This window comes from Ambystoma mexicanum, chromosome 12 (assembly GCF_040938575.1).
Source record: "Ambystoma mexicanum isolate Mex_15411 chromosome 12, UKY_AmexF1_1, whole genome shotgun sequence".
Lineage (NCBI taxonomy): Eukaryota > Metazoa > Chordata > Amphibia > Caudata > Ambystomatidae > Ambystoma > Ambystoma mexicanum.
In genome coordinates this window covers 369,000,948-370,154,380 of record NC_090936.1, presented here as the reverse complement: position 1 = coordinate 370,154,380, position 1,153,433 = coordinate 369,000,948, and the positions used below count along the sequence as shown (strand labels likewise).

General features: G+C 48.1%; 2 protein-coding genes across 2 annotated transcripts in view; one reads left to right on the top strand and one right to left on the bottom strand.

The window, feature by feature from the left end:
* The window catches only part of LOC138513548 (NADH-cytochrome b5 reductase 3-like), a 1,142,086-nt gene extending 623,443 nt beyond the window's left edge, over positions 1-518,643 (bottom strand). The window contains exons 1-4 of the mRNA XM_069628494.1: positions 518,499-518,643; positions 371,615-371,746; positions 228,651-228,723; positions 85,507-85,613 (exon numbers count right to left, since the gene is read on the bottom strand). Coding sequence (XP_069484595.1) covers positions 85,507-85,613; positions 228,651-228,723; positions 371,615-371,746; positions 518,499-518,519 — 333 coding nt within the window. The 5' untranslated portion in view covers positions 518,520-518,643. The remainder of the gene's footprint in view (positions 1-85,506; positions 85,614-228,650; positions 228,724-371,614; positions 371,747-518,498) is intronic.
* Positions 518,644-519,312: 669 nt separating this feature from the next.
* On the top strand, positions 519,313-1,043,727 carry LOC138513547 (poly(U)-specific endoribonuclease-like). The gene is made up of 7 exons (XM_069628493.1): positions 519,313-519,504; positions 636,225-636,324; positions 689,566-689,677; positions 796,463-796,584; positions 796,675-796,787; positions 903,487-903,640; positions 1,042,974-1,043,727. Exons 1-7 carry the CDS (start codon positions 519,494-519,496, stop codon positions 1,043,235-1,043,237), a joined length of 876 nt encoding a protein of 291 aa, XP_069484594.1. The 5' UTR covers positions 519,313-519,493; the 3' UTR covers positions 1,043,238-1,043,727.
* The last annotated feature ends 109,706 nt before the right edge of the window (positions 1,043,728-1,153,433 follow it).

The window sequence follows — 1,153,433 nt, the reverse complement described above, 5'->3', positions numbered from 1 at the left end:
CAGGCCTCGAAGGCGCCGAAAACGGCGTCGAAAAAACTGGAAGGGGTCTCGAAGAACTCGAGAGGATCGGGATCCTACTCGAGGGCATCGACAAAGGTCTTGGCGTTGTGCCGGAGGCCCTTGAAATCACCGTTGGCTGGGTGGCCTTGGTCCTCTCTTTCATCGGCGTCGACGATGGCGTCGAGTCGATCGACCGATGCGTCGAGGAACCCTTCGACAACGGCGTCGATGGCGCCGATCCGTGCGTCTAAGGAAACTTCGACGACGGCGTCAAAGACGGTGCCTTCTTACCCGATGGCTCATGGCGCTCTCGGGTGGAATGTTTCGCCGGGTGCTGCGACTTGTAGCGTTTTGATTTTTTGGGTTTTTCACCCGGGGTATCACCCTCAGCTGTCTTCGAGGGGGTCGAGGCCGCGTTCTCGAAGACGCTTAACATTTTCTTTCTGAATTCCTCCCACTCAGCTTGAGAACTGTGTTTAGTGGGACAGGAGACTCTTTCTGGGGACACAGAAGACGAGTAATGGGACCTTCGACGTCTCTTTTTTGAGTGTCTTGATCTCGACGAATGGTGGGAGCTGCTTCGAGATCTAGAATGGGAATGTTTTTGACGGCGAGGAGACGAATGCCTCGACTCAGCGGACAAAACTTTCGAGGAGGTTTTGGCTGACTTACCTCTCTCGAGCTTCCCCTTGCGCTCCTTCAAGGCTTTCGCCGTCATGGACATGCAGTCCTCACACTCCGAACAATGGTGCTCGGATCCCAAGCACCATAAGCAGATCCTGTGTGGATCCGTTATTGACATTTTTTTTACCGCAGTCTCGACATTTCTTGAAGCCGGATCGCGGCGTCGTCGGTTCTGATGAAGAAGCCATCGAGAACGATAAGGTATATTCGAGTAGAAATAGATAGTTATCCTGACTGAACTGAGCAACGACGTTCCGAGGCCCCACGTAGCGCGGAAAAACAGAACTGAGCAACGGATGCAGCGCGTGGCTATTTATGGGCATGGTGACGTCGGCGCCGATACGGTGGCCGTCAAAGGACATCGACTCGGCGGACATCGACGCGCAGCGCCCTCTACAGAAAAAATTTCCGAGGCCAGTAAGCTGGAAACGTATTATCAAAGATAAGGAATACGTCGGAGGACACAATCCCTTCGAACAATAGTTACAGGTAAGTAACTTGTTCCTTCTCTAGCATGGGGTCTGGCATGAATTCACATGCTCATGAATAAAGAATACATAGCAGTACAACATTACACAACCAAGGGAGGAGGCAAGGTTCAACAGAAGCAATATTTCTTACCTCCGGAACAGGCTCGCCTTCAAACGAACAGGTTGCGTAGCACTGCTTGGCCGACCCTGGACTCCTCTGAAATCCCTGTCGATGCAGTAGAATCTCGTGAAGGTGTGCATAGACCTCCACGTAGCAGCCCTGCAGAAGTCCCACAGGGGCACACCAGGCAGGAATGCTGTCATTGCAGCAATCACGCTGGTGGAATGGGCTCTCGGACGACCAGGCAGCATTTGGATCGCCAACCGATGACAGGGCGTGATGCAGCCGGAGAGCCACCTTGAGTTAAAAGCCTTGGACAAGGCCTTCCCATGGTTCACAGGACCAATGTTCATGAACAGTTGAGATGTGTTCCGAAAACTCTTCGTGCTTGCCACATAGAACTTCAGAGCAACGTCCTGCGAGTGCAAAGTCCTTTCAGCCGGGGACAAAGGTTTTGTAAAGAACACAGGCAACACCAAAGGCTTGTTGAGGTGGAATGCCGACTGAACCTTTGCCATAAAGGAGGGGTGCGTCCGCAGCACCACCCTCGATTCGTGAAAAGTCAGATATGGCTGTTTGCAGGAAAGCGCCTGGATCTCACCTACCACCCTCCTGGCAGAGGTGATGGCCATGAGCAAAGCCGTTTTACATGAGAGGAAAGTGAGAGGGGCCTGATGTATAGGCTCGAAGGGGGACCCCATGAGCTTAGTCAGAACCACGTTGAGTTGCCACGCCGGGGCAGGAGCTTTCACCGGCAGGAACGATCGAAACAGACCTTTGAGGAATTCCTTGACGAGACACTGGGACAAAGAGAATGTAGTCCTGGAGACCTGGTGTAGCAGCAGATAGCTGCCAGATCCACCATGATAGAGGCGTGCGTCATCCCTGCCTTGGCTAAAAACTACAAGTATGGAAGAATATGCAAGGCCTTGACCCTCAGAGGGTAGATCTTCTGCGCCCAGCACCACGTAGCGAAACCCTTCCACTTGTGCCCATAGCACTTAAGAGTCGATGACTCTCTGGCCCTTGCAAGGACCTCCCTGCAGTCCACCGGCAACTCTTATCCTCCGAACTTTAGGGCTGCAGGAGCCAAGCCCGCAGGTTCAGCGATCCTGGGTCGTGATGCAGAATTGCGCCTCCTTCTCTGGTGAGCAGATCCGCAACCACTGGCAGCGCGCCCGGAGGTGACATTGACAAGCTGAGAAGGTCCGGGTACCAAATCTGCCTCGGCCACGCCAGCGTGACGAGGATCATCGGCACCGTTTGAGTTGATTGATGACTCGCAGTAGGAGAGGCAACAGAGGGAATGGGTACAGGTCTTTCCACAGTAAGGAGAACGCGTCCCCATGCTCCCTGGCTGGTGGAACCTGCGGGTGAATTTCTAGCATTTGGAGTTTGTCGCCGTCACAAACAGATCGATCTGGGGTCTGCCCACTTGAGTAAGATGCGGTCCACCTGATCCTGTCAAATTTCTCACTCGTGACAGGAGCGCAGCTCCCTGCTATGGGAGTTGGCGATGGTGTTCTTGACTCCCGACAGGTGAAAGGCGATAAGGAACATCTCTTGGGCGATGACCCAGTGCCACACGTCCTGCGCCTCTCTGGAGAGTGCTGGGGATCGGGTTCCCCCCCCTGCCTCCTGATGTAGAACATCGTGAGTGTTGTCTGTGAAGACACTCACCAATTGGCCCTTGAGGGACGGAAGGAGCGACTTGAAGGCCCAGAACACTTGCCGCAGCTCCAACATATTGATGTGGAGATCCCTCTCCTTCGGCCGCCATAGGCCTCTGGTGTCAAGACGTCCGGTGTGGGCTCCCCAGCCCTTCAGGGAAGCGCCTGTGGTGACCGTCTCCTGGTACGTGGAGCTCTGAAATCATGTGCCTCAGCAAATGGTGGAGTGTACGCCCCACCACCTTATCTCTCGACGGAACTCCTTGTCGAGGGTAATCTTGCCTGTGAAGCTTCCGGATACTTAGATCCAGCAAACGTCCAGGAACTCCTGAAGGGGTTGCATCCGCAACCTGCAGAGCCGGATCAGGTAGATGCATGATGACATCATGCCGAGCAGCGACTTGATGGTCCGCACCGTGGCGACCTTCAATTCCAACAGCTGTTGCACCTTGTCCAAGGGCGCCACCAGGCAGGAGACTTTGTTGAGCCTGGAGCCTAGGAACAGTGCGTTCTGCGATGGTATCAAGCAGGACTTTGGGTAATTGATGGCGAACCCCAGATCCGTCAGTAGCCAGACGGTCGTCTGTGTGGTCTACGGCCGTTTCCCTGGACCTTGCCAGTCAAGGGATGATCCAGTCATTGAGGTACGGGTATATTTGAATTCCTTGAGGACGTAGATGGGCCGCCACTGGCGCCAGGCACTTGGTAAACACCCTGGGCGCTGACTTCAGTCCGAAAGGCAGGGCCTTGAATTGGTAGCGTCTTCCCTGTACCACGAAGCACAGGAACCTCTGATGCTTCTCGTGAATGGGGACGTGGAAGAATGTGTCCTACAGATCCAGCAATGCCAAGAAGTCTCCTTCCTCTAGTTGGCCGAGCACGTGCTGCAACGTGACCATCCTGAATTTTTGGGACTTGCGAGGTCGTTGTTGAGACGTTGCAGGTCTAGAATGGGCCTCCAGCCCCGGGTCGTCTTCTTTACCAAGAAGTATCTGGCGTAGACTCCAGAGCCCCAGAGTCGCTATGGAACCAGCTCTATCGCCCCTTTTCTTATCATGGCCCGTATGTCTTGCAGGAGCTGAGGGATGAGCTGCTCCTGCCGGCCACCGGAGGTATTCGCAGACGCTTCTGTGGGGAACTCTAGAGTGCGTCTGTGGGTGAGAGCGTCCAGCACCCATCGGTCGGTGGAGATCTTCCACTGGCTGACGAAGCCCACCAGCCAGCCTCTCACCGGGGTGCATGGGCAGGGGCCCGATGTCCTGGCTGGTTCTGTCTTGCTTCGGGGCCTCCGTGCCACCTTGGGGGAGACAACAACGCTGGCCACCTCCACCAAACGCATTGGAACAGCCTCTGTAGGCTTCCTAGGTTGTGGACCAGGAGGGTTGATGGTACGAAGAGGACCCTCCGCCGAAACCTTTTGATGATCTGCCGGACTTCCTGTGGGAGGTGCGAAAGGAAGAGTGATGTTGCTGAAGAGTGCCCAGGGCACGGGCCATCTCCATGTCAGTCTTAATGGCCTGCAACAACTCGTTGACAGCATTCCCAAAGAGGTTGTCCACGTCGAAGGGCATGTCCAGCACACATGTCTGGACATCCTGCCGGAAGTTGGCGGCTTCCCCATCTGCCAGAATCCTCTGTCTGCGATGTACAGAGCCACTGTGATGGCATGGTCCAATGCCACCTCCCCTTCCTGGAGGATGTCGATCACGTCAATCCGCTTGTCGTCAGCCAGGAACTCCAGAATTGGGGCCATCTTATACTACAGCTCCCTGTCGTACCTGGCCAGGATTACACGTGCATTGACCGTCTTAACTGTCGATGCCGCAGAGTAGATCACCTTTCTTCCCATGGCATTTAACTCCTTCCCCTCGCTACCCGGAGGGATGGAGAATGAAGATGAGGTGCCGAAACCACCGAGTCCAGAGATGGCTGCAATCGTAGGCACTTGGGTGCAGACTCCAGCACCCAGTATTTTTTCTCCAGCCAATCCATCTTGGCCAGGGCCGTGGCTGGATTCCTCATCAAAGCTAGGCCCTCCTCCCAAATGGCATCCAGTAGGGGCACCGCCATGATGGTCTTCCTCTTGGCCTCACACCGTTGGCAGAGGAAACCTTCCTTCTTTGTCTCTTCTGGCATCATTTGGAAGAGTTTGGACGCTCTGGCGACCATGGCATGGAAAGACCCCACCTCGTCTGGTGAAGAAGCCCTTGGCTGTGGTGAACCAGGTGCTGTGGCGATGTCTGTAGTAGCTGTGGCCGTGTCCGTCCCAGTGTCTCCAGGTGGGGAAGGTATGTGCCGCTTGTGTGGAGGTTGACGTAGTGGTGTAGGGTGCTGCTTCCTCTTTTTCGCCGGAGGTTGATCCGGGTCCGCTGGGGCTGGTGTCGTTGGCATCCTTTTCTGAATCACCGACAACAGGGTGTGTAGGGTCGAAAGGATGTCCAGCGATACGTCTCTCAGCAGGCTCGGAGCGGTAGACCTACTAGGCCCTGCGCAGTCTCCATCGGCATCTCCACCGCCGTTGTCCCCGTCGGCATTTCCACCGTCGTCCACCACATCCTCCTGGATCGTGTTTATGGACTCCCGGTCTTCCTAGTCTCAGGAAGAAATATCCGTGCCCTGGAGTACGTCCTGTCCTGAGGCCTTCTCTTCCCCGCCCACTTATTTTTGCATCCTGAGGTGTAGGGTTCGGGCTTGGCAATGGCATCCTCTTTCTCGGTGTCTTCTCCACTGACCCGGCTGAGGCCTCCCGCCTTGGGGGTGGTGATACTCTGGGCACGGGGCTACCTTGACTGGGTCAGCCCGTTTGGCCTTCGATAGGGCGGCCGCCATCAACTCGATCATTGAAGACAACTTCGCCTGGGCCTTCTGGGGCAGGTTGGTCGCCTTTTCTTGCGCCTTTGTCTTCTCAGGCATTTCCTGCAGTTTTGCTGTTTTAGCCGATTTCCTCTTCGAGGAGGAGCTGGATCGATGGCTGGAGATGGAGGCAGAAGGTGAAGATGAACGCACCCCTGCCTGTCACAGGACCCGTTTGAGTGGCGACCGTGGCGGAAACGGACTTGCAGTGCTTGGCCTTGTCTCAGGCACCCACGTCTTAGGCCCCCACAGATGGGGTGCCATCAAAGTACTTAGGAGCCTGCTCCTCGGACCTGCCAGGCCTGGGTGAGGCATGCCCCTGCTTGGCGCACAGGGTATAGGCCTTGGCGCTGAGCCACACCGCCCGTCTGTGACTATCTTTCATGGTTCGCTTGGAGAACCGGAGGCAGACTTCACAATTCGCTTCCCTGTGGTCCAGATGGAGACTGTAGAGCCAGTGAAGGTGTTTGCCCTCTACAAACACCTTCTGCAGTTCGCAGCTGGAGAAGAGCTTGAAAAGGGAGCTTCCCTCTCTTCTCATCCAACATGGTCCGGAGTGCGTTCTGGAATCTTCCATGAAACTTTGATGATTCTTGCCATTGAGGGGTGCTGAAATTCACAGATAAACCGATCTCTGCTTGTCAGCAGAAGGAGAGAAAGAGCACACGGGCCGTTTGATAAAAATAGGACTTTTTATTCGAAAAAGCAGTTCACAAAGCAAAACACAAGGACTCCCAACACTTGAACGTGCAGTAAAAATCTGAAGATGGCTGCCAGAAGAGGAGCTTAGGGAGAGGGCAGTCATTGGCTGTGGGCATTATGACCCAGAGTACAGTGATTGGTTAAGAGGAGAGGGCAGGAGCCCTTTCCATCTGCATCACCGCATCAGTCCCTGGAAAAGCTCAAGCAGCACCAACATATTACAATGCGGGTAAGAGCCAGGGGCACTGAAGCCGACCTCCGCCAGCGTATGCATTTTAATCATTTATACGTTCTGTGTAGCGTATTACAAAGCCTTGGTATCATCGTGATCGAGAACCAGCAATAGCTTTAAAATTCATTACTTGGCTCCAAATCAAGCCATATTTCAGTGCCATCGGAAAATGGGCGCTGCATTTCCGATGCCGCGCTAGGAAGCATCCCTGGATTCACCAAAGCCCCCGGCTGGCTGCACGCTGCTATTTTGACTAATCAGCATGACCAACAGGCGGAAGCCGGCCCATTGCACTTAAGGCCCGTTGACATATGGCCCCATCTGTGCCTGTCCGTTCCACCGGGGCACGGGGCCAGTCAAACCCCACCTTTTCGCCACCCCCTGGACTCGCCTACTCAACTGACACCTGCAAACCAACGACCTTATTGCTCCCACCCGTGAGACTCGAAGGCAACGCTCACTTCTGCTGCAGCCGGCCTGGAGGTAAGCAAGCTCCATACGAAATGCAAACCTCGTCTGCCTAGCCACCACAATGTTAAACTATTAAATCTATGCTAAAGCCTACTGTTGTTGCAGACTTGCACCTTTCTTCTGTTGCTCTTAACCTCCAAGGGCATGATATATTTGCACCCTTGAAAAACGCCACGTTTGCTACCATTACAGGCATACTGCTGTGAACCGTAGCCGAGGCAAGCACACTTAATGTCTGTCCATTACGCTCTGCATTGATGAACATTGGTATTAGTAACCCTGCATCCAAATAAAATGTGTTACTCTTGTTTAAAAACTACCAAGTAAGTGTTACCTTACTCAAAAATGTATAATCGCTACAACCAAGTCTAACTTCCCTGGTAATGTGAAATAGCTTCACAACAGCCTATTATACCTACCTCTTGTGCTAAAATCTGAAATAGCTCTACGCTAGCATCCGATCCATTACCTCCAAAATATTCACTGGGCGCCATTTATGTCAATACGAAATTGATTTATGCTGGCCTTTGTTCCCTATGGCTAGTGACTATTTCTCTCCATCTATGTTAATTTGCAATTGCTGGAACTGTTTTAAGTTTGCCTATGATCCTTACGCCTATAATATCTATTCTGCAACACCTGCTACAAACGTGATTGTTTTATGCCAGCTAGTGCTCTCCTGTTTGCCACCCATGTAATGCATATCTGCACTATGTTAGCCAGGGATCTCTACTGCTCACAAGACTTCCTTTAACATACAGTAACCTACCTAACAGTACAATCTCCCTGTACCTACCATCTATTCAGCCCAAATGTGACAAGTCATGCACCTATATACTATCACTATGCCACGCATACAGTTGGCTATTAGTGTCTGCTACCTGCTCATCTTGTAAAGTGAACTGAAGTGATCTACAGTGCCTCACTCCAGAGTGCTCATGTATCCTCAAATGTCTTTCAACCGACCAACATGTTCTCCGCACTTATAATACCCGATTTACACAATCCACGCCATGACCATGTCCAGCCCCAGACCATCCCGGTCCATATCCATGCCTCTACACCTACCTGACTCCTGATCTATCCTGTCGACACGCTTCCTACCAGCAGCGTTCAACCACCACTGCATGACACCCCCGAGAACCACAAACTGTCTATGCACTAGGACAAGCACAATCCGGGATTCCAGGCAACCCTTCAATGTCGCAGTCTTCCCACCAGTCGCCCTGCCCCCACTGACACTCCGAAACGACAACCCAGCAACCGAACGAAGCCAACTAGAGACATGACCTTCACCATTGCCCCCACCATCCTAAGAAGGAACTCAATCCTTACACTCAGAACTGCCCAAACCAGTTCACACCCACTCAACCTCCACCACACCAACATCAGCATTCCCGACCACAGAATCCTAGGAGCACTCATCAACGCTGCATCTCTTCCAGTCCACGCACTAGACAAACAAGTTACTTTCTTACCTGGTAACGTTCTTTCGATGGGATGTTCCTCTGACGTATTCCACATCTATGACAGGTAATTACCACAGCTGTGCTGCTTCGGAAAATTTTTGGTGTCTGCGTCAATGTCGTCGATACGCTGTCCTCGAGGGCCTCCATCCAGCCGACGTCACCGGATGTTATAAGTAGGATGCACGACGCCCGTAGCCTCAGTTGTATTTTTTTCCCCAGAACGTGTGGCGCCAATCTTCTGCCAGTATGTCTACAGAAAGACTTGCGGAAACGTAAGCTGCAATCGCATAAGAAATTCTGTAGAGGGGCAGGCTGGGAGGGTGCGATGTGGAATACGTCAGAGGAACAATCCATTGAACGTTACCAGGTAAGAAAGTCACTTGTTCTTCGAGGGGATTGTGTCCTCCGATGTATTCCACATCTATGACAGACTCCCAAACAGTACCAACTTATGGAGGTGGGAAAAGAATTTAGAATTTTAGAATGCCCAATTAAATTGCAGAATAGAGGACCACCTTGCCAAAGGTCAAATCTTGCCCATGGATAGAATTCAGGGAGAAGTGCTTTACAAAAGTATGGACAGAGGCCCATGTGGCTGCTTCACAGCTGTTACGAATGGGAACACCCCTCTGCAGCCACACCCCTAGCAGAATGGGCCCGTAGGCCTACCGAAGGATCCTTAACAGCCAGATGGTAGCATTCAGAGATTGTCAAGATAATCCATCTGGACAAGGTCTGCTTAGTAACAGCCTGACCCAAACGCCTTCCAGCGTATCCTACAAAGAGCTGATCGTCTACTCTGATCCGGGACATGCGTGAGATGTAGAAACTTAAAGCTCTCCTAGGATCTAACCTACGGAGCCTCTCCTCTTCCTTACCAGGATGTGGAGGATGATAGAACGCCAGAAGAATGACCTGGCTCAAATGAAAGTCCGGCGCAACCTTCGGAAGAAAAGAAGGACGGACCCTAAGGACAACCCTGTCCTTATGGAACCCCCGTGAAAGGTGGCTTGGCGGATAGTGCCTGCAATTCCCTCACTCTGCGAGCGGAAGTAACCGCAACCAAAAATACAGTTTTAAAGGTCAACAGTCTCAAAGGACAAGAATGTAAGGGCTCAAACGGAGCTCCCATTAGGAATTTCAGAACTAAGTTCAAATCACAGCCGGGCACCTGGAAAGGTGACGGAGGGAACACATTAGTAAGCCCTTTCAGAAACTGAGAAATCAAAGGAATCCTAAAATGAGAACACTCCTCAGACGAGCGCTTAAATATGGACAGCGCCGCCAGTTAACCCTTAATGGAACCCACTTGCAGGCCCTTGTGGGCCAACGAAAGCAAAAAAGACAGAACCACAGGAATGGCACATGAAAAAGTATCCACATTCTTTACCCTGCACCAGTCGCAGAACTTTCTCCAACGGCAACGGTACAGGGACTTCGTTGCAGGCCGTCTGGCCGAAAAGCAACACCTCCATCACGTCTTCAGGGAGGTCCCAATCCTTGTACCTCAACCTTTCAGAAACCAAGCATGAAGGTTGAGAGACTTGACCTCTGGATGGAGAACCCGAACTCCCTCCTGTGAGAGCAGATCGTCTCAGTAGGGAAGACGGCGTGGAGGGCAGATGGACATGTCGAGAAGGTCCGGGTACCACGCTCTCCTGGCCCATGCCGGAGCAATGAGGATCATTCACGAACCGAACCTCCGTAACCTCCGCAGCACTTGCGGAATGACGGGGACTCGAGGAAACGCATACAGCAGTGGGAAGGACCACTCCACTATGAACACGTCCCCTAATGCTCCACTTGGACAAAATTCCCACGTGCAGAACCTTTCGCACTTCCGGTTGACACTGGTGGTGAAGAGATCCACTTGTGGGGTCCCCCAAAGGGCGAAGAGCTCCAAGAGAACCTCCTGAACCCGCTCCCACTCGTGGGAGACCGTGCTCTGCCTGCTCAGAGCGTCCGCTACCTCGTTTTCATCTCTGAGCTGCATCGCCTCTCTGCACAGAGGGAGAGACCCTGCGCCCCCTTTTTGTTGAGGTAGTGCATGGCCACTGTATTGTCCAATCTGAATCAGGACATTCTTCCCCTGCACAGATGGCAGAAAAGCCTTCAGGGCTAGCCTGACGGCCCTCAGCTCCAACAGATTGATATGGAGTCTGGACTCCGACGGAGACCAACGACCGCTGTCTGTCAATTCGTTGGCATGAGCTCCCCATCCCGTGAGGGATGCGTCCGTCACGATCGTCACCTCCGGCCAGGGTAGCCAAAATGGAGCCCCCTTCATCAGATTGCCTTCGACGGCCCACCACAGAAGATCCTGGGTGACCGAGGGCGGCACCTGAATGGGATCCGACATTCTGCCGGAGGCTTGCGACCACTGCATCTTGAGAGCCCATTGCAGAGATCTCATCCGCAACCTGGCCTCTGGCACCAGTAGAATGCAGGATGCCATGAGGCCGAGCAACCTCAAGAACTCGAAACGCTGGGAGACTCTGGGCACGTTGAAACTTGTCCACCATCTGCAGAATGTGATGAGCCCTCACCTGGGGAGGCGAACACTGCCCCAGGGTTGTGTCGAGCACTGCTCCGATGTACTGGAGCCGCTGAGTAGGTGTCAAATGGGTCTTCTTTAAGTTGAGGGAGAAGCCCAGACTGTGAAAGGAGTGGCAGGTGACTGACAGATGATCCAGGACTTGCTCAGGAGAGCGCGCCCTTCGGGAATATGTTCAGCCGCCAAAGAAACACAATTCCACAGAGTGTGTGTGAATCTAGCCAAAGCACAAACTGAGTTGGCTGCCTTTAAAGCCGTGCCCCCAGATGAAAATACTTTCTTCGCTCAACCGTCGAAACGCTTGTCGTCCCTATCAGGAGGGATGGTAGGATACGACGCCTGCTTCGCTGGGGCCGAAATAGCCTGCACCACCAAACTCTCCGGAGTGGGGTGCAAAGACAAGTAGCCGGGGTCGCCACTGGCTGGATGGTATTTTTTCGGCAACGACTTATTCACTGCCGGGAGACTCCAGAGCAGTCCAAGCCACTGCCACACTTCTTTAAGGCCATATGAAATGGCAGTACCGGGTCAGTGGGTAGACCTTGGTCCAAGATATCTGTCAGGTCATCCTGCAAAAAATCCACGGGTGGAGCAGACCACCCCAAATACTCTGTCACCCTCGACATGAGACGCCTGTATGAAGAGTCGGCGTGAGTACCAGGCTCAGGCCTGCCAAATTCAACCTCCAGGGAGGTGTCCAGACCAATGGCGTCATGCAAAGATTGACGCAGGTCTTCCAACTGGCTATGACCAGACAACAGTTCATCAGGAACCACCTGAAGAACCCGACCTTCCACATCCGACCCTTCATTCCCCTCAGAGATATAATCCAGAGGTTGGAACAAATCCCTGGATGAGGGCACAGAAAAAGGCTCAAACACAGGTCTCACTGACTTACTCAGGGCCTTCCTCTCTGTATCCATCGGTCTCCGGGCTACCTCTGATAAAGCCTCCTCAAAAGGCGTTGACGGAATCGGCGTCGACGTCAAGCGAGGCGCCGACGGCTTCGAGGCCGGAGCCCCGAGCGTGTCCTACGACTGCCTTGGCGCCGATGGCGTCAATGACTTCCTCGGAGGCAGAGCCTCCAGAGAGTCCCTCGACGGACATGGTGCTGATGGCATCGACGTCTTCTTAGAAGACCTCACATGCTCCGATGGTCTCAAGGGTGTCGAGGACCGGGACCTGGAGTGGGCACGACTAGAGCGATCTACCTTGTCTGATCGGGACCTCGACGGCTCCCGATGATCGCGCTGACCGCCCGAGCCCGAAGGCGTGCGAACAGTGGCCCTAGCACGTTCCTTGCCGGCTTCTCTCGAAGGCGCGGACGGAACAAAGCCCTGCGATTCGAAAATCGCCATCATCTCCTCACGAAATGCGTCCCATTCCTCAGGCGAGGAAAGCTTGTTTGGACAAGCTACCCGCCGTCTGGCGGAGTCCTCGGATGAGGACGGGCAAGGCGACCGGTGACAGAGCTTCCGAGAGTGCCTAGAAGAGGCAGAGGAATGGCGGGAACCACTCCGGGCCCGAGACCCCCCTGGACTTACGCCGACGCAGAGAGTCGCCCCTCGAATCGTCGGTCGAAAGCCCTGTGGATTTTGACTTTCGGGGTTTGGAAAGCCTACCTACAGATAGCTTTTTCTTCCTCTCCCGCAAGGCCTTTGACGTCAAAGACTGGCAATCGTCACAGTCATCAGTGGCGTGGTCCTCGCCGAGGCACCAGAGGCAGACGTCGTGCGGGTTCGTAAGTGACATCTTGGAACCGCAGTCCCGACACTTCTTGAAGCCCGACCGCGGGGTAGAAGAAGATGAAGACATGATTTTACACAAAAACCAAGAACGAAGAACCGATTCAATCAGGAGAAGAACCGAGGCGTGCCGAGATTCCGAAGCAAACACGTTCGTGGAAAAAACAGAATGAGGCTACGGGCGTTGTGCTTCCTACTTATAACATCTGGTGACATCGGCTCGACGAAGGCCCTCGAGGACAGCGTATCGACGCAGGACACAGAAGCCGAATATGTTCTGAAGCAGCTCAGCTGTGGTGATTACCTGTCAGATGTGGAATACGTCGGAGGACACAATCCCCTCGAAATTGCAGACATCATCACATCACACAACCTAGACTTCCTAGCCATAACAGAAGCCTGGCTTCACTTGCTGTTCCAGATAGCTACTCTATCTGTAGGATAGACAGGTCCACTGCCAAAGGTGGAGGCGTAGCCATTTTAGCAAAAACGTCCTTGAACATGAGAGACTTCTGTCACACCCCTCACATCTTGTGAACTTTTATCAGTAAAAATGTTGCTGTACGCAACTGCCACACTAAATATTCACCTCATCTACAGACCTCCAGTGTCTATCCTCACCTTCGAGAACAAGGTAATGTAAATCATATAGTCAAATGCCAAACCTAAATCACAAACCATCATACTAGGTGATTTTAACCTAGGACTCAATGACCCACTCGACAAAAACGCGCTATCCTTGGCCAACACTTTGTCAGCACTCGGATTCTCACAGAGGATCCAGAATCCCACACATGTGAAAGGTTGTATTCCCAACTGGCTTGCGGATATCAACTGCAACTCTGCCATTTAATCCAACTCTTCCTGTCCATGGTCAGACCACAACCTCATAACATTCAAGATCGATACCAAGACCAGCCAAACCAATCTCCTAAAAATGGTTCCAGCAGCCCTGTCTAGAAACAAAAGGAATATCACGGCCAATAACATACTCCCATTATTGCAACCCTCTTAGCAACACAAATCACAGGTAACTCTCACCCAACAATGACTAAACAATGCAACGACACTATACTGGCAGCCATAAACTAATTAGCTCCTCTTACGTTCGGCAAAGCCAAACAACCTGCCCACATCAATGGATGGTTCACCCCAGCTTTAAAAGCACTAAGAAATGCTAAATGAAAGGTTGAATTTCTCTGGAGGAAATCGCTAACAGTATTAAACAAAATTTATTTTGACAGTGCCACCCAGGAATACAAACAACAAGTGTCCCTTACAAAAAGCATGCTATATAATGACACAATCTCCAAGGCAAGCTCAAAAACAAGGAACTGTTTACAATTCTTAGAGAGCTAGAAACCCCAATTCCCCCAGTGGAAAGTTGCAACAAGGACGCAAGCTGCTGTCTGAATATTCGCAATGCTCTCCAAGACCAAATCACTCATCTCCAGTCTAAAATTGAAGCAAAAAGGAATACTCTAGCCACACTTTCCGATCCTCCCAGTCACCATGAGAACACTTCAACTATCAAGGAAGTGCCCCAGTTTGAATTTACATAAGTCACTAATTCAGAAGTCCTACAAATTATCTCAAGTCTAAAACCATCAAGGTGCCAAGGTGACCCATGCCCACCAACAATCATTAAAGACTGCACATCCCAACTCACCCCTTCATCACCAATCTCATCAATGCCTCAATTAAAAACAACTGTGTTCCCACTGACCTAAAAAACACTTGGGTATTACCACTACTAAAAAGAACACCCTTGACCCAAACATACCCACGAACTACCGCCCTGAAACAACAGCACCATTTCTGCTGAAAATTCTAGACACAGTAGCCTACCTTCAAATAAAGAAATACCTTGAAGCCGACAGCAAACTTGGGCTACCACAGTCTGGATTCCGCCTGAACTATGGGACAGACACAGCACTCCTGGACTTAAAAGTCCAAATGGACGACCTTAAGAATCAGGGGAAGCTAGCCCTTCTTCTCCTGGACACCTCTGCTGCATTCGATCTTGCGGACCACAACATCCTGTGCTAACACTTGGCCTCAGCAGCACAGCATTCCCCCAACACAACCCAATGAATAAAATCTTTCCTAAGCTCCACTGGTTACCAGCAAAAGAATGAATCACGTTCAAATCACTCACTGTGACACACAAATGTCTTCACCTGGTGGCCCCCGCCTACTTGTCAGACAAAATCGCTAAGATGCAACGTGCAAGGCCGACAAGAGCAGCCTACTAGAAACTCCTCGCAACCCCAAGATACAAGCTCCAAAAAGCGGATGGCAGTAGCTTCCCTACAATTGCCAGCAAGCAATGGAACTCCTTGCCGGTCCAACTGAGAGCACAAGAATCCTTCTGGATATTCCGTAGACAACTCAAAACGCACCTCTTTACTCATGGCCTGGGTCACGAAAGCACCCCATCCTCGCCTGCTGTACACACCTAACTCTCACGACTCTGTCACTTGTAACAATGTAAATAATGCATCTATTATAACTTATTTGTACTGTATATACCCTGCATTATGAATTTTCTATATATGTAACCCGAGTAACAACTGTAAGCTTTTTTTCTGTAAGAAAGCACCCAGGTGCCTTTGGGCTTGCCACGCTATATAAGCAACAAAATGACAATGCATTACTTACCGTAAAAGCATTTCTGATGGTTGTATCTGCTTAGATTCACATGCTGTGCATAGGTCCGACATCCAGTGGTCACTGCGGAGTATTGCATTTTGTTTTTCGTAGTCGAAAAGGGGACGTCGACAAGGCGTGTCTGTAACACTATCCCTATAGTGACGTGCGTTGTACCCACAATCCCTCACGCGTCGAGGTCCCTCTGTTTGTATTTTTCTGCCCTGAGGGAGCCTTCTAGACGTGAGTGAGTACAGAAAAGAGAGAAATATAGAAAAGGATGTCTATGTTCCTTCCATCCGAGCGGGGAGGAAGGGTGGGCGCATGTGAATCTAAGCAGATACAACCATCAGAAATGCTTTTACGGTAAGTAATGCATTGTCTTCTGACGTTTGTTAATCTGCTTAGAATCACATGCTGTGCATAGACTAGCGAGCAGTACCCGGAGTTGGCGGTGGGTTATGAGAAGGAACAGTAGAGAAAAGATGTCTTAATACTGCCTGTCCCACCTGGGAGTCAGATCTAGAGTGTGCATCTAGACAGTAGTGTTTTGTAAAGGTGTGCACAGAACTCCAGGTTGCCGCTTTGCAGATGGACTCAAGGGGAACATTTGCAATGAATGCTATGGAAGCCCCCGTGCCTCGAGTGGAATGTGCTCTTGGCTTGAAGGGTAGTTCTCTCTTAGCAAGAGTGTAACAGAGTGATGCATTGAACAATCCATCTAGATATAGTGGATTTTGAGACCGCATCTCCTTCTCTTCCTGCTGCCACCGAGACAAAGAACTGATTAGTCTTTCTCAGTGGTCTGGTTCTTTCCATGTAGAACATGACAGCTCTGCGTACATCTAGTGTATGCAGACTTTTTTCTCCCAAGCTGGAAGGGTTTTGAAAGAACGTTGGTAGTTCTATAGTTTGGTTTACATGAAATTTCGAGATGAATTTTGGTGCAAACCTTGGGTGTGTGCGTAGAACCACCTTATCTTTGTGAACTGTTACGAAGGGGTCTAGTACAGAAAGAGCCTGTAGTTCACTTACTCTCCTAATGGAGGTGATCGCTATTAGGAAAGCAGTCTTAAGGGTGATGTCTTTAAGAGTTGCCTTGTGCATGGGTTCGAAGGGAGGGCCCATGAGTCTGGAAAGTACCACATTTAAGTCCCATCCGGGAGCTGGGTTAGCTATCGGAGGGTGTATCCTCTTTACCCCCTCCATGAAGGCTTTGATAACTGGTATCTTCCACCACGACACTTTAAGTTGGGAAGTGGTGTATGCAGAAAGTGCCGCTAGGTGGACTTTAATGGAATTGAACACTAAACCTGAATCCAGTAAATGGGTCAAGTATAGAATAATGTCAGTAGGAGAGCAGTCAACTGGGTTGATGCTCTTACCTCTACACCAGATAACAAATCTTTTCCATTTGCTAGAATAGCAGTGTCGAGTATTAGGTTTTCTGGCTTCCCTGAGGATGTCCATACAACTCTGTGGGAGTTGTAAATGTCCAAATTCTATGATCTCAGGAGCCAGGCTGCTAAATTCATGGTCTGAGGGCATGGATGTAGTGTTCTGCCCTTGTCTTGTGACAGCATGTTGTACGGGCAGGGAAGTTTCACTGGGGGAGATAGGGACATCTCCATCAAGTGAGCGAACCATGGCTGCCGGGCCCACATTGGGGCCACTAGTATCATTGTAACCTGCTCCTGATGCATCTTGTGCACCACTTTGTTGAGAAGGGGAGTCGGGGGGAAAGGCGTAAACAAATTTCCCTGACCATAGAATCGACAGACCATTCCCCTTGGACTGGTTCTGGGGGTACCTGGAGGCGTAACTTTGGCATTGTGAGTTTTCCAGAGTTGCGAACAGGTCTATTTCCGGGAATCCCCATTGAGTGAAGACGTCTAAGACGATGTCTTTGTGTAATTGCCATTCGTACTCTCCGGGCAGGGGGAAGTCTCTGCTGAGTTTGTCTGCTAGAAGATTGAGTTCCCCTGGTACATGTTGTGATAGTAGGAACATGTTGTGTCTGAGAGCCCACTTCCATATATTCTGGGACAGTTTGGACAGTCCTGGAGAGTGAGTGCCTCCTTGCTTGTTGAGGTAGTACATGGCTGTGGTGCTGTCTGTGAGGACCATCACTGTCTTTCCTTGTAGGTGTTCCTGAAAGGCTTTCAGTGCTTTGAACACCGCTAGTAGTTCCAGCAGGTTTATATGCTTGGATGCTAAGCTCGGAGTCCAAACTCCGTGGGCCGTCTGATGGGATAGGTGAGCCCCCCATCCTGTAAGGGATAAGTCTGTGGTTAGAGTGGCTTCCACTGCGGGTGTGGCAAAAGTTTTCCCTAATAACAGGTTTTCTTTTGTCCACCACCGTAGCGAGAGAACCAAGGCCTGCGAGACCACCACTAGATCGTCCCATTGTCCGCTGGCCTGACACCACTGGCTGTAGAGCCACTCTTGCATTGGGCGCATGCGCAGGCGCGCGTGAGGTACCAAATAAATACATGACGCCATCATCCCTAGCAAGCGCATTGCTTTGCGTACCGTCACCTCTCGGCCTGCTACATAATGGGGAATCTGAAACAGCATGTTTTGGACCCTCTCGTTGGAGGGGAATACGAGGCCGTCCTTTGTTCGAATTAGAGCCCCTAGGAATTGTTTGATCTGGCTGGGGTCTAAGCTGGACTTCTTTTCATTGATGGAGAAGCCCAGTTGGGACAAAAGGTCTACGGTCTTTTGGGTATTGGAGAAGCATGTTTCGTAAGAATCCCCTGTTATGAGCCAGTCGTCGAGGTAAGGGTATACCGGGATGGATAATCTGCGCAGGTGGGCCGCTGCCACTGCCAGTACTTTCGTGAATACCCTTGGTGCAGATGCTATCCCGAAGGGTAGTACTCTGAACTGGTTGTGTTTGTCCTCTATCTTGAACCTGAGGTATTTTCTGTGCGATGTCAACATTAAAATATGAAAGTATGCATCTTTCATGTCCAGTGTTGTCATGTAATCCCCTTGTGATAACAGTGGGATTACCTCCTGTAAGGTCACCATACGAAACTTTTGGGGTTTGACAAATATGTTTGCTGGGCGCAGATCTAATACAGGGCGCATGGTTAAGTCCTTTTTGGGTACAAGGAAGTACACTGAATAAATACCTTCTGTTACCTGTGATAGGGGGACGGGCTCTATAGCTTCTTTCTTCAGTAGTTCTTCCACCTCTTGAAGAAGAATGGAGAGGTGTTGCGGTGTCATGCGTCGGTTCCGTGGGGGTTTGTACTTCGGGGAACCGTTGAACTCGATGCAGTATCCGTGGGCTATGGTGGATAATACCCAACGGTCTGACGTTATTCCCTCCCATGCTGAAAGGAACGATGTTAGCCGGCCCCCGACCGGTGATGCATGGGAGGGGACCCGAATCTTCGGGTCATTTGCTGGTATTGGGCGTGGAACCTCTGGGGCTTGAGCCACGACCTCTTCCTCTGCCACGGCGTTGGCCTCTTTGACTGAACTGGGTGTTACCCTGGTTAGTGGGCCAGTTGGAGCCAGAGTAATATTGTTGTTGTTGGTTCTGCTGCTGCCTTTGGCCACGAAAGGAGCGTTTATTACCATAGCCTCGCCTGTTAGGGGGCCTAGAAATTTGATCAAGAGTCTTGATGGTATCAAACTCTTTTTTAGCATGTTCTAGGGCCTCATCTACTGCTTTCCCAAACAGATGCGTCTGTTCAATGGGTTTATTTATGAGGGAGGCTTGGGTTTCGGGCTTAAAACCTGAATTGCGTAGCCAAACGTGGCGTTTGAGAAGTATTCCCTGCACTAGGGAGCGGCCAGCCGTCTCAGCGGCATCTAGGGAGTTCTTAACGATGCCCTGGTTTACCAGTGTGCCCTCTGATATTATAGCTAGCAGGCGAGAACGCAGAGGCTCAGGTGCTTCCTCTGCTTCGCTGCGCAGCTTGTTCCACTGTGCATCTGCGTAGCTAGCTAAAAGGGAGTTGTTATTAGCAATTCTAGTAGAGAAGGCGGCGGAGGTCGTGATTCTCTTCCCCAGTGCGTAGAGTTTTTTGCCTTCTTTGTCTGGAGGTGCTTCACTAGTGGATAGTGGCACCCCTGCTCTTTTTCTTGTGTTGGTAACCACAAGGGAGTCCGGAATAGAGTGTCCTCTGATGTATAAAGGGTCAGAGGATGAAGGGCTGAAGAGCTTTTCTATTCTAGGGTTGACCCCTCTTACTAAAGCTGGGTTAGAAAGGGAAGGAGAAATTCTTCTTTTAATAGAAGCCAGGAGTGGAATAGATTGGCTAACAGGGGCTTTTTCTTTGATGACTTTTTCTACAAAGTCAATGTCTGGAAGAGTTTCCCCTGTATCAATTTCAAAATGCGCTGCTGCCTTGCGCAATAGTTCATTGAGGGAAGGTTGGTCATCTATGGGAGAGGAGTTCCCATGTGAATCCTTGAGAGGAGAAGGGAGAAAGGCATCAGGGTCTGAATGTACTGATGGGGATTGCCAAGGCTGCACTGACGGTGAATGCCAGGGCTGCGAGGTAGCTGTATCCTCTTCAAAACCTGTAGCAGTGGTGTAAGGATCTTCTTCGAACCCCTCTTCCTCCAGTTCTACCTCTTCTTCTCCACCCAAACACTCCTCATCTTCTTGGAGGTATTGCTCCTCCTCAGTGAGGTCAACCAGTCTAGGAATCTTGACTCTAGGGTCATCCTGTGGCCATTCTCTCTGTCTTTTGTGAGTGGGTGAGTCTTGGTTCCCTAGAAACCTTTCCATTTTCTCCATGCAAGAATGGAGTCTTTCAAGGGTCTCATGGGGTACCCCTGAATAGTCTAGAGGGGGGAAATTAGTGTTTTCGCCTTCGAATAGTTTCGAACGCTCCCACAACGTCGACGAGAGGTTCCCGTCTCCTTCTGAAAAGCCTTCAGGTAGTTCGGAAGCGTCCTTTGGAGAAAGGGGCAGTTTCTGGCTACTTTTATGTTTTTTCGACGCGGTATTCGACGTTTGTTTCGTCGTCCGCGTACGTTTGTCTTCGGCGACAATTCTCGCTAGGCTCTCGACCACGATTTTGTCCGTCGAGGGCTCTGGTGTCGACGTTGTGTGCGTTGCGCGTTGTACCTCGACGGTCGCTCTATGGAGCGTTGCGTCGGATGTTTTTGGGGTAGCGCCCGTGTTAGATGGAAGCCCAATCGCTGGTCGCGGCTGCGTTTGCGGGTGGGGCTTGTGACCTTTACGGTCTGCGGTAGACGCCGGAGTGCCCTGCGTCCCCTTCGGCGCTGATGGATCCTTCGTTCTAGACGAATAAGAGCCGTGGGTAGTGTGTTTAGCCTTATGGGGTTTGTGTGCGTCCTTGTCGCCGGGGTGTTCATCCCCATAAGCAGGGCGTGAGCCGAGCCCGTCGGGGCCGGGGACGGACGTCGAGGAGCGGGAGCGCTCCTTCTGGGGGTTCATGACTTCCGTAACGGACGTCGAGTTATCGCACTCCTCGTCACTTTCAGTAACAGCGGCAGCGGGTGAGGAAACTGACTTCGACATTGCGTAGTCCGCCCACCTCTTAACCCTACGTTCTTTAAGAGTCCTGGGTTTTAAGAGCTTGCAGGCTGCGCAGATGTTCTCTATGTGATCGAGTGGTAAGCAACGATTACAGAGCGTGTGCTTATCTTTCCAAGTATATTTGCCCCTGCAGCGTGGGCAAAACTTAAATGGTGTCCTCTCCATAGCTGAGGCAATAATAGCTGGTGATAACAACCCCAAGGGAAAGAAAGGGGAGAAAGAAAGACATTCTCAAAGAGAAGAGACAAAGTTCTAACCCCCACTCTCCCTACTGTAAGTTGGCCGTCGAGGCCAGGCCACGTGTTCGGCAGCGCCGAAGGATCTCCTCCGCTCTTCCTCTCCGTCGAAAATCAGTTCGGCGGAGAAACAGCTTCACAGCTAACGTTGAGGGGGAGGGATCGTTATCAGTATATTAAGTTATGACAAAAGGACCGAGGTCCGTGGTAAGTATAGCAATGTCTCTCTAGGAGCTCCGCGAAAGGCGACCAGAAACTGGGCGGAAAAAAACAATCTGAGGGACCTCGACGCGTGAGGGATTGTGGGTACAACGCACGTCACTATAGGGATAGTGTTACAGACACGCCTTGTCGACGTCCCCTTTTCGACTACGAAAAACAAAATGCAATACTCCGCAGTGACCACTGGATGTCGGACCTATGCACAGCATGTGATTCTAAGCAGATTAACAAACATCAGAAAAATAAATACGGTTTGTAAGAGAAAGTGAAACCTTTTTCTTTCACCGAGGTTTCCCGGCCTGATGATGGGGAATATTCATGAGCATGTGAATCCATGCCAGAACCCAAGCTGGAGAAAGAGAAAGTCAAAGTCAAAGTGGTCCTGCGGAGGTCTAAGGAACAAGCCTCGCACATTGGAAAGTATTCAACATCACCGAAAAGTCTGAGCCCGACCGAGGGAGACCTGGAATATAATGCATGTGAATAAAGCTTGGGGAAGGGACCCCTGCAAGTGCTGTGATTGCGAGGTCTGAGCCTGACTGAGGGAGACCTATGTGAACTTTTGTTGAACTGTGAAAGAACTTTTGGAAAACTGGAATAAGTGACTAACGTGGAAGTCCAAGCGGGCCTCGACCCACTTTTTGAACTGCCTTTCTTTTGATAACCTGAGCCAGAGTGCACGCGTCATCCTGTTTACGGGGGCCGCCTTACTCCGTGCTGTCCAACGTGAGGAGGAGAGCTGACTCAGCCACCTTGATCCTTTATGTTCTAACACTGACTTTCCTATGAATGCACATTCCCCTTTACACACCTTTTGTATAAGAAATAGGACAGGCATTATATTTTGTTAGTATAGGCCATTTTGATTTGCCAGACTGACTAGGGCTGTTTTCTCTTTATTATTTGATGGTAGGGACTACTCCCATCATAGCTATAGGGCAAAGTAGGAGTTTTTCCAAACCCCAAGAATTTAATAAAGGTTTTGAAACTTGTAGGTCCTGTGTCAGTGTCATACTTCCCTTAAAATGTTCAGAGAACTGCAACCCTTATTGGGGATTGCCAGTCTAGTATAGTCTAAACACTTGTCGTTTGGGGATGTTGAGCAAACGCCAGCAAAGTTATGGTGGGTTTAAAATACTTCAAAACCATCTTCTACCTGAAATGTGAAAGCAGAATTAGCCATTTCAGCCAACCCTCACACACAGCACAGCGCCACCCAATACGTTGCAGTTTCTTCAGTAAATAGTCCGGCACTCCTAAGTATAAGCTGTTGGCATAGTCGATCCTGGACATGGTGAGGGAGATGAGGTAAGTGTTTTGTGCATGAAGGAGAGGAATGGTTGAATCTTTCGGATTGTGTGTAGATGGAAGAAGCATTTCTTAATTATCGCGTTTACTTGCGGTTCTAGGGTTAGCTCGTTGTTCATTAGGATTCCAAGGGCTTTGACAATTTGGATGGTGTGGGTGTTGTTCCTAGTTCTGTGAGCCATGGGATACACTGGTTGCATCCTTGGTTGTTTGATGTAATCATGATTTCCGTCTTGTCCGGGATGAGTTTGAGGTTGTTATTGTTGACCAGTGAGTTCTTTGATACAGTATATTAGCGGTGTTCTCCTCTTGTTCAATGCAGAGATTGTAGATGAGTTTGGTATCGTCTGCGTATTTGTAGCAGGTGAAGCTGTGTCTTTTGATGGTGTTGATTAGTGGCGTCCTATAGATGTTGAAGAGGAGTGGGATAACGAAGATCCTTGTGGTACTCCACAGGTGGAGTCCTGTGGTGCAGTTTTGTATGGTTTAATCCATATTGTTTATTCTATCAGACAAGAAGAATGTAATCCAGGCAGCGCTGTCAGTGATCCCTATTTCTTCTAATCTCTTTGTGAAGATTTTATGGTTGACTATGTCAAATGCTGCAGGGATTGAGTTGTATCAGTGTGAGTTTGTGTTGGAGTCTGAGTTGGTTTTTAGGTCGTCCCATTTAGAGAGAAGTGCTATCTCCATCCCTCTAGTGGGTCTGAAGCCAACTTGTGCCTGGTGCAGTAGCTGGTTGTTTTCTATATATTCCTCCATTTGTTCATAGACATAGGTCTCTAGTACTTTTGCTGGATAGGGAATGTTTGAGATCGGTCTGTAGATTGAGAGGTCTTCCACATCGCCTGTTGTGTCCTTGTGCAGTGGTTTCATGTAGGCAGATTTGAATGCCTGCAGTACTTTCCCTGTTGAGAGTGATAGGTTGAAGAGGTTTAGGTAGCATTCTGATGGTGTATCCTGTGTAAGGATTGATTTAGAGATCTCTGGTGGGAACAGGTCCATTGGGGAGCCTGCATTGTTGCTTTTTTTCACCCGTTTGAGGAGTTTATCGCTTGACATTTTTGCGAAACTGTTCAGCCTGTTCTGTGGCTGCGTGATGGGTATGGGAGGGTGCAGGGTCTGGTTTTTTGGTGTATTTTGTATGTGTTTGCTGTATTTTGTATGATTTGGTGTATGTTGATTTTATTCTTAAAGTGATCTGCAAGATCATCGCATAGTTTCTATGACGTGTGAGGGAGCGAAAGAACGGTAGGGACACAAGGGTGGAATTTTCTCTCAACACTCTTTAATATGACTTTATAAACAACAACAAGGTCAGGTAGCCTTCTCAATATAGTTACTGATGTGTGTGGATCTTCTACACCTCGCCCTCTACGATTGCCTATAAGCCATTCATTCATTTTGTTTCTCCCTGCATTGTGGACGAGGACACAGCGCAGCTGCATTTCGCAGGATTTCTGCACCTGAAACACCACCTGCTTCAACATCAGATGCTCCAGGGTAAGCCTGGGATTGTGCTAATAATTGCGCACGCTGGCGCGGTGTGTTTTTGAATGCGGCTCTTTTTCACCTTTTAATACATTCTCTGCAATCCGAGTGTATCTGGAACGTGTACATCTGCGCTCCAACAGGATGTTATTTGTATCAGCCGACTGTCCCGATTTCATTTGAATTTCACTTCCCTATGTGCCTTTGCCTTTCAAACATTGCAGCTCCTGGTTCTTTGTAGCCTCCTTCCTCGTCCTGGCCCAGCTCCCCCTCCCATTGGTTGCCCTTGGCTTGATCAGCCAATTGCATCTCCCGGGAGCAGGAGCCGGCCCATGCAAACAAGGCCCACAACGAAGGCCCCCGTCTGCTCCCTGTCCGCTACTTGGGGTCTTACTACACCCCAGCATCTGAACTTCCATGATGCTGCTACCTCACTCCTCAAAGAACTCCGGACTACCATGACATTCACATCTCCTCAATCATGGGTTAGTCCCCATCTTCTGGACTAACCCATACCCCCTTTCGACTTTCACTATACTTCTCTGCTTGTTTCTCTAATGTTTACTTTCTCAATTGCGTTTTTACACCACTTGCTAGCATCAGAACCCAATTGTATAAGTCAACTGCTGCGTTTTGCGTTTGGTTAAAAGTCAATTCTTGCTGTGCTTTGCATTTGGTTAAAAGTCAATTACTGCTGCGTTTTGCATTTGGTTAGAAGTCAATTCCTGCTGCGATCCGCAGTTGGTTAAACGTCAATTCCTGCTGTGCTTTACATTTGGTTAAAAGTCACATCTGTTGTTTTGTAACTAACTTGCTCTGCACCTACTTGTTTGTTTTTCTTTATTTTATTTCTTTACCACACCGAACCTGGAGGTAACTGGTCGTATTGCTGCTTCTCCCTAACTCACTGGCCCAGTGACTTCACCTTTCTCTTTGTTCCAATCTTACCTGCTTGCTTCTCCCCTCTTTTTCTTGCGCCACAACCATGGCGCTTTCTGTTTCTCCTATCTTGTCCAACTACTTCTCCATGGACTATCCTTCCCTTCTCACCAAGTCTGGTAGGAAGAAGTTAAAAAAGGACATCTTGGCCTCCAACCCTGATCTCCCTCTCTGACACCTATTCCAGCGCTTCCTCCAGACAAACCCTTACTGACATCCTCTTCGTTCCTTCGCCAGATGTATTGACTCTTCACATGAGCTCTGTACTGCTTCCTGTCTCCTCCTCTCCCATTAATAGTGGCACCTGCTGGGAAGTTCTTATGGCTCCCTTCGACTCCTCCAAAGTCATCATTAATGTCTACCTTATTGGCACTGTCATGGTCCAAGGCCCTCACGCCAATCTCCTTCTCTTTGATAGGCGCTTCCCTTGCCTCATCAATTTCCTTTCCTCTCCTGCTGTCCCCTTTTCCCACCCCACCCCTTGGCTACCTTGCCCCAACTCAGGCTCCTTCTTCACTTCCACAGGGCGTACCTCTGATTTATACGCCTCCCCGGAAAGCCTTAAGGCTGGCAACCTCCTTCATCTTGCCACTCTCAACTCTTGCACTGCTGTCAAACACTCCTCTGACATCTGCCACCTTCTGGAAGAACTTGACCTCGATGTCCTCGGTCTTACCAAGACATGTTTCACGGCCAGCTCTGTCACAATCTTTGACAATCTCCTCCCTGATGGCTACAAGATCCTCTCCGTAACCAGATCCACCTGGTGTGGAGGGGGTGTAGCCCTGACCTTTCCTGAGTGGATTCCTGCCTCTATCATTCCCATGCATACCTACTCCTTTCAAAAGCCTTTTCTGCAGGCTTTCTCTCTCTCCTAGCCACTCTCTTTCATGGCTACTGTCTACCGGCCTCCTGGTCGGCTCACCTCATTTCTCTACGAGTGGGCTGACCTCTCCTCCTCCCTCCTGGCCTCAACCACTCAACTCCTCCTCCCTGGTGATCTCAATATCCATCTAGACTCTCCTTGCTCCTCCTCTGTACTTTTCCGTGACCTCTGCGATTTGCTCTCCCTTTCTATCCTCCCGTCTGGCCTGACTCCCTCTGCAGGGCACATACACTTGATGTCTTGATCTCCTCTGTCCTCCCCCTCTCCACCCTCTGATTACTCCTCTCTCCTGGAGCGATCACTCCCTCCTCTCTCCCTCTCTTGCCCCCAGGCCAAACCTACCCCAACACTGCCACCTACCTTCTCGGACATCCGGCCCATGAAGCGTGTGTCAGCTGATGCTTTCAAACCCACCTTCTCTTCCCCCATCACCTTTTGCTGACCCACATCCTGACACAGCCCTTTCTATGCTCTAATCTTCTATTTCCGATACTCTTGCCCCTGTCATAAGAATCCGTTTGAAGATCAAAGCCAAGTGTAATTCTTGGTATGAATCTGACCTAGCAACACTTAAACGTAAGTGTAGGGGGGCTGAGAGGAGATGGAGGGCTTCTTGTACATCCTCTGACAAACTGGCCTGTCGCCTGCTCCAAAGGCAATACCAACTCTGTCCACACCAAGAAAAGAGACCACATTGAAGCCTGTGTCTCTGCAGCATCTAACAACTCGGCCGAACTCTGCATGGAGCTCACCAACCCTGCTGCAGTCTCTACCTCTCCTGTTGCCTTCCAAGCCCCTGCCTCTCACTTCATTTCAAAAACCCAGGATATCCGGTCCACCCTCTCACCCCCTCGCCCTCTTCTAACCTCGCCTTCTGTGTACTCTGCCCCACATACATCCACCCCCCCCCTTTCTTGTCCTTTCCGCTTTTCTCCCCTGATGAAGTCTCTAGACAAGTCCAATCTACGAAAGTCTCATGAAAACAGGTTCCTCCCTGTTCTAGCAAAACCATCAAGGACCACATTGACACCCTTGCTTCTGCCCTGGTAGATTTCTGCAACCTCTCCTTCACCTCAGGAGTTTCCCCCTCACCTCTTAAGCACTCTTGTTGTAAGGGATTTCAATCCGGCACACACCCAAGTCTCACCCAGCATGTAGTGTGCAAAAGAAACCCTTATTTATTTTTATCTACAAGTTCAATATTCTGAACGATATACCACTCACATCACATCCTTCTCCTGAGACCCCCGGTCACACTGAACCAGGAATCAGGCTAGTTTGCAAAGGTAAATATTTATTTATGTATTTAGAATTTTAATAGGTAACAACAATCATCAATGGGGTGACAGAACACTGAATAAGATTTTAATGGACTCCGAATCAAGTAATGAGCATAAAAACAAATGCAGCACAGAAAGGAATACTTTTGAATTGGTTTGGAACAGATGGCACTATGGTTAGGGGGTCCCCCCGCAACACCCCTCAACCCCCCAATATGCAATTAAATAGATGTGAGGAGAGCAGGTATTCAGGAATAGCACAAATCAAACACAATATCACTCCCACCTTCCCCCTTCAAACACAAGAGAAAAACAGAATTGACTTTTCAGCTGTCAGGATGGCTTTGAAATTATCTTTGGAATTGGCGGAGCAAAAACACCAAACGTGGTCAAAAATACTACTCCTATGGGAGCCGCTTTGAACAGTTGCACACAATCACAAACAATGATTTAGTCAAAAGAAAACATTTGAAATCTGAAAGTCCAAGTAGGAAACAATTTACAGCTAATTCACACGTGTAAAACCTTTCAGAATTGCAATTCGCGGCAAACTATTCCTTGCGCGAGCTTTGCTATAACGGGTGAATCGCACTGCGGTTTAGGGTTCTATGGATAGCTAAGGATTGTAGGTACAAATAGGAGCTGACATTTTGTTTCTATCATAAAAACTGATGGAGTTATGGATGCTTTAGTAGGAGTCGTTTTTGCAAATAGGCACGAGAATGGAAAACAGAAATGCACTTATGAAAATTACAGATGGGTTGATTACATTAGATTATGACTATGAAAAAGCAAATGCCACAAATGGATCTTACAGTCACGTGATCATCGTAACCCGCCTGTTGTGGATACTCCACTTCTTCCTGGGATTTACTTTTCTTAATAAAATCAATAAGAAGTTAGGGTTTAATAACACAGATGAGAAAAGAGTCAGCACAAAGATTGTTCTAGCAATACTATGGTTCTGAAATAAGGATGGGATGGGTTTGAGATAGGGATCATACAATGCAGATATATTATGGGTCACTGTTCTTTCTTTTACTACTCACAGAATAAGTTATTCAATTGGACCGTCAGTTCTGGTCATGAATTGGATCTGTCAAGGAAGGACATCACATCAGGCGCGGGACTGGATCAGCTAGGCCGGTCACCGAATTTGCACAGGATCTGCCCTTCTTGTTTGTGGGTATTTCAATCAGCTGGATAGAAAGTTCCTCAGACAAGCCTCGTGTTAGCAAGCCAGAGTTTCAGGATACTAGGTCAAAAGGTCTTCTCACACCACAGCGCTTCACTGGGTTGCGAGAATAAGTGAGAATTTAGGCCTTGATGGAAGTCAATAGTTCTCTACTGCTTGCAAGAGTCTTGGCATCTGGATCTGGAAGGATGTTGAAGCTGGATGTAGAATGCTGGATCAGAGTGCTTCGCCGAAATCAGGAAAGTGAGTGAATCAGTCAGTCCCTATGTGTTGTCAGCTGTCTCTATTTATCCTTTCAAATGACATCACACAATGGGTGTATGGGCCAGCTTAACTAAGCTTGCCCCTGTGAGCTGGGATTGGATCAAAACCTCATCTCCGCCTTGCATCTGGGTGATTGGATCAAGGCCGGATGATGTCACAATTTATGATTTGCTTTACAGTCCTTAGAAACCTCCCTTTAGCCACAGGTCTCAAAATCGGATTTTATCCTAAATACATATTTCTACCTTGGTCACCTCTACACAAATCACACACAAAGATTCCATATTTTATGTAGCAGCTGTTCCTCAAAATCTCGCAGCTGTGGGATCTTGTTTCATTTTTCTACAGAATGTTGTCCTTTTTGCCATGAACACAATTTCCAAACTTTCTGCAACTTTCCACAAATGTGTGTGTTTACCATAGGGATCTGTGTGTAAAGTTTGACAATTTTAGCATCAACACAGTTCACATAAAACCACATATATTGCCATTCCTGTCCAGAACATGTTACACAGTTCTACCGCCTCTTAAAACGTACAGCCAAAAACTAGACTAGCAGATCTGACCTTTGTATATTTTTCACCACTTTGAATCACAAGTTATGAGTCTTTAAAAATTGTTCATTGTTCATGCTTAACAGCAAATGGTCCTGCCCCTTTGTCTCTCCTTGCAGTCCAGAAGCAGCCCCATCCCTTGGGAGTTCCTTCCAGGAGCAGTTTACGACCCCCTTTCACACCTCCGTTTCCTGGGCTGAAGGGTCTTCTATTGTTCATTCTCTTTCTGTCTGGTCTAACCCACAATTATCATCTACCAGTGATTTTCTGCTAAGAGGATGTCTATCTAGCTTTAAATCTGTGGGATCAAAAACACAACTAAGATCTGTATTCCTTTTAGCAACAATTCTTTTATGTTTGCTAATCCAGCAGACTTTTAGTTTAAATACTTTGAAGTTTCCTCAGGAGCTCATCTGACAGCTGTCATTCACAGGTAGCCCAGGGTACTGCACACAGATTTTGACAGGGGCTGTCAGTTTACAGACAATCCAGTTTTTCTGAAGAAATGTTTTACTCTTTACACTTTAGGACTTTATATATTCGCCATGCTTCATAAGATTACATGAATTTGAGCACCAGGCAAGATTTTAAATGTCCTTTATAGGCACATTTTGGAGTTTCATTTGCAAACCGCTGCTTCTCTTTCTGCACTCTGTTTGCTGGTCGTGGAGCCCACTGGCACATTTTCTGTAGTGTGTGCTCTATTCCACCACACATGCACCATGGGTGGCAGGTTGTGCATCCATGTTTTTGTTGTGTTGCAGAACGTGTTTTTGTCGGTTTTTGGCGTGCACAAGAGTTTTGCCGCCATTGTTACTGTTTCTTGCACCATAACCATCAGAGTGATGCCGCATAGCACAGCTAAGTGGGTCAATACATCCCACATTGTACACCCTCTTCTCAAGAAACCCACAGCTGACCCCTCCTGCCTGGCTAACAATCGCCCAATCTTCATCACTCTTTTCTGGGCAAACGCCTGGAAAAGCTGGCCATGTCGCAGCTTAACCTTCACTCGGATTCGGTTTGGTTGTCTCCATGAGCATCAGTCCAGCTTTAGAGCTGCCAGAAGCATGGAAACTGCTCTACTGAACATCCGTGAACATCCGTGAAGATCTGCTCTCCAACCTTGACTCTAACATCCGCTCTTGTCCTCATCGTACTTGATCTCCCTTCTGCCTTCGACACGGTCAACCATACCATCCTGCTCAACCGTCTCTGTGACAACCTGAGCATCACCGATCAGGCTTTGGCCTGGCTGCCCTCTTTCCTCTCTGATCGACCCTCCCAGGTCCAACGTGGGCCCTTCCTTTCATCTATCTCCCTTTTTACCTGTGGTGTTCTCCAGGGGTCTAACCTCTCACCCTGGCTTTTCAACCAATACCTGGCAACCTTCGGCCACCGCATTGCTCCAATGTTCAGTGCATGTGGATGACAACTCATTTTCAGGCTTCCCTCAGCCACCTCTTCACCTTCTCTCATCTCCGATTGCCTTTCTGCCATTCGGGATTGGTGTGCCGTCAACAATCTCTACCTGAATGCCAGCAAGACTGAGATCTTCCTCACCGGCACTCCTTCACCGTCCTTTCCTGTCACTCTCTGGCCTGCCTCCCTTTACCCTCCTCCAACCCCCACCTGCGAGGTTAAGAACCTCGGCATCATGTTTGACTCCATGCTTTCCTTCTCCACCCTCATCTCTGATGTCTCTAAAAAGTCAAAACTACTTCACCTCCTCAGGGAGGTATTCTGCCTTTCCTCTCCTTCCCCCAGAAGCTCACTATCTCTTGAGCCCTGGTTCTCTCTAGGTTGGATTACTGCAACAGCTTCTTTCTAAATCTACCTGCTTCTACTCCCGCCCTTTGCAACTCATCCAGAACAGGACTGCGAGACTTGTCCTAGGCCTCAAGCCGTGGGATCTTATCTCTCCAGCCCTGAAATCTCTCCACTGGCTCCCAGTGGCTGCAAGGATTAAATTCAAGAGCCTTTGCATTGTCCACAAGGCTTTCTGGGGCCTGGGTCCAAAATAACTCCAGCTGTCCCTCCGTAAATACCTCCCCTCGCGAGCTCTTCTCCACCTCTAACACATTCAGGGTAAGTCGTTTTTCAAAGAAAGGAGCTGGGGGTAGATCTGTCTTTGGCTGGGGCCTCCCTTTGGTACAGCCTCCCTGCCAAACTGAAACTTGAGGAGAACCATCTACGGTTCCGGAAGCACCTGTTACGCTCACCTGATCTCCACAGGGGCGCCGAACGGAGCTGGACGATCCGGTGATGAATGGTGTCTTGTGCTCCCCTCTGGCTTTGTCACGAAAGCAGGCTTGCCTAGAAAGTTAAATCACAGATTACCCAACTCCCACCTCCCGTGGCGTGCTCCTGCACCACCACTGCTATATCTCACCTTTGTGTTATGAATAGCGGGCTCTCCGTCCTGCCACTGTTCGCAGGGGTGCGTAGTAGTTCATGGATCTAGTTACTTCACTGATCCTATTCAGTTCCAGACAACTGTGACTCAATGGTAAGTCTTATTCCAATCGTATGGATATCTTAAGAGTTCAAGTTGTAAAAGTTCACTCTGTACCCTTCTTTGCAGGTTTTTTCTTTGTGCTTAAGATGGAGCGAGGTCCTTTGATAGTTGGCTTCCCAAGGTAAGATTTGCGCCAGTGCTATGCGAAAGTCTTTCTACACGGTATAGATTTCTGCACAACTAACCTGCTGCTTTTATATTCTGCAGGGGCAGAACCTCCTGGACAAAGGTTGCGTGATGAAGTATTGTTAGTCCGTGTGGATTTGCTGCCTTCAGGTGAGAGCGGCCTTGCATAGGATTATAATTCTAAATGAGGCCTTCCACTGCACCGCTAACCTGATGTCTTCTTTTGTGTTCTACAGATGCGGCAGTTCCGGAGCGGCGATCGGATGATGGAGCGGCGATCGTGTGATGATGCTACAATGGTTCGCTGATAAGTATTAGCGTGGCGCTGATCTGCGATGAAGATCGCGTGGTCTGCACGGCTAATCTGGTGTCCTTTCCTTTTCAGCTTTGAATAAGTGGAGACTCCAGAGCGGCCGCGATGAAGAGTCAGGTAAGTATCTTGTTCTGCTCTCTTTTCTCACTCTTCCTTGCAGGTAGCTTGAGACAACTGGACGGGCGTGGCTGATGGTTGGCCTGGAGCTGCAGACACGGTGAGCGTTATGCTGAAGGAGTGCAGAATAATGCGAAGCGTGTTCTGTATCAAGGGTGTGGCTTATATAGTCTTCTGAAAGTAGTCCCCAGGTAAAGTAGTTCCAGCAACCACACCCAAGCAAATAGTCTGACGGCAAGTAATCCCTTCAGCCTGCTTCAGATTGGTTTACACGTGCTTCATTGGGTTTGAAACGTGCCATGTTGGTGATGGCAGTATGAGCCTGGCGCCAACGGCGCCAGGACCGAGTCCAGGAAGCCCCTGCGAGATCCTTTGGGGCCTTTAAGGCCCCCTTGGGACCCAACGCCTGAGGCAGGTTGGTCTGTACCTGATGTTTGGGGGTATGGTCCATGACAGCACTCCCTCCCAAGGAGGTTTGTCCCACTGGTCCGGGTTTGGTCGGGTAGTTTCGATGGAAACGATTGAATAGGCGTGGTGCATGAATAAAGTCACTTGGTTCCCATGACCTTTCTTGAGGACCATAGCCTTTCCAGTCAACTAGATAGAAAAGTTTTGATTTGACCCACTTTGAGTCTATAATGTCTTTGACCTCGAATTCTGGTTCACCATCTACCAAAATGCGTCTTGGCGGTTTCGTTATCCGAGTTCCTGTTTGTACTGGCTTCAGCAGGGAGACGTGGAATACGGGATGGACTCGCATGTTCGGAGGTAGCTCCAGTTTTACTGCCACAGGGTTGATGATGGCCTTGACGGTGTATGGTCCCAAATACCTGGGATTAAACATGTGGGTTCCTCTTAGTGGTATATGTCTTGAGGCTAACCAAACCTCATCTCCAATCTGGTATTCCGGAGCTTCACTACTATGTTGATCTGCACATTTCCTGTATCTTTATTTAGCTTCCTTCAAATGGTGGGTAATGGTTGTGTGTAGACTTCTTACGTCAGGCATTTCCAAATGTTGAGGTGGGTCGAGTTCTGAGGTTCGTGGATGCATTCCATATATTGTATAGAATGGAGTTTGCCCCGTGCTGGAATGCAAAGAGTTATTGTAGGCATACTCAGTTATCCATAAAATGTCTTTCCATTTGCTTTCAGTTTGATGCAACATGCACCTTCGGTATTGTTCCAGAGTTTGGTTGGTTCTTTCGGTTTGACCGTCCGTTTGGGGATGGTGGCTGGTCGAAAGTCTTACGTCAATATGGGCCAACTGACAACATTTTCTCCAAAACTGTGAGATAAACTGACTGCCCCGATCTGAGACTAAGATGGAGGGGAATCCATATATCCGGACAATTTGTTCTAGGAATTCTTTTGCCAAAATTGAAGCGGAGGGTAAACCTTTTAACGGAATGAAATGGGCCATTTTAGAAAACAGGTCCACCACCAATATGGTGTTGAAACCATTACAGGGAGGTAGATCTGTGATGAAGTCAAGAGACAACGTATGCCAGGGTGTAGGTGGAACATCTAGAGGCTGCAGTAGACCAGGTGGTTTCTTTTTCTGGGCCTTGTTCTGAGCACAAATGCCACATGAAAGCACAAATAGTTTGATATCCTTGCGTCATGTCGGCCACCAAAAATGTCTCTTGATCTTGGCTTCAGTTTTTGCAATTCCAGGGTGGCCTTCCACCAATGACGCATGATAATTTGAGATTACCTGTTTTTGAAGTTCCTTACTAGGTAAGTAGAGACGTCCTTGGAAATAAGGTAAATGATTATCAACTGAATGATGTTTGCTTTTGGTCGACCAGTCTTGTAAGGCCTTGGAATCGTGGAGATGTGTAATTTCCTTGTGGATGTCGTCCAGGGTCAGTGTGGTAGTGATTCCAAGGATTCTTCCCCCTGTGATGATGGGTACCGGATCCGGATTTGAATATGCATCTTCCATCCCTATGCGGGACAGCGCATCAGCCTTGCCGTTTGGGCAACCAGGTCGGTAAGTGATCACAAAATCGTATTCTGCAAAAAATAGTGCCCATCTGAGCTGACGAGAAGACTGAGCCTTGCCCGACTTTAGGTATTGTAAATTTCGGTGATCAGTAATCAGTGTCTGGCCCCTAGGAGATAATGCCGCCAAGCTTTGAATGCTGCCTTGATGGCCAGAAGCTCTTTGTCGGTTACAGCATAGTTCAGTTATGGTGCTGTGAATTTTCGCGACCAAAAGGCCACTGGGTGAAGTTGACCTGTCTCCGGGTCTTTTTGGGAAAGAACTGCTCCCATCGCCAAACTGGAAGCATCAGTTTCTACTACGTACGGGAGATCCGGGCGACGGTGTTTTAGGACTGGAGCCGAGGTGAATTTTCTTTTTAAATCTAGGAAGGCCTTTTCTGCTTCGTCCGACCAATGAAAGCATTTGTTCTTTCGTAATAAGGATGTGATGGGATGCACCAATTGCGAAAAGCCTGGGATGAATCTGCGATAGAAGTTTGCAAATCCAAGCATGCTCTGAACTCCTTTGATTAAAGTTGGAGAGTGCCATATTTGAGGATAGCGTCCACCTTTATCGAGTCCATACGAACACCACATGGAGTTAGAACGAAACCAAGAAACGACCTCCGTAACGTGGAAGAAACATTTTTTTCTGCAGGAGTGCAGAATAACGCGAAGCGTGTTCTGTATCAAGGGTGTGGCTTATATAGTCTTCTGAAAGTAGTCCCCAGGTAAAGTAGTTCCAGCAACCACACCCAAGCAAATAGTCCCACGGCAAGTAATCCCTTCAGCCTGCTTCAGATTGGTTTACACGCGTTTCATTGGGTTTGAAACGTGCCATGTTGGTGATGGCAGTATGAGATGGGCGCCAACGGCGCCAGGACCGAGTCCAGGAAGCCCCTGCAAGATCCTTTGGGGCCTTTAAGGCCCCCTTGGGACCCAACGCCTTAGGCAGGTTGGTCTGTACCTGATGTTTAGGGGTATGGACCGTGACAGCACCTCAAGACCTTCCTTTTTGCTTCTGCCTTCGCTTATCCTCTCCCCTGCTGATCCGCTCTGACTATGCATTGTGCACCTGGTTACCCCCTGACTTTCAGGCCCTGGTATCTGTTCACCCTGCCACCCACCAGCACTGCCTCTTGGCAACCCCTTGCACTGGGGTCTTTATCTGTAACCCTACAGTCCCCCCTTTCATTTCCTGCACTCAGACGCACCCTCTCTGTTGCCTTAAACCTAGCACTTGCCACTTGCTGGCTGCACTATCACTATTTGTTTTTATTATTTATTCACTTTGTATTAATTTTGTGTTCCTCTGCTCAGCACTTTCCCCTTTCCCTCTCCCATGCACTTGCATGTTCTCAATGTCACTGGGCCTAGTAAGATCGTCGTTTTGTTCTCCCTTGTTCCGGCCGCCCTTGCCTCGTCACGCTCTAAACACTTGTGTGTACGAGCGCAATACAAATAAAATATCAATATCAGTAATGATAGGCCCTTGGTGTTTATTTCTTCAGTCCGGTTGGACTGAAGTGGCTCCTCGGTGGTAGCCCCCACTGTACCGGAGAAATATTTCCCTTCACCTACTTTTCCCCTCTACTGTGCAAAGGGGGACAATCCCCTTCCCCTGGTCTTAAACTCCTGCCAGAGGGAACACTCCCCTTCCTCGGGTCTTATCCCTTCTATGCCAGGGGGGACAATCCATGTCTCCTAGTCTTATCCTTGTTTGCCAGGGGGCACAATACCCTTCCGCTGGTCTTGTCCCTTTGTCTGCTAAACTGTGGCTCTCTGGGTATACAATAGGGAAGGTACCGGACCTACAGGATCCCGTTTGTTCCTGTATACTACTTATTTTCCACTATGTCGGGGAAAAGCTGTGCTCTCCTTGTCTTGCACACACTGCCGAGACCCGTGCTTCAGGTACGTCCACTTGGCCGTGCCAAGTTCGGGGAAAATGGGGGCAGGGGGGCCCGTGTTCCTTACCCGCTGTGGGGTCTGGCAGAACCTGTTCAGTTTCAGTACCCCCAGGCCTCCACCTATTCCTATACCAGTATTTTATAACCAATGATGACAATTTCAGCCCCCACACCCCTGGATTCGCCCTTGATTTGCCATCTTTACTCTTTATCCTATATTTCTTCCATGTTGGGGTCAGGACTGCCTTGTTTCCGTGAAGGTGGTACGCCACTGTGCCTTTTCCTGCTACTCTGCTTCTTTTCCATGCATCCTGCGTTGAAGCCCTCTTCCGCAAACCTCCGTGTCTCGTTCGGCTTTCCACACGGCAGCCTCTCTGTGCCTTTTGTTCATCTGTTCCCACATCGCCCAACACCTTCAGTCTCTTGGTCTTCCACTATATCTCGTTGGTCAGGTATATCCAGATGCCCATCAACTCATACACTACGACGGTTGTCGTTTATCCCTTTCCCTGCTCTGCCCTATTCCACCTTTTAACCTATTGTGGTTTGGCAGATTTCGACAACTAGAGCGGTTGTTGTGTTTCAAATGACTCTTCGTCCTCCATGTTGAATTCCCTCATTCTACTTCATTAACGGAAAAAGTGTGTTTGAGCAGTATATGCATACAAACCTTTAACAGAGTTTAAAGGTAGATGTGGTAAGAGATGGTTGTCACCTGGTTCATTCCTTGTTTCATTCTTGTCCCCCACACGATTACTAGTCTGGTCACCCCGTGGGGTTGTGTCTATCTCGGAGTTCTGTGCCTCATCATAGACGGCACCGGTGTGTTATTGCATCCAGAGGGATTTCTTATCTTGTTTAGGATGTTGAATAGTTCTTTCTGGGTGTTGGTGGCTTTTGTGATCTGGTCGTCATAGTATTTCGTTTTTGCTGCTCGGATTTGTTGTTATTCTTTTAGCTTGGTTGTAGTTTTTTCTCCATTCTTTTTCTAATTTCCAGTTTCTTTTTTTCATTGTGTTGAGGTGGGGCGTGATCCATCTCCCCACTGCTTTCTTTGGTGATGGCGTTAGGGTTTTTTCCGGAGCAATGCTGTTGATTGTTTTAGCGATTAATTTCTGGATTAGTTCTGCTTTTTCGTCTATGTCGGTTGATCCATGGTTGCGATCGATGGATTTAAGGATTCTAGTTATAATTAGAATTGTTCTTTTATTTAATTTATTTATTTATTGTGCATTTGTAAGGCGATTATACATCAACCGAGTGGTTTCTAAGCACAGGATTGTGAATCGAACCAGTGTTGCGCTGTGCTGTCTTGCTTTCAAGACAAACGCATTGAGCCTGAGCTGTTCTTCCAAGTTGCTGCTTTTGACAGTGTGCCACTGTGTGCCAATTTCCTTTCCAGATAGACAGTACTTTAAGGGCTGTATGGATGGTTTTGATGGTAGTTAGATAACGAATGGAATAATTAGGTGGTTGCTGCATAGTACGTGTATTGGTGGCACAGTTGAGATCAGTTTTTTGTTGGCGAAGATTGCATCAAGAATGTGTTCTGCCAAGTGTGTCGCTACTTTCACCCTCTGTCACAGTCTCATTGACTCAAGCTGCTTTGTGTTTTCTTCTCCAAACCAGATGTTGAAGCCCTCGAGGATTATCAGGTAATCATGTTTGAGAGCCAGGTTTGTGACGACTTCTATGAAGGGGTCTATGAAGTTTGTGTTGTAGGTCGGTGGTCTATAGATGAATATGAATTCGATGTTAGTTTGTGGGTCCGATGTCAGGTGAAGGACGATATTGAGATTAAGAATGATTAACATGAGAAAAAAAATGCATAGCCCTTATACGAGGAGTAGATAAGAAACCAAGCATCTATTATCTATGTACAAGATATTTTCGGCTTTAACTTGTTAGTCATAGCCGTTATCCCTCGATAAAAAGATTTTGCGGATATATCCATTTTGGGATCTATAACAGGATTAAAGTCACCCGCACATACAATATCCCTTTTTGAACATATTTTTAAATGTAGCACTTTTACATATTGTAATGTGAGGTTTGCAGTGACTCACCCCTGAGTCAAGCACCTTAAACAAAGGTAAATCAGAAACATTCTTATAAAAAACCTAGAACATATTTGTAGGGCGCAACACACCTGTAAGCCTCAGTGCGCACAAGTAAGAAAAGCCAAGACAGCAGGGAGGCAAAGAGGTCAAACCAAGAATCCATCAGGAGAGCAGGAGAGAAGACTAGTCTTTAGAATTAAACAGGTGGGTTTTCAATGCTTTCATAAAGCGAATTATGCTGGGAATACCGCTGATGGAGGAGGGAAGAGCATTCCATAGTATGGAGGCGAAGACTTGAAGGCAGGTACCACCAAAGTCTTTTAGCTTGTGCGTGGGCATGGTGAATTTGCTGATCCCATTGGATTGGAGGGATCTCCCAGCAGTAGTCTCTGCTAATCTGTTGAGTAGATACTGTGGTGTCCTGTCAGCAAGGCACTTGTGGGTAAGGGTGACTATTTTGTGCTGGATTCGATGGTGCACTGGAAGCCAGTGTAAATACCTTTTGAACTGAGTGACATGATCCCGTGAATGAAGGGAGGATAACTCATGCAATGGGCGGGTCTTGGAAGCCAGAACACGCTAAGCAACACTGGTTCAAATCTAGGATCTGCACTTATCGACGTTGGGCATAAGCACTTTATAAATACCTGCACTTGCAGGATCCGAATGTACAAGTCCTACAAATTTCATTCCTCCCTCCCCCCACCACCACTTGCCTTGTTGCGCCTTGAGACACACACATGTATAGGCGCATTACAAATGAACAATCAAAATAAAATCAATCACAAATGGCTCTAATGCCCCCATTCTGGGTCGTTTGAAGAGTTTTTAGATTGCTTTTGGATGTGCCGGCCAATAAACTGTTACAATAGTCAAGCTGTGAGTTCACGAACGCGGTGGGCAGGGATGAAAGGTGCTTCGAGGATAGATGGGGTTTAATTTGTCCGAAGAGTTTATTCACATAGATGCAACAGGCTTTAACTTGTCCTACGTCTAACTTGCCGAAATTGTATCACCTACTGCATATATGCCTGCCAATCTGTAACTAAGAGCCCTCCTGGCACCTTCCTGTAATCTTAAATCTGTGTATCCTCTGTAACAGCGCCTCGATGCCTTATGGGCTGCAAGTGCGCTTAACAAATGCAAAAATAAATAAATGTTTTGCTTCATTGATAGCATGGAGTCTAAAACAACTCCTAGTGTTTTTACAGTAGAACTCATCGAAATGGTACAACTGGAGATGAAGCATCCTTATTTAGGATTACGTTTTTTTAGCCTCGGACTAGAACCAATAAGCATCAACTCTGTTTTTTCTCTGTTTAACGGTCCAACCCTGTATCAAGTTATATGTTCTATCGATAAGGGTAGAGTCAAAGTTGTAGTCACCAGGCAGCTCAAAGATGAGCTGGGTATTGTCTGCGTAGTTGGTATATCTCACGCCGACGGGATCCAGCAAGTGAAACAAAGGGCGTATATATACATTAAACAGAGAGGGCAAAAGACAAGCGCCCTGTGGGACTACACATGGAAGAGATTCTGGGAGAGCCTGGAAGCCACCCATGGCAACCCTGGCGCTCCTAGGGCAAGACACGAAACAAACCAGGCAATAGGGGATTCAGAACAGTGTAGCAGTTTACCCAGACTCTCCAAAAGTAAAATGTGGTCAACCAAATCGAAGGCGGTGGAAACATCGAATAGAATAAGAATTGCAATCCGGCCGCCGTCGATTTCTGCCAGGGTTGCTCGCAAATCCATTATGGCCGTCTCCATGGCACGAAAACCATTGTGTGGTAAGGAGACTGTTTCAATATGTTCCTGAAGCTGTAAATATGCAGCCTTATCGAGAATTTTAAGAAGAAATGAAACACTCGTAATAGTATGATAGTTGCCAACAACCTCTGGGTCCATTGTGGCTTTTTTAAGAACCAGAGTAATCCAGACGTCCTTCAAAATCTGTGGAGCAAACAAGCTAACAAAGGATGAATGTACTATATTGGTAATGAGGGGGGCAAGACAGAGAATAGAATTCCTGATAATCATTGTGGGCATGTATCACTGGCACATACAGTCAGTTTAAGCCCTCTCACAATATTGATAAGGGAATCTTGGATTCAAGGTAAATTCAGATGGGATGCCACCCATATTATTGTTTAAGGCGAGAGCCAGTATTATCAGATTTGTCAGACAAATCTCTTTTGATGACTGTCTGGTGATTCCTAATTATGGTGGAGAATCCATCTTGGATTGACTGCCACCAAGAGTCACTAGGGGGGACTTTATTGGTGGCACTTAACCATTTAATTCTTTTAAAATGTTAAATAATTATTTTCTGCCAGATTTGGCGTTCGCTATCCTATGTTCATAGTTCAGTTTTTTGATGATAGAATGGCCTTTTTCGTAGCGTGCAGCTGCAAGATACTCAGCGAGCGAGTTAATGCTGGGGTTCTTCCTCCAATAACTCTCAGAAGACCTTTTCAGTTTCCAATATCTCATAATGTCGGTGGAAAGCCATGATCTGCCCTCCACTTCAGTGTTATTTTTCTTTATTCCTTTTTAAAATGCACTCTGTGAAATTGACTTTTTAAACAGTTGGCTCTTCTGTCCAACCTTTTAATCCTAAAAATAAGCTTCTGTGCAGGTGACCCATGTCCGCTCCCTGGCTCACTCATGTTTCAACTTTATCCTCCTCTTGTGTTGGTTCCAAACCACAGGGTGCTGTACTTAGCCTGGCTGAGAATCCATTGCAATGTAGGCTCAGCTAACTTGTTTCCCATGCTGCAGGCTGCTGTACCAATGTTCTCTCTCTCCATTGCCCAACATATTACCCACACAGAGTAGAATCTGTTGCTTTCGGTCCGATAATACTTACTTTGCTACCTACAACATATTAACCCAGCACCCACAGAAATATAAAAATGGGGTCAACACTGGCATATCACAATCTTTCTGTGCCTCAATTACTAATTTCCAAAATTGTAAATAGTACTTCTGTGTGGAACTGTGTACATTTTCTTTAGGATATTATATGACAGGAAAGATTAGGAACCTATATTCTGGTCTAGAGCAAAGGTAAATATCAAATGTTATCCATTCTTTTCACTTTAAACAGGGGGAATGAGGGAGAGATGCTAGCTGTATCTGCTCCTGTATGCTACGGCTAAGGAACCCAACTAATCAGATTGTACCGATCTCAGTGATGGCGAAGGACAGGCACCTTTTGATTATTTTACTCTGTGATGATAACATTATGAAGTGATTTTCTTTGATATTCGAGGATGAATATAAACTGCCCTAAATCCAGCCTCTTCCCATATGTTAGGCTATGAGGATGTCACATTACTTTATGTGAAATGCATTAGGAAAGGCAAATGTACACTGGAGTTAACCAGAGGGTCATGTGTCAAGGAAGACTGACGTTGGTAATGCCATGTTGAGTCACATGAAATGAGATACAGGGAAGTGTGAAGAAGCTAACAAATGTCTTAAGGGCAGCACAAATGTTCTCAGGACGAACAGGTTACAAGAAAGGGGAAAGCAACATTTACGACACTAGCAGTGGATACGGGTACAAAGCGAGGTCACTGGTCGAAAGTCCAGCACGGGGATTTATTTATTGTTCACTTGTTAGGCTCCCATACAGCAAATAAATCAAAGCGCCCACAGGGCAAAGGCAGGGAACAAAGGAGTGAAACAAAAAACCACAAAAATATTAAAAACAGTGGAGGGAAAAGGAGACAGGATGAACCTACTATGCCTTGTAAGTATTCAGATCATGTGAGTGCAGGATGAATGAGGGTAGTCTTTTTAAGAAGCTAACCCAGTAGGCAGGCAGAACATGATGTTTTAAATAAAGACTTTATAAGTTCTAGACATTTATGAAACATACATTTGAAATAAATCTTACAATGTGTAATCCCCTCTATCCTACAGAGACTGATCATAGATGGGATGAACGAGGCATATTAACAAACCCAGAGACTGTCTAGGAGTGGAATGAATCACAACTTTGGGTTAGAGCGGGCCACATTAGAGGATGCAAAAGAAGAACAAATTACTTACCCCTGGTAATATTCTTTCGACTGGATGTTCCTCACACATATTCCTTATCTTTGATATATTCCTAACCTCCATCTGCTCTCTAGTATGACAGTTTATATATAGCATGCACTGCGCCCGTTGCCAGAGTTTAGATTTTCCCTCCTGCATGCAGAGGTCTCCAAGGCCACAAGATGACCAGAAGTCGGAAGAGTGGAATGTGTAAAACACAGAAATTCTACCGACAGTAGAGGGGCAGGTGGGGAGGGCGATGAGGAATATGTGGGAGGAACATCCAGTCGAAAGAACATTACCAGGGGTAGTTAGTTAACACTTATTTTGGATTCCCAACATTAACAATAGATACAAAATACAAACTACAGCACAAAATAATTGGATATAAAAAGAAGTTAAAATGTCCTCGCCAAACGTTTAAAAGCTTCAACACTATAATTGCATAAATCATTAATAAAATGCACATCTACACATGACAAAGAAAAGATTCCTTGCATCTGAGACCTGCCTGATGTTATTAGCAATAACATGTTTTTTCAACCCTGAGCTACTCAGATCCAAAAGATTGAGAAAGATAATTAAGAAGTGAGTTAGATCCTTCTCAGACCCGCAACCGCATGTGCACCGCTTGGAGTTAAACAACCGTTTCATCCGTGCCCTCAGAGGTATACCATGCAGGCGGGTCATTGCATTGATTCGTCTCTGAGTAGGTAAGTCGGTAAATGAATAACACTCAAAGAAAAATGGTAATTGTCATTCTGGCTGGCCCTCCTTAGATGCACCAGCGAAGTTAACTTATCCATGCTTTTTATTGCAACAACAACATTTCTCCTTCTGGCTTCCATGGATAATTGATGTTTAGTAATTGCCCCATTTCACAATTCCTCAAAGCCAATTCCCCACTTCTTACATAGACTAATACAGTCTCTATACCAGGGATATATAACATACAGCTCAGCCTTTTCTAACTCCCATCTTACATTCAAGATTTAGGGTTCAGTAGAATGTAGTTCGCGGAAGTATTCCAAAAACGTAGACTCGGCCTGCACGCCAATAGAGACCCCAATCTCAAATGCAAGAGTTCACGGCGTACTGGGCATCAAACCTAGGAGCTTTTTTTTAAACAAATACCGAGTATGTGGTCCAAGGAGGTACAGCTTACACTACCCCACAACTCAGAACTATATAAGATGGCAGAATACATTTTAGCCTCAATGGCTTGAATGCATTTATCAAAGCGGAATCCGCCACATTTTTGGTAAAATCGCCTGAGGACACACAAACAGGTCCTTAGGCGGTTTTCCACCACCGACAGTTGCTTGCAAAGATAACACCCAAATAAAAATATGAGTCCTCCACACTTCGTTTAACCTTGTCAATACACAAATTAAATTTGTTTTCTTTTTTTAAGACAAACACAACGATTGTTGTTTTCTTTAAATAAAAATTGAGCACGTTGGTTTTAAAATAATAAGATGCATAGGCAAGCCCCTTATGAGTCAGGTCTAAATAATAATAATAAATAAATAAATAATTTAATCTTCAAATGGATTGATTGTGCCCTCCCAGATATTTCTCATCTTTCATGCACTCCCATAGCCGAATGTTGCAGGAGGAGGGAAAAGAGAATTAACTTCTCATTAATGCTGTGCAATGCTGTGCAAAACAGCTTTCCCAGACTTCGCGTCCGTACCCGATGAAGAATCCAGGCAATAATGCCTTGAAAATGTATGAAGAGATGACAAACCTGCAGCACTACAGATGTCCTACACGGGTACCCCCGCTGCAAAACCGAAATAGCTGCTACACTTCTGGTAGGATGAGCTTGTAAGCCGGCAGGGACATACTTTCCTGCCAAGTTATAGCATTCAGAAATGCATAAAATAATCCAGCAGGATAAAGTTTACTTTGTTACAGCTTGATCCAGCTTGGGACCAGTACATCCCACAAGAAGCTGGTCATCCTGTGAGAAACTCAACACCCTTTTTGGATCTAGATGAAGGATATGGAGGCGGATAAAAAGTAGGCAGCACAATCTTCTGTGCCAAATGAAATTCAGAGACCACCTTCGGTAGAAAAGAAGGGCGGACCCTCAACACAACCTTTTCCTTGTAAAAGGTTGTAAACTGAGGATTACAAGAAAATATCTGCAACTCTGTCTCTCTGACCCGAGGCAATAGCCATTAAAAAGATATTTTTAAGAGTCAGCAACCCTAAAGGACATGAATGTAGAGGCTCAAATGGAGCTCCCATGAGAAACTTTAGCACCAGATTTAGATCCCAGACTGGTACAATGAATGGGACAGGGGGGAAATGTTTGTTACCCCCTTTAGAAACTGGATCATGATAGGGGCCTTAAAATACGATCCCTGCTCTGGCAAGCGCTTAACAATAGACAATGCTGACCAGTATCCTTTAGCAATCGCAACCTGCAACCGCAGGTGGGCTAAATGAAGCAAGAATGACAGCACCACAGGTGAGTGACAAGAGAAAGGGTCATTATTTTTAGTTCTGCACCATCTGCAAAACCTTTTCGAACGGAAGCAGTACAGAGTCTTTGTTGCTGGTCTTCTGGCTGAAAGCAACACCTCCATTAAGTCTTACAGGAAGTCCCCTTGTGGGAGACTGAGCTCTGCCTGCTTAGAGTGTCCGCCACCACGTTCTCCTCTCTGGCTAGGTGATTGCAGTGCCCAAAACCAGAGCTACATTGCCTCTCTGCACAGTGGTATTAACCCTGCACCTCCTCTCTTGTTGAGGTAATGCGTGGCATGGCCACTGTGTTGTCCGTCAATATTTAGGGCATTCTTTCCCCGTACAGAGAGTAGAAAGGCCATCAATGCTAGTCTGATTGCCCTCAACGCCAAAAGGTTGATGGGTAGTTTGGACTCCGATGGAGACCAGCGACTGCCGATTACCAGATCGTTGACATGAGCCCGCCAACCTGTGAGGGAGGCATCCGTAACTACTGTTATCTCCGGCCAGGGTTGCAAAAAGGGTTCCCCCCCCCCTCAACACGTTCTCCTTGCAGGTCCCACACAGATCCTGTGCGACCTTGCTCAGGATCTGAAGTAGATGTGTCATTCTGCCAGAGAACTGTGACCACTGGGATCTGAGGGCCTTTTGAAGAGACCCAATTCTCAAACTGGCTTCTGGCACCAGAAACATGCAGGATGCCATGAGACTGAGCAACCTTACAAAGTTGAAGGTGTAGGAAAGATTATGAGCTAAAGAATTTGTGCAAAATATTCTGTGTAGTACAATAGATGAATTACTAACATTTAGTATTGGGGACAAGGGGGTTGACATTGGTTATTAACGTTTAGCATAGGGGTGAATTGAGTGGGCTAGATTTTTTAGGCCACAGGTTCCGAGTGTACTAATGTGCAGCAGGTGCACGAACACTGCTGTCTGATCATTGCCAGCTTCAGAAAATAATGCAAAATTGGAAACTGACCAGCAGTGCTTTGTAGGGCAGTGCATGCAGTGTAACAGCGCAATGGGCCTTGAGAATAGACGTTCATTGTGTGGAGTAGGAAGAGAGGAAGGAGATACAATATTATTGGGAGGTTGTAGTATGCAGAATATTGTCCAAAGGTCACTTAAACCAGGGTCTGGAACGTTACTGTGAGAAACATGAAGGTGTCTCAACTGCTAGTCCACAGGGATCTGTCATCCAGGTGGCCAGGACACTGACATCGCTATTGGATCCAGTTTCTGGGGGTTGACCAGTGCGGGAGGATCACCTGGATGAGGGGTCTTCGGGAGTGTAAGTGGGACACAGAAGGGTGAGACGCGGTATCCCCTTCCCTGTAACACCTTTTCTCCATCCTACCAGGTAGGATACCTAGAGGCTCAACCCCCCCCACCCCTTTCCTGACATGAACACTTTCTCACAGACAGTTAATCGTGAACGACAACAAACTTACACCAGAGCTGTATACCTGACATGTCCCAACACAAGGGTCAGGCAGAGTCGCGCAATTACTGATAATTACACACACCTGACAGGTTCCCACACGGATAAAAGGCGGAGAACGAAAGCACACTTGGAGCAAGGCAAAACGCACAAGGAAGCAGCAATTCTGAGATGGCAGTTTAAACAGAGGAGAAAGTCGGCAAGACCAGAGAGGGCTGAAAGAAGGGAACTACTCATGACCTTTTCTGGGAAGAACAGACTTTCAACAGACCTCAAGGAAACATAAGCCCGGGAATTGCAGCTGAAGAACAGTGCAGTGTGTGTCGAAGGTACACGGAGCCCTCCCGCATTGATAACCAAGGCGGGGAGAAGCGATTGCCTCTGATGTACGGTCCTTGGCTCTGACAACAAAGCAACGCCAGTGAATTCAGCCCAGCCGGTGAGTCAGAGAGGCTGATAGCAGACCGGACTTTGTTACGCCAAAGGTTGCAAGTGGCAACATTGTATTGTAATTGGACATTTCTATAGCACTTATACACAGATGGAGTGCTTCAAAGCGCTTCAAGGCGGAGGGGAACAAGGGAATACAGTAATCATGGTTAGGCCTTGAAGATTCCAAATTAATCTAAACTGAAAACTAGCATACTAGGCCGGACAGCATTTCTCCTGGTGTAAATGCATGAAGTGTTTCAGTTTGAGGGGTGCGGGGTGCGGGGGGGGTGACAGGACAGACTAATATTACTAGCCCTAGTACATTTGGTCATGCATGCGTACAGGCAGAGGTGCGAGGAAGACGGGGTGGGGGAACAAACGCGTCCAGTCCAACAGGCCCTGGGTTAAGTGCCGAGAGGTTGCCCTGCTCATGGAGCGTAAGCTGAAGTGCAGAAATGCAGAAAATAGTGGACTGGCCCAGAGGTAAGTGCAAAGACTGGCGGGGGGCCTGGGACCTGTAAGGCTCTGTGGTGAACCAGGCAACAGTCAGAAAAACTGAACAGAGTTAGTGAGGAGAAGAGGAAGGAAGCTGGAGAGAAAAAAACTGAGGTTAGGAGGGGAGAGGGAAAGAGACGGAGGTAGAGAAGAGTAAGGTCTTAAGGAGCTTCCAGAACTTAAGGTGCTCTGGCTCAAGATGGAGAGAGGCAGGGAATCTGTTCCAGAGAAAGGCACCTGCAGAGGATAAAGATCTACCCCCAAATCTCTGTTTGTGAAAGCGGCTCACCCGCAGAGAGTTGGAGTAGGACGAGCGGAGGACTCTAGAAGAAAAGTATTTAGGAAGAGAGCGTTGTCGATAGTGCGGGCCTCGCCCCAGAAAATTATGCAGAGGGTCTTGAATTTGATCCTTGCAGCCACAGGGAGCCAGTCGAGGGATTTCAGCGCCAGAGAGATACAGTCCCTGGGCTTGAGGTCAAGGATAAGTCTCACGGTTCTGTTCTGGATGAGTTGTAGAGGACGGAGAGTAAAAGTAGGAAGACACAGAGAACCAGGGCTCTCGTGGTAATTAAGAAAAGGTAGAATACCTCTGAGGAGGTGCAGTTGGTAGTGGGACTTTTTGGAGATGTCCGACATGTGAAAAAAGAATGAGAGAGTGGAGTCGACATTACCCCCAAGACTTAGCCTCATTGGTAGGTGAGGGTGCAGGGCCAAGGGAGGCCGGCCAGTGTGAAAGTGGGAAAGCAGGAGCAGGGGTCCCAATGTGGACAATCTCCGTCTTATTGGCATTCAGGCAAAGATCATTAGCAGCACACCAGGACTGAATTGCAGATAGACAGTCAGGGTTGAGAGAGGAAGAGGTGGAGTAGGCTGAGGGTAGCCTGAAAGAGAGCTGCGTGTCATCAGCATAACACAAAGTTAGAGGCAAAGGTAAAGGTAGAGATCATGTGGGCCAAGGGGGCCATGTAGGTATTGAAGAACCAGGGGGACAGGTAAGATCCCTGGGGGACACCACAAGTAGAGAGAGTGATAGAGGAGAGAAAAGACTCAAGTTCATACGTGCAAGGGCCTGTCAGAGAGAAAGGAGGTCAGCCACGGGTATCACAGAGACGGGTGATAAGGATGTTGTGGTTGACCATATCGAAAGCAGAAGAGAGGTCGAGGAGAATGAGGACAGAGGGAGAGTTAAAAATCAAGATTTGAGAGCAGGTCTTCACAGGTGTTCAGAAGAACAGTTGCAGTGCTTCTGGATGCTCTAAAGCTAGACTGATGGTCATGGAGACAACCAACAGATTCAGTGTGGTGGTTAAGATGGGTGATAGCCAGCTTCTCAGGGAGCTTTCCGAGGAAAGGGGTGATAGAGACCGGACGATAGTTTGCCGAAATAGACAGGTCGGCAGATTTCTTTTTTTTTAGCAGAGGGTGCACAAGAGAATGCTTGAGGGGAGAGGAGAAAACTACAGTGGCGAAAGAGGTTACAGAGGTCGGCCAAGGCTGGAGGCAGTGTGTCAATGTTGTCCTTGATGGTTTTGGAGGGGCGGGGGTCCACCTGTTTGGAGGAGGCTTTCATAGACCGGACTAGTCTAGAGACCTCATCAGGTGTGACAGGGGAGAGGGTGGAGAGAAGAGGGGTGCGGGAGGCCGAAGAGGGCCCAAGAGATGTTGGTGCAGGAAGAGGAGCGGAAGAGAGGACAGGATGTCCTCGGTTTTGGTGGTGAAATGTGCGACAAGAGCCAAGCAAAGGGCCTGGGTAGGTACAGTATAGCGTGCGGCTGCATTAGGGTTGGCCAGCTCCTTGCAGACTTTAAAATGTTTGGCTGTGTTGTTTGATGCCGCAGAGATGCAGGCTTGAATTTAGACTCTTTTTGGAGCGGATGCAGAGTAGCAATTGCTTTTGAAGAAGGCGGCAGGTCTGCTTGTCAGAGGGTGCACTTGGGGATCCCCATTTCCGCTCCGCTGCTCTGCACTTATGTTTAAGGGCAACCAGATTGCAGTCATACCAGGAGTTGCACTTTTTTGCAGGCTTCAGTCGGATCCTCATGACAGGGTCAAGAATGTCAAGAGTGTTGGAGATGGAACGGTGGAAGTTAGCGAGGGCTGTGCCAGGGTGGGAGTCAGCCGGTGAAACTCTTTTCATGGTTCGGATGACATTGAAAGTGGGAGGTGGTGTAGGGAGTGCCATTGTTAAAGGAGAAGAGAGCTTCAAGTGAGAAGAGATAAGATGACTCGTATGTGGTTGAACTTTATGAAACCGAAATAGGTACCAGATACAGAGTGGTCTGGCGTAATGTGGGTGCTCACTCGAAGCTCTCTGTTATCCAACTGAGCGTGTGAGAATTATCGGACTGTGAAATCGAAGTGGTCCTGCAGCAGGTCAAGCTAAATCCTGTGCACATTCAAAAGTCTTTGATAGCCTACAAACAAATTGGTCTGAGCCCGGTTGAGGGAGACTAATTGTATAAAAAGGAAACTGAGCCCGGAAGAGGGGGATCAGGGGTGAACCGTGAGTCACCCGAGAAGATACAGCCGTGGCAAATGTGAACCCGATTGAGGGATGCCTGCAAACAAAAATTGGTCTGAGCTCGGCTGAGCGAGACTAATTGTATAAAAAAGGATTTGAGCCCGGCTGAGGAGGATCCAGGGTGAAGAGTGAATCGCCCGACTTGAATATTTGGAAAGGAAATTTCTTTCGTCGTTTTTGGTACATGAGTCCCTCTGAAACAAGAGACTTTGAACGTAAGACTTAGGCACAGAAAGCACTGATGTTGGTTAAAGGAACTGTGTCCTCGTGTCAAAGAAGGCCAAGAGTGTACAATGCTCGAGTGAACCGCCTTGTCCTGTGCTAAAAACGTGGGGAAGCGAGGCCAACGACCTGAACATCCTGATTTATTCATTTTGTGAACACTGCTTTCTTTTTCATGAACACTACCCCAGACTATTTGTAACTTAGTGGTAAGGATCGGCAATCTTTTTTTTAATATAGGCCCTTTTTATGGACAAGACTCCACTAGGACTGTATTATTTGATGCTCATAGGTTGCTCGCATCTTAGATTTAGAATTAAACAGGTGTTTTTCGCACCCTTGATAAAGTTCAATCAACACCCTTGAACTGTGGTCACTTGTGTCTGTCTTACTTTGATACCATGCCTTCCTTACATTACACAAGTGGGACCAGAAGGGGGCAGGATGGGTACTGGAAGGTTCTGGCACGTGGTGTGATGATAATAATAATGATAATAATAATTTAGCATTTATATAGCACTACAGACACTCCGGTATCTGAGCGCTGCTTATTATTACCCATGGTGTGTGGTGCTCATTTATCGACCTCGGAAGGATGAAAGGCTGAGTTTGGCCCCGCCAGGATTCAAACCTGCGTCAGCAGGCTCTGCATGGATACCAAAGCGAGCGCTCTACTCGCTGTGCTATTTGACCGGATGATGCCACGGAAGAGCCTGGAAAATGATAAAGAAATGTACGACGATATAGGCTGAGAGGCGGTTTCCTCTGAAAGGTTTAAAAGAGGGAGAAGGGAAGAAGGAGGGGTATTTTGTTCCTAGGTCTGTTGGTCTTGCTTGGGGAAGCGCATGTCAGATGGCTGAAAGGAGAGGCTGTCCTGAATAGCTGTCCCCGAGGTTTTCTCTACTGGGCTGGTGACTGGTGCAACTGTAGGGAAAGTTCTTGAAGGCCACAGTTTGAATCGCGGTCAGTGTCCTGGCAGAAAGGGTCGGATCGTACTCTACTGCAGAGAGGGCCTAGCAAGTCGAGGGCTTGACGATTTTCCGAAAAGCATAGAGCCCAGTGTGAGTATAAATAGAGCAATAATCAATTGGTTCCCCTTCTGCAGGGTCTCTAAATTGGCAAAGTGTCAGACTGGACACGGAAGGCAGAGCTTTTTTAATCCTTCTGGTACCAAAGGGTTAACGAAGTAGCCAGAATCCAAAGTATCACCGGAACTGGAACAAACCACAAATGATGTAGGGAACCCCTCCAAATACCTGAGCATTACCAACGTTTATTGGAACCCAAAGAAACACGAAGACGAGCAGACAATAGACACAATCCTTTCCATAATTGACATCAACACACAGAAATACAAAGGTATAGACCACATCTTATGTGGCGACTTTAATTTCCATATTTATGACTCGAAAGGAAAAAAGCTAGAAGAACATCGACTCGAACCCCGTGCAAGAAGATGGTCAGCTGAACTAGACAATAGGAACTTCATCCGCCTGGATGCAATAAACAAAGACACATTGACCCCCACTCCATCCTGGTCATGTGGAAACAAGCAATCCATAATAGACTATTTCTATGTCACGAAAAGAATTTCAGCAGCCATCAAGGAAGTAGAAAACATATCCAGCAACCTAAGCGACCATTACATCCTGAAGCGCTCGTGGGACTCAAGCGGCACTTCTCCAAGGAGAATACACATCCCTCCAAAAACGGTAAACTCCAGAATGAACCGACTCAAAATTGCCCACCACAAACTAAAAATCTTGACGGAAACACTCAAGAACGCGGATTTAAAAGACAACAGCAAAATAAACTACGGATGGCTGCTGAATCAGTTTAAACTGACAACCGTCCGGAAAGACCCTCAACACCCGAGGCATCAGTACACCTATAATGACTCGATTGCTGCAAAAAAAAAAAAAAGAAATGCGAAGAGAAGTTAGAAGAGCAAAATACGAACCGAGTTTAACCAAAAAAATAAAAATACATAGAGCCAAGCAAAAATTCAAAAATTGGTTAGAAATGCAAAAATGATACAAGAACAAGAGAATGCAGAAAACATGATGTCTATTCTCAGAAACAACACCGGACGTCTGTGGGACCTGCTAAACTCGAATACTAACAAACAAGAAGCAATGATAGTCGATGTTACTGAGCAAGACTGGACCAGATACTTCACCGAGTTATGAAAGACCTGCAATCCAAGGAAAAACCATCACCCAAAAGGAAAACACATGGGAAGTTGCATATGAAGTAAAAGATCTTGAAAATGCGATCCAGAACCTAAATGCATCACGGCCCCTGGTCCTGATGGGCTATCAAATGCAATTCTTAAAAAGGATCCTAAACCATGGGCGGAATTCTGCGGTGCAATCATCGACCTAATCAACAGCACCAAAAGGATACCTACATCCTGGCAGCTGGCAACAATAATCCCCATATACAAACAGGGATCCACCAAAGATCCGATGAATTACCGACCTTTGGCATTACTAGATCCTCTGGGGAAAGTATTCGCAAACCATCTAACAAAATTAAACGCATGATCAAAACTGACCTACCACCAAGCAACTCGACAAACAGGATTTGTGAGGAGAATTGGCACAAGCATAAACCTATTAATTTTGAACATGCTAAAACACGAAGCGGACAAGATGAACACCCAAGTGTATGTTGCATACATAGACCTAAGACCCGCCTTCGACACCATCAACAGGGACCTCCTGTGGAAAAAAATGGAGCTATGGGGATGCCCTAGCGACATACTAGCACCTATAAAACTCCTATATTTGAACACCAAGATCCAGGTGAGAATGACAGCAGATGGGATCGTAAGCAACAAAATCAGAACATGGCACGGGCTCAAACAAGGCTGCCCGCTGGCTGCTGCCCTATTTAACCCGTTCACATCTGACTACGAGGAAAGCAACAACTCCCCTAACATCAACCCCCCGAAACTTGACAACAGTGCGGTTCCATGTCTGATCTATGCTGATGACATTATTCTCCTTGCAAAAACGCCACGCGGTCTTCAGATTGCACTAAACAAAACGATTGAATACATGGATCACAACGAACCCACCATAAATATAAAAAAAACAAAAGTCATGACTTTAACACGGAAAGCCCAAGGTAAATTGAAACTCCCGGTGTTCTTCATTCAAAACCAACGATTGGAACAAGTCACCACATACAAGTATCTAGGAATTTGGATAAAACAATCAACGAGCGAAATTCCTTGGGCACTCCACTTAAAATCAAAAGTAAAATCGCTGGCCAGACAGGGTTTAATCATCCACCGGAAGTTCTCGATGAAACCTGCCTTAGCTTTTTACAAGCAAAAAGTAACAGCAATCTTGACATACGGGGGGGGGGGGGTGCCTGATTAACATGGATCAATCTATATGGATCCAACTTGAAGCCATCTACCGGCGGAAAATTCTATCTCTACCACAATCAACCCCCACGCCACGTATACACTACGAGCTCGGCCTTCAATCTTTGCAATCCATAATCACGTGGAAAATCCTTGACACATACAGGAAACTGAATAACGAAAACAACATCGCAACACTTGATATATTTAGAGCATCGCCATCAACACCAAACAACTCTGTTCTGACAAGATGGGGAGAAGCCGCAGAGCTCATATGCTCGGAAAAAAAACATATCACTCAACATGCTGACAAACAGGCCTCAACAAGCCAAAAAGCATCTGGCCAGACTAGACTGGATTGAGACAGAAAAAAAGAAAGATGAATACAAGCTAAATCTTAAATGCGACGGAGAAGCAAGAGCAATAAACCAACGGCCCCACTACCTCAACCTATTCCCAAATAGCCAAATACGCGACACCTTCCTAAGATTTAGGTTAAACATCCTTCCGACACGACAAATCTTAGGCATATGGACTCTGATCCCCTCGAACAGTACTAACTGCAGATTTTGCAAAGTCACTGAAGAAACCATCAAACATATAATAATGGAATGTGAAGCTCTGAATCAGAAAAGGCTGACATACAGTAAAAGATACGAGTCAGCAACCATCCCATTGGACACTGAGGCACGGTGGAGCTATATTCTAATGGGAAACAACAGAAAAAAGGTGTCCACAATCGTTCACTTTTGGAAGGACATCACTGCTGTAAACTATACATAAGTGTTTTAAAGACTATGCTATTTTCATTCAGAGATTTTCTTTTTTCCGTTTTTATTCATATTACTCTTAAATTGCACCAATATGTTGCACAAATATAAGGTTTAAAAAATAAACCAAATGCATTTTAAATTTTAAAAAAAAAGTATTAGCTGGGGGTTTCGTCATTCATGTAGAGGGGATGACAATCTCATAATCCTGCTATTAATCCAAAATTATGTATGGGTAGGGGAGTAACAGAGCTGAAACTGTATTAATTCTGCATTGCTTTCTTAGCCAAAGAGGGATACTTAGGATGTCTCAAGTTAAAGGGAAATCCCTTCCATTTGAATTGCTATGCTAACCCAATGAAACGTACTTATTGTTATAGGTGTTTTCTTTTATTCTCACGTGTCCAATGCAAACACTTACCACAATGCTTCCATGTTCACCAAATATGAGTTGGTTTGATTGACTATCTATTCTTTCTGATGAGAAAATATAAAAAGTGCATATGATAGGCTGGATACAATCATTCCTAAACAACAGGACCATGCGTGTTTTCTCTTCCACAGAAGACCCCTGTGGGGTACCCCAGGGATCCTGCATATCCCCTACCCTGTACAATATATTCACAAAGCCCCTTTTTGATGAGCTTGATGGTCTTGGTATCACCTACACTAACTATGCCCATGATACCCAGATCCTCATACCGCTTACGGGAGACTACAACAAGGATTTGGCCTTGGTTAATTAGAGTGTACCTCATCATCCAGGCATGGATGGCCTCTCATGGTCTATGCCTGAATGATGACAAGATGGAACTCTTAATCCTTGGCACACCCTCTAACATCAACAAACTTGGCCACAACTACACCAAGTTCATAATAGTTGGCAACAATATCAAAGTAGCCAAAGAAGTCAAAGAAGTCAAGACCCTAGGCTTCTACCTAGACGCCGCCCTCACATTTAATAAACAGGGCAACTCCATGGCCTCATCTACTGCCTATACATGCAAGCTAATCAGAGCAGCCAAGCCCTTCCTTTCCACCATTAGCTGCACTACACTAGCAAGAGCCATTATTTTGTCAAAATTTGATTATTGCAACACCCTATATTTAGGACCAGCAAATAAATCACTAACAAAATCCAGATTCTACAAAAAAATGCCCACAGAGCAGCACTGAGCGCCCCAAGAAAAGTTCACATCTCTGACATAAGAAGAACAATTGGCTTACTACAAAAGACAACATCTCCCTCAAAGCAGCTTCACTTGCACACAAATGCCTCCATAATGCTGCCCCGCATTACTTCATTGCCAGATTCCAGAGACAGACCTCCAACCGCACCACCAGAACCGCCAACGCCAATCTTCTTACAGTGCCCAGATTCAATCGCGTCAGAACCGGAGGAAGCAGTTTTCCGGTCAAAGTCGCCCAACTATGGAACTCCCTCCCCCCAGCCCTGAGGGAAGACCAAACTTACTTACACTTCAGGTCTAACCTCCTTCACTGGCTCAAGGAAAATGACCGCTAACTCTACGCCAACTCTCCTCGCCTATCCCTCTTACTATACCGCCTTAAACATTATGTATATTTTCTATATGATTACACCGTATTTGTATACCCCACTGCTTGTACAACTCCTGTTTATACTGTATGTATTTTACTGCACAGCAATGTAACCAAAGCTGAAACTGTATGTATTTATCACTGCACAGCAATGTAACCAAAGCTGAAAACTTTCTTGATGCTCTTTGCGCCCTGATACCCTCGGGTCTGGTGTGCATTATAAATATTAATACAAACAAAACAAATATATGATATGATGATATGATATGGCAATAATGCGCCTACACACAAGTGTTTCAAGGCGCGGCAAGGGAGGTGGACTAGAGGGAAGACAAAGACAACTATCTTACTAGGCCAGGTGACATTGAGATCGTGCAAGGGGAGGGGATGGGGGAAAGGGAAAAGTGCGGGCGAGGGAGGGGCAGTGCAATATATAGGATCAACATTAAAAAAGAAATAAAATAAATGAAAACAATAGGTAAAAGTACGGCCAGCTTGTGGTAAGTGCAGACATTGGGTGTCAAGAGATGGAAGGGGACTGTAGGGATACAGAAACAGTCCCCCAAGTGCAGGGATTGACAGGGAGGCAGTGCAGGTGTGCAACTGGCAGAGGAGGGGAACTGGGCCCGAGATCAGAGGGTAGCCAGGTGACCAGTGCAGTTTCAGTCAGGAGTTCCGCAAGAGGAAGGTCTTAAGGTGCTTCCCGAACCGGAGATGGCCCTCTTCAAGTTTTCAGGGAGGCTCTTCCAGAGAGAGGCCCCAGCAGAAGAAAGATCTACCACCAACTTGTTGCTTGGAGAAGCGACTGATCCTGAGTGAGTGAGTTGGCGGCGGTTGAGCGAAGAGCTCGACAAGCAGGCCTTGTGGACAATGCAAAGGGTTTTGAACTTCATCCACGCAGATACTGTGAGCCAGTCTAGAGATTTCAGTCCTGGAGAGATACGATCCCTGGGCTTGAGGCCAAGGACAAGTCTTGCAGTCCTGTTCTGGATGAGTTCGAGAGGGCGGAGAGAAGAAGCAGGTAGATTTAGAAAGAGGCTGTTGCAGTAGTCCAGCCTAGAGAGCAACCAGAGCTCTGGAGACAGTGAACTTCTGGGGGAAGGAGAGGAAAGGAAGAATACCTCTGAGGAGGTGCAGCTGGTAGTGTGACTTCTTAGAGACGTCAGAGATGTGAGGAGAGAAAGATTGTGGGGCTTCACAGGTGGAAGCAGGAAGAGGGCCAAGAGACGCCGGCCGGAAAGTAACAGGAAAGGAGGGCATTAAGGCAGAGATCATTGGCGGCACACCACTCCTGGATAGCAGACAGACAGTCAGAGATGAGAGAAGGAGAAGAGGTGGTAAAATGAGCCGATTCATCCGCATAGCACTCAAAATTGGGGCAGAGAGCAGCAATGCAGTGGGCAAGAAGTGCTAGGTATTGGTTGAACACACAGGGAGAGAGGTTAGACCCCTGGGGAACACCACAGGTAGTGATAGAGATAGAGGAGAGGAAGGACCCTAGTTGGACCTGGGAGGGTCGATCGGAGAGAAGAGGTCAGCCAAACCAGGGCCTGATCGGTGATGCCAAGGTTATCACAGAGACGGTTGAGCAGGATGGCATGGTTGACAGTGTCAAAAGGCAGAAGTGAGATCAAGTAAGATGAAGACACAGGGGGTATTGGAATCAAGGTTGGAGAGCAGGTCTTCACGGATGTTCAGGAGAGCAGTTTCCGTGCTTCTGGCAGTTCTCTAGCCAGACTGATGGTCATGGAGACAACCAACCGATTCAGTGTGAAGATTAAGCTGGGAGATAGCTAGCTTTTCCAGGCGTTTGCCATGATTTTTAAAGTTTGTGGGGTGTTTTTATTGTGTCTAGTTTGTTTTCGTTTTGGGTTGCACCTAGCAGTAAATGCACAGTGCAAGGTCTGCAGATGTCTAGCTAAGAAGATGATGTGGTAAAACTGTGGCAGCAAGAGAAGTGCCAGGCTTTATCCCACATATTTGGTAAATTGGCCGGGAACCTTTTAGCTAAGTGCATCAGTCAGGCGTGGCAGCATTGTATCTGATAGTCTGCTCTGCTGGGCACATGTTGGGCCATGTTTGTCAATAGTGATGTACTTTAGGTGGTTTTGAAGTTGGCACATATTGCTTTATGAAAGCAGTGGGAGACATGTCCGAGATTAAGGTTACAGATTTGTGCAAGTATGCCGAAGCCAAGTTCTTTGCTATGGGTGTATGGACTTCAAATATGTGCGGAAAGAGTGCTTAGTTGCCCAGATAGGAGCGCAGGCACCTGAAAGATTATTTGAAGAGGATACAGTATTACGCACATGCCCGACCAGAATTTTTTAATACAATTAAAATAAATCTCAAAAAGATAATCTTATCAGGTTAGGTGCAAAGCTTTGGTTAATCCTGCGTAGAGTACTAGACATCAGTAGAGATGATGAACAAATTATGCTAAAATATCCGAGAGAATTAACAGAACTACATACAAAAACTAGTTCATACAGAAAATGTACCAGATGAGGGACAGTCACTGCTTTCACAATTGCTAGCTCGGTGATATTAATTGATGGGTCAGTTGTCACAGTTACAGGCAAACTCACAGCGCTTTGAATTGTTGCAAACTGAAATGGAACTTAAGAGGAAGCAAGTTGAGGAAACCGTGGAACAGCTTAACTATTTGAAAGGGGAATTAGAGCAGGTTTGAGTGGACAGGAATATCGCATTGTCAGAAATGGAATCGTTGCGTGTTAGGGAGAATACTCTGTTTAGGCTGAATTTCCTAACCTAGTGAGTCCCCCAGCAGCTTTGCTGGATTTTTGGGGTTTATTTTTTTCTCCTGCCAAGAGTGAGACTCTTTCACCCTCACTCTTGGACATGATTTGAGTGTGTTTCTTTGAATCTAGATGTATTTAATGGGCTATGGGGTCTTTTACCCCATAGGGCTTCATGTGTTTTTGTGATGTGTGTTACACAGCACCCTCAGTGCAGTAACACAGAGATGTCATAGTGACCCCCCAGTATAGACTCCATAGCCTGGGACTGACTACGGTCTCCCAGGGCATGTAAAGTCACCATTGACTTTACTAGTCTTAAATTCTGAACAGAACCAGTACAAACCATCATATTGTGGACGTACTGGCTGGGGCAATTCAATTGCCCAGGGGTCTGTTAGTCGAGGGGGCACGTCTCCGTCCCCCCTGATCGAGTTTTGGCTGGTGGCAGTGGATACTACTTTTTATATTCAACCGCAAATATTTTCCTATGGGATTTCCCATTGTTTAGGCTACTATCTTTATTTAATTATTTACGGTAGCCTCGAACATACCAGCGGTTTATTTAATTAATATTAATTCTCTGGTTAGTATTTTTTGCCAAAACTTGATTCTAAAAGGGCGTTTGTGTTCTCTTCTGTGACTCCAACCCAAGTCAAGCCCTTTGTTCCACTTTTTGGCGGGCTGATCCACAGAAGCCCCCGGGGATATCAGGTGAGCGAAACAGTCATGACAATTGAGGAGACAACATTCCTATTAGGCACAAATTATCTGAAGAGAGTGTCACCGATAATTGATGGGGTAAATGGTGTTCTATGGTCTTTGGCCAAAAAGAACCTCAAGCCTAAAAGTGGTGAGCCAGATTAGCAGTGCAAAAGAAGGCCACACCATTGCCAAGTCAGAGAGAGCGGTAGAGGTATATCTTCAAAAGGCTTGTATACCTAGCGTCACTGTCATTCTCACATACCAGGATGAAATGCAGGGGGAAAAAGAAAAGCAGTCAGCAGAGATTTATCTAGATCCCAAGGAAAACTTGCAAACACAAGTGGATGTAAACACACTACAATTCTATCTAAGTGATGAAGATTTTAAACAATGTGATGCCTTGGTGTTGGATCAGGAAAAATATATTTCAACGATTGCAGAGATAAACATGAATGAAGGTCAGGCATGGATACCCGTGCACATGAATGGGCATCTGGAAATGATTGAGGCAGTGCTGGCCCTAAAACAGCAGAGGACTTTCAGTAATGAGAAGCTGTTCAAACAAATGCTTGACAGGAAAGAAATACCAAGTTTTAAAATAGCAAAATCAACAAATATTCAGATTAGATAGTCCTGATTTGGGACATAGAATTGCGGGGAGAGAGATGTATGTTGAAAATAAAAATAGGATCCAAAAGCATCCATAACAATATATGGATTGTAAGTGGAACTAGGGCCAAACTCTATATGTGGAATGACATCATGCACAGAACGAGTAAGGTTTTAGATTTTTTTAAATCAAAAGGTTTGGTCCAGACTAGATGGGGCAGCATCCAAATTTGAGAATAGAAGGCAAGCATACCATTGTGCACAAAGGATGCCATATGCAGTGGAACTTCAAGTGAAGAAAGATGTTACCATTCCTGAATTCACAAGGCAGTCAGTCTACAGTATCATTGAAATCCAGAAGGGGACAAAAGATTATGGAGCCCGGTGCATTTGTGTGTCTCAATGAATCCATGTGGTAGCAGGGGCTAGAATGTTAATACACACCATTTGTAGAGGTTGGGGATGGTCCCATCCGGATACTAGTGGATAACAAAGGATGTCAGGAGATTTACTTGGGAGGAAGGTCCACCATTAGGGAGGGCAATGCAAAAATAATATTACACTGCAGTGTTGAACAACCTAGTTATTGGGAATATTCCTGAAAGCTAGGTCACTTCACGAGGTGAACTGCCTGAGTCTTTAGACTCTAAACCAAAAGGGATGTTCAGAATTTAGTCCGTGTATCCTTATGAACCAAAAGATATGATTTGTCATAGCCAGGATGATTGCATTCTATTCCAGGTGGATGAACATGAGACAGAAGAAAAACAGCAAACTGAGGTGCAGACTGAAATGCCAAGATACTTGAGTGGCATCTATCCAAAGACAAGCTCCCTCACAACTAGAAGAAAGTACAGAGATTCCTCCTCTGGAGGATTTTCCTGAATTTTCTAAAATAATAGAGGGACAAGTACAAGCTGTGCATGCATGCACAAATGAGTTAGAGAAAGACCAGCTGAGAAACCTATTCATAGAATTCAAGGATACATTTGCCAGAGGCCTATGATGGTGGCCGTACTGATCTGCATATCGGTACTGTGAGATACCATAAGATGTCTCACCCGCTAGTCTCCAGAGATCTGTCATCCAGGTGGTCCGGACACAGCCATCGCTTTTGGATCCAGTTCCTGGGAGTGCACCAGTGCGGGAGGATCATCTGGGGGAGTGGGACAACGGATGGTGAGGCATGGTATTCCCCTTCCCTCTAACACCTTTAGCCAATCCTACCAGGTAGGATATTTAGGAACTCAACCCCCCCCCCTTCACAACACAAAGATGTTCTCAGACAGATCGCTATGAGAAAAGACAGACTAACACTGAGCCCTACACCTGACATGTCCCAATACAATGGTCAGGCAGGGTCAGGCAATAACTGACATCACACAAACCGGACTTTCATTACACCTCCCCACACAGATAAAAGGCGGAGCACAAGAGCGCACCCTGAGCAAGGCAAAGCACGCGAGGAAGCAGCAGTTCCAAGATGGTAGTTTAACACGAGAAGAAAGACAGCAAAACAGAAGGGGAGCGCCCTTGACCTTTTTGACGAGAAACCGTTAATTTCAAGAACCCTCGCGAACACAAAGCGTAAGACCAGGAAACCAGGCTGAAGAATCCTGCATTGCGTGCCAGGGGTACCCAGGGCACTCCTGGGTTGATAAACAAGGCGGGGGGGGGAGAATTGCTTGCCACCATTGTACTGTCCTTTGCACCTACAACAAATGCAGTGCCAGTTAACTCAACACAGCCGGTAAGTTGGGGAGACCGATACCAAACCGGTTTATGTTGAAGCCAAGGTTGCAAGCGGCAACATTGTATGGTGAGCGCTGAAGTGAACATTGAGAAACGCATGTGATAACCAAAGCAAGTAAAAATTGAACAACAGATGAATGATTGAACTTTGAAACCAAAATACGATACCCTTGACAGAGTGGTCCGGCACCGCATGCACGCTCACTTGAAAGTCCCGGTAAGGTATCAAACAGAGTTGAGAAAGGTGAAAGTGTGGCAAAGAACTGTACATCGAAGTGGTCCTGTGACAGGTCAAGCAAAATCCCCTGCACAATCGATGTTGATGCTGCCAAGCAAGTTGGTCTGAGCCCGAACGAGGGAGATAAATTGAAAGCTTTTGGGATAAAGCAAGTTTGTGCTAAAGTGAATTAAAATGGTCCGAGCCTAGCAGAGGGAGCCTGATTGAATGTTGCGTTAAAACGGATCTGAGCCCAGTTGAAGGGGATCTGGGGTGAATAGTGAATCACCCGAGAAATCAGACCCATAAAAATCCTACAAAGTTCATATTAGAGGGCATCTAAGCCTGGCTGAGGGGGATCCGAGTTGAATAGTGAATCACCTGAGAAATTGAGTATGTGTTAAATTTTGAGAGGAAAATAACGTATTGTTTGTTTGTTGCATCAGGCCCTCTGCAAGACTTTGGAAGACAAAGAGACTTGGGCACAAAAAAAACCTGATGCTAATGTTTGAACTACACCCTCATGCTAGAGAAGCCAAAGACTGTGCTAAGCTCGAGTGTACTGCCTTATCCTGTGCTGAAAATGTGGGGAAGGGAGTCCAACGGCCTGAGCATCCCGACATATTTTTTGAACACTTCTTTCTTTTAGGTAACATTGTGGCCCACAATATTTGTATTTAGAGGTAAGGATTGGCAATAGGTTTATTAGTATAGGCCCTTTTATTTTGACAAGACAACACCAGGACTGCGTTATTATTTGATGGTCGTAGCTTGCTCTCATCTGTAGATTTAGGATTAGATAGGCGTTTTTTAAACCCTTTTTGAAATTCCATAAACACCTTTGAACTGTGGTCACTCATGTCGTTCTTACTGTTGATACCATGCCTTCCTTACATGTGGTTTCTGGAGTGGGATATGATTCAACTGACAAAAGTTGTAAACCCATGCAAATAATCATCATACCACCAGAAGGAGAAAATAGGATTATTGAAGCCCCTTGAGTCTGATGAAATATACACCATAAAAGAAGCCTTGTTCTCCCAGCTTCAAATCCCAATTGGCCAACAAGATTTGTTTTTCAAAACCCAGGAATTGCTAGATACCCTTCCGCTCTGCCACTAGAATATCCAACAATGGGATCGAATAATCTTAAAATTAAGGCCTGCACACATCTTTATTAGACCTACGAAGGTTAGCGGTGCTCGATGGTCCCTTGGAGCACGGGAAGAGTGTGCCTAACCAGGTCCTCTCTTGGATCAATATCAACGGCTTTCGGCAAAGGGAGACAGCAGTCAACCTCCTTCTTCAGGCTCGGCTTCGAGAATAAGCATCAATTTCAACTTCAGCTTCTGAACGATTTCTAGCAGTGAGAGGCCTCCAGATATACTAGTTGATCTCCAATTCATTCTGCTGGGTAACACTCAAGCAACCAATCACTCAGAAGGGCATTCAGCAGTCAGTCAGCCTATCAGGCATATAGTGCATTCAGGCCATTCTCCTCCCTCTCAGACACTCACAACAAGGAATGTGTATTGGGACAAGTACCCAGCCATTCAACACTACACACTGCATTCATACCAGTTTCAGGCAGGGCTGTCTCAGTCATTGTGTCCCACACCAGAAACAAGACATCCACAACAAGAAGTGCATATTGGTCACACACTCCATTCACCCAGTTCCCACCCACAGGGTGTACCCACAACATACAGTCATTGGGAAGGCCCCAGCCAGTCTGGCCTGGACTTCACAACACCACCATATATGGAACTTACACCCAACAGCCAGTCAGGGGGAAAGGGACAGAGTCAGGGCTTCCCAGGACTTTGAGAAAACAAGGTAACAGGCAAGAGAAAGCAAGAGGCCACAGGGGCCATCGTATTTCCGATCAGGAATCAACTGATTCCAATGGCAGGGCCTGGGTATCCCAAAATGGAGGATACTCAGAGCACCTGTCAAATTCAGCACGGAGCTGCCACCAGCCCATACCCTGCTCTGTGGACCACACACAGGTGCCCAAAAACATACACTAGGGGCACAGGGTTGTACCCTCACCCATGGGTACCATAAGGGTATCCCATGGGTCTGTACACCAAACCAAAAACAGGAAGAGCTGCACTGCCAGGAGTCCCACATGGACTCCTGGGCAGAAAACAATACAGAACACAAATGAAAAAGGACTACAGGACAAGGACAGGGAGGCCCTGTCCGCCCAATGCATTTCTAGCATCACAAGGCCGAAAGCAAAATTTCCATTACGTCTTCCGGGAGGTCCCAATACTTATATCTCAGCCTCTCAGAAACCATGCCTGAAGGCTGAGTGTCTTAACCTCTGGATGGAGAACCGGACCTTCCTCTTGCGAGTGAAGATCCTCTCTTAGTGGAAGACGTATTGGAGGGCAGACGGACATGTCCAGAAGGTCTGGGTACCACGTCCTCCTGGCCCAATAGGATCATGGTTTTCCTCAACATTCTCAACCTCCTGATTACATGAGGAATAACTGGGACTGGAGGAAATGCGTACAGGAGTGTCAGCGCCTTGATGTAAAGCGCTCTATAAATAAATAAATCAATCAACGTGTCCCCTAGAGCTCCTTTTGGAGGAAATTCCCTTGAGCAGTACAGTTCGCCCTTCCTGTTGACACTGGTTGCAAACAGATCCACTTGTGGGGATCCCCCAAAGGGTGATAATCTCTTGAAGGACTTCCTGAACTAGTTACCACTCGTGGGACACTGTGCTCTGCCTGCTCAGAGCGTCCACCGCCGTGTTCTGCTCTCCGGCTAGGTGAACTGCCGACAGAGAGATTCCTTCTTGTATTGCCAAAAAACAGAGCTGCATTGCCTCTCTGCACAGTGGTTGTGACCCTACTCCTCCTCTCTTGTTGAGGTAGTACATAGCCACTGTGTTATCCGTCATTATCAGGACATTCTTTCCCCGTACAGAGGGCAGAAAGGCCTTCAGCACTAGTCTTATTACCTTCAGCTCCAAAAGGTTGATGTGCAGTTTGGACTCCGATAGAGACCAATGACTGCTAATTGTCAGATCGTTGATGTGGGCTCCCCACCCTGTAAGCGAGGCATCCGGCACTAGTGTTATCTCCGGCCATGGTTGCCAAAAAGATTCTCTGTTGAGAATATTGTCCTTGCAAGCCCACCATCGAAGATCCTGAGCCACCCTGGCTGGAATTTACAAAAGATCTGACATATTCCCTGAATATTGGGACCATTGAGTCCTGAGGGCCCATTGAAGGGATCTCATTCTCAATCTGGCCTCTGGCATCAGAAGAAATGCAGGAGGCCACAAGACCGAGCAACCTCAGAAAATCGAAGCGGCAGATGCTGGGCATTCTGGAACTTTGTTACCATCTGCAGAATGTGATGAGCTCTCACCTCGGGAGGCGAGGCTTTGCGCGAGGAAATATCCAGGACTGCTCCGATGAATTGGAGTCTTTGGAATGGCATCATATTTGACTTCTTGTAATTGATGGAGAAGCCCAGTCTGTGTAAAAAGTGGCAGGTCATGCTCAGATGTTCCTGGGCCTGTTCGGCTGAACCTGCCCCGATTAGTCGTCCAGGTAAGTTTAAACATGAATCCCCCCTCTCCTGAGACTTGCTGCCACTACCACCATCAGCTTTGTGAAAGCCCTCGGGCGGGGGTCAACCCAAATGGCAGAATTTGAAACTGATAGTGAGAGCTGCCAATCGCGAACCTCAGGTACTTCCTGTGCTTGAGATGGATTGGCACACGAAAGTAAGCATCCTGAAGGTCCAATGATACCAACCAGTCTTGGAGTTGGAGAGCCTGTAGGATCTGAGAAAGTGTTACCACCTTGAACTTGTCCTTCCTGAGGAACTTGTTCAAGTTTCTTAAATCCAAGATGGGGCTCAATCTTCTGTCATCCTTGGGGATGAGGAAGTATGGGGATTACCGATCCTTGTTCCTCTCCGATACAGGTACATGTTCTATTGCACCTTTCTCTAGCCGGATCAAAATTTCCTGCAACAGGAGCTGATCTGGAATTTTGACAGTTGTATCCCGGTGGATGGTCTTTAGGCCTTTTCTGAAAAGGAAGGCAGTAACCTTGAGCCACTGTTTCCAGTGCCCAAGCATCTGAAGTAATGCCCCGCCATACGTTCAGATGCTGGAGATATCCTGCCTCCCACCAGGGTCTTGTGGGTCAAGGCCTCAGAATGGCTTTGCGGTGGCTGCAGCAGTAGCTGAGGGGACATATGCCGCTGCTAGGGCTGATATAGCACCTTTTCCTCATCCACAACGAGGACATTTTCTTTGTCCTCTTTGACTAGCCTATCCTCTTCCAAATCTATATAAATAAAACTGTAAATGTTTGCTTGTTCAAAATCTTAAATCTCTGAAAGTTCTTCACCAATTGCATTGAAATTTGGACACAACGTTGCATTCGAATAGGCGCGTGTTTTTATATACCTACTATACATAGATGTCACACCTGTGACAGGTAAAAACATGCTTTTTCTGAAAAACAGCACCATCGGTTGGACGTAAAAGCAACACATGCTATACTAAATAATTTACTGAAAAACAGTGCCATCTGTTGGACGTAAAAGCAACACATGCTATACAAAATATTTTACGATTCCATTTCAATGTTTCCGATTTAGAATGGCTCAAATACGTGCCGAGGAAGCAGCAGAGCGACGTGCAGCCAGACTTCTGGATGCATGGTTGCAATCACGGCGATCGCGTTCTGCAGCTTCAGATCTGCTTCGTTCTCAACAGAATGAATGCGACAGGCTGAGAGTGGATGAAAGACGTCAACACAGGACTCTGCGCTCAGCAATCAAGCGATTACAATCGCCTTGCATTCCGGTACAACCAAGCTGATGATTATAGTTTGAGCCGGCATGTTCTCATTGGCACCATGACTGAAGTGTGTCCTCAACTTGGAGAACCGCCAGAGCCATTAAAAACTACCCACAAGCATTGTGAAATTAAACATATTAGAAACGTGTGCTTTCTCTTTTCTTTCTTTTCCATTTAACAAGACTGAGCCACAGCAACGCGTGGCCAGGGACCGCTAGTGAGGAATAAAAAAAGAAAAGGACGACCCCTCTGGGAAGATGAGCCTAAGTAGAAGTGTTGCTGAGGTTGACGTATGGAGGGGCTAAGTGACTTAGTCGCCGCCTTAGAGCTCTGCAGCTTCTCCAAACTTTCCTCTGCCTTGCTGCCGAACAACCACAAGCTGTTAAATGGCATATTGAGAAGTCTGGCCTGCACATCCGGTGAAAAGCCCGACTTTCTCAGCCACGCAAACCTGCGTAGCACTGTGCTAGACACCATGTACTTGTCCTTGGCTCTCACATCAAACTCACTAAACTTGACCCAGATTACAAATCATTCACTATTGACGGGAACATTATCAACGTGTCCAACGTCACAAAAACACTTGGCATTTACTCAACATTATTTACTCAGCATTATCTCTTAATAGACAAACAAATGGAGTTGTCTCAGCGTCGGCCTACACCTGCATACTCATCACTGCCTGTAGACCCTTCCTGACGACTGACAACTGTATAATCCTCGCTAGAACCCTCATCTTGTCTAAAATCGATTACTTTAACGCCCTACACCTAGGGACCAGCCAAAGAAACACTGATAAGTTACAGGTTACTCAGAATAATGCCATCAGGGCGGCCCTTCCCCTCCCAAGGAGATTACACATCTCTGACGCAAGACGTAATTTACATTGGCTCCCTGTCGCCCACCGTATATCGCTTAAAACTCTGGCTTTAACACACAAAGCACAGAACAATTTAGCACCTGCCTACTTGACCAACCGCTTCACGCGACACAGAGCTATCAGACCCTTGAGGTCTGCTCATGTACACACACTTACTATACCCAGCTACAAGCCTCAAACAGCCGGAGGATCTAGTTTTCCCGTCCTCGCGGCCAAATTATGGAACGACATACCCACTACACTCAGAACCATCTGTTCACTCCTTTAAGAATAAAACTAAAACCTGGCTCCACAAGCTTTATACATCTGCCTCATCCACCTAACTACTTTGGCCTCATGGTAACCTGTTAACATCATACTCTTAGCCTCTTTATCTCTTGTACTGTATTTATATAGTATCCACTGTTACCTTGTACTTGCTTTATATCTTGTAACCGCATTGTTCATTGTATGCTTTGCTCCCTCCTGTGGGAAACCATTTGATTGTATGTAACCACTTTTTTCATATTATGCACCCAGATGCCCCAGGGCAAGGTGCGCAATACAAATAAAACAAATGGACCTGCTGAGCCTGTCAGCAGTGTCCAGTCCTGTTTGAAGGCATTCCCCCATAGCCTCCTTTCCATCTTTCACAATCGCAAGGAAGCCGTCTCGTTCCTCGCCCTCAGGAATGTGTTCAGCCTCCGCTCTAGTACAATCCCACAGGGTGTATGTGAATCTTGCACGGGTGCAAGTCACATTTGTTGACTTTAAAGCCATACTGCTCGAAGAAAAAATCTTGCAAGACCAGGCATCAATTCTCTCATCGTCCCTATCTGGGGGAATAGAAGGGTATGCCGATTTGGGTCTGCAACCTGTGGCTCTCCAGATGTTTCGGACTACAACTCCCATGATCTCCTGACATTGACTATGCTGTACAGGCCGGATGGGAATGGTAGTCCAAACACATCTGGGAGCCAAAGGTTGCAGACCCCGTAGCTGTCTGACATACTAAGCTTTCAGGTGTAGGATACTTAGTTAAATAGTCGGGGTCAGAGGAAGGTGCTCTACATTTCCTAGCAACATTTATGTTCACCGCTGGTCCAGATTCTGGAGTTTCCCATGCGGCCATAACCTTGCTCTGAAGTGCTGTGTGAAAAGTAAGAACAGGATCCTTTTGAGGACCTTGACTAAGAATGTCCGTCATGTCATCCTGTTCATAGGTGGGTGAATTGCTGGTCCACCCCATGAACTCCACCACCCTAGTCATAATATTTCTATATGCGGAGTCTGCGTGATCAGCTGGGTCAGGTTTGTCGAATTCCAATTCAGGTGACGTGTCTATACCACTAGCTGTTTGGAGACAGTCATAGAAGGCAGAAATTTTGGTTTGAGGGTCAATTAGGTGTTCAGGAACATCCCTTGTACCATATTTTACCCCAAAAGGGGACATCTCCTCATCCAAGGATTGTTCCACCTCATCAATAGAGGCAATAGACTTGAAAAAGTCTTTCCTTGGCACAAGGTGAACATTTTTACCTGTGCTTTGTGAGGCATTGACCTTGGTTTTGCCAAAGGCGTCGATACTGGTGCTGGAATCAATGTTGCCCTCGACAAAGGCGTCAATGGCATTGATATTGTCGACGCTGGCTTCGATAAATCGAAGGAGCTTAAGATGGAAGCGCCTTCAAGGGAGGTGTCGATGCCACCTTCGACACTGGTGACGAGTAAGTCTTCGACAAAGGCATTGAGGAGACCTTCGACACAGGTTTCGATGGCGGTTTGGCACCCAAAACATTTTGTCTGGTGTCGCCTTCGGTTTATGCACCGATAGGCTTGTCTTGCTCTTTTTATGAGGTATCAGAGAGGTTTCTCTCGATGACATCCTCAATTATTTTTCACCGGATTTAGAGCATCTAGTCTCTGACCTTCCTCGGTCATCCTTAGAATGTGCTGGGGCATGGTCTTCACGTGATTTCTTGGAAAGGGTCAGGCCGCATTCTCCAAGATTCACATCATTGAGGCTCTAAAAGCCTCCCATTTTCTAGGGGAATCATGCTTTGAAGGACAAGTGATAAACCATGTATCAGAAGACAACGAAGAAGAGGGAGAACGGTGACGCCTCTTCTTCGCCTTCTTTGAAGAAGACTAAGATTTTCTTGACTGACTCTTCGACCTAGATTTCTTTGATTTACGTCGGGACTTTTCTCTAGACTCTGCAGAGTCTTTATTTTTCTTCGAAGAGGTCTTCGAAGATTCCTCCCCCACCGCCAAGTTACCTCGTCGTTCCTTGAGAGCTTTATTCGTCATAGCCTGACAGGAACTGCATTAGTCAACTCGATGGTCTGGACCCAAACACCAGAGGCAAACTCGATGGGGATTAGTTATAGACATTTTCTTCCTGCTCTTCTGGCACTTTTTAAAGCCAGTTTTAGGGGTAGAAGGGTAAGATGAGGAAGACATCTCGAAAGACTGAAGCGCCGTTTTCATACACACGAAGCAAAAGATTTCAGAAAAACGGAACTGAAGCCAACTACCGCGGCTAGAACCATTTATACTGCGGATGACGTCAACACTACGGCAGCCCTCGAGGGACATGGATGCCACAACATCGAGCACAGCGCCCACTGCTGTGGACATTGTTTTCCCAAAGCAGCAAAACTGACAATATGAATATCTAAGATGAGGAATACGTGGGAGGACACAATCCATTCAAAGCCTGTAATACTCTCATTAGGCCATACTCCCAGGCTGGGTTAACGGGTCAGAGACCGTACATCTTTGCTTCTCAGGTACAGTTTGCAGTATACTGGCACATTCTATTAGTTTGCTGCTGCATGCTTACAAAGAAGATAGTTTTCACCAGTTTTCACAAACCTTGCTCTTCCTGTCTAGGAACATTATTGAGAGCTGTAAGCACAAGCATGTTAAATGCACATCATTGGAATGGACTAGGTTTAATAAGAAGCTGGCGGAGGACAGGCTATACATGAAAGTGATAAACCTTTGGACAACTAGTGAGCCAATCCCTACCTTGGATAACAGCATTCTGTGAGAATGGACAACTCTAGGCAATAAGCACCTTTGAGATATGTTTTCCTAGGGCCGGGTTGTTTCCTGGGAAACCTCTTGCACATGTTTTGGGGGTGCTGGGGGGGGGCTATGATATTGTCGCAATAGTATAGGATGGGAACTACAGCTGACGGACAATCAACACCAATTGTGCAGCATTTCCACAATGCCTTGGGATGCAAAAAGTTGGCATCCACTTTATAGAACATGTGTGACAGGCCACAGCCCCGCAGTGATTGGCAAAATTGCATGTGAGTGAGATCTGGGTTGTATCCTCACAGAAGAGCTCTAGATAGTATTAGTGCTCACTCACAAAATGTTTCCACGAATTTACTGTATTAATGGATTTGCATGAAAAAATCTGTATAGAACTTACCCAACACCCTTTAAGCTACCAAGGATATATCCCTTCAATAGTCATACAGTGATGCAGACTATCTGCATATGTTGTGGAGCTGTTCTATTGTGATAAAGTTCTACTCCCAAATTATTTTGATAATAAATGGCATTACAGGCCTAATGCAAAAGCTTGAGCTACTGGGCTGGCCATTCAGGGAATATGAAGATTCGCCAAAGGATGCATTCAAATTTCTAACTAGAGGATACAGCATTTAACTAGCTAGATATTGTATTCTTCAGACATCGACTGGAAAAGCTAAACTGTCAGTGACAGGGTGGTTCAGGGATTGTCTCTAGTGAAATGACTGAAGGAATAATGTTAGATTGTCTATCTTCTAGGCAGTGGCCAAGCAACATCTGGGTGTCCTTCCAGTTGTACCTTCTGTGAAAAAAAGTACACTCATGTTTGGATGTGCATTATCAAAAAGCCTTCATTCAAGAGAATTGCGACCATGTTAAAGGCTACAGTAGAGGAAATATGGCAACTACAATACTGTTTAAGACTTTGCTCAGAATAAATGGATGTCCGGTTGTAGAAATCTCCAGCAGGGTGGAATACTTAATCGCTAGACACACCAAGAGCAGTCCATGAAGAATCAAATAGAGTCTTGATCATCCTAGAGAAAAGAAATGGCCTTATTTATATTGCGCCTTTTACCATTATTATAGTCTCAATGCGCTACTGGTGGAAACGCCATCGGTGATGGAAGTCTAATATGTGTTGAGGTCAAAGTAAGATTACAATGCATGCGTGAATTTGGCCAAGTAAGGCTCAGCAAGGCTGGCCAGTCTACGGGAAAGGGCAACCCATGAGGTTAGGCTTGTGGATCGGTGCTGAGGAGAGCAGTCAGGAGATAGCGCAAGTGCTAGTGACTTGCTATATGTTCAGCGAGCCCGAATTTGATGATATGACATGGCATTTATAGCGCGCCTACAAGTGTTTCTAGGCGCGACAATACAAGGAGGAAGAAACAAAGAGGCCAAAACAACGATCTTAATAGGCCTTGTGTCATTCAGCTCACGCAAGTGCGGGGAAGAGGGAAGGGGAGAAGTGCCAGTGGGGAGGTGAAGGGAGAAGTGCAGCTAATTCAATAAGTGCAGCCAACAGTTGGCTCATAAGTGCAGTGAGAAGGGACTGCAGTCTTGCAGGAACAGGCCCTTAAGTGCTGAGGGAGCCCGAAGGCAGTGCAAGGGCAACTGGACAAGCAGGAGCCTGGGCCAGAGTTCAGAGGGTATCCAGGTCACCAGTGCGCGGAGCAGTCATTTATTTCAGCAGGGGAGAGGAAGAGAGAAAGCGGAAGCGAAAAGGAAGGTCTTGAGCGGCTTCCAGAACCGGAGGTGGTTCTACTCAAGTTTGAGAGGCAGAGAGGCTGTTGCAGAGGGAGGCCCCAGCCGAGGAGAGAGATCTGAGTCTGACCCTCAAAGTTGGATGTGGATGAGCAGAGAACTCGAGAAATAAGATCTTTTGAAAGAGAAAGTTGGTGGTAGAGACCGGTCCCAGGCCCCAGAAAGCCTTGTGGACGATGCAGAGGGTCTTGAACTTGATCCTTGCAGCCACAGGGAGCAAGTAAAGAGATTTCAGTGCTGGAGAAATATGATGCCTGGGCTTGAAGCCAAGGACCAGCCTCACAGTCCTGTTCTGGATAAGTTGTAAAGGTCGAAGGGTAGAGGCAGGCAGATTTAGAAAGAGGCAGTTGCCCATCATAGAAAGTAACAGAGCTCTGCAGACACATATTCTGGGGAAAGCGAGAAAAGGAAGAATACCTCCGAACAGGTGCAGCTGATAGTGTAACTTCTTAGAGACATCAGAAATGTGAGGCGAGAAGAAGAGGGTGGAGTCGAAGGGGACACCAAGGTTCTTAGCTTCACAGGAAGGAGCAGGTAGAGGGCACAGAGTGGGCGGCCAGAAAGAGCAAAGGAGGGAGCAGGTGTCCCAATGAGGAGGATCTCAGTCTTACTGGCATAAAGGCAGAGATTGTTGAGGCACACCATTCCTGAATTACGGCCAGACAGTCTGGTATGAGTGAAGGAGCAGAGGTGGCTGGGGGGAGCTTGAAAGAGAGCTTGCTGTCATCTGCATAACACTGAAAATTGGAGTAGAAAGTCGCAATGCAGTGGGCAAGAGGTGCCAGGTATTGGTTGAACAGCCAGGAAGAGAGGTTAGACCCCTGGGGAACACCACAAGTAGAGAGATAGAAGAGAGGAAAGACCCCAGTTGAACCTCAGAGGGTTGGTCAGTGAGAAAGTAGGTCAACCAGGACAGGGCCTGATCAGTGATACCCAGGTCATCACAGAGGTGTTTGAGCAGGATGGTATGGTTGACCATGTCAAAAGCAGAGGATAGATTGAGGAGAATGGGGACAGAAGGCAGAGTAAAGATTGGAGAGCAGGGCTTCACAGGTGTTCAGGAGAGCAGGTTTCGTGCTTCTGGCAGCTCTGAAGAAAGACTGGTGATCGCAGAGGCAACCAACAGATTCAGTATGCAGATTAAGCTGGGAGATTGACAGCTTTTCCAAGAGTTTGCCCAGGAAAGGCGTGATGGAGATAGGGCGATAGTTAGCCTGAGAGGAAGGATCGCCTGAGGACTTCTTTAGAAGGCGGTGCACAAGGGAGTGCTTAAGGGGTGAGGCAAAAGTTCCAGTGGCATAGGAGTGATTGCAGAAATCAGCCAAGGCTGGAGCAATGGTGTCGAAGTGGTCCTTTTTGGTTCTGGGTGAGCAGGGGAGAACCTACTTTGACAAGACTTTCATAGATCAGACTTGCCTAGAAACATCGTCAGGGGTGAACAGGAGAAAGGAGGAGGAGAGACTGCCTCAGATGGGCCAGGAGTGGTAGAGGAGGAGTAAGAAATAGAGGAAGAGAGGGTGGACAGGATGTCCTGAGTGTTAGTGGTGAAATGAGAATTCAAGGCTGTGCAGAGGGCATGGGAGGGTCAGCCAAATTGTTAGATGCTGCAGAGACGGGCGCTTGGATGTAAGCTCTATTCTTAATGAGGGCAGAGTTTGTACTGCCTTTGAAGCAGGCAGCAGGCCAGTTTGTCAGAGGGGGCGCCTGATGCCCTCCACTTCCTATCCGCCGCCCTCCACTTGTGTTTAAGGGAGGTGAGGTCGGAATCGTACCAAGAGTTGCATTTGGATTAGGGCTTCAAGTGGATCCTCATGGCAGGGGCAAGAACATCAAGAGTATTAGAGATAGAAGAGTAGAGCATGGAAAGGGCTGTGTCAGGATGTGAGTCGGCCAGAGGTGCAGGAGGAAGAGAGACTGTAGCGACGAAAGCTTCAGCTGAGACACGCTTCATGAGTCGAATGACCAAGAAGGTAGGATGCCAAAAACCATGGTGTTGTCTAGGCTATTCACACAATTCCTGGTTATTACCAAAATACTCCTAATCTTTGTACTTTTCGTATTGCGATTTGGTACATTCATAAATGTTTGTTACATCAGTTTTTACATGCAATTATTTGAAATTCCAATACCACTCATTCTGTAAGGTTTACTCTAGAGCATGAGGGTGGAAGCAGGAGTTCTTTTTTTGTAGTGTAGCCTAAATTGTTCAATTTATTTTGCTCACCTCTATGCTTAAGTGCATTCTTATTACTAAGTGGTCCGTTCATGTATCTGACTTGTGCTTCACGTGCATAGTGCTCCCTGTGAGAAACCTGAAGGTTTCTAGTCACCGGGGATCTGTAATCCAGGTGGCCAGGACACGGCCATCGCTACTGGATCCAGTTCCTGGGGATGGACCAGTGAGGGAGGATCACCTGGATGGGGGTGGTCCTTAGGGAGGGGGACACCGATAGGTGAGACACAGTATCCCCTTCATCCAATACCTTTTCGCCATCCTATCACGTAGGACATTAAAAAACACTGCCCCCCCCCCCCTTGCCAACATGAACACTTTCGCACAACATGAAAAACAGACTAACACCAGAGTCGTTTACCGGACATATCCAAATAAAAGGGTCAGGCAAAGTCAGGCAATTGACCAGAATCACACATACCCGAGGCCCTTTCCCTTCCCCACAGGGATTGAATGTGGAGCATGAAAGCACACTATGAGCAAGGCAGACCGCACGAGGAGCCAGCTATCCAGATCCGGCAGTTTGAGAGAAGGTGAAAGGCAGCGGGAACCGAGAGGGTGACTAGGAGTGAAGCGACCTTGCCCTTTTCGTCCAAGACCTGCAAAGCCTTCGTAAGAGTAAACATAAGATCGCGAATAATAGCCCAAGTGTGTTGCAGCAGGTGTCAGCGGTTCCCGGAGCGTGCCTACGCGGATAAGTCGGAGCGAGGGCGACTCCTGCTACCGTAGTACCGGCCTTGACTCCAGATACAAGGAAAGCCAAGCCGTCCATCACAGCCAGTGAGTCGAGGGGAGAGCCGATAAGAAACCGAAATGTGTTGAATGAACGTCACAAATTGGCACTTTGAAGAAAGTTCAGGGAAAATTGTTAAGGGAAAACCAGCTGCAGAGGGGACCGTCACCAAGTGGGTGCTGACTGGAGAAACTCGGGTTGATCCCATACTGAATGAAACTACTGATACCAGAAGGCAGTAGAAGAGCCACCAAGACAGGTCAAAGTGGTCATACAGGAGGTCTAGCAAAATCCCCGTACAGTCGAAAGTCTTTGACCGCCAAACTATTAAGAAAGCTAAGGAAGTGAATCCTGCATCAAGAAGAGAAAACCTTTGAGAACGCAAAGAAGAGCGAATCCCGCCTAAAGTGAAAAGTGGTAAGAGTGAACCCAGAGGAGAGATGCCGATAAATTGGGGCGAAGTCTAAAGTCCCAAGAAACAGTGTTTTGACAAAGGTGAACCCGGCATAGGGATGTCAGTGAGAATTGTTTAAAAAGACATTAAGATTTTGTGAAGAAGAATGTTGGTATGGAAATGAGCCTATCCCACCCCCTAGGCACTTCCAAATAAAGCAAACCACATATGAGGCAATGTAACCCGCAAGGGGGTAACAATCTGCACCACCAGGTGCCATATAGAGGCCACATAGCGCATAAAAGCGGATGCTTAACACTAGAAATGGCCACACTCTGCAACACCATTTTGGAATAGGCCTCAAACGAGCTAGACCACAGACCCATGCTGCTCGCATACCTCATTAACAGAGCCCAATGTCTACACAGCATGCTGGCTCCACTTGAGCTTTGTTCCCACAGAAGTCCACTTCCCTCTAGCGTTGCAAATCCTCAGTATCGCCTTCAGAAATGTGCCCGGTACAGAGCGTGAGACAGTACCGGGCACAGTGATGTGTCTATTCATCTCCACTAAACTGCCATTGAACCCCTGGTCCCCACCCAGTCAACCCAGTGATGGGCGCACAGCACTAACCCGACCCAAACTCCCTTGGCTCTGTGATAAGTCCCTGACCCTGAACCCCAGGTCCTAACCTCCATAAAGGGCAGACCACAGATCTAAAGTCCACATGACTGGTAGGGGGCTGTTTCTGTATCCATACAGCCCCCTACGAGCACCTGACACCAGATGTCTGCACTTACCCCGGCACTTGCCACCACTTGGCTGCACTCCTTATTTATTGTATTTATTGTTTTTTTATTTATTTTACTGTTATCCTATGTAGTGCACTGCCCCCTCCCCTTGCACTTTTCCCTTTCCCCGCTCCCCTGCACGCGCGATCTCAATGTCACCTGGCCTAGTAGGATCGTTTTCTGTCTTCCCTTTGTTCCCCTTCCCTTGCCTCCTCGCGCCTTGAAATACTTGTGTATAGGCGCGTTATAAATGCAATATATCATATCGTATGATTTCTCCTTAGCCGCAACATACCTATCCAGTAACATGAGATACCGGGAAGGGTAAATCAAAGATCAATCCCCAGAGGGGAGACATGAGGTGCAGGGACTACAGTTTCAATGGAGCCCTGAATATATGGGTCAGCATGACTGTATTTTAGTTGTAAGGATTTGGCAATAGCTTTTTTTGTATGGGCCATTTATTTTGACAAGACGCCACACAGACTGCCTTATTTTCATTTGATGGTTGACGCTTGCTCCCATCTTAGATTTAGATTAGGTGTTTTTCCAACTGCATACAAGTTTAATAAACACCCTTAGACTGTGATCACTTGCGTCTGTCCTTACTATTGCCACCGTGAGTTCCTTACAATGGTGGTATTTCTAGTAATGTTTCCTTTGAAATTCTCAAGCCATGTTATATTGATGACCTGTTGGTAACCAACTTAAACTTGAGTGCGTCTATGTGTGATTTGTTTTTGTGTGTGAATGCCTCACCAGTGAGCTAATTGGTGATGTGGTTGTGAGTGGTTGTTACAGCTAGTTTACCTGGAAGGTGTGATTGGGTGTGGTTGTACCAACTCATTTGCTTGGTAGTGCTCTTACTTATGTACAGGTGACTAATGGCGTGATGACTGTTCAAGCTTGTGGCGTTGGTAATTTCCTTGTTCCGTTTGTGTAACTTGTTTCAGAATTGGAACTTGGGTTGGAAAAACGCTGCCCACGTACCCCTGGCAGGGTAGGATATGGGTTATATCCTGTAAGAGAGTGAATACTCTGGCCTGAGTTATCTAATAGCAACCCTATTGGTTTCTGGAGAGTACTGTACATGAACTGTGATGGTAATTAGTGTCCGTCTTGCGGATTACGGAGCATATGGTGAGTAGACTGCCTTACCCATATTGTGGTTAGTGGTCCAACATAGTGCTCCTCAAGTCGGCGGCAGCGTTCCAGTTGGTCATCCTGCCGCCACCATCTTGGAGGAGTCTATTTATGCTGATTTCGTGTCTATCGTGATATCATCACGTTATGTTTTTTTTTTTTTTTTTTTAAAACACTTTTTATTGGCATTTTTGGTAAGGTTACATTTCAAGGCTGCGTTTAGTAAAGGTATCCGTTAGCCAAGTGAGGTGTAATAGAAACAGGTAACAACAAAAATTAACAACAAACATGCACAGTCTTTTTGTGAGGATGTCTTCGTTCAACAGGTATTCTGGAGGAAAGGAGTGTGAAGGCAGGGTTCCGGGGCTTGCGAATGTTCGGGGTTCAGATACTAGGTGGATCCGTAGTTGTTTAGTGTTAGGGTGGACAAGGACCTCAGGGGGGCTTGTGATCAGCAGCGAAGGGTATGTCGCGGAGGAGAGCTTTCCACGCTTCCAGGGTGTTGTTTACGTCGGTTGTTCCAGTGGTGGCTCCATCTTGCCAGGCCCTGGTCTCGGCTGTGGTCCAGCGCTCTAGTTCTCTAAGCCAGTGTTGGTATCTCGGGCCTGGCTTAGATTTCCAAGCCATAGCTATGGTTCTTTTGGCTAGGATGCAGGAGATGTCCATCAGCTTGACCACATGTTTGATCTTGCTCAGTCTGGGGTAAGTTCCGAGGAGGCATTCCTGGGGGTCCCAGTTGTATCTGGTGATGCCGGCTTCCGTGCAGGTTTGCTTTATTTTGGACCAGAATTGCGACACCCTGTTACAAGACCAGAACATGTGCAGTAGGTCTGCTGGGATGGTGCCGCACCAAGGGCAGTTTGATGTTGTCTTATTGTTAAAGCTGGAGACTCTCTTCGGGGTCATGTATGTTCTGTAGAGGACGTTGAGTTGGATTTGTCGGAATCTGATGTTCCTGGAGACCTCACTGGGGTAAAGTAGCACTCTCTCCCACTCAGTGTCCGTGAGCGTGACCCGGAGGTCAATTTCCCATCTTTCTTTTAGTGCTGCGCTTTTAGGGTTGGGTCTGTCTATTAGTCGGCCGTAAAGGCGGGTTATTGGTTTCCAGCCGTCCGAGAGTTCATGCATCTCGTTAAGGAGGGGGTTGGGGTTGGGTTCTTCTGGCCATTCAGGCCATTTCGTCTTTGCAATCTGTCTGAGACGATGGTACCACAGGAATTGGCCTCTGCTTAGTTCCTCTGATTCTAGGATCGTTTCGAATTCTCTGAATTTGGCGTCCTCGTATATGTCGCCCCAGGTGTAAATCCCAGCGCTCTCCCATTTTCTTGCCACTTTGAGGTCTGATATGGATTGGCATGCGTCCACAAGGATGGGGGTGTCAGGAGAGTACGGGTGAGTGATTTGATGGATAGAGCAGGTTCTAGTCCAGATTTGTCTGCCCAGCTGCACAATCATAGGGACCCCTAGTTTTTGTTTAAGTGGGTTCCAGAGTGATTCCTTGGGAAACAGGTTGGAAGATGTTAGTCTTAGGAGACCTGATTCAGCATTTGGGTCATCATGGAGCCACCTTGTGACGTGGCTGAGTTGGGCTGCTAAGTAATACATGTGTAGGTCTGGGAGTTGTATCCCCCCCTCCTTGTGTCGCAGCGTGAGGATCTTCAGAGGTAGCTTGTGCCTAGCTGGGCCCCATAGGAAGTCTCTAATGAGCGAATCCAGTTTTTTAAAGAAGGGCATAGGGATGTAGTGGCAGACATTCGTGAAGTAGTAGAGGAATCTGGGTAGGATGATCATTTTCACAATCGCTGCCCTGCCCATCATGGCAAGTGGCAGCTTAGACCAGAACTTCATGGAGTTACGGAGTGCTTTTGTTGCTCTTTCAGTGTTGTGTTCGTGGGTAAGTTCTGGGGTATGTGTTATGTTGATTCCTAGGTAGCGGAACATCTTTGGTTGCCATTTTATCCCCACCTCCGGCAATTCTTCCATGCCTATCTTGTTGAGTCCGGCTAGTGGGAATGCGCAAGATTTAGATCTGCTAAATTTGATTCCTGAATAGTGGGCGTAGCTGTCCAGGACATCGAGTAGGACTTGTGCATTCACTTGTGGGTCTTGTAGGTATAAGAGAACATCGTCCGCATATAATGAAATTATGAAGTGTCTGTCGCCTAGTTTTATGCCTGCATCAAAGAACTGTCTTCTGCAGTAGATGGCGATCGGCTCCAGTCCCAGAACGTACAACATGGGTGATAGCGGACAGCCCTGCCTAGTGCCTCTTTGTATCGCCCAGGCTTCTGATATTATTCGCCCGGTCTTCACTCTGGCACTGGGTGAACTGTAAAGGACCCTGACCCATCTCACAAAGCCTTCTCCAAACCCAAACTCAATCAGCACCTCGATTAACCACTCCCAGAAGATGGAGTCGAAGGCTTTGACCGCATCGAGTGAGAGCACCGCCAGATCCTCAGGGCTTTCGTGGGTTTCGGCTATGACGTGTTGCAGCCTCCTCAGATTGGCCGAGGTGTTGCGTCCCGGGATGAACCCATTCTGGTCCTCGTGTACAATAGACCCAATCACCCTCGCTAGCCTCTTAGCCAGAATGGTGGTTAAGATCTTGGCGTCGTAATTCAGCATCGCTAGCGGGCGGTAGGAGTCGCAGCGTTCGGGTGGCTTGTTTGGTTTGAGCATGGGGATTATGATGGTTTCCCTCATGGTGCTGGGAAGAGTTCCTTCTTCGTATGCTTCCGTGTAGACTCCCAGTAGTATTGGAGTGATGATGTCTTCGTAGTTTTTGTAGAACTCTGGGGGGAGTCCATCGCTCCCCGGAGATTTGCTGGTGGCTAGAGATCTGATCGCATCCTTGATGTCGTCGGCAGTGATCTCAGTATCGAGTGCTGCACGCTGGTCCTCGGCTAGTTTAGGGAGTTCGATCTCTTCCAGGGTGGCTCTGATGTCTTCTCTGGGTATTTGCTTGTCGTGGGAGTAGAGCTCGGAGTAGAATTCTGCAAAAGTGACTCCCCGTTCATCCTGGATCTCGGTGATGTAATGCCTCGGGTGTTCTCGATTGCACAACCATGCGAGTAGTCTGCCTGGTTTATCGGCCTCTTTGTGTATCTTGGTAGTGTTGGTTGCAAAGTCGAATTTCGCCAGTCTGTCCCATGCCATTCGGCAGTCGTATCGAAGTCCCCGCAGGGTCTCTTCCCCTTCAGTAGTGGTGTCCAGTTGGGACTCGAGGCGTGTTATTTCCGCTTCATGTTCTTCTAGTGTCTCTTTCAGGCGTCTCCGGATACCTCCCGCTCCAGAGATGGCTTCGCCCCGTGTTACCACTTTCATCGCCTCCCATAGCGTGCTCCAGCTCGATACAGAGCCTTTGTTATTGTCTATGTAATCTTCGAGTTTCATGCCAAGGTCTTCCTTGAACTCTTGATCAGTGAGTGCCATAGGGGACAGTCTCCATGTCGGAATCGGAGGCCTGGGGCCAGTCAGCCTCCACTGCATGACCAGCGGGGAATGGTCAGATATCGATCTGCCTAGGTATGTGACGTCCTCTACCAGGGCAACTTGTTCCCTGTCGGTGAAAAGGTAGTCGATCCTTGTGTGAACCTTATGGGGGGCAGAATAGTATGAGTAGCTCCTTTCGTTTGGGTGTCGCGCTCTCCATATGTCCACCAGGTCTAGGTGTTCCAGAGCGTTGTTAAGGGCCGTGGTGGCGGCATTGCGTGATTGTAGTAGAGGCACCGACCTGTCCATCTTGCCATTGCTGGTGCAGTTGAAGTCACCTCCCCAAATAAGGGTGCCCTCCCTGTTGTGGGCTATTTTGGGGCACAGCATTGCGATGTGCGATGGTATCCCGTGCTGCGGGAAGTAGGAGTTGACCAGGCAGATTGCGGTGTTTTCAATGGTCCCCCAAAGTATCAGGTATCTGCCCTCTTTGTCTGCTTCCGACCCCTGTAGGCGAAACGGGACGCTTGGGTTCACCCATGTGAAGACTCCCCGTGCGTACTTGGAGTACGCTGCTCCCTTTCCAGTGCCACCCCATCTCTCTGCTAGTTTGGAGGAGGATTCCGCCGTCAGGTGGGTTTCCTGGAGCATAGCTATAGAGACCTTCTGCCTGCGGAGATAGGAGTGAATGCGATTTCTTCTCAGGTAGGAGTTCATCCCGCGCACATTCCACGTTAGTATCTTTAGTTGTGATGTCATTTGGGTGTGTGGGTGATCTTTATTTCCTCCTCCTCAGAGGGTCTGCCCAGGGGGTTTGGGTTCCTGATAGGGCGGTTTAGCATTCGTCCCTCGTACTCGCCTAAGTTGGAGTGGTGTGTCGGCGTGTCCTGTTGTCCACTCGGGCGTGAAGATGTAGTGACTGTGCTTATAACATAACAGATAACGTAACTGTAACTTGTGCGCCTAGCGACTGCGTTCATTTCGCTGCGCTCAGGCGCTCTCGCACCGTCGGGACCCATCCGGGCGTCGGGTTCGAGTGGGGTCGGTCAGGCAACTGGCCTGTCCTGGTCTGTTCGCGGGGGCGAAGTCCTGAGTCCGGTGTGGGGCCAAGCGAGAGCCGCGTCAATTTGGCGAACTGTAGTGTTGATTGCTTCCGCACTGCAGAGTGCATGTGTTATTTGCGGGGTCTTGCGTCGGCGGTTGAGTATGTGGTCCGGTGCTTAGTTTCAGTCGTTAGTCTTTGGGGTGAGTCAGCGCCTTGGGCTAAGTTGTTGTCCTCCATCCACATGTTGGCTGCCTCCGGGGTTTCCAGGAAAATCGAGCGGCCCTTGTAGATGACTTTTAGTCTAGAGGGATAGAGCAGCATATACTTTAAGTTTAGGTGTCGCAACCTGGCTTTGATTGGCACAAACGAGTTTCTCTCCCTTTGCACTTTTGGGGTGTAATCTGGGTAGACGGATATTTTGGTGTTGCCGCGTACGAGTGGGCCGATCTCCCTGGAGTGTCTGAGGATGACTTCTCTGTCTTGAAAATTAAGTATTTTTGCTATTATTGGGCGAGGGTGGGAGCCCGGAGGGGGTTTCTTTTGGAGGGACCTGTGTGCCCTCTCAACAGCAAAGCCTTGCGTGAGTTTGCCTGCGCCCACCTCTTGTTGTAGTAGGGTCTCTATGTATGCAGTCGGGTTCGGGCCCTCGTCGCCTTCAGGGATTCCAAGTATCCTGATGTTGCCCCTTCTGGCACGTCCCTCGGCCTCCTCAGCCCTCGCCTCGAGAAAAGCCACCTTCCTTTCGAGGTCCGTCACCTTGGTCCTCAGCTCCACAGTGGTTTCAGTGGTCTCTTTAATGGTCGTCTCAGAGGTGGCGACCCTATCCGTTAAGTTCCTGGCATCCTGTCTCACAAGCTGAATGTCTGACCTGAATTCATCGATTTTGGTATCAATGAAGGTGCGCAGGGATGCTATGGCCTCCAGCACTTGTGCTTGGTTCTCGGTGGGATCCGCATTTTTCGGTTTTGGAGGTTCGGGGCTGGGGGGGCGTGGGTCGGCCGAGATTCTGGCCTTTGTGGAGACGTAGCTGGCCATCGTAGGAGGTTTTGGTTTGCCTCTGGCAGACATGGCGGGCCTGTGGGCCGGGCTACGATGCCTCGATGGTGCGTTGCTCTCGAGTCTTGCGGGGGTGTTTCAGTCCGCCAGGCAGGCAGTGTGGGGTGAGTTGATGGTATTAGCGGTGGGAGGATGAGGGGGGGTTGGGCGCCCCTGGGCTCCGGGCTCAGGTCTCAGAGCGGCGGCGGGCGCTGGAGCCGCGGCAATGTCAAGTGGGGCCCCCCCTGTCTCCTCACCTCCTGGGCAGCAGTCTCCGCTGCCGGCGTGTCGACGGCGGTCTCGGCGGCAATCAGGATGTTCCCGCCCGGACAGCAGGAGCAGGTCCAGGAGCTCTCGTCCGCGGCTCACAGCGTCCTGCGTGTCGGAGGGGCCGCGGGTGCTGAGTGCGAGTCGGGGCTGTATGGGAGTTTGTTCCCCAGGGTCTCGGCTGCAGACGAATCGCACCTCCGTGTGCTGGAGTTCTCGGCCGCGGTCCGCTCCGTGGTGTTAAGGCAGCGCAGGGGCCGCCATCTTGGGTGCAGGCTGGGGCGGAGAGGGGGAAGGTGCGTGGAGGGCAGAGTTAAGGTTTCCCGGCTCCGATTTTATTCGGGGTTGCTGTCGCTGCTCGGCGGCAGATTCCGCCGTGTTTTGTCCGAGTTTGTGGCTCGGGGGCAGGCTGCAAGCGGTCCGACGAGGATCGTAACGCGGCGTCTCGGCCGGAGCTCGGCGCCTTAGCTTCCTTCCACCATGAGCTCCAGGCCACGCCCCCATCATCACGTTATGTTAGATGTGATTAATTACCTTGCACAATTAGGCTAAATGCACGGTATAGCTGACTAACATAAATAGGCTGAGTGTGAGATATGGCTGACTAAAACAGTCAGTGATATGCATGGTTAATTTCACAATATAGGTGTGAAGCGTGGCTAATCTACACAATTGTATTTAAGTGACACACATGGCTAGTCCTAGCAATTGCTAAATTCTGAATATTTGCCACCTGACACAATTAGGCTAAATGCAGACTATGGCTGCCAGATACAAATTGGGCTAAATTCAGACTATGGCCCTCATTACAAGTCAGGCGTTAAGGGTTTAACGGCGCCGTCGGCGCCGTTAACCCTTAACGCCTGATTCACACTTTAACGCCTGCTTTTTGCAGGCGTTAAAGTCCAAGGCGCTAAGCGACCTTGGTGCTAATTACGGCACCGTAATTTACGGTGCCGTAATTAGCGTCTTCCCCATCCCCATTATGCCCTATGGGGCAAAAATGGGAATGGGGAAGGGCAAATGGTGAATGGGGAATTACCGCCCTACTCACCTTGGAATGGGGCGGTAATTCCGCCATCCACCATGGCGGAATCCGGCATGGACCATGGTGCTAATAGCACCATGGTCCACCGCCTGAGTTGTAATGAGGGCCTATGGCTATGCAAGATATAGCTATCTAACACAAATGGGATATATGCGAGATATGGCTGACTAAAACAAATGGCTAAAGCAAGGTGAGGCTACGCTACACAATTAGGCTAAATGCAAAACATGGATACCTAAGACTAATAGGCTACATTTCTAACAGGTAATAAGAGTGGGTGGGGGTTTAATGGAGCATAGTAATGGCTGTACTCCCTGCCCACACCACACTTACCTTATCAGTCGCTGCTGGCTGACTGCAGCAGGCTTCCCAGACGAACACGGGCAAACACTGAGTGGAGCTGCTCTTTGGCCCTTAGCCAGGGGAAAACCAGGAAGCCCGGAGGTGGATGGGAGTGCAGAGGAGCACTGAAAAATGGCAAATTAAAGAAGACGCCCGAAATGAGGATCATGCTTGGCTAAGGCGGATTAACTTACCCCAATCAAAGACTGCAACCAATTGGCTGCGTATCAGTACCGAGCGGGATAGATCCTCGGTGGTACAACAGTGGATCCAAAGGCCCAAACCGGAGGGCTGTGGGAACGGCCGAAGGTGGGGAAAAGGGCAGAAAACCAGGAAACGGGTGGTATGGTAAGATCAGGGTGCAAAATGTGCACTTGCCAATAGTGATATTGGACTATTGGCGACTACTAACTGGTGTGCTATGTGCAAGTATAGAATTGAGGTGGCAAGTTACTTTTTTATGGCTGGCTAGTAGATTGCAACTTGAATTTTACCCCGCGGCAAGATAAATGCATACTGTAGGAGAATTTATCTGTAAAGATGTTGACCAATGGAATTCATTTTTACCGAAATGACTGAATTACCTTGACAACAAGATCCACATATCCTTTATCATCATCACTGGATACTGGAGTGTAAGGTCTGACCACCAAATTCCCATCAATCTTCGCAGAAAGGTAAATGTGCTGTCCTACAAAAGAAGTAAATTAAAGGCAGTCAACCATACAGGTTATCTTCTTTCAAATCAAGTAGATAGAATATGGAACGACCCTGATCGTTTGTGTATGTCTTTCAAGTCGCCATACCCACCTGCCATAAGACATAATAATCAAATTGTAGCCTTAATGGGGCATCACCTTCACTATTGGAAGGTATATTCATCTTGTACATGCTAGTGTGGCAACTGGTCACACACATGCTACTAGTACAGTGTGACTGCAATTCATCTAAAATCGATAATGGATAATTACAGTGGGAGATGCATTTTTTTACAGTCAATGGCACTACAGCCAGATTCTTCAAGATCTACCCTGTGATAGAATTCAGAAAGTGCTTGCATCTATTTTACATGCAGTCAGGAATCCGCCTGTGGGCGCGGGGGGGGGGGGGGACGGGGGGCGCGCAGGGATACAAAACATTTTCAACATGAACATTTCAGATTATTTTTCAGTAATTTTTCAATCTGCAAAAGCAAGATCCACGCTTAAAACTTGCTACAATACTGCAAGATCTGTATGAAATTAAGCCGATTGGCAATGAACACCACCACGACAATTGTGGTAATATTTGTCACTCCACCCACCCCTGTTCTCTTGCAAGAATCCTTTCTATGGAGCCACAATAGTATAACAAAAAAAGTTACCAAATCTATTCTTCAAAGAGCATAAAAACAATTTCATGTTTAAATATTCAACTGGCTTGCAAAATCATCACCGCATATTGAACTTTCATCATTTAGTCAAGAGTAGGAAAACAGACTTTTGTATTGGGAGAATGATCAGGGGTTAATATAACACAGGAGGAGTGGGGCCAGAGTTGGACTTGAGCAAGCAAAAGCTTCAGATGTACGGCCATCAGAGAATCAGCATATAAAATTGTTTTTTTCGATGGTATAAGACTCTGTTCTGATTACACTATCAATCCCAAAATCCCCCCCCCTTGCTGGTGAAACTGTGACCATGTGATAGTCCTGTCCAAAGGCACATATTTTCTGGAAAGAACTTCTGAGCCACATCAATGACATTCTGGGGATTGTGAGACAGGCATGGTATGAAGCGAGACAAAGACTCAAAGATGTTTGTTTCAAAACCGTTATTTACTAAAGTTCCTGGGCTGGTGTAATGCCTAACTGGTCATAACACTAGAGGGATGGTTCCCTAAACTGATGTTTCTAAGGGCTGTCGAAGTCTTAAAGTCCAAAGTAAAAATCTGTCTTTGTCTAAACCTACGCTTGCCCTCACTCTGACAAAATGTGTTAGAAAGTCTATTAAAAGAAAAAGATAGTGGTTCAACACAAAATGATGGGAAACCAAGGTTAGTTGTAGGTGGTCTTCACACCATGTGTAGGTTGGTTAGTTTCACAAAACTGAGTTCAATCAAAACAGGGCTGTTCAGATAACCTTCTCCACAAAGCCCTTGCAATACTCTCAAATACCTTCAAGGTCTTTGGGTTCCTTGAGGTTCCCTTACCCAAGTTTCAATGTGTTCAAGTTCCAAACACCACAAAATAAATATAACAGTTCCTTTTAAAGCTACTCAAGGGGCCCTTCCCCAAGCTTCAATCCTTTCAATGCAACAAAACAATAAATCTCCAACTAGGTAAGGGCTCTCTGGGTTCCCTTCCCCAAGCTTAGGCCCCTTTTCGGTCTCAAATACAAGTTCAACTTCAACACAGTTCTTTCATACACACTTCACTTGTGGGACACAATTAGAGCCTTTTCGAAATCGCCTGGTTCTTTACTCCTCATAGGTGTGACAACTCCGATTTGTAACCCCACTTTATTCCTTGCTCTTCCTTCTTAAGCCTTTCACCTTCAGGTGCTTCCTGCATCTCTTGTTTTCCTTTGTGTCTTTTGCTATCTTTCTCGTGCACACTTGCACTGCCTGCACTGCCTCTTGCTTGCTTTCACCTTTTCTGTGCCCCTGGTACTTTCCTTTTCCTTCCCGTGCCTCTTGCACATCTCTCTTGTCCTTTCGGTGCTCACTTGCACCCTCCTTTTCATTGCGGGTAACTTGCACCCTTTTTCCACACCTTTCTGTCCTCCCGGTGCTCATTTGCACCTTCTTTATACACTTTCTGTATTTCACTCTTTTCCAATCGCTTTGAGCTTTAAAACCTTTTTACCTTCTGTCGCTTGCTTTGCGCTCTGTGCCACTCTATATTCTGTGCCTTTCTCCCGCTCTGCTACAGTCGCACACACGTTCCTGAGTTTCTTTCTCATTGCTTTCACGAAACTTACCGGGCAGCATCACGTTGAGTGGCGGGCCCTTCAGGATACACAGGGTTGAGGTCATGGTCTCACCACCTGCCCCTCAGACATCCTTGGGACCGGCACAGATCCCAAGGGAACAAGCACTTTTCCTGTATGGTGCCAGCAGGATGCAGGGAGCCTCACTGCGGCTCCTTGGAGAGACAGCTCCCTCGCCACGCTGCAGCCCCTCACAGACACTGGGCCAGCATATCAGGACTCCATTCTCCTCCAGCACTCAGCTCCTGTCCGTCTCTGCTCCTTGGCTCCTCTGGTCCACACAGCATTCCCAGCTTGCTCACCCTCTTGAAAAAGCCTGCACCTTTTATAGTTGTGAAAACTGTCAAGTGGAGTCAGGTGTCCGTGATAATTATTAAATTCCTGACTATCAATGGGACAGTTTAAGTTCTTTCTATCGTCGGTTTCCCTTGCACTCCCCATGTGGTTCCAATGGGAAAGCTTCATTACTCCTGGTTGCCTCTTCCTCATCCCAGTACTGGTTGGAAATCGGGAGGGGAAGATGGAATGGGTTTGGAAATCGCTTATGGAAGCTGAGGGAGAGGGCTGTAAAGTGAAATGGGACTGGAGATTAGATTGATGGTTAAGTCTATTCACTAGAATACTATTAGGAGATCGACAGCAGAGATAGGAACATCCTCTAGCCTTTTTATTTAATGAGATCGCTCCCCCTTGTGGCAGAGTATTCCATCTCTCTGATGTTTTATTATACAAGCATTGGTCTTGATAGTATTCCCTGTTGTCTAGATGGGTAACAGATGAATGGATATTAATATCACAGTCCTGTCTGTTGTGCTTGAACTTTCTTCTCATCCGTTATCATGTACTTAACTCTTTTCCTCCTCTTACTTGGAGCACAAATAATGGGTTTTGGGTAAGGAAAGACACTGTTAGGGTCAAGAGTTGTAAAAGGGTATGTTCTCCTTAGCCGTCCAGGATATTTTCTCTTCCCTTTTCGTGGTGAAGTTCGAGGGGTAGGATAGGACTCAAGGTGACAATATCCCATGAACAACAAGGGTGGGTAGGATGGATTGGGCAAGGAATGGGGTGGGGGGATACCATGTCTCGCCTTCAGATACCTCACTCCTAATACCCAAGGAACCTCCAACCAGGTGATTCTCCCTAGTTTGTCCACACCCAGGTTCTGGATCCAACAGCGATGGCCGTCCCCATGCCACCTGAGAAGAAGATCCAGGGGGAATAAGAGTGAGAATACCCTCAGGTTTCTCACAGGAACCAACTACCTCAGAGTCCGACGCTAGTGGTGGTGTTGGGGGTGGTAGCTGAGGGCCTTTATGACGCTAGCAGAGCTTGTGCTGCTCCTATTACCCACATGCTTACTGCAGCAATTATCACGCTAGCCCATGGGTGGAAAACAGAATGTGGCCTAATTGTGGCTATGTGGTGGGTAAGATTATAGGGAATCTTGCCGTAGGGCTACCATTTCATGAAAACATATTGGACAGAGAACAGAACTACTTCAGACCTACCTTGCTCTGAAATTTCTCAGTGCTCTGATGGCGTTTTGACTGGTGTGACCCAGAGGAATGCCCTCGAAAGATGCAATGTATAACAATTGGAGGGACTCTGTTACACTATCATTGTTTGTTTTCTTTGTTAAAGAGGTAAACAGGGGATACTGGGTGGTTATGTTTTGGTTAAAAGGTTTTGAACTCAGGCATTTACCGTAAGTGATTATATGAAGGTTCCATTGTCATTGTCATGATGTTAATGCTGATGGTGGCGAGTCAACTAAGATTGTCTGGAATTCACATTTAACTAAATAAAGTTTTTAAAAAAATATTTAAAAAACAGACTTTTGTTGGGCCTTGACAAAAAGGAAATGCAAGAAGTACATTAAGGTAAACATTTACCATCATCATTGTGGCTGGAACTCCAGGTACAGAACAAACCTGCTCTCTCCAATCTTCACTGTTTTAGATTCAAAAGCAGATTTTAAATTCAAAGACTTGTGCGTGCCTCAAAAACCCCACACAGGATCCGGACTGTGAACATCAGAAAACACTGCCCAATAAAAGAGACCATTGAGGGCCAGCAACAAATCCTAAATTGCCATGTTCTGAAAACAAAAGAAGACTAAAAATGGGTGGGGGCATCCATCAACTATTCCAAGCAACATCCTTCTGGAATATCTTCCCATATTTAGTAGAACAATCGTAATTCTACTGGCTCATCCACAAGGTAAACCCATGGAGAGGTGTGATTTTGTAAATTGCCAGAGATTTTTTATTCGCTAGAACTATCCACAGGTAGCTTGGATAGTCCTTTGATCCCCAACACTTTCAGGATCAGGTTCTCCACAAAACTCCGCACTAGGGCCTTCCTCTCTCTCCGGTATTCCGACCAGACGGATGTTACAACGCCTGGAGGGACCCTCTGCATCTTCCGCTCTGGCCTCCAACACTCGGGTCGCCCCCACCAGGCCCGCCTCTTGATTCTTGAGTATCTGAATGTCATCCTCCACCATGCTGACCCTTTGCTCCACTTCTGTAACCCTCTCGCATACTTTGCGGAGGTCCGCCCACACCAAGGAGACATCCACCCCCACCTCCTTGATGCTTTCCTGGAGAGAAGTTCTCGAGGCTTGTATCGCCTCCATAAGGGAGTCCAGCATCACTGTACTCTCCATCCTGCCCGAGGGTCTCTCTCTCGTTTGCCTATCCGGGCCACCCTGCCCATGCGCCCCATCCTTCAAATTCATGTACTTGTCCATCCGCTGCTGACTTTTGCCCATGTCAGACGGGGCTTATAGGGCCCACTCCTCAGATACAAGCTCACCACTTGTGCTGCAGGTGGCAATACAGTTTGCTTTACCAATTGCACTTCCGCCCGCTTCCTGCCTAGCCCTGTGTCCGCTGGCCGGAAACCACCTTGAACCAGGCCAAGCACTCCCAAGTCCCCTTAGACCTATAGGGGGTGGGGGGGTGCTCCTCCCCTCAGGTTCCCAGGCCGGTACTTAAGGCCACTTAAGGCTTCAGGCAATTCCTCACCTCGGCCCACCACACTGAAGGCACCCCACTGTGCCTCTCCACACTCCGGAGCGTCAGCAGCCCCCGCCCCTGCTTCCCCTTCACAATCTTCTGCCGATCGTTATCTATCTCTGGGGGGCCCACTTTCCCGGGCCAACAATCGGGGTCTCACTCTCCGTCACTTCGCGCACCGGGTTCTCCCTTACCCGGCTCTTCCAGGAGCAGCTGTCTCCTCTCGCCAGCCTCCAAGCCCCAGGCTGCGATCAATGCCCTCGCGGGGGAGGGGGGCGCACCGCAATGCCGCTTCAGCTCCAAGCCCCGCGGCAGCTCCCACTGCACACGGCATCCTCCAGGCACAGCCCCTATCCGTCCCTGCACCGATGCTCCGCCGCACGTCTCCCTGCCCGGCTCCGCTCCCCGCTCCGCCGCCGGCACACCTGCACACCAGTCTCCAACCCGGGGCCAGGGGGGAGCCCGCCCGCCTTTCCAGTCCCAGAGGCCTCTCCTCGCCGCCGCCTCTCTCCTCCCGCCTGGGTACGCGATCGGTCTCCCAGTAAGGAGGCTCCACTGTGCCACACTCCCGTACTCCAACACCGTGGCAGCCCCCGGTCAAAAAAGAGCCCTCCAGCATTCTCGTTCGCCTCCAGAGGTTACTATGAGACCTCTCTGCATCCAAGCAGCTAGCGGTCTGCCCTCTCGCCTGTTAGAGCACCACAGGGGCTATCTTGGGCACACTTCTTCCCGCCGGAACTTTCCAACCACGTTCAAAGCTGTCTCTTTCAATTCAGCTTCATAAAATGAACCATTCAGTTCCCAGGTGTCTCAACCGCATTTGCGATCTAAGTTACTCTCGCCTCCGGGGGTAACACAGCAGGATTTTGTCAGGATTCACACGGCGGCACAGGAGCTCGCAGGACCTACATGCTCCTCATTCGGCCGCTGGCCACGCCCCCAACTACAAGGTTTGAACATTATGTTTGCCACTTGTGATAACTCAAGAGATGGGAACTTTTCTGTTGGCTAGATCGACTAAGAGTACTACAAGGAATTTAGGGGAAAGGATTACGACCCTAACCTTGGAGTCTTATTTATGAATATTTCTTTCTTTTCCAATTACCCAAAAACTGGGAACTTTTCTGTTGGCTGGATCTACAAAGAACGCTTTACTTTAGGGAGATATCATCCGTGCACAGTTGCTACAAGTATATAGTGTTAGTGACAGAAGAACAAGTTACTTCTTACCTGGTAACGTTCTTTCGATGGGATGTTCCTCCGACGTATTCCTTATCTTTGATAATCAGTCTCCAGCTTGCTGGCCTCAGAAAATGTTTTCAGCAGAGGACGCTGCGCATCGACGTCCGTCGAGTTGGTGTCCCTCGACAGCCACCGTATCGGCGCCGCCGTCACAATGCCCATAAATAGCCACGCACAGCGTCCGTTGCTCAGTTCCGTTTTGTAGCATAAGATAAGTCATGCCTGAATTGGTTATTGACCTTGAAGGAGCGTAAACTGCAACCACAAGGGAAGTATTACTGTGGGGATGGATGGGAGGGGCGATAAGGAATACGTCGGAGGAACATCCCATCGAAAGAACGTTACCAGGTAAGAAGTAACTTGTTCTTCGAAGGGATTGTGTCCTCCGACGTATTCATCATCTTTGATAGACTCCCATAGCAGTGTTGTGTAATTGGAGGTGGGAGTAAAAACGCCATGTTTCCTTTTTGGAATGAACAGAATGTAATACTGCTTTGCCAAACCTAGTATCTTGACTAGAGGAGGAATCCAGGTTGTAAAATCTTGTGGAGGTATGTGCGGACGACCATGTGGCAGCCGCACATATATCTCGAACCGGAACCCCTCTTTGGAGGGCCGAAGAGGCTGCGATACCTCTGGTTGAATGAGCCCTAAGATTTTGAGGAGGCTCTTTCCCTGCTAGTTTGTAACATTCCAGAATGGCCAAAATAATCCACCTGGAAATGGTTTGTTTTGTTACCGGTAGTCCCAATTTGTGCTCTGAGTAACCTACGAACAGTTGGTCTGCTTGCCTAATACTAGCAAGTCTGCTGATGTAAAAGCTTAAAGCCCGCCTTGGGTCCAGCCTATGTAACCTTTCTTCCTCTTTCCCCGGATGGGGAGGAGGATAGAATGAAGGTAATGTAATTTTCTGAGTGATGTGGAATTCAGAAACCACCTTTGGGAGGAAATTAGGCTTCACCTGTATGACAACTTTGTCTTTATGAAAAATTGTATGAGGGGTTTACGAGATAGAGCTTGTAATTCGCTCACCCTTCTAGCAGATGTTAGTGCCACTAATAAGACATTTTTAAGGGTGAGAAATCTTAGCGAGCAAGAGTGGAGTGGTTCGAAAGGAGTACCCATCAGGAAATTTAAGACTAAATTTAAGTCCCATAAGGGAACTTGGAATGGTCTTGGGGGATAGACGTTAGTTAATCCCTTTAGAAATTGTATTACTAAGGGTAATTTGAAATACGATGGCTCCTCTGCAGTGCGCTTGAAGATCGATAGCGCTGTGAGATAGCCCTTGATAGTGCCAACTTGAAGGCCTGAATTTGCCAAATAGAGTAGAAAGGATAACACTGTTGGTGTACCACATGAAAAGGGGTCGATATTCTCTTCTCTACACCAGCTGCAAAATTTGTTCCAACGGCAGCGGTATAAAGACTTTCTTGCTGGCCCTCTGGCCGAAAGCAACACCTCCATAACGTCATCAGGGAGGTCCCAATCCTTGTATCTCAACCTTTCAGAAGCCAAGCGTGAAGGTTGAGGGTTCCGATGTCTGGATGGAGAACCTGACCTCCCTTCTGTGAGAGAAGATTCTCCTTGAGTGGAAGGCGAATTGGAGGGCAGATGTACATGTCCAGAAGGTCCGGGTACCACGTTCTCCTGGCCCAGTCTGGGGCAATTAGGATCATGGTCCTCCGGAATCTTCTAAACCTCCTGATCATTTGAGGAATGACAGGGACTGGTGGAAACGCGTACAGGAGTGGAAACTCCTAGTCCACTACGAACGCGTCCCCTAGAGCTCCTCTCGGGGGAAATTCCCTTGAACAAAACAGATCGCACTTCCTGTTGGTACTGGTGGCGAACAGATCCACTTGAAGGGTTCCCCAAAGGGCGAATATCTCCTGAAGGACGTCCTGAGCTAGTTCCCACTCGTGGGAGACTGTGCCCTGCCTGCTCAGAGCGTCCGCCGTCAAGTTCTTCTCTCCGGCTAGGTGAACTGCTGATAGAGAGATTCCTTCTTGAAATGCCCAAACCCGAGGTGCTTTGCCTCTCTGCACAGTGGCAATGATCCCACGCCTCCTCTTTTGTTGAGGTAGTGCATGGCCACTGTGTTGTCCGTCATTATCAGGACATTTTTTCCCTGTACTGATGTGGTAGGAAAGCTTTCAGCGCTAGTCTGATCGCTCTCAGCTCCAATAGGTTGATGTGTAGTCTGGACTCCGATGGAGACCAACGACCGCTGATGGTCAAGTCGTTGGCATGGGCTCCCCACCCTGTGAGTGAGGCGTCCGTGGCTACTGTTATCTCTGGCCATGGTTGCCAAAACAGTTCTCCTTTCAAAATGTTCTCTCAATAAGCCCACCATTGAAGGTCTCGGGCTACCTTGTCCGGAATCCGAAGGAGATCTGTCATTTTTCCTGAGAACTGCGACCACTGGGTTCTTAGTGCCCACTGGAGAGATCTCATTCTCAGGCGAGCCTCTGGCACAAGGAAGATGCAGGATGCCATGAGGGCTAGCAACCTCAAAAAGTCAAAGGCTGGGAGATGTTGGGCATTTTGAAACTTGGTGACCATCTGCAGAATATCTTGAGCCCTCACCTCTGGTGGCGAGGCTTTTCCCAGAGAAGTGTCCAGGACCGCTCCGATGAACTGGAGCCTCTGTGATGGTATCATCTGTGACTTCTTTAAATTGAGGGAGAAGCCCAGTGTGTGAAGGAAGTGGCAGACATAATCTAGCTGGATCTGAGCTTGTTCCGAAGATACAGCCCTGATCAGCCAATCGTCCAGGTAGGGGTAGACGTGAATCCTTCCCTTCCTTAGACTTGCCGCCACTACCGACATTAACTTGGTGAAGACCCTCGGGCGGAGGTCAGGCCAAATGGCAGAACTTGAAATTGATAATGAGAGCTGCCAATTGCGAACCTCAGGTATTTCCTGTGTTTGAGATGGATTGGCACATGGAAATAAGCATCCTGGAGGTCCAGAGATAACAGCCAGTCCTGGAGCTGGAGGGCCTGAAGGATCTGAGAGAGTGTTACCATCTTGAACTTGTCCTTCCTGAAGAACTTGTTCAATTCTCGTAAGTCCAAGATAGGGCTCAGTCCTCCGTCTTTCTTCGGGATGAGAAAGTAGGGGTGGAGGGGGGCTGGGAGTACCAGCCCTTGTTCCTCTCCGCTACAGGTACCTATTCTATGGTACCTTTCTCTAGCAGGTTTACAATTTCCTGCAAGAGGAGCGGATCTGGAACTTTCAGCGAGCTGTTCCCCAAAGGATGACTCTGAGGGATGCGTAGAAAAGGCAGGCAGTAACCTTGGCCAACTGTCTCCAATGCCCAAGCATCTGACGTAATAGCCTGCCATTCCGTCAGATGTTGAGTTAACCTGCCCCCTACTGGTGTCTTGTGAGGAGAGTCCTCAGAGCGGTTTGGAGGCAGCTGATGCAGATGCCGAGGGTAAAGAGGTACCTGCTGCTGCTGCGGCGGCTTTTGTATTTTTAACCCGTCCACCTCGGGTGAATTTTTCCTGACCCCTTTGAACCGGCTGTCCTCTGGCTCTTCCGAATGCGGAATAGAAGCGATAGGACTTACCTCTCCAAGAGGTTCCTGAGGGGCGATATGGTGTCTGACGGATTGCAGCTCCCAGGGATTTTGCTGCTGCCTTTGATGTTTGAAGCTTTTCTAAACTGTCATCCGCCTTCTTACCAAACAAAGAAGAGCCGTCAAAGGGCATATTCAAAAGTCTGCTTTGCACATCTGGAGCAAAACCAGACTCGCAACCAAGCAAATCTCGGGGTTGTTGTACTTGCCGCCATAGCCCTGCTGATTCTGTCAGCAGAATCGATGCCAGTCTGAAGGGATTCGCGCATTGCGTCCTTGAGAAATGCTTCCCTTTCTTCTCCCTCCGGAAGGCAGTCAGCCGCTGATGAAGCACACTCCCAAAGTGTGTGGCTGAACCTTGCGAGCGTACAAGTAGCATTGATGGATTTCAATGCCATGCTACATGCAGAAAATACTTTTTTGGCAATAGAATCATTTCTCTTGTCATCCCTGTCCTGTGGAACAGCAGGGTAAGCCGATTTACTACCTGATGAAGTTGCTGCCTGAACAACCAGACTCTCCGGAGTTGGGTGTTTGGATAAATATTCAGGGTCAGCAGTAGACACCCTATACTTGGCTGATAGTTTTTTGTTAACCGCCGGGATAACCTCAGGGGTTTCCCAGTTTGCCAATATTTTCCTTTGTACTGCCGCATGAAATGGCACTACAGGATCCTCCTCTGGACCTTTAACCAAAATGTCTGTGAGGTCGTCTTGCTGAAAAGCAGGTGAAGGTGTAGACCACCCCATAAACTCTATTATCCTTGCCATCAAGGTTCTATAAGGGGTTTCAGCATGTTCCCCTCAGTCTGGTTTGGCAAATTTCACTTCTGGGGAAGTGTCCAACCCACTTGCTTCATGTAAGGATTCATGGAGGTCCTTAAACCTACCTTCCTCAGAGATAAGTTCCTCTGGTACAGAAGTTGCAGATCCCTGCAACTCAAAAGGTCTCTCCTGATCCAAATTCTCCCCTTCCTCATAAATAGATGCTAAGGCTCTGGAATGATCAGATCTTGGAAATGGTATAAATCCCATTTCCAGAGCAGAAGGGGCCAAATTCGTCATAATTGGCTGAGAAAACGTCGACGTTGTCGACGCGGATGTTAAAGGCTTCGAAGCCAATGAAAAAGGCGTCGAGAAGGTTGGTAGAGGCCTCGAGGAACTTGAGAGTATCGGAATTCTACTCGAGGTTGTCGACGACATTCTCGTGATCGAGGCTCTGGGTATGGCCACTGGCTGTGAGGTGGCCGTGGGTTTGTCCTTTCTGGGCGTCGATGACGGCATCGAATCGACTGACCTGTGCGTCGAAGAACGCCGATCTATGCGTAGAAGGGATCTTCAACGACGGCGTCGAAGACGCGCCCTTGCCTTTACTCGAGGGTTTGTTACACTCTCGAGTAGCTTCTTTCGCCGGGTTCGGCGACTGGCAGCGTTTTGATCTTTCGGGTCTTTCACCCATGGTATCACCCTCAGCAGTCTTCGAGGGGGTCGAGGCCGCTTTCTCGAAGACGCTAAGCATCTTTTTCCTGAATTCCTCCCACTCAGACTGAGAGTTATGTTTTGTGGGGCAGGAGACCCTTTTCGGGGAAACGGAAGACGAGGAAGGGGATGCTTAGATCTCGAAGAGTGATGGCAACTGCTTCGAGATCTAGAACAAGAATGTATTTTGTGATGGCGAGGTAACGAATGTCTCGACTCCGCCGAGGAAACTTTTGAAGAAGTTTTAACTGACTTACCTTTCTCGAGCTTCCCCTTACGCTCCTTGAAGGCTTTTGCCGTCATGGACATGCAGTCCTCGCACTCCGAACAATGTTGCTCGACTCCCAGGCACCACAAACAGATCCTGTCAACGACCTTTTCTTTCCACAGTCTCGACATTTTTGAAGTTGGACCGTGGAGTCGTCGGTTCGGATGAGGAAGCCATCGAGTACGAGTCGGTATTCACAAGGAATAATGAAGTATATTTGACTGAAGAACTGAGCAACGATATTCCGAGGCCCCACGAAGCGCGGAAAAACGGAACTGAGCAACGGACGCTGCGCGTGGCTATTTATGGGCATGGTGACGTTGGCGCCGATACAGTGGCTGTCGAGGGACACCAACTCGACGGACGTCGATGCGCAGCGCCCTCTGCTGAAAACAAATTCCGAGGCCAGCAAGCTGGAGACGAATTATCAAAGATAAGGAATACGTCGGAGGACACAATCCCTTCGAAATACTTTTTTGAGATACGACTGTGACATACTTTATAATTTTGGACGTTCTGACAATTTCCTTAGTTTTCTTAGAGGCAGGGAAGGGAACCCCCTTTTAGTTTTAGGGACAGAAGAATGTTTCAAACCCTTTTTCATATAATACAAGTTTCTGCCCAACAACATGCCACCATTGTGTCCGAGCCTTACTTCTGTACCCCCCACACAACCTGCATTCAAATTGAATGTTTGTATTTTGTTGCTGAGTAACGTTACTGCAATGATTTATTGTGATGAAATGACTAGTGCTCCTAGGAGTACAGGAAATCGTAGTGGATAAAACTCCTACTCAGCCCCACACTACTACTAAACCAGCAGGCATCCCGATCATAAAATTGAAATGGGAAATCCTGACAGGTATATCAACTTTACCTCTTTATGCAGAAGTACCTTCCTTTGCCAAGAGTACTGAATGTTTGACTGGTGGAAACGTGCATTGTGTTTTAACAAATGTATGGGCATGACCCCATTTGAAAACCCATTGTTCTTTGAAGCCAGCAAAGGAGATGGTTGGAGAATCGCCTTATGACTTGGATGCTGAAGTCTGGAATCTGTTTCTGAACAGAATCTGGCGTGCCTTGATGTTTATAACTCTCCCTGCCTGTGCTTGGTACCCCCTGATTCGTAGGAGTGTCAGCTCTGTTTGTGTGTCAGATGTGCACTGTAGGATGATGGGTGCAGATGCTGGTAATGTTATCTCTCACCCTCAGGAGTGTATCCCGGAAAGAATGTTTATGTTAAAGAATATTTGTACCTTGCACTATAACCACCGGAGTTTTCCTCTGGCGGCTCTGAAAAAGGGAAGAAAGGGGGGGGGGTTAGTTAGTGGGAATAAGCTGGAAAAGTGCAAGAGAACAGTGATGTGCTGTTGGCAGCCTCAGCCCGGTGGGTCAGTTGGCTGGGCTTGGGGTGTTTTACGGTCGGTAGTCGTTGCGTGCTGTTGTGCAAGTCTATGTGTGGGTTGTTTTGTTATTGCAGTGTAGTGAAGTTTGTGCGGATTGTTGTGTTGTAGGCTTGTGGTTGTGTTTGGTTAGAGTTTGATAGGTGTATGCAGAGGGGTGAAATTGTTAGTGGATTGGCTAATTGGCATTGCTGTCTTTGCAGTTATGTCTGGGTGTGATGCTGGCTATCATTCACTATTCCATCTGAGTGTGGCACTTGTTAACCTTCACAGTTTCATTTAAGTGTGGCGCGTGCTAACATTCACATTTCTATCTAGATAGAGCGCAGGCTAAAGGTAAGAATTCCATCGAAGTGTGGTACATGCTAACATTCACAATCCTATCTAGGTGTGACGCAGGCTACAGTTAAGAATTCCATCTAAGTGGGGCACATGCTTAACATTCATATTTCTATCTAGGTGCGACGTAGGTGTCACGATCCATGCCCCTGACCCCCTCAGGTATAACAGCCCCCTGGCAGCAGTGGAGCTAAAGCCTTTCACACTGGCACCAAGGGCCTTAAAACTCCATCAGAAACATACATGGAGTCAGTCCTGGAGCCTTTGGCACCAGGCTCATCAGGAATAAAGCAATACCAGTTTTGGACCTTAATCCAACATGGAGGCCTATTACACAGCTCAGTTCTTTAGAACCAAGCCATGCGGTCTAGTGTTTTGGGTGTGGCTGGGCCTGGAACTACTTTACCTGGGCTATTTAAACCACACTCAAACAGCAGAACACGCTTCGCGTTATTCTGCACTCCTGCAGCGTAACGCTCACCGTGTACAGCTCCTGCTCATCTGTTTCTCTGACGGCCCAATCCTGAAGCCCTAGATCTGGATTCCATTAATATCCTGGAAGAACAAGAACAGCATTAGCGAGCAAGAACACTTACCTGTGAAGTAACCGATCTTGAATCCATCCTGCGCTTCGCTTACCTCGCCCATCTCCGGAGTTCACCGCAACCTGCAAAGGTAAAGAAACAAGGACAGCATTAATAACAATTCTTACCTGGGCAAGCAGCGAGTCCCAGCAGCACCCTGCGCTTCTCTTACCTCGCCCATCTCCAGGTTTCACCGCAACCTGCAAGGGAGAAGGAACAAGGTCAGCATTAACAAAGCACTTACCTGGGCAAGCAGCGCTTCAATCGCTCATCACTCCGGAACATCACTGCAACCTGTACAAAGAGAAGATAACACAGGTTAGCAATTAACACCAATAAACAGTGCAGCGCCATCGGCGCGGCAACTCCGAGATCGCAACCATCCCTGCAAAAACAAAAAGAGACATTGTTAGGGTTCAGCGTAGTGGAGCAAGACGCCGAGAGGACAGAGAAAACGGAGGGAAAGAAAGAGACTGAATAAAGACGGAAAAGACATTATAACTCACCTGTAAGACAGCAAGCAGAGTCAGAGTCACAGCCGGTCTGGATCCGACATAAGGGCACACGGACCGGTGAAGCAACTAGGTCCACGGAATGCCCGCAACAACCATGCGCCGCCGCACAGAGATGCAGGACGGAGAGTTCAACGCACAAAAACCTAAGGTGAGCAATAACCCTAAGAGAGGGGATTTGGACCAGAGGGAGGTGGGTGTCCACCCATCACAGAACCAGTATCTTAATCCTCCATTCTCCCGTTATAGGCGCTACCCAACATCTGGCACATAACCAAGCAGAGAAGGGTCTGGGATAGCACTTAGACCTCCATCCAGTATCGCGTGGCGCCCCCGTGGATACAAGGTGAGTGTAACAGTAGGTTAAAGGTAAGAATTCCATCTAAGTTTGGCGCATGCTATCATTCATAATCATATCTACATGTGACTCACGCTGAGGTTAAGCATTCTATCTAAGTCCATCTAATTGTGGCGCATGCTAACATGCACAATCCTGTCTAGATGTGATGCAGGCTAAAGTTAGGAGTTCCATCTAAGTGTGGCAAATGCGGACATTCACAATCCTATCTAGGTGTGACGCAGGTTGAAGTTAAACCTTCCATCTAAGTGTGGCACATGCTAACATTCACAATCCTATCTAGGTGTAACACAGGCCACTTTTCACAGTTCTCTCTAGGTGGCACTAGTTAACTTAGGCAAATACGTTAGTGTGTAATGTAAGGCAACATTTACAGTCCAGCCATGAATAGGCTTAGGCTGGTGGTCACAAATCTCTCTAAGTATGCATGGTGTAAGTCTATGGCAGTCTATGTTATGGAAAGGTGAGGTAGAGTGGCGGGGGCTTTCTGGAGTAGAGTAATTGCTCTACACCCCACCCATGCCACACTTACAGTTTTTGTTGGTGTCTGTTGACTGCTGGCTTCATTGGCTTCCCCTGCTGACACCTGCAGACACATCTTGGAGCCACCAATGTAGGAGCTGCCCTTTGCCTTGGGGCCCTTAGCCGAAGGGGCTAACGGGCAGTAGGCTAACTTGAGAGGGTTAGATATGACCAGATAAATAAGCCAATGGGAGCTGGAGGGCGGGATGGGAGGCAGGAGGGGGAATGAACACCAGGAAGTGTTCGCCGGGTTGGGACAGCACACAGGGCTGGGGATACTTTAATAAATGTGGGCCAGAAAATGGAGTCGCTGGGGCCTAAGGGCACATGGAGACACGGCCTGAGGTCAGAAAGTGGCCCAGATGGGACAGGGGGGGGGTCGCATCAGTTCACCTGGGAATGCCGCGCTGGTAATGGTGTTATCCCTCGGTGAAGCTGCATGCCCCAAACAGTCCCGGCGCAAGTAGCCAATCACGAGGGCGGGGAGGGCCGGGAGGCGGGCGGAGGGATGGGGAAGAGGAAAGGAAAAGGGGCTGGGGAACAAGGCCGCGCACAGGGCGTAAGGGCGCATGGAGACTCAGCCCAAGGTCAGAAAGTGGCTCCGATGGCACAGAATCAAAAGGATCATCGGTCTCGAATAAAGCCTTTGCAGTAACCAAATCTGCTTTGATGCATTTTAGAGTCAACTCAACCAGCTTCAAAAAGAGATTTGCACAATAAAATAACCTATCAGTACTGTAACTGAACCGCTGGCCTGAAATGGGAGAACTTTATCAAGGCCTGTCAGCAGACTAATGCTTCATTGGACAATTGTCAAAAGCCTGTGTACTCTGCAAAATTGACAGCATGTTGTACATAGTCTCACCTTTGTAAATAATGCTTAGGTCTTCCATATGCTTCTCTTTGGGAAAAACTAGACTAGGTCAATCATTTTGAATCAAATTTCACTGTCATAACTGGCATGAATGGCCCATTACACTTGTAGAGCAGCCCATCTGTGAGACCGAAGAAACCTTTTTGCCTGTGGCTTCGATGTTTTGGCCCTCCTCATCAGGTGGTATGTTGTGATGGGGGTTCATTCCTTTGCACCTTCAAATTCTGGGCCTTCAAATGATCAGATTCAGAAGATTAATTTCTATGAATTTGATCGGGGACTGCTTGATGGGTGAAATGTGTGGCATCTGGACACTCGAAAAATCAGCAGACTCCACTGACAGGTTTGTTGATGAGGCCTAAGCAGTTGAAGTAACTTTTTTTTTTAATTTGTTTCTTTATAACAACACACAGGAGCATATACATTCACAGTACTTATAGCATTTTAAGACATATAAGGCACAAAACCCCCCTCCCCCTCCCCTTTAAGTCACTCGGTGAGCACTGTACCCAGGCCTAGTCGGACTGGTCCGGTGTCATGATCTCTGCTTCCAAAGGGTCAGGGTTTTCCCAACTCCCTTGGAAGCAGATCCATAACCCAGGTTCCGAGTGCCAACCAGTCCCAATTGGGACCTTTTGGACCCAGTCCTGGCGCCAGTGGCACCAGGCTCATAAATATGCCCAGTCCCAGCGCTGGAAGCGCCGGGCTCATAATGCTTGGGTGGACTTACCTGCAGCAGACCATGCTGCTTACTTGCCTGCCAGTTGAGCCTCTGATCCTCTTCTGTTTGGAACTACTTTTCCTGTTGGGTGGGGCTGGAGCCACTCCCTAGATTCAGAACACTGGAACTCTTCTGGAAGGCAGGAACTCTTTTCTTACCTAGGCGTGGCTGTGGAAGGAGGCACCTAAGCACTACAGGAGGCTATTTAAACCACACCCGGTGGATGAATCTTGCTTTGCGTTATTCTGCACCCTCTGCAGCAGAACGCTCATCGTGTCTTCTGCATCCGGTCCTGGGCCTAAGGAAAAAGGCTTACCATCCTGAATCCAGTCTTCAGCAACACCTATAAAGACAAGAAAGAACAGGTTAGCATTCCGGCATCTGAAAGGCAAAGGCTTACCTACTCTTCGTGCTTTCCGGAGGTCTTCACACTGCATTCCGGCATCTGAAAGACAAAAGCTTACCAACTCTTCGCACGCTCCGGAGGCCGTCGGCGCTGCATCCCGCATCTGAAAGACTAAACAAGGTGCGTTTAAAGACATTGGGGAACTTTAATACTCACGTGCCATTACTCCTTTCCACATCTAACCCAGTGGGTATTCCGGCACCCTGCAGCCGCTCCGAACTTGTACCTGCAAAATAAAAAGACAGTTAGAGCACATCGTGAAGCTGGCAACAAGCGCTTACTCACGTGCTTCCAGGCGCTTCTATTCATCACACGGGCTCCATCTTCAACTCACTTCAGCCCGTCATCCGCCATCGCCGGAACCCTGCAAAACAAGAGACATCATTATTAAAGACTTTAAAGACATTTGAATTACTCGAAACTTACCGTTCGTGCAGTAAACGACGGACAGCAGTCCTCTGAAGTCAAGAGGCCTGCGCTACCTATCCAGTGAAGAAACTGGTTACAGCACCCTGCCCCGAGGCAGATGGAGAGCTCGGCATTCACTTACCTAAGGTGAGAGCGTTAACCTTTGGGGGTCTACAGGAGAGGAGAAGAGGAAAGAGATAGGGACACCCCAATAACCCCAGTTCATTAACCCCATATTTTCTATCTGCAGACATCTTACTCTTCACGTCGGGCATACAGTGCACAGAGGTCCAGCCCAAAGAGCCAACCGGGTGCTACACATCACCTTTGAAGATACGGTAGTCGCCCAGTCAAGACCGGCGCCTCTGCGAGAATCAGGTGAGCGTTACATCCAGTAGTGGCGACGGATGGTGCATAGAATGAAGGGCTCTCGCAATCAGGCGTGGCTTAAATATCAGGGCCGGAAAGTTCTGGTCATAGTCCAGCACCGGAGCCCAAACGTCCATGAATCGGTGGAGCAGTCCTGCTTTAGCTGCCGTGACCTTCTCAGCGATCAGGATGTCCCAGAGTTTGATCCAGCAGAGGGTCATCAAGGGACCATCTGCAGATTTCCAAGTGCGGGCCACCGTGATTTTGGCTGCCAGCAAGAACTGGGATGCCAGGGCTGCTCTTCTCCCTGATCTCGGGTATACGTCTGGTAGCGGGATCCCCAGGAGGACTTGCTCAGGCGTGAGTGGAATGGCCACCTGGGTGACGTCCTTTATAGTGGCTAGGCAGTGAGTCCAGAAGTCCTTTACTCTGGGGCAGGTCCACCACATATGAAAGTATGATCCTGGGAGGCCACAGAGACGCCAGCAGTGAGGGTCCAGGGCCCGTTGGAAGTGATGAAGGCGGAGGGGGGAGTAATACCACCGGAGGAGCAGTTTATGGGCTCACTCTCGGTTGGTGATGTAGCGGGATGCTGTGCGTGTTCTGGACCAAATGTCCACCCACGTGTGGTCTTCTATGGCGTGCCCATGGTCCGTCTCCCTTTGAGACATATAGGAGGGCCTGGAACGAAAGGGGTCCTCTTGTAGCAGCTTATAGAGAGTTGAGATCTTTCCCCGGGCCGGCAGGTCGCCCATTGTTAGCTCTAGCGAAGTAAGCGGTCTTGTGGCCGCTGCCCGGGTCTGGGGCTGGGAGCAACAGTGCCCGAGTTGAGCATAGGAGTATCTATCTGTCTCCGCTAGCTGGACTGCCGATTTACAGCGTTCAAAGGTTAGGGGGGGGGGGGGGGGAGTCCTCATCAAAGAGTTGCCACAGGGTTTCAAGGCCTCCCGTGACCCAATTCTTAAATTTCCTTGGACAGGCTCCGGGGGAGAACGCTAGATTGAGGAAGATTGGAGATAGTGCACTCAGGTCTCCAGGGACGCCACAATGTCTGCAGGCTCACTCCCGAGTCTTTACTGACTGTTTCGTGGCCGTCAGGACCCCCGGCCAGCTCTGGCGTAGGGGAGAAAAACGGGAGGAAGCGGAGGGGGAGAGAGAGGCAGGATTGCTCAATGTCCACCCATTTCGGCCGCCCTGTGGCAAGCCCCCATGCCTGAAGGTGGGCAAGCTGCGCTGCAATTTGGTATTTTCGGAGGTCGGCACCCCCAATCCACCCAGTTTCGTGCTGGCCATCATCGATCTTTGCGGGATGCGTGCTTTCTTCCCCTTCCAGATGAAGACGACCATCTTTCTTTGGAGCCGCTGTAGGGGGGGGAAGCGGAATTAGGGCTGGGAGGGAGGCGCAGGCGTAGAGGAAGCGGGGGAGAAGGTTCATTTTACATGTCGTGATGCGGCCCAACAGGGAGATTTCTTGCGATTGCCAGCGGGCCAAGTCCTTCTCCAATTCCTCGAAGAGCGGCGGAAAGTTAGCTTGATAGACTTTCGTTGGGAGTGAGGGAATCTGGACCCCCAGGTATGGGATCGACTGGGTGCTCCATTGGACGGGCCTCGTTCCTCTAAGGTCTCTCGTTCGGCCGGGGTCAGGCCCACTCTGTGCGCCGCTGAATTTTAAAAATTAATCGCAAACCCCGATACCCTCCCGAAGTCGTGGATTTCAGTCAGGGCCGACCTCATGGAGCTTTCAATGTTCGTGACGGTCAACAGGATGTCGTCTGCATAGAGGGCCACTTTATGTTGTTCGGAGCCGACCTTCGGGCCACTGATCTGGGGGTTTTTGCGAACCTGTAGGGCCAGCGGCTCCATGGCCAGAGCAAAGAGCAGCGTGGACAGTGGGCATCCCTGCCTCGTCCCGCATGTGAGGTGGATTGGATCCGATAGGCGGCCGTTGACCCTCAGCCTAGTCTTAGGGGCTTGGTAGTTCGCGAAGACCATTTTCCCGAAGGTCGGACCAAAGCTAAAGGCCTCCAGAGTGAGGCGTAGGTAAGACCAGTCCACCTCGTCGAAGGCCTTGGTTGCATCCAGTGCCATTAGGGACAATTGCTGCGAGTCCCGATTGGCGATCTCTATTAGGTTCAGTGCTCTGCGAATGTTATCTTTCGTCAACCTGTGACTTATAAACCCTGTCTGGTCTGGGTCTATGATGCTCGGAAGGATAAGTGCAAGACGATTGGCCAGGATCTTCGAGTATATATTGGCATCCAGATTCAGCAGAGAGATGGGTTTATACGAACTGATTTCTTGGGGGTCCTTTCCAGGCTGAAGGATGAGGACTGTGATGGATTCCTGCATCGTTGGAGTGACCGTTCCAGAGGGCGCGAATGAGTTGAAGAGACGAGCCAGGTGGGCCACCAGTTGGGACCGGAAGAGTTTGTAGAAGTGGGTGGAAAAACCATCCGGACCTGGGGCTCTAGATTTAGGGCTTTTGATGGCAGCCTCCACTTACTCAGTTGCAATAGGCGCTTCAAGCTCTTCCCTGGCCGCCGAGGACAGGTGCGGGAGTGCCACCTCTTGGATGTACGCACGCTGCTCGGCCGGATCCCTCAGGGCTGCCGTCATCAGGTGTGAGTGGTGGGCGGCCGCCAGGCGTAGTTTCTCGTGGTCCGCGTAGTGGATCGCGATCCCGTGGGTCGCGGAGGCTCAGGATGGAATTCCTGCTCTTCTCCCTGGCTAGCTTATTAACCAGCAGTTTGTTGGCCTTATTGTTATGAACATAATACCATTGCTTTGTTCTAGTTAATAGGTTTGCAGTAGAATCAGCGTAATGCCCTTCGAGCTTCTTCCTTGCCATTTTGGCGGACTGGACCGCCCAACGACTTCGCTGCAGCTTTGGAGGTGTGCAACCTCTCAAGGCTCTCGTCAGCCTTGCTGCCAAAAAGATGTTCACCATCAAAGGGCATGTTGAGGAGTCTGGCTTGCACATCAGGAGCAAACCCTGACTTCCTCAACCACGCAAACCTGCGTATTACGGTGCTCTCCGCCATGGACCGGCTGACACAGTCAGTTTATCATACCCGAGTCGTAGTGCAGCAGATGGGTTGGTGCCGTTGGTAACCCATGACGATCCTCTATTACATGACTTTGGGGGGTTCCAGAGAGAAATGGAAAAACTTTTTGCTCGCCATACCCAGGAACAAGCAGTAGACAATGAACTCTTGTCCCTCCGACAGCGGAATCAGGACTTGTTAACGTACATTGCTACCTTCAACAGACTGGTTGCCGAAGCTAGGTGGCCAGAAAACAAAAGAACCACGTTATTCCATCGAGGCTTACGAGGCGAATTAAAGGACGTCTTAGCCCAGGTAGTTGATCCACCCAGAGACTGTGCAGAATTCATAAATGTGGTCGTGCAGCTAGAACACCGGTTGCATGACCGAAAGGAAGACCAGTCTAAGACGGACCCTCGGACCGTGTATGTTTGACCAAGGGAAAACACACCCCGTGTACCTGAAAATGCTGTAGAACTCATGCAGGTTGGAGGGATACGGCCTCCATTAACAAAACAAGAGCGGGACAAAAGAAGATAACAACAGCTTTGTTTGTATTGTGGGAAACCAGGACATTTCCTGAAGGACTGTCCAGTAAAACCCCCAAGAAGAACAGTCAGGGCCACAGAGAAGGATGAAGCTAAGGAATCTGAAAACTACCAAGCTCGACAAACAGAGGTCAGTTTGTCGAGTGAGAAGAAAGTTGCTGACCTCGCACTTTGCAATACCAGTGATCTTAATTAACCACCAACAGTTGTCAAGAATGCATGCCGTTGAAGCATACATCGATAGCGGAGCAGTTGGAAATTATATTGATCAAGAACTGGCAGCAGAGATGGGGCTTCCTTTGTGTTGTAAGCCAACTATGGGCAAGGTAACCCCCGTGGATGGGACAGAAATCGCTTCCGGACCAGTAACCCAGTGCACAGCCAGGGGAACCTTGCTGTGCCAGGACGGACATCGAGAGTCTATCTCATTCGATCTCATCAAGGCACCTCAGTTCAGGCTAATACTAGGGATGCCATGGTTGGTTGCTCACAACCCTTTGATAGACTGGCGGGCACGAAAATTAACCTTCCCCGGTGACTGCTCCCCTGCCTGCTATTACCAAGCGGAGAAACCCGACGTCTGTATCCCCATGACTCCCGGAGCAACAGTATCAACCCTGGGAGCAACTAATACCTTGCCAAGTGAATACCATGATTTCCAGGATGTTTTCCGAAAGGACCAAGCCAATACATTGCCGCCGCACAGGCCCTATGACTGTCAGATCGACCTTGTTCCTGGTGCACAAATCCCTTGCGGCAGGATCTACGTTCTCACAGAACCAGAACACCTTCATTTGAAATCCTATTTAGACCAGTACCTTGCAAACGGATTTATCCGTCCTTCAAAGTCGTCCACAGCCAGTCCTTTGTTCTTCATACCGAAAAAGGAAGGAGACTTGAGAACCTGTTTTGACTACCGTGCATTGAACCAGATCACCGTGAAGAACTGCTACCCCTTGCCACTTATCCCTGAGATGCTAGACCAAGTTAAAGATGCCCAGATTTATACCAAATTGGACATTCGAGGAGCGTACCACCTGGTCAGAGTAAGAAAAGGAGATGAATGGAAAACCGCCTTCCGTACTAAGTACTGCTTGTTTGAATATCAAGTTATGCCCTTCGGGTTATGCAACGCTCCTGCGGCATTCCAATATTTCATGAATGACGTCTTAAGGGAGTTCATTGATGTGTGCGCCTTAGTGTACATAGACGATATCTTGGTATACTCCGCATCGGAACAAGATCATGTCAGGCACGTTCGTTCAGTCCTCACCAAGCTCCGTCAACATCGCTTGTTTGCAAAGCTTGAAAAATGCTTTTTTCACGTCATCGATGTACAATTTCTTGGTTTTATCCTTACTCCAGGAGGCATCAGAATGGACGTGCACAAGGTAGATGCAATTCTGAAATGGCCTTCACTGACATCTCTGAAAGGAGTACAAAGCATGCTGGGCTTTGCGAACTTCTACCGCCGGTTCATCCCAGACCTCTCTCAGGTTGTGCACCCAATCACAGTACTATTACGAAAAAACAATAAAAAGTTTGCTTGGACCGAAGAAGCAGAAGAAACAAAGGTTTATCTCTGTTCCAATCCTACGACATCCTCGTCCAGACCTCCCTTATGTCGTTGAAACTGATGCGTCCAGTCTCGCAATGGGGGCTGTCCTTTCACAGAGAGACCCGGAAACTGGCCAGCTACATCCTTTGGCCTTCTGGCGAAAAAGTTCTCACCTCCAGAGATTAATTATGCCATCACGGACAAGGAACTCCTGGCTATCAAATCTGCCTTTAAAGCCTGGAAGCACTACCTTCTGGGGGCCAGACACAACATTACAGTCATCACAGACCACCGAAACCTGCAATATCTCAAAACAGCCAAGGCCCAGTCCTCGCGCCAATTACTGTGGGCCCTTTTCATCACCGAATAGGATTATGTAATCACATTTCGACCAGGAGTCAGAAACGGAAAGGTGGATGCCTTATCTCGCATGGGCATAGATGAAATAGTATATACAACTCCAGACCCAGTACCTATTATACCTGAAGACAAACTCTTGGGTATCACAACAGCCTTAACACAAGCAGAACTACGAAAAGAAATCCAACGGACAATGAATCCTGATGCCTACCTCGCATGGCAAACTCAAGGAGAACAATATACCATCAAGGACCGTCTACCCTTTTTTAGGGATCGCCTATATGTACCCAAGAAGGAATTACAACAGCATATTATTTCAAACTATCAGGATTCATTGATCGAAGGGCATCCTGGGATCGCAAAAACCCTAGCTAAGGTGAAAGAGAACTTTTGGTGGCCTACGTGGCGTAAGGACATCATTCAGTATATTCAGTCCTGCGGTGTCTGCGCACAAAATAAATCACAGAAACAAAAACCATCTGGTCTCCTACAACCATTGGACATTCCTCCGGTTCCATGGCACACTCTTTCCCTTGACTTCATCACTGATCTCCCGCCAAGCCAAGGGTTCAACACCATCCTTGTAGTTGTGGACTTATTCTCGAAGATGGCCCATTTTATTCCTCTCAAAGGTCTTCCCGACGCAGCCACATTAGCAAAAGTGTTCCTGGAGGGCGTGGTTAAGCTACATGGCTTCCCTTCGGTTCTGGTCTCTGATCAAGGCAGCCAGTTTGTTTCATACTTCTGGAAAAAATGTTGTACAATGGCGCAGATCGATGTTCGGCTATCTACCAGTCACATCCCCAAACGGACGGCCAAACCGAGAGAACCAATCAGACACTTGAGCAATATTTACGGTGCATGCTGCACCACGAACAAAGGAATTGGAAAGACCTACAATGGATAGCCGAATATGCATATAACTATTCTTTGCATTCAAGAATGGGACAAACGCCCTTCTATACCCTTTATGGCAGACATCCACGTACCTCTGAACTAGACCTTCCAGCAAGCTTGGAAATGCCAGCGGTAAAGACTCTACACACAACCATTACTCAGGCTTTCAAAAGGGCAAAGGAACACCTTATTCATGCCAAAGAAAAACAAAAGATTCGCCGGAAAAAGGCCCCCGATTATCAAGTAGGAGACAAAGTTTGGTTAGCCACTAAATTCGTACCCATCCAGGGAACCTGGACCTTTCATCCCAGATTCTTAGGACCCCATACCATTAAGGCAATTATCAACCCAGCAGCCGTGAAACTGGATTTACCACCTAATCTACACATCCACCTGGTATTCCATGGGTCCCTCCTGAAACCAATGCAACCCGGCACACAGATTGGGACACCACCTAAGCCCATTCTTGTTGATGGAGAACCAGAATTCAAAGTCAAAGATATCTTGGACTCTAAATACTCTAGGAACAAGCTATATTATCTCGTCGATTGGAAAGGATTTGGACCACAAGATGGATCCTGTGAGCCCAGTGAGAATATCCACGCACCACGTCTAATCAGGAAATTCCATCGGAACTTCCCAACCAAACCTGGGCCAGACAGAAGGAACACCATGGGAGGGGCCTTAGGGGGGAGTGCTGTCACGACCCTCGCCTAAAACCCCCTCTGGCAAACCCATTGGCCAGGTGGAGTCAGGACTCAGGACTCTAGAGCCTGGCATCCTCTTCAAAAGCCCTCATGGGGCCAGTCCTGGCGCCTATGGCGCTAGGCTCATACACCCTGAAAAACAATGTGCTTGGGAACTACTTTATTGTATTGTCAGCCAACATGGAGGTATCCACATAGCTTGGTTCCTAAGAACAAAGCTATGCCGTCTAGTGTTTTGGGTGTGGCAGCCTAGGGACTACTTTACCTGGACTATTTTGTTGGGGCTATTTAAACCACACCCGAGCAAGACAACACGCTTCGTGTTACTTGGCAGCTTGCAACGTGACGCTCCCGGTGTCCAGCTATTCCCTCGAAACGTCTGAGAAGCAGAACCTGCAAGGAGACAAAAGGAACATCATTAGCAGCAGCATCATACCTTCAGTCTTCATCTTTAAACACTCGCAGCTACTGAGAACAGCTTCCTCGAATCTGCACGCCTCCCGGACAGAACGACCTGAAAGAAGAAGATAGAGGCAACATTAAAGAAAGCAGTAGAGACATTTACAAATTACAAACTGCTCAAAAGGCTTACCTGGCTGGTCGCCTCTTGGCCTGCACCACTCCGGACATTCCACCCGCGCTGAAGAACACTGCGACCTACAAGGAAGGAAAACACAGGTTAGCAAAGGCAAGACTTTGCAGCGCTGCGCATAGCGCTTACTTACTGCATCATAGCGCTCTTAATGCGCCATCATTTACCAGCGGGGCTCAACCAAGCCAGTTCGCCGTGCTGAAGCTCCGCATATCTAAGGGAGAAAAAAAGAGACATTTTAAACAAAGAAAGGCATGCAGGATAGCAACAAGACTAAAGAACAGCAATAAGACCTACCTGAACAATATCAAACGGGCCGGCGTCAGTGAAGTAACTGGACCGCACTCGCCCATGAAAGACAACGCGCCCCTGCAAAGAAGGCAGGACGGAGAGCACGCCTAATTCTACCACAAGGCAGAACCTTCCCATGGCAAAGCTGAGAAGCATACCAGCGAGTAACCCGGCTGGCTGGCATCCCTGTGGATACCAGGTGAGCGTAACACCTAGCTCGCTCTCGGCTCCACAGTTCCTCTGGGACTTCAGACGTGTCCTAGCTTACTTTCAGGTCCCACCACAGCAGCCTCCTCATGAGAAGTGTCCACTGCTGGTCTCTCCCACACTGGCCTTCCTGATGCTCTCCTTGCTCCTTCCACACCTGCAAATACTTGCCAGGTTGCAGGTGTGGACTCTCAATTGGGCTTGCCCAACTATATTTAAAAGGGACATGCCTGACCTTGAAAGCACTCTACAGACTTTTTCTTTGAGGTTTTATTGTTCATCACTCCTAGTCGCCTCTTCCTCGTCCCAGTACTGTCAGAGGTAAAAATGTGGGGAAAGAAGGGTAGGTTTTACAATAGCCTATAAAGGCCTGGGGAGGGTTAGGTTGGTCTTCAATAGGGAAAGGGGGATATCATGTCTCGCCTTTGGGCACACCACTCCCAATCCCCAAAGACCCTTCACCCAGGTGATCCTGCCTTGCTTATCCACCCCCAGGGTCGGGATCCAAAAGTGATGGCCTTTCCCTGGCAACCTGAGCAGAGGATCCAGGGGGAGTAGGGGTGAGGATATCCTCAGGTTTCCCACAATACCTTATTTTTTATTACAAAGTTTATTCAATGAGGGGGAGTCGGGGCGCTCACCACTGCTATGTAGTCATTTAGCCACAGCGTACATGACCAATCTCTGCTGATGTCAAAAGGGTTTTGCCTCTGGATGTCAGCTCCCAGCATTCCCTGTCTGCAGGATGTTGCGAGGGAGAGCAGTAAGAAGTGGGAACTAAATATTTCCACGATGGCAAGACACATCCCCATTCCCCTCCTCACCTACGATCCACTAGAACTCCCCCTCCCCCTCCCGGGCAGTCTCATGTCTGCCTGATCAAAGACCCTCTAGTAATTTTCCCCTGGTGCGAATTCCCCACTGTGCTGGAGGAGCATCCTTTGAAGCATCCAAACCTCTTGTGGGTGAGCCGCCAGCCCCAGACAGTAAACACAAAAGCTCTGAGATGTGGAGGAGTCACAGGAAATCAGTTGACAATAAAATGACATACATTTTTGGCAATGTGTAACTATTTTTGTTTTGCATAGGCCACTATGTTAAATCAGATATAGCTTTATATGTAATACATTGTATTTATTTATTTGTATTCAGTTCAACGAACTTAAAGTTAAAATCAATAAAAACAAATGCAAATACGAATACAAATATAAGTATAAGTACATATTAGTACAAATTACCTATATAAATTTGAGTGGGAGTTCAAATACGAATTCAGACACAAATACAAATAATGGCACCGCGGACACACAGGCATACGACAGATGGATCACAGAATGCAATTTCAAAGGACAGATTCACGATAGAGTTACAGAATTCCATGCCCATTATTTACACTTTGTCTTTTGCTCACAAGGAATACAGAGTTACCAGAATTTCCAAGAGTTTCCCCAATTTTCCAATTTTACCAATTCTACCTTAGGTTTACGTCGACATTGATAGCAGCAATATACACTTTCCTCACCCCAGCCAATCCCAGTTACTGTAAGTATCAACAGTCTAATAACCCAGTTGGTAACCACATTGTATACCCCAATTAAGGCAGCTAAAATCCATTCCCATTTATTGTTGGAAAATTAAAACACAAAGGCATCCAATAAATAATTAAATATTAAAACAAATTGGGCATACGTGTACAGTACCAATTTACTAGATTAATTCCAAGAAATAGGCAACCGCCCCAGTGTGATTCAGGTTCTACGTAATTAAACACCTGACGTAACAGCATTAGTAAACATTTCACCATTTACATTCGCCAGGTTTTTAGCCACCATACTCCAGACCCTAAATAGGGCAAACTTGACTCTTTCCGATTCGGAGTTCATGTAGTAATTCCAGAAATCGTCATCCTTTATCGCTTCATATGCATGCACGAAGCACCCCAAGTTTGTCATATACACATCGCCAACATTTTTACACTGTGTAAGAACATGGCGAGGGGTTTCCAAGGCCCCTAGTGCACCACACATATGGCATACCCGATCCCCTTCTGGTATCTTACACCTTACACCAAAGAAAATCAGAAGCAGCAATTGACTTGTTCGCAATTTCAAAAGAAACCGCTGCATTGCATAGAACGGACATTGCCTTGGGTATTTTTGGGTTTGCAGATCGGTGTGGGTCACATTCACTACATACTTGTACTTGGTTAGGGAAGACAAGTGGACATAGTTGTTGGTCCAGTCCTACTTCCTTAGTCTGTTTTGAAATAATAAGTTCAGAGAGTGGACCCTCGTCCCTCGTTTATGAGTGGATAGGTTGGAGACCCAACTTTACATTATTACCATTTGGTTGCCATATTCCATTTCACTCAGTCTATTCAGGCGGACCCAATTCTAGGCGTAAATACTCCAAAAGACCATTGGGCAGAAGCACTGTGAATCGAGAACAAGGATTCCATCCAATATATAACCAGCTGTTTCGACCACAAAGGTTCTTATTAGTGCAGTCAGTTGCCAAGCCTTTATACTCTTGGACTCTATGATTTCCTTATAGGACCTCTTATCACCCATCTCCAGACCCAAATAAGGATAAGAGTCTAGGTAGTCGATTCTACCAAGGCTGGTATCCAAACTCTTGTGCTCAATTCTTTTAGTCATGACCTTGGTTTCAAAGCTTACTAAAGTCTCAAAAAATAGCCCGAGCACCGGAGAGGGTATTTTTTTTTTGTAACACATTTTATTGATTTTCCACGGTAGACATTACATAACATAACTTTAGACTCTGAAGGAGTCAAACATCTGCAAAACACAAGCAAAGTTAGGATCCAAAATTATCATTCACAGTTATCACAGTATATTCTCTATGACAACATCACAACAGTCAATTGGGTTATACAGCAGCCAGCTCTCGCCACTCTATTGAGGGTCTTCACATTTCTGCCAAATTTTCCGGGCTTTCCCCGGACATCCTCTGGCATTATAGACTTGTTGTTCCATTGCTATGCATACATTCACATCCGTAACCCATTGCTCATATTGTGGAGCCTCTTCAGCTCTCCATAGTTTTGCTATATTCCTTTTAATCAGTGCCGTAGTAGTTGAGAAAAGGCCTTTTTCATATCGGGACATGTCCTCCTCCCCCTACACCCCCAGCAACAGCAGTTTTGGGTCTCTGGGAATTGTTCGCCCCAAGGCTCTTGACAGCTCATCACAGCATTTTTGCCAATACTGTTGAATATGGGAACAGTCCCAGAGTATGTGAAAGAAAGTGCCCTCTTCGTTATGACAGTTTGGATCTGTGATTTTGCCCCAGCGGTGTAATGCTACCCTTGGGTAGTATACTCTGTGCAAAATCTTCAATTGGATAAGCCAGATCCTTGAGCATATGGCTGTTTCACGTGGATACATCGTAATTGTGACCTAGTCTTCTGATGGGATGTTGCCTACATCCCTTACCCATTTAGATTTTAAACTTTGTAATTAAGGTGTGGCAAAGGAGGTTATTGCATTGTACATGGTGGAGGCGACTTTGGTGTCAATATGGTCTAGCACTATAGTCCTCTCCATCAGGGTACATTCAGGCATGTCAGATAGGGCCGGAAGGTGATTCTGTATTTCATGTTGTAGTAGTGTACGGCGATATCGCTCAGTTATGGGAAGGCCAAACCAGGCAGCGAGGTCTTTGAAAGCCAACAGTTTGCCATCTACTATAACATCGCCAACCTTTGTTATCCCCATCAAGTTCCAGTTTGGCCATCTGGGGAGTTCGTCTATTTCAGGTAGATTCCTATTTCCCCACAGGGGTTGTACAGGGGTGACTATCTTATCACAGCCAATATATTTGTGTACTTCTGCCCAAATCAGCGCTGTGTGTGCTGTCATTGTTCTGTGGGGAGCGGCACTTGGGTGATAAAGTCGCTCAAGCAGGGAGGATCTTGGTCTCCCAGTGAACTCATCTCAGATATGTGGTAGTGTATGTTGCCATGCAGCATGTCATTAACTACTGCCATTTGACTTGCCCAGTAGTATGTCTGTAGGCGGGGTAGAGTCCAATGCCTCCCACCCATATGGATCATTGCAATGTGTGCAGCGCTATTCGTGGGCGTCCGTCTCCCCCATAGTAGTTTCCCTGAGTGCGCTTTCGATTCTGTAGAATTCACGTGCTGGGATGTGCAGTGGGACATTTTGTAGGATATACAAGAAACGAGGCAAGGCTATCCTTTTGAAAAATGCTGCTCTCCCTAGCAATGTCAGTGGCAATACATCCTCTGTGAACCTGTTAGTGATTGGGTGTAGGTTCTTAACCACATAGCCATCCAGGTTCTGGGTGATTTGTATACCCAGGTATCGAAAGTGGTCCAGATCCACGTGGTAGGGACCGAACAGAGTGCTGTTCGCTGCACCACCTATCGGAAATAGTATTGATTTGGACCAGTTAACCCGTAAACCACTGAAAGCACCATATCGCTCCAGTAGACTTGTCACTATTGGGTAGGAGCTAGCTGGGTCTCTCAGATAGATCAGAAGGTCGTCCGCATATAGGGAGACCTTGTTTTCCCACTCGGGCGGGAAACCGCTCCACATTCTTGTGTCTCTCAACAGAATGGCTAGGGGCTCTACTGCCAGAGCAAAGAGCATGGTGGATAATAGGCAACCCGGTCTTGTCCCCTTCCCTAGTTTAAAGGGTCTCGACGTCCAACCATTCACTGAGTTTTACCCAGCTCATGTAATAGTCACCAAAACCCATACGCTGCATGATCTCCCAGAGCACCTCCCAGTACACAGAGTCAAATGCCTTCCCAAAGTCTATTGCCAGTAGTGCAAAGGGGTCCTGGTGAGTAGGTGTCCTTTCTAGTGCTGCATGGAGTCTATGTATATTCATGCGAGTGGACCTCTGTGGCATGAATCCACATTGGTCCGCGTGTATCAGTGACGTTATGACTTGTTGTAGTCTATTAGCCAGCACCTTCGCCAAAATAAAGTCTTAAATTAGTTCTTGAAATGTTCCAAAGAAACAAAAGTGAATTCAAACAAAAATCCACTGCTAACAGTTCCTTCTTTGTTGAAAAGATTCCCTTTCCAAGTTCCACAAAGAAAACAGCACCAATTCTTTACAGGATAGAATGGAAGGTGTTCAAAACAAAAGAAATACCAATTCTGCTTTAACATTATCTCTTCTTTTGTAACTTCTGCAGCGTCTTGAATACAATTTGTCGGGATACTTCTTCTAAGGGGGTTGCTCTACCCTTGGCAACTCCCTTCTGCAAATGATACTGTGAAAGCAGGCTCCTTTGCCTCACAGTCTAATACAGCTTCAGCTACGTTCAAATTAAAATGTTCTGGCAAAATGATAGACAACCACAGTTCTGCTGCTTCTGCTACAACTTGTTATTTTGAAAATATATTAGGCAACTTAGACAAGGCTTCTCGACCTCTACGGGTAGGGAAGACACGCTTCTTTCTTGCATCATACGAAAGGGCAGCCTCCTTGCCTCTTCTTTCTGTCCACAAAAATGTGTCTTGGCTTCTGAACTGCGGCTCTCTCTCAGCTTCAACAATCTCAGCTTCACAGAATTTTATATCAGTTATTTTTAAGAAGCACCCAGCTACCTTCCGCAGCTTTAAGTACACCTTCTGGTTTCCAGTAGTTATCCCCACAACTGTATCACCACTCTTCCAGACTTGGATAACCTTGTCACCCTTGTATCAGAGGACTCTGGGTTTATAATAGCTTCAACAACTTCAAAACATCAGTGTCCAGTTCTTAATTGGGCTGGTTTCACCTTAGAAAGGATTTGTATACTGGCTTGGGTAATGCTTGTTCTTCTCGTGCTTTCAACATCTTCTACAACTATTAAGTCTTTATTCTGAATGTTACAAGAGTCAGGTTTCACTTCCGAAACAAACATAGGTATACGCGATCTCAATTTGATGACAAACATCAACTCAAACTTGCGTTCCCTTTTTTTCAGGCAGCGTTCTGCTTTAACTTTGATCAGGAAACACTGTCTTAGATGCAACCTTTCTTTGAAGTGAAATGTTCGTGTAACACGTTAGGAAAGTCAGCTGCTACTTCTAGAAACATTACCGACAATGTTCTCCTAATAGGAGACATGTGACGTCTCTGGTAATGATTTGTATGCAACAATGTGAAAAGAAAGATGCTCTCCTTACGCAAGCCCTTTAAATGAAGCTGAATGAACAAGTTACTTTCTTACCTGGTAACGTTCTTTCGATGGGATGGTCCGACGACGTATTCCATATCTATGACAGTAATCACCACAGCTGTGCTGCTTCGGAAACTTTTTCGGCGTCTGCGTCCTGCGTCGATGACGTCGATGCGCCGCCGTCGAGGACCTCCTCCGACGTCCGACGTCATCCGATGTGATAAGTAGGACGCACGACGCCAGTAGCCTCAGTTGTAGTTTTTTCCCCCAGAACGTGTGACATTAGTCAACTGCCAGTCCGACACAAAGCCTTGCGGAACGTAAGCTGCAATCGCAACAGAAATTCTGCAGCGGGGAAGGCAGGGCGGGAGCGATATGGAATACGTCGTCGGACCATCCCATCGAAAGAACGTTACCAGGTAAGAAAGTAACTTGTTCTTCGAGGGGATTGGGTCCTCCGACGTATTCCATATCTATGACAGACTCCCAAAGCAGTACCAAATCAAGGAGGAGGGAAAGAATTTAGAAACAAAATTTAGAATAGCCAATCAAATAGCAGAGCAAAGGACCGCCTTGCCAAAGGCCAGATCCTGCCCTCTGATGGAATCGAGGGAATAATGCCGCACAAATGTATGTACTGAAGCCCAGGTGGCAGCATCACAGATGTTGCGAATAGGAACACCCCTCTGCAGGGCAGTAGATGCAGCCAAGCCCCTGGTAGAATGGGCCCGCAAGCCAGCCGGTGGGTCCTTGCCCGCCAAGCGGTAACACTCCGAGATGGCCAAAATAATCCAGCGGGACAAAGTCTGTTTCGTCACAGCTTGCCCCAAGCGCTTACCAGCGTAACCAATAAAGAGTTGATCGTCCACTCTGACCCGGGACATGCGAGAAACATAAAAACTCTCCTAGGATCAAGCCTATGGAGCCTCTCCTCTTCCTTACCAGGATGCGGAGGAGGATAGAATGCCGGAAGAACAATCTTCTGGGCCAAATGAAATTCCGTCACTACCTTTGGAAGAAAAGAAGGACGAACTCGAAGGACAACCCTGTCCTTGTGAAATACAGTGAAGGGTGGCTTAACAGAAAGTGCCTGTAACTCACTCACTCTGCGAGCGGAAGTAACCGCAACTAAAAACACAGTTTTCAAAGTCAACAGCCTCAAAGGGCAAGAATGTAAAGGCTCAAACGGAGCACCCATAAGAAACCTAAGAACAAGGTTCAAATCCCAACCGGGCACCAGGAAAGGCGACGGAGGGAACACATTAGTGAGCCCTTTCAGAAACCGCGAAATTAAAGGGATTTTAAAGAAAGAACATTCTTCAGATGAGCGCTTAAAGATAGACAGCGCCGCCAGGTAACCTTTAATGGTACCCACTTGCAAGCCCCTGTGGGCCAAAGAAAGCAAAAAGGACAGAACCATGGGGATGTCACATGCAAAAGGATCCACATTCTGAACTCTGCACCAGTCGCAGAACTTACGCCAACGGCAACGGTACAGAGACTTAGTTGCGGGCCTTCGGGCCGAAAGCAACACCTCCATCACGTCTTCAGGGAGGTCCCAATCCTTATACCTCAACCTTTCAGAAGCCAAGCGTGAAGGTTGAGGGATCCGACCTCTGGATGGAGAACCTGACCCCCCTCCCGTGAGAGCAGATCGTCTCGGTAGGGAAGACGACGTGGAGGGCAGATGGACAAGTCGAGAAGGTCCGGGTACCACGTCCTCCGAGCCCACGCTGGAGCAATGAGGATCATCCGGGAACCGAACTTCCGTAACCTCCGCAGCACTTGCGGGATGACGGGGACTGGAGGAAACGCGTACAGCAGCGGGAACGACCACTCCACCACGAACGCGTCCCCTAAGGCTCCTCTTGGAGGAAATTCCCGCGAGCAAAACCTTTCGCACTTCCGGTTGACACTGGAGGCAAAGAGATCCACTTGAGGGGTCCCCCAAAGGGCGAAGATCTCCAGGAGAATCTCCTGAGCCAACTCCCACTCGTGAGAGATCGTGCTCTGCCTGCTCAGAGCGTCCGCCGTCACGTTTTCGACTCCGGCCAGATGAACTGCCGAGATCGAAACTTCCTGCTGGATGGCCCAGAACTCGAGCTGCATCGCCTCCCTGCACAGAGGAAGTGACCCTGCCCCCCCCTTTTTGTTGAGGTAGTGCATGGCCACTGTGTTGTCCGTCAGGATCAGGACATTCTTTCCTCGCACAGTCGGCAGAAAAGCCCTCAGGGCTAGCCTGACGGCCCTCAGCTCCAACAGATTGATATGGAGTCTGGACTCCGACGGAGACCAACGACCGCTGACTGTCAGCCCGTTGGCATGAGCTCCCCATCCCGTGAGGGATGCATCCGACACGATCGTCACCTCCGGCCAGGGAAGCCAAAACGGAGCCCCCTTCATCAAGTTGCCATCGACGGCCCACCACAGAAGGTCCCGGGCGACCGAGGGCGGCACCTGAATCGGGTCCGACATCCTGCCGGAGGACTGCGACCATTGCATCTTGAGTGCCCACTGCAAAGATCTCATTCGCAGGCGAGCCTCTGGCACCAGAAGAATGCAGGATGCCATGAGGCCGAGCAACCTCAAGAACTCGAACGCCGGGAGCGTCTGGGCATGCTGAAACTTGTGCACCATCTGCTGAATGTGAAGAGCCCTCACCTGGGGAGGAAAACACTGCCCCAGGGAAGTGTCGAGCACTGCCCCGATGTACTGGAGCCTCTGTGTCGGCGTCAAATGGGACTTCTTTAAATTGAGGGAGAAGCCCAGCCTGTGAAGGGAGTGGCAGGCGACGGACAGATGATCCAGGACTTGCTCGGGAGAGCTCCCCCTGATCAACCAATCGTCCAGGTAGGGGTAGACGTGAATCCCCCCTTGCCTGAGATGCGCTGCCACCACCACCATGAGCTTGGTGAAAACCCTCGGGGCGGAGGTCAAACCGAACGGCAGGACCCGAAACTGAAAGTGCGAGTCGCCAACCGCGAACCTCAGGTACTTCTTGTGCTTGGGATGGATCGGCACATGGAAGTAAGCATCCTTGAGGTCGAGTGACACCAACCAGTCCTGAAGCTGAAGGGCCTGGAGGACTTGAGAGAGAGTAACCATCTTGAACTTGTCCTTCCTGAGGAGTTTGTTCAAACCGCGCAAGTCCATGATGGGTCTCAATCCCCCGTCTTTCTTGGAAATCAAAAAATAAGGGGAATACCAACCCTCGTTCCTCTCCGCTACAGGCACCAGTTCTATGGCGCCTTTCTCCAGCAGGGCTTGAATTTCCTGCGCAAGGAGCGGATCCGGACACTTCAAAGAGAGGTTCCCCGGTGGATTGTCGCGAGGCCTGTGCCGAAAGGGAAGACAGTAGCCGTGGGTTATGATCTCCAGAACCCACACATCTGAAGTAATGGCACGCCACTCTACAAGATGCTGCGCCAGCCGTCCCCCAACCGGCGAACCATGGGACATGGCCTCATGACTGAGTAGGAGCGGCTGCGGCGTTACCTGAGGGCAAAGAGGCAACTGCCCGAGCGGCCTTGGCACCACGGGTACCTTGTCGTCCACCTCTGGTACCCCTGCGTTGGCCCCTTTGACTGCCAGCAGCTCTCGCTTTACCAAAGGACGAGTAATAGCGAAAGGAGCCACCCCTCCACTGCTGTCCCCTAGGACGAAAAGGCGGAGGTTGGCGAACTGCAGCGCCCAACGACTTAGCTGCAGCTTTTGAGGTCTGCAACCTCTCAAGGCTCTCGTCAGCCTTGCTGCCAAAAAGATGTTCACCATCAAAGGGCATGTTGAGGAGCCGGGACTGCACATCAGGAGCAAACCCCGACTTCCGCAACCACGCAAACCTGCGTATCACGGTGCTCGCCGCCATGGACCTACTGACGCATTCAGCTAAGTCCAAACCCGACTGAACGGACTCACACATGGCATCCTTACCATCCTGGACCAAAGCAAGGAAACCAACCCGTTCGTCCCCTTCGGGAATATGTTCAGCCGCTAACGCAACACAGTTCCACAGAGTGTGCGTGAAACGTGACAAGGCACAAATGGAGTTGGCCGCCTGAAGCGCCATACCACCAGAAGAAAACACCTTCTTCGCCCAGCCATCAAAACGTTTGTCGTCCCTATCAGGAGGGATGGTAGGGTACGACGCCTGCTTTGCCGGGGCCGTGGCCGCCTGCACCACCAAACTTTCCGGAGTGGGGTGCCTGGTCAAGTAGCAGGGGTCGCCACTGGCTGGACGGTATTTCCGCGACAAGGATCTGCCCACTGCCGGGAGACTCTCCGGAGCAGTCCAAGCCGCCGCCACCCTACGCTGTAAAGCCATATGGAACGGCAGTACCGGGTCAGTTGGGGGACCAACATCAAGGATGTCCGTCAGATCATCCTGCACAAACTCCCCTGGGGGAGCAGACCATCCCAGATACTCAGACACCCTAGCCATAAGGCGCCGGTATGAGGAATCGGCATGGGAGCCAGGCTCAGGCCGACCAAATTCCACCTCCGGAGAGGTGTCCAGACCACTAGCATCATGCAGCGACTGCCTCAAATCGTCAAATTGACTATGGCCCGAGACAACGTCATCCGGCACCTGACCAGGAACCAGGCCAACCGAATCCTCATCCGCCTCTGAAATATAATCCAAGTGGTGGAAAGGCACCTGAGAGTGCCTGCTCTTAGCCAGAGCCTTCCTAGGGGGTACACCCGAGACACGGGGCACCTCCGACACGAAAGGCGTCGATGGCGTCGAGCGAATCGGCGCCGCCGTCGAGAAAACCGGCAACGGCGCCGAGAGGATCGGCGTCGACGTCGAGGAAATCGGCGTCGACGTCAGATGCAGCGCCTCCAATATCGGCGGCGTCGACACAGCCCTCGAAGCCGGAGCCCCGAGCGTGTCCCTCGACGACCTGAACGTCGACGGCTTCGACGACTTCCTCGGAGCCGGAGCCTCGAGAAAGCCTGTCGACGCCCTCGACGCCTCAGACGTCGATGTCTTCCTCGAAGACATCACAGGTGCACACGGTCTCGATCGCGTCGAGGACCGGGACCTGGAACGGGTACGGCGAGAACGAGCCTCCTTGTCCGAACGGGACCTCTCCCGTGACTCGTGCCGACCACTCTTGCGAGCGGTGTCTCTCGACCTCACACGGCCGACCCCACTCGGGGGCGCGGACGGTTGAGTACCCTGCGACTCAAGAATCGCCAACATTTTCTTCCCGAAGGAAGCCCATTCCTCCGGCGTCGCACGGCTGGTGGGATAACCGACGTGCCGGGCAGAGTCCTCGGAAGAGGACCTGGAAGGCGACCGGTGACGGCGCTTCCGAGAATGCCTCGAAGAGGCTGAGGAGTGGCGAGACCGACTCCTAGAAGAAGACCGACGAGACTTCCGACGATGACGCGGAGAGTCACCCCTCGAATCATCCGTCGAAAGCCCCGCCGACTTCGACTTCCGGGGCTTGGACACCCGACCTACCGACAATTTCTTCTTACGTTCGCGTAAGGCCTTGGACGTGAGCGACAGGCAGTCGACACAGTCATCCGTGTCGTGGGCCTCCCCGAGGCACCAGAGGCAGGCGTCGTGCGAGTCAGTCACCGACATCTTGGACCCACACTCCCCGCACTTCTTGAAGCCCGGACGCGGGGTTGAAGACGAAGTGGAAGACATCGCTGCGAAGGAATATTCACAAACGAACAGGTTCGAAGAACCAGAAAGAACAGAACTCCAAAGAGTCGAGGCTAGAACCGAGAAACACGAAGCAACACGTTCGCGGAAAAAACGGAACTGAGGCTACTGGCGTCGTGCGTCCTACTTATCACATCGGATGACGTCGGACGTCGGAGGAGGTCCTCGACGGCGGCGCATCGACGTCATCGACGCAGGACGCAGACGCCGAAAAAGTTTCCGAAGCAGCACAGCTGTGGTGATTACTGTCATAGATATGGAATACGTCGGAGGACCCAATCCCCTCGAAATGCACATGATACAATTCCCTTTATTATCAACGACTTTCCACAACTGCAAACAACTTCACTCGCTTTAACTTATACGAGAGTGTGAATTCAGCTGGTTACAGTTACCGGGAAGGGGTTTTATGTGATTGGGTGTATACAACTTCACTCGCCGGCTCCATAATCACAGCGGTTGAGGGCGTCTTCCACTTCTTGACTTTCTTGCTTCTGCTACTACTGCTACAGGTTCACACCCCTCTGCAGTACAGTGTCTCTGATCCAGCCTCGACAGTGGAGAGTCTTCTTTTCTCCAGCTTCCCTCGGCTTGCTTCTGCACATGGGCCTTGGGTAAACGCACAACCTCAGCTCTGCATTCACAGCAATTAGGCGCAACTGAAAACACTGCCAGCTTCTCCCAGTCACTTCCAATGCAGCCACTGCCAAACAGGGTTTGTGAGCACAGGACCAACTCCGAGCCTGCAGGTGGAATCTGCTCTTTCTTTGCTCCGGCGACCCTTCTGTGGTCACACTTCCTAGTGAACCGTCAGCCTCGTGCTCTGCTTCTTTTGCTGCCGACCTTTCAGCTCCTGCTCCAACTACTTTCTACTGCTACTTTCTGCTGCAGCCTTTGGCCTCAGTTGCATGTCCTTAGTACTAATTGCCTCACCCTGCAAAAAGCAGTTAGGCCGCCTGCCTGTCCTTTAACTCCACATGCCTCTTCAGCCCTCTTCTTCGTCACAGTCCCTGAGGGATTCGGGGGGGGAGTAGTCCATTTCAAGGGAATGTGTATTTCCTGTTTCTTTACTTTTTCCAGCAGTGATTTCACCTCCCTTGATGTTTTAAGAAGAGGGATTGTAAGTACAATTAGAGGGTGCAACGCTTTCATTACTCTCTGTAGTGTACCTTTGACATTGAAGGGACATTTAGGGGTACCAAAGGTTTCTTCTGAGCATCTAGACTTTTTAATCCTAATTTTTTTTAAGCTTCGTTTTAAACAGTAGGCTGAAATCCAGCAGCATGGCAACATGCTATAATCTCTCTCAGAATGATTTTTACAAATATCCGAGGAACAATACCATATCTTATTCTGTGAAATCTCCCCACTACCCTGGGCCCTGTCTCCACCCAGGTGATCCTACCTAAGAGCACCACCCCCAGGATTGGGATCAGGAAGTGTATGCCCTCTCCTGCCCACTCCGGAGGAGACTCTAGACAGGGTTTTAGTGGCGGATCCATAGGATTCGCCACAGTACCAGCAGTTAAAGACAGACCATGACTGTTGGAAGTAATTTGGATTGCAGCAAGCTGTTGTCAGGAATGCATGTTACTCTGTGGCTGCAATGTTGCCAGTGGACAAGGCCCAGTAAGGAGAACACATGTGCGTTATTCAGTCTTCTGCATGGATCATTTAGAAACCTCGGCAGGATTAGTAGACTTTACTTTGAGACCAAATATTCCAGCATCATTTCATATAATAAAAATAAAAAATCCCAGGCTTGCACATCAGCACTGATAGCATTTCTCCTCGCCACCCCAAAAATGTTAAAAAGGCAACAAAAAAAGCTGTCTTTGCTTTTGTATTCTTAATCCCACTTGCCCTATGTTTGCCCAATCGGCCCTGTTAACTTGTTTACTGTAGCTTTTACCAAAACCCCCCAAAAAAACAAAAAAGTATCCCTTGTTTGTGAAACCTAAAACAATTCCAAACAGTGTGTGGTAACAAAGACATCCTTCCTTTGTTTTATTGAGAACCCTATGCAAAGCCATTCGTTTTTGTCTAGTATTAGTACTTTCTTGCAAAGTAGTTGAATTGAAGGACACAGGCAAGGCTGTGTATTTGAAAAAAGAGGCAGAGGATCAAGGGGATGTGCAGTTTCTAAATGGCAAGCATATTAATTGGCAAGTCTTGGAGAGTAAGTGCATACTGCGATTGTGAAGGTGGGCCATAGTCTTTCACAGCTGTAGCAGGTATTGCTTGAGATATCAGTCAATATAGGATGGCTGAGGAAGAAGAGAGAAGGCAGGATTAACAATGCTGGGTTTGATAAGGTGGCATGGTAATGATGCAGGAGATGCAAGAGCAACAGGTGGCAGGGGCAGTTGTAATCCCCAGTGGATGTCCCATGAGGAGGAACAGTGAAGCTTCTGCACCTCTGCCTGCCTTTACAGAGTTCTCAAAGCAGGTACAGGCATTCTTGGTCAGATATCTGGCAGGGTGGTGTGACTATTCACAGGATCTCATCACTTCTCCCCAGAGGGGAGCCCTTCCCTTTGAGGCTAGGGAGGTGAACCCACTATGCAACATTCCCCTTAGGGGTGGCGGTCAGCAGGACATCACAGGGAGACACCCCTCTATGGGACAATGACTCTAGTGTGAAGGAACTCCCTGCCCCATTTTTACTATGAACCATCACTGCCTTACAAAACACAACCTGAATGGACCACTTCCAATATCAGAACCCAACATAAATCCACTGACAAGAAGAAGAGCGGAGGCGTTGTGCTGATCGCTCCTCTATGGCAAATAGAAAATACTGTGTCGAGTGGGAGCGATGGAATAAGAAAGTATTCTAGAGAAACAAAGGGAGGACAACCACTGTCCGCTCGGCAGGACCGTGCTAAAATGTATAAAAATCAAAGAAGGACTTGCATTAGAGAGTCGTGTTCACCGAAAAGGTGACGCTCGGGAAGCTCGAACCTAGGAGAGAGAAGGCAGGGCATTCCGGGAGGTCCTCGGTTGAGAGGATGTGCAGAATGAAGAAGAAAAGCAATGCAGGGGCTGGGCACATACTTGTGGCAAGCATTGCCAGGTGGTGGCGTGACCTTAGGTAGGCGGACTGCACAGTCTGACAATGACGCTGAGACCATCCAGGAAGATACTGTAGAGTTTGCGAAATCGAAGCAGAGAAGGAAAGACTATGCTGGAAGCGTTCTTCCAGACGGCGTTATTCAGACAACACAGGAAGAACTGGTGATGCAAACCCAATAAGCTAGATGTAATGTTGGAAGACAGGGGCGATCATCCCAGGATGTCAAAAGACTTCAGATGCGGCAGAGGCCTAGAAGTGTTCTGTAGTTGCTAAAGGAGACTGTAAGGGGGTGGCTGTATAGTTACAGGCTGCTGGGGGAGAGGCGAAGCACCATCTTAAATATGGCAGCCATTTTAGAAACTAGGCACAGTGCTACGATGCTGCCTGACGAGTAGGCCCAGGCTGGCAAATATAGAATTAAACGTGTGTATGCAGGGCCTGGGTGGGAAAGGGGCCAGGTCTGCGGCCCAGTTATAACCCTCTCATTGTTTCACACAAACGAGTAATAACATCACAAACAGGAAGGTGCCCTGGAAGGGCATGCGGGGGCCAAGAGCTCCTCATGAGCAGTTATTCCAAGAGAATGAGGGCACGCGCCTCCGACTTTCACCAGTCCCAGCTGAAAGTTATGGCCCGCAGATGCCCATCGTCCAAGGCCCCCTAAATTTCAATGTACCAGCTAATCCCCAATCGCGAACCATGAAACTGTTTAAACACCAATCGATCAGCAAAAATCAGAAAGCAGGGCCAAGCCGCCTTCATCTTTAGGTCATGTGATTTGTACTGCAAGGTGCTGGGATGGGCAAAATCAATCCAAAACAAGGGTGGAAAACCTTGGAGGGGCACTGACGTGTCTGAAATCAAGCTGGGGTTTGTAAAATATAGGGACATCGAACACCACTTAGCTCTTCTGTGTAGTACCAGCTGCAAAAATAGAATGACATGCATTACTCACATAATAGCATTTTAGATGCTTGCGAATTTGCTTATAATCACATGCTGTGCATAAAGTCCAACATCTAGTGGAAATCACAGAGTACTGCATCTTTCTTTCGAAGATCAAAAGGGGACATCGACATGGGCATGACGAACACTATCCCTAATGTGACGTGTAGTGTACCCAAAATCCCTCGCACACCGAGGTCCCTCTGGTTGTGCTTATTCTGCCATGAGGGAGCCTTATTGTCAGCGTGAGCGAGTATAAAAGAGAGAAGGCGTAAGAGGTCTATGTTCTTTCTACCCCACGAGGGGAGGACGGGAGGGCACATGTGAATCTAAGCAGATACAATCATCAGAAATTCTATTACGGTGAGTAATGCATGTCTTCTGATGCTTGTGACTCTGCTTAGACTCACATGCTGTGCATAGACTAACGAGCAGTACCCAGAGATGGGGTGAGATGTGTGAAGGAAAAGTAGCAAAGAGATGTCTTAGTAGTGCTTGTCCCACTTGAGAATCAAACCTAGAGTGTGTTGTGTAAAGGTGTGTACAGAACTCCAGGTTGCTGCTTTTCAAATGGAATCAAGAGGAACATTTGCAATGAATGCCATGGTAGTCCCTGTGCCCAGAGTAGAGTGTGCTCTAGGCGTGAAGTGTAGATCTCTCTTGGCAAGAGTGTAACACAGTGTGATGCAGTTTACGATCCACTTAGAAATAACTGATTTAGAGACAGGGTGCCCCTCTCTACCAGCTGCCACTGAGACGAAGAACTGGATTGTTTTTCTTGGTGGCTTTGTTTTTTCCAGATAGTAGATAACCACTCTCCTTACATCCAACGTGTGGAGGCTTCTTTCCGCCACGTTAGTGGGGATCTGGAAAAAGGTGGATAGTTCCATGGACTGGTTTACATGGAACTTTGAGATACATTTGGGCGCAAAGCGAGGGTGTGTGCTCAAAACCACCTTGTCTTTGTGAATCGTGACGAATGGGTCCTGGACTGAAAGGGCTTGCAGTTCACTAACACTCCTAATAGAGGTGATTGCCAGCAGGAAGGCAGTCTTGTAGGGGAGTGCTTTAAGGCTAGCCTTGTGCATGGGTTCAAACTGAGGTCCCATTAGTCTGTTAAGAACAATATTCAGGTCCCATCCGGGAGCTGGATTGGAGTTATGGGGATTAAGTCTCTTTAACCTTGCTTTGGTACGTGGTGTATGCCGAAAGCGCGGCTAAATGGACTACGAGAATTGAAAACCAGTCCTGAATCTAACAGGTAAATTAGATAAAGGACAATATCTTTAGGTGAGTTATCAACAGGGTTGATGTCTTTGCCACTACACCAGATGACAAATTGCTTCCAATTGCTGGAGTAGCAATTCCTGGTGGTATGTTTCCGTGCCTCTGAGTATGTCCATGCATCTTTGAGGGAGCGGGAGGTGCAACTCAATGACCTCCAGAGCCAGGCTGCTAAGTTGAGAGTTTGAGGGCATGGATGCAGTGTTTCCCCCTGGTCTTGAGACAGCATGCTGTACGGGCAAGGCAGCTTTGTGGGAGGGGAGAATGATATTGCTATGGCATGGGAGAACCAAGGCTGGCAAGCCCACATAGGGGCCACCAGAATCATTGTGACTTGTTTCTGGTGCATCTTTCGCACTATTCTGTTGAGCAGGGGAATCGGGGGGCGGGAGGAGCATAGACAAATTTCCTGGACCATGTTATCCAAAGAGCGTTGCCATTGCAGCAGTTCTGAAGGTACCTGGAGGTGTAATCTGGGCACTGGGCATTCTCCATAATGGCGAATAAGTTGATCTCTGGGAAGCCCCATTCTGCAAAGACGTCGAGTACAATGTCCTCCTGTAGCCGGAATTCGTGCTCTACGGGTAGGGGGGGGGAAGTCTCTGCTGAGTACGTCTGCCTGAAGATTCAGTTCCCCTTGAACATGTTGTGAAAGGAGGAACAAGTGTTTGAGAGCCCACTTCCATATGTTCTGGGACAGTTTGGACAGTCCTAGAGAGTGAGTGCCCTGCCCCCTTGTTTAAGTAATACATGACCGTAGTACTGTCCGTGAGGACTAGAACTGTTTTCCCCTGGTGGTGTGACTGGAAGGCCTTCAGGGCCTTGAACACTGCTAGCAGTTTCAACAGGTTGATGCGATTGGATGCTACCGCTGGGGACCACATGCTGTGCGCAGTCTTTTGAAAGAGGTGAGAACCCCACCCCGTCAGAGATGCGTCTGTGGTGAGAGTAGCTTCTTCTGTGGGGGTGTTGAAGGTGTTCCTCTGTAGAAGATTTTCCGATGAACACCACTGCAGAGACTAAACGAGGGCTGCAGAGACAATCACTAGATCATCCCACTGGCCGCTGGCCTGACACCATTGGCTCGAGAGCCACTCATACTTGGGGCACATTCACAGACGAGCGTGAGGAACTAGGTAGACGCAGGAAACCATCATCCCCAAAAGTCGCATGGCTTTGCGTACAGTCACCTGGTGACTGGCTACATAGTGAGGGATCTGGTACAGCATGTTTTGAACCCTCTCGTTGGAGATAAAGACTAGGTCGTCTTTGGTCCGGATTAGAGCCTCCAGAAACTGTTTGACTTGATTGGGGTCTAGACTGGATTTTTTCTCGTTGATAGAGAATCCTAGGTTGAAGAGAAGATCTACAGTCTTCTGGGTATTTGTCAGGCGAATCCCCAGTTATGAGCCAGTCATCGAGGTAAGGATAGACTGGGATGGACTGGCTGCACAGGTGAGCAGCTACTACCACCAGAACCTTTGCAAATACCCTTTGTGCTGAGGCACTCCCGGAGGGGGAGAATCATGAGCGGATCGTGGGTGTGCTCCATCATGAACCTGAGGTACTTTCTGTGCGCTGGCAACATTGAAATATTAAAGTATGCATCTTTCATGTCCTGCAGTGTTGTCATTCTGAACTTTTGAGGTTTGACATATTTATTCGCTGGGCACAGGTCTAGGACAGAGCGCATGGTGTAATCCTTTTTTTTATTTAATTCGTTTTTATTGAGTTTTTACAATATCATATGCAATTATATATAGGTGTCATAGAGCAAATAATCGTCAAACAAAATATTAAAAGCTAGTGTACTCTTCTCCACTCAGACCGTAATGTGTTAACTCACAACAAATGTTTCCTTCACCCTCCCACCTCTCCCTAGAGTTCCCCTATCCAGTCTTTTATTAATAAGAGTACCATGTATATCCAGGTTTGTGTTCCATACCATACTAAAGGCTGATGAGCAGTGAACAATAAGAGCATGGGAGTGCTTTCAAAAGAACCATCTCTATATATTGCTCCTGTCTAGATTCTCAGTCCACATTGTCCTCGATCTCTTGCTCCGAAATACTTTATTTCCTCACTGTGGAGACGCCCCTTAGGTGTTTTGTTCACGGGCTGGTGACATATGTATCAATAAAGTCTTTCCATAAGACTTTGTATTGGGTGGATTTCCCATGTAGACCCGCAGTGATTTATTTCCATCACACAAATATTAGTGCCAACGTTTACCCATTCCTTCTTGCTCGGGGTACTATCCGCCTTCCACTTTATCACTATGCATGCCCGTGCTGCTAGAAGTAGGGGGCCAGTCAGCCCTTTGACCCGCTCATACACATCTTCATTGTTCTCTGGCCCAAACAGCACCAGCAGAGGTGTCACCTCATGCTGAATCCCCTCTACATCTTTAATCCAACCCGGAACTTTGTCCCAGAACACACTCGCTCTAGGGCACCCCCACCACATGTGCCAATAATTGGCACTTTGACCACATTGATGACAGCATCGGGGACTCATTGCTTGAAATATCTTGGACAGTCTACTAGGGTCATATTGCCATCTATGTAGGAGTTTGACAGCATGCAACTTGTACTGGGAAGCAATTGATACTCTAAAGGTGCCCTTACACATTTTAGAGCATAGACCAGGATCAATTTCCGTACTCAAATCGGTTTCCCATCTCTGCCCGAGTCAGGTTGTAGATCCCTTTCCAGCATCTATCAGGGTTCTATAAATAGTTGAGATCAAACCTCTAGTGTCCGTGAGGGTATTAAGAAGTACTTTGAAGGAGGTGAGCTCTCTTTGTATTTTATCCTTCCACGCTTTTCTCATCATTAAGTTGGAGAAAATGAAATACTGATAACTTTCCTATACCTAGCGTGTTTTAAAGATCAGTGATTGTGATGAATTTGCCACCCTCCCAGAGTTGACCGACCCTTTCAAGACTCCCTTCGAACCAACTTTGAAATCTCCCATGGTCTGGGATTTCCTCTCAGAAACCCGGTGCCCATATGTGGCTCAGAGGGGACGGCCACGACGTGATACTTCGCATGTCCGAGCCTTCCTTCCAGATTTCCCAGATTGTGCCTATTATTGGGTGCTGCCGTAACCTCTGCGTTAATTTGTTCCTCGGGACCCAAACCCATTCCGCTAGGGTGGCTGGAGCAAATCTAGGATTATCAAGGTTTACCCACTCTAAATGTGTTTGGTTCCTCAAGTGTGGAATTAATACCCTTAATTGAGCTGCTATATAGTATTTTTCAAGGTCGGGTAGGCCTACTCCCCCCTGTTCTTTGGGCAGTGTCAATACCTCATATGCAATTTTTTCGCCTGCCATAAGAACCTCAACATGGCCCTCTTCACCTGCCCAAAGAACGATTTCGGTATCTTTATCGGGAGCATCTGGAAGGGGTATAGAAATTGCGCAAGACAAACCATCTTAATTGCATTTACCCTCCCCATCCATGAAATCCTAAGTGTCTGCCACTTGGTGAGATCAGACTGGAATTTCTCAAACAGGCGGGGGAAGTTGACTTCGTATAGGTCTTCTAGAGGTCTCACCACGTCTATCCCCAAATATCTCAAAGTGGCATCTCCAACAATGAGACCAAGGACAGCATACCTCTCCTTGTCACTCTGCATAGGCTCACCTAGGGGGAACAGGACAGACTTGTTTTTATTAATTTTAAAGCCAGAGAGGAGCCTGTAGCGTTCTATCAACTGTATCGCTCTGGGAATGGATGTCAGCGGGTTCATGATCTGCAAGAGCATGTCGTCGGCATATAATGCAATCTTAAATTCTTTCCCCCCCACCGCCATCCCTTCAACCTGTGGGTCAACTCTGATTTGTATTGAAAGTGGTTCCAGAGACAAGGCGAATAGTATAGCCGACAGCAGGCAGCCCTGCCTAGATCCTCTACCTAGAGTGAACCATCTCGAATAGTCGGAGTTCACGGACACAGAGGCCTTAGGAGATGTGTATATCACCTTCACTCCCTTTCTAAATCTCTCCCGAGCTGTATCTTGGACAATACAGCCTCTAGGAATCCCCATTCTACCCAGTCAAATGCCTTTTCCGCATCAACGGACAGGAGAGCTGGGTCACCCGTCATTGATTTGGATTTGTGTATCAGGTGCAGGGTTTTTCGCATGGTGTCTGATCCCTGCCTTCCCAAGATGAATCCCACCTGGGCTGGGTGTATAAGCCGAGGCATATACGTCTCTACCCGAGCTGCCAAAATTCTCATATAAATCTTTGCGTCAACATTAAGTAAAGATATTGGGCGGTATGATGAACAATGTTTGGGATCTCTTCCTTCCTTCCTTAGGAATGACCGAGATCAATACTTCCGAGAAGGAGTCTGGTGCTACACCTGTCTCCAACATGTCGTTAAACAGCTTAACCAAGAAGGGGGGGGTAGGAACGTTTTGTAGAAGCCTGACGTATAACCATCGTTCCCAGGAGCCTTCCCAAGTGGTAGCCTCCGCACTGCGCGTTTGACCTCTTCCGCTGTGATTGGCGGCGTCCACTGCGTCCGCCTCTGCGCTAGTCAGACCAGGCATCTGTACCCCAGCTAAATAGGCGTCCATTTCGGTCCTACCATGCGTGGATTCGGATTCATATAGGTGTTGGTAAAACCGCGCAAATGCCTCTGGGATATCTCCACCCTGTGGGGTCTGGGAATTCTCCCCCCTTCATCAATAGTTGCCACCCATCTTTCTTCCCTCTGCCTTCTCAGTCTGGCTGCTAATAAAGCGTCGGCCTTGTCGCATTTTTCATAGTATTTTTGTTTTAGTAGATGAAGTTTCCTCACAACCTGTGCTTCTTCAAGAAGGCGGAGCTCGTACCTTTTCTGTCTAGCTAGAGCAATCCTCTCCTCCCTTACCTCAGTGGTCGTCCGAGCCGCCCAATCTAAGCATGTTATTTCTTTCCTCAGTTTGTTTTCAATCAGGGTCCTTTTCGGTTTCTTATTAGCACCCTCTCTAATCAACACCCCTCGCCAGGTCGTTTTCCCCGCTTCCCACACCACTTTTGTTGAGATCTCCCCCGTGTCATTCACCTTGAGGTATTCCTCTATTTCAGTCACCATTTCTGCTCGAAAGACGGGGTCTTTCCACAAAAACTCATTACAACACCACTGATTTCCTCTTTGCGGTAAATCTCCGAACTCAAGAGCATATCATGGTCTGACCAAGTGATGGGCTCGATTTCTGAACAGCCCGCCACGTCTACCAGATCCTCAGAAATATATATGCAATCGATTCTCGTGTATGTGCTGTGAGGTGCAGAGAAAAAGGTAAAGCCCAGGGCATCTGGGTGTAGGGCTCTCCATATGTCTCAGTCTATATGTTTGCATCATCTCCGCTACCGCCGTTCTACCTGCATCAGGGGGTTCAGACATATCAGGGGTTGCTGTTTGCCTATCTCTATTGGTATCTGCCCAGAGGTTGAAATCTCCTCCAATTATCACACGGCCTACAACTTCAAGCATTATTCTCGATATTGTACGTTGTAGAAAGTCTGCTCGTCTCACATTTGGGGCATACAACGTAGCCATCGTGACCTTCTGGCCTCTCATGGTGCCCACCAGCATCAGTGCTTTCCCTTCCATGTCCATCCATATCTTCGATATTGTTAGATCCATTCCCTTCTTAACCAGTATCCCTACTCCCGCTTTCTTCAGTGGGCCAGACCCCCAAAATTCCAATCCCGCCCTGGGCTGTATAACTCTACGTTCTTCACCTTGAGCATACTTGGTCTCTTGCAAGAAAAGTAAGTCTATAACCGATCTCTGCAATTCTCTATGCACCATGGACCTTTTTGTCCCTTGACATTCAGTGTGCAGATTCTATTAAGAGCGCCCACCGACATAACAGAAACCACTGCCATTACCTGTCTAAGACTTGTTTCATACACTATCAAATCTGCTTCATTCGAATACTCGAAAAGACCACTCATCGCATACTTGCGTGACATTGTATATTCACCCTCTCCCACCCCCCTACTCCCTTCCCCCCTGAACCCGTAACGGCATCCGAACCAGCTTGAGTAACTTCTACTAGCTAGAATCAGACCACCCGTGGGAACCGGATCCACACCGGTCCCTATCTAAAACAATCAAATAATCATTGTGCCCCCTTTTCGGCCCCCCCACCACCACCCCTCTTTGAACCTTTTCATTGTCGCAGTCTAGTAGCGTCACGGTGTCGCTCACGATCATGCCTAAGCGCCTTTCAGCCGCCAACATTGGGCCATGTTCTCGCTGCCGCTCCCCTCCGGCTACTTGTGCGCTTACCAAAAATGTTCAACACAGTACATGGGTCATTATAGAGTTAACCTTCCGCTTACGGGGATGCATTCATCCTCCTGAACTTCCTAGAGCCCGGAATTTGCCTTCGCCTCGGGCCCTTGATGCGCCAATCCCAGTTGTCTTCGGCTCCTTTCACCTTGGCTTGTGTCTCCATCCTGGTTCCCTAGGTCGGCTGTACAGTCTCAAATGTCTTTCTCCATTTACAATTTGACTGTGCTTCCTTCCCATTCAAAGGTCAGAGTGAAGGGATAACCCCACCGATATCAAACTCCTTTGTCTTTTAGCCATTTAGTGAGTGGGAGGCGCTTCCTTTTCATGGCCAACGTGAGAGACAAGTCCTGAAAAATCGAGATTCTTGCAGTTTCCAGGGGATCTGCGCACTGCGCTTGGCCTTTTCTAGAACCCTGATCTTGTCATCAAAATTATGGAATCGCGCCAGGAACGTTTTGGGGCCTCCTGCAGTACCGCCAGCCCTATGTGTTCGATCCAGCTTGGTTTCGTCAATGGAATCGTCCTCCAACAAGAGTTTCATGAGCGTGTGGAGGGTTCTCTTTAGGTCTTGTGCAGTTTACCCTTCCCTCTCTGAAATACCAAAAATGTGGATATTATTGCATTTTTCTCGATTTTCCAAATCATCCATTCTCATCTGCGTTTCTTCTTCCCTAGTTTCAATGTCTGCAATTCTATGGTCCATTTGGGATTCCAATGTGGTAAGAAGGCCGATTATTTTCCACCTGTTCGATCCTTTCTTCCATCTTATCTATCCGCAGTGTTATTTTGTCCACCCTTGCACCTAGGTCAGCTCTCATGCTCTTTATTTCACTTAAGAGGTCAGCTACATCAGCTTTAGTTGCGTCCGTCTGCGCCCCTGAGGTTGCCATCATGGGGTCCGGGAAGGAGTCAGGCTGCGGACGGGAGAGGGAAAATCTATATGGTGCGAACTTCTCCCTGACGTTCATGTATGTGCAGCTCAAGACCACTCACTGAGGTGCTTACGGTACTACTTGTGCTTACCTTGGAGTCTTGTGCAGGGCTACAAAAGATTTCCGACTTTCCCAAGGGGAAAAAGGGGGCACACGTCCCCAGTGTGGGGGCCCATTCCTCTGAGAAGCATGTGCTAGGTCCGCAATAGTAGAAGTGGCTTGCAGTCTAGGCACAGCACTCCCTCAGGATGGAAAGAGCCACCTATTGTTCAAGTGTTCTATTTGCTTGGGCTGTCGTCCACAATGGCCTACATCAAGGCAATGAGTCTGTCTGTGAGCAGGTGTGACCCCGCGCGTTTCAGGGGAGCTCCTTGTTGAGGAGGGCACTCGCCCTACAACGTAGGGGCCCAACCCTCTGCTGTTCACCGTCAGTTGCAGATTTCCTTCGTTAGCAAAGATTTCTGGTGTGGACCGTTAGGGAGAATTCTCTGTAAAGGCTAATTTCCCAAACCTAGTGAGTCCCCCAGCAGCTTTTCTGGATTTTTGGGGTTTATTTTTTTCTCCTGCTAAGAGTGAGACTCTTTTACTCCCACTCTTAGACATGATTTGAGGTGTTCCTTTGTCTTTCCATGTGTTTTATGGGCTATGGGGTCTTTTACTCCATAGGGTCTCATGTGTTTTTTTATGTGGGTTACACAGCACCCTCCGTGCCGTAACCCAGGTGTGTCGTAGCGACCCCCAAACATAGACTCCATACCCTGGGACTGAATACTGTCTCCCAGGGCATGTAAAGTCACCATTGGCTTTACTAGTCCCAAATTATGAACAGAAACAAGTACAAACCATCATATTGTGGACGTACTGGTCGGGGCAATTCGATTGCCCTGGGGTCTGTTGTTCGAGGGGGCACGTCTCCGTCCCCCCTGATCGAGTTTTGGCTGGTGGCAGTGGATACTACTTTTTATATTCGACCGCAAATATAGCTCCATGGGATTTTCCCATTGTTCGAGGCTACCCACTTTAATGATTCAATTCTTATAGCCTCGAACATACCGCCGGTTTATTTATTTAATATTAATTCACCGGTTGGTATTTTTTTGCCATAACACTATTCTAAAATGGCATTTGTGTTCTCTTCTGTGACTCCAACCCAAGTCGAGCCCTTTGTTCCACTTTTTGGCGGACTTCTCCACAGAAGCCTCCAAAAGTGGTGCCACTCTGTCTGGGTACCAAAGGGGGTGTGGGAGGGGGTTTAGGCACCCTGGACGAAGTTGCCTTGGCAACTCAAGTTGCACTCTTGTGTGATTGGCCCAAGTGGTGAGCCGGCCGGCTCACCACTTAGCATGTTTGATTGACAGCTAGGCTGAATGAATGGGGGTTTGCTGCATAAAAGCTGGGCTCTGGGGACTGGAACTTCAAAGGTCGCCACAGGACCTAAGAATCCGAGGAGGGAGAAGCTGAGCCGACCTGCAACGACACCACCACCGGTGGAGCCCTGCTGAACCGTCTCACCACTTTTCTCGACGACAGAGGAGATCTCCAGTCCGGAGAGTCTTCTTCCTTTGACTGGTGGGGATAACCAGTTTTGCCTTCTTTTCACCTTCCTGGAGCATCTCGTGGCTGCCTTGCCCGTGCCAAGCACCCCGGCAAACGGAACACCACAGCTTACCACTACCGCGAAGAGAAGGGTAGTACCTTTTAACCGAAGAACTCTGCGGCTGGTTTATTCCCTGGCAGTGCAACGACCTTCATCTTTCCTCCATGGCGAGACCTCCTCTTCCTCTGGACGAAACACCGACTTGCACCCGCTGCCAGGAACAACTGCCCCCGCTGGAGCTTCCTTCACACTTAAGGTACTGTGTCCCGCCTGGCTTCCCTTGCGACAGATCGTTCGGGGTGACAGTAAAGCCTCGACTTTCTAACCTGGGCTGGACTGGGACAACCTAGCTAACTTTGCCTGACTTTAATTTCACTCTTTTGTGTGCGAACTATCTACAAGACTCTGGTCATAACCCCACTGTGTGAACCTGGACCCCTTCTGCTTGCCCTCTCCAAGAGTGGGCCTTGCAATTGACTTCCTTGCTCTCCAGTAGAACTCTGCCTATCCTGCCTTACTGTGGTTCTTTAAAAAGTATTGAAATTTGAGTGCTTCCATAACTCTGCCTTTTTCCCCTCCCTTTTTAATAACTTATTAGAGCGCCATCTTATGTTAAGCGCTCACCTCTGTCTGAAAATAAGTGGCGCTTCTCATTAAGACTTGTCTAATAAGCAATTAGGGTTGTATATATATATATAATAGTGACTGTGTACTGAATTGACTTTTCTCTTTATGCTAGTGTAATTTACAAGTGTGTCTTTAAATAAATAATTATATACTTTTACACCAAAGCTCTGGTCAGTGTTTGCTTGTGCTACTGTATCTCTGTACCTATTGTGTATACTCTATATACTGCCTAACTCTTCTTGAGGGAAGTCTGACTGCTCAGCCAGAGCTACCAAGTGAATCTGTGTGGTATACAGACTGCTACCAAGTGGGTTTACTGCCAAACACCTGTAGTCTTAAGTCTTTTGCAGTGGTCCCCAAGGGAACTGCACAGGTTTCTGCCTAACATGCACCCACTTCGTCAAGAGCTTAGCTTTTTTTAGAGGTGCCACCCGGCTCCGCCGTGATTGTTGGTCCCGCGTGTGTCTCAGCGGGCCCGGGGACGTGGTGCTGCTGGCACTCGAGGGGGAATGAAGAGGATTGCAGCATCTGGCTGTACCTGGTCCTTAACCCACGGTATTTGAGGAAGGCAGGACCCATGGGCCAATACCTGTGTGGAAAGCAACACAACCACGGAGGTTGGCAGTCCCAGTGTGAAGAGGCCTGTGACTTTGCCACCGAGTCACGCGTGGTACCCCCTCCCCCGCTGGAACAGTCTTGGAATTCGGAGGCCCAGTGAGTAGCGCACGTGAGCCCGGATGAACTGATTGTTGAACGTGGAGGCCCCCAGGACTGCGAAACACACGCCCGATCGGCCCGACCTGCCGAGACAAGGTGCTGAATGGCCCGGCCAGGCTCAGTTGAAGTGGTGAATCAGTTGCCCACGGGAGGATTGCAGCGTTGGAACCTGGCTGGCGGGCCCAGACAAACACGAAGAATACAAGGTACCAGCGCGGCGACACTTGCCTGATGTCCCTGCCGCTCCCCCTCCACCCCCCAGGCTAGCATAGACCGAAACGTGGCTCTCCTTGATGGTGCCGGGATCACACTAGTGTGTGCTGGCGAGCCTGATCCAACGGGGATAAGTGACTGAAAGCTGGAGAACTACTTACACATTCTCGATCTATGGCACTGAAGATAGCAGAGGCCTAAATGAAAGGCTCTCACGATCCAGACTACTACCGGTTACACGAGGAACGGGTGCCCACCTCCGGGCACTAATCAGATGCAACAGACCTCATTAATCTTGACTCTAGGGAGAGTGGAAGAATCTGTTATGCTTACCTATCAACTCATTGCCCGCCCGCCTGGCCACAGGATACACAAACCCCATAAGTGCCTGCGTCCCCCACTGGCCCACCCCCCATACCAGCAAACACCCAACATTACTCTACCACAGGAGAGTAAGGTGCAGAAAGAGTTGAAGGAAGCCTTGGGAGCAACCCAAGCAGAGTTGGCCCAATTGAGGGCAGTGGCAGGAGGGGGGAACAGACCAGGGGGTAGCTTAGATGAGCAGAGGGCTGGAGGTATTTTGTTTAGGCTGGATAGTACTGCAATAAAGACTGTGCATATTGAGACAGGGAAGGGAGGCGACAGGAGAGCGGAGAGTGGGGGTACGGAGGCGAGTGCTCAGTTGCCGGAATAAGACAGGGACACAGTGGACGAGTTTGGGGATGGGGAGCGTAAGCACAGGAGGTGCCTTTCATCACAGCAAGAGTGGAGAGTTTGTGGGGACCATGTTTGAGGAAAAGATATAGGCATGTAGCTGTGACACGGAAAAAGGAAAGTAATGAACCGAAGGCAAGACAAGGGGTGAGCACGCAGATGCCATTGCTGCAGAAGGGCCTAGGCAGAGCGCATTATGTACCGTGGGCTCAAATGGATAAAACAATTTGATTAAAGCTCTCCCGCCCCTCATCGCAGTGGCTGGAAAGTGGATGTATGCACTTGAAAAGCGACAGTGGGAATCCCCCTAGCATTGGGAGATATGAAAGGTTTGCTTGTAGCAATTGTGGGAGATCAGGCTGGGGAAGTGTGGGTTAAGGCAGGGTATCCAGTGAAGCTCGACGAAACACATGATGGGGCACCCTTTAACAACGCAAAGGCATGGGTATGGGATGGACTACGGTGGACAGACCCTGGCACACCAGATTTAGTCTATTATGCAGAGTACTATGGGGAATGATGAGGACGCCACCTGGTACACTTTAAAAATTCAGGAGATGTGGCGAGCAGAGACGGGTCATCAATGGGACCGATCAGTTCCCATTTTATATTTCGTTATAAAAAGGGGATTGCCTAAGGAGGTTCAGAAAGTCCTTGAAAAGATAGTGGGCATAGAAGCAAAGGAGTGGGATGAAATTCAAACTATAACAATACACCGGTGTTAGGCAGAAACCTGTGCAGTTCCCTCTGGGACCACTGCAAAAGATTTAAGACTACAGGTGTTTGGCAGTAAACCCACTTGGTAGCAGTCTGTACCACACAGATTCACTTGGTAGCTGTGGCTGAGCAGTCAGACTTCCCTCAAGAAGAGTTAGGCAGTATACAGAGTATTCACAATAGGGCAAAAGAACACAGTAGAACAAGCAAACACTGACCAGAGCTTGGTGTAAAAGAGATATAATTATTTATTTAAAACCACATCTAGTAAAACACACAGGCACTAATGTTAAGCAGTTCAAAAACACGGTCACTAAAAGGTATACACTCCCTTAAAAGAATATTAGACAAGTCTAAAGTAAAAGCCCCACTTATTTTCAGACAGCGGTGAGCGCTTAACGCAGATGGCACTCTAATAATTCGTTTTAAAAGGGAGAGAAAAGCAGAGTATGTTTTGAAACAGATCCCAACACTTTCACAAGAACACAACAGAGAGGAAGGCAAAGTAAAACCGTGAAGTTAGAGTTCAGAAGGCTGGATCCACTTTAAGAGGATCAGAACGAAATGTGTTCAAGGTCACACGGTTGAAAAGTGCATAACAGTCTCGAAAAGGTTCAGAAAGAGTTGGACCAAAAGAAAGGGACCAGTTAGAGGGTCAAGGCGGCCAGCCCAGTCCAGAAGGTTAAGGGGTTATTATTACCTTGTAGCAATCTTTAGAAAGGGAGGCCTGGCGGACATGGTACCTTAAAGTGGTGAGAATAATCCAGCGGGGGCAGTTGTTCCTGGCAGCGGATGCAAGTCGGTGCTTCGTCCGGGGGAAGAGAGGATCTCGTCGGGGAGGAAGACAGGAGTCTGTTGCACTGCCAGGGAAGAAACCAGCCGCGGAGTTCTCAGTTAAAAGGAGCAGTCCTTTTGTTTGCGGTGCAGTGGTAAGTGGCTATCCGGTCGCCGGGGTGCTTGGCACGGGCAATTCGATCACAAGACGCCCTGGATGCGAGGAAAAGAAGGTAAACTGGTTGTGCCCACCAGTCAGGGGAAGAAGACTCTCCAGCAGGGAGATCTTCTCTGTCGTCGGGAAGTGGTGAGTCGGGTCTGCAGGGCTCCACCGGTGGTCTCGTCGTAGCAGGTCGGCTCAGCTTCTCCCTCGTCGGATTCTCAGGTCCTGTGGTGACTTCTGAAGCTCCAGTCCCCAAAGCCCTGCTTTAATGCAGCACACCCCCATTCACTCAGCCTAGCTGTCACTCAAACATGCTAAGTGGTGAGCCGGCCGGCTCACCACTTGGGCCAATCACACAAGAGTGCGACTTGAGTTACCAAGGTAACTCAGTCCAGGGTGCCTAAACCCCCTCCCACACCCCCTGTGGTACCCAGACAGAGTGGCACCACTTTTGGAGGCTTCTGTGGAGAAGCCCGCCAAAAGTGGAACAAAGGGCTCGACTTGGGTTGGAGTCACAGAACAGAACACAAACGCCATTTTAGAATTGAGTCCTGGCAAAAAATACCAACCGGCGAATTAATATTAAATAAATAAACCGGCGGTATGTTTGAGGCTATGAGAATTAAATAATTAAAGTTGGTAGCCTCGAACAATTGGAAAATCCCATAGGGATATATTCGCGGTCAAATATAAAAAGTAGTATCCACTGCCACCAGCCAAAACTCGATCAGGGGGGACGGAGACGTGCCCCCTCGACTAACAGACCCCGAGGCAATCGAATTGCCCCGTATGTCCACAATATGATGGTTTGTACGGGTTTCTGTTCATAATTTGGGACTAGTAAAGCCAATGGTGACTTTACATGCCCTGGGAGACAGTAGTCAGTCCCAGGGTATGGAGTCTATGGTGGGGTGTCACTATGACACCCCTGCACCCTGTGTCACTGCACGGAGGGTGCTGTGTAACACACATAGTAAAAAACACATGAGACCGTATGGAGAAAAGGACCCCATAGCCCATAAAACACATCAACAGTCAAAGGAACACCATAAATCATGTCCAAGAGTGGGAGAAAAAGTCTCACTCTTGGCAGGAGGAAAAAACAAACTCCAGAAATCCAGCAAAGCTGCTGGGGGACTCACTAGGTTAGGAAATTCAGCCTAAACAGAGAATTCTCCCTAACAACCAGTGTAAAAGGATTAAAGAGCGATAAAAGGAAATGGCTCAGAGAGTACAGGCCAAGGAAGAGAACAGAAAAAGGCACAGAAAAAGTTCACTAAAATAGCAGTTGAAGGAACAGTAACTGAATGCGCAGGCAGATTTGGCACAACAGGCTGCAGCATGTACAGATGTGCGAATATCAGCATTCTGGCCAGGAGGAGCACAGGGCCAGTGGGGCAGCGGACCCCAGTTTCAGTACCCTGAATGGCAACAGGGAGGCTAGCCCAGAGGGAGGGGTGGTTCCCAAGGACCAGAGGGGGCACGGAAGATTTGGTGGTATGGGACGCTGAGGTGATATGGGACTTTCTCAGTGTTGGAGTTGTGGAAAGTGGGGGCATTTTGGCAGAGAATGGGGGAATTTGTTTTTCGAGCACACAAGATTACCTCAGGAGTACTCGGAGTCCCAGAGGATCTTTAATATAATTTTGCATGCTTACCCAGGGAACATTCAGGTGCCTAGTACCATTATTCAATATGTAGATTAACTGCTAGTGTGTAGTGAGAATGAATAACAATGCAGAAAGGATTCCATTACCCTGTTGCAGCTTCTGGCGTATGAGGGGTACAAGGTAGACAAGGCAAAGTTGCAGTATTGTCTCCAAGAAATATTGTATCGAGGACCGCTCATATCGGTCCAGGGGAAGAAAACTATACCCGACCATGCAGCATCTGTGTGCAGTTCCCGCAGTGCAAGAATGCCAAGGAGATGCAGAAACGTCTAGGTTTGTGTAATTACTGTAGAGCATGGATTCTGGACTATGCGGCATATGCAAGACCTTTTCTGCAAGCACTTAAGGGTGCACAAAAGAAGGACTATAAACTTACATGGACGGAGGACATGCTTACTTAATGACGTCAAGACCGTGATCTCCACTGCCACTGTGTTAGTGACCCCCGATTATATGCAAGATTTTTATCTATTTTCTAATGGTCAACTGATAGCTGTGGTGCTCATGCAAAAAAGCACGATGGGCCACAAGATGCAGCGTTTGCGATCGAAAAAGTTTCACGATCGTTATGAGCTGCTCCATCACGTTATATGTGAAACATGCAGTTTATGCCATTCTGCAGCTATAGAAGAATACCCTAACTACGCAGCGGGTTTCTGCATAGGAGGTCATTCTGCCCAGCCCAAACAAACAGTTTGGTGTAAAACAGTGAACTCAGCAACGTTTTTGACAGAAATGTGTACTGATGAAGATATGGCAGGGCATGATTGTGTGACATTTGGAGGAGAGGAGGATGACATTCCAAAGACAAGAGATCGCGCCACTGGAGCCGTGTTCTTTTCGTTGATGGGTCTGCAACAAGTGATCAGGGGACTTGCCTAAGAAATACAAGTGCGGCCGTTGTCTGCCTACTAGATGGGAGTGTACAAGGTAGTAGTGCGGAAGGGATTGCCCATGAACTTTTTGGATCAAGCAGCCAAACACATAGCACTCATTGAGGTACTGCAAGTGTTGCAGGGGTGTAAAGTGACCATTTATTCTGGCTCGGCCTACGTCACCACCACGGTACACTCAGGGATTGCACAGTGGAAAAGAAGGGGGTTTATGAGGGCTGACGGATCCCCAGTGCAGCATGCATTATTGTTAGATAAACTCATTGACACTTTATCTCAACCATCCATTGTGGCAGTGGTAAAATACACCGCCCATACTAATGACACGTACGAGGTCTCACTCAGTAACGCTGCTGCAGACACAGCACATCTCCCAGTACCGCAGGTTTCAGAATACTCAGTACTAGCACAGATTGTGGAGCAGCTAACATCATCTTACAATTCGGCGCCAGTTGCGCAATTGATTGCGTTAAAAGGCTGTGCTCCCCAGGAAGAGAAAGATTTGTGGTTTAAAGGGGATGTAAGCAGTCCCTTACAGATTTGTTACGGCGGCAAGAAACATCAGGCAAGTGGTCATGCTGCATGAATTACTTCTGATTGCATTCGATCAGTTACATCATCCGTCTCATGTGTCGAAACAGCATATTGCAGCAGACATACAGGAGGATTGGTTTCTCCCCAATCTGCAGGAGGAACTAACTACAGTGGTTATTCACTGTAGGACATGTCAAAGCTACTGCGCTGAGCTTACCTTAAGGACGATTTGGGGCACACTGCCCCCCCCTGCTGGGTCGTTCCACGAATTGCATATAGATTACGGGGACATGGGCGAGAGATGTAATGGTCACGCTATATGATAGTGGTTCTATGTACTTTTTCTCAGTGGGTAGAGGCAGGTCCTTGTGCACATCCAGATGCTAGATGCACAGCGAAATTCTTCGTTAGAGAGGTATTTCTGTGCTGGGAATGTGCAATGTATTAAGGTCCGACAACTGCATGAACTTTTTAAAGAGTTAATTAAGGAGATGTCAGCATTACTGGGCATTAAGTATAAGATGTGCACAATTTACCACCCTGGGCCAACGTGATTGTGGAAAGGATGAATGGATTATTGAAGAGCAAGTTATGTTAACTTTGCACCACATTGAAAAAGCATTGGGTGCATTGTTTACCCCTTGCGCTGTTTAGCCCAATGATGATCTATCACCCGATGAGGTGGTAACGGGGCGTAGAATACACTCATCCCCATCTCCCATCAGGAATGCATCAGATGCTCACAGGGCTGCGTCCGTCTTAGTTGAAGAGTTTGGATCTATTTGGTTGCTCTAATGAAGGCCAACATTTATTTCCCAACAGAGAGCGCCACCAAGGACTGAAGACCGCACTGGTGCCATGCCGAATGCACCAACAGGATCACCACCGCTCCAGCTCTTCCCTGGCAATCATGGTTTTGTAAGAAACTTTGTTTGCCGGTGGAGTGAGCTAGATACAACGGCCCCTTCGAGGTTGTTTATGCTATTCCCCTTGCAGTAAGTGTTCTAAAGTTGAGATATTGGGTGCGTTGTCTGATATCCGTAAGGCACCGCGAGATACGCCTCCAGTCCAATCCTAGTGAAAAATAGCAAACTGGTGGTCCGAATGGAGTAGGGCACCCTGACACTGCACCCTCAGTAATACAGATAAAAAGCCCAACTGTACATCAAAAGCGTAGTGCCTCCCTGAGCTGAGGGAGGTAGAGGAAGATAAAGAAAAAACTAAAATAATAATTAGGGCACGATAGTATGGAGTTGGTCTGCCCCAAATACAGTATGTATCCAAAAAGGCATAATGGGCCCAGTTGTAAATCTAACTGTTTTCAGGGTACGGCAATGTTCTCATTTATCAGTATGTTCTTCATTGTGTTATTGTGTTCTCAATTATATTACTGGTATGTTTGCAATGTTTATGTTAGTGTAAGGAATATATCTGGTAGGTAGTCTCATATGGAGTGGACATATATAAGGGGGTGGGGGAGTATAAAACAAACCGTATTAATAATGTTTTGATATATGGTAAAGTTGGTAATACTATAAATGTATCACTATCAAGCACAGTAACAGTATCTGGAGCGGATGACACCACAGCCAGGGACCTGATGTAATGATTAATGTAATTACTAATGATACATCTGTTACTCTGCAAAATATGAGAATGTTTGCTAAGTCATTCACACTATCATTTCCAAATATGTCTTCAAATCTAAATGCATATTCACATGATCATGTGTTAGACCGCATTAAAAGACAAGCTTGAAGAGCAAAGTCTTTATCATCATAAAACTTTTTTTTCGATCAGACTATAAGTCACATACAGAAATCATCAAAGCACATTAGTAACAATTAGTCACATATTACAAAGATTAGCGGATACTTCAGAACAAATTTTAAATAAGATAATATGATCATAAAATAGATAATACATTCAATGAAATTAAAACATAATTCCTCAAGCCAATTAAAAATTGTGAACTTTTCCTTCAGGATTGATAAAGGAAATTCACCATACAATGAGTTGCCAATTCGCAATCCCCCTCAGGCATAATTGTAAAACCTAATTCAACCTTCTTACACAAAATTGTTTCAAAAGGTGGGAACACATTTTTCTTTCTGATATGGCAATATTCCAGACAGAAAAAGAAAGTGCAAAGTGCTCTCAACTTGAGTCGGGCAGAAGGGACACACTGCTGATTTATGCAAATTCCATTTGGGCTGCATGCCGGCAAGCGGCACAATGTTGACAAAATGTTTTGTGTAAAGGATTCTCATTCGAGTCGGGCGCATTCTTATACAGGTAATTTTCAAAACCCTAAATTTGGTTTCCACCTGGCTAGCGGAGTTGATTATTTTAGTGCAAATTTCATTTTCCCAGCTTCTCTCGAGCATCGTTTTTATCTGTAGCTTAGCATGGCTGGCGATTGACTCAAAGTGGAGCCAGTAGTCTCCCAAGCCTTGTGCAAAGAGCTCCTTCTTTAGGACTAGAAACCATGGTAGATTTGCACCACCTGCCTGAAATAAAACATCTTTTACAGCGTTTCGATACATATGCAAATGACAGTTTGTCCACAGACAAATCCACATAAACACTGGCTGCACCCTAGAAATAAAGCCAATGCTCTGTAGGTCTATTTCAGTATACACCGGAGAATTCAATGTATTTTCAGGCAGACCCAATAAGGTCTTTAGGAATTTATGCTCTGCTATTTGCAACATACTGGTGTTTGCACGTGCCCCAAAGTTCTGCCCCGTATAGAGCTGCTTGTCTAGCCTGGCTCTTACAGATTTTCAATATGATGCTCAGGGGGCCAGCCCCATCATAATTAAATTGCGACACTCCCCAACAATGGCCAACCAACGTGAGTAGTATCTGGTCTTTCCATCATTCAAACCCCAAGGTAGTCATACTGGCTAACCTGCTCAATGGGGCCATCTTTAAGTCCTAAACAGAGATGTGATTTACTCTTGGTCCTACTTTTGGAAAATATCATAGACTGAGTTTTCTGCACATTGTTAGGCAGTTGACCTTGCAGAAACTCTCGAATATAACCAACTGCTTATGAAGACCATGGGGAATAAGAGACGAGAGGACAGCATCATCAGCAAATAAAAGAATCGGGACACGTTCATTTGCCAACATTGGCGCGTCAGTAGAGCCTGCCCAGAGCTGCTGATAAACAGGAAGAACAGGCTAGGTGTTACGCTCACCTGGCTCCCACAGGGGCGTCGGTCGGACCCGGACAGCTGCAGTCTCCACCCATGTGATGCGTAGTGCAGTGATGACTGACTGGATCTGCCCTCCTAATCTTGTCTGCTTAACCCGTAGAAATATTCTCCTGCAAGTGGCGAGATGGATTTAGCCACTTGTGGATTCAAGTGATGGCACCCCCACAGTCCTCCCCAACTAATCACCTCCGAAATACCCTCACAGCAATCTCACCTTATATTCTTGAAAGATGAGCTCTCCATCCTGCGTGGATTTGCAGGGGCACGTCAATTCCAGTTACTTCACTGGTTTGAAGGCTCAGGAGAGTTCCGGAGAGTATTGACTCCGAGGTTCCTGGTGAGGACCAGTAAGTATTAAGTTCATAGAGTTCAATATGTCCGATGTTCACTCTTGTTCCCCCCTTCCTTTCTTGTCTTGCAGCTGGCTCGTGAAAAGATGCTCTTGTAGCAGCTGATGGCACTCAGGTAAGAGTCTGTATTACCCGGCGCTGTCCGGTAAATGTTGCACGTGGAAAACGTGTTTTGTCTCTCTTTACAGATGCGGCACGTGAAAATATGGAGAGTCACAAAAGGATGCAGCTTTTTACTAGCAAGGGAATCAGGACCGCCGGGGCTCCACCTTGCATCGAAGATAAGAGGATCAAGCGGCCACAAGGTGAACAAGGCGGCTCGTTGAAGGCGAGGTGTGGAGCAGGGTTTTGAATACGGCAGCCCCCCCCCCCGCTTGCAGGACTGATAGAAACGGGGGCCAGGAATCGGAGCCCAGCACGTTACCCGGTGGGCCAACATTGAAGCCTAATCACACAGTGAGCCCTGGCCAAAAACCACCAAAAAATGTGCTCGCTCCGACACTCATCAGGCTCGCGACCCCCCCCCTACCCAGCAGCAGAGTGAACACACGTGGAGAACACCAAGGGGGTGAGTCGGAGTCTCATCAGGATGTCTAGAAGCGGAAAAATGTTAAAGCAGACAGACATTGCAGCGCTGATGGCTAATGCCCCAACTGAACGCTCCAAAAAAAGGGGACACACCTGAGTCTCTCCCCGGCGAATAGAATCCCGCCAAAGAGGCATCGGAGTCCAATGCAACTCAAATGGTAACTAAGACGGATCTGCAGGAACTGCTAGAGGCCCTGACGAAGGAAATTCACAAAAGCACAGAAGTAGTGACCCAAAAAATAATCTCCTTGGACAAGAGAGTGATTGATGTGGAGAGAAGGATGGCAGAGCTCAAGTCGGAAGTCTGTGACCAGCAGTTTGAAGGAGAGACCGACAGATATAAAATCGGAGCTCTGGAAGAAAGATGTGAACTCCTAGAAGTGAAACAAGAAGATGCCAAAAATCGATCAAGAAGAAACAACATACGCATTAGGGGGATTCCAGCTTCCATTCCGGACACAGAGCTAAGAAGCTACGTCTCCCAAATGCTTAGCTTCATTATAACCCTACCAGGCGAGTCATCCCTGGAGTTGGACCGGGTTCACAGGACGGTTTTGAGATCGGCCTCCAATTTCCCACCAGATGTCCTGGCAAGGGTCCATTTTTACCAAATCAAAGAAGAAATCATGAAGGAAGCAAGACATATGTGCCAAATAACGTTCCAGGGATCGAACATATCTTTATATCAAAATTTAGCAAACTCCACGCTCCAGAAGCGCAGAGCCATGAGAAACTTCACGGAGTGGCTGAGGGGAAAAAAGGTCGCCTACCATTGGGGATTGCTTGGGAGGGGACTCAGAGACAAATCCGTTCACAAAAAGAGGCCGATAAATTCATGGGTGTTGGTGGAACAGGAGGAGGATCGGACTCTGAGGAACCATCCCAGCATCAACACAATAAACCGTCTGATGGAGAGTGGTCGAAACCTGCAAGGCGACGCAGGCCCCGAGGGCTGGCCAGGAAAAACTCCACTCCAAGCTGACACATAAAGGCACACACCCATCATATTCCTGGAGGAGGGAATTGTTTTTAGGATGAAGGTGCAAACTGGAAATTTGCGGGATGAGCGGCTCCGTGAGTCCAAATGAGGATGGAAATCTTAAACTGGAGCGTTCACTTGCGAGGGCACCGAAGGCGCCACCCCAAGCAGGGGGGCACATGACTTCCGTCTCTAAAGTTCACAGTTTTCTCGGCGGCCCCGTTGGCCAAGATAGGCGCATCGGGGCCACCAGTTCCCGATGGCAGTGGGATGTTGTCTATTCTACCTGTTTGTTCTAGGAGGGTGGCGGGGGGGGGGACTTTCGAAAGTTAAATGGACAGTCTGGGTCTGTCGGCTCCGGCCACCCAGAACAAAACCTACGATTACATCACAATGAGTTGACAACAGCAATAAGGAACCATCATCAAAACACTGCACCCGATTCAGATACGGAGGATCGCTCTCAGCAGATAGACATGAGCTTCCGCAGAGAAGAAAAAGGAACAAGAGAACATGGCTGATGCAAGTACAATAACGATTCTCTCTTGGAATGTGCAAGGGCTCAATTCCCAGAGGAAGCGGAAATCTGTAGAACACAGGCTGGGTCAATTAGCGGGAGACATTGTGTTGCTTCAAGAAATGCATTTACTGCAGGAAGACGAACACAGAGTCCGATACAACAGTTACCGAAAATCATACTTTGCCTCCTCGGGCCAATAGAAAAGGGGAGTGGCAATACTCTTAAGCGACAGGATACCTCTAACAAAAGTCACTATAAAGAGACCCAAATGGGTGATTCCTTCTGCTCAAGGGAATGTTTGAGGAGCTCCCAATCACAATAGCGTCAATCTATGGCCCCAATTCGGCTCAGGCCGCCTTCGTCGAAAATTTGATTCCTACCATTCTAGCTTTCCAGGAAGGGCATCTGATCATGGGCGGGGATTTTAACGCAATGCCGAATCCCCAGATGGATAAGACTCTTCCGCCCACCAAATCTGACTATACTCAAGCACTCTTGCTAGCCAAGCTACTAAGGGAAACGGAAACAGTAGACGCCTGGAGGCTCTTCAACGGATCCTCAAGAGACTACTCCCATTACTCTCAGGTGCATAAAGGCTACTCGAGAATCGACCTTATTCTGATCTCGGGGGTCATTTAACCATGTCTGGAGGCGACGACAATATACACCTATATGGTCTCGGATCACGCCCCAGTGTCGGCGAAACTAGCCATATCGGGGCAAAAGCTCCCAGCACAAAGACACTGGAAACTGAACGATGCTTTGCTACTGGACGAATGTATCAGGATGGAAGTAGAAAACACAATAACCAACTACTTTAAAGAAAACACCACGGAATCCTCTCCCATTAATATCAGCTGGGACGCGATGAAGGCAGTTGTCAGAGGCTCTCTAATCAGTGCCGTTGCGGAACACCGAAGGGTCTCAAACATAGCGGCTGCCAAGCTAGAGGAGAGAGTGCATCACCTGGAGGCGGTCCTGAAAAATCGATAAACCAGGAAGGCCGAAAGAGAGCTCAGAAAGGCCAAGACAGCTTTAGAAATGCACTGCGCCGATCGCACCGCTAAATCTTTAGCCTTCACAAAACAGTTTTATTACATGAAGGGGAACAAAGCGAACAGGGTACTGGTGCAGAAACTGAAAAAGACCCGAACCAGAAATAACATACTCACGATAACTGGACCGAATGGTAAGAATCTCTACACTGATGCAGAGAAAATGTCGGAATTATTGAGGTACCACTCAGAAGTCATGAGAGTGCCGCCGACGAAGATAGAGAACTTACCAGAGTATCTACGGTCCATACGCAAGCAGAATAGGAATCAACTGGAGTACCTCGAAAGGCCTATATCGGAGGAAGAAATAATCGACGCCATCAAAGCATTGAAACCAACGGCTCCCGGACCCGATGGACTAACTGCATCCTTTTATAAGAAATACTCTAGGCTCCTGGTTCCTCAGCTGGCAGAGCTATTCAACTCTTTCCTGACATCCGGCACCGTCTCCAGATCAATGGCGGAATCATTGGCGATCCTGTTACACAAACCCGGGAAGGCGCCTGAGCTAGCTACCTCTTACCGCCCGATCACGCTTATGAATAATGACGGTAAGATTTTTGCTAAAGTACTGGCGGGCAGGCTGAACATGGCCCTGCCGGGTCTAATCGACAGTGACCAGACTGGGTTTATCCCTGGAAGAGGGGCGAATGACAATATCCGTAGAACAATAGACATTGTTGAACATGCCCACAGGTCTGGGGTCGGAACGGCAGTGATCTCATTAGATGCTCATAAAGCATTTGATAAGATAGATTGGGGGTACATGCGGGCGACTCTGGAGCATTTCGGATTTGGCCCAAACTTCACCAAATGGGTCATGGCTAACTATAAAATTCCCTCGACACAATTAAGGGTTAATGGCGGGAGATCCAAGGCAATACAGATATCAAGGGGAACCAGACAGGGGTGCCCACTATCCCCATTAATTTTTGCCCTATCTATGGAGCCTTTTGCAGCTAAAATTAGGCAAAACACCAGGATTAGGGGGGTCCAGATTGGGGGCAGGGAATATAAAATTGCGTTATACGCTGACAATGTCTTGATAACAGCATCGAATCTGGCAGCATCGCTTGACGCCCTATGGAAAGAAATAAATGACTTCGGAATATTATCAGGATTTAAATTAATCGAGATAAATCGTCAGCCTTAGCGATTAATGTCCCTAAACGGGAAAGAGAAGCCCTCCGCCCACTAATGCCTGTTCCATGGGCGAGAGAGGCGATAAACTACCTGGGAGTGAGAATCACTAAGGACCCGGCCCGACTATATGCCGAAAATTTTCCACACCTAATTACTAATCTTAAGAACGACTTGAAGGCATGGCCCTCTAAAGACATCTCCTGGTTTGGCCGTATTTTTAGGCCATAAAAAGATAATTTCCAAGCTTGGAGGGAGGGTGGATTACTTAAAGCGAGCGATTTCCTGGAGGAAGGCCTGCCCATCCTGTTCGAAAGATGCAAAGACAAATTTGGAGTCGGGGAAAGGGAAAGATTTAATTATACTCAAATAAGACATTGGCAATCTAATAGAACGGTTCTCGAGAAGTGCTCAAGAGAACTGACGGCTTTGGAGAGCACTCTTACGACCCCTATGAAAAGAAGTAGAATCTCCACACTGTACCGTCTCCTGGACAGGGTGGACCCCACAAAAAAAGAAAGGTACATGACTGAATGGGAGAGGGATCTGGGAAGGGAAATAGAAGTGGAGGAATGGGCAAAAATATGGGCCAGGCTGCATAAAAGCTCACAATGCATTACAAATAGGGAGGGGGGCTATAAGCTTTGCTATAGATATTATGAGACCCCAGTCCAAATCAACAGAGGTCATCCACATCTCTCGGACCACTGCTGGCGGGGGTGTACCACCCCCGGATCGTTGTTTCACCTGACATGGGCATGCCCAAAGGCAGAGGCAGATTGGAGGGAGGTGCTTAAACACATTAAGGATATCACAGGACTCGCCATTCCTTGGGACCCGGGGATTGTTCTCCTAGGTGAAACAGGGGGGGGGGGCATTACAGATTTCAGGCCACATACCCCGCTTGTGTACGCACTTACTCCTGGCAGCGAAAATTGCCATGGCCCGCCTGTGGAAACAAAGATGGGCCCTCTATAGCATTATGATGGTGGTCCAAATGCTGGGACTTCGCAGTAGCAGAATGGGGTAACCGCAATCCGGAACAATTCGCTGGCCAGACACAGGAATATCTGGGACCCATTCATGGACTATGCAACAAGATTCCCACCCCTGTCTAGAAGGCCACCACTCACCAGATGGCTACAAAGCAGCCCCCTCTACTGACTAATCCACATGTCACAGTCATACCCACTCCTCCCAGAAGGTTGGCTTACCTCGCCAAGCCCTAATAAAATTTCGGACATTTGAGCATTGCCAACACAAAGTAAATCTCCGGTCCTCCATATGATCTGATAATTCTGAATAATGTGAATAGTGATCAAATGCTGTTGTTGATGTATTAATGAACCTGTATAACTAATAAAATGTTATGAAAAAAAATCAGGTAAGTCTATGGTGGTAAGAATTATATTTGTTGCTTCCCTTTGCTCACCTTGTGGTTTTCTTTTGTCTCCTAGGTGCCGAAGTACGGCAAAGAAATGATGGAGGCAGCGCCGACCCGAAGGATGCTGTGAAGACTGGCGAGTATGGCGCGGCGCTGCAGCTGGAGGTGCGGCACGTGCAGAAATGATGTTCTTTACAGGTCCGGAGACGAGATGGATCCAGAATCAGGTGTGGAATAGAAATAAGTTCATTTTCTAACCTTGTCCCTTTCTTTCCTCTTTGTTTTAGGAGCTCCGGATTCATGGCGGGCGTGGCAGAAGACTGGATGCAGGCTGCAGGCACGGTGAGCGTTACGCTGCTGGATGCAGAATAACGCGAAGCGTGTGTTGCTGGTCGGGCGTGGTTTAAATAGCCTCAAAAGTAGTCCCAGGTAAGAAGTCCCTAGAACCACACCCGAGTAAAAAATAGTCCCTGTAGAAAAATAGTCCCTTTCAGGCTTCATGTTGGATTGGAGTCATTTGCAGCATGGTCTGCCTGAGGTAAGCAATGACTATGAGCCTGGCGGTTTTGGCACCAGGACTGATTTCTACTATGAGCCTGGCGCCTAAGGCGCCAGGACTGAACCCAGATAGCCCCTAGCCTGGGCTGCTGAGGTTTTACTAAATGTCTAGATGACTGCTCCCAGGGTTGATGGGCTTGGTCCGGATGCCTGGGGATAGGCATCATGACACTAGGTTTGAGTACGCAACCCTGCCTGACTCCCGCATCAATTTTGATTTTACCTGTAGTTCGACCGCCCAGGCCGTATCCGAGTACCACCTCGTTATTGGATTAAAGAGATTGAATTGCCCTCAAGATGCCAGACCGGATACCCAAGTTCTGAAATACTTGCCACAATCTGGCCCTGGGCACACTATCGAATGCAGTCTTTAAATCAATAAAAACCACAAACATTCATGTTCCTCAGACTAATACATTTTTCCAACGTCAAATGTAGCCTCATTACTTGATCGATGGTGCTTCCTGCGTTGGAATGCGGTATGCAAATGACTCAAGGTCCCTACTTCAAGGATCCATGTATCCAATTGGACCAACACTGCCTTTGCAAACAGCTCCCCCACACCCCAGCATCAAGAAGGAAGATGGGTCTGTACATGGAGGAAGATCCCCCGAGCCCTCTTTTTGTACGAAACATTTTTATTGTTTTCATCGAATAAAAAGTCAAATGAAACCACATACAACACATAAACCAAATAACCATCTCCTGACATGGCAGAAAATTATGGCTGACATATCGATCCCTAAATGTTTGACAGTCCTCCCCAACATCACCCCCCACCTTATCCACCCCCCCTCCCATTTCCCTCAAACTTTGAAAAACTTCACTGCACAGTCTCTCGCATTATACACCCTTGTCTCTAGAGCCATGCATCTGTCCATCTCAGTAAGCAAACTGGTCATCTGGAGTAGATCGGGTGACTCCCACAAGGAGGCAACCACTTTTTTGACTAGTCCCAAGGCCAGCACCAGAAAGGTCTTCATGTACAGTGAACCCCCAAACCTCCATATTCCAATCAAAACACATTTCGGGTCCCTGGGAACCTCGGCAGACATTATGCTAGACAATTGGTCTATACACTTCCCCCACAACACCTGTACTTGAGGACACACCCACAAGGTATGGTAGAACGTATCCCCAGCTCCCCACACTGTAGACAGCGGTCACTGTCCACTCACCCCCAGGCACTCAGTTTGGTACGGGAATAATCGACTGTGGAGAATCTTGTTCTGTATGAGGCAGAGCCTAGCCGATATCCCCACCTCCCGCAGGAACATTAGCACCTCCACCCACTCTTCAGATTCCATGTGGCCGACATCCCTCCCCACCTGTCCCTCAGGGCGGCCACTCCTTGGTCCCAAAGGCAGATACCACGTGATACAGCGTGGAAGTGACCTTTTATCTCTAGTCGGGCTGGTATTAAATGTGCCTCCAGCGGAGAGTTCTGCGGGATAGCGGCCATGTCGGGGAATTGTGACCGCAGTGCGTGTGAAAGTTGCATATATTGAAAACGCTCCCAGTCACCGAGGGAGAGCTTCTCCTGCAGCGACTTGAATGAGAGGGAGGATCAGTCCCCACTACTAGCACATCCCCCAGCGCTGAACCCCCTGCCCTTCGTAGTTCTTAATGTGGCCCATCTTGAGGAGTTCCGGGAGGTGCGAGTTGCCCCAGATAGGTTGACATAGCATTGGCTTCCCTCCCCACCCAATACGTTTGTGCGCCTCACCCCAAACTGCTATACATGTGCCATAAGCGAGCGCTCCACCGTCTCATTTCCCTCCAATAAAGCACCTGCAACAGGCCCTGCCCCCCATCCAGTCCAGCTCAGATGCAACGTGAGGCAGCCAGGGATCCCTGTGTAACCAGTCGTTAAATACTCCCAACTGCGCCGCCCAGGTAGACAGGGGAGGCCAATTTCCCCTTCCCAGACCAACCTCTGTAGAGTTTTAAGAGTGATGCCGCCTGCCCACCTCTCCAGATAAGCTGCCTCAGGGACCCCTCAATTTCCCAGAATGCCGTCCTTGGGACCGGTAGCAGGGCATTTTGTAATATATAAAGGAATGTGGGAAGGGATATCATTTTGAACAGGGCCGCTTTGCCCAACATACTTAGTGGAAGTGTCTGCCAGTGTATAACGTCCGATTTAAATTTAGTTTTTATCAGCTGCAAATTCAAATCGAGGAATATCGAGCGCTGTGCGCTCAACTGAACGCCCAGATAGTGAAAGCCTGTAAGTGACACCCTGTAGGGAGACTCCAGTGGAATCGCTGCGTACCCGCCTTGCACCAGGAAAGAACGGACTTCTGCCAGTTGACCTTAAGGCTGCTGACCGTCTGGAAGTGATTCAGTATTTTGGTCATCGCGCGACAGGATCGCCCATGTAAATTAACAGATCGCCCGCATACAATGATATTATATCTTCACCTCCCCAAGAGCCACCGGAAGCCCACCCAATCCCACTCATGTGGAGCTGCACGGCCAGCGGCTCAAGCGCAAGAGTGAAACGCAGCAGCGTAAGGGGACATCCCTGCCACGTTCCCCGCTCCAAGGAAAACATCTGAGAGCAAAACCCCTTGACCCGCATCTCAGCCACGAGCAATTGATAAAGCAGATGCACCCATCCCAGGAAGTTTCTCCCAAATCCCATCCTTTTCATTGTTCCCCATAATGCCTCCCAGTACATCGAGTCGAACACCTCCTCAAAATCTACAGACAACAGTGCTAGTGGGCCTACGATTGTAGCAGCCTGCTCCAATACCAACTGTATCCTACTCAAATTCATGCGTGTAGATATGGATGGCATGAACCCACACTGGTCCGGGTGAATGAGACCCCTCACGACCCCAAGCAGATTATTCGCCAGGACCCTAGCTAGAATTTTCGCCTTACCGTTGATGAGCGAGATAGGTCTTTATGACGCACAACATTCCGGTGGCTTCCCAGGTTTGGGGAGAACCACGATCGCAGCCCAACTGAGATCCTCGGGCAACATACCCTACAGTCTGCTTTGCAGGAATAGTTGGTGCATTGATCAGACCACCGTCCCACCAGGCTTCTTCCAAACCTCTACAGGGAAACCATTTGGACCCAGTGACTTTCCAGATTGCAGCTGGGATATGATAACTGTCACCTCTTCCTCCGATATATCTACTTCCAACCCCTCACACTATCGGGCTGTCAGTTGCAGTAGAGCCGCATGCCCTAACTCCCGCCCACCACCCCCCGGACCTCCTTTCTCACCAGTCACAGGGGAGCACTATATAGAGCTTCATAGTACCCCGCAAATTCCTGCGCTATGTCCTCCCCCTCAGTTAGGACCTCACCCGCACCACCCTGTACCGCCCCCTCACCTGCCCACTGGCCTTTTCACTACGTTAAAGTCACGCTAGTATCTTCTCGGCTTTGTCCCCGGTTTCATGAACGCGGCTACATTTGAGCCAGTGGGCGTTCCTCGCATTGTCCAAGGCCATGTTGCGGAACACTTCCTGCACTGTCCGCAGCTTCTGCTGTGCCTCAGGGGATCCCTTAGCGACAAGCTCTGCCGAGGACACCTCTGCGTCCTCTACTGCCAGCACATGTCACTTCCTCTGTGCTGTGACCCATGAGATCGCGTCCCCCCTGAGAACCGTTGTATAGCCCTCCCATAGTGTGATAGCACTGCTCACTGAGTCCTCATTAATCGCAAAGTATTCTTGTGTGGTGCTGGCCAACGCATCAATGAACTCGGGGAAAGACCAAGCAATACGAGTTCAGCCTCCATAAAGGGACAGGCATCTCCTGCCCACTTTTGAGTTTCATGAGCAGCGGAGTGGTCTGAAACCCCTCTTGCCAGGAACCTTGCTAATAAAAGCCTAAGACCCTCCCCCGGCGGGATGAACAGATAATCTAAACTGGAGAAGAATGAGCCCCTGAAAAAAAGGAGTATCCCACCTCACCCAAGTGTAAACTTCACCATGTGTCCAACATGCCTATAACCCCGGCAAAGGAGCCCAATCTGGTGAGAGCCTCCGGATTCCTACTTCCTACGTGAGATCTATCCAAGCCAGTGTCCATAACATCATTAAAGTCACCACTGAGCACCCATCTGTCTGCCTCACCCAGCACTATAATCCTCTGAAGTTCATTGAGTAAATTCTGCATGAGAGGCGGGGGTGCATATACCACCACTATCCCCCCACATGTCACCCCAGAGCTCGCCACATATCAACACACATCTGCCCAGGGGGTCCGGGCACACCTCAATGACAGAAAATGGCACCCTCTTGTGAATCCAAACCATAGTACCCCTCGCACTCCTGGTAAAGCCTGCATGAAATGCCAGCCTGTAGTTTGTACGCACAAAGAACTTACAATTGGATCCCACCAGGTGAGTCTCAGCCAGGAGAGCAAAGTCCAGGAAGTGCCTACTGAGGAACTTTAATATCAACCTGTGTTTAATACTAGAGCACATCGCATTGACGTTCCATGTTACGAACGTGACACCACTGTCACATGGCATCCCTTCCTGCACACTTGATACATGACGGTGTCCCTGAGGAGTCCTCCCCCTTTCAACACAATCCAAAACTATGGCCAGACCTCACCCCTAAACATTGTCCCACACCCCTGCCAAGCGATGTACAGCAAAACCATGAACCATGTAACTGTACAACAGCCCCAACCACCCCTACCCTGCACCCCCAATTGAAGCACTTGTTGCCCAAACCCATGCGGAACATACATGAACCATAAGACACAAACCTAAATGGGGTGCTTGCCCGCACGTACAGCAAGAGAGGTAAAAAAAAAGAACCCCTTCCAACATATCGTGCCAAACAAGAACTCCACTGTCCCACCCCGTACTCCCGCCCCCAAAGTGAAGCACTGGTCGCCTGAACGCTGCACCAACTGGGCACAGAAAAGTAGTGTCAAACGTTTGCGCGGTGTCTCCTGATGACAACTCTGTGAGCCTCCCTCAATGGTTCTGCGGCCGCCAGTGATCGATTCGGTCAATTTCAGTTTCAGCGCTGGGGACAGGGCCATCGCAGCTGCCACTCAGCCCTTGCCCACAGACACTTCCAAAGGGCCCACTTGCGTGAGCGGACCCGCTGGTTGCGATTCAAACAGGTCTGGGGACATGCCATTGTCTGGGTCTGGGCGCCCCTTGTGTGTCGCAGCGTGGGTAGTGATGATACACTAGTTTCCAGCCATGTCCATGCCTCGCGTGGGTTGTTGAAAATGTGCGTGGTGCCCTTGTGGTACACCTTAAGCTGTGCCAGGAAACAAAAGGGCCTATTTTATCTCCAATGAATGCAGCTTCTTTTTGACAGAGCCAAACGATTGGCGCGCCCTCTGAACCTTCCTGGTGTAATTGAGGAAGAATCTGACACAATAGCCATTATATATAATGGGACCAGTGGTACGTGCCATCTGCAGTATGGCATCCCGGTCGTGGAGATTCAGGAGCCTCGCAATGATCATAGGGGTGGCGCTCCTGGGGTAGGATGACCCGTGGGGATCCTGTGCGCCTGCTCAATAGAGAAGACATTTGAGAGTTTCTTGGGTGCAAACAGTTCTGTTAGCCATTGCTCCAGGAAGAGCTCTGTACTAGGTCCTTCTTCCTTTTCGGGCACCCTGGGGATGCGTATATTGTCGGAGAAGTTTCCTCCTTCGGTATCCTCCACTCGATTCTCCAGTTGCGTAAGCTTCTGTGTGGTCATCGCAAGCTGGTTCTCCCTAAATCCGAGATTCGTTGTTCTATTTCCCCACCCTCAAAGCCAGATTCTGTAGGTCTTGCCGCAGGAAGGATATTTCTGAGGAGAGGCCGCCAATCTTCTCCTCGACCGATGACCTGGATTCTTCTATGGCCCCCATTATGTCCCAGAGAGAGATCTGTGGGTCTGAGGCCCCAGAGCTTGAGTCGATGGGGTCTGCAGGGTCCCCACCGTGAATTGATCAATTTTGCTCTGGAGCACTCGCTTTTTTACTTTGTCTTTGACCATTGTGATGGTAGGGCTGTCACTTAAAGCAGGTGCTCCCCCGTTCACTTGTGCGGGCCAAGACACTAAGACTTGCAGGGATTCTCAAAGGTGCTCTTCGGAAGCCGTTATTTTGCCCTCTTCCACTTCCACCTAGTCGCACCAGTCCCTCAGCAGCCCACTTCCTTGCCCTACCTCCCCCGGGTCCAACACCGGAGCCAAGCCAGGATCACTCACTTTAAGCCTCTGATCTCTTCCTGGATCTTGTGGCCCCTCACCACCTGTACTTGTGAGGGGGAATTGCCTGGCCGCTATGCACACTATCTACTACTTGTATTTCAGCAGGCTGATGACTGATCACAAGGTTGGCAGGTTCCTGAGTTATTGCCTAAGTCTCAGCTTTGCCACGGTGCCCGAGCTGCCTCTCGCTTGCAGTTATTCCCTTTCACTCGGTCAGTCACCGTGCCTGCATCTCCCAGCCCGCCATTACAGTCTGTCATGGATCAGTGGGTCCTCTGTGCTTCAAGGACCTTGTGGGAATTCTGCAGCGGGCTTGTCACATTGCAGCAGCCTTCATCCCTTCATGTCCCGCAGGGCGTGCGTCATCCTCCCGTCTACCGGCTGTGTCCACTCTCCAATACAGTGCGCAGCCCCTGCCGGATCCCTGCAGGGCAAAGCTGGTGCGCCGGGCACTCTCCGAACTGACACCAGCAATATTCCCAACTCCCAGGCCCACCCTCAGGGGGTCGCGGTGAATACCGGCCACAGGGTTCCTTCTTAATACAGTGGGGCCCTCAGCGCCTGTAGCCGTCTGTCATCCGAGCACGCACCGGCAAATTCAAGGTCGGTCGGGTTGCCCCACCACAGACAATCTTCCGCCCCAGGGCCGCCTGGACCCGCACTGGCGCTGCTGTTTTTCACCTGCCGCTCTGCCTGCGGACAAATTACAGGCCAAGATGGCGACGATTCCTCAGATGTGCCTGCTTCGGTAGTGGTTCGGGTGGTTCCTGGCCCCAGTTTCACCCAAGGTTTTGACCAGCGACGGCACCCACCTTCCCCCACCTGGGGCTGTAAGAGACCTCCACGAATCAATAGGAAAACAAGATTCAAATTGCAGGATGTTCGTCTGCCACTTCAGAGCAAAGGAGGCTCACGTCCTCATCCGTGTCATGCGCAACAGCACCCCCTACCCCGCTTCTTGGATACAGGGACAATTACAGCCTGGGACCATGAATGGTGAATTACATTTGCTGACAAAGTGTTGAAAAACAAAAACGTTACAAATAAGAGGCCCAAATATCTGCTTCTTGTCTATATCAATAAATAAGGACCATATCTGGCCCATGGGCCTTCCCTACCTTCTGAGATATGAGGGCCTCCTTTATGTCGTGTAGGGAGAAGACCAGGGGGAAGGAGACACCCGGGCCGCTGCTTCCCACTATAGGGTCATCAGCTACGCAGTGGGAAGAATACGGATCCGTATAGAGATTTTTTAAAAATGGGACAGCCACACAGCTTCGGGAATACCATCCAAAACTAATTGTCCCACTTTTACCAACCCCAACCCAAGTTCAAAAGCCCCTAAAGTCACCGTTCACAGAGGCCTGAAGAAGGCCATCCCCATAACTGGCCAGGATGGTCTTCCTTTTTCGACTTCAACAATTTACGGTAGAGCGCACTCGCCTGAGGCAAGGCCTCACTCCCACCTCCTCGCACCCCCCTTGGCCAGTTCGATCAGGGCCCTCTTTGTAGCTCGACAGTCTGCATCATACCATGGATTCTTTTGCACGGCTTCAGTCTTAACAGCTGGCTGGGGTTTACTCAAAGATAGAACCACTATTTTGACCAAGGCTTCATGCGTTACCAACATATAACCAACATACTGAGTTACTGGGGAAAGAGAAGTCAAGTAGAGGGAGAACATTAGCATAAAGTCTCCCTAGTGGCTGGACACCACTCGACTCTTCTCGTTCTTCTCAATTGGAATCACCCGCTGCTCACAGGGTGGAACCATCCTACCAGATATGTGTCATGATGCCTACCTCTAAGGAGCTAGGCCGGGCCCAGCAACCCCAGAGGCAGACATCATTTTCCCCAGGGAAGTCTCAGCGGGCCCAAGTCGGGGCCCTTTGGACTCAGTTCTGGCGCCTTAGGCGCCAGGCTCATAGCGGACCCCAGTCCTGGTGCCTTAGGCGCCAGGCTCATAGAAGAGGATATGTGTTTAAGTGCTTGGGTGCACACTTACCTGATGCAGACCTTGCTGCTTCATCCAGGCCCTCTTGAGGCCTGAATGGGACTACTTAACCTGTAGGACTACTTCACCACCCGGGTGTGGTCGGGGAAGGATACATACCTGATTGGTGGAAGGATACATACCAGGAACTTCTTCCAAGGCTATTTAAACCCCACCCGAACAGCCACACATGCTTCGCGTTGTTCTGCACCTAGCAGCTGGACGCTCACCGTGTCAGCTCCTGCATCCTGACTTCAGCCACGCCTGCCAGCACCCTGGAACACCTGCAAGGGGAGAAAGGAAGAGAATAGGAGAAGAAAAGCCCTTACCTGCTAAATCTGCATCCCGGAGTCATTTCTCCAACAGCCCTGAAAAGGAAGACATCATTTTAAAGGCATTTCGTTTCGATCGCTGCAGCGCTGCATTTTACTCACCTTTGCAAGGCGCTTCCATCTTCAGCAGCGATCTTCCGGATTCAGCTACGCCCCGGCGCCTAGAGGAAAAAAGACAAGAACAAAGGTGAGAGAGAGAAAAGGAATAAGGAAAGCTCAGTTTCCTTTTAAGTCTTACCTGTTGGATTATTCCCACTGCATTTCGGGTCCTGCCGCTTCCTGGCATCTCCGGACCCCGGCCCCTATGGGGAAAAAAGACAAAGACATTGAATGAGCGAATGCAAAGACATTACCTGAGCGCTCATCCAGAACTGTTTCACTTCGGGTCGGCGCCATATCTCCGGCACTCCGAACCCCGGCCCCTAAGGGGAAAAAGACATAAGCATTAGCGCTTGCTGCAATTAGACAACGAACATTATTATTAAGCTTGAACTTTTGAACAGAACTTTTACAGCGCCTTACCTGAACAGTCAAGCTTACCTGAACTCCCATCAATCCTCAATCCAGTGAAGTAACTGGGTTTCAACGCGCCCCTGCATCAGAAGCAGGATGGAGAGCTCATCCTTCCAAACCCTAAGGTGAGGCTTCACGGGGTATCGTGGAGGGTTGGAAGGGAGTGGGAGGCTTGAGCATTGTTCCACAGTTGGTAATACTCCCTTTTCACGCACAGGAGGGTATCCAACGAGCCAGGGAAGCCAGAATAGAGGGGCCCTTCCTGTCCATCTTCAGAGTTCTGCGCCTTCGACGCCGCGCCTCCGTGGGAACCAGGTGAGCGTTACAGAACGCGAAGCCTTACCACAATTTCCCACCTGGGCGCTATGGAGGCTTCCGAGACAGATCAGCTGGCCCATCTTTTAGGGGAATTACGGGCAGAAGTGCACTCAGCCCGCCAGGAGACTAATGCTCTCAGAAGGGAACTAATCCTATCCAAGGAAAGAACTGATGATCTGGCCAAAAGGTTATTGCAGGGCTAGGCAGAGCACACTCCTTTACCTGTTTCCGGAGATATTTCTACAACAATGGGTTCGAATAACCCGGTACAAATCAATCTACCTGGACACATGCCTTTGGCCCCGCCAGAACGTTTTGCGGGGGATCCCAAGAAATATGCCGTTTTTATGAACCAATGCCGTTTACACTTTTATGCAGGCCCGGGGCCTTCCCCAACGACCAGACCAAAGTAGCCTTTGTACTATCTTACCTCAGTGGCTGTGCTGCCGATTGGTCTATTCCATTGGTAAATCAGGATGATCCCATTCTCCGGGATTTCCAGGGCTTCCAGGCCAGCATGGAAAGATTGTTCGCTCGACACTCGCAGGGACAGGCCCTTGACAACGAACTGCTATCCTTACGACAAGGTAATCAGGATCTTTTGTCCTATATCGCCACCTTTAATAGACTAGTTGTGGAAACCGGATGGCCTGAAAATAAAAGGATCACATTGTTTCATCGAGGCCTGCGCGGAGAGCTTAAAGATGTTATAGCTCAGATAGTAGATCCACCCCAGGCCTGCGCAGACTACATAGACTTAGTGGTTCAACTTGATCACAGACTTCAAAATAGAAAAGCAGATCGGCTCAAGTATGAAACCAGAGTACCTATCAAGACCCACGTTAACTCCAAGAGTACTGACGTTTCCGAACCTATGCAAATTGGCAGTGTTAAAGGACCATTAACGCAGAAGGAACGAGAGAGAAGGCGACAAATGCAACTTTGTCTGTATTGCGGAATTTCCGGTCACTTTCTTTAAAGTTGTCCAGTTAAACCACCCAAGAAGGTGGTTGGAGCCACTGATAACGAGTTATTGACACCTGGTTCGGGAAACGACCTAGCCCGACAAGCGTAGGGGTCCGCTTGCCGAGCTTGAAAACAAACTCTTTGACCTCGCATTTTGTCATGCCAATGGTGCTTGTGAACCCAAAACAGCCTCAGCAGTTGCATGCTATAAAAGCATACATAGACAGTGGAGCTATTGGAAATCACATAGACCGTGAATTGGCTTCCAGGATTAAGCTTCCTCTCCGCCCGAAAGTAACCCAAGATGTAATTACTACAGTTGATGGAACCGAAATAGCCTCAGGGCCTGTAACGCATTCCACAGTTGAAATCACTCTGGTGGGTCAGGACGGACATCGGGAAGCAATCGTGTTTGATGTGATCAAGGCCCCACAATTTCAAGTACTTCTTGGAATCCCTTGGTTAGAAACACATAATCCGAGAATAGACTGGCGAGCAAAGAAGATAACTTTTCCTGATTGTGAACCAACCTGTTACCCAAGGAATCCAGCTATGGGTCTAGCCTCTAACTTCCACCCCTGTACAGCTACCATCTGAATACCAAGAATTCCAAGACGTTTTTCAGAAAGAGCAGGCTAACACCTTACCTCCCCATCGATCTTACAATTGCCAAATTGACTTGGTACCCAATGCACAACTACCTTGTAGTAGGATTTATGCTCTTACTGAACCTGAGAACCTGCATTTGCGCCAGTATTTGGATCAATACCTGGCCAATGGTTTCATTCGCCCATCAAAGTCACCAGTCTCTTCCGCTTTGTTCTTCGTACCTAAAAAGGAAGGAGACCTTAGGGCTTGTATTGACTACCGCGCCCTAAATCAGATAACGATTAAGAATCGTTACCCTTTGCCCCTGATACCTGAGCTTATCGACCAAGTAAAAGATGCTCGTGTGTACACCAAGCTAGATCTCCGAGGAGCTTACCACCTGGTACGTATAAAAGAGGACGACGAGTGGAAGACTGCATTCCGCACCAAATTTGGGCTCTTCGAATATCAAGTAATGCCCTTCGGTTTGTGCAACGCACCTGCCGCCTTTCAGTACTTCATGAATGATGTTCTTCGGGAACTTATCGATGTTTGTGTCATCGTTTATATTGACGACATCCTGGTGTATTCCTCCTCAGAATCTGATCACAGAAACCATGTTAGGGCAGTTCTTGAGAAATTGCGCCAGCACAAATTATTTGCCAAGCTCGAAAAATGCGTTTTTCATACCACAGAAGTGGAGTTTCTCGGATTCATCCTGACACCTCAAGGAATCCGAATGGACTCGCGGAAAGTGGACGCCATTCTCAAATGGCCATCTCCTAGCTCTGTGAAGGGAGTGCAAAGCATGCTTGGCTTTGCCAATTTCTATCGAAGGTTCATCCCGGAATTTTCTCGAACTGTTCAACCCATCACAGCTCTCCTAAAGAAAAATAAACGCTTTGAATGGACTCTTGAGGCTGAACAAGCCTTTCAGGACCTGAAAACCAAATTCACCTCTGCACCTGTATTGAAGCACCCGCGCCCAGATCTCCCTTACATCGTGGAAACCGATGCATCCAGTTCGGCCATGGGAGCTGTCCTGTCGCAAAGAGACCCAGAAACTAACCAACTACACCGTGTAGCCTTTTGGTCCAGAAAATTCTCTCCACCTGAACTCAATTACGCAATTACCGACAAAGAACTACTGGCTATTAAATCAGCTTTCAAGGCTTGGCGTCACTATCTTCTCGGTGCAAGACACACCATCACCGTAATTACGGACCACAGAAATTTGCAGTTTTTAAAGACGGCCAAAGCTCAATCTTCACGACAACTCCGATGGGCTTTATTCTTTGCGGAATTTGATTTTGTAATTACCTATCGCCCTGGCTGCAAGAATGGTAAGGCAGATGCCTTATCCCGGATAGGCATGGAAGAACCCAATTCGAGTTTAGAACCTGTGCCAATCATACCGGAACAAAGAATTCTGGGCTTGACTTCATTGCAAACCATTGAGGACATCCAAGCTCAAGTAAAACAGCTTTTTGACTCTTCTGCCTTACTGGAATGGAGTCAAAAGGGTCCTCACTACACCGTTAAGGATGATTTACCCTACTTCCAAGAGCGGTTATTTCTGCCAAGTAAAGAATTGCAGGAACTTGTCATTACCCGTCATCATGAATCATTAATGGAAGGACACCCCGGTATCGCGAAAACAGAAGAAAAGATCAAACGCCACTTCTGGTGGCCTTCTTGGAGAAAAGACAAAGTCATTTGTGTTGTCTTGCGGAATCTGTGCCCAAAATAAGAGTCAAAAGAAAAGGCCAGCCGGCCTACTTCAACCTTTGGACATTCCACCAGCACCTTGGCACACCTTGTCAATGGACTTTATAACTGACCTGCCTCCTTGTGGTGGTTACAACACGATTCTCGTAATAGTGGATCTATTCTCCAAAATGGCCCATTTTATCCCTTTAAAAGGATTGCCGTCAGCTTCCACCTTGGCCAAGGAATTTATGGAAAATATAGTGCGGTTACATGGTTTCCCTTCCATATTAGTCTCAGACCGTGGAAGTCAATTTATCTCCCACTTTTGGAAGAAATGTTGCCAACTAGCACAAATAGACGTGCGGTTATCCACCAGCCACCACCCCCAGACCGACGGACAAACCGAGAGAACCAATCAGACTCTCGAGCAATATCTTCGGTGCATGTTACACCAATCCGAGTTGAATTGGAAGGACATCCTTTGGATTGCAGAATATGCATACAACAATTCAGTGCATTCTGGAACCGGACAGACTCCTTTTTATACCCTGTATGGTCACCATCCTCGGACCTCTGACCTAGATCCACCTCTGACCCTGGAGATGCCTGCAGTAAATCACCTACATTCCACAATAACCCAAGCCTTCAAAGAAGCTACAACCCACTTACAGCAAGCCAAGAAAAAGTATAAAGAAAACGCTGATTTGCACCGAAGTAAAACTCCTCCTTACCAAGTAGGAGATCAGGTATGGCTAGCAACTAAACATCTACCCCTCAAGGGTCAGCGAACTTTTAATCCCAGATTCATTGGGCCTTACCCCATCAAAGCTATTATCAACCCAGTGGCCTTTAAACTCGATTTACCATCCAACATGTGGATTCATCCCGTTTTTCACGCATCTCTTCTAAAACCAGTACAACCTGGAACCAGACTGTCTGAGCCCGCAGGCCCTGTCCAAATTGATGGAGAATTAGAATTCGAAGTGAAAGACATTTTAGATTCCAAGATAGTTAAGTCGAAACTCTTCTATCTTGTTGATTGGAAAGGATATGGACCTCAGGAAAGATCTTGGGAACCCAGTAACTATGTTCACGCACCACGATTAATTCAAAGATTCCATCGAAGATTCCCGCACAAACCAAAATCCCCGGAGGAAAAGACCTTGGGAGGGGCCTTGAGGGGGGTACTGTCATGATGCCTACCTCTAAGGAGCTAGGCCGGGCCCAGCAACCCCAGAGGCAGACATCATTTTCCCCAGGGAAGTCTCAGCGGGCCCAAGTCGGGGCCCTTTGGACTCAGTCCTGGCGCCTTTGGCGCCAGGCTCATAGCGGACCCCAGTCCTGGCGCCTTAGGCGCCAGGCTCATAGAAGAGGATATGTGTTTAAGTGCTTGGGTGCACACTTACCTGATGCAGACCTTGCTGCTTCATCCAGGCCCTCTTGAGGCCTGAATGGGACTACTTCACCACCCGGGTGTGGTCGGGGAAGGATACATACCTGATTGGTGGAAGGATACATACCAGGAACTTCTTCCAAGGCTATTTAAACCCCACCCGAACAGCCACACATGCTTCGCGTTGTTCTGCACCTAGCAGCTGGACGCTCACCGTGTCAGCTCCTGCATCCTGACTTCAGCCACGCCTGCCAGCACCCTGGAACACCTGCAAGGGGAGAAAGGAAGAGAATAGGAGAAGAAAAGCCCTTACCTGCTAAATCTGCATCCCAGAGTCATTTCTCCAACAGCCCTGAAAAGGAAGACATCATTTTAAAGGCATTTCGTTTCGATCGCTGCAGCGCTGCATTTTACTCACCTTTGCAAGGCGCTTCCATCTTCAGCAGCGATCTTCCGGATTCAGCTACGCCCCGGCGCCTAGAGGAAAAAAGACAAGAACAAAGGTGAGAGGGAGAAAAGGAATAAGGAAAGCTCAGTTTCCTTTTAAGTCTTACCTGTTGGATTATTCCCACTGCATTTCGGGTCCTGCCGCTTCCTGGCATCTCCGGACCCCGGCCCCTATGGGGAAAAAAGACAAAGACATTGAATGAGCGAATGCAAAGACATTACCTGAGCGCTCATCCAGAACTGTTTCACTTCGGGTCGGCGCCATATCTCCGGCACTCCGAACCCCGGCCCCTAAGGGGAAAAAGACATAAGCATTAGCGCTTGCTGCAATTAGACAACGAACATTATTATTAAGCTTGAACTTTTGAACAGAACTTTTACAGCGCCTTACCTGAACAGTCAAGCTTACCTGAACTCCCATCAATCCTCAATCCAGTGAAGTAACTGGGTTTCAACGCGCCCCTGCATCAGAAGCAGGATGGAGAGCTCATCCTTCCAAACCCTAAGGTGAGGCTTCACGGGGAATCGTGGAGGAGGTATCGTGGAGGGTTGGAAGGGAGTGGGAGGCTTGAGCATTGTTCCACAGTTGGTAATACTCCCTTTTCACGCACAGGAGGGTATCCAACGAGCCAGGGAAGCCAGAATAGAGGGGCCCTTCCTGTCCATCTTCAGAGTTCTGCGCCTTCGACGCCGCGCCTCCGTGGGAACCAGGTGAGCGTTACAATATGGCTGACACAGCTGAAAGTACTACAGGGTTATAATCACTCTCAGGTCTGGCTAATACACAAAAGGTCTTGTAAGTGATTACAGGCCTCAATGTTCACCAGAATGTAGTCAGACTATTTTTGATATCCGTACCAAAGGTGACTTGAGCTGGGCGGTCAGCTAGTAATCTCCGTTACACGCCCTAAGGCCTAAGGATAGGAACACACTTGCTACCACTAAAGCTTTGCTACAATTCCTCTTGGGAGGTAGTGCGGGGGTGTCAGGGAGGAGGGTTGGCCATGATTTCACTAATAACCCATCTAGCACCTTCTTCCTCAGACAAGTCAACCATGCTAAGGAGGGGTTCGAACTGGATATTCAAATCGCCCATAACTATGATTTTAGCCGCGCCTAGTTGACTGATCCTCCATCGGGCAGTCATCTAGTCCACCAAGGGGAATATCGAGTTTTCTGCAACATTTCCCTTTCGCTTGTATAAATTAATGAGGAGGAGGTTGGATCTATCATGGCATATAGCATGGACCTCCATGAAGTCCGTTGAGGTGACTGGGCTCATGGCCAATACAGGAATGAATTCACATCAACCCATCAAATGAGTCCGCCGCTAGGCCGACCAACCCTCCCCTTTAACGCTGGAATGAAGAATGTGCAATAACCTTGGATATAGTTGGGTAATAAAGCCCAGGTTTCCTGAGCAGCCACTATGTCATGGGAACATACCAAATCCAGCCAGGTATTTTTCAAGACCGGCAATATTCCATGACATTATGCAACAAATATGGGTTTGATCGCCATAGGAGATAGCAGAGCTGGTCCCAAGAGGGCTGGGCGTGGCGCTGGAGTTAGCAGGTCACCTGTAGGCACCCCGGTACTCCGCCTCACATCCTCTCGTCAGTCTATGGCTCCTGCCACCGATAGGGATTTGGTAGCAGAGGGCGAGTTAAATCTAACATGGCCTGCCCCCCAACTAGAATTACTGTGATCCCCAGAGTCCCAAGCGATCCCCCTTCCGCTATAGCGAACAGAATGTACCCTATGGTTGAGTTGGGTATCACTTTTGGTGTCAAAATGGGAGTTTCACCAAAATCAATTAGCATACACTTAAGCAGGAGAAAGAGAATCTCACGGGACACCAGAGTATTACTAGCAAAATTAGTTGAAGAAGTCAGACTGGGCAACATCCTCATTTAAGTAGGGGATATCAAATGGGGAAGGTTCAGACTAAACACTATCTCCAGAGAACTGGGAGGCATGGACCGCTGCTCCATGGCCTACAATCCTTGCACGAGCTGATTAGATTTCAAATCTACCCAGATATAATCTCTTTGTGGGGTTTGGGGCAAACGCTTGCACTGCATTCAATCACTCCTGACAATTGAAATACAACATATTTTCCATCTGAGCCATTGGCACACTTTATTGGTCAAACTTTCTTCAGATTCTTTGGGCTGGCCAAGGACTCTAGGAACATTGGTCAGGAAGAAGAAGAAAAAGAAAAAAAAAAAAAGTTGCTACCCCAATCCCTGGGATCTGCTGATAAGTTACCAAAGGTGCGTTAACATTGGGATCTGTGCCACGCAAATGAGCCCCTCTGCACGGCCAAACAAAAGGATGGCCGGCATCATGCGCTCCAGGGACAGGCTTGGACCCCCTGATTCAGCGCGCCATCATGCCTCTCAGGCCACTCCCTGGCAGCAAAGGCACCCAGTACCTGCTTCAATTCCCCAATCAGAGTGTTTAACCTTTTCCTCAACCCTGTCAAGGGTGAGATTGACCTTTTTAACACTATTGGCAATGTTCGCCGTAACCGTGCCTTTACTCATGCACTCCAAAGTTCTATTATCTTTACCCCGGGCAACTACCCTGTGGATTAGCAAATTCGTAGACCACACTACATTATCTACCTGTGTGCCAACCGATCTTGTAGTAACCGCAACAGTAACAGGCACCAGCACAGGGCCTTCCCCACTCCTAGATGACAACCAGTGACTTGAGTGAGAACCTAGGGCAGGGGAATTTGCCTTGAAAACTGTTACACCCCTTGCACCATCAAGCTTCCCCTTTGCCTTAGCCTTAGCACTAACCTTTCCTGTTTGTGTGGGATTTTGTACCCCAAACAACTCCTCTGTACTATCTCTTCTCATTAAGTGGAGAAAACCCGTTGGTAAGCGGGAGTGGGGATGACACTAGGGATTCACTGTTGTAACTCCTACTCGGCTAGGGGTGTCACAATTAAAAATAGGAGATACTAGTACAACAACACTAGTGGACACATTAGACTCAACAAGGATGACAACTTTTACACTCACATTGTGCCAGCGGTTTCGGTACTTCGTATCCTGGTAAAATGATACCAACTTCCAAATGCGTCGGTAGAGACAACTTTCCCACATCTCAACAAAAGTTAAAGTATTTTTTAGAGGGGGCAGCATATCAACACCAATGATCTCTAAAAGTGCATTCGCCAATACTACACAGTTTCTTGCCATATGAAGTGATTTCTTGCCAGTAGTGGGCCCCATGTGGCCAGTAATTGGGCCATTTGATGCATCATCGCAGCCTATAGCATACAAACTAGAGTTCAACACCCCTCCCCCGTGCTCTGCGTGTACAACAACTGAAAAATGAAACCCTGCGTTGGGGTCACACCTGCGTGTATGCACAAGTGGAACTGGAAATACCTCTATAGTGCTGGTACTAAGATAAGGTCTTTAGTGCGAAGAAAAAAATTACAGGATCCGGTTTAAAATGAGCAGTTTAAAATGAGCAATGCACAACACCAATCGAGGCCGTCCGAGCTTACAAAGCTCACCTTAGAGACTCCTACACAAGTATTTTTTTTTGTTTCCTTTTTATTTTTTTTAGGACTCCTGGGGCACTGAGGACTGTTCGTTATTTCAAACACCAAGCAATGCTTTACAAGTCTCCCATCACGGAGCGACCCATCGACGAACCGCGACAAATAGCTTACTGGACTTTGCGGGGGCCTTCGCCGTAGGGGTTGGTGCAGCCCTTTTGAAGTGGTGCTTGCCTCTCCTCCTGGCTTCCTTAAAGAGATAGCACCAAACAGACTCTGAGCACGAAAGTCACAAGGGAGGGGGGCAGATAAGCAGCTTACTTGACTTTTACAGGAAAGCAAAGTATGACCAATATCAAGGGCTTGGGTTCGATGTAATGCAAAATGTGCACCATCCAGAATTGAGCAACAGTTGGTATGCAGACATGAGCTCATTGGAAAGCGAGAAGGGGAAGGGGGCGTTACGTATGTTCCTTGATACCCCAATGCACCAGGGCACCCCACAAGGTATTAATGAAACAAGAAATTCTGATTTTGGAGGCGCAGTATTTAGTTCATCTGGCGTTGTGCAGGTTGCAAAGCACTTTCCAGGCACGAAGCGTACAGTTAGAGATCATGGGTCCTGATGAACTGAAATGTGCCTAGTAACCCATAAGTGCCCATTGTACACAAAGACCCTATTTGAAGCTGGATGGTGTGGAATTTGCAGCAAGCAGGTGTGAGGGACTACAATGAGCTGCATAGCAGGAGGGCTGGTGGAGTTGAATGAAGAAGTTCTTGCGAAGTGAACAAAGTGTGCAGGCAATACTGGAATGACCACGTGGCAAAACTCACTTGGATCGAGGCGGTGGAAACGCCAGTGAAAGTGCACAAACGGGAAAAATATCTACTATGTTTTCACAATGAAGGAAGTGTTCCAGTGGGGGCCAACAGCAAGTGCAACACGACTTTGTACATTTCAGATCTTAAGAAGGGCACAGCAGCAGTGATGGACTATTACTGGGTGTGTAGCCAGCAGGTGTTTCTCATCATCATCGTATGGCTTTTATTCGTCAGTTAAGTAATTTGCCACAAAACCCATACACATTTCAACATTGACAATAATTGGATATAAAACACGCCAGTTAATAGACAACCTGGGTAAAACTGCATACATTTATTTATAATGCGATTAGGCCAATCATCACAATATCACAAACTATTAGTTAATCAATTTGAGCCCAAATCAATTTATAATCCACCTGGACAGATATCAATAATTAAATAGTCCTCAGACATGTGTACAAAAGAGAAATGAAAGTGCATTTGTGCATTTGGCAGCAGCAACGTTGCACACTAGGTGCTTATTCCTGGCCCATAGGGATGTGGAAAAGGCAATAAAGTGCCTATATGAATTGGCAGCATCATTTGGAGGAAAATTACAATGCGTAGTTATGAGTTCACCAAGTTCAGACACAACTTCAACTCATGTTTCCCCAATATTTCAATGTTATTAAAGTGGTGCAAAAAACAAGATGATGATTTTGTAAGTTTGATAGCAGCATCATTGCCAGTGGAAAACAATTCCCCTAACCCATAGAAATATGCAAGAGCAATAAAGTGCATTTATAAGTTGACAGTAACAATGAGGGAAAGTTGCATTCCTAAAATTGAACCACGGTACAATACAAGATGAGCTCTCCAGTTTAAAACACTGCTCTAGCTCATATTTCCCCCAATTTTTAATATTCTCACTCTTGTGCACTTCTCATCCTGGTGGATGTAGTTTGCCACGAAGTAAACTATATTTATGTAGATTGACTGCCTGAATAACAATAGGGCTTCACTTATCTGACATGTACCATGTGCATTACAAATGGTCTTTAAATACGTGTTCCTAGCTATACGATATCACTAGCAGAAAAACAGGGAATGGTTTAGCGATTCCCTAGCTGAACCACAGAACGGGCTGTTAGTGAGATTTATCAGAAAAGTGCTAATTCTCTTCTACCTTAGAGACCCCCAGCTCTTTTTGCTGGACTTTAGGAATTTAATTACTTACCTGGAGAGAGTGAAATCATTTTTCCCCACTCATGTATTTTTCTGCGATTTATCCTTTGTGTTTCTTTTTAACTTTGGAGTCTAACAAACTCCATAGGCATCATCTTTACATTGTGACCGTCAGTGCAGTGGCACAGGGAAGTCTTAGATTTCCTAAAGGGAAAGTCTCTTGGTGAAACTACTGTTTCCAAGAGCAGTGAAGTGAAATTGACTTTACCTACAAATGAACAAGTTACTTACCTTATCTGGTAACATTCTTTCGATGGGATGTTCCTCCGACGTATTCCACATCTATGACAGGTAATGTCCACAGCTGTGCTGCTTCGGAACATTTTCCGGCAGCGGGCGTCCTGCGTCGATATGTTGTCCCTCGAGGGCATCCATCGAGTGTCGACGTCACCTGGATGTTATATATAGGATGAACAGCGCCCATAGCCTCAGTCATAGTTTTTTCCCAAAACGTGTGGCACCAATGTCCTGCCAGTATGACTGTAGAAAGCCTTGTGGAAACGTAAGCTGCAATCGCAGAAATTCTTAGTAGCGGAGCAGGCTGGGAGGGTTCGATGTGGAATACGTCAGAGGAACATCCCATCAAAAGAACGTTACCACAGAAGGTAAGTAACTTGTTCTTCGAGGGGATTGTGTCCTCCGACGTATTCCACATCTATGACAGACTCCCAAAGCTGTACCAACATACGGAGGCGGGAAAAGAATTTACAATTTATGATTTTAGAATGCCCAATTCAAATTGCTGAATAAAGGACTGCCTTACCAAAGGCCAAATCCTGCCCATGGATGGAGTCCAAGGAATAGCGTCTCCCACGTGGCTGCTTTGCAAATATTGCAAATCATCAGAACACCCCTCTGTAGAGCAGTGGAGGCAGCCACACCCCTAGCAGAGTGAGCCCATAAACCTACTGGAGGCTCCTTTCCTGCCAAACGTTAACACTCAGAGATCGTCAAAATGATCCATCTAGACAAGGTCTGTTTGGAAACAGCCTGACCTAAGCGCCTTCCAGCATAACCATCAAAGAGCTGATTGTCCACTCTGACCTGGGACATCCGTGAGAGATAGAAACTGAAAGCCCTTTTAGGATCCAACCTATGGAGCCTCTCCTCTTCCTTACCAGGATGTGGAGGAGGAAAAAACGCCGAAGGATCACCTTCGGGTTCAAATGGAATTCCGACACAACCTTCGGAAGAAAAGAAGGCCGCACCCGCAGGACAACCCTATCCTTATGGAACACAGTAAAGGGTGGCTTGGCGGAGAGTGCCTGCAACTCACTCACTATGCGTGCGGAAGTAACTGCAACCAAAAATACAGTTTTAAAGGACAACAGTCGCAACGGACAAGAATGTAAGGGCTCAAACGGAGCTCCCATTGGGAACTTTAAAACCAAATTCAAATCCCATCCCGGCACCTGGAAGGTGACGGTGGAAACACATTAGTTAGCCCTTTTAGAAACTGAGAAATCAACAAAATCCTAAAATAAGAACATTCCTCAGACGAGCGCTTAAATATGGACAGTGCCACCATGTAACCCTTAATGGTACCCACTTGCAGGCCCTTGTGGGCTAAAGAAAGCAAAAAAGACAAAACCAAAGGAATGGAACACTGGAAAGGATCCACATTCTGTACCCTGCACCAGTCACAGAACTTTCTCCAATGGCAACGGTACAGGGATTTCGTTGCGGGCCTTCTGGCCAAAAGCAACACCTCCATCACGTCTTCGGGGAGTTCCCAATCCTTATACCTCAACCTTTCAGATACCAAGCATGAAGGCTGAGACACTTTACCTCTGGATGGATAACCCGACCCCCCTCCCATCAGAGCAGATCTTCTCCATAGGGAAGACGGCATGGAGGGCACATGGGCATGTCTAGAAGGTCTGGGTATCACGTCCTCCTGGCCCATGCCGGAGCAATGAGAATCATCCGGGAACCGAACCTCCGCAACACCTGCGGAATGGTAGGGACTGGAGGAAATGTGTACAGCAGTGGGAAGGACCACTCCACTACGAGCGCGTCCCCTAAGGCTCCTCTTGGAGGAAATTCCCGTAAGCAGAATCTTTCGCACTTCCGGTTGACACTGGTGGCAAAGAGATCCACTTGTGGGGTTCCCCAAAGGCCGAAGATCTCCAACAGAACTTCCTGAGTCAGCTCCCACTCGTGAGGGACCGTGCTCTGCCTGCTCAGAGCATACACCGCCACGTTTTCGTCTCCGGCCAGAATAACTGCAGAGATCGAAATTTCCTACTAGATGGCCCAGAACCAGAGCTGCATCGCCTCCCTGCACAACGGGGGTGACCCTGCCCCCCCCATTTTTGTTGAGGTAGTGAATGGCCACTGTATTGTCCGTCATAATCGGGACATTCTTCCCCCGCACAGACGGCAGAAAAGCCTTCAGGGCTAGCCTGACGGCCCGCAGCTCTAACAGATTGATGTGGAGTCTGACTCCGACTGAGACCAACGGCCGCTGGCTGTCAACTCGTTGGCATGGGCTCCCGAACCCGTGAGGGATGCGTCTGTCGCGATTGTCACCTCCAGCCAAGGTTGCCAAAACGGAGCTCCCTTCATCAGACTGCCTTCGACGGCCCACCACAGAAGATCCTGCGTGACCGAGGGCAGAATCTGAACGGGATCCGACATCTTGCTGGAGAACTGCTACCACTGCATCTTGAGAGCCCAGTGCAGAGATCTCATCCGCAGCCTGGCCTCTGGCACCAGGAAAATGCAGGATGCCATGAGGCCGAGCAACCTCAAGAACTCGAACGCCGGGAGACTCTGGGCACGTTGAAATTTGTCCACCATCTGCAGAATGTGATAAGCTCTCGCCTGGGGAGGCGAACACTGACCCAGGGATGTGTCGAGCACTGCTCCGATATATTGGAGCCGCTGGGTAGCTGTCAAATGAGACTTCTTAAATTGAAGGAGAAGCCCAGTTTGTGAAGGGAGCGGCAGGTGATGGATAGATGATCTAGGGCTTGCTCGGGAGAGCGTGCCCTGTTCAACCAATCGTCCAGGTAGGGGTAGATGTGAATCCCCCCTTTCCCGAGATACGCTGCCACCACCACCATCAGCTTGGTGAAGACCCTCTGGGCGGAGGTCAATCCAAACGGCAGGACCCGAAACTGAAAATGCGAGTCACCAACCGCAAACCTCAGGTACTTCCTGTGCTTGTGATGAATCGGAACATGAAAGTAAGCATCCTTGTGGTCGAGAGACACCAACCAATCCTGAAGTTGAAGGGCTTGGAGGACTTGAGAAAGAGTTACCATCTTGAAGTTGTCCTTCCTGAGGAGCTTGTTCAGCCCACGCAAGTCCATGATGGGTCTCAATCCCCCATCTTTTTTCAGGATCAAAAAATAAGGGGAATACCATCCCTTGTTCCTCTCCGCCACAGGCACCAGTTCTATGGCGCCTTTCTCCAGCAGGTATAGGATTTGCTGCGCAAGGAGCGGATCCGGACGCTTCAAAGAGAGCTTCCCCGGGGGATTGTTGTGAGGCCTCTGCCGGAAGGGAAGACAGTAGCCTAGGGTTATGATCTCCAGAACCCACACATCTGAAGTAATGGCACGCCATTCTCCTAGATGCTGCGCAAATCTGCCCCCAACCGGCGAACCGTGGGACATGGCCTCATGACTGAGCGGACGCGGCTGCGGCAGTGCCTGAGGGCAAAGAGGCAACTGCCCGAGCGGCTTTGGCACCTCGAGTACCTTGCTTTCCACCTCTGGTACTCCTACGGTGGCCCCTTTGACTGGCAGCTCCTCTCAATCTACCAAAGGAAGAGTAGTACCGAAAGGAACCTCCCCTCCATTGCTGTCCCCTAGGACGAAACGGCAGAGGTTGACGTACTGCAGCGCTCAAAGACTTTGCTGCAGCTTTGGAGGTCTGCAACCTCTCAAGGCAATCGTCAGCCTTACTGCCAAACAGATGGACACCATCAAAGGGCATGTTGGGAAGCCGAGATTGCACATCAGGAGCAAACCCCGACTTCCGCAACCACGCAAACCTGCGTATCACGGTGCTCGCAGCCATGGACCGACTGACACAGTCTGCTGTGTCCAAACCCGAGTGAAAGGCTTCAAACATGGCATCCTTGCCGTCTTGCACGAGGGCTAGAAAACCATCCCGTTCCTCCCCTTCGGGAATATGCTCAGCCGCCAAAGATGCACAATTCCACAGCGTGTGAGCGAATCTCGCCAAGGCACAAACAGGGTTGGCTGCCTTCAAAGCCATACCCCCAGATGAAAATACCTTCTTCACGCAACCATCAAAGCGCTTATTGTCCCTATCAGGAGGGATGGTAGGGTATGCAGCCTGCTTTGCGGGGGCTGTAGCCGCCTGCACCACCAAACTCTCCAGAGTAGGGTGCGTCGACAAGTAGCAGGGGTCACTACTGGATGGGTGATATTTTTTCGGATGCGACTTATTCACTGCCGGGAGAGTCTCCGGAGCAGTCCAAGCCGCTGCCACCCTTCTTTGCAAAGCCATGTGAAATGGCAAAACCAGGTCAGTGGGTGGACCTTGGTCCAGGATGTCCATCAGATCATCCTGATCAAAATCAACAGGTGGAGCAGACCACCCCAAGTATTCAGTCAACCTCGATATGAGACGCCTATAAGAGGATTCGGCATAAGTCCCCGGCTCAGGCCTGCCAAACTCCACCTCCGTAGAGGTGTCAAGACCACTGGCGTCATGCAAGGACTGACTGAGTTCCTCCAACTGACTGTGCCCAGACACAAGGTCATCAGGAACATCAGGAGGCACAACCATCTCCTCCTCAGACCCTTCCTCCACCTCCAAAATATAATACAAAAGTTGGAACAAATCCAATCTGGGAGGAGGAACAGAGTAGGGCTTAAAAACAGGCCTCACAGATTTACTGAGAGCCTTCCTCTGAGGTTCCACAGCCCTCTGGGGCACCTCCAGCAAATCCTCCACAAACGGAGTCGAGGGCACCAAGGGAATCGGCGTCGACCGAGGCGCCGACAACCTCTTCGAGGACAGAGCCCCGAGAGTGTCCCTTGACGGACACGGCGCCAATGGCGTTGACGCCTTTTTCTTAGGCTTCACAGGTTCCAACGATCGCGATGGCGTCGAGGACCGGAAACTGGACCTGGCACGGCTATGGCGATCTCCCTTGTCTAGCGGGACCTCGACGGCTCCCGATGATCACGCCGACAGCCCGAGCCCAAAGGCGTGCGAGTGGTGGACCGAGCCCGTTCCTTTCGAAGGCGCGGACGGAACTGTGCCTTGCGATTCAAAAATCGCCAACATCTGCCGGCAGAATGAATGCCATTCGGCCAGCGACAAAGACTTGGTGGGACAAGTCAACCGTCTAGCGGAGTTCTCCTCTGACGAAGACTGGGAAGGCGACCGGTGACAGCGCTTCCTAGAATGCCTCCACGAGGCAGAGGAATGGCAGGAACCACTCCTAGACAGAGACCCTCTGGACTTTCGCTGAAGCGGAGAGTCGTCCCTCGAGTCATCGGTCAAAAGCCCAGCGGACTTCGACTTATGCGGCTTAGACACCCTACCTACCTTCAATTTCTTCTTACATTCCCGCAAGGCCTTAGACGTCAGGGACTGACACTCCTCGCAGTCATCGGTGGCGTGGCTTTCGCCAAGGCACTAAAGGCAGATGTCATGCGGGTCCCATGATGGATATCTTCGACCCGCAGTCCCGACACTTTTTAAAGCCCGACTTTGGGGTAGCAGAAAAAGACAAAGACATATTCAAACAGAAGAATCGAGCGCGCCGAGATTCCGAAGCAAACACGTTGCGGAAAAAACTGAACTGAGGCTACAGGTGCCGTGCGTCCTATATATAACATCCGATGACGTCGACCCTTGATGGAAGCCCTCGAGGGACAACGTATCGACGTCATCGACGCAGGACGCCTTCTGCCAAAAATATTTACGAAGCAGCACAGCTGTGGACATTACCTGTTATAGATGTGGAATACGTCGGAGGACACAATCCCCTCGAATGTAACTTCCTAGACCCAGCACACACTATCTAACCATAGGGTGTAGGAGGGGTTACTTAGTATCCCCTTTGTCTAGTTTCTCATGTAACATTTGTATGTTACCCTTTCTACAGTTGTTGGCTGGTTGCAGTTGTTACGGAGAATTCTCAGAGATGTGCTAATTCCTCTCTACCTTGGAGACCCCAGCACTTTTGCAGGACTCTAGGACTTTTTCATTTTTAACCTGGAGAGAGCGAGACCCTTTTTCTCACTCTGTCATGTATTTTACTGTGATTGGAACTGTGTGTTTCTTTGTTAGTCTGGAGTCTGACAAACTCCATAGGCATCATCTTTACATTGTGTCTCACAAGTGGCACAGGGAAGTCTCTCAGATTTCCCAAAGGTTTAAATACCTTCTCTTGGATAAAATACTCTTTCCAAGAACAGTGAAGTGAAATTGACTTTACTTATATTGTAACTTTGAAGATCCAGCACACACTATCTTACAATAGGGTGCTGAAGGGGTTACTTAGTATCCCCCTTTGTCTAGTTTCTCATGTAACATTTTAATGTTACCCTTTCTACAATTAATGGCTGGTGGCAGTGGTTTACTTTTTACTACCATTGTGAGTTTTTACTGCGGGCTGCGTACGCAGATGCAGTATAGCACCCTTGGGTGCCATTTTTGTCAAAATGGCCCGGTCTTCTTTTTTCGCCATTTCTTGTTGGAAAGGTCCTTCTTGAGATTTACTGTGTGCACCAAACCAAGTTTGGTCCATTTGTTCATTTTGCCTTTGGCGGGATTCACGAGTGAAGCACGCCTCTGGCTCCAGTATATCTGGCAGGAAGTGAGAGAGGTGCCCGAAACTCTGTGTGTAATCCCCTTGGTTTCAAGAATGCACCCAAAGGTGATTGGCCGGCTGGCTGTCCGGCAAGGACAGCCACCCTGCTGTGTGACTGATAGCTAGGCTGGAATGAATGGAAGAAACCTGCTTAAAAGTCGAGGCTTTTTGGCTTGGAAGGCAGAGTCGACCACTGGACGAAGGAATCCGAAGGACTTGAGGAAGACGCCTGCTGCAACTCCTGGACCGTTGGTTTGCCCGGTGAAGCCCTGCTGCTGTGCTGAACTCCAAATTCGTCTCGACTAGAGAAGCCGTGCAAGGATGACTTTTCCCCTCGAGTTGGTGGGACCAATCAACTCCAAAGTGAACTCGTCTGGACATCCTCTCGGAGCTGGCTGTACTTCCTTGCTGCTGCAGGAACCGAAGTGGCAGGGAGAGGAACACCAGATTGGAGTGCATCACTTTTAAGTCAGACCCAAGCTGCTGGAACATCCCCCGGACTCTCAGTAAGCAGGACTGACCGAGCCTGAGCCACCTCAACAGAGTGCTGGACTACAGATGCAAGGAAAGTCCAGAGTGGTATCTGTGAGACCGCAGTGGTGCTATTTGCTGAGACGGCAAGAGCTGAAATCGCGAAGTGCTGCTGAATAGAAGTTTGTCCTTTTCTGTCGCCGACCATCCCGTTGTGTTTTAGGAGTCCCCAGAAGTCCTCCCTCTTGCCCCCACGACCGAGGCACAGGAACAACAGGATCTGCAGAGCCACGCATGACCAGGAGCCAGCTGGAATCATTTCGTCTAACCCAAGGTACTGTACAGTCTAAGAGAACTTACCTCTTGTTGTGTGGCCTTGTCAGTTGAGACTTGTCTTGGTTGCCTTGCAGAGTTGCTTGTATCTTTGTCTTTCACAAGTATAACAGCTTGTGGCCCTTCAAATGTTCTTTACTCAACAAACTCTTTGTGAAAACCTTGTGCAAGACTTTTACTTACCTGCCAGAAGATCTTCAGCTTCCCTAGACTTTGTTCAACGAACATTAACTTGCCTGGCTCCCTGAAAGACTCTTCTACCTCTGACTGTGTGCTTTACCTTTCCGTCAGGAAAGGGTTAATTTACTTTGCATTGGAGGGTTTTAAAAAGTACTTACCAGTTTATGAAGTCTTGTGTGCATTTAACCTTTTCACCACAAACAGTATAACTCTAAATGTACCAGTGATAAATCGATGTCCACAGTGTCCTAGCTATTTAAGTCACCTGAGGGTGTAGGGAGTGTGTGTGCCATCCCCAATGGGTAGCATCTGATTTAGAGTAACCAATTGTGTGTTTGAAAGTATACTTGAAAGTAACATGTGATTTGCTCCCTACTAAAGAAGGCTTATATAACTGACTGTTAAATTAATAATTGTTTAATCAAGAAACCTTGAGTGTAAGTGTTTATTTGAATAACTGTCAATGTGAAACTCTGTTACAAGCTTACTGCTCACATTGACCCCTCTTGAGATAAGCCTGGCTGCTCAGCCACACTACCAACCTGTGTAATTCAGACTTATACCAAAGGTGGGGTCCCTATTGCCAGGAGGTCAGGGTCGTTGTAGTGCACCCAAAGGGTACTGCATTCAATCTTGCCTAACACAGGCATAAATATCACTACCAGCAAGATCCCATTGCTTGTACGATATGCTAGGTTCAACTGACCCAACCTAATTTCATTACGTGCATGAGGGGGTTTAACCACAACTAGCTATTTTTCAAAGCCCAAGCACAATTTACTAACCAGATAGGAATGCCCCGTGCCTTGATCAAATCCACTTCAGCCACCTGCCATTAGGCACACTAACTTTTCCTTTCATAACACCCAGAGGGTTATGACAGTCTCCGTCTAGATTTTAAAAAGATTTGACGTTGACGAACCATGGCAGGGATCTACCCCCTTCAGTTCCAATCATGTATGTGATTGCCTCGCGATACATTTTAAGCTCAGGCGTAGTCCAAACTCTGAACTAGTAGAGCACTGGCCTGAGAGCAACATCAACACTAATCGGCCTATGTCCCAGCTCTAAGTAAATAGGAGTACACAGGCATGCAACTGACATACCAAACAACAGCTTGAGGAAACATCTTTCTGCCATGCCCAGTTTGCTACTTGCAAAAATAGGTCAGGGTGCCCCTCTGCCAGAAAGAACACAGGATGATAACCTGTTCTATGGGAATGTACAAGCTCAGAGTCTGCTGCCATAGGTTTTAGCTCACTGTACCTTTCACAAAGGAGGAATATCTGTTCGCCATCAGTCTTTGTCCTGCCCACTTGAGCAGTCCAGCACCGAAATGCTGGGCAATCCTCCTGTGAACAAGAGTACCAACAACAACCCCATACACGCGATTCGGCCCAGTCGGACCTCATCTGTTTGCTACTTTCTACATGTCTCCATGTCTCTGCACCATATAATACTGCAGACTTAGCCTGGGCGGTATACATTGTGAGGGCAGGCGAAATAGCCCCGGACCATGAGCAAAAAAAATGGCCCCACAATATTTATCTAGCAATGTACTAGATATAGAAAGTTGGTATGTCCAGCTACCTTGGTGTTAGGGAGAATTCTCTGTTTAGGCTGAATTTCCTAACCTAGTGAGTCCCCCAGCAGCTTTGCTGGATTTATGGGGTTTATTTTTTTCTCCTGCCAAGAGTGAGACTCTTTTACCCTCACTCTTGGGCATGATTTGAGTGTGTTTCTTTGACTCTAATTGTGTTTAATGGGCTATGGGGTCTTTTACTCCTAAGGGCTTCATGTGTTTTTGTGATGTGTGTTACACAGCACCCTCAGTGCAGTAACACAGGAGTGTCATAGTGACCCCCCAGTATAGACCCCATACCCTGGGACTGACTACTGTCTCCCAGGGCATGTAAAGTCACCATTGACTTTACTAGTCTTGAATTCTGAACAGAACCAGTACAAACCATCATATTGTGAACGTACTGGCTGGGGCAATTCGATTGCCCCGGGGTCTGTTAGTCGAGGGGGCACGTCTCCGTCCCCCCTGATCGAGTTTTGGCTGGTGGCAGTGGATACTACTTTTTATATTCAACCGCAAATATTTCTCTATTGGATTTTCCCATTGTTCGAGGCTATCTATCTATCTTAATTTATTTAATTACGATAGCCTCGAACATACCGCTGGTTTATTTAATTATTATTAATTCTCTGGTTGGTATTTTTTGCCAAAACTCGGTTCTAAAAATGGCGTTTGTGTTCTCTTCTGTGACTCCAACCCAAGTCGAGCCCTTTGTTCCACTTTTTGGCAGGCTTCTCCACAGAAGCCCTCCAAAGTGGTGCCACTCTGTCTGGGGTACTTAGGAGGGGTGGAGGGGGATTTAGGCACCCTGGACTGAGTTGCCTAGGCAACTCAAGTCGCACTCCATCCTGATTGGCCCAAGTGGTGAGCCGGCCGGCTCACCACTTAGCATGTTTGAGTGACAGCTAGGCTGAGTGAATGGGGGTTTTCTGCATAAAAGCAGGGCTTTGGGGACTGGAACTTCAGAAATCGCCACAGGACCTAAGAATCCAAAGAGGAAGAAGCTGAGCCGACCTGCCACGACGACACCACCGGTGGAGCCCTGCTGAACCGTCTCACCACTTTTCCCAACAACAGAGGAGATCTCCCGCCGGAGAGTCTTCTTCCTTTGACTGGTGGGGATAACCAGTTTCACCGTCTTTTCGCCTTCCCGACGTATCTCGTGGCCGCCTTGCCTGTGCCAAGCACCCCGGCAACCGGAATACCACGTTCTTCCACGACCGCGAAATAAAGGGTAATACCTTTAACCGGAAAACTCCGCGGCTGGTTTCTTCCCTGGCAGTGCAACGACCATCTTTCCTCCATGTCGAGATCTTCTCTTCCCCTGGACGACGACGAGACTTGCAACCGCTGCCAGGAACAACTGCCACCACTGGAGGATCCTTCCCACTTAAGGTACCGTGTCCCGCCTGGCTTCCCTTGCCACCGACTGTACGGGTCAGATTTAGCCCCCGGCTTTCGAACCTGGGTTAGCCTGGGACACCCTGGCTAAACTTTTCTGAGCCTCTCTAAACTCTTTTCGAACTCTCTGCAAGACTTTCTAAGCCTAGTGTAACTGTGTGATCTTGGGTGCATTTGTGCTCTGCTCTCTCTAAGAGTGGGACCAGCCTATGGACTTTGGCTCACAAGTGACTTTTGCTCTTCTGCCTTGCTAATAGTGTTCCGAAATCTTAGAGTGGTGTATCTTTCCATATTCTGACTTTTTCCCTCCCTTCTTCATGAACTTATTGGAGTGCCATCTATAGTTAAGCGCTCACCTCTGTATGGAAATAAGTGGTGTTAACTTAAGACTTATCTGATAAGGAATAAGGGTTGTATATATTATAATAGTAACTGTGTTTAGAGTGTTTTACAATAAGAGTGCTGGAGTGTTTCAAACAGTGTGTTTTTAAATAAATAATTATATACTTTGATACCAAAGCTCTGGTCAGTGTTTGCTTGTGCTATTGTGTCTGAGTGCCTATTGTGTATACTTTGCATACTGCCCAACTCTTCTTGAAGGAAGTCCGACTGCTCAGCAACAGCTACCAGGTAAATCTGGGTGGTACAGACTGCTACCAAGTGGGTTAACTGCTAGCACCTGTAGTCCTAAATCTTTTGCAGTGTTCCCAAAGGGAACTGCACAGGTTTCTGCCTAACACTTGGTCATTGAATCTTACACCAAGGACATCGAAAGATCGGACTTGTTCTAGGGCAATGCCATTAATGCTGAATTTAATTTTTAGCAAACTTTTAACATTTTGGTCTGAAGATTAGGAAGGAACAAGTTACTTACCTGTAACTGTTCTCCAGCATGGGTCTGGCATGGATTAACATGCTCATGAATATTCCCTGTCGTCAGGCTGGGAATCCTCGGTAAAGAAAAAATCAGTATCAGTTTCGTTTCTGATCTGTCTTTCTTAGTAGTACCAATCACTAAACTCTGGGTCATACTGCCCCCAGCCAATGACTGCCCTCTCCCTAAGCCCCGCCTCTGGCAGCCATCCTCAGATTCGGTAGCACGTAAAGTGGCAGTATGACCAAGTGAAGAGCCGCAGAGGGGTAGACGGGAGGGTTCGCATGTGAATCCATGCCAGACCCATGCTGGAGAACAACAGTCACAGGTAAGTAACTTGTTCCTTCTCCAGCATGGGGTCTGGCATGGATTCACATGCTCATGAATAAAAGAATACATAGCAGTACACACATGCACAACCACGGGAGGTGGCAACAGGCTCAACATTAAGCAATACAACAACTCAACATTAAGCATCTCTTACCTCCTCACCAGGCTCACGTTAAGCGAACAGGTTGCGCAGCACTGCTTGGCTGACCCTGGACTCCTCCCTGGAGTCCCGATCGACGTAGTAGAATCTTGTGAAGGTGTGCGTCGACCTCCACGTAGCAGCCCTGCAGATGTCCATCAGGGGCACACCAGACAGGAACGCCGTGGTAGCAGCGATCGCTCTGGTCGAATGGGCTCTCGGACGGCCGGGCAGTGGTCGGTTTGCCAACCGGTGACAGTGCATGATGCAGCCGGAGAGCCATCTGGAAATGGAAGTCTTCGAAAGAGCCTTCCCTTGATTCACAGTCCCAAAGTTCACAAACAGCTGTGACGTCTTCCGAAAACTCTGTGCGGTCCACGTAGAACTTCAGCGCTCTAGCTACATCCAGCGAGTGCAAAGTCCTCTCGGCCGGTGACGAAGACGACGGGAAGAAAACTGATAAAACCAAGGGCTCGTTGAGGTGGAAGTCCGACGGCACCTTGGGCATGAAGGAGGGGTGCGTCCTGAGCACCACCCTCGTGTCGTGAAAAGTCAAGTATGGAGGCTTGCAAGATAGGGCCTGAATCTTTCCCACGCACCGTGCAGAGGTGATGGCCAATAGGAATGCTGTCTTCCACGACAGGAACTTCAAAGGCGCCGAATGCATAGGCTCGAATGGGGCCCCCATGAGCCTGGTCAGCACCACATTAAGCTCCCACGCCGGGGCTGGAGCCTTCACCCGCGGGAACGATCGGAATAGTCCCTTCATAAATTCCTTCACCAGGCGATGAGACCACAAGGACGCCCGTCCCGTAGTCCTGGTATATCGGGAGATGGCAGCCAGATGTATTTTGATGGAGGCGTGAGCCAGTACAGCTTTGACCAGCGACAGTAGGTACGGCAGTATTTGAGGGGCCGTAATCCGCAGAGGGTTAATCTTCTGTGCACGGCACCAGACAGAGAACCTCTTCCACTTATGTCCGTAGCACTTGAGAGTTGAGGACGCCCTGGCTTTTGCAAGAACCTCTCTGCAGTCAGCCGAGATATCGTACCCTCCAAACTCTAGTGCTGCAGGAGCCAGGCCTGCAAATTCAGCGACTTCGGGTCGTGATGAAGAATGGCGCCTCCTTCTCTGGAGAGAAGATCCGCGTCCGCCGGCAGCTTGACTGGTGGGGACGTTGACAAGTCCAGAAGGTCCGGGAACCAGATCTGCCTCGGCCACGCCGGTGCGACGAGGATCATTCTGCACCTGGACTTCTTGAGCTGGTTGATGCGGAGCGGCAACGGAGGGAACCCGTACAGAAACAGGCCGTCCCAAGGGAACGAGAAAGTATCGCCCATGCTCCTCGGCTGTGGGAACCTGCTGGCGAACCTCTGGCACTTGGAGTTCGTCGCCGTCGCGAAGAGGTCGATCCGGGGTTTGCCCCATCGTCGAAAGAGCCAATCCACCTGGTCCTGGCGTAGTTCCCACTCGTGGCACGAGCGCAGCTCCCTGCTGAGTGAGTCGGCGATGGTGTTTTTTTATTCCTGCCAAGTGGAAGGGAACCAGAAACATCCCCTGGGCGACGGCCAAGTGCCACAGATCCTGGGCCTCCTTGGATAGGGCTGGGGATCTGGTGCCTCCCTGCTTCCGTATGTAGAACATCGTGGTGGTGTTGTCGGTGAAGATCCTCACCACTTTGTCCTTGAGTGACGGAAGGAACGACTTGAGCGCCCAGAACACTGCTCGAAGCTCCAGAATGTTGATGTGGAGAGACCTCTTCTCTGGGAGCCAAAGGCCTCTTGCGTGGAGATCTCCGGTGTGGGCCCCCCAACCCTCCAGGGAGGAGTCTGTCGTCACCGTCTCCTGAAACGCCGGGGTCTGAAAGTCCGTGCCTGCCGTGAGGTGCGCACGGGTACCCCACCATAGGATCGCACGATGGAACTCCTCGTCGAGAGGGATACTGTCTTCTAAGCAGCCCGTCGCCTGAAACCAGCGGGCGTCGAGGAACTCCTGTAATGGACAATCCGAAGTCTGCAAAGGTGTACAAGGTAGATGCATGAGGACATCATCCCGAGGAGGGACTTGATGGACCTCACCCTGGCCACGTTCGTGGCTAGCAGGCGCCGCTCCTTGCCCAGAACGGTCTTCGTCCTCTCCTCCGACGGGGAGGCCAATCGCCCCACTGTATCGAGCTTCTCTCCCAGAAACAGTGCTACTTGCGACGGAACCAGGTGGGATTTGGAGTAGTTGATGGCGAATCCCAGTTCCGTGAGCAGCCGGACTGTCCTCGCTGTGTGTTCGACGGCGAGTTCTCTTGTCCTTGCACGGATTAGCCAGTCGTCCAGGTAGGAGTAGTCGTGGATCCCCTGCAGGCGCAACCGCGCCGCCACTGGTGCCAGGCACTTGGTGAATACCCTGGGTGCCGACTTTAATCCGAACGGCAGGGCTCTGAATTGGTAGTGGCGTCCCTGAACCACGAACCTGAGAAACTTTGTGTCCTTTTAGAATGGGGATGTGGAAGTAAACATCCTCCAGGTCCAACGACGATAGGAAGTCGTCCTCCTCCAGCTGTCCCAGCACGTACTGGAGGGTGACCATCCTGAATTTCTGCGCCTTGATGTATTTGTTCAACCGACGCAGGTCCAGGATGGGGCGCCAACCGCCTGTCTTCTTTCTGACGAGGAAGTACCTTGAGTACACTCCGGAGCCCCGGAGCCTCCTGGGGACGAGCTCGATGGCACCTTTCTTGAGCATCGCCCTTACCTCCAACAGCAGTTGAGGGACGTGATTCTCCTTCCTGGCCACGGGAGGAATGCAAGGGCACTTCTTTTGGAATTCCAGCGAGTGCCCGTTGGCCAGGGTGTCCAGCACCCAACGGTCGGTGGAGATGGACTCCCACGTGCTGACGAACTTCGGCAGCTGGCCTCCCAACGGGGTGCTTAGGTGAGGGCCCGACGACACGGCTGGGTCAGTTTTGCTTGGAGGCGGCCTTGCCACCTTGGCGACGACGGCGGGATCCCCTTGCTTGCCGCTACCTCTGTAGGCCTCCTGGGAAGAGGAGCGGGCCGCCTGGCGGTATGTGGAAGAGCCACCGCTCGATCCTTTGGAGGCACCCTGTCTGCCTGCGGAGCTCCAAAAGGGCCGTCGTCGTTGAAGTACCCCTAGGGCCCGGGCCGTCTCCGAGTCGGTCTTGTTGGCCTGGAGAGACTCGTCCACCGCCTTACCAAAAAGGTTGTTGCCGTCGAACGGCATATCCAACACTCTGGTCTGGACGTCCTGGCGAAAGTCCGTCACCTTGAGCCATCCTCGCCGTCGGATGCAAACTCTGTTGCCCAGTTGGCGAAATCCGGTATCGGTAATGTCCGTTGCCACCGTTATGGCGTGATCCGACGCCACCTCGCCTTCCTGCAGAATTTGTAGGGCCTACGCCCTCTTGTCAGGTAGGAAGTCTAGCTGGGGAGCTATCTTGAACCAGAGCTCCCTGTCGTAGCGGGCCACGATCGCTAAGGCATTGGCCGCCTTAATCGTCGTTGCCGCAGACGAGATGACTCGTCGTCCCGTTGAGTCCAACTTCTTGCCCTCGCTGTCAGGCGGGGTAGTGGAAGTTGAAGCCGCCGCACCCGCTGCTTTCTTCTTAGCCGCTGCCGAGACGACGGAGTCTGGTGTGGGCTGGGCCCTGAGGCACAAGGGGGCGGCATCGGGGACTCGGTACCTTCTCGTACCTGTCCCTCTTGGCGGGTGTCGTGGAAGGGTTCTTGAGGACAGCAAGCCCCTCGTCCCAGATGTCGTTGAGCAAAGGCACCGCAAGGACCGTCTTCCTCTTGGCCGCTCGTCGTTGGTAAAGAAACCCTTCCTTTTTTGTTCTTCAGGGCAGAGCAGGAAGAGCTCGGTTGCCCTGGTTATCATGGCGTGAAAGGAGCCAATTTCATCGGCTGGAGAAGCCCGAGGAGGGGTGGAGGGGGGGTGATGGCGGGATGTACGCTGTGTCATCGCCGCTGTCGTAGTCCGTCCCTGTATCCGTCGCCGTATCCTCTCTAGGGTCCGGCGAGGGGGGTGAGGGGTCCACAGGCCTCACGGGCACCAAGGGCGGAGAGGGGTGGACTCTCCTCCGCTTGTTCGGAGGGTTTCCCCGACGGGCCTGGTTCTGGATCCTCCGTCGGGGTCCGTGGTAATCTCGTCCTTATCTCGGTACATAAGGATCGGATCGCCAACAAAATGGCCGCCGAGCTATCCTGGGGCTCGGGTAATGGCTGCGACGGGCGGGATGGCCACTCCACTGGGTCGCCATCGTCGCTAACTTCGATCACATCAGCGGGGACCGTCCCCTGGGATCGAATCTTCTCGAACCTCTCGTTGAGGCCTATGAACCTCTCGTTGAGGCCCTTCTCGGTTTCCACCAGCTCCTCCTCAGAGGCTGATTCCGAGTCTGTAATGGCCACCGCCCCCGCCCTCTTTTTCTGCCAGGGACTTCACGGGGGTCTTAACAATGGACTGGAAAGAGGATTCCCTCCGCGGTGGCAGGGATACTCTGGGCCCAGAGGCCATTTCCACTGCCGTAGTCTCAGCCGGCTTCGCCAGGGTCGCAGTGACCACTTCGATAGAGGCCTTTCCTGGCTGGATCAAAGCCCTCACCACCTTAGGTGCGTCCTGGGCTTTCGCCTTGGGGGGAGGGTCAGCGCCTCGCTCCCCCTTCGAGATCGACTGGGGCCGCTCCAGCAGTTTACCCGGGTTCTCGGACTTCCTCTTCCCCGAACCAGAGCGCTCGCTCGTGGTTGAATGTGCCGGGGAAGTTGCGCCCTGCCTGGCAGCCAAAGAGCCCAACCTTTCGGTGCTCCCGGTGCCCGCGGTGCTTGGCCTTCTGTTGGGCCCCCGTCGCCGGGGCGCCCTCACAGGACTTAGAAGCCCGCTCAGACTTTTTCTTCGCCTTCTCACCTGCTGTGCCCTTCTCCAGCCAGGCGGCGAGCCGTGAACGACGATCTTGTTTGGTCCGTTCTGAAAGGTTCTTGCAGAACGCACAGTCCTTCTCCACGTGCGTCTTGTCCTCATGAAGGCAGTAGAGACATCGCAAATGCTCGTCCTCCTTGAAAACGTTTTGTAATCCGCATCCAGGGCAGCACCTGAACAGCTTGGATCCGGGCGTCGAGCTTCCCTTGTCCTGGGCCATGTCCGTTGAGGTAGGCCGCAGATCTTCCGGAATCTTCCAAGACGCGTAAACTCGACGAAAACATCACCCTTGAGGGGCGTAGAAGAATTCCGAAACGGGTCCCCATTATCGGAAGTAGAAACGGCGGAGCTTGAGGCTCGATTAAACTGAAAAAATGAGCAAAATCTCCTGAAAAAACCCCAAAACGCAGCAAAAACTCGAGAGCTAAAGCATGAGGACTCCCAACACTTGAGCGTGCAGTAAAAATCTGAGGATGGCTGCCAGAGGCGGGGCTTAGGGAGAGGGCAGTCATTGGCTGGGGGCAGTATGACCCATAGATCAGTGATTGGTTACTACTAAGAAAGACAGATCAGAAACGAAACGGATACTGATTTTTTTCTTTACCGAGGATTCCCAGCCTGACGACGGGGAATATTCATGAGCATGTGAATCCATGCCAGACCCCATGCTGGAGAATTTTGTTTTCCCTGGGTTTATCTCAAGTTGAAGCTCAGTGCATTTTTCTACGAAGGCCCCAAGCGTTGTCTCCAAACCCCTCACTGATGTTGATAACGAAACAGCATACATTTGCTAAAAGAAGCATTGGTATTGATTCTGCCCCAAGTTTTGGTTGGGCAAGGCATTTTGATCTTACATAGCGTGTGACTTTGTCAATATAAATCAGGAACAGCAGAGGAGCGAGCACCCATTCCTGCCTCACCCCTCTGGTCATCCTAAATGGATCTGTCAGTTCGCCCTGTAGACCCCATCGCACCGCAGCTTTATTGTGTGAATAGAGGTGTTCAATAATCAATCTGTGGGAGGCTTACAGGTACCCCGCTTCTGGCCAACACAGACCACAGTATTTCCCGTGAAAGAGAGTAAAATGCGGGCCTGAGATCCATGAACACAGAGTATAGATTCTTGTTTATTGGGAGCGTGTATTTCTGTATGACCAACTGTAGGCAGAACACCTGGTCCGTAGTACTTCTCTTTGGCCGAAACCCTGCTTGGAGATGATCAAGTATTTCCTACTGTATTACCCATGACTGGAGATGCTCGTATATAATTCTGGCAAACACTTTCCCCACCCTATCCAGCAAAGATATCAGCCTAAAGTTTGCAGGATCCTCTCCAACCTTTTTTATGAATTGGGATGATGGTGGAGTTCCACCATGACAGGGGCACTTTGTTAAGCCTAAGAATTACATTGAACAATTTCCACAATACCGGTGCACATACACCTGGCTCGTCTTTAACTCAATAGGAATGAGGTCCGGACAAGGCGCTTTGCCCAACCTCTGGGATTGTATAGCATTAGTAACCTCCAGTAACTCCACCTGTAACACTTCCTCTGATAGGTGGCCTTGGCTGGCTAGTCCTCCACAAAACGCCCATTGCAAGCCCTTAGGTCCAGGCCAAGGAGAAAAGTTGCACAGCCAAAGGCTTGTGGATGCATACTCCTTGGCTTGGGGTATTCCAGTGGGATGTCATGCCATGCTTCACGCAGCTGTTCTGGGTTGCTTGGAAGGGCTGTTGCGTAGTTGCGGCAGACATTTTGTCTCCCAAGATGGCCGGCGTCTGCTCATGCAGTATGCCGAGCAGCGGTCTAGCTGTTCCTGTCCCCTCCAGTTGCTGTGTTAAATGCGTCAGTCGGCTTAGCAGCCTTGCGTCTCAACGTTTGGCTTCCTAGCCTGGTTGGCTTGTGCTTCCTTGCTCTGTGCCTTTCCCCTTTCCAGTTTTTTTCCTACATTTCTTGTGTTCTTCCTTGTTCTGCATCCTTCCATTCTGCCTCCCCCTTCCTTGTCCCTCACAGCTACTCCGCTTCCCTCTGCCTCATTCCTACCTCTGCCATCTACGTTGTGTGCTCCTTCTCGCCGCCTGCAACGTTTATCAGGCCGCAGTCATCCGCGTTATCTGCTGCTTCCAAAACATCAGGAAGGTACTTTATCCTACAACGTACGAACTGCCAGCTGCCATCCACGCTGTGTGCAGTTTTCCACGCCGCCTGCTGCCTCTACTCAACTTTAACCATCTACGTTGCCAGCAGCTCTTCACTACATCTGCAGATTTTTTCCCCCGGTTTGGTTTAGTTTTTTCTTCCTGTTATTTGGGCAGTGTCACCGGTGTCAGCCTGCCTGGTCTTCAGAATAGGCAGGGTGGCATCAGAGGAAGCTTGCCCATTTCTACACGAGACCCCGCACTAAAGAAAAACACTAAGTCACCATCTAAGAAGAAGACCTCCTCCAAGTCTCCTCAGGTGAGCCCTGGCTCTTTGCTTGCAAAATCTGACATGCACACCTCGTCATAATCATTCCAAACCCCCTTCATGTCGTCCAGGGGTTCAATTTGCAGGTTCAGGTCACCAACCAATATATTCCAGGGGCCCATAGCCTCTTTTACTTCCCTGGTTTTAGCAATTTCTTGCTAGTTCTGTTGTATTGGTTGAATGTTTGCGACTCGATTATATACATTAAACAGAGATCGATTGTCCACCTGGGGGATTGCACATCAAATGCTAGACATCCGGAGAATCGGATTCGATATTTGACATTTGCCAATCAAGTTCAGTATTGATCCAGATTGCCAAGCCACCAAAAGGTCTCCCCTTATACCCCCGGGACCTGGAACACCTCGTGCCCCTGGAATGAGATCGACCCCAGTTCCCAGGTTTCTTGGAAGGACACATTATATCCCTGAATGAAGCTACATCAGTCCGGATCTGCCATGTGTTTCCTTAGGCGAGCTACGTTCCACAAGGTTAATTTAATTTCTCTCCCGTCAGGTTGCTGCTGCACTACGAGGATAAGGGGTTGTCATTCCACTCCATTCAGGCCAATACCTGCCTAGTTAGTACTTGCCCCATGTCTGGTATATATAGGCCCCCGGTTCGTAATGCCACATGATGCAGATTTTATATTCAAAATGCCCATTAATTGATTGTTGATGGTTGGCCCGATTGTTATTCTTGAGTTTGGGGAGCCAGGTAATGCCCGAAGCTCAATAGACAGCAGGCCGTCCCCCTGAAGAAATAACTTTTCAGAAAAACCTCAACCATATCACCATCAGTATTAGTATTAGGCATGGACTGTCTCACGCAGTTTGGAATATCACTCCTAATTATAGATTTACATCCTCTTATATGCCTTAAGTAGGAGATACACTTATTAGGCAAAGAATATGTGTTTCGTAAAGACTATTACCATCTTTTGCTACACTATGTAGTGTTACGAAGGGGTTGTTCTGCCCTACCCCGCTTCTTTCTTTTGGTTGATTTTGGTTACCCATGGGGGTGGGGGGGTGCGAACATTATCCCTCCCCTCTGCTGCTCCTGTGCCTCAAAGGGATTGATTTAGGTGAACTAATACAGGGTGAGATGGTTTTAGGTGTAAGCAAATTCTGGGTATGCCAATTTCTACCAAAAGAGTTGGAAAAAGGTCTTTGCTCCTTCATATTCCCTCTACTCACTTGGGCAGGCATTTTATTAGACCCCTTACTCTGAGGGCAAGAGCTTGGCTTGTCCACGGTAAGATTTCCTAATGGTGGGGCAATTCTAGGTATCACTTCAGACATTATGCTGTTGTTGGTTCTATTCCCTTGGGTACTACAACCATCCATGTTTGTAGACACCCTCAGCAGCCTCTCCTTATACATGCCAATTCAGTTCTAAAAAGATAAACATTATCCCCGATTACTTGTTCCATCAACCCACACATAGTTGTCAGGGATTGGAGATCATCCCAAGGTGACCCTAGGGTGTGTATTCCCATCCCCCCCTCTGGTGTTCCATTGTTTCACCTACCATGTCAGTCTGTGTACCTTGACTGACCCTCCCTCTGTGTTGGGTTTGCCATTGGGTTGTCATTTTAATACATATGGGCCTCCCCCGCTGCACCTTTCCCCTTTTTTACAATTCCACCATAATCCATTAGCGGCGTATCCCCCAATATCTGGTACCGGTGTGTTGTTGGAACCAGAATTTCTATGGGTCCCTCTCTCTCTCTCATCTCGAGTCATTGTGGGATTTCCCCCGCCCCCATTATCTCCTTCTGCATTCCTTGGACATCAGATGTTCTAATGGGACTTTCCAATATTAAGAGGTTCACCATTTTTGGATGTAATTCCATTATCTGAACCCCATTATTTCTATTAACTGAGGTGGACAGGGTATAGTTACGCCCACCCTCTTGTCCTTCAATCTCATAGGGGTCCATAGGGTCCGTTTGTTTCTTGTGTGGCCTATTTGTACCTAATAATAATGTTGGTTTTGGACTCCAAAATGGCCGCCAGTAAGTGAGGAGATGTAGTTCTCTGCTTGGCTCCGGGCTGTAGGGGCAAGCTCCGGGCTGTATGAGCAAGCCGCGCCCTCCCGATCTCAGTGGCGGGCTGGGCAATTGAATTACCCACAAAACCTGGGACTGCAGCAGTTGCATGCCCCCTGCCCTATGGCGCAAGAGGAAGGATCTGCAGGGATCGGGAATCGGCAGCACGTGGAGTTGACAAAGGGAAGCAGTTTGCTATTGCGGTACGGCTCTCAGGGGTGTGGCCTTGCATGAGGAGGTGGCCCCGAAGCGTGATGCGTAGCTAGAGCAAGGAACAGTGATCCAAGGTCATAGGTGGGATTAAGGAACGACGCTCCTGGTAAGGCATGCAGCCCCGCAAGGGATACATAAAAGTGCTGCCAAGATTGATATTGACTGATGCTTCTCCCCGCTGGGCCTGATAATTTAACAATATCTGGAGGATGAGGGAGAACGTTGAGGGCCAGGTGGCACTGCCGGTGTATACAAAAGGAGTCCAAAGGACAGAAGGCTCGGAGCGCTCTGAGGTATGAAAACTGCACCTTGCCGTGCGAGTGAGGGTGGCAGGACGGTGTGGAGCATGTGAAAGTACAATGGGGTACGGGGTGCAAATTTGGTGGATCTTTGTGGGATGTGAATTGGGGGCGTCCCTTTTAGAAACTAACTGGCTGGACTAAAAGTGGTGTAAAAGAGGAGAGGCATTGGGGGTACAGCGAGGACGGAGGACTGTCGAGCCTACAATATAGGCTATACATATACATAAGACGACGGGAAGTCTGGGAGGGCCCACATACTGGACGGGAGGCCGCCCCCTGACACAGGAAGTTGAGGAGTATATTATAATATAGCTGGGGTGCCACACAGATGCCAAAACCCAATGAGAAGGGCATCCCGGCCAGAAGAAGGCAGATTTAAATTGTGCAGGAAGGACAGCAGGATCGCGTGCTGAGGGTACAACACAGGCTAAAAAATTAAAATTAAAAAAGGACTGAGGAGGAGAAAGGGGACGTCCAAGAGAGAGGGAAGATGGCTCTTAGTAAGGATGATCTTAAGGAATGCCTCATCGACATGGAAGGGAGACTTACGAATATCTTCCAGGACCTGTTTACTTCGCTACGCGATGAACTGAGGAACTTCCTGTCTGAAGATAAAGGGGAGTAGAAGGTGCTGGGTCAAAGGGTGGATGTCACGGAGCAGGGTCTTGCGGAAATGTCAGATAAGGTGCAGCAGAGGAGTGAGCTTTTAGATCAGCTGGGTCACACAACTTGGAACTGCAGGCGGAGGACTTGGAGTACCGCTGGCGCAGGTCCAACATTCACGTGACGGGCTTAAGTGAGTCACTACAGGATACTGATTTAAAGAATATGATCCAACAATGTTTTGGGAACTTATTGACAGTCATACAGCCGAAAGATATTGGTATTGACTGAGTGCATAGAGTGGGGCCAAGGAGAAGGGAGCCCAGAGCTAGACCAAGAGATGTACTGGTTGCACTAACCTTGTATGGCTTAAAAGTGAACATTTTGCGAGCCGCAAGAATTGATGGGAACATTTCAGTGAATGGGGCACAGGTGCAGCTGTTCCATACCTGGCTCTGGTGACACTGCAAAAGCGAAGAGACATGGGCCAAGTGACACCGGCTTCAATTGCAAAACAGATGTGATAAATGGACCTTTCCGTTTGGCTTACTTTTCAACTTGGAGGGTTTACAGCACCGAATCACATCATGTGCTGAGGGGCTGGCACTTCTGAATATGGAGTAAGAAGCGGGGCATGGAGGGAGACAAACGAGGCCCCCTCCAAATGTGGGATGCAACAATGGGACTGGTCTATGGTGCCGTAGAGGATAGATAGGGGGGGTAAAGATACAAAATGTCCGCTGGGGAGAGGTCAAGGGGGAGGAGCGGATGGGGGTATGGATGGAGCCTCTTAGTAGTATATGCAGAAGTCGAGTAAAGGAAGAGGAGGGCGAGGGCTGGTGGGTAATGTTTCGGGGGGAGGAAACTTCCCAGCGGGGGTGATCTCAGGTATTTTCTTAGGCCAAAGCTTTGGGGATGGTCCCCAAGGGTATCATAGGATCTTTGGCCTAGTCCTGAGATTGTTTGTTGGGGGAGGATTTGGGAGGGGGTGGGGGACAGAGGTTGTGGGAAAATGTTAAGCATTGGAGTTTGGCGATCAATATAAGCATGGCATAAGCAGGTCAATTTTAATAGGCGTTCAAGGTGTCATGATGTGAGGAAGTTAAATTCCCCTGTAAAGCGTAAAAAGGTGGAAGCCCTAATGAGAAAGGAACGTGCAGATGTAATTATGCTGCAGGCGACAGATATTAAGATGGCTGAGAAGTCCATGTTGAAATGGCGGTATTTTTCTTGAATTTCTCAGTCCAGTGCGATGTGGAAGACATCTGGGGTTTTGATAGGGCTTAGGGCTACGATTGTGTAGTCTTTGGTGGATGCCAAAGGCAGGTATCTATTTGTATGATTGCAGATGGAATATAGACAAATCACTCTGTTAACAGTATATATACCTAACACAAGGCAAGTTGGGTTTTAGCAGGAGATGGTAGGGAAAATTATACTGACGGACGATTTTAATTTGGCATGGGACCCCACTATAGATAGAAGCCGGGATGCGGGGAAGAGATCAGTGTCTCCAACACGGGAAGTGAAGGAGAGTTTTGAATCTTTGCCACTACAAGAGGTTTGCAGACTAAGAGGGGAGATGAAAGGGGCTATACGTGTTTTCCGCATGTATATCAATCCCCGTCTAGAATTGATTATGTGTTGGTAACAGCTAGGCTAATGGGGGAGGTAAAGGAAATAGATCTGGGCTCCATTTCATTTTCCGACCACACCCCTCGGTTTGTGACGTTTAGGGATGCAGGGCCACGCATGGGGCTATGGGCTTGTACCTTTCCAGTTGAGCTATTGAATGATGCAGCGGCAGAGGTCATTGGGGACAAGTTTGAGGAGTATTTTTCTGTTAATGACAATCAAGCGGTCTTGCCAGAAGGGACTTGGGACGCATTTAAGGCATTGATGGGTGGGGAACTTCCTACCTTGCATTCTCAGCACGAGAAGCGGAGAGGGAGAATGGAAAAGGACCTGGAGGATCAATTACGAGAGGTCCAACAAGCTATTGCAAAGCGTAGAACGAGGGCTCTGTAAAAAGAAATTGAAGGAACTCCTTAACCAATTAGAATTGTTGCAGACCCGCAGGGTAGAGAGATCCCTGCTGGTGACATGTGCGAGCCAATAAAGTGGATAGGCTGTTGGCTCGGCAGCCAAAGGCATCAGAGGCAGCTAGGACGATACTGCGGCCAACGCACCCCGATGGTTTAAGTGCTACCGAATCGGTGGGCCATAATAAAAGCCTTCGCCAAATTAGACAAATCGTTTTATGCCTCAGAGCACCAAGACCCTTGGGCGATGGATAGGTATTTCTCAGATATATCTATGGCAAAGATTACGACTGTGGAGCAGGAAGTGCTAGAAGGTGATATTAGGGAGGAGGGCACTTCCACGGAATAAAGCGCCGCGACCGCATGGGTTCCCGGTTGCTTTATATAAAAAATATGCTAGGCAATTGATGCCAAGGTTGGCCGGGTTGTTCAATACGATGGTGACTAGCGGGGTTGGGGGGTAACACCATCCATGACAGAGGCAAAAGTGGTGGTATTTGGGAAACCTGGTAAAGATTTGTCAAAATGTGGGTCTTATGGACTTATCTATCGCATTGATGAATATTGATGCAAAATTATACACTGGTATTCTGGCGGCGAAATTGGCGCCGCTTCTTCCGGGTTTGATCAACCCTGTTCAATCAGGGTTTATTATGGGTAGACAGACTTGGCACAACACTAGGAGGGTTATCCATTTAATAGAGAAGGTCAACATAAAGCAGATTCCATCTGTGCTGGTGTCGTTGGATGCAAAGAAGGTATTTGATCGGATGGCGTAGCCCTTTCTGTTTGCCGCTATGGAGCGAATGGGAACTAAATGTATACGGATCGTACAGGCAAATTACCAATCTCCTAAAATATGCCTGTCCATTAATAAGCAAATGTCCTGTAGTATTGCAATAGGTCGCGGAATGAGGCAGGATGTCCCTTGTCACCCCTTTCATATGCAATATATCTGGAGCCATTTTTGGTTAAAATTAGACAGAGGTCGGCGATACAGGGCATGCCTTTTGGTGCTGAGGAGCATAAGATATTGGCATTCGCGGATGATAGGCCAATAACTCGGACGCATCCAGAACTGTCCATACAGACACTTGTGGCAGAATATACAGAAATAGAACAGGTGGCGGGCCTCAAAGTTAACATGGGGAAGTTGGAGTTGTTAGATTTGGGTCTTTCTCCAAAGCAGAAGAACACTTGACCTTCCTATTCACCGTTTGCAGTTGCTGACAGCTGCATTAGATACTTAGGAGTAAATATAACCAGGAGAAAACATTCAATAATTACAAATTTGTTTATTTTATAATTTTATAACTAAATTTGTCATAAAACATACATACCAAATTAGCATTTCTTTAACGTAGCGTTTATCAGCTGCCCTCCCCATTTCAAAATGGCCGATAATCGAGTAGCGCAAAATTACGTGAGGCGCGGCGACGTCACTACGCCTTGATTTCCGCATAAATAGCGAACGTTTTGTCCACAACACGAACCACTCGCTCTGGCTAACCCCATGCACGCTTACCAGGGCAGTGCAGGATTCTTAAAATTAAAAAAGGACTACAAGGTAAGAATTTTCACTTTATTAGTTAAGTAGTAAGCCTTTCTCCAAGTAACTTACTTTCAAGTTTCTAATAAATACCACTTTGTATTTAAAAACATTATTTCTTTCAAAAAATTAAAAATAGCATTTCTTCTCTCACTTTAGCAACTTAGAGATTTGGAATTTAAGGAACGACTTGAACAAATATTTTACACTAAGGACCATAGGATACCATATATAGTCACCACCAAATATTGGAAAATAAGCAAAATTACAAATCTGGGTGAGTCAAATAATCTTACATCACTAGAATAAAGAAATAGTTAAACAATATGAAAATAATCACAAAGCTTCAAATGTATGTCATTTTCTTTGCTTATTAGACAAGCAAACATACTTAGTTTGTTTATTCGTTTTTGTTTGTTAGAAGAAGTTGCATCTCCTGAAGAACCCTTGTTAACAACAATGGGGAAACACGTGTTGAGTTAGGAACTGAGCTAGGAACTACAAGGAAATCAAAATTACAACATAAGTTAATATACTGGAATCTAAGTGCAACCAAGCGATCAGGAATATACTGCAACTTTAGAGCAAGGATTTATTTAGCACAAGGTGTGAAACTAACACGGAACTAGATTTGTTTATTTGAATTTAAGAATCTGTTTAATGAACTGAATTTAAGTTGGAAAATAAAGAAGATTCAAAATATATAATCTACGACTCAGACTCACCTGTGAATATTTTACTAAAAAGGTTGGCGCATTTGAGTAAGCCATTCCCAATTTTTATTTTTTTTCCTTAGTAAATATAACCAAGGTGATATTGCAGATGTTGGATAGAAATTACTCACGAGTGCTTCAACAGGTTGAAAAAGGATTTGGGGAGGTGGACACCACTCCGTATTTCATGGCTAGGAAGGGTAGCCACCATTAAGATGGGGACAGTTCCGAGAGTACTTCACACTTTCCATGCTCTCCAGATACCAGTCCCACGCTTTGTGGCATTGAACAAAGTGGTCTCAAGATTATTATGGCGCAATAAAACCCTGAGTGCGGCATTACGTACTTTAATGGCACTGAGAAGTGGAGGTGGGGTGGGCTTATCGAATTTCATAAAATATTAGGAAGTCGCACAGTTGCAGGTGCTTGGAGAATGGTTTATGGGAGATACCTCGAAACCCTGGGTAAGGATGGATAGGGAGTGGCGGGATGGTCAGAGGGGGTTCTTTGGCTGCATTGACAGGATAGGCCTCAGAACACGCAGATCAGTCAGGTTCTAGCAGTGGTTTGTGATGTATGGGACCGATTATTAGAAAAAGGATCTCTATCCACAGGCCGTCTCCATTTACCCCACTCTTTGGGAATCTTCAGTTTCAATGAGGGATGACACATGGAGCGTTTAAGCATGTGCGGAAAGTGGGGGGTACAAAGTTGCGAGCTATGATGCAGGAAACTGATATTTGTACGTTTGAAAAATGTAAACAGCTTGTGGGTCTGTCTGAGAAGGATAGATTTGAGTATTATCAAGTGAGAAATTGGATAGCTAGCCTAAGGGGGAAGCAGTAGCAGGGAGAGAGCTTACAGTGTTTGAAAAATGTGTAACTACTGTTAGGGAGAATTCTCAGAAATGTGCCAATTCCCTCTACCTTAGAGACCCCCAGCAACTTTGTTGGATTTTGAGGACTTGATTTATTTTAACCTGGAGAGTGAGACCCTTTTTTCCCCACTATCTCATGTATTTTAATGTGATTTCTAAGCTTTGTGTTTCTTTTGGTTATGGAGCCTGACAAACTAGATAGGCATCATCTTTTACATTGTGTCACACACCAACTTCAGTGCAGTGGCACAGGGAAGTCTTTCAGATTTCCCAAAGGTTTAAATACCTTCGCTGGGATAAACTACTGTTTCCCACAGCAGTGAGGTGAAATTTACTTTACTTACAATTGTAACTTTTTAGACCCAGCACACACTATCTTACAATAGGATGCTGGAGGGGTTACCAAGTATCCCCTTTATCTAGCTTCTCATGTAACATGTTAATGTTACTCTTTCCTCACTGAATGGCTGGTGGCAGTGGTTTTGTTTTAACTACTGTGGTGTGCATTTACTGCGGCTTCGTTCGCAGCTCTAGTTAAGCACCCAAGGGTGCCATTTTTGTCAAAATGGCCCTGGTCTTTTTTCGCCATTTCTTTGTAGAAAGGTCCTTGAGATTTACTCTGCACCAAACCAGGTTTGGTCCCATTGTTTGCTTTGCCTTTAGTGGGATTCAAAAGTGAAGCCGGCCTCTGGTACCAGGGTGTCTGGGGTAGGCAGGAAGTGTGTGAGGTGCCTGAAACTCCCTGTGCTTAGTCTCCTAGGAGACCGAAATGCACTCTGTAGTGATTGGCCGGCTGACTGTCCGGCAAGGACAGCCACCCTGCTGGGTGAGTGGCAGCTAGGCTGGAATGAACGGGAGAGAACTGAATAAAAGGCGAAGCTTTTGGCTTGGAAGGCAGAGTCGACCACTGGATGAAGGAACCAAAGAAGAACTTGAAGAGGGCACCTGCTACAACTCCTGGACCGGTGGTTTGCTCGGTGAAGCCCTGATGCTGTGCTGAAACTCAAAATTCATATCGACAGAGAAGCCCCTGCAAGGACGACTTCTCCCCTCGAGTTGGTGGGGCCAATCAACTCCAAAGTAAGTCACCTGGACATCCTTCTCAGAGCTGGTTGAATTTCCACAGAGTTGCTGCTGGAAACCGTATAGCCAGGGAGAGGAACACCAGATTGTGTGCGTTGCTTTTAAGCTGGCCTAGAGCTCCAGGAAGATCCTTTGGACTCCCAGGAAGCAGGACAGACCGAGCCTGAGCCCCCTCAGAGTGTGGGACCCCAGAAGCAAGGAAAGCCCATCTCGACAGCCAGGAACCGCAGTGTTGCTATTTGGGGTAGACGCAAGGAGCTGAAACACGTAACAGCCACTGATTTGAAGGTTGCGAACGGTGACCGTCGCATTGCAGTGAAGGAGTTCCCAGAAGTCCTCCCTCTTGTCCCCACGACTGAGGCCCAGGAACAGTGAGGTCTGTAGAGCTGCACAGGAACAGAAGTCATCTGCTGCACTTTTTTCTTCAATTCAAAGGTACTGCACAAAGTCTGAGAGAACTTACCTCTTGCTGTAAAGTTGCTTGCATCTTCTACCACTCACAAGTCTAACGGCTTGTGGCCCTACATTTGATTCTACTTTTCTTCAAAGATTTCTAAAACTTTGTGCAAAGACTTTTCTACTTACCTACGAGAAGTACTTCATCCTATATAAGACTTTTGCCCATTGACTTTGGTCTAGCCTGTTATACTGAATGACTCTGCTGTGGGGATCCAAAAGTATTTGCCTGCTTAAGAATATTTGTGGTCTCGTGTTGTTCTAATAATCTTTTCCTAAGATATTAATGTCCCCAGCACACTAGCTATTGAAGTCACCTGAGGGTGTAGGTTGGGTCTGTGGGCCATCCCAAAAGGGTCTTTACTGATTTAGAAACTAAGAGTTTACAGTATTGAAGTGTATTTGTGTGTTACTATTATATTGATCCCTTATGAAGAAGGCTTATTCTAATTGACTGATGAATACATTCATTATTGTTTATTCAAGAAACCTTGAGTCTAAGAGTTTATTTGAACACTTGTCACTGTGAATCTCTGTGTAAATCCCCAACAGTTCACATTGACCCCTCTTGAGATAAGCCTGGCTGCTCAACATGCTACAAAAACTGTGTAGTACAAGCTTATACCAAAGGTTGGGTTTCCTATACCTATAGTCAGAGTTGTTTGTAGTGTTCGCAGAGGGTACTGCATACAAACTTTGCCTAACAACTACACATTCAAGTAACTAACAAATGGTGTTGAAACTAAATTTGATTTTGATGGAAGGAGAGATGGGACAGGTTTGGGGTTATAAGCGCAGGTGGGAAAAGACATTGGGGATGGACCTCCGAAAGAAGCTCTGGGAACATTTATGAGGGAATATCCCCAAACTGACAAGGTCGATCCAAGTTAGAGAAGTGTGGTATAAAATAATGGTTCATCGGCATTATACCCCGGAGAGATTGCATAAAATATTTCCTGCATGCATAGAAGAGTGCTGAAAGGGGATTGACAGCATATGTGGTGGGAGTGCCCGAACTTGGCGAAATTCTGGGAAGAAGTCACTGCCCAGATAAAGACAATGGTAACCCCCGATGTACATTTGACACCTAGGGAATGGCTGTGCTGTTTGACCCAGAGATTTGCTTGCCCACTAATGCACATAACAAAGCCTTCATGTTAAAGGTAATAGATGCATGGCTGGTGATAGCGTAATGATGGAAACAGAGGCGGCCACCCATGATACGTACTGGCTGTTCAAACTGTGGGGGTTTATGGCAATGGAATGAATGACTTAACCTGCAAGGTGAAATTCAGAGATTCCAAAGTGACTGGGAAGTGGTTCTGGATTTTCTCAAAGGGGACTATGTACGGCAGTGGCGCAATCCCAATTTAAGAATATTATATAAATTGCATAATGCTGTATTGATGGCCTGCGATGTGGAACATATGGCAACACAACCCTGCCTGAGGGGAGGAAGGGTATTGGGTGATGGAGGGTGGGGTGAGGGGGGAGTTGTTTCATCTAAATAAAAAGACTTAAAAGACAACTAGGGCACGGAGGCAAAATGGTGGCCTGAACGTCAGCCTCTTTCCCTGCCTCAGCAGATACAGCAAATTATTGGACAATGAACCTATGAATTCACCCTTGAGGCACTGGAAAGCACAGCTGGTTCGGTCCTGGAGATAGAAATATGTTACGGGTGAGGCCACAGTGAGAATGAGCCAGTGCACGGAGCGACTCACTGAGGAAGGGCTGTGGGCCGTACAGCCAGAAAACAACGTGACGCAGCTGCGAAAGAGGTGGTGTGCTGCTGGATCTCACGTTGTGGGAAGGAGAGGAGGGCTGCAGAAATATATCCCTGGTCTCGGGGGAATTGGAGGCAGGAAAATCAGACCGACCCCTGTCCAGGCTGGCAAGTGAGACAGTGGGGTGGGACCCCGGGGGACATGTGCTCCTGTTTGGCAGTGTTGAGTTGTACCGCCCGCTCAAGGTTGGGAGTTCCCCGTGGAAAACTGAGAGGCCTCTTGGGATGCAGCAGTTCGGGCGTAAGATCCCCGCTCACACGGTAGGGGCTGATTGAGAGCGTGGACCTGGAACGGTGAAGGAGGCTCCACTGAGGCCCTCGGAGTAGCGGTGTGTTGTTGGAGAAGAAGGCCCACATGTGTCGTTGCCCTTGGGTCACTGGTGGTGGTACGTGTGTGCTCTTCACCTGGACGGATTCTTGCAGAGTGTGCCAGGCTGCCCTTCTCGATGGCTGACTTTTGAGAAGGGGCTGATGGAGGTGTCTCCCTAGTGGGATCATAGTGCTGGTGCTGGTCAGGGAGGTATCACTGGGATGCTCTGGATCTGCAGAAAAAGGTGAGGTGTTGCCCCTGATTGGGAGTGGGCTTCTGTTGTCAAGGTACTTTGGGGAGCGTGGGGAGAGGAGTGCATGTTGTCGGATGAAGCAGCCTTGAAATTGGATAAATTTAGGAGGTGTGAGCCACTGGTGGTGGGTTCAATGGCGATGGAGAAACCATTGGTTCAGGTGCCCCTGGAGGAAGAGATGGCTACCAAATCAGACTGAAATGCTTAATTGGGAGAAATCAGGTCGCTAAGGAGTGATATACAAGCCACGGTACAGTCCCTGGGTGGCTGAGTTGACAAACTGGAGCAGCAGGTGGAGGTGCTGGATAACAACCAGGTCTCAGTGGATCTCCTTAAAATGAAAATGGAGGCACGGATGAGAGAATTGGAGGAGAAGGAGTATGAGATTTCCCTCAAGGTTGATGACCTGGAAAATGGGTTTTAATATTCGGATCCTGGGGGTCAGAGAGGGGGGGAGGGTGGCGTGGGTCTGGAGTCGAAGTTCAAGGTTATCCTTCGCGCCTTGTTGGAAAAAGATGGGGAAACAGTGAAAGACATCGACTTTGATGGGAGCCATAGAGCTGGTCGACCCCGGGGAGGTCAGCGCTCCATCCTGGCCAAGTGTCATAATTACACAGATGGAGTACTCATTTTAGCGAAAGCCAGCAAATACCCGGATCTGGTTTATGAGGGGGCGAAAGTAGACATCTATCAGGACTTATCTGCATTTACATTGGTCAGATGACGGGAATGTAGGCCTCTGATCCAGTGGCTTTATGAACATATTAGGTAGTGCTGGGGCATCCCGTTCTCTCTTGTTTTTGAAAGAGGGAGTGAAGACTTTTGCATCACCACTAAAGCAGAGGCAGAAGGGGCCTTTGCTCATTTGCAGGACTTGGACAAAGACCCTTCCGATTTGTAGGATGCAGCTCCGAAGGAACGTAGGCCTAAGGGCCCCAGGGGGTTTGGGAGGAGGGAAAAGAGAGTTGGAAGCCGGAAATTCAGACGATTGAAAAATCCTTCCCCACCAACATGAGGGTGGATCAGAGGTTGTAAGGGGACAGGCTTCATGGGTGGAAGGGTGCTGGTAGTCTGGGGAAACTTGGGTGGTTCTCCTCCGACAGTAGTGACCCTATATTCCCCCCATCACAACCAACTTTTTTGCGAAGAGGTCCCATCAATAATACTTGAGCAATACCGGGGGTCCTTAATACTTGGGGGGGATTTTAACCAGTGGGCAGACCCGAGGAGGGATAGGATGGTCACTAGGGCTGAAGTGGGGGGGGGCAATCGAATAGGCATGCGCTTGCCAATTTGTTTGATTCTTTTGGTTAAGGTGACGTCTGGAGGGAGACTAATGGGACGGCAGGAGGTTTCAGCCCCATGGGACTTACACCAGGATTGATTATCTCTGTGTTCCGAGAAAGCTGGTGACAAGTGTGTTCTCTAGTCGGGTGGTGCCAATTGGGTCGTCTGACCATGATATGGTCTTGATGGATGTCTCCCTCCAAGGTTTAGAGAGGGAGGATGGTCTGTGGAGGTGCAAGGAGACGTTATGGAAAAATGCAGTATTTGCGTCCGAACTGAGAGAAGCCATTGAGGAATATTTTGGGCATAACGACACAGGGAGGTGGGTCTCTGTACGGTGTGGGAAGCGGCTAAAGCCACATGGCAGGGGATAATGATTAGGGAGGGGTCCTGGAGGAAAAGAGAACGACATCTCCTGGGGGACACATTGCGGAGGGAAATTAAGCAGTTGGAGGGCTCTCTTTTGGGTGATGTAGAGAAGCGACGGGACATTACGGAGGCACTCCAGGTTAAGAAACGGGAACTTAATTGGATATGGAGAATGTAGTGCGCAAATTGCAGTTTCTGCGGCAGTCATTTTACGAAAAGGGGGATAAGGCAAGCTCCATGCTCGTGGCCCGGTTGCGGGCTCAGAGAACGGACAGATGGGTGGCTGAGATTGAGGGCCTTAACAGTGATCAGTACAGACCCGAGGGAAATTTCGCAATGCTTTGCCTCCTATTACGAGGTTCTTAATACGCCAGATCCAGGAGGCAGAAGACATGGAGATTGATTCTTACTTGGTTGGTAGCCTCTGCCAACCCTGTCGGACGAGCAATTGGGTGGGACGGAGCAGCCGGTTACCGTGGAGGGGGTCCAGTCTGCCATATGGAGTCGCTCTACAGGGAAAGCTCCGGGTGAAGAAAGGTTCACGGATGGATTTTATAAACCGCATGCAGCCCTGCTTTGTCCATTCCTGGCCAAGTTATAGACAGATTCTGCTTAAGGGGGTTTCCCCTCCCAAGTTTGGGAAGGTACCAATTGTAGTTATACCAGAGGAGGGGAAGATAGGAAAATATGCAAGTCTTAGAGGCCGATTTCTCTTTTGAATCAGGATGCAACATTTTTTACGAGGGTGTTGGCTACTCGGATGGAAGGAGTCTTATCAAATGTGATACATACAGATCAAGTTGGTTTTATCCCAGGGAGGCAAGGGGTGGACACGTTCAGAAAGACTAACATTATGACTGGGCTAGAGAGGGGGGGTGGTAACCCATCCTTGTTGGAGCTGGATGCAGAGAAGGCATTTGACAGGGTGGCTTGGGGTTTCCTCCACAGGACTCTTCAGAGATTTGGTTTCGGGGTGAGATTTCTTACGGCCATCTTTGCTTTCTACAGGGATCCACGGCGAGGGTCTCGGTTAATGGGAAACTATCTGCCCAATTTCCATTGTCCCAGGGAACCAAACAGGGCTGCCCTTTATCTCCGATGCTGTTAACCCTCTCGCATGAGCCTTTCCCGGAAAACATTAGAAGGGCCCCACAAGTGAAGAGTACTCAGGTCGGGGATCAAATGTTTAAATTGGGGTTGTACGTGGATGACATCACGTCAATACTATTCCCCTTTGGGACAGGGGTAGATGCGGGGGTTGGCTCTACACGATTTGGGGATGGAGATCTGTACAGACTCATTGCTGTATTTGGGGTTTAACCTGAAAAAATCCTTGAGTGAACTAGTGGAGGCAAATTACCTTCCTTTGCTTTCGGCCCTTTATAGGGATTTGGAAAGATGGGAAAGGTTGAGAGTCTGCTGGATGGGGAGGCTCAATGTATTGAAAATGCTTTTACTGCCAAAAATACTGTATGTCTTTCACATGCTCCCTGTTACAGTTCCGGGCAGGATGTTTGATGAACTCAGGGCTAAGACTCAGAATTTATTGGGGCAAGGTAAGCGAAAGAGAATAGCGTATCAAACCCTGATATTGCCTAAGGACCTGGGGGAAGTTGGGTTCCCGGATTTTGATAAGTATTATAGGGCAGTGCAGCTGAGGGTAGTGCTACCTCGTCTTCGGACAGTCCCCAAAAGCCATGGGTATTTCTGGAAAACCACCTATTACGTCCAGTCTCGGTTGGGAAATGGCCATGGGCCCCAAGGGATCATATCCCTTGTAGGGTGAGGGATTGTAGTGTTTTAGCAGTGTTATGGGATATCTGGAAACCAGGGAAAGCAATGAATGGATGAATGGTGTTACAACGTGGCCCTCCCCTCTTAACCACTCACCGCCACCTCCCCCGCGGTGAGAAAAAGCATACCTCAACCGGCACGGTTTCAATCGTGGTATGAAGTGGGTCTGGAAAGGGTGGACCAGATGTGGACAAGGGGAAAGTTTGTCTCCTTAACCAGATTTGGATGTGGTGTTGGATCTCACTAACCTTTCGGTGTTCTTTTATTTGCAATTTAGGGGTGTTTTGACTGATGGGAAATGAAGGGATAAATTACAAAGGGAACTGTCCCCGGTGGAGGATGTCTTCGACAGAAGTGTGGGAGAAAGGGGAGCGACGTCAGCACTTTACCTGGCCCTCGGGCGCGCTGGGGCAGGTGACAGAGTCTCTCATGGCTCAAATGGGAAAGCGATGCATGATGACATTGAGGTGGAACAGTGGGAAGCAATGTGTAAGGCGGCACATAAAAAGGCAGTCTCCTGCCAATACCAGCTGCATGGCATCAAACTTCTGCACAGGTGGCAACTTGATCAAAACTCTCAAAGATGTTACCGGGGGTTGATCTGCACTGTTGGCGAGGCGTGGTCGTGTGTGGCGGTTCAAGCCTATTGGAAGGAGGTGTTGGGGTAGATTCACGGGGCGGAGAGGATTACCAGGCACCTGCACCATATGGTAGTGTTATTTGGTTTGATGAAGGTGGGGGATACATGGAGGAGGCTCCCTCATATGCCTCATTTCTTGCTGCTAGGACATGTCTGGTCGTGCGCTAGAAAAGGAACCAGCTCCCCTCGCTGAAGGAATGGTTTTAAAACAAAGGCTCTTTACACGATGATATGATAGGTTATTTATGACGCGCTTAATACCCAAAGGTTTCTAAGCGCGGAACCGGGGATCGATCCTGTGTTGCTCTGTGTCGTATTGCTTCCAAGGCAAGCATGTTGCCCCCGAGTTATCCTCCCAAGACAAATTGAGTATTACAACGTCTCTGCGAGAGAAAAAAAATTGTCAAGGGAGGGAGAATGGTCTGCCTTTTTGGAAAAATATAAAGATTGGAGTTCATAAGGTGGATGACATGGTTACTCCCATTCCGATTATTGGGTACGGTATTAAAACTTCCAATGGTGGAGATCTGTGCACTTGTCCGGCAAATGTGCCTGGGAGTAATGTGGCCCTCAATGGTTAAGCCGATGTTACGCTCACCTGGCATCCACAGGGACGCCACCCAGCCGGGTTACTCGCTGGTATGCTTCTCAGCTTTGCCCTGATGTGGTCTGCAGGGAAGGTTCTGCCTGAAAATACAGGAGGACTGTGTTCAAGACTGACCGAATGGGGTAAGTATCCTCCCTCCACCCCCGTATGATTTTAGTCCCTCTGGCGCCCTCTCCTCACCTTGTGGTTGAATTAGAAGTGCTCTCCGTCCTGCCTTCTTTGCAGAGGCGCATTGTCTTTCATGGGCGAGTGCGGTCCAGTTACTTCACTGACGCTGGCCCGTTTAATATTGTTCACATAGGTCTTATTGCTGTTCTTTAGTTTTGTTGCTATCCTGCATGCCTTTCTTTGTTTAAAATGTCTCTTTTTTTCTCCTTTTGGTATGCAGAGCTTCAGCGCGGCGAACTGGCTTGGTTGAGCCCCGCTGGTAAATGATGGCGCATTAAGAGCGCTATGAAGCGGTAAGTAAGCGCTATGCGCAGCGCTGCAAAGTCTTGCCTTTGCTAACCTGTGTTTTCCTTCCTTGTAGGTCACAGTGTTCTTCAGTGCGAGTGGAATGTCCGGAGTGGTGCCAGCCGAGAGGCGACCAGCCAGGTAAGCCTTTTCAGCAGTTTGTAATTTGTAGAGGTCTCTACTGCTTTCTTTGATGTTGCCTCTATCTTCCTCTTTCAGGTCGTTCTGTCCGGGAGGCGTGCAGATTCGAGGAATCTGTTTTCAGTAGCTGCGAGCGTTTAAAGATGAAGACTGCAGGTAAGATGCTGCTGCTAATGATGTTCCTTTTGTCTCCTTGCAGGTTCTGCTTCTCCGAGGTTCGAGGGAATAGCTGGACACAGTGAGCATCACGTTGCAAGCTGCAAAATAACGCGAAGCGTGTGGTCTTGATTGGGTGTGGTTTAAATAGCCCCAACAAAATAGTCCAGGTAAAGTAGTCCCTAGGCTACCACACCCAAAACACTAGACCGCATAGTTTGGTTCTTAGGAACCAAGCTATGTGGATGCCTCCATGTTGGCTGACAATACAATAAAGTAGTTCCCAAGCACATTGTTTTTCATGATGTAGGAGCCAAGACTGGCCCCCTGAGGGCTTTTGAAGAGGATGCCAGGCTCTAGAGGCCCGAGTCCTGACTCCACCTGGCCAATGGGTTTGCCAGAGGGGGTTTTGGGCGAGGGTCGTGACAGCCGACCTGTTTCTTTTTAAGTTGTTTTCCTGCCAGGGTGGTGGGGGGAGGTGGGAGGGGTTTCTGGTGTTTTATTTTGTTCCCCATTGGGAAGTTCGAGAGGTGATACTGTTTTATGGCTATGTGCTCGAAGTCATTTTTAAAAAAATGAAGATTTAAAAAAAAAAAACTTAAAATAAACAAATAATAATGTTGGTTTTAAAACCGGTGCTACACTCTCAGGAGGATTTCAATATCTTCAATTTTCGAAACACAGTTTGACCCCGCTGCCACCTTGCCGGGGTATGCAGCATCTTTTTACTCGCATTTGGACCTTCAATATCCTGCAAAAGGTCCTGGATTTCGATGAGGGAATGGACATCCCTTATGGGTTCGAAAGATTTGAGAAGCTCTCTGAATAACCTTTCTTTTTGACATTTTAGCAGTTATGTTGCAAAATATATAGTAAACGCTAATAAAACAAGGCCCACGGTTGTCAATAAAAATGTAACAATCAACATGTCAAGCCAAAACATTTAAAATATGTGCATTAAAATCACATTCTATATAAAAATCAAAGAGAAGCCAAAGCTGACCTAGGCTAGCAATATAATCTGCCTACTTGTCCAATTTGGTCCTGCTTCCAAGACCAGGCAGATCAGTCTCCCAATGTCCTGGGAGTAACAATACACACGTTTACCAGAACGGTTTCTGAGCAGGGGAAGCACGGCCGACAGTTTAAGGAGAGCGCTTATTCCGGGGCTCACCCCTCCTCCTCGCCTCTCAGTTTGTGTGTTTTCCCTACTCCTTCGCTTTAGGGTTGCTTCCTTTCTGTTGGACCAATGGGAGGTGTTATTTATACTGCACAGCCCCAGTTATCTAAAAACCAATGAGTGAGGAAGCAAGGAACTCCTTCCTGTCAACAGTGCTGTACTTTAATGAAGTATGGCCTTCTGATAATAACCTCAACGGAGCCCCAGCTGCAGTTTTAGCTCAAATCAGACTCGCCTTGCAGGAGACGATTCAGACTCGCCTTGCAGGAGGCTATTCAGAAAAAGGCTAAGTGTATTTGTATTTATTATGTTTATATAGCGCTTTACAACAAAGCGCTGTACAATTTTAACTGGATACATATAACATAACAGTAGAAACAATTTACAATATGAATCAGACCAACAAAACAGTAAGTAGAGCAATTAAACTGAAGGGAAGAGGGAGGGTAGGGCAGTAGAAGTGAGAGGGAGGAGGGAGGGGTGAGGAGGAGAAGGGGGGGTATAAGGGCGAGAATGGGGTGGGAGGGGCGAAGAGGAGGGAGATGATCATGGGAAAAGATAAAGGAAGGAGGGGGAGCAGGAAGAGGGAAGGGTTTCATGGTGGGGGATGGAGAAGGAGAGATTGAAGGGAGGTGCGGAAGGAGGAGAAGGTAGGTATAGAGCGGAAAGGAGGTAAGGAGTTCCAGTGCAGGGGGGCTAGGAGCTGCAAGGAACGCAAACGGGAGGGGGCACAAGGGGAAGGAAGAACAGTGAGAAGGAAGTGGTCAGCAGAACGAAGGGAGCGGGAGGGAGTGAAGAAAGAGGAGAGAGGTGTGGTGTGTTAAAACGAGGGTATGAAGTCACAATACACCACACAGGGACAGCAGCAATAGCCCACCCGCAGCACCACTTACCATTTATTCTAGGTGGAACAACTCTCGTGTACGGCTTGCTAGGGCTGTGGAATTGGCACACTCCGGTAGTGCAGCATACAAAGCACAGCTCCCACTGTATGTGTAATGGTGGCAGGATGCAAATTAATTGCAACAAAAATGGCTCACTGTCCACTCGTCCTTGTCCTCATCTGTGAATTTACTGTGCTTGCTTGAATCACCAGGGATGGCCATTTCTTGAGCAATATTCCACCAGACTTGCTGACTCCCTGCAGACCACGACTTCGTTGTCCACTTCCACGCGTGATCTGCACTATGACTGGGCTTATATGCTCAAGCCCTCCTCTTCCTGTGCAAGGCAGTCAGATCTCTCCCTTAAAGACACAGCTACTTATCGACAATGGGTCCCTCTCAAATATAATAGAGGCCCTGCACACCCTTGGTACCCACATGCAAACTTAAGCTGGGATACAAGCAAATGACTGGTTTGACAAACTTTTTTCCTGGGCAATGTCGTGGATGGAAGCTATAGTAAAGTTGCTGGTTCCAGTGATTGTGTTTGTGTTGGTGATTTTTTGCACATGCCAGTTGGGACTCTGATGCTGTGCAAAAGCAATGCCTAGCACAGCAATGATGATGGTTTCCATTGGGGCACATGAGGCACCTCGTGGTACAAAAGAAAGCGGAGTACAAATAGATGACCCCACCAAACTCTGCATGGTTGGATTACATCGGCACCCAGGCACTACTACTACTCCTCCCCCTAATCCTGAGAACTACGCAGAGCACTGGGTGGATCTTGCAGCAGATAGAAGAGTGTACTTACATGTAAACCAGAGCAGTATGCGCAGGCAGATGTGAGTTTACGAGAAGTGTGTAAAGCATGGGTACTGTAAGGAATTCATGGTGGCAACAGTAAAGACGGATACAGGTGATCACAGTTCAGGGGTGTTTATTGAACTATAAGCGCAGGGTGGAAGAACGCCTAACCTAAACCTAAATCTAAGATGGCAGCCAGCCTCAACCATCAAATGAAAAATAAGGCAGTCCTAGTGTTGTGTCAAAATAAAAGGGCCTATAATAAAAATAATCCTATTGCCAAATGCTTAGACTAAATATGTCGGATAATGTTCTCAATAAAGAAAGAAGTGTCCATAAATATTAAGTCAGGATGTGATTGCCAGGGGTCTCCCTTCCCCAAGCACACACTCGAGCTTTCCCAGCATGAGCCAACAGTTCTGTGTCAGCTATCGGGTTCTACGATGGCCAAGTCTCTTTTGAATTAAAAGACTCTTGCCTTTGAGGTCTGGTATATCCACACAAACACAAATTTCGGTTCCACGCATACTTTGGGTGATGGCTTCACCCCTCGGCCTCCCTCTTCCTGGGGTAGACATTTCACAAATCGTATTTCAATAAATCAACTAAACAGTTACTTTTCCAATGAACTTTGGGTGATAACTTCTCACCCCTTGATCTCCCTCCGCCGGGATCGGACCCAAATAACAAGGGGGACAATTCACTTCCCTTGGTCTTCCAATACTTCTTGCATTCACAAATCGTCAATTTTCACAGACAGTTCACTGTGGACACCCCCTGGTCAGGTTCACTTCGGGCCTTGGCCCTTTTCGTTAGCATCCCTCCGCCAGGTTCACTCTTGCCAACTTCAACACACTTTTCATACGCTAATTTCACCAAGTGGGACTCATTTTCCTTAGCTTCGCAATCATTGGTCGGTCAAAGACTTTCAAAGGTACAGAGGATTTGACAAGACCCCTGTATGACCACTTTGACCTTTTCTCACCTCTTCCCAAAGGCTTCTGGATACAGTAGTTTCTACCATTGGGTAATTGCCCAGAGTTTCCTGCTTGAGCACACACATGGTGCTGGCCTCCTCTGTTGCTGGTTCCCCCCCCTTTCCTCAATCGTATCTTTAAGCCTTTCAAAGTTCAAATTTGCCGTTGACTACTTTTCGTTCAACACAGTTCGGTTTCTTATTGGTTCGCCCCTCGACTCACCAGCTGTGATGAAACGCTTGCCTTTCTTTATCCTTGGAGTCAAGGTTGGTACCACCAAGACCAGCGTCCTTGCCCAGGCTTGGTTATCAGCAGAGGAGGGTCTTGCGTACCATAGACATCTGCTGCCACACGTTTGTGGTCTTATAATTTCTTCTGCAGTGGCTTCACGGGCCTTGGTCGGAAAAGACAAGGTCACTTCTCCCCTGGTCCTCCACCTTTTACCCCTGTGGGGAGGAGAAAGGGCCGTCAGGTGTGTGTGATTCTGGTGAATTGCCCGACTCTGCCTGACGACCCTTGTGTCGGAACATGTCAGGTAAACAGTTAACATTAGCCCCTTTTCGGTTACTGTGGAAGCAAGTGTTTTTGTTGGAAAAAGAGGGTGGTAGGATTTTTATTATCCTACGCAGTAGGATGGAGAACAGTGATTTTCGGAAGGGTGAGAATGGTGGGCTTGTGAAACAAACGAGAATGACCGGAGTTCTTATCGTGACCCGAAAAGGGGGAATTGTGGGAATGGTAGTGTGTTGTCAAAGAAGACTGGGAATTCGGAAAATAAAAAGGAGAAGAATGATTGGGAGCATTTGGATAGGAAACAGGGATTCTGGGATATATACTTTTTGGGTGCAAACAGGTTTGGGACCTTAGAGAATTGGTTATGTACGGAGGGGTTTTTGGATCTGGGCAGGAGAGTTATTTTTGGTAGGAAGCGAGGCAGATGTATTATAACCTATAAAGATCTTGGGGATCTCTTCCTCCCTAATTCTTCCTCTCTGGTGCTATACCGCATCTCACCTGGGGCACTTCCCCGAGCACACCCCTGGGTTCCCCTAGCCAGGTGATCCTCCCTCACTCGTCTACCCCCAGGTTTGGGATCTGTGAGCGCAAGCCCTTCCCTGGCCACCTGAATAAGGAATTCCCGAAGTCTATTTGGGAGAATACCCTCAGGTTTCTCACAGTACCTAAAAAGGGAACCCCGCCATACAAGGAAGCAGAAAGGTTGGAGCTGGAAAAAGGACTGGAAGGTGATAAGGAACTACTGGCAGGAGAGTTCGTTAATTTAGGATTAACGATAGGGGGAGACTGTTGGAAGACAGACAGGGGCAATAGTCCCAGGTTGCCACAAGATTTCAGATGCGGCAGAGGCCTAGAAGTGTTATGTAGTTGCTAAAGGAGACTGTACGGGGGTGGATGTATTGTTACAAGTCGCTGGTGGAAAGGCAAAGCACCATCTTAAATATGGCAGCCATTTTAGAAACTAAGCATAGTGCTACGATGCTGCCTGACAAGTAGGCCCAGGCTGGGAAATATAGAATTAGACGTGTGCATGCAGGGCCTAGGTGGGAAAGGGCCAGGTCCGCGGAACAGTTCTAACCCTCTCATTGTTTCACACAAACAAGTAATCACATCACAAACAGGAAGGCGCCCTGCAAGGCAAGGCCAAACGGGGGGCGAGAGCTCCTCGTGAGCACTTAATTCCACGAGAAGCAGGGCACAAGCCTCCGACCTTCACCAGTCCTAGCTGAAAGATATAGCCCCCCAGATGGCCATTGTCCAAGGCCCTCTAAATTCCAATGCACCAGATAATCCCCAATCACGAACCATAGAACTGTTTAAACCCCCAATCGATCAGCGACAATCAGATAGCAGGGCTAAGCCACCTTCATCCTTAGGTCATGTGATTTGTAGTGCGAGGTGCCGGGTGGGGCAAAATAATAAATACAAAACGAGGTTGGAAAACTTGGTGGGGCGCTGACGTGTCTGGAATCGAGCTGGGGTTTGTAATATATAGTGACCTCGTACTCCACTTAGCTCTTATCTGTAGTACCAGGTGCGCAAGTAGAATATAGTATTTCTTTGTTTATGAAAAGTAACTGAATGTAACTTCATGTTCAATGACCTCTGAAGAGGAGGCTACATGGAAGAAGATAAACACAAGAGGCTGGGACCAATGGCCTGGTATCCCCTATGGAGTAAGTAGCCTATGCAAAGGGTCTCACCAAACAGTAATTTGGATTTGTTCTCTATGTGATAACATCATTGATAGCACAGTATGCCGTCTTAATGTGTTGCTTGTGCCTATTTTTGCAGAATGTTCAGCAGCGCAGAGCTCTTTGCAGGAGCATCTTTATTTTTGGAGAATTAAAACTTGTTCTCCTCGCAAGAAGCGTGCTGGGCCTTTTTTCCCTAGTGTGGTGCATTCTTTATGGTGTGAGCGTTGAGGGGTTTATCTACAGTAAGCGGAACGGTGGGAGACCCGGGAGGGGCCACAGGTAGACACTAAACAGCAGAGGGTATCACAAACATCGAAAGATTAATCATACTCGTCCCATTAGCTGTAACAGTAGCAAAGAGTATAATGAATACGGAGACACTAAATTATACTTGTTTCAAAGTGTGAAGACAGCATAGCGTATAACTAATATGAAGGGACTCATTATACTCTAACAACTGGGAAAGCCGCAGGTAAGGAATCCCAAAGACTCATCATACTCGTCCCAGTAAGTGTGAAAGCAGCAGAGTATATATCAAATCCAGAGGGCCACCCCACATTGGTCCTTCTGATTACAAAAGCAGTCAAGATGGGGAGAAATCAAAAGACTGGTAATACTTGTCTCAGAAAAGCAAAGAGTAACACAAGAACCTACATTGTGGTTCACAAAATGGAGGCACTTAAACAACGAAGGGGTAACAGAAAACAAGGACACTGGTCTCTGGAGAGTGAAAGACTGTGAAACATGTATGAGAGACAGAGAAATTGATTAACAGTAGATCCAAAGGAATAAAGGTCAAGAACCTCGAGCAAAGAAACAAGGAACTTTAAATAAGTCAAGACAAGGGATACCCGAGGGAAGGTGGAAGAGTACCCTTTAGGAATTAAAGAAACTGATTAACTACGTTACAAAGAGTCCTATACAGATAGACTATTAAGACTGAGAAAGCCTATTCAGGAGAAGGAAGTCAATCTCCTGGAACACCTTTCTGTTTTGTTAGTTGATAATTAGCGGTAGAGTTAGAGTAGGGTTGCTTTTGGACACAGGACGGACTCACTGGTCAGATTCCGTTAGGTATGGAAAACCCCTGTTTGGTAGCTATAGATAGGCCTTTTGATTATGATTTTAATAAGAATTCAGGTAGAAATGCCACCTCTTTGTTCAGCCCCCTTTTTCTGACCTACCACAGTGGTGACAGCTCTACCATATCATAGGCCTGGCAGCACTTCAGCTTGCACAGGGGAAGATTGTAAAAGGGAGGATGGTGTGGAGGGGGGGACCATGATTTGCATCCTATACAAGATCTGTGCAGTGGGTTGTACCAAAGAATGTTTGTTCCTTAGGCCGGAATGGGGGCACGGTCTGACTTTTCATAATATGCGCGTGTCAGTCTTCTACAGCACCCTCCAATGGTGGCAATAGCAATGAGGAAAGGTCTGCTGGCTACTCACAAGAGGAAAGGATTTCTCAGGCTCACATACAGACAAGCAGCCCTCAGCAACCCCCAATGTTGATTGATGTACCTCTTCATACTGTGCCAGTGGCATGATCCACCAGAAGAAGCTTGTTCACACTACAAGAGCTGCTGCTTCTTGGTGGTAGTCGTGCGAGCGTGGTACTATTCTGTGGAGGCACAGCGGGACAGGCAATTCTATTGCAAGATGACCATCAATTGGGGGTGGAACTGAACCCCACAGCAGTGGAGGATGCTGAGTTGAGGCACATGGTCCAGTACCCCCTACACTCATTTAGGAGCCTTGACTGTACATTAGAGTGCCAGAAAAGGGAAGATGGAATTTCTACCCTCAGAGCGCAAAGGGTAGTTAGTCCCCAAATATTGGCAGAGTGGCTCTATAATTGCGATAGAGGGTCACTCACAACAAGGTACACAAAGTTGCAACAGTCTACTGTTTTGTGGGAAAAAATGCAACCATACTCAATGCTGGAATTTGAACTGCTGGCTGCAGAGTTGAAAAGATTGAACAATGTTGGACAAAATGTTGGCACTCAATAGCAGGTCGTTGCTTACTTGGTCATATAATATTCGGAAGTCCACAATACAATGATTAATTCCACCTAATTGTATTTTCATTTAATTGCTTATAGCAAGAACCTAGCACAAGAAAAGTGGAGCGCCTTAAAACAGAAGAGTGCAAGCAATGGGCTTGGCAGTTTATACAGTAGCACAGTACTGATGGAGGGCGAGAAAGATTCTTATTCATCCAACAGGCATCGGTGAAAAAGCCACATTTTTTGCCTAACTGGAGGATGGCAGGGGCATTTGAAGCCTCCCCCGGGACTGAGTTCAGAAGGTCTGGGTGTAGCAAGGACTGCTTGCAAGTGTTCTCTTTAGGGGCTAGCTTAGATTACAACCTTGTGATAGTTTTGCAAGGTGAGGCATGAGAGCTTCCAGAGTTTTGCTGCCAAGTTTATTGTGTTCTGTTTCAGACTGCTATACATGGGTTCTATGCAGTTTTACACATGATCCTGGTGGGGAGGGGGAGCCAGTGAAACTTGCAGTTTTGGAGAGATACAGTCCAATTTGTGGGCATCTGTAATGAGGTAGGCAGCAGCATGGTTGGCTGTCTTGAGGGGGGTCCAGATGTGCTGCTGGAAACCCAGTAAGCAGGGGGATTTTCCGCCGATGTCTAAGATCACGAGGGGTTGGACCACCAAGCAGAAGTAGTGCATGGGCATGAAGGGTTTCATTTTGAGGAGGTAATCTGTAGGCATGCCCTTTTTTGGCAACATGGCATAGGGAGAGTATGATCTGTTTAAGGTCCATGGAGTTTTTCAGGGAAATGGGTGCCACGTAGGTGTTTTGCTAGTTGCGACTCAGGGACACTAAAGTCTCTGGGAAGGATTTGATCTGAGTAGGAACAGTTTCCTGGGGAGATAAAGTTGCAGAAATCATCAATGAAGTTACCACTCCCTTTCAGTGACCTATAAATAAGGTGGAATGTAATTGAGTCGTTGCTTGAGATGGGGAAAATGCATGAGAGGGACTTGAAGGAGCTGTGTGCAGTGGTCAGGATCACTGCAGAGTCAGTCGATCTTACGGATGATTGCCATCCAACCTTCACCAAACTGCACTTTTTCCATTGCTCTCAGTATGTTGGGGTAGGACGATGTCAAAGATGTATCTGGGAGGGGGGTTTAAACCACGTTTTGGTAATGAAAAGGGCTTGAAGATAGTTGTTGGTTAGGAGTTCGGCAATGTCGGCAGCATGTGCAACGAATGAGCGGGTGATAAACATCATAACCGGGCAAATGCCAATAGTATGTACGTGTTGCATGGGTGAAAGGGTATCTTTCCCGGGCTGTTTTGGGCATTTGGCTGTGCAATCTCTAGAGAGGATGGGAATGGGTTGTCGAAGCCATGTGTATGACAGGCAGAGTAACTTGCCCTTGGGCCTTTCCAGGCACTAACACGACCAAATTGGAATCCCGTATTTGTTGTCTGCCCTTTATTTTGGAAGCCTGGTCGAGGGATGCCCCATAACCTAACAGTTACGAAAGGAAAAGACCGGGAAAGGCTAAGCAGCTGGTCATGGCTTAGGTTGTGCAACCTAGATCCCCTGCAATAGAAAATAGGCTGGAAGGCTCCTTAACTAAGGAAAAAACGTGGCAAAATAAGAAAGCATTGAAAGATTAACAGTGATTGACAGGTGTGTGGGACATAGGTCCCATGACCTAGATCCACTTGCACCAGCTCACCGACTACTCAATTTGGAGTTTTTAAATCAACAGTATGCAGAACGCTGCTAGCTAAGAATGGGCCCCTCGAGTTACTTTGTCTTCTGTCATGGATGGAAAAAAGCATAATGTGTACTTGGCAGGTGGAGACTTACCGAAAATGCATCAAGTTACCACTAAACGTAATGTCCATATTAACTTGGCTGAATAAATCTGAAGCCAAACATATAATACTTTCAACACGGTCTGAGGCAATATCTATATTACACAACAGATACTCTAGTGAGACGGCTTGAACATCAAACTTTGTTAGTACTACAAATTTGCAAACGGTCAGAGATGTCCTGGGGCTGATGGTATGTTTTCTAAAGCTGCTTAGATGTTTCAAGTTTTATAAAAGGACACAAAAGCAGTTAATGCTTAAAAACCTTGTGTTTCCAGTAGCCATGCTCTCATGAAGCACCCATAAAATGCTCATGTTTGCAGCAATCCTTTCAGGAAAAGAACTGAAAAGCTTGCCAGGTCTACCCCAACCTTGTGAATGTTGTTCTATCATGTAGTACCACAAAGAAGCAGTATTCAACATGCCACAGCCTTTCCCGGCAGAAACCTACAGCAGATGGCAAGATCCTGTCATTCTTTGTGCTGCAGTGTGAAGATCTTTCACACTTTGGACTTTCTTGTTAGCCTAAGAAAACCTGTTGCTCTACACTCGTCTGGACAGGAAGGCGATGTTGCGAGTGCCACATACTGACATTTATTGCTTTCAGTTCTGACAGGCTGTTTTTGAAACACCTTTTACAAAAATGGAAAAGGTTTAAGTTGCTTAACTGTAGCTATTGTTCTCCAGCATGGGTCTGGCATGTATTCACATGCTCATGAATATTCCCAGTCATCGGTCTGGAATATCCCCCATAAAAGAACAGTTTCACGTTCAATTTAAAACTATATTTCTCCTAAACCAATCACTGTCCTCTGGGTCACAATGCCCCCATCCAATGACAGTCCTCTCCCTAAGCTCCGCCTCTCGCAGCCTTCTTCAGATTTGGTAAGCACGTAAAGTGGCAGTATAACCAAGAAGTGCCGCAGAGGGGCTGGAGGGAGGGTTTGCATGAGAAACCATGCCAGACCCATGCTGTAGAACAATAGTTACAGCTAAGTAACTTACACCTTCTCCAGCATGGGGTCTGGCATGGATTCACATGTCCATAAATAACAAATACCCAGCAGTACAACATTACACAACCACGGGAGGTGGCAAGGCTCAACAGAAGCAATTACTCTTAGCTCTGGAATAGGCTCACCTCAAGCGAACAGGTTACGTAGCACTGCTTGACCGACTCTGGAATCCTCCCTGCAATCCCTGTCGACGCAGTAGAACTTCATGAAGGTGTGCATGGACCTCCAAGTAGCAGCCCTACAGATGTCCGGCAGGGGCACACCAGAAAGGAACGCTGTCATCGCGGCGACCACTGGTGGAGTGGGCTCTCTGATAGCCCAACTGATGGCAGTGCATGATGCAGCCAGAGAGCCACCTTGAAATGGAAGCCTTGGACAAGGCTTTCCCATGGTTCATAGGACCAAAGTTCAAACAATTGGGAAGTCTTCCGAAAATTCTTTGTGAGCTTCAAAGCACAAGCAACGTCCAGTGAATGCAAGGCCAGGTCCGCCGGCGACAAAGGTTTCAGAAAGAAAACAGGCAACACCAAAGGCTTCTTGAGGTGAATTCTGACAGAACCATTGGCATGAAAGAGGGGTGCTTACGCAATACCACCCTTGATTCGTGGAAAGTCAGGTACGGTTGCTTGCAGGATAGGGCCGGGATCTCACCCACACGTCTGGCAGAGGCGATGGCCACGAGGAAAGCAGACTTCCACGAGAGAAACTTGAGTGGGGCCTGATGCATAGGCTCAAAGGGCGCCCCCATAAGCCTTGTCAGAACCATGTTGAGTTCCCACGCTGGGGCAGGAGCTTTCACTGGCGGGAAGGATCAGAAAAGTCCTTTGAGAAACTCCTTGATGAGTTTGTGCAACCACAGAGAGGATCTCCCCAGGGATCTGGTGTAGCAGGAGACAGGCGCCAGATGTACCTTGATGGATTCATACGCCAGCACAGCTTTTGCCAAGGACAGCAAGTATGGCAAGATCGGAGGAGCCTTGACCCTCAGAGGGGTAATCTTCTGTGACCGGCACCACGTAGCAAAACGTCTCCACTTACGGCCATAGCACTGCAAGTCGACAAAGCCCTGGCTTTGGCGACGACCTCCATGCAGTCCGTTGGCCATTCATAAACCCCATACTCTAAGGCTGCAGGAGCCAAGCCTTCAGGTTCAGCGGTCCTGGGTCAAGATGAAGGATTGCGCCTCCCTCTATGGTGAGGAGATCCGGAACCAGCGGCAACTTGACTGGAGGCGCTGCTGAGAAGGTCTGAATACCAAATCTGCCTCGGCCATGCCGGGGCGATGAGCATCATCTTGCATTGGCACTGTTGGAGTGCGTTGATGACTCGTAGCAGGAGAGGGAACGCATACAGAAACATTCGTTCCCACGGGAAGGAGACTGCGTCCCCCAAGCTCCTCGGTTGGTGCAACCTGCTGTTAAACTTCTGGCATTTGGAGATTTTGAGATTGCCGGTGTCGCAAACAGATCGATCTGGGTTCTGCCCCATTCGACGAACAGGTGGTCCACTTGATCCCCGACAAAGCTCCCACTCGTGGCAGGAGTGCAGTTCTCTGCTGAGAGAGTCTGCAATGGTGTTCTTGACTCTCGCCAAGTGAAGAGGGATGAGGAACATCCCATGTCCGACGGCCCAGTGCCATAAGTCCTGGGCATCCTTGGAGAGCGCCGGGGATAGAGTGCCCCCCTGGTTCCTGATGTAGAACATGGTGGTGGTGTCCGTGAAGATCCTTACCACCTTGCCTTTCAGAGATGGTAGGAACGACTTAAGGGCCCAGGACACCGCCCATAACTCCAGGATGTGGATATGCAGAACCTTCTCCCCAACCTTTCAGGGAGCCATCCATGGTGACCGTCTACTGGTACGGGGGGGATTTGAAATCCCATGCTTTGGGCGATGTAGGAGCGAACCCACCTCCACTCCAACGCCCATCAGAACTCTTGTTGAGTGGGATCTTGTCTGTGAAACTTCCGGACACCTCTACCCAACGGGCATTCAAGAATTCTTGTAGGGGTCCCATCTGTAACCTGCAGAGACAGACGAGGTATCCGCAGGACATCATGCCCAGTAACTACTTCATGGCCCGCGCCGTGGCCGTGTTTGCCCCCGCCAGTCGTTGCACCTTTCCTTGAATGGCTGCTTGCCTCTGCTTTGGGGGCGATGCCAGGCAAGACACTGTTGAGTCTGGCGCTGAAGAACAGCTTATTCTGTGATGGCGTTCAGCAGGACTTTGGATAGTTGACGGAGAATCACATATCTGTCAATTGTTGGCCGGTCGCCTTTGTGTGCTCGTCAGCCAGCTCACGAAGGCTTTGCATGTGCTGCTTGAACCTGTTTCTCATTACAAAGTAAAAATAGTTTTTCATAGACACATTTCTGAATTAACTGAGGACTCCCAAGCACATGATGTGCAGCAAGAAATAGGAATATCGCAAACAGGGAAAAGAGCCTGGGCCTACCCATCTTGTTGGTCTGAGGCACACAAAATGAGGCGGACAGGCCACTTCTTTCAGTGTCTGCTGTGAGGGGTGTGAAATGAGACGCAGACACAAAGCGGTAGTGTTTTCAACATCAGACATCTTTATTAAAATAAAAGGGTTGGATAAAGGCCTCTTCTCTGTCCCTGTCCTAAGAGAGTTTCCCTACCTAGGAAACAAACTAAAGATCAGTCTGTGCCTCATCGCTAAAATGATGTACACTGTCCATGTGTCCAAAACAAACTAATCGGACCCCTCACACTAGAAGTGAGCTAAGGGTGTAAGGAAAGTGTCTCTGATGTATGATTTGGTAAAAAGTGTTAGATAAACAAGTAGATCAATACAACAAAAATAGTCCTTGGATCCAGTGGGTGGTTCCTTTCCCCTTGAAGTCTCAGACAGGATGGCAAAAGGGTCTCTTTATAGCAACCACTTCTTAGGCATGGCAAAAATGTCTCTTTCAAACATCCACTTCTTTGGTCCATTATACCCGATTCAGGATTATTCGGCATAAACAATATGTCCCACGCCATTCAGCCCTTTCTAGGTTTCTTGGCACGGAGTTCAGAAAGCAAAGGGGGTCTTATTCACAATGAAATGTTCCATCTAGGGTTCTCTTATAAACCTTTGATATTTTAGCGGACTACCGAGGTATCGGTCCATCAGAAATCCTCCTGTGAGCTCTTTCGGTATCTGCTCATACTGTTCTGCCAGGTATTTTGATTTTAACAGGAAAAAAGGGTGTCAGTTCAATTTAACGGCTTCCACTTGCCGGTTGTCACTTGCCTGTTTTCTCAGTGTCTTTGATTCACTTGTTGAGTATTTGATTCACTCCCACAGTGCCTGCTGTATCTTCTGTGGCCTCGCTCCATGCCAGTAGGTACTGCTTGCAAGTGGAGGTCTGAAAGCACCTGCCCAGCACGGACGATTCCCGTGCAGCTACCTTTTCCCTCTGTTCTGCTTCCTGCTTCTTCTGTTCTGCTTCTCCCCTTTCCTCCAATGCCGACACCCTTTATAAATGTCCCGCACACTTGGACCTCATCACAACATCTAGCCCGCCGGTACAGCTTAGTGTTTCATTTGATCCACTAACGCATTTCCCTCTTCCTCGTCTAAGTACTTGAGGCTTTATGGGAGTTGGAGTCCATAGGATTTAAAAGACTCCTAAGATGATTTTGTTTAGATTTTTTGCTTAGCACAAAATCAGAGACAGGAGAAGTTAGGCATGTGTTATGTGTATGCGAGGTATTATTCTGCTTAGAGTGTTTTGCAGGAAAGGGTTTTGGGGGTTTACAACGGGAGGGCCTTATATACTGACAAGAAGCCAGGAAGAATTTTGGAATTGTGAGGTCTTCCTCTTCAGGAATGGAAGAATACTGCGTTCCCACTGATGGGGTCACCACCTCTCCCCAACAGCCATCTCCTCCCATGTGATCCTCCCTCAGAATACCACCCCGGGGTCAGCATCAGTTAGTGGCTGCCGTCCTCTGGCCACATGGGAGGACATCTCTGGTTGGGGGGGGGGGGGGGGGGGATCAGTAATGACTCCACAGGATTCCACACATACCCTTCTCCTAAAGATTCGGCCTCACACTCTAGGGTTAATGGTTTGTTGGGAACCAATAGCCTCCCCCATATAAGGAAGAGGTTCCTTAGTTTGGTTTTCTCAATCCCAAACAGGGCCTGTTGACAGGAATCCTTCCTTTTCCCATGAATGCATTGGAGAATATGGAAGGGATGTTTTCTAGCATTTCTTTGAGTCCTTTCAAAACTGTGAAAATCTGTACCAATAATTGTTTCTTCGGGTAACCCTGGAATGACAGCAGCATTAATCTTAGTAGCCTCCTCTTGGACCCTAATAGTAACTGGGGTTTTATGATACATTTATTCATCCCCATGTACACAGGTAACTTTAATTGGGGATACTTTTCCGATCTCTAGGGATATTAAATTAGATCTTATGGTGGTTTGTTTACTCCCAATCAATTAAGGCTCTAATTGGGACACTGTTAACTACTGTAAAGTTATGTGTTTTAAAGGTATTCCTAGCAACACACAAGTTACTAGTAACATCTACTTCTTCCTGGTCTAACGCATCCTCCTCCCAATCCTGCCCCACCATTTTGAAAATTTCCATTGGCATTTCCTTTTTGTTAGAAGGACAATGTCGGGCTAGATGTCCAGGCTGTGAACATGGAAAAAAATAACTAATGAGGTGGGCTTTTGGATTGATTCCTCTTCAGTTTTTAGATCACCACTTTCTTCAACTATATTTGGCCTTCTCTCCCCCTTAAATTATTCTTTCACTAGGGGTTTTGTAAGAACTATCTTGTATTTTATCTTTACTTACTAAAGGAAGGAAGCGATAAAACCCCCTTGCGTCTCTTTTGGGTTCTTCAACTTTATTGAGTTGTCATATATGACGATTGGCCTCTGCAAAATTCATAGCGGTTTCAGTAGCCTAAGTGACACTAGGCTCGTTTACTTGTAGAATAGCTTTTTATAAGTAGGGTGGTAAGAATTCTAAATCTCTCCCATCAGAGTGGCTAAGTAACATGTCTTCTATTCATCCTCTCATTGAAACTATCAGGCCAAAATGGTAAAAATGTAAAAATAATCCTAAATCTTCCCCTACTCTGTATAGTTGTAAGACCATGTGTGCTAAGAGGAGTCTTTCGTAGTGAGGTTCAGCTTGTCACTACCCCTAAGGAGGGTATCGTATAGTGGGCTCACCTCCCTAGCCTCACAAGGAAACGCTCCACCCTCATGGGGAGAAATAACTGAATTCCATGATTCATTACACCATCTAGTTAACTGAATCAGAGATGTTTGATATTACTGCATAAACATATCGGACAGAATGACAGGTATCCAAACAGGGCTAAATTGTCAGCATGAACACTCCTAGGTAATGCAATTAAGGACACTAATTTGATGGCAAAGAATGTTGACGGAAGTGCTTAAAACAAAACATATTTATTCAGGAATTATTTTTTAAATTAGGAAATACTCATTTCTAAAACGTACCTATTGGCAGACCCAGGACATGTTCTCGAGATGGAAGGGCAAATCGGAATTTTCTTGTGTCATGACTTACATGCTGCAATGTAAGAGAACGCAGTTAGCAAAATTAAACATTTCAGAAAGGCATGAATGGGGACATTTTACACATTCAACCTTGGCATCATGTAAAATAAGGTATATGTGATTTGAATAAAACGTTTTACTTGGTTTTTAAAATGGGCCAATGACAAATGACCGACAGATGTGGAGCTGGTGAATTTCCCGCACCCCTTCTAAATGTATGTTCATTGAATTGGAGCTTGGGATAAAAAAAATCTAATCTTTAGATGGCTCTTCATTCACAGAACCTATAAAACTACAACAACATATAAACTTGCAAACAAAATGAGAAGTGGTGTGAATGTGACAATGGTAAAATCACAAATGTGCTGAATGTACCGCAATAAGGGAAGTGATAGTAATCGATTGGGATTAACATAAATGAAGAATGAGACCACTTGAATTAAGATATGAAAGAGGGCTTCTGAGTGACATTCAAGACCAGAACAATGTTTGAGTGATCTATAATGTCACTTGGAACTCCAAGGTACAATACAAGTTGTAGTTAAAATCGACCCATATAGAAGTCTAGGTTGTGTATGCCCCCATGGCATGTCTAAGTGATGAGCATTGTAGAGCATGTACACCAGAAGGAATGAGGGAACTATTTACAAATTAGAAAGGAAAAAACAGGTTATTGCTTTCATTCATGCCACAGCAACCCAAAAAGGAAGATAAAGACAATAAACTGGCAGAGAACTACTGTAGTCGCCTGCTGTGGTATCACAATTGTGGATAATGAATTTCATAATTCTCTGTTATATAATTACAGTAGTAGGATACAACATTCAGGAAGGAAAATAGTTGCTAATGACTTCTAAGGAAATTCATACACAACAGAGTATGCTCTTACAAATATGTTTTTCCACGGCTTAAGACCATTAGATATACAGAACGATAGAGGACCATTATTTCACGCTCCTGAACCATTGTTTGGCAGTGTTACAATGGGCACAAGCCTTTGCGGCAAAGAAATAACTTCACAAGTTTGGCCAAATAAACAAATTAGAGAGCCTAGCTAGCACCCCAGTTTTAATGAGTGGGCTCACTCTGCAGGTCCACCACTCTTACTAGATGAGAAAGGTAGTTTATTTCCACACAACAACTAATACATGGAGAGATGTTGCAGTTTGTTTTTCCCTATTTTATTATCATGATTCTGGGAATATACTTGTTGTGTCCTGCTATAAATCTGCCAAAGTATTGACAATTTTGGTTTTAAGTCGTTCGTGTCTGGTAAGAGTTTCTCCGTTAAACTCTGTTTTTGTGGTCTGGTAAAGGTTTGTTGCTCTGCTACACTTTGGGGTGCACTGAAACATTTATTGATACAAAAGGGAAAGGCAAAATGGGACAAAACGCCAGGTACAGGAAATAAAATGGTAGCTTAGTTAAATAAGGACAGATTTATTTATTTAATGTATTTATTGAGCATTTGTAAATCGCTTTATACAACAGATTTGTCTTCAAAGCGCAAGTTCAGAGAGTGTGTCCCCCCATAGCTCTTTCAGGACCACTTAACGGAGTCTCTGTAAAAACACGCTCCCTTGTCAGGACTGTAAAGATTAAGTCACAATAAAAATAGTACGGGGTAAATGAAATTGTATTTGTGATACTTAAACAAGGGACAGACATGGGCAAAGGACAGTCCAAGCAAGTGGACGCCTCACCAAAAGGAATTTTTACGCATTAAAATATTGTAAATATAGCCCTTTTGTATTTCTGTGTGGATGATTTACGCATTAGTTGAGAACATAGGGCTGCGCAAAGGTCAGGTCAATAGACAGAAACCAGAATATCTTGATTGTTAACTGCCTGGATGAAATTGCATGCTGTAAAAAAGCAGTCTGAAAACAAGACATTTTCTCTCTAAGCTGTCTGCATTTAACCTTTTTAGAAAGAAACGGCACACAGCGCGATACTGAATCGTTTATTTTGTTCCACTTCTGCTGTGTTTTGTGTCATGGAGAGTAGCATTATGCACGCATATTTATTTTCCTAGCATGTTAGAGTCCTACCAGTAATAGGATGGAAAACTGAGTTACCATTTGGAAGTATCCTTTGTAACAAACATACTTTAAATGAATATGTGGTTGCACTGCACACACGTATTTTTCGGAGTTCCTGCGTTGTTGCATTTACCATCAAGATGCCTATATGTTGTGTGTTCATTCAAATTAATTGGGAGAATGTTTTCTACAAATGTAATAATACATTGAGGCCTGACTGTGTTGTTGCTAATCTGTTCTATTCATTTTCAAGTTTAGACATGTAGGCAAATCAGTTTTACTCTTACAATTTAACTAACACTCTAATTAATATGTTTTAAATAAAATATTAATATAATGCTAATTAAAGACCTTTCATACATACTTTTGAGAAAACAACAGTCACAATCTGGACACAAGCAATTATATAAAAGAAACCAAAAATTAAAACTGCTATTCACAGTATTTCACACATAAAAAGTATGGGTTAGTAGAATTTCCCAGTAGAAATTTCATAACTGCCAGCCCAATATCAATCTATTTTTTATTTATTTCTTTATTAATTTTATACAACCAAACAACAATACAAACCAAACTTGCAGTGCAATTTATCACAATACCAATAAACACATAGTTTTTAGTCACTGCTCTCCCAACCCTACCCCCCTTTATGAGCCTGTTTGTTCTTCACATTCAATATCTGCTTCGTGTGGCAGAGTTTCGCTGCCCTCGGATTCCATTGGGTCCGATGCTACTCCGAACATTTCCGCCATCAATGATTTCCATGCCATCAGGGAGCCCATTTCTTCCTCCCCACTCATGCTGCTCGCCTCCTGCCATACCATCGTTTCAGCCTCCGCCCATTTCTGTAAGTCTTTCCACCACACCTCCACCAGTGGTTTGTGACACTTCTTCCACCCCATGGCTATCCTTCGTTTGGCAAGCACATATGCCAAATCTTTCAATTTACCGACATGTTTAAATTTCGGTGATTTGGGGAAACCACCCAACAAGCAGGCCCAGACTGCATCTATGGCGAGCGTGACCCCTTTTTCCTCTAGTTTCTGCGCTACTTCCCCCCAGAAGCATTCAATTACCGGGCATGCCCAAAACATATGTATCATGTCGGCGTCTTCCTCATCGCACTTAGGACACGCATGGCGCTAGGGTTGTAACGGTATTACGGTATACCGTTAAAGATACCGTGAACCACTTAATTGAACAATAATAACCGTCACATTGTTTATACCGGTATACCGTTCATACCGTTAAGTGTGCTTTTCAATCTGAGCAAGTAAGCAAGTTCTGCGCAGTCTTGGTCTTGCACTGTTGGATGTGCCGTCTGCCAAGTAGTTTCAGTTTGAGCAGTTTTTAATGCCATTCCATAAGCCACACGTGCCTGACACAAAATCAACATGTTAGCAATAGGAAGAATAAATACAGTGCCAAGGAGGAAAGGGGTTTACTTTTTTTTATTTACATTTTTTTTTAAAGCGCTCACACAGCCCCAGGGCATCGAGGCGCTGTTAAAGAAATTGTTTTTGTTTATTTTGTTGCGTAATTGTTTTTGTCTTAGTTGCGTATTTATAACGTGCATAAACACCCAGAGGTTTCTAAGCGCGGACCCAGGGATCGATCCTGTGTTGCTTTGTGTCGTCTTGCTTCCAAGGCACGCACGTTGCCGCCGAGCTATCCTCCCGGGACTTTGGGTTGGCAGCTTTGGGGTTTATATATTTATAATGGATAATGTTTTCTAAACATATGGCAATGGCGGATTTCCCTGGTTCTATCATTGAATTTACATATAATAAGTCACACTGCAAAATGTAATCATCTCTGTGGGTATTCCCTGCTGAACACCTTTTGGCCCAGAAGTAAACTAAAGGCTGTAACGTAGAGAGAGTGCGTGTGCGTGTGTGTGTGTATGCGCACAAGCGTATACTACCATCAGACTCCATTGATCTGTAGCATGCAGATTATCAATATGGCAACATGTTCATCTTCACCAGTAGCCAGTGGGGGAGCTAAAAGCCTAAATGACCACTTAAGAAAAGCTATTCAGTTTGCATTGCCAGTCGCAGCAGGGCCCCACCTCCCCCTCCTCTCCACACGTGCGTTTGTGTTTGGTGCAAGCAAGGGGTGGCATTTCAGTGGAAAGTATGTTGAAAAGCCCAATTCTGGCCCTGGGTGCATGGTTTTGTTTGCGATGATAAATCTGACAATTTATGACCTTTTAGAAAATATTTGTTAAGATTAGTTAACTCCACCTGCTATACCGCGATAACCATGATATACCGTCATTTGGCAAGAAGGTTATTGTACCGTCATAAAACTAATACCGTGACACCCCTACATGGCGCCCCACGTTTTTAAACTTAGATATCCTCAGAGGGGTCATGTATGCCCTGTGCGTTATATATAACTATTTGTTTTAATCTGGCATTATGTGACACTTTCTTATGGTATCCCAAGGCACATTCCCACATCCCATCCTCCATAGGGGCTCCCGCTTCCGATTCCTATCTTAAATGTACTAATTCCTTCCCAACCTTAGACATCACCATCTCATATAAATCTAGAGATCTCATGCCCCCCCCCTCCAATATGTCATATATTGCCCCAATAATAGCATCTGGTTCCTCTGTCAAAATTGTTTCAGGCCATGTTTTACGAATCTTCTGCACCAATCTGTGATACGTAACATATTGACCTGTATGCAATCCTGCTACTTCCCCAAGTTCTCCAAAATCCCTTATAGTCCCTTCTTGCCAAATGTCCTCCAGCGTGACCAGCCGCACTGATTCCCAGTAGGTTCTGATAATCACCCTCAACTGCTTATCCCCTCCCGCCAGTGCAACCAACGGTATCTGCGGGGAGCACGGGGCAGGGTCTCCCATCATCCGGCAAGCTCTACGCCACATTTTCCACCCAGTTATCATCATCCCAGGGCGCTCTTTCATTTCTGACTCGGGCAACCAAATAATTTCCTTTTAAGTAAAATGGAGTACAGTTCTGCCCAAACAACCTATGTTCAGGGGTCTCTTCGTCAGAGAGCCACTTGGCCACATATTGTAGTTGACCCGCTACATAATAAGCCTCAAAATTAGGCAGTTTAATACCACCTTTTTCGTAGAAGTTCTGCAACTTCCATAACGCCACTGTGTTCCCGGTGCCATGCCATAGGAAGTCTCTACACATACTATTCAGCTTAACAAAGAACTTCTTAGGTATCATATATGGAATATTACTAAAGTAATGTAAAAGCCTAGGTAGAACCACCATCTTAAGCATTGCCCCTCGTCCCATCATTGCTAGGGGCAACTTCTCCCAAAACCCCATACTCTTCCTGATTTTCTCAAAGGCCATCTCGGTGTTACACTTATGTTCCTCTTCCGTCGTGTGGTACAGACTATCCCGAGGTAACGAAAAGAACTCACCGCCCATGGTATTTGTAGCACCGGCAACCTTTCTACAGGGGTTCCCATATAACCACCTAGCGGGAATATGCTGGATTTCTGGGGGTTCATCGCTATGCCGGACAGCCTAGCATACCTCTCCATCACTTCCAAAATGTATTGGAGATTTTCTTCTGGGTATTTAAGATTTAATAGCAAATCGTCTGCATACAAGGATATCAAGTGTCGCTCTCCTCCCACCTCAATCCCTATCATATCATATTGTTGCCTGAGGTATGTTGCTAGGGGCTCTAGGGCTAGAATATAAAGCATCGGGAACCAGGGGCACCCCTGTCTAGTGCCTCTGCTAAGTTGCCATCTCTCAGATATTACTGACCCCGTTCGAACTCTGGCCAACGGTTCACTGTATAGCATCTTAGCCCATCTAATATAACCCGGACCTACTCCATATCCCCCCCAGTGCCGCCAACAGCCATGGCCACTTAACCGAGACGAAAGCTTTAACTGCGTCTAGTGGCACAATCGCCATTTCGCCTTCAATGCTACACCCCCATTCAACCACCCGATGGAGTCTCCTGTGGTTATGAGTTATGTTCCTACTTGGGACATAGCCCGTTTGATCTGGATGAATTAATTTGCCAATCACTCTCCGCAATCTGTTAGCCAAGACAGCTGTCAGTATCTTACTGTCCTAGTTCAGCATCGATAAGGGCCTATAGGAGCCACAACTATGCACTGGTTTATTGGGGTTGGGGAGCGGTACTATAATCGCTTCTCTGAGCGACTCCGGCAGCCGTCCTACCTCAAATGCTTCGTTAAGCATTTCTAGCATAAAGGGGAGCACCTCCACCCTATAAAATGTATAGAATTCACTAGGGAACCCGTCTGCACCTGGAGTTTTGCGAGTGGGCAACTGCTTCACTACCTCTTCCAATTCCTGCAAAGTAATTGGTGCGTCAAGCTCTTCCCTCTCTTCTTCACTTATCTTGGGCAGTCCTATATCTTCTAGTGTTTCAGCTATCTCTTCCGGGCTGCTCCTCTCACTATCTTCATATAACGCCTTATAATAGTCCGCAAACTCCTTGTTGACTCCTTCTTGAGTATCATCTACCTCACCATCCTCTCTAGTTATAGTCCTGATCGGGGGTCTAGGAGTTTCATTCTTGTATAACCAAGCTAGAAGCCGGCCCGTTTTATCACCCCCTGCATGCTGTCTCTCTATGTATTTTTTATAATTGAGATTGCAGAGCCTCTCCCAGAGTTCCGCGCACTGCTGCTTTAATTTAAGTACTAGCTCCATATCTGCATTTCCTCTTCCCAGTGCACTTTCCAATTCCTCCTCTGCTCTATTTAAATCAGCTATTATTCCACCCTGCAATCCCCTTGACTTGGATATGGCAACCCCTTGCATCACTACCTTAAAGGCCTTAAAGGCCTCCCATAGTGTCCCTGCCGAGTCAACACTGCCAGCATCAACCTCAAAATATTTAATAATCTCATCCCTCATGTCCTCCCTGAAGATTGGGTCCCTGAGTGCCTCTGCACGTAGGCGCCACGTTGGAATCCGCGCTCTCGGGGGGGGGGGGAGGGGGCAATATTGCCAACCGAGGATCAAGGGCGAGTGATCCGAGAGGACCCTCGCTTTATATTCTATAAGGTTGCTCTCTGTCATCACATCTGGAGTGGCGAAGACATAGTCGAGTCTTGTGTGCAGCTGCTGCGGGGCCGAATAATGTGAGTATTGTCTATCATCGGGATGTTTTGTTCTCCAAAAGTCTACCAGGCCGAAATCATCTAGCAGCGTCCGCAATATTCTGGCCGCCGGGTTGGGCCTGTCAACCTTATCATCGGACCTGTCTATTTTAGGATTTATTACACAATTGAAATCCCCACCCCAAATCACCGCCCTGTCCACACACGCACCCATGGTAGTGCACAGAGTTCTGAAGTATGCCGCCGTGTTTTGCTTAGGGGCATACGTATTCACAGTACATATTTCTTTATTCTCTATCAACCCCTTCAATATGACCATCCTCCCGTCTGTCGCCACCACTTCCTCAATTAGCTTAAAAGGGACATGCGGCGCCACCCAAACAAGCACTCCCCTAGCATAGGCAGAGTATGATGAGCCCACCACAATACCTTTCCATTTTTTCCCAATTAGATCTACTTTCTCTTGTGTCAGATGCGTTTCCTCTTCAAATAACTGTTAAGTCCTCTGACATTGCACGTTATTATCCTAAGCTCCCCCATTGTTCATCAATATTTCCCCTTCTTGCATCAGGCCAATCCTCCCCGCTCACACAAAAACAGTTCCCTTTCCGTAGTCTGCATAGGCTCTTGTTTAAATACAAACTCCCCACAACTTGCCTCCCCCCCAGCCCATCCCTTCCCCAACAACCCCAACTTCACCCCCCCCCCTCCCAACAATTGTCCAGCTCCATCCCTGGATCTCAGGCTCCCATGCATCTAGCACTTTCTGGCGATAACCTGTACTCGAAGCCCAGCAGGGTGAGGTACCCCTAATGGCTAACCTACTACTACTACCACTACCACTATTTGGGGGGTAGGGTGCCTGTGTTCCGCCGCTCCTGTTCATTATACTTAACCACATGCTATTGTCCAATTTGTCTACATAATCAAAGCTCTATATTCTAGTCCAATGCCGCTCAATGGAATCAAGGGTATCCAAACCCAGCATCCGCACCACCCACCTTTCCACATCTGTCAAAGTTCCGGCCGAGCGTCCGCTAGGGTACCTCACAGCATGCCAGACCAGCCTGTATGAATCGCCTCAGCCATTTATCTCATTCTTTTTGGCCTGTGCAGCATCCTGTTCCGGGCAGCCCTGTAGGTCCAGCCATGCATCAGCCTCCTCTGGGGTGCCAAGAAAAACATTAGGCTCTTAAGTAGCACTTTTAGTCTCGCGGGGTACAGGAGCATATATTTAATGCCAGCCGCGCGCAGCCGTCTCTTCACCGCCACATAGCTATACCTCTGGACCAGCATTGTATAATCCGGGTAAGCTGTGGTTGTAGCCGAGGCTCTGTCTATCGTTTCCCCTTTCCTGAAATACTCCAGGATCTTTTCACGGTCTTTATAGTTCAGAATCTTGGCAATTATTGCGCGGGGAGGTGCTCCAGGCTTCGGTTTTCTCGTGAGGGCTCTATGTGCCCGATCCACCGTGAATCCCTGCGAGAGTTATCAGCTCCCATTTCCTGCAGGATCATGTTCTCCACATAGTCGGTGGGGTATTGGCCTTCTTCTCCTTCCGGCAGACCGACCACTCGAATGTTGTTCCTTCTAGCTCTCCCTTCCGCCTCCTCTGCACGGTTCTCCAAGTTAGCCACTTGCTGTTTTAGTATGTGGACTTCCCTTGCATTGTCAGTGCTGGTGGTTGTGTTGGTTTTAACAGCACTTTCCAGGCTGCTTGTTCTGTCTGCCAGCGCCCTGACATCCTGCCGCAGCAAGTTGACATCTATCCCCACCGCGTCGATCTTAGCCTCCAAGGAGGTCCGTAAGTCCACCATTGTTATCCCCCAGGAGTCTTTTAGTTCTGTTATGGCTGCCAAGATCTGATGGTTTTCAGTTCCAGTTGGGCTTTCCATACGCCCACTTGCGCCCACCAGCACCGATGTAGCTGGAGACTGCTGCGTCTTGGCAAACACATCCATCGTAGGCTGCCTGCTCTTACTCTTGATCCTTCTCCCAGACATCCTGTGACCCAGGGCGAGTGTCCTTTGTCACTCCGTACTCGGCACAGCAAGCCCGCCACTCGATGCAGCCGCTTTGCTCTTGATTTTCGATTAATATTTCAGGGTACCCTCTTGTGGCCTACAAGCACCGAGCGGTCCCCTCGATTGGGTTGTGTCCTCCCATGTGTCCGTCAGCACGTCTGCTTTATGGCGCAATTGCGCCTTTTGCGCCCTCCAGCTTCCGCTTCTGGAGCACAGCCACTTTGTGTTCGTCCACTAGTCTGGCAGTGCCCGGGTGCACTAGCCGTCTCCTCACGCAGGTTATAGGCGCCCCCCTGCTTTTCGTAGTGTTATGGTACCCAGGCCCCTTCGCAGTACGGGGCAGGCGTCCAGTGCACGCAGGCGCCACAGTGTCTCAGTTTTCCTACAGGGACACAGCACCCAGCTACCCTTCGTTAAAGCTGTATGTCTATTAGGGCTTTAAGTTCCCCTGCAGGCCAAAGGCGTCTATTATTTACTCTCTGTGTGTGTAATCAGCTCTTCCAATGAAGCTCCAGTTCTCTGCTCTGTATTCACGTGGGCACGGTATCCCTTCCAAAGTTTCACATACAGGGATGCAACAATGTTTCCCCAGCATCTGTTTCAGCCCGGCAGTGGCTTTTGGCTGGGAGCGACGCCACACGCAGGCAGCATCTCATTATTATCAGCCATGCGCCACAGTGTATCAGCTACGTGTCGCCCCAGCGCCTTTATGTTGTAACAGTTTATATGTGGCAGGACCCGCGCCGTTTCTCATGTGCCGCGGGTCCTCACAAATCTTGTATGGTGGCCTGAGGCGCTGCACGAAGCCCCCACTGGGCTCACCCGCACCGCACGGGGTACCGGAACCCCGTCGGAGTCAAGCGAATGCCACAGTATTCGCCGTTTCCCCAGCTCTTCAGAGCCCGGCCCACCGCTCCATCCTCCTTTCCCATGCAGAGCGCCATCTCCGCACCCCGATCCTCCGCTTCAGCTGCCTCCGCCCCGATTCGTGCTGTGGCCTCCATCACCTGCGCTCCGTTACATGTTTAAACTTCAATTCTGCTCCGCAGCTTTTCGGCTGGGCCGCTGCCTCAAGAGGTAGCGTTAAAGAACCTCCAACGTTCGCGTATGCGTCCACTCCGCTCGGCAGCCGACTTCGCTACAATGTTAATTTCGGCAGTCATTTGTCACAATACGATTGCAAGCTACGGTTCGCCTGCGCCCTGCATCCGCCTCCAGCCGCACACTCCCAGCGGGGATGGCCCAGCTCACTGCTTCTTCCAATCCTGCCCGATGGCGCAAGATTACCTCCATGCCGCACCTCCAGTCCTCCGTAGAAGTGCAATGGAGGCAACCACCTCGCCTCCTAATCCTCCGTTCACGGGATTGCAATCCCGCTGCGCTGCCTGACAATTCGCCCAATGACAAAGCACCGCCTCGGGGACCGCACCAACGCCAGCGGGCACCCAGCGAGGGACCGCTCAGTGTCCACAATCCAGCCCGAACGTTATAGTGGCCAAGGCTTTGTTGTCTGCCATTTTGGGTACATCAGCGTCTCCAGGGCTGCACGATCAAAGGTCCATATCAACCGAACGCTGCGCTCGATGGGCTTGTTTCTTCCAGCAGCTGCAGGGCTCATGTTCCAACGCATACACCAGCATTCACGGAGCATGTAAGTCACTTTGCACGCATTTTCACAGATCAACGTCGGATCAACAGGAGCAGCTGCACTCAGACACGTCCTACTACATGGCTGCTTAGCCACGCCCCCCAATTAATATCAATCTAATGCCAGTGAATCACATAGTAATATCTTGACAATATAATCCCTACATCATAGCAAGAATAGATGTTTCTCAATTTCAAGCCACATTTTGGTCAAACAGTAGATAATCAGTGCATCTTCACCAGTCATCATAAACCTATACCAAAGGCAGCCAGCTTCAATGTTCATAGCCTTTACACCACCATATGCCGCAAACGGTGTCCTTCTGATATCATTCAGTGAGCTGCACCCAGTTAACAAATGCCCAGGGTTCCCAGTAACATAATTAGTACATAGTCAACAAGATATTCTAATTCTTTCCACTCTCTTCTCTGTCCACTGACTTCAGCTGTGAAGCACGGTTAGGAAAGATTTCCATTAATGGGTTATTTTCCCCCCAGTTGTGAAAACCAACTTTTTGCTGTTGTCTGACCATCATAGCCTGACATTTGCCAGTGGAGCCCAGCCTTGTACTCGCTGAGCTTTTGCTTATTTTGGTAAGAGGAAACTGACATGCCCTTCAGACTATCAGTACTGGGAGACTTTGTTTCCCTTAGTCTTTCACTTTGTTGCTATTTCTTAGCAGCATTTTACCAGTGCACAATGTACCTTCCAGTACAGTGGGGTCTCTTTGATTTTTCAGACCCTAGACACTCTCTAGGGATTTATGTGAATGTACAAGTGTGTCCAGGACAGAGCTAGTGGCAGCTGTTACTTTTAAAGCATTTTGACTCTTTTCTATGGTCCAAGCCATGCTTGGCCCAGGATAGTGGCCAGTGCCTAAAATGGCTTTGCCACGAGGTCCTTTGTTCTGTCCTTTGGCCATTTTGTCCCTTTGCCTTCCCCAGGTCGAGCAGACCCAGGAAATTCCTTATTTGGTCATGCAGACCCCCGCGCAAACCAAAGCTTTTGCGACTTCTGCATGCCTTGTGTTTGTGCCTTCAGGATGTGGGCTGGAGCTGTCTAGTTCAAATACACATCATGGGTGCCAGGGTGTCTGGTGTGCTGGGATGACTGGAACCACCGTGGTCCGTGATTGGTCCACGTCTGGGCTTGCTGAATGTGAGCAGATCTCTTATTGGTTTCTCTTCGTTTTGGCGCGAAGGAGACTTTGGATAAGAGAAGGCATGCCATTCTCATTACAGGTCCATCTTCTGAGTTCACACCGAACTTAGTAAAGGAGCCAAGTATTATGAACCGAAGCAGATGATCTGTGGAACCGCTGGTAGGTTTGGCACCCTGACCCCCGCTGTTGTCCCGTCGGAGCCCCTGTTTCTGATTGAACCTCGAAGGCCTGAAGAGGCGCTTCAACCCATTGGAATAGTGGGACTAACTATTCTTGGCACCTCCTGCTTAACCTGCAAACGAGCCTGCTCGAAGCATTCCTGGACCGCCCAGTGAACTGACCAGCCTGTATGGGATCTTTGCCCTGGAACAGCCGCCATCTTGAGTTTCGACTTAAGCCTTTGGAGGCTGTAGGCTCTGGGTATAAGGCACTCTCCCGTTGAGTTTCGTACACCTAGCATTCCTAGGTCTGGAATTAGGAGAGTACGCCTGAACCCGAGCATACGCGGACCCTGTGTTGTCCAGCTGTGGTGACGATCTTCGTGGAAGCCTTGCTGCTGTGCCCCCTCAACTCCCCCGTGCCCTATGATGAGCTGCAGTGGAAATGGCCCAATTCCTCCACCAGGAGCGGAGAAATCGCCACTGTCCCGCCACGGACAGACGTCCCAGAACACAGTCCCTGAAAGCCGCAGGGATGCGCAACTGTGGTATTCGAACCTACGAACAAACTGGACTTGACTGGCAAAGTTTGGTCGGGAGTGCGCAGAGGGTCAGTAAGCATTTGCAACCCTTGCCGGTGGCCCCTGGCGCATCCATAGACTTTTTACGCACGAGTGTCCCCCAAGGGTCACTCTCCTTTGTGTAGATAGACTGTGTTACTAAGCTTTTCCCGATTCTTGGAAATCGCTCTGCCCTCTTGTGGAAACCCTCCTCGAATAGGGTGACCTTATTTTTCATCACCTCACCCACCATCCCGAGTCGCCACAGCCCCTTGAAGAGACCCTGTTTTGCACTTAACTGCACAATCGCATGCTCGGGCACTGAATGTACTTTTGAGCTTAAGGCACCACTCATTGTAGGGACTGGACTGCCTATTAGTTGGTGTTTGAAATGTTGAAGGACTGCCTAAAGTATATTCGTACTTTCCTTGCAGGTTGTGAATCTCTAATCTGTGTTCTCATGGCTCTCCCCTGACTACAAGGTTTAAAATCTTTTAACCCTTAGACTCTTTCATGCTTGGAAATCTAACAGATCTCAGAACTCCTTAATAGAGTATAGGACAGCAGCTAAAAAGTATAGAGCAGCCATTATTGATGCGGGAAAAAAAACTCATTCAATAATAGGATAAAACACGCCCAATCAGACTCTAAGGAACTTTTTAAACTTTTAAAGGAGCAGGAATGTACAAGTCACGTGAATTTATTAACAAAGACAAAATGATTGGTGCAATTTTATGCAAGATTAGCTCCATAATATTCAAAAGGATATTTCTACAAAAGAGAAAAAGCGCTGCTGGAATACATGAAGCTTACGTAAGATACCCCTCTATTCCTGTCTTTAACTTCTCCCCCATCACTGTAACTGAATTGGCTTCCATAATCGATGAACTTAAAACTACTAAATGCAAAAACAACGTCCACACGGCCATGATGATTAAAACCTGCCCCCCCGCCCCCAACACCTTTAATTGCGTTCTGCAAGTTTATCAATGCCTCATTGGAAACAGGGTGTATTCCCCAAGACCTGAAAGATGCCTGGGTAATGCCTATCCTGAAAAAAACAGTCTGGCAGTGGAATAACCCATAAACTACAAACCTATAATAATAATTTTCTTCTTAAAATCCTGGACTGTGTGGTTTATGGACAAATAGCTGAGCATTTAAAAGCTCATCCAGTCTTAAATGACGACCAGTCAGGTTTTCGTGTGGGTTTCGTAACAGAAACGTCTCTCTTAGGGCCCAAAGCTAAGCTCTTAGCATGCATGGACAAAAATGAAGCCTCCCTGTTGATGTTGCACGATCTTTCGGCCGCTTTCAACCTGATGGACCATTCCATCATGTCCACCAGGCTGAAGCAGGTGGCTAATTCCTCCCCCCTAGCAGTACATTGGATCAGCTCATTTCTCAGTAACCGAGAAAATAGGGTCTTTTTCAGGGAGGCTGAATCGGCCCCCATTAATGTTGACCTCGGTGTACCACAGGGTGCATGCACATCGCCTTGTTTATATAACATATTTATCGTCCCATATTTGCCAAATTGGCTAATAAGAGTGTGACATTTACAAACTACGCTGATGATACGCAATATGTCAACTATGACCTGGATACTGTAGTGATCAACAAGATCTACTCTTTGATTTGAGTCATGGATGATCTCCAACAAGCTGGCACTTAATAGAGAAAAAACAGAACTGCTGGTGATTGGCTCACCTCACATGTTAGAGAAACTGGGCCCCACCTATAAGAGTTTCTAGTTAGGCGCATCAAATGTCAACCCAATGAAAAAAGTTAAAACTCTATGAAGTCACATGTAAGCAGCTTAATGTCTTCCTGCGCCTATTACATGAAGCTGCTTGCTCACCTTAGACCGTTCATTTCGCAGGATAATGCAGAAACCATCGCTAGAGCGATTATAGGGGCAAAAATTGATTACTGCTCGAGTCTACTAATAGGCATTGATAAAGCTGTCTGTAATAAACTACAAGTATCCCAAAATGGAGCAGTAAGGGTGGTGATTAGGTTTGGGCATAGAGACCATGTCACGGCTGCAAGATGCGCTCTTCATTGGCTACCAGTCGAATCAAGAATTCTCTTTTGTATCTTGACCATCACTCAGAAGTGCTTAAATGGAAAAATGCCTTGTTACTTACAAGAACTTCTGAGTGATAAAACCTGCGTCAGGCCATTAAGATCTAGCAATCAGAACTTTTTAACTATTCCAAGATGCACAACTCTGAAGGTCTCTAAAAGGAGCCTTCTTTGCAATTGCCCTGAATGCTTGGAATGACCTCCCTTTACAGCTACGATGCACTGAGTCAACAGAAATATTCAAAAAGAAGTTAAAGACCTGTTCGCCTAATTAAAGAGATCATAACTGCCTTATGAATTTGCTTCATTTTCTGCCTCTATGACCCTACTTGTTGTGGGTTGTCCTTGTTTTGTTGCGCCCTTAAGCCTAAGGGTTGATGGCTGCGCATAACAAATTTATTAAAGTGTAATATTCCTTTAGGCCAATAAGTTACTGTATATATGTTTCCTAGTTAGTGTTGTGTTAGTTTTGTTAATTTTGCTTTGATAAATAAATGTATATGTATTTTTGATATACCAGCAATGAATACAGTATTAGGCTCTCAGATGCAGGGTAGTGATGGAGAGGCTATGTTGGGAATTGGCAAGGTCCTGAGGAATTTACCTTAGAAAGCGCAAAGGAAAGAATATGTGAATCTGATGAGGCGGCACTGTTGCTAGTGGCACAAAAATTAAATGGAAGCAGAAGAGTGCCCCTGCAGAGCACCAGTGGATTGGCAAGGTTTGGAACCATGTTGCCTTGGAATGGGTGACCTACTCGATTCAGGGGGAACGTCAGAAATTACTGGTGGAGTATGATTTGGTCATGACGTTTCTTCAACATGACTTCGTGCTATCTGGTGCCTGCAGAGATTGTGGTTGTTGGGTCTGGTTCGATATAGATGTTTCTGTGAGAAAGAAGGAGCTTTTTGGATGTCCACAGGGGTTACTGTTGTTTCGTGAGGGGTTACGGGGGGGGGGGGGGCGAGGGATGGTTACTGTATGTTGAAATGCCAATAAAATACACTTTAAAAAAACAAAACAACTGTGAGAGAAACCTGCTTTTCTGTCAGAACGTGGACCACTGGCTCATGAGAATCATTTCCATACAGTTTATTTGCACGTGTTGGCTGGATGTCACATACTTTTTACTCTCTGCAAGGTGAAAACGTATTGCTCCCTTGAAATCCTTTACTCTCACCATTTAAAACAGGTAGTAAAATACTCCCACCCCAAAAGCTTATCTGGAGCACTACTTGCTCATTTAATTTATGCCAACTAGAATAGCACTACATGCAATTGTCTGTTGGTAAAGGGCAATCAATATGCTCACTTCCCTTTAGATTTTACTTTAAATTTAGACAAATTGGTAGCTTTGAGAAGCACTCTTGAAGAGAAAAAAGGGGAGGTGAGCCTGCAACAGTAAAAGGAAAATGCTACATTTGGATCAGGCAACAACTAGACAGAATGCATCAAAGAGTAGGAGATTGAAGGATATCGATGACAATTAAAAGGGCATATTCCAAGCAAGGCGAAATGGAAATGGGTAGGCCACCCATCCTTATATAGCATGAAATAGTAGAAGAGAAACACAATGATAAACAGGATGAGGAAACAGAAGATAGAATCAATTTCTTTACTAATGTGCGCCGAGTGGTCCTGGAGGATCAGACTGTGGCTGAGACTGCCCTGGACATGGTAATCACACAGGCACCCACTGTGCCACCTCAGTTAGCGCTAGTAGCAACTCAGCAATTCAGCCGGGAATGAGTATTTGAGGCCCTTTTTCCTCAGTTGATGGGATGGCAGACAGGTCCCAGATTTGTTCCAATGCTCATTTTGCCACCCTTCTATACCCAGTCTGTGACCAAGAGCAGGTTCCAAGGGTTGCAGCAAGAGAAGGAGAATACCTTAATTTGCTGTCCCTCTAAGTTCCCTGGACTCCAGGGGATTTGCAAAATTTGGCAAAATAATGATTTATAATAATAATTTGTTTTTTTATAGCGCTTTAATCTAGGGAGGCGCCTCAGCATTTTATCAAAGAAATCCTCACTGCAATTCAGTGCTATAACGCTACCTGGGTTGATATGAATCAGTCCATGGGGTGATTATATCTCCAGAGGTCAGTAAGAGACTAGTAGAATACAGTAATTTGCCTGCAACATATCCAGGCATTGTCCTGGAACAGGTTAGGAATAGGTTGATCACTATTATAGCTGATGTGGGCCAGCTCTAAGTCAGTGCAGAATGACCAGAGGTGTAGATCATCCCTGGGGGAAATCAATGAGGCTTTAAAATCACAAAAAAGGGGAATGCGACGGGCCCCGACAAAGTGCCAATTGACCTGTTTAAGGATGAGAATACGGTCTTGGGTCCAATTTGTATGCGCTATTTTAATGCTTTAGTTGCTTCCAATTTGGTACTGAATCGTGGCATAATGCAGAGATTATTCCAGGTTATAAAAAATGTCCCCGGGAGTGCCCGGCCAACTACCGCCCAATATCTTTATTACAGGCTGCTCGAAAGACCTTTGCAAAAGCACTATTAAAACATATAGACGGGTGGATTCAAAGAGGCAGAAAAGCCAACCTCCAGACGGGGTTCCATGTTGGATTAAGTAAATTGGACCAAGGGTTTAGGCTCTTTTTAATAGTACAAAAGCACGTGTTTGTGATGAAATCTCAGCTTTAGGCAGCCTTTGTTGACATGCAGACTGCTTTTGACAGTGTCCCAAGCCCTAAGAGAGAATAACATCCCAGCCCATTTACTGAATATTGTGCAACTTCTATATACAGAAAACCAGGCAGGCATTAGGTGAGGTCTTTTGGGAGAGGTGTCTACGTCCATAGGAGTTGCATGTGGAGTAAGGCAAGGGTGCGTTCTAGCTCCCCTCCTTTTTAGCATTTATATTAATGGTATTATTGAGGAGTTGACTGAACACTGTTTCGATGTTTGACCCATAGGTTTTGAAAAGATCCCTGCCCTTTTTATTGCAGATAATGCGGTTTTACTTTCGACCACCCCAATAGGGATTACGGCGTCGCTGGGGATTTTTTACATAAGGTGCAAAGAAATAAATAGAAATCGAAATAAACGTGAGCAAAAAAAAATGTATGACTTTCAGACCGAGATATCTAAAGCACTCTACACTTAACTTAAGTGTGGATGGGGAAACGCTCGACCAGGTCTCCCATTACGATTATTTGAGTATTCATTTCGTGGACACCTGGTCATGGATAGCCCAGGTGGTGAAAGCAAATGCCCAACAGACCTTGTGTTAGCCTTGAAATGTGTATTTTATTGGTATAGGATTTGGGGGATGGTTTAAGTAAATATCGGGAGGACCTCACCCATGTTGTGTCATCCATCCCTTGGTTGTGCCATGTCAGGAAATGGCTTGGTATGCGACCTAGCAAGCTTGTGGGATAATCCCTCTCAAATTTTGAGTAAGTACAAACCTTGTGTAAAAACGGAAATTGCTAACTATGTTAGATCATGTATGATATACAGCTTAGAAGTTCTTCCATTAAAACAGGTAGAATGGTTGGATAAGATTGAGGGCAAAATTCTACGTTCTATCATTAATGTTCCACCCTCAGTCCCAGTCGAGGCCCTGAGATTGGAGTATGGCTTAAAATCTATTTGGCACCTCAAACTAACCTTTCGCCATTGTAAACGGACATGATCATATGTCTACACTAACGATTTGTTGAAACAAATTGGAAAAGTAAAGGCCGACCAGACCAATAACAGATTTGTAGTAGAATTGGTGCAATGTGCAGCCTCCCACCTAGTAAAGTTACATCTCCCCATGTTGCTTTGTACAGCTCGCCCGATTTGGAATCCATCCTAAAAAAAAACAGACAAAGGCACGGGACAGGATAAAAAACACCGATTATCTCTCTCAAAAAAAGAGATACAGCAAATATTCTCAACAGGCCTTTATACCGGATACTCCCGGGGCATATCTGAAAAAAACATTGCTCTAAGGACCTGAAACGCTTTATATATATCCACCATTGGAGGAGTGCACGTGTCCTCTATGCTCCGTCCGACCGGAAACAGGACGTCATCTACTAACTGCCTGCCCGGCCTTAAAGCGCTGGTACTGGAAGAGTCAAAGATTTGGTGAGCTGCATTGATCCTGTCGAACTGGGCCACTTTTGGAGCACACTCGTCGCTGAAGAATCCTATCATATCTGGAAGGAAGTCCTGAAACAAATTGAAGGCAAATAAATTCCTTGACCTCAGTCTGGCTACGAGTCATTCTGGTCGCCGTCTAATCGGTCTAAACACATTTGACCCAACAAGGAGTAAACCACCGATTGGACGTTTTAAACTTGATCCTTGGGCAGTCAGAATCTTGTTTCTTTTTACCTCTTCTGTTTTTTTGTTTGTCCCCTCCCCCCCACCCTTTTAACAGTTTGGACTTTGTTCTTCACTTTTTAAATACATTTGAACAATTTTTTTTTTATAAATAATGTAGGCTATTGTATACAAAATGCAATGATGATGTGTTAAAATGTGCTTAAGGTTTCTTTTTCAAACCAAATGTACAATAAAGTAATTAAAAAAACAATGCTTGCTCAAACCTGGTGTTGGCGCCTAGTATTTGGGCTGCAAATCTATCTTTGGTTTTGAAAGTTACCTTGATGTCAATTTCTCATATGTTTGCACGGGTGTTTTACGTTGAATTTCAGTTGGGGTGTCTGAAGGTTCAGAAATTCACAGATTCCTGGAATAACTCAGCAGGCAGTAGTTGAGGATAAAATATCAGAAAACCCTTTTTAATACCTATTGTATTCGTTATACTCTCACAGCTCTCTCGTTCTTTAAATCAACGGAGAACCAAGATGTCTTGTTGTAGGTGGCCAAGTATATTCATCAAGCTTAGGTCAAGAGTGATCCACTGATAAAACAGTTACATGAGGGTTCTGATTACTATTATTATTATTATTTTTTTTATAAATGTTTTATTGGTTTCAAAGTCAAACAAACAAAAAATATTGTAAGTAAAAACAATGTAAAAAAAACGTTAACATTACAACATGAACATTCCTTCCATAGTCATTCTTTATCCATCATAGCAGCACGTCCTTAAAAAACTGTCTTAATTTCCTCCTATCTAGACACTGGTCGTAGCACAAATTCCAACATTTTCATTACACCAATTACCAATCAGGTCTGTTCCCTATTAACACCCATCCAACCATTCTGTTGGATTAAGGGTTTCACCCATCGATTCAAACCCCTCCAAGAAGGCACTTCTAATTTGCTTTAATGATTCACAATTGGTTATCAAATGCATAGGTGTTTCAACAGTAGCACTATTCTTACAATATTGACACTGAGTGTTTTCCACTCCTGGGATTACTATTATGTGGAATCAGCTAATCAATCCCCTTTTAGCCAGATGGTTTTCTGCTTGCTTATTAAATGTTTTTAACAGTGCATTTGTAATCGATATTATATTAGGTTTGATATGTGTTGATGATGTATTTATGCGTTTTGTAACCTGAAGATATTAAATCGAATAAGGGATGTTGATTGCTATATCTGAAGTGTGTCCCCGATTGACAGATCGGGGCAAAATAACCAACAGATTTGGACCACTTAAAAATAGTGTTCACCCAACATTCCAACATAGTGTTCACCCAACATTCCAGCACTGCAAAGCCTGATGAGACAGCCCAGAAGGCAATCACACATTTTTTTTTACCATGGCTTGCAACCACAAATATAAGTGCAACTAAAAACAATCTGTATAGGATGGCAAAATAAACTGTTGTCAGAACTAGTGGTGTTAACAAATCATTTTGGGAAGCGCCAGGACAAAAGAAAGAACATTGAAAACCAGCTAATTGCTCTGCAATTGCATAAGTTGCAAGGGCAAGGACAAGCACTATATGGGGGAAGGGAAATGTTTTGAGGTCGGGGTAGGGACAGGGGAGCCCCAAATACAAAACAGGGACTGAAGGGACAAACGTGGATCCTATGTCATTTAACTATTGCAAGAAGTCAGATGTAGAACAACTAACAGGAGGCCAACTTGTTGAATAATTTTTGGTGCCATTTTATGGGGGCTATCCCGCCCCTCAATTACCCCACCCCTTCCTGAACTCCCAAAATTCAAATTAAACATACTACCCCCCCCTAAAAATGCAATGAAAAATGCAGCAAAATGGCACAATGGGTTTGCCTGCTGTGTGTTGGGCAGGTACCAAGGAGCGAGTACAGAACAGAATTAATGCCCTTACTGATCCCAAAGAAGTAATTTCCCTCAAATACAAGAAGAGGGTCCCTTTATGAACCCCAAGGTTAATGTGCCAGGTGCCTTCCTGAGCTCTAACATTAGTCTGCCAGGTCCCTGTCACAATACTAGTACACCCAGGTTTATTCTGAAGGAGCCATTACGGCCCCAAACAGAGAAAGATCCCTTCTGACTAAACCCGAGTTATGACCTCATTGCCTGTCCCCGATACCTGTAGACCAAGATAGTTCATATAGTCAATGTGAAGTCAATGTACAATCTGTTCCATGCTCGGTGGACATTTGTGCCAGGACAACCACTATTCGATTAAAAAGTTTTCCCAATGTACCATTATCTTCAGAAACCGTGAAAGCGATAGGGAGATCTAATATTCTGATAGTAATTCAAGCCACTGAGCCCCTTACAGTTACTCTGGGTCCCATTACTGACACACATCCATTCCGCCTCAGTCCTTCAGTTAATTTGTTATGGAAACTGAATTGCACTATTACACACCTGACTCGGTATTTCGGAGAGCAGGGTTCGAAATTGAGGGGAGCTACTTAGCTCCTACTTAAAGCCGAGAAGAGCCTTGTCTGCTACTGTAAGGAAGGAATTGTATCAACAGTAAGATACAGTTCAAGGGTGTTTATTGAACTTCAACAATGGTGTGGTAAAGCCCTATAATCTACAGATGGGAGCAAGCTACGACCATCAAATAATAAGAATGCAGTCCTAGTGGAGGCTTGTGGAGTAAAAAGTTCTACACTAAAAAAAACTATTGGCAATCCTTACTGCTAAATACAAATACTGTGGGGTAGAGTTCATGAAAAAGAAATTAGTGTTCACAAAACTATGTGTCAGGATGTTCGGACTGTTGGCCTCCCTTCCGCACGTTTTCAGCACGGGACAAGACGGTACACTCGAAAAGCACACACTCTGGCTTCTTCAGGACGAGGATACAGTTCCATTACCAACATCAGGGCCTTCTGTACCCAAGTCGCTTTACTTCATAGTCTCTTAATTCAGAGGGCCTGATGTACCAAAACAAAAACACAAAGTTAATTTCCTCTTATAAGTATTCAATTCTTGTGGTTCACCCTGGATCCCTCCAAGCTGGGCTCAGATCCCTGTTATATCACAATCGTTACTGTGGATCCCCCTCTTCCCGGCTCAGATCTCCCTTTTCACAATGTTCAGAGTAAACCCTGGATCCCCCTCAGCCATGCTCAGATCCCTCCTCTTACACAATCAGTCTCCCTCAGCCGGGCTCAGACCAATTTCAGTTTGCATTAAACTATCAAAGACTTTCGAATGGGAAAAGGGTTTAGCTTGACCCATTGCAGGTCTCCAGTTTCCCTTTTCCCAGTTGCCAACACCTTGGATGCATAAAAGAAACCTTTGAATGAGCACCCACGTGGCGCCAGACCACTCTGTCTACAGCATCTTTCTTTCTCTTTTTTTTTTGTTTTTTTTTTGGCTTTCGAACGTTTCACTCCTCTGGTTTCCAAATATATTTGTGTTGCTCGTTACATACTTTTCACACAGAGTTTTCCGTAGATTTCTTCATACAATGTTGCCACTTGAAACCTGGATTCTAACAAAGGATGATCTCGTATCAGTCTCTCTGACTTACCGGCTGTGCTGTCTTTACGGGCGCTGCTTTGTTGTAGGAGCTAAGGATAGTACCACAGCGGCAAACGCTCCTCCCCGCCTTGGTCATCAATGCGGGAGAGCACCGGGTACATCTGACAAACAGTGCAGATTTCTTCAGCTTTAGTCCCCAGTCTTGGGTTTCTTATCTTTCAAGGTTCATGAAAGTAACGGTCTGAAAAGGTCAAGGGCACTTCCCTCCTTGCAACCCTCTTTGGTCTCGCCGTCTTTTTCCTTGTATTAAACTGTCATCTTGGTACTGCTGATTCCTCGTGTGCTTTGCCTTGCTCACAGTGTGCTTTCGTGCTCCGCCTTTTATCCATGTGGGGAAGTGTGATGGAAGTCAGGTGTGCGTAATGATCAGTAATTGCCTGACCATTGTATTGGGACATGTCAGTTATACAGCTCTGGTGTTAGTCCATTTTTGCTCATGCTGTCCATGAGAAAGTGTTTGTGTCGGGAAAGGGGAGGGAGGTTGAGTTTCTAAGTATCTTACATGGTAGGATGGGGAAAAAGGTGTTACAGGGAAGGGGATAACACTTCTCACAATCCGGTGTCCCACTCCCTGAAGACCTGTCATCCAGGTGATCCTCCTGCACTGGTCCATCCCCGGGAACTGGATCCAAAAGTGAAGGCCGTGTCCTGGCCATGTGGAGGACAGAGCCACAGGGACTAGCAGGTGAGTCACCTTCAGGTTTCTCACACTACACACCAGCAGCTTCATGTGGCTCCCCAAGAAAACTGATACTGAATAAGCATATCTAATCTATAGAAATGTAACTCAATGTATTTGGGACAATCAAATCAGCATTAGGACCCAGCTATACAACATTTAAAGCTTTATCCTTTAAGTGCCATGGGTTTTTCCCCCCCAGTGCCAAGGCCTTTTTTGGTGATTTTGGTATGTTGCCATTCAATGCCTTGTAACTTTTCTGTTACATGAGATATCTCGGCCAAATTTGGCCCCTTGTTTTCCCACATGTAGGAATCCTAGGTTGCTGTAGGGAGGTGAGAGAAAATAACCAAAAAGTGCAAAAAATTAGCTTTTTCAAAAAATGCCAATAAAATGATATACAAAGAAGCCTGTGGTTATTTCCTTGTAAGAGCTAGGAACAAATGGTTTGCTGTGCTGAATTCCCCAATTTCCTGGCTTTCAAGAACAGGTTGAGTGGTCATCAACCGTTTTGTGAGAGGTAGGTGATTTTGGCAATTTTTGCCAATTGGACATGCGTGGACGGAATGAAAGAAAAGGGTAGGAAAGCCGAATTAGAGGACAGAAAGGCATACATTTCTGAAAAGTAGACAAAATTCCAAGTTTAAGAATGGGTGGTTTGCACAGGCCTAGCAACTACTAGGTAGCGGAAAATGCCATAGTTTGGGGAAATAGCAGGAAAATTACAGAAAAAAAGGTATGTGGTGGACATGGTTGGCTTGGTACGGCAATGGCTTCTATGAATTTTGAGAATAACAATGCTGCGCTACATTCCCCCGATTTTGTAGTGTTTGTAGTGTTTCACAAAACAAGCAATACCACAATCCAAACACTGAGCCATGGTACACAGGAGTTTTATGCTTACGGCCTGAACAGACGTACTTAGCATGTGTAAATCAGGAAAACCAATGTGGTGAGGAACGGCAAGCATACATTTTTGAAACAGCACAGGCAGACCTTTTCAAGGGTAGGTGACTTGTGCAGGTTACAAAAGTGTATGGTGCCTAAAGCAGTGACTAAATGTAGGGCACATTTGGGAAATGAAAGGTTTGTGTGACAAAGGGCCCCAGCAAATGGGTCGAAACATTATGAAAACCATACAAACACAACAAATGTCATACCTTCCCGCGTTCCCACACGTGTACCAATGAAAACGGTACCTCACATGTGTGGGTGCACCTACCTGGATGCCCAGGGGAAAGTCTAAAACACCCCAAACCCAGTCTTTTCCGACAGCTGAATTTCACGATTTTTTCAGACGGGCACACCATACAGATATCGGCCTAGGGTGTCCAAGCCACCAAGGAAAACAGGGAACCCCATGCATTTCCGAAAAGAGCACATCCGTGGGAATCCGGAGAGGTCCGACTTGCGCACATCGGCCCAGAATTTATTACCCAGAAACCCTGACAAAGTGAACATTGTGTTTTTTTCCCCACCAAATATCACACTTTGTCAGGGATTGTGGGTAATAAATTCTGGCCCACATCGCGCAAGTCAGACCTGTGTTTTCCCACGGGTGTCCAGCCCACTTCACGCAAGTCAGACCTCTGTGTATTCCCACGGGTGTCCTCTTTTCAGAAATGCATGGTGTTCCCAGTTCTCCTTGGTGGCTTGGACACCTTAGGCCCAAATCTGTATGGTGTGCACACGAGTCAAAATCCTGCTGTGCGAAAAGAGTTGGGGTTACGCGTGTTTTTGGCTTTGCCCTTTGCGCCCAGGTAGGTGCACCCACACATGTGAGGTACCTTTTTCATCGCAACACCTGTGGGAACACACGAAGGTAAGCCATGTGGCGTTGGCGGCGTGTTTCGGTGGGTGAGCCGAGTGAAATGTCTGAAAATTGTGTTTTTTACCCCCAAATTTGGATTTTGCCGGGGGTTCTGGGTAGTAGATTCTGGGCCGATTTGCGCAAGTCAGATCTCTGGATTCCCACAGGTGTCCTCTTTTCAGAAATGCATGGGTTTCCCAGTTTTCCTTGGTGGCTTCGACACCCTAGGCCCAAATCTGTAGGTTGCCCAAATGAACAAACGCGGGAAGGTAGGCCATGTGTTGTTGGCTGTGTGTTTCGGCGGGTGGCCAGAGCGAAATGTCTGAGAATTGTCCATTTCCAGCCAATTTCATAGACATTTCCCTCTGTCCACTCACCAAAACACATCGCCAACAACAGATATCATACCTTCCCGCGTTCCCACAGGTGTCCCGACGAAAACAGTACCTCACATGTGTGGGTGCACCTACCAGGGCGCAAAAGGAAACGGGTAACCTTCCCCCAGAGAGGGCAGCGTGACATGGCACCCACTCTATTGTGGGTGGGGGGTCACCGCCCCTTCCCATTAGAAAATTCCCTGTCGGTTTGGGGTGCCCCACAGCCCCCCCTAAAATGCGGTCTACCATTTTCACTTTTTTCCTTTGGTAACCCAACTCCCCTTGGCGCAAATGGGCCCAATAGTGGGCCAATCTGGTCCCAGGGTGCCCAAACCTTACTGCCCCACCCACTGGGGGCCTGTCCCACAATTTTTGGTGGCCCTCTCCTACCTCACCCCAAATGGGTGGCGGGGTTACCTCACGCAGGCCTCCTACAAATGGCTGCATGAGGTACATCCCCCCCACTCCATTTGGGGTGGGGGGGAGAGGGCCACCAAAAATTGTGGGACAGGCACCCCAGTGGGTGGGGAGTAAGGTTTGGGCACCCTGGGGCCAGATTGGCACACCAATGTGCCCCTCTGCGCCAAGGCAAATATGGTAAACATAGAAAATGATTGCAAATGGCAGGCTGCACTTTAGGGGGGCTGAGGGGCACCCTAAACCTCCAAGTAATTTTCTAATGTAATGGGGGGTGACCCTCTCCTCCCCCCCCCACACCAAATGCAGGGGGGCATCTCATTCAGCCCTCCCTGGGGGCAGATGCCCCTTCCTAGGAGCAGATATCTGCCCCCAAGCAGGGCTACAAGGGGTGCCCCCATTTCCCGTTGGGGTGAAGGGGAGAGGGCCACCCCTTTTTCCCGTAAAATAAATCCCTGGTGGCTAGTGGCCCCCCTACTCCCACCCAAATCTCCTTTTTTTCCCTTTTCATTTTGCCCCCCTTGCCTGGGGGCAGGTGATCAGCCATCTGCCCCCAGGGGGGCCCTAACCTGCAGGCCCCATCCTTTGGGGGGCCTGCATACTTATTCCTGGTGGCCCTCCCCCATCCCCTCCAATTGGATGTGGGGCCATCTCATGAATTCCTGCCTGGGGGCAGAAATCTGCCCCCAGGGAGGGCTACAAGGGGTGGCCCCACTTTCCACTTGGTGTGGAAGGGTGAGGGCCACCACCCTTTCAGGAGTAAAAAAATCCCTGGTGCCTAGAGATACTTCGTCCTTGGCACTTAAGGGGTTAAGAGATCATAAATAATTTGCAAAATGATAAGCTTGCATGTTATGTGAAAGTTAGATTTGCGGAGCGCTATGTACTAGCTACCCGTTCCACAGTGGTAGCTCCTGGTCACAAGTTAATGCTGGATAACCAGGAGCTGCTTTTAGCTACGGCTCATACAATGTCAATTTCGATCCCAGTGAGTGTTCCTAGCAAGAATACTGAGGCTGTCTAGGCTTAACTCCAGGTTATGTCGGACAACCCAGTGTGTTACTAGGCAGGAGGAAGGTGTTTGGTCACCTGAACAGACTAGTGGCATACAAGAATCTTTGTGCTACATACATAAGGAAGTGGGAGGCATCCAAAATGAAGAGCCAGTGAGATTTAAGATTTATCCTTCCAAGAAGTTACCCCAAATACGACAGTGTCCTCAAACCGTAACATACAGCGGCATAAACCAGTTATATAATCCCCCCAGAAGCAATGTGTTATAATTTCTTCCTCCGGTCCAGGCAATACCCAGATTTTGCAGATGGAGAAGCATGGTATGAATACATACACATGTGTTCAAGACTGGCGGGCAGTCAATTGTGTGGTCATCCCTTAATTTCCACTAGCGGCAAACCAAGCTACTAGAATATCCTTTATACCGCCTACTGCTACATATTTAACAGTAGTAGACATGGGATCTGCTTTCTTCTGAATACCCATATATACAGTCAAATCCTGTTTGCATTGTCCTATAGAAGGATTCAATACACATTGGCCAGGCTGCTCCAGGGCTATACCGAGTCCCTCACCTCACTTTGATTTATCACCAATTAAAGAAAAGTCTGAATTGGTGCAATATGTTTAATTTGATGTTTTCTCCTATGAAGCATGTCAATTAGATATACAGGGTCTATTGACTACATTAGCTAATAAACGACACAAAGCATCCAAACAAAACCTAGTTATATAGGACGAGTGTACATTATCTGGGGCATGATATAACGATTGGTTCATAGTCAAAACATCGAAAAACAAAAAGGTCGAAAGTCAAAATATCGAAAAAAAAAGGTCGGAAAAAAAGTCACATTTTTTTTTACAACTTTTTTATTCGAAATGGGGGATCCCCCAATCCATCCCCCCCTTTTTTTTTAGCTTTTTTTTTTTACATACCAGTGCCAAAAAATAAATATAAATAAATAAATTATTCAACTTTTTTTTCGACTTTTTGTCTTTCGACATTTTTTTTTCTATATTTTGACTGCACACCATAACGATCACCCCCTCTAGGAAATAAGCAGTATAAAAAATCCTGAAACCCCAGATTACTATACACCGATGAGTATGGTGGGCTATTGTAGGAAATTGTGATGAATCCTCAGAAGTTGTCCATTCTCCCCTAGGGGGAGCCCATTTCCATTAGGCCAGGCAGGTGAGGCTGCTACACGATAGTCCCCCTGGGGGTAGTACTCAGCGAGAGGCTCTTATGGGGAGGGATCCCCTCTAGGGGACTAGGGACGAACACAGTATGTCCAAAATACATTCCAACCTCCCTCATCCTCACTCCCTGGGCACATTACACTAATCCCCCAGACTTCCATGTATTTGTGTAGAGTAGATAGTCCAACACTTGAAAGAACCACTGAGACGAGGAAGAGTAGGGCACTACTTGTTCAAAGTATGCTAGAAAACTCAGACAAGGAAGAGTCCAGCAAACTCAATAAGGCGTGATCATATTTGTACTGGGACGCTCACCCCTTTCTCTTCCTCTCCCGTTAATGGTGGCAACCGCTGAGAGGTACTCTTGGCATCCTTCCTGTCCTCTAGGATCATCATTCACAAATGTCTACTTATATGGCACAGTCATGGCTCAGGGCTCTCAGGTCAGCCTCCTTCTTCTTGATAGTGTCTCCTGTCTCTCATCTACTTCCTCCCCTCTCCTGCCACTCCTTCTGTCTTCCCTCAGTCTCCTCTGCCAACCCGAGTGGTGTACCACGCCCCTGTACCCCACATCAGAAGTATTTCAAAAGTGTCAGTTTGCTCCACTTAGCTACCCTCAACTCTCACTCTGCCTTCAAACACTCCTCTGACATCTGCCACCTCGAGGACCTTGACCTCCTCGCTCTCATCAGGACATGGTTCACTGTCAGCTCTGTCACGAGTTTTGACACTCTCCTCCCTGAGAGCGACAAGATACACTGTAAACCCAGGCCCAACCAGTCCAGAGGTAGAGGGGGCCCTGATCTACCCTCAGTGGGCCCCTGCTACCATCAAACCTACTAAGGCCTACTCCTCTTTTGAATGTCTTTTCTGCAGGCTTGATGTCTCCCCTGGCCTCCAACTCTGGCCACCATCTATAGGCCCCCCCTAGACAGGTCTCCCTTCTCTCTGAAAGGGCTCACCTCTCCTGTGATACCCTTCTACTCCAAACTTGTCCTCCTTGGAGACTTTAATATTCACCTCGATTCCTCTAATGCAGCCACTGGGCACTTCCACAACGTCTGTGACTCCCTTTCACTCTCCATTCTTCCCTCTGGTCTTACACACTCACCTCTCTTCGCGCCTGGACATCCTCGGGACCCCGGCTAAGCCTCCACCCGCAATGCCAGCCTCCTTCTCCTTAATTTGACCGATGAAGCGAGTGCCAGTTGCCACTTTTGCTGGCACCTTCACTCCCTCTCCTACTCCTTCCACTGTCCCTCACCCCGACACATCCCTCACTGACCTTCATCTCTGCTGGAGAGTAGCTAATAAAGAAGTGAAGCATAATGCTTGCCTCTGTGTCTTTAATAGAATCAAGATACCATGTGATGCAAGCCTGGGTAATCGTCATTATGCCGCCCAGATTGCCTCATTCCTCCAACATGTACAGCTGTACATGTGTTAGTTAAGATTTCCAATTGTCACATGGTTTGTAGGATGCATATAGAGCTGCAACAAGAGTCAAACTACTGTTTCCAAGGCATTGTGCAGATGGAATACGGTCCTAGATGGTACCCAGAGTGATTAAGACTGGGGTAAAATAGCGTCTCAGGAGAAATATTTCACTGAGTGCCAAACCTTCTGTGATACATTTTAAATACATTCACCGAGTGTATTATTCTTCATACAAATTATACAAAACATATATGTCTAAGCCACACCATTGTCGGAGATGAAGAGTTGAAAACGCTGGGTTGACAAATTTGGGATGGTCCTGTGCATGCATTTAAACATTCTGGCAATGGGTGCTTGAGATCACAGCCAAGATCGTGGGACTAGTGATCCTGTAATCACCGGTTGGTTGCCTACTGGGGCTCTTCTAGGAAGGAGGCCCATTCATTCAATACCATCATCATCAACTTTATTTAGATAATATGAACCATTAACCCTTTAAGTGCCAAGGCCGAGCTACTTCGTCCTTGGCATTACGTTCCTGTTGACAAGGACGAGATAGCTAGTGCTTTTTGGCACATCATTTTGTGTGATCATCACACAAAATTAAAATCCAACAACCGGGCTATGTGTGGAGGAGGTGCCTCCACAAGGGCCGGGGGTTGGATTTCCTTCAGTTTCACGTTAGCACGCGTAATGCGTGCTGACATGAAACTGAAAGTAATTTTCACTGCGGCAGCCATTTCAGCTGCTGCAGTGAAAAGAGAAGGTGAGTTTCCTTCGTTTTCTCCATCCATCTGAGGCACTATTGTGCCATTCAGATCAAGCGAATTGTCGCAGGCGAGTGTGGAGACTCTCCCCTTTCCAACCACACCTTTTTTGAAGCAATGCCACTAGACCACCAGGGATCTGTCTGTGAAGTGGGGGGGGGGGGGTGGGAGGGAAAGAAGCTGCTTACTATGTAAGCAGCCCTCTCCCCCCAGCCCCCAAAGCATGGGGCAGCACGTTCCCCTCCTCCCCCCCGGGGGCGGATGGGCTCAGTAATGTGCCCATTTGCCCCTAGGCAAGGGACACAACAAAAAAAGAAATTAACAAAAAATTAAGTTTTGGGTGGGGGTGTGGGGGCCACAAGACCACCAGGAATGTTACCCAATGAAAGGGGGTGGTGCCCCCCCCACCCCAAGTGGATGGGGTGAACCTCATGTAGCCCTCCCCTCCCTGGGGGCAGATTTCTGCCTGTAGGAAGGGGTACTTGAGATGCCCCCCATCCAAAAACATGTTTTGTTTTGGGTGGGGGCCACTATACCACCATGGATGTTTTTAGTGGAAAGGGGGTGGCCCTCTCCCCCCCACCCCAAATGGATGGGGGGCATATCATGTAGCCCTCCTTGGGGCAGATTGCTACAGCAATCTGCCCCTAGGAAGGAGTACACAAGATGCCCCCCCCCCATCCGTTTGGGGTGGGGAGTCAGGGCCACCAGAAAAAATTGGAATGGCCCCACCAATACATGTGGCAGTATGTTTTTTTCCTTGGTGGCTTCGACCCTCTAGGCTCAAATCTGTAGGTTGCCACAAGAGCAAATTCCTGCATAATCTGCTCTGCCAAAACACTTGGGGTTACCAGTGGTTTAGCCTTTTCCCTTTGCGCCCTGGTACGTGCACCCACACATGTGAGGTACCGTTTTCGTCGGGACACCTGTGGGAACGCGGGAATGTAGGCCATTTGTTGTGTTTGGTGGTTTTCATAACGTTTTCGTACATTTGCTGCTGCACTTGTCACGCGACCCTTTCATTTCCCAAATGTGACCTAAATTTAGGCGCTGCTTTAGGCACTATACACTTTTGAGACCTGCACAAGTCACCTACCTTCAAAAGGCCTGCCTGTGCTCTTTCAAAAAATGTATGCATGCCATTCGTCACCACATTTGTTTTCCTGACTTACACATGCTAAGTACGTCTGTTTAGGCCGTAAGCATGAAAAACCTGTGTACCATGGCTCTGTTTTTGGCTTGTGGTATTGCTCGTTTTGTGAAACATTATGAAAAATTAGTAATTTCCTAACTGGGAGAGTCGGGGAATGTAGCGGGGCATTGCTCAAAATTCACAGAAGACATTGCCTTACCGGGCCCACCATGTCCACCACATAACTTTTTTAGCTGTCATTTTCCCAATTTTTCCCCAAACTATGGAATTTTTCCCTACATAGTTGTTGCCTGACCTGCGCAAATCACCCCTTCCTAAACTTGGAATTTTGGCTACTTTTCAGAAATGTATGCCTTTCTGTTTTCCCATTCAGCTTTCCTACTCTCCTCTTCCATTCCATCCACGCATGTCCTACTGGAAAAAAAGGCCAAAATCGCCTACCTCTCACAAAACGGCTGGTAACCATATCAGAATATGTTTTTTGGTTTCCACTCAACTTGTTCTTGAATGCTTGGAAAATAGCAAATTCAGCACAGCAAACCATTTGGTCCTAGCTCTTACAAGGAAAAAAACCACAGGCTTCTTTGTACATCATTTTATTGGCATTTTCTGAAGAAAAAAAAACAATGTGGGAAGAAAAGGGGCCAAATATGGCCAAGATATCTCATGTAACAAATAAGTTACAAGGGATTGAATAGCGACATACCAAAATCACAAAAAATTGCTTTAAAAAATGTATCTGGTTTATATCCTAAACCTTACATTTATACATAATGTATTACAATAGAATCTTTTGTTTGCATCAATAAGCTTCCATTAGACATTAAAGTGAGAAGTTCTCAGAAGTAATGTTCACCCAAAAATGGACGATTGCAGTCACCATTTTTCTGTTTCCTATTAAAATGTAGCTCCAACATTCTTCAGTTTCCAATTCATAGGGCGCAGATGCGTATCTTTTGCTGAATGTTAGTCTTTTCTGGTTAAGTGCTTTGCATTCCATTATTACATGGCAAATTGTTTCGGTTTCTTTGCTGATTTTGCAGAATCTGCAGTCGGTGCTATTGTATGTGTTTTGATTCAGTTTTCCCAATATTTGTCGGGTGGGAAGGAGATTCTGCCCGAGTCTTAGAAACGTGTCGCGAATTTGGCGGTCAGGAAATAAATTGAGGTAGTGTGGCAGTTGGTTCATCGCTGTAGTTTCTCCATCACATTTAACATTTAGCTTGTAGTTGTCTTTCTTGTTTTGGGTCTCGATCCAATCTAATCTTGCTAGTAGCTTTTTGGATGTTGGGGCCTTTTTATCAACATATCGAGGGGAATGCCCTTTTCTGAGCATGTGTTCTCTACTGCTTCTCTCCATTTTGTCAGCGTTGTGTTGTTGGGCGTCAGATGTGAAGCTCTCAGTATATCTAGTGTCGAGATATTGTCTTCGTTGTTCAATTTTCTATATGTGTCAAGGGTTTTCCACATAACCACTGATTGTAGAGATTGCAGACCGAGCTTGTAACGTATTTGTTGCATAGGTGTAGATTGCGGAAGAGAGATAGTTTTCCGCCAAAAGATGGCCTCGAGTTGCGTCCATATTGATCATGGATTCTCTTCCGTAAGATAATATAGCAGTTGCTTTTTGCTTATAGAAGGCAAAAGCAGGCTTGAGTGAAAATTTGCCAAATTTTCGATGGATCGCGAGGCCCTATCTGGCCAAACCTTTGGCTTTTGATTTCAGATGGAGTACCCAAGGAATTTCACTCATGGACTGGTTATTCCAGATTCCTAAATATTTGTACATTGCAACTTGTCCCAATTTTTGTTTTTGAAGGTAGAATACAGGAAGTTTCTGTTTCTTTTGTATTTTCCGTGTTAGCGACATGATTTTCGTTTTTTTAATGTTTATTTACAGCTCATTGATGTTTATTTACAGCTCATTGTGATCCATATATTCTAGTGTTTTGTTTAGTGCGATTTGCAAACCTTGAGGTGTTTTTGCTAGAAGTATGATATCAACAGAATATATTAAATATGGTACGGCTTTGGTTTTGAGTTTTGCAGGATTTATGTTGGGTGTATAAGTGCTTTCCTTGTAATCAGATGTAAACAAATTAAATAGTGCAGCAGCAAGTGGACATCCTTGCTTTCACCCGTGCCATGTTTTTATTTTGTTGGTTACAATCCCGTCAGAAGACTCTCATCTGTATTTTGGTGTTCGAATAGAGGAGCTTTATCGGCTCAAGTATGTCTTTTGGGCCGCTCCATAGCTCCAATTTCGCCAATAGAAGATCTCTGTTGATTTGATCGAATGCAAGGCTTAAGTCCACGTATGCAACGTATTTTTGTGTTCTTGACTTACCAGCTTCATGTTTCAATAGATTCATGATTAACAGATTGATACCTGTGCCGATTCTTCAAATTAATCCAGTTTGGCGAACTGCTTGATGGTTTGTCTGCTTCGACCATGCATTTAACTTTGTTAATAGATGGTTGGCAAATATTTTCCCCAAGGGGTCCAATAGGGCCAGCGGTCGATAATTCAAAGGATCTTTAGTTGAGCCCTGTTTGTATATGGGGATTATTGTTGCCAATTGCCATGATGCTGGTATTCTTTTGGTACGGTTGATTAGATCGAAGATTGCGCCGCAGAAGTTAGCCCAGATTCTTGGATTATTTTTTGAGTATCGCATTTGATAGTCGGGGATCGGGGGCCGCGATACATTGAGTTTCTGGATGGAATTTCATTTGAGGTTAATCTTTTTCCCTTAGGTGGTGTTCTTTCTTTATATAATTCCGTGAAGTAGTTGATCCAGGCAGACTCCAGGACATCAACTATCATGGACTCCTTTATGCGCAAGTTTGGTTTTAGCAGCTCCCACAATAGCGCCAGGTATTATTTTTAAGAATGGCCATCATATTTTCAGCGTTTTCTTGTTCTTGTATCATTTTTGCACTTAACCAATTTTTGTATTTTTGTTTTGCAATATGGATTCCCCCTCCCCCCCAAGATTGGGTCATATTTAGCTCTTTTCACAGCATTTCTCATTTCTTTTTGTTTCATGGTGATCGACTCCTAAGATTGTGCTTAGGCTGTTGGTGCATTTTCGGGACAATCGTCAATTTAAATTGATTGAGTAGCCATCCGTAATTTACTTTGTTGTTGTCTTCTAACTCTGAATTCTTGAATGTTTTCGTCAAATTGTTTAATTTATGTTGGGATATTTTAAGTCAGTTCACTCTGGAGTTCAACGTGATTGGGGGAATATTTATTCTCCTTGGAGAAGAGCCATTTAATTCCCTTGAACGCTTCAAAATGTAGTAGTCACTGAGATTGCTGGGTATGTTTTCCACGTCCATGATGGATTCAGAGATTCCTTTCGTTGCATAAAAGTAATCAATTATTGACTTCTTGTTTCAACACGACCAGGTAGGAGTGGGAATGGTTGTGTCTCTACTGCATCTACACGATCAAAATTCCTATTGCTTGTTTCGGTTGACCATCTGCAAGCTCAACGTTCAAGGAGATGTTCTTCTAACTTATTGCTTGCCTCGTCATAGAGGTGGAAATTGAAATCACCACATATGATGTGTTCTATGCCTTCATATGTCTGTGTGTTGATGCCAATTACCGAGAGAACTGTGTCTATTACATGTTCATCGTCTTGCTTTCTTGGATTCCAGTACATGTTGGTAATACTAAGGTAATTTTCGGGTAAGCTGGGATGAGTTTTGATTTTTTCTTGCCTAGTTGTCTTGCGCTTTTTAAGAATAGTATTTTGAGCCTGACAACCTATGTTTGTATATTCTATGACTTCGTAGGGCAGATCCTGTTTGATAAGAGTAAGGAGTCCGGCCGATGGTCTGCCTGTCTTTCTTGCTATTGCAGGGTTGAGTGTGGGGTAACCTTCGCAGGTCGGAGGCTCTAGGAGCCAAGGTCAACATGCACTTTATGGAATAGATGCGAGTGTCTGCGTGTATTCCATGAACAACATATTGCTGATTGCTCGTTATCTGTAGTTAGTTGTTATTGTGGCATTTTGTCTTGGTATTCATTGGAGTTGGTTGTTCGACCAAAGTCTCGCCAAAAAGGGGTTTGGTGTGATCCGCTCCTATTCTGTGCTCCTTTTGACCATTGGTGATCCATAGCAAAATTGTCAAAGATTGTATTACTTTCTTTGGCGCTATTTTTGTATCTGTCTTGGTTCTCGCTGTTTTCAAGACTGTCGAAGATACTGATTTCTGAATACATTCTGCTAATTCCTTAATCATTTGCATAGAAAGAATCCACTAGCGTCTGGTCGAAACATTCTTCTATACTCAGTTCGAAACCAAGGTGCGTTATCTCTTTCTTGCAGGATTCAATTTTTTGCAGCGTTTCTGCAGCGTGGCAATGGATCCAAATTTTGTCAAGACTTTTGTCATCGATGAACTTGATTATTTTCAGGTCTTTGGTGGTAAGGGTTCTTAAATTCGGTATTGCATGGAATAGGCGAAGCGCATTGGTTCTGTTCATGATTCATTTTGTATCTTGGTTTAGTCTTCTTTCTAGTCTTAATAAATAGCGCAGTCTCCTTTGGAATGGATCTACAAACTGAGGGCAGACAAGAGATCTGTTTTGTTCACTCAAGCTTGTGTTACCTTGATTGTGCTGTGCCCGATTGCCTGGCTTTGTGGTTTGTTCCCGAGTGGAGCTCTCTAGAAGCATTGAAGTTAATGAGCGGTTTGAGGGACTAAGTTCATCGTCTGAGATCTCTTCACATGACAACTCAGAGGTTATCTGGCATCCGATTATAGTTTCTTCATAGCAATCTAATATAATCATTGATGCTGTGTTTGATTGTTCTTCTTGTTGGGCAGACTTCAGAGTGTTTTCAGTCTCGTCATGCTCTGATTCCTGCACTGAATAGGTTGACAGATTCATCAGATATTATATATTTCCTTCATCGTTGTCTTCAGGTCCTGCGGGTTTTGTTGGCTTGTTAATTCGTGGCTGCTCTTGACAAGATGCGTTTTTTTTTCCTTGTGAGTTTTGATGATCTGAGTGGTTCGGTTTGATTTTTTCAGTTCTCATTTCCTGAGGTTGTGCCTGCGTAGCTTTTTTATTTTCATTTACGCTATGCATCAGGTTTCTCAGAAATGCTCTGGAGCCTCTGTTTTTTTATTTTGATTTTTGTACTTTTTGCTTTAGTTGGGGGTGGACCACTTTGATGATGTTGCTCAAAAATGCTATTGTTTTGGTTCCCCGTTTTTTGTTTTCCTTTGGGCGCAATGCCTTCTGGATTTTGTCTAGATGTGTTAATAGGCATCTCTTTTTCCACTTCGCTAAAGGGGGCGTCAGATTTTATATCAATTAGCATGGTTTCCCGATCAAGCTTATTGTTCGCTGTTGTGGGTTTGGCTTGATTAGGGGGGGGATTAACTGTTTTATCTGGTTTGTGGTTTGGGTTCCATTGTCCATGTGTTTATGTTCAGACACTTTTTGGCGCTCTAACTTCTGCTTAGGTGTTAGTTCTGGACGACGCTGAGATGGCGATTAAAGCTTCGATTGATGGGGCTTTATCAGTTCTGTCTTGTTTTACGATGTCAGCTAAGAATTGCTGCCAAGTATAGCTGATTTCTGCTTCTGTGTTGAGGCGTTCTTGGATCTTAGATGTTAGCAATTCTAGGCTCTTTTGTTTGGCATAAATTGAACCTAATAGCGTGGTATGCACTCTCGCAGTTTCAGTATTCAGTTCCTGGAGCTTTATGTATCGAATCATTGTTTGGGTTGTCACTGCCATGAACATATTTTGTAGGTCGACCATATTGGTCGCTATGCACTCATGGGACTCAGCTATGTTTCTTGTGCATGTGCATTTGCTTGCATCATTCCTGATCATTTGGTTGCCTTTCATTGTGTCGGTACTCCTGTGGTATTTGCTAGCCAATAAGGGGTCCATGAGCGTGTTTGTCTCTGTTCTAGTGAGCGAATGATGAGCTTAGTTGGGTGGCGGGTGGGTCAAAGGACGAGTCCCGCAGTCCCCACATGCCTGTCACTCACTCGTACTATTCCTTTCAATGTGTAGGGGCGGGGGCAAACGTTCTAATAAGCGGGTTGTGGCACAATCTGTTCTTTAGTAGTAGAGGTCTAAGCATGCTGGGGTTCAGTTGATTTATAGTCTTGTAGTCTTATTATCGTCGCGGGTCACGGGTAGCAAGCATGCATACCTCAGTTTGTTTTCTTAATTGCCGATTCCGGCTTCTGCGTATCCCACGGACTCCAGCAGACTCCACACCACACTATCTCCACACTCCGCAGCCCACTCCAGGTTATGTTGGGTCAATAGGCTACTCCTCAATGAAAACAGAAAATACTGCAGCAGCTCCAGCAGACTCCACACTCTACCTCCACACTCCGCAGCCCGCTATGCGGCCCGGTGTGGGTTATGTTGAGTCAATAGACTCCTCCTCAATGAAAACAGAGAAAATACTGCAGCAGCTCCAGCAGACTCCACACTCTACCTACACACTCCGTGGCCTATTTATTTATTTGGATATTTGTATCGTGCACAAAGCCCAGAGGCAGCTAGGCGCTAAAGATTTCTTAAGGATACGGTTACAGGGGTGATAAAAATTACCACTTCGTGGTATCTTGCATGAGTGATATGACATTGAGTTTGGTACGCATTTACAAGTTAAAGCAATTGTTGCATAATTTACAGGATTACACAGTTATACAATTTACAAAATGTACACATTTACACCTTATTACATTTCCTCTTTTCATCATGAATTCTAATTGAGGGATTGGGAAGGGTGGACAGTCATAAAGAGTAACGTTTTTAGGAACGACCACAAGGATGTGTCAGTTCTTAGTTGGGTAGGGAGGGCATTCCACAAGTTTGGTGCTATTACTGGGAAGCTTGACCCTCCTACTTTCTGTCTTCTGTACCTGGTGACAGTAAGTCGGTTTATGTAGGCGGACCGGGTAGGTCTAGTAGATTGGGCTTTGCTGCTGAGATTGCTAAGGTATTTGGGCGCTTTGTTCATGATACATTTGTGGGTAATTGTCAACATTTTAAATTTGATCCTGTCATGAACAAGAAGCCAATGGATACTCCTAGTGGAGGAGATGTGTTCGTTCTTAGGTATATTTAGGGCTGCTCTTATGGCATGGTTCTGTACTACTTGCAGTTTTTTTTAAATGTTTCTAGTGCTTGTTCCTGCGAAGAGTGAGTTGCAGTAATCTATGCTGGAGAATAATAAGGCTCTGGCCAAGGTGATAAGAGTTGTTTGATGAAAGGAAGGGTCTGCTCGCTCTTATCAATCTCGATGTCTACGCTGCTGCTGAGACAATAGCGTTGACCTGTCTATTTAGAGTGAGAGAAGAGTCTATATAGAGCCCTAAGGTTTTTATATCGCTGGCTACCGGTATGGTATTGCCATCGATGATAAATCCTTTGTATGATGTCGGGTGGTTACAGAGTTTGGTTTTATTTCCAATGATAAGCTCAGTCTTGTAGTGTAGATTTTTTTCAGGTTTTTAAGAGTCTGTGTCATAACATCCAGTGAACGGAATGAGTATTTGGGTATCGTCCACATAGTTTGTATACAAAATACCAATTTTTTAAATCAAGTTTGTCGAACAGAAGCTTAGTGAAAGCATTGTGTAGTGTGGGGGACACACACAAACCTTGCAGTACACCACAAGTCACAGGGATAGGGTGGGCTGCTGAGGTGTCCAAGAAGACCCTCATAGTCTGATTGGATAAGAATGATTGAATCCATTTGGTGGAGTCTTGGGAAAATTGGCCAGCAGTTTCAAGGTGTTGGCACAAAATATTGTGATTGACCAGATCAAAAGCTGCTGAAAGATCGAGCAGGAGAATACACAATTCACCTTTATCATTGAATTGGTCCATTTGTGTTTTCAAAATTGAGTGGGGCAGTCTCAGTGGCATGACCAGGTCTGAAGCCTGATTGTCTTAGGCCTAAGAGGTGATTGTCTTCTCGAGACTTTTGGATCTGCAAGTGTGCTGTGCGATCAAGTATTTTAATTAGGAAGGGTACTGTAGTGATGGGACGAAATTTAGTAGGGGTATTACGATCTAATGTAGGTTTTTTTGAGCAGGGGTAGGACCCAGGCTGTTTTTAGATCTTTTGGGACAGTATTGATGGCACAGGAGTTATTGATTAAATTGGTAATAAATGGTGCCAGTTCAGTCACACAATCTTTAACTAAGGTTGCAGGACAGATTTCCCTTTGCATTTGGAGCGTTTTAGGCTTTTGATAATGTTAACAGTGTCTAGGATAGAGAGTGGGGTGAATGAGAATTTAGCAGCATCAATGGTCTCTTGCGTGGTGGGAGTATTTTGAGGAGTTTGGGTAAGGCTAAGTTTGATTTTATGTAGTTCTATTTTTTGTTGTAATAGTGACATTTTGTCGGCTAAGGCATTTTGAATGTTAGGGTAACATAATTTGTCTTTAACAGTGCGATCTGGCGAGGGTGTAGGTGTCTCTAGCTCAGGTATAATAGAGAATAGTTCTCTGGTGTTTGATTGGGCATTAGAGATTCTTTGGTTGTAGACTTCGCTTTTGGATTTGATGATCTCTTTCCTGTAATTATTGGCTAAGGTTTGGAATAGACTTTTGTTTGCTAGTGTTGGCGAAGATAAAAACAACAAACATATTACACAAAATAGACACAAAAAAAATCCCCCAAAAAATCCCAAAAGGCTGCAATGCAAAATATTAAAAGATTAAAATTCAAGAAATGGTCATAAGATTTTCTCTCCTTCTTTGCAGTCTTCTATGCAATCTGTGCTAAGTCCATGCCACCAAAGGGGTGTCAACTGATAATGAATACAGCAATGCTAGTCTACATTGTGTAAAAGATAAGTTCTGTAGTGAAGAAATTAAAATGTTCTGCCGAATATTCATATAAATGGTGAAAAATAAACAAACAGCAAATGTTCAGGTCCTCAGTACAATCCGTACAAAAAAACAGCACCATTTCCTGATGTACTGTGCCATTTGGCAGGAACCAATCTCCAATTAAGTTTATTGAATCTGGCTCCTGTGATCACAACATGTTCATGATTATAAGTAGACCACACCAGATATTTGGATAAACTATTGTGCAACAAGATCAAGTGGGTACGATTAGCGGGCTTCATGTGTTCAATGGTTCAAATCAGTGTACATCTACTTCAGCCTTTAATAATCGTGCAACCCATTCATGTACAGAGAAAACAATAGGCCAAAAAGCACCCTTGTCGTACACCAGATTTAAACGGGGAACAATGAGGTGCAAGACCAGTCACTACCTGATAACAGACATGCTTCCTTGTCAAGATGCAACAAATATTGTGTCTTTACCAAATCATCTGGGCAGTTAAGGTCTAGAAAGCATTTTCCACAATTCATACCTGTTCACTTTATCGAGCAACATTGGTCAAGTCCATGAATGGTATGGTAATGTTTATTTGTAAACCGCCTATACACAAGGCAAGTGTTTCAAAGCTCTCAAGGAGGGATGGAACAAGGGAAAAAAACAACAGTTGTTCAGACAGAGACTGCTTACCCTCTGCAATAGTACTTAATAATTGCGACTTTAGGGGTTCATGAACTGCTTTCAAACCGATGTTCCAGGTCATCCCACCTGTGGCAGCCGTAACTAGCTAGAAGCTTAGTGTTGTTAGCGATTCTGGCTTGCTAGGCTGCTGAGGAGGCAACCTCTCTCCCAAAAGTATAGATTTTTCGTGCTTTCCTTGTCTGGCGGGGCTCCAGGGGAGGGCCTGCCATCTTTCTGGTAGTGGCGACCACTAGGGAATCAGGTTTTAGCTGCACCCTAATATACAGAGGGTCAGTGGGCGCTGGCCTGAATAGTTTCTATATTTTGGGATTAACTGTCCTTGTGAGAATGGGCGCAAGTAGGGAGGCCTTATACGTCTTTGTACAGACTGCAACAGTGGGATAAACTGAGCAGCAGACTTTCTGTCCCCCAGAATGTCCTCCACAAAGTCCTTGTCTACTTGTGCCTCTTGGGCATCAAGTGTTGGGCAGCCGGAATTGACACATTTGAGATCGGATTGGGAAGCGGAGGTGGGAGCCCAGATGGAGGATGGGATGTGGGAGCGTGCCCTAGGATACCATAAGTAAGTATCAAGGAATGCCCGATTGAAGCAAATTCAACTGTATGTAACGCATAGAGCATATATGACCCCTCTGAGGATATCTAAGTTTAGAAATGCTGGGAGACAGGCATGCCCTAAATGCGACGTGGAGAACGCGAACATGACACACATGTTTTGGTCATGCCCAGTAATCGAGTGTTTCTGGAGAGGAGTGGCACAAAAACTAGCTGAAAAAGGGGTCACGCTCGTCATAGACACAGCCTGGGCCTGCCTGCTGGGAGGGTTTCCCAGGTCGCGGAAACTTAAACATGTTGGGAAATTGAAAGACTTGGCATTTGTGCTTGCAAAGCGTAGGTTTGCTATGGGCATGGAAAAAGAGTCACGGACCACGGGTGGAGGTGTGGTGGAGGGAATTGCAGAAATGGGCGGAGGCTGAAACTGTGGTATGGCAGGAGGCAAGTAGCATGTATGGGGAGGAAGAAGTGGGTAACCTGATGGCATGGAAATCATTAATAGCTGAACTATTTGGAACAACATTGGATCCAGCGGAATCCGAGGAAAGTGATACCCTGCCTCATGCAGCAGATACGGAGTGTGGAGGACAAACAGGCTCGTAATGGGGGGTGGGATTGGGGGGGGAGCAGTGGTCAAAGACTGATTGATGTTCATGTATTGGTTGAGAATTGCACTGCGCTTTTGGTTGTATTTTTTTTGTTGGTTTGCATAAAGTTAATAAAATTCTTTAAAAAAAAAAAGTGTTGGGCAGCCTTCAGCAGCAGTTCATTAAATTGTAGTTGGTTGTCAATGGGAGAATCTGCTACAAGCTGGTCTTGATGGTCAGGCGACTGGATGACGTAGATATTGTCATCATCGTAGTATTGATCCTGACTATAAAGGTCCCCTTGACAGCCGGGGTCTTGTGACACAGAGATTCACATTATACATGTCCTGAGAGGGGTGTTGGTAGGTCGAGGCCGGGGGGCCTAGCACAGAGGTGCTAGGATGTGGCTGAAAGCAAGGTTTTTTTGCAGGGGGTTGGTGTGCTGAGGCCCCTGGCTTTGAGGCATACTTAAGGGACGTTGGTTCTTCTGGATGCCCGTTTATAAAGTCGACAAAGCACAAATTGTATTAAATTGTTCAGGATTATAGTCACATGAAGGTGTTAAGCCTGACATGATAGGGGTGGCTTGGAAGGGATTGTCCTTGTGGTGCAAAGCCCTTGAGAGTTTGTCCACAGCGGGTTTGGGGGAGAATGTACAGCCTGGGTGCTTTTGGTGGACAAAGGCATCGGGGATTTGGACTTTTTTGGTTACTTGACTTTTAACAGGGTAGCACTGATGTGTTTTTTAATGAACTCTTGCATTTCAGGCGTTTGTTTGGGGGAACGCCGATGCGCCTTTTGCCACCTGTTATTCGGCACGCAAAAGGAGAGCCTTTTGTGCGCATGTTCGAACCGACCTTGGGGTCCGGTTTCGGAGGCCTGTCGTGAGGCCAAAGCGGACGCGATGGTCCAGAGGACAGGAAAAAACTTAAGCTTTTTCTGCGGACCCCGAGTTGGCCTTGACGCTTGACGATTTCATCAAATATCGGCCGTGACATATGTGCTTTATGATGTTGGACTTGTGTGTGCTATGGCCACCGGGTGTCGGCTCCATCACAGAGCTGCCAGCCTGCTTATTGGAGTAAGGGGCAGGCAGATGGGTTTCCAACAAACCCTGCTCGCCTTTGTCGTCACTAAGGACACCGATACTGCCCTCACTGGAGTCCTCCGTCACGTCGATGGAGGCCTCTGCCTGCATTGCGTGAGCGGCCCAGCCTTTGGTGCGTCAATCTTTGAGAGTTTTTGCTCGAAAAAGCTTTTCGGGTTATTCCTGGAGAGACAGTAATTGCACACACTGTGTGTGTCGTTCCACTGGAATTTTCGGTGGCATATAGGGTAACATTTAAAGGGAGTTTTGGTCATTATTATTCAAAAAAGCAGTTTGGCGAGGAAAAAGGAAAGGGGGTGGCAGAAGGAACAAGTTACTTACCTGTAACTGTTGTTCTCCAGCCTGGGTCTGGCATGGATTCACATGCTCGTGAATATTCCCCGTTGTCAGGCTGGGAATCCTTGGTAAAGAAAAAATCAGTATCATTTCTGATCTGTCTTTCTTAGTAGTAACCAATCACTGATCTCTGGGTCATACTTCCCCCAGCCAATGACTGCCCTCTCCCTAAGCCCCGCCTCTGGCAGCCATCCTCAGATTTGGTAGCTCGCCAAGTGGCAGTATGACCAAGTGAAGAGCCGCAGAGGGGTAGGAAGGAGGGTTCGCATGTGAATCCATGCCAGACCCATGCTGGAGAACAACAGTTACAGGTAAGTAACTTCTCCAGCATGGGGTCTGGCATGGATTCACATGCTCATGAATAAAAGAATACATAGCAGTATACACATGCACAACCACGGGAGGTGGCAACAGGCTCAACATTAAGCAATACAACAACTCAACATTAAGCATCTTTTACCTCCTCACCAGGCTCACCTTAAGCGAACAGGTTGCGCAGCACTGCTTGGCCGACCCTGGACTCCTCCCTGGAGTCCCGATCGACGCAGTAGAATCTTGTGAAGGTGTGCGTCGACCTCCACGTAGCAGCCCTGCAGATGTCCATCAGGGGCACACCAGACAGGAACGCCGTGGTAGCAGTGATCGCTCTGGTCGAATGGGCTCTCGGACGGCCGGGCAGCGGTCGGTTTGCCAACCGGTGACAATGCATGATGCAGCCGGAGAGCCATCTGGAAATGGAAGTCTTCGATAGAGCCTTCCCTTGATTCACAGACCCAAAGTTCACAAACAGTTGTGACGTCTTCCGAAAACTCTTTGTGCGGTCCACGTAGAACTTCAGCGCTCTAGCTACATCCAGCGAGTGCAAAGTCCTCTCGGCCGGCGTCGAAGGCGACGGGAAGAAAACTGGTAACACCAAGGGCTCGTTGAGGTGGAAGTCGGAGGCACCTTGGGCATGAAGGAAGGGTGCGTCCTTAGAACCACCCTTGTGTCATGAAAAGTCAAGTATGGAGGCTTGCAAGATAGGGCCTGAATCTCTCCCACTCGTCGTGCAGAGGTGATGGCCACAAGGAAGGCTGTCTTCCATGACAGGAACTTCAAAGGCGCCGAATGCATAGGCTCGAATGGGGCTCACATGAGCCTGGTCAGCACCACATTAAGCTCCCACGCCGGGGCAGGAGCCTTCACCGGAGGGAACGATCGGAATAGTCCCTTCATAAATTCCTTCACCAGGCGATGAGACCACAAGGACGCCCGTCCCGTGGTCCTGGTATATCGGGAGATGGCAGCCAGATGTATTTTTATGGAGGCGTGAGCCAGACCAGCTTTGGCCAGCGACAGTAGGTACGGCAGCACTTGAGGGGCCGTAATCCGCAGAGGGTTAATCTTCTGTGCACGGCACCAGACAGAGAACCTCTTCCATTTATGACCGTAACACTTGAGAGTTGAGGACGCCCTGGCCTTTGCAAGAACCTCTCTGCAATCAGCCGGGATATCGTACCCTCCAAACTCTAGTGCTGCAGGAGCCAGGCCTGCAAGTTCGGCGACCATGGGTCGTGATGGAGAATGGCGCCTCCTTCTCTGGAGAGAAGATCCACGTCCGCCGGCAGCCTGACTGGCGGGGACATTGACAAGTCCAGAAGGTCCGGGAACCAGATCTGCCTCGGCCACGCCGGTGCGACGAGGATCATCCAGCACCTGGACTTCTTGAGCTGGTTGATGATGCGGAACGGCAACGGAGGGAACGCGTACAGAAACAGGCCTTCCCAAGGGAACGAGAAAGCATCGCCCCATGCTCCTCGGCTGTGGGAACCTGCTGGCGAACCTCTGGCACTTGGAGTTTGTCGCTGTCGCGAACAGGTCGATCTGGAGTTTGCCCCATCGTTGGAAGAGTGTCGATCCACTTGATCCTGGTGCAGTTCCCACTCGTGGCACGAGCGCAGCTCCCTGCTGAGTGAGTCGGCGATGGTGTTTTTTATTCCTGCCAGGTGGAAGGGAACCAGAAACATCCCCTGGGCGACGGCCCAGTGCCACAGATCCTGGGCCTCCTTGGATAGGGCTGGGGATCTGCTGCCCCCCTGCTTCCGTATGTAGAACATCGTGGTGGTGTTGTCTGTGAAGATCCTCACCACTTTGTCCTTGAGGGACGGGAGGAACGACTTGAGCGCCCAGAACACTGCTCGGAGCTCCAAGATGTTGATGTGAAGAGACCTCCGGTGTGGGACCCCCAACCCTCCAGAGAGGCGTCCGTAGTCACAGTCTCTTGAAATACCAGGGTTTGAAAGTCCGTGCCCGTCGTGAGGTGAGCCTGGGTGCCCCACCATAGGATCGCCCGACGGAACTCGCTCGTCGAGGGGGATCCTGTCCTCGAAGCAACCCCTCGCCTGAAACCAGCGGGCGTCGAGGAACTCCTGTAAAGGGCGCATCCGAAGTCTGCACAGGCGCACAAGATAAATGCAAGAGGACATCATCCCGAGGAGGGACTTGATGGACCTCACTCTGGCCACGTCCGTGGCCAGCAGACGCTGCACCTTGCCTAGGATGGCCTTTGTCCTTTCCTCCGATGGCGAGGCCAGACGCGCCACTGTGTTGAGCTTGGCTCCCAGAAACAGTGCGACTTGAGAGGGGACCAGGTGGGACTTGGGGAAGTTGATGGAGAACCCCAGGTCCGTGAGCAGCTGGACGGTCTTCGCTGTGTGTTCTACGGCGAGCTCTCTTGTCCTTGCGCGGAAGAGCCAATCGTCCAGGTAGGGGTAGACGTGGATCCCCTGCAGGCGCAGCCGCGCCGCCACTAGAGCAAGGCACTTGGTGAAAACCCTGGGTGCCGACTTCAATCCGAACGGGAGGGCCTTGAACTGGTAGTGCAGCCCTTGGACCACGAACCTGAGGCACTTCCGGTGTCCTTTTGGAATGGGAATGTGAAAGTACGCATCCTCCAAATCCAACGACGACAGGAAATCGCCCTCCTCCAGCTGTCCCAGCACGTGCTGGAGGGTGACCACCCGGAACTTCTGTGCCTTGATGTACTTGTTCAATCGTCGCAGGTCTAGGATGGAGCGCCACCCTCCTGTCTTCTTTTTAAAGAGGAAGTACCTTGAGTATACTCCGGAGCCCCGGAGCCTCTTTGGGACGAGCTCGATGGCACCTTTTTCTTGAGCATCGCCCTTACCTCCAACAGCAGTTGAGGGACGTGGTTTTCTTTCCTGGCCACGGGAGGAATGCGGGGGAACTTTTTTAGAAATTCGAGGGCGTGCCCCTGGGCCAGGGCGTCCAGCACCCAACGGTCGGTGGAGATGGACTCCCACACGCTGACGAACGGTGGGGTCCCGACTCCACAGTCGGTTCAATCTTGCTTGGAGGACACCTTGCCGCCTTGGCCTCCTGGCGACGACGGCGGGATCCACCCGACTTGCCTTGTCCTCTATAGGATTCCTGCGACGAGGAGCAGGCCGCTTGGCGGTACGTAGAGTAGCCACCGTCGAATCCCTTGGAGGCACCCTGCTTGCCTCTGGGGCTCCTAGGGCCTTAGCTGTCTCCGTGTCCGCCTTGATGGCTTGAAGGGACTCATCCACTGTTTTCCCAAACCGGTTGTTCCCGTCGAACGTCATGTCCAAAACCTTGGCTTGTACGTCCTGGCGGAAATTCGTCGCCTTGAGCCACCCTTGTCGTCTGAGGCAAACGCCGTTGCCTAGCTGGCAGAAACCGGTGTCGGCAATGTCCGTTGCCACCATTCTGGCGTGGTCCGAACCCACCTCACCTTCCTGCAAGATCTCAGGGCCTCAGCCCTCTTGTCGTCTGGTAGGAAGTCCAACAGCGGGCCATGATCGCGAGGGCGTTGGCCGCCTTAATCGTTGTTGCCGCCGACGAGATAACTCGTTATCCCATTGCATCCAGCTTCTTTCCTTCAACGTCCGGCGGGGAAGTTGACGTTGAGGCCGATGCCCCCCCCGCCGCTTTCTTCTTGGCCGCCTCTGAGACGACCAAGTCAGGGGTCAGTTGCGCCCTAAGGCACAAAGGGGCCGCGTCGAGGACCCTGTACTTCTTCTCGCACCGATCGCCCGTGGCAGGCGTCACAGACGGGTTCTTGAGAAGGGTGAGACCCTCATCCCAGATGTCATCCAGCAGAGGCACGGCGAGGACTGTCTTCCTCTTGGCCTCGCGCCGTTGGTAAAGGAAACCTTCCTTCTTCTCTTCGGGGCAGAGCTGAAAAAGCTCAGATGCCCTGGCGATCATAGCGTGGAAAGACCCAATCTCGTTGGGCAGGAAGGGGGTTGGTCAAGTGGAAGTGGGGTCCAAAACAAGCCAAGGCAGTAAAGCAACTCACAAGCGCCTTGTCTAGCTAACCCTGTCAAAAACAAGGAGTTATTCTTAGAGACAGGGTACTCGAATACATGCTTGACAGCAGTAGTATATCAAAAGCATGACAAGGTCAATAAAGTAATCTCTTATGCAGGCAAGACTTTATCCTCTGTGGAGGAAAAATTCAACGATTGTGAGAAGGCACTCCTGACAACGGTGTGGGCATTGAAAAATTACTGCCTACTGCCTGTTCATCCAGGGGTAACACATCATAGTGGAGACTCCACACCAGCCTTTGCAATACCTCCAAAGTGACAGAATCCGGGCCAGAAATGTGAGTAATTCCAGAATTACTTCCTGAATTCTGTCAATGCAAGGCTTTCCTTTTGGAGGTCAGATATGGCCAAAACAAGAAGAGACCCCTCACGCAAGGTCTGTGCCAGAGAAAACTGTCTCGAGGACGAAAGTCTTAAAATCCAGGACAACATGGAAGCGTACATGAATTCCCTGCACAAAGTCTATGAAGAAGACAAGTGCGAGGGAGTGCCCACGGTTTATGTGGACGGGTGCTCCTACCATTTTGACAACAACAGGGAAAAAGAACTGGTAGCTGGCTTTGGGAATGCCTGGGTGAATGATGCCCCGCAACCCTCCGATGGGTACAAAAATCGATCCCCACAGTCGGTTGGCGGAGTTGATGGCCGTTCATCTGGCCATGCTCACTGCCATCCAACTCCACAAACTGGTCATTATCATCGACTGAGATTATGTCCGGAACGGGTTTGTGGAGCACCTGGTTAATTGGAAAACCAGAGGCATGCTATGTACAAATAAACCGCTGAAACATGGCAAGCTAATCCAAAATATTGATGAGCTGGTCACCTCTAGTGGGATGACCATATATTGGAAAAAGATTAAGGGTCATTCCAGAATAGAGGGGCCAGACAAAACTGGGAACAACCTAGCTGATCAATTGGCCAAAACCAGAGCCATCCAGGGTGATCTCCTTGAGATCGAGTCCCTGTTTGGGGAAATCCAGGTCACGGCTATCACTAGGTCCCAGAGTGTTAGGGAGAATTCTCTGTTTAGGCTGAATTTCCTAACCTAGTGAGTCCCCCAGCAGCTTTGCTGGATTTTTGGGGTTTATGTTTTTCTCCTGCCAAGAGTGAGACTCTTTTACCCTCACTCTTGGGCATGATTTGAGTGCATTTCCTTGAATCTAGATGTGTTTAATGGGATATGGGGCCTTTTACCCCATAGGGCTTCATGTGTTTTTGTGATGTGTGTTACACAGCACCCTCAGTGCAGTAACACAGGGGTGGCATAGTGACCCCCCAGTATAGACTCCATACCCTGGGACTGACTACTGTCTCCCAGGGCATGGAAAGTCACCATTGACTTTACTAGTCTTAAATTCTGAACAGAACCAGTACAAACCATCATATTGTGGACATACTGGCTGGGGCAATTCAATTGCCCCAGGGTCTGTTAGTCGAGGGGGCACGTCTCCGTTACCCCTGATCGAGTTTTGGCTGGTGGCAGTGGATACTACTTTTTATATTCAACCGCGAATATTTCTCTATGGGATTTTCCCATTGTTCGAGGCTACTATCTTTATTTATTTAATTACGATAGCCTCGAACATACCGCCGGTTTATTTAATTAATATTAATTCTCCGGTTGGTATTTTTTGCCAAAACTCGGTTCTAAAATGGCGTTTGTGTTCTCTTCTGTGACTCCAACCCAAGTTGAGCCCTTTGTTCCACTTTTTGGCGGGCTTCTCCACAGAAGCCCTCCAAAGTGGTGCCACTCTGTCTGGGGTACTTAGGAGGGGTGGAGGGGGATTTAGGCACCCTGGACTGAGTTGCCTAGGCAACTCAAGTCACACTCCGTCCTGATTGGCCCAAGTGGTGAGCCGGCATGTTTGAGTGACAGCTAGGCTGAGTGAATGGGGGTTTTCTGCATAAAAGCAGGGCTTTGGGGACTGGAACTTCAGAAGTCGCCACAGGACCCAAGAATCCGACGAGGGAGAAGCTGAGCCGACCTGCCACGACGACACCACCGGTGGAGCCCTGCTGGACCGTCTCACCACTTTTCCCAACGAGATCTCCCACCGGAGAGTCTTCTTCCTTTGACTGGTGGGGATAACCAGTTTCGCCGTCTTTTCGCCTTCCCGACGTATCTTGTGTCCGCCTCGCCTGTGCCAAGCACCCCGGCAACCGGGATACCACGTTTTACCACGACCGCGAATTAAAGGGTACTACCTTTAACCGGAAAACTCCGCGGCTGGTTTCTTCCCTGGCAGTGCAACGACCTTCATCTTTCCTCCAAGTCGAGATCTTCTCTTCCCCTGGACGACGACACGACTTGCACCCACTGCCAGGAACAACTGCCACCGCTGGAGGATCCTTCCCACTTAAGGTACCGTGACCCGCCTGGCTTCCCTTGCCACCGACTGTACGGGGTAGATTTAGCCCCCGGCTTTCGAAACTGGGTTAGCCTGGGACACCCTGGCTAAACTTTTCTGAGCCTCTCTAAACTCTTTCTGAACTCTCTGCAAGACTTTCTAAGCCTAGTGTAACTGTGTGATCTTGGGCACATTTGTGCTCTGCTCTCTCTAAGAGTGGGCCCAGCCGTTGGACTTTGGCTCACCAGTGACTTTTGCTCTTCCGCCTTGCGAACAGTGTTCTTAAATCTTAGAGTGGTGTACCTTTCCATACTCTTTCTTTTTCCCTCCCTTTTTCACAAACTTATTGGAGTGCCATCTAGTTAAGCGCTCACCTCTGTATGAAAATAAGTGGTGTTTTACTAAGACTCATCTAAAAAGGAATAAGGGGTGTATATATTATAATAGTAACTGTGTTTAGAGTGTTTTACAATAAGAGTGCTGGAGTGTTTCAAACAGTGTGTTTTTAAATAAATAATTATATACTTTGATACCAAAGCTCTGGTCAGTGTTTGCTTGTATTATTGTGTCTGAGTGACTATTGTGTATACTTTGCATACTGCCTAACTCTTCTTGAGAGAAGTCTGACTGCTCAGCCACAGCTACCAGGTAAATCTGGGTGGTACAGACTGCTACCGAGTGGGTTTACTGCTAACACCTGTAGTCCTAAATCTTTTGCAGTGTTCCCTATGGGAACTGCACAGGTTTCTGCCTAACACAGACAAATGTTCACAATAAACTCAACTGTCCAGTGGAGTAAGGAGACCCCAGATGCTGATTTAATCACGGCACAAAAAGGGGATCCGATTATTGGTAATTTTTATCAACCAATTGAGGACCCTGAGAACGTTCCCATGACGGATACCGATTACATTGGGAAAGAGGACCTCAGAGTGTTGATCAAGTGTCCAAAAATGTTCTGAATCCAAGACGGTTTGTTGGTAGGGGGATCCATATCTGGCTGTGACCAGTGGGTGGTCCCTACCTCACTCCGAAGCCTGATGCTAAGTCACGCCCATGATGCGGCCACAGCCGGCCATCGGGGGTTTCACACTACTTTATAAATCTTGCGAGAGGTTGCATACTGGCCACACATGGGGCAGGACCTCGACCAATACTTGAAGGGGTGTCTTGTGTGTGCACAATTTCAGCCAACTTCACTCACACACCGAGCCCCCCTCCAGAAGAGGGCCTTGGTCAGATTTACAAGTAGATTTCATCGGGCCCGTGATTCGCTCCTCAGTACATGTTAACTGTAACATACTTTCAAGAAAACACCACACGGGATTGACTGGGGAATGATATGGGATGCCAGTAAGGTGGTGGTGAGGGTCGAGTTCATAGCGCACACGGCACACTTTGTCCAGAGGAAAGAGGGTGATGCGGGACATGGAAGCAGAAATAAGAGCAGCGGAAGCACAATATAAAAGTAATGGGTCACAGAAGGCATGGCGGACACTTAAAAAAGCCAAGGCGGCCCTAGAGGAGCATTTGGCAGACGAATCGGCTCAACTCATTCTACGCTCTAAACAGTCGTATTATATACATGGGGATAAGGCCAACAGATTCCTCGTGGCTAAATTAAGAATGCAGAAAAATAGCAACCGCATCACCCAGCTTAGACAAGGTAACGGTACCCTATTGAGTGGGGAAAGAGAGATTAGGGAGACAATGCACTCATACTACAAGCGAAATCTGAAGGGGGATGGATTGGATCAGGAGGAACAGGAGGCATTTCTGAGACAGGTGCAGCTGCCGCAAATCACAGAGGAGTATAGGAAAATTCTAGAAGCACCCATAATGGAAGAGAAAGTGGGACAGGTAATAGGTCCCCTGAAAGGGCATAAGTCCCCTGATCCGGATGGATTTAGTAATGAATGCTATAAAACATCCAGGGCCACCTTGGTAGGTCCCTTAACAAAACTGTTCAACAATATAAGGGAATCGGGACGGGCCTCCCGGGACATGGGCCCAGCCACTACGGTTCTCCTTTTAAAGCCAGACATGGATCCCTCGGACTGTGCGAGCTATCGCCCTGTCTCGTCAATGAATATAGACGCAAAAATGTATTCCACAATTTTGGCTCGGAGATTGGCAAGAGTTCTCCCTAAAATAATCCATCCAGATCAGGCGGGATTCGTGAAAGGGCGTCACACGTATGACAACATTCGTAGGGTAACACCATTGAATGGGGGCAAAGGACGGGGCAGCAGTTCTTGGTGTTGGCCTTGGATGCCTCCAGGGCTTTTGACAGCCTAAATTGGGAGTATTTACAACTAGCCCTTGGGAAATTTGGGGGCGGTCCATTTTTCACCCGTATGGTCCTGGCTAACTATAGGAATCCCTCCACTCGGCTAATGGTTAACGGACAATTTACGGACAGCATACCGATTAGTAAGGGAACAAGGCAAGGGTGCCCACTGTCCCCAATGATTTTTGCGATGGCCATGGAGCCTCTAGCGCAGAAAGTACGCGATGACCAGGAAATCCGCGGGGTGGAGGTATGAAATAGGGGACCCCAGAAAATTGCACTCTACGCGGATGATGTCTTGATGTTCTTAAGATACAACGCACTCGTTCCCTGCAACCATAAAGCTGCTTGATAACTTCTCCAAGGTCTCCGGGCTTCATATCAATTACTCTAAATCTAAGGCCCTTAACATAACTGAGGACCCGGTCCGCGTGCCGGAATGGGAAACTGAAATGGGAGGGGAAATCGGTGAGGTATCTGGGGATAAATTTAGCATCTGAGCATGGGAGGCTATATGGGGCTAACATCCCGGAATTACTGAAAACGCTGATAGCAGGACTCAGGCGTTGGGATAGGCAGGAGCTATCCTGGCTTGCTCGTATAACGGCAGTCAAAATGTCCCTTCTCCCTAGGTTCCTGTATGTGATGGGGGGACGCTCCCAATACGGGTACCGGGCCCAGCGATTTAAAAACCTACAAAAGGAAGTGATGTCCTTTATTTGGAACAAGAAAAAGCCCTGGGTTCCCAGAAACGTGCTGTATCGCCCACCGGCGTTGGGGGTGGGGGGTGTGGGCGCTGGGGGTACCAGACCTCTGCAGATATTTATGGGCAGCTCAAGTGGCACCAACGCTGCAGTGGGTGCCGGAAGAGAACCAAAATAGTTGGATAATGGTGGAAAGGGAGGCAACTAGGATCCCTTTGGAGAGCCTGGGTGTCCTGCCAGCTAGATATAGAGGGAATGGAGGAACACTCCTGGAAACGACCAAAGCTACATTATGGTATTGGGACAAGGTTCTGCGGGCAAAGGGATAAAAATAGGCAGAGGCCTTCTTGCGCCCGTGATGCACAACCCAGATTTTACGCTGGGACTGCAGCCTGGCTTTTGGACACATTGGGGAGGGGGCAATCCCTGACAATGGGGGACTTGTACAAGGAGGGAGTACCCTTGACATTTGAAGGATGTAGGGATAAACTCCAAATCCCCGAGGGGGAGCGATTTTGCTATACTGAAGTCAGACACTGGATCACAAACTCCAAAACAAGGGAAGAAACCCAGTAGGTCTAGACCTCACCTTAAAAGAAGGGAGGTCGGAGAAAGGGGTGTCAAGGCTCTATAAACTGATGAGCAGGGCAGACCCAGCGGAGAGCCTACAACACATGCGGAAATGGGAGCAGGATGGAGGGGAGCCAATACCTGGGGAGGTATGGAGTCAAATATGGTATCGGGCCCCAAAGGGCTCTAGGTGTGCCGCAACTAGAGAGGCGGCGTACAAATTACACCTGAGGCTGCATTCCATTAACCCGGAGTACCCCCCAGTATGCTGGAGAGAGTGTGGACAAGTTGGAGACCTGATTCATATGTGGTGGCCTTGCCCATTAGCAGAGACATATTGGAAGGAGATTCTGAGCCATATTAAAGAAGTGGTGGGTGTTCAACTCCCCTTAGATCCATTGGTAATTCTGCTGGTTAAGGCGGTGGAGGGTTGTTACGCGCGTTCTGGGAATAGAGCTGGTCTTTTCACCCATGTGCTGAGTTCGGCTAGAATCACCCTAGCACAAGCATGGAAAGATAAGCAAGGGCCGGTAGTGGCCAGATGGTGGGTGAGACTGTGGGGAGTGATGGCCATGGAGAAGGTAACAGCATTGGCGTATGGATCGATTTTGAAATACCAGAGTATATGGCAGCCGCTCCACGAGTTTATGGAGGACTGGGAGCAAATGTACTTAAGCCTAATCTCCTCCGCAGGGTATCTATCTTATGAATACCGCACATTAACGATATGTACTGGTGCACAATGCATCTTCGTGAACTGGACACTGTTGTGTTGCCTTAACCAAAGTTGGAAGTTATATGACAAAGGGGGGAGTTAGAAGGGGGGGAGGGTTGTTATAATAGTTACATTCATGAGTACTTGTGCGACAACACTGTGGTTTAAAATGATGCGTATGATGCTTGTAATTTGTGCTCTTGAAAATAAAATAAAGTTTGTAAACATGCTTGTTTACCAAATGGGTGGAATGTCTCCCGGCCCCAAATGCAAGGCAGAAACAGCAGCTACCATGATGATCAACCACATCTTCTCCCGTTTTGCCTACCCCAAAGGATTGAGTCAGATCGAGGTAGTCACTTCACCAGCGAAGTGATGACAAAGATGTGGGAGATACTTTTATTTATTTATTTATTTTAATTTTTGTAACGCGCCAACATGCCCGTGGGCCTCAGGGTGCATATAGAACAAGAACAAGACAAGGACAAACAAGAAAAGTGGAAAAAGGAGAAATGGGTCTGGAAATTATTCCAAGTTGAATAAGTGAGTCTTGACGGCACGTTTGAACGCGGTATAACTCTGGATCTGCTGTATACCTGCTGGAAGTGTGTTCCACAAGAGGGGACCCTGAGCATCCAGTGTAGTTCCTCCAAATTTGGCTGTCCTGAATTTGGGATAATTGAGAGTGACCGCCAAAGAAGAACAAAGGTTCCTCGCGTTGGGTTTGATGCCTATACGGGATGACAGATAGGTTGGGCTGCTAAAACTGAGGCATTTATGGGTCGTAGTAAGCATCTTATGCGTTATGCGGTGTTTAACGGGTAGCCAGTGGAGTCTTTTCCTAAAAGTAGAGATGTGTGTGCGATGTGACTGATTGAAGATGTTATGCACGGCATTGTTCTGTGCCACTTGTAAGGATTGAATATTAGAGGCTGTGGTGCCCGCCAGGAGGTTGTTACAATAGTCCAATCTTGAATTTATCAATGCAGTGGACAATGGAGCACAGTTCTTTTCTGATATGAATGGTCAAATATATCCGATTCTCTTGTTTATAACACTACAACTAGATTTTATGCTAGAAATATGGGGTTTCATGGAGAGTACCTCATTAAGAACTACTCCCAAGGTCTTGACTTTCTTTTCAACTGTGATGGTGGTGTTGGCAATATGAAAAGAGGCGTAGTTAGGATCCAGTTTTGCCCGGGTGTTTTTAGATGCCACAATAAGGAGTTCAGTCTTTTTATCATTAAGGGACAGGGAATTACAAGCCATCCAATCTCGTATGGCTTTATATATTCGGTTAATGGTTACCGAGTCACTACTGTGTGAGCCACTCAACTGAATAACAACCTGAGTGTCATCAGTGTAGTTTGTATATTGCACTCCTAGTCTGTTCAAAAGATCGAGAAGGGGCCAGATGTAAAGGTTGAAGAGCAGCGGCGACAGACAGCAGCCCTGACGGACACCACATGTCTGAGAGATAGGGGAAGATTGTTTATCACCCACGCAAACCCTTACCATTCTGGGACCCAGAAAGGAAGCGATCCATTTGGATGCGATTGCAGAGCAGTTGGCGGCCTCTCCGAGCCTTGACACTAGTAAGATGTGATCAACTAGGTCAAAGGCCGCTGAGAGGTCCAATAGCATGAGCAGAGCAGCTTGGTTTTTGTCAGCTATGCTACCAAGTGTAGATTTGAGATCAAGCATAGCTGTCTCAGTTCCATGACGAGCCCTATATCCCGACTGACGGGTGCCCAAGATATCATATTTTTCAACATGGGCCTGTAGCTGTAAGTAGGCCAGTTTATCAAGTATCTTGAGAACATAGGGCACGTTAGTTATGGGTCGGTAATTGTCATTGTTGGCTGGTTCAAGGCCTTCTTTTTTCAGTAGAGGAGTGATCCATGCCGACTTAAGCAGGTCCGGCACCAGACCCTCATCAAAGGAGAGGTTAACCAGTTTGGTAATCCATGGGACCAGGGTCTCTAAAGACTCATTACGAATACTGGTGGGGCAGTCATCTGCTGGACAAGATGTGGCTTTGAGATCCTGAATGATTTTGAATACTTCCTCTTCAGTATAGTACGTGAAAAAGAATGGAGGGATAGTATTTTCACAGGTGTTGGGTGAAGTGGTATCACTAGTGGATTGTGTAATGGCTACGTTACCAAGGGCTTTACAGATTTTTTTTTTTTAATGAGAATCAATCTTAAGTAGAAAGGCATCATGAATGCCCTGACACCACTTATCATCCTTGATAATATTGTTCGTGGGAGGAGGCTGATTTTGAAATTCCGCTAAGATTTTAAATAGCTCCGCAGTGTTAGATTTAGCGTTCACTATTCTGTCATTATAGTGAGTGGCCTTAGCTTCAGTAATGAGCTTTTTATAGTTGAGGATGGATTTTTTGTATTTGATTAGGGTGTTATCATTGGGGTCTTTTCTCCAAGCTCTTTCAAGAGCTCTTTTTTCTTGTCTAGCTGTGAGCATTTCATTATTGAACCACGTGTTCTTTGTGGTTTCAGTCTTTATTGCCTTCATCTTCATCTGGAGCTGCTGGGGACGCGCGGTTCCAGAGGCCGCTGTGGTGGGTCGCTCGAGAGGCTCGAAAGAAGTTGGACACTGCCCGGACTCGGTCCATGTGGCGGCCCCCCCCCCACGTGTTCTGCGGAGAGCCCGGTATTAATCTGTGTGGTCCTAGATTGAGCGGGGTGGACCGGATTGTTTGTTCTCTTTGATGCCGGGACCATGAAGGTTGCTGCCACACGGTGGGAGACACTCGGAGCCTGGTGAGCGTCTCCGCTGTGAGGACCACGCGGGCCCGGACTGCCGAGCGGTGGGGGAGGGGCAGAGGCCCGTTGTATGCCATAATCTTTTACGGCCTGATTGGAGACCCCCACCCAGCGTTGCAGATAGCAGGCAGGCATTTGCAGGAGGACCTCCGGGCTACCAACGGCGGACTGTGTGACTCAGTGCCTTCAGACAGCTGAGCTTGGGACGAGGGTCTCCGGGTCAGTGCCCCGAGACCCATCACCAGCGGAGGCGAAGCCTACACTCTGCGGGGGAAGCGGCTGCTGGAGACGCGCGGCCCTAAAAGCCGGCGTGGTAGGTTGCTCGGTAGGCTCGAGTGCAGTTAGACACTGCCCGGACTCGGCCCATGTGGCGACTTCCCCCTGCATTCTGCGGAGTGCCCGAGTGTTAAACTGTGGGGCTCTGATGCAAGCCAGCCGGAGACAATGGAAACTTCAGATATGAGTCGTAATATGGCGACTTTGCTTGAGGAGATTCGTGGCTTTCGCACGGATATAAGTAAGAGGCTGGATTCCCTTGATAAGAAAGTGGACGATGTGGAAGACTGCGTCCAGGCCCTAGAGGCTAACCAATCCTCCGCCAATCTCTTTGAGACACAATTTGACCAGCGTCTAGTAGATCTGGAGAGAAGGGAGGAAAAGATTATGCTCAAACTGGACGATTTGGAAAATCAGTAGCAGCGCTCCAATCTTAGATTCCTTGGGGTTCCGGAGCAGGAGGGGGAGACGCAAGCAGACATTCTCCAGCATGAGGTCTGGCATGGATTCACATGCTCATGAATATTCCCCGTCGTCAGGCTGGGAATCCTCAGTAAAGAAAAAATCAGTATCCGTTTTGTTTCTGATCTGTCTTTCTTAGTAGTAATCAATCACTGGTCTCTGGGTCATACTGCCCCCAGCCAATGACTGCCCTCTCCCTAAGCCCCGCCTCTGGCAGCCATCCTCAGATTTTTACCGCACGCTCAAGTGTTGGGAGTCCTCGTGTTTAGCTCTCGAGCTTTTGCTGCGTTTTCGCGCTTTTTCAAATAGATTTTCTAATTTTTCGGTCAAATAGAGCCTCAAGCTCCACCGTGTCTACAGCCGATCAACGGAGACCCGTTTTGGATTTTCTACGCCCCTCAAGGGTGAAGTTTTCGTCGAGTTACGCTTCTTGAAGGAGTCCAGAAGTTTCTGCGGCCTACCCGGTCATGGCCCAGGAGAAAGGAAGCTCAACGCCCAGAAAGCTGTTCAGGATTTGCCCTGGATGCCAACTGCAGAAGGTGTTCAAGGAGGACGAGCACTTGAAATGTCTCTACTGCCTTCATGAGGACAAAACGCACGTGGAGAAGGACTGTGCGTTTTGCTGGAACATGTCGGAACAGACCATCAGGGACCGACACCTTCGTCTCTCCAACTGGCTAGAAGGAAAGAGCCTGTCAGGTGAGAAGAAGAAGAAGAAGTCCGAGCGGTCTTCTAAGTCCTCTGAGGGCACCCCGGCGACAGGGGCCCAACAGAAGGCAAAGCACCGCGAGTCCGCGGGGACCGGGAGCGCCGAACGGTCGGGCTCCTCGGCTGCCAGGCAGGGCGCATCCTCTCCAGCGTCATCAACCACGAGCCAACACTCTGGCTCAGGGAAGAGGAAGGCTGAGAACCCGGCGAAGCTTCTGGAGAGGCCCCGGTCGATCTCGAAGGATCCAGCCGAGGGGGACCGAGGCGGTGACCCTCCCCCCAAGGTGAAGGCCACAGGCCCGCAGAAGGTGGTGAAGGCCTTGATTCACCCAGCCAAGGCCTCTATCGAGGAAGTCGCGGCGGCCCAGGCGCAGCCTGAGGAGGCTACACCAGTGGAGGCGACCTTGGGGCCCAGAGTTTCCCTGCCACCGCGGAGGGAAGCCTCTTTCAGGCCCATCGAGAAGACCTCTGTGAAGACCCCGGCGGAAAAAGAGGGGGGGAGCCGGTGGCCATTGTGGACACGGACACAGCCTCCGAGGAGGAACTGGTTGAAGTCTTGGAGGGCCTCGACGAGGGCGTCGAAGAGGCCCGGTCCCATGGGAGGGATCCCGACGAAGGGGACGATGAGAGTGACGGCGGCGAGGTTCCTAGTCCACCGTCGCGCCCGTCGCTTCCGGAGCCGAAGGACAACTCAGCGGCCATTTTGTTGGCAATACAATCCTTATGTTCGGAGATAAGGACGAGATTGCCCCTACGACCGACGGAGGAGCCAGAGCCAGGCCCGCCGGGAAGTCCCCTAAACAAGAGAAGAAGGACCCATCCAGCCCCGCCTTTTCAGCCCTCGCGGCCTGCTCAGCCTTTGCCCACGTCCCCCGTACCTGGGGATGACACGGGAATGGACACGGCCACGACGGGTACCGATGACGACGGCTGCGAAGACGGGACGGAGCTCCCATCGCCTCCAGCCTGGGCCTCCCTTGTGACCTCTGCATAATCCTCAATGAACTTCCTACTGTAATTAGTCAGTCCAAGGAGGCTTCTTAGCTCACGCAGAGTTGTGGGGTCTTTTAGTTTTAGGAGTGCTTCCACTTTCTTCTCCTGGGGTCATGCCCCAAGAAGTTGACAGGGGTCCTGCACCACTGTGCCTTTTGGAAAGAGAGTTTTGCTCCTGCAACTCTCAACTGGGTCAGAACATAACTGTAACGCTCACCTGATTCCCACGGAGGCGCTGGTCTTGGCAGGATGGTGTCTGTGACTCGAAAAGTGAAGTGCAGGACTCGATTGGCTTCTGGGGCTGAGCCTCTTCGCACTGTGTGTCGAACTCGAAGAGTGAGATTTCTGCAGGTGAAAGAATATGGGGGTTAATGATCTGGGTTGTCAGGTGTCTCTCTCTCTCTCTCTCCCTTCCTAGCTTCTTCGTAGAGCCCCCAGGTCAACGTGCTCACCTTAGATAGGTGAATGCTGGACTCTCCATCTGCGTCTGGTGCAGGGTGCCGTTGCCAGTTCCTTCACTGGGTGAAACGTAGGCCTCTTGACATCAGAGGATTGCTACCGTCGTTAACTGCACGAGCGGTGAGTTTCCGGACACCTTTTTAGTCCTTATAGTCTTTAGGTGTATGGGCACGTTAATATAGAACTGGGCTCTTGTATAATGCTTTTTCCTATTTGTCTTGCAGGGCTCTCGAGATAGAAGATGGTGTGAAGAGAGCCGAAGTTGGAGCCAGAGCCTTGGAATGAAGCGCTTGGAAATGCCTAAGTAAATGCAAGCGCTCCAACTGTCTCTTTTCCCATGCAGCTGCGAGTTTGTGCTGAAGAGACGCTGGAAAACGCCGGAGTATTTGCAGGTGCTCTATTGTGGCGAGCGCGATGGGCGTAAGTAAATACCTGTCTAATATCTCTTCTTTTGTCTTTCAGATGCAGGGTTGCAGCGGAGAAGAAAACCGGAATTCGCGGAGTGCCGGTAAGTAATTCCACCCAGGAATAACTTATGCTTTTGTCTTCACAGGTGGAGGAGCAGCGTGAAGAAATGGACGCTGCCGATGGATCAGGTGAGGAAAGCGCTGCGTGTGAGGATTGCCGTGCTAACCTGTTGTTTCTTGTCTTTGCAGGTGCTACTGAAGACTGGATACAGGATGGTAAGTATTGTTCTTGCAGGTTCAGGATCGGAAAGAAGAAAAGCTGGAACAGACTCGGTGAGCGTTCTGCTGCAGATGCAGAATAACGCGAAGCACGTTTCATCAATCGGGTGTGGTTTAAATAGCCTTGGAGTGATGAGGCGTCTTCCTCCACGGCCCCGCCTAGGTAAGAAAAGAGTTCCAGTTCCAGAAGAGTTCCAGTGTTGTATCCAGGGAGTGGAGCTTGCCCCACCCAGGTAAGAAAGTAGTTCCGGTTCACAGAGGATTCCTATGTGGCTGGTAAGTAAGCAGCATGGTCTGCTGCAGGTAAGTCCACCCAAGCACCTTCATACATATTATGAGCCCGGCGCTTCCAGTGCCGGGACCGATGGCTTTGATGAGCCTGGTGCCACCGGCGCCAGGACAAGGTCCAAAAGGTCCCAGTGGGGACCGGCTGGTGCCTAGGATAAAGGTTAGGGGCCTGCTTCCAAGGACGTTGGGCTGGTCCTGGCTCCTTGGAAGCAGTGATCATGACAATAACGGATTTCCGCTATATGTTCCTCCACCGTTGAGCTTTTTATCAGGCCATCATCCACATAGGCTAGGTTACCCCTTTCACCCAAGTCGGCCATGGCCTTATATAGGAAGATGTTGAATTTGTTGCCGGAGTTGATGTATCCGAAGGGAGTCCGGGTCCACGTGTACTGCTGCCCCCGAAGGTAAAGGCCAGCTTGTATTGGTCCTCCCTACTGACAGGCATGGTCCAGTACCCATTGGTCAGGTCAATGGCAGTGTATACCTTTGACCCGTGGATCTGGGCCAGTCCTTGGTCAATGTACGGGAGAGGCCATCGGGACCCGTTTGTTCAGCTCCCTAAGGTCTGCACAGAGTCTCCACTGGCCATTTGGTTTTAAAATCCCCAGCTGTGGACTGGACTAATTATCCTACGGGACACAAAGTTTTTGCTTATTTCCGTCAGGGTCTCCATGGATGCGAGAGGCAAGCGATATTGCTTCACAAATACTGGAGTCATTCCTTTGTCCGTGGGAATTGTTGTACTGTGGATTTTGGTGCGACCACAGTCATACGAGTCCACCGCAAAGAGCTGATGCTTTTGCTCCGGAGTCTCACAGGCATCAGCTAGGTTGATTCGCTCTTCAACCATTTGCCTGAAGCCTGGAAAGACTCCCGCTTTTGCTATCTCAGCGGACTCCTCCAATTGGGTGGAGACCTCGCTGGTTAGAGTATTGACCTGGACATAGGGTTTCAGGTAGGAGAGGCAGTCATTGTGGACCTGGAATATCACCTCATCCTGCCTGATGTCACAGGTCACCTCTTCCTCACCGTAAGGGCAGGAAGAATACACCAGGAAATTCCCACCTTGCCGGGTGAAGATCCTGTCTGGTGGTAAGTCATTGTCACTGTCAAAACAGTCATTGGGTATTGGTCCTATCAGTTAATTTCCTAAATCCATGGAAAAATGTCGGTCATCCACCGCCATTCCAATAATGGTGCCTGCGCCCAGAGTGATACTCCTGAGGTCGCCGTTATCCACCAATATTGGAATGGTATTGTGTTCTTGATTGACTAATGGGGTTGGGTTTAACCCCAGCCCCTGCTGTTGGAGATGGGCATTGAGGTGTACATATGCGTCAAGATTTAGCAGTTTCTGTCCCCTTTTCATTTTTAATTTAAGTGGGAATAGTCGTGTCCGTCCTGGGATGGTAACCTCCTCTCCAATTTGAACTTCAACTGCATATGGCAGCAATTGGGCTGACCGAAATGCTTTTTCTGAATCATCAAAGTTCATGGGATTTCCCCCTAGTCGGGACCAGGCTTTGTAATTGATCAGGTCCAAATTAATGGCAAACGATTGAGAATGTCACTGCCTAAATAGAATGCAGCAGGGACATCTCGCACGACCCAACAATTGTGTTCTATGCTTCTGTTACCTATAGAAACTTTGAGCATACACCTGCTAGGCAGGAGATGTTTGGAATTGGGAGTTTCCAGGCCCATTTCCCACTTATCGATCAATTTAAATGTGGGAATGGCTGGATCTTTTGGGAGCTTTCGGAACATGGCTTTGCTGATGAAGCTCTTACCGTTGTTCACGCTGTTCAACTCAGGCGAGAACAGACTCCTTCCCCTCATTTAACTAAATAGGGATGAACAACTGTTCTCTAATTTTCTGAATGGCCGCTAAACTTTGAGCTGGTATCTCATCACTTTTGACTGGATTTTCAGATTGTGAATCAGCATCAAATTTCAAAGTATTTCCTTCCAGTGTGGAATGCCACTTGAGACTGGAAGGAAGTTTGATTTTCAGGAATGGAGAGGAGTTCCCCATCAACAGTTTGTTGTCCTACAGCAATTACTGCCACATCAGGTATGTGTTTGTTCTGGAGCTGAAACTCAATATGATCAGTTTTTTGTTCAACCATGTGGCATGTGCCATTTAAACTAACATGGTTGACGCTCTGTTTTCATTGTATTGGCCTGTTAGTCTGAGTCCAGAGGACCTTGTTCACACAGTCTACTAGGGGGGTGGACAACCTAGGCAGGATGTCATTCCCTAATAAACAGGGTGTTCCCTCCGGAGTCACGACTATGACCGGGTGATTCCCTCTGTGTCGCCCGATTTTTATTTCAAAATCCGCAGTCCCCTCGACAGGAATTTCATTCCCGTCGAAGTTCTGGAGTTGTCCAGGAAGAGTGGTGAGAGGGATCTGGCATCTCTCCCCCCTTGCTGAATTAAGCTGCTCAAAGGCCCTTTTTTACAGAAAGTGGCATGGGATCCAGTGTCCGCCAGCGCTGCAAATGTACATTGCCCTTGCACTTGGACCAGGGCATAAAATCTACCCTCCTTCTCCTCAAGTGGGCAAAGGTAATGTGCATTTTGGGCAAGCTGGGTGGTCAATTTCCTTATTTTGGACTCCGGCACAGGGGTAGTTTGGGCATAATTCTGTGTTGGGAGTTTGGGAATCTATAAGCAAAATTTGACATTCTGATATTTGGGGAGTTTCGGGCTCCCCTTTTTCTGATTCTGGGTTGCCCCCCCCCCCCCCTTTTTGGAGGCAGTCACCAGAATTGATTTGGGAAGTTTGGGAATCCTCTTTTAATACTTAGTTCCCTGGATGCTCATTCTCGGGTTCAAGGATGGGCGATTCTGAATCAGTCCCCACACCCACCCAGTCTTCATTTAGATCTCTTGGGACCCATTTTTCTTTGGGAGGAGATCCCCCCATCCCTGAAGGAGAAGATTTTTCCCAGAATCCTCTAAAGATTCTTCCTCTTCAAATTGGAGGACACTAACTTCCTCCCCAAAATGGGCCTTTTTGGATGGCTTTATTTCTCCTACCCACCCCACCCTCTGTTCCCTGGGTTGCAGATTTTCAGGGGCAGGAGATTTTTGTTCCGGTTCCGGGGTGTCCAGGGGCTTTTCACAGGTGAGGAAGGAAGCTTCCTCTAGGGCTTTATACCCCCTCTTCCCCCGTCCCTCCTCCTTTGGAACCAGTGAGTTGTCAGGTTTCTCTCCCAGTCATTGTTCTGGGGTGCCAGACCCTTGGTTTGTGGGGATTTGAGTCGCCATGTTCATCTGAGGGTTCTGTTGAGCCCTCAACATGCGACCCAGATCCTGGGTAAGGTTCTGGACCTGGCGATCCAGTTGGGACACCCATTCCGGCTGGTACAGGGTTCTCTGTTAAAATTTAGCTGGGTCATGGGAAGGGTAACTATCCCTTCTCTCGTAGTACCTGGATATTGTGAATTTTGGTAACCCTCCACCCTTGACCTCCCCTCTACTGGACTGGGTTGTCTGGGCTCCTGAAAGCGGGGCAAGAAAGGAGGGTTTGTCCTGCAGGTTTGGGTTTTGTGGGTACCAGGGAAAGAAACTTCAGGAAAAAACAGCAAAACTACAGATTGCTAAAAAAAATGCCTTCAGGGCCGCCACGGATCTCTCCCGCAGAGACCACATCTCAGGACTCAGAACGCAGGTCCACTGGCTTCCAATTAAGCAGAGAATCATCTTCAAGACCTTGGCCCTTACCCACAAGTGCCTCCATCATTTTGCCCCCCCCCCTTACCTGACCCAGAGGATCATCAAACCTCTCTCCTCCAGGCCTGCTAGAACACCTCACACAAACTTGATCACCGTCCCTAAAACCCACAAATTGCGTGCCGGTGGGAGTAGCTTCCCCACTCAGGCTGCGCACAACTGGAACTCCTTACCTCCACACATCAGGAGCATTTACTCTCATTCAGCCTTCCGCAAGGCGATCAAAACTAGGCTCTTTGTTCGAATATGTTGTTCTAACCTGCTTTGACCACCGCTGCGCCTGTAACCATGCAGCCTGTCACTCCTATGTTGTAGAAACATTTACTATGTTTAAGAATCCTCCATGGGCGGCCTTCATGTAACACAGAATCAAGCCTTCGTAATCTCATTTTAGCGCCTCGATGCCTGCGGGCTGCAATGCGCTTTACAAATCTAAATAAATAAATGAAACTTAACCCAGCATTTGGGGTATTACTGCCCTCCTGGGGGAAGTTAGGAGGGAAGTTTCCCGGGGCGGTACTTACCTGATTGGATCCCGCCCTTGGGCTGGGGCAGTCCATACATACCCGAAGATTGGTCGGTTGCTCTTATATCTGGGAGGAGGGGGAGTTAGGGGTCCCATTGGTGGGATTGCCTCCCTGACCGACACCTGTTTGCGATTGGCCTGAAGATCTTCTGGGTCTCCGATTTTGCTGATTTTGTGTAGGTACATTTTTAGGCTCCCCCATCTCTAGGTCTAAAATGGGGGCCACCTTCACCTCGCTACCTTAGCAGCAGGGGTGTTGGCTGGCTAGGGGTTTTTGGTCCGATTTTTGTTTTCTGCAGGTTTTTGGACTTCATAAGTGCGGGTCGCCTGCTCTATTACCCAGTCCAGAGACCTTTTATCGTGGAAATCCCTCACCAGCTGGGTCATGATATACTTTGGGAACGCATGAAAGAAGGTCGTTTAAACTCCCTGCTATCCGTGCGCACCCTCCTAGTGGTTTGTGCAAAGGCACGTTTGGCTCCTGCACAAATTCTTGTGGGGCCTGATCTTCCCCGCAATGCAAATTGTAGGCCGCTTTGCGAGCCTTTTGGAGGTTTCTATGGGCGGAAAAGTGTTTCAAGATGGCGCCTCTGTAGGTGCTGCCTGCATAGTTTCGGCACCCTGAGCCAAATTTTGTTGCAGGAGACTCACCTCCTGAGTTTGTGCATTTTTGGTTTGGGTATTCTCTTCCAAAGAGCTTATATCCGTCTGGCGTGCCTCAGTAGATTCCCATATTCTGTTTTGAGTTCATTTAGTTTCTGGAGGCCTAACTTACTTCCCTGTAACTCTGTTTTTAATTGCTTACTTCCTGGCATGGGCGTCTTTCTCCAGATTTAGGGTGCCCCTCTGTTCAGCCAGGTCATCCCTTTGTTTCTTGATGGTATTTTTTTTTTTTAAACCTTTATTTATTTGACTTGACAACACACGGAAGAACAGAGATGATCGCAACGTAATCAACAAAATACACCATTACACAATGCATACTTTAAAGTACAGTGCTGGCATTTCGGTTACATTACGAGGGGTGTGGGGGCTGGGGGATTTCCCGGCTTCCGGGTCTGAGAGTCACAATTCACAGGAAAGCACTAGTGGGGGGAGAGGGCGGGGGTGGAGGGTTCAGTGTCTGAGTTCAAAGTCATGGCAGACATATAAGTATGAAACTTCCACCAAATGTCCCTCGGTCTCGAGTGCAGATGTTGCAATATACCCCAGGCCTCCTCCGTATCGTGCGCCCATGTGATTCTCCTGAGCCACTGTGCATATGTGGGTGTTCTGGGCTGAAGCCAGTTCATCAAGCTGCAGCGTACAGCCAGTATCATGCAGAGTCCAGCTAGCTTCCTTGAATCGCGTCCCAACTGTGGGAAGTCATGGAAGAGGCATCGTGCTGGGGATGGGTGATCCAGTATGGCAGATAATGTGGAGCATATTTCGGTCCAGAATTGCGTCAGCCGCGGGCAGGACCAGATCATATGAATGTAGGGAGCTTGGTCAGAACCACATCTAGGGAAGCTGGAAGGGAACTCACTGAACATATGGTGTAGTCTGTCTGGAGTGTGATGATATCTATGCAACACTTTAAATTGTATTAACTTAAAGCGGGAGTTATAGGAAACGTGGGTGCGTGCGCACATTCGGGACCAGAGTTCATCAGTGATCTCGACTTCGAGGTCCTCTTCCCACCTTTGTCTCAGTTTAGTAAAGGAGGGGGCAGCTCTGGTCTGCAGTAGGGTGTAAATCCTGGTTATTTTCCCCCTAAGGGAATCGAAGGAGCACAGCTCCGCAATTATGGGTTTGTAGGGTGGGATTGTAGGGAAGTAGGGGTATCTGGCTTTGAGATTTTTCCGGAGGGAGGAGTATTGTAGCCATGCTGATGGCTTCCGCTTGAGGGGCGGTGGGAGGTCCGCCCCTTCAATAAAGATGCCCTGTTCAAAGGCATTGTGGAGTGTCGAGAAGCCTGCGTCAGCCCATCAGGATACAATGGATTGTGGGATGTGTGGGACATCAGGGAAGAAGTTCCAGAGCGGAAGGTCCCTGTGGAAAGGGTGTGGCATGTCCACCAGTTTCCAGATCTTGGTGAGAGCAAAGGATGTGCTAGCAACCGGGTCCGCTGGGTCTGGGTCAGCTGGGACGGGTTTGAGAATAAGGGAGCCAATTACTCGAACGCGGACCGTTAGTTTCTCTAGCCGGACTTGAGGGGGCGGGGGGGTCTGTTGTGTTGAACCAGTGGGAAGCAAATTGGGACTGGGCTACCAACCAATACCTGATAAAGTCAGGGGCGCCAAACCCACCTAATTTCATAGGAGCAGTCGGTGTTGTTAATTTGAGTTGGACTGCGCCGGAATGCCATAGGAAGGTGTTGGTTAAATGGCGTAGCGAACGAAAGTCATCATCACATGGCCACAGGGGGAGATTAGTGAATAGGTAAAGGAGTTGGGGTAGCACCATAGGAAGTCTAGTCCAGCTAGCAGTTTTGGTGGCTAGGTTTGTGAGGTAATTCCGGTAGTTGTCCTCACGCAGCTGCACCGTGTGTCGGGAGACCAGCACCCCCAGGTAAGTGATGCTGGATTGGGACCATGTGAATCCCCCTAGGTCAGTGGGGGGTTGCGTGCAATCTGTAAGTGGGAACAGGACAGATTTAGAACAATTTACTTTCAGTCCGGATATGTGTCCGAAACGTAATACATCCTTCAGGATCGGGGCAAGATTGGTTTCTAGGGAACGAATATAAAGGAGGGCATTGTCAGCATACAGGGAGACAATATCGGACTGGCCCGCAGTACGCAAGCCTCTATGAGAGTGCGACTGTCGCATCATATCAGCAAAGGGTTCCATGGCTATTGCGAATATTAGCGGGGAAAAGGAGAAGCCCTGTCGTGTTCCTCTGGCTATCTGGAAGGGGGCAGAGCACCTTTCTTCAGTGCAGACCCTGGCAGATGGGTTGGTGTATAGCAGTTTAACCCAGGTACGAAAGTTGGGACCAAATTTGCATTTCTCCAGGACTCGCCACAATATTGCCATGACACTGAGTCAAATGCCTTCTTCATGTCTAAGGTGGCCGCCACTGCCTGCACCTCTGGACTGATCCTATTGATCACATTGAAGAGTCTTTTCAGGTTCAGGGAAGTGGATCTGCCGGGGACAAACCCCGCTTGATCAGGGTGAATGATGTGGGGCATGAATGAGTAATTTGGCATATATCTTGACATCGCAGTTAATTAGCGAAAGGGGGTGGTATGAGCCACATTGGGTGGGGGGTTTACCAGGTTTAAGGAGGACTGTTATCATCGCCTCACGGAGTGAGGAAGGGGGGGAATATGCCCTTCTTGCATGCCTCTTCCCATGGGGCCAGCAGGTGTGGAACAAGGAGGAATTTAAATCTTTTATAAAAGTCAATGGGGAGGCCATCAAGGCCTGGGGCCTTACCCGATGCCAACGATTCAATAGCTTCCGTAAATTCTTCGGGAGTGAATGGTCTCTCAAGGGAAATACTAGCGTCAGAGGAAAGGACCGAGAGAGGGAGGTTTTCTAGATAGGAGTCGATTTCTGATATCTGGGGTCCATCAACTTTCGAGTATAGGGAGGAATAGAATAACAGAAATTCTGAGTTGATGTCTTGTGGTGAAGTGGCCAACGTACCATCGGGTCTCTCTATCGCCGGCATGTTGGGTGCTCCAAATTCTCGGCATATCAGCCTGGCTAGTACTCGGCCCGGTCGCTCTCCGTCGCCGTACTTCCTTACCGAATGAGGGCTATCCAGGAATTTGACCTCTCGCTCGGCTAGGCTGCGGAAAGCGTCTAGTTCCGACCCTAGGAGTGCCAATGTTTCAGGGGAATGATCCAGGGCATATTGGGACTCTAGGGTAGCTAGGGACGATTTGCTGCTAGCGATATCCGAGCGGATTCCTTTCAGGATACCACTACCTTTGGAGATAGCAATGCCCCTAATATATGCTTTAAATGATTCCCAGAGGTAGGCTTGTGATGACACAGAGTTAGTATTGACCTCAAAGAATTCCTCGATGGAGGATTCAAGTTCAGAGGCGAAGACCTGATCAAGTAGCGCATGGGGGCTCATCCTCCACTGCCTCGTTCTATTGTAGTCGTGACCCCAGTACAATGAGATAGTCACTGGCGAGTGGTCAGATAAAGTTCTAGGGAGAATCGCCAGGTGGGATAGGCACCTGACCAATATGTCTGATATAAGCCACCTATCTATCCTAGAGTGTGAGTCATGCATTGAGGAATAGTAAGGGTATGAGCGGGAGTCGGGGTACATGAGACGCCAAGCGTCCACAACCGCCAGTCGAGGGAGCTTTGTCAGAATAGTAGGGGCTGCCCTGGAAAGCTGGCAAGGTCTAGAGCCTGATCTGTCCAGATTGATGTCTAGGATTGTATTAAAGTCGCCACCCCATAAGATAGGAACCAGGGGATAACTCTCCAGCACAGAGACCAGGTGCAGGTAGAAATATGGGTCGTCAATGTTCGGGCCATAAATATTAAAAATGGCTACCTATTGATTTTGCAGTTTGCCGTGGATTAGTATATATCTCCCCTGTGGGTCTATCCGTGAGTGACAGCATTAGAATTTAAGGCTTCTGTGTATCAAAGTAAGGACACCTCGACTTTGGGTGGAATAATTGGTGTAGTACCTCTGGGGCCCCCAATGTTTAGCCAACTTTTCCCATTGTTCAGAGCGGGCATGGGTCTCTTGTAAGCATAGGATTTTAATGCTGTGGCGTTCCGCATAAAGTTGCATCTGCCGCATCTTTTTGTGGTTACCCAGACCCCTCACATTCCATCTTATGAATGCTAAGCTACTATCCGCCATTTATGTGGAGGTGTTGGTTGAGTTTTGGTCTGCAGAGTGGCAGTAGCGAAAGCCAGCCCAGCTGGGGCGGGCACTTCGCCGCATCCGTATGCCTGTGAAAAAATATTGTGGCTTGTGTGGCATCTCTTGTGGTTGTCAAGTCATTTTTAACATAACTCCCGACCCCCCCCATCCCTCCCCCAAACAGAGGAATGATAACCCACCATAACAATAATAAACTCATCAGCATCAACGGCATCAACACCTGGGGGCCTGTTAGCTGGCCTGGCGGTGACGCACCGGACTGGGAGAGTATTAGGAGATTTTCAATACCGTACAATTAACCAGTGTAATTAGCATGGGCAGCGTGAGCGGATCAGCAGTTCAGAAGGAAAACAAAATCAAACTGTTAGTGGATTTCAGTGGAACATAGTCTCAACTCTGAGTGCGGGCGACAATGGGCCTGCTTCCGGGCATGGACTAGGGCTGCAATGATCGGGCCTCGTTAGTATCATCGCGGCGGTGGAGGATCAGCCTGGGAAATGTTCGTCCATGAATTTTGAGACCTCCTCTGGGATCGTAAAGAAGAATGTCTGATTCAAGTGTTCGAATCTTAGTTTGGCGGGGAATAGCATGGAGTATTTACCCCTTGATCTCGAAGCCTTCTTTTTACTGCCACAAAGGTTTTGCGTTCCTGTTGCACCGCCACAAAGAAGTCAGGGTAAAGATGGATCCTTGCAGCGCCCAGACACAGCTACCCTTGACTCAGGAGAGCATCTTGGTCCTGGAAATTTAAGATTCTGGCTATGCTGGGGCGTGGAGGTGCGCCAGGCCTTGGTTTTGCAGTCAAAGAACGTGGGCTCTTTCCACTGCGAACTGTGAGGACAGTTTCAGAGAGTCTAAGAGTGACATCAACATGTGCTCCACAAAGTCTTCCATTGGCTTGTTGATATTGTCCTTGGGTACCCCGACAATGTGTAAATTATTGTGTCTCGAGCGGGATTGTAAATCATTGTTCTTTTTCTCCACTGCCAGCATCCGAATGGAGAGTGAGGATACCGTTGCCCGTAGGGAACCCAGCTCATCTTCAGCGGCTCCCAACCTGGTTTCTATCTCCGCCACCCGGCCATCAGTCTTCTTGATATGTGCCTTTACAGATGAGATGGTGCCATTCATCATATCAAGTTTGGAGTGTAGAGTGGTGAACCCCTCCCAAATATATTCTAGCATCTTCTGCGAGTCATCAGGGGCCGGCGTGGATGATGTTGCCGTTGTCTCATCCAGTGCTTCAGCTGTTGATTTAGCTGGGGTCTTTGTGAACATGTTCAGGGAGCTCTGTTTCTTTCCCGCGCCCGCTCCTTCGGTCATGGTGTCAGTGGGGGGGGGGGGGGGGGAGCGGGGTCCAGAAACACAGGCAGGAGTGGGTGGCTAAAGATGTCAAAAGTCATTGCCACTCCGAGTGTAGCAGGATATCCAAGTCCACCCTGGTTGGCCAGCTAGGAGAGCTACATTGGGACCCCTCGAGTGTGTTATGTCCCTAGCTCTTCCAGGGGGTTGTAGGTATGCTGCAGGAGAGGTTGTGCCCACGCGCTACCAGCCGAGTGTCTTGTACCAATTGTAGGGGTAGGAAAGTCTTGTTTGGCTGTGTGAAGGCTGGGCGACCGATCCAGTATCGGGCTGGGGGCGTGGGTAGAACACGAGCCGTGGTGGCCTCCTGTAGAGTATCTGGTTTGATGGTCCGATTTAATTTATTCCAAAATAAATACTTTCATCAGCTGAGGTGTTCAATAAGAATGTTCGAGTACACCCTCGGAGGGCAATCTGCTCTCAGTGCCAGTGGGTGTTGAGTGGCGGTGGGGGAGGGCTTCCACTGATCGGGCCCCCAAGAGAGAAGTTGGGCCACTCTCAGCGGTGTGCGCGGGAACGAACTATGGCCACCAGTATTAACTGCTGAACAAGTCAAAAGCCTCTCATCATGGCAAAATGGTGGCAATTTTGAGTGCCACCACCGTCAGGGCCAAGCCAAGTAATCCCCCCTAGCACCTACCATGTCTTCAAGTTTGTGGGCTCTGTCAGCCAGCCGTGGGGGGGGGGGGTGGAGGGGGGGCGATGAGCGGGAGGTCGGTAGGGGCCCCACAGAAGTGTCACAGGTCTTCCACAGTGCCACAGACCAGCACCGAGCCCGTCCTCCGGGCCGTCAGCGATGGAGCAGGATCAGGTTGCAGGTGTACAGGGGGCCAGCGGCAGTCCGGGCGCCTCTGCCGCAGTCCCGCTGCAGCCCCAGATGGGATTTTCCCGCCGCCGCCAGCAGGATGCGAGCAGCGAGGTTCGGGCCGCCCCGCCTCCATACAGGCCGCCGCGCCGCGGCACACGGCAGATGAGCAAGCCGCGCCCCCTGGAGCCGTAATGAGAGGATAGCCGGCGGGCTCCCCCGCTGGTATTAGCAGCACTGTATCACCGCAGCCGGAGGCTCCCGGTGACCGTGGATTAGCAGGATCATGCTCTGGATGTCTGTCCGCGGTTTGCAGGGTAATAAAGAAAGAAAGCGTAGTTATAAGCTGGTTATTTTTGGAGAAAAGGTCACCCCAGTCCGGAGCTCAGCACCTATGCTGCCAGTTCCATCGAGCACAACAGCTCCCCCTTTTTCTTGATGGTATTTAAATTTTTGGCGCTCTTGATTGAATTCTGCTTGGGAGTGGAGTTCTTTAATAATGTATTTGCTATTCTCCTCTTCCAACCTTTTGACCTGATCTTGCAGCATGGTTATTTGTCCTGAGCAGCTCCCGTTATACGTTAATTGTTGAGTCAGTTTCTGTTGACTCTCTTCCAGAGAGTCAAACTTTTTCTGACACTATTTTTACTGCTTCTAGTTGGGCCTCTATGTCTACATCATTCTGCTGTTGGAGAGCCAAGTCCTCTTTTAGTTTTAGAATGTAATTTCCAGATTCTAACTTCAAATCGTGGCTTCTTTGTACTTTTTGTTCTGCTAATTTTAGTTCCGTCTGGATTATATTTAATAATTCAGATTGATTCTGCGCAAGAGTTGTGTTTTCCTCATGCTTTTCCCGCATCACTCCCATGTGGAGAAACATGAAGGCCGCGATTCTGGTGATTTTAATTTGCTCCTCTTTAATTTTTGGGGTCATATATAACTCACTCAATGCTTGGTGTAATAGGCCACCGTCCTGCCACATATCCAGGTTCATGGTGGTGACCTGGTGTGTTATTTCTTCTAGCCAGACTTTTTCATCTTCTTCTGGCCATTCACCTCTGACAGATGACTTGTGCTGAAGGTGCTCCCTAGCCATATTGGTCTCTACTGAAACAGTTATTTTGGAAATGTTCTTTCTTTATTAATGTATTTATTTATGTAAAGGTAACCTGTATTCTGTTTCTTTCTGTCTATTTTGGGGCTGATTTAGCTTTAATTTTATACACAGGCCTGGTACTTAAGAGTATTTGTTTTTGGGGAGGCGCTTCTACAGTGTAACACAGTATTCCAACAACACAAAGTATCACTACCTTGCAGTTTAGTCTGCTGTGGTAGATTGACACGGGTGGCAACCAAAACACAATCCCGGCTTCGAGCCCCCAAATTTGTTAAGGATTTCAATCAGGCGACACACACCTTGGTCTCAGCCTAGTAGGTAGCGCACAACTGAGATGCCTTTCCCTGTATTTTATCCGGATTCAATTTGAGATGGTACACAACTCGTCTCACATCCCCTTTTTAGAATGCCCTGGGTCACAATGGACCATGATCCAGGCTGGTTGATGAAAATGCAATATTTTATTTACTTTAAGATTCAAAGTAAATCATACAATTTTAATATGGGGCAGCAATCACCAATAGGGTGATAATTACAATGAAAATGGAAGCAATGCACTTGGTTAACCTTCCCCTAGAACATATACAAAGCACAAGTGAATAGGAGCACTTTTTTTAATTAGGATAGATAGCACCCAAGGTAGGATTTCCCCCTTCAATGTTCCCTAAACCCTCAATTAATCAGATTATGAAGCAGCAGGTAGTCCGGAATAAGGGGCAGAAAATAGAATCAAAATCCAACCTTCCCTCACAGAATGAGAGGCAAAGCCCCTTGCAATGGCATGAAATGACACTTGGAAATGGACAAATAATTAATGTGCGGTTAAATTTGTGAGGCGAATATGATTTCTCACCACAAGAGGAACGCATAAACACTAGCAATCACAATGCAATGGATCAACAAGAAGCATACTATTTAAACATGAGTAAAAAGTTAGAACACTCTGCAGCCGAATGACACGTTGGAAAGTTGCAATTTTCTCAATTCCTGCTTTAAATGACCCAAACGTTTTTTTATAAAAACAGGTGAAATACTGAAAATCGCAGTACGGTTTTTGGTCTAGGGGACAGATGTATATCGCAGGGACAATATCAAAGTGAAAGAATGGTGGTAGCTGAAGATTTGGATGAGATTTTCGGGGTGGAATGGGGTTCAGTTTTAAGAAAAATAAAGCAGTTAAAATGAAAACTTCGGTTTGAAAGAAAGGCAAATGTTACTTAAACTAAATTATCTAGACTATATTGTTAAAGAGGAACACAGTAAGCTCCAAGGTTGATTCGTGAGGTCAACCGTATCAACTCCAGTGCTCAACTTTAACTGGAAATTAGTTTGATTACTCAAAATATAACTAAGGGCTTATGATCTACACCAGACAGAAAGGAATAGAGAGATGGTGCTAGCACTTAGAAACCAAGGACAGGGTGCACAGAGAATTCTAACAGTTTTTAACAAGTTACCAGGGTATGAATATGATTGCTTAGAGAGTGTAATACAAACAAAAGGGTCAAGATGGGGAGACTGTCTTGGGATGTGGGATACTCACAGTCCACACTTGAGTTTTGGGATTTTGGAACAGTCAGGGTTCTGGTCACAAAAGATTTTGGTCACCGGATAGTGGACACTCCTGGCAAAAGAAAGCTGGGCAAAGGTCTGGTCACCGGATGGCAAGTACAGCTGGATGCAGGTAGTGGACAAGCCGTTCTGGTCTCAGGATGCTAAAGGTACCACAGCTTTTCCCCTTCTTAATGAGATTGTAGTGGGATTTTCGGAATCTAGGTCTTTGCTGGGATGGTCAGCAATGCTTTGGCCTTGCAGTGGAGTCTGGAATCAGCTATGCTTTAGCTTTGCAGTGGGGTCTGGCAAGATGAATGTGGAAGATCAGGAACGTAGGTGCAGGAAATTCAGGAAAAAGTGTGTCTGGAGCACTGTCAACCACTCTTATTTATAGGGCATGGGGACATCACAGAAGTATTGGTGGGCAGAACTGAGCTAGGCCTACCTCCAAGAAGCAGATAGGACAATCAATGTTGGTGTCATGATCTCTGCTTCCAAAAGGTCAGGGTTTTCCCAACTCCCTTGGAAGCAGATCCATAACCCAGGTTCCGAGTGCCAACCAGTCCCAATTGGGACCTTTTGGACCCAGTCCTGGCGCCAGTGGCACCAGGCTCATAAATATGCCCAGTCCCAGCGCTGGAAGCGCCGGGCTCATAATGCTTGGGTGGACTTACCTGCAGCAGACCATGCTGCTTACTTGCCTGCCAGTTGAGCCTCTGATCCTCTTCTGTTTGGAACTACTTTTCCTGTTGGGTGGGGCTGGAGCCACTCCCTAGATTCAGAACACTGGAACTCTTCTGGAAGGCAGGAACTCTTTTCTTACCAGGAACTCTTTTCTTACCTAGGCGTGGCTGTGGAAGGAGACACCTAAGCACTACAGGAGGCTATTTAAACCACACCCGGTGGATGAATCTTGCTTTGCGTTATTCTGCAACCTCTGCAGCAGAACGCTCATCGTGTCTTCTGCATCCGGTCCTGGGCCTAAGGAAAAAGGCTTACCATCCTGAATCCAGTCTTCAGCAACACCTATAAAGACAAGAAAGAACAGGTTAGCATTCCGGCATCTGAAAGGCAAAGGCTTACCATCCTGAATCCAGTCTTCAGCAACACCTATAAAGACAAGAAAGAACAGGTTAGCATTCCGGCATCTGAAAGGCAAAGGCTTACCTACTCTTCGTGCGCTCCGGAGGTCTTCACACTGCATTCCGGCATCTGAAAGACAAAAGCTTACCCACTCTTCGCACGCTCCGGAGGCCTTCGGCGCTGCATCCCGCATCTGAAAGACAAAACAAGGTGCGTTTAAAGACATTGGGGAACTTTAATACTCACGTGCCATTACTCCTTTCCACATCTAATCCAGTGGGTATTCCGGCACCCTGCAGCCGCTCCGAACTCGTACCTGCAAAATAAAAAGACAGTTAGAGCGCATCGTGAAGCAGGCAACAAGCGCTTACTTACGTGCTTCCAGGCGCTTCTATTCATCACACGGGCTCCATCTTCAACTCACTTCAGCCCGTCATCCGCCATCGCCGGAACCCTGCAAAACAAGAGACATCATTACTAAAGACTTTAAAGACATTTGAATGACTCGAAACTTACCGTTCGTGCAGTAAACGACGGACAGCAGTCCTCTGAAGTCAAGAGGCCTGCGCTACCTATCCAGTGAAGAAACTGGTTACAGCACCCTGCCCCGAGGCAGATGGAGAGCTCGGCATTCACTTACCTAAGGTGAGAGCGTTAACCTTTGGGGGTCTACAGGAGAGGAGAAGAGGAAAGAGATAGGGACACCCCAATAACCCCAGTTCATTAACCCCATATTTTCTATCTGCAGACATCTTACTCTACACGTCAGGCATACAGTGCACAGAGGTCCAGCCCAAAGAGCCAACCGGGTGCTACACATCACCTTTGAAGATACGGTAGTCGCCCAGTCAAGACCGGCGCCTCTGCGAGAATCAGGTGAGCGTTACAGTTGGTTGCCTCCTCGAGGAGGAGTCCCAGTTTATGAGGTTGCATTTTATGAGGTAAAAAGCCATCCCACGGTTCTTTTTGCCAAAAATCAGTCATAACCTAATTTACACATTTATACATTTGTGGCACTTTAACAAATCACATGGGCAGATTACATATTGTATGTAGAGCATAGCAGTCCAATCCTCACGGTTGTGGGACCTTGTTTCGCCCATCTACAAGTTTTTCACGCTTTTCAGTGAGAATTATATTAAAATTCTATAACTTTATACATGTGTGTGGATTATCATTAGGCATGTAGGTTGTAACGCTCACCTGATTCCCACGGAGGCGCCGACCTGTTCTGGACTGCTATGACCTCTTCTAAGGTGATGCGCAGGACTCGGAAGACGGACTGGACCGGACCCCCAAACCTCGCCTGTCTGGCCCGTAGAAGAATCCTTCTGTAGATGGAAAAGGGGATTAACTGTCTGCTGGATAATGTGTCGGATTCCCCCCCTTCCCCCTCTCACACTCCTCGAACCCCCTCCGCGATTCCCCGTAGAGTCTCACCTTAGAGTCTGAAAGGACGAGCTCTCCATCCTGCTTCCGATGCAGGGGCGCGTTGATTTCCAGTTACTTCACTGGATCTCGGGTTTGGTGAGTATTCAACTCCGCTTGACTTTTCCGATATGAGGCCGTAAGTATTCAGTTGCAAAAGTTCAAGCCTTAATTGTCCGTTGTCCTTTTCTCTATTCTATTTCAGATGTAGGATGAAGAATCCGCGTAGAGGAATGGATTCGCCGAAGGTAAACTCTGGTGAGTCTTTTTGATGGATGGTTCCCTTAGTGATCTTGCTTTCACCCACTAATGCGTGTGTCTTTTTCCCCTTAGGGGCCGGGGTACGGCAGTGCCAAAGAAGCGGCGCCGACCCGAGGTGTGGAAAGATTGGCCCAACAAAAATCAGGTAAGTCTTAAGGTGGAAGAATCAGCCCTTCCTCAATCTGTTCCTTCGCTCACCTTTGTTTTGTCTCTTTTTCTCCTTAGGCGCTGAAAGGCGACAGATGGTGCCAATGGTCGCTGAAGAGCCCGAGGGCGCCTCGTGAAGGTGAGTGGAACGCGGCGCTGCAGCGAGCGATGCGATGCGCTTCTAAAAATAATGTCTTTTCTCAGGATCGTCGGAGTGATGGTTCCGGACTCCGGATGGAGGTAGGTAAAGTTCAATTATTCACCTTTCTCTCCTTTCCTTCCTTTTCAGGTGTTCCAGGTTGCAGGCGGGCGTGGCTGGAGCCAGGATGCAGGAGCAGACACAGTGAGCGTCCAGCTGCTAGATGCAGAACAACGCAAAGCGTGAGCTGCTCTCTGGGCGTGGTTTAAATAGCCCCCAAAGTAGTTCCAGGTAAGTATTCTTCCTCAGCCACGCCCGAGTGGTAAAATAGTCCCATAGGTAAAATAGTCCCTTTCAGATATCAAGGAGGTCTGGATCCGGCAGCATGGTCTGCATCAGCTAAGTCCATCCAAGCACTCCCATAATGAGCCTAGCGCCTATGGTGCCAGGACTGATGCCTTCTATGAGCCTGGCGGCAAAGGCGCCAGGACAATGTCCAAAGAGCCCCTATAAGGGGTTGCTGGGTCCCTCCCTGGGGACATGATGTCTGCTTTCGGGGACGCTGGGCCTGAACTAGCTTCCCGGGAGTAGGCATCATGACATAAGTATTAAAATTTGCAATGGCATCATGGATACTTTTCTTATAATACCCCATTATCACCCATTTCTCTTCCCCATGTGGCATTGAAGTCTATGACGTCTTAAATTAAAGCCCATAAAATCCCATTTAAACTGTAAACATTTCACATTTTTGCAAAGTCCTGTGGCAAAGATAAAAGTCTTACAAGTTTTATTTATAAAATAGTCTTTGGAAACAAATGTTCAGTATTGTTCCCCATATATGGGCAGAGATTCCAGGCCATCCCCCTAAGTCCAGAGTTTGTCATAGAGTTTTTCTTTGAAGCTTCTTGTAGAAGTCACAGGGAGGTGTGATTTTCACTTCGCACATCCGTGTCCTAGAAGTTCCATTGTAAGATGGTTCAGCCCAGACCTAAGTCTGATCAGTATGTGAAGTTTCTTTGTCCTGGTCAGTCAAAGTTTTCCAACCTAGCAATTATCACTTTCGTGTCCTGGAAGTTTATGGTGGTTCCCTTTTGGGGGGAGCCTTAGCTCTGACCAACTGGAATAACCTGTTTTGGGAGCTTGCAAAAATCCAGCCAATGCAGTTTAACAGTTTAATTTTCTTTTATTTTGTCCCAAATCAAAACAACCTGTTGAATAGAACAGCCTATATAAGTCTCCCCAAAAACAAACCCCTTTAACATTGCTAGGCACGGACAATCTTTCATTCAACATTGTACTTTTTAAAACAGGCATTTTTTTTTCTCTTGTTTGTAAAAGCCCATTTTGACACATGTGGTGAAAGCTGGCATATTCCTTTCAAATTCGGTTTTGCTCTTCCCTCGGACTTCCCACACTGTTTTGTAGCTGTAATCAGCTTGTTTTACACAACAGTCTGTACAAGGCAAAAGTCTTCATGGAATGGACATGTGCACAGAAAGCTATGAGTTTCTTTTTAAGCAGTGATTTTTGACATTTTGTAGCAAAATGTAAGCGTTTCCCGTGTAGCTGAAGGAAAGCTTTTGTTGATTTTCTCAGGTTTGGCTAGCACAGCCTGTCATTCGGGAATAAGGCTCTTTTCTGATGGAGCACAATGTGCATACGGCTGGGCATGACAGTGTCTTTTTGATAAAAGCAGTTTGATGAAAACAGGGAAAAATAGCATCAGAGCGGCATCATTTTAACAGTGAAATATTCCCTTTTCCAAAAGGAATTTTGGGCTTGCAGCAAAACAGCGCTGCTTTTCACTACATTTCACACACACTCTAGCAGCCTTTCTCGGGGTGCTCCCTGTTCCATCTTGCTCAATGGCGCTTGGCAAAACAGTGCAGCCGTCCTTTTGTCGCTGCAAAATGCAGTTTGGGTGCAATGGTACTCACAGGAGTCAGCGAGCCATTTTACTGGTTCTGCTGAAGTGCAGCTTGGTGATGTGGGGAAGTACTGCTGAGTGGGTAAATATATCCCACAAACCACAACAAGTCTCACCAACAGAGAACAAGTAAAGTTACACGACAAGAGGTAAGTTCTATTAGACTGTACAGTACCTTTAGGTTGAGGAAAAAGTGCAGCAGATGACTTCAGTTCCTGTGCAGCTCTGCAGATCCTGGTCTACCTGAGCCTCAGTCGTGGGGACAAGAGGGAGGATGTCTGGGGATTCCTACACTGCAATGGGACGGTCACTGACCGCAACGGCAAAATTCAAACAAGTGGCACTTCGGTGTTTCAGCTCCTCGCGTCTAACGCAAATAGCAACACTGCGGTTCCTGGCTGTCGAGATGGACTTTCCTTGTACCTGAGGTCCAGCACTCTGTTGAGGTGGCTCAGGCTTGGTCAGTCCTGCTTCCTGTGAGTCTGGAGGATCTTCCTGGAGCTCTTGGCCAGCTTAAAAGCAACGCACATGATCTGGTGTTCCTCTCCCTGGCTACTTGGTTCAAGCAGCAACTGCAGTGGAATCTCAATCAGCTCTGAGAGGATGTCCAGGTGGCTTACTTTGGAGTTGATTGGTCCCACCAACTCAAGGGGAGAAGTCGTCCTTGCAGTGGCTTCTCTGTCGATACGAATTTGGAGTTTTAGCACAGCAGCAGGGCTTCACCGGGCAAACCAACGGTCCAGGAGTTGCAGCAGGCGTCTTCTTCAAGGTCTTCTTCGGTTCCTTCGTCCAGTGGTCGACTCTGCCTTCCAAGCCAAAATCCTCACCTTTTATTCAGTACTATCCCATTCATTGCAGCCTACCTGGCAGTCACCCAGCAGGGTGGTTGTCCTTGCTCGACAGTTAGCCGGCCAATCACATAAGAGTGCATTCCTGTCTCCTACGAGACTACACATGGAGTTTCAGGCACCTCCCTCGCTTCTGGCCCCCGCCAGACACCCTGGAGCCAGAGGCATGCTTCACTCATGAATCCTGCCATAGACGAAATGAAAAAAGGGACCAAACCTGGTTTGGTGCGCAGATTAAATCTCAAGAAGGATCTTTCCACAAAGAAATGGCGAAAAAAGAAGCACTGGGCCATTTTGACAAAAATGGCACCCTTGGATGCTTTACTGCAGCTGCGAACGCAGCCTGCGGTAAATGCACACCACGATAGTTAAAAGTAAACCACAGATTCCAAGATGGCAGCTGGTAGAGGGTAGACGTACCAGCCGCGCGCTCCGGCTCGAGGAGAAATTTGTGCGGTCCACCACCCCGCCACGAATCGGTTCTGCCGCAAGCTTGAAGGAGACCCCCTGGCGCGCTTGCGGGAGGAGACATCCGGACGATCGCCGAGAGGAGGACTGATCTGTGGCGCGACGTGAGCCCCGGGAGGGTTCGGCCTGCGTTGTTGCCGAGGAGCCCGCCTCTTGCGGAGCAGAGCCGGAGGAGAGGCGTCCGACGGGCGGCCGGCGCTGCCGGCCAGGTGTCGGCTGGCTGGGGGTGCTCGGGCCCGGGGGCCGCGCTGAAGCGGGGAGCAGAGGCCAACAGTTGAAGCGCCGGTGAGCGGGGGGCGCTGTGGCTTCGGGCGGGCGCCCGCTGCTCCGGCTGAAGGAGGAGGGAGAGGAGGGACTGGCCGAGTCCCCGCCTGCAGGACGGGCTTGGCTGCCGGCTCCGGGAGGAGGACACATCCCTGATGCATCGCGGTGAGTTGGCGACCCCCGGGGGGAGGCCTGAGGCGGGGCGAGCGGGTCCCTGGCAACCGGAGAGAGAACTGAGATGGGAGAGCTTGGAGAGAGCTGCCCCAGCCGCCCCCCAGAGTATTGGGGCCCTGGGCAGGAGCAGCGACAAAGGTGGCGGTGTGGCCCAGGTTCCCCCTTTCTGGATTTTTTGCCGGAGGAGGCGGTTGTGTATGGGAGGCCCGGTGTACCCCTCAAGGCTTTAACTATGAGGGCAGACTGAAGCTTTCCTCCAGTGCTAGGATTGGCGACTGAGGATTACTCCTGGCTGGGGGCCCCCCGCATTGTTTGTGTGGCTGGAGCTTGAGACTACCTTTTGCCTCACCCCCCCTCAATTGTAGCTCCCCAGCGGTGCCATGCGGGTGATCTGCTGAAGTGAGGGCCCCCAGAGCACGGCAGTCGCCGCGAACATACATAAAGGCCCTGTTGAGGAAGGATTTGAGGGGGAGGTTATCGGAGTGTCGCCGGCTTCGTTGAGAGGCGAGTGGACAAGCGGTCCCTTGTGAAGATATCAGGGGGAGGGGAAGCCGCATTAGGAGGAGAAGGACTGAAGGGGAAGAAAGCGCTGGATCCCACTCTGGTGTTAATAATTGAAGCGATGGCGGCACGGAACAAAGGGAAAGGTGGCAAATCGTCCCAGGACCCACGGGACCCGCAGAGTACCCTCCGCTCCATGTGGTCTGTGCAAGAGAGGTGACGGCTCTGAGGGTAGCACCGAACGGTTTGAGGGGGCGGGACCCGGAGGGGAGGCGCGGGCCTTATCCCCAGTCAACAGGCAGGACTTGGTGGGTGAGATCCAGGCCCTCCACTCCAGCTTGGCTAAGACATTCCAGGAGCAGTTCCAGCTCATGCAGGCAGACTTAAACGAAGCGCTGGGGGAAATCAAGCGAGACTTAAGGCAGCTAGGAGAAAGGACTGACCTTCTCGAAAGGGGGCTTCATGAAGTGGAAAAGGATTCTACTGCTAATAGCAAAGCTATAGAGCGCTTAGACGTGGCTACCCACAACCTGGAGATACAGATGTAGGACATGGAGAACAGATCCCGAAGGATTAACATATGGGTGAAGTTACTCCCGGAGTCGGTATTGGACAAGGACCTCAAACTAGAAATTCAGCGCCTCTTCGCAGAAATACTGGGGGAGGCTGCCCAGAGCAGCATTGAGCTGGACCGTGTTCACAGAGTGGGCAGGATATCCAAGGGGCCCTCCTCGAGACCGAGGGACGTCCTCACGGCCTTCACCAGATATGCTCAGAAAGAGGCAGTCCTCCAGGCCGCGATGAAAAAAGAGCCAATAGTGTTTAAAGGCCAACACGTAGCTTTATATCAAGACCTGGCAAGTGTCACCTTGATAAAAAGGAGACAGATGGCGCCAGTGCTGAAGATACTGAAGGAGCGCGGAGTGCGCTATAAGTGCACTTTTCCATTTGGCCTCACCTTTGACTGGGAGGTCATCAGAAACGGATAACATCTATTCAGGAGGGGGCTGATGTGTTGCAGATCGACCTGGAGGGGGGGGGTCCTCCAGAGGTGAGCGTTCGGTGGCAAGCAGCAGGCCAAGGCAGAGGGTGTGGGAATGGTCAACGGTGGGGGACAACAGGCAGAAGGCAACGCGAGGGAATGGTAGATTATCCAGGGAGGGCGAGAAGGTTCCTGGGTAGAGCGAGCAATTGCTGGCAAGGGGAGTGTCATACGTAACAACCAGATGGGCAAGGGGTGGTGGACCCGTAAAGGTGGCAGTTGGGCTCGGGGGCTGGAGGTGCAACAGATTGGGATCAGGAAGGGCGATGAGGCCCGATAGGGGGGAGGGGAAGGAGCAGGGGAAGCGGCTGCTCTGGGGAGTTGGTAAGTGGGATGGGAGGGGGATCTCACCCTAAGTTGGGGATTCGGGGTGGGAGAAGAGAGGGCGGGGAATTGGGTGGAGGTCGTAGCGTTCAGTGGGTAGGTTCGGATCTTAAGGGAGTAAGACGTGGAGACAGGGGGGATAGGGGTAATGGAGGCTCTCAAGTTACCGATGAGGGAGAGGACGGGTGGGGCGCAGGGTGGGACCTTGTGCGACTGGCAGGGCTTGAGCAGGTTGTGTGCTTGAGTCACCAACTCAGTATTCAAGTGGTTAACGCATAATGTTAGGGGCGAGAATTCCCCTCTTAAGCGTACGAAATTGAAGCAGTTCACCAGGACTCAGAAACCAGATGTTTTGGCGATTCAGGAGACCCGTTTGCTGCGGAAAGATCAGCATCGCCTGAGGTTGAGAGGCTACTCGCAAATATTATTTGCATCAGGTCCCACGAAGAAAGGGGGGGTGGCCTTGACATTCGGGAGGGGGATGGACACGAAAGGACCGGGTGGCCAAGCAGTTTGTTTGGGAAGGGAAGAGGCCAGGTCTCTCTTGATGTCTCCTCACGGCATCCAGGGGACGCAGGGGTATGGGCCTACCGGATTTCAGGTGATATCATGAGGCTGCGCTTCTCTGGGTGATCAGGGAATGGTTTGCAGCGAGCTATGAAAAGCATTGGGTGAAAATGGATAGGGCAGTTGCCCAACACCACCTGGGTGAAGTATTATGGCTCCCCCGAAGGCTGAGGCCGCCTCATATATATCTGAGCGATATTACGAAGGGTATGGTAGACACATGGGACAGGGCAGTGGAGAGGCGAGGGATCTCATTTTTCCCATCCCCGTTCACGACGATCTTTAATAATGGGGACTTCACACCGGGGCTGGAGAGTGGAGCGTTCCTGAGCTGGGAGGAAGGAGGATGTAGGACCCTTAGAGATATGTTTTCTGCCCAATGAGTGAAGACATTTGTGGAATGTAAGTTACATTTTGGAGTAGAGGAGGGGGAAAGGCTCAGATACTTCCAAATTAGACACTAGGTCATGTCGACGGAAGTCAGGAAGGCAGCAACACGCAATCCGACACAATTCGAGCGTTTTCTCCTAACCCATGATGGTTCCAGAGGTTTATATCGGATTTATATAAACTGTTAGAGGGCACGACCCCGAAGGTTACCTGGCCGTATATGAAGAGGTGGGAGCAACAGGGGGGGCGGAGATGGACTGGGGAGACTTGGAGGCACTGTGGAGGTTAATCCCAAAAGTTGCTAGGGCTTCTCAACTACAGGAAGCATGGTATAAGTATATCTTTGGCTGGCATTATATCCCTGCCCAGTTGCGTGCAATGTACCCAACGACCTCAAATGCCTGCTGGAGGGGTTGTGGGGAGGTGGGCTCAGCTGCACATATATGGTGGGACTGCCCGCGTATTAGACCTTTCTGGTGTGACATGGCTCGTGCCCAATCTACAGCCTTGGGGTCGGGGGATGGTCAAGACCCTCGGGAGATTTTGTTGGGGAAGACTGTAAAGGAAGGGGAGGGGCGGAGTCGTGGGAACCGCAAGGCGAGAGTGGTTTTGACCCTCGCGGCGATGGGTCTTATCGCTCAAAAATGGAAGAGCCCGGTGATTCCCGTGGAGCAGGACGGGTTTAGGAAAATATGGGATATTGTTTCATTGGAATGGGCCGCGTACGCGGCAGAGGGGAAATTGGCAAGTTTTGCAGCCGATTGGGGTGAGACACTGGACTATTTGAAGGGGGAGTTTAGGGAACAATGGTGCCCCCAAAGACTGAAGCTGCTGGACTTCCATTATTGAAGAGGGTGATAGGGGTCTTCGAACTATACAGTCTACTTACGCTACGACCGGTGTTGGGTGGAGGGACATTTTGCTGTTTTTTTCTCTGTATTGAATTTGTTATGTTTTATATACTGAAATCAATAAAGAAATGTTTTTAAAAAAAAAATGTAAACCACGGCCACCAGCCATTCATCGAGGAAAGGGTAACATAAAAATGTTACACGAGAAGCTAGACAAAGGGGATACTAAGTAACCCCTATAGTAAGATAGTGTGTTCTGGGTATAGAAAGTTACAAATGTAAGTAAAGTCAATTTCACTTCACTGCTCTTGGAAACCGTAGTTTATCCAAGAGAAGGTATTTAAACCTTGGGGAAATCTGAAAGACTTCCCTGTGCCACTGCGCTGAAGGTGCTGTGTGACACAATGTAAAAAGAGGATGCCTATGGAGTTTATCAGACTCCACAACCAAAAGAAAGAGAGTTCAAAATCACATTAATGTACATGAGAGAGTAGGAAAAAAGGGTCCCACTCTCTCCAGGCAAAAAATTCAAGTCCTAGAGTCCAGCAAAAGTACTGGGGGTCTCTAAGGTAGAGAGGAATTAGCACATTTCTAAGAATTCTCCCCAACACTCGCCCCACCAGACTAAGGGACAGGAGGATTTAATCCACCCCAGGATGAATCTCCTTACTCCAGTCAGTCATACTTTCTGGAGAGACCATCAACATTTTGGTGATTAGGGGGCGTGGCCCGCGAGCGTTCGATGAAGACGTGAATCTTCGGCGCTCCCGTGGCCGCCTGAAACATCCTGCAAAATCCTGCAATATGGATTGTGTAAAAGCAAAATAAAGATAACTCCGGGTGGCGGAACCTCGGAGCAATACCCGGCGGAGAACAGAGCTAAGTTCGCAAAAGGGAAACACGAGATATCGGCGTTGGAAGTTTCGCCCGGGAACTCCCGAGCCCGAACAAGACCCGCTGAAGCGTGACAGGGATTAGCAAATGCAGCCCACAAGCCCCGACTGCTGAACGCAGCAGCCGCGCCAGCATCCCCGGGGCGATCCGAGGGTGCGCCGCCACCGAATCCTGTCATCTGTCCCCGGTACGGCGGGGAAGACCAGAGTGGGCGAGCCCCGGCCTGCGACATCGGCGGGAACTGCTGCCGGAGCCGTGTGGTGCGGCCAGGGGACGGGGTGTGGATGACTCAGCCCGCCCCCGGAGACAGAGAGCGGATCCCCCCCCCGGAGGGGGAACTCGACACAGGCGGCGACAGCTCGGAATCCATACCTCCAGTGCGCAAAAGAAGCCAATCCTGTCGAACGGGGCCTCCTCCACCGGCACTGACAGATATACGGGGCCCTACACAAAGCAACACCATGGCCAAAGAAAAAAGCAGAAAGACCTCGACACAAAGTACCATGGACCAATACGCCACAAGCACATCCACCGTACAGGGCACTGAGGACCATGGGGTGACCCCCCCTTCGCCAGATGAGACCCTCTTGCTCAAGGATGTGATGGCTGCCATCGCCAGCTCGTGTTCCTTGGTGGAGCAAAAAATGGACGCCATCTCTATCGAGGTCTCATTCCTCCGCCATGACCTCCAAAAACTGTCATCCCGAACTGGGGAAGCGCAACAACGTATCTCTGATGTGGAGGATGGCCTCCGTGGGGTGCACCAACAATTGGCACAAGCACTAACCAGATTGAAAACCCTGGAGGCCCGAGTGGATGAGGGAGAAGGCAGGTCCCGCCGCAACAATATTCGCATCCTGGGACTGCCGGAACGCGAAGAGGGACCCAGCATGGAGCTTTTTCTGGAGGAATGGTTGGCAGACCTGTATGCGCCAAAGACTCTCAAACTTTTTCTCGGTGGAACGTGCACGCCGCATAGCCGCAGGCTGCCCGACCCCGGGCGCACCCCCAAGGACAATCATCGCAAGGCTCCTCAATTATCGAGACAGGGACGCCATCTTACAAATGGCCCGAACCAAAGGGACAATGAAATATAACGGAGCCCGAATTGCTTTCTATCCAGTCTATACCCGCGAGGTCCAGAAAGACAGACAATCCTTCGAGTACCTTAAAAGGAAGCTCCACTCTATGAACGTGAGATACGGGCTGCTGTTCCCATCCCAGTTAAAAATCCAGCATGAAGGTAAAACCGTCCACTTCACCGATCCTCAGGAAGCCTGGAAATGGGCTGAGACCCATATCGTAGGGGACTAGACTGCACCCGTTCAAAACCGCAGAGGTAGACCAAGACACTGACCACGGGGAGAGGGACCCGCCCAAGACCCATACCGGAGATCCCAGCGGACCTGGACGAAGACTGCGATCCCTGATAAGGTTCCTGGAACAGTCATGTTGGTCAGAGAGGGGAACTCACGGTAACATCAGTACCCTCAACGATCGATCCTTTTCTTGGCAACCATTTGCAATGCAACGCTTGCTCACGGGACGACAGCAGTGATGAGATGCAGTCGCTACCACACAATTGATCAGAGAGTCACGCACTGCCATCGCTAACACACCATGCCATCAGCGGACACCACGCCCCTGACCAGAGTTACCAGACCCGCAGGCGAGTAGTAAGTTGGTGGGAAGGTGACCACAGTTCACATTAAGTTAATCTGGCAACACAGTTTTGAGCGCCAGTAGAGTTTGGGCGACAGATACTTCATGTTGGGGAGGAGTATGGGGAGGGGGGGAAGGGATACAGTTCTATGTTAGTTACTTTCCGGGAAATCACACTATATCCACATTTATCAAGATGCCACCGAACACACCATGTCCGATGCCAACGCCTCCACCTCACACATACGCCACATCTCCATGGCCAAACGCACCATGCACCCATCTGGCACAACCTTCCAGATCTCTAGACAGCAATGACCACACAGCACCAAGATGACCCCACTTATCGAAACGCACTAGCCCAATGACACCAAGCGAACGCCACAGGTCACTCAAAATCATTACTTGGAACGTAAATGGCATGGGCTCAAGTATAAAACGCTGATTAGTCACACAATTCCTTAACAGACACTCTCCCGACATAGCCCTCCTAACCGAGACCCACTTAGCGGGTTCAACCTGCCAGTTCTTTCGCAGAACTAATTACCGACTAGCATACCATGCAGGGTACACGATGGGCTCCCGGGGCGCCCTGATCCTTTTACACAAGCGAGTCCCGTTTGATCTATCTGCTGTGGTACAGGACCCCTCGGGCAGTTTTGTGATGATCCGGGGCACGCTGAGGGGAGAGACAGTAGCCGTTCTAGCGATATATATATTCCCCGCCGGGGTTGGGGGAGGGTCTCCTGAGGGAGGTGACGGCCCTGATGGCACAACAGCAAGCAGAGGTGTGGATCGTGGGGGGGATTTTAACGATGTTATGTGCAACACACTTGACCGGACCCACATCCGCAGCCAGAACCCAGACCGTCCCACGAGGCTGGGGACCTTCACATCAGCGCTTGGTCTGAGCGACGTGTGGAGAGAACTCCACCCTACAGACCAAGGATTTTCCTTCCACTGGGTGGTCCATGCATCCATATCAAGGTTGAATTAGCTCTTCTTCCAGGCCCCAGAAGCATATAGGGTTACATCGGCAGATTTCCTTCCCCGGGGCATATCAGACCACTCTCCCCTGGAGGTGACGCTCAGTATGGATCGTCCCCTGCCGCACAAAACATGGCAGCTAAATTGCTACTACCTGGGCCTCCCCGAGTTCGTGGAGCACATCACGGACAAATCCAATGAATTCTTTGAGATCAATACGGGCTCGGTAGAGGACCCTGTGATATTATGGGAGGCACATAAAACAGTGCTTAGGGGGGAAATGACAGCCTGGATCTGTAACCAAAAGAGAGAACATCACAGGAAGGTGACGGAGGCAGAGGAGGAAGTAAAGAAATGGGAAACCAGATATAACCAGATATATATCTAACGCTTCCCGGGAAATACACCACACCCTCCTGAAGGCTAGAGCATCACTCCATAACACAGCGCTTGATAACGAACGGCAGGCGCATTGGGAATCAAAGACCAGAATTTATGAGCAAGGGGACAAAGCCGGCAAACTATTGGCATGGCTGTAAAGACGGGAGGAGGGGCACAGACATGTCAGACAGATCACCGACGGCCCGAACGGGCCGGCCCGAACAGACCCAGAAATAGCGGAGGCCTTTGCCAAATTCTATACTACGCTTTACGCCACCCCCACCGGTCCCCACAGACGCTTCCCTCCTGGATGAGATTGTGCTTCCGCAGTTATCGGAATTGCAGAGGACTCACTTAGACAGGGGATTAGACGAAACCCGAAATAACGGAAGCCATGACCCAGCTACAATCTGGGAAGACACCTGGCCTGAACGGCTTCCCGGCTGAGACCTGGAAGAAATTGGGCAGCAATAAGATGGCCGCCCCCCTCCGGGACCTATTCCTTGCCGCCAAAGAACAGGGCACCCTCCCACCGGATCTACGAACGGCCAACATAGTGGTCATTCCCAAAAAAGGCAAACCCCCCGATCAGTGCACATCGTATAGACCGATATCGCTTCTCAATAGTGAAACTAAAATCCTTGCCAAAGTACTGGCCAACAGGCTCCAAGGGGTAATATCCTCACTGGTCCATCAAGATCAATGCGGCTTCATGCCGCAAAGATCGACCAGAAAAAACCTACGCCGATTACACCTGCTATTGGAAGAGGCCCCAACCCTTAACACTCCACTCGCACTCCTCGCAATTGATTTCGAGAAAGCGTTCGATTCGGCGGTGTGGGCTAGCCTCTGGGCAACAATGAGGCGCATGGGCATCGGCAAAACTTTCCTTAGCTGGATTCAACTCCTATACGAAACCCCACTAGCTACAGTTAGAGTGAACGGCTGGACCTCCGGGACCTTCCTGCTGGGCAGAGGCACCCGGCAGGGCTGTCCTCTATCTCCCCTCCTCTTCGCCCTAGCAATCGAGCCACTGGCCCGATGGCTCCAACAGGTCGCCACGTGGTCCGGATTCCGTTGGCCAAATGAACGGGAGGACAAGCTTTCCCTTTATGCGGACGACCTATTACTCTACCTGAGTAATCCAGACCAAGCATGCCCAATCATAACCCAAATGTTAAAGACCTATGGAGACTTCAGTGGCCTTAGAGTAAACTTGGGGAAATCAGTTCTCTTCCCAGTAAAAAGGGATGATCTGGCAATCCCCCGGGACTCCCCATACCGAATAGAAAGAGAAGACTTCCGTTATCTGGGCATATGGGTTTCCGGGGTTCTCTCAGACTATGTGCGTCACAACCTGCACCCACTAACGGTCCGCTTCGCGGGGGATGTACGACATTTGATGCACCTCACACTCAGGGAAAGGGCGGCCCTCTTCAAAATGATGGCACTTCCACGGTTTCTCTATGTATTGCAGAACGCCCCACTGGCCATACCAAACTCGGAATTTGTCCGGGTGGAAAGCCTCCTCTGGGAATTGATATGGAAGGGGGGGCAACCTCGAATTGCGCTGACCATGCTGCAGCGATCGATGTGGGAGGGGGGTATTAGAGTCCCACACCTGAAGTCCTACTACTGGGCCAGTCAACTAAACATAGTCAATGACCTCCTCCATGGGGACCGCGACCTACCACACATCAGAGCAGAACTACCCTTCAGGCAAGATAACCCACCACTCGCAACAATGTATCAACGCCTATTCAGACCCCCCGCACAGACAATGTCCTATTCAGACCCCCCGCACAGACAATGTCCTCTCACATCGCGATCGTCTGGAGGCAGGCACACAAGCACATAGGCTGGGGGAACAAGATTACCATGGCACAACCACTATGGAATAACCACATGCTGACGGAAGTGTGGAAGCTGCCCGCCTGGACCCCGGTGGGTGAGGGCCGGAATAACCACGATAGGAAATATCTTAACAGAGGGCTCTATTCTTTCGTTTGAAATGCTCCAGCAGGAATATGGTATTTCGGCAGCAGAACACTACCACTACACACAATTATCACACGCACTTAGTGGCCACAGGCAAGCACTTGCTCACGCCCCTGGAACGCAACTTACTTCCACAACACATCCCCACCAAGGTAAATACCACTCTATATAAAGCTATTAATGCATTCGCCACCCCAGAGCTGACCAGCCTCAAAGCCAGATGGGAACGGGATGTCGGGGACATTGAGCCTGAGGACTGGATCCAGGTTCTCATGCATCCATGTGAAATCTTTAAAGACTGCAGAATAAGACTGGTACAGTAAAACATACTTCACAGGGTATACTACTCACAAGTGGCCCTTTTTGGTTGGGGAAGGGCAACGGATCCAAACTGTTTGAAATGCCGGGGGGAAGAGGGCACCTTCATCCATCTCCTCTGGGACTGCCCTAAAATCAAGACCTTCTGGACACAATGATTAAAAATTTTGGCAAGAGCACTAGGTCGCACGATAGAATTGCGACCCGCAATAATGTTACTGGGGTCCCAGATGAGAACATCTCGAACAAATGGGAGGGCATTTTTCTCTCCACAGCAATGGGCCTGATAAAACGTGACATTGCACAGAAATGGGGAGCCCTGGAGTGCCTGACAGCGGCTCAGTGGTCCAACGAAATGGACATCTGCGCGGCGAAAGAACTCAGAATTTATACAGCAGAGGGATGCCCGGAAAAGGCCACAAAAATCTGGGGAAAGTGGGAAGAACGTGTGACCTGAGATCGGTCTGAGGGTTGGGAGAGCGGGAAGCGCAGGAGCACAACATGGACACGGCAAAGAACATATTACTGGAAAGGTGATGTACAGAGTAGCAAGAGACGAACAGATCGACGATCGACCCGGCAAAGGGAGAGGGAGGGCGGGGGGGAAACAGTTGGTATGTTGTATGAATGTTCAAAAACCTTCAATAAAATGTTATTAAAAAAAAAACATTTTGGTGATTACACCCTGATCTGTGTTCTATGGTAAAATCAAACCCTTGTAGGCTGATTGACCATCTTAACAATTTAGGATTTTCCCCCTTCATCTGCATCAACCATCTCAAGGGTTGGTGGGCTCTTTAAATCACAAAAGTAGAACCATACAAGTATGGTCTAAACTTCTTCAAACACCACACAATGGGAAAACATTCACGTTCTATAGTTGCACACCTTGTTTCAGGGTCCTTCAGTTTTCTACTGATGAAGCAGATTGACTGTTCCCTGCCTTTCTCATCCAGCCGACTCAGAACTGCACCTATACCTGTATTGGAAGCATCAGTTTGTACAATAAAGGATTGCTTGTAGTCAGGCGCTCTTAGGACTGGAGCTTGACAAAGGGCTTTCTTAAATCCTTCAAATGCCTTAGTGCACTCCTCATTCCACCTGACCCTTTTGGGGAATTTGGGTGAGATCACCACATTCAAGGGAGAAGCTATGGTCCCATAGTTCTCAATGAAGTTCCTATAGTAATCGGTGAGACCTAGAAAGGCTCTCACTTGGGTTTGAGTAGTAGAAGTAGACCAGTCATGTACAGCTTGTGCCTTGCTAGGCAATGGCCTTATTGCACCTCCTCCTACCCCATGTCCAAGGTAGACCACTTTACTCTGACCAATTTGACACTTACTTGTCTTTATGGTCAGATTGGCCTGCTCAAGAGCCTGCAATACATATCCTAAGTGGTCAATATGTTCCTTCCAAGTAGGGCTGAACACAGCAAGGTCATCGAAGTATGCCATGCAGAAGTCCTCCATCCTATTCAGAACATGATTTACCATCCTTTGGAATGTAGCAGGTGCATCCTTTAGTCCAAACGGCATAACCTTAAACTGGTGGAGGCCTCCGGGGGTTGAAAATGCAGTTTTCTCCTTGGCATGGTCTGTCAGAGCTATTTGCCAATAGCCTGATGTTAGGCTAAATGTACTGAGAAACTTGGCTGAACCAAGTTTGTCCACCAGCTCATCAGTCCTAGGTATAGGATGGGCATCGGGCGTGGTCACTGTATTAAGAGCTATATAGTCCACACAGAATCTCAACTCCATGGATCCTGTCTTTGGCACTAGCATAACTGGACTAGACCATGGACTGGTAGAGGGCTCTATTACTCCGAGATCAAGCATCTTGTTGACCTCTTCCTTTATGTGGGTTCTTACATGGTCTGATAATCTGTAATCCCTGCTTTTGACAGGTAAACAGTCACCAGTCAGAATCTCCTGCTGGGCCCAGGCCCAAGGGGTCAAGCTGGGTGATAGTGAAAACAGAGGGGCAAACTGATTTAACAGAATTTTGCACTCCTCCTGTTGTTCCAGTGCCATCTCAAGGTTGACCCTGAGAAGGTCAGGTAGAGTTTTACTCTCCTTCTCCTCTTGAGCAGAGGCTAGAAGCAAAGCTCCCAGTTCTGCTCTAGAGATATAGGCCTTTAGGGTGTTGGTGTCAAAAACCCTGGGGAACTCCTTAGGATTGCCTAAGTCCACCAAATGATTGACCTCTCCAGGTTTTCCCACAACCTTGAAGGGTTCAATCCATTTGTCCTGCAAGGCCCACTGCCTTGTAGGTACCATAACTAGAACTAGCTGGGTCTTGAGTAAATTCAACCATGTTGGCCTTCTTGTCATGCCAATGCTTCACCAGAGCCTGACCTGCTTTCAAGTTATCAGAAGCTTCTGTCATCATGTGTGTCATTCTCCTTCAGAGACCTAACACATAGTCAGTGACTCTCACTGGCTTGTGGGAAGGAGCACTCTCCACCCGCTCCTTGATTAGGGCCAATGGACCACTAACCGGATGACCATAGAGAATCTCAAAGGGGCTGAAGCCAACACCTTCTTGAGGGACTTCAGGTACCCCTTCCTTCGAAGGGGTTCTTCTAAAGCACATATCATGCGCTTCTTTGTTCTATTAAACCTCTCCACCAACCCATTGGTTTGGGGATGGTAGGCTGTTGAGAACGTGTAGGTCACTCCACAGTTTTTCCACATGGCTTGCATGTAGTGGGACATACAAGTGGATCCCCTGTCTGAGATAACCTCCTTAGGAAAACCAACCCTGGTAAAAATACTAAGGAGGGCCTTAGCCAGTGCCTGAGCAGTAACACTCCTCATAGTTATGGCTTCAGGATACATGGTAGCATGGTCTACCACAACCAATATGACTGAAGATTTGGGAGGGTCTAAGGGAGCAACAATGTTGATTCCTACCCTCTCAAAAGGGACTCCCACCACAGAGAGGCACCAAAGGTGCCACATTCTTGGCTCCACTCTTGCCAGAAGTCTGCCAAGTGTGACAGCTTCTGCATAATTTATCTATATCAGACCCCATCTTCGGCCAGTAGAAATAAAGAGAAATCGTTTCCTTGGTCTTCTTAAAGCTTAAGTGACCAGCTAAAGAAATCTCATGGGCTAACTGTAGAAACTGAGGTCTTACCTCCTGAGGCACTACAAGTCTTCTGTAGTCCCCTGGGGTAGACTCAATAGGTTCACTGTAGAGGCGGCCATCCTCCCAGTACAACCTGTGCTTCCCTGGCTCTTGCCCTTCCAGCTGGGAAGCTGCCTGTTGGCAAGGTCCTTCAAGAGTAGGACACTCTGACATCTGGTGAAGTCTGCCCTACAGGGGTCACCTTCTGCAAGCAAAGTCTGCAGCTCAGATCTCCAACAGGGGGAAGGTCTTCTTCCAGCTCTGTGTCATCAGTAGCCGATTCACCATCCTTTGGTTGAACCTCACACTCAGGCTCAGCTGGTGGAGGAGTCACAGATGTGACTGTGGACTGTCCTCTCGGGGACATCCTAGTTTGGTGCACACGAGTGCTACTTTTCTTGTTTCCTGAGAGCTTGGGTTTCCCCTTTGTCTCTTCCTTCCTAGAAATAGAAGTTTGCTCTTCCTGTGGACTGGGTGTTAAAGGTTCCTGTAACAACCCACTTAGAATTATTTAAAGTGAGCTATCTGGCCTTCATAGTTTGCTCCTGCTTCCGTTTACGGGGAGGCCTGGGGGTGTTTGATATAACTCCAAGAGTTTTTAAGTCATTCCTCAGCAGGACTCTCCCAGGCACCTTACTTTGTACACTGACCTGTATTCTTACAGCAATACAGTTGCACTGGATGAGAGCTGGTAATATTGGAACCATCTGGATAGGGCTTCCAGCAAGCTTAGTGGGGCCTTTGGGTGCCTTAGCAACATCCTCAGGTTTGAAAAAGGTTTCATCCACGACTGTAATGCTGGCCCCAGTGTCTCCAATGGCAGGGGCCTCCTGACCATTCACAAGTACACTGTCCTTGTAATATTCTTTTGTGTTATCTGGTATAGAATTACACACATCTAAATTCTGCTGTTCCCCCACAACCAGCGACACTAAAGAAACACTAGCTGAGACTCCAATTGGGTCTTCAGCCAATGGATGAAAGTTTCCACTTGCCATATGTACTTCTCCCTCAGGGATGAAGGCTAATGAGGCAGTGTGGACCCCTGAAGGTTTACCGTTACATCTGGGATCCCCTTTCACATGGTCAGTTGACCCACAAGCATAGCATTTACCAAAGGTTTTGACAAATGGGGGCTTCTGCTGACCTCCCTCTGGTTTAGCACCAGGGGTTTCACTAGACTGACCTGGTTTCCCAAATGGCTTACCCTGCTTATGTTTGTGGGCCTCTTTTGGATGGGAGGTTTTAGAATGCTCTTCGTCATTTTTCTTTTGCTGCTTCCCCTCATCCTTTTTATAAGTGGCCCTAGAATGCTTGTGAGTTGCCCTCACATGTCAGCAGCTTTTGCTAGCTTCTTGGGATCCATCTCTTTTGAGTCTGCCAGGTGCTGTCTCAGCTCAGTAGAGCAGGCATCAAAAATAGACTCCAAAAAAAAAAATAGATTTCTCATTCCTTCAAGGGAGTTCAATCTGCAACCCTTAACGCAACCGACTAGGTTTTTCAAACATTCACACACCCAGGTAGCCAAAGGGGTACCATCAGTCTTTGCTGAGGGTCCTAAACCTCTTAAGGTACTGGGAATGAGTTTTCCCAAATCTAGCTATCAAAGCTAGCTTCACATTTGCATACTCCAATCTTTCAAGTTCCCCCACCTCCATTACAACATCAGTTACAACCTGGGGGAGCCTAGACAAAAGCCAAGGAATCAACCGATTCCATGTGAAACCCTGAATCCCATCGTTATATTCAAAAGCACCTAACCAAACCAAAATATCAAGTTTCACATCATACATACTCACTGTTTCTTAAGGCACGCAAGGTCTCTTTGGACTGGAAGACCTAAAAGACTCTGGGATAGAAACATTTTCAAGAGACAATTTCTTCATTTTAGGAGCATGTTGCATTTCCATTTCCCGAAGTTTGATGTCCTGATGTTTGGTTTCAGCTTGGATTTGTAATCTTTTGAATTCTAACAAGTCTCATTTTCTCAAGAGATACAAATTCTGGATTCCGTGATGGACCTTTTGGGGTCCCAGTGGCTAAAGTTTGAGGCAAAAGGGCCTGTTGAGGCAAGGAGGCGCTCCCACCCTGGGACTCCTCTCCCTCTTCTGACTCTTCTAAGACAACAGAGTTAGACTCTGCATTATCATCCCCAATATCATTGTCCACATTTCCTGGATTAGAAGGTGTGACAGGCCTACTACCCAGACTTTGATGATTCAACAATCTTGCAATTAGTTCATTTTTCTTTCCTTTAACATGGAGATTCATGACTTTACACATTTCTTTCAGTTCTACTGTCAAAATGATCAGGGCTTCCTGACTGAAGTTATCCATATTTGGAATGCTACACTTGCTTTTCCAGTTGAGCTTAGCCTTGTGAAGTCTTTTAGTTAAATAAAAGCAAAGCAAACTCTTAGTGTAACAACTCTAAAATATATATTCACCGCCTACCACCAGTGTTAGGCAAGATTGAATGCAGTACCCTTTGGGTGCACTACAACAACCCTGACCTACTGGCAATAGGACCCCAAACCTTTGGTAGAAGTCTGTACTACACAGAATGGTAGCGTGTTGAGCAGCCAGGCTTCTCTCAAGAGGGGTCAATGTGAGCTGTAGGGGAGTTATACAGAGGTTCACAGTGACAAGTATTCAAATAAACTCTTACACACAAGGTTTCTTGATTAAACAATTATTACCTTATTTAACAGTCAGAGTAAGCCTTCTTCAGAAGGGGGTAATATAATTATAATAGTAACACACAAATACATTCCGAAATCCACACTTTTGATAGTTCTAAATCAGTAAGTACCCTTTTGGGATGGCACACAGATACTTCCTACAACCTCCGGTGACTTTAGTAACTAGGAAACTGTGGACATTAATATACCATTGTTTGCATTTAGAATCAGACATACGAGTTTGGCAAAGAAAAGGGTTATTAGAACAGGACAAGAGATCACACAAATATTCTGAAGCAGGTAAGTACTTTTGGTAACCCCCAATGCAAAGTTAGGTAACCCCTTCATGGAAGGAGGACAAAACACAATGTCAGAGGGAAGAAGAGTCATTCAAGGAGCCAGGCTAGGCCAAAGTCAATTGGGCAAAAGTCTAGGTGAGCTGAAGCACTTCTTGCAGGTAAGTAAAAGTATTGCACAATGTTTTAGAAGTATTTGTAGAAGAGAAGAATTCAAAGCAAGGCCACAGGCTGTTTAGGCTTGTGAAATAAAGAAGCTGCCAGCAACTCTACAGAGCAACCACAACAAGTCTCAGCAACAGAGAACAAGTGCAGTTACACAAGAGGTAAGTTCTCTTAGACTGTACAGTACCTTTAGGTTGAAGAAAAAGTGCAGCAGATGACTTCAGTTCCTGCGCAGCTCTGCAGATCCCGGTGTTCCTGGGCCTCAGTCGTGGGGAAAAAAGAGGGAGGACGTCTGGGGACTCCTGCACTGCAATGGGATGGTCACTGACCGCAATCGGCAATCTTCAATCTTCAAATAAGTGCCACTTTGGTGTTTCAGCTCCTCGCGACTAGCGCAAATAGCAACACTGCGGTTCCTGGCAGTCGAGATGGACTTTCCTTCCATCAGGGGTCCAGCACTCTGTTGAGGTGGCTCAGGCTCGGTCAGTCCTGCTTCCTGGGAGTCCGGAGGATCTTCCTGGAGTTCTTGGCCAGCTTAAAAGCAATGCAAACAATCTGGTGTTCCTCTCCCTGGCTATTCGGTTCCAGCAGCAACTGCAGTGGAATTTCAACCAGCTCCGAGCGGATGTCCAGGTGGCTTACTTTGGAGTTGATTGGTTCCACCAACTCAAAGGTAGAAGTCGTCCATGCAGGGGCTTCTCTGTCGATACGAATTTGGAGTTTCAGCACAGCAGCAGGGCTTCACCAGGCAAACCAACGGTCTAGGAGTTGCAGCATGCATCCTCTTGAAGTTCTTCTTCGGATTCCTTCGTCCAGTGGTCGACTCTGCCTTCCAAGCCAAAAAGCCTCACCTTCTATGCAGGTTTCTCCCATTCATTCCAGCCTAGCTGTCAGTCACCCAGCAGGGTGGCTGTCCTTGCCGGACAGCCAGACGGCCAATCACCTAGAGTGCATTCCTGTCAAGGAGTCCCCCCCCCTTCTCACCTAGGTCTGTTCTTTGATGGAGTCCTTGGTCGCTGCCTTCTTGCGGACGGTCCTGGTTTTAACTAAGGCTGCTCGAGTCTCTTCTGACTCCAGGGCGCGTTCAGTTACGGGAAGGGGGAATCCTGGAATCCAAGGATCTCGGATGAGTGCAACTAGCACATGAGTCCAGGAAACAGGAAGAAAGGAAGGTGTAAGGAGCGGGTAGGTGCACAAGGACAGAGAAAGAATACCGCAAGCTACGGATCACACGTCTGATGGCTACTTGCAATAGCATTGAGACGCGCAGAGCCGCGGAAGGCGTGGTCTATAAATAGAGTATGTTACGTCCAGCGCATGGAGCGAGAAAGGGTTTTAGCGCTGGGCGACCATGTTGGGAGTATTAGAGAATGCAAGGACCAGGAGGTCCAAAAGGGGCGTGTTCTGAAGTTCATGTCAATTTCTGTCTCCTAGGAGACTAAGCACAGGGAGTTTCGGGCACCCCCCTCGCTTCCTGCCCCCGCCAGACACCCTGGAGCCAGAGGCGTGCTTCACTCGTGAATTCCACCAAAGAAAACGAACAAAGTGCCCAAACCTGGTTTGGCGCGCAGAGTAAATCTCAAGAAGGACCTTTCCACAAAGAAATGGCGAAAACAGAAGACCGGGGCCATTTTGACAAAAATGGCACCCTTAGCTGCTTTACTGCAGCTGCGAACGCAGCCCACAGTAAAAGCACACCACAGTAGTTAAAGTAAACCACTGCCACCAGTCATTCATCGAGGACAGGGTAACATACAAATGTTACATGAGAAGATAGGCAAAGGGGATACTAAGTAACCCCTCCAGCAACCTATTGTAAGATAGTGTGTGCTGGGTTTTGAAAGTTATAAATGTAAGTAAAGTCAATTTCACTTCACTGCTCTTGGAAACAGTAGTTTATTCAAGAGAAGGTATTTAAACCTTGGGGAAATCTGAAAGACTTCCCTTTGTCAGTGCACTGAAGGTGCTGTGTGACACAATGTAAAAGGATGATGCCTATGGAGTTTGTCAGACTCCACAACCAAAAGAAACACAAAGTTCAAAATCACATTAAAATACATGAGAGAGTAGGAAAAAAAAGGGTCTCACTCTCTCCAGGAAAAAATCAAAGTCCTAGAGTCTAGCTGGGGGTCTCTAAGGTAGAGAGGAATTAGCAAATTTCTGAGAATTCTCCCAAACAGCTACTGAGGAGGCGTATGATCCCGAGTCAAAAGTTGAAAAACACGAATGGCGAGTAAAACTGAGTGAGGTGGAAAAAGTGTGAATGGGCAGTGTGTAAAGAGAACGATAAGGAGAAAATAAGTAACGGAGGGAGGTGGGGATAACATAACTTGAGAATAATGAGTGTTGAATAATGAGTAAAATTGACTTGAGCAGATGCCAAGCAATTAAGAAGTATCATGAGGAGAGTCCACGATAGAGTACGCCTAGATACCTGCGTTTTAAAGAACGTAACAGAAGGAACAACACCTAAAATCCCATAGTGGAAGACGTAGGAGACAGACCTGGTTAAAGACGGGTTTGAAGAGGGCTGTTCAAACTCCGTAGGAGTATTTCTAGAGGCAAGAGAATTCTTGAGGAGAAAGGCTAAGATATATGTGGCCGGCCGAGTAGGTTTGTCTGTCTGTTTTATGTGATTATGTAAGGATGACGAAATAATAGACGAGATTGACAAATAAAAAAAGGAGAAACGCGCGAGTTAAAGAACTAAGCGTGTATTTAATGAACTTGAATTTATGATTTTTTTTTATAGCAGATTAAAGTAAAAAAAAAAAAAGTAATAATAAAGGGTTTGGAGCCTGCTGCGATTGGTGCACGCTCATATTGTTTTGTTTTCTTGAAAAGTAATATTGAAATTTGCAAAGAGTAAACGGTGAGTATTGACGGTCAAAGAGTGACGTGTCAAAATAGAGGATATTACTCCGTTTATACATTTCTGTAAGCATGCACCCAAGCTTAGACAGTACAGTGCAGAATGGGTTAAAGAAACCGCAAGCAAAATGTTCATGCCATGGCCACAAGGGGGATCTTTATCAAAGGCAGTTCTGTAGCATATGACGACATATTTGCATGTTGTACCCATTCAGGGAGCTTAAGGCAGCAACAGGGTATAGTAACCCGGTGTAATGAATCGCCTGGGCAAAACAAGCGACGAGGGCCCAGAGAAAAATACTGAGAGAGATGTAATATCTAAGGTCCAAGGGACAAGGAGAGACGCAAACAACCAAGTATATCCCTAGATATAGGCTGAGACATAAAGGGATGGACAGGAGAAAAATATAAGACTGATGAGTTAGCGCTTATACAGAACGAATGGACGGGTGGTCAGTCTTGCTCAAACTTCATGGTAAAAAGCATCAAGGACGTGAGGCAAAGGGTAAACCGAGAAGAACAGAAATTAAGAGATAACCAAAAGCAAAAGACGCAAAGATGAGGCTATACGAAGGGCCAATATGAGAAGAGATATGAAAAGAAAAGAAGAAGACAGGATACGAGAGGAAGCAAGGAAACAGAGTTTGACGACGAATTAGAACGAAAGAGAAGACAGAGCACAGTATCTTGATCGCATAGAAAAGGAGGTAATGGGGGCGTGGCCTGGAGTCGACTCGTCTGGAATGACTTCCTGAGTTCTCCCGTCTGGCCCAATGCACCTTTCCACAAAAGCCCTGTTTCCAGCCTCTGTTTTTCCCCGGGATTGAAGCCCCCGGTGGGGGAACCTCCCCAGCACCCACCAACCGAGTGGGTCCCGGTTTCACGCCGAAACGGCCGAGGGAGACCTTTCAACAGCCCCGGGGCCCACTCGGCGGTAAAATGGCCGCTGCAACAGTGAGAGCCTACCCAGGAGGGGGCAGAACGAACACAGAAGCCCTGCCGATCGGCATCCGTCCGTGATGATCCGGTGTATGCTTTCTCGTCGCCTGCTGCGATATCACACGGCCCCTAGACCCATCGCTCAGCCCTCCCCATTGAACACTGCCTGGGACGGCGTCACGCCCGAGGAACCGAAGGTGCCAACCCTGATCCCTCCCCTCGCCTGCCGGGACACCATCTGCACGTCCGAGCCCTGATGTGGAGCGGATCGGCCTTGCTCCGCGCTGCGGACCTGCACTCGCACAACCACAGGCACCCTCCAAGCTCCTAACGGCACCAGTGAGCCCGACGAGGGCAGGCCCCGCACCTGCCTGAAGCGGGTACAATTGGCCCTTCTTCCTCGGCCAGGACGCAGCCGCAGCCGCCGGACAGCCCCCCCTCCCTCCTGCGCCCGGAGTCAAACGGCACCGCTCACCGGACGGCCAGCCTGCCTCCACACACTCAGCCCGCCGCAGGAGGCCGCCAGCTGTCCTCTCCACCGGAGCTCGAGTGTCCGCACCTCGGCCAGCTATCAAGCCCGACAGGGGGGTTCACGTTCCAAGCCACCCTCTTGGTCTGACTCATCGGCCCTAGGACCCGATCCACTAATCCTGCAGCTCCGGCACTTCCAAGCCCGGCACCCATCTTGTGGACCTCCGCCAGAGCCCAAAGCACTCACCGCAGCAACGGGGTCCCTGGCCCCCCCCAACCCTCCCCCGCAACAACATCGGAACGCGCCTTGGCTCACCTCCCCCCTCCTGGACCATCATTCCACAGTCCTGCTGGGGTTGGTGCCCCCAACAGCTCCGCAGACCGCTCCTGGCTGCAAGTGTTCACTACAGCTGCACACCACCCCAGCACCGGAGTCGGGAGGTGAGGAGTCGGGGGGGAGTGTGGGAGGGCAATCCATTCGCACCGGGGGGCGGCAGAGTGAAGCTCCACTGACCCGTTGACCTGACTCTCTGTGATCCCATATACCCAAATCGCTCTGGATCCACCTGGGATTCCGACGCAGCCCCCATTCCGTTTGCTGCGCCTTCACGCTTCACCCCTCCGAACCCAGACTTTCTCCTTACTGGCCCAGCCTCTGAGACCCGGCCCCCTAAAATCTTCCGAACAATACTTTGCTCTCATCACCTCACTAACTCTGAGGCACCATCACTCTCCTCAATCCCTCACGACAATGTCTAAAAGCGGGAAGGCATCTACACAATCTGACATTATCACCCTCATGTCTTCCGCTGCTACCGAAAGAGCCAAGAAACCCTACCCACCGGAGTATACTATCAAAAAGTGCACTCCTCCAGCCGCAGAAACAGATCCCATCTCGCCCCAAGCTGCAACCAAAGCGGACCTGCAAGACCTATTGGTAGCCCTAACCAGGGAAATCCAAAAAAGCTCCGAGGAAATCACTAAGAAAATAAACACACTTGACAAAAGAATGGGGGAAGTGGAACATCGGACCGCCGAAATCGAAGCCGAAGTCTGTGACCAAAGATTCGAAGATGAACATAACAAGGACCGGATAGCTGCCCTCGAAGCAAGATGTAACATCCTGGAGGCAAAACAGGAGGATTCTGAAAACCGATCAAGGAGGAACAACATCAGAGTCCGAGGCATCCCAACCACTATTCCGGAACCAGACCTGAAAGCTTACATATCAGATCTTTTTCGATTCATCATCACCCTCCCAGACGCTTCCCCCCTAGAATTGGACCGGGTGCACAGAACTACTCCTAGGAAAACTTCCACTCTCCCCCCGGATGTATTGGCTAGAATACACTTCTTTCAAATAAAAGAGGACATTATGCAAGAAGCAAGGCAAATGAAACAGATCACCTTCAGAGGGTCTACGATCTCCCTGTATCAAGACCTGGCGAGCGCAACACTCCTGAAATGGAAAGCAATGCGGCCCCTGACAACCTGGCTACAAGAGAAGAAAATCCCATACCACTGGGGATTTCCCACCTCAGTGAAATTCAAATGGGACGGAACGCACAGACAAATACAGTCATTGAGAGAGGCGGAGAAACTCATGGGCATAAGCAGGGCCGACCCCAGCGCTGTGCTGGAAGAATCAGCTCACCCTCCCCGAGACGATTCCCCAGGAGGGTCATGGTCCAAGTCCAACAGACGGCGCAGACTCAGAGGCCCCCCGAAAAAAGACGGAGTCAGGGGCTGAGCACACAGCGGCAACTCCCCGGTCCATGAAACATTGGTCTCCTCAAGCAGAGGTCCCCCAAGACCATATGAAACATGAAGCTCCTCTGATATCATCGCAAGCAACTCATACGCTCACTCACATAAGCAGGTCCTTTGACGAGCCTGCACCCGGTTCGTCTCGACGGCCCAGTTGGCCACAACGAGCGCATTGGTGCCACAAGTTCCCCAGTGGCAGTAGGTAGAAGTTCCATCTACCAGTTCAACGTTGGGAAAGAAGTAAAAGATACAGGAAAAGTTCGGAAACTTACAAGAATGCTTTACGCAGCATGGTTTTTCACCGTCCCTAGAGCCATTCAAAGACTCAACATGCAACAACATACGAAAACAAGCCCACAACTCATCCCACTCAACAGGCCTTACTCAAATCCCACAGAGCAATCCAGGGATAAATCCCACGATGCATCCTCATCGCCACGCCGCCAAAGATGACTAACATAAGCGAGTTAAGATTTCTCTCCTGGAATATACAGGGGATGAACTCACCAAGAAAACGCAGATCGGTGGAACACCGCCTGGGACAACTGGCTGGAGACATCGTCCTACTGCAAGAAACACATCTACTCGCAGAGGATGAACGCCGCATAAAATTCAAGAGATACAAACAGTCCTTCTTCGCCACTTCTGGCTCAAAGAAAAGGGGGGTGGCAATTCTGCTCAGCGAAAAAATTCCTCTACTCAACATCACAATAAGAAGAGACCCAGAAGGCCGTTACCTGCTTCTCAAAGGCTTCTTCGAAGAACTTCCCATCACGTTAGCCTCAATTTACAGCCCCAATACCTCCCAAAGCAAGTTCCTAAACAACATTTTACCAACAATTCTATCCTTCCGTGAAGGCCACCTATTCATCGGCGGAGATTTCAATACCATCCCCAACCCATTGCTAGACAAAACTCTTCCCGCCTCGAATAATGATTACACACAGGCCCTCGCCTTACTCAAGCTGTTCAGAGAAACAGAGACAGAAGATGCATGGAGAATACAAAACGACGCCACAAGAGATTATACACATTTCTCCAACGTTCATAAGGGATACTCAAGAATTGTTTTAATCCCCGGCATCCTCGTCCCCTGTGTCATCAACAAGGATATCCACACACGGATGATCTCCGACCACTCCCCGATATCTGTAAATGTAGCTATCTCAGGCCAGAAATCCCCCCCTCAAAGGCACTGGAAACTGAATGATTCACTCCTCCTAGACATGAGTATAAGGGCCGAAGTTGAGGACTCACTGATAAAATACTTTGAAGAGAACACCACACAAACATCTCCCATCAGCATAATCTGGGACGCAATGAAGGCGGTAGTTAGGGGCATATTAATAGGGGCCGGAGCAGAGCAGCGAAGAATATCAAACATAGCCTCCTCCAAACTAGAAAAGGAAGTAGCCCTCCATGAGTCACGGCTAAAAATGCAATACTCAAGGAAAACCGAGCAAGCCCTGAGGAAGGCAAAAACAGCCTTGGAAATGCACTGCGCCGACCGAACAGCCAAATCCTTAGCGTACACAAAGCAATTTTACTACGCCAAAGGAAACAAAGCAAATAGGATACTAGTAAAGAAACTAAGAGCGCTCCGTAGTCGGAACAACATACTCAAATTACGAGGGGAAAATGGAACTCTGCTCTTCTCCCAATCGGAGAAAATAAGCGAACTACTGAGATACCATACTTCTATAATGTCCAGCGATCCGTTAAATCCAAAAAACCTACCAGAATACTTAAACACACTACCGCCCCGCAATACCGACCACCTGGAGCACCTGGAGGCTCCCATCGGAGAAGAAGAAATTATCGAAGCCATCAAAGCTCTCAAACCCTCCGCACCAGGCCCAGACGGCCTAACTGCAACCTTTTACAAAAGATTCGCCAGAGTCCTCGCCCCACAGCTATCTACCCTATTCAATTCCTTCCTATCTACGAAAACCGTCACTAAATCCATGGCTGAATCAATCACGATCCTGCTGCACAAACCCGGAAAAGACCCCGAACTGCCAGATTCCTACCGGCCCATATCGCTCCTGAACAATGACGGGAAGATCTTTGCCAAAGTGCTAGCCAGAAGACTGGGCCCAACACTCCCAAGCCTAATCGACCGTGATCAAACAGGATTCATCCCTGGCAGAGGGACCCACGACAACATATGGCGAGTACTAAATCTAATTGAATGTGCCCACAAATCCAAAACAAAAATGGCTGTTATTTCACTAGATGCCCACAAAGCCTTTGATCAAGTGGATTGGGGATACATACACCAAGTCCTCCAACGCTTTGGCTTCGGCCCTAACTTTACAGCATGGGTCATGGCCAACTATCAAATCCCCACTACACAACTCCAAGTTAATGGCACGAGATCCGACCACATCTGTATCACGAGAGGCACTAGACAGGGCTGCCCGCTCTCACCCCTGGTCTTCGCCCTAGCTATGGAGCCCTTCGCCGCCAGAATCAGACGATGCAAAACCATAAAAGGCATGCAGGCGGGAAACCGCGAGTCTAAATTTGCACTCTAAGCTGACGACGTGATGTTAACAATGACGGACCTCCAAGCCTCCCTGGGGTCCCTATGGAAAGAGATTAAGACATTTGGCACCATGTCTGGATTTAAAGTCAACCTAACAAAATCTTCGGCACTCCCCATCAATCTATCTCACCTAGACGAGGCCGCGCTCGCTCCACTCTCACCGATTCCCTGGGCCAAAGATGCCATAGAATACCTCGGAGTACAGATCACCGGAAATCCAACGCGCCTATACTCAAAAAACATCCCACAATTACTCTGTGCGCTGCAAAACGATCTCAAAAGATGGAAACAACAAGAAATCTCATGGTTCGGTCGAATCTCAGCCGTGAAAATGAACCTAATACCCAGATGGCTATATCAATGTGCATCCCTACCACTGCAAATCCCAACCCCGGCCATACAAGCACTACAGAAGAAATTAATGGAATTTGTCTGGGGAGGGAAGAGGCCCAGGATCAATAAACGAATCATGATGAAAAGCAAACCCCTAGGTGGAATGGGAGTCCCCGACCTGGCCAGATACTCGCTAGCAGCTCAACTATCCCACGCCTTCGCCTGGGTGCAAGAAGTAGACCCACCATTATGGCGTCAAATCGAAGAATCCTGGTGCCCGGTCCCACTACATGACCTCCCACACCTGCCAACACTAAAACCACAACCCAACTCAGGGCCACTATCGGCCACGACTACCACAACCTATTGCTGGAAAACCGCAGCGCGGAAATGGGGACTTCGCAGCTACCTGGGACCCATGTCGCCCATCTGGAACAACCCAGACTTCTCCCCTGGTAACCCGCCTCGAGACTTCCACGCATGGATAGCAGGGGGCCTGGCAAAAACTAGCGACTTCATGGAAGATGGCTCCCCCATCACCTTCGAGAGGTGTAAAACAAAATTCGGAGTGGGTGAACGGGAAAGATTCCGATACTCGCAAATTAGGCATTGGATGTCCCACAGAAGGACTCGGGACGAATGCTCGAGAGAACCAACAGCCCTGGAACTTACGCTGACATCCCCGACCAACAAAGGTAGAATATCCACCATATACCGACTCCTTGACAGATCGGACCCAGCAAAGAAAGAAAGATACATGACGGAATGGGAAAAGGACATTGGCCGGGAAATAGCAGTAGAAAGCTGGGAGCAAATCTGGACTAGACTACATAAAAGCTTGCAATGCGTCACGAATAAAGAAGGAGGCTATAAGCTCTGCTTTAGATATTACATCACCCCCATACAAATCAATAAAGCCAACCCGGATTTTCCCGCCTCATGCTGGCGAGGCTGCCAAACCCCCGGTTCCCTCTACCACTTAATATGGACATGCCCAAAGGCAGAGGTATATTGGAAGGAAGTGCTGAAGCACATTAAGGAAATAACTGGCCTCTCAATTCCATGGGACCCAGGCATCGTCCTTCTGGGTGAAACCGGCGATGGAGCATTCCCAATCTCAGGCCATATCTCCCGCCTCTGCAACCATCTACTGCTGGCCACGAAGATTGCAATGGCTCGATTATGGAAAGACAAAAGTGGCCCCTCAATTGCCCTATGGTGGGCCAAATGCTGGGAGATTGCAGTATCAGAAAAAATTACTGCAATCCGCTCGGACTCCTTAAATAGAACCCTAAATATATGGGACCCTTTCCTTGACTATGCGGCCAAATACCCGACCCTCACCAGGAGGCCGCCACTCACCAGATGGCTCCAATGCAGCCCCCTCTACTAATCCCCGACCGGGGCCCCGAACTCTTCAGAACATAGGGGAACATTCACTCAGATCCCACCCGCCCAACCGCCGCATCCAGGAACCACCCACTTTCTCCTCCACTCTACGACTCAAAATAGACAATTAAAGCCTTTATAATCGCTTATATTGACCTGTATTGCGTTGTTGCATGTAATAACCCATCTTGTAAAAATCAATAAAATGTTGTTGGAAAAAAAAAGAAAAGGAAGTAATGGATCCTAATTCTGTAGTGACATTGGAAGATTTAGAAAAGTTCTTCCCAAACAATGAGCCAATAGCAGGTCTGCCCAGAGCAATTCTGGAGAATGAGTTGAACTCTAGAAGCATTGGGGACGCAATCTATAAGGCCTGTCATGATATAAAGACCAAGAAAGTATTGCAGGGAAAGGGTAAATATTATCGACTCAAGAGTAGGCAGCTGTACGACAAAGAGGGATCCTTATGCAGTGTTAAAACCCAAGGAGCTGTCTTTAGATAGACTGACTATGTCAGACAAGACTAGAGAACCTATTCATAAAGCGGAAGGTAATACATGTAGTACTGAAGGGTGTTTTTCAATGGGTAAGAAAGAAAGACTGTCGGATTTAGACCTCCTTATATCTCGGGTGTCAGAATTAGTGACGTGGCTAAATCGACCTAAAGAGCAGTCTGAGCAGGCTAAAGTCTCTGCCAGGTAGAAGGGGGTGAGGAACCATTGTCCCCGACACTGATGGATAAATGTGGGGTGACGAATGAGAGTTTGGAAGTTCACAGTTTCCTCTGTTAGAAAAGAGAGGGACCAGACTACAGTATATACTTTGGCCACAAATAGATGAAGATAATTTAAGATGCAGACTTTGTAGTTTAAATTTTGGTGTTGGGAAATAGATATAAAAGTTAGAGAAAAAAAAGGAAAAAAAAGAATTGCAAAAAGGATGGTGTTTGAAAGGCAAAGAGACAAGGTTAGTGTAGGAAAAACTATCCAAGCACGCTACTGAAAGGGCAATGTTGACTAGTGGAGATGGATCAGGTCCACAGCAATCCGCAAACATGCCGCAGAATCAAAGGCAGTTTGACCAATGCAGTAATGGATCTATACCACGTGAAAGGGGAGGCTTTCAAGAAAGAGGCTTCCAGAATAATTAGGACCACTTACAGAATAATTAAGGTGGGTTTTAGAGCATGCAGAATGATAATCAAGGTACGGAGAGAGGACAAATGGGGAGACCTCTGCCTATATGTTGGACAATGTGGTATGACAGGTCATTTTCTTTGCATGTGTGCAGAATAATCAATTTTCGAGAGGGGGGACTTCAAACCTGCCTGAATATTCACAGCAGAATGGAGATGGGTTCTTTCACAATCAAACAGTGCAGTAGACAAGCGCCGAGAGTGTAGCAAGACTCAAACATAGCAAAGCGCAACACACGAGGAAAAGTAATGACTCACAGAATAAGAGGAGTCATTGTTGATGGAAGGAATCCTTTTCATAGATAGAGGGTTAGGAATGTATTCACAATAAAATGGCTTAATGACAGATTTGAACGTGGTCAATGTTATTGAAGATGCCTAAGAATCCTCATGAGGGAATCAAGGGTTGACGATAATATAGGAGGAACATTTTCTTACATTTAATAGACACGGCTGTGGCACGCCCATATATAGGAGAGGGACATGTCTGGGCCGTTATTGGCAAGTTTAAGGCAGACATATGTCCATATATTGGGTCAAGATTTGAGGACCAAATTGAGTGAGACGATTTTGTTTACTGATGAAGGCATAATGTGTTAAAACATCATTGATGCATTATTTAAATGAGAGTTAACTTATTCTTGTATATTAAAAAGATATTCTGGACCCAGTAGTAAGGGGTCATGTTTATTGCGAACAGTTCTGGCAGCTGTCGTGGTCGCTGCTAAAAAAGGCTGCGAGTATAATAAAGGAATGCTCTGTGGCATCATTTGATAAATATTTATTATTTGCCATGTTATAAGAGCCTAAAAACACATTGACATCTAGAGGGTTTCTGCCTACGAGGTGGTCATATCGAATTTAGCGATTAAAACAGTCAGATGCAGATTAGTGAATCCTGCCGTATTTGTATCGGAACCTCTGGCAGAGAGTGAGCTCACACATGATATGTTCGAATTAGGAGGAGTTCTATGATGAGCTCCCAAGGGTGAAGAAAAATGCATTGGCAGCTGGGGAGAGTCCCTTTATTGACGGTTCTTCTAGAATCGATCAAAATGATGGACGGGGGGGGCGCTGTTGCGCTCGTGAAGTATGGCCGCTTGAGCGTGTAGCTCCGTGTTGAGGAAGATCCTATTTCTAAATAACTCTCTGGTGGTGCCGCTGCTATTTAAGAAAACCCATCGGCGGGTTCCTGACTCTCTCCTGCGGATAGCGGCTGAATGGGATGCCCACGGGTGGAACCGCCACTGAGAAATCACAGTTTGAAGGGGACCGCCAGGCATCTCCTCGGCGACCCGCACCACGCCTCCATAGGAGACGGACTCCCACAAACTTGAGCGGTGGGGCTTCAGGAACGGATGGGGGAGGGGCACCTACCGCTCTGAGCCGTGCATCTCGTTGGTGCTGTTCCTAGCTGGTGTGGCGGACACCTTGCCCCACCCCCCTCCTGTGGCGTGGATAATCTCTGGCACATCTCATTACGATAACTCCCTGGCCACTGGACCCTACTGGCTTCCTACCGTCAAGACATGGCCCCGGGGCTGGAGCCCTGACACCCATCCCGTGCTGCTCAGCTCTGTCGGCTCTACACTTGTAGCACCTTGAAAGCTCTGCGAGCCGGCGGGGACCTTCCCCTGCGGACAGTGCTATTGACCACATCCTTGGACGGCAACCCTACTGCTTCCAACTGGTGGGTTCGGAGAGCCGCAACACCAACCCTCCAGAGGCTCTTTGGGTACTGGCCCCTGGCACACAAGACCATGGGCGTAGGACATGGGGGGACAGGGGGGACAAATCCCTCCCACAATTTTAAGTGGGGGGGATGTAATTTCATTTATCCCCCCCAGAATATGTGTTTGGTGTGTCATGCAGGGATCGGTTTTTGAAGTGGGGCAAGGGGCTGCTTACTATGTAAGCTGCCCTCTCGCCCCCTGGCCCCCAAAGCATGGGGGCAATACCCTGGGGGCAGATGGATGATCATCTGCACCAAGGGAAGGGGGGGCAAACAAAAAAAAAAAGATTTTATTTTAAAACGTAGTTTTGGGTGGAGTGGGATCACAAGCCACCAGGGATTTTTGCAAGGGAGATGGCCCTCTGCCCCCCACCTTAAGTGGATGGGGGCACCTTATTTAGCCCTCCCTGGGGGCAGATTTCTGCCCCTAGGAAGGGATACATAAGATGCCCTCCATCCATTTGGGGTGTGGGGGAGAGGTCAATGCAAATATTGGCAGAGCCTCCCCTCCCAAGCCTGGCACAGTACGTTTTGACCCCTCTCTGGGGGCAGATGGCCACACACATGTGCCCATCTGCCCCTAGGGAAGGGCAAAACAAATATGACAATGCATTACTTACGTAAAAGCATTTCTGATGGTTGTATCTGCTTAGATTCACATGCTGTGCATAGGTCCGACATCCAGTGGTCACTGTGGAGTATTTTTTTTTTTTCCGTAGTCGAAAAGGGGACGTCGACAAGGCGTGTCTGTAACACTATCCCTATAGTGACGTGCGTTGTACCCACAATCCCTCACGCAACGAGGTGCCTCCGTTTGTATTTTTCTGCCCTGAGGGAGCCTTCTATACGTGAGTGAGTACAGAAAAGAGAGAGAGTTGTAGAAAGATGTCTATGTTCCTTCCATCCGAGCGGGGAGGAAGGGTGGGCGCATGTGAATCTAAGCAGATACACGGGCAGGGAAGTTTCACTGGGGGAGATAGGGACATCTCCATCAAATGAGCGAATCATGGCTGCCGGGCCCACATAGGGGCCACTAGTATCATGGTAACTTGTTCCTGGTGCATCTTGTGCACAACTTTGTTGAGAAGGGGAGTCGGGGGGGGGGGGGGGGGGAAGCGTAAACAAATTTCCCTGACCATTGAATCGACCGACCGTTCCCCTTGGACTGGTTCTGGGGGTACCTGGAGGCGTAACTTTGGCATTGCGAGTTCTCCAGAGTTGCGAACAGGTCTATTTCGGGGAATCCCCATTGCGTGAAGACGTCCAAGACGATGTCTTCGTGCAATCGCCATTCGTACTCTTCGGGCAGGGGGAAGTCTCTGCTGAGTTCGTCTGCTAGCAGATTGAGTTCCCCTGGTACATGTTGTGACAGTAGGAACATGTGTCTGAGAGCCCACTTCCATATATTCTGGGACAGCTTGGACAGTCCTGGAGAGTGGGTGCCCCCCTGCTTGTTGATGTAGTACATGGCTGTGGTGCTGTCTGTAAGGACCATCACTGTCTTCCCTTGTAGGTGTTCTTGGAAGGCTTTTAGTGCTTTGAACACCGCCAGTAGCTCCAGTAGGTTTATGTGCTTGGATGCTACACTCGGAGTCCACACTCCGTGAGCAGTCTGATGGGATAGGTGAGCCCCCCCATCCTGTGAGGGATGCGTCCGTGGTTAGAGTGGCCTCCACCGCGGGTGTGGCAAAAGGTTTCCCTATTATCAGGTTTATTATCAAGCCGTCCTTTGTTCGAATTAGAGCCCCTAGGAATTGTTTGACTTGGGTGGGGTCTAAGCTGGACTTCTTCTCGTTGATGGAGAAGCCCAGCTGGAACAAAAGGTCTACAGTCTTTTGGGTGTTTGAGAAGCATGTCTCGTAAGAGTCCCCTGTTTTGAGCCAGTCGTCAAGGTAAGGGTATACTGGGTTAGATAACCTGCGCAGGTGGGCCGCTGCCACTGCCAGTACCTTCGTGAATACCCTTGGAGCAGATGCTATGCCGAAGGGTAGCACTCTGAACTGGTAGTGTTTGCCCTCTATCATGAACCTGAGGTATTTTCTGTGCGCTGGCAACATTAAAATATGAAAGTATGCATCTTTCATGTCCAGTGTCGCCATGTAATCTCCCTGTGATAGCAGTGGGATCACCTCCTGTAAGGTCACCATACGAAACTTTTGGGGTTTGACAAACTTGTTCGCTGGGCGCAGATCTAATACAAGGCGCATGGTTAGATCCTTTTTGGGTACAAGGAAGTACACTGAATAAATACCTTCCGTTACCTGAGATAGAGGCATGACCTCTATGGCTCCTTTTTCCAGCAGTTGGTCCACTTCTTGGACAAGGATAGCAAGGTGTTCTGGTGTCATGCGGCGTCCCCTCGGGGGTCTGTATGTTGGGGAACTGTTGAACTCTATACAGTAGCCGCAGGCTACGGTGGAAAGCACCCAGCGGTCTGATGTTATTCCCTCCCATGCTGGAAGAAAGGATGTTAACCGGCCCCCGACCGGCGTTGCATGGGAGGGGACGCGAATCTTCGCGTCACTTGGTGGTGTTGGTGGCTTGGGAGCCTCTGGGGGTGGAACCCCGGCCTCTCCCTTTGCCATGGCGTTGACCCCTTTGATTGTACTGCCCACTATTTCCTTGGTAGTTGCTGGCAGAATACTGTTGTTGGTGGTTTTGTTGCTGGCGTTGGCCACGAAAAAAGCGCTCATTACCAAATCCCCGGACTCCTCTATGGGCTTATTAATAAGGGACGCTTGTGTTTCTGCCTTAAACCCGGAATTGCGAAGCCAGACGTGACGCTTCAGCAAAATTCCTTGTACAAAAAGTGTGGCCAGCTGTCTCTGCTGCATCGAGGGTATTCTTGACGATGCTTTGGTTGACCAGAGAGCCCTCGTTAACTGTAGCCAGCAAACAAGTTCTTAGGGGTTCGGGAGCTTCTTCAATGTCCTGTTTAAGCTTTTCCCATTGGGCATCAGCGTAGCTTGCCAATAGTGTGTTATTATTGGCAATTCTGGTAGAGAATGCTGCAGAGGTGGTGATTCTCTTGGCTAGGGCATAAAGCTTCTTGTCCTCTTTATCTAGGGGTGCCTCGCTGGTAGACAGTGGGACTCCGGCCCTCTTCCTGGTGTTGGTCACGACCAGGGAGTCTGGGATTGAGTGACCCTTAATATATAATGGGTCTGATTGAGAGGGAGAGAACAGTTTCTCAATCCTCGGATTGACCCCTCTGACCAGTGCAGGAGTGGACAGAGAAGGGGTAATACGTCTCTTAACTGAGACGAGGATGAGGATAGTTTGGCTAGTGGGGGGTTTTTCTCTGATAATCCTCTCCACAAAATCAGTGTCTGGGGTGACCTCCCCAGTTTCAAGTTCAAAATGTGCTGCTGCCTTCTTCAGCAGTGCATTGAAGGTGGGTTGATCATCAACAGGCGAAGGGTTCCTGACTGGTGTAGTTTCAGTAGACCTGATGACTATACTGCTACTGCCTGTGTCTGTAGACCTAGCTGGTGACTGCCAGGGATTTGGGTCGCCCTCGCCTGTGTCCTCCTGGAATCCCTCCTCACCAAAGTTAGTGTCCTCGTGAAAACCTTCCTCTTCTTGTTGGTCTTCCACATAGGTGAACTCATCTTCCTCCTGGAAGTGGGAGTCTTCCTCAGTGAGGTCCTAAGAGTATATGTCGTCCTGTATGGGGTTATAAAACTTCTGGTATTTAGCCCTTGGACTCTCCAGGGGTGCCTCCCTTGGTCTCTTGGGTGCCCTGTCTTCTGGGATGGACATGAACCTGTCTAGTTTATCCATACAGGTCTGGAACCTTTCAAATGTCCACTGAGGTCGGCCAGGACGGACTGGGAATGAAAAAGGAGTTTCTTCCTCCTGTAGTTGTCTGGTTCTGTCCCATAACGTCGAAGAAAGAGTGCCTTTGCCTTCTGAGAAGCCTTCTCGCTGGCTCTGGCCTTCCGTCGGCGGCGGGAACTGGCCTGATCTGTTTTCCGGCGCTTTCGGCGTATCTTTTGCCTTCTGCGTGGTTTTCGGCGTCTCACTCGCCGTACGTCTCTGGCCGTCCTTAAGATGATATGCGTGCGAGGCTTTCGGCGATCATTCTCTCTTCCGGGATCAGTCGTCGTCGCGCTATGTAACGTTGAGTCCTTGCTGGGAACGTGAGTGCTCTGTAACGTCGAGTCCTTGCTCGTCGAGTCCTTGCTGGCAACGTGAGCGCTCTTACGATGCGCGTCGCCTGAGGTTTTGGTGTAAGCGCCCTTATCTTTAGAATGCCCAGTCGCCTGTCGCGGAGGCGGGGAGGGCTGATGACCCTTACGGTCGGCGGAAGACGCCGGTGGGCCCGGCGTCCCTGTTGGCGCTATGGCTGCCTTCGTCTTCGACGAATGCGTGCCGGGGGGTATGTGCTTTGGTGTTTTTCTGTGTGCGTCCTTGTCGCCGGGGTGTTCATCCCCATAAGCTGGGCGTGAGCCGGGCTTGTCGGGGCCGGGGCCGGCAGACGAGGAGCGTGAACACTCCTTTGAGAGGTCTACAACCTCCGTTACGGGGGCCGTGTAGTCACTGTCCTCGTCATATTCGGCGGCAGCGGGCGAGGAGTCAGGCCTAGACATGGCGTAGGCCGCCCACCTTTTGACCCTGCGGTCTTTTAGAGTTTTGGGCTTTAGTAATTTACAGGCTGCACAGCCGTCCTCCTGGTGATCAAGGGGTAAGCAACGGTTGCACCGTTTGTGCTTATCCTTCCAGGTATATTTACCCTTGCAAAGCGGGCAAAACCTAAATGGCGTGCTCTCCATAGCTGAGGGCAAGAAGTGTCACTACGACCTCGAAAGAGAGGGAGGGGAAAGAGAAAGGCATTCTTAAAGAGAAAGAAAGACCACACAACCCCACTCTCCCTACTGTGTATGGCCGGCGAGGCCAGGCCACGTGTTCGGCAGCGCCGAAGGATCCCCTCCGCTCGTCCTTCCGTCGAAGATTTTGCTCGGCAGAGAAACAGCTCTGCGTCGAGGGAGGGATCTACGTTATTGATATTAATAACAAACGACCAAAGGTCGAAGAAACTATTTGGCAATGTCTCTCGAGGAGCTCCGCATAAAGGCGACCAGTAGCTGGGCGGAAAAAAACAATCTGAGGGACCTCGACGCATGAGGGATTGTGGGTACAACGCACGTCACTATAGGGATAGTGTTACAGACACGCCTTGTCGACGTCCCCTTTTCGACTACGAAAAACAAAATGCAATACTCCGCAGTGACCACTGGATGTCGGACCTTTGCACAGCATGTGATTCTAAGCAGATTAACAAACATCAGAAATATATATATTATAACTTGTTATTGGTGGGGGTGGGGGGTGCCCACTAGACCACTAGAATTTTTTGTGTTTGAAAGGGGGTTGGCCCACCCTAAGTGAATGAGGGGGCACCTTATGTAGCCCTCCCTGGCGGCAGATTTCTGCCCCTGGGAAAGGGTACATGAGATGCCCCCAACCTTTTGGGGTGAGGGAAGAGGCCACTGCAAATATTGCCAGAGCCACCCCACCCCCCAAGCCTGGGGCAGTACGTTTTGCCACCCTCCTGGGGGCAGATGGCCACACAGCCACACACATGTGCCCATCTGCCCCTAGGAAAGGGGCAAAACAAAAATAAAACAAATTATAACTTGTTTTGGGTGGGTGTGGGGGGCCACTGAACCACCATGGATGTTTTTAGTGGAAAGGGGGGTACCCACAGGTGTCTTTTTTGGAAATGCATGGGGTTCTTTGTTTTCCTTGGTGGCTTCGACACCCTGGTTTTCCACATGAGCACAATCTGCTTTGCCGAAAGGCTTGGGGTTATCAGTGGGTTAGCCTTTTCCCTTTGCACCGAGGTAGGTGCATCCACACATGTGAGGTACCGTTTTCGTCGGGACACCTGTGGGAACGCTGGAAGTTAGGACATCTGTTGTTGGCGGCGTGTTTCGGTGGATGGGCAGAGGAAAATGTCTCTGAAATTTGGTGGAAAAAAAGACAATTTTCAGACATTTCACTCTGGCCACCCAGTGAAACACGCTGCCAACAACACATGTCCTACCATCCTTCGTTCCCACAGGGGTCCCGATGAAAACGGTACCTCACATGTGTGGGTGCACCTACCTGGGCGCAAATGGAAAAGGCTAACCCACTGGTAACCCGAAGCCTTTCGGCAGAGCAGATTTTTCTCATGTGGACAACAAAGATTTGGGCCTAGGGTGTCGAAGCCACCAAGGAAAACAGGGAACCCCATGCATTTCCAAAAAGAGGACACCCGTGAGAATCCAGAGGTCTGACTTGCGCGAATCCCCAGAATGTATTACCCACAATCCCCAGCAAAGTCTGAAATTTGGTGGAAAAAAAAAAGACAGTTTTCAGACATTTCCCTCTTGCCACCCACCGAAACACGCCGCCAACACCACATTCCTACCTTCCCGCATTCCCACAGGAGTCCAGACATAAACGGTACCTCACATGTGTGGATGCGCCAACCTGGGCGCAAAGGGAAAAGGCTAAACCACTGGTAACCCCCAAAGGGTTTGGGGAGACAACCTACAGATTTGGGCCTAGGGTGTCGAAGCCACGAACGAAAACAGGGTACCCCATACATTTCCGAAAAGAAGACACCTGTGGGAATCCACAGAGGTCTGACCTGCGCGAATCGCACCAGAATATATTACCCACAATCCCAGACAAAGTAAAAATTTAGTTTTTTCCACCTAATTTCAGACTTTGTCAGGAATTGTGGGTCATAAATTATGGGGCGATTCATGCAAGTCAGACCTCTGTGGATTCCCACAGGTGTCTTCTTTTAGGAAATGCATGGGGTTCCCTGTTTTCCTTTGTGGCTTCGACACCCTAGGCCCAAATCTGTAGGTTGACCACATGAGCAAAATTCCTGAAAATCTGCTGTGCGAAAAGACTTGGGGTTACCAGTGTTTTAGACTTTTCCCTTTGCACCCAGGTTGGTGCGCCTACACATATGAGGAACCATTTTCGTCGGGAAACCTGTGGGAAGGCGGGATGGTAGGCCATGTGTTGTTGGCTGTGTGTTTCAGTGGGTGACCAGAGTGAAATGTGTGGAAATTGTGGGGTGTTTTCTGTCATTTTCCCCGATTTCCCCCCAAACTATGGAATCTTTCCCTACTTAGTTGTTGCCTGACCTGCGCAAATCACCCCTTCCTAAACTTGGAATATTGTCTACTTTTCAGAAATGTATGCTTTCTGGCTTCCCATTCAGCTTTCCTACCCTTTTTTTCCATTCCGTCCACGCATGTCCTATGGACAAAAAACACCAAAATCGCCTACCTCTCACAAAACGGCTGATTAGCATATCAAATTATGTTATTTTGGTTTCCACTCAATCTGTTCTTGAAAGCCTGGAAAATGGCGAATCCAGCACAGCAAACCATTTGTTCCTAGCTCTTACAAGGAAAATACCACAGGCTTCTTTGTACAACATTTTATTGGCATTTTCTGAAAAAAAACAAAATGTTCTCCTTTTTGGTTATTTTTCTCTCACCCTCCTACAGCAAACTAGGATTCCTGGGTGGCGTTACGACCGCCTACATGTGGGGAAAAAAGGGCCGACTTTGGCTGAGATATTTCATGTAACAAAACTTACAAGGGATTGAATGGCGACATACCGAAATCACCAAAAAAGGCCTTGGCACTGGGGGGAAATACCCATGGCAGTTAAGGTGTTAAGACGGTAAAGCCCCAGAGGAGATATCATTTGTAAGGTAGTTCAGTTAGTTAATGCTTCAAATGCAGATTGTGCACAGGAATATTTAACACCTTTGTTCAGCACCTGGCTTAATCTTCCGGTGGGATAACAGGCAGCGTGAATGCATTCAGATTCCGAGGCAACACAGCATTTTCCAGGTCAATTGGTTCAGAAAAAGTGGTGGAAAACACGATTACTGTCGCTTTTTCTAATTGGCCAGATTTTCGTGCATTTTCTGGGTGGAGTTCGGGAGCCGAGTGGACACACCAGGACCCCCTGTATTTCCCGCTCCACCAGACAAATGTGGCCTTACTGCCAGCATGGATTCTCATGCTGGAAATAAGGAAAGGGATTCCTCTGGGATCTGCTTGGAAATGAAACCTAATAAAAGCGGGCGGTGTCCAGAGGAAGCCATTGTCAATTCCGCCAGCTATCGCTAATTGCGCGAGGTATTTACACTCTTCCAAAGTGGAAGAGCAATGTGATTTCACCTGCCTTTTACGCTAAAATATTTCATTTTGTGATGGAAAAGTAAAAACGTGCGCCAATGGAAGTGGTCCACTCCATGCAGTTTACTTTGCGCCTTGATGCTTTTGGGTTTTGCATGATGGTACACATGAAAAAAATAATAAATTTAACATGACCGCAGATAAATGTCAATTCGTTATCAGAATGAGTGAGCATGGCATGTCGCTGGTAAGAGGGTGTCCTGTGCTTCTTGAGTGCGTTGGCAAATGCCCTTAATTGCCATCTCTCGTTAAGCAGGTGCTTAAACACATCAGTGTGGATTGCGCAATAATACGTCGACAGAGGCATTTCAAATGGCCAATTTTGCTCTTTGGATGACATTGTCAAAGTGGGAGAATGTTGCCCAGCATGTGCCACTTTCTCTGCGGAGTGAATTGTGCCCACCCCGAGGAAGAAGTGTGAAAAACCCACAAGGGCACTGTGCCCTGCTCTTTGTGTGTGTGTCATCCCCACAGGGTGACAGATGCCGACTCAGACATGGGTAAGTCTCAGGTGGCAAGCCTGTACCCTAGTTGATGTGGCAACGGATTCCAGACTTCTGAAGGCTGATAACATTAGTAGCATTGAGTTACATGCCACCTGACAGTTGTGATAAAGTTTCAAAGCAGAGCGGTTAGAGGGCTAAAGCAGGAGGTAATGTATACCCACCCTCAAAGTGTACGTACAACCAAAAGTAATAGGCCCTTCCCCTATCATGGCTGTAGGGGCTAAGCTCCAAACCAGGGCAAGAATGCCCTCCAATCATCCATGCCCACGAGTAGGGTACCCCTCGTGCTCCAGGAACCCTGTTGAGCAACCTCTGTGCTTTCCAGGTGATACTAACGTTATTTAAAGCCAGAAGTCTAAAAGATAATCCCTTAATTGCAGCTGAAAATTAGCTCCTGGCATGATCAAAGTCTTAACCAAGTGCGACATCATCCCCTACATTAATAAGCAATATGTGTGTTCTCGCGTTTCTTCATCCACTGAATTACTGTTAGAAACAAAGGCAAGAGTTGTGTCTCTTGTGTAGGGGTGTCATGGTATTAGTTTTATGACGGTACGATAACCTTCTTGCCAAATGACGGTATATCATGGTTATCGCGGTATAGCAGGTGGAGTTAGCTAATCTTAACAAATATTTTCTAAAAGATCATAAACTGTCAGATTTATCATCACAAACAAAACCAGGCACCCAGGACTAGAATTGGGCTTTTCAAACATACTTTCCACTGAAATGTCACCCCTTGCTTCCACCAAACACAAACACACGTGTGGAGAGGAGGAGGGGAGAGCCCTGCTGCGACTGGCAAAGCAAACTTAATAGCTTTTCTTACGTGGTCATTTAGGCTTTTGGCTCCCCCACTGGCTACTGGTGAAGATGAACATGTTGCCATCTTGATAACCTGCACGCCACAGATCAATCGAGGTTGATGGTAGTATACGCGTGTGCGCATTAACACACACACGCACTCTCTCTTTATGTGACAGCCTTTAGTTTACTTGCGGGCCAAAAGGTGTTCAGTAAACACAGACATGTCACCTTTGGTATGGCAGCCGTGAATACCCACAGAGATGAGTGAATTTTGCAGTGTGACTTATTATATGTAAATTCAATGATAGAACCAGGGAAATCCCCCATTGTCATATGTTTAGCAAACATTATCCATTATAAATATATAAACCCCAAAGCCGCCATCCCAAAGTAAACCCTTTTCCTTCTTGGCACTGTATTTATTCTTCCTATTGCTAACATATTGATTGTGTCAGGCATGTGTGGTTTATGGAATGGCATTAAAAACTGCTCCAACTAAAACTACTTGGCAGATGGCACATCCAACAGTGCAAGACCAAGATTGCGCAGCACTTGCTTTCTGCAGCCTTTCCAAATCAGACTGAAAAGCACACTTAACGGTATAAACGGTATACCGGTATAAACAATGTGACGGTTATTATTGGTCAATTAAGTGGTTCGCGGTATCTTTAACGGTATACCGTTATACAGTTACATCCCTACTCTTGTGTAGGCATTAGGAAGGCAGTTGCCAGCCTCTGTCATAATATGCCCATGTTCTTCCAATATTGGCTAGCTGTTGCCCTCTTATAGCCAGGTAGAATCATCATGGCAGTGACTGGCAAATGCCTTTCCCCTGCAGACAGAAAAGCAGAAATAAGAGGCCAATTCAAGACACGGAACAAATAGAAGTTAAGACAGACTGCAGCTGCCATTGCTGTGTTAGGGAAAATATGTTAAGTGTTCAAGCAAGGAGGTGTGTATTAAGCAAGTAAGCAGTGAGACAAGGGAGAGGCAAAGAAAGGCCAGGGCAGAGGACCCATGCTCTGCCGTCCTAGTAACATATGAGAGAATCAAATAGATCAGGCTTTGCAGCAAATGTTAAACAAGAAAGGAACAGAGTCCAGCTCTGCATTCAGAATAACAAAGGCAAAGAAAGGCTAGGCTCTGAAGCCAGCATGAGATGGAATAAGAGGGACCAGATTCATCGTGAGAGGCTGGCCTGGCCCTCGCAGGGGTGCTAGAGGGGCAGCCCACATAGCAGCCTGCCCCTCTGGCCACCCCCCTTGGTCCACATACACCCCACCTACTAGACATCCCCGGGTCCCACACATCCGGCCGCGGACATGGGGAGTGCTTATAAGGGGGTGGGCTTGCGATCGCTCATCCTCCTTGTTTGCTGCATCTCCCCCACCCCCGGAGGACAGTCAAAGCAGCAACATCACACATCTGGTCCCTCTACTCCCATAACAGGGCTTACTCAGAGGTACAAACAAGATTTCCTCTTTCTTTGATACCCCCATCTTTCCATTCCAAGAGACACACAAGTCTCCTTGCCCCACACAAAAAAAGTAGCAACTTGCAGTTGGTAGAAAAGGCTTCAACTCCTTTATTTGGCAGGAGTCCACTTACAGGTGATCTGCCTCTTAACAAGCTGGCGTCCTAGCTGTTGCCCACTGGAAGTAATTGTTATTTCCTCTCTCTTACCATGAGCTCATAGTCGGATGAAAAATCCAGAAATGCAACATACAAAGACATGTTCTTTGCTGCTGCATTCTTTAATTTTCTTCTGTTTTCTTTTCTCTTGTTTTATACAGTGATATTTGTAATTTAATACATACTGCTATTTTAATTGTAATTTTGTGAAAAGTCGACTTCTTTGACTAAAACACAATAAATAAATAAAGCAAAGTCCCCAAGATATCCCCTGTCCCCCCCCCAGATTTTATGTGTCTCCTACGCCCCTGCACAAGACAGCACAACTGACTGGCGCACTCACCCTCTCCATCCCACTGCTGCGGGAGCACGGGAGACGTGACAGGTGTTTCTCCTGAGGGCCGCTGGGTGAGCCCTGCTGTGGCCCGCATCACTGACTACCGGGACGCCTCTGTGGGGCTGCCTCGCAGGTCGGTGCAGCACGCATATCTCAATCACTGGTGGTCTCCCGCACAATGGACCTGTCCACTACTGCCTTGGTTGTGCTTGACTGGGAGCGCACTGCGGGTGAGCACTGCTTCAGCTATAACGGCCTGAGCAGCCCCACTGCCCTCAAACTTACCTCCACTTGAGGCCTCAACCAGCTCCACGCATTAAGCTCAACCAGGATCCCTGCACTTGAGGAGTGCCGCTGCTTGCCCATCTGCTTCCGGGGGGCCTGAGCCGACCATTGGAACCCCGCAACCCGAACCGTGCCCTCTCCTGGTGGGGTCCGCCATCGTCCTGCGGGCTATAGTGGCGGCCATACTGTTTCTTCTGAGTGACACGGAAGGGTGCTGCGCCGACCCCACACTGCTATACCAGGTACGAGACCCCCCCAGCTCACATTGTCTTAAATACCTCCAGCGCACCCATTATCCGAGCCTACTGCCGGACTGCAGACACGGAGGGACTGCGGGGGCTGGGTTACGTCCCTGTGCTAAGGAGGCACCGAGCTGATCCCGCTCCAATGCACTTGAACTAACCAACTCAGGTGCCTATACAAACGGCATCCTTTTTGGCCGCTGCACCCCTTGCCAGCACACTACCCACGAGCGGATTCTCCCTGTGCCAGGCTTACACCAGACACTTTGATATCTTTGCACTATATATATAGGTTCACAACAACCACACCAAACTGTGAAGAAACAGTACCTAAAATTGTACGCAAGAAAGCTTCTGAATGTAAGGAAGCCATCTCTGTGATGTAACAAGAGTTGTAACAATTTTGAACTGGGTTTAGACCAAGAGGATTTGGACTCACAACAAATTATATCTGACTGTGAAGTAACAGCATCTATATTTGTATACAAACAAGTCTTTGAATGTAAGGAAGCCAATACTGTGAAGCAACAGCATTCTTCAACAATTATAATTTGAGTGACAACAACATTGAATTTGCAATTTGTATAATCAAAAGCTGTGATGCAACAGCTCTTAGTTTGAAATGGAGTTATCGAAATAAAACCAGGGCTAAGTAGTCAACTGGCTCAATTTCTTTTATTTTTTACAAGTTTCTGAAACCACCAAAAACAACTGAAGCAATAAAATTCATTGCAAAAGCGCGAAACACCACAAGGTCTAATAGATACTATACAAGTTTTGCTTCCCTTTGCAGTCTAAGGGTAATAGACTTTAGTTTCGCTGCCTTGCATATATCCCATTTGTACTCAGTGAGGAGCACGGAATCAGCCCAAGACTGTTTCAACTTTTATACCTATCTTTGCACTAGCGGCCCTCAGGCGGGTACTGCGCCATTTCACCTACTGATAACAAAGGCACCCTTAATATCATCTCTGTCTGGAGGCTACACGCCACGCCTTTCTTCCTGCTCACTCACTGGCATTACACCATTCTGGAGCCTCTTGCACAACTGTGGCAGTGCTTGGTTGCCAACAGGGTCCCATACAGAGCTCATGTTCAACTGTCCAGGGGCTATCTTGACTGCTTCCATCATCATCATCATCATCTGTCACTCTGCTGTACGTGGGGGGGTCACAATCCATTCAGACGAGGCTCGCGATGACCCTGCTGCTCATAACTGTATTGTTGACCCTGGTGACCCGGCTCTGCTCTGATAAATGGACAGTGCTCACACCTAGTCTTCCTCCTGGTGCCTTCGCCAAACGTCTGTCCCATCTTAACCTGGACTGTGGAGTCCCTTCTTCATAATTCTTCAGAAGCAGTGCTCTACCGCTGCCGCACTTCCAAGTTCGCCCACCTTATTTGTTGATACTCGGAATCACGTGCTACTGTTCCCTAGTACTCCACAGAAGACTACATTGGGCTTCCCCACCCTCCACTACCGCTCGCTGAGCTGACCTTCTTGACCCGGATCGGTCTCTTCTGATCCCTGTGTACTGTACAATCTGCCTCCCCTGCGTGCTGGTGGGACCATGACGAAGGGAGCTAACAAAAAACAGAGCTCCATCAACATGTTTGCGAAAGCTGCCCCGAAGCCAGGGGAGTCCCTATCAGAACCGGAAGCCTCTATGTCAACGCCTCCCGAGACCACTGAATCTCAATAAATTATGGAATACATGTGAGACGGATTTACTGCGTTACATTCCAAACTAGACGATAAAAGCTGGATCATTTGTTCGATCAAAGCCCACATGGAGAAAACTGTCACCCGGATAACTGTGGTGGAGACTAGTCTCGGGGCGGGCTCGAATATGATATTGTTGCCCTTTGGGCAGAAGTCTCTGCCCTAACCAGAGAGGTCCTAGAGGTTAGCAAGAAGGAGGAACTCGAATCGCGCTCTAGGCGCAACCACCTCCGTATCATAGGGGTTCCTGAAGAGAAGATCGATGGCCCCATGGAAGACTACGTTGAGTGCATCCTCCTTTCACTTCTGGATTCCCCGAAACTCTCCCCACAGTTTGCCATAGAGAGGACCCACTGTGCTCTAACAGCGAAGCCCAAGCCGGGTGCCCCTCCTCGCCCCATTATAGCAAGAGTGCTAAACTTCCGGGACAGAGATTCCCTTCTTCGAGCAGCAAGAGCCAAGGGGGACCCCTTTCTCGGCTCTGCCAGAATCCACCTCTATCCCGACTTCTCTGTGTCTGTTCAGCAAGAGCGAAAGACTTTTCTAGCCACCAAGAGGAGGCTCCGTGACCCAAGTTAAATACTCAATGCTTTATCCTGCTAAACTTAGGATCGAACACTCAAACCAAGTCGTCTTCTTCACCATCCCGGAGGAGGCCTCTAGATTTATTGCTCAACATTTCCCAGGCTGATCGGACATGACCCCGATACTATGGATGCATTGACTTGCCCCCTGATGACCGTTTAACATCACCTGGCACAGGATCAGACCATGTCAGTTGAAACGTCTGCAGCCCACTGGTTGTACCAGATCTACCAGAAATCAAGTTCTGTCAAGCCAGTTAGCCTCCTTGGTTCCTTATACATTGTTTTTACATTACGCAACACATAATACCTAGACAATTCCTCACACTGGAAGCTTGCCGTTCATGTCCAACACACTGCCCCCCAGGCGATGCTGCTGCTGCTTGTGGTTAAGTTTGAGGTTGATAGGGTTTTCACCTCTCTGATTGGGGGAGGAGTGGGGTCAGGATGGGAGGGGTGTTTTGTCAAAAAAGTGGTTGGCATGCGACGGGGAATCTATCTAGATGTGCTCAGATTGGCAATGTCCGATCAGGGCTCTTACGCAACTGGCCTGGTTGCTGGTTTAGGCTACTGTTCATTGATACTAGTTTTCTACCCCAATGACTGAGGATGGCATTTTTGTCTGCATGAGCTGGAATGTCAGGGGCCTGGGTAACTACTCCAAAATGTGTAAATTGCAGCTATATATTGAATGGCACAGGGTTAAGCTACTTTTTCTGCAAGAGATACATGCTAGTGCCGATGGGTGTGAGGTTTGCTAGAGCATGGGCCCCCCCAACGTTATTACACCGACTACTCCACCCAAAACCGCGGGGTCTTGAGCTTGATACATAAAAGCCTTAAATTTCAGCATAAAGTAACGCATATTGACTCCCTGGGACGCTTTGTTTTACTGTTCGTGGTCCTGCTGGGTAGTGAGGTCGTAATACTTAACGTATTTGGTCCCAATATGGATGATCCTGAGTTTTATACGCATCTCTCCTCCTTGCTATCTGGGTTCCCTCTTGTCTCTATCTTCTGGGTCGGGGACTTCAACACCATCTTAGACGTGGACCTTAACAGATCAGGCTCCAGGCCTCGCCAGCTATCCAGGGCAGCCAAGGCCATCATAGAAGTTCAGGCCCAGCTAGCAGTGTCTGACACATGGAGGCTGAGTCACCCTAATTCTCGATCTTTCTCCTTTTACTCCTCAGTACATGATTCAGACTCCTGCATTGATAGATGGCTTATCTTGGATATATTAATTAGAACCATTACACATGTGGCTATCCTTCCCAGAACATTCTAAGACCACTCCCCGGTAATAATTTCCCTAAAATGGAGTGTGGTTAACCTAAGGGTACGCTCTTTGAGGTTAAAAACACATTCTCTACTAGATATTGCCTTCGATACACAGCTGGGGACTGCTATTGATGACTTTTTTACACTAAATACAGGTTCAGTCAGAACACAAGCTACCCTCTGGGAGTTATTTAAGGTGTACATCAGAGGCATTGCAATTTCTAAAGAGGCCGGGATTCTCAGAGTAATCCGGGGGAACAGTGCGGAGAGCGAATCCCAACTCAACCTCTCCTCGAGACTCAGTACGCATCTTTGCATTTCCCCGGCACCCTTTCTGATATAGGCACGGAGCTAGATGCATTCCGCACTCATGCGGATCGAGAGCGGAAGTTCCTAGACGATCCCCAATCCGCTTGCAGATATGGGGAAGGTGACCGCCTTGGTCGTGTCCTGGCTAGACTGCTCTGCCAGGAGGCTGGTTCACCCCACATCCCGGCTATAGAGAGGGCCGACGGCATCTTGGCCCTGTCGTCACACGATATTAATGTGGAATTTCAATCTTTTTACAAAACACAACTCCAATGTGGACAGTGATCCCGTGGCTGACAGCGAGGCGTTTTTGGATGACCTCCCACTCTCCATCCTCTCCTCCGAGACCAGAGACACTCTAGACAACATCCGAGAAAATATCTAAGGCTATTGACGCCTTGGACTCCGGAAATACTCCTGGATCTGACGAACTCCCTGTTGAATTTTATAAGCGTTACAAAGCCCACCTGGTCCCACAGTCGTTGGTCCAGTGAGAGGAATCTTGTGAGTCAGGAATTCTTTACCCCTTCCTTCGAGAGGCCATAATCTCAGTATTACTCAAACCGGGTAAGCCTCCCACGCAATGTGGTTCATACTGCCCTCTTTCCCTTATCAACTGCGACATCAAGATTTACGCGAAGGTGCTGGCCCGGAGACTGGCTCCATATAGGTCGTACATTATACACCCAGACCAGTCAGGGTTTATCCCGTAGGCGCTACACTTCTCTTAAACTACGTCGCCTGTTCAACATTCTTGCACGGATCAACGCAGGCGTTTGCGGCTATACTTGACATGCGAAAAGCATTCAAATCCGTCTCCTGGAGCCATCTCTGCCGGGTCCTTGAGAAGAGCAACTTTGGACCCTGTTTTCGGTCCTGGGTTGGACTCCTGTACTCTTCACCTGTCGCCAGGTTCCGCACTGAGGACCGGTGTTCGTCTCTAATCCAAATAGCCAGAGGCACGAGAAAGGGATGCCCCTTCTCGCCGCTAATATTAGCTATAGCCATTGAGCCCTTGGCCAACAGGATATGCCAAGTGCACGCACACAGAGGCTTGAGACTGAGCGGCTCCCCTCAGATTGTCTCCCTATATGCGGACGATGCAGTACTCTTTATTCGCTCTCCTGAACAAAACCTAGCCCCAGTTTTAGAAGATGTAATTTGGGGTGATATCGGGCCTTAGAGTGAACTGCTCTAAATCAATATTATTTCCATTAACTGATGTCCCCACCCCACCCCTCAGACCCACTGGGGTTCGTTTGGTCACAATCCGAAATCACCTATCTTGGAGTAGTGGTCACACGCCAGAAGCATCCCTTAAACGAGGCCAACTTTGGGAAATACTTGATCACCCTTGCCCGGAAATGCTCCGGCTGGGCCAATTTACCGATCTCTCTAGCAGGTAAGATCTGCATTCTTAAAATTATTGTACTGCCCCAGCTCTTGTATAGGTTTATGAATGTCCCCCTAGGGGCAGGCCGTGACTTCTTCAAGACTCTGACCTGAACCATTAACGCATTTCTATGGCACTCCGGTGCGGTCCGCCTGAAGCTGTAAACTATGTCCACCCCAATGTCGATGGGTGGCTTTGGCGCCCCTAACTTTGAGAGGTAGTAGATAGCTGCTCAAGCACACTCCGCATCCCACTGGTTTATATCCACAGATCCTCCTCCGCATGCTAAGCTTGAATGCCTATCTGTGGAGGGTCGCGATATACACGCTCTGGTTCTCCCTTCTCACTGTACCAATTTTGAACCCCTTGATCCCACTGGCTCCACGACACTAGCCTTGAATATGCCGTGGAAACAGGCAAATAACCTGCATCCCTTTCATGGCGACCTCCCACTCTGGAACTTCCTCCCGGAGTCTCCTTTTGTAGACCTCACGACAACACATCTCTGGGCTAATGCTGGTCTCGGTATTGTCCGGTATGTCCGGTATGTCTTTAACCAGGGTGCCTTCCTCGAGTGGCCAGACTTACCGGAGCCCATACGTGGTAGACCCTCCCACTGGTTGCAATATGCGGGCCTCTGCCGCTCGCTCAAAAACAGGTGCCCAAACTTTCCTGCAGTCCCCTCAGACGACTCGATAATAGCCAAAATCCTGAACACAACGACCTTCAGAGGGAAAGTCTCCAGATTGTACACCCTTCTTCAGGCTACGTCACCTCCCCTTTTGCTAAATTTAGGAACACCTGGAGGGGGTGGATCTGTGTGGTGAGATGACAGACCAACGTTGGAACTGCATGTGTGCCCGTATCCATGAAGTTTCATTTAATTCCCGCTTCAAGTGGATTAAATTTAAGGTGCTCCATAGATTCCACCGCAATCAAATTACATCATATGTCAAAGGATCATCTCCCCACATGTCCAAGATGCGGTTCGGATGACGCAGGCTACATACATATGATATGGTCCTGTCCACACCTTTCCCTGTTCTGGGAGGAGGTATGCACCACCATGTCTGTAATACTAGACGGCACTATCACTCCATCTCCATTGACATGTCTCTTCCATGAATTTCCCCGGCTTGGGCGGGACTCCAGGAAATTGGCTGGGCTTTGTATGATGCTGGCAGCCCATTGTATCTTATTGCTCTGGCTTCATCCCAACCCCCACACACGCTCAGTGGCTTCGGGCTGTCACCTGGGCCTCAGATACAGAGGAGTGCTGGACTGCCCAACAACCGATAGTGTCTAGACCCAGGAACATCTGAACCCCATTCCGCTCTTATATCTCCTCATTGTCTGCTGACACCGATGATGATGCTAGTGACTTGTCCTCCTCAGCTCCTACAGCCGGTTAATTTACCTGCTTTAACTGCCACTATGATTTGTGTATCTTTGATTGCTGTGCCACCAACTGGCCCATCTCTGCCTTTGTATGATCTCTTAACAGTCTGTGTATACTCAGCATGCATCTACCAAATATCTGAATACCGCCCATTTTTTTGTTATAATGTCAAGCACAATAAGTTTTAAAAAAAGAAATAAAAATTTAAAAAAATCATGGACAACGATATACAGGTTCGCTGTGGTAAAGCATATGGCCAATGGAGAGTTTGAAGTATTGATAAGTGCATGGCTATCGTCTCACTTTTTTTTTTGGCACAAGGCTTTAGAATTAGTAATGCTGATTGTCGCTCTTAAGAATCATGCAGACCAGGAAGTAACGGTGTATAGTAACCCTGTCTATGTGATGTATGTTGACGGTGCACGCAGGGCTAGCACATTGGAAAAGGAGGGGCTACCTCCGAGTGGACAGCACTCCAGTGCAACACACAGTCTCATTGGACAGACTCATTGGAGCACTACAACTCCCAGTAGTCATCACAGTAGCTAAAGTGCGCAGCTCACACTAAAAGAGTAGACTATTTTATGTAGAAATTAAAAAGCAGACGAGGAAGTAAAAAACGTGTTCAATGTATGGAAGTGATTATATTATTTGATATGTTTAGTAAGAATGAAAGTATGATGGTATTGATGAATGTTAATAAACTGTTGTAAATATTTGTGTTTAGAACTTAGTGATAGGGATTTAAAGAGAATTGCCCCAAGATAAAGACTTGTGGACGCAGAGAGGGTGTTCTTTAAACCCCTCTAAGGCATTGTGGCGATAAGACAACACTGGTAACCCAGCAAATGCCTGAAGCCTTGTTAAGGGTAGTGTTGGAACAGCTACACTGCCCTGCGCACGTTATTAAGAGAACCTCCCTGCAGCAAGTGCGGAGGATTGGTTTGTTTTACATATAGTAGAATATGTTGCATTCTGTATAGTAAAGTGTACCGTTTGTTAAAGGTTTATTGCTGGGCACACCTTGCACACGATTAGAGGAGTTATTCCAAGACTAAATGGTCTCTTTGTATTTTCATATCGAGTAAAATCAACATGCTGCAAGTTTGTAATGGATACAGATATAGGATTATAGTAGTATGGCCCTTTTTTTCAAAGGTGGGTTAAAACTGGTCCGTGTACACACCCAGACACCAACTGTGTAGCTAAACTTTTAGTATAAAACTATTTCCCAGATGGAGAATATGGGAATTATTGTAATTAGGTAATGATTCTTAGTTTATATTTATTAAAAGAAAAAAAAGTATCGATACAAGTTTGTTGCTTGGAATAAAGCACAAGTTTTCATTGACATATCACCAGCAGGCGAACAAGGTCTGTGAAAGACCCAACAGCTTGCTTAAAGAGAGTCGTTGAATTGAAAGTGATCCTGAAGAAAGGATGGGTGCATTACCTATCACTGGCATTGTATGCGTTAAGAAATTAGCCAGATTCAGAACACCATCTTATATCACAAAAGAATGACAAGGAGGCGAATGAGGATACCTCTCACACCTCCATCTAGTATTAGAAGGAATGCTCACCTAACAGTAGAATTGTTAGGAAAAGGAGCTACAGGATTAACTTACGTGTATGAAGTCAAGTCTCTCTGTCCATTCAGATCAGCTCAAGTGGCAAGGGTGTGGGGCAGCGCAGAACACAGAAGGAGATGCTATAACAACCGGAGATGATCAGCTTTGTATTTCCAAACGTTTCCACGGAAATACAGTCATAATTCGCAAATGTTACCAGAAGGTGGCACGAGCTTCATTTCAAAAGCCCCTTCCTAGTAAAGGACATAACACCATCTACAGATAAGGTGCGAGGCAGACGCACTTGGATATTCTTTGGTGACGTATAGATCTATACTGAAGAATCCTCAGCACACCTACGCCCATCAGAAGTAAGCATCAGGGAAGAACCTCAGCACATGCAGAATAGATCTATGGTGAGGAAGAAGGATGCAGAAGCTGTTGAATAAAGATAGAGTATATTGGACTGTCGCTTATTCTGGGACACTCCTTTTAGTCATTGAAAAAGGAGTTAAGGGAAGATAGCTATTCTTGAGCTACAGGAGTTTGTTGACATTGGACTGAGACATGCTTAAGTCTTGATTGAAAAGGAGAATATGCCAGACTTGGAGTTCCTGTTCGACGACTGAAAAAGGGAGCAGTACCCCGATTCTTTCTTACTGACTTTCTTTTCGGAGGTGCCTATGGTGGTGCCCAATGACAACATTTCACAAATCGTTCTTGCTGTTTTCGTGTTCATCTTGTTCACTTATCCTTCGCTGGTGGAGAGAACTACTGACATTCATCTTTTCCTGCAAGATCCTAAGAATGGTCCAATTGTGACGATTGCTTGCAGCTATCATTGAACAAATCCTTCAGCTTCTCGAGTTCAGTGTGGGAAACACAGATGTCCCTGTCACCGGATAATGAGCATAGACTGTCTGTTTGGTATTCTACTACCTGATTGAAGAATGTCCACATCTTGTTGGAAGACAAACTGATGTCAGAACTTTCCTGAGACACCCAAGAAATAATGCAGCACTCAAACATTGAGAGATATTATATTTCAAGTGAATGGATACTCCGAGAGAACCCTGAGAAATGAATGAGACTTTCGAGGAAGAAGATCCAAAAGTCTATTGATTGAGAACTTTTGTTTCATGCTGAAAGAAATCGTCTGGCGAGAGGCCGATTCGTGGCATTCATTGGGAATTTGTGTTCATCGAATAGATCAGCCAGCTGAAGCTGATCGAGGAACTTTTTTGAGTCGACTCGGTAGATTTCAGAAAATAGTGCATGATGTTGCCCCATTAAAGATGATTTTTTCCTTCCTTAAAAGTAACATGGGCAGCATCAGTAGCAATTTCATTATGGCAGATCATGAGAGACATCCACGATGTGCAGAAAGTTCTTATTGCAAGTGGTACTATCTCTGTTACCTACACTTGCATTGTGTTCATAGTAGTATTACGCTCACTTATAGTACAAACGTCTTATTATGTGGAGACACATGAAGTAAAGATTCCTGTGTATCCTCATGTGCAAGAGAAGGCTACAGACGTGGCAATTACTAGGCAGCTGAGACCTTATGTGATTGTTCCTACTCTAGAGATACACACAAGAGCACCTGTTCCTATGATAAATGAACAGAGGTTACCTTTTAGAGGGAGGTCACGCATGGAGGTTATAGCAGACTCTCTATTGCCATCATTTGCTGTTGCTAGAAAAATACAGCTGGATAGGCAAAGACTTCTAGAACTTTCTCCTACTCAGATATCACAAGGAAATTCACCCAGTCCACTGATGAGTGTTTCTATGCTTGGTCCAATAAGAAGAAATCATGCTGATATACTTCATGAGATGGTTAAAGAAGCTCGTAATAGATGAGACCTAAGAGAAGTGCTAGAGAGGATGATCATGAGCTAAATGATTACCTGGAGAGTACAGCACATTTGGGGAATAACATTTGGCATCAGCATATGAAAGAAGTAGGAAGGAGCCTTCGAAGGAGGAATGCTTTGTATGTGCACTCCTGCCTTATAGCATGGGGAAGTCTAAGATCTTCATAGCTATTGAAATGGATGTCCAGACAGCACATTGTCCGTCACACATAGCGCTTTGCAGAACAAGAGGCCAGTTCATGGACCAAGATGCCTATCTCAATTGGGCAACTGAATGGACAGATGAAGATGATTATATCCAGGTTAAGAAGACAAGAAATAAAGGTGCAGACTAAGAATCTTGTAATCAGATATGAAAAGCCTGGAGTAAAAGGAGCTAAATTCAGACGAGAAGCAAACAGAAAACTTGAGGTTGCAGGAAAATCTACAGAAGAAATTCGTAGATGGAAGAACAGAGGCCAGATGCAGATTTGGGCATTCGTGCTATCACCATATGGCTAGGAAGACGGAGTGGTTATCTGCAGAGCATGGGTGGTCATTGGACAATACAAACCAACCATTGACATAGTACAGAATGGAGTACAGAATGGATGCAAGCCACTATGGCCGAGACTAACTAAACTTCTGACTTGTGTCAAAGACAGAGGAGGGTCCTTTGCACATAGTGCCTTTGGAAAGGTCAAAGCTGTGCTTCAGAAACAAGGGCACAAGAAAAGTTGATGTACCAGGAATGAAAATTGGGGGAGCAGTAATCTGGATCATTATTGGGCTTTTGGATCCAAAGCTTATATGAAGCTGTCCAAAGACTGGGGAGGAATTTGCACCTTGGTGAATGTTCATGTTCCTGCATTGGTGATTCCTAAAAGTGACTTCAATATTGACAGTTTCCCGAAAGCAGATGCTCATCTGAGGAAGAAGAGATTTGTGGAACTGATAAATCGAATGAAGAGGGAGAACTATTTCTCTGCCAAGTCAATAGAGGCCTTTGACTCCATCCCGTACGAACACAGACTGTTCAGCCAGACTTCGTCAGTCTTCATGTTGATGTTCATGCCGAGTATCCAGGTTGGAGCAAACGCCAAATGGCTGCAGATTACCAGATGGGAATTGCTACAAACGATCAACACAACCATAAAGGGATTCAACGCTATCAGAGAGAAGCTGAGAGCCACACGACTGATGACTCTTCAGGACAGATATGTCCTGGACATGATCACAGCTATGGATGGAGGCGTTTATGCAAAAATCGGAGAATCATGTTGCACATTCATATCTTCTCACGATGACGAGAATGGAACCTTGACAGAGGACATAGAGATGCTAACGAAACTACATGTCCAGATGATAGACGAAGTAGAAGACATTGCTGATGACAGCTGGTTTGAATCGCTCTTTTCTTGGGTTCCAAATTGGATGGCAGACATGTTCAAGTTTCTTGGAGCCCTGATCGTGTTAGTGTTGCAGGGATTCTGTGTGATCAAGATAATAAATCACACAGTGTAAGAAGGCAGCAAAGAAAGCTATAGGGATGAAAATCATGATCGATGTTGAATCAGGATGGAAGGCCAGAGATCTGACAGATGAAGAGATTGAAGAGATGAAGAGAGTGACCTTTGTGAAGGCCAGTATCCATGCGCCTCAGGGAACTAAATTCCAGTATCCAAAGAACCATAAGAAGTATGTGGGAAGATGGATCTATTGCAGTCCAAGAGGACAGTGCATGCTCATAACATGGAACAAGGATGAGCATGTGAAATCAGCTGGATGCCTAAAGGGAGTCAAAGATATGGGTCCCTAAGAAGCATTTCTTCAGACAAAGATGCCTAGATGTAAAGAAAGATGGGCGAGTGGTCGATTAATCGCTCAGAAGGGGGGGTGCAGAGAAGGAGTCAAGTACCCCCACCTCAATCACCTCGCCCATAGTGCCTATATGTTCGGAACCAGAGTGTGAGACACGCCCAGTACGAGTGAAAATACCTAGGAGAATCTGGGAAGCAAGGTTCCCATTGAGAAAGCCATACCTGCATACGAGTCAATACGATGGCCATTTGAACGAAATCCCAGAAGAAACTGAACAAGTGAATGGCGAAGATGAATGGTGACGTCATACAGAACAGAGCCGACGTGCATGGAAGAGATGTAGAGACTAGAGAATGCAGGCAATTCTATAAAGCATCAAGAAGGTATCGAAGATGAGGCACTTTGGGATCAAGATGAAGACGCTTATGCTAACGAGATAGATGAAGATATTAAGCTGTTTTATACGTGTACACATGCAATGAAACGCAAGCAGATGAAGTATTCCTGGAGGCTAGCTTTACAATGAATAGATTGCAGCATGCACCAACATGTATATATGGATATAATGGAGTCAGTAAAGAATGGATGGTTTCACTACGTACAATAGCAGAGGTGAGCAAAAGAAGGAAGGTCACTTTTTTCAGTGTGTCGCAGTTAAGAAAGCAATTGAAATACAGAAGCAGATCTCAGAAAGGCGAGACTGGATGAGCCAAGAAGGCAAGGCCGTATCAGGCTGGGGTGAGCTGACATTGGATACAAACCGTGTGAAAGAACAAAGCTCCTGTTCAGGAGGCATGGTCAAAAACATCAGAGGTCTATTAAAAAATGGTATTTTAATACATTAGAAGCTCGATTTCGTGGAGTCTTCAGTAGCGTGGGAAGAAGAAGTTGGACGAGCATGATGGTCACACCTACGCATGATGGTAGAGCGTGCCTTCACTCCCCTGAAGTCTCCAGAGCAAAGAACACTCCCAAGGACAAGTTCAAAGTCCTAATTAACAGCAGACCACAGAGATGATGGATAGATATGTTAATTGGTGGGAAGCTATGGTTAAGATGAGCTCACCAGCACCTGGACTCTCAGCCAGCATGCCGTTATACGTAGATAGGAAGGTACTAACGGAGGTTAAAAGCCAACCAATGATAAAGGACCGCACCATCAAGGGTCATATAGTTATTTAGGCAATACAATGTCGTATATTTAGTGACGTTCATAGTGACCTGTTTAAGGGGAGGGCTTAGTTGCCCCACCTGATGTTAAGAAGCCTATCACATCATTCCACTGCCCTAGACTAGTATGGATCGTATACTCTTAGGTGTTTCCTTAAACCCCATCACACTTGCCACTAGGTTTTTGTATTTTGCCACATAGGATGACGTTGGTAATACGTGCGTTAACGTCACCTATGACGATTTTCTGTTATATAAACAAGCTTTTTTATGAAATGCATTGAGTGAGAAGATCGAGCGGATGTCCGTTGACGTCCGTTGTAATCCCGGTTTTAGAATTGATATTAAAACAGTTATCCTTTTGCCAACTACCTGAGTCGTTTTGATTATTGATGTTTGAATCATTTCTGCATCCACCATCCATCTCAAGGGTATTGCTATCTCATTTAAAAGGGCAGGGAACTCAGCTCAAGCCTCTAAATTATTATGTTCCATCCACATGGAGACTGCCTCTGGGCTTTCAAAGAAATGCGACTTTCCACAATACCATCCTGGTCAACCATACCTTCCAGCTCAACCGTCTCCGTGACAACCTCTGGCCTGGCTGACTTCTTTCCTCTCTGATCGACCCTCCCAGGTCCAACTTGGGTCCTTGCTTTCCTCTATCTCCCTCTCTACCTGTGGAGTTCCCCAGGGGTCTAACCTCTCTCCCAGGCTTTTCAAACAATACTCGGCAACTCTCGACCATCTTATTTCCTCTCTCTGCTCCAATTTTCAGTGTTATGCGGATGACACTCAACTCATCTTGAGGCTTCCCTCGGCCACCTCTTCTCTGCTATTCAGGAGTCGTGTGCTGCCAACAACCTCTGCCTTAATGTCAGTAAGACGGAGATCCTCATCAGCACACCTTAACCCTCCTTTCCTGTTACTCTCTGGCCGGCCTCCCTTGGCTTTCCTCCTACCCCCACCTGCGAGGCTAAGAACCTCGGGGTCATCTTCGACTCCATGCTTTCCTTTTCTGCTCACATCTCTGACATCTCTAAAAAGTAAAACTTCCAACAGCACCCCCTCAGAGGTATTCTGCCTTTCCTCTTCTTCCCCCTGAAGCTCACTGTATCTCGAGCCCTAGTTCTCTCTAGGCTGGACTACTGTAAGAGCCTCTCGCTAAATCTACCTGCTACTATTTTCTGCCCTTTGCAACTCATCCAGAACAGGACTGCGAGACTTGTCCTGGGCCTCAAGCCATGGTACCGTATCTCTCCAGCCTTTAAATCTCTTTAATTGCTCCGAGTGGCTGCAAGGATTAAATTCAAGACTTTTTGCATTGTCCACAAGGCTTTCTGGGGCCTCGGTCCAAAATACCTTCAACTCTCCCTCCGCAAATACAAAAAAGGTAGCAGGCGCCCCTCTCTCTCGAAAGAACACGGCATGATAACCTGTTCAGTGGTTATTAACCACTTTGAGAGTTCGCAGCCATCTGCTTTTTGCTCACTGTACCTTTCACAGATGGGAACTCTCCATTTACATATCAGTCTTTGTCCCGCCCTCATGGGCAGTCCAGCACCGAAATGCTATGGCAATTCCTTTCTGAACAAGAGTACCAACAGCACACCACTCCTAAGAACCTCGGGGCCATCTTCGACTCCACGCTTTCCTTTTCTGCCCACATCTCCGACATCTCTAAAAATTAAAACTTCAAACTGCACCTCCTCAGAGGTATTCTGCCTTTCCTCTTCTTTTCCCAGAAGCTCACTGTATCTCAAGCCCTAGTTCTCTCTAGGCTGGACTACTGTAAGAGCCTCTCGCTAAATCTACCTGCTACTATTCTCTGCCCTTTGCAACTCATCCAGAACAGGACTGCGAGACTTGTCCTGGGCCTCAAGCCATGGTACCGTATCTCTCCAGCCTTCAAATCTCTTCATTTGCTCTGAGTGGCTGCAAGGATTAAATTCAAGACTTTTTACATTGTCCACAAGGCTTTCTGGGGCCTCAGTCCAAAATACCTTCAACTCTCCCTCTGCAAATACCTTCCACCTCGAGCTCTTCGTCCTTCCTCCTCCAACTCCCTCCGGGTTAGTAGTTTCTCAAAAAAACCTGTCAGCGGGTATCTCTTTCTTTGGCTGGGGCTTTCCCCATGGAATAGCCTCCTTGCCACTCAAACTTGCGGAGAACCATGTCCACTTCTGGAAGCACCTCAAGACCTTCCTCTTTGCTTCTGCCTTCTCTCCTCCTCTCCCCTGTTTATCTGTTCTACTTTGGCATCGTGCACCTGGCTACCCTCCGATTTTGGGCCCAGGTCCTTGCCCACCATGCCACACACCCGCACTGCCTCCTGGCAACACTTGTACTTTGGGTCTGTATCTGTAACCCTACAGTCCCCTCCCCCTTTCCCTGCACTTATCAGACACCCCTGGCCTGTACCTTTAACCTAGCACTTGCCACTTGCCGACTGCACTTCCATTTGTTGTTGTTTCTCATTCCTATGCTTAGCACTTACCACTTCCCCCTCACCCCCTGCACCTTCTCCTCTTCCCTCTCCCCTGCACTTGCAAGTTCTCAATGCCACTGGGCCTAGTAAGATCGTTTTTGTTCTCCCTTGTTCCCCTCCCTTGCCTTGTTGCGCTCTGAAACGTATATGAGCGCAACACAAATAAAATATCAATATCATACCGCACTTTCAGCCTGGCTGGGTATATGAGCATATATTTGAGCCCTTTTTGCCAGAGCCTTGCTTTAACTGGAACAAATCTGTTTCTCTGTTGCTGTAAAAGAGGGGTGTCATCTGGGGAAATAGCAATGTTGGAGTCGTCTCTCTGCATCTTCCCTCCCTCTCTAGAAAATTGAAGGAGCACTTCCCGGTCTCTAAAGTTTAATATCTTAGCAATTATTGGGCGAGGGTGTGACCCAAGCGGGGTTCTCTTCTGTAGGGACCAGTGGGCCCGTTCAACAGCAAATCCCTGTAACAGTTTCCCAGGGCTCACTTCCTGTAGGAGCAAATTCTCAATGTAGGTCATTGGGTCTCTGCTTTCAATACCCGCTGGGATTCTGAGTACCCTGACATTATTCCGGCGAGAGCGGCCCTCAGCGTCCTCAGTGGTAGTGACTGTCTTTCAGCAGTGATTGTCATTGTCACTCGTTCCGAAAGCGATCTCACATCTTGGCGGAGTAGTAGGACATCCACCTTTACCTCCCCTATGCTGTGTTCCAGGGAGGACCGTAAGGCAGCTATAGCCGCAAGCACTTTTATCTTCTTGTGGGTCAGGTTGAAGTGTATGGGCTCCAATCGACGCCGCTCCTATAGTCGGGTCCGACATTGGAGGCTTCCCCAGGCTGACAAAGGAATCCATAGTGGGGCCCTTGCGCTTGTTGTTGGTAGGAGACATAGCCATGGTGTAGGCCAGTGTTTGTAGCAAGTCCGTGTGTTGAGGTAGTAGTGGTGAAAGTGCTCAACATAGGCTGTTTCAGCGGTGCTTGTATCATGTACTAACTCCAGGTCGCTCTTATATCAAGTCCCAATCCAGCTCCTAGAGTCTAGAGTGTACTCCAGGCTGTCTGGTCTATCTCAGCTGTTGTACCAGGGCGCCAGGAGCAATGGCGCAAGCACAGCTCCTCAAATAGTGCTTAAGTGTAGGTACCGAGCTGGTCGCGCAGAGGCCCATGCAAGCAGCAGCCCGATGTGCCTCAGCGCAGCGTAAAGCAATGCACAAGATCAATCCGTTTGAACTGGATGGAACCCAGCCGGCCCATAAGACTGGGGTCTCCAAACAGCCCTTTAAGATGAGCAGCAGCACCCTCGAGATAGATGGGGATGCAGATTTGTACTCTTGCATCAACTAATAATGACAACTCAATAGTTTGGCAAAGGGAGTCTGTTTAATGACAAGTACAGAAAACGGGGAGTTCAATGAACATCAGCAACCGCTCGATGTTCCTTCTTGCTTAAACTCCATTTAATTTCAGAAAGACAACATGTATACCAAAAACTCATCATCATTGACGTATACTCTTAAAAACCTAACATGCAACTTGATTGGTTATAGGAAGGTACTTTAACATAGGTACTATATCTGCATATGGTACTGGGGAGAGAGGATTGGATAATAATATTGGATGGGGCAACTAAGCCCTTCCTTCAAATTGGCCACTGTAAACGTCACAAAAAGTACGCCGTCCCATTGGCTCTACTCTCTATAGGACCCTAGATTACATGGTCCACTATGATTGGGTTGGCATTGAGCCCCCACATACTTTTCCACTTGCGCTTAGCAGCATGCAGAATAATGAGCCAGGTGCAGGGAGTAAGTCTGCACCTCAGCTTCCCTCCAATTTATGTTACAACCATTCACCACCTCAGTGGCCTTGAGTCTGCTTCTTGGTCTGAGAAAGTTAAGGAATATGGGTACGACAAGGCTCCATTCGTAGGTGTGAAAGTCTCATCCCTTTCTGCTTGCCTTGCCATGTGACTGGGACACCGTGAAACAGGCCTCTTCTTCGTGCAATTTCGTGTATTTGATTTACTTCTGTCAGTCGTTTATCATCTGCGGCTTATCTCGACCTTGCTGAACAGGATACTCTTGTTATTTTTCTCTTTAACTGTAGGCATTGCTAGCCTATTCCAGCCTGACACAACCTTGGCTTCTTTGCATGGTTACCTTCAGCGGGGTTTCTCTCTGTCTTTAATTCTTGAATTGTCTGCTGAGGCCCTCTTCTCTTGAGACCTTTAGTAACCTCGATTTGATTCTGCTCATGTGCGTAGTGGATTTTCTCTCATCTATAAAGTGCTTTGAGCCAGATATGTATAGTTTGCGCTTGCTGCAACCTATTTTACTACTAAGCATAAGCAAGCTTCACGATTCCTTTGCTTCTTGCGGTTTCCTGCGTATGTACATGTTTAGACTGGCTTAATGTCTTCATCGTGCATTTGACATAGGTTTCTTCATCTTGAAATCAACTGTTTTACCTTAGGCCCAAGATGTCACTTATCCATGGCATTTAGTCTCCTTATCAGCATTCTTGGGTCATTATATACTCCATGTGTGTGTCAATCCGATCTCTCATGACGTCACCAGTCATCTTTTAGTATGTTCTTGGCTTCTTCGGGTATTCCATTTTGACAAACGTCCTTTTGTCGTGTCTGTAGAAATGGATTTTTCAGTGGGTACCTTACAGTCCAGGTTTGCTTAGGTGTCAGTGCTTCAATAGGTGCTGTTATTCCGATAGGCACTGGGCAGAGCCCAACTGCGGCTCTCTGCTGGTTTATTTGTTCTCCATACGTCACATGCCTTGGCGTGAACGTTACTGGCACTTAGAAGGGGGTGGCTGGAGTGCGGATGATGTCTGGCACTTCCTCTTCACGGAGTCTAAGTGTTGGCGGAAAGCAGAGAGATTCAATGGCAGTGTGTGGTAGTGTAGTTTAGAGCCAGAATAAGTGTTTGAGCAGCAGAGTAGCGTCCTGCGCTTCTATTGGAGTGTCCAGTCGCAGCTGTAGCTCATAAAGCAACCCACGCTCGCCACAGTAAGTGTCTCTTAGTAGTATAATTAGCGTGGGATCAAGCGCAGAAAGCACTGCTGTACAGCATTGTTTATTAAGGGAGATATGGCCCCTAACACTTGTCTGTCACATCAACGTTACCCTCCGCTGATCTGTGTTCAGGGCTCCCAGCCACCATCTACCTCCCTGTGTAAGCCAGACCTAGCCCGCTTACCTTAGTATCACATTCGTTGTATCACTGCAATGCGACTGCAGGAAGGCTCAGGTTGTCAACAGCTCCAGCAGGGCACAGGTGCGGAAGCCCCCGATCTCCTGTGGCTGCTGTCAGGGCTACGGTCGGGCAACACAGTAGAACACTCCAGCAGTGCCCGATCTGGATACACTGCTCCTCAGCGGGAGGCCCAGGTCGCAGCCTCACACCCCGCCTCAGCGACTATGTTCGTCTCGCCAATGCAAAATAAGATCCGTGGTTCTCCCAGCGCCAGGAGGACAGACCAGCCGCCATCTTAGATCCTTGCTCAAGTCCCAATGTAATCAATCCTGAGGCAACAAGTGTCAGTTTTCACTCGGGAGACCGAGCAAACTGCATGCCAACTCTGTCATACAAGCAGGGATCTGTAAATGCACTTGTTTTTCGGCAAAAACACTGCAATCAGGATCAATGTAAGGATCTACAGTGGGAGCTCAAGCAAAACACAGCTTCACTGCATGAGCAGCAGGCCACGCCCCAATAAATTATTATGGCAACACATATATTAGTAATGGCAGCTATTTTGGACAATGTAAGAAGAACAAGTAATTTCTGAGATGACTTACCTCGTTATCAATCAGTTTTAGGGCGTACTTTATATCTGGATTCTCAAGCGTAATAGCAGGAGCAGGTTTTCTAAATAGTCTTCCGACAATACTGAAAACTAGCCATAGTGGATACATTGCCACATTGACCATCTGAAACACAAAAGAAAAACACACGTCTTAATCGGTACCATTTTCGACCACCTTTTCTCTTAAAATAGAACAGAACAACAAGAACAGCAAACAAAGCATTGAAGTAAAGGCAAGTGTAGTCCTGAAAGCATGTAAATAAACGAAACAGTTTTAAAAAGCCTAAAACAAATGAGTGCATGTAAATAGCAGCAAATGCTTACATTATGTAGTGGAGGTGGAGATAGCATTTTTGGTCTATCTAGCAGAAAAATGCGTCAAGTATAAAACAGTGAAAATCTCCAAGAAACCGTGGAGACCTTCACTTTACTTGTACTACTCGCTGCACTATGCAAACATGTATAAAGGTTATAACACCTTAATACCAGCGAGTGGCGCAGGATCAGGATTCGAACTTGTGTTGGCTGTGTTGTCTTGCCTCCAAGACACTTTGGGCCTCATTACACGGACGGCGGTAAGGGTTAACCGTTAACCCTTACTGCCTTACTACGAGGTCCCTTTGCGGTTTGGACCAACCAGGGAGCTAATTACGGTACCGTAATTTGCGGTGCCGTAATTAGCACCGTCCCCATTCCCATTATGCCCTATGGGGCAAAAATGGGAATGGGTAAGGGCAATGGGGGAAGGGGGAATTACCGCCCCACCAACCTTGGAATAGGGCGGTAATTCCCCTTTCCTCCAAGGCAGTGCCGGTATTTTACCGGCATGGACCAAGGTGCTAATAGCACCTTGGTCCACCGCCGTCCGTGTAATAAGGCCCTTTGTCCCCGAGCTATCCATCCTCACCATGAAGGATAGCCGTAAATTAAATTGTAATCTCCAAAAAGCATGATGGCAGTATACAGAATAAAAAGATCGTTTTTGCCAAGCTAGAGGCCATCATCAATCACAAATCAGACTTTGTTGGGCACAGTATTTATTTATTTGCATTTATAAAGTGCTCACACTGAATACAGCCTGGATAACGATTCATTAAAGAAAGATGAAAATCTCCTTCAAGTGACAACAATACCAACTTCATGAGGATTGGCAGTGGCTGTAACAATAGAGTGGAGGACATTTCGCCAGAATTCATCCACTTAGCAGTGAATTTTCAAAAACGTGGAATTTTCTAGATGTAAAAGCTATTATTTTGAGAAGACTTTACAGTATTTGAAAACGAAGCAGAAACAAACTTTTGCAACATTGTAGGATCGGGAATGCGTAGCAATACCGATTCCTAATTTAGAGGTCAGTATTCACTTGCACTTTTATAATACTGCATCTCTTCACGAACATTTGCAAAAGTTGCTTTTAAAATTAAAAACCCTAATGCAGGCCTAATGAAAAAAAATCATTCAGTGGGTCAAGTTGCCGGGCAAATTGCAAAATATGACTCACTGGTTTTCCCCCTGACATCTATTCATAAAAGCACAAAAACAACAGAAAACAAAGCGATACCATTTGGCGTGCGTTCAGAGGCTATCAAAAGAACATTCTTGATTGGAATGGTGCAATTTTGAGCAATCACTCAAAAAACAAAACTGCACAAATAAAACGTACCATCCAACGTCAAACAGAAGCCAATTAAAATCTCTAGCTTGGTATTCGCAAGTATGTATTACACGTATTGCTTTGGGAAACTAAAAATGGCAATTCAATCGTCTGTATTTGGATAGCAAGAGCCGAGAATCTGAATGGAACTTTTGAAGCTTAAAAGCCATTCCACATTGTGAATATGAAAAACAAGCTTTTGGATCAATGAACACTTGGGGAAAATATATTGAATTGTGGGACTTACCTGCATTATAGCTCTGGACCTTCAGAGGCAAAAATATCAAACAGGAATATTAACATATCAACGTGAATCAAATGTAATGTAATATTTGAGAGCCTGAAGTAACTTCTAAAAGAAAATTGGAATTATTGATGGAATATGCGGACCTACACATCAGACAACCTTCTAAAGAGGTAGCTCCCATTTTCCAAAAATGCACACACACGAAATGCAGTTCGCTAGCGACAATCGCACTGCATTCATGATGCACACTTTTAAATGGGTGTTTCCACAGTACCCATGTCAGAGTTGGGGGTCTCTAACTCCGATATAGGTACTGGGGAAACAATGCCCCCCCACTCACATCAGTTATGCACTGCTCCTTGCCACCAAATCTCCTTTTCTTCTCCCCCTGCCTTCCCCATTCTCTCCCAGCGGGAATGACCACAGTGGCTTTCCAAAAAGGATCTCACCAATGTATGGTGCCCCGAGCAGGTTCCAGATATAGGAATATTAGGATCAATCGTATAAAGCAACAGGTACGCATGGTGGTGATGGCAGAAGCACCAGGTCCACTGGATGAGACGATGAAGAAAATATGGGGAGAAATCTGATTGGGTAACCATATGAATTAGAACAGCGAAGGCACACAGGCTTCAGAAATGTATTAACATGTTCAGCATTGGAGGTGTAATTTACCAGCAGTATCCCTACTGTTGGTGACTTGAAACTACATAAGCAAACTATACGGTCAGCACGTACTCCATAGGCATAAGTGAAGGACACACACACTATAGGTCCTGAAAAAAATGTGCATGACAAGATAGTATTTCACTGCAAAATCTTACCATTTAGGCGTTGATCTTTTGGGATTTTTTTCTGAACTATAGAATATATGACTTTTATATGAGTTTGTGACAGCATAGTTTTGGGTTGTTTTCCTGTACTTCTAACAGTTTCAAAATATGAATTGTTAACCTATCTAATAATTTTGTAGGGCTTTTGAATCTTGCATGAACTAAATAAAAAAAATACTATTGAATACATTCGGACTCAATCATCCATCTGGAGTATGTAATTTGCAAAACATGGTTCCTATGATATAGGCCCCTACTCATGTCAAATAAGTGTTGTATCCAGGTATTGTGCATTTTTGTCCAGCTAAGCAGGATAGAATTCCTTATCTTCCCTTGGCTCATTTATTGGAAGACATTTAGAATCATGTCCAAACTCTCAGGAAGGAAGTGAGGCAAAAGACAAAGGGTGACTGTGGTCAACGACAGCATTTCTCTGATGCCCAAGATGATCAGACATGGTCCGTGGAGCGGCCAGTACTTCCTAAAGTGAGAGATCAGGGAGTGACGTAGAGCTGCAGGTAATTCTAGAGCATCCAGAGAGATTTGTGAATGCTGATGCGAAGCTCAGAAGCCTGAATGGCTGGAGCTCTGATGACCCACAGGTGAGGAGAGGAAACCAGCGCAAACAGACTTCGAGACCCTTGAATACAGCAGCGGCAGACTGGAGAAAATCGGCGTCCTGGCGGGGCAAACCACAAAATCCTAACTCGCTGAGATTCTTATTTTTTTTAAAAACTTTTTTATTGGTATTTCCAATTACACTCAACTCATCATCAAATACGTAAGTTGAAAATATGTCCAATGTCATGATTTTGTGGGGGCACCACTGTTCCATGTAGTCCAACTGGAGGTAGTCCAGTACCGCATCCCATTCCTTCCAGAAGGACCCTCCCGAGCCCTGCAGGTTATACATTAGCCTTTCCATCGCCACCAATACCCATACCTTCTGTAGCCACCCAAACACCAATGGGGGTCTTTTTTTTCCAGTTCTGTGCAATTGCAAGCCACGCTGCAATGACCAATCCCATAAAACTCCTCCATTGTGTCTTTGATAATGCATTGGCGGCCTGGTCTCGCAGCCCACAGAGCCAAACTCTCTCCCCCAATTGGTCTGCGCTCGGAAAGATAGCTTGCATCTGATGTCTTACATCTATACAGAACTTTTGTATCGACTGGCAGTCCCACCAAATGTGTTTCCATGTGCCCTCCCTTGAACAACCCCTCCAGCAGAGTTTCAATCTCTCAGGGGTATAGTACCATTGGGCAATCACCTTCACCCAAATTTCCCTCATCTGGACCGGGCTAGTTAGTTTGGGGATATTTACCCATAGGTCCTCCCATTGTGGTCTGCTAATATTCTCCCCTAATGTGTCTTCCCATTTTTTCATATAGCTCCACTTTATGGTCTCTGTCTGGACATTTACGAACCTGTAGATTATTGAAACCAGCTTCCTTGATCCTGAGTTCATCAAGATAAATGTTTCAAATGGGGTAAGGTCCCGTGTGGCCACCCCCTTTATGTGTTCTATCTGTCTGCATCCCTGAGATTCAGCTGTTTTTTGCAGATCTCCAACGATTTTATGTCTTGATCCTGGGCCATTTGACCCATTTTCGTGCATCCTGCTATTACCCATTTCTCAAAGGCCCCTTTTTCCATTCCTGGTGGGAATTCAGGGTTCCCAAACATGGGGGTAAATGGAGCATATTCCTGTGAAAGGGTGCCTCTGCCTTTCTGCTCATCCCAGGCGACCATCGGTGTTCGTAGGACCTCACTAATTCTGAGGTTTGGGTGGCTAAATTGCTCCTTTGTCCACAGTAGGCCTACCAATGGGGTTCTTGCTACTGCCCTGTCTTGCTTCACCCACCATTGTTGGTGCTCCTCTGCCATCCATTCCTTCAAAACCCACAACTGTGCCGCTTGATAGTAGTTGTAAAAGTGTGGAAGGGCCATTCCCCCATCTCGGATTGCAGCTGTCCGTGCTGCCCTACCTACCCTCGGTTGTTTACCGTTCCATATAAAGGAGGAGACCACCTTTACAAGTGCCTTAAAGAATGACCTGGGGACCCTAATCGGGAGCGCCTGGAAGTAGTATACCACCCTGGGAAGCACGTTCATCTTTATGGACGCTATTCATCACTACCAGGAGATCGTCATTGGGTTCCAGCGCTCAAGATCTTTTTCTCAAGAAGATTCAGATAGTTTTCCCCATATAGGAGGTTTACCGTCTTTCTCAGCTTTATACCCAAGTACTTTATTCCTGAATCAGCTATTCTTAAGTTTATGGTAGACGCTATCTTTCCTATTTCCCCTTTGTCCCCTGCCAGTACGAGGAGCTCTGATTTGTGTCTATTGATCTTCAGCCCTGAGATTGCCCCAAACTTGTCTAGTTCCTGCATTGTTATGGGGAGTGTTCGTGTAGGGTCTGTAAGTGTGACCAGCAGATCATCTGCGTATGCTGTTACCTTGTGTTGCCCCCTTGCCATTTCAATTCCTGCGATGGAAGGCATCTCTCTGATTCTAATTAGAAGCGGTTCTAGGAAAATGTCAGAGGAGAGGGGAGAGCAGGCATCCCTGTTTGGTGCCTCTAGCTATTTCCACTACATTCGAGACTTCCCCATTTATCGCCATCTTAATTGTGGAGTGTTGTAGTTTGCCTTGATATTCTGTATATATTGGTCCCCAAACCACATGGCTTTCAGAGTGCGGAATACCAACGACCACTCCACCCGATCAAAGGACCTTTCGGCGTCTAACGATAACAGTATCGGAGGGGTGTGCGTTATGCCAATCTTCTCCGTTAGGTGTATTAGTCTTCTCGTATTGTCGTGGGTTTTGACTACCCGGGACAAAGACTGACTGGTCCAAATATATCCGTTTTGGGAGAAGAGGTGACAGTCTCTGAGCAAGAATTTTCGCATACAATTTAGAGTCCAAATTAATAAGGGCTATTGGGTGATAAGAGGCAGGCTGTGCGGGGTCCTTTCCCGCTTTGTGGAAGACCAGAACTTTTGCTTCGTTCATTGAAGGTGTCACACCCCCTTTGCATTTGAAGGTTATTAAATAGCCTTGCTAACTAGGGTGTTAACATATCTGAAAATGTTTTGTAGAACAATGCCGTGTACCCGTCTGGTCCGGGTGCTTTGTTCATCGGGAGGGCCCCGATTGCCCCTTCACCTCCTCTTCCGTGATGTCACCCTGCAGGATTTCTGTCAGCCTCCCAAATTTGTGGGATGGGTATGGCCTCTAAATAGTCCCCCTGGTCCACTCCATTCGGATTATCGGTTGCGTGCAATGACTGGGAATATTCTTTGAAGACCTCCCCAATCTCGTTTGTGTGCGTTACTGTCTCCCCATTTTTTTCCCACTTTGTATTTATTGAAACTTTTTCAATAACAACAAAAGCATCAAAAAGAAACTGAACCATCACAACCAAATTAACAGCCAAAAAAGAACCCACACCCCCCGCCTCACCCATCCCTCCCCCTATGCCCCCCCAACCGACGAGCTACCGAGGAATCAACAGAACTACAAAGGATACATTTAGAAAGTATAAAATTACAAAAGTGCACAAGAGGAAGAGCCACAGCATTATAACGGTAAAGGCTAAACAACAATCCCTTTCTATCAGCGAAGTCCCCCAAAAACAATGGAACTCATAATGCAACCACAGATCGACCCCCCTCCCCCCCCTCCCATCAATAAACACTGGTCAGGGCTCAAGGAAAATTGGAGCATTAAGGCTTTACAGTCCTCACTTAATAATACAATTGTCCAATCCTGTAAAAAAGAAGACATATTTTGAGTTACATATTCTTTTTATCGACATTGCGGCCTGCTTGGCCCTTAACTGTCTAGCTAGGAGCTTGTCTGCTTTAAGGGCTTTCATATAATATATTGGTGTCTTAGGTACAGTAGGGTTTTTTCTGCCTTCTTTGTTCTAATGATATCGAATTGACCCTGGACGTGTCTCAGAGCCTTTTTGAGGCTTACTTTTGGGTTCCTAGTGAGTTCTCCTGTATATCTGAAATCTTCTGTTCTAATTCTTCCTCCCATCCCCTCCGATCAGGTGCATCGCTAGGGGGGGGCGGCTAGAGGGGTTATAGCCCCGGATCCTTTGCTTGTAGCCCCGGATGAAGATCACGGGGCTAAAAGCAAAGGCTAGCCCCGAACATTATTTGCTGCCACCTGCAGTGCTGGAAAGGCAGGTTGTGGCACAGGTAGATGCAGCATGCAACCCAGGAGGCAGCAGCAACGTTCGTGATTTGAATAAAAAAATGGTGAGTAACACGAACACCGCTGCCTCCTGGGCTGCTACTTGTGCTGCTGCTGTGCTGACTCATGGGGATGAAGACATACTTGCCAACCCTACCGATTTAGGCGGTAGGATACCGCTTTTTAAGCAGTCCTACCGCCTACCGATTTTTTGACATGAAATACCGATTTTTTTTTGTAAAAAAAAAAAAAAAAAAAATTTTTTTTTACATTTTTTTTTTTTTGACCACGCCAGCTCGGGGAGTCTTTCAAGGGCTCCCCCGAGCTGGCGCACCGGGAGAATGCCCGGCATGCAGGCTTTTAATGTCAAAGGCACCCACGGCGGTGGGCTAAAAGCGCCCTTCCGCCGCGGGTGCCTTTGACAAAAGGCGCCATTAGCCCCCCACCACGCCAACTCGGGGAGTCTTTCAAGGACTTCCCCGAGCTGGCGTAGCGGGAGAAGGCGCAGCATGCAGGCTTTTAATGTCAAAGGCACCCACGGCGGTGGGCTAAAAGCGCCCTTCCGCCGCGGGTGCCTTTGGCAAAAGGCGCCATTAGCCCTCCACCACGCCAACTCGGGGAGTCTTTCAAGGACTTCCCCGAGCTGGTGTAGCGGGAGAAGGCGCGGCATGCAGGCTGTTAACGTCAAAGGCACCCACGGCGGTGGGCTAAAAGCACCCTTCCGCCGCGGGTGCCTTTGGCAAAAGGCGCCATTAGCCCCCCACCACGCCAACTCGGGGAGTTTTTCAAGGACTTCCCCGAGCTGGCGTAGCGGGAGAAGGCGCAGCATGCAGGCTTTTAATGTCAAAGGCACCCACGGCGGTGGGCTAAAAGCGCCCCTCCACCGCGGGTGCCTTTTGGTCAAAGGCGCCATTAGCCCCCCACCACGCCAGCTCGGGGGAGTCTTTCAAGGACTTCCCCGAGCTGGCGTAGCGGGAGAAGGCGCAGCATGCAGGCTTTTAATGTCAAAGGCACCCACGGCGGTGGGCTAAAAGCGCCCCTCCACCGCGGGTGCCTTTTGGTCAAAGGCGCCATTAGCCCCCCACCACGCCAGCTCGGGGGAGTCTTTCAAGGACTTCCCCGAGCTGGCGTAGCGGGAGAAGGCGCAGCATGCAGGCCTTTGATGTAAAAGGCGTCCACGGCGGTGGGCTAAAGGCGCCCCTCCGCCGCGAGTGCCTTTCACAAAAGGCGCCATTAGCCCCCCCACCACGTCAACTCTGGTGAGTCTTTCAAGGGCTCCCCCGAGCTGGCGTGATGGCAGAAGGCGTGGCAGGCGCCTCATTGTCATTGAATGCACCCGCGGCGGCGGGCTCATTCAATGACAATGGGCTGCTGACGCGCCCTATTCCTATCATTACCTCCTCGACTGACTATTTTTGAAACTTTAAGATTCCTACAGATTTTTGGTCACAGAATGTTGGCATGTATGTGAAGAGTCTGCGCTTGAGCAGGGAGCCGAGCCACCGCCCAGGCACAAACGCACGTGCCCAGGGTCTTTCCCTGCATGCGCACTTGTACAGAAGCCAGTAGCATGTCACGTCCGACCCCGTGCCTGCAGACACTGATGCATGTGCTCCCAGTCCCTGCTGCGAGGAACTCGAGCTGCCACGATGACGCCACCCATCTACTGTGACCCCCCCAGCCGCGTCACCTACCTGTTCCCTCTCCCCCCCCCCCTGTGAAGCTGCAGTGCCAGGCTAGAGCCCCATGCCGGCGGTGGCAAGTGCACCGGCGCCAGCTAAGGAAGGTTGGTAATAGCCGGGGCCTATGTTCTCATTTATAATTATTCAATTACCACTTATCCGAAAAAAAATGCCATTTAGACAATGTCTCAGCAATGCGTTAATAGCCAGAAGTAAGTGGAACTAAGTCCCTCCTCCTCTCTGATTACTGGTGGTATAATAGGCTCGTCCTCCTACAAACGGGGGTAGAGGAATTCCAAGGGCAGGCTATGGTAAAGGTTCCCCAGTATAGCCTCAGCACGCACGCGCCGGTTATGGGCCCAGGTCTGGGAGGAAGCAGCCGGAGGAAGTTGGATGCACATGGAGACAGGGTACCCATTACAAGGGGGTGCTTACCCACGTCTACCCCCAAACCTACCGTGGGTGGGGATTGGGGGCTCGCTGTCTAGCTATGAACATATGAATTCAGGCTCTTCTCTGACAAGGTCCACCAAAGTATTTTACAGACGCAGGGGTCCGCTCACACATTTTTGGTTTACAGGTAAACAAACACACAAACGGCAATCGCTTTGCTTTGATGGGTTCTCTGCTTTTTGTATAGCGCCAAGATGCCAATCAAAGTTTGCAACTGGAAGGGTTTTAGTTCTCAGCAGCAGAGTGTCATGTGGATGGCAACCCATACTTCATTTGAAAGTCTTTCAAAACACCTAAAACCGCTGTGGTTACATGTGTTCGTTATACATTAAAGGCCCGATCCACAGAGCGTTGTCCAATGGAATTGTGCCATTAGAAACACTCGGAAAAAAATGGGACGTAAATGCATCGAAGTGAATTACCATAGATTCATAGACCCCATGTAGAGGCCCCTCAGATGCTCTATATATTCTAGGCCAGGGCTCTGCAACCTGCGCCTCCCCTGACTTTCTGGACTCCGACTCCCATCATCCCTCCTCATTCATCATGCCAACTAGGGCTGATGGGAGTGGTAGTCCAAGACACCTGGAATGCCAAAGATTGCAGGTTCTAGGTCCAAGCGCCTCTGCTAATGGGGTCAGGGCAACGACCCTCCATGCCTTTTGTCCCTGGCAGATAGAACAAGCCCTGTTGGGTGGGCACTGTCAGCTAACAGCAAAGCTGCAGAAAACCTGTCAGTCTATGCAATGTGAATCAGCCATGAAGTTCGGAACCGAACCAACATTATTTTACACAGTTGAGTCAAGTGAACTGTCTAAAATAATGTCGGATGGACGGTTCGCGCACACAGACATCTGCTAATAACTAGACGCCGGCCTCCTATTGTAAATGCTCCAGTCCCATGCAATGCAATGCCCCGTTTATGTTTACGATTACAGTTTCACCTGCCGAAACGACTCAGTTCAAACCGCTTTGAAGCCATAATGATGGCAGCGAGGTGCTATGATATCAAGTAACAAAAAATAACTTAACGTGTAAAAAGGCTGTGTTTTTAGCGACAGTCCTGCTTTCTCCAGTAGCTGCAGGTGCTTTCCTGGAAGCCGCTAGCACTGCCATTCGTATTTCAGAGCACCAGGCCTGCCGAGGCCTTGGGTTCAAACCAGCTGTTGTCATCAGAAAAAGACAGTCTGCAAGGACAACTCAGACGGTCATAGCCGCACTGCTGCTCGTTATTGCAATAGTGGCGCTTTGCTGTCATTGTGGGGCAGTGCGGGAAGCCGGTGCAGAGGCGGGGCGGTGGGCGAAAGGATTAAAGGCAGAAGAGATACAGGATATCGTGTCTTCGGTGTGATTTAAGGTAGCTCAGCTTGTTAACTTTGTTAACTAAATGTCAATAAGAACTTACTTGACACATAAAGCGAGGTCTGTGGGCCCAGAGGGGGAGGGGGGGGGGGGGGCACATAGTCCCTGCTCCTGCCCAAAGAGCTGGATTTCTATTTAAATAATGAATTTTTGGCTGCCATCCCGACACACATCAATGCAAAGGTCTTGTGTGTACGTGCAGAAGCTAGAACCATCTCCTCACAAGGATGCTCTTCCCTGGAAGGTAAGAGTAGAAAGGCGAGTGCTCTGAAAAGCCAGGGGGGACAGGGAGTCAGCTGAGCTGCACACAAATAACTGGAGGAAGCCCAGCTCTTTTGTTCATTTTGAAAGCCAAAAATGAACGGGGAATGCGCACACGAAGGGCCATTATGTGAATCTCAATGGATTCCAACACCTCTGCCCACAGGCGCATGTGCATTTGCTGCACAATCGTTTAAACATTAAATGAACCATGCTGACCTGCATTTTGAGTTTTTGCTGCAAAACGTGTCCATCATAGATACCCTCACTCGGGCCCAGTCACTTTACCTTCTCTGTGTCATCACCGCCCTACAACACTTTCTTCCTTAGCCATAGCCCACCCCTCAACATTGAAACACGTCTCTTCTCCTGCAGCCCTTTGACACAGCCTTTCAATTGAAAAGAAAAAAGAAAGAGAAAAAAGTGTGATGGGTGGAGGTGACTGCAGAGAACATTCAAAAAATCTACGTGGTACTGCTGATCGTGTGTCTAGACGCATGCTGATATGTGTTTTGGGTTGTGTATGCCAAACATACACAGTTGTTCCTTTTAATTGTTTTTGGCTACTCATGGCTACTCGCTTTGTTGAAACTGGAGCTTCCTGCCAGGTACTCTCACACTGAGGCCCAGCAGCACAGTGTTTCTCTCTAGGTGACTTGCTCAGTCATACACACTGTGTGACTTTCCGAGTATATACCAGGTAGGTACTCGCACTCGGAGTCCCAGCATGTAGTATTTCCACCCTTTCTGAATGGCTGAGACTCGGTGGACCTGCCATGATGTGCGTCACCATAGGGATATCAAATGGAGACCCCACCATGTTGGTGTTTGGCAGCCTCTTTCTGATGCCCCCCCACCACCGCCAGCTGCAGCGTGCTCCTGCCAGTGTCTGCTGATGTGTTGACTTGCAGTCTGTGAGCTCCTCTGCCATGATGCCATGACCGCCATCTTCAGTTTTGTTCATGTGTTTTATGATATGATGTGGCATTTATAACGCGCCTGTACACAACCCCACAGATGAAAAGCCACATTAAAATCACTGCTATTTCTTTTGGGGAAAATGTTAGAGCTTTCTTTTTGGTGTCGGACGGGACAACTGATAACAATGTAGGGTGGCACTTTGGTATCAATATGCCTCTACCATTCCAAGGGAGATATTCGGAAGTACAATTGTGGTCTTCACTTTAATTTTTAGTGGTTATGCGTGCAGAAGCCAAAAAGTGCCAGTGTGCCAAATTGTGCTTTTTTCTGCAACATTCTCCATTGCTTCGTTTTCTTTTCTTTCCTAAAAGCTCCACTGTGGCAAGCTGGTGATGTGTAGGCCTGCAGAGCTGAGACATGATCAATAAGAAAGAACCCCCCCACCCACCCCTGTACCATCCTGGTCAAGTTGAGGCTTGCTCGCTGTGCTCGCTACATAATTACATTTGTTATGTCCCACCACTTCGTAAGCCCACTAGCTATCTCTCCAGTTGCTGCTTAAATACAATTTCTCAATCCATGCCAAGTCTTTGGCTGTCCTGTCCAAAGGATTTTCTTTGTCTTATATAACCTCATAAAGTATTACATAGCACTACTGGATGAATTTTCAGGTTTTGGAGTGGCAAATCTTCAAATGAGCATGAGCACTTTGAGCAGTATAGTTTGCAATATTAACGCTTGAAATCGCAACGTGGCGCGTATGTTCAGATCATGTAGTTATGTAAAGTCCAAACTTGCAATGGGCTCTAGCCCCGGATCTTTTACAAACCTAGCAAGGCCCCTGCCTCCGATGTTTATCCTCATTTGCTTTCTGGGCAATTATGTGCCACCTCATAACCGCTTTAAATGCCTCCCAGACCGTTCTTGGCGCCACCTCTCCTGTGTCATTGAGGGTACAGTATTCTTCCATTCTCTCCCTAATCAAGCCCTCCAGGATGGGGTCCTGTATCACCTCCTGCAGGAGCCTCCACCTCCACAGCCCTCTATTTTTCCCCCCATTAGTGCTATGTCCATCCCCATGGGGGCATGATCTGAGAGTGAGATGGGGACCATTTCCACCCCTCGGACTTCCCCCAAGAGCCCAACTGAGACCCAGAAATATTCAATCCTAGACTTGGAGTTATGAGCATGAGAAAAGTGCATATACCCCCTTTGTTGGCCCTTGAGCTCCCTCCATACATCTCGAAGTCCCAGGTGTTCCATCTTTTGACAGTTTCTTGGAGGGGGTCCCGAGCCGGTGTCCCCAATTATTCTGTCTTCATTTGGTTGCCAAGCTAGGTTCAAATCCCCTCCTAATATAATTTCCCCTTTCGCGAATTCCTCCAGTTTGCCCAGCGTCTCCCTTAGAAAAGAATCTTGCCCCCCATTTGGTGCATAGACTGAGGCAATAGTAACTCGGAGCCCTCCTATCTGGACATTAGTAAATATGTACCTTCTGTGACGCTCACCTGGTATACACGGGGAAGTCACTCAGCCTGTTCTGACCTCTTACGACCTTGAACCCTTCCCTGGAGTCTACGCGACTGGAGACTGGGCCTGAAACACAGGATTGGTAGAGTTTAACTCGCTATTGTCTCTGTGTGCTTGAACCCCTTCTTCCCTTGGGTCCAACCCTTCCCTTTGATCCACAGCTCACCTGGTTTTCTTGGAAAGTGTGCTCTCCGTCCTGCTTTCAGCGCAGGGGTGCGTTGATTGATGCTGGCTCGTTGCTGCCTAGTTACTTCACTGGCAAGAGTCTGACAGGTAAGTATAATGAGTCTTTTGAACAGTTCTCTAACTTCGTTCCTTTCCTTCCTTAGATGATGGCCGGCGTCTGGGGATGGCGACGTGCTGCTGAGATGAGTAGCGCTGAAGGTGAGTGAGAGCGCGATGCGACCCTTTCGTATTTGTTTTGAACGGAGTTCTTTTTCTGTGTCTTTTAGGTGCCGCAAAGTTTTCAACGTGGATGCTGGTTATGAAGAAGAAATGCGGTGAGTAAGCGCGGTATGCAGCCCCTCTAGATGTTTCCACGCTAACCTGGAGTGTCTTTTCCCTCTTGCAGATGGATGAGAAGTTCCGGAGTCAGAGTTCCCCCAGAGCGGCTGGGATTCAGGTAAGCGTTTGAAGCTTGTACAGTCTTTAAAAATAATCAAAGATTTGCTGAATGCCTACTAATGCCTTTTTTCTGTTCTTTTCCCTTTTCCTTAGGAAGCGGCGTGCCGGGATGGGAATTACACCTACGAAGATGCCCACAGAACAGAAGGAGCGATGAATGATGGGCAGAAGCGCCGCAAAGTAAGGCTGTTCCTAACGGTGTTCTTGTTCTTACAGGAGCTGAGTGCAGAAGAAAGATGCAGGCCTACTGGAGACCGATCCGAACACAGTGAGTATCACACTGCAGGTGCAGAAAACACAAAGCAGGTTTCTCAGCCTGGGCGTGGCTTAAATATTCTCTGGGTATCCCAGGTGTCTCTGGGCTGAACCACACCCAAAAGACTAGACTGCACATGCAGTTCTGGGAACCGAAATATGTGGGGGCATCCATCTTGTCCCCATCAATGCACTACAAGTCCAATCCCCAATGTTATCCTATGGGAGTGAGTGAGTCTGGTGCCACAAGCGCCAAGTCTGACTCCAAGTGCGTCTTTGGAGGGATGGAGAGGCCCTTGAGGGCCATGTAGGTGATCGTGGCCTGGCTCCAGCCTGACATTTTGGAGGGCTGGGGACATGAGGGGCAGGAATCATGACACCTTCCCTCCTTGTCCACCATTGTGTCTTGAAGTTGAATGTCCTGGCCATCTAAGATAACCATCAGTACCCCTGCTTTTTTTATCTGGTGCTTGGAGTATGTGTTTGTACCCCCTAAGGTGGAGCTTCGCTTTATCTTGTTTTCTAATGTGTGTCTCTTGGAGTAATATAATATCACTCCTCTCCCTTTTTAACAATGATTCTACTTTTATCCTTTTTACCGGGGACTTAAATGTGTACTTTCAGGTGACCCATTTCACTTTTCCCTTTGTGTTGATATGAGCTCTTTTTATCCTGCTTTCTTGTTGTCTTCTGGGAGGCCTCCCCGTCCAACCCTCCCCCCTCCCCCCAAACTTCCCCATCCAACCATAAACTGACCTGAGGAGGGACCAGGGTCCTATAGATGCAAGGGGCGCCTTGCCCATCGCTCCTGTCCCTCTGCTTACTCGGGTAAAACTTTGCGGGGAATCCTAAACCCCGCATTTACCTTAGTCTTTACTGGAATCTGGTGCCGTGTCCCCCCGCCGAACCTCCCTTTTGACCATTGGATGCCAAAATCTTCCTTCCATTCCAGACCTACTCCTTTCCCCCATTTGACTTCCCCCCCGCCCTTTCTCTTTCCGGGGTCAGCCGACTCCGTCGTTGCTCGCCTCCTTTCTTTTTGTTGATGTTTTTTACTCTGCGCCGTGATCCACCCTCCTGGCTTTCTGCGGTTCTCTTCTCTCGTCCGATGGATCTTTTCCGCATCTTCTTCTTCTTGGATGCCCATGACCTGAAGCCCTTCCTCAAACGTGGTCTCCCTTCTCTGCTTCCCGTCCCACATGAAGCGGAGTCCGAAGGGGAATGTCCATTTGTACCTTATCCGTCTTGCGTTTAGCTCCTTGACCATCAGCGCCATTCGTCTCCTTTTCTGTAGAGTTACCGTGGCGAGATCCTGAAACAGTTGGAGCTCCACCCCATTCATTCGGATGTGGTCCATACCCCGGGCCATTCTTAGTATCCTTTCTTTTTGGAGATACAAGGAAAGAGCAACCAACACATCTCTGGGGCATTCGCCCCGATTCGCCCGTCCTCCTAGGCCCCACCCTGTGCTTCCTCCTCTCTTTCAGCTGCGAGTATATCTTTAAACACCTCTTCAACGGCCAATTTCAGGTCTTTATCCTGTATCGACTACACCATATTTTTAATACTGATATATGATCTACGAGAGCAGTTTTCCAAGTCCTCGCTCTGCAATTCCAAGTTGTGGGTTAGTCGCACCAGTTGCTCTTGTATTTCACTGTTCTGTTGAGCTTCCTCTTCTACATTCTGGACAGTTCTCCCTAGCGTATCTGTCCTTTCTTCCATGTTAGAGACATCTGTACGTAGTTCCTGCACCACCTGTTTCATGTCCTGCCTTAGGGACGCGAACTGGTCCTGCACCGTTATCATGCATTTCTCCTGGAGCTCCCTAAACCAAGCCTGCGTATCTTCTTTCGATATCAGAGTTTGATGCGGGGGAGTCGAGTCTTCTAGGGGCTCCTCCCGTGTTTTCCCTTTAGGGCAGGCCAGATTCTCCAAAGACCACAACTGTTCCAGAGTCGAATCCTGTCTGGAGGAGGGGGTTTGCGTATGAGGTTGTCCACTTTTCCCCCCAAACCTTAGACATCTTGGGTATGGGGGTCAGGACCTTCTGCCACTGTTTAGTCCCAGTGCCGCTCTCCCTTTCCGATGAAACCAAGTGGGGGGGGGGTATTTTGAGGGCTGAATAGCGGGCTGGCGCTCCTGATTTCTTGTCCTCCTCCTCCTGCTCACCCTGGATGCTGAACTGGAGCCAGGCCGGGGGCTGCCCCGATGAGGTCCTGAGTTTTCCTCTCCCGCCCCTCCAGCGAATTATGTTAAGTCTCCTTTGTTGCTCCCTCTGCCGTACCACCTCTCCTGTACAGACACTGGGTTGGGGTCCTTTGTCTCTTGTGCAGGGGGGGGTGCGAGTGTCACTTATCCTTCCATGAGGTTTGCGCCAGATCTATGTTGCCCCTCGCTCCCCAGCTCCTCCACAGCCGCTCACCTTCTTTTGCCTCGGGTCTCCCGTGTGACAGAGTTCCCTCTCTTCCACGTTCGTCCTCCTTCGCTCTCGTTGCGCCCACCGCTCCCGCTACCTTCCAGGGAGCCCGTGGCAGAGAGTCTGGATGGGTGCTCCTCTTGCTTCGTTCTGGGGAAAGCCGCTCCACTGCCCCTCGGGCTGCGATCCCACCGAGTGACTCTGAGCTCGGCTGCTTCCACCCGGCTCCTGGATATCACGGGGGGGTTCCTGTGTGGCTCCATCTCTCCATGCGGCCCTCTGCTCTGCTGGTACCTCTCATGTTCTGGACACCGCAAGGGGCCGATCTTCCCGGGATCGCTCTCTTCAGTGGTGGGGGGTCTAGTGTCCCTCGGCTGCAGGAACTCCTCCGTCTCACCGGCTGGATCCGCTTCCTTGTTTCTTGTCCGGGAGGGGTGGGGGAGGCCGGACGTCCGCCCCCAGGCTGCGTTTCGCTGCGCTCACTCCCCTTCGCCACCAGGCTTCACCTGTGTCCCTTGGCGTTGTCCTGGTTATCAGGTGCACTTCTTGCCTTCTCCCTCGCACACGAGCCGTCGAGCCGCCCCCGACTTGCGATCCGTCTCGAAGTGCTTCTCCCACAGGTCTATCGGGGGGAGGTGCACCCGATCCCGAGACACGCTCCGGTCTTCCCGCTTCGGTGCGTTGCTCCTCAGTTTCTCGGTCCTCGTGTACGGAAGGTGCCGAGGGGTACTGGAGCGGCTCTTATAGCTCTCCAATGCTAATTTTACCAATCTTTATTAGCTCGGCCCGGCGAGAGAGACACAATCGCATGTCTCTACGCTGCGGCCGCCATCTTGAACTCATTCGCTGAGATTTTAAAGCAAGAGGTGCTGGTGGTGTGACCTGTAAAATGGCAGGCTCTAAAGCCTGAGAAAAGGTCCAAGGAATAGAAGAGGAATATGGTACAATCAAGCCGCTAACATTCAAATCATCAGGTCACAAAACTGCTTCAAACTCTGAATCCATCTCAAACAATTATGCCTTAGAAAGGCACGGAGAAGGTGAAGAAAAACGGTCAGGTTTAGAAGGTGTAAGAGGGAACCCAGAAACCACTGAGGGGTTCATGAGGAGAACTGTAAGAAAAAGGTGTTCAGACAAATGTGTCACTGAGAAGTTGAGATTTGAGGAGGAGGGGAATACTTCTTGATTCACATTAGTAGATGTAGTCGTAAGTGACATCTTCAACAGATTTGAATCAGAAAAAGGCTATTCACAGTGCATGTTGGTAATGTTGTTCTAATTGGCAGATGGTTAAAACCAACAGGAACCAACCATAGAAACAAGCCATTCATGCCTAATATTTGTCGGTGAGGTCCAAGCTGCCCTCAAGGCTAAGTAAGAAAGTGAAATTCCATGAAAACTCAGTCCAAGAGAAGCAAAACGAGCTGCTCTTGTGTGCATGTATGGTTTGAATTGCCAGCTCAAGTTACAAGCCATGAGATGCAACCTGCAACGAATGTTGCAGGTTAGCTGGGAGATGTAGTTTAAAGTACCAGAATCAAATCCTGTATGTTGCCTGTCAGAAGTTGCGATTTATAATATTAGCTTCATTCTTAAGGAACTGAATCAAGCCATTTACACTACCAAACGTTGGCCAAAATACAAGCGCAAGACCAAAGAGAACTGAAGTCACTTATGTGGTATGCCGTTAGACACAACAATACATTTTAAGATAGGTGAAGGCAACTATTAATGTTACAATGGCAGAGATGACCCACCTTTAAACCACAAGAGAACTGAATAAGCGAAAGAAATGAGCGATTCATGCAGACAAATTGTTAGTCAAACGACCAATTCAGAATTGGGAAACAAATACAAAGAAATAAAAGTATTTATTTTTATTTTACTAAAATGATGAAGGATGGCCGTCGTCTTAGAAAACAAAACTGCCAAAATGAAAAAGCAAATATTAAAATAGAATGTTAGCACAGAGGTATATATAATTTGTAAACCTTCTCTTTCTTAGAGGTAAACACATTCTTTATATGGTGTACAAGATAGGGTCAAAAGTAGGTAGTCCAAAGTATCCAGGTAGGAGAGTTTGTACCCTTCCAGGCATTAAGGTTATGCTCAAGCTATACAACAGAGCAAAGCATAATGCATAGGCAATGAGTGGGTGTCACTGGAACACCCTGGACCGCTCTTTTAAACAGTGATGCAGATCTACCGAGGACACAACTTAGTCAATAGGTGACTGACTCCACTCCTTACATTGCAATCACATGGCACCCGTCCAGTGCAGGACCAGCAAGGATATCATTCCCTCTACTGGCCTGGTCAGTATGTTCCGGCAGTCAACCACACAGCCTAACATTGATATATTTGTTTTTTCTTAACAGGTTTGCATGTATTCGTTTAGAAAATGCTTTCTTGGAATACATCCTGTACAACAAGTACATCTGATCAGGTCTGCCTATATTCCTGTTAAAAAGGCCTAAGCAAAGTCTATGCCAAATAACTATTGTTGAAAAAAAAACGGGTGTATGAAGGATCGCAATATTCTTACAAACATGCAAGGAGGGCGCTAGAGAGCCGTCCAAGATGGCGGCCTTCCCGTGAGCTCGGCGGAGCTCCCACGAATATCCTGAAAAATCGCTGCATCCGTGTGGTGTATTCCGATAGAAGCTGCCTCCCCCTTGTAGAGAAATATTAATTTCATCGATCCGGCGGACGTGTGTGGCGAATCTCCCACAAGAAGGTGCCGCCCCCTCCCCTCCACGGACACTAGGTGCGGCCTACGTGGGCGACCCGGAAGGAGTCCCGAGCGGCGAGAGGACTGGCGGCCGCTGAGCCAACACGAAAACCGGTGAAGCCTGGTCGAACTGTCAGGAGAGGGGAAAAAGAAGGCAGGCGCCCGGCCCAGCCGGTCAGGTACGAGCGCTCCGCGTACCCCCCTGGCCCACGTGGCCGTGACGGCTGCCGCACGAATTCCTGGGTCCCCACGAGTGACAACCATACAACCCGGGTCTGCCCGCTAATTGAGGCCGGCGACACTCCAGGAGCGCTATCGCGCGGCCACGGGAGTCAACGCCGGGTAGCATAGGCTGCCCAGGCAGCGGCAAATCCCGGTCCCGGAGTTCGAGAGGAAGCGCAGCGGAGACAGAGCCGCGGCCCGTAAAACAGCAAGCTCCGGCGGCACCCCACTGAAAAAGACCATCTCCGCCTCAAACAACCCAGGCTCGCAGAAGCACGACAAATCCGTAGCACAGCTCACCAAAGGTGGCACAGGAGCTCCCACAACAACAGCAACTATGGGGAAGACAGACAGACTACAAAAAAAACTCAACTTCGAGAGCAGCTCTTCAAACAAGGCACCTGCGGCCGATGGTCGCTCTCAATCCCCTAATCCCAGCGCAATCCAAGATGAGACTGCGGCACAGGATCTTGATATCAGAGAAATCCTGCTCGATCTGAAAGCCGGTATAGGCAGCCTTGGGAGCAAGCTCGACGCCCTCTCATCCAAAGTAGACATGCTCCAGCACAGACTTGACAAGCACGCAGACAGACTGGACACGGTGGAGCAGAGGGTATCGGATCTTGAGGACGGCTCGACCTCCCTAACATCCAGAGTGTCCACATTAGAATCACAAATGAAAGCGGTATGTGCCAAAAATGAGGACTTGGAAGGCCGCTCCAGGCGTAATAACATCAGGATAGTAGGCGTTAGAGAGCACCAGTTGGCTACCAGGATGGAAGACCATGTGGAAAAAATCTGCGTTGAGCTGTTCGGTGAAGAGGCCCTTTCCAAGATGTTCGTCGTCGAAAGAGCGCACAGAGTACCCAATTCGAGGCCAATCCCAGGAGCGAACCCTCGTCCGATCATAGCAAAGTTGCTTAACTACAAAGATCGTGACACAATCCTGAGAGCCGCCAGAGACAAAGGTGACCTCCAATTCGAGGGGGACAAAATCCAGTTTTTCCCAGACTTCTCTCAAGCGGTACAGGCACAAAGACGATCGTTCACAGCAGTGAAACGCATACTGCAGGAAAATCAAATTCAATACTCAATGCTGTTCCCAGCCAAGCTCCGCATCCAACACGAGGGCAGAATCCAATTCTTTAATACACCTGAAGAAACAAGTGACTACCTAGACCGCTCCGGATGCAGACCCATCACAAATAACAGCAGACCACAAAGAGGCAATGGACCCAGAAGAGACTCTCCGTAACTCTCGTCAGACGGATTCACACTATCAAGGCAAAGTATCACCCAGACGCAACTACTTTCACCACCACGGAACAAATCCAGTAACAGACGTGGGGAACCAGCCCCTCTTGGAGAGCCACCAGCGCCCCATGCACAGCAATGGTGGCTGTTTTGCCAACCAAAGTTATCTTTATTTGGGCCAGTTGGGGGTTGCCCACTCAAGGGAGAATTCCCAGTTCCAAGAAGTCACCAAGTGTCTCGTACCCTCACCTCTCGCCAACCTCACCACGGAAATCAAGCAAGCAGAAGCCAAGACCTCAGATTCCCCCCGAATGCCTTGACTCCACGCCTACCGCTGAACCTCGGCCCAGCATGCCCATGAAATTTCCCTCACGAGACAATGACGACTTATAGGATTGCCACATGGAATATACGTGGGGGCAACCACCTGGCGAAAATGAGGAAAATCCTCCAATACTTGCGAAGACACAAAATTAGTATCGCCTTTCTACAAGAAACACATCTCACAAAGTCCTCGGAATCTCACTGGGCCAGATCTTGGGGCTGCCACCGATACTTCCCATCCTATTCGTCATATGCCAGGGGAGTCGCGATACTGATAGAGAAGAGGACGAACTTCAGTCTGATCGACTCAAGAAGAGATACCGAAGGGAGAGCTCTGCTGGTGAGAGGAATACTAGCCGGAAAAGAGGTGGTCCTAGTTAACTCCTATGGTCCCAACACAGATGGACCAGATAACTTCAACTGGGTGCTGTCCAAACTGGGAGAGACGAATGCAACGACCATTATATGGGGAGCAGACCTCAATACTCCACTCGACCCCAAGCTTGACAAATCACACAACACGTCAGGGCAGCCCTCGAAAGCAAGGGCCCAGGTCCAAGAGATCTGCCATGCATTTGGTCTAACGGACACATGGAGGAACCACAACCAGAACACCAAAGAATACACATTCTACTCGGCGGTTCACCACTCCAGTTCACGAATCGACTATATTCTAGCTTCAGCCCGCAGCCCGTTTGAATGGGGGAAAAGCCAAATCATGCCAAGGTCCTTTTCAGACCACTCCATGGTCGTACTTGAAACCACCCTAGCAGGCTCCACAATCCCTGGTCTTCACTGGAGATTTAAAACAGGCTCGTTAACTGACACCATCTTTGCTGCAGAACTAAGCCAGGAAATAATCTCCTTCCTTGACACGAACAAAAACTCAGTCGACTCAGCTAGTACAGTGTGGGAAACACTCAAATGCTATGTGAGAGGAATATGCCTGGTGAAAGAAAACAGCATGCTAAAGCAAATCCGCAGAGAACTCACGGATAGTGAGCACCGATTGAAAGACCTAGAGCTCAAATCCTCCGTCTCCCCTGACCCACGACTCCAAGCCAAGATGAAAGTGGAACTCAAAAACTTCAGAGAAACGGCTGAAAGAGAACTAAAATTCCTGGGCTGCAGACATCAGATCAGACAATATGGAGAAGGACAGAAACCTGGAGCCCTGCTAGCTCGCCTTCTCTCGATCGACAAAACTCCACTTCGCATCGAACGTATAAGGAATGCACAAGGCCAACTGGCATATACCGAAGAAAACATCTGTGAGGCATTCTACGACTTCTACCGCACCCTGTACAGTTCTAAGGTTGCCGCAGATCCAGGAGCAATACAAGAGTTTCTTAATGACACTGAAATTTACTGGGTCAGCGCAGAACTACGAGAACCCCTGAACGCACCGATCTCACTGGAAGAAATCCAGGAAGCAATAAAAGCCCTCCCAAACACGAAAGCTCCGGGTCCAGATGGACTAACCAGAGAATTTTACAAAGCACACGCTTCAATAGTGGCCCCCCTTCTAGGTCAGGTCTTCGAGGAGTCGATAGAACGAGGTTCACTCCCGCCCACGATGTGCGAAGCCAAAGTGATGGTACTTCATAAGTCCGGCAAACCTGCAGAGGATTGTGCCTCATACAGGCCGATCTCTACTAAATCTGGACAATAAAATCCTAGCGAAGATTCTGGCAACGAGGTTGCTCCCTCTGATGCCGGCCCTGGTGCTCGGCGACCAGGCCGGCTTCATTCCAGGTCGTTGCACGACCTATGGCATCAGGAGGCTGTTCGGCGTTATTGAGGCCCTTGACCAGTCACAACAGGCAATTGCAGTTCTCTTAGACGCAGAGAAAGCGTTTGATTCGGTCGAGTGGCCCTTTATGTTTGCAACGCTCAGGCAGATGGGCCTAGGCAACTTCTTCCTTAAACTAGTGTTACTATTGTACAACAAGCCACGCTCATACATCACAGTTGGTAGCACTAGGTCCCCAGGCATCACACTGGAAAGCGGAACAAGACAGGGCTGCCTGCTTTCAGCCCTCATCTTCGCCCTGGTGATGGAGCCCTTGGCGTTGAGACTACGGGCCGAACATCGTCACCGCGGTTTGAAACTGGGGCCCCATAAACTGATAGTTTCTCTCTACGCCGACGATGTCATGCTATTCGTCAGCGATCCCCAAGACAATCTGAACCCTGTAATAAGGGAAGTGATAAAATTCAGGAGAATGTCAGGCCTTAAAACAAATCACTCTAAATCAGTAGTGTTTCCTTTAACCCCTCACACGACAGAATTTTAGGGATGATCATGGGTTCAAATGGGAAAAGTCCAAAGTGCGCTACCTGGGCATCTACATGTCCTGCAATCATCACGAGGTATTTAGAGATAACTACCAAACAGTGTTACATTCCATACAAGAACGTGTCCAGAGATGGAAGTCTCTTCCGCTGACGCTCTGGGGCAGGACCTCCCTGACGAAAATGGTTATCCTCCCCAAACTGCTCTACCTCTTTACGAACATCCCACTACTCGTACCCAAATCCTACTTTCAAAAAGTCAAGAGTTTGATTTTAGAACTACTCTGGGCCGGGAAACCGGCACGAGTGGCCTACAACACCCTAACGTTGCCAACAGCAAAGGGAGGCCTGGCTCTCCCGGACGTTGAAAAATACTATTGGGCAGCCCAGGCACAATTTTTGAGCCATTGGTACTCGGCTCACTACATCCGTCCACATGTGCAAGTGGAAAGAGCTCTGGCGTCCCCGGACCTGCTTAGCGCGGTCATTATTAGTAATCTCCCCGTCCCACACAAGACACTAAACACAGTTCTATCCACATATGCTATCTGGAAAAAGATGGCCAAAGAATATGGCATAACCATACGGTATTCCCCCCTGCTTCCCATTAAATTCATCCCCGGAATACCCCTCACAAATGAAAAAGTGTTTCTCATATGGATTGACAAATTGAACCTTAAATCTCTGGGCGATCTGTTCCCGGAGGGCACCTTTCTAACCCTACAAATGACCAGAGACAGAGGCGCCAACTCCTCCCTAGATGTATTCCTCTATTTTAGATTACGCCACACCCTACAGGGGGTATTCCCCACGTTCCCCCAGCAGCCTCCCACGTGGACCCTGCTACATAGGGCGATCCAAGCTCAGGGAGAGGGAAGACTGGTGTCAACATTGTACAGATCTCTTATTCAAGACACTCGAAGGCCCAGCCCCCGAGCCCAAAGGAAGTGGGAAACAGCCATTCTGGAGCTATACCCACAGAGGACTGGACATACATCCTCCGACAAACCCAAAAAAAAAAAAATCGCATTAAATACGAGATATAAATTGATCCACTTTAACTTTATTTACCAAACGTATTATACACCAGCCAAAAAAAAGACCCACCACCCAGAAACTTCGGCCCAATGCGAAAGATGCTCATCCGATAACGCAGATTTCTTCCACCTGGCATGGAGCTGCTCAGGCGTGTACCGTTTCTGGTCCGCCGTCATTCAGAAAAATTCCAAAATTGTGGGAGAGCAGATAACCCCGCTTCCCCTAGGCGCCCTCCTGGGACTTACCAGACACATGCAACCAGCATCACGCAGATTGACAGCACTCCTCATGGTTCTGGCCCGGAGAAGAGTAGCAATGACATGGGGCAAAGGCCCGCTCCCCAAGATCGAAGACTGGGAAAAAGACGTCATATATTGCCAAGACATGGACACAGAATTCATTAGAACGCTTCCACTACATGCGCGCCCCCCGGATATATGGGGTCCATACGTGTCATACCTGATAAACAGTACAGAATCCTTAGACTCAGAAACCCCAAACTCTCAATTGGGACAAACTGGGACGAATGGTCCTCAAGAGAAGAATACTCAGAAGTGAAAGCATCGAACAAAGGGTCAACAAGGCATCTGCACAGTAAACGAGAGACACGAGGGAGGGGTAACTGGGAAGGGATGGGTATGAGGGATATTGCTCAACGAGCACCCTGTTGGTGCATGGTTTGTTCTTTCTTTCTGTTGTATACGGAAAATACTTAAAATAAAGTTTAAAAAAAAAAAAAACATGCAAGCAGGCTCTTTTTTTTTTAAAAAAAAGTGTATTTTATTATTTTTCCATTGTGTAGTTACAAAACATGACATTATGAAACAACCCCGAAATCCCACCCACCACCTCCCCCCGACCGGGAATAGTCTGACTGTACACGTCTTCTTTGGGAAGTCTCTTTCGCCCTTCACAGGAATAGGTCCAATATCCTTATTTTGTGTGGGCACCATTGTTCTTTCTAATCTGATTGGAAGTACTCCAGAACTAGACCCCAATCGTTTCTGAACTTTTCGTGTTCTCCTTGAATGTTGTATGTTAGTAGTTCCATGGCCAGATGTGACCACACCCTTCTCGTCCAGTCCACTGCGAGTAGTGGGGATTTTTTGTTTACAATTATATGAAATTTCCAGCCATGCCCCTATCAAAAGGCCCATAAAGTTCCTTTTCTGCGTTATGTTCAGTTGTTTATCCTTGGGATCCCATAGGCCCCCTAGCCACACTTTGTCTATGTGTTCTGTCCCCGGGATTTTATTTTTCATTTGGGCTTTAATATCCTCCCAAAATGGACTTAGCCTCGGGTATTCCCACCATATACGTCACCAATCTCCATTCCCGCCACATGCCCTCCAGCATCTATCTGGGGAGTTAGCGTACATCGTATGCAGTCTCTCTGGGGTATAGTGCCATTGGAACAGTAATTTCAACCACATTTCTCTAGTTTAAATGGCTCTCATCAGTTTTGGTATCATGCGCCAAATGTATTCCCATTGTTCCCTGGGGAGTGTGTATCCCAGGGATTTTTCCCACCTTTTCATGTACTGCCATGTGGCTGGTTCAGCTTGTGCATTTACATATTTGTTTGTGTTGGAGAGAAACTTGCAAGCAGGCTCTTGACGTGGAATTGGAGCAACTGCACAGGCTTTAAAGACTCATTCTTTGCATTTATTGATTTTTACATTGTATTTGATATTATTCAGGGACATGATCTGTGACGAATCAAATTCTGGGGTACCAATGGTTCAAGGGTGAATATTGAATATCATACAGAACCATGACATGTATATATAACAGGACATAAGATATGGGCCATCTGTGATGGTACAAATTGCTCATCCACAGTGTTTTGTGCCATCTGCATAGCGCGGCTTGAGTCACCAAACAGGGTTACAACCCTGCGGCTTCCAAACCTACAAGTCCACAAACTTCCCATCATCGACTGGCGCCTTCTGATAGTTCCCCCAATAGGTAAAACCAAACCAAAACTGCTCTCTATTCTCATTCTCATCTGCTGCAAGTCCTCAATTAAAAAGAAAATTATATATATATATTTTTTTTTAACCAGTCCATAACCGGTTGTTAACCCAACCCCAGGCTTACTGCAACCCAACTAAGAAACTGATAAACTAAACTAAGGTGGTATAGGTTAACTAACCAGGCTTAGCGAGGGACCAAACAGCAGTGCCAATGACTCGCGTTGCACGTGTGTATTCATGTACGCAAAGTGAGTAGGGAGGGAGAAGGGTGAAGGAAGGTCCCCTGAAAGGCTAACATCCCACCAGGAGCGGACTGGCCTTTCAGCCATTCTGCCACCAGCAGAATCAAAATGGACTTTGGATGGCCCTGTGGCCGACTTTATAAGCCACTCTAGGGCTGGTTGTATAAGCCATATTAATATCCATAGAGATGGGCTGGATTTTTGTAACTGAAGTTGTACTTGTTACGTTGCCTCACACGGCCTGCCGCCAGCTCGCTGCACAGCGGCAAACTTATGTATTTATGATTAGAATGCAAACCGTGTCAGTCGGAGAACATCATCAAAGCACAATGTGCAGATATTCAAAAGGAAGTGTTGATGACAGAGGAGGGAGCAGGCCTCAAGCAAAGCACACCTGACAACGACGAGGGGTCTATTCGAGCTGCCTGGCCCAGCAGTAAACTGCAGTGGAGAGTCTCTGGAGACAGAATTTGTGCACATGGTACACACAGCAAGTAATAAAAACATAAAATTGAATGGGACAGCGGGGGTCGGGAGCATGAGAAGAGGCAGTCACTCTGAACGAGAACAGTCAAGTGAAGTGTTTGTAATTAATTTGTACCATCTCTGTTAGTCGAGAAATGGTCACAGCACTGCCACTCAGTCAGTGTGTGTCACGGCCATGCAATCATCGTGTCAGCATGACTAACAACACATGCAACTCAAACCACAAGGGGATGTTTGAACACAGACAAAATCAAATATGAAAACAAAAATCACATGAAGATCAGGTTTTCTCAAACATCTGTTGGAGGCAGCAGCATCCCTTCCATCCATGGCTTATGTTGGTGAGCGCATGAGGTGACAAACTCGATGCTGTTCCTGGCGCTGTATCTGGAGCTGGTGCGGAAGGCAGCCATGTCGCGGTCTGTGTGGGTCATTGCTTGCAACACCTGGCTCAGTGTGGGCTAGACAGCGGTGGAGGGCTGGTCTTTGTAGTAGTCCTAGTCCTTACAAAAGTGCACATTGGGAGAGGGGAACACTAAATCCTAAAATGACCTGTTTGTGTGTACATAAATGTGCGCATGAAGGATTGCCAATTTGAATGAATGCCAGAATAACACATTTAAAGTAGTGTAGACGCGGCCCACATGGAAGAACTTCCTTGGACAGACTGGGTGCAGGGAAAGGTGAACGGTCCTGTCCTGGTGGCGCATGCAGGGCATAGGTATCCTGGTTGATGTGAAGTTTTCGGAAACAGTATCATTGTGCAGTCTTTCATTCTACTAATTGAAGCATCAACCTGCTCCAAATTCCCATTCCCCTTTTACCTTTATCTTCCTGTCTTCACCCTCCATATTCTATCAAGCCTGGCCCCAAGTATTCAATTGAATCAGATTTCTCATGATGTGGGCCCAGGGGTTGTTAGCTGTCCATGTTGCTCGTCTGTGAATAAGGCGTTTATGGTGCAGTTCGGCTGGTTTGTTGGAGGAAGGCCCACTGATGCTCACTAGTGGGCACTGCGTTCCTGGTCGCAAGTCCGAGACAGTCTGCACTTGTCTATCCATTTTAAGATAGCCCGGGCTCTCACTTCTTTAGGTTGCTACTCGGTGGGAGGGCTCCACAAATGGAGGAGGTCTGACTACAGTTTAGAAGAATCAGGCGGGACTGGTTCTGAAGTGGTTATCTGAGTAGCAAAGTCAGGACAGAGTTACCAAATGTGCAGCCTAATGTATTAAAACATTAAGTTCTGCTCTGTGATGCTACTCAGTGAAAGAGATGTTTACGCTGCTGTCAAAGGTGCTACGGTCCTGTCAGTGCTGCTTTGTGTTAAAGGCCTGTGAATGTGATGGTGTTCTGTGGTGAAAACACTCAGTGCTGCCCAGTGGTAAATGTAAAGGACTGGAGGGGGGGGTGTCTGTACGTCTGCTCTCTATATGGCAGAGGAGAGGCACAGAGAATCCCAGCCAAGATTCTCCATTATTGGTAACGGTCGAGCAGTCAAGGCCTAGCTTCTCAGGAGGTGATGCGGGCTGGTTCTTAAGTACAGTGTAGTCCCCAAGCACCCACAAAGGAATGTCCACACACTGTATTAGTTAAAACACAGTCTTTATATAAATAAGGTTCAAGGTTTTATACACAATCACGATAATACATTTTGTGTTCCGAAAATTCTAAAATGGTAAATATATACAGTTCTAGTTGGTACCACGATTACTCCGATTCCATTAAAATGCATCAACTGTACTCAGTTCAAATAGCATACGAATCAACACAGCAAAACATTATCAGCCATAGATTTAGGAGGAAGACAAGTTGGTTGGACAATTGGCAGAATACTGGCCCCTACCACTAGGCGCAGCTCTGTATGAGGATCCCCCCACCTGGGCAACCTGTAAATGAAGATGCACTACAAGCCCAGTCCGTATATTGTCTACTATAGTCTTATCTTCTTCTATAGTTCTGCAACCCCAATGTACATGGTGGTGTAGAGTTCTTCTTCAAGGAATCGATGGGCCCTTCTTGAGTGCATCCCTTAAAAGGCAGGAGCCACGGGTCGTCGAACTTCCAAGATGAAGAAAAGGTGAACGTTGTCGTTGAGGCAGCAGCTTCGGTCCTTGCGGTGCTCGTTGACGATCGGTCGAAAACGTCCTGTAACAGGGGCAGTGTGCAGTGCACCTCGACGACGATGGTTCGTTTCTGCAAAGAGTCAATGAAGAACTTTGGCCCAGCAAGGGCGTTGGGTCGTCGGCGTCGACGAGCGGGACGTGACCAGGGCTGGCTTCAGTAGCTTTGTCGGTGTCTCTGAGGTCTTCAGGTGGCGGGAAAGCCACCGGTTGATTCTCCTCAGTCATCAACGGCCTTTACTTTCTCTGGCAGGACGAAAGCGGTTGACGAAGATTAACAAGGGAGGCCTTGGATCAAAATGTTGTCAGGCAAAGGGAGCACTGTGGCTCTGGTCGGCGACGGCGGTCGTCAACTGTGGACGGCTGTCCGGTGCTTTTCTTCGTTCTGCTCGGCGGTCCCCTTCTCAAGTCGGCAGCCTTTCAGAAGTCTGTCTACCAGGGAGCTTTGGCAAAGATCAGCTGGTGCACGATGGTCCCTCGTAGCTCAGGGAGAGGTCTCCTAGCCAGGTCCTCTCTGGGATCAGTTCTTGAAGGCACAGTAGCTTTCAGATTGCAAGGAAGGGAACAGCGGTTCACCTTCTTCCGGCTCGGCTTCGAGAGTAAGCATCAAGTATCAACTTCTGAACGATTTCTAGCAGTGAGAGGCCCCCAGATATACTGTTGATCTCCCATTCGCTCTGCTGGGTCACACTAGGCAACAAATCATTCAGAAGGGCAGTCAGGCAGCCAATCAGGCGTGCAGTGCATTCAGGCCATTCTTCTCCAATCAAGACACTCACAACACAGAATGTGGATTCGGACAAGCACTCTGCCATTCAGCACTACACACTGCATTCAAAGCAGTTTCAGGCAGGGCAGTCTCAGTCATTGTGTCAAACACCAGATACTAGACACCCATAACACGGAATACGTATTCGTCACACACTCCATTCACCCAGGTTCCACCCCACGGGCGTACCCACAACATACAGTCATTGGTAAGGCTCCAACCAGTCTGGCCTTGACTTCCCCCACAACACCATACATGGAACTTCCACCCAACAGCCATTCAGGGGGAAGGGACAGAGTCAAGGCTTCCCGGGACTTCGGGAAAAGTAAGGCAACAGGCGATAGAAAGCAAGAGGCCACAGGGGCCATCTTGTTTCCTATCAGTAATCCACTGATTCCAATGACAGGGCCTGGGCATCCCAAAATGGAGGAGGCTCGGGGCACCTGTCAATTCAGCACAGAGCTGCCACAAGCACGTACCCTGCTCTGTGGGCCACACCAAGGTGCCCAAAAACATACACAAGGAGTACAGGGTATACTCCCAACAATGGGTGCCATAAGGGTATCCCAAGGGTCTGTTCACCAAACCAAATTCTGCACGGAAAACAAGTCAGAACACATGGGGGGAAAAAAGCAATAAATCACAAGGATTCAGAGGCCCTGTCCCTCAGATGTATTTCCAGCATCACAGTAAAGGTATTTGATGCTACTCAGTGTTAAAAAAGCACGGTGAAGGCGGTTAATTGTAAAGTTTTAAATTGGGTGGGCCTGGGAGGGAGTGGTCACTATACAGTTTTTAGATGGCTCCAGTTTCACAATAAATATGTGCAGGAAGCTCTACGTTTCGACCTGGCTGCCTTGGGTCTGTTATTGTACCTGCTGGCTCTTTCATGCAGTGAGATTGTATGTATGTCGCACTTGTCAGGTCATGATCGAGCCTCTCTGAAAGCTCTCTAACACTGAAAACTAACTGCATCCATGCCATGTGTCTCTTACTAACCCATGAGTGAAAGCTCTGATCTTCTAAAAACGTCTTAAATTCGACATGGACAAACCGCTACAGGCCAGGGCAGAGATTCATAATTTTAGTTTACAGAAATGGACATTTTCCTTAAACTGTAGTAAATATTGCTGCATGTATGTGTTTTTTGTGCATGCCCGTTGACTGGGATTGTCCAATGCATAGTGCTTCTTGTAAGAGCTGATTTCCTAAGTTCCAGGGTACAATTATAGAACACAGTCAATTGTACTTCTGATTAGTTATTTATTTTTTAAATTTTTTTTATTTACTTGATTTTAACCAAAGAGAATTGATTTTTACAAGGTATAAAAAAAAAATATTCAGCGTAGCTGTTTCTTTGCTTGCATACCGATTTTTGAGGTCCGTTGATGTAATTTCACAGATTTCATTCTCGACTAAGTTCATTATCAAAGTCAGAGTTCAGTAGCCTTTTTTAAGGCAGCTTCAAGGATCTTGACTGCCACTATAACCCATTTTGTTTTTTCCCCGCCAATCAATCTACACCACCAAGTGTGTTCTTCTCTAAGAGGGGAGTCCTGGAGTAGCGGCAGCAAGAATGCCGCTCAGAGGTGGGCGGTTTTAGGACAATTCAAAATCAGATGTCTTACTGTTTCTGTAATATCCGGGTTTAGACATAGTCTGCAGGTTTTATTTATTGATTGAGTGTGAATAGCCCAAATTTCTTGCGTTGGCATCAGGTTTAATCTTGTTCGCATGAACATTTTCCGAAGATTCTTGTTTGGAAATCTGATGCAATAATTCAACGGAAGATTCAGTTTATTGGTGGTATGTGGAAGCTGACCAAGAAGTTTATTTGCAGTTGCCAAATTACATGTAGTGATCCAGTCTTCTTGTGCTACTTTGATTTTGATTTTTTCCGGGTTTTGGATTAAATCCTCATGGGTGCAGGCAAGATCTTTTACTTTTGACATTAGTTTTTTTCCCCAAAGGGTCAATGCTTTGCAGCGCCCCATCTGAAGTTCTTCTCGAATCATTTTGTATATTGGCAGTGAGTCTGGGTCAATGATTTTCCTCAATGCTCTCATTTGACTTTGTTCTATGGATGCTGACAGAGATAATAAGCCAAGTTCGCGTCGTATGGCTGCGATGGATGTCGATTTTGGCAAACCCAAGACAGCTTTCCAGAAGTACCCCTCCAGTTTTGACCAGATGGAGTCGTGTATGTTGAGCGCCACGTCCATTCCATAGATTAAAGATGGTACCACCTTTTGTCTGTAAAACTGGATCGCCGGTATTAGGGAAAATTTTCCATATTTGTTGTCGATCAGTCTTGTTTGAGTGGTAAGTGTTTTGACTTTAGCCCACAAAGCCACGATGGTTGAGTTCTCAGTTCTTAATTCGTCAATCATTACACCCAAGTACCTGATGTTTGTAACTATCTCGATCTTTACGTTGTCTAAGAACCAGGTACCACCCAGTTTAGATTTTGAGCGCTTGTTCCCCAAGATCAAGATTTTCGATTTCTCTGCATTTATTTCTAGGTCTTTTTGGTGATGAATCTGGCCAGGTTTGTCAACTGATGCTGAAGACCGACTTGAGTTTGATCCATCAGAATCAAGTCATCCATCAGAATCAAGTCGTCGGCGTAGAGCAACCTGGACACTGCGCTGTTTCCAACTTTTGGAGGGAATGCTCTCAATAAAGTTTACGTATATTGAAAGTCACCCAGAAATGCGATGAATAATGCAGGGGCTAAAGGACAGCCTTGTTTGACTCCTCTTTCAACCTTTACTGGTTCCGATAGCATGCCTTGTCGGTTTAAACGGACTCGCATAGTTGTCTCTGTATGTAATGCGATTATTGGGTCCAATATTTCCTCTGGACAGTTCCAGTTGGACAATTTCGACCATAATCTTGGACGGCTTACTTTATCAAAAGCTTGAGATAAGTCAATAAATGCAAGGAAAACTTTCGGAGCCCCATTTTTTACGTTGTCCTTGATGATATTCAAGATCAAGAGGTTTATACTTGTCGAGGCCGTCTTGAGAAATCCCATTTGGAAGTGATCGGTTGAAGGAGAGGTTCTTGCCCAGTTTTGAAAGGAGTAAGGTCGCGAATATTTTGCCCATGATGTCCAGTAGGGCTATGGGTCGATAGTTCGCCGGATTGTCTCTACTTCCTTTTTTAAAATGGGTACAATAACCGCCTCTGTCCATGTTTTCGGGACTTGTCTAGATATTCTACAATGATTGAAAAATGTTGTTATCAAAAGGGACCATTCCGTTTGATTTTTCTTTAGGTCTATGTTGGTCAATCCATCAGGCCCAGGTGCTCTGGACGCTTTCAGTTTTGAGATTACTGACTTTATTTCATCTTGGACTGCTAAATTTATCCATGGTGTTTCCTTTTGGTTTCCCACCTCTGTAGCAGATATAGAGGTAGAGGCGAATTGGGCAGAGTAGAAAGCTGTCTAGGATGATTCCGGTATCAGGTTGAAGAGTTTGTCGTCACTTCGGATGCCCTTGTTCTTTATTAGAGCCCAGAAATCTCCAACACTTTGACGTTAATGTTTTTAACATCTGTTCTGCGTCTTTCTGATAAAGTTCCACCCTCCGGTGTCTTACCCATGTTCTGTAAGATCTGGTCGCCGCAGCCAACAATTGTTTAAGATTTTCATTGGTGTTTCTTTTGTAATCGCGTTGTAGTTTTCTCAGTTCTCTTCGTTTTTGCACTAGTGCTTCGTCATATTCGTGGTGACCAGTTGTTACTGTAGGCTTGCAGCTTTTTTGCTTTTGCGTATGAGGTAGAAGAAGGGGCAGGTAGTTTGGCCTTGTCAGAGCACCCGTGGCATTTTTTTGGACTTCATCGTAGTTTTTCGTTATTTCTTTGATGTTTGATGCTGTGAGCTGAAGCCGCCTTTGGTTCGCTGCCAATTCCAGCTTAGGTGTATAGGTCGATCTCAGCGGAATTATAGATTCCAACGTCATGGTTAAAAGGTTGTGGTCACTTTCTTTCGTTTTGTAGATCTCGAAGGTAGACGCGTAAGGTAGTAGAGCAAGGGATGTGAAGATGTAATCAAGTGTGGCTGTTGAAGAATCACGTTCCCATGTCGGGAAAGCAGGAAGTTGGCCCCTCACCATTGCCACGTTGTGGAAATTTCTGGCGTCCATCAGGTCTAAACACAAGTCTCCTCTTACTTTTGCGGCTGTCGATAGTGCTGCGTGACTAAAATGATCACACTTTGCGTTCAGGTCGCCACAAATTATGATGTAGTCAATACAGAGTTCGGCAGTGATCTTGTCTAACAGAGTAGTCATTTCTTCACAAAATTCCTTGTTTGTAGATCTTTGCGGATTCCAATAAGTATTGATGATAGCCAGCTTTGACTTCAGGTTTCCCTTAGCATTTGTATTCGGATGGCACCATTCCGTCTGAAGAGCGAGGATTCCATAGGTTTCAGCTATCTTTGCCTCGACGTCGATTCCGGATCCAATTCTGATCGAAGTCAGAAGGCCTGATGATGGTCTTCCAAGGATGCCTTTTATCGCCGGTGATATTTCGGTAGTATATCCATCTAAAATTGGTTTTTCCCTCAGCCAAGTCTCTTGGAGGCAAATTATGTCAAATTTTGCTAGATCTTGTGTTTCTGGGTTTAGCAGATGGTCATGGCCTCTCGTGTTCCAGGAACACATGGAGATGATTTGAGGAAGATCTTCAGTGGTTTGATACAAAGATTTGTCTGAGGGTTGCGGTTCTTTGTTAGGTAGTTGCTAATTTTGAGGATTTGGCTTTAGCACTTTTCTTAACCAAGACCAGGGACCCGATGGAGCCCGTGATTGTGATTGTTCAGTGGTTCTTTATGGTCCGAGAGAAAATCTTTCACAGAGGTTCTGTCTGACCTGAGACTGGTTTTTTTTCCAACTTTGGCCCCCTTCAGGTCTAAGGTGGTGGGCTCTGCTTGTCCAGGTCCGTGGCGTGTGTTTAGGTCTTTCACGTTGATGTTCTCGTGTTTCTGCATAGTGACTTCGATACTTGGTATTCTGTTGTGCTTGAGGAGATCGTTTGTGGTTTGTGGTTGGAGAATTTTGTCTTGTTATGTATTGATCCTACTTGGGAAGCAGATTGAAATAGTTGCACTTCTGACAGACCAAAGCCTAGTTGATTCAGTGCTTCGAGCGTGTCTTTAGTTGGCTCATGCTGAGGAATGGTTTTTACGTGTAGATATGCTTTGGCCTTTTTCTGCCTGTGGTAAGGCTCAATTAAGACGAAGTTAGTAGTAGACAAATGAGTCAAACTAGGCACTTTAGCCAGTATTGTAAGAACTGTTTTTCTGTTCAAAACTAGAAAATTCTTTCCTGATACTATTTTAAAGAGGCGGGTTTGACTCGTGGTTTGGATGTGTATTGAGGGGTCTTTTGTTGTTTTGGTTGATTCTAGCCTTAACTGGGGTGCTGTTTCGACGCACTCTTTGTTGTTGTCCTGCGGCTTGTTATCATACAGTGTCGTTTTGACGACATCTGTAGGGTGTGTATTTCCCGACCGTGCCTCAGAAGGTAGTTCCTTTTGTCACGTTGGGTGCGAACAGAGCAGCTGAGTTCGATGAAGTCGGGGACACTTTTGTGAAGCCCAGTGTAAGTAAGGCAGTAGAGGCGTTTGTTTTTCCTGTTGATGAGGGCTTAGGCAAAGCAAAGTGTAAATTTGAAGTAATTTCCGGTTCCAAGTGTTGTGTGAGATTCATCAAGGAGGAGTCTGGGATAGATGGATACGAGTCGTCCACCTCGATTGTCGGTTGAATTTCCAGAGGTGCTGCTTCTTTCGACGAGTTCTGTACCTTGACTTGGAGTGACGTTCTTTTTGGTTGCAGCCCCCCCCCCCCCTGTTTACTCCAGCTAAGGATTTCTGCGACTTTGGGTTCCAGTTTCTTAGAGCTAGTTTTTGCTTTAACAATGGGCAGTGTCGTTTTTTACTAGATTCATCCACACCTCCTTTCAGATCCTTGGCTGTTTGTTGACCACCTTCTTTTGATACTTTAGTTACGGGAGTAGTTTGGGTTTCCCTAATGGATTGACCCTTATTTGCTTTATCCGATTTTTCCTGAATAGTTGTGTGTCTGTCTATATTTATTGGTGAACAGAGTGTATGTGGGGATCTTAGTCTTAATTGGGCTTCTAAGTGTGTCATTCTTTGCTCCCACTGATGTTCTCGCTCCATGTTTTTTTGGTCGAGAGCCGTAATGAAGCCTTCCAAGAAGATCACTTGAGTTTGTAGTGGCCGCTATTGCCACCAGGTCTTTCATTGAATCGTTAAGCGATTCATACAGTTTTACAAACGGGGACAAGGCCACCGTGATAGCTGACATCACTGCAAACATGTCTGTGGACTGATTTTTTGACTCGTGGTTTAATTTTGGTGGAGGAATCCCACAGGTTTTGTCTTTCCCCAGAGTGGAGGAGTTTCTCTGATGGTCTAAAGGGCGTGTGCATGGAGCGAGTTGGATTGCGATAGTTCTTTGGGGCGAGTCTTCATTCCTGGCATTTGTTGATAGATTATGTTTGTCTAGGTCCGGGACGCTAGGTCCCAACACTCGGTCTTCAGATAACTCAACGAGCAAGTTGAGAGCTGGTTGTGTGGATCCGATAGATGGGTTTAACTGTAGGTGGTCCAGGCTATGCGGGAAGTCTGAAGCCCTTACTGGAGAGAGGCATAAGTCGATTAATGGTGAATTCGGTAAATCGGCCTCCCCCGTTTTCATTTGTTTAGGAGCCGGGGGAATTTCAGCAATTGCGTCCAATAATTCGGCATCCGAGAGCTCGGCTTCCCTCACCAGTTTTCTCTTAGTCTGTCTGGCAAAGAAGTCTTTTAGCACGTGGCATGTTAAGGGTTTGGAAAGTAGCGTTTTCCCAATCTCGATTTTCTTGGCTGTTGGACGCCGTTTCCTTTGGTAGTAATTGGAGCTTAGTAGAGTCCCGGCTCACGGGGTTTCTTCTGATGAAGTGCTTTTCTTTTTAGTAAAGCTATAGCAGTTTGTCTTTGTAAGGCGTAAGGCTCTATGGCCGGCGCGTTCACAGGGGCTGGTCTTGTGTCCGCTACCATGGGGAAGGTAGAAGGGGCCACCGTTGAAAGAGGAGTTGGAGAACCTACCGACCTCTCTATTGTCGGTAAAGTTAACGGTGGGTGTGGTGGTAAAGTGGTAGGCGTTTCAATATATCGTCTCCTTCACCAAGTGTTTTCGTAGAGCCAGGGTTTGCATGCAATTCGACTTGAATGATACTTCCAAAATTAGCACACGCCACTAAGTTGTCTTCCTGGTTTGCAGCTTGTAAAAAGGGCGTGTGGATGTTGCACTTTTCAAAGGTTTGTCGTGAGGTTGGATCGATTGGAAGTTCAAGAGTCTGTGGTTCATCCTGGACCAGAGCGCTAGGGCAGACCGGCGCCGCCCTCCGGCGTCATCCGGTGTGATCCCACTCGCCATGGCAAAAGCCGCGGCGGAAGCGGGCCGGTCAGGAGATTTTTGTCGGATCGGTAAGACCGGGCAGCTGGGGTCAAACCGACGGAGCCCTTCGGCGTCGTCAGGTTTGGTCCCACTCGCCGCAGCGGAGGCAGGCCGGTCTACTGAAGATGAAAACTGGTTTTGCGATGCAGAGCACGGCGTATAGCCAGACAGATTTATCGTCGTCGTTTCGCCATTTTCTGTGGAGCCTTTGGGTAAGTTCACATCAGGGTTGGACTGCAAAAAGTTCCGGTAGTAGCGAGGTGCTGGGCAAAGACTTCGTCCTTCAGCAAGTCCGCCTCGGTTTGCTCGGCAGTTCCTTCCTCTAGGTCAGCCCGGGAACTTACATCGCGCAGCAGCGGGATGTCCGGCGAGCTCGACCTAGACGGTGGAGAGGAGGAGGAGGTTGAGATAGGTTTAGCCTCCCCCTTACCCTTCCTTACATTTGGACGGGATCGTGGATTTCCTTTGTCTTTTTTATTACGTCGGTCAATTCGTTCCAGACGTGTGTACTGACTGCGTAGGACACGGCCCAACGGGGTTGTCGGCACTGGTAGTTGGTTAAATAAGTCCAAATTGGCTGAAGCGGCCATTTCGGCCAAGACGGCCGTAGACTGCTTGCAACTCTGGCGAGCCAACTCCGCGTGCCGCTTCGCGCATGGTCAGGGGTTTTAGCTGCTCCTCCCTTGGAAAAAGACGGCAAGCGTAGAAAGACTGGAAAGGCAGTGCGGACTGCCGTAGACTGCTCGCAACTCTGGCGAGCCAACTCCGCGTGCCGCTTCGCGCAGGGTCAGGGGTTTTAGCTGCTCCTCCCTTGGAAAAAGACGGCAAGCGTAGAAAGACTGGAAAGGCAGTGCGGACTGCCGTAGACTGCTCGCAACTCTGGCGAGCCAACTCCGCGTCCGATTAGTTATAAAGTCTGGCAAGCACATGTGTGCACTATAATTTGTCATAATGTGGTCCTTTAGCTCTCAGTCCAAACTGTTGGCTTTGGAGCCTAGTGTTTGACTTTGTTTCCAAACTTTGAAGCATGCGGCTATCGTGTTCTGTAAGCCCTAGGATTGCATTTCAGAATGCACTATATATCCAGAATACAGGGATTAAGGCAATCAGCAAAACTAATTTAAAAAACTATTTCCCAGAATGCCTTGCACACTGGTTCCTCCTTACCTTTGCAAGTCAAGGGTGGGTGAAATAAAAAGACATTTTGTGCTGGCAGACGGTTGCATTTGCTGATACCTGAAGCGTACGATCATTATTCTCTCTTAAAAGCTCAGTATTGTTTATTCCAATTTTAGTCACAGTCACCGGCATCTATACGCTGGCCCTTATACCAAATAGCCTGCTTTAATATATATTAGGTGTATGGTTGAATGTACAGATCCTACCTTTTATTGTGCCTGTGCACTTGCACAGCTGAAGCCCAATACACAAAATGATATGACAATGTTTTCTCCGTTCTTCCCTGTGCATTGGGAGTTATGTTACAGGCCCCTCGGTAAGGGACCTCGCAGAGGCCGTGTTTGGTTCAGATTCAGTGACTGCATTGAGGACCCTTTCTGAAGTTGCATCAAGGCCTGTTTTCTTGAGCTATTTGTGTGCATCGGCGGGAGCCTTTTCCGGTGTAGGCCACGTTTGCTCAGGGTTTTGAACAGAAAACAGGAAGTTGTGGAAAGTGAGAGCTTCTCACCAAGTCTAAATACTGTGATCTAAAGCCAGTCGCTAGTGCCAGTTCTGCAGTGCGCTGTGCCATACTGGTATGAGCATCACATGGTGCGCTGAGGGCAGGTTTTCCTAATTTTCCAGCCAGCAATCGCACCTCAGTGGTTTAGGTGCATTACCCTGATTTAACAAGGGATAGTTCTCACACTGTAGAATTAGGGAGGTAGTAACTGTAGCGTGGCATTGCTTTAGATTGGGGATTGTCTGAGCGGCATGAGGTGTGTGTTGGCACCATGATTATGGAAAATTCTGGCATTGTTAAGTCGTAGCTGAAACTACATGCTTGTGGACATCACCTTTTCCTGGCACCTTACCCGCAGGACTAGACAACACATACAAGCATTGTGGCCCTAATCCTGTGAGAGATCTATACCTAGACAGACCCAGATGTGGGGTTCATGCATGCTTAGATTAGATGCTTCTGTCTGAACATGGATTAATCACACTCTCATGCTGTCTCGACTAAGCGCTTGGTGATGCAGCTGCTCTTTGGTATCAGCTGTGATTCAAGAATGCGGCAGAGCCCATTACTGAACTGGACTCAAGTGCACCGTAGCCTGTTGACCCAAGCACAAAAATTGATCTTTAACTGCTATTTTCCAATATTACAATGGGGTAGGAATTACAGAGAGTGAGGAAGGAAAGAAATAAGGAGGAATGGTAGAAGAGACTAAAATAAAAGGAGGGTAGAAGAATGGGGGAACATTAAGAGGAAAGATGTTAGCGAGACAGGAAGGAAATAATGTGAGAGAGGAAGGAAAGGAGGAGAGGAAGGATGCCCATGAAAGAAAGGGGAGAGAATGGAAGGGGAAGCAAGAAAAAAGGAAGGAACAAAAGGAAAATAAAAGACAAAATTCAAGAGGAAGGAAGGGAGGGATTAGGCAGTGATGGATGATGGGAGGGAAGAAGGAACTGCGTGCTCCTACTAGCTTACTCCAATAATATAGACTAACAGGTCGAGTGCGCGCTGGCGCTGCTGCGGTCTATGCATGATCTGAAGGAGCAGGTTCAAATCCTGGCAAAGCCAACTCAGCCTTTCATTAATCAGAGGTTGATAAATAACAACTACTTCGGTTTGGGAATGATTGTAAGTAAATATGTGCTATGTATCATTATCAAATGCCAGGGCCATGGAAAAGGAATGTCATCACTCGTTTTCTCAAGTGTTTACACAGAACATTACATGCAACAAACACCATTAACTCTCCATAAGTAGCATTTTCTGTAAGGTTGTGAATTGACATGATTCACAGATGAGGGTTTAAAGGGCCACTTTTTTTTAGGTGAGGGCCACTTTTTTTTTTTTAGGTGTCCGGGTCCAATTCTTGTCCCAGTCCGACCCTGCATCCCACGTGCGTTGCTCATTCTCTGCGGTCAGTGGAAAAGTGAAATAGTAATACAATAAACCACCAACAAGTGGAACCGTGCCCCCTCCCCTCCCCACCCCCGCCCTTTAGCTACTTTGTTATGCGTCGGGCAGCATGTAGGTGTCCCATATTTCTTGCGTGTCCCACCTTCTTAGCACACCTTGCCTACCTACTAATGGAGCCGTATGTAGCCATCTTGCTTCGCGGCCAGTAAGTCTGTGTTCCTGCGATAGATCACTCAGGATGCACTGCTCTGGGATCCACGATAGAAGTCTTTCTAAACCCGCGGGGAATGCATTATGTATTGTGCCCCAATACACTTTAAGCACTGCACATGACAGCAGAATCTCTGCTCCCAGGGCTTTACATATCCAACATGTGTCATGTTGCTTGAGACCTGCTTTGCATCATTTTTGGGGGGTCCAAAAACCATCCCTGCATAATCTTGAATTGTGTGAGCTTGAGTCTCACTTCCCAACACCCCTGCATAGTCCTCTAGAATGCTGTCCAGCGAGTCTTCAATGAGCTGGACTTCCAATGTCTCTTGCCATCTCCTCGCTATTCCTTCTCTTGAACTCTCTGCGTATAGTATGTCTCTACATGTTGGGTATATACTTACCATCCAGGCTCTCCCACCTTTCCTACCCGCCAGCAATGTTGCTGAAGGAGAGCTCTCCGGTTCTTTCACCTGACCTTTAAGCACCTGTGTGATACAGTATGCTAGTTGAATATACCGCCAGTACTCCCCTGGAGCTAGACGGAATTTAGCAGATAAGGTCTGGAAGCTCAATAAGGCTCGTCCCTCCCAGATGTCTTAGATTAGGCATATTCCTTTGGCCTCCCATCCTGCCCACCCACACCATGCTTGCACACCCCACCTCCATCTGAATGAGTTTATTATTCGATGCTTCTTTTCGCCAACAACAATCAGCCTTAAGCACGCAATGTGCTTGTTCCTACGCGTTGACAGTGGCCCTGAGAAGTGGGTGTTTATTATGCTCCCCATCACATCATATATCATTGCTTTCCCCTTTGTACCTCACATGAGTTGTTCTAGCCATACCCACTCCGGCTTCGGTGATGGGTCTCCCAGCTTATCCACCACACTAAATCTGTTGGTTGTCTCCACGACCACCAGTCTGGCTTCAGAGCTGGCAGAGGCACGTAAACTGCACTCCTGAACACCTATGAGGACTTGCTCTCTAATCTAAATTCCAGCTCTCCGTCAGGTCCCATCCTTCTTGACTATTCCTCTGCCTTTAGTAGTTTATCATGCCACCCTTAAAAATCAGCTCTGCGATAACCTTGGCATCATAGACCTGGCTCTGGACTATTTGACCCCCTTCCTCTCTGACCCGGACTGACCTTCCCAGGTGTAACTGGGCCCTTTTCTCTCCTCCATCTCACTCCCCAACTGTGTTGTCCCTCGGAGCTCTATCCTCTCGCCTTGGCTTTTCAACATCTATCCTGCCCCTCTAGCCCATTTGATCTTCCAGTGTTAGGCAGACGACATGCAGCTCTCCTTCAAGCTTCCCTCCACTGCCTCGCTCATTCCCAATTATCTGCCTACAATTCAGGCATGGTGCACTGCTAATGATCTCTGCTTCAATGCCAGCAAGACAGAGATCCTACTAATTGGGACCCCAGCTCCCTCCTTCCCTTCTACACTCTTGCCGCCCTCCATGGGCCCCTTCCCCTCACTCTCCTGTGAGGCAAAAAACATTGGTGTCATCTTCGACTCCTCCCTCTCCTTCTCTCCTCACGTCACAGATCTTTCCAAGAAGGCTCACTTTCAGCTGCACCTCCTCAGAAGCATGCTCCCTTTCCTCACCTTCCCCCAGAAACGTAATGTTTCCATAGATCTGGTCCTCGCCAGGCTTGACTATTGAATTGAAACAGCCTCTTGCTCAACCTGCCTAACTCCTCCCTTCACCCCCTTCAACTAATCCAGAATATGACTGCAAGACTTATCCTTGGCCTGAACCCCAGGGACCGCATCTCTCCAGCCCTAAAATCTCTCCACTGGCTCCTGGTTGCTGCAAGGATCAAGTTTCATCCACAATGCTTTCTGGAGCCTGGGACCCCACTACATCCAACTCTCTCTCCCTAAATACCTCCCTGCTAGAGCCTTTTGGTCTTCTAGCTCCAACTCTCTGCAGATCAGATGCTTTTCCAAGCAGAGAGTGGGGGGGTAGATCTCTCTCCTCTGCAGGTGCCTCCCTCTGGAATTGTCTCCCTGCCCGTCTCAGACCTGAGCCTGATCTCCTCATGTTCCAGAAACTTCTCAAGACCCTCCTATTCTCGTCCTCCTTCCACTCCCCTGGTAACGTCCCACTCTGCTTCTTGACTGGCTGCCTGGTTCCTTCAGATTCTAACATGGCACCAGGCCTCTCCTCGATCAGTCTACCCCTGTATTGGACTCCCCTGCCCCTCCACCCCCGAACCTGCACTTGCCCTTCTGAGCACCCTCCCCCTGCACTAGCCTGGCTGGTCCCGCACCCCCTTGGTCCCTTCCAGCACAGTTCCTCGCACGAAGCATGCAGACCTTCTTCCCCTGCATTCTCTTCTCCCCTTGGATCTGTCCACCAATCCTCCCCTGGCACTCGCTTAACCCATGGGCCCTTCCCCTCTCCTCTACCCGCCCTCCCCTGCACTTCTCTTCTGGCGACTGCAGTGGCACGATCCGAATGTAACAAGGGCTAGTAGGACAGTTTTGGTTTTTGTCATCCCTGCCCCCACCCTCCTTGTCTTGTTGCGCCTTGAAACTCATTGTGTATAGGTGCATTATAAATACCCAATAAATAAAAATATATAAAACACTGCCACCTGGGAAAGTTGCTATGCTAGGTAGTACAATCCACGGTGGGTAAGTTAAGGCCGCCAGTGTTCGGTGGGTGCATATAACTTATCTATCTTGTGCCTCTGCTTCATGCTCACAAACTCCTTAATTCCCCTTGTGATCATCCGCATCAGAAGAGACGGTACTTCTTAAGGTAGCATTGTAAAGACATAATTTAGCTGCCTAAAGATACCATCCTCATAATGTGCACACTGCCACATATAGACAGGTTGAGCGTTTTCCATCTGTCCTTGTCTGCACATACCTTCTGCCAGGTTTTTTCTGTGTTGTCCCGCACCATTTCCACTAACCGTGGATTCAGGTTTACCCCTAGGTATTTCATGCCTTTGTTCACTCACGTAAGGTTGTGATCTTGGATAAAGGTTTTCATGGTGCTTTTGTTGAGTCGCATCGCCTCACACTTTCCCTAGTTAATCTTGTATCCTGAAAAGGTGGAGAATGTTTGCACAACCTTCACCAGTGTTGCTATTGAGGATCCCAGATCCGCCAGGGTTAGCATGAGGTCGTCTGCGTACAACAGGGCTTCCACTTCCCCTATTGGTGTCTGCATCCCCTTTACATTACTGTGCTCTCTAATCGCCGTTGAGAGGTTCTAGTGCCAAAGTGAATAACAATGGCGATAAAGGGAACCCTTGCCTGGTCCCCCTTGAAATCTGGAAGTGTTCTGAAATGTATCCTCCGGTGTTCACACTGGGATGGCAGTAAAGTAGTTTGATTGTTCGTATGTAATCCTCACCTAAACCAAACCTTTCCAATTCTGAATAGATACCCCCATTCCACACTGTCAAATGCTGTCACTGCATCTAGTCAAGGCTTGCCGTCCCTCTCCTGCCACGTTACATGTAATAGTAATCTTCTGTTATCTCTCGCAGCTCGTCCAGACATATACCCCACTTTGGTGGCATGCACTCATTTCGTAACCACCTTCCGTAATCATATCGCAAGTATTTTGGCTAGGATTTTGACATCAGCATTGATCAATGAGATGGGCCTATAACTATCACACTCAGTCAAGTCTCTTCCTGGTTTGGGAAGCCCTGTGATCAGAGCCCTATTTATTTCCGGCATCAACAACCATCCCTCTTGCTGCCTCATTGAAAAAAAATGGTTAGCAGTTCCGCAACCTTACTCCCTCCTGCTTTATAAAACTCAATGGATAGCCCATCTTCCCCATGCGATTTATTTACCACCATACACTTAATGGCTTCCTTTACCTCCTCCGCTGCAAAAGGCCCCCCTATTAAACGCCCATCTTCTTCACTCAGGCTGCGTGGAGAGATGGAACCCAGGAATTCCTTTTCTTGTTTCTGGTTTACAACTGCTTCTGCTGTGTATAGGGTGCTTTAAAACTCACAAAAAGCTGTGCCCATCTCCCTGGGATATTTTCCCCATTGCTCTGTTCCTGATTAACAGAATCCCCAACTGCTCCTCTTTTTGTTTGTATTGTATTGTATTTGTATTTATTTATTTATATTGCGCACCTTGCCCAGAGGCTTGCGGGCGCATGTTTAGGAGGAAGTTACAAGTTACAGAAAGGAGGTTACAGGTTGCAGAAGGGGTGATACAGTATACTGTTACAGGTGATATTAACATAGATATTAACAGCAAAGTAGCAGCACCCGGTTACAGGAGAAGGGTACAAGCTGTGAGCAGTTGCAGGTAGCAAGAAAGTATACATTAGATCCGTTTAAATTACAGTAGAATCGCCAGGCAGGCGAGCCTAAACGCGTTAGGCAAATGTAAGAGCCGGAGTGACAATGTGCAGACAGCCGTGCAGAGACAAATACTAGCCGCTGAAGGATGCAGGGGTGGAGGTTGCGATATCTTGTTCTCTTAGCCAAAGTTTAGCTTTGGCTTTAAATTCGAGGCAGTGCGGAATGTTCCTTAGGGCATTAGGAAGTGAGTTCCGGAGCTTGGCAGCAAGGACAGGAAAACTCGACCCTCCCGCTGAGCGTAGTTTGAGTCTGGGGATGTCCAGTGTGTTGCGCAGCAAGCAACCGTCCCGCCTTCTCCCCTTGTTCGTATGTGGTTGCTTTTATGCTAAATAGCGCATACTCCGCTTTATTTGTAAAGAGCGTATTTAATTAATACTTCGCCTTCCGAACATCTAATAGGTTGTTTGTTTGAGTATACCTTATTGTAAAGGCGCATTAGGCATGCAAATCCTCTTCAAGCGCCTGCTGTCTCAGGTTATCTACTTTTTTCCACACTGCCTCTTTCTGCACCATAATCACTCCGATATATGCTTTTCCAGCTGCCCACGAGCTACTTATTTTGTCGACAGAACACTCATTTAGAAGTATATATTCCTCTATCGAGCTTTGAAGATCCTGCTTATCTCTCTGATGTTTGATCATGCCTGGGTTTTACCTGTATGTCACATTGCATTACATTATTAAGTAGTCTAGCACAGAACAGGAAATCAATGCATGTTCTGGTTCCATGGAGACAGGAGATAACTGTATTTTCTCTTCCTGAGCATTACCATCTCTAGTATTATCCAATTTGAAAGGGGTCTGCATGTTCCAGTCTCCTATTAGAACTGGGCTTTTGCCCATTCTCCTCAGGATGCTATGGAGATCTGCTTATCAGTGGTCGATGCATAAATCAACCCTACAATTAGCTGGTCCTCACCAATGTGCACCTTAATGGTGACAAACGTGCCCACTTTGTCTGGCAAAATCTTTGTGGTGCGGACCAAAAGAGATTTTCGTATAAGGATTGCTACTACACATTTCTTCCCTCTCTCCAGGCTGCTGTGGTATAGCTTTTCTCCTTCTTTCTTGTCTAAATGCGTCTCCTGCAATAGTGTCATGTAAATTTTGTTTAGATGCTAGGTACTGCAGGATCTTGTTCCATTTAATGTAGTGCTTTAGCCCATTTACATTCAAGAACATCACTTTCAAAACCTCCACCCCAATCAAGGATGCAGTCTTTCTTGATTCCAACCTTCAGATTTCCCCTATATAACACCTCTTCTCCTCTCCCAGTCTGCGCTCACCTCGTATTAGCTCTCTGTAAAAGCCTCAAACTAAGTAACTGAATAGTCTGCAAATATAAAAACACCAGTGATACAAACAAGAAACCATAGCCATCACCCCAGCCTCTGTTCCTATCATTACATGAACTCCACAGCCCCCTGAATGAAGACCGTCCTCTGCTGGGGTTGAACTACTCCCGTTACTCCTGTACATGGTACGTAGACTGGCCCGCACTTCTGGCCTGCCCAACAGCAGACCCTCACCCCCTCCCACCCTTCAGTCTGATAGGATTAATCATGATCAAGTGTCTGCTTGATAGCCAAATCATCATTGTGTTCACCCAAGCTATTGTCCTGGATGAAGCTTACAATACCACTGCTCAGCTCCTTCATGGCTCCTCTTTTCCCCAGTCTCAGATGACATGAGTCCCTCCATTGTACTAGTGCCTTGCTCTTCTCAATTTTTCAATGGAGATCGTGATATCTCTTGCAGCCTATCCATGTTTGAATTGTGCCTTCCCATCTGCTTGTCCCTGATCAGTTTGCGATAGGGTCCTTTACCCCTCTCTGTCGCTCCCTCTCTCCGCCTGCCAACTTTGTTCTCCTGTGTGGGTTCTTCTCTTTCCCGCTGTTCAGTGTCTCTCGTTTGAGAGGTGTCCATCGCTTGCATTTCCAAATCTTGCAGAAATCCCATAGCAAGGATTGTTCTCTTGGAAGGTTCTAACTTACTCATATCGCAAGTCCCATTTTCTCATCAGTGGCCTCAAGTCAAGGAACCTTGTTCTATTTTCAAGCGTCTCTTTGGAGAGGTGTGGCATATTGTAGATCTTGTGACCATCCCATGCTATCGGGCCTTTACCCTCGGCTGCTGCTAGGATTTGACAAACATGCGGGTGGCGCAGAAAACACGCAATCCTAGGTTGTGGTGCTTGTCATACTTCTGTTGCGTTTTCTCAATCTAGATGCCCTCTCTATTTCCAGGCCCCCTGCAAAGGTTACATTCAGGATGGCCGGAATCCACTTCTACAGAAAACGTATTGGATCTTTACCTTCCACCGCTTCTGGAAATACAAAAAAAAAAAAAAAAAAAAAACTTAGGTTGCTCCTTCTGCTCCTATCCTCCAATTCACATTTGGCTTCCTATAGGTCGACCTCCTAAGGTTGTAGGTCGAAGACTTTGTCTGATAACTCCACGACTTTCTCTGCTCTAGGTTGGACTAGTGCAACAGACTCTTTCTAAATCTGCCCGCCTCTACTCTCCGCCCTCTGCAACTCATTCAAAACAGGACTGCGAGACTTGTCCTTGGCCTCACGCCCAGGGATCGTATCTCTCAAGGACTAAATATGGCTCCCAGTGGCGATGACAATTAAGTTCAAAACCCTCTGCATTGTCCACAAGGCCTTCTGGGGCCTGGGGCCTCTATACCTTTAACTCTCTCTTCCTAAATATCTTCCTTCTCGAGCTCTTTGCTCATCTGCATCCAACTCCCTAAGGATTAGTCGCTTCTCCAAGCAGCGAGTTGGTGGTAGATCTCTTTCTTCTGCTGGGGCCTCCTTATGGAACAGCCTCCCTGCCTCACTAAATCTTGAGGAGAACCATCTCCGGAAGCACCTCAAGACCTTCCTCTTTGCTTCTGCTTTCTCTCCTCCTCTCCCCTGCTGATCTCCTGGCTGAAACTGTAACCGCACTGGTTACCTGGCTACCCTCTGATCTCGGGCCCAGGACCCCTCCCCTCCCCTCCAGTTGCACACCTGCACTGCCCCCTGGCAACCCTTGCACATGGGGACTGTTTTGTACCCCTACAGATCACTTGACACCCGATGTCTGCACTTACCCCTGCACTTGCCACCAAGCTGCCTGCACTTTTATCTACTATTTATTGTCTTCTTTTTTTTTACTCTTATCCTATGTACTGCACTGCCCCCTCACCTTTCCCCCTGCCCCTTTTCCCCTTCCCCCCTCCCCTGCACTTGCGTGATCTCAATATCATCTGGCCTAGTAGGATCGCTATCTCGGTCTACCCTCTGTTCCCCTCCCTTGCCTCGTCGCGCCTTGAAACACTGGTGTATATGCGCGTTATAAATGCCATATCATACTCTTTCCTCTACTTCTCCCAGCTGGTCTCTGAACTTGATCATCTCTGCTTTGACACTCAGAACCTCTCCATGTGTTTCATTTCACCCTGGCATCCGTTGTTGCAACTACCTTGTTAAGTCTGGCAAATTGCTGCAATATTAGGTCTAGCTTTGAACCGTCTTGTAAGGTGCCCCCCACACCCCGCATCCCCTCCTGAGCTCTTGATTCGCCATGTCGGTCAGGTAGATCTGCTCCACTGAGGGTCTTCTACTCCTGTATTCCTCCACTCGCACCAGCCTGGCTTCTGTTTTCTCTATGCTGCACCTTAACCATCTATACTGCTCCACCGTCACATCCTTCTTCGCTGCTCTCCCCTTCTTGGTGCTCCATAATCACATTAGGGGATGCAGTAACTCAGTTCCTATGCCCGACTTGGGTCGCAAGCCTCCCCACTCCTCCTTCACCACCTCCGTTCAAAGCATGCACTGTCCTTGCTGCTGGGTTCATGCTCCCAGTGGGACCCTTTGCCTTTCTTACGAGGTCTCCCTCTGGATTACACAGTACTGAAAGGGTCCTCTCCCTCCACCATCCGTTTGTTACATCCAGTGCAGCACACTAAGTATTCATTTATTTGCAGCACCTTCCATGTATCTGCAGGCTGACCCTGCAACAGGACACCTGCCTGCATGAGTCGTTTCCCTATCCAGCTCCCCTGATCAGTGCCAGCAGTCCCCCCCCTTCTCTTTCTCCTTTCCTTCCAAGGCCAGGCCTCTTTCCCACGGGCCTATGCCTTCACCCCCTCAGCTGCATCCATCTCCACTGCTGTAAGAAGCGCAGCAGCACGGTTACCCACCCAGCATCTGTCTCTGCAGCAGCCTGCTGCTTTTTTCATTGCACCGGCTCAGCTGCAGGACACTGAGGGGCGCAGCCGCTGCTGTCCTCCCCCTCTGCTACCTCACTGATGCTCAGACACTTGTGCAGGCTGTCATGCTGCTCCAGGCCAGCGAGCCACCGTGACCCGCCGCCATGTCAGGTCCCAGCTCCAGGTACGATCCATAGCTGCTACCCACGTTTCCTTCCCTTTAGGACCTCGATCGTACTGTTAATCAAAGCAAGCCGTCCAGAAGCACTTCGCCATCTATGCACGCTTGGTGGGAGTTGTAACCCTGCAGCAGCCCGCTCCTCATTACAAGCATGGTGGTGAGGAGCAGCAGAGGATCAGGTCTAAGTAAGCGGCCATTTTTCAGGGCTGCTGGCCATGCCCCTCAAATATCGATTTCGAAACCATCAATCAGCCCCACACCTCTAATACACCAGAATGGATCCGAACAGATAGGAATAAACAAGCATACAATTGAAATGGGGGCGTGGCTTGATGGCTACGTGAGAGGACGTTCCTTGGAGGAGCTCCTGATGATCCGATCCTGATCCTGGAAAAAAGTGATGGTTTTTGGCGGACTTTCGAGCCCTTGGTGCATCTAAAGGCGTATGAAAGTGGGGGGCATATGGTGTGTGCCCTCCCCAACGGCGAGACTGCATATTCACGGAACCAGACTCCGAAGAAGGTGGCGGTCGTGCAAAGGTAGGGGAGCACCCAAGATGGCCGCCTGTGGACAAAGGGCCATAAAAGGTCCGACGAGCTGAGGAAGACAAGGTTGGTCGGAACATGGGCGAGCCCAACCAGATAGACGGGTCGCATGCGCCTCGGGCTGAAGGCAAGAACATAAGGGCGAGCCCCCACTGCAGAGGCCATGGGTCGTGGCGAGCTAGCAGAGTGAATCCAGGTTCAGCGAAACCTCGCTGTGAAGGGGCCGGCGAGCGAACCCCGCGAGGATACAGCTGGGCGCGTGGGCCCAATCGACGCAACAGGATGTCTTCCAAGGTGGTGCGACCCCGAATCAAACAGCCTACGATGGAGACCTATGCTAGGTCGCCCTCGGGCGCGGAAGGGGGCAAGAGCAAAGAAACCCCTGCGGCAGCGACAGACTCACCGGGTACTATCCAGGAGGTGCTGGCAGCAAGTGCCGACTTGAAGGTGGCCTGGTAGACGAAGCTGGGCCTGGCCATGAAAGAGTTGCAAGAGGGCCTAAACCTCAAGATAGGAGTGGTCCGAGAAGAAGTGAAGCTGTTGCGCCAGGATGTGCGAACGATCGCGGAGCGCACTGGGGAACTGGAGAAGGAGTTGGCCCCGACCGTGGAGGCGTGCAATACACACGCCAAGGAACTTCATGCCCTCGTGCAACGAGTGGGCAATTTGGAGGACAGAGCAGGTGGAGGGGCGCGCCAGGCGCAATAACATTCGCATAGTGGGGGTAGCGGAGGGAATGGAAGGATCGAACCCCACGGATTTCGTTGAAACCATGCTTTTGCAGGAGATTACAGGCGGAGAGCTGACCCAGGGGTTCGCGGTCGAAAGTGCGCACAGGGCCCTGACCAGGAGACCGGCCCCAGGAGCCCCCCCGCGGCCGTTGATTGCAAAGATCTTGAACTATCGTGACCGCGAGAAGATTCTCGAATTTTTCCGGAAAGGGGGCACGATAGAAAGGGGGTCAGCGAATATAACAGCGTATCCGGATTATACGCTGCTTGTACAACGGAGTCGAATGAACTTTGGAACGGTGAAGAGGAGGCTCAGAGAGGCAGGCCACTGCTACATGTTGCTTTACCCCGCTAGGCTAAAGGTGATTCATAAGAACAGATCCCTCTTCTTTGAGACGCCGAGCGACGCGATGGAATGGCTGGATATGCAAGGTCGACCACAGGAATCGGATGCCCAGACAGAAGCGGATGGAGATAAGAAGCACGCTGCAGAGGCACCCGTGAGGCCATAGCCATGACATTGGGACTAGCATATAGTTTGATATTGTGCTTGTGTGGGGGAAGTCACGGCATCTGCCGGCGGGTCCCGTTGAATTCACTTCTCCTAAATAGAGGACTGGGAGCTCCTGGGGAGCAACCTCTGCAACCGATAGTAGTACACTTAGTTAAGTCACTGTTAGATTGGTGACACCCCGCGGGGTCCTTGTTCTTGGTCACGAGACGGGTCCAGACGTGGGTAGGCCTGAGATCCAGGGATGGAGCTGGGCTACTGTTGGGGGTTGGTGGGGAGGGGGGGCGGGGGGGGAGTTGTGTGCAGTGGTGTGAGGTTGGGGAAGGGGGGAGGGGGGCACGGTTGGTAAAGAGCCAGGAAGCGACCCTACATGGGGAACATTATGGGGAGGGATGGGACGGAGATAGACTGACTAGATGGCATCGGGTAATCTCAGAATTGTGACCTGGAATGTACGGGGCCTCAACAGCTACCTTAAACGTAACAAAGTGATGATGTATTTAAAGAGGATGCGTGTAGACATAGCCCTGCTGCAAGAGACCCACCTCACTAGGCAAAGGCTGGAGGTGGTCGGGAGGAAATGGAAGGGCACCGTTGTGGGGGCGGCGTACTCAGCGTATGCCAGAGGGGTTGTCACTTGGGTGGCGCCCCACGTGCCGTTTCGAGTGCTTGATTCTACGGTGGGCCCGGAGGGTAGAATGGTGGTGGTAACGGGTCTCTTGGAAAACAGAGAAGTACACATCATAAATTTGTACGCCCCCAATAACGATACAGCGGCTTACTTTAGGACCCTCTATGGTAAACTTGGCCCCCTGGCAGGGGGTACGGTAGTGTGGGGGGGGGGGACTTTAACTGTACCGTAGACCCCAGTATGGATAGGTCCAAGGACAGGGCAGGAAAAATGGCCCCGGCGGCTAAAGCGCTGAGTACCCTACGGAAAGACCTAGGCCTAGAGGATGCGTGGAGAAGGCTGCATCCCACGGATAGACAGTACTCACACTACACAGCGCCACATGATTTGTACACAAGGTTAGACTACATGTTTGTAACAGCCGGGATAGTGAGAGAAATAGAAGGAGCAGAATACAAAGCCCGAGTGCTGTCGGACCACTCGCCCTTGGTGGTAGAATGGAGACACCAGCCCCCACGACCGCAGATCCCTACATGGAGACTTAGGACCGAGGCTCTGCAGGATGAGGGGTTTCGGGAGGGCCTGAGGGACGCCATTGAAGAATATTTTGATACAAACATGGGAAGCGTAAGCTCTGTGGGCACATTGTGGGAAGCGTTTAAGGTGGTGGTGGTGCGTGGGGTAGCTATTTCCCAAGTTAAGGGACTACAGGGGGGGGGTCGAAAGGGAGCTCCGGGAGGCGGAAAGGGAGCTAGAGGAGCCCACGCGTTGCGCAAGCACCCCTCATGATAACAGAACCAAAGTAGAGGAGCTACAGTTGTCCTGCAGTGCACTCTGGGATAGACTGTGCAGACTCAGCTACAGGAAATATACGGAGAGGATACACGCAGGGGGCGACAAGCCGGGCAGATTGCTGGCTTGGCTGTACAAGAGTGAGACCCTCCGCTCGGTGATTAGTGAGATTCAGGGCGAAGGAGGTAGCATATGCAACACCCAGAAAGAGGTAAATGAGGAATTCCTTAAGTTTTACAGACACTTGTATGAGGACACGGGGGAGGATATGGGCCAAGACATACTAGACACATTGGGGAATATTGAGCTGCCCACTTAGATCTAGAACGTTCTGAGTTGGACGCACCCGTCACCTCGGATGAGCTGGAGGTAGTGATTCGGAACTTGCCCACTTGTAAGGCGCCGGGTTCGGATGGGCTGCCCAGCGAGTTCTACAAAACATACCAGCCAGAGTTGCTCCAGCCACTGCTTGCCACTTTCAACGAGGCCTATGAGAAGGGAGAACTCCCATTGTCCCTCCGTGAGGCTGTAATCATCCCACTCCTGAAACCAGGCAAGCCGGCCGTGGAGCGCGGGTCTTACAGACCGTTGTCCATGCTCAACCAAGACAGCAAATAAGAAACTGACACACCCAGATCAGACGGGATATGTTCCGGGTAGGAACATCACCGATAACCACCGGAGGCTACACCATGTCATAGACCAAACTGAGGAGGACACGGGCGAGCTGGCTATAGTGTCGTTAGACGCGGTCAAGGCCTTCAACTCGGTACGATGGCCCTGGCTGAAAGCGGTCCTGAAGGGGTACGGAGTGGGACCCGGATACCTCAGATGGGTACAGTTGTTTTACAGCACCCCGATGGCGAGGGTCAAGACAGGGTCCACGGTCTCAGATTCTTGGCAACTGGGCAGGGGGACCAGACAGGGATGTCCCTGGTCACCTATGCTATATATACTGGCATTGGAGCCGCTGGCAATATGCCTGCGTCAACAATATGGGGAGGTGGGCATAAACACGGCCAGTGGAGAGCATCTGATATCATTATATGCGGATGATATGCTCCTTTATTTGCGCTACCCAGAAGAAAACCTACAGTACGTCCTAGAGGTGATAGAACGGTATGCCATCCTCTCCGGTATATCGGTGAACCCTGGAAAGTCCAGCCTGTTCCCTTTGGGTAGATATAGGAATGTCCCGGTGCAGAGGCTGCCTGTTCTGCCAATACCATGGCAGCCCGTAACATTTAGGTATTTGGGAATAAACATTTATCACAAGATCGAGACAGAACACAAGCACAACACGGAAAAGGCGATAGAGGGGATTAAGAACAGTATGGTATTCTGGTCCAGATTGCCCCTGACCATGATGGGGAGGGCGGCCTTGCTCAAGATGGTGGTCCTGCCTAGACTCTTGCACTTCTTTATAAACATCCCGTTTCTGATACCCAGGAGCCTATTCGCGAAACTTCACAGCGTGTGTAGGGGTTTTGTGTGGGGCAGCTCTAGGAATAGGGTGGCTCTGTGGAAGCTCCAGAACCCGTGTGACAGGGGGGGGATAGGCCTGCCTAACTTCGAACTCTATTACCTGGCGGGGCAGCTGCAGTAGGTGGCCAGGTGGCTCTCGACTGAAGATTCGGCGGAAGCCAGGCTCCTGCGCGAAGATACAGCCCCATACTTTCTGATGGAAGTGGTGTGGTTGGGCAGAGAAACTGGTGGGCAAGGGGCGGCTACTGAGGTTGGGCTGGGAGATCTGGCACAGGACATGGAAGATTGGGGGGGGGACTCGGAACCATACTCCCAGCAGGCCCCTTTGGCGGCTCTGTGTGGGAGCGACTCTCAACTACTTGAATCGGTCTGCAGATACTGGGAACAGGTAGGCCTAGCCACCCTCGGGGACATATGGCAGGAAGGGGAGGCGGTGGACTTTCAGCGGCTGCAGGAAGAGACGGTAGTACATGGTGGCCAATATATAACCTACACTAGGCTGGTGAAAAAGACTAGAGAAAGATGGCCGGAGACAGTGCTCGCGGAGGATCCAGACGCCTCCCTGGAAACCATGTATGATGTATCGGAGGGCGGGCACGAAATATCGAGGATATATGAGCTCCTGCGAGCAAGGGCAGGGAAGGAGTTGCTCCAATTGAGACAAGATTGGGAGGAGGAGGTGGGAGGACCCATGACGGATGGGCAGTGGGAACGGGCCCAGAGGTACCATAAAAAGGTGTCCCGTAACGCGAGATTCCAACAGCTTCAATTGTATGTTACCCACAGGGCTTATTTAACCCCCGGGAAGATTGCAAAGTTTGGGGGATCAGCTATGCAGCAATGCCCCAGGTGTGGGGAGGTGAACGCGGGACTGCTACACATGTTTTGGGCTTGCCCGGAGGTGCATAGATTTTGGAACGAGGTCAAGACGAGACTGGCTGGCGGGGGGGTGGTGCTGGATGTGGAATCGGCCTGGTCATGCATGCTTGGACTATTCCCTAGACCCCGGCATTTGAAACACATAAGCAAGATGAAGGACCTGGCCTATGTCTTGGCCAAACGTAGGATCGCCATGGGCTGGAAGGCGGTCCACAGACCTAGGGTGGAGTTATGGTGGACAGACCTCTTGAGGGGGGCGGAAGCTGAATCCGTAGTCTGGTTTGAAGCGGTCACCAGGGGGGGCGAAGAAGAAGCGGGGCCTTTGCTGGCCTGGCGGCAATTGGTGGCCTCGTTAGCAAACCCTCACCAGGGTGACAACGAAACAGAGGACCCGATTGATGGCTGTCTAGGTAGTGTGCCACCCAATGATGTTCCCGTAAACAATATGTGAGAACCTGCTCTAGTTTAAAGGGGGAGAGGGGAGTTGGGGAGTTTGAAAATGTGTTGGAATATGATGCTTTCTATGTTTTGAAACAGTTGTAGTGTGTTTGTTTGACCTTAAAAAATAAAATAAAAATATATTTAAAAAAAGCATACAATTGAAATTATAAACCATGTCCAATTTTGGTAACATGACTGGAATGGCAAGCTTTTAAAGGCAAGTGGGCTACAGTGATTGGTGTAGGCTAAACCTACCTTAGTGAACCAATCCTGGGGTCCCTCCCAACAATCTTCTGTATGAGTGAGGTCATAACCAGAATGCTTTGCAACAGGAAAGGTAAAGGGGTGAAAGAAGGACCAAAGTGGGCCTCAGAACTAATTTGGTGGAACCCGTCCCTCAACTGAAAGAGCTATGGGCTCACTCCCTTATGCTAAGGTCCACCCACCTTCCTATCTGCTGTGTTCAAAGTGTCTCTCTGGTGAATGGTCCTCCCTGTGTCATTCCCGTTGAAGCGGCCGGTCTCCCTTGAAGCTGCTGGGAGACCAGACTCTCAAGTTCCTGCAAACTACATGGGGTCTCCCTAGCGGGGTGGCCTACTGTAACAGACCCAGACATGACAGTTCACTGCCATCTATACTGAAAGGCAGGCGCTGGCTTCTGGTTAACAGCGTCATGTGAAAGGTTGTTGGGTTTCCTGCCTCCCTTGTTATCCTCTGCAGCCAGGCTCTGTGTGGTCCTGTTTGAAGTACCCTTGTTGGTAGAATAATTGCTGCCACCAGCTGCAGGTCCTAACAAAAGAGCAGGGCGGTTCCATGGAGCCTTTGTCAGTTAATCAGGCTGACCATGGCGGGGGGGGGGGGGCTTAGTTCTCCCCCTTCCTCGGATGACCTTGTGCCCTCCTTGACTGTCACATTACAATTAAATACGACAGGGGAAGACTGCCTGTAGGCGGTGTCCAGCCCGGAGTACACAGGAAGATGCTTTTGTCATGGTGTGAGCATAGGAAAATTGGTGTCGATTTTCCCTACACATTTTCCGGAGGTCAGTCTACCATCATTCAATTTAATACAACATTTCAAAAAAGCCCAGGCAAGTGCACGTCCACCATGCGGATGGTCGAATTCCTCACATGATTCTTTGGGCAGGACAGATATCTATGGGTATATGGGAGGACTTGTGAGGCAATTGAAGGCTCTCTACCAAGGAAATACAAGGTCGCGCGCTAAGTGACAACCCTTTCTAGTGAATAGGAGTCCGACAAGGATGTATATTAGCAACGATGTTATTTAAAACTATGCCCGACACACTCCTTGAGGCTGTCCCATTATGGATGCATTCGGCAGCCACTTTTATTATATGCAGATTACGCTGCATTAATTGCTACAACGGCAATGAGCCTTCGAAAAATGCAACTTGAGGTATATCATCGGAGGCAATTATTGCCCATTAATACAAAACACAACCATGAGTATATGTCTTGGTAAGGATCAAGCAACACAAATTTGTTTGTTTCAGAATTGAAGATTTGATAATGTTTCCTTCTGTGTATACCTTGGTATTACAATCAGTAATACTGGTTGGGGAGAATATATGTCCCTTTACCAACATACAAGCGCAATTTACCCTTGGCGAGTAAGAAATGGTGAGCTATGTGTAGGTTAATGGGTTGAGTCTTTTATGCCAGACAGCTTGCAGATTGATATTTTTACCCATGATTTATGAAAGCTCAACATTTGACAACTGTGAGAAAACTGAGAGTATTCTCCCCAGCAGACCTCGGGAATCCCTTATTCAGGTGGCCAAAAAGGGCAGCCCACTCTTATCGGGTCCGGAGAACAGACGAGCAGAGAAAGATCACCTGGGTAGGGGAGCCCGGGGTTATGTTCAGGAGAATGCCCAAAGGGAGACGCGGTAGGTTACTAGAGAAGAAGCCAAGGAGAGTGAGATACCCAAGTGTTTTATGGGCTGTGCCACCTCCGTCCCCCTTACTCCCATAGAATCTCTCTTATCCAAACTCAACACCTGGGAACTCAAACCCCATCACATTCAGAAACCATATTTTCCAAAAACCCGGACATCCTTCTCGACGTCCCTATGATCATTCTTACCCGAACACTCCCAGTAATTTTCCTTCCCTGGTTTACTTCATGGTCCCAGCCCGTTTTCCCCACAAACCCTACCAATCCTGTCCCTCTTATTATCATTTTCCGATCACCCAACCCACTATGACAGAATACTACTCTGCCGACAATCCCCTCTGTTCTGTTCATAATCCTGGTCATTTTCATCCATTTCACAAATCCAACCCATCTCGTTTTTCTCAGTCTACCAACAGACTCCCTTCTTATAATACCTTTTTCCCATCCTATCACGTAGGCCATTCAAAACCACTGCCTGCCCCCTTTTTTCCGACACGAACACTTTCACACGATATACCAGTGAACGGACTAACACCAGAGGAGTTTACCTGGCATGTCCTAACACAAGGATCAGGCAACTGATCAGAATCACACACACCCGACTGCCCTTTCCCTTCCCACAGTGATAAAAGGTGGAGCAAGAAAGCACAGTACGAGCAAGGCGAGCATGGCAGACAGCACAAAGAGACGCTTAGCAGACGTGGTAGTTCAAGAGAAGGAGAAAGGCGGCAGGAATCGAGAGGGTGGCGAGGAGAGAAAAGAACTTGCCCTTTTCGTCACAGACCCTCGCAACCTTTGAGGAAGAGAGCCTAAGACTGCAAACAATAGCACAAGTGTCTTGCAGCAGATGTCAACGGTACACGGGGAAAGCCTACGACGATAAGGAGCGAGGCTAGCTCCTGTGACCATGGTACCGGTCTTGACTCCAATGAAGAGGAAAGCCAAGCGGTTCAACACAGCCGGTGAGTCGAGGGGAGAACCAATAAGAACCGGGCTGTGTTGAATGAGAAACACAAAGTGGCAAGTTTGAACCAAGTTTAAGGAACTGCGTAAAGAACTGCAAAAAGTGTTAAGGGGAGACCAGCTACAAAGGGAAGCCGGCACCATGTGGGTGCTAACTCAAAATACTCAGGTCAATCCCCATCAGAGCAAAATTACGGGTACCAGAAGGTTGTAGGAGAGTCGCAGAAAGAGGTCAAAGTGGTCATACAGCAGGTCTGGTAAAATCCCTGTACAATTGATTTTGATTTTAATCTACAAATTGTGTGAAAGCAAAGGAAGTGAATCCCGCCGACAAGTGAATGTGAAGTTGGCAAGAGTGAGCCCGATTGATGGATGCTGACGAGAGGGGCGACGTCAAAAGCGTAGAGAAACAGTGTGTTGACAGAGGTGAACCCGACCAAGGGATGTCCACTATGAACTGTTTGAAAAGACATTGAGAAACCAAGGGAAGTGAAACCCGCTAAAGAGAAGAGAAGGGTCCGAGCCCGACCAAGGGAAATCCGGCTAAGATTTGAGAAGGGTCCGAGCCCAACCGAGGGAGATCTAGGGGTGAAGTCAACACCCAAATGTTCACTGAGAAAAAGGAATGTTATATAATTGTGGTAGACAATTGAGAAGGATCAGCGCCCAGAAGAAGGGTGAACCCATCACCCAGCGAACATTGAAAACTGAACTTAATTTGTTTGTTAAAGGAACCTTTGCTTTTGTTATTTGAACACAAAGGCAAGAGACTTTCAAAGGAAACAATGCTTGGCCATCGACGGTCCTGAGAACTGCTGTCACATGCTGGAGAAGCCCGAGACTGTACTTTGCTCCAAGATACCACCTTAGCCCCGTGCTCAAAACGTGGGGAAGGGAGATCCAGGCTACTGCATCCTGACATATTATTTGAGTACACTTTTCTTGAGAACTATCCCACACCCTTTTTTTGTATTAGTTGTAAGGTTTGGTAATAGGTTTCTTAGTATAGGCCCTTTTATTTGACACAATGTCACTAGGACTGCGTCATATTTAATTTGACGGTCAAGGCTTGCTCCTATCTTAAAGTTAGGTTTCGATTAGGAATTTTTCCAACTTGCATCCAGCATTCATTGTTCAATAAACACCCTAAACTGTGATCACTTGTGTCGGTCTTACATGTTGCCACCATGAGTTCCTTACACAACAGAAATATAACAAATTACTCATAAGGCTGCACAACTAAACTCCAAATTAGTGCAGAAGGCAGGAGCTTTGAATAGATGGTTTATTTAGAATCACAGCAGTGCATCCACTACAGTTCTGGGTCAGGATGTGAGGTAAACCCACCACAAATGACAGATAGTACATAGGAGTAATACAGTTCCTTGGTTTTATGAGATGGAGAAATCGCACACTGAAATGTGTCTGAAAGATCTATGGAACACAAAATAGAACATTACTGCGCTTGACAAACACAGGTTAAAAAGGCATAATATTGGTCATCAGTAAACATGGAAATCCTAAGAAATGCAGCAGACTCTAGGCTGCCTTTAATTTTTGGACCAAAACTGAAGTAGGACTAGAGCAATATCTACACAGTATTTGTTTAAAACATTTTTAGTAGTTTATAAACAACAATAACTCAGCTAGTAGTGTCTGTCTAACCTACTTCCCCCGTCAATCCCCCCACTCAACACCCGGCCTTTCCACATACATCATTATACCGCATTACATCCGGCTGTCTAAATCTAGACATTGGTAATAGTCTGTTTACTTCGCCAGGAAATCTCTAACCCCTCGGACTGCACTGTGTGCCGATACCAGCAAATCTTGTACCATATGTTTCCAGGAATCCAAGGACACATTTTGTTCATCCTGGCCTCGACGTGTCACCTCTTGCCATACAGAGGTTTTCACTAGTGTCCATTTTTGGAAGTCACTCCACCACAGTCGCATCTCCGGGCCCTTATGCGCTTTCCAACCCATTGCTATCCGACGTTTTGCCAAGATGTATGCGTCTTTCACCTTGCTAATGTGTCTCGCCTGCTTCGGACACGCAAAAATGCCTAGCATGCAAGTAGCAGGAGAACCAGTGTCTAATGTAATCTCTGTGGTGGCCAAGGCCTGAGCTATCTCATTCCAAAATGGTCTGTTTGTGCAAGCCCAAAACATGTGCACCTGGTCCGCATCGATCATTCCACATTTTGGGCAGGCCTGTCCGTGATTTTACTGAATTTGGCAATCTTTTTCTGAGTCAGATTCGCCCTATGGGTGACTACAATCATATCAACTGAAGCCTTGCATTTCTGGGAACCGTTTTGTTATACGCTAATACTCTACCCCAGGCTGCATCGGTCAGTTCCTCCTGTAAGTCTACTTCCCAACGGCACCTGGTCTGTACAAGCATATCCCCTGGCTGACATTAATAGCTTGTATATTTGTATATCCTTGACAACGTGTGTCCTCCCTCCAAAATATCATACAATGTTTCTATAATCACATCATTCTTTAATGTCCCTTTAGTGACAGGCCATCTACTCTGCACCCCCTTAAGGAGTGCTGCATGTGTAATGTATTGTCCTGCATGTATGCCTGTTTCCGAGGTGAGTATCAAAATCCATCGGTTTTCCCTCCTGCAATAGGTCACCCACCGTAGCCACTCCCATCGGCTCCCAATACTTCCTCACTTTTAGCCTAAGTTGTGTATCTTGTACTTTTAGCATCACTAGTGGTACCTGGGAGGGGGGGAATAAGGCGGTTCTCTATCTAAGAAGCGACAAGCTCGATGCCAAGCCACTCTACCAAGCCTCAAAAGCAGCAGAGGGTCAGGGATGCATGACATAGTGGTCCATATTTTCTCTTTCAAGAAGAATGGGTTACACAGTGGCTGTAATTACAAGGTATCTTGGGTCTGCTCGTCTGACAGCCAATTTGTGACAAATTGTAGTCGACACGCCATAAAATAAGCTTCACAGTGAGGGGCTTTAATACCACCCTGATCATACTTTTGCAATTTCGACAGGGCCATACAGCATCTCGAGTTGTGCCACAGGAAACTACAACATATAGGGTCTAATCTATTGAAGAAGCCTTTGGGTATACTGTATGGAACTTTGATGAAGAAATGGAGGAGCCTCAGGAGCACGACCATCTTCAACAGCGCCGCTCTTCCCATCAGCGAGAGCGGCAATTTCGCCTAGAAAGCCATGGATTTCTCCATTTTGTCTACCGATTTCCCTGTGTTTTGTAGGTGTTCCGTTTTAGGATCATGAAAGATATCTACTCCCAAATATTTGAATGTGGCCGTCTCCCACTTTATCGGCAGTGTTGGCAATCTATCTAAGGCTTTCCCCCTGTACCCTGCTAAAGGGAACAAGCATGATTTCTGTGCATTGATTGTGATGCCTGATAGGGCTGCGTAGCGCTCCAGCACATCTAGGATATACTGGAGATTAGTTTCTGTATGCTGCAAGTATAAGAGCATATCATCGGCATATAGGGAGATTAAATGAGTACTGCCACTTATAACTATGCCTGCGTCTTGATATTCCTTTGAAGATATATTGCTAGCGGCTCTAAGGCCAGTATAAATAGGATAGGAGACCATGGACATCCCTGCCTGGTACGTTTCCTCAACTGACATTGGCCTGAGATGCAATTACCCATCTTAACCCTAGCACTTGGACTATACAGTAGCCGCGCCCACCTTATGTATGTTGGTCCCATGCCCAAGCCCTTCAGCGCGCCACCTGAACGAGCTGAATGCCTTAAATCGCATCAAGTGAAGCCACTGCATATTGGTGTGTACTAGAGCGCGTGTGATCGATGATATGGTGCAACTTCCTGAGGTTACACGTGATATTTCTATTTGGCACGTATCCAGACTGGTCTGGGTGTATAAGTTTAGCCATAAGTATCTTCCCATCTTGATTAAGCAACAAAAGGGGTCTTTAAGATCTGCAATCATTGTCCGGCTCGTTAGGCTTCAGCAGTGGGACGATAATAGATTCTCGCAGCAATGTTGGTAAGATATCTTTATCAAGCGCTTTGTTTAGCATTTCTAGCAACAGGGCACTATATATATCATGATTTCCTTGTAGAATACGCTGGGTAATCCATCTGCTCCTGGAGCTTTCCCAGACGGCAACCCTCGTATGGTGGATTCCAGTTCCTCCATAGTTATAGGTGCCTCCAGCCTGCTTGCTGCCTCTGTATCTAATTTGTGGAGATCTATCTGCGCCAGAACCTCGTCAATCTCCGACAGTTGTGTTGTTGATATCTCTGCATATAGCTCGCTATAATAATCTTAAAAGCGTTTGTTTAGACTTTCCTGTGTCGTGCAGGCCTGTCCACTACACCCCGTAACCTCCCGTATCATATCCCGCTTAAACTCACTTTTGCAAAGCCAGGCCAACATGCGTCACGGCTTATCTCCTTCTGTATGTTGCTTTTCCATGTATTTCCTATTATTCAGGTTGCCTAATCCGTCCCAATGATCCAAACATTCCTGCTGCAGTCGGGCCACTTCTTGGGCCCGCTCAATGGTTGCATCTTCCGTGCCATCCAATACTTCCAAGTTTGGCCTCGGCCCTGTCCAAATCCTTCTCTATTGTGGCTTTCATTCCCCTAGTTGTAGCAATCGCAGTCCCCCTAATCAGAATTTTAAATGCTTGCCACAGTGTACCAGCCAAACCTACAATCCCTGTATTGTTCCTGAAGTAGTCTCTAACCCCTTCCCTCAAGCGTTCCCTAAATCCCACATCTCTGAGGGATTCGCTTCCGAGTTTCCAAGTCGGGATGCGTGGCCTTAGAGGGGAATACTACCATGTGACTACTAGGGGGTCATCATCCGATAATACTTGGGCCTTGTATTCTGCTGTTCTATACTCACTTAGTGGCTCCTCTTCTGTAAAGAAATAGTCCAGTCGGGTGAATAAATCTTTGGGGGCAGTGTAATGAGAATAACCCTGTGCCTGCGGGTGTACGGCTCGCATATGTCCGACAACGTGAATGTCCGCAGCAATGTATTCAAGGCTTTGGCTGCCGGGCTAGAATGCATCAGTTTGGCATCCGATCTATCCAGTTCGGGGCTCAACATGCAATTAAAGTCACCACCCCATATCAACGTGCCATCTCTATACATGGCCAGTTGGGGGTACAGCGAACGAATGTAGGCTGCTGTATCACGGTTTGGTGCATATGTGTTGACAATGCAAAGCTCCCTTCGTTCGACCAGGCCTTGTACTATGATCAATCTGCCCTCTACATCGTTATAGATCCTAATAACTTTGAACGGAATGGACGGTGCCACCCATATCAAAACTCCTCTTGCAAATGCGGAGTATGCCCAGGGTCCTCCCACTCCATTTTCTTGCTAAAGTTGTTTGTTCTGTTAAGTGCATTTCTTCAAGGAGCACTATATTGATTTTTTGGCGTCTTAAATATAGCATAATCCTATTTTGTTTAATATAACTATTCAGCTGCTGTGAAGGAGTACTTGGTTTCCTGAACGCTTGTTCCTGTGTTTTCCTGGCTGTCCCCCAAAGCAGCACTGCGAGCGCTGCTCTTGCTGCCTGGCCACTTCCTTAAGGGGGCAGAGTTTAGCCGCAACACGTGACGTATCACGTGACTTTTACTGACTTGAAATTGGCGGCCCAGCCACCCTTGCGGCGTAAGCCCTGGAGGCAGTAAGGGCTGGAGCTGCTGTTTTGCGGTTTGGCTGTGACCTGTGACTGTGCCCTTGCAATGCCCTGTGAGCATCATAGACTGTGGCTATAAGTTTCTACTCCTTTTGTGTGAACTCTAATCAGTACTCAGGGTAAGGGGGGGGGGAGACGGACTCTGGCAGTTCCTCAAGCTGTCGGGCGTTCCTTACCCTGATACTGAGTGCAGCCTCAGTCGTCTCTTGATTTCCTGGAATGATTAGCCAGCCTATGACTTTTAATATTACATTTTAGGGGCCTATTTTTTGGATACATTTCTTACTTTGAGTTTAAATAAGGATCCTTCTTACTCTGTGTTTAACATTTAATCTGTATTGGAGGTACTGTTACGTGTCTTTTTGCCTCTCCCCTTATTCAGTGCATTTTAAGAATTACTGTTTGTTACTTCATTGCTCTTAGTATTTGTGACCTCTTCTCTCTGTGATATTTATTCAAACATTAATTTATGACCTCTAGCATCAAAGCATTCTCTGAGTCACCTTGCTGTCTTTCTTCAAGTTTTCTGCCTTTTACTCCTCCAGGCACTCTCTTTGCTTGGATGACACGCAAGGGACTCAGGAGCCAGGCCACTATGGAGGCTTCTTTTGATTCTACCCTTCCTCCTAAGGGGGCTCCTGTCCCTACTTTGTTAGACTCTACTCCATCTATGATCCCTATTACTACCCCTCCGGGTAAGCCACAACATGCATTAGTAGAGAACCCCCTGGTCAGCTCTCTACAAAAAAGTGTGGCCCAAGCCCAAATCCATTCAAACGATAGGTCTGCTGTACTCAATCTGATGGGTATCGTTCCTCGTACCCCAATCAATAATAGCTGTATCTTTTTCGGAAAACAAGATATCTCCATAAACGCACAGGAAGAACGATTAGCAGCTACTATAGCTTTGAATTTGAGGGAAGCTGGCTCCCGATCTAGGGTACGGGAGGGTATGGAGCATTTGAATAATAGTATGGTGAACAGTATACACCCAACCCCCGCCCACTTACAACCTAGGTTGCCACTGCCTATACCAATGATGGATGCCCCTGTCGGGAACTCCATAGAACCTCCTGTTCTATCTAAAGAGGTGATTGTTCTACAATCCCCCCCATTGGAGGACTATAGGAACCCGGGTGGTCCTTCTGTCAAGTTAACACCGGAGGTACCCTCCTCTTATGGGGAGGCCAATTACATTTCCTCTATTTATGTTAATATTTCCGCTAACTCTGTACCTGCTCCTCTTACCTCGATAATGAAACCCATTGATTTCAAAACTCCACTCACAAAATCTTTTCTTCATACACCCAAAACAAAACCTACTATGGGTAAACCTATTCAAGGGAAAAAAATCTCCAATTTCTTTGGTAAAAGGACCGCCACTAGTACTCTTATTAAACCTTCACTTTCAGTCCTAACAGTGGCCTCCTTGAATCTTACGCATCTTGAAAATGTAGCAAAGAAATTGGAGACTGAAGATCTTGCTGATAACAATATCGATGATATTAGTATTATAGCATGTGCAGACAAGGCAATAGCTGAGAGTCACTTGGAATTTAATTCCATTAAAACTAATAATGTAACCCAGCAAACCTGTGATGCCTCCTATTTGGGTTCCCCTTCAGAACTCACAAATTTTATTGACGAGTACACAGAGAAGCAAAAATGGCTTAGTGAAAGGGGTTTACTCCCAGATATACAAAAGGATCATGTAAGTGAGTTGTTCGTACATCATACCCTTAAAGAAGCAGATGATAGAATAAAGTTAACTCAACCTACATTATCTGCACTTAATATGGTTCTCAGCTCGTTTGTGAGTTTGTATGATAACATTTGGTCAGAGGTTAGATCTCACCCTCTCCTCTTCTCAGAAATCTATTCTAGGCTAGAAGGTCTAGATAGATTTGAAGAGTTGGTTAAAATTATTAAGGAAGATAACCCTTCAATAATAAAACAATGCCCAGATCCTACTCCTCATAGGCAACCTTATATGGAAGGGCCTCTGGTTAATAAAGTCCCTAATGTGGAGAAAGACAGTACTCCGGGGGTCATTTTTAATATGCTTCAAGTCAATACTGTCCCTCCTTGCTCGGACAGAGGCTCTGTTGACCAATCTTTTTTAATCCCCCAGTCAATCCCTGATGGCGTTGTAGTGTATCCTCCCCCGGATGCTAAACTTTGTGTCACTCCTATAAAAGTGATTACTAATTCTTTAGTGGAAAAAGACGAAGAGGGGTCGACTCCTAATCTCCCCGACTCCACTCCTCAGGGATCCTATGGTAAATCTATTACATCGGAAGCGGCCGAACCACCTAAACGAGACACTGCTGCCCCCCTTCCAGTTTCTATATTAGACCTTCACTTGGAGAAGCCTCTTGACTGTATCGATCTCACTAAGGAAACGGCACCCTTAAAGGGCTTGGAAAAAGACCAAGAGGGGTCGACTCCTAATCTCCCCGACTCCACTCCTCAGGGATCCTATGGTAAATCTATTACATCGGAAGCGGCTGAACCACCTAAAGGAGACACTGCTGCCCCCCTTCCAGTTTCTATATTAGACCTTCCCTTGGAGAAGCCTCTTGACTATCGATCTCACTAAGGAAACGGCACCCTTAAAGGGCTTGGTTCATATAGGTAATAAACATATCCAACAAATAAAGAAAACTAAAAATCAGAAGAACTTGGAAAAGAAAAAAATTCCTTCCTTCCCTAACAAATTCTTTAAAAATCTGTTCATGGCATGTGCTCCTTTGGGTGTTACAACTTCTTCCCCTCCGAAGGGGGTTCAGAATCAGGGGGAATCCGCGATAACTGATACCGCTACCTTTAACACGGTTGTTGTCAATGTCGGCTCCACCTCTGTTCCGACCATTCCGGCTGTTTCTGGTCAGCCTGAAGCTCTGCCTGGGAATTCTATGTCAAAGGATATTATTCCCCCTGAGGAGGTGGGCAATATAATCCAGGGGGAGGAAACTCATGATCTATGCCAACCTAAGATAATTATTCAACCAGAGTCTTTAAATAACATTGCTCCAGTTATTATGAATACACAAATCATAGGTAATCCATTGCCACCTGATTTGATTGTAGATCCTTTAATTACTATAGATAACTCCCAAACTGGTTTAAACCCTACACTCTCTGAGCCCTCTTCCATTCCGGTAACGGTGAATCTTGTCAATCTTGACATGGTGAAACAACTATTTCAGGAGTTCGTGAGCTCAAACTCTCTTACTGGGGTGGATTTTAATTTGACCTCAGGCTTATCTCAGGTTAGGGTTCCCATAACAACTTTTCCTTCCACAGATGGTCACCTACTCTGCCATTCCGATGGTCACTTGACCAGCACAGAGTCTATAATGGAAGAGCGTCTTATGGGATTTAGACCAGTGGAGGGTCTTTATGTTCCCAACTCTTCTAACTCTGCTCACCCAAAGCCCTCAATGGCTGTATAGGTCCTCCCACTGGACCCGAACCTACCAAAAATAGGAATTCTCCTAATCTGCATGAAAGATTTCCTGTAGGACCCCACATTACCCAAAATAGGACTATATTAAGGGGCGCTAGGGGTACTGATCTGGAAGCTGACTCTCTGAGTCAATTTACAAAAAGTATTACTGACTCTTTACCCCAATCAACTCAGGTTAAAGAGTCTATCAAAATCTTGCAGCTTATTAGCTTATGGGATCAGGATATGCCCATTTGTCTTAATCGTGGAAATATTCTAAAAATCTTCCACCAACTTCCTCCACTCTCACTTATCTCTAGTTACGATATGGAAAGGATTTTCTTTCCTACTCAAGGACGTGTGGATATGAGTAACATTATTCTCAAATCTAGAGTGGTACTAGAACTTATAATGGGACAAAGGGAAGGTTTAATGCAGCTTGGCTTTGAAGCAAATTTGCTACAACCAAATCAGCATTCTGGAAAAAATGGTGGGTGTGAAGAATATAGGGGAAACCCGACTATGGTTTATTTCCCGGAAAGAGCCTCACAACCTCAACTGAGGCAATTTACGCCCAGATTTAATGGGAATGCTAGAAACTGGGCCCAGGTCACCTCAGGTTTGTGGAAATGAGCACTCTTTTGATTGCCCAGGTACTCTTATCAATATTAAGGTGCCAAATGAATTTATTTTTCTTTCCTGGAATTCCAGGGGAAATTCTCATCTGTTCACGAATACTGAGACAGTACTTATGATTACTACCTCAGATTGCTTTTTCTTACAAGAAACGTGGTTACTCTCTCCTCCCGTTGTTGATGGATTTGATATTCATTCCCAAAATGCTAAGCCTAGTTTAGGAGGGAGGGCCTCTGGGGGTCTCCTCATTGGATTCAGGGCTTCTCTTGGTTTCAGGAATAAGGTTCTTCCAGATACTCCATTCGGTGTTTTAGCTATGGAGGCCTCCTCCCTGGATCAACTGGTTAATCTCCTTTTGATTAATGTATACTGGCACAAAGGCATGGCTGCCCTTGAGCCTTTTTTAGAATGTTTAACGGATATGGTACTTTCATGGAGATCCCTACATCCCAGGGGGAAATTGATCTTGGCTGGTGATTTTAACTCTGACTGTTCCATTTCTTCCAAGGCCAACTATGATGACATGGGTTTGGCTTTGGAGGATGACAACCGGCAAGGCCAGAAATATGTTTGGGGTAGACTTTGGAATCTCGCTTTGGACTCGGTAAGCTTAACCTGCCTTAACGGGTCTTTTGACGCTTCTCTTCCACTCTGCCCTACATGGCATAGAGGTCTTTCATCAACCACCATTGACTATGTCTATGTAGATCACTCTCTGTCCCTTCTCTCCTCTGAGGTCAAGGTCTCCTTTAACCCTTGGAGTGATCACGGGTCATTGCTGGTTACATTCTCTTCTCTTTTACCCATGAAGCGTCTGCCCGCAGGGGGGCCATGCCATCTCAAAATCGTGGGACAAGGGTCAGGGGTACGTTGGTCTCCTGACAATATTAATCTACTTAATTATCAATTGATTTACTCATTTAATCACACTTCTCTCTCTTGGAAACACGCAGTATTTAATACCTTATACTTTGATAGGTTTCTTAATGCTTTGCACAGCAGCATCTCTGGTTCACTAAGGAAGGGTATTCCTAAGAAATCCCATGCCCATAGGTTCGATCAGGAGTTGGCCAGTGAAAAGGCCCACACTCGAAAACTTATTAGAGAGGTCCAACTCCTTGATATTGAATGGGATAACAAAAAAACAAAAATTAGAGCTCTCCGTCAAAAATATAGAAATTATTGCAAATACAGAAAATCTAGTCTGTTACAAAATGACACGGAGTTTATGCTTAAAGTCCTTGTCAAAAGAGATCTTAGGGCTTTTTGGGCTATTTTTTCTGGCCAGGATGATGGGGCGGTGGCCGACCAGTTGAATGCTATTCCTGAGGACAAATGGGTCGTGCATTACACTGAACTTTTTGATATGGGCGGAGAGGGCCCAGAGCTTTGCGAAAAAAGGGAGTATGCGCTTAATGATACTTGGAAGCCTGATATTGACTATGAGACAATACTAGGCTTTTTTGTCAAAGCTAAGAAATCACTTAAAGCGGAACCTGGCCTAAACTCCTCTGTCTCTTTTCCAAGATGTAGTTAATTCTGGTAATGTTCCATCTAGCTGGCAGACCACCCATATTGTTCCCATTTTTAAGAGAGGTCTACGGTCATTGGTTAAGAATTATAGACCAATCTCCCTTATTGATGCGGACTGCAAGCTTTTCGCTGCTATGCTCCTCTCGCACCTTAATGTCTGGATTAAGAAAAATAATATTCTCCCAAAGCAACAAACAGGCTTTAGGGTTGGACACTCAACTAATCTTAATGGATTAATTCTAACTGCCCTTCAAAGTTCAACATGAAGAAAATATGGTGGCTCTCTCTATGTGGCTTCAATCGACCTATCAAATGCTTTTGATTTAGTAATTAGGTCGAGATTCTGGGAAAAACTAACTAAATGGGGGACTCCAGCAGGTCTACCCACTTTAATTATGGCAATGTATGAGAATTCGGGGGTCCATATTAGGATCGATCTCAAAGGTACCCTCTCTAGAAGGATGAGGACTCGTATTGGGGTTAGACAAGGCTGCTCGCTAGCCCCATGTCTTTTTATCCTCCTCATGGCAGACGTAAGGGAATTCCTTGAAAGTACAGGCATGGTAAATGCAAAATTAGGGGATCTCAGGCTCTCGTGGCTGGCTTACGCCGGCGATTTTCTCCTTTTCGATCATACCAAAGTCGGCTTACAGAGGGTTATCTGTAAATTTGAAGAATATGCCGTAATTAATGGGTTAAAAATTAACCCAAGTAAAACTCGAACACTGGTCTTTTCTAGAGGGAGAGAGGGTAATAAAAAAGTATGGAAAATTGGTGGTGAAAATATCATTAGAGCACACAGAATGGTCTATTTGGGATTCCTCATTCTGGCCCAACCATCGGCCATTGAATTAAGACGTTTTCTTAGACACAAAATACTTCCGCTTATTTCTCAATCTATTAAGCTGGATAGTAAATACAGCATGTTCTCCTTCAAACCTGTAGTGGATTTCTTCAAGGGAAAGGTGATTCCAAAACTAATATACGGAATGGAACTGCATTATCTTGTTCTTTTGACCTTCTGGGACACCCTTGAGGGTATCTTCTGGAGAAAAGTTATGAAGCTGCCTAATTGTGTTCCAATAGTTGCCATAAGGTATGAATTGGGTCTAGTGTCTCTGCGAGCTAGAATTCTATGGAGAGTTCTGACACTTTTCTCTGCTCTGCTCTCTCCGAAACAGGATACCCTTTATGTTGATGTAGGTAAGATGCTCTTCTCACGGGGATCACCAGACCGAAACTTATTTCTTTCGAGATTTGGTGTCCTCTGCGACTAGACTATCAGACCTTTCTACTGACAGGGATACCCTATTAACCAACCCCAACAAAGTTAAAGAATGTCTCTACACTAGCGATTGGAGTAATACGCTGGAAAAATGTCATTCTTACCCATCTCTCAGTGATTTGCAATTTGACCATAAGAAAAGAGGCTGCCTGTCTTTTATCTTAACTCAATTTCCCAGCCGCTATTACCGTTCACTTCGCCATTACCGTTCACTTCTTCTCAAACTCAGATGGAATCTCCTACCTACTAAATAAGTTCTCTATAGAAGGAAGGAGATTAGTGATTTGGACCTTTTATGTTGTTTTTGTCACACTCCTGGGGTAATTGAATCTACACTCCCATTTTTTTTAGAATGTACTGCCCTCAAAGGACTTAGAGATATATATTTAGGCAGATTCAATACCCTGGGTCTTTTGGGGGCAGAGAATGTCATTTGGTCCCAGTCTCTTTCAATTTCTAAAATTAAAGACGGTCTCGCTGTGGCGGGTTTTATTAAGTCTCTTGATCTCTATCCCCCTCCCATTTGACCAGATTGTTTGATGAATTCCACCTTTATATACTACCAAGTCTATCATGTATGTACACAAACCCTGGAATTTTAACTGATACTGCTGCTAAATTTGTTCTTTTTATGTAAAGGGAAAAATTTTTTCTCCCCTTCTAACCACCAAATCTGTTTCAATTTTTTTGTATGTGCACTGAATTTTTGACTGATTTTATATGTTACTCACTGATAGAAGAAGGATATGTGGATCTATATGTGTTTTTTTTTTGTTTTATCTTGGTAATGAAATGAAATAAATATGCAACGTAACAGTAATGTATGATTCTTTTTTTTTGCTTCTTTTTTTTCTGTATTTAAGGATATCGTTTGTAAAGCTTTCTTTTGTAAACCGTACACAATAAAAAAAAAAGAAAATAAAAAAAAACTATTCAGCCCCCTAACATTTCACAAGTCTATTTTAAGGTCCCCCCATCCCAGGTTAGTGTTCTAACATGTCTCGACAGTCAGGTGTTCATGTCATACATCATTTGTGTGGTACTAAAGGCTAACTCCCCACTAACTACCCCAACTCCCCAAGCACCCCCCCACCCAACTGTTGCCCAGCTCAATACCTTGTGTTCAGGCATTCCTATTTCTTGTTGTTTATTTGTGCTAGAGGTGCAGCAGTTGGATACTCAACAACTGGTATCTGTGGACAAATCCACTCTTAGGTGCAGGCCGCTTCTCCGCAGTGCGCTCCCAAATCGGTCCCACTATAAGCTCCCGCAGTGTACAAACGTTAGTGCCTGTGTACATTAGTAAAAGGAGGCCCCGTAATGCCATCTGCCGTCCTTGTTTGGCTGCATCTTGTCTGATCCCTCGCATGCTTCTCAGCTCGTGTCTCCCTCTGTAGTTGTCGGGTTTTCCACTTCGGTTGGCAAGTTAACAGTGTCCATCCATTTAAGCACGTCATCAGGGGCATCGAAGAAACCTTTGCCTTTGTGTATTACTTTCAACCTCGCCGGATATAGTAGCATATACTTTAAGTTCCATGCTCATAGTCTTCACTTGACCGATGTACAGTGCATCCTTTGACGTTGTACCTGCAGAGTGTAATCCGGGTATGCAGTAATAATGGCAGATGCCCGTTGTATCGTGCCGCCCTTCCGAAAGTGTTCAAGGATTTTTTCTCCGTCTTTGTAGTTCAGAATACAGGCTATATTTGGTTGCGGCGGGGAACCTGGTGGCACTCTTGTGTGCCTTCGCCCTGAGCGAGGGTGCCAGGGCCCATTTCTTAAAGCAGCATGTTTTCATCAAAATTAGTGGGGTTAGTGCCCTTATCTCCCTCTGGACGTATTTGTACGTTATTGCATCTGGCTCACCCTTCATCTTCAACTCTTCCTTCTAGGTTCTGCACTTGCAGCTGTAGGATTGTGGCTTCCTTGGAGGTGTCCTTTACGCTGGCGGCGTTCGTTGCAACCTCCTTTTCAAGGGTACCTGTGCGTTCTGCAAATTACCTAACATCTTGATGTAGGAGGTCGACATCCAGGCTAATGGCGTCCATTTTGGATTCCAATGCAATCTTCAAAGCCACAATGGCCTCCAGAACCGGTCTCCTTTCAGTTTGTTCTCCCTGTGGAGGCAAGGTTTCTGATCTGTTCTCCATCAAATTTGTGGGCTTGGTGAAGGTATCTAGTGTGGGTTGCTTAGACTTGCTTCTCTGAGGCTTGGATGCCATGACCGCTTTCCCAGTGTCTGTATTCTGGGCCTCTATTTCCACCCTGTTCGCTCAGTCCTTCCCCTGGTCGGCACCGGATGTAGGCAAGGGGTGTTCACTGTGCCTCTGAGTAAAAGTAGTGACTCACAGGCACTTCCGTTGCCTTCCGCCATTGGGTGTCGCCATCACTGCAAACTAGGATGGTAGTGTCAAGGTGCCCTTCCAGCAGGCTGCCAATCGCAACCATGGATATTGTGCTTCAATGTTGCCTGATTTGATGTGCTAAAGGCAGGCTAGCAACCTGCTGATGGACTCTGCGTGCTGATGGCCTCCAACGTGCATATATGTCCTCTTGAGCACATGCCGCACAATCTCAGTAGTCCTCTGCTCTCCATTGAGGGCTATCCGTTCTTCTGCCAGTGCTCTTTAGTTCTGCTACCAAATTGTCCGGAGACGGTATGTGCGTTCACGCTATGACTCAGGCATGACTGCCAGGTTATGCCTCCGGTATAGCAGGGGAGACTGGTTGTCCTTGCTGTTCCTCCCAGTTTGCTGAGTGGTTCCTCCGGAATGGCACTGCTCTGTGTCTTGTGTTAGCCCATTTGTCTGATCCTTATAGGGCACCTTATTTAGCAACATGTGACCCCTGTTTAGCCCAATCTTCGGTCTGTATTTGCTTAGTTGCCAGTTGCTTGAGCTCCTCAGGGCGCCTTGGTGACATAAGCCCAAATGATGTTAATCTGCCCGCACATCCGGGTCCTGGGCTGGCTGTTGCTACCTTCTGCCTCGCATATGCCTCTTCGACCGGCTGTTGCTTTCCGTGTGCATGCATTTCATATGCAACTGCTATACAAAGGCTAGCATTGGCCAATGATCCCTCCTGCTCCATTTGTTTCCGCAGTCGTACTGCACTCTGCTTTAATGATTATAACAGCTGTTCCAGCGCTGGCATGTCCTTAGGGCTCCTGGCTTTCAGGTCCCATCCGCCCCAATGTCTGTGGGACTCTGCAGGATCGCTGGCCCCCACTAGTGCGAGTCCCCTTCCGTGCTTGGCTGTTGGGTCCTACGTCTGCATTTGTGCGATGCAGCTGCTGGTACATTGTTGGTAACTTTGTGTTCAATAGAGCGCACGCCTGCACGGGCCGGACCACAGGGGGAACCGGCTAACCGTTTCTTTGTATGCCTTGATACAATGTAATGGCTTGTTCCGTAGCGATCGTCTTATGCATAATCAAGCCCCCACCTGCCTGATCTGGACCATAATGGAGACCGAGCGCAGCATTACAACGGCAGCTGCAATCCAAGCGACACTCTGTCAACTCCTTGTGCCATGATGGTATTTGTACGCCAGCCTATCATTTGGTGGCCACCATTTTGACCTCTTCTGCCCTGGCGGGGTCTCAGACTTTGTATACGGATTCTCCTCGACCGTATTATCCGCCAGCCATTTATTTGCACACGATTGCGCCCGCCACCTTCTTCCATCCAATGGAGTGTTATTCAGGGGCCAGCACGGGCTGGGTCCATAATTACAGGCCAGGATCTTAACGGATCAACAGGAGCTGTACGAGAAAGTGTCCCTACTGCATGGCTGCTTAGCCACAGCACTACAGCAATATTTACATAGTAACCTACCACTGGAACTGAAAAATCTTTATCTTAAATTAAAACTTGGGACTTTACCATTGGCCTCATTTAAACTTGGGACTTTACCACTGGCCTCATTCGCATCGACTGGGTCTAGCAAGAATGGTCCAACCCAAGATTGCCTATGGAACCCAAAGAGGAACAGAATCTGTCCAGCATTTCCTTTGTTGTCCAAGACAAAAAGTACAAATAATTTGGTTATTGCAAGTTGTAAAAGCAAACACTAGAATGCAGTATGATGCTATGTGTTTATGTACGAGTACATCCTTGAATTATGCTCAATTTGTAGTCCCTAAATATTTTAGAGCTGTTTGCAGAAATGTAATGGTAGCATGCATCATACCTTTTACTTTGAAGATGCAATAGCTTTCTATTTGCTCAAACCATATTTTCCATTTTGAAGATCTACGGACTTAGTGTCAAGTTGTTATGATGTAGTTTTTTCAAAGATATTTGCATAAAACATTTTCACTGTTAAACTCTGAATGGTACCAGGATTTATGTAGCAGTGTTCCCTTTTAATTGATTGTTGGCAAATGCATCGTAAAATTACAATGCAAATATGTAAATGTTTATATTTTTTATGTATATCATATAGTATGTTGCCTGGTTTTTTAACTATTTTGTCAGGATTCAAGTAAGAATTGATTTGTGTCTATTGTGATTCATGGAATCACGTCACTACTCCACCGGGGGGTTAGGGGGCTTCCATGTGATGCTAGGGAGGTGAGCCAATACGCAACACTTCCCTTAGGGGTGGCGGAAAGCAGGACCTCACAGGGAGAGGCCCTTCATGGGGACAAGGACCCCGGTTCCATGATGGAACTCCCTAACCTGCTTGCCCTGGAGTCTATGAAATCTATAAACCCTGCAGAGAAACACTCAGAAAACACTACTGTATACTATTACCCCTTCCTTTCTTCCTGTAAATATTCCCATCAAGACCAGGAAGACTAAAATTGACATAGTCAGCTCTCAAGTCATCTTCCGGAAGTACTGTAACGAAGATTGATGGAGTTATACAAACTGCTCCTTTGGCAAGTACAGAAAATACTGGAAAGAGGTGGCCTCAAGGAGGCATGAAGAATACCCAATGGACACAAAGGACTGTGACACTCTGCTGGGGAGGACCCATCTGAAGGAAATCAAAACAAAGAAAGGGCCCAATGAAAGGCTAAACAGGCGTAAAGCCTGGCAGAACCGGGTAGTTCAAAACTGGGAGTAAGAAGCTGTGTTGGAGAAGTGGACCTCCAATCGGGAGGACACTGATAGAGTGCTAAAGTCTTTTTCAGGCCCACTTGACTGGAAGCTGGACCCCGACCGACGGTGGTGTGACCTCAAAGAAGTGGACTGAGCGGTCTGTTAACTGCGCCGACACCGTCAGGCTGGGGACTCCCGCAGATTCAAAGTACGGCAGCAGGGAGCAGAAAGAGAAGCAGAGAGAACGTTCATGGGAATGCATCGACCCAATGCCCCAGGAAGAACTGGTGACATGGCTACAACGGAGAAAAGGTAATGGAGTCACGGGAGACCCAGAAGGAGATTGGGGAAGGGTGCTGAAGTAATCTCCCTCGTCTCAGTAATTGCAGCAAGAGTTTTGAAAAGAAAGAAAGCCTCAGGAGTGATCTCCCTCGTCGCAGTAATTGTATTAAGAGTTTTGAAATGAAAGAGCGTTGGGAGTAATCTCCCTCGTCTCTAGAGTTGGGATAGAAGTATCAAGTATGAATAGTACATCACTCATGACGTTTGTCTCAGTTGTGTCAAAGAGACTGAAAGAGAAGAACAGATCTGAGTACTCTCCCTCAACACTCTAGCATCAAAAGAGACAATCAGGCTACAGGGTGCCACGAGAATAATCTCCTTTGTCAGAGTGTTCGAAGAGAGCAAGGACAGTATGAAAATAGTTTCCCTTGTTTTCACCAACAAGAGGAGGGAAAATAAAGAAAAGGAATAACTGTGTATTGGAAACAGAAGCGTTTGACCTTTAATTCAGGCCTAAGAGAAGCCTGCCAAGAGGTGCAAAGGTTGATAAAAACTGTTCTAGGAAACCGTCCAAAGTTAACCAAATGTTGAACCAACTGGACCAGGAGAAGGGAGCCATTCTCCTGGGTATTTCATCTGAATACGAAACTAAGGCAAGTTAGTAAACAGCAGCTTGGAGGCTGACCAAGTTGACCAGGAGAAGATAACAGTTGTTGAACTGTGGGACCAGGAGTAAGGAGTCATTCTCCCTGTATTCTCTGCAAGTGCAGAACTTGAACTATTATTAGAGACTAATAGAAATACGCCATAGGGCTGATCCCATTGCATCAGGAGAAGGGAATCATTCTCCGAGAGCCATTTATGTTAATGTCTTTTGTTAGTGGTAGGACTACAGGAGGTTAGTTTGTACAGAGAACGGACATATTGCGTTTGACAACCACCCTGAAGACTAGCATGCAAGTTCTTCTTTAGTAAGGTAGGCTATACACTTTAAAGATGAGGAAAGGGGGGCGCCGTTGAGCCCGAAAAAGTTGCTGCATAAATCTGCGGCTCTGCAGCCTGACGATCCACTGCAGCGATTCTAACACTTTTCCTGGCATCTTGTGGCCCCAAACCTGCTGCATTGGCTTCTGAGATGTCCCTGCACGCTGTGTACAAAACGTACCCGTGAGGGTGACTCCTTGGCTCTATGCTCCTGACCGCTACTCCCAGGGCCTGCGTGGCGCTTCCCCGGGCGGCATCCTCACAAGACACTGGTGGCCGAGGAGTGGGGGAGGAGCCCCACCCGGATACGCTACTGACCAAGAACACCGGACATCCTAGGTGGCTGCCCCAGCCGCGTGACTCTGCCTTCCTGCACCGGCATTGCCTGCGTTGGACTCCGCTGCATGATTGTTTTGGCGCCCATCGCCAATCCTGGGGAGGGTGGCCCGGCTCTACTCAGTGGTCACCCCTAACTTCCATACTGTCTGGACTTGCCTACCGCCGTCCTGGTGCCTGATCCCTCTACTACACTGGCAGCAGCTGGCACCAGCGATCCTGCAAACTCCCCGACGCAGCAGCAACACTATCCTGAACACCAGTGCAAACCGCACCACGGAGGAGAGTCTTTAATTATCACATATGCCCTCCCAACCCCCCTAGAGTACGAGCTGGGCACTGGCATATCAATGGACTGCCATCATGCAGATAACCTCACTGCCTAACCTCACTGCCTATATCCTGTCTTGCACCGCACTCTCCACCTGATCACTTCACGGTGTCTGTGCGGCCTCGCAACGCCTGCCCGAACTGGCTAACTTCCCTCTCCTCAATGGAGCTCCGCTCCCTACCGCCCGGAGCCACCATCGAAGCCGGCCTAATGCCCAGGTTCCCTCTAGCTACTGTCCAAAGCATTGCGGGACGGCTGTGTCCTCAGCTGCACAAGATTAAGCGCCCCGGCCCCCAGATACCTTGTCCCTGAGTGGAGCTCAGACCTTCGTGACGCCCCGTGTGCTGAACTTCCTCTGCACCCGGGAGCACTTCTTATTACTGCTTCCCCACTACGGCCATTACCTATGCTATACTCTGGAACCACCAGCTCCAATCAGGCTATACACCATGTGCTCCAACAACGCACCTCTTTCCTAACCAGCCTTCAAGCCCCAATTGTCGCCGACTTCATCTAATTGCCTGCCGCTGCGTTGCTTCCCATCGGGCCCCTCCTCTGGCATTGCCCACATCAACGCTGGTAGGGCGCTCCTGGGCACTGCACCACTCCTGAACCGTCTTGCTGGTACTGTGCTGGCTTTAGGATCCAACAGTCAATACCTGCCTGGATTAACCGGCCCATACTAAACCCATGCTGGAAATACGCTCTGGCACAAGCTCCACAAGGGTGCAGGGGTCATCACTGTTGTCGGCCCTTCACTTCTTTCCTCCATTGGCCCCCCTCCTCTTTATTAACTAACACTACATATATGCCTTCTGGAAACCTCTTGACCGTCACCCCAGACCAACCCCGATTACTTCTACCCGGACTATCAGCGAAACATTACTGTAACCAGTATCGCTCTTCCAGGGTTGCTCACCAGTCTGAATGTACCCTGGGCCCTGAACCATTGTTGGACCTCCCCCCGATCTGGACACCTGGGAACTGATCCCTATTGCATAGGGTACACCCCTTCTGACTGCGGCCTGACGTTCGTCATCACCCCAGGCTTCTCCTCCTGCTTCACCTCCCCATGCACCCCCTGTACAGCGTGCCCAACGCAGCAGCACAAATATGGCCAAGGGAGGGGGCAAGGAGCAAAGCTCCATCAATATGTTTACAATGACAAATCCTAAGGGCCTCACTAGAACAAGTGACGCTGCGGCTGGCCCCTCCCTACCTGACAATGGCGAACCCACAGAGTTACAGAAAATGATGGACTTTATGCGTAAGGGTTCACAACGCTGAATACAAAAACGGATGACATAAGCAGCACTATTAGCACGATAAAGGCCCGGGTGGAGAAAACTGACGCTCAGATGGATGAGGTTGAGGGCAGGGTTGGAGTGGCGGAGGATGACATAACACATTAAGAGCAGATTTGACAGGACTGACTAAGCAAACACAGAGCATTAGTAAGAAAAACGACGATCTAGAGTCCAGGTCGAGACGTAACAACATCCGCATCATCGGGGTTCCCGAGGACAACCTCTCAGGTGCTATGGAAGAATTTGTCGAGCGCACACTCCTTTGCTTGTTGGACAGCCCCAAGTTGTCACCTCAATTCGCTATTCAACGCGTCCACAGATCTCCAAATCTGAAACCCAAACCGGAGCCCCCCTCGCCCAATTATCGCTAGGGTGTTGAACTATCGTGACTGAGACGCCTTGTTAGGTGCAGCTAGGGCCAAGGGGGAACTGATCCTAGGATCGAGCAAGATTCCCCTCTATCCAGACTTTTCAGTGGCAGTACAACAATAGCGAAAATCCTTTTTAGCCGTGAAAAAGAGACTATGTGACCTTGGGGTTAATTATGCCATGCTTTTCCCTGCAAGGCTCCGTTGGGAGCACTCAGAAAATACATACTTCTCGATTCCAGAAGAAGCAATGAAATGTATTGATCAACAATTCACCGTTTAATCTTTACAGTGTCCTGGTTTTTATTCTTGTTGTTTATTACGTCCACGGCTGCCACTCCTTTGAGGGCAAACAACTGTTCCTTTACACGCAGCCTAGTGTAACCGCAACCAGTTGCCCCTTACCATGTTATTGTTCATATATTGTGGTACCGTTTACACTAGCTATATAGTTACCCGCGGTGTTGAGAAGCGGGCTGCCCGAGTCATGCAGCCTTCCCATGCAAAGCTGCAGATGCTTGGTTTATTTTTGTTTTTGGGTTTTGCCCTTCAAGTTGGGTGGATGGTGAGGGTGGTGGGTGGAGGGATGGGTTATTAAAAATGTTTGACGGGTGGGATGAGACTATTGAGGGGCTCTGTCCCAATTCTGATTGTGCTATGGGGCGCCGGCCTACTGCCCCCACTGCTCACAACATTTTCTATTCACAGGTGCTAGATGGCAGTTGATATTCTCGACTGTATGAGCTGGAATATTAGGGGACTGGGGAACTGCACCAAAATGCAGAAGCTGCAGCTATATGTAGAGCAACACAAAACTTGAGTCCTCTTCCTACAAGAGACACACTCGCTGGCGGCAAGCTGTGAAAGGTTCGCTAAAAGCTGGGGCCCACAACGGTATTACACGCAATACTCGACCCAAAGTAGAGGTGTGATGATTATGATCCATAAGTCGATACACTATCAAAAATCACCCTGATCGATCCCCTGGGACGCTACGTTCTGCTGCCTGGGGTCCTAGCTGGCCTTGAAGTGGTACTACTTAACATATACGGCCCAAAATCGACGATCCAGACTTTTACAGGCAGATTGCGGTATGCGCTCACTCTTTCCCCTAGTGCCGATCCTATGGGATGGGGACTTTAATACTATCCTGGACCTCTAGCTCGACAGATCAGAGACCAAAGCCCGTCAATTGACTAGAGCAGTGCGAACTATCCTAGACAAGCAAGCGGTGCTGGGTGGGGTGGATGTCTGGAGGTCATTATACCCTCAGAAACAAGATTACGCATTTTATTCAAGCTTACACGACTCACATTCCAGAACTGACCGCTGGCTGGTGTCAGGAGTCTTCATAAACCTGATTGCGCGGCACAGACATACTGCCACGTACATACTCTGAACACTTACCAATTACATTGTCCCAAACTCTCAACGATAAGCAATCCCCTGCCCGAACATGGAGGCTCAAGCCACACGCACTCCTAGACCCCGTTTACAGATCCGAGCTGGGAGACTGTGTGGAAGAATACTTGCAGTCTATTCCCTTTCCACCCTTTGGCATGCCTTCAAAGCTTATATTAGGGGCATGGCTGTGGCCAATGAAGCAGGGATTGTCAAGGTAATACGTATGAACATACACAATAGCGAGGCAACTCTCAAACACCTCAAAAAATACCTATGCCGCAGACCCTTCCCCTGCTCTCCTCATTAAGATAAAAGAAGCGATTGATGTGTTTAGGGACGCGGCTGAGAGAGAGTTGAAATATCTTGACAACCCAACCACTGCTCGCCAATATGGTGAGGGTGAAAGACCAGGATGGCTGCTGGCTAGACTTATTCGCCAATAAGAGGGCTTGCAACATATTCCACTGATTAATGATGGGAGTGGGTCCCTGGTGCACACAGACTCTGAGGTGAATGAAGCATTCCGCTCCTTATACTCCAGTTTTAATAATAATAATGATGAAACGTCGGTTCCCGCTGTGGAAGCCTTCCCAGACGAGCTGCCGTTCTTTGTAATTTCCTCTGAAGCCAGAGAAGCTCTTGACTCACTGCTTGATTCGGGTGAAATAACTTGTGCATTTGAAACACTCCCTACGGTAAGGCCCCTGGCCTTGATGCGCTCCCCATGGACTTCTATAAATGCTATAAATCCACTCTAGTACCTCGCTTGGAAGAGTCCTGTGACTGAAAAAGTCCTACCCCTTACACTCAGAGAGGCAGTGATAACAGTTATTTTTAAGCCCGGGAAATCGCCCGTACACTGTGGTTCCTATCGGCCCTTATTGATCAACAGCGATATCAAGATATTTGCTAAAGCCATTGCTCTCCGACTAGCCCCATACATGACGTACCTGATACACCTCGATCAATCTGGCTTCGTACCCGGTCACTCCACCGCCCTAAATTTACGATTATTCAACAACATATCACAAATTGACCCGAACGTGCGAGATGTGGCTGCTTTCTTAGATATACAAAAAAGGCCTTTGATTCAGTCTAATGCAGTTCCTTTGGGCAGTAGTCAGGAAATTCAACTTTGGTCCACGTTTTATCCCATGGGTACAGTCGCTCTATGCTAAACCTACAGCAGCCGTCTGCACTAATGGTTGACTCAACACCTTTTGTAATATGCAGGGGAACCAGGCAGGGATGTCCTTTTTCACTGCTTATATTTGCGATAGCTATTGAGCCTATGGCCGACCTCCTTCGAATGAAACACTCTCAAAGAGGTATACGCATGGCTGGATCCCCTGAGATAGTCTCTTCATACGTGGATAATACGCTCCTTTACAACAGAAATCCAGACCTCAACCTCAGACCCATCATGCAGGATATCAACCTATTTGACCGGGTGTCAGGCCTCCAGGTCAACCACGCAAAATCAGAGCTCTCTCCCCTGACTGATACTACGCCACCCTGGCGGACCTCATGGGAGTCATTTGGGCCCCCAAGGAAATAAAATACCTTGGAGTCGTTGTCACTAGACACCAGGCCACTCTCTAAGACTTAAACTATGGCTCCCATTTACAACTAGCACCCAAGCTTTGCACATGGGCCAAGTTGCCCATCACCATTTCCGGTTCAGGTGTCCCATATCAAGATGGTCATGTTTCCTCAACTACTATACCAATTTTTGAATATCCCCCTGTGGTCTGGGAACGTACTGTTTGCAGAACTGCAATCATTGGTGAGCAGCTTCTTGTGGCACTCCGGAGCAAACTTAAATGGTCTACATTGGCCAGACCATGATATGATGTATGATATGACTTTTGGTATGATATGGCATTTATAGCGCGCCTATACACAAGTGTTTCAAGGCGCGATGAGGCAAGGGAGGGGGAACAGAGGGAAGACAGAGACAACGATCTTACTAGGCCAGGTGACATTGAGATCGCGCAAGTGCAGGGAGAGGGGAAAGGGGCAAGTGCGGGGGGTAAGGGGCGGGGTCAGTGCAGTACATGAGAGCAACAGTAAAAACATAAATAGAATAAATAAAAGCAATAAGTAAAAGGTGCGGCCCCATGGTGGCAAGTGCACGGGTGAGTGCAGACGTCAAGTGTCTAGTGCAGGTAGTAGACTGTAGGGATACAGAAACAGTCCACAAGTGTGGGGGTTGCCAGGGAGGAAGTGCAGGTGTGCAACTGGTGGGGGAGGGGACCTGGGCTCAAGATCAGAGGGTGGCCAGGCGACCAGTGCAGTTTCAGTTTCAGTCAGGAGTTCAGCAGGGGAGAGGAGGAGAGAAAGCAGAGACAAAGAGGAAGGTGCTTCCGGAACCAGAGATGGTTCTCCTCAAGTTTCAGAGGGGGCAGGGAGGCTGTTCCAGAGGGAGGCCCCGGCCGACCAACTCTTTGCTTGGAGAAGCGACTGACCCTGAGGGAGTTGGAGGCAGATGAGCGAAGGGCTCAGGAAGGAAGATATTTAGGAAGAGAGAGTTGAAGGTATTGAGGCCCCAGGCCCCAGAAGGCCTTGTGAACAATGTACAGGGTTTTGAACTTAATCCTCGCACCCAATGAAGAGATTTCAGTCCTGGAGAGAAACTATCCCTGGGATTGGGGCCAAGGACAAATCTCGCAGTCCTGTTCTGGATGAGTTGAAGAGGAAGATTTAAAAAGAGGCTGTTGCAAAAGTCCAGCCTAGAGAGAACCAGAGCTCTGGAGACAGTGCGCTTCTGGGGAAAGGAGAGGAAAGGAAGAATACCTCCGAGGAGGTGCAGCTGGTAGTGTGACTTCATAGAGACATCAGAGATGTGAGGAGTCGAAGATGACTCTGAGGTTTTTAGCCTCACAAGTGGGAGCAGGAAGAGGGCCAAGAGAGGCCGGCAAGAGAGCGACAGGAAAGGAGGGAGCAGGTGTGCTGATGAGGAGAATCTCAGTCTTACAGGCATTAAGGTAGAGATCATTGGCGGCAAACCACTCCTGGAAAGCAGACAGACAATCAGAGATGAAAGATGGAGAAGAAGTGGCAGAGGGGAGCCTGAAAATGAGTTGCGTCATCTGCATTGCACTGAAAATTGGGGCAGAGGGTGGCAATGTGGTGGGCAAGAAGTGCCAGGTATTGGTTGAACAGCCAGGGAGAGAGGTTAGACCCTTGGGGAACACCACAGGTAGAGATAGAGGAGAGGAAGGGCCCAAGTTGGACCTGGCAGGGTCGATCAGAGAGAGGTCAGCCACGCCAGGGCTTGATCGGTGATACCCAGGTTATCACAGAGACGGCTGAGCAGGATGGCATGTTTGACCGTGTCAAAGGCAGAAGAGGGATCAAGTAAGATGAGGACACAGCGGGTATTGGAATCAAGGTTGGAGAGCAGGTCTTTACGGATGTTCAGGAAAGCAGTGTCCATGCTTCTGGCAGCTCTGAAGCCAGACTCATGGTCATGGAGACAACCAACAGGTTGTGAAGATTAAGCTGGGAGATGGCCAGCTTTTACAGGAGTTTGCCCAGGAAAGGAGTGATGGAGATTAGGTGATAGTTAGCTAGGCAGGATGGGTCAGCAGAGGGTTTCTTAAGAAGAGGGTGCACAAGGGAGCGCTTCAGGGGGAAGGGAAGACCCCAGTGGCGAAGGAGTGGTTGCAGAAGTCAGCCAGAGCAGGGGCCAAAGTGTCAATGTGGTCATTGATGGTTTGGGAGGAACAGGGATGAACCTGTTTTGACGAGACTTTCATAGATCAGACTGGTCTAGAAACCTCATCTCAAGGAGAACAGGGGAAAGGAAGAAGGAGGGAGGAGAGGTGGCTGGAGAAGGGCCAGAGGAGGAGCAGGGAGTTGAGGGGGCAGGGTGAGAGGAAGAGAGAGGACAGGATGTCCTGAGTTTTAGAGATGAAATGAGAAGCCAGGGCCGTGCACAGGGCCTGGGAGGGGACAGGAGAGGTAGAGACTGCAGCAGGATTGGCCAGCTTCTTTCAGATTTTAAAGAGTTCGGCCAAGTTGTTAGATGTCGCAGAGATGCAGACTTGGATGTGGGCTCTCTTCTTGGTGCGGACAGAGAGCCGGTATTGCCTTTGGAGAAGGCGGCAGGCCAGTTTGTCAGAGGATGTACTGGAAGCACGCCAGTTCCTCTCAGCCACCCTGCACTTGCATTTAAGGGTGGCGAGGTCCGAGTCGTAACAGGAGTTGCACTTGGCTTTGGTCTTCAAGCGGATCCTCATGGCAGGGGCAAGAACATCAAGAGTATCAGAGTGGAGCATGGAGAAGGCTGTGTCAGGGTATGAGTCAGCCAAAGGGGAAGAGAGGGTGAAAAAGTGGCGGCGAAAGCCTCAGCTGACACACGCTTCATGGGTCGGATAACCGAGAAGGTAGGTGGCAGTGCTGGAGTTGGCTTGACCTGAGGGGTGGAGAGAGTGAGCTGGGAGGAAAGGAGAAAGTGATCACTCCAGGAGAGAGGAGTGGTAAGAGGGATAGAAAGGGGACGGTCTGTAGAGATCAGAACATCCAGAGTGTGCCCTACAGAGTGAGTCGGGACAGAAGGTTCCATTTCACCCCAGCCAGACTGCACAGCATGTCCCGAGACCACCCATCACATTGCCCCAGGTGCCACACAGAGCGCAAACTACATTCACATGCTCTGGGCCTGTCCCTGAATCACTACTTACTGAAGTGAGATCAGCCCTGCTATATCTTTTATGCTTAGCCGAACAATTGACACAAATCCTATGAACTGCTTATTCCACGAGCTCCCATAGTTCACGGGCGGCGCCCGCAAACTTGCTAGCCTTTGCTTACTCCTTGCATTACGTCGCAGATTACTGCTGTGGCTCAGACTCGCTGCCCCCATTCAATGGCTCGGGGACCTCACCTGGGCATCGAACACAGAAGAACGCTGGATCAGCCTACACCCAGTGGACTACAAACCTCAAGACATATGGCCCCCCCTTCCGCGCACACTTACGTTTGGACGGTAGCTCTACAAATACACCACCTTCACGGTCTCATCCCATTTCCCCACATCTCCATTGAAACTAATCATTGGTCATGCTTCCTTGCACCATTACAATTTCCTGTGGTGGAACTTGTTTTTGATATGTAATTACATGTTTCTGCCCTAATGATCCATGATGTAAAGTTGTAACGTCTATATGACCGTCTTGTTAACCTGTCAAGCAACAATAAAGAAAGTTTAAAAAAAGAAAAGATGAGGAAAGACAGGCTTTTTTCATTATTATTTAAATAAAAATGGTGTAAATATGCCACCCCTGTGTCCGACTCCTTACACCAGCACACCACAACAGCTATCAGATACTTATTAGACACATTTGTGAGTTTTATGAAGTGATTGACTTAATGATCACAATATATACAATATGGAACCCTTTTATTTCATCATAACGAATATTCAGGTTTCCAAAGCAGTTGAACACACCCTTTCTTTTCAGAAAAAAAAAAAACTCTTGGGAAGGAGCAGGATAGGTTAAAGAGTGCAGCGAATAGCTGCGATATACACATCAAATAAGGGACGGTCCAGATTACGTACAAAGAATATGGTTTGATAAGTATATTAAGTGTACATAAGAGAACTACAATTTGCAGCTAAGCAACTTTTCATGAATAAAGATGTTGAGAGTGCAACCATACTGGGTCACACAAGTGCTCAAAGGTCATACGAGTTTAAAAAACACTTTAGATGGAGACACGCATCTAGAACAGACATTGCCTCAACTAGTACTCAGAAATAGTTCTTGTAATAAAGTTGCATTGTGATGGAGTGCAATGTGAAAACACCTTGGAATGGGGGCAGGGGCCCCAAAATATAAAATAGAGCCACTGAAAGTGTGTTGCTGCAGGACGGACTGAGTTTGCATAGTGGTGTCCAGAATCCTTGTTGGGATCCGTCATTGTTCAGTGTCGGAGACGTAGGATTTGAAGCAGAAGACCCAAGGGCCACAGGAACGTAACAATTGCCCCAAAGATTATCTCCTGAAGATGCATGTTGTCGCAGCAGCATTATTAATTCGATGTGTTGCAGTGTAGGGACCCTAGTCGGACTCGCACTGGAGACAGTACCGGATAAAGCCTAAAAGGCAAGCAACTAAAGCCTATCACACCAAAATAACAGACCCTAGGACATTCTTGATGAATCCAGACGACAAAAGAAGCATTCAAAGATGGCTCCAATCCACGCCAGGCCGATGGATTAAAACTCCCGCTTTTGAGATGGACACAGGCACAACAAACTTCAGGGAAGCAGAGGCCATAGGTCTGACTGGTCTCGCTGGATCAAGGAGCAGAAGCACCAAAGTCTGTTCCCTCTGGTCGCTCGCGATGCAGAGCTTTGGTAAAGATCCAAAAGTCCAGAGTAGCAGCAGTAGAGCTATTTCACCCTCAATGGACAAGTCATCCTCCCAGGTGCTTCCTGACTAATCCCAGTGACTGACAAGATAGAGGTGCAATGTTGCAACTTTTATCCCTACAATAGGGGTTGCAGTTACCACCACCAGCAACCACAAGTCAATCACACATGAAACATTCAAACCTTTGGTGGTCAGGCGAAATGGGCTGGTTCCAGCCAGACCTTGTTTAGCACCTAGATACCTTTTCAAGGTGATAGTCTGTGTTCTTTAAGTTCAAATATTGTACCATACCAAGGGGACCCTGCCATGTCCGGCCCGCACAAAATACAAGGAGGGCAAATGACTTCAAGAATGTTTCTTTCTCTAAAGCCATGTAGCTCACAGTGCTGTTGAGCTCTTTTGAGAAGAGCTCACAGAAGAACAGGCTATTTGCATTGGGTCCTGCTTCAGAAGGACCAACTACCTTAGCTTGACATTGACCCTAGCAAGCCCTACCCTGCAGCATTCTTCAAAAAGGAAAGAGTTAGCAGAGCCTAAAAGCCCAGCCGCACACTGCTCCTAGGTCTTCGGGGGGCATGGGACAGGTGGGTGTGGAGCTGTGAGCACCAGCTGAATCTCCAATTTCAAGGGCCTTTTTTTCCATAGGTCCATAATCTTAGCCTGCAGCAGTCTCATACAGTAATTTTAAAGCATACCATGGCCGCACTCAATGACCTTTCATTGGTGGAGGGCTCCAGAAAGAATATTCAGAATGTGCGGATCCCATGCTGGTGTACAACCGCTGCTTTGCCTTCCAAGGAAAGTCTAGGACATACAGCCATAGGGTTAGCATTAACTTCTTTGTCAATAGACACGCGTAGACGCAGCCCCATGTATTGCACCGCTTGGCATGTGGGGTACCATTCTGCAGAATAGGGCGGTGAATCCTCAGGATACAAATCGGTTTCCATGGCATCACCAGATTGCAGAGTGGGGTTCGCCATCTTCCTGCATTTGTGATCCTGCCAGTCAGTCACTCTCCGAGACCACCGTTTCCTCAGGCTTGCCCGAAGACGACTCATTAACAAACAACGTGTGAGGCCTCTCTTGCATATCTCTCATGTACTTTGTAATAAAGCAGCTGGGAGTGAGAGGCTGGTTGCTTCAAATGTGTTTTATTTCAAAGTTCAACCTTTGAACTGATCCATTGGTCTCAGGATGGTATAAAGTCTTGTGATGCACACATTCCCAGCCCTGCCAAAAAAGACTCCACCATGCACATGGTCAACTGGGCCCCATTGTTGGTCAGTATTTTCCTCAGAAACCCTTCCCTCTGAAACTACTCCCCCAGATAACCCACTACAGCTTAAGAATGTGCTTGTTTCACAGTCTTCACCTCCATACACTTAGAAAATAAGTCCATCAAAACCAACATGTACTTCCTTTCTTTCCCTTTACCCATCAAGGGCCACATTCGGGGTAGACTGGGCAATTCCAGCAGCCTCAACATTTGCAAATGTTTCCTACACATCTTGTCTGCCTCACAACAATTCCCTCCCCACACAGTGTGTCAAGCAGTCTGGACAACCCGTGGTCTGGTTTTCTCACACTGGTAGTGGGGACACCTCTTGCCCACCTGTCTTTCACAGTGCTGGCGCAGGAAGGTCTCACGTCAACACAGTGCTTCCCCTTCCCACTGGGGATCCTGCAGTCACAACCTCACATCCAGGGAAATGCACTCTTCACAGCAGTAGGTTTGGCACTCACCCAAGTGCTTATAATCCCAGAGTTGTGCAGGCTCTACAGTCACGAGCACTGTGACCCAGCCTTCGAAGTAGGGATCTTTTTAATTGTCCATCTTGGGAGTCATTCCCCTTCCACCTTGCGCACAATAAAGCAGCCCCAAAGTTGTCATAAGAACAGGCTCTGGGTTATGAGGCCCCTAAGAATATCCTCCCTCCCAGCACCCAGGAACTTCCCTTATAGGAGTAAACACCCTTGGCCATTCCAATTGAAAAGTACCAAATTCCCACTGCTATGAGCCTTAAATACAAGGAATTACTGCAACACATAACATACCTATAATCACTTACTTTAAAGGCAGGGCGTACGAGACTCAGCCCAGTCAATCGCACAATGAATGCAGCCTTCAGTGTCTCTCACTTGGGAGTCCGAAATGAATGGCAGTAAAGAAAAGGGAAAATCCTGTTTGGACCTGTTCAGATCAGGAGAACCCAGGATCAGATGCTCTGATCCTCCAACATCAGGTAAGCTCTCTCGAATGCGTGTTTCACCCCTCTCTCCAAACAGTTAATCTCTACCACCACCTCTCATCACAAACCATGTCGCTCACCAGAAACATCATGGACAACGCTTCACAGCAACCTCACCAGCACCACCATAGACCCCATCAGCATTGTATCTACCAATACACAAAAACTGATGCTCACCCATGTCCAAGCACCAATCAACCATGCAGCAGACTTCATCGACCTCATCACCACACATGACTTGGATGTCATCCTCATTACCCAGACCAGGATGGCATCCACCTCCACCACATCCTAGATGTTCTCATCCCAAACGACTACAGAATTCTACAAATAGACCATCCAAACAAGAGAGGAGGAGGCCTTGAAACCATTCACAAGGCATCATGTCCATGCAACCAACTGGACTTCGTTATCATTGTCTCCTTCAGAAACATTTCCTGCCAATTCCCACTTTCGCCAATGGAGACAGTCACTTTTAACCTCATCTACAGACCAACCAAGCCCAACACCTCCTTCATCAGAGACTTCAGACTTAATCACCACCATGTATCGCACACAGGCCAACAAAACCTTGCTCGCCGACTTAACAACCTGGCTCCTAGTCAATGAAGGAGGATCTCCACTGCCTTCTCGACACTCTAAACCTCACACAGCACACAAGAGACCCAACTCATAGGAAAGGTAAATCCTCAACCTCATCCCTACCCTTCCCTCCCTCCGTCCGTCACAGAGGGAGTGATAAAATCTTTATTCGGAAATATAAATTCAGATCAAAGAACAGACAATTAAAATGTTACAATAAAAACATTGAAATACAGTAAAAATCATGTAATCCACGAAAGTATACTAGAATCATTTATCGGTACATAAAAACTGCCGATGGAACATAGGTGCCCTTTTCGTATACAAATGCACTTTATGGGTCATCAGGAAAACTGGCGCCTATAATACAATAAGTGCTAATTGCGCATGTCTGATGTTGGAGGTTCTTAGTGCATACAAATATTTCTTAGATTTGTTAGGGTAGGACAAAAAAAAAAACAGAAAATGCATCAAATAATTTTTGTCACTCTCACAGCTAGAACAGTTTCACCTCACAGTGCGATTAGTAAAGAGGGCACCCTTTCTCCAATGAACAAGAGATTTGCTCTGAGGGCCACAACAACTGCTCTTTCCATTGGGGTGATAAACCATTGTACATATGCTGGCCTTGCCTTTTTAAAAGGCAATGTTACGATAATATAATCGGACACTTTGTTTCTGCAGGTCATTTTTGTTCCTTATTCTTGCTCTTTGAGGGTAGAAGGACTCCATTATCTCTCCTTTGGTGGTGTTACCTATACGCAACCATCAGTAAACAAATAAGCAGGGCCAACCTCTTGTAGAGAAGATTTGATATACTTTAACCAAGGCGAGGCGGTTCAAGAAATGTGGCCATGAGATCCTTCACTGGGGCCTTAGTTATTGATAATTGGGGCCTATCCCACAGACGCAGCCAGTAAATCAATGGTTGTATTGCTATAAGGTCTTCTATATGAACCAGCTCAAGTTTTGTGTAGTAGGTGCCATGGAAAGCTCTGTGGTAAACCCTTGATGTTCCTTAGGAATTTGTTTTCAGTTATTTTTAATATTAACCCCACGCAGCCACACTGTACGTTACCAGCAGTGTTGATTCAGCCATATAAATTTGCGAGGGTATGATCCATGGGCAATCCACCCAGTTTTGCCCCAAATCTCAGCATTGCGCTGTGTAGTTTTCTGCTTTATGTGTGGTGACCAGCCGAAATCACTAGAGACCGTCATCCCAAGATAGCAAAACGACTTGACCCACTCGAGACATTTCACTGCTACCAGTATGGCGTTCTCCCGCGGTTTACTATTACCAACACACATAATCTTCGACTTCTCTATGTTAATTGCTAAGCCACTCTCTCCCATATAATCAGCAAATCCATCTATCAATTTTTGAAGGGTTTGTTTTGTTCTAGGCATTAGGACTGCATCATCTGCATACAAAAATGAACACCTACTTTGTTTAGCTATTCTTGGGACATTGCTCACCAAGTCATCTAGGATACTTGGTAGTGAGTTTATATAGATTGAAAATAAATGAGGCCAGGACACAACCCTGTCGCAGTCCACAGGAGATCTTTAATGCTTGCGTTTCTTGGCTCCGATTTCCTTGTCTTACCTTGGCCGTCAGGTTACTGTGCATATGGACTAAGATATTTAACATCTCACCTGGCATTCCCATGGAGGGCAATACACGCCAGACTTTGCCGTGATCAACGCAATCAAAAGTGATCGAGCGGTCCATGAATGCTAAGTAGATCGTGCCTTTATTGGTATGGACATATTAATCCGGAACCAAGAATCTGGTCAACTGTTCCAATGCCCTCTCGAAAGCCATAGTGGTACTCCGAGAGGACCCGTTGCTCAGTAACCCAAGCCATGATTTTTGTATGCATCAGACGCCCAAACCACTTAGCTGATGTGTCGATAAGTGAGATTGGGCGGTAGCAGGCTGGGTCAGTTCTGCTCCTTTTTTAAAGATCAGAACAATGACCGCCTCCTTCCATGAATCTGGGAAGTGTAGGGGAGGATTGGTCTAAAAGAACCCCCTTGCCTACATCCCTTGCCCAGGTGAGGGCCATGGCTCATCGGGCGTCCCCTCATACCACCAGGGCCCAGGTGGTGGAGGGCTCACCTGCTGAAGACATTGCCCACACGTATTGAATTTAGCTAGGCCTCTGAAACCATTTTGTCTAATAAGGATGGTGTGAGCTCAGCGCACTGTAGCGCGGCCCCCACCCTCAGAGAGTTTCAATTATCCCTGTGGCCGCAGCTCCCTGGCAGATCCGCTGTGAGCCCGTTCCCACGAACAAGACGGACATGAGCTAGTGTAAGATACAAACACTGTAACATTTCACCTTCCGCAGTGTATCACTGCTCCCAGCATGACCCGGCCAGCGAGGCCTGGGTGAAAAAGAGAACTGTAAAACGGTCCTCGGATAAAAGCAAAAGTTCCCAAATACCAATGCCAAAACTACCTGCAATTTGCACATCTTCCTCACAACACCTCTTCTATTAAGGAAACCTGTGAAATGTATAAATATGGTAGAATGCATGCTTACATGACATTAGCAATAAAGAACCCACACCACTGCAGTTGTGTGCTAACAATAAAAAAGCGTTCCAGGGGACTACTCGTTATGTGTATCCTTGAAAAGCTTACACCCCATGGTTCCGCGCCATAACCGAACTAATGCTGCTAGAGTGCAAGGGAAGACGAATGTAACCATACAGAGGGCTCATGTGAAGGACGCGCGAGAATGCACCTGTCATGCGTGCATGTCTAAGCCCCTTATGTGCCACTACCGTCACGTATGGTGGCGAGTCATTTTCTATGTGCTCCACCAACCTCACTACTACCTCACTTACTGCAAATGTATATGCATATAACTAAATGTTGTAGTTGTTAAAACGTAGTGTACAAATAATGTGCTCAGACTGGCTATATTTGAGAGACATTTAGCAAAGTTAAAATGTATGTTTTCGAGTGATCCAACTAAGTATTATAGAGTGTTCAAATGTTTATGATGTTTTCACCTAAAGTCGGCAACACACGAGGAAGATACCTTTGTGAACATGTGCAAGGCCATTCCCCCTCCCACCCTGCGAAGACTGCCAAACAAGAGAGCAGAGGCCCGCGCTGCGCTGCTCCACCTCCCCCAACTAGGCTGGAGCCGCTTCAAAGATTTGTAGTCCCCTCTGCAGCACCCAAGGCCACGGCCTGCCACCTGCATTATTTACAGCACAGCAGTAAACCTCCGCCTGAATACACAAATCCAAAGGCGCCCCCTCTCAAACCCCACAACTCACCGGATCACCTTAGACTTATGGCCCCTGTACAATTAGGACACCCAATACTGTGGCAACATACAACAGCACATTCATAACAACTTCTAACAAGACAGAAAGACATGTACCGCCTGTCCCATGCCCTGAGACTTAGCCCCTTGACCTATGGTACCGGTCAACAGGACACTGGTAACCATGCACTAATGAATCACCATCAAACCCCTCACAAGGTGCATTCCTCCTGTGTTGCGTTAACCTGTAGAATAACCTATTGAAAGATTTACTAAAGAAGATAATATTGCAATAACTGAATGACTGCGGTGTGCATGGCCTAGGGCAAATAAGTCAGGAAAAGACATTCATCTCCGACACTGGCCACAATAGCACAACAACACCGCCCGGATGAACTCAGCTGACCTGCCAGGCCCAGCCCAACCCACGAGGCTGACCAGTGACGTCCTCCAGCCAAGGCCAATCACATCGCAGCAGCGCCTATAGCTAGTCATCGCCACCCAATCCCATTGAACTTGTGCCCCTTATAGTATGTAGGTTCTGATGACGTGTTTTGTATATATATACGCCTGTCTTTGCTATTGTTAGACAAAGCGCTCTCGGAGTTTGCAGAGTTCTTTGCATGCCCTATTCTGATTGATAAACTCCCATTTACGCTCACCCGCACTCTGTCTTGGCCTTATTCCCATTGTGGGAGAGTCCTTCATTGTCTCTCATTGCGGGGAGGATCGTGCTGGTTGGGGACGCTTGCCTTCAGAAGTTACCAGAGAATTTCATTGAATGCTAGGGTGGCTGCTGGTAACCAAATCGCCTTTTCATGCTTGAAGAACTCTCATGAAATAGAATCCGGCTCTGCCACCCTGTCATTTGCAAATCCAGCGAGGGCTGTCGTTACCTCATTCAATGATGCCACCAAATCTGGGCCTGCACTATATCTATTATAGTGAGTCACTCTGGTTTTTATGTCATCCAATTTGTTCATGTTGTGAGTTGTATACAGTGGCAAATATTTTTTTTATCCACTTTGCTTCACCCACCAGGTCAGTACACCCCTTTGCTAGTGTATTCTTGGGGAATAGACCATTGGCAATCACTTTCCAATAGTCCCTCGTGTTGCCCGATAAGGCGGCCTTTTCTAGTTTATGCCATGCAAGTTCCACTTGTTCCAATTTGCTGGACTTTATCATAGGTCTGTATAGTGCCCTTGCTTCAATGATATTTGTGCGGGAACTACCTTGGGACCGTAATGCTTTTAGGGCGTCTCTTTTTGCTAGTCTGCATTCAGTACTGAACCATGCTGTCTTTTCCCGGCCACTCTCCCAGATCACGACAAGCTTCTTAAATTCTTGGGATATGCAGGTTATGTCTGCCCAGGCTTGGCATATGGTCTCACTGAGTGCCTCTATGTTCAGGCATTGCGCTAATTATCTATGGATGTACACATGACCTTAGGTGTTGGGGGGAGGGATCTACTATATTCCACTGCACAGTCTTATAGATTGTGGCCTTGGGGAATACTGGCTTAACAGTTGATCTCCCGTTAGCACACCACAATGTCAGAACAAGGGGGGTCATGATCCCCTTCAACTCTAGTGGCTACTTGGAAATATTTGATCCAATGCCAATCTTCTACTCTCAGAATGATGTAATCAATCATTGAGCGGTATTTCTTGTTCACAGAAGTACATTTGCCCGGAGTGTCCAATCTAATCAACACATCCATGAATTTCCTTTCCAATGTGTCTCTGGTGGCCTCTATCAGAGATGGTGGATAGATGTTAAATGCAATATCTTGGTCTACAACATTATCAATGGTCCATGTATAATTTCCAATTTTTAAATTAAAGTCACCACCTAACAGAATCTAACATTTGGGGAGCAACCTTTGTAGTTCCCCGACATCCTCCAATACCTCTGGTAAGGCTGGAGGCGGTCTTTGAGTGCCGCTATCACAAACCGTGTTATAGAAGTTGGCCATGGGCCATTTGTTACTATCTGCTAGTATTACATCTATTATCAGCAGGGTCAGCGAGGTGTGCCGCAATCTATTTCCTTTCAATTGAAGTGAGTGTGCCAAGTATATTGCAAGACAACCACGGCTCCTGCCGCAAGAGGACTTGAATGCCTCGGCCGAGTACACCTCGAAGCCCGCTAGATGTTTGTATTCAGAGCACGTCTCCTGAAGTAATAAGATATCCAAACCTTCTGAGAATATCATGAAATCAGGATCCCTTAGCTTTGTCTTGAGGCCCGCTACGTTCCAGAAGACAATGCTCAGGGACGCATTGGGCATTTTCCCTTTTTAGGATCCAGATGGAGACACATATGCCATGCACTCCTACACAGTATCTTTTGCTCTGGTGATTTCCCATGTTCTGTCGGATTTCCAAAATAATTTGTGATCTCCTTGCAGTTCTTGTTGCTTGAGATGGTAATGTGAGATACAACGTATAGAGGGTCATTTAGACCATTTTTCACTTTTTTGTGGGATGGTAGTTGTTTACTGGTCTGTCGTGGCTGTAGGGTTGCGTTTGGCCACCTCACGGGAGGCACATAAGGGGCAGCTCCTTGAGGACCCCCGGAGGTTGGATCAATCGGGTGAGAGGAACCATCTCCATAGGGCATTATAATAGCTTCCGATCTGCACTCCCTGAGAGGGAGTTGGTACATGTGTTTTTACTTCGCACTTTGTCTGTGCGCCCATTTCTGCCATTGCAGGTTTACTAATGTCCTTTAGTGGATGTGGAGTGTCACCCCTCAGGAGTTTAAGGATGAGCTTGATGCATTTATCCACATGCTGTTCATCCTTGATGAAGATTGGACGGGACGAGTACAAAGGTTTCCAATTTTCTATTCGCTCAGCCTTCGCAGTGAGGTCCTGGTAGATTTGGTTCTCATCAAGAGTGGTTGGTCAGAAGTTTCCTTTGTATGTTCAAATAAGTTTACAGTCTCTCCTCCTCCACCACTTTTATATTCTTCTCCTTTATGAACATCATTACACCCCTCTGCATAGTCTGTGATGGCCATAGGATCAGTGTTCAGTTCCCTGATCAAAGGAACCGCTGGTTTGTAATTTATGATTTTGCATCCTTCACAGCCTCTTTAATTGGTGTTCTGGTTTGGGCCTGTGGCCTAGACCGGGCCTAGTAGTTTGCAAGTTGCAGATAAAAGACTTCCATGGGGTTTTGTTAAGTCAATAACCGTCACTTCTCTATGGTTCTTTTCACTGTCTTCTTGGTTCTCGTGCATTTCATTCATGTCATGCGTTTTGTGAAGGTCATGCAGTTTTCTGCATATCATCAGTATCGATCTCTCTAGTGCTTCCAGGACTGATTTGTCTGAAGGTCCATTTTCTCAGTGCAGTCTTACAGGCCCACGGTCCGATTCAAGAGAGATGGGCGAAGGACTGAGTGCAGTTGAAATGATTAGTGGGGAGGAGAGGAGGGCAGCTAAGCCTCTTCCTGTATTTGGAAGCAAGGTTGAGTTCTGGGCTTCAGGCGTGGTTAGGGAAAAGATCCCTTGAGGAGTTGGAGTACCAAGGTCTTCAGGTGCGTATCTGGGCTGCCATGAGTCATCTGGTATAGTGTCTGTTAACATGTCTTCCATTGTGTCTTTAGTCTTATTCCCCTCTTCCCGGGCAGCCGGAATAATCACACAGGAAAATTGGAGAGGTCCAATCGGTCTATGGTGCTAAAGTATTGACAGACAGGTGGTGGTGGTTCAGTACCTGTCATGTCAGTGTTCAGATAACTAGGTAATCGGGCCTCCCAATGACCAGCTTCCAGGGCACTCCCTCGCTCTTAGGCCAAATCGCCGGTCAAGTTTAGTGCCAGCAGTCAAAAGGGTGCAGTGTGCACTCCTATCACCAACAACAAAAACAGACATGAGGGTGGGTTACTCCGAGGGGCCTGGAGTTAAGAGGCAGAAAAGAGTTAGAGACAAGTTTTTTTTAAAAGGATATTTGTATAACTTGTTGTGAAAGTAGATGTTACTTTCCACTGGACACTCCCCTTCCCTGGTCTTCTCCAATTCTCAGTGCTCTGGAGCTCAATGTGTCAGCGGGCCATTCCTCTTCCATGGTCTTTTCCTTGTATTGCAAAGTTCCAGAATGCCTTTCTTTCCTTTTGAATGTGTCACTGTGTCTTTAAATCACTCTTTCAGAACCCGAAACCTCTTCTGGCTACTTTTGTTTCACACGCAATAATTTATTTTTGAACAAGACAATACCTTTCTTGCTTTCCTTACAAACATCGGTTTTGTCAATTTCAGTTTTCCACTACATGGTAACCATTTTATACAGACCTTCACTTCATCCCTGTGTGCACTCTGGTGATTTCAATGATGTCAATTACAATTACACTTCATTTACCTCCAGGTCTGGATGAAGGTTTTCCAAAAACGTGGTTCGTTAACATGCGATCACGCTGATACAATGCATTTCTCTTTTTAGCCATTCAATGCTAGAAATGGATTACTATTCACTCACGGTAAAGGGTTCTCACAGTTTGCCAGATTACAGGACTCACCTGCTCTTCTCTGAAGCTTCCTTAACACTGCATGCTCTTGCAAAACGATTGCAGAGCTTTTCCCAAGGGTCTCAGGCCTTCCGTGCCTCAACACTTCACTGAAGATAGAGGCTAGGTTGTAGGAAGCCTGCACTTGCTAGCTCACAGAACAGAAGGACACACTTGCAGCAGGGCTGCACAAAACCCTGTGGATCCCTCACTGAAATCCTGCCTAAAGTCTATTCCCAGGTGGCTAGAGGAAGGCAGACGCTTCTTGATCCCAACCTGCGGAAGGATCACCTAGGTGGAGACGAGGCCCAGGGTAGTGAGGAGATTCTGTGGGATGAGACACAGCATTTGTCCTCTTGACAGGTAGACTCTTACCACTGTGCCAGAAGAGGTCATGTCCGATTGTCATTTGAATGTCTCTCTACCTACTATTAAATCTAAGGTTGTAAACCCTAAGATTGTAACACTAAAACATATACCAAAAGAAAGTATCTTTTTGGTTCCCAAAATCGCATGTCCTCCTCATTTCCAATGGTACACTAGAAGGCATGGCGGAAATGTTGTCTTCTTTAAACAATCTTGCTCTAGCAAAGCTAAAACCTACAGCCCCTCTGTTAAAATGAAGGGAATTAAATCTACCCTTAAAAATACTTGAGAAGTAGAAAAACATAACTTTGATGAAGTAAACTACACATCCCAGAATCCTATATGGACCGAGACGAAAAAGAGGGCCGAAGAAGCATGTAGATGCAGTAGTCAGACAATTAGGCCCAATAGCCTATACAAGAGCCAGACCATTGAAACGAATGGCTCACACCTGAAGTAAATTACCAAACATGTGATGCATAACAGTCTGCAGCAGGAGAGGAGAGAAGGAAGAAGCTGGGCCAGTGGTTGGAATTCTGGCAGTAGTAGTAGTAGAAGAGAAAAAGGCTAGCAAATCACAAGGAAGTGTGATCACAGAAAGGACACCGGAATGTGGAGACAGCAGATTTCACCTGCAAGTTCTGAGAGTATCCTGTGGTCTCAAAACCTGTAGTGCTGTGGCTGCACCGAGGATGACGTGCTGAGAGTGGAGTTTTACCCATGTGCGCAGAGTGGCTGTGATTGCAAAGCCATGACTGTGCTGAAGCCAGAGGCACGTAGCAGCTGCAAAGCTGAGGAAGTGAGGAGTCCCAATTGGTTTGGCTGGCCCACAGACACTTTTAAGATGGATTTCTGAACTCTGACCTAGTGGGCAGAGGTTCAGAAGGACAGCCTAGTTTCTTGGACCAGGGTAACCTTCTGGACAAGCCAGACCAATCAAGTAGCATTAGCGGCGGTCAAGACTAGGTCTCAGGAGGGGTGAGGGTGACTGAAAGCCTACAGTGAGCACACACAGTAAAGGGCACTACAAATCACTCCCAGTCAGGTGTATATATTTGCAAAATACAAATACATTTATTCAAGGCCTTTGAGTTCCAACACACAGTAATTATAAACAGTAATACTTTTAAATCAATACAATCCTACTACAATACATATATACAATACCAAGTGGCCTAAAGGGTTAATGCACGAATTGGGTCCACAACCTAAAAAGGAAAGGGAGCAAGAAGTGCAAATAGTCTTTAGGCAATTCTGCAATAATCAAATCCTAACTGAAAGGCAGTCCAGTCCCTATGAAGACTGGAGCCTATTGCTCAAATGTATTTTCAATGCTGGCACACGCGATCATTCATGCAGAAGGGCGAAAACGGGGTCTTTTGTAGGGTCTGTAGCAGCTCAGGATGGTAGGTGAGGTGATGCAGAATAAGTTCCCACTATTCGTGAAGGGTCTCCCCAAGAGGACAGAACAGGTTCCAGGAATTGGGAATGGATCGATAGCTCGGGCTACCTGTGGAAAGGAGAGGGGCCCTCAGGGGACACTCGTGCGTAAAAATGGATGGATGCGCTAGGGGCCACCGGTAAGGGTTGCTAGTACTCACAGACCGCTGGGGCGCACTTCGGACCAACTTCGGCAGTCTAGTCCACTTAGGTTGCAGGTTCAAATGCGGCGATTGTGCAGCTCTGCGGCTTTCAGCGACGATTCCCAAATGGGACAGTGGCGATTTCTCCGCTCCTGGTGGATGGATCAGGTCAGTTTCACTGTAGCAGGCTTCAGGGCAAAGAGGGGCACACGGCTGGGCGACACGGTAACCGCATGTACTCCGGTTCGTGCGCTCTCTCATTACTCCAGACCTGGGAATGCCAAGTGTACGGAATTTGGTGTGAGAGTGCCGTGAACGCAGAGCTTGCGATGTACCAAGTTTCAAGGAGCTCCTCGAAACAGCGGCAGTGTCAGAGCAAAGGTCCTGCGCAAGCTGGTCAGCCCATTGGTTGGCCCATGGACACTTCCGAGAAGGCTTACTTGCTGGGTTTGATGAAGGTGCCGAGAATAGTTGGCCCCACTATTCTAATGGGTCAAAGCGTCTTCGCAGACATTCTAGTTCGATCATATGCAGAGGTGTCCAGCGGGACAACAGCGGGCTCAGAATGCCAAACCTTCCAGCAGGTCCCCATTGGTTCCTCGACTCAGCTTCTTAGTTTCAGGATGTTTGGATCCCATCCTAGGTTCAGTGAGAACTCAAGAGATCGACCCGGTATAGGCGTTTGGAGCATTCTCTTATCCAGAATCTCTTTCATGCCAAAACGAAGAGGACCCAATGGGAGATCTGCTCACATACAGGCACACCAGATGTGGACCAATCACGGACCATGATGGTCCCAGTCATTCACAGCACACCAGACTCTCTGGCGCCCAGGATGTGGATTGCAACTAGACAGCCCAGCCCACATCCTGGGGGTACACACACACAAAGGTATGTATAAGCCTGCAAAAGCTTGGCGTTTCACGGGAGAATGCATGCCCAAATAAGGACTGAAAATTAACAAGGGGGGTCCTGGGAGTCCCTCTGCCAGACATTAGTCCTGGTTGCGAGAGACTTACCCAGAGTCTTTAGCTCACTATCTTTCACAGAGAAGAAATATCCCAAACATATCAGTCTTTGTCCTGCCCTGGGGCAGTCCAGCACCGAAATGCTAGGCAATTTTCCTCTGAACAAGAGTACCAACTGCATCCCCAGACACGTGTTTCGGTCTGGTTGGACCTCATCAGTAGGGAGGAGCTGTGCCTCTCTAAGAATAGTGAGCAAGGGGTCCACGTCTGGATTCCCCTAGTAACTTAGGGTGATACCCAAAGTTACTTAAATATGCAAATTAACAAGGGGGGTCCTGGGAGTCCCTCTGCCAGACATTAGTCCTGGTTGCGAGAGACTTACCCAGAGTCTTTAGCTCACTATCTTTCACAGAGAAGAAATATCCCAAACATATCAGTCTTTGTCTTGCCCTGGGGCAGTCCAGCACCTTGTTAATTTGCATATTTAAGTAACTTTGGGTCTCACCCTAAGTTACTAGGGGAATCCAGACGTGGACCCCTTGCTCACTATTCTTAGAGAGGCACAGATCCACCCTACTGATGAGGTCCAACTAGACCGAAACACGTGTCTGGGGTTTCTGTTGGTACTCTTATACAGAGGAGAATTGCCTAGCATTTCGGTGCTGGACTGCCCCAGGGCAGGACAAAGACTGATATGTTTGGGATATTTCTTCTCTGTGAAAGATAGTGAGCTAAAGACTCTGGGTAAGTCTCTCGTAACCAGGACTAATGTCTGGCAGAGGGACTCCCAGGACCACCCTTGTTAATTTGCAAATAAGGACTGAACCAGGTCGGCTCGACCTGGGGAAGGTGATGGGGCAAGATGGCCAAAGGACAGGACAAAGAACCTCGTGCATGGCCATTTTGGGCAATGTATTTTAGGGAGACAAAGCTAATGTACAGAAGCTAGAGTTTAAAACGACTCTATGAAACAAGTAGGGGGGACCAGTCGTAGTTAAAAGATAAAAAATCAATTTTAATAATTAATTGTAAGGTTTAAAACATGTAATTAAATTTTTGGTCCACAATACAAAACAACATCCAATATAAGATAGGGAATACGTAACAGGCTTGGATAGCACATTAAAACAAGTTTACAGAAAAAACATTCATATTTGGTACTTATAGAACAAATCGTAGTGCACCAAGTTCTATTAGAATAAATGTCTCTTAAATTATGGTCTCTGTTTTTAGTCCAGAGAATAGTCTCGACATGTTTCTGTTCTGAAAACAAGGGTGTAGAACATTCATCAGGAGAGAATGGTTATTACGACATAACCTAGTTATTATTGGATTAGAATTATAATCAGCGTCTGTCTCATAGCATCTGTGGGATTAAAAACACATAAAACAAAGGTTCAGCTTGTAAATAGCTAGATGTTTTGTAAAGTTCAATTGAACTAAGGCACCAGTAAAGAGGGGATAATTACCTTCTATGGTGCCGGTGGGGGCTGTCTACTTCCGTTGGGTCAGTAGGTATAGGAGGATGAATCAATCCTACAAAGTATATATATATATAACACTTTAAGCATAGTATTACTTGTAAAATAAAAGCCTATTGTGTGCTCTAAACACAGTTACAGAATCAGTAAACAATTCCCCTACAAATGGCTAGGTTGCCGTTGAAATAGCATAGCTGGAGATGGAGGTAAACTAAGGAGTGGAGAAATACCTTTCTGTGCCGATAAGATGGTGTGGTTATTATTAACGGTTTAGAGTGGCGTGTAGAGGAAAGGTCACTCTATCTAATAGCACACTGCTCATAAAGATGGTACTGTGGCAGTGCAATAGTCATGCAAAATATATAAGTGTTAGGGGTGAGTGTTAGAAGAATAGTAAAATGAAGGTCTCCAGAGTACTCGATGGTGGCAATGGCATCCACTGGTGGATATTATCGCTGGTGGATATTATCTCTTTAGATATGAGAAATGAGTAAGTTCGTGTCGGGATTAGTATACATGCCATATAGGTAGGGCGTGCGATAGGGGAATCTGACCTGTAGATGTAACCATCCGATGTAAGATGGAAAGAAGTAAGCAAAATGTTCGCCCGCGTCAGTTTTATCGCTGCGGGATAGAAGTTAAACGGGGTCCCTTTCTCGTTGCTGTGAAGAAAAGGTGCGCGGGTGAATAAGTAGGTTTCGGTAGTCGAGAACAGACTGTAAATCATGAAATTAAGTCTGTATATATCACACAAATGAGTTTACCTGATAGTGCGCGAGAGAGTGGCGCGCGAGAGTGGCGTGCAGAGTCACGACTTGTGCTGCTGGGCTCCGTGTGGACAACTGGTAGCGCGGTGGTAGCCGATGCCTAAGGTAGTCATGGAGACGCGGGGAGTCCTATCTCCATGTCTGTGTCACAGTGACGGTTTAGAGGCGGCCATGTTTGAAAGGGGTTCATAATAGACATGGTAATGAAGGCGTCCCACTATGCGGCGAGAGTAAGGTGTAAGTGTAAAGTATATAGATATACAAATATTGAAAAATATATGTATGTAGTAGTGTATATATAAAAAATATATATAGAGGGATACATCTATATATAGAAGCAATTATATATAGAGAGAGACACAGACTACTAGGACTGTAAAGTAGGAGGAGCTCGCGAGCAGTATTAATAGAAGAGTATGAAGGTGAAATAATAGATATATGGAAAGGGGCTCTTGAGGAGACGTAAGGGTAAAAGAGGGAGCGTCGTTCATAACGAATATAGAATGAAGAAAAGGTTAAGAAAGATATTGACTCCGTAATTAGGTGTATTAATTGGAAAGGTTGCAGGGATGTGTTGAAAAAGAAATATTGGAATAAGCTGATAATTGAACTATGGTACATAATGAGTGTAGACTTATATATTGTACCATTCGATGGATTCGTTCAGACCTTTGACATCACTGTGTAAGGTATAAATCATTTTTTGTTCCATTTTCAAAAGTTTCTTTTCACGTATTTCATGATTAGCCCCTTTAAGAGACAGTAATACAGTCCATGTAAAATCTTCGTAGTTGTGCTTCTGATGAATGAACTGTTTAACCATGGGAGCGTTTTCAGTTTTGTTCTTCAAGCAGCTTCGGTGCTCCATGATGCAGGTTTTCACTTTGCGGGTGGTTTTTCCCACGTAGTGTACTCCGCATTTACACGTAATCAAGTAAACAACAAACTCAGTATTACAATTGGTTAAATTCTTTTGGATCCAGCGTTTTGAAAGACCAATATCAACTTCTTTACTTTTGGAAGGGAGTTTGCATACTCCACAGCGCCACATGGGTAGTGTCCCGTGGCTTCAGGGAAGCCCCATAGAGTGGTCAATTTAGGGTTGGTTGTGTTTATGCATTTCAGTTTGCTGTTACTAACTCTGTTGCCTATGGTAGTGCTTCTTTTATAGGCAAATACTGGTACAGGCATAGATTGAGTGGTAGTATTAAAGATTTTCCAGTGTTTTTTGATGATATTGGTGATTTTAAAACTCTGGTCTGTGAAGGTGTTAACACAAACAATACGGTCATCCTTAGGTTTAGTGGGCTTGGGTTCTAATAGAGCCTCTCGATTATTGTTAAATGCCCTTTTAGCTGATTTCTTCACTAGTTTTTTGGGGTAGCCTCTTTGTCTTCGTTTTTTACTTGTAGTGGCTTCTGCTTCATATGTCTCTTTATCTGAGCTATTCCTTTTGAGACGTAGAAATTGGACAAAGGGGAGATTGTCCCTCAGGTGTTTAATATGGTGGCTGGAATAGTCTAGTAGTGAGTTCTTGTCTGTAGGCTTGTGGTATGGTTTGATTTTAAGAACACCATTCTGGGGGAAGATGGTGAGGTCTAGAAAGTTGGTGGATAAATTGCTAGCCGTCATGGTGAATTGAGGTTGGGGTTAAGAGTGTTAAGCCATGTGAAGAAATGATTAGCCCCCGTGAGGGTGCCTTTCCACAATACCAGGATGTCTATATCTACTCCATTTATTGATGTTCTTGATAAAGGGGTTGTTGTTGTTGTAGATATGGGACTTTTCAAATGTCTTGACATAGAGATTAGCTACACTTGGCGCCATGGTGGCCGCCATGGCGGTTCCTTCAATTTGTTGAAAAAAGTTCCCATTGAACCCAAAATAGTTCCGTTTAAGTGCTAGCTCTATGCACCAAAGGATGAATGAAGTTGGTACTGGATCATGATCGTCGCGTGTAGGAAGGATTTCTTCTATAGTATCCAGTGAGGCTTGCTGAGGTATATTAGTATAAAGAGAGATAATGTCAAAACCTAGTAGTAGACAGGTAGAGGGATCGAAATCGAGTTTCTCGTAATTGTTTATGACGTCCCTGGAGTCTTTAAGATAAGATTGCATTTTCTGTACATACGTTTTCAATTAGTGGTCGGCAAAGGTAGAGAGAGGTTCTAAAACTGAATTTATTCCTGCCACTATCGGTCGTCCTGGAGGGTTGATCAGATCAGAGTTTTATGCACTTTAGGTAGGGTGTAGAACGTCGGTATACTGGGTTTTTTATTGTGTAAGAAGTCAGCTTCTTGTTTGGAGATCCATTGACTGTCTTTGGCCTTAGAGATCTTGTCTGAAATTAATTGGTGAAGTTCTTTGGTTGGGTCCTGTGTAAGTGGACGGTAGTAGTGGGCGTTACTCAGTTGTTTGTCGCATTACTTGATGTAATCGTTGCGGTTCAGAATCACAATTCCTCTGCCTTTATCAGCTCTTTTGATAATAATTGAATGGTTTTTAGATAGGGAATCCAGGGTGTTTTGCTCTATTTTGGATAGATTTTGAAAGGGTCGTTGTTGATTCGCGTCCAGGGAGGCGATGTCTGCATTGACTTTCTTCTCAAAGATTAGAGATTCCGGGGAGAAGCTATGTGTTGGTGGACAGAAGGTAGAGGGGTTACGTAGGCCGGTACAGTTAGTGGGTCCATCTCCTATGGTTTCAGTTTCAAGAGCAAAACATTCTTTAGGATGGATTTTTCTCATGAGTTTATTAAACTCAATGTGGAATTCAAACGGGTCGTGTTCTTTGGTTATAACATATCCTGGGACGACGGATCCAAACAAACCCGAAGCGGGAATCGCTTCTAATCAACCTATCCAACTACACATTAACAGAGGCAGAACAACAAGTCCTCAATAAAGGACTAGGATATGTTATAACCAAAGAACCAGTACTTGACCTCCACGCTCTGAAAATAAATATGGACCCATCTGAGAATGTATTCCTTGAATAATGAATTTGTCGCGCTCTAACATGTTCAATTTGTTAGTATTGCCCAGTTCAACGTACCCTTCACTTGGCATCTCAAACGCGATGCAGGTACGAGAAAAGCAGCTGCATCTGCAGCCTTCCGTCCCACATTGCGTATACTTATTTACTTCCTGGTTTGGACACGTGAAAAATCGCAGTCACGTGTTCTGAGTGCGATTACACATGCTGCGCTAGAATTGTAAATTCCACTATTGTCCCATCGATAATAAAATTATAGCTTGATCTTATTACCAGACGGATTACATTTTCTCTCCCTTTTTCTGCCCTCCCTATACCCATTGTGACTTACTAGTCACACGAACTGATGTCGCTCTGTCCCGATCATGTGATCCAGGCGCATTCTAACGCACACCTCTACAATGATACCAGACAAAGCATATAATGATCATAACTGATTGCCATAAAGATATTCACGGTACAGGTATTTTCTGATGTTTTATAAGGGTGATCACATTCAACAATGATCACATGGATAACTACATGTCAGGCACTGATCTAACAGTGCTGGCGGCTAATAATTCTCTCTGTTGTAATGTGTGGCGGACATCTTGGAATGTCCGTATACATATGCCTCCAAGGAATGGTGGCGTCTATATAGAGGTTCTGACTGGCCTCTCAATTCACTTCTGTGAACTAAAGTATCTAGAATTAGAAGGTGTAGCTGCCCCATCATTCAGGGATTGGTTTTGAACAAATAATGTATCCAACAATCTGTTTCATCAGCAAATTAATATTCTGAGAGGGCATTCCTTGTTTGCTGCAAAGTGCTGTGTAACATTAATGTCATCTCATCCTTAATTACATAGAAATACGGTCTCATAGCGGATCTGCATATGTTTTTCAACCGATTAACCACCCTGGGTCAGATGGCTCTATGCCATTATAGTGTTCCCTTCCATTATTGTGATGCTCACATTCGACTAAGATTAACACAATGAAATTGCGTATTTATGGTATTCCAAACAGCAAAACCTGAAACTTCAATTTGTCAAAGAATATAGTCATCATCATCATCTTATCATGAAATTGTACACTCCTTGTTCTCAATTTGTTCTCTTCTTAAATAAATCCTTTATGTAGCATCCTAGTAGACAATATGGTTCATTCAGACAGTTGGTTGACCTTACACTTTCAAAGTCTCAAATATAACAACTTAAATCAAATTCCTTGTCCATCCCCTTAGGGTCTAATGAATCCAATCTGTCAATCCATTCCATTTCCTTTTGCCTTAATAACTTGTTAATGTCACCCCCTCTCTTCGGACACTTTACTTGTTCCAATATTACCAATTTCATTTGAGCTATATACTGTTCATGTGTTTTGAAATGTTGTGCTACTGGTGACTGTGGGGATCCTGTACGAATATTTGATTTATGTTTGGTCCATCGTGTTTTAACTTTCCTCGTTGTTAGTCCTAAATAAAATAGACCACATGGACATCTTATTCCTTAGATTACATTATATGAGTCACATATACTAGTGTGCCTCAGCTGAATGATTTTGCCTGTATGTGGATGATTAAGGACAGGTCCCTTGATATTATTGCAGTGTTGGCAATTGTTACAGGGGATGGTGCCCTTAAATGTATTTGCATCTTTTCTTGGTAGAAAGTAGTCCGCTCTAACCAGAAGGTCCTACATAGCTTTACTTTTCCTAAATGCAAATGTCAGAGTTTCTTCAAATAGTTCAGCCATTGCAGGGTCCATTTTCAGCATGTCCCAGTTTTTCTTGATGATTCTTTTGATCCTGTAGCTTTGCTCAGAGAAAGTTGTCACATATACAAGTTTCTCAGGACATTGTTTCTTGGTTGCTTTAAGAGTTTGCATTCTCGGTATTGCTGATGACTTTGTATTTGCCGACACCCGTTTCTTTCGAGTATCCTCTGTTAAGAAACTTCTGGTGGTTTCACCGATTGATCTCTAAATTCTGTTTCCTCTGATATGATCCTTCTGTATCTCACAAATTGACTATATGGTATACTCTATTGTTATTGTAGGATGAAAACTAGAAGCTAATAGCATGCTGTTTTTAATCTGTTGGTTTGTTGTAAATCATAGTTTCTAGTTTGTTGTTTTTAACCTAGATTTTCACATCCAAGAATTGAATATTATAAGTGCTTGTATGGGTTGTACATTTGATTCTTGGTGCCAATTGATTCATGAATGAGAAAATATTTTGTCAGTTCTGTTGCTGAGCCACTGCACACTCCAAAGACATCGATGAAATGGTAAAAGCATTTTAGATGTTTTTGATGTTGCAGGTTGTTTAAGATTAATGTCTGCTCTAAGAAACCCATATATGTATTTGCATATCCGGGCGTCATGGCTGCCCCCGTGGACATGCCCAATACTTGCACAGAATAACGGTTTTCAAATTTGAAAATGTTGTTGTTTAATACTAATTTCAATAAACTCAAAACACAGAGTTTGTTAGCAGTACACTCTTCAGTTGTAAGGAGAAGCACCTCCATTGCCTCTAAACCTGCCTGGTGCGTAATGTTTGCATAAAGACTACAAACGTCCATTGTAAATAATATATCTGAGTTTAAATCAAAATTAACCTCATTGATCTTCAAAAGAAAATCTGGTCTTTCAAGTAAGTTTGAGTTAATTTAACTAATGGTTGAATTGCTTTATCTAAGAAAATACCAAGGCAGGTGGACAACCTAGTATACTGATTATTTAGAGAAACGTAAAAAATAATGGTATTTAAATTTCAAAAGGTGCGGGGGAGGAACTGAGATCCTGGCACAAGACCTCTACAAATAACAAAAAAGGAAAAGATTCAAACTTTGAAGTTTGAAACTTCTTGTGTTTAAATACCATTTAATTACTCAAAGAATTTATTTCCTCGAGGATATAATAGTTGGATTATACAACACACCCTACAGCGTGCAGGGTACGGGAGGGTTCAAAGTTTGAATCTTTTCCTTTTTTGTTGTGAATTGCTTTATCTGCCTACTGTACTAATGGTTCCAATAGACTGTTCGATGCTGCCATTATGGGTCTTCCCAGAGGATTCATTAGATATTTATGTACCTTGGGTAATATTGATTGATATTTTATTTCTATCGCGCTCGTACACAAGTGTTTCATATGTACAATACTGGCATAACTGGAAACCTTTTCGTCATACATTATTTAGTTTTCTCCGATATCCGCTCATTGGCCCCGTTTCATCAATAAATGGGTTTATGACCTGTCTGACCCCCTCTGTAGGGTCTTGACAAACCTCCAGATGTGTTTCCTGATCACTCAATTGGCGTTCTACTTCCTCCTTGTACTTCACTCGATCCATGACAACCAAGGCACCACCCTTATCTGCAGGTTTCAATATAATATCTTCTTTTTCCCATTATTTTTGCAATAAAACTCTTGCATTTTTAGAGAAATGTCCCCACCGTTTTTTCGGAAATTAGACTTTTTCCAGTTCAACCAAGGTTTTCTTTTGGAAAACTTCAAGAATGCGATTCTGCACTGATGGAGAAAATTTACTTTTTAGTGAAATTTCTAAATATTTTAATTCTTCCACTGGTTGTGACCATTCTGTAGTTGCAAAGAACAGATTCAGTTTCATTTTCCGGTTTATAGTCTTTTCATGGAAAAAAATGCATCGAAAAAGAAATCCATTGAAGGAAAAGCATCGAAATGCTATCTTTTACATTTAAAAGTACATATCCATCGAAACTTGTCCATCGAATATAGGAATGGGCAAGTTTTGATGGCTATGTACTTTTAAATGTAAAAGATAGCATTTCAAATGTTACATGGAGCTGGCCAGTGCTGAAATCTTCAAAGTATTTCGGCACTGGCCAGCTTCATGTAACGTTTCAGTGTTTACTATTTTTTGGGGGGGTTCACTCCAACCCCCAAGGGCACCCCCCAAACCTTAATTGAAATGGCCACACCCCCAACCCTAATAGAAATCCAACTAAAAGTATTCAACGAAAGTACATTTTGATGGAAATGGCTCTCAATGAATATATTTTGTTGGATATTAATTCGATTAATCTAATTTTGATGGATATTCTAGATACCCATTTTCCTTGTGAAGTGAAAAATATATTTTTTCCTTTAAGAAGGCTACTGCTGTAGCCTGGTAGAAATGAGAGTCCCTTTTGAAATGTCCTTGATTCCACAGGACTCAATGTGCAAGATGAGATATTTATGACTAGGTTTTCTTCATCACAAAGTGAACTTGACCTGTTGGGTTTCTTCTTTTTCCCCTCGTCGGATTTTTGTCCGCCTAAAAAAAAAAAAAAAAAAAAAAAAAAAAAAAAAAAAAAGGTGCTGTGCTCATGTCCGGACTACTTCTTGTGTGCCCTCCTTCTGCCCGATTCTATTGTTGCTCCCTTGAAGGTGGATCTTCTACCATTTCTGGTCCTGATGCCTCTGATGATGTGGTCAGAGATGTCCAGTTTTTCCTAGGTCTGGGTTGGAATTGCTGTGCGTTTCTATTGCTATAGTATTCTTTCCATGTATAGACCATGTCTAATTTGTAGTCAATGGTATCTAGTCTGAATTCTCTCACATTCTTTGATTCAATTTCAGTTTTAAACTTGTCCAATTTAGTGTGGATGTCTTCCAATGTTGCGATTTGTTCTTTGGTCATCAAAGTCGCCAATGTGGACTTTATAGATTCTATATCCTCTGTCAATTGGACTAATGATTTTGATAATTCCTCTATTGTTAAGAGAATCAAATCCAACAAGCACTTATTTAGGATTTGTCTCCATTTCTTAACAAATCCTGGACTATCGCTACACAGGGTCGGTTCCAGATCCACTCTCAAACCCCTTGAAATCCTCTGTGATGTGTAGTAATGAGCAGGTATACTGGCATGTAACTTTTGATTGATCTCTTTCTTAATGAGCCTTTCCAGTTGAATTATTAACTCATCTGGTTTCTTTGTCACAGTACACTGTTTCTATCTGTCAGTTATTCATTTGATAATTCGTAAGGCTTCTTCAGTAAATCTCTGCTCTATTTGTCAAAGATTCAATTTTAGAAAATGACATTGTTTTCATACTGGTATTAATGATAGTAAATGTTGGGTGTGCACTTGTAACATGTTGCAGAAAAGGTGCAACAGTGGAAAGGACGAAGGGAAACAATGTCTCCCATTACCGACTGTCTTGAAGGGCATGTCAAGTTTCCCCATAATAAAGTGAGTGAAAAGCCCAGTGGAGTGCAGCTGAGGCTGTGCTTCACTGGCAAATTCAGACTTTGGTGTTTAACAGCATAAAAAAGTTAGGGGGTACACAACTGGGTGGAAAAGTACACATTAATAGAAAGCTTTCCTATCCCTCGCCCCTCCCAGACCAAGGACAGCGGGAATTAATCCATCCCTGGATGAGTCTCATGTTCAGGTCGGTTAAACATTCTGGACAACCCATCAGCATTGCTATGTTGGACACCTGGCCTATGCTCATGTTAATCAGCTACTTTAAGGGCATGTGGTCAGTTTGCACAGTGAAGTGGGTCTCATAGAGGTAGGGCCCACACAGAGAAACATTCTTTCTCTACTGTTGACCACCTGAGCTCTCTATCCTTAAGCTGGCGACTAATGAATCCAATAGGGTGTTCCTTACCCTTCTCATCTACTTGCGATAGTAAAGCTCCTATCCCAGTGTCAGAGGCATCTGTCTGCACAATAAAAGGTCTTTGGTAATCAGGGGCCCGGCACAAGGAGTCTTTTAAGCCATTGAAGGCCTTCCCACACTCTTCAGACCAAGATACCTTCTTGGTTTTTTTTTGGAGTTGTGAGAGCAGTCAGGCGGTCAGCTATGGTGCCATAGTCTGCCATTAAATGTCTGCAGTACCCAGCGAGTCCTAAAAAGGTTCTCACTTGGGTTTGTGTAGTGGGGTAGCCAGTCTTCTACCACATCTCCCATCCCTCTTTGACTATTACTAAGGGTCCCCAAACAGGGTGACCAAAAAGAAGCTCGAAGGGGCTGAAGCCAACACCACCTGAGGTACCTCTCTGTAGGCAAACAATAAGCATAGTAACAGAAGATCCCATTTTCCTCTTTGGGTCTCAGCCCCAATCATGCTCTTAAGGGTCTTGTTAAACCGCTCAACTAGACCATTGGTTTGGGGTGGTATGCAGATGGAAACTTGTAGTTAACTCCACATTCCTTCCACATGGCCTGCATATACTTTTACATAAAGTTGCTTCCCCCATCAGACACAACTTCTTTAGAGAAGCCAATCCTAGTAAATATGCCAAGTAAAGCTTTTGCAACTGACTTGGCAGTCAGTCTTCAATGGGATGGCCTCAGGATACCCGGTGGCATGGTCGACTAGCACCAGGATAAACCTATTGACTGAGGATGTTTGGGGGTCAAGGGGACTGAAAATGTAAATCTCTACCCTCTCAAATGGTACCCCCACAACTGGGAGTGGTACCAATGGAGCTTGGATTATTGTGCCACTCTTCCCAGATAACTGGCATGTGGCACAACTCCTGCAGTGACTTTATACTTGCATCCCCATATTGGGCCAGTAGAAGTGCATGGATAACCTTTGCTTGGTTCTCTCGATGCCAAGGTGATCAGCAAGGGGGAATTTCAGGCAACAACTCATCCTCGTCAGGTTCAGGTGTTTGACGAACTACCTCCACCTCAGTGGTAGGCGAGTTAGGGGAAATATTCTCTTTCCCTCTTTTGTATTTCTTGACTCCTTTAGCCTTGGGTTTCCCCTTTGGCTTGGGCTTGGCATTGGACTTGGCCAGTGCAGCCCTTGTTTGTGACCTTGTGCATGGTCTCTCTGCTGTGTCACCCACAAGGCCTAAATCTCCGAAATTATTCCCCAGCAGGAACTTTCCTGGGACTTGCCTCTGAATGCTCACTGGAATCCTGACCACTGTACCATTTATAGTAAGATTTACAGGCATAACTGGGAACTTGAGAGGATGGGAATCAGCTGATCTTGTGGGCAACAGAGGAGCTCTGAAAACTTCCTCTGGATCTACCAAGGTAGAATCCACTACTGTTCTGCTGGCCCCACTATCCCTAATTGCAGGAGTGTCAACTCCATTGATCAGCACACTGCATTTGAACTAGTGCTTAGTATTATGAGGTATTCTAGCATAAACCCATGAGGCTTTAGGCTCCCAGGAACCCAGGGAAACTAGCACTACCTCAGATTCTATCCAACTGGGGAAGGAGTCAGAGGAGAAGGATGCTCCTGTGATCTATTCCTCCTTATAGTTCAGTTTGGAAGAATAACTTCCACTACCCTGAACATTCTCTTGGGACTTACTCTTACATTTCTATTTGTGGCTCTTGTAGTGTGTGCGCAAAATGTGAGCTAAAATAACATGGCGTCGGTGCGCAGCCATTTTGGACACCCATCTCCGATCACCATAATAAAATAGTGCGTCTCCGCAGGCCTTGTAAAATAAACTAGCATTTCAGTAGTGAAAGAATAGCAAGGTCACATAACTACATAAATATTGTTGCTGAGTGTACTTACTGTGGAGAATAGTTATTGTATTGTCCACTGAAGGACGAATACAGAGAGGGAGTCGGAGCGTCATGCAGGTGCATGATAATGGGTTCTGGGAATTAATGCAAGGAAAGGGGCGCTGGGTTTTTCCACTCTCTGCCCCTTTCACTTGTGATCTGCTCTTCGGTCGAGGGTAGACACAACCGAGAAGGATGGGGGCATGCCCCCGTATAGAGAAGAGGGCATTCTGTGAAAAAGTTTGTTAGGACTTGGAACCCCGGATGATGCAGTCTTGTTGAGTGGGAGGACGCTCTGCCTCAGACCCCGTTAGCATGAGTGATCTCTTCACCTACCTGCTCTGGGACTAAGCAGTGTCGTAGTGGCCAAGATGAAGGTGTCTTCTATGTTTTTGCTAATGGTGAAGCCATTTGTATCTATATATCTAAGTGTAGGTTTGTTGATGTATGCTAAATTCATAATATATATATACACACACACACACATACACACACACACACACGTATATTGTGTGAATAAAGGGCCTACGACGAGCCAGCTTAATTTTTACCATAACAATTAGTCTTTAAGTGTGATTTTTTGCCTGTCTAAGTGTAATAACTCGTTTTGCCAGGGGCCAGGAAAATGTAAGTTTTCTACCCACATGGCCGCGCAAATCAAAACACTCATTTGGGAGGAAGTTTATAAGACCCCCACCCTCTATCTTTGGTCTTTTTCCCTTCCTCCTGCTTACCAGGATGAGTCTTGTCCTTATGGGACACTATGTGACACCCAGAAATCTGAATCTGCCAAGTGCTGCTTAAGCTCAGGGGAACAAGATGCAAAGATATGTTCAAGCATGACAAGAGATATCATAGCCTCAAAGGTGGAGACTATATCCTTCAATCCAGCCAGTCAAGTTATTTAAGGAATCAGTTACATAAGACACCAAAGTACTACCTTCTTTATTTTTGTACTCTCTAAACCTCTTCAAGTATTGGGCAGGAGTCCTCCCAAATTTTAAGATGAGAGTTTTCCTCAATTTTGCAAAGTTTACTCTTTCAGCTTTTGACATCTCCATAATAGCACTGCAGCCAGAATGGGGTAGTGTGCAGAGTAACCGTGCAATTTTATCAGCCTTTACAACCTCGAACTTCAAATGCATACTCAAATGCATTCAACCAGTCTATAATGTAATTCTTTTCATCATACACACTGCGCAGATTTTGGATGAGAGGGGGACCCAGACCCAGGTCCAGGTCCCGTGGATCCATTGGAAATGTGAAGCTTAGCAAGTTCCAACTGGTGATCCCTGTCCTTTTGTTGTTCTGCCTGCTCCAAATTTTCCTTATGCTTAAACAGCAGTTCGTGCTTCTTGAATTCCAACATGGCATCAGCATCAGAGCTGGCAGAAGAAACTTGGGACAACACATCATCTCTATCTTCCTGGGTACCATAGATGAGTGCAGCGACAGATCTGTCAGTGAGAGCAGCCCCACCTCCTTCTGCAGTCTCAGCTGTGGTAATGGCATCAAGTTGCAACTCTTGCCAATCTATGATCCATTGGATCATTTCACCCTTTGTGCCTTGAGCAGGAAAACCTCTTTCAGCACACATCATTCTCAATGTTTCAGACTTTGAAGCATTTAAGGTTACATTGGTAATTGTTTCCATTATTCTAGATGGGTCAATGGCCTTTACAGTTACTTACTACTCAGTCACTATATGTCCTGCATAGGGGTAATCTGAAATACCTTTACCGGTGTGCAACACTGGGTACCTTCAGTCCTATCCCACCGCTGAACACCAATTTGTTAAGATGGATTTCTGAACTCTGACCTGGTGGGCAGAGGTGCAGAAGGCCTAGTTTCTTGGAACAGGGTAACCTTCTGGACAAGCCAGACCAACCAAGGTAGCATTGGCAGTGGTCAGGACTGGGTCTCAGGAGGGGCGAGGGTGACTGAAAGGCCACAATGAGCACACACAGTAAAGGACACTACAAATCACTCCCAGTCAGGTGTATATATTTAAAAATACAAATACATGTATTAAAGGCCTTTGGATTTCAATACAGTAATTATAAACAGTAATACTTTTAAACCAATACAGTCCTACAATACATATATACAATACCAAGTGGGCAAAAGGGTTAATGCATGAAATGGGTCCACAACCTAAAAAGGAAGGGGAGCAAGCAGTGCAAATAGTCTTTAGGCAATTCTGCAATAATCAAATCCTAACTGAAAGGCAGTCCAGTCCCTAATTGCTCAAATGTACTTTCAATGCTGGCGCACGAGATAGTGCAGAAGAGCGAAAACGGCGTCTCTTGTAGGGTCTGTAGCAGCCCAGGAAGGTAGGTGAGATGATGCAGAATAAGTTCCCACTATTTGTGGAGGGTCTCCCCAAGAGGGCAGAACAGGGTCCAGGAGTTGGGAATGGTTCGATAGCTCGGGCTACCTGTGGAAAGGAGAGTGGCCCTCAGGGGACACTCGTGCGTAAACATAGATGGATGCGCTAGGGGCCACCGGTAGCGGTTGCGAGTACTCACCGACCCCCGGTGCACTCCGGACCAAACTTTGGCAGTCGAGTCCACTTCGGTTGCAGGTTCAAATGCGGCAATTGTGCGCTCTGCGGCTTTCAGCGACGAAGATACAGCGATGATTCCTAAATGGGACAGTGGTGATTTCTCCACTCCTGGTGGATGGATCAGGCCAGTTTCACTGTAGCAGGGTTCAGGGCAAAGAGGGGCACAGCAGCAAGGGACTTACGAAGTTCATCACTACGGCTGGGCGACAAGGTAACAGAGTGTAATCCGGTTCGGGTGCTCCAGACCTGGGAATGCCAAGTGTACGAAATTCGGTGCGAGTGCCGTGAACACAGAGCTTGCGTTGTCACAAGTTTCAAGGGGCTCCTCGAAACGGCGGTGGTGTCAGAGCAAATGTCCTGTGCAAGCTGGTCAGCCCACTGGTTGGCCCAGGGACACTTGCGAGAAGGCTTACTTGCAGGGTTCAATGAAGGGGCCGAGAACATTTGGTCGCACTATTCTAATGGGTCAAAGCGTCTTCGCAGACCCTCTAGCTCGATCAGATGCCAAACCTTCCAGCGGGTCACCAGTGGTTTCTGGACTCGGCTTCTTAGTTTCAGGATGCTTGGATCCTACCCTAGGTTCAGTGAGAACTCAAGAGATCGACCTGGTAGGGGTTGGAGCCTTCTCTTATCCAGAATCTCCTTCGCGCCAAAACAAAGAGGACCCAATGGGAGATCTACTCACATACAGGCACACCAGACGTGGACCAATCACAGACCACAGTGGTCGCAGTCATTCACAGCACACAAGACTCTCTGGAACACAGGATGTGGATTGCAACTACACAGTCCAGCCCACATCCTGGGGGCACACACACGAGGCATGCAGAAGCCTGCAAAAGCTTGGCGTTTTGCAGGAGAATGCATGCCCAAATAAGGACTGACCAGGGTTGGCTCGACCTGGGGAAGATGAAGGGGCAAGATAGCCTAAGGACAGGACAAAGAACCTTGTGGCATGGCCATTTTGGAGGCAGGCCACCTTTCTGTGCCAACCGCGGTAAACAGGGCATGGCAAGAAAGGGTTAAAAATACATGAAAAGATAAGCTGCCACCAGCCCTGTCCGAGGCGCATCTGCACTTCTGCTAAAAAATCCTTTGAGGGGGTCTAGGGCCTTTGGAAATGAAAGGAAGACCCAAGCGCACTGTACCGTAAGGTACATTGTGCACTTGTAACATGTTGCAGAAAAGTTGCAACAGTGGATAGGACAAAGGGAAACAATGTGTCCCAGTACTGACTGTCTTAAGGGCATGTCAGTTTCCCCATAATAAAGTGAGTGAAAAGCCCAGTGGAGTGCAGCTGAAAGTTGTGCTCCACTGGCAAAGTCAGACTATTTATTTTATTCATTTGAATTTGTAAAGCCCACTACAGCCCAATGCATCGAGGCGCTGTTGCAGGAAGATGTCTTAGTTACAGGAGTATGTAGGCGTGCTCGTGGGTTACAAGGAGCATGACCTATGCATAGTGAAACATAAGGCACGTACATGGAGAAATAGCACGATTCATAACTTATAAACAGCAACAGGTTACATTAGATGGGTGATGGGTTACAGAAGAAAGGCAGTGTGCAAACGCTCAGGGTGCCGGTTTATATAAATAACCATGTTTTAATGGCTTTCCTGAAGACTGTGTGTGAGTCAATGCATGTTAGGTGAGTTGGTAGGGAGTTCCATTGTGATGCAGCGATGATTGGGAAGCTAGAACCTCTTGCGCGGGACCTCAGGGTTTTAGGAACAATGACAATGTTGGAATAGGCGGATCTTGTAGGTCTGTCCGAGTGGGATTTTGCAAATTTCAGATAGATACCGGGGTGCAGTGTTGTTGAGACATGTGTGTGTGATGGCGAGGGTTTTGAAGGGGATGCGTTCCTTAATGGGGAGTCAATGGACTAGTCTTCTGGTAGAGATATATATGTTCCTTCTTTGAGATACCGGTGGCAGCACGGAGGGCATTGTTCTGTATGGTTTGATGTTTTTTGCAGCAGTGCCTACTAGCAGGGCGTTGCAATAATCTAACCGGGAGCCAATTATCGCCCTAGCGATGGTGAGGCAGTTCTGTTTGGACAAGAAGGGCCTGGCTGAGTTGATCAGTTTTGAATGGTAAGCCGAGGCAGATGCAATCGTGTTTACTTGTCTGCTCATGGTAAGATTAGAGTCTACGAAGACCCCCACAGTTTTGACTGCCTGCGACACGAGAATAGGAGTATGGTCAATGGTTAAGGACTTGTAGTTTTCGTCAGGGTCGGACTGGGACAAGAAATGGGCCCGGTCCGCAAAAAAAAGTGGCACACCCCTCGCCTCAAAAAAGTGGCCCACCCTTCGCCTCACGACCTTTCAATGACATCACCAGAAGTGAGGGCCCGGGAAGCGATGAAACACAACCTTTCACCCCTTGACAAAACAGGAAGTGGCATCAAATAGCATTGTTCCCAAGTACACTAAATTACTGTGAATCCAAGCAGACATCCAAGGCCAAATGATATGTTATTGTATAGCACTTACGCGTAAACTCTTTTTCATAGAACAAATATGCAAACAATATCCCTCAACCTGTGTTGGTACTGAAGGATCAAAGGCTTTTTGGAGAAAAATAAATAAATGAAATTGGAAAAAAATATATATATTTTTTTTTTCACATTTTTTTTCCCAAACCAGCCCAGGCATGGCCAGAAACCGACCCCCTCTCCCCAGGGAGCTGGGCCGAAAGGCTGAGGGGCCAATCCAACCCTGGTTTTTGTCAAGTTTTTTTTAAGGTAGCGGGGGACCCAATGAGTAGCAGCTCCGTTTTTTCACCATTGAGGCACAACCAGTTTTCCGACATCCGTTTGAATTTTGGCGTAGATGGAGTTTAGCTTTTCATTTTCAACGTCATAGTCGCCTGTGAGGGGGATGAGCACCTGCGTGTCATCCGCATAGCTGGTATTTGTTATGCCTTGCTCGTTCAGGTATTTAAATAAGGGCTTCATGAAAAGGTTGTAAAGGGTTGAAGAAATGCAGGAGCCCTGTGGGACACTGCATTTGATAATATCTGGGTTGGCGCATGCTTGGTCTGAGAAAACGTTCATGATTCTGCCCTGGAGGAAGGATGCAATCCAGGCTGTGGCATTGTCGGAGAAGTTAGAAGTGGAGGACAGGAGGTGGCAAAGGGTGCTGTGATCCACAAGATCAAATGCAGCGGATAGGTCGAGTAGTAGGGGGAGAGCTGGTTTGCCAGTGTCCCCGAGATCATCAATTTGATTTTTAAGGTCTAGCAGAGCGGTTTCTGTCCCATGGCCTGGACGGAAGCCCGATTGCCGTAGGCCAAGGAGGTGATTTGCTTCCAGGAAGCTTTGGACCTGCCGTTAGGCTGCTTGGTCTAAAACATTTAATAAAAAGGGAACTGTAGTAATGGGCCTGTAGTCCCGTGGGACAGTCTGTTCCAGTGCGGGTTTCTTCAATAGCGGGCGTACCCAGGCTTCTTTGAGACATGCAGGGACAAGTCCAGTTGTGAAGGAGGCATTGATAAAAGCTGTCAGGAACGGGGCTAGAGTGGATGCACACTCTTTGATGATGTGTGCCAGACATGCGCCATCTTTACTGTTAGTCGGCTTTATTGAATTGAGGAGAGCAATGACTTCTTTTTCATCAATTTCCTTGAAGGAAAAGGAGGGGAGGAGTCATGGGTGGTCTCAAAGTGGAGGTCAGCAATTTGTTGGCTTAGGGCCAGTTGATGGGCGATGACTTTGCTTTGAAGGAGGCTGAGTTTGTCAATCATGGCAGATTGGATAGTATTACACAATTCTGCATTTTTGGTGATGGAAGGCGAATCAGGAGCAGGTGATTCCAACTCCCTGAACAAACACTATGGTGTGAAGAAATTACACATTAATGAAAAACTTTCCTAACAGACACCCATGTTGTAGAAGGGTGTCTGTTAGGAAAGATTCCCATTTATGTGAAGTTTTTCCTCCAGTTGAGTAACCCCCCCCAACTTTTTGCTGCTGTTTAACACCCTAGTCTGACTTTGCCATAGGAGCACAGCCTTCTGCTGCACTCCCCTGGGCTTTTTGCTCTCTTTATAATGGGGAAACTGACATGCCCTTAAAACAGTCAGTACTGGCAGACTTTGTTTCCCTTAGTCCTTGACAATGTTGCAACTTGTCTGCAACATGTTGCAAGTGCACCATGTACCTTACAGTACAGTGCACTTGGGTCTTCTAGTCATTTCCAAAGGCCCTAGATACTCTTGAAGGATTTTTTAGGAGAAGTGTGGATGTGCCTTGGACAGGGCTTGTGGCAGCTTATCTTTTCATGTATTACTAACCCTTTCCTACTAGGTAAACCGCGTTTGGCACGAATAGGTGGCCTAGCTCCAAAATGGCCATGCCACAAGGTTCTTTGTCCTGTCCTTTGGCCATCTTGCCCCTTCACATTCCTTATTTGGGCATGCATTTTCCCACGAAACGCCAAGCTTTCGCGTGCTTCTACATTTCTTGTGTGTAAGCTTCCAGGATGTGGGCTGGACCGTCTGGTTCCAATATACATCCTGGGTGCCAGAGTCTGGTGTGATGTGAATGCCTTGGTCCACCGTGGTCCATGATTGGTCCACGTCAGGTGTGCCTGTATGTGAGCAGATCTCCCATTGGGTCCTCTTCGTTTTGCCACGAAGGAGTTTCTGGATAAGAGAAGCCTCCAAACACCCATGCCATGTAGATCTCTTGAGTTCTCACTGAGCGAAGGATAGGATCCAAGTATCCTGAAACTAAGAAACTGAGTCGAGGAACCGCTGGTGACCCGCTGGAAGGTTTGGCACCCTTAGCTCACTGTTGTCCCGCTGGACCCCTCTGCATCTGATCAAACTAGAAGGTCTACAAAGATGCAGTGACCCATTGGAATAGTGGGACTAACTATTCTCGGCACCTTCATCAAGACCTGCAACTAAGCCTTCTCAGAAGTGTCCCTGGGCCAACCAGTGGGCTGAGCAGCTTGCGCAGGACCTTTGCGCTGATACCGCCGCTGTTCGACGAGACCCTTGAAACTTGGTACATCGCCAGCTCTGTGTTCACGGCACTCGAATTTCATACACTTGGCGTTCCCACCCAGGTCTGGAATAAAGAGAGAAAGCCTGATCCGGAGTGCACACGGTTACCGTGTTGCCCAGTTGTGATGACGAACTTTGCAAGTGCATTTCAGCTGTGCCCTGAAGCCTGCTACAGTGAAACTGGCCTGATCCATCCACCAGGAGCAGAGAAATCTCCACTGTCCCGTTTGGGAATCAACGCTGTAACTTTGTTGCTGAAAGCCACAGAGCCGGAGAAATTGCTGCATTTGAACCTGCAAACGAATTGGACTTGACTGTCGAAGTTTGGTCCGTAGTGCGCCAGGGGTCGGTGAGTACTTGCAACCCTTTGGCTATGTCCAGTTCTAGTTCAAGCAGCGCAGTCTTTCAAGGCTTATTGTATTTCCTTTTCGCACATGGGTTGTGCGCTCTACTTCCCCTTCTGCCTTACGGTCGGGCTGTAGTTTTAGGGCACAGCCTTATGCAGATTTTCTCCCATTTGCAAGATGTTGCTATGCGCCCCTCTTTAGTATGGCCTGTAGGCTTGCATGTTGTGCTTTTTATTATTTCTTGCCTCCCAGTGTTTATGTGTCGTCCTTGCCCATTGAGAGGAGGTCGTAGGGAGTGTGTGTGTGTGGTTTCCCTCTCGGTTGGGGTTGCGTCCAAATCAGCTCATCCGGGAAGCACAGGGGTTCCCCCAGGTTGTTTACATGCTGTGGCCAGGTACGCTCATAAATTGGTGGGGCTGCTTTAGTGAGTGGCTGCACCGTGTGTTTTTAATCTGTGTCACGCTGGGAGCCAGGGCTTCCTCAATAGTGTTGGCTGCTGCAGTGTCCGTGTACGTGCACACTGTAGCGGGCTCTGTGCGGACCCCTCCACTCAACCTACTGTGGGGCATTTGTAAACGCTCCCGCTGGCCCGATGAGGTCACTGAGGCCGGTTGGTGGTCCGGTGCTCCTCTCCTCTAACGTCGGGGTGGCACTCGCTTCGATCCCCGGTGTCGTCCTCTGCCGGGGCCAGCAATTCGTGCTCCTCGCGAACAGCTGTTCTCTCTTGGGTTGCTTCTTCAGCTGGCACTGAAGCACCTTTTCCTGTTAGCGCATCCGCCTCTGTGGCAGGCGGACGCAGGCGGCCGTTAGTGCCTCCATCTCAGCTGGCCTCTCTTCGTTCCTCGGCCAGGGTCTGCCTTCATTTGGGCTGCAGTGCAGTGTTTTCGTTTGTTACTCCCACGGCATCCAGCCGTCCCACGGTGCGTTCCTTTGTTCCCCAGCGGCCGCCATTTTATTTTCCTCCCTCATCTGGTGTTCAGATCTCCTTTGGCCCGCAGTTCACTGCCCGTGCTCCGATCTTCCCCAGGACCTCAACCGCTGTGTGCCCATCACCTTTATGTCTCTGTGGGTATCAGTTTCCTTGTCTCATTTGCCTCCCGGTATGTGCATATTCACAGATCAGGAGCCGATCAGCAAGAGCTCCTCGGGACCACGTCTTGCTACGTGGCCATGTAGCCACGCCCCCTCCTCCCCGAGTACTTGCAATCCTTACCGGTGACCACTAGCGCATGCACCTGTTTTTACGCACGAGTGGCCCCTGAAGGCCCCTCTCCTTTCTTCAGATAGCCTGAGCTATCAATTTATTCCCAACTCCTGGAATCTGTTCTGCCCTCTTGGGGAGACCCTCCATGAACAGTGGGAACTTATTCTGCATCACCTCACCCACCTTCCTGAGCTGCTACAGACCCTACAAGAGACCCTGTTTTCACCCATTTGCACTACCGCGTGCGCCAGCATTGCAAATACATTTGAGCAATAGGCTCCACTCTTCTTAGGGATTGGATTGCCGTTCAGTTAGGATAGTGATTTCTGCAGAATTGCCTAAAGACTCTTTGCAATACCTGCTTCCTTCCCTTTCTAGGTTGTGGACCCATTTCGTGCATTAGCTCTTTAGGCCACTTGGTCTTGTATATATCTATTTTAGTAGGATTGTGTTGGTTTAAAAGTATTACTATTGATAACTACTGTGTGTTGAACTTCAAAAGACTTGAATAAATGCATTTGTATTTTTGATATATATACACACAATGACTGGGAGTGATTTGTAACTGTCCTTTACTCTGTGTGCTCATTGAGGTCTTTCAGTCACCCTCACCCCTCCTGAGATCTAGTATTGACCGTCGCCAATGCTACCTTGATTAGACTAGCTTGTCCTGAAAGTTACCCTGTTCCAAGAAACTAGGCTGGCCTTCTGAACCTCTGCCCACGAGGTCAGAGTTCAGAAATCCATTTTAACAGTGTCAGTCCCAAGTGTGCCCAAAGCAGTAGTTAGAAGTCAGGAAAGTGAAGCAGCCTGCAACTGCAGCGTTTCTGGAGCCGGTAAGTGAAGCTACCATTCAGGTTCACTCAGCAAGCCTCGCCGGTAACTGTAACCAGCTCTAAATGAGCTTGCGTACGTTTAAAAGAGAGTATAAACTGTCACTTTGAAAATCCTTTCTAGCAATGGAAACTTGACATTCGCACTAATAGTGAAAGCCGTAGTGTTTGCGTGAGAAAAAAAGCAAAGTATTTCAATTGTTGAACAATTTACTGTTGTCAGAGTGGTCGCGTGTCCCTAATTGGGAAGGGAGCGCCTTCTAAAACCCTTCCGAAAAAACTAACGTTGACTAACTCGCAAGAGTTATAAGTAAATACAGCGTCAAAGAATTTTCGCGTGTGGCCAATTGTGGTTCCCGAAAGGAGTTTGAAATCATATCTGTGATATTAGATTGGAATACAATCACTTGCAACCCTTTAAGGTTCAAGATCTATCTTAAAAAGTGTTTATGTGCATCTAAATCCATTTTCCCTTTGAAGAAAGAACTTTGTATTATTCTAAACAATTATTCTTTAATTCCAGGAGTAGTTGTACATTACCCAAGATAAGGGGAGAACCCTTTCTATAGTGAGGCAAGTCCTATTTAGATCTATCCACCTGATCTGAGGTTAAAGGTCCAGTATCCTTCAATACAAGTGTGGCATTGTTGCCTGAAGCCGGAAGAGTGGCTAGACAGCTTCTAGGTAGTTCCTGGAACCAAGAAGGTGTGAACAAAGATGGGGAAGGGAGCTGGGCATGTGTAAAGAAGATTAAGAAAATAATCTCCAATGCTGAAGACTGCTGAGGTTGAGTGAAAGTCAGTCTTGGGGGCAGAGGCAGACGGAAGAGGCAAAAAGGCTGACCTTTTCTTGGATAATTGGAAAGAGGAGTGCCTTGCCTATCTTTAGAGGTCAAAGCGTATTGTCTTTATATGCCTAATAGTATTGAAGTATAACAATGAAGCAGAAGTACCTTAACTGTGGTGGTGTATAAAACTTTCAGTGGATATAACGTGGAAGTTGTAAGGAGTAGTGGCATACTGGGGAACAAAGGGGACAGTTCTCATGGTAGCAGTAGTAGAAGGGTGGTTGTCAAGAGGAAAGCAACAACCGAAAGAAAGCATCCTGATAATTATACCAAATGTACTGCAGAGGTCCGAATCAATTGTAAAGTTGTTAACCTATTCTTTGAACTGTGGCAAATAATATTGGAAAGAAGATATCCAGGATTACCATTGGTGCTATTTTCTTGGCTGGAATTGGAAGGGAATCTTTTTAAATGAACTTTTGTTTTGACTTGGAACTTACAAGAATTGGATTAAGAATTTTCTTTCTGTTTGAACATGTTGAAGAACTGATAAGAATGCTTCAATATTTTTTTTCACTTTGAACTTTTTTTTTTAATCTCATGTTATTTTATTGTTTGCCTTCAACGTTTTGTTGTTTAGTGTGATTTTTGTGTCATGAACCACCGATTCTGGCCCTTCTGGACTTTGTGGTCCATGATGCACCGCGGCATGAGGTCAGTGATTCTTCCAACATGGCCGACGAGCCAGAAATGCTGCGCTCTAGCCTTTGCGCGCAACACTCTGCTTCCTAGAAAACAGGCACGCCCGCGGCTCAGCGCGTCTCAACGCAACTGCTTGGAGTTGTTAGGCGTGTGTTTCGAGTCCGTTTACCGCACTGTGTCCAACTCCTTACCCCTTTTTCTTCCGTCCTGGCAATCTTTCCGTTAGCCCATATCCCCTCATCCCGGATCCCGTCTTGTGCTCGGTGCCGTGGTCTCCCGGGCACTCCCCGAGCGTAGGACGCCTGTCCTCCTCCTTCCTGGATCCGTCGCTAAACATTCCTGGATACTAAACGCTATCCGGCTCAAGGCAGCCGGCTACCTCACGCTGGAACCGAAAAGACTCGCCCTCCAACCTGTACATGTCTCGAACAGTGAGGAAGAAGGAAAGTGCTCCCACGAAGACCACAAGCAAGGAAAAACAAGTGAGAAAGAAAGAAGCTTGTGACAGTTAGGAGTTATTTCCTTAGCCTTTAGGCAAGGTAGGGAATTCCTGGATAGAGTAGGACAAGCAAGGGTTTGCAAACGTTATTTAATAAAATACAAGCAGTTGTCCGCCTTGCATTACTGACCCCTCACACTTACCAATCCCACTCAACCGGTCAGACCATCTTTGACATTATTCACACCACCCGAGCCAAGAACACCCATCAGAAACCCAGAAAATAAGCCTTCAGAACTATCCAGTGGAGGCTCTCATGGAAACCCTCACCAGCCTTCACCTCACATGAGCTAATCTCTCTCTAGATACATCAAGACTGCGACTCGCTTCTCCAAGAACACTACCCTCACAACCAATAGCAACCACCATGAACCAGGGAAACAACGCACCCTCAATCACATACCTTAAAACACCCTGGTGCGCTCAAGAACTCAACTTCAACAGCAGAAAAAGTGTGGCAAAAATCCTGCAGGGCATCATACCTATTCCTCCTTAAGTAACGCTGTGCTACACACACACACACACACACGACTGATCACCACTGCCACTATTACCAAAATGCCAATGCCAACAATGAAAGCAGTATCCTCTTCAAAGCCTCAAACATTGTATCAATCCCTCTGCACAACCCACCCGTACAGCACTCCATTGAACAATCCACCACCAAAAACTCTTTCTTCATCAACAAGATCAGTATGATCATCCAGCACAGATACCAGTGCCAAAATGTACAGCACACCACACATTCCATCTCACAAAACCACTACCTGCACAACTTTCAAGATACTGACCAGGGAAGGCCTAACTGCCACTCTAGCATCTCTCAATGAAGGCCTAACTGCCACTCTAGAATCTCTCAAGGGCACAGCATACATGGACGATATCCTCCCAGCGGCTTACATTAACATACCATATGATATATGATATTTTATTTGTATTGCACTCATACACAAGTGTTTCAGAGCGTGAAAAGGCAAGTGAGGGGGGCAGGAGAGAACAAAACAACCATCTAACTAGGCCCAGTGACATTGATATTGTGCATTGATTCATATCGTATCGTAGATATGAGTTGGGGGGTAGGGGAGGGGGCTTGAGCATGCCGGATTTCAAGCTATATATTAATTGGCTACTCAGGCATACTACGCAATATACTGGGTATATGGGGGCCCGTCATCGCATGTATGGTAGGAGAAGCAAGGGGCTGCGCGATATTTACCGATACATACAATTATGGGACACATATCAAAGCGGCATTGGGCTAGATTAGTCAAACGCACTGGTGACACTGTGCTGTATAACCGGGCTATGCGACTTTGGGATGCCCCCTTTATGGGCCCCACACGGGAGAAGTCACTAGCTTCGCACTGGCAGTAGGCTCGCAGATCATACTCGAGTGATTTATTCTACAAAGGGGTGTTTATCTCCTGGAATTTGGGGAAGGTGCATGTCGGTGAGACACTGCTCCATAGACTCCATATTTTCGATTACGGTCAGTCATGGCAGCGGTATGGCGTGGGCTCCCACAAGAACCTGAAACACACCGGGCCATAGTTAGTTACTTTCGCCCAATACAGGAAAAAAAGATCAGTGTCAGCGCTATATAAATTGGCGCAGATGTCAATTGAAACTCTGCATGAAAAAAAGTTTTTAAAAAAGAAATTGTACGGGGGTGCTGTTGAGCAGATGGCTGCCTAGCTTTTTAGCTCCGTGACCCGACTGCTGAATATCCGCCTGCATCAGCGGTTCCTTGCATCATCCAACGCTGGGAACGAGCGCATCGTGTTTGTTAACCCCGGAGCAACACACAGATCCGTGTCGGGGCGAAAATCTGAACTTTAATGCTGAATGGGGCACTTTCTCCTTCTGGGCTGGCTACCCGACAACTGAGACCTGCCGGGCCGCGTGCTGTTACTGCGGGCCCGGCCCCCCGTATGCTGCTGGGACTGCGGTTCTCTATCTCGCGCTGGTCGGCTGCCTGCTTTTGATGCCCTGCTGAGCCGTGTGCTGCCGCCTAGAGCGGCAGGCCCGATTTTCTCCTTCCCCGGGCGCCTGCGCGCCTGGCCGCCTGAGCGTCTCTGGGGCGACGCTTCTTCCCCCGGCCCCGCTCTCCCTGTGGTGAAGTGCACCTGGGGTTGTCGCTAGCCTGGGCCTGGGCGGCCACTCTTTGTCGGCTCGCCCCCTGGAGGCGCACGGACGTGATGGCTGTATCCTACCTGCGGCTGCCGGATTGACTTGCTCTGCACCGCGGGGGCTGCTGGAGCGGCCCGTCGCCCTGGAGTTGTCGAGCCGGATTCGACTGGCGGCTCCCCCGCCGACTTGTCCACCCCCGTGGGAGCTGCTGGGGCGGTCCGGCTGCCTCGGAGATGACGTGGCCTCCCCGCCTGCACCTGGCCCGCCGACTGCCCCTGTCGGGTGCGCCCGTAATGCTGGGATGACCGCCGCCCCCGCCGCGATCTCAGACTCTGCAGCCTGCCTGTATACATCCCACCTGGTCACCTGGGGGCGGTACGGCGGTGGTTGGGCCTCTGCTGCAGCGGGGAGCCTGATGCTGTACATCTGCAGGTGAGGAGCTGGGGGAGATGAAGCTGGTACGTACTGTGCTTCTAAGTGTTCACCACGCGCATTACTTGCCTGCAACGCACATCCTACCGGCCCTAAAGATCCTATACACACCAAGCTGCCACAGGCCCACAGGCCCTGGGACTTAAACGTGACTGTGCGCCCCCCCCCCTGGCCCGAGGTTCAGTGCGGCGCTGCTCCCCCCCTGCAAGATCCTTTTACGCCGCAGCCGGGGCAGCCCTCCTCCTGTGGACCCACTGCCTGGGGCACTTCTGCGGCTTCCCCAGACTGGGGTGGGCAGCGCCAGTGGAGACCTGCCCTGTTCACATTCTGTTTGCCACCTGGGCGGTCGCTGGGCCCCGCACCCAGCCACCCACACTCTGTACCCGCCAAGTGGCCTCCGATTGTGCTGCCCATCGCCTCTGACACTGGAGGCTTCGGTCCCTCCTGGCCCTACGGAGCAGCTCGACTGGCTCCCCGCCTTGGTTACGCTGCTGCATTGGACTAGCGGACGCACCGACCATCTCCGCACGGAGCCGCCGGCGCCCTGGAACGCCGTTGCCTAGCATACAGCTCACCCCTACCCATATACTGCGTTTGGTCTCTTGTTTAATGGGAGATTGAGACCCTCCTCCTCTTCCTGATACTGTTATACTCAAGGGACCCAAGCCCACGGGCTAACACCCCGCAAAGACTGCCCTGTGGTGCTCCAGTGTATTCGAAGAACTTTGCGTCATTCCACGAGAAACTGGATGACATTAATGCTAGTGTGGCCTCTATGCGAGCCAAACTGGATCAGCACGGCGCCAGGCTGGTGGAGGCCGAGACCAGAATCGGGGCCAACGAGGATGAGGTGCACACTCTCCAAAACATGGTCTCTGACCTGGTGCGTGATATGAAACAAGTCATGGCGAAATGTAACGGCTTTGAGTCCAGATCCCGCAGGAACAATATCCGCATTGTGGGGGTCCCGGAGTCCTCCCTCAAAGGCAAGATGGAACTGGCTGTTGAAAATCTCCTAAGAGACCTCTTGGGCAATCCCCAACTCTCTCCGTTCTTCACGATTGAGCGCGCTCATCGGCCGATGACCCCCCGTCCCAAGCCGGGCGATTTCCCTAGGACGATCATTGCTAAGGTTCTAAGCTTTAGAGATAGAGATCACATACTACGCTTGGCTCGGGAGAAGGGGGAGCTGAAACTGGAGTCTCAAACTATCTGAATCTTACCGGACTTCTCCGTCAGTGTCCAAATGGAGCGCAGACAGTTCAACGGCGTGAAAAAGCTGCTTAGAGAGAGGAAAATTGAATATGCCATGTTGTTCCCGGCACGGCTGAAGCTCACCCATCGCAATAAGTTAGATTTCTTCACAGTGCCTGAGGAAGCAGTGACATTCATTGAATCCCACATTCCACTTCCTGACCCGGTTGGTGAGCCAATAGATGATTGTTGAGGACATTCGCCCTGTCCCTCATAAGTGGGCCTCCTTGTGCACCGTCAGACTCGTCGTCTGCATCTCCCTTGTTGAACTTATGGATTTTGCATCCTGTGTATCCTCTGCTAGTTGTAACCTGTTGTCATGGCTCCCAGAAATTGTAATACTCAATATCGCTGTACGATCCACAGGGCACTGCACCAATCTCTCACTTAAGTTGGGTTCACGGCAGCAGCGACCCCCGCTGCAGCTGCAATGCCGAGTTTGGCATGTTATGATCACTGGTTGCGCCCCAGTTGGGCGTAAAGGTGGGCGGTGCCCTGTTGGGTTTGGCACGCCTGCATCAGGTCTTCAGGTGGGTCTTTGTGCACTGCTGAGTTGGGGTGGGCAGTGAGGGTGGGGGGTACAGTTGTGGGATGTTATATCAATAATGGCAAGGAGGTAGTGGCTTGGAGGGGGGAATGGTGCGCCATTGCATCGACAACCATCACATGGTCAGCAAACAAGGCCACGCGGTGCTGGGATGCCCCATAAAACTGAAACTTAGCTATTAGGCTAATGTCATGGAACATCCGGGGGCTCAGCAATTTTACGAAGGCCCGCAGGATAACGGCGTACGCTCAGAGGCATGGGGTCAAAATACTCCTTTTACAAGAAACCCACGCCCTCGCACACCTCATCCTCTCTGGCACCGACATGGGGCACCAATAAATATTACACGGCATATTCCTCTCAGTCCAGGGGTGTCCTCACCTTCATTCACAAATCTGTGGAATTCTCCCTACGCATTAGTCACATAGATCGAGAGGGTAGGTATGTGATCCACCATTGTCTGCTAGCTAACACAGAGTGCCTCTTGGTTAACACATACGCTCCGAGCATAGATGCTCCCGATTTTTTCGATGACAACATCCTGCTCCAGAGATATGTCGGGTCCCAATCATCTGGGGGGGGTGGGGGGGTGGGGGACATGAATCTATTAGACTCTGTGCTGGATAGATCAGGCACTGCACACAGGACGATATCCAGAGCCGCTCACCGGCTCCATGCACACATGGTCCCCGCTGGCCTAGTCGACGCCTGGAGAGCACTTAACCCACTGGCTAGGGAGTGCACATTTTACTCCTCTGCACACGACAGCCACTCCAGAATTGATCTCTTCCTTCTGTCGGCTGGGCTCATGGGGAAAATTCTCAGCATGCAGATATTACCACGCACGCTTTCCGACCATTCCCCAGTGACACTGGACATTACTCTGCAGCCTGCCCTCCCTCGCCGCTCCAACTGGCGCTTCAAATCAGAGGCATTACACGACATAGTCTTCAAGGCTGAAATCCTTGCAGATATCACTTCGTTTTTTGATAACGAACGTCACGACACAACCGACGGGGTTCGGTGGGAGGCATTTAAGGTGTTCATCAGAGGGATGTGCATCTCCAGGGAAGCAGGGGTCCTGAAAGACATTAGGAACTCCTTACAATGCTCCGAGACCAAACTCAAGGAACTAGAGCATGAATACGCCTCTGCTCCCTCCCCACCCAAGTTGGCGCAGATACGAACGGAACTGGAAACCTTTGAGTCCCATGCCCTCAGGGAGATACAGTACTACGCCTGACCCATTACGGCTCGGAAGTATGGCGAGGGGGAAAGACCTGGTCGAACCCTGGCCAGGCTGGCCCGGATTGAGGGGGGCAGAACCCGGATTGATAGTATCAGGGACAAAAACAGAGTGCGGCATTGGTCTGACCAACCCATTCTTGAGACCTTTGCAGAATTCTATGCTGCCCTCTACGCCCCGCAGCGCGAGCATAGCCCGCAAGACCTGGATTTCCTCCTTGAGGTTAACCCCATGTCCTATATATCCCACGCCACTAAAGAGCAATTGGACGCCCCCATCACCCTTGAATGGATAACCGTAGCCATCTCAGCCCTCCCCAAGGGCAAGGCTCCCGGCCCGGATGGCCTAACCGCCGAATTTTATCAGGAGCATGTTGCTTTACTGGCCCCACGCCTACATGAGGTGTGGACCGAATCGCTCCGCCTTGCCACTCTCCCTCTGTCCCTGCGCGAGGCCACCATCACCATGCTCCCTAAGCCGGGCAAGCCTCCGGAGGAGTGCGGCTCTTACAGACCTCTTTCTCTCATGAATACAGACCCCAAAATATTTGCCAAGATCATTGCGAACAGGTTCCTCCCCATCATGACATATTTGATCCACCCGGACCAAAGTGGCTTTGTCCCTGCCCGCTCCACTGCTTTAAATATCCGGCGACTGTTCAATGTCATCTCTAGAATTGACACTAAAGCTAACGCGGTTGCTGTGACACTAGATGCCCAAAAGGCGTTTGATATGGTTTCATGGCAATACCTATGGGCGGTGCTGGAGAAGATGGGGATCGGCCCACGCATGCTCTCTTACATCAAACTGCTTTATAGCAACCCTGTGGCCAGAGTCCTGGTTAATTCTCATCTGTCGGCTTCCTTCACCCTCCATAGAGGGACGTGCCAGGGGTGCCCATTTTCCCCCCTACTATTCGCGATGGCTATCGAGCCCCTGGCGGATAGTGTAAGAGACAAACATACTCGCAAGGGGATACGTCTGCGTGACACGCCCGAAATCATATCACTGTATGCGGACGACGTGCTTCTGTACATCAGGGACCCTTCGGTCCATCTTGACCAATCATCCGTGAGATAATCAAAATAGGTACATTCTCGGGCTTCACCATAAATTACACCAAGTCAGACATCTTCCCTCTCACACCTGCAACTCCCCAACCGACATGCGAATTCCCACTCAGGTGGGCCCCTGAAGGCATCAAGTATCTAGGGGTCCAGGTATCCCTGTCGAGATCCTCCTTATTGGCTGACAACTATGTGGCTGCCGCACAATATGCAGAAGCCAGAATGAAGAGGTGGTGTAACCTCCCCCTGTCCCTGTCAGGGAGACTATCGCTAATCAAAATGATTATAGTTCCAAAGCTTCTATACATATTCGCTAACGTCCCGCTCTGGCCCGGGAAGCACTATTTCACGCACCTGCATGCGGGGTGCGCCCGGTTCCTATGGCATTCTGGTGCCGTCCGCAGGAAATGAAAGCATATGACTTTACCCTACGAGAAGGGGGGTTTTAACGCACCGGATCTAACCCAATACTGGATTGCAGCACAAGCTCAACATGCAACACACTGGTATAAACACCAAGACCCTCCTCCTCAGGTCAAACTCGAGATCCTGGCAACCGAGGAGGTGAATGTTATGTCCCTGATCCTCTTCCACCTGTATCATTCTGATGCCCCGGCCGACCCAGTGGCCACCACAATCAGGGCATGGAAACAGATTCTGCAATCCCACTCCGAACCCCACCCGTACTATAAATGGTTGCCCTTATGGTCATTCCCAGGCCTCGCCCCCACACAGGATAAAATCCTCATGCGACACTGGCTGGACCTGGGGTATCGTGTGCTCTCCCACTTGTTCCCCGAGGGGAAATTCATCACCCTGCAGACATGGAGGCCAGGACACTCCGAGTCACCACTGGAGTTACTGCAATACTTTAGACTCAGAGCGGCAGTGCAGGACATGTGGCCTTCGTACCCGGACGAACCCCCTGAGATCTGCTACATTGCTAATTCTGCAGGGGGTAGGGGCATAGTATCCGCCCTGTATAAAATGCTGATAGCACAATCTGCAGAATCATCCCACAAGGTTCGGGACGCTTGGAGCCATGAACTGGGGTTGGAAATCACGGACGATATGTGGGCGAAAATGTGTACACACACACGTAAGGTCTCCCTCAACTCTAGATTTAGATGTGTGCAATATAAGCTACTTAATCGCCTGTATTATACACCTCATGTGGTTGGGAAATCGCATCAGCCTCACGTATGCCAGAGATGCAGATCCAAGGAAGCTGATCACGCCCATATGTTCTGGTCCTGCGGGGCGCTGGCTCTGTTCTGGGAGGCTGTGCTCGAGGCCCTCTCAGAGATGGTGGGGTTCCGGATTGACCCTGATCCCCTGGCTGTGTTGTTCGGATTGTGGGAGGGGACTGGGGCAAAGCGTGTTGCTAAATTCTTGAATGTGGGGGCTATAGTGGCTAAGAGATGCATCCTGCAGTGCTGGGAGCAGCGATCCCCCCCTTCGCTAGAAATGTGGTTAAGGGCTCTTACCTGGACACAGGTGTGTGAGGAGGACTATATCAACACACTGCCTGTGAACGCTCGCCCCAAAAACGTGTGGACAGAGTTTTGTAGCTATTTGAACAGCATGCTGACTTGGAGCTCCTATCCTCTCCCCCATCACCAGATCAGGCAGTTGTGTAATCTGAACTATGAGCAGCCTTACTAGACTTGATACGCTCTGGTGAATGTGCCTGTCTTATTGCTAATGCTCTGTCTGTTTGTCCACGTTCTTAGTTATGTAACACGGTCTGAGCCCGGCTGAAGGAGACTGTGTTAAAAAGGGATCTGAGCCCGACTGAGGGGGGGGGGAACATGGGTGAACCGTGAGTCACCCGAGAAAGAATATCTTACGAACAATGTGCAAGAGGATCTAAGTCCAGATGAGGGGGATGCAAAGTTTGTGGTAAAGGGATCTGAGCCCAGGGTGAAGAATTGAGCACTTGTGAAAATCTGAAAGAGGAAAATAACTCATATGTTTTGTCGCATTAGGCACTCTGCATGAAGAAACTTTGATAGGCAAAGAGACTTGAGCACAGAAGGCCCTGCTGCTAATGATTGAACTGTATCCTCGTGCTAAAGAAGCCAGAGATTGTGCTATGCTTGAGTGAACTGCCTTCTCCTGTGCTGAAAACATGGGGAAGGGAGTCCAACTGCCTGAACATCCTGACATATAATTTTGTGAACAGTTCTTTCTTTTTGCCAACACTGTGTCCCACACTATTTGTATCTAGCGGCAAGGAAAGGCAATACGTTTATAGGCCCTTTTATTTTTAACAAGACATCACTAGGACTGCATTATTATTTGATGGTCGTAGCTTTCTCCCATCTGTAGATTTAGGATTAGTTAGGCGTTTTTCAAACCCTTTTTGAAGTTTAATAAACACCCTTGAACTGTGGTCAATTCTGTCTGTCTTACTGTTGATATAATGCCTTCCTTACAGATCCTTCCAAATATATAGCAGACGAGAAGCAGATGAGAATTGCGTTCATGCTGTGCCATCACTGTTTTCTGCAGGCTGCTCTTACCCGTTCCCTGCTAGCTATACCTAGCCCTCAAAGCCTTCCTGTTGCTACAGTACTGGGTATGGGCTACACAGACATCCCGCCTCTGAACCCAACCATTCAGGAATGCTTGACTAATGGACTGCCAACTTGTTAGTGATGGACGCTTCATGGTTTTTCCTGCATTCCTGTATTTCTCCAGCTAAGGAGATGGAGATTCCAGGTGAAAAAAGCTGTGGCACATTTAGCTGCATTCACAACCATCTTTTTCAGGTGCAACACGTATCTGCTCTTGGCAATGCCTCTTTGCTCAGTGGCATGGGGTAGCATGGACAGGTCTGGGGGTAGCAGAGAGGGGGGCATTGATAGCAGCTGCTACAGCTGGCAACCCCCAAGTGACTTCCCTGCAGGCAGGAGTCACATTTCTGGTGAGAACGACCAAGAATGCCATCGCCTCCGTATCCTTCCTTAGGTTCCCAGGACAGCCGAAACTATGTCCCGTCAGAACTCTATGAAGCAAGATCGAACCCCTCAGACCTCAAGAGACAGCAGTTTGTTCATTGCACTGTTAAATCCTTTTAAAGCAGTGTCAGTAGCCACCCTAGCCCGCTGAGTCAGGTGGACCATGCTCCAGGCAGGGATTGACATCGAGAGATTCAGTGCACATTCAGCGCCATGGCATCAAAGGCTTTCCTCAGTGGGGCCTGCTCCACGGTATAATGGAAACCGCCGAATGAATTGACCTGCAAGACCTTTTACTTTAAGCCTGTGGAACAGGTAGCCTCTCGTTGGTGGCAACTACGTTTTGACCAGGCATAATATGCGTCTACGGGTCTACACATAAAATTCAGATTTTTCAGACTAACGTACAGGAAATGTATAATTCTATTAAAGAAACAGAGGCAAAGTATTATCCCACCCATGCAATCACTGAGTATCGAGAGGACAGTGGATGCTTGCTGAGCAATGCGTGCAAAGGGGTGCAAGTAACGAGGCTGAGGGAAGGGGGAGGAGGAGCAGCATGTGATTGCCCATCCTGGTGTCATATATCAATGTCTCTTAACATGTTACTCTTTTAGGAGTGGCGGTGGAACGTCACTTTTTCCTATCTGCCAGAAAATCCTATCTTGCTGATTGAGCATACGTGCGCATGCTCAGTCAGTACTTAACAGATAGGATTTTTTGACACCAGGAACATGATGTGCCTGTCTTTCTGGGGTCCCCGGGGTGATGTTTTTGTAACTTGACGAGAGCCAGGCTCACTAAAGTAACAGAACAAGGTGAAGCCGCGTAACAAGCGACTCGAAAACAGATGAAAAAAGCACAAACCCAGCGGATGAAATGCACTGGACACTGTATTTATAAGCTCCCAGGATTCTAATAAGCACTAAATCTACAAGACATATGAAAGAATCCATCCCAAATATATATGTACGTGTACGTGAACTAAGTGCATTATTAATGTGATAATAATGCACTTAGTTCACATACACGTACATATTCGTGATAAATCCGGCTTTCTGCGCATGCGTCGTGCATTAGTTTCCTTGTCAAGGCTACACTCTACACAGAGCAGATGACGCCAGCAAACCCCTCATTTCCCAGAGTTGAAAAGTGTAGTCACGTTTATTGACTCTTGTTATTAAGGTAAACAGCACAATTCAGTAGAAAGCTCCGATTGCCACACTGCTCGAATGCAGGAACCAACATTGGAAACAGCACTTTGTCCGAGAGGAAAAAAAAAAAAACATGTAATATGCACTGCTGCAAAACCTATTTTCAATATTCAGTATTATACAAATAGCAAAAAAAGTGTGCTAACTGAATTGGCCCATGTTTTGTTTGAGTGCTGACTGTATACATGGTTTGCAGTGTGCCCTGGTAATTCCCCAGTTCTATTTTTGGTGCTATGGGTTGCTGCCAGCTGGGTAAATCTCAGGCCATTCTGGGCCCGGGCTAAGGTTTGGGTCCTGTTGCGGGGTGCTGGATGTAGCTTGGACACAATGCTGTTTGTTGCAGGTTGTAGCGTGGGTGTTATGGTATGGGTTTGTTATGGTATGGGTTTCTGGGTAAATCGTGTGTTCTGTTGTGTGGTGCTGGGTGTAGCTTGGACACAATGATGTTTGTTGCAGGTTATAGCTGGGTGTTAAGGTATGGGTTTCTTATGGTATGGGTTTCTGGGTATATCGTGGGCCCTGTTGCAGGGTGCTGGATGTAGCTTGGGCACAAGGCTATTTGTTGCAGGTTATAGCTTGGGTATTATGTATGGGTTTGGTATGGTGTGGGTTACTGGGTAAATCGTGGGCCCTGTTGCAGGGTGCCAGTTGTAGCTTGTGCACGATGCAATTTGTTGCAGGTTATATCTTGGGTGTTATGGTATGGGTTGCTGGGTATATCTTGGGCCCTGTTTCGCAGTGCTGGATATAGCTAGGGCACGGTGCTATTCATTGCAGGCTATAGTTTGGTTTTAGGATATAGATTTCTGGGTAACTCGTGGGCTCTGTCGCAGGGTGCTGAAAGTTTGTGCACAATGCTATTCGTTGTTTATCTTGATCCTTGCTGTGTGGATTTGGGTTAATTGTGGACTCTGCTATGGGGGCGCTTGGTGTTTCTTGGGTCTTGCCTACTTATGTGGGATGCTAGTTCCATCTTGCATTCTATGCTATGGGTTACTTGTTAAACACTGGGCCCTTTGCTGCGGTTGCTGAGCATACCTGGAGTACTGGGTTCTATGCTGCGATTGCTGAACATACCAGAGACCATCGCCTTAATGCCTACGACCACTACCACCGTACTCCGAAAATGTTATTCCACGCTGTGCACACAGTGCCTACTGTATGGAAAGTGAAGGTATCTTTGTACAAACAGCATTACGGGAAGGCAGCAGGCATAAGGTGGGCCCATATTATTTGGATGGCTATGCTGTAATTGACGGGTTACCCAGCGCCTTTAAGTTCAATGGCTGATTTCATCACGGTTGCTCCCAATGCAACCCATAAAATGATTTAAATCCACTAACAATAACAGCTCACGGGCACCTGTATTGTAGAACTATGATAAAGTGTATCATTGGAAGGCCTGGGGATGTCAGTACGCACATTGTGGGAACATGAGGCGGTGTCCATGCTAGAATCTGATGCAACGCTTTCTGAGCACATCGAGCAACACCCTTTTCCACAGACTCTGGTGCCGCAAAACGCCTTGTATGGGGGCAGCACTAATACAGTGGCATTTTTATGACTTCGGAAGGCTGTATCCATTGTAAACAAAACAAACGGGTACCCGGTAGGCCACCATCAAATAATCTACAAGGATTTTAAAGACATTGAGCAGTAGTTTGGTCTAGTGAAATTCCGGGTATTTTAACAGAGACAGCTTTACTACTTGGTTCTACCACTGCAAGCGGATGGAAACAACAAATTACTTACCCATGGTAATGTTCTTTCTGGTGGATGTTCATCTCACAGATTCCTCATCTTTGGTGTATTGGTATCCTCCTATGCAGTCTCTGAAAATATTTTGACCACAGGGGGGAGCTGTGCGGCTTCAGCATCCCATGACAGTTATCATTCCAACGTCCGGACGGGACGATGATATTATAATACCACACATTGCGCAATCGGTCTCAGTTCCTAGTTTTTCCCTCTTTCTGCTCATCCGTTTTGAAGAATTAAATAACCCGCATGGGTGTTGAAAGAGAGAAGTGATAACAAATTCACCAAAGGTTAGAGGGGTAGGCTGGGAGGGTGATGAGGGACCCGTGGGAGGAACAAGAAAAAACATTACATGGGGAAAGTAATTTGTTATTCTGATGGATTGTGTCCTCCCAACAGATTCCTCATCTTTGATAGACTCCGATAGCAGTTTTGGAGATAGAGGTGGGAGAAGTGGATTCTTTTGTGGAAGTGTAATTAACACATGATATTATGCAGAACCGCACTTTCACAGTAAGCGTCCTTGCCCGATAGGGTGTCTAATCAGCAATGTTTTGAGAAATTATGGAGTGAGGACCAGGTTGTGGCATTGCTAATGTCCTTCATTGGTACACCTCTTTGGAGAGACAAAGTGGTTGCCACTCCCATGGTGGAGTGGGATTTTCAGGGACATCTTTTACAGCAATGGAGTAGCACTCCGAAATGCATAGAATAATCCAACATGATAAGAGTTTTTTGGTCACAGTTTGGTCATCCTGTAGATTGTCAAATGTGCCTAGTGCCTAGCAGTTGACATGTACCCCCCACTTTCCTTGTACACAGTCAAAAATTGCTCTCTGTAGGATTTACCTGCCCCAGCTTCCTCCATCCATGTACCCTAGCACATGCCAGCCTAAAGCTCACCACACCCAACCCCACCCCACCTCACTTCATCCACCCAGCCTGTCCCAACGACCTCACCTCACCCTAAACCAGAAATTTCAGACCGCCCCCAAGCACCCCACTAATACACCTAATTCCACCCAACCACCGCCTTTCCTCAACCAAACCAACCCCCCACTACCTCACATCACCCCATCTACAGCACCCACCCAACCATGTCACCTGCTCACCCAACCTCATCACATTAGCTCGCCTCATCCAACATAATATCACCCCACCTCCACACTGACCCCAGGACCCCTCCCACCTAGGCTAACAATAGCAGATACGCTTGAGGACCCTAGCTTACCCTAGCACAATACCCACCATCCCTAGCTCATCCAGGCACAACAACCCATTTTTCATAACTAGCCCCAGAACACCATAGCTCACCCCAACACCCCACTCACACAAGTTAGGTCACCTCAAGGCAACACACCACCCACCCAATCCAGCGTGCCCCAGCAACCCACCCAGAGCTCACCCCAGGAGTCCACCCACCCACGCTCACCCAAGCATCTCAATAGCTCACCCACACTTGCTACCCCCGGATCACACCTAACCCTCTACCCACCCTTCCTCACCTAGAATCCCCCCTGCTGGTTGCAGCATCATACCAACACACACACCCTAAGAACCCACCCAAGCTCACTCCCATACCCTAGCCCACCCCATACCCTATGACTCCCTGATCACTCCCAGCCCAGCTACATCACTGCAACACATGCGGCTCACCCCAGCAACCCAACCACCCTTGCGCACCTTAGCAAACCTACCTCACCCCAGCACAACCTACCACACCCAGGAACCCTAGCTCAGCCAAGCATTCACCCCAATGCAAATGCAATAAAAACAAGCACAACTCATTCAACATAGCTCAACCCAGCAGCCCACCTATCCAACCACCGCCAAAGCATCCCAGAAAACCTGAGTTCACCCCAGCGCCCCATTCTCCCCAGTCACACAAACTCTCTGACACCTCACCCGACCTCACACACCCCACCAAACTTCAACAAACCACTTTGCCTCATCCTACACAAGCTTACCCAACAACGTCAGCCTGCCCTAGCTCCCCAGCATAACACCGACCCACCCTAGCTCTCCGCAGCATGCCACCCATCTACCCCAACTAATCCCTGCACAATACATATCCACCCTAGCTCCCTCCAGTACATAAACTTCCCAGGCTAGCTTGCCCTGGCACGATACTTATTGTAGCTCACCCAGGGCACAATAAGCTGCCTCAGCAAACCCATCCACACACCAATCCCAGCTTGCATCAGTACACTCCCGACCTTTCCTCTCTCCAGCTCACCACCCACCCACCCTAGCTCACAACATACCTCACCACAAAAAAAACATTCCACTCACCCTAACTCTTACTAGCATAAAATCTACCCACCCTAGCTCACCTGTGCAGTACAATCACCCTCCTCTAGCTCTTAGCAACACCCCCTGCACCCTAGATCACTTCAGCACAAGATCACTATAGCACCCCACCCGTCAACTCAAGCTCACCAAAGCATCCCGTCATCCAAACATCCTATCCACTATAAGATCCCCCAACACTGCGCACATTTTAACTCATCTCAGCCCCTAGCCACTCACTCTAGCTCAGCTCAGCACAGCACCCACCCACCTAGCTCATCAGGTACAACATCCACCGACCGTAGCTCACACCAGCAAAACGCCCCAGCCTAGCATGACACAGACTAGCACGCCGATCCTAATTCACCCCAGCAAACCATCCATTCTAGTTCACCCTAGCCCCACACCCACCATAGCTATTCCCACCAACCCCACCCTAATTCACCTCATCATCCACTGGACCTAAGTTCATACCAGCACCCAGCCCACATAACCTAGCCACCCAGCATCTGAACAAGCTTACATAGCTTATCACAGCACATCACCAACCCGTCCTAGGACACTAGAGCAAATACCATTGTCACCGAGGCTCATCCAAGCACCCCACCGTAGCTCACCCCAGCACAGCTCCCACCCAGCCTAGCTCACGCCAGCAGCCCACCCGCCCACATAAGCTTACCCGAACTGTATAGCCAAGCACTCAATTACATCCCATTACAGGCTTCTCTCAAGACATCAACACCACCCTAGATTGCATCTTCTTGATGCCCGCCCACTACATCAACTGAGCAAACCCTAGCTCACACAAGCATCCCATAGCTCACACACGCATCCCATAGCTCACACAAGCATCCCATAGCTCGACCGAGCACAACACACACCCAACTGAGCTGAAAGCAGCACACTTAAGGGCCTCATTACAAGTTCAGTGGTGATTCCATTACTGCCACCTTTTTGGCCAGTAGCAGAATTACCACAATTTTTCACAAACACAAAAGTATGCCAGTCAGGTAACACAATGGTGTCCCCTCCAAAAACATCTTTTTTTTTGCAGATACCTTGATTACTGGACAATTATCAACACACTTGTTCTTTGTCCAAATCGTACAGTTTCTCCTCATGGTGTATAAAATGGTAGGACCATCCTATAATTTTAGCCAACCGCGCGTTGCACCCTGGAACTTGGAGTTCCATATTAAATTTGACATATAATAAATACTACGAGCTCCAAAATGCAGAAGCATGTAGCGCTATGTAAAGTGTGCAGTGGACCTCTGCTGCACCAGTCTGCATACAAACCTATCCACATTGGCCTCTTGGTGGCCCCGACACCTAACACCTAGTGGTGAGCCCCCCACCAGCCATGGAGATTCACCAGCTTGGGGGGAAAGGATGCAGGCAGCTCCAAGGGGAAGGGACGCCTGGCAAATGGGAGAGTGTGATAAAAGGGAGGGCATGCTGGGGTGAACGGGATGGCAGAAGGACATTGGCCGAATACTGGGGCAAGGTGTGAGGACTGTCCAGAGGCAAGGCTGGATAGTGGGAGACAGGGAAATGTTTATATGCACAGGTTTGGGGAGTAGTAGCCCTCTTTGTTTGCTGAATTGGACGGTGAAAGGTGTAGAATCCCTGAGTAGTACTGCTGCTGCCTTTCCAGGTAAGTTTGTTCTTAAATAACTATTTTGCTTACTTATGGCAACTTATTCAAAAGTCACTTCCATGGTTGGAATTGTGCTGTAGAAAGACCAGGGCATATTGCCTCTGTGATGTTTGTGTGTAGTGAAGCACTGGGGGCTGGGGCACCGAAATAGCAGAGTCTGCTCCGCTCGCCCCCTCAATAAGCGGCGCTCAGATGCGCTATGTATATGCATTTTTGAAAGCCAAATAAAGCACAGCTCCTGCTCCCCCTGTGAAAGCAGTCGGGTGGTGCCGCTCTGCGTCGCATGCGATAGAAGATATATTGGAAATATTAAAGTTAAAAGGAAGTGTTCCAAAAAGTCTGGTCTGCTCCCTCTGGATAGCCCCCGTCCCGCTCATAACAAAAACCTGCGTGGGGGCTCTAAATCTGGCTACCTGCAGAGCGTCTGGCTCTTCGGCAAAGGCCTCACAGGGCTGCCAGGTGCTGCCCCTGACCTCGGTGGCATTGGGCCCACCTCGTCGCTGACCCTGTGTGTGCTGGTGCTTGACAGTTTATTATTTTATGCATCATTTTAAGTAGATATGTTCATGGTAAACATCGCATTACAAATTCAAAAAAGGGCCATGACTACCTTCATTAAACACTACTTCTATTTTCCCTGTTTTTAAAGTACAATATCTGCACTGGCGACTGTCTCATTCTGAAGAGCAGAGCGAAGAAGGCCAGTGCGTACCAGGGACAAGGGAGGGAGTAGGGAGGGAGGAGCCTGGAATAGTGGGCTTAAGAATACGAGAGAGGCGCAACAGAGTAGGGGGCAGCGGAGGGGAGAAGAGGGAATGGGTGAGGCCTGTACATACCTTGGCTGGCAGGAGTAAGTGGAAGGGTGAATGAAGGGAAGAGATGGAAAGTAGGGTACGTACCGAGGGTATAGGTGGATAGATGAACAGAGGTGGCTTATATGTTCCTTTCGTTAGTGACAGTCTTGGCAGGGGAGGCGGTGTACAACGAGGGGCCAGGAGGATGCATTTCAAGAAGGATGGTACCAGCAGGAGGTGGTGAGAGGAAGAGGAGAGCTTCGTTGTATGTATGGTTGTAAGTTGTGATTGTTAGTGAGAGGGTTGGATGGAGTAATGGTTTGAAGAGGAGGAGCTTCCTTGAAATGGGGGTTGTCTTAGAGGCGCTCGTGCTGCCAGCACCAAGTAGGTGGGTAATGGGTGAATCAGTTCACAAGTAATCAAGGGAATTGTTGGAGGGTTATGAAGGTGTGTAGATAGCTATGGTGTGACTTGGAAGGACTAGGCGGTCAGGGTATGTGTGTCCAGGGGGATTGTAGCGTCTCGTATTGGAGGGGGTTCATGTAGTGAAGGACGAGAGGATAGGACTTTTGGGGGAAATTAAATGGCATTTGTGGAGCTGGTGATCGCGAAGTGGCTAAGCTTGATGAGGAGAGATGTGGGGAGGGCGGGTGTATAGAATTGTGATGTGTTCAACAGGTGGCAATTATATTAGTGAGGGTAACTAGCACTCAGTTGCTGGAAACATCGGGTGACTTGGCCGAGTTCGGCTTTTTTGTGAGACCAGCGGTGGGGTTTGCATGCAGACGGATTGTGAGCTTGTTACAACGAGGCAGTCTGGGGTGTAAGGGGTTTATGTTGGCGAACAGTTTAGAGAAAATAGTGGGTATGCTGTGTGGGTGCGAAAGAATCTACAGTGAATTGTTTTTGTGGTGGATAGACGGGTCCGTATCGTTGGAGGTGTTGCTGTGTACGGAAGGAGATGGATAGTTTGTGCTTTTAGAGTGAGATATTCGGACGCTTGCAGAGGAGATTGTTAGGTGGGTTATTTCTTTGATAGATTGAAGGTCTCTGTGTGAGAGGGGGTTATGTGCTTGATGTAACGCCAGTGAGTACAACGGTGTCGGGGTCTTTAGGAGGCGAACGCGTTGCCTCTGTATACTGTCGTTTGTGCCTCGAATAATAGTTGTTAGGGTCTGGGTTTATCGGTGTCAAGAAGGAAGGGTTTCAAAGTGAGTTTTTGGTGTCATTGAAAATACGCCAGCGAGTGGTTGTGTAGTGTGTGAATTTGAGAGGCCATCGAGGATGGGATGGACATGTGTTTATAGATGGAGCGGAGGGGCTGGATGTTCTTGAGAGTGAATGCTGGTTAATGATGGCCTGGAGTGTGTTTTTTGCAGCGTTCCAATGGCTGTTGTCTCACTCCCTGCCTCCTCTGCGCTGCTTGCACGCAGACTGCGCCCGATACATAATGGATGCGTGATGCCCCTGGTGGCTAAAGTTGTGCCTGTGCAGACCTTGCGCCCCAGAGACATGCAGGCCTGAGTGGAAGTAAACTTGAGGTCCCTGCGCATGCGTACAGAGAGCTGCACAGACCACAGGCTTGGCCTTGCGCTGACCTCGGCAGAAGAGGGTAGAGCATGGCATCAGTGAGGCAGGGCCCTCACAGGAACATGGCTTCAGCAGGAGCACAGCTGCAACACCAACAAATCAATGAAGCCGCGGTCGGCTCTCCTTCCCTGTACCCCTCTCTCTATGTCCTTCCCTGAATTCTCTTCTCGTCCATATTAGTGTACCCCATTACTGCAACCTCTTGTACGGCTACATGCGAGCTATAAAAAAGTGAGTGCACACCTGCATGCAGATATGTACCCTATGTGTGCGGAGGTCGTGGCATTTTTCCAAACAGAACCAGAAGTACCTGGACCAGGATACAGACCCCACTAACCCAACCCTCAATTTTCTGCATACTCAACCCACTCACAAAACCATTTCTATCCCAGCAATCCCCACGCACTTTACCACATCGCATCAACAACACATAGAGCGAACCTACAGCACACAAGGCCTCGCCTGATCCCATACTTGTACCAAAGCCCAGCCCTCGGTGTATACCAAGTCTCCCACTATTATACTCCCCTCCTCCTCGACTAACCCTACCCACCCTCATCCTGTTTACAGATCCACCAGAGTGCCTGGGGACCAATTCTGTTGGCGACGGTGCGCTATATAAGTACCTTTAACATAACAGAACATAACATTTCCAATGATATGGACATTTCAATATGTAAAGTACTGTTGTGACATGTTGCCAAAAAAGGTGCAGACAAAGCTCAACCTGTTGGCAAATCTCTAAGTTGAATATTGTTTGAGCTTATAGCCGTCAACAATCATGTCCTTGTATTGTGTCTTCGCAATACTAATCATCAAAATAGTAAAGCAGTGGTGGGGCATATAGAGGTTGCGCAAGCTGCCATCCTTAAAAATGCACTTTGAGGCAGTACGGTGTATGTCGTCAAACTGAAAAAAGAGGAATTGTTTCCATAACCTCTTACTCCACTTATCCCACTTTCCCAGTACACGGGCAAATGCCTGCTCTCGGTAGGATTTTCTGACGGGTAGGAAAAAATGGATCCATGTGTTAATTTCCACACAAAAATATCGTCATATTTTTGCGGCGATATTGAGCCATGGACCCTGCAGGGGCCACCCCCCCGCAACCCCAGCATTATTTTTAAATGTATGGGGAGCCACCCCTGCAACACCGCTCCCACAAATTATCCCCCCAAAAATATTGCGTATGGCAAGACAAAACCATATATACAGCGATATTTTTGGTGGGGATAATATGTAGGGATACCGAAAAAATGACAGGTCAGGCTGTCAGATTTTCCTACCCTGTCACTTTTTCCTAATACCCCTGGGTGAGTTGCCCAATGCCTGCTGTCGGTAGGATTTTCTGACGGGTAGGAAAAAATGACAGGTCAGGCTGTCAGATTTTCCTACCCCGTCACTTTTTCCTACCCCTGGGTGGGTTGCCCAATGCCTGCTGTCGGTAGGATTTTCTGACGGGTAGGAAAAAATGACAGGCTAGGCTGTCAGATTTTCCGTCACTTTTTCCTATCAGTAGGATTATCTGACGGGTAGCAAAAAATGACATTACTTTTCCTGTCAGATTTTCCTAGGATAGGATTTTCTGACAGATAGCAAAAAGTGACGTTACAGCGGCTGAGCCGACAGGCTCTTGAAGAATTGTTCAGGATTCAACTGGGAGCGTAGACCAGTCAGTAGAGGATGTTGTGCCATGTTGGGCACCATGGTTCATCTTGTTTGGACTATGTCAAGCCTCCGTTAAGGAGCTCGAGGCTGCGGCAGAAGAGGAGAAAAATTGAGTCTCATAGGGATTTACGTGGAGAGACATGAGAGCGAAGTCACCTGGAAGGAGTTTTCAATAATAAAAGGCTATCCTTTCAAGAAGGAAGTGCTTTATTGCTAATGTTTGAAACTCGTTCGTTTTTCTGCTCAAGTAGTGAATAAAGAGAGCAAGCATAATACTTTGCCTCCACGTCTTTAATTGAATTATGACTTTTCTGCACATTAACCCTGAAAATCTGAATTTATTAAATTGAACCTCTACTGCGGTCATTGGGTAAAAATAAGTCCTACAGAAACAGCAGAACCGTTCTCTGGTAAGAACTAACTAGAGTTTAGACAGAATTACGAGTATGTCACCCTTCGCACACCAGCGAATGGGGGCGCGGAGGGTGTCGGCAGAGGCAAACGCCAGTAAGTGCCACGCCTAACCCTGGCAGACGTAGGTGCAGTCCACAGAGAAGGGAATGCTTTAAACGCCATATACACTTCGTAGTGACGACTCCAGCCAGCGGAATGTTCCCGCTCGGGCACCTACCATGCTGATCTGTGCTCCCATCTTGGTACAACGAAAAGCCTGAAGCAAAGGTAGCCAGAAAAAGCAGTTCACGAACTGCTTGGGTGATCTACGGTCTCGCAAAGTTCTAACTTGCAGTGAGAAGTCCCTTACTCTAATGGTGCAGACACAGAGAACGGACTATCCTACACGTCTCCTCCAGCACAAGATCACGTGTCCCAGTCACAGACTAGTCCGGACTTAACGACAGCCCGCTTGGATGCCATGTGACACATTCCATATTGGCTGAGGAGTACATAAAGAAAAAGAACAATATTTGCTTATACAATTACAGGCAAAAGTGTGCACGTCCCGTTATTATTTCATCCTACACAATGATATGCTACCGCGGCGGCGGTGTATCACGACTTGTTACAGTAATACAGTTGCACGTTAGTATTCAGACTAAAGTGACAGGTTAAGACATTCAGTGCCAAAATGAACAGAGTGCTCGCGAAGCACTGCCCTGGAGCAAGTAACCAAACCCGTTTTACGCGTCGCCGCTGATGTTTATATTGTAGCACGCCATGTGGACAGCAATCCCCATTAAATAAACACGTAGTTTTTTAAGGGGCTTACATGAACAAAGGATAAAGCTCTCATTGGATGATGACTTCTATATTAGGGTTATTTCACTAACTTCGCTACTAACCTAAAACGGCCCAACGTCGAAAAGTCTGCTTTTTTAGCATGGCGGGGCACGTGAGAACATTTCACTTTTCGTAAGATCAACAATGCCGAGGCTTCATTCTCTTTATTTTGGTGGGCAGTAACGGAATAAAGCTAATGCTGCGGCTACTGAGGGGGTTTCCGGGACACGTTTGAAGTGTGCCGACTTCTATTCAACAGCCAATGGTTGGCCACAGCGCCCGCTCTCCATCCTGCTTTTACAAACACGGCTCGGTGGCGTTTCTCAGATCCTGTTACGTCCTGTGAGTGTGTGCCACAGAACATCTTACAGAGCTGAATCGGCAGTCATGTCTTTCAGGTGAGCGGGAATTTTTATCTTGATTTAATAGAAGAATAGGGGTGTCCATTTCGAACAGAAATTACTTGCAATCCCACATTTTTCAATTGGGGGATGCATTTGCCGAAAGTCCAAGGAAGGATGCCTGTGAAATAGCACAAATGTGACCACAAGAGGCGGGACAGTTTGAGAATGCCCCAGTAGAACATATACCAGGGACAAAACAAACCAAACAGGAAAAAAACATCTATGAGAAAACATGTGACTTACAAAAGTCGAAGTCGCTAGGGGAGCAAGTACTTCAAACTAAAGAGAAGGGATGTATAAAGATACAAAATCTCGTTATTAGTTGTCAATGGAGGGAATGGTGGGGTCATGTAGGGAGGATAGGAAGAGGACGGAGGAGTTGGGTCATTTTCCACAGTGGCCTTAAATAAATGATTCTGTCACAGACACAAAGTATTTTGCTTCTCCATCTTTAATTTCATTGAACAGCCTCAAACAAAAGCCTATGGTAAATAATTATCTTAGTAAATAAAACATCATGTGACTCAGTAGCAAATCACAGTTCAATAATACTTTGCCTTTCTGTCTTTAATGCTAGTGTGGAAAATCTGTATTCTTATGTCCAGACCGGAGGCTCGTATTGTGCTTGTTCCAAGCTTTATTACTAGTAATGAAGCTATTTGGTTGTTCGGTTTAAAGTAGAAGCTCTTGAAAAACGATTCTTCCAACCAGTTGACTGACCTCTTTAGCCCACCGTGAAAGCCTTTCAGGCAATTGTGCCTCAGGCTAAATGTGTTTAAAAACTCCCTGTATCTATTCTTTCCCGCTCTATGATCTACCTGACCCATCCTCCTAGGGTGTCACTGGAGCTGCATTATGCGGTTTGATAAGATCTGTCAATAATTGGGTTTCCTCGATCAGCCTAAAATGTGTTGTTACCGCCTCGTGACTTCTGAGCATCGTCCTAGTCAAAGTTTTGGCTGGTCTGGAAAAGCAAGTTATGATTCCATTGTGATCCCTTTATGATTCCATTGTGATCCCTGTCTTCGTCCACTTTGAAATGTGGAAGGTGGCACAGATTACAAAGTGGACTAAAACGGGGATCACAATGGCTTCATAACCCGTTTTTAACTTTGTATTGTTTTTGGAGAAAACGTAACAGAAAACAAAACATATGTCATTACTTGATTGGACAACATCAGAAGACATAGTGCACAAAAGAAGGGTACCACATCCGTGTCATAAGATAACTGGCTGAAAGCCAAATCAGAACGTAGTATTCGTCATCCCTCCCTCACCCACCTAACCCAGACCTTTCAAAATGTTTGGCAGCAGCCTCATGCATTATAAACACTTCTCTCTAGAGAAAAACAGCGGTCCAACGGCTGAGTCATGGGCGTTCCGCCAAACCCCACCTTGATGTAATAATCCTCTTGGCAAACCCCATTGTTACAGACAAAAATATGTGCTTGCTCTTTGTGAACACTGCTTCTCCCCAAATCCCCAATAGAGCTAACTTTGGGTCCAGAGGCTCCTGAGATCCTATTATTGTTGACGGCTTGCGAACGCATTTCCCTCAGAAAACAATAATTTGCGTACAGTCCCACAGTATGTGGTAGAAGGTACCCTCCTCTCTCACACATCTCAAACAGAACTCATCACTTGCTATGCCCCACTGAGCCAATGCCAGTCCAGAATAGTACTCTGAGTGAAATATTTTGTATTTTATATTGTATCTGGCGGTGTCTGGCCCATATCCCCATCTCCTGTGGAAACATGAGTGCCTCTACCCATTCCTCAGGCTCCACGGGCCCTACATCTCACTCCGATCTATCGTTGACTTGGGTCAGTTCCTTGGTTCCAAACGCAGTTAGCACTTGGTATAGGGTGGATGATACCTTGGTAGGGATACCTTCAGAGAGAAGATTTTCTTCGAGGGCTGAGCGCTTCGGAATCTCGTTCAAGGGAAGAGAACTAGGATCCCATTGCGTGAGCCAGTTGCATATACCTGTACTGTTACCCACCCGGCAGACCATACCTGTCCTGACACATCTCAAACTGGCAGAGCCGACCCTCTGGTATCACATCTGCTAGGACTTGCATCCCTTTTGCTTCCCAACTTCTGAAGTGCCCCATCTTAAGCAATTCAGCTAGGTGTGCATTGTGGCAGATGGGTTGGTCCAGGGTAGGACCCCTCACCCTAAGTTCTGGTGTGCGTCGGCCCATACCGGTCGGGTGTGCCGTATCATCAGCAGAGGACCCTACCCCTTTTCCACCCCCATAGAGTACTTGTATAGGTGGCCTTCTCTAGCGTGATGTGGGGGAGCTTATCATTCACTGTCCGAGCTGAGCAGGCCAGTAGTATTGGAGATTAGAAAGGCCGATTCCACCCTCCCAAACTGACCTCTACAGTGTCTTAAGAGCAACTTGCGGCTGCTTTCCCCCAACCCCCCACAGCAACCCACAAAGGGTACCCTCAATGGCAGTGAAAACCCACCTGGGAACAGGGAGTGAGGCCTTTTGCAACACATAGAGAAATGTAGGGAGAGCTAGCATTTTAAAGAGGGCCGCCTTACCCAGTTAAGTGAACTGGAGAGATTGCCAGTGCGTAGTATTGTGAAGGCATCATGAAGCAAGACACAGACAACAGATTCACTTTTCTTAACAAAGATTGTTTTATTTTATATGTCCGGATGTATTGAGGCCTAACTTGCCCTATGCTAAGGTGGGATTTCCCCACCTAAAGAAACAAAGCATAGTCTGTGTCAGTAAGTTCAACTTTAATCTGTCTATGTCCAAAACCTATACTTGCCCTCACAACTAAAGCTGTACAATGTGTACTGATGTTGGCACCAAAGGAAACGGTGTTCAAAATAAAGTTCTGACATTCTTCCAGCTCTGGCTTTTTTCAGCTTCCCATTCTCCAAGTTCAAATAGTTCCACAAAAAGGCTTGGGGTTCCCTTCCCCAAGTGCAACACAGCTCTAGGATCTCTCGGGGTTCCCTTCCCCAAGTTCAACACAGTTCCAGGATATCTCGGGGTTCCCTTCCCCAAGATCAACACAGTTCAAGTCTCTTGACGTTGAACAATACTTTCAGCTTCACTTTCAAATTCTTGTAACAGTTCAAACAAATGCTTTCCTTTTGCTTCAGCACTTGTACCACACAGCCTTTGTCTTTGGGCTTCTTTTGGCTCTTTCACAGGTGGGGCTACTTGGTCTAGACGCAGTTGTCGGACCACACGGTCCACCTATTACAGGTCACACAACTGATAACCCTTGGCACTTTGTGATGCTCTTAGTTTTCCTTGACCAACACGGGTTTTCCACCTTATTCCAGTGTGAGTAGTGGACACATGCTGTGATTTCTCCTTGGCAGTCTTTCTGACTTTGTCACAACTGGTATATTGACAGTCTTTTGGTTTTGCCACAACTTGTATATTGGCAGTATTTTTGCTTTGCCACAACTTGCATTCACTTTATTCGGTGGTGAATATCTTCTTCCACCACCTCGCTTTCACCTTGCCCATTCAAGTTCAACAACTGGTCTTTCACACATGCTTTGAACTAGTTCATACCTTTTCATTAACAGACTTTCACTTTGTTCATTAAGGCTTCTTAGCATGTTTAACTGCTTTCACAATAGCACATCATTCGCTTTCCACTCGTGCTGTAATTTCACATTGTTTCCATATCTTTTCCTTAATTCGGTATTCAATCTATGCCATTGTATTTCACAAAATACTTGACAACTTTTCATGCTTCAATGGGCTCTCATTCGGGTTCCAAACGCCATTCTCATACGTTTCTATTAGTTTGTTACCATTTAATGTCCAATTCCCGCCCCTGGAGCGCCCCGGTACGAGTGTTCCCTGTCTCACACTCACTGGGGCTGGTGTGCTCCGTTGGTTGTCTTCTTTCTGTTCTCGGTCTTCTTCTTCCCTCATGGGTAAGCGTCAGGAAACCTTGCAGCGTCCCACGGCTTTTAGGAGTTTTTAGTGTTTCTCCAGCTGGGAACACGCAGCTCGGATAATTGCCGGGGCTCTGGTCCTGTCGCAGCGCCTTTTCCACTCACTGGCAACACACAGCTTCCTCTCTGCTGGTCCTGCTCTAGCCTGCTCCTAACCTTGCTGCTACTACTACCTTCTTTCCAGGCAGGTTCCTCCTGCTGTGTTGCTTGGCCCTCCTTTTAAGTACCTGTAGCCTTTCAACAGGTTGCAGGTGTGAGCAGTTTGCATGTCCAATTATTATACCAGTTAACTGGACATGCCTGACCCTCCATAGGCATCTTCCTCATCTCAGTACCACAGTGGTGAAACTGACCAGAAGTTTGCGTTACTCCTAGCTGCTTCTTCCTCGTCCCAGACTTAAAGGCACATGATTGTGGGGTATTGTGTGTGTGGAAGGGATAAAGACTGATTGATATGGGGTATTCCTCCTAGTTGTTTACTTTCTGCTTTGGTATATGCTTGAGGTGTCTTGGAATCAATATAAATGTTTTGAAGGGGTTTTACCTGGCCCGTATAGAGAGAGGTCCTTTGAGTTGTTCTCTTTCTAGACCTTTTGTAGTAAAGGTGTTTCCAGTGGTCATTCTGAAAGGTGGGAAAGGGGGTCTGTTGACAGCACCCTATAAAAGCTTCCGGGATGGAAGGTTCATCATGAAAAGGGAATGGGCAATACAGTGTCTTACCTAAGGAGATCCCCCCCCCCTCGCACCACCCTCCAGGATCAGGATCCAAAAGCAATGACCTTTCCCTGGACACCTGAGCAGAGAAAGTTTGGGAGAAGGAAGTAAGGATGTCCTCAGGTTTCTCCCAGTATCTAGTGCGAATATATCCACCACAGGGGAGAGATTAAGCCGGAGGAAGTTGAAGGGGCACTGAATGCCCAAATATTTGAAACTCGAGACTGCAACAGAATAAGGGGACTTTCAGGATTGCGCCTTCCCCTCCCTGTATTGGAAAAAGAATGGATTTCTGCCAATTTATTCTTGGCCTGCAAAAACCTTTATATTTTGTAAGTATGCGAGTCGCAACAGGGCATGAGGCTGAGGGGTTGCTCATATAAATGTAATGGCCGTCTGCATAAAGCGAGACCCGTTCTCCCTCCTGGGCCCCCGCCTCCCCCACCAGGGCCATATAAATCCTGCACAGTCCGGATTTGTTCTAATTCGGATCGCAGGTGGCTCTATGGCCAACGTGAATAGCAAATGGGAAAGGGGGCACCCATGTCTTGTCCCCCGCCCCAGGAGGAAGGTCCTAGGGGAGACAACATTAACTCTGACCAATGCTTCAGGGGAGTTGGACAGTAGGCGGACCCAGGACGAGAAGTTCACCCCAAACCCCATCCGGCCCATGAGTTCCCAAAGTGAATCCCAACAAACCAAGTCAAATGCCTTTTCAAAGTCTACCGCTAGAAGAGTTTGTGGGTCTGGTATCTTGGCAACTTGACTTAGGCAAAATGCACTGTACAGAGATTCATGCATGTGAATCTGGACGGCATGAACCCGCATTGCTCTGGGTGAACCAGGGTGCCAATTATCGCTAGTATACGGTTGACCAGGACTCGCACAAGTATCTTGGCTTCCCCGTTGATTAGTGATATTGGCCTATAAGGGGCACAGTGTTCGGGTGGCTCGCCAGGTTTCTAGAGAACCGCTATGCAGGCCGTCCTGAGGTCTGGAGGGAGGTGGCTGTCTTTCCTGCATTGTACATAGAGGCAGTGTAGTGGTTCAGTAACCAGCTCCCCCAGTTATTTGCAACGGGAAGCCATTGTGCCCCTGAGTTTTACCCGTCTTCAGCTGCGCAAGTGCTTCAGCAATCTCTTCTTCAGAGATGTCTGTCACACTCAAGCCCCGGTCTTACCTGTTTGTCCCTTGTTGCTTTCTTCTTTGTAGGTTTCTCTGCTCTCCGGGATGTCCGGGACTTGAACAGGTAAGACTGGTGGTCCTCTGTATCCAGCGTGGAACGTAAGTAGACTCAGAGGAAGAGTTCAAGATTCCAGGAAGTAGGAGCAGACAACGTTCAGGAGTAAGCGCGGAACCAGGAAGGGAGGCACTATTCACAAGTATTGCAATTGAGTTGCGAGCACGGAGCCTGGAAGGGGAGCCAGGAAGGAATGAGCGGACGGCCTGGGAGAGGAGCAAACCGCACAATGATCCAGGAATGGAGAAGAGAGCGAATGGATGTATCGGAACAACGATACGAGGAAAAGAACGGTGAGCACATTAGCTGCAAACTCGAAAGGGAGCGTTGAGACGCAGAGCGCCGCAGGGGCGTGCCCTTTTTCTAGGAATCCATTGCTCCGGCGTAAACGCTAAAGCGCAGCATGACTGATGCGCCGGCCATGTTGAGTGGAACACGGCCCCAGTGGTACGGTGCATCATGGACAAGAAGGGGCGCAAATGGCGGTTCATGACAATGTCCGCCTCCAGGCTTGACACCTGCTGTGCCGCAAGACGGGGGAAATGCCACCAAGTCGAGAACGCCCAGCCTGTCCGTCAGGGCAGCTCCTGCATAGGGACTGTGCCTCATAAAAATCGACAAATACCCCTGCAATGTCTGTGTCATTAGTCAATTACCCCCCCTGAGTATCTCATATGGGCCTTACATACCCCCCTGTCACGTCTCTCCAACCATGCTAGCGTTTTGCCCACTTTGTCACCAGATTCATATATCTGACTCTGCGTGGCCCAGTGTGCTGCTCTAACTATGTCTAAGGCCACATTACGTAATGTCTCCTGCACTGTAGACAAAGCCTCTTGTGAGGCCGATGACCCTGATGCGAGAAATTGTTCCTCAGCCCGCCCAGCTGCAGCCTCAGCCTCTTCCACTGCCTGAGTGTGTTGTTACACCTAGCCACCACCATTGAGAGAACCTCCCCTCTGAGCACTGCTTTATAGCCCTTCCACAGGGTAACGGGACTGTCGACGGTTGTGTCATTCATGGTGAAATATTCTGACATTTTGTTGGACAATTCCTCCACGAAATCAGAATCCCCTAAATAGTAGGTGTTCAGGCTGCACCTTGCTGTAGGCTTGGCACGCTACCTTTTGAGCTCAATGACCAGCTGGTAGTGATTCTAGATCCTTCTAGGCAAGAACCTCGCAGATAGTAGCCTGTGGACAAATTTGGACGGGACAAAGAAATAGTCTATCCGTGACATAGATGCATGGGCCCCAGAGAAGAATGAGTACCCATGTTCTGACGCATGCAACCTTCTCCACGTGTCCGTCCAGCCAAGTGCCATAGCGAAAGAACACCATTTAGTGAGAAGGTTGGGATTCCTGGTTCCATTATGGGTTCTGTCGAGACCCATGTCCGTAACCTTGTTAAAATCCCACCTAGAATCCATATATCCGCCTGGTTGCGAAGTATTGGCGCTTGGAGATCGGTAAGGAGGCCAAGCACCTGCGGGTGAGGTGCGCATACTACCACTAGGTCCCCGGTGACTCCCCACAGTACACCCTTCACCAGGACAAATCTCCCCCCGGAATAAGATCCCACCTCAGTGAGTTGGAATAGGACGCTCTTTTGTAAGAGTATTTGCATACTCTGGGAGCCTCTCAAGAAGCAAGCCTGAAAGGCAGTTTTATAGGTGGTACTGGTGCTAGGTGTGTTTCTGTAAGAAGTGCAATGTCGGGCATGTGCCTATTAAGAAATTGTAGCACCAGCCTACGTTTGACGGTAGAGCAAAGCCCATTTATGTTCCAAGTCATCAGCGAAACCAGCCCCTCACGTGCCATCACCTCAGAGAAACTGTGTGAAATATCAAGCCACGCAGAAAGCTTCCTCCTCCCTGCAGCTCCCCACACCCAGCCTCTGAGTCCCCCTGTGCCCACATACAGATCCCTCGAGCAAGACATGCAAACAATTGCCAACCATAGAAACTTCCCATTTACCCCAACCCCATACTTCCTCCCCAACATGAAGCACCTGTCGCCCTAATCGTCGTTAAATGGACACAATGAAATACAACCACCCCTGTGCGGGGTGCCTGCTGAAACAGCCTTTACAAGCCTCAGTCCCATGCCGAGCGCCCCCTATAAACGATGATAAAACTGTGGTAAAACAACTAGATTTGGGCCAGGACCATCCCAGCATTTTGTTCAGCCATGGCCCCCGGCAGCCGACTCAGCGTAGTTCAGCCATTGCCCCCGGCAGCCGACTCAGCGTAGTAGCTTGCGGGTTGATCCGTGGTTTGTGATTCGAACAAGAGTGGAGACATCCCCGTTGCTGCCCTGGCCTGGGTTTCACCCCTGGCTGTCAAGGTCCAGGTACCGACAAGATCAGAGCTTCCAGCCAGGTGCATGCTTCTTTAGGGTTATTGAAGAGGTGAACTGTCCACTTGTGATACACCTTCAACTGTTCAGGAAAGAGCAGCGCGTATTTGACCCCCATCAATATCAGTTTCTTCTTTACCAAGTCAAAGGACTGGCAGACCTTCTGAACTTCCTTCCGCCATCTGCAGCAGAGCCTCCCGATCCCTATAGTTCAAGAGTCATGCAATGATGGTGCGGGTGGGTGCTTACGGGACAGGGCGACCCGTTGGGATCCTGTCCTCTCTCTCGATTGAGAAGGAGTTTGAAAGCTTCTTTGGGGCAAACGGGTCCGCCAACAATGACTGCAAGAACAGCTCAATGCTGTGCCCTTGCTCTTTTTCAGGCACCCTGTTGTGTCATGACCTCCCCTCGCCGGCCGTCCTCCGCTCATTGTTAAATGTGAGCGATTTTTTCGGAGACGGGCACATTTATCTCTCCAGGCGTCCTAGAGCATCCGCAGAGTCTGAGATGTGCTGCTTTGTGTGAGGGGTCGGTAATGTGAGGCTGACAACTGTTTGATGATTTATCTACATTTGCCATTTTATCCTTAAAAGAAATGTCAAATTGCCTCAAAATTCCTACTGTGTTGAAGATTTCCATGCCTAATCAAAGCAAAGGGGAAACGCTCTAGCACAGGATAACTGGCCCTCACAATAAGCAACAAATACACAAAGAAAATTTATGGCAATACAACATAACAGGAACAACATTCACAGTTTCCGAATAACCTTCTAATGTCCTGGGTGATTTCCCTTCCCCAGGATTCAAGGTCGATTCTGTTAGTGTTCAATCAAAGAAAGAAATGTCGATTCTAAGATGGCCGCCGGCACTGACTAGACGTGCCGACGGCGCTCTCCGGACCCGGTTGCAGAGTGGTGCCCACCGCCCCTTCAACAGGTGTCTATAGCGAATTGGAAGGACCCCTGGCGAGTGGGGTGAAAGCGGAGAGTGTACTGGGGAGAGCTGACGGCCTATACGGCACCCCACATCAGGCGCCGGTGTGAAGGTGGCTGGAGCTGCGTGTGAGACCGTCGGACGGGGACGGACCTTCTAGGGAGGTGGCGCGGGCCAGCACTGTTAGGAGTCGGGAGGTGCATCGAGGCAAGTCCAGCGAGCGGGCTCCGTGTCGTGGGCCCCGTAGAGCTTGGGAGGCGATCAGCAGTGGAGCGATTGCGTGGCCCGCCCCCCCCCCCTCGAAGAACGTTCGGAGGAGTCGAGAGGCCGCAAGGCAGCAGAGCGGCTCCGGATCGGACTGGTTCACGCAGACAGGAGTGGCGGCCCGGGGATGAAGGGAAGCAGTGCAGCTCCGAGAGGAAAAGACGGCTCCGGAGGAGGTCAGATGTTTTGCCCTGCATCGCCACATTAAGTGAGTGGACGCGGTGAGAGGTGGGCAGGTTGGGAGGAGGCATCTATCTGCCAGAGACTGCAGGGGACCCGGCTCGTAGGAGGGGGGGAAACCCAAGCATTGCCCCCTGGTGGGTCCCCCACCCCCTAGCACCAGAAGTGGCGGGGGAAGGAGTGCAGTCTGCCCGCAGTTGTTTTGGATCGTACTCGGCTGTGCAGAGGGGGTCCTTGTGGGGTCTGGGGAATAGGCCCAGGCGGCGTCCTTGACTCCCTGCTGAAACAGACGAGCCATAAACAAAGGACAGACAGGGGAGCGATTTCTCCCCAGAAAGAGCAGAGTGGATTTTCGGAAGGTGTCTGGGGAGTACCACCAAGGGGAAAAGTGAGACCAGCGGTGCTGAGTGTAGTTCTGTGCAGCCCCGATTGTAGGGGTGGAGGAGGGGGAGCAGCCCAGCATCCCTGGTGTCCTCGAGGACCCGCAGTGTCTCTCTTGGATCTTTTAAGGCATTAACGCCCGGTCCCAGTGAGTGAGCTGGGGGGGGCCTGTGAGCTCTAGTTCACCAGTGATTCATTTTTGGGACCGGCGTTACCGTGAGGACTACGGGGACTGAAGCAACATGACGTCCAAACCTAAAGGCAAAGGAGGGAGGGGGGCTCCAGCCGCAAGTGACTTGGTTGGAACGCTCCCTGCAATTTGGCCTGTGAATACTCAGAGGGAGGGCCCCGGTGCAACCCGGGAGAAGTAGAGCGAAGATGCTGATCAGGGGATGGGGGAGGAGCAATCTGTGATGACTAGACAGGTCTTTCTGGGGGAGCTCCAAGCCTTGCAGCTGAACTTGGACAAGACTTTTCAAGATCAATTTCAATTAATGAGAACAGACCTGAACGAAGCCCTAGGAGAGATAAGACAGGAAATCCGCCTATTTGGGGAAAGGACGGATACCCTGGAAAAGGGCCCCCAAGAGGTAGAGGAGGAAACCACTGCTAACAGTGAAGCCATAGAGAGGTTAGATGTGGCTACGAGGAATCCTGAGGTCCAAATGGAGGACTTAGAGAATAGATCCCGTAGGATGAGCATTAGAGTGAAATCCTTACCAGAGTCGGTACCAGATAAGGACCTAAAGAAGGTTCTCCAAGGCATCTTTGCAGGCATCATGGGCAAAGGGAACCCTGAGAAGATTGAACTGGACCGGGTGCATAGGACTGGTCGGTTAGTCAAAGGCCAGAGGGCGAGACCCAGAGGTGGCGGCGTTTGCTGGATACGCCCAGAAGGAAGCGGTCTTTCGGGCAGCCAGATTGAGTGAGCCCATTATGTTTGAAGGTCAGCAGATCGCATTGTTTCAGGACTTGGCGGCTAGTACTCTCATTAAAAGGAGACAAATGGGTCCGCTGGTAAAAGTATTGAACGAGAAGGGCATACGGTATAAGTGGACATTCCCATTTGGCCTGCTTTTTGAGTGGGAAGGAGCCCAGAAACGGGTTACAACTCTACAGGAAGGGGCCGACATAGTTCACATTGAACTGGAGGAGACCCCCCCCCCCGCCCCCCCCGAGCTCGGGAGTGCGGGGTGTGGTGGGGCGCAACAGGCTGAAATCTTGGAGCTGTTCCACAGTGGGAGAGAAGATAAGGAAAGGTGGCAAAGAAGGCATGAGGAAGGAAAAAGAAATCCTAGTGCAGAGAGGTGTAATTCACCCGATGGCTCCTAATTTATGACGCAACACATGGGGTGGTGGGCCTCTAGAAGGAGATCTGAACACAAGGGTCGGAGGAGGAGCAACCATTTTGGGTATGGAAAGGGCGGGGATGCCCGAGTTAGGTGTGGTGAGCAAGCGGGAAGGGAATGATCTTCCAGGGAGAGGTGGGAGGGGGGTAATGGGGAGGGGAGGGGTGGAGGCGAGGCATTCAAGGAGGAGGAAGGCGAGAAGACAGTTGCTCAGGAAAAGATCTACGTCTCAAATTAACTCCTTAAGTGGGTAACGCATAATGTGAGGGGGCTGAACTCCCCTTTAAGGAGGAAGAAGTTGGAACATTTCGCGAGAAAGGAGAGACCCGATATTATGGGACTCCAAGAAATGCACTTGCTATCCAAACACCAGCGACGGTTGAAGCTGAGAGGCTTTGATCAGATATTGCATGCTTTAGGACACAGTAAAACGAAGGGGGTAGCACTAGCTATTAGAAACACGGTTCATTTCAGAGTGGAGGCAGTCACGAGAGATAAAGAGGGAAGATTGTTAGTGGTTAGGGGGAAGTGTCAGGATGCCCCTTACACGATTGCAGTGGTATATTGCCCCAACTCTGGTCAGGAAAACTTTCTGCTGTCGGTATTGAAGGTGTTATAAGAGCAGTCCTGGGGGAAAATTATCTTAATGGGGGATTTGAATATCGCATGGGATAGGGAACGGGACAGAAACGGTAAAGGTCTGGGAGGTGGTGGGGCGGTGGTATCGGCTGAACTGAGGGAGAAGTTTAGGAGCCTGGGGTTGAGGGATGTCTGGAGGGAGGTTAAGGGAGAGGCGCAGGGGTATACCTTCTTATCGGGGTTTCATGGATCTCAATCTAGAATAGATTACATATGGGTCTCGGTAGGTCTAGTGGGTGGGATCCGGGAGGTGCAGGTGGGACCGATTGGAATAGCCGACCATAAGGTAGTATCAGTGGTTATGGATCTGGGTAGGAGGGAGAGGGGGGTATGGGGCTGGAAATTCCCAAGTGCGCTTTTGAGAGACCCGGTAGTTCGGGAAGGTATTGAAGAGAAGATTAAGACCTTTTTCGCAATCAATAAAGAGGAGGATACGGGAGAGGGGATAAGGTGGGACGCCTTTAAGGCTACAATCAGAGGGGACCTAATTGCTGCGGCCGCTTTTCGAGTGAAGCAGTTAAGGGCTTTGGAAGTTCAATTGGAGGCAGAGGTTGAAGCGGCTAGGCAGGCAGCTGGTGCAACCCCATCCTGGACAGCCATGCGGGCGTACAGGAAAGCGCTGGGCCAGTTAGAATTGTTACGTACCGAGAAGGCGGAAGGGGCACTCCTAGCTGTAAGACAAAAGTACTATGCAAAGGCGAATAAAGCGGGTACGCTTTTGGCATGGCTATTTAGGGGAGCAAGGGCGAAAAATGCCATAACGGCCTTGAAGCTGAGCACGGGGGAGAGGGTAACAGAGAGGGAAGAATTGAAAGAGGCAATAGCGGGGTTCTACGACTCCCTTTATACATCCCAAAACCCCCTTAGCAAGGCGCAAGATACGTTTTTGCAATCCATCCAACTATGGGAAATTGATAGGGAGACGAGGGAAGTCTTAAACCGGGAAATCACGGAGGAGAAAGTAAGGGGAGTGGTCAGAGCCCTCCCAGTGAATAAAGCCCCAGGCCCTGACGGTTATACCGCAGCCTTTTATTCATTACACAGTTGGCCCCCCAATTGACCTCCCTATTCAACGCGTCCCGACGGACAGGTAAAATTTCCCCGTCCATGGAGGAAGCAAAGGTGACCCTTGTCCTCAAGCCGCATAAGGACCCGGAAGAGAGAGCAGCTTACCGCCACATTGCTTTGATCAATATTGATGCCAAGATATTTACTAAAATCCTGGCTAACAGGCTGGACGCCATCATTCATTCTCTGATACATCCCGACCAAGCGGGCTTTGTCCAGGGCCGGAAAACAGCGGATAACATCAGGCGGGTGGCCCATTTAGTGGAAAAAGTCCAGAGAACACCCACCCCAGCGATCTTAGTAGCGCTCGATGCAGAGAAGGCTTTTGACCGCGTGGAGTGGTCTTTTCTGTTTCGAATAATGAAAAAGATGGGCATTAGGGGGGAATTTCTCACAATGGTCCAGGCTAATTATCAAGCTCCATCAATTAGGATAATAGTAAATGGGACGGCTACTAGGAGGGTCAACCTACAAAGGGGGACTAAGAAGGGCTGCCCTCTATCCCCCATTCTTTATGCACTGTATTTGGAACCCTTACTGCAGGCCATCAGGGACAGGCCGGATATACGGGGCATCCCGTTTGGGGGGGAACAACAGAAGGTTGCAGCTTTTGCTGACGACATGTTGCTGATGTTGACGGTGCTTAAAGTGTCGATGCAGGCTAGTTTATCCCTGTCGGAACGAATTGGGGAGGCCTCGGGATTTAGGATTAACGCCAACAAGTCTGAAATCCTCAATTTAACGCTTAGGGGACTAGAACTTGAGGAATTGAAGGGGGGCACTCATTTATTGTGGAGTCCGGGCGGGATTAAATATTTGGGGGTAAAGATCACGGCAACAGTCGCGGGGTGGTACCCAGCAAATATTCCCCCGCTCCTTAAAACAATCTGAAAGGATTATCAAAGATGGCGAGGCCTTAGAGTATCCTGGCTAGGGCGGATCGCAGTGGTGAAGATGGTTACGCCCCCGCGACTGTTGTATTTATTTCAGGCTATCCCGCAGCTTGTCCCCTCAAGCTTCTTTATGGAATTGGGGTCTCTGCCTAAAGATTTTGTGTAGGAAGGGAAAAGACCAAGGGTGTGGGGTGGTTTGCTGATGGCATCGAGAAGGGAGGGAGGCCTAGCCTTGCCGAATTTTCAGCGGTATTATGAGGCAACTCAGCTACGAATTATCAGAGAATGGTTGAAGGGGGAAGAGAGTCAGCGAGAGAAGCTGTTGGTGAGAATGGACAGAGCGGTGGCCCACTGTAGCCTTTCGGAAGTCCTTTGGCTCCCTAAAGAGCATAGATCGGGGCACCTCTATGAAAGCACTATAACTATACTAATGGTGGACATCTGGGATAGCATGGTAAGGGCCAAGGGAATTACTTCTTTCCCGTCTCCATTTACGCCACTCTTTGGCAATGGCGACTTTTCCCCACGCCTGGAGAGGGGGGCTTTTGAGAGTTGGCAGGAGGGAGGGTGTAGTAAGCTATGTGACATGTTTCAAGAAGGAGAACTGTTGTCGTTTGAGGACTGTAAAAGGGTATTTGCAATACAGGAGAAGGAAAGACTGCGGTATGGCCAAATAAGACATTGGGTACTTCACCCGGGGGTCAGAAAGCGGCAACTAGAGAACCGACACACTTTGAAACAATTTTACTGACCAATGATGGCACAAAAGGCCTTATCTCCAATATTCATAAGATCCTGAATAGCTCGCAATCTGTTCCTCAATGGGCTTACATGCAGAAATGGGAAAAGGCCCTAGGGAGGGAAATCGGTAGGGAGGAGTGGGTAAGACTATGGGGGAAAATACCCAAATTAGCCAGAGCATCGCAGCTCCAAGAAGCATGGTATAAGCTCTTATTCGGCTGGCACTACACCCCGGCCAGGCTTCACAAGATGTTCCCCACGAGATCGGACAGCTGCTGAAGGGGTTGTGGTTTGGTGGGTACGGCAGAACATGTTTGGTGGCAATGCCCCAAGATTGCACCGTTCTGGGTGGAGGTACAAAGGGCGCAGGAAAGGGTTTTCGGCCGGGGAGATACACGGACTCCAATGCAGATCCTCCTGGGCGTCCGTGTGGCTTCTGACGAGGGGAGGATCAGAGGCAGGGAGAAAGCAAAAGCAATTTTGACTCTGGCGGCCCTTTTGTTGATAGCCCAAAGGTGGAGGAGTCCTGAGATCCCCAGGGAACAGGATTGGCTGCGGAAAATTTGGGATATTGTGGCCTTGGAGTGGGCAATTTATGCCATGGACAATAAAGTGCAAAGCTTTGCTGCCGACTGGAGAGAGATTATGACTTTTCTTAAAGATGATTACAGGGTGATATGGTGTCCGCAGCCCCTGAGACTTCTCTAGCTACAATAGGGTGAGGGAACTGTCAGGAAGAGAGAAGATGGGGGGGGGTTTGAATGCTCGTCGTCCGGGTGGAGGGGGTGGGGGGAATGTTTTCTTTCTTTTTGTTGTTGTCTTGTCAAGAATTGAAAAGTTCAATAAAAAAGAGTTTTCAAAAAGAAAGAAACGTCTCAAATCAGTTCTTGATATTTCAAATTCAATGTAAAAGTTTGTTAACCAAAGTTCCAATGATAGCAAATCTCTTCTTCTTGGTGAAATATCCACTTTGCACCTACAGCAAATGGCACCAATGGTAATCCCAGCCACAATGCTGTGTCACCTCTTCTAGAAGACTTGCCACAGTTCAAAAGAAATGCAACATCCACAACTGCCAGGGATACATAGTGCTTGAGTTAGTATTTTCTTAGTTACATTTTTAGAATTCTCAATGGTATATTTGTCAGGATGTCTTCTCGTTGCTGCTGCTTCCACTTCAACAACTTCACCCCTGCTTGATTCACTATGAGAATCGGGGTTGGAAATTCAGATTGGATAAGCAGGGGTTAAAAGTGGCTGCTGGATATCCCTCAATAAACAGTGACCAGGAGCTTCCACTGGGGAACGAGGAGCCAGTACATAGCTTTCCCCAAACCTAACTTCCACATAAGACGCAAATATATACTTTTGTCTATTATTTATTAACCTTAAAGCTTTAAAAGTTGTATAGAAGTGTTCTAATGCTTATTCACAGATTGTCCGACCACACAGAGTTAAATTCACATAGTAGTTTGTTCAGCATCAGTTGCTCTGTGGAGGCAAATGTAGCTCCTGGTAATTGCTGGTGTCAAGCTAACCAGGCTCTACTAGGCTACAAGATTCTAAGTGATCCGACCGCGGCTGAATTTGCCGCGGCCGGAACGTTCGCATGAGAAAGGTGTGAACTACCAAAAGTTTGCACCTTTCTCATGCGAACACACTTACATACTACGGGGGCTGCTGGGGTTTCCCCCGCAGCCCCCGCTCACTATACTGTTAAGTATAGTACTGTAAAGTATAGTGAGCGGGGTGTTGCGGGAGACACCCCTACAGCCCCCGTTTTTTTTTTCTTTTTAAATAAAATAATTTTTAATGCGGGTGTGCTGGGGGGGTGTCCCCCGCAACACCCCGCTCACTATGCCACACAGTATAGTGAGCGGGGTGTTGCGGGGGACACCCCTGCAGCCCTGCAGTCTTTTTTTTTGTTGTTCTTCTTTTTTAAATTTTTTTATTTACCTGCAATGTTACCACCAAAGGTTCGAACTTTTGGTGTTCGAACCTTTGGTGGTAGCATTTTTCGGTCGTTTTGTACGGTCGGACCTTTTCTTTTTCAGTCCGATCGTACGAAACCGGCTACAAGCAGGAGCTACATAGCTCTCAGCTCCCCTCAATTTCGAACACTAGAGAACAGTCACCTTTGTCTCACAGTACTCCTCTTTGTTTGGCCTACTATAATGTTGCATCCACCGACAACGATATACCACCACAGCTGCAGTTCTTTGGACTACTACCACAGCTACAGTGATTTGTATATTTAGATAGGCTTCGACAAGATGTACTTCAACAACTTTAAGTATCAAGAAGCAACTCGGACTGCTAAATCTCAGCATTTTGCTGAGTGGAATATATCAGCCTCCCGCTCAGCACGAGACCTCTTTAAAAGAACAAAAGAGCTCTGATTTGTACATCTATTGATCCTCTGCGATCACAGGCACAGTGTGATCTTATCATCTCTCTTTTTGATGAAAGATCCAGACAATTCGTAAATCTATTGCTGGGTATGGGTCCAATGACCCAAAAGACGAGTTCCGGGGGAGCCTCAAAATTAAATGAAATAAATGCCCCAGGGATGGATCAGTTTGAGCCCATTACGGATGGTATGGTTAGGGGGGCCGTTCAGAAATTGAAGTCGGCCTCTCCGGACAACTATATTCCTCTCTGGGTGCTTCAGTCCTTGCCGACGGAGGACATCCCACTTTTTACTGCAGCATTGCAGACTTCATTTTCTTTGGGATTTGTCCCAGAGGCCTTGGAACATGCACTTTTCCCGTACCCTACTGAAAGAACCTCAGCTTGATCCAGCTTTGGCTTCTAACTTCTGGGCAATCTCACTCTTACCATATGTTATGAAACTTATGGAGACTATAGTTATCCTCCCAACTGTCATGCTTTTTAGAATCCAGGGCCCTTTTACACCCTGTTCAATCCGGCTTCCGCCCTATGAGGTGTACAGAGTCAGTGATGATTTTGGTTCTGGATGACCGGGCGTGCCTTCAAGACCGTGGGGAGGTTTGAGACCTATTTTTGCTTGACCTCTCTGCGGCCTTTCACACTATATTATCATGGTATTGTGTTGAAGGGCCTGGAGAGGGCAGGAATATCTGGGTCTCCTCTTTCCTGGTTTACATCTATTCTTTCAGAATGCATGCAGACAAAATACTATTTCCTTTTCAATCTTCTCCAAGGTTCTTGGTGTGTGGGGTCCCTCAGGGGTCACTTTTGTTCCTGCTGCTTTTTGATCTGTACTTGCGTCCTCTGGCAGATTTAATTCAGGAGCACATGGTACAGTTTATACCTATGCCGATGACACGCAGCTACTTTTTCGGCTAGACTCTCCAGAAAGTCATCCCACGTCTCAATTGAGGAACTGCCTTACAGCAGTGAGGTAGTGGATGGCCAAGAACTGGCTGAAGCTTAACTGAGCAAAGAGCGAGATCATGGTGATCGGTGATGCCGATGACACGCAGCTACTTTTTCGGCTAGACTCTCCAGAAAGTCATCCCACGTCTCAATTGAGGAACTGCCTTACAGCAGTGAGGTAGTGGATGGCCAAGGACTGACTGAAGCTTAACTGAGCAAAAAGCGAGATCATGGTGATCGGTGCTGCTGAGTCACAGGCAGCTTGGACCACAGATTTGTGGCCATATTCTGTCGGCACGTGCCCAGTTCCTGTTAACTTTGTTAAAAATCCTGGTGTCAAAGTCCAGTCTTCCGGCTCCCAGGGGCTACAAATTGCATCAGTATGGAATTCTGGTTTTATGAAGTTGAAGATTTTGAGGAAGACGCTGCCATTCCTACCTCTTGCATCCTGAGCAAAGGTGGTTGCTGCTTCGATTCTTGGGTCCATCGATTATTGTATCTATTCTGGCCAACCAGTTTTCTTGCTCCAAAGACTGAAGCTTGTTCAGAATGCCACAGCCCGGCTGGCTCTTGGAGCTGATCGAATGACTCATTCCCAGGCTCTCTTTCGGCAATTGCACTGGCTTCCTGTGTGCAATCGTGTTCAATTTAAGACTCTATGTACCACTCATCGGGCCTTCTATCAGCTTGGTGCTGAGTATTTGCAGACTGAACTTATTCCTTACACTCCTCCAAGGATGCTCCGTTCAGATTTGCAGAAACTTTTGATGGTCCCCTGTTTTCAAGAGCACGGCGGGAGGCCGAGCTTTCACTACTCTGGCGCCAGGTATGTGGAATTCGCTACAAGACTACCTTGAAAGCATTAAAGACCATTTAGCCTTTTGGAAAGCCTTGAAGACATACCTTTTTTAGTTTTTGGTCTCGATTCTTTTTGTAGGTCTCCAGAGGGGATCCCCTCACATGCTCCTATATTCCTATGGTCTAGGGATGTAACGGTATAACGGTATACCGTTAAACATACCGTGAACAACTTAATTGAACAATAATAACCGTCACGTTGTTTATACCGGTATACTGTTTATACCGTTAAGTGTGCTTTTCAATCTGATTTGGAAAGGCTGCAGTAAGCAAGTGCTGCGCAGTCTTGGTCGTGCACTGTAGGATGTGCCGTCTGCCGAGGGGGCCTTGTTTGGCAGACAAGAGCATAGGGAAAGTGAGGCCGCATTAGTAAATGCAGCTTTGCTGCTGTGTAACGCTCACCTGATTCCCGCAGAGGCGCCGGTCTTGACTGGGTGAATGCCGTATCTTCAAAGGTGATGTGTAACACACGGTTGGCTCTTTGGGCTGGACCTCTGTGCACTGTATGTCTGACTCGAAGAGTAAGATGTCTGCAGATAGAAAATATGGGATTAATGAACTGGGGTTATTGGGTGCCTCTCTCCTCTTCCTTTTCTCTTCTCCTGTAGAACCCCAAAGGTTAACGCCCTCACCTTAGGTAAGTGAACGCCGAGCTCTCCATCTGCCTCGGGGCAGGGTGCCGTAACCAGTTTCTTCACTGGATAAGGGTGCAGGCCTCTTGACCTCAGAGGACTGCTATCCGTCGTTAACTGCACGAACGGTAAGTTCTGGGCACTTCAAATGTCTTTAAAAGTCTTTTGTAATGATATCTCTTGTTTTGCAGGGTTCCAGCGATGGCGGATGGCGGGCTGATGAGAGTTGAGGATCGAACCCGCGTGAGGAATAGAAGCGCCTGGAAGCACGTAAGTAAGCGCTTGTTGCCTGCTTCACGATGCGCACTAACTGTCCCTTTGGTACAAGTTCGGAGCTTTAGAGAAGCTGAAGGGTGCTGGAATACCCACTGGATTCGGCGTGGGAAGGAGTAATGGCACGTGAGTAATAAAGTTGCCCAATGTCTTTAAACGCACCTTCTTTTGTCTTTCAGATGCGGGATGCAGCGCCGAAGGCCTCCGGAGCGTGCGAAGAGCTGGTAAGGTTTTGTCTTTCAGATGCCGGAATGCAGCGCGAGGCGTTGGTGACAGTCGATGGACCAGGTAAGAGATGCGCTGCCACTGAAGACCGTAGTGCTAACCTGTTCTTTCTTTGTCCTTACAGGTGCTGCTGAAGACTGGATTCCAGGATGGTAAGCCTTTGTTCCCTTAGGCCCAGGATCAGAAGCAGAAGACACGATGAGCGTTCTGCTGCCGAGAATGCAGAATAACGCAAAGCAATATTCATCCATCGGGTGTGGTTTAAATAGCCTCCTGTAGTGCTTAGGTGTCTCCTTCCACAGCCTCGCCTAGGTAAGAAAAGAGTTCCTGCTTTCCAGAAGAGTTCCAGTGTTCTGAACCTAGGGAGTGGCTCCTGCCCCACCCAACAGGAAAAGTAGTCCCAAACAGAAGAGGATCAGGGGCTCAACTGGCAGGTAAGTAAGCAGCATGGTCTGCTGCAGGTAAATCCACCCAAGCATTATGAGCCCGGCGCTTCCAGCGCTGGGACTGGGCATCTTTATGAGCCTGATGCCACTGGCGCCAGGACAGGGTCCAAAAGGTCCCAATTGGGACTGGCTGGCACTCGGAACCGGGGTTATGGGTCTGCTTCCAAGGGAGTTGGGCAAGTCCTGATCTTTTGGAAGCAGAGATCATGACAGCACCCCCCCTCAAGGCCCCTCCCAAACCGGGCTTCTCCGGGGGTTTGGGCTTGTTAGGAAATGTTCGATGAAATCTTTTGATTAGACGAGGCGCGTGGACATATTCTGCAGGTTCCCAGGATCTTTCTTGGGGGCCGTAGCCTTTCCAGTCAATCAGGTAAAATAGTTTAGATTTGGAGATCTTGGAATCCAGGATGCTTTTGACTTCAAACTCGAGTTCTCCATCAACTAGAATAGGTTTTGGAGATTTAGTTAGTCGGGTTTGAGGTTGCACGGGTTTTAATAGAGAGACGTGGAAGACCGGATGTATCTTCATGTGAGGGGGCAAGTCCAACTTGACCGCTACTGGATTTACTATGGTAGTGATGGAATAGGGACCAAGGTATCTTGGGTTGAATGTGCGTGGTCCTTTTAGAGGTAGATATTTGGTGGATAACCAGACTTGATCTCCTACTTGATATTGGGGGGCTTCCTTCCGATGTTGGTCTGCTCCTTTCTTGTATTGTTCTTTAGCCCTTTGAAGGTGAGAAACGGCTTCCTTAAAGGCTTGGGTGATTGTAGAATGCAGGTGGTCTACTGCTGGTGTTCCGAGATCTTGGAGTGGATCCAACTCCGAGGTTCGAGGGTGACTACCGTATAAAAGAAAAAACGGGGTCTTCCCAGTTCCCGAATGGACAGAGTTATTGTAGGCATATTCGGCTATCCAAAGGATATCTTTCCAAGTTTTTTCAGTTTGTTGCAGCATGCAGCGCAAATACTGTTCCAGAGTTTGATTGGTCCTCTCGGTTTGTCCGTCGGTTTGAGGGTGGTGGCTGGTCGAAAGTCTCACATCAATTTGAGCCGACCGACAGCAACTTCGCCAAAAATGAGAAATAAATTGACTACCTCGATCCGAAATTAGAACTGAAGGAAAACCGTGCAGTCGGACGATGTTTTCGAGAAATTCTCGGGCCAGAGTTGCTGCTGTTGGTAAGCCTTTGAGTGGAATGAAATGCGCCATCTTGGAGAATAGGTCCACGATTACTAGGATCGTATTGTATCCGGAGCATGGAGGTAGATCAGTGATGAAGTCCATAGTAAGCGTATGCCAAGTCCGAGGTGGGATGTCAATAGGGCGTAAGAGGCCGGCTGGTTTTTCCTTTTGACTCTTGTTTTGGGCGCATACTCCACAGGACATTATAAAGTTTCTGATATCTTTTTTCCAAGACGGCCACCAGAAGTAGCGCTTGGTCTTTTCCGAGGTTTTGGCCATACCGGGATGTCCTTCCATTAAAGAATCGTGATAACAAGAGATTACCCTTTTCTGTAAATCTGTGCTGGGCAGGTATAAACGTTCTTAGAAATATAATAGGTTGTCCTTCACTGTAAAGTCCTTTCCCTGCAGATGCCAATTCTTTATGTCTGCTGGAGTTACCAGTAGCCTGGCTTTATCCTTAACTTCCTCTATGGATTGTGTGGCGATTACACCCAGAATTCTTTGTTCGGGAATGATAAGTACAGGTTTAGGATTGATCAAATGTTCTTCCACTCCCATCCGAGAAAGGGCATCAGCTTTACCGTTTTTTGTACCAGGTCGATAGGTAATTATGAAGTCAAACTCGGCAAAGAATAGTGCCCAACGGAGTTGCCTAGAGGATTGAGCTTTTGCGGTTTTCAAATATTGCAGGTTTCGGTGATCTGTAATCACAGTAACAGTGTGTCGGGCCCCCAGAAGATAATGCCGCCAAGCCTTAAAGGCGGACTTGATAGCCAGAAGTTCCTTATCAGTAATAGTGTAATTGATTTCAGGAGGCGAGAATTTGCGGGACCAAAATGCCACGGGATGCAACTGATTGGTTACTGGGTCCTTTTGTGATAGAACTGCCCCCATGGCAAGGCTCGAAGCATCAGTTTCAACGATGTAGGGGAGTTCTGGGCGAGGATGTTTTAAGATCGGTGCAGAGATAAATCTAGTCTTCAAATTCTGGAAGGCTTGTTCCGCCTCGGTAGACCATCAAAACGTTTGTTTTTCTTTAACAAGGCGGTGATGGGCTGGACTATTCGAGAGAATTCGGGGAAAAACCTGCGGTAAAAGTTAGCGAAGCCTAACATGCTTTGAACACCTTTTACGGAGGATGGCGATGGCCATTTGAGAATTGCATCGACCTTCTTTGAATCCATACGCACTCCGCTAGGTGATAATATGAATCCCAAGAATTCAACTTCAGTCACGTTGAAAACACATTTTTCCAACTTAGCGAAAAGTTTGTGTTGACGCAATCTCTCGGACTATTTTCACGTGTTTCCGATGTTCAGTTTCCGATGAAGAATAAACGAGGATGTCGTCAATGTAAACAACAACACACACATCTATGAGCTCTCTGAGGACATCGTTCATAAAATATTGAAAGGCGGCCGGGGCATTGCAAAGTCCGAAGGGCATGACCTGATATTCAAATAGCCCACACTTGGTGCGGAAGGCCGTCTTCCATTCATCGCCCTCTTTTACTCGTACCAAGTGGTAGGCTCCTCTAAGATCCAGCTTTGTATATATGCATGCTTTTCTGACTTGGTCCAGGAGTTCAGGGATCAAAGGTAACGGATATCTATTCTTTTTTTTAAAACTTTGGTTTTATTGGTGGTTTTTCGAAGAAAAATACAAACGGCAACGCTGGGAGCGTCGTAATCATCATAATTTAACATTGTCATTAAACCCCCAGATTCCCTCTCCCCCCTTTCCCCCACCCCAACTCCTCCCCTCCCCCCAGATCAGAGTCACTTCAAAAGTCGAACTGTTGGAGCTGTCGTCGTCGCTCGTTGTGCGTTGCCACAGAGGTTTGCTATACTCTCGTGTCCAAATTGGCTGAGTGAGATCCGGCGTCTCCCGGGTCCTGGGCTACTCCTACATCCCTGAGTAATGCATTCCGAACCCACCCCCGCCATTCTGCCAGAGTGTACTCATATTGTCAGTGGGGGTCCCAGCCCCATGCCCCATAGACCCCATACCAGTTAGCCTGAAAGGAGCCCAATTCGTTATTTACCATGGCCGTCAATTTGTCCATTAAGAACATGTTTTTTAGTTTCTTAAGCCAATCTTCCTTGGACGGGGTCTCTGGGCTCTTCCACCTTTGTGCCAGGGCCACTCTGCCCGCTCGCAACATCGTCTCCCACATTCTTGGGTACCTATACAGTTCAGTGTCTTCCGGGGGGAGGCCCAGCAACATTGTTAGGGGGTTGAGTGGGATTAGTTCCTCGGTGACCTCGGCCATCCACCCCCGTACCTTCTCCCAGAACTCCTGCACCTTGGGACATGACCACCACATATGCCCCCTCGATCCCACTTGGCCACAACCCCTTGGGCATCTGGGGGACACTCCCGAAAACATCTTGGACAGTTTCAACGGGTCCCTATGCCAGCCCTGTAGAATCTTAAAATTGTGCTCCATGTCCGATGTAAATAGGTTCCCATGAAATGCTATCTTAAAGACTTTGGACCACGCCTCCTCCGTGAGTGGTTCTCCTGCCAGGTCGTCCCAAAACCCCCGAAACCCTCTTCTCCCCTCCAAGTTAACAGTGTTCAGTATTCGGTACATTTTGGAGACCGCCCCCTTCCTTGATGTGGCCGTGTCCAGAAACTTTTCGAAGGGGGTCAGCTGTCTCCGTAGGTTCTGGCCCCATTTTTGGTCACAAAGGATGCCCTTCAGGCGCAGATATTCAAAGATTGAAAGTGACTCCCGCCCCAGTGCATCTCGCAGGGCCTCGTATTCGAGGAACTCGCCCTCTTTGAACAGTTGTCCCGCCCATTCCAGACCCCCATCCGACCATGACTGGGCATTCCTGAATCCCCTGCTACCTAATTTGAGCGGGTGGCCCCAAAGTGAAGACATTGGCGAGGGCCATGTCGTGAGGTATGAGGTTGTGGGTCCCTCTTTCCAGATTGTCCAAAGTATTCCCAGGGTTGGGTGGGCTTTCAGTTTGCTCGGGATGAGTCTACGCGGCAGCCACAGGAGGTCGCGCACTTTCAGAGGGTGGGCGTCCATGTCCTCCAGGTATGACCAGTAGGTGCCCATCCCCTCCCTCATGTGCTCCAGCAAGACCCGCAGCTGGGCGGCCCGGTAGTAAAGGAGAAAGTCCGGTAGTCCGAACCCGCCCTCCTCTCTGGGTAGTGTTAGGGTGGCCTTTCCTATTCTCGGGGCCCTCCCTTGCCATACAAACTCGCGTATTGCTTTTTGTAGATCACGGAGCAACTGGGCGGGGACCTCCGTTGGGAGCGCGGTGAATAAATATAGTAATCTCGGTAGTACGTTCATCTTTATCGCTGTCATGCGCCCATACCAGGACAGAATCATACCATCCCATCTCCTCAGGTCAGACGTAACCCCCGCCAGGATAGGCCCATAGTTCTCCGGGGCCAATCTCGAGAGATCTCTAGTCAGGGTTACCCCCAAGTACCTGATGGACTCCCTCCCCACCGCAATCCCCGCACACCTGTCCCGGGGGTCCAACCACGGATCCTGGGCCCTCATGGGTAGGAGCTTTGACTTAGCTGCATTTATTTTTAGTCCCGAGAACTGCCCGAAGGCTGTCATCAGACGCAGGAGGGGGGGGGGAGTGAGGAGCTGGGCTCCACCAAGTATGCTAGGATGTCGTCAGCGAACAGGGAGAGCTTGAACTCTACTTCTCCCCTTTTGATCCCTTTGATGTCGGGGTGGGCCCGGACTGCTATGGCCAGAGGTTCCATCGTCAGGACGTAGATTAACGGAGAGAGTGGGCACCCCTGTCGTGTTCCCCTCGTGAGGGGGAATGAGTCGGAGAGTTCCCCGTTCACCTGCACTCTCGCTGTTGGGGCTCTATAGAGGGCGGAGACCCAGGTCCTAACGTGAGGCCCAAAGCCCATTCGACGGAGGAGGAGTTGCATGTACCTCCACTCGACTCTGTCGAATGCCTTCTCGGAGTCCAAGGAAAGCAAACTCGCCTCCAGGTCTGATTCCTGGGCATAGTGGATTAGGTCTATGGTCTTCCTGATATTATCCGAGCCCTGCCTGCCCATCACGAACCCCACTTGATCTCCGTGTACTAACTTGGGCATTATCCCCTCCAACCGTTTACCCATCACCTTAGCTAGGATCTTGACATCTGTATTTAGGAGGGAGATGTAGGAGGAGCAGTCAGTGGGGTCTTTTCCTTCCTTGGGCAATACCACTATGATGGCTCTCATCATCGTTTCCGGCAGGGTGCCCCCCTCCAGTACTGCATTGAATACCCTCGCCAGGTGTGTGGCCAAGATGGACCGGAACCTCTTATAGAAGTATACTGAGAACCCATCTTCCCCCGGGGACGTTCCCGCCTTCATCCCACCGATTGCATTCTCCACTTCCTCCTCTGTGACCCCTCCCTCTAGACCCTCTGCCATCTCGCCTGTCAGGGATGGGATCTGGATGGAGTCCAGGAACTCCTCAATCTGAGTGTCTTCCCCGGCATATTCTGACGAATATAGTTGTTCATAGTAGCGTCGAAAAGCCGCTCCTATGACTGGGGTGCTATGGTCTAAGGAGCCCCGTTCGTTCCTGATCGCCCTCACCATTCTGCTCCTCTGGACCTCTCTAAGTTTCCAGGCCAGGATTTTATCGGCTCTGTCCCCCTTCTCATAATATTTTTGTTTCACTAGCTGGAGGTTGCGCTCAGTTTTGTGCAACAAGAGATCTTTCAATTGTAGTTTGTAATTTTCTAGGGCTGTGATTTGATCCATAGCTAAGGGTGCCTCCGGGGGGCCTCCCGGCTGGTGCTGTGCAATCTTTTCCCTAAGGGATTTTTCTTGGGCCTCCCTCTCCCTTTTTTTCTGTGCCCCCATTCTTATGAGAACCCCACGTAAGGTCGCCTTGAAGGCGTCCCACAGCACATGCGCACCCACCTCGCCATTGTCGTTCAGCTTGAAGTATTCCGTAATGGCTTCCTGCACTTCCTGCGCCAGGACACCGTCCTTCAGCAGGGAGTCATTGCACTTCCATCGCCCTTTTCTGCCACCTCGCCATTCCCCTATAATGGTGGTACGGACCAGGTCATGGTCGGACCAGGGGACCGGGTCAACCTCATAGCCGGAGACATATGGGTGCAGGGGTTCGTCTACCAGGATGTAGTCTATTCGGGAGTATGATGTGTGGATTGCAGAATAGTATGTGAAGGAGGGGTGTTCGGCCCTAGGGGTCGGGATGGTGTCCACTAGGCCCAGCTCTGTGTTGATCCGTTGGAAGGAGCGGGCCATAATTTCATCTGCAGCCCTGGTGGGTTGGGGTTCCAAGCGTTTCCTATCAACTTTCGGGTCCAGGACCATGTTAAAGTCCCCCCCCCCCACCACCATCAACCCGCGTACGAATAGTTTCAATCTGTTCTTCACTCCCTCCCAGAATTGCGCCTGGCCTTCGTTGGGGCCGTACACCACTGCAAGTGTTAAGGGGGAGCCCCGCAGGGAGCCCCTCGCCAGCAGGAACCGCCCCTCCGGGTCTTTCAATGAGGCTTCTACTTCAAATCCAATGTCCCTCGCTAGCACTATGGCCACCCCCCTTTTCTTGGTCTTGTGGGAGGCGCTGAGGACTTCCCCAATCCCCCCTCCCCGTAGCCTCGGTTCTTTCCCCCTCGCCCAGTGCGTCTCCTGAAGGAAAAGCACGTCTAGTTTAGCCCTCCTGAATTCCCTGCAGACCAGGGATCTTTTGGTGGGGGTGTTCAGCCCCCTCACGTTTAGGGAGCCCACGCCCAGGGTAGGTAGATCTTCAGCCATTGTCTAAAAGGAACCTGCTACTGGATAGCTGACTCGTGGCACTTTCCTTGTCCGGCTCTTTTCGTGTTATCCTCTGATCTCCCGTTTCCCTTCCCCCCCTCCCCCCCAGGTGGTCCTGAAACCTTTCCCCAACTGACCCCTGGTCCCCTCTATGAACGTAACCATATCAACAAACCCCCTACCCCCCTCCCCCCACCCCGGCGTCCAGCCAGACAGTTCTACCATTGTTGGTAACCGGCCGGACCACCAGCCTACCGCCTCCTGCTGGGTGAATAACCAAATTCGCTCCTCCGTGAGCCCCCCCCACCCCCCCTTCCCCCCCCCTCAATGTAACTCTCATACTTGCTGTTCCGGGAGGATCCATATAAGTTCGGACCCCCTGGTCCTGGAGTTCAGCCTGTCTTCGGGCCGGATCAGATGGCGAGTCCCCGTGGTGAAATCTTTACACAGATCCCCCGAGGCTGATGTCGCCTGCCGTGGGATGCCTCAGCACCCTTCCTCCCCCAGGTCCGACAGGCTCGCTCCACCCTGGCCGGGTTCCGTGTCATTCCTGTCCGTCGATGGGGACGGTGGGTTCAATTTTTTAAATTTCCGTGGGCCTGTCTTTTTTCTCCTCTCTCCTCGTGATCGGCGCGCACTGGCTTCATCCGCGGCGAACCCAGAGGGTTCCCTCCGCGGGGTCGGGTCCATTGCATATTCCTGTATGGCTCCCCTTATATCTTCCTCTGTAATCAGGTTCACTCGTTGGCCTTCGTATTCAAACGTGAGGGAAAAGGGGTACCCCCATCTGTAGCGCACCCCCTTCGTTTTCAGCATTTGGGTCAGCGGGCGGCACATCCTACGTTTGGCCAGCGTGTACGATGAGAGGTCCTGGAAAATGGCCACCTGTGCGTTGTTGTAGGTTATCTCTCGGGATTTCCTGGCCTCCTCCAGGACCTTCGCTTTTTCAGTGTAGTAGTGGAAGCGGACCAGAATAGACCGGGGGCCCCCGGCTCTTCCCCCGCTCTATGGATCCGATCAAACGTCGGTTCGGTTGTCATCTCGTCCGCGAAGAGGAGGGCGATGATGTCCCTCACCACCCGGGTCAAATCTCTTTCCGTCTCCCCCTCCGACTCCGGCACCCCAAAAAATCTGAGGTTGTTCCTCCGCTCTCTGTTTTCAAAGTCGTCCATTTGTCTTGCCCTCTCCTCATCTCTCTTTTCCAGGGCCGTTAGTCTCAGAGCCGTGTCCAGCTCCTGGGTCGCTGTTGAGGACTGGTTGGACTCTAGTTGTGACAGTCTATCCTCGACTTTGTCCACTCTGCGGTCCATGTTTTCCATTTTTTGGGCAATGTCTGCCCGCATGTCCCTAATCTCCTGCAAGACCGAGGCAAAGCCCTTTTCCATGGTAAGGGCGGGCAGGGGTGGGGTCTCGGAATGGGCCATGTCGGTCCGTCGGCCCGGGACGCTGTTCTCCCTGCTGGTGACTTGGTAGCGGTATTCCTGGAGGGTATGACGCCAACTCATTCAGTCCTCCTACTGCTCCCCTCTGCTGAAGCACCCCTGGGGGCAGGGGGCAGAGTCCGGTCGGGGAGCGCGCTCTCTTTCCTTCTGGTGTGGCCCCTTGGGGGGGCCTCTCGTGGGCGGACACTCGCCCCACCAGACCTCCGGTGGGGGCCTCTCACCCCTTCCCCCCCTTGTGTCCTCTGTCTTTGGTCAGCAGTTCTTAGGGTGGGGGGGGAGCGGTTAATGATGTCCAATAGCGGTCTGTTGGAGGGCTCTCTGGTGCGGTTCCTCCAGCGAGAGCTCCCAGGCGGGCACTCGCCCTGGGAAGGAACCCAGGGGCCACCACCCAGGGAAGTGATGTGTTCGAGGGTACTCTCCTCCGAATGGACTGGGGATGTTTTTCCCCCTCGACTTCCTTGCTTTTTTTTTTTTTTTTTTTTGGGGGGGGGGGCTCGACAGGGGGGGGCGGGGGCAACTCGCCCCTCCGCGCCGTCCGATGCACCCCTCGACTGGTCCCCCGGAGTCCTTTAGGGTTGCGTGGGGGCTGGGGCAGGCTCCCCCCACCTACCTCGGCTCCGAATTCGGGAGCGCGGGCGGGCCGCCTTTCCTTAAGCGGGTCGCGGCCCGCGTCTCGTCCGGCTCCTCGACGGGGGACTTCCCCTCCGCGACGGCTCCTTTTTCGGATGCTGCAGGGGTGTTGCCAGCGGGTCGTCTGCCGGGGCGCCGGCGCGCTCCGTGTTCGGGGTGGAGAGGGGGTCGTGCGCTCTCACGAAACCAGGCCGCCAGCGCGCGTCACCTCCTCCCACGATGGTTGGGACGCTGCCTGGGGCTCTCCGGGGCTCCTCCCTTCGGGCCGCAGAGCTCGTTCTCGGGCACTCGGGGGTTCCCAGATGCCGCACTTTCGCCCCGGGGGGCACCCGAGATTCACGGGTTCCGCGGACCGTGAGTGTCCCGTGGGGGGGTCGCGGGGGGGGGGCTCAATCCCTCTGCGTGGCCCAGTTACGGCGGGAGCGGCGTGTTCAGGCTGCCATTGCCTGTGCGCCCCCTGGTGGCCTCCGGATATCTATTCTTAACGGTGATCTGGTTCAGGGCGCGATAATCTATACAAGTTCTAAGGTCCCCTTCTTTTTTTGGAACGAAGAACAAAGCTGAGGAAGCAGGGGACTTGGAAGGACGAATAAACCCATTCGCTAGGTATTGATCCAGGTATTGTCGGAGGTGAAGATTCTCAGGCTCGGTGAGGGCATAAATTCTACTACAAGGAGGAGTAGATCCAGGTATCAGGTCTATCTGGCAGTCATAAGACCTATGAGGAGGTAGAGAGTTAGCCTGATCCTTCCGGAAAACATCTTGGAATTCTAGGTATTCGGGAGGTAACTGGGAAGCCTCCGAAGAAATTGCTGCCAGTGCAACACCAGGTCGAGGGTGACAAGTAGAGACACATTCTGGAAACTGAACCGTTCTTGCTCGCCAATCGATCTGAGGATTGTGCTTCTCTAACCAAGGAATTCCTAGAATAATCTGGAACTGAGGGGCCTTGATCACATCGAACACGATCTTCTCATGGTGTCCATCTTGACTTACTAGCGTCACTTCTTGGGTGGTATGCGTTACTGGTCCGGAGGCTATCTCCGTACCATCCACCGTAGTAATGACGTCCTTTACAGCCTTTGGACAAAGAGTCAGATTCATCCTCAAAACCATTTCATGATCCACATAATTGCCGATGGCACCGCTGTCGACGTAAGCTTTAATCGCATGTAATCGATCCGGATGTTCAGGGCTAATGAGGACCATAGGTATCACGAAATGCGAGGTCACGGAACTGGTTTTAACGCTCGGCAAGAGGACCTCTATTCTTGTCGGGCGAGGTCGTTTCCCTGCTCGGAGTTTGTGACCCTGGTAACTGCAGCTCCTACTGCCTTCTTGGCTGGTTTCACCGGACAGTCTCGAAGAAAGTGCCCTGAGTTTCCGCAATAGAGGCATAATTGCAGCTGTTTTCTCCTTTCCCGCTCCTTTTGTGTTAGTGGTCCTTTCAGGCCCCCTATTTGCATGGGTTCCCCGGAGTCTACTCCTTTGGTAGGAGTTGGTGGTTTGGAAAATACTCGAGCATCAAACTTGGAACGATCGGCCTTCCTGTTCTGCAGTCTGTAGTCTATTTGAACGACTAAGTCAATATAGTCCGAACAGTCTTGCGGGGGATTCACTACTTGGGCTAACACATCTTTGAGCTCTCCACGTAGACCTCTATAAAACAGCGTAATCCTTTTGTCCTCAGGCCATTGAGTTTCCACTATCAGTCTGTTGAAAGACGCAATATAAGCCAAAAGGTCTTGATTACCCTGTCGCAATGAAAGGAGCTCATTGTCCAAGGCCTGCCCCTGTGAATGTCTTGCAAACAGTTTTTCCATACTGAGCTGAAAAGCTTGAAAATCATGGAGAACCGGATCATCTTGATTAACTAGAGGGATCGACCAGTCTGCTGCATTGCCACTAAGGTACGAAAGCACGAAAGCTACCTTAGCTTGATCAGTTGGAAAGGCTGCTGGCCGGCATAAGAAGTGCAACCGGCACTGATTAATAAATACTGCAAACCTCTTTGGGTCACCAGAAAATCGTTCGGGCGGAGCCAGAGGTACATTCCCAGGTAGGTTGATCTGCACTGGGTTCGTAGAGGATGTTGAAGGAAGATTTGCCCCTGATGCGGGTAACGGAGTTTGTCCGGCTTGTGACTGTAGCAATTGTCTAGCGAGATCGTCTGTTCGCTCCTTGGAAATAATCAGTTCCCTTCTTAGAGCATTCGTTTCCTGACGGGCTGCATGCACTTCTGCTCTTAGTTCCCCAAGTAACTGGGCTAGCTGGTCGGTATCCGAGGTTTCCATAGCGCCTGGGTGGGAGTTTTGCAGTAGGCTTTGCGTTCTGTAACGCTCACCTGATTCCCGCAGAGGCGCCGGTCTTGACTGGGTGAATGCCGTATCTTCAAAGGTGATGTGTAACACACGGTTGGCTCTTTGGGCTGGACCTCTGTGCACTGTATGTCTGACTCGAAGAGTAAGATGTCTGCAGATAGAAAATATGGGATTAATGAACTGGGGTTATTGGGTGCCTCTCTCCTCTTCCCTTTCTCTTCTCCTGTAGAACCCCAAAGGTTAACGCCCTCACCTTAGGTAAGTGAACGCCGAGCTCTCCATCTGCCTCGGGGCAGGGTGCCGTAACCAGTTTCTTCACTGGATAAGGGTGCAGGCCTCTTGACCTCAGAGGACTGCTATCCGTCGTTAACTGCACGAACGGTAAGTTCTGGGCACTTCAAATGTCTTTAAAAGTCTTTTGTAATGATATCTCTTGTTTTGCAGGGTTCCAGCGATGGCGGATGGCGGGCTGATGAGAGTTGAGGATCGAACCCGCGTGAGGAATAGAAGCGCCTGGAAGCACGTAAGTAAGCGCTTGTTGCCTGCTTCACGATGCGCACTAACTGTCCCTTTTATCTTGCAGGTACAAGTTCGGAGCTTTAGAGAAGCTGAAGGGTGCTGGAATACCCACTGGATTCGGCGTGGGAAGGAGTAATGGCACGTGAGTAATAAAGTTGCCCAATGTCTTTAAACGCACCTTCTTTTGTCTTTCAGATGCGGGATGCAGCGCCGAAGGCCTCCGGAGCGTGCGAAGAGCTGGTAAGGTTTTGTCTTTCAGATGCCGGAATGCAGTGCGAAGACCTCCGGAGCATGCGAAGAGTAGGTAAGCCTTTGTCTTTCAGATGCCGGAATGCAGCGCGAGGCGTTGGTGACAGTCGATGGACCAGGTAAGAGATGCGCTGCCACTGAAGACCGTAGTGCTAACCTGTTCTTTCTTTGTCTTTACAGGTGCTGCTGAAGACTGGATTCCAGGATGGTAAGCCTTTGTTCCCTTAGGCCCAGGATCAGAAGCAGAAGACACGATGAGCGTTCTGCTGCCGAGAATGCAGAATAACGCAAAGCAAGATTCATCCATCGGGTGTGGTTTAAATAGCCTCCTGTAGTGCTTGGGTGTCTCCTTCCACAGCCACGCCTAGGTAAGAAAAGAGTTCCTGCTTTCCAGAAGAGTTCCAGTGTTCTGAACCTAGGGAGTGGCTCCTGCCCCACCCAACAGGAAAAGTAGTCCCAAACAGAAGAGGATCAGGGGCTCAACTGGCAGGTAAGTAAGCAGCATGGTCTGCTGCAGGTAAGTCCACCCAAGCATTATGAGCCCGGCGCTTCCAGCGCTGGGACTGGGCATCTTTATGAGCCTGGTGCCACTGGCGCCAGGACAGGGTCCAAAAGGTCCCAATTGGGACTGGCTGGCACTCGGAACCGGGGTTATGGGTCTGCTTCCAAGGGAGTTGGGCAAGTCCTGATCTTTTGGAAGCAGAGATCATGACATGCTGTGACCGCTCTTTCTCTGTGATCAGTAGAGTCGGGTCAAAGATCAACCGACTTTGTGCAAATTGTGTTGAAAGCTGCCCAGTGCCTGAACCTTTGTGTTCCCCATGCAAAGCTGATAACGATGAGCTGACCGACTGGCTCTAGAAGCATACCGGAGACTCCAGTTCAGACTCCGACAGACCTGGTTTTCATGGGCAAACTAAAACATAGTTATTTTGTTTCAGGCATTATTTATTTGAAAGGCAGGATACAGATTTTAAACATTTTCACATAGTCATGCTGCTCCGCGCTACAGGTCAGATCTTCTATGGCGATTGTCCCGATTTTCAATTTGCAATTAGCAAGACAACAGGGACATCACAAGGGTGAGCTGAGGGCCCGAACTGAAAGTGAGCATTTTATTTTTCCTTTTTGTTCATATGTAAACAAATATAATAAAACGTTCAGTGACTTGCAAAACAGTGGAGCCAGGAGCACTTTGCTTAGCAACCATTCAGCCAGCAGGAGCAGAAATGTATCCATTCAGCCTGGCCCGGCATCATGGGCCATTAGTTCAGAAAGTTAAGGTCCTACTGCACTGAGCAAACACACATTGGAACAGCTCTTGCTCTGGCTGTGCAAATTGTTAAAAAAAAGGACTGCCAGTGAAATCATGCATATTGAATTACTCTCCCCAAGGTTTAGATTCAAGGAACATGAGTTTCTCATGGTCATGGATCGGATAACCACCCAGTTCTGTTTTAGCTTAGAATTCTGGGATTTGTAGTTTTCCCACCAATTTGAAAGATGGGGAACTACACATCCCAGAATTCAAAGGGGAGAATGAACTGGACGCCCTTCTGATGCATACAACTTTAGTTCTGCCGACCAGGCATGGACTGGCCTTTAGGGCAATAGGCCCATGGCCGAACCAAAAACGTGAAATGCTTGTGTGGGACAGTTTTTTGGGTCAAAGTGGGGCACTTTTTTGGCCAAAGTGGGCCAGTTTGATGAGTGACTTCACTCTGCGGCTAATAGTTCTGACCACTGTTGCTGAATAAATATTTGTTTAAATGTTCAATTTGTATCACATTTTATCAAAAATATCCCCCTTGGGTACTATTGAAACAGTGTTCCAAAAGGAATGAATTCCCATTTGCAACTGTGGGCCACTTTTATGTTGGTGCCAGAGACAATTTTATGCCCCAGTCCGACCCTGTTGTTGACTGTGTGAACACTGGGCCTATCAGTGCTTTCTGCTAGTAAATAAACTGCCCCCCCCCACTGTCCTCTGTGTAGATTTGCACTAGAGTTGTTGCTTCGCTTGATCCTTCACCTACCTGCCTTCTGAATATGACACTGGGCTCAAGCTGACAGGACAGATTCTACATTCAATTTGAAGTATCCAGAGCAATGGGGGTGAAATATTTCTTAGGTCTATTCTCAATTTGTGACACCAAACATGAAAGCATTCATCCCTCTGAACTCGCATCACAAGGGTCCTAATGCACTCAGACCTGGGGGAAACGGTAATGATGGGGCTGTGGTGAGGTGGTGGTCTAGGCCATATTTGTGCCCATATGTATTTTAACTTTGTCATTTTCATAGATTTTTTTTTGTTGCCACCATCTTTAAGAAGGTAAATGAACATGTATTGCAAGAATCAAGAAAGAATTCAACAGCGCCCACTGAACGCTGTCCCTTTAGGATTACATGGTCAGTGGTGACTCAAACAACAGACCTTCATAATACACCAGACAGATGATAAACAAGCTATAGTGATTAGATCACTATGCAACCTTTTGGTGTGTCTGTGTTGGCTTTGACATTTTGACAAAAGAAACACAATGACATTGGCTTTCAGACCGCACAAGTAACTTTTCTCCCTTTAATGGGATAAAGAGTTATCAAAACAAACTTTTTGTCGCAGCGAGTGGCCATGATGCCCATGCCATGTGGTTTCAAAAAAGTGCAAGTCAAGGCCAATTTTCAAAGCGCTGACCTGTGACTGAGCAGCCAGCTCATTGCTCAAAATGTGCATTATAACACTTCCACTAGTCACTCTTTCATTCAAGGCGATCAACGAGTGAGCGCCATGAAAGACCAATTCTGCAGGATTCCTGGAGGATCAGCTTAATATGTTCAGAGTTTCAAAATGCTACCTTGCTACAGCTGGAAAATCTTGCCTGCGTATTCGTAAGTTAACTAAAAAGCGTTGACTTAGTGGTAAGTTAAAGGACTTCAAATGCAGAAAGGCAAAGTAAAAAAAAAATCTTTTTTTGGGTTAAGTAATTTCAGTTGGAGCAGTTTTTAATGCCATTCCGTAAACCACACGTGCCTGACACAAAATCATTATGTTAGCAATAGGAAGAATAAATACAGTGCCAAGAAGGAAAAGGATTTAATTTGGGTTGGCAGCTTTGGGGTTTATATATTTATAATGGATATTCTTTTCTAAACATAGGACAATAGGGGATTTCCCTGGTTCTATCATTGAATTTATATATAATAAGTCACACTCTGAAATTCACTCCTCTTTGCTGGTATTCCCTGCTGCCACACCAAAGGGTAACATGTCCGTGATTACTGAACACCTTTTGGCCCGCAAGTAAACTAAAGGCTGTAACGTAAAGAGTGCGTGTGTGTGTGTGTGTATGCGCACAAGCGCATGCTACTATCAGCCTCCATTGATCTGTGGCATACAGATTATCAAGATGGCAACATGTTCATCTTCACCAGTAGCCAGTGGGGGAGCTAAACGCCTAAATGACCACTTAAGAAAAGCTATTAAGTTTGCTTTACCAGTCACACGTGTGTGTTTGTGTTGTTTGGTGGAAGCAAGGGGTGGCATTTCAGTGGAAAGTATGTTGAAAAGCCCAATTCTGGCCCTGGGTGTCTGGTTTTGTTTGTGATGATAAATCTGATAATGTATGACCTTTTAAGAAAATATTTGTTAAGATTAGTTAACTCCACCTGCTATACCACGATAACCATGATCTACCATCATTTTGCAAGTAGGTTATCGTACCGCCATAAAACTAATACCGTGACACCCCTACTATGGTCCATAATTTTGTGCTTTATACAAAAAAGAAAGTAGACCAGACACTATTCCTCTGAATAACTCTCTTCAAAAGGGGTAGCATTTTGCCTCTCCTGTCTGTCTGCCACAATAACAACCTGGGGTAGCATTTAAGACTCACTTCTGTCTATTTTCCACAGTGTCTGGCACTACAGGTTGTGTCAACATCAAAATGGTCTTTACAAGCAACCAGCTTCCCTTCCCCAACTTTACCTGTACCTTTCTGCCAATTGTGAGCCCAATTAAATACCCAAAAGAGCCTTGGTACACCTCTCGTAGCTTCAGGTAATGCTTATACACTTGTATCTTAGCTCAATAAACTGTCAGCAACTTCAAAGTGCAGTTAGCTTGCTTCTTAACTCTGAGAAAAGGTGCTTTTCAATGTTAATATGGGGAGCCTCTTGGCTTGGGTAATGCTTGTTCTCTTCAATTGTTATATACTTTAACTTTGTTAATTGAAAGGTACGCCATGTTAAAGATTGTCTTTTTTTAGAAATCAAAATTAGACACAGGTGACCACGTCTTTTAATAATGGAACAATGGGTTCAGCCAACGTTAGCTTTGCATGCTAGTAAAAATGCTTTTTAAGTTATACGCGAGTGCTACATTTCCATTCTTCAGAGACTTTTAACTGCAACAGACAACATCGCTTAAAGTCTTACGCAAGGTAACAGAGAGCTGGATACTGTTACTGGCATTGCTTGCGCAATGTGCTAGAACACCATGCTTCACTCACCGGCTTCTTAGACACTTGTACTGCGGGTCACACTGCTTTCCTGACTTCTGCCACAACTTCTACTGCTTCTGGCTCGCTGGGGACCCACACCCTTCTCCAGTAAAGGCGTCTCCAGCCGGCCACACATTATGGGAGCCATTCTTGCTCCGAAACCCACAGATTGACAATTTCTTCTTGCCTCAATCTCCTGCACGTCCTCAGCTCGGCAACCACAGCAATCAGGCTCACATGGAGAAAGACAACTCTCCTGCACGTCTTCCGCTGCGCAGTGTCTGCACTTCAAAGTTATGGGGAACAGGATCCTCTTCTTGGTCTCACACATCTGCTTGGTTTGCCAGCCTTGCGCCTTCTTACTTCTGATACTACTGCTACAGCTCACATTCCAGTCACAATTCCAGCTCCTTCAACTCCTTCCAATTGCCTGCACTTCAGGGGGCCTTCTTATGCCTCCCAGGTTCCTTCAGGTGTGGGCTGTTAGGTTTAATTGCCTGACTACTAAGCATGCCTTTTCAGCCCTCTTATCGTCCAAATACTTCTGGGAGTTTGGAACTTGTAGTCCCCTTCAATAAAGGTTGTTTTTTTCAACAACTGAGCTCTTTGTAAGGGTAGATTTATTTCCCTTAAACTCATTAAAAGATGGACTGGTAGGACTGTTTGTTACAGAGGAGGATATTGATTTTAAGGCATTTTCTCTAGATCCTTTTATGTTATACCTTAGGGAGTAAGGAGGGTACTTATTCTTAAAAGGTCTTTCTATTGACAAAGTTTGCTCAGATTTAACAGAGCTTGTACCCCGGGTCACAGATCTTATATGTGGGTCAGGGTCACTATAATGGCAATATGCCATTACCTGTTTTCACAACGCAGAAAGGCACTTCCTTTCAGAGGACAAATACTGCGTCTCATCCAACAGGATCTCCTCACCAACCTGGGCTCTGTCTCCTCCCAGGTGATCCTCCCACAGTACACCACCTCTAAGGTCAGGATCAGGAAGCATCTGCCTTTATTTGATCTATTTGCAATAGTGTTTCAAGGCACCACAAGACGAGAAAAAGGGGGTGGGGGAGCAAGGGAGAAAGATACAATAATGGTCCTGCTAGGCCTTGTGACATTCAGATTGTGCAAAAGTGCAGGAAGAGGGGAGAAGTGCAGGTTTGCGCCAAACAAAGTGCTAAGGTAGGGAGGGAAGGGGGAAGTGCTGGTGATGCAACACGGCCCAAGGGCAAGTGCCATTGAAAGCAGGTAAAGGAAGCAGGGACTGGCGGAGTGAGCTTGGGAACCTGTAGTACTCAGCAGGAAGCCAGTCGAAGGAGTTTGGAGGGGTGGGGGAGAGGGGAGGAGAAGGAGAAAAGGAGTGTCTTGAGAAGCTTCCGGAACTTAAGGAGAGCCAGCTCAAGCCTGAGAGGGGCAAGGAGACCATTCCAGAGGGAGGCTCCTGCGGGGGAGAGATATCTACCCCCTCCCCGCCCCCACTCTATGCTTAGAGAAGCAACGGATTTGCAGAGAGTTGGAGCTAGCGGACCGGAGAGCTCTAGCAAGGGGGTATTTAGGGAGAGAGATTTGTATATAGCGGGGTCCCAGGGCCCAGAAAGCCTTGTGTATGATGCATATGGTCTTTCATTTGATCCTAGCAGCATCCGGGAGCCAGTGGAGAGAAATTAGGGCTGGAGAGATTTGGTTCCTTGGCTTGAGGCCAAGAATAAGTCTTTCAGTCCTATTATGGATTAGTTGAAGGGTACGAAGGGAGGAACAAGGCAGATTGATGAAGAGGATGTTGCAGTAGTCAAGCCTAGAGAGGACCCGAGCTCTGTAGTCATTGCATTTCTGGGCTGAGGTGAGGAAAGGGAGAATACCTCTAAGGAGGTGCAGCTGGTAGTGGGCCTTCTTGACAGTCAGTCAGGTAAGAATCAAAGATTATACCAAGGTTTTTTGCCTCACAGGAAGGTGAATGGAGGGGTCCCATAGAGGGTAGCCAGAGGGAGGGAGGGAATGTGGGAACTGGGGTCCCAATGGAAAGGATCTCCGTTTTACTGGCATTAAGGCAGAGATCATTGGCAGCACACCATGACTGAATGGCAGTCAGACAGTCAGGAATTAGAGAGGAGGAAGAGGCGGAGCGAGAGGGCAGCTTGAAGGAGAGCTGTGGTTGTCAGCATAACACTGGAAGTGAATAGAGAAAGAAGAGATCAGAATGGCCACAGGGGCAAGGTAAATATTGAAAAGCCATGGCGAGAGGATCGAGCTTTGAGGGCTGCCACAGGTGGAGCGTGTGATAGGGGACAGAAAAGGGCCCAGTTGAATCTGAGAAGGTCGGAGAGGAAGGAGGTCAACCAATCAAGAGCCAGACATGTGATACCAAGGGTGTCACAGAGCCGGTTTAACGGTGGCATGATTGACCTTGTCAAAGGTGGAGGAAAGATCCATGAGGATAAGAACGGAAGGAGCGTTAGGGCCTCATTACGACCCAGGCGGTAAGGGGTTAACGGCGCCGTAAAAGGTGGCGGCGCCGTTAACCCCATACCGCCTAATTACGAGGTCCCTTTGCGGGTCCCTACCTTAACGGCTGGTTTTACCAGCCGTTAAGGAAGGCACCCGCAAAGGGACTTTCGAGGTAATTACGGTGCGGTACCGTAATTACCGCCTTCCCCATTCCCATTGAGCCCTATTGGGGGCAAAAATGGGAATGGGGAAGGGCCAATGGTGAATGGGGAATTACCGCCCCGCCAACCTTGGAATGGGGCGGTAATTCCGCCATCCACCATGGCGCAATCGGTAAAATACTGGCGTCAACCATGGCGCTAATAGCGCCATAGTTAACGCTTGGGTCGTAATGACCCCCTTAGAGTCAAGATTAGAGAGCAAGTCGTCACAGGTGTCAGTAGAGCAGTTTCCGTGCCTCTGGCAGCTCTGAAGCCAGACTGGCGGTCGTGGAGACAACCATTTGGGAGATGGCAAGCTTCTCAAGGCTTTTGCCCAGGCAGAGTGTGATGTAGATGGGGCAATAGTTAGCAGGGCAGGAGGGGTCAGAGAATGGTTTCTTAAGGAGGGGATGAACAAGGGAGAACTTGAGGGAAGGAGCCAGTGGCAAAGGAATGGTTACAGCAATCAGCAAGGGAAGGCGCAAGGGAGGCAATGTAGTCCTTGATAGTTCTAGAGGAGCAGAGGTGCACCTGTTTGGAGGAGACTTTAATAGAGAAGACTAGTCTAGAGACCCCATCCGGTGCTATGGGACAGAAGGAGGAGAGAGAAAGGGAAGGGGAGGGGGTAGTGCAATGACTACTGGAGGGGAGGAAGGAGAGGGTTAGAGGAGAGTACAGACTGGATGTCCTGGATTTTGGAAAGGAAGTTTGAGGCCAGAGAGGTACAGAGGTCCAGGGAAGGAAGGGGGGATTTGGAGACTTCAGAAGGATTTGCATTTTCCTTGCAGATTTTGAATAGTTCACCAGAATTGTTAGAAGCTCCAGAGATGCAGGTTTGGATGTAAGCCCTCTTCTTCGAGCAAATGCAGAGTCTTTGCCTTTGTAGAACTCAACAGACCAATTTGTCTGAGGGTGCATCTGATGCCTGCCACGTCCGCTCAGCCACTTTGCGTTTCAGAGAGGCTAGGTCAGAATACGTTTGGAGACAGGCTTCATTCGGAGCCTCATGACTGGGGCAAGGATAGCCAGTGTGTTGGTGATAGAAAGATGAAGATTAGTAAGGGCAGAGTCAGTGTGGGTGACTGTGGCAGGAGTGGTGGGGGAATGAAGGTGGCAGCAAAGGCAGCAACTGACACTTGCTTCATTGGTATAATGACCGAGGAGACAGGCACAGCCAGTAGAGGTTTAGTAGAGGGACCATAGAGATCAAGATGAGAAGAAAGTAGGAAGTGATCAGACCAGGAGAGCGGAGTAGTGAGAAGGTTGGAGATAGGAATGTCAAAGGAGATGAGAGCATCCAAGGTATGTCCGGCAGAAAGCGTCAGACCAGAGGGAGGAATGGTGAGGGAAAGAACGTCACAGAGGCTACTGAAGAGTTTAGAGGCCTCCGAAGAGTCAAGGTGAATGTTGAAGTCACCAAGGGAAGAGATGAGGTCAGATCACTCGGAGAGGAAGAGGGCGACCCGACCAGGGGTCCTGTAGATGGTGGTAAAGGTCAAAGGAAGGATTGGATAGATGCTGAGCCTACAGATGAGGCATTTAAAGGAGGAGTAGGACTGTGTGGGAATGATAGTGGCAGGGATCCAGTCAGGGAAGGTCAGGGCCACTCTGCCTCCGGACCGGATAGGCCTGGCCTTGGAGAGGATATTGTAGCCCTGAGGCCAGAGTGTGTCAAAATCAGTGACGGAGCTGGCAGTGAACCACGTCTCAGTGAGGGTGAAAAAATCAAGGTCAAAGTCTTCGAGGTGGAAACACATCTCAGAAGCGTGTTTGACGGCACAGCGAGCGTTGAGGGTTGCAAGGTGGACCTGGTTACCACCTTTGAAGGTCTTCCGCTTCCGAGGGCGAGGTGGGTACAGGGACGTGGTATGCCCATCGGAGGTGGAGTAGGGAGTAAATTGATGAGAGAAGGTAGACACCTGTCAAGGAGAAGGCTGGGCTGAGAGCCCTGGACCATGACCGTGCCATTGCGATAGACATTAATGATGCACCTAGAGGATGAGAAGCCCACCAAGAGTACTTCCCATCTGGTGCCTCCATTAATGAGAAACGAGGAAAAATGAGAGAGGACAGAGATCATAGATGGAGTCCATATGTCCGGGAGGGAACTACAAATAGGATGTTGGTGAGAGTTTGCCTGGAAGAAGCGTTGACAAGGGTGTCAACTATGGGCAGGCCTTTGTTGGAGAACAGGAGATTCATTTTGAACGTTTTCCTTCCAGTCTTCGAGAGGGAGGTAGGGTAGGTGATTGAGTAGCCTTTAAAGTAGATAAGTGAGATAGAGAGCACCATGAGTGGCAGGATAGAGCAGAGAGAAGGGGGGAGCAGATAGCTGCACAAACGCAAAAGAACTCACCAGGCGGCATAGTAGTAGACCCATCATTTAAGAAAGAAGCAGACGATGCCCTTTTCCAGACTCTTCAGGGCGCAAGGTCAGTCTGGCCCTCCTAACACCGGAGAAAATGGCACAGATACAGCAGGTGTAGGTGAGGTGCTTGAGTCAATTAGGTATTTTGGTGGGTAGAGTTCCACTCCGATGCAGGCCACAGGAGGAGACAGAGGGTAGACGTTGAAGACCACTGCAAACAGAATGTTAGCCGTCATTGACTGGTAGTGCCCAAACAGACCATGGACGAGGAGAAAATGCCAGGTTGAAACAAGTCTGACTGGCAGCAGCACAGTAGGCCCAACGGAATAGTACAGAGGTCAGGCATCTGTAGCGAGAAGCAAGGGATCACATGGCAACTCAATTGAGTAATGCTGAGGTAAGAGGAAAAACCGGAAACACATGGGTGCAGGCTGGGAGGGGATGGGTCCAAGGCCAAGGCGAAACACTTCAACCTTTAATGGATGGCATTACTGGCCATGTACTGCAGTCCGTGGAGAAAAGCTGTCAACACGTAGAAAGAAGAAAGCTGAGCACAGGAGGCCCCACACACGTGGGTACAGGATGGTTCAACACAAGGCCAGGAGAGGCCTTCTTTATTATTTATTCAAATGGACAAAGATGGTGATAGCCAGCAGTGTCCGCTTTTCCCTGGAGAGCGTGGTCGAGAGCTGCAGACACTTAACTGCCCGGGCTCTCTTGCTGTGTGGCCCACGCAGCGTATGCTATTTGGCCCAGTTGCAGTCTTTGATGTGAGCCCCCCACCTCCAGTCCAGCTCCTCTCCTCTTGGGCCATGGGCCGCAGGCAGCGTCCGCTTCTTCTCCACCCTCTCCACACGGCAGATGTCAAGTCACCTAGTATCACTGATGAGAGAGGCCACTTCAATCTTGCCCCCTTCTGCTTCCCTTGTGCCACGGCCCTCTCCGGATGGGCGTCAGTTTACTGGGCCTTTGCCGGTGCAGTCTCACTGCCTGCGTTCACTGACGTTACCTGGGAACCTGATAGGATACTTTAGGCATGGTTTCAGGGAGGGATTAATAGGAATCTTCACATGTCACTTGAGGAGATGGATTTACTGAGGAAGCCTCCTTGTCCAGTGTTTCCTCTGTCCCCTTTATTAGCTTCCCCTCCTGCACTTGATTCAATGCCAAATCTACCGTACTGCAAGAGAGTGTTTGTTAAACCCCTGGCTACTACTAGTAACCTAAAATGTTATCATAAAATTTTGCAGGGGATGGGGAAATGTTGGAGATGAGGACCTCTTGTCAGTTATCAAGGACCACAGTTTGGTATGCCTTCAGCAGAGCGCAAAATATGCACTTGCTACTGGCTAGTGATAAGTTACTCTTGGTGAATAAGAAATGGTGTGCTGTGTGCATGTATAAGAATTGAAGTGACAAGTTACTTTTTAAGGCTGACTAGTCGCTTGTAAATATCAGTGTTTACCTCTGTTTTCTGGAACCTGGCTATTTGACTCTGTTAATCTGCATGGATATGTGTCTATTTGCTCTGCTGCAATACCCAATGGGGGAGGGAGGGGCAGGAACTGAGGGGAGAACAGACTGCGTGTTTAGCCATTTTAGTGTCATTAGACCATTTGGTAACTTGTGCATGCGTAATGGAATCTTCTGAAATTCCATTGGTTAAATTAAAATTTCCTTTGACATTTAGCTTTGCTTGATAAATTGATATTCTTCACCATCAGCCAAAAAGAATGGTTGTTTTTATAATTCTTTTGAATTAAAAATTAAAAACGTGTACAACTAGTATGGTCAAACTCTGTCCAATCCTAAAATAGTTTAATTTAGTTTATTTGTATAACGCGTCCTAACCCTGAGGCATCTGGGCGCGTTAAACTTAACAGATAAAACAGTTTACACATACAATAAGCGCAAAAGGTTACAAGTGATGAGTGTAGATAAAAGTGAGGACCAGGTTACATAGTGGTCAAGAACAAGAAGTCAACACAAGTATTACAGATACCATAAGTTGAACATCAAGCCAATCTATATTAGCTACAGTAATGTTGAGACTGAGAAACAGAATATTATCCTTGCTGGGTGATGAGCAGATTCTTTACCATGGCTCTAAAAGACCAAGGTCCCGATTCTCATCAAGGTGTTAAGTACCGAAAAGGACGTTAAAAGGGTTAACTACCTTTTCGGTACTTAAGACCTATTCTGAAGGTGGCGCATTCTTCCGAAGTCGGAAGGAATGCGCCACTTCCAGAATACATGTGGCGGTTGCTAGGATGGGTTGGAAACCAACCTAGCAACCGCCACATTTGTAAACTGGCTCTTTGGAAGCCTATTCTTGTGGCACTCCTCCAGTTTAATATGTGCGCTAAACTAGTGCACATATACGGTACCCTTTTGGTGCCGTTAAACTGGAGGAGTGCCATAAGAAGCCTTGTTTGGTGTAAATGGAAGTGTCCAAAGTACACCAAAGCAAGCAGCTTCAACGTTGCTGCAATGTTGAAGCTGGTTGCTTTGGTGTACATGAAAGTGTTCATATACTACACACGGGTGTATATGAACACTTTCATTTACACCAAACCGAGCAGCTTCAACGTTGCATCTTGCAACATTGAAGCTGCTGGCTTTGGTGTAAATTAAAGTGTTCATGTACACAGCACTTTCATTTACACCAAAGCCAGCAGCTTCAACGTTGCAGCATGCAACGTTGAAGCTGCTCGCTTTAAATGAAAGTGTTCATATACACCACACAGGTGTATATGAACACTTTCCTATACACCAAAGTAAGCAGCGTCAGCATCCTGCAATGTTGAAGCTGCTCACTTTGGTGTATCGGCAGCATTTTCGTTAAATAACGATTCCCTCGTTATTTAACGAAAATGCTCCCGAGATTCTGCAATCCGCCTGTTTCCATTAGAAACAGGCGGATTACAGCAAAAGCACTGTCGTGCTTTGCGAAGACACCCAGGCCCACATGAGAATAACAGTGTTGCCTGGGCGTCAAGAAATGGGGCAGTGAGTCGTGCTATTTAGCACGCTCACTGCGCCAAGATGAGAATCGGGCCCCAAAAGGAGGATTCAGCTCTGATGTCCGTGGGGAACGAGTTCCAGCACTTTGCAGCTAGCACAGGGCAGCCCGTTCCACCAGCTGTTTTCAAATTGAACTTGGGTATGTTCAGTTGGTGTAAGTAAGGGGCTCTAGTAGGTCAGGTGGAGCACTGGGTCTCTAGTAGGTCTGGTGGAGCACTGTCTTCAGAATTTGTCCGAAAGGTATTGGGGCGCAGACATTGATAGGCATTTGTGGGTAATGACCAAAGTTCGTAGTTTGATTCTATCACGTATTGGAAGCCATTATGCATCCTTTCTGATGGTGGTGATGCGGGAGGTACATGGAATGTTGAGGGCACATATCAGGGCGTTGTTCTGGAGGACTTGGAGTCTATTTAGGTTCTGATTAGTGGATCCGAGGAATAATGTATTGCAGTAATCCAGTTTGGACAGAATCAGCGCCCTCGCTAGAGTGAGGCAACTGTTAGTGGACAAGAAGAGTTTACATGCATTAATGAGTTTATTAGTATAGGTCGTGGTGGAGATAGTTAATTTTGTTTTTTGAGCGAGAGGGTGGAGTCAAGATAGACGCCCAAAGTTTGTGACTTCTTTGGCGACTTTAATGTTGATGCCATCGATAGTAAATGGCTGTTAATGGGAGTTAAGTTTGTTGAGACGGCCCTTGGATCCGACAGTCAGCAGTTCCGTCTTGTCGTTTAAGCAGAGGCTGTGGGTAGCCATCCAAGCCTGGATATCGAGGTACATTTTAAGTTTTACAGTATCTTTTTCATAGCAACCGGAGAGGGTGATGAGGACCTGGGTTTCATCTGCATAGTTTGTATATGTGACACCCAAGTCGTCAAGATGGTCAAAGAGAAGCTTAGTAAAGACATTGTGAAGCGTGGGAGACACACAAGACCCTTGGGGGACTCCGCATTGCATAGGGACTGGGTCAACCGCATAGGAAGGTGCGAAGACCCTGGTCGTTCTATTGGAAAGGAATGATTGGATCCAATTGGAGGCATTCAGGGAGAATGCTGCAGCCGAGGTGAGGTGTTTGGCTAGGATTTGATGATCGACCAAGTCAAAGGCTGCCAACAGATCCAACAGGAACAAGATGACCAGATTGCCCTTGTCTTTGGCTTCATCGATTTGGATTTTTAGGTCCAGGAGGGCTGGTTTGGTCCCATGCCTGGGTCTAAATCCAGATTGTCGCAGACCTAGGAGGTTGTTGTCTTCCAAATGTTGTATTTGGAGATATGCTAATCTAGAATCTTCAGGAGAAAAGGGATAGTTGGAATGGGTCTGTAGTTAGTTGGTATGTTGGGGTCAAGGCTAGATTTTTTGAGTACATGACCCAGGCTTCTTTAAGGTTGTTGGGTACTGTCGAGTTCTTAAAGGATGAATTAATCAGGTTGGTAATTAAGGGTGCTAGGTCTTTGGCACTGTCCTTGATAATTGAAGCTGGGCAGGAGTCACCTTGACAATTGGCAGGTTTGAGGCTTGCAATTATATTTACTACTTTGTCTGTGGAGACTGGGGAGAAGTAGAACGGGGGACAGGATGGTCGAGGAGAGCTAGGCATATTGCGTAGATGGGTTTTAGGCATAAGGCTGACCCTTTTAGACTCTCTTAGCTTGCAGGAGAGCTTTTATGTCCCATAAGGCTTGCTGGATGAACTCACACCAGTCTTTATCCTTGATGCAGTCATCCGTGGGTGGCGCTGGGGATTCCAGTTCTTTTAAAATGGGAAAAAGTTCTTTCGTACCAGATTTAGCATTCTGAATTCTGGTATTGAAAATCTCCTTTTTTGTGTTAGTAATGGCCGCTTTGTATATGGCAGCTGCGGTAGAAAATGTTCCCTTGGTGGTGGGGAGGGAGCTTTTCTCCAGCTAGCGTCCGACGTTCGTTTAATATGACGTAGCGCTTTTAGTTCAGCAGTGGACCATTTGTTTAGGTGGGCGGTTGGTTTAGACGTTCTCAATTTTAGTGGTGCAAAATGGTTTAGTTCTTGTTCCAAGGTGGTGTTATAGAGGTCAACTAGGGAAGCTGGGTCTGAGCTGGTGTTGGGCTGAAGGTTAATGGTAGGCTGAAGATGTGGTCTCAAATTTTCTAGTTATGTTACGTTTGTTCCTAGACAGTACTTGTGGTGGGTATGCTGAAGTGAGTATCTTTGAGTATAGTAAATGTGATGCAGTGGTGGTCTGTCCAAGCACAAGGAGTGATGTCAAGTAAAGAGATGTCACAGTTGTAATCTGCCAACCAGTCCAATGTCCTACCTTTGGAATGGGTGAATTTGTTGATACGTTGAGTAAATATTAATTGTGTGATGGTGTCGTCGAGCAGGGAGGCATTAATGTCGTTCGGGTCATAAAGACCTAGGTTGAGGTCGCCCAATAAGATGACCTGGTTGTCGATAAATGAGGTGGAGTAGTATGGTGCGGGTGTTGGATAGGGAGAGTTTGACTGATACAAGTTCAGCTGATGGTAGTCCTGGATTGGGGACTTCTCTGAGGTTCAAGTGGAATTTTGCTATGAATGCCACTCCACCTCCTTTCCCTGTGTTTCTGTCAGTGCGGATAATGGTGAAGTTCTCAGGAATGGCAAGAGAGAGAGCGGGGCCTGCAGCCAGGTGTAACCAAGTTTCTGAGACCGCAATGAAGTCCAAATGGTTAGATGTAATCAGGTCAGCAATGTCGGGGGCATGAGCCACTAAGGAGCGAGCATTGATGAGCGCACCCTTGAGGGTGGGGTGACGATGACCGGGTCTCCTTGACGGGTATCATGAGAAGTAGTGGGACTAACGTCACTGTTAGGGCCAGTAGGTGCAGGGCTAGACAAAATGTTGGACTTGCTAGGAATGTGTAGTGCAGGTATCCAACGGGACTTGGATCTCGAGCAGAAGCGCGACCGTAATCTTGCGTTTCTCAAAAGGGTGGGGCATGGAATTAGCGGGGTGGCGAAGCAGGTGATCCATTCTGAAGGCGTGAGCAGTGATTCAAAGTTGGTAGTGTCCAATGGTGGGAAAGCTGGAGGAGCTTAGGGTAACAGGGCAGGTAGGAAATGGGTGGGTGCAATGGCTTGAAAAAGCGGGAGAATAGTTGCCATTGTGAGCGTCACTCCCCTTAGGGGAGTCATAACTGGCAGGTGTGATGCTAGGCAAGGGTGCTCGGTGCCAGCAGTAGGCGATGGGGTAATGAGCTGGCAGTAGTAGCCACAGTACCGTACAGCCACAGTATAGATGCAGTGCTATGAGTGATACTTAAGGCAGTGGATTTGTACAAAGGATAACACTGGTTACTATTGCACACAGTTAGAGCTTGGGAGGCAAGTAATGTGCGGCATTAGGTAGTAAGAGTCGCTAACATAGATTAACAAGCAAATTGGTGTGATTCATTTAAATTGGAAAGTTATACATCGAGCATAGCAATAAGTATCACAGATGTTAAACAGTAAGGCTAGGCAGTGTATTGAGTTAGTGTTGACCAATCGTGTCTGTGGGGGTGTGACTCCTAGGGGGTAAGCGGAGTATGGGAAGCAATGTTATTGTGCTCAGAGATGTGAGGTCAGTATACATCAATAAAGGTAGCCAGCGAGCATGTTAATGAAGTATAGTAAGGAAGTGAGGTGAAATACAGAAGCCAAGCAATGTAAGCCAAAAAACTGCACGCATTGCAATAATATGCAGTAAAAGTAGCCAGCGAGCTTCGGGCTAATGTAATATGGAAAGGTCAAATGGGTCAAACAGTATCAATCAATGGAATAAGGCAATAGAATACGTATACGAGCTCCGGGAAGCGTTACTCGTGTTGGCAATCATGCAGAGCAAAGTTTTTACAACAGTATAATAAAACATATGGTGGTCTTCAAGTGGAAGTTAGTGAAGCTCCGGGCTACGCGGCACGGAACACAGCATCAAGTGGCGCATGGTTGATTTGAATAAACTGGGACTCTGAAGAAGACGCTGCTTACTGTATTCCTACCCTTTTATTTAAGGATTGCTGATATGACAGTGATGGCCTGTTCTTATTGAACTATTCATTGGATTGGAATCTTAGATTTGTAAATGGAAGAACAAAATTGGACATTCCGAGGAACCATACTTTTCTAGGATCAAGAGGCATCTATTGATTATGTTTTTGTTCAACTGCTAAAATGAAAATGGGTCGAGGATTTTCATGTGGAAAACAGTCTTGACAGTGACCATGCCATATTAAGTCTTTTTATGATAACAAGTTATGCACGCAGTAATCTCTTCCCAACACCAACATAGAATCCTCGACTCTGGCAACATAGAGTCCCCAGGAGTAACCTCTTCTGGGGCAGGCAACGTCTAAAATGGGAACATGTACTTAGTAGCAATTTGACAGGCTGACATGTCTTTTAAAAATGTAACAACTATATACGGTAGGATTGTTTTAATCCTAGTTTTCTACGTAAATGCTTTTAGATAAATATGGCTAATATTAGTACAAATTGTCTAGGGAATTTAGCAGTTTTGCAGTTAGCCCAAGAAGTCTGGGCTTGATAAAGCTTGTAAGGCAGTAAAAAGGACCCGTTTGTGAACCTGAGGTTTGATAATCCATCAAGGCTATCAATCTTCATTAAACAGAGAAAGTACAAGGAAGGTGGCGCAAGAGAGCCTGATGAGCATGGCAGTCTCCCTGTGAGCTCTGCCATACAGCCCCATAAATCCGGACTGCTGGCAGCGTTCATAGAGGCCAGGAGCCAAGATAAACGAGTGGCGTGGCACAGGAGACTTGGGTGATAGGCCGAGAGCCAGAGTGGAGGTGGGGTCCGTTGTTGAGAGACACAGCCCCCCGGGCTCGGAGAGTGCTCTAGAAGTAGAAAGCCGCGGTGTGGTCTGACCCTGGGTGCTGATCGGGAGCCCTGCAGATAACTATCACCGGGCCGGGTTTCCCGTGCCGGGTCACCACAAAGGTGGAGAGAAGGCGGGCAGCTGAAAGTGGAGGCCATGGAGTGGCGGGGCCCGCAAGCAGAGAGCGGATCAGACGACAAGGTGGCTGCCTGCGCATTGGTGGCCGGATCTGATTGCAGTTGTCAACAACGAGGTACCGTACCCGATTGTTGAAGGGGCGGCCCAACAATAATCCTCGGCACAGAACTGATCACCCTGGAACCCCAGAGGCTGGGGGAGATTGGCGCCTCGGCCCAGCGGATTTCTGCAAACAAGACAAAATAACAGAGGGAGACCAGGCTGCAGGTGGACACATGGCAGGCCTCTGAGGCAGAGCGCAACACCCTCATCTAGAACCGCTGAGCATAGAACTAACCACGGGGATTGGAGGTGGCTAAGGGGCTGCCCAGGTAGCTGACTGCCGTGCAGCAGCTGGACTATTTAAAGACTCCTCATTGAAGTGCAAGGGCCCAATGCTCCCACATTGACAGAGCCCCCCACCATGTGCAAAAACAGACAGGATGCAGCGTACGCTGTCCTTTGAGCAGGGGATGTCTGCCAAGAAACCCCAAACCCTGCAGAAGACAGTTGACCCAGGAGAAGACATGTTGGAGCAGCAGGAGCTGCCGAAGAACAGGACACGTGGGGTCAAAGAACTTCTCCTACAACTCAAGGACGGCATTGGGGTTCAGTGCACAAAGCTGGATCCAGACATGTCACAACTGAGGATGCATTTTTGAAAGCCACTTCTCCTGCTCCCACAAAGCACCCCAAGCAGTCCCACTCGCATGGAGTGCAACCTTCCCCGATTGATGAGGCGTTAGCAGTAAGGCCCGTATTTTACTGGGTTAGGGTGTGGGGAAACCAGGAGTTAAATAAGTACCGCAAGACTCTGGGACATGTGCTATCTTTGGGGGCTGGCACATGATTGCGTGGCTGGTTCATGTTAAAGAATGGCTAGCCAGGTTGGGTCTCTCGGTATATTGGCAAAATCCTTGCCAAATTGATGGTCATGCTAAATCTAGGGTGAAAGAAGCCTTCTCTATGTATAAGGTGTTGCGAGCATTGACAGTCACTATGGCTGTGGGGATGGGCCTGAGTTATTTGGCCCTTAAACATATACACGGCTTTGAAAGCTATTTGGATACACTAAGCCCAGCATATGCTTGTGCTTTGTACATGCGTCTACGCTTTGACTCCCTTCCCGTGCAAGATCGCACAAAAAGCTGGGCTGGGACAGAAAACGCAATGGGCCTCATTACGAACCTGCCGGTCTGGAAACAAGGGTGGCGGTAAGTTTACAGGCAAAATTGTTTCCGGACCGCCATATTACAGGTCTGCCTGTCGGAGCTGCTTTGTCCAACAGGTCTGACCCTGCCGGGCACAGCTGGCACGGTATGCAGACCGGTCACGGAAGCACTGGCACCGTTGCCAATGCTGTCGGTGTTTCCGTGTCCTCACTCCCATAGAATCCTCTGGGACTCAATGGGAATGGGGACTTACAATTTACCAGCGCCTGACTTTCCGGACCACTGGGGTTGTATCTCCCGGTGGGACCAGGAAGTCAGGTGCCAGTAAATATTTACGGGTCTGGCAGCAACCCGCCGGTAGCACCGGCACAGTAACCCCCGGACCCGTAATGAGGCCCAGTGTATCTTGTGTGATAAGGGAGTGGAAACACTGAAACGACACATTTTTTTTATTAATGTGTGGAAAAATTGAAAGATTTTAGAGCAACTTATTTGATACCCCAATTCCGTTTGCATGGTGTTTTAAGAGCCAGGGAAGCTATGCTGCTGTATAAGCAGTCTACGGACTTGAATGTGGCCTATTTTGTATGTAAATACACCCATAGAGCGTGGCTAAGAAGAAATAAGGCTCTCTCAATTAATGGCCCAAGGCACTGATTCATTTAGAATATCCACCCTATGCATTGATTGACTTTGTAAAACCGTTCCTTTTTTTTATTTTATTTTTTAAATGTGTACATTCATTTTAATATTTGAATGTAAATCCTTGCAACCCATCTGTGTGGCTTTATGTAAAAAATGATTTGGTAATTTTAACTGAAACAGCTCATGCCAAAGAAAGGTTTCAACAACAACAAAGCTGGATGCCCTCTCCACCAGGGTTGACCTGATGCGACAGAGGCTCGACAGACACTGGGAGCGGCTTGATGAGGCCGAGAATAGAATAGAGGGTTGGAAGACACTGATAATGCAGTAGGGCCCAGGATCACCGCACTGGAGGCCGCGGTTAAATCTGTTGCCGCCAAGAATGAAGACCTAGAGGGGAGGGCCTGGCGCAATATCAGGCTTGTTGGAATCCAAGAGCAAGGAGGGGCGAACCAGATGAAGGAGTTTGTTGAGACAATATGCAAGACTGTGCTGGGCAACACCAAGCTTTCCTCGGGTGCATAGGATTCCTACCTCTAAGCCGGTGCCGGGGGGGGCGTTCCCATGAACAATAATATCACGCCTGATGAATTTCCGCGACCGGGACACAATCCTGCGCTTGGCCAGTCTTATGATGCAGGTGCAAGTGGATGTAGACACCTGGCCTAAGCACCACCCACCTTAGCCCTGCCCCTTCATTTCTGCTCTTAACTCTTAGATCTAGGGCTTCTCTCGTCAGCGCATCCGAAGCGAAGGACAAACAAAGAAAAGAGCAATTCCTGTGTGGACCTGTTTGGACCAGGAGGACCCAGGGCTCGAGCCTCTGCTCAGACAACAGATAAGCATGCGCCGACATGTGTTCTCCTTCTGTCCCCAAAGGCCATCCCCACCATCATCGGGCAACTCCGTCACCTTCTCGGGTGCTGGGGTGAGGACAGGTACAGTAAATTAAGCATTTGTAAAAGCTTTATTCTTGTGCCACAGCGCGTGTGTGCCTGCTCCCTCCCTCCCTTTGTCCCGGTTGCTTCCTTGTTTGTTGGCCCTCCCACTGTGCTCCCATTGTTTGGCAGCCCCTTTTAATCTCCCGACCATGGGGCCCCTTGCCGTGGCAGCCCCCTCGGCCAAGGACCAGATGCTAAGGACAGCTCCAGTGGGGTCTGCCGTGGTAGCACGTAGCCTGCAGCTGTCGACCTGCTGTGACTGATCAGGTAAGTCGAATCTGGGTGTGTTGTATTGTGCTGCGTTCAAAAAATGTGCGCCTCCCCCCAACCCCCTTCTGGGAAAGTCAAATCTGGGTGTTTTTGCATTCCGGTAACAGTGGCATTGTTGCTGGTTCTCTCTAGGCTCCCACCTAGATCCCCCCCCCCCCAACCCCAGAAAAAGTGCTGTTTATTGTTGTGAGTTACTTGTTCCCCTGATGTGTCTTCCTTTGTTGTGACCCCACCCCCCTGCTAGTCCCCATGTGCATTCTGAGTTGTGTGCCACAGGGCTGTGTGTCCCTCTCTCTTCTCTCACCCGCTTCGACTCCACTTTTCTACTTCGCACCCCCCTATGGTGCTCTGTCTCTCCCATCTTCTCTAACTGCTATTCTATCTCTTACCCTATCCCTCTCACTAAGTCTGGAAGGAAGAAGTTCAAGAGGGACATCCTGCTCTCCAACCCAGGCCTCCCTATCGCTGATACTTACACCAGTGCTTCCTCCAGACAGACTCTCACTGACATCCTCTTTGTTGTCGCCTCTCCAGACCTTCATATGGTCTCAGTTCTCTCTCCTTTCTCCTCCTCTCCCATGAACGGTGGCACTAGGTGGGAAGTCCTCTTGGCCCCCTTCGACTCCTCCAAGACCATCATTAATGTCTATCTGAACGGCACCGTCTTGGTTCAGGGCACTTAGCCCAATCTCCTTTTTTTTATAGGCATTTCCTGCATCTCATCAACCTCCTCCCATCACCTGCTACTCCTTCTGGCACCCTTGTTTGCTCTACCACCTCTGCAGGGTGTACTTCAAGCCTATACCCTCCATGAAAGTCTTTCAAATGTGGTAACCTGCTCCATGTCGCTGCTCTCAACTCTCGTTCTGCTTTCAAACACTCCTTTGACATCTGTTACCTGCTCGAAGAACTCACCTAGATGTCCTTGCTCTCACTGAGACATGGTTTACGGCCAGTTCTGTCACGAGTTGTGACACTCCTCCCTGTGGGCTACAAGATCCTCTCCGAACCCAGAACCAACCATCCTGGAGGTGGAGTAGCCCTGATCTCTCTGGAGTGGGCCCGGCCTCTGTCATCCCTGGGCAGGCCTGCTCCTCCCTTGAATGCCTGGTCTGCAGGCTCTCTATCTCTCCTGGCCTCTCATCACAGGCGGTGAGTCGAGGGGAGAGCCGACAAGAAACCAAACGGTGTTCAACAAAAAGTAGCAAACGGCTAATTGACCTGTGAAAGAATTAAGAATTATTGATACGTAAAAGGGGGAAAACCAGCAACAGAGGAGTCCGACATTACGTGGTCGCTCACTCAGGAAACTCTGGGCGATTACCCCATTGTTGAAACTACCAGAAAGCCTTTGGAAAGGTGCAAAGGGGGGCGGGGGGTCAAAGTGGTCATACAGGGGATACAGTAAAATTCTCTGTACAGTCGAACATTTTTGACCGACAGAAGATTGTGAAGCTAAGGGAACCGAATCCGGCATCATGAGAACTGATTGACAAATGTGAGAAACCTGAAGGTGTCTCCCTGACTAGTCCCAGGGGTCTGTCATCCAGGTGGCCAGAACACTGCCATCGCTATTGGATCTAGTTCCTGGGGGTGGACCAGTGAAGGAGGAACACGTGGGTGGGGGGTCCTGGGGGAGTGGAAGTGGGACACCGACGGGTGAGACGCGTTATCCCCCTTACTCTGACAACTTTTCCCCAACCTACCATGTAGGATACACAAGCACTTTACCCCTCCCCTTTTCTGACGCAAACACTTTCGCACATTACGGAGGATGACGGATTAACTCTCAAGCTATTTAGCTGACATGTCCCAAGACCAGGGTCTGGCAAAGTCAGACAATTGACCCGAACCACACATACCTGACTGCTTTTTCCTTCCCCACAGGGATAAAAGGTGGAGCACAGGAGCTCAATACGAGCAAGGCAGACCGCACGTCCAGGGAGATAATTCAGCACAGCAGTTCAAGAGGAGGAGAAAGACGGCGCATACCGAGAGGGTGACGATGAGAGAAGCGACCTTGCCCTTTGCGACCAAGGCTTGTGAAACCTCTGCAGAAGGAATCATAATGCTGCAAACGATAGCCAGCGTGTGTTGCAGAAGATGTCAACGGTATACGAGAGCCTCTTCCGTTGATAACCAAGCCGGGGACAGACGCTTGTCTCCGTGGAACCAACCTTGACTCCCAGGAGAAAGAAAGCCAAGCAGTTCATCGGAGCCGGTGAGTCGAGGGGAATGTCGATAAGAAACTTAACTGTGTTGAACAAAAAGTAGCAAATGGCTAAGAACTTTGAAAGGATAACATTGTTGTGAAAGGGAGAAAACCAGCAACAGAGGAGTCCGGCACCACGTAGGTGCTCACTCAGGAAACTGGGCGATTGACCCCTCTTCTCGCCTTTCTCAAGGCCTTATGGTTACGGCAGTTTCAATACTTGGGTAAAGAAGTCATACAGGGGTCTTGTAAAATCCTCTGTACAGTTGAAAGTCTTTGACCGACAGATGATTGTGAAGCCAAGGGAAGTGAATCCTGCATCGTAAGAGTTGGATGGAAAAGACAAGATTGGCAGGAGTGAATCTGAACGAGGGATGTCCACAGGGAACTGTTTAAAAAGACATTAAGATTTGTGAAAGTTACTGAGAAGATTGTGTTGAAAGCCATAGTGAACCCGGCAGAGGGAGGCTAACAATTGAGAAGGGTCCGAGCCCAGAGGAGGGCGACTCAGGGTATGGTATGGTAATCTTTATTTGTAAAGTGCCTATACACAAGGCAAGTGTTTCAATGCAGGAGGGAACAGGGGAGAAAAACAATAGTCATTCAGAGTCCTTGAATTTCTGAACAATAACCAGTCTGCCCAGGCAGATGAAGTGCATGTCATACAATTAACAGTGTAGATAACAACAAATAGGTCTGACCACTATTTTACAGTTTTTCCAAGAGCATAGAGGCGGCACCATGCAGGAGGGGAGACAGGGAGGAGAAGATAGACGATCTTCAGGCACAGTATGTTTAGATTGTGCAAGTGCACAGACGGTACAGGAGAGGGGAGCGGGAGGATCCAAATGTCACAGTTGGTCAGAAACTGGGTAAGTGCTGAGAGGTGCCATTCTCAATGTGTGATTGGCCGAGTGCAGTAGCAATGAGGCAAGTGCAGGACCTGAGGCAAGTGCTGGAGGACTGGCGAAGGTGCCGGGGAACTCTGAGACTCAGAGGTACCCGCGGTGACCAGTCGGCATGGTGTGTGGAAAAGGAAGGAGAGAGGTTAGCAGGGTAGAGGGAGAGAGAAGGAAGAGGAGAAGAGGAATGTCTTAAGGATGAACCGGGACAACCGACCTGCCTTTTAAGATGGAGTAGCAATACTATGCGATGAATGGGGATGCAGAAGATACTCAAACATAAATAATCGAAACAACCCAGGAAGTTGGCAAAAGTTGACTGCTTTAATGTCAATTGTCTAAAACAGGGAGTACAATGGACATCAACGGACGTCTCACAGCATGATCTCAAATGCATTCATAAAAAACATCATACTTATAGTAAAAACTCATCATAGCCGACGTCAGCCTACATATTTGCTAACGTCATCTAACGTGGTAAACTGCAAAAACCTAGTGGAAAGTGTGATTGGCTTAGAGGGAACATCTAAGTATACGTTCCATACTAGTCTAAGAAAGTGATAGGCTCCTTAACATCAGGTGGGGTAACTAAGCCCTCCCCTCAAACAGTTCCGAATGAACGTCACTAAATACACAACGTCCCATTGGTTACACACACTATAGGGCCCTTAATTATGCGGCCCCCTACAATTAGTTGGCACTCTTACATCTGTCAGTACCTTTCTACCCACGTTAGCAGCACGCAGGCTGGACTTCCAGGTGCTGGTGAACTGGTCATAACCATAGCTTCTCACCAATTAGCATTTCATCTATCATCACCTCAGTGGTCTGCACGTCAATTAAGGCTTTGAACTCTGTCTTGGAAATGTTCTTTGCTCTGGAGAATTGAGGGGAGTAGAGGCACGCTATGCCTCCCTGCGTAGGTGTGGTTCGCAATGTTTGTCCAACTTAATCCCTACACGTGACTGAAGACCACAAATTTGAGCTCTGATGCATTTAAAATACTATTTTCGAATGAACCTCTGACGTCTTCCTTGTTTTCGTCCATGCCTTCTGAACAGGAGTTTAGTTCTTTCACACGATTGTAACTAATGTCTGCTCATCCCAGCCCTGAGCGGCCTTGGCTTCTTGGGGCTCATCCAGCCTCGCCCTTCTGAGATTGACTTCTGTAATTCAATTGCTTTTCTTAACTGCAACACACTGGAAAGGCCTTCCTACTCTTTGTCCAGATCTGCTATAACCCGTAGTGGAATCATCCATTCTTTACCTACTCCTACCATGCCGCAATCTATTCACTACATAGCTATCCCTAAGAATACTTTGTCTGTTTGCGTTTCTTTGCATCTGTACACGTGTAAAATAACTTGATATCTTCATCGTTTCTGTAGCATAAGCCTCTTCATCTCTAGCCCGAGATGTCACTTATCTTTGATACTTTCTTGATGCCTTATAGAATCTATACATTCTCTTCTCTCTGCATCTCTTCTAAGTACATCAATCTGGCTTTGTGTGACGTCACTTATCTGCTCCTTCATTCTTTTGTTCTGCTTCTTCTGGGATTTCATTCAAATGGCCATCGTACTGTCTTGTATGCAGATATGGCTTTCTCAATGGGAATCTTGCTTCCAGGATTCTCCTCGGTATTGGTATCTTCACTGGTACTGCACGTGTCTCTCACTCTGGTTCCCAACATATAGGCAATATGGGCAAGATGGTTGAGGTGGGGGTACTTGGCTCCTTCTCTACAAGGAGTTTCCGTAACTTAAGGAGATCCGGCTCAAGACGGAGGGAGGCAGAGAGGCTATTCCAGAGGGAGGTACCTGCTGAGGATAAAGATCTCCCTCCAGATCTCTGCTTAGAGAACCGGCTCACTTGCAGAAGGTTGGAGGTAGAGGAGTGGAGGGCTCGGGAGGGACAGTATTTAGGAAGGCCCCAGAAAGCCTTGTGGACAATGCAAAGGGTCTTGAAATTGATCCTTGCAGCCACTGGGAGCCAGTGAAGGGATTTCAGCGCTGGAGGGATGCGGTCCCTGGGCTTGAGGCCAAGGTTCTGTTCTGGATGAGGGAGCAGAGCAGAGGCAGGGAGGTTGAGAAAGGCTTTTGCAATAGTAAAGCCTTGAAAGAACCAGGGCTCTAGAGACAGTGAGCCTCTGGGGGAAGGTGAGAAAAGTAAGAGTACCTCTGAGGAGGTGCAGCTGGTAGTTGGAAGTTTTTTTTTTTAGAGTTGTCCGGAATGTAAGTGCAGAAGGAGAGAGTAGAGTCGAAGATGACTCCCAAGATTTTTTGCCTTGCACGAGGGTGCGGGCGCAGGGCCAAGGGAGGCCAGCCAAAGTGAGAAAGCAGGAGCAGGAGTCCCAATGCAAACAATCTCAGTCTTACTGGCGTTGAGGCAGAGGTCGTTTGCAGCACACCATGACTGAATTGCGGACGGCAGTCTGATATGAGCGAGGAAGAGGAGGTGGCTGAGGGTAGCCTGAAGGAGAGTTGTGTGTCATCCGCATAACACTGGAAATTAGAGGTGAAACTGTCAATCACGCGTGCCAGGGCGGACATGTAGACATTGAAGAACCATGGGGAAAGGTTAGAGCCCTGGGGGGCACAGCAGGTTGAAAGAGTGATAGTAGAGATAAAGGGCCCAAGTTCCACCTGGGATTGGCGGTCGGACAGGAAGGAGGATCACCACGCCAGAGCCTGACCAGTGATTCCCAGGGTGTCACAGAGACGTGTGATCAGGATGTTGTTTTACTGTGTCGATGGCAGAGGACAGGTCAAGAGAATGAGGACAGAGGGAGTGTTGGTGTCCAGGATTTTAGAACAGGTCTTCAAAGGTGTTCAGAAGAGCAGTTTCCGTGCCTCTGGATGCTCTAAAGCCATACTGATGGTCGTGGAGGCAACCGGCAGATTCAGTGTGGAGGGTGAGCTGAGAGATAGCCAGCTTCTTCAGGAGTTTGCCCAGGACAGGGGTGATAGAGATGGGGTGGTAGTTTGCCCTAATGGAGGGGTCGGCAGAGGTTTCTTAAGCAGATGGTGCACAAGGGAGTGCTTAACAGAAGTTGGTAGAGCTCCAGTGCAGTGGCAAAAGAGAGCTTGCAGAGAGCAACCAAGGCTGGAGTGAGAGAGTCAATGTTGTCCTTAATTGGTTTGGAGGGGCGAGGGTCCACCTGTTTGGACAAGGCCTTCATTGATCGGACTTGTCTGGAGACCTTGCCAGGTGTGATGGGAGTGAGAGAGGAGAGAAGTGGTGGAGGGTCAGAGGGAGGCTCCTGGGGTGGTGGTGTAAAATGTGGTGTGGAAGTGAGAGAGGAAAGGATGTCATGGGTTTGAGACCAGGGCCGTGGAAAAGACATCACCAAAGGTGTATGTGAAAAGGAAATCTTTGTTTATTTGACTTGACCACCGAATGCCCTGATTGCTGAAAGCGGAACTGTTAGCCTTGTGCTGGGAAAGCTGGATTGTATGCTGTGCTCCATCCACCCTTGTCCCGTGCTCAAAACGTGGGGAAGGGAGACCGCAAGTACTGCATCCTGACTTATGATTTGTGAACAGTTCCTTCTTTCTTAACAACATTATCACGCACTTCTTTTAGTATTTAGCGTAAAGATTGGCAATAGGTTTATCTTAGTATAGGCCCTTTTATTTGACACAAAGCCAGTAGGACTGCCTTATTATTTGATGGTCGAAGCTTGCTCCCATCTTAGGTTTAGGTTTAGATTAGGCGTTTTTCCAACCTACCTTTTCAGTTTAATAAACACCCCTGCAGTGTGATCATTTTTCTATCTTTACTGTTTCCACCATGTGACTCCTTATGTATGGTGTCAGAGTGGAATGTGACTCAATTGAAACAAATTGGGGAACTCTACAGTTTTAAAAACTTAGTCAAAGAGCCTCTAACCCTTCCATCACCACCAAGGAATCAATAGGGGCTGATCGCTACAGTAGTAGGGAAGCTATTATCCCTCCTGGGAAAAGAGGAATGATTCCTACGGACTTGGTCCTGATACCCCCTCTGGGATTTTACATTCGATTTGGCCCCAAAATCTGGCCTAATGTGAAAGTTCGGGATAGACCGCCTTAGCAGGCGTCATTGATCCAGACTTACAGGGAGATGTGAAGGTTCTCTTACAGAATCATGGTGAGATCCCTTTTGAGATACGTCGAAGATATCAAATTGCCCATGCCATTTTATTAAAAGTGTTATTCCTGCAGTTTAAAGAAAGTGAACCAGCTAAAATAGACGGAGGCAATTTAGGCTTTGGGGAAGCTGATAAATATCTTAATATCGAACAGAAAAAGGGAGAAGAGCCCATCATCTATCCCGCCATATCCTTCGCCCAGAAAAATGAACCAGCTCTCTCTGAAGCTTTTCTACAAGCAATCCCAGAAGGAGAAGGCTTAGAAAATGGAAGTCCATTCTTTTTCTTAAAACAGGGATTGCTTTATAGAAGAGGGACATCCACGGAAGGTCTAGTAAAAACACAATTGGTAATACTCAAGAGTCACCGAAAGGTTGTTCTGGAGATTGAGCATTCCCACCTTACTGGGGGGTATTTAGCAATCTAAAACCCAGGCGCATATTGGTGAGAAGTTTTACTGGCCATGTATTCATGCGGATATCAAAACATCCAAACATGCGAAATCTGTCAAAAGACCAGCACCCACATCTCATTACCAGCCCCTTTAAACTCTTTGCCAATCCTAGAAATCCCCTTTTTAAGAATCGCCATGGACATAATTGGTCATCTAGAAACACCCCGTTTGGGCAATAAGTATGTCCTTGTGATTGTGGATTATGCAACTAGATATCCCAAGGCCTTTCCAATGCAAAAAATACCACCCAGCAGATACTCAAACATCTGCTACCGTATTTCTCCAGAGTCAACTATCGGACCATGAGTAAGCTTATGGTCGAAGTCAAAGAGCTACTCCACATTACCACTCTATGAACTTTGGTGTACCATCCCCAAACCGATGGCCTGGTAGAAAGATTCAATAAGACCCTTAAACCGATTTTATGTAAATTGGTAGACAAGGATGGTAAAGACGGGGATCGAATGATCCCACGGGCACTATTTGCAGTGAGGAAAACCCCAGAAGCTTCCACCGGGTTCTCTCCCTTCGAACTGCTCTATGGTAGGGAGCCCAGAGATGTCCTAGACCTGCTCCGGCAGACCTGGGAAGAACGAGAGGAAGCCCCCATTCCCTTCTCGCAAACCGCCACCAGAATGCAAGAACACAAGAAATTGGTCAGATACTTGGTTTGTGTAGGCATGGTAAAAGCCCAAAGCCAACAAAAAGCCACTTATGACAAAAAAGTGAACTTAAGGTATTTTTCCATAGGACCGAAAGTACTAGTCCTATTGCCCACGTCAAAAAACAGACTTGTCTCCAAGTGGCACGGACCTTATGAAATTATAGAGAGAACAGGAACCTGTATTTACAAAGTAGCCCAACCGGACAGACAACATAAAATCCATTTATATCCTCTAAATCTCTTGAAAGAGAACCCATCAGCCAACCATGCCAAAGTACTAGCCTTTCTGGTTTCCGAAGAGAGAAGATAGCTTTGAATGAATGCCTCCTGAGCTACCTATCCAACAACAAGAACATTTAAAATACTTGGTAGACTCATTTCCCGATGTATTCTCAGAAAAACCAGGAAGAGTAAAAGGCACATGCCACTATATTAGAATACATAAAGGTAAAGTGGTTAATCTAAAACAGCATCGACTCCCAGAAGCCCGTAAGCAGATAGTGATTGAGGAAATCAACAGAATGTTAAAAGCCAATATTATTGAACCATCTTTAAGCCCCTGGTCCTCTCCTATCGTATTGGTCACTAAACCTGACCGTTCCTGGACATTCTGCATAGACCTCCGTCAAGTTAATGCCATCTCGGACTTAGATGCATATCCCATGCCCCACATCGATGACCTAATTGATAAACTCTGAGCAGTCACCTTTCTATCTACCCTAGATTTAACCAAAGGGGACTGGCAAGTGCCCGTACATGGGCCAGATAAGGAAACGACTGCGTTTTCAACGCCTCTAGGACTATTTCAGTTCAACGTCCTGCCTTTTGGCTTACACAGTGCATCAACTACCTTTCAACGCCTCATGGATCAAATTTGACTACCCTATTCTGATTTCTGTGGACCTTACATTGACAATATTGTCATTTATAGTAAGACCTGGAAGGACCATCTCTTCCTTCTTTATACCATCATGAAAGTCCTCAGAAAAGCTGGCCTAACTGCAAATCCAGCTAAATGCTGATTGACCCAATCGGTCGTGAAATGCGTAGGCTTCTTCGTAGGGAATAGGAATGTCCAACCCCAACATGAGAAGGTAAAAGCTGTCTTAGATTCACCAACCAACCAAAAGAAATCTTAGAGATTTTCTCAGCTAACAGGGTATTACCGTAGGTTTATCCCCAACTTTTCGGATAAAACGGTCTGGCAAACAAACTTAAAAATGCTGAACCCCAGAAACTTCAGTCGAGCAAAGAGAATGAAATACAACACCCGATACAAACTCTGTGCCAAAACCCGATCCTAAAGGTAGTTGACTTTTCTAAAGAGTTCATCTTACAAACGTATGCCTCCCTTTTCCCAGGTTTGCGATGGATTGGAACATCCCATATTATTCTCCAGCTGCAAACTGTTCCCACGGGAAAAACATTATTACATATTAGAGCAAGAAGCCCGGCCATCAAATGGACCATAATCCATCTTAGATATTACCTCTTAGGACTAACATTTACACTCGTCACAGATCACTCACCCCTAGTTTGGTTAACCACCATAAAGAGTCTAACCCTCGAATGAAGTGGATTTTCCAAGATGGCCGACGGACCGTGAGGCGTGAGGACGTGCATCCCGGGTCCTCCGTGCAGACAGACGCGAAAGGGGGAAAATAGCGGCTCCTAAAAGCTAACATCCGTGCGAAAACAAGCTTTTAGGAAGGAAACATATCAGCAGCCAGACCAAGAGAACCAGAAGGTGTGGGGCTAACGGAATCACCTGACGTACAGCAAGGCTCGGTGAGCAGCGGGCCTCCGCGGAGATCAGACGCACACCCAACGGGGGGAGGGGACCGACCCGCAACCTGCCGGGGGCTGCGGAGTGAGCCGCGACGCACTAATGAGGAGTGCCACCTCCGCACCCCCCTCTCCCCCCGCAACGCGGCAATATCTGCCGGTGCAGGACCCAGGCACTGGTGGAGGAACCCGGTTGTAGAGGGTGGATCCAGAGGGAGCAGCGGAATATGCCCAGAGGAGCGCTCACCTGCGGCAATAAAATCAACACAGTGTGGCGGAGGTTGGAGGCGGGAAGGGTCCCCAGCAGCGACGCAGGCTTCGCCGGGGAACAGGAGAAGCGGCAGGACGCGGGCACTGCTGCGGTCCGGGAAGCTCCGATGAGCAGACGTCCCCTGGTGGAGGCTGGAGCTGGGTCTGATCCTGCCGGAGAGGACTGAGGGCCGGGACACAGCAAATCCTATGAAGGGCCGATTGCCCCCCCCCCTAGAAGTAACACGGTAGGAGGGGGAAGGTCTAAAGGAGCTGGCAGGGGGAGGTAAAGGAGACAGCCAGTGTCTAGCGCAGGGGACCCCCTCAAGGAAGCGGTAAAACCTCCGGCTTGAGGTCGAAGAGACTAACAAGGGGCTCCCATTGAAAGGGACACTGATCCGGGAGGAAATTGGCAGTAATTCAGAGGAGAGGCTCAGAGCGAGGCCCCTGTCCCATTGAAAACAGGAGCGCACAAAAGCGTTTGGACATACTCAGGGAAGCGGGGATTGGAGGAAAGGTACTCCACCCCCCTTACAAGAATATAGCGGGGGCTCAGCAGCACAGAACCAGACTGGAAGGCAGACCACTCAGCAGGTAACAAACGTGCTGCCCGGCAGGGCCCCGCAGGACAACAATACAATACGAGCATTTCAGCCCGACACCCGGTCCCGAAGCAAGGAGGTGAATGAAGCCCCGATAGTCCAAACAGGGCAAAGGAATCTGCCACTCCCCACCCCCCCCCCAGAGGGGTGGATCGGAGTAGTGAAAACACAACAGGCAATTGACAGCAGTGGTCACTAAATCCACGACAAAAGGTGGCTGGTAACATCAGCAGCATACGCTTCACACCACACAACGACACCACTCGACATTGGCCACAGCGACTCAGATGCCAGGCGCTAAGTCTAAAACTGGCCCAGCAAGAGCGAGAACCCCAACGAGAGCCCAGGAAGGACAAATAGAGAAGTGTTGGAGGCAGAGACGCCAAACACACGTTGAATCGCCATCCCCCCCTCCGACTCTGACCACTGGAGCAGAAGACCTTCCTCCAAGCACAATGGCATTAGATAAGGAAGAACTCCTGAATTGCTTAAAGGGAATGGAGGCCAGATTGACACAAGCCTTCCACAGCCAAATGGAACAACTGAAGGAGGACCTGAGATCCTCCCTTCAGGAGGTCAACAAAGAAATGGTGGAGATAGCAGAAAGAGTGGACCCAGTTGAAAGCGGACTCTCGAAAGTTGCGGAAGAAACCAATCAAAACAGTGTGCTGCTGGATCAGCTGGCGAACGCGACGAACAATCTGGAACTCCAGGCAGAGGACCTTGAAAACCACTCAAGAAGATCCAATATTAGGGTCAAAGTTCTGGCAGAATCGTGCTGGACAAGGATCTAAAAGACACCATGCAACTCTGCTTTAGCAACCTGCTAAACGATACCCAACCTGAGGCAATCGGATTCGACAGGATACATCGAGTGGGGCCAAAACGAAATGAACCAGGGTCGAGACCCAGTTTGTGAACTGGGGGGAAATATAGAGGCCCAAAGCCCGTTCTTGACCAGCGGGGGGCTCTTCAGGAGCCCAGGCCTCATGTACTCCCAGAAATGGGGAGGAGGTAGGGGGTGGGTAGGGGTGGGAAAGGGAACGGGGGAAAAGAGAGCGAAGAACCAAAAAGCCACGAAGAAAGTAGAGCCAACACTTCAAGGGGGTAGAACAGAAACAAATTCAGATCGACGAAAGTCACAGCGAATAGAGCGATGGGTGAGAACTGCAGATAACCCTAACCCAGGGTACAATGGAGGAAGTGAACATTGTCTCAATTCATTTACAGGGGTTGAACTCCCCCGCTAAAAGAAGAGCGATCCTGGGCAGATTGGAGGCGATGCACGCGACAATGGCAATCCTACAGGAGACGCACCTCCTTCAGAAAGATGAAAAAAGGATGCGATGCAGAACATACCCTCTTCAATATTTTGCCTCAAGTGCGACAAAAACAAAAGGGGTGGCAATTTTATGCAGCAGAGACCTAGGCTTCCACAAACAACAAATGATAAAGGATGAGGATGGTAGATACGTGGGAGTAAAGGGCACAATCAAAGGCCAAACATACACAATTATAGCAGTCTATGTCCCCAACGAAAAACAAGACCAGTACATCCCCAAATTGCTCCAGAAGTTGGGAGGGTGGTGTGAGGGCCGGGTAATTATGGGAGGGGACTTCAACTGTGTCATGGACCCAAAATTAGATAAAACACTCCCCCCGACTGCTGCGGATCAAAGGAACAGACAGGCCCTTGGAAAACTCTTCAGAGACCTGGGGTTGGTGGAAACGTGGCGGTTTTTTCAAAGGGAAAACCGGGAATACACACACTATTCAGCAGTGCATAAGGGATATTCTAGAATAGACATGATATTGGTCTCCTCCACATTAGTCCCCTACGTCAAGAAGATAGAAATCGGAGTCCAATACCTCTCCGATCATGCCCCAGTCTCGATCTGCATAGAACTGGAAGGGACGGAAAACCGACCCCGTCCATAATGGAGGCTAAATGAAACAATCTTAAGGGTATCACACTTAGGGCACACATGGAGGAAGTCATTAATAATTATTTCCAGGAAAATGATAACGGTGAAGTTGACTGGAGGGTAGTGTGGGATGCTGGGAAAGCAGTAGTTAGAGGCGAATTTATTGCACAAGCAGCACAATATTCCAGGGGAAAAGCCCTTCTAACACGAAAACTGGAGGTAGAAGTGGGAGAGGCCGAAAAACTCCATAAATCTCGTCAGACGACCAGAACCTGGCGGGAACTCAAGAAGGCTAGAGCCAAATTAGAAAATCACACAGCAGATAGAACTGCGCAGGCACTACTGAACACTAAACAATCCTACTACATACACTGGGGGGGTGGAAGGCGAACACATTTCTGGCAGCCAAACTGCGTAAACAGAAGGTGCACAACAACATTACCCGTCTCAGAACAGAAATAGCAGGGGGGAATTGCAAACAGGGGACAAAGAGAAACTAGAAACGATGGCCCAATTTCATAAGAACCTGCAGACGGATGATAACCTGAGCACAGCAGAACAGACATCATATATGTCAGCAATACAACTGTCACAGATCACGGAAAAACACAGAGCAATGTTAGAAGAACGAATCACAGCGCAGGAGGTAAGCGATGCGATAGCAGCCCTACCCAGAGGGAAGGCACCAGGCCCAGATGGTTTTGGAAACGGGTACTACAAAACATTCCACACACAGTTGCTAGCCCCCCCTCACCCGTCTTTTCAATGTGATCAGAGATAGGGGGTCAATCTCAAATGACATGGGACACTCAGCACGATATTACCCCTAAAACCAGGAAAAGACCCAGTAGACTGCGCTAGCTACCACCCCATAGCACTCCTCAATACAGATGCAAAATTGTATGCAAAAATATTAGCAAACCGTTTGGCGACAGTGCTGCCAGAGATAATACATGAAGATCAAGCAGGCTTTGTAAGGGGGAGGCACACACAGAATAATGTCAGACGAGTAATTGACATCATCGGTTGGGGTATGAGAGGAAACCAAAAATTCTCAATAGCAGCGCTGGATGCCAGGTGAGCTTTCGATAGCATAGATTGGGAGTACCTAAGACTGGTTCTGGAAGGGTTTGGCTGTGGTCTGACATTTAGTAAGATCGTATTAGCAAACTACCAACACCCGTCAACGCAACTTATAGTGAATGGCTACACCTCAGATAGAATCAGTATTAGGAGAGGTACTCGACAGGGATGCCCACTTTCCCCGCTCATATTTGCCATGGCTATGGAACCATTTGCAACAAGAATAAGGGAAGATCCAAGCATTAGGGGAGTATGTAGTGGGGAGTCCCAAAATTAGATTGCGCTCTATGCAGACGACGTCATGCTCTACATGGTAGATACCATACACACACTACCCAGGGTTATCAATGAACTACAGAGGTTCGCAAAGACATCGGGTTCACAATAAACTACTCAAAATCCAAAGCTTTGAACATTACGGAGAAAAGGGAGGACATAGCTCTCATGGAGGAACGCTACCCCCTAAAGTGGGAAAAGCAGTCCCTGGAGTATTTAGGGATTCAAATCACCAGAGAACTAAAGAACTTATTTAAGGCAAACATCATACCTCTATGGAAGCGCCTCCAGGAAGGCTTGCAAAGATGGGATGTTCAGGAACTATCATGGTTTGCAAGAATAGCGGCGATAAAAATGACCTTGCTTCCCAGGTTACTGTATGTAGTAAGCTCGATCCCGGTGAAGATACCCCCAAAGCTAATTAAGGACCTTCAGAGGGCAGTGTTCAAGTTTATCTGGGGAAGTAAGAAACCGAGGATTCAAAGAAGGATCCTGATGCGACCTATGCTGCTTGGAGGGCTGGGAATTCCAGACGTAGGGAGGTATATACTAGCTGCCCAACTGACACCAATGTTGAAATGGGCGGGCCAAGACCCTCTTTCGGGATGGAGGAAAATAGAACAAACAGCAACGGAAATCCCACTAAAAGTGTTAAAATTCCTAAAGCCAAGCGCCCGAGAAAAGGGGGTACCCTACTGGAGGCCACTAAGATGACCCTACAGAGCTGGGATGAAGCACTCCGAGGCAGTAAGGTCAGACAAGGTCTGGGTGCGCTATCCCCCATAGTACATAACATAGACTTATCACTCGGACTCCATAAAACATTTTGGGTAGGGTGGAAGGGCGCAGACACACTGTCTTTGCGAGATATGTACCAAGATGGAGCCCCATTATAGTTTGAAGACTGCAAACAAAGATTTGGCATTAGCGAAAACCACAGATTCAAATATATCCAACTGCGCCATTGGATCTCACATCCAGCGGTTAAAAAGGCCGGACTAAGACCTCCAGTGGGCCTAGAATTAACAATGCTGGAGGGGACTCCTACAAAGGGGATAACCAGACTATACAAACTCCTGGACAGGGCGCAGGCAGAAGATACCCTCCAATACATGAAGGATTGGGAGAGGGACATAGGGGAGGAGATCACGCAGGAAGAATGGAGTCAAATTTGGAGGAGGGCACATAAGCTATCCAAATCCACAGCAATCAAAGAATCTGCATACAAACTCTGTTATCGCTGGTATATGTCCCCGAATAGATTACACAAAATGATCCCCACGTATCCCCCGGAATGTTGGCAACCGTGTGGGGAAAGAGGAGACATGTTTCACATGTGGTGGTCATGCCCAAAGATGAAAGTGTACTGGAAAGAAATCCTGGGCCACATCAGAGACATAACGGGCTCTGAACTACCATGGTCGCCAAAAGTAATCCTGCTAGGTGTAGTAGCGGAAGGGAAATATGCGGCCTCAGGGACTAGAGCTGCCCTCATAACCCACCTATTGACAGCAGCAAGAATGACAGTGGCCCAACGGTGGAAGACAGTGGAGGGCCCCACAGCACCGTGGTGGTGGGTTAAAGTGTGGGGAGTCATGGCAATGGAAAACATCTGCGCCACGAAGGCGGGGAACTAGTTGAAATTATTGGCTAAATGGGAACCACTCCAGGACTATGTGGGAGAAAGAGAGGCTCACTATTTCAAACCACGTATCCTCAGAAACGTTCACATCCGATAAAAGTCAGAAGGGACTACAGCAGGTGGTTTAGCTCACGGAACTGAACTGGTCATGAATCAAAGGTTTTTTTTTTGGTAAGGAAAACGAGGGAGGGAGGGTAGGGTGGGGGAGCGTGGGGGAGGGTGGGGGCTGGCTATAAAGAAAAGACGATAAAGGAAAGTTCAAGAAGACAATCACTGGAGAGAATATAAAGGCTGTAAGTACAAGGAATAAGGGTTTTATGAGGGTAGCAATGTTTATAATGCAAGTTGTAACCAATGACCAGTTATTGTTTCAGTCAAAAAGAAAATTAAGTTGGTTAAAAAAAAAAGAGTCTAACCCTCGGTCATGCAATGGTTTCTAGACCTAAACCCTATTGTTTCACGATGGAACACCGAAAAGGAAAATACCAGGGAAATATAGATTTTCTTTCCTGGTTTCCCCAGTGAAACAAATGTGCCTACATCACATGGACGAAGGGTATGTGAGAAACCTGAAGGTGTCTCCCTTACTAGTCTCCGGAGGGTCTGTCTTCTAGGTGGCCAGGACACAGCCATTGTATTCGACCCATTTCCTGGGGGTGGACCAGTGAGAGAGCGTCACCTGGACGGGGGTCCCCAGAGAGTGGAAGGGGGACACTGATGAGTGAGACGCGGTATCACCATTCTTCCGACAACTTTTCCCCAACCTACCACGTAGGATACACAAGCACTTTACCCCCCTCCCTTTTCCGACACAAACTCTTTCGCACATTATGGAGGACGATGGACTAACACCTGAGCTATTTACCTGACATGTGCCAACACCAGGGTAAGGCAAAGTCAGGCAACTGATCCAAACCACACACACCCGATGGCCCTTTCCCTTCCCTCAGGGATAAAAGGTGGAGCACAGGAGCGCAATACGAGCAAGGCCGACTGCACGTCCAGGGACCTAACTCAGCACGGCAGTTTAAGAGGAGGAGAAAGACGGCGCATACCGAGAGGGTGATGAGGAAAGAAGCAACCTTGCCCTTTCCGACCTAGACTCATGAAACCTCTGCAGAAGGAAACGTAAAACCGCAAACAATAGCCAGCATGTATTTCAGCAGATGCCAACAGTAGACAAGACCCTCCTCCGCTGATCACCAAGCCGGGGAGAGCCACTTGTCTCTGTGGTACCAAACTTGGCTCTGAGGAGAAAGAAACCCAATTGGTTCATCACAGCTAGTGAGTCGAGGGGAGTGTCGATAAGAAACCGAACAGTTAAACGAAAAGTAGCAAACGGCTAAGTGAACTTTGAAAGAATAAAATTGTTTTGAAAGGGGGAAAACCAGCAACAGAGGAGTCCGGCACCACGTGGGTGCTCACTCGGGAAACTCTGGGCGATTACCCAAGTATTGAAACTACTGTAACCAGAAGGCCTTGGGAAAGGCGGAAAGAGGGGACAAAGTGGTCATTCAGTTTGTTTTGTAAAAGCCTCTGTACAATCGAAAGTCTTTGATCAACAGATGATTGTGAAGCCAAGGGAAGTAAGGGTTGAATGAAAAAAGACAAGATTGGCAAGAGTGAACCAGAACGAGTGATGCCGATAAAGAGGGGGCGAAGTCTAAAGTCCCGAAATAAAGTGTGTTGACAAGAGTGAACGCGACTGAGGGTTGTCCACAGGGTACTGTTTTAAAAAGACGTTAAGATTTGTGAAAGTCACAAAGAAGATTGTGTTGAAAGCCATAGTGAACCCGGCGGAGGGAGGCTAACAATTGAGAAGGCTCCAAGCCCGGAGGAGGGCGACTTGGGGGTGGAAAAGACATCACCCAAAGTTTATGTGAAAAGGAACTCTTTGTTTATTTGAATACATCAGGCCCACGGTGGCAAGAGACTTTTTGATAAAAAAGAAACTTAACCACAGAATGTCCTGATTGCTGAAAGCGGAACTGTTAGCTTGTGCTGGGAAACCTCAAGCGTGTTCTGTGCTCCAAAGTGCACCCTTGTCTCGTGCTGAAAACGTGGGGATGGGATACATCAAGTACTGCATCCTGACTATCATTTATGAACACTTCCTTCTTTCTTAAGAAAATTACCCACACTTCTTTTAGTATTTAGCGTAAGGATTGTCAATAGATTTTTATTTTTATTTTTTTTAGTATAGGCCCTTTTATTTGACACAATGCCACTGGGACTGCCTTCTTATTATTATTTGACGGTGGAAGCTTGCGCCCATCTTAGATTTAGGTTTAGATTAGGTGTTTTTCCAAACTACCTTTACAGTTTAATAAACACCCCAGAACTGTGATCACTTGTGTCTGTTTTTACTGTGGCCACCATGAGTTCCTTACACAAAAGTGAACCCCGAAGGAGGGATGCCGATAAACAGGGGGCAAACTCTAATGTCCCAATATACAGTGTGTTGACAATAGTCACCCGGCCGAGGGTGTCCACAGTGAACTGTTGAAAAAACATTAAGGTTTGTGAATGTCACAAAGAAAATTGCATTGAAAGCCAGAGTGAACCCGGAGGAGGGAGGCGAATAGTCGTAAGGATCTGAGCCTGGAAGAGGGGGATCCAGAGGTGAGAAGCCAACACCCACTGACCTGTGCATGCAACAAAGAACAGTGCAACAGTGAAAGTCTTTGAATGCATGCCAGAGTAAACCCAACCGAGGGATACTGACATTCGAGAGGGTTCTGAGACCGGAAGAGGGGCACCCAAGGGTGAGGAACCATCACCCAGTGTGTAACACGAAAGTCTTAGTTACTTACCTGTAACTGTATTTCTCCAGCATTGGTATCTTTCATAGATTCACATGCTTGAATATTCCCCGTCGTCAGACTGGGAATCCTCTGTGATAAAAATAATTATGAAAAATGTTTTAATATACACATATTGCTACATAGAAATGCATGTACATAGTCCATTATGGCCTATGAGCCATTCTATTGTGTAGTCCCCCCACCTCACTTTGGTCCTTTATGACCCCAACCAATGAGGTGGCAGGGCTTAAGCTCTGCCCCAGGCAGCCATCTTCAGATTTTGAACCGTAGGAATTACAGTATGATGGAAGACGAGCGTAGGAGCAGCCTCTCAGGGATTCGGGTGGGCGCATGTGAATCTATGAAAGATACCAATGCTGGAGAAATACAGTTACAGGTAAGTAACTAAGACTTCTCCAGCATTGGATCTTTCATAGATTCAGATACTTTAATAGAATACCAAGCAGTTAAAAACATGTCACCATCATATACATATATGCATAAATACAGAAAAAACATATTTCTGATCAAACCTTTACCATGCAGCAACACAACGGTTACATACTCGGGGAAAGGTGGGAAAAGGAGGCTGGTCCTACCGTATGCAAAGAGATGGCAGAGCACTGCCTGTCCAACTGCAGTTTCTTTGTTGGTATCTTCCGCCAGGCAGTAGTGTTTAGTGAACGTGTGCAGAGTGCTCCACGTGGCGGCTCTGCATATGTCCTTAAAGGCCACCCCTGTGTGGAACGCTGTTAACGCCGCTCTCCCTCTGGTGGAGTGCACTGAGGGTGGTTTGGGAAGGGAGTCGCCTTTTGTTAAATTGGAAATATGCTGGCCCTTTGTATAACCAGAGAAGGCGATGAACAGTCTATTTGAAGAACAGAACTCTCTAGTCCTTTGCAAATACATTTTTTAAACTCTTGCTATGTCCAGAGAATGCAATGTTCGTTCTGCTTCCGAAGAATGATTCTGGAAGAAAGTTGTTAATGCGTTTGTGAGCGTCATTTCCGATACTACCTTTGGGAGGAATTGCAGTACCGAAATAAGCTCCCTGGGTCCCTTTGCGGGTTGGTTTTTAACGCCTGCAAAAAGCAGGCGTTAAAATACCCAACCCGCAAAGGGACCTCGTAGTAAGGCGGTAAGGATTTACTGGTACCGGTAAAATACCGGTACCTGTAAACCCTTACCGCCTACCGTGTAATGAGGCCCACAGTCCTTATGGAACAAGGTGAAGGGAGGTTCAGATGATAAGGCTTGTAACTCACTGATCCTCCTGGCCGAAGTAATGGCTATCAAGAAAGCCGTTTTCCATGACAAGAATTTTATGTCGCACCTGTGAATGGGCTCGTAAGGAGGTTCCATGAGGACTGTTAGCACAGTGTTCAAGCTTCAGGTTGGAACCGGCGTGGGCGTAGGCGGGTATGTATGCAAAAGTCCTCTAAGGAAGACCTTAACGGCCAGAAGGGAGAGTAAGGACTGCGTCTCCGGGTCCGTCGTGTATGCCGCAATGGCTGATAGGTGGACCTTGATCGAAGACAGTGAAAGACCTGCTTTGGCTAAGTGCAATAAGTAGGGAAGTACTTGCTGGACCGAGGCGATGAGAGGATCAATAGCATATGTCTCACACCACTTGGAAAAACAAGTCCATTTCCTAGTGTAAGTGATGCGTGTAGAAGGGGCTCTTGAGGCCCTGATTATGTCCCATCACTCCGCAGGCAGATTGAGATGCATCAGCTAACGCTGCTCAGGAACCAAGCCTTGAGAGACAGGCTCGCTGGATCGTGATGGAGGACCTTGCGGTTCTGTTGCGTCAATAGATACTGATGCGCTTTGAGGCGAATCGGGGGCCATCGGGACAGGTGCTGTAGGGTCGAGTACCAGACCTGCCGTACCCAGTCCGGTGCAATTAGGAATATAGAACACTTCTGCTGTTTCAGTCTGCATAGTATCCTGGAAATGAGGGGCAAGGAGGGGAAGGCATATAGGAATTTCCCTGTCCAATCCACTGAGAATGCGTCTCCTACTGACTGACTCTCTGGATATCTGGAGGCGAACATTTTGCATTTCTTGTTGACCCTGTTGGCAAAAAGATCGAGATGTGGATGGCCCCATAAGGGAAAGATCTGTTGGGCTTCCTTCTTGTCCAGCTCCCACTCATGAAAAGATGTGTAGTCTCTGCTTAGTTTGTCTGCTAGGATATTGTCCACTCCTGGAAGGTGTCCTGCCTTGATTTGGACTCTGTGGTGCAAGGCCCATGCCCATAGTAGTTGAGCTTCTTGAGATAAGATCTCTGATTGCGTGCCTCCTTGCTTGTTTGTGTAGTGCATGGAGGTCATGTTGTCTGTCTGTACAGTGAGTACCCCTCCTGCCACTACCGGAAGGAAAGCTTTCAGTGCCCACCGTATGGCCCCGAGTTCAAACACATTGATGTGGAGTTGGGACTCCTGGGTTGACCAGGAGCCCTTGGTTTGTAGTACCGAAAGAGACGCGTCCGTCCTCAAAAGAAGGGTCGACGTTGGTGACTGAAACGGCATCCCTTGTAAAAGGTTCTGCGGAGCATTCCACCATCGAAGAGCTTTGTGCAGCATCTTTGGAATTTGGACCATGTCCTCCCAAGAGCAGAGAGCTTGTTTCCATTGGTGGTCCAGTGCCTCCTGGACAGACCTCATGCGAAGCCTGCAATTTGGTATGAGAAATATACATGAGGACATCATGCCCAGGAGGGATTTGTAAGAGCGCACCAATGTTGTTTATCTCCCTAAGAACCACGAGGCCAAGCAGAGGATTGCTGTTACTCTTTCTGCTGACGGTCTCACCCTGGGAATGTTGGTGTCTAACTCGATACCCAGGAAAGAGACTGTCTTACTGGGAACTGGGCAGGATATTGCGTTATTTATGGCGAAACCTAACACCCTTAAAATATTTGTCATCTTTGAAACTGCCAAGCGTGTGCTTGAGGCGGAACTTGCTCTTATCAACCAGTCGTCCTGATATGGAAAGACTTCTGTTCCTGTCCTCCTGAGTTTTGCAGCCACTGGTGCCAGGCATTTTGTAAAAACTCTCGGTGCCGATCTCAGACCGAACGGGAGCACTCGAAATTAAAAATGAAGATCGCCCACAGTGAACCTGAGGAATTTTCTGTGTGCTGGGTGGATTGGTACGTGGAAGTATGCGTCCTCCAAGTCTAGAGTGGACAAGAAATCGTGCATGTTTAACCAAGGGAGCACTCCTTGCAAAGTTATCATCTTGAATTTGATGCGCTTGATATATTTGTTTAGAGCTCTCAGGTCCAAGATGGGTCGCCATTGAACATTCTTCTTTTTGTTTGACGAGGAAGAAACGGGAGTACAAACCCTTTCCCTTTAAAGAGTAAGGTACTGGCTCTATTGCTGCTTTGTGCAGCAGTTTCTGGATTTCGGACATGACTTGCTTTAACATATGCACCTTGCGCAGAGTCGGGGAGCAAGAAAGGGGGCTGGTCTAGAAATTCCAAGGTGTGTCCCTGGCGGACCACCTGTAACACCCATTTGTCTGATGTTATTGACTGCCAGCGTTGGTAGAACTGGCTCACCCTTCCCCCCACCGGGGCGTGACATTGAGGGGGAGGAGCTGGACTGTCAGTTTTGTTTGCTCTCCGACTTCCCTTGAGCAGAGCCCTACCTCCCTCTCTGGCTGTATTTGTTGGAAGACTGGTACTTGGTGTGCTGGTATGAATTACCTTGCGACTTCTGACCGTAGGAAAGACGGTTAAAACCTCTGCACTTCGAGGATGAACCTCGAAAAGGACGAAAAGACCGGCGATCCTTGTCTTTATCTTTCAAAGAGCTGATGGCATGTGCCGTGTCTGTTTTGATTCCTTTGAGGTGGTCATCAATCTTTTTCCCAAAGAGTACTTGACCATCGAAGGGCATGTCTAATATCGAGCTTGGACCTCAGGTCTAAAATTGCTAGCCTTCATCCAGGCCTGCCTTCTCAGCACTGTGCCGTGGGTCATCTGCCGGAAACCTGACTCCACCATGTCGACTGCTGCGTCAATCATGTGATCCGAAGCTGCTTCCCCATCGGCGATAATCGACCTGGCTTCCTCCTGGAGTTCTACAGGTAGCTGTTTGGCCAGCTTGGACATGCGGAGACAAAGCTTGCGGTCAAAGCTCGCCATCAAACCTCGCAGTTATGGCCAGTGTGTTGCCCGCTCTAATGGTAAGCAATTCTGATGCAGATACTTTCCTGCCCATCGCCTCTAGTTTGCGACCGTCCTTGTCCGGTGGGGCTGAGAGGTGATGCTGGATTGGTCAACTTTTTCCTAGATGCTACTGTGATGACCGAGTCCGGTTTTGTATGACCTCGTAGACAAAGAGGTGCAGACTCGGGGGCCTTGTATTTTGTCTCAGGCCTAGAAACTAGAGCCGGAGTGGATAAGGGTGTGGCCAATATCTTGGATCCAGACTCCCAAATGGTGTCGAGGAGAGGAATGGTAGTATCAGTTCTCCTACGTTTGTCCCTGTGCTCAGAAAGCACTGACGACTTCTCCTCCGATGTGACCTGTAACTGAAACAATTCTGCGGCTTTGCCGATGATAGTAGGAAAAGAGACTAGATCATCCCGCGGTGAAGAGCCACCCAGAGAATCTTTCTTCCTGGGCTTTTCGACAATGTAATCGTCCCATTCGCTAGTATCAGGCTCTTGCGTGATCTCTGAAAGGATCTTCCTGACAGTCTGAGACCGAAACAGAGGATGGTACAATTGTTGGATCTCTAACTGGAGATCTTGTTCTGTGTGACAATGCTGGAGAAGGGACCCTTATCGGTGAAGCACTGAGTGTCCTGCTCCTAGATCTGCGCGGTGGTTCCGGTGAACCCACCCTTCTCTGTAGCCTACTCCTGGAAGGCGAATTTCTTGGTGTGCTTTGTGGAGGTGAAAAATCTCTCTGCGGGGGGTTTGGCTCCCTCGGTACAGCTGGCATGCTTTTTTCATTTTGACATCTGTTGCACTCCTCAATAATCCTTTGCATTGATAACATGAGCACAGGATCATAAGGATCAGCAGGCACCTCTGTAGTAGGTTGCCAAGGAGGGCTGTGTTCCTTAGCTGTAAGACAATGCTGTTCTTCAACAAACTCAGTCTGAAAACTCCTCCTGCAGGATGACGTCCGGTAGCTCTGGCATTTCTTATAAGGGAGATAATTGTGTTCCCTGAGGTTCGAGAGCATCTACAAACTTAGGCAGCTCTTCTATAGACTCCGGAAGACTGTCTTCATTGGATGGCGTAACAGTGGTGTCAGCGAGGGGCGTTTTGGGCCCTAAATTCTCTGTCGGTGCCCTCGAAAGAGCTGTGGTCGAAGATTTCTTCAACGACGGCCTCGTCTACGGCTGGTCCGTGGACGAAGATTTCGTGGACGGTAGTTTGACTTTATCCGTCGACGAGTGCTTCGTGGACGAATGATGAGCTTCCTTCGTCGACGATTGCTTCGTGGATGATAAACTTGCCGACGAGGACTTAGTCATGGACGATGCAGTTTTTCGCGTGGTGGTCGTCGATGAGGGTTTCGTCGACGGCTTGGTGGACGACGGGCTTCTATCTTTACACCCGCTCTTAGATGGCTTCTCCGTGGACGACTGACCTCCCCCCCCCCCCCCAGCATCCCCACCCTGTTTTTTGCAAACTCCTCATTACCTTTGGAGGTAGTTTTTGCTGTAGAAACCTTCATTTTATGGCTTGTAGAGTCCAGGGGAGGTAAGAAAGGTATAATTTCCAGCTTCCTTTTACTCCTGGGAGTGGGAGAGGAACCCCTTTCCACTGAAGAAGCCCTTCTTTTAGAAGTTTGCTTCTCAGATGATTTGCTGGAGTGAACAGGGGCTGTCCTAGCAGATTCCTTGTCTGAAGAAAGTTCCTTGGCTTCCAAATGCAGAAGAAGTCTTCTATGTCTGTCTTGTAGGGTCTTAGTTGAAAAAGACTTGCAAATGTGACATTTCTGGATGTCATGAGGATAAAGACAGTATATAGAGTGATCATGGGCAGTGCTTAATTTGTGCCGGTGGTAGGCGGTGGGGGCCACCTGAACTCTTTTTTTGGGGACCGGAACATCATTGGGCAACTGGCTGCGCACGTGTAATTCCTTTGTTTGTTCACACTTTAAGCTTTAACTAGTTTCATCATGATCAATAAATCATTCACTGCTCTCCTTGCAGAGACATGGCTGGCTGGGCCTACAGAGTTCAACACAACAACCAACAGCCAATGAAAACCAACATTCTGTTGTTACTATGCAGTACCTGATACATTCTATAGTAACACAGAATGTATAGTTTTCATTGGCTGTGTTAACTTGTTGACTCCAGGCTCCAGCCAGTGAAATTACATGATGACTTGAGTGTGTGGGGGTGGGTAGTGTGTGGGGGTGGGTAAGTCACGTGGGTCTCTGTTGTTGAGCAGAGGCAGAATTCACTTAAGGCGTGGCGTGAGGTGAGGCCAGGCCGGTGATCAGACTCGTGTTCCGTTCTTCCGTGTGCTCGCCTCCACGGCCCGGCCTACTTGAGTGAGTTCCTCAGGGGCGGGCACCGGGCAGGCCGCGCTTGCTGAACAACGCAGGCCGGTGCCGTAAAGAAAAAGGTAAGTGAAGCAAGTGAAACTTTTACTGTTGTTTGTCTTTTATTTTTATTTTTTACACTATCTGTTTGTTCATGTTCGGCAGTTCGGGCCCGCCTGCTGCATCCACCCGCCTCCGTGAAATGTACATGATTGCTCTGTCAATTGACATCATGACATCCACGGCGGTGAGCGGCGTGCCGTGCGCGAAACAAATGCCACCATGCGCCATCGGCCCGACTGCGAGTGTGCGACCCGACCCCCGCACCGCACCCCCAACTCTTACTATGATCCACCATGATGCGGCCGCATTGCATTTGCAGCAGTGCCACACTGCCGCCCCGCGGTCCCATGGGCGCCGCGCCTGCTGCGCAGCCGGCGGGCTGGCTGGCTCAGCGGCCTGAGGCCGACTCAGCAGCAGGCCGCAGGGCCGCGGCAATGCCAGCAGCGGCGGCACTGGCTAATGGGATAATCTGCATGATGCAGTCAGATGAGATCCCATAGCCAGTGCAGCCGCTGCCCGGCCCCACGGCCTCAGTGCGGAAAGCCCCCTGCGGCAGCCTTGGTCGGACCCGGAGTTCGGACGACCAAGGCTGCCAGTACCTACTTACCTGCGGCGAATGCGGACACGGTCCATGGGCCATGGTGGCACACTGCCAGTGTGCCATGGCCCATGGGTGACCGTGTCCTGACACTAGTGCTGCCCCCCACTGGATGTGCTCAGGGGGCCCGACAACTGGTGGCACTGTACACATTGTGCCACAATGGAATCTCAGTCCATAATAAGGGAATCAGAGACCTTGCAGTAGGGCCATTGCTCTGCATTGTCTGTCCATACTCTAGGAATTGAGTCACATTGCGTTTGAGCAGTCTGGCTCACAGTACATAGACAGCCACCATTTTTGATTTCACAATGGAACCCAACTCTTGTCATGTCACCTTCACTTTTTTATCTGGAAAAAGTCTGTGATTTATTTCTTTATGTAGGTAGATCATGAGTGCATGGTCCTGAGCGGGGTTGGATACGGCAGAGTTCAATGATGTGGAGAAAGAGCCAGAAGCAGTTTGTACTTTACTATTTATCAGTGGCTTCCCTAATAAAGACACGACATTGCCATGTAGCATCATGTTGTTTAAAGCGTTTGCATCAACTTTAAGTGGCACCTTTATAGGTACAGAGTTTTTGCTGTGTAAATTGTACATGATTCTCTTCAAGAATCAGAACTAGGGCCCGAGAGTTTACCTTGAATGAGTCTGCTTACAGTCTCCTCTAGATGCCGGCTACTGCACTCACTAGCACTCTGTGCAGTTGCCGGGTAGAAAAGCTTTCCGGCTGACTTCCTGGTGCGACGCACAAAACAGACTGGCATCTGTAACAATGCTGTGCAGCTCAACGAGCTATGCTGGCAACGGCACTCACCCAGCACTCTGAAGCCGCCGGGTAGAAAAAGGATGGGTAGGTGGACAGGGGTCAGAGAGGCAACGGTCACGGTGACATGGGCAGATGTTAGTAGGGGAGTGGTGGGGGCGGGTGGGGGGCTGCTTGCCATGATCTGCGGCAGCAGAATGGGGAGAAGGAGAGAGTGCACACAGATTTGGGGCATGGGGAAGGAAGGGAGGGAGTTAAAATTGATTCTTCAGTGTTTGGCTATTAAAGGATCTCGAAAGGCAGCAAGACCAGGGAGTAAACCCCTGATTGGTTGAGGCCCTGAAAGACATCAGAGGCCTGGTGCTAACTGGGCATAATGCAATCAGACTTGTTTGCAGCGTGTGAGGAGTAAAAGCAAAGGGTAAAAAGTGATTTTGCCTGTTTCTACTTTTGCCCACTTCATTGTTTAGTTGAAATCTGCGTGCAGGGGACCCAGCAGCACATAAGGGCTACCATTGGAGGTCTGCTGCTGCTGCATCCAATTAACATCCTTTTTACAAAATGACCCCCGGAAGGCTGCACGGTTACAGCTGGAGTCCAGATCCCCACACTACCTTCATCAAGATTGTTTCCCGTTTTCTCTGTTTCACCCCCTCCCCATCGCTCCAAACATATATGTCTTGCTGTCAGTCTCCCTCATTCTCTGTCTCTTTATGCCTTGTCCCAAATCTCCCTCCCTCTCCCATTCTCACACTCAAACTCCACCTCTTTCTGTCTGCCCCCTTCTCTCACGCTTCAACTCCCCTGTCTCCTGCCCGATCTATTCCATTATTCTTCCTTTTCAACTCTGTATGCCCCTGTCTCTTGTTCCTAATAGTCTTTCTTGATTTACTCCTAATCGTGTCTGCTTTTCCATTCTTTCGCCCTCTCTCTGCCTCCCTCTGTGTGTCTCTCTCCCCTCTCTCTCTTTCTATATATAAATATATATATATATATATATGTGTATCTGCTTGTGTCTGTGACCGCACAAGCATGCGCCTACACATAATTTCCTCTCTCCCATCTAACAAGTGTGGTCTAGAACTTAGAAGTGTGTTCAAATGCACCCTTTTGCCTCTGGGGTTGCCGCAATGCTGGAACCACTACGCCTACCATAACAAGTAAGTGTTTTCCAACTTTAAAGCATTATACTTTCTCAACCCATGTGTGCCCTTCCCCATCCATCCCACTACTAGCCTGTGCCAGCAGTTGCTGCAGCATCAAACATATGACATGGAGCAGCAGCAGTGTGATGGGCTGCTGGTGGGCCGATCTAGGTAGGTCTAGCACTGAACTGGCACGGGGCACGCGTCCGCATTGCAGGGCGGCGCCGCGCCTGGCATTATGGGGCCAATATTTTTTGGGCACTGGCACTTATTTGTTTTACAAATTAAGCACTGATCATGGGGGTCTTTCGTGTAAACCACCTTTCTCCTGCACCTCGTGCAATCCCTCAACAGGGAAGGTTTCTTGGAAGCCTGAAGTTCAGCCATCTCAAGAGAAAGTTCACTCGACCGGTTCTGGGCCAAAATAAAGTTTTTTTTGAAACCCCAAAAACCAGTAGAGATAGCCCCTAGCCAGGGGAATGTGGTAGAGTATATAAAAATATAAACTAGGGTGAAAATAGAAGAATATTCGAAAAAGCTCAGAGAGCTTGAGGATTCCCTGTGTCAATTAGACTGTGGGAAAAAAATCTGAAGATGGCTGCCTGGGGCGGAGCATAAGCCCTGCCAACTCGTTGGTTGGGGTCATAAAGGACCAAAGTGAGGTGGAGGGACTACACAATAGAATGGCTCATAGGCCATAGTGGACTATGTACATGCATTTCTATGTCGCAAAGTGTGTATATTAAAAAGAAATTAATAATTATTTTATCACCAAGGATTCCCAATCTGACGACTGGGAATATTCAAGCATCTGAATCTATGAAAGATCAAATGCTGGAGAAATAACTTTTGTGGAACTTTTGTTTTGTACTTTGAACCTGTCAGACCCTTGGAAGCAAGAAAAGTTAACTACCGAAGGTCTAGATATCATTAAGAACTTTTTTGTGGATCTGAGCCCGGAAGAGGGGGGATCTAGCGGTGGAGAAAGTAATCACTCAATGTGTGTCCGTAAAGGAACTTTTGTTTATTATTTGGAAACCCATCGGATCCCCTGAGGCAAGAGACTTTTTGTAGAAAAGAGACCGCCGAGACCGGAACTGTTGGCTCATGCTGGGAAAGCTCTAGCGTGTGCTGCGCTCCAGAATCCTACCTTGTACTGTGCTTAAAACGTGGGGAAGGGAGACCCCAACTACCGCATCCTGACTTATTGTTTGTGAACACTTGCTTCTTTCTTAAGAACATTATCCCACACTTCCTTTTGTATTTAGCATGAGGATTGGCAATCGGTTATTAATTATAGGCCCTTTTATTTTGACAAGACGCCACTCGGACTGCCTTATTATTGTTTGATGGTCAAAACTTGCTCCCATCTTAGATTTAGGTTTAGATTAGGCGTTTTTCCAACCTACCTATTTTTATATTTGTATTTTTATTTTTTTATTTAAGTTCAGTTTATTACAAATGTTTTAAAAAAAGAATTTAGAAATTAAAAATTGAAAAACAAGAAAAGATAGAAACGGAAGAAACCAGAATGGGAAAAGAAAAAAACTAAAAGAATACATATAAACAGTTAATATTCCAATATTATTTATCCTGGGTTTGTTCGTGCAACTCACTATTAATCCTTAGTTCATCAACAACTTTTTCAATTGATCCAGGTAGAATGTCAAGGCAAATGTTAGTTTGTTATTAGTGCCTTCAGACATCAAGATCCACCAATCCTCCCCGCTTAGAGACCGCCTTTTTGCAACTTCTACCCCAAGGTGTTTAGTTCTCAAAACTAGAACTAGATGTTTCAGAGTTTCATTTGCGTTAGCACAAAATCTGCATTTTCTGTTCAAGTCAGCACTGTTTTTTTTCATGACTTGTATTCCTTTGGTTCGAAAAAAGTTGAGACGAAAGTTCAGTAAGATTTATCTTAAGTGTTTACTGGGAAACCTTTCCAGATAGTTTGGCAGCTTTTTATAGGCCTTGAATTCTGGAGCAGCCTGCTGCATGCACCTGTGTTGTGCTCTCTGCTCTGTGGTGTCAACCCAGGCTTGCTGCCACTTTTTCTTTTTGACTCTGTTCTAGTTATGTTTCAGAACTTCTTTGTTGGTATTTAGTTGCGTTAGAATGGTTTCACAATGTTGGACCCATTTACCCAATATTGTTTCACTTTTATCCACAGTTGGTGTATTCAGGATCTTAAACTGCAGGAGGCTCTTAACATCGATCACATTTCTGTATAAGGACAACGTGTTCCAAGTAATCCTTACGTTGATCGAGGTGATGCATAGCTTATATCTTATGCAGGTTGTTGGCATTCCTCTTGGTAGTTGTAGAACTGTTCTCCAGAACACGTGTTCACACATCGACCGTGTCATGTGGGAACATCCCAAAACAGCTTCCGCACTGTGGATCAAAGTTGGCACAACTTTGGCTTTATAAAAATTGAGAACTGGTTTAGTGTAAACTTGCCAAACTTCTTATTCATCGTGGCCCCTTGCGTGGTTAGCTGCTTGCATTTCCGTTTTGATCTTCTGTACCATCGGTTCGTCATTGATGTTAGAGTTGATTAGCACACCCAAGTATTGGGACTGATTTACACATTTTACAGTTTCTTGCCCAAGTTTCCACTGGAATTTAGATCCTGTTAGGTTCTTCAAAACCAAGATTTCTGATTTAGCGATGCATTGGGCGGGCTTGCTTTCCTATGAGGCTCATTATCGGGTATGGTTCTTTTTTTAGAACAAAGTATTGATAGTAAGGGGCTGGAATCAACCCGTCTACGTTTCTAAGGTTGCTTCCGCTCATGCAGAAGGGTCGGCTTGCAACCGCGCATAAGAGGAGTCATTTCTGCTGGTGCTTTTGCTGGGGCTTTTGCTGATGCTATTGCATAAGTGTCTGCCCCTGGAACAGCACATGTTTGCTCTTTCCACCACCCCTCCGTCAAAAGTACTCCCACGCAAGCCAGCACTTACTTGACTTTGTTTGCATCTGTTTTTGGTTTCTCTCTGATCCTGCTGAGCCAGGTGTGACACAGCAGAGGGCAGGGCAGAATTGCATTGTTGTAGCTGCGACCATGTTTGTGGAGGAGGAGGCATGATCGCCCGACTTGCTGTGTAAGATGCTCATCGCCGTGGTTACTGAATCCTCCATTCAGCTGAGTCCTGTGTCCCTGGTCCCACCAGGAACACCAAGAACACTCCGCACTCTGTGACGCTCTGTGTCCGGGTGCAAGTTTTTCACTAGAAAGCTCCTGCTTCAGCTGTGAACAGGGAAAAAATACTCGAAGCAGCAGGGAACAGCTGATAGATTTGAACACCTAGAACACTCCGCACTCCGTGACGCTCTGCGTCTGGGTGCAAGTTTTTCAATAGAAGGCTCCTCCTTCAGCTGTGAAAAGGGAAAAAATACTCGAAGCAGCAGGCTAGCATACTGATAGATCCGAACACCAAGAACACTCCGATGCACTCCTAAACACCCTTGAACTGTGATCACTTGTGTCTGTCTTTACATTTGCCACCATGAGTTCCTTACACCGCTCACCTCTCCACTGATCTCCTCTTCCTTTCCCTCTTCCTCTCTCGGCCCACCTTTGGCCATCTCTCCCTGTCCTCCTCTTTTCTCCTCTTTCTCTCTGACAACACCTGCTGAGGTTTCTAGACAAGTCCAATCTATGAAAGTGTAATCCAAACAGGTGCCCCCCTGCTCCTTCAGAACCATCAAGGACCATATTGACACCGTTGCTCCAGCCATGCCCGATTTCTGTAATCACTCTTTCGCCACTGGAACTTTCCCCTCTCCCCTTAAGCACTCCCTTTCATCACAGATCAGGTCCTGAAGTTGCTGACCTCCTTCCTCTTGGACCCTTTCTCTCTGGCACTGCTCTCTCTACCTGTTGCGTTCCCCAGGGCTCTATCCTCTCACCCTAGTATTTTGCAACCTCTATCTGGCCCCTTTGGCTCACCTGATCTCTACCTTCTCCTCTAACTTTCAGTGTTATGCGGGTGACACTCGGCTTTCCTTCAGGCTCCCCTTAGCCTCCTCTCTTCTCTCGCTCATTCCTGACTTTCTATCCGCGATTCAGGATTGGTGTGCCTACAACGATCTCTGCCTTAAAAACGGAGATCGTTCTCATTGGGACCCCTGCCTCTGCTTTCCCTCTCTCACTCTGACCACCTGCCTTGGGCCCACTTCCTTCGCCTTCCTGCGAGGCAAAAAACCTTGGTGTCATCTTCAACTCCACTATCTCTTTCTCTCCTCACATCTCAGACGTCGCCAATAAGTCCTACTACTGGCTGCACCTCCTCAACGGGACTCTCCTTTCACACTTTCCCCCAGAAGCTCACTCACTCCAGAGCCCTGGTTCTCTCTAGGCTGAACTACTGCAACAGCCTCTTTCTCAATCTGTTTTCCTCTACTCGCTGCCCTCTGCAACTAATCCAGAACAGGACTGCAAGACTTATCCTTGGCCTCAAGCCCAGGGACTGTATCTCTCCAGCCCTGAAATCTATCCACTGGCTCCCAGTGCCTCCAAAGATCAAGTTAAGACCTTTTGCATTGTTCACAAGGCTTTCTGGGTCCGGGGCCTGCACTACATCCAACGCTTCCTTCCAAAATACCTTCCTTTTCAAGCCCTTCACTCAGCTACCTTGAACTCTCTATGGGTTAGACGCTTCTCCAGGCAGAGAGTGGGGGGTAGAGCTCTCGCCTCTGCAGGTGCTTCACTCTGTAATGGCCTCCCTGACCCTCTCAAACTTGAGCGGGACCACCTGAAGTTCCAGAAGCAGCTCAAAATGTTCCTCTTCTCCTCTGCTTTCTCTATCTCTTTCCCCTGCTGAGGTATCGGGTAATAATATCGCCACATATATGGTCGCCGTAAATAATATCGCAGGGAAAATGTCGTGGCGATATTATTTGGGTGACCATATATATGGCAACAGGGGCAAAAAAAATGTGTTTTAAAAAAATATATATTTAAAAAAAAAAAATGTGGGGGTTGCGGGGGTGTCCCCCGCATGTTCCATGCAATAATGTTGCCACAAAAAACGACAATTTTTCAGCGATATTTTTGTATGCCGATATTTTTGTGGCGACATTATTACATGGAACCCCTGCTGACCTACCTGACATACTGACTAGTTGCTTGGCTACCCTCACCGTCTCACTGGGTACCAGGCTCTTTCTTGATCAGTCACCCTTGAACTGCCTCTGGACCTAGCACGCACTTAGGGGTTGTAACTGTAACCCTACAGTCTTTTGTTCTCCTTGCACTACCCAGAGCCGTGCTGCCCTGGCTGCACTTACTCAGAGCATTGCTGCCCTGTTTTCCCCTCCCCTCGCACTTCTCATTCTCGCACTTGCCAGATCTGAATGGCACAAAGCCTAGTAAGATTGTTTGTCTTGACTTCCCTCCCTTGTCTTGTCGCGCGTAGAAACGCTTGTGTACAGGGGCATTACAAATGACATATCTTATCATGCTGACCCGTTTCAGATTTTTCTGGACTTTTCTGCAGGGTTTCAGGCATCCAGGAAATCTTTTATCGGCGTTAAGTGCAGACTCCGAAACAGCACAATTCAGTACTCTATGCTCCTCCCAGCCAGGCTGGGCATCCTACACGATGGGAAGGTGCAGTTCTTTACAAGTCCTGAAGACGAAGGCTCCTTTTTGGAAGAGATTGAGAAAAACAACCCCCGGGGAGGCCGTGGGCCCCATGGAGGGGCACACAGAAACGGATCTGCTGGGGGCTGATCCACAATGTGGGGATGTCATTCAAGCTCCCGGGGTCCGTTTGTCACCATGTCTTTTGTCTATGGACCCTTATATATAGAATATGACTTATGGCCTGGAGTTTGTGCAGGCACTGGTGCCCCGAGCATTGAGGGATATAAGTTATCTAGGGAACCGGGGGAAACCGGGGGGGGTCAGGGGGCAGATATTTCAGTCATATTGGGGTAGCTTGAGGGGGGGGTGGTCAGTGAGGGGGATGTGTCGGGGGGGGGTTCCTGGTGGATGGAGAGTTGTTATGTTTGTTTGGAGCACCAAGAACACATGGACGATAATTGTGCAGGGACTCTGTTGGTCAAGTGAAACTCCTGAGGCCCTGAGGGTGCATATACCAGCTGGGCTGGGTATGATTAAACTAGACCTTAAAATTCAGGGCGATAACGTGGAATATTAGGGGGCAATCTACCCATCAGGATGCGTACAATCCTCCTGTACAGCGACACAGGGTGGGTCTTGCATTCCGCCAGGAAAACACATCTTACCCCAGACAGGGAGGGTAGGTGGGCTACGACATGGGGCTGTCAGGACCTATGTGATTATTTATCATTTTCTTTTCTTTTTTTTATTTATCATTTTTAAAGCGCTCACACAGACCGGGGGCATTGAGGCGCTGTTACAGGAATATGTCTTAATTGCGTATTTATAATGCTCTTAATACCCAGAGGTTTCTAAGCGCGGACCTGGGGATCGAACCTGTGTTGCTTCGTGCCGTCTTGTTTCCAAGGCGAGCGCGTTGCCGCTGAGCTAGTCTTCTGGGATTACTACGACCCCCAGAAGCCCGACGGACGAATTTTTTGGTTTTTGTTTCAACCACCTTTACACCACATGCATATGCAGGGGGAGACCACCCGCAAGTCCCCCATACTACTGTTATATCCCATACTCCACACATGTATGTTTGGTGTAAGGGGGGTTGGGGAAAAAAGTCAGAATTTTGGGAGTCGGAATTCTGGAGGCGACATTTTGGTGTATTTCCAGGCTGTCATAGGTACTACTCTTCATATTCTGCTTACTCCAGGGTGATGGCGATTCTTGTTCATCACTCTCTTAATTTTCATTTTTCTGAGTTTGTGAGAAACCAGGAGTGGGGGGTTTTGATGGTCAAGGGGATCCTGGAGGGAGTACAAGTGGTCCTAATCAACACATACGTCCCAGAGGTTCATCGACTGGGTGTTTGTGAAATTAGCTGACTGTGAGGGAGCCACCGTGATCTGGGGGGAACTTAATACAGTTCTACATGAGAACATGGACCGATCAAATGCAAGTATTGTGAGAAACCAGAAGGTGTCTCACCCTCTAGTCCTCGGGATCTGTCATCCAGGTGGCCAGGACATGGCCATTGCTTTTCGATCCAGTTCCTGTGGGTGGACCAGTGCGGATGGATCCACCTGGGTGAGGGTTCTTGTAGGAGCGGGACACCGGATGGTGAGACGCGGTAACCCATTCCCTGTAACACCCTTACCACATCCTACCAGGTAGGATACTTAGGAACTCAACCCCCCCCCCCCTTTCACAACTTGAACACTTTCTCACAGACAGCCCGCTATGAGAGAAAACGGACTAACACCGAACCATATACCTGATGTGTCCCGATACAATGGTCAGGCAGGGTCAGGTAATTACTGTTCCAAGATGGCAGTTTAACGAGAGGCGAAAGATGGCAAAACAGAAGGGGGTCGCAAGGAGGAAAGTTCCCTTGACCTTTTTGACAAGGAACTGTTACTTTCACGAGACCTTGGGGCAAAAGGGTAAGACCAGGAAACCAGGCTGAAGTATCCTGCATTGTGTGACAGAGGTACTCCTGCGTCAGTAATCAAGGCGGGGAGAATCTCCAGCCACCGTGGTACTGTCCTTGGCTCCCAGAAGAAAGCTGCTTCAGTGAAAGAAACACAGCCGGTGAGTTGGGGAGACCGATACAAGACCGGCTGTGTTGAAGCCAAGGATGCAAGCAGCAACATTGGCAAGTGCTGGATCTGAGAACATGGAGTGAAACGCGTTTTGATAAAACACGAGTAAAGTTGAACTGCAGGTGGGTGATTGAACTATGAAGCCAAAATATGATACCTTTGATAGAGTTGTCCAGCACTGTTTGCATGCTCAATCGAAGGTCTCTATAAGGTGTCCAGCTGAGAGTTCAGAAAAGTGAGAGAGTGGCAAATGATTGTGAATCGAAGTGGTCCTGCAATGGGTAAAGCTAAATCCTGTACACAATCGAAAGTCTTCAATATTGATATAGTAAAGAAAGTTGATGGCAAAATGGATAAATTGGTCTGAGCGTGGCAGAGGGAGACTGATTGAAGGTTTTGTGTTAGAACGGATCCGAGGCCGGCGGAATCCGAGGTGTAAATCACCTGAGGAAAAGTGTGCATAGGAGAATCCTGAAAGGAAAGGAACTTTTATATTTGTTTGTTACATCAGGACCTCTGAAAGAAGAGACTTTGAACGGCAAAGAGACTTTGGCACAGAAGGCCATGGTGTTGGAGTCTTGAACTGCACCCTCATGCTAGAGAAACCAGAAACCGTGCTAAGCTCGAGTGTGCCACCTTATCCTTTGCTGATGATGTGGGAAGGGGAGCCAACAGCTTCAATATCCTGACATATCATTTCTGAACACTTTTCCTTTGCATAACATTGTTTCCCACACTATTTGTATTTAGAGGTAAGGATTGGCAATAGGTTTATTAGTATAGGCCCTTTTATTTGGACAAGACACCACTAGGACTGCATTACTATTATTTTGATGGTCGTAGCTTGCTCCCATCTTTAGATTTAGGATTAGATAGGCGTTTTCAAACCCAATTAGGTTCAATAAACACCCTTGATGTCATGCCTTTGTCTGGCAGTCCATCAACAGCTGGCACAACTACTGTCACTCCTATTTCTACATCAAGAACTCCCAAATGTTCCATGCTACCAAGCCACATGGCCTTCAGAACTGCCAGGCCATTCTACACGCACTGGAGACTGTTTGGAAGGCTGCCTGGGAAGCGCCACTATTAAAGAGTGTATCACTTCCAAACAACACATGCTGACAACCTTCTTAGAATACATGCTTATCTGCTTTGTTTACGTTTGGTACACTCACGGTTTCTATCACGTGATGTGTACCTGCTGTGTTCTTGTTACGTTTTACGCGCTTGTCACGTGACACGTATATAAGACGGCAGTTCCGGGCATTCGGCGCTTCTGATCGTTCTACGTTGGTGTTCCGGAGTTGAAGTTGCCTTTTCCGCGGCTTCAGTTTTCCAGCTTCCTACAGCGTTGTTATTTCTCCCGCTCCAGTTCCTCTAAGCAGCTTTACTCCGCGGTACATTCAATTACCTGCTACGACTTTGTCCGGAGCCACTTGTTATTCATTCAGCTCCCTCTTGCTTTTGCGTTCTTTCGCAGCAGGAGATATCGGACGGTGTCCGACTGCCTTCTTCAGCTTCTTTCGGAGTCGTCAACTGTTCCCTAAGGCGGCATCCGACTTCCGCTTCAGCTTTCCTCGGAGCCATACGCTTTTTCTCAAGACGGAGCTTGACTGCCTGCTACAGCTTCTTCGGAGCCGTCATCTGTTTCCCAAGGCGGCGTCTGACTTCCCGCTTCAGCTTCCCTGCTGTTCAGGCGGCGAACTACATACTTCAGTTCCAGTTCAGGTTGGGACAACTGTTGTGATATTCTACCTATTTTTCCTGATACCTGCTAACCAAATATACTTATTAGTAGGATCCCACTTCCTGGTTATTAAGATTACTGTGAGGGCAGTTTCCTCTCACAAACTGAGTGCTTCTTATAAGGGCATTCTATTCATTTACCTGGAACATTATCCACCTCATTCCACCTTCTAGGATTTCCATGGAGTGTTGTGTATTGGACTAATGGGCGCTGTCCTGTATGCACCAACCCAAATCTAGTGTGTTCCACGTTCCGCTCGGGTTAGATTCCTCTACTAACCTCCTTCCGTGTCATTGTGCCTTTGGATTACCTGCTGACTTCCTGGAATCTATTAGTGGCTGTCCTGATCAACAGGTTAGTGTAAACTAGATGGATGCTTATTGCCATTAATATCAGTTCAGGTCCTCATGTAGTTCCTTTGCATCAACAGCCTGGTGTTTATTGTTCCATACACGCCCTTTCCACTAATAGCTCTCTTTGACTGTCGATTTTAATAGTCAGAGAGTGACATTAGTTGGAAGGTATCACTTGACGACGTCGTGCCACTTCAGATCAAGGGACCTCGGGACGTCTTTGAGTGTATCCTTTTTTGGTTACCTACCTGTGTCCTTATATTGTTGTTTACTGGTATCCGATTCATAACACTTGAACTGTGGCCACTTGTCTGTCTTACTGTTGATACCATGCCTTCATTACAGTATGCAGCCACAGTCTAAAGCGAGTTTGAGGGTGGTGAACATTTGCACTACATATTGGCTGGTCGACGCCTTGCGAATACATCACATGTCGGAGCGGGGATACACCTTTAATTCATGGGTGCATGGCTCCGCCACCCATACTGATTACCTATTCAGTACCGGATCCGGGGGGGGGCGGGGGGGATTTCGTTAGGACAACGTGACATCCTGGCCAAAACAATCTCTGATCACTCCTCAGTTATCTTGGAGTTTTCAGTGGGGTAGGATTGCAGGAGTGAGACTCAGAAGGTTTAAATCGAAGGCCCTTAGGGACAATGCTTTCCATGGCAAGTTCTGGGAGATCTCTCACTTCATCGGCCGTAATGTGGGCTCTGTCGAGCCGCCCAGTATGGTGTACGAGTCTCAAGTGCTATATACGAGGGATATGCATGACCAAGGAGGCAGGCATACTACGTCTGATTAAAGGGCAGCTGGAGGCCAGTCAGCGTACCCTGGAAAGCCTGGAGCAGGAGTTTGCATCATCCCGGGATACTAGTGCCCTGGCTAAGATTAGACTTTAACTAGACACCTTCAACAAGAGCGCACTGCAGGAAATCAAATGCCTCAATAGAGGGGGATCAGTCCGACAATACATGGAGGGTCAGAAACCCGGCACCTTGCTGGCCAGGCTGCTGGTTATGGATAGTACGGCGCAGCATATAGAGGTGATCAGGGATCAACAGTGAAATTTCAAGCATGATGCGGCCAGTATTGCACAGGCCTTCAAGGTGTTCTATAGCGATTTATATGCTTCCCGGATCGAGGTAGGTGTCGCCTCCTTGCTGCAGTATCTGGAGGATGTCGAACTCTATTTGCTGGACCACTCCCAGCGTTAAGTCCTTAATGGGGAATTGACCCTAGAGGAAATACTCAAGGTTATTGGGGACCTCCTGGGAGCTAAGGCTCTGGGGCCTGATGACGTATCCTGTGAATTCTACAAGGCCTATGATGTTTTCCTAGCCCCGCTCCATCCGAGTATTTCTGCAGAGTCTCTGGCGGTTCTGTCCTTCCCTCTGACCCTCTGGGAGGCGACAATTGCACTGATACACAAGAAGGGCAAGCCCCCAAAGGACTGTGGGTCACACCGGTTGAGTTCCCTCATAAATGTGAACAAAATATTTGCCAAAGTATTGGCGAATAGGCTTCTCCCGCTGATGCCGAGTCTGGTCCTAACAGATCAATCGGGTTTTGTGCCAGAGGAACACATCCTATGGGCTGCAAAGATTCTTTGAGGTATTGGCGGCGTTGGACCCCGGGGAGCTGGTGGCGGTGGTACTGCAAGACGCCGAGAAGGCATTCGACTCTGTCGAATGGCCCTTTCTTTCTTTTCTCTGTGTTGCAAAAACTGGGGTTTGGAGCTGGATATATCCAGATGGTGCGACTCCTCTACACCTCTCCCACTGCCAGGGTTTAGGTTGGGAGCCATATATCTGGCGTGGTGGAAATGGGCAGGGGGACTAGGCAGGGCTGCCCCCTTTCCCAGCTGCTTTTTGCATTGGCTATGCACCCTGTGGCAGCCACGCTCCGTGATGGGTATTTACAGAAGGGTATACAACTGGGGACCCGTAGGATGATAATTTCCCTTTATGCTGATGGTGTGCTGCTGTTTCCCGAGTGACCCAGTTGACAATGTGACTCCGGTGATGCAGCAGGTGATAGGGTTTGGGGGGGTTCTCAGGCTTAAGAATTAATCATAGTAACAAAACAATGTGAACCGTGAGGTTCTAGGTTGAGGCTGTTTGAATATGGAACAAGGGGACTGGGCCTCATATTACAAGTATTCAACCAAAATAAGTTGTCCCCTTTTCCATTTATATATTTGTAATGGTGCCCCCCCTTTAATGAGTTGGGGCACAAACGTGTTCCTACCTTGTCCTTGTTTAGACCGTCACACAGTATTGGGCAAGGGGATTAACAAGGAACTAGTGTCATGATGCCTACCCCCAGGGAACCAGACCAGCTCCAGCAACCCCGGAAGCAGGCATCGTTATTTTGAGCAAGCCCAAAAACCCCTGCTAGGGGCTGTTTGGGTGCGGTCCTGGCGCCTATGGCGCCAGTCTCATATGGAGAGTCAGTCCTGGCGCCTATGGTGCCAGGCTCATAGAGTAGAATTTACTTGATGCAGACCATGCTGCAAGCTTACCCAGACCATGCTGCAGAGCTCCAAGCCAAAGGAGGCTTGGAAGGGACTATTTTACCTAGGGACCATTTTTTACTTGGGTGGGGCTGGGGAGGAATACTTACCTGGGACTACTTTGGAGGCTATTTAAACCACACCCAAAGAGCAGCACACGCTTCGCGTTATTCTGCATCCAGCAGCGTAACGGTCACCGTGTCTGCAAGCCTGCATCCAGTCTTCTGCCACGCCCGCCTCGAGTCTGCAGCTCCTAGAAAAAGGGAGGAACAAAAGAAGAAGAGGTTAGAATAAGAGCAAAACCTTCGATCCTTACCTGAATTCCGGATCCACCGCGCCTCCGAGCTGGAAGAAAGAAGCATTTTACGCACGCCGCCTCGCCTGCTGCAGCGCCGCGCTGAACTCACCGGCCTTCCCAGCATCCTCACGATCCACCGAACCCTTCTGCACGTTCCCGACGCACTCTGGCACCTAAGGGGAACACAAGAACAGCAAAGGTGAGCCAAGAGAATAAACAGAGGCAATAGTAACTACCCCCATAGACTTACCTGATTACCGCCGGGGGTACTATTCCTCTTCACGTGTCGGCGCAGTCTCCATTGCATCCTCGCCGTACCCCGGCCCCTAAGGGGAACAAAAAAGAGACGAAAGGACAAACGAGGGGAACTCTTCTCACCACAATAGACTTGCCTAATTTTACCGCCGGAGGCATTATTCCCCGAACTTCATATTTTCTCTCCACACCTGAATAAGGGAGCAAGCCACAGGTTACATTCTGGCCTTATTTTATTGAACTGTGTAGGATAAGCCAAATCCTTACCTGAACTTCATCAGCTACCACGAGGAACTCTTCGCTGGGGTCAAACTGCAAACTGCAAGGAATCGGACAAGAGTGAAAGTCAGACATGTGAACTCTTACGAACTACATACTTTTCGGAGTCAATATTGTTCTGGAACTCACCAATTCCTTCGAGCCAGTGAAGCAACTGGTTATCAACGCGCCCCTGCGCTCAATGCAGAATGGAGAGCTCATCTTTTCAAACCATCAGGTGAGACTATAAGAGGGGACATCAAAGGTGATCTGTGGGGAGAACAGCGGGGGTAGGGAGATTTACGCTCAACTCCACGGGTGGTTAATTCCCTTTCTCCATTTGCAGAAGAATATTCCTACGGGCCAAGCAAACGAAGCTGGGCCAGTCCAGTCCGTCATCTCGGCCCTACGCGTCACATTGGTGGAGACCGCAGCTGTCCAGTTCCGATCGACGCCTTTGTGGGAGCCAGGTGAGCGTAACAACTAGTCACATTTCTGTGCATTGGTTAAGTCTGAATCTGCTTATTGAAACAACTTCAGCCCAACATATAATACTGTATATTATTTATATCCAAATAAATAAAGTAAAGCAAAAAGGAAGTCAAAAGTAGTCAAAGTGTGTAGTGCAATAACAATTTTTACAGTCAAGGTATGCGGTGCAATGACAATTGTTGACAATGTCACATATATTCAGTTTGGACAAAAAATAACATTCAACATCTGGTGCTCAGTTCCGTAGTCAAAGGAAGAAAAACAAAAAACATATGTACATCCCCAATTTTATACAATAACATGTTTACAATAACATAAAATAAAACAATGAAATCAGAAAAACTGTGTGGAGATTCCATATTAGTCCCGTGGAGCAATCTCCTAAATCATTTTCAGTTAAACAGGGTTTGTGGACTGAATTATTTCTAAAGGTGAAAAACAAAACCATCTTGTGTTACTTTCACCGATTCCTACAGTCCCTAAACTCCCGTTTTGGCTGACCTCTTAGGTCTGGGTCTTGGACTTGCAAGATATCTTAAGATATCTTGTAAGTCCAAGACCTGTCGATTCCTACAGTCCCTAAACTTCCGTTTAGGCTGACCTCTTAGGTGCGATATGCCCTCTTGTATGTACCATTTAGTTATTGGAAATATCTATTCCTTGGTTTCTAACCTACTTTATCATGTGGAAACCGCAAAGTTTGTTTTCTATGGGGCCTACCACTGTTATTTTTAATTGTTTTTTGCAATTGAATGCCTCAATTGTGCATGTAAATGAGTTCCTGTTGTAATTCAAATACATGTGTCTGCTTGCACCTGTTCCTTGCAATTAAGTCCTCATAAAAATAAGTACTAACAAAGGCAAGCATGTTGGCTTCTGAATAGGTATTTATGCCCTTCCCTCCCTCCCTGGCTGTCCTAAGTGGTCTTGTATAGCACACGTCTGCCACTATTGATGGCCTTGCTGCGCTTGGCTATGTAAGAAAAAAGGGGAGTGGGTTTCATTAATGAAAAACCTGTGGTGTTGATGGGTGCAGCTCAGAATTACCTGGTTCCTCAGTGCCAATCTGCTTTCTATGGGTTTGGTGGAGAAACTTGGGAGTATGTTATCCATAGGGAAGAGCCCAAGATCTGATGGACTACAGCGCTTTGGGTCTGGTTAGCGGCTCATGTGGGAGAGTGTGAAAGGGCTAAAGAGGTGAGTTTAGTCATGGCTTAGTTGAAGTTTGTGTGCTCACAGCTAGGCCTCTGGTGGTCATCTGTGGGGGTTTGTGTGTGCTGTGTAAAGTGGTAGGTGATCTTGGAGGAGAGATAGTCAGGTGTACGGGGGAAGTAGGCCTTACAAGGCAGCTCGCGCTTCCCCTGCCAATATATATATATATAATATCTCTCGCTCTCTCTCTCATTAATACATTGTATCAAATGTGCAATAAAAAAGGGGCCGTCGGTAAACTCCAGTCAATTGCCATAAGCTGCAGCTAACGGTTTTTAGAAGCAGGCACCTTTGGTGAAGAGAAAGGGCTACTTGCAATTTAGGGCCACAGTCACCCATTTTTCCTTTCCCAGCATGCTTGATTGCAGGCTGACAGATGCCTCAAAGCTCATTCTACCATGCTCAGGTGCTGTGCTCAGTGGCCTGCTGAGAATTCTACCTGTCTTGGGCAGGACAACAAGGTGTTTGTCAGGCATTACTCGGGCATTGGTCGGGGCAGGGGCTGGAATCCATGCTCCTTTTTGACCAGAGGTCTACCTTGCTGTCTCCCTCAAGCCCCAAACACTTTTCACACAGTCCAAAATGAAAATCCATCCTCCACTGCCATAAACGGACACAAACTCATCAGGTTTTGATGCGGCACAAGACCTTGGTGTCTGATTGATGTTGCAACCCTGCAGGGGAATCTTCATGATTAAACACCTAACAGAAAAGATGGAGGGTGCAATGTGGATTCTTCAAAAACGTGCTCCACCTTGGTATAAAAAGGTGATGGGTAGGTGCGGCGGCAGCAGGATGGGGAAGAGTAGTGTGTTGGCAGTGACAGACGGGGGTTATGGGGCTGGGAGATGTGATGGACCTTTTAATCTCGAGTTTGCAGTCTCTCTATCCCCTTCCTCGCTAAGGGTTTCAGGCGGCTTTCCTTGTGCCATAGCCAAGGCCTGCCCCATTGTTCTCTGTGGCGCAGGTGTTAAGGGATTTAATAGTGGAAAACCCTTATAGAATGTGAAAAAATTGGTTTTGTAAGCGCCTTTTAAGCCTACCTAAATAGGGAACTAGATATTGAATATCTTGACCATCATTTTCGATTACGCCCATTGATCTGCTTTCAAAATCTTAAAAAACAAACAGGATAGGCTTACTAATTTAATTGTTAAAGAAATTGGGCAGAGCGAGCTAGCAGTCTCTGCCCCTTTGATATTAGGAACAATCTCTTACCCCACATGCCCATTTTTGCATTTGATTATTTGTTTGAGCTTGATAAGCAGGCCAATATTAGTTCCAAGGGTCTGGTTTTGAATAATTTTCAGAGTACTTATGAAACTCTGGAACTATCCAAACAAGCAAATGGATATCATGACTATCTACTTCCTTGATTTCAGGGAAACAGCCTTATCTTTTGTGGTCTCCTTATTTGAAATTGGTCTTGGATTACTAACCACTGGTGGATTGAAACAGGGATGCATCTTTGCACCCTTACTTATTAACTTTCATCTTGCTGATATGTGTTAGGCTTTGGCTCATCCCTCAGCTATTCCACCAAAACTGGGTGATTCCTCCTCCTTTGAATGGGGTATGTCGATGATATCACCCTTCTTGACCTTACTCCGGCTGTCCTTCAAGTTACCTTGGATATGTTGAAAAATGTTCTGATTCTTTGGAATTGGTGATTAACATTCATAAAACCACGGTTATGGTATTACAACCGCCGGGCCAAAAAAAGAAATAGATCATTTTCCCTTGGCAGTTGGAATCGAAGATGTTAGAGGTGGTTCACAAATATAAATACCTTGGAATTCATTTTGATGACATGCTTCGTGTTGCCCCTCATTTAGTTGCGACCAAACTAGGGTCCTCAGGGGCGGTCTGACGCCTGGGGAAAATTGGCTTGCTCTGGAGGGAGCTATTCAGTTGGGATCTTGGGCCAATTCTATCAGCCTAACATTACACTGATCTTTATGTATGGGGCTGAATGCTGGCATCCCTCTAATGGAGAGGGAGGTGGCAAGATTGGATAAGAGACTCTTTTGTTTGCACACCAGCATACCGGTTCAGACTATTTTTCTTGAACTTGGTATTTTTACCTGTAAGGTGAGATTCCAGATGGTCCTTCGGACCACCGACTGGTGTTTCCCTTTGAATTTTATTCTACTTAACGCCACTAGGGCCAAATCCTCTTTTATGCAGAGTAGTGCTCTACATCATATCTTTGCTGCAGCAACTGGGTGGTTGCCCCTAGCGTCTGGTGTTTTCCTTAGCTGGACCCTGCATCTGTACAAAGCAGCTATGCGAGCCACGATTCTCGATTGTTATCTCGAGCAATACATTGTTGATGTTGCTTCCTTATCTAATGGCAGGCTCTTTACTGAATACATTCTGGCAAGGAATTGTATTCCGAATTATATTGGCCAGTTTGTGGGCAATTCTTTAGTTTGGGATTACCTCTAGCTTTTTTTTTTAAGGATTTTATTAATTTGAGAACATGCAAGGCATAAAAAGATTATAATATACATAGTAGATAACATGAGTGTGTTTGAGGATTAAAACGAAACAACCGGGGGGCATTGTATGAAAATAACAGGCAAGGCTATAAGAACTTCAGTTTTTAAATAGGTGAGGGAGACAAGACAAACACTGAGAACGACACAATAAAAGCACATGTACATAAGGAAAGGTGGGAGAAAAAGAGGGGAGTGGGCTAGGGACATTGTGCATAATGTAGATATAACAAGGAAGCAACTATACAGGAGTTGAATCGGCTAAATATTTTAGAAATAATTTCCATTTGAGTTCATGCTTGAGTGACAGGGTAGAGGCATTAAACCTCTCTAATTTATGAGTGTTGCAGATTGAGTTCCACCACATTTGTTATGGTTTAGATGGCAATTAAAAAAAAACCACATACAACAGTTTTCCTTGTTTATATCGTCTTTGAGAAGAACACTTCCTGAAAAAAGAACTTGAGGCTGAAATTCATGCTGTTATTTGAAGATATATTTCAGAGTCTTCCATATATCAAGCCAAAAAGAATGAACAACTTTGTATTCTAGAAACATATGTTTAAACGAGCCTGAAGGCTGTAGGCGTCTCCAAGCTATCATTTTGCATATGGCCACATTTCAAAAGTAAAGAAGGGGTGACAAAGGCTCTATAATGGAAGGAACATAGGGTTTGTAGTAGACTTGCTGAAGTGGTGACTTTGGATACATGGTTCCATACTTGAATCCATTGTAGCTGAATGTCCATGAGCGCAATGTCTTGCTGTCACGCCATGTAATCGTCCCTGAGATTTGTCATGGAAGCGTTACCAGCAAGAGATTTATAGATCGGTGAAGCAGACATATTAAGGTTCTGTAAAGATTGTAACCTATCAGCATTAGGGGCAGTGTTTTTACGAATCAAGGATTCATAATTTTCCATAATTGCATCAAGGATGGATACAAATTGTTGTAAATAGGAGATCGGGTCATGAAATTGGGTTGCAAATTCGTTGAAAGAAATGGGAATGCCTTGCACAAATAATGGATCCATATATTTAATGCCAAGAGAGAGCCATGACCTCCAAAAGATTGGCATTTTTTTAATTTTAATTAGCGGTTTAAATGCCGAGATATACTTGGAAGACTTGGAGATGTTTAGAAGCATATACGCTCTAAGGAAATGAGCAGATAGGGTAGTATTGGCACATTTAATTAATATGTTTTTCGTTTTGATAAGGTAACAGCGAAATCTGGGGGGGGGGGGCATGGCTCTCTTCAGACATAACCAGTGAGGCATATCATTAAGTTGTTCAAGAGAAAACCACAACTTTACTTGTTTCAGAACAAAAGCCATATGATATTTTCGAAAATCAGGAAAACCAACTCCTCCAGATGCACAGAGGTTTTTAAGTTTGCAAAGGGATAGTCTGTCTTTTTTTCCCCTGGGGAACTTCGTCAGGCAGGAGTTTATGGATTTAAAGAAAGAGGAGGGAATGGGAATTGGTAGCATGGACAGATGGTACAAAATAATTGGGGAGATCATCATTTTAATAGATCCTAGCCTGCCCCACCAGGACAAGTAAAGGGGGGACCAGAGGTTTGTAAGTTAATTTATTTTAGAGAGTATGGATTCAGTGTTACTTTTTGGTAATATTTTTATGAGAGGCGGAAATGTGTTTGCTAAGATATTTAATTGCGTTAGGGCATCAGGTCATACCTGAAGATTGAATGTGATGTTTGGTACAGTGCACATTGATGGGCAGAAATACGGATTTATCTGTATTTAGTTTATTTTTATTTTTTTATTTTTTTTATTTATAAAGCGCACTGTCAGCCCGGAGGCATCGAGGCGCTGTTACAAGAATGTGTCTTACTTACATGGAAAATAGATTGCTACAGGTTACAGTTAGTGTATCAGAACTACAATGTAAAACTACTTTACAGTATTGTGGTTACATGAAGCAAATACAGTTGCATGCAGCATAATGAGAACAGTGAGAACTCAAGTCGGGGATGAGGACCGGTTCATACGGTTTATAACCTGAAGCTAATGAGAATTGGGAAATACGGTTTAGGAGATGTTGCAAAGACTGGGTCTTTAAGGAATAATAACACATCATCTGCGTACGCCGCTGATTTAAACTGTGTATCACCATACTGTATTCCTTGTATATAGTCATTTTGTCTGATGCCTTCTAGAAAAGGTTCTACGGCTAAAATGAAAAGGAGTGGGAAAAGAGGGCATCCTTGGTGTGTGCCTCTAAATAAGGGGAAGTATGAGGACATTTGGCCATTAATGAAGACGGCTGTCTTGGGATTTGAATAAAGTACTTTTATCATGGAGAGAAAGGGGGGTTCAAAGCCATGCCACTTAAGAGCTTCAAACATATAGTTCCATTCCACTCTTTCAAAGGCTTTTTCAGCTTCTAAAGCTACTGCAGCATAGGGATCCGTGGAGCCATGTATTTTATTTAGGATATTTAATAACAGTCTTATGTTTGAGGAGGATATTCTACCTTTGATATAACACACTTGATCTGGTTTAATTAGTTTAGGTAATAGGGGAAGGAGCCTATTGACTAAGATTGAAGCAAAAATGTTGCTGTCTGTGTTAATGAGTGATATAGGTCTGTAGCATTGAGGAATTTCAGGATCTTTATTGGGCTGAGGGAAAACTTTGAGCATGGCTTCTAGAAAAGAGCCTTGTGCTTTATTATCTAAGGTGAATTGAGAGAAAAGCTCAATAAGTTTGGGTACCAAAAGGTTATCATAATGCGCGAAAAAATCTGCGGAAAATCCGTCTGGGCATGGGGCTTTCCCTTTTTTAAACATCTTTTATCGCTTTATACATTTCGCTAGGAGAAATAGAAGCGTTGATTGTTTGTAGGTTAACGGGGTATATTTTGAAGTAAGTTCTGAATATGTGTGTTGCAGGGAGGGGGGATTCAGATGTGTATAATTTTTGGTAGAAGTTAGAAAGAACTTTAATGATATCCTTATCTGAAAAGATCCTAGTACCTGATTGGTCTTTAATAACAGCGACTGTTTTTTTTCCTTTTTGAATTTTAGGTTTGATGCCAGAGATTTACTCGATCTATTCGGAAATTGATAGATTTTATATTTTAAGAGATTAGCACAGGAGTATTGCGTGACCAGCTTATTGTAGTCTGAGATTCAAATGATTATTTAGAGTAGCTTCTGAGTTGGTGCGTGTATATTGGGATTCTAGGTTCTTCAGTTGTGTGAGAATATTTTCCGATTCTTGTTTGAGTTTTCTTTTATTGCAGCTTTATAGGCACCCCAATCGTTACTAACTGAAGTGTTGTGGCTTTTATTTTTTAAGACAAAGTTATGATGCTGTTGGGTAATGAAGGGTGTAAATAGGGTATCAGGTAATATTTTCGCCACCAAAAATATCGCCGAACATATGGTCGTCGGGAACGGCCATAGGCAATATTTTTGGTGGCGAAAATATTAGGTGCAGGTGTTGTGGGGGTGTCCCCCGCACATAAAAAAATGATGCAGGCGTTGCGGGGGTGTCCCCCGCAGGTTCCATGTGTCATTTTCGGCGCAAAAATATGGCGCTATTTTTGCAACGCAATATTTTTGCGGCGAAAATATCACATGGAACCGTAAATAGTTCATCTTTCAAGAGGGTTGAGTTGAATCTCCATCTATTGGAATTGCAAGCATCTTGTGAGGTCGCTAATTGAATGTCCACTGGAGCATGGTCAGATAATTTTGTCATCTTTAAGACAACTAGTTAAGGATTTCGGAATTAATATGTAGTTTAACCTTGATAAAGTCTTGTGGGGATTAGAAAAGAAAAGAAAGTATATTCTAAATCAACGTAATCCACCACGCATCAACTAGACCGAACTCTGAGACGCATTTCGTAAGCTACATATGAGATTTTGTATTTTTGAAGTGAACAGTGGATTTCCTGTCAAGGAACGGATCCATAATGTCATTACAATCGCCACATATAATGAGATTATAAGGATTAGATCGGAATATGTAATTTTTAAGCTGTTAGCAAAGGAAGGGATCAGGCGATTTTGGCCCATAGGCATTTAGGATGGTATATTTCTTGGAGTCAACTAAAATTGTAACTGTAACCCATCTGCCAATGTCATCTGATTTGTTCGCTAATACTTACATTTGGAACCCTTATTAATCAAAGTGATGACTCCATTCTTTTTCCCATTTGCAGCACTGGAAAAAACCTGTCCTGCCCAGTGACGTTTGAGTTTGGTAGCTTCTGCTTGTGAAAGGCGTGTTTCCTGAATACAGGCAATCGATGGCTTCTCTCTATTTAGGTGTGATCATATTTTCTGTCACTTCACAGGGTTGTGTAAACCTTTAACATTCCAAGAAGTAACATTAAATGTCATTCTTTATAGTAGAAGGATACAAAAGTCGTAGCTAATTGTTTCCTTGCATTGGAAGTTGGATACACAAGCGCACATGTTGAAAACAGAGGGGAACGGACATAAAAGGAAGATAGGGAGACAAACAGAATCGACATGGATGATATATCACCATAGAAATAAAGGATAGCAAAAATTGTGGTGGCTAACTGGATACAGCCACATTGATCCATGTCGACTAAATTGAAAAATGGAGGTTGGAGCGCCATTTAACAGGCGGCTGGCTTCCTCCGCATCCCACTCCGGTGGATGATAAAATAGCAGAGATCTATTGCAGCAAGTTAGTCCTAGATATCTGATGTACATCAGCCTGGAGGTTTTGACGTATCCATTTCTTCTTTCTTCTGGTTTTGGATGAAGTGTCACAGGTCTATTGGGTTTTGAAAGGCGCTGCTATGACCATTGAGGGTTACTTTAAGTGTAGCTGGGTGAATCATGCCAAATCTTGCATTTAGCTGCTTTAAGGCTAGTCTGAGGGCTAAACGTTATTTTCTACTGGCAGCTGTAACGTTGGACACACATCCTGGGTAATAAAGATCTTTCTGCAATTCCAGGAAAGCTGCTTACTTAGTTTTGCTTTTTCCAAGATATGCATAACATGTGTATAGTCTAGTTGTGCAAATATGAGGGTTCTAGAGGGTTGCGCTGATTTGATTCGGCCCAAACGGTGGGCTCGTTGGATATTGAATTTGGTTGACGTTGGTATGTCCAGAAGTCTGGTAAGCATATGGTTAAGGAAGAGGATTGTATCATCTCACTCAACACCCTCAGAAAGACATACAATGCGCAGTTTGTTCCTCTTGTTTCGGTTTTCCAAATGTTCTGTTTGTTTTTGCAGGCATATAACTGTGTTTTCAAGCATTTGTACTTTGTATATAACATCCTCAGAATCACTGACTCGTCTCTCAACTTCTGTAGTCCTTGATTAAAATCTGCACCATTTGTCATCCAGTTGCTGCAGTTTGACGTTTGTTGCTCCCATAAACAGTCGCAAAGCTCTCATTTTGGTAAGGATAACCTGCATGTTTGGGTCCAGTGTTGGTTCTTTCGGCTTAGGTGAACACTCTTCTGTCTTGTTGGATGGAGACGATGGAACCAGCCCTCCAGATAAGGTGCGTATTGAGCCTTTTTACGCATGTAATTATAGCCATTATGAAGCATTTCATGTTCTACTGCGTAACGTCTACACTGTATTTATTTTCATTAAAAAGCATACTTTCCTCCACTAGATGGCACTGTAGGAGTGTTTTGCAGCCTATGTGTAAACTCGCATTTTGCTCCGGATCAACTGCTATGCTGAGCCTGGGCACTCTGCAGTTTGTGCACAGTGCAGAGGAGAGGAACCTCTGCCGTGTATGAAACATTTAACCCTGCCTCAACACCTAAAAGATTTCCCAAACTCAAGTAAGCTGCGGTTCCGAACGATTTCTTGTTGCGTCCTGTATAAACAGTGATTAGAAGTGCTAGCTACTAGTGAAACATGTCAGGAAATATGACTTGCCAATGAAAGCACCGGCCAAGAGCAATGTTTCAGCGTGACTGCCATTGAGTAGGTCTCCTAGTCTTGGAAGGAATGCCTCTCCTTATCTGTGCCCTTTCCATGTGGGTGTGGCCTAAGAACCTGTCGGAATAAAAGAAAGCCTGTTATATGTGTAGCTTCCAGTTAGGAGTGCACGCAGGTCTAAGAATAGCCGAGGCACACCAGGATGTGCCTTCCCACAGAGTCTAACTCGTCCACCGGGGACTCCCATCTCACATAGTAATACTAAACAAATGAGCAGGTGCTCGGACGGGGCCACAGAAGAGAACCTGCCTGGGGGCTGCTAGTGCCCCCTGCAGGGAATCCCTGCCACCTGCCCAGCAGCTGTCAGTGGCACCTTGAGTGAAGCCCTGCCAGTACACCTGCCAGCTCTGGTCCATAGTGGAGATCCTGCTAGCAGACGGCTGTGCCAAGCCCCCTTCTCTGGCCCGAGAGCTCTGCCCTGCACAGGGTCACGAGAGAGTGGGGTTCCCACGCTTGTGATCTGCAAATGTACACTTGAGTTGCACGTATTACAAACAGTATTTGTCATGTGTGGCTGTGTCACAGTGTGTTACAAAAACACGAGCCTGGTGTAGATGTTACCGTTGTGTGGCTATTTACAGGTGATTGTGTCCAGACTGTTGACATTTTAAAGCACAGCACTTTGCATTCGTGGGCAGGTTTTGAATGCCCTTCAGAGTATGTTCCCAATGGACTTACGAATGGAAAGTGGTGTTGTCTTAAATGCCAGATGGCATGGGGCCACTTGACACCTGTGTATTCCTTTATGGGGGCCGACTGGCTATGAGTCATTCATGTGTATTCAGCTCCGGCCTTTTATCCCGCATATCTTTGCTCGCTGGGACTGTAGTTTCACTCTGTCCAGCATTGGAAGTGAGGTTGGCTGAAGAGCGGGGAATAGCCATCTAACAACTGTTTTGAAAAATGGACTGGCTGCTTTCTTTTAGTTTGGAAGTGTGCAGGGACTCTTGCGTGTTGTAGGAGAGGCTGTCTGTGGGGCAGGGTGTTGGTGCTACACTGTATGTTTTTTTTTCTTGGGGGCATGCTGGTGCAATCCTGTGCAGGTGTGTAGACCTCATGTTAACCCGTGTCACAGGTGAGTAGTGGGTACAGTCCTGTTTTCACTTGCTGTATACCCACAGCTACACACTTGTGAGAGCAGCCCGTAACTTGATGGTAGGACAGCTAGCTGTGCCTTCTATCCTCTGTGGCCAGCCTCTGAAATGGGGCCCCCAGGCCATGCCACAGCATGCATGGGCAACCAGGATTCCTAAGAAATGAGTTTGGTTTGGTGAGTAGTGACAGGGAAAATGCAATAGAGTGTGCTGTAATGCCATGTGTGCAAAGTACCCAGGCTCTCTGAAGGTGATTTTGTAAATAGTACTTGAGCTATTTGTATTCAGATACTGTTGTGCTGGGTGCCCATGTATGGTAAGGGTGCTTTACTCTCTTGCAGAGGAGAAAACACATTTTTACTCTCTTGAAATTGCATTTACGTTCTAATTTGAAAAATCGTGCATAAAATACTCCCACCTCAAAATCTTACCTGGAGTTCTGGATGGAACATCCTTAATTTGGCCTTTTTTGATGCCATAATGGGTCACTTAGTGTAAAAGATGTGGAGTTGTACGAAGCTTGTACAAACAGGTTGAGGTATTTTAGAACAATCCATTTGTAAATGAGTGCCTCAGGAGACTATTTGATCACATACCAGGTGTGTAAAGTTATGTGGAGTGGAAGTTATTCAAATTCCACCAGTTTAGAAGCCCTAATAATAAGGATTCCTTGTACTTGTATATGTAAAATAGCAGGTTTTTTTTTTAGCAAGTTATATTACACGTTTTATCCTTGAAATAAGCCTTAAAACACCCACCGCAAGCCTTTGAAAAATAGAGAGCCTGTGTTGAGGAAACGTGCTGCCGGGAGATGAGAGCTGCTCGTGTCACGTCCGACCCGAGCAGCTGACAGGAGGCGGCGGCAAGCTCCATCACAGGATGATACTACCTGGGGCCTGGTACATGGAGCAGCTGTGTGGGGCCTCGAAGTCGGTGTTGGAGCTGGAGAAACAGTGCCAGGGACCACCAGGGTTACTTGCTGCGATTGGTTTATAAGATTTTTATTAAAAGTGGTTCCAGTTGTTGATATGCATCACGCCACCAGAGCAGGAGTGCAGAAATTCGGTGACCATTCTTGTCGGCGCTAAGCCACGCCAAAGGAATGACCTCAAGTTTAGAAGCAAATCAGTGACTCTGGAAGTCGCCGTTGCCTGGAGTAACATACCCAGGCCATCACGGGTATGTAGTTTATGCAACTCTGGGCAACTTGAAACTGCTAAACATCTGCTTGTCCTTTGCAATGTACAGGTTCCCCATAGATCTGTGGCCTCTCTCGCAGCCGGGTTGGGGCCTGTTTTTACTGGTGATGCTGTATGGGACTTGATTATGGGGGGGGGGGAACAATGAAACCGGTGTTGTTTTCTTCACAATATTCTGGAAAAAAATTGCATTTATGTTGGAGGATCTCTTCCATTAACTGATGTGGGGCTGGGTCAGCATTTTAGCAGTAGTTTTCTTTGTCGTATTGTTTTATAACGGATTCTGTTTTTTATTTTTTTATACAGTATTTTTACCACTTATTTCATGTTCGTGTTAAAAAGCTGTTGGTTAAACTGCTATGTAAAATGGGTTTACATTTAAAAAAAAATGTAATTTCCCAACTGTGTTTTAATTGTAAAAATAAAATGTAAACAATTGTGTTTTAAATACACTGACTATTTAGATGGACTTCAAAAAGAAGTAATGGTAATATTAATCAGTATTAGAATTAATCAACAATTAGAACAATAGTTTTTGCCCTGACACACAAGAGACGATAAAGCACTTTCTTTCTTTGACCGAAGTACAAACAAGTTGGGCACAAAACTCTGAAACCATTACTCAGCAGTTTAGAATTTAAACAGTGTCACCCGGCTTTTTTTCTTTTGCATATTTTTCCGTATTGCACTTGGGCACTCATGCAATTTATACATCGGGTTCTGGGCATCAGACGTGGATCAATAGTTGGTTGGGCCCGTAGACATCTGTGTTGCTATTTTATACCGGCCCCTTGCTTTTCTATTTTTATAGCAATCGTGTTTAATAAAGCTTTGTCATTTGCATTTTATTATTGTCAGACTGTTTTATATTAGTCTTTTAAACGCTCTGTCCTTGGTTTTCTATTTTGATGAATGATTATGTAACTGTTTGGCACTTTAATGATTTATATCCCAAAATTAAGTTTGACCAAGTGAGGTGCAACATATTCAATAGATTGCTAGCCGCTATCTCCCTGGTTTACTCAAAGGCCTATTTGCACATGTCGGGCCTACTTACACATTTCATCCAGTTGAATTTTCCAGAGATTCTAGTGGATTTCTGTGCATGCCTATTGCACAAATGACTGGTTCGATGCAGCATATAAGGATGCTAAGAGAGCTCTGTTGAAAGCTCTCAAGGCCTCAGCTTGTAGCAGGAGTGAGATCGCCCCTGCCAGAACCAAATATCAGGGAGAGTTAAAGAGGAGGAAACGAGAGATTGAATGTGTGGCTTGGGAGGGCTTTTTGGATGCTTCCAAACGTAATGATCAGAGAGCATTTTGGGAATTCGTGAAGGGGAGTACCTCATAGCCCTCAGGGGAAGGGTCTGGAGGAACACCTGTGAAGGAGGCTGCATGGCTAGAATATTTTGGGTACTTGTTTAGGGGAGGGAATGCATTGGATAGTCCGTCCCAAAGCTATTCCTCCGTGAGATTTAAAGTGGGCGATGTGTCCAGAGCAATCGGGCACTTGTGCGCTAGGTCCGGACGTGATTCCCTCTGACCTATTCCGGGATCCCCTGTATCTATGGGCCCCGCTTCTAACGGTGGTGCCAAACGCATGTATGTCAGGTTGCTATCGTTCCTCATGGAAAAGGGCTATTATTTTTCCCATTTTAAAAAAGGGGTCCCTGCCAGCCTTGTGTTATAGACCAATCTCGCTTCTGGACAAGTCTTAAGATATTTGGGAGAGTTTTGCTGGGGCTAATTGAAGCATGGCTCTCTGAGGAATCGCTCCTGTCGGATGTACAGTTCGGCTTTCACCCTGGGGTGGGCACCATGGAGCAGAGTCTCAACCTTTATCTTTTGGTGGCAAACTGTTTTCTGCAGGGGGGTGTACCTTGCGTTCATGGACCTGAGCACAGCCTTAGACAAGGTGGATAGATCTAAACTTTGGGCCGTGCTCGGGTCTGAGGACTGTCCGGGGGGGGGGGGGCATTCTGAGGGTCCTTGAGGAAATCCACAGGGATAATGAGGCCTGGGTTCGCAGTGGCCCGGGGGGGTTCACTGCACGGCATGTTTTGAGGTGGGATGTGGCATTCGGTAGGGGTGGTTTTTGGCCCCAATCTAATTTTGTCTATATATAAATGGGCTATCGAAGGATCTGGTGGAGTCCAGGGTAGAATTTTTGTCTTTGTGGGGCCGGGCATTTCCTATGCTTGCATACGCGGATGACACCGTACTGCTAGCAAGAACCCCCAGGGCCTTACAGATTTTGATAGAGGCGTATGCAACCTTTATGGGAAACCTGGGGCTTAAGATAAATACACAGAAATTGGATGTTTTAGCCTGTGTATGAAGAAAGCGTTCAGCAAAAATGCGGCCCATGGTATGTTGTGATGAAACTATACCAAGGGCAAGAGAGTTTGACTATCTCGGGATTATTTTTCCGAATCCCTTACGGGGAAAGCGCACTTAAAAAAACAATCTGTCAAACAGCCAACAAATTGGGGGAATATCTCGCTTTCTTTCTCATTGCGAAGGCCAATCTTTGGACGCTGTGCTCAAGATATACTCGGCACAGTCGAAGGCTGTCACTGCCCCGCTTTGGGGTTTTGAAAAGGCCCACGAGATCCAGGTGAAAGAGAATTTGTTTCTTAGGAGACTACTGGGGCTCCCGAATTCCTCTGCCTGCATTTCAATCCATAGGCAGTTGGGGGTGGAGTTCTGGGAGGACCATTGAGCAGTTGCTCCGATAACCTTTTGGGTGAGGTTGTGGGCGAAAGAACAGGCCTGGGTTTGTCACTTTTTAATCAGGTCAGTAATGGCCAGGGAGGGCTGGTGAAGAATTCCCTGGCTTGATTATATTGACAACATCGTAGTAATGGCCAATTTTAGAACCATCTCACCCCTGGCAATCCTCTTGACCAAACCAGAGTTGAACGCCTATAAAAGGATACTGGGAGAAATATTGGCTATGAAGAGAACTTTCACGGAGCATATGACAAATGCAGACAAAGAGCATGCAGTCATTAGCCAGCCCAACAAAATTCAACCATATTTGATCTGGGGTACAAGCAGGAAAGATCGTTGGCTAATAACCCACGCTAGGGATTGCCTGCTTTTGCGAGGAAATACGGCCAACTGGAGGGGTGGTATGTCCTCCGAAGAATGTCCACTGTGCGGTCATTATAAGGAAGATCTGACACATTTGCTTCTGTTTTGTCCAGTCCACAGGCAGATCAAACGAGCAACTATATTGCCCGTCTTAAGAGAGGGTAACATCCGATCATTTAAGCCGGCTATTTTGTTTCTTTTGAGTGCCGACTGCGTGGGCATTACTCTCGTTTTTGAAGAGAGCTATGTATCACAGGGAGATGCTCTTTGATGAATGTTAACATTTGGTCACTCCCTTATGGAATAATCCTTTGAGTAACTGGGTGTTTTGCCCACTGGACCTATTAACTCGATGGCTGATTTGGGGAACCTTCAGTGCTAATAATGCTGTGTTTTCGAATTCTATATGTTCTGGGACAATAATGTTGTGTTTTTGTATTCAATATGTACTGTAACAATGTTGATTTGTATTTGTGTGGATATTCAGGGAAGGGATTTTATGCATTGTAATGGATTGTATGTTGTTTTTTTGTGTTTTGATGGATTTGTATCTGAATAAACATTTGAATGACTTCATATGTCCTGCAATCTCTTAATATTAAGGCCTTTGTGTGGACTCCTTTTAAAGACACTTCTCTCCTCTTGTATACCTGCTGTACAAGTAAGAACATGAATCTGTTAAATACCCCATGCCTCTAGAAAAGGTTCTTATCTGTAACATTGTCGAGGATCCTCCAGAGTTGAATCCCTTCTTCTATTCATTATAATGTACTTGGATTTCTAATGTTAGCTCTCTTCCTTCTGCAAAAACTGACCCGAAACAGAACTAATGGTAAAGGTTTGTGTTGTGTTTTTGAATCATTATAGTCGGTAATCAGATCTCACGTAAAATAATGTGCAAAGAAATGTGTAAAATCATTTCGAGGGGATTGGGTCCTCCGACGTATTCCATATCTATGACATGTAATCACCACAGCTGTGCTGCTTCGGAAACTTTTTTTTTTTCGGAGTCTGCGTCGATGACGTCGATGCGCCGTCGTCGAGGACCTCCTCCGACGTCCGACGTCATCCGATGTGATAAGTAGGACGCACGACGCCCGTAGCCTCAGTTCCATTTTTTCCGCGAACGTGTTGCTTCGTGAATCTCGGTTAACGCCTCGACTCTTTGGAGTTCTGTTCTTCTCGGTTCTTCGAATCTGTTCGTTTTTGTGAAAATCCTTTGTGTGAAGATGTCTTCTGCTTCGTCTTCGACCCCGCGTCCGGGCTTCAAGAAGTGCGGGGAGTGTGGGTCCAAGATGTCGGTGACGGACTCGCACGACGCCTGCCTCTGGTGCCTCGGGGAGGCCCACGACACGGATGACTGTATCGACTGCCAGTCGCTCACGTCCAAAGCCTTACGCGAACGTAAGAAGAAGTTGTCGGTAGGTCGGGTGTCCAAGCCCCGGAAGTCGAAGTCTGCGGGGCTTTCGACGGATGATTCGAGGGGTGACTCTCCGCGTCATCGTCGGAATTCTCGTGGGTCTCCTTCTAGGAGTCGGTCTCGCCACTCCTCAGCCTCTTCGAGGCATTCTCAGAAGCGCCGACACCGGTCGTCTTCCAGGTCCTCTTCGGAGGACTCTGCCCGGCACGTCGCTTACCCCACCAGCCGTGCGACGCCGGAGGAATGGGCTTCCTTCGGGAAGAAAATGCTGGCGATTCTTGAGTCGCAGGATACTAAGCCGTCCGCGCCCCGAGTGGGGTCGGTCGTGAGAGGTCGAGAGACACCGCTCGCAAGAGTGGTCGGCACGAGTCACGGGAGAGGTCCCGTTTGGACAAGGAGACTCATTCTCGACGTACCCGTCCAGGTCCCGGTCCTCGACGCGTTCGAGACCGTGTGCACCTGTGAGGTCTTCGAGGAAGACATCGACGTCTGAGGTGTCGAGGGCGTCGACAGGCTTTCTCGAGGCTCCGGCTCCGAGGAAGTCGTCGAAGCCTTCGACGCTCAGGTCGTCGAAGGACACGCTCGGGGCTCCGGCTTCGAGGGCTGTGTCGACGCCGTCGATGCTGGCGGCGCTGCATCTGACGTCGACGCCGATTTCCTCGACGCCGATGCTCTCGGCGCCGATGCCTGTTCTCACGACGCCGGCGCCGATTCGCTCGACGCCATCAACGCCTTTCGTGTCGGAGGTACCCCGTGGCACGGGAGAACCCCCTAGGAAGGCTCTGGTTAAAAGCAAGCACTCTCGGGTGCCTTCTTTTCGCCACCTGGAATATATTTCAGAGGCGGATGAGGATTCTGATGGCCTGGTTCCTAGTCAGGTTCCAGATGAAATTGTCTCGGGCCATAGTCAGTTTGACGATTTGAGGCAGTCGCTGCATGATGCCAGTGGACTGGACACCTCTCCGGAGGTGGAGTTTTGTAGGCCTGAGCCTGGCTCTCATGCCGATTCCTCATACTGGCGCCTTATGGCTAGGGTTTCTGAGTACTTGGGATGGTCTGCTCCCCCAGGGGAGTTTGTGCAGGATGATCTAACGGACATCCTTGATGTTGGTCCCCCAACTGACCCGGTACTGCCGTTCCATATGGCTTTACAGAGAAGGGTGGCGGCGGCTTGGACTGCTCCGGAGAGTCTCCCGGCAGTGGGCAGATCTTGTCGCGAAAATACCGTCCAGCCAGTAGCGACCCCTGCTACTTGACCAGGCACCCCACTCCGGAGAGTTTGGTGGTGCAGGCGGCCACGGCCCCGGCGAAGCAGGCGTCGTACCCTACCATCCCTCCTGATAGGGACGACAAACGTTTTGATGGCTGGGCGAAGAAAGTGTTTTCTTCTGGTGGTATGGCACTTCAGCCAGCCAACTCCATTTGTGCCTTGTCTCGTTTCACACACACTCTGTGGAACTGTGTTGCGTTAGCGGCTGAACATTTTCCCGAAGGGGACGAACGGGATGGTTTCCTTGCTATGGTCCAGGATGGTAAGGATGCCATGTGTGAGTCCGTTCAGTCTGGTTTGGACTTGGCTGAATGCGTCAGTAGGTCCATGGCGGCGAGCACCGTGATACGCAGGTTTGCGTGGTTGCGGAAGTCGGGGTTTGCTCCTGATGTGCAGTCCCGGCTCCTCAACATGCCCTTTGATGGTGAACACCTTTTTGGCAGCAAGGCTGACGAGAGCCTTGAGAGGTTGCAGACCTCAAAAGCTGCAGCGAAGTCGTTGGGCGCTGCAGTTCGCCAACCTCCGCCTTTTCGTCCTAGGGGACAGCAGTGGAGGGGTGGTTCCTTTCGCTATTACTCGTCCTTCAGTAAAGCGAGAGGAGCTGGCAGTCAAAGAGGCCAACGCAGGGGTACCAGAGGTGGACGACAGGGTACCCGTGGTGCCAAGGCCGCTCGGGCAGTTGCCTCTTTGCCCTCAGGTAACGCCGCAGCCGCTCCCACTCAGTCATGAAGCCATGTCCCATGGTTCGCCGGTTGGGGGAAGGCTGGCGCAGCATCTTGTAGAATGGCAAGCCATTACTTCAGATGTGTGGGTTCTGGAGATCATATCCCATGGCTACTGTCTTCCCTTTCGGCACAGGCCTCGCGACAATCCACCGGGGAACCTCTCTTTGCAGAGTCCGGATCTGCTCCTTGCGCAGGAAATTCAAGCCCTGCTGGAGAAAGGCGCCATAGAACTGGTGCCTGTAGCGGAGAGGAACAAGGGATGGTATTCCCCTTATTTTTTGATTTCGAAGAAAGACGGGGGATTGAGACCCATCATGGACTTGCGCGGTTTGAACAAACTCCTCAGAAAGGACAAGTTCAAGATGGTTACTCTCTCTCAAGTCCTCCAGGCCCTTCAGCTTCAGGACTGGTTGGTGTCACTCGACCTCAAGGATGCTTACTTCCATGTGCCGATCCATCCCAAGCACAAGAAGTACCTGAGGTTCGCGGTTGGCGACTCGCACTTTCAGTTTCGGGTCCTGCCGTTCGGATTGACCTCCGCCCCGAGGGTTTTCACCAAGCTCATGGTGGTGGTGGCAGCGCATCTCAGGCAAGGGGTGATTCACGTCTACCCCTACCTGGACGATTGGTTGATCAGGGGGAGCTCTCCCGAGCAAGTCCTGGATCATCTGTCCGTCACCTGCCACTCCCTTCACAGGCTGGGCTTCTCCCTCAATTTAAAGAAGTCCCATTTGACGCCAACACAGCGGCTCCAGTACATCGGAGCAGTGCTCGACACTTCCCTGGGGCAGTGTTTTCCTCCCCAGGTGAGGGCTCTTCACGTTCAGCAGATGGTGCACAAGTTTCAGCATGCCCAGACGCTCCCAGCGTTCGAGATCTTGAGGTTGCTCGGCCTCATGGCATCCTGCATTCTTCTGGTGCCAGAGGCTCGCCTGCAGATGAGATCTTTGCAGTGGGCACTCAAGACGCAATGGTCGCAGTCCTCCGGCAGGATGTCGGACCCGGTTCAGGTGCCGCCCTCGGTCGCCCGGGACCTTCTGTGGTGGGCTGTCGAAGGCAACTTGATGAAGGGGGCTCCATTTTGGCTTCCCTGGCCGGAGGTGACTATCGTGACGGATGCATCCCTCACGGGATGGGGAGCTCATGCCAACGGGCTGACAGTCAGCGGTCGTTGGTCTCCGTCGGAGTCCAGACTCCATATCAATCTGTTGGAGCTGAGGGCCGTCAGGCTAGCCCTGAAGGCTTTTCTGCCGACTGTGCGAGGAAAGAGTGTCCTGATCCTGACGGACAACACAGTGGCCATGCACTACCTCAACAAAAAGGGGGGGGCAGGGTCACTTCCTCTGTGCAGCTCGAGTTCTGGGCCATCCAGCAGGAAGTTTCGATCTCGGCAGTTCATCTGGCCGGAGACGAAAACGTGACGGCGGACGCTCTGAGCAGGCAGAGCGCGATCTCTCACGAGTGGGAGTTGGCTCAGGAGATTCTCCTGGAGATCTTCGCCCTTTTGGGGACCCCTCAAGTGGATCTCTTCGCCTCCAGTGTCAACCGGAAGTGCGAAAGGTTTTGCTCGCGGGAATTTCCTCCAAAAGGAGCCTTAGGAGACGCGTTCGTGGTGGAGTGGTCATTCCCGCTGCTGTACGCGTTTCCTCCAGTCCCTGTCATCCCGCAAGTGCTGCGGAGGTTACGGAAGTTCGGTTCCCGGATGATCCTCATTGCTCCGGCGTGGGCTCGGAGGACGTGGTACCCGGACCTTCTCGACTTGTCCATCTGCCCTCCACGTCGTCTTCCCTACCGAGACGATCTGCTCTCACGGGAGGGGGGTCAGGTTCTCCATCCAGAGATCAGATCCCTCAACCTTCACGCTTGGCTTCTGAAAGGTTGAGGTATAAGGATTGGGACCTCCCTGAAGACGTGATGGAGGTGTTGCTTTCGGCCCGAAGGCCAGCAACAAAGTCTCTGTACCGTTGCCGTTGGCGTAAGTTCTGCGACTGGTGCAGAGTTCAGAATGTGGATCCTTTTGCATGTGACATCCCCATGGTTCTGTCCTTTTTACTTTCTTTGGCCCACAGAGGCTTGCAAGTGGGTACCATTAAAGGTTACCTGGCGGCGCTGTCCATCTTTAAGCGCTCGTCTGAAGAGTGTTCTTACTTTAAAATCCCTTTAATTTCACAGTTTCTGAAAGGGCTCACTAATGTGTTCCCTCCGTCTCCTTTCCTGGTGCACGGTTGGGATTTAAACCTTGTTCTTAAGTTTCTTATGGGTGCTCCGTTTGAGCCTTTACATTCTTGCCCTTTGAGGCTGTTAACTCTGAAAACTGTGTTTTTAGTTGGGGTTACTTCCGCTCGCAGAGTGAGTGAGTTACAGGCACTTTCAGTTAAGCCACCCTTCACTGTATTTCACAAGGACAGTGTTGTCCTTAGAGTTCGTCCTTCTTTTCTTCCGAAGGTAGTGACGGAATTTCATTTGGCCCAGAAGGTTGTTCTTCCGGCATTCTATCCTCCTCCGCATCCTGGTAAGGAAGAGGAGAGCTCCATAGGCTTGATCCTAGGAGAGCTTTAAGCTTTTATGTTTCACGCATGTCCCGGGTCAGAGTGGACGATCAACTCTTTATTGGTTACGCTGGAAAGCATTTGGGGCAAGCTGTGACGAAACAGACTTTGTCTCGCTGGATTATTTTGGCCATCTCGGAGTGCTACCGCTTGGCGGGTAAGGACCCACCGGCTGGCTTGCGGGCCCATTCTACCAGGGGTATGGCTGCATCTACTTCCCTGCAGAGGGGTGTTCCTATTCGCAACATCTGTGATGCAGCCACCTGGGCCTCAGTACATACATTTGTACGTCACTATTCCCTCGATTCCATCCGAGCACAGGATCTGGCCTTTGGCAAGGCGGTCCTTTGCTCTGCTATTTGATTGGCTATTCTAAATTTTGATTCTAAATTCTTTCCCTCCTCCTTGCTCTGGTACTGCTTTGGGAGTCTGTCATAGATATGGAATATGTCGGAGGACCCAATCCCCTCGAAGAACAAGTTACTTTCTTACCTGGTAACGTTCTTTCGATGGAATGGTCCGACAACGTATTCCATATCGCTCCCGCCCTACCTTGCCCGCTGCAGAATTTCTTTTGCGATTGCAGCTTACGTTCCGCAAGGCTTTGTGTCTGACTGGCAGTTGACTAATGTCACACGTTCTGGGGGAAAAAACTACAACTGAGGCTACGGCGTCGTGCGTCCTACTTATCACATCGGATGACGTCGGACGTCGGAGGAGGTCCTCGACGACAGCGCATCGACGTCATCGACGCAGGACGCAGATGCCGAAAAAAAAAAAAAAGTTTCCGAAGCAGCACAGCTGTGGTGATTACATGTCATAGAAATGGAATACGTCGTCGGACCATCCCATCGAAAGAACGTTACCAGGTAAGAAAGTAACTTGTTCTTCACCATCCTACCTGTTGGTGGTATTATTACAGAGGGTAAACTTACTTTGGTATTGGTGAAAAATCAGGAGTGCATTAATAAGTGATAATTACTCTTATTATTTTATGATACTAAAAATGTGTACCTGTCTCCTTTTAGGCAGAATTTAAATCATGAACTGTCAAAACTTTTTAATGGACTTTGGGATGCTGATGTCAATCGTTTCACACCTGGAAAAGATTATAGGATATCTTTACAGGTAATTTCTCTGAGAGTTAATGGTTTATTTGTATCTGTAAAATGCTACTGTTGTAATAAAAATCCATAATCAAGTGTTCCCTCAGCCCCTAGATTTATATCTGTTCCTTGCGCTGATTTCCTGATAAAAACAAGGATTGATAATGCCAACCGTTTTATCCAACTTTCTTAGACTACTCACTCTTGACATGGGGACATGGGGCAGTATGAAAACTGTAAGGTCAAGTGATTTCATTTGACTACTGTATAAGGTAGAGTTCCCACCTTAAAATGTGCTGATCCAGGCATGTTTTCTGGGTACAAGAACATATACTAATAGGTAATTGCGAATTAGCAACTTTAAACCGGCGGTTCCCATTGCACAGTGAGTGAATGTATTCTTGTCATCTAAACATTCATTAAGTGGCCATCGTCTTGTTTCTCAATAAATGAGCTGTATCCAATGAACTATCAAAATATCTTATTCACGCTTGACCTTTGTTACATGAATATCTTTGGTAATTATTGGTCCCAATTTTTTGTTGACGATGGTTAAAAAAAGCCCTAGTGATTTTTTTAGAAGAGAATATCCCTTTCACACTACAAGGGAAGAGGCGGGTGGTAATGGTCAGTAATAGCCTATCAGTCCACGCCAGGGTCTCAGCGAGGCGTGAAAGCCTTTTGCAACCTGGGGTTTATCCAGGGTGAAAATAGTTTAGTTTTCCCCTTGTGAGATTCTCATTGCTTGCGCAGCCAATCTCTCGAGGTGGTGGGGAGGGTCTGAATGGGGGAAAAAAAAGATGAGCATTTCCATGGTGGCTGCTGGGATTGGAAGGAGCGCGGGGACCGGAGCTCAAAGCTCTGGACTCGCAGGTAAATTGGGGGAGGCGGTTTGGTTGGTTTTGGGGGTTGGGGAGGCACGGAAGCATCGGGGAGAGGCCACATAGAAAAAAATAAATGGCGCCACCCCGGGTAGGGCTGCAGTGGCTGGCACAGCAGGCGGAGAATGTATACTCTCACCCGCTGTTCCAGCAACCTGATTGGTTAATTTGTAACAGGGATTTGTTACTGTACTAACTGGGACATTTGCACAGTACCACCTTTCAAAAGGTAAATACTTTAATGACCTTGATTATTTCAGAATATAATACAAATGCAGTCAAGGGTTGTTATTGGAAACTGCTATCCCAGCATTGGAGATGAGAGTGGAGGGTACGGGTTTGGTGGCCCTCCACCTGCATAAAAGCAAGCCAGATTACCCACAGCAGTGAAGCCCGGTTAAGTGTGGCTGTTGGATGTCGTAGGCTACTTGAAGCAGGAGGTCTGTTTGTTCTGGAGGCGCTGTGGTCTGCCGTTAGCAGGTTAATTGGAATGCACCTGTAGTCCGCAGTTTTGAGTTTTGATGGGACAAAAATGCATTCAAACTCGTAGTCGCAGGGTTGAGCAGCCTTTCCCGTTTACTGGTCTTTACTTTGTATGACTCTCCCCCAGCGTGTGGGAGTACCTCTGTTTCTGTAAAATCTATAGCATATACAGCTTCCATAATCTACTATTAGCTGTGAGGAAGGGGAGACTGACTAAGGCGTTGGGCCCTTTAGCGGTCGAGCGTGCCTGGCTTGGGGCTTGTTGTTGTCGCACACAGCTTACCACTCACTACTTTTGATAGTGAACTTAATTTGACTTAAGATGCGAAGGGGTTTCCCCTGGCTCAAAGAGATGTATTTCATTTTATTTAACTCCTTTTTAAGTAACATTTCTGCAGTGGGAATAAGGTCACGAGGATTTAAGGACCTAATGTTTTATGTGTTTTCTTTTTTCTGCTTAAATTGTGTTTGTGTTATTTCAGTAGGTTCAAGCTAGTATTTTACTTGCCAATTGTTAACAGGTCGTCTGCCCTTATGCACCCACTCACTGACTGAGCTGGAATTTGCAGCCACATATTGCACCACATTGCATCCCACCGCACCACATTGAGGTCATGTCGAAAAGGAAGGCAGTTGCCCTGGCCTCCCCAGGGAGAGGGTCTAAACAATTATACAAAATGTGTAAACCTATCGACGAAGTAAATGTTCTGCACTCCGAGATCAGTGAGTTATGACAGTGAGGATTGTGATGTGGCGCCAACACTAAGGTTGGTCTCCTCTAACTGTGTCATCATGGAGGCCGATGAAAACATAATGGGGATAGGAGAAATTACATTAAGTGTTTAAAAACCCCTCGGCTAATAAATTGGGCACGGTGGGCGGTCTGCAGAAGGAGTCACTGGGGTTGCATGTAATTTGAACGAATCCAAAATAACGACAGTAATAAATAATTTAAAAAATGCACGGATACCTATGTAAATGTGCAAATCTAACGACTCCAAAACGATGAACACGAATAATTACAGATGGTTGCCAGCTAGCTAGAATAAAAAAGCCAAAACGGAAGCAAAACCATTAACATGACCCGCTGACGGAACTTGACTCATTCTAAGCCACAGTTAGGCTGCTTGAATGCTAAGAACTTGGTATCAGGTCCCCACGACTCCATTGTGCACACCGCCCACGCCTTGAAGTGTACTGGGAAGCTATACAATGCCCAAGGGGGCTACGTCTAAAATAGGGAAAGGCACCATCGAAAGGTACACAACATCTACACCCAAAACAAGTGACGCAAGCACTTCTAGCTCCGGATCAGCAATGCAGAATGCAACAGGGGCTACATCTGCTACTATGGACCCTCAAGCAGTCTTTGCCTCGATGCAACAAGGCTTCGCAGCCTTGAATGACAGGCTTGATGACATTGGGGAAAAGATGAACACGTGTGCACTCCTAACTAGTTCAGGAATAAACCTTTTTAGTAGTCTTTAGACTGATAGTAAGGTGCAGAGAAGAGAGACGCAACCCTGACACTAGGTTGTGGGTTTAGGAAAACTGAAAGAGTGAGGGTACCCACAGGTTGTGGACCCCTCGCGTCCCCTGCACACTCAAGATTACTGCCAATAGACAGTCAAAAGGTATATATTTCATAGAAAAATTCTATGTAGCGATATAGATCGATCTGTTAGGGAGAAATTCTTTAGAAAAGAGAACAGTTCTAGTGGTAAATCTTTTGATAGTGTAATGAATATTAGGTCTATCTACAAAGTAGGCATTAGTGGTAATGTTTCCACAGATTGTTATCTTTTATCAATGTTTAAAGCAAATTGTCTTCACTGTTATTTCTAAAAAACAAATACTTGTTTATTCACAAATATTATTCATTTTGTGGTTGCACAGTTTCACGTATTAGTACACATCGTCACTTATAAACAAGTAACTCAAATAAAATACAGAAATGTGCAAATATGTAACAATCTCTGTTAAATCTCGTAGGTAATGGTACATAACACTTTATCGTGTTTCGGGAAAAAATCCCTTCATCAGGAGTGGGTATTAGGGTTCTCAAAATCTATTAAAGTCCATAGAGCTTCTTTCTCTAAGCTTCCGTGTGGATGTTAGCGGGATATCTATAAGAGAAATCATAATTCTCAAACTGTATGCAGTTCACATTCCACAGCTATTATTCTATAAATGAGTCTGCCATACATTGTAGTCTGTCATACATTGTAGCATTTCCTACCTCGCTATGTTGCCCCGAGGTTGTCTTTAATGCTGAAATGCCAGCAGTTTATTCAGAGTTCCTTTGTGGTGGGTCACCTATAAAAAAAGTGAGTCTCCTTAATATTTAAGCATTTTAGACATATTTGCTGAAATATCATAGAGGGAATAAGGGAGGAAAAGATGTACCTTCATTATCTTGATTTCTAGGATTCCTGCTAAGTAGTATGGGTAACACGGGTTCCGATTGTTCAGGGTATCCCAGAGGCTATAGAAAGTAAAAAACCAAAAAACCAATTGTGGTTCTAGTTGCATATAAATTCAGGGTTTATGCAGAGTAAATGGATCATCAGTGGTTAATTTGTTAGGGCAGTTTACCTGCCAGTAGGTTGCCATACGTTAATCACTATTCCCAAAAAGGGAGGTGTTCTAGTTTCCAACCAGTCTCTTAAGGTTGTTTGGTAGTCCAAGGACTTCCAGAGGAATGACGCTCTGTGAAATGGTCAGTCTCCTAATATGGGGAGACAAAAGGTAATGGGAATGACAGTAAATACTTCTGTTATTTGTAGTGTACTGGGATTAAAGAATAGTTAGAGTCCCGCTGTCTGGCTTACCTTTTATGATTCACTCTCAGTATAGGGCTATGGCTCCTTCTCAGGGGGAATCGCTAGTTTTTCCTGAGTCCTGCTGCATTGTTGACTCGCGAATGTGAGTATAAAAATGGCCGCCAACGTCAAGAACGCGATGACGTCACACGTGCCCGTCACCTGTAAACATGTGACGTCACTACGTGATCGCGTCGCGTGACTTGGTCACGCTACCAGACGTAGTGGAGCTGTACTGGAATTTTAGCGTAGACCCATCTTGAAATGGACGTAGTCTAGTATATCATTAAATTGTATTAAAACATTTTTTGTAAAGAAGTACAATTTATTCCTGGTGCTAATTAATGGTGTTTACTGATTGAGTTTTAGAGGCAGGACCATCCAATACAGGATGACAATACCACAGTGAATAATTGAAGAGATCTAAAGGAAAATAGCAAGCAGTAATGCCAGATGGGTTACAGTGTCAATCCCTTGTCAATGGGAGTTGGACAGAGGAGTTAATGGATGTTATGTTATAGCTCGTCAATGTTCGAGACGGCTACCACTATAGGGTCCCTCCATGGGAAAAGGTGTCAGGCCGAGCGTTTATTCGAAAAAGAGCTGGTCAAGGTCCATCTAGGGTAAGTAAGTACATGGAAATAACAATAGTGACTAGCACTTTAAGGCTTGATGACATTAACACAAATGTGACCACGATTAGAAACCAGCTTGAGAAAGCCACAAACGCATCACAGAGGCGGAGACCCGGATCAGCAATACGGAAGAGGCGATTGAAGCACTACGTATCACTATGACGGAAATGGCCAAAGACCTGGGAACAGTGAAGCTGAAGTGCGAGGATTTGGAAGCTAGATCCCGATGCAACAATGTGCGCATAGTGGGTGTTCCCGAAGATGCCCTGAAAAGTCTGAAGGAAATAGTGGTCGAGGGACTGCTCAGACTTCCTGGTCTTCGATGTTTGTCATTGAAAGAGCGCACAGATCTATTGCTCCCTGCCCTAAACCGGGCACCTACCCTAGACCTATTATAGCCAGGCTGATGAACTATAGGGACAGGGACCTGGCACTCAGAGAAGCTAGAGACAAGCAAGAACTAAAACTGGGCTCAAGCATCATCCGAATTGTTCCAGATTACACATTGGCAGTAGAACAAGAACGGTGCTCGTTCACGGGCGTCGAGCGGATGCAATGCGATGCTATACCCCGCCAGGCTTCGTCTGCAGCTCAATAACAAGACCTACCTTTTTTACCTTCCCTGAGGAAGCAGCCTCCTTTGTAGAAACTAGCATCCCGATACTGACTAAACAGATTGCCGGCGCCTTCGTAGAAAGCTGCAGCGCCCCAATATAGCCCGGATGAGACGGCACGAACAACTGACGCATACCATATTTAAGGATATCAACTATAAGGCTGTAATAGCAGATGTCTGGTATACGTCTCATGCAAACATATTGCTGCCTGCGATGCACTGTTATAGCACTGAATGCCACTGTTCATTATGTGTACTAGAAACACATGTGTGAGCCCCCTTTGGGCAGTCATGTTATTCTCCTATGTCTCGGGAGCCGCGGAAGCGCTCCCTCATGCAGGTGCACGGTTTTGTTAAGAGGGAAAGAGTTTGGGAGGGTGGGGAATGCATAGTTGAAGTTCGGGGAACTATGAGGGTGGGGGCGGGGGGAGGCGAGAACTGATGGGGAGTTAAAGTTCAAAATGCACAGACATGCATACATTTGTTAATAGGTAATAATGCAGGTCACTTGACAGGTATGGGTCCTATACAAAACAGCGCAGAGTATGGCTGAGGAAGGTTTCGGGGGGGACTTAAATTGATAAGTTGGAACATGAGACTGGGGATGCCAGTGAAATCACAAAAAATAATGGGGTATATTAATAGATCTGGTGTTAAGATCGCATTCCTCCAGGAGACACATATGCTGAGGCACCAAGCAGACAAGATTGCACCCGGGTGGGGCAGCAACCGCTTCTCCACGTCCTATTCAAGTCGGGCACGGGGGGGCACTCACGTTAATACACAAAACAGTGCCATACACGCATATAGCGGCAGAGTGTGATCCTGAAGGGAGGTTTGTGATTGTGCATGGGAAACTGTCCGAAGTAGAGGTACTCCTCATTAATCTCTATTGTCCTAACACGGACAAGCCCAACTACTATACCAAAATATTTCAAATGTGAGCCAAATACCCAACTGCTCACATAATTATGGGTGGGAATTTCAACACGATATTGAACACTCATCTAGACCGCACGTCCAACAGCCCTAGGTCCCTCACCCAAGCTGCGCGCACTATACACATGCACATGACAGACCTGGACTTGCGCGATGTATGGCGTTCCCTACAAGGAGAAAAGCGACCATACACCTTTTACTCATCAGTGCATGACATGCACTCGAGGATTGATATATGGCTGGTATCTCAGGACGTTCTGGGGTGGGTGTCCGAGGCGACCATATTATCTAGAACATTTTCGGACTACTCTCTGGTGGTGCTGAACCTACATATTCCTAAAATCTCCCCTAGAAGACCTCCTTGAAGGTTCAAGGCCGCAGCTCCATTAGATCACGTGTATAACACTAATTTGACCCAACGCATTGACAAATAATTCGAAAAAATGAGGGTACGGTAGAGAGCCAATCGACTCTATGGCAAGCATCTAAGGTATATATAAGGGGAATCACCATGTCAACAGAGCTGGGAGTGCTGAAAGACATTGGCAGAGAACTCGGGAGGCTTGAGGGGGACATAGCCCAACTGCAAGAACAATACGCCATAAACCCAATGGCGCAACCCAAACTAAATATTAAGAATCAATTAGAGAAGTATACTGAGGCAGCTGAACGGGAAATCCACTATTTTGACCAGCCCTTGGCCACTAGATGGTACGGGGAACAATACCGACCAGGCAGACTCTTAGCCCGGATGGTGAGAGGGGAACGGGGAAACTCCAACATCCCACGTATAACACGCCCAGATGCCACGGTTGTTACCGATCAAGAGGAAGTAAGAGAGGTCTTTTATGATTTCTACGCTAGCCTGTACTCTCCGCAAAGTGTAGAAACGTAAGAGGAAATAGATGGATAGTTAGCCGTGATACCCACCACACTATTATCACCAGAGACTAGGGAGGCACTAGAAAATCCCTTGACCCATGCAGAGATAGCCAAAGCTATCAAATCCCTACCAAATGGAAATGCTCCAGGATCTGACGGTCTAGGGGCCGAATTCTACAAAGAATTTGCCGCAATCATGGTGCCTGACTCCTGGCTGTCTGGTCCGAGGCCCTAGAAACTGGTGAGCTACCCGAAACTACACGAGAAGCAATCATCACCTTGCTGTAAAAACCAGGAAGCACCCCGAAGAATGTGGCTCTTACAGACCTCTCTCACTAATTAACACAGACGCAAAGATATTCGCTAAGATATTGGCTACACGACTGAACCCCCTGATGCCACACATGATCTATGAAGATCAAGCCGGCTTTGTACTAGGCAGGTCCACAGCAACTAATATCCGCCGCTGTTACAACATTCTCGCATCGATACCTCAAGGCACTCAGGGGGTGGCAATAGCACTTGATACGGTCTACTGGCCCTTCCTATTTAGGGTTCTCGATAACTATGGGTTTGGGCCGAATTTTGTGAGATGGGTGCGGATATTGTATACAAAATCTTATGCCAGAATTTGTATTAATGGGATCCTATCAGCGGTCTTGGAACTGGCTGGTGGGACCAGACAGGGCTGCCCATTGTCCCCTTTACTGTTTGCGCTGGTTATAGAACTCCTTGCAGATCTTTTGAGAGCTCGGAGCAGCAGGATGGGAATTCCAATAGCTGGTAGGATAGAAATCATCACTCTATATGCAGATGACATAATGCTGTATTTAAAGAACCCTGAGACCACCCTTCGCAGGGTGATTCAATTAGTCAAGGAATTCGGGGAACACTCCGGATTAAATCTGAACTCGACTAAATCTGAAATCTTTCCACTCACCGATACCACTCAAAAACCTACAGAACTATATGGACTCATATGGTCCTCTACAAAGGTGAAATACCTGGGCGCACAACACACAAACCGTCCGTTCCTTAAACTATGCAACAATCGCAGATGCACGGGGCTTGGCTAGAGAGCCATGTGAGAGGTCGTGATTCCAAGAGCTCCTGCTGATCCTTAATAATCCTTAAAAAAAGCCATGAATACAGACTGCAGAGAAGTGCAATACTGAAAAGCCAAGTGTACGAAGGTGCAAGGACTGAGGTGTGAGTGTAAATAGTGATCCAACACGTTTTCTGACAAACGCGAGCGAAAGCAGCAGCGGAGCATCTATGCAGGGAAAGAAAAGGAAGATGGCGATCAGGTGGAACAAAGGACTGGAGCCATGACGCTGATCAAGACGAATAAAGAAGCAGGACAGCTGTGACATGCTCGAGGAGTGATTAGACCTTGGCGAGCTCGGCGGATGTAATCGCGAGGCTGGGGGAAGGAAACCAACATTTCTGCATGCAAGTACCGAACGCAAGGGCCCCTGCACTGGAGAGACCGCATATAGCTGTGATGCTGGAGAGCCCGGGACTAAATGCCGTCGCTAGAAACCAGTGCCGGAAGAGTTCGGGGGTGCTGGATGGTGCGTCCCCTTTGAAAAGCCAAGCGAGCACAACGAAGATAGAACGGGAGCCCCGCAACGACAATGCAATATTGTAGCCCGTGATATGGTTACAAAGTTTCTGCACGCCTCTGCATGGCCGCTGGCGCGCATATTTGCCTCATGAACAATAAAGACACGATACCGTGTACAAATGGTGGGACATTGTGAAGAGAGACACACAAGGTGAGCACCGTCGGTAGGGGCACGTCAAAGACCTGCATATAAAGTAGATTCACTAGCGCCGACATTTATGACACGAAGCTGGCACAGACAAAGCACAGGCGGCGCCTTCAAAATAAAAGTCAGCATATGGGTGGAAGACTCCCACTCTCCGTTGGTGTGCGAGACGCACAATACTGGATGTAATAAAGACTCAAAGCACAGACGCGCGCAGGAAACCACTTCGTAAGATCACGGTGGCTGTAGCTGATTGAGGCCCGGAGGCGACCCGACCGAGACTTGAGAGCGTTGTGGGTTGCTCTGGTGCCGGACTGGCACAATCTAGTAAACTGCACTAGAACTACGAGCAAGTGCACAGTGCAGACCGTCAGGGGAAGTGGGCAGAAGTCCTTACAAGATTGGGCTAATACTAAACTGTGACCAAAACACGCAATCTGCCCACAAGACTGCAGCATGCATAAGAGCACTGCATAGCCCTCAGACCCCATAGGCAAAGTGCACATAGACACAACACGCCGCAAGAAGGGAGAACATGGTACCGGGGAGAGCCCAAATACTGCAGCACAACCGAATGCAAAAGGGGAAGCTGAGAACATAACCCATGTGACAGAAGGAGGAATAAAGCCCCGGAACGCTGCGCAACATAACACATAAGGGGATACAAACAATGTACCAGCTGCCAGTAGATCTACCACAAAAACCATACAAGGCAAGCACGCTGCACGTCCCGAAAAAAACTGGAGACGGTGGGGGGGGATGGGGGGGAGCTGCCAGCGTTGATAAATAAAGTGACCGGCACGCAATAACAACGGAGCACGGTGAGCTGAAGCTGGAAGCGCGCTCAGGCACAAACATAAGGGACCTAACGAAGGACACTGGCAGACGTGCCACAGCAGGGCCAAGAGGCGAGACAATTATGGAGCATGCCATGCTGAGGCTGGGAGCGGATCCATGCACAAGGACATAAGGATACCAATGTGAAGCACTGGTACACACATCAAAAAGAGGCCTTGCGGCACGCAAAGAAACAACGGGACAGACACAAGGCCAACATTGGACCACAAACCCTTAAGGGCGCACAAGTTGACACGGCCAAGTGAAGGCCGGCATACAGAGGCAATAGTGTTTGGCAGCGGCTAGGAGACGTGGGAGAGCACAACCCATTCGAGGGATTATACAAACAGTATAAGTGGACCCAAACCCAAGCCTTCCCCAGGTGCCACAGTTAAAAACACAACAAACCTAGTGAGCCAGAGACTACACTCCCGATAACCAGAACTAAGAGTCACAACAACATTGAGATGGCGAATAAACAGACGAAGACAAAAGGGAAAAAAACAACACTGGAGGAATACGCAAGAACACTGCAGCTGACGGAAAGGGGCAAGGAGCAAGGAGAACCCCCCCCCCGCAGACACTACCCCGGTGCGCAAAGATCAACAAATCCTGGAAGCAATTGCAGACCTGAAACTACCATGGGAAACTAAACTGGAGTCAGCCATGGTTGAACTTAAGGCAGCACTGGAACTTTGAGTTGGCGTAGTCCATGCGGAAGTTAATCTACTCGGAAAAGATGTCAGAGCGTTAGCAGAACGAACAGGCGAACTGGAAAAATAAGTGACTCCAAACACAGCTGCATGTGCGGCTCACACATCGGAGATCCACATCCTGAAACAACATGTGAGCAATCTGGAAAATAGAGCGGAGGAAGCGGAAGAACAGGCTCGGAGAAATAACATCCGTATTGTGGGACTACCGGAAGGCGCAGAGGTATCAAACCCAACAGACTATGGTGAGACGATGCTGCTGCAAGAAATAGGGGGAGAGGCGCTCACCCAAGGATTTGCAGTGTAAAGAGTGCACAGAGCCTTGACAAGGAGACCACCGCCAGGATCCCCCCCACCCCCAAGACCAATAATTGCCAAAATCCTGAATGATCAAGATAGGGATAAGATCCTAGAACACTTTCAAAAAGGAGGCATGATACAAAGAGCTTCATCGAACATTACAGCGTACCCGGATTACACACTCTTGGTGCAGAGACGACGAATGAACTATGGGTCATTGAAGAAAAGACTACGAGAGGCGGGCTACAAATATATGCTGATGTATCCGGCAAAACTGAAGGTCTATCACAAAAACAGAGCTCTGTTCTTCGACACCCCTGAGGACGCGACAGAGTGGCTGGATGCCCAGAACTGCCCATCGGAAACAGACAACCAGAAAGAAGATGGATCAGACAAGTAAGACAGTGCATGCAGTAATCGAGGTGCTGTAAAACCAGACACTGATACTTGAATATAGGCCAGGGCGAAGCTAGCTGGGATAGACAAAAGGCTGGTTAAATAAAGAGATATGACGGGGCATGGCGCACAAGCACAAAACTGCAGGAATCTTGATAAACTCTCTCTCAAACCCCCACAGATAGCTTAGTCAGGTTACCGACAGACCAGTAACCTCCTGCTGGGCTCCTAATAACGGCAACCCCGAGAAATGACCAAATGCGGGATAGCCTGAGATCTAGGGATGGACCTGGGCAACAGCTGGAAAAGGGATGGGTGGGGGTAGGGAAGGGAGTTGGGAAGTATGTAGTGCATTTAGTTGGGGAGATGGGGGGTGGAGGGGTAGTTGCGGGTGGTATGTTGTAATTAGACTTGGAACAAGCTCACAACCACGCCAAGCTATTCGAATGGAAAGGCACGGAGGCAGGAAGAAGGGTATGGATGACAATGGGAGACCTTAGAATAGTAACCTGGAATGTCAGAGGTCTCAACAGCGATCTGAAAAGAAACAAGGGGGTGGATGTACCTGAGAAGGCAAAAAGTAGACATAGCCTTATTGCAAGAAACCCACCTTACCAAAGAGAAACTAGAGGTGGTAAAGAAAAAAATGGAGGAGGACCACCATGGGAGCAACGTATTCGGCATATGCCAGGGGGGTAATCACCTGGGTGGGGCCACATGTGCCCTTGCAGTTGCTACAGGCCACGGAGGAACCGGACAGGAGGATGGTAGTGATCCGGGGGTTGTTAGAGAATGGAGAACTGTGCATTATAAATACTTATGCCCCTAACCAGGACATAGTGGCCTATTTTAAGACACTATATAGTAAAATCAGCCCCCACATAGGAGGCACGGTTTTATGGGGAGGGGACTTCAATTGCATGCTGAACTCCAAAATGGATAGGTCAGACGCTAAATTAAATAAGCCCACCCCGCAGCAAAAATGCTACAAGCTCTGCTGAGAGACTTCAGACTGGAAGATATATGGAGACCGCAACACCCGAATGATAGGCATTACTCACACTATGCTGCCCCACACAACCTTTATACGAGACTGCATTATATGTTCGCCGCTTCGGAATTTGCTGGGGAAATGACGGGCTCAGAATATAAGGTGAGAATATTATCGGACCACTCCCCCCCTGGTCCTGAAGTGGCGACATCCGCCCCCTAGAGCCAGGATCCCAACATGGCGGCTTAGAGCCGAGGCACTGAGGGATACTGCATTCCGAGAGGCCCTAAGAGAGGAGATAATTGGGTATTTTGAAAATAATATAGGAAGTGTGGAGTCAGAGGGAACCCTATGGGAGGCCTTCGAGGTGGTAGTGAGGGGGGCGGCCATATCAAAATCCAGAGGGCTCCAAGGAGGTATAGTGCGAGAGCTACAAGAGACAGAAAAGAAACTAGAAGCAATTATGAAAAGAGGGGGTACCTCACAGGAAGAAGCCGAACAGGCGAGCCAATTGCAACAGGCGTATAGTGGGCTCTGGGAGAGGCTATGCAACCTGAACTACAAAAAATACATTGCAAGACAACACGCAGAGGGTGTTAAACCGGGAAGGCTGCTTGCATGGCTATACAAGACCGAGACACCAAGACCAGCGGTTAGGGAGATAACGGGAGAAGCAGGCCAAGTCTGGAACACCCAAGAGAGTGTGAATGAGGGATTCCTTAGATTCTATAAACGCCTCTATGAAGATGTAGGGGAAACTGCAGAGCAAGAGATACAAGACATGCTAGAAGATATAGGACTACCGAAATTGAATGAGGAAGACAGAGAGCACCTGGATGCCCCAATCACAATAGAGGAGGTAGAGACAATGTTAATACATTTGCCCACGAGCAAAGCCCCTGGGACAGATGGCCTCCCTAGTGAATTTTATAAAATGTTTAGACCAGAAGTGCTCCCCCCCGCTACTGGCAATGTGAAACAAGGCCTACGAGAAAGGGACACTGCCGGAATCCCTGAGGGAGGCGATGATTATTCCACTTCCCAAACCTGACAAGCCAAGCATGGAATGTGGGTCATATAGACGCCTATCCATGCTAAACCAGGACAGTAAAATCCTCACAGCCGTGCTAGCGAATAGACTGAAGAGGATAATACACTCATACAACCCGACCAAACTGGATATGTCCCAGGCAGAAGCATATCCGATAACCACAGGAGGCTCCACCATATTATAGAACAGGCGGAGGGTGGCCCAAGTGAAATAGCAATAGTCTCGCTAGATGCAGTGAAGGCCTTTGTCTCAGTAAGGTGGCACTGGATGATGGCGGCATTGAGAGAATACGGGATGGGACCAGGGCACCTGCGGTGGGTGAAAATGGTGTATAGCTCCCCAACCGCCAGGATCAAAACGGGAGCGATCATTTCAGATAAGTGGCAACTTAGCAGAGGCTCGAGACAGGGCTGTCCATGGTCCCCGATGCTGTATATCCTCGAGCTAGAACCATTAACGATCTACTTGAGACAGCAATACGAAGAAATAGGGGTCTACACTAAGGGGGGACTGCACTTGATATCATTGTATGTGGATGATATGCTGCTGTATCTACGGTACCCAGAAGAGAACTTGCAATACATCCTGGAGGTGATGGAGCATTACGCGACTCTGTCGGGCATAGCGGTGAACCCCAAAAAATCATGCATGTTCCCCTTGGGGAGGTACAGGGGAGTCCCACGGGAGAATTTACCCATTTTGCAGATAGCCTGGGAGACCAAAACATTCAGGTACCTGGGGATCAACATATATCGTACGATTCAAGACGAGCATAAATATAACACGGTGAGAGCAGTGGAGGGAATCAAGAATAGCATGGGGTTCTGGGCAAAGCTCCCCCTAGCCATGGTGGGAAGGGCGGCCTTGCTTAAGATAGTAGTCCTACCTAGGCTATTACATTTTTTCGTAAACATTCCACACATGTTGCTCAAACGGTTCTTCATTAAACTCGAAAGCATATGTAGAGGCTTTTTGTGGCACAACTCCAGAAATAGAGTGGCCCTATGGAAACTACAGAACACGCATGACAAAGGGGGCATAAACCTGCCGAACTTTGAGAGGTACCATTTGGCAGGGCAGTTACAATCTGTCGCTAGGTGGCTGTCGGAAGATGAGACAGCAGAATCTAGATTACTGCAGGGTGAATGTGACTCTTATTTTGTAAAAGAATTGATATGGCTACTAAAACTAGAGTTACGGGGGAGACCAAGATTGCAGGAACTGGGCTGGCAGATATTGCACAAAGTGTGTCGAGCTATGGGAAATTCGACCCCATGCTCCCCGCAGGCGCCACTTGTGGCTCTATGCGGGGGGGATGAGCAATTGCAGAAAGGGATCCGCAAATACTGGGAGCCGGTGGGGCTGGCGACCCTGGGAGATGTATGGCAAGAAGGGAAGGCATTGGACTTCCAAATGATAGTAGACGCGACTGGGGTACACATGGGGCAACATATCACAAATGCTAGAATAATCAAATGTGTGAAAGAAACGTGGTCTGAAATAGCACTAGCAGAACAATCTAACACTGCCATAGAAACTATGTATGATCTCTCGGGTGGAGGGCACGAAACATCCCGGATCTACGAGCTGGTGATGTCAAGAGTTGGAAAGGAGCTGCTCCAATTGAGACGTGATTGGGAGGAGGAAGCAGGAGAACCTATGCAAGACGGGCAGTGGGAAAGAGCTCAGAAATATCACAAAAAGGTGTCTAGTAATGCAAGGCTGCAGCAGATACAGTTATATGTCACCCATAGGGCATACATGACCCCCAGAAAGGTTGCCAGTTTTGGAAATAAAGAAGAACAAAAATGCCACAAGTGCGGGTAGGTGGATGCCGGGATGATCCATATGTTCTGGGCGTGCCAAGAGGTGGGAAAATTGTGGGAGGAAGTTAAGCTACGATTATCTGAAAAGGGAATCAAGCGAGATGTGTAATCTATATGGGCATGCATGTTGGAGGGATTCACCAGACCACGCAACCTTAAATACGTCTACAAACTTAAGGACCTGGCCTATTTCCTGGCCAAAAGGAGAATAGCCATGAGCTGGAAAGCAGCCCACAGACCCAGACTAGAAGTATGGTGGCACGACCTCCTGAAATGGGCGGAAGCCGAGACAGTAGCATGGTATGAGGCAGCCGGCAGAGGGGAAGATAACGAAGTGGGGCCTCTATAGCATGGAGACAAATGGTAGCTACATTATCGAGATCCTCCCATGCCAATTCTAGTGAACCTGACACGTCCGAGAACGATGAAGGGGATTAACCCCAGAAGAAGGGTAATCCGATGAACGGAAGTGGAAGCTCGAGTTAAAATGGCGGCAGGGAGGAAGACAGTAATAAATAATATGCAAATGTATGCTTGAGAAGCTTGTAACCGAAAATCTCGGGTGTGATGGTTATGGTTATGTTTTGTTTGTTATAACAATTGATAATATCATTATTTAAAAAAAAAACAATCACGATGTGCTATGTGCTAAGCTGGAACGGTGACGTTTGTTGCCAATCTCGCTCTTGGGCAGGCTAGCCCTGATCAAAATGATCATATTGCCCAAATTGTTTTATTTGTTCACCACTGTACCTGTCTTGCCGGGCAGAACATTCTTCATTAAAATCCAAGGGGGATGTTCAGGATTTTTTTGGAGTGGGCAACCCAGAGTGAGCTGGCGGAGACTTACCCAAACGTATCCACAGGGCGGCCTCTCTGCTCCTGATTTTGAATTGTATATCTCGCAGTGCCACATATTATACCACATACTGGATAGAAGGGAATCCTAAGGCACCAGACACTGCAATTGAAACCCATGTACCTGGCCCGGTGAGGCTTAAAGATAAAGATAAAAGGCGGAGCACAAAAGCACAATCTGAGCGAGGCAAACCACACGAGGAATCAGCAGTTCCAAGCTGGCAATTTCATACAAGGACGAAGATGGCAAGACATGAGAGAGTTGCAAGGAGGGAAGCACCCGTGACCTCTAAAGACAGTTACTTTCATGAGCCTTGGAAAGTAAGAACTCAAAGACCAGGAATGAAGGATGATAAAACCTGTACAGCGTGGCAGAGGTACTCAGGGCTTTCCTGTGTTGATAACCAAGGCGAGACAAGCAATTGCCGCTGGGGTACTGTCCTTGGCTCCAACAACAAAGCAGCCTCAGAAAAGGCAGCACACCCAGTGAGTCGGAGAGACTGCTACCAAACTGGCATGTGTTTTGAACCAAGGTTGCAAGCGCCAACATTGTATGAAGAGAACAGTATGTGAAGCGTTGGCGATGAGCGACGCAAGTATAATTGGAACCACAGAAGTAATTGAACTTTGTGAATTAACTTTGGGATGCAACCAAGATACCATACACAGAGTGCTCCGGCATCCACCTAATGCAGAGTGTGAGAGAAAGGAATACTGAGATCATAGTGGTCATGCAACGGGTCTTGCTAAAATCCTGTGCATGTCGAAAGTCTTTGATAGTTTAAAGTACATTGCATGTGGTCTGAGCCCAGTTGAAGGAGACTAATTGACCAAGAGAAAGGGATCTGAGCCCGGCAAAGGGGGATCCAGGGTGAACACCCTACTTGAATACAGACGGAAAGAAAGGAACATTGTCTTATTATTTTTGTACAGCAGGCCCTCTGAGTCAAGAGACTTACCAGGAGTAAAGAGGCTTGGACAATCGACACAGAAGGTCCTGAAATGTGGAAATTGAACTGGATCCCCGTAAAGCAGTGCCAGAGTGTGTGCTTTGCTCGAGTGACCTGCCTTGCCCCATGTTGAAAACGTGGGGAAGAGAGGCCAACGGCCCAATCATCCTGACTTATCATTTTGTGAACACTTCTTTCTTTTTCATGAACTTCTCCCAACACTATTTGTAAATTAGTTATATGGATTGGCAATATGTCTTTTAGTATAGGCCTTTTATGTTGACACGACTCCACTAGGACTGCCTTCTTTATTATTTGATGGTCGTAGCTTGCTCCCATCTTAGCTTTAGGTTTAGATAGGCATTTATCATACCCTTGCAAAATTTCAATAAACACAGTTGAAAAGTGGTCATTTGTCTCTGTCTTAGTGTTGAGTCTTGCTATTTGAAGGTGCTGTATGTACTTGTTAGATGGTTTGGTTGCATTGTGGTGGTTGTGACCCGTGCGGCCATGCCCCCAAGATTCTGGCCACTGTTCACAAGCACTATAGTAATAAGTACATTGTAATTATAGGTACTGTAGGGGGAGTATACTGTATTAATAATATGGTGGGATTATATCATTGCAGTATACATGGTATTTATGAGTGTAGTAGAATTGAAGATAGTGATGATGGAATATGTAGGTGAAGAAAAAAATGAAAGATAACAGTGTGTATGGATACTTAGTTGCATATGGAAATAAAGATGGAATCTCTGGTTCCTTTACTGTGGAAAAAACAGCAGTATAATTTGTTAAAGTGGTTTAAAACATTTATTTGCATTCACTTGTACATATACTTTACTTTGTAGTTCCCCATAAACCAGTAACATTGTAAGTACTATGTTTGATACAATATTAGTGTGTGAAATAATCATTGGGTCATTGGGAAAATGAATCCATAGCGAATTTAACAAAAACGACTACATTTTGAAGAATATGCATGTTACAGAGTACATGTGTTTGGTAGCATTGATATATGTTGTGAGTGTAGGTGTGGTAGGATGTTTGTTGGAAGTGTGGTGTAAGTAAAGATATGTTTAAAGTAGTTGGATACTAGATTGTTTCAGAACTCTGCATTACTCAGTAGCAGTTTTTGCTGATATTTTGGATTCTAATTTGTTTTGGTGTTCTACTGGGAGGAGCAGTAGTCGTTGTAAAGTTACACCTCCTATGTTGTAGGCAGCTAATCCTGTGAGGGTTGTTACATCAGCTGAAATGTTGTTGTTTGTTAAGTAGAAATGTGCTGATTATTTCAATTAACAACGTTTTACCAGAACTGGTTTCACCACTTCCTTACAGGAGCAGAGGTTTATAATTTTTACAGCTGCAAGTTTTAGTTTCATGTTTAAGACCATGTTCAATTTCTTCAGTTACTTCTAGTTAAATGGTGTGTTATTTATCCTTTAGCTGTGATTTGAGCACTGACAACCTTTCTTTAGATTGTTTAGATTGATAAATGGTATATTTTACGTCACTCATGGCTATTTCTGCTTAATTTATAATGAGTGGTTCTCCCAAGTTGTTCTTGGCTTCTGGTAAGGGAAGGTTGACTGCCCTGAGGAGTGTCTTTATTTAGTATAGATTCAATTTCTTCCTCTTGTTGGCATTCATTGTTCAACATTTGTCTGTATTGTTTGAAATTGACATTTGTTATACTGCTTTCAATTGCTTTGAATGCAGCTTCAAATGAGTCATGGTCCGCTAATAATTTGTCTTTTCTCCAAGGTTTAAAAAGTTGCAGTAGTGCCATCTTATAAAGTTCTCTATGTTGCAGAGATTTAAATGGTAACTTTAGAGGATTAATTAGGCTGGGTTTCGTAAGTTTTACTACGCTTCCTTCACAAGTACAGACTGAATATTTGCCAGTAGTTTTGGGCTAAGTTGCATATTTATTTATTTATTGGAAATGTGCCCGTCCAGTGTCCGCGGACACCGCAGTAGTACACGGACACTTGGTGGGCAATGAGGGCCCTCTGAGGATGCCTCGCATGGAAAGGGGATTGCAGAGATAACTGCAGACAGAAGTACTGTCCGCGGACACAGGGGGATCAGCCAATTAGGTTTCTTGGCTTCTTGGCTGTGGTGTACAGGAAGACAGGGCAACAGGAGTTTTGTTTGTTGGGTGCACTGAAGATGGCTATGGCTAGCTCTTTGAGGAAGCAGAGTGTATGGATTATGGATTGTGGGAGACTCTTGGGTCTATTGGCTGAAGGTTTATTCTGAGCACTATGGATTGTCTGAGAATCTTGGATTACCACAATTAGGAGTTTTATGGTGTGGAGTTCGTTGAATGAAGTGGGCGGAATTGTTCCCCTTTTGTGAGACAATGGTTAATTTAAAGCATCCAGACATCATTGTTGCCCAATGTGGAGGCAATAGTTTGGGCTATGTCATTGGAATTTCTTTACAGTTTGAAATGAAGGATACATTTGGGAAGTTGATGGAACTGTTTCCACATTCGAAGTAATTTTTTTACGGATTGCTCAGAGACAAATGTGGAAGCACTCCAATATATTTTGACCACAAATTGAAAAATCAAGGAGCAATGTTAACAAAGTTGCATGTGCTTTTTTGCGGGATGTTGGCATGACATCTTTTGGTAATGCAAATATCAAATGTTATAGTGTCAACATTTTTCAAAGAGTTAGAGTGCATCTGACTGATGTTGGCAATGAGATTTTTTTGACAATGTTCAAAATGCATTAAAGCCGTTTTTGTGAACACAAACAGTATGTAATGAAGTATTTGCCCCTTCCCTCTCTTCCGTCCCCACCCTTACCTTGCCGCTCCGACAAAAAAGCCAAAAAATATATAAAAAACAAAAAAAAGGTTCTTTTAAGCGCCATCATTTTTGAACGAAAATCAAGTACATAGATTTTCATTTCCCCACGGCCAGAATTTTCCAGACGTCTGCAGACATTCGCACTGTCCACGGACCATGCATGCTGAGAAAAGGGCCCTGTGATTTTTTTTTTTTCTTCCGTTCTATTTTTTAACTGTGAAAGGTGGCTCCTAAGGGAACCGTTTAATTTTAGTATTTTGTGTTTTTGTATTTTTTGGGGCTTATTTGTATTTTTTTGTCGGCGAGCGAAGGGAGGGAAGAGGCACCAACCACAGAGACGGAGGAGCAGGTGGACAGGGGAAGATGTTGGACTGACCTTAAATTTAAGGTAGGTGACAGTCTTTCTCGTGCTCCTTGAAGGTGGCCTTGAAAACACTACGAAACTGCTCCCCCCTGCAGATTGGTGCGTCGCAGTACAAACATAGTACTGTGACCCTCAAAATTTAAGGGTAAGGGTCAACAGCGTTCTGTATGTCCTGTGAGGAGGCCACCGGGATCCTCTGCCCCACAGTGGCCTGTGTGTTTGCAGGAGCAGTCGAGGAAGATGGGGTAGAGCTTGTTAACCTGCTTCTCCCTGAGAAAAGGAACAGGCTTTCTCAGAGCACTCTGGTGGTTGGTGTGGCGCTGCATGGTGGTGGTCCTGTAGGAGTACAGACCAGGTTTCCTGCAACTAAGCATGATGCAGCACTCAGTGCATCTAACCTTGTCTTCCCAAGACTGGACACCCCCAACGGTGGTGAAAAACGGCCAGACCCATGATTCACGATGGGTGCTATAGGTAGGCACTTCCTCTACCTCCTCTTCACCCTGTTCTGCATCACCCCACCTGTTCCCCTCTCCAGGCCCTCCAGATGAGGATGATGTTGGTGGCCCCTCTGAAGGGGGGATGGCCATGACAGATACAATTGTTTGTTCGCTGGACGTGTCCTACAAGAAGGTCTGTTCGCAGTGACGAACACCGTTCGCGGACACGTCGGTCACATGATGACATCCACAATGCCGGCATCTGTCCGCATACAGCATTGGGCGAGAGACTACCGGGCACATGTGCATGATTGTTGGCAGATCTTGCACGCTGTCTGCGGACTAATTAAAAGTGCATCATGCCAAACCGGACATGCTCAGAGATGGCGCGATGCCCGCGGACACCCCATTGCATGAACAGATGTCCCCGGACAGTCGTGTTCGCTGACTATTAATTGGGGTTTAAAAAAAACAGAAATGTATGAAAAAAGAATATACAAGATATTTATAGTATAACAGATACATTTATTTATGAAAGAGGTGGTGTATCGGAATGGGAAACATAAATGGGAGAATTCATTTGGAATTTCTATACAATGATCATTAGGGGAGCAAGGGAGAAAAGTTTCATCAAAACGTCTTTCATTTATATTTTTGGAATTTGATGTGGGTGATTGCTTGGGGCAATGTTCAAGAAAGACAATGATCAATATTTCTTATAACATGATTTTTAACATAATTCAAAAGTTCATTAAAGACATTACTAAGTTTATCCAATTTTGCAGACAAGATCATGATTTCATCATGAAAAGTAGGGGATAGGGATTGTCTTTATGATTTTTGGGATTGTACATAATTAAATTGGGGTGCTGTTTCTTAATCTTAAGTATGTACTATAACAATAGAAGAACTTAATATTTCAATGAGCTCTGTATAAAGTACATTATTTGTTTATATTGATAGATGTATTGTTCACTTTTACAAATGACGTCATCACTCATTTCTTCTTTTGCAAAGTTTTCTTCCAACCATGGAAGTGTGCTTGCCATTTCTGTTAGAATAAAAAAATAGTGAGACATGTTTATATAAAACATGGTAATAATAGAGAAATAAATACAGTCTACTTACTATCTGGTACAAGGTTATTTTGGAATGATCTCCTGCTGTATCTAAGTGTGTATGAAGAGTTGTACTGAAGTGATAACATGTGGTGTACAGTTATGGTTTGTGCTTGTTGCATTGCATTATATTGTTTGCTAAATGAAAAAATATTTTTTATCATTTGAAATGATGAATTGTACAAAAAAGTATATTTGGGGTGTAGTGAATATAATTAATGTTTATGTACATGTTTTTGTTGGTTGATGGGTACAGCATGTTCTATTGTGGTGCCCTGTGCTTCTGGGTTTTGTGGATACTACCTGATATCCGCGGATATTCGCACTGTCTGCGGACTCTATTGCTTCTATATTCTATATTTGGTTGAGTATGATATAAAGGATATGTAGCTAATTAAGGAGGGGTCTGGTAAAAACCTGTGAAAAAACATTGTTAAAGGGACATTATGGTTAAGTTGCGCTAATAAAAACCTATCAAATTCTGTAAAAAAAATGTGTTAAAGGGACGTTCTGGTTACAAGTAAAACTGAAAACCCCCAGAAATTCACCAGCTATGGTAAGCTAAGCAATTGTGATGTCATCTTTCATGTCCTGTTTGTTAGTCTTAGCAGTGCATGGTGGTGGCACGAGTTATGGTTGCTTAGCTTACCATAACTGGCAAATTTGAGGTTTTTATTGGTTTTACTTGTAACCATAACATCCCTTTAACACCGTTTTTCACTGAATTTGATATATAATAGCCCAGTGATACACAGACAGGATGGTGGAAAAATGGAGAGGGGTTGGGAAATACAGGAAGGGTTCAATGTATTGTGTACAGCAATCACCGGACCCACCACAAGCGCATCCTGCGCTAGTCTGAACAGCAATTCTCTAGCCATGGATTAACACTGCAAGCAACCACAGTCTCAGATGTCAATGAAATGATAGCCACTCTGCCTTTAAGGTGTTACAAGGCAGCCCTTCTGAGGGTGGGTGGCTGTTACAAGGTACTTGTATTGGCATCTTTTGGGAAGGCCCAGAAGCACAAAGACCAGAAAGAAAACCGCGTTAAACTAAGAAGACCGAGCCCCTTTAGAAGCACAACTAGAAAGTTTCCTTGCAACTGCAAAAACGAGATTCCCATGCTGTATTTAACGCCTCTGCACGAGAAAGCCCTCTAAATATTCATGTGAAGCTGTAGTATCCAGTTTTCCATCTAGGGAAGAACAATAAAGAAATGTAGTATCATATCATCCTTTCATCACGAGAATACGCACGAGCCTCTCTCGTGATGAAAGAGTGAATGGAATGCAGTGACGAAGCATGCAGAGAATGCGAGCTTCAAACAGAGAGTTTCCGTTACTGCCTCAGCTGGTGGGACCTGTCCGCATATACTAACCCTGTCACATAAATAAATATAAATTATCTTACCCCAGCTGTCTCCTTGCTTACCTCGACCACTTCAAGTGGCGACGAGGATCAGTTCAGGCCCCACCGCCCCCATTTCATGCGAGCGCTGCTGCTGGCTGCACAATCTGCGATCTCCTCACGGCTACTCCAACGGTATCCCCACGAGCGTGGAGCAGGCCTCGCACCGCATCAGAGGCTGTGGCCGGGCCGCTGCGCTCCAACGATCAGCTGCTTACATGAGCGTGTAGCAGGCCGTGCAGCTGTATCATAAGCTGTGGCCGCTCCGCTCCAACTGCTTCCTGCCCCTGCATCCTCCCGCGCCGGAGCGTTTAAATCTCAAGTGAGTGCCGTGCAGCCCCTGTCTGTGTCCCCTACGCTTGTTGCGTGTTTATTTTCTTTCCGTGCTGAAAACCCCATGGATACGCCCATTTCCTGCATCTGATTTTTACCGTATTACATGGTGTACAAGTGCAGTAATATTAACAGTATTACACAGACAAAGGAGCAAGCAGAAAGTACAATAACCATACGTGCACTGCATTAAGTCAAAGGCAAAAAAATAATATTGGGGCAGTACAAAACACAAGGGTGGACATATTTTTGGCGCCCTGTGATACATGGACAATTAGATTGTGTATAAAATAAGAGGAAAAGTCCTACCCTCAATTTCAGTCATCAACTACACCTTATTAGCATATCTCCACATCCACCATGTCCTTCAACAGTGTGCCACCACCAATGTTTTTTTTGTCAGATGTTGGTGACCCGGCCATTCCATGGAAAAGGTGGATAAAATCATTCGAACATTACGCCGGTGTTGTATGTGGTCAAAATTGTAGCGTGGAAAAAAGGAAATCCCTTTTGATGCACTGTCTAGGCCCAGCAGGGCAGGAGAAATTTTAAGATCTGCCTTCTGATGATGATACTGACCTCAATGAGTATGAACGTTCAGTGAAGAAAATGGGAAAACACTATGAAAAGAAATTGAGTACCATTTTGGAACGTTACAAGTTTGGCAAAAGGACTCAAGGAGAAAGTGAAAGTGGGGAACAATATATTACAAATTTGAGGAAATTAGCTAAAACATGCAATTTCAATACCCAACTGGACGAGAGACTAAGAGACCAATTCATGTTGGAATGTAGGAGTAGTAAAGTGAGAGAGAGGTTATGGGCTGAAGATAATCCCAATTTAGACACCGTTTTGCGTGTAGCCAAGGAAGTAGAGCACACCGAGAAATGTGTCAAGGAATTAGAGAGCAGGATGCAGACTACTGAAATTAAACATGAAATTCCGAGAGATAAAATCAATACGCCCACTACATCCAAGAATAATGAGTGCATAGCTCAGGTGACAGAGAATGTCAATAGAAGATACAAGTCAGAAAGGAGTAGCAGATTACCTTGGAATGATGATAAAAGAAAAAAATCAAGCCTTAGAGTCAATAATGGTGATGTAAAAAGGAAGAGCCCACGCAGACGAGGAGATGACTCTAGAAGGAAGAATACCGGGAGATGTTTCAGATGTGATAGCACGGACCATTGGGCGGACAACCCAGAATGTCCTGCTCTGAAGATCATATGCGGAAAATTTAAAGGTAAGGGACATTATGCCAGATGTTGCAGGATGCAGAACCCCTCTACTAATTGGATAGGAGATGATGGGTGTAGTGATGAAGATGGAGAAGAATGCGTGTTTGTTATAACAGATGAAGAAAATGAGCAAGAAATGGAAAGCCCCAGAGCTACAGTGTGTGTTGATGGAACTGACATGCAAATGATGATTGATTCAGGGGCCAAATATACCCTAATACCACAGAGTCTGTGGGACAAGAAGAAACACAAATACTTGCATGAACCAGACATAAAGCCCAGAGCATATGGAGAAGTTAAAATAGATGTCATTGGATGGTTCTGGGGGGCACTCAAATTCAAGGAAAGGAAGGCCAATGGAAAAATATACATAACCAAAGGGGGAAGAACACCTTTGTTGAGCTGGACTCACCAGAGCAAACTCAAGGTGAAATTAGATGCTGCATCTGATGAGTCAGTATACTCAGTTGAAAGTGGTGTTGGGAGAATCCAAGAAACCAAAGAGACCACTAGTAATATTGACATGATAAAGGAAGTTTTCAGGAAGGAAATTGGATGCCTGCGTGGATTTGTTCATAAGATCAATATCAAGCCAGGACATACTCCTGTGGCGCAGAAGTTGCGCAACATTCCACTTTCTATGAGAGAAGAGGTAAGCAAGGAGATCAAATTATTGGAGGATCAGAAGATCATTGAAAGAATAGACGCCAGTGAATGGGTTTCACCTTTGGTAGTGTTAAGGAAAAAATCTGGAAAACTGAGAATATCTGTGGACATGAGAGAATTAAATAAAAGTGTAATTCCAGACAGACATCCACTCCCTAATATACAAGAGATCGTGTCCACCATCGGGCCTTCGAAATATTTTTCTACCCTCGATCTAACATCGGCTTACCATCAAGTTAAACTGCATAATGAATCTAAAAAGATGACAGCATTCATGACACCAGATGGGTTATACCAATACAGAAGACTGCCTTTTGGGCTGGTGTCAGCTGCTTCAGTATTTCAAAGGATTATGCACAATCTGTTTGAAGATGATGAAGGAATTATTTGCTTCCAAGATGACATTTTAGTGCATGCCATTGATCAAAAAGTACATAATGAAAGGTTGCACCGTGTTTATAAGAAATTATATGAAGCAGGAATGACTCTCAGTAGAGACAAATGTAACATCAATCGCAGTGAGATTGAGTACCTAGGACATACCATTTCTGCTGGAGGTATAAGACCAAAGAAACAACTAGCTGATGCCATAGTGAACATGCCGAGACCCAAAACAAAGGAAGAAGTACGTACGTTCATTGGGATGGCAGAGTACTATTCGAAATTTATAAAGGGTTTTGCTTTGCATACAGTTCCACTCCGTGAACTTTTAAAAAAGAAAACCTTTGAATGGGATGTAGAATGTGAAGAAGAATTTGAAAATATCAACCCGGAATTGAACAAGGCACCATCGTTAAAGAATTTCAAGAGTGGAAATAAGACTATAATTACAACAGATGCTAGCAACTTGGGTTTAGGAGCTGTCGTCACCCAGGAAGTTGATGGGAAAGAAGTCCTAATTGCTTTTGCATCAAGGTTGTTAAAAGGTGCAGAAAAGTCATACGCTGCAATAGAGAAAGAAATATTGGCAATCAAGTGGGCAACAGAGAAATTCAGGAATTTTATCTGGGGAGTGGAGGTGGAAATTTGCACTGACCATAAACCGTTAATACATGTTATTATGAATAAAGGATTGGATAATGTGTCAAACAGAATCAAGAGATGGGTCATACTTTTACAAGAATACAACTGTAATGTACGATATGTACCAGGAGTGAAAAATCGTGCTGCTGACTGTCTGTCACGTCTCACTAACAACTCTGAGACAGACGATGAAAGTGAAGTGAATTCAGAAGTTATTTTGAATATAGAAACGCTATCCATATCAAAAACAGAATGGGAAGAAGCAGAGAATCAAGATGAGGATATGGGTCGATTGAGACAAATTATACAAAGCAGTGAGAACCTTAGGAAGACTAAGTTTGAAGAATGTAATCTCATGGAATATTGGAGAGTTGCAGATGAACTCAATGTGATGAATGACAGAGTTATGAGAGGAGATCGAATAATTCTGCCTGTGAATCTACGACAAAAGATCATTGAATTGGGTCACGAAGGAATAGTGAAGACCAAACAGAGAATACGTGATGATTTTTGGTGGCCAGGATGCGATCTACAGATCGAGAGAACCATCAGAGAATGTATCCTTTGCAATCAGAGTGACAGAGTGTGTGTGGGTGCAAAATACCCAATGGTGATAACGAGCATTCCAGGAAAAGTCTGGGATGAAGTAGGCATGGATATACTAGGGCCTATTTATTGTGATGGTAAACAGCAATTTTGTTTAGTGGTCATTGATCTGTTGACCAGATGGGTAGAAGTTTCAATTAAACCTAACATGAATGCAAGGATGATTATAGATTTCATGTCAGAAATATGTGCTAGAGAAGGTTTCCCGAAAAGCATATTAACGGACAATGGTGTCCAATTTAGATCAAAAGAAATTGAAAAGTTCTGTACCGAAAATTCCATTGTGCACAAAAGGAGTGCAATATACCATCCGCAAACGAATGGAGTAGTTGAGAGATTCAACAAAAGACTCAAGGACGCCATTTGTTGGGCCTGGGCTAATGGTCTTAACTGGGAAGAAGCGGTAAAAAGAAAAATAATTGCTCATCGCTTCACGCCTCATAGTACTACAGGTTTATCACCTTTTGAGTTGAGTGGAGGATGTAGAGCAAACACCAAACTGACCCCATCCTGGTTGGGGAGGGAGACTGTTGTAAGGAAAGATTTTGGAGAGGTAGTGGAGAACATTAGAAACAGACAGATAAGGAACAAAGCAGCTCATGACAGTCATGTGAAAAAGGGTAAAGGAAGTGAAGGTCTTAAAGTAGGAAGTCTGGTGAGAATTAAACTACCCCCAGTGAGGAGAGATGGACCTTGCAAATGGTCCAAGCCAGTGAGTGTGATTGAAGTTTACAAACATGCAGTGAGAGTGCAAGATGGAAGAGTCTGGAATATGGAGAGGATATGTGTGATGAAGCCATGCAAAAATGTGATACTAATGAGCCGATGCACGGAGGACAAGCAAGTTGTAGTGGAAATGAGAATGTGGAAGAGAATGATAGGCATGTGAGATCTATGTCGGATTGCATTGGGGGACGTGTAAGACCTACATCGAATAGAAATGCAATGTCGAAAATTTCCTTCCCAAGAATAAAATCAGATCTTTCACGAGTGTCAAGAACAGGGAGGATAATCCGCAGACCGGATCACTTGAAAGACTTTATTTAAGGATACGGAAGATACAGAAGAAATCTCATCAGACTGTTTAATAAATAACAGGAGGCTAAGGAGGGGAGATGTGTAGTATCATATCATCCTTTCATCACGAGACTCCGCACGAGCCTCTCTCGTGATGAAAGGGTGAATGGAATGCAGTGACGAAGCATGCAGAGAATGCGAGCTTCAAACAGAGAGTTTCCGTTACTGCCTCAGCTGGTGGGGCCTGTCCGCATATACTAACCCTGTCACATAAATAAATATAAATTATCTTACCCCAGCTGTCTCCTTGCTTACCTCGACACTTCGGGTAACTCATTTACACCCACTGTGGATACAAAGCATTCTATTTTCCCTCTACTGAGGAAAGGAAAGCAACTCTGATGAATCCAGATAGACAAATGCGAGAATACATTGTTTCGGTCTCTCTCTGCCAAGGGAAGGATAAGAAACACTGACACCTTTGAAATTATCAGGCGCTTTGCTTTCTACCTGACCAACGTCGCTGGTGATAACATGTTTCTCCTGCATTGGATCTTTTGTAGATTCACATGCTTGAATTATTCCCTGTCATTGGGCTGGGTATTCCCGGTACATGAGATGGATATATATCAGAAATGGATTGAACATACAAACCGCACACAAAGGCCTTTACCGAACAGGCAATCCACTTTCTTTTTTGCCCTTTTCTTTTGGATCAATATGGAAGGCTAGTCCTCAGCCACACCCCAGGCAGCCATCTTCATATTCTTCCCTGCATGTCTGGTGACCGGGAATCCTCTTCACCTCTCTGAGCTTCCAAACTTATTCCATAGCACTTTGTGCTTATTCACTTTTTCTCTCTTCAGCCTATTGCCATTACCAAAGAGAGGTATTGGGAGTACCTCATAAGTCGTCGCAATTTCACACCTTCTGCGGGCATGTCTGAGGGATGTAGGATAATTGAACCTCTGAAAGTTACAAGTATTTACTGCAGAAACTGTGAGAAAACCTTTCTCAAATATCCTTATAATGACTCTTAACATATGACTGTTGTGTTTCGTATTCAGTATTTAAGAATGATTGGAGTGATCATTGCATATTAACAGCAGTATTTCATGTATTAATTACCAGAGAATTTAGAATCCAACCATACATCCTAATCAATCCGAGAGGCAATGCAATTCGCTGGTCAGATACCAACATTCATCTCCTAAGTCAAAATCTTAGTGCTGGAATGAATAGAACCACCCTAGGTTGGAAAATCAATCATTTTAATGTAACCAGGACACAGATGTTTATTTGCAATCTGATATCTGTGGTGGACGCTCACTTAGGCACTAAGTGAAAGTAAACCGACTTGACCCCTGCACTGCTATAACAAAGATCTAGCCTTCGCAAAAACTAATGTGCGAAGGGAGATCAGACAAATCAAGAGACAGATTATAGACGGACCTGCCTGTCTTGGTCTTATTAAAAAAAAAACTAAACAGCGATATAGGAACTACTGCAAGTCAATCAAAAGCCTGCTATTACAGCATGATGCTGAGACTATGCTCTGGCTGTTGATCAACTCGAGAGTGAGCGCATTTTGGTCATTGATTAATGGCCAGGACCCCAAATATGCGGTTCCATTTAGAGTCTGAGTGGATTACTTTCTTTGAGAATACATTCGGGACTGTGGAATGTAACACCGCGACTGACTTAGGTTCACATTCTTCTATAGATACAGATAAGTGGCAGCCTGAATTAGAGATCTTTACCATTCATGCCCTTTTGAAAAAATTCTCGAGTCTCTGGGCCAAATGGGCTAACTAATAATACTCTTAAGGCCGATCAATCAAACTGGGCTAATGTACTTTACCTGCAATTCCAGGACATCATAAGGTCGGCAATTACACCCCCCTACATGGAGTATGGCCCACGTTGTTCCGATCCTCAAGTGTGGTAGAAGGTCTGATCCAAAACATGATAGGCCAATGTCCTTGATAGATGCAGATTGTAAGATCTCTGCATTTCTGTTGATTTATCCAGAACATTGGGCCTCGGTAAAACACCCCTTGAACCAGCTCTATACAGGCTACCACAAGGGCCACTCTACCAACATCAACAGCCTTACAGTCAAGTGCATTCAAGAAGCCTCTTGGCGGATGCCCAAAGGCTGCACCTATATGGCTTCTGTTGACTAGTCTGCTGCTTTTGATAGTGTGGACCGGAATAGGCTATGGGTTAAACTGGCTAGCTGGGGTTCTCAGGCTCCTAAGTGGCGTTTATGAAAACTGTGGAATTCAGGTACAGCTGAATCGGAAAGGGGACCTTAGCAAGAAAATCCACTCATATCGGGGGGGGTCAGGCAGGGCTGTGTGTTGGCTCCATGGCTGTTCATACATGTCTGATGTTAAGGACGGTCTTCGTGTTGGAAGTCTAATCACCCCAAAGTTTGGGCGGGAGAAAAAAGCATGGCTAGCCTATGCAGATGAGTTTCTGATGTTCAATCAAACAAGGGTCGGTTTGCAGAGACTGTTAAAATCATTTGCAGGGTACGCCAGAGATAATGGCCTAATAATGAATCCCAAGAAAAATAAAATATTAGCATTTATGAGAAAAAGCATGAAGAGATGTCGTACCAGTTGGAACATCAAAGGGACTCCTGTTAAAAATGGTCCTGCGGTATTGTACTTGGGGTTTTATATTGGGGCTCACAAGGGCTTAAAAACAGGTCTAGACATTGTGTGGCAAAACATAGCGCAACTACAGTGCCAGATAATTAAAATAGATTGCATGTTTGGCCAATTTTCCGATAAAACCTGCCTTCATGTTTTATGAAGGGAAAAGTTTTCCCAACGTAACCTATGGCCTTGAATTGCAAAATGAAATAATAGCTAACTCATTATCTTTTGGAAGGTAAGCTGCGGAGGAGGATCCTTGGCGTTCCGAATGCGGTACCATTGGTGGCCATTGGGTACGAACTTGGGACTATCTCATTAAAAGCCCGGGTTGAGTGGCGACTACTGACACTGTTTTCTAAATTTATGGCTCCCTTAGCTGATTCTTTATATCACACTCTTGGTGCTCCTTTCAACTCCGGATACGACCCCAACGGTAAATCGAACTACCCAGGGCTTTTCTGGATTAGATGTGAAGCAATCTTGACAAGAATTGGTTCTGATCTGAAGACGTTGATTAATAATCCCCTGAAAACAAAATGATCCCGGTTTGATTCTGATTGGATATTGACAATAGATGCTTTCCACTCCTATACATCTATGATCCATCTCTCCCATTAGCACAAACGCTCAGGAGCTCTCTCCACAATATTATCTCAATTTCCAAATCGCTATTATAGGGGGCTGTTACTAAAGTTACGTTGGAATTTATTTCTGACTAAAGAAATGATGCTAAGGAGAGGACAGATTGCATGAAACTCACTGTCTGCCAAGCCCTGGTTCTCTCCAAGTTGGACTATTGTAACAGCCTCTTTCTAAATCTTGCGGCCTCTACTCTCCGCCCTCTACAACTTATCCAGAACAGGACTGCGAGACTTGTCCTTGGCCTCAAGCCCTGGGATCGTATCTCTCCAGCTCTGAAATCACTCCATTGGCTCCCAGTGGATGCTAGGATTAAATTCAAAACCCTCTGCATCGTCCACAAGGCTTTCTGGGGCCTGGGTCCAAAATACCTTCAGCTATCCCTCCGCAAATACCTCCCCTCTCGAGCTCTTCGCTCCTCTACCTCTAACTCCCTCCGGGTCAATCGGTTTTCAAAGAAACGTGCTGGGGGTAGATCTCTATCTTTGGCTGGGGCCTCCCTCTGGAACAGCCTCCCTGCCACTCTAAAACTTGAGGAGAACCATCTCCGGTTCCGGAAGCACCTCAAGACCTTCCTCTTTGCTTCTGCCTTCGCTCCCCCTCTCCCATGCTGATCTGCTCTCTCTTGGCACTGTGCACCTGGCCACCCTCTGTCCACTGCGCCCAGGTACCTGCTCACCCTGCCACCCCCCCTGCACTGCCTCCCGGCCACCCCTTGCACTGGAGACTGTATCTGTACCCATACAGCCACCCCCCTTCATTTTCTGCACTTATCCGACTACCCAGTCTGCTGCCTTAAACACAGCACTTGCCACTTGCTGGCTCCACTACCACTGTTTATTGCCTCAATGTTCTATTTATTATTTATTCTGCTCTCCTCTGCTCTGCACTTTCCACTCTCCCCCTTCCATGCACTTTTTCCCTTTTTCCCTTTCCCATGCACTTGCGCGTTCTAAATGTCACTGGGCCTAGTAAAATCGTTGTTGTGTTGTGTTCTCCCCTATTCCCCTCCCTTGCCTAGTCGCGCTCTGAAACACTTGTGTACGAGCGCGATACATATAAAATATCATATCATATGATCAGATTCGGTGCAGATTCTGTAGTCTTGAACCAGAAACAATTAAACACCTCATTCTTGAATGCGAAGCATTAACCACGTGCAGCAACATATACATGACACCCTTTTTGAAATATAAAGCAGATTGTAGTGTTGATACAGTGTGGACATGATTTTTGAATATCCAAAATGTACATGAAGGCTTGGCATGAGCTGACTTCCTCAAAAGCCTTAATATTTTTTAAAACAGTTTGAGTGGGTCTACCAATGTATATAACTGTTATCCCAGTGTGTGATATTAGGGAACTGGAAGAACGAAGATCTCTGTTCAATTCACCCAATTTATTACATTTATTTATTCTATTTGTTTCTCTTATTCTTATTTTTTTCATCAGCTATTTTACTTGACTTTGACTATCTCAGTAATGGATATTTAGATTAAGATTATAGGTTTATGTAGGTAGACATGGATTTGTATGTATGATTGATGTGTTCTGTTTTGTTACCGAGTATTCTTCTCTGGTTTCTTTTTCACTCACAAAGTTGATTCTGAATGTCACATTTTTTTTCTTTCTTTTGTACTTTTCTATGAAAAATGTGTAAAGGTTTAATTTAAACCAAATGCAATTTCAGAAGACTCTCCTGGACAGGAACAGGGGTTTCCTCAGGAAAGGAGTCTGCTGGAATGAACCTTGCAGCTTTATATTCCGGGACTCCATAAAAGCAAGTTCCTTTGAAGAGGAGAGCTTCTTCTGTAGAGAGAGATGCACCTACACCCAGAAAGCTGAAAACATCCAATGAACAATCCTTTTCTGAACTAAGCAGGGCCCCCACAGTGGTAAGAAACACTAAGTCAAAGCCTCATTCTGGCTACAGATTCATGGTTTTGCCGCATTGCACACAGGGCTGTCTTTGGAAGACAGGCTTGGATGAAGGCCACTTGCTTCCGACCTGAAACGCAAACCCAGATCCTTACATGCTCATTGATGGACACAACCTCTTTGGCAAGTGGGTAGATGATCACTTCAATTGCAGAACATCAGACACAGACAAAGATGAGCTCCTTGCAAGACTGAGACAGACGGTCCTTTCACTCTTCATGGGAGGCAATACTAGATCGGCATCTTCTAGATCCTACAGTACTGGCTCTTCCACGTCATGACACACTGCTTTGTCCAGGTTCCATAAAAGGTCCACAAGGTATTTTCACAGGGTGCCTTATTTTGATTAATATTTTCTGGTATGAGTTCTTTTCAGGATCATATTTGTGCCATTTACTGCTGTTGTACTATCTTTGATTTCCTTTGTACAGCTCTTTAGATAAAAGCGCTATATAAATCCTGTAATAAATTAAATCAATATTAATCAAGCCCTCTACGTTCAAACAATCTTGACTCCTTTGCCATCCACCTCCAATACAGCACCCACCTGAAGGCCTGTTGAAACATTTCTCCACCAAGACAACCTGATGTGTGCAGGAATTCAAAACCCTCTTGAGCGTTATGTCCTTTTTAATTTATCTTGGGACCCACTGCTGATGCACCCTGACAAGAGGAGATAAGTGTGTAGAGGGCACAAGCCACAGGCATCTGGGACAACCACATGGTACTAAACCAGCAGTTTTGCACTGCACAACTGTGGCAGACAAGCAGGAAAACTTTGGTGAAGGGAATGCTTTTACAGATGCCCACAGCCACGTTTGCTATGATGGCGGACGCCCCCCATGTAGGTAAGGTGCACAGCTCAATCACCTCCAAGTAAAAGGCATGTGGGGTGCAGCAACGGCCAATCTGCATATCAATATACTAGAGCTAAGGGTGACCTGCCTTTGCTCAGTGGATGCATGGTAACCATGTAGACGAACAACACCACGTACATGCAGTTTACAAAATAAAGTTAGCACAAAATCAACCATGCTATCCAGAGAGGCACAGGGCATGTGGGAATGGGTTTTGCGACAAAACCTCTGGATCAGAGCGAAGCACTTGCCCGGTAGGACACTGATCACAACCAGGGAAAATGCCAAGTGCCAGTTTTTGCAGGAATCTATAAAGACTCTCTAGGGGATGCATTTGCGATCCTGTGGGCAGGGCAGTTCTGGTATGCATTTCCCCTTATCCTTTTAGTCCCCAGATTGGTCAGGCGAGCCAGGGTGCAACCCTGCAAGATACTGGTAGCGCTGGTTTTGAGAGAGAGAATTATGGTACCCATCATGACCAAGTTGTTGACTCTGAGCCAATTCCACTCATCTGCATCCAACATTTTGACGAGACAACGGGGCCAAATACTCCATCACAACCCGGAATCTCTATCACTCATGGTGTGGCTCCAGACCACCATAGATACAGGGGAGTGAATCTCTCTGCGGAAGGCATGACAGTCCTGCAGGCCACAAAGATGCCCAGTATACTCAGAATGTATGCAAAGAAATTGTAACGCTTTGTGTTTTGTGCTCTGGTAAAGGCTTGGACCTGTATGAAATCAGTTCTACACTTATTGCCTTATTTGCTGGAGCTGGCTAGGTTCAGCCTTTCACAGACATGGCATTGCTCATGGTTCATCTAGCAGCAGTTGTATAAAGCAACAGGCAGCCTCAGAATTCAGCTCATGTGAAGAGGATGAGAACAGACACATAACTGAGGCCAGTGAATTCTAATATGGCGTCTGGCTTTTATAGATTTAGGCCAGCGCCAGACTCCTGCCTGACCAGCATCAGATTGCCAAACTGATGCCCAAACAGTGCATCGGTCCCAGGATACAGGTGAAATCTGTTCTATTAAAGATCTGACCAGAGAAGGTGCAATCCTTGTATAAAAAGAAGTCTGTCAAAGCAGATATTGTAATTCCCTGAAGAACTGCCAGCAGGATGGTTGGTGTGCCAGAGAAACCCCAATTCAGGAGACTTGACTGCTGATGGCCCAGCCTGGGAACGACCTCGGGAACGGTAGATCCTAGAATACCTGAACCAGAGAGGGCCCACCACAGAGTGCATTGGTGAAGTACTGTAGGGAGGAAGCTCTGATGAGAGATAAGCTTGGAGAAACATGGTAGAGTCTAGAGGAATCGGTTGGTATAAAAAGAGTCCTTGGAAGTGAAAGGCACCAGCTTGGTGAGGGAAACAAGTGGTACCACCTGGAAAGTAAGAGAAACACTGAAGCAAGAGAAGGGTACCAGCTTGGGAACTGAAACAAGGGGCTACACTTGGCGAATAATGAAGAACATAGAACAGCAGAGAGCTTTGGAGGAGCTTGAGAGAGTTTAAAAAGGTTAAATGGGAACAGAGTGATAAGGATATCATGTGGGAAGAAAGAGATGTCACAAAGAGAACCGAATAGCCCGCAGGGTAAGTCAGAAGGAAATCTAAGGAAACCATGGATAGAAAAGAAGCTGCGATTCCAAGTTGGACACGGGGAAGTGAGGATTGAGCTCCTGCCTAGCGCCACTAATAACAGCGAAAATGTAGCATTAGGAACCCAGCTGGGCAGAGGATGAAGTCATGAACTTACCCAACGTTCACTTTGGAGTCCAAGGAAGTCGAGATTGTGGCGTATCCTTGTGGATTGGCTGTGGTTAGCATTTGAAACAGGCAGTGCCCCGCCCGATCGCACCATTTGTCTCGGGAGGATAGCTCTGGGACAACATGCTTGCCTTGGAAGCAAGACGACATGGAGCAACAAAGGTTCGATCCCCGGGTCTGCGCTTAGAAACCTCTGGGTATTAAGCGTTTTGTAAATAACATATCGTATCATATAATTTTGACTATTTTGAAAAATTGGTTGACTAGGGGCCACAGAGGATTGGCCTGACCCCCCTCCCCTCCATGACTGGAAGGATAAAGGGTGTGGTCTGCATGATGTAACATAGCTGGCTTTGTTACAAGGCAAATGAGCGAATCACCTACTGAGGCACCTGGAGCAGATTGAAGGACGCAGTCGAAGGGGATCGATCGAGGTGGAATACGTGAATAAAGGCAGAGGGGGTCAAAAAGAAACCACTCCTGACAGCAGAAAAAGGACTGGCGGATGCTGGATTGGACGTGGCAGGATACATGAGAAGGCCTTTTGGTGATTACAGACAGAGTGTGAAAGGACAATTGGACTGGATTATGGGAGATTCTTCAGAATTGATCAGCATAAGGACAAAGGACTGAGATTTCTGAAAGTCACCATGACATTCCTAAAAATGTTGGCAAATGTACCCAAAAGGGGCAAAGAAACAAAAAGATGGAGCACTCTCAAGATCTGAAAGATGGAGGGAGAGGAGGGGTCGGCAAAAGAACAAATCACTCAGGAATAGAGATCTCAAGAGGGTCACCAATATGGTCGACTGGACAAGAGGGAACTAAAGAAGTGTTCCAGCAATATTTAGTGATCAGATGTCGGAGACCCTACAATCGCAGCCGAGTATGATCAGAGCAGAGCTGGCTCAGTCCTTGCAGGTGGTCAAAGGGGATATAGCTGCAGTGGGGGGGTGCATCTTGATACTACCGAAAACATCATTCAGGAGCTGGCGGATGATGCACGCAAAATAGTTGTTTTTAACCGACCACCTTGCAACAACCACACAAAATTTAGAGAACAGATGGAAGACCTTGAAAATCATTAAAGGAGAATCAGCATTACAGTTAAAGGACTTTCGGAGGGAGTAGAGGATCGAGATTTGAAAGATACGATGCAAAGAGTGTTCGCTGACTTACTGGAACTGGAGACTGGAGAGGAAGTACCCCTGGACTGCATTCATTGTGTAGGTCCTAGAAGAGCAGAACCTGGTGCCAGACCCTGCAATGTAATAACTGCACTCCAACGATTCAGACAGAGGTTTTACAAGCGTCAAGAAAGGCAAGTCCCATAAACGTGAATGGGGTTGAAATACAGTTATATCAGGACTTGGCACTGACAGTTTGGTGAAGCAGAGATTGAGGCCAGTGGTTAATGCTCTGGCGCAGGCTCAAATAAGATACAGATGGACATTTCCATTTTTTTCCTGGGAGAGACATTAACATCGCATCACTTCTTGTGAAGAAGGACTTGGAATTATGAAAATTGAGGAAGATGGGGTGAAAAACAGGATAGGGGGCCGTCAAGAGAGACAACAAACACTAAACAATGAGAATGAGGAATGTACGCGAGCTACCATCAAAGAAGAAGGTTCCATCAGGACTGGGTAAATAAAGGGCAGCACAACCTTTTTGGGTGGACAAATAGGTACAATATACTTGGGGCATTAAGGGGAGGGGGCATATTGTGGAATGTTCGGGTGAAAAGGAAAATACTTACCCGGGAGAGGGGGGTAGAATGGTGGAGTGGTGGTGCTGTGGTAGGTGTGTGGTGATCTCTGCACTTGGAATTCGGGAGGGTATGGGTCCTAGTAGACCCACACATTTTGTCTCCGATGTGTAATGCGACTCAGCCTCCATGGTTTGTCACATGGGGGGTAGAGGAGGGTTAAGTCAGACCGGAGCATGTTGGGTGGGGAGAGGGGGCAAGATTGGAGGTTTGGGGGGTCGCTAAGGAACGTATTCATGTGTCCAAAGGTTTATGGGGGATAACTGAAGCTTCCAACTCCTGTCGCTGAATGTAAGGACCTAACCTCCGGGGTTAAGAGAAGCAAAGTAGAAAAATTCATAGAGAGGGAAAAAAACAGATATTGTGGCATTACAAGAGACCCACATATGCAAATGAGACAGCCATAAAATAAGGATTAAGGGGTACCCCCATATACTACAATCTAACAACAAGCATTCAAGGGACTAGTCTGACTGCAAATTACAGCAAGAGAAGTGGATAAGAACAGTAGATATATCTTTGTTCGTATTCAGATGGGGGTTCATGGTGCACGATAGCCACTCTTTATGTGCCTAATGCGGGCCAAAATTGTTTTTTGCGGGAACAAACTTGAGAACTTCGCATTGGGACAAATTATAATAACATGGGATTTTATTGTAGCATGGGACCCGTTGTGGGCCAAAAGCACAACATCAAATGTCATTCACAGGGGCCCCTCACAAAAACTTCGAGCATGTATGACCCGACCAGCGCTGGTAGATTCCTGGAAGGAAAAACAAAAAGGAACTAGAGGTTTTACATGTTACTTGCATGTTCGCCGATCGTTCTCCTGGAACGCCTATATATGGGTTTCAGATACGTTATTTGGGCAAGTACTTAAAATTGATATTGGGCCCATTAGTTTGACCGATCAGGCTCCCTTATCGATAGATATACAGCAAGGTTATCAGAGAAAGCAACTTAATGCAATACAAAGTCAGTTAGAATCACAATTGAAGGGGGTAATAAGTAACATGGATACGGATGAAGGAGTGACCAAGTAGTGACCTTGCAGAGAGAATATAGGCACAGTAAGAGGCGACTATCGCTATTGCAAACTAGGCAAGCAGAGAAGTCCATACTATTTTTAAAACAACGGTATTGTATTAAGGCGAACAAAGCGGATCGAATGTTAGCGTGGCAAGTGAGAAAAATGGAGGCAGTAAGTGCCATTCTTCACATTAAAATGGGACCAGGTACCTTTAGTTCAAAGTCAGAAGACATAGTGCGGGTATTCACAGAGTATTACTCCGCATTATACACTACCAATTCCCCAGATGCAGGAGTACAGGAGGACTATCTGAAGCTGTGTCACTTGAATAAACTTGACCCTGGGAAAGAGAGGAGTTGGAAGGTGATATTACTCTAAAGGAGGAGGTATGCGCAGCAATTAGATCACTACCTTTGAATAAGGCTCCTGGACTGGATGGGTATCCAGCACTGTTTTGCAAGATCTATGTAAACACATTAACTCTGGTAATTACCACATTGTACAATTCTTTATCAACTCTGGAAGTATCACCCAGACTATGGAAGAGGCAAAAGTAGTGCTATTCCCTAAGCCTAAAAAAGATAGAACAGAATGTGGGTCATACCGACCCATGGCTCTCATTAACATAGACTCGAAAATATTTACTAAAATTCTAGCAGTCAGAATGGAAAAATGTATACCCGGATCAATCCGGTTTTGTTAAAGGGAGGCAAACCTTCGATAACAAAAGGAGGGAGAGTCACTTGATTGAGAAGATTAACAAATCAGGGCTGGCCATGGGGATATTAACGTTGGGCGCAGAAAAAGCATTTGACCGTGTAGAGTGGGCCTTTCTGTTCGTACAATGGAAGGGGTTTGGCCCGAGATTTTTGAGCATGATAAAAGTAAATTATCGGACACCGGTCCTGCAGCTGGCCATCAATGGTCATGTTTCGCAAGGGATTAGGGTATCTCGCGTACAAAACAGGGATGTCCGTTATCTCTGGTATTATATGCTATTCATCTGGAGCCGTTCTTATCTAGGATCCGGGAGGTGAAGAATGTCGGAGGCATTCAATTTGGAGGAGCAGAATATAAAGTGATGGCGTTTGGTGATGACTTATCATGGCAACAGAGTTGGCTAATTCTCTCGAGGTTGGCAACAGAACTGGAGAAATTTGGCGAAGTAGCAGGATTCAAAATGAACACTCATAAATCGGAACGGTCCATAGATGTGGGTCAGTATTTGAGGACTGAAAAAGGGCTAAAATACCTTGGCGTTAAGATAACAAACTCATTGGTATCATTGTATCAGGCTAATCATCCCCCATTGTTAGAATTAATTGAAAAGTGTCTGGAAGAGCGTAATCCTGTGTTAATATCATAGGTATTATTTTATTTCCAAGCTCTGCCAGTAGTAGTCCCTCGGAAATTCTTCAAGGACTTAAATAGGATGCTAGTGGTTTTTATATGGAAAGGGAGAAAACAAGAGTGGCTTGGAAGATGTTGACAGCGCCCATAACGTGTAGAGGGATGAGGCTCCCAAATTTGCAAATTTACTATCAAGGGGGCCAGTTGTGTGGTAATCAGGGAATGGTTTTGGGGGAATGCAGAGAAAATATGGTTACGGAGCGATAGAGCAGTAGTTGGTAGGCCTGTAGAGGAAGTATTATGGTGTCAAAGTCGATAGACCGGCTAACATGTACAGGAGTAAAATCACGTCTTTGATTGGTGACGTACGGGATGATGTGGTGCGGCAGGCGGGTATGACTACATTCCCATCCACGCTCAAACCCCGATTTCGAAACGCCCAGTTCGTACCAGGGACAGAGCAAGGAGCTTTTAGGATATGGGAGGCGGCAGGTTGTCAGAAGATGGGAGATCTGATCAAGTGCCAGGAGATAAAAACATTCAAACAGTGCAAACAGGTGTTTGATGCATCCGAAAAGGAACGATTTAGATATTGCCAGTTGAGACATTGGTTGCAGGCGCAAGGAAACAAACGGGCGGCATCAAAGGACCTTACCCCATTTGACAAGTATTTGATTACCAATTCATGCGATCGTCATATGGTTGGTCAGAGCGTTATATCAAATGTTTATAGAATCCCCAACCCATGTGCATTGGTGATATATGGATCAATGGGGAAAATGTCTTGAACACCCCAATATTGGAGAAGCAATGGCAGGAGGTGTGGCGGGGCATTCCAAAACATATGAGATTGCTTCAGATTCGAGAAATGTGGGTTAAGGTAATGGTACAATGGCATCGAACACCGGAAGAATTGCACACGTTTTACCCCAATATGTCTGGGGAGTGTTGGCAGGGTTGCACATTTAGTTTATTTTATTACTTGTATAGCGCACCTAACACAAAGGTAACTGGGCGCTTGTGCTTGAATGCATAGAATGTTACATTGTAGGTTACAAAGATTACATACAGAGTACATGAGTTACATAGTAGATTACATAATGAGAACAGTTAGGAGACAAATGTATATTTACATGGTCATATAATACAGGTGTAGAATGTATTATTATATAGGCTAGGCCTAGGATGTACTGGCTTGTCTCAGAGGACAGTACTGTCAGCTTGGGCTGATCTAATCTAATTCTGAACTAATGGCAACTAAGGTACATGGTCATAAGTAGTATTCGGATTGTGTGGGTAGGAGAGTGAATATATACAAGAAATATACATAGATGGTGCCTAATGGTGGCTGGGCTGGTGTTCTGCATAGTGGTTTAAGAGAGGAGCCAGGATTTAGTCTTCGCTCTAAAGGTCCAGAGTGAATATTCGGCTCTGATGGCTGGGGGAGAGAGTTACACCATTTTGCAGCAAGCACTGGGAAGCTAGATCCTCCAGCTGTTTTTAGGTTGTAATTGGGAATGGTGAGCTGGTTCAGGTATCTGGATCTGGTAGGTCTGTTAGAGTGAGTTCTGGAGAATTTGTTTGTGAGGTATTTTGGTGCTGTGTTCGAAAGACTTTTGCGTGTAATGACCAAGGAGTGTAATGTGATTCTATCACGTATTGGTAGCCATTGTGCATCCCTCCTGAAGGATGAGATGTGGCTGGATCGCGGGATGCTTAAGGCTGATCTTAAGGCATTACTCTGCAGGCCTTGCAGTTTGTTTAGGTTCCGTGATGAGGAACCGAGGAGTAAGGCGTTACAATAATCCATCTTCGAGAGGACCAGAGCTCTGGCTAGTGTTAGGAGACTGTTGGTGGATAGGTAGGGTTTGCAGGCATTTATAAGTTTGTTAGTATAGGCAGTGGTGGAGGCTGTGCTGTTCACTTGTTTTTTTAAGGGATGAGGTGGAATCCAAGTAGACACCCAGTGTTTTTACTTTACTGGTGATTTTTATGGTGTTTCCATCAATGTTAAAGTCAGAGTAACGTTTGTCAAGCTGGTAAAGGCGGGCTTGGGATTGCTCAGAAATGGAAACAGATGTCGGCCCCCATGAGCATGAATGGCTGGCAAAGATCTGTCATTATGTTTCTTTGGAGTGGGTAACCTATGTGTTACAAGGAGACGAGCAAAAGTTTGAGGACTGGGACTTGGTATTGGACTTCCTCCACAAAGACTACCAAGTTAATTGGTGTCCGCAACACATTTGTTTATTGGACTTGTTTTGATGATTGAACTAAGCACATGGTGGAATGGTGATTGGTTGAAATTAAAAGATGTGCAGCTGTCCGGGGGGTTGCAGGGAGGGACCAGGGAGGGTAGGGGAGGGATGAGGGGGCAAGGGTTTGTTTGTTTTGAAAAAGATAAATGCCAATACAAACACTTTTTTAAAAAAAAGAAAAGAAGCTGTGAGAAAGATCTACCAATCACAGGGAGATGTGTAGTGGTACGAGAAGAAATAGAAATACTAGATATACCACCTGAGAAAGGAAACTGAGGACCAAGAAAGTGAGACTTGTTATTGGACAAATGAGGATGAAGTGAGACAAGTTGGCGGTGGGGACACCATACCGCCAAAGGCTAAGAGAGAAACAGAAAGTCAGCAACAGGAAGGTTCCAGAGGACTAGAATTGGCTAAAGGAGAATAGTAGTAGGTATGGGAGGAGGTTTGAGGCTACAACACGGGTCAGGAAGGAAAGACTAGGAAGAGGACGGGGAAAGAAAGACAGCCCTGGGAAGGGCATAGGAAGAAGGTGGTTAGAAGCAGGGCTGCCTCCCCATCAATCTCCACCACGGGTAGTGAGAACTCCATGCAAGCAGAGAAAGAGACATAGAAGACAAAGGCCTGGCCAACCTCCCAAATACCTCTCTGCTCAAGAGCTGTTAAACCAAGGCTACAGACTATTCACTGAACAAGGAGAGAGCGAGGAAAGAGCACCACCCTCCTGTATGGATTCAGGAAAAAGAGAGCAAGCAGCTTAGTTGAAAGGCTATATGTAAGATTGATTTATTTATTTATTTATATAGCGCTTTACACCAAGGCGCTGTATGGTGGAACAACAAAATACCAAATAACAACAACATTTAACAATGAGAGCAAAATGTACATCTTGAATCATTCAACAAAACAGTGCAAAGAGCAATTAATTTAGGTGGGGGGGAGTAGGAGATGGACAGGGCGAGGGAGAATGGAAGGGGAAAAGAGAGGAGTAGGAGAGGGGAGAGAGGAATCAGATGAGGGTAAAAAGAGGGAGGTGTGGGGTGAAGTGAAGAGGGCAGAGGAGAAGTTTTCAAGGAGGAGAATGGAGGAGGAGGGATTTAAGGGAAGTGCGAAATGAGGTGAAGGTTGTGGTAGAGCGGATTGTAAGAGGGAGCGAGTTCCAATGCAGGGGTGCAAGGAGTTGGAATGAGCGGAAACGGGAGGAAGCGCAAGGGGAAGGAGGAACAGTGAGAAGGAAATGGTCAGCGGAGCATAGGGAGCGGGAGGGGGAGTAGAAGGAGAGGAGGGAGGAGAAATAAGGAGGAGCAAGACCATGGAGGGATTTGAAGACAAGGCAGAGAAAGTAGAACTTTAGTTGTGAGTGGAAAGGTAGCCAGCCAAGGTGAGAGAGTGAGGAAGAGATGGAGTCACGGGAGGTAAGGAGACAAAGGGTATGGACAGCAGAGTGGTATATGGATTTTAGAGGGGCAAGCTGAGATGTGGGAAGTCCAAAGATTAGAGAAGAGCAGGAGAAGAGGCGGGCACAGATGAGAGAGGAAATTAGGGGTTTGGTGGCGTGGAATGTGAGGGAGGGACGGATTTTGCATATATTGTAGAGGTGGTATCGGCAAGAGCGGGAGGTGAGTGAAATGTGATGTGAGAAGGTGAGAGAGGAGTCAAAGAGTACGCCTAGATTACGAGCTTGGGGGGAGATGGGGAGATTGGAGGGAGGAAAGTGAATGAAAGGAGGAGGGGAGGGAAGGGGAAGAGAGTTAGAGGGGAAGAAAAGGACTTCGGTTTTATCGGTGTTAAGAGAGAGAAAGCGGGAGGACATCCAGTTCTTGATAGCAGTGAGACAGGAGGAGAGTTTAAGGTGGAGGTCAGGCGAGGAGGAGAAAGAAAGAAAGAAAGAAAGAAAGAGTTGGGTATCGTCAGCATAAAAGTGGTGAGAAATGCCAAACGAAGAGATGACAGGGGCAATGAGAGAGGTGTAAAGAGAGAAAAGGAAAGGACCAAGTACAGAGCCTTGAGGAACACCGTAGATAAGAGGGAAGGAAGGAGAGGACTGGCCTCCCCACGGTACAGCAAAGGAACGGGAGGAGAGGTAGGAGGATAGCCATTTTAGAACAGGGCCGTTAAACCTGAAGGAGGAAAGAGTATGGAGCAGGAGTGGGTGATCGACCGTGTCAAAAGCTGCAGAGAAATCAAGTAGAATAAGGATAGAGGATTGCTTAGCATGTCGAGCAGAGAGGAGTGAGTTAAGGATAGAGGTGAGAGCAGTTTGAGTGGAATGTTTGGGACGGAAGCCAGATTGGAAGGGAGGAAGGAGAGAGGAAGAAGTAACAAAGGATGAGAGTTGAGAGTAGGCAAGGTGCTCAAGAAGCTTAGAGAGGAAAGGTAGAAGAGAAATAGGTCTGTAGTTAGCAGTGAGCAGTGGATCAGCAGAAGGCTTCTTTAGAATAGGAATAATCGTTGCATGTTTGAACGCAGAGGGAAAGATTGATGAGGAGAGGCAAGAGTTGAAGAAGGTGGTAAGGTAAGGGATAAGAAGAGGGTAGATCTTGGGGATAAGAACGGAGGGGAGAGGGTCAGAGGGGGCGGACCTGGGGTGGGCTTTGGAAAGAAGGGAGGAGACTTCAGAATGGGAAACAGGAGAGAAGATGGACATAGTAGAAGAGGGAGGAGAGGGGGGAGGAGGAGAAGGGGAGTCAGAAAGTGAGTTAATTTTTTGCTGGAGAGTGAGGATTTTGGAGGAGAAGAAGTTGGCAAAGTCAGAAGGAGAGAGTGTGGAATTAGTTGAGGGATCAGGAGTAGGAGGAGAGAGAAGACGGGAGAGGGTTTGGAAAATCCAACGAGGGTGGGAGGCTTGAGACTGGAGAAGGTTAGAGTAGTAGGAGGATTTGGCTGCTGCAAGACAGGAGTTGTAAAGTGCATGGTAAGAAAAGTAAGAGGTTTGATTAGATAGCGAGGGAGATTTGAGCCAGAGTCTCTCTAACCGCCGGAGAAGGCGCCGCATAGAAGAGAGATGGGAGGTAAGCCAGGGTTGAGAAGGCTTCTGAGTAGGACGAAAGAGAGAAAGAGGGTAGAGTTGATCTAGGGCAGTGGAGATGGAAGAGGAAAGGGAAGAGAGAGCATCATCCGCAGAGAGTAGAGCAAAGTCATGGCGAGATGGAAGAGAAGCTGAACAGGTGTCAGAAAAGAGGCACCAAAAAGCACAAAATTCAAGCGTGCGCTCAGTGTTCATAAACTTTGGATTTAGGTTGAACTTTGGGAATTTGACATTTTTTATAGTGAAGCCCTTTGGTGTAAAGAGGGAAATGACTGTCTTTGGTTATTTTGACAAAGGAGCCCTGTGACCCAAAGCCTAACTTTAGGGATGGACCTGTGAAGTATTATTTATCCCTTTACTTTGAGTTACCTTATCCTGCCCATCTTAATGCCTAAATTAGGCACTGTTATCTTGGCACGTGGAATATTTGAGTTGAAAAGCATCCTAGCCCTTTGTCCTCCCCGCATTAAGGTGCAGTATCAACACTGCCCTGCCATATTATGAAATGGGCACAGTTCAAGGAGTTGCCAAAATACCTCCTGTGATGCTGTGCAGTCCAGATTCAAGCCACAAGGTCAGGCATGGATCATGGCACACAACATTCAGTTTGCTGTCCTCAAAACCCGGCACTTGCTGCATGGCCAGCCAGTATGAGGGCTTTGAGGTCTCTGGACTCGGCATATAAAATAGATCTCAGTGATAATGGTTGGAGCCACAGAGATGCAGCAGACGTCACCTTTGCATACCTGAGTTTTTTTCCGGAGTAGACTGCATGGGTATGGATCCCCGAAGGTCAGTGACTATGCAGCTATCTTGGTCAATTCATGTCTGGGGCCCCAACCACAAATCTTGGACGCACTAAACTTGAAACCACGATCAGTTGTTCGTTTTTGAAAATGATGGCATGTATACATTTCTGACGCTGAGTCCCTAGCACAAAGTTAAATGACCCTACATGTAAAAAATCTCGTATCGATTGATAGATGGCCCTAGTGAGTGCTGCTGAGCCAACTACAAAAGATGTTGAGATCCTGACCCTATCCTCTCTATAACACTTTCCTAGTGTCTACAAGTGCACACAAAATGGAGGTCGGTATTTTGTTTTTAATCTTTCCGCCCCCACAGCGCGTGTCTTATCGTTAAAACAACAAAGGTCCTCAATGACAGTTAGTCACTAGAGGAATTTAAAAAACACTCTATTTCCTCACCACTATGCTATAGAGGAGATAGAGTATGTAGTGATAACTTCAACAATTTCTTTTTGCAACCCCTTTCTCTATATAGAAGGGTATTGGAGTCTGGGTTATCAACCAGTACTCTTAAACCAACAGTCAACTGGTTTCAGCGGGATTCTTGGGTGGCCGCTTTCTTCAGGACGAATACTTTTCTAATTTTAGTATTCTCAAAATGTCTTCAATGTTTTGAAGAGTTTAGGGGTGTCTTCTGTTGTCCAGAATGGGTATAATGGAAAAATCCCTGGTCCTATAAGGACAAAGACAAGAAAAAACAAGTGGGACCGTTGTCAGTCTCGAAGTACTTTTAAAACCTTTTAAAACTATAGGCTAGGTGGTGTTTTCCTTACCTCTATCTGTCGAGGTACTAGATTGTGAATTAGTCCCGATCTCTGTCTTCGACTTTCTGTTCGGGGAGGAAGGTGCTAAATCCTCTCTTCTCTCCCGGATTGTTCTCACTAGAATGAGAACATCGGTATCAGATCATTTGTGTAAAATTCTACAGTCTACTTTTAAGCACGTTTAATGCCACCAATGTTCAACGGCTTCACCCTGGCTTGATAAAGTTAGCCTGGTGCTCCTTCTATGTGTTCTGAGTTAAAGTGTTACCTAGCTTCTGTTGGTTGTACAAGAGATAACCTGTGCATTATTTTCATCACAGTTCACATGCATTATTGTTGATAGTGCGGTCACTCTCGATAGCGCTTCCCCTATTCACTGCATTTTGTTAGTTTAATTATCAGACGGTTTGGCTTAATCTATCTGAGGGAGCGTGAAGCGCTTCCAATATTGCTGTTTGTTTTTCGTGTCCGTTCTGTGAAGGGTTTTTTCTTTTTAGTAAATCATAGCGAACGAACACTGGACGGACTCCAGGCTCTCCTGTGAGTCTAATCGTCACAATCTAGGCAAGTATTTAAAACGCTACTTGGGAACGCTTACCTCTATTCAATCGTGGTGACCGCCTCTTGTTGCGCGTACTGTTATCGCGCCATCTTGGATGATGTTTGTTTATATCTCAGCGTCACGTGTGCGCGATCACGTGTGAACTTCAGAAAAGGCTCCGAACCACCTGGGAATTGTAGTTTGGTGCCGTTTCTGTTTCTCATGAACGTGTTAGGGCTGTAAATGTTTCCAAAAGAACTGCCTGGGCATAATAGCGGATAGCCAGACCACTTGAAGTTCCACAGTGGCCAATATATGTATTCCTTTTGAAATTTGTGTATATCTGTGGCGTATTAGTGTTCAGCATATAGCAGATAAAGTGGATGAACCCACTAGAATCGCCTCGGTTGCCAAAGTGTATTATGTCTAATCACCTTATTGATCTGTAATATTGATTGTCCAGATATTTCAAATTAAGTGAATTCTGTAAATGTACCACGTATTGTGGATTGTTGTCAAAATATGGGAAGGGTTTTTTTCTGGTTTTTTAGAGTGTTTCTATTCACTTAGCTGTTACTTGTAAATCATTTATAAGACCGCCAGAGTTTGCCAACAGATCTCTTCATTTAGACCTATCTGGTGGCTGCGGGTCTTGTATATCCATTGTTGTTCTCTTTTTAACAGGAGGGCTGTTATATTCCCGCCTCTTTTGGGTAATCTGACTTTCTCTATGGTGGTCCATGTCAAGTCATTCTCAGTATGCTGTTTCTCTATGAAGTGTTCGACCAGTGGGGCAGTTCTTTTTTGGGTCCTGATGTTAGAACGATGCTCCACTATACGTGTCTTAATGGCCCTTGTTGTCATGCCAATATATTTCTTGTTACAAGGGCACTGGATTAGATACACTACATTTGTTGTATTGCAATTGGTCAGGCTTCTCTGTTCCCATGGATACTTCAAACCTATATCTATTGCTGTTGTGCGTTGTGTGAATTTACACACAGTGCAATTTCCACATGGTGTGTGACCCTGTGGTCTGGGTTGGTTCCAGAGTGTGTTCGTATTGATGGAACCTGGTATTTCTTTATAGGTCTGTACCAACGAATCTCTAAGATTTTTCCTCCTCCTTATCGCAAACTGCGGTTCAGGTAATTGTGTTTCTTCGATGTTCAGTATGTGCCAAGCCTTCCAAATTTCTTTTTTCAAGCGGTTGATTATTGGAGAGTGGCTAAATACAGCTGTAATTGTATTGTCGTCTCTTTTTCTTTTGTCATGTTGATTGAGGGTTAATTCTCTTGGTATATTTCTCGCCCTCTTCTTCGCTTGATTAACAATTCGATGTGGATAGTTTCTCTCTTTTAAGTTGTTGGAGAGTCTTGTTGCTTGTGAATCATACTCTGTTCTCGTGGTGCAGTTCCTCCTAAATCGGAGGAACTGCCCAAAGGATAGATTCTCTTTTAATGACCTTTGATGGAAACTATTGTAGTCCAATAAGGAGTTTCTATCGGTTGGTTTTTGAAAAACCGTAGTTTCAAATGTCTGACCTGTCCTCATGATATTCAAATCCAGAAACGTGGCTGTTGTTTTACTTGCTTCGTAGGTGAATTTGAGGAAGGGATTTAGTCCGTTGATCCAACCCATAAAGTTATTCAGGGTGGTGTTATCTCCATCAAACAATAAAAAAACGTTGTCAATATATCGACGCCAGCTCACAATGTTGGTGGCAAAGGGGTTAGTCTCTGGGTATATGTGGTTTTCCTGAAAGTTGGCAACATATAGGTTCGCTAGAGTAGGTGCGAATGTCACGCCCATTGCTGTACCAGCTTTTTGTTCGTAATAGCTGTCTCTATTTAGGAAATAGTTTTTAGTCAAAGCTATTTCTGCCAATTGCATGATCAGTGCAACAGGCATGTCCAGTGTTTTGGTCTGTAATACACTTTCAGTGACCCTCAAGGTTTCCCCCTGAGGGATCTTCGAATATAGTGACTCAATATCCATGGTTACTATATAGATGTTTTCACTTTCCAGGACAAGATTATTCAGATATACAAGAATGGATGTAGTGTCTTTTGTGTAAGAGCGCATTTTGCTCACCTCTTCTCTAAGGAAGAAATCTGTGAATTGCGAAAGGGGTTCTAAAATGGAACCGATTCCGGAAACAATCGGACGTCCCGGAGTTTGCATGACGCCCTTGTGTATTTTAGGCAATGCATAGAAGGCAGGTCGCCTGGGGTATTGTGGAGTCAAAAAAGCTGCTTCTTTCGTGCTTATATGTCCTTCTGCCTCTGCTTCTTCAATAATCGGATTGATCAGTTTTCTGAGTCGTTCAGTAGGGTCGCCTCCGAGTTTTCTGTATGTGGTCTGGTCATTTATCAAGGTATTTACCATCCCGTCATAGTCCGTTTTGTTCATAATGACGATGGCTCCCCCTTTATCTGCGGGTTTTATGATTATATCTTCGTTTGTTTTTAGTTCTTTTAAGGCTATACTTTCCATTTTAGTCATATTGTGGAACACCCCACGAGTATCTTCTGCCTCAATCTCATCGAGTTTTTTGAGGATCAATTTTTCAAAAGTTTGGGATTCCACACTGATAGTATGTGGTGGGGGATAATACGTGGATTTATTGTGTAATCCCGTCACATCTGTTGGTCCTGTGTGGGTATTTTTAGCAAAGAATTGTTTGAGCCATATTTTCCTCATCAATTGAGTAATCTCAATTCTTGTTTGAAATGGATCGTGTGGGGATGTCGGTACAAACGAAAGACCCTTTTGTAGTACATTCAATTGTGTACTTGAAGGGATAAAAGTTGATAGATTCACCACCAGAGATTCTTTTTCGGGTATTAGGGATCGTACTGTGGGATGGCGTTCTGTTGGTACCATCCTTTCCCTCTGTTCCTGGTGACCCTGGGTGATTGGTCCGGCCACCATCCTCTGGCTCTGCCGCGCCCTCTTGGGGCCTGAAAACCCTGAGCGTTTCCACCTCTATTCTGCTGATTGTCGAATCTGACATTTCCACCTGTTCTGCCTGAGTCCTCATCGGAACTGCCACTGGAAAAGTTCCAGTTGCCGGGTCTCGGTCTGTTCCTTTGTTGTCTGCCCCTCATTGATCCTGTGTTTGGTATATTTACATTCCTCTCCTGTTCTTCATAATATGCGTCTGTAGTATACGGATACTTTTTTTCGTGAGACAATGACGCAATGTCCTTCTTGAGTTTAATCACTTTTTTATTGAGATTTAGATCTTTGAACTCTTTTATTGTTGCATCCAAGGCTGCCATACTTTTGAGGTAGTCCCCCACAATCATTTTTGTTGTTATACCGTCTTGCTTTGTGATGATTTCATTCATCAACCTCTCAGACACAGTTTTTGCTGTATTAATAATAAGTATGATCCAGTCCCTTGTGCATTTGTTGGAGATAAAACTCCAATCCTTCCTAAATTTGAGTTCCTCAAGAAAGATTCTGGGTTCAATTCTAATAATCAGTCCGTTGGGGGCTATATGTGCCCGTAAGTATTCCGTCATGATGGCCCCATGGAGTTCAGTTCTGATTAGCTTTTTCCGCAATACCTCCAGTTCGTTCCAGTCATCACCTTTTGTCGCTATGGCGGCCTGTTGTTCTGCGCCAAGTATAGAGGGGTTAGCAAGAATTCCCTCTATTAGATCTTCTGCAAATGCCAAATAGGTTGCTTCTGCCATCTCGTAAGTGTATTGTCAATTAAAAAGTACTTAAGTCTATAGCCCACATCTCTTCTTTTCGATTATTTTATATCTTTTAAAGTGCCCTATTGGTGCACTAACTCGCGGTTTTTGACGCCGCCAGAAGATAAAGTAACTACAAATTGGAGTTTGAAGGCAGTTGCCTCCTGTTTATACCTCGGTATTATAATGATACCGATGTTCTCATTCTAGTGAGAACAATCCGGGAGAGAAGAGAGGATTTAGCACCTTCCTCCCCGAACAGAAAGTCGAAGACAGATATCGGGACTAATTCACGATCTAGTACCTCGACAGATAGAGGTAAGGAAAACACCACCTAGCCTATAGTTTTAAAAGGTTTTAAAAGTACTTCGAGACTGACAACGGTCCCACTTGTTTTTTCTTGACTTTGTTCTTATAGGACCAGGGATTTTTCCATTATACCCATTCTGGACAACGGAAGACACCCCTAAACTCTTCAAAACATTGAAGACATTTTGAGAATACTAAAATTAGAAACGTATTCGTCCTGAAGAAAGCGGCCAAGAATCCCACTGAAACCGGTTGACTGTTGGTTTAAGAGTACTGGTTGATAACCCAGACTCCAATACCCTTCTATATAGAGAAAGGGGTTGCAAAAAGAAATTGTTGAAGTTATCACTACATACTCTATCTCCACTATAGCATAGTGGTGAGGAAATAGAGTGTTTTTTAAATTCCTCTAGTGACTAACTGTCATTGAGGACCTTTGTTGTTTTAACGATAAGACACGCGCTGTGGGGGCGGAAAGATTAAAAACAAAATACCGACCTCCATTTTGTGTGCACTTGTAGACACTAGGAAAGTGTTATAGAGAGGATAGGGTCAGGATCTCAACATCTTTTGTAGTCGGCTCAGCAGCACTCACTAGGGCCATCTAACAATCGATACGAGATTTTTTACATGTAGGGTCATTTAACTTTGTGCTAGGGACTCAGCGTCAGGAATAACTTTTGTAATTACTTAGCCTTCTTTTACACATGTGTTATAATACCGAGGTATAAACAGGAGGCAACTGCCTTCAAACTCCAATTTGTAGTTACTCCATGTATACATTTCTGCCAGAAAAAATCCTGCAAACCAGTGAGTAGTAAAGATTCCTTTTTTTAGGGGGGTAAAAGTATGCTCTCAAAAGCATTCACTTGGGTGAGGGTTAAATATGTGGGCTTGTCATTGGTTTATTCAGCAGAATGCAGAGACCATTTGACAAGGAGTTGGTAACTGTTCCAGAACAGGTAGAGTTTGGTATTCGGTTAACATAGTGAGCTAATTCTAGAATAGAACTGTGACCGATGACAAACTAGAGGTCCCAGCTTTCCAACAGTTGAAATTCACTGTGCCCTCTATGGTAGATATCCTGGTATCAAAACAGTATTTTTGAGTAACAATATTTCAAACTTGGTGCAGCACTCACTCTGGATTATGCATTAAATAGGATTATGCAAGTCCAGCTCGAACTGCCCATTTTCATTGAATTTGTTTTCCCAATAGGCCACCTTTGCCATATGGCGGAAATGAGTGCATGTGTGCTTGCAGTGCATATGTGCATAGGCCCAGGGAGTGGCGCGGCGTCCGGTAAAGTAAGGAGTGGGCCAAGCAGTTGGAAGTTTGTAGGTTGGGGGGTGGTAGGTGAAAGGTAAGGCGGTCATGCTGGGGGAAGAGGACCCAGCACAAGAGGAGGGATTGTGGGTGAGCTGGTAATGACCAAGATAGATGATTGCAGCAGAAAAATGATCTAGTTCAGCTATGAAACCTGACTCAATCAACCTTGCCCGAATTTGAGTCTGTAGATAGTCTACAGATGACTCTAAGGTCCAAGTGCTTACCCTAGAGTTGTTTTTAGTGTCTTCTTACAAGTTTATTAGAATTTCTGATTGTGTACAATCCGGCACAGTCTTAATGGTGCGTAAGATAAATGAACATTATGAATAATATTTCATATATAAGATAAGTGCAACAGTGGTGTTCAACTATGTCTTTATTCTGAACAACCTTACAGACTTCAGTTTTTAAAACATTCTTTTGACATATGTGTATTAAAGCTATATGTAATATTGTCTTCAGCATTCTCATCCTTCTTTTTTTTTTTTTTTTTTTAGGGAAAAGCAGGCTATGTACCAAGTAGGAATAATAATGCCAAAGACAGTGCACCGCAACCACTTTTTCTCTATGTTGATGAAGAACGTCTTCGCAGTGTAAAAACATTTGCAGGTAAGACCATCATCTTGAGGTGCAGAAACGGATTTTGAATTTTAGTTGCATGTTTTATAACAAATGATCAGCGAAACAAATTTTCACCAACCATGTCCGGTTTGACAAGCCACAAGGAAGGGCCTTAATTAAATCTAGTCATAATATGGAAGAACAAATTACTTGCCTTTGTCACATTGCTTTCTGGACATGCCCTGGCCCTGTAAGGCCACTTTTTTTTTGATTTGCATAGTACTGAAGTTTGTTAACATAACATGTTATTTATGATGGATGCGATCTTCCTCCTCTCACAGATTTCTCAGCTTTTGGAAAAGCTCCAGTTGCAGTCCGATTCCCTCAATCTGCTAACACTGCCACAGCTGCAACTTTGACTGTTTCTGTCATGGGCGCACAGTTTCCAGTTGTCCTTTAACTCGTACGTGTTGTGATGAATCCGAGGTGATTCCCCCAGAAACTCCAACCTGGGACCCCTCGCATATGGCCAAGGAAAGGCAGACACTTCCTGATCCTGACCCTGAGTTTGGTGTTCTGCTCGAGGATCACTTGTGGGGGGTGGGGGGGGGAACAGGTCGAGAAGAATGAGGAAATTCCTGTGTTATAACTTCCCCAGAGACCCTATCCTTCTGATGGCATACTGTAAAATTGAAGTTGTGGAGAAAACTGATTTTGACATTGTGGACTCAAGTCCCGCCCACACCCAAAGGAGAGTGGGAGGCATAAAAGCCCACCACACCCCAGGTGCATTCCATGAAGAAGAGCAATACCAGGAGGTGGAGTATTTGTGACGCCTACATATGGCAGCAGAAGCAGAAGTTAGCGTAGAGCAGAGACGCTGGGACCACTATCATATGGCGAACGGAGTCCAGTCCTTGGAGAGTCTCTGCAGTCCGAAACCTTGATTTCAGAGGTTGTGCAGTGGGAAACGTTGGGTTTGAAGTGGTTTGAAACGCATTTTAAGGTGGTCGAGCTGGCTTGATAACAGATCAAAGTGGGCAAACCGTGCCCAAATCTGGTTCTTGATTTCTGGTTGCTCAGGTACCCCGTGCAAGGTATCCAGGGGCAAAGCAGATAGTTTGTTGTGTGCTTCCCAGCCATGAAGGTATTTAGAGAACACTTGCAGGGACTGCCATCTATGGTGAGCAGGTTGGTCTGTACAAGTGGTCTTCGCATGCAGGAGGCCTTGTCCAACCAGCAGATTGCCACGAAAGTTCCTCTTGGATGGTTGAGGGAAAAGACTTGCCATTTTCCTGGAGATTTTTATGTTCACTTGCATGGAAGAGAACTTCATAGCAGACTGTATTCCACCACACATTTCCTGGAATGATCCTTCAGTAGTCCATAGATGATTTAACAGAGATGAACACTCCCTTAAAGTATTGGTTCTCTTCCAGCTTTTTCTGAACAGTGTCCAGCCCTAGCTGCTGTTGAGTCTTTTGCGTGGTGATATACCCTGAGTGCTTTGCCTGCTGCAAGTGAAGAGGCGGCACAGGAAGTGTGAGAGCCCTGGGAGAATACAAGATGATGGGTCCCTGCTGTAGACTGAGGCTTGTCAACTGGCTACTCTAACTGTGCCCTCTCTGTCTGCCTGCATATAACAGTCCTTGTTAATTACCACCCTGGTGTGAGCTCTCTCCATTGTCCTGCTAGGGCCCACCACAAAGCAACATAGCCACAGGGAGGTTTTCTGTCTTCTAGGGAAGATGCCAAGCCTTCCTAGAGAGATCAAAAGGGGGTTTCCTGGACTCGGGCCAAAAGGTTGTTACTGGGTGAGACCCGGTTCCCCGGCCCTGATGCACAGAAGGGCCCGTCAGCGAGTCATTAGCAACTAAGGTGACAATAGTATGACACCAATGGGTTTTGGCCAGTAGAATTGTTGAATCCCAGTGACCGCCATGTCAAAACCAGACCTAGCTTATATTCCGTGTTTTGCAACCAGAATCCGATTAGCAGACCTCACTTTCAGAGATTGATCTACCAGCATCATTTTGCCTTACAAATTAAAAAAGGCGACGCTATATCACCCTAAAATATGGCATTCTGTCACAGGTATACTCTCAAAATCATATCCCTCAGAAGGCACATTAATCACCTTCTCCACTCGCATCTCGGACATCTCTAAAAAGTCCAACTAGCAGCTACACCTGCTCAGAGGTACTCTTCCTTCTCTCACCTTACCCAGTCGCTCACTGTCTCCACAGCCGTGGTTCTCTCAAGGCTGGACTACTGCAAAAGCCTCTTTCTCAACCTTCCTGCCTCTGCTCTGCGCCCTCTGCAACTCATCCAGAACAGAACTGCGGGACTTATCCTTGGCCTCAAGCCCAGGGACCGCATCTTTCTGGCGTTGAAATCCCGCCACTTGCACCCTGTGGCTGCAAGGATTAAGTTCAGGATGCTCTGCATTGTCCACAAGGCTTTCTGGGGCCTGGGACCTACCTATCTACAATGATGCCTACCTAAATACTGTCCTTCACAAGCCCTCAGCTTATCTACCGCCAACCTCTCTCTCTTCTTTTCCGCACAGCCTACTGACTGGCCGCCTGGTGTACCACAGAGTCTCACAGGTCCCTGGCACCATCGCCAGTCCTCTCGCACTTGCCTCATTGTTACTGCACTTGGTCAATAGACCCATGAGAGTGGCATCTCTCAGCACTTACCCCAGCTCTGACTGACTGGGCTCACCTGGTTCCCCCCTCAGCACCCCTTGCACTTGTCCCTCCCTCTCCTGCACATGTCTGCGCACTTGCATAATCTGAATGTACCATGCCGTGAAGATAGTCTACCTGTTTTTCCCTTGTTTTCCCCTCCTTGCATGGTCGCGCCTCAATGCACTTGGAAAAACTGCAGAATCGTTGTCAGACCTATTTGCTGTTATCTACACTGTTAATTGTACTATATGCACTTGTGCCATGCACTTACTCTCCCTAGTGCAGACTTGTATCATTCAGAAATTCAAGGGCTCTGAATGACTGTTGTTTTTTCCCCTTGTTCCCTCCCTCCTTGAGCGCTTTGAAACACTTGCTTTGTGTACAGGCGCTTTACAAATAAATAATACCAATACCATTGAAATTATGATTTGTCTTACATAGATTCCTCATCTTTTGAAACGCAGTCAGAGTAGTTCATTATGCAGGGTAGTGGGTAATCGGCTATGAGGAACTGATATCCTAGATGAGAAACTACTGTTAAATGAACTGTCAAGAATTAGCTTCCTGGGCCACCAGGGGGCGCCGTGATGTGTTGACGCTCCCCAGCCAGTGTCCATCTTGGGGTGCCTAGAATTGTGAGTTTGGGCCCTCCCAGCATGCCGACATTGGTGTTGTGACCCCCACTCCGAGTTTCTGCTAGCCCCGAGCACCAGCTGTGCGCTTTTTTGGCACCCGGAGGTGCCGTTATTCCTGTGCGAGGACTCTGTGTTGGTGAGCGAGGCCTGGGAGCTGGCTGTCCCCGCCGAGGAGCTCCGCAACGCGCTCCCCAGTGGTCGGTGGGGGAGGTGCGGCTGCTGCATGGACGGCTGTTGCCTTAGCGCCCAGGCCCTCTTCAGTGGAGGTGTGCCGGCGCCCCGAGTCGAGGGGAGGGGGTTGGCTGAGGATCCTGTACTGGCCCACCTCCATCAAAGATTCGTTGGCGAGGGTGTGCAAGTTGGATAATTGGGTGCTCCCCCATCGTGTGCTTTACCGTAAGAATCCGGGAGGTGCTGTCCGCCTCGTCGGCGCGGACGCAGCTGTGTCTGGGGGGGCCCTACCTGTCAGTGGATCGGGGGCCGTGGGTGGTCTCCTGTCCCTCCAGTTGGCCGTGAAGCAGTAAGGAGGCGCTCTGGGGTGAGTTGATGCCGACCCACGGCAGCGCTGTCCAGGAGTTTAGTGCTCCGAGCGGTGCGTGTTGGTTGGCGGGCGCCTCGGAGTCCCCCACATTGGAGGAGGAGGCTTGGAGAAAGCCTTTTGACGGTGGTTCTGCCCCTGGATCTTGGTTTGCATGCCAGCTCGCTTCATTTCTTCTGGACGTGTAGGAGAAGCGCTTGTCCCCCCCGGTGGTGTAAAGGTGCCTTGGGAGACTGTGGTCGGGGTGGCTGAGGCGGTACCTCTGGGCTGCTCGCAGTCCGGGGCAGCAGAGGCGTTGCTAGGGGGGGGCTATAGCCCCTGATCTTTTGGTTGTATCCCCGGATATAATCTCAGGAGCTACAGCCAAAAGACTAACTAGCCCCCAGTCCCAACAGTTCCGACATCAGCATAGCCCGGGTCTTTTCCAGACCTAGCAACTCCCCTGCCGGGCAGTGTCGTTCTGGTGCCTTGGGGGAGCGGGCCCGGTGCAGGGTGCGCTGTCTGGGGTGGCGGCCCACCTCTGCTTGGGGGCTGGATAAGTTCTCTCATTGTGGTGTTGTCCTGCTGGAGAGCTCCTTTATCCGGGCCTGGTCTTCTGTGGTGGCTTGGGGCAAGCTCTTTTTCGGAGGCGAAGAGAGAATCTTCAAGTTCCCTGGTCCCCTTCGCTGGGGGTAGCACGGCTGGGACCCACTCTGGGGCCCCAACGACACCTGTCTCTGCTAGCCCCGGTTGTCCTCCTGATTCGGCTGGAGTGAGGTTCTGCATGAGGCTCCGGGAGTACTGGCATTGGGGTGGAGCCGCCGTTCGTTCCGAGCGGAGGGTCTGCCACAGTGATTGCCTAGGGGTCTGCCCAGCCGTGTGTCTTCTTGTGCCTGGCCACCTGCCCGCTGCTCGGAGCTGCTGCTTTTCATTACCATTTTCCCCACTTCTGATGGACTGGTCTCAATGTTTGCGGAGGTTCCGGCGCTCCCCCGTGTACAGAATGGATATGAGCGAAACACGACCTGCTTCTCAGTCGGAAGCTAAGGAGGTGCAAACGATGAGTCAGAACATGGCTGCTCTATTGGAGGAGATAAGAGGCTTCGGAGCAGACATCAGCAAGAGACTTGACTCCTTGGGCAAGAAGCTAGACGCGGTTGATGATCGGAACCAAGTTTTGGAGGCCAATCAAACGTCATCTGATCTCTTCGAAACCCAGTTCGATATGCGCCTAGCGGAGCTGGAGAGACGGGAGGAGAATGTCTCTCTTAAATTGGATGATCTGGAAAATAGAGAGCGGCGCTATAACCTAAGATTTTTAGGTATCCCGGAGCAGGACGGGGAAACGCAGTCTGACATCATGAGAGCAGTCAAAGCAATTATAAGTAAACTCTTTGATGGCGGTAATATTAGTGAGTCGACAATAGACAGAGCTCATAGAGCAGGAGGCCGTGCTGGCGCCCCTAGATCAGTCCTTGTAAAGTTCCACTATTTCTCTGAGAAGGATAAGATTTTGGACTTAGCCCGGATGAAGGGGCACATTGCCTGGGAGAGTTCTAAAATAATGATCTACTAGGATCTGTCGGCATTTACTTTAGCGTGCCGGAGACTTTGTGGCCCTCTGACTAAATGGTTGCAGTCTAAGGGAGTGCGATACAGATGGGGTCATCCCTTTTCTCTCGCATTTGAAGTTGAAGGTTATAAGTACTCCCTTGTTACGGAAGATGACATACAGATGGTGACTGGTGAACTCTTGGGGGATTCAGCCGAGGGCGCTGGAACTTCAGATGGACCTGGAAAAAATTCTGAACAGCGGAAGCCCTCCCGTTTTGTGGAGAGGCGCCATGTTTGAGGTCATAGGAAATTTAGAAGGGTGACACCACTTTCTCTGAGTCAGCCTGCCTCTTAATTTATTTGGGAAGGTTGTTTCCTATATGGTGCTCTTAGGTGTTCCTGGAATACACCATTTTCTGGGGGGGAAGGAGTCCTGGGGGTTCTTGGGGCTCTTTGGCGTTAGTTATGCCTAGAAGAGGGTGGCATAAACAAGAGTGGAAAATGTGAAGGTGAATGAGGGTTGTTGAGGGTGTGGGTTCGTGCACTGCATGCGGGGGGGGGCTCAAAATGGTGTGATACTTTTTCACTCATGGGCGGCCCGGGTGGAGGCGACCATTGGTGGCCTGGTGTGGCTGCGGTTGGATGTTGCTGTCAGGCTGGACGCTCGGTAAAGCAGGGGGTGGAGGTTCTGGGGATGGGTTTTCAGCAGGCCATGGGGGTCTGTTTGGTTTCAAACGGTTTGGGGTGTTTCTGGTTACTGTTGTTGCTTTTGCTTGGGGGAGTTACTGGAGAGTCATCAGTAAGTTTTTTGCAGAGAGTTTGATTTTACAGGGACCAATCCCTAGACTTACATTTCCAAATGGGTGAAAGTGATTTCTCACTGGCGCTGGGCTCGTTTAATGTGCGGGGCCTTAGTTCCCCATATAAAAGGTCTTTGGTGGCAAAGGAGTCCAATAGGTTGAAACTTGACATTTTGTTTCTTCAAGGGACACACTGGGTGAAGGGAGTAGAACCTGCTTTGAAGGCAAGGTCCATACAGTCTTGCATGCATCCTCCAAGTTCAAGAAGAGAGGGGTGGCGATTGTGATCTCCCAGAAGGCCCATTTCTCTCTTCGAGCCCAGGTTTGTGATCCAGGGGGCCGTTTTGTAATGGTCAAGGGAGACTGAAGAGGAATCATCGTCACGTTGATCTCCATTTATGTGCCAAATGATGCCCCAGATTGCTTCTGGTCGGAGATGAAGCTCAAAATTATCACCTTTACTGAAGGTGCGTTAGTAGTGGGGGGGATTTTAATACGGCTCTTGATAACTTGTGTGATAGGTTGCCCAGTCGCCTGGTGGTAGATTCCCAGCTGCAAAGGCGCCTTGCGTCTTCCTTCCAGAGCACCAACAATGAATTAGGGCTTAGGGACTCGCACTCGGCGCAGGAAGGCCCTGACCCCCTTTTCACTTTTTTCTCGAAACCCCATTCGTCATTCTCTAGAATTGACTATATCCTGGTCGATAAGACGCTTTATAACCGAATCTTGGAGGTTCGTGTGGAGGTGACTCTGTGGTCTGACCACGATATGGTGAAGGTTCAATTGGGGATTCCCATTGTTCTCCCAGGGCCGAGGCAGTGGACATGCAATGACTTCCTGTTGAAAGACAAGGAGCTAGCTGGGACTGTCCTGACCTCTATTGTTCAATTTTTTGAATTCAACGATGACGGGCAGATGGGCCTGGAGGGGGTCTGCGAAGCCTTTAAGGCTACGATCAGGGGTGTCCTTATTGGGTTGGGGGCAGCGAGGAAGCGAGAGAGGGGTAAAGAGGAAAAGCTTCTTAGGGATAAAATTGAGGCTATCCAGCCGAGGGGAAAATTAAGGTCCCAGATCTTTCTAGGTAAGGTGGCCGAGCTCCAACAGCTCAAAGGCGAAATTAGCTGCACTCCTGGTGGGGCAGACCGAAAGGAAGCTGTCCTTCCTTAAGCAGAAGTATATGAAGGGTGAAAAAGCTGACAAAATTCTAGCATGGAGACTCCGGGAGCTTAGGGAGAGTAGGCGAGTGGAGGCTCTTGCCTTGCCAGATGGTATGCTCTGCCGAGAGGATTGTGCGATAGCAGACGGGTTTTGGAGGTATTATGAAAGCCTGTACAAATCCGAATATGATGGAGATGGGGTGGACATAGACGATTTTTTAGAGGCTTTGCCGATTCCCTCCCTTCCTTCCAAGAAAGCCGCCCTCCCGGAGAGCCCTATTTTGCCCCAGGAGGTGATAGACACTATAGGTGCTATGAAATCAGGGAAAGCCCCGTGGGATGATGGGTTTACTGTTTTTTTTATAAAACATTTCGGGGTGCTTTGGCCCCTTTCCTAGCTAAATTGTTTAATGGTGTTCTGGACTCGGGGCATCTTCCCCCATCCATGCTTTCGGCCCGTATTGTTGTAATTCCTAAGGAAGGGAAGGACCCTAGAAGTTGTCAGTCGTACCGTCCCATTTCCTTGCTTAATATGGACGTGAAGATTTTAGCTAAGCTCTTGGCGAACAGGTTAGCGATTCATCTCCCTGTCCTAGTGCATGGCGACCAGGTGGGTTTTGTACCGGGGAGGCAGGGAAGTGACAATATTAGGAAGTCACTCTGGTTGATGCATGAAGTGGCTCTTACCGGGGTGGAGGCTTATCTCTTATCTCTGGACTGGGGGAAAAAGCCTTTGACTGGGTTGAGTGGGCTTACCTGAGCAAGGTTTTAGTGAAAATGGGTCTAGGGGCTAGATTTCGGAAACGGATAGCAACTCTGTATAATGGCCCCTCGGCCAAGGTGGCAGTCAATGGCGTGACCAAGTCTCCATTTTTTCTTTCCCGAGGAACCTGCCAGGGTTGTCCGGTTTCACCGCTGCTTTATGCTCTGGCGATTGAGCCCCTAGTGATAGCGGTTAGAGAGCATCGGGGTATAGCAAGGGTCAGGTGTGGCGAGCTGGAGTTTAAACTCTCACTGTTTGCTGATGACCTTCTGGTGTATGTAACTAATCTCAGGCAGTCGCTTCCGAGTCTCTTCAATCTAATTAGCACTTTTGGTTCCTTCTCTGGGTTGAGAATTAACCGTACGAAATCGTGTTTGATGCCTATGGGCAGCTCTGGCTCGGAGGTGGGGGGGCCACTTGGGAGGGTATCAGAGTCGAGCGGGAGGCAACGCAGTATTTGGGGGTTTTGATCCCGAGGGATCTAACAAAGCTTAATGAGGTCAACGATATCCGGCGCTTGTCCCCCTTGACGCTATCTTGGTTCGGCCGTATGGTGTCGATCAAGATGAACGTGCTTCCCCGTCTGCTTTACTTGTTTTCCTCCCTCCCGGTTATTATCCTAGAGTCATTCTTTAAAGCTCTTCAGTCGGAGGTGGTTCGCTTTATCTGGAGGGGAAAGAAACCGAGGGTTAGATACGATACTTTGACTCTCCCTCGTTCGTTCAGGGACTTTGGGCTGCCTGATTTTCGTCGATACCATAAGGCGGCTCAGTTGAGGGTGTTCCTGGAGCACTTAAGGGATGAGATGAGAACGTACTGGTCATATATTGAGGATGTCCATGCACATCCCAGAAAAGTGAGAGACCTTCTGTGGGCGGTGGGATCCCCCCTTCCTAAAGCAGTAAAAATACACCCCACTTTGTCAGTGTTGTGGTCGCTGTGGAAGAATGATGGGGGGAATGCGTCACTTTCTTCTTGGCCCTCCCCCCTATCCTCGGTGTGGGCACCCCCTTTTGACTTGGGTAACAGAGACTTACGGGGGACTCAGAGATGGTCGGACAGGGGATTGGAGCGTGCAGCCCAGTTATTTAGGCAGAGTGAATTCAGAGACTATGATAGTCTTGTGGAATCTCTGGGCGCTCCTCCGATTTCAATTTTTTTTTATTTTTTTATTTGCTTTTATTGGTTTTATCATATACAACAAAAAAAAGAAACAAGAAAGAACAATAAAGAAAAATCAAGATACATACAAAATAATGCACCGGTTGACACAATTCGTTCAGTGTCATACAGTTATCTCAGTTCTCAATGAAGGTGCATTTCCTGATACTCAAAAAGAAAAAGAAAAAACAACTCCCCTTTCCCCCCTCCGTTTTTTGCAATTAGAGTGCCGAAACGTTGATAGGGCAATGTTTCTGACTCCAGTGTCTGATCACACAGTGCTCGCTTGTATCAAGAGATTTTTCCTTTTTTTTTCTTTTTTTTCCAGTCACTGCTACCTGAACATTGGATTTCCATTAGGTCTCCTCAGGTTTGTCTGATAGGGACTCATTATCTGGCGTTAGGTGTCGACTTTATTTTTTTTTAATTTTTTTTTTACTTTAGTTTTTATTGGCATTTTGAAGATCAAAAAGTAGAAAAAAGGGTATCACAGTACCCCCAATCCCCCCTCCACCCTGCCCCTTGTCCAAACCAAACACGACAACAGTAAAGAGACCAAACTTTCACATCTTTTTCTAGTTCTTTAGAGCACAGCGACGTGTGACCAACTCCCTTGCTGGCTTGAGGCCGACGTCGTCCCGGGCCGCGGGGACCCCCTGCTGGGAGCTGTCTTTCTTGGAGGCGACCCCGCCCCGACTGTCCGGGGGAACGATCTCAGAACTAATGTACATCCCATCCCCATGTCTGCTGGACCCCATACCAGTCAGCAAGGAATGAGCATGAGTCCCTGTTTACCAGGGCGGTCAATTTGTCCATCAAAAACATATTCTTAAGTTTTTTCATCCAATCTTCTTTGGAAGGGGTTTCCGGGCTCTTCCACCTCTGGGCTAGGGCCACTCTGCCCGCTCTCAACATAGATTCCCACATCCTTGGGTACCGGTGTATTTCCGCATCCTCCGGGGGGAGGCCCAGCAGCATTGTCAACGGGCCGAGGGGCAGAGGGACCTCCGTTACCTCCGCTATCCAGTCCCTCACTGATTCCCAGTAGGTCTGCACCTTCGGACATAGCCACCACATGTGACCTCTAGACCCGATCTGGCCACAGCCCCTCGGGCATTCTGGTGATACCCCTGCGAACATTTTCGAGAGTTTTGCCGGGTCCCTGTGCCACCTCTGCAGGATCTTAAAGTTATGTTCCATATCCGCAGTGAAAAGATTGCCATGAAACGATATCTTAAAAATACGAGCCCAGGCATTCTCTGATATCTCCTCCCCCGCCAGATCATTCCAAAACCCCCTGAAGCCCCTCCTAGCCTGAAGGTCATGGGTGTTTAGGACTGTGTATATACTGGAGACCGCTCCCTTTCTGGAGGTTGCTAAGTCAAGGAGTTTCTCGAAGGGAGTTAGTTGCCTCCGCAGATTTGGGCCCCATGCAGGATCGTTGAGGATACCCTTAAGCCGGAGGTATTAAAAAATGGAGAGGGTCGCGCCTCCCAGTCCCTCCCGGCGGTCCTCGTAACTCAAGAATTCACCCTCCTTGAACAGCTGGCCCGCCCATCAGTCCCGCATCGGACTAACGCTGGGATTGTCCGAACCCTCTACTGCCCAGTTTCAGGGGGGGCCCCCACAAGGAGGTCATGGGGGACGGCCAGGAGGAAAGATGGGCTGTTCGGGGGCACTCCCTCCAGACGTCCCAGAGAACGCCCAGGGTCGGGTGAGATAGTACTTGTTTCGGTATGGATTTGCGGGGGGCCCACAAGAGGTTGCGGACTTTAAGGGGGTGGACATCCATGTCCTCCAAATATGACCAGTATGTTCGCAAGCCTTCCTTCATATGTTCTAGGAGGACCCGCAGTTGTGCTGCGTGATAGTACAATTGGAAATCTGGGAATCCAAATCCCCCCCTCCTCTCTTGGAAGCGTTAGGGTGGCCCTACCAATCCGTGGGGTTTTCCCCTGCCAAATGAAATCTCGGACCCCCTTGTGCAGATCTATGAAGGTTTGGGCGGGTACCCGGGTAGGGAGGGCTGTAAAGAGGTACAAAAGCCGGGGCAGAATGTTCATTTTAACTGCCGTCATCCGACCATACCACGAGAGGATCATTCCTCCCCATCTCCTCAAGTCAGAGGCTATCTCGGACAGCATGGGCTCGTAATTGGAAGCCCCCAGTTTTGATAAGTCCCTAGTGAGGAGGACACCCAGGTATTTTATGGTGTTCTTGCCCACAGCTATCCCGTGAAACCTGGTCACGGGGTCTAGTACTGGGTCCACAAGGCGCATCGGAAGGAGGATAGACTTAGCGGTGTTGATTTTCAGGCCTGAGAAACGCCCGAATGAGCTGACCAGGGACAGGAGGGGGGGGAAGCGAAGAGCCCGGGTCCACCAGGTATGCCAGGATGTCATCGGCAAACAGGGAGAGTTTGAATTCCACTTCTCCCCTTCTTATGCCCTTGATGTCTGGGTGGGACCTGACCGCTATGGCCAAGGCCTCCATTGTGAGGACATATATTAGGGGGGATAGGGGGCAGCCCTGTCTAGTCCCTCGGGTGAGGGGGAAAGATTCTGACAGCACACCATTCACCTGGACTCTTGCGGTGGGGGCTCTATAGAGGGCAGCCACCCAGCTCAGGATGTGTGTCCCAAAGCCCATTCGTTGGAGGAGGAGGATCATGTATCTCCACTCTACTCTGCCGAAAGCTTTTTCCGAGTCCAGGGACAGTATGCAAGCATTGAGATTTGAGTTTTGGGCAAAATGTACCAAGTCTATCGTTTTGCGGATATTGTCCGATCCCTGTCTGCCCCTAATGAACCCGACCTGGTCCCCATGGACTAACTTCTGCATTATCCCCTCCATTCGCCTACCCACCACCTTGGCCAAGATTTTGACATCGATGTTGAGCAATGATATGGGTCGGTAGGACGAGCATTCCCTCGGGTCTTTACCTTCCTTGGGGAGGACCACTATAATGGCACCCATCATGGAGTCGGGGAGGGTGCCCCCTTCCAAAACCATGTTGAAGACCCTCGCCAGATAGGGAGACAGGGAGGACCGGAACCTCTTATAAAAATAGACCGAGAAGCCATCTTCCCCCGGGGAGGTCCCCACCTTCATCCCGCTGATCGCCTTCTCCACCTCCTCCTCGGTCACCCGACCCTCCAGCCCCTCTGCCAGTTCCCGTGAAAGGGACGGTATCTGTATGGAGCCGAGAAAATCCTCAATTTGGGCATCGCCGCCGTCATATTCAGAGGCGTATAGTGATTTGTAGTATTGGCGGAAGGCTTCGCTTATGTGGGGGGTGTCACAGCCTAGTATTCCCCTGCTATCCCTCACCTCCTTCACCATCCTGCTTCTCTGGACCTCCCTCAATTTCCAGGCCAGGATCCTGTCCGCCCTGTCCCCCTTCTCGTAATATTTTTGTTTAACCATTTGGAGGTTCCTCTCCGTTTTGTGGAGGAGAAGATCCTTCAATTGGAGCCTATAGTCCTCCAGGGCGGCCACGCGGTCTCGCTCCAGGGTCCGTACCAGGGAGCCCCCCGGTTGGAGATGAGCTATTTTTTCCCTCAAAATCCTCTCCTGGGTTTCCCTTTCCCTCTTCTGTCTGGAACCTATTTTTATGAGCACTCCTCTTAGGGTCGCCTTAAAGGCGTCCCAGAGGGTGTGCGTCCCCACCTCCCCATTGTCATTGAGCTCGAAGAACTCTGTAACGGCATCCAGGACAGTCTGGGCATGTACCTCGTCCCTCAGGATGGTGTCGTTGCATCTCCAACGTCCCCTCCGTTCTCTACACCAGTCCCCTGCTAGGGTGACCCTAACCAAGTCGTGGTCCGACCAGGGGACGGGGTCTATCCTGTAACCCGCTATGTGGGGTCGGAGTACCACGTCCACGAGGATATAGTCTATCCTTGAGAAGGCTTTGTAGGCAGAGGAATAGTACGAGAAAGAGGGAGTCCCTGCCCGGGGGGTAGGTAGTATATCCGCCAGGTTCAGGTCTTCATTTACCCTCTGAAAGCAGCGTGCTGAGGCGTCTCCAGCGGGTCTGGGGTTTGGTGGACCCACCCGTTGCCTATCTCTGGATGGGTCTAGGACCATAGTGAAGTCGCCTCCCACCACCAATGGGCCCTGGACAAAGGTTTTCAGCCTTTCCCCCACTCCCTCCCAGAATTGGGCCTGGCTCTCGTTTGGGGCATATATTACTGCCAAGGATATGGGCGATCCCTGTAGGGAGCCTCGTACGAAGAGGAAGCGGCCTTCGGGGTCCCTCAGGACGGAGTCTTTTTCGAAACCCAACCCTTTGGCGATCAGAATTGCAACCCCTCTTTTCTTTCCTTTATGGGATGCATGGAAAACCTCCTCGATTCCGCCTCCCCGCAACCTGGGCTCCCTCCCCCTCGCCCAGTGTGTTTCCTGCACGAAAAGTAGATCTAGCTTCGCCCTCCTAAACTCCCTGCTGATTAGGGATCTTTTCGTGGGAGTGTTCAAGGCCCGTACGTTTAGGGTCCCCACCCCCAGGGCCGGTCAGTCATCAGCCATAATCGCTGTCACCTTTCCCCTTGGTCACCGATGTTGCATGGTCGCTCCCACCCTGCTTACTGTGTTTTTTGGTTTGGGCCTCTTTGAAACGTTTTCCCAACTTACCCCTGAACACTTTTCCCGCCCTAAAACCCCCAACTTGTAAACAAACCCCCACCCCCATCCCCGGCGTCCAGCCATGTAGTTCTTCCATTCCTGGATTATTGGCTGGACCACCAGCCGGATCCCCCCGGCCAGGCTTCACTTACAAACCTCGTTAACGTGAGCCCCTCCCCCCCCATCTCGACTCTCCCCCGAGTCTCTCCGTTTGGGCACTCTCCCGGATACTACCCTCGGTTCCCACAGTTGTTTTCCCCCCCTAACCCCCCATATACTTGCAGTTCGAGGGGGTGCAGCGAACAGAGCGACCCCAGGGTCCTCCTGTTTTTCGATCTCAGTGATCTGCATGGGGTCGCAGGTGTCACCCCTCTGAGTCGGCACGGTCGTCTTCCATTGGTGTTGGTGGAGTGTTCAGTTTCTTGAACTTCCTCGCGCCGGTTTTTCTCCTTCTGGAGTTGGGCTGCCCGGGGGTGCCCCTGCTGAGCGCCTCCGGACCCACCGGTCCCCTCCGGGGGGTGGGTGCTTCCACATAGTCTTGAATAGCGCCCTTAATGTCTTCTTCCGATACCAGGGTTGTGCGTTGGCCTTGGTATTCGAAGGACAGATAGAAGGGATATCCCCATCTGTATCGGATGCCCTTCTCTTTCAGTTGTTGTGTCAGGGGGCGGCACATCCTTCGCTTAGCTAGGGTATAAGCTGAGAAGTCTTGAAAAATGGTGATTTGTGCGCCGTTATAAGTTATCACCCCCGCTTTCCTCGCCGCTTCCTGAACTTTAGCCTTCTCCGTGTAGTAGTGGAAACGAGCTAGGACCTATCTGGGGCTCCCCGATCTTCCCCCAGCCCTGTGCACCCTGTCGAACATGAGTTCCGTCGTCATTTCCTCGGCGAACAGGAGGGTGATGATGTCTCTCACTACTCGGGTCAGCCCCCTCTCCGTCTCGCCCTCCGTCTCCGGGATCCCAAAGAACCTTAGATTGTTCCGCCTTTCCCTATTTTCATAGTCGTCCATAATCCTGGTTCTCTCTTTGTCCCTCTTTTCCAGAGCCACAAGCCGTGTATCGAATTGGATTTCCTGAGATGTAGAGGACGATTGATAGTTTTCTACTTGTAGGACTCTGTCCTCGATTTTGTCTACCCTTTGGTCCAGTTTCTCGAACTTCCGGGCAATGTCGGATCTCATTTCTCTAATCTCCTGGAGGATGGAGGCGAAGCCCCTCTCCATCGCCGCTGCGGATTGGTCCTTGGATTCAGCGTGGGCCATGGTTCCGGAGGTAGTGGGGACCTCGGTGGAGTTCTCTGTTTCTTGAAAACGAGACGTTTGTAGGGCCTTCTTCCAGCTCATGGGGTGTTACTGATCCGCTGCGGTCCGAGGGGCCTTTGGGGAGAGCATCGTGCCGTCCCGGGACCAGTCCGTAGTGCGTCGCTCCGATGGGGATTGTAGGCGATGGATTGTCACCTGCGGGTTGTGGGGTAGTCCTTCAGGCGGGCACTCGCCCCGCCAGCTGAGGACGGGGGCCTCTCACCTGGTTCGCGGGCCGCTTGCGTGATCAGGGTAGGCCTGGGGTCCTATGATGTGAGGGACGCCAAAGGTGTGTTCCAATTCCCTTGAGCAGCGTGGTCATGGGGTCCCCCTTCAGATCTGAATTGATCAACGCCTCCCAGCTGCGTGGTGTTTCGTGGCCCTGTGGGCCCCTGGAGTTGTGCTGCGCTGACCTGGCCCCGCGGTGTTGTGGATGTCTCCGGGGTGTGGGCTTTAGCCCTTATGAATGGTGGGTCAGCCCCGCAGGCGGGCACTCACCCCGCTTTACCAGGAGCGGGGGCCTCTCACCTGGGCTGCCGGTCCACTGATTCCCCCTGGGGCGGTGTCCCCGGGGGCCTCCTTTGTCCAGCGGGTTCTCGCTCCGGGGCGCAGCCCTGGGGGTCTACCCCTGCGATGCCCACGGTCGTGGGGGTCTGCGCCGCCCGCTCTCTGGCTGGGGGCCACTGTTGTGACCCAGGGTGGGGAGATCTGGCTGGCGTGGATGGTGGATGCCTCGGTTCTCGTGGGGGGAGCGACTCCGCCCCCCACCTGAGTTGAAGCGTCGCTGGAGAGCGTCCTCACCTGGGCCTCCTCTGGCGGGGCCTGGCCTCCCGCGTCGCCTCCACAGGCCTGCACCGCCTTGCCGCTGTGTCCGGAGCAGTGCCGGGAAGGAGTCCGTCTCCTCCCTCCGAGGTCGGGGGGGGGGTTCGCCGCCGGGGCCCGCACAGGGAGCGCCGTCCCCCCGACACTCGCCTTTCACCTCCTGGGCCCGGGGGAGGACCCGGTTCTTCTCCTTGGCTCCCGAGCCGCGGAGGGATCCGTCGCCTCCTGCGCCGGCAGACGTGACGCCGGTTCGGTCGCGCTCCGGCACTCGTGGTTCTCTGGTTCCGCTTGGCGCTGGAGGGCCGTCTCTTCGAGCGGGGGCGTCCCTAGGGGGTCGCCAGCTCCCGCCGCTCGTTACACTTGTTGGGGGGTTTCTCGGGGGGGGGGCTCAATCCCCTGGATGGGCCCAGCTTCAGCGGGAGTTCTGCAATCAGGCAGCCATTGCCTGTGCGCCCCCTGGTGGCCTCCTAGGTGTCGACTTTTAAAGTCCATCCATAGGGTTTCACATTGGGCTGCCCTTCCGTGCAGAGCGGCCGTTATGGTTTCCATCAGGTAGATGTTGGTGGCTAGGGCAATCCATTCACTCCTAGGGACTGTACCGGATTTCCATTTGATCGCCAGGAGGGCCCTGGCGGCAAGGAGTAGATAGGGGGTCAAGCCTTTCACTCTGTTCCACTCGTCCGCGTCTCTCTCTAAGGCAAAGAGCACCAGATACGGGTCAGTATCTCTCTGAATACCATCAATTTCCTTGATCCACCCCAGTACTTCGTTCCAGAATACTTTGATTTCATTTTCAAATTTGTTTATTGGCATTTGTTATTTGGTACAACCACAAGGCAACCAACACATCTGCAATCAAAGAATAAGGCGCTTTGCATCTTAAACAATAACAACTTAACATTACAACATTAACTATCTCCAAGTGTTTTGTTTCCTGATAAGCCGGTGTTGTTTGGTGGCGCCGGGGGGGGGTCTGGTTCGTCAGGGGAGGGGGGTTTCCAGCTGGCAAGGACCGCCTGGAGTTATGACTGGTTGGTCTCAGGGAATCCGATTTAGTCCATAGATCTGCCTTCAGTGGTTTTGTCCGAGCTCATGGAGGCTTGTCATCAGAGGGGTAGAACAAGGGGTCTGTGAGTGCTTTCCAGGCATTCAAGGTCATGCTCGAGGCGTCTGTAGATCTGGCCACACTCTCCTCCCAGGCCTTCGTTTCCGCTAGCACCCACCGTTTCAGTTCTCTGTGCCAGATTTTCTGTTGAGGTCCCGGTGGTTTCTTCCAGGACATCGCAATTGTCCTCTTAGCCAGTATGCACATGATGTCCATTAATCTAGCGAGGTGCTTTAGCTTCGCCGGTCTGGGATATGTACCCAGGAGGCATTCCGCGGGAGACCATTCATATCTGGTCAACCCCAGAGACTCACTTGTCTGTTGTATGGAAGTCCACAGGAGCTGTGTCTTGGCACACAACCAGAATACATGAAGCAAGTCTGCATTGTCCATTTCACACCATGTACATTTGGAGCTCTGAGTTTTATTGAATTTGGCCAGCCTGGATGGGGTTAAGTATGTCCGATGTAAGAGGTTCAGTTGTATTTGTCTAAATCTATGGTTTCTGGATACTGTTTTGGGAAATGTCAGAGCCCTCTCCCATTCAACGTCTGTCAATTCCCGGCCTGTATCTGCTTCCCATCTGGTTTTTAATTCAGCACTGCGCGGGTTGGGGATGTCGCTTAGGTGGCTATAGATCTGAGATACCGGCCTTCTTCCCTCTCCCAGTTCGTACAGTAGCGTGATCAAGGGGTTTGATTCTGGTTCCTCTGGCCATGTGGACCACCTGGTTCGTGCCATAGATCTTATCCTTTGGTACCACAGGAACTCGCCTGTGTGGACGGCATTTTCTTCCTGAAGCGTTTCAAATTCTTTAAACTCCCCCTCTGTATATAGGTCCCCCCATGAGTATATCCCTTTCTGTTCCCAGTGTCTGAGGTATTGTAGGTCCTCAGGGGATCTGCATAGGTCCGAGAGCAGCGGTATGTTCGGGGAGTACTGGTGTTTAGCATGGGCGAGGGTTTCGGTCCTATGCCAAATTTTTCGTCCTAGGGTGGCCATGAAGGGAACATCTCGTATCAGGTGGGTGGGGCCCCAGGGAAGTTCTCTCATATACAACGGGGGATCAGTGGCTGCAAAAGTGGCGTCTCAGATGTGGCATCATCTGCTAGCCACTTGGTGATAAAGCTGAGCTGTGCTGCCAGATAATATTTTTCAAAGTTTGGGAGTTGGATTCCCCCCTGGGTGTATGGTAATGTCAAGGTGGCGAGTGCTATCTTGCGTCTTCCCTTCCCCCACAGGAAATCTCTCAGTATTCTTTCCAATAGGCGGAAGAAAGGCGCTTTGATGTGGAAATGTACGTTTTGGAATCCATATAAGAATCTCGGAAGAACAATCATTTTAATTATTGAGGCCCTGCCCATCATGGATAGGGGAAGTTTCGCCCAGAAGGTCATGGATTTTCTTAAGGCAGGAAGGGCGGCTTTAGTGTTGTGCTCGTGCATTTGCTCCTGGGAATGCATTATGTGTATCCCTAAGTATTTGAACGAGGTTCTTTCCCACTGTATTCCCACCGAGGGAAGTTTCGTTACATCTTTTCCCTTAAGGCCTGCGAAAGGGAAGAGGCAGGATTTTGCCCTGCTGAATTTTATGCCTGAAAACTTTGCAAAATTGTCTAGGACGTCCAACATCGTGGGCACATTGTTGTGTGGGTCCCTGACGGATAATAGTACATCGTCCGCATAGAGAGAGATTATGTGGTCAATACCGCCCAGCCGGATCCCAGCATCAAAGAATTGCTTTCGAAAATAGATGGCAATAGGTTCTAGTCCTAGTACGTAGAGCATGGGGGAGAGAGGACATCCCTGTCTGGTGCCTCTGCATATGTTCCAGACCTCTGATATATGTTTCCCGGTTTTTACTCTGGCCCTGGGTTTTGTGTATAGTATTTTGATCCACCTAATGAACCCCGGGCCGAAGCCAAACCCTTCTAGAACTGCCACTAGCCACTCCCAAAATATCGAATCAAACGCCTTGATGGCATCGAGGGACAGCAGTGCGTATGCTTCTGTGTGGGCCTCGGTTTGGGCGATGACATGCTGCACTCTGCGCAAGTTCATGGTTGTGTTCCGGGCTGGTATGAAGCCGCATTGATCTTCATGTACTACTTCCCCTATGATTCTGGCCAATCTGTTTGCTAACACTGTTGTCAAAATTTTCACATCATAGTTGAGCATTGCTATCGGGCGGTAAGAGTCGCATTTATCGGGGGGTTTGTTGGGCTTGATGATCGGGATCAGAAGGGTCTCCCTCATGCTGTCAGGTAATATCCCTCTCTCGTGCGCTTCCTGAAAAACCTCGTGTAGTAGGGGTGTTAGGGTGGACTCATAAGCTTTATAGAACTCTGTGGGTAGGCCATCGCTCCCAGGAGTCTTGCCGGTGGCTAGTGACTTAATTGCCTCCGTGATATCCTCAGTTGTAATATCTGCGTCTAGGGCTTCAGATAGTTCAGGGGACATCTTGGGGAGTCCTATCTCTTCCAGGGTGTTCATGATTTGCTCTAGGGGAACCTGGTCATTGTGAGAGTAGAGGTGTTCGTAGAAGCTCTTTAAGGTGTCATTTATGGCTTGCTGTGTCTGCGCTACCCCTTCGTCTACAGTCTGTATCCCAGTGATTGTGTGCCTGGGGTGTTCTTTCTTGCAGAGCCAAGCCAGCATTCTGCCTGGTTTATCTGCTTCTGTGTGTATTCTATTAGTTTTGGTGGCATAGTCAAATTTGGCGAGTCTATCCCATGCTAGAGCAGAGTTAGTTCTAAGTTCTTTGAGGTTGTCCTCCCTTTGTTCAGTAGCCACCGGGGTTGCTTCAAGTTGTTCAATCTGCTGCTCCCAGTGGTTAAGTTCACCCCTCAGTTGTTTCCTAATGCCCCCTGCCTTTGCTATGATTTCCCCCCTCGTCACTACTTTTAGGGCGTCCCACATTGTGCTTAAATGGTCAACACTTCCAGTGTTTCTCTCAATGAAACTTTCTAAAAATTCGTGTAGCTCTTCCCTGAATGCCGGGTCACCAAGGCCGTCAATCGGCATTCTCCACATTGGGATGGGAGGTTTGGGGCCAGCGTGATTCCATTCCACTAGTAGTGGCGAGTGGTCGGAAATGGTTCTGCCTAGGTGTTGGACCTCTTCTATTTGTGACAGATGCTCATTACTTATGAAGACCTAGTCTAGTCTCGTGTGGAGATCATGTGGGGAGGAGAAATATGAGTACCCTCTGGCGTCAGGATGACACTCTCTCCAGGTGTCGGCCAGGTGCAACCTGTCGGTTAATAGGGAGAGGGCTGTCGTAGCCGCTGAGGGCCCTTTTGGGTGCGGGAAGGACCTATCAAGTATCGGATCATGGACACAGTTGAAGTCTCCCCCCCAGAAAAGGATACCGTGTCTGTATGGCGCAATTTTGGCGTACATGGAGTTTAGGAGCGTTGGAATGTTGGTGTTGGGGAGGTAAGAATTTACTATGCAGATTTCTTCTTGTTCTAACCGGCCAAAAGGTATCACAAACCTACCCTCTGGGTCCGTCTCGGACTTGATTAGTTGGAATGGGAGTTGTGGGTGAATCCAAGTGTATACCCCTCTTGCGTATTTAGAGTACGAGGTTCCAACCCCCTGACCTCCCCAGTGTTCTCCCAGTTTCGCCAGGGAGACCGCCGTGCAGTGTGTCTCTTGCAGCAGTGCTATCTGCACTTTCTTTCTGTCCAGATAGGACTTGATTCTATTCCGGCGTAGGTAAGAGCCCAGGCCCCTTACATTCCAGGTCATTGTTTTTATATTTGCTTTAGACGCCATAGCGGAGCGGTTGGGTTTCAATCGCCATTGCCCGGCCCCTGCTTGTGTCCTTTACTCGTTCACCTTGTCCTGGCCTTCTCCCCCCCTGTCCTCCTGTCACGGCTTCAAGCTTTTCGTTAGTTGGAGATTTTTTAACTTGTGTAACTCCCATTGCGTTGAATGGGGAAAACTCAACAAAACTATTCAAACTGTCCCCAGCAGTTGCTTTTAACTTGCAGTGCTCCGGGGTTCCTGAGCCTTCCAGGCCACTCCTGGCCTTCCGGATCAGGTAGTGTGTGAGCAAACTGCTTACACCTTTTCTGGTGGGGTGGGTTGCTTGACTGTCGCTCGTATGTTCCACTGAGCTCTCGTCCGATATAGCTTACTTTGCAGTAGAACTTTATAGTGGTTTGTTTGCCTGCTGTTCGTTTTTAATTCCCCTTTCGAGGGGGCAGCCCGTTTCCTGCGCTCACTGGGAGGTGTGTGGTCAACTTCGGTCTGAGTTCGGTGGTTCTTCCCTGTCGTCGGCCAGGTTATTATGTTCGAGCCACATGTTGGCTGCGGCTGGGGTCTCTAGGAATGTTGCCTTTCCTTTATATAGTATCTTGAGACGTGACGGATAGAGCAGCATGTATTTCAGGTTGAGCTTCCTCAGCCGGGCTTTTATTGGAATGTAGGAGTTTCTAGCTCGTTGCACTGCAGGGGTATAGTCCGGGTATATAACTATTTTGGAGTCTTTCCTTTTTATCTCCCCCCCTTCCCTGGAGTACCGTAGTATAGTTTCCCGGTCCCTGAAGTTTAGAATCTTGGCTATGATTGGTCGTGGGTGAGATCCGGGTGGAGGACGTTTCTGAAGAGACCTGTGGGCCCTTTCCACAGAGAACCCCTGGGAGAGATTTCCTGCTCCTATTTCTTGTTGCAGCAGCGTTTCAATGAAGACCGTCGGGTCTGGGCCTTCTAGGTCTTCAGGGACCCCCAGAATTCGAATGTTATTACGGCGAGCTCGACCTTCAGCGTCCTCAGAGCGGGCCTCCAGCCTTGCCACCTTCTGTTCCAAGTCTTGAACCATTATCTTTAGGTCTCGGGTGTCCTCTACATTTTCATGCAGGGCGGTCTCCGCCACCGTGACTCTTTCAGTTAGGTTGCGGGCGTCCTGGCGCATAAGTTGTATGTCGGATTTCACCTCCTCCAGCCTTCGTTCAAGTGATGTGCGGAGGGCAGCTATTGCTTGCAGGACTTGCGTGTGTTTGAGGTCCTCCTCCTGTTGTGGCACTTCTTCGGGGGATTCCCGATCTTGTTGTTGTGACTGTCTTTGGGGTCTGACTGTCGTGAAGGAGTCCATCATGACCAGTTTCTGTTTGCTCCTGGGGGAGACATCCCCTACTTTGAGATCTGTGGGTTCTGTCCCCTGCAGGGTGCGGGTTTATCTTCGACCGCCGTTCTCTTGTTTCCTAGCGGGTTTCGGGGGAACGTTGGTCCCAGGGATCCAACCCCAGCTCCTCTACTGTATCTAGCAACGCACGTGTCCAGGATCAGTTTTCAAACTTTGTAGTGTTGTGGGTTGGTTCCCGGGGCCTCCCCGCCACTCCAGGAATCTTCCTCGCGTAGGCTTTTTTGTGCTTTTTGGGGCAGTCTCTACTTTCACTTCCCAGTCCAGGGGCGACAGGGGCCACGCAGGTCCGGGCTGGCCGCCCGCGCAGGAGACAGTGCAGGATCACAGGGTCGACTGTTCTTCGCGCCCTCAGGCCGGGCGATGTCAGCCAATGTGTGTCAGGGGGTCGCTCTTATATTCCGCCACCTCACCTGGTATTGTGTGCGTCCGCTTGCCACCCTCGAGGCCTCCGCTGCCTCCTCCTCCGCTTCACCGTTCAGGCAGTTTCAGGGGTCTGCTTCTGTTCGTGCCTCGTAGCGCAGGTGCTACGCGCTAGTTCTCGCTGCAGTCGCGGGGGGGGCCAGCCGCTGACCCTGCAGCGGCTGGTGTCCTGATGAAGGCGGGAATCAAAGGACCGACCCCCAGCCGCTGTGCGGGGGGGCTGCGTGCCATCACCCCGCTCTGTGGCCACGGGGGATTCACTCCCAGCCCCCGCAGTCTATCCCTGAATTTGGGGCCTGGGCAAAGCCGGGGAATCGTGTGGCCCAGCCCCCCCCGCCGCTGCGCGGAAGTGCGTACGCGGGGCTGCGGGCCTTTCCGGGTTGCAGAGCTCGAGTGGTCTGTGTCTGCTCCAGCCTTTTAGGAGCTGCGGCTTCCCCCACGGGGTTCGCCGGCGTTCACGGTGTTCCGCTCCCTCGGCAGCCGGAGCCCAGGTGGAGCCAGGGATTGGGTGGTCCGATCAATCGGTCGCTGTGCACGAGCGCGTCCTCTACTGTGGGCTCCACAGGGTGTCTCGGGTCGGCTGCTGCGTTAGTCGCAGCTCGCAGCGGGCGGCGCCATCTTGCGGGTCCGAGGGGCTCGACTTTGGACTCCGCGTTTTCCGTCTTCTCCTTTCCGATTCGGCTCAGGAGTCGGGTCGAGTGTTGAGGAGTAGTTCCCCTGCAGGATTATGCAGGCAAATCATAGGTTGCAGGGCTAATCAAGCATCAGTGGTTCTTTGTTGTAGGATCTCGGACGGAGCTCCACGGGAGCTTGTCTTTACGGCATGCGTGCAAGCCACGCCCCCCTCCAGAATACTTTGATGCGCGGGCAACCCCACCACATATGCCAGTAGTTAGCCGTTTGACCACATCTCCTCCAGCATGTCGGGCTCATTGACTGAGACATTTTGGATAGTCTGAGGGGGTCGTATTGCCACCTATGCAGGAGTTTGATGGAATGCAATTTGTACTGACACAATAGCGATGTTCTAGAGGCGGCCCTGCACATTAGGTTCCATTGCTCGTGGTCTATTTCTTCCCCAAAGTCCTTTTCCCACCTAGACCTCAGAGGCTCCGTGGAGCCGTCTCCCGCTGCTATTAGTTCCTGGTACATTATTGATATGAGACCTTTCATCTCCACTCTAGAGTCCAATATTTTCTCGAATGGGGTCAATACTCTGCTCAGTTTGTCCTTCCATTCTGCCTTCGTCAGGACCCCTTTCAGTTGGATGTACTGAAATGTGGATAGTGGGCCTATGCTCAATGCTTCCGTCAGTTCCTGGAAGAGTGATATAGGAGTCCTTCCTCTGGAGCTGGCCCACTCTCTCCAAGCCAGCCTCGTACCAGGATTGGTATCTGCCCACCTCTGGTATGCGATCGTTCATGCCAGGAGACCAAAGATGGCTGAGCGGGGATGGCCAGGTGGTGAACCCGCGCATCTACCGATTCGCACGCCATACATTCCAGATCGTGCTCAGTATAGGGTGGCCCTTGATTTTCCATAGTACCCTTTTGTGCGGGGTCCATAGCCATTCTGATACTGTGGCCGGTGCAAAGTAATGGTTGTCCATTTGGACCCATTGAAGGTCATGGTGTTCTCTGAGGTGGGGAATCATGACTCGTAATTGGGAGGCAATGTAATATGATCTCAAGTCCGGGAGGTGTATGCAATTCTAGGTTTCTTACCCTGCCATATAAATCTCATCAAGATCTTTTTAGCTTCACTGAAGAACGCTTTGGGTATTTCGATTGGCAGCATTTGGAATGGGTACAGGAAGCGTGGGAGGCATGTCATGTTAACCGCGTTGATGCGGCCAAGCCAAGTGATCGTAAGTCTACCCCATTTCTTGAGGTCCGCAGTAAACCGCTGGAGGAGTGGAGGGAAGTTAGCTTTGAATAAGTCATTCAGGTTCCTAGTAATCTGTATGCCCAGGTATTGTAGTGTGAGGTGTTCCAGCTTAAGGCCTAGTGGAAGAAACTTAAGATCATTTTCTGTCCTAGTTCCCTGAAGGGGGAATAGAATGGATTTTGCCTTGTTTACTCTAAAGCCGGAGAATTGGCCATACCCGTCCATTAGTCTAAGGACTTGGGGAATTGACTCTGTGGGATTGGTCAAATGTAAGAGAATGTCATCCGCATATAGCGCTATTTTATATTCCACCGGGCCTAGTCGGATCCCTTCTATCGAAGGGTCGGCTCTTATCCTTTGTGCGAGGGGTTCTAATGAAATGGCGAAGAGGATCGCAGAGAGGGGGCATCCCTGTCTAGTCCCTCGTTGTAATTCAAACTAACGGGAATATTCACCGTTTTTACGGATATCGATGCTGTAGGAGATGTATATATTGCCTGTATGCCCCTCCTAGTTTTGGGGCCTATTCCAACCTTCTGCAGGACGGCTCCCAGAAAATCCCACTCGACTCTATCAAATGCCTTTTCTGCATCGATTGATAGCAGGACGGGGTCCCCAGGGAGGTCACGGGCCACATGAATGAGGTGCAATGTTTTGCGCATGGAGTCAGCTCCCTGTCTCCCGAGTATGAACCCAACTTGATCTGAATGGACCAGGCGGGGCACTAGCGTTTCTAATCTAGCCGCCAGTACCCTGGAGTAGATTTTGGCGTCAAGGTTGAGAAGGGAAATAGGGCGATAAGATCCGCAGCTTTTGGGGCCCCTACCCTCTTTGGGAATCACCGTTATCAAGGATTTTTTAAAGGAGTCCGGGGCCTGCCCTGTCTCTAATATTTCATTAAATAGAACCGAGAGGAAGGGGGCTAGTTGTTTGGCAAACGTCTTATAGAAACTGGCGGTATAGCCGTCTTCACCCGGGGATTTACCTAGTGTTAGCCTTTTGATCGCTTCGTGCACTTCCTGTTCATTAATCGGGGAATCCAGAAACTCCGTTTCTGCGTTCGTTATCGTGGGCATAGGGATTGAAGATAGGTAGGCTGATGGGTCAGGTTGGTCGGGAATTATCTCAGAGGTATAGAGTTTCTCATAAAATTTGGCAAAGGATTCTGGGATATTGGGGGGGTAAGGGGAGGGGGGACAGGATCCTCGATGATTTCGTTCACTCTACGATCAGCTCTTTGTTCCCTAAGTCTGGCCGCCAATAAGGCGTCGGCCTTATCACCTTTCTCATAAAATTTCTGTTTTAAAAATTGCAATTTACGCACCACTTTATCGTGTTCCAAGAGCCGCAATTCTTCCCTTTTCAGCTGCGCAGTTTTCACTTTATCGGGGTCAACTCTGTTCTTTTTTCATCTCCGCTTCTAATAGACCTATATCGGCCCTCAAGTTTTGCTCTATAATTTTCCGTTCCCTTTTCTTTGCGGCCCCCTCCCGTATTAGTGTCCCTCGCCATGTGGCCTTCCCTGCCTCCCAGACCACTTGTTTGGAAACCTCCCCATCGCCATTAATTTTAAAGTACTCTTCGATTTCGGTCTCCATAGTCGTCTTGAAAACCGGGTCCTTCCAGAGGGTTTCGTTGCACTGCCATTTCCCTCCCATGGTGGGTAGGTCCGCCCAAGAAATGTCAGCCAGAACCATGTCGTGGTCCGACCAGGTTATTGGAATAATATCAGAGTGTTGTGTAGTTGGTATGAGGTCGTTCGACATGTATATATAGTCAATGTGCGTAAAAGTGTGGTGGGGATTTGAATAGAAGGTGTATCCAGCTACACCGGGATGCATTATTCTCCATATGTCACTCATGTTGTACAGATCTGTTATCTCGACAAGGTCGGTACGTCCCTCTTTAATCTGATTCCTTGTGTCTGGATCCCCCGGTTTCCAGTCAATACCTGGGTCAGCCCATTGGTTGAAGTCACCCCCCAGGATTAAGTGCCCCATTGCCTCCATCATTATTTTTGGGATTACTCTCTGGAGGAATGCAGTCTGACCAATGTTTGGTGCATATCCAGTGGCAATAGTCACTTTTACTCTGGCTATTTTCCCCGTGATCAGGAGGGCCCGACCTGCCACATCAGACCATGGGCCTCATTAGGACCCTGGCGGAAAGGGGTTTACGCCGGCGTTAAAAACGCCGACCCTTTCCGCCTGACTACGAGGTCCCTCAGCGCCATGGTGATTTTAACGCCTGCTTTTTGCAGGCGTTAAAATCCATGGCGCTAAGGGACCTTGATGTTAATTACGCGACCGTAATTTACGGTGGCGTAATTAACGCCTTCCCCACTCCCATTATGCCCTATGGGGCCGAAATGGGAATGGGGAAGGGTAAATGGGTCAATGGGGACTTACCCCCCCGCCAACCTCGGAATGGGGCGGTAAGTCCGCCAACCACCATGGCGTAAACGGACTTTACGCCATGGTGGTAAAGTCACGGCCCTGGCGGAAAATATCCGCCAGGGTCGTAATGAGGCCCCATGTCTTTTCTACCTCAAATTGGATGCCCCTCTTGAGCAGGATGCCAACCCCACCCTTTCTCAGCGGGTCTGAGCCCCAGAATTCCAGACCCCCCCGCTTCCCGATGATGCTTCTTTCTTCCCCTTTGGCAAACTTGGTCTCTTGCACGAGCATTATATCAATGTTGGATCTGCGGAATTCCCGTGCTGCTAATGACCTCTTAGTTGGAGAGTTCAGCCCTTTTACATTGATGGACACCACTCTGAGTGAGTCTTTCTTTTTTGGGCTATCAAGAGACGCCATCTTCGAATGTCTCTGAGGTGTCTTTCAAGACTGTCGGCCAGACAATTGCTCGCTTCTCAAGGCCCATATCAACGTTGGTGTTGCAAACAAATTCAAATGGTGCTTTCATTATTCCCACATCCCTTTCCCTCAGAAGTTGCTAAGGCTCAAGGAAGCCCAGGAACTGAGGGTGCTGCATTAGCAGCTTTTGGCGGCGTCCGAAATGGACTTGGTGACAGTGTTCCGTCCATTGTCGGACCATCAATGGGGACCGTTACCTCACTGTCCCAGTCAAATTTTCCATCTCAACATAAGGGTGAGCCCCTGTCCCACTTCCCCCCCCCCCTCACTTCATGTAATACAACAGTGGTAACAACAATAATCCTACAAAGATATAACAATATAACGTTACGTGCATTCCCGGGGTTGTCTCACTCGGGTTCCTACACCCTCTTACTTCAGAGGGGTGTTCTACTCCCGTCGTCCCCCAAGCACTTGACGTCCAAGGTCTCGGTCTCCATATGACCAGCGTCCCGTGCTTCAACCATGGGTACCAGTGCTTCTGGTCATGGCATTCAGGAGGAACATCCGCATTTTCCGTTATCGGGTGTGTTATTGGGGCGTCGGTATTTTCTGGATCCTTTTACTTTTTTGCGCCTAGGTCCCTGTTGTTCCCATTGCATTCCGTCTCGTCCGTTATCCTCATTTTCGTTGTCTTTCGGGCCTGTACTCAGAAGGTCGGCGATGCATTCTTTTATGTCATCCTCTAATCTAAGGACGATCTTCCTACTTCCAAGTTCAAAGGTTGGTGAGAATGGGTAGCCCCATCTGTATCGTATGCCCTGTTCCTTGAGCCATTTTGTCAGGGGACTGCAAAGGCGTCTAAGCGCTAACGTAAGCGCAGATAGGTCCTGAAAGATCGTATTTTGAGTGGGCCTCCGGATATGGCCTTCTCAAGAATCCTAGTCCTGTCCTGGTATCTATGGAATTTAGCCAGGACCGAGCAGGGACCACCGGGGGGTCCACCAGCTCGGTGTATTCTTTCAGTTTTGGGCTCATCGATTTCTTCATCGGCCGTTAGAATTTTTATAATATCATGGATCGTGTCCTTGAGGTCCTTTTCGGTTTCCCCTTCACGTTCCGGGATTCCAAAAAAGCGAAGGTTATTCCTTCTTTCCCTATATTCCAAATCGTCCATTTTAAGGCGCATCTCCTCTTCCTTTTTCTCAATGTTCCGTATCCTCATGTCCATTTGTATCTCGAGTGTATCGATCGACTTCTGATTGTTTTCGACACCCTCCAATCTCTCTTCGAAGCTGTCCATTCTCTGGGTGATCTTATCGATTTTGCCACCAAGGTTGGAGCCCATGCTTTTGATCTCACTTAGTAGTGCCGCAATGTCCCCCCTAGTGGCCGCAGCTCCCGCCTCCGAGGCCTCCAGGGACATGGTGGAGATGTGTCGAGCAGTCGGAGAGGATGGGGTGTATGCGAATCTGGAAAGTCTATGTCGCACGTTCATAAGATGGGCCCACAGTCAGAGGAGGCACACGCCCCTGGATCGGGGGCCTTACCCTCTGCGGGGTCGCGTGGGGTCCTAAGAACAGGACAAACTCGAGTGCTTCGCTGGTGATGTCGGGGTGGTCTTCAGTGGGGATGCCGAGGGGCATCAAGTCGTGAGCGCCGAGGCTGTGCCGGCCCACCCCGGGTTGGGTTCTGCGTATCACAAGGCTGCGGTCCCTCTTCCCCGGTTCAAGGCCGTTGACTCAAGCGTAAGGGCGCTCCGAGCACGTATTCGATGCGGGGCCTAGTAGTCTCTGGGTTCGGGGGTCTAAGGCACGATGGTAGTGTAGTGCCGTAGATTTTTGGGTTTACCGATCGGGGAGTGGGTGCGAGGTGAGAGGAGGCACACACCCCTGAGTCGGGGGCCTTACCCTCTCCAGTGTGGCACAGGCGAGTAAGTTCCGGGGGCGCTCATACACTGATACAAGGCTGGACTCTCCTTACTTACTACGTTCCGTACCCGAGGGGCACATCCATCCACATTCTGCGGGGGCTGAGAAATTCGCCTTCCAAGCGCCGCCCACACGACTCGGGATGTCTTCCGCCGGATTGCCGCAACGCGAGGGCGCGGTTTCACTGTCGCTGCTGGGCCGCCCTTGGGCTTAGATGTTCACACGGTGAGATCTCCACTTCTACCGGTCCGATTTTGATCGCGTTTGTTCCCAGGTGAGTGTGGGGCCCTCATACAGCTCCTCAGCACTTCTCAACTGGTGGGGGGGTCGTGAGACGGGGGCTCAGGTCGCCTCAGGGACCATGGGTGCTGGCGCTCACGCGGAGGTGGTGTTCATCCGCGCGCCCCCTGGCGGCCGTCCCCGATTTCTATTTTTGACTATGTGCGAGTGAAGGGCATTATGACCGACCCCCATTGGGTTGCAGACCTAATCCGCCCCCCGACTCCGTTGGAGAGAGTGATTATCGAATCCAAAAGTAGGAAAGGCTCCCTTTCTAAAATTTACAAAGCGCTGATTACGGCAGATGTAGAGCTCAGGCAGCCCTTTAAGAAACATTGGGAGGGATGGGTTGAGGGGGGGAATAGAGGCAGCTACTTGGTCGGCCATTTTTAAAGTGCTTTTTTCAGGATCCCTGTACACAGCGGCAATGGAACATAATTTCAAGATGCTACATGTGTGGCACCTTTCTCCAGAGAGAATTGCCAAAATGTACACGGGGTCCTCCCCGCTCTGCCCGAGAGGTTGTGGTCAACGGGGGTCCTGGTTTCACCTTTGGTGGGGATGCCCTTCTGCCCAGTTTTTCTGGTCTGAACTCCTGAGCTGGATTAAGGAGATAACGGGGGCTGACTTACCCTTGCAGCCTCTTGTGCTTCTCTTTGGTGTTCGGGCCTTGTATGAGGAAGAATTGCCTTTGTCGTGGTTCAAGCCATGTTACGGGCGGGGAGGCTTGCCTTGGCTCAGAGGTGGAAATGTGCTGTGATGCCTTCTAAAGCTGACTGGTTAGCAAAACTCTGGGCGATCTTTACGTACGAAAAACTTTCGGCGATTACTCATGACACCATGAACTCCTTTCTGCAAGACTGGATGGTGGTTCTGCTCCATGAAGAGTGTGAATCAATGAGACTTTGATTTATGAGACTTTCCATATGCCTTTAATATGTGTGTTGCCACCTATGATGTCATGGACCGATCTTTGTTTCTATGATTTGAGCCCATTATGCCAGTATTGATTGTATATTTGGTCCCGAATTTGTGTGATGCTTTTCTCTCCTTAGTTCCTCTGGGTATGGTTTGGGTTGAGAGTGGGGTGTGTGAGGGGGGGAGGGGTGGAGTCGGGTCTAGGGGGTTTCCTGTTTTTGTTTCCTTTCAGTGTTCCTTCACGGAGATCTGTTTTTTGATTTATAAATGCTTAATAAAAATTCATGTGAAAAAAAAAAAGAATTAGCGTCCTCTAGGAGAATTGGTAAAAGGAGTAATGCATACCGAAAGCAAAATGAGATGGACAAGTATCCCCCTGTACGGTGGTCGAATGGGCCCTGATGCCGCCATAATCCTATTCTTTACCACCTGATCAAAACTCTTGTTGCACAAGACAGTCCAGCGATACATGGTCTTTTTGTTGAATCTCCTGTCCCTCATCGGGGTAAGGCCATTACCAGACAATTGATTGTCAATGTGGCAATCATGCAAGCAAATGGAGCGCTTGTGTGTCACTGCGCACTGTGCACCATGTTCACTATGGCAATGCTGGTGATGTTGTCCATGTACCTCTGTATCATTGAGTCTAGAGTCCCCCAAAATGGCGCCTACACAGAGCAATGCCTCTCCAGTCTGTGCACTTCTCCAGGATGCGTGTGACGTATGTTCCAGAGAGATGAAGAAACTGCAGCCAACAAGTGAGATACCGGCAGAAGCGAATGGCACGTCACTACTTCCATAGCTTCCCGCTTATGAGTACTATCCTATGTTCCCGTTTGTCTGTGTATGAATTTTATGTTTGTAGTATGTGTCTGAATTATCTGCTTGTATTATTGTGAACGCCTGTCTTACACCCTTGTACTTATCCCCAAACTCTCAGCTCTCTAGCGCCCATCCTACTCTTCCTTTGATGCTCATATCCCTCTTATCCCATCCCTGCAATCCAAGCCTAGCCTCCTGATTCCTAAGCAGCAACAGCATTTCTGAAGACAGGAGAACATACAAATCTCTGATCCTGAAAAGGTTTTCTTCCCCAGAGGGGTTCCTTGGAGCCTCTTGTTTCTCTGTGACTATAGTCTTTCAGAGAGCAAGGGATTACAAGAGAGCCCTCTTTTACCACAACGCACCCGGCTATCAAGCATTCAGGTTAGTGTTCTTTTGGTTGTTTTTGGTGCCGAGCATAACAGTGTGGGATCAGGCCGATTACACCTCTCCTACAAATAAGGGTGCGGATGAGGGAAAAACACAAAGTTACATCTTTTCAGAGATTAAATATGGACCAGTTTTAAAAAACATGCATGAGTGTGTCACCCTCAAAGGAGGGCTCTCTTTCAAAAAGACGGGTTCACAAACCGTGTCAGTAGCTCATTTGTATGGTGTGCAAAAGTGAAAGCCATCAGGAAAATTGTTTTGATAGGAGCCGGAGAGGATACAAATGCATATGCCACCATCAGAAACATCATTGTCAGGTTCAAGACCCAAGATGGAACAATGAAGGTTATTGGAGGAAAGGAAATAATCAACTGTGTTAGAAGGTAAATGACAATCCCAATGGAAACATTTGAACTTTGTTCCGGGGTTCACTTCAGTACTTGTATAGCATCTAAAAATCATAACAAAGCATATGTGAATGATACTGTTGGTCAGATATAACTAAAACTCTAAAACTGTAGCCGTGGGGCCAAACTGGAGGTCGATATAATCACAAGCCCCATTTAGAAAACGTATTCTACATAAAGATATAATAGCCTCAGTGATGGTCCTGCCTGCCAACATCAGATCTAGAACCTCCCCTTAACAGCTCCAACCCCTGTACTCAAGCAATTTCATAGTGAGGCATACATTTCAAGATGGATACATTTTGAGAAAAAAATGACCCCTTAAAGTCTTCATGGATGGCAAATTGACACGTCAAGGAGCTCTGAATACCCTTTCTTTCTTGCCCACTCTGGATCCAGAGTGATCACGGTGGCCCTAAAACATCACAAAGGTCACACAACGAGGGGCATATGAGCAAAACAGTGCATTCCCCAGAAAAGCTGTGATTGGTTAGTTCTGGCTTTAGGCAAAGAGATCGACCTGAGAATGTCCCATATTGCAAAGATGGTCTCTTTCATCTACTGTGCAATTCCATTTCTTGAATAGTCTCCACCTGTGTGGTCTAAGTGTCCGCGAGGAGAGGAGGGAGGTATAGTGGGAGGGTAGAGATGAGGTGAAGTAGAAGAGGAGAGAGGCGTGAGAGAGAGGTGGAGAATGTTCTTTGTACACGAAGAAGTACTCAGAAAAAACTTGTCTGGGCCCACTGTGATCCAAGGTAATCTGCTCCCATTGACCCAAGAACTACTGAATCCTACCCCCATAGGTGAATTTTTTTTAAAAGTATCTCATTAAAGCATTTGATGGTGGACAGCCCAAAGGAACCCAGGCTGCTGTGTTTCGACAGGATCTACGCTGCGCAGTGAATGGAAAGGGAAAGTTCAGATCTATAGAAAGAAATGACAGCTGGATATTTACTCAGCATCTTCCTTAGAGACTGCCTCCTTCCCCCTCATCCCCCTTGAACAGGAAGAAAAGAGAGTGATGGTAAACCATATAACCAAAAATGAGATGCCAAACAGCCACATCATAAAGAGACAGCACCAGTAAATTAAAGCATAGGAATACAACGAAGATGAAGGTGTGGAATGTTCACTCTGTGAAGCCTTTAAGTGACTTGTGTCATCTGAAGGACTAATGTACATAGGGTCCTGAAGAAAGTGGTAGTGGAAAACATTAAAACACCACTGAAACCAGTCGACCACAGATGGAGGGAATGTCTAACTAGTAATTTGACATCCTGGTGAAATAACTCCTTGTCCTTTAATTCACAGTGAGCAGATACATAGGGAGGATTAAAATTGGGGTTGACTGCCTTCTGTGCTCTAATTCCAGTTATTCCAGATTTTAGCATCTTTTGGTATTTAGTACTAGTACAGCCAATGAATCAACCCTAGACATTTGGCATTTCAATAAGTTTAGGGCTAGTGTCTTCTTCTATCCCCTAAGCCCAGATAAGCGGTGCACAAGCATTTGCTATAATAAGCTACCACATGAGGGATACTCATTGGAGGTTGGAGGGCAAGACTAGCTAATACTCTAGCCTATAAACATTTAAGTAAGTTTTTTGTGTGTACTAAAAAGGCTAACTGCCAGATAATCAGGCCCTGCCACTGTAAAACTACTGCTGTTGCTGGGAAGGTTGTTGCTGGCTAGCATGGGGAAAGGATTGCCTCAGAAACTAGAAAGACCTAAAAGAACAAGACTTCTAGATGGTGACCCCAGTGTCCATTGGTCTAATTAGACATTCAGCTGGTTTGAGACTGGACTTCAGGATATACTTATTGTCATTTTTACCATTCAATACCATCTCCAACTGAGAGTTCTGACATTCTTCAGGCATACTATGCAGAAGAACTGTGCCGAAGTGAACAAAGCTTTCAATGCAAGATATTCCAGACTTCAGAAGATAAACTTCACATGCTGTTTTAAAGGCTTTCATGCTAAGAAGTCAAACATTTAAAATTCCCCACACGGCGGTATATATCTGAAAGCACATGGCTTGGATTTTGCACTTGAGGCTTGTACTTTCAGAAATGGGAACTGTGACAAGACAAGTACCCTGGGCTTCTCAAGAGGAGATGAGAACCCCTGTCAGCAGGCGGTGAGGGGTCAACCGGAGAGCAATCCAGAGCCAGTCCTTCCACTGCGGAAGACTGTGGCAGTTGAGAGGGTCCCATTTCCTATCCTTACCCTCCTGCCAGCTTGTTATCATGCAGTACTTATTTGCCCCACTTCTTGCTTGCCATGCAAGATTGATGGGAATCTTCTTTTTTTTTTTAGAGCCAACACCCAAGAAAAGAGACAAAATCACAGCATCAAAGATAAAACAGACTCCCAAGATCCCACGCTGGATGTGTCCTATCTCAGAGGCCTAGACCCAAATACTCGAATGTAATCCTCTAAAATGCAGTGGTGTCCGGCATTCCGCTGACGCAAGTGGAAAACCAGCGGCAAAAGAGAGAGCCAGCAGAACAGCAATACAGTGGCTGCGGGAGAAGCCACAAAACGTTCTCCTGCGCCGGCAGCAATGCGCTGCAGCCGTCGGTTCCTCCCCTAGATGACATGGGACTTTACAATATGGTCTTAATCCCCAAAGAGGCTATACTTAACAAATGTGTGTCCAGAACCAAGGCCTCAAATTCGAACAGGCACATTGAACACTACGGTCCGCCATTCAGGTGCTGCGACAGGCCCGCGCTTAGGAAATGGGCTGGGTATATGCCAGCATTTAAGAGTTCTTCTAATCTTCTCATACTCCCAGAGGGAAAGACCGGTTTAGATTGGACAGGGCAAATAAACCAATGGCAGAAGAAGGAACAAAGTACAAGGGAAGACTGGAAGCAGGTAGTTGTGTTTTGTTTGTTTGTTTGGGTGAGTTCAGAGGAGGTTGATGTGGCAGACCAAGAGACAAGCCGGAGGAAGTACGGAGCAACGGATTGTGGAGGAGAAATCTGGAGAAGATGAGGTATTGGTTTGTGAGTGCAAGTGGTACTGCGGCCTGAGTGTGCCTGATAGTGTGACAAGTGTGGTTAAGTGAGTTAGTGAAAGGAGTGTATGTGAATCGTGTGGACTGAGTGAAAGGAGGGTGGGTGAGTAGTAGTGTGGAGGTGGGAATAGATCTGGGAGAAGGGAGTCATAGTGTAGACGAGGAAGTCCTAGTGTGAAGGAGCAAGTCCTAGTGTGGAGGGGCGAGTTTTAGTGTGTAGGAGGGAGTTGTTGTGTAAAGGAGGGAGTTTGTAGAGGAGGGAGTAGTAACATCAAAGAGTAGAGGCGAAACCTAGGAGGAAGGTGAGATATTGGAGGGGCAGAGGCGAAGTGGGTGGAGTCAGAAGGAGGAGAATAATGAGAAAAGATCATCAGACAGTATGAGGGAGTGGAAGACGTGAGCATGAGAGAAAAGAGACAGTCAGGCTGAGTGTCTTTAAGGCGCAACCCTGTTTCCCTTTGGAAGACTAGTGAGGAGTAGGGAGGGTTAGGAAGTATGTGAGGGAGATTGGATAGATAACGCCTTAGGTTAACCATGGAAACACTTGTGTACGAGCGCGATAGAAATAAAATATCAATCAATCAATCAAACGCCAGGGGTAGACTGGCATTTAGGGAACTCTGGAGATTTCCCAGTAGGCCTCTGCACCTGGGCCTCTTTTGTGTGGTAACCTATGCTATTTCAAAATGTTCTCATAGGAAAAGTGTTGGGCCTGCTGAAAGTGTGTAATATGGGACCACTTTGAACATTATTTCCCGGGCCTCTTTTGGTTCCCAGTCCACCCCTGGTTAACACCATAGTTAATTTAGTCTTTAGCATACTGCCTATGAAACAATCTGTATCTATTAACCGGGGATCTAGGATGCCTGGGATGGGTACATTTTAGAAGAGAGAGAGAGAGTGGGACGATCACAGGGCCTGTTGAAAAAACAACAAAAACTCTTGAACCGTCTTTGAGCCTGGGAGTGTTTCTCCTGCCATCTGTGACTGAAATTGCAAGGGAAACAACATCCCCAGCAATTTAACTGTTTTTTTTCACAGCCTTCTTGCTTTGAGGTGCATGGGAAGGTTTTTTTATGTAGCAACAGTAACTGCTCTTGTAAGACCCAGCTGAAAGGAATAAGGGTCCTGTGAGGAAGGCATGATATCGAGTAGTAGACTAAAGAGGCCCAAGTAGAGATTTGCCAAGATTATGTCTGCCTAAATCCTGAAGTAGAAGAACATTTTTTAAATGAATGTTAGCCATGGACAGAAAACGGTCAGATTTTGGTTCTTTGGAACGCAGATAAGTGAGGATATGTGGCTAGGGTGTGACACAGCTGAGGCACTGGATTTTGTTAACTTTATCTATGGGGTACATGTAGAAGATTTTGCCCGTCTCCTCAAGATGTATGGCGCACTCTTCCAAGGTGTGGATTGTCTCCATGGCTAATCTGTTAGACTATACATAGACAACATTATGCATCCCATGACCCTAAAAAATGTATTGTTTCTGTGATTAAATGACTTCTGCCTTGCAGGAGTTCAAGGGCGAGTAGTGCCTATGCAGCCTACACATCCCTGACACTACTACAAACCAATAGTGATCCCAATCATAAAGGTGAATTGGGCACAGTCAAGAGCTATACGCCTTGCGCCTTAAAGCACATTGTGTATAGGCGCATTACAAACAAGGATATATATATATATATATATATATATATATATATATATATATATATATATATATATATATATATATATACTTTAAAACACTACCGAAAACCCATTGTTAAAAGAGCACAGAATGTGTAGAATGTAGATGATGCAAGCACTCTTGCTAGGATCTAGTTATAAGAACGCATTCCGAAAAGCTAGTTAGAAAAAAGCAAAGCCGACTTGCTCGCATTTTTTAACTTGAGCTTTTCAGAATGTCTGTATTTGTCCCCCGCTTTACATTTAATGTATGCAGGGACACCCCTGTAACTCCTGCAGCCCATAATGCCGAACTGTTGCCCGCTCCCCTTGTTCGCCATTATGGGCTTAGTTTTTTTTCAAAGCCGAATGCGCACTACTTTTTTTTACAACCTTTTCAACCGAAACACTCTTGGTAATGTAGCAGGTACGTATTCATGAAAAAGGTGGAAATGGTTGATTTAGCAGCAACTAGGGTCACCATGGTTGCCAAGGGTGCTGGGGACTCTCAAGAGGGCCTTTAACAGCTTTTGAGGCGGGGGGGGGGGTTACAATGGCATTGATCCAGGCTTCGATATGCTCTATTTGAGGGCCAAAACAGATTCAGATGTGGCAAGCCGTTCCTGTCCACCGCTTGGTAATCAATGGTTCAGGTCGATGTGTAATGCAATGCTTCCAGCGATTCGAGTCAAGGTCCGGGGCAGCTTGAAGCTGTGACCCTGATGGTCCGATGCTATGTTTGAATAGGCTGCGGCCCGAAGACTTCCACAGTGGCAAGCTGGTTTTTGGAGCTGAACACGTGACATGCTCTATGACCCGTGACATGCTCTATTTGGTATGATGCAGCATCAAGCTGGTTAGATAAATGCAGCAGCAACAGTTTGAAGAAGTTCCAAATGCAGCACCAAGGTTTCTTGTGGTTTGAAGGCATCGGAGAACGTTCAAAGCTGTATAATGCAGGAACCCAGCTGCTATGATTCTTCTGGTGCTGTTCATCCCTATCAGGGGCTCAGGGATAAGATTTGCCCTTTTTTCTTTTAATTCCCACCCGGGGTAGGCTAGCTGGCAAAAAGTACCCAGTGAGGAGCCTTAGTACTGGTGCAGCTGGCAGAGAGTGCTTATGTTGATCCAACAGGAGATGACCCTCAATGTTCCCTGGGAGCTTGCCTCTGCCTCAGAATATCTGTCTTCAACTCTGGCAGAGGGCTTTGCAAAGTACTGCTCTCCCAACAGCACCCAAACAAGTTCTTCTGTTCTCATTTAAAGGTCTAAAGAAATCAGAGGAGTGGGTGACCACTTCCTTATAAAGGCAGAACCCCCCCCAAGGGTCTGGGTTAAAAGAAAGCCTGCTTAAAGATGTCCGATTCCTCTTAAGTAGCAAGTGGCGTTTTGCCTTTTTGGATCATACCCAAAGTGCGTTGTTCTGCAGGAAGTGGAGGCGACTGGAAGGAAAGAGATGTCCACAGAAAACCAAGATGGAGGAACCCTTCATTTTTTCTGCCATGTCCGACTGTATAATCCCACCCACTTCCCAAACCTACACAATCAAAGATCATTTTGGTATGCTACACACCGGTGTGTGTTTGGACCATTTAATTAAGGTGTGCCTCTTTGAAGCTTGGTTCTCAGGACTTCTCTGCTGAGTTTCCTGGGTGGGAGAGAGGTGTTAACCTTCTTCACAAAAGATCAATTCAAGAGTGGCAGCTTCCGTGCCTATTATCCCAATGGCTACAGCAGAGAGGGGCAGTCTGGAGAGAATATACACAGCCTCTCCATAGCTGGCCTGAGCTCATTGTTGACACAAGTCTGATCCAAATCGGATATGGCTTTAATAATTATATTTACTATCAGTCACCATACCAAAACCCAAGTATAGCCTGTTATTGGCGATTACCCTGCCACCAGGTGCTAGTTTATCATAATTATGATGGTCTTGGATCAGGGGTGGAGATTTGCAGATTAAGAGCAGAGGTGCAGGAGGGACAGTTAGGTTTGGAAGTAGAAGAGAAATAGAGAGGAGCAGAGGAAGTAGAAGCATAAACAAGAAGAGTAAAGGAGGGAAAAGAGGGAGGAAATAAGTACTACAGGTGGTGGAGAGTAGAAATTAGGACGAGGGAGAGGTGGTTAGAAAATTGGAAGAAAGGGGAGAGACAGAAACCGGGTTAGGAGAAGTGTACAGTGAGAAAGTTAGCATGTTGTAACAGTGAGGAGGCCAGAATGGGGAAAAGGGATCGAAGGAGGCGAATATGGGAGAAATATGTTGACAAGAGGTGAGGACAAAAGAAGGAAACACAGAGGAGAAGATAGCAGGAGAATGGATAGGAGGAAAACAAACAAGGGGCAGAAGAGTGTGTTTACAGACCCTCTATACTAACAAAAATAAGACACAGAAGTGTCATAGGCTGAATGGCCTATGAAAATGTGCAGGTATAACGAGATCAAATAGCAAAACAGTAAATGTGGGGGAGGAGTCTGAGAACTCCGTATTAGGTCTGCCCGATTTGCGTGAAGGATAATGGGTTCCTCAGAAGTCGAGACTCTCTGCTACCCACTTCCCAATTAATAAGTCCATCAGACTAGTAACCAATCTGTGTGGCTCATGTACCAGGGCAAGAGTGCTACTTGACACACCCCCTCAGATCAGGGAATTCTGGAGCTGCAGAGGAGACAGTGGGATATTATAGATTTAATAGTGACAAGTATACTGTTCACATACACTTAGCTTTAGCAATCGGGTTACCTCAAAAAGGAGGGCTCATTGTGTCAGTAGAACACCAATGAATGATCCATGCCCTACTTAAATACCTCAATGCTAATTACCTAATGTAGAAAAATATACCTGATGCATGGTTCTGACCACTGTATACTGCGACCATTGTGAGAATACTGAGAAGTGGGTTTAATCCAGCTTTTTACCTTGCTGCAGTGAAAGTTGCAGATTAGAGGAAATAATCTCTTGGAAACCTCACAAGTCAGCTGACTTGCAGCGTTATGCGCCAGATGTAAAAAAGACACAAGTGAGTTATCCGGAACGTCTCCCGATGTCATTAAGCCGCCACGGCAGGCGGTACTGCTGCAAAGCAGATCCCGATGCTCTCAGAATCTGACACGGCCACCTGGAAGCGGAAGGTAGGTCCAGGACCGGCAAGCGGGCCAGGACCCGTCTGCTCCGGATCCTAACACTCTGGGTCCAATCATCATGACAGTGTGGCACCCAACCCCTGCCAGAAGACCTTGGGCACTATGGCTGGTGGTGCTAGGTGTTTTACAAGTTTTAAGAGAAACAACACAACAGCCTTAGAAGTTTAAGACAAGCCAATTAAGATCATACAAAGAGCCAAGAATGAAGTGAGGGCCACTATAAATCCCAGGAACTGTGAGTGACTAATTCCTGCTAAGACGGTGGATTCCTTTGGAGAAGAAAGTGAAGGACTAACACCCATGGTCGTAAAGGAAGTGTGACTAACTTGCAAGCTCTTTAGAACTACATCCAGTGGGCCTCGGTAAACCTAATCTCACTGCCCATTCCTTTCTTGTTTTTGTTCTGTGTGTGGTAACGTTACGATCTAACTTTGTGTTGTCTGTCGATCCCTCTGCCGTGACAGTTTGAAAAAAGATGAGCGTACATAGCAAACCATATACACTTAGAGACATGTGGCAATGAATGTGAAGGAGGACCCAAAAGTCAAAATATTCAATGGTGTACGACTCCTCCGTCTACATGGGGAAAACGACTGTTGATGGGGGGGCCTGGAGGGAGCATGCTTTCAAAAGGGATTTTTAAAAAATTTGTTTTATTAAGATTTTACAAAGTAGTTATGACATGTTCAATCACTGTTCAGATATATAGCTACAGTTGGATTCACTTTCCAACCCTCCCTTTGTTGCCCTCCCTAAGCCCAACTTCAAACAGTAACTATGTCACCAGTCTATATCACTCAAAGTTGCAAGTTCCTTGGGTCAAGTTGTCATTGAGGATGGCCTAAGATGTCAGATATTGGGCCTTTTGTTTCCTCCGTATCTTCCGTCGTCGTCCTTCTACAGAGTGCTATAATCAGGGAGGTTTGTCATCTGGCGAGGTGAATATTTCATGCACGAGTATATTCCACGATGTGATGTCTGCAGAGCTTTCACTTCTTCCTAATCCTAGCGCCTCATACCATACTGCTGTCTCTGCCATTTTCCACATTTTCAAATCTCCCCAACATACTTCTATGTTCGGTCCGGTCCTTCCTTGGCTTTCCACTTCATCACTATTCGCCGCTTGGCAAGTGCCCATGCTAAGTCTATCATCCTCTTCATTGCTCTCTTTCCCTGGATATTTATACATTCGTGAGAGGCAGGCCTCGGCTGTCCATTCTTGGCTTTTTTATTCAGTTTTTCCTGTGGGATGTTTTTACCCATGCATCCGAGCCCTACCTCAAAAACTGTGCAGTACTGGCATTGAAAACATCATGATGGCCAGAGCTTCCCAGAAAATGCCCAGGGAAATGCATGAAGAATAGGCTGCCACCCCTTTTTGCCGATGTTATGGGCACAGAAGGGCACTGCCTAAAACCACCATTGGACTACCCACACAGTAGCCTGAAACCATTGGGAATGGCAATGCTGATTGCCAAAAGCAACCTAGAATTGTGGGGAATTCATTTTCTTAAATCCCAAAAATGGGTGCATTACCAGTACTCACCACTATCAGAAAGCCGGCGTTTTAAAACCACCAGACTTTTTTGTGTAAAACTGAATAAATGAACCCAAAGCAGGCCAAAGAAAGACTTACTGAGAGGTGGATACAATGTAAAGTTATATTCTGAAGTGACTTGAAGGTTTATAACAAGACTGGCTGAGCTGTGGATTTCAGCAGTTTAAGTAAATTTGGACTGAAAGACACTAAAAATCTAAATGTTTAAAAGAAATGAGTGACCTACTTTTGAGTGTCACATAGGTTGCAATTGTTTAAATGTCATAGTTTTAAACTTAGAATCAGCATTCTAGCTGCATATGTAAAAATTGTTAGTTTTATTTGAATGCAGAAAACTGGGTAACTAAAAGTGACATTAGCTGGGGCCTGGCTTAAGGAACTGGATTCTGCTTGACAACTTCCCCCCAATTGGAGTGAAACTGGATCCACAGCAGTTCCCAGGCCTAGCTGCCTTTTGCTGTTCCCACCAAAAGGGATATGACACTTCTCTGATTGAATTACCTGTGCTCTGCAGGAAATTGAACAAAGCCCTGTCCTGACTCAGGCAAATGTTTTATTGGTGGGAGTCGTAAATGTGGCTTCCTCCTGGAAGGAAAGGGGAGGAGCACTGCCTGTGAGAGCAAGCTGGCTTGGCAGAACTGGAAAAACCAGAAATTCAACCTTGTGCTGGGGGGAAACCACACCCCTTTGGGGCCAGAACATAACTCTAAAAAGATGGATTATTCATAGAGCGGACTTGTGAAAATTATTTAAATGATACCATAATTCTTGTGATTTTTCTGCCCACATTTTAAGAGGTTTTTAGAACCGGTGGTATGATCTGGGGGCAAGCTAGCAGTTAAGAGGGTATTACTTAAAATGTATGCATGTTAAAAATCTGACACTCCACCACCTAATGCCCACATGCTTTGCGAACATTTGTGTAAATGCGGGGACAAATCCAATATTGGTAACACGACCAAAAAGTGAAATATGTGCCATTTTTGAACCCAAGCCCCCAGGAAGAGCAGAGTTTGAACAGGGGATACCTCCTGTGATATGTGATGGGTGCATGTAATTTTAAACAAATGTGTACCTGTGCAAATATGTCTTTTTGATCAAATATAGATTGTGTGCAATTTGACAGGGGAGTGTCCTCTCTGCAAGCCATTAAATGACATCATTCTGACACACAATCCTGCTCTCCAGTGAGAACGCAAAGAATTCTCCAACCTATCAGAACTCTGAAGGGGTTGGGCCTAGAAAGCTTAGCCTCTCCACCCACTTCAAAACACATAAAAGCAGACAGTCAGGACAGATAGGGACATTCAATTCCATTTGCTGCAACGCGCTCTGCCGGACCACACAACATCCAGAAGATACTAGATTCAACACTTAGACTTTAAAACTCCAAAGAACTTGATTCAGAACTCAAAGCAAGGGCCTAAACCCACAAACTGAGAACTCTTCTCAGTGGGCCTCAGCATCCAGCAAACCTAACAGCGATAGCAGCATCCAGGAGCCGCGCAGATCAGCGCTGGGTCCAGAGAAAGCTGTGCAGAAAGATCCAGAAGCAGTGCTCTACCCAGAGAAAGCAGAGCAGTATCCAGAGGCAGAGCAGAGCTGACCCAGACCGCTGTGCGCAGAGACCGTCCGTGGCGAGTGAAGAAAAATCTCTTAGTTAAAATAATATAATTCAATCTATTTTAATCTAACCAGAACTGTCTCCTAGAAGTTGTACCTTGTCATTTTGCAAAACTGTCACTTGTCACTTTGAATTTTGACATTCCAAATCCAAAAAACTACCTTTATTTAATCGCTCATATCTCCGTGACCGTTTGTCTTAGAGACTTGCAGTAACTTTCCTCTGAAAGCTGGGAATCTTGGCTTTTCAACGAACCAAGAACCGCATTCCTACTCCCTATACTTTCGCCGCAATCGCGAAAAACGCACTCGCGAATTTGCCGCGATTTGCAAATTTCTCCACGTGTGAAAACAGCAGCTTCCTTGCTTTCATTTGCCAAAAATTCGTTTAACCTGCCAATCATTCCTAGAACATTGCTAAAGTAAGCCTGAACTAATTTAAACCAACTAATCCTCAACCTGAACCTCCAGAGGGAATTAAAATCAGTTTAGCACATTTTCACTTCATTGCCAGCACATATAAAAGCATTTTGGGCCTGTGTTTTAAACTTCTGTAGTCTAAGCTGCTGGGGTGAACTGAATTACATTTGATTGCATTTCTGAGAACTGTGTGCTTACCTTCCATTTCCTTGCATTGCATCAAGGGGGGGAGTGCATTGCCAGAGAAAAGTGATTACATTGTTTTGTTGAAATCATATTGAGTATTTTCTGTATTGCATTTCATTCAACATTGCATCCATCTGAACTTATATAAAGCATTCTCTACCACCTTATTCTTCTGTTCCTATTCACAAGTGTGCTAGTGCCAGACTATCCATTATTGATTACTGATCAGATTGTGTGATATCCAATTATTAATTTATTATAAAGTGTGATATATATCTATATTGTTTAAATTCTCAAATAAACCTTTTAACTTGCAAAACAGAACTACTTCTTGGCTCAGTGGGGTCAGGGGGATTCCAAGAGAGGGGTGTTATATAGGGGTAGTCATCCAGAACGCATGAACTGGACATAAAGATATATCAATAAGGGTTTCCATTCAGTATCCCAGACTAGGCATTGACTTAGCTGTAGTGTTGAATTGAATCCTCTTACAAATTGGGGGCTCGTCCAGGACGTTTGGGTTAGATCTATCACTTGTGCACATTAATACAGTGTGCCAGCTGACCAGATACACATATCCGGTCGGATCACCACGCTGTGTTACGCTGTAAAGGAAACGCTCTAAGGAAAAGGTCTGTTTTGCAAAAATAAAATCTAAACTTCTGTAAGTCAGGAAGGAACTCAAATTCCAGAATGACGACCTTGGTAGATATGAAAATAGCCAGAGAACACTTCTTACATAAGCTATTTGTGAGAGGTGAGTGGACTCATCAGGACCAAACAGTCTGGTTGCAGGCAATCGCGCAACAGGTCACTGAAACAGGGTCAGATATATGGGGAGATCAGGGTCCCCTACATGAGGCCCTGAGTGAACTATACATGGCCCCGAAGGCCAAGGATGAGCACCACAAGATTGCCAGGGTAGCAGCATATTTATATTTACATATGGGAGCCATACAGGACAAATGTGCTGAAGGCCAAGATCTGGCGAGTAGGCAACTGCTGGCATTACAGAAGGCCCAATCTGATCTGGACTCTTCTGAGCAGAGGCTGCTCAGGAGCCAGGAGTCAGAAAATGACAGCAGACGGTACATCACTAAAATAAAGGAGGATATGGATGTGCTGCAACAGGAAAAGGCGGACCAGGATACCAGATTTCTGGCCTTGCAGAAGGAGTACCAAGAAGGTTTGGACTCCCTACTGCAGAGCCAGAAAAAGCTGGAGCAACAGTTAGACTTCAATAGGGCATGTGCTGAGCAGGTAGTCACCCTGCAAAGCCACCTAGATAGGGAGAAGGCAGAGAGCAATAAACTGATTTTGAAAGACCTGGATACCCAGGCAGCGTTTGACCAGGAGCGCCAGAAAGCTGGTGCCTTCCAAAGGCAAAGGGACGACCTGGCGGCACAGATGCAGACTCTTAGTCAGGAAAGGGACACCTTAGGCCAGGAAGTCTGCCACTTAAAAAGAAAAATGGAAGAAAATCACCTGGCCCACCAGGGACTGGGTGACCTCCAAAAAGAACACCAGGACTTGCTAGAGCACGCCAGGAGGGTGGAGGAGGCTCTGGCAAGACAGGAGTAGGCCAGTAGGGATGGGACTCAGGAGGTAACCCTCCTGCAGCAAAGACTGGCCCAGTGCTCCAGGACCAATCAGGAAACGCAGAGAGAGAATGAGGCCCTCTGCCAGCACAATGATAGGCTCCAACAACAGGTAGCAATGCAGGAGAGTCTGATAGAGTCTAGTAAGGCCTTAACTGAGGAACTGAAGGCGCAGGCTCTTGCATTGCAACGGGGAGCAGGGGCGGATAGAGACCAAGTTCGCTGGGAAAGGGAAACTCCTGAGCATAACCTCAGGAGCCCTAGTACCAGAGGCCTTTGTCTCTCTCCGTCCCTGGACTCTGCCACCCCCATGTCCCCTGGCGCACATGAGCACCGGGCCACAGGGATGGCAGATTACTATCCAGCCAGAAGCATGGGGCTCATAGGCCAGTACCTCCCAGGAATGGATGGGCGGGCATCCGAGTATGGGCACCCAAGCACAGTGCAATTTAGTGGGGAACCCCAGGAGAGTAGGCCCATTAAGGGCATCCTGAAAACCTCTGCCCAGTTAGGTCAGTGGGGGGGATACCCAGCAAATCCTGGCAGCAAAGAGGAATCTGAAGACTCCTCTGAACGGTACAGGACACAGGAGACCAGGTCCCCACATTCTGCCAGCCATTCCCAGGCTTGCAGAATCCGGGAAAACCTGGAAGATCAGACAGGAACCTCTGGGAGCAGTGCCTCTGAGTCAGAGGACGAATGGACACGGGTTACCCGGACCAAAAGGGCCAATAAGACAAAAAGGGCCTTGCTTAAGGACCCCTTAAAGCAGATTAAGGCAATCAGGAGCGTCATCACGCCTTATCATAAGAACGCCAAGTATTCTGTTTGGGAGCACTTAGAGTTGTTTGAGCAAATGATGGAGACTTTCCATTTGAAGGACAGCCAAAGCTGTATTCAATATGTAAAGTGGACCTTCTCCCCGGAATACTCCAGTTTCTTTGCGGGGCTGGAGGACCAAAATCATTTAAGATGGTCCACCTATAAGGCGGCCATCTTGAAACATTTTTCTACTCATAGAAATCCTCAAGAGGCTCGCAAAGCAGCCTACAATTTACAATGTGGGGAGGATCAGGCCTCACAAGAATTTGTGCAGGAGTTAAAGCGTGCTTTTGCACAGACCACAAGAAGGGTGCGCACGGATAGCAGAGAATTTATTAATACGTTTTTCCATGCCTTGCCCAAATACATAATGACCCAGCTCGTGAGGGATTTTCACGAGAAAAGATCTTTAGACTGGGTCATTGAACAGGCGACCCGGATCTATGAGGTGCAGAAGCCAATAGAAAATAAAAATAATGCGCCCAAAAACCCCAAAGCCAACAACACCCCTGCTGCTGCCAAGGTGGCAGAGGTAAAGGTCACCCCCGTTTTAGATTTGGAGATGGGGGGGCCTAAAAACCTACCTGCACCTAATAATGCTAGGCCCAGAAGGTCCTCGGGCCAGTCACAGACAGGGAGCCAAGGAGGCAGCCCCACAAATGGGGTCCCTCGCTCTCCTGATTATGTAAGTCCCCGTTACAAGGGAAATCGACCCATCCTGGGTTATGTGTGGACTCCTCCAGCCCAAGGGGGGGGATCCAGCCAAGCACCTAACCCAGGGAACTTCCCTCCTAACTTCCCACCGGAGGGCAGAAATTCTCCAAATCCTGGGCAGAACTTTTTCCCCAGGTATCCACCCGACTTCCAACCCCAAAATCATCCATCCTTCTTTCCCCAATTCCCTGAGCCCAGACAACCTAATCCGGGAGAGGGGAGGCCAAGGGTGGAGAGGTACCCAAATCTTCCCAATCCGGGGTATTACCAGAGAAGGGATAGCTACCCTTCCCGGGATCAGCCCAGGGGAGAAAACAGGGCCCCGTATCAGCCTGAGCGGGTTTCCCAGTTAGAGCGCCAGGTTCAGAACATGGCACAGGAGCTGGGTCGCGTGCTAAGGGCTCAGCAGAACCCTCAGATGGGCATGCCGGCACAGAATGCCCCAAACTCTGGACCTGGTGCTCCAGAACAATGACGGGGGCAGCACCCCGATAACATACCGGTTCCCAGGGAGGAGGCACAAGGGGATGGGGGGGTGTAAAGCTTTGGAGGAAGCTTCCTTCCCAACTTGTAAACAGCCCCTGGAAAACCAGGAACCGGAAACAAAATCTCCTACCCCTGAAAGTCTGCCACCCAAGGAGCAGAGGGGGGGTAGGAGAAACAAAGGACCCAAACAGACCCGTTTTGTGGAAGAAATACAGATCTTCCAATTTGAAGGAGAGGGATCCCCAGAGGATCCTGGGAAAAGGATCTTCTCCTTCAGAGATGGGGGAACTCCTCCCAAGGAAAAATGGGTCCCAAGGGATGTCAATTCAGACTGGGGAGATATGGAGACTGAGCTACCGCCGCCCATCATCTCATCCCAGAACCCACAATACCGAAATCCCCTGGTTCAAACCCATCCTGGTGACTGCCTCCAAAAAGGGCGGGGCGGCCCAGAACCGGAACCAGGGGAACCCACAATGGCTCTGATCTCCAGTTGCCAAATTTTTCTTTCAGATTCCCAAGGCTCTCCACAGAATTCTGCCCAAATTTCTTCTCTTGCAATGTCCAAAACCAGAAAGTTAGCCCACCAGTTGTCCAAAAATGTGCATTATCTGTGCCCCCTTGAGGAGAAGGAGGGAAGATATTATGCCCCAGTACAAGTACAGGGGCAGGGTACGATTTCAGCGCTGGTGGACACGGGATCTCAAGCTACCCTTCTGTTCAGAAGGGCCTTTGATGAACTGAATGCAGGAAGGGGAGGGAATTACCAAATTCCTCTCACCTCTCTTCCTGGACAACTCCAGAACTTTGACGGGAAGGAAATTCCCGTCGAGGGGACGGCAGATTTGGACATTAAAATTGGGCGACACAAGTTGAAACACCCGGTCATAGTTGTGACCCCAGAGGGCACCCCTTGTTTACTAGGGAATGACCTCCTGAGAAGGTTGTCACCCCTAATAGATTGCGTAAACAAGGTCCTCTGGACCCAGACTAGCCGACCAATAAAATTAAAACAGAGTGTTAACCATGTTAGTTTAATCGGCACCTGCCACATGGTTGAACAAAAATCTGACCAAGTAGAATTTCACTTCCAGAACAACCAGATTCCAGACGTGACAGTAATAGCAGTAGGACAACAGACTGGTGATGGGGGGGTCCTCTCTATTTCTGAAAATCAACCTTCCTTCCAGTTTAAAGTGGGATTCCACACTGGAAGGAAACACCCTGAAATTCTTTACTAATCCACAATCAGAAACTCCCACTCCTATAGTCCAGAAAGATGTGAAATCAGCTCAAAGCCTGGCTGATATTCAGCAAATTGGAGAGCAGTTGTTCATCCCTGTTCAGTTAAATGATGGGAAGGACTCTGTTCTCGCTCGAGTGTGCGTGAACAATGGTAAGAGCTTCATCAGCGAAGCCATGTTTCGCCAACTCCCAAAAGATCCAGCCATTCCCACCTTCAAACTCATAGACAAATGGGAAACGGACCTGGAAGCACCTAATTCCAAACATCTCCTGCCAAGCAGGTGTATGCTCAAAATCTCCATTGGCAACAAGAGCATAGTCCACAATTGTTGGGTCGTGCGAGACGTCCCTGCCGCCTTTTACTTAGGCAGTGACATTCTCAATCGCTTTGCCATTAGTTTGGACCTAATAAACTTCAAAGCTTGGTCCCGATTCGCGGATAATCCCATGGGCTTTGATGATCCAGAAAAAGCATTTAGGTCAGCTCAATAGCTACCTTATGCAGTTGAAATTCAGATTAAAGAGGAAGTCACCATCCCAGAAAGGACCCGACAATTCTCCCTGGAAGTGAAAGTTAAAAGAGGACAACATTTGAAAAACCCTGATGCTTACATACATCTAAACGCTTCTCTCCAACAGCAAGGGTTGGGGGTAAACCCAACACCATTAGTCAACATAGAACATGACACCATTCTAATAGAGGTGGATAACAGCGACTTAAAGAGTATTACTCTAGCCGCAGGCACCATTATTGGAATGGCGGTTGATGACCGACATTTTTCCATCGATTTAGGAAATGAACTGTTAGGAAAAATCCCCAAGGACTGTTTTGACGGTGACAGTGAGGACAATACAACACCAGACAGGATTTTTACCCGGCATGGGGGGAACTTCCTGGTGTACACTTCCTGCCCCTATGGTAAGGAAGATGTGACTTGTGACTTCAGGAGGGATGAGGTGATTTTCCAGGTCCATGAGGGCTGCCTTTCCCACCTGAAGCCTCCGGTCCAAATAAGCACTCTGACCAGGGACTTCTCCACCCAGCTGGAGGAGGCCGCGGAGATAGCCAAACCAGAAGTCTTTCCAGGCTTCAGGCAGATGGTGGAAGAGAGAGTCAACCTAGCTGATGCCTGTGTGACTCTGGAACAAAAGCAAAAGTTGAAACAAGTTTTCTTGGATTCCCAAGATCTCTTTGCGGTAGACTCATATGACTGTGGTCGCACTGACATCCACACAACAACAATCCCCACGGACCCTGGCATGACTCCTGTGTTTGTGAAGCAATATCGCTTGCCTCTCGCATCAATGGAGTCCCTTACTGAAATAATTAAGAACCTTGAGTCCCGGGGAATAATCCGTCCAGTCCACAGCACCTTCAATAATCCGGTGCTGGGAATATTGAAGCCAAACGGCCAGTGGAGACTCTGCGCCGACCTCAGGAAGCTCAACAAACGGGTCCATACTTCCCGATGGCCTCTTCCCTACATTGACCAAGGGCTGGCCCAGATTCAGGGGTCACAGGTATTCACTGCAATAGACCTGACCAATGGATACTGGACCGTGCCTGTCAGCAGGGAGGACCAATACAAGCTGGCTTTTACCTTTGGGGGCCAGCAGTACACATGGACCCGGACTCCCTTCGGATACCTCAACTCCGGCAATGAATTCAACATTTTCCTACACAAGGCCATGCCCGACCTGGGTGCAAGGGGTAACCTGGCTTATGTAGATGATGTCCTCATCAAAAGCTCAACTGTTGAGGAACACATAGCGGAGATCCGTTATGTTCTGACACAGTTGAGGGCCGCCGGAGCCAAACTTTCCTTTCAAAAAGCACAGTGGTGTAGAACCCGTGTTAATTTCTTGGGGCATGAGATTACTCCTCAGGGTCTCTGTCCCCAGGAAAAGAAAGTGGAAGCACTTCAGAAACTGAAAGACCCCGCAACTCTGCGGGAACTAAGGAGCCTCCTTGGACTGACTAATTACAGCAGAAAGTTCATTGAGGGCTACGCAGAGATCACCAGACCCCTGATTCATCTCCTGAAGGGGGGGGTCAAGTGGGAATGGGGTCCAGAACAAGCCGAGGCGGTAAAACAACTCAAAAGAAGCCTCTCAAAAGCGCCTTGCCTAGCTTACCCTGTCAGAAACAAGGAGTTCTTCCTGGAGACGGGGTTCTCTAATACGTGCTTGACGGCAGTATTATACCAAAAGCATGACAAGGTCAATAAAGTAATCTCCTATGTGAGCAAAACTTTATCCTCTGTGGAGGAAAAATTCAACGATTGTGAGAAGGCACTCCTGGCAACGGTGTGGGCATTGAAGAATTACCGCCCGTTTATCCAGGGGGAACACATCATAGTGGAGACTCCACACCAGCCTCTGCAATATCTCCAAAGTGACAGAATCCGGGCCGGAAATGTGAGTAATTCCCGAATTACTTCCTGGATTCTGTCAATGCAAGGCTTTCCTGTGGAGGTCAGATATGGCCAAAACAAGAAGAGTCCCCTCGCGCAAGGTCTGGCTGACTTGCATGATTGTGCCAGAGAAAACTGTCTCGAGGACGAAAGTCTAAAAATCAAGGACAACACGGAGGCATACCTTAATTCCCCACACAAAGTCTTTGAAGAAGACAAGTGTGACCGAATGCCCACTGTGTATGTGGATGGATGCTCTTACCATGTGGACAACGACGGGGAGAAAGAACTGGTGGCCGGCGTAGGGAATGCATGGGTGAATGAGTCCCCAGAACCCTCCGCTGGATACAAAATTGGTCCCCGAAGTAGTCAGGTGGCGGAATTGATGGCTGTGCATCAGGCCATCCTCACTGCTGTCCAGCATCAACTCCACGAACTGGTCATAATCACAGATTCGGATTATGTACGGAACGGGTTCGTGGAGCACCTGGTTAATTGGAAAACCAGAGGCATGTTATGTGCTAACAACAAACCCTTGAAACATGGGAAGTTGATCCAAAACATTGATGATCTGGTCACCTCGAAAGGAATGACCATCTATTGGAAGAAGATCAAGGGTCATTCCAAAGTAGAGGGACCAGACAAAACTGGAAATGACTTAGCTGATCAGCTGGCCAAAACCGGGGCCATCCAAGGTGATCTAATTGAGATTGAGTCCCTGTTGGGGGAAATCCAGGTCACTGCTATCACTAGGTCAAAGACAAATGCTCACAACGACCTTTCAATTGCACAATGGAGTAAGGAGACCCCTGATGCTGATTTGATTACCGCTCAGAAGGGGGATCCAATTATTGGTAAGTTTTACCAACACCTTGAGGACCCTGAGAACTTTCCCCTGACGGATACCGATTATATTGGGAAAGAGGACCTAAGAGTGTTGATGAAATGTCCAAAAATGTTCCAAATCCAAGACGGTTTGTTGGTAAGGAAATCCAAAGCTGGCCACGATCAGTGGGTGGTTCCTACCTCATTCCGAAGCCTGATGTTAAGTCACGCCCATGATGCGGCCACCGCCGGTCATAGGGGGTTTCACACAACATTGGAAATTTTAAGAGAGGTTGCATACTGGCCACACATGGGGCAGGACCTCGACCAATACTTGAAGGGGTGTCTTGTGTGTGCACAATTTCAGCCATCATCCCTCACGCACCGCGCGCCTCTCCAAAAGCGGGGGATGACGCTGCCATGGTCAGATTTGCAAATCGACTTTGTAGGCCCTGTGATTCGCTCGTCTAGAGGAAACAAGTACATGTTGACCGTTACATGCTTGTTTACCAAGTGGGTGGAATGTCTCCCAGCCCCAAATTGCAAGGCAGAAACTGCAGCTGCCCTGATGATTAACCACATCTTTTCCCGTTTCGGCCTACCTCAAAGGATTGAGTCAGACAGAGGTAGCCACTTCACCAGTGAAGTGATGACAAAGATGTGGGAGATACTGGGGGTCAAAAGGAAGTTGCATATTGCTTACCGGCCAGCTTCTTCTGGGGCAGTAGAGAGATATAACCGAACCATTGTGAGCATATTAAAGAAGTTTGTGGCAGATTCTGGGCCAAGTTGGGATATCCGATTACCTCTGGTCCTAATGGCCATCAGATCCACCCCTTCATCTGCAACCAAAATGTCACCATTTGAGTTGATGACTGGGCGCAAGATGGTGCTTCCTCAGCATTTGCTCTACAGGACCCAAGAGCAGACACTGATAAATGCCTCCACAACTCATGAGTATGTGGAGAATTTAAGGAAACACCTTCAACATGCTTTTGCTTATGCTCAGCGGAATCTAGAAAGATCAGCTGATAGCATGAAGACCCACTATGACCTGAAGACTTCCAGGAAGGAATATCAGGTGGGGGACCGGGTCTATCTATACAATTTCCAAAGGAACCAGGCCAAACAGCGAACATTTTTGCCTACATGGAAGGGACCCTTTGAGATTATAGACAAGATCTCCCCTGTGGCCTACAAGATCCGCATCCCCAAAGGCGGTTTGGCAGAGGGGGAAGACAAGTGGGTCCACATTAACCAGTTGAAGTGTTGCCATCCCAGGCACACTTTGCAACAACTGGAGGAATCCTCTAGAATCCTAGAGGGTGCTGTCTCAGACTAATTCAGTTCTAACTTAAAAGATCCTACATATCGCCTATCAAATTCTGAGTTTCTCAATGTGGGTGTTTTCGTTTTTGAATGCAAAAAGAAATGTGCATGTTCATATGTTTTGACTATAAATTTATATGCCACCCCACTATATCAATGGTGGGGGAAAAATGTCCATGAATAGGTATTGCCGCTCTTCCTTTGTCGTCCTAGGAGAAAGAAAACCTGGAGACGGGCCAAGGAGGACGATCCGGAGACCGGGAGCAGAGACGCAAGGGGCCCAGTGTACCGCCCAATCGACCCGACCGGATGGAGGAAAAGATGCTGAACTGTGCCATCTATTGGAAGAAGATGAGGAAACATCCCAGGTCTTGCGAGTCCCATCAGTGAAACAGAATGGCCATCGCAAGAGGGGGGGCTTGTGGGATGTTTTTACCCATGCATCCGAGCCCTACCTCAAAAACTGTGCAGTACTGGCATTGAAAACATCATGATGGCCAGAGCTTCCCAGAAAATGCCCAGGGAAATGCATGAAGAATAGGCTGCCACCCATTTTTGCCGATGTTATGGGCACAGAAGGGCACTGCCTAAAACCACCATTGGACTACCCACACAGTAGCCTGAAACCATTGGGAATGGCAATGCTGATTGCCAAAAGCAACCTAGAATTGTGGGGAATTCATTTTCTTAAATCCCAAAAATGGGTGCATTACCAGTACTCACCACTATCAGAAAGCCGGCATTTTAAAACCACCAGACTTTTTTGTGTAAAACTGAATAAATGAACCCAAAGCAGGCCAAAGAAAGACTTACTGAGAGGTGGATACAATGTAAAGTTATATTCTGAAGTGACTTGAAGGTTTATAACAAGACTGGCTGAGCTGTGGATTTCAGCAGTTTAAGTAAATTTGGACTGAAAGACACTAAAAATCTAAATGTTTAAAAGAAATGAGTGACCTACTTTTGAGTGTCACATAGGTTGCAATTGTTTAAATGTCATAGTTTTAAACTTAGAATCAGCATTCTAGCTGCATATGTAAAAATTGTTAGTTTTATTTGAATGCAGAAAACTGGGTAACTAAAAGTGACATTAGCTGGGGCCTGGCTTAAGGAACTGGATTCTGCTTGACAACTTCCCCCCAATTGGAGTGAAACTGGATCCACAGCAGTTCCCAGGCCTAGCTGCCTTTTGCTGTTACCACCAAAAGGGATATGACACTTCTCTGATTGAATTACCTGTCCTGACTCAGGCAAATGTTTTATTGGTGGGAGTCGTAAATGTGGCTTCCTCCTGGAAGGAAAGGGGAGGAGCACTGCCTGTGAGAGCAAGCTGGCTTGGCAGAACTGGAAAAACCAGAAATTCAACCTTGTGCTGTGGGGAAACCACACCCCTTTGGGGCCAGAACATAACTCTAAAAAGATGGATCATTCATAGAGCGGACTTGTGAAAATTATTTAAATGATACCATAATTCTTGTGATTTTTCTGCCCACATTTTAAGAGGTTTTTAGAACCAGTGGTATGATCTGGGGGCAAGCTAGCAGTTAAGAGGGTATTACTTAAAATGTATGCATGTTAAAAATCTGACACTCCACCACCTAATGCCCACATGCTTTGCGAACATTTGTGTAAATGCGGGGACAAATCCAATATTGGTAACACGACCAAAAAGTGAAATATGTGCCATTTTTGAACCCAAGCCCCCAGGAAGAGCAGAGTTTGAACAGGGGATACCTCCTGTGATATGTGATGGGTGCATGTAATTTTAAACAAATGTGTACCGGTGCAAATATGTCTTTTTGATCAAATATAGATTGTGTGCAATTTGACAGGGGAGTGTCCTCTCTGCAAGCCATTAAATGACATCATTCTGACACACAATCCTGCTCTCCAGTGAGAACGCAAAGAATTCTCCAACCTATCAGAACTCTGAAGGGGTTGGGCCTAGAAAGCTTAGCCTCTCCACCCACTTCAAAACACATAAAAGCAGACAGTCAGGACAGATAGGGACATTCAATTCCATTTGCTGCAACGCGCTCTGCCGGACCACACAACATCCAGAAGATACTAGATTCAACACTTAGACTTTAAAACTCCAAAGAACTTGATTCAGGACTCAAAGCAAGGGCCTAAACCCACAAACTGAGAACTCTTCTCAGTGGGCCTCAGCATCCAGCAAACCTAACAGCGATAGCAGCATCCAGGAGCCACGCAGATCAGCGCTGGGTCCAGAGAAAGCTGTGCAGAAAGATCCAGAAGCAGTGCTGTACCCAGAGAAAGCAGAGCAGTATCCAGAACCAGAGGCAGAGCAGAGCTGACCCAGACCGCTGTGCGCAGAGACCGTCCGTGGCGAGTGAAGAAAACCTGTTGACCAGATCCGTGGCGAGGCCCATTCTATTTCTAAATATATTGTGAGTACCTAGCAGAACTGTGCAGAACCAATCTCTTAGTTAAAATAATATAATTCAATCTATTTTAATCTAACCAGAACTGTCTCCTAGAAGTTGTACCTTGTCATTTTGGAAAACTGTCACTTGTCACTTTGAATTTTAACATTCCAAATCCAAAAAACTACCTTTATTTAATCGCTCATATCTCCGTGACCGTTTGTCTTAGAGACTTGCAGTAACTTTCCTCTGAAAGCTGGGAATCTTGGCTTTTCAACGAACCAAGAACCGCATTCCTACTCCCTATACTTTCGCCGCAATCGCGAAAAACGCACTCGCGAATTTGCCGCGATTTGCAAATTTCTCCACGTGTGAAAACAGCAGCTTCCTTGCTTTCATTTGCCAAAAATTCGTTTAACCTGCCAATCATTCCTAGAACATTGCTAAAGTAAGCCTGAACTAATTTAAACCAACTAATCCTCAACCTGAACCTCCAGAGGGAATTAAAATCAGTTTAGCACATTTTCACTTCATTGCCAGCACATATAAAAGCATTTTGGGCCTGTGTTTTAAACTTCTGTAGTCTAAGCTGCTGGGGTGAACTGAATTACATTTGATTGCATTTCTGAGAACTGTGTGCTTTCCTTCCATGTCCTTGCATTGCATCAAGGGGGGGAGTGCATTGCCAGAGAAAAGTGATTACATTGTTTTGTTGAAATCATATTGAGTATTTTCTGTATTGCATTTCATTCAACATTGCATCCATCTGAACTTATATCAAGCATTCTCTACCACCTTATTCTTCTGTTCCTATTCACAAGTGTGCTAGTGCCAGACTATCCATTATTGATTACTGATCAGATTAAGTGTGATATCCAATTATTAATTTATTATAAAGTGTGATATATATCTATATTGTTTAAATTCTCAAATAAACCCTTTAACTTGCAAAACAGAACTACTTCTTGGCTCAGTGGGGTCAGGGGGATTCCAAGAGAGGGGTGTTATATAGGGGTAGTCATCCAGAACGCATGAACTGGACATAAAGATATATCAATAAGGGTTTCCATTCAGTATCCCAGACTAGGCATTGACTTAGCTGTAGTGTTGAATTGAATCCTCTTACATTCCACAGGCACTGTTCTATTTATCTCCAGTATGCCTGGATCGTTGGGCAGAACCAGAACATATGTCCTACGTCTGCTTTCTCCTCTCTGCACTTTTGGCAGCTCTGTATGTTTGCGCCTGGGAAGTGTGAAATCTTTTTAGGTGTCAAATATGCCCTGTGAAATAAGTAGAATTGTAGTTGTTTCAGCCTGGCGTTTCTGGCTACCTTTTTGGGGTACAGCATTGCTCATTGCTTTGGACCATTCCTTATCTGTAATTTCTCCACCTATTTCTTCTTCCCATGTCTGTTTTCCTTTGCATAGGTCCTTGGGTGCTTTTTCCAGAAGCATTTGATATGTTCTGGAGACCATGTGTCCTCCCTCATTTACATCATACAATAAGCCTAGTATTAGTTTCTCGGTTTGCAGGGTTCTCGGAGATGGCCATCTGGTCCTTAGATATCTGACAAGTCTTGAGTAAGTTATGTATTGGCTCTGTTGAACTTCATGAGTTTTAACTAGGTCTGCTTTGTTTGAAGTGTTCTTTGCTAGTTCCGTTCAGGGACGCCAGGGGTATCTGGGGGGAGTATGTTTCATCTGTTTTAAGCATTCTCTTTGTTCTGTTCCATATATGTTGATCTAGCATTAGGAGCGTTGGAGGTTGTGCGATTCTCGTTTCTGCTAGCCATAGCACTTCTTTGAGGATGTATGGAGCTATGGTGGCGCTCAGCAGAGTGTGTTCTACGGTTTCCAAGTGTGCTAGCCAGCTTGCTACATTGGAGTTAGCCTGGTAGGTAGTATAGTTCAAAGTGTGGGAGCTGCACGCCTCCTTCTGTGTGTGTAGTCTCTGCATAGTACCTCCATGGCAACACTCCTTCGGCTTTTTCCCCCATATAAAGCTGCTCAGTACCGAATTTGTCTCTGAAAAAGGCTTTTGGTATGAGGTTTGGCACGTTTATAAAGTGGTATAGCAGTCTGGGGAGAGCAATCATTTTCACCAGCAAAATTCGTTCCATCACTGACAGGGGTAGCTTTTCCCAAAATGTTATGGCTGGTCCGGGGCCAGAATACCAGGGAAGAAGCGGTGGAAATAGAAGATCAGTGCGGACATATATGGAGATCGCAGACAGATCAATAACACTTTTAGGGACTTCTACAGTAATCTATACGATGATGAGAGATGAGAAGTATGCCTGGCTTGTCACCCTATCTGTGTATTTTTTCTGTATATTTCGCAAAAGTTAAAGTTGCCTAGTTTTTCCCATTGTTGTATGCATATTTGTCTTAATGCTATGAGGGTGCTTTCTTTTTCTTTTCCCAGTGACTCAATTCCCTCCAGTTTCTTAATCTCGGGTTCTACTCCTGATATTTGGTTTTCCAGGTCCTTCTGGATTCCACCTGCTTTAGCTATGGCTGCCCCGCGTATAACTACTTTGAAAGCTTCCAATACTGTTTGTGTATTTTTGACACTTCCCAGGTTTTGCTCAATATATTGTTCTGTTTGGAGTCTTAGTTCCTCTCTTAAACTATCTCGCAGCAAAAAGTAACTTGTATGATACCATGTCAAAGTTTTCCTATTCATATTTATGTGCAATGCATTATATTGCTGAACTGTTTGCAATGTTTATGTTTGGATTAGGTTTATATTTGGGATGTACTTTTAAATGGGGAGGGCATATAAAAAAGGATGCATTTTTTGGGCCTGGAGGAAGCGCGCTTTCACAAGGGATGCATTTTATTTCTAAATTAATGTCTGTGGAACATGCTCCTAGGACAATGTGACAGTAGTATTGAGGAAAGGCGACGAGACATAAGATTATTCATAGTTCTGTCTTCTTTTTTAACACAGTTAGTTTTCAGCACTGACACATGCTCGAACAATAAGAACATTTCAGAAGGACTTTACTGCTGCACAATATCCCCTTTGATCAAAAGAGGGGTTATTATAGGTGTCGGGAGGATAGCTCGGGGACAACACATTTGTCTTGGAAGTAAGGCAGCTGTGAGGAACCTCAAGGTGTCTCACTCGCTAGTCCCCAGGGATCTGTCATCCCGGTGGCCAGAATTCGGCCATCGCTATTGGATCCAGTCCCTGGGGGTGGACCGGTGCAGGAGGATCACCTGGATGAGGGGTCTTCGGGGAGTGGAAGTGGGACACCGAAGGGTGAGACGTGGTACTCCCTTCCTTATGGCACCTTTTCCATATCCTACTCCGTATGATATCTAGAAACTCAACCCCAACCCCTTTCTTGACACAAATACTTTCCCACAGACCGATTACCGTGAAAGACGACGGACTAACACCAGAGCCGTATACCTGACATGTCCCAACACCAGGGTCAGGCAGAGTCAGGCAATTTCCGAGAATTACACACACCTGACTTCCCTTCCCTTTCCCCATAAGGATAAAAGGCGGAGGACGAAAGCACACTCTGAGCAAGGCCAAACGCATGAGGAAGCAGCTATTCCAGGACGGCAGTTCAAGCGGAGGACAAAGGCGGCGAGACCTGAAAGGACGACAAGGAGGGAATTGCCCTTGCCAACCCAGACCCGCGGAGCCACTGAGAAGGGAAACGTAAGACTAGGAATCGCAGCTGACGAAGGGTGCAAAGGATGTCAGCGGTACATGGGACCCTCAGCACTGATAACCAGGGTGTGGAGAATCGGTTGCCATCATGGTACCGTCCTTGACTCCAAGTAGGTGACGCCAACAGAGTTCAGCACAGCCGGTGAGTCGGAAAGAGCTGATAATAGATCAGACTGTGTTGTGCTCAAGGTTGCGAAGAGCAACATTGTATGAAGAAATAAGAATAAAGCACAAAGGTCTTTTGTAAGCAAAATAGGTATCCGAGTGGTCCGGCGCAACGTGGGTACTCAATTGAAGGACTCTGACTGATGCCCTGCTCCTGAACAAGGAGAATGTGTGTAACTGAGAAATCAAAGTGGTCATACGAGGGTCAAGCCAAACAGTTGAAAGTCTTTGGCGCGTTGTGAAGGCAAATGTGAACCCCATTGAGGGATGTCCACAGTGAGTGGTTGGCCCGACTGAGGGATGCTAACTTTGAGAGCAGGATCAGAGCCCGGCTGAGGAAGAGCTAAGGATGAAGAGTAATTGCCCGACGTGAAGATAGAAGGAACTTTTATTTTGTTGTTTATGATAAATCAGGCCCTCTGAAGCAAGAGACTTTGTATGAAAGAGACTTGGACACAGAAGGTCCTGATATTGAGAAAAGGCCCTGTAACCTTGTGCTGGAGAAGCCCAGGTCTGTGCTGTGTTCAAGAGTTCCGCCTTGTCCCATGCTAAAAACTTGCGGAAGGGAGACCGCAGCCATAACATCCTGACTTATCATTTTGTGAACGCTTCTTTCTTTTCTTGTGAACACTATCCAACACTATTTTGTAGCATAACGGTAAGGATTGGCAACAGTTGACTAGACACTACTAGGACTGTATCATTATTATTTGATGGTCGTAGCTTGGTCCCATCTTAGATTTAGGTTTAGATTCAGCGTTTCTCTCACCCATTTTACAGTTTAATAAACACCCTTGAACTGTGATCACTTGTGTCTGTCTTACTTTGATGCCATGCATCAGGTGTTGCATAAGGTTGTCCCCAAAATCCGGCATAGCATGGAAGTTCGGTATAGACGTTTTAGCAGGCGTCATCAATCCCGACTTCCGGGGAGAAGAAAAGGTTCTCTTACAAACTCATGGTGACATCCCATTTGAAGTACATCGTGGAAATCAAAGTGCTAAAGGAATTCTGGAAAGGGCTCTATTTCCTCAGTTTAAAGAAAGTGAAACAGAAAAAGGTACATTAGGTTTTGGGAAGCTGATAAACCTTTTAACATCAAAGACAGGAAGGCGAAGAGCCTACCATCTATCCCGACCTAGCCTTTGTCCCAACGAAATGATCCGGCGCTCACTGAAGCTTTCCTACAAGCTATACCGGAAGAAGAAGGAATAGCGAATGGAAGTCCCTTTTTCTTCTTAAAGCAGGGGTCATTTTATAGAAGAGAAACATCTACAGAAGGATTAGTAAAGACACAGTTAGTATTCCCAAGATCCACCGAAAGGTTGTACTGGAAATTGCACATTCACATTTTACCGGGAGGCACTTAGGACAATCCAAACCCCAGGCACATATCAGTGGGAAGTTTTACTGGCCAGGTATCCACGCTGATATAAAGTCCTTTATTCAGACGTGTGAAATATGCCCGTAAACCAGCATGCACATCCCCTTACCTGCACCTCTGAATCCTTTGGAAATCATAGAAGTCCCTTTTTCAAGAATTGGGATGGACATCATTGGACCTCTAGAAACATCCAGACTAGGAAACAAAGATGTCCTTGTGATTGTTGCCAATGCAACTAGATACCCCGAAGCATTCCCAATGCAGAATAATACCACACAGCAAATCCTTAAACACATCCTACCGTATTTTTCCAGGGTCGGCTTTCCCAAGGAAATACTAACCGATCAAGGTTCAAATTGTATGAGCAAGTTTATAGCGGAAGTCAAAGAGCTACTCGACATTACCACTTTGCAAACTTTTGTGTACCATCCCCAAACCGATGGCTTGGTAGAAATATTCAATAAAACACTGAAATTAATCCTACAGAAATTGATAGACAAGGACAGGAAAGACTGGGACTGAATGATCCCTTCGGCACCATTTGCAGTGAGGAAAACACCTCTGTCCTTTATAGGATTCTCTCCTTTTGAACTACTTTATGGTAGAAAGCCTAGAGTTGTCCTGGACATGCTCCAGGAAACCTGGGAAGAACGAGAAGAGGCACCCATTCCCATCTCGCAAATCACTACCAGAATGCGAGAGCATATGAGACTTGTTCGAGATCTAGTCTGCACCCATATGGAAAAAGCCTCGAACCAACAAAAATCCACTTAAGACAGGAAGGTGAGCTTAAGATCGTTCTCCATAGGACAGAAAGTACTGGTCCTCTTACCCACCTCAGAAAACAAACTTGTATCTAAGTGGCATGGGCCCTATGAAATATTAGAACGAATGGGAACCTGTACTTCTAAAGTAGCCCAACCATACAGAAAACAGAAGGTCCATTTATATCACATAAACCTCTTAAGAGTGGAAAGAGAACCCGTCAGCTGCCCATGCCAAAGTACTATCCTGTTTGGTTCCAGAGGAAATAGAAAGCTTTGACTTAATTCCTCCAGAGCTATCTATTCAACAACAAGAAGATCTTAAAGATGTAGTTACATTGTTTCCCAATGTATTTTCATAAATAACAGGAAGAATAAAAGGCACATACCACTATAATAGAACACCTAAGGGAAAAGTGGTTAATCTAAAACCGTATAGACTCCTGGAAGCCTGTAAACAGATAGTTGAGGAAGTAAATAAAATATTGAAAGCAAATATTATCAAGTCTTCTTCCAGCCCCTGGTCCTCCTCTATCGTATTGGTCACTAAACTTGACCATTCCTGGAAGTTTTGCATAGATTTCCGTCAAGTTAATGCAATTTCCGACTTCAATGCCTATCCCATGCCACACATTGATGACCTAATTGATAAACTCGGAACCACCACCTTTCTATCCACCCTAGACTTAACAAAAGGGTACTGGCAAGTCCCAGTATATTGGCCAGATAAGGAAAAGACAGCGTTTTCAACGCCCCTAGGACTGTATCGATTCAAAGTCCTCCCTTTTGGCTTAAAAAGCCTGCAAGCCACTTTCCAACGCCTCATGTATAAATATTACGACCCTATTCCGATTTCAGTGGTGCTTAAATTGACGATATTGTCCTTTATAGTAAAACCTGGGAGGGTCATCTTTTCCATCTCTATACTATAATGAAAGTCCTCAGAGAGGCCGGCCTAACTGCTAATCCATCCAAATGCATACTATCCCAATCAGCTGTGAAATACCTTGGCTTCTTTGTAGGGAATGGGAATGTACAGCCACAACATGAGAAAGTGAAAGCTGTCCTAGATACACCTACACTTATAAAACTAGAAGAGATCTCAGAGCCTTCCTAGGCTTAATAGGATATTACCATAGGTTTATCCCAAACCTTTCTGACAAAACAGCTAGGCTGACAGATAAACTCAAGAACGCGGAACCCCAGAAACTCCCTTGAACTGACGCGGATGATATGTTATAACATCTTGAAGCAAACCTTGTGCCAGAATCCGATCCTAAAGGTAGTAGATTTCTCTAAAGATTTCATATTGCAAACGGACGCCTCCCTTACAGAGCATTTCTATCACACTTTTTTTTCTCCAAAGAATCTTTTTATTGATGTTTTACCAACATGCAAATGCATTGTTCAACTCATGAGAAAACAGGAAAAGCAAAAGCAAAACAAGAAAACAATGAGTCTTGGGGATTTTGAGGGAGCAGTGGGGGGGGGCACATCATATACACATAGTGAGTCATGATAGGGGGCACTTTGAAGTCAATGGCTCCAGATGTAGTTTTTATGGAGTTGGGGTCAAAGTGGAAATGTGGGGCTGATTTCCTCTTTCATCCGGGGTCTCCAGTTTCATGGACGGTCTGTGAGTGCGTCCTGCAGGAACTCGGCCGATGTTTTGGTCATGCTTTGCTAGGCCGCAAAGGGTTGTAGGTTGTCGCACCACTCCCGGAAATTGCTGCGCATAATCTAAGAAGGGTGCCCAAATACTGTAGAATTTGCTTCTTTTTCCGAAGCGAAAGGCTGTTATTTTTTCTGCAACTGCTATAGCCCAACATTTGATCCATTGCATGGGAATTGCCGGGCCCTCAGGATGTTTCCACAATTTTGCTATCAAGACTTTTGCTGATGTGAGTAGGTGAGAACACAGTTCCGCTAAGCGCCCAGTCATCAGAAGTTGTCTGTTATGACTTTTAAGCAGGATATTAACTTGAAACAATTGACCTTGGTCGATTCACAGAACCCTTACCTGTAGGGAAGGAGTGGTTAGAGGAAGAAAGGGGAGCTTTGCTGACCCTACTCTTGACCCTGATAATATGAGACAAGGGCAGGGGTAAGACTGGGCAAACCCTCCTGGGGAAGAAAAACCATGAAGGTAAGGTGCATAGTCTCAGGAATGAATGAAGTGCAGATGTTGCACTAGAATCAGTAGTAAACTGGAAAGTCGGGGAAATGCAGAGAATCTAGTTTTCTAAATAGCAGATCCCCCACAGCGTCACCAAGCGACATAGGTTGTAAGAAATACAGTGTGGATATTTGCAATCTGGATATTGACAGGATTCGGGGAGGAGGAAGAAGGAGTATCCTGTTTGCTTACACGTTTTAAATTGAAATGCTAGATGCATGTGGAAAAAGTTGTGGAAAAAGTTGTTGCACGTGTAGTTGGAGTTGGATGATGTACGTCATGATTGATGCACGTGTTGCTTTGGTGAATTGAGGCACGAGTTGCGATATGGGATGAGCCACGGGAAACATAAGAGCTCTTGCTGGAAGTGTTGCAGCGCCCATCGCTTGGGTGAAGCAGAGGTAGAAAATGGCTTTTGTAGTTCCGTTTGAATAGTTTAAGGAATGGACAACATGCAAAGTCAAGGAGAATCAAATACGGCACGATATGGAGAGTTGATTAAGCTCCGTTAGGGAGTTCAACTCTGTGGCAGGGAATGACTTTTACGAATCACGTAGCCGACAGAGACCGTGATATCCCTAAATGAGGCACTAAGAGAATAGCAGTCTCACATGGATAGCCGTATTGAATTATGGAAAGTAGCAGGCATGGAAACAAAGGTAGATAGGAAGGAGGGAAGGGAGAGCGGTGAAGAAAGGAAGGTTAAAAGGTACTTACAAAGTAGTTACTTTTCTGGCAGCATGGCACAGTGACAAGATTGTAGCAAGGCATAGGCTACTATTCTTGTCATGCTTATGAAGGAATGAAAGGTGGAGTCAAGGCAGCCATCTTAAAGAACACTAGACCGTCAAAAGAGGAAGTAATGTACATGCCTGCTTGGAGGCCATGTTGGAAGAAAGAAAGAGTTTATTTCCGGATTTTCCACTTATTCCACAATGAATTGCGTAGTGTGACATTGCCCTTCGCCCGTTGCTCCCAGTAGGACTATTCCCGGGTCCCATGGGATTGACAGGCCTGTGATCAGTCTGATTTGTTTTAGTATTTCTTTCCAGAACTGTGTGGTATTCGGACAGGACCAGAAGAGATGAAACAATGTGCCTGTGTCTGAGCAGCCTCTCCAGCATTGCAACGGGATTGCTGGATTGCTTTTATTTAGGATCTCCGGTGTTCAATACCACCTGTAGGACACGTTGATCGCTCTCTCTTTATTTGTGACACACTTAGAGCTCTTGTGAATTCATGTCCAGATGCAGCTCCATTCCTCCATCCCTCATTATTTTCCTATGTCCCTTTCCCATTTCTGCATGTAGGCTTCTTTTTTTACTGGGGTCCGATCTGTCTAGCAGTCTGCATAGGGTGGATATTTTGCCTGTAGGAGAGTGCGCTGTTAGAGTGTGTTCTAATGCCGTTAGTTCCCTGCCATCATGCCTTTTTAATGTGTCGTGAGATAGCCAGTGACTAAGCTGCGCATAGCGGAATCTTTTAGTTTCTGGCACCTGGAATTTTGTTTTAGATGCTTCAAATGTTAATGGGGTACCATTCGAGAGAAAGTCTGCTATGTACTTCAGGCCTCCTTCTCTACACCTGTCGAAACTGTTTGGTGTTATTCCTGGGTGAAATCGGAGTTGTCCCAAATTGGTGATATGGGTCCCAAGGCGCTCCTACAGTCCCATTGACAAAGCTGCCTTTTTCCAGCTCTCCGTGATTCTGGTCACTGTCAGGGGGACAGAGTTAGGGGGGGTTCCGGGGCCTTATGATGTGCAGAAGCGATTCTAATGGGCTCCAGCTCCAGTCTAGCTTTTTCCAGCGGGGTTGGTTGGTGCTTAATTTCCATGTGAAGGCTTGTGAAAGCTGCGCTGCGAGGCAATATCTAGCAATATCCGGCACCCCCAAGCCACCCATCCTGGACCCCGGAGCATTATTCTTTTTGCCAAATGCAGCCTTTTCCCGCCCCAAACGTATTTCAGGATGCTCGTTTGTAGCTTCTGCAGGTCCTTTTTTGGAATGGAAACTGGGAGCGCCAGACAATAGTAGATCAGTCTTGGTACCAGGTTAATTTTTAGTGCTGTGATTCTCCCAATCCAAAACACCTCTTGTTTCTGCCAGCGTGCTAGGTCGTTATGCATTTCTTTGAATATTGTCGGGAAGTTTACTTTGTACATTCTCTCGGTTTTGCTTAGGATCTGGACTCCCAGGTAACTGATGTGGATTTTTCCCATGGAATGGGGTACCTGGCTGAAGTTTCCACAAGGATTCTTGGTATATTAATGCCTAGGGCTATTGATTTTGCGAAATTGACCCTAAACCCTGATGCTTCCCCAAATGCTTCTAATTCTTGCCATAGGGCTCTCATGGAGACTCTGGGTCACGGTCAGGAGAACATCATCTGCATACAAGGCTGTTTTATTGTTAATGTATATTTCACATAATACCGCCTGATAACAAACATTGGCCTAAGCGCATTCTGTTAGGAAAATTTCATATTTGAATGTAATTTTCCCTCCATGTGTCAACCCCCAAACTTTTTGCTGCTGTTTTACACCCGGATCTAAACTTTGCCAGAGAAGCGCAGCCCTCCGCCGCACTCCTCTGGGCTTTCGCTCAATTCTTATGGGGAAACTGACAAGATTTTAAGACAGTCAGTACTGGGGAACTTTATTTCCCTTAGTCCTTTCCTCATGTTGCAGCTTTTGTGCAACATGTAACAAGAGTGCAATGTAACTTACTTTACCGCACCCTTGGGTCTCTAGTCATTCCAAAGGCCCTAGAAACTCTCGCTGGACTTATTATGAACTGCGCAGGTGTGTCACGTACAGGACTGGTGGCAGCTATCGTTTATCTTATGTTTTGAACGCTTTTTTCTGCCTAGTTATTCGCGCTTACCGCGTTTGGCACGAATAGGTGGCCTGGCTCCAAAATGGCCATGCCACGCGGTTCTTTGTCCTGTCCTTTGGCCATCTTGCCCCTTCACCTTCCCCAGGTCGGGGCGACCTGGGTCAGTCCTTATTTGGTCATGCACTTTCCCGCGAAACCCGAAGCTTTCGCAGGCTTCTGCATGCCTTGTGTGTGTGTCCCCAGGATGTGGGCTGGAATGTCTGTTCCCAATACACATCCTGGGTGCCAGAGAGTCTGGAGTGTCCTGAATGCCTGGGACCACCGTGGTCCATGATTGGTCCATGTATGGAGTGAGTGTTTGTGAGCAGATCTCCAATTGGGTCCTCTCCGTTTTGGCGCAAAGGGAACTTTGGATAAGAGGAGGCCGAAAACACCACTACCATGTCGATCTCCTGAGTTCACACCGAACAAGGGATAAGGAGCCAAGTATCCTGCAATAAGAAGCCGAGTCGAGGAACCGCTGGTGACCCGCTGGAAGGTTTGGCACCCTGAGCCCGCTGTCGTCCTGCGAGACCCCTCTGCATCTGATTGTCCTAGAAGGTCTGCGAAGGCGCTTCGACCCATTGGAATAGTGGGACCAAATATTCTCGGCACCTTCATCAAACCCTGCAAGTAAGCCTATTCGGAAGTGTCCCTGGGCCAACCTCTGCTCTGGGGACGTTTGCTCTGTCACCGCCGCCGTTTCGGGGAAGCCCTCGAAACTTGGCCTACTGCTTGCTCTGCGTCCACGGCACCCTCACACCGAATTTCGTACACTTGGCATTCCCAAGTCTGAAGTGAGACAAGTGCGCCCGGACCAGAGTAAACGCGGTTGCCATGTTGCCCTGCTGTGGTAACGACCTGTGCACGTTCGCTGCATTGGTGACCACCTCGACCCTGAATCCGGCTCCCACGGAATCTACACGGTGTCGAGATGTCTGATTGTCGCATCCGAACCTGCCAGCAACGTGAACTGAACTGGCGAAGTCTGGGTCTGCCTGCGTCGGGGACCGATGAGTAGTCCATACCCTAACCGGTGGCCCCTAGCACAGGAACCCATTTCTTTTCTACCGCTATTGCGAAATAGCGGATCCCTCCCACACTCTCATCATGCCTCTGCCCGCAAGTGGAGGTCTTGCTTGAGTAGTGGGGACTTGTTCTTCATCGCTTCATCTACCTTTCTGAACTGTCAGAGACCCTTGAAGAGACCCTATTCTGTTCATTGGCACAGGGGCGTGCACGTACTATTGAGCATAAGGTTCCTCTCTTCGTAGGGCTTGGACTGCCTCCTAGTTAGGTGTATTTCTGATGTCGAACTGTGTCTAATGATTACTTGCACTGCCGGTTTTCCTCCTCATCTAGGTTGTCTACATATTTCGTGCTCCTAACTCCTTAGACCCCTCGGTCTTGTATATATATTGTATTGAGTGTGATGTGTTGGTTTACTTTAGTATTATTGTGATTCTTTGCTATGGTCGATGTTACAAAGGCCGTGTAATAAATGTGTCTATATTTTTAATATAACACCTGTCTGAGTAATTTGAAAGTGTCCTTGCTTTGTGTGCTCATTGAGGTCTTTCAGTCACCCTCACCCCTCTTGAGACTTAATCTTGACTGCCGCCATCGCTACTCTGATTGGTCTAGCTTGTCCAGAGGTTACCCTGTTCCAAGAACCTAGGCTGGCCTTCTGAACCTCTGCCCCTCCAGGTTAGAGTTCATAAATCCATCTTAACACATTCGCATCGCACTGAAAATCGCATTTAAATGAACCTGAATAAGGCTGACTATGTCACCATTTTAGAATCATCCGACACTTTGTTTAACTCCTGTTTCTGTATCATGTTCAACTTTGTGTTTTTCAGCTCCAGCAGGGAAAAATTTACTTTGCACTGTGTCAACGCAGATAAACATGTTGTGGCTGCTGAGAGTGGATTATTTGTCCTGCACTAAGGAACCTTGGAGCTAAACTAGAGTTGAACTGAACAGCAATTTAGATGATGTCTGTACCAATAGCATCATCCTCGTTCAAACAGTGGAACAGAATGTTGAATACCTGAAACCGTGTGCCTTTGCAGACATCTGTGTGTACGTTCCTTGAAACTGGATTTAGTTTAAGCTTGAAAACAAATGTTACCATTGTGTTTTATGTGTAGGAAAACATGTCTAGTGTTTGAGGAAAACATTGAACAATGTATAGTTATTTGAATCCGTATTAGTTATGTGAACGGGCTATGAACCCTAATGAATATGTATCTCGGAGATGGGCTGGACAATCTGTCTGGGATTGTGAGAGAAAGGTATAAATATGCTTGCTTTGTAATGTCCAGCACTCTCTCATCTCACGGTGTCCGCTACCACACATTGCAAGGTGTTGAGAAACCAGACAGCTGTTCTGCAAAAAAAAAGTGTACTTGTACCATTGTACTTGCGCCTCGCGTATTTCTGTTAAGTGGTATTAAGCCTCGATATTTTTTTAATCTTTCATTATAGGATTCCCCCTTTACTTCCATCCCTTGTATTAATGGGTTCTGGCAGATTCTGCTGGTGAATGGCTCCACTGAAAGCGCAAATATGAGCAGTAACAAGGGGCATCCCTGCGAGTGCCTGTCACGATGCCTGCCCTCAGACATCCGGAACAGGTCCATCTGTCCAGGGAACAGGCACCCAAGAAGACACAGGAATTCCCAAAACCCCGCCTAGGGGCTATATGGGTTCAGTCGTGGCGCCATGGGCGCCAGGCTCATATTGCCAACTTTAAACTATGCAGGGCATCCTGCAAAGAACTCATGTACAAGTCATGAAGGGACTACTTTCCTTTAGGAACTATTTTGCTGCTTGGGTGTGGTACTGGAACTTCTTACCTGGGAACTACTTTTTTGATGCTATTTAAACCACGCCCGAAGAGCAGCACACGCTTCGCGTTATTCTGCATCTTAGCAGCGTAACGCTCACCGTGTCTGCAGTCCAGCATCCAGTCTACAGCCTCACCCGTCTTGTGTCCGGAGCCGATCCTAGAGAAAAGGAAAGAAGAAGAGAAGGTTAGAACAAGGAGATTTCCATTTGGTCATCATCTTTTCCTAGAGCAGCCACACCTGTGGATAAAGGAAAAAGACATTAAAATAAACTGTGTCGCATTGCCAGCTGCAGCGCCGCGCCATACTCGCCTGTCTTCGGAGCATCTCCATGACCCGGCGCAGCACCCGTTGAATCGCCGCCCGAAACATCAGCATCTGAAAAGACCAGAACAAAACAAAAGGTGAGCGGGGTTCCGCCAAAGACATTCTTTTACTTACCGCAAGATACTTACTCGGAATTTTACCGCTCGAGGCAGCGCTGGTCACCATCCTACGTTAGACATTTTCGGCAAGGCGCCGCACCTGCAAAGAAGATAGAGAACTATTGGTTAATTACATTTGGAACCATATTACTTGCTAGACAGTGCTTGATACAAACTGACTCTTACCTAAGCGCTACCTTCATCCATTGAGGCAAACTCACTCCTTGGATCACGCTGCAAGGGAAAAGGTATGAAAGGAGCAAGAGTGAATTAACAGACATTTGAACTCTAAAATAACTATACATTCGGTTTACACACTACTTACCTCAGAGTCATTGTTGTCTGGAACTCTGCCAAATGCCTTCGGATCAGTGAAGTAACTGAACTTCTACGCGCCCCTGCACTCCACGCAGGATGGAGAGTTCATCCTTCCAAACAATAAGGTGAGACTTTATGAAGGGGAATACTGGAAGTTTTCAGGGAAAATAGTGTTAGTGTAACCTCTCTACAAGGGGTGGCTAATCCCCTTTACTGCTTTTAGGAAAAAATTCTTGCGGGCCAGGCAGACGAAACTGATTGGGCAAGTGCAGTCGATCATCACTTCGCTACGAGTCACACTGGTGGAGACCGCAGCAGTCCAGCTTCGTTCAACGCCCCTGTGGAATCCAGGTGAGCGTAACAGTGCCTCTGGTTATGGCAATTTTGGCTGATCTAGCGCTGTTTATTCTCAGTGACGTGCTAGGGTGCTGGTAGTTAGCTAGGGTCCATTTTAAAAATTACAGGCCGAATCCAAAGTGGTTTAAGGTTTACTTTACATATTCCCAGGTCAACATGTCAAACACTTTATGTGCGTCGAGTGAGAGGACTACCATTTCCACTCCACTCCAGTCCTATTTGCCTATTCTATTATCTTTAGGGTTCGCCTAGTGTTGTCCTGTGTGTTGCGGCCTGGGATGAATCCCGTTTGGTCTGGATGTATTAAGTCGGGGAGGATTTTTGCTAATCTGTGTGCTAGAATCTTTTGGTGGTGTTGTTCATTAGTGTAATGGGTCTATATTTTGCACAGTGTGCTGGATTTTTCCCCGGCTTCGGGATCAGTACTGTTACGGATTCTTCCATTGAAGGGGTAATGCTACCTGTGGAGAGGAAGGTATTATATAGGGTTGCCAGGTGGGGGCTAGGATATGAGCAAATCTTTTATAGAATGGGGCTGTAAGCCCATCGGGCCCGGGGTTGTGTTTTTCAGGGAGCGTATTGTTTCAGCTACCTCATCTGTAGTGATTGGGAGCTCTAGGGACTCCAACTGGGGATGTGGGTTTCCCTTTTGGGTAGTGAGTAAGTATTGGATCTGTGCTGCCTTATCCAATGGGGCACCAGACATAATTCCCCTGTGGTACTCTGTCATGATCCCCGATTTCTCTCTCTCCGTATAGTGGAGCTTACCGCTCGGGTCTTGTATGCCGGGGATATTATTCCGTGTGTGCAGTTTTTTAAGTTTATGCACCAACAGACTATTTGTCTTATTGATATTTAGGTAGTAATATTGTTTAGTATATGCTAGGCTCTGGCCGACCGGTCCGCCAACTGCATTTCCATGTCTGCCTTTGCCTTCCTAAGCTCCCTGCTTACTTTTGTGGTTTGGCGTCTTTTGAAGCTTTCTTCCAGCTCCTCTCCTTTCTCTTCTAGCTTGGATTGCTGGAATTGGTTTCTTCTTCTGTGCGCCGCCGTGCAGTTGATTGCTACCCCTTTGATCACTGGCTTCATTGCATCACAGACAGTCGCCTCAGAGGTGCCTTTTGCTGTGTTTTCTTTAAAGTAGTTTGTAAGGGATTCCACTAGCTCGCTTCAGGTTGCTTTGTCTGTTCGGATATGGCCGTGCAGTTTGCAGGACCTTTGTTGGGGGTCCGGCAGGCCCTTCACCCGCAGGCGGGCGATCACTGGGGCGTGATCTGATATTATTCTGTGGCCAATTTGTATGTCTTCGATGCATGGGAAGAGAATACTGGATGCTAGCAGTAGGTCTACCCTGGAAAATCCCCTGTGGACATGCGAGTCGAACGTGTAGTCTCTGGCCCCTTTATTGGCAAGCCTCCAGATGTCTATAATTCTTGTCTCCCTCGGGAACTCTGCCATCCCGAACACTGGGGGCGAAATCCTCCCTGGTGGGGGCAGTGTTTTGTCATTATCTGGGTCCGGGGTTAGGTTAAAGTCGCCTCCAATTAGCAAGCAGCCCTCTGTAAATGTGGTTATAGATGGGAGGATGTTGCAGAGGAAACGATCTTTGCATTATTTGGGCAGTATACCACTGCTACGGTAATCGGTAGTTCGACCAGGAGTCACTTAAGCAGAAATTATCTCCCCACCGGATCTCTCTTGATTGTAATTTGTGTTAGGGTAACCTCGCGGCTAATTAGTAGGGCCACTCCCCTTTTCCTATCACAAGTTTGTGATGGACTAGAACATCCCATCTTATTTACAAGTTACAAACTTTTCCCACATGAAAAAAATTACTCTGTGCTGGAATTAGAGGCCCTGGCCATCATCCATTATCTTAGATACTACCTCTTAGGAAGAAAGTTCACACTCGTCACAGACCATTCTCCCCTAGAATGGAATAGCCAACGAAATGACTCCAACCCTTGTTTCATGTGATGGTTCTTAGACCTGCAACCCTACTGTTTCACTGTGGAACACCGAAAAGGTAAAGACTACGGGAATGTAGATTTCCTTTCCCGGTTTCCCCAGTGAAACAGATGCGGCTACATCGCTTGGAGTGAGGATTTGTGAGAAACCTGAAGGTGTCTCACTCGCTAGTCCCCGGGGATCTGTCATCCAGATGGCCAGGACACGGCCATCACTATTGGATCCATTTCCTGGGAGTGGACCAGTGCGGGAGGATCGCCTGGATGAGGGGTCTTCGGGGAGTGGAACTGGGACACCGAAGGGTGAGATGCGGCCCCTTCCTTATGAAACCTTTTCCCAATCCTACCCCATTGGATATCTAGGAACTCAACTCCCCCGGCCCCCTTTCTTGGCAAGAACACTTTAAGGAACTCATGGTGGCAACAGTAAAGACGCACAAGTGATCACAGTTCAAGGGTGTTTATTAAACTGTATAAATGGGTGAGAAAAAAGCCTAATCTAAACCTGAATCTAAGATGGGAGCAAGCTACGACCATCAAATAATAACAAGGCAGTCCTAGTGGCGTCTTGTCAAATAAAAAGGGCCTGTACAAAAAAACCTATTGCCAATCCTTACTGCTAAATTACAAAATAGTGTGGGATAATGTTCATCAGAAAAGAAAGCAGTGTTCACAAAATGATAAGTCGGGATCGTATAACTGGGGGGGTCTCCCTTCCCCACGATTTTAGCATGGGACAAGGCGGGACCCTCGAGCACAGCACACTCCTGGGCTTCTCCAGCATGAGCTTACAGTTTGTTTCCAAATTATCAGGGCATTCTGTGGCCAAGTCTCTTTTACTCCAAGTTTCTTGCATCAGAGGGCCTGATGTACTATAACCAACAAACCAAAAGTTCCTTTCAGTTATGTTCCCGTCGGGTGGTTTCCCTTCACCGGCGGATCCCCCTCAACCGGGCTCCGATCCTTTTGCAACGTTGGCTTCCCTCAGTCGGGTTCACATTTGCCAGTTTCACACAGTTCACTTATTCTTAATACCTTGAGGGATTCACTTCCCTTGGCTTTTTCTAGTCCCCAGTCAGGCTTTCTCTCAAGCCTGCAGTCAAGCTTTCCACATTTAGCATTCATACAGCGTTTTCCCTCAGCCGGGCACACACTCCTGTTTCACAATGTCAAAACTTTGGTAATGGGTTAGGACTTTCGATTGTACAAGGAATTTTGACTCGACCCTTGTATGACCACCTTAACTCTGCATGCCGGCGTTTCCTATGGCCTCTTGTTACTATATTATTCACAAGAAAAGGGGGCCAGCCAGTCTTTCGAATGGACGCCTACGTGGCACCGAACCACTCTGCAGCTGGTCGTTCCCTGGGTTTTAAAAGTTCAGTAGCACACAAGTTCTTTGCTCATAACAAGTTGCCGTTTACAACCTTTGCTCAACATTCCGGTTTACTATCAGTTCTCCCTCCGACTCACCCACTGTGCTGACGGCCTTGTCATTTCTTGTGTCTGGAGTCAAGGACGGTACCTTCCTTGTGCGTTTGTCCTTGCTCAAATTGTGCTCTCGTGCTCCACATTTATCCCTGCGGGGAAGGGAAAGGGACGTCGGGTGTGTGTAGTTATTGTCAATTGTCTGACTCTGCCTGACCCTTGTGTTGGGAGAAGTCAGATAAACGGCTCTGGTGCTGTTGGCAGCCTCAGTTCGGTCAACACTGTTCGCTGTGCTTGGGGTGTGCTTTCCGGTCGGTAGCCGTTGTGTGCTGTTGTGCGGAGCTATGTGTGGTTTGTTTCGCTGTTGCAGTGTAGTGAAGTTTGTGCGGTTTGTTGTGCTTTAGGGTTGTGGTTGTGTTTGGTTAGAGTTTGGGAGGTGAATGCAGAGGGGTGAAATTGTTAGTGGGTTGGTTATTGGTCTCGCTATCTAGAAGTGATATGTGCTAAATTTCCACGTTCTGTCTAGATGTGGCGCATGAATATCTCTGCATTTCTATCTAGATCCGGCACTGGCTAACATTCACAATCTTGTCTATATGGGATGCATGCCAATATTAACAATTATATCCAAATGTGGCACTGATCCACCTTCACAATCCTGTCTAGATTCGAAGCAAGCTAGCATTCACAATTCTATCTAAATGTGGCATTGGTAATATTCCCAATGCATTCTAGATGTGGCAATGGCTAATATTCGCTATTCTATCTAAATGTGGCACTGGCCGACATTCACGATCATGTCTAGATGTGACGCAGGCTAATGTTCACAATTCTAGCCAAGTGTGGCACTTGCTAACATTCACAATTCAATCTAGGTGTGGCACTTGCCAACATTCACAATTCTATCTAAATGTGGCACATGCTTTCCACCAAAAGAAGTTGAAATGCCTCTGCCCAGCCACTGCTGTACACAGCTGATGCAGTTTGGGCAACTACCACGTTGCATTACCACTTGGATTACTCTTTAATTGGTAAGCCAGTCCGGTCATTTGGTGTCTTGCACCTGGGGGCTTGGAAGCTACGGCACAAGAAGTGGAAGGCAGGCAGCTGCCATTAGAGGTTCCATCTCGCTCTACACACCGTCGGCACGCAGTCTAGTCTTTCCCATTGTACGTGCTGACGGAGGCTTATATTCACTTCCTTTCTGACAGATTATCGCGTTGCAACTGCAGTGTTTAGCCATACTGCATTGATGACGCCAGTGCTTTAGATTTCCTTGTACTCTCTCTCACGAGTATCTTTCCCTTCTGTGCGCCCCTTTTACTGGCGCCTTACATATCATTTCCCCAGACCCTTGCTTGCTGTGTTTTTCTGCCTTGATACCTGCTTCGTCCGTGTCTCGCGCAGCGCCCCTCCTACTTACTCTTTCTCTCTGTGCCTGGCATTTCCGGTGCATCAAGAGTCTACTCTATTCTCTCCGACTTATTGCCTCTGACAGTACACCTACCTGGGCACCCCCGGTTCTGCAGGGTTCTCACCTGTATCCTGTCCATCCAATCTGGGTTATCCAGTCATCTTCCCCGAACTCTAGTTCTGCCTTTGCCGCCCCGGTCCTCGAGGCTTCTCCTGCATACTGGCCATCGCAGAGTTCACCTGCTTCTGCTGTTCCCTAGTGCTACAATTCACTTTTCATTTCACATCTTTTTTTTTTTTGCACCACTTGGCTTTTTCCCCCATCCGGCTATCCCGGAAGGGGGTCACGTGATTACAGTCAGGTCAAGACGGTAACAGTGGCTTCTTTTCAAGGTAGGCCACCGCTTCATAAAAAAAACACAAGAGACTTCAGTTCCTGGAGGAGAACCTTGAAGGAAGAATACAACACCGATTCATTTGACACAGGAGAGTAGAAGGAGGAGGGAGTGCTTTGTGATTCTGGGGAGGATAATCTTGAGATTGACATTTGGTCATTCTGCTGTGTTGCTGCATGCTTGTTGCTTTTTCCACCTACTATACTCACCTGAGTAAATACAAATAGCAGCATTGTGTTTGCAAATGATGCATACAAATCACTTCATAGCCAAGAGGGGAACTTGACAGTTAATGCATAAAGCCTGGACCAAAGCGTACACCAGGTGTTACCACAAACTATGGCAATGAGGATCAAATCCGCTTGAATGTATCACATTAACACCCCTAAATCATTTAATAGGAATGTTTTTCTGTGCTATGAAACGTCTGAAAGTACTAGATGGACTGGCATATATTGGGGGCAAGGCTGCATGGCAATGAGTTGGAAAATGCTCTGTGCGCTGTTGGTGAGTTGCATCTATTGGATATTTTCCTTTGTCACCAAACAAAACCAAACTATGTGGCATTTGACCCAATTTTTTACAGAAAGTATACTGCAAAATGCACCCTTTTAACTCATTATTTTTCTATTTTGTTTTATGTTCTGGTGAGGAGAACCTCCCAGAAATTCTATTGGTTAGTGTTCCCTCACTATGCTCACCAGTTTACGCATTTTTATTACACCTCTCCAGCTGCCACTGCTTGTTATACCTCATCTGTTAATCCCTTATTCAGGTGGCTAGGGAAGAACTGGCCCTCTCAGATCCCAACCCTAGGGGTAGACGAACGAGGGAAGATCACCTGGGTAGGGGAACCCAGGGCTATGCTATGAGACGCAGTATTATACCGGGGGAAAAAGGAGAGGAGGACTGGATCCCTAAGACCTTTGTAGGTTGCACTATATCTGCCTCCCTTCCTCCTGAAGAATCTCCCCATTCCAAAACCATCGACCCCTCCATATCTGGTAAATTTCCTAGTGTTTTCCTGTATTCCACCCGAAAGCTCCTAAATATTCTTCTCCACGTCCTCTGCTTATTCTTTCACAAACTCGCAGTCTACTTTAACAAAACACTATTGTTCCCACAATCCCCCCTGTTCACTCCATGTTAATAGTCCGAATCATTCCCGTTTATTTCACAAACCCTACCAATCTCACCCATCTTAGTCTACTAAACCCCCTGGTATGAGGGATATAATTCCTTATAACACTGTCGGGTCTGATTCCGCCGAAGGGGGAAATTCAGATAGATTGTTTTATAGACCTGATGGACCAGGGACCAAAGTTAATTTGGTACCGAAAAAAAAAGGTTTGGGACAAGGGGGATTCAAAGCGCTAGGTCTAATGAAGGTGTGTGCTGGTCGTATTTTTAAGATTATTCGATCCCACTCTTGGATAGTGGAAGGATATCTAATAAATGGGTTTTAAAAAAACAAATCCTGTTGACCAGCTGGGACGTCGAGCTGGGAGAGCAAAACCTCTTTTAGAATGGATACATGGTCATAGTCAATGAGTTCAACAATTCTATTTTCCCCTTCTAGTGGTACAAGGATTATCAGCATGGATTCTCAATTTGTATTAATTGAATCATATCCCACTCTGACACCATATGTAAGCAAGGCATGGTATCAAACAGTAAGACAGACACAAGTGACCATAGTTCAAGGGTGTTTATTGAACTTCAATGGGGTTTGAGAAACGCCCTAATCCTAAATCTAAAGATGGGAGCAAGTGATGACCATCAAATGATAACACAGTCCTAGTCGAGTCTGTCAAAATAAAGGGGCCCATACTAATAAACCTATTGCCAATACTTACTTCTAAATACAAATAGTGTGGTACACCATGTTATGCCAAATGAAAAGTGTTCAAGAAATGATATGTCAAGATATTCAAGCCATTGGCCTCCCTTCCCCACATTTTCAGCACGGAACAATGCGGCACATTCAAGCTTAGCACAGTCTCTGGCTTCACGAGCACGAGGATGCAGTTCAGATCTCAGTATCAGGGCCTTCTATGTCAGACTCTTTGCCTTTCAAAGTTTCTTACTTCAGAGGGCATCATGCGACAAACAAACATTCAAAAGTTCCTTTCTCCTCTGGATTCCCATGTACAACTTTTTGGTTGATTCTCAACTCACCCTGGGCCCCTCTTCGCCGGGCTCAGACCCACTCTAACGCAAAGCTTTCACTTGATCTCCCTCTGTTGGGCTCAGACCAAATCCATGTACTTTTCCAAACTTTTATCTACTTGATCGAAATTGAAGACTTTAGACTGTGCAAAGGATTTGACTTGATCGCAGGACCACTTCTATTCACATTTATTAGTTCTCTCTCAATTGATATCCCTACTCTGGGCTCGGACCAACTTTATCTACTTTTCTCACTTCTTAGCTGGCTACCTTACAGAGACCTTCGATTGAGCACCCACACGGTGTCTAAAGTGCACACACTCATCAGTAGTTTAACTTAATTTGCGTCTCTTTAATGATAATGTTCATTCCAATGCTCGCCATACAATGTTACTGCTTGCAACCTTGGCTTCAACACAGACCCGTCTTGTATCACTCTCCCCAACTCACTGGCTGTGCTGCTTTCCCTGAAGCGGCTTTGTTCTTGGAGCCAAAGACAGTACCACAGTGGCTGAAGATTCTCCCCACCTTGATTACTGATGCGGGAGGGCCCCGGGTACCTCCGACACACAATGGAGGATTCGTCCGCCTGATTTTCTGGTCTTGCGCTTTCTCTCAAGGTCTCGTAAAAGTAACGGTTCCTTGTCAAAAAGGTCAAGGGAACTTTCTTCATTGCGACCCCCTTCTGTTTCGCCGTCTTTCTCCTCTCGTTAAACTGCCATCTTGGAACTGCTGTTTCCTTGCGTGCTTCGCCTCACTCAGAGTGTGCTCTCGTGCTCCGCCTTTTATCCGTGTGGGCAAGTTTAATGGAAGGCATGGGTGTGTGTGTGATAATCTGTAATTGCCTGACCTCGCCTGAACATTGTATTGGGACAAGTCAGGTACACGGCTCAGGTGTTAGTCTGTTTTCCCTTAGAGTGGGCTGTCACTGTGAAAGTGTTCGTGTTTAAAGAGGGGGGGAGAATTCCTAAATATCCTACCATGTAGGATGGGCTAAAGGTGTTATAAGGAAGGGGATACCGAGTATCACCGTCCGGTCTACCACTCTCTGAGACCCCTCACCCAGTGGATCCTCCCGCACTGGTCCACCCCTAGGATCTGGATCCAAAAGCGATGGGCTTGTCCTGGCCACCTGGATGACAGATCTCTGGGGACTAGTGGGTGAGACACCTTCTGGTTTCTCACACCACCCGCAGTGTCACCTTTTCGAATTGACTCAGGTTTATTCTGCTACTAGAACCCCCGAGACCGCTAGCGAGCCGAACCCGTCAGCCCACTCCTCCCATTTCGTTCCCACTTGAACTCTGTTGTGCAACCAACTTAAAATTTTCAACAAACTCCCATCCAAACCAAACAATGAACAAACCTCTACGGGTATTTCTGAACCAAATTATGGAGGCATTTCCTGCTTAGCCCAGAATCCCTCCCACCACGCCCCTGCCACCTTTAACCCTCCCCCCGCATCTCCCCATATCCCACCACCCATCAACATCAACAACTTCTTCCAACAAATATCAACCCTTTTACATGAGGCTCAGGCTAGATAAGATTATCTTCGAATTCCCCCCCCCCGCGCCCCCACCTTACAGCCCCAACTTTGTTTTCATCTTGCCCACCGCTCCTCCCTTTTCATACATGGGCCATCAGTAACCAGACTCTGTTCCATTCGGCTCAGCACTTCCTTTAGTGTTCACAGTCTGAACGCACTTCAAGCTTGTTCATCCTATTTGTGCCCTTGCCCACAGGGCTGCAAGGTCAGGACCTATTCCTCCCCTGTGTCTGGGACGAGTATTTGGTTCTTATGGTTCTCACCCTCTTTGCCGTCCTTCCCCTCCATCAGGGCTACCGCCTCTTCTTCTTTCATCCCCACATATTTTGCCCCTTTCATCTCAAAGAGCAATTTCAACGGGAATCCCCATCTGTTAGGGATACTTCTCTTGCGCAGCCAAGCCGTCACCACATTCTATTTCTTGCGTTTGAACAGTGTGGCCTGCGAAAGTCCTGAAGCAGCATCTGATCCGACCCTTAAAAGTGGATTGACTTCTGCTTCCGGCCTTCCCTCATCACAGGTTCCTTCTGGCCAAAGAAGTGGACTCTTGTGAGCACGTCCGGGCACAGGGCATTTTTGATCTGGAACGTTGTGTAAACCCTTTGCGTCAAGCCCAGGACCAACTCCTCGCCCTCTGGGAGATCTATTATGGTGCGCAGCAATGCCTCAACATAGGCAGCTGGGTCTGTGTCTTGCACCTGCAGAGGGATACCTCGTATTCTGATGTTATTTCGCTTTGAGTGATTCTCTGCGTCCTCCTGTCTGACTGCCACCGCCTCAAGTCCTTGTTAAGGGTCTCCATCTCCTCTGACAGCACTGCTTGCTCATGAGCCTGCTCTGACGCCATGTCTTCCAGTTCCATTATGCGCAATTCCACTCTGGATGTGCGGGTTTGTAGATCCTCGACCGTTTCTTTCTGTTTGTCAATTCGTCCCTGTATTTCTTTGGTGAGGTCGGGTTTCCGCTCCGCCAGCATGGCTTTAATGTCGTCATTCGTGGCTGTTATTCCAGGGGGATCCTCCCCTAGCGAAGGCAGCGAGGCCGGAGCATGGATCTGTGTGCTGACTTGTTGAGGTTTCTTCACAACACCCTCGTGGGCAGACAACATTTGCTTAATGTTTCCTGAGGTTGGCGCTTTCGATTTTCCTCCACCTGACGCTATTGTCTCATAGGCAGGACGAAACAGCCACACTGCACAGTTACCAAGGTAGCTTCCACTGTGTGATGGGCTTCACAACCACAGTTCTTCGTCATGGGGCTCTCTTTTTAAGTGAGGTTGGGGGGTGTCAAATGGCCCTTTTTTGGCATTGCCTTGTTCTGGCCACTCTGTCGGCACTTCCATACTCTCCTCCAGTCTCCTAATGATCCGCGCTACCCCTGCATCAACACTTCTCCTTCCTGGATGATCTTCAGACAAGATGGTGTGGTAGCTCTCTCTGTGAGGTCCCCACTAAACGTTAAGCTGCCCACCGCTTGCTTGCCCCAAAATGGGTTTAAGGCTCTCACCTCAGCTGCAGGGTGCGTGAGCTGTAAATCTGTGGTTATTGGCATTCTCCTCCTTTGTCCGGCATTGCAGATCCTGCCATTGAATGGGGACCACAGGGCTCTGTGTGTGTAAGAATAAGGGTCCAGCCTATGTTTCACCGCTCTGGCCCTCCGGGTGCTAGGTGCTGGTTACCCTCTTTGTTCACTTTACACACTTGGGGCCCGGGGCTCATCGCCCCCTAAGAGCAGTGTTCCGCATTCCAGCTCTCGGGGCCTCCAGTCAGGCTCTACAGTCGCTCCCAGCTTGCTGCACGCCATGGAGAAAAAGATGGGGTAGGGGGCCGGTTCCCGGCTCTCCGGAGCAACCCAGGAACTGCTCTGCTGATGGGGGTACTGGGCGATGTCCCAGTTCTCCAGGCTCTTTGAGTACCCTTCAGTAGCAGAGGTTGGTCCCGCTTCACTTTACCTGGCCTCCGCGCCAAAGCCGGAGTGCTAGCAGCTTCTTCCCAGGCCGCACCACTCAATTCAAAACAATCATGGGAGGGTGCCAAAGGTGGGGCTGCTGCTACATTGCTTAGATGCCCCCCCCCCAGGCCTGGGCTGGAAGAGCGCCCCTTGCAGCTGCTGCCCCGCTCCAGCTCAAAAGAGGGACCCGTGGTAGTCCGCCATCTTGGCCACGCGGGTTGCGGCAGTGAACCGGACAGTGATTTTCAGGCTATTCAAACTGGATGTCGGGTGAGTGCCAGTGGGTTAGGGGCAGCCTACCCACAATTTCCTCATCATATGGCACCAGAGGGGAAGTTCTGCAGGAGGAAAAAAGAGTTTTTCAGCCCCAGGCTGCAGGAGCTCACGGCGGGTGCATCTGCTGCGCTAGCCGCTCGGCCACACACCATAATTAGTAATTTTAAGGTGGTGTAGCTTGGGGGCAGAATTTTATTTGCTTTATTGCTTTTGGTGTAGTAACCATTTAGTTGTGTCTTCTGTTAATAACGTCTCCATTGCCCCTCAAGCCATTCTCAGTTTAAACCCTACAGGAGCCAGCTTATGATCCTGCTCGAAGGTTAAAATCTGAGTTTCTAGTTCCCCTAACTGTGCTTTCATCATTCTATCTTTTGTAGTAGATAGTTTAATCAACTCGCCCCTAAGAACCACTTTACAGGCTTCCCACAATGTTGCCAATTAACTTCTCCAATGTCATTTGTCTGAAAATATTGAAGTATATGTTCTTTAATTTTCTCCTCTAGGACCTGATGTCTTAACAGTAAATTATTTAAACACCAAGCGTAGGGGTAGGGGGACAAATCATGGTCCAGAAATATGGCCAAATCAATAAGAGCATGGTCAAAAGGAACCTTCCTTCCAGTAATAGCTCCTTCAAGAGTCTCATAAGGAGAAAGCGAAGAATATTGATTCTAGTGTGGCTAATATGAACATTAGAATAAAATGTGTAATCTCTCGATAGGTGGCGTCATATATTTATTAATCCTTAATCACTAATCTCTTGGGTCAGAGTACCTTGATGATGTGGTAGAAGTCTAAGGTTCGGTCCATACTATGTTCAAATCACCTCCCAAAAAAAGTTGGAAGATTGTGCATTAATCGGGAAGAGGCGATAAAAAAAAGGTATGACGATTATTAGGACCATGAATCTGAAACCTATGTAATGCACATTTGGTATTTCTAAGAACTTGAATTTCGTCTTGGCATTAATTCAAATGACCACTCCTCTCGGTTTACAATAATCGGATTAAAGAAATTGGACAGACAATGTATGTGAATTGGGAAGGCTTCATGAGTAGGCACAGACAACTGAGTAGAATTTTGGGATACAAACTTGTATTAATCAAAGATTGGGGTTAGAATAAGGCCTAACTCGCCCTAGGCTAAGGTGGGATTTCCCTACCTAAATTAAACTAATGATAGTCTGTGTCAGACAGTCCAAAGCAAATGTCTGTCTGTGTTGGAAACCTATGCTTGCCCTCACATGTGACTGTATATAATGTTTTGTGATGTCGGCACCGAAAAGTGTTCAAATACAAGATCAGAGCATCTTCCAGCTCTTGGATGGAAAAGGGTTTTCCCTTCCGCAAGGTTAATTTATTTTCAAATTTGTTTATTGCCATTTATTATTTGCAGCTGTTACATGGCATTTAAATGTGCCTTTTACGTGCGACAATATCAGTATTTTCATAATAGAACAATAACATTTTATCAAAACAACATTAACTGTCTCCATGTTTTGTCCATGTGTATCAGTGAGATGGGGCCATCAGGGGACCACTTCTATCTGCACAAGTCTCTCTTTAGTTATCTCTGCTTTGGTTGTAGGTTAGTGTTGTCTGGGATCTTTAGTTCATGGGGGCTTATCATCTGAGGGGTAGAACATGTTTCTAGTGAGTTCTTTCCATGCCTCCAGTACCATACTGGAGTCGTCAGTGGATCTGGCAACGCTGTCCTCCCATGCCTTTGTCTCTGCGCTCACCCAGCGCTCCAGTTCTCTGTACCATGTATTGTATTGCGGCCCTGCAGCTTTTTTCCAAGACATTGCGATGGTTATTTTAGCCAGTATGCACGTTATGTCCATGAGTCTTACCACATGTTTGAGTTTGGCTAGTCTGGGATAAGTTCCCAGCAGGCACTCTTCTGGGGTCCACTTATACCTGGTCATGCCTGCTTTTTCGGATATCTGTCTTATTTTGTCCCATAGGGACAGTGTTTTGGGGCATTCCCACAGCATGTGAATCAAGTCAGCTTTCTCCGCCTTGCACCAGACGCAATTGGGTTGTGTTTGCTTGTTGAATTTCGCCATTCTGCATGGGGTTAAGTATGTGTGGTGCAATATGTTCAGTTGTATCAGCCGGAATCTGTGGTTTCTGGACACCTCTTTGGGAAATGTAAGCGCTCTGCTCCATTCCCCATCTGTCATTTCTCGACCTATGTCTGCTTCCCACTTTTCTTTGATTTCCGTGCTTCGGGGGTTGGGAGTGTCACCCAGATGGCTGTATATTTGAGATACCGGTTTCCATCCCTCCCTCCCCCAAGTTGTACAGCAGCGCCGTGAAGGGGTCCGTGTCTGGCTCCTCAGGCCAGGTGTCCCACTTGTGTCGTGCTGCTTTGCGGACCCTTTGGTACCATAGGAATTGGCCGGTGTGAATGTCTTCTTTTTCCTGTAGTGATGCGAACTCCCTGAAAGTGCCTTCGTCGTATAGGTCCCCCCAGGTGTAGTCCCCTTTCTTTTCCCATAGTCTGATATGTTTCAGATCTGTGTCTGTTGTACATAAATCTGCGATCAGTGGCACTTCTGGCGAGTAGGTGTGCTGCGAGTGGATAAGCGTTTTTGCTCTGTGCCATACTTTCATCCCCAGGGCAACTAGGAAGGGTGTGTTTCTCAGTAGGTGTTGGGGTGCCCAGATCAGCTCCTTTAGTTGTATCGGGGGGGATCATGGCATGCAGCGGGGTGTCTCAGATGTGGGTTCGTCCGCTGGCCATTTGGTCACAAAGCTAAATTGGGCTGCCAAGTAATATTTTTCCAGGTTTGGGAGTTGGATTCCGCCCTGTTTGTATGGTAGAACTAGTGCAGAGAGTGCTACCTTATGTCTGTTTTTCCCCCATAGGAACTCTTGTATTATTGTCTCAAGTAGGCAAAAGAAGGGTTTGTTGATATAGTAATGTACATTTTGGAACCCGTAGGGAAATCTTGGGAGGGCAATTATTTTGACTATCGAGATCCTACCCATCATTGATAGGGGGAGTTTCGCCCAGAAGTTCATTGACTTGCACAGCGCTGGGAGTGCTGCCTCTGTGTTGTGCTCGTGCATTAGTTCGGGGATATGCATTATTTGGACTCTGAGGTATCGGAATGAGGTGGTCTGCCATCGTATCCCCACTGCGGGAAGTTCTGTGTGTCTTTGTTTTTCAGACCCGCTAAGGGGAACAGACAGGATTTTTGTCTTGCTAAATTGTATGCCTGAGACCTTGGAATAATTGTTTAGAACTTCTAGCACGGTGGGCACATTGAGGTGTGGGTTTTTAACGTATAGAAGAATATCGTCTGCATAGAGTGAGATAATGTGGTCTACCCCTCCCAGTCTTATACCTGCATCGAAAAATTGTTTCCTGAAATAGATGGCTATGGGCTCTAATCCTAATATGTAAAGCATAGGGGACAGTGGACAGCCCTGTCTAGTCCCTCTACATATGTCCCAGGCCTCTGACACGTTTCCCGGATTTCACCCGTGCTCTTGGTTTAGTGTAGAGTATTTTGATCCATCTGATGAACCCTGGTCCAAAACCAAATTCCTCAAGGACAGCCACCAGCCATTCTCAATATATTGAATCAAATGCCTTAACGGCGTCTAGGGATAGTAGTGCGTATGATTCTTTGTCTTTGTCAGTTTGCGCTATAACATGTTGTAGTCTGCGTAAGTTCATGGATGTATTGCGACCTGGCACAAAACCGCTTTGGTCTGGGTGTATTATGTCTCCTATTAGTCTGGACAACCTTTTGGCTAGTATTGTGGTTAAGATTTTCACATCATAGTTAAGCATCGCAGGTGGGCGATAGGAGTCGCATTTGTCTGCTGCTTTGTTGGGCTTAAGGACCGGGACCACAAGCGTCTCTCTCGTGCATTTCGGGCAGTATCCCCCTTTCGTATGCCTCTTGATAAACCTCATGCCGCAGGGGAGTCAGGGAGGACTCCTATGTTTTGTAAAACTCCAAAGGTAGTCCGTCGCTACCAGGGACTTAATAGCTTCAGCTATGTCTTCAGGTGTGATACCTGCATCTAGGGTATCGGCTTGTGTAGGGGACAGTCTGGGGAGTCCTATCTCTTCAAATGTGTCTGTTATCCAATCTTGGGGGACCAGGTCTTTGTGAGAAAAAAAGTGTGCATAAAAGTGTTTGAAGGTGTCATTTATGCTCTGCTGTGTCTGGTGCGTGTTTCCATCCTCGTCTTGCAGTGAGGTGGTAGGATGCCTGGGGTGTTCCTTTTTTCAGAGCCAGGCCAGTAGTCTACTCGGTCTGTCCACTTCCATGTGTGCTCTGTTTGTTCTAGTGGCATAGTCAAATTTTTCGAGTCTGTTCCATGCGTTTGTGCTTTTATCTCTGAGCTTTTTAAGTTCATCTTCCTTCTGACGCGTACGTGTGGGAGTGGACTCCAACCCCTCGATTTCTCATTCCCATTGGTCTAGTTCCCTTCGGAGTAGTTTCTTGATGCCTCCCGCTTTTGTTATTTCTCCCTGTGTCACTACTTTTAGGGCATCCCACATTGTGCTTATGTGTTCTACACTTCCCGTGTTCTCTTCTATGTAGTTATCAATGGAGACTTGTAGTTCATCTCTGAACGCTAGGTCCCTCGGGGCTTCTACAGGCATTCTCCACATGGGGATCGGAGGTCTGGGGCCAATATGGTTCCATTCCGCTAGGAGCAGTGTGTGATCCGAGATGGTTCTTCCCAGATATTGTGCTCTTACCATCTGGGGCAGGTGTTCCCTGCCTATGAAGATGTAATCTAGCCTCGTGTACAGGCCATGCGGGGACGAGAAATATGAATAACCTTGCGTTACCGGGTGCAGTTCCCGCCATGCGTCCGCCAGTTCTAGCCTGTTCGTCATGGCAGCCAGGGCATTTGTTGCTGCCGATTGGCCTCTTGGTTGGGGTATGGACCTGTCCAGTATTGGGTCATGCACGCAATTGAAATCTACTCCCTCCCCCCCCCCAGATCAAAAGGCCCTTCCTATATTGCATGATTCTGGTGTACATTGAGTTCAGATAGGCCGGGATGTTGTTATTGGGTAGATAGGAGTTCACTATGCATATCTCTGTTTGCTCTATGTGCCCCCATATTATCACAAATCTGCCTTCCGGGTCTTTCTCGGACTTGGTCAGATGGAATGGGTGTGGTGGTTGGATCCAGGTGTACACTGCCCTGGCATATTTAGAGTAAGTAGTTCCAAATCCCTGTCTCCCCCAGTGTGCCTGGAGTCTGGCCATGGATTCTGCTGTGCAGTGGGTCTCTTGCAGCAGTGCTATCTCCACCCCTTTTCTGTATAAATAGGATTTAATTATGTTCCTATGAAGGTAAGTGGCCAAACCTCTCACCTTCAATGTCATTATTTTTACTCTTGCTGTCATGGCGGTTCAGGGAGGGTATTTCAGATGTCCTGCTTCCTTGGCAGGGTTGCTTGCGGCCGTGGCCTGGTTGCCAAGGGAACCACTTGTGTGTGGGTTGGGCCCCGGCCGCTCCCCCCTCTTCCTGGTATTACTTGGAGACTAACCTTCATTCTGGTGAATGAGAATAACAAACCGGTTAACTGTGAACTGCCCCCAGCAGTTGCTTCTAACTTGCAGCGCTCGGGGGCTCCCGAGCCTTCTGGGCCATGCCAGGCCTTTCGGTGCGGGTGGTGTGTTGGCATTCGGCCTACACATTTTCTTGAGGGGTGGGTCGCCGTCATCCATGTGTGTGGGTCTTTGCGCTCCTGCCCGATATTGCTTTCGTTATGTTGTAGTTTCTAGTTCGGTCCAATAGTCCATTCTTTGTTTCATCATGCGAGCATCTGTCGCTTCCTGTTACATTGGATGTTCGTTATCTTGTGTCCGCCTTTGTTGCTTCTTCCTTATATTCTGCAAGATTGTTATGTTCGAGCCACATGTTTGCTGCAGCTGGAGTCTCTAGGAAGATTGCTTTTCCCTTGTATAGTACTTTGAGGCGCGATGGGTATAGTAGCATGTACTTGAGATTGAGTTTCCATAATCTTGCTTTCACTGGAATGAATGAGTTCCTTGCACGTTGCACTGTGGGAGTGTAGTCTGGGTACATGACTATTGTGGCATCTTGTCTTTTTTGATTTCCCCGCCTTCTCTCGAGAATCGCAGTATTGTTTCTCTGTCACGGAAATTTAGGACTTTTGCTATTATTGGGCGTGGGTAGGAGCCCGGGGGAGGTCGTTTCTGTAGTGACCTGTGGGCCCGTTCAATTGAAAATCCCCGGGAGAGTTTACCTGCCCCAATTACTTGCTGTAGCATTGTTTCTATGAATTCTGTTGGGTCTGAGCCTTCCATGTCTTCCGGACTCCCAGAATTCGAAATATTGTTGCAGCAGGCTCGTCCTTCCGTGTCCTCCGGGCGTGCCTCCAATCGTGCCACCTTCAGTTCGAGTTCTTGGACTCTTGTTTTCAAGTCTTGTGTGTTCTCAACGTTGTCTTGTAGTGTGGCCTCCGCAGTAGTCACTCTTTCAGTCAAGTTGCGGGCGTCTTGTCGCATCAGCTGCATGTCCGACTTTACTTCTATTTTGGTATCGATAAACATGCGGAGCACCGCAATGGCCTGCAGGACTTGCGTGTCTTTAGGGTCCCCCTCCTGGGTTGGTGGTTCTTCAGTGGCCATGGCATCTTGTTGTTGTTGTTGTTTGGGCCTGACCGTCGTGAAGGAGTCCATTGTTGCAGATTTGAGTTGATTTTAGGGGGAGACATCCCTTATCTTGCGGTTCTCAGTCTGTTGCTGTGAGTCAGGAGTAGTTACCCAGTTGGTGGTTTCACGCTCCTTGGCAATTGCTCTATTCTTGGGCAGATAACCGTGGCTAGTCCGTCTATTTGTTGGATGTTTGGCTGCGCACGGTTGTGTTGCCGTTTCTCAGGTTCGTCTGCGTGTGCTGTTTTTTAGGTTGTTGTGAATGCCGCCCAGTTTGTTGTTTTGCTGTTCAGCTGTCGTTACGTCCGCCTCCTGGTAGCGAGATCTGTGTTTTGCTGGGCTTAAGGTGTGTAAGTTGATGAGAGTTCACCAAGGCCAGAGTCCTGTGGGGCGCGGTGTATGATGGTCTGGTTTCTGTTCTGGTTTATCACATGTGGGTGTACGATTGTCTCCACTCCTAGCTGGTTTCAGCGTTGTGTGCCGCTTCTGAGTGTTAGCTGTCCTAGTGTTGGTATTTTTAGCCGTTGGGCCGATCAGTACATAGTGGTTCTGTCCATGGGGGTCGGAGAGCAGGTTGCAGCGATTCAGGCAGTGCCCTCGCTTTGCTGCTTGATTTTAGCTTGCCTCCCACTTGGGCTTGTGGTTTCCTCTATTATGCCCAGCACCTCCTTGACCCGCTAGGTTGGTCTTCTGTTTCTCCCCCCTTCTATTTGGGCGGCTGTTTCAGTTTTGCAGGGTTAATCCCGTGCCTGGGCCCTGGATGCTGGTGGAGTGTGGGGGTCTCTAGTGCCCCGGTCCGGCTTGCTTTGAGGCCCTTAGTGCAGCTTATTTCTGAGCCACTCTCTCACTCCCTCATATCTGGAGGGGTGCGCAGCTTCCCGGCCTGTTGCGGGACCTGCGTACTGTCTGGTTACTTACGGCTTGCCTCCAAGTCCACGGTGCTCAGTCGCAGCTTCGGTCGCGCCCCTCCACCTCAGCTGCAGGGCTCTGGCGGAGCAGCGATTCCCCAGCGCGTCTGCTCTCAGACGTAGTAGGTTTATTCCCCCCCCTTCCCCTTCAGAGCTCCTTCCGCGTCGCTGGTGCCTCCGCTCAAGTGTTCAGCCAGGGGAGTGGGGCTCGCGGTACCTCCTCCTCCAGGTCGCGGTATTGTGTGGGTGCCGGGGGTCCAGCCGTGAGTCTGGGCGTTGTCTGAGGCGTCCGCTATGCCTGATGTAGGTGATGTTGCGCACTGCAGTGCTCTCTCGGCGTGCGGCAGGCTCCCTGCTCGCCTGCGCTGTTTCGCCATGGCTTACTTGTCTGCCGCAGGCGCCGCCATCTTGTGCGCATCAGGGGCTCTTCTTCTCCCGCTCTGTTTATTTGTTTCGCAGGTCCGATTTCAGAAGCAGCGTTGGGCATAGGAAAACGGTTCCCCTTCATGTGACTGCTGGATTTATTCCAATATATTGTGTTAACGGAGCAGTGTGGTCCGTTGCAGGATCTCGGGCAGGAGCGCTGGTGGATTCCGTCCTCACGTCATGTGCACTGGCCACGCCCCCTCCTTCCCCAAGATTAAAATAGTTCAAGTTATCAGATCGGGGTTCCTTTCCCCATGCTTTCAAGTCTATCAAGGTTCTCAAAAACAGTCTTTCAGATCTCTGAGTGTTCCAAACAATATAGAAAATAGTCCACAGTTTCAGCTGTTCAATGAGGCGTGACTTAACTTTCATTCACATATCCTTGATACTTTATTATATCTTGCTTTATCACCATTCACTTGTAGGTCTTGCTCACAAAGACCAGTATCAGCTTCCGAGTTCATTCTCCTGCAAGGAAACTCAGTTCCTGTTATTGTTGCTTCACACAAGCCATCATAAGCTTCCCAGTACACTCTCCTGCTAGGAAACATGTCCACTATTTCTTCAATCCTCTCAATGCTTGTACTTCTTGATAAGGCTCACGAAAACCATTAATTAGTTTCGTCAATAGCATGCTTTTTTGCAAATGGTCACTTGATTACTGTCAATGTCTCTTTGATTCTTTGCCGCTTGAAACATTTTCTTTACAGTCATTTATTCATTTCATCACCGACTTGCTTCTGCACAATTTCTCACTTGATTACAGGCAATGCCTCTTTGCCTCTTAAAAATGTTCTTTAAAATAATACATTCCGTTCTTTGATTACAAGGTTTTTAACTTTCCCAGCTCATGCTGTTCGTTAGACATGCTCCAGGGCCCCCCTGTCTTCTGGGCAGACTCACCGGTTTCTAGTTGCATGTCTCTTGGCTTCTGAATGGCCTAGGAGAACCTTATTTGGTTCTTGCTCTCTTGCGCCACCTTATCATGGCATCCAGCACCTCCTCACAGTACCTCGCTTTACCCGGCTGGCTTCCCTGGAGCACCGTTAAGCACTGTACTCGCAATCCTGCAGCTGAGAATGCCCAGAGAGCATCTCTCCGCTCCCGGTGTCTCTGCAGCGTCCCACAACGCTGGTTCCACTTCTTCCAGCTGGCCAGCAAGTCTCAACCTGGCTTCTCTTTGGATCCCACTCCTCCGTTGTTGCAAACTCTCCCGGTCTCTGCTTCTCCTCTTGTGTCCCACCGTGTGCCACAGGGAAAAAAAGACCCCTTCTTGCCAACTTATTCTCGTTTTAAAGTTCCCACCACCAATTATGACGTCGGAAAGACTACACTGGTCAGTGTCAAACCAACAGTCTTAATTCCGTATTTGAAGCCTCTTCCTTGTCTCAGTACCAAAGTGATGTTTGTGTATGTAAGAGTCATTATAGAGGGGATGTATGGTTCTGTGGTGTCTCTTCCTCGTAACAGTACCTGATTGATGTCTACTGAGAAATTATGTATGGGGAAGATAGGGAAGGGAATTATAGAAACCTACAAAGGCCTGGGGTCTATCAGGTTCATCGGAACAGGGAAATGGGGGATACCATGTTTCACCCAAGGGTGCCTCATCCCTGTTCCACAAGGCTCCTCCACCCAGGTGATCCTCCCTCACATATCCATCCCCATGGTCAGGATCCAAAATGCGATAGCTTTTCCCTGGCCACCTGAGAGGAGGATATATTGGGGGAAGAAGTGAGGATGCCCTCAGATTGCTCACAGAACAAAGTTGCCATTCATCCACTTTTCTTAAATAAGTTTCTTGAAGCAAAATAATGTCTGCATCTTGAGGGACCAATCTAGGGAACTGTGCTTTACTTTTGAAAGAGAAGTTAATTCCTTGTACATTAAGAGAACCTATTTTGACTGACATAGTTAACATGAAATAGCTTTTATACACACATTGACTTATTTCAGTATGAGTTTTGCCTGCATGTTTGTTTTTCCCTTGTTTATGGGATCACCGTTCCAGCTCTAAAATAAATAACTAATCAAGTTGATAGCCCCAAATCAGAGGTTGGGCAAGTTTAGTAGTTAAAAAAGAATGATGGTGAAAGATGTGAACTGAACTTCATCCAAAACTGTTACGCTCACCTGGTCTCTGAGGAGGGGTTGGGGCACGGTTGCAGCCCTCCCGGGGGTGAGGTCTCCCGGGTCCGACTTTGCCCTCTGCACTTATGTGGTGACTGGTGGTAATTGGGGATGCTGCTCGGGACTGCTCCTGCGTGGAGAATAGGGGGCGTGAGTATGCCAGCTTGTGCGCCTGATCCCCTTCCAGACCTCTTCTCCCAAACCGTGGTACCCGTGGGGATGCGTTGTCCCTGGAAAGCTCACCTGTTGATTAGTTTTGGCGAGCACTCCTTCCTGCTGCTTCTGGCAGGGGAGTTGTATGATCTGGACCGAGTTCCTTCACTTGTCCTTTGCACGTGGTAGTACAGTCCTGCTGCGACTAAGCCACTATACTTCAGGTAAGTGTTCCTGTTTGCCTTTGTCTTTCCTCGTCTGTTTTTGTTGTATTGTAAAGTTTGTTGTCTGTATTGCTGTCCGTTCCACTTTTGATGTTTGCCCTTTTGCTTTCTTCCCTTGCAGGTGATGTTGCCGGCCCAGCAGAAGCTGTGGAGCTCGAGGCGGCAGCCTGAGGGAATGAGGAATGAAGCTGCAGCGGTATAGTAGCTGGTAAGTTGTTAACTAGGGGGTGCACTGGGTTCAAATGTGGCGCGGCCCTAGGATGGATGTTCTAACCTTGTCTTTCTTCTTCTCAGGGTCCGAGTTTGTGGATGTGGAGTGCGGTGCTGGGGCATCGGGATCAAGATCACTGGATGTCAGGAGATGAGTCTGCAGATGAAACAATGAAGCACCAGTTTCCTTGAGGTGAGTATGCAGGAGAACGCCTGGTTTCAAAGGTAAGTAAACTGGTCCAAGCGGCGGTGAGCGTCACATTGCACGCGAGTGCACAGTAACGCGAAGCACCGGCCTTAAGGATGGAGCAGCTTATATAGCTGAGCTTCTGAAGCCACGCCCACCAGGTTCAGCCTGCCTCCCACACCTGATGAGTCAGCATCTGAAGACTAGGCTTAGGGAGCCACACCCGATGAGTCAGCACATGAGGATGTTCTCTGGAATAAAGGCTTTCAGCTCCTGGAAAGTTCTTGTAAAATAAAAGCACTCCTGCACTGCAATTAAGTGTTACTGCTCACATCTCTATATGAACCTGGCGCCGTCCAGCCAGGGCCCCTATGTTTATGGGTCCCAAAGGACATAAGTGAGTCAAGTGACCCATTGCACCCATCACTAGATGGTGTCGTGTTTGTGATCTGGGGCCTGTGGCCATGACAGCAACAAATTGTATCTCAACACTTCCACTTGAGCGGTCATAACTAACCAAATCATAAGAACAAGTGTATAGACAAACACAAAAACAATGTTTATATTGCTCAACGAACAAATTCGTATTCTCCATAAAGCATTCTGAGTGGGGGTGGGGTGCAACTCTGTGATGGGAGGGAAATAGCAAACTGCTCTTACAATATGTGTCCCATTCCCTCCCATCAGAACAACGTTCTTTGGTATTAAGTAAAAGAGAAGGGTTTTTTCAGAAAAGTTATAGGGCTTTCTTACGTTATGACCTCAACATAAATAACGTTCTACCTAAATCTTTGCCAAGAGATTATTTCTAAGTAACTGTCATGCACGTAAATCGTCAATCCAAATATTCTTCCTGATGTTCTGTGAAGATTTTCGTTTGGCATTTTCATCTTTTTTAAGGGCCTGTTGGTTTCCAAATCCATCCTTTTTGGGAAGGTGTTGATGAGGAAGAGCCATCGGCTCTAGACGGGGAGTCCATCTGAAGTATGGACGAAGCCTCTTCCAATGATATTTGACATTGCTTGCCATCGTGCTTGAAAAGAAGTTTACATGGAAAGCTTCCGTGTATGGAATGTATTGTTATTGAGGCCATGAGGTTATAGGTTTCATGGATCATTGTTTTTGAACTGTGGATTGTGCCAGATTTTGAAACGGGCAAAGCTTGACTCCACGAAAGGTATAGACATGAGAATTCTTTTCATGATGTTTTCTTTAATGTGACAGAAGTTGTTTTGTCAGGACATCTGGGAGCACCCCCTTTTTCTCATGATGGGTCAAGAACATGCAATAACTGTGGTCTGGAACCATATCCGCTTCTTTAAGGAGGTCCAAAATATCTATAAATAGATCTTACACATAATCCTACAACTCTGCGTCTTTGATAGTGGAAGGGAGCCCTTGAATTCTTCTATTGTTCACCTGGCTCTCTTTTTCCCCATCTTCAATTTTGATTGTATTGATACTCAATGTTCCTCGACAGCTAAGTGACGCTGTTCAATTCCAACCTGTTCGTTTGAGACCTCTTCCAGATTCTTCTTCCTCTGCCTCAAAGTTTCTTTCAAGATCCCCTGCCATACACTGAATATCTGCTTAACAATCAGAGATGTCTTGTTTCAACATTTCTTTTTTCAAATCCTACAAAAGTAAGGCAATATCAGGTTTGGTAGTGTGATAATTCCCGTGGGTATTGTGGTGATTCATGTGGAGTCATCACTGGTCCCCAGCCTAAGATCTCCTCCCATGCTGCCGCTACCTGATCCTGACCCAGGCGGTGGTACTATGAGGGAGGATCACATGAGATGGCTATTGGGGAGATGTGGTTACTCCATCAGGAGGGACGCTGTATTCTTCCCTTCAAAGTGAAGAAGACCCAAGAATTCCTACATTAAAACAATAAAATGTTTTGTGTTTTAGCCAATCTATAGCTTTTCATATTTCTCAAAAAGAAACTAAGAAGAAAAAACGGGAAAAAAGAAAAATAACCAATAAAGACTTTCAAAATCAAGTTAATAATTAGGCAATTAGCCTCGAGACTGCGTGCCATTACCGCATAAGGTAATGCCCATACGCCAGGGCCTTAACGAAGGCCCTGGGGGCATTACCGTATGCGGTAATGGCCTGCAGTCGAGGGGCTTATTGCCATTAGTTCCCCGACCCGTTAGACCGGGGAACTAAACACATTATTTTTTTCTGTTCCAAAATGCTCTGGCATTTTTCTTTTTTTTAAATGGCCGCCGGGATAGGGAAAATGAAGTCTGTTTTCCCTTTCCATGGCAGCCATTGAAAAACAATGTGAAAAAGTAAACCAACAAAATGGCCACCATGCAAAGGGAGAAGGGACTACGTGGAGTCCCTTCTTCCTTTCCATGACGCCCTGACGCAGATCATGAGCGGATGTGCTGAGGACTGAACTGTTCCCAACGAGTCCGCTCTCGACATGGACAATACAGAAGGTAAGTGGGGGTGGGATGGCTGTAAGGGAATTCTGTGGATGGTTTAAGGGGGTGTGGGTGGGAGAAGACTTACCTGATTACCCGGCGAGGAGAGATGGCAGCCGCCGGCAGTGAGGAGGCTCTGGGCAGCACGATTACCATGTGGTAATGCCCGCATTCTGAGCCTCCCGATTGGCTGGGAGGCCGACACACCGCCGTCGCCGGATACTAATTAAAAAAAACATATACAAGACTCCCATCAACCGTAATACATTACAAAATATAAAACCAAATTCTTTTAAAACTTTTAACACTTCCATAGTTAAAAGAACTTCATGGCCTGAAACTAATCTCTCCCCAAATGAAAATGTGGAGCACCACCCAATATTGTCCACAAAACGTGAGAGATCTAATTCTCACTTCCAAGGTCCCTTCACAGTCCAGCATTATATGCCTCCATTTTGGCATTCAAATTTAGTGCACAGAGTGCAGACTTCCTCACCTTCCGGTTCGCCGTGTCTAATGCACTTTATCTCTCTTGTCGGCAGGAGATTTAGGCGAAATCTCAGAAACTTGGGATGCCATTTTGCATCTGGAAAGCGCTTCATATATATTGTCAGACAACCTCTTTGCGTATCCAAAAATGACAGTGAGACACTGATTTTTAAGTTATGCATGATATTTAATGTGTGAATCCAATCTTGCCTTTTCAGTTGCTCCTTTACAGTCATCGGATTTAGGACCAGATCTTGTTCCGAGCAAGCACATCTCTGTAAGATTTTTAACCCCTCAGACTGAAGAAGATTCAGAAACTCATTAGAGCTAACCATCGTCTGATTTGACGCTTCATATAGTGTATTCTTCAAAGAATATATAATAGATGTATACAAAGAAACAATCCTCCAATCAATAGGAGAACTCATTGACTGCAGACCCTGCTCCTTTCTTAAGGAAGAGATTGGCAGACTTTGAGGTAGACTTAGCACTTGCTTCCAGATTCTACCTTCTAGGCTAAACCAATCAATTACCCTTGCAAAAGCATTACCGAAAGGAGGACCGCTACTGTTGCTGTGCTGTTTGGCCACGCCCTCTCCTCCATTTAACCAGCTGACACTCCCGACAGGGACCAAGGGCGGCGGGTGTTGGCATCACGCAGGGCGTTTGCGGCATTGCAGGGCGCACCCCCGATGTGTTGCTGGGTCGGAAGATCACTCACCCACCCCTCGTGAAGCAAGGTGAGAGCGAGCTGAATCGGGCATTGGTGCGGAGGGCACTGGGGATTACTGAAGTGGGAGACTGTTCATTTTAAAGGCCCCGGCTGCCTGTAACATTGGATGTCCAATAATGGAGCCCCACCCCTTCAGCCTTTTGCCCACTGTTTCTCTGCAAGTCTGCCCTTTTATCCAGCCTACAATTCAACCCAGAGCCCAAGGCCAAAGCTAAACGTAAGATTTTGGTGGTGAGAATTAAGGGTGAGGGGCATCCACTGCGTTACGACAGCAGCTGTGTTATTGATATCGCCCCCGGCCCTGGAAGGGTTCCCACTATTTTTTCTATTGACACCAACCCTGTTCCTGGGGAGCGACTAGGGGTTCCGGGGAAACAACCTGTAAGAATCCCAGCAGTTCATTCGACTTCACAGGGGAGTCCTACACACCTATGAACAGGCCTCGCCAATTCCAGAGAGCGTATCCCGCTACTTTGCTAGTGAAGCAAGCTGTATCGGGATACCACTATGGGGGGCAACTGCTCTGTAATATGGATAGCTACCCGGTTTTGAGCCCTGAGAAAAGACACCCAAGCGAGAACCAAGGAGAACTTGCCATTAATGGTAATCTGCCTACTGCTGCAGGGAACTTGTACAGTTTAATGGTCCGGGCACCTGGCATTGGAATTGGTAGGGTGCCTTTGAGCCCAGCCAAACCCCCCTGGGTTTGTTCTCAGTCTGTCCCCCTTTTGGCTTCTTGTGTGCCCACCTGCCTGTTATCCAGACTGTCTCTTGCGAATCCTGCAAATTCCTACCCAGTTCCTGATTGTCTGCCTTCATTGGGATCCATCACAGCCCAGCATTTGGCCGACTGTACCAACCCTGCCGTGGATCCAATAGTTACAAAGCCTGACGGAACAACCTTTATAAGAATAAGAGTAAGCCTTCTCCTAGCTCTTCCTGTAGTAAATGGAGCAAGAATATACTTAAAACACTCTCTGGGTCCAGTCACTTTCTCCATTTAACCCCTTTTAGGGCTCTCAAGCCTCCAGTCTGTGGAAGCCAGTTTTCTTCTGTTCCACTACATAAGGAGGCCAATTCTGCCTGAGGTTGTACCTGTGAGCAGGTGCTTTCCGATCTGGCAGTCATAAAGAAACTGTTACTAGACCTGATTGAGGCCCAAGGGAGGGATAGGGAGGAAAGGGTTTGCTGGAGGAGCCTGTTGATATCCCCCTCGACATCGGGAAGATAGCTCAGAGGCGACGTGCTCACCTTGGAAGCAAGACGATACGGAGCAACACGGGCTCGATCCCCGGGTCCACACTTGGAAACCTCTGGGTATTAAGCACATTTTAAATAACCTATCATATCATCAAGGGGCCCCATCCTTCATGCCAATACTGTCCCAGGTGAAATCACGTCCCAACACTGACGAGACAGTTTCTGGCCGAGCAGCCGTCATTTACCTCCCAGGAGCCTCATCCTGTGTATTCGGCCCTCCCCGCTCATGGACTGTGCCCCAAGTGCACGTAGAACAAAAGCCTCTAGGGAGAGGGTAACCAGTGCCCGTGGCCACCATTCAGGGGTGTGCACACCGAAGGGTCATGCACCCGGGGGACCAGGAAATACCACTATATTCCTTCATGGGGTTCCCAAGCTGCCCCCCCGGCAGGCGGGAACCGAGGGGCGCCCTCTTAAATAAATGTCTCCACTGGCTTCACACTGCTGGGAACTGAGTCTCAATGACCAGGGAAGCCATGGTGGGGTGCTTTAGAATGCCTAGTGAGGGCGACAATGGTTTTGATTTTGTTGAACTGGCTTTCAGGGGCGAGCAAATGTCTACAGATGTCCTGGAAAGATTCAGGAGACCTGGTCGTGCTCCCAACAGCAGGATTGTAATTGGCTCGTACCCCTGTTTAGGAACTGGTGATCATCTTGTAACTGTCCCAAGCAATAATGTTTTGTCTGGCGTGAATTTCACCCCTTTGCTAAAAAGGCTTTTTGGGAAACAAAGTGGTACCAGGCCTGTGGAGATGAGAATGGTGTTGCATAAGAAGGGACTTACTTGACTTTTGTATTCCCTAACATTGTAGGGTTCTTAGTTATCCCTCATATCCTTCTATTCTGATATTTACTATAACGTGTCTGAAGCGATTTATTGGAATCCTTAGCATTGTATTGATAGAATGTGATTTGATGGCCTATGGCCGAATAAAGTAAGGTGGAGCAAACATTTTGATGGTACTTATGAAGTTTTTGATTCTCAGATTTAAGTTCTGTCTCCAAAGCTAGGGTCTGTAGATTAGCCTGCTCCTTGTTACTTTTGCCCCTTTTCCTTCAGTTTATTTTTTCTTTTGCTTAACTTTAATGTTTGCATTGTTTCTTTCCCGGTATTCATTGTGACACCAGTGTCTTCATCATCAATGTCCCTCAAATCTATTGGCGAGTCCTCTTCCACCTGAGCCAATCTCATAAATTCTTCTAGGATTGACTCAGACAAAGGAGTGTAATCCAGATTTATAGCGGCATCTGTAACTGAAACAGGTACAGCCCTAATCTCGGGGCCATTCTGTATATTTAATTTTCCTTTTAAATCGATTAGACTATTATTAAAGGAAACAACTGACTTATTCATGGCAGACCATTTTTCCTGTAGAATCTCTGTTCTGTTCAAGATGCCCAATTCTTGATTTCACTTTTCAAGTGTCCACAGAGTTCAATACGTTCTGATTGATGATCACAATTAGCTGTTTGCTTTGTTAATTCCAAACGAATTCCAGAATGGCTCTGGACTTCCTGCTTCAAAAGATCAAAAACATTTACCAAGGAAGTAAGGATAAAATTCAGAGCCGCCAAAGTATCTTCACTAATCTCTTTAGAGCCTCCCTACCCTCCAAATGTGGGAACTGTTTGTCTTATAGGTTTTAATGGGTCGACTGAAGTGACCTTCCTTTGTGCTGGAGTTAAGTGAGATAACATCGAACTTCATGCAGGAGAATTGGTTACTGGGCCCTTTGAATACTCCACCACCCCTAAAACCCTGCTTTTTGCTGTTGGTGTGGCAGTCACAACAACATTTTGGCACACTACGATGTACTCCAAAGATTCAACATCTCCCAAGCTTTTACTTTTACACTTCTCAGACCCTTTTGAAACATTGCATGTGAATCCTGAGTTCCCCCAACAGGTGGTAAAGAACATGGTGAAATTGCACAGGCCTCACATTCACGTGCTAATGAGATCACCTCAGTACTAGCTAGCATCATAGCCGGTACTGGGTTATGTTCTGAATGATTAAATGGTATCAGGTAATAATATCCCCAACAAAAATATCGCCGTATATATGGCCGTTTGGTTCGCCATAGGCGAAATTTTTGTTGGGGATATTATGTGGGAGCGGGAGTTGCAGGGGTGTCCCCCGCACATTAAAAAATGATGCGGGGGTGTCCCCTGCAGGGTCCATGTGTGAATTTCGCCGCAAAAATATGACGATATTTTTGCATCACAATATTTCTGTGGCGGAATTATCACATGGAACCGATTAATAGTGATCCATTTAGCTGCTGTTGTTGAAAACACTGTAAGGGTGGTTCAGACCACTCTGGCGCTCGCAAATCATCAACTAGTGCTCCATTTATTACGTAATACACATGTGCCATATGCTCGGTGGACTTTACCTTCTTCTTCATATGTTGGATTTACAAGTAGCCTTTCTCCCTCTCCCACAAAAATCGTCAGCAGAAAAAAAGACTATCCTATAATGAGATCAAAGGACTTAAAATTCCCACAGCCCCTTAATAGCTGTTAGGGTCCGAAGGAAAATATTCCAATAACCGGTTCAAGGGGCGCACCCAATTCGTACAGCCCCCACAGTCACCAAAAAAAACACTTTACAGACAAGAGCAGATTTTAAATAGCCGGCTCAAAGGGTGTCTTATGTAGCCTCGTAGTCACGACAGTAACAAATTGCAAAAATAGAAAAAGTTCCCTGATTGCTGGCTCAAAGGGCTTCCAGTTCCTGCAGCCCCTCAGCCATCGACAATAACAGTTACAATGTCAAAACGGAACAGTTTTCCTTTTAGCCGGCTCAAAGGGCACCAAGCTTATAGAGTCATGCATTCACTGGCAACCAGGAAAGCGGATAAGCAGAAACAGAAAGCCTGCCTCTAAATTATAGAGCCCTGCCAACGCCGATAACGTGAAGCCTCAACCTTATGTTTCTCTAGATTGCCAATATTAACATACTGCTATAGTAACCAAATCAGTCCCAGAGCCGGTGCAGATTTAATAATCTTGTTCGTACCACAATTCAAAACTTGTCAATGCCACCAAGGGAAATTGGGAGATATAATTAACTTACAATTGAATGCGCTGCTGTCTGGGGTCTCCACTCTTCCACCTCCAAACGTTGGTAAGTGGATTTCTCCAGACGCTACCGACTTCACACCTCCAGACCCACAGAAAACTGAACACTCTATCCCACGCCTAAATTCCTGATAGCTTGTTATCACTTCAAAAATCCCTCTGGAAAACCCCAAATCCCCTCTTGTAATACAATTCAAACATAATACCATGTATACTTCCTGTACACCTAATATTCACTTAACAACTCCTGTCTCTGATGTTTTTGATTTAAACAAAGACCCAAAACAATGTACCTTTAAAAGATCCAAAATTCATATGGACTCCAGCTCCCATAAAGCCTCAAGTACTGGGAAGAGGAAGGAGAAGTCGATGTGGATGGAACGAACCCCCAAGCAAAACATGTGGACTAGTTGTTATGATGGGAATCAGCTGTGCAGGATATTTAAACATTGTGAATACCTGCAATGGGAAAGTGAAGGGGATGGAGAAAGATGCAGCATAGGCGAAGCGGGAAGCAGAAACGGAGGCAGAAGCTGGGAAACAGAACACGCTGAGAAAGGCAAGTACTTCCAAGCACTAGCTTGGAAGCATAATTTACCGGAGAGGCTTGAGACCAGGAGAGGCACAGCGGATGCCTTGAAGGGACCGCTGCAAGAATGGCAGCAAAAGGGGGGGATGTTAAAGACGCAGTCTTGGTGAGCAGCAACAGTTCTGCCGGCCGGCAGAGAAACTCTGCACCAGCGAAAGAACTCAATGAGGGTCTGCAACGAGGGGAAACTTTCCAAAAATAGATACTTCGCTGCATCAACGTGCTGCAATTTGGAAACACCACCAAACACCAGTGAGTCAGTCCATAGGTGTTGGGGCGGCCCTAGGGCATGCCGAAAGGCATATAGACCATTGAACCCGTATTTTGAATACCGACCAAGTAATTTAGAAAGCCAGCATTTACACAAGTCCTCATAGAAGAGAAGTCCATATGGGGAAAGTTGGAGTAAAAGTTATCAACAGCAAATTAACATAAATGAAAAAGTTGAAAAGCAAAATGTGTGCAAGTCTTCATAGGTGAGACGTCAATATGGGGAGCAAGTAATACCCAAAGTCAAATAGTATAAGTAGTGAAGGAGTACAACTGTGCTATACTGAAAGAGAACATTTTCCAAAGACCTGGTGAAAGACACACATCATGCAGTGAGCCTTTGGGAGAAAGATACCTGGCAGGGGAGTGTACCAGGGGATCTACAACACCCAGAGGGGCATTACTGGCAGGGGAGTATACAAGGTAATCTATGTTTTAATATGTTGAAACCAGTGTTCGAAGTGTACAAAAAGAAGTAGCGGAGCTATGTTCCCTGCTGGCCTGCACCGACTCCCCACAAGCCACATCACCACACCGCCACCCACACGCAATCCAAATCCCTATACTCTTGCACCTGCTGTTTAAGGGAACATTCAGTGCAGTGCACTGAAAGTGCAAGCTGCAATGTCTTCCTACACTTTTATTTTAAAACGAAACCATTCCGGAACGGTTTCTTTTTAAAATAAAAGTATAGGAGCTATAAAACATAATTTTAAAAAGTAGAGGAGCACCGCTCCCGACTGCTCCCGCCTGCTCCCGCTCACTTCGACCACTGGTTGAAACGTACTTTGTAAGAAGTCCTAGTAAAAGAAGCACATCAGGCAGTAAAGAAGTACAGAAGAAAAGAAGGGGGAAAGAAACCTGGCAGGAAAGTACATCAGGGGATCTGCAAAACCCAGAAGGATTCCTGGCAGGGGAGTATACCTGGAAACCGTCATCAAGAAAGTATTGGATAAAAGAGAGATATCTGCTAATCTTGAGTCATTGTTTGAAAAGACAACATTCTTGCCATCCTTGAAAGTAAAGGAGACACTTTTTGCTATTGTTCAAAAGATACTTTTTGCCATTTCTAAGAAAGTGTTGCATGAAAGAATGAAAGAGACATTTATGAAGAAAGTGTTGTGTGAAAGATACATTTCTGCTACTCATAAGGAACATTGATTAAAAATAACACTTTGGTTATTCTACCTGAAACAATCCAGGGGAAGGGAACCACCTCCTGGATTCAAGGATTGTTTGTTGAATGTTCACATATGGTTTTTACACACTTTTTGCTGAATCAAAACAGACACTCCTTACACATTTGATTGCTTGTTTTAGTGTGAGGGTCAGATACGTTTTGAACACAAGGACAGTTTAATAAAATGCCCAAGCCTAGCTGTCAGATATTTTCGATTAAGGATGAGAACCAACCAGCTTCCCTTAATGACACTGACAGGGGCACAACATAAAATACCCTGAGAGGAAAGAACATGTAGAATATGTAAGAAACAAAACATACTGGAATCACCACTACATGTTCTATCTCAATGCCCTGAATTGAGCACAGACGGAACACATGACAAATTTAGGTCACTTTGTACATAATTATGACCATATCAAAAGTGATGCTTTCTGGGCATACTGCTTGAACACTGAGTCGCAGGCAGCACATATATAAGTTTATACCAATTATGGAAGTGTATAAAAAAAAAGCTTGAACATGAAAAGTCTGACAATAAAGAGAAGAATACTATAAAGGTAAAGAAAATAAATTGATAATGGAAACCGAAAAAACCTGAATACAGTTGAAATACAAGTGAATCGCTAAAATGTAATGATCAAATGAATTTAATACCAAAGTACTCTAATACTGCAACCAATGATGATATTTTAATGATGTTGTGCATGTATGTAAAGGTGATTTTGGACACAAGACATTTTAACTATAGAACAGTATGATGTGTTTTATCAATGGATTTTAAGATATAATTTGTAATTTGTTGTAAAATTTGTAAAGTTTTTTTAAAACTAAACAAATAAATAATAATAATAATAATAACAAGGACAGTTTGCATAATTTATACGAGACACAGACTGATCTTTAGTTTTAGTCCTAGAAAGGCCTTTATCCAACCCTTTTTTCTTCAATGAAGATGTTGGTTGTTGAAAATATTGCAACTTTGTGTCTGCCTCTCAAATCTGACCCCTCACAGTAGCCATAGACGAGATTCCCATGTCTATAGTTATTGTACTGGTGCTTGGCGGATTTGTTAAACATTTTTCTTTATTTTGGCTTGTCCTAGCTAATGGATATTTAATATCAGATATTTTACGCTGTTTGAGATTACCTGCATGCATAGTTTCTAATAAGGTTGTTCAAGACTATTTCTCAAAGAAAGGGGAGGCGAAATCAAACTGTAGAAAGGCGTGGAATGATCAGGCTGGTCATGGATTAAGTGAAATTCTGCTGATTGTAGTAGTGGGATGAAGTGTAATCTATCATCACCGGCGTTTGAGGTCTGGGATTACGCAATATCATCATGGAGTAATCAAAATGTAGCTGATGGCCACAGAAAGGCTTTCTTTTCAGTTATGATTGCTGTAACTGCAGTTTGTAAGGTATGACTGAAAGATATGACACTGCTTCACATGCACACTGCCAGTGTTTATTTATTTATTCCAGGAAAATCAAATGTTCCTTCTGTTGTTCGATGTTTTGGGTGATTTGCTAATATTTCTCCTTTCCTATTGCATTCAGATACCTGCTTGTACAGTTTGTATTCACTTTATAGAGCCCATATCGGGTTGGGAGATGTGTAGCTGATTGGCAGGTCCCAATTTAGTTGCCCTCAATTCCAGATCCTCAGCCCTTGCTCTCTCCTCTTCGCATCCAGGTCTCGGGCTAATAAGATCTGCTGTGTTCTATACAAGGTCTCTGCAATTCTGAGAAGCTCCCTCAGGTTTTGCAACTTCTTAAAAATCCCACTAGACCTGCAGGGCGAGTTATTTAGTTTACATACTTGACCTAAGAGAAATGCACATGCCCCAAGGTTACTGGTGACAAAATATTTACCATTGCTTTTTGTAAAATGGTGGCTGTCGCCATAAGTGCACTTCATATTTGGTGCAATGCTGTCAAGCAAGCATAGTGAAACTTGTATTTGCCATTTACCGCAAACAATGTGCGTTTGCAGTAAATGAAAAATGCGTTTCTAACATTCCCATACTCGCCAGCAAGGTCGAGTATCATGCAAATGGTACTCAGCCTTCATAAAAACTACTCGCCAATGATAGTGGGCTAGTAGATTTTGCAAGCCCTGTCCCTTATGCGCCAATTGCCATATCTAGCAAATCGTGAGGTATGTCTTAAAGATCTAACACCGCTCCATGTGTGCCTTGCCAGTGTTGAACTATTCCTGGAAAAATAAATGGTGCATATCTTCCTTCTGTTGTTCCGATGACCATTTAATTGTTCTCCTTTGTTATTGCATGCAGGTATCTCCTTGTACTGTATACGCTAATTCTTTAGGGACCGCCTTGGGTTTGGGGGGGTGTTGTCACTGACCCGCAGATGCCCTCTTAATCGTGCTCTATCCCAGTTTCTGAATGTGACCCAGCCTGTCTCGGGTTCTCCGGTTTATGGGGTCTGTCGTGTTCTGAGTGCAGTCTGCAAAATCCTCGAGGTTCCCTTCTAGATGGGTGGCAGAATGTTTAACTATCCGGGCCGAGGGAACCTATCAGATAAGAGAGCCGGCAAAGAGAGCAGCTACATGCCTCTCATTCTGAGACATGCCCCACTGCCCCCCTCTGGCACACTTTTATGTATAGTCACAGACCTTCACTCTTCTGTAGGAATTGTGACTTTATTTTTCTTCTGTTCTCTTTTTATGTTCTTTAGTTGGTTGGGTCCTAACCTTTTGAAGTGTGACTTACTAGTCTGTTTCTCCCATTACAGAAGTATCAAAACCCGAGGTTTGGCTCGCACAGCAATGCATTTAAAGTGTACTAGCTCACACCACGAAGGAATTTCACTACATTTCAAATAGATCCAAGTGAAGCACAGACGCACACCCGTTGGTGTGCTATGCTGTGATCATTGAAGACTATGCAGTTTCCTTACTTATATCTCTCAAGTTAAAAGTAAAAACTAAAACTGCCTCCCTCGTTTTTTCAAAGAAAGGGAAGAAAATCTTCCCGTCTTTAAAAAAGCATTGAAAACACTTCTATTTTCTTAAGCCTCCCAACGTACTGTTAATTTTCTTGTTTTTCTTATCTTTCTTTCGACCTGTCCTTCCCGCGCCCTAATGCCTGCGGCGCGTAAGCAACATACAAATACAAATAAATACATACTTTCTACATTTGAATGCAAACACCCCAGCTAATCAACCTGCTCCAATCAGGTCAATAGTCAGGGTGCAAATCAGAAAACAAAGCCAAGATGCATTGCAACAGTTGAAAGCAGACAATGCTATGCTAGGCAGCTGAGTGTGTCTACAGTTCTTTGCCCTACAGCATTTTAAAAGTGTACTGCTTGGCTGTGGTAATTTGTTCTGCACAACCAAGCATATATAAAGATGTAACACTCAAAATATTTGTGTATAGCCGCCATATAAATAAAATATATCATATATCGTGGATGGGACAGGGAGGGATTGGAGGTGTAAGAGAATGTGGTGGACAGGCTGGCGGTGTGGGGGTGGAGGGGAAAGGATTTAATGGCCACGATCAAAATGTCATGATCAAATAGTCCTCTTTTAAAATGTAGGTGAAACCACATAGAACATTGAGGTACAATGGAACAGGGCTGGTAGGAGATGGGGTGGGGGGGAGGCGATGGCTGCAATTCATAGATGAGTGATTTAGATTATTTTTGAAGGACAGAGTGTTGCTTTTCTTTTTGAAGTTCATGGGCGAGAGAAAGGCTTTCTGTGCACTCGTATATTGTTCCAGAGTAGCAGTGCATTCCATGGGAGAACGTGTTTCTTGTTTCATCCTTTCTACTTTTCTTTAGTAAAAGTAGAACCTTTCTAAGATAAAAACACAATATAACTGAGAGAGAGCTAATGTTCTCTAAGCCACGCATACCACTCACCAGGACTTAAATATAACAACTTTCATTTTTAAAGCAATATGCCCAGCCTTCTTTGAGAAAAAAATTGTTAACATAATATTTATGTGGTGAACATTTTTCGTAAGTTTGTTTCTGACCTGATTAATTGACGTTCTAAATTTCATTAATTGTAGGCACGTCCTACAGCGTGCACAACAAATTAAAAACTAATAGTTACATTATTGAACCTTAATTATATTAACTTTATTTTAGCATTTGTCTCTCTCTTGGACAACTATGAGATGTCAACAGGGGTAGTTGAAGTTGTGACTCCAGAAGAGATTACTGAAAATAACCGTTTTTTGGATGTAATTTTGGAAACTGAAGTTATGAAAGTAAGTTCAAAAGCCATTTAGAGTCTGTATTAGTTTTACCATTGTTAGCCGAAATATCTTGATTTGGAATATTTTCTTTTTTTAACCCAGATTACTCACCAGTACCTGCTTCAGAAGAATTTGGCAAAGCCAAGCCTCCCCGATTTTAAGAAGCAGCTCTACACTATTTGGTTTCAGCTGTATTCCAGGGATGGTAGCAGAGGGTATGTATTTCTAAATGCTGATAAGCTTTCCATGAGCTCAAGAATGTAATCAAAGGGAACATTCTTCATGATTACAATGTTGGATTGTGATAATGCTGCATGTTTGGGGTTTTGTTGTTTTAACAGAACCTTAATCCACCTAACAAACTACGTAACTGTTTTGGGATCCTAGCGTGCTCAGATCTTTCCTCACATTTGCTTTGCTGTGGTCTTGGTTTGTTCTGCTCTTGCTAGGCACACTTCACTTTGAAATTTGCAGATATAGATTCCACTGTCTTTGTTAGGACTTTGGAGGCATTACATTTGTGCCCTTAGTCATTTTATTATTGGTTGTTGGGGTGCCTTCCATTACACATAGCGATGTGTGCCCCAAGTCCTTAGTCATCATCATAATATGTTTATGCAGACAAATCCATCAAACATGAGCACTTTAAAATACAACAGCATTAATACAGTGAAGTTACTTTTAAAACACTCATAAATCTACCTAAAACTTCATAAACATTTACAAATGATCCTAAATAAAACACCTCTTCTAAAGATTATCCCATAACAGTAATTTTACCTCTGTGTCTTTAGCAGAGTTTTTCTTACTTGCCAGGCCCTCCGTAAATAGTTAAGAAATGTCCAGGCCTACAACACATGGCTCTGCCTGAAGCAAAAACATTAGCGCATGTAGACACTGAATGAATTTCCATTGTTTCAAAATTGTTAAGTGTCTGTTTTCTAACGTCCCTATAATAGGGACACAATAGCACAAACTTAAGTAAGTCCTCACTGGCCGAGCCACAGCATAGGCACTCTGAGGCTTAAACATAACCCTTCCAGTTCGCTGTGTTAGCATGCAATAGTAACACATCAAAGTGCTCTAGTCACAATCCAGCGATCAGCTGGAACATCATTATGCATTAGATATGGTTGTACAGAGTCAATTTTTGCAATAATAGCATGTTTCCTATTTGAGATCCAGGACAACCCTAATAATTCATAGTTCCTTAACAAATGTGCAAAAATTCATTTTATATGCTGTGGTCACCTGGCGAGTCAACTGATTAGTAGATCTGAAAAGGCGGGGGACATTTATCTGAGTTGTACAGTCAAAGATATGCTTCAACCACAGTATCTTGTGCCAACCAGAACTACACAGCATGATTTTAACTATATTCTGTGTCACCATTGCTCTGTGTTTTGACCATATTCTTAGGCAGTGTACTATATGGGCCCGGTACCAATCGTCTTCCAGATGTTTTACATCAAGCCAGGCATGAACTGCATAGTTTGGTGTCGAACTTGGTAAGCCCACTAGCCTTTTAAAGAATGGATTTTCTATGGTCTGCAATATGGCGACATTTTCATGCCCCCATAGTGAAGACCCATAGTTGGTGACTGCCTTCGTTTGGGCATCATACACCTAAACATCGTTCCTAGTGGTTTCCCATGACACATTTGCATATACATTTTTGTCACCTGTCCTGGAAACTCAACAGTATCACGATTTGACAGGATTAGGTGTGCATTGGGATGCACACTTTTATGCTGTACAGTCCCAGGATCACGTTCAGCCCATTTCAATCTTCTCTTGATATGATCTATGATACGATATGGCATTTGTAACGCGCCTATACACAAGTCTTTCAAGGCGCGACGAGGCAAGGAAGGGGGAACAGAGGGAGGACCGAGACAACGATCTTACTAGGCCAAGTGACATTGAAATTGCGCAAGTGCAAGGCGGGGGGGGGGGGGGCGGGAAAAGTGCCAGGGGAAAGGGGAGGGTGCAGTGCTGTACATGGGATAAAAACAATAACAAGAAGTGCGGCCAGCAAGTGTCAGGGGCAAGGGTAAGTGCAGACAGCAGGTGTCCGAAAGTGCAGATAGGGGTACTGTAGGGTCACAGATACAGCCCCAAGTGCAAGGGATTCCGGGAGGCAGTGCAGGTGTGCAACTGGGTGGGCAGGGACCTGGGCCCGAAATCAGAGGGTAGCCAGGTGACAAGTGCAGTATCAGTCAGGATGTCAGCAGGAGCTAGGAATAGAGAAGGCAGAAGCAAAGAGGAAGGTCTTGAGGTGCTTCCGGAACCTGAGATGGTTCTCCTCAAGTTTCAGAGAGGCAGGGAGGCTGTTCCAGAGGGAGGCCCCAGCCAAAGAAAGAGATCTACCACCAACTCATTGCTTGGAGAAGCGACTGACCCTGAGGGAAGTGGAGGAGCGAAGAGCTCGAGTAGGAAGGTATTTACAAAGAGAGAGTTGGCGGTATTGAGCACCCAGAAGGCCTTGTGGGCAATGCAGAGGGTCTTGAACTTAATCCTTGCAGCCACTGGGAGCCAATGCAGAGAATTCAGTGCTGGAGAGATACGATCCCTGGGCTTGAGGCCAAGGACAAGTCTCACAGTCCTGTACTGGATGAGTTGTAGAGGGCGGAGAGTAGAAGCAGGCAGATTTAGAAAGAGGCTGTTGCAGTAGGCCAGCCTATAGTGAACCAGAGCTCTAGAGACAGTGAGCTTCTGGGGGAAGGAGAGGAAAGGAAGAATACCTCTGAGGAGGTGATGCTGGTAATGTGACTTCTTAGAGACGTCAGAGATGTGAGGAGAGAAGGAGAGTGTGGAGTCGAAGATGACCCAGAGGTTCTTAGCCTCACAGGTGGGAGCAGGAAGAGGGCCAAGGGAGGCCAGGCACAGAGTGACAGGAAAGGAGGGTGTAGGTGTGCCGATGAGGAGAATCTCCGTCTTACTGGCTTTAAGGCAGAGATCGTTGGCAGCTCACCACTCCTGGATAGCAGACAAACAGTTGGAGATGAGAGGAGACGAAATGGCATAGGGGAGCCTGAAAACGAGCTGAGTGTCATCCGCATAGCACTGAAAGTTGGAGCAGAGAGCAGCAATGCGGTGGGCGAGAGATGCCAGGTATTGGTTGAACAGCCAGGACGAGATGTTAGACCCATGGGGAACACCACAGGTAGAGCGTGAGATAGAGGAAAGGAAGGACCCAAGTTGGACCTGGCAGGGTCGATCCAAGAGGAACAAGGTCAGCCATGCCAGGGCCTGATCGGTGATACCCAGGTTATCACGGAGACGATTGAGCAGGATGGCATAGTTGACCGTGTCAAAGGCAGAAGAGTGATCGGGTAAGATGAGGACAGAGGGGAGATTAGAATCAAGGTTAGAGAGCAGGTCTTCACGGATGTTCAGGAGAGCAGTTTCCATGCTTCTGGTTTCTCTGAAGCCAGACTGATGGTCATGGAGAAAACCAACAGATTCAGTGTGTAGATTAAACTGGGAGATGGCAAGCTTTTCCAGGAGTTTGCCCAGAAAAGGAGTGATGGAAATCGGACGATAGTTAGACAGACAGGAGGGGTCGGCTAAGGGTTTCTTGTGAAGAGGGTGCACAAGAGTGCTTCGCGGGGAAGGGAAGGCTCCAGTGGCGAAGGAGTGGTTGCAGAAGTCAGCCAGGGCAGGAGCAAGGGTGTCAATGTGTGATCCTTGATGGTTTTGGAAGAGCATGGAAGAACCTGTTTTGACGAGACTTTCATAGATCGAGCTTGTCTAGAAACCTTGTCAGGGGAGAACAGAGGGAAGGAAGAGAATGAGGGAGGAGAAGTGGCCACAGGGGGGCCAGAGGTAGAGGAGAGAAAAGAGGGAGGAGGAGGAGAGGGTGAGAGGGTGAACAGGATGTCCTGGGTTTTAGAGATGAAATGAGAAGCCATGGCCGTGCAGAGGGCCTGGGAGGGGACCGGAGAGGTAGAGACCAGTAGGATTGGCCAGCTCCTTGCAGATTTTAAAGAGTTCGGCCGAGTTGTTAGATGCCGCAGAGACGCAGGCTTGGATGTGTGTGCTCTCTTCTTAATGCGGACAGAGAGCCGGTATTGCTTTTAAAGCAGACGGCAGGCCAGTTTGCCAGAGGATGCACAAGAACAAGAAGTTAGCCATTTCCTCTCAGCCACCCTGCACTTGCGTTTAAGGGTTATGAGGTCAGAGTCATACCAGGAGTTGCACTTGGCTTTGGGTTTCAAGCGGATCCTCATGACGGGGCCAAGAACATCAAGAGTATCAGAGATAGAAGGATTGCAGTGAGGAGTGACCTCATAATGGTCTAACTGGGGAAAAGCTAGTATGGTTTGTCTCAGTGGGTTCCCATTGAAGAGTGAGACTCCAGGGAAAATGGTCACTGCAAAGTTCCCCGACCACCTCAAAGGTTTTTATCATATGCCAGTGGCGAACATGCATAACAAAATAGTCTATAGTGGAGGACCTGTGTGTGTTTCTAAATGTCGGACCTCCTGGTACATCTGGTGTTACTCAGTCATTCACGGACCGTAGACCCCACTCCAATAACCATCGACCCACCTGTAGTCCCTTGACGTAGGTCCTTATGTCTAACATTTGCGGATGTGGAATACAATGGGCGAGGTCTTCAGTGTCATTGTACAAATCTTCTAGAATCCCATTACCTAGTTTAATATTAAAGTCACCCCCAAACACCAGAACCATCTGATTTGTCTGTTTCTGGGAGAATGAGTCTCCATAAATTCTTTCATCAGCCCTAGGCTGTTTGATTTAGTTATTGTTAGGCGATCCTCTGCACAACAGTCCACTACACACCAGAACACTGCTCACATTTCCCCAACATCTCCTTCCACGGTTCGAGGCTCACGTGATTCGGTGAACCCAAAGGACCGAAAACTCCGTACCAGCTATGGTGTACGGGCTCGATTGCAACCCTTTCTGCATTGGCAATTGCCTTGGAGAACATATAGCAGAAGGGGCGGTGTTACGTCTCCACGTCGATCACGTGATCCAGAGTGGCGTTCCTCACGTGACCTTGGTGGACGTCACATGACCCAGAGACGTCACATGACCCAGAGACGCACAGTATAAAGGTCTGAGAGACAGAAAACTCATTGCTTCTCAGCTGTCTTCAGACCCTGTTTGGCATTACGTCTTGTTCCTCTGTTACCTTTGACCACGGAACTCTACCTCGGACTCCTTCGGATACCCCTTTGTACCTTTGCTTGGAACTGTTTACCTGTTGCCGGATTTTGGACTTTATCCTGACTTGTCTTTGGATCATCCCTCGCTGAACTCCTACGCCATTTCCCTTCTTGGGATTCAAGTCACGCCTTCACTCCTACAGGTGGCTGATCCTACATCCACGCTAACTCACGGTTCTACTATTCCAGGGACCGCCGCATCATCTGAGTCTTGAACCTCCCTACTAGGTTTCCTGGGTTTTCCTAACACCAGATAGGTAAGACCTTTTAGATCCTTTAGTTTACTTGATATGTATTGTGATTGCCTGGTACTTAACCTCGTTCCTTTTTGACAGCAGCATCGGTGTTCCAGAGGTTCCGTGGATCTGGGAAGTCATCTCCCACCTGTGGCCTCAAAGGTCGCACAGCGGGTTTCTTTTTAGTTCCCCTGTGCGTCACTTGGGGACGGAGGTCTCATCGGTCTACACGACACTCAAGTCAGAACAGTTATGTGTCGGCTATTATACAAATTAACAATTAATAGTCGGACTGCTTGAGTGCGGGTCATAATGACATATTGAATGCAATTGGATCTTGTGTGTATAACTTCTGTTTGATATGACATTGATACCTTGATCAATGTTGCAAGACTTGGGTAACAGCGCCCTCTCTTATTTTTATTTGCCTGTATAAAAAATAAGGTATAACCATCAATCACTGCAGCCTTCATCACCCAGGTTTCTTGCATTAAAATGACATCTTGCGTTTTCAGGCGTGAGGAAGTATCCCTTAGTTTGGAGCTTGTCCCTGTAATGTTCCAACTAAATATGACTAGCGACTGGATGAACCCTTGTGGCATAGGTCCGGAGGCGGTACCACCTGAAGATGGCGAAAGATCGGTGAGACGGATTGCCATTGGGCAAGGGTGTAAAAGCCCTGGGCTTTTTGATTTTTATTAAATTAATTAAATGATACAGGTAATTCCATCTCTGCCAATAAGTTTGCCCTTTCATGAACTCTGTGCCAGAAGCATAGTGCACACCTGTTCCCTGCTGTGTCAGTAACCTGATCTTCAGTGTTGCCGTTTGACAGCTGAAGTGGCAGCCAAGCTACATAACTTTGAGCATGTTGTCCTGGTGGTACATAAAACTTTAAATATAAGCCATTCCTGACTTTAACGTAGGGTGGCTGCGGAAATATGACTCGGGATCACGGGTTGCTGCAGAAATTATATTTTAATTTTCACCATAAACAACAAAAGAAATGTTCTCATAAGTCCTTGACAGTTCCTTCACTGCTCAAGTTGCTCTCCTTTGGCAGTAGAACGTAGCTCTCCTAAGCCTCCTTGGTGTCCGGATAGGCCCACCAGTCGTTCTTTCTCCTTTCGTCCTCTCCGTAAGTCTAGAATCAACAACACAGAGTGGGTCAGTTCCCAGGCTTTTGTTCCCCTTGCCTGACTCACTTCCCCACCAATCTGAGCCCCCACTGTCTAGCAGGCTCCTTATTGGTTGCTCCTGCGGTGTCCCGCCTCCTTTAAAGGCTGCCGCCCATTTCCATATCTTAGGAATTCCACGTTGGTCTGAAGTGGCATCCCTACAGCCCGCCACGGTTACTCTCCCTCTGCCTTGTGAGGCCGTCCCGGAGGGGAGACCCCCAGTGTTGTGTCCCTCCACTCCAGCGTGGCGTCCCACTCCTCCTCTGGAGATGGGCTCGCCTCGCCAGCAGAGCCGCCTTTCCATCCAAACTCGTCCCGTCGGTGAGAGGAACTCACCAGGCTGACCGCGGCTCCGCCCCGCTGCATCAGGCCCTGATGGTGGGACGTTTCCTCTGCCGTCGGCCCTGGCGTCTTCATAAGGGAAGGGCATCTTGGTTTGGCCCCACGCATGCTTGCCGTGGCAATATCTTCGCCCACAGGGCCCCCCCATGACCGACACTGATACTGCAGTGTTATGGGCTGCTTTGGTTCCCAGTCGTTGTTTCCCAGGAGTTTTGTCCTGCAACCCCCTCCTTTATTCCACCTTACATGTCTCTACCTCACACATCCCCACCACAATCGCTGGTCGATCGGGCAAGGGAGAGTTCCTGGACAGATAGCCGGTGTTGCTCACCTGGTATCCACGGGCACGCCACCCAGCCCTGGTTGGATGATTTGCACTCTCGAACCCTCTCCCGGTCCCTTGGTAAGGCCTCTGGTTAAAGATGGGTCTGCAATATAGGAGAGCTGGATTCAATACCAGATTGTCTTTGTTTTCCCACCTCCCTTGGCCTCATCTCCTTCCTCCCCCTTGGGCCTTCTCCTCACCTTAATATTGTAAAAGGTGGATTCTCCGTCCTGCTCCTCGTGGCAGGGGCGCGTAGATGTGGGGGGCGAGCAGCGACCAAGTTACTTCACTGGTGCAAGCCCCCCTGTGGGAATCCAGGCCTGCTGCGACTCCATAGGTTTGCTGCTTTACAGTCTTTAAACACACTCAAGTTCTTATGTTCCTCTTAGTTTGAATAATAATGTCTTGCTTCTTTCCTTTTAGGTATGGAAAGGTATTTTGGTGTTGTCATGCAGTTTGAAGATGAGCATGGACCGGTAGGCGAAAGCACGGTGTGCGCGATGCTGTCCGGTGAGTAATGCGCGATGCGCGCCGCTGTTTTGCCTTTTACATTGCTAACCTGTGTCTTTTCTCTCCTTGCAGGTTGCGATGTTCCTCGCTGAGCGCCGTAATGTTCCAGCAATGATACTGACCAGGAGATGACTACCCAGGTAAGAATTGTGTGGCTTTCTTCATTCAGGAGGAAACGTGAGTAAACGCTTACTAATGCTGTCTTTCGTTCTCCTCTTTCCAGGTTATGGTATTCCAGTATGCATGCGGTGCCGGATGATGGAGTTCGTACGTTCAGGTGAGTGGAACTGAAGTCGGCGATGGATTGAAGACAGGCTACTGTTCCAGGTAAGTTTCGTAGTGTTCTTTCTCTCTCTGCAGGTCCTTGGTTTCAGGTAAGCTGGCATCAAAGAACTGGACACGGTGAGCGTTACGCTGCCCACAGCAGAATAACGCAAAGCATGTTCTGCTGTTTGGGTGCGGTTTAAATAGTTTCAGGTAAAGTAGTCCAGGTAAAATAGTCCCAGGCCTGCCACACCCAAAGTAGTCCAGGTAAAGTAGTCCCAGGCCTGCCACACCCAAAAGACTAGACCGCATAGCTCAGTTCCTTGTAACTGAGCTATGTGTGTGCCTCCATGTTCGCTGAACCCCCCCCCCAAGTTAAATAGTCCCAAGTAAATAGTCCCATTCTAATGTTGGTCTTCATGGTAGTTATGAGACTGGCGCCAAAGGCGCCGGGACTGACTCGAAGAGAGTCTTGGATGAGGTTTTAAGGCCTTTGACCTGGCCCTAACTGGAAGGCTGACTTGCCAGTGAGGGCCAGGGGCAAGGGTCATGACAGCCGGCCACCAGTTGGAATCCGGCAGGTCTGTGTAGGGTAAGGAATTCGAACTGCTGTAGGGAGAGGAACTATCGAAGGACTCGCTGGTTGGTGTCTTTATGCCTCGCGAGCCACTGTAGGGGAGCCTGGTCGGTATCCAACGTAAAGCAGTGACCCAACAGATATTTGAGTGATTCTACGGCCCATTTGATGGCTAAACACTCCTTTTTGACAGTGGAATATTACTTCTCATGAGGTAAGAGTTTCCTGCTTACAAAACAGACTGGTTGAAGGCCCCCATCATGCTCCTGTGAAAGCACTGCTCCCAGTTGGTGGTTAGATGCATCAGTGTGAAGAAAGAAGTGTTTCTGGAAATCCGGGCACCGTAGCATGGGGTCCGATGTGATCCTTTGTTTCAGGACATCGATGGCCTCCATTGCCGCTGGGTTCTTGGTTAGGTCAGGAGACCCTTTATTTCTTAATGCATCTTTTAAGGGTGCCACAATTATGGACAAATCTGGTATGAATCTCTGGTAGTACCCGATGAAACCCAAAAATGCCCTGATCTGCTTTTTGGTTGTGGGTGTCAAAATCTTGTGAATGGCTACGACCTTCGAAATCTGGGGTCGTAGAATGCCTCCACCGACTAGGTGTCCAAGATATTTCATTTTGCGTGCCCCCATCACTGTCTTACTCGGATTTATGTGTAGCCCAGCCTTATGTAACTCAGTCACTACCTGTTCCAAGTGGTTTAGATGGTCGTTCCACGTCTTGCTGTATACGACTATGTCGTCCAGGTAGACCGCTCCGTAATCATCATGAGGTTGTAGGACTACATCCATCAGTCTTTGGAATGTCGCAGGAGCCCTGTGTAGACCGAACGGTAAGACCTTGAAATGGTATAGCCCTTGTGGAGTTGTGAAGGCGTTTTTTGTCTTTGGTCTGTGTCTTTTAAGGGGATTTGCCAATAGCCCTTCGTTAGTTCCAATGTACTCAGGAAGTGGGCAGATCCGAGCCTTCCTAGAAGTTCGTCCATTCGTGGCATGGGGTATGCTTCATCTAGGGAAATCGAATTCAACTGCCTGTAGTCCATACAAAACCTAACCGTATCGTCCGGCTTTGGTACGAGCACTATTGGGAAGGACCATGCGCTGGTTGAGGGCTCTATGATATCCATTCGTAGCGTGTCTTCAACCTTGGTTTTGATCACTTGTCTTCTAGCTTCGGGAATACAATATGGTCTTAGCCTGCCAGTCTGTCCAGGTTCTGTTTTGATTTCATGTTCAATTATGTTGGTTCTCCCCTGCAGAGAAGAGAATTCTTCAACATAGGGAGAAAATCTGGTCAAATGTTCCGACTTCGTGATGGGTGTTTGGGCGTTTCCCTATTGTATTGTTAGGGAGAATTCTCTGTTTAGGCTGAATTTCCTAACCTAGTGAGTCCCCCAGCAGCTTTGCTGGATTTTTGGGGTTTATTTTTTTCTCCTGCCAAGAGTGAGACTCTTTTACCCTCACTCTTGGACATGATTTGAGTGTGTTTCTTTGACTCTAGATGTGTTTAATGGGCTATGGGGTCTTTTACTCCATAGGGCTTCATGTGTTTTTGTGATGTGTGTTACACAGCACCCTCAGTGCAGTAACACAGGGGTGTCATAGTGACCCCCCATTATAGACTCCATACCCTGGGACTGACTACTGTCTCCCAGGGCATGTAAAGTCACCATTGACTTTACTAGTCTTGAATTCTGAACAGAACCAGTACAAACCATCATATTGTGGACGTACTGGCCGGGCAATTCGATTGCCCTGGGGTCTGTTAGTCGAGGGGGCACGTCTCCGTCCCCCCTGATCGAGTTTTGGCTGGTGGCAGTGGATACTACTTTTTATATTCAACCGCGAATATTTCTCTATGGGATTTTCCCATTGTTCGAGGCTACTATCTTTATTTATTTAATTACGATAGCCTCGAACATACCGCCAGTTTATTTATTTATTATTAATTCTCCGGTTGGTATTTTTTGCCAAAACTCGGTTCTAAAATGGCGTTTGTGTTCTCTTCTGTGACTCCAACCCAAGTGGAGCCCTTTGTTCCACTTTTTGGCGGGCTTCTCCACAGAAGCCCTCCAAAGTGGTGCCACTCTGTCTGGGGTACTTAGGAGGGGTGGAGGGGGATTTAGGCACCCTGGACTGAGTTGCCTAGGCAACTCAAGTCGCACTCCGTCCTGATTGGCCCAAGTGGTGAGCCGGCCGGCTCACCACTTAGCATGTTTGAGTGACAGCTAGGCTGAGTGAATGGGGGTTTTCTGCATAAAAGCAGGGCTTTGGGGACTGGAACTTCAGAAGTCGCCACAGGACCTAAGAATCCGACGAGGGAGAAGCTGAGCCGACCTGTTACGACGACACCACCGGTGGAGCCCTGCTGAACCGTCTCACCACTGTTCCCAACGACAGAGGAGATCTCCCGCCGGAGAGACTTCTTCCTTTGACTGGTGGGGATAACCAGTTTCACCGTCTTTTCGCTTTCCCGACGCATCTCGTGGCCGCCTTGCCTGTGCCAAGCACCCCGGCAATCGGAATACCACGTTTTACCACGACCGCGAAATAAGGGTAATACCTTTAACCGGAAAACTCTGCGGCTGGTTTCTTCCCTGGCAGTGCAACGACCTTCATCTTTCCTCCAAGTCGAGATCTTCTCTTCCTCTGGACGACGCCGAGACTTGCACCCGCTGCCAGGAACAACTGCCAACGCTGGAGGATCCTTCCCACTTAAGGTACCGTGTTCCGCCTGGCTTCCCTTGCCACTGACTGTACAGGGTAGATTTAGCCCCCGGCTTTCGAACCTGGGTTAGCCTGGGACACCCTGGCTAAACTTTTCTGAGCCTCTCTAAACTCTTTTTCGAACTCTCTGCAAGACTTTCAAAGCCTAGTGTAACTGTGTGATCTTGGGCGCATTTGTGCTCTGCTCTCTCTAAGAGTGGGCCCAGCATATGGACTTTGGCTCACAAGTGACTTTTGCTCTTCTGCCTTGCTAAAAGTGTTCCTAAATCTTACAGTGGTGTATCTTCACATATTCTGCCTTTTTCCCTCCCTTTTTCATGAACTTATTGGAGTGCCATCTATAGTTAAGCGCTCACCTCTGTCTGGAAATAAGTGGTGTTAACTAAGACTTGTCTGATAAGGAATAAGGGTTGTATATATCATAATAGTAACTGTGTTTAGAGTGTTTTACAAATAAGAGTGCTGGAGTGTTTCAAACAGTGTGTTTTTAAATAAATAATTATATACTTTGATACCAAAGCTCTGGTCCGTGTTTGCTTGTGCTATTGTACCCGAGTGCCTATTGTGTATACTTTGCATACTGCCTAACTCTTCTTGAGGGAAGTCTGACTGCTCAGCCACAGCTACCAGGTAAATCTGGGTGGTGCAGACTGCTACCAAGTGGGTTTACTGCTAACACCTGTAGTCCTAAATCTTTTGCAGTGTTCCCAAAGGGAACTGCACAGGTTTCTGCCTAACATGTATGTCTTCCAGACTGGCTTGTTCTCGATTCACTGTCTGCTCTGATTCTGCTTCGCAGGCGTCCATCGTTGCTGATAGAAGTGGCGTGGTCCACACCTTCAAAAGGTTTACATGGTATACCTTATCTGGGGTTGCTCAGTCGGGTTGGTGTATCGGATATGTCACTGGGATGAGGACATTTTTAATCTCATAGGGACCCCTCCATCTGGCCAGTAGCTTGTTGGCGCTGGTGGGCAGGAGTACTAGTACTTAGTCCCGTGGTTTAAACATTCTCATCCGGCTTCCTTTATTGTAGGTCCTTTCTTGATTTAGCTGTGCCTGACTGAGATTCGCCTCGTCCATTGAACGTAGGGTTGTTAGATGTTCTTTTTGCTCTTCAGTGTATTCAGTTAAGGTGATCTCGTCAGAGGTCTCCCATTCCCCCTTTACCAGATCCAATATGGTCCAGGGTTGCCTTCCAAATAAAAGTTTGAAGGAGATGAGCCTGTAGAAGACTGATGTGTGTCCCTCAACACCATCAAGACCATGGTACTATGCAGTCCCAGTTCTTTCCCTCCAGTCCGGTTACTCTTCGTTTCATTTTTTTGATTGTCTTGTTGTACCTTTCGACTGTTGTACCTTTCGACTAGGCCATCTGTTTGGGGATAGTATACCGAGGTGAGTAGCTGTTGGATTTGTAGTCTCTCGCAAACCTGAAGAAGGTGGGTGGACATGAAGTTCGTCCCTTGATCAGTGATGACTTCGGAGGGTATCCCCACTCTTGCAAAAAAGTAATAAGCTGGTCGCACAATTGTCGGGCTGACGTTCCCTTCAGGGGAAGGCCTCCGAATACCGCATAGCGTAATCGACAATTACCAGTAGGTATTTGTATCCTCGGGATGTGGGTTCTATGGGCCCAACTATGTCCATGCCTATCCGTTGGAATGGAACTGCAATAAACGACATCCGTTGCAATGGTGCCTTCGCTGGTAGGACACAGCTAGTTAGCTGGCAAGTAGGACATCCTTTACAGAAGCGAGCCACTGCCCCATAGATACCGGGCCAGTAGAACCTCTTCAGGAAGTTCTGTTGGGTTTTCAAGGAAGCCATGTGGCTGCCACAGGGGTGGTTGTGTGCAAGCTGCATTATTACCATCCGATGTGGTTTCGGTAATACCAGTTGTTCCTTGATAGCCCAATCGTCAGCCTTGGACTTTCTGAATAAGAGCCCATGGCGAAATAGGAAACCCGGGCCCTTAGTTACATTCATGTCCTTCTCATTGGTTGCTCTTTCATGGCTTACCCCAAGTGTGGGGTCTGTTAGGGTTTCCCCCCTGAGGGAGTCATCATGGTCTTTGGGCTTCCAATCGATGGGACAAGTCATGTAACGGGCCTGGCACCACGCCATTTGGTTCCATCTTTGATACCCTGGTGGATTTTTTTGGGAGTTCCCTAGCTTCGTGGCTTTGTTACTTGCTGGGACCCCTTTTTTCTCATCTAGGGCCTTCATGGCTTTATTAAAGTGTGGTAGGTCTGTACCTATGAACACAGGGGTAGGTAGAGCGGGTAGGACGGCAGCCCTTAACTGAATGGTTTCATTGTCTATCTCTATCTGTATGTCCTTCACTGGGTATGACCTTACATCCCCATGTATACATTTTATTGGTATCATCATGTTTGACAAGTTAGGTGTATTACTCACGGTTGGGGAGATGGCTGTCTGTCTGCTTTCGCTGTCCAGCAGCGCCAGTGTCGGTCTGCCGTCCACCCGTATATCCACGATGTATGGGCCCGGGGTGCGTTCTTCAGGGTATGGTTTCCTTTAGCTGATTTCCATGGGTTCAGTGGTCTTCCTTCTGGGGCAGAAATGGGCAATGTGGCCACATTCACTGCAGTCGAAGCACTGGGGTTGTCGGTACCCTGGGGATACAGGAGACGGTTTCTCCTCATTTCCAGGTTTTCTAACTTCTGGTTTCCTTGTGGCTTCATCAGATTGTCTCCATCTCGGGAACGCAGCTCTTGCCCCCTTTTGTAAGGGATGGTCTATACTGGGTAATGCCATCCTCCCGGAATCCCTGGTTTTTGGGAAACGGTTATACCTGGCCTTTTGGTAAGCCGCCACTATGTCCACGGCTTCATCCAATGTAGGCCGGTGGTGCTGCCTAACCCATCTTTGCATTGGGCCTGGCAGGGCTTCGATGAACTGCTCCAGTATAATTTTGTCCAGCAGTGGTTTGTTGCCGGAGTAGGGGTTTGCATCCATTTCTCCACCAGGTCCTTGATGCAGTAATACAACTGCCTGTGGCTTTCCCCATTCTTCAACTTGGTGTCTCTCAACTGGATCCTGTAGACCTCTTCATCCAGGCCTAAGCGGTCTAGTACTGCTGCCTTGATCTCCCCGTATGGTGTATTACCATTGGGGTTCACTGCCTGGTAGGCCCCCTGCATCACTCCAGACAACAAGGGAGCAACATACTGTCCCCAACGCTCAGGAGGCCATCGCACATTCCTCAGAATCCTCTCGAAGCTGGTGAAGAAGGCCAGGTCTTCTCCTTCCTTATACTTCTGGAGCAGTGCAGACGGCACCAGGGGCTGGTTCCTGGAGCTGGCAACGGCATCAGTGATCCTGGTGATATTCTCATGCTGTTTGTCCTTGGCTGTTGTTTGTAAGGTGTCCTGCAGTTGAATGGCTTGTTGGAAAGCCTGGCAGTCAGCTGCCGCTTGTTGTGTTTGTAGCTGTATTAATTGCTACAATTGTTGTTGGCCTTCTGTCAGTGCTTGGATTAATGTCTCCATCATGCTGTCAATAGCCCACCTTCGTCGCCACTTGTGGAAATATAACTCAGGAGCACAGGTTGCTGCAGAAATTATATTTGATTTTTCACCATAAACAACAAAAGAAATGTTCTCATAAGTCCTTGACAGTTCCTTCACTGCTCAAGTTGCTCTCCTTTGGCAGTACAACGTAGCTCTCATGAGCCTCCTTGCTGTCTGGATAGGCTCACCAGTCATTCCTTCTCCTTTCGTCCTCTCCGTAAGTCTAGAATCAACAATCAACAACACAGAGCGGGTCAGTTCCCGGATTTTTGTTCCCCTTCCCTGACTCACTTCCCCACCAATCCGAGCCCCCACTGCCTAGCAGGCTCCTTATTGGTTGCTCCTGCGGTGTCCCGCCTTCTTTAAAGGCTGCCGCCCATTTCCATATCTTAGGAATTCCCTGGTGGTCTGAAGATGCATCCCTGCAGTCCGTCGTGGTTACTCTCCCTCTGCCTTGTGAGGCCGTCCCGGAGGGGGGACCCCCAGTGTCGTGTCCCTCCACTCCAGCCCGGCGTCCCACTCCTCCTCTGGAGATGGGCTTGCCTTGCCGGCAGCGCTGCCTCTCCATCCAAACTCCTTCCGGCGATGAGAGGAACTTGCCAGGCTGACCGCGGCTCTGCCCCGCTGCATCAGGCCCTGATGGTGGGACATCTCCTCCGCCATCGGCCCCGGCGTCTTCATAAGGTAAGGGCATCTTGGTTTGGCCCAGCGCCTGCTTGCCATGGCAATATCTTCCACCCACGCCCCCCCCCCATGTTCGATACTGATACTCCAGTGTTATGGGCTGCTTCGGTTCCCAGTCGTTTCCCGGCAGTTTTGTCCTGCAACCCCCTCCTTGATTCCACCCTACATGTCTCTACCTCACAGTGGCCAACATCTCTCATAATTATCCATGCCCTGTGAATTTGATGTCACACATATACCACGCACTATCACCCCCGTAGTGGTCCCCTGGCGCTCTGGTGAATCAAAAAAAGCAAGAGGGTAGGGTAAGTTAGTAGGACTGAGCAGGAAAAGCGCAAGAGAGCTGTGATGTGCTGTTGGCAGCTTCAGTTCGGTTTACACTGTTCGATGAGCGTAGGTGTGATTTTTTTAGTCGGTAGTTGTCATATGTTGTGCGAGGCTATGTGTAGTTGGTTTGGTTGTTGAGGTGTACTGAAGTGCGTGCTGTTTGTTGTGCAATATAGGTATGGTTGTGTTAGGTTTAGAATTTTGGAGGTGTCAGCAGAGGGATGTGATTTATAGTGGGTTGGTTAGTGGTGGCACTCCATCGTACCTCCTCAGCTTTGGCCACCTGTGGTATGCGTCTCCGCCAGTGTCATGTATTGTGGTGTGCTAGGGTGAGAGGGCTGTCTCCTTCCTATATTCTGTGCAGGGTTGTGGGTTGTCTGCAGGGCTATTTAGTGAGGATGCCTCAACCCCGCCTCTCATGTTCAGATTAATGGATGTCTACACCGCTTTGGTCCCTGGCATATCCTGGTGTGCAGCCGCCGTCGCCTTTCTGGGCCCCTTGGGGGAGGAGACCACTTCCCTGAACCCTTGTGCTACCTTGGCCCTGTGGTTTATATTTTCGATCGCTACTCTTTCCCCTTCAACTCTTATGCCCTTTGTGGTTCAAACCTAGGATGCTCCCATTTCTCTTGTTAGCCTCTGGTAAGGCCATCCATAAGAGCCCAGGTCTACCTCCCACTTCTGAGGTCCCCCCACCTCTCTGCACTTGTCGTGGTATGCTCTAGTCCTCCGTCTTGCGATATGTGTGTTCATTCCGATGGGTGTGGGTATTGTTCATTTGTTTTCTTTTGGTTCTGAGTTGAAGAGCCCGGTTTTTAGGAGTTTCTGATTTTTAGATGGTCCTTCATGTTTCATATTTCACTCGGGAGGGAGTTCCACATTTTTGCAGCTAGGCACGTGGATGCTGATCCACCAAGTTTTTTCCTTGTGTATGGTTTAAGTTCCAGGACCGGCTGTCGTTGCTGGACCTGATTGGGACTCGAAGCAATCGAGATTCAAGGCATTCAGGATCCCTCTGTTTTCATCATCAATCCAATTTGAACCATGTTTCAAGCCTGTTCAACTGTATCGAACCTCAGGCCCTTCCAGAGCTGCCATTGGCACTCGCCCGCTCTTTGAACCGCTAAACTACATATTCGACCTGTTGACTGACACATTGTGCTAGCCGTGTGTGTCATTGCGCTATCTCAAAATCAAAGCTCATCATTGCACCCACTGCCTTCGAACTGCCTCTGTGAACCGCCAGCATCTTTGTTGCAGATCATCATCAACAGTTGAACAGACCCTGGAGGGATCCTTCAAAACGCCACCTTCGAACACCACACCGGAGCCTCTCGACTCAACTGCGCATCCAGTCACCAGCCTCTTCACTGCTGAACTTACCCTGGTGGTGGCCACGATCTGCACTTCTCAGAGCATCGCCATCAAACTCCATGTGCTCCTGCTTGACCTTTGCTCAACACCCTCTCCCGTTCTAGCACAACACAGCTGCTATATCCGAACCGCTGAACTGCATTTTCGAACCTGTACTTCGCCACCGCACTGTACTACCTGAGCATGTCAGTGCCTCTTTTTTGCATCTGCCACCTTCGAACAACCACTCAACCCACCAGCATCTTCGCTGCCATCTTCATCGCATGTGGAACCGACCCTGATGAATCATCGAGCATGACTCTCAAATGCCACATGAAACCACTCAAACTGGATGGCGCATCCAGTCTCCAGCCTCTCCATCATCGAATCAGCCTTAGAACCGATCCTGGTGGCCCTCACGATCCACAGGCCCTCGAATGCTTCATCGTACCAATTCTGAAAGAACTGTGTATTCCAGTCACCCAATACCTCTGCAGCTGTCAAATCAACCCTGGCGGACCGTATGGACCGCACTTCTTCAAACATGGCCTTCAAAACTCAGCAAGCTCCTGTTCGACACTGTTCACTGTCTAGAACAATGCGACCACTGCACTCCAACTTCGTCAAACCACCAAGACCTGCAGAAGGTATTATTCACTGCTAAATGCCCTCTTGATCCACCTCTGGGTCTTAAAAACTGATTAGGTCACATGTAATCTCTATTCGCACCCGAGCAAATCCTTTTACAAACTTTGTGGTTTTTACTTGTCTTGCACCTCCGAGTTATTACCCAGAGTGCTACATATTTCTACCTGTACATATGTGTTCTCTCCTCATTGGTGGGCTTTGTGAAGTGTTTTGTTTGGTTATTTTTGGAGATTCTGTTCTTAATTAAAGTATATCTATTTCTGTAGAATCTTGATTGGACATTCCCTTTATTTTGGACTGTTGTACTATTGCTGTTTAGGTCGCTACTGAATCACATTCACAGCGCTCTGAACCTTTACTCAGCCCAAGTTACCACAAAAGCAAAGGAAGGATATCTCTTAACTGTGTCTGGTGCACCTTTATGATTGGGATCACTTTTGGTTTGTAGCTGTTTGGGGGTGAAGCAGGTGCTTTAGCCACTACTCATCCTTTTATTCCTCCAGGGCAGAAGTCATTTCATGGCAAACAGAGTGCTGGCACGCGAGGGCTGTTCGGGAGTGTCACCGAGGCATCTGTGAACGTGTGCACTCGGATTCTAAGTGATCCGACCGCAGCTGATTTTGCTGCAGCCGGAATGTTCGCATGAGAAAGGTGTGAACTACCAAAAGTTTGCACCTTTCTCATGCGAACAGACTTACATACTATGGGGGCTGCAGGGGTTTCCCCCGCAACCCCAGCTCACTATACTATAAAGTATAGTGAGCCGGGTGTTGTGGCGGAAACCCCTGCAGCCCCCGTTTTTATCACTATGCCATACAGTATAGTGAGCGGGGTGTTGCGAGGGACACCGCACAGTCCCCGCAGTCTTTTTTTTTTTTAATACTTACCTGCAATGCTACCACCAAAGGTTCGAACTTTTGGTGTTTGAGCCTTTGGTGGTAGCCTTTTTCAGTCGTTTTGTACGGTCTGACCTTTTTTTTTCGGTCCGATCATACAAAACTGTGCACTTCGATCTTAGAAGTTATAGAGCAGAGTGACGTCATTGTTGGAAATGATCAGGGTGGCAAGGGTGCGGAAAATAGCGGGAATTGTATCCAAGTTCTCTTTATATGAAACTCTCTTTACCCTTTCTGATGCCTTTGTCACACTCACATGTCGCTAACCCAGTGTTTATTTTCCTTAAAATCAGAGCACACTTGATGGTTTTCCTGTCCCATTTACAAAAGGTAATGCTTGTATGTAATGGGCATTAGGACTTTTCGACGAGCTTGAGGTTACTAGTTGAAGGCCATTGGCCCACCATTTTGTGGACTGTACCGTTTTAAACTAGAGAATACAATGAGCCCCACACAGGGGACAGGATGTGCGTCAGGAGTTGGAGGACCTACACCCCTCGCCTGAGAAGGACAACATGGAAAGTGTCACATTCGTCATCATGACCCGGAGGTCAAATGTAACGTGATACTTGAGGTATTTGGAAACAGAGGATGGACTCTTGTGATAATACAATGATTCTTTTGTTATGTGGTAGGCGGAAACTGCATGCCGGAGGGCCTACTTAGGCCTCTTCGAAGATGTGGGGTCAAGCGTCTTGAGAGGAATAAGGGATCAGAGCTGCGGGGTGGAGAAGGTTTGTTGGATTTCAGGGTTATGATTGGATGCTGTCTGTTTTCTTGCAAGAAATCTGTTAATAAACCGGTTCATCTACTGAGGGTAAAATTCTCTTCAGTTTGCTGCGTTGCAGAGAAAGGAAAACAGCTTCTTAAGTCCCCAGGCAGGACTGAAACAGAGCTGACAGGGCTCCTTGGGGTAGAATCCCCTCTTCAATCATGGTCGTCCCACTCGCTCTTTCTTTGAAAACACATACTTTTTTCTCCTCAGGCAGCCATTTAGTTGCACCATCCCATTTTGTTCCCGGAGGTGGTAACCATTCTAGACAATATTGAGAAGTCTAGGTGTCCCCCTGCTGGGACATACCAGAGTCGGCCATTAGATGAATGGCCATTCAAGTAAGAATGGTGTCAATTATGAAAAGGTGTTTGTTGATGTGTATTTTCTTCTAAACAGAAAATGCTTTTTCAATACAGGTGAGTGATACAGTGCACATTGAAACAGGTCCTATATTCCTCTTGGAGTCCCTCCATATAGGGAAATGAAAAGAAATTATATTTTATTTATATCGCGCTCGTACACAAGTGTATCAGAGCGCAACCAGGCAAAGGGGAACAGGGGAGAACAAAAACAATGATCTCACTAGGCCCTGTGACATTGAGAGCACGCAAGTGCATGGGAAAGGGAAAAGGGGGAAAGTGCATGAAAGGGGGGAGAAGTGGAAAGTGCGGAACAGAGGAGAGAACAGAATAAATAATAAGTAAAATAAATAAAGGAGATAGTGATAGTGCAGCCAGCAAGTGGAAAAGTGCTAGGTTAGTCAGATAGGGTGTATCTGATAAATGCAGAAGAAAAGTGGGTGGGGGAACTGTATGGGTACAGATACAGACCCCAGTGCAAGTGGTGGCCCGCAGGCAGTGCCGGAGGGTGGCAGGGTGAGCAGGTACCTGGGCCCGAAGGACAGAGGGTGGCCAGGTGCACGGTGCTGAGCGAGAAAGCAGATCAGCAGGGGAGCAGAGGGACAAAGGCAGAAGCAAAGAGGAAGGTTATGAGGTGCTTCCGGAACCGGAGATTGTTCTCCTCAAGTTACAAGGTGGCAGGGAAGCTGTTCCAAAGGAGGCCGCAGCCAAAGACAGAGATCTACCCCCAGCTCATTTCTTTGAAAAACGACTGACCCTGAGGGAGTTAGAAGTAGAGGAGCAAAGGGCTTGAGAGTGGAGGTATTTACAGAGGTATAGTTGAAGGTATTTTGGACCCAAGTCCCAGAAAGCCTTATGGATAATGCAGAAGGTTTTAAATGTAATCCTTGCATCCACTGGGAGCCAATGAAGGGATTTTAGAGCTGGAGAGATTCGATCCCAGGGCTTGAGGCCAAGGACAAGTCTTGCAGTCCTGTTCTGGATTAGTTGTAAAGTTTGGAGACTGGAGGCAGGTAGATTTAGAAAGAGGCTGTTACAGTAGTCCAACCTAGAGAGAACCAGAGTACCTCTAAGGAGATGCAGTAAGAAGTTTGACTTTTTAGAGACGTCAGAGATGTGTGCAGAGAAGGAAAGTGTGGAGTCAAAGAGGACCCCGATGTTCTTAGCCTCGCAGGTAGGGGTAGGAGGAGGGCCAAGGGAGGCTGGTCAGAGAGTGAGGGGAAAGGATGGTGAAGGTGTACCAATGAGGAGTATCTCAGTCTTGTTGGCATTTAGACAAAGATCATTGGCGGAATACCAATTTTGAATGGCGATTAGGCAATCAGAAATGAGGGAAGGAGAGGAGGTGGCTGAAGGTGAGTTGGGTGTCGTCGGCATAGCACTGGCCATTTGAGCAGAAAATGGAAATGCAATAGGCGAGAGTTGCCAGGTATTGGTTGAAAAGCCAAGGCGAGAGGTTAGACCCCTGGGGAACACAGGTAGAGGGGGAGAAAGAAGATGTGAAGGACCCAAGTTGTACCTGGGAGGGTTGATCAGAGAGGATAGAGGTCAGCCAGGCCAGAGCCTGATCGGTTATACCCAGGTTGTCACGGAGACAATTGAGAAGGGTGGTATGGTTGACCGTGTCAAAAGCAGAGGAGAGATCAAGTAGGATGAGGACAGTGGGAATGTTAGAGTCAAGGTTGGAGAGCAGGTCTTCACAGTTGTTCAGGAGAGCAGTTTCCGTGCTTCTGGCAGCTCTGAAGCCAGATTGGTGGTCATGGAGAGAGCCAACAGAATCAGAATGAAGGTTAAGCTGAGAGATGGGCAGCTTTTCCAGGAGCTTACCCAAAAAGGGAGTAATGGAAATTGGGCGATAGTTAGCCAGACAAGAATGATCAGCTGTGGGTTTCTTGGGGAGAGGATGCACAAGGGAGTGCTTCAGCAGAGGGGAGGGGGAAAGATCCAGACACAAAGGAGAGGTTGCAGAAATCGGCAAAGGCCGGAGCGAGGGTATCAATATGGTCCTTAATGGTTTTAGAGGAACAGGGATGAAGCTTTCATAGATCGGACTTGTCTAGCGACCTCATCAGGGGAGAAGAGAGGAAAGTAGGAGAAAGTGGGGGGGGGGTAGCTGAAGGAGGGTCGTCAAGCAGAGGAGGAGAGGAGAGAGGAGGAGAGGGTGGGAAAGATATCCTGGGTTTTAGAGAGAAAGTGAGAGGCAAGGGTATTGCAAAGAGCCTGGGAGGCGAGAGGGGGGTGGGGACTGCAGCAGGGCTTGCCAGCTGCTTACAGATTTTAAAGAGTTCGGCCGAGTTGTTAGATGCCGCAGGGACGCGGGCTTGAATGTGGACTCTTCTCGGTGCGGACAGAGAGTCGTTATTGCCTTTGGAGAAGGCAGCAGGCCAGTTTGTCAGAGGGTGAGCAAGAAGCCCTCCATTTCCTCTCGGCCGCCCTACACTTAAGTTTAAGTGTAGCTAGGTCAGAGTCATACCAAGAATTGCACTTGGCTTTGGACTTCAAACAGATTCTCATGACAGGGGCAAGAGCATCAAGGGTAACAGAAATAGAGAAGTAGAGCAGAGACAGGGCTGTGTCAGGGTCTAAGTCAGCCCGGGGTCGAGGAGGGGGCGAGAAGGCGATAACAAAAGCATCGACTGTCACAACACGCTTCATGGGCCGCATGTCCAAGAAGGTGGGTGGCAATCTTGGGCTAGGCTTGGCTTGAGGGGATGAAAGATGGAAAGATGAGAGGAGAGAAGTGGTGAGGGGAGTAGAGGTGGAGGCCAGAGGAGATCAAGACATCAAGTGTGTGACCAGCAGAGTGAGTCGGGCCAGAGGGGAGGACAGAGAGGGAGAGTGAATCGCAGAGGTCGCGAAAGAGCGCAAATGAGGAACAGGGAGAACCAAAATGGATGTTGAGGTCACTAAGGAGGAGGAGTTGAGTGGTTGAGACCAGGAGGGAGGAAGAGCGGTCTGCCTACTCAGAGAGAAAAGAGGTGATTTGACCAGGGGTCCGGTAGAGAGTAGCAACAGTAAGACAGTGGCTAGGAGAGGGAGAGAGAGAGCCTGCAGACAAGGCATTCGAAAGAGGAGTAATTCTGTGTGGGGATGATAGAGGCAGGAACACTTTACAATGTAAAAAAGTAAACATGCAAATCAGTACATTGATCTTATGCCGTGGTTTCTGTGGCCAGGCCCCACTACTGGAACCAGGAAGAGGGAGATAGAAAAACTCACTCCTCAGTGCGCCTGGGCTAGAGTCCGCATTGATTCATGCTGTTTTGATATTTTGTTGCGTGGTCTGGCATAGTGGATTTTTTCCTGTTTTTATTGTCAGAAAGAACCCTTTTTTACTGACGCTCCAAGTAATGGAGTGCCACGGTACATTCCGTCTCCCAGATCATGTTGAATTTAAATGAACTGGTATTTTACCTGTTTGCCAAAAAGGTTTATTTTTCTTGGTGGCGCTAGATTATTATTAGTGGAGGTATACCTAAGTTACTTGAAGATGGTTAAAAGGAAGGTATTATCCAAACACTCTGCTCAACCCTTCCCCAAGAAATTGTCATCATATCCATCAAATTTAATGTTGTTTGATGGAGGAAAATGTAGAATCACCTCTAATTTTCACAAATTCCCCTTCAATTCATCAGTTTGAGCTTCCCGGTGTTGCTTGGCACTGAGTGGGAATGTACATTGGACCTCAAGAGGGTGGATGGGCGGAGAGCATTTGGTTGCCTTGAAGATTCCACGCCCTCCTCACTATGGGCAGGAGGCATATATTTTCCATTCCTGTCGAAATGAACTCTTGGGAATGTTGAGTGTAAGTCAAAGCGCACATTGCTCTCAAATGAAATTAACAAGAGCGACCCAGAAGTAAACAACCTGGTAAGTATTTCAAAGGGCTAGGAGTCTCAATCGCTTTTCCCCATTAAGTTTATGCCCTGCTACATCTGCAAATGTACTAGTTGATTTGAAATCTTCATATAAACATGATTCTAAGTGTAAAAGTGCATTGTGTGTAATCAAGCATTACAGATATTGGGCACGATCAGCTTTGATTATACAGCCCGACCCAAGTTGTTTGTGCAGAGAATCCAGATTTTACCAAGTCTCTGGCCCGGGAAGTGTTGAATCTCCGCAAACTGATTTGACAATTACAAGAGACACAATGTGTTCCCCCATTAAATTCACAAGTGTTTTCTCCTACATCTGATTGTACCATTTCTAAGGCCAGGAATGTGGGTAAAAGTTCCACTTGGTCAGCTTGTCCTCCTAAACCACCTGACACATCTGCCTCTAAATGTAAACCGCATGTATGTAGTATCACTGAGGGTCTGTTACCTCAGGGTAATACTTAATCTTCCCAAGTCAAAAGAAGGAAGTCAACGAACATGTAACATTCTGGTTTACCAGGTTTTGGGTCAGTTCCAAGCAGCATTTCAGTCTTGGATTTTAACAAATATACCTTGTGTATTTTTTAAGACTAGAGTGACCAAACTTAAAGGGATAGTGGCACTGGCCTGATGGTTTAAACAATGAAGTAATGCAGTGGGTTTGGCATATGAAGAGTTGCTGTGCAATTATTAGGGACGATATAGTTTCTATTAACAGTTTGCCTGATCCCTATAATATTGCGCAGGATGATATAAAGGTTGTTATAATGAATCCTAGATTAGCGGAAGGTTTATTGTTGATCGATTCTTGTACTTATGCACCATTGGGCTCAAATATTTTGCTGTGCAAGAACTTGATAGGGTTGTTTTACACATTTAAATACATTAATTTACCTGCAGTAGGTCCTGTTTCATTCAGAGTGATGAATCAGATTAATAAACAAGAGTGTCAATTAAACCTGAGAGCCTATTGTCTCGATGGTAATGATCAATCTTTCCCTCCTTTTGTAGAAGAACCCCCTAGATCTCATAATGAAGTTCTGTCTATTGTTTATTTTTTTGTTAAAGCTCTTTATTAATTTTCACCAAAGAATGACCATGAACAACCATTTCCAATCCCTCCCCACCCCAGTCCAGCCCAGCCCATGAAAAACGTTTGCTAGGTCCCTTCCACGGGCTCGTGCCTTTCCATTGTCTTCCGTATTGTGCCTCTTGGCGGACAGCAACTTGGCTCCTTATTCCCTCCCCCTCCCTAATGCAATGATTTGATCCGTGCTTCAGGAGGGCAGGTTATCAGGGGAGGTTTGTAAATTGTTTAGAAGCAAGTTCATGCAAGTCCCTTGTCCTCACTCCCATCTCTCCTCCCCAGGTCTTGCACTATCTGCTGTTCTGCAGCTACCCATAGATCGACCATGTCCAAATCAGGGATTTAGAGGCCATCGACTTGTTGCGTTCCTTTGGGTCTCACCTATCTAACTACGGTGTAAGTACGCAGTTAAAATCTCCCCCCTCGCCCCCCATATCTGCTCCCTATGTCTATGCCCCCCAACATTCCTACTTCCCTGGGAAAGTAGGTATCATTGTCGGTATTGGGTGCATATGAGTTTGTCAGACACATTTCCCTCCTGTCTAGTAGCCCCAGCAGAATAAGAGTCCTGCTTTCCTCATTGCGGTGAACCTTGGTTACCTGAAAGGGAACCCCTCTCTAAGTCAAAATCCCCTAGAGTAGGTGAAGTAGATTGTGCCATGCACTTCACCTTCTCGAATTCTGCCCTATTGAGGTGTTTCTCTAGGAGCGTTGCAACCTGTACCCTTCATCTCTTCAGAAACCCCATTACTTTGCTACGCTTGCCTGGTCGACCCAATCCTCTCACATTCCAGGTGAGAATCATCAATGATCCCATGGTTCCTGTTGTGGACCACCCTCCTCGCGCCTTCTCAGCATACAGCCTTGCCCTACGTGCCCTTTGGCTGGTTTCCCAAGCGGGACTCTCTCCTGTCTCCGACAGCCTCATGCTTGCACGCCTGCCAGGATGCCTGCCTCATCTTCCCAGGTGTATGCTTGTGAACCAGCTGCCCTCAGCCTCCCATGATTCTCATGCCTCCTCTGGAGAGTTGCAGAACCAATGGCGGTCCCCTTTGATGATTTTAAGCCTGGCGGGGTACAACATGTAGCAAATTTAGTTGTCCCTTAGGACCCTCTTCAATTCCTCAAAACTCTGCTGCTGTTGTTGGACCCGTCTCGTATAGACTGATAATACCATTTCTGATGAGTTGGAGAATCCGATCAGACCCATCCTTCAAGGCCGCCTGCATAAGAATCTCATGGACTCGTTAATTGAATATCCTGGCCACGATCGGTCTATGTCTAGCCCCAACACGGACCTTTTTGAGCCAGGACCCTTTGAGCACGCTCCACTGTGAACCACTGCGAGAGGCCCTTCTCACCCAACTGTTCTGGCAGCCATTTTTCTAGAAACTGTTCCGTGGAGTCACCTTCTGCGGTTTCAGGGAGGCCCACTATCCTTATGGTGATTCTCCTCGAGCGGCCCTCGGCGTCCTCCACACGGGCCTCCAGGACATTATTCGTCTGCAGTAGTGTGGCCACTTGCTTCTTGAGGGTCTCTACCTGCACCTTTGTTGCTGTGACCATCAGTTTGGTTGCCTTTTGCATCTCTGCTCTGATGAGGTACAATTCTTCCCCTATGGTCCTGATCTTAGATTCCAAGGTGGTTCTGGAGCTCTTCACTGTCTGTCGGACTTCAGCAATTCTCCCCTCCAAGGAAGTTGTTTGCACATCTTGCTGTTGGGGGAGGTGAAACTCTCGGTGGCTGCAGAATCAGGGCCATGTACTTGTCCATCTTGGGTTGCCTGCTTTTCCCTACCATCAATGACTGCTCACTCACCTGGATGGCTGGAGCATGCTGGTCTCTTATCTGGATAGCTGTCGCTCACCCTAGGGGGTGGAGGGGGGTGTTCCCCCCCTACACCTCTGTTAGGGAGAATTCTCAGAAATGTGCTAATTCCCTCCACCTTAGAGACCCCCAGCAACTTTGCTGGATTTCGAGGACTTGATTTCTTTAAACGTGGAGTGAGTGAGACCCTTTTTCCCACTCTCTCATGTATTTCAATGTGATTTTTTTTAACTCTGTGTTTCTTTTGGTTGTGGAGTCTGCCAAACTCCATAGGCATCATCTTTTACATTGTGTCACCCAGCACCTTCAGTGCAGTGACACAGGGAAGTCTTTCAGATTTCTCAAAGGTTTAAATACCTTCTCTGGGATAAACTACTGTTTCCCAGAGCAGTAAAGTGACGTTGACTTTACTTACATTTGTAACTTTCTAGACCCAGCACACACTATTTTACAATAGGGTGCTGGAGGGGTTACTTAGTATTCCCTTTGTCTAGCTTCTCATGTAACATTTTTATGTTACCCTTTCCTTGATGAATGGCTGGTGGCAGTGATTTATTTTTAACTACTGTGGTGTGTGGTGTGCATTTACCGCGGTCTGCATTCGCAGCTGCAGTAAAGCACACAAGGGTGCCATTTTTGTCAAAATGGCCCCGGTCTTCTTTTTTCGCCATTTCTTTCTGAAATGGTCCTTGAGATTTACTCTAAGCGCCAAACCAGGTTTGGTCCGTTGGTTTGCTTTGCCTTTGGTGGAATTCACGAGTGAAGCCCAACTCTGGCTCCAGGGTGTCTGGTGGGGGCAGGAAGTGAGGGAGGTGCCCGAAACTCCCTGTTCTTAGTCTCCTAGGAGACCCAAATGCACTCTGTGGTGATTGGCTGGCTGACTGTCCGGCAAGGACAGTCACCCTTCTGGGTGACTGACAGCTAGACTGGAATGAATGGGAGAAACCTGAATAAAACGCAAGGCTTTTGCCTTGAAAGGCAGAGTCGACCAGTGGACGAAGGAACTGAAGAGGAACTTGAAGAGGATGCCTGCTGCAACTCCTGGACCGTTGGTTTGCCCGGTGAAGCCCTGCTGCTGTGCTGAAACTCCAAATTTGTATCTACAGAGAAGCCCCTGCAAGGACGACTTCTCCCTTTGAGTTGGTGGGACCAATCAACTCCAAAGTAAGCCACCTGGACATCTTCTCAGAGCTGGTTGCATTTCCACAGAGTTTGAGCTGGAAACCGAATAGCCAGGGAGAGGAACACCAGATTGTGTGCGTTGCTTTTAAGTTGGCTAAGAGCTCCAGGAAGATCCTCCGGACTCCCAGGAAGCAGGACTGACCAAGCCTGAGCTCCCTCACCAGAGTACGGGACACCAGAAGCAGGGAAAGTTCATCTCGACAGCCAGAAACCATGGTGTTGCTATTTGCGGTAGTCCTGAGGAGCTGAAACACCAAAGTGCCACTTGTTTGAAGATTGCTGGTTGCTATCGGTGACCGTCCCATTGCAGTGCAGGAGTCCCCCGAAGTCCTCCATCTTGTCCCCATGACTTAGGCCCAGGAACAGTGAGATCTGCAGAGCTGCACAGGAACAGAAATCATCTGCTGCACTTTTTCTTCAATCCAAAGGTACTGTAAAGTCTGAGAGAACTTACCTCTTGTTGTAGAGTTGCTTGCATCTTCTGCTACTCATAAGCCTAAACAGCTTGTGGCCCTAAATTGATTCTTCTTTTCTTCAAAGACTTCTAAAACATTGTGCAAAGACTTTTCTTACTTACCTGAAAAGACGTGCTTCAGCTCATATAGATTTTTGCCCATTGACTTTGGCTTAACCTGTTACACTGAATGACTCTGCTTAGGGGATCCCAAAGTATTTGCCTGCTTAAGAATATTTGTGATCTCTTGTTTGTTCTAATAACCTTTTCCTTTGACCAATTCCTAAGAATATTCAAAATGCTACAGTAAGATTAATGTTCCCAGCACCCTAACTATTGAAGTCACCTGAGGGTGTAGGTTGTGACTGTGGGCCATCCCAAAAGGGTCTTTACTGATTTAGAAACTAAGAGTGTGTCATTTTGGAGTGTATTTGTGTGTTACGGCTATATTAATCCCTTCTGAAGAAGGCTTATTCTAACTGATAAATAAATTAATAATTGTTAATTCAAGAAACCTTGTGTGTAAGCGTTTATTTGAATGTTACGATCCCCTGGTATCCACGGGGACGCCACCCAGCCCTGGTTGGATGATTTGCACTCTCGAACCCTCTCCCGGTCCCTTGGTAAGGCCTCTGGTTAAAGATGGGCCTGCAATATAGCAGAGCTGGATTCAATACCAGATTCTTTGTTTTCCCACCTCCCTTAGCCTCAACTCCTTCCTCCCCCTTGGGCCTTCTCCTCACCTTAATATTGTAAAAGGTGCATTCTCCATCCTGCTCCTCGTGGCAGGGGCGCGTAGATGTTGGGGGCGAGCAGCGACCAAGTTACTTCACTGTTGCAAGCCCCCTGTGGGAATCCAGGCCTGTTGCGACTCCGTAGGTTTGCTGCTTTACAGTCTTTATATGCAGTGCTTATGTTCCTCTTAGTTCAAATAATAATGTCTTGCTTCTTTCCTTTTAGGTATGTGTCAGGAATGGCACTCTGTCAAGAGTGGCATAGGGTACCCAAGTTGGGTTTGGGTGGCTGTGCTGAGGTAAGGTAGCAGATAAGCACACACAGCAGGAAGTTCAACAAGAAAGAAGAGTAGGAAACAGTAGCTGTGAGCCAAAAGGGGCAAAAGATACAAAGGTACAAACAAACTGGATTCCCTCTTGGGGTGTATGCTGAAATGGGAAAGAGTGTTCCACGAACCTTAGGAAACTCCAGCCTTCTGCACAGATTGCTATAACAGAGGCCCACGCTGTATGCTCATGGCTGGGAACAACAGCAGTGGGTGTCTGTAACACTGAAAACGCGACAAAGGAAGGGGCAGAGGTTGCGTGCCGGAAACCAACAGGCAAGCTCTGTACAAAGGGATTACATAAGACACATGAGAAGACAAGAACAGAAATATCCAGCGAAAGGAAGTCAATGAGCAATCTAGCAGAAGGAAACGAAGGAAAGGCAGTTAGACTGAAATAGATAACCTAAGGTGGAGTACAGATGACTCAAGGAAGAGAACAAGGAGCAGCAGTCAGGAAAACAGAAGGCTGCAAAGTAGGAAGCAGGTCTGCAGTCAAGAGTGGCACAAGGTGCAGGCAAACTGTATAGGACTGCGGAGGACTGTAGTAGGCTGAAAGGCAGGGAGTCCAGAAGAACAGGACAGAGAGAGATTAGTAGTAGGCGACAGACAGAGAGCCCAAAAGAATAGGGCCGTTAGGTAGGGAGCCCAGAGGAGCAGGGCCGTAGGTAGCTAAGTGTAATACAGGCTGTAAGGCAGAGGAGTGTAGCAAGCCGCAAGGCAGGGAGCCCAGAGGACAAGGGCTGTAGGCAGCGGAGGGAGACAGGCTGCAAGGAAGGAGCCCAGAGGACACGGGCTGTAGGCAGCGGAGGGAGCAGGCTGCACGAAAGGAGCCCAGAGGACAAGGGCTGTAGGCAGCGAAGAGGTGCAGGCTGCAAGGTAGGGCGCCCAGAGGACAAGGGCTTGGAGACAGCAGAGGGTTGCAAGCTGCAAGGTAGGGAGCCCAGAGGACAAGGGCTGTAGGCAGCCGGAGTAAGGCAGGCTGTAGGCAGGGAGCCCAGAGGACAAGGACTGTAGGCAGCCGGAGTGAGGCAGGCTGCAGGGGAGCCCAGAGGACAAGGGCTGTAGGTAGCGAAGAGGTGCAGGCTGCAAGGTAGGGAGCCCAGAGGACAAGGGCTTGGAGACAGCAGAGGGTTGCAAGCTGCAAGGGAGGGAGCCCAGAGGACAAGGGCTGTAGGCAGCCGGAGTACGGCAGGCTGTAGGCAGGGAGCCCAGAGGACAAGGACTGTAGGCAGCCGGAGTGAAGCAGGCTGCAGGGGAGCCCAGAGGACAAGGGCTGTAGGTAGAAGGCAGCGGAGCGAGATCTGCTGCAAGGCAGGGAGCCCGGAAAGGGCACTGGATCAAAACAGGATAATGCAGCAACAGGAACAGCATACAAAGTAGCGGGTCAAGGCAAACAGGAGCGGGGAGATCTCAAGATGCAAGACACTGTGCTCCTGCAGGCAGCTGCTTATATACAGCCCTGCCCTGTTCTGAGGCAGGCTAATTGACAGCACATGGAGCAGCACACCTGAAGACAATCTGCCTCCTCCCTCTCTGGTCCTGAGCAGGGGGAAGCAGCACTGGCCGCTAGGGCTTCTGGGGATTGTGGTCCCAATAACGATGAATGAGAATAGCCAGGAATTGAGGACTGTAGCCAGGTGCATTATGGTAAATGTAGTTAATTGAATAAAATAAGAAAGAACCAAAGTTGAGCAAATGGAAATAAAAGACCAAGGCGTGAATAGGAGTTGTTCAAAGAGTATTAGACGGATCAATGAGTACCAAGTAGTCCATGATGGTTGCCAATGCGTGCGCCAGCGGCGCGGGCATGACGGTATGGAAAGGTATTTTGGTGTTGTCATGCAGTTTGAAGATGAGCATGGGCCGGTAGGAAAAAGTGCGGTGTGCGCGATGCTGTCCGGTGGGTAATGCGCGATGCGTGGCGCTGTTTCGCCTTTTATATTGCTAACCTGTGTCTTTTCTCTCCTTGCAGGTCGCGATGTTCCTCGCCGAGCACCGTGATGTTCCAGCAATGATAGTGACCAGGAGATGACTACCCAGGTAAGAATTGTGTGGCTTTCTTCGTTCGGGAGGAAACGTGAGTAAACGCTTACTAATGCTGTCTTTCTTTCTCCTCTTTCCAGGTTATGGTATTCCAGGATGCATGCAGTGCCGGATGATGGAGTTCATACCTTCAGGTGAGTGGAACTGAAGTCGGCGATGGATTAAAAACAGGATACTATTCCAAGTAAGTTTCATAGTGTTCTTTCTCGCTCTGCAGGTCCTTGGTTTCAGGTAAACTGGTATAAAAAAACTGGACACAGTGAGCGTTACCCTGCTGACAGCAGAATAACACAAAGCATGTTCTGCTGTTTGGGTGCGGTATAAATAGTCTCAGGTAAAGTAGTCCAGGGAAAATAGTCCCAGGCCTGCCACACCCAAAGTAGTCCAGGTAAAGTAGTCCCAGGCCTGCCACACCCAAAAGACTAGACCGCATAGCTCAGTTCCTTGTAACTGAGCTATGTGTGTGCCTCCATGTTGGTTGAACCCCCCCCAAGTTAAATAGTCCCAAGTAAATAGTCCCATTCTAATGTTGGTCTTCATGATGGTTATGAGCCTGGCGCCAAAGGCGCTGGGACTGACTCCAGGAGAGTCTTGGATACGGTTTTGAGGCCTTTGACCTGGCCCTAACTGGAAGGCTGACTTGCCAGTGAGGGCCAGGGTTAAGGGTCATGACAGTGAATACTTGTCTCTGTGAATCTCTGTGTAACTCCCCTACAGATCACATTGACCCCTCTTGAGATAAGCCTGGCTGCTCAACATGCTACCAACATGTGTAGTACAAGCTTATACCAAAGGTTGGGTTCCTATTGCCAGGACGTCAGGGTTGTTGTAGTGCACCCAAAGGGTACTGCATACAATCTTGCCTAACAACCTCCATATGGGAGGGTGTGTCAAGTGTCTGATCAAGACTGGGATTGGTGGCGCTTTAGGTGCGTGTCCCCCCGACCCCATTGAGGCCCTCTGGGCGTCTGTGTGTCTGCGCGGTAGGCTCCTCTTCGCCTACCTGTGTGCCTGTCCACCCGCAGCTGGTTCCTCAGAGCAGCTAAGTTGTCAGAGACTCTACTCTCACAGTTGCCTGTGTGCACCCCGAGCTCCTCTGACTACGTACTATGGGGTTGGCAGACCTTCAGCTCTGCGCTGCTCCATATACAGGGCCCTGGCCTGCGGCCCTTAACTCTTGGGGTGGTACCTCCCCAGCGTTTTGCCTCCACTGTGTGCTTAGGCTTCCACTCTGCGCCTTTATTGTGCAGGGCGAAGTCCTTCTGTAGTTTAGGGCTTCTGCTTCAGGGCCCCACCTCTCTCCTGGAGTCCGGGTGCCTCCTGTCTTCCTCCTGTGTACCTCTTTTAGGAGGCTCTCGGGGGCTCCTGACACCCTGTGTCACAGGGTCTGTTCCCTCCGCCTTACTTAACCTCTATCTGCCTGCTAAGAGCTGTGATGGCGGATGCTCACCCTCTCCACAGACCAAGCAGCTCCCTTGTGCTCCTCTGGAGCTTCACAGCTATCCGGTTGTTTGTATGGGGACAGGCTTGCCCCTCCGGAGCACCCAGGCCTTTGCCAGCTTGGAAGGCATCATGAAGCAAGACATAGACAACAGATTCACTTGCTTTTTTTTTCTTTTTTTGATATAACTTTTTATTAACATTTCCACAACTTTTACACACATTACTAACCCCCCCCCCCACCCTGGGAGTATGACCTCTGAAGTGGGTGCTCTCTGTAATACCTGTTGAGACGTAACATCCTTGCCCAAAGTCTCCCAGATTCACTTCACCAAACCTAGCAGGTCTCATTCTCCTTGGACACCAGGTCCCCCTTGCGCCAACTTGGAGAAACCCCATGACTCGGGAGCAATCCTCCCGGAAGCCCTGTTGACCTCCTTGCAGGGAGTAAGTAGCCCATTCTAGTAGGGTGCAGTTCCACACCCAATCACATTTGGATGGTGGAAGCCTTGCCTTCCATTTTTGCACTACTCCCAGAGCCCCTGCCATCATATCATCAAGATCACGTAGATTTTCCACTCTGCTTTGGATGGTAGTTCTTGCAACTGCCCCTCCAGACCCAAAATAGACAGGCCCCTGTTGCCACCTCCCTTCAGGTACAGGGCTGCCACAAGCACCTTCCCTATTAGTCCCCAGTATTCTTGGATGTGGGGGCAATCCCACAAGATGTGGTCCCAGGTGCCCACCTTTCCACATTGTCTCCAGCAAAGATTCGACACCCGGGGATAAAATATGTGCAATTTTTTCAGGGTTAGATGCCTCTGGAACATAAACTTAGTCCATATTTCTTGTATTTGTAGGGATCTTGCCAGCCTTCGTATGTTGGCCCACAGCTGTTCCCAGTCCCCCATTTCTATGTCCTGGCCGACTAGCCCCCACCAAAGGGACATGTATTTTCTTTCCCCCGACTTCTCCCCCTGTTTGATTGAAGCATACACCGCCCCACCATATGTTTGTCTCCAGAGTCTGATGTTGGGTTCTTCTCAAAGGGAGTTAACTCTCGGGTGGCTGGCCCTTTGATTATGGGGTGCAAAACCCAGTGTCTTATCTGGAAGTTATGCAACCTCTGTCTCCTCCAGCCCAAAATCCTCCTTGCACTGGGAAACGTTTTAATTTCGGATCCCCTGAACATATCCTGCACTTCCCTCCATGCTCTGAAATCCCTAACCCCTTGCCCTGTGGTGAACCCTGGATTGTCAAAGATTGGTGTAAACGAGACGGTAATGTAGTGATTTGGGCCTATTTTATCACCTCGTCCCAGGAGTCCCCTCCCACTGATATTATTTTGCTATGATACATATTCTTGGGTCTGTCTCCCTTTGGTAGCCACAGGACCTCTGCTATATTTTCCCCAATTAAGGCCTTATCCATTGCCCTCCAGATTTTCCCCTGATCGTCTTTCAGAAAGTCCCACATCCTAATCTGGACAGCTCTAAAGTACGCTATCATGTCTAGTTCCCCCTCCCCACCTCTATTCCTTGGAAGCTTCATCACCCTGCTGGCTATCCTTGGTTTTTTTATTGTTTTAGATGAACCTGCCGTGTGCTTTTGTAGAGCTCGAAAGAAACTAGTTGGGACCAGGAAGAGAAGAGTCAAAAATTAGTACAGTAACTGTGGAAGAACCCCCATTTTCAGAACATTAATCCTACCCGTCCAAGATATGGACAAGGGCTCCCAGTCCAGCTGTCATGATCACTGCTTCCAAGGAGCCAGAACCAGCCCAACGTCCTTGGAAGCAGGCCCCTAACCTTTATCCTAGGCACCAGCCGGTCCCCACTGGGACCTTTTGGACCTTGTCCTGGCGCCGGTGGCACCAGGCTCATCAAAGCCATCGGTCCCGGCACTGGAAGCGCCGGGCTCATAATATGTATGAAGATGCTTGGGTGGACTTACCTGCAGCAGACCATGCTGCTTACTTACCAGCCACATAGGAATCCTCTGTGAGCCGGAACTACTTTCTTACCTGGGTGGGGCAAGCTCCACTCCCTGGATACAACACTGGAACTCTTCTGGAGCTGGAACTCTTTTCTTACCTAGGCGGGGCCGTGGAGGAAGACGCCTCATCACTCCAAGGCTATTTAAACCACACCCGATAGATGAAACGTGCTTCGCGTTATTCTGCATCTGCAGCAGAACGCTCACCGAGTCTGTTCCAGCTTTTCTTCTTTCCGATCCTGAACCTGCAAGAACAATACTTACCATCCTGTATCCAGTCTTCAGTAGCACCTGTAAAGACAAGAAACAACAGGTTAGCACGGCAACCTTCACACGCAGCGCTTTCCTCACCTGATCCATCGGCAGCGTCCATTTCTTCACGCTGCTCCTCCACCTGTGAAGATAAAAGCATAGTTATTCCTGGGTGGAATTACTTACCGGCACTCCGCAAATTCCGGTTTTCTTCAACGCTGCAACCCTGCATCTGAAAGACAAAAGAAGAGACATTAGACAGGCATTTACTTACGCCCATCGCGCTCGCCACAATAGAACGCCTGCAAATACTCCGGCGTTTTCCAGCGTCTCTTCAGCACGAACTGACAGCTGCATGGGAAAAGAGACAGTTAGAGCGCTTACATTTACTTACGCATTTCCAAGCGCTTCATTCCAAGGCTCTGGCTCCAACTTCGCCTCTCTTCACACCATCTTCTATCTCAAGAGCCCTGCAAGACAAATAGGAAAAAGCATTATACAGAGCCCTGTTCTATATTAACGTGCCCACGCACCTAAAGACTGCAAGGACTAAAAGGTGTCCGGAAACTCACCGCTCGTGCAGTTAACGACGGTAGCAATTCTCTGATGTCAAGAGGCCTACGTTTCACCCAGTGAAGGAACTGGCAACGGCACCCTGCACTAGACGCAGATGGAGAGTCCAGCATTCACCTATCTAAGGTGAGCACGTTGACCTGGGGGCTCTACGGAGAAGCTAGGAAGGGAGAGAGAGAGAGACACCCGACAACCCAGATCATTAACGCCCATATTCTTTCACCTGCAGAAATCTCACTCTTCGAGTTTGACACACAGTGCGAAGAGGCTCAGCCCCAGAAGCCAATCGAGTCCTGCACTTCACTTTTCGAGTCACAGACACCATCCTGCCAAGACCAGCGCCTCCGTGGGAATCAGGTGAACGTTACACCACCAATCTATTTCTAACTGTTTCTAATAGGGGCATGTAGTTGACCGCAAATAGTTCCTCCATTATTCTAGTCAGTTCCCCCCACAACCCCCAAGTAGGTTAAATATTGTCCAACCCATTTGTATGGTAGGCTCCTCTTTAGCTCTTCCTCAATCTCCCTTGTGGGTGTCAAGTTCAATATCTCTGTGTTCTGGGGGTTGATTTTTAGCCCTTCATCTCCCCTTCCATAGCTCTCAGGGAGCCCTCCGAGTCCCTCAGCGTTAATAGCATGTCGTCCACAAAGGCGACTACTTTTGAACCCTCCCGCCGAAAGGTATCCCCCTTACTTCCCTGTTTGCTCAAATTGCGGCCAAGAGTGGCTCCAAATATATTGTGTAGAGCAGGGGGGGAAAGAGGGCATCCCTGTTTAGTGCCCCTTTGTACTTTTATGTGCTTCGACAGTTGGCCATTAATCGATAGTCTTAGCGTCGGCTTCTGATAGTTGGCCCTAATCATAGTGAGAAATCTCTCCCCAAAGCCCATTTGCTGCATTGTGATAAACGGGAACCACGACTCCACCCTGTCAAACTCCTTCTCGGCATCCAACGCTACCAGTATCACTGGTGTCTTTTTTTTTTGTTAACCTTTTCTATGAGGTGGAATATTCTCCTAGTGTTGTCACTAGTCTGTCTACTTTGATAAACCCGTACTGGTGGGGGCCCATCGTACTGGGGAGTAGTTTGTCTAGGCGGTTGGCCAGTACCTTTGTATAGATCTTGGCATCCGTATTAATTATGGCTATTGGTCTATACGAGCTACATACCGTCGGGTCTTTCACTTCTTTGGGGAGGAGAACCATTTTTGCTTCTTCCATGGTAGTTGTTATCCTTCCCTCCCGTCCCATCTCATAAAATAGTGGCACTAGATACGGAATCAGGGATTCCCTGTACGTTTTTATAAAATTCTGTGTTAAAACCGTCCGGTCCCGGAGACTTATTTTGAGGGAGGGCCATGATGACCTTCTGTACTTCCTCTGCAGTGATATCTAGCTCTAGTGCTTCTTTCTCTTGGGTTAGAATTTGGGCTACTTTCTTTGCCTTTAAGTAGTCAGTTTGACTTTGTTCTAAAGGGTTGGCCGAACTGTACAGCTCTGTAAAATTTAGAAAATTCCCCGACTAGGTCCTTGGTGTCTGTGCTGGTCACCCCCTCCCCCCCCTCCACCTGTACCTTAAGAATCGTTTTAGCTTTTTCCTCCGTTCTCAGCATCCTGGGCAGCAAACTGTCCGCTTTGTTAGCCTTTATTTAATATTTGTTTTAGGAACGCCAGTGCCTTCTCTACTGCCCTTGCGCGAATATTCTCCAATTGCGCCTTTATTGCTCTATATTCCTTTCTTGTCGCCCCACTGGCACCCGTGCCCATCCTAGCCATTACTCCCTTTAAATTCACTTCTAGATGTCTTTCCATTATTCTTATCTCTCTGTCCTTCCGTGCCTTAATTGCTATAATCCTTTCCCTAATAGCCTTAAAGGCGTCCCATCTTGTGTGCCCCGAAATCTCCCTCCCCTGTTATCACCAAAAAAGTTCTTTATCTCCCCATCCAGCTCCGGCCTCAGCATCTCATCTTTGAACAGATTCCCTGGATGCCTCCACTTCCATAGCCCCGGGGACCCCGACCCTCTAGCTACCTGAACCTTTATGGGGGGTGTTGTCGAATAAAAGAATCACCCCTACCTCAATGGCCCCCACTCGAACCAGGATTTTCCTAAAGGTCCACACATAGCCAATCCTTGATGAGGAGCGATGGACATGTGAATAAAATGTAAACCCCTCCATGTCTCCTTCTTTCTCCCGCCACACGTCTACTAAGGCTAGTCTCTTCACCTTTTCTACCAATTCCTTGAAGGGTTTCCCCTGGGTTCCTTTTGACCTTGTTGATCTATCCTTTCCTGTGTCCCAAGCCATATTGAAGTCGCCTGTTAGAGTTATGGGGCCCTTCACGAACTTCTCAAGCCTAATCAAGGAGTTTTGGAGAAAACTGTCCTGACCTTTATTTGGGGGGTAGATAGTTGCCACAGTGAATCCCTTCCCCCTCCCCTTTAGGTTTCCTGCTATATACCTCCCCAGGGCGTGTCTATCCATATCTGCTACTGTTAGATCAAAGTTGGGTTGCAGGGCTATCAACAATCCCACCCTCTCATTCTTGTCTGTAGACTGGACAATAGTGGGCAACCCCTGCACCCTCAGGCGGTCCCTGTCATGCGTTCGTACATGTGTTTCCTGTAGTGTAACTATGTCTGCCACCTCCCTCTGCAGATGCCTCTCCAACCTTTTCCTCTTCATCGGGGAGTTCAGGTCTCTTATATTCAGGGATACCAGGTCTAATTTACTGTAGTTCCCCCACCCCCCTAGGTTATTTCCTTTTCCTCATAGTCCCTTCCCCACCCTTGGTCATACTACCTCCCTCCCTCCTGGTCCCCCTGTTTCTCCCTCCCCTCGAGGAGCACAACTGGCCTCTAGACCCCCCCCACACTCCAAATCTCCCCGTCGGGAATTGAGTCCCCTAAACACCCCAGCGTGAGCACCATCTGGTTCTCCCCGAACCATTCTGGATTCCTACCGTCCCACCGCCTCCCCTCCGGGCCTCCTCTCTTCCCCCCTAGTCACCCTCCCCAGGCTTATTCCAAGTGTTTAGCCCTTGTTCCTCTACCCCTTTATTTTGCTGCACAAGTCTTCTCTAGTGGATATCCCCTTCTCCCTTCTCTCCGGTGACTGGGCCTTTCAAGAGGGGTTGGTATCCCCTCTTCTTGTTTCTTTGTATTTTCACCACCATTGACCATTCCCAGCTTTTTCAACTCTCTTGGTCCTTAGGTTTCGGAGGACTTGTCTACTGCTCTTCTTCCTCCAGACCCAAGATCTTAGCTCCTTCCTCCATATTGGTGAGCCGATGTTGCCTGGCCTGCCATTCAAACACCATGCCGAAGGGTAAAGTCCATCTGTAGCGTATGTCCTTCAGTCTGAGAGCCTAGGTAATCGGGCCATTTTCCTCCTTTTGGTCAGGGTCGTTTGGGAAAGATCTTGAAAAAGCAGCAGTTCTGCCATGTTGTAGGTTGTTTAGCTCTCCTTGATTGTATTAAGATCCATTCCTTGATTCTGTAGTCCTGAAGGGCAGCCAAGACGTCCCTGGGATGGGTCCCTGGTTCCGATCTCCGTGGTCCCACTCTATGGATCCTGTCAATTCTCACTTCTACCGCCTCCTCGGAGTTAAGAAGGTCCTCAAAGATGTCCTTCATCACTCCCTGTAGGACTTTGTCCTACACCTTGTGGTATATTTTTGACCCGAATGTTCGACCTCCTGGATCTGTTCTCCAGATCTTCCGTCTGCAGCTCCAAGTTGTGGGTGGCCAGCGCAATCTGTTCTACCCAAGTCTCAGTTTTCCTAGAGCCTTCTGTCAACTCTTGTATTGCTCTCTCGTTTGTGTCCACCCTCTCCATCTTATTCACATTCTGCTTTATCTCTTGGAGCACGGAGGCCAGATCCTCCCTCATTATATTCATCTGTTTTTGCACTGTTTTCAATATTTTGTCCCCACATTCTGTAAAATATTGCTTGAGGAGATAGTGCGTCACTTGCTGCTCTGGACCTTCCCTCTCCTGGGGCTCGCCCTGGTCTCTTTGCTCCTGTTCCATTAGGTTTCCCCAGGGGTGGGGGTGTCTCCTCCCTACTCCACATCTTCTGGAGATGACCTTCCAGTGGTTTTCTGGTGCTTTTCGGGGGTTGGTCCTGCTCTTTTCCCCTGGTCTTAGACATTGTCCTTGGTCACAATCCTTCCCCCAGAGGTGTTCTCCCCTTTTTTTCCCAGCCCCACTCTCTGCCTCTTTTGCAACAGGCTGGGATGGGAACCTCCTCACTCTTCCTATGGTGGGTCCCTCCACTTGTCTGTTCCAGTGCTGCTTGGGGTCCCCCTATCCAGAACTCTCACCCTCTTTAGCTCTGGGGATATACGCCCCTCTCTCCTCATCTCTTTGCAGGGGTTGCCCTTTCAGCTCTGGCCAATCTCTGCACTTGCCTATTTAGGTGCTGTGGGGTAGGTTCTCCCTTTCCGAGAGACTCTTCCTCTCTATGGCAGTTTGCCCCAGGGGGATTCTTCCCCCGGTTGTGGCTTGGATTAGGCCCCCTCTCTCCCCCACCTCTTGGGGCGGGAGAAGTTGCAGCCGGTACTGGCTCTACTCAAGTGTCTGGTGTCCCCCCAGTGGCCTGGTCTGTTCATGGGGGTCTGCCCCGCACTGCTTAACCCTCACAGGGGTTGTGGCCCCCTTACCTGCTGCTCTGATCCCCCTCTGGCATCCCAGCCTGGACCCTGGTGATGTTATGCTTCGGGCATCCCCCTGGGCCCTCCAGATCCCTTGCCCGGTCTCCTCACCTCCTCCAAGCCTCTCGGCTCTCCTCTCAGTCCGACTGGCCACCTCTGCTTGATATGGGGGACTCTCGGCTGTCCCTCAGCTCCCCAGCCTACACCAATGGCCCGGTGCCACTCCCGGGGGGTCGCCTGCTCCTCCTCACCCCACTCTGCTCCCCGCTGCTTCCTTGTGTGTCCCTGCAGGCCGTGCTCCTGAATCAAGGTGTGCCGTCCGCTTTCCTCTGATGCTTTCCCCCTTTGCTGAGTTTTCACACTGCTTCTTCAGTTTCGGGCTGCGCTGCCCTCTCCGTAGCAGAGTCAGGTCCATGGTCCGAGTTGCCTGCTTCTGTAGCCTTCTTTCCTTCCCGGGATCTCGCTCCACTTCCTTCTTCTCAGGCCGGGAAGCCCCCTGCTTCACTGTGTCAGGCCCGCTCCCAGCCCCTGCACCCCAGGGCTCTTGGTGCCAGCGTTCCCATCTTCCCACCTGCCTCTGGTTCCGTGTGGCTGTCCCTCCTTTGCTGTTGCAGGGCTCCGGCCCTCGCCTCCGATAGTCATCTCCGATACCGAGGGAGACCTTTTGCATCAGGCCTCTGGGTGCAGCCCTGTCTCGGGGTGCAGGCGTACACCTCTTTCTGCCCACCGGCAAGTCTCTGACTGTCTTTCCTTTGCTGCAGCGAGCCACTGACTTCCACCTCCGGCTTTGTCTGCTCCGATGGCCTGGGGCTCTGCTTCCCAGATCCTCGTTCCCCTCGCTCTCCAACTCCTGCTGGGCCGCCGTCGGGATTCGTAGTATCTAGTGTCTCCATTTCCTCCCTGGGGTCTGGGATTATTGGCCCCCGTTAGTCCGGTTTACACCACTTCACTAGACTGCTGCCTGGGGAGGGCTCGGCAGCGCTGGCCTTTCTCTGGAGGCCCCTAGGTTCAGGAGAGCATCAGTCACGGTGCTCTCCTCACAGTGGCCATTTTGGAATCCAGATTCACATTCTTAGCAAAACAGACTTTATTTTTATGTCGGGATGGATTAAGGCCTAACTTTCCCTTACTAAGGAGGGATTTCTCTACCCAAAGAAACTAAGGACAGTCTGTGTCAGCAAGTTCAATTTAAAGTCTGTCTGTGTCCAAAACCTATACTTGCCCTCACAACTAAAGATATACAATGTGTAGGGATATCCGCACCAAAGGAAACAGTGTTCAAAATAAAGTTCTGAGCTTCTTCCAGCTCTACGTTCCCTTCCCCAAGTGCAACACAGTTCCAGGATCTCTCGGGGATCCCTTCCACAAGTTCAACACAGTTCAAGGGTGTCTCAGGGTTCCCTTCGCCAAGTTCAATAAAGTTCCAGAATACCTAAGGGTTCCCTTCCCCAAGGTCAACAAAGTACAAGTCCCCAAGTCAACAAGAATTTCAGCTGCACTTTATAATCCTTTTGACTCTGTAACAATCCAGGGTCTTTCTTTCACTTCAGCACTCCTACCACACAGCCTTTGTCTTTGGGCTTCTCTTGGCTCTTTCCCAAGTCAGGCTACTCATTTGTCGAACCACATGGTTCACCCATTATAGGTCACACAACCAATGACCTGGGGTTTCATATTTCACCAAGTAATGCCACTTTTCTTTATCAGTCTCCTTGTTTGGCCTGGATATAATTCGTATTTCAGATACTCTGGGCCTCATTACGACCCAGGCGGTAAGTTACCGCCTGGGTCGTACCTTTACCACCATGGCGTAAACTATGTTTACGCCATGGTGGTTGGCGGACTTACCGCCCCATTCCGAGGTTGGCGGGGCGGTAAGTCCCCAATCCCCATTTACCCTTCCCCATTCCCATTTTTGCCCCATAGGGCATAATGGGAGTGGGGAAGGCGTTAATTACGCCACCGTAAATTACGGTGGCGTAATTAACAACATGGTCCCTTAGCGCCATGGATTTTAACACCTGCTAAAAGCAGGTGTTAAAACCTCCATGGCGCTAAGGGACCTCGGAATCCGGCGTTAAGGGTCGGCGCTGTTTACGGCGCCGTAAAGCCCTTAACGCCGGGGTTGTAATGAGGCCCACTGTCAAACCTTTGTCCAGCACAGGTTTCCTCTCTTTGAACCTGTGCCAATAATCAATGTTTGCTGTATTATTCCCTTTGGCAGTTTCTTGGGCTTTACCACAGTTGGTATATTGGCAATCTGTTAGCTTTTTTACAACTAGTGTTCACTTTATTTGGTGGTGTTAATCCTCTTCAACCACCTTGCTTTCATCTTCCCCATTCAAGTTCATCAACTTGTCTTTCACACTATTGCTTTTCGTTTAGTTCATAAGGATTAATTAAACGCGTTCACTTTGTTCATTAATGCTTCTTAACATGTTTCAATGCTTTCACAATAGCTTTCCACTCGTGTTGTAATTTCACATTGTTTCCATATCTTCTCTTTAGTTCGGTGTTCAATATATGCCGTTGTATTTCTCAAAATACTTGACAACTAGTTCATAATTCAATGTTCTTTCATTCGGGTTCCAAACCCCATTCTGATAAGTTTCTGTTTATCATTAAAATTAAATGTCCAATTCCTGCCCCTGCAGCGCCTTGTATTTGTATTTATTTTATTTGTATAGCGCACTAGGCCCGATGGCAACCAGGCGCATATCTTGAGGGACAGGTACAGTTACATACAGTTACAGAATATAATCACATGTACATACATTAAGGCACAACGGTACACAAGTGACAGGCTACTGGAGCAGGCAAAGAGCAGTAAGTTCGCAGTCAGGTGCAGGAAGTGCAGAAGTGGTGGAAAAGGTAGCTTAGGCAGGTAGCCTTGGTACGAGTGTTGCCTGTTTCGCACTCACCAAGTCTAGTCTGCTTCTCTGGGCATCTCCTTTCCATTCTGAGTCTTCCTCTTCACTCTCAAGTACGCGTCGGGAGCTACAGCGAGTAACGCTCGCTTTGGAAAACCTTCTTGCAGCGTCACACGGCGGATAGGAGGTTACCGTGTTCCCCAGCTCCAGCTGGGAACACGCGGTTCAGCTGATTGCCGGGCTCTGGTCCTCTCATGACCTGCTTGGGTTGCGGCACCTTTCTCCTCCTCTGGCCAAACACGGCGTACTCTGCGACGGTCCTGTTCCAGCCTGCTCCTTGCCTCGCTGCTGCCACCTTCTCTTCAGGCAGGTTCCTCCTTGCATGCTGCTTGGCCCTGTGGCCTTTCAATAGGTTGCAGGTGTGAGCAGTTTGCCTGACCATAATTACACCAATTAACTGGACATGCTTGACCCTCCATAGGCATCTTCCTCATCTCAGTACCACAGTGGTGAAATGGACTAGAAGTGTGCATCACTCCTACTTGTCTCTTCCTCGCCCCAGTCTTAAAGGTATATGATTGTGGGACAGTGGGTCTATGTGGAAGAGGAAAAGAATTACAATACCCTACGAGGGCAGGGAGAGGGTAGGACTCATTCTCATATGAGAAAGGGGGATACCATGTCTCACCTGAAGACGTCCTCTCCCCACTCCCCGAGGTCCCTCCACCAAGGTGAGCCTCCCTCGCATATCCATCCCCAGGATCACGATCCAAAAGCAATGGCCTTTCCCTGGCCCCCTGAGAGGAATATCCAAGGGCAGTAGACTGGAGGATGCCCAAAGGTTCCTCACACAGCCCTTGTATGGCCTTCTGCTGCGGGAACTTACATTTGCCCCATGACAAGGCAGGGAGCGCCCATTCTGTGTCAATATATTCTGGGGCCTTCGTACCGGGCAGTGGTGCCTGCACCCCCTGGGGTGCCGTCTCTCAATCCCTGGTGGTGGAGGTCCACTCGTCGTTGCTGTTCGCCCTCCGCTGCAGTCCCCAGCCACGTTGGGGGGCCCAGTCCGCCTTCTGCACGTTCTCCTGTGCTGGGTTAATGGCCTGCCGAGTTTCTGCACCGCAACCCAGCAGCCAGTCTTGCGGCACTCTCCGATGCAGGGCTTACGGCCCGCCGGATCCCAGTGCTGCAGCTCTGCTGTCAGCCACACCAACGGCGCCAATCTCTGCAGGCTCCCTGAGTGCCCTCGGGTGCGGTCCAACCTGATGCTGCTTCTCCCACCCCTGGCCATCACTGTTGGTTCACTTGTTTCACCTCAGCCATATCGGTGTCCCCGGGCTACTATTTTGTTGCGGCACCAGCCCTTCTCACGCCTTTCTTCTCGGGCCAGATTTCTTGGCCGGATTCGTGTCCCACTTATTTAATTATTATTTATTTATTTGTTTATTTCTAACGCGGCTTGAACCCGCAGGCATCGGGGCGCACATACACACAAAGACAACAAGAAAGATACAGGACCAGGGGAGAGGGCCAATTACTTGAAGAGCAAGGTGTTTAGTGTTTTCCTAAAAGAGAGCAAGTTTTCTTCAAGTCTCAATTTAGGAGAGAGAGAGTTCCAAAGCTGAGCTGCACGGACTGGCAAAGATCTTGCCAGGCCTTTGGAGCGTTTTGAAAGCAGGTACAAGAAACCTGAACCAGGTCAGACGAGTGCAATGGTCTTGCTGGCGACTGACGGAAAATGGCAGATTTAAGATAGGATGGAGCATTGCCATAAAGACAGCGGTGGACGAGGGTGCATGTTTTGAACCTGATACGATCTTGTATGGACAGCCAGTGAAGATCTTTCCAATTTTTCAAAATGTGTTCTTTACATTGGACATTCTTTATCATTCGTATTTCATTCTGGATACGCTGGGGGCCATTACGACCCTGGCGGTAGCCGTGCCGGTAAATACCGGCACGGCTGCAGCCGGAGTCATGAATTTTCCGGTTCCCAGGAATGGGCAATTACCGGGGCATTAAAGCCCCGGCAGACCCGGTAATTGGCCATTCTCGGCGCCAGAAAATATTACTCCCCATTCCCATAGGACTCAATGGGGAGGACGGATGCACCGGCACTGTTATCCGTCAAGGTCTGCGAGCGGGTGCCTTTCCACCTGCCAGGTCAGACCTGGCAGGCGGAAAGGCACCCGCTCGCAGACTCGTAGTTTGTCGGTCCGGAAACAACACTGACAAGCTTACCATTACCGTTGTTTCCGGACCGGCAACCTTATAATGAGGCCCGCTGTCATCTTTCTAGACTGGTAGTGTTTGCCCCGAGCAGTGAAGCATTACAGTACTCCAGTCGCGGTAACATAATAGCATGGGCAATGGTATCAGAATTCTCCTCAGTTAAGAATGGCCTTATGTTTCTTAGCAGTCGTAGATAGTAATTACAGTTTCTGCTACTCAGATTGGTATGTTCATCAGCATTGAGGGAGGATTCAAGAATGGCACCCACAGTTTTTACCTTATTCTGAAATGGGATGATGGTGTCATTGATGAGAAAAAGTTCATATTCATCACTAAACTTACATCTAGCATGGGGAGAGCCAAAAATCAGAGCTCAGTCTTTCATCCATTGATGCACATCCAGTTTTGAGACATCCAAGATTCAATATGATTGTTTTGACAGAGCGCTCTTAAGGAGTCTTGGGAAAAATCCCCACTGAGTTCCATGGCCAATTGTGTGTCAGCTGCATAGTTGGTAAAAAAAGTATGCCTGATTTCTCAGAGGGAGCAGAGGGGCTTGGTGTAGATATGAAACGGCACCAGTGATAAACAGGCTTCCTGCGGCACCCCGAATAACATGGGAGCTGGCGGGGGAAAAAGTGCCACCCCAATGTATTCTGGACACTCGATCGGTCAAGAAAGAGAGAAACCATTCAACTGCTTCTTTACAGGAGTTTCCAATAGAGTCAAGTGCATTCAGAAGACCTTAGTGGTTAAGCAGGTCAAAAGCGCCGAACGGTCCAGGAGGCCAAGTAGGCCTGACTTGCCAAGTAGGCCTGAGTTGCCTTTCTCCATGATCCCCAACATGTAGGATTGTAAATCTACTAGTGCCGTTTGACCCTCATGCAATATGTGTTTGGCCTCCACAAAAGATTGTAATTGAGTTGTTGCAACGTTATCCAAGATCTTCAAAAGAAAATGGCAAATTGAAATTGGTCTGAGATTTGTTGGGTCTCTGGGTCCACAACCAGTTTTATTGGGGAGGTGGGTCACCGTTTTAATGGAAGAAGTGATAAACCTGTCATGTAAAGACGAGTTAATTATACGAGTCAGGGGAGGGTCGAACGCAGCTTCATGTTCAAGGATGACTTTTGGCGGAAGGAGGTTTTCGGTGCAGGAAGGAGGTTTCATGGTGGAGAGTAACTTCTCCATGTCTGGTACCAAGAATTAAGGAGAATTGCAGGAGGGTATGATGGACCCCCCAAAGATGTAGGTGGATTACCACTTTATTTCAGGGATGTTTGGGCGGCTGAGACCTTGGCCCTCCTTACGACCCAGGCGGTAAGTATACGACATTACCGGCATGGCGTAACTAACGTTTACGTGCTCCGTCAAAGCCGTAAAAAGCGGGACATTACGACCCATCGTGCACGAGCATTACGCCATGCCGGTAATGTAAACTGCGCCATGGCGTTAATGCCCCCAAAACGGCACCTACCGGCATCGTATGCCGCGCAAGGTGCACTACCACCACCCCGACCACCGTTCATAGCGGTGACCGTAGTTAGCGGTCACCGCAATTAGCGGTGACCGTCAATAAGCGGAACCGGAAGTAGCGCCATCCCGGCGGAACGGGAAAGAGCACGGCGGCCATCTTTAAAAACACAATCCATTGGCATCCTCCGCAACCAGTGGCCATCCGAGCCTGAGAACCGGCAAATACCATCAGCAACCTTCTTCCTGCAAGAAAATGCCTAAAGTTGTTAAAAAAGCCTGTGACCGCCAGCGGCAAGACCGTTTCACCAGGGAGGAGCTTAACATGCTTGCGGAGACCCTCCAGGAGAACGCCGCAGTGGTATTATCAAACCAAATGACCAGACCGACCATAGCAAAGAAGAAGGCCATATGGGCCCTAGTAGCTCAGCGGGTCAGTGCTGTGGGAACAGTACCCCGCAACGTCAGACAGTGCCGCAAGCGGTGGGACGATCTCCGGCTCCGCGTCAGGAGCATTCTATCGGCAAACAGGAACCTGGGCATGGCAACCGGGGGAGGATCGGAGTCCCCAATTAAATTGCAGCCCTGGGAGGAAATATGTGCCTCCACAATCGGCATGGAGAGCATAGAAGGAGTAGGAGGAATGGAGAGAGGAGCCCCGACATCAGGCGATGCAGGTAGGTGGCTCAAATCAAGCCATGCAAAAGTCACCAAAGTCCAGTCATGTGAAGTACAATGTTGCCCTATAGTGTAAATGCAACACATCAGCAGGAGACTGCCCACAGACACATCCGATCTCCACCCTGTACACATGCAGTATGCACACCCTAACTGCAGGCACCCACATACCTCCATGCTACTTCCACACAAAAGGGAGACAACCTGTATGCCCCTGCCTCAAATGTGCCGCATGTACTAACTGATAAGATGTCAGTCGTCACAATGCCCGCCCAATGTCCGCAGACCCATCAATAACACTTTCCCTCCTTTGCTCCACCACAGGCTCAAATTCCGACCTTGAGGATGAGGACACCACTGCCTCCACACCTGCCAAGAGGGCCAGGACAACAGTGCCAACACCACAACCCTCCACCTCTGCCGTACCGAGGAAAACCCCACAGCAGCCAAAATCCGTGCCAAGAAAACAGGACAGGACACTGACAGCCACCCCAGCAGGCAGCACAGTAGCAGCAGCAGCAGCAGCAGACATTACCCAAATGGTGGCCACAGAAGGGACAGGCTCTGCTGCAAGCAGCACTATTGGGGAAACTGCTGCCATTGCAGCCTCCTCCGACAGCGATGCAGGGATTATTGAGGAGATTGATGTCGGAAGCCCCACTGCCCACCCTCATTCCCCCTACCTGTCCCAAAGCAGCTTGCATGCGGATGCCACACAGGGGCAGTTAGAGGATGAGGATTGGCCAGGCTCTCCATGCTCGGTGCAGGAGGTGAGCAGCCCAATGGGAATACCACTGCCATTATCCATGGGCCAGAGAAACCAACAAACGCTGGAGGAGATCGTCACCCGGCAGCAGCAACTCTCCTCGCTCCTTACTGAGCATGTTGCCGAATGTGGGGGGGCAAGGGCAGCAATGGAGAAATGCGCAGAGACAGTGAAGGCTGCAATAGAGTCCTCCACAAAGGACATCTGCGCAGAACTCGCCGCAGTGCGGCACGTCATCTCTGAACTAGTTCAGACAATTCGGGACATGCGTCCAAATGAGCAGGCAGGAACCTCCTCGGGTGCCAGTTCGACACCAAGCAGCCCCATCCGCCGATCGGGCAGGAACCTGCGTAGCACAGGCAGGGGTACCAGGGGGCCAGGGGACCAGGGGAGGGGGCTGCCAATAGTGGCCGCACAGTGGAGAAATCCAACATCAGACACTGCATCACAGACTTTCTCACACCTTTGTAGGGATTCCATGGGGGAGGGGTGAGGGGGGAGTGGGTGTGTTGGGGAGTTCAGGGGGGAGGTGGGAGGGGGGAGTGGTTGTGTTGGGGGAGTTCAGGGGGGAGGGGTGAGGGGGGAGTGGGTGTGTTGGGGAGTTCAGGGGAGAGGGGGGAGTGGGTGTGTTCAACAAAATCACTTTTACAATACACTTTTCCTATTTGCACAAATCACATGTGTGGACATTGCTCATTGCGTATGTGTGATTTATTGGTAAACAGTCCCCAGTGTCCATATAACAGACGCACACAGTGCCACAATCATCATCTCCAGGTGACACCCCCCATCCGCGTGTGCTAGAATAATTGGTTGATCAGAGTACTACGCATTTCACACCCCTCCTGTGCATCGCCGCCTCCATCAGGTGCTGCCCCATCCCTACCCTCATCATCCTCATCGTCAGGTGGTTGCAGTTCTGCGTCAGGGGGCAGGGGCACATTTCGTCTGACGCACATATTGTGTATGACGATCTTTGCCACCTTCTCATGGCGGTACAGGAGTGCCCCACCAGACCTGCTGAGGCAGCGAAACCGTGCCTTCAATAGGCCGAATGCCTGCTCAATCACCACACGGGTACGTGTATGTGCACGGTTGAAGTCCTCCTCGTGCTGGTTCTGTGGGTTCCGGACTGGTGTAAGGAGCCACCTCTTCAGGAGATAGCCTGCATCACCTGTATGTGGGTGAGAATGTATGTGTCAGTCATGACGTCTATTTCAAAACATGACGTGCCACCATGGCTTGCAACCAACTGTTACTTCGGACCTCTTTTAAATGCATTAATTGATTCACACTATGCGACCGGTATATGCTCATGGCTCTTATGAACTGTTGTGCATGCCATCAACCAATGTATGCAGGGGGGTCAAGTGCCTTGTGAGTGCCCATCCACTGTGTTCGTTCATGCCGTTTGTTTTGGTGTCCTGTGATGTCAACGCTCACATCATTGCAACATTGCTGTCAGCCTCATCATGACCCCAGTGAGCAATACTGATGTTGATAGGGACATTTTGTGGGCCTTGCTGTCTGTGTGATGGTGTGTTGATGTTTCTGTCCGTCATGTGCCTCCTTCGTGCGCAGTTATGGGGGACAGGCCTTTCAGTTGATGGTGTTTGGTGACGTGCATGTAGGTGCATTTCATTGAAGTCAATGTGGTGTGAATTGCAGTACAATGCACTTGCAGATGGTTGTGTCATGGTTGGGACACACCTTCATTCACGTGGTAGGGCTGCATACATCGGGCATTAGGTTTAGTGGTGTCAGCTGAAGTTTGTGCTGCTTTAGGGTATGATCTGGCTCTGTTGTCTCTGCTACTCACAGCCAGGTGAAGTATGCATCCTCCCCCCCCTTCCAGCCAGGTGGAGTATGCATCATCCCCCCCCTTTCAGCCAGGTGGAGTATGCATCATTCCCCCCCCTTTCAGCCAGGTGGAGTATGCATCATTCCCCCCCCCCTTTCAGCCAGGTGAAGTATGCATCATCCCCCCCCCTTCCAGCCAGGTGAAGTATGCATCATCCCCCCCCCCTTTCAGCCAGGTGGAGTATGCATCATACCCCCCCCCTTTCAGCCAGGTGGAGTATGCATCATTCCCCCCCTTTCAGCCAGGTGAAGTATGCATCACCCCCCCCTTTCAGCCAGGTGGAGTATGCATCATTCCCCCCCCTTCCAGCTAGGTGGAGTATGCATCATTCCCCCCCCCTTTCAGCCAGGTGGAGTATGCATCATTCCCCCCCCCCTTCCAGCCAGGTGGAGTATGCATCATTCCCCCCCCCCTTTCAGCCAGGTGGAGTATGCATTGGTACGTCGTTCACCTACCCACTTCACATTTCCATGGTCATGACATGAGACTCACCGAGTAGCCAGGATCTTGGCCCTGCATGTCGCTCCATGTAGCGTGGTATTGTGGAGTTCCAAAGGACCATTGAATCATGGGTTGCTCCGGGGAATCGGGCACAGCAATGTGTGATGATCCTGTTGGAGTCACAGACCATTTGCACGTTGATTGAGTGAAATAGTTTACGGTTGCGGTACGGTACCTCCATGGCATGTGGGACCACCAATTCCACATGGGTGCAGTCGATGGCACCAATGCAACCAGGTATGCCGGCTAATGCATGGAAACCCACCTTGGTGTTTGCAATCTCCTGGGCAGACCGTGGTAATGAGATGTAGTCGTCTGTGTGCTTGAGGAGGGCATCGAGCACTTGGATCAGTGTACGTGAGAATAATGGTTGTGAAATGCCATGCAAGTGTCCCACTGTGTGCTGGTAGGTGCCTGTGGCCAGGAAGTGGAGTACAGACACTACCTTCAGTAGGGGTGGGATGGTGGTTGGTGTTTCTATCATGCTGACGATGTCGTTGTGTGTCATGTCTACGATGGCGGTGATGGTGTCCCGGTCCAAACGGTACAGGGTGTGGATCTGCTCAGCGGTGAGGTTGAATGGACTGGCTCTGATGCGTGGGATTGTGGGCTGCCTGCGTGGTGCCACTGGCTGTGCTGGTGGGGCTTGCTGGCCCTGCCTTGCCCTCCTTCTCCTCCTGCGTCTCCTCTGTGCAGCCTGTTGTTGTTGTAGTTGAAGTTGTAGCACTTGCATTGCTATCAGGTCCTCCAGCCCCAACATTGCTAGTCCTATTGGAATCATTGTGGAGTGTGACTGGGTGTGGGAAGGGGTGGGGTGTGCTCTTTTTGTACTTCCTGAGTCTGTATTGCCTCCACCTGTGCTGATTCTGTGCACCTGTGGCAGCTGGATTCACTGCACAAGGCCCTTTACTGTTGGTTCGCGATGGCGTAATTAGCACCATGGCGGTAAGGTACTTAACGGGCTGGGTGATGGCGTTAGGTGCATGTACGCTTGGGTCGTCATTTGCGTAGCTTTGCGCCATGCCGGTATTTACGGTGTGGCAGGTCGCGTGCGCGCGTCCTTGGTGCAGTTAGCGGCAGCGTTAACTACGATGCCGCTAATGGCATCGTAGTTAACGGTCACGGGTCATGATCGGACCTAGCGGAAAACGATGCCGGTAATCATTTACCGGCATTGTTTTTCACTTACCTCCTGGGTCGTAATGAGGGCCCTTGTCTCTAGCCTTAGCAATTTTAGCTTGAAAAGCAGCCTGAACTATCACACAATCATGTGCTCAGGGTGCGTGGGTGGTGGTAAGGGCTTCAGGCTTTTCCAGAGTTTTGAATATCTGGAAGAGTTTTCCAGATTATATTTGAGGCTTCTTCAATTTGATTGTTAAAGTTCTTGAACAGCATTTAAAATGGAGGACAACTCCTAGTGCAGCCCACCTTCCACTGCACTGATCTGTCCCTCCAGGCTGGCTGTCGGCTCTATAACCAGGATAACGTCGGAATTATAACAGGCTCGGGCGGTAGCCTCGTGGTTGTCCTACTTATCAGTCCCCCGCCGGCCATATCCCCCCTCACCCCCCATGTCTTTAGTTTTTATTGAATATTGCACACCTATATTCTAACTTAGAAAATCGGGATTGCTTGATTTTTTTTTATTGAGAGAGCTTCAATCGTTTATTTCAAGGTTGCTTGGTTTCTTGATTCTCTCAATTTCTTGTTATCATAATGTAAACCTTTCCTGCTAAAAGGGGTACTTTTTGCTGCGGCAGTGAAGGGTTATCATTCTGGTGTCATGTAAAGTTGCTGCATGAGACCTTAGTTATACCAACTGGTAATCAGGATATATTGGGCCTCTCTACGAAGTCAGTGGTATACAGTAAAAGTGGCAGTAACTGAATTACTGCCACTTTTACCACTCTGCCGAATCAGGGCTACCTGGAACTTGCAGCTAATTTTGCTGGCGGCATTAGCAACGGCGGAGTTAGCACTGGTGGAATTGCCACCACAAGGCCAAATAGCATTTTCATCCTATTACAACTCAACATGCTGTCGAAATACTGCTAGAATTAGGTGGTAAGTCCACCAAAAACACACTGCAGTTACCTCTACCTAAGAGGTGGAGGTAAATGCATACAGGTAATGAACATTAAGCCACATGTGCATCCAATCCACTCAGAAATGGTACACAAGGCCCACACCTGCCCAAAAACACCTTCAAACACCATGCTGCCACTAGCAGTTGCAAACTGGGATATGCAGCACTTTCTGTTCTACATTGAGGTGCAAGGGTAGTAACAGCACCACAATACACATGGAGCATAGAGGAGAAGGAGACACCATGCAAGGCAAGCGGCCATTCCCCAGATCAGGCCCTCACCCTGGGCATTAACAGATGTCCAGCTGATAAATCTGTACCGGCTGAACAGGGAGACCATCACAAAGCTACTCTCCCTGATCAACACCGACATCCAGAGCAGGATGAACATCAGGACTGCCCTAACGCTGCGGCTGAAGCTTGCGCTCGTGCTACATTTTCTAGTAAGTGGCACCTACCAGCACACTGTGGGCATGCTGCATGGCGATGGCTTCCTCTCACATGGCCAGGGACAGGCAACCACTACCTGAGCCTGCGCCTGGGGGTGGAGGGAGGAGATGAATACCGGGGGTTGAGTAATGCAGCATTCTCCCCTTTTCTGTGAGGAAGAAACCCTAATTCCAGAGTCTTTGATTGCATGTTGTCATTTAACATCTAATGTTTATGATGATTGTTATTTAAATAAAACTGTACAACAATGTTATTTTAAATCATCTGAAACTTCCTTGGACAGCAAGTCCCATTAATCCTCAAGTACTGAGAAGAGGAGCCAGAAGTCAATGTGGAGGGAACGTGACACCAAGTAAATCATGCAGTCTAGTTGTTCAGATCAAAGTCAGCTGTGCAGGACATTTAAACTTGTAAATCACCTGCATTCAATAGATCGGAGAAGGAGAGAGGAAAAAGTGTGCAGAGCGAGTCCAGAGGCAGACTCCTAGACAAGAGCTGTGGGGAGAGCAGGAAACGTTTGCCGGTAACAGACTGGAGACGTTCAGGACTGGAGAAGAGGAACTCCAGTGAAGCGGTTGCCCTGGAGGGACCGCTGAAGGTGAACTGTGTGCAGCAGGACCAGAGGCGACACAGTCATGTAGAGCAGCAATTGTTCCATCAGCAAAGGAATAAAAAGCTGACGCAGGAACCAAAAGAGACTCTGCCAAGAAGGGGACGCTTGCCCAACAAAATCTCCTCGCAGCAGCTGCACGTTACACCGGTGAGTCAACCTAAAAGAGTAGGGGACCCAGAACGTGCCAATATGTTAATACACATTTGGAAAGCATTTTTGAATACCTAGTAAATAGAATTGAGAAGAAACAAAAAGGAAAACGTTGTGCAAATCTCCTAATATGAGATGCCAATTTGGCGAAACCTGGAACAAGCATTGCCAATAGCCAAGAAATATTAAGAGAAAAGTTGACATGCAGAGCTCGAACAAACCCTCCTATATGGGATGTCATTATGGGGGAAATTGGAACAAGTGATAACTGAAGTCAACAATGTTTTACTGTGAAGAATTGCAATTTTGTTATACGTAAGAGAAATGTGAATGTTGCAGAAAGACCTGATGAGAAATAAACATCAGGTAGTGGATTTTGGGAAGAGATACTTGGCAGGAGAGTACACCAAGGGATCTGCATGAGCCAAAAGGGAGATGTTCATGGCAGGGGAGTAAAGGGGTTATATCCAGAGATTCAGTTGAGAAGTTTCCTAGCAGGAGAGTATACTAGAAAACCCTTTTTTTTTTAAATGATGTTGTTAAAGAGAACCTTTGTCATATCAAGTGGTTGTGGTTCAAATTGAACACTTTGGACAGCCTGAAAACTAGAAAAGACTTCCTTTTGCCATACTTTAACCAATGTTGGAGAAAGGACATTTGTTTGAATCATCTTGAAAATTAGGAAAGACTTTCCTTTGCTATATTCCAACCAGTGTTGTGGGAAAGACATTCATTTTGCCACCCCGAGGAAAGTATTAAGCAAAAGAGACATTTATGTTGCCTTTAATAGACTATTGTTGAAGCAGAACATTTAGTCATTCTTTATTGGCATTTTTACAACATTCGCACCCATTACCTTCCCCCCAGATACCCATCTCTTACCACCTGCCCCCGCTGGTTCGCGCAGTGTCTTGGCCAACTTGATCTCATAAAAGTTCTTATTCCACTCTGTTTTTTGAGGCTAGTTCCGTTTGCACGTGGGTTCACCTCAAGTCCAGTATTCTCAGGTTTTGTGGGAACCATTGCTGCATCTATTTGCTTTTTAAGTATGCTAGCAACTCTCCCAAGTCTATTTGAAACTTGTCTTCATCCCCTCGTATACGGTATGTGATCCACTACGTCCCACATTTTATGTATCCATTCCATCCTTGTGGGAGGATTTGATTGTTTCCAGTTCTTTGCTATCACCCGCCAGGATGTTATCAGGATCGTCATCAGGGCTCTCCTTTGGGGTTTCGAGATTGAGTATAGTTCTGGGTCTAAGATAGGTTCTTCCCCAGGGATAGAGTATGCAGTTTCTGCATAAAATTGGTTATCTGACCCTTCACTTCCTCCCAGAATTTCTTTATCTTGCGGCAGACCCACCAAATGTGCCTCCAATCCCTGATCCCCTTGCAACCGCTCCAACATTCCTGGGAAACCGCTTTATACATTTTGTGTAGTTTACTGAGTGTATAGTTCCATTGTAGCATCATCTTGTACCAGACCTCCCGTAATTGTATGGATCTGGTCAACTTCAGGATGTTCCTCATTAACCCTTACCACAGTTCCCGTGGAGTATCCGTTCCTGTGGTTCCCACCCAAGCTACCTGGTATGGCCATTCCTCTTGAGCTGAGCATCCCTGAAGGATTGCGTAAATGCTCGAGGTTAAATGTTTGTCCCCGGAATGTGCAGTTATATATCTTTCAAATTAAGTCAAATTGCTGCACTACATATCTCTGGCTGCCTTAACCAGTGTTTTAGCTGTATATATTTGTATCCATCAGTTTCCTTCACTCCCAGGCAGGCTGTGCACTGTTCAAATGTCGCAATCGCTCCTTCCCACACAGTGTCTCCTACCTTACTGCACCCATGTTCCCGCCATTGACTAAATTTGCCCTTTCCATCCTTGGGGTGAAGCTTGGAATCTTGAGTGTCCTATCGACGTCTTTATGGGTGCATTTGGCAACACCAGTGGGACACCCAGTGTATAGCCCTGCCCCTGCGGCTTCCCTCCAGAATTCAACCATCTTCTAAACTGGTGGGATCACCTTGTGTTCTCTCCAGAGAATTTGTTCTTTTTTCTAAGGCAGCTTTCGCTGTTCCAGTGGTGCTTTCGGTGCTTCTGGGTCCCGTCTAGTCATCTGTGGGTCCGAAGAATTCTTTATTTTGGCCATGAGACCTGCGGCCTCAAGAATGTGTACGAGGGGGACGGCTATGCGGACTGTTTGTACTGCTTATACCCCAATCACTGTGCAGAGAACTGTGACAGATTTCTCTGCTCTCATCTGGCATCTCATTGATTTGCTGGCTGAACAAGGGGGCCTATCTGGCTTCGGAGGTAGGCTATTCCCGTGCGGGCGGCGGAGCAGATGCCTAAGAAGCTACACACTGGTGAGGCCAGCCAGTGTCGTAGTTGGGAAAAAGCTGAGAGTCTTCAGTGGCTAGACCGGTGCCGAGTAGTGAGGGGTCGGGCCCCCCCTCTCAAGGCAAGTCTGCACCAGGGGCGCATAAGCTGAAGGACTCAGGTTCACAGCCGCACAGAGCTGCGGAACCGTCGAACAAGGCCTCGGCATCGGACAAGAAGTCCAGGTCTCATTCGTCCTTCAGCGACGGTGGAAAGGCAGAAGTCGACGGCGAAGCTGGGGGCCGCTGGAGGTCCGTCGACTCCTAGGGCTATAACGTGGTAGTCCGGAACAGGATTTCCGTCTGTACGTCAGATGAATGTTCTCCAACATGAGCCGACCTCAGTCTGAGTTCTCGGTTCCGGAGGAGGAAGAGCAGCTGTTTCTGGATCCTTCAGGTTTTGGGCCTGCAGCCTTCTCTTCCGTCCACGTGTGGGGGCTGTCTCGCCTCAGTATCCTCTTGTCAATCCGCACTTGTTACTCTTGATGCAAGTGCTTTCTACGTTGCAATCACTGCTGGGGCAATTGGATGCTAGGCTCCTTGTGCCTCAGGCTCCAGCTGTTCCGTTGACACAGGATCCATCTATTATTCCTCGTCAGAAGGATGTCTCGGAAGCATCTTGTGATCGAGGGTCTCATCCCAGAAGGTCTTTCCCGGTTCGGCCTCCTCGACCGCCCCCCATGGCGTTTAGTCCTCCTCACAGCGATCAGGAAGAAGGGGAACTAGTGGAATCTGAGCCGGACAGTGTTCTGCAGGACACTCTCTCAATGGTCTCCTCTTCGTCCAGACGAGTGGACACCTGGGATACTGACTCGTGTCGGGATGCTCTGGGTAGTCCGCCCAGCCATCTACGCTGGATGATATTGGAGCGTTTCATGCCATGATGGCTAAAGCATGTCACAAGTTTGGCCTCATCCCAGAGTAGGAGAAGGACTGCTTTTTGTTTGACCATATGGGGAAGAGGAGAAAAGCTGTCTTCTCGATTCCTATATTGGACCATGTGTGGCAGGAGGGGCTTGGGACAATGAGGCACCCATTCACAGAGCCTGCGCTCAAAGGCCACTTGGAAAAGAAGTTCAAGGCGCCAGAGTCTACCTCAAAGTGCCTGGCGTCACAGCCTACTCCGGAGTCAGTGGTTTCGGCGGCAGCAAGTAGAAAGACTCAGACCCAGCACAAGTGTGCGACTCCCCCTGAACATTATGGCCATAAGCTGGACGCTTTTGGAAATAAGGTCCTCGCTGTGGGTGATTCTACGGTTAAGGCTGCCAACTTGTTGGCTATCATGGCACGGTACGACCGCGAGATGTGGCACAGATTGGCGCCTCTGTTGGACCACCTGCCAGAGCAACAGCGGAAGGAGGCAATGCTTTTGGTTCCTGAGGGGGAGGAAGCGTTGAATCATAGTATTAATATTGCAGTCGACCTGGCGGAGACTGGGTTTAAGCAGATTAATAATGGCATGGTTCTCCAGCCTCAGGCCTGGCTTCGCTGCACTGATTTCCGGCCAGAGGTTCAGAACAAAGTGGTGGACAAGCCTTTGCGAGGGGGAACATTTTTTCAGGCAGAGCATTTACGAGACATTGAAGAATATGAAGGTGGACTCCGATACTGCATGCAAGGTCCCTGACTCCCCTGTAAGGCAGATGTTCTTTTCGCCCATTTTGCTCCTTTGGGTCTCTGGGAATGCAAGGTTTACAGGCTCTCGCGACAAGGGGTACGGTCGATCTTCCCACTTCTCCCACGGCTTCCGACATTCCTTTCAGTCCATACAGCGAAGCAAGGAGTATAAAGGACAGCGAAGGAGGGGTTCCTCCTCCTCTCAAAGAGGCTGTCAGTCGAAGCCTCAGCAATAACTTCCTCAAGGGCAGTCGACTGCGGGCCAGGGTGGCACACCACCTCGACGAGTGGCGTATCGTTGGAGTTCAGTCGCCCGCAACTCCTTATTCCTCTCGTAAAAAGAGCTCAGCCGCACCTTCAGGTTTTGCGTCAAGGTTTGTCTGATGCTGCAAAAGGAGCCATCGAGAGGGTCCCGACATCGGAAAGAGGAAGAGGATCCTACTTCAGGTTCTTTGTCATCAAAAAGCCAAATGGAAAGTGGTGCCCCATTCTGGACCTGCGGCCGCTCAACAAGAAAATAAAGCGCCAAAGGTTCAGGATGCTAATGTTGTAAGACGTCATATGAACTGTTCAGCCAGGGGAACTTCTGGTGGCGTTTGATCACGAGGGTGCATATTTCCACATCCCTATGCACCCCACTCATTGGAAATGTCGATGGTTCGTGGTCGGCGACAGGCATTACCAGTTTTGGCTTCTCCCCTTTGGCCTAAAGCAAGCTCCCAGGACTTTCACCAAGTGCTGGCTCCGGTGGCGGCTACCTCTGCAGAAACGGGCACCATGTTTATCTGTACCTGGACGACTGGTTAGTCAGGGTGTCAACTTGTCAGCAGACCTGTCTCTCAGCGCAGCTATGCTCCTTTTGCAGCCACTGGGCTTCGCAGTCAACTTCGGCAAATCTTGTCTGACGCCCTCAAGGGATTCGGTTTTTCTAGGGGCTCATTTTCAGACAGTGCTCAATCAGGTCAAGCCCTCGAAGGAAAGGATAGAGAAGCTGTTGTCTCTGGTGGGATCGTTTTTGCCGCAAACTTCAGTCACAGTCCGCTTGTACATGTCTCTTCTCGGCATCTTGGCGTCCTGCAACCCACTCATTCCGAATTGTCGTCTGTTCATGCGACCGGTGCAGGAGTTTCTAGCTTCAAGATGGTCGCAGATCCAGGGCTCCTGGTCCGACACAGGGCTCATCTCCCTGTCTCTGTCAAATGCCCAAAGACTGGAAGATGTTAGTTGCCCAGTTAGATGCCCAGTTAGTTATATTGCCTCTCGTATACATCCTACTTGCCTGTTAAGCACCACCAGGTCTTCTTACTGCTAGGCAGTCTATTCACAGCATGTGAATCCATGAAAGACCCAATGCTGGAGAAGGAAATAGTTTCTTACCTGTAACTCTGTTACTGCAGCGTTGGTATCTTTCATGGATTCACATGCACCCTCCGGCCTCTCCCCTTCCAGCAAACATTGTTACACCTTTCCAACGCTGGTCCGTGATCTATAGGAGAAAGATGCTTCATTCTACAAGCACGGAGGGCTGCAGAACCCGGCAGAATGAGCCTTAGCGCTCTAGTTGATTCACGCTGTCAGCGCACGCCGGCAGAGAGTCACGTGACCCTATTAAAGGATCGTCTATACTCGCCTCTAAGCGTCGCTACTGTTGCCAGAGACGCTCTGTAAGTTCGAATCTAGGGTTAAACCTTTCCTGACCAACTTTCCTGTCTTTCGTTGCTCATTCTCTCTCTTGTTTCCCTTTTCCCAGAGACTTTGTTCCAGGTTTTCTCACTATCAATTCTCCAACACGCCAGACTCTTCCGGCATCACCCGCGTTTCCCTATCCGTTACGCTCGTTCAAGTGTACGGTGTTCAGTAGGACCCAGAGCCCCTCTCATACAGTGAGTGTCTCTTTCTTGGGTTTCGGGTTTCTCCTCACATTCCCATACTTACCCGTTCAGTCTTTTCAGGATTCCCCCCCACCCCCGGCGCTTCGATAACCAGGCTCACGAGCAGATCCTTACTCCACGCTCACCCTCTCCATCACTAACGACCGTTCAGGTTAGACTCCCGTAAGGATTCTCCTTTCCTCTCCTTTCATAGTTTTCTCACTCTCCATCATCCATCATTTACCTGTCCTATTTTCTCCCGTAGGGTTTGTGCCTCGACCCATTGAAGATGCACATGTGAAGGGATTCCATCCATCCGAGAAGCCTCCATCCGCTTCATCAGGGTTTTTTCCCCCAGAGGGTTTCCCTGGGGTTCGTGCCTCCCCTCTGTGGGTATTCGAGCTGCGGTGGGGGTGCAGGCTCCTCCGGGAGATTCTTGCTTTCTGCAGTTGCTGCTCCCGTGTTGGCCGTCTGACCAGGTTAGTGTGATTGTGAGTTACTTAATATTAACAGTAACAGTTAGCGACGCCAGAAAAAAAATCCTGGTTACGATCGCGAACATGGAACAGCAAATGCAGCAGCTCATGGCAGCGATACAAGCTATGACTTTAGAAATGCAGACTCTCAAACATGATAATGCTCAGTTAAAACAACAAGTTGCCCGTGCGTTTTCTGAAACCCCCCCAGTCGCCCTGCCTACTGGCAAATTCGACGGAGACCCACACAAACTGAAAGAATTTTTGGACAGCTGTACAATCCAATTTATATTTAAGTCCCGCTTTTTTCCAACTGATAAGGACAAAGTAGGGTTTCTGATTTCTCATCTTACAGGTCCGGCCCTTGCTTGGGCTACCCCTTTGGTTACTTCAGGAAATGCCATCTTAGACTCATACCAGGCTTTCTCTAATAGTCTCAGATCAATGTTTAGCCGTCAAGAGATCTCGGTATCCACACAGGAAAGACTCCTGGATCTTAAACAGGGAAATAAGGATCTCATTACATACATTACTCAGTTCAAACAATTGTCCTCCGAAGTAGGCTGGCCTGATGACGGTTTACTGACTCTCTTTCGACGGGGGCTTAATGAGGAATTAAAAGATTAGGTGTCGAAGGTTCCACGACCAGCTAACTTGGCCGAGATGATAACCCTAACTATGCAAATCGATTATCGTTTGCAAGAGCGCTCTCAAGAAAGAAGAAAGGGTAAAGGACATCGCTCGCATTTAGATCCGACTTCAATCCCTAGTAAACCTTGCTCAGCTGAAGAACCTATGCAGATAGGCTCTGTCAGAGGACCGTTATCTGCTACAGAAAGAGAGAGAAGAAGGTCCTTAGGGCTGTGTATGTACTGTGGCTCTTCCTCCCACGTGTTACGAGATTGTCCCATAGTTCCTCCCCGTAAGTCCAGACGACCTCAGTCGGGAAACAACAAATCCCTGCCGTAAGGGGAACCACGGCAGGAGATCAGCATCAGGGTTCCCCTATCAGAATTGAATCATCTCTTGAACCATCTTCTAGCCAACACCCCATGATTGTACTTTCCTTGACTCTTGTCTTGCATGATCAAACTATTCAAGGGGTTCCTGCTTTGCTTGATAGTGGAGCAGCAGGTAATTTCATTGATGATCAATGGGCAGCAAAAAATGGGTTGGCTAGAATCACTAAGACAGTTACCACCCCCATTCAAGGAGTTGATGGTTCTCCTTTGAGTTCAGGACCTATTCGGGAACAAACCAAACCAGTTACTTGTGTGATTGCCTCTCACCAAGAAACATTAGTCTTTGATTTGATCAGAGCCGCCCATTTTCCGGTCATCTTGGGCCTTCCATGGTTGCGCCTCCATAATCCTTATATAAATTGGAAGGCTGGAACCCTTTTTTTGGGCTCTGAATATTGTGTCTCCCATTGCATGTTCCAACACACTGTAGGTCTTCATCTTCCCGCTGTGATTACAGATACTCCTGCTGTACCCTACATAGGTCAGTTAGGGAAGGTTCCAGAATGTCACCAATCATTTCATAGAGTCTTCTCAACACCACAGTATCCGACTCTTCCTCCCCATCGTAGAGACGACTGTCACATAGACCTTCTGCCTGACCAACCTATTCCGTTTGGACGTATGTACGTTCTTTCTCAACGAGAGAAGAGTGCGCTCAAGGAATATCTTCAAGCCAACCTCCAGAATGGTCTCATCACGGAGTCCAAATCCTCGGCCGGAGCCTCTTTATTCTTTATCCCGAAGAAGGACACAGAGGAACTAAGACCATGCATTGACTACAGAGGACTCAATAAGATCACCATACCAGACAAATATCCTATGCCTTTAATAAAGGACATTCTAGAAGCTGTGCGGGGAGCTACGTTCTATACTAAATTGGATCTCAGAGGGGCGTATCACCTCATCAGAATTGCTCCCAACGACGAATGGAAAACTGCCTTTCGCACCCCGTTTGGTCATTTCCAATACCGCGTAATGCCATTCGGTCTGGCTAATGCGCCTGCTGTGTTCCAGCGATTTATGGACCATCTATTTTCTGATCTCCTTCTTCATTTTGTCATTGTGTACTTAGATGATATTCTGATTTTCTCCACAACTTAAAAGGAACACATCGAGCATGTCAACCTTGTGTTAAGGCGTCTGCAAGACAATCAGTTATACTGTAAGGCAGAAAAATGCGAATTCCATCAAACACAAATCACGTATCTAGGATTAGTCCTTTCCAAGAAGGGAATTTCCATGGACCCCCGAAAGGTGTCTGCAGTCTTAGAGTGGCCATCCCCAACTACAATCAAAGAGGTACAAAGATTCCTAGGGTTTCCGAATTTTTATCGTAAATTTATCCCCTGTTACTCAGAAATTATACTCCCCATTACCCGTTTACTTAAAAAAGGAACAGTCTTTTCTTGGGATCCACCAGCTCAACAAGCCTTCGAAACCTTAAAAGAGTTGTTTACCTCAGCCTCTATCCTGCTCAATCCAGACCAATCCAAACCCTTTATCTTAGAAACGGATGCCTCTCAACATGCATTGGGAGCCGTTCTTCTGCAAAGAACGGAACAAGGAGTAGAACGACCTGTGGCCTACCTATCGAAAACTTTCTCTTCCGCTGAAGAACACTATTCAGTTTTAGAGAAAGAACTGTTGGCTATTAAAAGGGCCTTTGAGGAATGGCGGCATCTGTTGCTAGGGTCCCCCTTCGCAATAGAAGTTTGCACGGATCATCAAAATCTTAAGGCCTTGCAACATGCACAAACTACTAATAGCAGACAAGCAAGATGGGCCCATTTCTTTCTACCTTACCGGATTGAATTTACCTTCCTGCCAGGGAATCAAAATTTGAGGGTGGATGCTTTGTATCGGAAGAGACCTCACTCTTCCCGGTTTTGTTCTGAAAAGATGTTTCCCACAGCAACTTTTATTGCAGTCATTTCCGATTTCCTACAACTTCTCAAACAAGAAACAACCAGAAGTCAACGCCTATGCAAGGATCTCGCTCTTACTCATCACCTTAGTAAGAATCAAGAATTATACTTCCACGCAGATCAAGTTCTGGTGCCATCAACATTCCTTCAAACAGAAGTGCTTCGAATGTGCCATGACTCTAAGGCTGCCGGACATCGGGGTGTCCAGTCCACTCTAGAACTTGTGAAAAGACATTTTTGGTGGCCTACAGTTCAATCGGATGTTCAAGACTATGTTAAAGCATGCACTACTTGTATCCAGTCCAAAACCTCATGATCCTCTCCTTACGGGCTGCTCGCCCGAATGCCTATACCAGAAAGACCTTGGCAAATGATTTCTACTGACTTCATAGTCGATCTTCCGCCTTCCTCTCAGTACACGGCCATTATGGTCACCATTGACTACTTGACAAAACTCGCGCACTTCACTCCTTTAGTTAAGATTCCCGGAGCGGTTCAGATGGCTTCAATATTTGTATCAGAAGTGTTTTCTCGTCACGGTTTACCCGAGGTCATAGTATCAGACAGAGGACCTCAATATACCTCACGGTTTTAGAAGAGGGTATGTCACGTTATCGGCATTAAGAGAGCCCTTACTTCAGGAGACCATCCCCAGACCAACGGGCAGACTGAGCACCTCAATCAGACCTTGGAAGGCTACTTACGCTGTTTTGTGTCTGCAGCTCAAGATGATTGGAAGGAACTGTTACCGTTCGCTGAGTTTGCCTACAATAACGCTAAGCATTCTTCCCTCAAGACTAGTCCCTTCTACTGCTCATATGGCTACCATCCATCCTTTGTGCCTACTGTCTCTTCGGCCTCATCTAGTTTCCCCGGTGTCGATGGTCTCGTAGCCGACATTCAGAAAGGACATAGTCTCGCCCGTTTAGCTCTCCAAAATGCCCAAGACCGGGCCAAACGGTATGTGGACAAACATCGCTGTGATATGCCAGAATTGAACGTAGGGAACTATGTCTGGTTGTCCTCTCGATTCCTCCCAAGACATTTGGTTCCTTCCAAATTATCTCCTCGGTTTTTCGGGCCCTTCAAAATATTAACCATGGTAGGATCTACTGCGGTTCGGTTGACCCTACCACCCTCGTGGTCTAGGATTCATCCAGTTTTTCATTTTTCTCAAGTAAAACTAAGCCATTAGGGACCGGTTTTTACGGTCCTCCAAACCATTACCTCCCCCAGTGGTTACTAATACTGGGACTGAATACGAAGTGGCCAACATTTGTGACTCACGTTATTATAGAGGTCGCCTCCAATTCCTCATCAACTGGAAGGGTTATTCTCCAGCGGAAAGGACTTGGGAACCTGCCTCTGGGGTTCATGCTCCCCTCCTGGTGCGGCAGTTTTTTCGGTTGCATCCATGGAAGCCTGGTTCTCAACCCAGGAGGAGGGGGCATACTGTTACACCTTTCCAACGCTGGTCCTTGGTCTATAGGAGAAAGATGCTTCATTCTACAAGACGAAGGGCTGCAGAACCCGGCAGAATGAGCCTTAGCGCTCTAGTTGATTCACGCTGTCAGCGCACGCCGGCAGAGAGTCACGTGACCCTATTAAAGGATCGTCTATACTCGCCTCTAAGCGTCGCTACTGTTGCCAGAGACGCTCCGCAAGTTCGAATCTAGGGTTAAACCTTTCCTGACCAACTTTCCTGTCTTTCGTTGCTCATTCTCTCTCTTGTTTCCCTTTTCCCAGAGACTTTGTTCCAGGTTTTCTCACTATCAATTCTCCAACACGCCAGACTCTTCCGGCATCACCCGCGTTTCCCTATCCGTTACTGTGATGCTGGAAATGCATCAGAGGGACAGGGCCTCTGGATCCTTGTCCTTTACTGCTTTTTATCGTGTGTTCTGTCGTGTTTTCTGCCCAGGAGTCCATGTGGGACTCCTGGCAGTGCAGCTCTCTCTTTTGGTTTGGTGAACAGACCCATGGGATACCCTTATGGCACCCATGGGTGGGGGTACAACCCTGTGCCCCTAGTGTATGTTTTTGGGCACCTGTGGGTGGCCCACAGAGCAGGGTATGGGCTGGTGGCAGCTCCATGCTGAATTTGACAGGTGCTCTGGGTGTCCTCCATTTTGGGATACCCAGGCCCTGCCATTGGGATCAGTTGATTCCTGATAGAAAACAAGATGGCCCCTGTGGCCTCTTGCTTTCTATTGCCTGTTATCTTGTTTTTCCCAAAGTCCTGGGAAGCCCTGACTCTGTCCCTTCCCCCTGACTGGCTGTTGGGTGGAAGTTCCATATATGGTGTTGTTGTGAAGGCCCAGCTAGACTGACTGGAGCCTTCCCAGTGACTGTATGTTGTGGGTACCTCCTGTGGGTGGGACCTGGGTGAATGAAGTGTGTGACCAATATACACTCCTTGTTGTGGTTGTCTGGTTTCTGGCATGTGAGACAAAGACTGAGACAGCCCTGCCCGAAACTGGCCTGAATGCAGTGTGTAGTGTTGAATGGCTGGGTACTTGTCCCAATCCACATTCCTTGTTGTGAGTGTCTGAAAGGGAGGAGTGTGGCCTGAATGCACTGTGTGCCTGATTGGCTGACTGACTGCATGAATGCCCTTCTGTGTGATTGGCTGCTGTGTGTGTGCCAGCAGTGTGGATGAGAGACAGAATAGTATATCTGGGGACCTCTCACCACTGGAAATTGTTCAGAAGCGTTCAGAAGCTGAGTCTCCACTCAAGAGTAACTGGAACTGCTGACCCTCGACGCCCAGCTGGAAGAAGAAGACTTGCTGCTGCATTTGCTTCGACCGATCCGAAGGCTGCCGTGTTTGTCGAGGACTGACCCGAGAGAGGACCTGGCTAGGCGCCCTCTTCCCGTGCTCCGAGGGACCATCGAGCACCGCTGAATCTTCGCCGAAGCTCCCTGGACGCCAGACCATCGAAAGGCTGCCGACCGGAGAAGGGGACTGCCGAGGAGACCGAAGTGAAGCACCCGGACCTCGACGCTGTCGAAGTCCATTGCCGTCGACCAGGGTTCGCAGGTCTGTGTAACCGCTGGAGGCCCGTCGAAGTTGTGTTGCCCAGCCGTGGGAACCACTTGACGCCGTGCCGCCGACGACCGGAGCCGTCCGCTCCTTGCCTAAGAACATTTGAATCGAAGGACTCCCTCGTCCGCATCGTCGACCGCTTTTGTCCTGCCGGAGAAAGTCGAGGACGACCAACGCGCCGAGGAGAATCCGCCGGTGGGTTTCCCGCCACCTCACGACTCCAAAGACTCGAGCGACTCGACGCCCTTGCTGGGCCACCGTCATTCACAATCTTTGCGGTCCAGAACTAGTGTCGCCGAGGTGCCCCGCACGCCTCTTCCTCGCAGGACGCCGACGTCTCGACGCCGACGAGCACCGCTCGGATCGAAGCCTGCCGCCTCATCGACGCCGTCCTACCCTGTTTGTTGTCGGACGTTCGACGCCCCGTGTCTCCCGCTTGAAAGGGAAGGCATTCAAGAAGGGCCGTTGATTCCCCGACACCGAACACCGAGTTCCTCGACGCTTCTCGACGCCTCTCGACGATCCGTGACTCCTGCTTTAAAGGGGGTCATTCAAGAAGGATCTGTCGACGCCTCTTCGAAGAACTCGACTCCACCAGGTACATTGGGGGGGTAAAAACATTGTAGGAGAGAATAAGACTATTGAACAATATATGGACTGGGCTTGTGTTATATCTCTTTATCTTACAGGTTGCCCAGGTGGGGGAATCTCCACACAGAACTGTGTCCAGTAGCGAGGGCCAGTCTTCTGCCTATTGTTTCAACCATCTGTTATCTCTCCTCTCTCTATTGCTGGTTTCCTTCTTATTGATCTGCGTGCCATTTTTACAGTATTGTGAATGCACTGTTTTGAGGTCTAATATTAGTGGTACCACTTTAGAATTGTAGATATTTGCCATTATTGATTTTCCTGAGCACGAAGTGCGTTGTTGTGATAAGTGTACATAACCCTTGAACATTAATTATATAAAGACTGTGTTTTCAGTAATACAGTGGGTGGACATTCTTTTGTGGGGGCTTGGGGATACACTGTACTTAAGAACCAGCCTGCATCACCTCCTGAGAAGCTAGGCCTTGATTGCTCGTCCATAGCTACCATAATAGAGAATCTTGGCTGGGGTCCTCTGTGCCTCTCCTCTACCATATAGAGAGCGGAAGTACAGACCCCCCCACGGTCTTTACAAGCTGGTGGCAGCGGTGGGATGCTTATGGTTTTAAGACTCAGTGTATAACCGTGCCACTTACAAAATATCCGCACTTTATTAGATTAAGGTTTGGGTGTGTTCCAAATAACTGCATTACAAGCAATGGAGTCCATTGCGAATGGTAAATTGACTAGGATGAGCTTAGAGGCTCTCCAGAGTGCTTGTGAAGCCAGGGAGTTAGACTTTGTGGATAAGTCTAGGGCTGAGCTGATAGCTGCCCTGGTGGACTACCAGACTGATGGTGAAACTCTTGATGAAGGGGGAGATGCAACCAGTGAGGACTCTGCCCCTGGGGTTGTCGCTGAATATGTTTCTGGGAATGCCGCCATTCCTGCTGCCTCTGTTCCGAACCCCAGCAATTCCATGGAACTTGAGTTATTAAGGATGAAGTTAGCCTTTGAATATCGCAAGTTGGAAATAGAAGCTGAGCTTAAGAAAGAGGAGCTGGCACAACAAGTGGAGCTCAAGAATAGGGATCTTGAACTCAGAAATAAGGACCTTGAACTCAAGAGCTAGGACACTGAGTGTCAGAGAATCCAGCTAGAGAAAGCTAGAGTGGAGACTTCAGCTAAAACCAGTGAGAGTGTCAGGTCCCCAGCCACCAAGTTTATGAAAGATTTGGTGGGTGTATTTGTGGAGGGTTCAGATATCCTCCAATGGATTGAAGCGTTTGAAATGGCTTGTGCAATTCATGATGTTGATAAAAGAGATTGGGCTAAGTGTTTGTTAAGCAGAGTGCCTCAAACTGGATATGACTGTATTCTGAAGCTGAGTGTGGAAGAAAGGGGTCAGTATGAGTGTATGAAGTCTGCTTTAATTGCCAAGTTTGGCAAGACACCTACCCAATACCTTAAAAGGTTCAGGGATTTTAAGAAAAGAGAGAATATGTCTTGGGTTGACTGGGTGAGTGCTGCGCACATGAACATGATGGGGTGGATTGACGGGTACAAGGTGAAAACTTTTGCTGAATTATCCCACCTGTTGTTTTTTGAGCATTTTTCTGAAGCCTGTTCACCAGAGCTGCGTCAGTATGTTGCTGACCAGAACATTTTGGACCCCTTTAAGCTGGCTAGGTTGGCTGACAAGTGGGTCTTCCACCGGGTGTCCCCTAAGGACTCCAGTGGGAAGGACAAGGACAAAGAAAAGGGGACCTCTCAGAAAGCTGAGGAGTCCCAAAAGCAATCACAGTCGGGTAAACCAAAACCTTCCTCTCCTAAAACCCAAAAACCTAGTGGGGATAAGTCATCTGTGGGTGGGAATAAGAGTAGTGGTCCACCTGCTGCAAAGCAGGCTCCCAGTGGTTCCAGTACCGTACCCCGCACTCCTGGCACTTGTTGGGATTGTGGGGCTCTGGACCACAGAAGGGGTGACTCCAAGTGTAAAGGTAAGGCACTTGGAGTACAGGCTGTCAGCCTGAGCTACCCTTACCCCATGTCTGAGGTGGAGGCCACTGCCCTCCCCTCCTCTACAGGAATCACCTTTGGTGCTCCTGTAGAAATTTCCTTAGTGTCCCTTGGGGCCTGGGACCAGTACGCAGAAGTACTGGCGACTATCCCGCAGAACACCCGTAGATTTTTGAGAAGTGTCCTCTTGAATGGCCAGCCTTCTACTGGCTTGAGAGACACTGGGGCAAGCATGACAGTGGTGGACAGGACCCTGCTCAAGCCAGAGGACTATGTAGGTGCTCCTCTGAGAACCACCAGGTTAGCTGGTGGGCCTCCCAAATTATCGCCTGTAGCCTTAGTCACACTCATGATTGGAGACAAGACAGGAAAGCTTCCTGTCCTGGTTCAGGACAATGTCCCTGCTAACATCCTGTTAGGAAATGATCTAGTAGAGTTGGGGTTGATCTCAGATGGTCTTCCCATGACTGCTGCTGCATTCACTAGGTCACAGGTGACACCGGGTCTGGCTGTGAGTCAGGTACCCGAGCCAAAGGCGAGGCCTAAGGCAAGAAGAAGGAAGACCAAGAAGGCCACATCTGTGGAGGGAACACCTTCTCTTCCTGCTGTTCCGACAGCACCCATTGGGATCCATGCTCCGGACGGGCTGGGTCCAGTGGAAAGCCCAAACTCAACTCCTGTGGGAGAAGAGACAGAAGACTCTCCTGTGGGAGAGGTTCTCAACCCGGAGGATCATCCCGACCTTCAATGCTTGTTAGCTGAAGGGGGACCCTCCCGGGCAGACTTCTGTAAGGGACAGAGAGAGTGCCACTCTCTCGAGGGACTGAGGAAACAGGCCCTGTCCCAGGCACAAGGAGAAGTGCCTAGGACATTCCGGATTTATTGGGAGGGTGAGCTCCTTGTTAGTGAGCCCACTAAGCCTGAACCTGGTGCCCTCAAGAGGTTGGTGGTACCCCAGGTTTACAGGCCCTTCCTACTGCAGTTGGCGCATGAGGTGCCCTTGGCTGGTCATCTTGGGACCAAGAAGACTAAGCAGAGGCTCTCTGCCCATTTCTACTGGCCACGGATGGGAGTAGAAGTGGAGTCCCACTGCAGGACCTGCCCCACTTGTCAGTTGTCTGGCAAGACTGGAGGCAGGGTCATTGCCCCACTGCAGCCATTGCCAGTGGTTGGCACACCGTTCGAGAGGGTGGGCATCGACATTTTCGGTCCCCTGGACCCTCCCACTTCCGGTGGACATCGGTTCATCCTGGTCTTGGTTGATCATGCCACCAGGTACCCTGAGACTATACCCCTTCGGACTATTACTGCCAAGGTGGTTGCCAGGGCTCTCCTGGGCATTTTCACCCGTGTTGGATTCCCCAAGGAGGTTGTCTCTGACAGAGGATCCAACTTCATGTCTAGTTACATGAAAACCATGTGGAAAGAGTGCGGGGTAACCTACAAGTTCTCCACCTCTTACCACCCCCAGACCAATGGTCTGGTTGAGAGATTTAACAAAACTCTCAAGGGCATGCTAGGTGCTTTGGAAGAGCCCCTAAGGAGGAAATGGGATCTCCTCCTGCCATGCCTGCTGTTTGCTTACAGAGAGGTACCTCAAGAGGGTGTTGGTTTCAGCCCCTTTGAGTTACTCTTTGGACATCCCGTGAGGGGGCCCCTCGCCTTGATCAGGGAAGGCTTGGAAGCCACCCCTCCAGGTCCCGCCAAGCAAGTGGGGGACTATGTGTTAGGCCTCAGGCGGAGGATGACACAAATGATGGGTCAGGCAACAGCAAATCTCAAGGCCAGCCAGGAATTGAATAAGTACTGGCATGACCTTAAAGCTTCGCAAGTGGATTGGACTCCGGGGCAGGAAATCCTTGTGATGGAGCCTACAAAGCCTAGAGCTTTGGCCGATAAATGGACGGGACCCTTCCGGATAATCTCCAAGATGGGTGAAGTCAATTATCTGGTTGACATGGGTGCCTCTGGGGTAGCCCCTCAGGTATTCCATGTCAACAGGCTCAAGCCTTTCCACAGGCGAGCAGAGGTCTCATGTCTCTTGCTAGCTTCAGGGCAAGAAAAGGATGAGAGTGAGCCCCTTCCTGATTTGCTGCATAGCAACCCTCAGGATGGCTCAGTGGAGGGAGTACGTCTCTCTCCAGATTTGACAACAGAGCAGCAGAGGGCCTGCAGGGCTTTGCTCCAGCAGTATGCCTCTCTGTTTTCACTGACACCGGGCCTTACACCGTGGTGTAAGCACGAAATTGACACTGGTGACAGTGTGCCTGTCAAAAGCAGGTGCTACCGTATGTCAGATACCGTCAAGAACCACATCCAGGCTGAGGTCGCCAAGATGTTGGATCTGGGTGTTATTGAACCCTCAACCAGTCCCTGGTCCAGTCCAGTGGTCCTTGTCCCTAAGGCAAGTTCCCAGGCGGGTACCAAGGATTGGAGGTTCTGTGTGGACTACCGAGGATTCAATGCCGTCACCAAAACTGACGCACACCCATTGCCCAGGGCTGATGAGCTCGTGGACACCATAGGTGCTGCCAAATTTGTGAGCACCTTTGACCTTACCTCAGGCTATTGGCAAATAGCTCTGACGGACCATGCCAAGGAAAAGACGGCATTCTCCACCCCTGAGGGACTCTACCAGTTTAGGGTCATGCCTTTTGGGTTGAAGAATGCCCCTGCCACCTTCCAGAGATTGGTCAACCATGCGCTCAGTGGGCTGGAAGCCTTTTGTGTGGCTTACTTAGACGACATTGCCGTCTACAGTTCCACCTGGGAAGAGCATTTGACACATCTGGATAAGGTGTTGCAGGCCTTGAAAAGGGCTAACCTCACTATCAAGGCCACCAAGTGCCAGATAGCTCAGGGGAAAGTTACCTATCTTGGTCATGAGGTAGGAGGGGGTCAAATCCAGCCTCTTTCCAGTAAGGTACAGGACGTACAGAACTGGGAGACTCCCACTACTCAAACCCAGATGAGAGCCTTTTTGGGCCTCACTGGGTACTATCGCAATTTCATGGCAGACTATGGAACCATAGCTGCACCCCTGACAGCTCTAACTTCGCCCAAACAGCCTAGGAAGGTTAATTGGACCGAAGACTGTCAGAGGGCCTTTGAGGCTTGAAAGAAAGTCTGTGTAGGGCACCTGTGTTGTGTGCGCCTGACTACAGCCGACCCTTTATCGTCCAGACTGATGCCTGCGACACCGGAATTGGAGCTGTCTTGTCCCAGTTAGATGACAAAGGGAGAGAACATCCTATCATATTCATCAGTAGACAACTCAAGGGTAGAGAACTTAGGTGGGCTACTGTTGAAAAGGAGTGTTTTAGCATAGTTTGGAGCCTTAGGCGTTTTAGGCCCTACCTTACGGGGTCTACCTTCAAGGTCCAAACAGATCATAAGCCCCTGTGTGGCTTATGCAGATGAAGGGTGAGAATCCGAAATTGCTCAGGTGGTCCATTAGCCTGCAAGGGCTAGACTTCACCATAGAGCACAGACCAGGGAAGAGTCACGATAATGCAGATGGCCTTTCCAGAAGGTATGTTGACCGTCTGGATGAGGGTGTCTATCCCGTGGGAGATTAGACACCCTCCACCTCAGTCTGGGGGGGGCGACTGTGATGCTGGAAATGCATCAGAGGGACAGGGCCTCTGGATCCTTGTCCTTTACTGCTTTTTATCGTGTGTTCTGTCGTGTTTTCTGCCCAGGAGTCCATGTGGGACTCCTGGCAGTGCAGCTCTCTCTTTTGGTTTGGTGAACAGACCCATGGGATACCCTTATGGCACCCATGGGTGGGGGTACAACCCTGTGCCCCTAGTGTATGTTTTTGGGCACCTGTGGGTGGCCCACAGAGCAGGGTATGGGCTGGTGGCAGCTCCATGCTGAATTTGACAGGTGCTCTGGGTGTCCTCCATTTTGGGATACCCAGGCCCTGCCATTGGGATCAGTTGATTCCTGATAGAAAACAAGATGGCCCCTGTGGCCTCTTGCTTTCTATTGCCTGTTATCTTGTTTTTCCCAAAGTCCTGGGAAGCCCTGACTCTGTCCCTTCCCCCTGACTGGCTGTTGGGTGGAAGTTCCATATATGGTGTTGTTGTGAAGGCCCAGCTAGACTGACTGGAGCCTTCCCAGTGACTGTATGTTGTGGGTACCTCCTGTGGGTGGGACCTGGGTGAATGGGGTGTGTGACCAATATACACTCCTTGTTGTGGTTGTCTGGTTTCTGGCATGTGAGACAAAGACTGAGACAGCCCTGCCCGAAACTGGCCTGAATGCAGTGTGTAGTGTTGAATGGCTGGGTACTTGTCCCAATCCACATTCCTTGTTGTGAGTGTCTGAAAGGGAGGAGTGTGGCCTGAATGCACTGTGTGCCTGATTGGCTGACTGACTGCATGAATGCCCTTCTGTGTGATTGGCTGCTGTGTGTGTGCCAGCAGTGTGGATGAGAGACAGAATAGTATATCTGGGGACCTCTCACCACTGGAAATTGTTCAGAAGCGTTCAGAAGCTGAGTCTCCACTCAAGAGTAACTGGAACTGCTGACCCTCGACGCCCAGCTGGAAGAAGAAGACTTGCTGCTGCATTTGCTTCGACCGATCCGAAGGCTGCCGTGTTCGTCGAGGACTGACCCGAGAGAGGACCTGGCTAGGCGCCCTCTTCCCGTGCTCCGAGGGACCATCGAGCACCGCTGAATCTTCGCCGAAGCTCCCTGGACGCCAGACCATCGAAAGGCTGCCGACCGGAGAAGGGGACTGCCGAGGAGACCGAAGTGAAGCACCCGGACCTCGACGCTGTCGAAGTCCATTGCCGTCGACCAGGGTTCGCAGGTCTGTGTAACCGCTGGAGGCCCGTCGAAGTTGTGTTGCCCAGCCGTGGGAACCACTTGACGCCGTGCCGCCGACGACCGGAGCCGTCCGCTCCTTGCCTAAGAACATTTGAATCGAAGGACTCCCTCGTCCGCATCGTCGACCGCTTTTGTCCTGCCGGAGAAAGTCGAGGACGACCAACGCGCCGAGGAGAATCCGCCGGTGGGTTTCCCGCCACCTCACGACTCCAAAGACTCGAGCGACTCGACGCCCTTGCTGGGCCACCGTCATTCACAATCTTTGCGGTCCAGAACTAGTGTCGCGGAGGTGCCCCGCACGCCTCTTCCTCGCAGGACGCCGACGTCTCGACGCCGACGAGCACCGCTCGGATCGAAGCCTGCCGCCTCATCGACGCCGTCCTACCCTGTTTGTTGTCGGACGTTCGACGCCCCGTGTCTCCCGCTTGAAAGGGAAGGCATTCAAGAAGGGCCGTCGATTCCCCGACACCGAACACCGAGTTCCTCGACGCTTCTCAACGCCTCTCGACGATCCGTGACTCCTGCTTTAAAGGGGGTCATTCAAGAAGGATCTGTCGACGCCTCTTCGAAGAACTCGACTCCACCAGGTACATTGGGGGGGTAAAAACATTGTAGGAGAGAATAAGACTATTGAACAATATATGGACTGGGCTTGTGTTATATCTCTTTATCTTACAGGTTGCCCAGGTGGGGGAATCTCCACACAGAACTGTGTCCAGTAGCGAGGGCCAGTCTTCTGCCTATTGTTTCAACCATCTGTTATCTCTCCTCTCTCTATTGCTGGTTTCCTTCTTATTGATCTGCGTGCCATTTTTACAGTATTGTGAATGCACTGTTTTGAGGTCTAATATTAGTGGTACCACTTTAGAATTGTAGATATTTGCCATTATTGATTTTCCTGAGCACGAAGTGCGTTGTTGTGATAAGTGTACATAACCCTTGAACATTAATTATATAAAGACCGTGTTTTCAGTAATACAGTGGGTGGACATTCCTTTGTGGGGACTTGGGGATACACTGTACTTAAGAACCAGCCTGCATCACCTCCTGAGAAGCTAGGCCTTGATTGCTCGTCCATAGCTACCATAATAGAGAATCTTGGCTGGGGTCCTCTGTGCCTCTCCTCTACCATATAGACAGCGGAAGTACAGACCCCCCCACCGGTCTTTACAGTTACGCTCGTTCAAGTGTACGGTGTTCAGTAGGACCCAGAGCCCCTCTCATACAGTGAGTGTCTCTTTCTTGGGTTTCGGGTTTCTCCTCACATTCCCATACTTACCCGTTCAGTCTTTTCAGGATCCCCCCCCCCCCCTGGCGCTTCGATAACCAGGCTCACAAGCAGATCCTTACTCCACGCTCACCCTCTCCATTACTAACGACCGTTCAGGTTAGACTCCCGTAAGGATTCTCCTTTCCTCTCCTTTCATAGTTTTCTCACTCTCCATCATCCATCACTTACCTGTCCTATTTTCTCCCGTAGGGCTTGTGCCTTGACCCATTGAAGATGCACATGTGATGGATTACATCCATCCAAGAAGCCTCCATCCGCTTCATCAGGGTTTTTTCCACCAGAGGGTTTCCCTGGGGTTCGTGCCTCCCCTCCGTGGGTATTCGAGCTGCGGTGGGGGTGCAGGCTCCTCCGGGAGATTCTTGCTTTCTGCAGTTGCTGCTCCCGTGTTGGCCGTCTGACCAGGTTAGTGTGATTGTGAGTTACTTAATATTAACAGTAACAAACATCCTCTTAAGGTATCTTGCTTGTTTAGAGAAGTTAAAATCTGAAGGGAAGCTGCGTGGCGGGTCTCTATACTGGGAGTCCCATTGGTGCTGCCTAAAGCACCAATGAAGACGTTGATAGGACCCTCAAGGTGTCAAAGTTTTTCCATAGGGAAACCACTGTATTAGTTACTGAGGTTTCCCAGCATGACAATGGGAAATATTCACAGCATGTGAGTCCATGAAAGATACCAACGCTGAAAAAATGGAGTTACAGCTAAGAAACTACTCCCTTCCTAAAAGGTTTACTGTTCCTCCCGAAGAGTGTTCAACTAATTATGAGGCCAGATTAAAACCTTTGTTATGGCTTCGATTGAAGCAAATGTTGCTCTCCCTTTACATAAAAAGCCCCTTATGGAGCTTTGTTGGGGAAGGAAGAATCTGTATGGAAATAGCATCCATGTCATGGGTATCAGGCAGGTAGTTGGGGCAAGCGGGGTGGAGGCTTGGCAGGCCTGGCATAGGCACACAAAGAACCCATAGCAGACCCCTCCTGTAATTCCTTCCTAGTGTTTGTAGTAAATTCCTGGTTACCACTTCATGTTGCCAAACAGGAAATGCATGATAATTCATGAGCTCTCTAGTGTTTGGGTGTGGCTGGCTATATAAGCCACACCAAAGATTCTTCCAGTGCTTTGTGTTGCTTACTGTGAGCTGTATCAGCAACACACTTGCCATGCTCAGGATCAGCCAGCATCTGCTTACCTGCTCCGGATCATCCTACTTCTGCTTACCCGCTCCGGATCATTCTGCTTCAGCTTACCTGCTCCGGAAGAACCTCCGTTCTTACTCCATGCCGCAGCAATCTCCAGTCAAGAGGGGACTTCTACACCGGCACCTGTAAGAATAAAGAAGAACTGCGTTAACACTCGCACATCAGTAACGCTGCGCATACTCACCGAATCTTCCCGTGATGCTGGCATCCAGGTCAGTTGTACGAGCGCACAAACCCCTGCAAAAGAAAGAAGAAACATTATTCATTGCGCTCGCTCCAATAACGCGGACACTTATTTCACTGCGCTCTCTCTCTCTACGCCGTGCATACTTACCAAAAGTCTCTGTGCAAACTTACCTAACCACCATGTCTCCAGTAGCGCTGAACCCGGACTCGAGGCGCTAATACCACATAATTTCTCCTGCAAGGGAAAGGGAGAGACATTACCAGGCGCACTCTAATTGAAGGCGCTGTGCAAACCTACCAGCAGCTAGCTTCTACACGCAGCGCTACTCATCCACAAAAATACCGGCAAACAAAGACAATATGGTCAATTTTGGACACTCAACATTCTCCGCACAACGTTCACTTGTGGGAAGGACTTTCTAGCCAGTGAAGAAACTGGCGCCTTGAACACTCGGCCTCGCTGTAAAGGCATAAAATAGCGTTTGGCATCTGAACTCAGCCTACAGACATTGGCACCAATCACATGAGTGAATCGCGCCCCTGCGAATGCAGGATGGAGTGCACACCGTACTAAAGATCAAGGTAAGCCCATAGGGGGACATCACAGCACTCAGTAAAGAGAAGGGAAGGGCCCAGGGGAATCGAGTAAATTTGGGTCTGAGTGTACACCTTGTATTTGACAGGTATTCCTCCGGGTGAAACAGGGGAAGTGAAGACTCGGGGTCAAGGGAGGCCCGTCCATCGTTTCTGCAGAGACACAGGTGAGTGTGACAGAACACGAAGCCATCCTCAATACCTCTGCCCGAGCAATGGAAACCTCCAAGGTAGACCAGAATTCCTTATTGTTAGGTGAACTACGGGCCGAGGTGCATGCAGCCCGCCCTGAGACAAATGCCTTAAGGCGCAAACTGGTAGTCAATAGGTACAAAACGACGATTTGGCAAGACAGCTCCTACAGACCCAAGCTGGTCTAGCACCCCTACCAAGTGGAGTTCCACAGGGGCAGCCTACCGTGGCACCTGTAGCCATACCCGTTAAGGTATTGCTTCCAGGCAACATCCCTTTAGCACTCCGGAACGCTTCTGTGGGGATCCCAAGAAATTTGGAGCCTTCATGAATCAATGCCGGCTACATTTCATATGCAAACCAGACACTTTTCTGAACGACCAAGCTAAAGTAGCTTTTGTCCTCTCCTATTTAGGAGGGCACGCAGCAGACTGGTCTGTCCCGTTAGTGCTTGGGGACGGCCCTTTACTGAGAAATTACCCAGGTTTTCAGCGTGAACTGGAAAAACTATTTGCCCATCGGACTCGAGGTCAGGCCCTGGATGATGAGCTACTCTCTCTGCGACAGGGTGGTCAGGATCTTATCTCATATGTCGCCACATTCAATCGCTTAATAGCCGAAGCAGGTTGGCCAGAGGAGAAACGAATAACGTTATTTTATCGAGGACTGAGAGGAGAATTAAAAGATGTCTTGGCGAAAGTAGTTAATCCTCCCAAAGATTGCAGTGAATACATAGACCTAACTATGCAACTAGACCACCGGTTACAGGTTCGCAAGGTCGACCGAACCAGATCGGAGCATAGACCAGTGTATGTCCGACCAAAGGAAGCGTCCTATCGACAGGCCTCAGAAACGCACTCAGAGCCCATGAAATTGAGTGTTCTCAGGGGACCACTCACCAAGGCTGAGAGAGAATGGAGGCGTCAGGAAAAACTTTGCTTATATTGCGGCCAATCTGGTCACTTCCTCCGGAACTGCATGGTTAAACCCTGACAGAAGACAATGGGGGTACTGGATAACAAGAGGAAGACTCAGGTGCGGTAGCGGAAAACTCCAACGCCCGGCAGATGTAGAGGTCAGTCTGTCGTACCAGGAACAGGGCACTCGGATCTCACATTTCAGTATTCCTGTGGTTTTGGTAGACCCTTCACAGCCCACACGAATGCATGCCCTCAAGGCTTTCATAGACAGTGGGGCTATTGAACTACCTGGATATAAACACTGCAAAGACCTTGGGATTGGCATTCCACCGTAAGGACACCGTAGAAAGCGTGACAGCTGTGGACGGCACACAACTCCTTTCGGGACCAGTAACGCAGTGTACTTCCACCATCACCTTAATCTGCCAAGATGGCCACAGAGAAAGTATTAGATTCGACCTTATCGCTGCACCCCAATTCCAGCTGATTCTTGCGATACCGTGGCTAGAGACGCACAACCCAAAGATAGATTTGTGAGCTCGAACCTTACTCTTTTCCACGAAATGCGCCTCTTGTTATAACAACAAAGGGATCAAAGGAAGCCCATTGTTAGCTTCACAGGGAAAGATAGCAGGTTTAGGCTTGGTGGGCACTTTACCAGAGGAATACCAGGAGTTCAGGATGTGTTCGCGAAGGAGCAAGCTAATACACTACCACCACATCGAGTTTACGACTGCCAGATTGACCTGCAACCAGGGGCACAAGTACTGTGCAACTGCATTTATGTATTAATCGAGGAAGAAAACACTCATCTACGGACCTACTTGGATCAATACCTGGCCAATGGCTTCATTAGACCATCTAAGTCACCAGCCGCCTCCCCACTCTTCTTCTTACCGAAGAAAGAGGGGGACTTAAGAACGTGTATTGATTACCGGGCCCTAAATCAAGTCACCATAAAAAATAAGTACCCGTTACCTCTGATACCAGTACTCATAGACCAGGTGAGACAAGCAAAGATTTTCACCAAACTAGACTTACGCGGCGCATATCACCTGGTACGCATGAAGAAAGGGGACGAGTGGAAGACTGCGTTCCGAACCCGCTATGGCTTGTACCAATACCAGGTCATGCCCTTTGGGCTTTGCAATGCCCGGGCTGATTTCCAGCATTTTATGAATGATGTGTTACGGGAACTCCTCGATGTCTGCGCTGTAGTCTACATCGACGACATTCTGATCAACTCCACCACTCCCCAAGAACACGTAACCCACGTGCGAGCTGTACTCCGCAAACTGCTTGAAATCCAACTGTACGCAAAGCTAGAAAAATGCTCCTTCCATGTCACCCAGGTGGAGTTTCTGGGATATGTACTGACACCGCAGGGGATCAAGATGGACAATAGAAAAGTGGAGGCAATCCTCACTTGGTCCTCACCCATGTCTGTAAAGGGAGTACAGAGTTTCCTAGGGTTTGCAAACTTTTATCGACGCTTCATACCAGGATTCTCACATATTGTACATCCAATAACGTCCTTGCTGCGCAAACACAGAAAGTTCGAATGGACACCAGCGGCGGAAGAAGCTTTCAGAGCTCTCAAGGAAAAATTCATCTCAGCCCCAATACTGCAACATCCGCAGCCTGATTTACCGTACATCGTGGAGATGGGGGCCGTATTGTCTCAACAAAATCCTGAAACCGGATGCCTTCATCCCATTGCCTTTTGGTCAAGGAAATTTTCCCCAGCAGAATTAAACTATGCAATTTCTGAGAAAGAACTCCTAGCAATCAAAAGCGCACTGTGTGAATGGCGACATTAATTACTAGGTGCAAAACGCACCATCACAATAATAACAGATCAACGGAACTTGCAATACTTTTTTTTTTTTTTTATTTTTTTTAATTTCTTTTTATTGGTTTTACAACATAAAAGGAATGGGAGAGAACAAACAAAACAGAAACAAAAGTCCCCCTCCCATTTTCCTTTCCCTCTTCCTCCCCCCCTCCCTCTCCCCAAAGGCAGCCGCAGTATGTTCGTGGTCCGTTGCCGCCTCGGGGCCGGCGCCGGCCGTTGTCAAGTTCGTAGCGGAGGGGCCAGTCTCCCGGTGGCCTCCCTCCTTTCCCTGGGAATTTCCCTTGGTCTTGTCTTTGCATGTGTTTGCTGGTCTTTCCCAGTTGGAGTTGCACTGTTCAGAGTCCGCGCTGGTCACGACCTCGTCTCTTTCTTCCCGTTAGTTCTCTTCTTCTGAATTATGTAGTGCCTCCCGACGTGGGCGGTTCAATTTCATCGTTTCCTGAGTCACCTGGATCGCTAATGTCAGTCGTATCGTCCTCGCCTCCGCTGCCAAACAGGTCTTGCACCAGGGAGTTCCATGCTTGTAGTCTGGCTCCGCTGTCGCTCTCTCCCCCTTGTGTAGCTCTCGCCCAGACTGCCGTCTCTGCTATTGCCCATTTTTGTAGGTCGGCCCACCATCCTTCCTTCGAGGGGCCTTCGCTCTTGTTCCATGCCATCGCTATGCGGCGTTTCGCTAGTATTGTCATTAAATCCTTCATTTTTGCCACGTGTGTCATCTGCCGGTGCCCCCTTGGGAACAGGCCCAATAGGTATGTTGCTGGCGTTCTTGCTGGCATCTGTATGTCTGCTGTCAACGCCTTTTCTCTCACCGTGTTCCAGAAGTCTGCTATTTGCGGGCACGACCAGAACATGTGCACCATGTCGGCCTGTTCGTCTCCGCACCGCGGGCAGCTCCGGGTTTGTCCTTCTCCCATCTTTGACATTCTCTTGGGGGTTAGATATGCTCTATGTACTATGTATATCTGCAGTTGTCTGAACCTGGCGTTTCTGGACACCTTTTTTGTGTACATGAGGACTTTGTTCCATTCCTCGTCTTCGAAGGGTTGTTGCAGTTCCTCTTCCCACTTCATCCGTGCTGTTAGTGTTTTTTTGTTGGTGTGTCCCAGTATTTGCTCATAGAGTCTGGACACCGTATGACCTCCTTCGGATATATCGTACCATGCCTCTAGTTCCCCTTCGGTGTCCTCAGGCTCTGGCATAGTGCTCCACCTCTTCTTTATTGTCTGAACTAGGCTATTGTGCAGGATGAATTGGCCCCTGTGTACATCTTGTTCGTCCATCAGGGTCTGGAATTCAACCCACTGTCCGTCACGCCACAGGTCCCCAATTTGGGCCACACCTTTGTCTTCCCATTGTGCCCTGTACGTGGTCAGGCTGGCCACTCGGGTGTCCACCAGCCCCGCCAGTGGGATATGTCTTGAGCAGGGGTCTCGTATGCCCTGTGTCATCCAGGCTCTTTTCCATAGTGTTCGGCCTAGTTGGGCTATTTTGGGTAGGTCTTTGGCTTGGGCGGCATTGACCCATAATAATTCTCTCAGGTGGTACCTCCGGAGTGCTGGCCCAATAATTATTGCGTCTATTGGGGTCTCCTCGCCCAGCCATCGCACCACAAATTGGAGTTGTGCTGCCAAATAGTAATATTCAAAATCTGGGAGTTTGATGCCCCCCCACTCATAGCTTCTCTGTAGTGTGCTTAGTGCCACCCTGTTTCGTCCCCCTCCCCATAGGAAGGTTCTCGCCATAGTGTGTAGGCGCTTGAAGAAGGGCCTTGGTATGTTGTATGGGATGTTCGTGAAGTAATATAAGAGTCGGGGTAGGACTGTCATTTTTAGTAGTGCCGCCCGGCCTATCATGCCCAACGGTAGCGTCTGCCAGAATTTCATAGCCTTTTCAATTTTGTCTAAAGCTATTTGTGTGTTACCTGCGTGTGTTTCCATGGTGTCGTGATAGATCTCCACTCCTAGGTATTTGAAGGTGTTCGGGGCCCACGTGATGCCCAGAGGCGGTAATTGATCTGACGGCACTGCGCGTAGGCCAGCCAGGGGAAACAGCACGGATTTTTCTCTGTTGACCACTATTCCAGATAACCTACCAAACGCGTGCAGCGCCTCCAGTAAGTCCTGCAGGTGGGTGCGTGGGTTCTGTATGTAAAGGAGTATATCGTCTGCGTATATGGATATCTGGTGTGTTTCCCCGTCTATCTCTATGCCCGTGTCTTTGTAATCCGTTCTTAGGAATACTGCGAACGGCTCCAGGGCCAGGATATATAACATTGGGGACAGGGGGCATCCCTGCTTTGTGCCTCGCTCTATGCCCCATTCCCTAGAAACTTGTCTACCCGTCTTGACTCTCGCTCTCGGGTCTTTGTATAGTAGTTCTATCCATCTTGTAAACCCTTGTCCAATCCCATAGTGGGTGAGCGTTCCCAGGAGCCAGTCCCATCCCACCGAATCGAATGCTTTGATTGCATCCAGTGAGGCTACAGCACACTCCCCTCCCTCCTGGTTTGTCCTTTCTATAACATAGTGGAGTCTGCGCAGGTTCCAGGACGTGTTCCGTTCTGGCACGTACCCTGTCTGGTCCGTGTGGATCAGGGTGGGTAGCACTCTTTTCAGGCGGTTGGCTAGTGCCGCCGTCAGGATCTTGGAGTCCTGGTTTATTAGGGAAATCAGTCTATAGGAACCGCATTCGATGGGGGGCTTGTCCGGTTTAAGGATCGGGATTATTATAGATTCTGACATACTACTCGGGAGTCTTCCTTTCTCGTATGCTTCCTCTAGTGTTTCTAGCAGTCTCGGGGCTATGTCATTTTTATATTGTTTGTAAAATTCCCCCGGGAGCCCATCTGGCCCCGGAGATTTCCCTGTCGGGAGCTGGGCGATTACCTCCGTTAGTTCCTCTACAGTGAGAGGGGCGTCTAATATTTGGGCCTGCTCCTCCGTCAATTGTGGGAGTCTAATTTCCGCGAGGGCTTCCTTCAGGTCCTCCTCCTCTGCCTCCTGGACCCTGGAGTATAAGTCCTCGTAAAACTGCGAGAACACCTCGTTTATTCCCTCTTGGGACCTTATCACCTCTCCTTTCCTGTTCTGAATTTCATTAATTGGCTCCCGCTTAGTCTCCTGCTTGGTTAGCCAGGCCAGGAGTCTGCTAGGCTTGTCCCCCTCAGCATGTAGTTTCTGTATATATTTCCCGTAGTCTAGTCGTCCCAATCTTTCCCAGGTCTCCACGCACTGTTGTCGCAGGGTGGTGAGGTTCTCTTGTTCCGCCCCCTTCTCCCCCGCTTGTCTCTCAGCCTTCTCGATTTTCCTTTCTAACTCATCTAGTTGTGCTAGGGTTTCTCGTCTGAGACCTCCCATTTTCCCCATCGCCTCCCCTCTGACTACCACCTTGAAGGCCTCCCAGACCGTTCCTGTGCTCTCCACACTACCCTCATTATGTTCAAAATAGTCTTCTATTACGCTTTGGATGTGTTCCTGGAAGCCCGCGTCCAATAATGCCTCTGCCCTCAATCTCCATGTTGGTATAGGGGCTCTCCTGTGTGTGTGCGCCCATGTGATCGTCTGGGGGGCGTGGTCAGATAGGGTTCGCGCGTGTATGTATGCCTCAGTGAATTCCCCCAGTGTCTCCTTGCCCGTAAACAGGTAGTCTATCCGTGTGAATGTCTTGTGTGGGGCACTATAATGCGTGTATCCCCTCTCTTCCCCATGTACCTTCCTCCAGACGTCCTCGAGTCCGAGCTGGTCTAGTATCTGTTGTAGTGCTCTCGCTGGCGGCGCCGCTCTCTTGTGCTTATTGTCCGACCTGTCCAGCCGGGGGTCCAGTGTGCAATTATGGTCGCCTGCCCAAATCATCGTTGCATTCCTGTACGGGGCCAGCCGGGGCGGGAGCGTTCTGAAGAAGGCCGTAGCGTCGTGATTAGGGGCATAGGTGTTCACGAGGCATATCTCCCGATTTTCTAGCATCCCATGGACTACCAGGATTCTCCCTTCCGTGTCTTTCTCTTGGTTGATGAGCTGGAATGGGACGCCCGGGGCGACCCAGGTTATGACTCCTCTGGCGTAGTTGGAGTATGTTGCACTATACATCTGACCTCCCCATTTTTTCTTTATTTTGGCCTGTTTTTCCGCCGTCAGGTGCGTCTCTTGCAACAGTGCAATGTGGGTCCTTGTTTTGTTTAGCCAGGTATAAATCCTTAGCCTCTTGACGTATGCGTTCATCCCCCTGACATTCCACGTGACAATTCTTAAGACATCTCGGTCCTTGTGGGGACTAGCGCTTGCGGCCTGTTCTTTCCCATGGGCTCGCTCGGTGTCTTATTCTCTCGGTGTGTTCCTGCCGGGGATCTGTGTCCCTTCTTCTGGCTGTTGAGTTTTGAATCGTCCGTTCGTTTTCTCTCTCGGGTCGGTTCTCTCTCTGTTGGCCGCTCTTTGTTGTGGGCGGTCTTGCCTCGTGCTTCCCGCCAGCTTTTTGTTTGTGGGTACTGTCCCCTGAATTTGTTTTCCTTGCCGATTCTTTGTGTGTGACAACTGTTATTTCCTCTTCCGCTCTCCTCCTCTCTTTGCGGGCTTTGCCTTAACTTCCCAACTGTTATAACTGTTAACCCAAATAACGTCAACAAACGCCCAGCCTCCCCTCCTCTGCTCGGGCTCCACCGCTTTCCAGGTGCCGCTTTTTCCTCCTCGGCCTTGCCTGTCGCGGCGTAGTGTCTTGAAACTGACACTATAAACATTGTTTTTACTGGGGCTTCTCTGTGGGTCTTGGCGGTTCCCCTTCCCCGAGTCTCGTGCTCCCTTTGTCAGTCTCTTTACTGTGGGCTTTTCAACTTGGTGGCTGTCGGTTGCTCCTTTTCGTTACTTCCCGGTAGGGCATCTCTACCGTCTTGTTCTTGCTCCTGTAGCGTTGGGTATACTTGTCGTGCCCGGTTCTAATCTCTATTTTGCTGGGGGTGGTTTCTGTTTCGCTCGTTCCTCTCTGCCGACTGTGGAATCCCACGCTGGTCCATCCACTCCTGGGCGTCGGTCGTTGTCTCGAAGATCTGTGTTTTTCCGTCATGCAGTATTTTTAGTTTGGCTGGATACAGCAGCATGAATTTCACCCCTGCCGCTCGAAGGCGCTCTTTGGTCTGCCAGAACTGGGCTCTCTGCTTTTGCACAAGTACCGTATAGTCTGGATATATTGTTATTAGGGCTGTACCGAACTTCGGCTTCGAGTCCCTATTCTGCCGAAGTTCGGCTAAAATACAGCTATCCGGCTTCGGCAGAATAGTTTCTGTTTAGGGACTCGAAGCCGAAGTCCACTTTCTATGATTAGCTGCCCTCTCCCTGTTTGGGAGATGACAGCCAATCATAGAATGTTTGACAGTGTTCAGGCTGCAGAAGCCAAACAAGCTGTTTGCCTATTGGCTTCTGCAGTCTGACCACAGAGGAACCAGCCTAACGTGTTGAAATAGGAAGCGAGGGAAGGGAACAGTTCTTCCCGTCCCTCACTTCCTATGCCAGCACCCGGACCCAATCACCAGGTAAGTGACGCCCCCCCCCCCATACCCCCTCATCACGGTGAGGCCGCGGGGCCTCAGGGAACCCCCGCGGCCTCACCGCAATAATGTTCTGTTTGTCGGGCCACCGGTGCAAAGCCGGTGGCCCGACGTTTATTTTGCATTGGGGGGCCGCTCCTACAGGAGCGGCCCCCCCAGACTCATGAGGCCGCCGGGGCACTTTGCCGACCCCGGCGGCCTCGGTGCCCCCCATCCCCCTCACCACGGTGAGGCCGCGGGGCTTCAGGGAACCCCCGCGGCCTCACCGCAATAATGTTTTGTTTGTCGGGCCACCGGTGCAAAGCCGGTGGCCCGACGTTTATTTTGCATTGGGGGGCCGCTCCTACAGGAGCGGCCCCCCCAGACTCATGAGGCCGCCGGGGCACTTTGCCGACCCCGGCGGCCTCGGTGCCCCCCATCCCCCTCACCACGGTGAGGCCGCGGGGCTTCAGGGAACCCCCGCGGCCTCACCGCAATAATGTTTTGTTTGTCGGGCCACCGGTGCAAAGCCGGTGGCCCGACGTTTATTTTGCATTGGGGGGCCGCTCCTACAGGAGCGGCCCCCCCAGACTCATGAGGCCGCCGGGGCACTTTGCCGACCCCGGCGGCCTCGGTGCCCCCCATCCCCCTCACCACGGTGAGGCCGCGGGGCCTCAGGGAACCCCCGCGGCCTCACCGCAATAATGTTTTGTTGGTCGGGCCACCGGTGCAAAGCCGGTGGCCCGACGTTTATTTTGCATTGAGGGGCCGCTCCTACAGGAGCGGCCCCCCCAGACTCATGAGGCCGCCGGGGCACTTTGCCGACCCCGGCGGCCTCGGTGCCCCCCATCCCCCTCACCACGGTGAGGCCGCGGGGCCTCAGGGAACCCCCGCGGCCTCACCGCAATAATGTTTTGTTTGTCGGGCCACCGGTGCAAAGCCGGTGGCCTGATGTTTATTTTGCATTGGGGGGCCGCTCCTACAGGAGCGGCCCCCCCAGACTCATGAGGCCGCCGGGGCACTTTGCCGACCCCGGCGGCCTCGGTGCCCCCCATCCCCCTCACCACGGTGAGGCCGCGGGGCCTCAGGGAACCCCCGCGGCCTCACCGCAATAATGTTGTGTTTGTCGGGCCACCGGGCCAAAGCTGGTGGCCCGAGATTGTATTGCATAGGGGGGCCTAAAAAAAAAAACTATTCGGCTCACTATTCGGCTCCGGCCGAATAGTTGACAAACTATTCGGTATCCGGCCGAATACTAAATATGCTATTCGGTACAGCCCTAATTGTTATCCTGGCCCCGTTCCTTGTGATGTTCCCTCCTTCTCTCGAGAAAGTCAGGATTTTTTCCCTATCCTTGAAGTTCATAATTTTTGCGATCATTGGTCTTGGTGGTGCTCCTGGGCGCGGTCTTCTAGTCAGCGCCCGGTGTGCCCTTTCTACCACGAAGCCTTGGGATAGGGTCTCTGCTCCCACTTCTTGGATCAGGAGGTTCTCTATGTAGTTCGTGGGGTCCCTTCCTTCCTCCCCCTCTGGCAGCCCCACTATTCGTACGTTGTTGCGCCGGGCCCTGCCTTCTGCGTCTTCAGCTCTGCGTTCTAGTATATTAATTCTTTCCAGTGCTTCCGACATTTGTGTTCGCGAGGCGGACACTTCCACTGAGTTACTCTGTGCTTGTTGTTCCACTGTTGTCATCCTTTCCGCCAGGTTTCTCGTATCTTGTCTAAGAAGTCCCACATCTACCATCACTGCGTCCAACTTGCCTTCTATCGACGTCTTTAACGCCCCTATGGCTTCCAGTATGCTGCTTTCCACTTGCCTGATCTCTCCTTGCGTGGCGTATGACTCCGGCGTGTCTTTCTCCCCAGCCCCTGGCTGCTGGTCGTCGTTCTTCCGGGTGAATGTCTCCATGACTGTTTGTCTCCCTCTGCCGCTTTTAGGCTTGTCTGGCATGTTAGTACCCACTGCTCTTGGCCTGTAGTTGGGCCCTATTCAGTCTGGTTTCGTTTGTGCTTCAGTGGGTCCTTGCTCAATTCCCACACTCGCTTCCACTCTTCCTGCGTGTGTTACCTTTTTATTAAGCGATTTCTCTCTGTGTCTTTACCCTCTTTGTCCGTTTGCCGTGTCTCTCTCCGGTGTTCTCTTCCCTCTCGCTTTTGGGTGGTTGGAGTCTGTGCCTTGCGTGAGGCGGCTCTTCCCCCAGCTTCTGCCTGTGTGGGGGGGGTCTGTTTGTGCTGGGTGGATTTGTGGTTTGTAGTGACTGTTACGTTCTCTCCCCCTCTTGCTGGTTATCTGTGAGGCAGCTGGTTGGGGTGGTGTCCGGGTCTATATGTAATTCTTTTGCTCTCCTCGTTACTACGGCGGCTACCTTCTTCTCTTATGTCGTCTCTGTTAGGTCTCGGCTTTCCTGACCCGCCCCGCGGTATGTCTCTTGTTCCCTGGGCCTGGTTCCCGTGTCTCGGCGTTACCTCCCTTCTCGGGATCTCCCGCTGCTTTGCCGGCTCTGCTAGTCACCTCTGCGGCAGGGAAGGGCTCTTCTTCGGTCCGATCTGTGGGCCGCTTCCTGTCCGTGGGTCTCGACGCCTTCTTCCTTCCCCGTTTGGTGTCGCGCTGTTTCTGTAGTGCTGTCTCGGGCTTCTCTTCCTGTTACTGCCGTCGGTGCCTTGTCTCGCTGCCGGTCGGGTGATGCTCCGATCCTGCTTGGGCTGGGCGTTGATCTGCTGTCTCCCTCGGTTCCGCTCCGGACTGGCAGGTAAGGGCTCCTCTTCAGCGATCCGATCTGTGGGCTGCCTCGTATTCTTCCCTGCTTCTCCTACCGGGTTCCGCTGCTGCTGCTACGCACCTCCGCGTTGGCAGGGGGAGGGTTGTTCTGGGTCTAGTCCGTGGGCCGCCTCTCGTTCTCCGCTGTCTCTCCTCTCGAGGTCCCTCGTTGCACTGCTGGGTCTCCGTCGTTACTGCTCACTTCCGTGTCGGTCGGGAGAGGCTCTTCTGCGGTCCGGCCTATGGATCGCTCTTCGCTCTCCGTTTCTCCTCGTTGTGGGATCCCTCGTTGCTCTGCTGCTGCTCACCTCCGCTTCGACGCGAGGGAATCTGCCTCGGTTCGGTCTGTAGGCCGCTTTCGATCCGTTCTGCCTCGCCTTCCGGGTTCTCCGGTTGTTCTGCTGGGCCTCTGCCGCTTCTACACTCCTCCGCGTCAGGGGAGGGCTCTCTTGGTCCGGTCCACGGGTCGTCTCCCAATCTCCGCCGCCTCGTCTCTCGGGGTCCCACGTCGCTCTGTTGGCTCTCCGCCGTTGACGCTCACCTCCGCTCTTCTGGGGCTCGGTCTATGGGTCGCCCCTCGCCTCCGCTGCCTCACCGCTCAGGTTCTTCCGTTGTTCCGCTGGGCCCCCGCTGCCGCTGCTCGTCTCCGCATCGGCTGGGGAAAGCTGTTCTCCAGCCCCGGTCCGTGGGCCGCTTCCTGTTCTTGAGCCGCGCCGTCTTCACCTTCTCCGGGTCGGTGTCGCGCGGCTATCTCTGCAGTTGGCGTCTCGGATTTCTGCCACTCTGGTGGTATTTCGGTCCTGCCTGCGCTGGATGTTGATCAGCTATCTCGCCCGGTTCTACTCCTTCCCTTCGGCCTTCTTCGTGTGTTGAGACGCGGGTCTCTTTTTCAGCGCTGCGCGCCCGCCATTTTGTTGGTGGTGCCGCGCGTCTCTCTCTCTTCTCGTTTTCGCTCTTCTGGCCTCCGTTTTTCCTCGGGTCTTCTCCCGTGTGTGCCTTGGGTCTTCCAACGCCTTTTCCTGGCGTTTGTTTGGGGTTTTTTTTCCTAATATACGCCTTTCTCAGGATCTTTGGTCGGATCTGGTGGGAGCTTCTCGGAGTCTGCTCACTCTCGCATGGCCGCCAAGCCACGCCCCCCGGAACTTGCAATACTTATGCTCAGCAAAAGCTCAGTCTTCTAGGCAGCTCTGTTGGGCCCTATCCTTAATGGAATACAACTTTGTAATCACCTACCGCCCCGGAGTTAAGAACGGGAAAGCAGATGCGTTATCCCGCATTGGCACAGGAGAGGAAGTCTACAATGCCCCTAACCCGGAGGAGATCATACCCAGCCATAAAATTCTCGGCCTCTGCATCGGCCCATCTCCGTTAAATACACTGCAGGAAGCAATAAAAGAAAATATGTCTGAAGAAGACCTACTGGCTTGGGACACGAAGGGAGATCAGTTCACCATTCAAGACAAACTACCATACTACCAAAAACGCCTCTACGTTCCAACTAAGGATCTGCAACAAGCAATCATATCAGACTACCACGACTCGCTGTTAAAAGCCCATCCGGGTATAGCCAAAACCATGAAGAAAGTAAGAAAATCTTATTGGTGGCCAACTTGGCGAGAGGATATTGCCACCTACATAGGCATATGTGAGGTGTGTGCACAATACAAAACATCCAGGCAAAAACCAGCCGGCCTCCTTCAGCCAATCACCATTCCGCCAGCGCCCTGGAACACAGTATCAATGGACTTCGTCACTGATCTACCTTCTAACTCCGGTTATAATACCATCCTCGTAGTAGTGAACCTCTTCTCCAAAATGACCCATTTCATAGCTCTAAAAGGTATTCCCTCAGCTCAGACCCTGGCGCAGGTTTTTCTAGACCGAATTGTCAAGTTACATGGATTCCCTACCGTAATTGTTTCTGACAGAGGCAGCCAATTTGCATCTCGTTTTTGGAAAAAATGTTGTGCCCTGGCAAGAGTAGAAGTCCGTCTGTCCTCTAGTCACCACCCTCAAACGGATGGCCAAACCGAGCACACGAACCAGACCATGGAACAGTATTTGCTTTGTCTATTACACCAAACAAGCAAAAGCTGGACAGAAATTCTATGGATGGCAGAGTATGCCTACAACAACTCAACACATTCATCAACCCAAGCAACACCTTTCTTTACTATATATGGTCGAAACCCCAGAACGAAGGTCTACGATCCGCCAGAAAACATTGAAATGCCTGCAGTAAAGAATCTACATGCCAGCATCATGAAAGCAGCCAGAGAAGCCAGCAGGACCCTACAGCAAGCCAAAGAAACACAGAAAAGAAACGCTGATTGCCATCGACGAAAACCCCCAGATTATCAAGTGGGAGACTTGGTCTGGCTGGCAACAAGACACATTGCTTTAAAGGGTCCCAAAAAATTACAGCCTAGATACATCGGCCCGTATACAATAGAAAAAGTAATTAATCCAGCGGCCATGAGACTGGCGTTACCTCAACATATGCGTATACATCCCATATTTCACGTGTCACTATTAAAACCAGCACACCCAGGAACCCGAACTTCCACACCTCCTGCACCCATGCAAGTGGGTGAAGAAGCACCAGAATATGAGGTAAAGAACATATTAGATTCCAAACAAGTACGAAAGACCCTGTATTATTTGATTGACTGGAAGGGGTACGGACCCCAGAAAAGATCATGGGAACCCAGCACGCATGTGCATGCCCGCCGATTGGTGCGGAAATTCCATCAGGACCATCCTGAGAAACCAAAGCCCTCATACACACCATTGGGAGGGGTCTTGAGGGGGAAGACTGTCATGGGTATCAGGCAGGTAGTTGGGGCAAGCTGGGTGGAGGCTTGGCAGGCCTGGCATAGGCACACAAAGAACCAATAGCAGATCCCTCCTTTCATTCCTTCCTAGTGTTTGTAGTAACTTCCTAGTTACCACTTCCTGTTGCCAAACAGGAAGTGCATGATAATTCATGAGCTCTCTAGTGTTTGGGTGTGGCTGGCTATCTAACACCCAAGATTCTTCCAGTGCTTTGTGTTGCTTACTGTGAGCTGTATCAGCAACACACTTGCCATGCTCAGGATCAGCCAGCATCTGCTTACCTGCTCCGGATCATCCTGCTTCTGCTTACCTGCTCTGGATTATCCTGCTTCTGCTTACCTGCTCCGGATCATCCTACTTCTGCTTACCCGCTCCAGATCATTCTGCTTCAGCTTACCTGCTCCAGAAGAACCTCTGTTCTTACTCCACGCCACAGCTATCTCCAGTCAAGAGGGGATTTCTACACCGGTACCTGTAAGAATAAAGAAGAACTGCGTTAACACGCGCACATCAGTAACGCTGCGCATACTCATCGAATCTTCCTGTGACGCTGGAATCCAGGTCAGTTGTACGAGCGCACAAACCCCTGCAAAAGAAAGAAGAGACATTTATTCATTGTGCTCGCTCCAATAACACGGACACTTATTTCACTGCGCTCTCTCTCTCTCTCTACGTGGTGCATACTTACCAAAAGTCTCCGTGCAAACTTACCTATCCACCAAGTCTCCAGTAGCACTGAACCCGGACTCGAGGCGCTATTACCACATAATTTCTCCTGCAAGGGAAAGGGAGAGACATTACCAGGCGCACTCGAATTGAAGGCGCTGCGCAAACCTACCAGCAGCTAGCTTCTACATGCAGCGCTACTCACCCACAAAAATACTGGCAAACAAAGACAATATGGACAATTTTGGACACTCAACATTCTCTGCGCAACGTTCACTTGTAGGAAGGACTTTCTAGCCAGTGAAGAAACTGGCGTCTTGAACACTCTGCCTCGCTGTGAAAGCATAAAACAGCGTTTGGCATCTGAACTCAGCCTACAGACATTGGCACCAATCACATGAGTGAATCGCGCCCCTGCGAATGCAGGATGGAGTGCACACCCTACTAAAGATCAAGGTAAGCCCATAGGGGGACATCACAGCACTCAGTAAAGAGAAGAGAAGGGCCCAGGGGAATCGAGTGAATTCGGATCTGAGCGTACACCTTGTATTTGACAGGTATTCCTCCAGGTGAAACAGGGGAAATGAAGACTCAGGGTCAAGTGAGGCTCGTCCATCGCTCCTGCAGAGACACAGGTGAGTGTGACAATCCACGTGTTAGATCGATTATCTGATTTCGTTTTTTCAGATTTATGGAAAAAAGTTGATTTTATTAAGTGATATCGAAGAGATCAAGATTGCTTTGATGAATTGGCAAAAAGCAATTTTTTTACCTGACCCTTTTTTGAATATCAAACCCATGAATATTTATGTTTTATAATAGCTTTGGGATGTTAGTCATATTTGGGGTGTATTTTGAATTTAAGAAAGAGAACCCTGTATTTAAGATGCAGGCTTAATCTTTTACCTCTTGCTAGTGTGTTAAGTGGCATTCCTCAACTTTCAATTGTGTCCCTTGGTCCACTAAGGTAGTGGAATCAGATTATTGTTTGTGTACTCTGTATCACAAATATGGGAAGCTGCTACTTTTACTTTTATTTTAAGTAATAGGATTGTACGTTCGATTGACTTAAAAAAAAAGTGTGTTCTTTTTAAAGGCTTTATTTGTACATCATCATTAGTGCCTATTGATATTTCCTGTGATATATCTCTTTGATAAGTCAGCATTAAAGAAAGGGATTATCATCACAAACAGTCTGCATTTCCCTAATGACAATGACAGAATGTCTAAACATTTTCAACCCCCCTCCCCTCCCTCAACATAAGTCAGTAAATCCCAACCAAAAACAAGTGTGGCACAACGCAAACCCACAAAGACACAGTTCCCATAGTATCTTCAACCCTTTGGGAGTTCCAACCCTTCGCGCTCACAGTATTGTGAAGCCTTTAAGCACCCCCAGCTTAAGCAACTGTTCTCTTTCCCTGACGTATTCATGGAAGGGGAGCCACACCTTGAGGATGTTTTGGTATGTTCCATTCGCTAGTGCACATATTTTCTCCATGGCTAACTCACCCCAAATCTTGACCCACCACCAAGCCACCACAGGGCCCTTCAACATCATCCTGGCCACAGCCAGTAGGTGTGTGATGAGTTGCTGTGGCTCCACTTGCAGCATAAATATCCTGCACAATCACACCCAGGAGGATCACCTTTGAGGAGTCCGGAAGTTGTACCCCCACTATATCTTTAATGCCCCAGAATTTCCTTCCAAAAGATACAGGTTTTTGGACAGGACCAACGCATGTGTCCCATGCATCCTACTTACCCACGTTTCCTTCAGCAGAGGGGTGTCAGGCTCAGGATATAATTCCCCCTTCTCCTCACCTGAATCCTCGGAGTTGTAATCCTTAAGAGCCGCTTCAGTCTTCTTTTGATCCTTCTTCTTCTTCTTGGGTTTTTGATCCTTGAGTTTCGGTTCCCTTCGCTCGTGTAAATAAGGTCTGGCCCCTCTGGAGGCCACCTTGACAGAAATGAGAACCTGTACTCGGGGAACCCCAGGGGGCCAGCCTCACCCCAGGGAAAAAGCTTGCAGGCAGAAAAACCCCTGGATATGATGGAGTTTCTCAGAGGTGATGTATGTATCCAAAGACCAAAGTCCAGCACGAATAACTGTCTGACAGGATTGGAAGAGCCAACCAACCGTAGATGAATCCGGGAAAGGAAGAGACTCAGGAGAAAGGAAGAAAGAATAATATACGGAGGACGAGTACTAGAACCGTCAAGAGAAAGCTAATAGAAACAAACTGTGGTCAGAAATAACAGACACAGCAAGGAAATCAGTTGGCCAAGCAGGAACAGGCAGGTGCTGTGTACTGTATGGTAAGGAAAGAAAAGAAAGGCTAAGCTACTCAATGCGAGGCAGGAGAAGGCAGCAAAGCCGAGCGGACAGGCGCCGTGAAAATAAAAGTATGAAAACAAGAAAAGAATAGCTAACGCTGCTAACGTGCAAGGCAGGGGGAAGCAGCGGTGTTAAATGACCAACAGCTGCGAGTATTAAATACGTAAAGAAAAGAATTGCGAACGGTGCTGACGTGCGCGACAGGGGAAAGCAGCAAAGTAAATGGCAAGGCGCCGGGAAAGTAAGTCATTTAATAAAGAAAAGGATACGAAGGCTTGCAGGCGTACAGGGCAAGTGAAAATAACCCAACGCAGCTTATTACCAGAGCAGCAGGGATACAGGGATAGAAAGCCGTGAAATAAAGATATCAAGAGAAAAGGCAAAAGGCAGCAGAATAATGACAGCGGAGTAAGGGAAAACGAAAGAAGGAATGGAAGAATGCAAACACACAAGAGTTTCACGAGTTGGTATACGAGTGAACGGAGCGTAGTAACAGGAAGAAAAACAGATACAACGCACTGGCTGGGAGGGCAGAGTCAGAATTTATAGGGCAGGGCGCCATGTTTGTTGAGGACTAGAGCGTTACCCAGCGCAGGTCAATGCCTCCAGTAGTTCCATAGTCTCCACCCGCCAGTCCTGACAAGGGGTGAGAACTGTGTGTTCATTTTGTGTATCCATTGTGGGGTTAAGTACCACCTGTAGCAAATTGTATAGGCCACTTCCACAATGGTTGTGTATTTTGATGCCTTATAGGCCTCTTCCAAATCTGTTCCCAATCTTCCTCCGTAATTGCAGATCTTAAGTCTCTTTCCCACCTATCCATATATGGCAGCCTATCTTCCATCCCTGCCCTGTTGAGCAGTTGGTAGAGCTGAGAGACACCCTTTGCGACTATCCCCTCCCACATTGTCAAATCCAAACCCACATGAGCCCTCAAACCCACCTCCTTCACTATCTTCTGTGTGATTCAATTCCTTATCTGAATGTAACAGATCCTCCCTCTCTCTTCCACATGGATTTTATCTTTATATTCTTCAAACAGGAGTGGGACTCTCTCCTGATAGAGATATGACAACCTGAGCACTGTGCATCCCCCAGTTCTCTCAGAAATCATTGCTCCATCCCAGGGTGAAATCCATGTTGTAACCAATTGGGCTGTAAGGCCCGAGACCCAGGATTATTTCCTTCCATCGCATAGCTTGATCCCAGTATATCAGCTTGTTTCTGGTTACCGCTAACAGTGGACCACCCGCTCCCCTGACGATGTGTCTAACAAACTTCAGGGTCTCCAGCGGGATAGATGTCGCTCCCTGTTCTATGTTGCACCAGCCCTTCTCCTGTTCTGTCCCCGACCAGTACAGCATGGGGGCAATCTGGGCCGCCATTACATATCTCTTTATCTCGGGCACAATCCTCCCATCAGTGGTGATCTAAAGAGAACCGCCCTAGGGACCCTTGGTCTTTTCTTATGCCAGATGTAAGCGAGAATCTCCTTATGCAATGTTTTAACCATATGAGGCAGATTTTTTACAGCGAGGGAGCCCACTACATATAGCAAACGTGGAAGTAAGGTCATCTTCACTGCTGTTATTCTGGTAAACCAGGACAGCTCCTGTGCATCCCTCCTATTAAGGTTGTCGATCAGTTGCTTCCACAACAGGGGTATATTTGCCCTGTAAAGTATTTTATAGTCCCTCGTCAGAGTGACCACCAAATAGTCGCTCTCTCAAGGTTCCCAGATCAGTGGGTACCTAGTAAGTCTTCTATCTCTTCTGGGTCATCTAAAATGTTGTGTGCCTTTGATCTAATGTAATTGATAGTGAAGCCTGAAACTATTGTAATGTTGTGTAATGCAGTCATGACTCTCAGGAAGGTGTTCTTTGTGTTTCTTATAAATAATAGCAAGTCGTCCACGTATAGTGCGATCTTGTTTGTCTTGTCTTTGCTGTCCACCCACATTATAGCCTGTTTTAGTCTAACTATGGCTGCCAGTGGTGCATGCCGTGTCGAATCTTCACGTGGATGGAGAAGGGCCCGTTGACCATACATTTCGTGGATGGAATTTGGAAATTGGGCATTAACATACTTATGAACTATGGACCACAAGCAAACACCACCAAAGTTAGTCTTAGAAACCCCCAATCTAGGCTGTCAAAGGCCCGTCTGGTATCTAAGGCTGCTAAAGAGAATTTTGGCCCTGTTCTGGTCCCCTAGTTCATTCAATCTATGGCTCGTCTAATATTGTGCTGTGTATTCCTGCCCCAAATAAACCCGGCATGATCTACATGGATCAATAAAGGTAAGATCTTCATCAGTCTGACTGCAAGAGTTTTGGTGTTTATTTTCGCATCCCAGTTTAACAGGGAGATGGGTTGATAACTGGCAGTCAATAGGGTTGTTCCCTGATTTGGGTATCAACAACATTGTGTATATTCCCATTTCCTCTGACCCTGCTCAGCCTCCCTAATCCTGTTGAACAGCTTGGTCATGCAAAGTAACAACCATTCCCTGAACGTTTTGTAATAGTCATTCCTGTCGCCATCTGGGCCCAGTGTTTTATTAATTGGGAGGGAGCTAATGGCCAGACCCACCTATTGCACAGTGATCAGGCCTTCTAGATACCCCCTGTCCTCTGAAATCTGGGGTAACTCTAACTTTCAGAGGTAATCAAATTGGAGTCTTAGGTCCTTACCTTCACCTTTCAGTAAGTATGTATGGAATGATTCCATGAGCTCAAGTTTCTCGTCAGCATATCTCAGTGTGCCTGTGCTGTCCCTTAACTGGGTTATATCATTTCACGCCCTCTGCTTCCTTAATGTTGCTACCAAGAAGCGGTAGGCCTTACCCCCTTTCATATAATAAGATTGTTTCGAATGGATTGTGTCCTCCAACGTATTCCACAACTTTGACATGTAATGTCCACAGCTGTGCTGCTTCGGACATTTTTTCGGCAGAGGTTGTCCTGAGTCGATGGCGTCATTTCGGTGTCCCTCGAAGGCCTCCATCGAGGGTTACATCACCGGATGTTAAAAATAGGACGCATGGCGCCCGTAGCCTCAGATCAGTTTTTTGCACAAACGTGTTTGCTTCGCGAACTCGGCGTGCCTCGTGTGATCTTCTTCAAAGAAAAAGTCTTCATCGTCTACGCTTCCGACTTTGCGGTCTGGTTTTAAGACATGCCGGGAGTGTAAATGTCGATTACGGACATGCACCGCTTGTGGGGCCGGGGGCGAAAGTCATGATACCGACTGCTTGAGCTGCCAGTCATTGACTGCCAAGGCCTTGCAGGAGCGTAAGGGGAGATTACAGGTAGGTCGGGTTTCCAAGCCTCGAAAATCCGAGAAAACTGCAGGTATTTCCACCAAGGATTCGAGGGGTGACTCTCCTCGTTGGAAGGAGTCCTGGGGCTCTCGATCCCGGAGTGGGTCCGAAACTCGTCCTCCTCGTCGCGGCACTCCCGGAATCGGTGTCACTGGTCACCTTCCCGTCGGACGATGGCTCCGCGAGGAAAGTGGCTTGTCCCACTAAGTCCTCGACCACTGAGGAATGGGAGGCATTTAGGGAGAAAATGCTGGCGATTTTTCAATTCCAGGGCACATTTCCGTCTGCAACTTCGGTAGAAGCCGGCAGGGAACGGTCTCGGACCGATGCTCGCGCACCTTCGGACCTGGGCACTCAGCGCGATAAACATCAGGAACCATTGAGGTCCCATTTGGACAAGTCTTCGGTGGATCGCCAGAGACATGCCAGATCCAGGTCTCGGTCTTCGTCCCCAGCAAAACAGCAGAAATCTGGTAAGGGCTCGAGGTCGGCGCTGTGTCCGTCGAGTACGGCTGTCGGAGCTTTGCCTTTGATCCAGCTCTCGGATCCTTCTGTGCTGTTGTCGACGACAAAGCCATTGGTGCCCTTGATGCCTTCGAGGCAATTTGGCCATAATTTGCCAGGTGAAGGCCCCTGGTACTGTGGATCCTCGTAGAAAAGCTTTATCCAAGATGGTGAGACCTGTTGTGGACTCCAGGGCTGCTCCTGTCCCTAGGAAGGAGTACTTTCATGAAATTTATGAGGATGTGGAGAGGTCAGATATGGAGTTTGAGCCTGTTGAGACTCCTGAGGCTCCTGACATGGTCTTTTCTGAAGACAGTCAGTTGGAGGAGTTGCATGAGTCGTTGCATGATGCCAATGGCCTTGACACGTCTCCTGAGGTGGAGTTTAGTAGGCCAGAGCCTGGGGCTCATGCTGAATCCTCCTGTAGAAGGTTGATGTCTAGAGTTACAGAATATCTCGGTGGTCCGGCCCTCCGGTTGCATTCGATCAGGATGACCCGACTGATATTTTGGATCAGGGTCCGTCCACTGAACCAGTGTTGCCTTTTCATTTGGCGTTGTAAAAAAGGGTGGTGGCTACTTGGCAGACCCCAGAGGCTCTTCCGGCCGTCAACAAGTTGTTAACTAAGAAATACCGCCCATCCATTAGCAACCCCAGCTACCTATCCACTCACCCCACTCCAGAGAGTTTGGTGGCCGCCACGGCCAACTCGAGGCAGGCGGCGTACACTACCATCCCTCCAGATAGGGACGACAAGCGCTTCAATGGTTGGGCACGCAAGGTATATTCTGCTGGGAGTATGGCGCTGAAGTCGGTCAACTCCACTTGTGCCTTGGCAAGGTTTTCACACACTCTGTGGAATTGTCTCTCTCTAGTGGCTGAGCATATCCCCGAGGGGGAAGAAAGGGATGGGTTCATGGCACTTGTGCAGGATGGCAAGGATATCATGTGTGAATCCCTTCAGTCTGGGTTGGACACGGCCGATAGTGTTAGCCGGTCCATGGCTGCGAGCACCGTGATACGCAGGTTTGCGTGGTTGCGGAAGTCGGGTTTTGCTCTGGATGTGCAGGCCCCTCTTCTGAACATGCCTTTTGGTGGCTCTCATTTGTTTGGCAGCAAGGCTGACGAGAGCCTTGAGAGGTTGCAGACCTCAAAAGCTGCTGCTAATTCTTTGGGCACAGCTGTGCGTCAACCTCTGCCTTTTCGTCCTAGGGGACAACAGTGGAGGGGGGGTTCCTTTCGTTACTACTCCTTTTGGTAGAACGAGAGGAGCCGCTTATCGAAGGGGCCACTATAAAGATACTCCTGGTGGACGGGGAAATAGAGGTGCCAAAGCCGCTCAGGCAGCTGCCTCTTTGCCTTCAGGCTCCAAAACGGCTATGAGGCCATGTTCCATTGTTCGCCTGTTGGGGGCAGACTGTCTCAGCATCTCAAAGAATGGTGAGCTATTACTTCGAATGCGTGGGTTCTGGATACAATAGCCCACGGCTACTGCCTTCCCTTCCTAAAGCAGCCTCACGACAATCGACCGAGGAATCTCTTTGAAGCTTCCAGATCCGCTCCTTGTGCAGGAAATCTTGACCCTGCTAGAGAAAGGCGCTATAGAACTAGTGTCTGTGGCAGAGAGGAACAAGGGATGGTTTTTCCCATATTTCTTTATCCCAAAGAAAGACTGGGGACTGAGACCCCTCAGAACATGACGGACAACACTGTGGCCATGCTCAACAAAAAAGGGGGAGTAGGGTCACTCCTGCTATGCAGAGAGGCGATGCAGCTCTCGGCAGTCCATCTAGCCAGAGAGGAGAATGCAGCGACGGACTCTTTGAGCAGGCAGAGCACGGTCTCCCAGGAATGGGAGTTGGCTCAGGAAGTCCTTCTGGAGATCTTTGCCCTCTGGGGAACCCCTCAAGTGGATCTGTTTTTGACCGGTGCCAAGGGAATTTCCTCCAAGATTGGTCATTCCCACTTCTGAACGTGTTTCCTCCTGTCCCCGTCATTCCTCAGATGCTAAGGAGGTTGCAGAGGTTCGGATCCTACATGATCCTCATTGTTCTGGATTGGGCCAGGAGAGTATGGTACCTGGACCTTCTAGAAATGTCCATCTGCCCTCCACGCCGTCTGCCCCACAGAGAGGTTCTTCCCGCACGAGGCGGGTTCGGGTTCTCCATCCAGAGGTCAAGACTCTCAACCTTCACGCTTGGTTTCTGAAATGTTGAGATATAAGGATTGGGACCTCCTGGATGACGTGATGCTGGTGTTGGTTTCGGCCAGGCAGCCAGCAACCAAATCCCTGTACCGTTGCTGCTGGCGTACGTTTTGCGGCTGGTGCAGAGGACACAATGTCAATCATTTTCAGTGTTCCATTCCGATGGTTCTTTCTTTCTTGCTTTCTTTGGCCCACAGGAGTTTTCAAGTGGGTACCATTAAAGGTTACCTGGTGGCACTGTCTATCTTCAAGCGCTCACCTGAAGAATGTTCTTATTTTAAGATTCCTTTGATTTCCCAATTTCTAAAAGGGCTCACAAATGTGTTTCAGCCGTCCCCTTTTCAGGTGCCGGTGTTTGGGATCTGAATTTGGTCTTGAAATTGCTGATGGGTGCTCCATTTGAACCACTTCACTCTTGTCCTTTGAGACTGTTGTCTTTTAAGACGGTTTTCTTGATTGCAGTTACATGTGCTCGCAGGGTGAGTGAATTGTAGGCACTTTCGTCTAAGACACCCTTTACTGCAGGGTGAGTGAATTGTAGGCACTTTCGTCTAAGACACCCTTTACTGTGTTCCACAAGGATAGGGTTGTACTGAGGGTACGTCCGTCCTTCCTACCTAAGGTAGTGTCTGAGTTTCATCTGAGCCAGAAAGTGGTGCTTCCTGCTTTCTATCCTCCCCCTCATCCTGGTAAGGAAGAGGAGAGACTCTATAGGTTGGACCCTAGAAGAGCTTTGAGCTTTTATATTTCCAGGATTTCCAGGATCAGAGTGGACAACCAGCTTTTTGTGGGGTACATTGGACACTGATTGGGCCAGGCTGTTACCAAACAGACCTTGTCCAGGTGGATTATCCTCACCATTACTGAATGCTACAGATTGGTGGGCGAGGACCCTCCTGAGGGATTGCGAGCTCACTCCACTAGGGGCATGGCTACATCCACAGCCCTGCAGCGGGGAGTTCCTATTAAGAATATTTGTGACGCAGCAATGTGGTCTTCCATCCACACATTTGTCAAGCATTACTCCCTGGATACGCTCTGTGGTCAGGAAATGGCCTTTTGTAAAGCGGTGCTTTATTCTGCCATCTGATTGGGTATTCTAAATTCTTCTCCCTCCTCCATTCACGGATACTGCTTTGGGAGTCTGTCAAAGAAGTGGAATACGTTGGAGGACAATCCATTCGAAGAACAAGTTACTTACCAACTGGTAACATTCTTTCGACTGGATGTTCCTCCAACGTATTCCACATCGCCCTCCCAGCCTGCCCCTCTGAAGAATTTCATATGCTATTGCATCTTGCGTTCCCGCAAGGCTATGCAGTTGTGTACGAACATGTTACATGTTATGGGGGAAAAACATAAACTGAGGCTACGGGCGCCGTGGGTCCTGTTTATAACATCCAGTGACGTCATCATCAACAGAGGCCTTCGAGGGACACCGACCGGACATCATCAACGCAGGATGCCCTCTGCCGAAACAATTTCTGAAGCAGCATAGCTGTGGACATTACATGTCAAAGATGTGGAATACGTTGGAGGAACATCTGTTAAGGTGGATTGCTGGACTCTGACCTGGTGGGCAGATATTCAGAAGGCCAACCTAGTTTCTTGGAACAGGTTAACCTCTGGACAAGCCATACCAATCAAGGTAGCTGTGGTCTGTGAGGTTGACTGAAGGACCTCAATGAGCACACAGAGCAAGGACACTTACAAATTACTCCAGACAGGTGTATATATAAAAAATATAAGCACATTTATTACAAGGCCTTTGTAACTCAACACACAGTAAAAGAATCACAGCAATACTATCAAACCAACACAACACTATCAATACAAGATATATACAAGACCAATGGGGTATAAAGGGTTAAAGGCACAAAATATGTCCACAACCTAGAAGGGAAGGAAATGGGCAGTGCAGATAGTCTTTAGTTCCCTTCAACATCAAACACACACCCAACTAAGAGGCAGTCCAATCCCTAAGAAGAGAGGAGCCTAACGCTCAATAGTACATGCAGTGCAACCGCACGCTGTCAGTCTAGAAAAATGGATACCTCTACTTTGTGACCGCAAATGTATTTTGGTGGCCGTGGGCCAACCGTCTCATGCACGATATGACAGAATATAGGTTTTCGAGTTTGGCAATGAACGGCTATTTTGATGTAGCAAGAATCTCCATTTTGTTTTCTAACCATTGCTCATTGCTTTCTGTTCTTATTGCTTCGCAGTACATTTTCCGCTTACACTGCTCGACTGTAAAACATTGTTGTCTGCATGTAAAAGGACAAGGCCGCAGGGCCGCGAGGATAACAAGAGTTCATTGAAACACAACATAGGCAGCGCCAGGAAGAATGCCCGGCTCGCTCCCGAATGTAGCCTTGAAGCAGAGCTGCAGGGCATTTAATCATTTCGCAGCTGCCAGCCAGTCTCGTTATATGGTAGAATATGTTAGAATAAAGCAGCTAAAGGCTTGAATTATGCTCTTCTTACGGCCCCCCTTTGCTGAGCCCCGTTAGAGCGTGTCGGCTCCCAGGACACGAATAGCACCTTATAGATAGCAAGGTCTGGAATGCAACTCTCCCCCCGTATGTAGCTCGCTTCCAAGAACAGAAGCACTGTGTTCTGTTCAACAACTGAAAGATGCCTCTGCACTCACAAATTGCAAAGTGTTACTAGAATAGATGTTTGAAGGTGTCATAGTTGTCGAAAATGTCCATCATCACACCAAGTTCAAAGAAACCCAATAAAGGGGGGTGTTAAACATGTCATAGCTGATTGTTTGATATGCATTTTGTATATATTTAACTGATGTACGTATTTCACTCTCTTGCGTCCCTCGAGGTCTAGAGATACACGTCGCGGGGCGTGAGACCGAGTTGGCCAACTGAGACTTTTGCTTTTCAATAAACCCTAGCTTTGGGAATACAACCTCGTGTCTGGCATATCTATCGTGTGTGGTGACTCGCCTTGTTTCCATAGACGTAAGGGACCCCTAGGGGCCCCTTTCAACGCGGTTGTTCCAATGGGCGAAACGGGGTCTCTTCAGGGGTCTCTAGCAGCTCAGGAAGGTGGGTGAGGCGATGAAGGATGGATTCCCACTATTCGAGGAGGGCCTCCACTTGAAGGCAGAGGTGATTCCAAGGTTCAGGAATAGTTCGCTAGTTCGCACTAGCAGTGGAAAGGAGAAGGCCCCCCAGGGGCCACACATGCGTAAAAATGGATGGAGGCGCTAGGGGCCAGCAGTTGAGGTTGCGATTACTCACCGACCGCCGGCGCACTCCGGACCAAACTTCGCCGGTCGAGTCCACTTCGACGGCTCTGCGGCTTTCAGTTACGAAGATACAGTGATGATTCCCAAATGGGACAGTGGCGATTTCTCCACTCCTGATGGATGGATCAGGCCAGTTTCACTTCAGCAGGCTTCAGGGGCAAGAGGGGCACAAATGCAGCACACCTGCCAAGATCGTTGCCGCAGCTGGGCAACACAGTAAGCATGTCGGCTCCGGTCATGGCACACGCATCTCACTTCAGACCTAGGAATGCCAAGTGTTCGAAATTAGGTTTGAGGGTGCCGCGGACACAGAGCTAGCAGTTTACCAAGTTTCGAGGGTCTCCTCAAAACAGCAGCGGAGACAGAGAAAAAGTCCTGTGTAAGATGGTCAGCCCACTGGTTGGCCCATGGACACTTCCGAGAAGGCTTGCTTGCAGGTTTTGATATAGGTGCCGAGAATAGTTGGTCCTACTATTCTAATGGGTCAAAGCGTCTTCGCAGACCTTCTAGGACGACCAGATGCAGAGGGATCCCACGGGACAACAGCGGGCTCAGGGTGCCAAACCTTCCAGCTGGTCACCAGCGGTCCCTCGACTTGGCTTCTTAGTTTCGGGATACTTGGATCCTATCGTTCGTTCAGTGAGAACCCCAGAGATTGACATGGTATGGGTGTTTGGGGCCTCCTCTTATCCAGAGTCTCCCTCGCGCCAAAACAAAGAGGACCCAATGGGAGATCTGCTCACAAACACACAGTCCATAAGTGGGCCAATCACGGACCACGGTGGTCCCAGGCATTCACAGCACTCCAGACACTCTGGCACCCAGGATGTCTATTGGGGACAGACACCCCAGCCCACATCCTGGAGGCACACACACAAGGCATGCAGAAGCCTGCGAAAGCTTGGCGTTTTGGGGGAAAATGCATGACCAAATAAGGACTGTCCCGGGTCGGCTCGACCTGGGGAAGAAAGGGGTAAGATGGCCAAAGGACAAGACAAAGAACCTGGTGGCATGGCCGTTTTGGAGCCAGGCCACCTATTTGTGCCAAACGCGGTAATCGTGGTTTACCTGGCGGGAAAGGGTTAAAAAATACACGAAAAGATAGCTGCCACCAGCCCTGACCATGACACGTAAAAAATCCTTCGAGAGTATCTAGGGCCTTTGGAAATGACTAAGAGACCCAAGTGTGCTGTATTGGAAGATACATTGCACAATTGCAGAAAAGTTGCAACAGTGGAAAAGGACCAAGGGAAACACAGTCTCCCAGTACTGACTGTCTTAAGGGCATGTCAGTTTCCCCATACAAAAAGTGAATGAAAGCCCAGAGGAGTGCAGCAGAAAGCTGGACTCCCCTGGCAAAGTGAGACTAAGGTGTTTAAACAGCAGCAGAAAAAGTTGGGGGAGGGGGGGTTACACAACTGGAGGGAAAATTACATATACAATGAAATCTTTCCTAACAACATCCAGTCAAAAGTACGTTACCAGTTGGTAAGTAACTTGTTCTTTGCTTGTAACAGCATCTGTCTGAGCTGAGCGCTCTGCTACATGGGTTTCTAATTGTTCCCTAATCTTCCAGAGGGCCATTGGTGATTTCAGGGATTTCTAGCTTTTATGTAACTTTTCTGCCTCCCTCACTTCCCCCTCCAGGCTAACTCATCACACCTCCCTCTGAGTGTATGCAGACCCCTGTGCTATCAATTCTAGACTCAACCACTTTTCCAAAAAGCTCTATCATTGTGAACCAAAGAGGTGAAAATGTTCAAAGGTGTACAATTCTCTGCTACAGACATTTAATTAGCCTCATCGGAATTTGGTTGAGTGACTTCACTTGGTCCCTTTTGTGACACAAAACTTGTATTCAGAAGAGGACTAGATCCATCTTATCAAAATGCATAAACTGAGGGTTATGTCTTACCTGTTCATTGAGAAGTTTTAATTTATGAAACCATTCCGTAAAGATAACCATTGCATATCAACAAAAAAGCCTAATAACAAACATTGAATGCGTTTATAATACATGGATGCCTGCAATACCTTTTATAAAAGCCTGTATGTAATATTAATATTACAGGTCTAGACTATAATTAAGCTTTATAGACCCTTTGAGTTATGGGCCCTGAAGACTGAGGTTAAGGCCCGATTGTAGAAAGGTTTACAGGCCCAAAACGTGTGGTACAGCCCTTTGGCAGTTTCTATAAAGTTTATTTATAAGCCTTGGAATGTTGAGGTAGTTCGCCCGTTGGACAATCTACAGGTTATAAGTGCTGCTGTTGCCCAGAAATTCTTGTATAGCCCACAATTGTTCAATGCAAAACATTCACATTGAGCTTCTTGCTACCACCCGCTTTCCCTCCCACTGCCATAACATGCTGCTCCCATCCCCTGGGCCCACTTCCACATGCTCCTCTCCTCAGCTGATCTGAACGCTGCTGCCAGGAACTACCCCCTTGTAGGCCCATATCTTGGTCCGATGTTGAAGACGCCTGAAAAAGCTGCAGTGATTTCCATACAACCGCCCAGTTTGATTCAGCCAATTCACACAATTTACAAGGTATATTGGCCTTTTGCCATGGCTTATAATGGCTGTATAGACCTAGCTCTAAGTCTGCACTGTGGTTCACTGTGGTTGGGTCTTTAACTCAGTCTTCAGTGCTGATAATTCGGGGTATGGCCCTTGTGTGTGGTCTGTAAAGCTTAATAATAAGCCTCAGTGTGTTGAGGTGCTCATTATGTGACCTTATAAAGAAACTGTTGCTTTAACCCCGTTCTTCCTTTTGGTATCAGAACTTCACAGTGGCTTGCAATATACCTATTTTTTACAGTAGGAGATACTTTATGCCCTATATATACACCTCTGAGTGAATTTGTTTAATAATTTTTGAAGCGTCCTCTGTGAATTCAATCATGTAGTCATTAATATTGTTCTTAAGGTAGGTATTTATTCATGCTGTTTGGAGGGGACCTATATCTATGCAGAATATAGTTTTTTTTCTCTTTGCTATGTTTACTGTGTATTCAGAAAACATTTCCATGCAGCCCTGAACATTACTTAAATCTGAATTCCGTTAAATGTTTTCATTATTACGGACCTGTTGGCCTTTTCAATCTGATTGACTGCTGATTTCTTCCTTGTGCAATATGATCAGGATAGTAACTATCTGGTGTTCTATACAGGGCTTCATTCTAAGTGATGTAATAAATGGTGTCAGTATTATTAACCACTTTAGTTTATCAGGGAAAGTGGAGCATCTGAGACAGCCCGAAGCAGGTTTCGAACTTGGGTTGCATGGCATTGTCCTGTTTCTGAGATGGTATCTATGAGAGGAAGTGTGTGATCTATCCATTTGGAGAACAAGCATTCATAGTTTTAGTTTTTATATTACACTTTCTGCATTTCATTTCAGGTCGGATTCTTGTGGATTTGAGCATGTTTTTATAGGAGAATCAAAGCGTGGAAAAGAGATCATGGGTCTTCATAACTGGGTTCAATTTTACCTGCAGGAGAAGCGTAACAATATTGACTACAAGGGCTATGTTGCCAGACAGTACAAAAGCAGGGTAAGTCTTATTTATTAATTAATGTCAGTGTATCATCATCATGTTTTTTGGAAACACACCATAGGTTCCATAAAAACAGTTATAAAAATAACAATGTCAGATATAAAAACATTTAAAAACAAAATAGAATCCATAAAATGCATATAAATGTCATTAGATGTTACCTCACCCGGGTTAGCCCCCCTTTTCATGATCTTTTACAAAAAAGGATCTGTTTCGTTAGATCTCAGTTAGATCCGATTTGATCAACCATTTTTGACGTTAGATCCGCTACAGAACAGGAGTTATAAGCAATTCTTTAGTGGGGGTGGGGGCTAACCCGTAGCTAGCCCCCCCAAAAAGTATGTAATTTGTTAGATCTTCGTTAGATCCGGTATGATCAACCATTTTCAACGTTAGATGTGCTACAGAACCAGAGTTATAAGCAATTATTTAGAGAGGGGGGGCTAACCTGTAGTAAGCTAGTCACCCCCCTCAATCAAAAATAGTGCAAAAACATATGCCATTTGTTAGATCTTCATTATATCAGGTATGATCAACCATTTTCAACGTTAGATCTGCCACAGAACAGGAGTTATACGCAATTACTTAGAGGGGGCTAACCTGTAGTGAGTTAGTTAGCCCCCCCTCAACCAAAAAATGAACAAAATTCGATGCCATTTGTCAGATGTTCGTTAGATCTGATATGATCAACCATTTTTAACGTTAGATCCACTACAGAACAGGAGTTATAGGCATTTATTTAGAGGGGGCTAACCTGTAGTAAGCTGGTCACCCTCTCAATCAAAAATAGTACAAAAACAGTTGACATTTGTTTGATCTTCGTTAGATCTGTATGATCAACCATTTTTAACATTAGATCCGCTACAGAACAGGAGTTATAAGCAATTATTAAGGGGGGGCTAACCCGTAGTAAGCTAGTCAAACCCCCAATCAAAAATAGTACAAACATGTCATTTGTTAGATCTTCAGTAGATCAGGTATGATCAACCATTTTCAACGTTAGATCTGCTACAGAACAGGAGTTATAAGCCATTACTTAGAGGGGGGCTAACCTGTAGTGAGCTAATTAACTCCCCCTTAACCAAATAATTTACAAAAATCAATGTCATTGGTTAGATATATGTTAGATCCGGTATGATCAGGCCTTTTTTTCTGTTAGATCACACTCAGGTGCTGAAATATTTGGCTGCAAACGAGGGGGACATTAATTTCAATACATAGCCGTTAGATCCGATAAGATCCACCATTTTCAATGTTTGCCTCATTCTGATTGCCGGTTTTTCACTGTGTGAATCAGGGGTAAGGGAATTCGGCAAGCGAATGCCTAAATAATCTAAATATTGTATACACGTCAATGCGTCACATTGTTGGAATTTTTATCTTTTTCTTGCCATACGAGCAAGCCATTATTGCAGATTTTCTGAATTCAGATGTAGATCTAGGCTGTTCATATATAGGGTGTATTGATTTGAAGGGCTCTTGGTGTGCAGGTGATTAAGACAGTGTCGTGAGGTTTTCCAAGATGGCCGCCAGCACTGAGTAGACGTGCCGACGGCGCACCCCGGTCCCGTTCGCTGCAAGGTGCCCACCACCCCCAGTAACGGACCATTTGCAATTATTTAGCTGTTCCCCTAGCGTTTCACTGAAGGAGGAGTGAGCCGGAGGTGTGAGCTGGCGCCGAGGAGCTGTTCTCGGTCAGTTGATGCGCTCGGACCTGAACGAAGCCATAGGGGAACTGAAGCAAGAGATGCGTCAACTGGGCTAAAGGACCGACATCCTGGAGAAGGGCCTCCAAGAGGTGGACAAAGATAACTCAGCTAACAGTGAAGCCATAGAAAGGCTGGATATAGCCGCCAGAAATCTGGAAATCCAGGTGGAGGACTTGGAAAACAGGTCCCGTAGAATCAACATAAGGGTCAAAATGCTGCCGGAATCAGTACCCAAAAAGGATTTAAAGGCAGTAATCCAGGGCGTTTTTGCAGACATTAGTACTCAGAGCAGCAAGACTACGGGAACCTATCATGTTCAAGGGTCAGCAGATCGCTTTATTTCAAGATTTGGCGGCCAGTACACTCCTGAAGAGGAGGCAAATGGGCCCACTGTTAAAGGTCCTTAATGAGCGAGAGATCTGATACAAATGGTCCTTCCCGTTTGGCTTGGTTTTTCAATGGGAGGGATCGCAGAGGCGAATAACCTCACTCCAGGAAGGGGCCGATCTTCTTTGCATAGAGCTAGAAGAAGCCTCCTCGGCGCTGGAAGAACGGGCTTGAACAGCCGACCTGGGTCGAGGCCCTGGGAGTGGTCAACGGTTCGAGAGAAAAGGAGGGGTCCCAGAGAAGGCGAACAGCGGAGCGATGGAAAACCCAGTGGCGCACAAAGTGAAGCTTTGGCTTGGTTCTGAACTGGCATGGTACACTTAGGGGTGGTGGGCCTCTCAAAGGAGGGTAGAAGCTTAGGGTTGCAGGGGAAGCAGCCATGTTGGGAACAGAAAGGGCGTATATGCCCGAGTTAGGAGTGGTGAGTGGGTGGGAAGGTGTTAGCCTTCAAGGGGGGGAGGGGAGGGAGAAATGAGGGGGATAGAGGGGGGGGCAGCGGCGAGCAATTGGTGGGGGAGATGCGGGGAGAGGCACTTTTGCTTAGCATGGTCTGTGACCTAATGGGTATCTCCTCAAGTGGTTGACGCATAATGTCAGGGGGTTGAACACCCTGCTTAAAAGGAAAAAGCTGGAGTTGTTTACGCAGAGGGAGAGGCCAGATATTATGGGGCTTCAGGAAACACACTTGCTGCACAAAGACCAGGGTAGGCTGAAATTGCGTGGCTATGACCAGATTTTGCATGCCCCAGGCCCTTGTAAAGCTAGGGGGGTTGCCCTGGCTATTAGGAACACAGTGGATTTCAGACCCTGTGAAGTGAAGAGGGATAAGGAAGGGAGGTATATTGTGGCCAGGGGGAGGTGTCAAGGAGTCCCGTATACAATAGCTGTAGTGTACGCTCCTAACCTAGGCCAGGAGCAGTTTTTACATCAGGTGCTGAAAGTGCTAGAAGAGCGCTCCTGGGGCCAGATTGTTCTTCTTGGGGATCTTAACAAAGCGTGGGACAGGGAGAGGGACAGAACTGGAGGGAGGGGGTAGGGGGGAGGCACTAATGACCGCGGAACTGAAGGAAAAGATTGGTAGGCTGGGATTGCGGGATGCTTGGAGGGAACTAAAGGGGGACGAGGAGGGCCATACCTTTTTGTCAGGAGTCCGAGGCTCTCAATCCAGAATGGACTATATATGGGTCTCGGTAGGTCTGGTAGGAAGCATTAGGGAAGTGTGCACGGGGCCGATAGGCATAGCAGATCACAAAATAGTCTCCCTGCTGATGGATGTGGGTCGGAGGGGGAGGGGAGTTTGGGGCTGGAAACTCCCAGCTGCCATTTTGAGAGACCCGGTAACTAGGGGGGACATTGAAGAGAAGATTAAGCTCTTTTTCGATATCAACAAGGAGGAGGATACTGGAGAGGGCATGAGGTGGGATGCATTCAAGGCCACTCTTAGGGGGGAATTTATACCAATGATGGCCCACAGAGTGAAACAACTGCAAGCACTGGAATCTCAATTAGAGGCAGAGGTTGAGGTGGCTAGACAGGCTGCAGGTAGCACTCCCTCCCGTAGAGCAATGAGGGAATATAGGAAAGCGTTGGGGCAACTGGAACTCCTGCGTACTAAAAAGGCTGAGGGAGCTTTGCTGTTGGTGCGGCAAAAATACTATGCCAGGGCTAATAAAGCTGACGCTCTCCTGGCACGCTTATTGAGGGGGAAAAGGGCGAGAAACACTAACAGCACTGAAGTTAGGCACAGGGGAACGGGTCACAAAGCAGGAAGAAGTACGGGAGGCCCTGGCGGGGTATTACGAGTCCCTTTATGCCTCCCAGCATCCTTGAGGCAACTTGCAGGACGACTTCCTACAAAAGGTACAACTGGGAGAAATTAGCAGGGAGACGAGCGAAGCCCTGAACCGTGAAATCTCGGAAGAAGAGGTGCGTGGGGTGATAAGGGCGTTACCATCCGGCAAGGCCCCCGGCCCGGACGGCTACACTGCTGCTTTTTACAAGCTGTTCATCTCGCAGCTAGTCCCGATATTAACTTCACTATTTAATTCCTTCCGTCAATCAGGGAGAATTGCACCCTCCATGGAAGAGGCTACGGTCACCCTCATTCTCAAACCGAATAAAAATCCAGAAGATGGAGCTTCTTACCGCCCGATTGCTCTGATTAATATCGACGCTAAGATCTATACTAAGATCGTGGCAAACAGGCCGGATCCCATCCTCCCGCAATTGATATACCCCGACCAAGCCGGGTTCATTAGAGGTAGACAGACCGCCGACAACATTAGACGTGTGGCCCATATAATTGAGAAAGTGCAGAAAAAGAACACTCCCGCCATCTTGGTGGCGTTAGACGCGGAAAAGGCTTTTGACCGCGTGGAGTGGTCTTTCCTGTTCCGCGTCATGGAAAGGATGGGTTTTGGGGGGGAATTTATGTCGATGGTTAGGGCTAATTATCGGGCGCCCTCTATCAGAGTGATGGCGAACGGGTCTGCTTCTAGAAGGATACCCCTGCAGAGAGGAACCAAGCAGGGTTGCCCGCTCTCCCCAATACTCTACGCAATCTATTTAGAACCGCTTTTGCAGGCTTTCAGGGAGGCAGCGGCGATACAGAGCATTCCTTTCGGAGGTGCGCAACACAAAGTAGCAGCTTTTGCTGATGACATGCTGCTCATGCTCACGGCTCCGCGGGAATCGCTGCAGGCTAGTGTGACCCTCATGGAGACCTTTGGGGAAGCCTCAGGCCTCAAGATCAATGCCACAAGTCAGAGGTTTTGAACCTGAACCTAGGTGCAACGGAAAGGGAGAGCCTGAAGGCAAGCTCTCGCTTTTTGTGGAGCCCTGGAGGGATACGTTACCTGGGGGTGAGGATTACGGCAACTTTTGGAGGATGGTACGCAGCAAACTTCCCCCCACTCCTTAAGGCGATCAAGAAGGACTTCCAAAGATTTAGAGATTTAAGGGTATCTTGGATGGGGCGGATAGCCGCGGTTAAAATGGTTACTCTCCCACGGCTATTGTATTTATTCCAAGTGGTCCCGCAGCCAGTCCCGGCTGGCTTTTTCAAGGATTTGGGAGCGCTGATTAAAGATTTTATCTGGGAAGGGAAAAGACCCAGAGTGGGAGTTCGGCTACTGATGACAGCAAGGGGCGAGGGAGGCCTTGCACTACCAAATTTTCGACAATATTATGAGTCTACACAACTCCGCATTATCAGAGAATGGTTGAAAGGGGAGGAAGGCATGCAAGACAAACTATGGGTTAGGATGGATAGAGCGGTGGTGCACCGAGACCTAGCTGAAGTGTTATGGCTCCCAATACCACTTAGACCTCGACATCTCTACGAGAGTTCCATCACCAAACTTATGGCTGACAATTGGGACAAGTTGGCGGGCACCAAGGGGATCACCACATTCCCGTCTCCCTTCACTCCCATCTTCGGTAATGGAGACTTTTCTCCAGGGCTGGAGAGAGTTGCTTTCAAGATGTGGCGGGAGGGAGGCTGCAGGAAACTGTGCGATATGTTCCGGGGGGAGGAGGGATCTCCTATCGTTCATCGATTGGAAGAGGAACTTTGTGGTACAGGAGGGTGAACGGCTAAGGTATGCGCAGATACGGCATTGGGCATTACAACCAGGGGTTAGAACGGCAGCCACAAGGGAACCAACGCTTTTTGAAAAATTCCTGCTCACTAATGATTGTACGAAGGGCCTCATTTCTAATATCTATAAGATTCTTGGCAGCGCAAAGGCAGGGGTTCAATGGGGGTATATGCGGGATTGGGAGTCCTTGGGCGTGAGATTAGCAGGAGAGATTGGGAGAGGCTGTGGAGGAGAATCCCTAAACTGGTCAAGGCGTCCCACTTTGTAACGCTTACCTTAGGCTCCGCAGGAACACCTCTCTACTCTTCTCGGGGTGCGTGGTTCTCTCACTACTTCCCTGTTTAGAGTTCTATGAGTTGAGAATCTGTGGAATTGAACAACCAGTCAACAATGGAATCTAAGATAACTGAGAATTGTCTCCTCACCAATCAACACTCCTTCCCACTGAGTTCGCCCTGCTCACCTCTTATTATGTTTTGATTTGCTATCCGTCCTGCATCTGTGCAGGGGGCGCAAGTCCTGAAGAGGGGATTGAATGAGAGCGGGAAAGGAACCAACTCGAATGGAAGGGCTACGGGAGTACTAATGCCTCAGGAGGTAAGTTGTATGCTGGAAAAGGTTCAATGACTGAGAGACCCTGGGTGCCAAGAACATGAGGAGAAAATCACTCCTAATCTGAAGAGAATGTCACTGAAACATTTACTAGAGAGTGCGTTGCTCATACACACAATGTTAACCAGACACCTCTATCAGGCAATGCACCAAGCCTGTTATTTTCCTCCAATAACACCAGAGGGACTCGGGGAACCAACAAGGTGGGACTCTACATATACTGTATGTTCCTATGTGTGTGTGAACAAACCATGTGAAACAAAAAGCTGCTGTGATTAGACTGCCCAACTACTGAATAAACAATTAAAGTGCTATACCACAGCCACAGTAAATTCCTAGTGACACGAGCGACTAAAGCTCGCTTACTAACCAAACAGGCTAACGAGAAAACTAGATGCCCAAACAATTTTTCACAAGAAACTTTACTTGCGGTGAGAAGAAACAACACGGACAGCTTCTCCGGTTAATTCCTGACAGAAGAACGCTCCTCCTCACCGGACACTTGGAAACTGTGAACTGACGGAATTCAAGTGGGAACTTGGAAACTCTACGACGAATGTGAACTGAGAGTGACACAGGCACAGGAATTTTCAATGACAAAAGGGAAAACTAAGGGCAAGAAAATACTGTCAGAAACGAGCTGAGGTAAGCGTCCGCTAACAGCAAGAGGACACGAAGCGCAGCTCCACCGAGGTGAGGGGCTTAAATACCCGCGGTGCCTGTACTACTGGAATGCTCCACAGGATTCAGGGACGGCCGCCAGGTGGACATGTTGAGTAAAGCGGGATAGTCTGAATTACAATTGGCCACTGGGTTCTCCCTACTCATAGCCCAGGAATGATACACAGCAGCCCAAGACCTTTTGGGGGAAGTCCTATAGAACGGTCCTGTGATCATGACACACTTACAGGAGGCTTGGTACAAGATTCTGTTTGGCTGGCATTACACCCCGGCCCGGCTCCATAGTATTTACCCGTCAGTGTCGGGGAAATGCTGGAGGGATTGTGGAATGGCAGGCTCTGTGGAGCATATTTGGTGGAAATGCCCAAAAATTGAACCGTTCTGGGGAGAAATACGGAAGGCTCAGGAGCAAGCCTTCGGCCAGGTAGACGAAAGAACTCCAGCACAAACCCTCTTAGGCATTCGGGATGACCCGGGGCCAGGTGAGCCCAGAGGTAGGGAGAAAGCTAAGGCAATAATGACTCTTGCAGCTATGCTGTTAATAGCCCAGAGATGGAGAGGCCCTGAGGTTCCTATGGGTCAAGACTGGCTCTGAAAAATGTGGGAAATTGTGGCTTTGGAATGACTTATGCCATGAATGATAAAGTACATTGCTTCACGGGGGACTGAGGGGAATTATTGAATGTTCGTAAAGATGACTTTAGGGCAATGTGGTGCCCGCAGCGTTTGAGATTATTGGATTTACAGTAAATGTGGAGTGCCAGCCCGGTAAAAGGGCGGTTAAATGGTTCAAGCTCGTTGCCGGGGGGAGGGAGGGTGGGGGAGGTGGGATTGAGGGAATCTTCTGTTTGTTATCTTGTAAATTCAATAAAAAGAGTTTTAAAAAAAGTGTCGTCAGCATACGTTTATACTGGTACAGGTCTTTCACCTATTTTGGGACATCGGCTTTGCATTCTAGTAATACTTCTTGGAGGTTATTCATGTATATTGAAAATAGCAATGTGGCCATGACGCCCCCTTATCTAACCCGCGAGCATAACAGGATCCAGGGGTGTGCAATGGCCTTCTATGCTACTTCTCACCCAAGTTATTTGTGTGAATTACCTTTAGTATGTCTACCAAAGATTTAGGGCAATTATAGGACATATGCACATGCCAGAGTTTGCCTCTGTTAACTTTATCGAAGGCTATGCTGAGGTCCATGAACGTCAGATATACTAGTTCCTTTTTGATGAATAAGGAATGGGCGGCCACTAAGAAGAGATTTACTGGGTAATTCATAGAATCCTGCGCACAAGTGGCGCACGCGGCAGGCGCACAGTGTGCGCGTGCGGTAGTCTGCGCCAGCCGCGTGCGCCAAAACACATTCAGGCGCACAGCTTATTCATGGATTCCAACAACCACAACCAGCCGTGGCGCAGAGTGGCGCAGCGACCCTGCAGCAGCGCCAGTAACGCCCCCAAGAACGCCCCTCGCGCAGGGAAAAGCCATCAAAATCCCCAATCCAGCGCAAAGGGCAGCAGCAAATGCAGAGCGGGGAGCGTGTATTCCAGGGGTGTGCGGGTGTCATCACACGCGATTGGCCTGGGTACGTGAATTTCAGGGGTGCGCGAGAAATTCTACACGCGATTGGGCTGGGTACGTGAATTACAGGGGTGCGCGAGAAATTCTACACGCGATTGGCCTGGGTACGTGGATTTCAGGGGTGCGCGAGAAATTCTACACGCGATTGGGCTGGGTACGTGGATTCCAGGGGTGCGCGAGAAATTCTACACGCGATTGGGCTGGGTACGTGGATTCCAGGGGTGCGCGAGAAATTCTACACGCGATGGGCCTGGGTACGTGGATTTCAGGGGTTCGCGAGAAATTCTACACGCGATTGGCCTGGGTACGTGTATTTCAGGGGTGCGGGAGAAAATCTACACGCGATTGGCCTGGGTACGTGAATCACAGGTGTGCGCGAGAAATTCTACACGCGATTGGGCTGGGTACGTGGATTTCAGGGGTGCGCGAGAAATTCTACACGCGATTGGGCTGGGTACGTGGATTCCAGGGGTGCGCGAGAAATTCTACACGCGATTGGGCTGGGTACGTGAATTACAGGGGTGCGCGAGAAATTCTACACGCGATTGGCCTGGGTACGTGGATTTCAGGGGTTCGTGAGAAATTCTACACGCGATTGGCCTGGGTACGTGTATTTCAGGGGTGCGCGAGAAAATCTACATGCGATTGGCCTGGGTACGTGAATCACAGGGGTGCGCGAGAAATTCTACACGCGATTGGGCTGGGTACGTGGATTTCAGGGGTGCGCGAGAAATTCTACACGCGATTGGGCTGGGTACGTGGATTCCAGGGGTGCGCGAGAAATTCTACACGCGATTGGGCTGGGTACGTGAATTACAGGGGTGCGCGAGAAATTCTACACGCGATTGGCCTGGGTACGTGGATTTCAGGGGTGCGCGAGAAAATCTACACGCGAATGGGCCTGTGCGAGTGGGGCAGTGTATTACGTGGGTGTGCGGTAAGTTGAAGAGGTGAATTGCCAGTGTGGGTCCCCCCAGGTCTCCCCCCTACCCCCTCCACGACTCCTGCAGGCAGCCCACACCACAGGGGACTACCCTGCACCCCTGGTCATGTCCCGCAGGCAGCCCATCCACCATGGGCATGCCCCCCAGCCAAGCCACATGTCCCCTTGCACCCCCACCCCCCAGCACTGTGGGGCACCTGCCAGCAGGCCCCCACCCATGTCCAACTCATGTCTCCCAGCACCCCCACCCCCCAGCACTGTGGGGCACCTGCCAGCAGGCCCCCACCCATGTCCAACCCATGTCTCCCATCACCCCCACCCCCCACCCCCCAGGGGCAGCCTCCACCAGGCCCCCACCCATGTCTCCCATCACCCCCACCCCCCACGCCCCAGGGGCAGCCTCCACCGGGCCCCCACCCATGGCTCCCATCACCCCCACCCCCCCAGCCCCCAGGGGCAGCCTCCACCAGGCCCCCACCCATGTCTCCCATCACCCCCACCCCCCACCCCCCAGGGGCAGCCTCCACCAGGCCCCCACCCATGTCTCCCATCACCCCCACCCCCCAGGGGCAGCCTCCACCAGGCCCCCACCCATGTCTCCCATCACCCCCACCCCCCACCCCCCAGGGGCAGCCCCCACCCATGTCCAACCCATGTCTCCCATCACCCCCACCCCCCAGGGGCAGCCTCCACCAGGCCCCCACCCATGTCTCCCATCACCCCCACCCCCCACCCCCCAGGGGCAGCCTCCACCAGGCCCCCACCCATGTCTCCCATCACCCCCACCCCCCAGGGGCAGCCTCCACCAGGCCCCCACCCATGTCTCCCATCACCCCCACCCCCCACCCCCCAGGGGCAGCCTCCACCAGGCCCCCACCCATGTCTCCCATCACCCCCACCCCCCACCCCCCAGGGGCAGCCTCCACCAGGCCCCCACCCATGTCTCCCATCACCCCCACCCCCCAGCCACCAGGGCCAGCCCCCACCAGGGCCCCACCCATGTCTCCCACCACCCCCACCCCCCAGCACTGTGGGGCACCTGCCAGCAGGCCCCCACCCATGTCCAACCCATGTCTCCCAGCACCCCCACCCCCCAGCACTGTGGGGCACCTGCCAGCAGGCCCCCACCCATGTCCAACCCATGTCCCCTTGCACCCCCACCCCCAGCACTGTGGGGCACCCGCCAGCAGGCCCCCACCCATGTCCAACCCATGTCTCCCACCACCCCCACCCCCCAGCACTGTGGGGCACCTGCCAGCAGGCCCCCACTCATGTCCCACACATGTCCCCTTGCACCCCCACCATCCAGCAGGCCCCCACTCATGTCCCCCTGCCCCCAGGTCCTGACGAAACTCAATCATGGCAGTAATGGGCAGCACACCCAGCACAAACAGCCAGCCAAGGATTGCATCCACCCACATAGTAGATGCAATTACATGATACAACCCCAATGGCAAGTATGTAAATGAACACATGTCCGTCACACACACATACACAATGGGTGCAAGTGAATGTCAAAACCCATATCATGAAATGCATGAAACCAATGAGAAAATACCACAAATGAAAGTAATATAAATGTGTATTAAAGATGAAAAAGAACTAAAGAAATGAAACACACAACAATGGGGATGACAAAACAAATGGTCCATGTCCGAGAACTAATAGAAAAAATCAAAAAACAAAGGAATTCAAAAACTAATGTAGTCCAAAGGAAAAAAATGGGTGAAAAAAATAAGGAAAAACCATTGACTCATGGAGAACACACATATAAATCCAAAAAATGTTGTCCAAAAAAAAACGATGCAAAAAGAATATCCCAGGGTCCATGAGCCCAACACCATAAATGAAACCTACTACTACCTAACACAAAAAATATATACAGAAAAGTGGCCATTGTCCGAGCGGTCCAAAGAAAAATTAAAAAATAAAGGAAACCTATCACTAACTAACTAAAGAACTATATACAATGGCAGCGGGCAAGTCCTGCGGCTCACTCCGTGATGTTGCCGGCCAGGGCATCATCGAACTCCATGTCGATGTCCCGGAGGCGGGACTCTGTCCTGGCCCCGAGGTCTCGCAGGGACAACCCCGTGTTCAACTCAAACTCCCTGCGAGCTTCCTCGAGGCACTCAGCCCGCCTCAACGCCCGACGCATGGAGAACTCCGCCCTGACCATGGAGAGCCGCTCCTCTTCCGCCCGCTGCCGCTCCGCACCTATCCGCTGGACCAACTGCTCCCACACGGAAGACACTGCCATCCCAGGGTTCTCCTGCCCTCCAGCCGATGCCTGCCCCTCTGATCTTGATGGCCCAGAGCCATGATGCCTCCCACGTCGAGCCTGCTGCTGCCTCCGACGCCACTGCCTCTGCCAGCACGACGGCATCCAGGCTGATGGTATCCACCGATGCCGTTGTGCACGTGCCCTGCCAGATGATGCCGGCACATCCTCCATCTGCAGGGGGACAGTTGCTGGTGTGTCCACCCCTGCTGGACCTTCGACTCCCGACTGTGGCAGGGATGGGGTCCCCACCGAGCTGGCTGCGTTGGTCGGGGCAGGTCCACAGGGGGCCCTGGTGGCATCTGGGCCGGAAGACGGCATGGAGCACGACTGGCGCATAGCCTCCACAGAGGAGGAGAGGGTCGCCAGAAGGCCACACACATGTAGGAAACCCCCGACCATGGCGGCTCCCAAATGGTTCACGTACGCACGGTGCTCTTCGTGATGATGTGCATGCTCCTCCCGGGAAGCATGCACCTCATCACGAATGCCAGCCGTGCGCAACGCGACACCAATCAGGACCCTCTCCACACGGCCAGGGGTCCCCACGTCCGCAGGTAGAGGAGTGTCAGATGACATGGACAACTCCCCTACCTGCGGACGGGCCTGGGATGGGGCATCCCTGCTGGTGCATGGTGGTGCAGTCACAGTGTCAGGGACAGTGACATGCACAGGCCCCTCCACGGCGACCTGTGCTGCCTCCTGCCCCTGGCCCTGGACTGCACCACTTGCTCCAGCGGGGATGCCCCTACCAGGCCCCATGTGTGGCTCAGTAGCGGCCTCCTCCCCCTCTGTGGAAACCACCAACCTGGATGTCTCCACGCCGTCTTCCGCCGTTGCAAGCCCCTGTGGGGGCTCACCCACCCCTTCCGCTGCAGCCATGGCGGCATCCCCGCCGCTCTGCTCCACAGCGCCTTCTCCGCCCTCTTCTTCACTTGCCACTGTGTAGAGGGAGACATAGAACACAAGCATCAGGGTACTGTACAATGGTCCCCTAGACAGGAAGCAATAGCAGATGAGTGGCACTGTCATGCATCACTTCCATCATGTCCCTCCACAACACATGGGTCAGTGCAGGCAAAACACATGCAGTAACAGGCATGGCGCATGCCATGGACATTGGCATACATGACCAAGGGACTCATGATTCATACAATGTTGGTTTTGAACTCACATGCATCATGGGCCTTGCCATCACATGCACACACCTCACCGTAGTTCCATCCATCCGGCCTCGCACACCACAGACGCAGTGGATACAAGGATGACTAGGCTGCATCAGTGAATCTGAACATTGTCACAGACATGTGTCATGCATCCATGGCATTTACAAGTCACAGACACGCAGGTCAGACACACACACATGGACACCATACGTGTACATGGGACCAGCACCCATCCCTCACCCCCACCCATGTCCAGGAACAGAGACTGCCATGCTTCCATGTGTCCATTCCGCGCAGAGCCCCCCATGTTGCAATTGTACACATGCACCAACCATGTGGTTCACACATCACTGTACTCACATGCCTGACCATGATGTCCCTGCACACACACATACGTACATGGCCTATGTCACACATACAGGCATGTATCAGACAACCAGCACACTGCAACATGCCCTGTCTCACACAGCAATGCCTGGCCACTTACCGCTCAACTCCAGACGGGTCTGCCTCTGAAGGATCTGGGCGTGGAGCGCTGGGTCTACGCGTTCCAGGACCCTCATCTGGATGTCAGTCAGGCGTGCCCGGCCCCCCTCCGCGAGGCGCCGGGCCTTATTGAGGGTCCTGGACCTCAAGTCCTCCCAGCGCTTCTTGATGTGCTTGATGTCGCGGGTTGCCACCCCCTCCGCGTTGATGGCAACCACTACATCGTCCCAGATCCTCTCCCGTCCTTCCTTGTCGGCGCGTGGTCTTCCGAAGAGGGCATCATAATGCCCCAGGACATGCTCCACCAGGACACCAACTTCCTCCTCACTGAAGCTGGTGGCCCTCTGCGGCTGGGGGTCGCCACTGGTCTCAGATGGTGCTTGCCCCGACATGGCGACCCCCGAGGCAGGCGTGGGTGGGCTACTGGGTCCTGGGGCTGGGCTGTGGAGCGATGTTATCCCAGTCGGGAGTCTACTGTTCCAGCAGGGGTGGACACAGCAACTGGACCCCTGCAGATGGCTGATGTGCAGGCACCAAATGGCAGGGCAATGTGGCAGCAGGCAGGCAGGCAGGCAGGCAGCAGCAGCAGATGGCTCGTGGGAGGCTGCTCGGGGCTATGGGGGGCAGTAATTCGGCCTTCTGGGCAGGAGCGTGGTCTTCCGTGTGCTTACGCGTGGCCAGCTTGATACGGAGTGAATTTCCACGTGAAAAATCTGCACGTCAGCGTGTAATTCGAGGAAAGGGCCTTAGCGCGTAAGCACGTCAGCACGCGTACGCGATTTCATTGGACCAAAGGCCCTTAGCGCGTAAGCGCGTCTGTGACGTGACGCGCGCGGGCGTTTCCCTGTGGGTGCGCATCGTGATCCAGCACGTGTGAATATCGCACGTAGCCGTGTGAATGCATGTCATGTAAGTGACGTGACGCGCGCGGGCGTTTCCCTGTGGGTGCGCATCGTGATCCAGCACGTGTGAATATCGCACGTAGCCTTGTGAATGCATGTCATGTAAGTGACGTGACGCGCACAGGCGTTTCCCCCTGCACGGGTTAAAGGTGAGCGTGTCCGCCATTTCGGTGTACGTGCCTTTCGTGGAGACCGACGTGTGTGTTGCTGCTCCGTGTTGTTTCACCACCATCTCAACTTCACATCTAGGACGTATCTCTAGGACGTATCTCTTCTTTTGGCGGGGGTATTGGCTACGCGTGTTTTTCTGCATCGCACTAGTCAGACGGTGAGTTGCGCACGCTATTTTCCCACTGTGGGTGCCCCTGTGTATCGCACCCGTTTTCGAGGTCATAGTAGCCTGCGTGTCCCACGCGTACGCGTTTTTCGTGTTCCTGGGTGCCACCGCGTACTGCGGGAGGTTAATTCCACGCACGTAGGCTGCAGGGGTTGCGTGCACGGTTTGACTGCAGTTTTGGGGTGCCTGAGCGTTGCGTGACCCGTCACTACATCACCTGGGTCACACACAGCCTTGCAGGTGCAGGGGTGCTGTTAACAACTTGCATCCCACCCCCTTCACCCCAATTGCCCAGGACAATTGTGGTCTACACCTCCAATTGGCACTACTCCATCTGTGCCGGCACAACTCCATCTGTGCCATGGCTGGGAGGCCAAGAAAGGTGAGGGGCGCCTCAGCTGGGCGTACTCCTCGTGGCGGACGTGGCCAGGGACGTGGCCAGGGTGACGAGGGAGTAGGGGGACTCCAGGGTGTCCAGGGCGAACGCAGAGGGGCCAGAGGCAGGGGTGCGCCACTTGAGCACAATGATGTGCCACGTGTTGGTGCAGCCATGCCACCACCCCCTGCGCCTGCAGGTGATGCAGTTCTTGCACCTGGCACTGGCGCCCATGTGACCCGGCAGTCCATTCCATCGACTGCCAGGGCCCAAAGGGTAGTGGTGGCTGCAGGTGCAGCTGTGAACACCACCACCCAGGCTCAGGGTCTGCCAGCGCAGTCTGTGTTGGCACTCGAAGGATCCCTTGACGATTTCCAGCAGGTCAGGAGTAAGACCGGAGGTGCACGCAGGGCTGGCCTGACCAAGACATGTGTCCCTGGGGCAGCAATGTCATCTGCTGCCCCGTCCAGCCGGGTGTTGACAACTGCAGGGGCAGGTGCAGCCAACAGCACCCCGGTTGTGACTCTACCACTCGGGACAGTTGCGGTCAATGACCCTGGCACGGCAGATGTAGCTGCGCAGGGCCCATTCCAGGGCACCCCGCAGCCACAGACGCATGTCAGCCCTTCGGTCGTCCTACAACCTGCCACTCCCTTGGTCCAATCCACCGGTCCCACTGGCCATGGTGATCAGGGCGGCTATCGCCAGCCAGGGTCTGCGCCATCATCCAAGAGGAGGAAGGTTGCATCTGCAGCACAGGCTGAGACCCCAGACACAGCCACGGCCTCCTTCACGTCAAGGAAGAAGCCTTTCTCAAAGGAGGAACTGGACTTCATTGTGGGCTACGTGAAGGGACATCCGGACATGATAGTGGGGCCCGATTCACAAAGTACACCTGCCCAGCGGAATACCCACTGGAACCATGTTGCGGATGATTTGAGTGCAATCGGCCATGAGGTGCGCACAGGTGCCGAGTGCAAGAAGCGTTGGGATGACCTCAAACGCAGCGCTAAGGCCAAGCGTGCCTCTAATTACAGCATGACCCAGGTGACTGGCGGTGGGCCAGCACCTGAGGAGGTGGTCCTCACTCCGCAGGAGACACTCGTTGCGGAGTTCATTCCAGCTGGATTGGTCGAAGGTGTGGGAGGGATGCAGGACTTTGATGCATAGTCCAGTGAGTGTTGTTGCGTGTATGTGCAGCCCGTGTATGGTTTGCCTGTGTAATGTGTTGTGCTTGACTGGCACTACATGGTATGTGTACATGGTTCTCATGTGTTTGTCCTGCAACGCATCAAAGATGCATGCTTGATGTGCAGGGTGGTTTACATGTAGAGCAGAAGGGGACTGTCCTCATCACCACACTTGCCCCAGAGCCACTTGCTAGTCACCCAGACGGCCCTCCAGTCCATGTTCCTGCTTGCTGGCCCTCCTGCATGTAGCCCAGGGTGTTTTCCACTCAGCACTGGAACTATGTCATTGCATGACTCACGTGCAAGTGTCCTCTGCCCTTCATGCAGGGTGTCACACTTGGACTGGGCAGTTGGCAGATGCTCCACAGGGACATGGGTGCCCATTCATGCTCCATGTGCTCTACATGCATGCCACTTTCCGTGCTATGCGGATGTTACTCCTGCTCATATTCCCTCTAACCTCGGACTCCTCCTCTCCTTCCCTCATCTCTGACTGTTTGTCTGCAATCCAGGAATGGTGTGCTGACAGTGACCTCTGCCTCAATGCCAGTGAGACGGAGATTCTACTCATCGGCACACCCCCTCCCTCCTCCACTGCATCCCTCTGGTCGCCCAATCTTGGCCCTCTTCCTGCTCCTGCCTGCAAGGCAACAAACCTTGTGGTCAGCTTCGACTCTACGCCCTCCTTGTCTCCTCACATATCTGACTTCTATGAGTACTCACACTACAAGCTGCACCTCCTCAGAGGTGTTCTTCCTTTCAACTCCTTCACACAGAAGCTCACTGTCTCCCAAGCCCTGGTTATTGCAAAGATGGAGTACTGTAACTGCCTGTTTCTCATACTGCCTGCCTCTACACTCCGCCCTCTGCAACTTGTCCAGGACAGGTCTGCAAGACTTGTCCTTGGCCTCAAGTCCAGGGACCGGTATCTCTCCAACACTGAATGCTCAACACTGGCTCCCAGTGGCTGCGAGGATTGAGTTCCGAACCCTCTGCATTGTTCACAAGGCCTTCTGGGGCCTGGGGCCTGAATACCTTCAACTGTCTCTTCCGATATATCTTCCTTCTCATGCTGTTTGCTCATCTGCCTCCAACTACCTCAGGCTCATCCACTTCTTCTGGCACCGAGTTGGGGGAGGTTCGCTCTCCGCGGCAGGGGCATCCCCCTGGAGTCGCCTCCATGCCTCCCTGAAACTTGAGTAGATCCATCTCGCGTTCCAGATGCACCTCAAAACCTTCCTCTTTGCTTCTGCTTTCCCTCCCCCTCTCCTCTTCTGATTGTTGCCTGGCACTGAATCTACAAGTGTGCCAATTCAACTATTTAGGACCTTGGCCCGGGCAACCTCAACTTGCTTAGACTCCCAGTCGACCCCTGCACTACGGGACTGTCTCTGTATCCCTACAGCCCCCTTGCCAGCACTTGTCTGCACTGACCTTGCACTTGCCAGCATCTGGCACATTCATCATATTTCCCTCTACCCTGGACTGCACTTCTAGCCCTCACTTTCCCCTTGCACACATCCCTTCACCCTACCCATGCACTTGTACAATGTGAATGTCAACAGGCCTGGTAGGATCGTTGGCCGTCTTCCCTTTGCTCACCCCTACCTGCCTCATCGCCCCTTGGAACACTTCTGAATGGGCGCGTTAGTTATGCATTATCAGATCATATCTATGTGACCTTGCCTGGATGATGATTGTGGTACGTGTCTTGTATGTGCTACATTTCATGGAATTTGTTTGGCCATCCCATGCACACTCTGGCCCTGTCCTGCATCCCACACATCTTTAGGGTGTCACAGTCTCTGTGGGGCACAGTCCTCCCCCACTTTCAGGGCCACTGAATCTGTCCATCTGCTGCAGTGGCTTTTGCACACTCGGGTGCACTACTGAGGGTTCCTCATGGGTCCTGCTTACTGTCCCATCATCATCTGCTGTGTTGACAGTTGACTCAGATGATGCCATAGATGCCAGTCAACACTGTCTGCAAAGGCATATGTCTCAGTTCTGACTTTTGCTACCACGCAAGCCATCCCAGCAAATTGAATGGGGGGTGGTGGCCCTTTGCTTCTAGCCATGCAACCCATTGCATGCACATGTCACGTGATGCCTTAACGTGCCCTTCCACTGACTTCCATATATATGATACACATCATGGAGTACTTGTTCATGTAGATAGTGAATGACATATGCATGTTCGGCACTGCAGGAACACACTTCTGAGCCATGTTACAGTGTTCTACATGCCTACACACTGATGCAATGTCACATTGACCATGCATGCATGCCCGGTAATCTTTTGTGTGTGACATGTCTGCATCATGTGTTGGCTGTCTGTGTGATGTGTGTAATGTACTCCTGACATGTGTCCTGATGTATTCATTTCTCTCCACCTTTCAGATGATGACGCAATGGAGCCAGAGGATGGTGTTGTCATGCCTGACACAGGGTTGGTATCACATGCACGACCCGGCACAAGTGGGGGACGTGGGGTGGTAGTCCACGAAAACCCACATGTGCTTCAGTCCATCTTGGGTTTGACTGGCTATGATCCCAGCTCAGATGACCACTCTGACAGCCATGTTGAGTTGGATGTGCATCAGGTCCATACATCTGCGGTGAGTGATTCTGATGTGGACACTCCTCTGTCCCCGACACCTGCATTGAGGGGCCAGTCAGGGGTGGGACCTCCACCTGTGGTGGGTCGGGACGCAGGGTCACCCTCCACAACAGTCTCTGATGTGCCTGGAGCATCACGTAGACGGGGGCATGTAGTCGTGCAGCCCCGGGCGGTGCCAACCCCACAAGGACGCCCGGTCCTTGGGTCCCGCAGGTGTTAGGCCCGGCAACGCGGTGGCCGCGTGCCACCGAGGTTAACTGAGTGGGAGCAAGACATGTCTGCCAATTCCGAACGTCAGGGGGCAGCACTTGATACCATCGCTGCGAGCATGGAACGTGTGGCCCATTCCGTGCTCCCCCCTGCTAGGCAGGTGCTACTCCAGCAGCAGGCGGCACGGTCCACGGCCCGCTCGCTCAGGCTGGGCATGGCGGCCTCTGACAGGGCACGCCAGGCTGGAATGTTGTCTCTGCGTCAAGCTATTGATGCTCACGCAGAGGCACACATGAAGGCCCTGAAGGAGGAGTATGCCTCCCTCAGATCCACTCTGGGTGTCCTCTTGATGTCCCAGAGGGTGCGGGCAGAGGAGAGGTTTGAGCAGCTTGAGCGTACCATCTCGGCTGAGCTACGTGCTTGCCGGGAGGTGCATCAGTTGTCCAGCCAGACCACGCAGGAAGAACTCCGTGCTACACGTGTTGCCTTGCAAGAGGAAGCACGTGTATCACGGGAGGTACTGCATGCAGACCTGCGTGTAATTGCTGCACAGAACCAGGCTCACCCGTCCGGCAGACTTGCTGCCGACGAGGGGCAAGCTGCGCCTAGGCGTGGTCAGGCTCCTGGCCCACGTCCTCCTTTAGAGGAAGAGGCAGACTCGGACGATGACTTATCTTCCACACAGGTCGTGGTGTGCCGGCGTTGAGCCCATGGAGGAATTTATTTTTTTCTCAACATCATTGCATGTGGGTGTTGAGATGCACCCTGTACCTCCCCCCCTCCTGGGTGCCTTCCCACCCCCCCGGGTCGTATGTGGCCATTTTTGATTTTTCCTTTTAGGTTAGTTAGTTTAATTTGTTAATATAGTTTAGTATTGTTTTTAGTTTAATTAGTTAATTTAGTTTAATATTGTTTTTAGTTTAATCATTTTATCTAGTTTAATTTTGTTTTTTGTTTAATTAGTTAACATAGTTTAAGATTGTTTGTCTATTGTGCATTCATGTGACGGTGTGGTGCTTTGTGGTTTTTGAAAGCATCCACTGTCTGTTCCAGCAGGGCCCTTCGAGCTTGTCTTGTGTATGTGTTTGCAGCTTGGGTCCTGACTCACATAGGCCACTCCTGCTTCCCTTATCCATGGGCTCGCTAGGATGGTTCGGTGTAACAACATTTTACACAAGGGCATTGGACTTGCCTCATAACTGTGGCCTGTCTACTGCTGTGATACTTGTGTTCACACCCCTAGTGGGGATTGTTTGCGTTTCATCCACCCGATGTCTGTAATTATTTTGGGTGATTGTGTGATTGATTTATGCATTAATTGATGTGGATTGTGATGTATGTCTTGTTCTTGCATGTAAGTGTGCTTGATGCACTTCATGCTGTACACAGTAGCCTGCACCCTTGGCCTGTGGATGATGGTGGGAGGTGTTTGGATGTAGCTCTGTGACCTGGCCCAGTGACAGACAGCATGTAGACACACACAAAGGGGACTTTCATGTCTTGATTTTTTCTTCCATGCACTTCCTGCAGGTGATTGAGGCTCCAGACTGCCTTTGCCAGCAGACACGGTGACGACTGATGCAGAGGACTGGTCAAATTCGGTGGTGCAGATGTGTGGATGTGTGCGCAAGCAGGGGCGCAGGGCTTGTGCGGAAACGTCCAACAGTAGCAGACGTGTTTCCAGGTTCTCCAGCCAAGGTGAGCAGCACAAGGGCCCACACCGCAGCCAACCTTCCACCAGGACACTTGCACATGCATGCTGAGTGGCACCAGTGCTGTGGTGCTTTGCCAGGCATCGTTGGATATGCACACAGTACAGCTGGCATACGTTGAGGGCCAAATGGCAAGTGGCTTTACATGTTGTCAGTGGCACATGCTGGGGCCATGAGACATTTCCAGGAGTGATCCCCGGTCCATTGAGGCATACTTATTGGTGTAGTGGCATTCCTAACCATGTCCTGATACGACGCACAGGGACACCCAGTGAGGCACAGATTCGTGGCCAGGGCATGTTGTTAGCATGTGCTAATTGCCAGGTGCACTGGCTATTGTGATCTGCAGCTGCCAGTGCACAACTTGTACTGCAGTTGCACCTTGATATGCACGTCTAGCAGCTCAGCCAGGGACCATTGTATCATGTGCGAATCTTGTCCCATTGGTCTTCCGTTTCCCGCACGGCCACATGCGCCTGCCTTACTGCATTGACAGTGTGTGCACCATCGGTGGGACAGGCTAACGTATGGGTGCACAGCAGCAGACAGGGATGGTTGCTTGTGGAGGAGTCACTTGCTTTGGCCCATGGATGGGGGGGGTGTTGTGATGACACATTCAGATTAGTAACTCACGCTCTCTTTTCAGCATTGGAGTGCTCCTGTTACCGGACCAGAGAGTGTGCAGGCAGGAGGCCAGCACTCACCCCAGGGATAAGTGTCTCTTTGGCTTGCATGTGACATTTCTGGTGAAGTGTGCATGATGTACATGTTTAGTATAATTGGGTATGTGTTTTTGTGGATACTTGTAATTTGCATACTTTCTTTTGCTAATCCACATCCGCTCTCCTGCCCCTCTTTCCGGTTCTCCTGGTTGACAATGCCTGTCCATGCTACGTATCCCAGTGCCTGCTTCCACGCAAGGTTCTCTGTGGCCTGTGTAGGTTTGACCTTGCAGGCACACAGACCACGGAGGGGGTGCTTGTTTTGTGCCACTCCTGCGCGTGGACAGCAGAGCTGTGACACTGGCCATCAGTTGTTGCATCATCATTGTATGTTGAGGATGGTATATGGTGCCCTTCCTGTTTGAACATTGCTGAACAGTGCTACCTTGGTTGTTCGATCATTGTGCTTGTGCATGTGCTTGGACATTTCCTGCTACTTCGAGTCGTCTATTGGAGAGTCATCATGTTTTTTTTGACGCCTACAAGATTTTTGCATTTTTGGGGGTTTGCCTCCTTGTAGTTCTCTGCAATTTTGTATTTGTAACAGTAAATGTGGCCTCTGAGGGGGCTGGGCCCTATTTACACGCAAGCTGTGACATGGTGAGCAAGGGGTAGGGGGATCCTGTTGGAAAGTGGCCTTGCGGGGAGAAGGCTGCATGCCCCAGAGGTGGGTGTTCTGATGGTCAAGGTGATGAGGGTTGGGAGGGTGTGTGGGACATTCCAGGGATTGTCATGGCCTGTTGGGGGGGGGGGTGTGATACGCACCTTGCATTGGTTCCTTTTTTGGTCACACAGGATTGGTTCTGTTTGAGTAGCTAGGGATGCACACAATGTAGCACTTCCGTGGCAACATTCTCAGGGTGTTTAGGTTGTGACAGTTGACTGTCTCTTTGTCATCATCGATTGTCACCTGGTATGTGCCAGCCCTGTGTGCACTCCGCAGGGGTGGGAGTTTAGGTGAAGTATGTGGCCACAAGCTGGGTCCGGGCTGCCTCGCCACGCGCCCTGTCCCCACCCACGGGCAGCGCCTGTGCATGTGGTTGGGGATGTGGGGGCACCACCATGTCCACTGGTACACCCTGCCGTGTTGCAACATTGTGCAGGACACATGCTGCCACAATGATCCTGCACACTACTGGGGGTGCATATAGTAGCTGGCCACCAGAGCGGTCAAGGGAGCGGAAGCGTGACTTTAGCACTCCGAATGTGCGCTCCACTATGCCCTGGTTGCAATGTGGGCTTCGTTGTACCTTACCTGGGGTGGGGTGGTGGGGTTCCGGATTGGCGTCATCATGTGGTTGCTCAGAGGGTAGGCACTGTCCCCTGGGGAGGTGATGATAGTTGTGATTATTAGGGTTTTGGTATTTGGCAGTGTGTGACATGCATGCATGTGCACAGGCATTTGTACTCACCTAGGAGCCATGTGTGGCCATGCTGCCCAGCTTCCAGGGCCCGGCTCAGGGCGGACATTCGGTATATGAAGCTGTCATGACTGGAGCCAGGGTAGTTTGCATAGACGGAGGTGATGATTCCTTTAGCATCGCATACAACCTGCACGTTGATGGAATGCCAGTGCTTGCGGTTCCGATAGATGTGCTCCGTTGCCCTAGGTGGACGTAGGGCCACATGGGTGCAATCTATGGCACCAAGCACTTTAGGGAAGTGTGCCACCCTGTAAAAGTCCTGGAGCACGGCCTGCCTTTCTGCAGGTGTTCTGGGCATGTATATGTGCCTGCGGACGGAGGGGCGCGCAGTGATGATGTTCAAGACCTGGTGTAGGCAGCGTGACTGCGTGGCCTGTGAGACCCCCCCCACTATGGCAGTTGTCCGCTGAAATGACCCAGTGGCCAAGAAATGCAGGACATTGAGCACCTTCTCCAAGGGGCTCAATGCTTGGGAACAGAGTGTGGGTGATGTGAGGTCATCTTCCCACTCCCTGACGAGGTCTAGGATGATATGAGGTGGAAACCTATACCTGCCATAGACGTGGTCGTCGGGCATCCCAAAAAGGCTGGTCCGTGGTGTAAAAATGCATGCCCTGGCTATTCTCCTCCTCCTGCGGTGTCCCACGATCAGTGCAGCAACAAATGGGGCATTCATCGTCGCTGTATATACGCGTTTGTTGTTTGCGCGCACTTTTATGCTGTGCGCGGGCGCGGGACGCCTCCGTGTGGGCAGACTCGTTGGTTTCCCGTATTCGGGTGTCATCGCGTGTGATCGGAGGGGAGCGAGCGTACACGTGATTGGCCTGGGTACGTGTGTTTCCGGGTGCGCGGGTAGTTCCACACGCGATTGGCCTGGGTACGTGTGTTTCCGGGTGCGCGGGTAGTTCCACACACGATTAGCCTGGGTACGTGTGTTCCGGGGTGCCGTGAACTTTCACACGCGATTGGTTGGAATCCACGTGTGTTCTGTCATCACGTGCAATGAGGGATACACCCTCGCACGTCATGTCACAGACGCGCTCATGCGCTGAGGGCCTTTGGTCCAATGAAAATGCGTATGCGTGCAGACGCGCTTACGCGCTAAGGGCCTTTCCTCGAATTACACGCTGACGTGCAGAATTTTCACGTGCCAAATCACTCCGTATCAAGCTGGCCACGCGTAAGCACACGGAAGACCACGCTCCTGCCCAGAAGGCCGAACTACTGCCCCCCAGAGCCCCTAGCACGCTCCCACCTGCCATCTGCTGCTGCCTGACTGCCTGCTGGCAGGTGCCCCACAGTGCTGGGGGGTGGGGGTGGTGGGAGACATGGGTGGGGGCCTGGTGGAGGCTGCCCCTGGTAACTGGGGGGTGGGGGTGGTGGGAGACATGGGTGGGGGCCTGGTGGAGGCTGCCCCTGGTGACTGGAGGGGTGGGGGTGGTGGGAGACATGAGTTGGACATGGGTGGGGGCCTGCTGGCAGGTGCCCCACAGTGCTGGGGGGTGGGGGTGCAAGGGGACATGAGTGGGGGCCTGCTGGGGGGTGGGCGTGCAAGGGGACATGAGTGGGACATGAGTGGGGGCCTGCTGGCAGGTGCCCCACAGTGCTGGGGGGTGGGGGTGCAAGGGGACATGAGTGGGGGCCTGGTGGAGGCTGCCCCTGCACTGCTGGGGGGTGGGGGTGGTGGGAGACATGAGTGGGGGCCTGGTGGAGGCTGCCCCTGCACTGCTGGGGGGTGGGGGTGGTGGGACACATGAGTGGGGGCCTGCTGGAGGCTGCCCCTGGTGGCTGGGGGGTGGGGGTGGTGGGACACATGAGTGGGGGCCTGCTGGAGGCTGTCCCTGCACTGCTGGGGGACGGGGGTGGTGGGACACATGAGTGGGGGCCTGGTGGAGGCTGCCCCTGGTGGCTGGGGGGTGGGGGTGGTGGGAGACATGAGTGGGGGCCTGGTGGAGGGTGACCCTGCACTGCTGGGGGACGGGGGTGGTGGGACACATGAGTGGGGGCCTGCTGGAGGCTGCCCCTGGTGGCTGGGGGGTGGGGTTGGTGGGAGACATGAGTGGGGGCCTGGTGGAGGGTGACCCTGGATGCTGAGGGGTGGGGGTGCAGGGGGACATGAGTGGGGGCCTGCTGGAGGCTGCCCCTGGTGGCTGGGGGGTGGGGGTGGTGGGAGACATGAGTGGGGGCCTGGTGGAGGGTGACCCTGGATGCTGGGGGGTGGGGGTGCAGGGGGACATGAGTGGGGGCCTGCTGGAGGCTGCCCCTGGTGGCTGGGGGGTGGGGGTGGTGGGAGACATGAGTGGGGGCCTGGTGGAGGGTGACCCTGGATGCTGGGGGGTGGGGGTGCAAGGGGACATGAGTGGGACATGGTTGGGGGCCTGCTGGCAGGTGCCCCACAGTGCTGGGGGGTGGGGGTGCAGGGGAACATGAGTTGGACATGAGTGGGGGCCTGCTGGCAGGTGCCCCACAGTGCTGGGGGGTGGGGGTGCAGGTGGACATGAGTGGGGGCCTGCTGGCAGGTGCCCCACAGTGCTGGGGGGTGGGGGTGCAGGGGGACATGGGTGGGGGCCTGGTGGAGGCTGCCCCTGGTGACTGGGGGGTGGGGGTGGTGGGAGACATGGGTGGGGGCCTGGTGGAGGCTGCCCCTGGTGACTGGAGGGGTGGGGGTGGTGGGAGACATGAGTTGGACATGGGTGGGGGCCTGCTGGCAGGTGCCCCACAGTGCTGGGGGGTGGGGGTGCAAGGGGACATGAGTGGGGGCCTGCTGGGGGGTGGGGGTGCAAGGGGACATGAGTGGGACATGGTTGGGGGCCTGCTGGCAGGTGCCCCACGGTGCTGGGGGGTGGGGGTGCAAGGGGACGTGGCTTGGCTGGGGGGCATGCCCATGGTGGAAGGGCTGCCTGCGGGACATGATCAGGGGTGCAGGGTAGTCCCCTGTGGTGTGGGCTGCCTGCAGAGGTCGTGGAGGGGGTAGAGGGGAGACCTGGGAGGACCCACACTGGCAATTCACCTCTTCGACTTCCCGCACACCCACGTAATACACTGCCCCACTCGCACAGGCCCAATCGCGTGTAGAATTTCTCGCGCACCCCTGAAATCCACGTACCAAGGCCAATCGCGTGTAGAATTTCTCGCGCACCCCTGAAATCCACGTACCCAGGCCAATCGCGTGTAGGATTTCTCGCGCACCCCTGAAATACACGTACCCAGGCCAATCGCGTGTAGGATTTCTCGTGCACCCCTGAAATACACGTACCCAGGCCAATCGCGTGTAGGATTTCTCGCGCACCCCTGAAATACACGTACCCAGGCCAATCGCGTGTAGGATTTCTCACGCACCCCTGAAATACACGTACCCAGGCCAATCGCGTGTGGAATTTCTCGCGCACCCCTGAAATCCACGTACCCAGGCCAATCGCGTGTAGAATTTCTCACGCACCCCTGAAATCCACGTACCCAGGCCAATCGCGTGTAGTATTTCTCGCGCACCCCTGAAATCCATGTACCCAGGCCAATCGCGTGTAGAATTTCTCGCGCACCCCTGAAATCCACGTACCTAGGCCAATCGCGTGTAGAATTTCTCGCGCACCCCTGAAATACACGTACCCAGGCCAATCGCGTGTAGAATTTCACGCGCACCCCTGGAATCCACGTACCCAGGCCAATCGCGTGTGTAACTTCCCGCGCACCCCCGAAATACACGTACCCCGCTCAATCGCGTATTTAACTTCCCGCGCGCCACTTTTTTGATGCGCTGGGACTCTGCCGCCTGCCTTCGTGTGGCGGCCGTGTTTCAGCTTGTGCGTGGCTTTGGCTGTGCGTGGCTTTGCCCAATTCGATTCCATGAATACGTGTGGTTCGAGTGCGTGTGGGCGTTCCGTCTGCTTCCCTGCAGTACATCCCCAGTTACGCCCTTATTTTCGAGTGTAGTTCCCCATTCCGCGCGTTATGCCCCATGTCCCGCCCACTTTCTGGTGTGTGCGCTGAGGTTGTGCGCTTTCACTGTGCGCATCGCGCACGCCTTTCGCGATGTTGCAGTGACTTGTGCGCCATGCACGGGTTTGGCGCACATCCCGCGGTGAACACACGCAGGGACTTCCATGAATCGCACGCGTGCGCGTGCGCCTGTTTTTTTCCGCTTGGGCATGCTTGCGCATGCTTGCGCCAGGATTTTCGGCGCACGTTGGTTCCATGAATCGTGCCCTTAGACCTTGTTCCATTGTCCCAAATGAGAGGCGGAAATCCAGTTGTATTGGTGATGATATTGATTTATATTTGACCCAATTTTCCAAGATGTTTAGCTGGCACCTTCAAAAAATCGTAAAGCTAGTATTTAAAAGGGAAATGGGTCTGAATGGTTTCAGGCTACCTCTATTACCTTTTTTATATATTGGTATAATAATCACTCTTCTCCATATATCTAGAATGGAATTCGTAGTTAAAATTGCATTAAACACTATTGCTAATAATGGCCCTCATTAGCCAAGAAATTCAGGGCTGCTGGATTAGAATCGTATAAATTGTTACGCTTGGTGACAGGTTTCAGGCGAATCGTCATGACAGGTGAAAGATTGTCAAGAGTGTTAGTGATAGCGAGTTGGACATTGTTGGGAGCAGAGTCAGTGAGTGAGTCAAGAGGGGGAGGGGGAATGAAGGTGGAAGCTAATGCAGAAAATGACACTCATTTCATCGGACGAATGTCTGCAAATGAGGCTGGCAGAGCTGGGGGAGGTTCGGTCAGAGGGCCAAGAGGTGCCAGGTGGCAGGAGAGGAGGGAGTGGTCAGACCAGGAAAGCGGGGTGGAGAGGGGGTTAGAGAGCAGAAGATCAGCCTGGATGAAGACATTGAGAGTTTGTCCAGCCGAGTGGGTAGGACCAGAGGGGAGAATAGAGAGGGAGAGAAAGGAGCCGAGGTCACGGAAACGGTGTGACTGAAAAGTCGCGGTGGATGTTGAAGTCACCCAGGAGGAGGAGTTTAGAGGTAGAAGTCAGGAGAGAGGAGGAGAAATCGGCCCATTCTGATAGGAAAGGGGAGATACGGCCAGGGGGCCTGTAGATAGTGGCAATGGTCAGAGAAGAAGTAGGAGAGATGCCAAGCTTGCACACAAGGCTTTCAAAGGAAGAGCAGTGCTGGGTAGGTATGAAGGAAGAAGGGACCCACTCAGGGAAGATCAAGGCTACTCCACCGCCAGAACAGTTGGGATGGGGCTTAGAGATGATCTTGTAGCCATCATGGAGGAGGGAGTCAAAAGCAGTGACTGAGCTGGCATTGAACCATGTCTCAGTGAGAGCGAGGACGTTGAGATCAAAGTCTTCAAGGACAAGGCAGATGTCGGAAGAATATTTGATAGCAGAGAGAGCATTAAGCGTGGCCAAGTGAAGCCGGTCACCACCTTTTGAAGTTTTTCCCAGCAGGTGCGGTACAGGGGGTAGTACGCCCATCAGAGGAGCAGAAGGTGGTGTAGGGGAGGGAGAGGATGGAGGAATAGCAGGAGTGGGAAGGAAGTTGATGAGAGCCGGCAGGCACCGGCCAAAGAGGAGGAGATTGGGTGTATGACCCTGAGCCACGATAGTGCCTTTGCGATATGATCTATGATATAAGTCATTTATAACGTGCCTGTACACATGTGTTTCTAGGTGCAACAAGACAAAGGAGGGTACGGAGGGGGGACAAGACAAACAATGTTACTAGGCCTTGTACCATTCAGATTGTGCAAGTGAGGTAACGCAAAGTGCAGGGGACGGTGATGGGGGAAGAGCCAAGGGGATAGAAGGGGAGAGTGCAATCAGGGAATCATTGCTCTATGTAAGTGCAGCTGGGACAGCACGGCTCTAGGTAAGTGCAAGGAGGGTGGGGGCTGTAGAAGTTAGAGTTACAGACTCTAGAGTGCAACGAGCCTGGAGGCAGTGCAGGGGAGACTGGTCAAGAGGAGCCAGGTACCTAGAGAGACTCTGAGGGTAACCAAGCAACCAGTGGTGCAGCAGACAGGTAGATCAGCAGGGGAGAGAGGGAGAGAAAGCAGAGGAGAAAAGGAAGGTTTTGATCTGCTTCCGGAACTTCATCTGGTCTGTCTCAAGTTTGAGAGTGCTCAGGGAGGCCATTCCAGAGGGAGGCACCTGCAGAGGAAAGTGATCTGCCCCTTACTCTCTGCCTGGAGAAGCGTCTGACCCTCAGATTGTTGGTGGCAGCAAAGCGAAGAGCTCGAGAAGGAAGGTATTTAGGAAGAGAGTGTTGAATGTAGTGCAGGCCCCAGCCCCAGAAAGCCTTGTCGACGATGCAGAGGGTCTTGAACATGATCCTTGCAGACACCGGGAGTCAGTGGAGGAGAGATTACAGGGCTGGAGAGATACAGTTCCTGGGCTTGAGGACAAGGATAAGTCTCGCAGTCAAGTTCTGGATTAGTTGCAGAGAGTAGAGGAAGGCAGATTGAGAAAGAGGCTGTTACAGTAGTCCAACCTGGAGGGAACCAGGGATCTGCAGACAATGAGCTTTTGGGGTAAAGTGAGAAAAGGAAGAGTACCTCTGAGCAAGTGCAGCTGGTAGTTGTCCTTCTTGGAAAGGTCAGTGATGTGAGGAGAGAAGGAGAGAGTCGAGTCGAAGGTGACGCCAAGGTTTTTCGCCTCATAGGAAGGGCGAAGGAAGAGGGCCCATGGTTGGTGGACAGTGAGATAAGGAAAGTGGGAGCAGGGCTCCCAATGAGAAGGATCTCTGTCTTACTGGAATTAAGGCAGAGATCGTTGGAGGTGCACCAATCCTGAATCACGGATTGACAGTCTGGAATGTGCAAGAGAGGAGAGGAGGCTGTAGGGAGCCAGAAAGAGAGCTGTGTGTCATCTGCATAACACTGAAAGTTAGAAAGTGGAGATAAGGTGGGCCACAGGGGCCAAGTAGAGATTGAAGAGCCAGGTTGAGAGGTTGGTGGCCTGGGTAACGCCACATGAGGAGAGAGATGTGATCGAGAGAAAAGACCCAAGTTGGACCTGGGAGGGTCGGTCCAGGAAGAAAGAGGTCCGCCACTCCAGCGTCTGATCTTTGATACCTAAGTTCTCATGAAGTCGGTTGATCGGGATGGTGTGATTGACTGTGTCGAAAGCAGAGGTAAGGTCAAGGAGGATGAGTACAGAAGGGGTGCTGGTGTCGAGATTGGAGAGCAGATCTTCACAGGTGTTCAGGAGAGCAGTTTATGTGCCTCTTGGTGCTCTGAAGCCAGACTGGTGGTCATGGAGAAGCTCAATAGTTTCAGTGTGGAGAGTAAGCTGGGAGATGGCCAGCTTTTCCAGAAATTTGCCCATGAAAGGAGTGATAGAGATCGGGCGATAGTTATCTGGACAGGTAGTATCGGCGGATGGCTTTTTAAGGAGGGGCTGCACAAGGGAGTGCTTGAGGAGAGAGGGGAAAGCACCAGTGGTGAAAGAGTGATTGCAGAAATCGGCCAAGGCCGGAGCGTGGGTTTCAATGTGGTCCTTGATGGTTCTGGCGGAGCAGGTGAGTGCCTGTTCGGATGACACTTTAAAAGATCGGACTTGTCTATAAACATCGTCAGGTGTTATCAGAGAGAAAGAGGAGAAAAGAAGGCGAGAGTGAGAGGCGGCCGGAGTCAGACCTAGAGTGGAGGAGGGATCGCAAGAGGAGGGCTAGGACAGGATGTCCTGAGTTTTAGTAGTGAAGTCAGAAGCCAGGGCTGTACAGAGGGCTTGGGAGGGAACAGGAGAGGTGGAGACTGCAGAAGGATTAGTCAGCTCTTTGCAGATTTTAAAGAGTTTGTCCATGTTGTTAGAGGCTGCAGAGATACAGGCTTGGATGTGGTCTCTCTTGGACAAGACAGCGCGTCTGTATTGCCTTTGGATCACACGGCAGGCCAGTTTGCCAGAGGATGCACCTGAAGCCCTCCACTTCCTCTCTGCCACCCTGCACTTGGATTTCAGGGTAGCGAGGTCGGAGTCATACGAAGAGTTGCACTCAGAGGTAGGTTTCACACAGATTGTCATGGCAGTGACAAGGATGTCCAGAGTGTTGGAAATGGCAAGATGCAGATTAAAGAGGGTTGTTTCAGGGTGTGAATCGGCTGCAGGAGTCTTAGGAGCACAGGAGGTGGAGGCAAAGGCATCAACTGACACACGCTTCATAGGCTGAATGACTGAGAAGGTAGGTGACAGTACTGGGGTGGGCTTTGCCAGGGAGACAGAGAGTGTCAGGTGAGATGAAAGAAGAAAGTGGTCAGTCCAAGAGAGAGGAGTAGTGAGAGGGTTAGAGAGAGGGATGGCTGAGGAAATGAGAACATCTAAGGTGTGTCCAGCAGTGTGTCGGACCAGTGGGTAGGATGGAGAGAGAGAGAGAGAGACAGAGAGACAGAGAGAGAGAGACAGACAGAGAGAGAGTTGCAGAGATTGTGGAAGAACCCTATGGAGGGATTAGAAGCATCCAGGTGGATGTTGAGCTCTCCAAAGAGTAGAAGTTGAGAGGGAGAGGCAAGAAGAGATGTGGAGAGGTCAGCCCACTCAGAGAGGCCAGGCCAGGTGGCCTATAGATGGTGGCCAAAGTCATAGAGAGGTCAGGAGAGATAAAGAGCCTGCAGACCAGGCATTCAATGGAGGAGTAGGCCTGCGTAGGAATGACAGAGGCAGGGACCCACTCTGGAAAGACGAGAGCTTCTCACTCTCCGGGCGGTTGTTTCTGGGCTCAGAGAGGATCTTGTAGCCCTCATGGAGGTGTAGAGAAGGAGCCAAGTACCCCCATTTCAAGCACAGCTCCCTTCTTGCCTATATGTTGGGAGCCAGAGTGTGAGACACGTGCAGTATCACTGAAAATACCTATACCGCAAAGAATTATGGAAGTAAGGTACCCATTGAGGAAACCATATATGCATTCACGACAATATGATGGCCATTTGAATGAAATCCCAGAGGAAGTGTGAAAATGAGGAAGAAAAAGAGATTGGTGATGTCATGTGAAGCAGGATTGACGCACCCAGAAGAGATGCAGAGACGAGAAGAACATAAACATTCTATAAGGATCTAAGTCAGAGGTGTTACAGATGAGCACCGTTTTGGGTTTGAGATGAAAATGCTCATGCTACAGAAATACTGAAGAAAATGCAAAGTCATTTTACATGTGTACAGATGCAGTAAACGCAAGCATACAAAGTAATCATGAGACTAGCTACCTAGTTAATACATTTCGGCGATGCACCAATACTGTTTATGCATAGGAATGTATAGACTATGGATGTTCCACAACACACTTTAGCAGAGCTTGGGCCCAGTGAACAGAAAGGCTTTTTCAGTGTGGCGCAGTTAGAAAATGACTTAATGATGGAGGTGGATTCAATAAAGGCTTGGCTGGCCCAGCACCAAGAAGTCAAGGCCTTGAGCCTGGATGTTCATGCAGTAGCTACAAAACGTGTGAAAACAAAAAACTCCTGTTTGAGGTGAGGAACGAGAACATTAAAGACGTCAAAGGTTGATCATTTAATAGTATTTTAAATACAGCAAAAGCTCTAAAACATGTCACGTGGATAGATGAAAATAGAAGTTGTGACGAGCTACACCAAAACCAAGAGACTGAGTATGCCTATACTCCCTCTTTATTCTCAGGCACAGTGTACAGAACCAAGGACATGTTCAAAAGCTAATTGACTGGCAGATGGCAAGAGTGATGATAGATGGCAGGCTAATTAGGTGGGAAGATATAGTCAAGACCAGCCCACCAGCACCTGGGTGCAATCCTGCATGCTGCTAGCGTGTGTGGAATAGTACAGAGGGATGCGAGGGTGCCAACCAATAATAGAGGGCCACGTATCAAAGAACCCTATAGTTTGTATAACCAATAGGACATTGGGTATTTGATGACATTCATAGTGACTATCAGTAGAGGAAGGCTTAGTTGCCCACCTGATGTTAGAGACCCAATCACTTTCCCTGACAAGTATGGAACGTATACCTAGATGTTCCCTCTAAACCTATCACTATCTCAAGTAGGTTTTTGTAGTTTGCCACGTAGATTGACATCAGTGATGACAAGTTTTTTATGAAACTCGCTGAGTGAGAAGATTGAGCGTATATTCTTTGATGTTCGTTGTACTCCCTGTTTTAGACAATTGCTATTAAAACAGACTTTACCAACTTCCCGAGTCAGTCTGGTTCTTGATGCTTGAGTATATTCTACATCCCCATCTATCTCAAAGTATTGCTATCTCAACTTAAAGAGCCTTGTGTGTTAGGTACACAGGTTTAGAGGAGAGTTTCAAAACTTGTGACACAGGTGGCCGTGAACCATGTCTCACTGAGAGCGAGGACATCCTCCTTCGAAGAGGTGGCAGATGTCAGAGGAGTGTTTGACAGCAGAGCGAGAGTGGAGCAGGTTGCCCCATTTCAAAGACTTCCGTAGAGGGGTACACATCAGGGTACACATTAATGATGCACCTGGAAGATGAAAAGCCAGCCAAGAGTACTTCCCATCTAATGCCACCATTAATGAGTGAGGACGAGAAAGGGGAGAGAGTGGATATCAGGTGAGGAGTCCATAGGTCTGGAGAGGGGACAGAAAAGAGGATACCAGTGATAATCTGTCTGAAAGTAGCACTGACATAGGTGGCAGCGATAGGTAAACCAGGATCAGAAGACAGGAGATCCTTTTTTAATGTTTTTCTTCCAGACTTTGTGAGAGAGGGAAGATAGGTGATAGAATAGCAGTTAGAGTAGATGAGAGAGATTGAGAGTGCCACGAGGAAGGAAGAAAGGGGAGTGAAGGGATAGAAGAGAGAACTGCACAGGCGTGACACAAATCGCCAGGCGGCCTAGCAGCTGAACAAGGCAGGTAGATGCCCAACAATAAGTCTTATGCTGAAGCGGGAGGATGCCCAACAAGAAGTCTTATGCTGACTCAGGCAGATCAGGAGGGATGGAGGATCATCAGGCGGGTAAGCAATGGCGAGCAGTTCCATAGGGTGGCTTCGACAAGAGTCGGGGCAGAAGACCAGCAGAAGGGAATGAATGAATGAATGGAGAGGAGGGTCAGGATTAGCAGATGACAAAGACTGAAAGGATCATTGTTGCGATCAGGCAGCAGCGGGCACCATGTTGCAGAGGAGCTCCAAGCAAACAGGAAGGCCTGCGAGGTGTAGATCAGGTGGCAGGATCTGCGGTGTGATGGAGAGCGGCATTAGTGGGTTGTCAGTGTAGCAATTAATTATTGCCCCTGTTGTAAAACAGTCCGTTCCTTAGGCCCACCTATTTGGAGGCCCCGGTCTAGTACTGGAAGTCAGGGATTGTGCTTCTTGCCGTCTGGGTACACACTCAGAACTGTACAGCTTGTGCTGGTTTTTACTGGGCAGAGCGATGAGTTATTTGTGATTTGATGTAGTTGAGAACACAACCCAGTTAAACAGCTGGTCTATTTTATTTGTGCTGCATGGGACCCCAAGACTTCACAGTTGCACTTCTGTAGGGTGACATATAGCTCATTGCGGTTCCCATTTCTTGTATATCTGACACCCACTTCCTAAAGGACTCTCTTCTCCATGTTTGAGCATTACTTGTTTGGGCATTACTTCTGTGGACATTACTCTCAGGAAATGGTTGATCAAACAAAGCCCCAACACCTCTGGCTTCTCCTTGTTGCTCCCTGCACATCTCCTCGCCTCAGCAGGCGACGGCAAAGGTGATGGTCATATTCCCCCCCTTCAGTGGGCCCCCGGCAGGCAAAATATTGATAGCGCGATGGTTGAATCAGCCTGCTCCATGGTCTAAAGTGCCCCAGGCCCCTCTATTCTCAGTTGGGCCACATTGTGGACTTGTAACCCCAGTTAGTCGATCTGTATGCGGCCCAGGAGAGGATCAAGCATAGCATGGCATAACCAGAGCTGCATCTGGGCAACCAGTAGCAGGAGACCTTGGTCACCTCCCCAGGCACCCACAGGGCCCCTGCCCCCACTTTCCAGGCTTCTTCTGGCAAAGGGGCTTGACAGTTCAGGGGTGCAGCCCCAAGCTCATCTCCTGTCTCGACTCCTCACAGGGGTGGGGGTGGCGGATGGGTCAGGCAGTGGCCCGCCTACAGCCATTTCTCTAGGACGGGGGACCTCCTGCCTCACAGAGCAGGTTTCTACCAGTGCCGATTCTGGGCAGGCTTTTGGAACAGGTCGTGAGAGCACAACCTGCTACACTGCCATCTTACTGTGTTCAGTAATATGGCAGAGGGTTTCTTTGAGGGTTCGGATGTGAAGGCCAAGGTGTTGCAATTTCTTTCCGGTGCATTCATGGGGACATTTTCTAAGGAGTTATTTGGTGTCTTGGTAGGTGTGGGTTGGTCCCAGTTGGGGAGAAGTGCATGGTGGAGCAGGATGCAAAGGCCCATGTGATCTGTCAAAGATAGGGGAACATTTCCGATGACTATAGAGTTGGTGAATACCGGTTTGTGTATTGCCTGTGTTATGGGTTGTTTAGGTGACTAGTTGCTTCAAGTCCTGGTATTCAAGAGTTATAGTAGAGTCTCTCTGGCTTACTTGGTGTCTTGACTCCCGGGCAGGTTGTGTTCTCATTGGCAGATGGTAGTTGTGTTGTTGACAAAAGCTGTTGTGAAGAGGTCTGCAATTTAGTTGAGGTAGGCCTTGTTGGTTTGGGATTGTCAGTATATCAGGTATGTGTCTGAGCATGTGTGAGTGGAAAGTGACAAATTAGGGGTTCCATGTATGCACATGCATGTCCATGAGGTATTCTGGCTAGTAATGAGCCCTCTGCCAGTCTTCCCTTTGAGGTACTTTAGTTGGATGATTGATCCTGCGAGGAGGAGGGTATTGTCACGCTCACCTGATTCCCACGGAGGCGCAGGTCTGGCTTCAAGTGCTGATGCTTCTTCAATGGTGAAGCGCAGGACTCTGAGGATGGACAGGTAGGGCCCCTCTACTCTGGCTTCTCTGGCTCGCAAGAATATTCCCCTTAGGGTCTGGAAGGATGAGTTCTCCATCCTGCTTCTGATGCAGGGGCGCGTTGAAACCCAGTTACTTCACTGGATTGAGGTTTGATGGGAGTTCAAATAAGCTTGACTATTCAGGTAAGGTGCTGTAAGAGTTCTGTAGCAAGTTCAAAAGTTCAAGCTTAATAATAATGTTCATTGTCTTATTGCAGCAAGCGCTAACGCTTATGTCTTTTTCCCCTTAGGGGCCGGGGTTCGGAATGCCGGAGATATGGCGCCGACCCGAAGTGAAACGTGCAGTTCCAGTAAATGACAGGTAAGTTCTGGATGAGCGTTCGGGTAATGTCTTTGCATTCGCTCATTCAATGTCTTTGTCTTTTTTCCCCATAGGGGCCGGGGTCCGGAATGCCAGGAAGCGGCAGGACCCGAAATGAAATGGGAATGACCCAACAGGTAAGTCTTAGAAGGAAACTGAGCTTTTCCTATTCCCTTCCTTCTCTCACCTTGTGTTCTTGTCTTTTTCTCTCTAGGCTCTGGGAAGTGGCTGCGGATCCGGATGATCGCTGCTGAAGATGGAGGTGCCCAGGAAAGGTGAGTGAAATGCAGCGCTGCAGCGATCGAAGCGAAATGCTTTTAAAAATGATGTCTTCCCTTTCAGGATCGTCGGTGTGATGTCTCCGTGATGCAGCTTTAGCAGGTAAGGTCTTCTTTCTCCCCAATTCTCTCTTATCTCCCTTTGCAGGTGACCCAGGATGCTGACAGGCGTGGCTGAAGTCCAGATGCAGGAGCTGACACGGTGAGCGTCCAGCTGCGAGGAGCAGAACAACGCGAAGCGTGAGTTGCTGATCGGGCGTGGTTTAAATAGCTTTGGAAGAAGTTCCAGGTATGTATCCTTCCACCGATCAGGTATGTATCCTTCCCCGACCACACCCAGTTGGAAAGTAGTCCCACAGGTAAAGTAGTTCCATTCAGGCCTCAAGAGGGCCTGGATGTAGCAGCATGGTCTGCATCAGGTAAGTGCACATTAAAACACTTGAACACATGTCTAGCTTTATGAGCCTGGCGCCTAAGGCGCCAGGACAGGGGTCCAACATGAGCCTGGCGCCTAAGGCGCCAGGACTGTGTCCAAAGGGCCCCAGTTTGGGCCCGCTGGCACTTCCCTGGGGGGAATGATGCCTGCCTCTGGGGTTGCTGGGTCGGACCTGGCTCCTTGGAGGTAGGCATCATGACAGTACCCCCCCTCAAGGCCCCTCCCAAGGTTGTTCCCTCCGGGGGTTTTGGCTTGTTCGGAAATCTCCGGTGGAACCTTTGTATTAATCGAGGTGCGTGAACATGGTTACTAGGCTCCCACGATCTCTCCTGTGGTCCATATCCCTTCCAGTCAACAAGATAGAAGAGTTTTGACTTTAACACCTTGGAGTCTAAAATGTCTTTAACTTCGAATTCTAATTCCCCTTCAATTTGAACTGGGTCTGGAGGCTTGGACAGTCGGGTCCCTGGTTGTACTGGCTTCAAAAGTGATGCATGAAAAACTGGATGAATACGCATGTTAGACGGTAAATCCAGTTTAAAGGCCACGGGATTGATTATAGCCTTGATGGGATAAGGTCCTATGAATCTGGGATTGAAGGTTCGCGGGCCCTTGAGGGGTAAATGTTTCGTTGCTAGCCATACCTGGTCTCCTACTTGGTAAGGAGGAGTTTTACTTCGGTGCAAATCAGCATTTTCTTTATACTTTTTCTTGGCTTGCTGTAAATGAGTTGCAGCTTCTTTGAAGGCTCGGGTTATTGTGGAATGCAGATGATTTACTGCAGGCATTTCCAGGGTCAGAGGTGGATCTAGGTCAGAGGTCCGAGGATGGTGACCATACAAAGTATAAAAAGGAGTTTGTCCGGTTCCAGAATGCACTGAATTGTTGTATGCATATTCTGCGATCCAAAGGATGTCTTTCCAATTTAACTCGGATTGGTGTAACATGCACCGAAGATATTGCTCGAGAGTCTGATTGGTTCTCTCGGTTTGTCCGTCGGTCTGAGGGTGGTGGCTGGTGGATAACCGCACATCTATTTGTGCTAGTTGGCAACACTTCTTCCAAAAATGGGAGATAAATTGACTTCCACGATCCGAGACTAATATGGAAGGGAAACCATGTATGCAAACTATATTCTCCAGAAATTCCTTGGCCAAGGTGGAAGCTGAAGGCAAACCTTTTAAAGGGATAAAGTGGGCCATTTTGGAGAATAGATCCACAATTACAAGGATAGTGTTGTAACCAGCACAAGGAGGCAGGTCAGTTATAAAGTCCATTGACAAAGTGTGCCATGGTGCCGGTGGAATATCCAAGGGTTGAAGTAGGCCGGCTGGCCTTTTCTTTTGACCCTTGTTTTGGGCGCAAATTCCGCAAGACAATACAAAAGACTTTATGTCTTTTCTCCAAGAAGGCCACCAGAAGTGGCGTTTGATTTTTTCCTCCGTTTTAGCGATACCAGGGTGTCCTTCCATTAATGATTCATGATGATGGGCAATAACAAGTTCTTGCAATTCTTTACTTGGCAGAAACAACCGCTCCTGGAAGTAGGGTAAATTATCCTTAACGGTGTAATGAGGACCCTTTTGACTCCATTCCAGTAAGGCTGAAGAGTCTAGAAGTTGTTTTACTTGCGTTTGGATGTCCTCAATAGTTTGCAATGAAGTTAGGCCTAAGATTCTTTGTTCAGGTATGATTGGCACAGGTTCTAAACTCGAATTGGGTTCTTCCATGCCAATCCGGGATAAGGCGTCCGCTTTACCATTCTTGCAGCCAGGGCGATAGGTAATTACAAAATCAAATTCCGCAAAGAATAGAGCCCATCGGAGTTGTCGTGAAGATTGAGCTTTGGCCGTCTTTAAATACTGTAAATTTCTGTGGTCCGTAATTACGGTGATGGTGTGTCTTGCCCCGAGAAGGTAGTGACGCCAAGCCTTGAAAGCAGATTTAATAGCCAGTAACTCTTTGTCGGTAATTGCGTAGTTGATTTCAGGAGGAGAAAATTTCCTGGACCAAAAGGCCACAGGGTGTAGTTGGTTAGTTTCTGGGTCTCTTTGCGACAGGACAGCTCCCATGGCCGAACTGGATGCGTCGGTTTCCACAATGTAAGGGAGATCTGGGTGCGGGTGCTTCAATACAGGTGCAGAGGTGAATTTGGTTTTCAGGTCCTGAAAGGCTTGTTCGGCCTCAAGAGTCCATTCAAAGCGTTTGTTTTTCTTTAGGAGAGCTGTGATGGGTTGGACTGTTCGGGAAAATTCCGGGATGAATCTTCGATAGAAATTGGCGAAGCCGAGCATGCTCTGAACTCCCTTCACCGAGCTAGGAGATGGCCATTTGAGGATGGCGTCCACCTTTCGCGAGTCCATTCGGACTCCTTGAGGTGTCAGGATGAATCTGAGAAACTCAACTTCTGTGGTATGAAAAATGCATTTTTCGAGCTTTGCAAATAGTCTGTGCTGGCGCAATTTCTCAAGAACTGCCCTAACATGTTTTCTGTGATCGGATTCTGAAGAAGAGTACACCAGGATGTCGTCAATGTAAACAATGACACAGACATCGATAAGTTCCCGAAGAACATCATTCATAAAGTACTGAAAGGCGGCAGGTGCATTGCACAAACCGAAGGGCATCACCTGATATTCGAAGAGCCCAAATTTGGTGCGGAATGCAGTCTTCCATTCGTCGCCTTCTTTTATACGCACCAGGTGATAAGCTCCTCGGAGATCTAACTTGGTGTACACACAAGCGTCTTTCACCTGGTCGATAAGCTCAGGGATCAGGGGCAGAGGATAACGATTCTTAATCGTTATTTGATTTAGGGCGCGATAGTCTATACATGTTCTAAGGTCACCCTCTTTTTTCGGCACGAAGAACAGAGCTGAGGAGACAGGAGACTTGGACGGGCGAATAAAACCATTGGCTAGGTACTGATCTAAATACTGACGCAAATGCAGGTTCTCAGGTTCCGTAAGAGCATAAATCCTACTACAAGGTAGTTGAGCATTGGGTACCAGATCGATTTGGCAATCATAAGACCGATGGGGAGGTAACGTGTTAGCCTGTTCCTTCTGAAAAACGTCTTGGAATTCTTGGTATTCTGACGGTAGCTGTACAGGGGTGGAAGTTGCTGAGGCTAGACCCATAACTGGATTTCTTGGATAACAAGTTGGTTCACAATCAGGAAAACTTATCTTCTTTGCTCGCCAGTCAATTCTGGGATTATGTGTTTCTAACCAAGGAATTCTAAGAATTACTTGAAATTGTGGGGCCTTGATCACATCAAACACGATTGCTTCCCGATGTCCATCCTGACCCACCAGTGTCATTTCAACAGTGGAATGCGTTACAGGCCCTGAGGCTATTTCGGTTCCATCTACTGTAGTAATGACATCTTGGGTTACTTTTGGGCGGAGAGGGAGCTTAATCCTGGAAGCCAATTCACGGTCTATGTAATTTCCAATAGCTCCACTGTCGATGTATGCTTTTATAGCATGCAACTGCTGAGGCTGTTTTGGGTCCACGAGCACTATTGGCATGACAAAATGCGAGGTCAAAGAGTTTGTTTTCAAGCTCGGCAAGCGGACCCCTACGCTTGTCGGGCTAGGTCGTTTCCCGAATCAGGTGTCAATAAATCGTTATCAGTGGCTCCAACCACCTTCTTAGGTGGTTTAACCGGACAATTTCGAAGAAAGTGACCGGAAGTCCCGCAATACAGACAAAGTTGCATTTGCCGCCTTCTCTCTTGTTCCTTCTGCGTTAATGGTCCTTTAACACCGCCGATTTGCATAGGTTCGGATACGTCGGTACTCTTGGAGTTAGCGTGGGTTTTGATCGGTACTCGGGTTTCGTACTTGAACCGATCTGCTTTTCTATTTTGAAGTCTGTGATCAAGTTGAACCACCAAGTCTATGTAGTCTGCGCAGACCTGGGGTGGATCTACTATCTGAGCTAGAACATCCTTAAGCTCTCCGCGCAGGCCTCAATGAAACAATGTGATCCTTTTGTTTTCTGGCCATCCAGTTTCCACAACCAGTCTATTAAAGGTGGCAACGTAGGACAGGAGATCCTGATTACCTTGTCGTAAGGATAGCAGTTCGTTATCAAGGGCCTGTCCTTGAGTGTCGAGCAAACAATCTTTCCATGCTGGCCTGGAAACCCTGAAAATTCTGGAGAATGGGATCATCCTGATTTACCAATGGAATAGACCAATCGGCAGCACTGCCACTGAGGTAAGATAGTATAAAGGCTACCTTGGTCTGGTCGTTAGGGAAGGCCCCGGGTCTGCATAGAAAGTGTAAACAACATTGGTTCATAAAGACGGCATATTTCTTGGGATCCCCCGCAAAACGTTCAGGCGGGGCCAAAGGCATGTGTCCAGGTAGATTGATTTGTACCGGGTTATTCAAACCCATTGATGTGGAAGTACCTCCGGAATTAGATAAAGGAGTGTGCCCTTCCTGGGCCTGCAATAACCTTTTGGCCAGGTCACCTGTTCTTTCCTTGGATAGGATCAGTTCTCTTTTGAGAGCGTTAGTCTCCTGGCGGGCTGAGTGCACTTCTGCCCATAATTCCCCCAAAAGCTGGGCCAGCTGATCTGTCTCGGAAGTCTCCATAGCGCCCGGGTGGGAAATTGTGGGTAGGCTTCGCGTTCTGTCACGCTCACCTGATTCCCACGGAGGCGCAGGTCTGGCTTCTAGTGCTGATGCTTCTTCAATGGTGAAGCGCAGGACTCTGAGGATGGACAGGTAGGGCCCCTCTACTCTGGCTTCTCTGGCTCGCAAGAATATTCCCCTTAGGGTCTGGAAGGATGAGTTCTCCATCCTGCTTCTGATGCAGGGGCGCGTTGAAACCCAGTTACTTCACTGGATTGAGGTTTGATGGGAGTTCAAATAAGCTTGACTATTCAGGTAAGGCGCTGTAAGAGTTCTGTAGCAAGTTCAAAAGTTCAAGCTTAATAATAATGTTCATTGTCTTATTGCAGCAAGCGCTAACGCTTATGTCTTTTTCCCCTTAGGGGCCGGGGTTCGGAATGCCGGAGATATGGTGCCGACCCGAAGTGAAACGTGCAGTTCCAGTAAATGACAGGTAAGTTCTGGATGAGCGTTCGGGTAATGTCTTTGCATTCGCTCATTCAATGTCTTTGTCTTTTTTCCCCATAGGGGCCGGGGTCCGGAATGCCAGGAAGCGGCAGGACCCGAAATGAAATGGGAATGACCCAACAGGTAAGTCTTAGAAGGAAACTGAGCTTTTCCTATTCCCTTCCTTCTCTCACCTTGTGTTCTTGTCTTTTTCTCTCTAGGCTCTGGGAAGTGGCTGCGGATCCGGATGATCGCTGCTGAAGATGGAGGTGCCCAGGAAAGGTGAGTGAAATGCAGCGCTGCAGCGATCGAAGCGAAATGCTTTTAAAAATGATGTCTTCCCTTTCAGGATCGTCGGTGTGATGTCTCCGTGATGCAGCTTTAGCAGGTAAGGTCTTCTTTCTCCCCAATTCTCTCTTATCTCCCTTTGCAGGTGAACCAGGATGCTGACAGGCGTGGCTGAAGTCCAGATGCAGGAGCTGACACGGTGAGCGTCCAGCTGCGAGGAGCAGAACAACGCGAAGCGTGAGTTACTGATCGGGCGTGGTTTAAATAGCTTTGGATGAAGTTCCAGGTATGTATCCTTCCACCGATCAGGTATGTATCCTTCCCCGACCACACCCAGGTGGAAAGGAGTCCCACAGGTAAAGTAGTTCCATTCAGGCCTCAAGAGGGCCTGGATGTAGCAGCATGGTCTGCATCAGGTAAGTGCACATGAAAACACTTGAACACATGTCTAGCTTTATGAGCCTGGCGCCTAAGGCGCCAGGACAGGGGTCCAACATGAGCCTGGCGCCTAAGGCGCCAGGACTGTGTCCAAAGGGTCCCAGCTTGGGCCCGCTGGCACTTCCCTGGGGGGAATGATGCCTGCCTCTGGGGTTGCTGGGTCGGACCTGGCTCCTTGGAGGTAGGCATCATGACAGGTATCCAGACTGTGTGTGGAGGTAGGCGTGTGCTCTGTATGTATGATAGAGTATATCTAGGTTGTGTGTGGTGATCAGGTCACCAAACCTTGCCCTATATCACTGCTATACAACTGGAGGAGTTAGATCTGAGGATAGGCTTAGATCCTTACAAACCTTAGGTTGATAAATCAATAGACACATTTCTCTGACTCTTCATAGGAGGAATTTACTTGAATAACAGTCACCTTGAAGTGCTGCGTGTGGTAAGGCCCATGTTAAACATCCACTTACAGCAAAGAAAGCCTTCCTTCTCTTTTTATTCTTATTGTTGGAGAGATCTCAAATATTTTGATATTCCGGATATCATCATCAGTTTGCACTTTACTTTAAAGGCACATGAACCTCCATTAGGTGTGTGTTTTGCTGGAACAGCATTATTAAACCTCCCTCCTTCAGGTCTAAAGATGTATATCAGTTTTAGGGGTGAAGGCTTCAGGCCCGTTGGATACAGGGCATGGGTTTGGATGTCATGGCAACACATTTACATAGAGTCCTTACTATCTATTAAGCAGCATAATTTCCTATTGGTGCCTTTGGAAGATTGTAAGTGCTAAGAACATTATACTGTCTTTTATTTTTTGAGATCATCTGATGCTTCCAAATGTCCATAACCTCCCTACCCAATGCAAGCATCATCTGAATATGGATGTGTACATCAATCTCCCTTTCCTCCTTTCCACCTGAACAATTCTATTACCAGTAGGGCTCCGTCTTGCCTCAAATTGAAGAAGTATGCGTTTACTGGTTATATTCCAGATCTTTCTCAGAATACAATTCTGATAAGTGTCTTCAGACATGGATGTGGGCTCCATAATTCATCACTTTGATGTCACCCAAGAGACTGTGATTTCCTGATTAGTTGAGTACCCAAGTGTGTTGGTGTTCATGGAATATGGGAATCCAGCACACAAAGCAAAATAATCCAAAAGGTCTGACACAAGCATACACACATGCCAGTTCGAACAGTCCCAACAAAAATGTAAATATGGCACAAGCTATTCCAGCCTCCTCAGGGATGGCTGTGAGTGTAATCGAGCCGATTTAGTGAATGTCCGGTTTGACCAATATACAGCTCAAACCAGCTTGATCCAGGTCACTCCAATAGGTCAATATGGTTCAAACTGGGGGGAACATTTTTAAGCAACTATAAGGGTGCAGAAGGAGGGCATGGCAAACAGGTGGAATTGTGATTGCTAAAGACTTATTTGAGATGAATATAAAGTAAGCCTAACCCTCCCTATATCTATGAGGGGTTTCTCTGCCTCAATTGAAATGCTAATGGGTATGTCAGAATGCCCAAATAAATTAAAGAATCCACTGTGGTGTGTCAAAACTCTAATTCTGTCCCTTACACTTATACACTTAACTAAGGAAAAGGCAGTGCTTCTTTGTCCAGTAGAAGGGCTCCCTTCTTCTGGACTGCAGGATCACAGTTCGTTTCCAGGTTCTGGATGATTCTTTCAGTATTGCGTCTTCTCCTTAGATCAATATTGTGTTTTCAGAACAAAAAGGCAAAAAGTCCCAGTAAATCTCTTGGCTTGAGCCTTTAGACAAACAACATCAGGGGGAATGACCTATGTCCCCTGATATTCTTTACTTGCTTTCACAGCTCACAATTCCATGGGGAATGTCTCCCTTCCCCTGGCCTTTCTTCTCTTTTCTGCTCTGGCAGATCTGGTTCACTACCCTGTCAGCTACTGCCATGAAGATGATGGTTTAAGACTTTCTTCGTTCTTGTGTATGGGTACCAAACCCGGCTTTCCTCTTCTCTTTACTTTGGCAGACCTGGTTCACAACCCTGCCAGGTACTGCCACGAAAGTGATGGCCCAGAAGGCTATTTGTTATTGGGTGTGTGTCCCAGACCTCACTCTTCAGCCCTTCTGGCGTCCCACTAACTGTCCCGGCAACCCAGATACCTGCAAGGCAATTGCCAGTGCTTTGTGGTCGGTTGTGGGCTTCTCGATGTTCCCTCTCGTGGTTCGGGCTACTTCTCCAGCAGCTGCGGTGGCTTCGCCGCGTCTTCTCCTTCTCGGGATCTGCTTCTCGAGCTCACTGCGGGTGGCAGGTCCTTCGGTCGGCTGGATGCTTGTTCTTCCTCCTTTTTTGACCATCTGTCCACGGTGGACATGCGAGGGTCTTGGCTCCGGTTCTGCCTACTTGTCCTCAGTCGCCGGCTTCGAATCTCACAGCTCCTCCAGGGAGGGCTCCTCTTCCATAATCTTTCCTCTATTTCGATGCGTGCTTCCCCAATCAGAGCTAGAGAACCACTAAAAGGCTCACTGGAGATTCTAGGAATAGTCAGTAGGGCTCCGAACCGCCTCCTTGTCCCAGTACTTGCCCATTGTATTCGTTCTGGGTAGTCTTTGCTCTTCTTTATCCCAGTATGAGCCAGTGATGTTTCTCTTGGGTAGCTTCTACTCTTCCTCGTCCTGGTGGAAGTTAAGTACTGGGTTTAGCAGAGAAACATGGATGTCTGTGGTATGGAAGGGAGGTGTGTGGAACAGATATTAGGGCTAGGGATATATGAGGATGTTGGGTGTCATACTGTGTTTCCCTTAGATAGTCGTCCTTGTTCCTAGAGGGGGAGTCTCTCCCCATGAGATCGCCCCTCTGATTACTACCCCCAAGGGGACAATCGGGTAGCGGCCTCACCTCCCTGCCCTCAGGGAGAAATGGTGACATCTAAGGATTCATCACACAGCCTATACAGATTTTACTTTTGTAACCATCAGAAACTATTGATTCAAACCTTGTTGATTCTGCTTGACTTAGTCATATAAACTGAAGGCAGAACACCTTAAAAGTTACTCACTGTAGTGACTAACAAACTCCCAGTCCCCTTTCCTTCATACTGTATGGGCGTCACTCCCTAGGGCTGGGACTGGAACCTTTTTTCTTCCAAAAAAGAACGTTTTCCCCTTTAAATGTACATGTACATGTGCGTGTAGGCATGGCAACGGGCATGACCACACCCCCATATTCCTTCCCTTCTACATGCCGGACTGCTAGACGAACCTGACCTAATACACTTTTGAAGGGTGTCCTAGAGGGTATCATCTCCTTTGCTGTGCAGCTACGCCCTTGCTTAAATACCATTCATAACATTTTAACTAAACTTTCATAGTAGTGATGTGTTCTTACGACATTAAAAAAACGTAAACATACAATTGTGTTGCAAGTTACTCAGGGTTCAATGCAGCACAATGGTGAAGGAAAGACCTTACCTTCTTGGTTTCACTGTAAAATAATGCTCTGAACAAATACAGTAACTAATGATTTTTGAACACTTTGTGCTAGTAATTTTTCAAACTTTGTGTCAGTAACATTTCTTGAACTAAGCATTGTAAACCTTTCAGAGCCACTTGATATTTTTCTAACCAATGCTGGAGGAGGTTTGAGGAAAAAGTGTAAGAAGGAGAGATGAATTACCTAAATCAATTAACTAGATGGATGCAGCAGTGTGCCGTTTCTCTTCCCTCAGCCAGGTAGCAAAGGTAGTACTTGCGCTTCACACAGAAGTGTTTTTCTTGTGTTATTGTAAGTATAGGAATAATGGTATATAGTATGACATTTGTGAAATTTTTGGTTGGGGGAGGGGGCTAACTAGCTCACTACGGGTTAGCCCCCCTTAATAATTACTTACAGAACAGGAGTTCTAATGGATCTAACGTTGAAAATGGTTGATCATACGGATATAACGAAGGTCTAACAAATGACATCTGTTTTTGTATTATTTTTGATTGAGGGGGGTGACTAGCTTACTACGGGTTAGCCCGCCTTTAAATAAATGCCTATAACTCCTGTTCTGTAGCAGATCTAACGATGAAAATGGTTGATTTTACCGGATCCAAAGAATATGTATTGAAATTAATGACTTTTTCCCCAAAATGTTGTAGGGGGCAGCCCCCCTCCTTTGCAGCCAAATATTTAAGCACCTGTATGTGATCTAACAAAAAAATGCCTGATCATACCAGATCTAACGTATATCTAACCAATGACATTGGATTTTGTAAATTATTTGTTTGGTGGGCTAACTAGTTCACTACGGGTTAACCCCCCTCTAAATAATTGCTTATAACTCCTGTTCTGTAGCACATCAAACGTTGAAAATGGTTGATATTACCGGATCTAACAAATGACATATGTTTTTGTACTATTTGATTGGGGGGGGGGTTGACTAGCTTACTATGGGTTAGCCCCCCCCTTAATAATTGCTTTTAACTCCTGTTCTGTAATGGATCTAATGTTGAACATGGTTGATCATACGGATCTAATGAAGATCGAACAAATGTCAATGGTTTTTGTACTATTTTTGATTGAGTGGGTGACTAGCTTACTACGGATTAGCCCCCTCTAAATAAATGCCTATAACTCCTGTTCTGTAGCGGATCTAACATTGAAAATGGTTGATCATACCAGATCTAATGAACATCTTACAAATGGCATACAGTTTGGTCAATTTTTTGATTGATGGGGGGCTGGCTACAGGTTAGCCCCCCCCCTCTAAATAATTGCTTATAACTCTGGTTCTGTAGTGGATCTACCGTTAAAAATGGTTGTTCTTGCCGGATCTAATCAATATGCATTGAAATGAATGACTTTTTTTCCAAAATGGTGTTGAGGGGGACCAGCCCCCCTCCTTTGCAGCCAAATATTTCAGCACCTGTGTGTGATCTAACAAAAGAAATGCCTGATCATACCAGATCTAACGTATGTGTAACCAATGACATTGAATTTTGTTAATTATTTGGTTGAGGGGGGCTAACTAACTAACTACAGGTTAGCCCCCCCTCTGAGTAATTGCTTATAACTCCTGTTCTGTACCAGATCTAACATTGAAAATGGTTGATCATACCTGATCGAATGAAGATCTAACAAATGACATCCGTTTTTAGACTATTTTTGATTGAGGGGGGGTGACTAGCTTACTACGGGTTAGCCCCCCCTCTAAATAAATGCCTATAACTCCTGTTCTGTACTGGATCTAACATTGAAAATGGTTGATCATACCGGATCTAACGAAGATCTAAAAAATGACATACTTTTTGGTAAATTCTTTGATTGAGGGGGGGCTAGCTACGGGTTAGCCTCCCCACTAAAGAATTGCTTGTAACTCCTGTTCTGTAGCAGATCTAACGTCAAAAATGGTTGATCAAACTGGATCTAACAGAGATCTAATGAAACAGATCATTTTTTGTAAAATATAACCCGGGTGAGGTATGTTTCCTGGTAAGCAGTGCATTCCTCTGAAAGGACAGAAATACCAACCCAACATGGTGTGACTCTGCCCACAGCAATTAGGTCAGAGCCGGTCGATACTGAAAAAAATAACTTCTCCCTCAGCAGTGGTAACCCTCTCACTCCTGCACAGTCCGGACAAAAAAATAAAAAGTAGGCCAGATCCTCCGTAAGTGCATCACACAAATGGCACGATTGATTGACAGTGTCTCCAGACCATTCTGCCACCACAGCTTGTAGGAAGACGCAGTCAAAACATGCCGTGGTTATAAGTATTCACTGAGAAGGATTCTCGGCCCATGACAGGTAACTCTGGAAGCCAGGTATCATTATGATTGCAAGCCTCCTGTTTTGGGGTTTCAGAATCTCACAGGACTGCCTCTTCTCCCTGTTGTACAGGAGCACCGTTTTTGACATTGTTTGGATTTCACTAACCATTAGAATATCAGATTTAGTGTACAGATAAGCCGCATTTACTTCAGCTAGTTTTACCTTGACATATCTCAGCCAGGGGATTCGCCCATTAATAACTTTAATAACCAGATATCTTATTACCTCATGGGTCAAAACAGCCCTGGGATTACCCCACAGTCTGAGCCAGTGAAGAACGGGCTGTGCTAAGATTGTGTCACTAATGAATATGAAGCCCAGTTATAAATTGGCAGCCGAACAGGGGAGGCTAAAAACTTTCTTTAAAAAGTTATTTTCTACCACCTGGATAGAGTTAACATTGCTGTAGCCCCACAACTCCATACCAAACCTGGCAACCAAGACTGCTTTTCCATTATATGTCTTTAAAACCTGGTCAATTTGTTTGGCCTTAAACATACCCATAGACCTAATTCCCCACCCATGGCCTGCTTGAATCTCGCTGTTTGCTCACATGAGGGTCAACGCTAAAGTTCAAGGAGAACCTGACCCTAAATAATCAAAACTGTACACCCTTGGGATTTGTGCATCCTTAAAAAACATTGCCTAAAACTTCAGGGTGTTTTTCCCCCTATGGCATGCCATCACTGCTGACTTTTTAGCATTGACCCCAAGGTTCAAAGCATCCATGAATGCGTTGTAGTAATTGATGAGCCTTTGCAATGCTCTAGGGGTACGTGCAATTAAGACTGTATCATCCGCATACCCAAGAGTGGTAAAGGCTGACTGCCCAATCTCAGGGACTTCAGTTGTGGACAATAGTAGGCAGTCATACAAACCGTTGATCTATAAACAGGAGAGCAGGGTGCCAGGACACAGCCCTGGCGCACCCCTAGCTTCACTGGGAAGGAGGCAGTAGGTGCCACTTTCCACATGGGCCTGGGTTGCACAGTGCAGTCTAGCCAAAAGGTTGGCCAGTTCATGGATCTGAGCACGTGCCAAAGCTTGCGCGATTAACCAGGTCAAACACTGTGCTCTGATCCATGAAGGCTAGGTAAATCAGTGTCACTGTATTATATGTTGTGTGAGGAATCCAGTGATATCACTCCTTCTCAGGGGAAACAACTCTCTTCCCATATGGCCAGGGAAGGGCAGCTGCTACATGATCCTAACCCTGGGGGTGGCTGTCTGAGTGAGGATCATATGTGGAAGGGAACCCTCAGAGGAGAGAAGGGAGACATACTGTTAAGGTTGTGGCACCCCCCCCTTTACGCTCAGAACATGACACCCCCACCTGAATTCCTATACCTTTATGGCTTATTGTGGTGTGGACCCAGTTAAACTACCTCACACCTATAGTTGAACTCTTTCTAATATCTTCTGTAAAGACACTGAGACAAGGAAGAGCAAGGGAGCAATGCAGAGCAGAGAACTGGAGACACACTCCAGTTTGTGGAGTCCAGGAGGTGGCACAAAGTTTAAAAGCAGGAAGCATCAAGATGGAAGGAGATTCACTTTACCCGATGCAGGTCGGGAAGCAAAGAGAAGCTAAGCTGTCAGCCGGGCAGTCGAGCAAGGAGATGCAGATGAAAGCAGAGAAATCTCCCTAGCTCAGGTTGTTAATTTATAGAGTGGAAAGCGAGGCAGAGACAAGGCACAGAGAGAAGGGAAGGCAGATGCCGGCCAAGAGATGCATCACTAAGGGACACCGGAGACGCCAAACTGGGACGCAAGTGAGTGGAGAAGCTTCACGCTGGCAAGGGAAGCTGAAACGTCAGGCAAACACCAGTCTGCTGCAAGGCAGAGCCGCACGCACTGTGACAAGAAGCCGAACACGGAGAAGGACCCAAGAGAGAGTGGGGGAGCCATCACAATGTCGGTGAGCCCACAGTGGAGGGTTTGGACACTGGGTTGTGCTCTGGGAATGTATTACTCACCGAAAGTGGGGAACAAAATCCCACGTTTTTAATACTAAGTGTTCTGAATAATCCCATTGCTTGGGAAAGTTAACCGACAAGGACACAGGAGTAAATAATAGTGAAGGACTATAAGAAAGAGGTACTTGGGGAAGAGGCATACCTCCTAGTGTCCTTAAAGGTGATGAAGATTGTGAAACACCTGGTAGGAGAGTAAACCAGGTATAAGAGTAGTGCTTGAAAAAGCACTAGGTGAAGAATGTGCACACCCAAAACCAAAGATTTTCTCACGAATCAATATCCTATCATGCCGGTCTTCTATGGATTACAAAAGATTCATAAATGTCTCACCAATCCACCATTGAGACCAATCGTTGCTGCAACAGACAGTATATTTGACCCTTTAACAAAATACCTTGACAAAATTCTACAACCAATTATGCAGAAAACCCCAACGTATTTGAGGGACACCACTCACTTTTTGAACATCATATCATCATTAACCAACATAGAACCAGACACTGTTCACCCTAGATGTACAAAGCTTGTACACCTCTATTCCCCATGACGAAGGGTTAGAAGCTTTAGAATGGATCTTACTACAGGAAGACTCAGTGAAAGCTAACAAAATATTTGTCCGTCAATTGACAAAAATCATACTATATAATTGTTTTTTCCGATTAAACAAGCAATACTTTCTGCAAACCCCAGGTACATCAATGGGTTCTGTGGTGGCTCCGGCCTATGCAAACCTATTAATGTATTGTTTTGAAAACCAAATATATCCTGTAGTGTGACGAATGGGCTAACAACGTGCTAATTTTGAGGAGATAAATTGAGATTTATGGCATCTGGAAGGGTACACCAACAGATCTCCAAAACTTTGACATATTTGACCTCTTGCAATTCGAGAATACAATTTACCTTAGAGATGGGCACTCCTCTACATTGTCTAGATGTAGAAATCACTGTGAGAAACAATGTATTCGCTATGACAGTGTACCGCAAACCCACTGATGTAAACAATACACTGCATTTTGCGAGTTTTCACCCCAGACACTTGAAGGACAATCTCCCATTAAGTCAATTTATGAGAATCAAATGTATAGTTTCTCACACTACTACACAAAGCAGCTGTCAGTACGATGACTAAAAGATTTAAGGATAGAGGTTATCTTGAAGAGATACTTGATAAAGCCAAAGCAAGAAATTACAATCTAAGCAGAGACATCTTGTTACAACCAAAAATGAAAAAATGTGAACCACTTTTGATTCATTCACACGATGAAATATTCCAAACAAAGTGCACAAATCAATAGAATTCTGAAGAAAAATTGACAAATCACCAGACTAGACCAACAGCTAACCAACTTATTCCCCAAAGCACTGATGATTGCTGACAAAAAGGAGAGAAACCTAAGGGACAATCTGAACAACTTTGTAAAAACTGAGAGAAGAATGCAAACCCATCTTGCGAAACAAAAAAATGGCACATTCCCCTGTCTCCATTGCAGCCAATGCAGTAATGTCCAGAAAGGTGATCACATGCGATATCCATGTACTGGACAGAAAATACCACTCAATAACTTTGCCACATGCGATTATTAATTTGTGATATATGGCCTAATTTGCCCATGTGGCAAACTTTATGTTGGACAGACTATCCGCAAAATAAAAGAAAGAATCATAGAACATAAATCAAACATCAGGAACAAGAATCGGAAATCTCCAGTGGTGAGACATTACACTGAAATTAGACATAACATATCACAACTTCGATATGTGGTCCTAGAAGTAGTAAGAACTCCAACAAGAGGTGGGGACCCAGGTAAACTTTTAGTGAAAAGAGAGATATATTGGATCCACAGATTGGATGCCATGGCCCCGAATGGGCTGAATGAAGAATTCTCCCTTGTACCATTTCCATGATCACACTGTGTTATAGTAAAACGAGGAATTAATTACAAGACTGCAACTCCCTGTGGATTACACACCAAGGCACTGTGGAAAGATGAATGACTTGTTACACACATGAGAACGCAATAAGAAAGAACTAGCGTCAGGACACAGAGTATTGGTAAAACTGTTGTATAATCTATCAGAAACTTGACTCAACGATTTATCTGTAAACCAAATGTATTATCGTTGCAATACAGAATAGATACCAACAAAACCTATAATGTCAGGTATACAATGTCAATCATAGACAAGTGGGATCTCGATGTAACATGTCAGGATTGCAACTATAATAGTTTGGATGACCATCAGGTTCATGTGCCCTTTTTTCATCCTCTTACAGTTAAGATGTCATACAGATAGACAGCAATGAGAAGTTATCGGCACATTTTTGGAAGCCAAGGTTGCTTAAACTCTCAAATAACATGCCTATGAATGCACGGTTGTAAATATTTACCAACGTCATGATGCTGGACGTCAGACGGTGACGGTGTAGCACAAATAGCACCATCTTGGAACCTCTTGCGTTTGGCGAGAGTTCCAGAGGGGTCTGTGTAACAAGACAAGTAAGAGATTCTACGCATTGTGGAATACATAAACCAAATTTCACCCCATATCATAGACCTAGTCTATTAAGCTCCCTGGGGGAACTTAAAACAATTTCCCCATTTTCAGATCATACTTGATTAACTACACCCAGCATCTGAATTCACCACATCTGATAACGAGTAACGGACATTACCTACCAGGTAAGTCTGTCTTCAAATATATGCTCAAAACTTACAAACAGAAAAGTATAAAGGGAGACAGTACTGATTCCTCTTCTGTCTCATCTTCCATGATATTTGTCATTGAACTGAAGATATTGGGCCCACACAGGAAAGTGCGATATAATAAACCGCTACACAATGTATTTGGAGCTACTTTGGGGAGATACTAACTAAACACTTAAAGCTGCCGCATAGTGACACATGGTGGACTCACGTGACTCAACTCGTAAAATCGATGGAATAATACCAATTGGAAAGACCCTCACTATTTCAGATTGTCTATACCGTCATCCTAGTGATTAGATTTGCAATCCTTGAATATGAGCAAGTGCCTTGCACAAAACTATGTAAATAATTATTTATATGCATGAAATATGGCAGATGCCGCCATTACTGATATCTTCTTATTTTGTACTTATCATTTAGAGATTGAATATCTAATGAAGAAATATTAATGGGAAGAAGAAATTGCTCCTGAGGGAGGGCTTTGCCCGAAACGCGTAGAGCTCACGCATTTTGATGATTGTTTTGTAAATTAAAATTGGTTTTGAACACCAGAATTTTCTCCAGAACCGAATTACTATAAAAAATGTAATACTGAAATGACAAAATAATGAAATGGATAATATTTGTTTTCGTTGTTTATTGCCATTTGCTGATCTGGTACAGAGTAATACACAATGGCCCTCATTACGACCCTGGCGGAGTACCATGGTGCAAATTGCACCATGGTACATGGCGCTAAGCTGCCAATTCCGCCAGGGTGGTTGGCGGATTTACCGCCCCATGCCGACCTTGGCGGGGCGGTAAATCCCCAATCCCCATTTTACCCTTCCCCATTCCCATTCTTGCCCCATAGGGTATAATGGGAGTGGGGAAGGCGTTAATTACGCCACCGTAGATTACGGTGGCGTAATTAACAACGAGGTTCTTTACCGCCATGGATTTTACCGCCTGCAAAAAGCAGGCGTAAAACCCTCCATGGCGGTAAAAAATCTCGTAGTCTGGCGGAGAGGTACGCCATGCACTACGCTGGCGTAAAACCCTCTCCGCCAGGGTCCTAATGAGGCCCAATGTTAAAATTCACATGTACGGGGCGTGGCCAGGCAGAGCGCCATGTGGATGTGTCTGCTGTAGGCTCCGGGAAGGGCGCCTGAATAAAGAATAATAAATGCCCTGATATCCAGTACCTTCATATGGAAGGCGAGGGGAGAAGCCCTGAAGTCGTAGGGGTTATGCTGGGCCCTTGGAAGTGGATCCTTTCGGTAGCTGGAGCCCTGCTTGTGTGGGATCGCGGGCAGCCAAAATGGCGGGCGGACCGTTGGAACTGTCTTACTGCAACACCTGGGGACAGTAAGGACATTGTGGAGCCCGGAATTATCGTACCATTGTAGTGGTCAGGAACGGAGGAGGTGCGAAAGGCGATATATCCTGCTGGAGAACTGTAGATTAACTGACGAGGCAGCGACGCTCTGGCTCTCACCTGCTTGGAGCGGATGCAGAGGAGGAGCACGCCGCGTGGGTGGCGTCCAGGCTGGCCGGGAGAGGAGCATAGGAGGAGGTAGGGAGCTTTATCGGGTGATCCCGCGCTCCATAGTTTGTGGGCACGGTCCTCGCGGCGCTGGCCCCTCCCGCCTTCTCCTCTGGGAACGTCCGGCCTTTTTTGGACCGCTCCGTGGGTGGAGGGGTGTGCGGAAGCGGAGCCTGACTCGCTGCCCGGGGCGGGGCGGCTCATGGTCTCTGTGCCGGCGGGGACCTGGGTGTTCAGGGCGACGAGTGCTCTAATAAGCAGAGGAGCAGGAGCGATGCTTGGAGCCTGCTGCCCGGGTCTGAGAGGCTGATGGCTCTTTTTTGGTGATGGCTATCTCGCTGCTGGATGGTGAGGCAAGTCCCTTGCTGAGGGACCTTCTGAGGAGACTGAGTTGGAGGGCTATTCATAATCCCTGACTGAGAATGCCCTAAGACAGGGGGTGCTGGCTGCCGCTCTCGTCTTTCTTGGTCCCTAGCCTGTATGCGTACTGACATCCCTGTGCACCGTTGCTTGCGGGCATAGCTCTTGGGTGGGCCCCTTGCTGTGCATAGCGTCATTTCGGCAATGCCCAGGTGAGGACACAAACATAAGGGGAGCGAGTTCATGGCTTACCTGACATCTGCTACGCCCGCATCTCAGAAGATGCAGTCTGTTACAGCGGAAGTCCATGCTTCGCAGGGGTCTGAAGCAACTTTTGATCCCGCCTTATCCAGACAAGACTTTGAAGGAATGCTAAAAAATCTTAAGCAGGACATTACGCAGGAGATAAAGCTTGAGATTCATTCCTCAAAGGACTCCTTGGCACGCTCCATCGCTGAGGTAAATTCTAACCTGACGGGCCTCGAGACCAGGTTCAATGAACTGGAGAATCTAGCGTGTGAGCATGAGCACGAGAATGATGAACTCACCAAGAGAGTTCGGCATGTGGAGGATCGGCTTGAAGAGCTGTCAACTAAGCAATCGGATTTGGAAAATCGCTTGAGGAATAACATCACGATACAGGGAGTTCCAAGACAGATTCAAGATTAGGATCACCCTGAATTTGTGCGTGCCCTCTTTAAATCCTTGCTGGGGCTAGGAGATTCAGATGAGTTGATCCTAGATAGGACCCACCGGGTCTATTCCTCCGTCCAGCAGAAGCGGAACCTCCTCCCGGACGTTCGATCTAGAGTTCATTTCTTTCAACAAAAAGAGGAAATAATGGCAGCAGCTAGAAGAGTAGAACCAGTGGAATTCCGTGGCTCCTCTATATCATTATTCCAGGACCTTTCACCATACACTTTGGCAAATCACAGGCGTCTCCAGAAAGTCACCACTTGGTTGCAGGCGAGGAAAGTCCGATATCGTTGGGGGTACCCATGTAAACTATTGTTTGAGTATCATAACCGGTCCTACGCTATTGGATCTGAAGGTGAAGCGAACGAGTTGATGCAGGAAGCTGCCGGTGAGTCAGGTGACATGGGTGCTGACGTCTTGAGGAGGTCAGCTCTGAGTCCCACGCCAAAGGACAAGAAGCGAAAACCCAAGGGCTGGGCTCCAACTAAAGTGTCCAAAGAATCTGAGGTACTGGCCCTCCCTGATTTAGGGGGGGGGGAGTCAGATTTCAGAGATCCTACGAGTTCACCTGAAACAGGAAAGCGTCCCGCAAAACAGAAGCTGGCGGCTTCTTAGTCTGTCGGAGGTTTGTTTCTTCTTCTGCGGCAAGGTTCTGTCTGACAGAATAGATTCGGACTTTAAAGTGGACGGTGTGACTTAGCCAGATCCCTGGGATGATGTGTCAAGCTAGCTGCAATATCAAGTTCATATAAGGAACTGATTATTTCATGTTCTGTTTCAGGTTTCGCTGATAATTGATTAATGCTTCTGGTTTTGCAGTAATGAATGGTTTGTTCTTGAATTTATAGACCATAGGTAGTTCCTCTGCTTAACAGATGGGTTTCAGTTCTTACGCACTCCCCCCTTTGTGCGCAATGCAGACTGGAAGCTGAAGGGGCAAACATGAAGTGTACTTAGTTCGGGTGCCCAATCCATGGAATACGCCCGTTATTATTGCCCTGAAAGGGTGGCTGTTCAGGTTTGTTGTTCTAAAAGCCTTGCAAGCGATCTTTATACCTCCTTATTCACTTTTTATTATTTCTTTTATTTTCATTGTTTATTACTGTTCTCTGTGTTATCCTAATGAGTCTAGCTTACAAACCTTATTGCAAGATACACTCTCGGTTGCTCTGCCCTTGGTTTTTATATTTCTTTTTGGAGTACACAGTTGGGAAATACTGACGGTGGGGGTGATTATGGAAGTGAAGTGGCCTCCACGAATAGCCTGCTTTTCTTGGGGCAGTGAGCCAGGGGATAAACTGAGTGGATGGATAAGGGAGATGGGAGATGAATCTTGAAACCGGCCTATCTGGAGGAGTGTTTGGCTAGGGGAATCTGCTTGGAGATTGAACTGCTGTTGGAATGGCTAATCCGAATTTGAATTGCCTCTCCCTGGACGTGCAAGGCCTAAACTCCAACCTTAAACGCAAGGCCTTAATGCATCGAATGGCCACCCTTGACTCTTCACTCCTATTTCTTCAGGAAACTCATCTTCTATCATCGGATGAATTTAGGCTTCATAACAAATTATACCCCACGAGATTTTGTGCCTCTTCGGGGTCGAAGAGATGCGGAGTGGCCATTTTGATACACAAGGCGACCCCATTGATGGTTCACAAGACTGAGGGATACAGGGGGCAGATATGTTCTGGTAGTGACTAGGCTCCAGGGGCGGAGGGTGACTCTGGTCTCGCTATACGGGCCCAATTCCCAACAGGATGTGTTCTTTGCGTCCCTGTCTAAGCTTCTGTTTGAACATGCTGAAGGGGAACTCATTGTAGGGGGCGATTTTAATGCTGTGATTAACCCTTTAATGGACCAGTCCCTCCCCTCAACTAGCATTGACAAAAAGAACTTCCTAGTGCTCACAACACTTCTTCAGGAACATTCCCTTAAAGAGGTCTGTAGATTTTTCCATCAAGAAGAATGAGAGTATACTTATTACTCTACGGTACATAGGTGGTTTTCCGGGTTGCATATGTTCCTCGTCTCAGACAAGCTTATCTCCCAAACAATTGGCATAGATATACTTCCTAAAGCCTGATCGGATCATGCCCCGGTACTGTTAACTATGGCCTCCTTTAATGATACTCCAGGGCCTACGCGCACTTGGAGATTGAATGATTCCTCCTGGAGGACCCCCAGTTCCGCTCCTGTATCGCAGATGCTATATCTCATTACTTCAATGAGAATGACACGGGAGAGTTGGCCTATACCACAGTATGGGATGCTGCAAAAGCGATGATTCGGGGTCATATCCTAACTTACTCAATAGAGAGGGGGAAAGTCAGGAAACAAATACAATCCCATCTTGAGCTAGAACTCCGGAGGAGGGAAGAATTACATAGACATAGGCCTTCTCAGAGGTTAAGGCGGAATGTGAGGGTGGCTCAGAGGGCTCTCGAGGCTCATCACATGAGCCGAGCAGCATATGGCATGATGCGTACTAGGCAATACTATTATTCTAAAGGAAATAAAGCTAATCGACTTTTGGCAGCTAAGCTGAAAAAACAGGCTAGTCGTAACTGGATCGAAGCCTTGCAGGATACAGAGGGGAGACGGGTTACCTCGGAGACGGATAAGCTCCGCATAGATGAGGAGTATTTTAGAGAACACTCGGCCCCCCATCACACAGACTTACACATGGCCAGTAAGTTTGTACAGGATGCGTACTTGCCACAGTTGTCCCGAGAGGTTCGGGAGCTTTTAGAGGAACCGATCACGCTGCGGGAAACAGAGGCTGCCATTCGCTCCCTCCCTTTGAGTAAGGCCCCGGGGCCAGATGGGCTCACGAATAAACTTTATAGGACTTTTAGACCCTTGCTCTCCCCTTACTGAACAAAGCTTTTTAATGCCATTTGGGTTGTTGGCTCGGTTTCTGATTCTATGGCAGAGTCCATTACGACCCTGATTCTGAAACCTGGAAAGGGTCCTGTGGACTGCACGTTCTATCAACCTATTGCTCTGTTGAACACAGATGCGAAACTGCTGAGTAAAATAATAGCCGGACGTCTGGGAGAGGTCCTCCCGGCACTGATAGAGAAAGATCAAACTGGTTTTATACGCAATGGCTCGACATATGATAACATCCGCCGAGTGATAAACCTGATTGCTTTGGCTCCCAAGCTCCCGGGCAGATTGTCCCTATTATCTTTAGACGCCCATCAGGCTTTTGATAGCATGTCCTGGGGGTATCTGCAGTTGGTGCTGGAGAGATTTGGTTTTGGGCCTAGCTTCTCAAAATTGATTCTTTCAAGCTTCCAGTTCCCCTCGACAAAAATCAAAGTGAATGCGAATTGGACTCTGTTGATTCTGTTAACCTCATTAGTGCCAAGGATGAGCTATCTCGTCCTTGGTATTCCCTCCCTGTTGCCAAGGACGGGATAGCTCGTCCTTTTCGGCACTTCACACAAAACTGTAATCCAACCCCCGGGCTATGTGAGGGGGAGGTCCCCCCTCACTGCCAGGGGGCTGGATTACCTTCAGTTTCACGTCGGCGTGCGTCACGCACGCCGACGTGAAACTGAAAGTAATTTTCACTGCAGCAGCCATTTCAGGCTGCTGCAGTGAAAATATAAGGTGAGTCTTCACCTTTCTCCCCCTCGATCTCCGGCTGTATTTCAAGCCGGAGATCGAGGTGGGTATTGTTGGAAAGGGGAGATACTCCCCTTTCCAAGGATACCCTTTGTGACCGCATTGCTGGGTGCGGATCGGGCGCAGGGCGCTCGATCCGCGCCTAGCAATGCCCACTAGACACCAGGGAAACGTTTGTGACGTGGGGGTAGAGGGGGGCTGATTACAGTAAGCGGCCCTCTCCCCCCCCGGCCCCGAAAGCATGGGGGCACAGATATAAAGATCCCTGGGGGCAGACAGCAGACCATCTGCCCACAGGGGAGGGGCATAAAAAAATATGAAAAATAAAATAAATGAAATGGGATGGGGGTGGGGTGGGGGGACACAGGATTTTTTTTGCCCACCCCTGAAAGGGTGCTGGCCCTCCCCCTCCCACACCAAGTGGAAAGGGGGGGCACCCCTTGTAGCCCTCCGTGGGGGCAGATTTCTGCCCCCAGGCAGGAGTACATGAGGTGGCCCCCATCCATTTGGGGGTGGGGGGAAGGCCACTAGGAAGAAGTGTGCAGGCCCCCCAAAGGATGGGGCCTGCAGGTTAGGGCCCCCTGGGGGCAGATGGCTGATCATCTGCCCCCGGTAAGGGGGCAAAAAAAAATCAGGGGAAAAAAGTGATGGGAAGGGGGGAGAGGGTTTGGGGGCCCTAGCCACCAGAGATTTTTTCGGAAAGGGTGTCATTAGAAAGGGGAGATTCTCCTGTCTGTGGATTCCCATGAGTGTCCTCTTTTGGGAAATGAATGGGGTTCCCTGTTGTCCTTGCTGGCTTCGACACCCTAGGCCCAAATCTGTAGGTTGCCCACATGAACAAAATGGGCAGTGGCGAAAGGCTTGGGGTTACCAGTGGGTTACCCTTTTCCTTTTGCGCCCCCGGTAGGTGCACCCACACATGTGAGGTACCGTTTTCATCAGGACACATGTGGGGACGCGGGAAGGTAGGCCATGTGTTTTTGGCAGTGTGTTTCGGTGGGTGGCCAGAGCGAAATGTCCGAGAATTGTCTTCATTTCCAGCCAATTTCAGAGACATTTCCCTGTGTCCACTCACCGAAACACGTCGCCAACATCAGATGTCCTACCTTCTTGCATTCCCACAGGTGTCCCGGCAAAAACGGTACCTCACATTTGTGGGTGCACCTACCGGGGGCGCAAAAGTAAAAGGGTAACCCACTGGTAACCCCAAGCCTTTCGCCACTGCCCATTTTGTTCATGTGGGCAACCTACAGATTTGGGCCTAGGGTGTCGAAGCCAGCAAGGAAAACAGGGAACCCCATGCATTTCCCAAAAGAGGACACCCGTGGGAATCCAGAGGTCTGCCTTGTGCAAATCGGCCCAGAATCTACTACCCAGAACCTCTGGCAAATTCCAAATTTGGGGGTAAAAAACACAATTTCCAGACATTTCACTCTGCCCAACCACCGAAACATGCCGCCAACAACAGATGTCATACCTTCCCGCGTTCCCAAAGGTGTCCCAACGAAAACAGTACCTCACATGTGTGGGTTCACCAATCTAGCCGCAAAGGGAAACTGCGAACCCACTGGTAACCACAAAAGGGTTTGGGGAGATAACCTACCGATTTGGGCATAGGGTGTCCAAGCCACCAAGGAAAACTGGGAACCCCATGCATTTCTGAAAAGAGGGCACCAGTAGGAATCCACAGAGGTCCAACTTGCACGAAGCGGACCAGAATGTTTTACCCAGAACCCCCGACAAAGTGAAAAATGTGGGGTTTTTTCTGCACATTTCGGACTTTGCCGGGGCTTCTGGCTAATACATTCTGGGCCAATTTGCACAAATCATACCTCTGCGGATTCCCACGGGTGTCCTCTTGTCGGAAATGCATAGGTTTCCTGTTTTCCTTGGTGGCTTGGACACCCGAGGCCCATATCTGTATGTTGTGCTTGTCTGGAGAAAGTGTCAAATTCAGGTGTCGAAACAGACTTGGGGTTACCTGTGTTTTAGGCTTTCCCCTTGGCACCCAGGTAGGTGCACCCACACATGTGAGGTACCATTTTCATCGGGACACCTGTGGGAACGCGGGACGGTAGGCCATGTGTTGTTGGCGGCGTATTTCGATGGGTGCGCCGAGTGAAATGTGCGGAAAATGCATTTTTTCCCCACATTTCGGACGTTGCAGGGGTGTCTGGGTAATAAATTCTGGGCCGATTTGCGCAAATCATACCTCTGCGGATTCCAACGGGTGTCCTCTTTTCGGAAATGCATGGGGTTCCCTGTTTTCCTTGGTGGCTTGGACACCCGAGGCCCATATCTGTATGTTGTGCTTGTCTGGAGAAGGTGTGAAATTCAGGTGTGAAAACAGACTTGGGGTTACTTGTGTTTTAGACTTTCCCCTTGGCGCCCAGGTAGGTGCACCCACACATGTGAGGTACCGTTTTCATCGGGACACCTGTGGGAACGCAGGAAGGTATAACATTTGTTGTGTTTGTGTGGATTTCATAACGTTTTGACCCATTTGCTGGTGCCCTTTGTCACACAACCCTTTCATTTCCCAAATGTGACCTACATTTAGTCGCTGCTTTAGGCACCATACACTTTTGTAACCTGCACAAGTCACCTACCCTTGAAAAGGTCTGCCTGTGCTCTTTCAAAAAATGGATGCTTGCCGTTCCTCACCACATTGGTTTTCCCGATTTACACATGCTAAGTGCGTCTGTTCAGGCCGTGAGCATAAACCTCCTGTGTACCATGGCTCAGTGTTTGGCTTGTGGTATTGCTTGTTTTGTAAAACACTACAAAAAATGTGTGCTTTCCTAACTGCAAGAGTCGGGGGGAATGTAGCGGAGCATTGCTTTTCTCAAAATTCATAGTAGCCATTGCCGTACCAAGCCAACCATGTCCAACACATACCTTTTTTTCGGTCATTTTCCTGCTTTTCCCCCAATCTATGGCAGTTTCCCCTACCTAGTTGTTGCCTGATCTATTCAAATCACCCCTTCCTAAACTTGGAATTTCGTCTACTTTTCAGAAATATATGCCTTTCTGTCCTCCAATTCGGCTTTCCTACCCTTTTCTTCCATTCCGTCCATGCATGTCCAATTGGCAAAAATGGCCAAAATCGCCTACCTCTCACAAAACAGTTGATAACCACATCAAAATATTTTTTTTCCGTGTCCCCTCAACCTGTTCTTGAAAGCCAGGGAATTTGGGGGATTCAGCACAGCAAACCATTTGTTCCTAGCTCTTACAAGGAAAAAACCACAGGCTTCTTTGTACATCATTTTATTGGCATTTTTTTAAAAAAACCCAAAGATTTCGCCCTTTTTGCTCATTTTCTCTCACCCCCCTACAGCAACCTAGGATTCCTGGGTGACGTTACGACCGCCTACATGTTGGAAAAAAAGGAGCCAAATTTGGCCGAGATATCTCATGTAACAGAAAAGTTACAAGGCATTGAATGACCACATACCGAAATCACAAAAAAAGGCCTTGGCACTGGGGGGAAATACCCATGGCAGTTAAAGAGTTAAGTAGACGCAACAGGCAAGGTTGTCCCCTGTCCTCCCTAGTTTTTGCCCTCGTGCTGGAGCCTCTAGCACAGCAGATTAGATTGAACACTGAGATCTTGGGCTTTGAATTTGCGGGTCAATGCCATAAAGTAGCTTTATACGCGGACAATCTGTTGTGTTTTTTTTTTTTTTTTAAACTCTTTTTTATTAGTGGTAACAAAAAGGCCAACAGCACCATTGCACAGTACATTTCACAGATCCAACAGGAATACATTGGTTCAATGCAGTTTAACAAAACAATATTATGGTGACAGGTCATCATCAGTAATCATATTGCACAGGTAAACTCTAAACAGGCCCCAAATGTCTTTGGGTCTGCACTTCGAAGGTTGGGTCAAAACAAACTGCTCCTCTGACTCATTGACATGTGTCAATTCTTGTAGGAATTGGTTCATGCTGGGTGGCAGAGCGCTTTTCCACTTCAATAAAATACTTTTTTTGCCAACCGCACATGAAATGTTGAATAGTCTTCTCATTTTTTCTGAGTGCTTGCCTATGTCCCCAAACAGATATTTCTGGGGGGGTCAAATCGGGGGGAACCGGAGCTATTTCTTCCAACATTTCTGCTACTGCCCTCCAGAACCCCCCAACCACCGGACAGTCCCAGTACATATGAAAGGAACCGGCCTGAGGAGCATTGCATTTGGGGCAGGCATCCGGTGCGAACTTAGCGATCCTGGCCGGCGTGTAATGTAATCTATTTAGAATTTTAAATTGGATCAACCTCAGGCCAGAGTTAAGTGAGAACTTCTTAGTTAGCCCATTTCTTCTCTTCGATGGGAACTTGTAAGTCTGCCTCCCACCGCTCCCTTATCTGATTCGCTGTGGGGTTGTGGGTCTGGACTTCAGTGTATAGCATAGAGATTCCCAGGCCATTTTTAGCTGTCACTAGTTGTATACATGGATGTGGTGGAGGTTCGTCCGGGAAGAGAGGCCACCTTTTTTGAAATGCAGATCTCAAACGGTAATATTGCAGCGTTTTCAGTGGACCATCTCCCAGCGCCCTCAGCAACAGACCCAGGTCTGAAAAAGTGCCATTGACAAACATGTCACCAAGCTTCATTTCACAGTTAGGGTCCCAGGATTCCTGTATGCTCGTGTCATAGGAGGAATTCCCAGAAAGTTCCACAGAGGTATCTCTGGGTTATAGGGGGCCTCAAGTCTAAGCCTTTTGTATATAGCTTCCCATGCCCTGACTGTGCAGCTAACTGGATTGTATTCACATGGTTCTAGGTCATTTGGTCTAATCTAAATGGTCGACAGGACAAATGGTCGACACCAAAAGGTCGACAGGTCAAATGGTCGAATTTTTATTTTGTGTTTTTTCACATTTTTTTTTTTTTGGGGGGGTCCCCCCAACCCCCTTTTTTTTGCTAAAAACCCCTTTTTTCCCTAAATGAAAACCTAAAAAATATATATATAAATAAAAAAAATTCGACCATTTGACCTGTCGACCAAATTGTGTCGACCATTTGTCTGTCGACCAATTGACTAGACACCTATTCACATGTGTCGCTATAGTGTGGATCAAAAATGACTGATTGTATGTTTGTGGGATGTGTAGTATATTCTTCTATCCATGCATGGGGTGTGCTGTACTCGTCATTGTACCAATATTTAGCAAATTGAGCCTGGGCCACATAATAGTAAAGCTCGAAATCAGGGGCTGATATACCTCCCGAACAATAGGTTTCTGTCATTTCTTCCCAGCTTATCCTTGCTGTCTTACCGTTCCAGAGAAATGGTACCACCATGGATCTGAGTTTGGCGAAGAAGGCTCTGCCAGGCCATATAGGGATGTTGACAAACAGATAAAGAAGTTTAGGTAGGATAACCATTTTAAGAATAGCGACTCGACCGGCTAAAGTGATCGGGAGTCGCCCCCACATCTGGAGCTTGGCCGTTAGAGTTTGCAGGGCGCTTTCGTGGTTATCTGAATATAATGTAAGCTTATTTCTGGAGACGAGAATTCCCAGGTATCTGATACGGTCTTCAGACCATTTGAGTCCATCTGTCACTGTGGGGCACTGGGTGGCCGGTGTAAGCGGAAATATTTCCGATTTGGCCTTGTTTATCGTGTACCCAGAGTAATCTGCAAACTCCTGCATCTCTGCCATAATGGGTGTGATATTGAGTTCAGGTTCCTTGACATATAATAAAGTGTCATCCGCATAGAGCGATATTAGCTGGGTAGATCCCTTCATTTTGATCCCTCTATCCGCATGTCTAAGACGAACCGCGGCCGCCATTGGCTCAATGGTTAATGCGAACAGCAAGGGCGAAAACGGGAAGCCCTGTCTGGTTCCCCTCCCCAACAGGAACATCTGGGAAATGGCTCTATTGGTCAGGACACGAGCCCCAGGCTCTGTGTACAGTAATTTCACATATTTTATGAAGTTGGGCCCCATCCCAATCGCCTCCAGAACCGCAAGTAGACAGACCCATGAGACAGAATCAAACGCTTTTTCAGCGTCAAGGGATATGGCCACTGCGCTCCTCGCGGGATCTATTTGTGCCATTATGCCAAAGAGTCTTCGGAGGTTCAGGGCCGTAGATCGTGCGGGGATAAACCCGTTCTGATCAGGATGTACTAGGGTAGGGACTGCCGGCAGAAGCCGATTCGCCAGGACCTTTGCAAATATTTTAGCATCGGTATTTATGAGTGACAGGGGCCTGTAGGAAACGTCCTGTGGTGGTCGCCTAGGCTTATGGAGTACGGTTATAATAGCTTCTCTCATAGTTGGGGGTAACCTGCCGGACTCAAGTGCCTCCTCCCACACCTGCAGCAGTATCGGAACAAGCTCCTCATGAAATTCTTTGTAGAATTCAGCTCCCAACCCGTCCAACCCTGGTGCCCTACCCGAAGCCAATGCTTTGACTGCTTCTACAATCTCTTGCAAAGTCACCGGTTGATCTAGCGCTAGGCATTCTTCAGGATCTGTTGTTTCTTGAATGATGCCCCTAAGTCCATTCCGCCTCTTATGGAATTATTGTCCCAGTTTGGTAGAGTTTCCGGATTTGAGGTGAATCCCTCTAAATCGGTGGGCATGGCTCTAACTGAATCCCCTGCGGGTTTGGCAGAGGTACAAGCGGTAATCCCCATCCCTTGGTCTTCCTCGGATATCCCTTATCTAGGAATAAAATTGACCCTGACTTTCGCAGGCTTATTTAAGGCTAACATACCTGCTCTATTGAGAGAAGCCAAAGAATGGCTCCAGCGCTGGGATTCTCATGAAATCTCATGGTTGGGCAGGATTAGCGTGGTCAAGATGACCCTTATTCCGAAGCTACTATACGTTTTTTATTCTCTGCTTGTTCTGATTCCTGAGGGTGACCTCATCGCTATGCAAAAGGAGATGGGACAATTTATTTGGAAGAAAAAGAAACCTAGAATTCCCTGCAAGCTCCTTACGAGAAGCGGGATGTCAGGCGGCATAGGGCTTCCCTCGGTCTCGCTCAGGTTGCTACAATGCTAGCTTGGGGGAATTCATTGGAATCCCCTAAATGGCAGGAGATTGAGCAGGCAGCCACCCCTTTTCCACTGGAGTATTTTCCTTTCCTCCCTATAGAGGCGTGAGGATATTGTGAGGGGGTATTGCCCACAATGATGGCAACGCTCTGGAGTTGGGATAAGGCATGTGCGCAGCGAGGGATCACATCTGGTTTGGCGCATTGTCCCCCATCACCCAAAACCTTGCTTTCACTCCGGGCCTGAGCCCCAGTTCATTCCAGTGCTGGAACTCAGATACACCCTTAAGACTGAGGGACTTATATGTAGATCAAGAACCGCTGACATTTCAAGAGTGCAAGGAGAAGTTTGGTGTGCCAGAATCTGAGCATTTTAGGTACGTACAGCTTCGACACTGGTTGACTAACAGGGCTACCCGTCTAGCTGCCGGTAGAACACCGATGAGCATAGAACTCAAAATTCCAGAAGATGAGTCCTTTCCGATGACAGGCTCCAGAGCGGCCCTAATTGGCCAGTTGCGTATAGCTGCACGAATTACAAGGACTCGTTTCTGGAAATCTGTCGAGGGGCCACACATAGCATACTGTTGGGTGAAAGTATGGGAATTGCTGGACCTTGAAAAACTTACTGCCATGCTCGAGGGGAAGCGCTCGAAGTTCACACGGACTTGGAGCCCATTTTTGAACTATGTTTCAGACAAAGAGCAGATGTTCTTTCAACCAAACTTAATGAAACATTTTATTAATTCTTGACCTGCATATCATATGCTTTCTATTGAACAGACTCTGACGGTTTCCTTCCTTTTTTTATTCTCTTCTTTCTCTCCACGTTATTTCTCTGCCTACTTTTCTTACATCTTCATGGTCTATCTCTTTCTTCTCTAGAGGATTATTGCTCAAATTGCTTTTCCCCTCCAATCGATTACTGATGAATTAATTTGTATACGGTTTTGTGATGTTTATTGAGCTCAAATGCTAAACTGTTGTATTTTAAGTGGGAGATGAACTTTGATGCAATGAAATGAATTGGCGGGATTATGAATTGTTATGTATTTCTCTGCCATCTCTTAGATAAAATGTTATGAAAACTTAATAAAAATGATTTTAAAAAAAATTCACATGTACAGCTTAATGCAATCAGGTCCAATAATACAACGTTGATATAGAGAAAGGAAGAAGGAAAGTGGAGAGAAGAGGAAGAAACCAACTAGGTACCCAACCATGTTGGAGGAAGCAAATGCAATTGTTCGCTGCTATACCCAGTGCAATAACCCAACTTTACCTGTTGGTGGGGCCAAAATGCAGTGCTCTGTGAATGGGGAAGGAATCTGGGGCAGTTTATGGGAATCCAGTGTAGAGGGGAGTGAAAGGTGTAAATCATGTTACAGCTTTGGGTTGAGTTCACGGTGGTCTGTCATCAGAGGACTAAAACAAAAAGTTTACTAGCGACTTCCATGCTTCAAAGTTAAGCACAACGTCCTCACTGTGTACATTTATGGAGCGGCCCCAAGCAGTAGTCTCAGCTCCGCACCAGCGTTGCATTTCTCTTAGCCATATTTCAAAGAGTGGGCCTTTGCATGATATCCAGGTCATAGTTATTCATCTCTTGGCTAATACACGCGCCTTGAAACACTTGTGTATAAGCGCGTTACAAATGCCATATCATATCATATCATGCCAGGTCCATGAATTTAGTGAATTCTTTGTACTTTCTAGATCTAGAGTACGCTCCGAGTATGCACTCCGGCGGGTTCCACATGTATCTTTTAATTCCTGCAATTTCAAATGTATGTTTAACTTGGGACCAAAACCTCTGTGCTACATCACATTCCCACAGCATGTGCATTAAATGGGTGTTCTCCTGACCGCACCGGGGACAGTTGGAAAGTGCATCTTTTTTTAACCTAGCAACTCTGGAAGGAGTCATGTACGTGAGATGGAGCACATTGACCTGGGTGAGTCTGAATCTTGCATTGCGTGACACATTTTTAACATAACTAAGTGCTCATGCCCATTGCTTGTCGGTGATGTCTGCCCCCAAGTCTGCATCCCACTTTGTCTTAAGCATCGCAAACTTGATATTTGTGCTATCCAAGAGACCCCTATAAAGTTTAGATTCAGGTTTCCAGCTATCATCAAGCTCATACAGTAGTGCCAAAAGGGTATTTTGTTGGGGTTCAGCGGGCCAGTCCGACCAGGCACACTTATCAAATTTAGTTGTTCTCATATATATTAGGAACTGCCCCCCCTGGGAGACCCTCCTTTTGCATGAGGTCAGCGAGTTCCCTATAGGTTCCATTTTCATACATGTCTCCCCAAGTGGCAATACCCGAAGCCTCCCAGCATCGCACAACTATCAGTTCCTCTGGGTCCCACTGTGTTTTGATCAAGATGGGGCTATTGGGGGAGTAGGGTGCTGGATCCTCAACATTTTCTGTGTTCTCGACCAGACCTGTCTGCCCACCCTTAATAGCCATAGGTAAGTTGCAGGTTTGCTCCCTGGGTACCATAAGGCTTCCCTAAGTAACACAGGGCTTATCAAAGCACTAAGCAACACATGTTCTGTAGTGGTTTTGTCTCACAACCATTTAGCAATAAAGCTAAGTTGAGCCGCTAAATAGTAGTATTCCAGCCGTGGCAGTTGGACACCTCCCTGCTCAAAGGGCAAGGACAGGGTGGGGATGGCAGTCTATGCCTCCTCGGGCCCAATAAAAAGGCTCTTAGTGTGCTCTTCAATTCCTGGAGTATATGTAATTCGTATGCTCAGATACCTAAAAGAGTCATGTTCCTACTTCAGACCCCATTTGAGCGCAAAGGTCTCTTTGATGCCACTTAGTCCCGCTAGGGGGAATATACATGATTTTTGTGCTTGTTGAAGGTAATCCCTGATATTCTGGCAAAGTCGTCTAGCACCTCTAGTATTATAGGTAATTTATGGTGGGGCTTGGCACAGATATAGCAGTACATCATCTGCGTATAATGAGAGCAGATGTGTGGTGCCCCCTATGTGGATCCCCACCTCCAGGTACTCTTGCCTTAAATATGCTGCAGTTGGTTCCAATGCTAATATGTACAACATCTCGATATGTGCCGGCCCGTCTTGACTCTAGCCGTAGGGGAAGTTTATAGTATTTTGACCCATCGTGTGAAGAACGCTTCAAACCCAAAGTCCCTTAGCGCAGCCTCTATCCACTCCCAATACACTGAATCGAAGGCTTTGACCGCATCTAGTGATACCAGCACGCAGTGTTCTGAGCCACCTTGAGTTTGGTTGATTACTTGTAGCAATCTACACAGGTTTGAAGTGGTGCCGCAGCCATGTACATACCCGGTTTGGTCCAGATGCATTAGTGCAGCAATGCACCGGCGAAGCCGTGTGGCTAGCAAAGTGGTTAGTAATTTGACGTCATCATTTCTCATGGCCAGGGGGCAGTACAAATTGCAGGTTTCCCAGCTTAAGGATGGGAACCACCCACGTTTCACGCATTGTGTTCCGGAGTTCGACGATGTCAAAGGCCTCTTCAAAGACCTTTAAGAGCGCTGGGTCAGTGTAGTTTGATACATTTTATAAAATTCCGCCGGGAGGCCATCGCCTCCCGGCATCTTGCCTGAAGTCAGTGGTGATCGCTTCCTCCATATCTAAAAGGGTGAAGGTTTTGTCTAAGAGATCACGCTGACTTATAGTGAGGCGTGAAAGTTCAATCTTTGGGAAGGCTTCTGCAATTTCATCAGTTGGTATTTGAGTGGTGTGGCTATATAATTTGGTGTAATAGGCAGCGAATATGTCATTAATAGCTGACTGTGCCCTCCAATGTTCTCTGCATTCATCGTGTAGAAGCGTGATTAGGGCTTTAGGTTATTCTTTTCTACATAGCCAGGCAAGAAGTTTTCCGGTCTTCTCTCTCTGCGTGCATGCGTGCTGTCTTAGTGGCATAGTGAAACTTTGACAGCTTCTCCCAGGTAATCCGGCAACGTGATCAAGCCTCCCAAAGGGCTCGCTCAGCAGATGGCGAGTTTAGGTGTAGGTGCTCTAGTTCTTTGACTTTGGCCTCGGCGATCTCAAGCTCCACTCTCAATTGTTTGCGGATGCTGCCTGCTCCGGCAATTATCTCACCTCTGATTACCACCTTTAAGGTTTCCCAGACCATCCCCCAACTATTCACGCTGCCAATGTTTTCTTTCAGGAAAAGATCTAATTTGAAGAGTGAGTTGCTCTCTAAAAGCAAGATCCGTCAGTGCGTCCGTGGGCATGTGCCACGTTGGGACAGGGGTGTTAGGCATCCCACGGTCCCATGAGACGATAAGTGGGGAGTGGTCTGATATGGTGCGGCCCATGTACTCAGCATTCACATATTCATGCAGTTGGTCAGTGCCAGCAAAGACGTAGTCTATCCTGGTGTGAAGGTTATGTGGGGAGGAGTGAAAAGAGTATTCTCTTGACTCCGGGTGAAGTTCTTTCCAGATGTCAGCCACGGCCAAGTCTGCTACGGCATTAAGTGCTATTGTGGCTTGGGGGAGAATGCCTTTAGGTGGTGTGGACCTATCCCATTCTATGGGCCTCATTACAAGTCCAGCGGCAACCAGCCAGTTTTTCCGGCTCGGTTACCGCCGGACTCGTATTACCATTCCGCCTTCGTGACTCACGGAATTACCAGGGCATTACAACCCTGGTGTCCCGGGAATTCCGGAGGCAGAATTCGGTAAATCCCCATTCCCATTGAGTCCTGCAGGACTCAATGGGAATGGGGAAGTGGAACCACCGGCACCATCTCGTGATGGTGCTGGTGTTTCCACGTCTGCCTGCAGTCGGGCAGTGTTAAACCCGCCAGGTCAGACCTGGCGGGAACGCCACCTCCCGCCTGTAGGACTCGAGATCGGGCGGTCCGAAATTAACAGTGGCGGTGGGTTTACCGCCACTGTTATTTCCAGACCGCCCGACCCGTAATGAGGCCCTATGTCTCGTACGCAAATAAAGTCCCCACCTCAGATGAAGAAGGTGTCTCTGTGTGGTGTCAGTCGTGTGCATAGTGCTGGAATGTGTGCAGGTATCACGTGATTCAGAAAATAAGAGTTAACTATGGCGAGTTCTGTGTTGCCCAGATAACCTCAGAGGATGATGTTTCAGACCTCTGCATCTCTTTTGAATTCAGTAACTTAAATGGGAGTGAACTGGCAAGCCATATAAGGACTCCTCTAGCATATCTAGAATATGGAGACCCATGTACCGTACCTCCCCAGCATTTCGCTACTGCTTCCTGCTCCGCGGCCGTCAGGTGGGTTTCTTGTAGTAAGGCTATTGAAATATTTTTGCGCTGTGTATGATTTAATTCTATTGCTGCATATATATGTGCCGAGGGCCCTCACGTTCCATATCATGATCTTAATCTGCGCCAAAGCTTATCAGTGTTTTGGTCATTATGGGGTCCTTGAATGTGGTTCCCCAGGCCATAGCTGTATGTGGTGGCGTGAGCAGTACCTCGCTGGACTCGTGGGCAGTATGTGTATCAGCGCTGTGTCTATCACAGAATAGCTGATGTCGTTTGACCCTTGACATTGTATAGGTAGTTGGGCAGTAGGCAGACGGTCTTGCATGGGTTGAGTATAAATAACTAAACATTAACATGCCCCAGAACATAGGGTACAAACAGTGCCCAACAGGTTTAACCCATTCGAGCCTTCCGGCACCTGCGTGCAAACATGCCTTCAGCAGCCACCGGCCTTGTGGGTCGACAGTGATGTTGTGTCGACCATCCGGTTGGATCAGGGTGAGTTCCATTAAAGCTCGGTGGGCATGGTCGCTGGCTCCGGTTAAATAGCAACAATTTCCACAGTAGGTAGTGCCGATCACCTCAGTCCGCTTTAAGGCTGCTGGTCCAACCTCCAGTAAGGTATCATGCCAGCTGTGATCTTGTCCCGGTACCTGTTTCAGGACCCGAAATTATGCAGCCCTGCCAGACCTCTATGAGTGGGTTATAGCTTAAGCTTAGCTTAAGCCTGTCCCTGCTGGTGACTCTCTGTGGCAGGCCTCGGACATGCCAGGAATTTCCTCGCAAAATGCCTTAGTCCGATTGATGTTGCAGTGAGCAATCCACAGCAGACCCGGCATGGTATGTTTAGACGGGGGGCTGTGCAGGGCTCACAGACAGGGTAGTTCTCTGGTGCAGAAATACGCATGTTAGTTGCCTGGGAGAGGCCTGGCCTAGGTGAAAGTCTTGACATGCAACGCTGTTGCTTTGTGTGTTTCTCCTGCCTCTGCTTCTTCAAGTGTACAGCAGTGCTGCAGAAGTACTTGCAGGGAGAAACTCCACCCTTGATTAGTGGCTGTGCAAGAACAGTGTCTTCGTAGCTTATCAGCCCGGTGCACTGTTTGCCTATGACCCCAGTGATCGCCTGCGCTCCCAGGTATGCTCATTCAAATCCAGGGTTCAATACAGAGGGGGCTGGAGCGCTGACAGTCCAGTGGTCCGGCCCGATCTCCAGCCAGCGGGCCGGCGCACAAGCCACCGGGCTGCGCACCCGATCTAGCTCAAGTGTGCAGAGGGGCAGAGCTCAATGATGTATGCCAGGTGGGCACAAGCTCCACGCAGGGAGGCTTCTGCTGTAGGAAATCAGACCTCTGTTTCACTGAAAGGTCATACTCTTGCGAGTTCACTTCGCCAGTCATCCCCTGCTGCATCCTCAGAGTGTGTGGCTGCGGGCTCAAGGCCCCGCTCAGCAGGCAGTCTCCAGCCACAGCACCAGGCAGGGAGCAGTTGTATAGTGGGGGAGAGGCCCGATCAGCAGGACGTGCGCTCCCTTGAGAGGGCAAGCATGAGGCTGTATCTGCTTTCGCACCGCCAATGGAGGTGATTGTGCGTGGGTGCCTCTTTTCAGTGCGCCCCCTTGCTGTGCCGCTTACCGGGTCCTTGTGGTGTGCAACAGTGGTGCAGGCTCCTTAACAACTCTCGACTGTTCGGGGCAGTGTGTCTGTGAACAGCTGCATCCCGGGCTCAGAGTCCTCGTCGCTGTGTGTTCTAGTCTGATGGCTTGCACACGGGAGGCGCTTGCGATGTTGCTCCTCTTTTGCGTTCCACATGCAGGTATGTGCTGACTCCCCCGCAGACTCCCAGTGCCTGCTGTGCAACACCACTCGCGCCAGCAGCAGCACAGCCCACTGAGGAGGCGGTGCAGCTAGGGTCCCGCTCCTCCACCGTGTCAGATCGGCCCAGGGGGTGGCGCACTACGCTGCTGACCCCCGGGCACACCCACGAGACGGGGGCTGCCCCTGCACTTAACTCTCGCTGTTCAGTGTCACGCTGTTATGCGCACCAGTATTCTCCAGCCGGGCCGCGTGTGCCAGCTGCCATTTTGCCTGGTGCCAGTTGTTCCATATGTGGGCCTGCTCCTCCGCACTACCAGCTGCATGTCTGCCGAGGTTTTGCACCCGCAGCCTGCCGTGGGAGGGACTGTCGCCGGCTATAACCAGGGAGTACTTGCTAAATTAAGCCCAGATGGACCATGTCATAGGATCATTCGCCGGATGGGCGCCGGAGCGCAGACGAAACACAGCCTCACAGCATGAGCTCCAGAGCACGCACCCTGAAATGGATAATTCCATATACTTTTTATTAGTATAAATATAATTACCATCTGACTGTTTTTCGGCTTAGAAGGTGTGCAGGGGATGGGAGTGTTTACCACTTATGGACACTATTTATTGCAGGAGAGTAAACCAGGCAGTGTGATTGTGAGTCTGGGAGCAGCACCCAAATACAGAGAACATTGTAAAGTCCTGGCAGGCGAGTATCCCAGGCACATTGAAAGTGAAGGTTCAAGGGAAGTTTCATGCCCCTTGGAACTGAATGTTGTAAAGAGCTGACAGGAGAGTAAACCAGGTTGTGTGATTGTGAGTCTGGGACCGCACCCAAATACAGCGAACATTGAAATGTCCTGACAGGAGGGTATACTAGGGAGGCTTATGGGAAGTCATAAACCCAAGGGAAGGCAATCATACCTCTTGGGCTGGAAAGGTGAATCAAGTGTGGAAAGCACAGAGTATAAAAGAACCCCATGGGTATATAGAATCCAGGGGAAGGGAGCCATATCCCCTGGATTGGTTAATGACATATGCTGGGAAAAGAAATGTGACTTTAAGCTGGGAAGAAGCTGAGAAACTCAGGGGAAGGGAAGCCCCCCTCCTGAGGAATGGGGAACTTTGTAAAACTTTGATCATTTACTTGTGCACCTTTTTTGGAACTTTGTGTTGGAACATTGGAAAAGCTACAGATGGCGAGCTGAAAAGCTGAAAGACTTTGTCCCATTACACATTTCTTTGAGTTTAGCGTGTAAGGGTCAGGATAGAATTTTGGGAAAAAAATGCGTTATTGACATTCTGACACTGACACCCTTTAGTTTCTTTGAGGCAGGGGATACCCTCATAGTGATAAGGTGAGAAAGGTATTTTTCCAACCCTTCTTTTGCTTTAATAAATGTCTAAAACTTTCATCATAATGCCTTTGTGTCTGAGTCTTACTCCTGATTCATTACAGTTGTGAAATGTTTCTTTATTTTGCTATTGGTGTTACTCCTATATCTGTCCACCACCACCTACTGGGAGAACCAAACGTGCTTCTTATAGTGCTTAAAAAAATCAAAAAAGAAAATATGCAGGCAAGACTGCAAGTGGGTGAATAAGGAGGTGAAGTAGAGGAGCTCAGTCCACACTCTCTTTAATAATCCATATTAAAGGCTTCAACTTTTACATCTTAATCCATGGCTAGGAAATCTTGAAAGAGAGGGATTGTCCATCCTTATTCCCCTTATGCAGTGGTCTGACCTGGTGTCACTAGAGTGAAGTATTAACGCTTTTTTCCACATGCTATCCTCTGTGGTAGCCATGAAGCAGACAAGATGCCCACCCTGACATGAGAAGCAAGCTTGCAGCAGTAAAGGATAAGATCACATGGGTCTGATGTGCCCAAGCCAAGGGACCAATTACTATGCAGAGGATTGCTGAGTGGTAAGATGGATGGACACTTTCAAACCCACACCGGGAGGATAGCTCGCGAGCAATGCATTTGTCTTGCAAGCAAGGCAACGCAGAGCGTTGTGGGTTTGATGCCCGGCCCCATGCTTAGAGGCTTGTCTCAGTCATGAAGGGCGATATAAATGCTCAATTTAATAATTTGTGTTAACGCAGGTGTCAGAAAATGTTCTTCACACCTGAAATCCTGAAGAATGTACTGTGTGATTTGGCACAGGGTCTCGGGAAGATAGCTCAGGGGCAACGTGCTCCTCTTGGGAGCAAGACGACGAGGAGCAACACAAGTTCGATCCCCAGGTCCGCACTTACAAACCTCTGGGTATTAAGCGCATTATATATAACCCATTACAATTACAATTATAGCAGGCGATCAGAGATGGCGCACAGGTGGCATGCAAGAGCTAAGGGCTCCAGACATCCCTGCAAAGGAAAGACGGCAAAGGAACCAAAGTGATTGCCCCATAGCAGGCATTTATCCCCATGTAAATAAACTCCTGGGGAAAGACAAGCACAGCACAATCTACACAAAGGGCACATAGAACGTAATCCAAACACACTTAGGAAAAAGGGGGCTATGTGGGAGCTGCAAGAGACATTGTGGGGGTAATAGATGAGGAGCACAGGGCAGTCATATAATCTGCTTCGGATCGCGGAAGGAAAAATATTGAGACTAAAGGTGAAGTCAAAAGAGAGCTTCTTGTCTTAAAAAACCATCAACAGAGAAAAGATGTTCCATAAGAATGAACACACATGGAAGGCAATGAATAAGAACACGAAAATACAGAAATAAAGAGAACTCAATCAATATTTCATCCAAATATAAAACTTAAAGGGGGGGAGAAATTTCAGCCATTGAAAGTGAAGTGGTAGCAATGAAATAGTTGAGCATGATACCACTTTATATCACCACTTTGAGGATAAAGCTCATAATTGTGAAACTTTTTAATAAAAACATAGAAGAAGATAGCCCTAGGCCAACCAGAGACGCGTCTCTTTGTAGGACTAATTCCTCTCCGAAATCAGGCATGTTCAGCAAGGAGCTGTTACAGAGCTAACTCTTCAGTTGTTCAAATGCCTCTTGGGCTGGGTCGTCCCAAAGCATGGGATTTGGCTGTTTTGTCTTCAATGTCTTTGTTAGTTGTGCCGCAATGGTGGAGAAATTTGGAACAAAGCAGTGGTAGTATCCCGCCAACACAAGAAAAGCACTGTGACTGTTTTTGGCCCTTGGGCAGGGTGCACTCAGGATGGCCTCCACCTTGATTTTGTGGAGAAGTAGAAGTCTGTTGCTCACCTGAAATGCTAAATACTTTACTGAGTTATCTGCCAGATGACATTTGGCAGGATTGGCAGTGAGACCATCTCTTAGGCACTTCCAAACTGCATAGAGCTGTTTTATGTGGTCTTTCCAGGACTAACTATGCACCACAATGTCATCCAGGTAGGCCCCGGTGAATACTCAGCATGGTTTAAAAACCCAATCCATGAGCCATTGACCTGTGGCTGAGGTTCCATGCAACACAAAATGCCAACACCATGAAACGAAAGAGCCCATCCGGGTAGAAAAAGCTGTTGTTCTTGGCCTCAGGGTTTAGTGGCACTTGTCAGTAACCTCCAAGGTGGATATGATACTGGCTCGTCCCAAGGTTTCAACTAGTACTACTGTCGGTGCTAGGCATCAAATAAGCATCAAACTCTGATACCTCATTCAGTCTTCTGAAGTTGATGCAAAATCATCAACTTCGATCAGGCTTTTGCAGTAGCACTATTATCGATGAACAGTTGCTGTCGGATATTTCAATGAACCCCACCCCAAGTTCAACATATTTTTCTCATCGTTTTCTATGTTTTTCTTTCCTACCCCTAGCATTCGGTAGGGTTTTCGTTGAATTACCCTAGCGGGTGGTGTTTTGATCTTTTGAAAGAATCATTGTACTCTCCCTGGTTTTTCTGAGAACATGTCGGGGTAGGAGTCGTGGGGTTTACCTGGTGTTGTTTTCATGTAGGGCCAGCAGGGGGGCTGTTAGGGAGAATAATCTGTTTAGGCTGAATTTCCTAACCTAGTGAGTCCCCCAGCAGCTTTGCTGGATTTTTGGGGTTAATTTTTTTCTCCTGCCAAGAGTGAGACTCTTTAACCCTCACTCTTGGACATGATTTGAGTGTGTTTCTTTGAATCTAGAAGTGTTTAATGGGCTATGGGGTCTTTTACTCCATAGGGTTTCATGTGTTTTTGTGATGTGTGTTACACAGCACCCTCAGTGCAGTGACACAGGGGTGTCTTAGCGACCCCCCAGTATAGACTCCATACCCTGGGACTGACTACTGTCTCCCAGGGCATGTAAAGTCACCATTGACTTTACTAGTCTTAAATTCTGAACAGAACCAGTACAAACCATCATATTGTGGATGTACTGGCTGGGGCAATTTGATTGCCCCAGGGTCTGTTAGTCGAGGGGGCACGTCTCCGTCGCCCCTGATCGAATTTTCGCTGGTGGCAGTGGATACTACTTTTTATATTCAACCGCGAATATTTTCCTATGGGATTTCCCATTGTTTTAGGCTACTATCTTTATTTAATTATTTACGGTAGCCTCGAACATACCGCCGGTTTATTTAATTAATAATAATTCTCCGGTTGGTATTTTTTGCCAAAACTTGATTCTAAAATGGCGTTTGTGTTCTCGTCTGTGACTCCAACCCAAGTCAAACCCTTTGTTCCACTTTTTGGCGGGCTTCTCCACAGAAGCCCTCCAAAGTGGTGCCACTCTGTCTGGGGTACTTAGGAGGGGTGGAGGGGAATTTAGGCACCCTGGACTGAGTTGCCTAGGCAACTCAAGTCGCACTCCATCCTGATTGGCCCAAGTGGTGAGCCGGCCGGCTCACCACTTAGCATGTTTGAGTGACAGCTAGGCTGAGTGAATGGGGGTTTGCTGCATAAAAGCAGGGCTTTGGGGACTGGAACTTCAGAAGTCGCCACAGGACCTAAGAATCCGACGAGGGAGAAGTAGAGCCGACCTGCCACGACACCACCACCGGTGGAGCCCTGCTGGACTGCCTCACCACTTTTCCCAACGACAGAGGAGATCTCCCGCCGGAGAGTCTTCTTCCTTTGACTGGTGGGGATAACCAGTTTCACCGTCTTTTCGCTTTCCCGATGTACCTCGTGGCCGCCTTGCCCGTGCCAAGCACCCCGGCAACCGGGATACCACGTTTTACCACGACCGCGAAACCAAGGTACCACCTTTAACCGGAAAACTCTGCGGCTGGTTTCTTCCCTGGTAGTGCAACGACCTTCATCTTTCCTCCAAGTCGAGATCTTCTCTTCCCCTGGACGACGACGCAACTTACACCCACTACCAGGAACAACTGCCACCGCTCGAGGATCCTTCCCACTTAAGGTACCGTGTCCCGCCTGGCTTCCCTTGCTACCGACTGTACGGGGTAGATTTAGCCCCCGGCTTTCAAACCTGGGTTAGCCTGGGACACCCTGGCTAAACTTTCCTAAGCCTCTCTAGACTCTTTTTGAACCCTCTGCAAGACTTTCTAAGCCTAGTGTAACTGTGTGATCTTGGGCGCATTTGTGCTCTGCTTCCTCTAAGAGTGGGCCCAGCCTTTGGACTTTGGCTCACCAGTGACTTTTTGCTCTCTGCCTTGCTAACAGTGTTCCTGAATCATAGAGTGGTGTACCTCTTCATATTCTGTCTTTTTTCCCCTCCCTTTCTCACAAACTTATTAGAGTGCAATCTAGTTAAGCGCTCACCTCTGTATGAAAATAAGTGGTGTTTTACTGTGATTTATCTGATAGGGAAAAAGGGGTGTATAGATTACAATAGTAACTGTGTTTAGAATATTTTACAATAAGAGTGCTGGAGTGTTTCAACTGTGTGTTTTTAAATAAATAATTATATACTTTGATACCAAAGCTCTGGTCAGTGTTTGCTTGTATTATTGTATCTGAGTGCCTATTGAGTATACTTTGCATACTGCCTAACTCTTCTTGAGGGAAGTCTGACTGCTCAGCCACAGCTACCAGGTAAATCTGGGTGGTGCAGACTGCTACCAAGTGAGTTTACTGCCAACACCTGTAGTCTTAAACCTTTTGCAGTGGTCCCTAAGGGAACTGCACAGGTTTCTGCCTAACAGGGGCCTGCTATTCTCCCTCCCCCCAACCCCCTTGCTTGTAAGGTAATTAATCTGATAAAATGAGGCTGGCTTCCTCCTGTGAGCTTGTTGGAATTTGTGTTAGATGTGAGACCACTTCACCACTTCAGTAATAAAATATGGGCTATGCCATCTAGTCAACAGCTTATTCTGGGTCGAGGGTGGGAGGAACATCACCTAGTCCCCCATGTTGGAGCTTCTCAGCTTGGCTTCCGATGATAGACTTTTTCTTTTTCTTGCTTTTGTTGCTTCGAGGTGCTATTTCAACAATGCTTTCAGCATATGCTCTTGTGTGTTCTGTGTCAAGGGATCGTCACTTGTATGTAGGTTTTCTGGGTCCTCCCATTCTTCTTGTATCATGTCTAACACGTCATCACAACTTTTCTTTCCTCATCATTGACTAGTTTTCTCAGGATCTTTTTCAGGGTCTGATTGAACCTTTCCACTAGCCTATTGGTTTGAGGATGGTACCCACACATGCGTAAGGTGTTGATATTCAGGAGCTCTTTCATCTCTCCCCATTAATCTTGACATGAAATGCTGCTTTGATCTGTCAAGATCTCTTGAGGCAATCCCAACCTGGTGAAAAACAGAGTCTGCACCCTTAGGATCACTAATGTGGTATTACTCCTCTACAGAGAGGCCTTGGGTAGTGAGTGGCTTATTCCATGTTGACTGAAATATACTTGTTTCCAGCTCGGTGGGGCTTGAGGGCCCCCCACAGTATCCATACCGATCCAGTGGTACCGAAACTCAGTGATGGGTAAAGGCTGTAGAGGTGCCCTTGGTACGTCGTCAAGTGATGTCTTATGGTGGGCCAATAGAATCGACTGAACTTTTTGTTTTAATCTTCTCCAGGCCTGTGTGTCCTGTGGTAAGGTGCATGTGGGATAGCTCAATTACTGTTTTCTTACGGGTGTTGGGACCAGTAGCTGATAGTAATTGATCCCATCTCGCTTTGAATTCACATCAACCCTGTAGAACAATCCCCTTTGGTCTTTGAAATAAGTGGACGTTAGGGTTTTGCTTTCTTCTTATAACACAAGGATTTCCTGGGCCAGCTCCAGCCATTTAACTACTCCCTGGGCTTCAGCAAGCTCAATCGATTCCGGACCCGGAACCTCCCTGGTAATCTCCAAACATGGCTTCTGCTCTCTCTGTATCATCTAGCTCATCCACGTCTTCCATCTCTGGGACTAAGATCTTCTCAAGACCACTGAGCCCTGGTTCCTGTGTCTAGCAAGTGTTTGTGTACTAATCTGGACCTCAGAGCAATTCTTCCATAAGTGCACTCAAGAACTTCAATACGGAGACCGGTTTTCACTAGGGCCTTCTCCGTTGGTGGTACTATCTCCTTATGGACACATAGGTCACAACGGGAATCTCTGGGAGTAACCCTCGTACTTAGTCCGGCCATTTTAGTGATTTGGACAATTATTAACATCGTTCTAGGCAGTGGGTGGCTTATGTAGCATGGCCTCAACAATCACATTATTATACTAGTTGTCACAAATGGATTAAATAATGGAAGGATTTGGCTATTTTATTTAAATGTTTTATTAGTATTTGGCTTAAAACAAACCTTTTACCATTATAATAATGTACATTTCTACAACCAGATAAAAAAATTTAAAAAAAGCACACAATTCAACAGTACATTAATAGATGGTACCTTCATCAAATTCATCAGCACCATTAAAATCACATTACCCAAATTGATCCATTAGTCCTTACCCACCAAACACATTATTCTAATAGTATAAAAATGTCTTTTAAAAAGTTCAACGCAAGAATTAACGATAGTCTTTTACCCTGCATAAAAGACTTCCACCATTGTTCAGCCGACCATGTGCTTTCACTAATAAATTAAATGTCCCCAGTATTCTGGATCTTAATTCTGTCAGTGCTGTACAGAACAGTACGAGATGATGCAGTTTCTTTAGAATCCTCATAGTAACACAGTCAATAATTTACATCCACTTGTTCAGCTCCGCTTCTTATAGTCCATCTCTCTCTCGCGGGATACAGGTTTAACCTGAAACTCATATACTGTGCACACAAATAGTGGTTAGGAAATGTTATCAAATATCTGGGCAAGTTGTTATATCACTGAGCCTCTGGGACCGATTGTGCATTGTTGAGTCTCTATGCAGTCTTTAGTCCATAACTTATATTTGACAGAAACTGGATTAGATATCAAGACTTCTTCAGAAACATTAAAGTCTGCCAAAATTGCACAACAGGTTTCTTTCCATTCTGTTAATGTTAAGTCTGACTCTGCAATTATCGCACCATGTATCATATTAAAACATTGTACTGGATTTGGCCGTGTACATTTTCTACATAGTGGCAAACATTTTCACACCACCATCGCATACATCATTAGAACTTGTATCGGCACACATTTCAGAATGTTCCACCGCCTTTTCCAAAACACACCCTCAAGCACTGCCCACACTCTTGCTGGCAGTGCAAAGAAGACCTCTGCACCATAGGTTTGAATGGGTACCACCCTCATGCAATAGAATGAGACAACTGATGCAAGAGAAAATTGCCCGTACCGCTTTAGTATAACTCATTGCTGAGCTGCCAGATCTTTCATCTTCACCCGCAAAAAAGATTCCCATAGGGCATCTCTCACACTATTATTCAAATACAGCCCCAAATATACAAAGGAATCGACTTTTAACAATATCTTGTTATACAAAGACCATCAGTATTGACTTCTTTCTTTTCCTTTGGCCGACTGTAACTAAAATTCTGGACTTGCTGGCGTTTATCTTCAATCTGTTATCCCGAACATATACCTGTAAAGTGTGCAACTGCCTTTGCAGCCCAATCTGAGTTTTGTAGATTTAGGACCATATCATCTGCATACATTAATCTATCTATTGGCTTTCCATCAATGTTCGGAGGAAAATTTCATGCTAACGTCAATGATTTTTGTACATTGGAAATAAATATGTTAAAAAGAGCTGGGGCCACCCTTGCTTAAGGCCTTTCTCAGACGGGATGACATCAGACAGTGTTCCCCTCAAATCCAGTCTTATTGGATGTTCCTGAGTACAATTCCTTAATTGCTTCTAATATATTCTTCGGACATCCTTACAGATTTAATTTGGCACAGAGTTTTCCACGATCAACAGTATCAAATGCTTGAGCCAGGTCTATAAAGGCTAAGTAGAGCTTACTTTTCTTTCTCACTGCCCGAGTCTTCAAAACATTTTTCAGAAACCCATTCAATGATGTGCCTACTTCTTTCACGAAACCCAATTGTAAAGGGTTGTAATTGCCAGAGGTTATTACCCACCAAGACAGTGCCTTCAACTCCAGTGATGCAAAGATCTTCCCGGCCACGTCAAGAAGGGCGATAGACCTATAGTCTTTTGGATCCGACCTATCACCCTTCTTGAAAATCGGCACCACTACAGAATACTTCCATGACTGAGGGACTCTCTTGATTTTTCTTATATACTGAAACAGCTTCCACAAAAATTCAACCCACAGTTTAGGATCCTTTTTTAACATAAGATTTGTCATCCTGTCTGGGCCCGGAGTCCGAGAATTACTGGCCTTCCTAATCAATTCCACACTATCTTCTTTATCAATCGAGAATGCCCACTCATTGCAATGCTGATGATTCTTCAATCTAGCTGCTGGAAAATCTCCTACAATTAAAGAGGTAAAATGGTCTACCCACATCCCGACTGGCACTGCATTACATGTCGGCACCCCCCTGCTGTAAATTCAGTGAATTAATCAGCTTCCAGATCTCACTTGTTTTTTTGCTGCAATCATCCAGAGCATTAGTTCTTCATCCTGTTGTAGCATTGCATACTTTCGAGATTTTACCCAATTGTGATATTGTTGTTTTAATTTCTTACTGTCTTCCTTTGGGACCCCGGCCTTATTTCCTTTAAGTCGCCTCAATTTAGACCTCAAAGTTCTCTTTGCATGTGCCCGTTCCTCACCATACACATGCAAATGGGAAAATGCGTTCTTTACCCCTGACTTCCTATGTTCAACAAAAATCACCAGGAACTTAGTATGCTCCAGTGCACTAGATGCTTGACCCTTTGATTCTGACTCCATCTGATTTACAAATCTCTCAGTCAAGCATTCAATTCTTGATTGATTCATAATCAGCCTGTTTCTGCCCACTGAGGAATCTACTTCCATTGGGTCAATTTCAGTTACCTCTGTCCCCCATTCCATACAGGACAATTTCAAGATGTTATGATCACTCTGTTTTGTCTGAGTGACTTCTAAATACAAAATGTGCTTAAGCATATTGCCTTATACGAACATATAATCTAGCACACTCATTTCACACCACCTTTTCCAAATGGCTTTCGCCGGTATATCCCCCCCTAGTTTGACCACTCAGCAAATGGATGATCCTAAAGCTCAGTTCTTTTCACCAGGCCTGCCCTCTCTTTTCCGCCATTGTCGATGACAAAGGATATCATTTATCAAAGCATAGTTATTGTCAAAGCAATGAATGTTTAGGTCACCACAGATTATTATGACTAGGTCTACCCACATTTTAAAAGACCTGTCCAGAAGACCTGTGATTGTCGGTTTGAAATGTAATGCCCCGTCTGCCTCTTGATTCCAATAGAAGTTAAAAAGGACCATCTACTTTTGATTATTAAATCTCGCACAATTAACTTGTGTTATTAGGATTCGAATGTGGGCATTCGAATTAAACATTGCAAGTACGTTCAATCCCCGCCCATTTTTAATCGCGATTAACAATCCCGAGTTAGGCCTACCCTTGAGTCCTTTTAGAGCTGAATTTAGGTAGATACCATATCCGTCTAAAACAGAGGTCTTCTGTTACGCTCACCTGGATTCCACAGGGGCGTCGAACGAAGCTGGACTGCTGCGGTCTCCACCAGTGTGACTCGTAGCGAAGTGATGATCGACTGCACTTGCCCACTCAGTTTCGTCTGCCTGGCCCGCAAAAATATTTTCCTAAAAGCAGTAAAGGGGATTAGCCACCCGTGGTAGAGAGGTTACAAAAACACTATTTTTCCCTGAAAACTTCCAGTATTCCCCTTCATAAAGTCTCACCTTATTGTTTGGAAGGATGAACTCTCCATCCTGCGTGGAGTGCAGGGGCGCGTAGAAGTTCAGTTACTTCACTGATCCTAAGGTATTTGGCAGAGTTCCAGACAACATAGACTCCGAGGTAAGTAGTGTGTAAACCGAATGTGTAGTTCTTTTAGAGTTCAAATGTCTGTTAATTCACTCTTGCTCCTTTCATACCTTTTCCCTTGCAGCGTGATCCAAGGAGTGAGTTCGCCTCGATGGATGAAGGTAGCGCTTAGGTAAGAGTCAGTTTGTATCCAGCACTGTCTAGCAAGTAATATTGTTCCAAATATAATTAACCAATAGTTCTCTATCTTCTTTGCAGGTGCGGCGCTTTGCCGAAAAATGTCTAACGAAGGATGGTGACCAGCGCTGCCTCGAGTGATAAAATTCAGAGTAGTATCTTGCTGTAAGTAAAAGAATGTCTTTGGCGGAACCCCGCTCACCTTTTGTTTGTTCTTGTCTTTTCAGATGCTGATGTTTCGGGCGGCGATTCAACGGGTGCTGCGCCGGGTCGTGGAGATGCTCCGAAGACAGGTGAGTATGGCGCGGCGCTGCAGCTGGCAATGCGACGCAGTTTATTTTAATGTCTTTTTCCTTTATCCACAGGTGCGGCTGCTCCAGGAAAAGATGATGACCAAATGGAAATCTCCTTGTTCTAACCTTCTCTTCTTCTTTCCTTTTCTCTAGGATCGGCTCCGGACACAAGACGGGTGTGGCTGTAGACTGGATGCTGGACTGCAGACACGGTGAGCGTTACGCTGCTAAGATCCAGAATAACGCGAAGCATGTGCTGCTCTTCGGGCGTGGTTTAAATAGCATCAAAAAAGTAGTTCCCAGGTAAGAAGTTCCAGTACCACACCCAAGCAGCAAAATAGTTCCTAAAGGAAAGTAGTCCCTTCATGGCCTCATGATGGCCTGTACATGAGTTCTTTGCAGGATGACCTGCATAGTTTAAAGTTGGCAATATGAGCCTGGCGCCTACGGCGCCAGGGACTGAACCCATATAGCCGCTAGGCGGGGTTTTGGGAATTCCTGTGTCTTCTTGGGTGCCTGTTCCCTGGACAGATGGACCTCAGCCAGGTCGCTTGAAGACAAACCATATCATACAAATCAAAATCCAGAACACCCTTCCCAAACAAATGACTAAACTCTCTCGTATTCCAACTCCCCACATTCAAATCCTTTAGAGGGTTTGGCTGGATCAGTTAGGCTCCTCTTTTATTCACCACCAAAGCTTCTACTAACCAATTCCAGCTGTCCCATCCTTTATTGTTTGCTAGGGACTGTTGTTTAACCATTCTCCTGGACGATTTTAGGGGCCTTATCCGTGGAATATCCAGCAATTCTGTCAAATCAAAACCTAACGGCAACAGTGTATTTGCCTCATCCAGCAGTGACTGCTTAACTAAGTTTGATACCAAATGAACTGCAACCTTATCCAGCTGTCGTTTTTCCAGAAATTCAATAGTTTGCAAATCATTTGAGGTTTAAACAAAGTTTTGGGATGTGGTGCAGTAATATCAGCACATTTTCACGATTCAGAATCAGACCATTGTTGATATGTAAAATATGCTCTAACAACAACTGCTTTGTATAACAAGAGGCTGTGAGAACCTCATGGTGACAACAGTTAAGATAGACACAAGTGATCACAGTTCAAGGGTGTTTATTGAACAATTAAAGCGGTATGCGGGTTGGAAAAACGCCTAATCTAAACCTAAATCTAAAATGGGGACAGGTGTCGACCATCAAATGAAAAAATAAGGCTGTCCTAGTGGCGTCAAAATCAAATAAAAGGGACCTATACTAAGAAAACCTATTGCCAATTCCTTATGCTAAATACAAAGGGTGTGGGGATAAGTTTCAAGAAAGAAAGAAGTGTTCTCAAATGATAAGTCAGGAAGCGGTAGCCTGTGTCTCCCTTCCCCACGGTTTGAGTACGTGGTAAGGTTGGAGCTCGTAGCACAGTATGGTCTCTGGCTTCTATTGCACGAGACAACAGGTCCAATGGCAGTTCCCAGGACCATCGATGGCCACGTCTCCTTATCTCTGAAAGTCTCTTGCCTTTGGGGCCTGATGTGTTTAAACAACAAAACAAAAGTTCCTTTAACAAGGCCGTCTTCCGGGCTGATCATTTTCCACATAAAGCTTGGATGAGCGCTTCGCCCCTGGATCACCCTCGTTCGGGCTCAGACCTCTCGCGACTGTCAGTACTCGGGTGACAATTTCACCCCTGGATCTCCCTCTGCCAGGCTCAGGTCTCACTTGACTGCTAGTCCTTGGGTGATAGCTCCCTCTTTCTCAATAGTATTTCTTTGCAACTGTTCAAATATGGTGAGGGCTCCACCCTCGGGTCCCCCTCTTCTGGGCAGACCCTTCCTCAATTTTCTTGCATCTCTTATTCTTTCTCATTAAACTTTGGGTGATAGCTTAACTCCTTGGATCTCCCTCATATGGGCTCGGACCTCTCTCGAATGCCAGCCCTGGGTAATAGCTTCACCCCGGGATCTCCCTCGTTCGGGCTCGGACTGCTCTCAAATTCCAGCCCTGGGTTGACGGTTTAACCCCTGGATCTCCCTCGTCCCTACTCTTCCTTTTTATCTTCTTTGGCGATGGCTTCACCGCTGGATCTCCCTTGGTCGGGCTCGGACCCCTCTTGACTTTAACGGAAGTCAATTCCCTTGGTTTCTCAATGTTCACTTTAGCTGTGGGATTAACTTCCCTTTCTTTCACGGTGCTTGTATATCAAAGTCTTTCGATTGTACCAGGATTTTGCTTGACCCTCTGTATGATGACGTTGACCTAGTTCACCGGCCCTCGTACAGCCTTCTGGTACTTGTAGTTTCTCTCATATGGGGCTCGACCAGAGTCTTTCGAGTTAGCACCCACGTGGTTCCTCCTTCCCTCTGTGACTGGTCTCCCCTTCACGCCTTCAACAGTGCATTCAAAGTTCATATGCTTTAGTTCACAACTTGCCACTTTGCGATTTTCACTCAACACAGCCCGGTTCTTATCTATTCTCCCCTCGACTCACCGGCTGTGATGAACCGCTTGGCTTTTGGCTTCTTTGGAGTCAAGGCTGGTACCAAGGCGTGGGAGCTTCCCTCGCTCCTGCTTATCGGCATAGGCTTGCCCTGTGTACCGTTGACATCTGCTACAGGACACTTGTTTTATTGTTCGCTGCCTTAGGCTCTCTTCCACTAAGCTTCCGCTGGCCTGGGACGAGAAGGGCAAGGTCACTTCTCTCCTTGCCACCCTCTCGATTCTCGCTGCCTTTCTCCTTCGTTTGAACTGCTTTGTGGTAGCCATCTCATCGTGCTGTCTACTGTACTCGCCTTGCTCGTAGTATGCTTTCTTGCTCCACCTTTTATCCCTGTGGGGAAGGGCCGTCAAGTGTGTGTGGTTATCGCCAGTAATTACCTGACTCTGCCTGACCCTTGGTTTGGGACATGTCAGGTAAACAGTTGCATCATTAGTCCATTTTCTATCACAGTGACAAAAATCATTCGTATTGGAAAAAGAGGGTTTCAGAGTTTTTGAATGTTCTACGGGATAGAATGGGGAAGGGTCATGAAATGGACGAAAATGACCTGGATGTAGAACAGAACATAGGGGATGATGGGAAGTGTAATCATGGGTCCCTTTTGACTGAGAGTTTAGAAAGTGTCAATCAGAGGGATGGGGCTGGTAGGGTTTGCAGGATAAATGGGAATAAGTGGGATTGTAGGAATGGTAGTATTCTTTCTGAAAAGGTTGAGAGTGCAGAGAATAATAATCAGCGGGACTAGAAGAAGAATGATTGGGAGTATTCTTATGGGGAACCGAAAAGCAGGGATTCCGAGAGATATGGTTTCTGCATACCACGGGTTGTGGGATTCTATGGGATTTGTTACATATGCAGGGGATGGTAGTCTTAAGTAAGATAGACGACCCTGGAGGAAGGCTGGTAAACATATTATAGCCTACAAAGGCCCCTAGTATATGGTCATACTAATAGTGTCTCACCCGGGTATTCCCTTGAGCATAACCTCGGCCCCTTTACCTAGATGATGCTCCCTCACTCGTTCAACCCCAGGGTTGGGAATTGATAGCGCCAGCCCTCCCCATGCCACCTGAATAAGGGTTTCCCAAGGTCTACTTGGGAGAACACCCTCCGGTTTCTCACAAAGTTTCCTTAGATCTTCTCTGTTCGGTAATTTCTTGAGTTCACATCCGAGTACTTAACAACACTTCTAGCAGTTCCAATATTATATTGCATTTTCAAGCTCAGGCATTTTTCCTCCAAGGTTTGAAATGGAAAATTCAAAGTCAGAGTCTGACGCTTAGTTTTCGATTTCCGCAAATTCGAAGAAGCCTCTGTTACCCTCCGTTACAGTTGATCCTCCCGTTTCGCTTTAGCAGAACTGCAGAGACCTACATTTCACCATCTCAACAGATCTTCCAAACATAGCGCTTTCCCCTTTCTTTTTACGGTCAACATCTTTTTTCTGGTCACTGATTCTACTAATTACCTTTCCACGTTTCAGTCTCAAGTTATTTTTTCTCTAAGTTATCATCGGTTGGTGTCAGAAGAGGGGGCGATTGTTTAGCTTCAAAGTCATCCAAGTTGGGTAGGGGGACATGAAACATGATATTATTAGGATTCACCTTAGACTTGTTGTGATTAGCGAAGTGTATATCCATGTTCCTTTCCAAAAGTTCTAACTTAGTGTTATTCTCCCTCCCCTCGGCACTCGCTTTACTAGTAGACGAGAACATACAGTCACACTGTTGCCTACTACTCAGACTATTAAATATTGTCTGATCCACTGATGTTTCCACGTCCGTAATTGTGCAATTCGAAATGTCCATTAAATCATTACAAGAGGCGTCATGTGATTTCAGTGGTTGTTTAAAATCGCATTGATTCTTCTCTTTGCTTGCTTCTTTCAAAGTTGCCTTGTTCGTATTAAATTTGAGGGTTCCAGTCTCATTTGAGGTCTCTGGTAAGACCAAATTCGGTATGAATTGGCGTGAATCATTTGATCTTTGTTTGTTCACCAGTTTCTGGTTTTTAGATTTTCTTTCTTTTGTTGAGGAGGAAGGTTCTGCTGATTTAGTTGTTTACTCCCTTACCAAGGTCTTGTTACTTCACCATAGTTAATCTCCCTTCTTTTTGAGAACATTGGATATTCTTTCATATGGTGAGAGTTTACAACTCAATAAATATCAATCAAGGGAACTTGAGTGCTTCATTATCGTCGGTCACCAACGTCCTATGCAACTCATCCAATATTGAATCTTCCACCTCATCTAACTCTTTACGAACAGTTGTATCCAGAATTACCGTCCCTGTTGATTCACAGCCAACCAGACTCATAGTGCCCTCCATATAGGCATTAATAGGTGGCAAAGATAATTGTTCCATTATGTGATTTGTGGTTTGCGTTCCTGACCTACAGAAAAGCACCAGCCTCTTGTTAATCTCTTTTTGTTTGCGTGCATCAGCCTTGCTTCCCTGAGGCTTTGTAACATCCATGAGTTGGGTCCTGGACAATTCTGGAGCTCCCACCTTCTGGTCAGCTGGTATCACCATTGATATTTGTGATCTCATTTAATGTTTTCCCCTGGATAATCGGTTCTAAAATACTGCAAAATATATTAGTTATATATGCGCACTGTTCTTGTCCAAATTATCTTGTACTGCATTTACAAAGCCCTCCACAAATAGCATCTCGGAGTGCACCATTGCTAAAAACGTTGTAGGATCCTTAAGTTGGGCATTTATATTTTCATAAAGTTTAGTGAAGGGAGCCATAGTAACAGTTAGTGCTGCCAGAGTATTTGTATCAATCCTAACTGATTTTATGTTTGTTCTCCGGGCCTTCTGTTAGTTGCGCACTTCGGGACAAATGTATTTGATGACAGATGCAGCCTTTTTTGGTGTCCTTAAGGTCTTAGTGCAAGGGAGACTCCTGGCTTCCAGGAGAAAGCCTTGTCCTCTTATGGTTCCCCTTAATGGACGTTCATGAGGCCTGAACTACATCCATAACAGTTGTAATTTTAGGATCACATTTTTTGGTTTTACAGATTGCACCCAATAACATAGGCTTTAACTTCACTGCGGATAGGACAGGGTTAGCAGTAAAATAATTCTTCGGAGTAAAAGTTCCAGTTCCACTGGCTTGGGCTCCACCCAGCTTGTGATTCCCAATGTTGATAGTAGTTGTACAATTTTCCGCTAAGGACATAATTGCCAAGTCTTGATCAATTAGCTGAATAATTTCCAATTAATCTCCACCAGCATCTTCATTGTTCTTGGAAAGAGCTATGCCGGCTCGCCTCGTCTCCACATTTACCTTCGGAGAGACAACCTTCTTACTCGCTGGGCCATTTTCGATGAGTTTCATTGATTCTAATAGATATTCATCCTCCACTTCCACTTTCACACTCTTTATCTCACATGAGCTCTGTGTTAGCCCCAGTTTGCCCTCGGCAGATGGCTTCTGGTAAAAAAAACTATAGTTTTTAAAAGCCTCTTCAGATCGCAAGACTGTTGGTTGCCAAATAGTTTTGTCTTTCAGTGGATTACCTGCATCAAGTGAAGAACTAACGGTCAGCTTTTTGACAGCCCTGGAGGGCTCTAATTCAGCATTATACCTCTTCGTAGTGTATGTCTGTGGAAAGGTAAATACTCTGTTATTGCCTATAGAACCCCCAATTTTTGAGGCAGGTAGCGATACCATTATTGGCGTTGCCTCATTGTTGTCTGTTCTCGCAACCGACCTTACATGTCGCTTACGTAAAGTGTCCCCACCACACAAGCTAGCCAAACTTAAGACTCCATTGTTTGCTTTCGAATGTTAAGAAACCATTTGATATCTGACGTCCAAGCACCTTTTCAGGAGAGAGCATGTTGTCCCTCTATGTAGGCTGCCGTGCTCGCAGTAATTTCTGCTATAACGTTAAATGGTGATGGCAAAATATGGGCCTGTTCATCGGCCACCTCCCTTCCTTTTGTGACCGAGTTAGGGAGAAGTCTCAATAAATGGCTGATACCCCTTACCTAATGAATCCCTCAGCAGCGTTGCTGGATTTCTGGGGTTTCTTTTTTTCACCTGGTAAAAGTGTGAGCTTTTTTCCCACTCTTACATGTGTTTTGCTGTGTGTGTTTTCACTTTTTGTGTGATCTTGGGCACTGGAGCCTCACCTACTCCAGGGCACCACTTTTTGTGTGTTTTACACAGCACCTTCAGTGCAGTAACACAGGGTTGTCTTTGAGACTTCCCAATGACTCCATTTTTCTGGGGCTGACTACTGTCCCCCAGAAACAGGTAAAGTTGCCATTAACTTTATATAGTCACTTTAAACTGCAGACCCAGTACACCCCATCTTACATGGAGTACTGGAAAGGGTTAACGCTTATCCCTTTTTGTCTGTGCCTCTTGGAGCCTTGTTTTGCTCCCTTAACTTTAAGACTTGGCTGGTGGCAGTGGTACCTACCCTAACTTTCCTACTGCGATTATATTACACACACTTGGTCATATTTTAGGCTATTATATTAGCCTCGAACATAAACCCGCTTGCCCAAATACATTTTATTTTGGCTCCGGCTGGGTTTAGTCACCATTTCTTTTTGTTAAAGTCTTTCTTGTGTTTTTCTCTGCGTGCCACACTGGGGATGATTCCTTTGTTCGCTGTCTTTTCGCGGGCTTCTCCTCAGAAGCCCTCCTTAAGGCGCCTGATAGTCTAGAGGGGCAGGATGTGAGGGAGGGATCTTTGGACCCCTGCCATGGGTTGCCTTGGTAACCCAAGTGGCACTCTTGTCTGATTGGCTAGGGGGACTGGCCTTGCCAGGCCAGCCTTCCTGCTGTGTGATTGACAGGCAGGCTGTATGAATGGGGGAAAACTGCATAAAAAGCCGGTTTCTGGGACTGGAAAGGCAGAGTCGCCACTGGAATGAAAGAACCAATGAGGAACTGGAAGAAGAGGACCCCTACAATGACTGAACCACCCAGTGAAGCCCTGCTGCAGATCCGAATCTCCAAATCCGACAACAGAGAAGATCCTCCAGGAAACTTCTTCCATTGATCTGGTGGGACCAACCAGTTTGCCCAAACTACAAGCCAGGACCCCTCCTCTGGTCGAATTCGCTGTACAGAGCTACAGTGGGCCGGATAGCCAGGAAGGTCGGACCCTGTTTGGGTTTTAAGGAGCGCACGTTTTATTTGTTGTTTCTCTCTGCTGCTGGTTTCTTCCCTGGGTGGCGCAGGACCCTCCAGTCTTCCTAATTCTTGTCAGTCCGACAGTCGCTTCAGGAACCGTGAACCTGCAGGAACCACCAGAAACGTCCACCTCAGCTACAGCTCCCTCTCCATTTTTTTTTTTTACCAACTTTATTTATTTGGGTTTTCAAAGACATAGATTACAACATTGAGAATATTCCCTCCCACCACCCCCCAACAAATCCCAACAATCGTATACGGTGTAGTATGTTTCGGCATTCTGAGTCTCTTGGACCAAGTATTTCTCCGGCCCGGAATATGTGCTTTTAAATAACAGGAATAATGCGCAATAATTTAGGCTTAAAATACATTTGTTCTCTATCATCCGTAAATTTGTGTAATGGCATCCAGGTGTCCAGATATTTTGTGTAATAGCCATGGGATAATACGGTTATCTTTTCTCTGACCATCACACCCCATAGTCTTACCCACCACATGGCCACTATCGGTCCTTGTTTGTTCTTCCACGTGTGTGCCAAGGTTATTCTGGCAGCACTTAACATATGGGTAATGAGGCAAGCTTTCGACCCAGAGTTTGCATAGCACCCCTCAACCGCCTCCCCCAGTAGGACCACAGTCGGGTCACATGGCAGCTGTGTCCCTGTTATCTCTTTGATGTGACTCAAGAACTCCTTCCAATATATTTCTGCCACCGGACAGGACCACCACATGTGTATTAAGTCACCAGGTTGTCCGCAACCTCTCCAGCAGGATATGTGGTAGTCTGGGTTAATGGAATGCATGCGTGCTGGTGTCATGTACCATCTCAAATACATTTTGTATGCCGCTTCTTTGATAGAGGTGCATTTGGGGCTTTTAGCGGCTCTTTGCCATATTTGACTCCAGGTCTCGCTAGAGATTGGTTTCCCTACGTCTGCCTCCCATTTTTGCGTGTATACAAGGGATTCCTCGTGGTCTACTGTTCCCATTAGGCTATACAGTTTTGACACCCCTTTCCCGGGTTGGCCTTCTTTTATCGGAGTTCTAGTCCCACCGGATCCCAGGTAGCCTCTTCCCGGACCCTCCTGTTAGAAATCCAATGCCTCAATTGAACATAGTGGAACCTCTCGGTTTCTGGTATCTTAAATTTAGCTTTGCATCTCTCAAAGGTTAGGGGTGTGCCTTCTTCATAGAGGTCTCCCATTGTCAGTGTTTTCTCACCCCCTTCCCATTGTACCCAGAAGTCAGGCCGCATTCCGGGGGTGAAATCCGGGTTGTGGGCTACTGGTGTCAGAGGGCCTCCCCCAATCTTCACCTTTCTACTTCGTAGTGCTTTGTCCCAATACGATAGGGTGGTCTTAGTTGCTTCGAGTAGTGTACCTTCCTTGCTTCTGTGTCGTTCGGCGAGGAAGGGAAGGCCATCAAGGGGGGCTTTGGTTGCTTCCCTTTCGATGGCCGCCCAGCCGATTTGGTTGTTTCTGGGTCACCATTTCAATACGGGGCTATCTGCGCTGCCCATAAGTATCTGTGGATTTCTGGGACTCCCAGCCCTCCCAACATTTGTGGTCTGAACAAGACTTTTTTCGGGACCCTTGTTTTTTTCCCCTTCCAAATAAATGCCATTATCTACCTTTGTAATTTTTGGATTGCTGGATTTGGGATGCGTATTAGTAGGGATCTTACCACGTATAGGAACCTGGGAAGCAGAGTCATCTTCACGGCCGTTATCCTTGCCAGCCATGACAGTTCCTGCACCTCCCAGCATTTTAGGTCCCCCGCTAGCTCCTTCAGTAGCTCCGGGATCCCCTCTCCGTTTTAAGGTACTGTGCAAATCCGGTTGTGCGTTTCGCTCAGCCGCGGTGAAAGTATTTGAAATCTTTCTCCAATCCGAGGGCTTGTCCTTCTCTTTGAACTAACTTTTGTACCAACCAACCTCGTCCGGAATCTGTGCCACAAACTACATTGAACCTATTATCTTGAGCAAAAGACTTTTGAACCATTGACTTTGGTCCTAAGCCTTTTCTATCTGATTTTAACCGTGTAGTCCCTCTTGTTCAGTTGCCCTGCTTACTTATCTGTTGGTTTTGCCTAATTTGTAATAACTTTGTCTTTCGCTCCCTTTTAAATTGCTGGAGTGCCATTTTGCTCCCACTTCATTTTGTGAGCTTAACTTGTCTGGAATTTAAGGGAAATGGTGGGGTGTATTTATGATTGTGATTTTTTAACTTGCTTATAATAGTGAAATGTTATACAGCTGTTGAGTAAATAAATATATATTCTTTTACTTAGAAACCTTGAGTCAGTGTTTGCCTGAATCACAGTAATTGCTGTCCTTTGTGTAACTATAATTGTACTGCTCACTTACTCTTGAGATAAGTCTGGCTGCTCCGCTACTGCTACCACTATAACTCTGTAGTACAGGCTTGTACCAAAGGTGAAATTGTACTGTCACTTGTAGTTCTAATTGTGTGTAGTGTTCCAAAAGGGTACTGCATATAATTCTGCCCAACAGACAGCACCGCCCACTCCACCAACATTAACTAACAGGGCTCCTGCTGCCCCGTTTTTGTTCACTCTAAGGCCACCATAACACTTACCCTCAGGGGCTGGCTACTGCACCGTCTTCATGAAAACATTATCCAAGTTCTTCGAGTTCACTGTAAATCCACAATTTCCCTTCTTTCTCATGATTGTGTTCATCCACACACTGCTGCCTGCACCCACCATTTACTGCCTTCACCTCGACTCAGCTCTGCTTTGTGGAAGAGGGTATGTAGAAAGGCTCCTCCTCCTGGTTCCAAAAGCACTGTGAACAGACTTAGACTCAGTTCACCGCACAGCACTACTGCCAAGACTGACTTCACCTCGACTCAGCTCCGCAAAGGCTCTGTGTTGTGGTTGAGGGTATTTAGAAAGGCTCCTCCTGGATCCAAAAGCACTGTGAACAGACTCAGCTCCGCAAATGCTATGACGTTTAGGTGTTTTATTTTCACATTTCACAATTTGGCTGATGATTGACTGCAGGAAGGCCAGACTAAGGATTGTTGGCAAATGGGAAAAGTTTGAACTTCGCACGCTGTACCACTGACTGGCGGGTTGGACACGTCATCGTCGTCATTTCTGTCACTTTCGCAAATTGCTACAAATATTGCTATATTTATGGTAAATGGGATAAGTGTTACATTTAGGGTACTTTGTGTTATTTTGTGTACATTTATAGATTTGCCTGCATGCAGAAACATAACGAAGAAACATTGTCACACAGAGGATCCCTCCACACTCAGGCAATCAATATGTGCACGTGGGGTTTAGCTGTATGAATGGCAGTCATGAGAGGAGATGATAAATAGGTATAAAATGCACACATAATGGTATACATGTATGCAAAGTATTTTTTGAATTTGGTAAAATATATTAAATATATGAGGTGTGGTTGCTCTATGTATCGAGGGGTGTTTTTGCAATCATGCGAAAGACCCATCAGCAGTACAAGTTTCGTAAACTGGTCAACGAGGTGGTTGCAGTCAGTTTGCAGATGGCTCAAGTGCTGGAGGGCGAAGGGAAGATATGATCTCTGGTAAACATGAGAGTTCATTGTTGTAAGGGATAGTCCTTTATGAAACTCACTGGGTAGTTTGAACAGGTGGCTTCACTCAGGACATTTAGGGAGATCAGAAGTAATACATTTCAGGACAGCGATTGTGTTGTCAGAGAGTGGGCGGAACTCATGTGAATAGGAAGGGTCATTGGTCATACAAATCAGACAACGGACAGGTTTGGGCAATGCGGTTAGCAAACACGAATAGGTCAAAGGTAATCTACTTGTCCTCTCTCATCTTCATGTGCTTAGGTATTTTTAGGGCAGGTCCATGTGCGTCATTAATAGGAATGCTGTTATTCTGTAACCAAGAGGCAAGGTTGCCACCAAATATGGAATGGTTTTTGGGAAGGGGTGTGTTGAAAATATAAACCTTGTAATTATAAGTTTCATGGGATTGTGTTATAATGTTTGTGTCCAATGAACTGTGTGGGTTTTAGATTTCTCTGTACAGTGCAACCAATGTTTGGGGGGATACCTTTGTAACGGTATCTGGGGGAGCGTATTAACTGTTGCAAACTGTATATATGTGTTCTTTGTGTGGTTCAGGGAGCCGAGAGTTAGTTTGACTGTTGGATGTCATCTAAGCCCCCTCCCGGCTTTTGGACAAAAGGCACACTTACTAATTTTAGAGGCAGGCCTAATTTGGGTTAAGGGGTGGAGCTAAAGGTCCACACCTACAGGATCTACCCCTCAACCTCCTGTGGGCTCCCTCCACCTTAGCCTAGGCTTCCCTATTCTTCAGCATGTCCTGACGGAAGACTAGTGATGTGTAAACCCCTTCTGTCTGGTTCTATCCTGGGCTTCCAGTGAGGAGCATGAAGGCTGTAGCCTTGTCTACCTTATTCCCTCCAGGACTTTCTAAGGAATCCTATCTGATGATGTCCTATGGTATAACAAATGATGTTCAAGAGGGTACCTTCACACTCTCACTCCTCTCTCCACTCCCCGATCTTACCATTCCCTCTATCACATACAATATCTTACCTGTAGGCTCATCCAATGCCTTTAGCAGCTCCTCAAGGCTCTGCTCCAATTTATGTCCTTTGCCTGGTCTCTCGGTCCACCAACTCTCCTCCTGACCTCACTCGGCCACCCTTCACCCATGCGTGTGAGTGCAGATCTTTTTTCACACACTGGCATTTGTGGAACTTCTGCGGCTGGTCTGATAGGCGTTTGCCATGCACATCACCATCCCTCAGCCCGGGGAATTCTGTGGTCCTGCCGGGAGTTTGGATGATTGGTGGCCGGCATCCCTGCTTTTTAGGGAGGTGTGCTCCAATGCTGACAAATTTTACTCTGAGAACTGTGGTCCTGTAAATAACAAGAAAGAACTCGGGCCAGAAAAGAGGCTAAAGGCACGGTGAGATAGGCCGTGATACCAACATTTAAATCATATAAGGAGCGCTCAAAGGGTTCAGGGACTGAGGCTCCCCTAACTCCCTCACCCTGCCTCTGGGGTAGGATCTACTCCAGCATACGCCCTTGTGGACGGCTTACTGTAGGTGGAGAGGGATACCCATTGCCCTCAGTGTCATGCCCTGGCCTTGTCACAAATGGTTTTAAAGATTGGTATGAATCATGTCATATTGTTACTTGGTGTCACGTGTCATGGACTGGAGTGCCAAGGCCACGGACCGGGAAGACCTCAGTTCTTGGAAAGCGTTTGAGGCCTCACTTGACAGACGAAAGAAAGACTTTCCCCCAAGAGCACAGCCTGCAGGATAGTGATAGTAACCGTCAGGCCAGGGGCTTGAGTGAAAAGGCAGGAGCAGCAGCAGAGCTAAGGTGAAAAAAAAATGGATACAATAAATACCACGTTGGGGAAGGTCCTGACCTCCCAGCTGTGACACCCCCAGTTACTCCCACTCTTACCTGTTGTTCTTTGAAGAGACACTTGGAACCTACTTGCTGTCCCAGCAAGCAGCCAGAGGCTGAGGAGTCGCAGAAGTATTCACCAAAAGAACCAAGTTCCAGAGAAGCACCTGATAAGGGAGCCCTGACACGTACGGCACGAGGACGCAACTGAGAGGGTGACACTAATGCCCCTGGGTACCAGAGATGAAGGGCTGGCAGCTGAGCATCCCAAATATAATCCAGAGAAGGCATGCAGCAAAGCGTTCAACAACTTGCCAGAAGTAATATGCAGCACAGCGTCCAACTACTAGCCAGAAACAGTATGCAGCAGAACGTCCACAATGAACCGGTACAACGTCCTTTCATTTTTCATTTTTTTTTGCAGCAGATTTTTTACCGAAAAATAAAAAATACATTGAAAAATATGGGGGTGGGTAGAGGGATATAAGGTTTCTGGGTGTTTTAGGGCTAGAGTCTAAATAGGTGGGAAGGGGGATTTTGGGGGGTAACCTCCCCAAAAAAATTAGATGAGTTTTTGCGCCAAAAAATATGCTGCAAAAAATGCTACAAAACTAAAATGGGCGATGGAATGACATGGAACCAATGAACCACAAGCAAGATGCAGCAGAGTGTCCTTCTATCAGCCAAAAGCGAAATGGAGAAAAGTGTCCCACTATCAGCCAAAAGCAAAATGCAGCAGAGTGTCCCAATATCAGCCAAAAGCAAAATGCAGCAGAGTGTCCCACTATCAGCCAAAAGCAAAATGCAGCAGAGTGTCCCACTATCGGCCAAAAGCAAAATGCAGTGTCTTCTTTGCTTGCAGATGACGTGCGAGAAATTAGGGATTCGGAGGCTGCGGAGGAAGGAGGTAAGGAGGTTAGAAAAGTAAACAGCCACGGGAACAAAAGCAGTTGTGAGAGAAAGGGTGATGCGTCAGACACAGGAGGTTAGCTACCGGAAGAATAGTCTGAGTCCGTATGCGCAGGATCAGGGGAACCAGGTAGTCAGTCCTAGGGGGTGTTGGCATCAGAAGTAAGGAGGGCAGGAAAAAAGCCAAGTCAGAGTGGAAGATCCAAAAGGTCGGGTTGCCGGGAAGTCAGAATAACGAAGATCATACTGGAGCGCAACCGAGCCCTGCAAGGAAAATGCAACAGTTTAGGAGCGCCATGTCTTTTCCATTGCAGCAATAAATAGATACCTTCCGGGTGACGTGGAATGCACCTTTTACTGTGTTCCATGTGACTGGAAGTCCGGAGGCTGATGAGAATCGTAGTCCATTACTGCCCGTGCCGAGACCACTGCTGCGCGAGACGCCAGGGCCGTCTCCATGACCTGGGGGACGGCCCTGGGGGACAAGAAGGGGACCCCGGGGCATAACTGTAGCCCCCCTGCGCAAAGGATCACTAGCCCTGAAGGGGCACAGCCGGGCCACCAGGAAAGCACGTAAGAGGCGAGGAGCATGGAGGTTGGATGCCGGCTCCCAGGTCTGGTCTTCCGGGCTGTAGTCCTTCCAGTCGATTAGGTAGTAGCGGGTACCGCAGGTTACCCGTGTGTTTAATATGGCCTGCACCTCGTATTCGGCCTCCCCTTGGAGGGATACAGGAGCAGGTGCAACAGGGAGTCGGGTGCCCACCACAAATGGTCAAAGTAGCGACACGTGGAACACGGGATGTATCCTACTGCGGTAGTACCTCCAAGCGGAAAGCAGCGGGATTGAGACACCTGGTAATCTTGTAGGGGCCCACGTAACGGGGCAGCAGCTTACATTTCCCTGGGATATTTAGATGCTTCGTGGAGAGCCAGACATGTTCACCGGGCTGATAGTCAGGCACCGGGGAACGGTGCCTTTTGGCCTGTGTCTTAGCTCGGCGTTGGGCAGTAAGCAGATGCAAAGCAACCTCTGAGCGTATAGAAACAAGTGTCCTTCTTGCCGTGTCAGCTGCTGGGACCCCGTCATTAGGAGGGCAAGACAGGGGGCAGTACCCTGGGGTGTTGACCGTTTAGAGCGTAAAACAGTGAACAGCCTACTGAGGCATAACGAGAGCTTTTGTATGTGAATTTGGCTGCTCCCAGGACTGACAGCCAGTCAGACTGAAACTGAAGACACACTCCGCAGAGAGATTGTTCCATGGTGGCGTTGGCGCGCTCAGTCTGACCGTCGGTTTGTGGATGATAGGAGGATGACAAATGGGTGTCAATGCCCAGCGACCTGGTCAGGGACAGCCAAAAACAGGAAGTGAACTGTGAACCGCGGTCGTAAATAAGGATGGTGGGTAGGCCGAAGTAACGAACCAACTGGTCAAAAAACAGAGTGGCCAGTAGGGAGGCGGATGGTACCCCAGGACAAGGGACAAAACGGGCCATCTTGGTAAAGGCCTCAACCACCACGAGAATAGCAGACATGCCACCAATGGGCGTTAGTTCCACCACAAAGTCCAGAGAGACCGTATACCAGGGGCGAGGCGGAATGGGCATGCTTTTTAGAAGACCAACGGGTTTGGCAGGCTGTGTTTTACATTGAGCACAGACAGAACACCTGGTGATGTAGCTTGCAACATTGTTTTTCATACCGGGCCACCAACACCACCTGTGGAGTAGGTCATAGGTCTTGGTTTGTCCCAGATGGCCGGCTGTTAGGAAAGATTTCATTTTTGTATGTATTTTCCCTCCAGTTTTACACCCCCAAACATTTCGCTGCTGTTTAAGCACCATAGACTGACTTTGCCAGAGAAGTACAGCCTTCAGCTGCACTCGTCTGGGCTTTCGCTCACTTTTTATGGGGAAACTCACATGCCCTTAAGGCAGTCAGTACTGGGAGACTTTGTTTCCCCTAGTGCTTTTCCAATACAAGTGCACAATGTACCTTACAGTACAGTGCACTTGGGTCTCCTAGTAATTTCTAAAGGCCCTACATACTCTCAATGGGCTTTTTAGGAGATGTGCAGATGTGTCATGGACAGGGCTGGAGGCAGCTTATTTTTTCCTATAATTTTAACCCTTTCCTGCCATTTAAACGGTGATACCGCGTTTGGCACGAATAGGTGGCCTGGCTCCAAAATGGCCATGCCACAAGGTTCTCTGTCATGTCCGTTGTCCATCTTGCCCCTTTGCCTTCCCCAGGTCGAGCCGATCCGGGTCAGTCCTTTTTTGGTCATGCAGTTTCCCGCAAAACACCAAGCTTTCGCGGGCTTCTGCATGCCTTGTGTGTGTGCCTCCAGGATGTGGGCTGGGGTGTCTGTCCCCAATACACATCCTGGCTGCCAGAGAGTCTGGAGTGCTGTCCACATATGGAGTGTGTGTTTGTGAGCAGATCTCCCATTTGGTCCTCTTCGTTTTGGCACTAGGAGACTCTGGATAAGAGGAGGCCAAAAACACCCATACCATGTCGATCTCTGGAGTTCTCACTGAACGAAGGATAGGATCCAAGTATCCTGAAACTAAGAAGCTGAGTCGAGGAACCGCTGGTGAACTGCTGGAAGGTTTGGCACCCTGAGCCCGCTGTCGTCCCATGGGACCCCTCTGCATCTGGTCTTCCTAGAAGGTCTGCGAAGACGCTTCGACCCATTGGAATAGTGGGACCAACTATTCTCGGCACCTTCAACAAAACCTTCAAGTAAGCCTTCTCTGAAGTGTCCCTGGGCCAACCAGTGGGCTGATCATCTTACGCAGGACCTTTGCTCTGTCTCCGCCGCTGTTTCGAGGAGGCCCTCAAAGCTTGGTATACTGCTAGCTCTGTGTCCCCGGCACCCTCACACCGAATTTCGAACACTTGACATTCCCAGGTCTGAAGTGAGACAAGTGAGCCAGGACCGGAGTAAACGCGGTTACCGTGTTGCCCAGCCGTGGCAACGATCTTCGCAGGTGCGCTGCATTTGTGGCCCTCTTGTCCCTGAAGCCTGCTGCAGTGAAACTGGCCTGATCTATCCATCAGGAGCTGAGAAATCGCCACTGCCCTGTTTGGGAATCATCACTGTATCTTTGGAACTGAAAGCCGCAGAGACGTCCTTTTTGTCGCATTTGAACCTGCAACCTCAGTGGACTCGACTGGCGAAGGTTGGTCCGGAGTGCGCCTGGGGACGGTGAGTAACCTTAACCCTAACCGGTGGCCGCTAGCGCCTCCACCCATTTTTACGCACGAGTTGCCCCTGGGGGTCCCTCTTCTTTCCACTGCTACTGCGAACTAGTGAACTATTCCCAAACCTTGGAACTGCCTCTGCCTTCAAGTGGAGGTCCTCCCTGAATAGTGGCAATCTATTCATCATCGCATCACCCACCTTCCTTGAGCTGCTAGAGACCCCTGAAGAGACCCCGCTTTTGTCACGATTCTGCCACTGGTGCACCAATTGGCACCCATTGTGGACTATTTGGGACTCAATTGTTTCAGTAATACTCCCTGAACAACACCTATTCATATTACTGTCTTTACTTTCCGTTTACAAGGCTTTGGAACTTTCGTATTTACTTTTACAAACTACATGTCCCATAATGCACCTTGTGGCAGTTCCCATTTCCTGGCTATTCCTATACAGCAGTTTTAGCACTACAATCCCCAGAAGCCTTAGAGAACAGTGCAGCTTTCGCTTTCCAAGGACTAGAGAGGGCGTAGGCCAATTACATTCAGGTGTGCTGCTTCAGGTGCTGCTAATTAGCCTACTTCAGCACAGGGCAGCTCAGTATTTAAGCAGCTGCCTCCAGGAGCAGAGGCCTCTTGCATTGAGCTTTTTACCAGCCCTTTGTTGCCCTGTTCCTTGTTTATTTGCTGTGTCATTTGGCTTCCAGTTCCTGCTCTTGTTCCAGAGCCCTGTGCTTCCTGCCCTGCTTCTCAGCCCTCTCTCCCCTGCCTTTTGCCCGCACCTCTGTGCCTTCCATACTGCAGCCCTGCTTCCTTGTTTGCAGCCCTCTGTTCCCTGGCTACAGCCCCCTTGCTCTCTTCCTTGTTTGCAGCCCTCTGTTCCCTGGCTACAGCCCCCTTGCTCCCTTTATTATTTAAAGCCCTCTGTTTCCTGGCTACTGCTTCCTTGCTCTCTTCTTTGTCTGCAGCCCTCTGTTCATGATTCCTGTCCTTGTCTTCCTTGAGTCTTCAGTCCTCCCCTTTGGTTATCCACCTCAGTTATACTGTTTCATTAATTTCCCTCTGCTAGCTTTCTCTTGTCTTTCCAGCCCTGAGTGCCCTGAGTTACTGTTCTTGATTCCCATGTACAGTATCCGGTCGCCATTCCCTGCATTTATATACTAGGTTTCTGCCCTTCCTTTCTTCCGTGTTCTATGTTCTGAACCTTGCTCTCTTTGACTTCCTTTTCCCTGGATATTTCTGTTCTTGTCTTCACTTGTGTTTTATGTAAATCCTATGGACAGAGTTTGACTGTTGGATTCTAGCAGGCAATCTCTGCCCCTTCCCTTGTCGCATTTCAGTATTGTACTTTGTGCCATTGTTTACAGTGTACTGGTTCCTGTTTCAGGAAGCAGTCATTGTTCGGTTCCTGCTGCACCTGTACAGGCTTCAGTCTTATGAGTACTGTTACCTTGTTCGTGCCTTAGAGTTCAGGTACAGACACCCACTGCTGTTGCTCCCAGCCATGAGCATTCAGAGTGGGCCCCTGTAATAGAACGCTGTGCAGAAGGCTGGAGTTTCCAAAGGTCTGTGGAACACTCTTTCCCCATACTGCGTACACCCCAAGAGGGAACTGAGCGTGTTTGTATCTTTGTATTCCCTGCCCATTTTTGTTCACAGCCTCTGTTGCCTATCCTTTCTTGTCTACAGGACTCCTTGTAGTTCGGCTTCTTGTGTGCCTTTCAGCCTCTGTTGCCTATCCTTTCTTGTCTACAGGACTCCTTGTAGTTCGGCTTCTTGTGTGCCTTTCTCCCTTTAGCTTAGTGGGCACGCCTCTACCCTCAGGCCCCTCCTGACAGCTTTGCCCATTGGAACAACCACGTGCACTTGCATTGCCTGTACTATTGAGCACAAGGCTCCCCTCTTCTTAGGGGTTGCACTGTCTCTTAGTTAGGTGTGTGTTTGATGTTGAAGGGGACTAAAGACTACCTGCACTGCCTTTTTCCTTCCCTTCTAGGTTGTGGACATATTTCGTGCTGTTAACCCTTTAGACCCCAATGGTCTTGTATATATCTTGTATTGATAGACTTGTGTTAGTTTAGTAGTTACGCTCACCTGATCTCTGCGGGGACATTGGAGGACGGTTGCAGCCCTCCCAGGAAGTAGAACCCCTGGTCTGCTTTGTCCTGCTGCAAATAGGCTGTGGGCTGCTGCGATTAATTGGAACACTGCTGCTGCGTAGATATGAGAGGACGTAAGTTTGCTGGCCTGTGAGTGAATTCCCTCTCAAACCCTTCTTCCCATAGCGTGGTTTCCGTGACCATGCATCAACCCATTAAGGCTCACCTGTAGATTAATGGTGAGCTCTCCGTCCTGCTACTTCTGGCAGGGGCGCATTTAGGATGAGGACCGAGTTCCTTCACTGGTCCTTCGTACGTGGTGTCCAGTCCAGCTGCGACTATTCCATGCCTTTCTGGTAAGTGTCTTTCAGTTTTCTCTTTGTCTTGAAGTATTTGTATTGTCTTTCTCACAGCCTGTTGTCAGCTCTGTAATAATGTCTATCTTTCTCCCAAATAGGCTTGATTGCGGCCCAGCAGAGCTACAGAGCACAAGGTGGCTCCAGCTGAGGAGCGGAGGATCCCGCGGCGGTCCGGCAGCAGGTAAGTGAGCTTTTAAGGATAAGCATGAAGAATTTTGCAAGCGCGATCTCAAACTGCAAGTTCGTAATGTCTAACCTCGCCTTTTGGCCTTTTACATAGTCCGCCTTCGTGGATGAAGAAGATGTTGTGCTGCAGTGCCCAGAGCTGAAGTCCTGCGTTCCGGAGGATGAAGAATGGACGGCAGGCTCAGCGGTGAAGCATGCAGGTGAATGCTGACTCCAGGAGGTAAGCGTATGGGCAGGCGACTGGATTCCCAAAGGTAAGTGCTGCTTTATCCCAGGCGGCGGTGAACGTTACGCTGCATGCAAATGCAGGTTAACGCGAAGCGTGCGCCTTGGGGTTGGGTTGGCTTTTATAGCTGAGCTCTTAAGGCCACGACCGCTAGTTCTGTTCTGCTTGCCACACCCTGCCACTCGCACGTGCAGGTCAAAATGGAAAGCCACACCCGGACTGACTACACACGTGGAAAGTTCCTGAAAAGCACTCCTGCCCATAATAAAGAGTCTTGCTTATGTTTCTCCATGAGCTTGGCGCCAGGACTGAGTCCAACCAGGCCCCCTGTGTATAAACGTCCCAAAGGGACGTGCGTGAACCATGCTACCCCTTGCTCCCACAACCTGATGGTGCAGTTCCTGTGATCCTGGGCAAGTGGCCATGACAGCACTCCCCCCTCAAGGTCCTTTGCAAAGGTGGTCCTCCTCCTGGTCCTTGTTTGGTGGGGTTGTCGCAAAGGAACTGCCTAACCAATCGGGGAGCATGGACATGGTCGCTGGGTTCCCAGGTTCGCTCTTGAGGTCCATATCCTTTCCAGTCTATGAGGTAGTATAATTTGGATCGGACCACCTTAGAGTCTAGGATAGTTTTGACTTCGTACTCCGGCTCCCTCTCAATTATCTCTGGATCTGGTAGAATGCCGACACGTGTCCCCGGTTTCATTGGTTTTAGAAGTGAAACTTGAAACACCGGATCAATCCGCATGTTGGATGGCAACTCCCAATTTCATGGCGGCAGGATTGATTATGGCTTTGATTGTGTAGGGTTCCAAGTATCTGGGGCGGAAAGCTCCTGGTCCTTTCAGAGGGATGTTTTTTGATGCCAACCAGACCTTGTCTCCGATTTGATAACTGGGAGCTTCTCTTCGATGTTGATCTGCAAACCTTTTCTGTCTCTCCTTGGCTCTGGCCAGATGCTCGGCTGCTTCTTTAAAAACGTAGGTGATGGTTTGGTGCAGGTTTGCTATTGCTGGCATTTCAAATGTGTTGAGTGGATCGAAAACAGATATTCGTGGATGCCGTCCGTACACAGTATAAAACGGACTTTGCCCTTTTTATACTCTTAAATACATCTTAAATACTGCTCTAGGGTCTGGTTGGTTCATTCGGTCTGGCCATCTCGGTTTGAGGGTGATGACTTGTGGACAGCCAAAGGTCGATTTTGGCAATTTTACAACACCTTCTCCAGAATGCTGAAACAAATTGAGTTCCACGATCCAATATTAATACAGATAGGAACCCATGCAGTCACACAATCTGTTCCAGATACACTGTCGCAAGAGCAGAAGCGGTGGGGAGTCCTTTCAAAGGAATGAAGTGGGCCATTTTGGAGAACAAATCCACAATAACCAAGATGATGTTGTAACCGTTGCAGGAAGGGAGATCTGTAATAAAATCCATGAACAGAGTGTGCCAAGGCGCTGGCGATACCATCAATGGACGTAGTAGACCAGCAGGATTTTGCTTTTGGGATTTGTGTTGAGCGCAGACACCACAGGTCACAATGAAGTGGGTAATGTCCTTTCTCCAAGTGGGCCACCAATAGTATTTCTTTACCTTAGCCTGAGTTTTTGCTATTCCTGGATGTCCTTCCACCAAGGAATCATGATAGTTGGCAATGATTTGGTTTTGCAGTTTCTTATCCAGAATGTACAGTCGCACTTGGAAGTAGGGTAGATCGTCTTTAATGGTGTATCGGTCTCCTGTTTTGAAGCCATTCCTGCTGGGCAGATTGACCCATCTGGCATCACAAGTCGGAATGTAGATTGTCCAGACAGGTAGCTGCGACAATCATATTTTGGATCCGCTCTTCAGGAATGATAGCCACAGGGTCCGGTGTAGGGAATGCTTCCTTTTCCTCGCTCATGCGGGAGAGGGCGTCCGCTTTCCCGTTACAAACGCCTGGTCTATAGGTAATAATAAAGTCATATTCTGCAAAGAAGAGGGCCCAACGAAGTTGGCGTGAAGATTGCGCCTTAGCAGACTTTAAGTATTGTAGATTGCGGTGATCCATGATGACAGTGACTGTATGTCTGGCTCCGAGAAGATAATGTCTTCATGCTTTAAACTCTGCCTTGATTGCTATCAATTCTTTGTCAGTGATTGCATAGTTCAATTCGGGAGCAGAAAACCTACGGGACCAGAATGCCACAGGGTGTAACTGTCCGGTTTCAGGGTTCCGTTGTGTCAATACAGCCCCCATTAGTATGTTGGAGGCATCCGTTTCAACCACATACGGTAAGTCTGGTTGTGGATGTCGTACAACTGGTGCTGTGGTAAATGCTTGTTTTAGTTTCTGAAAGGCTTCCTCAGCCTCTGGGGACCAGCAGAATTGTTTGTTTTCTCGCAGCAGAGAGGTAATAGGATGGACGATCTGAGAGAAACCGGGTATGAACCGACGATAGAAGTTGGCAAATCCGAGCACACTTTGTACTCCTTTTGTAGACGCCAGTTAGGGCCAATGATGGATAGTGTCCACTTTGCGTGCATACATGCGAACGCCTCGTGGTGTGAGAATAAAGCCAAGAAATTCAACCTTTGTTACATGGAAAAAAAACTTCTCCAACTTGGCAAACAGTCGATGTTGCCGAAGCTTTTCTAGAACTGCCCGGACATGACCAATATGCTCTTCTTTGGAAGTTGAATTAATGAGAATGTCATCAATATAGACAAGTGCGCAAATGTCCAGTAATTCACAGAGCACGTCATTCATGAAAATCTGGAACGCCGCGGGGGCATTACATAGCCCAAAGGGCATCACCTGCTATTCATAGAGGCCATATGTAATACGGAATGCCGTCTTCCACTCGTCTCCTTCTTTGACCCTTACAATGTGGTGGGGCCCTTGTAGGTCCAGTTTGGTGTAAATCTGAGCGTTTATTACCTGATCCAAGAGTTCCGGGATAAGTGGTTACGGGTATCTATTCTTCACCGTGATCTGGTTTAGTGCTCTATAATCAATGCAAGTTCTTAAGTCGCCCTCCTTCTTAGGCACGAAAAAGAGCGCCGAGGAGGCAGGGGATTTGGATGGACGAATTAAGCCATTGGCTAGGTACTGGTCTAGGTAAGATTTTAGGTGTTGGTTTTCCTGCTCAGTTAGAGCAGGAAAACCAATTTCTTGATACCATGCCTTTCTTACAGTGCTAACACAGGGAAATTGGCATTGGTCCATCCAAAGAAACTGTATATCCAAGCACAACATGTTCCAGGGGAATACGATTGGCTTATGGACAGCTTGAGAAGGGTTCTAGAAAAGAACACAAGCGGGAACTCAACATCAGTACACTCAAATGGATTTTTGCAACATCCGGCCAACCACAAATAGACCTGTGAAGGAGAAATCCTGACACTTCCCTTTCTGCCACAATCTTTATACCACAGGATCTTAGCTCGACATCTACAGACCTTCTACTGTGCATTTCATTCTAGATGTGCATTTACTTCTAGGTGCAACCCAAAAGGAAAACAAACTAGACAAAATAATAACCACCTCGTACTTTCACAGTTATGCACTTTTATGGTCGCTCATCAGAAAGAACAGATGAATAAACCAACTCATATTTGGTAAACATGGAAACGTTTGGTAAGTGTTTGCATTGGACACGTGTGAATAAAAGAAAACATGCTCTATAACAATAAGCGCTTTTTCATTGGGTTTGCATAGCAATTCAAATATAAGTGATTTCCCTCTAAGCGGAGACATCCTAACTGGCACTCTTCGGCTATGAAAGCAATGATATGATATATTTTATTTGTATCGCGCTCATACATAAGTGTATTGGAGTGCAACGAGACAAGGGAGGGGAACACGGGAGGACTAAAACAACGATCTTACTAGGCCCAGTGACATTGAGAACGTGCAAGTGCAGGGGAGAGGGAAGGGGGAAAGTGCAAGGAAGAGGGGAGAAATGGGATAATAACAACAAAAGGTAGTGCAGCCAGCAAGGTGGCAAGTGCAGGATTAAAGCGCAGACAAGGGATGTCTGATAAGTGCCAGTAAGGGGACTGTAGGGTTACAGATACAGATCCAAGTGCAAGGGTTGGCGGGAGGCAGTGCGGGTGAGAGGCTGGGTGGTCATGGACCTGCGCTCAAAATCAGAGGGTAATCCAGATGTGCGGTGCCGAAGCAGACAGGTCAGCAGGGGAGAGGAAGAGCGAAGGCAGAAGCAAAGAGGAAGGTCTTGAGGTGCTTCCGGAGATGGTTCTTCTCGGGTTTCAGAGTTGCAGGGAGGATGTTCCATAGGGAGGCCACAGCTGAGGAAAGAGATCTACCAGCAACTTGTTGCTTGAAGAAGCAACTGACCCTGACAGAGTTTGAGGTGGAGGAGCGAAGAGCTCGAGTGGGAAGGTATTTGCAGAGGGAGAGTTGAAGGTATTTTTGACCCAGGCCCCAGAAAGCCTTGTGGACAATGCAAAGTGTCTTGCATTTAATCCTTGCAGCCACTGTGAGCCAATTGAGAGATTTCAGGGCTGGAGAGATACGATCCCAGGACTTGAGGCCAAGGACAGGTCTTGCAGTCCTGTTCTGGGTGAGTTGCAGAGGGCGGAGAGTAGAAGCAGGCAGGTTTAGAAAGAGGCTGTTGCAGTAGTCCAGCCTGTAAAGAACCAGTGCTCTACAGACAGTTAGCTTCTGGGGTGTGATGCTGGAAATGCATCGGAGGGACAGGGCCTCCGTATCCTTGTCCTTTACTGCCTTTTATCGTGTGTTCTGACGTGTTTTCCGCGCAAGAGTTCATGCAGGACTCCTGGCAGTGCAGCTCTCTCTTTTGGTTTGGTGTACAGACCCATGGGATACCCTTATGACACCCATGGCTGGGGATACAACCCTGTGCCCCTAGTGTATGTTTTTGGGCACCTGTGTGTGGCCCACAGAGCAGGGTATGGGCTGGTGGCAGCTCTGTGCTGAATTGACTGGTGCCCTGAGCGTCCTCCATTTTGAGATGCCCAGGCCCTGTCATTCGAATCGGTAGATTCCTGATGGAGACAAGATGGCCCCCGTGGCCTCTTGCCTTCCATCGCCTGTTACCTTGATCTTCCCAAAGTCCTGGGAAGCCCTGACTCTGTCCCTTCCCCCTGGCTGGCTGTTGGGTGGAAGTTCCATATATGGTAGTGTAGGGAAGTGCCGACCAGACTAGCTGGAGCCTTCCCAACAACGGTATGTTGTGGGTACACCTGTGGGTGGGACCTGGGTGAATAGAGTGTGTGACGAATATGCACTTCTTGTTGTGTATGTCTGGTTTCTGGTGTTTGACACAATGACTGGGACAGCCCTGCCCGGAACTGGTATGAATGCAGTGTGTAGTGTTGAAGTGTTGAATGGTGTGGTACTTGTCCGAATCCACATTCTGTGTTGTCAATGTCTGGATGGAGAAGAATGTCCTGAATGCACTGTGCGCCTGATTGGCTGACAGACTGCTGAATACCCTTCGTAGTGATTGGATGCTTAAGTGTGACCCAGCGAAATGAATGAGAGATCAACAGTATATCTGGGGACCTCTCACTGCTAGGAATCGTGTTCAGAAGTGTTCAGAGCTGAAGTCCAAACTACGAAGAGTAACTGGAGTGAAACTAACGCTTGCCCTTGAAGCCCTGCTGGAAGAAAAGAATTGCTGTTGCTCTCCTTCATCAATCTGAAAGCTGCTGTGTCTCCAAGGACTGACCCAGAGAAGACCTGGTAAGGCACCCTCTTCCCGAGCTACGAGGGACCATTGTGCACCAGCTGATCTTTGCAAAGCTCCCTGGTAGACAGACCTACGACAGGCTGCCGACCGGAGACGGGGACTACCACGGAATCCCAAAGAGAAGCGCCCAGACTGTTGTCCGCCACTGTCGACGATCGCCGTTGCCGACCGGAACCGCAGTGCTCCCGTTGCCTAAGAACTTTCAATTCACGGACCTGCTCGCCCGCACCGCCGCCCGCCTTATCCTGTCGGATGAAGGCCAGGCCGTTGATGGGCCGAGGAGCATCCGCCGGTGGGTTTCCCGCCACCCAACGACCACAGAGACGCCGACGACTCGATGCCCTTGCTGGGCCACAGTTCTTCAAACTCTTTGCGGTCCTGAACTATCGACACCGAGGTGCCCCGCACGCCTCTTCCTTGCAGGACGTTTACGCTTCCCCGTTGACGAGCACCGCTAGGAAAGAAGCTGCCACTTCACCGTCGTAGCTCACCCTGTTCTCCGTCGGACGTTCGACCCGTGACTCCTGCCTTAAAGGGAGGGCACTCAAGAAGGGTCGTCGATTCCCTGACGAGGAACGCTGCAACGCCAGGTACTCTGGGGTTGCAGAACTATTGGAAAGTCTCTTGTGAACAATATATGGACTGGGCTTGTGATATATCTTTATTCTGCAGGTTGCCCAGGTGGGGGGATCTCCACACAGAACTGTGTGTAGGTATCAGGGCCTGTATTCTGCCAATTGTTCTAACCAACTGCTTTCCTCTTATATCTATTGTTGGTTTCCGTTACAAATTGATTTTTGCGCCATTTAACCGCACATTTGATGCACTTTAAAGAGATCTTATAGTAATAGTGGTACATTTGCCATTATAGATAATCGAGTACAAAGTGATTTATCTTGATATTGTACATAACCTTGAATATTAATTATATAAAGACTGTGTTTTAACTAATACAGCATGTGGACATTCCTTTGTGGGTGCTTGGGGACTACACTGTACTTAAGAACCATCCTGCATCACCTCCTGAGAAGCTAGGCTTTGATTGCTCGTCCATTGCTACCGTAATAGAGATTCGAGGGGATTGGGTCCTCCGACGTATTCCATATCTATGACATGTAATCACCACAGCTGTGCTGCTTCGGAAACTTTTTTCGGCGTCTGCGTCCTGCGTCGATGCGCCGTCGTCGAGGACCTCGTCCGACGTCATCCGATGTGATAAGTAGGACGCACGACACCCGTAGCCTCAGTTCCGTTCTTTCCGCGAACGTGTTGCTTCGTGAATCTCGGTTAACGCCTCGACTCTTTGGAGTTCTGTTCTTCTCGGTTCTTCGAACCTGTTCGTTTTTGTGAAAATCCTTCGTGTGAAGATGTCTTCGACCCCGCGTCCGGGCTTCAAGAAGTGCGGGGAGTGTGGGTCCAAGATGTCGGTGACGGACTCGCACGACGCCTGCCTCTGGTGCCTCGGGGAGGCCCACGACACGGATGACTGTATCGACTGCCAGTCGCTCACGTCCAAAGCCTTACGCTAACGTAAGAAGAAGTTGTCGGTAGGTCGGGTGTCCAAGCCCCGGAAGTCGAAGTCTGCGGGGCTTTCGACGGATGATTCGAGGCGTGACTCTCCGCGTCATCGTCGGAAGTCTCGTGGGTCTCCTTCTAGGAGTCGGTCTCGCCACTCCTCAGCCTCTTCGAGGCATTCTCGGAAGCGCCGACACCGGTCGTCTTCCAGGTCCTCTTCGGAGGACTCTGCCCGGCACGTCGCTTACCCCACCAGCCGTGCGACGCCGGAGGAATGGGCTTCCTTCGGGAAGAAAATGCTGGCAATTCTTGAGTCGCAGGGTACTAAGCCGTCCGCGCCCCCGAGTGGGGTCGGTCGTGAGAGGTCGAGAGACACCGCTTGCAAGAGTGGTCGGCACGAGTCACGGGAGAGGTCCCGTTCGGACAAGGAGACTCGTTCTCGACGTACCCGTTCCAGGTCCCGGTCCTCGACGCGTTCGAGACCGTGTGCACCTGTGAGGTCTTCGAGGAAGACATCAACGTCTGAGGCGTCGAGGGCGTCGACAGGCTTTCTCGAGGCTCCGGCTCCGAGGAAGTCATTGAAGCCGTCGACGCTCAGATCGTCGAAGGACACGCTCGGGGCTCCGGCTTCGAGGGCTGTGTCGACGCCGCCGATGCTGGCGGCGCTGCATCTGACGTCGACGCCGATTTCCTCGACGCCGATCCTCTCGGCGCCGATGCCTGTTCTCTCGACGCCGGCGCCGATTCGCTCGACGCCTTTTGTGTCGGAGGTACCCCGTGGCACGGGAGAACCCCCTAGGAAGGGTCTGGTTAAGAGCAAGCACTCTCGGGTGCCTTCTTTTCGCCACCTGGAATATATTTCAGAGGCGGATAAGGATTCTGATGGCCTGGTTCCTAGTCAGGTTCCAGATGAAATTGTCTCGGCCATAGTCAGTTTGACGATTTGAGGCAGTCACTGCATGATGCCAGTGGACTGGACACCTCTCCGGAGGTGGAGTTTTGTAGGCCTGAGCCTGGCTCTCATGCCGATTCCTCGTACCGGCGCCTTATGGCTAGGGTTTCTGAGTACTTGGGATGGTTTACTCCCCCAGGGGAGTTTGTGCAGGATGATCTAACTGACATCCTTGATGTTGGTCCCCCAACTGACCCGGTACTGCTGTTCCATATGGCTTTACAGAGAAGGGTGGCGGCGGCTTGGACTGCTCCGGAGAGTCTCCCGGCGGTGGGCAGATCCTTGTCGCGAAAATACCGTCCAGCCAGTAGCGACCCCTGCTACTTGACCAGGCACCCCACTCCGGAGAGTTTTGGTGGTGCAGGCGGCCACGGCCCTCCTGATAGGGACGACAAACGTTTTGATGGCTGGGCGAAGAAAGTGTTTTCTTCTGGTGGTATGGCGCTTCAGGTGGCCAACTCCATTTGTGCCTTGTCTCGTTTCACACACACTCTGTGGAACTGTGTTGCGTTAGCGGCTGAACATTTTCCCGAAGGGGACGAACGGGATGGTTTCCTTGCTATGGTCCAGGATGGTAAGGATGCCATGTGTGAGTCCGTTCAGTCGGGTTTGCACTTGGCTGAATGCGTCAGTAGGTCCATGGCGGCGAGCACCGTGATACGCAGGTTTGCATGGTTGCGGAAGTCGGGGTTTGCTCCTGATGTGCAGTCCCGGCTCCTCAACATGCCCTTTGATGGTGAACACCTTTTTGGCAGCAAGGCTGACGAGAGCCTTGAGAGGTTGCAGACCTCAAAAGCTGCAGCGAAGTCGTTGGGCGCTGCAGTTCGCCAACCTCCGCCTTTTCGTCCTAGGGGACAGCAGTGGAGGGGTGGTTCCTTTCGCTATTACTCGTCCTTCGGTAAAGCGAGAGGAGCTGGCAGTCAAAGAGGCCAACGCAGGGGTACCAGAGGTGGACGACAGGGTACCCGTGGTGCCAAGGCCGCTCGGGCAGTTGCCTCTTTGCCCTCAGGTAACGCTGCAGCCGCTCCCACTCAGTCATGAGGCCATGTCCCATGGTTCGCCGGTTGGGGGAAGGCTGGCGCAGCATCTTGTAGAGTGGCAAGCCATTACTTCAGATGTGTGGGTTCTGGAGATCATAAACCACGGCTACTGTCTTCCCTTTCGGCACAGGCCTCGTGACAATCCACCGGGGAACCTCTCTTTGCAGAGTCCGGATCCGCTCCTTGCGCAGGAAATTCAAGCCCTGCTGGAGAAAGGCGCCATAGAACTGGTGCCTGTAGCGGAGAGGAACAAGGGATGGTATTCCCCTTATTTTTTGATTTCAAAGAAATACGGGGGATTGAGACCCATCATGGACTTGCGCGGTTTGAACAAACTCCTCAGGAAGGACAAGTTCAAGATGGTTACTCTCTCTCAAGTCCTCCAGGCCCTTCAGCTTCAGGACTGGTTGGTGTCACTCGACCTCAAGGATGCTTACTTCCATGTGCCAATCCATCCCAAGCACAAGAAGTACCTGAGGTTCGAGGTTGGCGACTCGCACTTTCAGTTTCGGGTCCTGCCGTTCGGATTGACCTCTGCCCCGAGGGTTTTCACCAAGCTCATGGTGGTGGTGGCAGCGCATCTCAGGCAAGGGGGGATTCACGTCTACCCCTACCTGGACGATTGGTTGATCAGGGGGAGCTCTCCCGAGCAAGTCCTGGATCATCTGTCCGTCACCTGCCACTCCCTTCACAGGCTGGGCTTATCCCTCAATTTAAAGAAGTCCCATTTGACACCAACACAGCGGCTCAAGTACATCGGAGCAGTGCTCGACACTTCCCTGGGGCAGTGTTTTCCTCCCCAGGTGAGGGCTCTTCACGTTCAGCAGATGGTGCACAAGTTTCAGCATGCCCAGACGCTCCCAGCGTTCGAGTTCTTGAGGTTGCTCGGCCTCATGGCATCCTGCATTCTTCTGGTGCCAGAGGCTCGCCTGCGGATGAGATCTTTGCAGTGGGCACTCAAGACGCAATGGTCGCAGTCCTCCGGCAGGATGTCGGACCCGGTTCAGGTGCCGCCCTCGGTCGCCCGGGACCTTCTGTGGTGGGCCGTCGAAGGCAACTTGATGAAGGGGGCTCCATTTTGGCTTCCCTGGCCGGAGGTGGCTATCGTGATGGATGCATCCCTCATGGGATGGGGAGCTCATGCCAACGGGCTGACAGTCAGTGGTCGTTGGTCTCCGTCGGAGTCCAGACTCCATATCAATCTGTTGGAGCTGAGGGCCGTCAGGCTAGCCCTGAAGGCTTTTCTGCCGACTGTGCGAGGAAAGAGTGTCCTGATCCTGACGGACAACACAGTGGCCATGCACTACCTCAACAAAAAGGGGGGGCAGGGTCACTTCCTCTGTGCAGTGAGGCGATGCAGCTCGAGTTCTGGGCCATCCAGCAGGAAGTTTCGATCTCGGCAGTTCATCTGGCAGGAGACGAAAACGTGACGGCGGACGCTCTGAGCAGGCAGAGCGCGATCTCTCACGAGTGGGAGTTGGCTCAGGAGATTCTCCTGGAGATCTTCGCCCTTTGGGGGACCCCTCAAGTGGATCTCTTCGCCTCCAGTGTCAACCGGAAGTGCGAAAGGTTTTGCTCAAGGGAATTTCCTCCAAAATCAGCCTTAGGAGACGCGTTTGTGGTGTAGTGGTCATTCCCGCTGCTGTACGCGTTTCCTCCAGTCCCCGTCATCCCGCAAGTGCTGCGGAGGTTACGGAAGTTCGGTTCCCAGATGATCCTCATTGCTCCGGCGTGGGCTTGGAGGACGTGGTACCCGGACCTTCTCGACTTGTCCATCTGCCCTCCACGTCGTCTTCCCTACCGAGACGATCTGCTCTCACGGGAGGGGGGTCAGGTTCTCCATCCAGAGGTCAGATCCCTCAACCTTCACGCTTGGCTTCTGAAAGGTTGAGGTATAAGGATTGGGACCTCCCTGAAGACGTGATGGAGGTGTTGCTTTCGGCCCGAAGGCCAGCAACAAAGTCTCTGTACCGTTGCCGTTGGCGTAAGTTCTGCGACTGGTGCAGAGTTCAGAATGTGGATCCTTTTGCATGTGACATCCCCATGGTTCTGTCCTTTTTACTTTCTTTGGCCCACAGGGGCTTGCAAGTGGGTACCATTAAAGGTTACCTGGCGGCGGTGTCCATCTTTAAGCGCTCGTCTGAAGAGTGTTCTTACTTTAAAATCCCTTTAATTTCACAGTTTCTGAAAGGGCTCACTAATGTGTTCCCTCCGTCACCTTTCCTGGTGCCCGGTTGGGATTTAAACCTTGTTCTTAAGTTTCTTATGGGTGCTCCGTTTGAGCCTTTACATTCTTGCCCTTTGAGGCTGTTAACTCTGAAAACAGTGTTTTTAGTTGCGGTTACTTCCGCTCGCAGAGTGAGTGAGTTACAGGCACTTTCAGTTAAGCCACCCTTCACTGTATTTCACAAGGACAGGGTTGTCCTTAGAGTTCGTCCTTCTTTTCTTCCGAAGGTAGTGACGGAATTTCATTTGGCCCAGAAGGTTGTTCTTCCGGCATTCTATCCTCCTCCGCATCCTGGTAAGGAAGAGGAGAGGCTCCATAGGCTTGATCGTAGGAGAGCTTTAAGCTTTTATGTTTCACGCATGTCCCGGGTCAGAGTGGACGATCAACTCTTTATTGGTTACGCTGGAAAGCGTTTGGGGCATGCTGTGACGAAACAGACTTTGTCTCGCTGGATTATTTTGGCCATCTCGGAGTGCTACCGCTTGGCGGGTAAGGACCCACCGGCTGGCTTGCGGGCCCATTCTACCAGGGGGATGGCTGCATCTACTGCCCTGCAGAGGGGTGTTCCTATTCGCAACATCTGTGATGCAGCCACCTGGGCTTCAGTACATACATTTGTACGTCACTATTCCCTCAATTCCATCCGAGCACAGGATCTGGCCTTTGGCAAGGCGGTCCTTTGCTCTGCTATTTGATTGGCTATTCTAAATTTTGATTCTAAATTCTTTCCCTCCTCCTTGCTCTGGTACTGCTTTGGGAGTCTGTCATAGATATGGAATACGTCGGAGGACCCAACCCCCTCGAAGAACAAGTTACTTTCTTACCTGGTAACGTTCTTTCGATGGGATGGTCTGACGACGTATTCCATATCGCTCCCGCCCTGCCTTCCGCGCTGCAGAATTTCTTTTGCGATTGCAGCTTACGTTCCGCAAGGCTTTGTGTCTGACTGGCAGTTGACTAATGTCACACGTTCTGGGGGAAAAAACTACAACTGAGGCTATGGGCGTCGTGCGTCCTACTTATCACATCGGATGACGTCGGATGTCGGAGGAGGTCCTCGACGACGGCGCATCGACGTCATCGACACAGGATGCAGACGCCGAAAAAAGTTTCCGAAGCAGCACAGCTGTGGTGATTGCATGTCATAGATATGGAATACGTCGTCGGACCATCCCATCGAAAGAACGTTACCAGGTAGGAAAGTAACTTGTTCATCTTGGCTGGGGTCCTCTGTGTGTCATGATCTCTGCTTCCAAAAGGTCAGGGTTTTCCCAACTCCCTTGGAAGCAGATCCATAACCCAGGTTCCGAGTGCCAACCAGTCCCAATTGGGACCTTTTGGACCCAGTCCTGGCGCCAGTGGCACCAGGCTCATAAATATGCCCAGTCCCAGCGCTGGAAGCGCCGGGCTCATAATGCTTGGGTGGACTTACCTGCAGCAGACCATGCTGCTTACTTGCCTGCCAGTTGAGCCTCTGATCCTCTTCTGTTTGGAACTACTTTTCCTGTTGGGTGGGGCAGGAGCCACTCCCTAGATTCAGAACACTGGAACTCTTCTGGAAAGCAGGAACTCTTTTCTTACCTAGGCGTGGCTGTGGAAGGAGACACCTAAGCACTACAGAAGGCTATTTAAACCACACCCGATGGATGAATCTTGCTTTGCGTTATTCTGCATCCTCTGCAGCAGAACGCTCATCGTGTCTTCTGCATCTGATCCTGGGCCTAAGGAAAAAGGCTTACCATCCTGAATCCAGTCTTTAGCAACACCTATAAAGACAAGAAAGAACAGGTTAGCATTACGGTCTTCAGTGACAGCTCTTCACTTACCTGGTCCATCGGCTGTCACCAACTCCTCGCGCTGCATTCCGGCATCTGAAAGACAAAGGCTTACCTACTCTTCGTGCGCTCCGGAGGTCTTCACACTGCATTCCGACATCTGAAAGACAAAAGCTTACCAACTCTTCGCACGCTCCGGAGGCCTTCGGCGCTGCATCCTGCATCTGAAAGACAAAACAAGGTGCGTTTAAAGACATTGGGGAACTTTAATACTCACGTGCCATTACTCCTTTCCACATCTAACCCAGTGGGTATTCCGGCACCCTGCAGCCGCTCCGAACTTGTACCTGCAAAATAAAAAGACAGAGCGCATCGTGAAGCAGGCAACAAGCGCTTACTTACGTGCTTCCTGGCGCTTCTATTCATCACACGGGCTCCATCTTCAACTCACTTCAGCCCGTCATCCGCCATCGCCGGAACCCTGCAAAACAAGAGACATCATTACTAAAGACTTTAAAGACATTAGAATTACTCGAAACTTACCGTTCGTGCAGTAAACGACGGACAGCAGTCCTCTGAAGTCAAGAGGCCTGCTCCCCTTATCCAGTGAAGAAACTGGTTACAGCACCCTGCCCCGAGGCAGATGGAGAGCACGGCGTTCACTTACCTAAGGTGAGAGCGTTAACCTTTGGGGTTCTACAGGAGAAGAGAAAGGGAAGAAGAGAGAGACATTCAATAACCCAGTTCCTTAATCCCATATTTTCTATCTGCAGACATCTTACCCTTCGAGTCAGACATACAGTGCACAGAGGTCCAGCCCAAACAGCCAGCCGTGTGTTACACATCACCTTTGAAGATACGGTATACGCCCAGTCAAGACCGGCGCCTCTACGGGAATCAGGTGAGCGTTACACTGTGCCTCTCCTCTGCCATATAGAGAGCAGAAGTACAGACCCTTCCCCTCCGGTCCTTTACATGGGGGAAGGAGAGGAAAGGAAGAATATCTCTGATGAGGTGCAGTTGGTAGTTTGACTTTTTAGAGATGTCAGAGATGTGAGGAGAAAAGTGGAGTATGGAGTCAGAGATGATCCCAAGGTTCTTAGCTTCACAGGTGGGTGCAGGAGGAGGGCCAAGGGAGGCCAGCTAGAGAGTGATGGGAAAGGAGGGTGCAGGCGTGCTGATGAGGAGAATCTCCATCTTACTGGCATTGAGGCAGAGATCATTAGCTGCACACCACTTGTGTATGGCAGAAAGACAGTCGGAGATGAGAGAAGGAGAAGATGTGGCAGAGGGAAGCCTGAAAACGAGCTGAGTGTCATCCACATAGCATTTAAAGTTAGAGCAGAGAGTGGCAATGCAGTGGGCAAGGAGTGCAAGGTATTGGTTGAAAAGCCAGGGAGAGAGGATAGAACCCTGGGGAACATCGCAGGTAGGAAGTGAGATAGAGGAAAGTGAGGACCCAAGTTGGACATGGGAGGGTCGATCAGAGAGGAAAGAGGTCAGCCCAGCCAGAGCCTGACCGGTGATTCCCAGGTTGTCACTGAGATGGTTGAGCAGGGTGGCATGGTTGACCCTGTCAAAAGCAGAGGAGAGATCGAGTAGGATGAGAACAGAAGGGATGTTAGAGTCAGGGTTGGAGAGCATGTCTTCACGGATGTTCAAGAGAGCAGTTTCCGTGCTTCTGGCACCTCTAACGCCAGACTGATGGTCATGGAGACAACCAACAGAGTCAGTGTGGAGATTAAGCTGGGAGATGGCCAGCTTTTCAAGAGGTTTGCTCAGGAAAGGAGTGATGGTGATCAGGCGATATTTAGCTGGGCATGAGGGGTCGGCAGTAGGTTTCTTCAGAAGAGTGTGCACAAGGGAGTGCTTCGGAGGGGACGGGAAGGCTCTGGAGGCCAAGGAGTGGTTGCAGAAATCAGCTAGAGCAAGAGCAAGGGTGCCAATGTGGTCCTTGATGGTTTTAGATGAACAGGGACGAACCTGTTTTTGATGAGACTTTCATAGATCAGACTTGTCTAGAAACCTTTTCGGGGAGAACAGAGGAAAGGAAGAGACAGAGGGAGAGGGGTGGGTGCAGGAGGGTCAGAGCTTTCAGAGACGGAAAGGGGAAGAGGTGGAGAGGACGAGAGGGTGGACAGGATGGGCTGGGTTTTAAAGATGAAGCGGGGGGCAAGTGCATTGCAGAGGGTCCTGGGAGGCGACAGGAGAGGTAGAGACTGCAGCAGGATTGGCCAGCTCCTTGCAGATTTTAAAAAGTTTGGCCGATTTGTTAGATGCCTCAGACGGGGGGTTGGATGTGGGTAGCTAGGTCGGAATCGCACCAGTAGTTGCACTTGGCTTTGGGCTTCAAGCGGATCCTCATGACCGGGGCAAGAACCTCCAGAGATAGAAGAGTAGAGCATAGAAAGGGCTGTGTCGGGGAGAGTCAGCAAGAGGAGGAGGAGGTGGGAGAGAAAGTGGCAGCGAAAGCCTCGAATGACACACGCTTCATGGGTCGGATGACCAAGAAGGTAGGTGGCAGTGTTGGAGTTGGCTTGGCCTGAGGGGTATAGGGGAGAGATGGGAGGAAAGAGGAAGTGGTCACTCCAGGAGAGAGGAGCGGTCCAAGGGATGGAGAGGGGGAGGTTAGAGGAGATCAAAACATCAAGCATGTGCCCTGCAGAGTGAGTTGGGCCAGAGGGGAGAACAGAAAGAGAGAGAGAATCACAGAGGTCACAAGCCGGGAATATCCAGATGGATGTTGAGGTCTCCAAGAAGTAGGAGTTGTGGTCAAGGCCAGGAGTGAGGAGGAGCAGTCCGCCCACTCAGAGAGGAACGTTTTGATCTGACCCAGGTGGCCGATAGATAGTAGCCACAGTAAGAGAGTGGCCAGAAGCGTGAGAAAGACTGCAGACAAGGCATTTGAAAGAGGAGTAGGTCTGTGGGGGGAATGATAGAGGCAGGAATCCACTCAGGGAAGATCAGGGCTACACCCCCTCCAGACCAGGTGGATCTGGGTGCGGAGAGGATCTTGTAGACATCAGGGAGGAGAGTGTCAAAGCTTGTAACAGAGCTGGCCGTGAACCATGTCTCAGTGACACAGAGGATGTCCAAGTCGAGTTATTCCAGGAGGCAGCTGATGTCAGAGGAGTGTTTGACGGCAGAGCGAGAGTTGAGAGTGGCAAGGTGAAGAAGGTTGCCCGCCTTAAAGGACTTCCGGGGAGGGGTGAAAATCAATCATATGCCCTGTAGAGGTGGAGAAGGAGCCCGAGGGGGGGCAGAAGAGGAATGAGGAGAGGGCAAGATAGCCAAGGAGGGGGCGGAGAGAGGGGGCAGGGAAGCAGGAGAGGGGCGAGAGTAGACAGCAGGACATGAAAGGAAATTGATGAGGCGAGGGAGGCGTTGATCAAAGAGGAGGAGATTGGCCTGAGGGCCTTGGAACATGACAGTGCCATTTAGGTAGACATTAATGATGACCTTAGAGGAGTCGAAGGGTGCCATAAGGGATTCCCAGGGGATGCCATCATTAATGGGAGAGGAGGAGAAAGGACAGAGCACAGAAATCATACGAAGAGTCCAAAGATCTGGCGAAGGACCGAAAAAGAAGATGTCGGTGAGGGTCTGTCTGGAGGAAGTGCTGGTGTAAGTGTCAGTGATAGGGAGATCGGGGTTAGAGGCCAAGATATCCTTTAAACTTCTGTCTACCAGACTTGGTGAGAACGAAAGGATAGTCAATGGTGAAACAGAGAAGATAGGATAAACAGAAAGCGCAATGGGTGAAGTAGAGAGAGGGGGGTGAAGCAGGGGGTAAGGGTAAGGACAGAGGAGCAAAGTGGAACAAGTAGAATGGTGCAGTCACTGGGCCAGCAGGTTACAAGAAAAAGCATGCAGTGGCCAAATGAATAAACACAGCTAGATTTGATTTTAAGCCAAATGCAAAAACACAGCTAGATTAGACTTTAGGCTAAATGCAAAAACACAGCTAGATTTAAATTGCTAGCAATGGGTGAAAATCGCAGTGCAATCAAGACTGTAATTGTGGGAGACAAGGTGAGAAGGAAGTGAAGTCAAGAGGCGGTAAGAGTGTGTCCAGTAGGAGGAAACTAACCCATATTTAAGGAGGTGTGAATGTCATGGTAGTCCTGATTCCTTTGAGGTGGGAGGTAGCAGCATCATGAATGCTCATGAGCAGGGGTGCAGGGAATTCCCAAGCAGCGTACTGGCTGCAGACAGGGAGCAGACAGGGGCCTTCTCTGTGGGTCTTAGTTGCTGGTGCCGGCTCCCGCCTGCCGGTGACCCTGATTGGGCAGAAAAGGAAGTCTGTGCCCACTCACAAGGGGCCAGGCTGCAGGCACAATGCATTATGAATACAGTTTCTGCTCTCAGTTACTTCCCTACCCTTTCCTAACATTGGATTAGTAGTAAGATTATGAGATTGCGACCCCCCCCCTTCCCTGCGTGAAAGAAGCAACACCAAAATAATACTTTGGATTCTGGCTACTTTGTTCATCCTTTGGTACCAGAAGGATTAAAAAAGTTCTGCTTTCCGTGCCCACTCAGACACTTTGCCAATTACAATACCCAGCAGTCCTAATTGATTATTGACCTATTCATACTTGCACTGGGCTCTCTGGTTTTTTGGAATGATTGCCTAGCCCTTTTTGCAGCTAAGTATGTTTTGGACTTTTTCTGCTAGGACACTGCCACCGATTTGGAATACGGCCTTCAACAAACTCTTTCTGCAGCTACATCAATCTCCAGGCCAGCTGTGAAACCTCCAGAGACAGCTACGCAGGACAGACCCCTCTCTCCAGCCCGCCAGAAGCAACATCGCTCTCCCTCAGGAAGTTAGAAGACCCCTCCTTCCTCCCTCTTTTCAACCTCTCAGTGAGAACCGCCATTTATCCTATGTCTGTGTACATTTTCTTTATCATTTTCCAGCCTCTTCCATGGCGTAATCTGTCAGATTGATATTGCGTGAAATAAAGAAAAAAATGGAGAGTGCGCTTACACTATCCCCCGCTCTCCTTGCTCAGCATTATGGGCATTTTTGGCTTTCAGGGTTGCAGAGGTGTCCCCCGCTTTATGACACTGGAAGCAGAGGACAATAAAGAAAAAAACAGAAAAGGGGACACCTCAGCGCCAGCTCCGACCCACGTTAGTGGGACAGAACTGGCACTGCAAGGATAGAGGAGAGTCGGCTGCACATTTCTGTGTATGCCGCCGAAAAGGTAAGTTGGGGGGAGGCAAGGGTGAGGGGATGCGGGATGCTGGGAAAGTGATCGATGTGATCATTGCGCAGCTCGGTTTTGGAATTCAATATTTTCAGATTTGCAATTTCACGCTGTGTAGTAATCACGTAGATCCGTCACACCACGTGCCAGAATCTTCCAGCATTCATCCTGTCCCCTCTGACTCTGCTTGTGTATTTTTCCAGCCCCTGGCTTAAATGACCTTTTGGACAGTATTCTGCATAACGCAACCTCCCAATATTCTTGCATCCTTCCTTCCTCTCTTCCTACTCTGCACAAGGGACATTTATACTCGAGACCCATCGTATTGTTACACTGCACTCAGCCTTGCAATGTACTGCTGTTCAGCTTTCAATTTTGCATTATTTTCAAGAACTGGCTATGATCTGTCAGTGGTGTTGATGCGCCTGCTACAATATTAGGACACTCAGAAGCTGTGGCCTAACAAATCTAGCCCACTCAGTTCACCCCTGTACTAAGTGTTTGTAACCATTGTCACCCTGTTGTTGTCCCCAATACTAAATGTTAGTAACCCAGATACTACGCTACACACAGAATATACTGCACAGATAAATGCTCATAACCTCTCTTACACCCATTCACAACTGCAAGAAATGACAACATTTTGCATCCAGATACCCAGAAAAGGGATCCCTGTGCAATTTTCGATGGATTAATTGGTCAGGGATATTTGCTTACTCTTTTCATCTGACATCACTGCTCTGCTAAATAGTCCACAAACTACACCAAGAAGACCTAATATTAATACTCATTGCTTCAATGTGGGCAAGACAAACAGGGTACTCCCACGTACTGAACATGTCTCTATGCCCACCAATCAAACTACATGTTTCTTGCAATCTGTTCACTCAACTACAGCAACTAACCCATCCAAACCCACACACCACCAACTTAGCAGCCTGGCTCCGGAGGTCTTAGATTTCGGACACTTACAAGATGTATTGATATCTAACGGGAAGCAGGGAAACCAAATAGCAGACATTTGATATTTCAATTTATGCAAAAGTTTTGTAATTAGTGCAACAAGAAACAAATCCGCCCCATTAATTGTTCATCTGTGGACGTGGTCACCTATCTGCTTTATCTACTTGACTCAAGTCTAGTATACAACTCCCTCAAAGTTCATGCAGCATTAGAGGCATACAGAACATCACAACATACATTTTCCTGGTGGAAGGTCCCAGTAGTCAAGGTTTTCATGGAAGGAGTTTAGTTCATTTTAATATTATACGTAAAGCACCAAACTAGCCCTTGGGCATCTTGGTGCTAACATAAAAAATAAACAACATAAAACAACAAGAATGAACACACCAAACAATACAAGCCATATCGAAATAAAAAGAAATCATAACACAGATGTTAAGATATCAGCAAATTTCCCATTAACATTAAATCAAATGGCAAAACCTAAGGAGCACCACAACTGTAAACCGATAATTCAATCAGGATTCTAAACGCTAAATCAATTACTATAAAACCGCTGGCACTAACTCCTACATAGAACTACAAAACAAAAAATCTTCTACGGAATCCATTACAATTTTTAAATTGGAAGGGACATTTGATAGGCTTTTGCAGATACTCAAAAAGTGAGGAAAATTACTGTGTCCACAGCCTACCACTACACAGTCTGTTATTAAAGACACACCAGTTCTCAATCTGTACCCTTCGAAGAACTCTCAAGTCCTATGATCTAACATGCCCAGCTCTCTGGTGTAACTAGCCCAAAACGTTGTTCTTTAGAGTCTCTCTTAGCTCATTCTTCAATGGCTTTTTAACATTTGTTATACGTATGTTCCTTTTGTCCGTAATAACACTTTTCAAATTCTTGTCTATAATAGCAGGCATTTGAGAATTTCTTATTTGAATGTCACTTGGTATAGGAGACTTGGTAGTCTTATGCATGGCGTCTGCAAATCCAACTGAAACTTGTAGAGGACGAATATTTCCACAGGAAGTTTCTTCTGCCATAGGTAATAAAGTTAGCGTACGCGGTGAATGTGGCAAATGAACCTGCCTTATTATCATTGCTGAACGTAACAACATTGCTATCCTCCTCCTGGACAGTTTGACAACAGTTGTCCATTCGATGAGGGACAGTGCGCACACCCTTATCAACAGGATCAAACCACTGGGAACATTCTAAAATACTACCACAGTGATTGAGCTTAGCTAAAATGCTCTCCTTATAACTTGCCAGCTGAGAGGATCGTTTAGTTCACAATCCATAGCAACCTGTGGGGATGTAGTATCCCAGAAGGTCTGTAGGGGGGCCTCCAATAAAGCACTCCCCACCTTCTCAATAGGCGGCTGAGGTGGACTGATCAACATTAAAAAAAGACTCCCCCTGTCAGCGAAAGTTAACCGTCCTGATTAACAACTTCATCCTGAACGTATCCTGCTTAGTAATGAAGTTACCTTAATAGTGGCATAGTTCAACAGGTACCGTTTTTTAGCACATTTTGGTCTTTAGAAAATGACTCTTGATCCTCCTCGTTATCAACGGCCTCCACTTTTGAATACCTCAGTTGCTGCCTCAGAAAGCAGACTTCCTCTGGGCACTGATGGAGCAGACGGTGTGCCAGGCTCTAATAGAACCTGTTTAACTATCCCAGAACGATATACTTAGACTGGATTGTGTCCTCCCACGTATTCCTCATCTTATGATATCTCCATATCCATCTTTAGCTGCTTTGAATTTTTTTCCAGCAGTGGGCGCTGCATGTCGATTCCTGTCGCCTCGATGTCCCTCGAGGGCCCCTGTCTCGTTGTCGACATCATCAATGGTATATAGCGCATGCAGCGACAGTTTGCTTCGGTTAAATTTTTCCGGGAGAGCCAACGCTTCAGATTATTGGCGCGCTTTGGTTCTTTGATAAAACTGCAGTTTTAGTGAAATGGCATCGTCGTCGGCATCATCTACTCTGAGATCGGGGTTCAGGAAGTACCACGCCTGTGGGGCAAAAATGTCCCTCACGGACCTCCATCAGGCGTGTCTATGGTGCCTGAGATCCCCTCAAGTAACATCAGAGTGTGGGTCTTGCCTATAGATGACAGCGTGAAAGAGCATGAAGGCAAACTGGCTGCATGTAGGTCCCATAAATCCCCTATGACATCCCTGTTGAAAAGGCAACCCTCTGCTGAGTCGAGAGATGACTCTCCTTGTTAGAAGAAAGCTAAAAGGTCTCGATCACGCAGTGGCTCACACCACTCATCATCTTCTTCATGGCGGTTGAAGAAAAGGTGGCACAGGTCGCTGTCTTCGTCCTCGAGTTCCTCCCCGGAACAAGTCTCGTGCCTGACCAAATCAGCCTGACCAGCCGAGTGGGAGAAGTTCAGGCTAAAGATGCTTGAAGTATTCGAGAAAGCGGCCTCAACCCCCTCGAAGAAAGATAAGAGCCATGCCAGTGTTGACAAGCACGACAAACAGGCAAGGGACAAAACCTTTGCGCCCTCTGGTCTGGGTGTCCAGGAGAAAACTCATCAAGAACCCTCGAAGGTTCCCTCAAGGAAAAGACTCCATCGAGATCATCAGCGCGAAAGACTCCATGTCGAGTCATAAGAAAACTTCGACGCCACAACCGCCAAATCTGTTGACGTTGAAGCCTTCGATGTCGTAGAGTCAAAGACGTCGAAGTCTTCAATGCCATTGTCAACACAAATCCCAAAATCCTCGACGGATGTCGTGAAAATATACACTCCACTTACAAATACCTTTCGTCAATTTATGAGGATAATGAGCCATCTTCAGATGAATCTCGTCCATTTGGATTGCAGTATGGGACACAAAATGTTAGAGGCCTTAATTTCTGAGGATTCAAGATGAAGGGACCTACATGACACCCTGCAATCTGCAAGTGGATTGGACACAACCCCAGAAATAGAATTCGGCAGATCACTCCACGGACCATGCCGATGGATCTCAGACAACTGATGTTTATAGTGATAGAATATCTGGGATCGAGAAGGCCTGCACCACTATTTGAGCAATATGACCAAACTGATATTTTAGACAAGGGACCGCAGGAGGACCCTGCTCTTACCATTCCATGTGGCTTTGCAAAAGACGGTTAATGCCAACTGGGAGACCCGTGAGTTACTTCCAGCTGTGAACAAGAAACTAACCAGCAATTACTGTGCGCCAAGTAGTTATCCCTACTATCTAAAAAAAAAGGTTGGTATTTCAAGCTGCCACTTCTACATCCGGACAAGCATACCCAAGCACAACTCCCCCCGGGCAGAGATGACAATCGTTATGACGCTTGGGCTAGAAAGGTTTTCTATGCAGGGAATATGGACCTTAAATGAGCAAGCGCCACGTGTGCAGTGGCCAAGTTCACTTTCACATTATGGTATTGTATAGCGATGGCGGCTGAACATATCCCCGAAGGGGAAGAACGAGACAGCTTTTTAAACATTGTCAAGGATGGGAAAGATGCGATGTGCAAATCCCTCCCAGCTGGTCTCGCCTCTGCAGACAGTATCAGCAGAGCAATGGTGGCGATCACTGTAATGCGCAGATTTGCCTGGTTGAGAAAGTCTAGTTTTGCATCAGATGTACAGTCCATACTTCTTAACATGCATTTTGACGGCACTCATTTATTTCGCAGCAAGGCTGACAAGAGCGTAGGGAAGCTACAGACTTCCAAGGCTGCAGCCAAATCCCTTGGCACAGCAATCAGACAGCCCCCTACTCACCCCACTTGTGCAGCATGGAGGGGCAGGTCCTTTTGCTATTACTTCTCAGTTTGAAGAGGGAGAGAACTGTCGAATCAAAGAGGTCAGAAAAGATTCCCCTGTGGTGGACGGGGAAGAGGTGCTAAGACTGCCTGTAGGAGCTACTTTTCCATCAGCCACAGCATTGGCCGTCTCAAAACCTCTCTGAGGCCTTAGTCCACAAGACCCGGTTGGGAGGCAGACTCTCGCAGCATCTGAAAGAATGGCGGGGTGTTACTTCAGATTCATGGACACTGGAAACGGTAGCCCAGGGTTACTGCCTTCCCTTTATAAAAAGCCCTCAGGATCATCCACTGGGGAACAACTCTTTCAGAGTTCCAGATCCGCTCCTTATGCAGGAAATGTTAACCCTGCTAAAGAAAGGTGCTATAGAGCCAGTACCTGTAGCGGAGAGGAACAAGGGTTGGTACTCCCCTTACTTCCTAATCCCCAAGAAGGATAGAGGATTGAGACATCTTGGACTTAAGAGACTTAAACAAGTTCCTTAGGAAGGACAAGTTCACGATGGTCACACTTTCTCAGATCCTTCAGGCCCTCCAGCTTCAGGACTGGATGGTATCATTGGACCTTCAAGATGCTTACTTTCATGTGCCAATCCATCTCAAGCACAGAAAGTACCTGAGGTTCGACGTTGGTGGTTCCCATTATCAATTTCGAGTTCTGCCTTTTGGGTTGACCTCCGCCCCAAGGATTTTCACCAAGTTGTTGGCGCTAGTGGCAGCAAATCTCGGAGAGGGGGTTCACATCTACCCCTAGCTGGATGGTTAGCTGACCAGGGCTCGCTCTCCCAAACAGGCCCTGCAAAATCTCAGCTCCCTCCACAAATTGGGCTTCTCCCTCAACTTCAATAAGTCTCACATTATACCATCTCAAAGGCTCCAATTCATTGGAGCTTTGTTCGACGCATCCTTGGGGAAAGCCTCGCCACCGGGGCTCAAGACATTCTGCAGATGGTCAGCAAATTCCAACATGCCCAAAGACTTCCGGCCTTTGACTTTCTGAGGTTGCTCGGCCTCAGGTCATCCTGCAGTTTCCTGGTGCCAGAGGCTCGTCTGAGAATGTGATCCCTCCAATGGGCTCTCAGGACTCAATGGTCACAATTCTCAGCAAAATGTCAGACCTCCTTCAGGTTCCAAGCAGAGTAGCACAAGATCTTCTGTGGTGGACCTTCCAAGAAAACATTTTGAAGGGAGAACCTTTTTGGCAACCATATGCCGTAGATAATTGTAGTGACGGACGCCTCACTCACTGGGTGGTGAGCCCACACCAACGATCTGAAAATCAGCGGTCGTTGGTCTTCATCGGAGTCCCAGACTACACATCATCCTTTGGAGCTGAGGGTGATCGGACTAGTGCTGAAGGCCTTTTGGCCCTCTGTACGGGGAAGGAATGTCCTAATAATGACGGACAACACAGTCGTCATGTACTACCTCAACAGAGGAGGCGTAGGGCCACTACCACTGTGCAGAGAAGCAATGCAGCTCTGGTACTGGGCAATTCAAGAAGTCATCTCTATCAGTAGTTCACCGAGCCGGAGAGGAGAATATGGCAGGCAGAGCACAGTCACAGACCCACAGAGTGGGAACTAGCTTAGGAAGACCTTCAAGAGTTCTTCACCCTTTAGGGAACCCCTCAAGTTGATCTGACCAGTGTCAACCAGAAGTGCGATCTTTACTCTCCAGGGAATTTCCCCCAAGAGGTGGTCTAGGGGACGCCTTCGTAGTGGACTGGGAGTATCCACTCCTGTACATGCTTCCTTTAGAGCCCATCATTCCTCAAGTCATCAGGAGGTTGAGAAATGTGAAACCCATAATCCTAATTGCACCGGATTGGGCCAGGAGGACGTGGTACACGGATCCTCTGGACATGTCCATATGCCTTCCAATATGTCTTCCACAAAGAGAGGACCTTCTCTCGCGAGAGGAGGGTCATGTTCTCCATCCAGCAGTCAAGACTCTCAACATTCACGCATGGGTTCTGAGAGGTTGAGATATAAGGATTGGGACCTCCTGGACGACGTAATGGAGATTATGCTTTCGGCCAGAAGGCCAGCAACAAAATCTGTGTACCGCTGCCGTTAGAACAAGCTCTGCAGCTGGTGCAGGGAAAATAATGTGGACCCTTTTACTTGCAGCATACCTATGGTGTTATCGTTCTTGTTACATCTGGCTAATCTGGGGCTCCAGGTTGCCACAAATAAAGAGTATCTGACAGCGCTATCTATTTTTAAGCGCTCCTCCTGTAGAGGCATCTTTCTTCAAGATCCCACTGGTTATACAGTTCTTAAAAGGATTGACAAATGTCTTTCCTTGTTTCCCTTTTCAAGTCCCGGTTTGGGATCTCAACCTAGTTCTTAAATATTCCTAATGTGTGCGCCATTCGAGCCTATCCACTCCTGTCCTTTAAGGTTGTTGACTTTAAATACCATTCTTTTAGTGGCCCTTACATCAGCCCGTAGGATGAGTGAACGTGAGTGAACCTCAAGCCTTGCCCTGCAAGCCTCCTTACACAGTCTCCTTTTAAGGATAGTGCAGCCCTTAAGGTCAAACCCACATTTTTACCCAAAAATGTATCTGAGTGTCACCTAACTCAAAGATAATTTGACCTTCTTTATTTCACCCAACTCATCCTGGAAAGGAAGAGGAGAGGCTACACAGGCTTGATCCAAAACATGCACTTAGTTTCTATATTTCCAGGATGTCTAAATTGAGACAAGATGATAAAAGTTTTATTGGATATACGGGCCATATGTTAGGTATGGAGGTATCAAAACAAACCTTAGCTAGGTAAATCATCCTTGCAATCTCTGAATGCTACAGGTTAGCTGGAAAAGATCCCCCAGAGGGGCTCAGAGCACATTTGATCAGGGGCATGTCCACTTCCTCTGCCTTATAGAGGGGAGACCCAATTAAGGATATTTGTGCGGCAGCAACGCGATCCTCAGTCCACACATTCACCAAGCACTATAGTCTGGACTCTTCCACAGGCCAGGAAGGTGTTTTTTAAAAGGCAGTGTTACACTTTGTACACACAACCCAATAGGAACACCCACATTTTTATTTGAAATATAAAATTCTTACTCCCTCCTCCAGAAATATAAATACTGCTCTGGGAGTTTGTCATAAAATGAGGAATACGTGGGAGGACACAATCCATTTGAAGAACAAGTTCATTACCCTTGGTAACGTTCTTTTGACTGGATGTTCCTCCCATGTATTCCTCGTCTCCCCTCCTAGCCTACCCCACAGTTGAATTTCCATGTTATTGCAGTTTACATTGTTTCAGGGTGAGTAGCTCTCGGGCGTAGGATATACTCCTACGTCCCGTCCCCTTTCCTCCATACTTATGGGACATCTCTCCGTCCTGTGGGACGGGACCGGAGCACTTTTGTAAAAAAGCATCCAAAAATTTTCCAAAAATGTTGTCCTTCCTCTCTTTCCTGCGCGGGGCCCGGCACGCGGCCGTAACCCCGCCCACCTTGGCTCCGCCCCGCGCATCGCCCATCAGTCCTTTTCTCCGCTGGTTCGGGACTGGACGCACTTGCATCCTCAGAAGTTTTTCTTCCCTTTTTTCCTCTTTGGCTCTCGCTAGCGATCGTGTGCTAGTCTGTGTGTCGTTCAAAGTAGACTTTCCAGATTGTTCATCGTGTCACCGTCGTTTCGCGAGGGCGGATCCCCATCCTCTTTGTTTAGAGTGCTTGGGTCCGGATCACCGTTGGGACTCCTGTTTTTACTGCGACTCCCTTTCGGTCCAGGCACTTCAACGTCGTTTGGAGCGGTGGGAGGAGGTGTTCCGACGAACTCCTCCTTCACATTTTCAGGCGTTCATCGACGAGAAGAAGAAACGCCCGGTACGCCCGGCAAGTTCTTTACTTTTCAGAGCACCCCGGCCGAGGGATACCTTTCCGGGTTCCTCTCGGGCTGGGAGGAGCGTTGATCGCTCTGCTACCGGGGTTCACCCTGAGGTGCCCGTTGGGCCTAATAACAATACCAGAGTTTTCTCTGAGGGTCTCCGTAAGGGGCCTGTGGATACCGGAGCACGCTCCGAGGCCCCTCCTGTGGGGGCTGTTGTAGACCCAGTTTTACTGAGTCGTGGGTTACCGGAGCTCGCTCTGATTCATCTCTGTTGGCTTCCCTCAAAAATAAGACCGTGGTGCGCCCCGAGGCCTTGGGTGGGCTTGCTGTTACCGAATGGATGTTCGAGGCCCGCACAGATAAGGCTGTTACCGGACCTAGGTCTGAGGTCCCTCGTTCAGAGGCTAAAGCTACCAACAGTTCTGAGAGGCCTGACAAGGCCTTGTCGGTGAAAGCTGTTTCTCACCATTCCCGCTCTTTCGGCGACACCAGACCTGTTGAGGGGGCAAAGAAGGGAAGTTCTTCTTTTACCAGCAGTGCCGAGGTCCTTCCTTCGAAGGCTAATTTGGCGGTTGGTATGTCACAAAAACATTCCAGGCCTCACAGTACCGGCTCTGCCGAGGTCCCTTATGTTAAGGCTAAGTTAAGACCCCTGATCCATCGACTGGGACCCCTGCCTCACTCCCTCACGTGCCGCAGTTCCCCTCAGATGATGACAAAATGGCGTCCGTTCCCACCACGAACGCGGTGGCCATTTTGGGTGCTACCCCTACAACTACGCCATCGGCCTCAGGTGTAGGGCTTGGCCCCTTGGGTGAACCTAGAGTCCGTTGTGCGCATCCCTATCGGCCAGTTTGTGACTGGAACGCTCGGATGCCTCTTCCGCAGGACAAGGCAGCGGCCGACACGGTTCAGCAGGATCCTGATCTGTCGGATGATGCACAAGGCGATCAGGACAGCGAGGACCTCCCCCGCTCTATCAGAGCTTTTCATGACCGGGTACTGGACATGATGAACTTCTTAGATGTTCCAGTGCCTGAGGCACCCGCTCTGCGGGAGGGCGTGCTTTCTGGGGCTTTCACCCTGTCTCCCTTGGAGCGTAACGGCCTGTTCTTGCAGAAGGACGTTCTGGCCGAGGTCCGCAGAGTCTGGGAAAAGCCACACTCTGGACTTTTTGTCAATAAGAAAATTGCGCGAGATACAGGCTGCATTCTTCGGAAGAGGTGGCCCTGTCGTCTTGTCCGCCCCCCTCCTCCACAGTGGTGGCTGCGGCCACTTTGCAGTCCAGGCCTGCAGCATCCTCCTCCACGACGGCTGCTCAGGTTCTGGGAAAGGAGGACAAGCTCCTCGACTCCCTCGGGTGGAAAATCTTTGCTAACTCGGCCTTGCAGCTCAGGCAGGCCAACGCTGAATTGATATTAGCGGGAGCTAACATGTGGATGTGGAAAGGTCTGTCGGAGTTTGAGAAGTTTATCCCGGTCGAGAAGCTGGAAGACTTTAAAGGAGGCCTTTCCGACGCCAGGGTCTTGGCCCAGGATCTCCTGGAGGCTGCGGCTCATCACATAGACACCACGGCTCGGGGCCTGCTAGGGGTTGATACCTCACGGCAGGCGTGGCTGCATGCAACTAAATTTTCAAAAGAAGTGCAGGACAAGGTGTTGGACCTTCCGTTCAATGGGAAGGAGCTCTTTCATGCTACAACTGAAGTAGAGCTCACCAAGACGAAGGATAGCACTCAGACAGCTAAGTCCTTGTCTGTCCTGGTTAAGGCTCCTTTCAAAACCCAGAGACCATTGTCGCAAAGTCGACCTTCCTCTGGCTTTAGAGGCTTTATCGACCGCAAGTCTCGCAGAGGAGATTCCCCTGCAGGGAATAACCGCTGTAGGCAACAACGGACGCAGTTTTTCTCCCGCTCCTCAGCCGCCTCCTCAGGTTCAGGTGGCACCGCCACCGATAAACCTACTAAATGAGGGTTTTCTGCGCTCGCACGAGACCCCGGTGGGAGGACGCATTGCGTCTCATTGGGAGGCGTGGCAGGCCATCACAGAAGACAGATGGGTCTTGTCAGTCGCTCGAACGGGCTTCCGCTTACCTCTACTCCCTACCCCACCCCTCAACCCTCCTTTTCAGCTGTCGGGCTCGCCCTCCCTCAAAGCCGAGGTTCAGAAACTTCTGGACCTCAGAGCTGTGGAACCCGTTCCCCTTGGGGAGCGAGGGGAGGGCTTCTACTCCCGGCTGTTTACGGTGCCCAAACCCAACCAGGCTAGCCTGTGCACCATCCTAGACATTTCCCAGTTCAATCTTTTCCTACCCCAAGAGAAATTCAAGATGATCACGCCCAGCCAGATACACTCCTCCTTGCAGATGGGCGATTGGCTCAGCGTTGTGGATCTTCAGGATGCATACATGCATATCCTGATTTGGAACCCACACAGGAGATATCTCTGCTTCTCTTTGGCAGAGGAGCACTTCCAGTTTCGAGTGCTTCCTTTTGGCCTCAGCTCGGCACCGCGTGTCTTCATGTAGATAATGTCGGTGATTGCGGCCTATCTTCGTCTCCAGGGTATCCATGTGTATCCATATTTGGACAACTGGCTCTTACGCAGCCCTTGTCCGCTGGCAGCAGTGGGCAATCTCAAGTCTCTCCTTCAGCTCCTGTTCCATCTTGGGCTGTTAGTGAACTGGCGGAAATCTTCCATGACGGTCTCGCAGGACCTGATTTTCCTGGGTTTTCGCTGGAACACGATCGACTGCAGAGTGTACCTGACCGAGGACAGAATGGCGGATCTGTTAGCCACGTGTCAGATGTTTGCGCAGTCGGAGAGCATGTCGGCCTGGTGGTTCCAGAGGCTTCTGGGCCTCATGGCCTTGTGCGTGCTGGCTCTTCCTCTTGCTCGTCTCAAGATGAGACAGACCCAGGTGGCTCTTCAGAGTTCCTGGCGTCAGGCTGTGGACCCGGATTCCAAGCTGATAATGATTCCAGATTCCATGAGAGTGTACCTGAATTGGTGGTCATCTCTCAGCAACCTGTCGGTGGGTGCGGGGTTTCAGGACCCAGCCCCCACGGTGATGATCACGCCGGACTCCTCCCTTCTGGGGTGGGGTGCGACGTCAGATTTTCTTCAGGTTTCGGACCTCTGGTCCCCTCAGGACAAGCTCCTGCACATAAATCATTTGGAGCTTCTGGCGATCTTCCTAGCGCTCAGGCCATTCAGACCGCTCATTGCCAACAGGGTGGTCCGCATACGCACGGACAATGTGGTGGCAATGTATTACATCAACAAGCAAGGGGGAACGAAGTCTCCCCCTCTCGTGGACCTGTCCATCCAGATATGGGAGTGGCCGTGCTTCATGGTGTCTGGCTGCTTGCAGTGCACATCCCGGGCCAGCTGAATGTCACAGCGGATGCCCTCAGCCGGCGGACAGTGGTCAGCTACGAGTGGGAGTTGAAGGCGTAGGTCCTCTCATTGATTTTCTTGCGTTGGGGCACTCTGGAGGTGGACCTCTTCGCTACGGCGGTAAACAAGAAGCTTCCTCAGTATGCCTCCAGAGGGGGGCTGGGAGCCTCGTCTCTGAGGGATGCTCTCGAGATTCCATGGCACAACATGAGAGTTTACGCCTTCCCGCCTCTGCCTCTAGTCCATCGGGCGATTTGGAAACTGAAGAACTCGGTGAACTGTTCCCTTCTACTCATAGCCCCGTGGTGGCCGGCCAGGTTTTGGTTCTCAGAACTTCAACACCTATCGGTGTATCCGCCGATCAGGTTACCAGTGACCCCCGATCTTCTTCATCAAGGGAAACAGCAGATGTGGCACCCCTCCCCACAATCGCTCAGCTTGGCGGCATGGTGCCTGAGTTCAAGTCTTTAGAGCATCTTAACTTGTCTACGTATAACATGCGGATTATCCAGGCAGCCAGGAAACCCTCGACCAGATCCCAATACAGGAGTAAATGGCTCAGGTTCTGTCATTGGTGTTTGGAAAAGCAGTTGGATCCAAGGGTGGCTACGATTGACACGGTGCTGTCCTTCGTGTCCTCCCTAGCAGAGTCGGATGTTCACGTTCTGTCATGCAGAACTTACCTTTCAGCGGTTTCTGCTTATCTTTCTACAGACCAATGCTCTTATTCTCTGAGTAATCCAGTGGTTAAGAGGCATGTTGCTGGCTTGACACGTCTCTACCCTCTGGTTCATAGTCCGCACCCGCCGTGGGACCTAAATGTAGTCCTGACGGCGCTGTGCCATAAAACCTTTGAACCAATGGCCACGGTGGACCTCAAGTACCTATCCTGGAAAGTGTTCTTTCTGGTCGCCGTTACGTCAGCGAGGAAGTGAGTGAGCTCCAGGCCATGTCAGTGGAGCATCCTTTCTTGGTTTTTCACAAGGACAAGGCAGTCCTACGGACAAACCCGGCCTTTCTACCAAAGGTGGTAACTGAATTCCATATGAATCAGTCGATCTCCCTACCGGTCTTTTTTCCGAACCCTACCTCGGAGGCTGAAAGGGTTCTGCAGTGTCTTGCCGTCAGAAGGGCTCTTAAGTTCTACCTCGACAGGACTTCCGAGCTTAGGAGTTCTTCTCAACTTTTTGTGACCTTCGGCAACCCTCAGGGTAAGCAGGCGTCTAAGGCGACTATTTCTCTGTGGATCGCCGCCTGCATCAAAGAGTCTTTCACCGTCCAAGGGCTGAAACCTCCTAAGGGTATTCACGCACACCTGGTGCGGGGCAAGGCAGCTGTGGTTGCTTTTCAGAAATATATCCCCTCGGAGTCCATCGCTAGGGCAGCTACTTGAGCCTCCCCATCTGCTTTTTGTAAGCATTATTGTCTTGACATGAGCTCAAGAGCTGATGCTCAGTTTGGTCAGGCTGTGCTGAAGAACCTTTTTCAGTAAGGGGTATTTCCATCCACCAGTAGTTCCTGTTAGGAGTGCTTGGGAATCTCCCATAAGTATGGAGGAAAGGGGACGGGACGTAGGAGTATAACAAGGTTACTCACCGTAGTGACCACCTTACTCCTAGTCCATAGTCCCCTTTCCTCCATACGCCCGCCCGCCGTCCCCTCTAATAAGGTTCCTCTGTTATTGCTAATAGGTCTCTGAACTGGCGATAGAAAAGGACTGATGGGCGATGCGTGGGGCGGAGCCAAGGTGGGCGGGGTTACGGCCACGTGCCGGGCCCCACGCAGGAAAGAGAGGAAGGACAAAATGTTTGGAAACATTTTGGATGCTTTTTTACAAAAGTGCTCCGGTCCCGTCCCACAGGACAGAGAGATGTCCCATAAGTATGGAGGAAAGGGGACTATGGACTAGGAGTAAGGTGGTCACTACGGTGAGTAACCTGGTTAAACCAACTCACGGAAAAAAATCAGAACTGAAGCCAACTGTTGCTTCTTGCGCTTTATACCATCGATGACGTCGACACAGAGACAGAGGCCCTCAAGGGACATCGAGTCGACTGGCATCAACGCGCAGTGCCCCTCCTGGAAATTCTTTCCGAAGCAGCTAAAGCTTGATATGGAGATACCATAAGATGAGGAATATGTGGGAGTAACATCCAGTCAAAAGAACGTTACCACGGGTAAATAACTTGTTCTTCTTGCTGATGCCCCCTCGTGAACCCCACCTCAACAATCTTGGGTTGGGTGGACTATTCAGTTGCCCCCTCAACCAATTGGGCTGGAGAATACTCGTTTGTCATTTTACAGAATGAGGTCTGGTATTGGACATACTGTTTCTTGATAAGGTGGAGTGAGCTATAGCTTGTAGTCAAATACATATACCCACTGGTGGCACACTCATCGCCTGGATGTTCTCTAAATACATTACCAACTTTCTTCCAGAGCCCACATAACAAGGGGAAAAGAGCTTTAAACACACACACTTGATGTCTGTCGAGTGGTCATGTACTACCTAAATAGAACCAAAGAAGTAACGAAAACGCACCAATTCTTTGTTTCATTTCATAGGATGGGAAGAAGATCCTGTAACAAGAGCAATGATTGCAAGATGCATTGTTGGGTGTATACAGCTTTGTTACACTCTGGCAAACAAAACTCTTCATTTTACCCCTAAAGCACAGTGTATACCTAGTACGGGAGAATCACTAGCTTTTATCACTAACGTACCACTAGAATCCATTTGCAAGGCAGCAACGTGCAGTCTATTCACACTTACACGCAATATTGTGTAGCACAAGCAAGAACAGAGCCTCGGGTGGGTGAATCTATTTTAAAACATTTATTCAAAAATATTCCTTTTGTTTCTCCTGCTGCCACCAGGTAGTGCTTGCTAATCTATGCAAAGCATGTGACTCTAAGCAGACTTACAAGATTCAAAAGGCAAACACAACATAGGCCTTACTTACCTCCTACATAGAGATACAAAAATCACAACTGAGATAGTCCAAGTATAGAACAAACTCCATACTTTGTATCTTGTTACGCAGGTGTTGGCAACCACGCATCAATTTAGGTTGCCGGGATACGTTCTATTCAGAACTAACCCAAAGCTGGGACAATACTTATATACCCAGTTCTTAATAGAGTGCTGTATGAAAAATGTACACAATGTATTTCCCAAAGCTGTGCCTAAATATAGTCGGCCACAAGTCCCTAATAAGCATTGTCCATTTTTCCCTTCCTTTATTTCCAATTATTTCCCAAAATCAGGCATGTTCGCTCCAAGACACATTTGTTAGATCTATGGTGATGAACCAAGATGAACTTGCCTTTGCGGTTTCAAGATTTTGCGTAAAAGCTTGGTGGTTAAGGGCTAAACCAATCAGCAATGAGTTGTGATAAGGGACTCTTTATCATTTTTTAGGTTTTATATCGTCTTTATGATTACTGTATTTTGTACTGATTTGATTGTTTCTTTTTTGATTAAAAAAAAATTCTTCTGTTCTTATCTGAATTCTTACTTGTCTTCTTAGGGTATACAAATATTTGTCTATTTCTTTTACAGCCTGATGAAGATGACCAAGTTTTGAACTTACAGTTCAGCTGGAAGGAGATGGTAAAGCCCGTAGGAAGCAGCTTCATAGGGGTTAGCCCAGAGTTTGAATTTGCTATTTTCACAATAATATTTCTACTCTCTCAGGACAAGGTTACAAAAGAGGTGGTGAGGATAGAGGAATATGAGTTACAGATAATTGTGTATCGCCAGGGACGATTTATTGGCACTGCATATCCAATTCTTCTGAGCAGCAACAACGAAGATCTGTATTGAAGTCAAAATGTCCTCTTTATTTTGGCTAATCAGTTTTATCCTACTTCATAAGCAGAAAATGTAGCATACAGCACGGAAATGTAAGGCCTTGCATGTCTAGATGTGTTCTTTGAGCTTGAAGGTTTTTTACTACCTCTTCTTATCATTAATTGACAAATGAAAGCTGTACTCAACTGCCTTAATGGCAATTGGTTTTATCCATATTCTAATTATGTAGCTAGATTAGCCCCTTTATTGCTCCATGCATTTTTTGCAGTGCTAAGCGCAATCAGCAGTGAAGGCATTTAGAATCTTTAGGTTACATTCTTAGCCGTGTTTGCAACTTTACAGATAAGATGTAATCTAGTCAAGATACAATTCCACACCTCTACATCAATAACTGAATCATCAACAATCTGCAATAATAAGGATTCCAGATGGTCCCTTTGTTGGTTAGATTCTGCATTTCATACTTTCTGAATGGCTAAAGAAAATAAAACATGCTCTTATATTTGATGTGTCTGCTTTAGTTATTTTGACCAACTGTGACATCATTCACTGGATGGCTCTGCTAAGTTAATAAAAAATAAAATATCCAAGGGGTGGGCTGTGGACCACTAAAGGTCATGTCCACACCCCACAGCGGGGGTGAAAGCCATTCAGACCCCACAGAGTTTATCCGGGGTGCGAATGGTTTCTTTTTTTGCCTCGGGAGAATGACAAAGATAGGTGCCGCCATAGGGAAAAGGGACTAAATCCCTTTTCCACTTCTATTGTGGCGGACGGAGCGGGAGAAGTACCGGGACCGGAGCACAAAGCTGCAGTCCAGCAGGTAAGTGGGGGTGATGAGGGGCAGGGTTTTGGTTTGTTTTAGGGCATGGGGGTTTAGGGAGGCAACAGAGAGAGGCTCCCTGTTGCCTCCCCACATTTGGAAAAAAAAGATGGCATCATCCGGGAAGGGCCTCGGTTGTCTGTAAACAGCAGATGGAGAATGTGTATTCTCGCCTGTTGTTCCGGCCACCTGATTGGCCCAACACCCTTTCCCCGGTGCAAATTTCTAAGTACTGCTTATTACAGTATCCTTCTCTTGTAGTCCGCTTTTTAGAATAATACAAGTTCCTGTAATGTAGGAGCAGTAAACTCAGTTTATTATGTTTTTCTATTTCTTAACTATTTTTGCATTTGCAATGTGGCATTTGATGTGCAATGATCGCCTGACTGCAATAAAAATATAATTGGCAAGAAATGCTCCAGTGGGTCAAAGTAAATTAAACTTTTGAATGGATTGTGTCCTCCCACGTATTCCTCATCTTTGATATTCGTATCTCGCCAGCTTTGCTGCTTCAGAAAAAAAAATTATTGGCATAGGGCACTGTGCACAATGTCGTGGCATCGATGTCCCTCGAGGGCTGCTGTGGAGCATCGACATCATCAGTAGCATAAATAGCTTGTGCAGCGCCTGTTGGCTTCATTTCCGTTTTTCCGAAAGCTTTCGCTTCGAGCCTTAACAGCGCGCTTCATTTTTCTGTGGACAAATGTTGTCATCTTCAACACCATCGACCCCAAAGTGGGGTTTTAAAAAATGTTACGACATCATGGCTAAAATGGCCATAACCAACCCTCACCGCGTCTGCCTTTGGTGTCTGGGCTCTGGGCACTGTACCGAAAACTGCAGATCCTGTCAGTCTATGATGGAAAAAGCTCTCGTGGAACGCAGGGGTTAGCTGAAGGAGGCGTCGAAGTTTTCGAAGAGGGAAAAGAAATATGGGGACTCTAGAGACTCCACTCGGCATAAACGGTTGAAGAGGTCTCGGTCAGGAAGCCGATCGAGGCAGTCATCGTCGTCTTCGAAGAAGGCGAAAAAGAGAGGCCATAGGTCTCCCTCTTCTTCCTCAGACTACCCTACGGAGGTTATTAGGTAGCCGACTAGGTCAGATTCCCCTAGTAAATGGGACGCTTTCAGAGTGGTGATGATGCAGATCTTTGAGAATGTGGCCTCGACCCCCAAAAAAGAGTCACGCAAGAGCCATGCACCGGTCGCTCCTTCGAACGACCTAGGGAAGTCAAAGGCTACCTCGGCAAAAATGAGTAAGCTGGTTGTTCCAGGGCGTGGCTACATGAGCGGACGGGATCTTGAGGAGCTCCCATAAATCCGTCACAGATCCTTGGAAAAACTAAGTTTCCAGAGAAAAAAGAATGCCGGCAGCGCACCCAAAGATGTGGGAATGTCTGGTGCATGCATCGAGCGACGTGAGAGGCTGATCAGCGGCAGGCTGGAGAAACCACAGCCACAGAAAAGAAGCCGGGTGCCCAGGATTGGGAGACGGGCAAGATGGCGGGCCGAGGACAAAGGGCTATAAACTGACCGCAGTGTCGCGGCCGGGTACGCAAGCTGGTGCAGCCGTGATTGAGCTCGCTGAGGCTTTGCGCGAGGTGTGGAGACCAGCCCGTGAGCAGTATAAGGACCTGGCCGGGGAAAGCCTGTCGGACCAAGTGACGGACACCATGGCCCGAGACGAAGATAGGAGCGACAGGGGCTCCCTGCATACATCGATTTCTGGACACTGCTGGGGACTGAAGGAGATCGCCCCGGGCGGCGCTGCCGCCACTGAACACGGTGCGACGAAGTGACTGGCACTGTGCTCTCCGAGCTTTACAGTTAGAGCTCGAAGCGCCCGAGGTGCCAGCCCCTGCGGCGACCCGGACCGCCGGGTAGACTGTGCTGGAATCAGCCTAGAACGACTGCGGAGAGGTCCAAGTACGGCCAGCTCCAGCGGGGGCTCTGACCGGCCGTGTCGTGACCTGACACACCGGAAAATGGTGTAGGGAGGCCAGAAGTGGAGGCCCCTCCGGACACTGGGGCTCCATTGGGTGATCGGAGCGCCCTGAGGGTTGCGCCCAGCTGGGCTCCTCGGCGGCACATAGCAGATTAGTAAGGAGGCACGCTCAACCCTAGAAGACGTATGTGAGCACGGGCCCCTACATAGCGCAGCATCCGTAGCAACTTAGCAGCCGCTGCTGCCGAACACAGGCTGGAGAAAGGGGAAACCTGAGCGCACTGGCCTGAGGATCACCGGAGATAGAGACATCTACAAGGTGCTAGGGCCCCCATGCAAATACCCAGGCAAAGTAGAGGGATTCAAACCGCCTGGACGAAGTCCGGGTTCTGTAGGACCCCGCTACCAATTGAACGGGGCAGAACAAGCAGCTCACTCCTGGACATATGCTGTGCTCCAGAGAGCACACAGGAGGTAGCCTGTGCCGGCACAGGGTTCAACAAAGGCATTAAAGGCACTACTGCGAGCCAAGTGGTTGAGAGGTCCTGTCGAGTCCCGGAGCAGAAGTATGGGGAACCAGCGAATGCGCCCGACCACCAGTGACTGAGTGAACTACAGGGTAAGCCTGTGGAATAATACTGAGTTGGACCGGGCACGTAGGAGGACACAGCCCATTCTAGGAGCGCAGCAGGCAGTAGGCACATACCCCCTGCAAGGTCGTAGTGGGCCCTGAACATCAGGAACTGTCTGACACTATGCAGACCTTCAAGTGAAAAAAGTTGCTGGGCTGGCCCACACATAGTGAGTGCAGCACGATGTCTAACAAAATTGTAAGACCGAAGAGCAAGCAGCCCACGCTGGATGACTATGCCAAGACATTGCCAGGGGCAGAGGGGGCCAGGAGTAAGGACAAACCTACCACCGGGATCGCAGAGGCTCCGGGCACAATCCAGGAGGTGCTGGCTGCGATTGCGGACCTGAAAGTTACCTGAAAGTTGCCTGGGAGACTAAATTGGGGCTGGCCATGAACGAACTAAAAGTAGCACTGGACCTTAAGGTCGGGCGGTCCAGGAAGAGGTGAACCTACTTAGACAAGATGTGAGAACACTGGCGGAGCGCACCGGAAACTTGGAAAAGGAGATGGCCCCGAATACGGCGGAATGCCCCGAAAACGGCGGAATGCGCCGCCCACAAATCGGAACTTCATGCCCTTGTGGTGCCGGGTGGGCAACCTAGAAAGCAGAGCGGAAGAGGTAGAAGGACGCACCAGACGTAATAACATCCGCATTGTTGGATTGCCAGAAGGAGCTGAGGGGCCTAATCCAACGGAATACATAGAAACCATGTTACTGCAGGAAATAACTGGAGGGGTACTGACCCAGGGGTTTGCTGTGGAAAGGGCGCACAGGGCTTTGACGAGGAAGCCGCCTCCAGGAACCCCTCCCAGGCCATTGATTGCAAAGATCCTGAATTACCGGGATCGAGAAAAAATACTTGAATTCTTTCGGAAAGGTGGAACGATCGAAAGGGGGTCGGCGAAAATAACCGCATACCCAGACTACACCTTGCAGGTGCAACGCAGCAGAATGAACTTCGGAGCGGTGAAAAGAAGTTTGCGGGAAACAGGCCACAGGTATATGCTGCTTTACCCAGCCAAACTGAAGGTGTTCCACAAGAACAAAACTCTGTTTTTTGAAATGCCAGAGGACGCCATGGAGTGGCTGGATATGCAGAGCTGCCCCCAAGAATCGGGTATCCAGATGGGAGCCGTAGAAGATACGTAATTTACGGCTGTGGCACCCATGGTGACATAGCACAAGACACTGGGACTAGAATGTAGCATCAGATAAGGCTTATAGGGGATGCACTGTTTGGAAAGTACATGCTTGCAAGATCCATTTGAACCGAATAATCCTATTTATATAAGCGGGAGCTCCCGGGAGACAACCCTCGAACCCCCATAGCATTACGCTTAGTTAGGTCACTAGTAGTTCGGTGACACCCCGCGGGGTCCTAGTCCTCGGTGTTCCGAGGAGGGACCAGACGCTGTTAGCCTGAGATCCAGGGATGGAGGTGGGCATTTGTTGGGGTTGGGTAGGGAGGGGGGCGGGAAAAAGTTGTGTGCAGTGGGGTGTAGTTAGGGAGGGAGGGAAGGGGAAGTTGTGGGGGTTGGGAAGGAAGTGAGCCAGACACCGTGTCATCAGGAACGACATGGGAAGCGGAGGGGAGAGGCAGGACACCATGTCAATGGAGTCGGGTAACCTCAGAGTTGTGACCTGGAAGGTGCGGGCCTCAATAGTTACCTAAAATGTAATAAAGTAATGATGTACCTGAAGAGGATGAGGATTTATATAGCCTTACTTCAGGAAACCCACCTCACCAAAGAGAAACTGGAGGTGGTTAGGAAAAAATGGAGGGGGAGTGTCACGGGAGCCACAAACTCCGCATATGCAAGAGGGGTGGTCATATGGGTAGTACCGCATGTGCCGTTTCAGCTGCTCCGGTCGACGACAGACCCGGAAGGTAGAATGGTGGTGGCGGAGGGACTCTTGGAGAACAGAGAAGTGAACATCATAAATGTATATGCCCCTAACCATGATACCGCAGCTTACTTTTGGTCTTTATATAGTAAAATTAGCTTCCTGTTAGGCGGCGCGATATTGTGGGGAGGTGATTTTAATTGCACCCTGAACCCCGGGATTGATAGGTCAGATAGTAAGCTAGAAAAACCCACCGCAGCAGCCAAAGCGTTGAGGACACTGTTGACAGACCTCAAACTTGAGGATGTGTGGAAACGGTTGAACCCAACAGACAGGCAATACTCGCATTAAGAGGGTTAGAGGACTTGATGCGAAGGGGGGGACCACATGGGAAGACAGTGCTAAGTCAAAGGAGTTACAAAAGGCTAGCAGCGAGCTCTGGGATAGGTTATGTAAGCTGAATTATAAGAAATATATAGAAAGGCAACATGCGGGTGGAGACAAGCCGGGCAGACTGCTGGCCTGGTTATACAAAAATGAGACACCCCGACCGGTGATTAGAGAAATCAGGGATGCGGAAGGCCAGATCCGCAATACCCAGGAAGGTGTGAACAAAGAGTTCCTCAGATATTACAAACGCTTGTATGAAGACGCAGGTGGAGACATGGGTCAAGAAATTCTGGAAACATAAGAAGATATAGGTCTGCCCACCTTAGACTTGGTACGAGCAGACTTAGAGGCCCCAATCACCTCAGACAAGCTGGAGACAGTGATCCAACACCTGCCCACGTGTAAAGCGCCTGGGTCGGACGGGTTACCCAGTGAATTCTATAAAGCGTACAGGCAGGAGTTACTCCAGCCGCTGATGGCCATGCTTAATGAGGCCTACGAACAGGGGGAGTTGCCAGAATCCCTGCGAGAAGCAGTGATCATCCCGCTCTTGAAACCGGGCAAGCCGAATGCGGACTGTGGGTCCTACAGGCCCCTATCGATGCTTAACCAAGATAGCAAAATACTCACAGCGGTGCTCGCCAACAGGCTTAAGCGAGTAATTGGCAAATTGATACACCCGGACCAAACAGGCTATGTCCCCGGCAGAAACATCACGGACAATCACAGGAGGCTACAGCATATTATCGATCAAACTGAGAAAGATCAAGCTGGCCATTGTGTCACTGGATGCGGTCAAAGCCTGCGACTCAGTGAGGTGGCCATGGTTGATGGCGACCCTGAAAGGGTACGGGATAGGGCCGGGGTACATTAGATGGGTCAAGATGCTATACAGCTCCCCGATGGCTAGGGTTAAAACCGGCGCCATAATCTCAGACAAATGGCGACTCAGCGGGGGGACTAGACAGGGATGCCCCTGGTCGGCCATGCTATATATTCTTTCGTTGGAGCCGTCAGCAATTTGCCTTAGGCAACAATATGGTGAGGTGGGGATTTGTACGACAGGAAGCACACACCTTATATCACTTTATGCCGATGACATGCTCCTCTACCTGTGCTTCCCGGAAGAGAACCTGCAATATGTGTTGGAGGTGATGGATCGCTACGCCACCCTCTCGGGTATATCGGTAAACCCCGGGAAGTCCAGCGTGTTCCTCTTGGGGAGATACAAGGGTATTCCACCAGAAAAACTGCCCATTCTGCAGATACCCTGGCAGACTGAGACGTTTCGATACATAGGCATAAACATATACCACAAGATAGAGGTAGAGCACAAACACAACACGGAGAAAGCAGTTGCAGGTATCAAAAATAGCATGGAGTTTTGGTCCAGATTGCCTCTTGCCATGATGGGAAGAGCAGCATTGCTCAAGATGGTGGTTTTACCCAGACTGCTACACTTTTTTGTAAATGTCCCGTACTTGATCCCCAGACGTTTCTTTGTCAGGCTTCATTGCCTGTGCAGGGGCTTCATATGGCACAATTCCAGGAACAGGGTGGCCCTTTGGAAATTACAAAACCCGTGTGATAAGGCGGGCATAAATCTGCCGAATTTTGAATTGTATTACCTGGCGAGACAGCTACTATATGTAGCTAGATGGTTGTCCGAAGAGGAATCGGCAGAAGCCAGGCTTTTGCAGTGTGATCCTGCCCCATACTTCCTAAAAGAGACAGTGTGGCTGCACAAAACGAAAGTGTCAGAGATGGGGAGACTGTTGGTGCTGGGCTGGGAGGTCTGGCGTAGAGCCTGGAGAACTGTGGGTGACCCGGACCCGCTCTCTCAGCAGGTCCCGTTGGTGGTGTTATGTGGGGGAGACTCCCAACTGATTAAAGGGGTCCGCAGATGCTGGGAACCGGTGGGCCTGGCCACCCTTGGAGACATATGGCAGGAGGGGGAGGCATTAGGATTTCAGAGATTACTGAAGGAGACCGGGGTGCATAAAGGCCAATATGTTACTTATTCCAGGATTATTAAACGGGTAAGGGAAAGATGGCCCGAGACAGTACCTGCAGAAGAACCTGATGCCACCATAGAAATGATGTACGATGTCTCGGAGGGCGGGCACAAAATATCTCGGATATATGAGCTTTTGAGTATGTAGGCGGGGAAGGAGCTGCTTCAGCTGAGGCATGACTGGGAGGAGGAGGTGGGGGAACCCATGACAGATGGATAATGGGATAGAGCCCAAAGGTACCACAAGAAGGTGTCTCAGAAGATCCAGCTATATGTCACCCACAGAGCATATTTGACCCCCGGCAGAATAGACCGGTTTGGTGGCTCGGCTATACAGAAATGCCCCAGGTGCAGCGAGGAGGAGGCTGGGCTGTTGCATATGTTCTGGGCTTGCCCGGAAGTGAATAGATTTTGGGTAGAACTGAAGACGAGAATGGCCAGCAGGGGGGTTGGTGCTTGATGTGGGGTCTGCTTGGGCATGTATGCTTGGGGGCTTTCCTAGGCCACGCAATCTAAAGCATATCAGCAAGATGAAAGACCTGGCTTATATCTTGGCCAAGCGCAGAACTGCAATGTGCTGGAAAGCTGCCCACCGGCCTAGAGTAGAGATGTGGTGGGCAGACCTCCTGAAATGGGCCGAGGCAGAAACTGCAGCCTGGTATGAAGGGGGGAGGAAGAGGTGGGTCCCCTGATAGCCTGGAGGCAATTGGTGACCTCAATGGCAAACCCCCACCAAGCCAAACACGAAACGGAAGACTTGGATGAGTTGATGATAGTTGAGACAACTGAAGATGCTGAGGTGGATGGCACGGATACGACGGCTCGAGTTATTGGGGAGGGAGGACGGAGGAGAGCATTTTATAATGTAATGTTTTAACATTGATAACGAACGTCCTAAATGGTTGTAAAGTTTGGAGTGTTGTTTGTTTAAAATAATAAAAATTGTTCCAAAAAAAAAAGCTGGTTGTTCGTTTAGAAACTCGACCCGACGAAAAGGCGTCGAAGGTATCGACTCGACAATCGAGTCCATCCTCGATACTGTCGAAAAAGTCTAAATCGGCGAATTCTTCGACGATTGCGTCGACGCCATCAGCGCCGACTACTTAGAAGACGAGGGCGATTCCTGACAAATCGACCCGTTTATCGAAGCCATCTTTGACATAGTCGACGGAATCTTCGATTGCATCGAAGCCCATATCGGTTCAGGAGAAAATATTTAAACATGTACCGAAAAAATACTTTTTAAGTTAATGTCCTCCATATATGTAGAGGAAAGTGCCTCTGATGAGGAGACTACATCTTTTGGGGTGCAGTTTGGCACAAGAAAAGTACCTGAAGAGCTCATTGATCCTCAATCAAGGATGAAAGACCTCTGTGACTCCCTGCAGGCCGCTAGTGGACTTGATACTTCTCCTGAATTGGATTTTGACCCATCAGGGCATGCTGACTCAGGTTGCAGAAATTTGATGTACAGAGTATATGGGGTGGAGTAGGGCTTCCCCGGCATATGAGCAGTATGACATGACGGACACCTTAGATCAGGGACTTCAGAAGGACCCAATCTTACCCTTCCACAAAGCCCTTCAGAGGAAGGTTGTGGCCAATTGGACAGCTCCAGAATCTGGCCCTGCTGTGAACAGGAACTTCTCTAGGAAGTATAGGCCCCCGAGCAGTGATCCAGATTATCTCACAAAACATCCTACCCAGGAGAGTCTAGTAATACAGGCTGCTACTTCAAGCAAACAGTCTGCCTATCCCTCTATCCCCCAGATAGAGACGATAAGAAAGTTGATGCATGGGCTCGCAGGTCTTCTCATCAGGCAGTATGACCTTGAAGTCTTACGTGGCATGTACATTAGCTAGATTTTCTTACATCCAGTGGGATCGTGCTGCCATGGCAGCTGATCGCCTTCCAGAATGTGAAGAAAGGGACGACTTCCTGAATTTAGTTAAAAATGGTAAGGAGACGATGGGAGAATGTCTCCAATCAGGATTGGATACTGCTGACAGCATCAGCAGATCCATGGCTGCAAGCACCGTACTGTGCAGGTTTGCATGGTTTAGAAAGTCAGGGTTTGCACCGGACGTGCAGGCCAGACTGCTCAACATGCCCTTCAATGGCTCGAGGTTGTTAAGCAGCAAGGCGGATGAAAGTCGGAGAAGCTGCAGACCTCCAAGGCGGTGGCTAAGTCTCTTAGTGCCTCCATTCGACAACCTCAACACCCCTACTTGGGCTCATCTTCCTGGAGGGGTCGTTCCTTTTGCTTCTATTCTTCAGTTGGTAGAGAAAGAGGACAGGCCAGACAAAGAAGGCAAAGAAGATTCCCTCGTGGTGGACGAGGAAGGGGTGTTAAATCATCCCCAGACGCTGCACCTTTACCCTCAGCTGCTGCTGCAGCCGCCTCTAAGCCACTCTGAGGCCTTGACCCACAAGATTCTGGTGAGAGGCGGAATCTCTCAGCATCTGAACGAATGGCAGGGCATTACTTCAGATGCTTGTGCACTGGAAACAGTAGCCCAAGGTTACTGCCTTCCTTTTCAAAAAAGGCCTCGGGATCATCCACCGGGACCCAACTCTGTCAAAATTCCAGATCCGCTCCTTGTGCAGGAAATTTTAACCCTGCTAGAGAAAGGTGCAAAAGAACATGTACCAGTAGCGGAGAGGAACAAGGGTTGGTATTCTCCCTACTTTCTCATTCCCAAAAAGGACGGAGGATTGAGACCCATCTTGAACTTAAGAAACTTGAACAAGTTCCTCAGGAAGGACAAGTTCAAGATGGTTACCCTTTCTTAGATCCTTCAGGCTCTTCAACTCTAAGACTGGTTGGTATCATTGGACCGTAAGCACAAAAGTGATGGGTGGAAGGTTTTGAATGAATCTGAACCACTGGCATTGCTCTGGGCAACCTTCCACACCACCGTTTTTTAGCCCGTCTGCGCCATTGCAAAAGGGGTCCAGCCATATGCAAATCAGTCAGGTACTGCTACCAATGGTAGCAGCCCAGCCCGAACTGCTAGGCCAGGTCCCCTCTGCACGGAAACACAAGCAACCCCAGACATGTTTCGGCCTTGTTGGGCCTCATCAGTGAGGTGCAGCTTGGTTCCCTATGGCGCAGCGAGCAATGGTATCATTGGACCTTCAGGATGCTTACTTTCATGTGCCAATCCATCTCAAGCACAGAAGGTACCTGAGGTTCACAGTTAGCGGTTCTCACTGTCAGTTTCGAGTTGTGCCATTCGGGCTGACCGCTGCCCGAGGGTTTTCAACAAGCTGATGGCGGTAGTGGCAGCAAGTCTCAGGAGAGGGGGGGGGTTCACGTCTCCCCCCACCTGGACGACTGGATGATCACGGCTAGTTCACATGAGCAAGCCCAGGAACATCTCAGTATCACCTGCCACTCCCTACACAGACTGGGCTTCTTCCTCAATTACAAGAAGTCCCATATGATACCATTCCAAAGACTCCAGTTCATCTGAGCGGTCTTGGATACTTCCTCGGGATAAGCCTCGCAAAATTCCAGGTTGCCCAACATCTTCTGGCCTTTGGTTTTTTGAGGTTGCTCAGTCTTATGGCGTCCTGCATTTGCCTGGTTCCAGAGGCCCGATTGAAAATGAGATCCCTTCAATGGAATTCTTAGAACTCAGTGGTGCCAATTTTCAGGGAATATGTCAGATCAAATATGTAACCATTGCTGTCAAGATATGCGCCCGGTAGCCTCCGGGCCTGGTTTGCGCTATACAAATAAATAAAATACAAATACAAACTGCAAGTTCTGAGCAGAGTTGCTCAAGACCTGATTTGGTGGGCTTGCAAGGACAACGTTCTGAAAGGAGAATCTTTTTGGCAACCATGGACGGATATAACTGTTGTGACGGATGCCTCACTCACTGGGTGGGGAGTCCACACCAATGAACTGACAATCAGCAGTCGTTGGTCTCCATCGGAATCCAAACTACATATCAAACTTTTAGAGCTGAGGGCAATCAGACTAGCGGTGAAGGCCTGCTTGCCCTCTGTACGAGGAAAGAATGTCCTGATAATGATGGACAACACAGTGGCCATATACTACCTCAACATGAGAGGAGGTGTAGGGTCACTACCACTGTGCAGAGAGGCAATGCAGCTCTTGTTCTGGGCAATACAAGAAGGAATCTCTCCATCAGCAGTTCACTTAGCTGGAGAGCAGAACACGGCGGCGGGCACTCTGTGCATGTAGAGCACAGTCTTCCACGAGTGGGAACTAGATCAGGAAGTCCTTCAAGAGATCTTCATCTTTTAGGTAACCCCTTCAAGTGGATCTTCTCGCGACTGGAAGTGCGACCAGTACTGCTCAAGGGAATTTCCTCCAAAAGGACTTCTAGGGGACGCGTTTGTAGTGGACTGAGAATTTCCACTCTTGTATGCGTTTCCTCCAGTCCCCGTGATTCCTCACGTGATCAGGAAGTTGAGAAAGTTTGGAAATCTATTATCCTAATTGCCCCGGATTGGGCCAAGTGGACATGGTACCCGGACCTTCTGGACATGTCCATCTGCCCTCCAATACCTCATCCATAAAGAGAGGAGGTCGGGTTCTCCATCCGGAGGTGAAGACACTCGGCCTTCACAAATGGTTTCTGAGAGGCTGAGATACATGGATTGGGACCTTCTGGACAACGTAATGGAGATTTTGCTTTCGGCCAGAAGTTCAGTACCTGGTGCAAGGACAAGAATGTGGATCCTTTTCAATGTGGCACTCCTATAGTGCTTTCTTTCCTGTTGCATCTGGCTAATCTGGAGCTCCAGATTGGAACCATAAAAGGATACCTGGCGGCGCTATCCATTTTTAAGAGCTCCTCTGAAGAGGTCTCCTATTTCAAGATACCCTTATGTATCCTCAAGTCCCATTTATAGTCCCATTTAAAGTCCCTGCTTGGGATTTAAACCGTGTGTTAAAATTTCTAACTTGTTCCCCTTTTGAGCCTTTACATTCCTGCCCGTTAAGGCTCTTAACTCTGAAACTGCACTACTTGTGGCATTAACATCAGCCCGCAGGGGTAAGTAAGTTGCAGACCCTTTCATGCAAGCCTCCTCATACAACATTTCATAAGGATAGTCCTTAGGGTAAAACCATCCTTCCTTCCGAAAGTAGTCTCTGACTTCCATCTGTCGCAAAAAATAACACTTCCATCTTTCTATCCTCCCACCTCATTTAGGTAAGGAGGAGGAAAGGCTACATAGGCTGGATCCAAAAAGAGCTTTAAGCTTGTATATTGCCAGAATGGCAGACTTTCGCCATGATGATCAACTATTTGTGGGATACACCGGCCCTAAAGTCGGGTTTGTGGTAGTTTAACAAACCATATTCCAGTAGATTGCCAAATGCTACAGGTTAGCGGGCAAAGACCCGCCAGAAGGGCTTTGAGCTCATTCCACGAGGGGCATGGCAACTTCCACGGCTCTTCAAAGGGGAGTTCCGATAATTGATAACTGCTCTGCGGCAACCTGGTCGTCCGTCCATACATTTGTTAGGCATTATTGCTTAGACACTTCTTCCAATCAAGGAGGTCTTTTTTCTGAGGCAGTCCTTCATTCCATCCAAGACTAAATTAAATAGTACTCCCTCCTCCAAATTATCACTGCTTTGGGAGTCTATCAAAGATGAGGAATATGTGGGAGGACACAATGCATTAGAATAACAAGTTACTTAACCCTGGTAACGTTCTTTCGAATGGATGTTCCTCCCGCGTATTCCTCATCGCCCCTCCCAGCCTGCCCCACTGTACAATTTACGTGAATTACACTCTGCGTTACCGGGGAGTTTGCGGTCTGGGGTACGCCTGGGTATTTCCTCGATTTATGGAACGAAAAAACCAAACTGAAGCCAACGGGTGCTGCACAAGCTATTTATACTACTCATGACGTTGACGCTCCACGGCGGCCCTCAAGGGACATCGACGCCACGTTATTGTGCACAGTGCGCTCTGCCGATAATTCTTTTTTACGAAGTAGCAAAGCTGGCGAGATACGAATATCAAAGATGAGGAATACGTGGGAGGAACATCCAGTCGAAAGAACATTATCAGGGGAAAGTAACTTGTTCATCTAGGTTGTGACCGACTGAAGCAGCGTCACATTTATGGATAGACAAGTATTACGTTAAGAAACAAAAGTCTATCGTATACATTTTTAAACAAAATGGCATCATAAAATTATATGACACGGAGAGCTAGATAACTAAACACATACCCGTTCATCTTGGGTCACAATACATGCCGTCTTATTTATTGTCTTTCATGAAGTAACATCTACACATGTGATTTTTATAGCCCCACAACGAGTAACCAAAACTCATTGAAGACTAAAGTGCAGAACAATCCCAGAAGATGTATCAAGTCGCCAATCATATGGTTGCTCCCTCAGACTTCATTTAATCTATATCTTACATTGACCACTCATTTTCACTCCTTCAGCTTCCATGGTCTGAAGGTTATGTTCCCTTTACCCCCCCCCCCCCGCTCCCCCCGGCTTAAGTTGGGAATACGTCTTTAAAAATGGGAGCTATTTTTCCCTGCTTTCTTTTTGTGAATGAGTGTCTGTTCCTCCATCCGTTTCCATTTCAGAAACGCTTAAATATAGTCGGGTTCAGTGGATTAATGTACCCTCCTCTAGTTCCCTGCTACACACACCCTTCCCAGCAATAGCAAGATGTGTATCAAGCTGAGGTACTTCAAAACCTTCAGTTTAGAGTTGGGAATGCGGACTAAAGCAGCGGTACTGCCCAGACACTGCCCCACACACCACCTTTTACTCCACCTAGAGCCTTTGATAACGTTTGGGTTAACCTACATCACCAGCATGTACAGCAAATAAAACCTTGGTTGCACCCAACCTCTGCAACAAGCTCTAGTGTGCTTACATACAGATCTATCCAGTGGATACTGGCATGTTTTCTATGCATTTTAATTGCCACCAGGTCGAGAATGTTACTATCTTCATATATGTCTGCTCATCAACCACATTCTCCTGATATACATGGGCTTCTCTGCCAGGGCAAAATAGACCTACTATTCATCACAGAAACCCGTCTTGCAAAAGATCACTCATCAGTTATACATGAAACATTCACACAAGCTACAAAATCAAGTTTGCCAAAAGAACTGCAAGTAGAGGAGGGTGTATTGATTTGTAAGGAAGAACCATCAAAGTCACAATTGTAATCTTCAATAGGATACTGAGCTGCAGAATGTGCACCTTATTCTGTTTATCTACTGTAAGTATTCAAGAGTAAGACTGGGACACAGTGGCATGTTAGATTTTGATTTTAGACTTTTATTTCCAGAAAATAATAAAAAGGGTTGGGAGAAATCCTATCTATCCCTAATCCTAAAAGGAGTTTCCCTGTCTCAACAAAACTAAGGAACGTCTGTGTCAGGATGTTAAACAAGAGTGGCCTCTGTCCTGCATTCAAAAACCCTAAACTGACCCTTTACACTTTAAACTCAATATAATGTGCAGGGGGGGTTTCTGGTATGCTATGTAAGTTTTCAACGTAAAGTTCTTAAGGTGCCAAACAGAAAAGGTTCTACCAGGAAAGGGGCTACCCTTCCCCTAGTTTCCTTCTGGTAGTTTAAATGTCACTTGATCAAAGTTCAATTTCTCACACTCTGTCGTCTCTTGATCCCTCGCATACTCTTCTGCCAGGGTATTTGCAACTTTTCTTTTGATCCTTAAAAGGGGTATGAATCCTTCCTTTTGTATTCACAATTTCAGGTTCACTTCTCATATAACTCCTGGTTTAATCTTCTGCCAGGTCGCTTCTCTTCTCATTCCTTTCCTGGGTGTGAGTCCCAGCCTCACTGGTTGCCTGGTGCAATAACCTGCCAGGACTTTTACTTTCTCTGTTCACTCTTTCTTTCATCCATGTGACAATATGTTTCCAAGGTTGGATCCCTGACCCTTTCTTGACAGAGTTCAAAACTGAGTAAATTGCTCTTTTCAAGTGTTGGGTTTGCAACCCTCTCTCCATACTATTTGCATGTACATCAAATCTCCTTCTCAAGCATTGTGTCTCTGACCCACCTCTAACACCGTTTGTATATGTAATAAGTATATCAAATCCTCTTAACCATTGGGTCAGAGCCCCTTTTCCAACAATGTTTTCATCCATGTCAGTTTCTTTACTGTCTTTTCATTGGGCTCTCCCGCATTATCACTGCAGCATGGCATTCTCCTTCACACACCCTGGTAACCCATTTGTTCTCCGTGGGCTTACCGGGTGGCTTTGGCGTTTCTCGCATCTCGTCCTCCGCTTCTCTTTTGATCCTCCTGACTCAGTGTACGTCCGGTCAGGTGGTCAGCTTTCCCTTTTCATTCCTTCGCTGCAGGCTTCTCCAGCGGCCTGCGTTCACCAAGTGTTAAGCTTCCTTCAGATTGGTGTTCTTGGACACCATTCGTATCCGCCTCTGTGCTGCTTCTTACGATCTTGTCTTGGCTTCCCGACCGGTGTCAGAACAAGTTATATACAGCTTCTGACTCTACCTCTCTCTCTCACACAGCTGTGGCAATTTCCTCCATTGGTCAAAAGTTTCAAAAGACTAGAACGCAGTGTTGGCTTCCCACTTCTAGTCATCTTCATTGTTCCATTCCTCCTCATCTCAGTAATAAAATGTGGTGCTGGGGAATAAATAGGGTGATTGGTTGGGAAAACCTGGAAAATCATTATCCTTGGCACAATAGGCCATGCAGGTATGTTGTAAAGGCTCATGAGTGTCATATGGAATTGTGGCTGCAAGGTTATTTTGGTTCAATGTTTTCCTCCCCCTCTGGAGTTGATCTTCCCCTACGTGGTCCTCCCTCAGATAGCCAACCCCAGGATCACAGACTGGTAGCTTCTGCTTTTCCCAGGCCATTTAAGAGAAGCTTCACTCCCGAGAGTCAGTGATGGTATCGCTAGATTCGTCATACTACACTCACCTTTCTTCTCTTATACAGATGAGGACCCTACAGCCCCTCATTTGCAGACAATCTGGCTGGGCTGGTCAGTAATCTGTCTGTAGACCTGCAACACTTAAGTAATTATAATCAAGGAGATCAACACTCTCATATTTTCGCTTTGAAAAATGGTGACATGTTCTTTCTCATAAACAATATACGAAAGACATTGGACCTCATTATGACCCTGCCGGTCTGGAAACAACGGTGGCGGTAAATTCACCGCCACCGTTGCTTCCGGACCGGCTGATTACGAGTTCTGCAGGCGGGAAGTGTCACTCCCGCCAGGTCAGACCTGGCGGGAGTAATGCCCCACGCCTGCAGGCGGAAATGGAAACAATTTCCATTTTTCTGTCATAGACGAACCAGTGTTTCCATTGTCCCCATCCCCATGGAGTCTTATAAGACTCCATGGGAATGGGGATTTACAGAATTCCACTTCTGGAATTACCGGGTCACTGGGGTTGTAATTCCCCAGTGATTCCGGCAATCACAGAGGCAGAATGGTATTTCGGGTCTATTGTGTTCTGTATAAAATATACACTTTGTATTTTTGAATTCTTTTAGTGTACAATAGAACATTTGATACAATTTCATAAACATTTTTTGTATTTTTCTTTTTTGATAATTTGTACCCTACATCCAGGTCAGAGAAAGGGGCACTCTTTAACCACGAATACACAATTGACAAACACTGTTAAACCAATGACTTAACAAACAACAAGGCCAACACTTAATATTCATCAACCAGGTCTATTTGTTGTGTTTGCATCAAACCCAACATGTTTCTGTCCAAAAGACCCTTTGTGTCAGACATTCATCAGGGATATTTTAATTCTAACTTGTATTTCAGTGTCCACACACTTGAATCCTGGTGAGGGTTCTTCTTTTTGAAACACTATAGTTAAAAAACATATTTTTCTTCAGTCACAACAAAAATTGTTTTTCTTCAAGGGAATTAATCCATACATCAAAAGTCAGGGTATGCCTTCATTAATGAAGCACCCTAAATATGCATTAATAAGCATATTAGCACACAAGTTATGCTCTCAATACCTGCTATAAATTGCAATCCAAGATTCCATTCAATGGGAGATAAGCTTTTTATAGATTCCTTCTCAGTAGGACTATATACTTTCTTCAACCCTTAAGCTGGGGACAAGATAGATACACTGCACAGAAACCAGAAATATATATCGCAATTACCACTGGGGTAAAACGCACCACCATTGCAAATATTCCACAGTATTTAAAATAACTAAATTCCATACCTTCACACAAGTAACGTTCCATTTACTATGAAATTCAGAGCACCATTCAACTGGAGCCCGCATCTCCACATAATGAAGACTTCCTTTTAATTTCTTTTTCTTTTGCCTTAATAACTCCGGAGCCTGTAAACAATTCAGACAAACTGGTCTCAGACGTGTTTATTTCTTTCTGCATTGTGGCCCTCCAATTTAAATATGGGAACCACCACTTTGAGTCTCTATGTGCTTTTATCCATTTCGAACATCGAAGTGTTATCAATCCTTCCTCCGACTCTGCCCGAATCTGACACTGAGAAGGTCGGCCATTTTGAAATTTGTTTGTGGTGCAGTTGCGGCCCGCAAGGGTGCTCGTGCACTGCCCACGGACTGTTCACGCAGCAATTTATGGAACTTAAGTGGTTCTCCAAGCTGGGGAGCCGTGATTTTGGCCTGAGAGGCCCATTTCTTCAAAATGAAAATGAAGAGCCGGCAATACAAGTCCAAAGTCCCAGCTGGGTCACTGAAGAAGGAACCTGTATACCATGCTGGCAAAGCATCCAGGTCAGTGATCAACAAGAAAGGGCCAATCTAGAAGAACAGGTTTGCGGCCTCAGTTACATACGTAAGGTGCCTGTGCGACCTGCTCCAATGAGTGACACAGATGGGGAGATTGCAGCACCGGCAAGAATACCACATCGGCAGCATGGCTCTCTGGCACCCATGTCAGAGTTCGACACCTCGGGCCCACCCTCCAAGCTGGGGCCCAAGTGGCTTGTTAGGCAGAAACCTGTGCAGTTCCCTTGGGGAACACTGCAAAAGATTTAAGACTACAGGTATAGCAGTAAACCCACTTGGTAGCAGTCTGCACCACCCAGATTTACCTGGTAGCTGTGGCTGAGCAGTCAGACTTCCCTCAAGAAGAGTTAGACAGTATGCAAAGTATACACAATATGTACTCAGACACAATAGCACAAGCAAACACTGACCAGAGTTTGGTTTCAAAAGTATATAGTTATTTATTTTTAAGAACACATAAGTTGAAAACACTCTAGCAAAGTATAGTAAAAACACTTAAAACACAGTTATAATGAAAGCAGTTTCAACCCTTACTCCTATCTAGACAACTCTAAGTTAACACCACATAATTAAAACAGAGGTGAGCGCTTAACGTTAGATGACACTCTAGTAGGTTTAAGGAAGGGATGGAAAAAGAAACAGAAACGGGTTAAACACACCACTCTAAGGTCCAGAACACTTGCAATAGGCTCAAAGAAACACAAGTCACAGGTGAGCAAAAGTCACTAGGCAGGGCCCACTCTTAGAGTAGCCGGAGCGAAAATGTGCCCAAGATCACACTGTTATTAGGGATTCAAAGTCTTGCAAAGAGTTAGAGAGAGGTTAGAGTGGCTTAGAAAGTTTAGCCAGGGTGTCCCAGGCACTCCCAGGGTCGAAAGCCGGGGGCTAAATCTACCCCGTACAGTCGGTAGCAAGGGAAGCCAGGCGGAACACGGTACCTTAAGCGGAAAGGATCCTCCAGCGGTGGCAGTTGTTCCAGGCAGTGGCAGCAAGGCTCGACGTCGGTCAGGGGAGAAGAAGTTCTCGCTGAAGAGCAGAAGAAGAGGGTCGTGCACTGCCTGGGAAGAAACCAGTCGCGGAGTCCTCCGGTTAAAGGGTTGTACCGACTTTCGTGGTTGGGGTAAAAGTGGTGGGGTTCCGGTTGCCGGGGTGCTTGGCACTGGCAAGGCGACCACGAGATACCTCGAGAAGCGAAAAGAAGGCGAAAACTGGTTGTCCCCACCAGTCAAGGGAAGGAGCCACCCCGTTAAGAGTTCTCCTCGGTCGTCGGGAAAAGTGGTGAGACGGTTCAGCAGGGCTCCACCGGGTGGTGTCGTCGAAGCAGGTCGGCTCGGCTCTTCCCTCGTCGGATTCTTGGTCCTGTGGCGACTTCTGAAGTTCCAGTCCCCAAAGCCCTGCTTTTATGCAGCAAAACCCCCATTCACCCAGCCTAGCTGTCACTCAAACATGCTAAGTGGTGAGCCGGCCGGCTCACCACTTGGGCCAATCAGGACGGAGTGCGACTTGAGTTACCAAGGTAACTCAGTCCAGGGTGCCTAAATCCCCCTCCACCCCTCCTAAGTACCCCAGACAGAGTGGCACCACTTTGGAGGGCTTCTGTGGAGAAGCCCGCCAAAAGTGGAACAAAGGGCTCCACTTTGGGTCAGAGTTACAGAGGCGAACGCCAACGCCATTTTAGAATCAAGTTTTGGCAAAAAGTCCCAACCGGAGTTATAATAATAAATATATAAACCGGCGGTATGTTTAAGGCTACCGTAAATAAATAATTAAATGTGTTAGCCTAAAACAATGGGAAATCCCATAGGGAAATATTCGCGGTCGAATATAAAAAGTAGTTTCCACTGCCACCAGCCAAAACTCGATCAGGGGGGACGGAGACGTGCCCCCTCGACTAACAGACCCTGGGGCAATCGAATTGCCCCAGCCAGTACGTCCACAATATGATGGTTTGTACTGGTTCTGTTCAGGATTCAAGACTAGCAAAGTCTTTGGTGACTTTACATGCCCTGGGAGACAGTAGTCAGTCCCAGGGTATGGAGTCTATGTTGGGGAGTCCCTAGGACACCCCTGGGTCACGGCACAGAGGGTGCTGTGTAACCCACATCACAAAAATACATGAGGCCCTATGGAGTAAAAGACCCCATAGCCCATTCAACACAAGGTTTAACCAAGAAAACACTCTTCAACATGTCCAAGAGTGAGGGTAAAAAAAGAGTCTCACTCTTGGCAGGAGAAAAAAAGAAACCCCAGAAATCCAGCAAAGCTGCTGGGGGACTCACTAGGTAGGGAAATTCAGCCTAAACAGAGAATTCTCCCTAACATGGCTCATATGGATTAAGAAGCTGGACATGTTCTTCAGAGCGACAGGGGAAGATGATGACGATGCAAAAGATGCTACACTTATGTACTCCGCAGGAACTGAGGTGCTACGCATCTATGAGTCCCTAAACATTCAAGTGGTAACATATGCCACCGTCAAGACTGCGCTTCGGAATCACTTCATTCCGCTTTCGAACGTGGACTTTGACAGGTTTGTGATGTGTGTGGAAAAGCAACATGACGATGAGTCCCTGGACCAGTTCTGTGCACGACTGCGTCAACTCTCGAGCACATGTAGGTGGGACAATGAGGAGATGATGATCAGACACCAGCTAATACAAGGATGCAGCTCAAGCAAGTTACGTAGGCCGATCCTGCGGGAACCCGGAATGACTTTAGTCCAGATCCTAGACAATGGCAGGATATACAAACTGGCAGAAAGCAGGGGGGCAAAAATGGACGCAGCTGTACGCCCCAGCAAAGGGGAGGAGGCATTCGCTGTAGGGGAGTCCTCCACGTCAAAGTCCCGATGGAGCCAAAAGGGCCAAGATACAACTCCCGCCCAGGGATCCCCAGCTGTGTGCCAGTATTGCGGGTACGATCTACCACACGCCGAGGACTGCCCCGTGAAATCAAGGGTATGTGGGAGGTGCAATACACCTGGCCACTACGTGAGAATGTGCTGAGCTGCAGCCCCAGTGACGATGCAGAGGGGTCCTGCGAGGGCGAGTGGGAGTAATTTCAGAAGGCCGAGGAGCATTGCCACATTGGAACAAGACACACAGAGACTCAATATTGCTGATGAGGAAGAAGATGACTAAGACATTTTCTTCATATCCAACATCGCCACAGGTGCCAAGAAAAGGAGGCAGCCCACCTGTGTAGTGGACATCAAAGGCACCCCAACACCAGTCCTCATTGACACAGGAGCATCGGTGTGTGTTCTGGCCACGGAGCACTACAAGGCAATCCCTGGCCTACCGCAGGAGGACAAGTCAAAAGCCAGAATTTACATGCCTCTGCCAATTCAAGGAGTATTTGTTGCACTGGTTACCCATGGCCCCAATGCAATCAAAGCGCGTTTTTACGTAACCAACGTCAGCCCCCACTCCTGAGCTGCGCAGCGTCAGAGGCCCTTAACATCGTCCACTTTACATTGGCAGTATATCAGGCGGACATTAACCAGCTCCTGAGCAAGTTTGAGAACATTTTCAAAGGGGTGGGCAAGCTTAAAGCGGCACCAGTTTGCTTGCTTATCGATGAGACTAAAAAACCTACAGCTCTTAAGCATAGAAGGGTTCCCTTCCACCTTAGACCCCAAGTAGAAAAGGAACTGCAGAGTCTAATCGAGATGGACATCATCGAGAACGTTGAAGGGCCCACGCCCTGGATATCGCGCATTGTAGTAGCACCTAAACCCAAGCAACCACGTGCTGTCTGCATTTGCGTAGACATGCGGTTACCTAATGCGGCAATAAAAAGGGAGCGCCACATCACCCCAATGCTGGACGATATTGTCAGTGAACTGCACGGGGCCAACGTCTTTTCGAAGTTAGACCTATATTCCGGGTACCATCAGCTTGAGCTTCACCCGGAATCTAGGTACATAACAACTTTCACCACCCACGAGGGGCTATATCAATTCAAGCATCTAAGTTTTGGCGTGTCCTCTGCAGCTAAGGTATATCAGAACACGATCAGGGGTGCGCTGGCTGGCTTACGTGGGGTCATCAACATGAGTGACGACATTTTGGTGTTCGCGTCGTCGGAAATGGAACACATGAAGCGGCTGGAACTGAAACTGCAGAGACTGAACGAACTTGGTCTGACACTACACCGCAGAAAGTGCGAATTCTTTAGAAAAAGTTCACGACATTCACGAGGCTACTGCGCCTGAGTCGCCAGTGGAAGTGCCCAGCTTCCTTGGAATGGTGAACTACTGCGGCCGTTTTATAAAAGGACTTGCATCACGCTAGGAACCCCTCTGACGAAGAATGAGGTGCCGTGGACGTGGGACAAAAAGGAACAAGAGGCGTTCCAAGACATTAAGATGGCACTGTCTGATCAGGACACCATGGCATACTTTGATCCCACGGTTGAGTCCGAGATTGTGGTGGACGCCAGCCCCGTGGGGTTGGTGCCGTACTGATGCAGGCGGGCACGCAAGGAAGCATGCACCCAATTGTGTACGCAAGCAAGGCTCTGTCAGAGACGGAAAGGAGATATTCCCAAATCGAGCGAGAGGTGCTTGCAATTCTGTGAGGCTGCCAGCACTTCCGCCTCTACATCCTTGGGAAGTCGGTGGTTGTAGTCACCGACCACAAACCCCTCAGCCCCATCATGGCCGGGGCGTCATCGAAACCTCCACCACGCATTGAACGCTGGATGTTGTCACTCATAGAATATGGGGTGAACCTCCTGTACAGGCCCGGAACGAACAACCCCGCTGACTACCTGTCCCGCCACCCAAATAACAAACGAGAGCAAGGCCAAGGGGAGATTGTGGCCTGTCAGGAAATTATTCACAACATCGTGGAAGCGGCCATGCCAGTGGCACTGTCAAGAGAGGTCGTCACCAGGGCGTCCAACAAAGATGAAATCTTCAAAGTGATCCAGGCGGCCATCCGGGGTGTTGAGTGGAAGGAAGTCCTGAATAACAACGCCAGACGGGAAAGGAGAGGGCAAAGGGATCTACAGGCGCTCTGGAAAGTGAGAGATGAACTCTCGATCTCAGAAGACGGCCTACTCCTGCGTGGCAAGACAGATAGTCGTTCCCAGCGCACTGGTACCCAGAGTACTCGAACTCGGCGCATACAGGTCATCAGGGGTCAGCGAAGACAAAGGCTAGACTGAGACCAAAGGTGTGGTTTCCCGACCTGGAAGACCAGGTGAAGGGGCACGTGCGGAGATGCTTAACGTGTCACGCGGCAAGCCCGGCAGAAAGGGCACCTCCCATCAAATCTATGGATAGAAGTGAACTCCCCTGGGGGACTGTACACGCTGACTTTGGCTCAACAGGCAGAGGGATGTACTTCCTGGCTGTCGTGGAACAGTGGTCGAGGTAGTAGAGCTGGTAGACTCCACCGCGTGTGATCACGCCATTCTGGCCCTCGAGAAAATGTTTGCAACCCATGTGTTCCCGACCATCCTGTGCTCAGACAAGGGGGCCCCGTTCATGGGGAATCCTTTCGCGAAGTACATGGAGGAGAGGGGGATACAACACAGGAAGGTAACACCCCTATGGCCCAGGACGAACGGGGAGGCTGAGAGATTTATGAGGACATTGAACAAAATATTTCGGATCTCGGCGAATGGAGGGGGCGATCAGAGAAGAAACCTGTTCGAATTCTTGGAAGAATACAGAACCACTCCCCATCAATCGACGGGAGTATCCCCAGCTGAAGCTCTGTTTGGACGCTGCCCCAGAGGGCTCCTCCCTGAACTGGAAGGACGAGCACCAGACGTGATCGATGACGCCCGGGTCAGGCAGGAAAGCGCGACCAGGAATGAGAAGGAGAGTGAGAGGAGAAGCCTACAGGAAAAAGAGGTGGCTGTGGGTGACACTGTGCTGGTCAAGAACCGCCATCCAGAAGGGAAATTGTCGCTCACGTATGAGCCACAACCCTGGACAGTGACTCATGTAAAAGGGTTGATGATAACAGAGGCAAATGAAAGGGGAACAGTAACCCAAAACGAATCATTTTTCAAGAAAGTGGTCTTGAGTCCCACGGAAAGGTCACTGGAAGAGAATTCAGAGCCAGAAGCACAAGGAGGCATCCCCGAGGCCGACAGGGAAGGGGAGCCCGCACCGAATGATGTTGCACCACTGCCGACCTCTGGGAGTAGCAGCCGGTACCGGACGAGACAGGGGCGACAACCCCCGGTGCGATTATAAAGACTACATCATGGACTCAGGGGACTGAGCTGGTAGCACACTGACTTGAGTGACTCGCGTTGAGTCCTGGTTATGGTCCATTCTATTACTTGTTTCTGTTTAAAAAAAAGCTGAGATGTTACAGGGGTATTCGCATTTACACATGCGTGAGCCTCGTTTGGGCTCACGCATGCGCTGTTTGAATAGGCAGTTGCTGCCGGGACTTCAACAGCACCAGACGTGTCTCTGGGTATTACTCAGTATGCGTATGTGTGTGACTGTATGAGGCGGCCCGAGGCATCCGCCGGCGATAACAGGTGTCATCACATACTCTCCATACTCAACATGAAATGTATTATTAAATGGACCTACTCAACAGCGTTCACTTTTTTGACACCACCCATAAAACACAATGGTTAGGACTTCGCACCATTTGATATTGCTGCTCTACAATTGCCAAAGATCACTATGATTTCTAATAGTACTGGCAAATTGACAGTGATGTTCTACACATGGAAAACAAACCCCATGCTGCACACATCCCTGTGGTGCTGTAATGTATACTGGAAATAATCTAATATCAATGCAAAGTATTCACAAGTATTGCATAATATATTTAAGCATGTTTATCCCATTTATCACATGTAGGTTTGTAGCAGCACAATGTACTTTAGATGTACTCCAAATGAATACAATACTTTGCAAGCCATCAGTTAAATTGACCACAACAAACGTCTCCATTGGAAATTCCATCCTCATTTATATATGCACAGGGCCCATCTGATTGAACACCAGAAAGCTGCACTTCAAGCAAAACGTGGATTAATCGGTTCTATTGCCTCAAACGGCCGACATTGTGCCACTCAATATCCTCGTTTAGCCCAATTACATGGCTTTGTGTCTTGAAAATAAATGTTTGTTCTAAAGTGATTGATCATAAATTAATCACCTCTTTACCTGAACCATAAACGTGTTTAAGGATAACCCATGTAAAATCTTCATGGGAGTGCACTTTCTCAATAAAATGTTTCACCATAGGTGCCTGTACCACCTTTGCCTCTCCTGTGCTCAATCAAACGGGTCTTACCTTTACAATCTCTTTCCTCAGCAGTTCCCTCCTATGGAACAGCCTCACCCTTCCTCTTCATCCTGAGCCAGATCCCCTCAAATTCGGGAAGCTCCTCAAGACTTTCCTCTTCACCTCCTCCTTTCCTTCCTCCCTCCTCTGCAAAACCCTTCAGTTGCTGAGATTGGTGACCAGGGCCCTTATGTGTCCTCCTGGACTATGGCCTCCCAACCATTAATCGCCTCCAGCCTCTGCCCACTCCCAGCAATTGCATCGGCATCCTTTTGCCTATGCCACCACATGGCAGCACTTACCTATTTATTGGCGGCTGACCACTCACCCAGGCACTTACAGCTGCTCGCCAACTTGCACTTCCTCTTGTACACCTATCACCCTCATCCCTTCTCTCTCTATAAGCAATTGCACGTTCTGAATGCTCACAAGGCCTAGCAGGCCCGTTGCTTCCTTTTACATGTTCCCTCCCTGTTGCCCTGTGGATGCTTTGAAACACAATTTACTTCATCTATAAGCACCTTACAAATGCACAATAAATAAACACAGAAGGGAAAATACCATATGCAAATCAGGCTTGATTCCACCCCACTGTGGACAGTCCAGCCTGACCAAGCCTTGTTCTGTAATGGCCTGGCAGACTAAAGAATATTTTTGAGGATGGCTGAGAACAATGGCAGAGGATGTATTTATTTTTCTTTCCATTCATCACTTTTCATTGTTGCATTTGGCACCCTAAGTGTCAGACATGCATCCTGAACCTGCCATGTGCAGAGACCCACAGGGCTCCTCCCTGATGACACCCAACAAGATCTAAACATGTGGGAGGTTGCCTGTGGCCTTTTGCAGAAGGGATGCAACCTAGCCCATTGGGTGGGACTGTTCATTTTGGAATGGACAAAGCCTAATTTGCATATAGTAATTTCATTTTCTGTAATAGCATGGCCGGGTGAAAATGGTTTGGAGGCTTGCCTACAACAATGTGACAGGTTATAATTTATTCCATTACATACATCCTTCTTCAATGTTGTATTTGCTTCCCCACATTACAACAGAGTCTCCATTGTCTTCTCTTCACTAACCTGTCAGAATAGTCCTTTCCAAAAAGGGAGGTGGATACCTGCTTGGACTTGGCAACTTAAATTGCTAGCCTTTATAGCAACCACACTACCTCTAATGATGACTTGGTTACCTTCACGGAGGTCCAAAAATGGCCACCACTGAAGATGAAAATCTCGACTTCTATGCCTCGTCAAGAGTCTTATATATTTTTTTAAGCTCTGTAAACTAAAATTCCTTTATTGCCTCCTTTCATGTTCCTGGTTGCCATATTCAGTCACTTATGAGTTCCTGTCACCAGTGGATGTCCACACAGAAACGAGGGAGAAATAAAACGGGCTTTGAGAATTTTACCTTCTGCTCTTGACAAAAGACCCTCTTCCAAGTACAATTGTGTGTCACCTGTCTGGAAAGGTATTCCATCTCCAGGTCAATCCTCATCAGTTTCTCCCTCCCACTGCACACAGCTTGGATTCTACTGGCAAGATAATTTTCGCTACCCATTTTTCTACGATCATGAAATAAGACCTCAACCTGCATCATATTTGTATTAGTCTGGACCACTGAAGGCGTCTAAGATATTTTCCTTATATTCCACAAGGTAAAAACTCTTACCCTAAATGTAAGGAACAACTTTGACAACCCCTACCTCAAGCTCATCTAGAAATTGCCTATCTTTCCACTGCTGATTGACACCTTCCATTTTTGCATCCATTTGTTTTGTTAAACCTGATTGTTAAACCTGATTGGGTCTCTTGGGTCTCTTGCATATAACATCATATACATTGGCCACTTCCTGATGCTAGTTTCTGAGAGAGAACGGGAAATGGTAAATTAGTGGAAAGAGGCAAAATGGGAAAGTGGAGTTGTTGTTGAGAGCACATCAGATGACTGTTACATGGCAGAAGAATTACTCCAAGCCTCAGACAGTTGAAGTTTTTTTGTATTGAAATTATACTTGGCCCTATAGCCTTCCCTTCTTCTCCCGTCTTGTTTAGCACCTTCACCCTAACCCATGCATCTTTGATCCCAGGTTAGTCGATACTGAATATTGGGGCCTACTATCTAAATCTCTAACTTGCAATGGTTGTGATGACCTAAAGGCAAGGTGCCTTTTCTAATTAGACTCCCTCAGGGAATAAGGGCAAGCCTAGAGGGAGAGGTAAGAAGGACAAGACTAGAGGTGGAAGAAATTGGATACAGTGAGTAGTACGAGGTACAGAGAGGGAGAGGAGAGCATGACGATGGTAGATGAAAGAGTGCATCAAGCAGGGGGTCTGCAAGGCACATTCCCTACGGCATAGAACACTAATCACTGGATAGTGTTGGGACAGTTGTAGGAAGTCTCTATGGGAATCTAGGGATAAAAGGCACCTTGCAGTTAAGTCATCACAACCAGTGCAAGTTAAGACTTAGACAGTATCTGCTAACCTGAAGTCATGAACATTTGGGTTAGGGAGAAGGTGCTAAACAAGACAAGAGAGGCCCGGCCATAGGGGCCCTTATAACTTGAATAATAATCATTGAACCACCACTGAGGCTTGGAGTCATTATTGTGCCATCTGTGACACAAGGTAAGCCAGTTTGGCAAGGGGTGGGATATATACCACGGACAAAGGGTGGCATTAATCAGGCAAGAAGGGCTGCGTTCAATTGGTGAGGGGCATTGAAGGCATGGGAGTGGGAGACACACCCTCCCTGGCTAATTAGTGAGACTTAAAACAGTGAATTAGGCTCCGGAAAAGATGCATGGGTATCCCCTATGCCCCCCGCCCTATTCCTAACTTTTTACACTGGAGTACACCTGTAGCAATGGGGAACCTCATCCCCAGTCATATAGAGCCTCCTGATGTGGAGGAGGACGTTGGGAAATATAGTACTTGGTTTGCTACACCGGTGCCCTTGGAAATACCTGCTGTTATATAACATACAAGGGAAGTGGACTGTGACAGGGAGTACAGTGCTTTTCTTCATGACCACGGTGCCCAACCTTTGTTCATAGGAGTGCAACCTGGGGTCCATTAAACTCAACCCAAAGAATGTAACTGGTTTGTACAAAGACTGTTGTTATAATATGCTCCCGAACACAGCGTTCTTCTGTTGAATGTTTGAAACACTGCAGAAGGAAACTTGCTGTGGAAGCGAGATTATATATGTTTTACCTGGAAGGAGATTAAAGGACACTAAAGAGGGAAAAAGTCTTTGAGACGCTGACTGAGTGAAACCAGGATGGCTTCGCCCTTGCTTTAAAACAGTGTGTCATGGGTGTGTGTTAATGGACATGCAAACATGGTAATCACTTGGCCGTTTCATCGTTCAAGCACATGACCGTCAATCACAGCGCTTGCCCAATTTAGAGCCCCAGCTTAAAAATATCAATTAATCACAGTGTCAGCGAGACAGCCTACCTTAGTTTGGGATGGGTGTGGAAAGTCAGGGGGAAGAGTGTGCTGCATGGTGTGTGGCAGTGCAGCAAAGCGACTAGCAGTATAGACGTAGTAGAAGAGAAGCAGGAGGAGGTGGTAAGAGGCACAGAGCAGAAGCAGGTGGGGAGAAAAGGATTGTAGTGGAAGTGGAGAAGTGCAAGAAATGCTGTAAGGAAGAAAGATCAATTAAAGTGAAGGAAGTTAGGAGAGAGACAGGAAACCACTAAGGTGTTGGACAGGGATGACAAAAGCAGCAGGTGGGTAGTGGCTAGAACCATAAATAGGCGAAGAGCAGGAAAATCAGCTGTGCTGCCAAGGAACCAAAGACGTGGGGAGAAGTCCAGCTGAGAGAGGTAGAAGAGAGGAACAGAGCCTTGCAGGAGGTTAAGAGAAGATCCAGCTTTTTAAAGGCGGAACAGGAGAAAGAAAACAGTGCATGCAACAAAGAAAAGAGGAAGATGTGCTCAAGCTAAAAAGTAGGAGTTTATCAGAATGGTTGAGACCTAGGTTCTGGAATTCCGCAGGATTTCGCCCTGCTACAATTATAACACCCTTCCTGTGACTAGTTCTGTCAATATTGCTTTTGCAGTTTCCCGGGACCACTGCAAACTGCACAAGTCCAGCGGAGTCTAATGGTTGGCCCAAGTGTAGACCACTCTTAGCACCAACGTTAGCTGTGCTGACTTCAGATCCCGAGGAAAACAACATCTTAGAAAGTTAGAGGAAAAAATACCTCCCAGTCATAAGAGCAAGAAAGACATGCTGGGTCTTTTAAAAACCCAAATGACTTTGCGTGACATTTTGAGCAGAAGCTTTTGGGGCATAAAGGAGAGAGGGAAGAATTGTCAGAGTACAAACCCAAATGACTTTGAGTGACATTTTGAGCAGAAGCTTTTGGAGAGTAAAGGAGAGAGCGAAGAATTGTCAGACTACAGACCTCCAGAAAGCCTAACTTGGTCCCTCATTTAAGTTTATCACTACATTGATTCGATCCTCCTGAATCCCTTAGCATTGTGTTATTTAATAAAGACCCTTGAACCTTGAGTCATCGGATTCGAATTGTCTCTTGATCCATTAGATGTGGCATATGATGTCAGAAGTAAGATCAACAGAGCCTGACTCAGTCCACAATGCCCCCCTCGACCCTTAAAGTGGTAGGGATCTCAAGGCAGGCAAAATCATCCAAAAGGCCCAACTGAGGTTCAGTGGAGTACGACCTTTGCAGTGGCGACAATACAGTGTGCTTCTCTGGGATAGGACTTTACTTTCTACAGGGTTTAAAGATCCACCTCCCTTGGGAACATAATGTCACATTTCTCCTAAGTCAGGAGATTAATGTTGGAACATGGGTGAATGACCACAGTTTGTTTTGGGGGGCGGGGCTTGTTCTGCAATTAATCAATGCTGCAGCCCCATTCCCAGTGAAGGACGTGACCCATATAAACCAGCTCATATGTTATCTTATTTTCCTTCACGAGCCGGCAGAGGTGTGGCAGTGCAGCAAAGCGACTAGCAGTATAGACGTAGTAGAAGAGAAGCAGGAGGAGGTGGTTGTTGCCTGTTGCTAGGCCAAAGGAGGACGCACACACACGGAGAGGTTTGCAACCCTTCTTTATTGCATCAGGACAAACCGTTAACTGGCGCTTCCTGCGCCTTACCCATAACTCCCCGTTCCCCCAACAACAACGTCACTGGCCCCGCCTATCCAACGGCGGGGGCCAACATTAACCCTGGAGTGGCCGGCAACACCACCCCCGGACAAATAGATTTGAACATCAACTTAACATTCTTCGACTAGTCGCGTCGGTTTCTTGATTGTCCGACGAGGTCGCCCATCTTGGGCTACTGACCCCGATGTGTCCTGGATTCCCATGTCTTGGTCTGTCCTTCCCGGATCTCCCTCAGGAGGTGTCCGCAGGTCATCCCTCGGAGCCCATGGTTCCGGAGTTACAGGTCTTTGAGGTATCTCTGTATCTTCTCTTTTGATGTAATGTCTGTACTGCTGACAGTTCCTTGTTATGGCTTTGTCTTGATCTTCGGCTGTCACCATCGTCCCTTTTACTGCTGTGATCCTCATGGGGCTTGGGGCGAACCGCGAGTCTCTTCCCGGCTGTTGGCTGTTGTACTAGTACTTCATCACCAATGTGGAAGTCTCTTGGAGCTGCTCTGCGCCTAGCATCAGTGTCTCGTTTTGCTCTTTCTTTCACTTCTGCGTCTCTTCGGAGAATTTCTGCATCTGGAGGCTCCGCACCTAACGGGTTATGTGGGATGCAGGTTCGCACTTCGTAACGGAGCATGAGCGCGGCGGGTGTCTTGTTCGTGGCCTTGTGTGGTGTGTTCCGATAGTCTCGCAGGAGTCGGCATAATGCTTGGTGCGGGTTGACCGCTTCGACCCAGGCTCTCTGTATTGTCTTTTTGATTGACGCCATGAAGCGTTCCACCCATCCCATTTGCTTGCGGGTGGCGAGGAGTTATCTTCATGTGACTGAAACCTAAGTGCTTGGCCAAGGTCCCAAATTCATGTCCATTGTCGGATTTGATTATTTTGAGAATCCCCCATTCGCTGAGTACTTCTTCCAATACCGCTGCTACTTGGGGGAAAGCTGTGGTGGAAACCTTTTTGACTATCGGATATCTTGAATGTTCATCTATCAGGAGTAGGAGATAGTCATCCACTTCCGTGGACCCATAGAAATCCATGGCTACTCGTTCCCAGGGGCGATCAGGTATCTACGTGTGTTGTAGCGGGGCAGGGGTTTCGGCCGGTAACGTGCACTGACAGGCGTGACAGTTCTTCACCCACTCATCGACTGCGGCGTCTAGGAATGGGAACCAAACATAGCGCCTCAGCTGTTTTTTAGTGTTTTCAGCCCCTCTGTGCCCTTTGTGGGTGGTGCGAACAACCTCGCTCCTTAGGATGGCTGGGATGACGATCCGACACCCTCTGAGTAGGATGTTGTTGTCCTTTACAGCCAGCTCATTGTGCACGCTAGCTAGTCTCTCAATTTCCTGCTTGCTCACTCCCGGGTGTGCCAGCATTGCTCTCTGGTGGTCTCTCCATTTGCTGGTCATCGTGAGGCTGATAGCGAGAGTGGTTGTGGGTTCTGCGGCCGATGCAGCAGCGACCGTCTCAAGTGACAAAGCCGGTGGTAGTGAGTTCGAAGCAATGTAATGTACGTAGGCAACATCCCCTTCCTGAGTTATTGGGGCTCCAACTGGGTGTCGCGACAAGTAGTCAGCGGGGTTAAGTTCACACCCGGGTCGGTGGATGATGTCGTAATTGTATTCTTGCAGACGAATGCCCCACCATTCGATCCTTGGGGGCATCTTGGTGTGCGGGTTCCCAAACAGGGAGAGAAGTGCCTGGTGGTCCGTAACTAGAGTGAATTTTTTTCCAATTAGGAAGTTGTGAAAATGTTCACATGCCCAGACTGCAGCCATGCTCTCTTTTTCTGCTTGGGAGTAGGCCATTTCCGGGGTTGACAAAGCCCTGCTTGCATAGGCAACCACGTGCCTAGGGTTCACATCTGCACCGCTGGTTTGGGCCGCGATGGCTCCGAAGCCAACTGAGCTTGCATCCACCACCACCTCCGTGTGCCACGACGGGTTGAAGTAGGCGAGGCGGTGGGCCTCGGTGAGTGCTTGCTTGATGTCAGTGAAAGCTTGTTGACATGCAGGTGTCCATTCAAACACTGCCTCTTTTTGTAGAAGTCTCCTGAGTGGTTCAGTGAGGGATGCATAGTGAGGTATTTATCTTGCGCAGTACCCTGCCATGCCCAGAAAGGAGCGGACATCTGCAACCTGCAGAGGTTTGCTTAATTTGGTGATCGTGTCGACTTTGTCGGGGTCTGGCATCATCCCCTCACTGGAAAAGATGTGTCCGAAGAATTTGAGCTTCGTTTTGCTGAAGCGGCATTTGGTGATGTTGAGCGTGAGGCCTGCTGCTTGCAGCGCTTCACAGGTGGCCTGCAGTGCTCTGTCATGAGATTCTTTTGATGATCCAAACACAAGGATGTCGTCGCTATAGTTCAGGGCTGCCTGAATGGGTCTGATGATTTGGCGTATGGCTTCCTGGAAAATCTCGGCTGCGGACGAGATTCAAAAATTTAGTCTCCGGTACCTGAATAGTCCATCATGCGTTGCAAAGGTCGTGATCGCTCTGGAGTCAGGATGCAACTCCAATTGATGGTAACCTTGGATCAGGTCGAGTTTGGAGAACATCTTGGCAGTATTTCGTTGCACTATCATGTCCTCGATGCATGGACCTGGATGCCTCTCGCATTGAATGGAAGTGTTGGCTACCCTCATGTCCACGCACAAACGTATCTTGCCACCTTCCTTAGGTACGATCACGAGGGGGGACACCCATGGTGTTGGTCCAGTTGCAGGTTCGATGATGCCATTGGAGAGCAGTTGTTGGAGTGCTCTTGACGCCGTCTCCTGGAGGTGGAAACCAACTCTTCTGGGGTGTTGTGGCACCGGTTTTACCGAGGGGTCAATGTGGAGTTTAATGGGGCGGCCCTTGAGCTTTCCTAGGCCTAAGCATAGTTTGGGGAATTTCCTTGTGATATCTCCCTGCGTGATGAGGTTCTGGGATTGATGCACGCGATTGTGCCGATGGAGTCTTTCGGGTCCTGTTTGTTCGAAGTTGCGGTTATGGTGTCTCCCGCCTTCACGTGAATTTCAATCAAACCAAGGCGAGATGCCGTGTGATAGCTGAGCAGGCACCGGCTCCTGGTAAGCGAGTGAATGATATGGATGGTAGTGTCCACTTGGCGGCCGTTCAGGAGGAAACGGCGTGCGAAATGTCCTACGGTCTGCAGCGGTGTGGCAGCTTCCCACTGAAAGATTTGTGAGTGTGATGGGTCGAGCGCGGGTGGGTTCGTTATCCTGGCATAGTTGCTCACCCATGATATTTACAGTTGCTCCGGAATCTACCATGAATTGAAATTGGCAGTTTCCCATCCTGATTGGAATCTTGGGGGCTTCTCTGGCTTCCTCGTTGTCGAGTATGAGGTTTATAAACTCGTCTTGATTGTATGGATCAATAGGTGTATTGTAGACAGTCGCTGGATCGTCCTGATAGAATTCTTCAGCCCTGTACTCTGCTGGTGGGTTGTCATATTCATCCACAAAGTATTGAGCTTGTTAAGCATGGTCGGGTATTGGAGGGTAACCTGATTCTTGGTATTCATCGATCGCTCTGACGTATCGCCGTTGCCCCTGTTGATAATATCTTGGTTGTCTGTATTGTGGGGATGGTGGTCGGAATGGTGTCCTTGCGGTCGCTTGCGGGCGCGTCGGGGGGAACGGTATCCCTTCTCTGCACACTGAATGAAAATGTCCTTCTCTCCCGCAATTGGTGCAGCGTTGTGATAAGGCCAGGCATGACCCTGAATGCGGAAAAGTCATTCCGGAGCGATAGCATTGCCTCTGTTGGCACGGGCTTGTGGGCCTTGTGGTCTGTATGGGTGTGAACCCCTGTCACACTGGCGAGGTGGCTGTATGGCTGCAATTAGTTCATTGGTGTCTTGTTTGGGGATGCCGGAGCCGCCCATGGATGCAGCCTGGACGTCGACCCTCTCATAGATGCGGGCGAGCTCACTGACCTCAGGGATTGTGAGAGGCTTTTTCAAAAGTTGCTTTTTGAGTGCGGGGGACAGGCAGCCTTCCATAACCCTCAGCCGTATTGCCTCCTCGAGGGAAAACGCGTCGAACTGGCAGTGTGCCCCTTTTACTCTTAGGCGGGTTATGAATTCGTCCACTGTCTCCTGTGGCATTTGCGAGCATTGGTTGAATATGTATCTTTCGTAGTCTCGGTTTACTTCGATGATAAGGAGTTTGTCTAGTGCTTTGATCAGTTCTGTGAAGTTGTTCTGTTCAGCTGAGGGAATTGTTTTCACGATAGTCTTTATTTCTCCACCTACTAGGTTCAGAAATATGTCTCTGATGTTGGGGGAGTCACCATCTCCTGACCCCCTCACGAAGTGCTGAAAATCCTCCATCTATTCAGTCCACCTGGGCCCTTTCGTGGCCTGGGGCGTCATGTTGAATGGCGGAGGCATCTGCAGTTGAATGGACTTTGCTGCACAAGCAGGCTTGGGGGACATAGGGTTGCTCATGTTTCTGGTCAGGTAAAGGCCCTGCACGCCCTACCAGCGTGTGGATAATGGAGACAGCGCTGCCCGTGGGTGCTTGATTCGGGGTGCACAACGGTAGGCTGAATCAGGTGCAGGTGTCCTTGTGCCCTGCTGCTAGGCCTGTCGTGCCGTGATGATACTGTATGGTCTGGCCCTCTGGGTATTGACAAATGGCACACTCACTCGTGTGCATATGCTGCTGTAGCAGGGGAAGTTCGTGAGCCCATGGATCGCAGGGCACTGTCTATTTGCTTTAAATTGTTTTCCGTGGAGCGAAACGCCGCTCGTGTGAGGAGAAAGTGCTGGTGTCCGCGGGTGAACTGTGTGGGTGGGAACCGCCCACGTGCATATCCTTGTGAGGTCTAGCGGATTGCCAGGACCCGGTGCGTTCTCCACGCGTTTGTGGCTTTGTGTGCGCAGGGAGAGTGAAGGGCCTGGCACGTTGCCGTGACTGGATGCTGCGGCTTCTGTGTGCGATGAAGGAGGAGGAGGAGACCTGGCGGCTTGCCCAGGTCGGTGCACCTGTGCTCTGGGACTTCGAAGGAGGAGGAGGCTCGGCGAGGCGTCTACGCCCGAGCGAAGCAGCGGACAGCTGGAAGGAGGACTCCGGTGAGTGCGGGAACGACCTTGTCGCCAGTTGCTAGGCCAAAGGAGAATGCACACACGGAGGGGTTTGTAACCCTTCTTTATTGCATCAGGACAAACCGTTAACTGGCACTTCTTGTGCCTTACCCATAACTTCCCGTTCTCCCAACAACAACGTCACTGGCCCCGCCTATCCAATGGCAGGGGCCAACATTAACCCTGGAGTAGCCGGCAACACCGGTCAGAGTCACATAGGAGAAGCAGGTGGGGAGAAACGGATTATGGTGGAAGTGGAGAAGTGTAAGAAATGCTGTAAGGAAGAAAGATCAATTAAAGTGAAGGAAGTTAAGGAGAGAGACGAGAAATAACTAAGGTGTTGGAAGGGGATGAGAAAAGCAGCACGTGGGTAGTCACTTGAACCATAAACATGTGGAGAGCAGGAAAACCAGCTCTGCTGTCGAGAAAGCAAAGAGAAGTGGGGAGAAGTCCAGCAGAGAGTTAGTCCATTCAGGAAAGCGATGTTGGGGCATGGGTGAATGACCACAGTTTTTTGTTTTGTGGGGTGTGTGACATGTTCTGCTATTAATCAATGCTTTAGCCCCATTCCCGGTTAAGGACATGAACCCTATAAGTCGGATCATATGTGATCTCATTTTCCTTTATGAGGCGGCAGAGGAGCAGGAGTTAAGGAAATCGCGAAGAGCGGACAGAGGGTGTGATTCCATCCTTTCCAGTATTTCTCCGAGGACCAGAGAAAAAAGAAAAATAGAGGGTTAGATTATTTCCTTCAAAATCCTTTGATGGAGCGAAAGATGAATTCACTCTGTCACGGAGAATGCAGCAATCAACAAAATAATATTTCCCTCCACCATGCCTTCAAACTGGTGGTCATCATGGCGGAGGGAGCAACAAAGCTGTTGCCCTATTTTATCGAAAAAGCCCTGTTATAGAAGGCAAAAATGAATAATGAATACAAGAGGGGAATCTCTACTCGCTATCAGATATTTGTGAAAAAGCAAACCTTCCGTGAGTTAGCAGCCTCCAAGCTGACAACAGAACCTCAAGCTGTTGCAAAAGCCCAAGTATGTCCTACGTTACGTAGGTTTTTATTGGCCAATACACCAAAACCGTTTGGGAACCCTGTCAAAAGACCTGACAGACATGGGACAGACACCAGTCCAAACCTTACCAAATATTGATGTGCCTTTCTCCCACCTAGGTATGGATATGAGGGGTCCTTTAAGCACCTGCAAGGCTGGAAAACCGTACATATTAGTGGTGGTCAAATATGCCATGTTACCTGGAGGCCTTCTCTCTGAAAAACAATATCACCCAACAAATCCAAAACACCTAGTTTCATATTTTTTCCAGACTAAGGTTCCCCCAAGGGTCTTAGTTGTGTCAGGTTCGATGGATGAGATAAGAGCACTATTTCACATCAGAAACCTTTTCACCCCAATTCATGTCACAAACCGATTGCTTAGTAAATTGCTTCAACCAAACCTAGAAAGGCCTTCTAACAAAGCTGGTGGATGAAGAAGCAGATAATTGGGGTGATTTAATTCCATTGGCCCTATAAGCCATTCACAAGACTCCACAAGCATTCACCAGTTTCACCTGAATTAGTATATGGGGGATGCCATTGGTATATGGGTCTTGCGTACTGTGGCATGCTGGAGGAAGGAGTTGGACAAAGAGGTGGCATTTTGGCTACAAACGTTTATTAAATAACAAGGAAAGAAAACCTAACTCTCCCTATTCTAAGTGTTCCCTACCTAAGGAAACTCGGGTACTTGTCATCAGGGTGATTGTTCAAAAAAAAATAATGGTCCTCTGTCCCAAATTCTCCTCTACTCTACCCTACCCCTACCACTAAGACATAATCAACTAAAGTTATCCAGGAGGATGGCTCCCTCCTCCTGGTTCCCCATAGGGATCCATCACAGTTATCCAGGAGAATGACTCCCTTCTCGTGATATCACCAGCCTTCACAAATGTTGACAGTTCCAGATAAGCAGACAATTTTTTTTTTTGAGGTTTAGCTTGTTGGTATGATGAAAATAGAGTTTGATATACCAACCAGGAGAAGGGCTCTCTTCTTCTTGTATCGTGAGCACTTTACACAGCTCTTGTGACTTTTCCCAAGAATTCCTGCAACTCCTTTCAAGCTCTTCTCCAAGTACTTTGATTGCAAACCTTAGAGTCACTAGAGCCGGGGTGATTACGCCCAAGGCTGTCCACACTTTTATACGTTTTCTCTTAGTCAGTCTTGCTTTTCTGGCAACCACTGAGATGAGGGAGATCATCCTGATGCACGCTTCCTTGTAAACACAGTGACGAGGGAGATTACTCCTGATGCACTCTTCAGAGTCAGTAGCTTTAGAGTGGCTATTGTGACGAGGAACATTATTCCCCATGCACTCTTCAGGATCAGACCTTTAGGGTGGCTACTGTGATGAGGGAGATGACTCTTGATGCACGCTTCAGAAAAAATAGACTTATGGTTGCTACTGTGACAAGAGAGACTACTCCCGCTACACTCTTCAGGGTCAGTAGCTTTAGGTTGACTACTTTGACAAGGAAGACTACTCCCCAAGCACCTACCTGGTCTACCGTGGCTCCAGTTACCTTCTTCTTGGAACAACCACGTCACCAGCACTTCCTGGGGTCTTGGATTCAGCCGCTCTGTTTGCCCGCTCGCACTTCTCTGTTCCCTGCTCTCTGCCGCTCTGCACTGGTCCTGCGGGTTACTTGGTCTTTCGTTTTTCGGCATAGTTGTTGGACCGAATGGTCCACCTCAGTGATGGCACGCTACCGGCCTTCCAGCTGGTGGTTGCCTCAACACGCCTGCCTTCTCTGGAGCGCCTCTCCAACCTGCACACTGTGTCCTCACTGTCAAGGACTCATCTGTGCAGCTTGCCTCTCCGCTCCCAGGTTTGAACTTCCTGGGGTTTCCAGCGTCCACGCCGGCTTCTTCCTTTTTGTAGTCCCTTCTCTCTCTTCATTGTCTGAAGCTGATCCCTCCCCAGCGGACTGAGTCTTTCTCTGGTTTCCATGGGGTGATCTTCATGTCTCCTCGGGGCCTCCCCTTCTCAGTACTGTCTAGCTTTGACGAGGGTGTAACAGGCATCACTCCTTTCGATAGTCTTCTCAGTAGTGGAGGAAAAGGTATGAAAATGCCCTTGTCTTTTCCTCGTCATATTTTGGTCAGTTTCCGGAAGAAGTATTACAATACATAACCGTAGTACTCTCAAGTTGGGTAATTGGTGTTTGTGGAGATCTTAAGGCCTCAAGGGCAAACGGGTTAGGGAGTTCCATCATGACGGGAGTCAATACCCCAGTGAGGGAAATCCCTCCCTGTGAGGTCCTCACACGTTTTGCCACCCCTAGGGGCAATATCGGGTAGCAGCCTCACCTCCCTAGACTCACAGGGAGGGGTTCCCCGATGGTGAGAAGTGACATCCTCCCATGATTCGACACATACCCTTCCCCTCATGACAGTGCCTCCCCCATCTGCTTTTAAGATTTTCTCTTCGGGGAAACAATCTTTTTGGCCAATAGCTTTTGGAAATCTACCCCAGTCACACATATGTGACCCCTCCTTAAAGTATTTTCCTGTATCGGAGGTGAAACTGTTAGTGAAGAATTTCTTACGTTTTCCTAGCAGATTTTTAAAGCCGAGGGAATCGGAACCTAAAATGATTTCTTCATTTTTTTCTTTTTCTTCCCCATAAGGGTTTCCTAGGTAGATTTTGCTGATTGCCTTACCATAGGGATCTATTTGGATAATTAGGGACAACCGGTGCTGGAACTCGGGGACGTCCCTACCTATGATTAGTTGAACCAGTAGTTTAGAGATTACTGCTGCTGTTATCCATATTTCTTTCCCAATAATGGTTATAGGGATTATATTGAAAGGGTATGTTTCAGTGTACCTGTGGACACAAATAACTTCTGCACATCTTTTACCCCTACTAGCTAATTGGGCCTGTTCACTCATTTGTTGAATAATAGCGGGTACCCTATATTTATTAACTCCAACATAAAGGTATTTGTTCATACTTTTGCTATTCTTATTTTTCTTTTCTTTTGTAATGGCTTAATCTGCTGCCTCTTCTTCTGAGTCTACATTTATGTGAGATGTCTGGATAAATAAGGTGGACACAACCAGATGTTTAGTTTTCTGCGTCCCCTGATCTTGTTTTCCCTTGGGGTCTTCTTTCCCTGGAACCGAGGGAGGAGATACGTTTAAGGGATAATGGGGGTCATTACGACCTTGGAGGTAACCAATGCCGCAATTTGCGGCATGGCTACCCCCTTACCCGGTACCGGGTCTGGGTTCCTTGAATGAGGAATTACCGGGCCATTCCAACCTTGGAGGACCTGCTAATTCCTCATTCAAGGAACCCGGACCGGTACATCCCCATTCCCATTCGAGCCCCCATAGGGCTCAATGGGAATGGGGAGGGAGCTAACAACGGGTCCGTTAATAACAGGCCCGTTGTTAGCTCCCCGGTCTGCTAGCGGGACCCGCTAAGGGCACCTGGTTTTACCAGGCACCCTTTACGGGTCCCGCGAGCAGACTCGTAATGGGGCGGTAAGGGGTTGACGGCTCTGGCACCATTACCGGTGCCGTTAACCCCTTACCGCCAAGGTCGTAATGACTCCCAATGTCTAGTTTGATGACCCTTCTCCCCACATGATTAGCACCTGTGTTCCTAAGTAACAGGAAGAGAAAGCTATGGACTTTGATACATTCATAATTATCCATCTCAAGGGACATAATAGATGTTTCTTTATCTAGGGGTGGGTTTCTTTGAGTCATAGGGATAGAAAATGTCACCCCGTCTGGTTTATTTATTAGTGGTTTTTTCGGATCACTTGTCCTTCTTCCTCTTCCTTAGCATTTAGAGATAATTTCCACTTGGAGGGACGACTGGGTAGGTTTTATCTCTATATTTTCTGATTATTCAATATAACAAGGCAATTTTGTTTACCTTTGAGAATCCACAGGGTCTCTTTCATCTAAGGATGTTGTGGGTTTTATCTGAATCTGTTGGTTGTTCTCCTCCCTCATCTTCATCTCTTATGAGAAAGTAAGTTTGTGTGGGAGGCGGAAGGAGTGTTACTTTCATATTTTCACAATTGCATTCCTCTAAAGAGAAGAAATCCCCTTCAGATCTCTGAGAGCTACAGAATTCTTTAGCGGGTAAAGACAGGATAGCCTTGTTTTGAGTTTTACTGGGGTATGAGCCCTCTTCCGGCTTAGTAGGAAAATAATTTATTTTGGGGTCCTTTCATTTCTGACTCCCCCTTCCTGGGTGTATCAGATGTATTGTTTCCGGCAGGGGAACTTCATAGAAAAGAAAGGCCAGCCAGTCCCCCTTCTGGATTGTGAAAGGGTTGAGGGAAACATTTAAGAAAATATTCGTCCTCTTGATGTAACAGGGGAAGAGCAATTAGTCCAGTTTTCCGCTATGGTACAGTTGGCGGGCTTACATAAGCCGAAGAACTAGGGTGAATGTTTACCTGGAACCTCAGACTAAGAACCATATTGTCCCTAGCTGGGATCCACTGTTAATTTGGACTAAAGATCTGATAACCATTTCCGTCCACATTTCTCCTAACATGGAGGATAACATTGAAGGTTAGGGAAACAAATAGCTGGTCCGATAGCACAGCGAGTAGAGCGCTTGCTTCGCCATTTGTGCAGAGCCTGCTGACCAAACTCAGCCTTTCATCCTTCCGAGGTCGATAAATGAGCACCACACACCGTGGGTAATAATAAGCAGGGCTCAGACACCTGATGGTTCGTAGCGCTATATAAATGCAAAATTATTATTATTATTAAATGTGAGTTCCAAACACTTACCGGTAACATAAGGAAGTACATATGCTCGGTGTAAATTATGCTGTTGGGATCCTATCTCTCCTTGAAAGGGACTCAAGTCCCTTCTTGTTTTTAGGAGGGGTGTTGGAACAATGGAAAATAGAACGTGGACCAACTCTTTGTCATGTTGTCCACATCTGACTTATGACCCCATATATGGGGTGCTGGAAGAAAGAGTCAGGCAAAGAGGTGGTGTTTTGGCTACAAAGTTTTATTAAATAACAAGGAAAGAAAATCTGTCTCTCCCTATTCTAATGAAGTATTCCCTACCTAACTAAGGAAATTCAGGTGTTCTCCTCTAATCTAGCCCTACCATTAAGACATAACCAACTAAAGTTATCTATTAGGATGGCTCCCTCTGCCTGGTTCGTTATAGAGATCAATCACAGTTTTTATGAACCAAAAGCCAGGAGAATGACTCCCTTCCCCTAATATCACCAGCCTTTAAAAATGTGGAAAGTTCCAGATAACCAAATAATGATGGCTTCTTTTCAGGCTTAACCCGTTGGTCTGATGGAAATAGAGTCTGATTTACCAACCAGGAGAATGGCTCCCTTTTTTGGTATCATGAGCACTTTACACAGTTCTTGTGACGTGTCCTAAGATTTCCTGCATCTCCTTAGAAGCTCTTCTCCAAGTACTTGGATTGTCAACCTTGGAGTCACTGGAGCCAGGGAGATTGCTCCCAAGACTTTCCAAACTTTTATAAGTTTTCTCCTGGTCAGTCTTGCTTTTCTGGCAACCACTGAGATGAGGGAGCTCACTCCAGATGTGCACTTTCTTGTAAACACTGTGATGAGGGAGACTACTCCTGATCCACTCTTCAGGATCAGTAGCTTTAGGGGGGCTACTGTGGTGAGGGAGATAACTCTGGATGCACTCTTCAGAGTCAGTAGCTTTAGGGTGGCTAATGTGACAAGGGGGACTAATCCTGTTACAATCTTCAGGGTCAGTAGCTTTAGGTTGACTACTGTGACAAGGAAGGCTACTCCTGATGCACCCTTTAGAGTCAGTAACTTTAAAAAAAAAACTTTATTTAGTAAGCTTGACATTGCAACAGAGAAAACGAGCAGTATACAGAGAGTCGGTAAGTATACATTCAACGTACATAGTCTGGTGGGAGATTATACAGATCAGTAAAGCTCCAATTGGAGGTACAGTAACCAGAAATACAGGTAACATGGTCATAGTTAAAAACACATAGGTGAAACGGAGTTGGGACCTGTGGAAATCCAGTCGCTGGCATCGTATTGGTGTCAATGGATAAGGAAGAAACATAAGAGCGGAGAGCGGAACGGGCCCAGATGTTCCTGGGTCTAGACACTGCTGGTTGTAGGCTTGCACAGCACTCCTCGTTGTCCGAGGTCCAGATGACAGCCAAATCCACTGATTGTGTGTGGGGGCCCCAGGATGAAGCCAAACCAATAGAATACAGCAGGTCGCTAGTGGCATACATTTTCCTGGAGTCACGCCTGAGCCGGGCAAGTTCGTGAAAGAGACAGGTCAATGGAGATGGGTTAATAGTGCAATCTAATATTTCAGATACAGTAATACATACCTCTTCCCAGAACAGGGAGAGGCGCGGATAGGACCACACCATGTCTGCGTCGTCCGATCCACATCTTGGGCATATGAGGGGATGGTCTTTCGGCATGCGATGTAGTCTGATCGGAGTGTAGTGAAATCTATGGAGTACCTTAAATTGGATACAGGCACACATTTGGTCCTAGCATTGGTCTGTTATTTCAACCCCTAGATCCTTACCCCAGGAGTCCCTGCCCTGAGTTTAACGAATGGGGAGGCTGCCCTACTCTGGAGGAGGGTGTACAATCTGGAGACTTTTCCTTTAAAGGTTGTGGTGTTCAGGATTTTGGATATTATTGAATCCTCAGGAGGGATCGAGGGGAAGTCTGGGCACCTATTCTTGAGAGAGCGGTGCAGACCGGCATAGTGGACCCAGTGGGTGGCCTACCTCGAAGGTGTTCTGGTAAATCGGGCTATTCAGGAAAGATACCATGGTGGAAGACATCTCAGACAGTACTGAGGCCTGCATTAGACCAGAGATGTCTTGTTGTGGCGTCTACATGGTGAGATTCAGGAAGGAAGTTTCAGAGGGGAAAGTCACCATGGAAGGGGCATGGGGTCCTGGCCTGTTATCACAGCTTATTCAAGGCTAGTGCTGTGGACCCGGTGGGACAAGGGGTTCAAATCTGATGCAATGGGAGGGGAGAACTAAGGAGGGGATATCTCAACCATCTACGGGCAGGCGTTCGAGTTTAACATGGAGTGGAGGGGATCAGTAGATACGAACCAGTGTGATGCAAAGCTGACCTGAGCAGCCATCCAGTGCCTCTCAAAGTTAGGGGTGCCAAATCCGCCCCTCAACATTGGTGTGGTTAGTGTTTCTAGTTTCAGGCGGACCGCACTGTAAGGCCATAAAAAGGTATTGATGGTTCGGGTCAGTGCTTTAATGAATTTGTGGCCTGGCCATAGGGGGTCATTCAGGAATTTTTCATAAGAGTTGGGGCAGCACTATCATCTTAAGGATGGCGATCCTACTGGCCAAAGAGATCAGCAATTTAGCCCAGCCTGTGCATTTTCGGATAAGGGTGGCCAGGTGCTTCCCAAAGTTAGCTTCACACAAGGAGTTCTGCTGACATGTAACCACAACTCCAAGGTAGGTAATCTCGGATTGTGACCATGCGAAAATCCCAGAGGGTCTACGGAGGGGGGAGTGGTGACTTCGGTCAATGGAAATAATACAGATTTAGAGCAGTTTACTTTGGGACCCGATAGTTCACCTAAGAGTATGACATCCTCTAAGACTGGGGCTAGGTTATGTTCAGGAGAGCGGATGAAGAGGACAGCATCGTCCGCGTAAAGGGAGATAATTTGAGGGGGACCAGACAATCTTATGCCCCTATGTGCATGTTGTTGGCGTATCCTGTTGGCCATGGGCTCAATGGCTAAGGTAAATATTAATGGCGAGAAGGGGCAACCCTGCCTTGTGCCTCAAGCTATTTGGAATTGGGTAGAACACCGGTCCTCGGTGCTGACCCTGGCAACGGGAGAGGAGTACAAGAGTTTCACCCAGGACCGAAAACGATGATCAAAGTTACTTTTTTCAAGGACCAGCAACAGATAACTCCAGGAAACGGAGTCAAATGCTTTCTGCATATCCAAAGTGGCTGTGACTGCCTGTGCGCCTGGTTCGACTCGGGCAAGTATGTTGAATAGCCGGCACAGATTAAGCGAAGTGGAGTTCCCCGGGATGAAGCCCAACTGATCCAGATGGATAATGAATGAAATATACGGAGCCAACCTCAGGGCCAGTACCTTGGCATAGATGTTAATGTCACAATTGATAAGGGAGAGGGGCAGTATGAGCCACATTGTGTGGTGGGTTTGCCCGGTTTAAGTAGTACCAAGATTACTGCCTCTCGAAGGGGGGGACGCCCGTCTCACAGGCCGCCTCCCATAGGGTGGACAATTGGAGGTCCAGGCAGGCCTTCTAGCGCTTATAAAATTCTACGGGGAGTCCATCGGAACCAGGGGCCTTTCCAGAGGCTGAGGCATAGCCTTGGATATTTCCTCGGGTGTAATCAGGGTGTTCAGGGCGTCCCTGGTCTCTGAGGAAAGGATAGAGAGCGGGAGACTGTCCAGGAATGTCTCTATGTCGGCTGTGAGGACATTGTCCGCGTTGGAGTAAAGCGTTTCGTAGAAAGAGCGAATTTCGGCATTGATATCGTGCGATGACAGAGGCAAGGTGCCATCAGGATATGGGGTGCTCCATTTTCATGGTGGATCAATCTAGCTAGGATGTGACCATGGTGCTCACCTTCCCCGTATCTAGAGCACATTGGGGGTCATCGAGGAACTTCTGTTCCCGCTCCAAGTGGGTGCAGAACGTGTCCAATGCTGTGCCTATATCGGTAAGAATGATGGACGACTGAGAGGAATCATATTGGGCCTCAAGCAGGGCGAGTCGGGATTCATTCTCTGCGATGTTACCCCAGATTGCTCAAAGAATCCCCGCCTCTTTGGCAATTGCAATGCCCCTGATATAAAGTTTGAATGTCTCCCAGAGGGTGGCTTGTGATATTACAGTGCCAGTGTTTAGTATGAAAAAGTCATCTGTGCTTGTCCCCAGTTCAGTTTCAAAAGCAATATCTAGTAGAGAATGCGGTTTCAGCCTCCATGAGCGTGCCCCCGGATCGTCCGCACTCCACCTTAGGGGAGTGGTCTGAGAATTTTCTGGGGAAGGATAGACATTTGGGTAATGGTTCTGACAAGTATTTCCGAGATGAGCCATCTGTCAATACGTGAGTGTGAATCGTGTACTGAGGAGTAAAAGGAGAATATTCGGGGATCATTTCGGGGGAATCCAGAAGTGAAAGAAAAATGCACTCGATGAAGTCTTCCATGGGGCCATCAATCTTATCCTCTAGGACCCCGATGATAAATAGGTTATTGCGCCTGGAGTGCAATTCCAGGTCCTCATTCTTCTTGCTGACATCTTGAACCAGCCTGGACAAAGCGGTCACCTCAGACCAAAGGGCAACAATTTCGTCTTCAGCCACCCCGACTCTAGTCTCCATCTCCGTTATCCGAGTATCAGTTTTTTCCATATGGGCTTTGATTGAGCATATTGTCCCACTCATGTCATCCAGTTGTGAATGAAGAGCAGTGAATCCCTCCCGCATGTATCCCATAATTTTGTGTGATTCAGTAGCTTCACGGGGTACTAAGATGGGTGCCTCCGACTCTGGTAGGGGTTTGTTCGGTTTTAGCGTCGCTTTTGCATAGATATCGATAGAGCGTTGCTTTTTGTTAGCTCCTTTGGTCATGATCACATCAAACCACATGAGAAGCAGAGTTGTACAGCGCCCAAGGTATTGGGAGGGTTAGATCCGGGCCAGGGAGATTAGCCCAGCGAGTGGTGATGGAAGGCAAGGATGCCCAAAGTATTCCTCAGTTGAGTGATAGGGCACAAGGTCTCACGTCTCAGAGCATTGCGAGGCTAGCTAGGTCTGATGTGGTGGCACGGCAACGGTAGGTCAGCGCGACCGGGGGTCGATGAAGCAGGCAATCAACAATCTAGAGGTCCCAGTATCATGTGCAAAATCCCAGGAGGTAGTCTTAATGAGGGCGAGGTCTGTTTTCCAGAACAGGGCAGGGTCACCAGGACCGACCAGTGCTTGCAATTGTGACCAGTAGGACCGACCCTGTCCACATCCGAGCGGGTTGTGGCCTCCCTCGTATATCAGGGTGATAGGTGGTGATGTGGGTAGTCGAGGTAATCAACCAGGTAGTCGGGCGGGGTTTCAGCTCACAGCTACACGGGCAACAGTAACCACGCCTCAGGTGGGTAGTGTGCTCCGTGACGGTGTATAGTCAGTTAATGAGGAAGGGGAGTTATGCGGCGTATCCACCCCAGACAGAAATGGTGCTTAGGACCTCCCCTATGCCAGCAGGCTAAGCGGTGCAATATTCCACACGCTGGGTTCCGGGACAGGTATATGCAAGGTGTTAGCTGACAGACCCAATGAAGGGAAATCTGTGTGCAGCGGGCATGCAAGGGCTGCAGTGGCCGGAAGGATACCGCTGGAAGAATCCGTGTCCAACTGTGGCAATGTCCAGGCTGTTTAGGCAATGCAAGGTGCAGCGGGGTCCAGCACAGCGCTAGCATGCAGAATTTGTATTGTGCCCTCCGCGTTCCCTTGAGGTCGGCAGCACTGCATTGTGGTCAAATTGATAAGTGCTCCAGTATAACGTGTGGTATTATGCGCTGAGGGCCCCGTACCTTGAGTCTTGAAGGAGAGGTGGCGTCACACACCCTCGGGCCGTCTCGTGGGTGAACAGGACTGTTGTTCCAGCATGCAGGGCGACAGTGGAGCCAACAGAGAAGGGCCCACCTCGATTTGTGGGGTGCTCGGTGTCCATTAGTGTAAGGCTGATGGGGACGTGGAGGTGCTGGGCGCAATGTCCATGGGCTCCAGGATCACAGCCCCGGAGCGGAAAGCTGCAGCAGGGCCTCGGTAGAAGTTGGCGGTGGGAAGGGGCCGCCACACGGAGCCCAACCAGGTGTCCTCGTTACAGGGGGCCGAGGGATTTGCGACGCCAGCCACAGTAGAGTGGCCCCAGACGAGAGCGCGCAGCTCTCAGCAGTGGGTGCTCCTCCCCCAGCTGGGCCCGGCAGCCTCGTCATTCGAGTCCGCAGGAGTCCACTCTCTGTGGAAGTGTGGTGCAAGGTGCCGTAAGGAGGTCAGGCGGCAACCCTAAAGAGGATAATTTCTCTATAACGGTCCCCCTCTGGGACACACCAGCCAGGCAGGACCAGCAGCAAACCAGCGGGCATCCGTCAGTGGATTTTCAAGGAGAAACTCGGCATCAGCAAGGAAGGATTGATAAGAAGGATCTTCCCCAGCATGGAGCAACACGTTCAAGCAGCCATACTGTATGAGCACAACAGCGCCCCCTGAGTCAGTAACATTTTGAGTGGCTACTGTGACAAGGGAGATTACACCTGATGCACTCTTCAGGACCATTAGACTTATGATGGCTACGGTGACGAGGGAGACGATTCCCATTATTCTCTTCAGCGTTAGTAACTTTAGGGTAGCTTTTGTGATGAGCGAGATTACTCCTGATGAGGTCATCAGGATCAGTAACTTTAGGGTGGCTAGTACGATGAGGGAGATTACTTCCAACGCACTCTTCAAGATTAGCAACTTTAGGGTGGCTACTGTGACGAGGGAAATGACTCTTGATGATGCACTCTTCAGGATCAGTAGATTTGTGGTGGCCACTATGACAAGGGAGCCTACTCCTGTTACACTCTTCAGGGTCAGTAACTTTAGGTTGACTACTGTGACGGGCGGGACTACTTCGATGCACTCTTCAAGATCAGTAGCTTTAGGGGGGCTACTGTGTGAGGGAGATTACTGTGGATGCAGTCTTCAGAGTCAGTAGCTTTAGGGGGGTACTGTGTGAGGGAGATTACTCTGGATGCAGTCTTCAGAGTCAGTAGATTCAGGGTGGCTAATGTGACATGGGATATTACTCCGGTTACACTCTTCAGGGTCAGTAGCTTTAGGGTGACTACTATGACGAGGGAGACTAATCTTGATGCACTCTTCAGGATCAGTCAAATCATGGTGGCTACTGTGACGAGGGAGACTACTCACGATGCACTATTTAGGGTTAGTAGCTTTAGGGTGGGTACTGTGACATTGGAGATTACGCCTGATGCACTTTAATCCTCCCCAAGACCCTACAAGGTCTACCATGGCCCTTTTTAACTTCTTCTTGGATCAGTCACGTCGCTGGTTCTTTCTGTGGTTTTGGATTCAGCTGCTCCTACTCTGTTTTCCACGCTGCACTGCACTGGTTCTGTGGGGTACTTGGTCTTTCGGTTCCTGCACAGTTGTCATATCGAATGGTCCACCTCAGTTAGTTTGTGTCATTAACAACCTTCTTCCAGCTGCTGGTTGCCTCGACACTCCTGCCTTCTCCAGAGCGCCCCTCGAACCTGGACTCTATGTCTTCACCATCAAGGACCGACCTCTGCAGCTTGTTTCTCCGCTCCCAGGTTTTAACTTATCTGGTTTTCCAGTGTTGATACCGGCTTCTACCTTTTCGTAGTCATTTCTCTCTCTTTATATTTTGAATCTGATCCATCCCTGCAGACTGTCAGTCTTTATCTGGTTTCCATGGGGGGATCTTCATGTCTCCTCTGGGCCTCCTTTTCTCAGTGCTGTCTAGCTTTGACGCAGGAGTAATCGGCATCACTCCTTCAATCTTCTTCCCCTCAGTACTTGAGCAAAAGGTATACAAATTCCCTTGTCTTTTCCTGGTCATATTTTGGTCAGTCTCTAAATGAGTACAGCAGGAAGTATTACAATAAATGACCGTAGAACTGTCAGGTTGGGTAATTTGTGTTTGTGGAGATCTTAAGGCCCCAAGGGCAAACTGGTTATGGAGTTCCATCATGGAACGGGATTCCATATCCCCATAAGGAAATCCCTCCCTGTGAGGTCCTCCTGCTTTTTACCACTCCTATGGGGAATATCGGGTTGTGGCGTCATCTCCCTACCCTCACAGGGAAGAGCTCCCATCTGGGGAAAAGTGACGTCATCCCATGATTTGTCATAATACTCTAAAGGAGAACTGGGAGAATCAAGAGGATGCAGCCTTGAACACTATGCAATTAATGTAAAGTACAAGAGGGAAGATGACTTTGGTATGGGTGCTAGAGAGCAAATACATGAAAGCAGTCCCAAGACAAACAAAACAAGCCGTATGACCACCAGGTCTGGCTCCGAATGTTCCAGGTGGGGGAGGGGATCAGGTTTTTGTGTTGATACCAACACCTGAGAAAAGGCTGCTGGCTCATTGGCACGGACAATATTGCATTAAGAAAGTATATTGTTTGTCTCGGGAGGATAGCTTAGCGGCAACGTGCCCACCTTGGAAGCAAGAAGACATGGAGAAACACATGTTCTATCCCCGGGTCCGCGCTTAGACAACCTCTGGGTATTAACCCATCATCTCACATCATACTGAATAACCTTCCAACATACAGACGATAGTGAACCATCACACATTAATCAGGTTGAGTGGTTGAAGGCATGGCGAAATCCTGATTATATGGTTGTTGTAGCCCATGTCAATATTGTTCGCTTGACATATTCTTTCCAGCATCAGCTCAGTACATGATACCTTACAAATTAGAACAAATAGCACTGCAATGTTTAGTTAAAGGCTTTTATAATCAAGTACACCTGCCACTAGGGAAAGCAGTTTTCCTTCGCCAATACCTCCTGCTGGGGGCTCATCAACAAGTGATGCAAGGATAAATCCAAATACTGTTGGACCTGAAGATCATCAAGCCTTCTGTGTCAATGGACATAACTGATTGTTCTGGAATGGTGTTTTCTGCAACAAGCATATCAGTGTTTGCTCCCCAGTCACCTTACTCTGGGGGCAACACCCTTTTGTCATATTCACCATCTTGAATGAACCACATCATTTGCAAAACCATCAAAATGTTGCCTAACCCTAACCAACCCATAGAAAGAGATCCAACTGGACTCTCTCCTCGAGTGACTTGAAGAATCCCAATAGAGACCAGGACACTGGACAACCAATACAATGGCATGCACAACTGGATTAACCACGCTAGATAGTGTTAGGAAAGATTTCCATTTCATGTGTAATTTAGATCCAGTTGTGTACCCTCCAACTTTTTGCTTTGTTTAAACACCATAGTCTGACTTTGCCAGAGGAGCACAGCCTTCTGCTGCACTCCCCTGGGCTTTTCGCTCACTTGATTATGGGGGAACTGACATGCCCTTAAAGACAGTCAGTACTGGGAGACTTTGTTTCCCTTGGTCCTTGTCTATGTTGCAACATTTCTGCAACATGTTGCAAGTGCACAATGTACCTTACAGTATGTGAGCAGATCTCCCATTGGGTACACTTCGTTTTGGCGCGAAGGTGATTTTGGATAAGAGAAGGCTCCAAACACCCATTCCATGTCGATCTCTGGAGTTCTCACTGAACGAAGGATAGGATCCAAGAATCCTGAAACTAAGAAGCCAAGTCAAGGAACTGCTGGTGACCCACTGGAAGGTTTGGCACCCTGAGCCCGCTGTCGTCCCGCTGGACCCCTCTGAATCTGGTCGTCCTAGAAGGTCTGCGAAGACACTTCTACCCATTAGAATAGTGGGACCAACTATTCTCAGCATCTTCATCAAACCCTGCAAGAAAGCCTTCTTGGAAGTGTCCCTGGGCCAACCAGTGGGCTGACCAGCTTGCGCAGGACCTTTGCTCTGATACTGCTGCCGCTTTGAGGAGGTCCTTGAAACTTGGTACATCGCAAGCTCCGTGTTCAGGCCACTATCACACCAAATTTCGTACACTTGGTGTTCCCAGGTCTGGAGTAAAGAGAGAGCGACCGAACCAGAGTATACGCGGTTACCGTGTGGCCCAGCCGTGGTGACGAACTTTGCAAACTCATTGCAGCTGTGCTCCTCTGTGCCCTGAAGCCTGCTACAGCAAAACTGGCCTGATCCATCCACCAGGAGCAGAGAAATTGACACTGTCCAGTTTGGGAATCAATGCTGTAACTTTGTCGCTGAAAGCTGCAGAGCCGTGAGATTGACACATTTGAACCTGCAACCGAAGTGGACTCCACTGCCGAAGTTTGGTCCGGAGTGCGCCAGGGGTCAGTGAGTAATTGCAAGCCTAACTGGTGGCCCCTAGCACATCCATCCATTTTTTATGCACAAGTGGCCCTTAGGGCCCCTCTTCTCTTCACTTCTAGTGCGAACTAGCAAACTATTCCCAGGTCTTGGAACCTGCTGTGCCCTCAAGGGGAGACCCTCCACGAATAGTGGGAACTTATTCTGCATCACCTCACCCACCTTCCTGAGCTGCTACAGCCCCTACAAAAGACCCTGTTTCGCCCATTTGCACTACTGCGTGCGCCAGCATTGCAAGTACATTTGAGCACTAGGTTGCCCTCAGTTTAGGGATTGTACTGCCTTTCATTTAGGATTGTGTTTGATGCAGAACCGCCTAAAGACTATTTGCACTACCTGCTTCCTTCCCTTTTTAGGTTTTACTGTGATTTTATTTGTGTGTTGAATCTCAAAGGCCTTGAAATAAATGTATTTGTATTTTTAATATATATAGACCTGACTGAGAGTGATTTGTAAGTGTCCTTTACTCTGTGTGCTCATTGAGGTCTTTCAGTCACCCTCACCCCTCCTGAGACCTAGTCTTGACCGCCGCCAATGCCTCCTTGATTGGTGTGGCCTGTCCAGAAGGTTACCCTGTTCCAAGAAACTAGGCTGGCCTTCTGAACCTCTGCCCACCAGGTCAGAGTTCAGAAATCTGTCTTAAGTAATTGGTGGCAGCAGTGGGATAGGACTGAAGGTATCCAGTGTTGCACACTAGTGGAGGCATTTCAGATTACCCCTACCCAGGACACATAGTGACCTACTAGTAATAACTGTAAAGGCCATAGACTTATCTAATATAATGCAAACAAGTACCTTTATAACCTTAAATGCTTCTAGATCAGAAACATTGAGAAAGATGTGTACTGAAAGAGGTTTACTTGCTCAAGGTACAAAAGTGGAAATGATCCAGAGAATCATGTAAAGGCAAGAGTTGCAACTCAGTGCCATAGCCTCTGATGAGAGTGCAGAAGGAGGTGGAGCTGCTTCCACTGACAGAACAGACAGTTCTGTCGCTGCCCTCATCCACGGCGCCCATGAGGACAGGGATGATGTAATGTCCAATGCTTCCTCTGCAAGCTCTGATGCTGAGGCCATGCTGGAATTCAACAAACAAGAGCTGCTGTTTAGGCAGAAGGAGCTTGAATTTCACATGGCTAAGCTGAAGATAGAGCAGGCAGAAAAACAGAAGGACGGGGATCACCAGTTGGAACTGGCCAAGCCTCAAGTTTCAAATGGATCCAAGGGTGTCATACGCCGCGGAGCCGATTGGCGGTTGCTTCCGCGTTGGCGGCTCCAGCGTAGGCGGTAGTCCCAGCACGTTGTTTCATCATAAGTACATTGTCGGTCTAGTTGTCATCCAAGATGGTGGTCGCTGGAAGGTACTTCTCCACTCCTCTCCCAGCGATCGCTGCTTTGCAACCCCTTAGTTACCAGCTTTGCTGCCTTTGGGTGAAGGACGCTAGTTTTCCTGCTTTCACGGCTCCCAAGCCGCTCTGTTACTCCTTTTCGGATTGCTTCCTTGCGAGCCGCCTCTCTTTTCTCTTTTCTTCCCGCTCGCTACCTACCTTGCAGTCCTGTTGCTACTCTGCTCGCTCAGGTCTCCCGGAATGAGTCACTCTTTCCGCTCCTCATCTCTGAATTTAGGGTTTCTTGCCGCCGCTCCTCGCGGCTTCTGTCCTCCTCCTCCTCTGAGCCACGGTCTCCCTTTACAAGAACTCCTTTCTCCTATCCGTGGAAAACCTCCGATCAACAATACCGGAAGACTCCTGGAATTCGTGTTTTCCCAGCGTGCAAAGGGTTTTTTCTGCCTGTGGGGCTTTTTCCCTTGCCGCCTGTCTACGGGAGAGGAGCCCCAGGACTGCTAGTTTCAAGCATTCACTGTGGCTTCCTCTCGTGGTAGGCAAACATCTTCTAAAGAAAGGAGAGATTATTGCACACGTCGCCACCTCAAACCTGAAGAATTGGAGGACTACGAGACAGGTGAGGAGAGTGGGGAGGAAGAAGGGGTAAGAGCCAAGGATGAACAGGACAGATTGCAACGCCAAGAAGACAGAATGTCTGCAGAGGAACAGATCCAGGAACTCTGGAAAGCTGTTCAGAGCATGTCGCAAGAGTTGCAGACAGTTAAAGCAGAGAACGCAGTACTAAAGCAAATAGCCACTGCTCGCGAATCTCCGCCAGCTGAACTACCAATCATGTCGCTCCCTTCGGGAAAGTTTGATGGTTCTCCCAAGAAGATTAAGGAATTTTTGGAAGCCTGTGTGGTATATTTTACATTTAGACCTCGCGCTTTCGCTACCGACCAATCTAGGGTTGGATTCCTGATATCGAACATGACGGGCAATGCTCTCACGTGGGCCACCCCATTGGTGACCAGCGCCAATCCCATATTGCATGATTTTGCTGGATTCCAGGCTCTGCTGAAACAGACCTTTGAGAGGCCTGAACTTACTTTCACCGCTTGCGAGAATTTGTTGGATGTTCGACAAGAATCCTCAGATGTTTTGACCTACATTTCTCGTTTCAAAACCCTGGCTGCAGGGGCGGGTTGGCCTGAGCAAGCTCAGTACGCCATATTCAGAAGGGGCTTAAAGGAGGAGATCAAAGACGAGCTCGCCAGGTCCTCCCGACCACCGACCTTTGCAGACCTACTATCGACTGCATTACAGATAGAATATCGACTTCAGGAACGCCGAGCTGAACGTCGCAGACGCCGCCCTGCAGTAAACCTTCCCGATTCTACGGCTTCTACGTCGTCCTTGCCCCACTCCTCCCACTCCCACGAAGAACCTATGCAGATTGGGGCTACCAGGGGCCCTCTTTCTTCTGCAGAATGAAGACGGAGAAAAGAGAAAGGACTTTGTGCTTATTGTGGGTCCGATCAGCACATTCTTAAAGATTGCTCTGAGGTTCCAACCAGACGACAGGGAAACAAACTCCCTCGGTGCCAGTAGGGACCTGGTTCCGAGGGGCTACATGCAACCTACTTAGTCCCTACGTTCCCCTTTCGATAACAGCTCCAAACACTTTGGAGGATTCCAGATTGATGGTCATTCCTGTTCTCATTGACACCCACGGCAGATCCATAGAGACTCTAGCTCTCCTAGATTGTGGGGCTGCCGGAAACTTTGTGGACACTCTATGGGCAGAAAAGGTGGGCCTACACAGGTTAGTCCGCAAAGAAGATCAGAAGGTAGAGGGAGTGGACGGTCCTCCTCTCTCTTCGGGACCTATAACCCATACCACTGAAGAACTCAGAGTCACCATCTTTAAACATACGGAAGTCCTTAAATTCGATATCATACGAGCTACTCACTTTCCTATCATACTAGGAATTACCTGGCTCCGAAAACACAATCCTCAGGTAAACTGGACCAGTAATCAGTTGAGCTTTTGTTCTTCGTTTTGTAGACTACACTGTTTCCCAGAGACAAACAAGGATGATCACCAAACCATGACAGTATTAACAAGCGATCATGTGGGAGTTCACACCTTACCACAATATTGTTTACCTTATCAAGACGTCTTCAAGGAACGGAGACCCCGCTACATTACCTCCACACAGACCAGAGGATTGTACTCTGGACCTGGAACCTAATGCCCTGGTTCCCTTTGGCAGAATGTTTTCCTTAACCCAAATGGAGAGACAGGTCTTAAGGGACTATCTGGATGCCAACTTGCAAAATGGTCTTATACAGCCTTCCAAGTCTCCTGCAGGAGCTTCTCTGTTTTTCATCAAGAAGAGACATTCCACCGAATTGCGGCCATGCATAGACTACAGGGGCCTTAATAAGGTTACCATCAGAGACCGCTACCCCATGCCGCTTATTTCGGAGATTATAGAGGCCGTACAAGGGGCGCGCATATTTACCAAACTTGATCTCCGAAACGCCTACCACTTGCTTCGTATTGCCAAAGGGGATGAGTGGAAAACTGCATTCCACACCCCGTTCGGGCTGTACGAATACAGAGTAACGCTGTTCGGTTTGGTGAATGCACCGGCTATATTTCAGCGATTTATGGACCGAATATTCTCTGATCTGCTACTGGTGACAGTCATTATCTACTTGGATGATATTCTAATCTATTCATCAGATTTGGAAACACATATCCTTCATGTCAAACAGGTCCTGGAGCGCCTTCAACAGTACCAACTCTTGGTCAAACCCGAGAAATGCGTCTTTGCAGTCTCATCTGTTCCCTATCTCGGATACATTCTCTCTGGAGAAGGAATTTCCATGGATCCCGACAAGGTTACTGCTATACTCAGTTGGTCCTCTCCTGGCAATGTCAAGGAAGTGCAAAGATTCCTCGGACTCTCTAATTTTTACAGGCGGTTCATTCCCAACTTCTCGGAGATTGTTCTTCCCATCACAAAACTAATCAGGAAGAACACATGCTCTTTCGAATGGTCACCAGATGCAGAACGAGGTTTTGGGAAATTAAAGAGGCTGTTCTGTTCCGCTCCCATTCTTCGCCATCCTGACCAAAATCGGCAGTTCATTGTTGAGACTGACACATCTGCTATGGCCATAGGGGCGGTCCTTTTACAAACTTACGAGGGAGTTGAACATCCTGTAGCCTATCTCTCAAAGACCCTGTCTTCCAGCCAACTGAACTATTCAGTTCTGGAGAAAGAACTACTCGCTATAAAACAGGCTTGTGAAGATTGGCGACATTTACTCATGGGATCACAACATCCTTTTCTCATAAGAACGGACCACAAAAATCTGAAAGTCTTGCAAAACATGGAGTGTGTCAACTCGAGACAAGCTCGTTGGGCCTACTTTTTCGCCCAATATGACTTCCATATCACCTACCTACCCGGTACCTCCAATAGGGTAGCTGATGCTTTGTCTCAGAAGGATGCTTCTGGCGATGGTATCCCCCTTCCCCGGGAAAACATGTTTAAAAGGAACAAGATCCTGGGATTTGTTAATACCTTCTTTCAAGAAGTCAAGACCGCTTTGACGTCCGAAATGCCAAAACTTCTAGGCCAACGAGGGAGGAACTATACCGAGAGGAACGGCTTAGTGTTTTATGGCAACCGACTGTACATTCCTGCCGGCCCCTGGCGCGAAAAGATTATTAGTTGGTGTCACGATCTACCAACAGCCGGCCATATAGGAGTACACAACACCCTTGACCTCGTAGCTAGAATGTTCTTCTGGCCGGAGTTGAAAGAAGACATCAAGGAATATCTCAAAGCCTGTCCGATTTGCGCCAGAGCTAAATACCCGTCTGGTAAACCTTTAGGGTTGTTAACCCAAACTGATATGCCTACGCATCCATGGGGACTCGTTTTTACGGACTTTATTGTAGATCTACCAGAGTCTGATTCTTGTACATGCATAATGGTGACGATAGACACTTTAACCAAATTGGCACATTTTTCTCCACTACCGGGCTTACCTACGGCTACCAAGATGGCGGAGACATTCACACGTGATATCTTCCGACTGCATGGCTTACCAGACAAGATTATTTCGGACCGAGGCAGTCAGTACATCTCAAACTTCTGGAAGGCTCTGTGTTCCCGAGTTGGTATTGAAAGAGCTCTTTCTTCTGGGTTCCACCCTCAGTCTAATGGCCAGACGGAACGACTAAATACCACCTTGGAGCAGTATCTGCGATGCTACAGCAACCAATACCAAGACAACTGGGTGTCCTTATTGCCAACAGCGGAGTTTACATACAACAACTCCACACACTCAGCCATCAGGCTTACTCCATTTTATTGTACTTATGGAGTACATCCTCGATCTTTTTTTCCCATTATTCCCATTCCTACCAATTCTCTCACAGCTGAAGCAGTACTCCAGTCCATTGCCGAGGCCCATATGACTGCCAAACACAGTCTGGAGAGGAGTAGGAGACGGAATAAGGAACAGGCAGACAAACATCGGAAAGACTGTCCTGATTGGAAGAAAGGGGACAAAGTACTAAATTCTTACCGAGATGGGTTCACCCTTCTAAGCTTTCACCTCGTTTTTTGGGACCTTTTTCTATCCTATCCAAGATTAACCCTGTCTCTTACAGGTTGAAATTACCCTCCACTCTCAGTCGCATACATCCTGTTTTTCACTCTTCTCTTCTCAAGCCCTTTGTCCCGGACTCTTACCATCGATCAGTTCCCCGACAGACTATCCCGGGTTCCAGTAATACAGAGGAATACAAAGTATCTGCCATTCGTGACTCCAGATAGTACAGGGGACGTTTGGAATACCTGGTCTCATGGAAAGGATACCCTGAGTCGGAGGACTCTTGGGAACCCGTTTCCCACATACATGCCCCTCGTTTGTTAAGTCGATTCCATCGACTTTTCCCTGGTAAACCCGGAGTGCTCTGCACTGGAAGGGGGCATACTGTCATACGCCGTCGAGCCGATTGGCGGTTGCTTCCGCGTTGGCGGCTCCGGCGTAGGCGGTAGTCCAGCACGTTGTTCCATCATACGTACATTGTTGGTCTAGTTGTCATCCAAGATGGCGGTCGCTGGAAGGTACTTCTCCACTCCTCTCCCAGCGATCGCCGCGTTGCAACCCCTTAGTTACCAGCTTTGCTGCCTTTGGGTGAAGGATGCTAGTTTTCCTGCTTTCACGGCTCCCAAGCCGCTCTGTTACTCCTTTTCGGATCGCCTCCTTGCGAGCCGCCTCTCTTTTCTCTTTTCTTCCCACTCGCTACCTACCTTGCAGTCCTGTTGCTACTCTGCTCGCTCAGGTCTCCCGGAACGAGTCACTCTTTCCGCTCCTCATCTCTGCATTTAGGGTTTCTTGCCGCCGCTCCTCGCAGCTTCTGTCCTCCTCCTCCTCTGAGCCACGGTCTCCCTTTACAAGAACTCCTTTCTCCTATCCGTGGAAAACCTCGATCAACAATACTGGAAGACTCCTGGAATTCGTGTTTTCCCAGCGTGCAAAGGGTTTTTTCTGCCTGTGGGCCTTTTTCCCTTGCCGCCTGTCTATGGGAGAGGAGCTCCAGGACTGCTAGTTTCAAGCATTCACTGTGGCTTCCTCTCGTGGTAGGCAAACGTCTTCTAAAGAAAGGAGAGATTATTGCACACGTCGCCACCTCAAACCTGAAGAATTGGAGGACTACGAGACAGGTGAGGAGAGTGGGGAGGAAGAAGGGGTAAGAGCCAAGGCTGAACAGGACAAAGGGATCTGGACATGGGTCTGGGTCCTCCTCTCATACAAGAGTTCCTAAAGATCTGCTCAGCGTGTATGATGAGAAGAATGACCTTATGGACTGGCTGAATGTATTTGAGTATGCCTGTGAAGTTCAAGAGGTTGTGAATGCTGATAAGATTGCATGGTTGCTCAGCAGACTACCCCATTCTGGCTGCAGTGCTATTATGGAAATGTCAAAAGCTGAAAGAGTAGATTTTGCAATGTTGAAGCAAACTCTCATCTTAAAGTTTGGGAAGACTCCTGTCCGATACTTGAAGAGGTTTAGAGAGTACAAAAAGAAAGAAGGAAGTACTTGGGTGTCATATGTGACTGATTCTTTAAAGAACTTGACTGGATGGGTTGAAGGCCATATCGTCTCCACTTTTGAGGGTATGAAATGTCTTGTCATGCTTGAACATATTTTTGCATCTTGATCCCCTGAGCTTAAGCAGCATTTGGCAGATTCAAATGAGTTAGATCCTAAGAAGCTGGACATTGCAGCAGATTTGTGGGTATCACGTAGAGTGTCCCATAAGGACAAGACTCATCCTCGTAAGCAGGTGGATGCAGGAAAAGGTCCAACAATAAGGAGGGTGGGGGAACTGATAAAACTTCGTCCCTAAAGAGCCACAAAAAGAAAGTTAAAGGTAAGTCACAAGAGAATATCCAGGGTAGTCGAGGTTATCCTCCGAAACAGAACTCTGGTTACAGTAAACCTCCCTATGTCCCAAGACCCAGTGGATCTTGTGCAGCCTGTGGAGCAAGTGATAATGTGAAGGGGGACCCCATGTGTAAGGTCAAAACCTTGGGGGTCCACTCTACTAATCTGGCCTTCTCCTCCTATGAGAGATTACAGTGGCATCCTTCTCCTCAGACTCATTCGCCAGTGGGATAGATTCTGAGGTTGTTTTAGTTTCTGTGGGTTCCTGGGAGCCTAAAGTCTCAGAGGATTATGCTAGGATTCCTGATAATACCAAGCACTACTTTAAGGAAAGTGTGCTGTTTAATGGAGTAGATATTCCTGCCCTTAGGGTTAGTGGGTGCAGCAGAACTATAGTGGATTCTACCTTGGTAGACCCAGAGGAAGTTGCCAGAGCTTCTCTGTTACCCACTAACTTGGATGATGGCCCACCTCTCAAGTTCCCAGTTATGCCTGTAAATCCTACTATAAATGGTAGAGTGGTCAGGATTGCAGTGAGCATTCAGAGAGATGTCCCAGGAAAGGTCTTGGTGGGGAATGATCTCAGAGCTTTAGGGCTTGTGGGAGACAGAGCAGAGAGACCCTGCACAAGATCACAAACCAGGGCTGCACTGGCCAAGTCCAATGCCCAGCCCAAGACAAAGGGGAATCCCAATGCTAAAGGAGTCAAGAAAGACAGAAGAGGGAAAGAAAATATTCCCCCCTAACTCATCTACTACTGAGGTGGAGGTAGTTGGTCAAACGAGGAAGAAGTGTTACCTGAAGTTTTTGATCCCAATGACCATCCTGAACTACACCGTTTGTTAGTAGGAGGTGGTCCTGACAGGATTGAATTCAGTAAGGGCCAACGTGAGTGGCCATTTCTGGAAGGCCTAAGGAGACAGGCCTGCTCCCAGCTTGAGGGTGAACCTCCTGGGACGCATATGATTTATTGGGAAGGTGGGCTCCTCTAAAGTGAGTCCACAGAAGGAGACCATAGGGAGTTGGTGGTTCCCCTTGCTGTAAGACCCTTCCTCTTGCAGTTGGCGCATGAAGTGCCCTTTGCTGGTCTCCTTGGCATCAAGAGAACTAAGCAAAGGTTATCCATGCATTTCTACTGGCCCAAGATGGGGGTGCAAGTAGAAAGTCACTGCAGGAGTTATGCCACCTGCCAGTTATCTGGAAAAAGTGGCATAACAATCCAGGCTCCATTGGTACCACTCCCAGTTGTGGGGGTACCATTTGAGAGGGTAGGGATCGACATAATTGGTCCCCTTGACACCCAAACATCCTCAGGCAATAGGTTTATCCTGGTACTGGTCGACCATGCTGTTACGCTCCCCTGGACCCCACAGGGGTGTTGATCGGACCCGGACAGCTGCGGTCTCCGTCAACGTGATGCGTAGTGCAGAGATGACTGTCTGGACTGGCCCGCCTAGTCTTGTCTGCTGGACCCGAAGAAGTATTTTCCTGCAAGTGGAGACAGGGATTAGCCACCTGTGGGTTTTAGTGATGGCCTCCCAACTGTTCTCGCTCTCCCCCACTAATCACCTCCGATATCCCCTTAGTAACCTCACCTTATGTTTGTAAAAGAAGAGCTCTCCATCCTGCGTGTCTTGCAGGGGCGCGTAGATACCAGTTACTTCACTGGTTTGAAGGCGTTGGGAGAGTTCCGGTAAGCATTGACTCTGAAGTCCCAGGCGGGATTGGTAAGTATCAAGTTCAAAGAGTTCAATGTGCCCGATGTTCACTCTTGTCTCCTTCCTTCCTTAAGTTGCAACTGAGTTCGTGAGAAGAAGGTCTCGTAGCTGCTGCTGGCGTTCAGGTAAGAGTCTGTGTTACCCAACGCTGTCCGGTAACTATTGCATGCGTTAACGTGTTGTTTTTCTCCCTCTTTACAGATGCGGCATATGAAGATATGGAGAATAATACCGCCGGTGGTAAATCAGGTAAGTCTATGGTGGTAAGAGGTATTTGTTGATTCCCTTGGCTCACCTTGTTATTCTTGTGCCCCTAGGTGCCGGAGTACGGCGAAGAAATGATGGAGACAGTGCTGGATCGAAAGATGCTGTGAGAACTGGTGAGTATGGCGCCGTGCTGGAGCTGGCAAAGCGACGCATGCAGGACGGATGTACTTTCCAGGTCGGGAGATGAAATGGATCCAGAATCAGGTGAGGAATTTGAAATAAGTTCGTTTTCTAACCTTGTCCTTTTCTTCCTCTTTATTCTAGGAGCTCCGGATTCGAGGTGGGCGTGGCAGAAGACTGGAAGCTGGCTGCAGGCAGGCGGGCGTGGCAGAAGACTGGATGCTGGCTGCAGGCACGGTGAGAGTCGCACTGCTGGATGCAGAATAACACGAAGCATGTGCTGTTGTTCGGGCGTGGTTTAAATAGCCTCCAAAGTAGTCCCAGGAAAGAAGTTCCCCAGGACCACACCCGAGTAAAAAATAGTCCCTGTAGTAAAATAGTCCCATCCAGGCCTCACGTTGGCTTGGATTTATTTGCAGCATGGTCTGCATGAGGTAAGTAATGTCTATGAGCCTGGCGCCTATGGCGCCAGGACTGATTTTTATTATGAGCCTGGTGCCTACGGCGCCAGGACTGTACCCAGACAGCCCCTAGCTGGGGCTGCTGGGGTTTTTGTAAAAGTCTGGATGCCTGCTCCCGGGGCTGATGGGCTTGCTCCGGATGCCCGGGGGTAGGCATCATGACACATGCTACCATGTATCCTGAGGCCATCCATTGAAGACTGTGACTGCCAAGTCAGTTGCAAACGCTTTACTTGGCATATTTATTAGGGTTGGCTTCCCTAAAGAAGTTGTGTCTGATAGGGGCAGCAACTTTATTGAAAGACCACAAAATGAGGCTTACTAAAAAAGAAATGGAAATAGCCAGTCACAAGATTCACAATATCATTTATTTCAGCCCATACTGGGTCTCAGAGCCCCATGATGCATGCGTACAGACACCGTGGCTGGAGAGAGCCCCAAACAACCAAAATTACATACATATATACTAAACAGAATCACATTTTAAACATTTGACCAGTCCCTTCATGTGACAGGGTCCATAGGGTTCATGACCTTTCCACATAGGTAATGTTACTAAAGCAACGAGTCTGCATTTTCCCTGTCCTCCTATTGACAATTTATTGTCAGGGAGCAGGGCAAAAAAGTGCATGGGGGCATATTGTGTTCCCTGGTACAAGGTAACATTTGCTGTACAGCTTATCTGTATTGCTCCTAGAGCATAAGGTCAGTCTGCTCTAAAGCCTGGGAATAGGGTTTTTCTCTAAAGGAGCACATAGCAACTGCACATTATTACAATTTATTAGTTCAGTGGGGAAAACATGGTTGAGACAGGCGGGCACCTAACTTATAGATTAGCGATGCATCTTCAGAGACTTCAAGGTTCTACAGTTTAAGACAAACAAAAGCGCTCAGCAGAATGTGGATTCTTGCCTAGCAATTAGCAGAGAGCTCATGCCACGGCCTTCCACCGCGTTCAGAGTGAGGAAGGCGAGATGAGCAAGGAATTGAACTGAACATTGCATCCAAGATGGCGAATGAAACAAAATGGCAGCGTGGCCACCATTAGTGTGGCATTAAGTTCATAACGTGATGCGAATGTGCTTAGGCCGCTATGTATACCTGTAAAATACTTAAACTAAATCTATTTTCACAAACCCTCCTTTTGGCCTAAGCCAAGAGCATCATTCAAACATGACATCCAGTGTCAGTACGCACACAATAATGGAGGAGAGGAATCGACACTCTCCCCCGAACCACAGAAGCCGAATGAATTCGACCCTCCACCCGTGGTTGGCACAGACGCCTGATTATAGACACAGGACACCACGTGGCAGCCAATGGGGGGAAGAGGAGTTAGGAAGAGGTTGTGGATAGGGTAGGGAAGTAGGAACACAGGATAGAGGGTTAGGGAACTCCTAAGGTGGATAGGAAAGGGGAAGCACAGGGAAAAAACCTCCTTATCTAGTTCTTTTACTAAACCAAACACATAGGGTATGTGCTTATTAATCCTGCCTCCACCCTACCTCTAAATCGTATAAACACACCTTAATACCTGTGAACATGTAACAAGATAAACATATAGCAAGCATAGATCAACACCAACAATGGAATTAGATTCCATACATGAAATACATGACACATGGCCCGTTGGGCAAGCTGAAGCAACACTGAACACATATAGCCATAATGTACATGCCCAGACAGGGACACAGATCACTGTTGTGCCTAAACAGCGCCTAACACTGAATGTCCTGTACTGTATGTTGCTGATTTAGCAACCCTAAACATGGTCCGCACTCTGCCGTGTGCCTCTAGACACACGTGTATTAAGCATCGAAGTCCTTAACAAGGATTCACTGAAAACACACACTTTGCAGGAAACTCGTAATGTGCCCAGTACTTATCTGAGCTCCGAGCGGCCCCACGGAACCACTCGGAGTCTGAAGGAAAATGCTGTAACCACTGTCAGCCAGCCCGCCCGCATTCATCCTGCTCCCAGTATTCACCGTCGTAATGTGCCCATTACTTATCTGAGCTCCGAGCGGCCCCACGGGACCACTCGGAGTCTGAAGAAAACGCTGTAACAACTGCCGGCCAGTCCGCCAGCTTCGTCTTGCTCCAAAGTCTTACGGGCTGTAAGGAAAGCTTCGCTCACGTCTCGCTCCGACCGCACCCATCCAGGAAACACAAAATAAGCCACACCTGCGGTTGCGAGTGTGTTGGCTTTATGCTGCCCTTCATTACTTGCAGCTGGCAACGCGCGGCAACTTGCGCTGAACTACAGGTCCTCCCCGGAATGCTGGGAAATGTAGTTCTCTTTACCAATGCTTTAATAAGCAAACTTAGTCACTCCCCGGCGGCACCAGCCCTTATTCCTGACATTACCTCCTCTCCACAGCCTCTTTCCAGGACCGGGTTTTTCCGGATGTCTCAAATGAAATAATTTCACCAATCTGGGGGCATGTACGCCCTCTGCTGGTTCCCATGAACAGTCTTCTGGTCCGTAACCTACCCATTGAATGAGGTACCATAGATGCTTCTTCTTCCTTTTCACGTCCAAAATCCTTTTGACCTCGTATTCCTCTTGTCCATCTTGTACAATGGGTGGAGGCCGTTTGGTCTTTATTCCGGGAGCTGTAGGTTTAAGTAAAGATACATGAAATACCGGATGTACCGGCACAGTCTTTGGCAAACGCAATTTCATAGCAGTATTTGATACACACTTACATATTTCATAAGGACCAATAAACCGAGGCATGAATTTACGTGATCCTACCAATGAAAGATTGCGTGTTGATAACCAAACTCTATCCCCCACTTGATACTGCAGACTTTTTTGTCGATGTTTATCCGCCTGTCTTTTATATGCTTCTTTGGCTCTCTCCAGATTTGTGCGTGCCCTCTGTCTGACTTGAAGAAGCAACTGTTTTCGCTCTTGCAACGCTGGCATATTTTCCATGTTTGGTAGTTGTTCTGGTATCATGTTTTGTTCATGCCCATACAAACATTCATTAGGTGCCATTCCCAAAGAACTGTGAAAAGTGTTATTATATGTAAACTCCGCCAACCACAGTGCCTGCACCCACGATTCTCTGCCATCCCCCAAGTAACCTCTCAGGTATTGCTCCAATGTCTGGTTCACTCTTTCGGTCTGCCCATCGGTTTGGGGATGATAGCTAGTGGACAGAGCACAATTGATTCCCAACATCCGACAGAAAGCACGCCAAAACCTGGATGTAAACTGCGAGCCCCTATCCGACACAATGCTCTTTGGCAGACCATGCAATCTGACTACATGTTGCAAAAACAACTCTGCCAACTTGCCTGCTCCCGGAATTCCCACACATGGCACAAAATGGGCTTGTTTGGACGGAAAATCTACCACCAACCAAATGGTATTGAACTGATTATCGGGTGGTAGGTCAGTAATGAAATCCATTGACAGGTGAGTCCATGCTCTTTCAGGAGTGGCCAATGGTTGTAAGAGCCCTCTCTTTTTTACATGCTCAGACTTATTACGCGCACAATTTTCACAATGGCCCTCATTACGACCCTGGCGGAAAGTGACTGACCGGACCGCAACAGCGTAAATAGCGTTTCCGCCATTGCACGAAGGAGCAAAGTGCGGCCCATTCCGACCCATCGGGCACGAGCACCACGGCATGGCGGAAGTGCAAAGTCCGCGATGGCGGAAATGACCCCAAAACGGCCCACACCGCCGCCGTACGTCGCCCTAGGTGCAATACCGCCACCCATCACAGCGGACACCGCAGAGTGCGCCTACCGGAAAGTACGGTGACCGGAAACATACGGAAACGGAAGTAAAAACATGGGCCCGGAACGGGAAACATCCCGCCGTACACCTATAAAACCACAAAAACCACACAACCACTAAAAACACTACCCCGAGACACACCCCAACCCGTCATCCACCCTAGCGAAACCAAGAAAAATGGGAAAAGTAGCGAAGAAAGCGTGCGACCGCAAGCGGCAGGTCCACTTCTCCCGTGAGGAACTCACCGTGCTAACAGAGACCCTCCAGGAGAATGCTGCCGTCGTCTTCTCCACGCAAATGACCAGGACGGCACTTGCGAACAAGAAGGCCATATGGGCTCTGGTGGCACAGCGGGTAAGTGCGGTGGGGACCGCACCCCGCACCCCACAGCAATGCCGAAAGCGATGGGACGACCTGCGGATACGCGTCCGCAGCATACTCTCTGCCAACCGCAACATGCCACAGCCACCGGGGGAGGTCCAGAATCACCCATCAAGTTGACCCCCTGGGAAGAAATCTGTGCCTCCACCATCGGAATGGAGAGCATAGAGGGAGTCGGAGGGATGGAGAAAGGAGTGCAGACATCCGAAGATTCAGGTAGGTGGGCCAGATAAAACAATGCTAAATCCACAATGTCCAATCATGTGAACTACCATGTGTCCACATAGTGCAACACAAACACATGTCCAGGAGAACGTCCACACACATCGCCCTGATAGCGCACTTTAAAAATCACAATAAATACATAAATAATTAAAAACCCCTAAAACACCCACTACACGTGCAGCAGGCACACCCTAACTGCAGGCTGCCAAACAACTGCACCCTCACTCCACACACAAATGAAAGCACCTCCAAGGCCCTGACCCAAATCACCCTCAGGTACCACCCCAATGCATGTGATACAATGCCATTCCAATTCCCACAGACCCATTAATAACCCTCGCCCTCCTTTACTCCACCACAGGGTCCGATCCAAACGACGAGCTTCAGGACACCCCTACCAGCACACCTGCAAAGAGGGCCAAGACCAACGGCCAAAGACCCTCCACCTCAGCTGCAATCATCAAGACACGGCAGCAGCACAAATCAGGTGGCAGCACACAGGAGGGAACATCAACAGGCACCCCAGCAGCCAGCATGCCCACAACACCACCACCAGAGGTGCCCCCAACGGATGCCACAGAAGGCACTGCCTCTGGTGGCAGCAGCACCATAGGTGACACCCCAATGATGGCAGCATGCTCCGACACAGAAGACGGGGATGTCGAAGTCAGATCCATCCATGACCTGTCCCAATCCCCCTGTCTGTCCCATCCCGTACAACATGAGGATACCACGCAGGGGCACCCACAAGACGACGACTGGCCATCCCCCACAAGCCCTGTGGCAAGGCAACATGAGGTCAACAGCCCCTCTGTGACACCCCCGCAAATGGCCATGGCCCAGCAGAGGCAACAGTCCCTCGACCAGTTAATCGTGCAACAGCAGCAACTGGCCACGCTCCTCAAGGACCATGTCGATGAATGTGGGCGCACTAAGGCAGACATAGAAACATCAACTGAGACACTCAGGGCAGAAATGGAGAGAAGCACAGAGACACTAAGGGCACAGATGGAGAGTAGCACCGAGAGCCTGAGGGGGGAACTGCATGCGACGTCCAAAGACGTATGCGCCGAACTTGCCGCAGTGCGCCGTGTGCTCACTGAGCTCTCACAAACCCTTAGGGACATGCATGGACGTGAGCAGGCAGAGACATCATCCGTTGCAAGTTCCGTCCAGGGCAGCCCCCAACGTAGATCTGGGAGGAACCTGCGCTCCACAGGCAGGGGTGCCCCTGACACCCGCAGAGGGGGCTTGCAATAGCGACAGCCCACTGACAATGAGCATCTTTGGACACTGGTGTTCGGGGGGGAGGTAGGAGGGGGTGTGTTGGGCTCACTAGGGTGGCGGGTCGATAGGGTGTTCAACATGATATCACATATGCCATAAACAGTGCACGATCAACCAATGAGATGTGTGGACAATGATTTAACTGTACTAGGCCATCATAGGCGTACATTCCATATTGTGCATGTACCAGACACACACAGTGCCACGAGTCCCGTGTCCATGTATCAGCCACCAGGCGTGAGTGCTAGAAGCATGCATCAATGAGATGCTGACGAATGTCACGGCCCTCCGGTGCCTCGCAGACTCCTTGAGGTGCTGCCACATCCCCACCCTCATCATGACCATCATCAGGTGCTTGCAGTTCTGCGTCAGGGGGCATGGGCACATTTCTACATACGCACATGTTGTGGAGCATGACACATGCCATGACCATCTTAGCAACCTTCTCATGGCGGTACAGGAGTGCCCCGCCAGACCTGCTGAGGCAGCGGAAACGCGTCTTCAGTAGGCCGAATGCCTGTTCAATGACTACACGGGTACGTGAGTGGGCATGGTTGTAGTCCTCCTCTTGCTGGTCCCGTGGGTTCCGGACTGGTGTGAGGAGCCATCTCTTCAGTGGATACCCAGCATCACCTGTATGTGGACGATAAACGTATGATGTGGAATGCCATTGCTACGTACGCACACCCCCCCCCCCTTCATGCCAGGTCATTGCCGCATCACATACACCACATCATCATGCATGAAAAGAGACTCACCGAGTAGCCAGGATCTGTTCCCTGCGTGTCGCTCCATGTAGCGTGGTATAGTAGAGTTCCTCAAGACCATAGAATCATGGGTTGATCCTGGGAATCTGGCACAACAATGTGTAATGATCCTGTTGGAGTCACACACCATCTGAACATTCAGGGAATTAAATTGTTTTCGGTTGCGGTACTGGGCCTCCATGGCATGTGGGACGACCAATTCCACATGGGTGCAGTCGATGGCACCAATGCAACCCGGTATGCCGGCAAGTGCATGGAATCCCACTTTTGTGTTGGTAATTTCCTGCTCCGAGCGTGGTAGAGAGATGTAGTCGTCTGCGTGCTGCAGGAGGGCATCGAGCACTTGCGATAGTGTCCGTGAGAACATTGGCTGAGAAATGCCATGCAACTGTCCGACTGTGTGCTGGTAGGTGCCTGTGGCCAGGAAGTGTAGTACAGACACCACCTTCAGTAGGGGTGGGATGGCGGTTGGGCTATCTATCATGCTGACAAGGTCAGCCTGTGTCATGTCCACAATGGCGGCTATGGTGTCCCGGTCCAAACGGTAGAGGGTGTGGATCTGCTCATCAGTGAGGTTGAACGGATGTGCTCGGAGGCGTGGGATTGCGGGCTGCCTGCGTGGTGGTAGTGGCTGTGCTGGCGGCCCTTGCTGGCCCTGCCTTGGCCTCCTCCTCCTCCTGCGTCTCCTCCGTGCGGCCGGTTGTAGTTGGTGTTCGTCTTCTTCTTGGAGTTGCAGTACTTGCAGTGCTATCAAGTCCCCCAGGGCCAACATCGCGAGTCCTGCCGGTAGCATTTCGGAGTGGGTGTGGTTGTGGGAGGAGACTGGGTGTGCATTTAATGTGTTTTCGGGCTGTATGGCCTCCACCTGTGGTGAATCATTCCACCTGTGCAAGCTGCTCTCCCATTTGGGCGAGCACGTCCCGCACACAACGCTGCGAATCGAGGAATGGCATCTTGCTATTGCAATCATGTATTTGTACCCGATGGCCGTGTAACATTTGTTGATATGTACATTCGGCTATGGTCCCATTGTTTCACATACAATCTTTGCAGTCGCGAACAGACTTGTGATGGGTCAGTGGAACGTAGTACTCGAGTAACGGTGGGCCCTCATGCATCACTGTACCGAGTTGCAACGACGGGCGGGGCGTCCCATTAGTGGGTGATGGCAGTTGACATTTTCACACACAGCCGCACTAGCTGGAATAATTTGTGGTTTCAAACGGCCACAGATGCCTTTTCGACGTGATGTTGCAAATGAGGAATTCGAAGGCCGGCGCTTTCGGTATTCAGCTAGCGGAGAGGAGATGCCCACAGGTCTGACTGCAAATATAACGTTCTATTGTTAAATGTCCTTGAGACAGGGGCCATGGCGAGGAAGCAATGATTGATATGAATAGTTTGGGATGCGCAATAGTGACGTGGCCGATGAGGCCGGACGTTCCCAAATACATGTAACTCCACAACACTGGAATTACGGGCTGGGGCACTGTGGATTTTGCAGGCTGCATAACGCACAGACTCAATGGAAATTTCGAATGTTTTGTGAGTATATATTCAGGCGTTTTCATGACAGGATGAGGGAATGATGAATGGATGCATGGGCAGGTGATTTGATACAGGGTTTGCCATGTACAGGGCTTCTTGGAATCTATCCGCCTCCCCTGCGCTATGTGATGCAGGGCTGCCATAGTGGGACCATCGTCTATCTGGCCTTGTTGAGCCCTCCCTGTCTCGACGCGCCTTCAGACACTTGTGTCCATGCACGTTAACATTCCCATCTGATGAAATCTGTTTTGACAGACGCATGCACAGGTACACTCGTTTGTGATGTTGTTTACACCTCGATATGGATAGTTATGAGTCGCAAGTGGTTTTGGGGTGGTGATGATCCTTTGGAGTGGGCTAGCATGCATATGCCTGTGGATTTAGTGTGATCATTGAAGTGAGTTGTTCGAATGTAGTTCTGATGGCCATTCTGTTCTTTTTCTTTTCTTTTGGTTGACAGGTATCTCCTCCCCTTTTGCCACTGCCATCTGTATGCCACTCCTGCAGATGGCGTTTACTCCCGACACCTGCTGCTTCGTGTTAATCAGTGGAGCAGCATTACGATCTTATGGGACGATCGCCAATGGGCCACATGCCCTTACGCAGTACTAGTGGCTCGGAGCAACATTTCGGCCTTTCAGCTGGACTAGTGCCTCCCCATTGGGACGGGCCTGCGGTTCTGTGCGCTTCCATGTTGCCTTTTCGTACGTGAATGTGGCTCTGTGTACCATGATGGAACAGGGCGTCACACAAGTAGTAGCTGGTCATTCCTTGCGGATGCAGCCCACGATGGTGATATGTGTTTTGGAGTTCATGGACTAATGGCTGTATGAGCTTGGTGATTTAGTTGTGCATTAAATTTCTATTCTGATATGGGCCGTGTGGCGTTCTTCTTTGCGAGTGATGTGGCATATTCCTATTTGGGGAGCGATGTATTGTGAGGAGATCTGCATTGGGTTCCGGCTTCGGAGTATAGTCGCGTGGTACTGTGCTGGGCGCGTTTGCCTACGGAGCCCAGTGAGGTCAGGGATGGGGGCTGGCAATATTACTGTTTGAATGTTGTCATGCTCAGGGGCGGGGGATTGGGTTTTGTGTAACAGATGCCGGTCAGCCAGGTGGACTGGTGGAATGATGTGATTTTCGGAATATTGCTGGTCACAGGTGCCTGTGTTTGCGTGCGTTTCGGGGGGGGGGACTGTGGTCATGTCCATTGGAATGGCTTCTGTATTCGTGCCATCTGTGCCCTGCAGCTCCCATTGGCCCCTCTTGTGAATCTTTTGTTCGTTGGCATGCATGGGTGACTTGTACATTTCAATGGTTGCATTGTGACTTCATTGCACCTACGGGGACTTGTACTTTGTGGGCAGGGAGCGGTGTACAGGCACTCAGTGGGGCCGTTTACGGTTGATTCGCGATGCCGTACTTCTCACCATGGCGGAATGGTGTTTTCCGCCATGCTTGATGGCGTTAGGTGCATGTCCGCTAGGGTCGGAATTCGCGTACCCTTGCGCCATGGTGGTATTTACGGTTTGGCATGGCGCGCGCGCGCGTACTTGGTGCAGTTAGCGTTGGCGTTCACTACGGTGTCGCTAATGCCTTCGTACTTTGCGGTGACGGGTCATAGTCGCACCGAGCGCTATTCGATGGCGGTATTGCATTTCCGCCATCGTTTTCCGATTTCCGCCAGGGTCGTAATGAGGGCCAATGTAATAAATATTTCCCCACATCTTTTCTTAATGTGGGCCACCAAAAGTACTTCTCTAACATGATTTGCATTTTCCTTTGCCCAGCATGTCCTGCTAAAGGAGAATTATGGCACCAATACAACGCCTTTTCTTGTAATTCTTTGGTGGGTAGGTACAGATGCCCATTATGGTAAGGCAACCCCTCCCGCACCATTCGTGTTGCATCCATATTTTTCCACTTCTGCATTTGACTTGGTGACAACACCTTCTTTATTTGGTCAGTTATGTGTTTAGTGACTGCTCCAATAACTTTTTCTGGGGCAATAATTGTTTTGACTTCCTCTACTAGACTGTCTGTATTTTGTTGTCGGGATGAGGCATCCGCCCTTCCCATTTTTACTGCCTGGTCTGAATGTTACCACAAAATCAAACTCATTAAAATACTGGGACCATCTCAGTTGTCTCTGGCTCAGGGTTTGTGCAGTTTTAAAATATTGCAAGTTCTTGTGATCTGTTACCACCACCACCTGATGCTGTGCCCCTAGTAAATAATGTCTCCATTCTAGAAAGGCTGCCCGAATGGCCAACAATTCCTTATCAGTAATGGAATAGTTCTGCTCACAACCGGTCAATTTTCTAGAGAAAAATGCCACTGGATGCCATATTCCATCCTCCTCTTTCTGTGACAGTATAGCTCCTATGGCCACATTGTTAGCATCTGTCTCCACCTGAAAAGCTTTCTCAATGTTTGGATGTCTTAACACGGGTGCTGTAGTAAAGGCTTTCTTTAATTCTTTGAAAGCGTTTTCTGCCTCAGAATTCCAAACAAATCTTACTGCCTTCCGAAGTAATTGTGTGATAGGAGAAACTATCTTGGATAAATTACTGATGAAACGCCGATAAAAATTGGCGAACCCTAAGAATGATTGGATATCTTTAATGCACTGCGGGGAATGCCACTCAGTTACTGCCTGCACTTTCTTGGGATCCATAACCACTCCTGCTGGAGTCAGAGTAAATCCTAAAAATTCAACCTGTTTTACATGGAATACACATTTCTCCAATTTTACACTCAGTTGGTATTCCTGCAGACGCTTCAACACGGCCTGTACATGTCCAACATGTTGTTCTGGGGAATCTGAGTATATCAAAATGTCGTTAATGTAAACAATAACAAAAATGTCAATGAAATCTCGCAATACTTCTTGCATAAAAAACTGAAATGCCGCCGGAGCGTTACATAAACCAAATGGCATTACAGGGTACTCAAACAACCCAAACCTAGTTCTGAAGGCCGTCTTCCACTCATCACCCTCCTTAACTCTTATCAAATGATAGGCACCTCTCAAATCAAACTTAGTGTAAATCTTTGCGGACCGTACTTGATCCAATAAGACAGAAATCAAAGGTAAAGGAAACCTATTCTTAATTGTGACCTTATTTAATGCACGATAATCAATGCATGTTCGTAACGTGCCTTCCTTTTTTGGGAACAAAAAATAGGGGGGAAGAAACAGGGGAAGTTGAATGTCGGATAAACCCTTTAGCCAACATCTCATCAAGATATTCTCTGAGATGTTTGTTTTCGGTTTCAGTGAGAGCATATATCCGACTGCAAGGCAACTTGGCCCCTTCCTCTAATTCGATAACACAATCATATGGTCGATGCGGTGGTAGTTGTTCCGCTCCTCTTTTGTCAAAAACTTTAGCAAATTCCATATACTGGGCAGGGATCTCTGTTTCCACCGCTCCTACTACTGGCATATCCAGTTTCCTTTCCACCAACAATGCTGCCGGTCCCAATTCTGATAACATATGTTCCTTACACTCCTGTTCCTCGAACCACAACCTCTGCTTTACCCAGTCAATTCTTGGATTATGTTCCTTCAACCAAGGCATTCCCAGGATCACACCAAACTGAGGTGCTGCTATCAAATCAATGTGATTTCCTCTCTATGACCTGCCGCACATATCATCTCCAATTTCTCAGTCTGCTTCCGAATTGGTCCGGATATCAAAGGGGACCCATCCACTGACTGCACACCTTCCACCCTCTCCTTGTCTTGCACAGGTAATCCTAAATGTTCAGCCAAAGTAATGTCTACAAAATTTCCCGTAGCCCCCGAATCCACCATTGCCCATACCTCTTTTTTGGACAACGCAAAACATAATGTCACCAAAATATAAAAATGAGAGGTTTTGCTTCCAACCGTGTTTGCTACCCATCTGGGGAACCTTACTTCACTCGGGCCAGACACCTGTGTTCCCCCTAAGGGCGGCCCATCTCTTTTACCATTTCCTTCTTGCTCTTGTCTCCCCCGCCGCCTTTCTGAGGAGTATTAGGGCAATTGCGGATAAAATGCCCTGCTTGTCCACAATAAAGACATAGATTGTTACTTTTACGCTGCTCTTTTTCCGCTGTTGATAAGGGTCCTCTAATACTACCAATCTGCATGGGTTCCACCTCACTCAACCTTCCTCCTCTACTTCTATCTAGTCTCGCAAACGAGACGGCCTCTGGTCTTTTTCTTTCACCTCTTCTCTCGTTCAATCTGTGATCTAGTCTCAATGCCAAATCTATCATAGCTGTACATGTTCTAGGTTGCGGTTCCACTTGAGCAATGGCATCCTTTAGTTCATCCTTCAATCCTTGATAAAATAACACTGTTTGTTTAGCCTCTGGCCATTCTGTTTCAATCACCAATCTATTAAATTGGGTCACATACGTTACCAAATCTTTAACACCCTGCTTCAACCCTAATAATTCTTTATCTTGGGCCAAAGACACTTCCCGCCGATCAAACAACCTTCCAAATTCTGCCAAAAACCCATCCCAACTATATAGCAAAGGATCATCCTTTTGAACCAAGGGCATTGCCCAGGCCGCCGCATCCCCTGTCAAGTATGATATTACAAATGCAGTTCTGGCCTGAATGGTCTCAAACGCCATGGGTTTACACAGAAAATGAAATCTACACTGTGTAAGAAACATCATATACTTCCGAGGATCACCAGAAAACCGTTCAGGTGCTGCTAACGGTACATTACTAGGAGATTGAACAATAACGGTAGCATTTTGACTAGTAGATGGTTCTCTAACATTAGACCCACTAGCCCCCTCCAAGGGAGTTCGCTGAGCCATCAAACCTTGTACTTGTACTTTTAAGTTGTCTGACTCTTGGCGTGCCTGTGCTAATTCTAACTGAATATCTTGAAGAGCCTTTAGCACATCGGATAAAGGCAGAGGAGTCGTATCCATTTGGCTTGGGTGGTTTTAGTATCCCAATATGGGGGTGGCTTATTATGTCAGTACGCACACAATAATGGAGGAGAGGAATCGACACTCTCCCCCGAACCACAGAAGCCAAATGAATTCAACCCTCCACCCGTGGGTGGCACAGGCGCCTGATTATAGACACCGGACACCACGTGGCAGCCAATGGGGGGAAGAGGAGTTAGGAAGAGGTTGTGGATAGGGTAGGGAAGTAGGAACACCGGATAGAGGGTTAGGGAACTCCTAAGGTGGATAGGAAAGGGGAAGCACAGGGAAAAAACCTCCTTATCTAGTTCTTTTACTAAACCAAACACATAGGGTATGTGCTTATTAATCCTGCCTCCACCCTACCTCTAAATCGTATAAACACACCTTAATACGTGTGAACATGTAACAAGATAAACATATAACAAGCATAGATGAACACCAACAATGGAATTAGATTCCATACATGAAATACATGACACATGGCCCGTTGGGCAAGCTGAAGCAACACTGAACACATATAGCCATAATGTACATGCCCAGACAGGGACACAGATCACTGTTGTGCCTAAACAGCCCCTAACACTGAATGTCCTGTACTGTATGTTGCTGATTTAGCAACCGTAAACATGGTCCGCACTCTGCCATGTGCCTCTAGACACACGTGTATTAAGCATCGAAGCCCTAAACAAGGATTCACTGAAAACACACACTTTGCAGGAAACTCGTAATGTGCCCAGTTCTTATCTGAGCTCCGAGCGGCCCCACGGAACCACTCGGAGTCTGAAGGTAAATGCCGTAACCACTGTCAGCCAGCCCGCCCGCATTCATCCTGCTCCCAGTATTCACCGTCGTAATGTGCCCATTACTTATCTGAGCTCCGAGCGGCCCCACGGGACCACTCGGAGTCTGAAGAAAACGCTGTAACAACTGCCGGCCAGTCCGCCAGCTTCGTCTTCCTCCAAAGTCTTACGGGCTGTAAGGAAAGCTTCGCTCACGTCTCGCTCCGACCGCACCCATCCAGGAAACACAAAATAAGCCACACCTGCGGTTGCGAGCGTGTTGGCTTTATGCTGCCCTTCATTACTTGCAGCTGGCAACGCGCGGCAACTTGCGCTGAACTACAGGTCCTCCCCGGAATGCTGGGAAATGTAGTTCTCTTTACCAATGCTTTAATAAGCAAACTTAGTCACTCCCCGGCGGCACCAGCCCTTATTCCTGACATCCAGGTAGTTGAGTCATCATCAGAACACCCCGAGTCATCACTATCATAAACATCGATGGCCATGAACTCTTTTATAGTAGCCTCCTGCATGACTAGTGCATTGGTGACATGTATTGGCAAGTGTGGGTTTGGTTTTAATTTGACTAATGAACGTGCACAGCAATGGACTATACCAAGGATTATAGCCAGGAAAGAAAATATCTTCCAACCCCAAGTTCGTAGTACACTCCCAAACCATGTACTAAGCTCCCAATCCCCTAAGGGAATATGCGCCTCTGAACCCAAAATGTACAGTCTCTTTATTGCTTGAAAAATGGTGGGGGCGGAGTCAGGTACGTAAATGCAACACACGGACCTGACCATTTTGCATGCTCAACCAGGATGACATCTAACACCATCCTGTTCTAAAGAGCCACTAGTCTATTGGCCTTTTGTTCCAGTGTCATATTGAACATGATGTCGTTAGTCTCATTGATAGTTTTCTCCAAAGTTCTGGCCTGTTTCCTAATGTCTTGGGAGTTAATTATTTGTCCCCAGAATGGAACCATGGATTTAGCAATATCCCCCAGTACTTGCAAGGGTGTGTCACCTTCGATTTCTCTTCTAGGATGAGTTTTTAGGATATCAGCAATGGAAGTGATACAAACCCCAGGTAAGAGTATCCTCAGATAACATGTACCGTGCCAATCTTTCGGTAACCAAGGCTAAGCTTCACTCCCACAGACAAAATAGTTCGAGACCCCTATATACAGAAGCCTATCCTCCTTCTCAAGAACAGCTGTGTTCATGCATTTATCATACACGCCCATGGGTCGGAAACCTTCTTTCCGTATACAGAATGGGACAGAATCATTAATGGTTTATGATGGTGGAACAACCTCCTTATTGCCCACTGGAGTCATTTTAAAAGAGATCATAGATTGGTATGGTCTGGAATATTTGTTTGAATGTCTGACAGTGGCAGTATTCAGTGTACTTCTGTTTGCAAATACTGAGCATCCTAGAGGCAGTAATACTAATCGATCAAATTCATTTATATTCATTCCATCAAAATTACCAGTGGCACTGTCGTTCCATCGTCCAAAGAACAGTGCCCTAAATGCAGCATAACATGCAGTAGACAGGGGGAGAGGATGGATATACCAACCTATCCCCTTCTCACCATGCTGTGGCAAATGTGTGCAGACTCAGCAGTTGGTTTTATTCAAAATAGCATGAGTTGCATTCATAATCATCATGAGGGTGTTGTTATGATAACCCCCTCTATGACTGAGATCACATGGACGAAGAGTGTGTGCATACACATGTAAGAGAGACATTGTAGATGCACTGACAGTTGGCAATAGAGTATTAAGTGGATGCACACTTTCCAAATACCATAGCACCGGTATCAATGTGACCATAATACAGGTTATCACCAGAACAATTATCCATTTTGTCCTCGCGGACCATGGCCCTTGATATACAGGCCCATCAAACTGTAAATGTACCATGTCCTCATTTAAGCAAGCAGCCCCAAACGCGAGTATAGTCCTTCAGCGTCCATTAAGAAGCCTCACTGATAGGCTTTATATGTTCATCCACTGGTGGCACCTGACCACATGGCCAATCTTGATTGTAGTCTTCTTTGCCGCTCCCTACCCCTTAACTTGTCCGGAGGGGAATGACGAGGGAATGGCAAAACATTGGTTTCTTTGTTGGGGCAGCAATCCTACCACACTTTCCTATTCTATTACAAAACGTAATGTCAATCCCTGAACCAAATCCGATTCCGTGGTCAGAGGTTGTACCTCAAAGCTCCAGGTACTGAATGGTCGATGAACAAAGGTTCATCAGTTTCCGAAGGAACAATGTCAGACGATTCAGAAGAAGAAGTAAGAACATTTTCCGCAGGCCCCTCAGACCCAGGAAGTGGTTTTGTCTGACTCTTGGCATTTATCAGAATAGGCACGTGATGATCGGTCTCCTTCTTATCGCTCTGATCTAGAGGCAAAGGCAGTGGCACTCGTTTTACCAATGTTTCTTGCCAGACACACATACCGCTGTCTGCGTAGCCAGTAGGACTTGGTAAGGCCCCTTCCAGCGTGGTGCAAGGCACGTTTCCTCTCTAAATTCTTCAACAGAACATACTCCCCAGGCTGGATTTGATGGCCTGGGCCCGCATATTTTTCAGACAGGGCTGCTCGAATCTGTTGGTGAATCAAACGTAAGTTTTGAGTCAACTGGTCACAATAATCAGACAGTAATGGATACTCAATGTCGGCCAACTTTCTAGGTCTCGGTGCAGTCCATACATTTGCAGGCCTACCCATAACGATTTCGTATGTGGAAAGTCCTGTTTTTGACTGTACGGATGTCCTCATTGAGAGAAAGGCTATTGGTAAAGCATCAGGCCACTTTAAATTGCTGTGTGCACACACCTTCGCTAGTTTATTCTTCAAAATACTGTTGTGGCGTTCCACCAAACCGGCACTCTGAGGATGTCTCGCTGAGTGAAAACGTTTATTGATCTGTAATCCCACACAGATTTGCAGAATGACATCAGCGATAAAGTGCGGTCCATTGTCGGACCAAATGACTCTCGGCAGACAAAATCTAGGAAAATATTCCTTCAGCATGGCTTTGGCCGTCGACAGAGCAGTATTGTCTTTCAGGGGGAAAGCTTCCACCCATTTGGTAAAGGCACAAATCACAACTAACAAGTATCTGTAATTCTGGCAGCATTCCATCTCGACAAATTCCAAATGAATCACTTTGAATGGCATGGAAGGAGGTCCAAAACTACCTTTCGGTGTTGCTGTGCCCTTCCCAATGTTGTGTTGTAGACATATCATACAATTCTGAACTAAATGTTCGGCAATTTTCGGGATATTGTTATTGTACCAAACGTGGTCTAAAGGCTGGCATATCCTTTTCGCACATATTGTCAGTCTAGAAAAATGGATACCTCTCATGATTGACGGCAAAAGTATTTTGGTGGCCGTGGGCCAACCATCTCATGCACGATACGATCGAAATACAGGTTTCCAAGTTTACCAATGAACGGCCATTTTGATGTAACAAGGATCGCCATTTTGTTTTCTAACAATTGCTCATTGCTTTCTGTTCAAATTGCTTCGCAGCACATTTTCTGCTTACACTGCTCGACTGTTAATATTGTTGTCTGAACGTGAAAGGACAAGGCCGCAGGGCCGCGAGGCTAATAAGAGTTCTTTGAAACACAACGTAGGCAGCGCCGGGAAGGAATGCCCGGCTTCCTCCCAAATGTAGCCTTGAAGCAGAGCCACAGGGCATTTAATCATTTCACAGCTGCCAGCCAGTCTCGTTATATGGTATAATATGTTAGAATAAAGCAGCTAAAGGCTTGAATTATGCTCTTCTTACGGCCCCCCTTGACCGAGCCCTGTAGAGCGTGTCGGCTCCCAGGACACGAATAGCACCTCATAGATAGCAAGGTCTGGAATGTGACTCTTCCCCCGTATGTAGCTTGCTTCCAAGAACAGAAGCACTGTGTTCTGTTCAACAAGTAAAAGATGTCTCTGCACTTGCAAAATTGCACATTGTTACTAGAATAGATATTTGAAGGTGTCATATTCGTCGAAAGTGTCCATCATCAAACCGAGTTCAAAGAAACCCAATAAAGGTTTTTTTTAAACATGTCACAGCTGATTGTATGATATGCATTTTGTATATATGTAACTGATGTACGTAATTCGCTCTCTTGCGTCCCTCGAGGTCTAGAGATACACGTCGCGGGGCGTGAGACCGAGTTGGCCAACTGAGACTATTTGCTTCACAATAAACCCTAGCTTTGGGAATACAACCTCGTGTCTGGCGTATCTATCGTGTGTGGTGACTTGCCTTGTTTCCACAGACGTGAGGAACCCCTAGGGGCCCCGTTCAATATGTGTGTCGGACCATGAGCCATAGTGACTACAGCAATGACATAAGCATTGGGCAGCATCCACCTTTGCTTTTCACTGCCCACCCAACACCCTTCAACATCCAACTCCGCCAGACCGTTCCCCATTGTTTGATCTATTGTGCTGTTGCTTCAACCTGAATTTCTTTTACACTATTGAGCCCTTCTTCCATTGAATTAGGGTCAGTAACCCATTTAGCCGGGTCTAACACATACATGCCCGAGTGTGGTTAGGTGACAGTCTGTTTGGCAATTCTCTCGGCAAAAGCGTTTCCTCTTCCTACATCTTCCGTCACTTTCTGGTGTGCGACGCATTTCATTATCGCTAACTATGTAGGAAGCGCTAGTGCTGACAATAATTGTACTATCAGAGTACTGTGTTGAATTTTGGTGCCATGTGATGTAAAAAAATCCCCTCTCCACCCATAATCGCCCAAAATTGTTAACTACTCCAAAGGCATACTGTACTGGTTGTCGGTATAGATGTTTACACTAAGCCCCTCAGAGAGTTTGCACGCCCTAGTCAGTACAACAATCTCCGCCACCTGGGCGGAATTATGCAGTATCTTTCTGCTCTCAACGATAGTGTCTAATGTGGCAATTGCATAGGCAGCAGTGGAGGTACCATCAGGTAGCTTAAAACAAGAACCATCACAAAATAGTTCCCCATCCGGAGACTTCAAAGGTGTATCGCTTAAATCAATTCTGCCTTTTGTTTCTTGTTCTGTAACATATAGGTAATCATGGGACATGTCATTGGTGCGGTCATCCTCTTGTGGAGATGGCAAAGGTTCAGCCAGATTCAAAGTACAGCATCTCTTAATTTGGATGTGCGCTGCAAATAGAATCAACTCGTATCCCATTAATCGAGCAGAAGTGAGATGCTGGGTTTGTGTTCTGTTTAATAGAACATCAACAGAGTGAGGTACTATCACGGTTAAAGAGTGACCTAAAACTATACCCTTACTTTGTTTTACTGACGCAGCAGCCACAGCTCACAAACATTGCGGTAAAGCGCATGCAACAGGGTCTAATGTGGAGGAAAAGCAGCCACACGGTCTGCTCTTTCCCCCATGTTCCTGTGTCAATACAGCCATAGCACAACCCTCATGCTCATTCACATACAAAACAAAATTCTTCTCATAATTTGGTGGGCCCAAAACTGGCGCTGAACGCAACACAGCCTTAAGCAGATCAAAAGCGTTCTGGCAATTCATGTCGCACGGCAAGGGCAAAGGAACATCCTTCTTTGTCAATGCCAGCATAGGTTTATTCAAAACTGAAAAATAAGGGATCCACTGTCTACAGTAAGAAGCCATGCCAATCAGAGCGATGACTTCATTCTGTGTGTTTGGAACAGACATGTCAGAGATGCTCCGTATACGTTCAGGTGTCAGCCGTCTTCCCTCCTTTGACAGGAGATGGCCTAAATAAGCGACCTCCTGTCTACAATACTGAAACTTCTTCAATGACGCTTTGTGTCCATGTGTAGCTAAATGAATAAGCTATGAAACCGTACCCTCCTTGCAAGCGTCCTCAGAATCTGCAGCAATGTGCAAGTTGACGGCAGTTTAAGCATATGAAGCTGTTCTTTCAATGCTCTACTGTATATGCTAGGACTTTCAGTGTAACCCTGAGGAACGCGTGTGAATGTGAAAGAGAGTCCACCTAAGCTAAACGCAAATGTATACCTACTATCTGTGTGTACAGGAATGCTAAAGAAAGCATTCTTCAAATCAATAACACTAAAATGTGTGGCCGTAGCCGGAATCATAGTTAAGATAGTCGCAACATCAGGAACAATCGGAAACTGTGGTGCGTCAATCTTTTTAATTGTGCGCAAATCAATTATAATACGGTAGGGTAAGACATTATCCTCTTTCTTATATACAGGAAGAATCGGGCTATTACACACACTCCCAGGAATCTCTTCAATCACACCTTGGTGTATAAAGTCTGAAACAATACTCTTCAATGCACGCTCATCGTCTACTGAGATTTTGTACTGTGGAATGTGGGGCAGGGTAATACCTTTTTTCAAAATTATCCATACTGGCTCAACATTCAACATCCCAATATCATTATCATTCACTGCCCATAAGTGTGTTGGTACCTCATTGAATTCATTTGGCAAAGGCATAGACAAAAACTGTGAGGTGGAACTTTGTTGGGGAGAAATCGTCAAGTACACTCCATCTGGAGAACAATAAATCACAGCATTCAATTTCTTCAACAAATTTAATCCCGACAAATTTTTGCTGCAATTTATCATCAGCAAGAATGGACATGAAGTTTTCCCGGTTCTGTACTCAAATTTTGGCCACTAAAATCTGAAAACACTTGTTCAAACCTGTTAAAAAATTCAGTTGCACCGTTGGTTTTTCCTTGCATGCATGCTGTCAATTTGTCCCATATAATTCTCTTCTCTCGGCCACTAAAGTTTTCAGTTTGGTTACTATATTATTTGGCAACATCAATATAGATTGAGGCGGTTTCTCGCCTGTTCCTACCCACATCAGCTTGCGTTAAGGCGTCCCAAGTATCGCCCACACTCACTTGATCATCTACAGTTCTAATTTGCTTCCATAAATCTGCAGGTAGGATTACGGGAAACAATAAGTCAATATCCCCTAAGGTGAAAGTGGACAAATTTAAAACTGATTCTATTTCTTATAGAACCTTGTGGGATTTTCCTACTGTCTGGGATAGACTGCTTAATCGTATTCACTTCCTGTCTCGAAAATAGAATGTGAACAAACTGCGAGATGTAGTGCGCTGGGATAGTGGTAGCAAGTACCTGACCTACCGCTGGAATCTCTTTCGGGACTAGCGTCAGAGGAACCTCTCTCATAGGTAATTGTAGAGTAGGGAGTTCTGAACGCTTATTAAGCAATAGAGCCAAATCGAGTGAAAAAGAAGCTATTGTGGTGTCAGGTGTAAATGCTCTTTTGTAAATCACCATCATGTCTGCAGGACAACACACATTTCTTTTCATGCATTTATCTTGTAAATACTCAACCATCACTTATAACACCTTCCGTTGCATGTCTAGAGTATACTGGCTAAACTTATAATGCACTTCAATAGGGGGAATAGAGGCATCTGAAATCCATCTAAGCGCATCCCTCGTGCAAATGCGCATTTCTTCACTAACAGGTTTCAATGGAGGCAAGAATCGCTTCTGTACATATGATGTGTGTTGCTTATCCCTATTCAATTCATCCCTGTGTAAGCAATCAAGTTCCCTATTATACACAAACAGTTTCGCAACATGCTCGCGCATTTTAGTCGCAGTATCTCTCGAACGAGACAAAAAATTCAAATCCCGCAACTCTTGTGGAATGGCTAAATCAGTCAAATCAGTCCATATTTCAGCAAGATATGCTCCCATTTGTTCAATAAACACTTTCTGTTCAGAAATACCCTGATGGTCAGACATTGCACTTACGGCAGCAGTTTCAGCACCCCCCTCCATACACGTTTCAGCCTGATCACGCAGCTCCTTTTTCTGTGCAGATATCGTACTACGTGTCACTATTCTCGATTCAGTATCAATCACTGTTAGGGGAGTGGAAGTGGAGGCAGCCGTTAAAGAAAGTAAAATCACAGTCTTACAATATGTACGCGCAAATATACAACTAATCAAATTCAAAATCACCAGGCCGTTCCCTTACTGAAACATGCTCCCCTGATTTCCAAACAAGTTCAATCGTTGTGGCTGGCGATTTCTCCAAGTGGCAGAACAAGCCTTAATTCCGGAACACTCGCCGCAATGTCCCTTCAGCACTGCGATCGGCCATAGATCAGGTGTAGCAGTCTGCGAGGAAACACGTCTCTTGTGCAGGGGCCTCTTTTACTCACTGATCTTGATTCGAAAGCCTCGTCTTCGTCCAACACGAATGGAACATCAACGGGAGGGTCCTTCTTCGGGAGCCATCTGAAAAACCACAAAATGAGGCTTACTACAAAGAAATGGAAATAGCCAGTCATGAGGTTCACAATATCATTTAGTTCAGCCCGGACTGGGGTCTTAGCGCCCCACGATGCATGCGTACAGACACCGTGGCGGGAGAGAGCCCAGAACAACCAAAATTACATACATATATACTAAACAGAATCACATTTGAAACATTTGACCAGCCTCCTCATGTGACAGGGTCCATAGGGTTCATGACCTTTCCACGTAGGTAATGTTACTAAAGCAACGAGTCTGCATTTTCCCCGTTCTCCTATTGACAATTTACTGTCTGGTGGCAGGGCAAAATAGTGTGTGGGGGCATATTGTGTTCCCTGGTACAAGGAAACATTTGCTGCACAGCTTATCTGTATTGCTCCTAGAGCCTAAGTTCAGTCTGCTGTAATGCTTGGGAATAGAGTTTTTAGTAGCACGTAGCAGCTGCACATTATTACAATTTATTAGTTCACTGGGGAAAACATGTTTGAGACAGACGGGCACCTAATTTATAGATTAGCGATGCTTCTTTAGAGACTTCAAGGTTCTACAATTTAAGACAAACAAAAGTGCTCAGCAGAATGTACATTCTTGTCTAGCAATTAGCAGAGGGTTCAAGCCGTGGCCTTCCACTGCGTTCAGAGTGAGGAAGGCGAGATGAGCAGGGAATTGAACTGAACATTGCATCCAAGATGGCGAATTAAACAAAATGGCAGCGTGGCCACCATTAGTGTGGCAGTAAGTTCATAACGTGATGTGAATGTGCTTAGGCCAATATGCATACCTGTAAGACACTTAAACTAAATCTATTTTCACATTATGTCAAAGTACATGCAGGCCATGTGGAATGAATGTGGTGTCACCATAAATTTTCATCCGCATACCACAACAAACCAATAGTCTAGTTGAAAGGTATAACAGAACCTTAAAAGCATGATTGGGTCTCTGGAGCCCCAAAGAAGAAAATGGGATTTTCTACTGCAATGCTTACTGTTTGCCTACAGAGAGGTACCTCAGGAGGGTGTTGGCTTCAGCCCCTTCGAACTTCTATTTGGTCACCATGTGAGGGGACCCTTAGCAATAGTCAAGCACATGGGATGGGAGATGCCCAATCCCCCCATCACTATCAACGTAGTAGACTTTGTGCTAGGGCTCAGAAAGAGGATGGTACTCCTGATGGGCCTGGCTAGTGAGAAACTGAAGGCAGAACAAGCACTGGTGAAAAATTGGTATGACCAGAAGGCTGGCATCAATTTCTCCCCAGGTCAGCAAGTCCTGATCATGAATCCTATAAGGCCTAGGGCTTTACAGGACAGATGGTCAGGCCCTTACACAGTGGTGGAGTCACTGGGTGAGGTCAACTATTTAGTGGACCTTGGAAGGGCTGGACAAGCTCCAAAAGTGTTCCATGTGAATAGGCTGAAGACTTCCATCCCAAGAGTTGAAATCGCTGCACTGCTGCTGGCTTCAGATGTTGAGGAGGAGGAGTCAGAACCTCTTTCTTACCTGTTCCAGGGCAGTCCTTCAGATAGCTCAATTGAGGGTGTCAGATTGGCCCCTCAACTGACTTCTGATCAACAAGCTGAGGTGAAAAGCTTGCTGGGGCAATTTTCCCCCTTGTTCTCACAGTCTCCTGGTTTGACACCTTGGTGCAAACATGACATTAAAACAGGAGATAGTGTACCTACCAAAAGTAGGGGATACAGGATGTCAGAAAAAGTAAGGTTTACATTAAGATAGTGGTCAACAAAATGTTGGATCTTGGGGTGATTGAACCCTCTAGTAGTCCTGGTCCAGCCCTGTGGTTTTGGTACCAAAGGCAGGTACCTCTGAGTTGAGGTTATGTGTGGATAACAGGGATCTGAATGCTGTCACCAAGGCAGATGCGCACTCCTTGCCTACAACAGATGGGCTGGTGGATACTTTGGGTGCTTTCAAATACCTCCGCACATTTGACCTCACGCAGTCTATTGGCAAATAGCCCTTGCAGAACATGCCAAGGAGAAGATAGCTTTCTCAACACCAGAGGGGCTTTACCAGTTCAAGGTTTGGGTTGACGAATGCCCCAGCCACTTTCCAGAGGCTTGTGAATCATGTCCTTAATGGGTTGGATGTATTCTGTCTTGCATATCTGGATGATATATCAGTTTTCAGTGCCACCTGGGAGGATCATGTGAAACACCTAAAGAGTGTGTTACAGGCTCTTCACAAGGCCCACTTGACCATAAAGGCCAGTAAGTGCCAGACTGGACAAGGTTCAGTGGTCTACCTTGGATATGAAGTAGGTGGAGGGAGGATACAGCCTCCTCCCAGTAAAGTACACGCAGTACAAGACTGGCCTACCCCCACTACTCAAACCCAAGTGAGCACCTTTTTAGGACTCACTGGGTACTATATGAACTTGATGGCACCATAGCTGCCCCTCTGACTGCTCGCACAACTCCTAAGAAACCCAAGAAGGTAACTTGGTCTGAAGAGTGTGGGAAGGCCTTCAATGGCTTAAAAGACTCATTGTGCATGGCCCCTGTTCTCAGGGCCCCTGATTACCAAAGACCTTTTGTTGTGCAGACAGATGCTTCTGACACTGGGATAGGAGCTGTACTATCACAAGTAGATGAGAAGGGTAAGGAACACCCTAATGGCTTAATTAGTCGCCAGATTAAGGACAGAGAGCTCATATGGTCCACAGTAGAGAAAGAATGTTCCTCTGTTGTGTGGGCCCTAAGGAAGCTGAGGCCCTACCTCTATGGGACCCACTTCACTGTGCAAAATGACCATAAGCCCTTAAAGTGGCTAATTAACCTGAAGGGAGAGAATCCAAAGTTGCTCAGGCGGTCCATAAGCCTTCAAGGCTTCGACTACATTATTGAGCATAGGCCAGGTGTCCAACATAGCAATGCTGATGGGTTGTCCAGAATGTTTAACTGACCTGAACATGAGACTCATCCAGGGGTGGATTAATTCCCCCTGTCCTTGGTCTGGGAGGGGCGAGTGTTAGGAAAGATTTCCATTTCATGTGTAATTTTCCCTCCAGTTGTGTACCCCCCAACGTTTTGCTCTGTTTAAACACCACAGTGTGACTTTGCCAGAGGAGCACACCATTCTGCTGCATTCCCCTGGGTTTTTCAGTCACTTTATTATGGGGAAATACACATGACCTTAAAGACAGTCCGTACTGGGAGACTTTGTTTCCCTTAGTCCTTGTCTATGTTGCAACTTTTCTGCAACATGTTGCAAGTGCACAATGTATTTTACAGTACAGTGCACTTGGGTCTTCCTGTCATTTCTAAAGGCCCTAGATACTCTCAAAGGATTTCTTTTAGGAGAAGTGCAGATGTGCCTTGGACAGGGCTGGTGACAACTTATCTTTGCAAATATTTTTAACCCTTTCCTGCCAGGTAAACCGCAGTTACCATGTTTGGCATGAATAGGTGGCCTGGCTCCAAAATGGCCATGCCATGAGGTTCTTTGTCCTGTCCTTTGGCCATCTTGCCCGTTCACCTTCCCCAGGTCACTCCTTATTTGGGCATGCATTCTCCAGTGAAACGCCAAGCTATTACGGGCTTCTGCATCCCTTGTGTGTGTGCTTCCAGGATGTGGTCTGGACTGTTTGGTTCCAATATACATCCTGGGTGCCAGAGTCTGGTGTGCTGTGAATGCCTTGAATGCCTTGGACCACCATGGTCCATGATTGGTCCATTTATGGTATGCCTGTATGTGAGCAGATCTCCCATTGGGTCCTCTTCGTTTTGGCGCGAAGGTGATTTTGGATAAGAGAAGACTTCAAACAACCATACCATGTCGATCTCTGGAGATCTCACTGAACGAAGGATAGGATCCAAGTATCCTGAAACTAAGAAGCCGAGTCGAGGAACCGCTGGTGACCCGCTGGAAGGTTTGGCACCCTGAGCCTGCTGTCGTCCCGCTGGACCCCTCTGCATCTGTTCATCCTAGAAGGTCTGCGAAGACACTTCAACCCATTACCATAGTGGGACCAACTATTCTCGGTGTCACGATGCCCGCTCCCGGGGAGCCGGCTCAGGCCCTGCGTCCCCGAAAGCGAACATCGAGTCCCCGGGGAAGGTCCCAGCAACCCCTTATAGGGGCCCTTTGGACAGCGTCCTGGCGCCTATGGCGCCAGGCTCATAGAAAAGTCAGTCCTGGCGCCATAGGCGCCAGGCTCATTATGAAAGTGTTTGGGTGCACTTACCTGATGCAGACCATGCTGCAGAACCCCTGCCTCCTTGAGGCCTGAAAGGAACTACTTTACCTGTGGACTCATTTACAACCCGGGCGTGGTCGGGGAAGGATACATACCTGATTGGAGGAAGGACACATTCTAGGAACTTCTTCCAAGGCTATTTAAACCACACCTGATCAGCCACACGTGCTTCGCGTTGTTCTGCATCTAGCAGCTGGACGCTCACCGTGTCTGCTCCTGCATCTTGACTTCTGCCGCACCTGCCAGCATCCTGAATCACCTGCAAAGGAAGGGAACAAGAGAACAGAAGAAGGAAAAGGCCTCACCTGCTAAATCTGCATCCCAGAGACATTTCGCTAACAATCCTGAAAAGGAAGACATTTATTTTTAAAAAGCACATCGCATCGATCGCTGCAGCGCCGCATTCTACTCACCTTTACAGGGCGCCTCCATGTTCAGCAGCGACCATCCGGATTCGCAGTCGCGCCCCCGCGTCTAGGGAGAAAAAGACAAGAACAAAGGTGAGAGAAAGAAGGGAAAAGGGAAGCTAAAACTCCATGTCAAGACTTACCTGTTGGGTCATTCCCTTTTCATTTCGGGTCCGCGCCGCATCCAGGCATTTTCGGACCCCGGCCCCTAAGGGGAAAAAGACATCAGCGTTAATGAGTGAATGAAAAGACATTACCAAAACACTCATTAAAGACTTACCTGATTTCCACAAGGATTTCACCGCTCACCTCGGGTCGGTGCCTGTTCCCCGGCAGTCCGTACCCCGGCCCCTATGGGGAAAAAGACATTAGCATTAGAACATTAATGCATGGACACAAGGGGAACCACTTATAGAAAAAACTTACCTGGAAGCCAAGCAAGTTTGGTTCTCACCCATCCGAAAATCCAGTGACGTAACTGGATACCAACGCGCCCCTGCATCAGAAGCAGGATGGAGAGCTCGTCCTTCCAGACCCTAAGGTGAGACGCTACAGGGCAGCACAGAAGGGTTTTGAGGAGGGTGAGAGGGGTAAGTGGGAGGCCGATTGCATTACCCCGCAGACAGTTAACCCCCTATTCTCACCTACAGAAGGATACTTCTGCGAGTCAGACAAGCCAGATCTGGGGCCCGGTCCAGTCCGTCTTCTGAACCCTGGGCATCACCTTAGACGAGGTCACAGCAGCGCGAACCAGGCCAGCGCCCCCGTGGGAGTCAGGTGAGCGTTACAGAACGCAAAGCCTTCCTACAAATTCCCACCCAGGCGCTATGGAAATTTCTGAGACTGATCAGTTGGCCCAATTACTGGGGGAATTACGGGCCGAAGTACATGCCGCTCGTCAAGAGACTAATGCCCTCAAGAGGGAATTAATAATATCAAAGGAAAGAACTGATGACGTGGCCAGACAGCTTTTGCAAGGTCAAGCTGGACAAACTCCTCTACCCTGTTCCGGAGGGAACCCCGCTCCTTTGGTTCCCAGTAACCCTGTGCAGATTAATCTACCTGGAAACATGCCGCTGGCCCCACCTGAACGCTTTGCTGGGGACCCCAAACGATTCGCCGTATTCATGAATCAGTGTCGTTTGCACTTCCTATGCAGACCTGGGGCCTTCCCTAATGATCAGACCAAAGTAGCCTTTGTATTGTCATATCTCAGCGGCTGCGCTGCCGATTGGTCAGTTCCACTGGTTACTCAAGATGACCCGATTCTCCGTGATTTTCAAGGATTTCAAGCAAGCATGGAAAGGTTATTTGCTCGACACTCTCAGGGGCAGGCTCTGGGTGACGAACTTCTATCCCTGCGACAGGGCAATCAGGACCTCCTATCCTATATTGCAACCTTTAATAGACTAATTGTGGAAACGGGATGGCCAGAGGATAAAAGAGTCACATTATTTTATCGAGGTCTACGCGGAGAACTTAAAGATGTCTTGGCCCAAGTTGTAAATCCGCCCCAAGAATGCACAGAATATATAGACTTAGTGGTCCAATTGGATCACAGACTTCAAAACAGAAAAACAGATCGGTCCAGGTTTGAGACCCGGGTGTTGGTCAAGACCCACGCTTACTCCAAGGGAGTTGATGTCTCTGAGCCTATGCAAATTGGAGGGGTTAAAGAACCCTTAACTCAAAAGGAACGTGAATGGAGGCGGCAGTTAAAATTATGTCTTTATTGTGGGAACTCTGGACACTTTCTACGAGATTGCCCGGCAAAACCGCCCCGAAAAGCGGTAGGGAGCCGCTGATAAAAACCATGAAGACTCTGTTTCGGGAAACGACTCAGCCCGACAAGCGTAGGGGTCCGCTTGCCGAGCTTGAAAACTAACTCTCAGACCTCGCATTTCATTGTGCCAATGGTTCTCGTAGATCCAGAAAAGCCTAAGCGGTTGCATGCAATAAAGGCATACATCGATAGTGGGGCTATTGGAAACTATGTGGATCGTGAATTGGCCTCTAGGATTAACCTCCCTCTCCGTCCTAAAACCACCAAAGATGTCATCACCACAGTCGATGGAACTGAAATTGCCTCTGGACCGGTAACACATTCCACTACTGGGGTGACTCTTATTGGTCCTGATGGCCATCGGGAGGCAGTTGTGTTTGATGTAATCAAGGCTCCACAGTTTCAGGTTATTCTTGGAATTCCTTGGTTAGAGACACATAATCCTCGAATTGATTGGCGAGCTAAGAGAATAACCTTCCCGGATTGTGCACAAACATGCTACCCAGAAAACCTGAAGATTAATCTAGCATCTGTAACCTCTGCCTCCATGCAATTACCTCCGGAATACCAGGACTTTCAGGACGTCTTCCAAAAGGAACAGGCCAACACGTTACCTCCTCACCGATCGTACGATTGCCAAATCGATCTGGTGCCCGGTGCACAACCCCCTTGTAGCAGGATTTATGCCCTTACCGAACCTGAGAACCTGCATTTGAGACAATATTTGGATCAATACCTCCCCAATGGTTTTATTCGCCCGTCAAAGTCCCCGGCATCCTAGGCTTTGTTCTTCGTGCCTAAAAAAGAAGGCGACCTTAGAACTTGTATCGATTACCGCGCATTGAACCAGATAACGGTTAAAAAACGTTATCCTCTGCCTCTGATTCCTGAACTCCTTGACCAGGTGAAGGACGCTTGCATATACACCAAGTTAGATCTCCAGGGGGCATATCATCTGGTGCGAGTAAAAGAAGGTGACGAATGGAAAACAGCCTTCGGTACAAAATATGGATTATTCGAATACAAGGTAATGCCTTTCGGGTTGTGCAATGCGCCTGCTGCCTTCCAATTCTTCATGAATGATGTCCTTCGGGAACTCATCGATGTTTGTGTTGTCGTCTATATCGATGACATTCTAGTGAACTCCTCTTCGGAATCTGATCACAGAAAACACGTTAGGGCAGTTCTGGAAAAACTGCGCCAACACAAACTATTTGCTAAACTGGAGAAATGTGTTTTCCATACCACAGAAGTTGAGTTTCTCGGTTTCATCCTGACACCCAAAGGAGTCCGAATGGACTCAAGAAAAGTGGATGCCATCCTCAAATGGCCATCACCTAGCTCTGTAAAAGGGGTTCAAAGCATGCTCGGCTTTGCCAATTTCTATCGCAGGTTTATCCCGGAATTTTCACGCATAGTACAACCCATTACTGCACTCTTGAGGAAAAATAAAAGTTTTGAATGGTCTGAAGAAGCCGAGCAGGCCTTCCAGGATTTAAAAGCTAAGTTTACCTCCGCACCTATATTGAAACACCCACGTCCAGATCTCCCGTATGTCGTCGAAACTGACGCATCCAGCCTAGCCATGGGAGCAGTTATGTCTCAAAGAGATCCTGAAACCAACCAACTGCATCCCGTAGCATTTTGGTCCAGAAAATTCTCGGCACCAGAGATTAATTACGCAATCACTGACAAAGAACTGTTAGCCATAAAGTCCGCTTTTAAATCCTGGCGGCATTACCTGCTTGGCGCTCGACATACCATCACGGTGATCACTGATCACCGGAATTTACAGTATTTGAAAACCGCCAAGGCTCAGTCATCACGGCAGCTCCGATGGGCTTTGTTTTTCGCTGAATTTGATTTCGTGATTACCTATCGACCTGGCTGCAAGAACGGCAAAGCAGACGCCTTATCCCGAATTGGAATGGGAGAATCTGATACAAACTCAGAACCAGTACCAATAATTCCCGAACAGAGAATTCTAGGCATGACTTCGTTACAGACGCTTGAAGACATTCAAGTCAGAGTGAAACAACTCCTGGACCCTACAGTCCTACAGGATTGGATACAAAAGGGATCAGACTTTACCATAGATAATGGTTTACCTTATTACCAAGGACGCTTATTCCTGCCGCACAAGGATTTACACGAACTAGTTATTTCAGGTTATCATGATACATTAATATAGGGACACCCCGGTATTGCCAAGACAATGGAAAAGGTGAAACGACAATTCTGGTGGCCCTCTTGGCGAAAAGATGTTAAATCTTTTGTGATGTCCTGTGGTGTTTGCGCCCAAAATAAATGTCAAAAGAAAAGACCAGCCGGTCTCCTTCAACCTCTAGACATACCGCCAGCACCCTGGCACACCCTATCAATGGATTTTATTACGGACTTGCCTCCTTGTTCGGGATACAATACCATTCTGGTAATTGTGGATTTGTTTTCCAAAATGGCCCACTTCATTCCTTTGAAAGGTTTACCTTCAGCTTCTGTCCTAGCCAAAGAATTCCTCGAAAATATTGTTCGGCTACATGGATTCCCATCTATACTAATCTCTGACCGGGGAAGCCAATTAATTTCCCACTTCTGGCGCAAATGTTGTCAAATGGCACAAATCGACGTAAGATTATCGACCAGTCACCACCCTCAGACCGATGGTCAGACCGAGAGGACAAATCAGACCCTTGAGCAGTACTTACGGTGTATGTTACAGCAATCTGAAAGCAACTGGAAAGACATTCTTTGGATAGCCGAATACGCATATAATAATTCGGTACACTCTGGAACTGGCCATAGTCCTTTTTATACCTTGTTTGGACATCACCCTCGAACCTCAAACCTTGACTCACCTCAGAACCTCGGAGTGCCCGCAGTAGAACATCTGCATTCTACCATTACCCGAGCCTTCAAAGAGGCAACCACGCATTTACAACAAGCCAAGAGAAAATACAAGGAGAATGCTGACCTACATCGGAGTGAAGCACCTCCGTATCAGATTGGGGAGCAAGTGTGGTTAGCTACCAGACATTTACCGCTCAAAGGGCCTCGAACTTTTAACCCAAAATATCTGGGACCTTATTCTATTACGGCAATAATTAACCCAGTAGCGGTTAAACTTGATTTACCAGCTAATATGCGAATTCACCCTGTTTTTCATGTGTCACTTCTAAAACCAGTGGTACCCGGAACCCGACTACTCAAACCTCCAGAACCTATTCAAATAGATGGGGAACCCGAATTCGAAGTGAAGAACATTTTAGATTCAAAAATGTTTAGGTCAAAGCTTTTCTACCTAATTGATTGGAAGGGGTACGGACCTCAGGAGAGGTCGTGGGAACCCAGTGACCATGTGCATGCACCTCGATTAGTCAGGAAATTCCACCGACTCTTCCCAAACAAACCAAAACCCCCGGAGGGAACAACCTTGGGAGGGGCCTTGGGGGGGAGTGCTGTCACGATGCCCGCTCCCGGGGAGCCGGCTCAGGCCCTGCGTCCCCGAAAGCGGACATCGAGTCCCCGGGGAAGGTCCCAGCAACCCCTTATAGGGGCCCTTTGGACAGCGTCCTGGCGCCTATAGCGCCAGGCTCATAGAAAACGTCAGTCCTGGCGCCATAGGCGCCAGGCTCATTATGAAAGTGTTTGGGTGCACTTACCTGATGCAGACCATGCTGCAGAACCCCGGCCTCCTTGAGGCCTGAAAGGAACTACTTTACCTGTGGGACTCATTTACCACCCGGGCGTGGTCGGGGAAGGATACATACCTGATTGGAGGAAGGACACATTCTAGGAACTTCTTCCAAGGCTATTTAAACCACACCCGATCAGCCACACGTGCTTCGCGTTGTTCTGCATCTAGCAGCTGGACGCTCACCGTGTCTGCTCCTGCATCTTGACTTCTGCCACACCTGCCAGCATCCTGAATCACCTGCAAAGGAAGGGAACAAGAGAACAGAAGAAGGAAAAGGCCTCACCTGCTAAATCTGCATCCCAGAGACATTTCGCCGACAATCCTGAAAAGGAAGACATTTATTTTTAAAAAGCACATCGCATCGATCGCTGCAGCGCCGCATTCTACTCACCTTTACAGGGCGCCTCCATGTTCAGCAGCGACCATCCGGATTTGCAGTCGCGCCCCGGCGCCTAGGGAGAAAAAGACAAGAACAAAGGTGAGAGAAAGAAGGGAAAAGGGAAGCTAAAACTCCATGTCAAGACTTACCTGTTGGGTCATTCCCTTTTCATTTCGGGTCCGCGCCGCATCCAGGCATTTTCGGACCCCGGCCCCTAAGGGGAAAAAGACATCAGCGTTAATGAGTGAATGAAAAGACATTACCAAAACACTCATTAAAGACTTACCTGATTTCCACAAGGATTTCACCGCTCACCTTGGGTCGGTGCCTGCTCCCCGGCAGTCCGTACCCCGGCCCCTATGGGGAAAAAGACATTAGCATTAGAACATTAATGCATGGACACAAGGGGAACCACTTATAGAAAAACTTACCTGGAAGCCAAGCAAGTTTGGTTCTCACCCATCCGAAAATCCAGTGACGTAACTGGATACCAACGCGCCCCTGCATCAGAAGCAGGATGGAGAGCTCGTCCTTCCAGACCCTAAGGTGAGACGCTACGGGGAAGCACAGAAGGGTTTTGAGGAGGGTGAGAGGGGTAAGTGGGAGGCCGATTGCATTACCCCGCAGACAGTTAACCCCCTATTCTCACCTACAGAAGGATACTTCTGCGAGTCAGACAAGCCAGATCTGGGGCCCAGTCCAGTCCGTCTTCCGAACCCTGCGCATCACCTTAGACGAGGTCACAGCAGCGTGAACCAGGCCAGCGCCCCCGTGGGAGTCAGGTGAGCGTTACACTCGGCACCTTCATCAAACCCTGCAAATAAGCCTTCACGGAAGTGTCCCTGGGCCAACCAGAGGGCTGACCAGCTTACGCAGGACCTTTGCTCTGATACTGCTGCCGTTTCGAGGAGGCCCTTGAAACTTGGTACATCACAAGCTCCATGATCACGGCACTCTCACACCGTATTTCGTAAACTTGGCATTCCCAGGTCTGGAGTAAAGAGAGTGCGCCCAAACCGGAGTACAGGCTGTTACCATGTCGCCCAACCGTGGTGTTGTACTTTGCAAACTCATTGCAGCTGTGCTCCTCTGTGCCCTGAAGCCCGCTACAGTGCAACTGGCCTGATCCATCCACAAGAAGCAGAGAAATCGCCACTGTCCCGTTTGGGAATCAACGCTCTAACTTTGTTGCTGAAAGCCGCAGACCGTGAGACTGACGCATTTGAACTTGCAACCGAAGTGGACTCGACTGCCGAAGTTTGGTCTGGTGTGCGCCGGGGGTAGGTGAGTAATTGCAACCCTAACCGATGGCCCTTAGTGCATCCATCCATGTCTACACACAAGTGGCCCCTGAGGGCCCCTCGCCTTTCCTCTGCTAGTGTGACCTAGCGAACTATTCCCAAGTCTTGGAGCCTTATCTGCCCTCAAGGGGAGACCCTCCACCTCACCCACCTTCCTGAGCTGCTACACCCCCTACAAAAGACCCTGTTTCACCCATCTGCACTACCGCGTGCGCCATCATCGCAAGTACATTTGAGCACTAGGCTCCCCTCATCTTAGGGATTGGACTGGCTTTCAGTTAGGATTGTGTTTGATGCTGAACCGGCTAAAGTCTATTTGCGCTACCTGCTTCCTTCCCTTTTTAGGTTGTGGACCCATTTCGTGCATTAACCCTTAAGGCCCCTTTTGGTCTTGTGTATATATGTATATGGATAGGATTGTGTTGGCTTAGAAGTATTACTGTGATTTTATTTGTGTGTTGAATCTCAAAGGCCTTGAAATAAATGCATTTATATTTTTAATATATATACACCTGACTGGGAGTGATTTGTAAGTGTCCTTTACTCTGTGTGCTCATTGAAGTCTTTCAGTCACCCTCACCCCTCCTGAGACCTAGTCTTGACTGCTGCCAATGCTACCTTGATTGGTGTGGCTTGTCCAGAAGGTTACCCTGTTCCAAAAAACTAGGCTGCCCTTCTGAACCTCTGCCCACCAGGTCAGAGTTCAGAAATCTGTCTTAACAGATAGCATAGCACCAAAAAAGCCAATAGGATCCTCCTCTCCCCAAACTGAACTGCATCAAAAGAGAAAAGCAGAAACTCAAAGAAAATCGGGAGAAAATGCAACCTTCCAACAGACAAACTGGCCTACCACCGACAACTACAGTGCTACGCAGCAGAAACTATTAAAACAATAAAAGCCCATTACATACATTGGGGCTCATTAGGAGTTCAGCAGTATATGATAAAAGTGGCGGATACTGAATTACTGCCACTTGAACCACACCGCCAAATAAGGAGTTGGCGCTAATTTCGCTGGCAGAATTAGCTTGGCGGTATTACCACTAGTAGAATTACTGCCAACAACAGGCGGAATTAGCCCTGGTACTATTTCCGCTGGCAAAATTACTGCCAAGATTGAAAATGGTATTTCTGCCGTATCACAAGTTGGAAATACTGTGGAAAAACCACTGAAAATAGGCAGTAATTCTGACAAAAACACAGTGCAGTTACCTCCACCTAAAATGTGGTGGTAAATGCATGCATGCAATGGAAAACAAGTCACTCAGAAAGACTACAAAAGGCCTGCACGCAACCCAAACACACTTTACAATACCATGCTGCCACTTGTCGATAACTCGGACATGCAGTATCTCCTGCTCCATGTTGAGCTGCAGAGGCAGGAACAGCAGCATAGGGCACAGAGAGGAGGAGGAAACGCCATGCAAGTCAAGTGCACATTCCCTGTATCAGGTCCTCACCCTGGACATTAACTGATATCCAGCTGATTACCCTGTACCGGCTGAACATGGAGACCATTGTAGAGCTACTCTCCCTGATCTATGACAATTTGCAGAGCAGGATTAAAATAAGAACGGCCTTACCCCCGCTGCTGAAGCTTGTGTTGCTCCTTCATTTCCTTGTAACTGACACCTACCAGCCCATTCTGGACATGCTGCATGGCATGTCCCAGCACACATTTTCATTTGTGTTGCTGCTGGAAGCACTCCTACACCATGCCTCCCACCACATCTCCCTATGGTCCACCTTGGCACAGATGAATGCCACAAAGGCATGTTTCTACGCAGCAGCCCACCTTCCCAACATAATTGCTGCTTGAACTTGCAGACATGTGGCGTTGGACGTGCACAGGTATCCGAAGAGGCATACCACAACAGGAAGCAGTATCACTCCATTAATGTCCACGTCACCTGTGAGGCTGACCTCATGATCACACACTGCTGTGCCCACTTTTCTGGTTCTACACAATGCTATGGTCCTGTGGAACAACACAGTCTGTGCATACATAGAGAGCTACAGAGGCCATTGGACATGGATACTGCGTGAGTACAACTGCCATCATACAAACAGATCTCACAGCACTAGTGAAATGCTATGTGAAAGAGGGGGGACATTACCACAACTGATTAATGCATGCCCTGTGAAGGACCTGTACATGCAGGATCTGCCCTCTCACGCCGCACATGACTGCCACCAACCCACAGGACTAGAACATGCAGGACTATGCAGTAGTATGCAGTAGTATGTCAGTGATGCTTATTGCCCCAACAAGCAAGCAATACAAGCACATAGGACTGCAGGAACCACAATGCATGTCAAAGCTCAACACAAGACGGTGAAAAACTGTCAGAAAGTAATGCCATGTAATCTAGTAACCATGTATGTGAAGCTATAATGTAAGGAACGCAGACACTGCAAACATGCAGAGGAACAACTAATCACCCATCAGGGCACATGTATGATGACAACGTACAGGTCCAACATAAGCCACAGGCACTCTGTAATGCCAATCACACATCATGAAAGTGACGAGTGCTGGTTGTGAGCTGTGTGCATGGTGTAACACGACAATGCATATGTTTCCCCCAAAGTTAATGGCTCAGCATCCAATTACTGGAATGGAAAACCAAATTGTACCACAATTCATGAAAAATGCATGCAAAGATTGTCCATCAATATGCCTTTAGAAAAGGCAACACATCCACAATGCACTGTGAGTGACACCTGTGACCTTTGCACGTGCATTTGACTCTGGATACCCCTAGCTACCATGGCTGATACTACTTGTGTGCAATCCACATACGTGACAACAAGCGGCCTACAATTAGGCAAACGGCAGGGCCAGGATGTGCATAGAATGGACCTCTGGCCTGCTAAAGGGCCATTTTTGGTGTCTACAGAGGACCGGATAGCAAAATGTATCCCTCCCCCTGATGAGGACGTGCCTCCCACAGAAGACGACTCAGTATCTGCAGGTGCACTGCTGCCACACAGTGAGCGGGAGGAGGGAAGGATCGTCTGGTGTGCGTGTCATACACTTTTCAAGCAGTACAAACTGGGGGAAGGGGAGATGACTAACATTGCGAAGGAGCGTACAGGGCTCAGTGCTTATAGTGTATCGGCGAACCCGGCGGGGGAGTGGAACTCCACTCAACTTCGTCCTTGCTATTTAGATAGCTGCAGAACTCAGTCCACACGTTCTTGGGGCGGGATGTCATGGGGAGGGAACCAATGTACTCCTCTTCACACATCTGTACCCAGGTGAGGGACATCAGCCACATCTCGAGGGTGGGGGGCATCGGCGTTTCCAGCATTGTAATATACATTTCTTAGCGACAATGGCACTCACATTTAAAAAATTTGACTTTTTTTTGTATTTTCACCAGCCCATATTCCGAACAACAGAGCTAGTGGGTTGAGGTCCACTGGGGACCCAATTATTTCTGAGAACGCCTTTGTCACTTCTATCCGAAACACACTCAGCGCGGAACAGGACCAGAACATATGTATGTGATCTGCCTCTTCAGATTTACACTTTGGACATATGTGTGTCGAGGTGCGTGTGAATTTCGCTACTCTGTGCGGTGTATAATAAAGTCTGTTGAGGAGTTTATATTGTAAGAACCGGAATCTAGCGTTGAGTGACACTTTGCGCATGTGTGCGCACATTTTGTTCCACGTACCGTCAGTAATTTCCAGTTCTAGCTCCCTAGCCCATATTTGACGTGGTTTGGGGGATACAACTGCTGATTTCCCCAGCTGCATTTTACACAGAGCGGATACTATGCCTCTGCTGCCAGCAGAATTTGCTATGTATTGGAGTTTGGGTGAGTCTAGGGGCTCGTCTGGGTAGGAGGGCCACATTTCACGGACTGCCGCTCTCAGCCTGAAGTATTGCAATAGCTCTAGTGCTGAGTTAGAGTGTTCGGGCCGCCACGTCTGAGGGGTGATGAATTTACCGTCTGGGTATAGATCTGTCAGTGCCCGGTAGCCCAAGTCCTCCCAGTGTCGTAGGATATGCTGGTCGTGTGTGAGGGAGAGTCCTGGAAAGTGCCACATGGGGAGCTATTTGTAGTATGGGCATTGCTCATGTTGCGGGTCCAACATACTGTTCCACGCCCTGATTGTGGTAGCTACAGGATATGCCGGAGCGTTCGTTTGGTATGTGCGGTACAGTAATAGGGTCATGATGTTGGTCCCATCTCCCACCAGTTTCTCAAGTTTGACGTGTGGGGGTGGATTTAAATGTGCATACCAGTGTGTGGCATGTTGGGCCTGTGCTGCGAACCAGTACAAAGTTAGTCTCGGGCTGTGAAACCCCCTTTTTCGTAGGGTAGGGTCATGTGTTGCCACTTCTTGTGGACAGCCCCGGAATGCCAGAGGAATTGGGCACACGCCGCGTGGAGCCTCTTGAAATATTGCTTTCCGGGCCAAACTGGTACGTTAGCAAAGATCTAGAGGAGCTTGGGGACCGCAAACATTTTTATCAGGGACAATCTGCCCGCAGGAGACAGTGGGAGGTTATGCCATCTAAGCATTTTGGACTCTATGAGCTGTGCCGTTGTCTCGTAATTATCCACCAGTAGGGAGGCTTTGGTTAATGACACTTGAACCTGAGGTATTTGACCCCACCAGGGGACCAGCGTAGTGGGAATTTGCATGCCGGCTGTTGGGTTGCCACAGTGAGCGGAAATATTTCTGATTTGGAGTAGTTGATGGTGAAGCCAGAGTAGGTGCCTATCTTGGTGATGTCGCGGATGATCGGGTCTAGGTTTATGGAAGGGTTTCTGACATGTAGTAAGTAGTACATCATCAGCGTACAACGAGATGATTTCCGGCGTGTCCTGTAAACAGATGCCCCTGCGGGTGTGTCGGTCTCTGATGTGGTCCGCCATCGGCTCGATGGCGAGGGCAAAAAGGATGGGGGAGAACGGGCATCCCTACCGGGTGCTCCTGTGTAGCACGAAGGGAGAAGACATAATGGAGTCAACCAGCACCCTGGCTGTTGGTCCCGTATATAGCAATTTTATGCAGGAGATCATATTTGGTCCCACTCCCATTTTCCCCAGCACGACCCATAAGTATTGCCACAAGACCATGTCGAATGCCTTCTGGGCGTCTAATGTGACTGCCACTGCATCAGCCTTAGGGTCAATTCTGGACATTACCTTGAAAAGCCGGCGGATGTTAAGTGCAGTAGAGCGGCCCGGGACAAATCCGCTTTGGTCTTCGTGGACCAGATGGGGCATGAGTGGGAGGAACCTATTCAATATTATTTTAGAAAATATTTTCATGTCCGTGTTAATAAGGGATAAGGGCCTATAAGAACCACATTCGTCTGGGGGCTTCCCTGGCTTGGGGAGGATGGTTATTAGGGCTTCCCTTACGGAGAGAGGGAGTGTGGCTAACCGGAGTGATTCGGTCCAGACCCTGTATAATACGGGAGCTAAAATGGCAACGTGTTCTTGCTAGAACTCAGAAGTGAGCCCATCGGGTCCCGGGGCCCTGGGAGATCTGAAATTACCTGGACTATCTCATCCAAGGTGAACAGGGCATCAAGTTGTTCGCTAGTGCTTTGGGAGATGAGGGTCACAGGGATGTTTTCTAATAGGTCGTCCAAGTCGTGGTCTGTGTGTTCCCGTTGGGGGCCATAAAGAGTGGCGTAGAAGTTTGCGAAAGTGTCAATGATGGCTTGGTCTGACCAGTGCCTTGCGCCTTGCCCATCTATAATGCTATCTATTCGGGTCCTCCCTACCTCCGCACGCACCAGTTTAGCCAGGGTTCTTCCAGGTCTGTCTCCCTCGCCGTACTTTCACGCAGCAAAGGGCCGAGCATAGTACTGCACCTCGCTAAGGGCATGAGATTCGTATAATTCTAGTTCTGTTCTGATCTTAGCCAGGGTTGCCGGAACAGGCGCAGAGGCGTAATCTTGTTCTAGGGTTTTAAGCTTAGTTTCAGAGTTGTTTAAGGCCTGCCTTATGGCTTTGTGAACCCCTGCCTCCCTCGAAATGCACATCCCTCTGATGTATACTTTAAATGCCTCCCAGCGGGTCCCCTCGGGTGTATCTTGTGTATTGTTCTTCTTAAAGAAGGTGTTTATATCCGATAGGATCTCGGCCTTAAAGACAACGTCAGATAGAGCATCAGATTTAAAGCGGCAGGCTGGGCGGGTGGTGGGTGCATTTCCCAGTTGGATCTGCATTAGCGCCGGGGAGTGGTCAGAGAGCGTGCGTGCAAGAATCTTGACATCTGTAACTTTACCCAACCGGGACCCTGACAGCAGGAACATATCTATTCTCGAAGAGCTATCTTGTACTGTTGAGTAGAACGTGTAATCTCTCCCTTGGGGGTGAAGCGTTCTAAAAACATCATGTAGATTTAGGGATTTCATGTGTGTGTGGAGCCATTTGGCTGCTCGAGACATGACTCTGCGGGTAGTGGTTGTTCTGTCAAGGACATTGTCAAGTATAAGATTCATGTCCCCCCCCAAATAGTGGGGACTTCGACGTATCTCATGAGGATGGCAGTCACTGCGTCTATGAAATCCGGTGAGTCAGTGTTGGGGCCGTATGAATTTACAAGCAAGCATTCCTCATTGGCCAGAGTGCAATGGAGAATTACGTATCTGCCCTCCGTGTCAATGTGGGATGTGTGGAGTGTGAATTTTACAGATTTGTGGATCATAGTTAGGACTCCCCTGGATTGAGTGGAGTATTGGGTATAAAATCTGTTGGGGCCCCAGGATTGTGCTAGGTTTGATGACAGGTGTTTCAGAGAGTGTGTCTCCTGTAGTAGGAGTACCGTGACTCCATGTCTTTGTGCATATGCTGTGATTCTACGGGACTTTGTGAAATTGGTCAGCCCCCTAACGTTCCAAGTCATCATCTTAATAGACATGCTGGTAATTTAATGTACATCCCAGTAGAAGGATCTGTCTCCGATTACTATCGTATGTGCTGCGGCGGCGTAAACACGCCCCTCTTCCAAACCAGTCGTCTCCTTCCTGCTGATTTTAATAAAACATTCCCCAACTGCACCTCCCCCTGCCCTCACCGCCCTGTACAAACTAGCAGTGTGATAGTGTCCATCCACGGAGCGACCAACTGCGTGCCGGCCCCAACTTGGCAACGCTCGGTGTACATCACCCGTGACAGGGATGTCGGAGCGCCCTGACCGACCTGGCCACTCCAACCCGTTTGCCCAACAGGGGCCAACCTGAGAACCAAAAAAAAAAACTGGTATTGCAATTGCAGCGGGGGTTGCCACTGCTGTGTACCCAATTTAGCAAGTAGTGCGGCACAAGGCTGCCTCTTATGGCAGCATCAGTGTTACAATGTACTGTATTCCAGTGGAAAAATTGTGACAGATGGTAGCAGGTGAGGAGGGGTGTGCTCTTAATCAATACATTGGAAATGTAGAAGACCTCAGTCATTGTCCATCAAGTTATTTACAGGTGGTTTCAGTGGGATCTGTGATTCAATGAATTTAACTGCTTCATCCGGGACCGTGAAAAAGTATAGCTTGTTATGGTAGGTGAATTTCAGACATGCCGGAAATAACATTGCATATTCGATCTTCCTTTCTCGAAGCATTTTCTTCACCCCGTTGAATTGTCTGCTCTCCGCCTAGACCCCCACGGAAAAGTCTGGGAAAATTCTAATGATTTGCAAGTCCATTCTTAGTTCGCCCTTCTCCCGTGCAAGGCGCAGTATATGGTCTCTGTCTCTATAGCTGAGAACGTTCGCTATTATATGCCTGGGGAAGTCACCTGGCTTGGGGCGGGGAGCGAGAGAGCGATGTGCCCGCTCGATCGTGAAGAATGGTGAAAGCGGAGGGTCGCTAAGGAGATCCTTGAGGAGGGTTTCGACCGCCAGTTCCATGCAACCCTTAAGTGGAGACTCCGGAACCCCTACAATGCGGATATTGTTTCTGCGTGATCGCGATTCTAGATCATCACACTTGGCCTTGACACTTTTCATGTCCCGTACTAAGACTGACACAGTATTTTGGAGGGTGAGCACATTATCCTTGTTTGCCCCGATTCTGGTTTCAGCCTTGGTAATCTTGGTACTATGTTGGTCTAACTTAGAACTAAGTGGGGCCACATTCACGTTTATATCGTCTAACTTCTCATGGAAGGAGGCGAAGTTCTTTGCCATGGATTCCATCATTGCCATCACGTCTGGCTCTGGGGGGTCTAGTGGGGTCTCCATGTCGGCATCTTTCGAAGAGCTGGCACCCTGCTGCACCCTGGGTTCTGGCTTGGTAAACTTGTCTATGGTCCCTGCCTTGGTTGCACCGTGGGCCCTGTTGGGCATCCCAGGGGTGGGTGGTATTATGTGTAGGAACAGGAAGGCGCTGCTTGCGCAGTTCGGGATAGTGACTGGTGCGTCCAGGGGGCAGCAGAATAAGATGGCGCGGGGACTGGACCCAATGCAGGCGATCACGAGCGTCAGCACGCCCTCAGTTGGAAGTTAATTCAGAGGGGCAGGCGGGGTCACAAGGCCAGGGGGAGGGCTCTGTGCCCAGCACCCCGGATCAAAAGGAGACCACAGGGCCCCCCTGTCCCCAAGCGTAGCAGCAGGAGGGCACAGGACAGAATGATCTCCAGCGGAGGGCAGGGCGGGCCTCAGGCACCAGGGTCCAGCAGCGAAGGTGGGCGAGGCGAGGCGCAGGGAGATCGCCTAGTTAGCCCTGATGGTACTCCGCGTCGGGGGGCCAGGGCGTGAGGTCTGGATCAGAGCCCCCCTACAGCCGATGGTGTTGTAGTATGAGTGGTGGTAGAAGCCCACACTTTGGTTGTAGCAGCGCCAGGGGGGAGCCCCTCTCCGGGAATATAATTGCTGCCCTCTAGTGATCCCATCTGCTTAGGCAGTAGTTTGTATTGGGGGGCCTCGCAGAGAGCGCAGGCCGCGCTGTGTGGCAGGATGACCCCGGAGAGCCAGCCAGGGGGCCCGCGGCACATAGTGGGAATGTAGGGCACAGGTGAAGCAACAGCAGTCAGGCAAAGGAGCTGGGGGCTATGTATTCCACTAACATGCGGCGTGTTGCTGTATTACAGCGGCCCCCCAGCTCCTCACCTCGAGCTCCAGCTGTCCGGATGGAGCGCAGGATGGGCTCCCGGGCAGGCGGAGCGGCCACGGCGCCTCCGGCAGCTCACGGCCCGGCATGATCACGGCCTCCAGCCGCCAGCCTCCCACAGCGCCAGGACAGGCCCAAAGCCTGCAGGTGGGCACGGGGGAGCAGCGCCAGGCAGATGTCTCCCGCGAAGTTCAGCCAGGCGGGGCGCCTGTGATAAGCCCTCCGGCACGGCAGTGTTGCAGCTCGGCAGGCCGCGGAGGTCTCACGGGCTGAGGGAGGAGGGAGGAGGGGTGGATACACAGGAGACTCCGCAGCTGGGCCCGCAGCAGAGAGGGCAGAGGATCACGCCGCCCGCCGACCGCACAACAGGATAGAGCGCGGCTCGGGATAGGCTCCGCACAGCCCCCTGGGCCCAGATGTCAGGGCGCCAAAACTTGGCTCCGGTGGGCCGATTTCTTTTGAAAATGAACGTGGATGTAGTGCAAGACCAGCGCTGCACCTGACGGGTGTTTCCACTGTAGGATTCAGTAATTAGCCGCCAATGTAGTTCGATGAAGGGTTGCTGGGCACGGAGCTCCGCGACTAAGGAGCCATTTTGTCGGCTGCTCAACAGCGCCCCCCGCATGAACACATTTCTGAACACATCGATAATCACCTGATGCTCACCTTTGTATATTGCCACGTCTTGAATACATTTCATTCACACAAAAATGATTTCCCTATTACTGCTTCAAGTGAACTAGTATTTAATAGTGCACTGTCCTAAACATCTATCCCCAACACCCATCCCCACCCACCTCCCCATCCCCAAAACCCATTGAATCATCCCTCATCCCCCATACCCACCCACCACCTCTGTGCCTGGTGAAAAAGTGGAATGAGATAATAATTTCTCCAGCATTGGATCTTTCATGGATTCACATGCTTAGAATATTCCCCGTCGTCAGGCTGGGAATCCCCGGTACATTATATAGACCCTTTCCCGTAGGAAAACTTTTTCGACGCTTATGCGTCCTATCCACCTCGTTTTGTATCATGCGTGCCCGCACCGTCATGACGCCATGATATAAATACAGGACCCGCCCCCGCGCTCCCTCAGATTTCAACCGTCTTTCAAAGTAGTGGGATCCTTGTGGTTACTGCTAGTCGAAATTAGGTTGTATTTTCGCTTCGGCGACCAGGAGGTTATCAGGTCAGTGCAACCCATGGATTATCTGTCGTCGCTAGACCTTCAAGACGCATATTTTCATATCCCAATACGCCCACGACACAGGAGATATTTAAGGTTCGTCGTCGGGCGAAAGCATTTTCAGTTCAAGGTCCTCCCGTTCGGTCTCAAGTCCTCCCCCAGGACGTTCACCAAGTGTTTGGCCCCTATAGCGGCCCATTTAAGAAAGGACGGTCACCATGTCTATCCCTATCTAGACGACTGGCTGGTCAGAGGTTCGTCCATGGAACAAACACGAAACAGTCTGGGGGCCACGATGTCCCTCTTACAGGAACTGGGCTTCGCGATAAACTTCAGCAAGTCCTCCGTAGAGCCTTCGAGGACCTTGGTCTTTCTAGGAGCGGAGTTTCATACGCACACAAGCCTTGTAAAACCATCCAGCGAAAGAATACAGAAGCTACAAAGCAAGGCGTCGGAATGGAGATGCGGTACCAGGGTGTCGGTGCGCAAATACATGTCCCTGCTAGGGACCATGTCATCCTGAATTCCGTTGATAAACAACTGCCGTCTGTTTATGAGGCCTTGCCAGGAATTTCTAGCGGACCGTTGGGTGCAGAGCCAAGGTCGCTGGTCCGACAGACTGGTCATCGACGAACAACTGGTACAAGCACTCTGTTGGTGGAGAGTTTCTACTCATCTAACAAAAGGAATGCCTCTGGTGGAACCGGAGTTCCAGAAGACGGTGGTGACGGATGCATCGCTGAGCGGATGGGGAGCTCATCTGGATACGTTACAGGTACAAGGCCGGTGGTCGTTACAAGAGTCCTCCCTGCATATCAACCTGCTAGAACTGAGAGCAGTGCGGTGGGCCCTAAAATCTTTTCTTCCTCAATTGAAAGACTCTGTGGTGCGTGTCATGACGGACAACACGACTACATTGTTTTACCTAAGGAAACAAGGAGGAACACGTTCCAGGTCCCTGTCAACGGAGGCACAGAAAATCTGGCATTGGGCCCTGCAACACAACATGCAAATCTTGGCGTTCCACCTGCCAGGTGCGAGAAATGTGGAGGCCGATGCCCTCAGCAGGGAAATGAACGAAGTTCACGAATGGGTGCTGAACGACCAGCAACTACAACACGTATTCAAGAAGTGGGGACATCCTTCCATCGATCTGTTCGCGAGGAAGGACAACAGGAAATGCCCGCAGTATGCAAGCAGAGGGCCTCAGCAGGGCTCACTGGGGGATGCGTTCTCCTTCCCATGGACGAACAAATTCCTGTACGCATTCCCTCCTTTTCCTCTTATCCGGAGGACGTTGCAATGGATCCTCAAGTACCCATGTCGGGTGATTCTGGTGGCCCCGTATTGGGCCAGACAGGTGTGGTTTTCAGACCTGCTGCACCTAGCGGCGGCGGAGCCAATGAGGTTCAGGAAGATCCCCAACCTTCTGTCTCGACAGGAGGGTATCGTTTGGCATCACGACCCGGACAGCCTCAAGTTGACGGCCTGGCTCCTGACTTCGCCGAATTTGGTCAGCTAACGATTCCGGAGGAGTGTCGTCGTATTCTGCAAGCGGCAAGAGCACCTTCCACAAACACTTCATACTCGTACAAATGGAGGAGTTTCTGTCAGTGGTGTGTGGGTCAACCAGGTTTGGTTCCGCAGTCGATTACGCCGGAACAGCTCCTTCCATACTTGCTGTTCTTAGCTCAAAAGGGCCTATCGGTGTCGTCGATAAAAGTACACCTGGCCGCCATCTCCAGGTTTACACGTCAACGACATTCCGCACCATTATTCAGCGACCGCCCGATTAAGCACTTCCTTAAAGGTTTGTTTCGGAGTTTCCCTCCCGAGAAGAAATTTCCTCCGGCGTGGAGCCTCAATCTGGTGTTAGCGTCTCTTATGAAACCTCCTTTTGAACCAATGTCATCATCGTCTCTAAAGTTTTTGTCGTGGAAATTGGCCTTCCTGGTGGCCATCACTTCAGCCCGACGTATTTCGGAAATCCAAGCTCTAATGGTAGACCCACCATACTTAAGATTTTTCAAGAACAAGGTGGTCCTTGCCACTAACCCACAGTTCATACCGAAAGCTCCTTCAGTGTTCCATAAACATTCCTCTATTGTCTTACCTACGTTTTTTCCAGAGCCATGCTCGGGAGCGGAGCGCACGTTACACACATTAGACGTGAAAAGGGCTCTCAAGTTTTATCTTCATCGCACGCAACATTTCAGGAAAACGAGGCAATTGTTCGTGGCCTATGGTTTGGGTGCTAAAGGCAAAGCCATTTCAAAGCAAGGACTGTCAAGATGGGTATCGTCTACCATTTCGTACTGCCATTCCAAGGCTGGGAAGCCTCTTCTGCGACGCCCAAGAGCTCATTCAACTAGAGCGGCGGCAGCGTCGACGGCGCTGTGGTCTGGAGTCCCTCTGGGGGACATCTGCATGGCGGCTACCTGGGCGGCTACACACACTTTTACCCGCCATTACTGCCTGTCACAACAACATGCCGAAGATACTCGGATGGGACAGGCGGTGCTTCGACACCTATTCCAATAAGGTAAGCCCCGGTTGAGGGGTTAGATCTTGTTGCAATGATGATTGAATATTGTTCGTTTTCTATGTTAACAATTGCTGATGTGTACACGACCATAGGGAACGGGCATTGTGAGGAAAGTATGTGGGTTTGCATGCACGCCTCCTCTTTTCGGGATGGTACTGCTATGTAATCTATTCTAAGCATGTGAATCCATGAATGATCCAATGCTGGAGAAGGGAATAGTTTCTTACCTGTAACTCCATTTCTCCAGCATTGGTATCTTTCATGGATTCACATGCGCCCGCCTGCCTCCCCTGGGCATGCAAACTGGTTCCCCCACTACTTTGGGGGCCGAAATCTGAGGGAGCGCGGGGGCGGGTCCTGTATTTATATCATGGCGTCCTGACGGTGCGGGCACGCATGATACAAAACGAGGTGGATAGGACGCATAAGCGTCGAAAAAGTTTTCCTACGGGAAAGGGTCTATATAATGTACCGGGGATTCCCAGCCTGACGACGGGGAATATTCTAAGCATGTGAATCCATGAAAGATACCAATGCTGGAGAAATGGAGTTACAGGTAAGAAACTATTCCCTTCCTTGGCCTCTTGCCCTTGCCAGGCTGTTCTGGCTGTGGGCAGGCCACATTTCTTAAACAGCGGCATCGTGGGCTTCCAGCTGAGGATCCCTCCGTGGGGGTGACAGAGGTTGACAGGTGAGAATCTGGTCCCCAGATGTGGTGGGGGATCAGGAGCATGCTGGCCTGCATCAAATCAGCAAATAGTGATATGCCCTCCATCAGCTCTCTCAACCTCTGGCCTACAACAGTCATGGCAGCAGTTGCCACCAACGATTGCCATTGCTCCCGGTCCAAAGACCTTGCAATCTTCCTTGAGGCACCCTGCATAGAGTTGCGGATTGCTTGCAGATGCTGCAGATGCTGCACTTGTGTATCTGCTATTGTCTCTAGGTTGATCTGCCGCCACTCCATCACATTCAGCCTTCTCCATATAGCACCAATGAATGCTGTGCAGTGGGCCGTGGGCTATGGGGAGGGCTAGGGTTGAAGCATGGGGGCTCAAAACCTCTGTGACCTCCATAAAGTGGTTCATTGCCATCAGTGTCCCCCTCTGGTCACGCTGCACATGTACCTGGTCATTTTGTTC

Excerpts from the sequence above, each read along its gene's own strand:
- LOC138513547 (XM_069628493.1), top strand. Across the intron at positions 796,585-796,674 it reads TGGAAACTGAAGTTATGAAA|ATTACTCACCAGTACCTGCT; the intron begins GTAAGTTCAAAA and ends TTTTTAACCCAG. Across the intron at positions 796,788-903,486 it reads TCCAGGGATGGTAGCAGAGG|GTCGGATTCTTGTGGATTTG; the intron begins GTATGTATTTCT and ends ATTTCATTTCAG.